The 1,153,433-nt window shown below is 36.6% G+C and overlaps 2 protein-coding genes across 4 annotated transcripts; both read right to left on the reverse strand.

Annotated features, from left to right (window-relative positions):
* Nucleotides 1-158,349: 158,349 nt before the first annotated feature.
* LOC150097934 (teneurin-m-like) lies at nt 158,350-829,224 on the reverse strand. 3 transcript variants are annotated; one of them, XM_090406516.1, is made up of 28 exons: nt 828,732-829,224; nt 615,391-615,468; nt 476,421-476,467; nt 405,277-405,498; nt 231,551-231,769; nt 230,853-230,946; nt 221,600-221,802; nt 216,680-217,786; nt 211,743-212,020; nt 204,547-204,658; nt 203,731-203,835; nt 202,429-202,623; nt 198,609-198,818; nt 198,297-198,482; nt 197,007-197,153; nt 195,838-196,045; nt 191,037-191,156; nt 190,669-190,945; nt 187,812-188,079; nt 184,134-184,274; nt 182,308-182,557; nt 179,254-179,489; nt 175,183-175,340; nt 173,485-174,532; nt 172,426-172,694; nt 171,837-172,145; nt 165,245-166,847; nt 158,350-161,609 (listed from the first exon to the last, which is right to left on the reverse strand). In XM_090406516.1, exons 4-28 carry the CDS (start codon nt 405,452-405,454, stop codon nt 160,738-160,740), a joined length of 8,793 nt encoding a protein of 2,930 aa, XP_090262642.1. In that variant the 5' UTR covers nt 405,455-405,498; nt 476,421-476,467; nt 615,391-615,468; nt 828,732-829,224; the 3' UTR covers nt 158,350-160,737. The 3 variants fall into 3 exon arrangements, with proteins under 3 accessions (XP_090262642.1, XP_090262641.1, XP_090262644.1); XM_090406515.1 differs by having other exon boundaries at nt 828,579-829,224; XM_090406518.1 differs by lacking the exon at nt 615,391-615,468 and having other exon boundaries at nt 828,579-829,224.
* Nucleotides 730,551-731,987, reverse strand: LOC150097935 (periodic tryptophan protein 1 homolog). Its single transcript, XM_090406631.1, has one exon. It carries the CDS (start codon nt 731,985-731,987, stop codon nt 730,551-730,553), a length of 1,437 nt encoding a protein of 478 aa, XP_090262757.1.
* Nucleotides 829,225-1,153,433: the final 324,209 nt, after the last annotated feature.

Here is a 1,153,433-nt window from a genome sequence, read left to right on the forward strand (position 1 = left end):
TTTCCCAAAATTCCCAACCACTATCCAAGCCTTGATTCTCCAACAAGTGTTTCAAAGTAGTGTGTGAAAAAAGATTCATCATGTCATTGACTGGATTGAGACTAAAACTTTAGCAGCCCATAACTAAAAAAAAATAAATAAAATAATAAATTTAAATTCAATTATGAAATGGCCAAATGCCACACACTTACCTCATGTTCTAAGGCAGTTGAGCCTTCTCGTCTCTAGCCAAGACCATCAGTAGAATTTTTGCTTACCCAGGTTTCCACTGCTTTAATCAGATAGCATCATTGTAACCCAAAGACAATGCTGACCTACTGGCATCATTCTTCTCTTCCAATTCCTGCATTGATGACCATAGCAAAATATCCCCACTCTACCAAGAATTACTCATTCATGTATCCTCTAGTTTTCTGTTAGAAAGAAATCAGAGAAGAATCCCAAATGACTTGCACATCAACAAGGTATCTGGTCCTGATGGCATACCAACTACTGTGCTAAACACTGCACCAGAATTAACATCTGTCCTGTATTGTCCCTCTTTGATCTTTTCTGCTTGACTGTCCTATGGCATGGAAACAAGCCTATGTTTAGCCATTCCAAAGGAATGTGATAAAAGTCAGCCAACAAACTACCATCCAATTGTTTATGCTTCTTGTCTTTAAAAAAAACTCTGGAAAAGGTCATTAATAGACAATTTCTACACCAACTGGAGATCCACTATCTAATTAGGGACCATCAATATGGATTCTGCCACTCTCAATCCACCACTGATCTTCTAGCATTCACCTTTCTAAGATTTTGATGGAGTCTGGTACAGAGTTCTGCTCAGAAAACTAAAACTACTATCCTATGGTGTATCTTTAACCTTTTGCAAGTGGATCACCATCTTAGTGTCGTGGTAGTGGTATTCTCCTCATATTTTCCACAATGCATGAATATATGCTAGAGCTCTATACTTGCACCCACTCCCTTCCTCCTGTACATAAATGACCTGTTCTCAATGATTGACTTCAAATCCTATCCATAGCTATGCTGATGATAGTATGCTCCACTTTTCTTTCTCGTGTCACAAACCTTATATTTATTGCAATCATTATAGGCTTCAAGATCCTTCTTAAATTCTGATCTCTTTGTTTGCTCATGGGATAAGGATAATCTTTTGAACTTCAACACTACTAAAGCTCCTGTATAATTTCCTGGAAAATATAATTTCTTGTCAAGTATAATATACAATGTATAATTTCCTGCAAGAAAGATCTCACATCACTTCCCCTTACTTTTGATGTCAAAACTTGATCAGATCTGTCTTCTTGGGCTGACCTACACTTCCAGCCTTTCCTGGTGCAAACAGATCTCAGCCATAGCTTCTGCACCCACCAAAAAACTTGGTATACTTTTCTACACTAAGCAGTGCTTTCCACCTGTGCAACTGCTAACACTATATAAATCCCAAATCTGCCCAAACATAGAATACTGCTTATCCATTTGGGATGGTGCACCCAAAGACTTGCTAGCAACTGCTGTTCAGAAAAGTACAATCAGATTAATTGATGACCAGTGTGCCCTCTAATTTTCTCTAGCCCATGTGTGCACATGAAAAACATTGCAAGTTTTTGTACACACCATCTGAGAAACTCAGATGGTGTGTGGAGTAGTCTGTGTTCACAATACCAAAAGCCACAAACTTAATTTGATATACCTAAAATTGATAACAATATCTTTTAAAAGATCTTATACATTGCATGCTAAATATTTTATTTTCATGAGCGCAGTCAAAATGCTTACTTCCTCAGCTACTTAAATACTTCATATACATGCAGTTATATCAAGTTCTAGAATAGGAAATTTGCTTAAACCTATAGAAAATTTTAAGGTTGTTTAACATATTAAAACTGTTGTTGCCCCCTTTTTTGTGTGTGTGTGTCTTCACAATTACATGGATGAAAAGTGTATATTGAAGTCGATGTAACCTGTGGATATTAAAGAAATAATATACGAATATGAAATTTATATTTTTTGATATATTTTATCCGTGTGGCCAGTTAGGGGGTTAAACAAGAATTAGTTACAGAAATCAAAGATTCCAGTCTTCTAGATGCTTCTACAGATATTTCAAATAAGGAGGAACCTGTCCATTATATACAATACATAAATAAAAATTCTTTACAATTGGTACTTTATATATATTGGACAAGGTTTTTTTCTAGAAGTCTGAATTTGATATGAGTGAACTGTAACCGATTGTTGGTTTAAACTTTTCAGTCAGTAAACAGGGAATGTGTAAAATCTTTATTACATAAAAAGCAAGGAAAATAAATCCATGTCTTCAAATTTTGATTAAGTTATTGTGAATAACAGTAACATTTCTAACTGTAAGCATGGTGGCAAGCAGTTCTGTTGTAATCTACTAAATAAATAAGGCAAGTTTGGAGATGGCAGAAGTCAGAAAATTTTCATCGCAATCATAAAAACACTTGTTATTTTACTTTTTTAAATTTAGGGACAGCAAACTAATGTTTGCATATGGGTGACATACACCCTAACAATAGTACTGATGACAAGTCATATTGAGATTTTGCAAGGAAATCAAAAAATGTTTCATATCTCATCGGTTTTTTTTTACCCTGTTTTACCTTACGGTGTCAAGCGTTTATTGATCATCGGACCCCAAATCGTTCACAGGATAAGATGGTCAGCCTTATGCCCCGCGTATCCTGTGACCAGTAATGTTGAGTTCTCATGGCCGGTTTGCCTCCTTTGTGGGATGAAAAATCCCAGGATAAACTGAGGAATAAACCCTACTATCCACACCCAATTCTGGTGAACTTAGCTATGGCTGAGGAAAATCCTTTAGCTCCTCACGTCACCGATGGGAATCGAACCTAGGACACCCCTTCCCCAGGCATATGGTTGTGAAGCGCACAGCAACTAGACTAACCGTGCGGACAAAACTTTTCATATATATATTTAACAATTATTCTCACTGCAGTTGTTTGCATTCAAGAATGTGTAAGCAGACAGAGTTAATCTAAGGTGGTATAGTCACTTAAGCAGTACAGAATGGCAGAAGAAAAGTTAGCAAAACAGATGTTTTGATGCCAAGATAGCAGGAAAATGACCCAGAGGAAGACCAGGTTAAAAAAATTATATACCTTTTACAAGAATTCACCAAAAAAAAAAAAAAAGACTGAAAGAATCAGGAAAAGATGTAGGCATGTTTCAAAGAAAAATCTTAAATAATTAAGTAATAGGTAAAAACCACAGTGAAATCTTTAATTAGTAAAAAGACATATTTCATACTAAAAATAATAGTACATCTTCAGTGTTTGTAACAGTAATAGGAATGGAATACAGGCAAACGTTTGGTGGATCACCTATTAAAATACAATTGTTACCGTGTGCTAGGAAATAATAGAAATAACAAATTTAATCTATTAAGATAAATGATTTTTTTCATAAGATAAAAGTCTCCCAGAACTTTGAGAGAGACATACAGTCATTTCTATTTAAATTCGGTCGATGTAAGATAGTTTCACAACTTTTTTGAATAAGCGTTCATATTTGAATCTGCATCTATGGAGGAGAACTGCTTTATCCCTCGGGACACTATGAGTAGAGTCAATACTGTGCTGTGCCAGACCAGACTTCAGAGGTTTGTTATAATCAATATGATATTGATGTTCTTTTATTCTTTTTTTCAAAGAACGGCCAGTTTGTCCAAAATAGAGACATTGCATTCGCAAGGTATTTAGTCAACGCCAGCCAAAGATAGAGAAGACAGTTTATTCTTTGTAGAAGGTAATAAAGAAGAAATTTTGTTGATAGGAATATATGTTGGAATCAGTTGATACTTTTTCAGAATTCTACCTATAGGTTCTGAGATTCCTGGAATGTACAGAATAGGAACTCTGCAGACTGTTGAAGAAACTGTAGGTGTTGGAACATAAGAGTCAAGTTCAAGTATCTGTTGGATTTGATTAGAGTTGTAATCATTTGATTCCATTAACTTTTTAATGATGGAAAGTTCTTGTTGTAAGATTATTGGGGAAGAGCAAACTTTATGTGCTCTCTGAATTAGAGATTTAAGAATGCTAAATTTTTGAGACGTGGTGCGCATACTTTTTGTGAATGTATCTGCCAGTAAAAGTGGGTTTTCGAAAGACACTTGTAGATAAGGTACCAGAAGACGTTCTAATCAGGAGGATGTCCAAAAATGGTAAAGTACCAGAGTTTTCTTTTTCCATAGTGAATTGGATGCGTGGATGAAGGTTATTTATCCATTGCAGAAAAGTGGAAAGTTCATCTTGAGTGTGTGGCCAAACAGCAAAAACATCATTGACATAACGGTACCAAAGAGATGGTTAAGGATGAATGGATGAGAACATAGTATCTTCGAATTGTTTCAAATAGTAGTTTGCCAAAGGTGGAGATAGAGGGCTACTACCCATGGCAGTACCTTCAATTTGTTTGTAGATTTTGTTTTTCCAACTGAAATAACCTGAGTGGATGACATATTCGAATATCCTTGCGATATCTGGAGGGTAATCTTCATATAATGAATTGACTGTGTCAATTCATAGAGCACATAAAGTTTGCTCTTCCCTAATAATCTTACAACAAGAACTTTCCATCATTAAAAAGTTAATGGAATCAAATGATTACAACTCCAATCAAATCCAACAGATACTTGACTCTTATGTTCCAACACCTACAGTTTCTTTAACAGTCTGCAGAGTTCCTATTCCATACATTCCAGGAATCTCAGAACCTATATTATTATTATTATTACGGGCAACTCCAGGGAGTCATTAGACTCATCGAGGGAGGCCCCAAATCATATTCATCACAACTATTCGACATTCATACAGTATCTATCATGCCTTGCCTTAAACTCATTCACTGTCACAGCATCCACCACAGACTCTGGGAGCGCATTCCACTCAATCGCCACTCTAAAAGTAAAGAACCCAGCTCAAACACCTTTACTAACCACACTTTTGCCCAGTTTCCATGGATGTCCCCTAGTCCTCCCACAACCAGCCCTGATCTCAAAAATATCTTCTAAATTAATTTTATAGAAACCCTTCAGTAATTTGAATGTCTCAATCATATCTCCCCCTCCTCCGCCTATCAACCAATTTTTGCAACCCACAAATCCTCAACCTGTTCTCATAAGGTTCATTCCACAGTCCTGCTATCATCTTGGTCACTCACCTCTGGATCCTCTCCACCTCCTCCCCATCAAGAAGAAACCTAAGTGACCAAATCTGAGCACAGTAGTCGAGATGGGGTCTTATCAAGGCTCGATACAGAGGAACAATAACCTGCTTGTCAACATATTTTTCAGCAACCAAGTGATTTGATGAGCTGATTTGGCCACTTTTGCAATGTGCCCCCTAAACTTCAACTCCTTATTCACCAACACTCCTAAATCTCGTGCCTCATCAATTTCCTGGAGTACAGTTCCACCAATGTAGTAAACTGCTGCTAATCTTTTCACCCCAAAATGTATAACCTTACATTTTGCCACATTAAATTGACATCCATTTTCCTTAGCCCAGACCTCCAATCTATCCAAATCATCTTGCAATTTTAACATCATCTGCATTCACTATTGCCCTACTCAACTTTGCATCATCCACAAACAAATGAACTGTTCCTCTCAGATCCTTTCCTATATCATTAATGAACAAATTAAACAGCAGTGGTCCAAGAACAGATCCTTGTGGCACACCACTAGTCACAGGTTGTTATAATATATGAGCATTTATTCAGGAGTTGTGGACTCTACTCCTGAATAAACCACTCTCTGATATCTCTCCATCAACCACCCTCCTATCCATATCACCAACCCTACATCCATCCCCATATGCTGCAATTTACTGATTAGAATTCCATGTGGTATCCTGTCAAAGGCGTTAGCAAGGTCCAGTAGAATCACTGTAAACCCATTACCCTTATCCAGTTCAGGCGTCACTGTGTTATAATATGTGAGCAAGTTACTGAGGCATGACCTACCCTTCACAAAACCATGCTGTCCCTGATACAGTATCCCATTTTCTTCTATCCATTCTTGTATTTTCCTCTTGACTATTTTCTCCAAGACCTTGATAATGATTCCTGTTATGCTGATTGGCTGGCAATTTTCAACAGCAGCCTTGGAACCACCTTTATGCAGCGGAATTATTTTCTCCTCTTTCCACTCCCTTGGGACTGACCCAGACCCGAGGCTCAAATTAAACAAAATGATATTATAATGATATTATATATTATAATGATATTAAAATGATATTATAAATACTATAGCTTGTAGATAAGGTTGATACTTTTTCAGAATTAGAATTCTGAAAAAGTATCAACTGATTCCAACATATATTCCTATCAACAAAATTTCTTCTTTATTACCTTCTACAAAGGATAAACTGTCTTCTCTTTGGCTGGCGTTTACCAAATAACTTGCGAATACGATGTCTCTTATTTTGGACAAACTGGCTGTTCTTTGGAAAAAAGAATAAAAGAACATCATTATTATATTGATTATAACAAACCTCTGAAGTCTGGTCTGGCGCAGCACAGTATTGACTACTCATAGTGCCCAGTGGGATAAAGCAGTTCTCCTCCATAGATGCAGATTCAAATATGAACGCTTATTCAAAAAAGTTGTGAAACTATCTTACACTGACCGAATTTAAATAGAAATGACTGTATGTCTCTCTCAAAGTTCTGGGAGACTATTATCTTATGTAAAAAACCATTTATCTTAATAGATTAAATTTGTTATTTCTATTATTTCCTAGCACGCGATAACAATTGTATTTTAATAGGTGATCCACCGAACGTTTGCCTGTATTCCATGCCTATTACTGTTACAGACACTGAAGATGTACTATTATTTTTAGTACAAAATGTCTGTCTTTTTACTAATTAAAGATTTCACTGTGATTTTTACTTGTTACTTTATTATTTAATTACTATGCACAGGTTCCACTAAAAATCAAAGAAAAATCTTGAAATTCATCTATCTGCATTCAGTAACATGGGTGTCTAATAGAGTGGGACACTGACTGGGCATGTTAAGAACTAGACTGCAGTGGCAATGCATTTGGAGGCAACAGTCTGTGGAAAAGGGGATGATGCTATGACATCAAAAGGCTTGTTATAGGAAAATGACATATAGTGGTATTTAGGATGCATGCAAAGAGCTGTTTGAATGTTGAATGAAAAAAAATGTAATAGAAGAAATAATGTATTTCATAAAAAGATTTAGTGAAAATGAATCAGAAATTTCTGATGCTGTCTCAGATTTACCTGACTGGAAGATGTGGGGAAAGAAGAGAAGTCACGAGGATTAATAACTTTTTTTATTTCTTAATCATTTTTATTTTGTTATAAGAAATACAGAATCTATAGATTTTTTTTTTTTATTATTAGTTATGAGTTATTCACATTTTAAATCCCTTCATTACTTATGGGCCATCCTGTATTTCAGGAAATACTTTGATGATAATGAAGAAATGGTTTCAATAAATTTGGTGAACAAGTGGTAATGAGTTCAAAGTTGTAGTGAAGCATTTAAACAACATACAAGATTTTTTGAAAAACATTGAATCAGGTCATCCTTCTGGGGGACTTCAATGTCCACAATTCATATTGGCTCCCCTTCTTTCACCGATCAAGCAGGCAGGGATGCTGAGATGTTTGCCATCAGTAATGACCTATCTCAGATCATCAATCTTCCCACCAGAATACCAAACAACCCTCTTCAATTTGCCAACACACTTGACCTCTTCTTGGAAACTTGCACCACAACCTCATACAATTGTCTTTTATTGCAGAACAACCTACACCCATCAGTTCACAGTCTGGTGTCCTTTGGCACTACAAGGGTGCCAACTGGAAGAGACTTCTGTGACTTCTATTCTTGCCTCTCATGGTTACCGAATAACAAATCATCCTCACAGGAATGAAGGCTTTCATCCTATATTCCAGTCCAAACTCTCAGCCACTATCCAAGCCTTGATTTTCAAAAAAGTGTGCCAATTCTGTAAAAGAAAGAAACCTCTGCTTACCATGAATGGCCGAAGATTGAAACTCCTCTGCCTATACTGCAGCCCACAACAGTTGTAAAAGAATCATCACCAAGTCAAGTCAGACTTAGAAAGGGCCAAATGCTGGAAACTCGCTTCCTGTCCAAATGGCAGTCACTCCTTTTAGTCCTTTGCCAAGTTTACTGCGTGCTTCTGCCCATACAGGTTTCCACCACTCTCACGTCTGGATGGTACTGTAGTCATCTCACCAAAAGACAAGGCCAACTTATTTGCATCACTTTTTTCTTGCAATTCCTGCATTGATAACCTAGGAAAAGTTCCCTGCACTCTACCAAGAACGACTCCCTTCGTGTCTCCATAGTCTTCCAATAAAAAGAAATCCAGAGAATCCTTAACAACCTGAGTACATACAATGCATCTGGTCCTGATGGTATCCCATCTATTGTGTTAAAAATTGTGCCCCAGAACTTACACCTATTCTTTATTGCCTCTTCAATCTATCCTATTCAACTGGCATCTACCCGACGACATGAAAACAGGTCTGCATCCAGCCCATCCCAAAGAAAGGTGATAAAAGTCAACCAATGAACTACTGTCCAATTGCTCTCGCTTCTGTTCTCTCAAAAATTATACAGCAGGTCATCAGCAACCAACTTTTGAACCATCTGAAGACAACTAATCAGTGACCAGCAGTATGGGTTCCACCACTCACAATCTACAGCAGATCTTTCTTTCTTTCACCACCCACTTCTGGACTCAAACCATGGAAAAACTCACTTGGTTGCCCTTGACATTTCAAAGGCATTTGATTGGGTTTGGCATAGGGGCCTACTCACTAAATTGTCTTCCTCACTCTGCAGCTTGTCTTGCCAACTTTCTCAGTGTTCACTCATGTGTCATGGTGGATGGTTTATCCTCCTTTTATTTTCTCAACAATGCAAGAGTACCCCAGGGGTTCTTTCACCCACTCTCTTCCTCTTGTATATAAACGACCTGCTCTCACAGACTTCCAATCCCATCCATAGCTTTACTGATGACAGTACACTCCATTCCTCCTTTTTATTTGGCAAACCTGTTAGTGCTTAAGTATTAGAATCCTCAAGATCTACCTTGACCAGGGACCTGAGCTTAGATCTCCTAGCTCTATCTCAGTGGGTCAAGGACAACCTTGTAAACTTCAACCACCAAAACTCACTTCTTATCCGATCTCTTGCAAAAAGAGCTTTCATCCCTTCCTCCTTACCTTCAGAAATACTAAGATATCCAAACACGACAACTAATCAGTTGTTGTGTTTGGATATCTTTTGCTTGGATCAGATTGCTCTTCTTGAACTGATTTGCACCTCCGATCTTTCCTGGCACAACCATATTTCAACTATAGCTTCTTCAGCTGCCAAAAAAACTCAGTGTACTTTTTCACACAAGACACTACTTCAAACTTTCACAGCTGCTAACTCTATATAAAGCTCAAATCTGCCCAGCCATGGAATATTGCTCCCATATTTGGGATAGTGCACCAAAATCCTCTAAGATTTCTTGATTCTGTCCAGAAGAGGGAAATCTGGCTAATTAATGATCCCTCTCTCACATACCCACTTCAATCCTATTATAAATTTAGTTTAATCCTTTACCCAAGTGTAGGCAAACAAAGTTTGTGCCTGAAGTAGTTCAGGACTGAGGTAACTTGTAGCAAAGGTGGACCAAACTCTCATCACTCCTTGTCTCAGTATCTCCCATAATGCAAAGCACATCTCCTTGTTGACATGTATAATGCTATGCATTAAGGGAAGGGCCAACCACACTGGTTTCGACCTTTATTGAGGTCTCGTCAGTGGGAGGCAGAACCAGAAGTGGTGATACTAAGGCAGAAGCCATGGAGAGGTCATATTTACCTATACGAGTTGCCAAAAGGTGTACCACATTATTAATTTACTCTGGATTTAGAGAAAGACGTAAAGTAGTTCAGGACTGAGGCAACTCATATCAAAGGTGGACCAAGCTCTCATCACTCCTTGCCTCAGTATCTCCCATAATGCAAAGCACAACTCCTTGCAGACATGTATAATGCTATGCATTAAGGGAAGGGCCCATATACCCTGACCGGTTTCGACCTTTATTGAAGTCTCGTCAGTGGGAGGCAGACCCAGAAGTGGAGTAGTTCAGGACTGAGGCAACTCGTAGCAAAGGTGGACCAAGCTCTCATCACTCCTTGTCTCAGTATAACCTATAATGCAAAGCACATCTCCTTGCAGACATGTATAATGCTATGCATTAAGGGATGGGCCACTATCCAGACCGTTTTTACCACTTCTGGGTCTGACTCCCACTGACGAGACCTCAATTAAGGTCGAAACCAGTCTGGGTAGTGGCCCTTCCCTTAATGCATAGCATTATACATGTCTGCAAGGAGATGTGCTTTGCATTATGGGAGATACTGAGACAAGGAGTGATGAGAGCTTGGTCCACCTTTGCTACGAGTTGCCTCAGTCCTGAACTACTTGAGGTGCAAACTTTGTTTGCCTACACTTGGGTAACGGATTAAACTAAATTTATTGTAGTCTAACCAAATAGAAAATAAACTTCCAACCACTTCAATCCCTTTCTCACAGACATTCGGTTTCTGCCTTGTTACTCTTGTACAGATACTTTCATGAACAGTGCTCTGCTGAGTTGGTCACTATTATTCCTTTACTATCCTCCAAAATCATTAAAACAAGAGCCACTGATCTCCAACACCCTTTTACAGTCCATCTTAAAACTCACCGAATCAACTTCACTGCCTCTACTTTTATTCCATCTACTTCTGTCCTTTGGAACAGTCTCCCCTACTCTGCCTTCCCCAAGGATTACAACTGTCAGCTGTTCAAGCAAAATGTGAACAGACTCCTTTCTTCTGTCCTCTTGCCCACACGTAGCATTAGTTGCTATAGGTCTTGTGACCTTTTGTGTGTGGACCAGATATAAAAAATAAAATAAATAGGTTTCTATTTCTCTCAAAAATGCTTAAAATTGTTATCATTATATATTAGCAAGTACCACATCATGTGAACGAGGTTGTAGTCAATGAACATAATAAAAGGGAAGGTGATGTCATCAATGAATCCCTCCACCCTAAAACATTTATTGATACATATGAATGGCCACTATTTGCTGGACTTTATTCAAGACAATGCATACTGGAGTGTCTATGAAACCTTTATGTACATTTTAAACTCACATTGAAAGGAAAGGATATTTCTACATAATTATGTGTGATATGTAGTAAGAATTAAATAATGTATTACTGTATTTTGTTATCATAATGTTTAATTTTTTAAAACACCAAATATAGCATTATTTATATTAGTAGACCTTGGGTGAGTAAAATTTTTTCTTGTTGCTAGTAGATTTAAGTTGTATTTCTGAAACCCTGGTCTAGACTATAGATACCAAAGCAAATATGCCTCTGCAACTTGCTGATGTCAGCATCAGCTTGCCCACACAGTATGGACTGAAAGTAACTAGTCTAGCTTATTAAGTTAGAATGGGTGACAGTAATATTGGAGTGGAGACATTGGAGAAATTACTAAATAAAATGTGTCAAGTATTGATTTATCATATAATTCATTTTTATAGCACATTCAAAAATTATTCACTGTATATTGGAAAGTCCGAGAGAAAGGGGAGGGGAGGAGTATTGATAATTTTCTGCTCTCAGATATTTCAGGTTTTTTTTTATGCCTCATCTAAACTTACATTGCTCTGTTGAATTGGCCACTATCATTCCTCCGCTTTATTCCAAAAGTGTAAGAACAAGAGCAACTGCTGGTCAACATCCATTTACCATCTACCCCCAAATTTATTGAATCAACTTCTTCTCCTCTTTTTTTTTTTATTCCATATCTCTGTTCTTTGGAACAACCTTCAGCTCTTCAAAAAATGTCAATACATTTCTTCTTTCTCCTTATCCACACTCAGTACTAATGTGTTATAGGTCTTGAAACCTTTGTGGCTCAGATTTTAAAACACACCCACCCACCATCTTTGTTGGCCGAGTGTGAGTGGTTAATGTATCTGCTCTCCAATCAGCACGCTGCAAGTTTGAATACCACCATGGACATGGATGTTTGTGATTACCTTTAAGTGGAAGATGAATTTTATTGGCTACTGTGAGACTACCTCTCCTTTTATTTGTGTCTGAAGTGTCTTGAAATAGTTTTATGTTTGGTCTCTAGAGCAAGGTTTCAGAGTATGTAAAAAATACATAAATATAAAAAATAAAGACAATATTAAAAAAAATAAAAAAATTCTTAGCGTACTACAAGGTGTAATTTTTCATGGGCAGAAGCAACAAAAAATATTTTTTATATTGCTCCTGCCTTGAAAAAAAATTTTTTTTTTTTTAAATATATAATATAACATAGAAGGGAGTTTTGAAAATTCTGATAAACATCTAGAACAGGGGTCGGCAACCTTTACAGACTCGTGGGCCACATTCAACTTTTATTTTTAATAATCGGGCTGCAAGCGTTTAATTAAGAGAAAATAATGAATGAAAAAACGCTTAAGTTATCAATTTTTATTATATCAATCTTAAAAAACATAGAAATATTTAAAGCACGAGATAAAGTACGACATACTCGTAATGACGTCTGATATTATATTCTTTCATAACAACAGCACTTTATGACAAAAAAGACAAAGGGCTTACCCCCATTTTCAATAAAGAAGTACTTGTTGTTCCATTCATCATTAAACCTTCATCTGCAATTTTACTTTTTCTTGAACTCATTTTTGAAATTTTTTAAACAAATATATATACACATCCTCTGAAAATAATAGTTGGTGTTATTGAATTATATTAAAAGACTGACCGGGGAACGCGACTGCAAAAGTATGCCAAAATCTCAGTTGTCGGCAGATGAAGTTACTTTTGTTATCCCCACTCGTGATGATTCACAAGGTTGATTCGTGCCAAGTTGCACGGGGCGATATCATGAAGTATAGGTATAAAATTATGTTTAATTTATTATTCATATTATAAACTGTATTATTTAAATAATTCAACAATGGGCCACATGCCATGTAAGTATTGTCAACCTTTTATGGGCTGCCGGTTGTCGACCCCTGATCTAGAACAAAACTGATATAACCTTTGAAAAAATCCTTTAACTTTCTTGTTTCATCAAATTGTAGTAATTTGCTCCTTTTCTTTTAGGATATATAAGAAGGCATAAATAATTTTTGTTCTAGGTGTTTTCAGAACTTTCTAATCCACCCCCTTCCTGCATATAAATATAGTTTATTTTTGTTATATTTTCTCATTTAACAAGGTAAGTATGATTATATTTTGGAATATACAGTTCACTCTTACTATGGCAAATAGCATTATGACAAACTTTCTATATGAAGACTGCTCAAAAGTCCTAACCAAATACTCATAGCTATGGTTATTCTAAAGGGAATTTAGCTTAGTGCAAAGTGAACAGATAAAACCAACAATTATAAGATGCTAAAGAATAATCATACTGCAGACCAGGGATTTTATTCTCATGTGATGGATAATTTCATTGTCTTGTATGAGACCACTGCCTGAAGTGTCTTGAAAATAATACCATGTTTGATTTCCAGATCAGAATTCTCAAATTAAGTAGCCTGTAACATACCCATAACAAAAATGTGTTGTAGGTTTGCTACTTTTGTTATGAAGAGTATCATAAAAATGCTACTGAGCTGTTTCAGTTGAGAACTAAATATTTCATATATGAGTGTATGCTGAGAGTTTATTTTTCACTTGGTTAGACTATAATAAGTTTACCTTTTTTTTTTTTTTATAGTTTAGACTATAATAAGAAAACCTGCTAATGCTTCTGCCTGGTATCTCCACTTGGGCCTGGCTCCCACTGAAGAGACCTCAATAAAGGTCGAAACTAGTCTGGGTAGTGGCCCTTCCTTTAATGCATAACATTAGACATATCCGCAAGGAGATGTGTTTTGCATTATAGGAGATACTGAGTTAGGAGTGTTGGTAGCTTTCTCCACCTTTGCAACGAGTTGCCCTGGTGTTGTATCACTTTACCCTAGTCCTGAAGATACTTCAGGCGCAAACTTTGTTTGCTCACACTTGGATAAAGGATTAAACTAATTTTATTATACTCTAACCAAGTGAAAAAATAAACTTTCAACATCTTTCTCTAAATCCAGAGTAATTTATTAAAAAAGGGTGGCACACCATTTGGCAACTCCTATAGGTAGAGATGACCTGCTAATGCTTCTGCCTGGTATCTCCACTTGTGCCTGGCTCCCACTGAAGAGACCTCAATAAAGGTCGAAACTAGTCTGGGTAGTGGCCCTTCCTTTAATGCATAACATTAGACATATCCGCAAGGAGATGTGTTTTGCATTATAGGAGATACTGAGTTAGGAGTGTTGGTAGCTTTCTCCACCTTTGCAACGAGTTGCCCTGGTGTTGTATCACTTTACCCTAGTCCTGAAGATACTTCAGGCGCAAACTTTGTTTGCTCACACTTGGATAAAGGATTAAACTAATTTTATTATACTCTAACCAAGTGAAAAAATAAACTTTCAACATCTTTCTCTAAATCCAGAGTAATTTATTAAAAAAAGGGTGGCACACCATTTGGCAACTCCTATAGGTAGAGATGACCTGCTAATGCTTCTGCCTGGTATCTCCACTTGGGCCTGGCTCCCACTGAAGAGACCTCAATAAAGGTCGAAACTAGTCTGGGTAGTGGCCCTTCCTTTAATGCATAACATTAGACATATCCGCAAGGAGATGTGTTTTGCATTATAGGAGATACTGAGTTAGGAGTGTTGGTAGCTTTCTCCACCTTTGCAACGAGTTGCCCTGGTGTTGTATCACTTTACCCTAGTCCTGAAGATACTTCAGGCGCAAACTTTGTTTGCTCACACTTGGATAAAGGATTAAACTAATTTTATTATATAATAAGTTTAGTTTAATCCTTTATCCAAGTGTGAGCAAACAAAGTTTGCGCCTGAAAGCACATCTCCTTGCAGATATGTGTAATGCTATGCATTAAGGCAAGGGCCACTACTCATACCGGTTTCGACCTTTATTGAGGTCTCGTCAGTGGGAGCCAGGCCCAGTAGTGGAGACAAAGGCAGAAGCAATGAGAGGTCATCTTAACCTATAGGAGTTGCCAAAGGGTGTACAACCTTGTTATTAAATTACTCCTGATTCAGAGAAAAATAAACTCTCAACATCTTTCTCTGAATCCATAGTAATTTAATAATAAGGTTGTACACCCTTTGGCAACTCCTATAGGTTAGGATGACCTCTCATTGCTTCTGCCTTTGTCTCCACTACTGGGCCTGGCCCCCACTGACGAGACCTCAATAAAGGTCGAAACCGGTATGGGTAGTGGCCCTTGCCTTAATGCATAGCATTACACATATCCGCAAGGAGATGTGCTTTGCATTATGGGGGATATGGGGGATACCGAGATAGGAGTGATTAGATCTTTCTCCACCTTTGCAACGAGTTGCCTGGTGTTGTACTACCTTTGCCAGTCCTGAAGATACTTTCAGGCGTAAACTTTGTTTACTCACACTTGGAAAAAGGATTAAACTAAACTTATTATGAGTGTATGCTATAAACATGCACGTATTATATTATATAAAATATTTAGGTTAATCTTTTCCAGTAATATATTTTTAAATAAGTTATGAAATGGAAGTATCACTGTTATTTAACTATGTAATCAGGCAATATAATTTCTCCTTTAATTGCTGGCACTGGGTCATGAAGACCTCACTTTTCATAGTTAAATTTGATTTAATGGATTTTGAGCATACCTGAATTTTAAAATTGCAGTCCCACTGGAAGATTAACAATTTAGCCTTACACTCATAATTAGCTTATTGTTGCTTCTGGTTCTCCATTTTTGAAGGATGATCCTCCTGCCTGAATTCTTTTGTTTGTTGTTAACAGTTTTTCTATAGTACTGGATACTGTATATACATGATAACTTCATATTATTACTAAATTTCTGTTGTCAGGTTTCCTCCAAATTAGTCTGTTATCTATAATGATCTTATATTTCACACTTCTAAGGCAAAACTTCTAACCACATCAGTCCATTTAGAATGTCGTTTTCATCTGAGTCTTTTTCCTGATATGCTGGCATAAAAGATGCCTGTTTTTGCTGACCTTTCTTTTCCATTTTGTTTAAGTGACCTTACCACCTGAGATTAACTCTGCTTACACATTTCCTGAATGCTGGTAGTGTCAGGTTCCTTCCCAGTATCTTCATTTTTGTTTTCATTTTTAATATAATTGTGACATTGATGCCATCTATTAAATCCTCATTTTTCTCAGAACAGAAAAATTAGAGGTCTCCAAGAATCCTACAGAGTTGTACTTTGTTTATTAAAGAGAACATCATCTGAATAAAGTAAAAAGCATAGATTATGACATCCAATTTTGATATCGAGTCTAATGTCACTTTCCTTCATAATGTGATCTAAATAGATAATGAATAACAGTGGAGATAGCGGGTATCTTTGTCTCACAATTTTACCTCAAACCATCTTCCTATATCTTGAAGACTAACTGCTGACTTATATCTCAAATATAGACAATGCATTTCTCAATTTCTTTGTCTTCATTTAAAATTTATGTTGGAACATAGCATTTTTAGTAATGGCTAGTCAGTGTCCTAAAACAAAATCCAACAGGTGCATGCAATTATTATTAGTTTTATTTTTTTCTCCATAGTACATGTATGGCATTTATTTACTACTCTGCTATTTATGAGGTTGGTTTCATAAGTTTTCAGGCTGGAAAGAAAACAACTCACTTTTCAACATAATCTCCCTTTACTTTAAGGGAGACTTTGGTTTTGAGAAGCAATAGTCACTGGGTGCTATATCTGTGCAGTAGAGTGGGTGTTCAATCTCCTTGAAGCCACAGTCCTTCAGCCTTTGCAACAATAGCCGTTTGTCATGAAGCAGGTGAATACTTTGACTCAGCATTCCTCGTCTCTTCTCCTTTATGGCATTGTGCAGGAGTGAAGCATAATATTCTGCATTCACAGTGGTATTCCTTTCCTTGAAGTCAATCAAGAGAATTTCACGGCAATCCCAAAAAAATGTTGCCATGATCTTGGTGGACTGAGTAACCTTGGCTTTTCTCAGCAGTGCTTCGCCTGGTTTGCAACACTCCATGGATTTTCTTTTGGAAAGAGGATTATAATTAAGGACCATAGTTTCATCTCTAGTGATAGTAGATTCTTGTCTCTGATTCCTCTGGCAAGCTCTAAAAATCTGCAGGAACAGGTCGCACGATGCTCTTGAACTGAAGAGAAGTCGGGGCACGCACATTACACTGACTGTCATGTGAAGCTTTTCATGAATGATGCGAAAGATGGTTGTTATAGAAAGCTCCAACCTTAGCTGAGATTTCTTTGAGCTTCAGCCGTCTGTCATTCTCAGTCATCATGAGGATCAACTTCGATGTTCTCTTCCTAGGCGAAACTTTAGCCCATTCCTTCACAGTGGACTTTGAAGGAGAAGCTTCTCCATAAACACCATCCAATCGCTGTTTGATAGCACTCGGAGAAAGCCCTTTGGTAAAAAACTATCACAGTGCTGTACTCAATTTTTAACATTACATCTACTTAGCATGATATGTGTTAGTGAAACGAGTGCCTCCAACTGAATGACGCAAATAGAGAGTTGAAACTGGTACGCTAAGCTCCCCCATAGACAGTTCCGTCTGTCACGCACAGCGTTTTAAAATTGACGCGAATTTTGTATGTCAGGCTGGAAACTTTTGGAACTTACCTCGTAGATCTCTTCTTTTATGTTAGCTGCATTCTCTAGTGATTCAAGGATTCCTACTTTTTCCTTAATAGAACAAAACTTTTATATGAGTTTTTCAATGGAAGGTGAGTTAGCCAAATATCATGTGCATATCACAGGATTCTTTCTTCTGGAAACGAAGAAAGTTTCATCCCTTAAAACACAAACTGCCCAGATGAAGAACCAGGTTTTGTTGTCTTTGTTTTTGTAATACTATGTATGTTGATGGTAATCTACCCTGTACTCAATCCGTGACATCGTGCAATGAAGTATGTGCACTGGGATGATGTTCTGACTGCTACTGAGCTGTGATTTGACTGGCGGTTTCTTGCTATATTTATCATTGGCATACTTCTGATTTAGAGTGTACCAGGAGTGGAAGCATTACTAGACAACTTCAAGCCAACGGTAGTAGCTCAATACACGAGGTCAGAGAAGAATGGCAAGGATAAATGAGAAACCTAGAAGAAAATCATACATTTGCAAAGTCACCCCTTTTTCCTATTTATTTATCGTATGGCAATCTACATACAGTTATAAAAGTGCGTGTACATATATCGGTACAAATATGTAAAAGGTAAATAAAAAATGTAAATGACACAATTAAAATAAAGCAGGCAGTAACACTTTCGATGAAGCATTAATTAAATTGCCACTGAGTTTGAATTAGGGAAGGGAAGAAGATATTTCAGAGCTGACAAAACTGGGTATTCATTAACATGTAAGCAAAATGACATTAGTGCCCTGGTCATTTAGTTTTGAGAAAGCCAGTTCTAAGAAGTATTCTGCATATGGAAGGTTCTTTGCCATTGCTTCAAACTGATATTAATCTTAAACTTATCTGTTCATAATTGTCGAAGATCTGTGTAGCTCAGTGGAAGTGGTGCATGCATGTAGACTTCAGTTCAAGTCTAGTTTTGCTGACTGGAAATTTTTCTAAGCCTTTCTTCGACTGGTTATGAAACCGGTCGAAGAAAGTTTTTGTCCCATAAACTCAAGAAAATCGACCGTAGAGAGCACATTATTTCACACAGTAACACATCCTGTTGGGGTTAGGCACCAAGAGAGTAGCACTTGTTTGCCCATCTCTTCGTCAGTTGCTGCCTATAATTAAGTGATAGTCATGGGCCAGCTATCCCTGATTGGCTACCGGTTGAGATTGAACTGCCTGCTCAGTCTCCAAAGGCTAGAGATAGGGTTAAAAGGCCTCGCCTACTCCCTATAAGGGAATAAAAGGTGTTAACCCGAGTAATGAGCCTCCATAGCTGTCAGTATAGATGAAGCCCTTTGGTCGGAAAGACCGGTTCGATTCCCGTCAGTGACGTGAGGAACCTTTATCTGTTCTCTTTCGACGAAAGGTGAGTTAGCTGGTCTCATACGGAGGTAGGGGGTTTTTTCACCTGGAAAGTTGGGTTTTTCGTCCCCCAGAAGGCAAACCGGCCCTGTGAACACATGGATTACAGTCATGAATACGTCCCAGCCATATGCCAGTCCTGAGCCTGCATAAAATTGGGGGTTGGTGAAAGCAATTGTGAACTACCCTGTCAAAATAGCAATGCCTACAAAGTCACCTATGGTCGGAAACGACTGAAAGGGAAAATCAGATGAGGGAAGTAACTACGAGAAATTTTTCTGCAAACTTTCCAGTGTGTCATAATTTTCAGCATATCGTTATCAATTTTGCTAGTTGAATTGCTAAGTCCCATTTGCCACAAATGCAAGTTTGCAATCTGCATTCCCCATTGTCTTGCACATGAAAGAGTTATGAGTTATTTCCAGTCATGTAAAGGGTTTTTGAGCTTTAAAGGATTTATCGAAAAAATTCTTGAAGTTCAAGCAGCCGATTTAGGATTTTCCCACGCAAAAGCCAACAAACTTCGGTGTGAAAAAGCAGTTATGGCCACTCTCCATTTTATTACAGTGGATAAAAAATAAGCGGCACGTTCAGAGGGCGGCCTTTCACAAAACATACGATCTTAATTCGCCTTCCTCGAGCGCTTTTTTTAAGGTGCTAAAATAAAGTCGTCCATAACTTTAAAACTAATTCTGTAGTCGTACGATGTGATCTTTCATTTTGCCAACATACGTTGGCAAAATGAAAGATCATTCTGTATTTTATTTACCTCGTATCTGACAGACACTAAGAAATTTCCGAAATTCGCAATAAGTGGATCAGCCTTCAGAGCATAATACCGGCTGTGTTGGATACGTGACAAAATAACCGTGTAGCGAGTTTTTTCATGCCCCGAAGTTTTAATAGTAACACTTTTACTGCCCTTGGAATCTACAGTTTTGTTTCAGGGCACATCAAAAGTCAGCGGAACCTCGTCCATGTTTCCTATTTGCACAAGTTCAAAATTTTCTCGTTTCCTTGCGTTAATGACGAAATATTTACCTGGCTGTGTTGGATACGTGACAATATTTACTTTACATTTTTGGGCCAATTCCGCGATTCTGCAGTGAACAGAGTTATTGAGAGGGAATACGATCTATAACTTTGCTTACTTTATCTCCGATCGTCACTTGCACCAGTATTATTATTATTATTATTATATTGGCACCTCCATTGAGTCCGAAGACTCATCGCAGGAGATCCAATCTACCATACCTCTCATTGAACCCATTAACCGACGCACTTGCATCCGACTCAGGCAACTCATTCACAACTCTCCAAGCAAAAAATCTAGACCCCTACTAACCACACTAATCTACTTCCAGGGATGACTCCTGTTCTGGTCCATCTAGCCAAGTGCTGAAACATTTCCCCTTCATCAATCCTAGAAACTCTTTGAGCAACTTAAATGTTTCTATCAACCAATATCTGCAATCCACACACCCTCACTATCCTCATTGGAAACATTCCACAGGCCACTCATCCTCTTAGTCACTTGTCTTTGAATCCTCTACACTTCTTCCTCATCCCTAAGAAACCCAGGGGACAAGACTTGAGCATAGTAATCTTGATGTAGGTGTATCAAGGTTTTATAAAGAGGAACAACAACTTGTCTCTACATGATAATGTGTTCTTCAATAGACAAACTTATTGGCTACCTTAGCAATATGTCCTCTAAACTTTAACTCTTTCTACCACCACCCCAAAATCTCTAGTTTCATCTACTTCCTGGAGTACAGTGCCATTAATATGATACATGGCTTGTAATCTGTTTTTCCCCCCTCCCAAAATGTGTAACTACATTTCTCAATATTAATGGGTGTTAGGTTAATGTTGAGAAATGTATAACTACATTTCTCAACATTAACCTAACACCCATTAACTTTTGCCAGTACTAACGGCCTATTTAAAAACCCTCGCAAACTCTCCACATCGCCTTGATTAACTATTTCTCTACTACCCAATTAAGGCGATTATTAGCATCAGCAAACAATATTTCCTTTCAGGTTATTTCTTATATATCATTTATTTACAAATTATACAGCAGTGGTCTTAGCACAACCTTGTGGAACAAGCAGTGGAAATGATTCATGATCAATATAGTGAGTGGTCTGTGGAATGTTCCCTATGAGAATAGATTGAATGTGTGGATTGCAGAAGTTGGTTGATGAGAGAAAAAGAAGCGATATGATAGAAATATTTAAGTTACTTAAAGTGTTATAGGATTGATGCAGGAACGATGTTTCAGCACTTGGCTGCAGGGACCAGAACAACAGTCATCCCTGGAAATTGAATAAAGTAGGGATGTAAGGACTAGTTTTCTGCTTGGAGAGTTGTGAATGAGTGGAATGGATTTCCAGAGTAAGTTTTGATTGCTTTGCTGTTAATAGGTTCTAGTGTCGGTCTCCCGCGATGAGTATGTGAACTCCATGGAGGTGCCTGCACACCGGTAGTAATAATAATATGCCCTCTACGCTTCAGTTCCCTTTCGATAATCAAGGCCCTTCCGTCATCAACTTTTTGCAGTTCAGTTACATCAATATAGTACCCAACAACTTTGCCCATCCTGCATGATCTCTACTGACTATGGTTCTTCCCAGTTTTGCTTCATAGGCAAAGTATATTTCCGTCAAATTATTTCTAATATCGTTAATGTAAAGCTTAAATAACAGAGGACCAAATACTGTCCCGTGAGGTAAATTACTAGTCACCTGCCTTTCTCCTGGACTCAACTCCTCCATTAACCACTCTTTGATATCTCATCAGCCATGCTGTAATACAAATCACCAGCTTCAAATGAAGCTCCAAGGAACACGATGCTATCATCCTTGGAGAATCCTGTCAAATGCCTTTTCAAAGTCCAGTAGTATCACTGAGTAAGCATTTCCGTTATCTAACTCTACTGCTGCTTTATTTTAGAAAGTAAGTAAATTACTAAGGCAAGACCTACCCCAATGTTTCCTATTATAAAGTATCATATTGCTTTCCACCCAGTCTTGAATTCTAAACTTACCAACTTCTCCAACACCTTACCTACCACTCCTGATTGGTTCAAATCAATGTACTGCAATATCCTGAGCACCTATATTTCGTTCATCTTTATTCTCTCAGTCAGTGATACACCCGACATTGACAGATGTGTCACACTTTTTTTTGCTGGACAGTTTCTAAGAACCACTTCGGATCTCTTCCTACCACTGCTGTCCGATCACAGATCCAAGAGCCTAGTCTGGCAACCTGCCAAGAAGAGTCAATTCATGCTGAAGGGGAAACAGAAATACAGGATGTACGAATTGGTCACCAACATGCGAAATCACGTGCTTTATGTAAAATTTTCCAACTGTTATACAAGCAAATTAGTTACCACTTCAAAAACTACGATCTTTATAAAAGAAAAGTTAATTTTCCGACGTGTAATAATAAACACCTCATCCCACAAGAGGATTGATTACCCTATTATCGGAATGGATTCTCTTTCTTTTGACATGCGCAGAAGTGTCGAAGGGTCTGGCATATTTGGGCGTACTGGACCTCTTATGCCCTTCTTGCCGACCTCTATCATTTCTCCACATTCTCATTGTAGATTTATTGTAATTTCGTCAGGAAGGGATTTATATTGATTAGATTTTATATTAATAGTTATTCACCACTGGATCAAATGCGTGTTACAAAATTAGGGCAGAACGTGTTTCCGTGTGCTCCGAAAACGTTCCGAACCTTTCTTGTTCATATTTATCACATTGAAATAAACATCTAGTCACAGTGTAGGATTGTTCTAAGTAATTGTCTGTTTGGATAATAATAATAAACCACATGGCATGGCGATTGGGAACTATTCAGGACGAGTTTATAGAAATTTTGGAAGAAAAAGTAAGAAGAAAAGTGATCGAGTAAGTAAAAGAAGCAAAATATTTTTCTATGATATTCAACACACCCCTGATATTTCTCATAAGGATCAAACGAGCCAAGTTTTACTCTACGTTATGATTGATGAAAATAAAGTGAAGGTTTTGGAATCATTTATTGATTTCATTGAAACAAAAGGTAAAACCGCCGAGAATATTTCAACTATGATTTTGCAAAAATTAGAAAACGATGGAATTAATATTGAGAATTGTAGAGGACAAGCATATGATAATGCTGCTGTGATGGCTGGTCAACATACTGGCGTTCAGAGATGCATCAATCAAATTAATGGAAAAGCAGAATTTGTCGCATGTACAAATCCCTTGCTGAATTTGGTGGGTGTACATGCAGCTTCTGTCGTTGTGAATTCTGCTATTTTTTTATTTTTTGGAATTGTGGAGCGTTTGTTCACGTTTTTTTTCTTCCTCAACCTATCACTTAGATATTTCTGACTTCAGTCACTGATCAAAGTGTCAAACGTGTAGTAGAAACTCGGCGGAGTACATGGGGAGATGCTGTGAGTGTTGTAAAAAAATTACTTGAAAATCTGAAGTGCTATAGAACATTTAACTGGTGAAGAAGAAAATATAGTTACTAGGCCAGACGCTGGCGTGCTGCTTGTTGCGTTACAATCATTTTCCTTCCTGCTTGGCCTTTGGGAATCCGTCCTTCTAGAAATTAACGACACACAAGTCTACCTCCAATGAATATACAACAATGTCACATAAACCTCGAGGCTTTAAAAGCATTTTTAACTGAAAATAGGGACGAATTAGTTAACAATTCAGTAGCTTACGCCAAAGAAATTTGTGATGATCTGGGGATAGTCATCGATCGTGGCTGTAGAAAGAAGAAAATGATGGCAGGTAAAGAATCACGAGATGCTGAATTATCATACGAAACTGAGTTGAGGAGAGAAATGTTTTTTTCACTGGACAGTGATCCAAGGAATTGTCATTTCAGCAGCTTCATGTTCTTGCTGAAAAATATGCCTTCCTTACTCCATCGAATCTTTTGAATGGTAAATACGAATGTCAGTAAATCATGATCACGATGACATTAATAAGGAAGAGTTCCTCGCTGAGAGTACGCAAGACGAAACAGAGACGTGGAAGGACGGTCCCCTTGAACTTTTGCAGTTTACTCTAAAATACAGTCTCGAGAACCCAGTTCCAAATATTGTAATACTACTGCGAATTTTTCAACGCGACCTCAATAAAGGTTTCGACCTTCATTGAGGTCTCGTCAGTGGGAGCCAGACCCAGAGATGCCAAGGTTGAAGTAATGCAGAGCTTATAAATTTTACCTATACAAGTTGCCACAAGGTGCTTTGACCTTATTAAATAAAAATCTCAGGATGAGAGAAAGATGTAGAAAGTTTTTTACGTTGGGTGTACTATACGTTAAAGATACCAAGAAATTTTATAAACTTGGTTTTAATCCTTTTTTTCCCAAGTAAGTAAACAGACAAGTAAGTCAAGTTTACGCCTGAACTATGTTCAGGTCTGAGGCAAACTCGTGGTAAAGGTGGAGTAAGGTCTGATCACTTTCCCTTAGTATCTCCCCTAATGCAAAGCACATCCCCTTGCAGAGAAGGTAAAAAACTTTCTACATCTTTCTCTCATCCTGAGATTTTTATTTAATAAGGTCAAAGCTCCTTGTAGCAACTTGTATAGGTAAAATTTATAAGCTCTGCATTACTTCTCCCTTGGCATCTCTGGGTCTGGCTCCGACTGACGAGACCTCAATAAAGGTCAAAACCAGTCTGGGTAGTTGCCCTTTCCTTTAATGCATAGCACCATAAATCTCCGTAAGGGAATGTGCTTTTTCATTAGGGGAGATACTATGAGAAAGTGATCAGAGCTTACTCCACCTTTACCACGAGTTGCCTCAGATCCGAATATAGTTCAGGCACAAATTTGACTTACCTGTCTGTTTTTGCTTGGGAAAAAGGATTAAAACCAAGTTTATAAAATTGCTTGGTATCTTTAACATATAGTATACCCAAGGTAAAATTTCTCTCTCTCTGTTTATATATATATATATATATATATATATATATATATATATATATATATATAACTAATCCTTTAGAGATTATAACGATATAAGCAGTTTAACAAACTCGCACAAGTCCGAGGCCATTTTACATAGGTGAAGAATGCATGTTGCCAAATTTACATATTGCGATAGTTTGTAAAACAAGAAAGACATTGATATACAATATGATCAAATTTGAGATGAAATGTATTAATAATAATAAAATAATAACAGCTACTTGAAACACTTAGTTTCGAATACAAACCAAAACACGTGGCTAAATCTGCCTAAGATTAAATATATCTGAAGTTCCTTACTAAGAAGGATTCTAAAATTTCGATATCCAGTCATCTAGAAAAATGTAAGGGTTATTTTCGGGCCCAAATCCCAGATCCTTAGTTTTATGGAGATTTACAGTACATGAGGGTAATATAAATTCTGTCATAACATCAATTAAAACCATAAACTGGGCAACATAGTAATTCCTTAAACATTTAAAGATATTATCAATGTTTCTCAACAATTTAAGAGTTAGCAAAAAATAAATTTCAAACGATCTAGATTTATCTTCAATACGTAAATGAAAAATCAAGTTAAATTAAGCTTTAAATAAATGAATAGATTAGCGTCTTGATACGGTATCTTTAGTGACAAATCATCGACAAATAGATGAATGAAAATAAGGTTTCAAGATAAATGACCGCAAACAGGTTATGGATACAAAAATATATAAAAGTAAATAGTATTTGCATTCTTGTTTTGTTTTGTTTTTTCCTTTGAAAAGGACACGTGATCTATTTAGATATTGATTTGAAGCAACGACACCTTTTTCTGAGCTATATGTAGATTAGTCATATAAGAAATTTAACAGAAAAGCAATGTGGGATTTAATATCCCCTATTGGCTCTTTATATTTAAGTAACCATCATATTTTTGGGCCCTTCAGTTGGCCATAATTTTTCGTGGCCCCCAGCTAGCGCCTGTGCATAAGTATGGTTGTTGACATGAGAAGGCCTAATTTGTCAATAATATGCTGAACAGATATGCCTGCAACATGGCATCCTATCACAATGCCTTTTTCAAACGCTGTCATTTCTCTTTTCACGCCAATTTTATTCGAACACAGTTGCACTGCCTTGGAAGCATCATAGTTCTTCAATTTATGGCTACAAACACGTGACTCGTTACATGGCATGACACACCTTGCCCATTGGAGGTGTTCGTTGATTTCTTTCCAAGCAGTGTATCTTTATTTGCAGAGTTATTTGTATCACCAAGTGGGTTATACTGTTTCCAGATCGTAATAATATATATATGAGGCTTTTTCATAATCAATGAAGGCCACGTGTGTTTCTTTTTGAAAGTCTCTTTTCGAATAATAATTTTGTAGTAAAAATTGAGTCTGTGCAACATCGGCCTTTTCGGGATCCATTCTGTTCTTCTACGAGTAGTTCTCTACAATATTGTTTAATTTCTCTTTTAACATTCCTACATATATTTAGTACCCATTTAGCAGATCAATTCCCCTATAGTTATTAAAATTTTACTTCTTTATTTTCGTCAGTCCAGAGATTTTGAAAGAAAAAAAAAAGTTACCAATTTTTCTATATCTATTGTTTGTATTTGTACATTTTCTTTTCTTTCTTTGTTCATGTATTTTATTATTTTATAGGTTTTTGGTCGTGGATTAGATATGTCCTTTTCTAGTTCTGTTACAAAATTGTTCCATTTCTCTCTCTCTGTGTTTTTTCCTTACTTCTCGTTTTGCAGATTTCACTGTTTCTTTTGTACTCTATTTTTTTATTTTTGCTTATACTGTTTTCGAATTTAGCCATTTATAGTAACTGTCCGTTTTTTTTTTTTTATTATAGTTTCTATTTCTTTGTCCCAGTTTCGCAGTCTTCTTTTTCTGTTCCATTTACTCTTTATTCCCAAGTTTTTTGTTGCTGCTTTTGTGAGGATTTGTTTCAGATTTTCCTATTCCTCTTCTACGTCATATGATTCGTGTACGGTTTCTGTTTTTGACTGATTTTGTTGCGTACTACGGCTTTCTTGTAATAAAGAAATTTTGTAACTCGGTTGATAGTTATTTTCCACTTGATTTTTAGCCATTTTGGTTTAAATCGAATTTTTGCTAATACCATATAATGAGCAGAGTTTTATTCAAAACCTGGACATGCTCTTACATATAGGGGTAACTCGGTCAATTTAAAATGTGTGCGATAATATAGTCAATAATTGACATATCTCCTGGCTGACGATCTATATTTATGTATTTCTTTATGTTCAAATACAAAGTTCATTATTCTCATATTATTATAAATCAAAAAATATTCCGCAGTTTATGCCCATTTTGATTGCATATATCTTCACCAAATCTCTCTACGTTTGTATGTACAAATGCTGTATGTACATACTATTTCTTATTTTGGCATTTAAATTCCTGCTAGTAGTAAATAGTCTGTTTTATTTGTTTTATCTATGACTTTCTGAAGTTGCTTGTAAAAGAACTACGGTAGCTCTTTAAAAAAATTTTTTTTATTATATTTTCATGTCTGCTTCTTTCCCCTCTTCTGGTGCCCCGATTATTGTTATGTGATCTCTTAATGTTTTGAGTCTAATTTCTATTAATCCTTCAATCCAATAGTTATAATATACAATACTGTTATTCGTAGATTTGTGTATCGTTATAATTTTATTAGCTTTTGCTTCTTTTTTTTTTAACTCCGCTATAAATTTGTATATAGTTATTTGTTTTTTTCGTACCTTTTTGCTTTATATTTGTTTCTGTTACTATATATATATATATATATATATATATATATATATATATATATATATATATATATATATATATATGGTAAAGATACCAAACTATTTTACTTACTTGGAAAATGTTTGCTTACTTGGAAAGTTTATATTTATATACATTTAAAATAGCTACTTTAACTATTTACCCAAGTTAAAAAAACTTTCTATATATATATATATATATCGTCGGATATACCAAGTAGGGACCATAAAACAAATGAAAAAATTTGACAATATCTGGATATAATACTAATCACCTATTACATAAACAAAAAAATAGATAAAATATGTAAATCGAATGAACAATTATCAGATTCCAAAAATACTGTACAGATATAAAAGAAATTGAAAAAAAGAAGAATTAGAGTAAACAAGAAAGCTATGGCATGAGACCGGAACAGAAATGGTCTGAAATCTATGATTGGAAGGACCACTTTGTTTCATTTTTTTTTTCAGGGAACGAAACGACATTAAAAATTCCTTTATTTATAAACATCATCAGGAATGCATCTACTTCGAAAAAAAAAATTGCTATGCAGTTCACGTTATGGACTGTAAATAATAGAAATAGCAAGACAGACACTGAATATGTAAAAAATTTCTTGCACTAATACACTGAAAGATCAACGCAAGGCTGAGTATTGAAACTAGACTAAGATGGCTTAAAATGCTGTTTGTTCAGAGACGTGGATACTAAACTGAAAGATTGTAAAAATACCATTTTCGATGCGGATACAGAAGTTAAGTCTTAAAACTTAATAGACTATGGATTTCAAAAACGAGATAATATTAGACATTCAGGGAAGAAGAAGGAATAGGTCTTGTTTTTTTTTCTTTTTTTTTTTTAATTTATTTAACACAGAATTTTCGACACAGGGACAAGAGTATCTTCAGTATCACTTCCAAATTAAACAAGTAGAAGAGAAAACTCAATGAAAACACGTGAGCTATACGTACATGATAGTGATACTATCATGTCAATGTATATTGGATTCGTATAACTAAAAATGTATTTAATAATTTAATTTAAAAAAATCATTCCATGTTTTGTAATTCATTATAATGTAAATATCAAAAAATAAATACTTTTATAATTATTCATCTTTGAATGAAATATAACTTCTCCCAAATTGTCTTTTTCCTGAGAAGTGGTACACCGGTATTACTAAAATTTTTAAAGAGATACGCGTGCACTGAAAGTATGGAAAACTATGGCCTAGAGGAAAACTAATACAAATGTTTAGCGCAGGCGAGAATAAATTTGTAGATGATATCTCATGACTGGCCGAATTTTACCAAGTTTTATCCACTCAATTTAATCTTCCATTTTTACACCCCTATCCACCATTTACATGCTACGCCATCTATCTTTCACCAATAGTATTTTTTGCTTGTAACCGTATATGTTTTCTGGCCGATTTTTGTGTATGGGAGTTTGGCTGTTGTTTCGAAGAAGTAGGTTTTATTATTTTGATATATCTCTAATTTTGTATCTAAAGTGTGTTTTATTTTGATAATAAATGGCAGTGAAATGAGCTAAAGACATGCTTGTAAATATAATATTAAAAAAAGTGTGTGTGTGGGGGGGGAAGGTAAGGTTTACGTTGATATATTAATACTGAAGTTAGATTTTTTTAAATGCCCAATATGATATAAACAAATAGAAACTATAACTGAATGGTGATATTCAGCCTTTGTAGTTTATTAAAAACTGCAACTCCCCCCCCCCCCCACAAACTATTAAAACCTCAAAGAGTGAAACTTCGAAATAGTATTCATACATTCATTATATAAACCTATTGGGATAATCAATGAATAAAAATTATCTATTTTATTGTGTTGCTGTAATAAATGAGAGAAGGAAGGCTACTAGATTTGTTATTCGGGATATTATTTCACAGACATTGATAGATTTAAGAATCCCAGGCCGGTACTTCTAGCGAAAACTAGGACTGCTTTGGAAGCGGTGAGTATAGATCTTTCGATGTTCGCTTTATTTACTAGCTTGCATTCTTCAGTCAAAACAAAGAAACTGGTAATTTCATACCATTATCTTCCCCTTATTTCCCCCTCTTTCTTTCTATTCGTTTGTTCAAATGACCTCTACGACACTGTCGAACTACTCTCGGAGAGCAAGTATTGGTAGCAGAATGAGCGGTAGTGTAGTCATTAAGGCTCACCCCGATACAGTCATCACCGGTCCCCTCCAGAGAGAGACTTCGCCACTCAGATAATGGCTCTGAGAACGAGGATAGATTTAAACCCCGTGCCGCTATCCGTTGCCGGAGACGTGAAACAGTAGATAGGAGATGGCAAATTTCTATTTTTAGCGTAGAAAAAAGGGTTTTTGTAGTTTCCCTTTGGCAGTAATGAACAATCACTTAAGAACATTACACGGTTGGGATTTCCGAAAACAAGATGTTTCGTTTCCTCTTGTTTTCTTCGTCAGTTCTGCTACTAAAGGGGGAAGGTTGTATGTGAGGTCACCATTGCAGGTCACGGAGCTTGTAAACAGTACTCGACACAAGGCGGAAGAAAGTTCATTCCTTAATTGATGAGATTTTCTTGCTACAAGTTTCGGTGGTGTTCTTAAGAAGCAGCTGGAAGTAAACCCTAGTGTTCCCTGTTTAAATGAACATACCTGTCTGTCGTCAAGGGACTTCATTGCTTCCACACTCTTCGAGAAAGTACGAAGTTTTTTTTGATTGCGTATACGATTCAGTTTAGAGATCGGAAAATGACCTCTGCTATATTGGGATTGATAAATTACCGTACGGTATTATGCAAAGAAAGCAATAAAAGCTTTCATTGAAGGTGGATACATGACAGCGATTCTGTACGCCACCGTTTATCACTCAGTTTAGTAATTTTAGAACGGCGAGATAAAAATAAATCAGCCCTCCTACCTTTTAGTAGGAGCCATGAGACAACAATGGTAACACAATACACACGTACGTTAGCAACGGGGGTTGAGTTACGAATACAATTATGAGCGAATCAGAACAGTAGCCTCGGCATTTTTGAGGCTAAAACAATTTAGTGAAACAGTGTAATGGGCGGGAAAATACAACTTAATTTTTATTTATTTATTACTATTGTTTTTAATTTTGAACGTAAGATCAGGTTCACCAGACAGCCAGCTAATATTATTTCAAATGTATCTGCTAATTGGTTAGCGATTTCTATCACACTTACAATGGTCATACTTTCTGAACCAAAAATCATGACATACGATGTTTAATTCAAGACTTTTCAAAGCGGTTAATATCAAAATTCGATACTCCATAGAGAATACAAAATAGACAACATATGCAGTATTAAATATCATTTCTTCAAAACACTTTGTTCACTCGCTACACTCTGTTATAACTTCGTGATTTCTCCTGGGCGAAGTTAATATAAAAAGTGGAATCTTTAAAAGTATATTTCTTATAGATGATTTTTATTGTTCCACTATGCCACTTGGAGGTATCAGGTTATGCCAGCTACTTCTCTCCAATATCACTAGAAATCAAGAAAATCACATGCCAACGCAGTTCTCACGTGCTGACATTACCGGAAGTGATGTAGTTGGTTGTCATGGAAGTTTGTGTTTTCCGTGTTAGGAATGCTGGTTAGTGTTTTGTGAAATTTTAGCATGAATATTAGTGGTTCTTGATAATGGCGTTTCTGAAACTGCATTTGTCTACTATTATGCTCATTTCAGGTCTGTAGGAATGTTTCTGAAGGGCTGATATGTTGATTTCAACATCTTTATGCTTGTTTTGGATGTTAGGAATAGGAGTTTATTAATTGATAGGATAAACGGGCCCCCATTTTTGGCAATGTTTGTGGTGATGGAACATGTGACTGTTTTCATGCAAGGTGTTTATTTATTTATTAGGTTTTTTTTTTTTTTTTGGTGTGTATACACCAAAAAAAAAAACCTAATATGTGGGATTTACGGACCCTCCGTAGCTCAGACAGTAGACGAAACCCTTTGGTACGAAAGACCTAGGTTCGATTCTCGTTAGTGACATGAGGAACCTTTATCTGGTCTCTTTCGATTAAAGGTGAGTTAGCCGGTCTCATACGGCGGTAAGGTTTTTTTTTCACCCGGAAACTTGGGTTTTTTGTCCCCCAAAATAGGCAAAGCAGCCCCGTGAACACACATGGATTACAGTCATGAATACTGTAATCCATGTGTGTTCATGGATTACAGTCATGAATACGTCCCAGCCATATGCCGGTCCCGAGTCCGGATAAAATTTTTGTGGTGGTGTGGGGGGGGGGGGGGAGCAATGGTGAACTACCCTGTAAAAATCTTACCAGGAGTACTTTGCGGGCAATGCCTACAAAATCACCTACGGTCGGAAACGACTGAAAGGGAAAATCAATGGGATTTCCTCTATCACGAGGGGTAATATGTTGAACTCACTGACCTTTAGAGGTCAGGTAACGTTTTGAGGCTGCAGGCCAGAGGTACTTGGTAGTGTATTTTTGGTTCTTGATAGCTCTTTCCAGTATCGCTTTATTTATTTATTTATTTATTTGCTTCCGAAGGGTGAATATGTTAATTTAACCAACTTTTAAAGGTCCGGTTAGCTTTCAAGGGAAGGTAGCTTGAAGCGTTGGTAGTTTATTCTTGGTAACAGTGTTTGTAGTCATTTTTAGTAGATATGTTTAGCGTTTTTTATTTATTTATTTATTTTTTTGTTCAGTTTGTAATTTTCTGTGCTAATAAATTAAGTGAAAATAACATTTTCAAAAAACTTATCTTCATCCCTTTTGCTATCTGTGTGACCTAACACCGTTAAGTTGCATTACATTCTGTGCATTTTTGTGTTTTTCTTCCCCCCCCCCCCCCTTGCTATTGTTACTGTTGTTGATGGCACTGGAGACTTTCTTCACTTGCTACTCTATTTTCTTCTTCTTTCTCTTAATGTTCGTATTGCAATTCTTTTTGATATTTCTTCTCTTGAAGGCTTCTGTTGTGATGTTCCGCTCTGGATTCACTTGCCATTTTACTTGTCTTGCACCAAAATAAATATCTTTGGTTTGCTATTAGTTTTCATTACGTCATTTCTTGCTCCATCATTTTATCGATGTGGTGTTAGGGCTATTTTCTCCTAGGAGTTACTTTGTATCATAATTATTATTATTGTCCATTTTGTTAATTTTATTATATAGTTTTCATTCTTCTTAAGTCTTTTGTATAATTTTTTTGAAAGTTGCTACCCCCCACCACCCCCCACACACACTTTTCTTATCTCTACAGTATATCGGCACGTGATTAACGTCTCTTCCGGTGACAGAGCCTCCTGGCTTTTGATATCTGCTTATCTGAGAAAAGCAGTTATTTTATCTTTGCACCCCCATCGACAAGATTTGAGTATTCTTATTTATTCTTTGCAATCCCGGCAGATACAGGGATGAGTCACTGGTTGTAGATGCCTGTATTAAGGGAAACAGAGTAGAAATTGAATATAACCAGGCAAGCATTCTTAATTCTATTTTCTTTTCCATAAGAGGTTAGAGGCCATGATGTAATAGATTTTTTCTGGGAAACAGGTTTTTTCATCTCGCATATAGGCAAATCGGCCACAAAAATACTATGAGTCCGTGGAAGCATCACGTGATGACTGCAGACAAAAAATAAAAAAAATCTGTTCATTCTCCTCCGTCCACGTATAGTCCTCATTTCGTTCAGTTGATTTTAACCAAATTTAGAATTAAACCATTTCTTAAGTCACTTAGGGTTTTGAAAACCTTTGAAATTTCGGCCAGTTCAATACGAAATGGCAATGTTGTGTATGTGTGATAGGTCGCATCATCTACAGACATTTATAGCTATCGTCATTACTAGATTATGAACAATTTTGGAATGTGGATGTTTCTTACGTTGTTTGATGTCCTCTGAGAAGTTTGGTAAAAGTGAACCAAAATGGAGGGGGGGAGGAGAATTATAAAGCACTTGGTAGAATGTAAAATGCTTCTGACATCATTAAAATTTGCGGAGTTCAACCGATTTTGACCCGGTTTCTTACATTTTCTGATAAACTAAGTAATATCTCATATGCTAAAAAAAAGGCAGAGGAGTGACCAGGGTGTCAGGAAAACAGGAGGTTGGCTGCAGTTTAGAAGAGCTGCCTAGTTTTCATTTTAATTGTTTAATTAATTTTCTCTGAAACAGGAGCAAGAATACCAAGAAAAAATAATGCCAACCAAGCGCCTGTTTTAAATCTCAAGGAGCCTTCTACTGTCACATAGGGGTGAATGCTGGTCTTGAAATTCACGCTTGCTCTTGTTATCATTCAGGGAGGGAGAGGTGTGATTGAAGTTTGATTAGCGGAATAATGAATTACTGACCATTTAAAACTATATATTTAAAATTTATGTACATTTAATCATACAAATACAACATTTATTTTACAAATGATATTCTCTCTTTTTCAATTTAGCTGACCTACTTGAATACAAATTCTACCCTACGGTTCTTCTTTATGAACTGGTCAATAACATCGTCATAAAAAGTTGGTTGTAACTTAATTTTCCCAAGCAACACGCACACTTGTAAAGGCTGGCTGAAGCTCACTGGCTAGAGCTACTTTGACTGCGTATGGCCTGTGTTTAAGACGACGTGAAGGGAGCGGAAATGGCTATGTGTAGTCATGAAATCACAGTGCTGCAGCGAATAACTGGAAACTCCGTCAACCGAGCAAGCCAAGGTAGCTTTGACTAGACGAGCAAGCATCGGCCTTCGATACACAACGCAAAGCTCAATTATTGCCGCGCAAGCTTAAGACGTCTTCTGTCTACAAAGTCTAAATGGAATGCTTATAAATGCATGCATTTATTAACAAATAAATATTATTTCTTTCTCAAGTAATGAGCTTGCGCAGCAAGCATAGCAAACATGGAGAATTCACCACTGCTGTCACAGAACTTGGCTCACCTCTTTCACTCATAAGTTTTAGGGGAGCTTTATATTCTTTACAATCTATGTCTTTCAAATTGTCTAGAGAAAAAATTTCCGATTTCAAGAAGTACGTGAAATATCGATAACTCTGAATAAGCTGTTAATCAAAATTCTCTAACGGACAGCCATGACATCTCCACTGTTTATAAACTATGGTATGGCACATCGTAGGTTCATTCATGACCAAATGGCCAATTTTTTGACCAACTATATCTCATGTTTCGTGTCACTTGGGAAATCGGTACAGGATGCATATTCTCGTATTGCTTTCTGTAATATTAGCAAATTAGGCATGCACACCCTGCTACAGAAATATGACTTCAATGAAATTAGTTGGGAAGAACAAGGTCTCCGCACTTCAGCTGTTAATACTTTTAACACGTGTGCCGAAACTTAACTAGCTGGTCGACTCCAAGAAGGACTGGGAAAAGTCAGAAGAAAAAACATTGATGAAGGGCAGTAGAATGTACCGACTTTTTTTTTTTTTTCCGGCTCTGCTAAAGAAAAATAGAGCATCTACAACCACGTTAACTTCTATACGCTTACTTTTTGACATTATTACTAGTTTTCCTCATTTTTTTAAAAAAAATTAATTTTACTAATATTGATTATTAGTAATTACTGTCATTAAACTTAATTCGCTACGTTTCTGAAAAATTGTAAGTTAGTATTATAAATACTGTTATGATTAGTTAATTTTTATTCTATTTCAAAAAAAAAATCGCTTAAGTCAAATATTGTAAAAAAAAATGTGGTTGGAGTTGAATTAACCTTTATTGTATTTTTTTTAACATCGCAACATGAATCGTGGTGGCAAATTTAGTAGACTTGGCTTAAATATCGAGATTGTTAAAATTACTTGATATAGAAAAAAACTTATTAGAAATAAATAAATAGTAATACATCCTCGATTAACTTTTATTACCCAAATGAGACGAACTCTAGACTTAACTATATTTTGGCAATCGGTAAGCAGCTGGACCCAACTAAGTTGCCACCGGTAGTTAATTTCATGGCTACAACAATTCAAGCACTTCTGGAAGAGAGTAGACACAACTGCCGCCATCTTATATTCCTAAATCCTGATTATTGTCTGACATAGTGAGATTGAGTTTCTGGAAGAATCGACATGACAAAAAGATACTTTGCCTGCAGTCTAGCGAAAGTTAAGTTCCTGTAATTGGCGACTGAAATCGAACCTGTGGTCTGTCTTCTTGTAGTCTAGCGTTATGGACGCGGAAGCAGATATGTGTAATTATTTTACGTATCGTTTTTATTTTGCTATCAAACACAATTCACCACATGAAAAAATTTGATTGTTCAACTGACCTTTCCGTACATCAGAGTAGTGAGTAGAATGAATAGTGATTTTTTTTAAAATTTATAGCGATGTAATATAATTTTAAGAGTTAGTTCTAATAAATTCATTTTGTGATTTAAAACCTGGCTAATGCAAAATGTTTACATGTCATTTATTGAGGACACTGCCTCAAGAATCTCAGAAACAGTTATCTTTTGCTCTTGCCCTGTTCATTTTATGTATAAAACGTTGTTTAAAGTATCCTCAAAATGGTCGCAAACGTTTCATATCTCAATCATGAATTTCGTGCCTAATGTCCAACATTAGGGTTATGAATCTAGCAGATTTTTTTTTTTTTTTTTTTTTTTTTACGATATCGGATAAGATTAACTTTCAATTGAACATATTTTAACAGATAAATGTAACAGAATAATGCCCTTTCGCATATTTTTAAATGATAGTTTATTTTCTCTTCGTAAAGTCCTAGCATTTACTCTGCACGTGACATATCAAGTTTATTTTTTATTTTATTTTTATACAGTTAAAGCCATTTATTTATCTAATTTCGATATACAGACAAACAGTAAAAGAATTTGAATGCTACTAACCACAAAAAAATTCTCAAATGCTATTTCTTTATCTATAACTTCCTGTTTGCTAAAAGAAATATTGGCATTATCAACTGCACAGTTTTATTCCTTCAGGGGGAAAAAAAAATAAAGATTTGTTTTTCACAAATTAATATCTGTTGTTTTAGTCGTCTGCTATATATACACATATATATCATAGATCAGGAAAGGAAGACTGGTGCAAAAAAATAAAAAATAATCGACAAAGCATAAATTTAGCATTTTCATCAATACGCTATCGCGTTTCATGAAATGGACACAATAAAGAAGAACGCTTGGCAACGCTCACAAAATTCGATTGCTAATGGAAGTTTGCAAAAGCGTGCAACATGCGATAGGTTCTCAACCATTTCTTTATGTCTATTATTTAGGCAACAGAGGCACATATTATAACGAGATTAAGCAAAAGTTTCCGATTAAATTGTATCTCTGTAGAGTTCTAGTGAAATAAGAAACTACAGAAGGATTATTAGAAGAAAAACAAAAATCTTTATCATTGAAAATCTCTCTCTAACAAGCAGGTGTCATCAGATGAAGAAAAGTATTGAGGTTGTATGTTCGGGTATCAGTCTATTGGAATCTGTGATGGCAGGTTTTTTATCCTCTCTGTCTTTCACTCTCTCTTTCTCTCTCTCTCTCTCTCTCTTTCCGTGTGTGTGTGTGTGTTCGTCCTGTAAGTCTAGCTAAAGAGGATTGCCAGCGGTGAAGGCATTCCTCCTGGATGTTTCTTAGAATTAATAACATTGATCGAGCACTGCCTGCGATCAAACGAATCCCTCTTTTAGTCTTCAGACAACATGATAAACTGCCTTCAAGAAGGAGTCGTTATATGTTCGGGAGAACGAGAAGGATTTTTTTTTTACCCTTTTTTTTTTAAGAAACGAAAGATAAACGTTTGGATATCGTTGACGTGCTTTTTTTTCTCTCTCTTTTCGTATCCATTTTTAACTACATTAGAAAAATAAATGCAGTTGGTTTTTGCCGAAAATAATTTTGAAAATAATAAAAGAAAAAACTTACGAAAACACACACGCGCATGACGATCAAATATAGAATTTATGTGTTTGTAGGAGTCTGTTTCTCAGAATCCGTGATGAACATTTTTTATTCTCCTTTGAAACTGCCAGGCTTCATGTGTCATCTTTCTAATTGCGTCAAAGATACCAAGAATGACGCTAAAATAATTTAACGTCATTCGCTTTGTGCAGTTATTCATTTATTATTATTATTATTATTTTGCAGAAGGTAACCAAGAGTATGATAATGTATTATATCTGTTAACTGTGGAGTTTGCTGGTTTTTATGGGATGAAAAATCCAGGAAAAACTTGTCATCTCCATATGAGACTAACTGCTAAAGAAGCTGGATAATTTCACGTTTCTCAAACCTATTGGTGACTGAGGGGACTCAATCTATCTCTATCAAAGCCAGTCAGAGATAACTGTCTGAAGGCTATTACTAATTTTAGGTAGCATCAGGTGAAGAGAGACAGACAAGTGTCGCCATCTCGTAGTCCATAACCCTGACTCAATATATTATTATCTGAAATAGTGTGGTTGATCATATGGATGATTTTCTTGAGTTTCCCGAGTCGATAAGGTGGCCATCGACTTCATCATAAAGATGAAACATTACAGAATGCTGATCTTAAATACACTATTTAAATATAGCGTATAACAACATTTGCCTTCTCTTTCGATATATCATTAAGTGTCATATCATATAAATTTCTTTCCATGAATTTTCCCTCATCACTGTTCCTCCTTTTGCAGTTTATACAGTCTCTTTGGGACGAAGAATTCTTTGCTTCCAGTTGTCTTCATCATTACACCATGATCCTGTGCAAAAGATATATCTGGGTTTATCTGATTACTCGTCCTAATGTCCACAGTCTAATGACATAGCTGCTACACTATTGGAGTCTTTATTTTCAATTTTCTTCTGAAAAGAGTGTCGCTTACGTATATTGCCATACCTCATATTTTCATTGATTTCGACCTAAATTGAAGGTATCAGTTGGTTTTTTGAAAAGTAAAAAGACGATCAATTTTATGGTTTTGTATGTTCTGGTCCTTATCCTGCACATTCTTTTCTCACCAAAACTGGACATCCAATTTTCCAACCACTTTTATGCATTTTTCTGATTGGTGGACTGCTTAGACAGTCCAAATTTTCGCAGTTCTTGGATTGGGTGCCGCTTACATGTTGGGGGGGGGGAGATAATAATTAATTTCTGATTTGTCATGAAGTGGATTGATTATTTATTATTACGCGAGTAGCATTTAAGAATTTCGATTGTATTATTAAAATGCCTATGTAGTCTAATGGAAAAGAAGTTTGCATCCATAGAGCTAGGCCGCCCGAAGAAAGACATTCAAAAGTTGATTCTAGTCACCGGCTAGGTTAGAGGAACTTGTTTTTAAGCCTTTCTTCGACTGATTTCCGATTTAATCGATCTCTGGCACGGGGAAGTTGGTTTTTCTCCGGGAAATTCGGGTTTTTCGTCCCGTAAACTCAAGAAAATCATCCGTAGAACCCACACTATTTCAGATATTAATATATTGAGTCAGGGTTATGCACTATGAGATGGCGACACTTGCCTGCCGCTTTTCACCTGATGTTGCTTAAAATTAGTGACAGCCTTGGCCCAGTTATCTCTGATTGGCTTTGATAGAGATAGATTGACTCCCCTCAGTCACCAGTAGGTTAGATAAGACTAAAACTGCCTGGCATACTTCCTATGAGGAATAAAAGGAGTTAGCGGATTATTATTATTATTATCACGTGCAGATCTCCAGCACAAAACGGCACGTTTTTATATGCTCTGTTGCTGACTAGAATTCTTTTTTTTTTTTTTTTTTTTTTTTTTGTTTCTTCATGCGTAGGGTGACCCTACTATTCCCCAGTTTAGGAAAGAAAAAAAAAAGGAGTTCTCGAATACGTTTTGCAATAATGAAATTGTAAACAAATTTTATAAATTTTACATGCGCGATATGGCTTCTGAAAGAAAAAATAAATTTAATAAAGACTTACAAAAGGAATTAAGTTTTATTTAAAAAATAAATAAAATCTGATAATGAACACGAAGGGATATGCGGTATTTGCGGATGGAAAAATACTTTCACAGCTATCTTTTTCGGATCGACAGCCATTTTGTGCCGGTTTGTCTTTCTAAAAATCTGCTCACACGAATTATAAGTCTGTTTACATTTTTTCTCATGTACACGATGATTTGTAACCTTCAGAGCCACGTGATAGATGCTTTCCTTCCCCCAAATCTTTCAGCATTGCTGGCTCCACAGTTATTCAGAGTAACTAATGCGTATCGATCTTCGAATTGATTTATCCATCCATTTGGTGACAATTTTTTTTTTAAATCACAGATGACGTGGTTATGGAAATTATTTTATGAAAGCTAACTCATTACTGGCTCTGTATAATTAAAATGGGCCAATTCTCCCCTCAGATGAAGAACACTTTCAATGTCGTTATTTATTTACTCAAATGACATTTTTAGTCATTAGAACAACTGCATAAAAATACTAGTAGGAAGGAAATATTATACGAAACTTTGTAGCCATATCTTACTTCATTATACGGGGGCGGGTGGGCCTGTGTGCAAAAGTTCTAAAATTATTAAAGAACTTCGGAGTACTTCCCTGTCTGCATGCGAAATGTATAATTAAAAAATAATTGCTCGTATTACAATAGAAGCAGTGAACAATTTTTTATATTTTATTATTATGTGGTCCCTTCAAGGAGTCCAAGGGCTCATCGAGGGAGGGCACCCACTCTACAACTCTCTGTCTCCATCACTCAGCCCACCAACTACAACCAACCTCAATTACCAAGGCCATCTACAACCTACCACCACCACTACTATTTTCACAGACATCCATGCCCACGGCGGGATTCGAACCCGTGGCTGGAGAGCGGATACGCTAACCACTCAGCCAACCAGTCCGAATTAATTATTTTAATTCATTAAAATAATATATCTTCGATGGATAACCTCTGGAAAAACACTAATGGTACAGGTTCTCTAACTATCTAGCCAGAAAGAATTTGATTCATATTTTCCCTGCATTTTTGTGATGCTTTATTAGACTATGTCTAATAAAGCATCTTCCTTGTGCGGAGGAGTTTTTCACTCAAAAACTCAGGTTTAACATCTAACAAAACAGACAAATCAACCATAGATCAAGAAACACATTTTCCCCCTTGCCTTATTAGCCTTTCGGCCATTTTAACCAAGAGATTGCCAGGTGATGACGGTCTAAGTTTGTTATGTAGACTTTTATAACCACCCTGCCCCATTGGAATTTGAACACGTAATCTTTTTGGTGGCAAAGTGAAGGCATCGTCATTGTGTCACACTAAAGCCGATTTTGTAGTTGTTAGCATATTTTTGAATTTTTTTCTCCTTCACGACCATCCAGAAAGGAGGGGAAAGTGAATCACTCGCTTTTTTTAAATATGAAATTATACTTTACATAACTGTGCATTAAACTAATACTAAACAAAATTATTCTTATTCTAAGCCAGTCAAGGATAAAATTTCTAGATTACGTTTTACCTTTCCTTAATACAACGACTGTAATCCAATTTCTTTACCCTTCTGGTATATCTGATAATTCTGTTTACCAGCGGTTAAAATATAAACAAATCATATAACATCTTTTATCCCCCTTTTGGGGATAAAAGATGGTATATAATTTATTTATTTGTTAGTGTTGAAGAAGCTGCCAGAGCTTCTTCAACACTAACTTTTTGAAGACAGGTGGCCAACCAGTTTCCACCATTTTATCCTTCACTGATAGTGAGCCCAAGCTATCAAGAATCAAGACTTTTCAGGGGTGAGAGAGAGAGAGTGCAGCAATTACAGCCGCCATCTCGTGGATCTAAACCCGAACACTTGTGTTACTGTCTGTAATAGTTCGACGGTCGATTTCAGCGGATAATAGGAAAAAAATAATGATAAACCTTACGAAGCATTGTTTGATATTTAGAAAAACTAAGCTACGGAGCTTATTTCAGTTAATTTTAATTATTCTCTCGAGTTGCAGAAATAATAAGGAAATCTTTTGTGTTTCATATCATAAAGTTTATTACAAAAATATATTATTAAAGCTTCGAATACAACTGCAATATCTGTATTCATTCATTAGTCATATCCGACTTTTCACAGGTCTGTCAACAGAGGTCTCCTTATAAGAGCAGTATGAGCTTTTAGCAAAAATTCCATTGAATGTCAATAACACGCTCAGGTCTATTTTTATGCATTCGTAAAAATACCTGATTAAATGAGTACGTGTGTGGATCTGCAGGGCTGGAAACGTTCAGAAGTAACTGTAAAATTGCAGAATACATTTCAAAGAACGGGTTATTTCAATGAAACATCTACAGCCATTATTGAAAAAAAAAAAAAAAAATAGAAGACATTACTTTTCAGCAACGTTATTCTATTTTCGCATGTATTTGAAGGGAGGCTATCATGATTTACTGTCATTCACACTGAAAGAAACATTCACGATTATCTTGGCATCTGCTTTTAGACATTGCTAGTAAGAAATCAATTCTGAAAGTAGTTCTGTACCCAGACGGACAGAGCCGGAAACCGTTTTTGGCGGGTTCATAAAATTGATTTTATGGCCATTTTCGTTTTTGTCATGTTTATAAGTTGCCATTCTTTTTTTTTTTTTTTTTGCAAGCGTACTCTTAATTCTTTTCCTTCTTTTCCAGCAGTGTGAGAGAGAGAAGGTACTCAGCTCTCAAGAAGAATTATATTTCCTATCATTGCAAGGCCTTACTCGGAAATGACATTGTTTAACCTCCATGACGATCGTCGGAAAGACAGAACGCTTAAACAGATTTTTCTTTGTCGATACCCCCCACTCCTTTTCTGTCTGTTGTTCTCTTGCCATCGAATTTTTGCTTGGCGAGAAAGCAGAAATAAAAGTTTCATAAAACAAGATTCAACGCTCTACCAGTCGCTAGAAAGGTCAGCCGAAATTTCGTTGAAGATCCTTTCTTCGATCGTAAGACTGCGCGCCCGGATTGTGCGGCCGTTATTGAAAGAGCACCAGCACAACAATTTGTTTCGGAGCTCTCTCGTCGCCGTATTGAGTTTAATCTTTCTTTTCCCGTCTTGTAATCCTCCCCTTACGTCTTTCCCCCCTTTCCACATCACCTACAGACATTTTGCTCTTGTCTTCTACGAAGCAGTCAGTGATGGATGTGTCTGAGAACTACGCATCTGCGAAATAAAGAGGGGGGAAATTACTTTTAGAGACGTCACTTCCGGTACATTTGAACTCATCCTTGTTTTTTTTTTATTTTTTTTATTTTATTTATTTATTTATTTATTTATTTTTTAGTTTCTTCGCTTGATATTTCTTTCTTCAGTGTAAAGTACATTGGAAGATACGTGGTTTTATAAGCATTCTCCCTTTTGTCAATACTGCAATAGAAGCTGGAATAAAAATACTCTTTCGTATAGTATTACTTAACCATAGTTGGTTGTGCATCATGTCTGAAAGCCTAATACGATTTGTGGAATAGTCACTGTTTTATTGTATACGCTTTACTTTTTTTACTGGAATTTCATTTATATATATAATTCATATATTTTATTTTCTGTGATATAAATTGAAATGACTTCGAAGTCAGCTTTCTAGTATATATCAGTAGTGACCTTGCTACTATGCAAGGCCTGGAGTAGCATGACATAAAAACAAGATAGTTATTTCCGTACGCTTATGGCCTTGCTTAGTAGCAAGTTCTCTTCACTGTCCAATGACAAATGATTAACTATGTATTAGAAACTAATAATAAAATCAAAATCATTAACTATCTATTAAAATAATAATAAAAATTCATCACTCACCCACAATAGTAATGTACAGTTTCAGTGGGTGGGAGTCACATAAAAATATCAGAACATCTTAGCAAACATTAAAAGGATTAGCGTCCTTGCTCTCCCGTCAACAAGGTGCGGGTTCGAATCCCTCTATAGGCATGGGCATTTGTGTATGATGGGAGACGAATTTCATCCATTCATGGATATAAGCTGCAAGACTGGTTGATTAGAATTTACGGCAGAAGGAACTCAGGCTATGAGGCCAGTGTGTTGCATGTGAATTGCGCGTGTTCTAATGGCCTGTTTGCAGGATAAAAAGCCTGTTGAGTTTTTTATCCTGCAAAACATCTCCGATATTATTTCTCAGCATTACTTTAAAATGAGAGAAATTACTGATTTTTTTTTTTAAATATTAAATCAGCTCTTGCTCTTGCATATCGTAATGTTGTCTGATATCTGGTATTTATTTATATAAAGCAATGTCAGTATTTTGTAAAGGAATACCCGCTAGGTTGTAACAGAGATCGTTCTTAAGTAATTATATGTTTGTAACTTATTTTCGTTACCGAAAGTTAATTTCGAAATTTTTGTGCACAGTTTAAAATAATAGAGCCTGTAGAAGACCTTTCCTCAAATCTCTTTGTTAAAGCACTTGCATGAGTCTTTCATTTCAAAGTATTGTTAAGCCTGTTTATAATGTTAGGCCTATTTACAAACAGATATGCTGTAGTTGTGTGCTGTATTTTCCTCGCGCTTCTTTGTAAGTTAAGTTAAAAGTCGCTATGGCAACTGTGTTGCCATAGCGACGTAGCCGCCTTTGTCAAACGTCCGAGAATGACCAACTCAGCCTGTGTTGAAAACGGTCTTGCAACTTCCTCTTTAACAGGCGCACCATAAACGTGCGTATCATTCGCAAGTATGTGGAACCACGGAGACAATTTCAAAAGATAACAGAAACCAAGATAAGAAAATGTTAATTGAAGATTTTGCTGACATTTCTTCAAAATGTTGTCTAAGTCTTCTGATGCAGTCGGAAGAACGATGCATGCGTCTTTTGGTTTGAAAAAAAAAAAAAAAAAAACAGGATTCGAGTTTAGTAATGACACGTTTATACTGGCTTTCTCAACGGATCTTTCCTTCAGCGAAAGAAGACCAACTTGTCAGGGAATACATTCACCATCCACCAGTGGCTAACAAGCACTTAAGCGCCTACGGCCTTCCAAGTATCCTTGGATTTCCTAACCGTAATACGAGGATAAGGCGGTTACCCCTAAGTATTCTTGTTTGCAAATTGCGTGTGTTCTACTGGCCGGTTTGCCTATTCTGAGGGGGAAAAACCCTTGTTTCCTGGTGAAAAAAACCTTTACCCCTCCCCCCCCCGGCTAATTCACTGTCAGTCGAAAGAGACCAGAACGGCAATCGAATCCAGGTCTTTCCGACCAAAGGACTTCCTCTATACTTACTGAGCTACGGAGGCTTTACGTTCACCAAACCCACAAAATATAATTTAAGTGGAAAGATTGCAAAGTGGTGTTCCACGATGATCTCGGAACGACTATTATATTCATCACTTAAAAAAAAAATACAGATATCTATTCATCATTAACAATAAGTAATTAGTGGTTTGTCACCATATTAATAAGCTCACTATGTTTTTTTCCCCTTCTTGTATTTGATATTGTAAAGTTATCCATTATACGTTATCAGTGCATTGAAGTAAAGTGTATTGTAAAATGAATGTCCCTTTTTATTTTATTTTTTTTTTTAGAAGAGGAATACGTATTAGATCTTCTTTAACTTAATGCTCTTAAAAATGAGTTCAGAATTTTTCACCAAAAGATTGACTTAAGATTAAGAACTGGAAATAGTATGAAAAAAAAAAGTTACCGATGTGTTTTTGTCCTAACGATATCCATCATTAGGACAAAAACAACTATCAAGTTACTAATTTCTGTACCACACCATTCTTCAGATGTGTATTTTGTGTCCGCATTACTGATATACACTGTACTGAAACTGAACCGGAAGAAACCAGAATGTTTTGAGATCCTATTTCGAGTCTAATCTTGATTTTAGTTTGGTATCGCCTAGCTCTTATTCTCTCTTTATCTACTGCTTCGATCTAAAAACATTTCAAACAGAACATCAGTGAGAGGGCCGTAATAATAAAAAAAAAATATTCATACATCGCCCGCACAACTATATTTCAGATAGATGGCTCCAGCATTACGAAAAATATTCCCGAAATCAAGGAAGATCGCCCACAATTGTTTTCTTTCTTCCTTTATTTTCAGAAAATACTCCAGAATCCGGCACTTCTTGAGACAAATGTCCCGGATGTATGAGTTATTGCCGAAGTTGGTAGGGAAATATTTCTGAAATGATAAAAACAAATCGGATGCAAAGCACAGAGACATTTGTCATCCGTGCTGCCAGCCTGCACGAGACAATGAGATACTGCCGAACAGTTAAAGAAAAAAAAAGAAAATATTCTACTTTTCCCTCCCGCTTATAATGTTGATATCGCCACACACACACACACACACAAACAAAATTCGTTTTATTCCCACACTCGAGAGGGTCATTTCATAGTATCAATCTGCACTGTTCACTTCATCTCCATGACTAATTTGCATAAGATATTGCAGAGATAGAGAGAAGCCAAAAGAAAGTCAAGAAAATCTAGAATCGGGCGGAAATTCTTCATGTATGACACAGCGGACAATTTATCAGCTAAGCTGTATAGGCAACTCGCCATTGCTCTTCCCCTTTGTAAACTGAACAAATATTTAAACAGCTAATATTTCGAATCCAAGGATAGAGTCATCTAAGATGGTTAAATTTAAAACAAATGTGGGTAATAATTTAACTACCAGATTGGTAACTTCTTTTTCAACAATATTTGGACATTTTTATATAATCAATATTAATTTATTCGTTTTGTATCTAAGCATATAACAAATTCTTTCTAGTTAGATAAATTTTGGTGAAATTTGGTACTAATATTTGTCCAACCATTTTAATTTTAGTTTCTGTAAGACAGTTTAAACCACGTTTAAATGCTTTTGGGAATCCTGACATCTAATTCTTACACTTTACAGGAATTCCGACATCACCATTAATTTGTTTGGAGTATAAACCTACATTTGCAAGACATACAAAATCTGCGTAAAATATTATTATTTATATACAATGAATATTCGATGTTATCAACGCTCTGTGTTGTTGTGTACATCTCAGTAGATCGAATTTCTTGCTCATTGACATCTGACACCATCTAATCATACTGTGCTTGGAGTTATTTAAGTCGCATCAACGAGGGTGAGTAACCCAGTCTCATACGGAGGTGGAGGTTTCCTCTCTCGGAAACTTGGGTTTTTCATTACAAACAGGCAAATTGACCTCGTGAATACACTATCCATAGTCATAAACCCTTAGAGGGATGCAGCAGAGAAACGGAAATCCGGGGAATCAATCCTCGGAGGACGAAAATTGGATGGTTGGCTTATTACAGCATTGAATTGATACACATCCTTCATGTTTGCTTTCCTTTTTTCGTATAGCATTTTTGGATGTGGGTGATGTATGTAATAGACCCTAGCCGACAACAACACTGATGCAAAAATTAGGTTTTAAGTATTTACTTCCCCTCTTCTGAAATACCTAGAGTGATAGAGTGAAAAAAAAAAACGAACTGAGTGATGACCTGACTGCAATTAGTACAAAGTTTCACCTCTCGGTGTAGCTATAGTAGAATTTGCGGTATACTTGCTGTTTGTTGCAAACTTGTAGCTTGCATTATTAACAAGTAACGTCATGTGAAATGTGATTGTTGGTTAAGCCCTTTAAGATTTCCGCTTCTTCGAGCAATGGAAGACTTCAAAGAATATTGCATGTACATCAGGTTCTGCATTAAACTGGAAAAAAATCACCGATTCCATTGATACATTGAAATTTGCTAACATGAAAGGCAATGGTGAACAGAATACCAAACTCCCATTGGTTTTCCATATTCAAATACTGATGTTATACGTTGGGAACATCCATTAACAAGTAAAGTAAGGATCAAATTATGAACAATATTTCTGTCCTGCTGTTTCGACAAAATTGGCATTTCCTACACAGAAAAGCAGAATTCCTGTGTGCCACTTCTCGTGTAGCATCTTTCCAACAAAAATGGCATTGCCTTCACCACTGTATTTCGTATTGTGCGACTTTTTGCTATTTCCAAAATTCAATGGGCATTGAAGGGAAGAATAATTAACGATATTATGAAGATTAAAAAAAAGTTGAGGGAGGGAGATGCTTTTGAAGTTGTTTTTAACAATAGCACTAATATTCACTATATGAAATAGCAAACTGAGTTCGAAGGGATCATGAAATAACGGATAAATGCCGATTTCTCAAAAAAAAAAAAAAAAGCAATGTTTCTAATCCCAGATCGTAAGTATTACACGACTTGTACAGTACGCTATTGTTATAATACAGCGATTTATCCAACTGTGGACAAATCTGCCTCTGTGTATGGATAGCTCAGAGGGAAAGCAGTTCTGGTATATGAGCTTATGCGCTTTGATACTTGGCGTGCCCCGTATTGTATGTAACGGAAGCACATAAGAAGAGGATTTACTTGCTTTTGACCTTAACTTTCTTTCCGAATGAGCCATAAAAGAAACCAATAAGGTTATGGAGTTTACTACTTGACCATCTAATACCTGTTCAAGTGGTTAATACGATTATCCTTCCGATAAAACTGCCCAACTGTTTAGAGAAGTCTTTAGAATTTTAAACTGATAAGATCAAAATAAATGGAGAAATGGAATAATGAAATAGTTAGCTAAATCACTAGTTTCTGCTATTAGTTGCAATAATAACTGTTATACTGCGTTTTTTGGTTGAATAAAATTTTTATTAAATAAAAATACATTTTCTTGCAGAAAAATAATTAAATAAAACATAATGTTTATATCGTGAAAATTTGATGAATGTGGAGATTTTCCCGTGATCACTCTGAACATTTATGTTTAAAAATATTTTGAAATATATTTCCCCCAGAGAGCGTTGATGTGCGTATTTATTATGATAATTTCATAACAAATGCTGTTCATGTGTTAAATGCTGCCTTCGTAAGTGTCCCATCAAATACGAAAAACAAACTACGTTTGTCGCTTAAACTTGCTGCTCTAACTATAAATAATTAACAATTTTCAACGTTGTGCTGTATACGTAAAGACTTTTATTCATCTTGTAAATATTTCATTTAAATTCATAGTTATTTTATACGAAATCGCTTTTTAGATTATTTAATATTTCACTGTGCAGTAAATTTGAGCATTGGTGGCGCTAGTATCGGAACATGTGAAAATTAAAATTACGCATTAGTTTCTTGCATGGTTAAGATATTCAGAAACTATATTACTTCATATATTGAGGTACTTTATTTTTATCATTGCCTGCAACAGTATTTGAATTACGTAGCTACTTAGGCACAACAAGTAAGACATAATTTGTTTAATTTCTCTTGAATATTTATTACATTTTTATAACTCATAATTACATAGAACGAGAAAGCTATTTATTGAATTTTCAATGTTATATTTTACACTAAAATATACGCGTTAAGTAAGAGGGGGAAAAGATAAGAATAATATATTATTGATTATTATTCGGCAACCACTGAATACAGTGTAATATGGCTATAATATTAATGAGGTGTCTCTTCACGATCTTCTTACAAAGTGAATAGGAAATGAAATACATTTAATAATAATAAAATGCACCATCTTTAACTTTAGGTGCGGTACGTTTTAGTATACGAAATACGACTGTGCCATTCATCTGGCGTGGGGGAAGGAGTGTAGAACGCACTTGACGATACAATATTCTAATCGCTGCTGATGGAGCCCCGTTTATTTCTAACATACCATGTAGTCAAGTCTAAATAGAGAAAATATCTATGGTTCTGTAGTTAATACTTTTAATAACATTACTGGCTGCATACTTGTATAAGATTTGCTTTTTAATTTTCGTTTTATAATGCCGTGACAATAACTGAGAATTAATGGTAGTTTAAACAAACAATACATACAGATTCACATGTTTTCTATTCAACTGATGCTTGTAATTTAAGGTTTGTTTTGTATAACTTTTTTTATTCTAGTCGAAAGATAAAAAAATAAATGGAATTTGGTCTGGTGAGTGTTAAAGACCTGAGGAACAGTAACCTTGGTCTTAAATGCTGAAACCCTAGAGTCATCTGTGTCGAAGTACCATTTAAATCATACTTTGTTACACCAGCAAAACTATTACACTTCACCTTGGTGATAAGAAACGGATTAATTCGCTGACGAGATAAAGAAAAAAAAACATCTGCGGCTGTGATGTGTATGGAAACTGTGCGTATTTTTAGGGGAGTTCTCATGCGATTTGCTTTATTATCTTCGTCATATGTGAAATTGTTCTTCAGTTGAAATTTTAGATTTTAACTGTAGAAAACTGCAGTAATCAAGTATTGGGTGATTAAGATACAAGAGCAATTATATATATATATATATATATATATATATATATTGTAATTTTTGCGTTTAGGCTTCTGCGAACATTCGTTTTATGAAAGACAATCATACCATATTTTATTGGGAGGTGTGACAACACATGACCTATCTCTGGATAGCTTAAGATACGCTTTCGAAAGCTTAAAAGATGGCATAATATTTCATACTTAAGTCGCAAGATAGTTGAAAGTGGCGATAGGAGATTCGTTCAATGTGAAACTACAATAAAAATGAAGGGACAGTTTTAAATAATGTCTGTACTTTAGCACGCTCGCGTTGTCTACGCCAGCCCAGTATTGTAGTCACATGACAAATACAGCAAATCGATGTATGCTGATTAGCATGCTTTGAAGGCATTTTTCTGAATACGGAGTAAACCCATTTAGGTGTATAGTCTGTCACCTCTCCACTAAATTGTGATGCAACTCCAGACATCCACTCTTGTTCAGTCTGGAGAATTAATCATTCTCCCCCTAAAAAAAGCTTTGCATTCGTCTTTCGTTTTAAGGACAAATTCATCCACAGAGCTCCTTTTAAAATCAACCACCCCGACGGTTTTCCTCTATGATATGCATAGCGAGACCTCAATTTCTTTCAAGATAGCTTAGTCACCATGTATTTTGTGATTGGCGCTGAAAAGTTCTCATAAACGTTCCTCGTATTATAGAATAGATTCGAAGTTAGGTCAACGAAAGGGAATTTATCGCTACCTGCTGAACTATAGGAGGAGGTGAGCCATTTCTATTTCGGGATTAATTCTTCCCGTACTGAAATGAAAAATGTATCCATCTCTTTCTGACCAAAGCGTCTCATCCATACCGACTAAGCTGACTGAAGAATGAATGCAGTACTGCATGTTAGTGTTTTCAAATAACTGTAGCAGGAGTGCTTCTGTTTACGTAGTAATGTGCATCACTATTTACAGAAAGATTCGCCTTCATTTTTATTCCTAATTCATACAAGCGTTATACTGGTCTGTTTGCCAGAAGGGATAACACTTCCACTTTCCAATCTGTAGACTGTCGATTATTGGAAGCTTGAAGTGGCTCGAAAAATGACTGGTCTTCTGACTAACTGATCCTCACCTCATCCACGGTATTAAAAGCCACGTTTGCAACTTTGGGTGGGATTGTTATTTTTGTAATAAAGCAATCGCACATTACCTTTGGAACTATCTGAATTGACATATTTAAAGCAAATAATAGTAAATTCATCCCCATGATGATTCTCTGTATTGAGGGCAGCAAATCTACACCTTGGTTTTATAGAAACTGAAGGAGTTTTCATAAATTTCTTTTACCCATCCTTAACGCAGCGCTAGGATGACACATTTTTTCCCTTCGGTTTGAAAGACATGGGTTCGAATCCCGTCTGGGACTTAGAGAACTTTTATAAGGGATTATCCATTGGTCTCATGTGGAAGAAGAAGAAGAAGAAGAAAGGTATTCTTTTCAGTTTTACTTTTGGGTTTAACTTACTCAAAAGAGAATATACATAATTAACACGCATAATACACTGGCCTAATGGCTATGTTTCCACTGGCTTTACTCATAGCAAGCAATATATTTCTGAACGTGAAATTCAGAACAAGGATTCTTCATCTTGATAGCATACATAACTAATGAGAAGCAATGCTGGTATATATTTCTAGAACATTGTACAGAAACGCCCCAATATTCTCTCCAAAATTTAGTTTGCTGTCTTCAGCTGTTTATTTATCGAATGCTATGAGAGACCGTTCAAAGGAATTAATAAAAATTCTTTGCTTGTTTTAGAATATTAATGTACAATAAAAGTTTAAAAGAATTTGTGAAGATCTTATCTGATATCTTCTCCCTTACTACCTCTAGTCACGAGATTTTAATAAATTATTAGAACTTAATATCATCAATAATTAATTAATAGGAACGTAATTAAGTGAGCAGATAATTATACAGTGCTCGATTAATTTTATTTATTGCAGAGTAAGAACAATTATAATCTTTTAAACAGTAGAAGGAGGCCAGATGGTGGGAGTCGCAAACTTTCCTTTCCTAGAAAGAATGTGCTGTGTTAAATGCAGAGAGAGAGAGAGAGAGAGAGAGAGAGAGAGAGAGAGAGAGAGATTGACTGACGGGTCAATAGTTAGCGGCAGTTTTGATGTTAAATAACTTAATGACACTTTAATGTGTACGAAGACAGGCTGTACCATTATCCGAATGATAGAGAACTGCAAATGTAATTACAGAACAGCCTATAATATATTGGGACACTAACCAGCTGCTTTATTTAGGAAGGCCTATGAGGTGATTTGGAGCTGTAGTTTGATTCCGTTAAATCGGTGCGTTCATATAAAATATTGTAGAGTAGCTAGACTTTTGCTGCCAACATGTAGCGATAAAGAAGACGAATAGTAAAGTGAAAACTAACTTTTTTTTTTAAATATTTGTATAATAATAGCCTAAAGAACCTCGATACGGTAGAGTAAAAAGATTATAAATTGTCTTGACACGATTCTTGGTGTAGCTAGATGCTGCCAACTCTTTTTCCTAAATATATCCAAAGCTTTAGTTAGGTACAATCTGTAGCTGGTTGAATTAGTGCCGAAGCGGCAAACGTTATGAGCTGTCGGTGTGCTGTTCCTGTCATTCATTGTGATTTCTTACTTACAAAGGACGCGTCGCTTAATTAGCAGTTGTGAAAAACATTCTCTCACTAAATGTGTGTGTTGCGTTTGTTAATGTGATTCACAGACACAACACGCATCCCATGACTAGAAGCTCGGGATTGTTCATTCCAAATGAACCCACATGACTTTGAGGGTATCCGTAAGAATATTTTGCAATGTACATCTTGCTTATTAGTAAAAATGTTGTTCCTCTAGCAGATTGTGCAGTGTTTGCTTAATAAAAGCAGATTTGACGCTTTTATTATAACTCGACAAACCAGTCGAATATTTACGACAATATTCAGCTTGTTATAGATTGTATCTTATTTATTTAGTTTTTCTAAATAAACTAGTGGCTTTTGGCAAAGCTATCACGTTCACAATGCTTTTAAATAACTTCATTCTGCAGAATGTATTTTTATATATAATCCTTCTTCACGGTTGTCGAATTGATCTCCCCGCCCCCTGCAGTTGATGGCAGTATTTCAACTTGGAAATCCTCCAACAACTTATCATTAATTTGTGGCTAAGGTAACTGAATGAAATCATTGTGACTCAAAGAATTGAAATGTCCACCAGTAGGCTTTTCTTTGAAACGAATAGCTTGACAATGAGCACACCATCCATTCAATCAGAGGAAACTACTGTTCTCATCGACCAAGTACACACAGAAGCCTTAAAAGCACGTGTGTTTTGTAGGCAGTCGTATTACAATAAACTGTGTCGCATTCATGTGGGGAAGCCTTTGGAACTTATAATTGATCTATCACATACGCAGTACCAGGAACTACCTGGTACCCAGTCGGCTTGAGTCAGTAGGATGGAGTGAAGTGGTGGTTATTAGTTCCACATTATATGTTCAGGTAAATAATCTATCAGATACGGATTAGTTTGCAAATATTATTGCTAAATCTCTCATTGAACCATCACATTTTCTTTTCGTATCACAGTTCCCCCCCCCCCCCCCCAAACATCTAGAGAATGCAAGCTTCTGAAATGAAAGAGCGAATATTTTGTTGACACTTTAGTTAGGTAATAATTTCAATTACTGGAGCAACGCTTTTACAGAATTCTATATATAGAATTATATAAGGATTTTCAACTGAAGATAAATTAAAGATTGTCTCTTAGAAACATGGTAGGATTTTTCTATCAGAAACTTGGATTCTCCCATGTACAAAAGAGATAAATGAATATTTGCAATTAATATTTGCAATCTCTAAATAATCATATAACAACAAAACATAGAAAACACCAATTCATCTAATGGCCTTCTTTTATCTCTACCAAAATTTGAACAACAAACAAAAGGTGACATAAGTCTACATGAAACACGAAGCAAATTGACTCCACTAGAGTGTGAAATATATAATTAAGTAATAAAAAATGAGAGAATTCATTCGATGCTCTAGATGATGTACCATTGCCATAATAAGTAAATATTTGAATTATTGGGATGTAACGCGAGTTCTCATCATGTGGTAACGCCCATGTGTCCGATCTTTCCCTATGTGGGATGCAACAATAAAAACATTACAACATTACAACTGATTTGAAAAGTACATCAATAATCTGTTACAAATTATTTTTCTCGGTATTTTTATATTCTTTCTTTCTTTAGTTTACGTTAGTTTTTGATATTTTATTTCTTAATTTCTCCATCTCTGATCCTCTTTCCTTTTCTCCCTATTTGTTTCTATCCTTTGCGTTGCTATGGGCACTCTGTCTTCAGCTTAGTCACGTGATATGCATTATCTCGGGAAATATGTAAGTCTTTTCTCCGTGCAGCCTTTCCTTTGTGTAATTAACGACTATTCTTCGCCTTCATACACTGCAGTAAAGATGCTATCTTAACCTTCCCACCATGAATAGCCGTATTTTTATTTATAGCCTTTGTTAACGGCTTTGTATCTATAGCGATCTTAGAAAGCTAATACAAGATTGCCAAGATAACTTCTCCCATAACGTGCAATCTTTAACCGCATCAGGGAATATTTGGATGTTGGGAAGTTCTCTAAACTTTCATTAAGTAAACGGTTCAGAGATCGTGCGACCAATCGATAGACCGATAGACTACGAGTTCAGGTTTCTTGGGGTTGTCGACAGGTGTAGAACGTACTAAAGTTTACTTAGGTAGAAACGTCGGTCACCCAATCTTGCATAGTGACAAGAGCAAATCGTCTGTTTAAATATGGCTTGCAGATAAGTTCCAGTTCTGCTTTACTGCTTCCAGATGTGTTAGCAATTAATTGGCAGCGCATGCGTGTCGTTACATCGCCTTTTTTTATTAGGTGCTCTTATACTCATTGAGGCGTGTAAGTATGATATTTCTCCTGGTAAGAACCCACTCCAGGAGAGCTGTTCGCATATTTCTGTCCATTATGGTGCCAACTAATTAGCAGAGAGCCTTTGAGCATTTCTGAGATAAAGGGAAGGTATGGGAAGATAAAAATGATACTCAAAGCTTCTTAAATCGCCACATCATCCCAGATCAGGGCTGTAGTGGTCACGTGTGCATTCTGCCGGAACTCGTTTTATATCCAAACTTCCCGTATTCATCAGTTTTCTTACTCTGTGGTAGTTCTTATGTCTTCCGGTAGAGCGAACCAGTTTTCACTTTCAGGATACTTCCAACGAAAAGAAATTTTCATAATTAATCTTATTTCCTAGTAGGTTATTGGCTGCCTAAGAGCTCCATCTGGTGAGTGCTATGGATAATCAGTAATGATTTATTATTTGTTTCTTTATGTATTCTCACATAAACACTGAGGATCTTAAAGGCGATAGCCGAGTTCACAAAAATGAAATAAAAATCAGGGCACTGAAGGATGAAGAACTCATGAATAAAGGAAAGAAAAGGGATATTCGCAAACTACATAAATTATGAAGATTGCTAGAGCTTCAAAACGAATTTTTAAATAGCTTTTAATACTCGATGGCAGTGCTCAAAATTGAATTATTTTTATTTCAAGGAAGGATAATAAATATCCATTATTCGTTTATATACCATAGGAAAAAGCTCGTCCTCCGATACTTTATAAGTTTCAAAAGTGATCGGTAACACTTGGTATTTCACCATCCAGGCCACATCTCAGAAAAGTTCATAAATTTATCATTTAGTAGTTTTAGTTTGCTAAGTGGTTACCGACATATTTAAGTCTTAGTTGTAATCAGAAAGCAGCATACTTATTCCAGCATAACTTTCAAACGAGAGAGCAACATAATCGCATGTGAAGGGTCACCAAACAACAGTGGTTAAGAAAAAGAAATTTGCTATATATTTTTTTTCAGCGGCTGGGGATTAAATATTCTCTTTGGAGAAAACATTGTAGGGAAGAGTGTTCTCTTCCAGAGCAAAGTTAGCTGGTATGAAGACGTTGGTACAGTAAGTTTGAAGTTGACTTGTGCATGGATGTCGAATCAGCAGTCACTCATGCTTTTGTACATTTTCGGTAAGGTAAAAGAATGGCGTTGCCCAGCTCAGTGCAACATTGCGATGTTGGTATCTGTAGTAAAAAAGGCACAATGCAGAAATAGAACGTCTATGACAGTGTGATTGGAGTAAGTTCGAGAAAGAAGAGGATCATTTGTTATTCATTTTGAACGCTGAGGAGGCTAGAGGCTCAGTGTGTGTGCGTTTGTACCAAGAAAGGATAGGGATTTAAGTCATCTCAAGAAAAAAATATAATCTTAAGTGGAAATCTGCGAATTTATAAAATATAAGCGAAAAATCTTTTTTTTTTTTTTACTAGAAATAAGACAGGATTGTCTTTTCGTATCATCCAAGTTCACTAGGTTACTCCAAATCCCCCCCCCCCCCGGCACACAATGGAAAGATCAGTGTTTAATATATCGGTGATGAAAGATCTTGAAGACCTGGATCATTAGAGCACTAAAATAGTTGTCAAATGAGGAGGAATGAAGTGCATTGTCATCACCATTAACTGTGGACATGATTTGAGGTTCGTGTAAGAAGGTATAGGAGGAAGAGCGTGGGCTAAAGTGCACAGCTGTGCATAAGTGTAGAAATCTACAGTTGCCAAGGGCAGAGGAAGACCATAAGCTAGTAGATGGCTAATTAGCCCTCTATACTAGATTTGATCAAATGGAAATTTGATCAAATGTTTACACAAAGAGGTGGTATAGGTCAGATGTAATGAGAAGCGCGGATGGAAGAATCCACACTGATGATTACCACTTAATTGGTCAGTCTGTAGGTCGTGAAGTTAGCTGTGGATGACCTCCATAGTTTCCAAGCGAATGGAGGTGAGGGTAATAGGACGAGAGTTTGATGACCAGTGATAGGAAGCAAGAAGTTCATCGCCTTCAAATAGTGTTTTCAATTTTGGGATTACATATTGAAAATATTTATTAGCATTTTTTGATTGGCGCTGTTACATAGTATCCTATCCTATGTCTTTGATTGGATTCCATATAATCAAGTATGTGGAAATAATCTTAAGGAAATTAATAAATTAGGGAATGTATGTACATCGTAACACTACAGGCACGTTCGATATTTTAAAATATTTACTTGATGACTGTTATCTATTGAACAAAATGCGATAAAATTAGAGTGCGATATTACATTGACTGGATGCTCCAATAATATCTCAAAGGGATGATTACAGTCATTGCAATCTAAGTGTAACTGCTGTGTGCTTTATCACTTGCATTGGTTACTTGGCGTTGCTGGAACAGCGGAAATGTATTTTGATCTTCGTTTCAAGTGGTATTTATTATTGACGAAGTTGAAATCAATCAATCAGTCAGCTTAAATCAGATATAGGTATCTCGAATTTCAGTTGTGAAGACATCATTTAAAAAAAATCGAAATATAAAAGCTCTTCAGGGAGTATTCTCCCTTATTAACGTAGCACAAGTGACGATACGCAGCATGGTATCATAGCAAAATAAACAAAAAGGATTATCGTAAGTTATAAAATATGCTAGACTGGTATTCAAGTGGTTGCTTTACTATGTAAGAGCACAGTTTGCTTATGAAACAGACCCACTTCTTGTACACAGATACGAGTATTTCTGCACCGTTCAAACAGAAGCATTCTTCCGTTCCTTTTCTACAAGATTCTGTCCGAATTTAAACTTCACATCAACAACAACAATTGCAATACATGGGGCGAACACGTCTGTTTCACACATCGTGCTAAGCCCCTCTCGAGTAGGAAGCAACAGAATAAAACTGAAAGAAGAATGGCAGGAAATCCAATTCGGTGATTCTGGCGACAATGCAGCATATCACTATGTGTGACAGGTGACAGGAAGTAATGTTTCATCCGCTGCTTATAACTTCCGGTCTGGTGGTTTCTGAGGGAAAATGACAGACGAGGAGTCCATAGAGGGCGCTGAACAAAGCCGATAGTCTTCATAACGGTTGAGTGCTTTGTGGAGTTATGTTGGGTGGGCATGTTCCTTCCATGCAAATATAACTACGGCATTTCTGAACTCCTTAAAACTGATCTGTAGTGGTATTCGTTTTTTTTTTCCCTTTTTTCCCCCACAATATGTGGAAAATAAGAGACGCTGCACATTTAATAAAATTAGAAATCCAGAGGAACTTAATTCCCTTATCTTCACAAAAAGTGTGGTTCTGTTTGGGAACACTCAAGGATGTTTGTCCGATCAAATATGGCGGAATAATTCTCAGGGATATATTCTCGCAGTTCAGGCAAGTTTTCTCGGAATAACTGCTGATCAGAGGCATGATCTGTCAACTTTAGTCATGGGGGTAACTAATATTTCACGGTATCTTTCCATATTATAGAGTGAAAAGATTTGAGATAAAGAACGAATTTGAAAATATTTGCCATTCGTTGTGTGAAGGGAATTCAGGCTGAAGTAGCAGACCCTTCCACGCGGAAATTTGTTTTCTAGTTTAGAGATCAAAGACCTACAAAATCCTTCCAATTTTGCTCAAAATCTCTTTAACCATAGGGCTCAACTAAAATCACAACCCATTCAGATTCCAGTTACAAATTCATTGAAAGTATTTTCTCTCCTCTTCATTTATTTCTTCTGTTCTTTGGAAAGCTCTTCTCTGATCTACTTGTTGAATTTAAAATTTGAAGTTATGCCTTCCGTTTTTTATTTGTTTATTATTTTCAACTTTCAAATGGTCTAGTTATGCGTCGTCCATTAATATGCTTATTTTTCGGATTTTTAGACACTTCTTCCTCTCAATACAAATTACTATGTATAATATATTTGACTCGTGGTTTAGTGTTATGAATCTTGGCTCTTTTTCCTCTCCGATCCCCTGTTATGCAATTTAGGATTCAACCTTTATTAGAAAACTAATTTTTAACCTTTCGTTTTTGTGACGATTTTATCCTCTTCTGATAGGTCGGATGGAAGACTTCTCCTGGGTGCAATACTTGTGTACCATTTTCAAGAGATGTTGAGTTAAGTAGTCTGAGGTTGGGGGGGGGGGATTATTCTCCCATCCAAGTACGCACATGCAATTGATAACATTTTGATGAATTGGCTATTAAACTGGTATATTATATTCATTAACTGCGTGTGTGTTCCCCGGCTGGTTTAGCTGTTTTACGTGCATAAAGTATCCAGGTTGCTGAAGAAAAATCCTGCTACCTTTGTATGAGACTGGCTTAAAATCCTTATATTCCTAGAATTCGAGATATTACACTTTAGAAAAGTAGGATACATTAGTGTAAAGAATCTAAATTCACTAAATGCGTTGTAAATTTATAAAGGTATTTTGGGCAATTTTTTGTGTTAAGGAGGAAGCCTAACAGGCTGAAAAAAAAGTTTGATTCTAGATCGCTTTCTAAATACTATCACAACTATTTGTGTGGTTTCTAGGTATTCGGAAGATAAAAAAGAAAAAGCCGTAGTAGTGAATGGGCGCGCAGTACATAGCAGCTGGCGAAGCATCATGTCGTATTAAGGTAACAGGATTACCAAATCACTGCGGAAATAGATGATTAAATGGGAAGTCCAGGAAGAAACTTAGGCAGAAGCTGATTTTCATCTCCTTCACTCTTGAAAGCTACCATTTGTTTCTGAGTCATGTGACGTAACTTATGGTCTTTAGCATATAAATCAGATTGGCGAGCGTGGAAAGGAGAACGTGTGCAAAAATAGTGCACATACAACGAAGCCTTAGGTTTGTGAAAGGGGGCGAATTGCAATGTAGGGGGGTACGAAAACGGATAGCAGATGATTTATCACGTGTGGTTTGAATGCTAGAATTTCATCCAAGGAAATATTCATCAGTTGCGGCACAACATCGCGGTTACCTTTCCAATACATCTTTTCTACTTGCCTCAGAAAATTGGCTTTGGTTAGGCCCCGATGATGGAGAAGGATGAGAGAAAAGGCACCATTTGTATCAACACAAGCCGTGCCCGGATTTAAACGAAGCATTCGATTCCTTTTGTTCGAAATATCGATACCCAAGTGCGAACAGTGTCTTCCATCATCTTAGAACAGACTGATCGATCTGAGAACCGAGGGAAACAGATTAGACCCTTTGAATATGTAATGCGACAGTCTTGAATCAAATGATTTTTAACTCCGCTACGAAAACAATCAGAAGTGGTTATCGATAAAGAAACCTGATCGTCTTCCTTCTGTGTAGATTTTAGCAAATAATTATTTTGTTATTTCCTTTTCCATCGTTTTTCATTTGATAGAAGGAGTTCTTATGTAAAAAAAAAGCGATTCTAAAGAGAGACTGACGTAAACAGCTTGCGAACAAGTTAAAGGATTTCTGGATTTTATTTTATTTTATTTTTTCATTATAAGTGATGATTCTGTCCGGGTAAACGCTCCGATTATCTGTAAAAGTAAGGCGCAGTCTCCTTTCCATTCCATTATCATTTTTAGAATGTGGCTCCGAAAGGATTCTTTTTTTTTATTCTCTGCATTGTTCTGTAGATTCTCTTTTGTTTCTCACAGAAGTTTAGAATGTTAATTTTAACCTTCGTATTTTTATGGATTGCTTACTAAGGTTAATATTAGTGGACATTTCCCAAATACCACGAAGGAATTGCTGAGATTTTTCAGATGCTATTAAGGATCTCACAGATATTTGCTTTGGGGAAATGTGTCGAGTAATAATGGGAGCTTGTGTAACTACACACGTTATTTTTTTATTCCTATTTTAAGAAAATAAAAACTTCTCCTTGTTCAAAAAAGACCTCCCCCCATCCTCCAAAATTCTGTGAGAAGAATAGGATAGTTTCTGATAACAATTCGAGGATTGAATTGCTTCTCTGCATGTAAGTTTGTATTTGGGTGAACCTTCGCCATAGTCAGCGGTAATAAATTTTTATTATTATTTGAAACTGCTGAATTAACGTAAAGATATAAATTAAATTTAACTTCTTCTTTTTCTAGTTAACGGATTTAGCTAAACCATTCTTAATCTTGTATTAATTTGTACTAACTTTGGTTCATACATATTATTAATCATGAGTATACTTTTCGTGATTTTTTTATTTAGTTTAAGAATTTCAATTACAGCCAAGATAATTAAAATTATTTACTTGTTTGATTGATTTTGTTATTCAGAACTATTTTGTTTTTTATTGGTTTGTTTCCTTCTTTTAAATGCCATATTTTTATTTCATATTTAATAACTCAGTCTTGTCAAGGTGATTATTGCTAACTGTAGTTCCACTTCTAGATCAGCAATTAAAAAATAGCAATATATGAATATTTTACGTAAAAAATTTACATATTAATATCTTCTCTCTCTCTCTCTCTCTCTCTCTCTCTCTCTCTCTCTCTCTCTCTCTCTCTCTCTCTCCATTTATGTAAAAGTTTATTCTAAAGAGAGGATGACATAAACACGCTTCAAACAAGCTATCTGGAATTTAAATATTTTGAATGTTATTATGTATATTCTGATGCTGCGCGCATCAACTGGATTTTGATTCCTTTTTAAGCTAAATTTTCGTAATCTAAAATAACCACTGACCTTTAAACACTTTTTTTTACCGTCGTAATTTGTACTATTTTAAATAGTAAAAAATAGTTAAAAAAAATACGTACTCTTTTTTTTACTATTTTGTACGCAACTACAGCTAGTATAAATTTTCACAAAAATTTCCACCTATAGTCTTAATTACCTGATACTTTTGTCTTTATTCTTAGGGAAAAAAAAACTGCGGGATAATTCAAAAAACACTTTTTTTAACGTTTTCAAGAATTATTACCCTCTTGTGTTAACATCTTATTTATCATGAAAAGCAAACCTAAAGTTCCCAAGCGATTAAAATTTTACTGTTTTCTCTGTAATTTATGGACGAGAAGAGGCATAAATCACTGAAATATCATACGCTCTACGAAGTGCAATGCTTTTTGACTTGATAGGGCTACATGACGAATGACACTTTCGTTATAAACCTACTTCCACTGTTATAACTGAACACACGTCTTTTTCACTCACTCCCCTAAATGCTCATCTGTTCTTTGTGTTTTGTTCTATTTTAAGACTTTTTTTTTTTACTATTTTGGTTTGCAATTTTTATTTGCATTTTTGTGTTTATTGTAATACGTATTATTGTTACGTTATTTAATTATATTCTTTATATCAATTAAAAGCAACGGGAACTTTGATAATGCATATCTACAGGTTTTGACTGATGATAGATAACCCTATATTGTGTGTGTGTTGGGGGGGGGGATGCTACTTCCGCTTTTTTCTTTTTGTTTACTTTTCTGAAACTATATCAGCACTGGATTTCCCCCCCCCCCCTTAAAGTGCATTTTCAAACTAATAATTAGTTCGAAGCTTTTTATTTATTATTCTCGTATACTCCAGAAGCATAATAATAACGTGGTATTTGGAAATCAAAACCAATCAGTAGGTCTCATCCATATTGCATAAAACGCATGTAACATAATTTTTAATTTTAAAAGCAATCGGAGAATATTTTGGTGTGATTACTTTTGAGATGGTCTGTTTCAGTGGATTTTCTTTCGCGGCAGGGGATTTCTGCTTGATACATAACTAAAGGTACTGTTTTACGTTTTACTGGTATAAATTTATTAAATACACTTTCTTTAAAAGATATACTTGATTTTATATTTACAATAGGTTTACAACTGTCTGTTGGTTGGACATACCAACTTTTCTTAGGGACGCTAAAGGTTTTCGCGTGTGTGGAGGAGTGGGAGAATGTGATTAACGTGACTAGTGGTATATCGATACAAAGTTTACTATAATTTTAAGTTTTAAATATTCATCTTCACCGGTACTAAAATTTCATTCAATAAAGTCGGATATTTTGCCATTTCCACCCTTTTCCAAAGGGGAGGAGAAACTGAGTTTTAGGTGAACATGTTAGCAGAAGCAGATATTAGCTGACAGTTGACTTCGACTAAGAGTTCAAAATGAAATACATGACAGTGATCATTTTAGCGCATTTTTATTGCACGTAAATCCCAACCACTAGCAGTTAGTAATCTATACTGCATTTAGGATCATTGGGTAGGTTAAGATCAGTGGCGACCCATACGTAAGCACTGCGACACTGCAGTACCCCCAAGGAAAAAATGAAAAAATTAAATTTTGTTTGTGTTCATAATAATAACAATGCTTACGACATTATATAAATGCAGTACAACATGTTAAAGGTTACAGCTTATGCTTTGACATTGAATAGTTAATAATTGGAATTGTTCGATGAACGCTTTGGATTACGAAACAAATGCACTGCGATCTAACGCCGATATTCGTTTGCTCTTGTCATTGCACGTTACGTCATTCCCAACTGTAACTGCTCAAATGGCAGTGTATTTTTAGTAAGCTTACGCGCCTTATTTCTGTGAGATATGAAATGTTTATTATTGGTGCGTGTGCCTGGTGAACTATTTTTTGCAAATCTTATTTTATTTTGTTAAAATAACATATAATTATTTATTTATTATAGATACAAGGCTGAATTATGACGATGTCGCTGTTGAAAATATGAAAAGAATAATATTTTTTTAATTATCGTTATACGAAACAAATGCACTGCGATCTAACGCCGATATTCGTTTGCACTTGTCATTGCTATTGATACGAAACTTTTATTATTGGTGTTTGTTCGTGGCGAGGATGAAATATTTTTAATAAAGCAATTTTAATATGTAAATTTATTTATTAATAAATTCGTTACTGATTAGGAAAAAAAGTTTTTTTTTTTTTTGTATATATATGCATTACCCCCACTTAAAATTTTCGCCGGCCGCCACTGGTTAAGATTTAAGTAAGCCAGAAATCTCGATCTAAAGAATATGCATAGTACTGTTCCAGGCCATTTCGTTCTTCCAGTAAGCAAGATGATTGGCTCACACCACAACAATTAACACTCAGCTTTAGTTGCTTCGTTCGCAGTTCAAAAGAATCTAACCAAGCCATCTGTACGGTGAAAATATCGCCATTTTATGATATTCACAGGTGGAGATGGAGGGCCACCAAGTACAGCTCATCCAACTTTGATTTCCAAGGGTTGACCAGTCTTCAGTTGTTGATGAAGAAATATTTTTAAGACTAATCTATTGAGGTCCCTTTGTAACAATAGGATGGAAAAAGTTCTGCCTTTCCATTTTCTGTAAAGTACGATCTGCTTTTAAGCGTGTTGAAAAGAAGGTAATATTTTGTTAATCATTAGTGCAATCACTCGAATGTGCGTGTGACGCGTAGATGAAAGCAGTGTATACTTCGCAGCAGCCATATTGTGCAGTTACATTTATGAATGTAATAGGCGAAGGTGAAATAGCTCTACAAGGGTCTAAGATACGGTCACAAAATTTAAATTGCCTATTCAATTTTATTTTTATTTGAAAATCGATCGTAGATCCAGTTCACCATCTGTGGTATGAGACCACAACCATGTTGGAGGCCTGGATCGACTTCAAAAAGGCCGATGTTTGGTCTTTAGAGCAGGATTTCTTAATTTCATTATCCTTAACCCACCTATGGTACTACTACTAATGCACGATATGTTTATTTTTTAAAAAAATGTATAGAAATAAAAGAAAATTAAGGATCACCCCTTCCCCAAATAAAGCCTGCATACAGAAAAATCATTTCGATTAAACAAGAATGTACACGAATCCTCATTTCACGAAGTTGCTGTCAGTTCTTTTATCAATATTTAGTTATTGTCGTTTTGTCTATGCAATAGCTGTATAATCGGAACAAAGTAGCAAACATCATTATTCGTAAGTATAATCATTAGCTCTCCCCTTTTAGTATAACATTTCTATTGTTCCATTTCGCTTTGGTGAATCGAATCCATCTTTCGCCTCTGTGCTTTCTTGAATATTTTATCCAGATCATTTAGATCTCCAGATGTTTTCTTTATACATCTCTCACAACAGTTCTTCAATTCCTGGACATAAAAGCGACCTATTTACATTATATATATATCGTTCGATGTACATTCTTGTATATATGTATTTCTGATAAACTGATTCTTGTTCATGGTCATCAACCAGTTTTAATCCACGTTCATTCAGTGCAATTTTGTATCTCGTTTCTTCTCCACCAGTCCTATTTTTTAGCATATTGTCAAAACTCAATTTTTGAATCTTCGTTCATCACAATAACTGTATTATTTTTTCTTTAATGCGTTATTTATCGAAAATACGACTATTTGTTGTTTTTTGTCTTGAAAAACGGAAATGTTGTCGCTGATAATCCATTACTGCAATTTCTGAATTTCTTCAGTCGTTCTTTTTCTCTCGTAAATTTGTTATCTCTAAAGTAGGCTGTCGACTGCTGTACGAATATCTGTTGTGGGATAAGTTGGAAGTATTTTTAGAAGCATTAATCTCACATCTACATTCTCTGTATAAAGTGTTTTAAAAGCATCTTATTTTCATTGCTCTAGTCTTTTAACTTCTCATGACATGTAAATATCTTCTGTGAAACCTTTCTTTTGACTATCTAGTTCTATAATACTGGACAGAAAGGGGAAAAAAAAGCCCGTTCTAGGCTTGATTCCAGTCGCCCACTAGAGGAACTTCCTTTTTTTTTTTTTCCCCATCTGGTTCTGTTAGTCAATCTTTGATGCAAGCTAGTGTTAATCCCCCCCTCCGGAAATTCGCTATTGTATTCTAATACTAGTTAGGGTTTAGGATCACGATATGGCGGCATTTCACTGTATCCTCCCCACCGAGATCCTCATAATCAACAGCCCTAAATTGAATTATTCGGTGATAGGGGTGAAGGTGGTTGCCTACTCATTCCAAAAAGTTAGGGCTAAAAGATTGCCGGCTACTCCATTGTGGGAACGACACAGCATCATCAGTATCATAAAAATAAGCATATAATGCTTATTTTTATGACATTCGTATGTTATAAACTAAATATTTTAATTCATATGTTATCTCAATAGTAGAAACTTATTCTTTGGTGAATAAAAATACGTTATGAAAGCACTTCGTTTCATATTTAAACTAAATTAAGCATTTAAAGCCACTGACAGAAATGCTTGTTTGCCTATAATGAGGTAGGTGACAAACAAAAAAAGTTATTATTGGTTCAGCATAACCCAGCCTAGTGCAGTAGACCGCTGGTTATAATGATCTTGTTATACAACATATATTTCCTTACTTATTACTACGTACTACTACGGAGTACTTTAGAAAGTTCGGCGTTGTTTTAAAAATATATCCTCCATTCTGTTCTGAAGGAGTGTGTTTTTTTTTACGCTCCGACATGATTGCTTCAGTACTTATCGCTTGTACAAAGTAGAAAGGAGAACGAACAACTTTTATAAAGAATGGCTGGTAAAAACGTTGATTTATTTGAAAGAACTGATGCACTGACACGCGATTTACAAAAGGAATGTATTTCTAACTAGCAGCATTGTAGGTTTTATCTAGCATTTCATGCAAGAGAAGCGCCACTGCCTCAATACAATCCAGAGGATGTTTAAAACGACGTTCCATTCAATGCATTTGTTTAACAGAACTCCATTGCATTTCCTAATGTATATTTGAATGAATTCTTGTATTAATGATAATGTAATCGCTGACTTTTGTATGTTTGTCAGTAGCTACTCTTGGATTCCATTTATACTTTAATTACTTGAAGAATCAATTGAATTCCTCATAAAAACACAACTGGAAAACACGGACCAGCCTGAATAGGAAGTCATTGCTTTCAGGCTTTTGATAAAGCTCGAAAAATCATTATTTTTTGCCACTTCCAAAAGTGATATCAAGAAGATAAAAAATGACTAAGCTCTGTTCTTCTCTTTTGATTTTTCTTCGACTCAAATGTTCTCGATCAAGGCTGGATTTTAAGCTGGTCATATGTCTTTGAGTTGCTCGGTGTGCTTCTGAGATAAGGTTGCTTGTTTTGTTTCTTGCTTAACTTCTGGATTGCCTTCAAAGAGTCTCCTCTGTGCAATACGTTTTATAGCAGTTGCATTCACGAAAGATTGAAAACTATAGAATCATGAGCCAAGGATTGAAATTAATCGATCATTTGTCTTTGTAACTATTGTATTGTATTCTGTATAGGTACATTTATCATCCATAGCTGTGTTTAATCTCTCGAGGCATTTATTCAAAGGTTAGCTATTGAAGAAGAGCCTAAAAAATTCATTTGCGATTAATATTCCCTATTTCCATTAATAGAAATAGGGAATATTATCAATCTATTATAGAATTTCAAAAATAGACCAAAGAGCTTGAGATGAATAGAGATGAGATACTGATGAGCACCAGTAGTTCGAAACACCAGTGAAATCTAAAAGTACTAATAAAAGGCAATATAGCGGGCAGAGCTCTTGTCTTTTAAGTAGTACGAACCAAGGCAACTCTGATGCTGAAGGTTGTATTCTCATAAGCTGTTTGGTTTATTTTCGAAACTAAGTTTCCATACATTCAGCTATGAAATAAAGATGGATTTATAATATCCATCAGAGGTAATTTTAATTACCTCTGAATAAAAATTAATTCAGTGGCAACTTATTGACTTAACTGGATGGAGATGGAAGAAAGTTATGTAGATCAACCTCATGCTCGCTCGCTATGGGTGCGATATCTCACATTATCGCGAGAAGAGACTTAAATTTATTATTTCATAACTAAACTATTGTGAACATACACTTATAAGAATAGAATAAATCAGTCAGCATTTACTATAAAAATGGACACCAGACTCTATCAACAATAAATAACCTACTCATCCTTATTGTGAAAGTAGGACGTCGTAGAGGTAATAAGGTTCCAGGGCCCACTCAGAAGTGAACTATCGTGGGGATGCAGTTTTTTTTCCTATTTGACCCACGATTGGCACATCGTTGGCACATTTATCGCATACAACTTGGCCGTTGCATTCGCATACTCCGTTCTCCCCGACCTCATGCGTGAGCATACCTTTAAATGGCATGCTGTGCCTTGAATTTATAACTTTTGTGTACAGTTCTTGCGAAAAAAGTAGGCATGGTTTTGCTACACATGACCTCATAACAACCGATAGTAAAATGGAAATTACATTTTCTCCAGACTTGTCACTCAGCAGGCTTCTTTTCAAGGCCCTTCATAAGTTTAGATCTATCATTAATTTCCACAAACTTATAGAATCGTTGCTATTATTTTTTCGTCAAATTTCTGGTAGCATTATATGTTTGCAATCCTTGTGTAAACAGCAAGCACCGAAACCATCAGCTCAATGAAAAGCAGGCCTTATGGCATCCTTTATTCATCTTCCTTCTTTTGCAACTACAAGGAGACAAATAGGTCCCCTGGTGATGGTCTCCAAAGTAAACACATTTGGGCGTGTTTGACGTTCTTTTGTCAGCCGGCTAGGTTTCAATAAAGCACGTCCTCCGAAAAGTTAATTCAACGTCAGCGGATCCATTGCTAAACCGACTTCCATAGTGCAGTCACTATTAATTTTCTTGCTACGTTTGTGACTGACAGGGAGACCTTAGTGAAACGGGCGCAGTGCTCGGCATAGCGCGTGCCTCCATAAAGTCCACGGAAATAGGGAAAAGCATGAGGGAAAAGGTGGGGGGGGGGATAAGAGATGAGGAGAGCCATGTAGATCTTTTGTGTGCTCTTCCAAGTGAACATTTTGCTCGGACGAAAAAGAACACGACAGACTTCATTAAGATAAAGGCCCCTCGTTTGCTGCGAGGGTTTTAAAGTAAGAGCACAAAGATCTTTTCTTTTCCTTTTTTTTTTTTCCTCGATGTCTTTATCCTGGCCGACTTGATACGTGAAAGAGTGACCGAGTCGTAAAAACGTTCGTTTTCGTGGGTCAGTAGGTGCACATTGCTTGAAACGACGGATGGGCGATCCAAAGAAAGCTTTCATTATAGGTATTGGTTCGGCCATTCTTTTCCCTGTCTAGTTTATATAAGTGCACGCTGTGACGGGGATGTTCTTTATGCTTCCCATCCTCTACCCCCCCCCCCCCTCTCTCTCTCTCTCTTACTCCCACAACAGTGTGCTCACTGCGGCGGCGTTTCTAAGAGCGGAAGAATTGGGACCGATAGTCGCATCGGTCTGTCTGTAGGATAGATACTACTTATCCAATCTAATCCCCGTGGGATATTGTCCAAACGGTGGATTAGTCGTGTCTGCTGATCATGATCGACTTTGAAATATGTCCATGAATATGCCCGCGAATGAATTTTCACTTCTCCTCTGCTAATCTTCGTGCGTCAGAGTTTTCTGCCTTGTATCGAGTGTCCTACTTATTGGTCAAGAAGATTGGTTGTGCGCGCTGGCCGTAAACTGCACCCATCTGCATTGATACTGCCCAAACAAATGTCGTAGCTGTCTGTATGAAGTCTGAGATCTAGAATAGAATTTCGTGTTTGTTTCAATTCATGTCCAGTAATTACGGGACTTGAATTGAAAGGAAAAAAAGATAGAGAAATTTCAGTATAAAATTGGCATACTGTATTTAAACTTAAAGCCACATTTCGTTATTTCACTTAGTTAATTCTCAATATATCAAATCTCTGGCTATAAAATCGTTTTCTGTTAAATAAACCATATTATAACTTCACAGAAAATAAAATATAATGCTCAAAGTCGAAACATACTTTAAAAAATGAATTTATTAATTTTTGAAGTGATACCGCTTTCCATCTTTTTTTTTTTTTTTTAATATTGCATGACAATAAAAAAAAAAATATGCAAAAACATGCGCACATTATTCCCAATCACAAAAGGTTGTAGATCTGTAATACCGTGGATGGGCTAAGGATTTGTCTACTTACCAAAGAGTTAGATAGGGCTAAAACGGTGTCGCCACCTCCCTATAAAAGAATAAAAAGCGTTAGCGGGTTTATTTTTATTTTGTTATTTTCTTGTTATATAATGCAGAAACCCTTGAGACCAAACACGGAGTTTTTTCAAACCGCTTCAAGTCGCCAATAAGCAGGACTGTGGTTTGATTCCAAGTCCATGGCAGAATTCTAATCCGTCTGTTGGAATTTTTCTAGACCGGCGAATGGCTGCCCACTCCAATTAAAATTGGATTTTAGATTTAAAAATGTGGTGGGAAAAAATCTTGAAATATAGACAAAATTCAAACAAAAGATTTGAATGCAATATAAAGATCAAACTAGAGACAATAAGAAGTAAATTTAAAGTAGGCAATCTTCAAAAGAAAGAACAGAATGAGTATGAAATTAAACATAAAAAATAAATTATCATGACAAAGGTAACACAGAAAAGGTTTTCAAAGCTCCCGTTATTCATATTGACACAATTAAAGTCAAAGAAATCCCACGCGATCTGCAAAAAAGTTGGATAATAATATATTCACTTTTCTGAATTTTTATATTTTCTAAGGAAAAAATCTGCATCATGCGGAGTTGTTTGAAGAATCAGGTGGGAATTATTAGTATGAAGCGTAGGATGGACATTAATGTATACATCACACAGTCTCTTATATTCAAGAATAAAAAAAACAATAAAAAGAGACACGAACATTTGGTTTTGTTAAAGAAACCAAGAGAAAATAATTTCAAGATTTTTTTTAACAGTTTATTTTTATATTTTGCGAGGAGGCTAATTTTCCGGCAAGTCTCATTGATGATACACTCGAATTTTATAACAATGTTGAGCGTTGATTTTTTTTTATTTTTAATTTCTTTCTTTTAAATACCGCTTGGTTTGAGTTTTAACTTCTTGTCCTATGGTTTAATGCATCGGTACTTTGTTGTATTAAGCTCATACAAGAAGGGTTCGACAAGACTGGAGATTAGTTTACATATATCAGAAAAGAGACTTGGAAATGGAGTTGAACATTTATGGGGAAAGCTTGGGGTGGATGAAGATGAACTTTTCAAATGGAAGCAAATGAGATTAAGATTTTCATTTCAAATTTTAATTTCGTCTTTGTTATGTTTTTAAGTTTTTTTTTTTTGTGTGTTTTTAACCGTATTTTAAAATTGGAATGGATAAAGTTATCAACTAAATAAAGTGAAAAAAAATTTTTTTTTCGGTAGCAGATGGGGCCCAATTTTATTTTAAAATTCATAAGGTATGGAATAGAATATTTTTACATCATTGCCAATTTTTAAGCGCAGTATTTTTAAATAGGATTTCCTTTATTATTTTTTTTATTACAACTAAATACAGTATCCTGTTTCCTTCTCCAGCACTATAAATGACATGATGGTCAAGTATATCAAGTTTAACAGGAGAAATTTCCTAATACAACTAACAAGGTAAGTTCAGAGGAAAGACTGTCTTCACTTAAACTAATGTCCGCGCGGTTAGCCTAGTGGCTGTGCGCTTCGTAACCATATTACTGGGGAAGGAGTGCCCCAGGTTCGATTCCCGTCGAAGAGGTGAGGAATTTGAGGATCTTCCTCAGCCATAGCCAAGTTAGCCGGTCTTGGGCGGGGCAGTAGGGTTTTTTCCGCCAGTTTATCTGGCGTTTTTCATCCCGCAAGCAGGCAAACCGGCCCCGTGAACACACACTCGGATCTACAGCCATAAATACTAACCCCCCCATGAGGGGGCTCAACTCGCCCCAATAGGGACGGGGAAGAAAAAGGGTGGAAACTCCATAAGAATAAATAAATAAACTTAAACTAATGTTTTCATATTAACTAAGAAATTATTTTAAAAAAATGACTTCTTGCCCAAAAAAAATCGATAAGTATCACAAACTTTACTATACTAAACTACCCAGGATTTATGGAACCTCAAACTTCACAAATTTTAACCCCCCCCCCAGTCGTCCAGCAGTTAATAGCGTAAGCCATTCTGTTTACAAACTTACGAAACTGCAAAATAACTTGCTTTCCCTCATCATAAGCAACTCCTATTCATTTCAAGATAGTTTTCAAACCATGATCCTCAAAATTCAATCAGTGATCATCCAGTTCGATATTAGTTTTCTGTTTAATCACGTACCGCAAAAGACACTTTCGAGTCGCATCATCTGTACACACTTTTGTTATGTACAGATCATGCGCTTGCTGTTTGGTTTCATAGTCCAGTAAATTTAGATTTTTAGTGCATATGAACAATCTACTTCCTTAAACCACACTTTAGTGTGGTTTAAGGAAGTAGATTGTTCAAATCTACTAAAAATCTAAATTTACTGGACTATGAAACCAGATGATTGTTCAATTGATCATCAAATAACTGTCTGCTCTTCTCTCCAATAAAGCATGCTAGTTGTACCTCTATCCCATTTGATCATTATTAAATTTTCTTTAAGTTTATAGAAAGCTAACACGCACTGGAAGAAGGTCACATCATCACCAAGCCCAACAATACGATATCCTAAAGCCCTTCCCTCAACTCAATGGATGGTGGGGTAGCAATGCCACATGACTATTATTATTGAACAAGGTGGCTTCACTGGGCCGGTTTGACTCTTTTAAGGGAACGAAAATTCCGAGTTTCCAGGAGTAAACCCCAGCTCCGTACGAGTCCGGTTAACTTCATTTCTTTGTAAAGCATTGATAAAGGTTCCTCGCATCATGCATGGGATTCGAATCCAGATATTTCAACCAAAGGGCTCTGTGGAAACAAACTGAGCTGAGTTGCTCCGATGCCTGTAATTCCTCTAAAATAGATTAAATATACCGTCCCTCACCTTAACATACCAAGTCACAGCAAAAGTATTTCAGTCATCTATATCTGGTGTATGGCTCTGAAAGTATAGCCAAAATGCTAAGTAGACATCGGCAATGAAGGTTTTGGTAGTGCTGACTCCCAAAGCAATGAAGTACTCTTTGTACTTCAACAAGGCTGCTAACAGGCTGCAGGTTCGAATCTCACTATGGGTATGGATGTTTGTGATTTCTGCTAAAATACTAGTGATGGTGGGCGGTAGATGACACTCGTGTAGATGATGATGGTAGCTGAAATTCGTTGTAGTGATGGAGACAGAGAGTTGTGGAGTAGGTGCTCTCTCTTGATGAGTCTTTGGACTCCCTGGAGGTATGTAATAATAATTTAAGGCAGTTTCCAGTCCAAGAGGTGGGCTGCTTTAAATTTGGCTGCAGAGAGCACCATGACTGAATGTTAGTGCTGTTGTTAGTTGCGGTTTTGAACTGTTTCCACAGTTACTTGAATTGTGGTATCATAAGAGTATCCTAGCTCCGCTGCTGGCTGAGCTATGGAAGCATTTGGTCTCTAAGCTGTCTCCAGAATTGGAGACAGCTTAGAGACCTAGAACCGTCTCCAGAATTGGAAGACGTGTTCGGATGGCCAACGAATTATTGACCATAGACAGAATAATAAACCTGTAACATTAATCGCTCAATATGTTTCCTCAAAAAAGTACTACCAGTGAAAAGTCCTACTGTGGCGACATCATCAATATCTACTTTAAGGAGATGTAATCCAAGGATTCATATACATAATCTTAACCACCTCAGAGAAAAGAAATAAATAAACATGAGATTTATTGGAATTATGTTTTTTTTTCTTTCTGTATTATGTTTCTCTGTCCGGGTATTTAAGCAGAAGGAAGGGTTACCAGAGTACCATATTCTGGTGGGCTTCAAAGGACCCAAAATACTATTGTTTTGCATTCAACAGAAAACCTATGTAAACAGTCCTCGATGCCTTAAAGTTATGAACCAAGAAGTATCATCAGCAATATAATTTAAGAATTTTATCTTTTCGTTCCCAAAGAGACAAACTTTCATAAGTCCGTCTTTGGAGAGGCTTTATTCGCTCCCTGAACTCTTGGGTCTTCTGCATCACGGGAATTTGCATCAAAGTGATTCTCGAAAAATTTTAAAGAATATTTTTTACATTTACAACCTTTAACTTTTGAAATGAATTTCATTTCCTTTCTCTAATATATAGTTACATCAAAGAAAGGAAACAAAATTTTAGATAAGAGTATCGAGATGAGTGCTTTGTATTTAAAATTGTACGCAGTTTACAAACTTCTTTAGCTGAAGAAAAAGAAGTAGAGAGAAAGAAGTAGACAAGCCATTTGGTAAACAAATCATTGTGAAAATATGACTGCTGAGCTAGTAGAATAGGGGAGAAAACCTCCTGTTAACTGAATGCGTTCTTCTAGTTAGTTTACCTTTAGGATGTGAAAAATCTGGTTTCTGGGAGCAGAAACTTTGATCTCCGTATGAAATCGGATAACTCACTATCATTTGAAAAAAAAAAATCTAAAAAAGGCTTTTTGCGTCCAACATGGGATTCCAACCTAGGTTTTCCTAAGCGGAGGGCATCGCAGACACCGACTGAACTAGGGAATTACTGTACGCCCACAGATGCGAGACCCTTCGACATTTCTGCGTATGTCAGAAGAAGGAGAATCCATTCCGATATTAGGGTAAATCAGTGCGTTTCTTGAGATGAGTGTTTATTATTATACGTCGGAAAATTAGCTTTTCTTTTATGAAAACTCTAGTTCTTAAAGTGGTAACTATTTTGCTTGTACAGCATTTGGAAGATTTACGTATAAAGCACGTGATTTCGAGTGTTGATAGCCAGTGCGTATATCCTTTATTTCTTTCTTCCCTTCAGCACGAATTGACTATTCTTGGCACATTGCCAAGCTCGGTTCTATGAACTATGGACATACAATACTTCCTTCGAAGCATTGCAACATGGCAGAGAAAACGCCAGTGATGACACCTTTTCTTTTCGTTTTTTTTCCCTTCCCCCCCCCCATTTACTTCGATCTTGTCGCATTTTTCTCTCCTCAGTATTCCACATTACGTAAAAAATAAATAAAATAATAATAATAAAAAATTTTTGCCCACCAACGGCACTATATAGTTGAAAGGTTATAGGTTTAAAATCCTTCGTGGATAGGAGTCACGTAATGTATACATTTCAGGTACCTTCACTTGCGGTTATAATTATATTTACAGAATATCTGTCTTCAGAAGAAGTTTTATCTCCCAGTAGAGCGCGAAGCAAGTAGGTTTCGAGAAAAACATGGAAATAAATGAATTATTTATGTAGAACATTAAAGACCTTCTTCCAAATGTAACAGAAATAAAGTCAGCAACCTTGCGATCAGACTATATACAAAATATGAAAATGTTACAAAGTTGCTTTCCTCACCCTGCCTGTAGCGTGTTTTTTTTTTTTTTTTTTTTTTTTTTTTTTTTTTTTTTTTTTCCGAGGGAGCCTCCAGAGATATGAGGGAGAGGGGAAACTCCCTTCTCTCCTTTCGTGGTTTCCACTAGCTTGAATTTTTTCTTTTAATATTTTCCGTATTTTTCTAGTATCAAAATAATATTTTGTTTACAGTGATTCTGGTGTTCTGATTTTTTATTTTCATTTTTTTGTAGAATGTTAATCGAAGCCAAGAGCGATTGATTGAAGCAACCGTGTGAAAAAAGACTAAGTTTTTGATTTTTAGTTTACAGTATTAAAAAAAAAAAATCTTAGAAAACAATGTGTGAATGCGTTTGGCATTTTTGTTTCTGAATAAAAAGATTATTATTGTGTTTTTTTTTATTTTGTAAATTTTTATTTTATTGTAATTATTTTATATTACATCGCTGATGATCGAGAGGTAAGTCTACCATAGTTTTGAACTTTGATGACATTTCCGAATTCATTTAGATTATCGATAGAAGAGGTGCATTCCTGACTTCAGAAATTTAATGATCGAAAAGTGAGGAATTATAGAGTTACAGAGTTAGCGACAAGTTGAGGCAGGATCGATGGGAAGTTGCAGACAAAGAGTTGAAAAATGCAGTTTTGATGACCTGCTCTCTTTCTCATTCGGGTCTTACATCGTAGGTTTGCCGATACACTATACACTGACTGGCCAGAAAATTAGCTAACCTTAGCGCTTACGAATGGTAAAAACTTCATTGATGAATAGGGGCAAAAGACGTGGTTGAATAGATTGAATCATCACTATTTCTCCAGCATTGAACGGACAGGTTAATATAGACTGGAACCACTTCGTGCTTGTTCGAACCTTAACAGATAAATAAGAAATACGAAGTTGTTTGAAAGACAAAGGGCAAAGAGACTCAGTGGTGTCTATTTTAGTTATTTAGCGTTAACCTTAAAGCAACTAAAGCCACGAGGAGAATATGACCATTTATGTTAACTGTGTTCTCCGGCTGGTTTATCTTTTTTGGAGTATAAAAACTCGAGTTGTAAGAAGCTAAATAAGAAACTGTGAGACAGTAGAACATATATACGTTTGCGGTATGTATTTTCTTCATTATTAAATTCCCTAGAAGATTTATTGTTCGATGAGTGACTTCAATTGCCCAAATACCTTTTATACTAGTAGTGACAGGAACTTCAGCTGTACCATGTGTAGCCAAATGTTTTAAGCTGCTCTAATTAGATTGTATTGAATACACGAGTTTGTTATTGTGATTTTTACAAGGCATTGAAATTAGAATTTTTTTTTTACTGTAATGCAGAATGTTTTTGTCTTTTCCATAGCGCATATTATTGTTATTATTATTATTATTATATCCATTTTCTGATTCACTAAGTTCCTAATGAACTATAGGTTTCCTATTTTACCTAATAGAATAGCAACAAAAAAAGAGTAGAATCCACGTCAAATAGAATTCAGGTTGTGATTAAAGCACTTGTCACGAAGATCTTCCGATACTCAAGCGGCGTTTGTAATTTTCCGTTTTCTGGTGTTTGTTATTTTTTCTGTGAGCGTGATATAGTTAATTAGGAATAAATTAGAATCAAGACGTAGGAAATGTAAAGAACAGTCCATAATTCACATTTGATTTGCAATAATTATTCTTTTGTATCTACTTTTTTATAAATTTCAACCTCAACTTTGTTTCTTTATTATGCAGATAATTTTCAATTAGTCTCTTTCTTAGTTTGCTAACTATAGCAGATGTCAGAAAGGTAATTTGCTAAACATTTCTTAAACTAATTAATCCGGGCTCTAAGGTAATCAGAAAATGTAGAATTTTTGTTCCAAAATATCCCAAAAGATTTATTTTTATTTTTAATGTCTTGGAATGTAAAGTTTATTCGTTTTTCCTTATGGTTACAACTTGCAAGACTCTAGCTCATTTTATGCAGAGAAAAATATCATATAAAAATATTTTTTTTTTTTTTTGAAGTTTGTTCAATCTCAAGAAAATAAGCGAATATTACTACAGTACGAAAACAAAATACCTAATTAACCTGTTCCAAAACTTGGTTTTAACTTTGTGGGTTCCAAGCTATTTAATCGCCTTTTCCCAAGTCATTTATTTCCATTTTAAAATTAATTCATTTTCAACTAGATTTTATTCGTTTAAATAGTTTTTGAATTAAGAGATGCAGATCATTTGTTTTAATGTTATTTTGTAAATTCAGAATTGTTTAATTGATCTTTTTAAAAAACTGAAATGGAAAGCGTTGAGAAAGAAATATTTCAGCCGAACTTAATCTTTGCGTGCATAACTTCTACTTCTGTAACACTCATTATATAAATTAAACGTCATAATATTTAAATTAGCTATTTCAAGTTTTAAAAGTATATTTAATACTTAATTGCGTATTAACTACCTATGTGACTAATAGATGGCGCCACACACTAAAATGATGTAATGGTGTCCTTGAAATTTACGCATTATTTAAAGGAATCAATATCGCGCATAAAACGACACTTTCATCAAACTCACCAGTTAGAACTAATTTCTTCTCTTTTTCCGCAAGAAAAACTCTAAAATATGGTAATGAATTAATATTTTTTTCCCTCTGTGCACTTTTTTGTCTTTTTTTTTTCTTTGGGCGGTAAAATGAAAAGGTTAATTAAAAGCGCCTGTTTTTCAATGTGTTCCGAGGATCGCTTATTAACAGACCTTAAAAGCGGAATGTTTGTAGTTGAATAGGCGAAGACACTGCAATCATCTGTTTACGTAGGGAGAATATCGAGCAAACGATACCGTAAATCTAGGGAAATTAACGTGTGCCCTGTGGGGCACCGGATTGGTGGAAAAAAACCAAACGAAAAAGAGATCACAATAAAAGACAAAAGCAGCAACGGAAGTCATACGTTTTAACATAAAGGAAATCGTTTGTATAAGAGCAAAAATAAAACAATAAAGATGTATTAATTCCGGAAAGTTTTTGTTATGAATTCTTTTGTTAAGGTAGAAGCATCGATCACTGCATCAAATTAAAATTATGAAGGCAATCCGCTAATAAGATAGCTTTCATGCTGAGTATAAGAAGTGTGCTAGTGGTTTGTTTAGCAGAAAATCATTAGCGAAAAAAATTACCGTCCGCCAAGCGATAGAAATATCAATTAGTTCCAGTCTTGTAATTAATGGTTACAAGAATGTTTTCACGTTTCTTTTAAAAAGGCAAAAGAATCTTTTTTTAAAGAAAAATGAAAGACAATTTAAAAAGCTGGTATATTTTTAAATCGGATAACTATTTAGAGAAATTTGGTAAATAAAGTATTATTTGGAAATTGGGAAGATAAGGGAATGAAAAAAATTAAAAAATTATGTCTGGTTTGTTAAAAAATCGTATAAGCAATGATGTACCACGTCTTAATATCGCGAATATTAATTGAGAGGCACCTCCATAAGCATCGTTTTCTATTCGATCATACAAAACAACCTTTTTTTTTTTTTTTTGGTCCTTTCCTTCTTCCTACCTTCCTTTGTCTCTTCTTATATTCTCTGGAGCTGTCTTGTGACACCTTTCTCCAAGACTATAACCTGCAGCTGTTAAAAATAAAAAATAATCATCAAATTCTTATTTATGATTTAAACTTTACGCGCCATTCTAATATAATATCGGATTTTGCATATAAAAAGAGATAAATGTTTCCATTACTTTAAAAATAGACAATATCTCTAACGATATAATATATTATATTATATTGTTAAATTTAAATCTAACTTTAATAAAATCCGAAAAATATCGCATTTCCCTCTAGATGTTATTGAAGACTGAATTTGTAATACAATCGGGATATTTTATCTGGAAAAGCAAGAATCACAAACAAACTGAGGGTATGACCAAGGGCGGCTCGTGCATAGGCACTGGGGAACTGCAGCACCCCCAATTTTTCTTAATATATAAATATATTTATTAATTTATTTATATTTGCTTGTAATATTTAATTTTATCATCAACCATCCTATACAATTCTCTCATTTTGTATAAAAAATAATAAAAATCCATCTTGTAGCACTTAGGAGGGCGAAGGACGCTAGCAGCACTTTGTTTAGTACAGTGTCATATTGCTACGCGTGCAAGCATATGCACGTCATAGGGAGATGCGAGCTATTAGCGTAATGCAGCACTGTCCGTCGCACAGTTCCACTGTTGTTTATATGCAGTGGAACTGTGCGCCAGTGGTAGAGTGTTCGTAGTGTTTACTCCGTCTCTTTAAATATTTGGAAGATTGTGAATGCATTCCTTTAATTACAATTAAACGAATGGATTTTATTTTTAAGTAATTTTGAATGATACCAAACTGTATAATTTTATCGATAATAAATAATATTTTTTCATGTTAATTTTTTTTAAATTTTTACCATAATTTTGATATTTTATCCAAACACGTATACATTGTACTTATAGTGTGTATATATATTTCGAAAGTTGCAGCAACCCTACGATTTCAAGCCACGAGCCGCCACTGGGTATGACATGGTGAGCGGTCTATCCCCCATCCTTGGCCTAAACTATCTAGAGGATACTTATGCTCCACCATTCATCCTCAACCCTCCTTCTGAGTCAGCTATGTAAACGATGTATTTGCCATTGAGTTTCACTAACCACCTTCCTATATCAAGTCAACAGTCTACTATTCAGTTCACTTGGAAAAGGAGATATATGAGAGTTTATCCTTCTTAGACATCCAACATACCCGTACAGCCTCTGGTACATTGTCAACCAGTGTTCCAGCACAAAATTTGCAATCTCTTATTAACTACAAAAGACAAACTTTCCCCTCTGTCTGTAGCTGTTGTTTAAAGATTATTTGCTGCGAGTACATACTTTAAACAGACAGACCGTTTTGTGGAAAAAAGAATTACTGAACATCAGTACTACACTGAGTACATTAAGCTTCTAAAGTCAAGACACACACACACACACAACACGCTGTTGAGATCAAACACAATACGTACTGGAAAGATGCTCGCCTCTTCATAAAAGCAGATTTGATTGAATATGTGTTTTTTTTTTTTTTTTTTTTTTTTCAAAGAAAGTACAGAAGGTCTGTTACACCGTCGAAATGATTGGCTCTCTATCCCAAACGTTTGGGAGATTTTTCATGCTATGCAAATATCAGAAATGATTAATTATGTCTTTGATTTGACCCTTCCTGCGCTCAGCACTTGATGTAATTGGTTAACCGATTGTTGTATTTGCCTTGTTTTCTGTCTCACTTTGAATTATGTCTTTGTTCCACGCTGATGAATTACTGTTAGTTTCGGCACGAAAGAGTTTGCTAAATTTCAATGGACAAGTACGTTGTTTAAAGTGATTTCGATCTTTGTCTTTTCATGTGGCATTCCTTGTATATTTTGCAACCTGAATGAACCTTGTTGTTCTTGGGTTATTCATGCTTATAATCTTCCATGATGTACTATAATTTGAATAGGATGATTGATATGAAATAGCAGAAAGGTTTGGTCCACTATTAGTACGGAATATTTAAGAGCGTTCTCATATGCATTCATGATGGATATTTATGAACAAACAATTTACTTGAAATTCGTACCCAACCTACACCAAAATTTACTAGTGAAATGTTTATGCACATAGATGGACACGAAATCGTGATTCAAACGAGAATTTGTGAGTGGCATGAACGATTTCAAGGTGGTTCGGCAAGAACTGTGGATTAGGAAGATCGTTCTGGTTGTCCACTAATAGTGTGAATGGTCAGAACATGGTTATCATCAGGGCCTCATTTGGGAGTGACTGCATTGAGCAGGATTGAATCTAAATAAATTATCGCAGACTTTTCAACCTAAAAACCTTCAATAACATCCATGCCCGCACTGGGATTTGAACCCATAAGGTAGACAGCGGATATGCTATTCACTTGGTCGACCAGGTTGACAGTACATCTTGTATTGTAATGAAGGCAATAAACAACGCACTCTTATTCGTGGTAAGGTTTTTTATTTATTTATTTTTTTATCACTTTAATTTCCCACTCTAATGTAAACGTTTACAGTACATCGATATCATACACAGAATAAAATATTTTAAAAAAGCTTGAATTCATTGGTATTTTCTTGAACCTTGTACTTCTTGATCAGAACTGGAGAAGAAGACCAGGTGATGGAAGCTTGTTAAGGGGATCGGATATCAAGATAATTTTTTCAATGTGGCTCCTACCCACCAAAGATTTTTCTGTAAACGCATAGTACATGTGTATTGGGGATGTTTTTTCCACACACACACACACACACACACACACACACACACACACACACACACACACACACACACACACACACACACATATATATTTCTGGACAGTATTCGAACGAAGGTCTTTCTGAAGGTATTGTCGATTTTAACTGAGCTACGGAGGCTCCTCTGAATTCAGGTTCTTCCTGTCCTACTTAAGCACTTTTGATGATAAAGAAAAGTCAGAGTTACGTTGAATAAAATTAGTCAGGAAGTGATCGATCACACTATTGGGGTAGTTTCATTGTAGAAATTCAAAATTCAGAATATCAAGTGAAAGATCCAGAATGCTTGGCAGAGATGGCAAATGATCATTTGGTTGACCAAATAGGATAAAGAGGTTTTGAGCCAACGAAGGTTGACAAATGGATGACAAATACCTGACACGAAGTAAGGCTAACGCATTATCTGGCAAATGAATAAGAAGGTACTATCATTATGGAAAGGATCGTACATTGGACACGTCGAGCAACTGAGCGGACATCTCTGGGCTGGTCGAGAACATTCCGAATCATTGTCATCAGGTTGGTCCTCTACGGTGCAAAAAAATAACTCTCCTTTCCCTTGACCGATAGGTCATATTTTACCTCCAGAGGCGAGCCTTCATATGCCGTCCCTGAGTGCACAATTGCGAATATTTCGGCATAACATACATATGCAACTTTCATATTTTTCATTGGAAATTAAGTCTGAGAAAAATTAGATTCAAAAAAGGGATGATTGTGAGTTATATCTAAAAGTGTTGAAAATTCCTCTCTTTAATTACAAGTTGAGGAGAATTGCAGAAACTACATGTAACCCCCGTTTTACGCGGGGGGGATGCGTTCCAAGAAATCCGTGTAAAGCGAATTTTGCGTTAAACGGGATGTAAAATATCTTGAAACAGATCATTTTTTTTTTATTCCAAATACAGTTAAATAATTGTATTTTGAATAAAACTTGTTACTGCTGAGTGATGTGCTGCGCACACTGCACATGCGCACAAGTGCATAGCAACATATAGACAGTGACCTAACATGTATGTAGTCAGTGGCAGAAAAGAAAGAAAGAAAAAAAACGCGTAAAAGCGAATCGTTTTAACCAACGTTCCTTATTATCCCTACCAATTATATTTTTAAGGTGGACTAATCTTGTATGCCAGTTAATAGGATTGATAAGTAAAAATAAACTATTTTGTAGTACGTTATTACAGCGACTGTACATTATTCTTCTCAAAAAAACAGGCAAGAGCATTCCAGACAGCATTTCACTAGGATAGCGAGGTAAAGCGTACATTTTTCAGCATATGGTGGTGATACACTGGTTATTTTATATACCGCGCTTATACACTGGCGTGTTGAGGTATACAGCGTATGGGAAAATATTATAACTATATCCAAATGAAACAAATTATCTAAAAGAACTTTTATAATTAATAGGATTTTTCATATATCGTATTCTGAACTATTTACAGATTAAGATATTAAAATATTTATTTATTTATTAATAAAATTCTTTCGCCGCCTACCAGGAAAATAACGTAGCCTGGACCAGATGTTCAGAAAGGCTGTATTAGACGCCATAATCCTAACAGATTTTTCAGATTTTTAACAGATTCCCTAACATAAAGCAAATTATGACCTTTTTTTTTTTTTTTTCATTTACTACTCTTCCATCTTCTCGCTCCCTGCCTTACGTGATCTTCTTACTCGGTTCCTTCCTCGCATTTTCTTCAAGTATGAACTTCATTTGGATCAAAAGTGAATTTTGAATTTATTTCCTACAAATGTATATAGATTTAAACATACGAAGCAAGCAACAAAAAATATTTGTTTTTTTTATCCCTCTGAAAAACCCTAAATTGAATTTATTGCGAGTGTACTTCTCGCTCCCAAATCGTAGCACCTAAATTATTCTGCACCAGTGTAAATGTAAAGTTTTAAACTGAAGACCGGAGTTTTTTTTTCTCCATTAAAAGCTGTGAATTTTTCAAATGAGAATGAAAGTATTTAAATGAGCTAATTGATTACTGAATGTTACAAAGTAAGAGGAATTCTTGTTGAAGTGAGCCTTGTAAACAATTACGCAATTAACCCTAACTACGACGGCACTGAATTTGAAATGTCAGCATCAATAGATGTCGACCGTAGCACGCTTGGGATTTTTATAAGTTGTTTTTCGGAGGTTGTATGCGGGCGAAATTGGAAATATTTAAACTGATTTGCATGAATTTATTTTTTATGGATTTTATATCGTGTTTACTATAACAGTTCTAGGATCGTTGAATGAAAACAAGGCTTAATGCGATGGTATTATTCGGTTAATTCCAGGGATTGTGTCATTTAAAAATGGAGAAAATTTATTTCCGTCAATATTTTTCAGTTTACACATTCAACTAAAGAATTCTTAACAGTTTTCGATTCTGTAAAAAAAAAAATGTTTCCTTTTCTATTTTTAAGTGGCAACGAACCCCCCCCCCACTTTTTTTTTTTTTTTTTTTTTTTTTTTTTTTATCGCAGATACACTCCGGTAGCGCAGATAAACTGAAATATTGGCAATATTGGCAAATGATGGCGCAATGGAAAAATAATTCCACTTCTGGAATAGACAATCAAATCGAATGCGTATAACGACCGACATCGGTTTGTGCGCTACCACCTCGCACGTGCTAGGAAACCGCTTGCATGTAAATAGATGCTAATACGAACCCCCCCCCCCCCCCGACAGATGGGTAGAGAATTTGCGGAAAAGTATTTCACACACTATCTACTTCGAACGCGAGGAAATAAAAATAACGTAAATAGACAGCATTGCGAAACAACACGCAGTATCGATATCAAAAAAAAAAAAAAAAAAAGTCTTAGTAGAAGAGCTTTTTTTTTTTTATCATCTTGTAGCACAAAATGAACCTCATAGGTAGTTGAGGATTTTACTTGCACAGCGATGTGCTTTCGATCTGTCTTTTACCAATCAAAGCTAGTTTGTAACGTGAAGGTGTCAACTTAATTAAAGAGGTGAATGCGAACAGAAAGTGCTATTTTTTTGCGATCTAGTCGGTTGGTAAATTTATCATACATTAGTTCATCCATTGGGGGCTAATATACGATAAGTTTACGACCTTTCTTGGGTTCAAAAAATGAACCAGTACCTAGGCCATAATAAATCCAAAGTCTCGCTTCGCTCCGTAAGCTCCAGCAACCGGCATTATAGGAACTAAGTCAAATGCGAACTCCTGAGCTTATTAACTATAAATACTGTACTTTATCATGATTTCCTAATTCGAGATGTGTTTTTTTTTTTAACTTTTTTTATACCGAGACAGGTGTATATTCCCTTTCTGCATTCGCGTTTATGACCAATCAGGCGATAGGTTCACCATCATCTCTATTTAACGGTGGTTTTAGCCCTCATATAATCCCAACAGACTCTTAGCAATTTTCTTCGAAGCCTTCCACACATCATTAGATCAAAACGCAGCCAATAAATAGAGGATACGATGCAAACATTGCCTTCAGTCTTACTTCAAATACGAAGAGAAAGTGCCATTTTTGCGATCTAGTCAGATATCGCAACAGATTCTCTGAAGTTGGTAAACCTATCATACCCATGGGGGGCTAATATATGATAAGTTTACGACCTTTCTTGGGTTAAAAAAATGAACGTTCTATCTATACATATTTTTCCTACTCACTTTTCCATTGAAAGAAAGATGATACTAAAGAATCTTGAAAATCAGTTTTTCGGTTAAAATATAAAGAATAATATTTCCAGCGATTTGTTTCTATCCCTTTTCCAACAGGTGCAATATAAGGGTTTTCCCTCACCCCTACTTTTATAGGAAATTCTATTTGTAACTTAGCCGGTCTCATTTCCAAGTGATGTGGTTTTTCCTTCACCAAACTGTTAACGGCCTTTACTGAAACCAACCTTTTTCTGTTAGCTTCCCTGTTTTCATTCTCTCTCTTTTGTCTCGAAACATATGCTTAAAAGAAAATGCAATTAATTTGAAACAGGATAAAATGCACATCGTGGAGCAGCGAGAGGTATTAGAAGTAAAAGGAAAATTATTACGTACTTAAATTGAGGAAAAGAGTAGAACAATGGGGAGAAAGAGAACTATTACTCAGGGAGAGGATTTATGTTAATTCTTACTGCTACTCTCCCCGCCCATCCAACACTTGATTGCGTTTATAAAATAGCTTTTGTGTATGGTCAATATGCGCGATGAATTACACCATCCTTCTGACCCTTTGACGTCCTTTGGATTCCTCCCATCTGCGCTTCAACATGACAGCCGTATGAGTGATGGCGACTCAATTGTAAGACTTGCAGATTCGCCCCGAAACATCTGTAACCCCTTGGGATTTACCAAAAAGGGGAGAATTTTATGCATCGTAATTATGCTCTAGAAGATAAACCCTTCCGTATCGCCAGCTTCTTGGGGTCCTCCTGCTGATCAGAATAAACCCATCAGAGGTTTCCCAAGTGGAGGCGGCGGGAAGGTGGAGAGAGGATTAGCGATTGCCTCCTCCCCGCTAGGCGATTCATCAATTTTACTGCCACCGGCGAAAAAGGTCGTATTTTTAAAGTACGGAACATTGATCCAGCGTCTAATTGCCGTCCCCCCCCTTCCCCCTTCGCGTTCCCTTTCTCGCCTATGAGCACGGGGTGAAGCGGATAGCGCATGCATTCGAGTACAGATGTCAGTATCTCCTGCCAGCGGATACTTTCGTCGTTCATTTTTCTAGGAGTCAGGAGGAGATCGCTTCGAACCCCTAAACAGCAATCAATCATCTCCGGAATCGATAAATAGATGGAGCTTTTTCAATCCATTACCAATGCATGGAATGTCGGACACTCCTTGAAACTATAGAGAAAGAAATATCGTGTTTCCTTCCATATGTCTTAATTGATGTGCCTAAAGAAAGTTCCAGATGTCGGCAAAAGAAATATGAAATGTAATGGAATCTTCTTTTCTAGGATTTCTTTTAAATCCACTTTTAAAGGAACTTGTACTGCACGATTTTACTTTACATCTCTTGCACAACAACCCCCAGGTACTCACAACCTTCTAATCCTTTATCATGTTCCAAGGTTTATTTCTGTTAAGAAATTTTATTTTTACGTTCCAGTCTTTAGCCATCTCTGATGCTTTTGATTTCTTCTGAGTACGTGCATCATTTTATGCTGCTACATTTCTAGAAATAAGAAAGATTTAAGACACAAATAAGCTCACTTGCACATAAAAGCATTTTTCTAAGCTAGTGTTAACCTCCTTTATCTTGATCCCAGTATTATATTGGAGATCATTACCTTCTTATGGGTTATGCGTATGTCTTTTGATATCGGTAGATGATAAGTAGTCCTACTTCAAGTCTAGGCAGTTCACCAAACAGTCGGAGACCTAGAGGTAAAAACCTATTGTGATTAGACACAAAAATGTCTATCCCTTCTTATCCTTTTCCCCCCTCTTTTAGAATTTAAATACTTTTTTGTTATTCATCCTTTTAATCTGGTGCAAATCAGTTGATATCTACATTCTTGTGAGCGCATATTGAAAAATCATCGCGTGTAATCTTGCCTGAATGATGTGATCAGGTGAAATCCTATTTATTCTCAGCACTAGGCCAAGCTTTACATCCTCGCGCATATATTTTGTTGGGTTGCGACTATAGATCATCTCTAGAAGAGCTCTTAGTAAGATGTTCGGAGTTTCGTGGGAATCTCCTTAAGGGAAGATTTATGGACATCTTCGAAGAAGGAGGCGTTTTCTGAACAAGACAGAGCCATCTGTTTGAAAAGTATTTTTAAAAATAAATTTCAACTATTTTGCAAAGTATGACAGATGTTACAAGTGTGTAGGAAATAAACACATTCAAGATAAAACGGTGCTTCTTTCGAATTTGGGCCCTTTTTGCGTTTAAAGGGCACTGAACTAGCAACGCAGAGGAGAGTATCTGGAATAATAAAGAAACACCTGTAGACTCGATGCTGGGTTCATTATTTTCGATCAGGAAATCTGCATTGTGAAGAATACGCTTCGTTTTAGTGATCTGTTTTCTCATTCTTCGTAAAAGTTTGGTTGTTGATGTATGAATGACATTAGATGTAATGGATAAGGCGTACCATAATCTTAAGCACGTAATTTGGAGTTCACGATTATGTGAGGTTACCCTTTAAAAGTGTAATCAAAAGTTTTTGGACGTATTTCAAAGACAGTTTTGAGTTACAATGCTTTGCTGTGAGTATTAATATGCATTGTTTAGAGACATTATTACACCTGTACACAAGGATTTTTTATCTGGTATAAAAGCGAATAGATTCTGTGCATTTTGCGGTGTGGAATTTAAATATGGATGTTTTGTAGCATAAATTTTCCTTATGCTTTATCATTTCATTTTCTCTCCATTAGCAGATGTCTAAGTGGAGGCGTTCACAGTTAAACTGTACCAGTTGATCAACGAACTGTTCAACAACTCTTTGATCAACTAGTACCCCTTCAACAATATTTTTTTGGGGGGAAGGATTTCCAGGTTTTTAGTTCTTATTTAGTGAGATTCTTATTCGAATTCCAATCGATATACTTTTACGCTAAACAAACAGCTTGTGTTTTATATCCCGCCTCTTTTGCTGATGTAAAATATTTTAGGGGAGGCAACCTTTTCTTGACAGAATGGTAATTCGTTGCCCGGATGTTCAGTCGTTTAATTCCTTCTTGTTCAGTCTGATGAGATTTGTTAACCACTTCATAAATGCTTTCATGTGATGACAGTGACTTCCGCTTCAGACAGGAAGCAGAACGTTGATCATCCGTCACTATCGCAATATCTTACCGTGATAGCAGAGCAGGTGCTGGAAAATCGAAAGATTGAGACACTGGTCTTAATGAAAATTGTAAGTTTCGGTACGATATCTAATGCTTGTTCTTTATAGGAAATGCAGATGTTTCAGCTAAATAGAAGCAAGAATCTGTTACATAATCTTTAAATTCTCCCCAAAATAGTCTTCAAATCAACTTATGAAAACAATGAAGCCTAACAATAATGAAGTGCCATGTATTGATGGTATTGTAGAGTAATTTAATACCATTTTTTTAAAAATCTAGTTTAACTCTTTTTCATCCAAAGTAATAAAAGCATTCAGTCCTTGTAGAACGAGGATGTGTCGTACTCAACTCCTATAACAAAGCACGCACAAAGTCCGCGCTTGACTTGGAAGTGTGGCATCATAATATATTACAGGAGCTTCAGAGATGTCTGAGGACAAGCGAGATGGATATTATAATAAATTTAGTTTAATCCTTTATTCAAGTGTGAACAAACAAAGTTTGCACCTGAAAGTATCTTCAGGACTGGGGCAAGGTGGTACAACACCAGGGAAACTCGTTGCAAAGGTGGAGCATAAACTTTCAACAGCTTTCTCTAAATCCAGAGTAATTTATTAAAAAAAGGGTGGCACACCATTTGGCAACTCCTATAGGTAGAGATGACCTGCGAATGCTTCTGCTTGGTATCTCAGCTTGGGCCTGGCTCCCACTGAAGAGACCTCAATTAAGGTCGAAACTAGTCTGGGTAGTGGCCCTTCCCTTAATGCATAACATTAGACATATCCGCAAGGAGATGTGTTTTGCATTATAGGAGATACTGAGACAAGAGTGTTGGTATCTTGCTCCACCTTTGCAACGAGTTATCCTGGTGTTGTACCACCTTACGCCAGTCCTGAAGATACTTTCAGGTACAAACTTTGTTTGCTCACACTTGGATAAAGAATTAAACTAAATTTATTATACTCTAACCAAGTGAAAAATAAACTTTCAACGAGATGGATATTCTTCGGTCTAAGACAGGTTTAGACTTGTTCAGACATGTGCAAACCACGACTTCATTCATTTTCGAACTGCTGTTGCTTGCCACGAGAGTCACAACAGCCACAAAAGGACAGTTAAGTGGCAATGATTTCAAATGTAATATTAATTCTGACTAATTCATGGTAGAATGGTCTAGAAATGTCTGAAAAACACACATTCTAATACCATGCTTTTTTCCCCCTGTGCTGAAGCAAATCGACCTGTCCATAATGCGTTTTTTTTGGGGGGGGGTTGCTTTAGGTGTGAAATAGGGAAACAAGATTAAACAAAGGTGTCCTGTTTCACATGTGTATTTTCATTAAAATACCCCAGTTTCCGGGAGGGATAAGACCTACTAACTCATCTTCAAGTGATTAAAAAGCCTCATAAAAGATTTTTCAGATCCTAGGTGCGATTTCGAACCTAGGACATTCCACTCTCGAAGGGCTGATCGTTTCCTATTGAGCTGCGTACATTTGATTTGGATTCATCACCACGAAATATATTTTAATATTTTTTTTTTAATTTATGGATTGATTAAAAGATGTTTGGAGTTTTTTTTTTTTAAAGTTGGTTTTCAAAGATTAACCTTTTATTCGCAATAAACAGCGAAGGTGATTGTCCAATGTCCTACTTTTAGTTTCAGATTTCTTCACTTTCAAATAGAAAAAAAAAATTACGCACAGTCGACAATGCGATAGAAATGGGAATTTGCATTATGGGTATCATTTTGCTTTTGTCGTTGCCACTAACGCCATCTATTAGGCGGAATCTAAAGTAGTAACAGTGGCTGACATTTACAGCTTCGAAAACATACAATAAGGTAAATTTAATTGAAAAGTATTTCAAATATCTTCTGTCGGTAACTGCTGCTGTGTACTGTGTAAGCTTAGAGTTAATTTTTTCCACACTTTTGCATTTCGGTTAACGATGCCAGTTGCAGTTGTAAGGGAGGGGGGGAGTTGATTTGTGATTGTATTAGTGTTTCTAATTAAACTGAGGTGACAAAGTAAATGGAATGATCTCTCATTTTTTAAAAAAATTTGAACGTAAATTTTGTTTATTTTCGTATATGATATAAATGTTGCGAATTGTAAAAATTTAACTCGTAATTTAAAGATTATTCAGGAAGCATTGATATATCTTACAAGTTGTAGCGTTGTTTGTCTTTATCATTATTTAACAGAAAACTAGTGATTAACATACGTTGTTCATTACAAGTATATAGGTGTCTGTTATTAATACATTTATTGCACAAACCGTCCGATAAACACACTTGTAATATGTAATTAATTATAATTATGAATAGTATACCAGTATATTGTATCTGCTATGTGGGTAATAAAAACAAAACACCACCTTAGCTGTTGAAAGTGTTTTCACTTGGTTAGAACTATAAATCATATATTTAGTTTAATCCTTTATCCACGTGTAAGCAAACAAAGTTTGTGCCTGAAATATCTTCAGGACTGAGGCAACTCGTGGTAAAGGTGGACTGACTTCACATCACTTGCCTTAGTATCCCATAATGCAAAGCACATCTCCTTGCGGACATGTATGAATGCTATGCATTTATGGGAAGGTTCACTGCCCAGACCGGTTTCGACCTTTATTGAGGTTTCTTCAGCAGAAATATGACTTCTGCATTGCTTGAACCTTGGTATCATCTCTGGGTCTGGCTCCCACTCAAGAGGCCTCAATAAAGGTCGAAACCAGTCTGGGTAGTGACCTTCCCATAAATGCATAGCATTCATACATGTCCGCAAGGAGATGTGCTTTGCATTATGGGATACTAAGGCAAGTGCTGTGAAGTCAATCCATCTTTACCACGAGTTGCCTCAGTCCTGAAGATACTTCAGGCACAAACTTTGTTTGATTACTTGGCTAAAGGATTACACTAATTGTATAATTTATTATTTACCACCTTAGTTGTTTCGACTGTTGTTCCAGACCAATTAATTTTTATTTAATCTAATTTCTGTAAAAAAAAACTTTCGCATCCATTATTAAATCAATAAATGCGAAATTAAATACAAACAACGATGCTCTTTTTAACTCATGTTCTTAAATTGCCAATACTAGTACCTTTATGGCGCACTAATTGGAGGTGCAGTAAAATTGTGTCCTACCATAAATAACTACGTGCTTAGATTTTCATTTAATAAGTGTGTATATCGGGATAATCGATATATCCTTGAGGGACGGATGGAAATCGTTAGAGTAGCGTACGTTGGTCATACCAACACTAAATATCAGAGACGCCCTTTTAGCACAACTCGAAGCATCGATAATATTTCTTCTGGACCGATTATTTTTGTTTAAATTACTTGTAAGACACGGTTTATTCAACCGAAGGTGAGTTTACTGAACTCCTATAGAGGATTAAAGCTTTTTCTTTCGTATTTTTTTAAAAAGAAAAATAATGGAATTGACACACACGAAACATGAAGACTTTATTTGAGAACATCATCTATCTTCCCAGAATGTTCTCAAATAAAATCTTCATCATGTTAATCACCGTAATCTTTATTTCAGCAACGGTTTCTTTTTTGGAACTATGAACATTAGACATGGGACTAGTGGTATTCAGTTAGCAAAATACATCTACATTTCAAAATTAAACAACAGCGGGCAGCTGTCTGTTTAACTTTCTCAGTTGCCTCTAAAGCATTTCTCTCTTTTTTCGGTTTCATTAATAAAAGTTGGTGGTTCTTTTAACGATCTCTGCAATTACTTTTGCTGGTTATCGCAAAGATAAAACGTCTTTCATTAGTAAACCCCACAGTAAAAGATTCTAGTAATAATTTCATTATAATTTCACTGTTCAACAAAAAACTCCAACTTAACGTCAGCAGAACTGAAGATAGGCACCATCAACCTAAGAAGTATCAACGGGAAAGAAGTCGAACTGGTAGAAAGAACTAGAGCGGTATCATATTAAAATAATTGTCATTACTTAGACAAATAAAGACTACAACAGACGAGATTCTGCTAAATAATAAATATAAGAGTGTGTATTCGAGCAGTAGCGATTAGGGAAAGGTAGGCAATTCTTGATTGGTAGGCAATTTCAATTGAAATATGAATTCAATTTACGTATTCAGAATTCTTTGACTAGAATTAACTTTTGTAAGAAATCTGGTATGAAAATCAGCGACAAAAAAGGCAAAAATCCATGAAATTGACAGAAACAACAAACATTACTTACATTCTTAATATAGAATCTATAGAACAAATTAAATATAGAAAAAAATATATTTTATATGTTTAATTATCATATATTTATTAAATTTTGATTAATATACAGATTTAATAATAGAAATAGACAATAGAATAGCGACCTCGCTTCGTCAATATTATTATAACACTTCGCGGAAGGCGAAGTGTTACGCTGTTCCAATGGCGATATTAAATGATTGTAATTTATTACTTGAGACTTTGCTTTAATACTTTTATTATGCTATAGTATTCCGGCTATTGCAAAGAGCCTCATAGTCGAATGATTGGTGCAATAAAGTCCATCTGAAATTCTTAGATAGGATATGAATATATCCAGCATTTATTTCAAATGCCAAAGCTTAAAGCAAAATTATGATATTAGCTCTCGTTAACGCATGCTTACGACTTTGGGCATGCGCAGTTGTAACACTAAACTGAGACTGCCAATGTATCGGTATATGGTCACCTTTTATTATTTAATTTTTAAAGTTCTACTAGTATATAGTACTGTTTCGAACCCTTTTTCTTCTGTGGTAGGTAGTGCAGGAACCGGCCATATTACCGACCTGTTCCTCGTGAGTTATAAGCGAACGCTAGTCGAGTAAAAAAGAAAATATCGATAATCAAAATACACTGTATTTCTGACATCCATATTTGTATTTCAAATGTCGGCATTCCTTTGGTGGGAATCTCTCACTTATATACAAATGTGAGTTTGTTGGTTTATTTTTAAATGCTATTTCGTCTGTGGTAGGTACAAGCCAATGTTTAACACGCGCGAATGCATCTCCCTTCTCTCCCTCACGCGATAGATAATGATGGAAATCGGGAACTCCAGGGGATGAGCAGACCAGAACGAGAGTTCTTTGTATTGAATACGCGTGTCTCCATTATCAGCAGGGCATGACATTTATGAGACATCAAACATTACAGCAACACTGCATGGCATGCAGTATACCGTCTACCTCCTGGATAACGGCACCCTAGAGGTCCCGAAGTATGGAAGATGAGAGTTTTTTTGGATACGCATGTGTCAAGTAACAAGTTACGGCGTCCAAAGGTCGATGGTAATCTCAGAACAGACTAGTCCAATGACAAAGTCAATTGGAAGCTGGTAACATGACTAGCCGATCGTATATACAAGGGTTAACAATTCCTCCCCTTCTTTTTTTTTCTGTCATCTACTAAAGTAATGCTACCCATTTTCAAATTGTTTTGCACGTGCTGTATTTGTTGTTCGGTGACATATTAGCTTATTGGAGGCAAGAAGCAACAAACAATATAGCTTGTCACCGTATCAATAACTGAGTTTAACTGAATCACAGACTTCAGTCTTTGTAATTTCTCCACAACACCTATTTGATTGTAAGCACCACGTTTTGGATTCCATTTTAATAAGTATTTAAGGTATTATTTAATTATTGTATTTGAATTAATGCTAGTAATTTTAATATACTAATAATCCATAAAAATCGATAGATTCGAATTCACTGAAATAGATGGCGTTGTTTCACATATTCTAACGTGTCAGTAAAAATAGATGACGTCACTACACGAAAATACTTCGCACTTCAAATTATTATCGCTAAGAAACGACCAGAGTTTATTTATCGCAAATAATTTTCGAGTGCATTTGCTACATAGATCAATACTGTCAAACACTGACATCATCGTACATAAATGGGAGCAATCCCGAAGATATATAAGCAATTTACATTCTGCAAGTTTGATGACAAATCACCATGCCGATTCTCGAGCGCGATTTATATCCCACTGCTTTATAAGCCGGACGTGCACGTCCTTATTTTTATAGACTACAATACATTCTGCATTTGTAACTGAAATAATCAGTTTCTTTTAGCTTCTCTGTCGTTCGCCTTTTGCACGAGTAAATTGTAGGTGTCTCCTTAGACCTCTTCTACAGGATCACCATCTCTGCTAGTGGATACTTTTTGATTTTTAGGGAAACGATAACCCTTCTAATTTATTATACAGTATTTCCCCTTGTCTCTGAATTCCTTAGTTGAGTACCTTTTAAATGCGAATGGATGACTCTTGGTCATCTTTTTTACATGTAGAAAGTTATGGCAACGAAAATGAATATGAGCAAAACCTGATTTGAAGATAATAGTTTCAAGCATAGTTAAAATTAGTCTTGTTGTTTAAAATGTGAAATCGTAATAAAATTTACGACAAAATGGCGGAAATATAAAACCTCAACCTCTTTATTACAGGCCTGAAGGGGATTGATAAGGTTTCCATGTTTATCTCTAGAGCAGGATTTTAGGACTGTGTAAAAATGAATTAAAAAAATACAAACAAATGCATAAAATCGATAAAAATAGAAAGAAATACTTACGCCACTCATACAAATGTACTATAGATTTACAGGGAAAAAACCTTTCGTGGATGAGAGCCACATAAAAAATATAATAATTGATTGGGTTGGTCAGTGAAATTAATCTAACTCCGAGAGCCTGGCGTGGCATGTTGGACAGAAAATAGCACATCCACTGTCCAACCTAGGTCGTGAATTAGAATCCTAATGTCCTTGCTTGTAAACGTCTGTTTAGGTGGCAGATGAATATTTTATTATCTGAAATGAAAGCGAAGTGAAATCCCACCATAAGGAATCTGGTTTACATCAATGAGAGGGTGATCTGAAAAGTTCTCGGCCTAACAATGAAAAAACGAATTTATAATTTCAAAATTATTTTTATTTTTCAACATAATCTCCCTTTAGACTAATACATTTATTCCAGCGATGCTCCAAGGCCATTATCCCGTCCCTGTAGTGGTTCTCAGTAAGATCTCCAAAATACCCCCTCTACAGCTGGAATCACCTCTTGATTCGAAGAAACACGCTGACCAGCGAGAAAGAGTTTTGTTTTGGGAAACGATAGAAGTCAGAGGGAACCAAATCTGGGGAATAGGGTAGATGTTCTAACAATTCATAGTGCAGATCCCTTAATTTTCCCATTGCCAAAACACCTTTGTGGGCATTGTCCTGATGAAAGGTGATTTTCTTGTTAAAACACTCTACGCACTGTTCAGAGATTTTCATGCGAGTGCGTTTTTGATTTGCTGTGAGCAAGCGCGATGCAAAGCTTTTTCATATGTAATTCTTTATGCAAAATATATCCTACAAGTTCTTTTGAAATGCCTATAATCTCAACAATTTCATGCACTTTGACTCGCCAGTCATCCAATACCATATCGTGCACACTTGATCAATGATTTCTGGTATTGTTACACTTTTTTGGACGTCCTTGACGTGAATCATCTTCAAGGCTGGTACGACCACGTTTAAACTCGGCAGCCCATTTCTTAATTGTCGAAAACGAAGGAGAGGAGTGCCCATAAACTTTTATGAACTTCAAATGAATTTTGTTTGACGTTAAACCTACTTTTAGAAAGAATTTTATAACCGCACGATACTCAATTTCATCCATTTCAAGGGACATACAGACAACACTTTTGCTTCAGACAGCTGCATAAGGCAAATTACTTGATTGAATGACTTGTAATTTCACATGGATGCGTATGACAGATGCACCAGCTTAGAAAAAAAATCTTGCCGATAGTTTCGCCATCTATGGTCGAGGTCGAACTGTTCAGACCACCCTCGTAACATGGACAAAATAATACTGTTTAATGAAAGAGAGTTGCAGGAAGAGAGTTGCAGATGTCTGGAAGAGAGTTGCAGCTGTTAGTCGCAGCTGTTAGCCGCAATGAGTAGAGAAGTGCTTGTATTTCAATTTCATTTTGCTGATGACACTCATATCATCATCAGCAAACTGGTTAGGCTATTAACTAATGCTTCTGGTGGTGGTGGTGTGTGTGTGTGTGGGGGGGAAGAATGTAATCAGGTGAATCTTCATTCACAGTTTGCAGAGTAAACGAGATTAGAACGCGAAGACAACCAAAATGAGGAAGTTATATCTCCTGAAGGTATCTAAAGAATGTTCAAATAGCTTGAATTGGTCTCAGTCTCTTCCTGAATAGAGAAACGCTACCACGCATGTAAACAATGTTTCAAGTCACCTGCATTAGCCTGAAAGTATTGGCTAATTTTAAGACGATAATTTCTTGTAGTGTCCAGGATACCATTCTTGGCATTTGGATCCCGAGGTGAGGTATTAGTCAGAAGTTGCTACTTTCTAGTCGGGGGCGGGTGCAGGTTACCATCGCACCTCTAAATAGAGACCATTCTTGACATGGCGCAGACTCCTGTGCAGCCGCGCTTTACATGGGGGTGGGGGCAGTCGCTGCGGATCTTCGGGCACCATATGGCACCCTATACCTCCATTAAATAGGAGGTCCTGGGGAGGGGCATACTTATTTAACGGTGGTATAGGATGCTATATTACATTTTCGTCTTAGGGTTTTATGGCATTTTGTTTTGTGAAGCCTTGACAAGGGCCGCTCTAGCATTTCTGATTCCAATGCTGGTATTGGCCCCGAACTGCTTATTCGTCCGGTTATCTTGCTTATCTTACAGTTGCCTTTCATATCTGGAGGAGGGGGGGGGATGATCCGTCACAATATTCCTCGCCTCTGGACTAGTCCGGTTACGGCGGTCAGTTCTATCTAACCGGACTGGCTCCTCCTTTTCCTCATGGACAGAAAACAGACGTTAATTACTATAGGACATAATCGACAGAATAAATAGCATGCGAATACCCCGGTGGATTCTCAGGAAACCAAAATGGTAAAATTTCATTGAATTCATTGAAAAGAACATCAACATCATTCCACCTACAATCGATAATTATGAACGATTCACTAAACTCCTCATAGCATCTGTCAAAAGGCATCTCCAGAGGATCTATGAAGACCTACACATTATGCTAGTCAAATGAAACTAATATTCTTCTGGCAGAATATGAACAACAGAACCATCCAGACGCTGCTTTCGCCCTCCTAAGGTTCTTGGATGATTGTAGAAGATGAAATGAACAGCCTCAACTTTTCCAAACAAGTTGTAAGGCTTGTTCGCCGCTCCGTCGACTGAGAATACCAGCACTTCAAACAAAACTAAGGGAAAAGTAAATCCACATTTTGTTGCAACAATTTCAGCACAAAAAAAAAAAGCTAAACCCAAAATTCCCACAGATGCAAGAAAAGAGATTCATCGTCTTCATAAAAAAAGTTTTCTCATCATGTCAACATCTCTTCTTTTTTATGTAGCTCCCACTCAGTAAAGGTTATTTTGTAAACTTGTAATAAATTCGTACCGTGGATGGGCTACGGATTTTTTTTCTATTTTAGTAATTTCGTTTATTATTTTTCATTTTTTTACGTAGTCCTTGCTCTAGAGACCAAACATTCAACTTTTCCAAGCCTGTACGCTAAGTACGCGGCCAACCAGGCCGTCATCTACAGCAACCTCCAATCCATTAACTTTACACGAAATCGATGCAGCCCTCAAACTAACTAAAACAGGTAATGCCCCTGGCGTTGATAGCATTCTTTCCAAATTTTCTTACTCATCTTGGCCTAAAAGCAAAAACTGGCTACCTAACTCTTCTTCTGAATGATAAACGATGAACGAAACTTTGGCATGAGTCAAAGATAATCAGCTTTCCAAAACCCAACAAGTCAACTGATGACCTCAGGATATATTTTAGGATGTTTAATTCGTTTATTAGTTCCGTGTTTTCTTTTTTATGCAGCTTACTTTTTACAGCCATTACGGTATATACATACGTAGTCTTCTTCTGTGCTCATTGGCACAGAAGCACACTTATTACATGACATCTTTAGGCGTTCTGTTGTGACCTTGATGGACAATAAAATAGCCTTCTTTTACAGTTAATTTCGGTGGTCAGCAGGAGGTCTTCTTTTCCTTGAGCAACTTCAGCATGACTGTAAAAGATGGCGACGTCCTTTGTTCGTTGCTCGTTGGTAATTATAATATATTAATATTAATCATCATCCTAATAATATTTTGAAATTTCCAGCATCTATGTATTCATGAGTGCTTTGCTTTATTTACGGGTAGTACTACACCTCGAAATTGCTTCTTTGATGTGATACAGAGTATTATTAACGATAAGTTTATTAATATTTGATATCACAGCAACGAAGTCGATAACGTACATTGCGTTCAACAGATTATCCAAATAAAATCAGTTATTAAATGGAATTACGTTACCTTCTATGTCTTGATTTTTGTGAAGATGTAATGGAATACTTGTGTTTCTCGAAAGATTGCAAACTAGAGCGTTGCTGGTAACGTCTTTGAGAGAAGATGATTAGAAGAATGCAGATAAATAACGTTGCTACCAAGTTAAATGTTAGTTGGGAATAAACTACAAATTCATGAGATTTTATTTTGATTTTTTTTTAATGGACAAGCTATGAGCACTCCAATGAAATATTTAAGCGCATGCAGAGCATCAAGTAGCTCATATATTACTTAGACTTATTGACTTATTCTGTCAATCATATTGTAATTATCTCTACAGGAGGAAATTATACAATAGGGAAAAAAAATATTACGTTTGTTTTCATTTATTCCAGCGGTATCTCCATAACGTAATCAGTAGCGATACTTCAGTTTAGAAATATCTGGGACATTACACCTAAAGGTGAGTTAGTTAGTTTCATGGAAGAGTTTTTTTCTTCTGATATGATAATACATAAAATTCTCTCCTTTTTTCTGTTTTAAAACCAATTCGCCTTACTTATAGGCATTTTCACTCAAAAGACGATATTGTTTGGTTTGGCCGCTTTGAATGTGTGGCGCTGTAGTTCCCTTTGCACAAAAACACATTTATTCTGTATTATAGATTTATTTTTTTACGCATATCTTTATTTCTGTTCTTTATTTTGCAATGCCTAGACATTAAATTGGAGAATTGGCGATCTGTGGAAAACCGCATACCCCGCAAATTCAACGTACCATCACCGAATAATTTGCATATCACACATCACTCCTGCCCAAAGGCAATCCGTCAATGTGGCACGAACAGCACGAGAGAAACAGGCGATATATTAGTGAATTCCAGTGAGGTTTCGTATGTGGAGATCACATCTGCGGCATCACTAAAGCAATAGCGACATTAGCGGGGGGTCTTTTAGTGAAGACAGCGTCCATGGTTCCTCGGCTGGAAATGACAGCAGAAACTTGTAACTGGAAGAATAATTTTGACCGAAAGACGAAGATGAATGTCAGGGGCAGTCGACCTCTTAAGTGAATTGTCTCTACAAATAAGCGGATTACAACAGACGTTATTAGCAAGGATTTCTAACAAGGACGTCCATTAAAACCAGAGCAACGATCGAAGGACGTATGTGGCATTTACGATTCAAGCTGATGGAAGATATATCGGAAGCCTTTTATTGAAGAGGACAGCATGCCCTAATGCCTCTTAAGAATCATGTGACATCCGAAGGTAGGAGTTGCCTCCTGCAGTTTAATGTGGTCTATTTCACGGTAGTCTCTTGTCTTTGTACTGCATGCCTTCTCCTGTTTTTGGCCTGAAAATCTTCCCACTTTTGTCTGAGCGGCTAACTAACCTCCAGTTGAAAAGTAACAAAGGTCCTAGATTGGACTCAAGCCTAGGTCTTTCCAACTAAAGGACATAGTCAAAACCGGCTGTGCTACGGAGATAATTCATGGCATGTAGGCGTATTTTTCAACTCATTATTTGAGTACCTACCACTCTCCACGTTTTTGTCTACGCAATTTTTTATTAATTTGGTGTTAATTAGATAGAACACACACTTCATGATTACGGAGGCTACGCTACCGTCCATTTTAAACCAAAGGAATCTTTGTACAACGTGGTCAAATGATAGTAGACAACCAAATGCCGATTAATACACCAGCTGCAATATTTATAACAATGATTTCCAATAATTAGAATAAAATAATGCATTCTTCTGATGGGAAATGAATGTAGTGTGAAGAGATTCAACGCCATATTTCAAGTTGAATTAATATCTTTCGTCGATTTTGCGTTTTGTTGTGTCTGAGATTTTCTTTTTTTTTCAAACTTCTCTGTTCTGCTTGTGTCTGGCACACACTTTCATGTCATTTTCCCAAAATATATACATCAAAGTTCAAAATCGATAGCAAATTTCAAACTATTTCTTAACAAAAAGTACTAAAAAGATAACAATCGATTACCAGTTCTCCAATTTCTTGACATCTCCATTGCGTACGTAATACTGGGGGATCAATGCTATCGAATTGCAGGGTGTTTTAAGAAGTCAGCACATTTCTTCACAAAAATAATCGTAAATTTAGCTATTTATAAAAGTAGGATATTGATCGTCACAGCAGCCTCTCTTGGCATATGGAAAAAGCGAACCGTTTCTTTAACAGATAGGTGTCATTGCAGCGAACAATGCATTTCTTCTCCAGGAGCAGCCACAAGAATGGTTTTAACAATGGCATGCACAGGTTTCGCAATTAACAATCACTTTTATCAAAGCTAAACACATTGTTGTTTTTAGAGAAATGGATTGCATTTCCAGATGTGTTCGAGAAATTGCGTTTGCTGCGATTGTAATGACACCTATAGGGAACTGGAATATGTTTTCAGATTGCGTGGTTAAATGTTGTTGCACAAATAAAAAAAAAATGGAATTTGATATTTCTCGTATTGTTAAGAGCGGTTGTTTGTTCAAAGAAGATTTTGCATTACCATACTCTTTTTGAAAATCTCGGTCCAATCTGAATTGACTAAAGACCTAATAAAAAGCAAATGAATCAACAAAATAAATATATTTTTTTTTAAATTTAAAATTACAAATAAGTAATTATTATTATTACCTTTCGCGCGTTTAGCCTAGTGGCTATAACCCTGCTGTCCACGCCCTGTCTTGGGCGTCGACAGCAGGGTTTTTCTCCCCAGTTTATCTGGGGTTTTTCCTCCCTCAAGCAGGCAATCCGGCCCCATGAACCGATTCATGGGGCCCGGATTGCCTACACGCAGCTACAGCCATAGAATATACCGGGAGGCATAGGGATAGTCGCCTTATCCTTTATTTGTCCACTATTATTTTAGATTCACCCCCCATACTAAATATTTTTCACATTTTGGGGTTTGTGTTCGTGTTATTCTAGGGTCAGATTATGTAATCAGCTAGTAGGAGAAAAATACGTACATGTTTTTCAAGATTGCTGAATGTGAAAACAAAATGTCTGCTCCTTTCCCATTACGTGAGCGTGTGCATTACGCCCATTATTAGTTTATGTATTTCTTATGAGCACGTTGAAGGCGAGATCATGATGGGAGCGAAATATGCAAGAGCTACCATTGTAGCTAATGCACGATCTATGAATCTAGTATTAGAATAGATGTAAGAAAAGTTCATTTATGTTCCTAGAAATGATAAAAAGAACAAAGTTTTCGCCTGAAATTATTCACATTTCTTATAAGACACATCCAAATGTCACTTGAGATTAATCACCACAAACCTCTGTGCAAGTTTGCACATGTTTTTTCCAAAGAGTAAAACATCATAGAGACAATTGGTTTGATCAAGAAGAAGAAAACATTGTCGTAATTACTGAATGATGCCTCGTAAACATAGTTTTTCGATGCTTCTATCTTTCTATCCCAAATAAATGAGATTTGCTTACTGCTTATATTAACCAAAAGAAGACTAAGTAAACCCTGATGGTTTAAATATTTCGGTCGTAATGTGAGAGAGAGAGAGAGAGCAGTATAAAGTGATGGGCAATAGAGAAAACATATGCTAAATTAAGGTCATTGAGAAACAAATTTTAGAAGTCATGAAATTTCAAGTATGAAGTCGACAAACTTAAAGAGACTACTCTATACATACATAATAAATGTGTACGTGCATCCCATCATTCCTATTAGATGGCTGGATACCATTCCTGATTACAGGCATCTTAATGGCTTATTACAAATGTAATTTTCTTTTTACTTTTGTAATTACTATGCCAAATTTTTTTTACATTTTTTTTATTTTTATTTTGATAAGAATAGCGACTGAAAACATACTTTTAAAATGCATGTTTTATTTATAAGCAAGTTTAATTAGAAAAGTTGTCTAGGACCTTTAAGACCTTCCACAGATACTGCTTAACACATTTCCGGCGTGTTGACTAGAAAAAAATGCTCACTGGATTCAAATTCATCATCCGAATCTCTCGTTTCCCCCCCTCCCAACACAGTATAACGAACTTTGTGACTATAATTGCAAAACTTAATATTATTTTGTATCACTTCCACCCACGAAAGCTTGTAACCGTACATTACTACCATGGCTGGGTTAAGTTTTTCTTTTGATTATTTTTTTCATTTTATTTATTTATTACCAAACAAGGGACTTTTTTAATTTTTTAAAGCCACATCAGGCCTTTAGTAAGTCCGGTGGTCTCGCATAGAATGACGAAATCTGTCTAACAACTAATGATAATCACAAACAGCCATTCCCATATTGGGATTCGAACCCGCAGCTTATCGATTTGAGTGCGGTATGCTAACCATCTGGCTAATCCTACTTTAAATTTAATCACAAACTACAAATATATCTTGTTCAAAGTTTATATTTATCTCCACATTTCCTAAATGAGACTTAGGTTAATTTTTCCTCAGATTCTTTCCAGCGCATCCCACCCACCACAGGTTGAAGACCTGTGACACACTTTACTGTAGCAGTTAAAAAATAGATAATTTCGGAATCCTACTCTACAGACCATACATGGAACTTTCAAGCCATTTCAGGCATTTAATAAGGCAGTGGTTTCACACCGAGTGAAGAAGCTCATCCACATAAAGACAATTTCGAACTACCCACTGCACGGTGGAATTAGAATCCTCATCCTGTTGATTGGAAAGAGGGTACGTTAAACTTTGCCTGTTTTTCTAGATCTAAACCCGAGTTTTATTATTTTTATTATTATTAGGGGCAACTCCAAGCAGTCCTTAGACTCATCGAGGGAGGCCCTAAACATCATGTCAAGAACTATCCAACGCTTGTGCAGTATCTATTATACTTTGCTTTGAACTCATTCACAGTCATGGCACCCACAACAGACTCCGGCAGCTTATTCCACTCATTCCCCACTCTCCAAGGTAAAAAAACCTAGTTTTAACACCCTTGCTAACTACATTCTTTCTCAGTTTCCATGGATGGCCCCTAGTTTTCCCACCACCAGTCCTGTTCTGAAAAATATCCTCTGAATTAATCCTTTTAGCAATTTGAATGTCTCAATCACATCTCCCCTTTTCCGCCTATCAGTCCATTTCTGTAGGCCACAGATCTTCAATCTGTTCTCGTGAGGTTCATTCCATAGATCTTAGTCACTCGCCTCTGGATCCTCTCTACCTCTTCCCCATCACCAAGAAACCCTGACGCCCAAATCTGGGCACAATCTAGATGGGGGTCTTATCAAGGCTCAATAAAGAGGAACAATAACCCGTTTGTCTCTGCTCGTCAAAGTATTCTTCAGTAACCAAGTGTTCTGATGAGCTAATTTAGTCACTTTTGCTATGTGACCCCTAAACTTCAACTCCCTATCCACCAACACACCCAAATCTCTGGCTTCTTCAATTTCCTGAAGTACAGTTCCACCAATGTGGTATACTTCTGCTGTTTCCTGAAGGGAAAGCTTTTTCATCTCCATATGAGACTGACTAACTCACCTCCGGCTGAAAAAAAACTCTTAAAAAGGTTCTTCGCTTAGGAGACCAATGAACAGACCTAAGGGATTTATTCAGTAACTTTTTGTTGAAATGTTCTTTTAGACTTTAATCTCTTTCTAATACGTATATCAAAGTAGAACTAAGATGTACAAGAATACTGATTTTGGGAGTCTTGCAAATTTTAAAAATGCAAGAATTCGTACGTTTTAAGGAATATTATCAAATTAAACAGATGGTTCGATACGGCTCTTTCTTTGCTTGTATCATCGTAGCTTTTCTGCTTTACCAGCAAACTGAAAAACGACGAAGGGAGTCCTTTTGAATAGAATTTTTCTTTACTTTTTATTAATTTTTACGAGCTCATTGCAAATTAGTGTGTTTAAGTTAGCCGTAGCCACATATTATTAATCTGTCGCATGGAATCCACTTTGGAACGAAATCCGTTATTAGAGGCGAAAGGATTTGCTTCCTTGTCCTTGCCGAAATAATATAAGCCAATCGCGATCTGCTCATGAGATTCTATTCACGACTTGACTTCCATACTAAGAGCAACGAAATCGCTGAGTCCCTCTAAGTATCCATGAAACTAAAGTACATATTCCAGCAAGTATTGAAATGATAGTCCCAGTTGAAATCGACTTAAAATTATGGACCGCATACATTATTATCTGAACACAGGCGTTTCACGTACAGCAGATACTTAGAGGAACTCATGGGAAAATTCAATGCCCTTAGTATGGAGGCGATGCATTGAATATAATTTCGTAGCCAAACTCGAGTTGGTTTAAGTAGACTTGACTCAAATCCCGATATGCGCTTGACTGCTACAAGAGACAAAAGCAGCAATTGACCAAGAAGAAGTTGACTTTCGTACTCCGTTTTTAAGTTTAACAATTTTCTCGTCGACTTTTGGTGATTAGATATGTTTTTAGCTTGAAAATGCGATGATGTTTGCTTAATACCACCGCCGTACATCTGCTATCGATATTTCTTATCGCACCCCCTTTGTTGTTCTTATTCGCATAATACCGAACTTTTAAAAATATTAGGCTGAATATTCATTTCTTGATTAATGATGTGTCCAGGTTTTAGAAAAATAAAGTCGCGCTCTATAGACATAATCCATTCTACTTGAAGTTCTTTGGATGGTTCGCACAATTTTTTTAAAAAAAGCTCTTCTTAGATAGAGGAACACGAAGTAGGTGGATTGATAACGACCTGATTAATATACCATAGCATTAATGTCAGATAAGCTCTGTGATTACATATAATAAGCTCATTTAATTTTTAGTATGGGCTTCTTAGACAGGGGATCGCTTTTAAATGAGATCTCACTTCAGTCACTACCTCAGATTACATTCATGCCACCTGTGGTATCTGGAAGCCTACTTAAATCAGAGCTTAACGAGTGAAGGGTTCAGCTATCGCTGTTCTTTGTCACTTTAACTAAAATCGAATGTTTCAGGGTGCATCAATCCATAGCTATTATGAATTACCAAATGTATCCAGAAAAAGTGTCATGCATACGTTCGCGAATATTATGCACAACTAACCTATCATGATTTTTATGATTCCTCAGTTTTGAATTACTATATTTTGTAATCATTGCGACACTAAAAACAATTCACCGAAAATTTAAAATTTTCGGTGAATTGTTTTTTCGATGAATTGCCTTTTCGATGACTTGTCTTTCGATGAATTTTCATGAAACCAGAATATCTTAGTATGCTTTGTGGATTCTGAGAATGTTTCTCAGAATATTGACATGTTAACAGATATATGGGAATCGGAACCTGCATAATTATGTTCGGTATGGCTTCGTAAACGAACTTAGGAATTCACAAAGATGGCTTTATTTGAATAGCATCCACACAACACCTTCGAGAGAATCGAAATACTTGTTTAAAGTAGAAAGAATGTCTGTAATTGTATACACAATACCGCCATGTAAACAGCTCATTCTAATTACACTTTCACCTTTTTTTTTTTTTTTAGAGTTTGCATTTCAAGATAAAAAAAAAAGGAAACGAACGTCATGGTATTGAAATCGCATTTGTGAATAGCTTTCGAGAAAACGAAAAAGAAAAGACAAGCTCAGAATTGGATTAATAGAAAACAATGAGATCAAAGAATGTAGAAATATCAGTGAAGACAGTCAATTGAAATCAGAGAGAGAGAGAAAAAGAGGATAGAGAGAAAGCAACGGTGAGTAGGTTCACAGCAAAGAGTTAGTGTTTGTTAACAAAAGAGTAGAAAGCAAAAATTCGGAGGTCACAGTCGAAGTTGTTAAGAAGCTTTTAAGTCGTGTCCTTCCTAATAGGAAAGCATTGATTTTATATAACGAGCGATTTGTTTGAGCACTTTGAGATAAGTGTCGCTACAATTTATTTAATTTTTTTTAAGAGCAACCGTCCATGAGAAGAATAGGTAACCCGGATGAACATAATCTTCAATTCAATGTTCATTATAGAATAAATTCCATAGAAGATAATTCAAAACTCCGACACAGTATACAGTCTGAGACTTCAAATTAGAATTCGGAGTCTGTGAAATGAATTAAGGTGATACTCGAGTGCTCGATATTTTTCTGATAATAACCCTAGGAGTGCTTTGTCATCGTTATTGTCGTTTGGTCATCATTATTTCAGTTCAGGATATTTAGTGAATATATCTAGGAATTCATCTGAGCAGATTGTTACAGAATACAGTAAATCTTTTACAGAACAAAATAGAACAAGTGAATAAAAAAACGAAAGAGAGAGAGAGAGAGAGAGAGAGAGAGAATAGCCATTCCTTTGCCACTTGTCTTGACTGTGTTTTTATGTTTAAATCTCATTGTCATTCACTATGAGACCCCAAGCTCCCATTTATCACTACCTCTACTCTGTAGCCATGTGGCCGACATATCAGTGGCCTGCATCTTTACTCGGATCGATTAAGCTCGACGAGGTTGTTCACCTCCCTCCATGCTACACTGTATGGACTACAGTATGTAGTAGGAAGGGTTCCGCAGAGAGTGTATACAGATTCCCTCAAATGCTGGAGTGTTGCATTGCTCTCGAGTGGGACAACATATGTAGGGTTCAATTAGTTGCAAGAACAAACAGCAGTAAATCTCAGGGAATAGCTCGGACTTGAAGCTCCCTCTTTAGCTTGGCTTCGGTCCTTATTTTGTTCGTATACTTATGAAAGCACGTGTGTGTGCGTGTTGCATGTAAGAACAGAAATGACCATTGAAATTTATGACCACTATGCATTGCGATAATAAATTTTCGTGGTCAGAGGATTCTATTCTTTACTGACAAATAGTGTTCTAATCTCATTTCCACCACTTATTAAATGCGATTAGGGATTAATATTAGCTAAAAGGTATTTGGTGGATCCATATTAGGACCAGAGATGAATAAAAAATACAATAAAACACTGCATAGACACCTACTGAGTTCTTTAATAAGTGTTTGAAGATCGTTTCGGTTTTAAAATGCTAATAAGTTTTTGTTTTGTTTTTAAATGGATCAGTGCTTGCAATTCAGGTTTCAATTATGTTGAAAAGTGGTTATTAAAGAAAAATACAAATCTTAATCGAAGAAAAAAAGTCACAAAAATTTATGGAGATGGCTGTGATGCAGAGAGAAAGGACATGAAGGCGCTTGTGAAAGCAAAAACAGTAGAGCCTCCCTGCCATCGCTTTTCAGGTAGTAGAACAGCCTCAACCCGACTATCTGAGCGGTTTAAAAAATTTATTTAATAAAAACGTAAACGCGGATACAATAATGAAACTTATACCATTGGAAATATGCATCTTTCATTGTAATATGCACGAAGATTGATGTAACGTCAATAACAGCTACTTGGGACGCAACAGTTGACATGGCAGTAAAATATAAGCTCAGCTCAAGAAAGTTTTATGTGTTCGAGTGTTGTTCTATGAAATATGCGACCGCTGTTCGATATTATTTGTTTTCTGCTGAGGAAAACCGGATCATTTGGTGTTGGACGTGGCGTTAATTACACAGTTCAAAATAACATGATTCTAGCAACAGACAATCCTGGAACAGACACTCTATCTTCATTCCTTGGAATTCTTAAAACGACTAGGGGTGTTTACATCCTTACAATTTGCAACGTGTAATGTATTTCGAAGAGATAGATGAGCACCGAGTGACAAAATAAACGAACTTTTGTCACTGGGTGCTCGCAAATTCTGATGCATTCAGATACACTTCATTATGGACAAGTGAAAACCCCTCATCAAGAGAATTTTCATAGTGGTTTCCCCTCTTTATTTTAAAGGTGGTGGCGTTTACCTGCAGGCACTGCGACTTGTGTTACAGTGACCACGCTTTATAGACTCGCAGGTTAATGGAATCAGTTGTTTGTTTTGGGAGAAAACAAAACCATTTGTGTGTATTATAATGTTTGATCAAAAGGATCAAATTAATAGAATCAAATCAGTACTTTCCAAGGGAGAATTCGAATAAGCGAATCTTCTACAATACTCAGTAAACAGAGGAACACATTATGATGATTCGAATACGGTGATAAGAAATAGTACTTGGCTTTAATATTATGTGAATATTCAATTTGTTATACTTATTGTGTATCTGTTCCCTATTACGTTTCCATTTATCGATTCATGCTAGTCTGTCTGAAGACAGATTGTAATGTACTCGTATTTCATAGAATGCTGTAGTTTTAAATCTTTCTCTGTTCAAAATTGGGGCCCTTTCATATTTCTATAAATGTCACAGAGGAGTTGTATACAAAGCGGTCTTCGGAACTTGCAAGTTTCGGTTTGCGAAGGAAGATAACAGTTTTACAAGTGTGAGTTTCGTGAACAGATTGGAGAATGTGGGGAAATGATTGAAGAATAAAATACTATAACCAGAAAAAGTTTGCTAAACAAGTAAGAATGGAATAAACATGAAAACTTAGTACGCAGTAGAGTTACTGAATGGACCACATTTTCTATTCTCACAAACTGCACATCGATTTGGGAACCAGAGTCTGTGCACATAGACCTGTTAACATTGTAAAAAGCATTTTGATATTGAACCGACAAATCTTGTAAAGGTAGTTGAGTCATTGGATTATAGTACCAGTGAAAGAACGGTTCTCAGATTGGCATTTTCCTTTTAATTTACATTGAAGGTATCCGTTCAGGAGTAGTTAACATTGCTAACTGCGATTTGATTGGTACTGAAGCTATGTTACTGGCAGTGGCGCACTCAGGATTTAATTTTGGAGGGGGTCGAGCACTCGTGATTTAATCTTGGGGGAGGGGGAGTTGACTAGACGATTTGAGAACACACACTACACATTGCATATGACCTATGACTGAGCATCTGCAGTGATGCCAATACATGATACCCGTGATCTGTGGCCTGGCTCGGGTAAACAAAGTATCGTCCGAGCAGGGCCGCACAAACCGGAGGGTGCACCGCACCCGGGCGACAACATTGATATTTTATTTATTGTAATAAATGCTACATGCAATTTCTTTTAGTTATTTTTTTAAGGGGCGGCCGATAAAAATTTGCACCCGAGCGGCAAATACCCTTGGCGCGCTCCTGCGCCCGAGCACTACTTCGTTCGCCTTACGTTCAGAACGGCCGTGATTCTCAAGAGCCAGAGAGTATTCCTACCTTATGTGACCGCTAATTCATAGGTAGTATAGAAATAGAGGACACGACACAACATAAATAAATTTAAAAAAAAAAGAATTTTAATTAGGAAAATATTTTTTGAAAATTTTCTAGTCTTTTTTTTTCGTTTTTCTTTTGGGGGGCCCAGGATCCCTTGGCCCCCTCTCTGGATGCGCCAATGGTTACTGGGATATCTTTATACAACGAGGCACGTTGCTTTCAGACAAAAATATTCTGCACCTTTTCTAGACTGATTTATTCACGATGATCAAATTTAATATCTGATAACCTCACAAAGGACTTGGTACGTAGCCAGTCATGATACCACAGTTCCGTTTGATAGTGACGGAGATAGTGCGTTTTAAAAAAAAATAAACCCCTCGAAATCGGCGATGATTTTAATAGCAATCGTATTTTGTGCTTCAGAAATTCGATTACTGTTTCCTGTTGTTACGTTGCATAAAACTTGTAACACTCGTCCATTGAGTAGACCAGTGTTTCTCAAAGTGTGGTACGCGTACTCCCCGGGGGTACGGGAAAGGTTGTTAGGGGGTACGTGGCAATTTTCGGCTATGCATAATTAAAGGGGTCATTATATTTTTCAACAAACAGTGTAATTAGAGACAACCGGGATAAAACGGCACTAACTGATGAATCACATCCCCTCTCCAACATATGGTTTGCTTGACACCTACCTCATTGTTAACGTGTTAAAACTAAGAAATATATAGTGAATGGGTTTCAGATATTATGGAATTCGGTTGAAGGGAATTAGCATTTCAACTCAACTGTTGAAATGTTAATTTGTCTTTGGTTCGTGCGATCTTTTGTTAATACCGCACCAATCATATGCAGTTCTTCGCTGCTCTACGTATCTCAAGTCTTGTAAATTACTGGTAATTTTTACTTGAAATAATGGGAAAGAAGATGACGCTATTTGGGTAGATGACTTTGACGATGCACACAAAGAAACTGTTCTCGATGCCAAAAGTAGTGATAGCGAGTAGGAGCTTCTTGGTAAGTCGCACCATTTTCAGTTTTTTTTCTCAAAACTTTAGTTTCCGAAAATCCCCGCATATATCTCGCAACACGATTTTTTAGCTTTAATTTTGGGAAAAAAAAGTTAGAGTTATATTCGAGTAAATACAGTATTTTTTTTTTAGCTTTCAAATTCTTACGTATGAATCATTGGTTAAAGATTGGATTTATAAAACCCCCAAAAGAGAGCAATATAGCAAATACAAGTAGCTGTAAGCAACAAGAAAACGTTGATATTGCATCTGGATCAAATGAAATTGATAAGAGTGTGTCGTCTGACATCTCTAGAGAACCAAAATTTAAAAATAAATCATATTTTTTGTTTACATGAACATATAAATTTAAATAAAAGAGGCATTTAATTTTAATTAATCTTTTAAATTAATTTGTTTTAATTAATTAATTTTTTATTTATTAATGAATTTATTTTTTAATTAATTAGGGGATAATGAAAATTTAAGAAGGGGTACGCGGATATCTGACGTTTGAGAAACACTGGAGTAGGCAATAACACGAGAAATAGCACTTCGATCTGTTTTCAACAAACTTCTACACGGCGGAGGAATGAACAAAATAACAGCATTTCAAGGACGTTCACACTCCAGGCGCTATGGACGCGCAAGCACTGCTTTCGGGGCAGGACTTTTGTCAACAGATATCGTTAGATTTTGCAAAAATAATGGAAATACATACAAATACACATATCTGCAATGTGCAGTTTCAAATTCGATTATATGAAAAGTTATGTGCTTGTTAAATACATGTGTATGTATGTATGTGTGTGTGAGAGAGAATTCTTCTGGTCAACACAGACAGGCAGATACATCGATTTAGTCCTATACTTTTAATGAGGACCATTTTAATTGCAAAATAAAGTTATGTATGCAGTATATACACCAAAAAGGGTTAATTATCGTAGTCGAAGATAGTCACTATACAAGAAAATACAATTAGAAAAATCACTTTTTATGATTGCTGCAGTAATTTCCTTGTTGGATCATGCGCGCTTATAGGCGGATGATGTTGTTTTGCCTAGCTTTGACACTTAACCTCATCCGATTGCAATCTAAATTAAGTTGGCTCAACAAACTTAGTAGGGATTTGAAATTGCCGGTTGATTGGTCGAGTGGATAACGTGCTTTCTCTCATTCCAGCAGTCGATTCCTATGGTGTCTTAAAGGTTTCAAAAGCCTTTAGTTGGTTGACAACTTGCGTCATCCAGTATATCATACTACCATCTTGCTTATTGGAAAGCTGAAGTGACTTGAAAATGTATTTTGTTTCTTCGCAAATATGTTGTGTTTACTCTAGAAGAAACAAAACGTGCGCAGTTTTTATATTGCGTTTTAAATTATACATGTAGGAAGCACTTTATCGTAATTTTTGAATGTTTATTGACTGTTGTAAGCACTATGTTGTCGAAATTTCACTGAAACAAAACTAGAAAATATTGTAATAAAATTATTGCTGTTCAGTTCAGCTTAGTGGTACTACATGCATTGGCGATATTAAAAAGAAATTCATTAGAAAAGTTAACATTGGGAGAATGGTTTTTTTTAAGCATTACGAAGTTGGATATTGATGAGTTGACAAGACTCTGATCGAAGCAACGTTATGACAGATGGCATATTTCTGTGGGATGTCATTTGTCATCATAGAAGTGTACTCTACTGTAGTTAATTAGCCATGGACTCACTATGTTGAATAAATATGTGACACGCCTGCCTTTCTGTAATAATACTGTATTCAGCGAGCAACCATGATGAGCAGCGAACTTGCATGAGCCCAATTAAGTTTACTGTTGCACATTCCTCCTTGATCCTGGCCTAATACAGCACCATTTTTTTACTGTTAGAGTTCAACCCAATGTCGATGGTGAAATTTGATTCGTCAAGTCCTCGGCCACCAAAATGAGTGTCCACACTCATTGTGGTTGCTGAGGAATCCTGAGCTGGCCATGACAAGTTTTCAACACTATCTTCAGACCTAAGTCATCCTACTAAAGCAGTTTTTTTATGTCCGTAAATCAATTCATATGCGCTTGCTCAATAATGGTGTCTCAAAGCAAGCTGTACATTACTAAGTTATCCCAATAAACGAGTCACGTCAGTGTTTACTACGAACAGCTGAACAACGTAACGAAAGTTGTTTTGTGTACATATTAACTTGTATAAAAACCATCAGAGATTCATTAAAAAGAAAACAGTTGCAACATTTATTTTTCCATAGTAATCAAAATATTGGAGTAAGTTTAGTCCGATTATCATCAAAGGTAAACAGAGAAATCAATCATACTTATTAACTCTTTGGATCTTCACGTATTCCATACCTAGCTGTTCATGTATATACTGAAATCAAACAGTCTCTTTTGGTTGGATGGCACAAAGGAATACGTGCTTTCTGAGTGAATATTGACTAAACGAACAATTGGCAACCGAGTACTCTCTCTCTAAGAAGGATGTATATAGTTAATAATGAGGTAAGCGCATTAGAATGAGATGAATGAAGTGAAATGTGAAGAACTTGATCATAAGCTCTTTGTGGACACTCTGTGATGACCACCGCACACAGAAGAGGAGAGGAACTAATATATGCATGTGTAGCACACAGTCCGTGGACCTTCAAAGCGACATCAATATATTCAACGATGTAATCATGAGAAAGTTTGAGATCTAAATGCTAACATGGCAACGGAGAATTAACAGCCCTTAGCCGTCATGTACCACCGAGATTGCGTGGTAGTTACGTGTGTGAATAGTGAATCAAATACCACTCTTCATCCGGGTCTTTAATGCTTTATGTTAGCTTTAATGGTCATCACAGTTGATACGGGTGTTATCTGTGATCCCTCTTCTTGATGAGCAAAGGACACGCGGAGGAGTTTAAGCGGATGATACGTTTGAAGTTTCCCGAATATTCATGAATTAATACCCTTTTGAGATAGTTTATTTCTTGATAGCGGATGGGGGGGGGCAGTCCATATCATATGGCAGGAACACGTATCCAGATTGTTTTTTCCCCATGCGAGGTGAAACACTAGTTGTGGTGTTATCTATTCACCGGAGCAAAAAAGACGGTGCATCTCCATTAAAATTCAGATAATGAATTAAGAATTTCTAATAAGAGAGAAAATTCAATTTATTAATGTATTTTTCAATTGCAATCCCCCCCCCCCTCCCTCGGCATAATGCTGTAGGAGTCTCCGTAGCTTTGTCGGTGTTTGGTTGGAAAGATTGGAAAGATCGGATTCAAATTCCACTTAGGATGTAAAGAATCTTTATAAAGATTTTAACCTTTTTAACTGATAGCTGGTTAACCGGTCTTATACGGGAGAGGCAAGATTGCTGTCATAAAACAGTCAAATTTGCCAGAGGAACCCACGCAATTAACAGGAATGATACACTTGCTTCATAGCCTTATTTGCTTGTGCCGTAATTCTAAATAGAATATGACATCATAAATCCTATTGGTCTGAGATTCCGAAATAACCTTTTGTGATTGATATATATACACGAAATACTTTTGTTCTAATTAATTATCAACTACTGTAAACTGAAGAAGCATTTCAAATGTTGATTTGCTAGGCCTTTATCATTCTGCTATCTAAGAAAAAAAACTAAGGTTCATAAAAAAAATGAACTCAAGTTTTTAGTCTACAGCTGACTGGCTGTCCATCATGAAGGCGATCGCAAAACAGCTGGAAAGGCAGGGCAGTAGCGTGGCAGGTTTTTCATGAAGCAAAACAGCAACTTCCTTTTTGTGGCGTGGGTTGCTGAACTTATAATCCTGACATATCATTCATGGAGACGCAGCCCGACACGAAGCCTGCGAAAGTAAGCCGTGCTTTGAACTTTGTTTAAGCCCCGGTTTTTGTTTTTTTTATTTGTGTAAAAGAAGAATGGGCTCTTTAAACCTTACCATTTTATATATTTTATTTATTTTGCAAACCGCGAAATTAAAATAAAGAACCAAAATTGATTGAGGAAAGAGAAAATTGGTAATTTTATCGATTTTGTTTTCTTCTAAAGTGAAAAAAACATTTACGTAAATGGAGAAGGGATGATTTAGAATGGCAAATCAAGTCGAAACCTAATGTAAAGTGCCCAAGTGAGTTCATGAATTAAGAATTAGAAGATATTCCTAATTGAAGGGTGTATCACTAGGTAATACGAAGTGTTTAAACTAACGGTAGGAATAAGGGGAAATAGATTTCAGAACGATTATGAGGTTGGCTATCCTCCAGTTTAACTACAAGGTACAGGATCGCTGGCCATATTAGTATAGAGGAGCCCTTTGCGTGGAAAGATCCGGGTTCGAATTTCGTCTGTGACGTGAGGAACTTTTATGGAGTCGTTTCAGCCAGATGGTGATTTATTTGGTATGATGTGCGTGAAAGGTTTTTTCCTCCCCGAAACTCCGGTTTTTCGTCCCTCAAAACAGGCCCTATCAACACATCTACAGACAGATACTTTTCCTTAGGGGGATGCAGCAGAAGAACGGCCTTCTGCATGCATTAATTCGCCGTGATTCCTAATTGGTCGAGTGGTTTAAATACCCGCTTTCCAGAAGACGGACTGGAGGACTCGAATGCCACTGGACAGGAATCTTTGTGATTGCTTTCAGGCGGGGGATGAATTTCATCGCCCGATGTGGGATCACGGCCTTGTTTTGAAGGCCTAAAGTAGCACGAAAATAAAATTAAATATATATAATATAATATAATAAAAATATTCCGCTGCTTCGACTTAATGAGCTCACATTAAAAGCAAAAGTATACTTTCATCACTTCTTGTCTCATGACAGCCAATAGGGATGGACCACACTGAAAGCGTTGACATTACGATCGCCATAATGTATCACAGCACTCATTGACAATGTTACATTCTCTATCTTACATTCCCTTTAAATAAGAGTATTGTTACTTAGTTACTGTAATTGTGTACAAGTAATAATACTCGTGAATTCACGGCCGGCGAAAATCATCCGATATATATAGGACCACACTCAGGTGCTTTAGGAATTTCTGAAGAGAAACTGGTCAACTGTAGCATGCAGCATCCATCATTTTCGAAATGAAAGACACCAATGACTCAATGGATGACCTTTACCTGTGAACAGCTTTGATGGAATGCTTCTATTTTTATTCCTCACCTCAAGAGCTTCTCATTACAGAGTAAGAACACCTTTATTGATGAATAATCACACAGTTCATTCACAGGCGGTAGCGCAGTTTAGGTGATCTTAATGGAGCTGACAGTGCTTCTAGTTTCTAAGCTGATATATTTATAAATTATAAATATATATTTTTTAAAATATATTTGTGAATATTTGCTTGTAATATTTAATTTTACCATCAACCATCCTATAAAATTCTCTTATTTTGTATAAAAAAGAATAAAAATCCATCTTGTAGCACTTAGGAGGGCGAAGGACGCTAGCAGCACCGTGTTTACCACAGTGTCATATTGCTACGCGGGCAAGCATATGCACGTCATAGTGAGATGCGAGCTATTAGCGTAATGCGGCACTGTCCGTCGCGCAGTTCCACTGTTGTTTATATGCAGTTTGCGCTAGTAGTAGAGTGTTCGTAGTGCTTATCGTGTTTACTCCGTCTGTTTAATATGTGGACATTTCAATTAAAGACATAACATTTGTTATAGTTTTGATTTTAGAACATTATTGGGCTTATGATATATTTTATTTTTAAGTAATTTTGAATTATACTAAACTGTATAATTTTATCGATAGTAAACAATATTTTTTCATGTTTACTTTTTTTTTTTACCACAATTTTGATATTTTATCCAAACACGTATACACCACCCCCACGATTTCAAGCCACGAGCCGCCACTGATTACAACCTTAATCGAATCCAGCAGCTGACTGACTGCTATGTTCCAACACCTCAGGATTCTTCAACAGACCACAGGGTTCCAATCCCTTATATTTCTAGCATCTCAGAACCGATTGGTAGAATTTTGAAGAAGTATCATCTCATTCCCACCTATTTTCCTATCAACAAAATCTCTCATTGGTTGCAATCTACAAAAGACAAAATGGCACCTCTATCATTAGCTGGCATTTACCAGATACCTTGTGAATATAATTTAACATACTTTGAGCAAACAGGCCGTTATATGGGGGGGAAAATGAACAATATTATATTATATGGAATCGAATATATGAAACCTCAAACGTCTGGTCTGACACAACATAGTATTGACACTGAATACAGTAAGTATCCAGTGGGATGAAGCTCGTCTTCTCCATAGAAGCAGGTTTAAATACACTGCTCAAAACAATTACAGGATATTTTAATTTCTGTCGGATAATTATAAATTTCTGCAAATACTTATAACTATTGGGTACTTTTTATATTAATAAATATTTCTTACTTATGGATAGGGTGTAATTGATGAGATATTGTTTAAATAATCGATATTTATTACAAATTTAACTAATTATGCATTTCCGCGTGAAATAATTTTAAGAAGAATAGCTTCTTCCTCATACCACTCTTGTACCAAATTTGCATGACATCACGATTGCAGCAGGGCGTATGATCTCCATTAACAGCGGTACATCTTGATTGCGTGGACCGGATAAGATGAACAAACAGTTCTTGTGGGATATTTCCACACTCTTCTTTAAGAGCAATTTCGAGCTCTTGAAGCGATCGCGGTGGCACCAATCGAGCAGAAACGCGCCTACCTAAAGCATCCCAGGCATGTTCGATTGGATTACAATCCGGTGAACAGAGAGGACAGTCTATTCGTTCAATACCTTCTTCCTCAAACCACTCTTGTACCAAATTTGCACGGCGTAAACGAGCTTTGTCATCCATAAAAATGAATTCTTGGCCAATTGCAGCAGCAAGACGAACTATAGGTTCCAAAATCTCATCGCGATACCTTTCGTCTGTTAAGGAACTGTTTCTGATAAAATAGAGATGCGTGTGGTCACCTATACTTATTCCAGCCCATACCATCAAACTTCCACCTTGATGTTGGGTCTTTCACGAACAAACTGGGGATTATTTCTCGTTCCACTTTCACGCCATATCAAGTAAGTCGGTTTTCTGGTTGCTTACTGAACCTGGACTCGTCACTAAAAAGTACACGAGCCCAATCGCGGTGTTCCGGTGTCCAAATTCTTCGGGCTCTTTTGTGATTTGCAGTAAGTGGAATGCAAGCCTTCGAGCATATATACACCTATGGCATGAAGACGATTTCGTACTGTCTGTGTCGATACTAGACTCCCTGTTGCTGCGGAAAGTTCGCTTAGAAGTTGTGTTGCGTTCAGTGTTCGATTTCTTCTGGACAGTAATGACAAATACTGATCGTCTCTTGGAGTTGTTGGTGATGGGAGACCTTGACCTTCTTCGGCAAACATTTCTCGTCTCCAGAAAGCGATTCTAAAGTCGCGAAATTACGCTTTGAGATACACGACACGCTTGAGCGACAACTTGCTGCGTTTGTCCAGCTTCTAATCGACCAATGGCTCTCCAAGCCATGGATTCCGGGATATCATGTTGCTCTGCCATTTTTAACAAATTAATGTGTGATAGGTGACACAAGTTTATAATTGAAGTGACAATTATGCATTATGGAAGTAAGCGCGACAAGCCAGGCTTTTATACCCTTCACATACTGAGACACGTTTCGACAAGTCTTAACATGATTTTGTATGCAGTTGCGTATTCTACACTGTTTTATATTAAGAATATTTTAAAATAAATGTGTTACATTTGTAAATTATTTTTATAATTTTATAATGTACAAGAAATTATTTTCATTTCAAATTTAATAAAGTTAATTACTGTAGTTATTCTGTAATTTATTGTTTGTAGTCATGCCACAGGTACCTTTAAAGATTAGTATTGAATAACGACAACGATATGTTATCAAGTAAATGGATCTATTAGCAAAGAAATGTTTACACAATGATATCTACAACCACAACTATTCATAGCATCTTGGCCGAATAAAGCATTAACGATGGTAGATTACGTGCTTGAAATGGGCAGCTCGTCTATCCAGATAAGATTTCCTGACCCATCAGGAGGTTCTTTGTCATCTTGGAGAACAGGGATTGGGACATCTGGGCATATCGTGTAATTTTATCCCTTAGTTCACCAAGGTTTGAAGGCGGGTCATCGTGGAATACTCATTCCTTCAACATACTCCAAACGAAGGCATCTAGCGATCTGGAGAACGTGAAGGGTATGGGAATTCTGTAAACCTTGAAATGAACCTCTCGGGGAAGTGTTCTGCTAATAGGCTCTAGAACCACGTGATGTGTGACAAGTTGATCCGCCTTGTTGGAATACGTATGCACGAAATTGAATGTTTTGCACGACACATCCTAAGCAAATCCTGTGAACTGAACCAACACATTCTCGATGTAGCGTTCGCTATTCACGTTCAAACAACCTCATCAATGAACTAAGGCCCAATTATACCATGGCCGGAAACAGCACATCATGCGGTTACCATCTGCTGTGAAGAGGTTTCTCTTGGACAAATTCAGGTCTCAAGAAACTGTAGGTTCGTCTGTTTACATGATAGCTTAGATGAAAATGCACTTCGTCCGAGAACCAGACATTATGGAGGAAGGACGGCTCTTCATAGATATTGACCAGTAAATGGCTTGGTTCATTTGCTCTAACTATGAACGAAAATATAATTTTCAATAAATGTCTTTTCCAATGTGAACACATTGCTACAGCTAAATGTAATGGCGTAGACTATACGTGCGCTTTTGTTAATACGCATGCAGTCGAACAGCCTATGTATATATATATACGAGACACTCGTAGTACGTGTACTTAAAAGGGGTATATCCACGTTCAGTACTATTATTTTATTTATTTTTTGCGCCATATCGTATTAAGCTGTGACCCGGGTGCACAATGCGTATAGTGATTTTGAAATCCTTTGTACCGCATGATATTTTTTCTCCCCCGACCCACTACCATTTGCTTATTCGTTTTCAGCGTCCATTAGCTGCGACGAGATTTCTTCCCTAATGGCAAAGCCCAAGAATTGTCTATTTTGGGGTTTCTTGCGAACCATTCATAAGTTTCTGAAAGACAGAGCATTTTGGCAGTTGCTTTTTCTTTCCTAATAGTTTTGTTTCCTGTATTTTCATCTTGAATCAAAGGGAGTGAGTAACGAAGATGAGATATCGTTTGCATTATGAAATTTCTAGTATGTTTGAAACTGAGAAGGATTTCTAATGTAGTTGCGAGAGAGAAAAAAAGTTTTGAAGAGATATTTTCAGTATTGTAGAACAAGGTAGTTTGATGTGCCAACTGTAACCTCTGAACTTAAAAGGTCGACTAACTGTAGCGATAAAATTGTTCTGTAGACACTACTGCCTATCACATCTTTTAACATAGAAATAACAATCATTACATCTTGCTACACTGAGGCGCGAAAGTTAAAGACGAATTACATTTTTATCTGTATCTGAAAATATTCAGGACTTTCGCCAGATGTTGATAAAAATGTATTGCCAATTATACTAATAAATTATATTATGCAAAATTTATTTTTAATAAATTTCATACAAATTAAATTGTAATACGTTTTCGGCAAAAGTTACAAGTTTCCGAAGGACGAAGACTTCAATTTCGAAATAGGGAATTTCGAGCAGCAATGCTTCTACCTAATGCAATCCAAACGTGCTCTATGGGGGTTGAGATCTGATGAGTGTGGTGACCATTCGATTCGATTAATATCCTCGGTCTCCAGAAGCATCTCCACTGCTCGTGTGAGACGTGGTGTGGCACTGTCATCCATAAAAATGAATTCTTCGCCTACAGCACCATGTAACAATCGAACATGACGTTGAAGAACTTCGTTGGTAAGCAGTACCATTACCACGCTAGATCAAGTGTCGTCTAGAATTGGAGGAAAGACTAAAAGATTCGACTAAAGAGTACATTAGCCCGTTGACGTCTTGTCCAATTTTTATGAATACAACACCACTCAAAACGTGCTCTACGATGAGCTGTGGATAATGGGACGCAGGCTACAGGCCTGCTTGTTGCAGACGTCTTGCCACACTTTATCGAGATATCCACGTGCCTGTGCTTGAATGGAGCCGACTTGCAAGCCGACCTGTCGTGGTGCGTCGGTTACGTTTTAAATCTGTCTTGTCGTTCCGTCATCGAGCTAGAACGACCTCTGAGCAAACATCTAGAACGCATTCCATTTGGTTTGAAACGCAGCCCAGAGCCTGAATACAACGCTATGCGAGATTCCACACTCTGTGGCAACACCAGTAATTCTGCGGTCTTCGAACTTCCCAATAATTCTTCCAATTTGAAATCATCTAAAAGATATCTGCGAGACATTACAAGACACTTGCTGAAAGAGTAAAGAAAACTCATCATCGACCTATTGAAGAATAAGAGGGGTCAAAGTGCTCCAGAAGAGAAGAGAAAGAAGGGCAAAGAAGTGATAGTGAGGTTGAGGTGGGGGGGGGGTTGAGGAGAAGAAGAAAAATAGGCCTCAGCTATAGTTCGCCCACCGATTAGAGGTCCCTCGACACTTCTGCGCATGTCAGAAAAAGGAGAATCCATTCCAATAATAGGGTAATCAATCTGTCTTCTGGGATGTGTTTGTTTATTATTACAGGTCGGAAAATTTAGCTTTTCTTTTACGAACACTAGTTTTTAAAGTGTAACTATTTTGCTTGTATAACAGTTGGAAAAATGTACGTAGAGTATTAACAAAATTAAAAAAGGTATAGCATAAAACAAAAATGTAACTAAGTTTATTTTAAAGAAAGTTTTCTATAAAATAAAAATAATTATACAGAAAAACAGAAATTTTTTCAAATGAACTTAGATATTCTAAACTTACAGTTGAGAGAACTGAGACACTTTAATGTCCTAAACCGATTAATTATTTATGACTTGTTGCGACTCTTTTAACAAACCCATGCAAAAAAAGGTTGGAAAAAAATACCATTATCAAATCCTTTTAATCTTCATAGTCATCTGAATCGGTGTCCGAATCGCCATCACTTTCACTTAAACTGATGACCAAAGGTTCACATAATTCTTCGATTATTCCGTCTCTGTCCCAATACATATTTTCCAATGAGGTGACATGAGAGCAATATTTTCCCCAGTTTTGAACTGTAATACTTTCAATCGCCTGTTCTGAAAGCTTAAAAAGTTTCGACGTGTCAATATCTCCAGTTACTTTTCACTTCTGCCCAAACATACTCAATAGCATTAATATCGCAATGATATGGTGGTAGCCTCAAAGCTAGAAATCCATGCTCTTTGAACATCGTGTCGAATTTAAATAGTTTAGTTGTGGGCGAGTTTCTTTTGACCAAATTAAGCAATTCAATTTTTCGCATATCTGGGGAATGAGAAATGTTATTTGCAGAGAGCCAATCCATAAGAACTTGCTTCTTATTAGACCAATTTGGAACTTTGTTTAATAGAATAGAGTGATATGAAGCGTTATCAATTATAACAACAGCATTTTTAGGAAGGTTTGGAATCAGTTTTTCTTCTGCCCACTTTTCGCAGATCGTAGAATTCATTTGCCTATGGTAACTGGCTTTGTATAGTAAGTTTGAATTCGGTAAAAAACCCATTTCTCCACCCGCACACAAAATTATTATGCGCTGCGAGGCATTTCCGGTTTGTAGCACTGCACATTCTTCTTTAGACTGCCAACATTTTCCATAAGTTAAATCACTATCAATCCAAGTTTCATCTAGATACACAATCGGTCTTTTCTCCTCCCTGAAACGTCTTATTGCTCAAATATTGCGTTCTAGATAAAACAATGTCACTTCGCTCCATGATAAGTTTCCTTTTATTCTGGGACTTTTTAAAACAAAATCCGATTTCATGAAGTATTTTCCTTAAAGATTCACTTTTCCAAGGAAAATTATTGTTTTCTTTAAGCACAGGAATCAATTTCGGAACAGTTGGCACTCTTTTCTCGACCGTAAAACTCGTAAATAGTTCTTATAACGTCTACATCAAAATCATTCGAAGCTACGGTTTCGATGGTTTTCTTTACTCTGGCGCTTTTTTTTTTTTTTTTTTTTTTTTTTTTTTTTAGGAGATTTAAATTTTGGCTTACCTTCACTTTTTGATTCCCTACGAATTCTTTTAACAGTCGACCCCTATACGCCCGTAATTGCACGTTTTATGACTTGAGAAAGGGGAACAAGGAGACGATTCTTTTTCGCAGAATGTCAGCACATTATTCAACATTCTTTCGCAAGAGCTACTGAAACGTTTAACAACAGAACTTGTTGACTGTACTGGATCCATCATACAAATTAATAATAAAAAAATAATGCAAAAATGCGACAACAAAAATCACAGCGACAGACAAGAAAGCACGTGATTTCGCATGTTGGCGACCAATTCGTACATCCTTCATTTCTTTCTCCCCTTCAGCATGAATCGACTATTCTTGGCAAAATGCCAAGGAGAGATCTAGTGGGATGTGGAGCATGCCACTCAGTCTCCTCCAGATGTTTTGGGAGACTGGACACTGATAGAATGCGTGCTCCACATTATCTACACTCGGGCAAAAGTAGTCGCAGAAGGGTTTCCTGGTGTTGTGGAACCGATAGATGTTGAAGTTAACTGGAAGGTTACGATATGCTATCCTCCATGCCAGATAATTTCTCGTCGGGCTGCCATGGTGTCTTACCAGATGACCAAAGAGGATGTTGTTGCAGGTCCCTAGCTCCAGAACGTTGGTACGAAGATGGTCAAGGATGATGTTGTACCATTTTATGCTGCTCCGGATGTTGGTGATGTCTATTGCCAAAGAACGGAGCTGATGTAAAGTCTGGCAAAGCTGGTTGTATTATTCTGGGACAATTTCTGCCTTGGATCCGTGGTGGGCTGGAATTCCAAAAAGAGGAAGCTTGAAACCCGAGTAATACCAAACAAGATAACTTCAAAGATGGTTAGATTGCAGTATCCTGTTCAGATGGAATGCGGTATTACTCAGGTATCGTATTTTCAGAACAGGGAGGCCAATGCCCCCCTCGCTTTCCTGGAAGTTGAAGGGTCTTGGTATCTACTTCCGGACGTAAGTTGCCCCCCAGAAGAACTTTAAGGGTTTCCTGTAGAGCCGGCTCTCTTGATGTTCCGAGATGTCTGTAATGTTGACGACATATTGGTACACTGGGCACACAATGATCTTTATTACTGTGTCCTAGGAGGAAAGTGACAGCGGTTCGATTTTGAGGCTATCGACGATCTTAGCGCCGAGATGATCTTCACCGGCTTCAGGCTGCGCCGTGAAAGGTATCCCTAAGATGGTAATGAGGTCTTCCTTAGGAACTAGATCCAGTGGGATGTTAATTGGGTCCCCAACTCCATATAGCTTTAACCGAGTTTTGTTGGGATTGGGTTTTAGTCCCAACACTTTGAACTTCTCCAAGATGTTGAAGAGGTTCCTAATGGAGTCGTTGTCCCTAAGGGTGCCCACCACGTCATCCGCATATGCTGTTATTTTGGATTCCTCAGTGGTGAGCGGGTGTGGGATTCCTCTAACGCACAGGAACTGCTGACTGCCTGTTGAAGAGACTCAAGGACCAGAGCAAAAAGAAGGGGACTAAGCGGGCATCCTTGTTTGATTCCTTTTTGGATGGCAATGGGGTCAGATAAATAGCCGTCGATATAGAGGCAAGTGGAGCTGTTGTAGCTTCCCTGGAAAATGGAAAGGAGGCTCCCTGATGGTAACTTCCAGGGGCCCGGACTTATTTCCACTTTTTCTAGATGATGGTACTTGAGCGTAATCACTTTATGGTCCGAGATGTCGTTGCTGATGTTGACGTGCCTTACCGTCTCTATTCTAGAAAGGAGCGATGACGATAGATAAAACCGGTCTAGTCGAGTGCAAACTCCTTGGCCAAACCATGTCTAGTCACGTGGGGATTATGATATCGCCAAACGTCGGTGAACTGAGCATTACTGAAGGTGGATTTCCAAGTGTCTGTAGCTGGAAGTTCCTGATGTTGGGTTCCCTCCTACTTTGTCTAAGACCGGGTTCGCCACGCAGTTGAAGCCACCCATCATGATGACGTGATGGGCACCATAGAGATAGTTGTTAAGTCTTACGAACGGTTTCAATGAGGTCCTTGCAGTGTTCAATTCGATACATTTTTTGGTCGTCGGTCAACTTGTGGGGAAGAAATCGCGAATTCAATTCACAAAGGCCCAAACTCTCGGTCAAAATGTTGTGCACAGTTGATTTTGGAATCCCCAATTCATCTTCAATCAATCTCATGGACGATTTCGGGTTTTCTTTGATGAAATCACGCACGCTTTGGATGTTAACTTCGCTCAGTCCAGTGTTTGGACGGCCCCGCTTTTCGTCGTCCTCAAGCCTCTCACGACCACTTTGAAATTGCTTAAACCACTCGTAAACTTGAGTACGGAATATTCATTCATCACCATATGCTTTTTGAAGCATTGGATGCGTTTCGGTTAAACGTTTACCAAGTTTAACAGAAAAGTCAATTGCAACTCTCTGAAACTCATTTTCCGACCGTCGTGAAAACACACCGTCACTCTTGGCACTATAACTGGGCTTCTAATGAAACAAATGTCATAAACAGTTGACACAACACTAATGAAGCTTACCACTTTCGATAACAAAAAGATACAACAGGTGGCGCTACTAGTTTTTTTTCTTTTTCGAAAAATTCGGTTTCTTTTTGGACAGGCGGTAGGTATTTAAAATTTTATCCTTCCATGAAAAGAGCTACAAACACAGTTCGCTTAGCTCAGCCTTTTATCCTGTTGAGTGCTACCACATGACTCCTTTGCGCGCGACTCGAAAATTTGAATATGTACCCGCTTTCTACTCGAAATCGTCAGTTATGCAATCGCCACCAGCTGATTCGTCTAAATTTGTGGTTGTAATCTTCAGAAATAGTGTTCGTTCTTGGACATTAGTCTATGATTCTTTTTTGTGTGCTGATGAAAAATAAAAAGAAATATTTCCATATAAGTTAAACGTTCGATTATATGAATATGCTAAGAGTAAATGAGCGAAATGCTTTGTTTACTCTCAGCAATTGAAATTGTTAAAATGCTATAGATCTTCAGTGTCAGCCAATATATTACTGCAGTTTTACTATGCTATATTCTAGAGAATTAATAGACAACCTATTCACGAATAAATAAGTGAATACGCTTTTTGAGAGTGAAATGGTAAACCATGCGGTAGCGTGTCGTTGATGCTTTGTACTTTCCTGGATAATGGGCTTGTGACTCGTCGAAATCGTATCCGATTGTAAGACGTGTTACATCAGGAGACGTTAGACGTGTGTCTGATTTAAAGTAGTGATTTCCTATAAAGACTGAGAATTAACGTGGAGTCGGCAAGCCATGGCAGTACGAACTCTGGTAGGAGTCGAATTTTAAGAGGACTTGATTGTTGAACTGCGGTAAACAAATTTGAAAAGGCAAAAGGTGAGAATGTGTGCAAGTTGAGACGTGTATAACATAAACTGCGTGTCATGATTATCTTTAGCGAAATAAGAATATTATCAGATTTAAATAACATCCTGTGATTAGAGGGCATTAATTGATTGTTTCTGATTCGGCTTTGTATCGACTGGAAATACAAAGTCTTGCAATGCATAACAAGTCTGGTTCCTTACTCGCGCGAGACAGCTTTCTGATTTTCGTAACACACCTTCCACTGCTATTTCACGTTTGAGTTATCGTATTACGGTCCCTACACGTCTCGTCTATCTTTCGAATGTATTCACTTCTTATCTGACTTGGTCACAGAACGTACGATTTGTAAGTGCTGTTATATTTTAATCCATTGTAATCGATACTTGGGAGAATAGAATTCCTCCCTCTTCAACAGACGTTCATTTCCCACGTGTGTTGGCTGATGGATATTTATCAGCTGTGTGTGTGTGTGTGTGTGTGTGTTAATTAGTTCGTGAAAAACAGTTTCAGCATAATGATGATCTTAAAATCCCCCACCCCACACAATTATCGGTCAGTGCCTTAAGTTCTAGGGGTAGTAGTTTTGTCTTTCTTCAAACGATCGGAAATGAACTAAATCGGCCTTCTTAGCTAACTGGCAACCCTCTGATTCAGCACAAGAACTACTGTATGCCGCGTTTTGATATTTGTATGGGTAATAGTAGTATAAACAGGAACTACGACTACTTCAACGGTGTGTATAGTTAAGTAGTTTGTTTCTATCATGTCTGGTGTTGCTAATAATCCCATTAATTCTTTCGTGCACAAATACGGACTTCTTGGGACAGAAAATACCCGCTACTGGAAGAACCAATTACAGAATACGTCTTATTCTTGTTTTCGGCCCACTAACAAGAGTAACGTACTGGAAGACGACTTATTTCCGTAATGCTGTAGTCCCTATTTGATTAAAAATTGTATCCATTTCATATTGCATTTGGCAGAAACAGAACAGGTCAATTTCTCGTTATTGATTTTTATCTTTGGGATACTGTGAACATAAAATGTTTTGTTTTAAATCAAATTAGCGATATTTAACATGCGATGCCCACGTGTAAATTGACGTATCAGATTAAAATAAGGGGTAACAATAAAAGTTGAATATTGTGTTTGAAAACACTCTTCTTTCTTTGTTTGGAGCACGAGAAAACCGTTAGTCGATTTATGATATTGTAAAAAAGAAATACAGAGTTTTTTTTTGTATATCTAGATGTACTAATATCCAGGGTTTGTACTTCGGAAGTTTCATTTTTTAATTTCAAAAATAAAGGAAGAGTAGAGGAGTTGTTCTTGTACCTACAAAAATTTAGTAACTTTCCCCTGTTCATTGCGGTTGTTTTTTGAGGGGGGTGGGGGTAGTTTGCCAGTTTTTGCAAGGTAAATTCCTCTTTTCCGGGAGTTAAAACCGTATTAGCTCCTTATGAGGAGTGATCTTCATATGAAAAGCCTTCATAAAAGTTATTTGTGTCTTACGGGATCCGAACCCAAGTATTTCCGTTAGTCTGAAGTGCGGGACTTCCTTGATTGGAATGTTCTCACTTCAGGTACTCGAGTTTGATTCCTGCAAAACATAAACCAACAAGATATGTTTGATTAACATCTTAAGACTCGACAAACGATCTGTCCTCTGTCTTTTTGTTCTGTTGCTTCTACTGCATAAGATGGTTTTCAATTTTAGATTTATGCTGGAATACGCTGTTCCTCTAACTCCCCCCCCCCCCGCACACTCACTTGATGTTATGGTATATATTGCGTATTTTTTTTCCCTCTAATGAGAGGGAAAATAATTCATTTACGTACGACAGTACGCAGAATCTCCAGACAGTAACTTTTTACTGCTGTATCTTAGAAGTGAGGAGACAAACGCAATATTAGCCATCGAAGACTAGCAAAAAAAAAAAAAAAAATCGGATATGACTAGGACGATAGCCTGCTCTCTGATACTAGCTACGTAAACGAAATCATGTGACATGTGAATGTACGATTCAAACGTGACCGGCAGTATATCGCTCTAGCGACCGGTACGCCGCCCAGCGGAACATTCGGAACAATTATACGCCACCACCGAAAGAAAAATTGTTATGCGGATATTCTTTTTAGCGGGCTTATTTGGGTGGTTATTTGTTTTTCATGCTTTTCTTAAGTGGATTCGAGTTTAAGTGACTTAATTGTAAGATTTTTGTTTGTTAGAGTTTTGTAAGGAAAGGGAGGGTAGGTGGGAGGTGTGTCTTTTGGACGCGGCAAGCAGGTTTTTTTTTTTTTTTTAGGTGGAGCACAGTGGATGAGTGTTTCTAAGTTGGCGGGTTGTTTGAGCTGTGGAATGTGGATGAGTGTTTTTGAGCTGGAGAAGATGGGTGGGGGAAACGGCGTGATGGGGCGTCGGTTGCCCAGTGACGTCACTTCCTGTAATGTGTCCAAAGGATGGGTGGATGTTTTTGAGGTGGGGGAGGGGCAGATGGGTGGTTTTAGGTGAAGCACAGCGGGTGGGTGTAGGTTAGTTTCCGAGGACGTCAGGCTTGGTACTTGTTGGCCGCGTTTCTAGTATTGTTTTTTTGATTTTTTTGGGGTGTTTTTGTTTGTTTATGAAGTGGTGATTTCTTCCTTTTAGTGAATTTAACTGGTCGGCTATCTCTCGAGGGCCGTTGCACGGCCTACAGATTTCTCTCATACTGATAAGCACGTGTAACATAATAAATTATTTGCAGACTTCTTGCCATCACGTATTTGAACTAATTACACAATAGCAGGCCACAAAACAATAGTGTTTGAAATGCAGGTATTCACAAAAAAATTGAAGATGCAGCAGTAATAAACAGTATGAAAAGATTTTATTATTTCGGCTGAAAACCTCAGTATAATTTCCGCGTGTAGGTCGGCCTACAACCAACTTTTAACTTTGTTTTTCTTTGTGCGTTGCAGTGTTTGAAGAATGGCCACATAGTCTCTTATAACGAAGTCGTATTTTGATGTGTACACTTTATTCTGTACGGATTCCTTAACTGAAATTTCTTCGTACGATTAAAAAATCACTGCGAATTGTACACGGTGGCGCCAGGGAATTGTTCCTTTTATACCCAATCATCTATTCTAAAAATCATCCGAAATTCTTGGGCTCCTTCTGCCTTACCTGATCTCGGCATTGTCGGTTGGTTTAAATTTATTATAACACTATTGCGTTTAGCATGGGAGATTCCAATATTTTATGAATCTGTTTTTTCACGTAAGATTTCAGTTTTGATATCCGATCTGAATTTCCCACATTTTGAACTTTCATTTTGCCAAATAAGAAGAGCAGAAACCGCAAAGGACCACACGACAGTTTTTATTCCGGATGTAACTTACAACTCACGTGCTGGAAACTATTACGTCATCCCATCGGCCACGCACATGCGTATTCAGAACATTGGAGATGATCCCCGTAGTACTTTGGTAAACAAGCACATCTCCAAACCTTTCTTTTATTCCTATTAAAGCCGATCTTCAGAATAGAACAACATTCCCATTAAAATAGAAATAGTCTTTCATAACATTTGTAGCCAATTCAGTTCTGTCCTCGACGGTTATATTTGGATTCTTTTCAATTTCTTTCTCAGGATCAGTTTACACCAGAAATGTCTGTTTTAGTCGTCAACAGAAACTTGCGCAACTCACAGAGCCCATATACAAAGTCTTAACATTTTTCTCGACATTTTATGATTGAATTTTTAGCATAAAAGCTGCGCAGTGGGAATCCACTTTCCCTGGAGAGTTTTCACGTCCTGTGTAGTTTATTGGCGATGCGAAATGTGATCCTAAATTCGTTATTTTTTACTTTTGTTTTTCCTAAGAAATAAAGTTAGGGAAAAAGTAAAACAGAACATTGCTCGTTCAAGAAATCTGAAAAATTTAAAAAAACTGTTTCATGTATGATTATTACCCGACATTTTATTGTCCAGTGATCATCGCATTTGCTACTACCATAGGGTTTTAATATTTTATTTAAATCAGATGTTTTATAGAGAAATGAGCGAACATAGAGCTCTTCTATTTCACTTTTAGATCGCAAAACAAAAGTACTAGCTTGACTTAAGGGGACTGGCAACTAAAGCCAAGTTGCTCACCGTTTTTTAATACGAGAAAATGGATTTAATTTGAATACATAGGCAAGTTTTATTTCCATTGTTCGCAAGGATCGTCAATGCTGTAGTTGGAAAGACCTCGGCGGTTCGAAGTTCATTTAAACAGCAAAAAACATAAGACTTTTTCTAACTAAAGGTGAGTTTTTTCTTCACCGGAATGGTTTGGTTTTTTTCCACCATGAAAGATGAAAACTGGTCAGAGAATTGACAAGGTTACTATGCGTAACACACTGGATTCAAAGGCTTAGTTGGCTCAGTCGTGATTCGAGTCTTCTTAGTTCAGTGAAGGATGTGATGAATCTTCATTCTGGCTTTTCAATGAAGGTGAAGCAGTCAGTTTTCAAACACTAGGGATTTTTCAGGCAAATCGGCTAGAAAACACGCAATTATAGACTGCCATGACAGTTTTTTTTGAGGTTTTTGATGTCAAAAACCTCAAACAAAATTGAGATTTTTGATGCCGTTTATGAAATGAGAAATATTTAAGACCATTTTCGAGCATGTCTAAGTCAGACGGAGATAGAAGCTATTATTAGTAACAAGTAAGAATTTTCATTTAAAAAATATCAAAAGAATGAAGCACATCACGAATCTTCATATCTAATTCTTCATCAAGAACTTTTTTGTCATTGCTTTTTGTCTGAGCTATCGAATGATGGGTCAGATTTGGTTTTCACAATGGAGTTTAAAAACAATAAGGCAATCGCACATTTATTGCTCGTAAAAACGTATCATTCATGTGGTGGTGAAGATTATGGATAAGTGATGAGAGCTTTTGAATTGTCTGTTTCCCCAGAGGACCACGAGATGGCGTTATGTCACACTTTTTCTTGGAGGTTCCGAATCTACTGCTGTACTGATTCTGCCTTCCGGTGATTACCTTTTTATCAGACTACTGAAAAAAAATCTAACGGGCAAAGAATGTAATGAATATTTGCTGTCTTTTCCTATTAAGATGCTTGATTCCATTTCGTCTACCATGAGAAAGATACTGTGGTAGCAGAGTGGAATATATGCATAAAACATCCTTGACTATTATGTAGGAAACGTGTGTTCCGTAGTCGACTTTGGTCTTGCTGTCCGAACAAAGTGGTTAACATAAGAATGCTTGCAGATAATGGACTGCTGTAGAAAGTGTCACTGGCATAACATAGCTAGTGTTGTTTCCATGGTTTCCATTTTACTTTTTACAAATGTTGCCAGCTTAGATAATCAAAAGCAAAGTTGAACTATTTTGTTTCCAACAATTCGCCATTTCAACATGAATTCATTTTCAAGAAATAACTTCAATGAACTAGAGAAAGCTCACGGATTAATTTCTGAGTACATTCATCATTGTCAAATGTTCGTCAGGGTTAAATTTCCAAGCATTAATCCAACTAGTTGGCATACCTTCAGTGATACACTGCGATAATCTAGTGAGGTTGCAATTAATCGACGCAACACCTTCGAGGTCACAACTGTCACCCCAATAGGTTGATTCCATCGGATCAATTAATTCGTGTCGGTTGAGCAGCTGCGTGTAAATTACATATCAGTGTGCACAGTGCTAAATTTATTAGAACACGTGTTGAATTCCAACAGCGATCCACGCATTGTGTAATTCATATCACCATGTTGAGGCCACTTAACTCTTAGCCCGCATTTGGAACTTTCTGAAAGTACTGAAATGCGGCTTAAGTGCACAGTTCGGATTTTAATTCCAGCAGGGTGGTGCTTGTTTGTAATTTATATTCACAGTTCGTTTGCGGACCATCCATGTTTTTCTTTTTTCACCTTTCAATTTTATTCGTATAACTCCAAATAATACTATTTAATCTCATGTGACAAAATTTTGCTGATCTGGCGAACGAAAGAAGAAAAAAAAAAACTCTGCTTCAATAGCAGCTGCACGCGACAACAGTATTATAGGAACAGAAACGAAAGCAACCATTAGGACAATTCAATATTTTAAGGAAATCGAAGTGTCTCCAATGCCTCTGATCCTCATGTGACCTGCTCACGTGCGTACCAAGTGCCAACAAAACGCTTGGCATTCAACTAACGGAAGTGTTGACATCGGTCAATAAACAGGAAGCGAGATACTAGATGGTTACAGAGAACACAACTTGGTGGATGTTGCATTGCAAGGCTGGAATACTCTCGCATCTCAGCGAGATTAGATCGAATCTTTTTAACTCTTAAGAACAAAATATTGTTTGTTATTTGCAATAAAAACTTATTTTCCATTTAAAAAAAAAACATTTTTTTCCACAAATCATCAGAAATAATTTGTTTTTGCAACTGGAATCATTCCAACCGGATTTACATTTCTATTTCGTTATTTATCAAATCGCAAACGAAAATGGGACAATTCATTCTTAATTGAGCAGGTTTATGAACATTTTAATCATGGTATGGAAAATATTCCACTGTATTTCTTTTAATTAGCTAGGATGGATTAAATAACTTCTTTATAGGCTCGCATTCCATTCAAGTTATTTGTCAAAATAAGCCTTTCACCAAACTTTTCTCTCAGATATAGGTGTCGCTAGTTGTTAGCATGGAGAGGGTCATTTAAAGACGTTCGCCTTCTTCGTTCATTGTTCAAGGAAATCTCTTTCCCTCCATTAACGGACAAAAGCCTCTGCCATTAAGCCAAGCCAGCTCCTCATGCATAGAATATAGTCCCCCGTACCACACATAATGCTCCTTACTTTCGGGTTGCATCCCTTTTGCTAACCCATTTGCGTTGGCGCACATAGACACACACATGCGGAGAATAGCTGCTTTCGATGCTTATCTTGGTGAGTTATCGTTAACTGTACGAACCTGTATGTAAGACAGTTATCAGGGGAGGGGAAGTTGGCGCCGAGCGGTGGGTGATTAACCAAAAGATGAAGCGAGCTGGTTGGAAAATGGTGTTAATGCGCAGGCTTATCAGTGGGAATTAATTTGGCTGTAAATTTCGTAGTGCATCTGGCCGGAAGCTCTGATTACTTTAACACGAAATTGTTTGTAGAGCAGGTTAAAATGCCGGCGAACAGAATAAACACAAGGGAGGTGTGGGGGCGTCTGTAAGCAGAACCCTCCTTCGTGCTATGAAGATGGTTGTAATGAATAAAAGTGACCTTAACACTTTCAGGTTACCTAAACTATCCTGTCTTGAAGTTCTATAAAGAGGATAGTTTAGATAACTTTAAAGGAACGGTGGCTGCTTCTGCAAATCGGCCATGACGATGGATCCAATGCATCTTCATGAGCTTTGATGACTTGGAAGTCTTTATACTTTATCCCAGTCCCCAATTCTGCGAGCTCACGATCCACGTATTCCATAAGTATTCACATGCCTGCTCATGATCCAGACGGAACTCTAGCGGATAAGTTAGTGTTGTATGAGTAATTGATTACCACTTTTTGAGAAAAAATACTGCCTTTCTTGTCATCTCCGATATAATAATAAGACTTAAAAGAGAAAACTGCAAAGTTAATTTCTTTAAATGGTATTAAGAATTTTAGAGGGGTAATTTAATGTTGAGATACTGAAAACTGTCAAATAGTGAGCGGGGAGAACCAAAAACTTGGAAGTTGCAAGTACTTTTTGAGGCTCCGTAGCTCCGTCAGTATAGACGAAGTGCTTTGGGAAAGACCTGGGTTCGATTCCTGTCAGTGACGTGAGGAACCTTTATCTGGTCTCTTTCGACGAAAGGTAAATTAGTCAGTCTCATACGGAGGTAGGGGGGGGGCTTTTCGTACCCCAGACCACGCAAACCGGCCCCGTGAACACGTGGATTAGTCATGAATACGTCCCAGCCATATGGCGGTCCAGAGCCCGGATAAAATGGGGGGGGGGGGGAAGTAACGGTGAAAAAGTCGCCTACGGGTGGAAACGACTGAAAGGGAAAACCGGGAGCAAGAACTTTATCACAGGCGTATGGTATTATTTCCCATTTTCTCACGGCCTTATAAAGATTGAAGATAATACAACCATAATATATATTAGTCAGCTGCTGTTTGCTTAAATGGCTTGCCAAATTTTATTATATTATCTTTGTCGATTATATACATCTTTCAGACTTAACTGGTTTGCGAGAAAATGACGCGGCCTTCACCTTAGACCTCCTAACTCAGCCTCTGTTCATAACTCTTGGGTATTTATTAACGGAGTGTAATAAGTGTAAGCAAAATCAGTTACCTCCTCCTTCAGTCACTTAGAATACTATATAATCAGGTGAAACACGAAGTCTAGCAAATACGAAGACATCAGGGATGACTGGTAGCGCAACACACACACACACACACGCACACTCCGCATTCGACTGTAAATCTCGAAGAATTCCAGTGCGGTACGGATTAGTCTCGAGGAGTGTGCGCCACCTCGTTGGGATGCCGCGCTGTCGTAACATGCTAATTGCAGTGCGATGAAAATGCAGGACATTGTCAGTCTGCGGAAGGGATTATGGTGATTTGCACCCTGGTAACGCTCTGTCGTGTTCCCCCTAATTTATAAAACTGCGAGCCCTGCTCGGTGGATTTCGTGGATTCTGGAAAGCATTTTTGTCGAGCGACTTTGTTTAGTGGACGGTCACTGATGAGGGGAAAGTAATTGCACGTGACAGAGCTAACAAGTGCCGATAGGTACGGTACAGGTGGCTGCTTACTGTGACGGAAGGGGACATAATCGGATTACTGGTCGTCGAAAGCGGCTTCCAAAGGGGCGGCAAGGGAGTCGCCGAGAAGAAACAAAGGATTATAGAAGTAGGAGACAAAGGCTGAGAAATCTTAAAGTAAAGAAAGTGATAGTTTGTCGAGAATCAGTGTGAAGAAAAGAAAAAAAAACTTTGTACAAAAACTAATGTTTATTAAAAGGACATTTTCGAATATTTATGGAGTGCGTGGTGTCTCCTAGGTAGTGGAGATGGTGCAAAATAATGTACTTAGCAAAGAAAATAGCAGATGAGAACTTGTTAGTTACTAATAAGATAAAAGCCACGATTCTATTTTTCATCTGATCACATGACCAAGGGGACTATTCATGCGTTGTGTGTTTTCATGAGAAATTGTTAATATTTTCACATTACCACCTCGCGGCAGAGATTAAATTGCTAATCCGTGACTGTTGAGGATTTCAAATCTCTCCTGGCACTTTCTGTTTATCACTACAATGCACTTTGCAACAAGTGATTTTAAAGAATGTTTTAATTAATATTTTTGACTTAATCGTTAATATTTTAATTCCCGGATTTCAAGAGAGGATTCTTAAAATTGTTAAATTCTTCACCAGAAGTTTGAAATCGAAATATCAGCATCATTTTGGCGACTTCAGCAGATAACGTGAAGTGAAAAATAAAATGAAAAATCCGATTTTGATTCTGCAATTTTTTTTTCTCTCTCCCACTCTGCTATAAAGGAGATTGTCTCCTGTAAAACAAGTGCTAAGAAAAATTAGATAATCGCAAAAAAAAAATAATTGGTGAGAAATAAACTAGAGCTTGACTATTCCCATGTAATCAATAAATAGACTGAATAGTAGGTAATCAGTCAAACTGACGAGTAGCAGTTTCTATAACGATTATCACATGTTAATGTGATATTACACATATCATCCGCACCAGCAGTCCCTCACCACTCTGAGAGAAAAATGTAGCTCTCACCCCTTTCTTGTCTTCTCAACTTCCAGGGACTCTCATCCTCTCTCTGCCCTCCATAAATTGAAAAATTCCATCAATTGAAAGCCTCTATGATCCTTTCTAAAGTTTTCAAATCTCAATCATACTCCTCTTTCTCTTGTTGGCTAACGTGCAGCTCAAAAATTCTCATATAATCCCGATATCATCTATAACACTCTCCTCTGCCCTCTCACCACAGAGACCAGACCTGCACACAACAGTGAAGTCGTATCAAGGCGTTGTAAAGAGGCAAAATGACATCCTTACATATCAAGGTTCTTTTCAGCATTGCATTTATCCTTTGAGTTGTATTTTGTTTCCATGTAATGTTTCTTAAATTATATTATTATTTCACACAGAATTATTGTTAAATAAAGACGGGGTTAAAGAAACTATATTATTTTTTTTTTAAATTCGTTATACGTGTGTACAAAATTGAATCAATCTTATTCGACTTGAGGTTTCAATTGTCATTGAATCTTTGACATGCTTTCAATATTAAACCATTATTACTATTATTAAGGAATGTTAACACACACAAAAAAATTAAGCAATTTATAGATAAAGGTGTGGAGTGAATGATGTGCTTCTGCTACGGTGTGAGTGATTCGGGATGCAGCTGGAAGACGTTAATACTATAGGGAGATACTGTCACTGGAGAAGTTTTGTCGTGCCTGACTTGAACTCTTCATTTCTCATCGCAGGAGGGAGGGGGTGGTGGTGAAAAAAAGATTGCACAAGGATGCATGCCTTTCGTAATACATGGTTTCCCTCGTGAACAGTCAGCTGTTTGGAACGTTTCACACTCGAGACTTTGACTTCGGAACTTTGAAATAATATTATGGATAGCAGGGAGACAGGAAAAAGAAGGTTTATATTATGGTAGGTCATTTTGATTTTCTTCAATGAAAATAGACTTTAGGTTTGCTTCACAGAATACATAAATATCAATTTGTGTCAATTTCTTTGTCATTTTTGGCCGGTTGTATTTTGCTGATTCGAACTCGAGAACAAGTAACACAAAACAAGTATCAAAGCAAAATAACTAAATAAAAATCTTACTGGAAGACACGGTATATTGTCCGTGTTAATCCGATGTTTAAATTCCGTATATTTTTAAAAACGTTAATACTGTAAAAATGAAACGTTTCATATCCGCCAGCATCATAGACCAGCAGTTTTCTAAGATTATAGAAATATTTCGATCGTATGGTCTGCCTTTACTTTACAACAATTCCCAGCTTTGAGTTCGAAGCTAGCTGCAACAACTACGCATTGAACTTATGTTACTACCATGTAAAACTTACAAAAATAATTCATCGGGTCGATTGGCTGACTCATTACTGAAATTCTAGTAATCCGTCGTTACCGATATCACACATCTTTGGTTATAAAGACCTGGGTTCGAATCCCTTATTCTAGTAACAATTAAGTGTTTAAAGACATCATAAATTCTAGTAAACTTTCAGTGCACTAAATTGGTTTGTTCATCGAAAAGAGTCGAGTGTCATTCAGAGAATATAATTATAGCGAGAGATAGTAAGATCCGATAAATATGCTCCACCGGTCGGTTGCCTTGTTAGGAAGGTCGCGCAGATGAAGTTGGGATTTGCAGTATGAGAGAAAGATCACTTGCAAGAGACAATGTTGCTTGGAAATCTGAAAAAAAAAAAGTGCCTTTCTTCCCGTGTAATTTTTGTCATGAATACACGTTTTAAATCTTAAATGTAATTGCATTATAATTATCAATTCCCCATTCAGTTTTATCATCCGTGTTTCTCTTATTTTTTTTTTTTCTCTGAGAGGTTTACAATTCCCCCATGTAATTAATCTCTTATTTCGCACCTTAATTACAGCTGGAATGTTTTTCAACATTTATAATTTCATTTCCCAATTCTTATCTCACTACAAGTTGAGTGTCTGAATTACACTAATAAGAGAAGCTCTTCTTTACTTTGATCTTCTAATCATCTCTCTGATGTTCCCAAGATTCGCAAAAAAGTTGTTGAAACCGATTTTTCTTTCTTAATATCCACTTAAATGTTTTTGGAGTTGAAGGGAACTGTGGTTTTCTTAAGACGCTTAATTCCACCAGCTATATTCAAGTAGGAAAGAATAAACTTTGCTGGCCATTGATCTGTATTTCAGAGCTTTAGAAGGATCGATTTTGTTTTTGGATTTTAATGAGTTTTAAAATGCACTTAGATTCTCGTTGTAATAGCAAGATGTAATATTATCTCTCGGCGATTTTTTCCCGTGAATTTCAAATCAGGGAAAATTTTGAATTATTCAAGATCTTCTTAGCATAAATTTGGATGATTAAAATTTACGGAAAGGGATGGTCCGGATAATACTACAAATTTTAATCCCGGTGAGAGATAGCGACTTCATCGGATAAATTGTAACCAGTCGTATAAATTGTCTATCGTCAGATGGGAGACTAACGTCCTGCTTATTGGAGGCACGAAGTGGCTTGACAAAGTTCAATGTTTGGTCTGTAGAGCTTGGTTTTCAAACCAAATAAAATTGAATAAAAATACAAAACAGAAACAGAAATTATAGGTTTACAACCTTTGGTGGGTGGGAGTCGCATAAATTGAATTCGTATTTAGATAAAGTCTGTGTCTTGTTACCCTCCTTAATGTGGAGGGTTGTATATGGAGTTGGATGAGCTTTATTTCATTCACATCCGAGTTTTTTTTTTTTTTTTTTTTTTTTTTTTTTGAGAATGTTTGACCCTCTTCTCTAATAACCAAAACTTATTTCTGTTCGTGATCCTTAAAAGTTTGTTTTTGAGGTTATAGACAAGAAAGTCAGTTATAAGTCTCTTTCTGGAAAATCTACGATAACAAACTTGGAAGGTTTTATATTGATATGGAAAAAAATGAGGACGACGAAGTTTCTGTAAAAAGTAAACGATGGAAAGAGTTTTGCTTTTATTAAGAGAAAAGCTGATAAACAACTTCTTAGATCGGTGTACATTCGATATCAATCTTCTGTTCATTGAAGTGGAATTCTACAGGGTTCATCCAACGATTTATTTCATGAACTTATGAGGAAAGGTTCTGCAAGTCTGATCATGTGTTTCACCTGCGCTAGATAATCAGCAAGCTGTTCTTAGAGTTAGAATAGTTTCCCTCTGGTGCTCTTCTATTAAAAATAACTTCACTTTCTAAACACGATATAAGACTTAAAAGAATTCAGTGTTTGAGATTGATAGCATTCAAGTCATCAGAATTTGGCACAAGCATGCTTTGGTATTACACTACTTAACACGGAAGATTTTAAAAATTTTGTTGGTGGTTTTTAATTACAAGTTGGACTGGATCGGTTGGAATTACTTCCTGAAGTAACAACACATGCAGTTAACCGACATGACGTCATCTCGTAGGCCCGTTGATCCAAACAAAAAACATCTGGGCGGATTGCCTTCCCCCCCCCCCCTTCCTGAGACTGAGTAACTCATCTTAAAAGTCAACTGCAGGTTATTCGCATTTTGGACTGGATTCAACCCGAGGTCTTGTCAGCCCAAAAGTTAATTGAATGCATTAGAGAGGCGAACGTTCTGTTGACGTTGTTTGTGATCAGCTCGTGGATTTGGCGGTACACAGATTCCTAATTAGTGACTGTTGAGATTTCCATAAATAGGATAGGATCGAATAAACCCTCCATTTCCATCGAGGGTTTATTCGATCTCGGAGAGGAGAGCGGAATTAGTCTGGAATTAACGACACACAACTGTTCTTATTCCCCTCTAAATACTATTCTGGTTGTCATAACCAGGCTCAATAACTGTGGGTGTGCCATACAGTAATTTCCACGTTTCCTTTTTTTTTTTGTTTAGCGAAGTAGTAGCTACTACTTGTTGTGCCATTCGCACAGTTCTGTTTTCCTAAAGTACGACAAGCATTCTGTAAGTGACGTAGAATGTGTAAATCATTAAGTAAAAAATACTAAATGCCAAGTTAAACTATTGTGATAATGGTACAGTGTGAATTGGAGTTATTAGAATTGTGAAAAGAATTCAAGGACAAAATATCAAATGTCACCTACTTTGAACGCTTCAGATTAAATAGAAGGACCCCCCCCCTCTACTGCGTTCTGTGATAGAAAATCAATATCCATGTTAAATGTTTGGGAATCTGAGCGATAAAACAAAACTGTTTGCTGCTGCTACTAGAACAATCTACTGATTTTCTTTTCCCTCGGACATTTCCTGTGTTTAAAACCCGTTTCTCGAGTCTACGTTTTTAAACAACGGTATATGCACATTCATTTCTGTAATGATAATTACGTATTTAAATGACAAACAATGCTGCTCATCGCTAATCGTTTTTCCAGACAAACAGATTTGCTTATCATTATTTGATTCTTAAATAAAATTAAGATTTGTTCGTTTGTAATCATTCTTTATTGTTTACTTGGCATATAATGGTGTTTTACTTCAACATAGTATTAGTCAAAGGCTATCATTAGCAGCGAATATGGTTTTTGTGTGTGTGAGGTTCTTTGTAAACAAGCCTTCGGTGATTCATTTTATATGTTTGAGCAAATTATGCAGAATTCTTCTTGAGATGCCATCACCGCTTTCTCTGTAGAACATATTTGTGCACTAGATCTTCACTTGCTCATTAAGGTATATTCCGCAGGCGCTTTTTAACAAACAAACAAACAAAAAGAATCATTTAGTTTGGATAGAAAGTACGCAGATAGTTCTTGAAATATTCAAATACTAAAGCAAATGAAGACTATTGATTGACTTCCGGAAAAAAGCCCGAGTAATTTTTTTTTTAATCGAAATTTACATAATTATTGGTCGACGGATATTCTCAGAGATTAGTGGTAGTCGAATGAACTGAAGACATTTATATTTCCTATATTACTGTCATTTGTTCTATTGTATACTACAGATTATACTATCACTGCATACTAAGAGGAATTTTGTGGGCGAAGAACTCTTAATAGTGCTCGAGATGCGAGGTGCTAGCCAAAGGTTTCCCAGATTGATCTTATGTTTGTGAATATGACTTTACACTGCTAGAACTCATAGATGAACTCATTGTGAGTTCTTCTGTGGAGTGTCACCATTACGATGGCGTGTTTTTCTTGGCTTGGCAGTTTTCTGTTTTTTGGAATAAGTGATACGGAAGAGCAGAGTTTGCCTCAAGTTTGTGTTAAAATGAACTGCTTTGAAGATGTTTTTGAAACATTGCGAACATCCTGTGGAAACAATGGGGAAATGGGAAGGACACTCAATTTCAAGGAGTTTTCTGGATTCAAACGAGGACTAACATCAACCGAACAGTGCGAAGCATCAAGAATCCTTTCTTCGGACTGAACGGTTCGACCATCAGCATCACTTAGTTTCTAAACCGAAGAAAAGTAACCAGAAAAGAAACCCACGTTTTTCGAAAGTAAGCAGAAAAGAAACGCACGAGCGCACACGCACACTGAACTGGTTGCTTCATCACCTACATTACGATGCGTGGTCTTTGCAACGGTTTATGGCCAAGAACAGAATTTTGGAGCCTCGATATTTCCCCGCTGGCTCCCTGTTTAATTTCTTATTTGTTCCCCAAGATGAAATCACAGTCCAAAGAACGGAGATTCAGCGATCCAGACAGAAATGCAGGCAGTGCTCAATGTAATCTCGAAAGTAAGTTACGGGCGATTTTCCAAAAGTGACAAACTCCGAATCGGTTTATAAATTCTGCTTCCTATAAATCGTTATGAGTCCATTTAGTTCCTGCAGTACTTTTCTAGGAACTACTGTGTACTATATAGTAGAAAAGACATGCTTGTCAAGCGTACTTTTTGGCCAGTCTAATAAAGTACCTCGTTCAGTTTTTGCTTACCATTAAGTGTAATAGGAATTCGCTTTGGACTGATTAATGGTGGAATTTTAATTATATTTCACATAGATTTGTTTAACTGTTGGAAAATATTTTAGAATCATTTGTTTATCCAAATATACCTAGATTCACGTTAAAAACGTTGCTCTTTCCTTTGTTCTTCTGATGCTTGAATTTCGTTTTTGACATACTAGGATTGCAAACACATTTATTCTTATACTGTAATTGTATGATAGCACGGCCGAATGTGAGTAAATAATGTTACTCATTTTCGAGGTAGCCTTCCAAGCCTTTGTTTTTTGCTTCAATTGTTGATGCTTACTTTGGTTAAAACGAGTGCGCATCTTCTGTAATAACGAAATTCAGTCAAAACCAAACTTTATTGTAGTTTAAGCAAATGCTTAAATATTTGATTAAGAAAATGTGCTTTCATTAATCAAAATATATTAATTATAGGTGCTCTAGAGTATCAAAATTTATGACATTAAATTTCTTATATGTGTAATTGAGAATTTTTCTCACAAAACACTGTTAGTCTCGAATACTGTGGGTGGGCTAAGAAATACATAATTCGAGAACTCTGATAACCTAGTAGTAAATTATCTGTTGTAAGGAATCAATAGAAATACTTCGTTTTAAATATATTAGAAAACTACTATTTTTTTTTCGGCTTAAATATTTCTGATATCGTTAACTTGGATTACTTTTGTGGTGGTATATGGGCAGCGTTTTTACGCATCTGCCAAAAGTTTGTAATTCTAAAGTATTTCATTACCATGGGTAGATAATCTATTAATACTCAGCCAAGATTTTAGATTTAAGCCAACATTAGATAATCCAGGGATGAAACGTGCGCATCAAGGTTGTAACCATCTTTTCAGGCCTGGTTGGTCGAGTGCATAGGCGTGCCAGCTCTCCACCCAACAGGATATGAATCACACTGCACTTAAGGAAATACAGATGTTAGTGAATGTGCGTAGGTTTTAGATGATTTTTTTTTTCCCGTTGTGAGACCAGATCCTGTTTATTTAGACGCTTGAGATGGCTTGAAGTTCAGTGTTTGGTCGCTGGAGAAGGGAAACTGGATTATGTAATCTTTAATTCACTCATAGTTCCTATTGTAGAGCTAACAATCGGTGGCCTTGCTCATATAATCCGGGCAATCATTAAGTTGTAAATTTGCTTATGAACTGGTAGATTGTATTCCAGTGATGCAAATATCGCCTTGAGTGTTATATTTTCGTGCATGACCTTGAAAGAATTACACGATCTCTGCACACGGTGATGCTTCCGTTCTGCTATTGTACAAATATATCCAAGTATTTAATGACAAGTGATATAGTTTTTCTCACTTTATTTCCATCCAGATTTTTGTATCGATCTCTCATATTAGTTGTATTTGAGGAATCTTCTTAAGTTACATGAATGAAAAATTTTGCGTTCCCATCCTCCTTACGATGACATTTTTAATGCAAACAGGTAATTCTGGCAATGCGTACAAGGTTCATAAGCGTCGTTTATGTATATTTAAAAAAAATAATTAGCTTCACATTTCCTCCTTTGGACGTTTTATTCATTTTTTTTAAATTCTCATCCATTTGCTTGTCCTGGAATGTGGTTCTGAAAACTTGAAGTTTTGTCTGTTAATTAATAATCACATGTACGATAGTACGAGGCTGTCGTAAGAGGTATCACTCGCTCCTTTCGCGTTCTTTCTTTCTTTTTTTTTTTTCTCCATCTCTCAATCTTTCGTCCGACTTCTCCGAAGGGTGCTGCTAGTTTCATTCTAATACGTTGGTTGATTTGTTCGAGTGCAACAAGGTGTGATGGAGCCTTCTTTTATTGAGAATTCCTTTTGTCCGTCACGTGCTAATTTTCTCACTCTGTACTCCACCGGAATTTAAATTAGAGTTCGGGAAATTCCTCAAGTCTTTTGCTTTCTCTTCTTCTTTGATAGTGACATACGGAGCAGCGAAAAGTTCAAACCTTCTCAAGCTATAGAAGAGTAAATACATCGTTAGCTCACCGTGAGTTGAACACGTCCCCACCAGATGTCGATTGTGGAAGGTATTCGATCATTTCGGACAAAAAGGTCAGAATCGGAGATAATTTCCAAGAATTCAATAAATGTCAACCTTAGTGGAAACCAGCTTGTCGTAGAAAAGTTTACGAAGGAAGTTCTCCAACAGATTATGAATGTATGAGCTGGAAGGTAGTTCGAATACCCCCCCCCCTTTCCCCTAGAAGATAATTCGATGATATTAAGCATCCGGTGAAGCTGCTTGCCAACCTTTAATACATCTCAGTTACTTAACAAATAACCTGCCATAATCCGAAAACAAAGTTGAGCAGCTGGTTACGTGTGTATCACTGTTTTACATCCCCTTTTATCTTTTGTTTGTCGATACACTGCTTTATATATTTCTATGCAGGTAACGCAAGTGAAAAGTGTTAAAGCTTTTCCAACATAATTTGCTGTACATTTAATAGACACGTACATGTTTATTATGAACATATTTTTGTTGAATATAAATAAGATAAACAGAAATTGCTGATATGAATCCTGTTAGACAAAGTTCTTCGGTAAAACTGCTAAAAATTTGGAAGTTTTGGCAGTTTATGAGAATGCATTATGTTATGCATGATTTTCTTTCTCATACCATACATTTTTATGCCACCGAGTTCCATCCATCCCTTCAATCTCGTTATTTTGGTCTTCCTGTAATCCTTTCCATCTCTTCAATACCACTCGGATATCAACTCTGTCTATTTTTGAATGCTGCTACTTATAATATAATCTGTATTTTCCTTTGGATCGTTTATTGGCTGTTACAATGTTTTGCACCTTGGTCTGAGCTTTTGATCTACTACGCTTTCTATCTAGAATGTTAATACGAAGCATGATCTTTCCATTTAACGCTGGTTAGTCCTCAACATGTTGGTCAATTTTTTAGTCATAGTTCACGTTGCACTTCCATATGTCATAACGGGTAAGTATAATTACTACATATTCCGTGTTTTTTCCAATTTCGGCTTACTCGAAACACCGTAAGGTCAAATAATGATTAATAAAATGAGAAAATGCGCCGCACTCTCCTTACTATTTACTTCTCAAAATATATGAAGTCTCCCTTACACTTAAGTGTTGTTCATTTCCATTATTTTTAAGATTACATACAGGGTGTTCGGGATAAATTTGACAGTTTCGTAAGGAAAAAGAAAATCTTCTTTGTATCTATTAAATTTAATGAATTGACAAAAAAACATTACAGGCAGAGTTAATTACAATACTATCAACAAGATTTACTCAAAATAACCACCATTAGCATCGATCACAGCTTCAATTCTGCTTCGGAACCTCGAACAAGCTGATGCTACAGTCTCCCTGGGAAGGGCCGCAAAAACTGTTTTAATTTTATCCATTAACTGGGCTTTTGTATTACTGGAAGTGCGATTGGGGTCTTTTTCAACTGCGCCCCATACAAAATAATCCATGGGGAGTTTGGAGGCCAAACATTTGGACTGGTGAAGTCGTAGAAATTTTCAGACAACCATTTTTGACTTTTCCCAGAGGTGTGGCAAGGGGCCGAATCCTGCTGCCATACATACGGCCTACCATTGGCTACCCTTGTTATCCAGGGCTTGACTACAGTTAGCAACTCCACGAACAAAGCCCGAATTCCAATGCCAGGGTTCTTCAACACCTGTTCCTGCAGATTTGCGAGGAATTCTGCTGTACGAACGCAATCAGATCGTCTGCTAGGGATCTTTCTTCTTGCTACATCCTCGTAGTCACCATTGCAAGTCTCTAGTTCATGCCTGATTGTTTTTACTGTATTCAGGGAGCATTGGGCAGCAGTCGTAATATCCTTATTTTGATGGCGGGCACGAATCATCATGATACAAGTTATTCTCTTCCATGATTCAGGTGGGTTCCAGCTATCCATCCTTTCTGACATCTTGTATATGAATGAAGAAGGGTCCAAACTTTTAAATGAAGAGAAGTGTGTGTTAATACATGTAACTTACGGAAAAATATAATTAATTATAAATATGTCAAATTTATCCCGAACACCCTGTATACTTTTCATTTAATTTCATTTTAAAAAAGATAACTGGCAAACAATTAACGAAAATGAAAAGGAAATAACTAAAGAAGAATTAGAAATCAGCCTACAAGAAACGGAAAATCACCCGGAGAAGATAAGTTAGGCTCAAAATTATATAAATATGCAGGAACAAGGTTCAAAGAAAGAATCCTATTATTTTAAAATAAAATCTGTTCAACTAGTAAATTCCCCAATAGAATGGAAAAAAACAAAAAATCAGTTGTGATTCTTATCTTTAAAAAAGGTAGTAGAGATTACCCTAAAAACTATAGAGGTATCAGTATACTAAATTCCTGTTACAAAATATATAGCAGAATCTTAAATAACAAACTAATGAAATATTCCGAAAACTTTATTTTAGAAGTGCAGAATGGATTTAGAAAAGGACGATCATGTATAGACCGGGTTTTTTGCCTAAAATTAATAATAGAGAAAAGAAGAGAATACAATTTAGAAACACATATTGCATTTATTGACTTTGAAAAAGCATTTGACAAAGTTAAAATAAACATATTATTTAACATATTAAAATAAAGACAAATACCAAATAATATCCTAAAAGCTATCGCAAGTATATATGAAAATAACCAAATACAAATAAGATTAAATCACGAGCTATCATATACGAGACAGATAAACCAAGGGGTCCGACAGGGATGTCCCCTCTCAGCAACTCTTTTTAATATTTATCTAAATGAAATAATAATAAAATAGAATAACAAATTCCATCAAGGTATTAAACTTTCTCCTACTGTGAACTTAAACACTCTCCTTTTTGCCGACGACCAAATAATAATTACAAATTCTGAAGATAACTTACAGAAACGTAATTTAAATGAGATAGCCAAAGATTATGGTATGATAATATCAACAGAAAAATCAAAAACGACGGCTTTAAAGAACATTATTCAGTAATAACTAAAATAGTAATAGTTAACAAGATCTTAGAGCAGGTGAATTCATTTAACTACCTAGGATTTATGATTACATATGAAAAAGATATAAACGTAAAAATTGCAAAATATTTAAAAATAACAGGTGTAATTAACTCTATATTTAAACCAAACCTAGTTCAAAAACAAACCAGGCTAAAAGTATACAATACATTAGCCCTACCGGTCTTAATGTATGGAAGCGAAATCTGGACAATAAAACAAAAAGACAAACAAAGATTAACAACAGCAGAAATGAAGTTTATTAGAAGAACTGCGAAGTATAATCTATTTGATCACAAAAGAAACGAAGAAATTATGAAAGAATTAAACCAGGAATCAGTAGTTTAAAAAATATAAAAACAAATGGATGGAACTCCTTGAAAGAATGAAAATAGAAAGATTACTAAAACAAGCCTTAAAGTATAAGCCATTAGGAAAAAGAAAACCAGGACGTCCTCTTAAGAGACGGCCACTCTAGGCCTAAATCCTTGATAGGCATGATGATATACTTTTAATTTCCATCACTACTCCAGTTCAGGGCCGGTTTTATCATTATGCGCCCCTAGGCAATTGCCTAGGGGCGCTAAGACTTCAGAGCTTATGTTTGTGTGAGTATGACAAAATATATATATATAGAGAGAGAGACGATGTATAGGGGCGCCTAAATTTTCTTTGCCGAGGGGCATCAGATACTCTCGGACCGCCCTTGCTCCAGCTACATTGCTCGAGTCTGTCATTTGATATGCAGTAAGAGATCGTAGTACAGCTGACCTAGAGCTTTTTTGTTTTTAATTCCATTTCTAAGTTATTTAGATGTTCGTCTTGTTAATGGCTCTGCTAGTTTAACATACTTTCGAGAATGTCCTCATACAAACATAAGTACTTGTAAAATATTGGGCAAGCAGCGTAAGTATACGAATATAAGTACTGGTAAAACCTTGCTTTGTAAAGCAAGGTTTTACCAGTGGTGTGGGTTCCTTCGCACTTCTAGGCACACATAATTAGATCATCGTTGCTGGTGTATGATCTTCGAGAATATCAATAGTAGTTCCACTAACTTCTGTTGTTATAGGAAAGAACTCTAACTTATGCTGTTTACTCATATCCGTAAATAAATTTCGTAAATAATAACAGTACCATTAACACTTTCTCTGCCCCTGTGCATTATGACCGTTCCCCCATCCCCTCACAATTTCGCCAGATATTTTCCCCATTCACCGAAGGTTTTCTTTTCCCCTCATTCAACTAACTACATCTGATACACGTTATAAATGTCTGTGTGCTCTGCGGAACTGTCGTGAATTAACTTTAAGAAGCAGTGGTATAGGTCGTCCCCTTCTTAAGATCGAGTCCTTGTTGGTATCACGTCATAATAATTTAACTGCACGCGACATTTTCCCACTTTCTCTGTGCATATTCACCAATCAAAAATACGCCGTTAGTAGCTCCTCATTCTCGCATAAGTAGCAGGGGTTTTTTAAATGCTATCATTCATATCATCAGTCCATTGCATCGAGGATCCTGTGCAGAGACCGTAGGGGGCAAGCACTGTTCCCATCACGCATAAAAAGTGCAGCGAAGTGAGCATAATTGCACTATAATCTTATCCGGCAAAGTTCTCTCCAAGTACGATAGATCGCGGTAGCAAATTTTGTCAAAATAATTAAATTAAACAATCAAGCGTGCATGCTTGGAGTTCTCTTTTTTGTTTTTCTTTTATTTGTGTATTTTTATTTTTTTATTTGATTATCTGTTAAAATAATCTCTCGTTAAATCCGATTACACGCTCCACCCTCGATCGCCTCCCCTGGTTGCAGCTCTACGCTGTTGTGTTTCTTCACATTAAAAAGCCACTCTAAAAGTTTAAAGAGCTTTATTAATGTGCCCACCTCCGTTTTCTTTATCTTTTTTTTTTTTTTTCATTCCTGTTCAGAAGTTGATATTTGTACGCGGGGCGTTGTTATGGCGAAAGAAAGATAATTTAATTTTTGCCAGTCGACACAGGTCTTCGTTGTTGTACAATTAGTTGCGCATACTTGGTGTTAAACAGGTTAAAGTAACGCCGTCTGGAGGGAGTTGCCATCAACTCGGCGAGGAAATGTTTTTCTCACTGTACTTCAGATGGCAATTTCTTTTGGGACATGCTTTATTCCTTGTTTTTCTCATTCTTCTGGACTCCTTTGCATTTAATTTTCACTTGAAAGTCCTTCAATCAGATTACCTCTTCTTTTCATTTCTCTATCACACAATTGTTTTTCAAAAATGGGAAATCCATCACTGAGATTTCGATGATTAGTAACCTTTTCCTCCTCCAAACGCATAGAAAGAAAATTGGAGATGGGAAGTTTTCATTTTAGTTTTGGAGTAACAATTCATAATAGCGTAACCATAGCAACTAACGTCGCCAAGAATAGCTTGGCTGTGTGCAAAGTTAACAAAAAAAAAAAAAAACACGAAGCATTATTGTGATATAGAAAAAAGGTTTTCAATTATGTTGACCTGAAGATGTAAGCTGAGTCGCATTTTAAACATCGAACATTGAGTAAATAGACAAACAGAAAAAGTAGGCATCTTACACGAAAGGAATCAAATAAACCTCGGAATTATACGTAATTTTCGTAGTATCAGAAAGCAAATATTTCAGTATAAATGCACCGAAATTAGGGTGTGCCAAGGATCATTGTTCATGGGTATTAATCTTGAATATAGGACATCTTTTGTATGTTCTCATCACTCAACAGTGGCTGATCATCATCATAACATATCCTTAGAAGGATGCATCGGAGGAATATCGGACTGGGTGCATTAAATTGCATAAAACCTCTAATCACGGATGAGAAATGACAAGATTGGATTCCCATCGAAGGAGCAATTTCTGGGAACTTTCGAAAAATAATTTTCCCGTCGACTTGTCTGTGTCTAATATTCACTAGTTCGTTTGAAAAAAGTCCAATCATATATATCCGATACGGAATTCAACTGGCCTTTCCAACAAGGATCACAGCTTTGCTAGTATTGATTTATTTTGACCTCGACCAGCTCGGTGAAACTGAGACAAAATCTTAATCGGTGCATTTAGAAATAGCGGCTGATTGACAACCAAATGAGAACCTTTTTACTTGATTGTATCTGTAAGCTGTTGCCTCTTTCAGTAATCCTCGCGCTATTCACAATTCTCGTTCTTCTTTGTTGATGCACTAGCTTTAGGAACACCAACAGTAATCTCTCTGATGAAATCAATATCAGCCTTTATTCCGTCTTTGACGTATGGATGTTATTCATCGTTCAAAGGTTCAAATATCAATTTAGATTGTATATGTATCATTGTATCGTTCAGCTTTGTCCAATATTAAATTGATTCCTTCTATAATTTTATTTTTTACTGGAGGATGTGGATTAAAACCAGATGCTTTGCTAGCGAGAATGTTAATCTCACTGAAGACTTAAAATGGCTGACATGTCTTTAAAGAAAACAGAAATTGCTTTAATGGAAAGTCACTATCTCAAACTAATTCTCCTCTTTAGGGACCAAGAAAAGTTACCCAGTTTATTGTAGAACCACTTATTCTAAAAAAAAAAAAAAAAAAAGCGCACTTCAGGGTTTTTTCTTCTCTACTGCGCAGTTGCTATGGGGAAGTACAGTGCGCATGTCCTACCAGTTTTCTTTCGACTACGCGGTGAATTTGAAGTGTGAATGACTGTACTGTTACACCTGTGAATTTTATTTGCAGTATTATACATGAATTAATGAAAAATCTGTTAGATATAATTATTTTTTATTTTTATTTTTTATACAAGTCTCGTACCCCTGATGATGTACTAGTCAAACGATTACGAGATTTGTTGGATTGTATTATTTATCTCAATAAAATCTAATTCTCCTGCGGAAGTTAAATTAAGATTTGCTAAACCATACAAAAATTACACATCATATATAAAAACGTTTACTGATTTTCTTGTCTAAAATAGATGGTAAGAGTTTTTACTCCTATTATCTGTTTAGGAGAATCTGTATTATCTGTTTAGTGGCATTTTTCGCCAGTAGATTTAGGAATCTCACCCTTGTATTTTAGAATTTTTAATAATTCAGGATTTCTAAACATTATCGTAATAGAAGCAATTAGTAACTTTAGTACTCTAAGAGATTTTGCTAAGTCTCTTAGAGCAGCGCTTCTCAAACTGTGGGCTGCGGCCCACTTGGGGGCCGTGAAATGATGAAAACAAATTTAAAATGTTTTAACACTAAGTAGATATTTTTTATCTCAAAAGAAAAACGTATTTAGTTTTTATTATTTTTTTTTTTTTGTTATTTTTTATATTTTAATGAAAAAATCACACATTGGTGCTGATTCACAAATTTTGCTTCCTGCGTATTTCGGCGCTTAATGATGCGCGGAAAGAAATACACTTTGTGTATGTTTGTATCGAATATAAATGCAATAAATATTATAATAATATATGTCTATATTAGGATTTTTTTTTCCGATGGGGGGGCCGTGAAATCTTTTAATTTTTCCAAAGGGGGCCTTGACATCCATAAGTTTGGGAAGCACTGTCTTAGAGTACTAATGATCGACCAATGGTCTGTGAGCTAATATCGTAATGTGTCCTGGACTCAGCCATGACATTGCGTTTTTAATTGGATAAACGTCACACTAGTGTAATTAGTTCGCGAGTTAAATCTTTTGGAATTGAGGTGGATAATTCTTTCTAGATGAAGAAACAGTCAATGCAATCAGCTTGCATTTAGCGTTGAATAATAAACCTTCGACACCGTAAGGTAAAAGAGGGTAAAAGGAAGATGAGATGAGATGATGGATTGTCAAATGGCCAGCATTGTAGTTTGATCCTTTTCTTATAAAAAATGACTCAATCCATAATGATTCAATGCATTTTGAGAATAGGTTTTAATAGAACATGCTAGTGGATGATGGTTCAAATCCGCCAAGGCTATCATAAAATATACATTTAAACACAAAGCTTAATTTAATTTTTCTTGGACTCAGCTATGACACGTTGCGTTTTGAGAGGGAGAGAAAACCAAAATTCAAATTTACATTTATCTTGGTTTTCCTAAACAAATTACTCCTGTATCCGCTTCATGGTTGGTTGTCAGTTAATATCAGATGCATGATCGACTTGTGGTATTTATAGCAAAATTCATTTTTATATCACGCCATATATATATATATATATATATATATATATATATATCGCATTCATTTATAAATTGGGAACCAAAGAAACCCGAGTTAAGAATATGCATTTTTGACAGATTCGTAAACTTGATTCTCTTGCTGAAGCCCGAGCTGGCACATGAGAAGGCTCAAAAAGTAATGCATAATTTATATTGCGCTTATACAAATTATACTGAACTATTTTGGGATTATTTCGGAACCAAGCACTGCAGATATTACTAAAATTTCCTCTCGTTGCGAGTCATGCTAAATATATAGATGTTTCCATTGAAATATTAATAACTTTTTTGAACGAATAGATGCTCAAATACACAGTAATAAGATTATCTTTGTTCTGAATTTTTGAAAACCTTTCATTGGTGAGATCCATTTAAAAAAAAAAAAGTACGCACCACCCATGGAGTTATTTGCTTAAAATTGCTTAACTGTGATTGGGAAAGAACACTGTGTAGAATCGTGTGCCCAAAGGTCCACGTTTATGGGAAGACACACACAGATCGAGAATAAATGCATTTAACAGATGAAAATACTATTTTCGAACTGTAGAACTAATGTGGTGTGATTATATAGTTTAGGTGGATGCATAGGCGTCCTATCGCAATGAGTCCTACGAATCCTTGGAAGCGTTACGTAATAATAATATTTTAATTACACTGATTCGTAGTCTTACAAATGTTAAAACCATTAGTGATTATTTCATATTAAATAATAGGATAATTTTTTTTTTATCCCCAGCGAGATGTCGCAATAATCAGTCGCACTGATGAACAAAATGAGTCGATGATGACATGTTAGTTTAGTGATTTGGATTACTGCTGGATAAGACATTTATGTATTATAGCCCCAAAGATTATTTGGATACGACAGTGAACGGTAAGCTTAATCCAAGGACATAATTCAAGTATAAAATTATGTAATTAATTTTGGTCAGACTTCCCACACTCTCTGAGAGTGGGAAGAAGTAGGTTTTGTGCCAGAGAACTGTTACCCGTTGTTTGGGAGATTTCAGAAATTATGGATGTCAGTTTATTTCATTCTTCTGAAGCTGATGCAGTAGTTTTCTGAAAACTGTTATTTTACTTACATAAAAGTTTATTATTATTCAAGCAGTGCTATTTAAAATTGTGAATAAGAGATTGCAAAAAATAGGAAAACAGAAAGTGACTAATGTCGAACACCTCGGAGTTTATTTCATAAATCGTTCCACTAAAATCGTTTTATTAAAGAAAAAGAAAATACGACTCGAATTTAAAACCGTTTCCAAATATGATCCAAACGAGTACAGCACCCGTAGAAATTGGGAGACGAGTAATGTAAGACTGTTGTCCGCATCGAGCCGTACTGATATTCACTGCGGTGATTTCGGGTTAAATTTAGCTCAGAACATTTTTATGCATCAGTAGATGAAAGAAGAAACTCTCAGTTGTATACTCTCTAGATGTAGTCGTAGAGTTTCAGCAGAATAACTTTGAATCACATAATTGATGCGAAATTTTCATTGTAAACCTGGCTTTATTAGGAAGTCCTTTTAGGTAGAGCTTTAAAATGATGACAAAACTTGGGAAAAAAGCCTCGAAAAAAATATTCATTTTTTTATGATTCAACAGAAGATATAAATTTACCGAATTGTCTTAGAAATAATGATGAGAAATCTCCTATTCCGGGAAGTGGAGAGAATTTCTTCTAAATTGAAGCAAACCATATCACTGAACAAAATCTTGGCATCATTATTTCTCCCTACATGCCTTTATTCTATTTAAAAACTTTGAGAATCGAATTCACAAGGGAAGATGTATTCAGTTCGATAAAAGATATTCGACTTTTAATAGCTGCATTAATTGGAAACATAATGTCTGCGTTCTGTAAGGGATTATTAACAACGAATCTTAAAGCCATAAGCAGACTCGTTTCAGAAATAATTTTGGAGGTAAATGAAGTTTGCATTGCTATTCTTGCTGTAGAACGTGGTGACCTAAGACATGGAAATCAATGTTTAGATCAGAATGTTATCGTACATTGGACAGTTATCTACACTTCTTTGCAAAAGAATCTGCCCTGTGTGATCAGCGGCAATGGTCCTGTCCATCGGTTGGAAATACTTTGGTTAGAATCGTACATGTGCAACTTTATAAGGGGTTTTCAATGTGAAGGATGGGTTCCATGACTTACTGTGAAAATGTCACGCGTTTTTACTTCCACAAAATAGACAAACCACTCCAAAAACACACGCATTTATTAGGTAATCATCGCAGAGCCTTTAAAATCTGATATTTCGAAACTTTCTGCCAGTATTTGATTTGTTCTAATTATTTCACAACAAATAGAATTTTTATTTTTAATACTTAGAAGGCTTAGTTTGGAGGCGTGAATTCTTTTTTGCTATTTAGTGTTTGCTCACAGAAATCAGCTCGCCACTTAATGGAATTTTCCTGTCATGGTTCGATGTCACCATTATTCCATTTCTCTGTGATGTTTTAAGTTTTTGTTCGATGTGTCGACACAACCATCAGGACTTGCAGAATACCCCTTGATGTATTCCATGCTAACACATTTTCTTCAGACTTTAGAGCTAATTTCTTATTGTTAATCTGGGCTAGCCGAACTTTAAATCTATAATTAGCTTTTTCGGCTTCTCTAATTCTCTTCTTTGTGCACGTTTTATTTCTTCCACTGTCGTCTCTGATCGTGTGGAACGTTTCCTGTTTTTCTCCTGCCAGCGACTTTCTTCGCAGGGCAGTCGATTAAATAAGATTAGGGAGAAAGTTCACCAATAGAGATAATAGAGTTAGCAGTTCTCTTTGCAATGGCATTCTCCTACCGACGGCTGCTAACTATATTGCAAATAACTAAGATTAACCGCGTCGTGAGAGTCATTTATTACTATGTCACTATACCAATGGTTGCAACACTGAGTTTTTGTACCGTAAGTCTAGGCGGGTAGTTATATAGGTAAAAAGGTGTCTTGGGAAATGATCTCTACCAGAAGTAGTAGACTGTTTCATATGAAAATAACAATATTTTTTGGCATTCCTTATCTAAATAATTATGAGTATTTAAAAAACTAACAGTATAGTGCACGTTAAATTCATTGGTCGCGGGGATAGGATAGTATTTGAATAGGCAAAGAGAGAGTTTGTATTGTTTGTTTCCTCATACAATCACTAGATGGCACCACTACTTAATAGCGGCCTGAAGTGGTTTCCGTATTTTATCTCTAGAGTAGTGTTCTGGATCATGTAATTTTTAGCCCATCCGACGTACCTTTTGACTGTAGATATACAAATTTCGTGAGTGGGATGCACATAAAGAAGCATTACATACGGAATAATTTTGAATATCTGCCGAATATTCAAAATTTTCGAGTTTTAATATCAAGTTCCCTTGCCAACGAGGGGGATAACTTGCTTAGCAATTTCCCTACGAAAATGAAACTATTGGATTATAATTAAACCATCTTCGAAGCGCCAACTATCGGAGGCAATGAAACATGACATAATGGCTGAGAGCATGCAGCAAAAGATGGCAAAAAACGTTACAGGTTTTCGTCACTAAGGGAACAAAATTATCTGCGTGTAATGTATTTTGCACATCGTTCACGTCATATCGTGTGTGTGTATATACAGAGAGAGAGAGAGAAGCAGATATAATGACAAAAGAAAATGCTCAGCACTCTTCCAGAATGTTTTATCCAAAATATGAGAAGACAGTGTTTCTTATGGTTGTCATGAGGACGGTTAGAAACAGTGCCTGCAGATCTCCAGAGCAACAGAAGTGCCAAGGGAGCCAGTCCATATGGGGGGCCCTAGCGTAAAAGAGATTTTGATGCATTTAGCATCTGCATACAAAATCCACCTGATTGCGCATAAACACAGACTAACCTTTCTTTCAGTATCATGGAATGGTTAACACCACTCATATTTACGAAATTTATGGACTAGAAGTTTTTTTATTTATTTCAAAAAGTTGTTAATAAACTAATAAATATAGACCAGGCTGACATTTCATCTTTCTTGAAAAAAAAAAAAAAAGAGAGGTATGAAGCATCATTTATGCGTGTATTGAGGGGATAAGAAATTCAGCTCATTAGGTCCGTTCTGTTTTTTTTTTTTTTTTTTTTTTTTTTTTTTTTTTTCCTGTGAAAATTCGTCGTACGTGGGCAACACTTTGCTAATGTTCTTACACAATAGTATTCGTGCAAAGTTTGGGATATTTCTTCACGTTTTGCTATTAATTTAACGTGGTTGTCTGCTCAGTTTTACTAATAATTCTCCAGCTAAGCCTTCAAGAAAGCATTTATACCTCTTGCATATCGTAAGGAACTGGAATCGCACATTGCGTGATAGTCACTATGGAAAATACTGTTACTGAAGTGGACTGTGGTATGATGACGAAAATCAGTTATATTGCATTGACGAACGTATTTAACATCGACAACGGCTTCAATTTTCCATTGTACACAACATGCACATAGGAATCAGAGAAATAAACGTGGCCTTCATTTGGAAAGAAAACGACACATTCAGATTGCAGTAGTGTACGCACAGCACCTGCAGTATTCAATATTTTAGACACTCAAGGCACCCCAACACCAGGAATACGCAACCAAGAAAGATACTGTACTTCTATCAACTATACTCTGGTGTAGATTTTGGTATTTTCAGCTGGTATTGCTTTAATAATACCGGTGAACTGAAGACTTCTGCAAGTACCTCACCTGTTGGATATTTGTTTAAAAATAGCTATTAAAAGCATTCATTCGATCATGTCAGATTCCACCAATGAATCGTTATCTGTCTGTGGTCATAGGAAAGGAACTGAGACGTGCGATGAAATAATGTGAGCTTGTCAACCTTAAAGAACTTTGACTCCTTCATTCATCTTTTAATGATTATCTGCCAGTTAGGATAATAGAGAATGCAAGTTTATCCGCTAAATTCCTCAATATTATAATTTTAATTAAAACTGAATATTTGCTTGCAGTTAGGCTTGGAATACTGACTTGCCAGAAACATTTTCACAATATTTTAAAAACAGACGAAAAGTGAATTAGATAAATTATCGCATCACACCTACATGAGTCCCAGGATTCGTCACGGGAAGCCACTGTGTACGATCTACTGTCTATATCGCTGTTGTAAAATTTGAGACCGTAAACTCTATCTATTCATGAAATTGTATCAGAACAGTATGGATCTGTTTGTCAATCAGTCTTTGAGCCCAAACAACCCACTCAAAATTTGTCTTTTTACGAGCATCCAGATACACATAAAATGTCTTTCCGAAGTACAACACTTTTATTTCACATCCAACTGATAGTCGTATGGGTTCAACGTCATGTCTAAAACTAGATGATGTACACTGAAGAGCGATACGTTTTGCTCAGTCAACTATACTCCATTTTTAATTAACACTACTTGGGTGCACGCCACCTAGATTTAGAAGTGTTTTAGTACCTAGGCGACATATAAAATATTAGTTGTAAAGCAGTATTTCTCGTACCTCCGAGAAGACAATTGATTCCATGTGCCAAAACATTTTCAAAAAACACTAGTCTAGAAATTCGTTCATAATAGTATACATGTCCTTGTTTTATTGAATTATTATATTGTTTTTTATGAAGTGTAAACTTAATTGATACTAATAAGTCACCATTTTGTGTATATCGCGATCAATTGAGTTGCATGAGTAATTTTCTAGTGTTCAGTTAAATTTTTTTTATTCATTAACTTCTAATTATTGTACATGACGAAGTAGCCGCGAAGTGTAATTACTCGTGTGTTAAGCTAGAAAGAAGAAAAAAACAGATTTTTGTCACAAACATTTTATTAACCTCGAATAACTTTAAGTACAAATTATTAGTGTTGATGATCCTCTGCAGTGAATGTGCAAGTGGACTCGCTCACACTAGACGTTTTATCATTACAATACACATCGGTCAGGGCTACACTGTTATCCTCGACCTCTATTCCCTTGCTCTTATTTGAGGCAGGGTTAACAGTTCTGGTTCCTGCATGAGCAAGAACGTGGTAATGAAACCCCATGGGACATAACTGAAACCATCGACAGCTCGTAGCGCAAGAGGCAAGACTTAAAGTCGGCCTGATATATTTTTTTTTTCTTTTTGGCACCTGGGTCTAAAATGAAGCTTTGAGGAGAGAAAGGAAGCATGTCTGGGTTAGGACGATGACGAAGGATTTTTTTGGAAGCGGAATATGACTGGCATTTGGGGAGGGAGGGGGGGGGGTTGAAGAAGTGAGAAATACTAGTAAGGCACTTGCGAGGTGTGTCAGTGTTAATCACAGGAACAGAGCGGAAAGCAGGTATGAATTATGCAGGGCAGGAATACAAGAGAAGATTGATGGATCCACAACAAAAAAAAGAAAAAAAAAACAAGCTAACAGAGAGAGGAATCAACTGCTGATTGACTTTAATGTCTTCAGACTATATTGGTTGAAGCTGGTCCAGCAGCTCAAGGCATTTATATAAAGAGAACGGCCCTTAAAGCTCGGTTGACAGGCCAGTACGAGTGGCCATGTTTAAATGTGACAAACGAAATCCCAGAAGAAATCGAGGAACACTTTTAAACACACGCAGACATTTTTGGAACCAGGCACTCGGATGTGTCGAAAGCAGAAAAAAAAAACAGTGCTGTCTATAATTTAGTGCACATCAATAAATAAAGTTTGCTTTAGTAGGGTTCGTGCAGGGAAACAAACGAAATAGTCTTCAGAATGGTGTGAAGGCAGCTTGGGATCAGGTCCATCAGGGTTTTGATGCAGTGAACTGGCCACGAAGGGGGGGAGGGTCTTGACTAGGATAAATGGCATGGCAGGTATATAAGTGCTCAAAATAGGTTAATGATATTTTATCAGAATAATAGGCCGAAAAAAGAAACTTCCACCTGACTAGGAATAACTGTTGGTGGGAAAACGAGGACTAGGATCACTGAGGAAAAACAAATTCTGATTTCAAACGTCAATCTCCTATAAATACAAAGGAGAAAACTAGCGTCGTTAACATTTAGTTCCCAAGTTTGGGTACTCAAACTAAAGCGACCTCTAAAGTGAGAATTCTGAATTACAGTAACCCATTATGGTTCCCAGGTTATATAAATGTGAGAAAAGAGGATGCGGCCTGGAAATTACTGATTGCGGTGGAACAAAAAAAAGAATCGCGAATGGTTAGAAGTAGCGTGTGGTATGAGGAGTGGGGGGGGGCCGAATTCCTTGAGAAACATACAAACCGAAGCTGATAAAAGCCAGTTTAAAGCCAAGTCTACAAAATACATGGTGCCCAAATGCTCCAATGTTTCAGTCTGGTCATTTAGTGAGAAACCTGTTGCTAAAGATCACTGACAGAGATATAGAACATACTCTTTAACACATCACACATTCGCGCGCGCATGCATACACTCACACACACACATCATACAAACTGGGATTCATATATTATTAATTTCCCCACCATAATAGTTCAGTTGATTGTGCAAAATTCTCGTATTACAGTTCTGATGAGTCGATTCATCGAAATGTTCCTCATCGCTCACTTGAAAGCTATCATGTACAAGTGGCTCCACCTACACACATTGGAGATTGTAGATAATTTTTTTTTTTTTTTTTTTCAGGCATTACCAGCCATGAGAACGACTAATCATCAGAGGCTAACACAAAAACTGGTTGGCGATCTTCCCAGAGTTTCTAGTGCACTCACCGCTTGTTAACTACAATACACAATTGGATGGGAAGTCTACCATAACGTCTCTCTAAAGTTTCAGACCTGAACGGATGTACAGTCATTGGTGTAGATAGCAGCGCCACCTTTTTTATGGACCCAACATGGGTCGTGAGAGTATTGTCAGGCAAATGCTAGAGAAAAAAAGCGAGTGTCCTGTTACAACACGAAAGCTGTTTTTTTTTTTTTTTTTCATAACATTTCTGAGGAGAAGGTTTGTCTTCCAATAAGTTGCAGATTCCAGAGCACGCGCGCACAAACACTCATCAGTCACACACAGAGAATCAAAATAATGTTCTCCTTAATGACACGCATCGTTTTTACTCAGGTCCTTTTGCGTCGATCTCCAAAAAAAAAAAACAAGAAAAAAAACAAACCAACCAAATCTCCAATCTCGTGACGAGAATGAAAAATTTTGCAGTACATTTCGGTGTTTGCTGGTAGAGGGCGCTGACATTAGCTTTTATGTTACTTCGGTCTTCTGGGCCTGTTTCTCCTCTTTCTAGCACTGTCTTTCCTGAAGATGATATTCGTGGGGTCATCAGCAAGTTGCGGATATTTGTCGATATCGTAGATATCTGTGCCATGGTACTTGGCCACGATTCCTGAAGACAGGAGATCCTCGCGTTCGCCTTTGGTCCAGTCATAGGATCCCTTGTGTCCACTGTGCACCAACTCTAACTCCTGCTGCCAAGCTTCTTCTACTGCCCTTCTCCGGGCGTGTCGTATGAGTCGACTATATTCATCCTCCAGAGTGGTTCCATATCGGATGTTGAGAATGACACTGGGACTTTGCACTCGTAAGTCGACCTGACCCGCACTTCCTCCTTCACTGGTGTCAACGTTATGCATGGTGACATTGAACATCGTTCCTAGCCTTTGGAGCTGGTCCCAACTCTTCTGTGCTTTCGAGCCATCTTCTTGTACGAAGAAGAAGGAGTCTTGTCCATGGAGGGAGAAATGGAGATCGACCATGTAAGTGTCGTTGAACACACCCGTCACGACGTCTCTGAGGGTCGACGCAGCGTCACTAACGGCGTTCACCACTGCCCTGCTATTGCTTCGGGAGATGAGAATGCCGTCGCCGAGCACCGACTGGATGGTGCCAATCCTTGCGTTGATGCTTCGAAGAAAGTTGTTTTCAACTTTCACTTGGGTCCGAGGGACGGTGGAGAATCGATGAAACTCGGCCCCCACTACTCCTCCAGTGCAACTGAGGCCGGAAATAACGGGAAGGCTTTCGAGGAGGTTAGTCACTTTCTCTTTGTCGAGCGATGGACGTGAAGACAAGAGAACCTTGTTCATGTCGAATCCAAGGACTGCGAACCAGTCTTTAAGCTCTGCAAAGAAAAACAAAAGAATACTCAACATTTTTCTAATTTAAATGACCATCGCAGTGATTCAAATATCATTTTAGTCGCATTATTTCGGAAATTACAAACCTTGTTTCAAATGCATAATCATAGAGTATACCATAACATTATTATATCACCAGCTTGATTCATTTTTATCTTTGTCTCCATTTTCTTATTATTCTTCCATGCTTTTAATGAAGTCTTACGTTACCTACTGCGCTATTTTAAACATTTATTCAATCGGCAATTAAGTCCAGTCTAAGGGATGCAATATATACAAAAGGAACAATGACCAGGGAATGGAAACGGGGAAGCTTTTACGTCACCCATGACGACAAAGTTGGCTATTTTACTCCAGATGTTACGTACAAAACGGAGAATTAATTATTGGTCTAGTTTTAGAGTTTCTTATGGCAACGAATTTTCTAGCTTCATTCATTCTTCGAGATTATTAAACTGCGTAAATTATTACCTTTACTTTCGCTGCATTGCTAATTTAAGGAGACCTCGTTATTAGTCCACCGAATGTTGCCCGTATTCAAGAACGGACAGATCATTTTCAACCCCTTTTCCCCTCCCAGCAGCACAAGCTGTTGGTCCGTTTCTTAACTACACTCGAAGTAATGCGACCGTGCATGTGAATGAAGGGAAATTTGTTGGTTATTTAGGAAGAATGATGGTCGAAAAGCAAATACTTTGTGACTTTAGCCAGTCGTGTGCTCAGAAACTTTTCTGAGTTTGCCAACAGAGATGCTTTTTTGTTTGTTCGCTGTGGGACAGTCATGCATATCTTCAGCATAAATATTATAGTATTGATGAGAAGAGTTTAGTCAACAGAAAACGGTTTATAACAAACATATTCTTCCTTCTCTCTGGTTGTTACTAAGCGCAGCTAATCAATATGAAATAATTCAGTTAAAATACTCATCAGTCGTAGTATATTGATAATCCTGTATTTTAGTGCCAAATCCCTAAAGCCCCAGAGGGATTAGGCTAGGTCGGTTTAGTCCTAACCATCTTTTTGAAGACTAGTAACCAGTTATTATGATCAATATAAAATTAGGCATTCACCTAGGTATAAATCCTATTGCATGTGAATATTACTTTTCAGTGATGGTTCTTCATTTATCCCGGTCGTCAGCTAGCTTCGTTCTTATTCATACTTCAAGATTTTCTTAAAGATTTTTTTGCAGATGTATTGCAAATGTTCCTATGAACAAGGAACATTTGCAGTATACAAATTAATATGTTGAGCCTCGTATCTAAAACTGAATAAATATTTAAGTTTATCTTAAGACTGATTTATATCAAATCAAAAATAAAAAGGGAAACTTATTATAGTTCGCCCACAGTTTGTAGGTCTCTGCTTGGCGTGTTGCCAAGAATAGTCGATTCATGCTGAAGGGGAGAAAGAAATGAAGTACGAATTGGTCGCTAACACGGGAAATCACGTGCTTTATAGGTAAAATTTTCCGACTGTTATACAGGCAACATAGTTAACTACAATGATGATAAAAGAGAAGTTAATTTTCCGACGTGTAATAATAAACAATTCATCCCACAATACGGACTGATTACCCTATTATCGGAATGGATTCTCCTCCTGCTGACATGCGCAGAAGTATCGAAGGGTCTCGAATCTGTGGGCGAACTATAAAAATCTCTAATATTTGGATTCTGTCCGAGTATCTTCTAGTGGTACTGGTCAGAGAGTAGGTTGTGTTCAAGTTGCATTGCGTGTTACCCGTTGCCTGTCATCATGAAAATTGTAAATTACTTGCACGGGTGTGAATTCGACTCGGATAATTACCTATTTATATGGCAGTTGCAGGGTCATACTACGGAGAAAGTTCACAGTCACATATCCAGTATTTATTCCATTGTCACAATGTAGGCCATTGTCTGTCCTACGTTTCTAAAGTATGTTAAATTGCCACAATTAAGGTCGACTTGATTTATGCACTGACGATGAAGAGAGGATAAACTTCGTAGATATTTAATGCATAAACACTTAAATGGCAATTTAAGTGGTGTTTTTAAATTCACGAACAGATAATAATAATAATCATTTGAGTCTGATATTTTGGAGATAGAAATGTTCGTCTTATGAGTAGATGATGATAGAACTTGTTACAAAATCCAAGTATCCGAGCTTTGAGATAATATTAATTCAATCGTATCGAATTCAGCCTACTCAAGGTACTTAAATCCATCTAGGGTCATCAGTAACACCTATTTCGTCAGTTGCTATTCTCCAAGAAAAAAAAAAAAGGAATCCCAATTTCGCAACACCATTTTGAAGTTGAGTAACTCGCTTCTGAAAATGTGGATAAGCACGTGAATAATACATTTTGAGTAGTCACCAAAGTAATCCGATGAAGCACTACACTTAACAAGAGAGCCTTCCACACACACACACTGGTTAGCTTATTCGCACTCATAGCTTGAAGCATTCTGAATTAAGCCTTTTAATTTTCGAATTTTTATCTCCTTACAATTTCGTCATTTGTCGACTGACTTTTGCGATTCCAGATCACTGTTGATTAAGATTCTCAAGTCTCTCTCTTCTTGTATACAGGTTATAGTATTCTTTCGTATGCTATTTCCAGTGATTTATGTGACTCAGTGGTCGTTTTTCCGATTCAAAAAATGACGCGCTTGCGTTTAATTCCACGTCCATAAAAATCGCTAGGGAACAAAACCACAGGACTCTTATCCGTATGTTTTCTGCACTGCCATAAAATGCATTGCGCGATTGACATTGAAATATATATTAAATTAGGTTGCCTTTTTGAACTGATCTCGTATATTAAAGATATTCGACAAATAATGGCCCGTTGCAAGACTGCACAAATCATGTCAATAATAGCGCGATTTTTAATAAGTTGAAGAAACACTGTAGTCGTGTATCTTCGGTTTTAGCGGAAAACAATAAAATAAGTTTTTTACGAACGGTTGAATATTTGTGCTGCAACATAAACCAATTCATGAAGCTTTTGGAGAGGTTTCAAAAAATTTATTTACGACCCGCGCATGAGAGTTTTTCTCAAGGATTTGTTTCTTAAATCAGTAACTTCTAAATATCGCTTGTTTGTAAAAATGAAAACGGTGAAGTGACACACTCCTGGTCAAGAAAACAAAAAGGTTATTTTCTTGGCGTAGAGACCCTTGTGTGTAGTTTTCTTAGTTTCGTTAAGTCTGAACACCGTCTAGTTAGCGCTAACGGTGAAGTACGAGTAAGACCAGATATCGATTGCCTTGAAAAAAAAAAAGTAATGATCCCATCTTGTCTTACAGCAGTACTCCCAGTATTTTGAAATTGTCACCAAAGCCTACGTCTATTTCGAATCGGCAGTTCTTTGACTCGCTATTGCGGGTCAAAGAACTGCCATAATATGACCATAAGTTAAAAAATAATAATTTTATCGATTGCACGTCAGTCAATCGCCAGTGTTATTTTAACACTGCAGTTTGATGGCTCAACTTTACGGATCTATTCAGAAATAATACTGAATCGAAGTTTGTTCCACTCGAGATGGTGTTTGTAGGTGGAGACGGGAGGAATATAAGCAAATTGCATTAAATTATCAGCGCGATATAGCGAGACAAACCCGTCTTACCTGTTAAGTGGCTGTGTTGTAAGGGCACCACATTAATAGGATCGTTGTCATGGAAACGATAAAGATGGAGTCTGTAAGGCGTCTTTAAAAGGCGAGGGACATCTTCCCAATTAGGAGTCAACCACTGTGCTCCTAACGGATCGTAAACTCGTCCTTGTATGTGCACAAGTTGGGTCAGAGGATCACGAATACCCCCACCGAAATCGATAGGCAGGTAGAAGTCCACGTTCGTGTCGGTGATTACTTTTCCGAAAGGGGCGTGATGGATCTCCTTGATCACACTGCCTTCGGAGTTGAATACCCCTACCGGCGTTCCTAGTTGATCACAGGCCACGTAGTACTTAACCCCACCCTGCTGCAGGTACATGAGGTGTCCGCTGCTGTCGTACACAAAAATAAAGGTCACGCTATCCTGAGGGTAATGGAGATGGGTGAGGCGAGAGCTGTGCAACGGGTCGGTGTAGAAGAACTGCGTGATGTTCCCTCTGTGGTCCTTCCTGGCTATCATCCTATTTTGAGCGTCGTAATAATAGTGAACTTCGTACTGGTGCAGTTCAAACGCATGGATGAGCAGACCTTCGGCATTGAACTTGAACTTCTCCTCGCCTCTTTGAATCACAAATCCGCGCGCGTCTACCACATATAATTCCACATCGCCGTAACCGATGAGCCTGTCTCCACTGTCGTAACGAAGAGATACTTGGTGCTGGTCCTCCCAGATGCCCTTCATGTTCCCATTGATGTCGTAAATGAAACGCCACACCTGCGGTCCGTTCACTTCCTCGATGAAGCCGTCCAAGGTGTAGGTGAAGTTGGTGATCTTGGAAGAGCCATCTCTGCCTATCTTCATCAGCGATTGCTTCACCCTGCTTCGGTTGTCGTAATGAAGATTGAGAGAGAAGATCTCCTTGTTCCACAAGGTCACTGCCAGCACCGTAATCCTCCCGTAAGGGTCAAGGCCGATGGTTTTCGAATACTGCCTCATCTCGTCCTGTATGAAGATGCTGTTAATTTTGGGTCGGTGGAAGACGAACTGCTTCGCTTGTTCCAGCAGTCCCGTCTCCGTATTGTACTTGAATTTGATTTCGTCGCTTCCTTTCCCGTTGATCTCGACCTCCACGGTCGTCAGTCTGCCGTCATACTGGTACTTGAACTTCGCTCCGTCCATGCCGCTGCGGCTGTTAAATCGGTGTCTCTCTTCCTTCAGTAGAGATCCGTGGTATCGGTAGTCCACCCGGAATTCCAGGCTCGGCACCGTCTTCGAAATGATCTTGACCAATGACCTGTGCTCGTAATAATGAATATCCGTCCTTTCATCACCGCACAATAACGTCGTCAGGCGTCCGTCTTCGTTGTATATGTAAGTAACGCGACCTTTGTTCTTCGGCAACAATTTGGCTAAAAGCTGACCTTTGTCGCTGAAGTGAAGCACAAACGGATACTTGACCCCCGGAGACAGGTAAAGGAGCTTGTAGAAACCGAGCGACACCTGAGTGGCGATCTCGTGCTTGTGTCCATTTGGAGTGATCACCGCTTGCAGACTCCCCACGGTGTCGTACTGCAGCAGATAGCGACTTCCGCTGGGTAGAATTATTTCCGTGGGCTGGAAGAGAAAAGAAACGTGTAAGCGAACAATGTTCGTATGAAACACATCAATGATTCATTTTTATTGCTGCATACAACCAATCAATTGGATAATTATTTTATTAGGCGTCTGTCAGAAATTCAAAAGCATCCAGTAATGTTATAAGACTATTTTGTTGGTACAATGAAATTATGAAAAGTATTTGATTATTAACGAAGCGAAACATCAGTGTTTTCTAAAACTTTGTGCCCCTTCGCTATGCTTGGTATTCCACTCTTAAATACAACATGAGGACCATTTTTTATTTCATTTTTTATAAATAATTAAATGTCACAAAAATTAAATGTTTTCAAAAATTGAATGCTACTTAGAATTTTATGACGTCACAGACGTAATTAGTGTAGGGATTAGTGATGAGGAAAAAAAAGTTACTAGTCCCGAGGAGCGGGACTAGTAACTGCATTACTAGTCCCGAGGAGCCTCCCTAGCTCATTCGGTGTAGGCCACGGATGTCCAACCTTTTGGTTTGCCTGGACCACATTGAGTGAAGAGAAATCGTCTTGGGCCGCATATAAAATGTATAAGTAACAAAACTTTATTTTTTTAATTTTTGTTTATTATAACACTAAAAAAAAGAGGGCAGCATAAACACAAAACTGAGATATTTGGCCTTGCTTACATTAACCAGTGCACCAATCTCTGGTTCGATGGAAGTGGTTGCAATTCACATAACCTCTCAAAGTTCTCTTCAAACTTTCCTCTTCGTATGCTTTATTCTTGAAAATAGTTCACAAATGTACGTACTACAAAAAAGCGATGGCATGAATAAAGCGGGATTGTGAAGCGAAGGATATTTTTCTCTGGGTAGATAGGTCTTGTAAAAATCTAGAGAAGAGACATGATCAAATTTTTCTTTGGGTTGAATATCTGATTGCAACTCTATACATTCCATTTGGAAATTCGAAGGTAATAATGTATTTATATCGACTAAAAATGGAGTAGCAAATATACAAAAAAAAAAGGTAAATTTTTCGGAAATCTTAAAACCTATTCTCAAATTCCTGTATCAAAAACGGAAAGAAAGACAGCATATTTTTCGCATCGCATAATAATGGTAAAAGTTTAAGATCTTATGGGAACGCATTATTAACAGTCCAGGGCAGCGGGTTGGACACCCCTGGTGTAGACGAACCCTGGGGTTGGAAAGACCTGGGTTCGAATACCGTCTACGACGAAAGGAATCTATCAGTTGTTTTATCAGGTCCCATACGTAGGTGGAGGGTTTTACGTCCCTGAAAACAGGCAAACCGACCCTGCAAACACACATCTATAGACTTAGGATACTAACTGGCACATGGAAGAGATTAGAGCCTCACCATCTTATGGATCCTCTGGTACAGATCCGTAACCGTAAACCTCCTGGATGGAGATGACACTTGATAGGACTAGTCCTGAATCACTGAGTGCAGATGTAATTAATTAAATAATCCAAGCCATTTGTCTCATAAGAATGCGAGTGATAGATTGCACAAAATAAGTTCTTCTCAGGTATATTTTGCTCAGCAGTATTCTTCAAAAGCATGCAGTTTCAGAGGAGATTTAGCTCCGCGAGATTTAAGAATCAGGTGGATATATCCACAGTCTGATGATTGGGATGGCAATCACTATCCCAAGACTAAAGTTTGCCTCATCTTTATCGAGCTGTAACACCATCGGGTACGCACATTTATCCACGGACTCGGGCTAACTTCTCCAGCATTTTCTGCTCTTCGTACAATGCAGGTGATTAAGAGAACGGTTAATGTGAAATGTTGAAAGAAATTCTCAGAAGCTTGAAGATATTGATTAGCTTTGATTGATCGTAGGCAAATAGCTTTTCTGGAGTATAATGAACAAAGTTTAGTAAACTTTAGTATCAAGATGCTTAATCTGGTAGCCTATTAGACACCGTTAGAATTAATAAAGGCAGTAGCTTAATCCGCTGTTAGAATGATGAATAAGCAATGAACTCCGTTAAATAACTTCACCCATTAGCATGTGCTGGGGCATTAAAAAACAATACATTGTGTACTTACCACGGTATTAAAGAAATTTAAGATTCATGACCATGTCATGGGATAGCTGGTTGTTGTTTGCGGAATGTTTACCGGAACAAAACTAGAGTGGAATGGAATTATTATTATTTAGATGATATCTACACATGTGTGTGGAACTTCGGCACGAAAGTCAACTGGAGCGACAGCATTCATCAATGCAGGATGTGTTGGTATAAGATGTAATGAGGATTTGACGCCTGTATATGTCAACAGCTCGCGGTGCATTGGTATTCTGAATATGTCGTTGGTCATTCAGCGCCTGTAATTCAATACCAAAATGAAAGGAAAAAAAATCGGAATATTAATAAAAAAAAAAGACAATAGAACTAAGAAGCGCATGTGCGCAAAATAGGTATAAACAATTTATTTGCTTCCACGCGAGATATGACGTACTGGAACACACACGAATCCTTCAATGTTATCTGATACGGATCTTTAACAAAGTATCAGATAACACCGAAGGATTAGTATCGAATACCACTTCAGTGCGTGTTGATAAATCTGCGCAATAATTCAAGATTAGTGTGCTGCAGAGAGTGTAGACCAATCCGACAGAAGAAGCAGTTTCTAAGATTAAAGGCAAGGGTCTCCGTTTTGTAGTAGGGAAGATGATATGCCTTTTGGTTGGAAAAGACCTGCGCTTGATTCTTATCCTTGACGTGAGGGATGCTTCTCTGAAATAAGGACGTAGAAAGATATTTTCTACCTCATAACTCAGTTTTCACCCCGAAAACAAACAAGAAAAAGAGTACTTAGCTGTAAACTTATAGAAAAAAGAAGAGGATTTAATTTGGAAACTCATCTTTTGTTTATAGATTAAGACAAATACTGTTTGATATATTACAAAGAATAAATATACCTATTTTACTATATGCAATATTGAATATATATAAAGATAATAAATGAAAAGTTGTCTGAAAAACAATCTATAAACCAAGGAGCAAGACAGGGATGCCCTCTGTCTCCAATACTTTTCAATATTTACATTAATGAAATATTAATACAGTGGAACACTTTAAACAATCAAGGTATAGAAATTTCCCGGAATAACAAAATAAATACGCTGTTATTTGCAGATGATCAGGTAATAATATCAGATAAGAAAGACAGTTTACAAAGCGCAATATATAATTTAAACGTTATAGTAGAACAGTTTGGAATGAAAATTTCCATAGAGAAAACTAAAACAATGGCATTTTGTGGACAAACTCCAGTTAGAAGCAAAATAGTTATTAATAATAAAATAATAAAAGAGATAAATACTTTCAGTTATCTTGGATGTAAAATATCATATGAAGGAGAAAAAGACATAAAATTAAAATTTTTACAGATTATAGGCCTGATAAACAGAAAACACTCAACCCAAATATAGTACAAAAAGAAACACGCTTGAAAATATACAATACTTTAGCAGTGCCCACATTATTATGTGCCAGCGAAATTTGGACAAAAACAAACAAGAATAAAAACAAGTGAAATGAGATTTATGAGAAGAACATTATTAGATCAAAAAAGGAACGAAGACATTTTAAAAGAACTAAAAACAAAATCAACAGAAGAAAAACTAAACAATTATAAACAAAAATGGACGGAACATGTAAACCGAATGGCCAACACTGAATGGACATCCTAAACAAATACTAAACTATAAGCCAATTGGAAAGAGAAGGCAGGGTAGACCTCAAAAAAGGATTTTGGATGGATAAGGAGACTGGAACAGACCAACTCGTAATTAGTGTTATGATGATGATACTTAGCTGTAATGGACCTGCATGAGGTTTGAATAGAGGGTACTGTTTATATATATATATATATATATATATATATATATATATATATAGCCTAAGGGATCTGCAACATGGCTGTATTGCTTAAGGCGGGATCTAGAATTGATAACCGAGAAAAATATGGGAAAATGCGATCTAGGGAACTTAAAACCATTGGAATCCTGAACAGGTAGCGGGATTTGGTGCACACCCTGAAGCCGCGTAATAGAACCGATATACTTCCAGCAAATCAATCCATTCTACCATCGAAAAATTTCTACGAACTGCAACCATCAAAACTATATTTGTAATGGGGATTTTCTATAGTAGCTCAGATGTTTTAAATTAGAAAGACCTCGGTTCGAATCTGTCCATGGGGGTTCAGAACATTTTAATAAGGGCTTTAAAGGTCATCATGCGTATTAAGGATTTAGGCCTAGCATGGCCTGTTCCGGCCATAGAAGTCATCGTTTAAGAGGACGTCCCGATTTTCTTTTTCCTAATGGCTTGTACTTTAAGGCTTGTTTTGGTAATCTTTCTGTTTTCATTCTTTGAACGTGTTCCATCCATTTACGTTTTTAATTTTTTCTATTACTGGTTCTTGGTTTAATTCTTTCATAATTTCTTCGTTTCTTTTGTGATCAAATAGAGTATACTTTGCAGTTTTTCTCATAAACTTTATTTTTGCTGTTGTTAATCATTGTTTGTTTTTTTGTTTTATTGTCCAGATTTCGCTTCCATACATTAAGACCGGTAAGGCTAATATATTGTATTCTTTTAGCCTGGATTGTTTTTGAACTAGGTTTGGTTTAAATATAGAGTTAATTACTCCTGTTATTTTTAAACATTTTTTAAGATATTTAAAAATAACAGGTGTAATTAACTAAATAAACAAAATAAAGGTGAATTTACTTATGTCATGTGATATGTGGTGGGACGTCTGTTCCCTCTGAATAATAAACTAGACAGTGATATAAAGCGGAATGGACACACAATACACTTAGATAACCTTGGAGATAATGAAACAGGAATAACACAATTCCTGAAGCAAATATTCTTTTATGTAAAAAAAGCCAAAAGGAGGAACAATACAAAACGAATTATTCTTCACACAGTATTTTAAGATTATTGGAAGAGATACTTACAAGACTCACCGGTCCTTCTTCATACTTGTACATGATTCCACTGTTGTCCGAATATCGCACTTCTGCAAGCCGTCCCTGAATGTCGAAAGCATATTTTTCCGACAAGTGACCTCTTTCCCAGCGTGCCAGTCGTCCAAATCGATCGTATTCTAGCCGTACGCCGGTGATGTTTTGGTTAAGTTGCCACTGCATTGGATGACCAAGCGTGTCATAGTGCACTGTTACGAGGGGAATCTGGTTTTTATCGTAGACTACCTCGCTGAACTGCTCTCGGTCAAATTCAACAGCCAGCAGAGTTTCTCCATTTACCTGAGGATAAAAAGCAGTTTTTATTTGACTTAAATTCAGCTTTTTACCAGAAAGAATTTCATGAAATAATGATTTACTTATCTATTAACTAGCAGAGAGGTTGGTGATAGACAGGATCTTATTTTCTCTTGCATTACAGTAAGATTTATGAAAGAAAATGTCACTACCTACAATATTTCAAATATAAAACTGCTCATAAATGGAACTATGAATTATTTTAATCTGTTTTATGATAATACACGTAATAAAGATAAGATTTTTAACAGAGAACGAAAAATACCTTCATCTTTCTTCCGACTTGGGTGATCTGTCGATTGCGACCTTTTCCTTCTCTTCTAAGATAATATTTCCACTCGAACTTCTGAAGGACATCCTCACTTAAGGTCGTTTTCATTTTGGCAGGGACAGGGAACGTTTCAGCCAACACTGGACTCTGATCGGACAGAACAGGACTTGGAACTGTTTCCATTTCTATGGTACTGGAATCTTCCAATGTGATGATCAAACTACCATCTTGATATTGAGTGATTCTGTGCTCAGACAGTCCGGCTAAAATGGAAATCAGAAAGAATAAGGAAAAAAATAAACAAAATAAAATAATAGGATGGCGCATGTTGTGCACAAGTATATAAACAATAGTTTGAAAGGATTGCTGGAATGCGTCAGATAAAAGGTTAGTAGATAATTGATTTTGCTTGATTTCTGTGGAAAAGTAGAAAACACTTAAAAAAAAAAAAAAAAACTCACTGCTGAAATATCACGTGCCTGTTCAGTAGATTGCATGCTCTCAACTCGTTCAGATCTGAAGAATTAGAAAGTCATTACTTTACAATCAGCTCAATAGATGAAACCAATAAAGTAATCAGAAGGGTATTTCAAATACAGAATTGACGGCCCATTCGTTTTTAAAAATATCATTGGTATTACGTGAACTGATGTGTTTATTAAGTTAACAACTATTCTTGACATAATTTATTAAGATGATAATATCGTCATTTAGTTTAGCCCATTTATGCTATTTTGCTTTAAAAAAAAAAGGTTACCATGACAACGGTGCTCACATCATATTCTGGCTATTCTGCACCTACAGGACTCGTGGTTTGATGTTAGTGCCACCAAGTGACATAGCGGACCCAAACAGAACATCTAGTGGATGAGGATGAGCAACGTATTCGCCATGGTTTAGGAGATAGCATTAATACTTTCCTCGAACAACATCAAATTTGTAATACTCGTTCTCGTATAATTGACATTTTAAAGCTCAAAAAGAAATTGATCAGATATTTTATAAGACCACCGAATATGTTGAGGTAAGTGAAGAACACAAAATGATACTGACCTGTTCTTGTGGTGACGTCAGATCCCTTGATGAGAAGAGACACTGGATTCTTATCATCTCTAGTGACCGTGACGAGCGCTCCCTTGATGCTTAAGTTATAAGAAAGCTTGATGATTTGACCCGTTGGAGTAACGGCCTGAGTAAGACGTCCATAGGCATCATAGCTATAAATGTAGGCCCTCCTGGAACTGTCCGTTTTGCTACGGAGCAGTCCGGTGCTTCCTTGATATTCGAAGCTAGTTTTAAAGTTGTCTGGAGTGGTGAATCCTTGCAGCATCCTCATTCGAGACATCTCCAACCTGCACTTCCCTCCCTGTGTGTTCTCTATGGTATTCACCTGGTTGCTATAGTCACGCAAGATGTAGATTTTGTTTCCGGCTGTGTCCGTAACGGTGCTCAGCTTCCCGAAGCTAGTGTTGACATTGTACGAGAAAGTGTAAACGGTTTTTCCTGTCAAGATATTCTTGGTGGCCTGATGTTGGCCGTGTCTGTTGAATACGTACACTTCCTGGGTCTCGGGGGAATGGATTTCGTACTCGTTGAATTCATTGGGTGTGGGGAGAGAAGCGGTGACGGAACGTACTCTCAGGTTTCCCTGGTCACAGATGTGTAAAAGGCCGTCGGGGGTGACTGTGATGGATGAGATGGTGTTGAGCTTCGAGGTGGCGGCCAGAAAGTGGTCTTCGTCGAAACACCTGCAGTTCATATCCAAGCAGCTACACTTCGATTCCGCTCCGGAGAAAGTGGATATTTTACCGTCGCTGCCAATTACTCTCACTCTGTTGATGAGTTGGGAGTCGCTCTCTGCTATGTACAAATCCCCGTTCGGAGCAAAAGCGATGCTCTGAGGACTCTCCAAGTAGACTTCCGTGGCAAGGTCGATCTTTTCGTTTCCGGCGTTATTTACGCTGGGACACTGTAGAGGGCGTCCTGCTACCACCTTCAACCTTCTGTCGGGAGTTAATCTTAGAACCATGTGGTCATCCAGGATGTGCAGTGACTCGTCCAGTGGATTGATGGACAGCTCTGTAGGCCATCGTAGATTAACCTGAAAGACAAAAGAAAAATTATTTAATAACACACACTCCAAACAAGGGGGGGATCAACTGTGTAAAATAGAGGGGAAGCATGTGGCGATTGTCGTACGAAGTGGGAAGAAGTACAGGGATACTTTCATAGTGTATAGTTTGTGACAGTGCGCATTGATAAGGTTATTATAATAGTTTTTTTTTTTAATTTCTTGCTCACGTTGTAGCCTGCCTACTCCCATAAGTTTAAAATCGCAGAATTTTCTTTTCTGCAATTTATATTTTGTGTGTAAGCGTATTATTTTAGTTTGTAGCGAAGGTCAATGTCATACTGTCGACAGACAATATTAACTAAAATCTTTAATCGAATTTTAATTTAATTTTTTAATTGAAGATTCCAGAGAAATGTACTTGAAAACAAGAGAATGGGTTTTTACACAACACTCATTTTGTTATTTAGATAATTATTTGACTAAAAAAAACTATTTTACACTTCAAATTATATTTTGTTAGCTTCAGCCTTATGCGATGGCCATTCCTTAATTCTGTTGAATACTTTTATATTTATTAAAGATGGTAGAAGAATTCGAGTTACTTTATCCATCACACCAATAAGGGCTTATAATTAACTGTATTGTAAGCTAGAAAAAAAAAACACAAATATTCTTACCTGGCTAAGGGTAACGGTGCGTCCACAAGGAAAGGGTTTCCAGTGACTTTTGTGGTAATGGTCTCCGATAATGGTGTGGATGATTCCAATGCGATCTACCATCCGAATGTTAGTGCCATCAGCGATGTAGATTTCATTATTAGCAGATATGGCCATCCCTGGAAAATTCAGAATTTAGGTTTATTTGCTATGAACAGCATCTATTGGAGCATAGTAGATAGCATGAACATATCCACATTACTTGCAATACTCTTCGCAGAGGTTTTTAACTAAATTTCTATTTAAATATATGGATAGAAGCCACGTATTGGGATAATAATAACCATATTATTGCCTCATATACTACAACGTGCAATTATTAATTCCAAATTGAACACAAACTCCATTCATTTATGGATTCAACTGTCTTAGTTCTTAAAGATTAAAACGCAACTCTGTATTCTTTGAACCTGCTTTAAGCAAGTTCTGTCAGATTCGCAGGTGTCGGTATTTTCTATGACGCTGAGTTGTTCTTGTGTTACTATTGTTTTTCACTTTGAAAGCAGTGCAAGGCCCTCTTGAGAAATAATCTGAAGTTTTCAAGTCCACCGGAAGTCTGTTGATTAGGTTCGGGACGAAGTAATCCCTTACTACCCCTTCGTGGCTGTTTTTATACCTCCTGATGATGAAGAAAGTAGATTGGGAAGAGATGCAGCAGGTCCTCCTTCTGCACACAGAATCCTTACAAGAAGTAATACTTTAAAGTGAGACAAGCCATTGAGGTGTGCAGGCTCAACTTTATTCTTTGTTAGTCATGGCGATATGACTTGGTGATCTTATTGGCTACCACACAACTCTTGAAATCCGTGCCTGTCATCACATTTTATATATATTCTGCAACACAAAGAGAGGATGTAAAAGAACATCAGAGCTGTTCGTCAATGCTAAGAAAATTAGTTTGAATCCCGTCTTTGTGTTTTTGTCCCTCGAAGATTATATGCATCGGTACTAACTATTTCCTTGGCACTATAAGGTGCAAGTTTCATTTCGTTTGTTACGCATTTGAATTGATATTTATATATCAATCTCACACACGATAGGCCTCCTCGTAACATGACAGTGGTTATGTATTAAGCAGGCTTCGCCTCTTCAGCGTGTTGCGAATAATATTATAATTCAACTTATATATAGGAAGGATGACAAATGTATCACTGAAAGGTTATAAAATAAATGAAGTAAATGAAAAATTTACTGCAGAAGAAATGGATTCCTTCACTCTCTGTATATGGCAGAGGCTTGTCACAAAAGCTAGTCTTCCACAAGGCATTCATATAAATGTATTTAATATCTAAAAATGACACTTTATTACGTTTCTAGTTAAGACCATTACAAACATGCAGTTAGTGCTAAGTCTTTCCGTGTTAAATTATGGAAGCCAATTTTTTCGGCGAATGCATAGAATTTTTATAAGTTCGGAGGGCTCGAAAATTATCGTAACTTATTTGCAGATTGTCCAATAAAGCTCAAGGTGTGTCATTTTTAATTTCTTGCTTGCAGTTTCAGACCTTTTTTTTTTTTTTTCCGTTTTCTTTTTCCCTAATTTCCAATCTATCCTGCAGGCCTTGAGTTGAATTCACAAGTCTGTTTTTTTTTTTTTTTTTTTTTTTTTTTTTTTTTTTTTGTACGTGGAGTTAAATACGTATGCCCCAATCATCTTGATTGAAGTTTGTTCTGTGAAAAATATTGCGTCAGATTGTGCAAAAAATAATAAATTTCAAGCTGAAAAAAGTTATGGGGGGGGGGGGGGGGGGAGCGGAGAAAACCAAATAAACGTTTTGAAATTTTTTTGGCTATCAGACGAAATTAGTACCATTTTCATCCCTTCAGCCTAGACAGCCTTCTGAAAATGAAAGATGTAACAAAAAGCAAGTTTTTTAGGATGATGAGTAGTGCACCATGCAAAATAGGAGAAAAAATTAAATGAGTTATTAAAAAGAAAAAAATATTAATGTAGAGGTACATAAAGCATTGAACATCTAATCGGAGGAACTTTATTCTGTATTTTTTTTAGGCTCATGTTAGACTGTCTTGGTGTTTGTACTCAAGTTGACTAAATGTGATAAAGGAGTGTTTCTGTTGGTCTTTTTATTAACGACATGCGACATAAATGTGTTTATTCTGGATCATACCTATTAATAGAGAAGTGAGTTAAGTGTCAACATCGAAATATTTAAAACATAGATAAGGTGCAACTTTCTAAATATCGTTACGTATCACTATAAGAAGTATGTGGAAGTTTTTGTGACCGATTTGCTGAAAATCGTTAACAGAATACTCTGGAGCCGCGTGGAAAATATGAAGTGTGTAAGGCTGTTTGTACTCGATGTCTTCAAGTAAATCTGTCAACTCGTGAAGACGAAACACGTTATGACACATTCTTTGAGCCAAAAATGTGTTCTTTTAGAATCAGCTAACCACACGTGCTTACCAGGACGAATCTTTTTGCTTAAAGATTTGAAAAGAAGAGAAAATTAACAATTTCAATGACAGCTATTCTGCTGTCATTCAAGCTTCAAAGATTCTATCACCACGACTTGAATATTCAGATTATATCTGCTGTGTTTACGATAGTAACTGTTACAATTATAAACTGACTCGCTATAAAATTGCTATCGAAAGTGACAAGAGGATCACATCCTTTAGAAAAATAGATTACATTTACGTGGCGCGTACACCTGTCTTTGCAAACCCTACCGACAAATGAAATTACATAGCTATTGTGAGCAAAGTTACTGCATAAAATAAATAAATATAAAAAAAATGTTTCTACTTTTACATTAATGCTCAAGACATGCTCTGAATATGTAATTTGCTTACTTCACACCACTCAGGAGACCCTAAAATTGTCTTGATAAGTGAATCCACGTACTAAATACGCTGCAAGATACGACACAAAATGGAAATTTTCCAAAGGCTATCTCGTCTGAAGGGATTGAAATGATAGAACGGGGCCTCTTCTTTCTTTATTGCCACATATCAAGGGTATTTCTCATAATGGATTACCCGGGACATTCCTGAAATCCTTATTCTTCGTCCCCCGTCCCGAAGGTCCCGGATTTCATGAATGCGATATCAGAATTTTAATTTGTTTTAAAGGAAAACGTATCGCAGTTGATTAAGTAGTCTTGACAGTCTTTAAAGGCTGAATTTTTATTTTGGTGAGCTACCTTAAATATGAGAACAGTATCCACACGGCACAGATTTGGGATTTGTATAGGATTAGCAGCCGGACAGATGCCAAGTAACGCCATGACAAATTCTTGTCTTGTATCTAGCGTGAAAGATGATACTTCTCACAACACTAAAGCCGACACAGGTGTCTTAAATTCACTATGAAATGGGATTTGAGGAGGAGGGAGAGCTCTATGATACGTCTCTATTGGTGGGGAAGTCATCCACCATGAAAAGTAGTAAATGACGACACGAAACTAGCAATCGACTGTAAATGCCATTTTATGCTGGGTTGTAGATGTGGATTAATAGTTATCAATGAACAGGACTTATTCGATGTCTCATTAAGCATCTGCTTGTATATGAATAATCCCGGTCCGGATGAAGGCGTTTCTATGAAATTCGATATTTTGAAAATAATACCTTCGAAAACATTTAGTGTGTAGTTATTATGATAATGAACGATGCGGCTACGTAAGCATGTTTCCTCGTTATTTCCTAATAATCAATTTAACCGATAAAATCAGTTGCTTGCTTGGGGTCACGAGACTTGACGTCGCACAGTATTGTCATGATATTCTTAAACGCTAAATGACTAAGACATAAGTGTTGAGGAAATGTTATCATTTTATCTACCCCCCCCACCACGTAATTCATATTTCTATTGATTGTAATCTAAGACCCAAATTCAGTTAATTATATCCTACGTGTTTCTACCATGGAATTCTAAATTTAAACAACAATAATAAGCCTACTATAGTGTTCTCTATGTCTAAAGTTGTGTCACCATTTGCAACACGTCACATATCTCTTTTAAAAAGCGTTACACAAATAGCACAAGGCGCGTTAATCTTAATTTACCTTTCGGATAAGCGAGTCGTGCGTCTTTTGCTGGTCGTCCATCACCACAGAGAAGTTTATCTCCCGGCAAACATTTCCCTCCGCTCCCTACTACAGCTTCCAGGTTGTTCTTTACATCCGAGATGTCGGTGTAACTTATCACACGAAATACTTGGTGTCTTTCTGGGTCGGAAATGTACAATTTGCCATCGGAAGGTCCAACAGCCAGATGGTACCGGTAAGCCACTTGAGCCGCGCTGGAAAAAATGACATTTCAATTAAAACACGGGCAAATACACTGAAAATTTATATTTTATTCCGGGAGTTACTGGTCTTTAACTTATTTACTCGATTTAAAAAAAGCCTAAATAAATTAAAAACAAGTATTTGGAGAATTAATTATTTTTTCACATATTTCTCAATATCTAAACCAGACATTTTTTTGCTATTTACTTAATATGTCTGAAGTTACATTTTTTGTTTTAAAAATATTAAATCTTTTTTAAGAATTAATTTTTAACATAAAACGACACAATATAATCCTTATATATTAAAGATTTTTACATTAGATTTTTGTACAATAGAAAATTCCGTAGCAAAGGTAGATAAATTACTCAAGAAAAATATTTAGATATAAATATAGCTTTCAGCGTTTGTGTTCCTATTGCCAAATGAGAATCAGAATTCTCTGATTCATTATCTACGTATTCTAGTAACAGGATGTATTTTGCTGCTATGTTTGACTAGAATAAGAAAACGTATTAGATATATATACTAACAAAATTTGCTGTTTGCTTGAGATATAAAGGAAAACTACGTTAAACCGATGGAAACTGGACATACTGTTGGGATCTAGTAGCTCTCCAGAATCAGACCCAAATAGCATAAACTATGATGGGTAATAATTACCTGGTTGGTCGAATGGCCAACAGGCTGCAGGTTCTTATACCGCCGTATGCATGGTTGTTTGTAATTGTCTTTAGAGTGGGAGATGTTCTTCTCGTGTGAGAGCAGAGTGTTCGGCGAATTGCAGGTCTCGGGTATCTTGAAAAAGTTCATGTTTTTTCTCTAAAATGTCTCGTTTTTTTTTAAATACATAATCCGGGTTTCAGGATTATGTAAAAAAACATCATATTTGATTGAAAATACCCGATAAACTTTCCTTACCTAATAAACGGGATTCGAACCCGGATCTTTCCAACCAAAAAGACTGATCTAAATCGACTGCGCTGCAAATAGCTGGTTTTATATCCAGTCAGGCAATTTGTATAACAACACATTAATTTTTATAATGGGGTGGAATTCTAAGAACAGTAAGATTTTGAAGCTAAAATAATTTTGAGTATTCGTCATCTGCTGGAGGATATTTATGTTCTAGAGGAAATGGAAAGCGGGAACAACATCCCGAAGATTAAAATGAAAGGTAAAAAAAAAAAGATTTGTATATTTGTGAGATGCACAGCTATCAATAATCCGATTTGAAAATTGAGTTTAAAACACATTCAATTAAAATGAGCTTTTCTATGTCCGAAACAGACTTCGCATCCTTATAGGCTTCAGCTTCTTCCATATCTCTTGTTCCTCCCGTTGACATAAAAATATCCATTCGCTTCTCATATAGCTCTATCTGGCGTTTTTTATCAACAGGTGGCAGCACTAAGTATTTATCGTGTTCCAAGGCGCTTCAGGCTGTCGAAATCGATGATGCCACTGGATTTATAGGGCACTTTTTCAGCAGAGAAGATGAGTGGATGCAGTTTAAAAGCTAAGTTCAGTTATCGACAGAGACGAAGCTTCCCGCTTTGCTCTAAGGTCTCACTTGCTACAAGAGCAGGTGTTGAACTAGTTAACATCAATATCGATTTCCAGTAAGAGGTGAAGGCATTAGTTCTGTTACACGTAGACTTTTAAGGCTCCAGAGGAACCGATTTCTTGTTAAAGAAGAAATTTCGGAGTTTAATTTGCTGCCAGTTAACACATCGAGAAGGATGACGAAGTGCGGGAATGAACAGAAGACACACACACACACACACAAAAAAGGAAATAAATGTGTAAAGAATAGCAAATGAAAGACATGTGCTTAAGTGAAGAAGCCTAATAGCGAAACAGTTGACCACAATACTTGCATATCCTATATCAGCGCTTCCCAAACTGGGGGCCGCGGTCTCCTTGGGGGCCGTTAGTTTTATTGAGGGGGGGGCCGTGAAATAATGAAAACAAATATAAAATGTTTTAAGATTTGCATTTGATTTTTGCAATATTCGCTGTGTATGTTTTGTACTGAATATAAATGCAATAAATATTATAATAACATATGTCTGTATTACGGTTTTTTTTCGATGGGGCCGTGAAATATTTTAATTTTTTCAAGGGGGGGCCTTTACATCCATAAGTTGGGAAGCACTGCGATAGTTCAGATACGTAATTCCAATAATGAATTTGGAATCTTCATAATATACAAGAATAGCATAATGAACTAAACAGTAATACAACAAACGCTCTAGAATTCAGTTCGAGTTAAAAGGTAGTAAAATTTTATAGTAAACGAGTGAGTGGCTAGCACCATTACACTTGAACTTACAACAAAACCAGTGGAAAATCCTTTATATGTGTGCAATGGGAAGATAGAAAAGCCAGGGCAGGGCTAAAGTACTAGCAATCGAAATCTTGCACTGGATGTTGAATTACAGATCGGAACCACCTTTCTTTATGGCTGCTAATTCTGTGTTTTTATTGATCGCCGCCCGACTTTGCATCCATATCACCACCATAGCCGTGTCACACTAGAAACTCCGCCTTAAAAAAAAAAAATAACCAAAATAAACGTTTCGAGTCAGCTTTCTCCCCCAAACAGTGCGATCAAGAAAATTCAAAACTCCTCACTTTGTATTCAGCCAGCAGCCCTTTCAGAACGTCCTGACTCAGCCATGTCGCGCGCCAAGCGGTTCGCAGAATACCGAAAACGCTCGAAACATAAAACCGATTATTCCCCCCCCCCCCCGCATCTCCCTCTCTCTTAACACAAACGGCGTTTTCCCTACACTGCTCACGTGCTGCGTGTTCTCGCGTGCTCACCTGAGTTCAACCACCGTCATGACCAGTCCATCGGGAGTAATTCTGCGGATCAGGTTAAAGTCGCCCACATATATGCTTCCGTCTGGGGCACTAGTCAGGGTCACGGGTGCTAGGAGACGTTGTTGCTTAGCAACGCCATTGCATTGATGGCAATGCATGGGCCGTTGGTGACCATCTCCCATTGCCGTAAGCAGAACTTTGGGTTTATTCTTCAGATAGATGTTGGTTCCGTCTCCCTTCTGAAGAATACCTGAAAGAGAAGAATCGCCTAATTAACAATACAGACCTTAACTTGACACACGAAATTCTGTCCAGCCGTTTTGAATTGTTCTCCTTATCCTATTTTTCCTGTTTTTTTCTTAACTAATATTCCGATGTTTTCCAATGCATTCTACAAATAATTTCTTCGAAACGGCTGAACAATTCTTTTGATATAAAATTCAGAACTTTACTAACAAGCATAATTATGGCATGGGTTTTTGTTTACTTGAAAAAAAATTCATCAACAGTTATGATTTAAAGATAATTTGATTACAAAAACAGAATTCTGGAAAACTTCAAGAGGTGAGTTTCTCAAACAGACGGACCATTGTCTGGATTTGACAATTATGAGACTATTTGTATTTGACTTTCAAAGCTCAGAGCAGTTATGTTTATTACTACATTGCCAACGTCACTTCTATTCGTTTTTCAGAATTCATTCCGAACTTCCTTTGAAGGAAATTAAAATAATTCAATTTCAATAAAAATCGAAAAATTCTTTTAACTCCAGATAGTAACTGTACATTTGAATTAGTTTAAGGAAAATCCTCATGCATAGAAATACTTAAAATTAACCCGTTTTATTAAAAAGACGATAAAAAATAGAATGCTTTATAATTGAAAAATATTGTTCTAGAGCCTTCACAATCAGGTGTGCTTGATCAGAGGGGAGGGGGTGCAAAATATAGTAGTCTTTCGCCACGGTTCGAAATAATAGTTTAACTGCTTCTTATTAACATTTGTCCTGCTATTTTTTATGATTCTTGGACGTGAATCCATCTAAAACGTACATCAGTATGATAAAAATTGTAGTTTGTGCTGCACAGGAAGATGAAGTCTTACTTTTGGATTCAAGCAAGACACTGTCTGTTTATAATCGCGGCAAGCATCATAAGTTTTATTTCAACAAGATCTGCAATTGACTTGAAATAGACATATGCATATTTTGCAAACCACGCAGGCCTAAGTGTCTCAAAAGTGGAAAAGTTCATAATAACTCAGCGATACGAACTGGTTATCTTAAATATTTTGACCACTACTTCAACGCAGTGCTAATTTTCACCTTTGAAATGCATTCACTTTGAATCCTTCGGGAATAACACAAATTATAACTTTCTTTTAATGGTACCTAAAGATCATGCTTACAAATAAGTACATTTCCTGACATTGTAGATGTGTTTCGTTTTTTACGAAGAAGTGCAATTAACTTATTTGAAAATGTCCACAACTGAGATAACTTACCTCAGGGTAAGCTCGCTATCTGGGGAAAGTCTAACCCTTGTTAGCATCGCACTACAAAATAGTGGATACTTTTCTTTACATCATTACTGACTTAGTTGGTCACCAATGGCCTTAGGGTTTCTTCCATTGGTATCTGGGTTATCCCCGCTAAATGGCGCTTAGCATCGCCAGTACACGTCAGGAGGGAGGGAGGGGTCAGTAGATTTCAACGTACTTCGATCGTAACAAGATCTGTATGGAAGAACCTCTTATAATCAGGATCGGGTATACACACTTTCTGCTTTTTCAAATAAAGAAACAGAACGTGTTAATGGGAAACTCACCTTCGTGGAAGTTATATCGGTGATGGAGATCCAGATTCCATCCGCCTATTTCCGAAATACTCATGTCGTGTCCACTGACTTGCGTTGTTTGTACTTCCCAGATCACATGAGGGCAGGTGCTATATTCGTAGCCCACATAAACTGTAAAGAAGAAATACTTATAACCAATAGGAACAAACTTAAAATAGGGAAAGATTAAATGTTTTTTTTCCCAATGGAAATAATAAAAAAAAAACTATCATAGCAGCAGGTTGAATTATTTATACAACATATTTCAATTTTTGTTTTTTAATCCATAAACTAGCGCCCTCTTTCTTTAAAAGTTGGACTCGTATAAAGACGGACCTTCACAAATTTTATAAATGCTTTAACTGAAATAATTAACATTCTAATCCTGTCCAACTGATGTGCATCCTTTAATTGTAATTCGTAACATCGCCCACAAGTTCTCTAAATCCAAACCAAAGTGTAGTTATAACTGTCATGTTAAAACATCTGTATGTATACTGTCACCAACAATTCCCAGTGGTTTTAGAAGAAACTTAATAAGCGAATTTATTACTGCTTTAGCAAAGGTATAAAAAAAATAATTGGGTCGGAAGTATCAATAGGTTAAGATAGTCAAGCTAAGCGAAGTGGAGTGGAGAATAAACGGGGATAATTATCATATATCATTCATAACATCTTCGAGACAATAAATCTTTTTACCATCAGCCCAGTTTCCATACACGCCTAATAATGCAGCCAACAGTGGAGTTGCGCACAAGCGGTGATATATGATATGTCATCACGGGCTATCTCGTGTAGACGCGAGGGGACATGTGCTCACGCTTAATGAAGTATGATGTGTCATAGGGTTCAATCTCGTGTATTCGAAGAAGACATGTTATGCATGCTTAATAAGGTATGACATGAAACAGTAAAATATTCAGCTTTTTCTAGAACCATGAAAAATATACCAAGGATTCCAGACTAAGTTTCTACGGGCTGTTTCCATCGAATCGATCGCATATTTGCAATATTCTAAACAACCGTTAGCCGAGCTAATCTATTCCCTATGAGATTAATAATCATGTAAGGGTTTCAAATAATAGGGATTTTTCTTATACTAAAAGATATTTGAAATGCGTATCGGATATATTTTAAGCGAATGACTGCATAAACAGAGGCGATTAGAAATGGTTTCTAAGCAGAGTTTCGCTCCGAGAGGTCATCGTAAGCGGCACTACGGGTTTTGTTCTAACGGTTATTCCATTAACGCTTCCCTTCCAGGGGTGATAAGTTGACTAAATTAAGTTAGCCAGTGACATAAAACAGTCGGTCCGCAAGGGACATTGATGTTATTCTTTCGTGTGAGGGACCTTCCCATGCAGTTAATTGCGGACAGAGCGCTTTGATCCAGTTAATTTCGAGTAACTTAATTACGACCTGCGAATAGTTTTGACACAGTTATGACACTTTTTGATCTACGTTTCTCAGAACTTGAAACCGGAGACACAAAGCACACGACGCATGTGACGTCATCTTGATTATATTAGACCATCATTTCGGTGTCTAGAACCAATAGGGGATAGCACGCGGGGTTTAATAATTACATTGATTCACATACATCAAATCAGTGGGTTAAGGTCCAAGTTTAATTAAGTGATATTTAAGATTTTGCAGCACTTCAAGGAACAAGCTTACGAGTTAGAAAGTCTTCAGAAATTACTAGTTAAGACTGATTAACTTGGATCGAAAAACAAGCAATTGCATTCTTATCCCGTTGACCTAAGGGGCTGTCTGTTTTGATTTTTTGCTGTTTAACTAGCCGATAGTGTAGTAAACAGAAGCATGGACAATTCCCGTGATGTTGTAGAGCCCGAGGAATCCTCCTATACTACTGTAGTTCATTATATGATCATTTGGAACAGACATCAAGAAGAACAATTATGGAAATTGTCTTCGCAGATAGCAAAGCATTAAGGAACTTCGTTAATGCATTTTCTTAAAACTGTTAAGGCTGGTAGTCTCTTGTACAATCTTCAACCAAATTTCACTTCCATTTATAAAAACTAATTATAATTTTATCGCCATTTTATTAGGCAGGAATCTTATTCTGGTGGTTACGTATCGATCTAGACGTGCTATACAAATGTGTAGTTTTCAGTATATCTCAATGCATTTCAGTGTGGATCGCGCATTAAACTGTTTTTTCATTAGTTAACACCTCCAGATGGATTGATAGCAAAATAATCTTGTCCATTTCTTAGCATTGCGAACTGCCACCGAGAAATCGTATTTCAACTCGCTGATTGCAGGAAAATTGTCTACAAAGAACTTATCTAAATAGCAGTTGTTAGAGAACGTACATGATTTCCAGGCTGTGGGTTCCAGTCCAGACTTCCCATCGTAGGCACGAATGTTTGGGAATGACTCTAGGTGAGAGATGAGCTTCATCATTGGTGTGACACTACTGCCCGCTTATCGTAGGCCTGCAGTGGCTTGAAAAAGTTCAATGTGTTATCTCTATGTACGGTTTTTTTTTTCCAGATTATTCTTTCTTAATTACTTTCTTCTTTCTAGACCAAATGAAAGAAACATTCCAGCCACACTTCAAAATTGTCTTTCTACTTTTAGGCGTGCGTGTATTAAAGATGATTATCGACGTTCCCCTGCATGGGTGCTTGAGGGAAAAGGAGACACATTACGACTGGGCTGAACAAAGGAGGTAGCCTTTTAATACTGCATCATTCAGTCGACGGAGCTGCAACCTAAACATCTTTCATCTAAAGATCAATGGATCAGGGATGGGACTCGTCTCTACCCGGATTTGAATATACAGATTTAATCAAAGCAAAGAATCGATGCCTTGCCGACTTGAGCTCGTGCAACTTGGGGAGGAAGTGATAAGTTTTCTGATGACACGTGCTCTGTGTGTGTGCAATAACACAACGCAGCAGTACGAGTTACAGAGAACAGGTTATAGAGCAAAGATTGGATAGCAGCAATAGAACCTCACTGTCGGACGCTACATAAGATTGAGGAAGCCTAACCTTGTAATAAAGAGAGGAGATGTTAGTCGTTATCGATGAGCAGGTTGTGGGTGTTGAATAACTCTCGCTACTCTCCATCGTGAGAAAGTTGCCGAAAATATGCTGAAAAACTAGTGGATCTACTTCAGATTGGACAGCACAGTGTACTAAGATATACCTCTGGACTGGAACTGTATCTTTTAGGGGTGTATATAGTATACGAAAAGATATGTGGTTTTATTAATATTTGGACTTTCTTGAGCTAATTCAAAGATCAACTTCTTTACGTGATTTGAGGCCACGTAGCGAACTCGCCAGAGAATAACTTCGACGTCTGGTGTTGGATAGGACGGTATGTTGTTGGGACTTCGGCCTCTTCCGGCGTCATATGAGTGGACGCAGCAATCAGTGATACCTTTTGAAAGCCGTATTTGGTACAGCTGATTTCAGTGCGAATGGGTCAAAATAAAATTTACCTTTCTTAATCGGATTTACATAATAAAAATGAGCGTAGTAATATGCTCTAAACTCAGTCTAATATTATTTGAAGACAATGACTTAAGTATGACCGTTTTACGTTCAGTCATTACGTTATTGAGAAACACACTTAGCAACGCCGATAATACCAATCTGAAGAATGAAAGATATTTTTAAAATGTGTTACCTATAGCCGTGGCAATTCCATACACTTTCTGTCTGTAGATGTTTCTTCTGTTCCACGAGTAAGTGAATTTAATGCCCGGGTCAGCTTCGAACTTCTTCTCAAAGAGAATTCCTTCAATGGATATTCGCAAATGGATCAGGCGAATGGTGGGAGGAATCACATCTGGAGTCAGCTGCAACTGGATGGTGGAAAGGTATCCTCCAACCCGACTACTGTGGTACACTAAGTGTAAGTCGGTTCCGGGAATTGGCAGGCTTTCTTGTATGACCTGAAACATGACAGACATCTGTAATAAAAGGAATGTCATATTGGAACTATTTATCTTTAGACATTGGGTTAATCTCTGTCCTTTGCAAAGTGGTGAAAGATAAAGCAAATATTTCAGTTTCTATAATGCTTGATGCGATGTTCCGTTTGACCTTGTAAATTGTTGGATTGGTTAAATTAGGTTACAACATGTATTCCCATTGTTAAATTAGTAGGGTCCATTTACATATGCGCTACCAGCATAGCTTTTGCTCGTCACAGAGATTGAAAGTTTTGGATTAGCGGAATGCCTTAATAGTTTTTTCCCCCTCTCTCTCTTTTTAACTGTTGTTAACACTCAACGTTATTACTTCTGCAACCTCTTGTGTCCTTGTTTCATTTTCTGGTTGCATTTTATGATATCAAGAGCACAGTAAACAGTCAGGATATATAAAATACAGTCTTCTTCTTCCTATCATGGAATATAGGCCATATGGCCTGTTCCGGTCTCATGCCGTCTCTTTCTTGGTCTTCCGATTCTTCTTTTTCCACTTATTTTGTATCTGTATAATATTTTTGGTAGTCTGCTGTTGTCCATTCGATTTAAATGTTCTAGCCATTTTTGTTTATACTGTCTTATGTAGTAATTAATTAGTTTGATTTTTAGGGATTGTAAGATTTCTTCATTTGTTTTGTGGTCCCACTTGGTATATCCAGCTGTTTTTCTGAGGAACTTCATTTCTTCTGTTTGAATTCGTTTTTCATCTTTCCTTTTCATGGTCCATGTTTCGCTTCCGTATAGTAGAGTTGGTTTTGACAAGACATTATTAGTCTGATTCTAGTGTGTTTTTGTACCAGGGATGGCTTAAATATACTATTCATTATGCCATTTACTTTGACAAAGTTTGATATTTTAGTGTCTATGTCTTTTTCTTCTTCGTATGATAGATCACATCCCAAGTATCTGAAAGTGTTTACTTGTTCTAATATTTTATTATCTATCACTATTTTACTTCTTATTGGGTTTTCTCCTTTGAATGCCATTATTTTTGTTTTTTCTTTGGATATTGTCATATTATATTGCTTTGAGATATCATGTAATGATTTTAATGATCTTTGTAAGTCATCTTCTGATGTAGCTAATACTATTTGATCATCTGCAAATAGTAGTGTATCTATCTTCAATAAAATACAGTATGTATCTTATATCTTAAAATACTACGTAAGGTTGGTAAGTCTGAGGCGTGAATCCTTACTTGTTATATTTTCATGCATCTCTGATGCAATATAAAAAAAAAAAGCAGAAATCACCTTAATTGCCTTGGCACAATTACAACATCAACTAAGACTGTGGGACAAATGCCATCCTCATATGAATAAGACATCGGTTAGCTCTCCTTTCGAAATCCTCCACAAATGTGCTTCACATACCAATTCTTTTTAACTAACGCGTAGTCATTTTTTCCTCCCCCAACTACGTTACGTGGGTGTCAATGTGCAGTTTCGTTAATCGAGGCGCTTGCTTTCACGCTGCGACGGTGACTTGAAGGGTCATACTGTTCGTTGATGAGCTACCCATTATCACGAATGCATGTAAGCAACGATGTAAGCTTATTTGCATGTAAGCTCTCTTAATATGAATGCATTGTACGGCTGTTTGGCTTTTCGCCAAAGTGACATGAACTTTTAGAAGATTCTTAGAAAGCTGCTCATAAGTTATTACCGTCCTTAATATATCACAAAACATTTAAGTGTCTTAGTAAATCATTGGCCTTAGCATCCGCTAAATATCACACGGATTTTGATTCTGAATTTTCTATAAATATGTGCTTTAGAACGACTACGGGGGGGGACTCTTCTCTAAAATGTTATTAAGCAGATACTCCTCACGTGATCTTCCGTTTTCATTATGATATTCTTTGGCCTTTTTCCCATCCTTATTGGAGTAGGTGTGTTACTTCAGTTTTGGCACACGTGTTAGTGCTGTCCATTCGTTAGCCTGGCTTATTGTAGCAGGTAGTGTCTATTATTATTTCTGCAGTTGCGTTTGTTCTGGAAGAAAATATATTGTCACCCGTGTATGAGACTGGATAACTCACCTTAGATTGAAAAGTCCGTATAAAGGCTCTACTGCACGGAAATCCAAGTCGGGTCTTTCGAGCCAACGTGCATCATTGCTATCGATTGAGTCACGAAGTCGCTTGTGATAATAAAAATATAAAGACTTGTGAAGAATTCATCTTTCATTTTTTGATTAGGACAAAAATGAGGGGCATGTTCCGGGAGCTTTATGCATTCTTATTTGCGTTCTGTTTTCTTACACGTTTGTCTGTCTAAAAATAATCCACTCGAACTTTATCTTGAGGATAGTTGTTTCTAGGAAGTCCCATTAACCTAGATTGTGAAAGGTATTGAACTAATGTGTTTTTCGTGTGTATTCACAAGAACTCATTCTGAGTCCGATGTTACTGTTATGTGTTTTCCTATGATCTTTTAAAGTGAACGATTACGGTAATTTAGCAGTAGCATCACGATGTACAATTCATTAAATTCTTCATCGAATACAAACGCATCCAATCATTCCAGAGAAAAGCATTAGTGTCTCACTTACCTGCGACTCTGCCAATATGGAACTCTCTTGAGGACATCCACCTTGGAAACCATGCTTCCATGTTGCCAAGACGACCGGTTTCATAGAGTCGTAGTCGTGATCAAGGCACACCGATGATCGATAATCTGAAAGCTTTTCTTCGCTGATTGTCAACGTCACCTTGTCTATGACCACAATCTCGTTCCACGGGACCACAACGGTGCTTTCATGAGGCTTGAAAGGTTCCCTCTGGAATTGAAGTGTCACCGCTCCTCCCCCGTTGACCATGAGATCAAACCTAGAATAGCATAAAGCATGGTGAGTGCAACCATTCTGCTGCTAAGTAGTTCAGAATATCAGTACCGAAACAAACGACTACTGTCACTCACCATCCTGTTTCTCTAGTAACTGTGAAGCCAAACAGAGGATCAGTTGCAACTCCTACCCTAATGCCCATTAAGCCACTTCCAGAAGGGCTAACTACTTGTCCTCTAATCACAGATGCGCGGCTGTAACATAAATAGATGTCAATTGCTTTATAAGCACGCATCCATTCTTATAATAATTTGATCTAATGAGGCAAAGGTTACTGTATTAATTGGGATAATTAGCGGAATTAAGGATTATGGAATGTTTTAAAAACATGAAAAATGAGGCTTGATTTAATCATTATTTTGAGAGACTATTGAATTCTAGTCGTAAAATTTTTAAGTCTGCGACTACCTATTCCATTATTTCTTGATCATTTGAAAAAAAAAATCCACTTTTGTCTTCAAAGATCTTCAGTTGAAAACAAATAATGATTACCGGCGACAAAACTTGGATAAGATGAGCGCTCGTGTATTCCAACTGGTATCTCTGATGACAGCTGTCTGAAACAGAAGATTAGCGATCCTGCATCTTAACTAGTCCACCCTTCAGCATTTAAGATTATGAATGCGATGACCTTATTCAGCGAGTTAGCGGTGCGAAACTACTTACAAACAGAAATGAGTTCAAAATATGTGCTTGCAGTTTGGATTTAAAAAAAAAAGTCGTATCCTATTTTTTAGGACAAAATTGTCCTTCAGAATCAATAGATTTTTTTCACATTTGCCATTTATTTATTCCTTAGTATTTGTGGCATTTATCTTATATATGCATTATTTCCGATTCAGTCATGATCAAGCTTCATTTTAAATGATGTTTGGCAACAATACTGAAAATAATTCAACAGCAAAGCGCATCGCAATAGATAGAAAGAAAAGCATAAAGAAAAGGCGACAGATCGACATGCAATGCACTGACAGACAGTACCAACAAGATATTTTTACTACGATTTCATTCAACCAGCAACTTTAACTGTTTATTCATGTCTTTAAATATAAACTCTAGAGATAAAAGTGCTTAGAATTTCCTTAGCTCAGTGATTTAATTACCAATGAATTGAAAGAATGAGTTGGATTACGAATTTGAATACTGTGCGGCTTATAAGTCTTCATCCCAAAAGCAAGAAACTTATCACATTCCTTTCTTCAGCATCATTACTGTCTGAAGAAGCCATCGTGTATAACAAACCATCATGAAAATAATCTCCAGACGTTGATGGCATGTGCACGTATACATAAACATGTACTACACACGCATGTACGCACACTTTGGTGCACCTTAATGAGAGGTTGATTAAGCTAGTGCTGCCACCTACAGTAGAACTCCTTAGATTGTTGGGTAAGATCTTACGAAGATGAAGTTTCTCCCATTTGGCGTCCAAGTTGATTAGGAAAAGAGTAAACCTTTAGCATTTTACTCTTGTAACCAGATAAGCGAGGAAGATAATTACCCGCGGGGAGATTATTGCAATGCGGAGGGCGCCCAAAAGAGCCAGAATGATGGGCACTTAAAGAAACGTGATTATCTTTTAATTTCATTCGTGGCTCCCTGTGTCTTCGAGGAGATGGAGAACAGTGAGCTAAGGAGTGAGGATAAGACGAGTGAGAAATAATTTCATTTGGCAATTTATTCAAGGAAGATATCATACAATAAGGAAGGAAGGAAGAAGCTAGAAAAGATGATGGGCAGTGAGTAGTCTCGCAAAAGCAGACACTAAGCAGGCCGCGGTAAGATTAAAGTAGCACTTATGTTCAAAGCGGAAGGTTTTCGTTACACTATTAGTCACGGAAAAGCATTACCTACCTGGCATTAAAATGGCTCCAGAAAACGCTGCAGTAGCGTTGGGGGAGGCAGCAAAGGAAGGAAGAAAGGATTAGTATAGGAGGTGCAGATTATGTTACATGCCAATGTTATATATTTTATAGACTACACTTTATATTATATTCTAATTACATCCTGTCAGCATCTCTCGCTACACACACACACACACACACAGACACACACACACACACACACACTAGCATTCAGTTAATTTATACTGGAAAACATCAACAAATTTCCCACACTTCTCTCTTTCTCTACCATTAAAGTGATCGTAATCTCATACTTTAAAATTTACTGCATTAATAAAAATATTAGAATTATTAAAAAAAAGCCAACTTAGGGATGATGCAAAGCATATTATTTATATAATTATGAGAGCAATTCAACGATATATTTAACAGCACAAGTTAATAACACAACAGAATCAAATATGCAATTACACACATTGTAATAAAACATAAAATAATTATATTTTTATTTGGTATTTTTTATAAATACTTTCTAATAAAATTACTAGGTGGAAATAAACAGACATTAAACGGTTCTTCAGCTACATTTCCAAAGTTATTTTTATTAAATATTTTATTTCAACGAGGAACCGTGACAAGATTTACTGATACGCAAATATCAAATGTAGGATTTTTCTTGACAGCCACTGGCATTTATTGATCTGTGGTACAACATCACTTGGTCTATTTACTCGTGTTTATTCTATTTATTATTTTTTAAGGTGGGGGGAACACCTTGATTTTTGTACGAATGGTCTTGTACTATACATTGTGTTATTGCATGTATGGTACAACACGCACTCATTTGTGACTGTATTGCCAAATTTAGACTGATGTATAAACATAACTGGAACAGTGGAATAAGCTTCTTAGGATTTATATAATCACATAAAAATTTCGTATTTAACAAAGTGAATTTTAGAGGAACGATTTAAGATGGTATACACCCTCTGTCTAAAAAGAAACCGAACTTTTGTTAGAAAATAAAACACAGGCCAATCATAATTATTCAAATCATTTATTTCAATCGATATACTCTGTCTCACAATGTTCGAACGATGAGATGGTGCAATGAATCAAATTTACGAAGGCCCAAACTCCCGGTCAAAATGTTGCGCACAGTTGAATTTGGACTCCCCAATTCATCTTCAATCAATCTCACGGACGATTTCGGGTTTTCTTTGATGAAATCACGCACTTTTGGGATGTTAACTTCGCTCAGTCTAGTTTTTGGACGGCCCGGCTTTTCGTCGTCCTCAAGCGTCTCACGACCATTTTTTAAATCGCTTAAACCACTGGTAAACTTGAGTACGGGATAAGCATTCATCACCGTATGCTTTTTTGAAGCATTTGATGCGTTTCGGTGAAACGTTTACCAAGTTTAGCACAAAAGTCAATTGCAGCTGTCTGTTTGAAACTCATTTTCCGACTGTTCGTCAAAACACACTGTCACTCTTGGCACTATAACTCGGCTTCTAATGAAACAAATGTCATAAACAGTTGACACAACACTAATGAAGGTTGCCGCCACTAGTTCTTCTATTTTCGAAAAGTTTGGTTTCTTTTTGGACAGAGGGTGTACATTTGACGACTAATAGAAAAATGGAAACCAAGTATTTAAAGACCAGTTTGGATGAACCACTAAAACAGTGGAAAGATGGATTATAGTAAACATTGTAGCAACAGGACTGTGGTTATGATAAGAACAATTTAAAGTTTATAAATAAAACAGTTCTTCTGTGATTTTTTTTGTCTGTGTAATTAAATCCAATGCTTCTTACTATGTTAATTTAAATAATATATTAAGATAGCAAAAAGAATTGTAGAAGTTCATTGAAGTCGTGATTAGTTTTCGAGATCTCGCGACTGTTGTGAAGGCGAAAATCTAGCTTGTTCCAATTGGAATGAGAGATTGAAATGAACTCGATTTAAACAGTGGACTATTCTTCCTTGTATAATACGAGAATGGAGGTTGATTGTACCTTTCTCTTACATGTGTAAATTCAACAAACTTGCGGGCATGTTCACAAGGAGTTTTCATTACCTTGACTGTAATAACCTGTGTCGTCTTTCAACTTGTCGTCAATGCAGAGAGGATGGGCGAGCGTTCTTAAAACAATGAGAAGAGGGCACAACTGTCGCTCATATTTGAACAGGGTGTCACATAACGTGCCCTTATTTACATTTGCGTAGATCGAAAGTATACGGCAAATAGAGTTGCGCATTTTGCGCGTAATGCAAATATTTGTCTACGCTTTCCACCACGATGACCCCAATGTGAACTTTCATTACAGCTACTATTGTAAAAGCAAGATAATGGCGTCAGAAGTGTGTAGAAGACTTGGACAGTCCATCGCATACCCGCTCATTAAACATTAACAAGAAAACGCATTGAAAGAAAAATCGCGATTATAAGTTAGTCCTGTTAGCCCGGTCTTTGAAATACATTGCGCGCGCACACTCCGCAAGCGTCGTGTGTTTTGTTTTAGACAACTGTAGTCATTACTGAAGAAGAAAGAAGATAGTCAGAAGAAGATAACGAAGAAAACGAAGATTTTACGCATCGAAGGCAAAAGAAAACGCTTGTTAAACCGCGTGCCTGCACTAGGCTATAATTAATCACCAGAACGACAGTCATGCCTCTTGTAGAAGGCACCAGATTCGCGTTCATTATGGGACATTTGTCAATAGCAGACTCTGTTTTTGATTGATGCTAGCTAATTTGCTTTAAGAAGCCAGGGACTGCTTAATTTTAAACGGAGTTGCTACGGAAGTGCTCGCGGACCTGATTAGAAGTTGCGTGCGTTTCTTGACTACTGTATTCAATTATTCCTTGTTAGACAATCCCGAATAAACGCCTTCTCTATCCTCCCTACCGTCCCCTCAACTCCACCAGGAAGTAATTACTATTTGTCCGCTTGAAGGGTTGGTTGATCTGTAATTAACTTGAAACCCAGAGGCCTGTCTTATGTCCAGACTTCTGCCTTACCTGTCATTAAACACATTTTTGTGTGCATAACTCTGTACGGAGTCTTCCTCGATGAGAAACTGCATACGTTGAAAGAAAGAGGCGGTGACGGCTGGAGGCTGCTTTCGTAGGAGGATGTCCAGGGGGTCGGGGGAAGCGAAGCAGAGAGGATTGTTCTCGCAGGCTTTGCTGCTGCAACACTCGCTGTCCGCGCAGTCTACAAGACCGTCTGCAATTGAATGAAAAAGTGATAAGTTAGTACCATGCCGAAGCCACACACACACACAAGGTTGCTAACATTATCGAAAAGCAGTTTTTTTTTTCTAGATTAAAAATAAATCACATTGATACTACACACACGTCTTTAAATGAATTGCGAGCAAACTGAGTCATCTATAATTTAAATCCAGTCAAATGTGAAGGGTAAATAATTAAGTATTTTTCTAATGATTTAGGTGAAAATCCTAATGGTTATTTTATGACAGTAATGAGAGAATCTTAATTCCGATATTCATTAATTTAAATGAGATTTCTGACGTCACCAGCAAGGAATTTCAAATTAGTAAGCAAAACGATGTCATGCATCGTCTTCAAATGCTTTTGAGGTGGGAAGGAAGCTTCTCATATGTAGAATTTGCCATACTCGGTAACATGCAAAACCGAATTCCTCCCTGCTGTTTTTAAGGGTCACTCAAGCTCTTTGCTATGGTAACGGGACTATCAACTCTGAGCATTAAAATGGTAATAGCAAAAGCAAACAACAGTGGGCTCAAAACGGAGAAGACCGTTGCTTGACAAACGTGCATTTATGTAAAATTGCTCACTCTCTACTGCTAGCGGATCAAGTTTCAGTGACGCCTTAGAACTTAGACAACAGATTGGAATCGGATTATTATAGTTTCTTCTGTAAATAAACGTACGCTAGATCATGTCCTCTATCATATTTGTAAACATAAGACTATGAAAAAGTTACCTTCTGCAAAGGTTTCAAATCCTACACTATAATATCGGGTTTTATCTCTAAAATAAATGGTACACACTTCTGACATTATTCTTTTATCCAGAGGAAAGAATAGTGACTCTTGAAGGCATGTCCACTAAATCGGGGCCTCTGCTGTCATACAAGATGTGACTGTGTGTGTAACTTAATTATGAGCATGCATTTCGGAGTAAGACTTGAAAAACTTTACCTTTGTCGTTGTCCACTTTGTCATCGCAAGTCCTTTCCAGAGGAATGCTGCAGTCTGTGCCACCCCAGTTACCTTCGCAACGGCATTTCCATTCTTTATTTAATTGGATACATTGTCCATGATTATTGCAGTTCCTCGAACATCCCTCTGCAATTACAGATAGATGAGTTTATTCCAATGATTAATCTGGAGAAACTTATAATATTAATAAAAAAAAATGGTTAAGGATTTGCAATCGTGAATATTTGGACCGAAAGAAATCAAACAGGTTTCTGATGATGATCCACTCAAAGAACAGTTAAGATGTTCTGAACAAACATCAGAGGAACGTGGAAGGGCTACCCTAAAAACGGGTAAACCAGCCATAAAAGCAAATGCAATTAACATGCATTGAGTATATGCAGTTGTTGAGGAAAATCTCATCAGTTGGTTTTCCATTCATTTTTTACATATTACGTTTTTTAAGTTTTATTAGTTCTTTTTTTAGATGAAGTAGGTGAACGATGCAACTTTCAGAAGTGTCCCGGAAGGAGAAGAAAAAAGAACGCGTCATAGGCATTTCTCGCTACTATCAAAGTTCCCCAGTTCCTTCATTAACTGCATTTGACACGTCAAAATTTGCAAGTTGTGTCCGGTTGAACTCCTCTGCCGAATGAAGGCGGGGGCAAATCGATGCTATTCAACCTAGATCTCGAGTACCGAAATTTCGGCCTCAATGACTCTTGTAATACGAGAAGTCAGTGCTTGGCTTAAGAGTCGGTCGCAGCCGTGAATTTTGATATTAATAATTCGTGTTATTTATTGCGCTCTGTCTAAATTCTGTTGCTAGTTGATCCATCTTATTCCTTACGACTGTCTTGTGTACTATGTTTAGTGTGCTGCTGTATTCGAATGGTAAAGAGACTTATTTTCTGATTAAAATAAACATTCGTTCAGATTAGAACGAATCTGATGACAAATTACTCCCTAAAATGATTTGTGACCATTTATTACATAATTGAAATAAGATTGAATGGTGCAAGCATGTGCATCATCATGGAGATCTGAATAAGCAAATACATGCACGAACTTTACTAAATCTTGAAATCAGAAAAGGACATCTGCTAGAAACTCCAGAAATCATCTAACTTACACCAAAGAGCTAATCTACTGACTTCATAGTAATAAATAGTATTTTAATCAACTAATACATTTCACTTCATTTTTCCATATCGCTCAAAAATTACCGAATTTGTGAAAAGTATCTTCACACCACTACTCAACAGACATTGCATGGAATCGAATTATTACCTAAAGTACAATGTTGGCCGTTCCATCCTTGAGCACAGATACAAGTGCCATTCTTGCACTGGCCATGCTCCGTACAGCGAGGATCGCAGAGTTTCTCATTGCATTTTATTCCTGTCCAGCCCTCTAGACAGACGCAGTGACTACCTTGACAGCGTCCGTGAGGTCCACAATCCAGGTCACATCTCTCTAGCGGAAGAAAAAAAAAATGATCGTCTTACGTAAGATAACACGGCCAGAATACATCGTAAAAGATTAAGGTTCAATAAAAAAAAAAATAAATAAATTTCTAAGTTACCGGATGTTACAACCTACCTTGAGAGCAGTCGGGACCAGACCACCGATCATCACACGTGCACTTCTGCAGCTCCACATCAAAATGACCTTGACCTGAACAATCAGGTAAACATCGTAGAGAATCTGAGTCAGGTTCGCTGCAATCGGCACCTTTCCAGCCTTTTCGACATACGCACATCCCATTGGCGCACACTCCATGTCCAGAGCATTCAGGATCGAGACAGTCAACTAAGGAACGAAAAAAAAAAGGAAATTAAGTACACAACAGGCTTTGCTGTTTAAATTTCCTAGTTATAAACTAATATCTTTTTGACCCGTTCTCCAATTTGAGAAGGTATTATTATTATTGCCCAATTATACAGTGAAGACAACCTCCGTACATTATCTAATATAACATATACTAAAATCTCTTTAGTATTAGCTAAAATATCCTCAATATGTTTGTTACTTGAGGTTTGCCACACTTTTGTTTTCGGTACTTAAACTCGCAGACAGATAAGCAGAGGTGGATCCTATACAAGAGATAAGATCGAGAAATGGGAGATAAGGGAAGACTAGATTTAAGTAATGATTTCTAAGACAATATTACTTGAGCAGTATGTGTAGTTGTATATCATGTGTGAGATTCTTATCCTGAACTTAATAGACGTTACTCAGTGTCGCTCTTAGCTTATTTATAGAAATCATTGATTAAAGTAAAACGAGCAACAAATCGTAAGTTGGTTTTACAACTTTTTTTTAAATTCTTAATAAAATTCCACGACGAAGTATGCTGTGAAAATAGTACTTGTGTAGAAAAAAATACTCTAAACATGTTTCCTAGGAACAGACCGATATCTGTGCGCTTTCCAAATGAAAAGGTTAGTCTTAATGGGAATAACTAACATGAGCTCCCTCGGTTACAAAAGATGCCTTAAATAAAATATCTTTTTCATAGTTTTTTTTTCCTTCTTATTAAAAGAGTTGATTTATTTATTTATTTTTTTATCTCGGCAACACCGAAATTCCGAGGTGAACTATGACCGATTTATAATCCTGTTGTGCTAGAATTGAGATAAACGATAAAACATCGACATATATTGATATAGTTTTGAAAAGTATTTTGGAAAATAATGTGAATAAAATATCACCATGGTGACTGAACGCCACTTGAACAGGCTACGTCACAATAGGAACAATACGTTACAAATCACAGCAAGCGATTGGTTTTTGATTAAAAAATCAATAATATGATGGCGTGGCGGATATTTTATGAACATATTAATGTAGTAGAGACATCCGTACAATAGAAATTATCTGACTATCCCGGTAATTCTCTATCAAACGGAACTTTCGCAAAACAACCAATGAATTCCAAGAATTTCTTCGCACGTCGAGTTGAACTGGTGAGAATTCTAAGCCTATTCTTATTGATTTCAGCGCACAATAGAACACGTGTTAACTCCAGCAACGCCACTTGAACCTTCGGTGACTTATTCACCTTACGCGATTTTGATTTGTAAATCTCCTTTTGTGTAACTTGATAATAGAATTTGAATGTCGTTTTGCTTTTGTTGAGAATCGTAATCACTAGTACTTTCATTAATGTATCACCGCAATGACTGGTAGGTAATTTGTCTAAATAATAGACAGGCCTTGTTACGCAGTAGCTTTGTGTTTAGAAGAATAAGTAAATGAAATGAATTTTAATATATTCGAATAGCAATTCCGGACACATAAATGCCCTAAAATTAAAACATTTTTTTTTGTTTATTGTAAATTTCTCACGGGCAATCTAGTGACATAAACTTGTCTATATGAACAGCAGGTATCAGTTCACATCTAGTTATCAACCAATCAATTTACAGTCTATTGTTGCTTAGTAACAATGAAGCAGGCGACTATTTGTATGTAGTGTTATAAATGAAACTGTTGGAAATCCATTGTTAATGGATTGACTGTTATTCCGGACAGCTTTAATACAAGTTTCTCATTCAAAACTTAATTCTATAACTACATTTATTTTGCCAGATGAATAATTATTCACATTGGAAAATAAGAGAAGAGTGGTTGTAGCGGATCTCATTTACAAAACGTAAGTTCGCCTTTCTCATCTAATAATGACAACTAAATAATAGGTATTGTGTAAGTCTGTGCTCGATATCTTATTCTCTCTTTGATAGCGTATCTATTAAACACGAACACATCAATGTCAAAGACATCGTTGTTCTCTAAGATGTTTGGTAAATGGAGGAAAGGCTGACTTGCAAGGAAGATATTTTCATCAAAACATTTTAGTTTCCCGGGGAGATTTTGTTATAAATCACTGGCGCTAGCTTGTTGTCACAGCCCGTGTTTATTCTTCTATCAAAACATGGTTTGCTGAAAATTGTTACTGCGGTCTGTTTACATTTCTACTGCTTACATTTGCATGCACGTATAGAAAGGTTGCTTTTGATGCGTAGATTTTCCCCTCTGTTGAGTTTTCTCTTCACACAGCGCTGCCAAGGGTGATGGCTGCGTTCACTGTAGTCACATCGTGATGAAGAACAAAAAGACACGACCGAATGAGGTTGTAGTGCTGCGTTCTCACAGTGATGGTAAGATGGTTGAAGACATCGTCTGAACACTGTCTTGGAAGTATTTCTGGCAAATGCGGGATACAGCTAGAAGGGTGCCCAGTGCTGCATTTTACATGAACATCTCTTGCGGTATAACTCTTCTACTTCGTTTGAAGGATACATGTAACAGAAATATAGAAACATCCTCTCCGATGTATTTCATCATCTTAACGCTGGATGATTCTGTGATGGAAATACTGCATTAAAACACGATCATTTCCCCAGCCCTTAACGAATAGGAATGCTTCCAATTTTGCTAAGAAGTATCCCCTCCCAGTTCTGTTTCTTTTATCTTGATAATGCTCAAAATTGTGACCCAACACTGAATTTTTGTTTATAGTTACTTATCATATTGAGCTCAAATATTTCTGACTTGACACTTCTACTTTGCCCTCTTCCTGCAGTAAGCTTCACACTTCTCCACACTTAGAAATACCTCGTTTCTGTCTTAATAGTTAATCATTCAGGATGCACGTTGTAACCAAACAAATCTAGATACCACGAAATCCTTGATTGTTCTCAGATTTTTAATAACACTCATAAAGAATTGCTTTTTTATTACAAAATATCGCTTATGATTTAAACATCGTGAATACTGTTGCGACAATATAATATATTATATTGTCGCAACATTTTTTTGTAATGGGCACGCTTACTCATAGCAATGAAGTTACAAATAATGTTACAAGTTTAACGATGCAATTTGGGACACATTTAGAACGGTGTTCCTCTTCTCTCAATGAATATTGTTTCATATGCCAATGGACCACTCGTCATGGATTATATCTTAAAACGAACCAATTCACGAATGAACCAAAGAACAAATTTTAGCATCCAATAGTGTTGTCATAGCGTTAATAATAAATCCATTAAACGTTTACCACTTCTGAAGCTCATTGCATTATTATTATTTTTGCATTGCACTGCATATTGAATTAATTCAAATTCTAAAAATATTGGATTGATTTTTAGATTAATATGGTTAATCTTTCTTTCCTTATCACGTTACAAAAATGCTATTAATTGCATTCCTGTTTAATTCATAAAACCAAAAACTAATATTTCACTTTTCATATTTGAAACAAACAGAAATTTGATCTGCCATCTAGCGGTGAATGGTTAAAACGATCCTTTACTGCAAGCATTTTCGTTCAATTATTCATTACTCGTCTGATCAATTGTACTTAGTAAGAATAAAAAAAAAAGAAAAGAAAATTGCGCTTTTATTGCGTACTCACCTTCCTCACAGTGTTGGCCTTTGTATCCGGGAAAACATCTACAAATCCCATCGACACAATCACCATGGCCGCTGCAGTCAGGAACCTCGCATTCGTCTTCCCTTAACTGACACTCTTTCCCTTTCCAACCTGGACTACAGGAACATTCTCCAGCAACATATCGACCCCTCCCACTGCACAGCACCGGACAGACTCCTATATTAACAAACGCAGGACGATACGTACACTGAATAGTACAGGATATATTAAGTCACATTTGCCAATATAAAGTTACCAGAATAGCAAATAATACCTCCAGAAGACAAATATTTGACTTGCGAATTATTTATTCAACCGAGACGAGTATATTGTGTATAAACTAATCAACATTTAGGTAAAGAAAGAAGCTATGGTGTGTTTTTTAACCGACCAATTAAATCTATGATGATGCAGAGGCTTTTTCAATTACACCGCCATTTTTTGCCATTATGTGTTTAATTGTTGATTGCTCCAAATGACCTTTTTTTGTGCTTTATGCTTGAATTTATTAAATTGCGCATACTGTTTCAGTGGATTAACTTCCGATTAACTTACAAATTCTAGTTCCTAACAACAACAAAAAACCACTGCTTGTGTAAACAAAGAAAAAAAAATTAGGCAGCGAACATCGATTTAGGAGTTCATAGATAGATGCGAATTAAAGAATAGGTTGGGAAAGAGGAACGTTAGTCTTGAAAATCATATATGGTACGGTGCATCTTTAAATATATGCCGATTTAAAAATAAGGGCGGACTTTGTTTATAAAAATGGCGGAATAAAAGAAAAATATTTAAAATGTCTTTTAACATAACCTTCAACCTTCTTGAGACATTTATCTTGTAGTTCGAGTTTGTTTTAACTCCTTGTTGGGGACCGTTGAAGTTTCAGCCGATCGGACGTTTCTGAATGAACATTTGATCTACTTGCACCACCAATTTATCATCCAGGTTGTCAAACCTTTGTCCCTCGTACGCAGGGGGGGCATCTGCCGATAACTATCACTTAAGTGGTGACATTCTGTCGCCACAAAACTCGCACAACATTTCATTGGCGCGGATGAATGGCAAAACGTAAATGCAATGCCGCAACATCCAGTATAGTGTCGCCATCTGGCAGGATAAGTTATAACATGTTAAGGATTCATGTTTCATTTGCATATTCTGAAATTTAGTAACGCTAAAATATGTCAAATAAATATTGGTAAACATTTTTTTTATATTTGCGTTAACGCACAATCAGTTTCAAATCCTATAAAGTACTTGACGTAAATAAACAATACTCACGGTTCGCACAAGAATCTCCAGCGTAGTCGGGTTCACAAACACAACTTCCCATGACACATGTGCCATGTCCGTGACAGTCATAGGGGCACGGTAGACTTGACTGATCTGCATTGTAAAGAAAGCAGACTCACGTTACTGTGAGTTAAATGTATTTTTTTTCTTTAAAAAAAATGTGCATAATCACAAATATTAATGAGCTAGTTAGTCACCTGAATTGTCAAGAAATGAATTACTTTTAATCACGTGTTGTACACTTAATCAGACTATATGCAGCATAATTAATACATAGGTTAAGGGCTAGCAGTCGAAAGCCAATATTAGTACCATACATCCATCCGCTCACACAAATTTGTAAGTAAACCACACTAACATAACTAAAATGCCAACGAAATTCAACGCCGTTATTAGAATTTATCATTTTAAACATCCCAAAGAGAGAAACGCACCGAGAGTTGATAAATGAACACGAAGAAAGTAAAAAAAAAATCATAATAGAGAGAAAAAAAAGGTAAAGGTACGACAAGCAACGACATTAATAAAGTGTGCGAAATGAGATAGAGAAAGGGAGAGAGAGATATTTGGGAAAAAGAGAAGAAAAAACAATAAAACAGAACTCGGAAGGAAAGAGATAGGAAGAAAATCTTCCAAGAACAACACGACAGGTACCCGATCATAGAAGACAACAGTTCCGTCACTATCAGGTAGAATAATAAGAAGAAAAATGAGCGGGGTCCCCACACGTGGTTAGTTTTGATATTTCAGGTAACAGCGGCTGGTGGGAGCAGAGCAGCAAGAGAGTGGGAGAAGATACATTACCTGTCAGAAGGGGAACAAAGGCTATTTGTTGAGGTTCTTCTCCGTCATTATATACAGAGATGTACCACAGGCCTTGGTCTAGGAACTGCACAAACTCCAGACTCAAGAAGTCCTGGAAAAAAAGGTAAAAATAAAGCAGAAAATCAGGTTGGAATTTCTTTAGATCACATCAAGTACTACTGAGAATTTCTCACTCATTTTGACGTATCTCACATCTCTCATTCTTACTTTCTGGTTCACTTTAGGCCCAGTTTTCTGTTTATCATTTGTTTAACAAAATAAACGGGGTGTTTGCATGGATGCCATGTTTGTTTATAGGCTTTTTTTGTTTATACCAAACGTAATTACCAATCACACTCTTTCTAAAACATCTCTCATTTAATATCATCGAGATCTACGCACAATTAAAAATTATAAATAAATATATAACTTAGAACAAATTATTGTATACTTCAAAAGCATTTTGTACTATAAACTAAAAGGAACATGTTATGGACGCATGATTACTAATCACCGAAATGAATATTAAAATCCTTCATTAATAACCTTTCTACACCATATTAAGTCATTCATCAATTTACTATAAAATATTTCAGAATTATCTTTGCATATGTGGGATTTGGAGATTAACAGTCATCAATCAGTATATAAATATTTATATGATGGCTTCTGATGACAGTAACCGAAATCTGTAAATCTTGCTCACAACAAAGAAGTGTTTTCTATAATGCAGACTGCACCGTCAAAACTTACGATCAAAAGCATGTGTGGTAATTTTTCGAAAAAATTCATTTATTTAGATGGCTGTAGATTCGCATCGAAATCTTTTGTTTGTGATTGGTAAAAAATAATGAGCCAGTGCTCTATAAAATTTACAGACACTTTATACGTTTGAGTTTTGTTCGAGGGAACACTATCTGATGGATAAGTTTTCTCTTAGGAAAAAGTCTGCGTCGCGAACTTTGCTGAGACGGTCGCCTTTTCCTGAGGTTTGGTATTAGTTACCGAAGTTAAGATAGACACAGTCTCACCGTTAAAACTAGTGGAATGAGGTAAAAAAAATGTGCGGGTAAAAGTTGTCTTATATGAGTTTATTATGCGTTCGTTTTTGATCATATTGGATGAATTCGTAGCCTTTTACAGTTTCTGCAAGGATTTCCATGTTTTTATAGTAGAAAGTTTTGAAAAGTGAACCATCAAATTTTTGTTCAAACTTACGAAGTAGTTGCAAGTAGTTTTACTACCCAAGATAATTTCCGGCCTCAAGAACACGAACCTTCATGTCATCTCGACAGCGCCATCTACACATAATTTTTACCGTTTTTCAATAGTTGAAAGTACAGGGTAATATAGCATAATGAACAAAGACTTCTAATTTCTTTAGCAGAGTAATTAACAGAGAACTGAAAGAACTTAATGCAGTAGTTCTTCAGTCTTTTCTATACGAGTAATGTAAAAACTTGAGTTTTTTTTTTCCCGTCCATACTTTGAACATGCATATCTAAAACACGCACACTATCCAATATGAGCTACCGGAACAAATTATGATTGCAGGAGATGTCTACAGTCTTATTTACGTAAGTTGTGTGAGCATTTTGCGGTTTTCTTGCCTCCTTAGATAGCCATGGGAAACCTCCGTCGAAATGAAGACATCTAAAGGTATTTGGAATGAGTCAGCGTCGTTTCGGCTAATATATAAGCTTAGTGAATATTTCCCGAAGCGGGTGTAATTAGCAGAGCGACCACACCGGTGTGTGGATATACTGATGATACGAAACTGCTTCTGTGTCTAATATCCATTACTCAAGCATTTAGGATGTAACAGAAAATTAACCAGGAGAAGTTTTTGCGGACATAAAATACGAACACTACTTCCTCTTTATTCGCATTTTCTGCGTCATTTAACGTTTTCAAAAAGCTAAAAAAAATGCTGTCATCATTACGGTAGAAAATTAATCGCCGTTGAAAGCTAGGGAACAAAAAGTTTGCGAGATCCGAAGGCCTAGAGAGGAGGAAAAACGCTGTGTTAAAAACTTTAATTAGTTACCGGCGTGGGTTTAGGGCTGTATCAGCCTACAGATGGAAGATCATGCCCGTTAAAAGCTAACAAGATGGTTGCTCTGGGATAACGGGGATTGATTGAGAACTTTGCCAGCGCGATAGGAAGAGGAGAAATCGGGGCTTTTTAGTACTGCACCGCAGGCAGAAATATTGGAAGCCTTTCGTATAAAATTTTATCGCTGATGCTAAACCGTTTGCATGTGGTTTTAATTATTTTTTTTCCAAAGGAAGCCAGTTAACTGAAATTTCCGTGCGTGCTGTTGATCCCTTCCTAAATACCAGATAATATCAAGATAAACTAAGCTGTTTATCTTGACATTAAAAACCATTGTAGCTTCTCTCCGGAGAAATGAGAATGGAAAAAAATAAATTTTAATTTTTTTTCCTCCAAATTATCTTTCATAATCTATTAGTTAATCGCTCTTCAATGTCTCCGATGATTTGTTTCATAGTTTATTACAAGAACAAAGCAGTGGAATGTATTGCATAACAGACAGGAGGAATAATTAAGAATACATATTACAGTTCGTAAAAAAATTTCGCAGAAATAGCACGTGCCATTTAGTTGGAAAGACCAGGATTAGAACCCCAAATGCATGCGTTAATCGGTCTCGTATGGAGCTGTCAGTATTTACCCCTCAGGAAAATTGATTTCAGAACACATCCTGGTAGTAGCCACAACAAACTCATCTCAGAACCTTAAATATTGAAGTTTATTTTGATGTGTGGGAAGTGGTTTAGCTTTCAATGGTTTTTCCCCCTATTATAGCGAATGGTCTGCCCTACTTCCGTTTTAGGAATACGATATTAACCTTAATAAATTCAGTTCACTATACATGCTAATATGGCTCTTCTATGGCAATAGCAAAAAAATGTCGCCTTGGGGTTCTGGATATGAGATCTTTAACAATATTTATGGCTGTATAATAATAAGAAATTATCAGGTTAAAGGTAACAATACTCCATTCGTCCCTGAACACAAATGTTCGTAAAATAAATATTTAACTATGTTGTTGGTGGAGAAATACTTTAAATTCTATTCTAGAGCTGTTTTTCGCATAAATTTAAATTTTATTAGGTTTGCTTTTTTGTCGATATTTATGTTGGTTACGTTGGAACATATTTTTAATATCAGTTTTCCTCCTTAATAAACAACCCTCCTTCCAAAAAATATCTATAAACTAAGCAACACTCTAATACTGTTATTCTCTCTAAAGAATATAGATGCGTACTGAATCTATCTTTTCTGTATCCTGCATAACTATCAGATTAGTTGTATTGTCAAAATAAAGTAAGGCTGATGCTGCAAGGGGAAAAAAGTGGTTTGACGGAAAGGTAACACCATTTGCGATCTGTAGATCGAATCTGGTGGTATGTAAAGGATTGCTGGTACCAGTTCCGTCATATTGGCCTTCTCCTTTATTTACTTGGTGAGAGGGGGATAGGAAGAGGGATAGAAAAACTCGCGAGAAGCGCTAGAGCTACTGCACCATTCTTCCTGTGAAATCCATCCCACACGTGAGCAGCGAATGTTGCGGTGTCATCTGAGAGGACCGCTTCTGGCTGATTGCCGACAATCGCTTCTTCGGAAGTCATCGTAAAGAAAAGCGCTGCCCTCCTCGCATTTTCCCCACCAACTTCAAGGAGCGAAGGAATTGGAACCGAGTTGCTAGATGATATTTTCGTGACGCCCAGAAAACTTTGATTTCATATGCAGCACTCGAAATATGTCTTAAATGTACTGCATATACTTTTGGGATTCTGCACTGGGAATATCAGAAACGAATTTGTGTTAAGGAATCCCGGCTCTGTCTGGAAAATGGAATATTTGGCAGATCAGCAGATTATAGTAATATCTTGGCGTGGAAAAAAATAGTTGAAACGAACTCGAGATTATACCTTTTAGATAAGCGTAGATTCGTCAGTGAAATAAGTCGAATGAAGAAAGAAAGTGGAGACGGTAAAACACTGAAATATTTGCTGACAGAGCATCATTTACCACGAACTCAGTTATCTGCAGTGTGACTTATTGCTGTTCTGATTTCTAAACGAAGTATTGCAACTTCAGTTCTCTCTTATCACACGGAATAATAGAGATTAATTTCATTATCGGAACTTCACTATTAGTTTAACGCAGAATTTATTGACCATGCGCAGTCATTTATTTGAAAGGTTCTATAGACGAGGTAAACAATTTTCCCTACATAAAGGGTTCCATAAATTGAATAGCGGATCTATTTACATGGCCTTAAACAGGCAATGTATTCAAATAAACATTATCATTAGATAACCATGAAGTTGCTTGTCCAAGACTGTTCTCTTTCATCTAGACCAGTGTTTCCCAACGTGGGGGGGGCAATTAGAAAATGACGTTGCATTCGTCATCGATATACTCAAAAAACTCACCACTGTCGGCGATAAATTGTCGATGTTGCAACCCTGACTTTCCGAGAACAAAAATGACGTCACTAGTACAGAAGTTAACATAAATACAGTATCAAGAAAAACTTAGAAAAGCAAAATGATGATCTATTAGAAATTTAATTAACATAAAAGGAATAATCGTATGGCTTTCTGACGAGACAGAAACGAAATACCGAAATGCAACTATGCAACTAGTTTTGCAAAAAAAAAAAAAAAAAAATCCTGTGCCCTTCCCGTCGTCATATTTAGTTGAATGTGGCTTTAGTGCTGTAAATGACTTGCTACCGAAAAAAAAAGAAATCATCTGGATATCACAAACCGTGAGGATTTGAGATTGAAAATGACTAAATTAGTACCTCAAATAAAAATTCTTTGCGGCAGACATCAAGCTCAAGGATCGCATTAACTTGGATTTTATTTTCCCGAGTTCAGTTCGATTTATGTTTTATAATATACAAAGTGTAATATAAAATTTATATTCATTGAAGAAAGTCAAATTAAAAACAGTTTTACCTTTTTTATTTAAAGTACATATTTATATTATACTTTTTCAGAACTTGGCTGACTATTATGCTAAAGGAGGGGGCATCAAAATCTTTGAGGCTTGAGGTGGGAGCATGATCCAAAAAAACGTTAGGAAACACTATTTTAGACGGTAGATCAAACATTTAATATGACGTGTTAACACCCACTTCACCGCAGATTATATGATCTGTACAAAATGATGTTCGTTTTTGTTTTAAAGCAAGAAGCTCAAAGCTTTGTGAATAGTCTCTTTGGCAAACAGGGCTAGAGTAAAACGGAATTGTCCGGATTTATGCTTTCTCTCAGCGGCACAATACCAGAAGAACAGCATCAACTTGTATCCAGAAAAATCATTGATAGTTTTCCACAAGAACTGTTGAAAATTTCTTCCTAGTCACCAGAGAAGAACCAGGAAAGAAGTAGCAATACAATGTTGATATAATACCGCGAACTTAAGCAAACGGCGTGCTAAATTGATGAATTGAATAGATATATTTTTATCTTAGTTTCTTCATATGGATTCATAATTTCAGTGCCTAAGTTTGCAGTGTTATTATTAAATTAGTGGGAAGTCTTTCTGATAACGCAGCAATATATAAAAAAAATCATAATTCTACCACAAATGTGTTCTATTACTGGGGAGGACAGCTGTTCCTCCCCAGTAATGGAGGAACAGCTGTCCATGTGAACTGTTTTGATAGACAGTTTATCATTAGGAGTTCAAAAAATATTTTAAGATTATTTAATTCGTTCGTCAAGAACACGTGATAAACGAAATCTAAATGCAAGCATCGATCTGTCAGACCAGTATCTGAATTAGTCACTCACAGGCACCTAAACTAAGTTTTCTAATTGGGGGAACAATCATTGCACTAACCATCAGGAATAATATCCTCCAATGCAGGCTGCTGCAAAGCCCAGCATCATCTTGGATTACGTGTCCTTTACGAAAAATTGAAAAAAAAAAAAAGCTATAAACAACTACATATAAACAAATATTTTACCCAACGATTAATTGCTTACTTGAAATTCTAGTAATCCTGCAATGGTAGCTTCACTGCTAAACTGCACTGCTTAACAGAGCTGCTAACACCTGCATCAATTAGCGATTCCAAATTAATATTGTTCCAATTGAAATGTATAACAGTCAATAATAAAGCGATGTGTAATTTTGGTTACAATAAAGAATAGCGGAGAGAAGACAACAGAATTGTTTTCGATATCTTAGTTTCGTATATTTCGTGCTGTAGTTTGTGAGGAATTGTGTGAATTCTGCAGTTCTCTTGAGAGAAAAACATTTTCTTGCGTGTGTCTGTTTCTTACATTATATCTAAGACTTCTTAGGCTCCCTGAAATTACATCAAACTTTATTTCAGTTTCTTGCTTCTAGTAAATCGACGTTGCACACATCATACGCGTGCCCTTGTTCACAGTAATGCACATTGCTTCAGAGTTCCTGCATTTTTTTTTTTTTATATACTTGCATTCCAAAATTGAACAAGAATTAATGTGGAGAGTGGTTTTGTATATCTGTATTCATTTATTCTCGTAGGATTTTCTTAAACATTTTTTCATAGCTGAATAGTGCATCACATGGAGAACAAAATAAATGGAGATTTCTACAGTTAACTTTTTGTTTAAAATGATGAGAAAAATTTATAATAAACTGTCTACCAGCTTCCGGTGTTTCTATTAGATCCTCCGCAAGCGATATTCAAGCTTTGATTTTGTACGATTGATTTTATAACTACGAAGAAAAGACAAAGGTTTTATTTGCTTATCCCATATAAAAATTATTTTACACAATTTTGTATGACAATTTCCAATACTTTAGAAATAGCAAGGGCGTCATATTACATTTTAATGTAATCTATTTTTTCCTCTATTTTTTAATCCTTTATTACACTTGGATAAAGGATTAAACTAAATTTATTATAGTCTAACCAAGGAAGAAAAACTTCCAACGTATTTTATAACACGCTACTGCACGCATATTGGGATTCCATTGTAAGCATGCGCTTTAACTGTATGTTATTCCTAGTATTGTTTGAATTAACTGTATTGACGATGTCCTAAGATACTTAGGATGAAATATTTACTTATTAAAACTTATTACTGTGGTTATTACGTGTGTTTGTTTACTCATGAATTCTCCACAGGTTTAATTGTACAATAAAATTGGTTACCTTTGTCGATCTTTTATTTCTTGATTCTCTGGTGTTTAGAATTTCTACGAAGTCGTATCTCGTGTGAGTAGGTACACCATTGCGTCGACCATAAACTCCGATGCTGGCACCATCTGGCAGAGAATAATTGAACTTGACGAGAGAAGGGTTCCTTTGATGAAAGTGTATATTCCAGTGACCGAAGGAAGGAATTTTTTGGTTGTACACTTTACCGAGTTGTACTTCAGAGAATGATTCTGTCATTGGTGGAAGGGTCTTTGAAGGCAAAGATGAAGGGCCTGCATCATAAAAATAAGATAATATTATATTTTTTTAGATAACTGTTATATAATATTCTTATTTTTTACATCTTCAAATCTAAATTTATTTTTGGTATCAGTTTCAAAATTTAGTTGCATTTTAGTCTCGTGCATTCATTTATTGATATATAGTACACTGTTACTTCAAGGTTATTTTGTATTTATTTCTTACTGTACTCACATTAATAACACAGTTTTAGTCATGCCTAGGAAGACTGTCGTCATAAAGACTTACAGTCAATCAGCAAACCATCATTATTTAAGTTTACCGGCATTTACATCTGTCTCTCTTTATTCCTATTCTGAATAAAGTTCTGTTGCGATTCTGATGTGCAAAAGCAAAATTGGCAATATAAAATACTTCACGAAAAATACTTCAAAAAAAGTTCACGAATTACAAAAAGACTAGCCTTACGACGGTGGAAAGGTTGGTTGGTAACCTTGCGACCATCGTTTGTACACGGAGGATACATTTCCCCCTTCTAAATAGCGTCTTGTCTGATGTTACACGATACAATTTTTAGACAAAATTTTATTTCAAAATTTAAATTTCCAAATAGATTTTTATGAGTTCATATCAGTTTGATTTCGGGTCATTTGGAATAAGAGCCGAATCGTGTATTCTTCTGGCCTGTTTGACGGCCTTAAAAATTCTCCGCCACAGTATGAGAACCGGATGACTCGCTTTCCGTTAAATGCCATTATAAAATTCTTCGCATCCAACACGGGACTCGAACCCAGTTTTTTCCCAAGGATATTACATCGTTTTTACTGCTTAAACTATTGCAGGCTCCATTCCTCCCACAAAAGTCTGCGATTCCAGAATAGCAGCAACAGTTGAAATTGTCGAAAAGTAGTTTTTATTTTGAGGAAAAATCAACGCGTATTATGCTGGAAAACCGCATTAAAATCATACTCCCTTTGAAATTAACATCCATGATTACCATACACACTATACAAAGAAAAAAAAAACATTTGTGCGCGAGTAACTTTACTACTTACTTTTTGTATAGCAGTACATAATTTGCTATTAAGACATTTCACGAATCAAAGCTCAGAGAACACAATCTTCCCCAAATAAAACTTTAATAGAAAAATCTTTATTTTTAAGTGTATATCAAATTTCGACTAATTCCTTTTGTATATCGTTGATATGATGGACAGTGGGGGTTGCATCGTTATATAAATTACGTTGTTATTCAACTAGGGAGAACACCTACTTTCAAAGCATACCTTCAATGTAATATTTCTGTAACTGTCTTACCTCATACGATCACAGATACGATCAAAATAGAATATGATTTTTAATAGTAACGATGCAGAAGGGATTCTCTGCTTTATTTCCATTTCTCTTGTTTTAAGTTATTTAAACGCAGAGCCTTTTATAGAGTATGGGTTTGTACATTTATTCAGTTTCATCCAAAATTCCAATGACTTGGTTATGGAGTCCAATGTTATTTTGTTCATGAAATGTGATATAATGGAAGTAGGAGATATAAGCGTCGATTTGCACCGCGTGTAAATGCATTCATTTAAAAAAGTCTCCAACTTGTGTTGGATTTTTACTCTCAACAGTATTGCACAAGAACATTAACGTTGCTGAAGTCCAAGTCGCCACCTTAATTATCAATATAATTACCGAAGTACATTTCCTCACCAATATATACATCTTTCTTCGCTCGTGTAAAAAAAAAATGATTAACCAAAAAAAAAAAAGAAAGAATTATACGAAGAAGTGAGGGGGGGGGGCAGAGTTAACCTTCTCTGGCAAAACTGAATAAATTAAGAAATTTGAAATAAGCAGATGACTTTTTTTTCCCTCATTGCGGAACACTACATAATAGCTTCCTACCTAGTTTGTGCTACAGCACTCACTTAATCTATGATATTAAGTATTAATTTGATTCCAGAGGGAAAGAAAGAACGCATAGACACCCACGGTATGACCAAGAAACTGAATGCAGATTCTTGGCAGACAGTTTTCTTCTAACGACGTTCTGATTAAGAAGTAATGGAGTAATCCTAATCTGTCTTCAAGAAGCGAGAGCTTAACGCGCTAAATTACTTATTGATTTTCTCTTTAAATAACTTTGTAGACCACCTTTTTATATCCATTTTTTCTTTGAAAGAACTAGTGCCGAAGATGGTGGAACGTTTATCATCCAGGCAATATCGGTAATTGCACCAAATTAAATACCTTTCAATTAAAATTAACTTTCTGGAACATTAAAAAGTTTAAAAAAAAACTACAAAATATATGCTATTGAATTAGCTGCCGGAGGAAATTGAGTTAGGCAGAAAAACTGCAAGTTAGTTGGGAATGCTTAGCTGGTTATTATTATTAACCATTGCGATTTTTTCTTTTTTTTTTTTTAAGATGAGATAAGCAGACGAGGCAATGAATGTTACCCTTAATAACAAATTAACGCTTTTTGGCAGCGTTAATGGAGGCCATATGTGAATAATAAAATTGCATATGTATCAAGCCAAGTACGCATGTGCAAACGACTGCTTGTCATCATCATTGCTATTATGAAATGCGTTTTGATTAAAGTGTTTAGAGAAGCTACGTAAATATTTTCTCTAAACACTTTAATCAAACTTCTTTCTCGTTAAAAAATACATTAGGTTCTTGTCAATTCAGTAATTATGTTAGTGTTGTTACGGTCTTAAAAATCTGCTTGCATTTCTTGATTACAGATACCGAAGCAGTCAAATAGAGGATCTCCTATAATGTAAGGTAACACGGCAGATTTCCAATACGAATCATTAAACACAAATGTGTAAGTGAAATTTATATGCGATGCGTGCATATAAATACTGCCTTTAAACTGAACCAGGTTGGTTAACATAAACTGCTTATTTACTCTATATTTCTGAATTTTCGTACAGTTTCAGAATAATGTGGCTTCCTAGACTATCCGTCTTGACTGACTGTACATAAAGACAGAAATTTCGGAGGCATTATTATCCACAAGGTTTTCTTCGCAATTTTTATACTCTCCCTTTTGCCGATATCTACTTAATTCCCATGACTACGTTAAAATTCCAAGCTCGAATAGCCTCGTATCAATCTGCAGTTCAGATCGAAATATTGCCGAACTCTGAATCATCGCATTCTTTCCCGGTTGTTTGCTAAAGGTGTTTACAATTTCCCCCTGCCAAGCTCTTTTCAACAAAAACGGAAATTGTGATCAGAGACCGAAAACGTAGAGAATAGCGCGTGCAGGCTCCACAACGCGACAGCTCTCCTACGTTCATACATCCGGTTAACCTTCACCTATAGATCGATAAGTGTTTACATGTGACAGGTAGTGCCACTCTGCTTATGACAGAAAAATCTTCGGGAGGTTTCTTTTTTTCCCCCTCACTTCAGTACAAGAATTGAGGATTTTTATCTGTTCCCGGGAAGGTGATGAGGGTACATTCATTTTATCGAAACCAATCCGCTGAGATTTTGTTGTTATTTTCTCTACTGTTTTATCAGGGATTTGCATTATACTTGTCTATTTCTCTTTTTAAAATTAAACATATTAGAGTTTAATAATAAAACACGAATATGCAATGAAATAAAAAAATACCCTTTTAAATCCAAAATATTTTGTTGATTTCGACTTCCCAAAGTTGGTGAATGGTCTCAAGGACGCATTTATAAACAAAAGTCAGGTAACTTCGCCATCATTGTCTGTAGCAAACTTCGTTTCGTCAGAACTAAATAAAAAAAAAGTCAATAAAAGTTCTCCAGTGAGGCGATATGTACTTTCCCATAAAATATTAAAGATAAATCTTCGCAAGAATTCAACTTCTAAAACTCCCATTTAAAATTTGAGACGAACAATACTTTTCTTTAATATTTTATTTCATTTTTAGTTCGTTTTTTTTTTTGTTTTGTATCAACGTCTTATTTTTGTCTTGAGAAGCACACAATTGAATTCCGAATAAAATACTTTTTTTTTTTTTTTTTAGTAATTTGAAGAACTCAATTTAATTAATATTTAGGTTAGAAAGTCTATAAGAGGGTGAGTGAAAAAAGGTGTCTGATGTTTCAAATTTCTTTTCGTACTCTTGAGTGAACGTAAGATATAAAATCTCGTTATTTAAGTATTGAACTTTGACTAATGGTCTTGCTGAATTATCCACGTGAACAGAAGCACATCTGGAAGAGAAATGAGGCACTGTATTGTTTCTCCACTAATTTTAATAATCAACACGTGTGATTTTTTTTCTCACTTTTTCCGACTGTCTTTCATTTGCAGTTGGAACAGCAAATGAAATTTAATTGTAGTGTAGTATGCGTTCAAACTGACGGAAAATTAATTGATGAAATTTCGTAATAACATTAAAGGGTGTGGGAGCAATGCCAGTGATCTGCTTACTTAACTAAAACTTATTAGTCTTTCAAAATCATCATCTTAGCATATTATCATTGGGGTTAGCTAAACACAATGCACTACAAAAGGCATAAGTTAGCCTCACCTGGTCTGTTAGTTTGTCCACCTCAGGGAAGGAGTAAGCTAAGCTTGGACTGACTGTTAGTAACGAAAAACAAAATTCATGCAAAGGAGAAGACAGGGTGGAAAGCTCCGGGTAGCTGGCAAAGACAAGCACCATTCCAGTAATCATGCACAGAAAACTTACCGGTGACATCTGTTGAGGCCTCTGTGATGGACGCTGGTTGTACCGCAACTGTGGTGGTTGTCAAGGCAACAGACGCATCCGTACTAGTCTCGGTGGTATAAGTACATGCACAAGTCTCATCTTCCATTGTTATAAGGGATGACCCAGGGTCAATCGGTGTAGTTGAAAGGGTTGTTGCTTCACTGGTAGTGTCCATATCCACCGGGATGCTCTCTGTAGATGAGTCAGCATCACTTGGCGTTTCCTCAATCTCGCTTGATTTGGAAGTTATCATCGATTCAGTCGGGATGGAATCTTCATCAGTGGATGCAGTGATGGTCTCGGGTATTGTAGTGGTTAGTTCGGCTGTGGGTGGTTTAGAATCAGGAACAGTAACGTAAGCAACGGGAGGGGCACGGCTGAGTGTCGGGTCCTGTTCAGGTAACTCCACCAAATTGACTTCGTCTTCGTTTGCACTGTGACCTTTCACCGTCAAGCGGTGATCTGGTAGCATCTTCACCGGAAGATCTATGATGTTGTTTTGACTCAATACGGACCGTATTTCATTGTCGGTAGCGTTTTGGTCATTCCGGATGATAGGAAGTGCAATGGGAAGAGCATCTCTTTGGATTAGTGCTTCCGCCCGTGGGAAATCTTCTTTCTTCTCGTCTCCGAAGGTGAGGGCGATGCTATCCGCACCTTTCGCATCGCGCTCATTCGATACCGACTGCGTAGCCATGGTCAAAGGAGTTTGAGACTTTGGGACGAACAGATCTTCCGATTGCAGCTCAGCATCTGTTTTGTCGGCGACCGCATCTTTCGTTTTTTCCACAAGAGCAGCGGTTTCCCCACTCCCAGCGTCATAGGACTCAGCCGTGTTATCGTCAGCGACAGAAGAAGTAAGAAATGAGGAAGGAGAAGAAGAGAAGGGGAGCGAAGAAGAGAAAGGAAAAGTTTCGGTATACCCGTCATCGGCCTCTCTCACTTGTCGGGCTAAAGGCTCTACTTTACCTTTGGCGGAAGGGTACGTACTTTTGACCTCCGTTCCGTCTACGCTTAGCCCCATGTCTTCCACCATCACCGGGCATGGCTGCTTACTTGCATACTGCCAGTTAAGAGCTGTTACTGCTGAAACAAGACAAGAAATGGAAAAGAGAATCTGAGTTAGGCTTAAGGAAATACAAAGCATGTGCATCATTTAAGAACAATAAAACTAGTAATTGCACGATTGGTTCGTATTTATTGGTATAAAATCCATTAAATATAAACAATTTAGTTACCTCCACCCGAACTGCTTTATATTCAAAATTCACTCATTTTCTGCGCATACATTGAATTATACCCACGTTCCTAATATGGTGTTGGGTCGCCATTTACACGGTTAACGTCCTGTAGCGATAATGTTGCAAGGCATCCCACAGTCCCTGAATGCAGGAGGATACACGTCGATAAACCTCACATGTTCCTGAACATCCCACTGATGTTCATTTGGATTGAGCTCCAGTCAAGGTGCGTGTAATGTCTTCTGTTTGTTCCTTTCCCAGATCAATTTCTTACAGCATGAACATGGTGCCATGACCTTATCGACCTACAATGCTCCGTTCTGAGAACAAGGAAACATGAAACGATACACAACTCTGCTACGAGCCTCCGGTGGTTCTAATTCTGACCAGCAAAGCATATCTTATACCTTGATACTACCTGCCTCTCTCTCTCTCTTTGCTATTTTAGAGTTTTGTTAATAGGAATGGGGGGAGGTCGTCTTTTTGGCGCCATTCTGCGCACACTTAGTCACCCTAGATCGCGAACAAGCCATGTCCCATCGAAGATGAAGCATTCAAAACTCGATTAAGTTCTTCTGAAACTCCGTGATAGCCTGGAAATGTATTATGTAGTATCAGGAGACATCGACTTCAATGATCCAGTTTGTGCAATCGTATATCGAACCATGCATACAATGGTGAATGTCTTTATACTAAAGTATAGAACTTGTTCCACGTTGGATAAAAGAAATCATAATTGCGCTATTTTAGGATATTCTGTCACCGAAAAAGCTGTTTTTTTTAATAATTCAAATTTTATAGAATCTTTAACAGTGGCGGCTCGTAGCTTGAAATCGTGGGGATGTTGCAACTCTCGAAATATACATACACACTGTAAGTACAGTGTATACGTGTTTGGATGAAATATCAAAATTATGGTAAAAATTAAAAAAAAAATTAAACATGAAAAAATATTGTTTATTATCGATAAAATTATTCAGTTTGGTATAATTCAAAATTACTTAAAAATAAAATCCATTATCATAACCCAAATAATGTTCGTAAATAAAAACTATAACAAATGTTATGTCTTTAATTGTAATGTCCAAATATTTAAAGAGACGGAGTAAACACGATAAGCACTACGAACACTCTACTACTGGCTCAAACTGCATATAAACAACAGTGGAACTGCGCGAAGGACAGTGCCGCATTACGCTAATAGCTCGCATCTCACTATGACGTGCATATGCTTGCGCGCGTAGCAAATACTAGCAATATGACACTGTGGTAAACAAAGTGCTGTTAGAATCCTTCGCCCTCCTAAGTGCTACAAGATGGATTTTTATTATTTTTTATACAAAATAAGAGAATTGTATAGGATGGTTGATGATAAAATTAAATATTACAAGCAAATATAAATAAATAAATATAAATAAAGGCTCGTGCATAAGTTCCTTATGCACGAGCCTCCCCTGATCTTTAAGTATACATTTGTGTAACAGATCTGTATGTTATCAATGTCTCTATCTTCCTCGAGATATGGAACAGAATGCAATATTTAATAAACTCGTGAAATATTGACTTGTGATACAGTTCAGTTTCATTTCACTGCATTTGGTGAGTGTGAAATTGTCGCTGCAAGAATTAATTTACACAAATTAGGTTTTCAGAAAGCTTGTGATCTGTGCTGGAAATAAGCCTCTGTTTTCAGAAGTTTAAATAAATAGCGCTTATGTTTGTTCAGATGCAATTTTGTGGAGCATACTGCTGTTCCATTCTACTCTATTCTAGCATAACTAATAAGTTTATTATGTTAGAAGCGGAAACTACGCGGAGTATGCAAGAGAAAGATTTATTCCAAAATTTCGTGTTCTTAGCAGTATAGTGGCATTATATTAACTAATCGCATCCCAGGTTCTATTGGGAATTGCCATATTTCTCTGCAAACAGTACCGAGATAATCGTTAACTATAAAATGAATACTGTCGAGAGATCAGTTAGTAAACACACATTTTTTCGCGACTCGTACAAGAATAAAGAAACCGCTAACAACGATAACATCATGAACAATATACTGCTTACTGAAATACCAACAGTGGTTTGCTCTGGGGATTAATATGAAGGCAGTACATCAACAAAGATTTACTTAACAACGTAATGAGAAGTGTATTATTGCGTTAGTAGTTCATTTGTTGTCGAATTTATCGTTTGGTACTCAATAATTAAACTATGAAATAAGAATGAAATTGAACTCGAAAAAAACTGTCACGTGATCAGTCGATTTCCGCTTTGTAAAACTGAACGTCAATTAAATGCCAAAGTGAAATTACTTAATAATTAAACAAGCAGTTATCTTTTTTTTTCTTCTGTCTATCACGTACGAAGAGACTTCGACCAAACGAAAGTGTATATTTTTACAGATCTCTAAGAAACTATTGGTAAACTTTAAATAAACCGGCCTTTTCTTACAAATGTAGAGATGTTTAGGTTTGTTTGTACGGACAAGTGAAAGAAAAGATTAAAATAGGATTAAAAGGGATTAAAAATTCAATTACCAGTAAGCCCTATCATTAGTCTTGACAAAAGAATCTTAGAACGAAACAGAAGATTAGTTTAAAGATTTTTTTTCCCCTCTTCTTGACGTTAAGAAACCTACAAATCATGGCTTTATTTTACTTACTATTTGCCACCTGTCGGATGAAAGTCGGTTTTCTTGAAGCGCGATACAAAGAAAAAAAAAAAAGAAAGAAGAGAAAAGTACTTCAAAATACTAAGTTTCAAAGAAAATAGATGACAGCAGAATCGGCTGTCAGAAAACGAAAAACTGGCATCGCAAAGAAATCATTAAATTTTGAATACAAGTTACAGTTAGCCACCGTTTTTAAAAATGTTGATTGTTCGTATCTCATTGTTGAACGTACTAATAGTTGCATTGTTTCTTTCACGCATGGCATTTATATTTCACATCTAGTGATCACTTTTGAATTTTTTTTTTTTTTTTTCATAACATAGTAAAGACTTGCGCAGTGTGAAGATAAGAGATAGTCTCAAAGCAGTAAATATCTCGTGTATGGAACTGAATACAGAATTGGATGTATGGAAACAAAGTTACTTAGTGCTGGCGGTACATGTAGTAATGTAGCTTTATCCTGGGACTGTGGTTATCAGAGGAAGATCGTGTCATCGGAATATGTCGCGTGCATGCATGCAAGAGCGACTCCCCTAAGAACCGTAATAGTATAATTTTAGAAATGATTTTCAACAACGCCTATTTAATTGACGGCAACGCCTCTTGAAGGGATAATGTGCTCAGATTTTAGATCTATGTATGTGTATAGGTTCGTTAATACATGATGGATGCTGCGTACAGCAGAAATAAAATCACAGTAGAGAAGAAATTTTCAATATATTTGGATTTGATTTTTTATTTTTAATGTTTTTCATGAGCTTTACTACTACCGAATATTATGTGGACAATGAGAGAAATACTACGATGTATTTCTCTCATTATTAACAATGTACTGCTGTCCATTGTTAGCAGTGTCATAACATCAATATGGTAACAATATATAGAATTATTTACTATTTTTATACCCAAGTAAAATATGAAGAATTGTGTCTAGGATCTCTTTTCCAATACAGATGTAGTTTACCTTACCTGCGTTAGGTCGCTTACCTATAAAATAGGTGAGGGCTGTGAGGAGAGCCAGGGACACGAAAATGAATGCGATCGCTGTACATTTCCAACTACACCGAGACGACAGAGTCTTCCGGAGGTGTAACCGAGAATGGGGAAAATGACCCGACATAGGACGTCTGAGGTTATTACGGACGGGAAGAACAGGCACGCCGGTCGTGGAGGAGTAGGACAGGTGGCACCTGAAACAGAAATCAAACATCACACGCATGAGTGGTAGGGGAGAATGCAAAGCGTTCAGTACATCAATACCAACAACTCTAATTGTCGTTTTAAATAGAAATTAGACGTGTTCAGATGAAGACATTATTCCCAAGAAGAGTTCGGAATTGTTGCTAGGAAACCAAACGGCATGGTATCCTAGCAACCTCGTTTCGTGTAATCTTGGCAACTGCCACGATTTGCAAGTCTTGCTTTGCTGCGTACCAAAGGCAACTGCGAAGATGCTGTATACAGTATTTCTTCAGACAAAATTCATGTTCCTCAGACTGTATTAAAGGGAGTGATGAAACAATAGAAGACAATGTAGGGAAGGTGGCTAGAAATCTGTAGGATTACCACGCTGGTTCATTAGACAATCACCTCGAAATGAACAATCCCTATTGTTACTTTGTGCACATTTATTAACGAATATTGAAGAAGCCATAGAACTTTTTTAAATGTTGTTCGAAGATTGGCACGTGGATTAAATTTTGCTTGGTTAAGGTGGAATTAAAAGATGACTTACATTTGAAAGATCCTCACCACCAGGAAACATTCTTAGCACTTTTTATGAAAAAAAAATTAAAAAATTCCCCTAAGTGTAAGCAAAGCAAAGGAGGTTGAGTCCCACTAAAGCTGGTATTCACTTCCCAGTGTGTCCTAACACGTTCTTGACACCTGTTGGGTTGTTGACAACACTGTCGTTAACGAAACACAAGGGGATTAGGTGGGGGAAATGCTACTGTGGATTGTCGACCAGCGCACACTGTTAGGATTACACGTAAAGCCGCAAGTTCCGGTACAGGAGTTTACAGCGTTAATTAGAATTCCAGGGATTTGTAAACAGCTATAAAATTTAGTAGAACTACAAAGTACGGAGGTAGGACTGAGGATGATGTTGGACGCGGCTGTGTCAGCATCTTAAGTCCTTTACACTCCGTTAGTGTTAGTCGACTTCTCCTTAAGCAGAACAAGAATCTTCGAAGTGTTCGCGATTTTTCAAAAAAAAAAATGGTTAAATTTCGAAATTATGCACCGTATCCATGTATACGCACACACTGGCTTATACTTTATTGAAATAGCAGGCATAGGGGATAAACGGGGGAGAGTTCACGGAGTTTCCATCACTTTTACCGCAAATTGATCTCCAAAACACCATCCCAGATAAATATGATTCATATGTGTAACAGCTATACAAAATGGTACTTATAGAAATGTTTATGCGAATCTAACTCGGTCAATTATATTTTCGAGTAGTAACATTCGTAACTCTTCTTCAGTGAAAAGCCTTTAAAGATTCCGAGACGGGATTCGAACTCGTAATTTAGGTGGCAGATGACTTTCAGATAACAGAATGTTAGATCACCAGCTTGCGCCTGAAGAAAGCTCCACGTTTGATCTTTAGGACAAGAATTCTTCCCACTGATTTACCATGCACCACAGGCTTTTACAACCTTTGGGACGGCAAAAGGATTTGCACGTTTCTCATACAAGTTTCTACTTTTGCTGGGAAAACAAAGTTTGCACACAGCCCAGAGAAAAGCGATTATGAAGTTTGCTAACAAACTTTAAAAATAACTGCAAGACAGTCGATTAATTTGAATAGAAATATACTGTAGTAAGATATTCATGGCTATTTGTAGCTCCTACATTCAAAGGCGAGAAATGAGTTGGGGGGGGGGTTAAACAATAACAAAAAGTGGTATCTAGAGTCGCTAGGTCAAGTAGAGGTAGAGGCGGTCGTTACCGGGACACATCGCGTTGTATGGGGGTAACGGAGGGGGGAGGTAGGAAGGAAGGAAGCAGGAAAGAAGTGTAGTCCCTCTGCTGCCATATAGCAAAGCCAAAGATAACTTCAGGTCGGTTACCTAAGCAACGTTATCAGTGTGTGTTGTGGAAACAAGCTTATTCCATTTGATAAGCACTTCCAATTAAGACCCATAAACAGACCGGTGGAGCCAAGGTGCATATTGAAAAGGGTGGTGGCGCTGTCTGTTGTGTACTGCAACGACCCACCATCCAGTAACAGCTCTGGAATCGACGATGCGTGCAGTTGGGAGGCACCATCCAACTGATAACCGCTACTTGGGAAACTATTTTGTTTCTTTTATCAGTGCGTGCGCCCAATAGCCACCCCAACAACAGCGCACTCTTTCTGGTGCAATTGAGATTTTTATGGATATACGAAGAGGGGAGCACGTGCTGATAAAGACGATGATAAAATGTCAATGGGGTGTTTTAAGTACGTATTAACAGTGTCACCTGGTTACTATTTTTTGCCTTTGATGTGTAAAAATGTTAAAGATCTCCGAAATGTTTGGAATCGAGTTTCTTTTAATCTCTCTCCGACTGTAATAAAGAAATCCCCAAACACTACCATGCTATAATAGTATGACAGTGGCAGTAAAGTTTGCCATGCACAAGAAGTAGTATCCTGTCTCCTTGGAAATGCGGCAACCCTGCTAATACTGCAGCTATTAGAAGTACATCTACTATGACAGCTGGTAGGCTTAACACTCCAACTAACGAATGTTCGTTCTCGCGGGCTACACCTTTCATGCTTTTTATTATAAAAGCTTCATCACTTTCATCATATTAGGTTTTTAATTATTTTAGAATTATAGATTATAACGATGCATCTGTACTTACTACAGTGAAGTAGCCAAGCCACATCGATTATATCTTGCAAATCCATGCATTGTACCATGACAATCTCCACTCACGAAGAGTGGAGAATCTAGGGCATATTAGGGGGCACGTTGTTTTTCGTGTTACAAAGTCTCCGCTAATCAGTTGTAGTATCACACTAGGTGATGAAAATCATTTACAGCCAAACGACCATGTCTCAGAACCTGATTCTACGGCGAAGAGATAGCCTGATAGTCTATTGTTTTTAGAGGCAGCATAGCAGTGCATCCTTTGAAACTGGAAAAAGTAGCAAAACACTTGCCTTGGTATTGCACTAACACAATGCGGAACCAATATACAAGTCGCCTTTTATTATTGATTAAGGTTTCACTGGATTCACAGCTGTTTCGAAAACAAAGCCCTAATAAAATACGAATATTTAGGCTCTTATTGGTAGAATTCGTCAAGGCAATCCTCGTGAATATTCATCAGCTGCCAATCACTTTCAGAACTTATATTTTATTTAATGTAAATGAAACTTGAGGTTTTTTTTATTCTATATTTATCAAGAAAAAAAAAACAGTTTAGAGTAACTTTGCTACTTTGAAGTCATCTGCTCGTGGTGACTTAATTCGGGTGCATTGTGAAGATGAAAAGAAATATGTTGAACCCCGAACCAACTAATCAGTCGTAATTTTCTGCCTTGTCACCCAATTTCTTTCTCTCTTGATGCTATCAATCATCAGAATGAGAGCAGGGATTCTATTTTCGATATACTAATAGTCTAACACGTAGTAGCGACACCTGGTGTTTAAATAAACAAATGGAAGGCATTATTGTGCAAACTAAGCAAGATAAACGACAGCCGTATAGGAATATTGACAGTGATTGTCCAGTGGATTTAATCTGAAACTTTCATCTACATTTACAGTCATTCGTGTTGGGGGGGGGGGAGATGAGTTTCAGCGGTTTCACTTCGAACCAGAAAACGCTTAGCTTTGAATCGTATCTCCCGGTGCCATACCACACGGGGAATCTGTGTTGCATCCACGAAGCGGGTATGCGGGAGCGGAGATGAGGACGTTGATAAGATAACGGGAGGTAAAAAGACATTTTCCCCTCCTACATCCGCTCACTGCGTCTCGCAAGAAAACGGAAAGGTAATTTCAAAGAAAGTTCATTATTTGCCAACGCTCCTTCTTTCTCTTTTCTCATTCTCCTTCCCTGATGCCCATTTCGCGAATGAGAAATTGGAAGGAGTTTATTTATAAAACTTTTTTTTTTCCTTCTTTCCACCCCATCAGAACACACGGGGTTTTTAATTACATATAAAACCCCCTTGAGTTTATAAGGTCGTACAAAATTTAAACTAAATAATAAAAGAACAATGCACAAGAACATAAATTGGACTTTAATGTCAATACTTTTTATTAAAATTGCTTACACAGAAAGAGAAATTAACAATATCGAAACCTGATGGTTGTATCACGTGGCATCCAGGTTCATTCGCTAATTGTCACGCATAACGTACAGAGAATGACCACGCATGCGTTATATAACTTGCATGCTGTGCTATGTTTGTATAATAATTGGTCGATTTCCATCATCACCATAAAAGCATAAGGGAGGTAGATCAACAATGGATTCAATACATCATATTCATGCAACGCGTGCCACGTGTAATATATGGCTACCAATAATTACGTAATTGCATAACTAACCGTGAGTTCTCTTCTTCTGGGAATTGATGGTTCACTTTGTCCTTATTATCAGATTGAGAGCAGGATTCCGCAAATGAAACACGATCTGGAGTTTCATAAATGGTTATTAGGGTATTAAATATTTGTTCTGTCCTGGAAGCGTAACTTGTTAAGAACGGAAATAGATATTTACGAGAAATACGGCGCTGGCTATCTTCTAAACGAACACGGTTTATTGTTCGCTACGGCATCCTGACGAAAGCTCATTGAGAGTAATAATGATGCGCTCTTTTTCCTCTTGTCTTAATAAGAAGCTCGTACGTGATGTGGCCAGTGACAAAAGAGGAGGATGGCTTGCAACAAGTGCAATAAATAACCATTACTACCTCTAGAACGTGACTTCCGGACCTCAGTAATGTTGTATGTGTGTGTGTGTGTGTGTGTGCAGCGTTCTCTACCATTTCATTTATAGTCTACCGGTGTAGGTTTTCTGTAATACTGTTATCATGGCACGCAGTAACCAACTGATAGCGATGAGAAGTTGAAGGTAGTGAATATGTGATGTGCTGCCATTTTTCTAAAAACAATTCGTTCGCCTTGACATATGGGTACCGGTCTGCATAAATGTCTTTTTTTTTTAGGAAAAAAATGCACTGCTGTACAGCAAGTTCTTTATGATGTTCTGTGAATAAGGCGTCGTGTGTCATGTACGGTCTAATGTCACCAGGGCATGGTTGCACCAATATTTTATATTTGCTAACTTTTCAGACAGTTGAGAAACCTAAAAATATTTTAAACTTGTACTTATTGTTAAGTTTAGGGCTAAATTGAGGTTCTAGGTCTTGGCTAACTTTCTCACATGCTACCTGAGCTACGCTTCTAGAAAGTTGCTGGATATTTGGAAGAAGGCAGTGGCATGAAAAATTTCTAAGATCGTTAGAAATGTTTAAGAAATTTTTAGAAGTTGCCTGCCTTTGTACGTTATGCGTACAAAGGTAGGCAACTTGTTTTCGTACAAATCCAATCTTAACAGCGAACTTTAACATTAGCAAAAAAAAAAAAAAAAAAAAAAAAAGGGGAGAAGCTTGGTTCCAGGCTTAAAGATACGCTCCTGGATGATTTGGGATTTTTCCAAACGCTAGTGAGGTCTTAAAATTTATTTAAGAACAAATAAGACGTTTACAAACACTGCATAACAACTTAAACCCATAAATAAGATATCAATGTAAAAAGCATTTGACCAGAGGGTGGGACTCTCTTCCCGTGCATTAATTTCCGGAGAGCATGCATCGTTTATCATAACCGAGTGCCTTTTCCTGGAAAATAATTTCCACGATCGCTATTCCATCCGACTTTGATTGATTGATCACTTTATCTGACCACATGATAGCTTCACGATTTGACGTATTCTTGTCGCTTTACTTGAAAGGACTGAAATAGGTGAGTTTGGATTTTGTTAGATTTCTCAGTTAAAAATTGTAAATTTCATTTAAGTACAAGCATGAAACGAAATTTTAAACTTAAGGAATGTATTTCAGGTACACTTTAAAATCAACTCCTTCATGCTGGCTAACACCAAAGGAGTGAGGCTCGGGCCTTGAGGCGTCACTGTAATACCGCGTTCGAGGTTCAGGTTTGAATAACATGTTTGTTTACCCATGGATCAATCGTTCGACAGCAGTGATGCGAGTGTTGGCAATAAGAAGTTATCGTGAAGATATGAAACCCACCGTGATTTTTGCCAATACTAATGGTGATATCATTAGTAACAGCAACTTCGTTACCAAGATATTAAATCGAGAGCTCTAGTGTCATTTTCGTGAAAAGCAGCGAAAGAAAAATTTATGTTAACGAAAACGATTGAAGAACGTATAGAGAATCAACACACATACACGTATATGATGCCTGTTAACTCCGTGTTCTACGGCTGGTTTGTCAGTTTTCCGGAATAAAAAAAATCTTTTGTTATATGAGATCGGGTAACTAACCTTCAGTGCCAAGACCCTATAAAGGTTCCTCGTGTGTTGGATGGGACTCGAACCGAGATATTTCCATTCAGGGCATTGCTTTACTTTAGATAATCCTTTGAGTAGATGGATTGATCTCAAAATTTTCCAAATGACCCTTGATAATTACGAAATAGATAAAAAAATCAACTAATTACTGGATATTCTAGGGTGGTCGGAAAAGTTCTCGGCCTCGACCATAGATGGCAACACTATCGGCATGATTTTTTTTTTCCAAGTTGGTACATCTGTCATAAGCATCCATGTGAAATTGCAAGTCATTCTATCAAGTAGTTTGTTTTATACAGCTGTCTGAAGCAAAAGTGTTGTCTGTATCCCTTGAAATGGATAAAATTGAGTATCGTGCGGTTATAAAATTCTTTGTAAAAGAAGGTTTAGCGCCAAAGAAATTCATTCGAAGTTCATAAAAGTTTATGGGCACTCTTCAACTTCGTTTTCGACGATTAAGAAATGAGCTGCCGAGTTTAAACGTGGCCGTACCAGCCTTGAAGATGATCCACGTGAAGGGCGTCCAAAACGTGTAACAACAAGGAAAATGTAACGTCAAGAGCCGAACTAAATTATCCATTAATTTTTGATTAAAACATCTTCTTTGCATTTCAGGAGTGGCTTGAAGATCCTTCTCGCACCAGGTAAAAGACGGCCAGCAAACAATAGAGTTGTGACCATTTCATACAAGATTTTCCTGAAAGTATCAGCATGGTGTTAGAATCTCTAACAATTTAGGCAAACAGCTTATTTAGGGAGGTGGTCTGAGAACACCGCTGTATTCTTGATGGGTAGGAACAAAAACAAAAACCTGAAAAAAAAAAAGAACAGATACACAAAAACAGCAGCATAGTCAAAGATGGAAAGGAACGTTAAGGAATTTTCTCGGCTTCGGGATACTAATCCTAGGAGATAACACACGTTTAGGTAATTAGCAACTGCAAGTAGCCAACCTCTTTCTGGTCTCCCGGTAAGCTGGCCAAGCATATGTGTGAGTGTGTGTGTGTGTGTCTTAGAAGATAAGCACATGTGAGGAGATAGGTTTGACATCAACGCAATAATGGGCAACCAGCGCCTGGAAGGTTTGTGGCATGGCTAGCCTTCCATGTGTTAACGCTGTTGTAATTAGCATCCCAGGCATCACCTGATGCTACAGGGATGTTCTGCTTCCGCGAGCTCAGTAATTAGCGGAGAAGGAATCAATTTTTATAGCACGGGTGTTTCACTAACGTGAAAAAAAAAGGGAGAGAAAGAAGAAAAGAAAAAACAGAGCGACTTCGCCCCGATAACAAAAAAAAAAAAGCAACTGATGCTTTGATGTTGGATGTTAATTATTTGAGATACCTTGTTTTCTACTATGCGCCAGGGAAATCGGTAGGGGTAGGAGAAAGGGGGGGAGGGATGATTAATCAGTGGGAGACGCTAGTTAAAGAGCCTGTTCATTTCTTCGTATTACTAATGCGTGCACTTAAAACCAGCCTTTCTTTGCCCAAACGGATTAGAGGTGATCACCGTAACTTCATTGCACCAGCGAAGAAAAACTGCCACGTTATGAACGAGCCGTTCATTCATTAGCTGTGGCTTCATAGGATACAGTTCTATTAGGAGGAGAGGCAGCATAAAAATGGCTAAACGGTTTTAATATGATTATTCCAAGGAATTGTGATCCATTAAACAATTAAGAAGGGTCCTCTTTAACGCCCGTCGGAGACTTAAAGAAGACTGGAAAGTTTCATAAGTAGTCAGCGTTTATTAGTTGGGATTAACCTATGTTTGGTTTATTTATCATCTCTAAAGAGCTTTAAAAATGACCGGGAAAAGGCGAAAGAGATTAAACTTCCACCGTTCATTTTAAAAGAGAGAGAAAAAAAATTAATACTCGCAAGCCTCTGATCGTGGAATGGAGAAAACTTCTTTGCTTGCAGAGCATTATTGGAGAAAGTTTTTTTAAGAATGGAAAGAAACTAATTGCGGACTACTTAAAACTTTCTCCTCGACTGTCTTTTAACTTAATGGAAATTAAAAGAAGATGCTCTTTAAAAGAAGTATCCGTTGCCGTAAGTGTTGTGTTACCTGCAATTTGTAAGGCTGTGAACTGGGACGTTACTTGCCGTTTCGTATCCTCGGTAGAATATCGAGTGACCACCAAGTACAAGGTGCCACTACGGCCTTGACGCAGGTGTATATTACGTTTAACAATCCAAGAGGTAAGGGAGGGGATTCGAGGGGTGGGGATGCTACGCTCTGCTGTGCTTTTCCTAACTTTGCACCTTCGGGATGAACAGGAAAGGGAAACCACTTGGCAGGTTACGTCAGCTTTTTTTCAATATTTTAACTTTTTTACATCGCTAAATGTTCTTGGCTTGTCCAGCCACCTGCTAAGAATAGGCCGTTAGAATCTAGGTACAACCCATCCGATTAATGGAATATAGAAAATGCACTTGGGTTCGAATCCCGACGACAGGAAGAACCTTCATACGGCTTTTCGACTGGCGATCTCATTGGCGCCCAGAAGGTATTTTCTTCTAGGATATTCTCCCGAATATGTAAATGCTGTCTGCAGAGGGGTGGAATTAAATGGGTGTCCCCCTGACAAATTCTTACTTTTTCCCACGAACTCGGCCCTTAAAACAAATTTATTTACTTAATTGCATCAGTAACTTGTATCAAACGTTTCTTTGACCCTACCTGTCAGGATTCTTGGAGTCTTCCTGAACAGATGTCCCGTGGGATGCCGGGATGTCACTTTTTTGTTTAGCGGATCCCGGGCACCTTGTCATATCTGAAAACAAAACAAAACACAATAATTGGTTTCATTCGACAGCAAATAAATATTTTTTAATCATTTAAACGGAAAATATCCTAATATTGGTCACAATAAAAAAAAACAATTGGCGCAAAAGTGGTAGCCCTTTTCTTAGAAGTAATTCGTGTATTATAATTTCTTTAAGAGATATTCAACATTCAAACGAACTTCTTACCATACGAAGCAATGCAAGCAAAGCGGGGGGGGGGGGTTCGTTAGGATTTCAGTAACGAAATGGACTCTGCACTGAGCTGGCCCCTTATAATTTATAAGCAAAGGCATTCATAGGAGCCATTTGGGACAACACATTGTAAATGGCTGCAGGTCGAGAGGAGGCTGGGGATTTATAGTAGGCAATGCCGAGAAAGAATATGAAACTCAACGAAGTGCACACCGCTTGTGATTAATTTATTCTTAGTTTTGTTAACAGATTTATATTCATGACGGGCACGCACACACACACACACATAGTACACAGTCATTCTATTTATGATTATCCTCGCATTGCAAAACAGACCCGAGTTACATTCCACTGTAGAATATTAAAAGATGAACAACAAAAGTTTTAAAAAAAACTTACCACTGGGGATGAAGAGAGACCCAGAAGGGGTTCTGGCTAAACAAGTACCCCTGAAGTCTTGTTCTGGGTCTTTTATTTGATTGTTATCCTTAATGCTTCCAGCTGTTCCTATACTGTGGCCTCCTCCACCGGTCGGGGGTCCTGTCTTACCCCCAGTGCGGCCCATGGACAATTTACGAGGTGGGACCAGCAGCGTGGGGGTGGAACTGTCTAGCAACCCTGCAAAAAACAAAACAAAGTTGTTATATTATCATAAGTGGTACGCACACGCATACAAGATATTGTACAGTGCAAACAGGAATAGAAATTCGCTTGTGAGTGAATGGTCCGCCATCAAGGTGACATTAAATGATAATATGAGTTATATTAATCAAAGAAAAATCAGTCCTTTTAACTTTCCCGAAAAAACAGGAAACACTTTGCCCAGGCGATAATTGTGGGAGGGTAATTAGCAATCGAAAACACCTGACCAATGAGTTCGTCGCAATCTTCACCTGCAAGGTTCATTACAAAACCTAACGACAATTGGCAATCATTAAGGTAAATTATTAACTAGACAAGGGAAGGATAAACAACATCAGGGGGCTTAACGATTGTAGGATGTGCATTATTAAACTTAAGAACGTTTAGTGTAAAAACTGAAACCGTTAGGCATAGAAGACAATAATTGTTAGGCTTAATGACACGCTGTATGCAGTAATTATAAGCGGATAAGACTGTAGGCCCGCTAATGACGACTGGGCGTTAACGAAGCAAATCGCAAAAATCGACACCATTAAGTGCAAAGAAAAACAGCGGGTGGAAGAATGTTGCAAAACTACTTCTTATCACTTGCTAAACTGCAGGGTTACTGCTTCCATATCTTAACGATCAGATGCACCACTAACAGAACTCGGAGCGAGTGCCCTTCTTGATCTTACTTCCGAAGGTAGGAATAACCGTATCATTAAGAATGATGGAACTAAATACTTGGTTCTTATACGCGGGTGATATTTAAAAATGCATCTCAACAAGAACGAAATCAGTTAAGAAGAATTAATGAGATAAACTATAGAAAGCTATGAGTAAACCACATCAACAATGCGCCCAATAAACTAAAAAAATAAAGTTCATTGTTGAAATAGACTTGTGAAGCTGTATTGAAAACTTTTTTTTTCATCAACTGACATGCTCACGCAACAATGTGTTCACCTACTGACATCGTTTGAAACAGATCTGTGAAATGAACGAATTATATTTCATTCTGTTGGTATTTCTGTCATGCCCAACAAACAGACTTTAATTTGTGTTCTGTTTAAATAGCAAAGTTGAATAAAACATCGATAGTTTAATTGTTAAAAATCACATCGAAAAACTTTTGCATTACTTCTGTAGTTAAGATAGATTCCTTACTATTCTTAGCGAAAACCGGAATGCATAGAAGACGCCACTGCACGTCACTACGTGTTAATTAAATCAACGGTAATTCCCGGAGACACAGGACCAGAAAATTTAATTATTAGAGCTTTCGTCGGTGGTACAAGGTAGAACGAAGGGGGTGATTACATGCGGGCCGTTGTTTCTCTTGTACTCTCCAGGATGACTTTTCACTAGTCTCGACACCATTTGCTCTTTGTCTTTCTTTCAGTGCGAAATCTCGGCATATATAAAGTGACTTAAACCTTTTGGGAAATCCACTTAGATAGAAGAATTAATATTAGATCTGGGGATGTTGCGATGCAAAATTCATATAGAGTGCCAGTGGTGTATACACAGACAGAGATAATTAAATAATTATCCACACATTCATTGCTACGGGCTACAAATTAGGTGTGAGGAGATAAGTTGAGTTAAATCTCTCGCAGGTCACACGTGACTAATCTTTTCCCATTCTGTGTCCTCCTGCTGGACTTTCAGGCTAATGAACTACAAAAGTTTATGTATCATACAGATGTATCGCTAAGGTGGGTGGCCATTTGGGGTTTTGTGTTCTTAATGGTTATGGAAGTTGATTTATTGCTGGTAGAACTCGTTAGGCGATGATTTCTCATCTTTGCCAGACTTGAAAAATTCACAAATCGTTGGTTTTAGTGAGAATACAAATAAATGTCCGATTCTGCCAAAATATTCAGATTTTGTTTTATTGAATACTTATGAAAAACTCCAACTTCGTCGTTCATATTTTAGCTATCAATACGGAGTTTATACATACTCTAAGGCTTCGCAATAATAATTCACGTCCTTTTATCCTTTGTTTTTCATCCTCTTCATTCGGACAACACGTTTATATGTTTAACAAGGTATAATTTAAACAAATTGGATTACAGAACTTGAAATGTACGTAGGCTGTTCAATAAATAATAAGACTATATTTATACAGAAAACAGATTACCTTTAATCGTCATCATTTACATGGTCTTTTTCGAAGTAACTACTGTGAGACGCGATGCATTTGTCCCAACGTTGCGTCCACTTCTTAAACACATGTGAGAGTCCGTTGTTTGAGAGTTCTTTCAAAACCACCTCCGCAGCTTTTACACATGCTTTGTTGCTTTCGAAATGGCGGCCTCTTAGTGGTTTCTTGAGCTGAGGAAACAGCCAGAAATCGCACGCTGCCAGATCAGGACTGTATGGAGGGTGTGGTAGGATATCTATGTTGTTCTTCTACACAACGTCCACTACACAACCAGCAATATGTGGCCTTGCATTATCGTGGTGCAATAAGAAGCCATTCTTCAGCAATGGACGCTTCCTTTCGACGTGCTTGATGATAATCGCTGCTGTGTTGATCATTGTCTCTGTGATGGACGTTGAAGGTCTTCCCTCACGTTCAAGATCTTCCACATTTTGCTTTCCTTAAAAGTTTTATGCCAGCGAAAAACACTTGCCCTCGACATTGCTTCATCGTGGAAAGCTTCGCGTATCATGTTAAAAGTGTCCGATGCCAATTTTTGCAAACGCACACAAAATTTAATCGCATAACGCTGTTCCAAGGACGCTTCCATTTCGAAGACTGGTCGCACCGATGAGCACTTGCGTTTGAGTCACGTGACACTCTAGCACATCAGCTAGTATACGCCATCTGTCAACCTCTTTTGTTAATACAGACAGCAACATTTCGTTATTCCACAGAAATTAGTATTGTGATGAGTGGTTTCGCCACAGTAAAATTAGTCTTATTACTTATTGAACAGCCCACGTATTATTAGAACTCTAGCGAATTTTGCAGTCTTGTCAAAATCTGCTTTGTTAGTGGGACGCTTTATGGAACTGAGGAGGAACGTACGTTAGCCAACCAATTCATAAACTGTTATATACTTAAGTTGTTTTTGGAAGCAATTTCATGTGCATTTTAGTATTATTTTTTATGACTCCCACAAAACGTTATAAACGTATCGTACATTACATTAGTACCATGAGATGGCTAGAGTTTTTATGATTAAATTCTTATTTTTTTGGTGTTCAGGCATCCAATAAGCCTGAAATATACTACCAAAAGAGAGTCTCCGTAGCTCAGTCGGTATAGACGAAGCCGTTTGGTCGGAAAGACCTGGATTCGATTCCCATCCATGACACGAGGAAGCTTTATCTGGTCTCTTTCGATTAAAGGTGAGTTAGCCAGTCTCATACGGAGGTAGGTTTTTTTTTCGGAAACTCAGGTTTTTCGTCCCTCAGAACCGGCCCCGTAAACACATTCGGACAGGCATAAAATACACTCTTAATCCCTCATTTGGAGGGCTCAACCAGTCCTAAGGGGCGGTCGAGGAACGGGGTGAACTCCACACGAATAATCAAAAAAAAAAAAAAACTACCAAAAGACAATCACACAAAAAACGACTTCTGTAGGTATTGATCTTCAAAGTTCTGTGAAGGTCATGCCTACCGAAGTTTTGTTTAAAACTTGCTTTTATTTGAAGTTAAACCGATACTTTTGCACATTGAAAAACCGTTAACAGCAAAGAAAGTTAAAGAGGCCATTCCGGATGCTAAATATATATTTTAGATTATCTTCAACTTTAAGGAAACACCTCGAGCATCCAAAGTACTTTTGCATGGCGTGAAGAGAACTTAAATAACATCTTCGTAAAGCAGACGGAGTTCCCCCCCAATGGAGTAGAAACTGTGAAATTAATCGTAGATGACTGATTCAAAAGTTTTCAAACTTTTCCGAGTCTTCAAGTGCTGTTCATGGTCTCTGTGTTGACGTTGCTTGCTGGCGACGGCTTGCTATGAGAGGAAAAAATAAAAATAAAATGGGAACACGATAAAACCCGACTTTTCCCTTCATTGGACCCATCCTCTTTTGGTTATCGGGAAGAGAGAAAAAAAAATATGTTACAGACGCTTCGTACGCGTCCGTACGAAGCGTCCGTAACACAATAAGAAGGAATAAGCGGCGTCGGCGTGAACCGGGTTCCAAGAACGGCTACAAAGGATTGTTCCTCGGTCACAAGACTGGATTTTACGAGCGAAAGAACTCCGAGCAGACACGACTCGCATGTGACGGGAATTCCGAATCGAAGTAATGATGAAAAGGAGTTTTGTTTGATTTTTCGTCGGATGTTTTGGGTACGAACCGGGAGAGTGGATGGATGGCTTGCGTGTGCGGTGCTTCCTGCGCCCGATTAAGTTACCACACGGCGGGGCTACGACGCATTCAATTTTGGACTTTTAAAAAGCGGTAATGGGAATCAGAGGTCACGTGGTTCGTAATGAACTGTTCGCACCTCAAAACTACACGCTGATTGCTTCCATCGTAGATGCGAAGGGTCGCCACTGTTTCAAGGTGGAACAGTCTGAAGCTACATCGTTGCACGTTTTGGATTGTTTGGTTTTTATCTTATGACGATAATCAATTTATTAAAAGAAAATTCAACGTGCAGCACGCGGATTCCGAATCTCAAACTTCTGGCTGAAATTTAATTTTTTATTTACTTTTTTTTTAGTGCTAGAAGGTTCCTTTTCGAACTGAAATACTCAGTGAAAGTTATCTTATGTTGAATCAAGCGACAACAAAGTCGATTATTTTATGTATACCCATTCGCCAAGCGCTACCATAGCTCAGTCTGTTTCGACGATGCCTTAGAGTTGGAAAGACCGGATTCGAACCCCGTCTATGATGCGAAGAAGAACCTTCATCAAGATTTATCAACTGAAAGCGGGTTACCGGTCTCATAAGGAGGTGGTAGGACTTCTTTCAGGGAACTCGGGTTTTTCATCCCACATAGAGGGAAACTGGCCAGGAGAACACACGCTATTTACCTCCAAAAATATGCATAGCACTCACTGCGTTATCCTAGAAATCTAAGATGGTTATGACCAGTTAAGAACCGTATAAGTAGATTCTTTCTTTTAAGGTTACACGGTGATCACCATTCATATTTACGAATTTAGAGACACAAACCCCGTGTTGAAATTATTATTTTACTGATTAATAATAAAATAACAATCGACGTTTCGACCCCTGTATTGAGGTCATCATCAGAAAAATACATGTGTACATGAAAACAAGCTACATGCTCTTGCACTCTACAAAGGTAAATTGAATCTACGCTGTTTGATCTTTTACTTGGCCTGACCTCTAGTGGTAAAAAACAACAATCCCAACTCTGCTAAAGTCCTTCCGTACTAAGATTTTCTTCGGGAATTGTACAGTTTAGGTTGCTATTGAATATTTTTTTATTTATTTATTTTTTCTTTAAAAACACTTCACAAAGTCTTCTTGTATCGAGATTTTTCTTTGGCTTGTTCTGGTTGCTATAATGGTTGCAGATGGGCCCTCCACATTCTTGGAATGGTTAGACGCCATTTTTGTTCAGATTAGGATTGTGTGTGAGCATTTCACATGCTTCTTTAAATTTCCTCTCGAACCAGGTTTTGGTGCGGTGGGACATGATACCTTTCCAATCAATTCTGTGGTATGTCTGGAGTGCGTGGTCTGAAAGGCCGGTTTTTCCGAAATGGAGATATTTAATGTGCCGTTTGTGTTCGTCCTTCCTTATTGGGATGGTTCGCCCTGTTTCCCCTATGCATGGTAGATTAACGTGCATTGTATTTTGTAAACCCCTGGGTGGGCTAGGCGTGGAAGAGGATCTTTGAAAGAACTGAGTAGGTGTCATAATTTTGTCGGGAGTTTAAAGGTAGTTTTGATGTCGTATTGTGTAGTATTCTGTCTATTTCTTCGTTACTCCAGATTGACTACTGTAGTAGCGAAACACAACAATTTATTTCTGTGCTGCTAACAATTTCAATTCCACCAAACTAACGAATATTTTTATGTGAATCCCACCTGACAAATGTTGTAAGCCTATTATAGACTGGTATTGTGGGTGTGGAGTGTGAAAGAGGGTGATCCAGTTCCTCTCATCAAACATGGTGTAAAAATACCATGTTTTAGGTCACATATTTCCTTTTTCATAAACCGTAATAGGTATTCTTCGTCATTTGAATCCGTATAGATTGAAAGTTATCTGGGAGGGGGGGATTCCGTATTCGTATACAATTTCCATTTTTATATAATCCACGAACATTTCTTCCCAATATACAAACTTCATTTGCTGTTCCATTCTGGCTGAATTATCTGGTATCAGACCAAGATGGCTTCTCCTGATCGCATTGGAATATAACAGTGAAATTTTACACTGAAAGAATTGCGGTAATTTCATTAGATGGTAGTTCTTTCCCACTGATAGCAAACAAAGAAGAAAGTCCTTCTTCCGGTTTATTAAATGATGGTTGATTTCCCTCCTTCCAAGAGTGTTAAGAATTCTGATTTAAATGATGATGTTACTGGACAGAATACGAACTGGACAATGAATTACTTCAATTTTCTCCTTCAGCACAAAGAGAAAGTATCAATGAAGGAGGAGGTGTAATTGCGCAATTAACGCCCAAGATTTATTGTCGGAAAAACGCAATTAGAAAGCGTACTAGTTATAAGGATTTTTTCCCCTTTTATTTTCTTGAATGCCCTGCATCAGCGAACTGGAAACACCGCCGCTGTCTCATCCATACATGCAATGTGAAACTCAAAGAAGGAATACATCAAGAAGCGCCGATATTTGGCAGGGAGGAAATCGGACGTAATCATGCGATTCTTGTAATCTGCCAAATAAAATTAGAAACACTTGCCAACAATGATGGGAGATGATTCTGATAATTAAAGGAAGATTCATTTGAAAAGTACGCTTGAGGGAAAGAAAATTGGTCTTAATTGGTGTATGCTATACGTCAGATATCTGCAGGCAAAAAAAAAGAATCCTGCACTAAAGGAAAGAGGAGGTTGCTCCTGGGACAAAACAGGATGGCGAAGAAAGGACAGACAAATCATGCTGTAATGACTTTAGTTGGAGGAATCGCTTAGTTATTCATAATAGGATTCCGTCGACCCTTGATTAAACTCCCTCCAGGTTAGGCAAATCCAGGCAGTAGGACGCCACTAAATACGTTTATGAATAAACCATACCCACTGAGCGAGGCGAGAATTATCGCCAGGAGGCAGCAGCGGCTTTCTTTACCTTCCAGCAATAATCAATACATAATTATTCCTGGAACTGATTAGACACTAATGAGCTATTGAATGCCAATGACTTCGAAATTTTCAAAGCAAACGAATGCCACGGCATCTTCTCCCTCCTCATTAAGACTTTATCACATCTTCAAGAACCTTACAGGAGACTTGGAGATGTTTGCAGTCTTTAAGAAATGCAATCACCTTCTTAAAACCATTGAGACTCAATTTGCAGAGACAAATAATCCTCGCATTTATTTAAGAGAACGTCGATTTATCTCCTGACTGTAGCGGGACCGAAAAACGGTCGCTTTGACCTTGGGAACGACTTAGCGCTGCCCTTTTACGTGGCCAAGGAGAGGGTGATAATTTTAACATTTAGTTTTTGAATAATCGCGACGTCCTCTGATTGATTCACTACTTTGTTCTATAACTGATGTTATAGAATAAATGATGTGAAAACACCGAAGCGTTTGTAAGCTACTGAAGTTTAGAAATTATTCTTCGAATTTTAAAACATAAAGGAATACTAAGCTCAAAGAATCATAAGAAAGAGAAGGAAAAAAAATCTCCGTCCATTCATATACTATTAGTCTATACAGCAATTCTGACAAGTCAGAGAGGCCATTTTTTCAGCCTATTTCCTCTCACAAAAAACGGACAGACACGCCTCGGAACACACAAATGTATGAAAGGCATAAATCAATGCTTCCTGATCATCTTTGCTTCGCAATAGTTCAGAACAACTCAATCTATGCTTCTATTTAAAAAATCAGCCTCCCAAAGACAGCCTATTTTATTTATTTATTTTTTAACTTGGTACAGTTATCGCGATATAACATTGTCGCCCACCGAACTGATTAGTCAGGTCATAAGGTCTATCGAAAAAACAATAAATGACATTCTCGCTTTATACTCTATCGCCCATTGGAGTGTCATGCATTCTGAAAGCAATTGGCCCTGCTATTACGTATGCACTACGTAGAGTTTATTCACATTAGAGTCTTCCACTAAGTTACACATTTGGGATGATCCATTCGAGAATAAATCGGGCATCTTCCGTATTTATTCAGGAGAGGGAATCACTGTATCCGACTGTTTAACTCATCCTCAATGGGAAACCCTCCTAAATGTTCCTTGCATTCTAGATGAGATTCAAACCTATCTTTTCAACAAACGTGCAGATGCTTTGCTATTTCTCATAATAAGGAAGGTAACGTTATTTATAGAGGCATTTATTCACAATTTAAATATATTTTGCGGACAAAACAAGTTGGACATTGTAAAGAATTCACGAAAAATGTCTGCCAAAGAATGATTGAGAGGGTATTCCAAAGAACGCGTCTGAGAAGCCTGTTAGATTTATTATTTTTAGTCCGGACCCGTACATATTTGACTTAATAAGATGAGTCCACTATTTTCCTGATTGTAAGCGTAAAGGGTGTGCAATAATTTCTTAAATCCAAATGCATCCTAAACATAAGAAACCTAAGGTCATTTTAATTTCCATCTTTAATTTGTTAGGCTGCCAAAATAATTCGCTATTAAAATGCCTGCTTCGTTAAAGGGTTTTTAGCCAAAATTAATACGTGTTAAGAAGATTTCTTTTGCCATCTTTCCTACTAGTTATTCGCATAGTTCGTTTGCCATTAAAAGATTCCTAGCACTTCGTGAGTGTCTTAGTACCTGCTTACACCACTAAAATAGATTAATTTCTCGACAACCGTTTTTTGAATTCTTCTAATAGAAACACATAAAGAGCACAACAGCATTACTGTGAAACTACGACTATCTGTTCTGCTGTTTAATATATAAGCCTTAATTATTTACTCTCTTGAGGATTTAGCCAAAGAATTCCATTTAAATTAGCTAACAGCTTTCTTCCTCCGTTCTCCTACCTAGTTTATCTAATATTCATTTCAAAAGTTGCTTGCATGCTATCATCCGACCAGGTGCGTGCCTATTGACAATTTATTTCAAGAATACGATCACTATTAGGGATTTTCCATTGGTAATTGTTCGATGCATTATGAATTTATTTAATGATTATATAATATATTAAACGTGTTTTCTTTGTATATTTCAGTTTGTTTGCTTGGTTGGCAAGATTCAAATGCCTGAGGATAGTAATTTTTAAATACTGAATAACCAAGTGTGCACTACATACTACGGCATCGTTTCAATTTCTACGTGTTCCTATGCAATTCTGCTGTGTGTCCATCGGTTTTAATCCAACGTGGGAAGCTACCCCTGCACTTGAGACACCGCGGGGAAAAAAATATGACATACAGAGGAGCACTTTCTGAAACGCAACTAGGCAAGGTTACCTAGCTAAATATTATGATAGAAGGTTCCGATGTCGGGCAGCCACTTCTTTGATTATCTACGTGTACTGAAATCTTCCATATTTTCTATCGATTACTTAAATATGGGAGAGAGAGAGTAGAAGATAAACATAATGGACATGAGACGCTTATCGTCAAGAATACTTGAGATATTACCTGATCTTGAAGAAAACTAGGAGTCTTCATCAAACGTTTTTATGATAAAAACCGACTTAGGACGCGAAGGAGGGGTTGGATTTACATATTAAGATAGTTTTTTTTTTTCGTCTGGAAACTCGGATTTTTCGTTCCCAAGGCAAACCAGCCTCATGAACAGATGCATCTACAGACATAGGGCCAACCATCTTATCCTAGAAACGGTCGCGTTTGTGAAGTCCGCATCTAAAGAACCTCAATGGGTTCTTTAGATGTGGACGTGAAAAGCTTAAGACAAGTAAGGTAATCCTGGAAACGTTAGTTTTAGCGCGCGTAGTTAGCAGCAAAATAACTAAATAAAGGACATTTATTAATGATTTTGTGTTGCTACAACAGAAACACGCCAAGTACTCTGCCATACACAAGAAACATTATTCCAAATGGAAACGTGAAAAGAGAATTTCTTAAAGAAAAGTATATTACTATTTAATGAGACTAGATATTACTACCAGGAGTAAAAACAGAACCGTTGTCATGACGACATTAAATCATATCCGTCTGGAGTAAGTGTGAAAGTGAAACCATTGTCTATAGTTGATATATATTCATCAGAACCAAACCATGGAAACCACCATGAAATAGCAATTCTACTCTGAACAATACAATCCTCTAACTGAAATTCTCAGTCAGGTAGAATTATTACGAAAGAAAAAAAATGATATATGGTTTCATGAAAATAAACAGTGTAATTAGTTACATGTAGTTGAATTCATTCTGTGACAGTGCTGTTTGAGGTGAGCAACAATTGATATCTCTGTTGCTATGACTACCACACGCTTTCATCTACGATGGTCTAATTTTAACTTATTCACAACTTGTTGCCACAGGCTACATTCGACCCATTAATTCTCCTTCATTAGCCGAAACGGAAATTCATCTCATCAGTTCTTCAGATGTAAAGTCAGCATACTATTGTATAAACGCTCAGGGCATTGCATAATTTAACTCCTATGAATTTTAATACTGGTGTGCACCCTAACTGATTTATTTTAATCTTGATTTTCGTGGTATCCTCTAAAGTAAATTGACTTAAGAGATTAGCTCGATTTGAAAATTACATCCTTTTCATTTTGTAATTTTCGCTATAGCTAGTACATTAGCCCACATTTCCCACCTTCTGCCTTTCCAAAAAAAGAAGCTAAGCAGCGAGATAATCATTTCGTTGGCATTATCTCAGTTTTCTAAAACAATCAAGAAGTACATGAACAACGACCCCTGTTGTCTTCAGGCTGCTTACAAAAGCGGCTGTAGCCACCGGGGAATTCCGTCACAACCATTGCAAAGGATTATCTGCTTTCCCACCTTCGAAAAACATTGCAATTGCTTCACTGTCAATTTTAGAGCAGTTGATAGGGTACCTGAACAAATATTAATCTGGCATCACGATCTCCTAACTCAGATGCCATCAACTTCCGAATTTTAATGCAAATCCTGTATTTCAAGTAAACTAAATTTCAGCAGATTGGTTAACGTGCCCGCTTTCCAACCAATAGGCTCCGGGTTCAAATCCCACCGTGGGCATGGATGTTTGTGGATGTGTTTAAGTTACAAATGAATTTCATCTGAAGCATGAAAGACTATTAACTGCGGTTCGCAAAATACATGGTTAAACCAATGAAAATGACCATCACCAAAGTATCTGCCGTACAGGATTACCAACAAAGGCTGTCAACATCATTAAATCACACAATGAGGATGTCATTAAATGTTTGCATGTAACGTAATACTTTTGGTGTTACACGGTTACTTCATTAAACATACATCACTGATTATGGTGCTTAAAACAACAACAACACATTTCTGTTGTTAGTTCCCCAAAGGACCCCACGAACGTTTGCTCACACTTATCCAAAGATATGCCGTAGGCGATCTGATCCCAAGAGATTTCGAACAGATAAATACAATGCACGTAAACAGAACTAAAATCCCTGTAAGCTTTTGTTTTACCGAAACAGTAGGCTATCATGAAAGAGTGCTCTGTTAACTCGCTATAGTTTAGAAACATTTTAGTAAAAGAAACCGAGCAATTAATTCTTTCTCCTAACCTCAAACATCGTACTTAATTCCTCATCAATAGATTAGTTTAGTATAACAAAACATCTCTGTAATGTAACGAAATTAGTCTAATCATGAATATCTTTCATGGGAAACCTGTTGACTGAAATTGTTTGATTCTTTGCTCAAGCTTGTGTGCAATAAGCATGGAAACAAGACTATGGTTTCTGGTTAAGAATTTACTTTCTCTTTTTAGAAACACTACAGTTTGCTTTTGAATGCTTACAACTACAGGTTCTCCCAGCCAGAGAGTTCTGTTTCTACTTTTGAGGCGATATCCCCCCCCCCCCCCAAAAAAAAAACTTCTTTTAAATGCCACCGTTTCAATAGAAAACACCCATGCTGATCACGATCGCTTATTTACTAACTGTCCATTATACACACGCTCAGTAATGACTGCGTAGCTTTTCCACTTCTCCAGCGTTAACCACTCGGCAAATCAGTATTTTTAAACTGATTTGCCGAGTGGCTACCGTACTCACTCTCCAACCAACATGCTGTGAGTTCGAATCTCATCGTGGCTTTGTTTTTAAGTAGATTAAGTAGGAAAAGGTGTCGGCCCTCTTAATGGAACCGTGGCTTGAAAAACATTCGAATGTTTGGGCTCTAGAGCAGGGCTTTCGGACTAAGTAAAAAATAAATGAAAAATGCAAGAAATAATCTTAGTCTCACCCGTTGTACTAATATTATAAATAATATTACGAACCTTTCGTCGATGGAAGATGCGCAAAATAAGTGAAACGGGTATTTCTCCTTGACCGTTTTAAAACATCATTTCTGAGCCGAATTCTTTTTCACAGGGAGGGTTCTGTTAATTCGTTTATATTAAAACGAAGTTTTGTTTACAAAATGAATTAATTTTCTTTCCTGCTAGTAAAATGTTACATTTAAAGCACAATCCCATTTCTGGAAGCATCTCCATCCTTAGCAGTTGTTACTGGTGCACTTTAATTCATTAAGGAGAAATCATTTATGATAAATCAGAAGGGGCCATAGAATTAACACACACAGTGACAGTGATAGCACTATAAATCATGTGATGAACGAAGAAATATTTGCATGATTCCGCTAAATCTAAGGTCTGTCAGTCAGGTATAAAGTGGACTTTAATAAAGAATTGAATTCGAAATTCCAAGGAATTTCGAATTCGTATTTGCATGCTAATAGTGATAAAAAGGCTCCCAGTAAGCTCCTGAGATGCATCATCTGCCTAGATGATGCTTTTGAATCTAAGGCAAAATTAAGCTTGACCCAGATGGAATGGTACCCTTAAGAAGAAAGAGCCATGTCTACATTAACCAACAATGGTAGGTGCTGTAAGAGATCCAGTACAAGACAACCATATTAGTTAACAGGCAACCTTTACGCCGTGAAGAAACTCTCTTTGCTGGTCTCCTTGAATTTTTACTCCATACGAATTTTTTTGTGACTGTTACCCACAAAAGGTTATTATACATGTATAACATATTCATACAGTGGGTGAGTTAAGGATTTTCTTTATTTTTAACTGATCTGGAACCTCTGCAATGGAGATTAAGCATGGAACTTTTTCAATGTCTCATACCAGGCGATGAAACTACAGTGGGATTCGAACCCCACAGCCTGTTGATTGGAAAGCAAATACGCTAACCACTCGGTCAACCAGACCAGCATCTCATGGTCGTATGTACAGAAAGAGTCCAATTAATGATAATTGCAACCACCTAAAAGTGATTAAGTCGAGAATTATAAAAATAAATTAATATTCATCAATACAAAGTGTGCATCTTTAATTTACAAGTAAACCTGGGCTAATCAGATCACGTGTTATATTTTCTTTAAACAGCAGAACGGTCTTTACTTAAAATAATCCCCAAAAGATTTTTTCATTCATATCTTATTTTGCTAAACGCGAAATATTCCCCAGAAGAATGCCCGAGATAATTTACTCCTTCGAAAAACTCCCGGAAGTCAATCAATATGTCCTGGTAAGGTCGCCTATCTTAAACAAGCTCACAAAAAATTTCTTTAAAATCAAACTGGAGTTCGAGTATCTCAGCCCGACGCTACCGATCTACGTTGCAATAATGAATCTTTAGTGGATAGGGCGGGAGTGTGTGTTGACAACTTTCAATTTATTAGAGGAAATTGGAGCCTCAAACGATGTGTCTTAGTAGTCGGCCAGACGGCAGAGCTCATCAGTCATACACACTAAGGGAGACCTTCGTTTCTCCTGTTCCAATTAGTTGCTTTGGCAGCGGCGAAGAACGCTACAAAGTTCAAAAACGTCTGCACGGGTTTTGTTTGACTTGGGCAAAATAGAGAAAGCCGCAGGGCCAGTGGATTTTCATCATCGTGTGCTCCCTCTCTAGGACACTTCTCGTTTCTGGAGAGATAAGAGGCGGGAATGAATAGGATGTAAAGTTTTCGGAAGTGTCATCGGGAGAAGTGCTCTCGTTGTTACAGCACGCAGAGGAACGAACCAAGTTATCCATGCACGAAAGTCGGCAGAAAGAGTGCTTGAGTCTTCGGTAAGTTGCTAATTATGTTGTAATCATATTCAAGATGCCCATAACTCTCTCTCTTTCTCCCTCTTCTGCACCCAAAGGAGTTCATGGAATTAATTTTCTCGATTCTTTGCCAGCGCCCTTAAAGTGATACTTTTTTTCTAAAAATTGTGTATCACACGGAAATGTCGGTAAAACAGCCTCCCTGAAACCAAATTTAAAATTAAAAAAATATATATATATATAATACACACACACAGATCTTTTTTCATATCTCTGAGAGATGATGTGAATCTCTCTCTAAGAACATGTCTATTATTTTGTTTATCAAGACTTAGAATTGCACCTACGATTATAAAAGAAATTCTCAGAGAATGCTTCTGAGAATAATTATCATCAGGTCATTTTCTAAACGATCCATTATTTCCAGTGTCTTGATGATCACGACCTGCATTGTTCTGTCTCACTCTGACAGAATAATCTAGATACAATTTGATGTGACACGAATTAAGGAACCATACGGGCACAGACAGTTATTTCTCGATGGCGAATCATCAAGAGAGATAAAGGTGACTGAAGTACACCGAGGTTATGTTTTTGGATGCACAGGAGGCATGCTGAACAAAATAGTGTGAATTCATTGTGATTCATCTCAGATTATTATCTTAATGTTGAGATAAAAATGAACGAGGCTGTATCTACACATGCTTAATTTATCTTTTATATTTGTTTCAATATCCTACACTGATATGGATAGAATGACAATTAAGTTATTCAAAAGAAAGGTGGTTTTAGTGCTCCAGTGATCCGAAGTGTAAACACAATACCGATGCAGAGAGAATATCTTGTTGCTTTAAAGAATTTTAAACTGACACCGTAAATAGCCCATTTCGATGTATAATCCTATTTTGTCAATATGAATATAATTGATGCATACTGAATTACATTATCAGGCATATTCTATCTTTCACCTGTTTTTAGAGAAATTACTTTTGCAGGTTTATTTTTGGATGTTTTGATGAATTCCTGTACTGCTTTTAATTGATTTTTCATTGGAAATTTTGAAGAATTTAATTTGATCATTCCTGCTCAATACTAAAATATTTCGCATCGCACATACTACGGTTCGACTTGAACATGTCTATTCATTAGTCCATGCTGAAGTCAGTATAGCACATTCGCTGTAACATCTGATAGCAATAAGATCTCTGAAAAGCTTTCAGTCTTCACAACGATATGAAATATTCCTGTAACTGAAAATAATTAAATTATTGCGTGACTAGGATAAAATGGAGCGCCTACCAAAATTGATATTTAAATAAATAATCAGGGACGAATTACATCGATAAATATCATTAAAACGAAAGACCTTTACTAGCTTTAAAAGTTAAATATATTCATCGATGCTATATTCACAGGTAAACAAATTTATATCCTAACGCATCGTCATTTAGTATTCCATATATTCCTGAAATGGCAATTCTTATTATTTATTTCGGCTCGAAGAGCTGGTTCACCCCTGTTCATCACGCATTCCCGCATTACAGATGTGCATGAAGGAAAGCCAACATCGTGGAAACTTAAAATGGCGAAAGATTTTAATGTTCGTCAAGTTGTGTTTTTAATGCTAAACCGTCAGTGAGGGTAAACTTAAATTTATTTGAGTCCGAAATGCTATAAAATAAATTATTTTTAATATGTGTATAAAATATTTATTCGCTTCAAAAGAAAAACGAATATGAGTATAATATGCAGTGTACTTTACCACCCATCAATTTTGGCTCTTGAGGTGCGTTAAATTCAGAGGATTTTTATTCTCTGCTTACCCATCTTTGGAATGATGCAATCATGTGAAATGTATACCGACTCGAGCAAACAAATCGATATTGTGTACCAAAGAAACGTTTGTATATCACCTGCAACGCATTGAAGTGGTTGTTGATATTTATATTATTGCGAGGGGATCTCAAATGATCTCTTTTCCTGTGAAACAGCTCAACTTAGATCGCTGTAAAGATGAAAGGATAGAGAAACATTTTTAAGGACCATAAGCGTTTTATTTTTCGAATTCTGAGTATTATCCATACAAACACGTTATCATAAAATGCAGTCGACTGATTATTATTAAAACCAACAAAATAAATTCTAAACCATTCCATTAATCATCAAATATTGAAATGTTTTGTGGATTAATTTGCTGTCACGTAACATTATAAGAGAACTTGTAATGCATTCAACATCATTCGCCTAAGGTGTACTGAGGCTACCACGAACAATGGTAGGCATTCTATACACATGTCTATACCACTGTAACTGTCTTGTTATTATTGGAATGTGGTAGGCAATTCTTTTCTGATCTCCTGATTGGTTTTCACAGTTGATGATGTTTCATTGATTTTCTTCACTTTTTGTTCTTCCTTCTGTTTGCTACTTCAAGTCTCTACATCATAAAGAACATTAAGCTATATACTTTGATTTTAATTTCATTGGAGAGATGTATATTTATGAATATATTGGCAAGTATTCTGTATTTAAATAGTTGATAGTTTCTTCGTAATTTAACTTGATCAATGTGCCTAAGTAATTGAATTTTCGAATCTGCCAGTTTATTTCCTTCCATTTCTAAGTCAAGTTCTCGATTTCTACCTATTCTGATAATGCGTCAGTCCACTTTGTTTTTTATTTGCACTGCTTACAGTTTTTCCAATAATCGTAGCTATATAATATACAGCATATGAGTGTTGCACAGCATCAGAGAAAGGTTACAGTAGCTCGAGCATGTCTGCAAAAGTCTCCCATTCAATAAATAAATTTCTGGTGTAAGTAGTAGTGGTAGAATTCTTCTTTATTCCTATAATCCTAGACGATATGTATGTGTTCAAAGAGAGCCAGAGAATTTTATGATGTTGATCTTCGAAAATGCTTCTTTGTGAGAGCCCTTAAGTTAGTCTATTTCGCTGCAACTTTCTTTTGTTATAAAAAGAAAATCCTCTTTGCTCTAGAATGTCTGAACTATGGCAGATCGGATGACGAAGTCCTTCAGAGTTTCCAAATCGGTAATACAGTGACTGTTCAGGTAAATAAAAATGACCAACTGGACGAATGTCCGACATCAGAAACATGTGGATGTACTAGGAAGGGATGAAGTTATATATATATATACACACACACACACACACACACACACACACACACACACACACACACACACACACACACACACACACACACACACACAGACATTTTGAACTCGGGAAGATAGATCAGAACTGTAGAGAATGGGTTTCCTGTCTGCGAGGGTCAGCAGAAAAAAAATGTAGCAACTTAGAGGCCATTTTTGTCTACAAAGCGAAATTGGTCATCTTTTCCATGGTCATTCATGCACAAATATTTTAGCGGAGTTCTTTTAAGTGGATATATCGATTACCGATGAATGAATAGCTCCCGCTCTTTTTTTGTGGGCCTTTCGCTACTGAAGCGTGTTGGGGAAAGATATCATCAGACAATGAACATCTTTGACAGCGCAAGATTCTATATGGAATCATAGAAATGGCGCGGAAAATCTCAGACGAATCCAGAATACAGTACTGGAAAAAAAACGTCATTTTGAAATGTGATGCAAAACATTTATGGCTGATTCAATTAGAATGTGCATATCTAATGGATTCACTAAACTGATCTTCGCTAAGCTATCATTCACTTGTAAAATATCTACCTCACAGAAGAAAAATGATTTGCGTAGCAGAACAGTTTAACTTGGTTTGTATAAATGATTTATGTTGCTTCCATTAATAATTGAAATAAAATTCGAATGTTGACATTTATCATTTAAAGACTCGATACCAAAAGGTTTAAGTAAATAGAGTGCACTTTTATTTAGAATGTCTAACAAGAAAATGCAATCAAGAAAGAAAACAACGATTATGCATTAGTTTTAAAACATCGTAATCCGATATACATTAAAGAACAAACCGTTTGAAAATGGAATTTTTCTTGTCAAGGAAATATTTCGAAATCTGTGAGATTTATGCATTTAATTCCTTATTTGTCTCTTCTAGAAAAGACTATAATGCTTATAAATCGGAATTGCTGATGTCTGCTAATTAAAAATGGTCATTCGTTACTGATCCAGATCTCAGAAGAAATCTGTTCGCGACCTTTAAAATACTGTCAACATTACCTCAAGTGTCGCAAGTATATCCGAAATACACATACTGAAATATGTGCTGCCTGAGGGGATATGGGGGAAGCCTACTAATTTTCTCGGGTGCGATTGACATCTCTGTGGGTGTATATGGAATTTAAAAGGGTTCATCTCTCGCAGCTGTTTCGTCACTGTCGGTTGAAATTCAAATAATTTATTTGAAATAATAAAAGACCGCAAAATGGCTGTAAAAGTTTTAAGTAATTTTTCTCTAGTATATTAAAAAAATAAAACCAACTAATTTATGCGCCTTTAAATTCGTCGATATTTACCCCTAATCGATGGGTATCATTTGAATCATCTTTCTTTGTATTCATTTGTCTCCTTCCTTGATAAGACATGAACTACAATGAAAGAATAACAAATTCATTTTGACTGATTAGGCTGTTGTAATGTATGCATACCGTAAGTTAAAAAACGAAGTAATTTAGTGTTTTTCATTAACAAGGCTGGTATTTTTATTCTATGAATCACAATGTATATTGTGGATGTCACCCAGTAGTATATAAAATAACTTATTTTAAGATAATGGTTACGAAGTTTTCTTATCCAACAGTCCCCAGCCTTTTGACCAAACGTTAAGCTCTGAGGTGAGACGGGATTATGCAAGTTCGAAAAATTACACTCATGTTCTTCATTACCCTTTGATTGGAAAGGCTCAGGTTCGAATACTTTATCACAGGCGACAGGAAATTTCTTCCGCAAAATCGGCAAACTGTCCAGAGGAATATAATTATTGACAGAACACACTAATCTTAGTTGCTTCGGCCAAAACTCAGAAAGAATATCACTCATCTACTTAACAGATCAGAAAGCCCAACAAGAAATGAATCCGTGATTCGCAATTTTTGGAAAAAAATGTATCTTGAGGTATTGTTCAGAAGAGCACCGTTGAACTTCCTATTAAAGATCCCCTGCAACTCGTGTGCCGTATTTTCAACTCTAAATTGCATTTTCACATTAAAAATATGCGTATAGTTTCTAGTATTATACACTAATATAAATGAACAACAGCAGTTACATATTCGAAATAACTAAATTCCGGATAAATATTAATATATACGGGAGAAGGATTTTTTTTAAAAAAAAACGAGCTAAAAACTTGTGCATATTTGCGAAGCTACCGACAGAAAGTGTTGGGGGCAGAAACGTATATCATTACCGATCGATGTTCTCCTTATGGAGTACTCGAGCGTGTAGCTCTATTTCATATCCATCTGCAATAGTTACTCCTTTAAATCGTTATGTTCTAGCGACATCTTCTCCAGCTTCCGATCTTCTCAAAGAAGGCATTTTTTTCTCATTTGCGTATCTCACTCAGCAAACATTGAAGGTTGCACTGTGGCAAAAAAAGAAACCCAAATTTTAGATTTTACAGCCACCAACTTATTTGTAAAAGCAGCTATAGCGAGAGAGAGAGAGAGAGAGAGAGAGAGAGAGAGGTGTAAACTTTCTATTTTTCTTTTTTCCCTCCCTCTCTCTGCCTTCTTATCTTTTTATCTTCAGTAGGAAGTTGGCGCCTCTTTTCCCCATCTTTGCCAGTGGCGATAAACTGCCGCCAACCGCAAGCAATCCAGCGAAAGAACGAAGTAGAATTTTCTTTTCACCTTTCCAAATGGATTACTTCAACAATTCATAAGGCGGTAGACTCGAGGTTCTGGGGTTTATCTTATGCTGATCTAAGTAACCATGGGTGTGCTGAGTACTTCGTGTGTGTGTGTGTGTGTGGTGGGGGGGTGACGGGGGAACAAAATCATGCTAAGGGCGTAAAGAAATCAGCAAGTCAAAGTTGACTGTTGGTTCGAATTGAGCGAGAGGGCTCACAGCGTCCGAAATCTATGCAAATTTAAAAGCGCAAAAATTCTTATTTTGTGACTTTAAACTCGGAAACGTGCGACCTTTCTTGCTGAAATGCCAAATGTAATAGGATAGTAGCAGTACCATCGAGTTCACTAGCTTTGTGTGTGCAATCCGATGCAGTTCGCGTGCAACCGATTTTGCTTTCCATTCAATGGATATACCACAAGAACAGAGGGAGGCTAACATTCACTCGAACTCTCTATTGACGTACCGGTGAACGAAATATAGTCTTTAATAAATGAATGGAACGATTTTCTGTCTGTTAATATCCCCCACGTCCTCCACCCCCCCATTTTATCTTTTCTCTTTATACCGAACAAATAGAAAGGAAATCAAACGTTAGAAATATAATCCAGAGAAAGATCAAATGAAATACAGAAACTGAATATGTGTTAATTAATAAAACAAACATAGGAAACAAATAAAGCGTAATATTGATTTTAAAACAAAATACAGTTGAAGTAGAGATCGCAGACGTTTACGCCAAGTCACGTACAGGAAATTTGCATGAACTAATAATTATCTTCTTACACAAGTATTCCGGATGCTATATTGATCAACTGCATCCTATTATGTGCAACTAGAAGACATACGATTCTAATAAGATGCAAATAATATTTCTTTTCTTTCAATGCTGCCTATTGTATGACTGATGTCGCGTTGAAGGTACAAAACAGACTTAAATTTGTTTCTATTCACTGAACAAATCCAAAGATTGATTTTAAATGTTGAATGCATTTTAAATTGACACTGGTTTGCTAGTGGCGGGTTAAGTAATGTCAGAATAATAATGTCGATCACCTTATTTACATCATCGTTGACAATTCTTCACGATTGTCATTTCAGTTACGAAAATTTGTTTACCAAAGACTATACAGGCGAGGAAAAAAACAAACTTCAGAAATTTCATTACTACAGTCTCATTTTTCATATAACAAAATTAATACAGTTCACTGTTTCATAATTACTATGCTTGAAAAATATTTTAAGGTTCATACTCTAACGCTGCATTTCCTATTTTACATTTCTCATCTCCCACGTAATTTTATTACAAAATAAAGAACAGCATAATTAAACTCGCTGTGGGCACCGAAACACAAAAGGAATCGCATTTTCTAAATGTAAACGACCAAAATGATGATGACGTATTTTGAATATTATTCTACACTTACATTAATTTAGTAACCCCTTACAATAAACGAAATACTTAATATTAAAAAGAAATATCTTTGTCCCTTCCAAGTATCCTATTCCAAATGGATTAAGATAAGTTGATATTCCAAGAAGAATCCTAGCCGATAACATGGAAATGTTCCCCAAGAGTGATCAATATTATAATTTTAATCTCCAGGTATCAGATGCCATCTTGCTTATAGAATGCCTGTTTGGTTTTTGAATTATATAACCGCCAGTTCACCAAATGTATTATAAATTTTTCACACATTCATGAGTGGAATTATCATACAAATAGCTTTTAAAATAGTTCACATCTTTTAATTTTCTTTTATACTTCATGTAGATAGCATATCGCTCCGAAGTACCATTATTTATATATATATATATATATATATAGAAAAGTCAAAATTTATTAAAAAGAGATATAGCTATGTCTGTACTTGTCTCTTCATATATTTCCTGCTTCCAACGCATTCTCTCAAGCTGTTACATATTGCATCACATATTTATTATTCCTACCCGCACGCATCCCATTCCCTTATTTAACTCTTTATTTGTGCGTCTCGACTCACATTTTTTTTTCTATGGTGATACGCTTTTGCATCCCTCATCTTCCTCATCTTTGTTTCTCCTTAGCAGCAGCTTCCACATTAACTCAACGATGTCACCAGCGTCTTTCATTATGCAAACACGACATTCTAGTTGCAGCCGGAGGCAAGAAAACTTTCCCGCATGCGAGTCGTGACTCAACAGACAAAGGAAGGATGCTTATACTCTTCATCTCCAACCAGGATGTCGTGAAGCAGTGATGGGGATTAGTAGAGGCATACTTTAAATCTTGTCACACTGCCATACATCTGTCAGATAACCGTGTCTGTAATGCTGGTGTTTCCCACAGGCAAAGTTGATATAATAAAGTCGACGTGATCATAGTTACCGCATGCAATCTTCTACATCGCCTCTTCTCTGAGCGAAAATACGGGATGTGTGCGGACGTACCGGTGTATGTGTGTTTCGGCTCAAAAAACTACATTCTGTTAACACTGCTACCTTGTCTGTTTCACTCATCGCTCTTCTTTCACTTCTTCAACTATTCCTCTCAGTCTCTTGTCATCTCCTTACTCTTTGCTTGTTCTCTTCAAAAATACACCTGACATGTTTGTTGTGTGAAGCAACTAAGTTGAGTAGATGGAAGAAAATGTATAAGAAACACAAAGTAGACACTGCTAAAGAGACAGCTGTCTATGACATGAAAAAAAAATTGTAAGAAGACTATGAAAGAAAAGACAGAATAAAAATAAATTTAGGAGCGGCAAAGTAGAGTAGAAATAACACACGCTTTCTGCACATCCTCCACTGGACTGAATATCTTGCTTGAACGTTGCGATACGCAGTGTTAGCAGTGACGTTGGAGTATTACAATATCAGTGCATTACAGCGTGATGTGCTGTTACAATGGGACATTATTCCGTGTTGGAACAGGTCTAGGGAAGATGGTTCGTTGAACTCGGTATAATTGTGTACACATACTCACACGTGTGTGCATCTGGAGAAGGGAAAGGATGCGGGAGGGAAACGCTGAGAAGTTATCAGACAGGAAAATGAAGGAAGGGATTTCCTACTACTTCCAGCCGACATATCTCCTGCCTGTGTAGGATCCCAATCACGACCGAAGGATAATAATCCACCTTACATGCCCCGAGGTCATCAGAATTACTCCCCTCAGTATGTCCATTTATCCGTTGCTTCTCCGCCATCGTCTTTACGCACCCTCAGTCTCATCCCAACCCTCCATCTGAGCAGTTGTAAACGATGATCAAGCTAGGGAAAATGATCGTTACGGGTCACGAAGACATTAATCCCCTATGGAGGTTGTAGGAGAAGAGGGGGGGGGGGTTGGAATGTAGATGGGGCCGAGAGAGAGAGCGCTCGGGTAGTAAGATTTCAGAGAAATACCCAGCAGCCATCATTGCATCTGGGCACCGTAAGCAGTATGACACATTTGGGGACGTAAAGTGGGTTTAAAGCTCATCCGCTCCTTACTGCGTGCAACCCCTATTCACACCATTAACGCTCGGCACGAACACCACAAACACGGCCGACACAACCTGCATGGAGGTCCCCAGCCACGCTATAACACCATCACCGAATTGGCCTGGAAATTCGGCCTCCTCGATTGTATGCAAAGCCGGGAACTACTTAAAAGCTGTGAGCCAAGGGCACTTAACCCTCACGTGGAGTAACGTTTCATCGGTAATTCTGATTCTTCGCCGCTCGCTAGAGATTGCGGAGTTTAAATATGCAACTCTACTACATACTCGTTGACACTGCTGCAAGTTTCTGAACTTGCTTTCGGTTGGTTTTGGAGAAGAAGGGGGATGGTTTTAACTGGAAGAAACGATTCGGTTTATATCGCGAGTGTACGGTGCTTCGCAAACTCCGGATTTTCTTCAACTAGTGTTCCGTCATATAAAGAGCGAAATAAATGCCTGCTTTGCATTCTTCAGTCGTTAAAAACACAAAGTTCGGGGCATCACCCTGCATCTTGGTACATCAGTAATCAAAGTTAGCCTCATTACACCTTCTTAGGAAGGTACAGTCGGTCAGTGTGTTCGTATAACATGGTGGTCATAACTTTGCGGCTGTTTCTAGCAAATGCAGATCGTCCTTAAGGTTCTCAACTCACTTTTTCAGTTGCAAGATTTGTCATTTCACTGATCGTAATGAAACCAATTAAATCGAAGTTCAAATCTCTGACATGCAAGTTAAATTATTTGCTATTTTAAGGGGAGGATCTCTCATTATTCCTAGCATACTCTCTATTCAGCGCAGTTCTCTCTCTCTATTTAAAGATATACAATTTAATTTGTATCTCGTTTAGTTAATTCTTGAAGTAATAATCATATACGATTAAAATGTAAATATTATTGTAAATAAATTAAATGTAAGGAATCTGGAACTTCTGAACAAATTTTAATTAACTACGAAAGATAATTTCACGGCTTTAATTTCTTCGACGGTAATTGCTGAACAACTTACGAAAGAATTCCCATCAAAATTAGTTGGCTTTGACTAATTCTCACCCCTAAAGTCTTCGTGTTAGACTCCTTGCAGCTCAATCATTCGATGAAGTCCTGGTTTCGAATCTTGTATAAGATTCGAAACACGCTCTCCGATAATTGTGTTTGTCTTCTATCGTTTGAAGATAAAAACCATTATCGCCTTCGTCATAGTTTGATTACAATTGCCGAAATAAATGATCAAATCAGCAAGAAGCAGAAAATTAGGCCTAAGATCATGTGACTCACAATATATTTAATATACGGTTATATACCTTCCTACGTCTGTACGTCTACTGAGGTCAATTCAGATGTGTTTTTATCGAAAAATCACAGAAACAATTTTACACGATTCAAAGAATATTGCAATGAAATGGTGATAAGTCTGTTTCCCAACAGCCTTATCACCATTTTGTTTTGAGGAAGACAAAAGAATTGTTAGCGGAAGCAAACAGACAAATTAAAATAAAGAACTTGAACAAAACCGTAAATAGTGTTATGTAATCCTGTCGGAGGAAGCAATGCTTTTGCCACACAGACCATGGATTCTCTTGAGAATCACGTCTTTTCCCCAGGAAGAAAGTACTGTGAAAGTATGGTTGATGACTCAACACAAACTTAGGCTATTAGTTTTCTTGGCAGCCGGAATGAGAATTAACTCCAAGTTTACCAAAAGATTTTTATCGATCCAAAGCGATGCGCTAGAGACGAGTAATTCCCATTAAGTTTTGCCACAAGGGGGCGATAGTCGTATGGCAGCATCAAAAATTCATTCGGGTTGGATGAGCATCATTTGTTGCTTCGCTCTTGTTCAAATCGCTTGCTACCATGTCCGATGCACACCTTCCATATTTCGTGTATGAAATTTTTACACACAAACAGATTTACTTTCTGGAGTCTGGAAAGTGCTTTGGTAAATTCGCTAACTGGCGAAGATTTAAGAGGTTTGTCCAACTTTGGCCATTTGGAAAGAAAATACAGTTCCAGTCCTTGAAACTAGTGCAAGTCAGATGGATGTACTTTATAAAGGAAATGCCCTCCGTACGATTGGAAAACGATTACCAATAACCTGAGGTCGTTTGGGAATCGCTAAGTAGCTTTTGGGCCACCCTCCAGAACATTTATGCACCTTCAATAAACAGCTTGAGGAAAAGGTACGTATACCAACTAAATGCTGTTTACGAATGCCGCCCAAATAGGTTTAAGATATCGCGGCTGCCTTGAAAATGTTGACTGAGCTGCTCAGTTGGTATTTTAGTCTCCGTAGGCCACATTTGTTTGGTTTTCAAACAAAAGTTTACCACCATAAACAACGATATGCACACCGTTGTGATTCTACCTAATCGGAAATGCATGTAGACTGATAAAAAGCTAAACGGACGAAGCAAACCTAGAGTGAGTGGGATTAGGATGGAATCTCTTATGATAAATACTCTAATGTCAAGAATACGTATTTCCGTTATATGACACAAAGACGAATAAATTTTCTGTATTCTGCGTCAATAATTAAACACATTTCGAAACAGCTTCATTGCAATTCGTGCTATACATATTTGTTTGAAATAATTTCCTTAACTTAGTTCTCCACACGTGTACTTTATTGAAAGTTCGTTAAATTAACCCAGCCAGTATAAAATTATTTTAATACTTCGAATCGGTTTGATAAACCGTTTTTATTGACACAATCTCATAAACCAAAATTGAACCATATAAGTATCTTATTGAGGTCCTTCTGAAATTTAAAATCTTGTTAAGTCCCACTTGGTCATAACGAAGTTATTGTAAACAAATTATTTCGACACATTTTGACCCTGCAAACAACATAACTGAAACCAATACTTGAATGCTTGAAGAAAATTTGGAAGGATTCCAAATGTAAATAAACTCCATCCACCCACTGCCTCGAAATAGATTGTAGACATACAGAAGAAGCGATTATGCGCTTGCGCAGTTTGTCAAATGAACATGAGCGATATATTGTCAATGTTTTTTTTGTTTTGTTTTGTTTAAATACAGCGCTATTGTAATTCGTTTGGGAGTGCAATTTACAATACATTTATGAACACAATAATTCTGACACATGCCAGTTTACTATGTAGAAATTGACTTTAAAAAGTTAAAGGGAAGGATCACAATATATGTGAGCCCTATGGACACTACAAAAAAATCATGTGTATTTTTCTATCTGCAAAACTACTTTTATCTGAGATACAAAAAGATGGAGCCACCTACTCCTTCCTGGCATCACTAAGGTGCTGTCTTGTGCCAGAGCGACTTCCGACCCCGTGAATGTTGCATCTGAGTTGATACCATCATCGTCATCCGAAGAGGAAGGTGCCGAGGGAGAGGACGACAGTCCAGCTGGATGTTGTAGACGCCGGGGACCCTGATGAGGGGGTTGTCGTGATAGCTGGGAATCGGGCAAACCGGAACGTTGAGTAGAATACTGATCTATCAGCGCCCCCACCCCTGACATCTGCTCCCACCGGGATTTTGGGTGTGTCTGATTCTGAGGGTTGATCCCTAAACGCTCTTGCTCCGGACGGGGTTTGGTACACTGGGGTGGATCTGAAGATTCGGGGGGTCTGTTGTACGAATTGCCTGTTGAGGAAAACAAGGATCCCATAGTAAGAAACATTAATGGGCGAAAAGGGGTTTATGCAAACATCATATACACTTTATACTAACTATACTACGATATGTCTGAAATAAAATACAAGCACATTCCGATTTACGTCGGGGATGGATTCTCAAGACCGACGGTGTAATCGGACATGCTCTTCCCATTCATTTATAAGCTACATGTTATAAAAGGGAAATAAGTTGAAGGGAACAAATTTTCAGGGATGCTTACCTAACGTAGGCCTCACTTAAGCCAATTAACATTAAAAGCAGGAAAACAATAAAAAAACATTTATATATACACTCATTAGCCAAGACATTACAACCACCCAGCTTGTTTCTGGCCAACCAGACTTCACTGCTCGCCCAAAACAGTCACCTATAGATGATGTGTTTCATCATCTATAGGTGACGCTCATGCATCGCTTGGTCCTCAGGAATGTTATTCTGTCTAGTGTGTCCAGAATGCCTCAGGACACCGTCCGTAGTTGCACCAAGATCTGATGCAAGCGGTTATCTTGACCAAAGAAGGTCCAACACGCTATTGGGTAGGTGGTCATAATGTTGTTTTGGCTCATGAGTGTATATATATTCATTAAATAAAAAAAAATAGGCAGAATAGATAGGTTAACGAACAGACAGAGTTGTTCGCTACAACGTTTAGCCATTCAAAGCCAAGATAACTTAGTGCTGCAATTATTTTATTGTTTAAATAAACCTTAGTCCACAAAATGGTTTTGTAGCTTAATGTATCACTAGCCAGCTTTGTTATTTTCATTATTTAGTACTATTGTGGATCTGTTTCTAGTTTGTTTTGCCTATTCAATAGCGGTGATCTAAACCATGATAGCCTGTAGGTAGAATTTCTTGCATCGTTAATGATCTACAAACATCTTTCCGACAGTTGGATTCTCAAATCTGCAATACGCAAAATTGTTTATTTTGCTACGGAACACCAACCAGTGAACCATCAAGGCAGACCATTATTTACGCAACGTACACAATACGTAGCTGAGGTTAACGTGTACAGTATTCGGAATTTTCATCCCTATCCGGCGCACAACCTCAGGGTTATTAATCAGAATCTGAGCACTCGCAAGATACGTATGTACCTTACCAGTAATATTTCCATTTTGAGAGGATCGCGTTTGGTGGACAGAGTATACGACGTGTTCGATCTCAGCTATCTCAACACATTCATATGCATTTGCTGAAAGGGTGGGTGCATTAGAATTTCATATTGGCGTAGAATATACATTACTCGTGAACAATCACGTCTTGCCACAATCTGATCATCCAGTTTTGGAATAAAGGCAAACTGATTACCTTCATTACGCTTTCTGTTAATATTCCTTCTTGTATATTAATTCGGGACGAGTTAAGTTTATCTCATAATGCAGAAGAGATGATAGTTCGAAATGGGTATCTCCTTGCACACGGCTTGAAAGAAATAACGTTTTATTTTAGTAATTAACTATCTCCCCAGAGCATTCACCAAGACTACGAGATTTGCCTCTTGGTTGAAAATATCTGGGCTCAAAGCGAGAGGAATTCAACAGTTAATATGCATCAACTACCTGTCCTGTAATTCTGACCAATCATAATTCCATTTTGAAATAAACATGAACCCTAAAAAGAACTAACCAGTAAGAGGTTGCCACAGTAAACTAGCATTAACCATTACATATATAAAATCAAAGTCATAATATGCAATACGTTGACCATTCATCCAAAAAATTAAAGAACAGATATTTTAATGGGAGGGTTTCATCGCTATTATTTATTGAGGGGTCTGCCTTAGGCATTTGTTTTATTATCTAGGCTATCTAGCAGGAAGTCAAATAAAGATGTTACCCCCCATCTGCGGCATCTGTTCTTTCAAGTAACAAACTTAATTTCTGACTGCATGAATTTAATATTTTTTCTGCTTATTTGCGATACTGAGGTAAGATCTCGTTAGACTCTAGATGGATGAAAATAATTGGATACATCTGTCGGTATATAACTAAGTGGGAAACTGCCTAATGAAGGTATTGAACAATTAATACAAGTTACTCCAAGGCGTAATTTTTGAGACCCACAGACGGGTATCGAATATTGCTGTGCGTAATTATATCATCAAATCTCTTTTGATAATCTGACTCACAATTACCTTCTCGTGTCACATTAATAACTCCCACTCCTTAACACTTAATTACTGATTTAATTTGGATTCTTTTCCCCTAGACGGATACTTGCTTTAAGGTATCACTTCAATCCATTTCTTGCAACTTGTGCACACCCTTCTTCTCAATACTTCCGTAATCAACTTCTCCCGCACCTCTACTTTAATTCCATCTTCAGTCAGCCATGTTTCCACCTCATCTTTTATCTAATGTTCCAGTTGAAAGCTTCATTTTAAAGTGGGAGTTCCACCGGATCATTCTTCCAATTTGAGTTGACTGACACATCATTTTATATCGAGTAGAGGGTTCCTCCCCTTCTTGCTGAGTGTGCATAACTTATAGCGATGAAAATTTCCTACCATAACTAAATTTCATAGCTAACGACGCGGGCAAATCGCCACCTATTTGGGGTAAGTTTGATAAAGCGTTTCATGTTCTGATAGTGGAGTGAATGGTTACACTGTTTAATTTGGTGCATTCCTGGTGGCAGCAAATCGATGCGCAAAAGAAATTGTTCCACTCTTCTTCCCTCGGTTACTTACCGAATATTTTGAATCCATTCGGTGCACTTTTAAGTTCTTTTCAAATAAGAATCAGAAATACCGTCACAATAGATGGCGCCACGTGTATGTTTACAAAATATAAAAATAAGGTTCTAAATCAACGACTGTAATTTTTTTGTGACCAACCATCTTTAAGAGTATGACGTCAGTAACGTGACTCGGAATGACACCATAAAAACGTCATGTGTCCGTAACGACTAAAAAAATATCTGCCGTTTCCTTTGTATAATTAACAGTTATGAAAAAATATTCATAATTAAAGAGGATTTTTTTTCTCCAATGGATGACCAATGACAGGTTTTATAGAGAAAACATCCGACAATAAAATAGATTTTTATTCATTTATTTAAAGTGAGGCGATACAATAAATCTACGTTGGGAATCACTTACTGACCTTTCAGCTTTCAAGTTCCGTCACAAATTATAAAGAAAAAAACGCTAAAACTTACATAATCAATGTATAATTGGACTCTGTTAGCATTGTAGTTAATGTGAATATTTTAACATACGTTCAATTGCAGCTTTCTGATTGGAAAAAAGTCAAACATTTTCTAAAATAGAGGGGTAGTGATTTATTTCCCAAAGAAATCATATAAAATACTCTTACTGATTCCAATTTGTTCTGTTGTTATAAAGTAGGATTTTTTTTTTAATTCAATTCCCAACCACCAAAGGTTGTAAACCTGTCTAATACGTTATCTTGGGTGGACTAAGGATGTTTGCATTTTTTTACATAATATGAAAAGCTAGTCTAGAAATCAAACATGGAGAGGAGGGGGGGGGGGATATCACCTCACCTAAAGACAATCATCAACGGTTGGAGTCGAGCCCGCACTTCGTTTGGTTTCACGATGGATATAGCCTCGGCAATTGGATGTTATGCATGCAATGTTATCGACAGCTGCTGGACGTTGAGCTGAGATATTTTAGTTTTTAACAGTGTTTTTCAATTAGGAAGAAAAGTTCTGTTAATGAGCAACAAATGCTAGAATAAAATGAAGAAAAACTGCAATCATTAATATTAACCCTCGTCCTAATGCACACAACTCTAACAACATGCAGTAAAGGAAATCTGTCAGAAAAAAAAAAAAAAAAACTGGCACTAACAACCACACCACAGATGCCGTCTTCTATCGTTTCCGTACGGCAACACACCAAACTGCTTCGTCCCCCTATTCTCTCCCCCCCGTATGCAAACGTCTGCTATCCTCCGCTCACCAGAGGTGATATATAAACTGCGTCTGTCACTAGATGACACTGATACAGCCGTAAGAGACGAAATCTGCACGTGATTCCCGTCGCTTTTAACAAGGAAACGCTGAGTAAATCACGGGAACCGACAACGACATTCTGCCTCTCTTCCCCTACCTCTCGAGACAGTGGAAGTTGAAAGGATGGGGGGGGGAGGAATAGAAGGAGAAAAGAAAGCACGGGGTGGAATAGAATAGGCATAGGCAGGGTCATTAAAATAACAAGGAGGTTAGGAACGCCCTAAATGTGTCGGCTGCCAGGGGTCAAGTCACGATTCACAGGAGGAGGTTGGAAGAGAATGGAAAGAGAGTAGAAGACAACAGAAAGAGGGGGAAGACATCAGACATGCACGCGGAACAAGAATTTCTGCGGATATTTTAAAATTCTAATGTATAGAATGTGTTAGGTAAGATCACTTTTTCGATATTCGTTTTTGAATGTTTCGCTACTCGAACTCTAAACTGCGTGATTTTCATTTTTTTCTTCTTTGGGTAAGCGAAAGCATTCCTTACATGTTGGGAAGATAATAAACACACGCATCAGAAGAAAACTTACGGAAGAAAAAAAAAAAAAAGATTTCTGTCTTGGTCTGATTCTTTCTCTGCCTCCTTACTGGGAATTTATAGGAGTTACCAACTGGTGCCTTTTATTCGATTCGGGGAATCTTCTCTTCCCGCATCGCTCTGCTTTTTTTTTTATGAGCGAGTTCTTGCTTTTTAGCACACGAAGGATTCGCTCTGGAAGTTGCACACAAAGAAGCAATTGCACTCGCTACATTTTTATTTTCTCCAAAGAAGAACACATATTTAATACCATGTAATTAGTCTTAACATGCGAACATTTCTTGTCAACCGAGGCCATGCGTGCGATTTCCAAAATGGGGGATGCATATATGAAATGCGAGCGTGACATTTGGTCGCTATTGTAGTAGGTATTCGAATGGAAAGGTCACACTGTATGCGTCTCATGTTTGGCAAGTTTTTATAATTCTTAACGTTCAAAATCGAATGGAGAAAATCTATTTTTTATGTGACTAGCACACGAAAGGTTATATTAGCACCATGGAGCTCTATAAACCACGGGATTCGAACCAGCAGTCTGTTGGAGAATGGATAAGTTAACCACTCAACCAACTAGGCAGGTATCGACTTATTGACTGTCAAAATCTCTCTGATAATCCTAAAGTCTTTCTTTTAGATGATACGTAATAAAATCGTTATTTAATCTATTTTTTAAATATGAAGCTCGCTATACATTGAGGGAAGCTTTAACTAGTCGGTCTTTAAAAATCAATGACATACTCTACCGACTGTTTTGTGTTTTTTTTTTTTTCCCTCAGACAGCTTTGAAAACACAGAAAGAACATGGCTGCAACTTGTAGAGTTTACTGAAATATTAAATAACCACGCACAGTGAGGAAATTCAATAAAATGGTGTAAAAAGCCTTTGGAAACCCGATCTACAAAAACGAAATATTTAAGGAAATAAAGTCAGGTGAAAGATATAAAACGCACACAAAGGCGTAGTAAAAGAAAGAATAACAAAAGAGTCAGCACCCTTGGGCAAGGAAAGGTGTGCAGTCATAACTATAGAAAAACGAAGAGACTTTAATCTCTCCGATTGCTAGCAGTATTCTCGTATCCGAGAGGACAGCTGCATCCCTTAATAAGCCATTTGTGTTCTCCCACGTGTTTTCCAAAACGTATCGGAAGCGCAAGAGAAGGTCTGCAACCGATCTCTTCTTGTTCTTTTGTGTATTAATTTTGCACACGTCCATTACTTTATTTCGTAGCCTATCCTTGCCGTGAAACTTTTATAGTGACGATAGCATTCACCGTGACGGACTTGGCAGAAAAAAAAAAGGTTTAGAATAATAATAATAAAAAAAAGTGCGAGGTCATAGGTTTCGGAATATAAGTGGAGACCGTGAAGCCGGGATCGTTGTTTGCACGCGGCGGTTCTTTTCTACATAGGGGTGCCTTTTGATTGAGCAATTCTAGAGGGGGGGGGGAGGGATGACGTTCAATACCTCAAGGTTTTTTTAAAGTCGCTCCACTCTCTCTCTAGAGACTCAGCATGAGGACGTAAACCTCTCCCAAGACCGCTCCAAGCAAAGTTGCAAAGCTCTCTTTAAAGTAATAGAAAATAAATGTGTAGTTGGTCTGAGAACGAGGTTATGATTTAGTTTTGAAAAATGTAGGAAGGTAGAAATAGTTTATTTATGTTTTTGTTTCGGAATGCTGTTTTTTTTTTTTTTTTTTTTCCAACCACGAGACTTCTGTATTGCGCATTTTCTCGTGCCTGTAGGCTCCTTTGCTAAAGACAGGATTATATTCATGATGCTGGAGTTTACAATAAGGTATTTGGATGAGAGTGGGATGTCACAATCATCGTATTGTAACGATTTTTACGACTGTGTTAGCATTATCATGGAGCTTTTCGCAATAATAAAAAAGGCATAAATGGGAAGCCTATAACATTAGTTAATCTTCAGTTAAAAATTAAATAAGTTAAAAATTCAGTTAAAAATTCAATAATTAAATACAAGCAATATTTCGACAACACTCACAGAAACGTCTAAACTCAATTGCAATATAGAAGTATTAGTGGTTAAACCAATATTTGCAGGATGAGCTGCAGAACAAAAAAATTACTAATAACTTACACGTTAATTTTTTTTTATTATAGTTTCGGGTATATCTAACATTTCTTTATATAATAAGAATATCCAACATAAGAAAATGCTTCTTTTTTATGCTTTCGAATTCTAAAGAGGAAAATTTGCCCTTAATAAACATCACAATATTTTATATTTTTTGATCAAAGCATCAATTTTAAGTCGTCGTGCTTTTCAAGTAGCACAATACCGAGGCAACTCATTCCAAATCGAGTCAGTTGATTTTTGAAAATTTATTGAAGTTAGATTGCGCAAATATTAGTTTGGTGTGTGGCTGATGTTAGTGTACGTTTTTGATAGTCAAGTAAATTAAATATTTTTAAGAAACGTGTACAACACATCTGTTCACCTCATTACCTGCTTGTATTTGCTAATGTTACTCTCGCAATCTACAGTAGCTGAAAGAATGGTTAAAAAAAAAAAAAAAACACTTCACGCTCTCATCACCAGGATAGACAAAAGGAGGCAATCGGTGGTAACCATTACTAAAGTATTACAAGCTTTACTACTCTCAAACGCGATTGATTTGCCGAAACGCTCGCGTGACTAATTACCTATTGACGTTTTCCATAAGAATGAATAAAACTGCGAATTACAAGGCAAGCATCTTACATTAAAGAGAGTTGTAAGAAAGGAAAATAATTAAGACAGTGAAGGATACTTGTTTTTTTTTTTTTTAGGAAAACGTTCCGAGGCCATCGTGGTGGTTCATTCTTTTTCAAACACGTGCAAGGCGCATCGACTGATTTAATTCCCCACCCCCATTCTTTTTTTATAACATCCAAGAGGATTTTTGATCGCAGTTTTCTTTTATTTCTTCAGACCATAAGATCCGGGAAGTTTTAAGATCAGAGCAGTCAAAAATTAGCACACAAAGTCGGTCGTTCGTTAACACCGAGCTAAAGTGCAGCCCCAGACGGCGGCTTTTAATTTCTACGTGTTGCGCGATGAAAGCGGGCGGGCGGGCCTGTTTCTGACAAAAAAAATATTATTATGAAAGGTGACGCGGTTGAAAATGAGTTCTGGAATGCCCACGTTTTCCGTAATTGGCTTCACACACTCTCTACAGAAATGGTAATAAAGCGATGAGATTATTTCTTCATACCCCTTTTAACTCCCCCCCTCCTTCTCCATTCGTAGTATCGCATGCAATCGGCCTGTTTATGTGCGCGCGCGCACACACGCACAGATACGCCGAGATCACACTGTAGATGGAAATTCCCGCAACTCTGATTTGAAAGACGGTATGTCGGGACTGGTTATAATTTGATACGTCGATCAAGGGGTAATTGGCTGCTTGATTGCATGTCCGTCATCCACAGATGGATGCGGTGAAGATATGGGCCTACGAGAAGCAAACCCGACATCTTATTTCCTCGCTATAATGTTCTTCCTGTAGCGGTTTTCCGGTCATATGTGCTATTGCTATTTATAGGATGGCTGATTAGATCCGACTTTCAGTTAAATAAGTCTCTCCATATTTCCGACAGAGGGCGCTAATTTCTTTCTTTCTTCTTCTTTTTTTTTTTTTTAAAAATCCAAGATATTCCTAGTTTCATAACAGTTTTTGAATGATGACAAAATCTTCTGGAATTTCTGCCACGCTTAGTAGCTCATCAAGCCTGAATTTATTTAAATTGGGATGCGTTCATGTGCTTCGTTTCAATAATACAGGTTGGGCATCGAATTGATTCTAATTCACAAATAAAATAAAAGCAATATATCACATTATAAACAATGCGATATGAAGAAATTCACTGCAAAGGTTGTGTATTTCAATGCCTTACCAAACTTTTGAAACTATGCAGATTTATGAGCTAACTTAGACTGTCTAATGAGAGTAAATAATAACAGTTTTTTATTGGAGCAATCATAATCTTGTTTTCCGTATTCTACAAGCCAATGTAAAATCATTAACAATAATGGATCCACCAAATATTTTCCTACTGGGATAAAGTAAAGTGAAAACTTTAAAATCAAGACAATCGGAGATGGATGAGAAAGTAATGCCACCTGTTGACAGTATAGGGAACAGACAGGACAACAAATTCAGAAATACAAAATATACGTGTCTTTCCCATATAAAACCACTAGTTATTAATCCAATACTCTGCTCGAATGATTAAAAAAAGATCTTTTTCCCTTAAACTCTCTTGTAACAGCTGAAAAGCAGTTTCAATACATTATTACGAGATCCATCACTAGTGCAGTGACGCATCCCATCGAACAAATTAAAGGTTAGTTTACCCTACATGCATCCTTCCTACTTTTTTTTGCGTTTTAACTCGCACTCTCAGGAAAACGTCCCACAAATTTGTAAATCATTCCTGTTAATGGAACTCGCGAGGATGGTTGGCTGGTGAGATTTAAAAGGCTGTTAGCTATTTTCCGATCGGACAATTTTGAATATGCTTAGCAAAAGCAAATCATCTATCATCGGCAGTGACTGTCTTCAATAAGAAGCTAAAATATATCCCAAATATGGCGCCGCATCACGTGACAAACAACTCTTGGTCATTACTTTTTTCCGACTGTGCTGAATATGGAGAGGTGTAATTTCGAACAGCTAACCGCCCGACATTTGCGGAGAAATACTTAACTTTCTTCTGTTGATCTGCGAAAGAGGCAGTGAAATTTTCATATCATCCACCTCTTTCGTTCCCCCAACCGTGAAATAGATTTCCATAATTTCCTTAAGTGATGCCCGCAGTTTCCTTCTGCTAAATCCAAAACACCTTGGAAATACAGTTCCTGTTTCCCAGGACATGAGAGATCGTGGAATTCTATCGAACAGCAAAGTGCATTCTCTATAAATATATGCAATATTGTCTAAGATTTTTTTTTTTCTTAAGCCCATTTTAAAGTTAAAATCGAAGACCCCCCTGCAATTTGAGCTTTACAAATATCGAATATGGGAAAGCATCGGAGCCAATATTTGATTTCTTTAAAACATCGACTAAGAGTGACATCTGGTATCAGTTTAATAAACCAGTGATTATTAAAGTTTAAAAAAAAATAAAATATCACACCACATGCCGTTTAGCTGTAGTATTTGGAAAGAAAAATTCTTTTTTTTTTCTTTTTATATATTCTGGGTCGAAGAAATCCATGTTGATAATCAGTGTGTTGATTTCTACTTTTGGGATGTAACTAAAAAAGCTCCAATTGCCTTTGTATTTTTATATGCTGTCATTTATAATAAATCACGGGATAATATTTCAGGATATACGTTTTTTCTTAACAACTACCTTTCTAGCTCACTAACATACAATTTATGTTGTTGGAAATGACAGTTCGAACAGAGCTTAGCTGTGGTGTCTAGAGAATGCAACAAGAGCGGGCGTTATTTTTCCCCCTTTAACTGACAATAGAAGGATCTTGCTATCTTTAAAAAGTGCAAAATAAAAAAAAAATAAACCGATAAGAAAGAGTGAAATCTAGGAATAAAAAAAATGATAGCAAACTAACAAAAATATGTAGGTGAAAGAGCAGAAGCTGTGAAAGAAACACAAAAGTAAGAGGAAGTTGAAAAAAAAAGTGGGATAAGGGATGAATAGGAAAAGTATGCCGTAAAAGAGATGATGGTAAAAAAGGGGGGGGGGAAGAGTTGAAATGTGACAGTAAACAAGTGAAAATGAAAAAGAGAGAAAGCAGTCACTGAAACCAAAGAAGAATTACACGAGACTGCAAAGACTGTGTCTATATTTAACGCTTCAGTCTCTCTTTTCACCAGCAACAACTCGTTCTCTGACTTCAATGCAATCCTTTATTCCATTGCCTCTAAAGAAAACAGAATCTTTTAGCAATTACAGGTGGAGCTCGGCGCTGAAGACCTCCAGATGTAATGGAATTTAAGAATCAATGTCGCTCTGGCTCTACAAGCCAGTAAGAATAATGACTGTTTGGTCGTAGTGAGCCTACTGTAAACGAGGGAGAAAATGAGTAGGAATAGCCATAATAAAAGTACTTCCCGAACAAAACTTGTCTTTTGTACTTAGCATAATAGCCACTCTTGTGAACACACTACTCAAATGGTTAAAAGGCTGGTAACGCACAGCTAAATTATTATCAACATCAAACTCACCACCAACAGCGAAGCAGCCCATCATTGTTACAGTGGCCATTATAACCAGATACAGTTTATTGTCAAAATGGCTTGCGTTTAGCGCATGTGTGTTGAAAACATACTGTACTTTTCATGTTCATACCTCTTTGTTACTGACGTTTAATTTCCCTTACATGATTGAGTTTTCACGATTGTGACAGCTTGCATTTCAGTTATTTAGGCCATTTACAACGTATTAATATTTAATTGGACTCGGGTATAAATACGGAAGGAAGGAGATGATCGTACGTGCTGTGAGTATGGATTGGTTTTAGAATAAATACATCACGCAGAAATATGACGCTACCGATGTGTTTCAACCAATGACACGGCAGATAAACACAGCAGATGTTCTGCCGTTCAAAGACTAATGCACTTAATTGTTGAACTCATAAGTGAATTTATCCTATAAAAGATATTTAATGTCTGTAGAATGATTCATTTTTAGTGTAGAGGCGAGTGTCTCCTCACTAATACATATTAATAGATACTGATCGTTGCTATGGTTACTTTATTTCGTGAAGTGACATATAGATTCATATCTTCAAGGAAAAGTCGTTTATTTTCGTATTATTGAGATATTCATCTACTGGATAATTCCATCCAAAACAAAGTAGAGGATAGAGGCGTTAGAGGACAAACAGTCTGCAAAGGTTTGTCGCAAAAACATTGTGCGTTCGGAGGGTATTTTCGCCAAGGTAACGTGCCCAAGGACTAACTGCAATTTATAATAATGATCGCTCAGTCTCCTCAGACTTAGACGAGGCAGTGGAACAAGGCTGGGTCGTTAGGACTGGGGTAGACGTACCGAGGGTGCTCTGTGGCAAAACGCCAGCGGATGATACCACTGCTGTCAGTGTGTGTGTGTGTGTGTAACGAACGCAAGTGACTAAAGAAAGACCATTAGTTATGTCCCTAAGGCACTACCTATTAGCTTTCGACGATCCACCAACGACAGGGGACTTGCCGCAAAATGCATAGGGGAGCTAAAACGTGTTTATACTAGTTTGAGGCAGGCAGTGACTAATTCGGCTTTCTTCTCCCCCCCCCCCCCCCAGTTCGACGCAGGCAGAAACGCACAGGCATTCACTAAGCGCGCGCGCGCGCGCGTCTTAGTGCGCCAGTCAGTGTAATAATAGTCACTCCAAGGAGTCCCTGATGTCTGTGGCGATGGTGTCAACGTTGTCATTACGGCCGCGTCTTTGAGATGCGGAGTTTGTGCAGCAAACAAGCAAACAACCTCACCTTCTATGGCCGATAACGAAACTGCAGTTAATTACCTTATGAAGGACTCCTTAAGGAAATTAGAAGCGGTGGCGTTTCGTCCATTAAGGCGCCTTCTTGTTACAGGGCGCAATTAGTGAACATCCCCCTTTTTCCCCCCATCTAAATTAATTAATAAGCATGTGAGGCGTGGACGCTGTGGCGCTCTTCCAGTTCCGCTTGAGGTGTGTGTGAACACTCTTCTTTCCCCCACTATTATCTCCCTCAAGACACTTTCTCAGCCTCCCCTCCCCCGTCCCCATCTTACTCCTTCTAGTACAAGAGCGGAGAACTGCCGGATGTGATGATCCTAAGAGCAATCTGCGAAGCGTCGTTAATTGGTGAACCATTGGGCTAGCAAGGCACCGAGGATGCTCAGGTTAACTGCATACCGCAGAGACCTCTGGTGGGTCGTTCGTGTAATTGAGGATGGTGTATCATCGTTGACCTAATCACTTCTGGTAGATAAGTTCCTGCTGGTTAACATCGCTTTGCCACGAATCTAATATTTCGTCACTTAATAGCAGTTTAACTCGCGGGGTCAAACACCATTTCCTTTGCCATCTGTAGCAAATTAATTCCCTTCGCATAACACTTCAAGTGTTATTCGCGCGGTTTCAGACAGTTTTGCAGTTTGCTTATCAGATGAATTCACTCTTGGGTGCCCTCTACCGGTGCCATTTGAAATTGAGAAGACTGAAATATTACTAAAGTTATGAATAATTCCCATCATGTAAATATTGTTAAAGTCAACAAGTATGGAAATGATTACAGATAATCATAAAACGGTGTGTTCTTTATTATAGTTGAACTAAGAGCCATTTTTAAGACTAAACAGATTTTTTTTTTGTTATTTTTAACATCGTTTCTCCATTGAAATCGGCTCCGATGGAAACATAACAAGCAAAAAAAAAAAAATAAAACTGATTAGTTGACGATGCAAATTTTTGTAATCTTCTCAAAAAATCAAATTTTAAAACCCATCTAAACTGAGCGAAGAATAATAAAAATTAATTCAGGGAGATTGCTAATTATACTACACAAATTCGTGTTCACGGAGAATGCGTATATTTAAATAAGTTCAAAGGTCACTGTTATAGAAAAATTAATTAAAAAACATACGGAGAAGATAAAATTGGCTCTGACCAAAGTAAAAGTTCAAGAACAATATCTTTAGTATACAGGCACTTGTCATTAAGATTCTATTATTGACGTGAGCAGTTGGTATTATTTGAAACTAATATGTGGTAAAAAGCCTGACACACATATCGTAGTAAGTAAGGAGAGAATACTTCTCATTTGATATGGAGAGAGGAACTACTGGAAGTAATGACAGATTTACACAAGGATTTGAGTAAAACACATTTGCAGATCAAATAATCATATGCTTACGTATGGACAATATTGAACTCAGATCTCTGGAAGGTGAAGCAGGCGACATCCCTTCTCCGAAGGATCATTTTAAGCTAGACGCTGAATAACAAAGCGACCTTGGTACTCAGTTGGTTTAGAAGATGGTCTTTTCTTGGAAAGACCTGGGTTCGAATCCCGTTTAATAGGCGAAGAATCTTTATCGGGCTTTTCAACTGAAGATGAGTTAATCGGTCTCACGTGGAGGGCGAGGGTTCATCAATTCGTGGGCAAACGCAGCTTACGGACTTATTGGCCTTAGTTGCTTAGGCCGTAAATCCAAGCCACGGAACTGAGTAAGAATTCATTTTCGATACTAACCAATGAATTTGATTAAAGTTTATCACCGCATTATTTTACAGAAGCGGTCTTGCCATCACGCAAAAAAAAAAAAACTTCTTTTGAATAACGTAAAAACGCCCAAAACTAGTTGACTAAAAGTCATTTCTTATCTGTTTTATCACTAAGAACTCCGCTGCCGCCAACAAGTAAACCAATGACAGATAGGGTGGTTTGTGCCAAGACATGCTGTCAACTTGTCATGGCACTACAAATCACCAACAAACATGAAAGTTTAATCCTTTATTTTCAGAACACCCCAAAGTGCGGCATCTCTAAGAGTGAAGTCCTCAAATAAACATATCTGCGTCGACAGTTTAATCTAAATCCTTTCTGGCAGCGCCACCTATTCAAAATATGGGGTTAGACGTGATGTTGTTGATAGAAGATCTGTAGAAGTATATTTAAATAGGTCAGCCAAATAATATCTTTCTTTGTAGTATTTAAAGGTAATTTAAATTATAAAAATATACAGAACGTAACTCAGTGCTATTTTTTTCATGTTGACAGCAGAGAAAATAAAATAATTAATTTATATCTTGAAGTTTTTAAACATTTTTTAAATATTATTATACAGTAAAGTTAAAGATTTATTTTGCAATTAAAAGTAAATATATTTTTCGATTCAGTAACAGAATTACAAGATGGCGCCACTGAAGGTTATTTTTAATTGGTTTATTCTTAATTGCAATCGTTTGCTTGTTGTCTCTTTCAACGACAGTGTCTGATATATTATTCAACACTATGCACATTGCTTGTTAGTCTTTTAATTCTTATTTTAATTTTTAGGAACCCTGAATGTTACATTTAATTCAGAAATTCTTTATCTAATGTTTTTATTATTAAATAAATAAACTCTCATAAATAAAGGTGATTTGTGTAAAAATGAAAATGAGCATTAAAAGTCTCGATAACAGTGCAGTAAAAATTCAAGTCAGACAAAAACAAAAATATATTGGCATTAATATTCGCTAGGCAGCTAAAAAATAACATAAAATTTATATTTATTACTTTTCATTTGGGATCTGGAAGATGTGAAGCTGGTGTGACCTGAACGCCCACTCCGAAACCCACCATGTATGGTTGACGATGTCCAGTATGTATGTTTATCTAAGAGCTACACCCTACAGGATGCGTGCGGTTTGCTATGACAAATTTCTCCGTTGTTTTCCTGCTAGTGTGGTGCGACTTCACTCTCTCCTGTTAAGTGTAACAGTAGAGCTTTTCACTTGTTTTAAAATCTTTGGGTAGCACCTTCTTAAGGATGTCTAGTAAACCTGTCAACACAACCATGTCACACAGCAGCGGTTCAGATTTATTGGTTTATTTATTTATTTTTAGAGGTGGGGAGGAGGAGGTTAAGAAGTATTTATTTAATATGTAATCCATATTTTCGGAAATTCTGTCATTTACAAAACTTATAGGGAAAAATATTCAAATAACCTTAGTCAGGTAGGTGGAATTTCTAGAGATAATCTCTGCTATATTACGGGATTGATGTGGTGTATGTTGTACAACCTCCAGTACATTGATACTATGGATGGGGAGGGGGTGTAGAACATTAAGAAGATACTTGAAGTTACCTACAATTATTAATTTAGTATTTCAATGAATGGGAACACTTAGATAAGCACCATAATAACACTCTTCATTTATTTCAATTAACTGTTTAAAGCCATTTACGTAATGAACTGAAGGTTCACATACGCAATATTCTAGCTAATTAGATACATCACACAATTTTCAACCGTGTGTCCTCTTTATTGAAGTTGATCCCCAAAAGCAACCGAATTTCAGAGCGTCATTTCGGCAAACAGTATTGTGGGGGAAGGGATTTAGCAACATTATTGCCTCCCACATTAACTAAGGGTGAGCTTAATCCCCCTTGCGAAGAAAAAAGCACCCAATACGACGAAACAGCCCAGAAGGGATGGTCTGACAAATAAGCCGCCTGCAGCAATAAAATTCTGCTGAGACTAGGGGATTTGAGGATTGTGACGGTCCCTAGCTAGCAAATTATAAGCTCATACTTGGGGAATGCAGGGATGGTTTATGTCACCCACGGCACGAGGGCTGCACACCAAACAAGGTGACCAGTGCTGTGTTGAAAGCGCTTTTCCGTTTGTTGGCATTAAGACCATGCCTGTTTCCGGTTTTAGAATCACCGCCACGATCCTTAATTCTGCCCGCCCACCCTCCCTCCCTCCGTTGTTTTTCCCTTCTTGACGGGAAAGTTCTGTGTAATGGGCACTTCGTCTTTAGACTGCTCCCCTGTCGCTTCACAAGTGCAGTGTTTCATCACCATTCAGCCTCCCTTATTATTCAAAAAGAGGGGTGGGAACGTGATGCATTTCGTAGGAAAATTACAGTGGAAAACAAGCACATGGCGATGAGTTACTAGGACGCTAACATATGGTACGGAGGCTAAATAAAGAATGTGCACAATAATAGTACTTACTGACGTTGACGTATTTTTCTATTGGGTAAGGTTTTAAAAGTCCAAATTTTTAAGGGGTGGGGAAGGGGGACGAAGACATGGACTGTCTTTACCATGCGATAGTTAGTTTTACTATTCATATTAATTTTGTCAATAAACGATTTGATTTCTCCACTATCTTTTATAAAATAGTGAAGAAATCAAAGTACAGACATCTGTCTTGCTACTAGATATTGCAATCAGCCAGGGTTCTCTAGAGAGTCTGATATGAAAGGCAAATGAGAACCTGAAGGAGAGTCTTAAAATTTATACAATCAATGCAAATTCTAGTTCATTTTTTTCTCTCTCTCTTCATAAAGTCTGGGTTTACTATCACAGTTGGGCTGATCTGCTATAGTAAGTATACAGTATGGGAGATCATGGCTATGGTAAATATCGTTGCACCAGCAATAATTCTCAGCTATGAATAGTAACACTAATCAAACTGGCATTCCTCTCTACGATGATAATTTCATAGGAAAACACGCATATGGCGATGAGTTACTAGGACGCTAACGTGTGGTACTGAGGACACTTAGTGAACACGTGTTAAAGGAGAGTCTCAAAATTTATACAACCAAGTTCTTGCAAATAGCGTTGCTTTTAATTCCATTCGGGCATCCAGTCAGCTTGTTTTATCCGTTTTATTTAGTTTGGTTTTATAAACAAAGATCACTGAAATTTGAAAAGAAAGCTTCATAGAGTTAGGGCACACTAGGACTTATAAATGAAATCCATTGGCTATTTCGGTCAATGGTTAAAATTTTCCTTTGGCTTTATGGATAATATAAACGGCTCAAACACTGGGTGGTGTAACAATTCAAGCGACACACGCACGTCTGTATTAGCGTGCTTGAATACGGTAAGGATTTTAATTTAACTTTGCTCCAAGTCTGAATCCATTGAGAGGGAGTACATGAAAGATTCAACATTTATTCAGTATCTACTGAATAACATTTCGATTTTAAATACCTATACAAATGCTCACGTGTCCTTTGAAGTTATTGTGCATAATATAAATAACGAACTATACTGGCCCTGAAACCGTAATATACAAGATGAAAGTGGTTAAATCGTCCACTATATTCGTAGAATTTTTTTAAAAGTGAATACTCTGGGTCCATGGCTAAATATCCCGTGTCCTTGAATAGACGTGATTTATTTTTAAAGCGAATTTTAAATTCGTCAGCCATACATAACACTGCAAACGGCGTGCTAATGGCTAAGTGGCGCGAATTTCTGACTGCATGCATGTTTGTGGGTGGGTGTGCACGCGCGCTTTGCCGACCTCGGTTGTAAAGAAACGCGCTGATTTAAGAGTTGTAAAGCTTCTTTTTTTTTACAGTGGAACCAAATGGAAATGAGGCTGCCTAGTGATTTGTATGCAAATTTTCCTTTAAGTCTTCAACTGTTCCGTTCTGTTTTACTAGTGCATTTTTTCCCCTTTTTTTGTTACTGTTTTTTTTCGACTTTGTTCAATATTCCAAACAAATTCTTTGAAGTTATTTACTACGATAAGAAACACTGCACTTGTCGAGTAGATTTTGAAGGGGAAAAAAAAAAAAAAAACTAATTTTTTTTTTTTTTTTTTTTTAATGGAGTCCTCTGTGTGTGTGTGTGTTTAAAGTACTGTGAGGTTAGGGGAAAAAAAGACGGAAATCTGAATGGATGAAGTGCGTCACTTTTTGCTTTTCAGGTTTAGGAAGCACCTGTGTTAACGTAAGCCATAGCAAAAAAAAAAAAGGGAAGTTTCTCTTCAACTGTATACCATACTTTTATTCTAATTTCAATCTTTTTTAGCATAGGAAAAAGTGAAAACAACAACATTCAGGTATATAACAAGTTTTCTGTTGTTGTTTTTTTAATCTTTCTCGGTAACTGTGATCTCACCCGTCTTAACAAGCCTTAGTACACGATCATATCTTGCAATTGAATGATTAGACAAGAGATATGATGGATACATAAGCAATAGCAAAAAAAAAAAAAAATAGTGCCATTATGATTGTCTCCAGCAAATGCTGAATTCACTAGCATTGGAATGAACACTTCGCTAATATTTGCAATTTTTAAAATAAAGTATGAATTGTTTTTCTTTGGTTATTCTATTATCAAGCATGCATTTTTTTCTCCTAGATAAAAATATTGCAGATAACTTAGTTACAAATTATTTGCGCGTGAATTATTCTCACTTGCAAACATTGTTTGTTTATATCTGGTTGAAACCGGTCTAGGTATTGACCCAGACCGGTTTCAGCCTTTATTGAAATCTCCACTGAGATTCAAACCAGGAAGATATAGAGAAGTTTTTTTTAGAGGGGGGGGAGATAGACTGAGTCCTTGACTCTTCATCCCTTCATCTGATTGAAGAAAATCTGTGTGGATGCCTTGTTATTTTGAGCTAAAATCTCTAGTCATGGCTGAGTAACGGCAATAGCCGAGCCTCAGTTAAAACTTCATTGGTAGCATTGCCATCCGTTACTTAAAATTCCATATACAAAAGTCCTTTTAGTACTTATAAAAGACATATATATATTCCATATACAAGTAATAAAATGGTGTATTACCATACTTTTAAAATACTCTTGATCAGAGATTATACAGAATAAAAATAAATGAAATCTTTAGAAAATTTAAAGAAACTTACTTAAATATAAAGAGCCAATAGGCTTCATTTCGGCGATATAAACATTATTTAAATTAAGGGGATATTAAATCCCACATCGTTTTAAAACCGAATAAGAAACTCAAAGTTGGAATCAGAGAGTAGTCGCCGATACTTTTATAGTTTACTATATTCGGCATGAAACTCTCTGATTCCAATCTTTGAGTTTCTTATTCGTTTTTAAAACTATGTGGGATTTAATATCCCCTTAATTTAAATAATGTTAAAGAAACTTAATTTAGATTAACAGTTTAATTATTTTAACTTATTAGATAAAACTCTATCCCATCTTAAAACGTAAAACTGATTATTTTACTTATTTAATAATATCAATATAGCGAATTATTATTATTTTCTTGTTCGTTGTTTTTTTTTTTTAATTTAAAATCCATTCGACAAACTGCTATGTTTCTTATTGTAATAAATACTCAAAAGTATTTGTTTGGAATATTGAACAAAGTCGAAAGAAACGGCAAAAATAAATAAATAAATAATTGCAAAAAATTACAAGAGAAAACTTCGAGTATGATTATCTCAATGTTAACACACTTGTAGATATAACTTGATAAGAATAAATACTTAAAGCAGATGGGCTTAATTTTGTCTAAAAGGAGGAGTTATAAGCTAGCATAAATTTAAACTATTTTGCATGTCCGTTGAAGAAAATTTCCATCGTATTATTTTTTTTATATACTTTTCTTGAGCTCTTTACAGCTCAGATAATATGCACATATTTATGTAGCTCTATTCACGAAAGGATTCTGTTTAAAAAAAATTTAATTGTATGAAACAAATATTATATTCTCGTATTATTAAATACGAAGTCATAGAATTTATTTTTCATATCTTAACATTCTGAAGGATAAAATATAAATAAAAGCTGTTGCTATTACGATGGATGTTAAAAATATCAGTGTTGTTAACAGAGAAAAATAACCTTTAAATATAAAGAAAATTTCGCTCGCTCCCAACGATGGAAAATTCACATAAGTAGCAGAAACCCTGCGTAGCAAATGCATTCATCCACTAATGAGTACATATTAGCAGTTGTCACAGGGCTGACAATTTCTTTCATTGCCATCGGTGACGGCCAAGTAATATAATAGTGCCCCAGCGGCAGGGATGCAACAGAAGCGACCTGTGGAAAGAGAAGCAACGGGTTATTGTTTTAACGGCATCGATTATGAAATTAAAGCTGTTTCATTAGGAGCACGACTACCGAAGTACATTATTTGCATGCTTATAATTAAACGCTACCCAGCCAGGAATTCGCGGCCGTCGTTTCTTTGGGCGAGTTCCCCATTACAGTGCAAATGATAGCGATTATTTTCCCCAATTGCCGCTGGAGTTTTATTTACTCTGTGACTAGGTCATTCAACTAATCCCTGCATGCAGAGACTGTGGTGGTGAGAGAGGGGTTAGGCTTGTTCTTTCTACGCCAGCTAATTCTTGTATGTGCAGAGGATTGTGAAATGGGCACTGTGAATACGAGTACTGCTGTGAATTTATTTGGTAAAAAAAATCCAAGCTGTAACTCTGGATTTTACCTAAGAGCAAAGCCAGTAGAGATCTAAAGATAATAAGGGAGTATTTGAATAGCAACTTGTGATATTTCTAAAACAGTGACTACTACATAATATCCGTACGCAAAACCCAATATTTTGTGATGTATGTCCTACTGATACCAGTCAATGTTGAACATAATCCTAAAAATATTAATTGGGGCAAGGTTCCAATAGAATATGGAAGCAACTGCGTGGATACAACCCGATTAATTAGGTAGGTTATCATTTGCAAACTCTGGTAGATAGCAATATGGAAGTACTCAAAATGTCTTCTACAAAATAGTTGATTTCTATACAGTTACCGTTGTACTGAGATGACAAAATTCGCCTAGCGGCCAAAGTTAGAATTACGTTCATAATTAGGTTTAATGGAATGAAATTGACCAAAAGTTAATAAATAAACATGGGTTTAATAGTTTCAATATTTCGTCTCAGTAACAGAGATATCTTCTGGGATACAATACAATATAAAAATTGTAATAATGCGCACAAACACTAAGTGAAAGATTAGATTAGAACCTTGAAAGGTCTATGAGATTAAAATTTTGACACTTCATTTTTCTCATTAGTGTAAATATCATTTCTTCGAGGCGTTTTATTTAGAAATTTATTTGTATATTAAGTGTGCACGTAGTCTAAAATGGCAGCTTTTTAAATAAACATGTATTCCATCTTTGAATGAGATACCTTTCAAACATGTATCTAAACCGTGTGGAATGTTTTGAAATAATGTTTGTTTGTTTGCAACAATAAATAGCGAATATATAAACATTGCAATAGGGGAAACCGCTGCAAACAATTGTCCTGCCACAAGTTAGATTAGACCCCAAGAGAAGAATGGGAGGAAAGGAAGCTAACAGTTATTATTGAAGGATTTAAAACGAGGTGATAAAATAAATAAATAAATGGGAAATATTTGATGTGAATTACTCGCCTAAGATGACAATGTTTGCATGGTATTGCAGACTAGAGAAGTCCTTTAATTACGTGTAATAACCACAATAGGGATATAAACGAGTTGGAACTAAACATAGCCCTAACTAGAAAAATTAAGATCGGGACGTTTTGTTTGGAAGACAGCAAAGTAAATATCGATATGAGATAGATGTTAAAAGAGAATCTGTTATGATAGGATATGCAAAAATTCTGTGTGTGTGTGCGCGCTTTCATTGCTCTAATTAAAACGAAAAATCAACAAGGACAATTTTTTTTCTCCCTTTGGTTCCACTTTTTTCGATATATTTTTTAACCATCATAAGATAACACTTCGGCTTGTATTACTCTAGTAAATAAAGGCAAAATTCTCTGGCAAGGAAAAATTTTTTAAAAAAAGGCAGGATACGGAACATGAAGTTGGTGAAAAAAGGGGAATGAAGGCTAAATGAATGGAAAACACATGGTGAAGTACGGTGGAAGGAAGAAAGAAAACAAACCCAGAGATCACTACCCTTCATGGGCTATTAACTTCATCCATAATACCCGGGCTCAGCCACGCCTGGAGAACATCTTCCAGACAGGATTAGGCGGTTAGAGAGGAGGGACAAGGAAAGCCACCCGAAATCGAGGCTAAAAATACAGAATCGTTTCCCAGATATAAAGGGATACCACACGCACGGAGGAAGTAAGCAAAATTTCGCAGATTCGATTGGCCCAAGAAATTTCACAGCGGAAAAAAAAAGACGAAATAAGAGCTTGTGATTTATCTTGGGATACTTGATGGGGGAAAGTGAAGCTACATGAATGCTAATTTTAGCCCACGATCTCTGTAGTTGTTGCAAAGTTTTTGACACCAGACAGTGCAATGCTAACGAGTATGCTGCCAAATGTATTAATCACGTGTAGCAAGTGCTGATCTTTGTGATTTAGATTATGCTTTAACCTCATCACTTTCAGAAGGATAAAATACGTCTTTTGTATCAAAAAACGGAAAAGATAGCGCTAAAAAATCAGTTTTTCTGATATGGTATTAGTTCTGTTTGCATCGCGCTATTTCTCTCCCCATTTTTGCATGTGTGGTCATCCACTGCAGACAATAAACTAGAACTGAACTACTTTTCAATAGTTTCCTGTAACTTGGAAATAAGTTCAGTGCAGATAATGTTACACGCGATATCTGTAAGAACCTCAGCATTTTGAGGCATCTGAGTATCACAGTGGCATCGCTTCTGGTACTATAAAGAAGACGGACCGTCGTGAGTTTGATTCTATCGCCAACCAGAGGAAATTTTTCTAGGCCTTTTGGTAGCTTTTTCTCGAGTCTGACTCAGAGATCGGATGCATCACGTGATAACGGCAGTTGTCTACCGTATTCTTTCTCTCATGTCTAAAGTCATCAAATAGCTATGACCTCAGATCGTTGATGGACAAGCATGAAGACGGTCTACCCACCAGCGATTTCCCCAAGTTAAGTTTAGGGGGATGACATGGTGTTAGACGATTTTTTTTTAATTGCAGGATTTAAAAATATTCTTAGCTTTCTAGCTTATTCATGAAAGTTAGAATCGGCTAGGGAAACCACTTCTGTTCTTAATTTCAAAATATAAGGCTTATGCTAATTTGACAACACACAACCACTTCGTTATATATGCATGTCGTTGTTGTTGTTTTGAATTGCGGCTGAACCGACTATTAACAGACATAATAACAATGTTATTATGTCTGTTAATAGTGAGTGCTCTTCGGATCTACCTTTGCGCTATGGAAATTCTGCTACATCGGTTGAAGCCGGTTAACTTTCTTCCACCTGAACCGAAGTCTTTCTTGGGTGCGTTCCAACTAAGTGCCAGTTACTAGGGAAAGGTAACCACAGAATAGAAACGGTCACACACATCCTTAAGTGTAGAAACACGAGAATGCAGCAACTGAATGCCATATTCTTTCTTTCCTAATGCAATCACCCGTCGAGATGGTGACAGAACGGCTACCAAGTTCCAAAAATAAGAGCTAAAAGAGTGCCTTTGGCTTCTACTCCCCTAAGAGAATGGGAAAAAAGTATTATTAGTTTATATATGTTGGTACCAGTATTACCAAACAATAATTAGTACAAAGCACTTGATTAGATCACCAATGCTTTAGGCAAGGTTTGTCTAGATACGCTAACTACTTGTTTACTAGCTTGGAAAATTGGTAAATGCATCGAAAAGAGATTTCGACGGTTGTTCTTTTACAAGCAAGCGAGAGTTGAGACTGGCTTCATTACGTTCTCCTAGATGCAGAGCAGACAGACACGTGCACATAAGTGTTGCTTTCACGAGAAATCAATAACAATGAGATGTAGAAAAGGTACAGGAGGACGTCATGAATCCATTCAGTCCTCACTGAAACGACAGTTTTATTTGCTTCTTGTGAACCCCTGCTACAAGGAATATGGAGGCTGGGAAGGAATACTTTTTTTGATCTCTATAATTTCTGCTAATGGATCCAACACCCAGTACTCCCCTTTCCTTCACACCAATGTTCAGAAGTTGTGTTCTCGAGCGTCTATCAATATCATACATTCACTTTTACCTTGAATCCGACCTTTAACTTTGTTCCAATATCACGTCTCTCTCTCTCTCCGAAGCACTCCCTGTAGCTGATCGATAAACAGTTGCATAGCGGGAAGCGATTGCAATTTTCTTTCCTTTATATCACACGGAACATGATTTAGCAATACATAATCTTTATTTAACAAGGCGTGCTATAAGAATGGGCCCAGAAATATCAACTATAATCCTTTCTATTCCATTTTGGAAGTATAATACCAGATCTGTGTCTATTAATTAAGATGATTAATATCCCACTAGGATATCGTACGATGGAGTTAGCAATCTTACCAATCATTACCGTATTTTAACTTAATAATCCTGCGTTAAGACATTTCTGAGTACCTTCATCCATAAGAATTTCTTTACACTACATTTAAGCAAATTCCTTTCATTCTCAAATAGTCTGAAACCGAACCAAGTAATATATTTAAAACTGCGCAACTTTTTTTAAAACTATTATCTCTGCAAAAAGACAAACCCGGAGAATGAGTACACGCAATTGAGAAACATAATGAAATCATCTTGCTTTAAATCTGGAGAACCTAAGCATCGAGTTCAATTAAAGTACCCATCTTGTATTTTATTCCTAAGAGACCTTAAACGCTAACCTATTACAACATTAAATGAAGTCCTCCTGAGCTGTTTAAACTCAATCTCCCTAGAGAATAACTAAACTTGATACCACAATTTGAGAGCAATTTTTAAACAATCTATATTCTGTTCAAAGTAAGTACCGCGTACAGCATATTACGGTAATTAAATAAAAGGTAGGAACAATTTTAAGCTGCTGTACTCCTAATTCGTGAACTTGTTAGAAATTGCCTAAATGAACAACGGTCGCCATGCATGTTTATTCAACCAGTCCAATTCAAAACTAATTAATTTGAAGACTTGGATACTGTTATACGAGCTAATATTTCAATAAAAGGGAAGATATAATATCAAACCATATCGATTATCTAAAATGGATTCTTTAGCACGTTATTGATATTACTATTGACAGCCCAGTAACGGAACTGTGCGTATTGGATGATAATAACATTCAAGAAATACATTAATTCATACAATGATAGTGGCACTGGTAAATCCCTTGTTGAATCCCCACAAAAAGTTTTTAGAAGAAACTTCTAAGACCAACTGAAAAAGCAAGATTTCCTAACAAAAGATTATTATTATATGAAGACAAGCACATTCCGATTTCTTTGTCCATGGAACGTAATCCTGGTATACTATACAGCCTTGATGATGAAATACTGATAACAATAACAGACCTCTCGCGAAGCCAATAAGCACCTCCAGCCTAAATAAAGCCCTAATCCCTCCCCCTGAAACTACTATTACCATGAATGGCAGAATATGTCCCTTTTGGGGAGGAAACAGAGACCAAGCATGGCAGGCGACAAACTGCATTGTACGTTCTCCAAAATAGCTTTGGTACTTTTCATTACGAGGTCGGGGAGGAGGAAAATGTAGGAGACGAGGATTACAAGAAGTAAATAAGAGTTTGGATAATGCCAATCAGTTGCGTTCCTAACCGTAATGTGTCCCCTTCTTTCTGGAATGAAAATTTGCTAGGAATAGAGAGGGTGTTTTACTATTAACAAAATCACAGTTGGTCATTACAATCAAATGTAGTGTTGGATAATGATTTGGAAGCTGTTATGCTGGTAGGATGTCGATATTTGGGTAATTACTAGGATAGAGTAGGATTCAGTTTCATTTATTTGTCCTTTGTGGACACACACACGTAAGAAAAATAAGTACGATGAGCTTATTCAAGCTTCTCTTCATTTTCGGTTCATAAAATTAATACTCTGTTTATCTCCTTCAAGAATATCCGACACTGTACTAGCCCATCCTATATCTACTTGTGCTGACATCTTTTTTTTGAAATAGAGTACTTCCTAAACCACAGGATAAAAAAAGCCATTCATCTTTGAAACAACTAGAAACCGCACCATTTTAATCCCCGTTAAAAATTACACATTCTACCCTGAACTCCAATTTAATTACACATTTGCAGTAAATATTTGAACGAGACTGCAGTAGGTAGTGCAAACACTAATAGAAAAATGCCGGCTGGATGTTTTTTAAAGCACGTAATACGAAACAGAACGATGATATAATTCACTTGTTAAAGATTTGCCATAAAGAAATTCAATTGCAGTTCTTTTATGTTGATTTAGGATTGGTTTGCTTATGTCAAAAGGCTTATAATCAAAACAAACGATTTATGACTTTTAAACGAGAATATTCTTAAAAAAGAAAAGTAGATCTGGCCACGCTTCTAAATTTTATATATAAGCAAGATCACTGATATTTGCCTACCTTCTATTCTCGTCTTGGTTTTGCTTTGATGAATTGCTTGTAATCCGATGCATACGAAGATAGTTCGATATAAAATCAGGTTCAACACAAGGCCTAATATTCATACCGGTCGTTGTAATTGTTATAACTGGAGATTTTCGGTAGTGAGGCTAGTTCAATGAAACTAGATAAAGAAATCAATCAATCAACACGCTACGCTAGCAGCTGTTAGAGTGTAAACCAGTATGAATATTATAAGGAAAATAACATGATGAGCAGATGGCTTCGATATGAGAATCATATTAAAATGGAAGCAAAACATGGAATATTTAATCAGAAGTGATGAAAGATTAGCAAAAATAGCCGGGGAAGACAAAACTCAGATGGAATTTAGATTATTGTAGAACAGAAATGTTACTTCTCATCTTGAGAATTTAACAAATAATACTGCGAGGGTATTTAATCCAAAAATAAGATAACAGCGCATTGTAAGACGTTATGAATTGTTGACTACCTGTTGGTAAATAGTCAATGGGGTAAACCAGCACACGAATGGTGGATGAGTTGATGACGCGACAACCAAATCCTACATTTTATCAGTAATGATTGTTAACAGAACAAGAGGGAAGATCCTTAAAAAGTTAATCCTTGTTATTGCATCGAAACCTTCCGGATCGTCCATTTTGATTTTTAGTGGCATGGTCCTCGCCTGTTTTTATTCATCAACTCCATCCATTTATTGGGACATTAAAGAATAAGAAAAATAGACGCTGATCAAATGGAAAGGCGAATCTATTGTGGTGTGTGTGTATGTGTGGGAAGAGAACTTTTTTGAGGACATTGGTGATCACTTTAGTGATATCTAATGCAAGACAGGACATTTCACAAGAACCGTGTTATCATCAGGAGAATACGTGTCGGTTATGTGTGTAGAATTCTGGATGAATTGAAACCTTTGAGAATCACGACATGCTTAATGAATCTTCTTTTAAAGCGGCTTCGCATGAGTAGATCGAATGCACCCTGCGGACCAACGATGTCTTGACAATTCCAAATTTCTATGATGGATGATGTTCCACATGTCTTCTGCTTCACCAGAATATCCAATTCACTCCGACAATGATACGTACTGAGTTTCTCGCGATACAAGTGTAATTAAAACACACATATTTTCACTATACTTCATTTATTATCTCCTTTTCTGAAAAGCATCTATATTTTCCAATCAGAACTCCAATGATTCATTACTTTTCCTGTATAGTTACATCTATCAATTCAAGATTTCGATGCTTTGAGATGTCATCCTTCCAAACACCAGACACCATGTTCCTTTGGTTCTTCATATTAGGACCGCACTAACTGGCTGCAAGGATCAGATGAAAACTGTATTCAATACGTTGAACCTGAAAATTCTAGTCTTGCTAAACATCTGTCTTTCTCGTGTACACACACACGACAGATTTCATATGTATTTGCATGAATTGTGCCTTTGCATTTTGATAGTCATTCCCCTGGTTTCTGTTCGGATAGAACAACTAACCTTGTAACACTTTTAATTTAATATTCGCTGCTTATTAATTTTCACTCCTCTTTATTTAGCGTAGTATAATTTAAGAATGCTTCTTAATCTGTCTTCATCACTCTCAGTTATAGTAAAAAAAAGTAGTATTGACTCTTAAAAGCCTCTTTCACTATCAATCAACATTACTCGATAACGTGCTGTATAAAAGCTAAGTTGATCAACATTCCTGGATATCAGACGAACTTCAGCGTGACAAAACAAGTCAGTTACAAATGACTATACTGCAGGTCCTAAAGCTAGAAAGAGTTCAACAACTGCTTAGTGTTAGCTCAGAATATTTTTAACGACAACAATGCTCCCATGAAAGCCAAAACTTGAACCACGTGGACATTTTATTTTTGTGTACAACCTACATATAGCCAATTTAATTCAACTGTGTCCAGCCACAGCAGCGGTCATTGCAGTACACTTAAATACGTTAAAATATTGAATATCTCGGGCATTTGTATGTCCAATACCGAATTACAGTAAAATCCACCCAGCCAGAATGCAAATATAATTTACTTACGGATAGACGAAGGTAACAGATACTTTTTGAATTTTCATCTAAACAGGAACTTAACTATTGGAATTGCAACCAATCATCGTTAATAACCTAATATTCAGATGGTTAACAAAGTTAACCTATTAAGTGATATAATAACCTGCTCAGAGTGTGAATAAGAACAAAATAACGGTACTAACATTTGTATCAATCTAAAATAACAATAAATGCTCTTATAGTTTTTCAAAGAACCTGAGTGGCTATGAGGTATCATATATATATGAAATGGGGTGGGGGGGGATTGTAGCATTCGTGTACATAAGGGAGTTATACTGGGTGCATTATAACTCTCTTATAACATAGAATTCTCTTACAATTTGTGATAATGCGGTCTCAGCTATTGGACATAACTGCAAGCAGTAAAAGGAGTGTGTATTACATGAAGATTTATCTTGCTCTTTCTGCGCTCGACAAAAAAAACAAAAAAAGAACTTGCTGTCATTTAGAGAGCGTGTTTAAAAGGTCCACTCGGAGCGCTGTCGTTTCCCTAAATACCGCGGCTATTAGCATTGTTCCCATCCACAGACAAACACAACGTCCTCATTTGTTTTGACTAATCGAGATAATTCCGCTGCCATATGCAACTAACGCCCACAACTGGTGATTATGTTATTAACTTCCTCCTCCCAGCGACCTGTCGCTCTACAGAGATCGCAGTGGAGTCTAAGAGCATTCCGTTACTACAGAATAAGTACATTAACTGACGAGCCTTCAGCGTTATTTACAAAGATCTTTTCTTTTCTTTTTTTTTTAAATACGAGGACTGTCTTTATCGAAAAGTGTATGTGTGAGATATGATGCATCGTAGCAATAGTATAAAACAGCTTAAGACGACGAAATTCTTATATCAGTTGCAGTTATATTTTTAAAAATGCAACTAACAGGAACAGAGATTAAGAAGTGGTCTGAATATATAAACCATTACTTACCATTGTAACGAGTAAAAGAATATGCTGAAACATTCTCCAGATAGACTAGAAGTGTAGCTGCACACTGCAGAGTTGAGTTCTGTATCCTTTGGACACCGAATTGAAACAGACTTAAGGTAAATGGATAATAGTGGACTCTAAATTAAGAACAGTATAATTGCATTACAGGGTCCATGTAACACACCGTTGACTTGACAGGTGTGTAGCTGTCTTCCCGCTGCTACAAGATTCGCCACTAAGCACTGTGAAGTTACGGCGCTACTATGAGACTATGTTTCGTACAGACTTTTCTATTGTAAATACCTTACCGTGTTTTATTTAACCTAAAAACAGAAGGGGAATCTTCCGAATGTATTTAATACCAGTAGATGCCTACTTACTGGAAAACTCCTTCAGTAAATAGAGAGAAATGATTAGCTGTTATATATGTGAATGGTCCTCAAGTGGGAGTATAAAGCATTCTTGCACAGCTGCTAAATTACGTTTAGGGGAAAAGTGTTTTTATGACTCGAGAACTACACGTAGTTCTCAGGCTATTTGGAACTTCATGGGCTATATTGCACCGTGGAACGATACAAAGACTTCAGTAGGTTGATGGAAATAGTTCATCAGATTTCGTAATGTTAATCTGCCTCTTTGCTAACATCAAAACTCCATTGAGAATACCATTGCAGCGGATTTGGAAAACACTAAATCTCTCTCTGCTGAACAATCCATTGTAAATGTACAGATTTTTTTTTTATAATCTGCAGGAGGGTCAATTCTCTTACTTAGAATCTCCGTTAACTTTGCATATTTCCTGTAAATATTATTTAAATTTATTCCTATTTTAAGTTTCCAAGTGATCCAAATTGGTACTAATCTGCATTAGCCTTCCAAGTAAAGCTAATCTATACTATTTGATGTCAACTCCATAATTTTTTTTTCTCTTTCAAGTCTCAGTTGACGCATTATCGTGCACAGGCCCTCACTTAGCTGAACTAGGGATTATTAACTTTCTTTTCTTTGCCCTCAGCTGTGACAAATGCACCTTTCATACATCTGGTACCAGCTATTAGATTGTCGGCCCTGCAGCGCGTTTCATGAATACATTCTCAATCTCCCTTTCCCCAAGTCCCTTAAGCTGGAGGTTTGCCAGAATATGTGACAAAACGGAATAAGTGGAGCAAGCTGGCCAAGAAAATTTTGGGTCGAGGCAGATCCAGATCAAAATAAAATGAAATATGTGTGATGACTTTGAAAATATAAAGCGCGCAACTTGCGTCTATATAAAACAAAACTAATCGTTTCCATGAGTTAGATACAGAAATAAAATTGTCTAGGACATCATTTATAAATGGCTCAGTGTTGTTACGGACAGTAAGGTTGATTGTGACAAAAGCAGATGCTATAATTAAATGATATGGGGGGCACCTAATATGCCAATTTCGTTATTTTACTGTGTTTAACCCAGTCCGCTTGTTCATCCAGGATAAAACAATTTATGTCGATATTCCTTTATGGGTGTGTGTGTGGGGGAGGAACACTGACGACTTCCTTAAAATGTTTTAAGACATCTACTTCATGACGGTCGAGAAACACTTGGATTACAATCCGACTGTTGCTTCTTTTTCTGTTCGTTTAGTACTTTTATAAGTTTCTTTTATCAAAAACGAACTTGCTGTGTTTATGAAGGGATCATACCTTGAGATTCATTAGTTTTGGGATCTCTCTACTACACAAATTACCTTTCAATGTTTCCGAATTTTAGATTAACCACGTTAACTTTAAATGACACCAAACAAATACACAATAACTGGTTCTTGAAAGGTAATTCTTTGCGCGCGCGTGTGTGTGTATGGAGAACTTTTATTCAGATGAACATTTTTACATTGAAGTCTGATAATCGGGAAGCATATAAAATGCCACTACATTTCTTTCAAGCCGTATAAAATGGTGTAAACAGAATATAGACGTGTCCATCGATATTTTTTTACAAAAATGTTGTACCGTAGAAGGATTAATCTATAGCTGAGGTCTTAATACCAGACATGGGCATAGTTTATTGAACTGGAGTTTTTCCTTCTAATATCCTTTTGATATTGTCCAAATGCAGTCCTCATTACCATAATAAGTTCCGTAAAGAGTTTGCTCGTTTTATTTTGACATAACTCAGAAAGCAGAAAGTTGGCAGCAGTTAACTCAAGCATCTTAAAGAAATAATGAATGGGTTATCAGACTTCGTTCCTTGTTATATGGGAGTGTGCGTACTGCAAGCGATCAATGGGAAGCCATCTGACAACATTCTGTTTAAGCTTACGAAGTCAGAACTATTATTAGTCTTTCTATACTGTATGCCGATTCAATAATTCCACTATTCACACATCACGGATGGAACTGTGATAAAAAGAATATTTTCGTTCTTTTTTTTTTTTTTTACAGATCTTTGTGCGTTTCTGCAAAGAATTGCGTGCAGAAAAACGAAGTGATGACTGACATTACCAGAAACCCATTAGTCGACATCTTGAATAAAAGAGAAAAAAAAAAAAAAAGTTTCGTTTGCCAAAGATCACTTTTTTCGCTCGTTAAATGAGGTGCGTGCCACGCATAATCGTGTGTCTTCACTGTTTCAACGTCTGTAACACCTCCTGCCGTGAGTTGGCACACCTAAACGGGATGATGAAGGACGGTTCGGTATCCGTCAGCCATGTAAATCTTTTGATGACAAGGTGACTCTAATATTTAAGGATTTATGTTATTAATAGGTACAGCTAAATGAAAGGTCTGCTACAAATTACCGTCTGCTCCTCGCTTTAATAATAAGAAATCATTCACGCGTTTTTTTTCTCTCTCTCTTTTCTTTTTAACGTTCTTTGCTTCCACTCTACTTACTGTCTTGAAGGAAATGATTATTTACATCAAAACGAATTTAGCAATGGGCTGGCAATCTAGGACCGTGGTGAAAAGAGGCGTCAGTGTTGTCTTTCTATAACATTAATCGGCTAGATCATGACCAGACATTGATATTTAGTGTTAAATCTGTCTTGGAAAAAAAAAAACTAAGTTGCTCTCTTTGCTATGGTATGCTCTGTGCGCACCGCTTTGATTAATGGTCCAGGCATCTGTCATTTGGGAGCTTAATTCCTGACACATATAAATCTGGAAAGGCAGCAGGGAATTACATTTGGCTCTCCCACACTGTTGGTGTCGTGCAGTTCCAAAAAACATTGAAAACTTTACCCAGTGGTATTTTCGTTAAGAAGAATATGCTAATTTTATACCTCATTCTCTCCCCCTCACCAAAGCTCATAACAAGCAGAAAAGAAAACCTCCCACAACAAAACGCCTAACAGGTCATAAATTATCGTCCTCCGATGATGAAACGTCAAATTTAAGTGGGTGTGAAATGGTCTCACTAAAATGGTGGAATTTCATGTTGGATTCACTTGCTTAATGCGTCTTTTTTTGTGTGTGTGTTTGTAAAAGTAATTGCTCATAGGAACAGCAGACGGCATTTTGCTAAACCTGTCGCGCGTGAGAAATGTTCTCTTATCCGTCTAGTTAGCAGCTAGTCCATTATGGGGCATGCCGATTTTAGGTTCATCTAATTCTCTGTGTCACGTCACCATGACGTCATCTTCTAATGGCGAAATTCCGTGTAAGTCCATTTACCCCCCCCCCCCCCCTCAAAAGATGGACCGTTTTTGAAATGTGACATTAGGTGGGAAAAGTTTGTTCTACTAGGCTGGAAAATCCATTTCGGTCAACGTATTAGCGCACTCTTTAGTACCATACACTAAATTTGTGAAGACCCCTTTTCTACCAGAACATTCTTATTAATGACATTTTTTTCTCTTTAATTTCTCCGCATTTTATAATACGCCCAAATCAGGCCTATGTCTGTTTATATAGCTAAGTTAAACAAGAGTAATGCTCTTTTAGCAGACGGAAATACCAAATATATCCTTTAATTATTTGGCCAGAATTAGCAAATAGATACTTCTTATGCGCAAAATCAAATTTCAAATTTATTCTTCAGAGAGTAATAATCAATCAGTTCTATCAAGTGTGATAATATTAATTATTGCGAAATTAATGGTGAAATTATTTTAATACAAGCAGCCGAAACTTTAGAACAGAATCTGCATAAATGAAAACACATCGATTCTTTTGCTAAATTGAATTCACTGTAAATATAAAACTAGTTTTTACTGCTAGATAGCATTCATTTTCCATTAAAATTAATTATATTTTTGGAACAAACTTTATGACGCAGAATTTCGCATGATTTTACGACATGTCTGATTATTTAAATAATTTAGAAACCAACATAAATCACAGGGGGAAAAAAAAGCAAATTAAATTCACAGACAAGTCGTTTGATTTTCGGTAAACATTGAAAGCGCCCTCTCACACACTGGTAGCTTTGAAAAATGTGAGAAATTCAGTAAAAATCCAAGTGTAATCACAACTCGCATAGAGCTTATTATATAACAGAAATGCGCAACAATTTCTTTTGGATTTTTATAAACTTACACATATATTCAGTGAATGCTCATTAAATATTTATTTCCACACATCAGCTACAATAAAAAATGTTTTTTTTCCTTCATATAAACCGAATTTGATATTCACCAAACACCTTTCCCCGTGATATCTAGAAGCTGTTTAAATTGGAATTTGAACTTTCCCCTCCAAAATGTCACGCGCATCTTACAAAAAGAAATAAATGGAAGTTGACTGGATTTAAAACAAAACATGGTTTGATTAAGTGCATTATTTTCTTAGGTACAGTCGATAAAAGATTTTGCAAAACTTTTCAATTTTCTTTCATTAGGCTGATAACTGTTTTGTATATTTTTTAGATTACTTACACATCTCGTTGAGTGAAAAATTTTATTCTGGAAGCGAAGAAATCATCGAAAACTTTTACTTTCATCATTCAGAAAGGAGAAAAAGATATATATATATATTCTAAAAATCTGCTAACTAATTATTTATAAAAACGGAATAACCCTTTTATAATTAATAACTGTAAACTATTTGGCATTCCTATAAGAAAAATTACTGAAGTCACTGAAATTAATATGGATTTAATCCAACCGCTATTTTTTATGCGACTCCCCCAATTAGTACGTGAATTGGGTAAGTATTTTTTTCTTATTAGACACCCTTCTCTAAAGACCAATCATGGAACTTTTCGAACCACATCAGGATTCCAATAGGCAACCTTCGATCTCTATTGCAGACACATAGAAACTTGTCCTAATACTATTGACTGGAGTCGAACTCAATTGTTTCCAACCAAACACGTGTGTTATCCATCTCAATGCAAAGGTGTTCAAAATTAATTGAAATAATATCTTTATGACAACTGAAGACTTGCTAATGTATTGTCCTTCGTGATATATAAGTGGTGCCTTAAAGAATCCATTTTACTGGAGTCCAATGACTCACGTGTTCTTTCCCTGCCAACTACTTAAAGTACTTGTCTATAGGGGGCAAGTATATAATTCTTCACTAATAAGGATGTACTCATTGGCCTGCACTGAACTGTCTTCTTTAATAGACTTTTGAGACGTTCTCTGAGACGGAGAAGTGAAAACTTAAACACGCATGTACGTTTATATCAGCGTTTCATGTGACAATGTGTTGAGTTGCCAGCGATGTAATTGCTGTCAATAATGGCTGTCAGCTTCTGTGACTGTGTTATAGAAGGAATCTTGACTATTTGTAAGCGAACTCCTGCATTAAATAGAATTTGGAAAAGTGGCTTTATACAACCAGTACTTTACTAAAATACCACTGAAGGTAATATGATTTTATTTATTTAAATTTTGCGTAGTTTCTCAGACAAGTTTAATAACTCTCGTTTTGGATCATTTGCCATAGAGGCCGTGTTTCCCACCGCTGATGGACCAACTTAAGTGCCGTGGTTTGAACTCCAAATTCTAGTTTTCACTAACGTTGTTTCCCTTACAAATAGATGTCATTCAGGAAACTGATTCCGTTGCCGTAACGATGACATACAAACGTCACCAAATTACCAGAGATTGGTCGCTACAGGAAAGCCGCTAAGACTAACGATGCAGAATAAGGAAATTGCATTGCACTGTAACGTATCCTAATGAGCTGTCTACCATTCAGTTAACTGCATATGACAATCCACCATGCATATATTTGCTGTGCGTAAGAAACACACAACTTATTAGGCTGTAATGCAACGTATACTTTATGTCAGTAAAGGTTTTCAAGATTAGCTATTCCAGCACTTTCTATCGCGAACGCTATAGATTATTAACCACTGGAAATGTAATTTGCACAGTCTTAATAATCTTATTTTATTCTTTGGATTCTAAATACATCGAACACATCACAAAAAATTACACATAATAATGCAGTTATAAGAATTATTATAGTTATTTCTTTCACCTCTGGGCAGTGATAATGACAGCTTAATATAGAAAACATCATTAAGAATGGGTGTGAATCCGTTAGGGGTTGCTACCTACTGTTAGTCGGTTATTTAGAAGCAGAAAAAAAATAGCGTATTAGTTGCTGGAAATGTTCCATGTGCTCGGATTGATCAGCAATCTCACGAAACATAGAAAGATCACCGAATTGTCTAAAAGTGAGCTTTATTCGTTGGCGAACAACTTACACAGTGAAAGCTTTTGAAATGTGATGCTTAGCCAAAGGAAAGGCAACCGCTCAGACACGGTAAGCTTGGGTTAACTGAATAGGTTGTAAACAATATCCGTCTTGGCTGGTCTCTTTCTTTATCAGTCTTTCCCCTCCAACTTCTCTTCCCCCCCCCCATCCATTAGACTTCGTCAAATGATTATTGGAAACCTAAGACTTCCAAGAAGCATGTAAGAAAAGCACGCGGACGTGTCCTATAGAAAGCGTCCGTAGAAAACCCCACAGATTTCTACCTGCCGAATAAAAGAACAAAGAAGGGAAAATAAAAAAATAAATAAACTGGCATCGATACCTCAGAAAGTCCATTTCTCTTCCAAGAACTAGATTTAGTTGTAGCTAAGGATACATTACTTATTTCCGCCTCACCGTCGAACGACAAAAGTTGCCTGCGCGCTCATGAATATATGCAAATGAACATTGGAAGATCCATCACCTTGTACGAGCGTTTGGCTGGATAGAGTGTGTCGGCTGGAGCGACCCAACAACCAAATATCCTGAAGGAATGCCATGCACAGTAGCAATAAAACTACCGCCGGGGGAAACAACACCGGCACGTGATTTCTCCCGCGGGGTCCTTCTTGTTCCCGGGCCTGAAATTCAATAGATTTAAAGAGTTACTTTTCTTTTCTTTTTTTTTCTTCTTCCTGAGCCATCTTTAGTAATTTGTTCAAAGTGCCAGTGTTTCGAGCATAACTACTCCAGTTTAGGGAACCGTCAAGATGGGGGCGCTACGATCGCGGAGATCTCTGCAAGACCACTATAATGCACAGCGAATGACTGCATGCACACTCAGATAAAACTTACAATATCCAAGAGGATGATGGTGGGAGGGGAGAGAAATATTCTACGTGTGTTTGTTTGCTACGTGACGTTTTGGCGTATTCGTGTTTTATGCATAGCGGACATCTCTGCAGTTCATGGCACGTGTAGAGATAAGCTGAACTATGTTACTTGCGATAAAAACCACTCCAAGCATCTGATTAGCCAAGTGACGGGAGGAACTTGCATTCAACAAAGATCATGTGTATGGATTACGTAGGTGTGCGTGTGGGTGGGGAAACGTCTTTCGTTATTTAACTAAGAAAATAAAGAAACTGGGAGCCTGTGTTGTCTATTTAAAGAGTAAGGATGTATTGCTATCGTCAGTGGCAAGAGTACTTGGTGGTCCTCGAAGTTATTGGCTAACTGTGTGGCGTCGAGGCTCCTTTTCTGATTTGCACATAAACCAACGGTTCCCTTTTTTCCCGCACGTTAGTTTTTATGCGTTTCTTTAGAACGTAGAAGAAATTGCTGTCGTAGTGTTACACACGCGGAATAACTGTTCAAAGACAGCCAAGTATTACTGTAAAATCTTCATGGAATACGCAAATATATTAGTTATTTTAAACCTCAGATGAAGCTTCGAACAACGCTCTGGATTGAAGCAAAACAAATAAGAAAGGCCAGTGTTGGGATTTATAGTAATGAGAATTTTAAAAAAAATGTAATTATTTTCTGTTTTTTATAAAACTATCGCAGCTGAAGATCCGTTATATGGAAGAAGAACGACTAAGGCATCATTTTATGCATCTACTTATTTGAAAGATCACATTTCACGACGTTCCTGCCTTAAAATCACCGTATTCATTACAGAAATGCGAAAAGAATTTTTTTAACGAACGCTTTTTATATAATAAGAAGAAATATAAGTATCTCGGTTGCAGAATTTTAGTGTCAGAGATCTAATTCTGAAGCATCGAGGGAAGTCAGAAATGGTTTAATTGCATCAACTGCCAGGTCTGTAAATGGAAACTCGTAGGAGGAGCCATCCAGAATGTCACCTGGTGTCACCCGAGTTCACTAAACCTCTCTACTTCTCGGTTAAGTCAGGGTGATTAATCTGTTAAACATTTGCATAGAACTACCAGAACCGCTATGGTAGTTAGCGGGTTATGGCTTAGTGTGCAATATCAGAATGCGAAACGACAGAACAGAAGCTAAGCGACATATTTTAAATCCGCAGATAGAAACTTCAGAATATATTTGGAATTATCTTAGATATTTAATCGTAATGATGGCACTTAAACACACCGAAGATGAGGTTTTAATAATTATAATCAATCAAAGTTTATGGAATAGTTACACTTTTAAATAAAAACGCTGGGAAATTGAGATCAACAGTTTCTCAATTGTCTCAAATTTAAATCATAAAAGAAATGTTTAAATGGACTAAGAAAACCCTTAGCTGCGGACGTATTAATGTATTATGCTCTGACAATTTTGAGAGTTTAATGTCAAACAAATCTGGTCGACAATTAACAGTTAATTTTCTTTTAAATGTACAACAGCGAAAGTATCCGCAAGGTGGCGTTCGGTTACTATCAACTGAGTTGGCAAACAAAGTCTAACAATGTTAATATCGGTGCATATTTTATTATCCAAGCCATGAGTCAATCCTGGCGTCATTTCTACGCATGCGTAACAAGACGTGTTAATTTTCATATTACCTGACTTAGATCACCACGGTGCATATTAATAACCGTTCGTTGCTTCACTTCTCCTGCCATCTGCTGAACAGTGTCAATGAGCATGCGCGAAAACTGAGGCAGTGAAACACGTCATCTATTTTAGTTCATGAGTTATGAAACTGACAGCGAAACATTTCTGAGGTGGCGCTGTCATTCTTTGAGAAATAACATCTTAGTTCTTTCTTGATTTAAGCACAAATGATTATAACAAACTTTTCAGATTTGTAAGAAAGTAAGCGAAAAAAAAAATTCAAGAATATTATAAATAGTTAAATATTAATTTTGAAAAAGTGTTAAGTTCCATGATGACATCGGGGATTTTCAGGATTACCCAAATAACTCTTTTCAAGCACAGACGGAAGTCGTGAGTGGATGGCATCCAAAGGATTTGCGTCCTGTCTCTCTTTCTCTCCCGCGAGGCCTTAATGACCTCGAGATGGTTTCACTAATTGTATGTATGCTCCTCTCATTAAATAACCTTCCTTATCCGTCAACGGTGGGGGGGTTCACTTAGACCAGGTTACTTAATAATGACTTTAAGGAGGTTCAACCTACAAATCCCTTTAAAGAGTAGCCAAGACGCATGCAGCTGACAAAAGGATGAAGGAAACATCAAGATAAACAAAAAAAATCACACGTTAATGACTGCACTTTGACGGAAACAGTGTACAGCGTCATATCCAACAGCATGTCTGCTCCCACACACTCCAGCCGTCACTTCGCTTAGTCCTCCATCGCCCCCCCCCACCTCCAATAAATCTCCCTTATTTAGTCCCCCTCCTTCAGCTTTATGCGAAAATACCGGACGGTCATCAAGTAATTTGTCAATGTCGGCACTTTTCACTGCTGTTCGAATTCGAAAAGGCGAAAATCTAGCTTTCAAAGCTCTTCATCTGTCTGCCTCTCACCGCTCTGTCTCTCCCCCCCTCCTATCCCCCCTCACACACTCGGTTCCTTGTCACACTTTTCTCCGAGGTTGTTGTACGGAAGCACTGCTCCGCCGAATCTTCAAGTTCTCATAACAAGTGGATCGATTTCACCGGTTTTATGCCAATACGCTGGGACACGTGACTAATTGAGTAGCTGCGATACCCCCCCCTCCCCTTTTCCCTTCCATCCGTCCGTCCACTTCGCTCGGCCCCGTGTTTATTTGTCAGAGAGCTGACAAAGTTATCGACTGCAAGAGACCAGATGCGGTTCCACGGAAATGACGGGAGTGACATCGGAGAAAGATGAAGGAAAGTTCGGTAAACCAAACTGGGGGGCGGGGGGGAAGAAAAAAAAAGACGGGAGGATGTTTTCAAATGGACCACCGACACTGCTACCGGAAACAAGGAAGAGGAAGGATAAACGATGAAAGATGTGGGAGATGCCGTCGTGGGATCATTCGTTCGCAGTTAATTAAGAAGTCGGTCATCCCTCTCCTGCCGAATTTACCGCTCCACCAAAAGAATGTTGTTTTTGTGGGAGTGAAGGACAACGACTGCTTTGTGGATCTTGGCCCTCATGATCGGGGCAATGATGAGCACATGATTTGGTGCCGAGATGAGCAAGCCAAGCCTTGCTCTTCTCGGACGCCATTCTAATTAAGATATCGTCTAGCAAGAAATTTACACGTATTTTCTTCGTGACTCACACACTTAGTTTCCGCTGCTAATCTTGGAAATCTATCCTTTCTCTCTTTCGTATATGACAGTCGTTTCATTAAAAAAAAAAAAAAAAAAAGGCCAGCGAAATTATTAACCCAACACAAAGTTATAGGTTATGAGTTTTGACCTGAGTCATTATATCCTGTTGGACACTGAGCTAACTAAGGCTGCTCTATTTTTTTTTTCCGGTAACTAGATTCATTATACTATTTTTCATATTTTCTAGTACAGCGTTTCCCAAATTTTTCCTACGACGGAACATTTCACAAATCCTGAAATTTTAACGGAACACCTTGGTTAGAGTCAAGTATCATCGGCTGTATCGCATCGCAAAAATGCGACAGCGCACACTACAGGCGTACCGGGCCGCATCGCTTTGACTTTGCTTGTGAGCGCACGTTTCCTAGAATAGATACCTCCGTACTTCACTCGCGCTCGGAGGTGTCGACAACTGCCGGCGGCTGAGTCACAATCCACACGCAAAACGAGGAGCGCCTGATTTTTAAACATGTTTGAACTTGTCGCAGCATTCAAAACCATACCAGGCTCATTCTAATTTTGATACTTTTTCACAAGAACACTTATTCACTTTCCGCGGAACACAGTTTGGGAAACCCTGTTTCCCAAACGATGGCGTGTCTGCTATTTACGCAAAGATAAATGAGGAAAAAATGAATGCGCCTATCATAGGCAGGAGAAATTAATTTTGAATGTATGACACTTAAAATGAAAATAAATTATCTGCAAGATTCAGAGAATATATTCCACGCACTTTCTACATCAATTCTTTAAAAAAGTTGAACTATTCATATAAATTAATTTGATTGCCAGATACATTCACTATCTTGAAGGCACACAGTTTTACGATATACTTCAACGTTTAAATTTGTACTAATACACGATGACTTAAAAGGCCATTATGCATTTCACGGCTACAACTGTATTCGTGACATTTAATGCAGGTATAATTAAGCTTTGAATATTTTCTTTTTAAGTATTTCTACTAAAGAGTTTGTAATAATATAATGAAGACACTCTGCTTTGCAATAATAATAACGTAACTACATTGGAAACCACCTTCTTACATTATTTCATAAGCACCATCGTCACTGATTCAATTCCGACCATTCTTGTCTATATTCTCCATTCAAACCGATGGCTGCCATGTAATATTCCTTGTAAGATGCGATTGCTATCATCTGAATATTAAAGTGTCTGATAAAGGTGTCTTTTTTTTTCATAGCGGTGACAAGAGGCTGACAATGTGTCATGTCAGACATTTGGATTCTTTCCCAGATGGTTTCTCTTGATTGTTGTTATGATTCAAACGGGGCGTTTTATTCTCGAGTTGATTATATTAAAATTAAAAGGGACGATTGTACTGGTTCCAAATGTCAAAACTTTAGAAATTAACCCAAATTAGTGCGCATGTTTTCATTTAAAGTGTTGAACTATTGGATCGAATTTCGAACTCGAGTACTTTATAAGGATTTAGTTATTGTGGTTCGTTGAACTTTGTATTGTTTCAGCTAGGGAAAAAACAGACAATGGATTCCTCTATTAGTTTTATTTTTATACACGGAGTGTGTTTCACAAAGGCGGGTTTGATCAATTTTTTTTTTCTGTCCCAGCTTATATGTCATATGTTGAAGCCCCGATCTTCCTGCCTTGCGTTTATCCATGCCAGTTTTTAAATTAAAATAAACATAAAAGATGTAGGAGGAAATGAAAAGACAAGCAGTTTGCTTAAGTGTGCGATCTATCTATATATATAGCACACATCCTGTCCAGAAATAGATTCGGTTTTTAAAGGTGCAAGGTGGGTGTTAGTGCGTCAACCTAACATTTCCACACTATATTTTAATCCAACCTCAACTTTCCAAAGACATCACGGTATCCACGCATGCGTAGAAGACCCAATTGGAGTACTTCCAGAAGGCTAGGCCTAATGGTATTAACGTTTGCTTTGGTTCCTGAGGTCATTAAAACGCTATGACGTCACTGCATGCGAGTCATTACCTAAAGTGAATGGAAAGAGCCTAGGGGGTTGCAAAAGGGGATTTTTCAAAGGGAGGTGCGCAGCCGGACGGTACTGTAACTAACGACAAGCAGCGACTACAAGCTCAAAAACACACACGTGCACTAATTAGCCAATTAAAACTGGCTACGCAAGCCTTTTCTCTCAATAGCACTATTTTATTTCGGGGGGGGGGGGAGGGAGAGACTTTCTAGCAGACGTTCTGGTATGTGACTCCCATGGTGACGGCTGTTTCTGGCAACTCACTGCATTACTTGGGACCTGTTGGCTGGCTGACGAACGTACTCAACGACCTCGTGTGTCATTAAAGGAAGAACGCTCCTTTGTTCGGCTTCCCTGTTAAAAGCATTTTGAAGTTTCCGCTTGTTTACATTAAAATATTGCATGTTCTACGCTATTATGCAAGCAAACGTATTATCGGCAGCATTTGCCTCTTAAAATTTGAACACTTTCTGGTTAATAAATATCGCCCATTAATAACACTTGTTTCCAATGCAATCTCTGCTTGGAATGCCTGGGACTTTTAATAATGACCATTTCGGAAAATTTCGAAAAACAAAACTAGATGGCGCGATGTTCATCACGAGTATGTGGAACAAGGATTTGGACTCTGCATTTCAACTCAAATTATAACATTCACCAGAGGGCCTGCAACTTCAGGGCTCCTAATGCCGGGAGTTACAGCATGCTGAAAAATAATTTATCGTATTCTGTACTTATAATTAGTATTCTTTCTTGAACACGATTTTACATTTTCCTGTAGACGACGTGTTTGTATCTAAGCCTATTTTACTGCATCAAACTTAAGTTTTCTGTACTGATGTTGAAAATCCGTTTTCTCTTTTCACGCTTAAACAAAAGAAAGAAATGCTGTATACATCATCGCTAGCGGGGATCGAGAGGACAATCCCGTGCTATCGGATAATATTCATCCCCAATATCTGCAATTTTCCATTTTTCCGATATGGCTGAACAAGTAAAGAAATCCTTAAGTGTTTTTCAGGAACACGGAACTGTGAATGAAAAGAAAGGTGACGTTGTGTAGTTAAGTAGGTCACCTATTTTACTTTCAGTATACTTCTTTCTTTGCATCATTGGCACAGACACCTGGCTAGTAGTTATCAACAAGACACTGTCGCCAGTGTTGTGCACTCATACATAAAATACGTGTGAAGAAACACATATTGTTTACACTGCGCATGCTCTAACTTGTCAGTTAAAAGTAACATCGGCAAAAATGCTGGATGTGAAGGTTAATTCAATTCTGTTATCACAATAATTTGATGGACATTTTCTGGAATTGCGAATTAATTTTAAAGTTAATTTGATGTAAGTACAATCATTCATGTTATAAAAAGTTCAAAACCTCCGGTAATTCAAAGATTAGTAATGCATTTATGATTTAATTGAATTAAAAGTCCAATATCTCATTAATTTTCGCTTTGAAATGACTGTGATAAAACAAATTCTACTTTTTTTTTTAATTTTCGATAGTTCTTAAAGATAGGCAGTATGTGGCATTGGACAAAAGCAATCCTTCTTATTTGAAGAATCATGAAAAAAAAAGACTACAACTTTAAGGGAAGTATTTTTGTATGCTAATCGAATGTACACAGTGAAATGAATTTCTTCAAAAATATCATCATTAATATCATAACTTATCTGTTTTGAAATAATTCAGATAGTAAAACTTGCCAGTGACAGCAGACAGATTACTATGCCTAAAATTTCATGCAAGACTGGTACCGATGTTAACAATGGTAGGATCAAAGCAACTGCATTTCGTGTCCAGACACCTCTTGTTAGCAGCCTCCAGCAACTGAGTTCCAATACAAGCTATGTCCGATAGAAAACTCTATGGTTCCTCCCACCACTTGGTTTTTTCCATAAGCATGTCTCTCTTTCTCGAGAATATCCCTGTTTACGTTCGAGTTGGGCCCTGTGGGAGGTCCAGGGATAGGTACTTTTGTAGACGACAAAACAGTTCTTTTCAAATAACCTTCACGTATACTGAAGGTAAAGTGAGATTGGATATTTTGGGAGTTCTCATATGCGTTTCTGTGTCAGGTAGGTGGGGGATATTTTGAGACTGTGTGAAGGATACATTAGTTACGGTGAGTTTATTTCTTCAATCCTAAAGCCAAATCAGAAAACGTCACGCAAAGAAACGATGGATACCACGATATAGGAATAAATCAATTCAACTTGGGCTTATATCTAAATGGCGCACATTAAGATACTGATGAAAAAAGAGAATAAATAAAGAAAGAAAAGATAATTACGTATGATACTCCTTTTTAATCAAAACTTACAAAAACTACCGAAGAAATCAACCATAATTTGTAAATATTAAAGTGATCGGTATTTCTGGTAGCGCCCTCTGCATTCATTTTATGATTGTGAATTATAAAAATAAGCAATATATATTTTCATACCGGATTAATTTTTTTTTTTTGATGTTATATGTTTCTTCTCTTTAGCAAATTTAAAGTAATTTAAAAATTTCAATTATTTATTTATTTTTATTTTTTTGACCCGGAACTAGTATTCTACTTGATTTTATTTTTTCAAAAAATAAATTCATTCAGTAGGAAGATTTTCATGTTAGTGCTATGTCACTAAATTCTGGTTCTATTTTATGGTAAATATAAATAAAAATTATATATTAAACATAAAAATTGAAAAATATCCTTAGTCTACTATTGGTACAAATATCTCACAGGTTTGCAAAAAAACTTTAATGGGTGGGTGCAGTATAAAAATGTGTTTAAAAAATTACATATTGCTTTAACAGAGGAACATTACCTCGTGCGAAAGGGACTCACATGGCGAATTAACTTCTACTCACTACCACCACGTGTAAATATTATGCACTGTAGGATTTATATTATACAACTGAGTCAAAAGCGTGCAGTTGGAGGAGGAGATTCTCACATTTCGTCATATTGTGACAATATTATCAACGAGTTTTCTCAATGGACCAGTCTGTAAAGGAAGATACACGGATCATTGTTACACTGTTGGATACGTATTTAACGAAGAACTCTATTAGTATGTCCTTTTATCACTAGATAATTATTGAAACGTAACTGTCTTATTCGATATACGGTTTTTTTCTCTAACAAGCACACATCTGATACTAATTCTAAATTTTATTGGAAGAAAAGCTCAGCCATAGTGCTGACCTCATATCAAAGGTAACGTTCACAGATCGAGCGACCTTGCTGCCCATTCTATTCTCAACGTACCGGCCATTTCTATTCAGTCTGACTTCTAGACACCCTCCCTCTAAAATACCCGGATAAGGGCCAATTAGACACCCTACAGAGTCTTGTAGCAGCTGCATACGACGGAAAAGGGGAGGAGATTAAGAACGAGAGGGGGGGGAAGAGACGTGTCTGCACTTTATATACTTTCAACGGAGACGAACCGTGTAAGAGAGAGCTTGTTGGGTTATTGTGACTGTTGCTATCCCCCTTCTCTCATGACATTGAGGGGACAGGGTGGAGTAGAGTGGTGATAGGAGAACAGTAGTAGGCTTCCTGTTCATTGGCTCAGTTGCCGGCACGGGTGCCGAGGTCTTTTGTAAGGTCATAATACAGACATGCTCTTCAGTCTCTATGAAAAGTCTGCTTATGGTTCACAATAATGCTCTAAAGAAAACTTCGAACAACGGGCCTTGTTAAGATTCTCCCAATGGTAAGAGAACACGAGGTTGATATTCTCCAATTAGAAGAGTCCTGGATAAGTAACCGTGGAGAACGCAGTTCTTATCAAATGGTAGAAACTGAGATTATTACCTTCCCAGAAGGCAACGCGCGCTTTTTATGATTGTCCATAATGGATGATAGGTTAGAGAAAACGTTGACCCATAATATTTAGCATGTTTAGAATCTCAATCGCCTGTCGATCAATGAATTTTCAACAGTTATTATTATTAAAATATATAAAAATGTTTTGAAAGCAATCATTTGCAATGAACTTGGTCAGTACGTCTGTTTTACAGTGCAAACAAGTTGGCATCTCCTGATATATTCAGTTCTTGGCTTACGAGTAGATCCACACTGTGCCATGCAGGCTTTTGAAACCAGAAACGGAATAGAATGGTTAATCCTTATTCCTGCAGTCTGTTGTACATTTGTTCTTCTGTCCTATTTGCGGGATGAAAAACCCTTCCATCTCCATATCGAAACGTTTTGATAAAGATTCTTCGCTTCCTAGACGAAATTCGAAGCCAACTAAGCTATGAAGGATCTCCAAGTTTATCTAGAAATGCTGCGAACAGACACTTCTTGATAACTGCTTTCTGTTCAAAGTGAGAATAAAACACGCATTAGCATCTCCTTGAAGTAAATCGAACCCATCTTCGAACTCGTGTCATCATTAGCACATTAAAGTTTCAAGATTGTCAAACATTTGATGCAGATGAAATAAAAACCAGAGCATCTGGAGTAAAATCTGCTCAAAACCGATTAAAAATTAAATATTAAAATAACAATTTTAGATGGTTAACTGTGGGATCGTCCCTGACTACAGATTCTTTAATCTACTGAAAGAAGAAAAAACTAAAGATGACGGACGTATACAGCCTTGGGGATTGTCTCTCAATTGCAAACTGATTTTTCATTATTAGAGAAAGTAATTCATTGATACTTGCGAGGATTGTTAATCAAATTAAGATATTTTGGCAGGGAGGGGAGGAGAGATGTCGAATTTCTTGTTCCATCTAAAGACAATCATAATGAGGGAGCATTAATATTCCAAACAGCCAACGATAATGCTCATCATACGCGCCACTTAAAACGCGCCGTTAAAAAGTCCTCGTAATTTGTTCAAGCAGGTTTCGTGTGCGTCCGGAATCCCTTATAGCTAAGAGTCAATTTTTATCCGGGCTTGTTACTGAAGTCAGCTGCAGTACAGCGGAGCTAATGAATATTGCTCCCAGCGGTGCAGAATTGGTCGGGCTGCCATTTTTCTCGCAGCTGAAACTCGCTTCTTCTTCTTCTTCTTTTTTTTTTTTTAAACTCTCTTCTCCCCCCTCCCCTCTATCTCGTGTCCTCCCCGACTATTTATTTGCTAACATTCTCTTTAGCGAAAAAACTTTTGTTCGTCATTAGCCGATAGCTAGAGCTAATGAAAGAGATGAGGCAACAAATTTATTTAAATCCACATTAAATAAATAAACATAAAAAAAAATAATGCCGCTACCAGTTAACAGGATAGAAAGAGAAACTGTTTACTAATAATACATTGGAGATGAACAGAAAGATCGCTTTCGAGATTTAAATTGGATTCACTTTCGATAAATACATCGTTTAAAAGAAAATGCAACAAAAAGGATAAAAGTAAACACGCGCGAAAGGGAAAAATTACCTATGAAAGTATAGGAGAGTAAACAAGCATCTCTGAAAGGGGTTTACTTTAAAGAAAACATCAAATTCTTAGTAAATACTTATGGATTTGCACTAGAAGATAAAACTTCTTAAGTATACACACAACTTTTGTGACTAAAGCAAAACCAAGTATATCCGACAAAGCGAAGTGATGATTACGTCGTAAATCTCTCAAGTCTCTGCTTGTTATTAATTCAATGTAACACTTACTGCTTTGAATGTCAGGACAACTCCATCATCCAATAGGCGCTGCCGTTATATTTCAGGAGTAGCATAAAACTAAGTTTTAGGCAATATTCTGCTTTTTTGCGATCGTGCTTCTGTCTTTTCCTACAGAATTAAAAAGATCGAGGGTAAATTGCGTCATAATTTGAACGACTTGCTTAATCTGAGATTGAAAAGCAACAGTTGCTTAAAATATACGTTTCTTTTCATGTTGCGCTATCGATTATGACTCATTTTCTGGTGCAGAGATTTTTTATTTTAAATGATACTATTGCGAGGTATTCTGCTGACTTACATTACTGTGAATAGCAATCGTGAATATTTATTGGGTGGAGTGAAAACCAAATGCGAAAAGCCTTAGGTATTAAATAATCGTACGTCCATAACGGATTGTCTCATAATTAGGGATTTTTCGGCAATAATGCAACCGACTTGCTATTTCTTTGCTGCATTCCTGAAGGACAAGTATTTATACCTGTCTGTGTGTATTCACGCATCCAATTTGCCTGTTTTGGAGGACGAAAAACCCTCCACCTTATACTAACTAAGTTATGGAGAGTCCTTGTGAAGTTAGCACAGGGAAACACGATATTATGCTTTATTCATTTATTCTTTGGTTTAGTGAAACTAACAAACATTTATTTTTAGATGAAGTACTGTCGTGGATAAGATAAACGGGAGCAAACCCGTCACCTTCCTATCCAACATTTTGACATTAATGACCAAACTCATGAATATTTGGTAAGAAAACTAAAAGAAAGTTGTGCTCAGCATGTTTTCTTTGCTTGCTTCGAAAGCTGTCAGAATTCCATCACGAAATTACAAATTAAAAACGAAATTAAGTGATTCTAATGCATTTCGAAGTAGTATAATAAAAAAAAATCCATCATGTAAAAATTTCCTTTTTTTACAAATTGCAGTTTTGATGGGCTTTTGAAACACATATCATGATTTTTATTTCATTTTTTTTGTTATTTCACATTTAAAATTAAGAGACTGCAACACAAGCAAATGACACTCTTTTGTTCTTTTTTTTTTTGCTGTACTTCTTGAAAAGTAAATTTGGCTAGATGGGTTTAGGATATAGTGACTTCTGGGAATGTTGCCAGCGATTTAGAAAGACACAAAAGATCATAGAGATGGTTACGTTCGTTTAAATTGTGCATCTGGATTTTCTATGAAGAAGAAAGATTGGATCGTACCAAAATTCGAATATGCCATAATACCAGTGCATCGGTCTTCAGATTTTCCAGCACCTCCTGGAAAATTAAAGCGTCCTCCACCATCACCGCAAAATATTATAATAACGGATGATGATCCATGTGCAGAGAGAGTCGCTGTCATCAGATCAAAGCACTCACGAAATTGTCAACAATTTAGTGAAATAATAAGGTTTAAGGACTACCACCGAATATCTAAGAAAGACATGTATTAGATCTCAGATTAGTAATATTGAAACGTTTTGAACAGTTTCATTAGAACACCCTGATGATGGATCAACAGGGGAAATGGAATGCCAATATGATGACAGACTATTTTGTGAAAATACTGCTAAGAAATTTTACATTTCGGTAAATATAAACATTCGAGTAACTGAATTTTAACTTTTTATACGGATTTTAGAAAATATTTTTATTAATTGCCATTTTTTTATTATTAAACAATCCTTAGCTAAGCATGCTATGATACAAGTATGCTAAATAGACCAGACATGCTATGAAAATAAGCTGCCTTTTTTTTAAAAAAAATGCTACCCTTAAACACACAGAACCTAGTTACAAAATGGACCATCGTAATTAATACGAATACACCCCTATAAGATTATGAACTCATTACTAAGCCCCCCACCCCTCCACTAACAATGCATCTTTCATACCCTAGTTTAAATTCGGCAATCTTAAAATTCGTTCAGCACACGTGCATATAAGATACCAATACACCCTCCTGCACCATAATTTCATACAATAGAGAGACAGACATTTTTCGAGGAAGATTTAGGATATCTCTGCCTACAAGAGGACGAATTAAGGTGACAATATTCGCAAAAAACACCAGACCTTATCAGTGATATAAATAGCAATTAAACATGTTAGTGTAGAATAAGCAAATACGCTACTTATAAAAAAAAAAAAAAAGACAACTTGCAATGATGATTATCTCCACACGATGAAGGAATATCATATGGAGATAATCACCAATATTCAAAAGATGTGAATTTATTACTCAGTCTATCTCACAGTCAATGATATGTTCTTGATTATTTTTAAGGCGTAATCTACCTATAACCAGGAAAAGTGTCATGTCCAGTAAGCCCTTTAGAAGAAAAGAACTATCGGTAGACTGAATAGTTATTCAGAAATAACTGACTCAATCGTAAATGTCTTGAATAAATTAATAACTGGTTTACATTTCCTTAACACATAAATTCGTTTTTAATGCGAGTGCTTCGGTGTTTTATCCAGTAGGTGGCATGCATATCTAAAGATTATATTGGATGCTACTCTTAGAACTCTGCCGAAGTATCAGTCATCCTTGTGGGACATTTCTAAGAATATCTACAATAATAAGCAAATACTCATTTTCATAACTTAGTTAAAATTCATAAATAAATTATAATGTAATAATGACTACAAAATGCAGAAATAAGTCAAATTTATTTTCAGAAAAATCTGTATAATTAAAAATAAATTAATTGACAATGGCGTAATGAACATCAAAATTTTCCCTTTGATGGTTTGAATTGATTATTTATTACTTCTCTGATGCGAGATTAAAATGAATATTCCATCCCCCCCCCCGCTCATTATTATTATTTTTTTTTCATGTGGGATTTCTCTTCCAACATCGGAGACTAATCGTTTATCACCAAAATCAATAGCTGCCGTCCCAAGAGCGGAACACACAGACACACACACTTAGGGGTTTCGCTCAATCGTTAACTATCCCTCAGCAATGATATTTATTTAATCGGAGACGGCAGGCATATATTTCTGAAGGGGGGGGATGCCCCCATTCAGTACGTAATTTATCAATCTACTGCTCTAATCGCATTCCACCTGTTTCCCTCCAAAATGTAATCATCAACTGAAAATGAAATCTTAACTACCGAAGCAAGCGCTTGTTAATTTGTACTTACTGGTGCCGGCTTCTATTTACAAGCAACACGCGGGATTACTATACTTTCCGGAACACGTGAAGTGCCAACCAAGCTTTCCAAAAAGGACAGGCGAGCTATTGAAGGAACCGTCAGCTGTGATTCTTTCTTTTGCCCGATAGGCGTCGGTACTGCTAAAGCCCCTACTACTTTTACTCGGATACAACTGCGCTAAAATTTGCCTTGTCAAACTTCCCTTCCTGCCACCTCTCGGAAACTCCGTGCTTTCTGACGGAAAGGCGGCGGCTTGGCGTTCCACATTGCTCTTTCCATCGCTTTCCTAAAACCAGCGCGTCTTGTCAATGGCAGCTACTTACCGACTAACTCCGATGATACTCCACCATACTCCCGGGTGCGTAGCCTCGACGAGCCGAAGGGGGGAGGGGTAGGCGTGGCACGGACAACACTGCGACGAGAGCGAGCCGGAGGAACCCGTTACAATCAATAAGCGGTCCGAACAACTCCGAAGGTAGAACTGAGTGTAGGTCTACGAAGCCCCGTAGCTGTCGAAAGAGCGCGTTCATTCGGAGTGACGGGGGGGGACTCCCCCCTCAATTCCAAACCGCGCGTGGGCTGGTGGTTGATAGCTCCAGTATCTACACATGCGTACTGCCGCCACCGAAGGGTGGCGCTGTTCTCACGTAAGGGAACGATACGGTTGTCGCGAGCTCCGATGCGTGACTTAAATTACTCTTAGGACTCTGCCTAAAGAGATGCCTATATTACGGCAGATCTAACGGGCCTTGTTTATATTCTGCCCATTAGTCTGCTGCCTCCTAAGGGAAAGTGTGTATATTTTAATTGTGCTGGCCTCGAATGCTGAGACGCAGGAAATGGGAAGCCCGAAGAACCAGTGATGGGGAACAGTCGTTCGCCAGCGTCTTCTGTGTTCCGAGAATATGAATTATCCAGAGAAGGCGGTTCTAATGGATGGAAAGAGACGCAAAAATTGTTGTAGACAAGATGAATGGATGTTTCTAATACGTTTATTTCCAAGTATTGAAGATTACCATCTTTTCCTTCATCTGGTTCCTTTCTCTTCTAAGATGGTTTTGTTCATAGGCCGCTTTCTTGTCTTTCGCTTTAAGATAATTTGGTTTTTCTTGGACGTAAAAGAAAAAAAAAACTTTAGAAGATTTCTCTGAGGACCTTGCTTCGTAATTTAGAAGTATCATTAAGTGCTGTTTTAATCTTTTACATTTTTGGTGCGCTGATCCCACCACTCCCCTTCTACCTGTATTGCTTCGAAGTCTGTTTCAAATTTTCCTTGTTGGTCTTTGTAAGCTCATTACTATATTCTTCTTTATGATATGCTAGCCTTCATTATTAAGCGTTGACTGGTCGGAAGTCGGGACTTAATACATATTTCATGAAGTCGTACAAATTCCACGTTAAATTACGAAGGAATCATAATCTTGTGCATGTTCATTTGTATAGGTGATCGGTATACGATCCCAAAACACATTTCATTTTTCGTCGAGCGCTTCACTACTACAGCATTTACACCTATGAGGGGGGGGGAATTACAGCTGATTAAACCTTTGACAGATGAAAGAAATATTGTTTGCTTATGTTCAGTCCATATACCATTTCTACTCTAAAAACCAAATCGCAACTAAATAAGAGGGTTAATCCTCTTTCCAACAAGGATCGATTTGCTGCTTTGCAAGAGAATCATACCCAAGTTTACAGGAGGAGAAATCCCTTAGACATCCATATGATACGGGTTAATTTACTTCAGTCGAAAGTCCTCGTGTTCTAAGCAGAGTTCGAACCCACATCTTTACAACTAAATGACAATTGCAGGTTCCGAATGCACTAAGAATGAAGCAAAATTGTTTAATCATATTATATAATTGTAGGGGGGGGGGGAGTTTCCTGTGCTGAAATTTCTTTCATGCGTTATACACATGAATATCAAACTAGCTACAGTCAATCCACCAGAGCTATAGTTTTAATAAGCAGCAAATGGCGTAATCCTGTCATTGATTCCAGGACAAACATCTTTAACAGCTGCAGTGATGTCAGATTACTGTTACTCCTTAAGATGCATTTTAATTAGACATTCTAATTACTCTGCCATGACAGAGAATACACGATACTAGGCATGGCTTTCACAGTTAGCATTTAACCTGCATCTGCTATCCTAGTTTCCTGCCAACTGCAGACACGCTTCACCTAGAACTACACCTCAGTGAAATGTTTACTGTATTCGGAATGTGGTATAATAGTTTCATGCTGCGTGTCACATTTTCGAGGGACTTTTGCCTAAAGGTGAGTTAGCAGTTGTCAGACGGCAGTGACAGCTTTCGCTCACAAAATTTCGAGTTTTAATCCTACCTGCTTTCCCACACACACACAAAAAAAAATAAATAAAAATAAAACCATCCAACGATACGCACAAATACTAGTAATAAATTTCATCACAACTCTTCTAGGTATCAGATTTAAAAATATAATATTTTGTCAAGTATAATATACATTGTAAGTAAGTGGAAAATTTTTCCATAACTATCTCCTTTCCAGAGTATTTTATAATAAGATAATACACCTTTTCGTTGTTTGTGAAAGTTACACATATAAGTTTAGCCTTGGTCTCATTGATGCATGAGGATGTAAGACATCCAATACCCTTGTAGGGTAATGGATGGCAATGCTGTAGCTAATGAAGTTCTAACTGAGGCTCGGCTATTGCTGTTACCCTCCTGCCATGATCAGAGCTTTAATTGCTCAATTGATGCATGAGGCTGGAGAATGGTTAATCGACCGTGAGATGCGGTCGAAGTTTTAACTGAGGCTCGGCTGTTGCTGTTACCCTCCTGCCATGATCAGAGCCCTCATAGCTCAATAACACCTTATCCCTACACTGTCCTCTACAGATAACGGGGAAGATGAAAAGCATTCTTGCTTCGCTCCTTTAAGCCAGTCCTTATTATATAAGGACATTGATGCATGAGGGACCGTGAGATGCGGTGATTAATTAATACCCTTGGAGGGTAATGGATGGCAATGCTGTACCAATGAAGTTTAACTGAGGCTCGGCTGTTGCTGTTACCCTCCTGCCATGATCAGAGCCCTCATAGCTCAATAACACCTTATCCCTACACTGTCCTCTACAGATAACGGGGAAGATGAAAAGCATTCTTGCTTCGCTCCTTTAAGCCAGTCCTTATTATATAAGGACATTGATGCATGAGGGACCGTGAGATGCGGTGATTAATTAATACCCTTGGAGGGTAATGGATGGCAATGCTGTACCAATGAAGTTTAACTGAGGCTCGAATGTTGCTGTTACCCCCCCCCCCCCTGGGAGTTTAAGTTCGCTCTCTTAAGGTTTTTGCCCTAAGGGAGCAATTTGAGTCTCCGGGGAAAGTGTTCTCCGGCATGGCCCGCTGAGGGGCTTTGTCGGTGATGCTTTTTTTTCTGAAAATATGAGCGGTTCTGCTCGGTGGAAGCCAATCACTGAGTGGAGCCAACGCTGAGATGGACGGTCTTTCGCCCACGATTGAGTGGCCTAAGGTCGTCCGAATTTTTAGAGACGGCTTTACTTTTACATATGGCAATGCTGTAGCCAATGAAGATCTAACTGAGGCTCGGCTATTGCTGTTATCCTCCTGCCATGATCAGAGCTTTAATAGCTCAATAACACCTTATCCCTACACCGTCCTCTACAGATAACGGGGAAGATGAAAAGCATTCTTGCTTCGCCCCTTTAAGCCAGTCCTTATAAGGATTATTGATGCATGAGCATAAGATTAGAGACTTACAAATTAAAACTATATATTTATACCTGAAAAGACAAATTTCTTGTCGTCTAATTTTATTTATATATTTGAAAGACATCAGCGTGTTATTTCAATAAAATGTCATCGTATTAAAAAGTATACAAGAATGTGCATTTACAATAAATATAAACGAAAAATCGTAACTTTCCTTTTCTTGTTGTCATACAAATCAGGACTTAAGCAATATCGTATCATAGCCTGAAGATAGTGGCTCCTGAAACGCCAGTACAAAGCATTCACCTTCTTACGTCTATTTCTGCCCATGCGCTGTCAAGTGTGAGTAGAATGCAGACAAGACTGCCGTGATGCGGTTATTGAGGAAGAGGATCAGATTTCGCTGCCTAGTCAAAAATTTCCACTTTTCTTTTTACATCAGTAGATAAAGAGCGGAAAGAGGATGGGAACTGTATATATAGATTTAAAAATCTCTACATTAGTGGTATCAACACGCTCTTATAAAAGGAAAGCGCGATTTTATAAAGAGTGTTTCATACCTTTTCGAAATGTTCTTAACAACAAAACGTTAAAAGTGACAACGTACGCGAAAACGTTGTCACGAGCTGCAATTGTTGTCAGAAAGAGCAATTGTTGACTGCATGCACCGCGTGAAAAATGACTTGTGTCCACGTATCTGTCTATTTCATTCCAAAGGGTAGCAGCATCAAAGAAATGAATGCTGGCTCACACTCCGTTTCTTTCATTCCTTTGCATCCTCATCTTTCGAACTGTAGTTTGCTTTTCATGTATTCCTACCATCGCCAAGAAACACCTAAAGAAAATGTATATCTTCGTTTTTTTACGCGGAGAGTTTTTTTTTTTTCTTTTTAAATATTTAATACTTCTTTTGATGGATGAAATTCAGGAGCGGACTTAGAACTTTCGTTTGAATCCCAATACACATCGCAAACTTCTATAAGTATATTTTCTACTGATTATTTCCGTAAGGTCGCATTGCATGATGGGTATAGAATGCGATTTTCCAGTGAAGTTCAAGATTAACTATCATATTCTGGTGTCCCTTGCGCCCCCTACCGTGGGATACATGAACTAATCGATTTTCTAATTTCGAAATATATTGCAAGCTCTCACTATGAGGTTCATAGTCTATATATTTGGATGCAAAATTTTGTACTAAGAGAAATTGTTATTTTTTTTTTTATTATTCCATTATGACCTTCCATCAGAGAATTATTAGCTGCGGAGATGAGGGATTATTTCTTTCTTTCTTTCTTTTTTTTAATGATAAATACTTAAAAACGTTCGCTGGCATTCTGAAATGAGACTAGTGTGGACCGCTGTAGATTTTTAATCCTATTACGAACTACACGGTTTAGATGCACTGTCCGAAATTTGAAAAAAATATTTTTTTAATGTAGAAAAACCTTTTAAAGTAAAGGCTGATGAAAAAAAAAAATTTTAAAAGTAACTAATGTTGCTGGCCTGGTTAGCACACTCGCTCTCCAACGCACAGCCTGCGGGTTCGAACCCTACCGTGGGATGGATGTTTGTGATCTTTAGGTGAGAGATAAATTTCACTTCTCGATGGGAGACCACCGGACTGTTTAAAAAATGCAGAAAAATAAATTATATATGACAGAATGTGAGTGTCCGTGCATTTTCCTGCTAGGAACCCGGATTACTAATCTCACAGACCCCATAACATTTCCTTGTAGTATTCCATTCATTGCTTTCCACCCGTTCGAATCGGGGAGGGGGGGGCAGCCGTAGTGTCGACGATATCTTTCAAAAGGTCACCATAGTCAGTGTTGACCTTCGCCCTCGGTATGCGCTTGAGTGCACTCCTGCATCGGTACGGTGTTTGAAGAATGGCCAAGTGCTCGACCTGAGGGTGTGTGTGTGTGGGGGGGGGGGGTTCGAATGAAGACAGATAGCAAAGTGTTCGGCCGACGAAGACGTCCACAATGCACAGCCAGGTGACGAAAATGTGGTAAACTGCGGGAGGGAGAAGAGACCGAAGTCGCAAAGGTTGTTCTGCTGACATCTACAGATTTCCGGAGATACGGATGTGGGTCATTTCTTCCCAGCGTGCGGTCCCTAACTTGATCTGGCCGACGCTCAAAAGCATCATGTCACTCGAAGAAGGGGAACGAATAGATGACTGTCCTCCGTAGCGGGAAACGATGGATAAAAACCCACAGTTAAGTATGGAGATGAAATATTAGAAAGTTGCCGCAGCAAGACAGGAAATATGTTTCGGAGAAGCAGTGGAAATGGCAAAGGGGAGGGCGAGGGAGCAAATAGAAGGCACAACGTTACGTAAACGAACTTTTGCCGTCAATTCCAAGAACTGGAACGCAAGCGGAAGTTCACATTTATAGTTGAAGGCCGGAGATGGGAGATGGCCTACTTTGTCACTTCTAAGGGCATGTATAAATATCACGGCAAGGAACTTGGATACCTGAAGGTTCTGGCTAACCTTTCCCCTGTTTATATCGCGTGGCACCCAAACACACACAACCACTTTCTGACGGCGCAATAATATTCGTAAAAAGTGCCATTTTATCATTCGTACTGATGAGATATTTCCTCCTTTCCATGCATCACTCTTTCTTTCTTTTTATATCCTGTTTTCTCTGACAGTACTCACGCTAATAGCGTAATTGGGTGCCGTGTAAATCTACAAACTAAGCAACAACTGTTAAAGCTCCGTGATTTACACACTGAAGTGTTTCGTCATTGTACGAATCCAAGCGTGTCATCTGGCGGGCTTAGCAGATTAGGGGGATTTCAGAATTCAACGGAAAACGATATCTACTGCTATTCGGCTTCGGATATATTGTTTACAGAATTGCAGGGATTTATTTTTCCTAACACGAAATAAATTGTTTCTGAGGAAACTAAAACCTTTCATTGAGTTATTTAATCAGCAGGATTAGGGCTAATTTTCCTGAGACAATTGTCCAATTGAATACATCCTGGTTGTTCCACGTTAGCGCGTCAACAACTTCTATGTTCTACTTCGTTTAAAGGGTTATCTGGTGGCACGGGTTTGCTTGTGCACAAACTTCATATGAGAGGTCTGTCGGATGATGTCTGTGCAGCTGGTTACACCAAAAGAATTGTCATATACGAACGGCTTGTTGTTGTAGAGCTAAAGGAATGCTACAGTAAGCGCCACCTGGGAAACTATTATTAGATTTTCAGAGAGAAAAAAAAGATCTTTAAAAAACGCTCTACGTGGGATTTAACTTAAATAAATTACCCAGAACAAAGTTTCTTACATGGCTTCCTAATCTAATTTGGAGGAGCCTAATTTACTGGAGCTAATTTAGTGAGGGCAAGATTTATGATTGTCCTCATCGAGACAGTGTGGTGGCATTGGCCAGCTGTGACTTTTCAAAGGTTCCCTGCCATTGGCAGTTCTCTGTGTGGTCGTCTGCTAAAAGAAATTTTTTTTTTTCTTACGCGCATTACAACCGATTTTATTTCACAGGGTTGGGAGAAAGTCTTACCTCTTTTTCTCTCCATCCAGTCGTGGGAATTTAAGTCGCTTGTTCATGGCGTGTCGATAAGAAACCTACTGAGAGTACGAGCGCCCCCCCCTTTTTTTTTTTCCTGCCTCAAACCCGTGAAAAATAAAGCAGTCATCAGCTTCCTTGTTGGTTTTCCTCCCCGGTTTCTGGTCCCTTGGTGGGATATCCCTGACGTGTGGGGAGAAAGGGACTTGTTTATCTTGAAGGAGAGGTGATATGGAAAACATAATAAACGGAGATGAGCGAATATAGGGCGATGCCCAGACCTGAAAAGGAAGGCTGTGTTTTGGTTTTCTGGCGAGATTTTAGACAAGTGCGCTGGTTGTTATCAGAATCGAGTGGAGTGAAATATTCTCAGTGTTTCGCCTTCCAACATGGCTTCTAAAATACTGGCAGTTGTGTACTTCTTTAGGCAAACTCCAAAAACCAAATAAATTTCAAATGGTATCGCAATTTGAGGCTGTAAAACATTAGCCGAATAAAGAACTGATTCTTATTGAACTAATCAACACAATCTTCCTATTATACAACGTCCTTTGTTATAAGACATCCCCTTAATTCTCAGAGGGCAGAGAAAAAGACAACATCACTGCATATTTGACATTTAAATGCAGGTTAGAAATGATAAAAGAAACTCTCGCATGTTTTCATGTGGTGTTAACTTTTCCAATAAAACCCGTTACGAAGACATGCAGAGGAAAAAAACCAATTGGGTGTGCGTGCCTCGGTGTTTGTGTATATAAGTACAACCGCAGTTACGGTGAGAATAATATTTACGGCTACATAGAGAAAGGTTTGCGTATGATCTAAAGACATTTTTATTACTGTGGAGGAGTTAGGGGAGAATTTATAGCTGGAGAAAATATTTGATGGTCTTAGGGGTTACAGAGATAAGCAGGGATGCTGGGGGAAGAACGTTTGTGCAGGCAGGTTAACAGAAAACACGAAGCAGTCAAACTAACGATTGTTACTCAGGTTAAGCAGTGGGTTGGATGTCGGAGAGTTATGGATATTACAGCAGTGAAGTCTTGCGTCGTTCGGTTTTATTGTCAATGACATGCAAGTGGTCTGCTCTAATTTCCTGTCGCTATATTTCATAAATAGAATGGTCCCTGCACAGATCCTTTTCGCAGTGCTGGATTTATAAAGTAGATATTGGTGCACACAACGCGATCTCCCATCCAATAAAATGATCGCAAATGTATCTTGGTGAATTTTTCCATTATGACACCAGCAGGATCTTAGCTGTACACAGAGAAAGTTTATCATGGTAATTTCCAGTATTTATTTTATTTTCTCTTTAACTCGCTAACACAGAATGATATTCGTGAAGTAGTTGCAATTTCCGATTGAGGAATGACGCATTAAAGTCTTGCCGAGCGAGATGATAGAACCTTCAGGTGAACGCATACATTACTGATTTTCATCAGCCTACCAGTCGTTTTCCTTTTATCCGATGTCGTTCGTATGTTTTATTGGAGAAACTGCATCGGTGGCGAAATATTTCCATTCATATATCTGGATACTTTATGGAAGCCTATCACTGCGAATGTGACATCCAACTGGATATTAATTTTGCGAAGAAGACACAATACGTCTTGCTTCCGAACATCTCTGCCAGTAAGAGAAAAAGCCTACCGAATTTATTTTGCATCTTTGGGTCAAAGGGTCGCTGAGAAAGAAACATGATCACCAGAAGATTATGATTTTCGGCATTCAATGAAAATATCGAGCACGATGAATAAATATCCTAATTCAATGATGTACTGTTATAATAGAGAACATGCAGGCAAGAACATATTTGGAATAATCTAGGTAAGTAAGAAAATCTCTGATGAAATATTTGATTAGATGATTACTCAAGACATTGAGACGTTCTACTGTGTCGTAAGCATGAGTAACCTGCTACGCAGTTGATGGAGAGATGAATGGAATCACCGTTACCGTGCAACCGATCAATTCCACTTCTCATTGAACTACAACAGGAAGCGTATGTCGGATGTACGCCTCTCTAAAATTCAGTTCGTTGTCTTCAGGAAGGCAGTCAAAATATGATTCGGTCATAGTCAGTGCTTTTTCATGACACATCGGAGATGATGAAGAATTGGTGACCGAGTAGACTTATAGTACTTATAAATGGAACGCCTAACTCCAATGACTTTTCACCATCAGCCAAAAAAAACTGGTCACGTGATGACAAGAGTTTGTACTGAAACATCTCTTCCGAGTATACGGAATCATTACTGTTATGAGATCATGGAATATCCTTTGGCACAGTGTTTAAGTACTTTGTGTCTTTTTTTCCCCTCTGCAACAGAATAGATAATCGGCCATGTGTGCTGTGAGACGTTTCAAATCTCTGTTAATTAAATATTTTTACAGTCTCTGTATCCTACGCATACTGAAATTGCAGATTTCCCTATACACAACAACGTAATCAAGTTGCCTGTCCAAACTAGTTGTTAATCAGCTGGGAAATTACGTATTACTTAGTAAATACAATTACATACATCAAATATTCTGGAAATCTTATTATTCTTCCTCAGAGACCAACTACGTTCGGGGATACTGTATTCCAAGACTGGGGAACGTTGCTGTATCCATAAGGTTTTCCTTTCGAGTTCCTTTCAAACTTCAACATTCAATTAGAGGATGAATGTAGAATATTTCCATAGATGCACAGCGCTGTCAGACTACTGCGAGTTGATATTTTAAGTTAACAAAGAGACGCAACGTTGCGCGTAAGAAAACACAACGCAGTTCAACAACAGCGACATGTTATATGATGACACACGTGGTTGACGTCAGAGCATAGAAGAGATCGTGGTCCTAAATGAGAGAAGTTTTAATCTGAAATAAATCACATACATACAGAAGTGTCTTGATTGCAAAGAAAACCTCGCATAAGTGTATAGGTTCTTTTTTTTGTTGTTGTTAGCTTAACATGGAACCAAAAGAAATGAGACTTGATTGTTAATACTCTCATAAGCAAAAAATACTAGCGCTTTTTATTCTTCAACAGCATTAACCGGCAACTGGTGAAGAGAATATGTATCTAATATAAACAGGAGGACCTTACCTTCCGTATGTTCTTAGCAATCTAAGATACTAGACATGTAAGCATTCGTGTCTAGTAACTTTAAAACATTATCATACGATGCTAACAGATTAAGATTAAAATGTTGCTAATTGTTCTTCTAGGGTTGGAACATGAATTCAGCTGGCCTTCCATGTGCTTGTTAGTTTGTGCAAAACATTATGAACACTGGTACCAAAATAGAAATCATTCACATGCAACAAGTTGGTACTCGAGGCACCAATTATCTGTATGTGTTTTGGCCATTATGCCTGGACAGTAAAAAGAGAAGAAGATTTAAATAATTAGAAGATTTCTCAAACACTGCTAGTTGATAGTGAGAGGTTTGGCAGGATCAATCTGTGTTAATCCTTCAAATCGTTTTTAATCATAATATTTATTATACATCTTCAATTGTATAGCATATTAGGCTTGCTTTTTTTTATCTGAATGATAAGGGCCTTCTTAAGAGTCAATTATTATAATATTTCCACAAAAAAAACGATTTGTTTTTTTTTATCATCCTTTCTTTATCTATATGATAGCATGATCATATTAAAGCACAGGTTTTATTGATATCGTGCCATTTTATAATTTACTTTTTTATATTTATCGCTCTCCTGTTTTGGCTAATTAGACACATTTCGTGGCCTATTCCAAACATTATCCACGTTTTATCATCTCTCGCATGACAGGATTGCCAGACCTGAAAGTAACATAATTTAGTAACAGCATGATCCTTCCTCTAACAGGTTCGAGAAGACCAGGATGAAATACAACAAGAATTTGGTCCTAAATTTGTTTAATGTTGGTCTTACTGTGCGATTCCGATCAGGACAGCGCCTATAACTTCGTTTTCTACAAACCCGTGTTTTGTGATATTTCCAGTGATTAAATGCTGTAAACTTATTATCCATTTACTACTACATTTGTCCCAAGTGTTTAGCAAACCGGAAAACCTACTCTAGAGAAATGTCTTGCACAGTTTTTGTAATCCGCTTCGACTCTCTAAGCGACAATTCTCACAAGCAAACCACAACGAGATTCGAACTCACGGCTTCTTGATTGCAAATCGTTAACCTCGGCTGTCCAAGTCAACGATAACAAGTGGATGGCTTTCGGCACTGTGATAAACATCCAGTTCGGATCATAAGAAGCCTCAGTTACTGCAATGCGCATTAAAATTCCAAACGACAAACCTGAAGATCTTAATGAAAACTAGTTCTATATATTCATATCCATTAGTATAAAAAATGCAGTGCATTTTTAATATACTTTATGCCTTCACATTTAGCGAAATTTAACAAAAATACTTTTCTTTCTGTATACATATAATTAGAGACTGACTTTTTGGCCTTTTTTCATTATAATATTTCAGTACAGAAGTCGCGAACTGTTAAAGTTTTGCTCTCCAGCTTTGGTTCTCATTCCATCATCACAATGACATAAACAGTATTTATCTTTAAGAACGTCACGTGTTTCGGGAACATGTGTGTGTGTGTGGATGTTTCTCTCACCCCACTCTTGCATGCATTTAGCTTTCTTAGTCATTATTACGACATTGTAGAAGACGTCTCTGCATATTTGTACGATTTAAACTAAGTTCCTCTAGTGGTGGCCGTGGTATAATAGCGAGTCAGGCTTATGTTTTCTTTTCATAGCCACTGAGATATCATTATCTCGTAAAGTATTGCTTCTAGCAGGGACAGGAGATAAATCACAATGGATGGACAGAAAAACGGTTTATTTTAGCACACTAAAGAACAAATAATTCAAGTATAATTAGAATGCGACGAATAGAAAGAAGAAATGGTGGCAAACACATACACACTTCCAATACCGAACGCCAGACTAATAATAGTAAAACGCTGCCACTTGCGGAAAAGGCGAATGACTGGATGCATCTGCCTCCAAGAATCGCTTGCTTATGTCGACACAATTCGATTTCAGAAGAAACAGCTGTTGTCGGCCAAGAAGTGGTAAAGAAACGCACGTGTTGCGTTCCTCCTGAGATGTAGATAACACGGCCCTCGCCCAGCCAGTGTAGTAATGAGATTTTGGTGGCAAAGAAGGCGAAAAGGAACAAGAAAGAACTTCTTTTTCAGGCAATTTATATACATATATGCTTGTGGCTAATAAAATGGGTAATTGGGAAAACCATTTTCCGTTTACTGGGTCGAAATAACTTCGAGGTCATCTGGAAAACGGTAAGAAAAAAAAAACCGGTATCAGTGCATTGTCATTTCTGTAGATTTTTATGTGTTGTGAAAGTTTCCTTAGCTATCGAAGAATAGCTCATTAGATTCAGCATACTAAAATAAAAGTAACTCGAAGATGTCGATTTTTTTTTTTTTTTTTTTTTTGTATCGTGCTATAGAATCATGACAGATGCGTTAGTAGCATTTATGGACAACACCGCTAAGGCAAAGAACAGTTTATAATTATTAATATAGCTGCCATCGACGAAATGATTTTTGTAAACCTATAGACCATTCGTACCGTCGGTGGATTGATGATTTTTTTTTTTTTTAAATTTTATCTGGTTCGAAAACTGTTCTGGAGACCAACCAATGAATTTTTTCAAGCCACTTCAGACCTCAAATAAGTGGGAACAGCGGTGTCACACCGGGCAATGAAATTCATCTCTCACCTAAAGAAAATTGTAATGTCCAAGGCGGGATTCGGACCTGTTGGGTGAAGAGTAGATACGCTAATCACTCAGCCCAAGGGTCTGACCATTGTCACTACTGGCTTTTAAAGATAAAATTAAATGTTGAGGAAGCAGCGTTATATTCCCTGAAAGGCAGAGTGTGGCAGGAAGGGTAAAATATAAAATGCTGATAACATTGTTTTTTTTTTAACAAATCATAAACACGAAAACTATAAAACTGCTTAAAAATCTCACTCTAATTAGGACTTGACATGCGTCCAGTGACAACGAATAAATATCTCTGAATTTGTTTTTTTCTTAAAAATATCTTATCATTTCTACAAAGCTTCAAATCCTGACAATGTAGCACAACAGTAATGAAAGTCACTGTCTGAAAATGTATGTTATTAAATGGAAAATTGCTACTTTGAATCTTTCTCTTACGATGTTTGATTCCCTCAATGGCCACCATTTATAAGATTGTCAACTAGGTTTCTAAAAATAGAACTTGAATTACACATTAATGCAGTCCTCATAGATGAAGGGCTGTCAGATTTATTTACAAGCCGATTTAAAGCAATGCATAAGATCAAGTAATATTGCGTTGAATGAACAGACATTTGGGTTTTTGTTACATTAATGGCTAGCTAGCTTAAACTGTGAGAGTCGAAAGAGAACGGAATTCGGCATTCAGTTGATCATTTACGGGATATTGAGCCTACTTGTAAACCTTTTAAGATATTACTTTATCCCCTCTCCTTCTGTTTATTTTTCAGATGTTTTGCATTCACTCATCTAATGGAGAAACCTGACAAAAAATGTTGGAAAGATGAAATGAAGAAAGTAGAAGAGCAGGCTCTCGTATGACAGCGTGAGTAAATTTTCCTTTACTATGATTCTTCGCTTAACAATAGCAATTAATATGCACATGATACTGTTACAGGGTACGCAGGCTGCTTCCACTTGGAATGATAGCCAGCAATCATCTCTCGTTGCCAAAAACAAGGATTTTTTTTTGTCATCTCACCAATGGGAGAACTGACGTTTGAACCCTTCACTCTTGCCTACTCCCATTCATACCATTCTGGCGTTAAGGTTACCATAGTAACAACAGGCAAACTCTCATGATAGAAGAACGAACGAACGACAGAGTACGGTGACTGTCCCCAATTGGCGGCGACGTATGACGGATGTTTTCCGGCCCGACAGTCGGCAGATCGTCCTCTTAAATCCGGCAAAAAGAAAGCACAGAGGAAGGAAGGCAAGCACGATAAAAAAAAAAAAAAAAGGAAAGAGGAAAGAAAAAAAAAACGGAGGGTTGGAGCAACATGTTCGTGGTCTATATATAGCATCAAGAGAAGGGCGCCTGCTGGGTTTAGTATAGAAAGCCGCGGGCGGTCTGGTTACGACGGCGGAGAGAAAGATTAAAGCGTTACTGAAATGTGCATCTGCAAGCATTAATTTGATGAGATACTTGGTTTCTTACCCTTTCGGTTTTTTCATTAATGAAGTGGTGGGAAAGTGTCAAAGGAAGTTAACAGTTCATTTATATTATTGTTTCTTGCTATAGTTAACCGCATACGCTTGCCACCACCCACCTTCTTAATATCCTATTAGCTTTCCTGTAATGTTAAGGACTTCTGCCCATATAGCAAGTATTCTTATTTGAATCTCAAAAAGATACTCTTAAGATCATTTAAGTCTATGCCCCAACAATAAATCATGCGGATGAAGAAATTGAAGACTTCTATCATGAGGTATTCCAACTTTACAATAAAGATAAAACATCATTTAAGAATTGTAAAGTGACCACCATACGGTGGTCACTTCCAACGTTGAAGTAAGATTCAAATAAACTGTCAAAAAGAAAGAAGAAAATGTTTCATAGCAAAACATAGATGTACACAAACTCAACATTAAAAAAATATATATATTCCGACATGAACTAAACAATAGATTTAAAAACCTTATTATAGATGACAATGTTGATTTATCAATCAGAAAGTAATGACATTATCATCCAAAACCTTTTACAATGCCCACTTGAAATAGCTATCACAGAAATGAAACTATCAAATAACTTGCAGAACAAAATAGAATACACGAATTGTGCAAAACGTATCACAGAAGAAATAAGAAACTTCAATTGTAAATTCATGCAACAAACAATTGAAAACAATCGTAGTCACAAAAAAGCAATAAACATATGGTTACAAGCTACAAGATGGGCCCATAACCAGAGGTAGATATGCTATAGCAAAAAAAAAACTGAAAAATTTTACTCAGTGTTATATCAGGATGGCGAATTAAATGAAGACGAAGACAACTATGAAATAGCTGAAGTACCACAGATTCTACCAGTAGAAATTATGTGGAGCATCCAAAGCTTGCAAAATGGAAAAGCTGCAGGTGAGGATGGAGTTATAGCTGAACTTCTAAAAGCAGATGGAGAAATGAGCTACAAAATCCAAGAACATTGAAGAAGGCCACCCTAATTCTGATACATAAAACGTGAAGTAGAAGACTTGACGAACTACCGATCCATCAGTCTATCAGTGGTTTACAAAAGTCTTAGCTCATAAGCTTTGTACGACTCTAGACCTAGCACAACCAAAAGAACAGGCTGGCTTTGGTACAATGGATCATATTCAAGTTATACAACAGATTATCGAACGTGGTAATGAATATCAGTTACCATTATGTCTTGGTTTCATTGATTACGAGAAAGTCTTTGATTCAGTAAAAACTTGTGCAATACTTAAAGCATTACGAAACCAACAAGTGGAGGAGCCATACACCAGAACCATGAAATCAGAATACACCAATGCCACAGCAGCAATTCATTTCAATGGAAACATTTCTACTGTGGGAATACAGAGGTATAAGAAAGGGTGACACAATATTTACAAAATTATTCAGAGCGTGCTTTGAATATTTTTTTCTAACTTCTTGATTTGGAAGAGTCTGAAGATAAACGGAAAATATTTAAGCCATTTACGTTTTGCAGATGATACAGTTATCTTTACTTCAACAGCGCATGAATTACAAACTCCAAATTGCTAGCAAAACAGTTGGCATAAAGAAGACCCAAGTTATGTTCAACCAGGAATAATAAACATCAATAATGATGAAATGAAACAAGCAGATCATTACATATACTTGAATCAGACGAAATTAAGACCCACGATACTTGGGTGGAAAGCATTTGGAAACTTACATTCAATATTCAAAAGCCAGCTACCATTATGCCTGAAGAGAAAAGTTTTTCATGAATGTATTCTTCCTATATTGACATATGGCTGTGAAACATGGACACTAAATGCAAAAGAAATTAAGAACAACACAATTTATTATAGAAAGAAGTATGCTTGGTATCACAAGACTGGAATACAAAACAATACGTGGATAAGAAATCAAACTAAAGTCTCTGACGTCATAGAAAGAGTGAAACATCTGAAGTAGCAATGGGCTGGGCATATTGCCCGAAGACAAGATCAGCGATGGACAAAAGAAGTATTGGACTTGATTCCATGAGAGGAAAAACGACCACGACCTAAATCACGATGGATTGATGATATCATCAGATTTGCAGAAGAGCCATGGATTACTCCAAAACAGGCAGTTTTGGAGTAATCTTGGAAAGGCCTTCATCCAGCAGTGGATTGACAATGGCTAATGATAGTTTCCGCTGAATACAAACAAATATCATAATGAATATGCATTTCGTTCAGAGTATAAGCAGCAGTCATTAGGAGCATGCACACGGCAAGTGGAAGTAGAAATATGCTATCATTAGCCAATATATATACAAACCTCATCCTCATTCGTTTATTAGGTAAGCAGAATATATTTATCTTTAATTAACAGAAATGCGATTTCACAAATTTATAAATAGCATTCTTTTTGAATTTTGAAAATGACATTCATCTTCTGGCAACAAGAACATATTTGCGTAGAGAAGTACGAGTAGCTCAAGCTGATAAAATACCCTCAGCTGTCCAAACAATGAACTTTAATGCTGAAGACGGTAGAACGTATTAATACTAATGCCACAGAAATTCGAGGACAAATAAAATAAATTATCACCCAATGATATATCACGCTGTACTTGGAAGAGCTTTTAATTAGTGTATTAAAGCGTAGACGTTTCTTGCATCATTAGTGTGCTAACTAATGACCAATACACAAATCGAACATGCGCCAAGCGCTTTTGAAATATTTTAATCCCCACGTACTCGGTTTTCGTCTAACACCGACCTGATTACGAACAGAAAATAAGGAAATAAAAAGATAAAGCAGTTAAAACTACATCGAATAACAAATTCCCCGTTAAAATTCTACATTGCATCTCTGTCATGAATTCCATTAAACGCCATTTTTTTTTTTGCGAAACTTTTCAAAACTTTCGATCGAATAATGGAGTATCATTATTTATTAACATTTTCCATCAGCCTGGTCCAGGAAATAAAATATTTTATTGGCCGCTGATGTACTTTTATCCTCCATTAAACCAATGTTCCGGATGAAAAGCTATCGGTTAGCTTTCAACAGCTCTGTGCCCCTCCCCACGCTAAGGACCGAAGATGAAAAGTGGTGCTTTTTTTTTTTTTTTAGTTATGTGGGAAACTTCAAAAGGGGGGGGGTGGAGTTGGCAGTTAGAAGAGTACGCATTTAATCATCTCCTAACAAGGCAAGGTTTGAGGGAAGACTGTTCAGTGCCTAAACACGAACAAATGCAAGGACGTTTATATAAGACTTAGCCTAGATTTCATCACGCATAATTAAAAAATACATATTTTGAATAAAATGAAAAAGAATGGCCTCAAATGTTAACTTGAGTACAACGAAGTATGATAGTGAAGACGATAGAAGGATTTGGAATGAGGGATGTACACAACACTAACAGAAAAAGCCCACTTCAGACACTCTGAATCTTTGATGATTGTGAAGTCCTGTTGAACTGAATGTAATAAATACAAGAGAGTAAATTATCTTAAATTAAATTAGCATGCAAGGATTTTAGAGAAAAAAAAATACGCTGATAGACTGCTGTTACATAAGTATCCTCTCTCGCTTAGTATATCCTAGCCTTGGGCATGCGTCGTTCGACAAGCGAAACATTTGTTGCCATTACATCGCGCCTGTCTGTTTCACTACTAAAACAAAATAATAATTAAAAAAAAATTCATTTGAATAAATGTAACACAAAATATATTTTTTAGCAATTCTAATAAAATAATTAAACTGATTAGACAGAACTTGTTGGTGGACATTTTGACTATGTACTCATTCCGGTGTCTCTCTTTGTACAAATTGTGGTGGCTCATTGACGGAAATAACACGTCGAAAACACTTTGAATGTTGCAGTAATTATAACCTTCTTAATGACATCAGAATATTCACTTGTTTCCAAAAAGCCCACTTCAGACATATAATCGAAGATCGAATACTCAATATGTTAACTGACATATGCACTTTAACATCGGACAGGGAAACAGAAAAATATGCACAGAACGACACAAAAGAACGCATCAAGGAGAAGAGACGAAATTAACGTATTCATATATTATAGGGTGAGCAATCTACAGTAAGGGAAAGTCAAGTAGTCGATAAACTGAAGGAATGAAACAAAGTTAAATGCACACGTGCAAGGTAGGAGCAAGTGACAGAATGTATTAGAATTAAGAAGGGAGGGGAGAGAGCGAGTGAAAATTGCACATCCATCTTAACTGAGAGAACGGCAGTAAGTATGCGTGTGTATGAATGTTATGCGTCCTCAGAAATTACTTGACGGTGTTTGTGTGTGTGAACCTTTGTAGCTCGTGCCCGGAAGACTTAAGGTCATCAGCGATATTAATGTGGCCGAGTTGTTGGCCCATACATCTCATCACTGCAGCTGCGGACGACTTGAATGATGAACCGCCAGGTCCTGGAGTAGAGCAAATCGCTCGGCGAGGAGAAAAAGGAGAAACGTTTTGTTTGAGGTTGCTTAGAAAGCTTCCTTGTTGTATCGGGGATGCCTTCATCCTCCCCGTCTCCTCCTCCCTCTGCAGTTTTTCCACCAGGGCTGTTATGAAGTAGAAAATCCATTACGACCACGTGCAGCTGAGGAACGCAATTTCAGCGTCTCGAAATGAAGTCACGAAACGACGGGCATCGGATGATGAGTAGATGGAGAGATGGACGAGACATCAGGCACGGAGATGTGTGTTCGTCCGTACGGGGGTGCATCCGTCGAAAGGGGGGAAACGATCGGACTTGAGGCGGCGCGGGTTTAGTTCCTCTACAGAAATTTGTTATAAGGACAGTGGATGTGCGGGGGAGAGAAGGGTGTCCTCTTCGCGGGGATGCGTGATAAATGGACAGACATCCAACTGTTAAACGGTACTCCCATGCAGTTTTCAGTAAACGAAATTTTCCTTAACGGGGGGGGGGGGGACAAAAAAAATAGTCTGAACTCCGTTGTGCGTGTGTGTGTAAAGAGGCTATAAGATAATTGGTTAGTAGCAGGCATGTGCAATGTGGTATTGAAATCTGGCTCCCTCCAGCACGAGCGTATGTCAGTACCATAGTGATTTCGCTTCTTGAGGAGAGGAAGATTGGGGCTTGTTCGCATGTTAAATTCCATCATCATTAACTTCCTCACACTCTACCGCTTGTCATAGCTAAGAAAAAAATTAATTTCCTTTTTTTTTCTTCCATTCAAAAATAACAGTGAAAAATAACGACTGCAAAGCAACCTGTCATTGCTACTTTGTGTTCAAAGTTTAAGCCCAAAATGAACTCTGTTTTGATGACTGCACAGCAATGTTTCATGCCAGTTGAAGACACCATTGAAGTGCAAGTCTTCTATTTTCGAATGGTTCGCGTATCCGCTCTTCAACCACTTCTTCAGACTGCGGGTTTGAATCCCAGCCGTGGGCATGGATGCTTGCAATTGTCTTTAGTTGGGAGAGAATCCCCCAGCATTAGACCACTGCCCGCTTATTGGAGGTCTGAAGTGGCTCGAAAATAGTTCCATGGTTGGTCGCTAGGGAAGAATTTCCGGACTATGAAAACATAAACAAAAATGTTAGTCCACAGCAGTAATTCACTGCGGTTTACAACCTTTCGTGGATAGGAGTCCCATAAAGGTGATGATAACATCCTCCGCCCACTTTTCTGATAACCGTAATGAATTTGCAAAGATGAAAAGAATTCGACAAATATCCAAATCCATTCTATTAGCAGTGGAAGGAAAGCGTTGCTCACTGAGCTACAGAAGCACACATGGAATAGTATACGCCTTATCTTTCATTAATGTTTTTTTTTAACTGTCAAACAGCATTTGGTTGAACATACAAAGCGGTGCCACTACAAACATTAAAATAAAGAAGGAGCACATTTTCAGGCATGCAATGAGCGCGTACGTTGTGCAGTAATGACAACCTTCTGTGGGTTTTCATCTCGAGACGGTAGTTTTTGCAAACTGGTTGCCAAATCTATAGAAGTCTACAAATTATTTCTGAACCATTTCTAATACGTCTTTGTGGAAAAATATTTTGTCAAGCTCAAATGCATAATGTGATGCGAGTCAAAATTTTAGTTGGCAATTCCCGAATGAAGAGTAATGTTCATATAAAATTATGGGACTCACCCTGGCAAGAGTCTAGGGCTCCTGACGACAATTTAAAAATTTGCGATCAATGGAGGAGAGAAACATGGTTTAGCTATAAGTATGAATATACAAACGCCAAATTACTCTGAATGGTGTGAAAATTATTTACACATTGGTTTGGCGACAGTAGTCATTAATCAACATACGATTCACTTGCTACTTCATCTGTGAGTTAGGCAGAAACTGGCGCTTAGGTATTTATCGTTCCCAAGCAGGCATTCATTAGCTTACTGCGTTGCAAAATAGAACCACTTTGCTTACGCATTTTGACAAATATGAGGTAGACCATCTGAACTTTTATGAACACAAACATAGTTTAATTTAAAGCATCAATTACTTTGAAATTCTTAAGTTAGCCTTAAGTTTTTCGAGAGATTGTTCCACACTGTCAACGTTACAGGAGATCTATGGGTATACAGTTTATAAGTTTAATATTCATGAAGGATGCACAAAGATATTTGCCAAGCACATTCTAAAGCTTGCATATATTTGTCATTCTTATCAGTAACCAGTCTTAAGATTCTCTTTTCTACATCTTTAGTTTACCTCACATTTTATAGCGCTGGTAGAGGTAAACAGAAAACCATAATTTGGTTGCCCAGAAATGTTCCAACACGCTTGCAGCAGCCATTAGAATTTTCACTTTTAAACAGTCGGGTAATTCCTTTGGGACTTTCCAGGGGGCGCTATTCTCTACCATTAATGGTGGGCCACAAGTGTATCGCCACCTAGATAAAAGAAGACATGCTGCCGTGGCCGCAGACAAATGGATGAGACGCAGACATATTGACAAATGGTAGGCCCCAGAAGTGATGGCCTAACCTGCCAACTTTTATCCATCCAAACGAACTAATCTCAAGCAGTTAGGCTCGGTCATTAGTGTTCATCATGGCGAGCCGACAAAGCCACCATCATTGAAATTACCGTGCGTTTCCTTGTAACACTGTCGTGTTCATCTGTATAGTGAGAAAGAAGGGAAGACGTTCATCAGGTTTGAATCCGTTGCCATAGTGACGCGTCCGCATTTACTCAATCAACTAAGTTCTCACCAACTGTTTAATATTACGCTACTTGTATCAGTTGACAAGTCTTCAAAATTTAGAAGTAGTTAGCAATGTTGTGAAGCTTTCTTTCTTTTTATCTGCTTAAGGGATCCAAATGGTTTAATTTCAAAAATATTCTTAATGTACCTCTGTACTGGCATGCAAATAAAACGTCAGTTGTGGTCAAAAATTCAAATTGCTGCAAGTTCCACACAATATTGAACTTGAATATCGGCCAGCTCCTCGTCTCTCTGTGACTTTTTTTTCTCTTCGAGTTTCTAGTTTAACCTCCATTTATTTTGAAAGCAAATAAAAGAATGCCCCACCTCGTTGTCGGAAAGCGATTAATTTAAAATGCACATTCTCAGAAAACTGATTTTAATGCATTTAAAAAAAAAGATTTAGCAGTGAAGTGACTCGCGGATATTTTAAGTTGACTGTCAAAATGAAATGCCTTTTACCTAATAATGCGCGGATATTGTCAGGTACTATTTATATTACGCCTGCCTCACTGAAGCGTCGATTAGAGGGAAAACATTCTCTTTGTGTCCAATTCCGAGACACTTGGAAACGTAATTCTTTCACACAGACTTGAACAGAAATGCTGTATCTATTTTAAAGACTGTCTTCCACAAGGCGAATGATTATACATTTTATCTGTGACAATGTCGCCAATGATAGGCGATGTGTCAAATTCCGTATCAACAAATGAAGCAGGATTGATTGCGTTTCCTGAAAGGGAAAGAAACAAAAGAATGCAATTTAAGGAGATGCTAAGAACGTGACATAGATAAACGTAAGACGAGTGAATACGCTAGCGTCGTTAAAGCATCAGATCAATCGCAAACCGTTGTGAATAGCTGCTCTCTTAATGCTATAGAAAATGTGCTGAGAGAGACAGAAGCATTTATAGCAGCAATTACAGATGCATTGTATATGAATACAGAGGTCGCTGCCAACAATATAATGTCGCTTTCCAGTGCATTAGATGCTATTTTATTTAACTAGCAGACAACAGAGGAAGCAGATCTGCATTTATCTACTTCAAAGTACTTATGCATCAGGATGGGTGCAGTGTAGGATAATAATAATAAAAAATAAATAACAAAGAAGGGAAAAGACAGTCTAGCAAACGCATGTCCTTGACAGATGTCTCCATCCAGGTTCATCTGTCACCGTATCCGATGACCCTTGCGCACGCTGCCTTAACAACCGGGGTCATTCATTACGGACAAACCCCTCTCCACTTTCCGCTGCACGTGTGTTTTGGACACTGTGAGACATGGAGGCTCTCCGTCAGGTGCTTAACGGTGCGCGTGTCGGCGTGCTCTGTCTCCTGCTTGTCGACCGAGAAGTGACGTCAGATCAAAGAAAGGAGAACGAACCATGTCGGTAAGCACTTGTTCGTAAGAGGTTTTCGCAGACGCGAATAAAAATAGCGCGTTCATTTGAGAGAATGATTTAGTAAGCAAGATATTATCTGGGTCTAACCGAGTTGGAAATGTCTCGTAGTTCTGAACAGCTATGGCGACCGCAACTCTATATTTAGAGAGATTTTCTAATTGCACGAATGCAAACCTGATGCGACAGACAGAACAGTATCGAAGTGGATCTGTATTCGTTTAAGGGTCCCTGGGGGAATCTTTTTCCCCCTCCTCCAAAGCGAAGTTCGTTTCAAACAGCGTGTCTAATTATTAAATGAATTAGAAAAACTTAATTTTGTTCTGATTCGTTACAAGTAGTCTTCTATTTAATTATGCCAACTAAAAGTGATATGTGACCAAAATGATCTGCAGACAAGTATTCATCCAATTAATTTCTCCATCGGCTGTAAATTATGTACTTTATAAGCCAACGAACCTTTCAAAGAAGTGCATGTATTGTCTTCATAAATTGAACTCATTTTTCTGGTTGAGCAGAGCACGGTTTTTTTTTTTTTTTCTTCTCAAGATGTCGACCATGTTTTTGATCTATTTTAATCTTCTTTTTGTGGTGAGCTTTTATTATTATTATTTTACTTAAAATAACACCTTACAATTCCGTCGTTAAACTGTGATCGTATAGAAGGGACGAGTCAACAAAATTTGCTCACATTAAAGATTAATTGCAATGACAAACACGAGAGGGCATTGTACCTATTATATATTACAGTGGATGGGCAAAGAGTCGAGAAGAAAGAAGAAAAAAAAACTTGTTAAGTGAATTGTACTTCTCAGGAAATATATAAGAGGGGAGACTAAAAGACAGCGATAGAAAGAATGAACGAAGAGAAACAAAAATTGCTCAGAATTTTTGTAGGAAATGCGAGAATTGGAAACTGAACATCTGGGTGAGAGAGTAATTATACAGGTTCTACCACTAATTTCAAATAGATATAATACTACGTTGAAATCTGGACCTGTATAGCATACCCCTTGGTTTCACCTAGAAATACAAAAAGTTTTTTTTTTTCTTTTCAGAATTAACTTTATTTAATACTGTATCACATCATTTTGTTTTGTTTGCTTTCAATAGTAAATAAATATACGAAATTTCTTTTCGACTAAACCCGGAGTTTCGTTCTCCAATTCTGTACTGTTACTTGATGCCATTCAAATAACGTTTGTATAAATGGTTGTTCACAGCGAAAATAATGCCTTGAGCAAGAGGGAAAAAAAGCACGTTCTTGGATACTGACGAAGTGATATCTGTAATATTTATCCAAAGAAAGACTGAGTAATAAATTTCTTCTTCAGAGATTTGGTATCAGAAATAAGACGGATTGTATTTCTTTTAGCGATCTGTCTTCTGACGTCTAACTTAAACCTGATTCTCCATTTGAATTTATTCATGTACGGTCAAAGTTCTCTCCCTGCAACGCTTCTCGAATCGCCGAAAGTGTCCCGAGCACCCTAACTCGGCACAACAATAGACGGCAATATCCGGATTTGTCCCCTTTTTGAAGTGCACGCTCCTCAATGAAGTCGCGCTACATTCATCACTGACCTTTCCGTCCTGTCTTTTCTTCGAGTACAAGAACACCCCAAACAAGCTAATGTCGAATCTTTTGTCTCGAGCCGATCCCTCTTTTTTTTTTTACTCCCCTCGAACATTCCTCTGTTGGTTGGATGCGATCTGCCTGAGCCGATCATTCATCCACCATCAGTTGCTTTCTATTTTTCATGTGACCCGAGTAGGGTGCCAATTGGCCACGTGATCGCAAGAAAAATAGAGCAGCCACGAGCGAAAGACGGAAAATTAATTTAGCCCCAAAGCCTAGACTTGAATGCTTCACTACCCTTAACTGCTTTGCCGTTGTGTCCCCTTATCGTACAACCTCCCTGGCAAAGTTTGACAATCCTCCTTCCCCCCATCTCTTCTATCCCATCCCAGTTCTTGCGTAGAACAGATAAAGTAGTAGTAACATTGACGGACCGTACAGGTCCCTGGCCCGAACCACATCGGCGGCACGCTATTGTGAGCAGCTTTGCCGTAATCCTCTTGTTTGCTTGTACGTAGGATGAAGTTCCCTATGCTATCCCCCGTTCTCCCATTTCTCTCATATTCGTTTCCTCCCCAACAAACACACAACCACAGCGAATGCTAGTGGCAGTAATGCGCGCATTTCTCCACTGTTTGCCTGCATTAAGCCTAATCTGGAGCGAAGGGATCAAGCGAGTCTAGCTGGTACTATTGTGCTTCGACAGACAACTCCGTCGGCTTTACGGATGGGTGGACTTGTCCGAGGCGCATTTAGAATATCTGTCTCGACAACGCTATCACAGTCGATTCTCTTACTCTCTCTCTCTCTCTAGTAGTTTCCGTTCGCTTTCGACCCCCCCCCCATCCCTCCTATACTGCGCACGTTGAAATCTCCCCGTCGACGTCCGCTTAGGATATTATACACATTTAATGTACTTTTCTTCTTAGCGATTGCTACTAGCATTTCAATGATTTGTCGGCTTTTCAGTGACGAGTCCGTGCCTACTAGATAAACAGAAAGTGATTTCCAGTTCGACGGGAATGGGGAAGAGGACGAGATTGTTTCTGCTTAAGGGATTTCCGAGCAAATGGTTAAGCATTCCATCCGCGTATTGCTTCGTACGAAATTACGTTGATTTTATTGCCTCGTTTTTTTTTTTTTCTCTAATGATTTTAAAGCGAAAGAACGACAGGTGGCCTTCAGGTCACGTGCATTGACACCATCGAATTTATCGAGTCATTCCCTCCGGTCGTGCATACAATCCCCCCCCCCCCCCACAACAGTTCTCCCGGGAAACAGTGTTTGTGGTTTCCTTCTGCTGCATAGATAAAGTCACAGCCCATTCGCGTAAGATTTCACCTTCCTGCGGGAAAAGAGATGAGGTTAGATAGCCTGCCATATTTGTTGATAGCGGGCACACAAATACAAGCATATTTTCTATCGCATGGGCAGAATATTCCAAGTACTGATAATCGAGAGTAAGGACTCTGTCTTTAAAAACACTCCGCATTAATTCAATACTAGAAACACTTTCAAATAATAATGGCTGATGAGAAACAGTTATGATTAAAAACAAAACGACCAGATATTGCAACAGCCAAATAATATTGCTCGTTACTTTGTCCATTTAAATTGGGTTTGAACATCGCGACCAGAGTCCGGGTAAAAAAGATCCAGATCATAGTTGTGAATTTTTTTTTTTAAAAAATTATTTATTGCGATGTACATAAAGCTCTCCAGGTTTTAAATATAGGCCTGTTCAAGTATCAATTCTACGGTCACCGAACACGATGGTCTCAGTGCACTTGAATTAAACAATCGCCTCACTGTAACCTCTTAAAGTGTGCTTTCGGATGTCATTCGACCATTAAAAGAGCGCCTGGAATATCCTTGACCTCTTTTGACCCCCATTGTTGAAGCTAGCTCTGGTATTCCCCCAAAAGGCTCAACTGTCCGGTACAAGTGAGGATATTAGCAACGGTCAGAAAAAATGAAGCCTTTTTTTTGAAAATTGGCGTGTCTGTAAAAGTACTCGTAAAATTTTGCATTATATTGAGTGCAGCGGAGATCTATTAACGACATCTCCGCCTTCTTTAGGCGGAAACAGTTATTACCAGACGCCTCTTTATTGTCGAAACACAAATACGAAGCTTTATAAAGCTGACTCCATTTCATTCTGGCAATCTTTTTAATTGTGATCGTGCATACGTTCTTTATAAAAATGCTGTGTTAATTAATTTACTCAATGTTTAATTATTTCAGACATTTCAACATTTATTTATTCAATATAATTTTGGCGGAGAACAACCCCGCATTCCATACACGGAACTGGTTAACAATATCCCGTCAAGTTGTTGGAGAAATAAGCATAATCGTGGCAAGAAAACATTTCAATGGAAAAGACATTAAATCAACAAATGAGACGAAAATCCATCCAATCTTTCCTTTTGTTAATTATTCTTGTTAGAGGCAAGTTCTTTTAATTCACCACATTATTAAGAACGTTTCTATTCTTTGATTTGTCAAAAGGTTTTAAAACTAAATCATATTTCGTTTTGATTTTTGAACATTTCGGATTTTTAATTTCTATTCGTTAAAATATTAAACACAAACGCGCAAATAAACTAAGACAAAAGTGAGCTTGATATCTAGTGAAATGTAGAACGTTATTTGCGTATTAAACAGTAACGTACTTAATAATCAACTTAGGAATGGGTAATCTCAATAAAAAAATTCTTTAGGATGGAATTAATTTCCGGAAAAGGGCAGAGATCGATTATGGATCAGAGTTATAAAGTAGATTGATGCGAATTACAACTCAAATTTTCAGTACTGAGCTTTGTATTCAAGTGGGGGCCATCTTGAAATGCACTGATTACAATGGGATAAGCTCGCATAAAAATTAAACCTTTACTTACATAAGGAAATCAATAACCTGATTAGGAAATAAGAAAAACGTATCCAATTAATAATGAAATCCTTCAATGTTGTCAAAGAAGTAAAACGGGACTTATTTGGTTCTTCATATTTTATAATGGGCAACCTTGAGTCCTCAATATAATAATTGGCATTAGTTATTCGGTCTGTTGAATCATTTTTAATATTATTAGACAGTATGAAAAAGAAAAATATCAGAAAAGAACTAATCTAAGGTGTTATGATAACTTAAATAGAATGGGTGAGGAAGGGTAAGCAAAACAGGCTTTTGATGGCAGGAAAGAGGCCCAGAGGAAGACCAATAGTATAGGAGAATTGCTTCAGAAGAACTAAATGTTACATACGACTAGTAATGAACTAATTTGGAGGAAAATTGGAGATTAAGTTTACATTAATCATATAGTGCTGCCTTGAGAGTACATATCAGAAAATTAATGATGACTCAGTAAGATTAACCAGAGAAAATCAAACCGAGGTCATTCGTGGCCATTTATAGCTAGAACAAGCACACTATGAAATCCTTCTCTTAATGCAGTTAACAGATTTCGTCTTAATTGATTTAGGACGATGATTGACACAAATTAATAGACACTAGTAAAGCATAATTGTAAATATTGAAGCCAGGAAAAGTATTATGTATTTAATAACAGAAAAAGGATTATTTATAGAGGGCCTGACACCACAGATATTATGCTATAGTAACTAGCAAACCGGTCACTTAAGTACACGATATTGTATATTGATTTTCTTGTCCACAATAATCGTATCCGTTTTGAAAATATACTACAACGAGAAAAAATGCTTTAGTTATTTACTGAAATGGGCATAGCAAAACTACATTCTGTCACTTCCATTTGTCTATCAGAGATTGTCTAGCAGAGATCCAAATGATCACCACTGTCTCTAACTTTCCTGTTGGCTTTGTTTCAAATACATCACATTTTCGTATTTATTTATATAAGTTATATATGAGCACCAGACAATCATAAAAGTGGATGATTTTTTAAAGAAAAAAGCAAGCACATTGATGGCACCACTGTCTTGGTTACACATCTGTACAACAGCCGAAACCTTGGGCTGGTAACACGTGATGTTGCCCAAAGACAAATGAAGAATTGAAATATTATTTAAGACAGGTTTAATGAAATGCTTTAAACCCGAAGTTAGTCCGAATACAGTTCGGGCTAGCTTAGGATTGTATATGCTTATTTGAAATGTAATGCCGTGGATATTAAAAAGGTCATGAAGTAATATTAGAAATCAATTAAGAACTATTTAGTTTGTTGATATTACCGTCTGTTTCTTCACAATGAGCCTCCTCAGCTCAGAACGACTTGGGTTCGACTACTATCCAGGATACAAAGAACGAGGACGAAAACATTAACAACCATAATACACTGGGCATAATTGAAAAACAACTCAATATTAGTGCATGTTTTCTCATTTTTCATTACCTGCAATGGATGCTTACGAACTGCATCTACACTCTGTTCACCACTTCCATCCTGCTATCTCTTTTTGATCTTATCAAAGAATAATTAAAATAATCCTCTTAGCTAACAACTCTAAGTTTTAATTACACATACAAAAAAGCTCATTGACTAATTCTTTGTTCGGAGAACCGAGACAACGTTCTTTTTCTTCCCACCATATTGCACTCATCGAATCTAATGAAAATCACAAATATTTTTTTTATTATAAATGCATGTTTGCCCTCACTCTTCTTGCAAGAAAAAAGTACATTAAAATACTTAAAACCCTCATAGAGCTATCAGAAAATATACTCTTCTGTTTACATACCGACTGTTAGCTTAGGAACGTTGACGACACTTCATCAACCGAGAATATTCAGCCATTGATCTCTTTTGAATGACCTGCAGGCTGAGTAATATAAACATGATTTAAATTATATTTTAATAGAATATTTTATGATTTATCCTCAGTACCGTAAATGTTTATTTTCATCATTAGTATATAAGTTACAGAAATTTTGTTTCACGTATTTGAATGTGAAATTCTATTGCACAGAACGGCAGGTTAGATTTTAGTACAAGACGAAACAAAAGCCAATGTAAATATAGTCATAAATTCACTTCGTTAATTTTGATAAGTCACGCCCTCTAACGTCAAGGATATAATTGTAAACATGTATCGATAACTACGTACTTCAAGCAACAAAATTTTGAGTTACTGTGTAAAATTGGAAAGTAAATACCATTTTGCCGTCTAAATATTCAGCCTATAAGTATTATACATTTAAGTTAAGCCTCCTTGTGCAGATTTGCTTTCAATAATTAAAACAAAATTCTGCCTGGAAGGCTTTTAAATATGCAAGAACCTCATAAAAGTATAACTTACATTGAGTAATTCAATTCTGTCATGTCTCCATCGCTACGAGAGGACTAGCAAATAATTCTTTCGCTTGGCAACCGCATAGTGTGCTGCCCTCTTGTGGCAATTATAAAAAAGTACATAATATGTATTAAAAACTAACTCGAGTAGGTAGAGCTTTTCGAAAAGTTAAGTAGGGTATAAAGAGCGAAGCATTTAAATAAGTAATGCAGGCTGACTAACAGTAATTAAGAAGAATAATCTATTACGTGATATATACAGAAAATATAGTAAACGCGAACCGAACCTTTTGATTTATTAATAAGATGTGCTGTTTCTAAAATTGTCTTTCAACTTTAATAAACAGGCAATGATTTTGACGTATTTCTCTATAGGGATGGCAACAGGTTTCTGTGGTGCGTTAAACGTCTTGGTCTCTTGACCTCAACTATTTCTACGGGGACTTTAACGACTAGTTAGTGGTCATCAAATTGTATAGACTACATTTGTTACAGTGTGAGCAATGAAAATTTTTTCTCCAGGATGCTCATACAAAATTTTCGTATTTACTCTTCACAGAACCCGATCAAGTCTAAGAGAACGTGTGCCATTAGTACTAGAACATCGCCATACTTGATTAGTGCATCACAGTTTACCAGAAGGGAATAAAAAACTGGGATGAAAATACTGAAGCAATAATCAAAAAGCATATAAACAATGGATAAACACAAAATCGTTAGAAGCAAAAATTAATTATAAATATAAAAAAAAGAATAGAGAAACATGGGATAACTTCATAACAAAGCAAAACTGGAAAAAAATCTTACGGTGAAGAGTTCATCCAAAATTGTAAGGAATATGAATAAGGAGGTAAAAGTGAAACTTGAAATAATTAAATGGAGAACAACCTAGTTGGACTCCTTCCAAACCTTACTGTCTTGGTATAAGTTTTAGATTCGTTACTGATATATCGCTAACTATACAGTGGAAGTTACATCTAGAAATACAGCAAAGCTCCCGGGAAGAAGATGGAATAAATATAGAACTTATGCAGGAACATTGCTCATCAAATTACTTTTATCTTGCAGCAAGGAAAAATCCCAGAAAGTTGGAATAAGGGAATTATCATCCCAATATATCAATAAAAAGGCGATAAGTGTAACTATAGAAACTACAAAGGAATAAGGCTTCTAAATAAGGCTTCTGGTTATATGTAGAAGATTGGCTTTCTTTCGTAAAGGATGATCGTGCATTGACCCAGCTTTTCCATTAAAACTCTTAATGGAAAAACATTACGAATACAACACAGAAACGCACAAAGTCTTAAGGAACAAACTGTAGGCCATACTCAAGAATCTAAACATTCCAAATCAGCTGCTTGCTGCGATAACTAACTTGTATCAGAGCAACCAAAAAGTTACAGAAGGGTTCGTCAAGAATGCCCAATGTCACCACTGTTATTAAATATCTATATAGATGAAATGGAAGGAAAATATAAAAGCGGTATTTAAACTGAAGTGTGGAACTATACCTTTTTGTTTGCAGATGATCAAATAATCATAGCAAGAAGTGAAAATGAACTCCAATATACGCCTTATGTTTAAGCGAAAAGAAATTTGGAATGCAAATATTAACAAACAGAAAAAATAATGAATTATAAAGAACCATTTCCAGTTAGAAGTAAAATAATTTGTTCTAAATTTTAACTGGCTTAAAATACAGAACATCCAAAGTACCATATACTTTGGATGTTCTGTAGAATATTTTCAAACCTGACCAAGTTCAAAAGCATACGAGAATAAGAGTTCAGCAAGACCTCTACTGTACCCAAGTGAATTATGAATCATAAATACTACAGGAGAAATGAAATTCCTGCGAAGGACAGCAGACTATACTCTCTGGGACGAAAGCAGCAGCACAGAAATACGTAAAAAACTAAAGTATACCGAAGAGAAATGGATAGTTCAATACTACTATGACTTCTGATTCTCCAACCACTCAGTTGGAGAATCAGAAGTCATAGACGATCATGGAGAAGATGGAATGAGACCGGAACAGCCACTGGACCTTAATCCCTGAAAGGAGGATGACGATGGCGAGAGTTCGAAATCCTACGTGGAGATCGAACCGAAGCTGCGTTTGAGTTTCACTTGTACGCAACCGTATGTCTCTGAACTTCTCTAACATGGGCGCTCATGTAAAAACTTTCACAGTTGTGACTTCTAGAGAATCTATGAATGCATCGAGGAGGAACTTATAACTGGGCTGCTTTTCAGCAATCCCTTTTTCATTTTCTAATTGATGAATCTAATGAAGTAATAAACCAAGATCCATTGTACATAGATTGGAACACTCCAGCAAAGAGCACGGAAATAGATGTTGAAGGATTATAGTAATATATGTGAACAAGTAGAGGATGCTGTGCATACACATCGTGAACAAAATAGTTTATGAAGTATAGCGTAATGATGTGAACGTGATAACCAGGGATACTTCTGTGAATACGATACCATATTTAGGGTGTTTTAAAAAGCTTCCGGTATCAACATACTATTACTTCTCTACGATAAATTTATGGATAATTCTTTTGCTATATTAATTGAACATTTGAATGATTTTTTTAAAGAATTTAACGCACGTATTCAAGCATAATATAGATATCAACCTGCATAAAAAAAAAACCGCACATCTTACTCGTTGGCATAGCGTCAATGGCACGCGCTTGCTAAGCAGAGGAAGTTGAGGTCAACTCCAGTTGAATTTCTAAAAGAAAGAAAGAAATATTTTTTTCTTTCTTTCTTTCCATTCTCTTATAATCGATAATGTTATGATAATAATAATTGGCTGCTTCTGCATGCTATATATTTAAATAAACACACTGTTATTATTAACAGAACATCTAAATAAAGTTTATTTCCTGACTCTTAGATGGTTTTCGAGTTCCGGTTAATAAAACTTCTTTATAATGTAAATATTTCAATAAGAATACATTGATATATAACTACGTATATTTTAAAATTATAATGTGTCACATGCGTATTACGAAGGCTGTTCCTTTGGAACAGCCTTCGTCATGAAATGTTCCCTAAAAACTACTATCTTCAAGACAAAACTCAATAGATTTCTTCTTTTTCCGACCCTGATATGCTATAGGTTCTTCTACAGGATCGATATCAAAAAAGAAAGTTTATATAATAACCATTGAAATTGCAAGATTTTGCCACCTTTGCCAGACATTTCTCTTGTTATGTTCACCTACAGCGTAGTACATACTGAAGCAACTCTTGACAAAATTGATTCAATATTCTATCGTTTTTCCATTTGCTTGCTTTGAAAATATGGCTACTTATCTGCGCGAGAGAACGTACCCATACCTTACAGAGTAGGCAAGCTAAAATTTGCAACAAATCTTGAAAATACACGGACTGCTTTTTTCACATTTACGGAACTACTTAGAACGACTTGTAGAACTGAATTTTTTTTATTGTTTGTCAAGTCAAATAAGTACTTCAGGATATTAAGGAAGCATGTCAGAGATGCTTAGAGAAGCAGAATGAAAATGACGTGTGAATTTCAGCCATATCGTACGATAGAAAAAGTTCTGCTGTTATAGGTGTAGGTTTCATTTCTACAAATAACACATTTCTTTCCAAGGAGATTGATCTTAAGGAAAACTCTGCCTTTGTACGAGACCTATCTACTCATCCTCGGTACAGTATTCGAACTATGGGGCACGTAAGATTCTTCCAACTGTTATCAATTTGCAAAAATCAGAGCGCATCGTGTATAAATAGCAATGACACTGGGGAAAGGGATTAACAGAGCACGTTATTAATCTGTTCTTGATGTTTCCCCATCACGTATAGAATCTAATACTTTCTTTTTTGTCAAGGTAATGGCAACTTGTCGACGTCTAAAACCTAATTTGAATACATATCAATCAGGTTTTTTACGCTGTTCATTATGTTCGGGTCGCTAAAAATAGTCAGAGGCTAGGCGTAACGATATCAAAATCTCTCCTCCCACCGTGTTCTCTCTCATTACCCCCTCATTTGCTGCCAGTAAGTATACCGTAATATCTAAACTTCCACAAATTTACGATTCCGACAATCTCGAGTTAACGCAAGCATTCTCGTAATTACAAGGAAACGTAAAGACCCGTATGTACTTTGCTTGATTACTTCTCCAATGATCTTACACTGGTTATCAAAATCGCTGTACCGGAAGTATTGTTTTAACATCTTGATGGGGTCGTCCGTACGAATTACAAAATAACAACAACTTCTAATGAGACTTTCTCCTGGTACAGTTGAAGTGATAAAAAGAAGGTGATGGTATGCTATGCAACACATTATCAATTCATTATCTGTGATTACCGAACGCATCCCCAAGTCATAATAACACAAACGCAGTTTTGCTGACGTTACCTCCTACATGTGTCTTGAAATGGGCATCAACTATTACAGAATACTATTGCAAGAATTTAGATGTCAAGAAATCAATAAAAGTGTTAGCGAATGAAGGTAACGTTCGAGTTGTCATGGCAACTCGTTCTCTCTCAACTTAACTATTAAAGATAAAGGGGAAATAAGCAAGGAATTGGATGTGAATCCCATCGCACTAAACAACATGATCTGAATGCACATTATCACTTTAGGAGGTCGATAATAAAGAGGGCCTCTTTGTTTTGTTTTTAATTTGTTAGGATATTTACCATCGGAAATTTTTTCACACTTTTGTTCTGGAGAAGAAAATTAAGGAGAAAGATGCGACTTGTTTACTCCACTCTTACAAATTTCAGTTATCTCCTGTTGATTGTCATTTACTTGTAATAAAATCGGATTTTTCTTCTTTCATTTCGTGTTTATGTAATTCTACAAGGTGAAACGTTTAGTAACAGTGGAGAAATAGAAAACCTAGTACTAGTTTTAGTTGACGTATTTTATTTTCCAGGCTCAGGATAACGACCCTGAGCATTATCTGCAGGTGTCAAGTCTGTAATATAATAAAATCGACTGAGAGTGAAACCGTTAAGTCTCCTTTCTCAATCTCAGCGTTATTAATTCTACCGCAGCCAAACATCTATGTTGTCTTAAGACATTACAAGAAATTCTGTCAAATGCATAGCATTTCCGCAAAGGGGGTTTAAGTTGTAGCAGCTTTAATAACAGTAATACGGCCAGCAAACACATATCTACCATGTGGTTAAGAAATCAATGGCACCTTGAAATGTGTTAGACCTGACCTTTGCGGATCGATCTGCTTAAGTTCCTGTTAAAGAAATCTAGCTCCTTAAGAATAATACATTGCAGTAAATCAAAGAGGAAAACTTGTACTTTCGACTGCAGTACCTGTCAACAGCAAGATAGAAGTTAGTGTTTCGTAAACTCAATACCAATGAAATTTCCTAGACACTCACTACGTTGTTGGTGAGGAAAAACAGCACAGTGTTGCCAGTAGTATCACGTGATACTTAATGTTCTACTGATACAAACGAGTTAAAATAGTACTACGCGTTTGTTCCATTTGGATTGAACACAATACTTTTTTTTTATGTAGATAAACTAGGCTTTTAAACAGTTTTTAAATAAACCTGTTCGAATACATATTCAAAACATTACAAGGAATTTTCATACGTGGACAAAGGCAAGCACAGCTTAGTGTTATAAAATTGCGAAATATTATCTGTATTTCTCGGATATGCAAATACTTTTGGCAGGAAAGTAGATTGCAATAATCCCAGACTTTGTCACCTTAATTTTACACATACCAATACCAACTGATTAAACATAGATGGAATTTGTATATAAAATTTCTCTAGAGATTGTATCCAATCATACTTGAACGTCAAGTGGTGTTTTTAAAATCTTCCAGTATCAACATACTAGTACATCTCTCCATAAACAGCCGTCTTCTCGATGTATTGAATGATACGATGTGCCTGTATATGTCAGTTCAAAAGCAGATAATGTGGATTTTTATGTAGATACGTTCATGGAATCCCGTAATAAATTATGATCAAAACGGCTACGAATTTAAAAACACCGTAAAATGAGAAACTCAACTAATATCAATGTTATATCAAATTAGACATGGGTAATGTTTGTGACAATGGGGGGGGGTGATGAAGAAGGATAACACTTGCAAGTACAAAACCTAAATAGAATTAATCTCCCGAGATTCGTAATTCATTACAATAATTAGCAGACGTATTCAAGCTGATCTTTCTAATTCCAACATTTTGAAAGAGTATTAGTATACGTAAAAAAAAAAGACGTCATCTCAATGAATAGGTGCAAATACGTGACATCGCACATCCTATTGAGCCTTGGTTTCGTAGCAAATCCAACTGAATTTCTACTTAAGTTTTTTTCTCTTAGTACCAAGTTAGTCGGTCTTGGGCCAAGGTTGTGATGATGGGGATTTTTCTCCCTCACACACAGACACCAACATCCCCCCCCCCCCCTGTTGGATTCTGAATGAGGAGAATTGGGAATTATTAATACTTCATTCAGAGTCCAACATAATCAGCCATTCCCTAAGCCAAATTTGCTCACCAGACTAATAATCTTTTATTAATAGTATGCTATTTATATGATTTCTTTCAAGTTATGATTATTAATATTTATTTGTTCATTTATTATTTTAATAGGAAGTACAGTTGTAAAAACTATGTATTAAATATCACTTATTATTATGAAATTAATATTACTAAAACAGAGATAAAAACTGTGAAATATGTAATCTTTTTATGTTATTAGTAAAATGTAATGTATCCAGGTAATTCTTCAAAATAAGACTTGATTGGTTGTTGTGAGAAATTATGTTATTTTTAGCCAGCGCGTGCCTTATCGTGAGTTACTGTACAGTATGCAAGAAGCCAGTTCGGAATCAACGAAACCAGTTAGAACCAGATTTTGGCGGAAGGGAGAGGATGTCAATAGGATGTCATGGGCAGTATTTTGAATACAGAACCGCTCTGTATTTTGACTTATCTTTCTTCGAGCTCTTATTCTTTTATGAATTCCTATCACCTTGCAGAAGGATAGCGTTGGACGAAAGAATAATAAGAATGAGTAAGAAATATTGAAAGTTAGACAATTACGAGCAAGAAGATAAATTCTCCCAAGTTAATTAATCAGTTACTGAAACCCAGGATTCTATAATATTTGTGTGTTCTCAAAGTGAAAGTATTAAAGAACCAAGGAGAGTTTCTAGGATTCTCCATAAAGAGGAAGCTATGCTGTCTATACCGGTAAGGATATCCCTCGTGTGAAGAAGCGAAGCTTGTTTCTGGAGAACATATAATTCATTTTGCTGAAATTAACAGTCCAAGATTGAATGTGTGATATAGTGAAACATTTCCTCGTAAACGTAATATATGAAATATCTCTGGATTAATAGTTCAAGATTGAGTGTGTGATATTCAGAAGCCTGTTACGAGAGAACATAATGTAAATTTGAGACTTAATTTTATGAGAACTATTGAGTTAGATTGATAAACTTTAAGGTTGCTGAATGAACGTGCTCATTAAAATAGTTTTCGAATTTTAGCGAGAACCCTATATAAATATAATAAGGAGAATTTCGGCCTGTATTAAGTTGATAACAATATTGTGCTAGCTGATGGTTGATTTCACAACGTTGCTTATGCAAATTAGAACACAGAGTGGCGCAGTCAAAAAAATAAATTTTCTCTGTGTTCGAATGTGGAGTCAGTCAACAGCTAAGAATATACATCAGAGTAGAACGTAGGATCCAACACCCCACACACAAACCCAACAACACTGTTAAACTTTTTTTTATTTTATATGACTAATTTTATGAGTACCGAATAAAATGCAGATGTAGGCAACACACATACTTTTTCAGAGCAAAACCGACTGTAAAGCAAGCAACTCCATTATTATTTCAGTCGTTGGGTTGCCTGCTTTAAAGTGGGTTTTACGAGTGTTGCCTGCTTCGGCATTTTAGTTAAATACTCTATCTTTCATACTTGTATATATATATTTAAATTTAACTTTTGTTTATCTGCATGATGAATTATTAGTTCGTCAGAAAATCTGGAAAAATCTAAACAAAAAGTTAATTTCCTGACTCCTAGGTGGCGTTCTAGTTTCTGTTAGAAACAAATTGCCTTTATCGAGGTAACTGGCAACTTCTCCCATTAAAACGTAGAAAGAAATACATAATAAAAAATATCAGAAAAATCCAAATATCCGCTTCTGTGATTTAAATGAAGAGATTGGTGTTTAGTTATTGGAAACGAGATACTTCGTAGAAATTGCCCAAATACGCGGAGATGAAAGTTGTCCAATGCATTCTGGGATTCTCATCGCTTATCCGAGAGGTGGAGGTGCATTAACACTTTCTATTAAATCACTCAAGACTGTCTAAAATTTTTTCCTTGGTGAATAACGGCCGTAATTTTGCAACGAGCTAAAAGGAATGCAGTAGTCGAACAGTTATCAACAAGAGATTTATCGCATTCAATATCTTTGAGGAACATTTAAATCACGGGGTTTCAAGCTTAAGGCGTTCTCTTACACAAGACAAGCACCGAAAGAATAATGTGCGCAAATGGAGAATGCAGTTTGTATTTCAGCGAATTTCCCATGGCAAATGGCTGAGAGGAAAACAGGTTTAAACATTGGCTTTTTCTACCCATTGAAGATTGCAATAATAAATAAGAATACAATGAATAAACACCTGGAGGATTTCTTTGTAAAATAAGCAACACAATTTTGCAATGACTTTATCATCTTCCCCCCCCCCCGCCCCCGTAACGTAGTCGTAAGTGACGACACTGTCTAGTTAAAAACCATTGCGGTTCAAGTCTGTCTTAGTGAGCTAGCTGCTATCAACCGAAGTGGGAGAATTTTCCTGGAATTCCAGGTTTTCCAACAAAACAAACAAACCTGACACAGAACACACGAAACTTCCCGATCTAATACACTCGCTTTGGCGTCGTCTATACCAGCGCTTCCCAAACTGTGGGCCGCGGCCCCCTTGGGGGCCGTAGGTTTTGTTGAGGGGGGCCGTGAAATAATGAAAACAAATTTAAAATGTTTTAAGACTAAGTATATTTTTTTATTTTAAAAGAAACGTATTTAACTTTTATTATTTCTTTTTTGTTATTTTTTATATTTTAATGGAAAAATTCACACATTAGTGTTGGTTCACAAGCTTTGTTTCCTGCGTATTTCGGCGCTTAACGAATATTAGTAAATATTGCTTATTCATATGTTTCATTTCAAAGCAGTGGTTAATTGTATTTACTTCGAATGCTCTCCAGGGAAGCTCCAAATCTTCCTGTCCCTTTCATCACGCGTTCGTAATCAGGGACTGTTGATATTGGCTTTATATACATATCAAAACTCGTTTTATATTATCAGTCATCCGAGCTAGTTTTCTGTTACCAATAAAAGTTCCGCATATACTTCACACATGAAAAAAAGCTTAAACAAGTTCATGTGGGGAGATAGTAACTCGCTTGCAGTGGTAAACAACACGCCCTCCCTAAGAGCCACTATACTGCAGAGGCAATAAAAATAAGTACTTTTATTATGCCAGTGAATAAGGTATGAGGAGTCTGTGTAATATATTTCTCAACAAATAGTGCAATTAGAGACAACTGGGATAAAAACACACTAATTAATGAATCACATGTCCCCTTATACAGAAACTATGCTGTATAGACTGAAACAAAACCATATGTTGCATGGGCAAACACAGTAGCTAACTAAAACCTATTGTTATTAATTAGATGTGTGTGAGTTCGATCTCCCATGGCAGCAATAAAATTCAACCTACCTAACGTGTTAAAATTCGTAAAAGTGTTAAAACTAAGTAATATATATATATATATATATATACAGTATATAAAGGAGAAAAGTCACAAAAGTGAAAAATGTTCCTTGTCTGGGGATTCCCTTATTCAGATAATATTCACTAATTTCATGTTATCAGTTTGTGGTGTGCCAGTATTGGTAAGTGGTGATATTATTTGATCTATTCTACGTTAAAAACTTTAACCCTGAGATGGATAAGTGGTTGATAAAAAATAAAAAAATCCCGCGAACAATCAGAAGAAGCAGAAACAGACTAAAAAAAATGATAGTATTTCATATTTTACCAGAACAGCCCGCATCGTCTTCAGAACCAAACGGTAAGAGGCAAAAATGTAATATTTGCATTTGATTTTTGCAATATTCGCTGTGTATGTTTTGTATTGAATATAAATACAATAAATATTATAATAATATATCTCTATTACGATTTTTTTTTCGAGGGGGGCCGTGAAATATTTTAATTTTTGCAAAGGGGGCCCTGACATCCAGAAGTTTAGGAAGCACTGGTCTATACAACCAGCCAAGCATTGGATCTCTTTATCCAGATTCATCCAGTTGACCCAACATATTACTTCAAAACCTTTATCAAATCAGTTACAAAGCAAAAAAGTCATCATTCTTTGTCCACTTTCTAAATGGCTCCTTATAGTGAAAATTGAATATAACCATTGTACGACCTTGATAATACTCTCCCCCTAATAATTCTCGTAAGTGTTCTTCATTGCACTGTGATTTGCATTTAACGCAATTAAACTCTCTTAAGAAAAACTAGCTTTCGTAACTCTGTGGGTAATAACAAGGCCTTCTTATTGGGTTAATCTCATCTGGGATGATGATAACCGTTTTTTTTTTTTTTATATATATATATCTGAAGGCGAGTTAGCGGGTTTCTTACGGATGCCTGCTGGATATTCTTTCCCAAAAACTTGATTTTTTTTTTTTCAAAAAAAAAAAAAAAAAAAAAAAAAAACCGAAGAAGAGTACATACAATTACCGCAGCATCCACTGGTTTTAGTTTTATTTTTGTTATAACTTAGCACATGTATTGAAGCCGATCTTTCTAATTCAAAAAATTTGAAAGATAATAATTAAAATACTAATAATTTATAATTGGTGTGAAACGGATATTATAACTGACTAATAAGTCGTTCAGAAATGCGGTACACTATCTTGTTAAACGTAGATATCAGACTACGTAAAAAAGCCGTCCTCTCAACGAATAGGTACATACGCGAAACCGCACATCTTTTGTTAAGCCTCGGTGCGTCAATGGCGTCAAATGCACGCGTTCGCTAAGTAGAGGAACTTGAGTTCAAATCCAGCCGAATTTCTACTTCAGTTTTTTACTCTTAGTACCAAAGTTAGTTGGTCTTGGGCCAGCGTTGTGAAGACTTTTTCCCCTCACACAAACAAACCGACCGGAGAATACACAATTACAGACACCAATGTTCCCTCTCCTCCAACAACACTGTTGAACTTTATTTTATTATAATCATTAGAGAATGAAATGCAGAAGCAGGTAACTTTAGTACTATTTCAGAGTAAAACTGTAAAGCGGGCAACTCAACGGTTGAAATAACAAAATTGAGTTGCCTGCTTTAGAGTCGGTTGTACTCTGAAATAGTACTAAAGTCATCCGCTTCTGCATTTAGTTAAAAAAATATATCTTTCACAATTGGATAAATACCTAACACTAAATAATACGTAATTGAGAACAACAACAGTTTATCTGCATGACCAACTGTTAATAATAACAAACAAATCTGGAAAAATATAAATAAAGTTCGTTTCCTCGCTGGTAGATGGTGTTCGAGTTCTGGTTTCTGAATTTTGACTTTATAGTCAAAAATGAATAACAATTCATTTTTACGACATTGATTCAACATAAGTGCCCTCCTCAACTATTAATTCTCGATTAATAATTTTGTGGGGAAGCATGTTTTCCTAAGAACAATTATCTTTCGCCATCATTTAGATCAAATTATTTTGATATTGTTCGGTAGGCTGAAATAACGCTATTCCAAATTTGTTTCGATATTTTTTCATTCATTGGATTTAATACTTTAAATTTAGCACTTTTAAGTTTTCCAACTTTGGTTAACTGATAATAGCTTTAAAACAAAGCTACAGTCAAAGATTGTAACTAATAATTTTGATAAAAAAAATTTATTTTCCGAAGAACAACCTTTCTCTCTCATCAAAACAGCTCCTATCAAACCGGAAATGCCGATACATGATAAAAATAAACGAACCTTGATTACAGACCTTCCATCACAACAACACCAACAAGTGGGGTTCCCTAAGTGTGAGTGCACGCACGCATGCAATCACAGAATGTGTGTACAACTTAACAGGGTGTATCTCATTGGATAAAGACAGGTTATTATCCCCGAAATGTTTCTGTAAGCGATCTAATTAAATGAATTTCGGCAGTTAACGCAGATCGGTTTGTTGCTACGCAAGATGCTCTCTGCTGGACTATTTTGAATTTATTGGAATTCTCCGAGTGTGCGTGTGTTCATCATTCGTCAACTGGCGCAAGAAGGCTTACGTGGCATATATCAGATTACGTAATATATTGCCCTCACCAGACTACTCCCTTCTTGAAGATTCACCTAATTACAAGCCCTAATCAACTGCATGATAATCACGACCGTGTCAGCAGCTATTCATAACGTCGGCGCTGCTAGTCACCGGTGTGTAGTTTAAATCCGAGAATTAAGGCACCCGATCAAATAACTAATATCTAACGTTCGTGCCTCGACGGCAATCCTCCAGAAGCAAGCTGTCCCTCGAGATTTCTGGTCCGGCACGCATATAGTTGCTTAGATATCACCGTGACACGGAAGTCCCGCAGTCGTCAAATATCCGACGACTCTGCCTCCGCCGTTCTCGACAATCTCTTTCCATTTTCTGTGGCTTTGTCTGCAACAGCTGCCGTCGATTTACGAGCGCCTCCCCCCCTCCTCCTCCCAAACACGCGCGCGTGCGCAGTAGAACGAACTCGAAAACCCCCCTTCGAAAGAGGTTGCGTTCTCTGCTTCTGCCTGCTTGTTTGCGACCTGTTTAGAGGAAAACGAACACTTAGGGCACGCGCATCGAAACCCACCCCCACCCTCTGCAGTCTTCCATTACACCATTAATAAGTAATTAGGTCTCATTATAGTTTAGCGGGCACGTCCAGGTGTGGCTGCGTGCGTCTCTGTTATCTAGAAAGGGGGAGCGCTAGTGCTTCGACGACCCTAGGTCATACGACCGGTTGACCCAGTCACTTCCTAGTGGGTTGCCACGATCTCGAATCGACGATGAATTGCGGGTGATAACAGTTGCCGCAACCTGTCGTTCCGCAAATTAGACACTCAGCGTGCTTCCATGACATCTGAGATCGTGTTCCGTCTTTCCATCGTGCTTACGCTTGTCACTTACAGAATGGGTGCGGATGACATGCAATCCTACTGTCTTTTCCAATGCTCCGAGTCATCTAATCCCTCTCTTTCTCCGCTTGCTTCCCCAGATTAATGCCGTGCTGCTTTATTTTGGTAGCCTCGAGTAAACAACGTCGAACCCATGAGAATTAGCGAATGCCAATTTCACTGTGGAGTAACAGACTAGCACGTTTTGGATTTTAAGACATTTTATAATTTAATTTAATTTTTATTGTTACGTCATGATAAGTCTAATCAATCAAATATTCAGTTTGTTCCTAAATCCTATATAAATTACCATTTCTATTTAATAATTTTCCATGGCAAAGTCTTTATCTCATTTCCGTTCCACAGTATCACATTAACTCCTCTCACCCATCGCACTCTACTCTCACAATATTCTGATAATAACATTGTAAAAAAACACAAACTGGAACTAACTAATTAAAATAAACCATCCTGGCCTCCAATTCCTGTTTACAACAAAAAAAAAGGCTTAATTCGTGTGGAGAAACTGTGAGAGAGCATCTCGCCCTTCTCAACAATCTCCCACACGATCTGAAGCAACTAAATCCCTATATAAAGCATAGAAATCACAACAGCATCATTAGATCAAATTAATTCCACTCTCTTCTAAAATACTAACTCCAGCTTCGAAGTGAGTGGAATTACACATCCCCATCATCTCTTCACTTTGCACTAATATTATAATTAGTTTTTACCAAATATTCCAAATTTATATATTTATTATATTTTAAAAAAACTAACATTTAATATAATATCGACTAGAAACACTCCCTTAAGTATAATCGTAATTTGGATTGTATCCAGTATACATTGCTATATTTGATGCACAAAATATCGTTCTTTTTATGGTATGATGATAAGATAATGTTTAGTACGAATTTTTATATTATATAACGTGCTGCATAATTCTCAATGTCGACGCAAATATTAATGCTGTCCTAATGTTATCCGGAAATGCACGTCAGTATTACTTTCAAGTGTTTGCGAGCTGGCCTTTTCTCCATGCCAATTATCCAGAAAACTCATTATGATTGGCTGTTCAGACTACGCAAGATAGCCTCTCAATGTGGAAGATTATGAATATCGCAGACATGTTTATTAAAACAAGAATTGCAATATTTGCAAGAGGAGACAAAAATTCGGATATCAAAACTATTTAACATCATGGATGGACCAAAGTTAGTCAAGCAGAATCGTATTCTAGAGATGATTTTTTATTAATATCAGTCTTCGAATAAGTAAGGCCGTGACGTCATTCATTTACAGGTATCCAAATACCAGAGACTCAAACCCATAGCAGAGCTTAGCATTGTCTACTTGCCAATCAAAAGCTGTTTTAATACGAGAACCTGGAATACCCACACATAATAAGATACCGTTTTATTAAGAGTTCGAAAATTGAAAAATGTAGATTGAGGAAATTCCATTTATATAATTCTTGTAATAGTATATGATACGCACGAGACTGCTCAGTTGGTTATGCCCAGTTAATAACAACAGATTAACTGGGCAAATTGATATTGATACCCAGAATTTTGTTTAGCGAACCCAGTTCAGAGAAACTCAATTAAACTGTGCAGTTTTCAGCGAATAAATAAAATTTATGTTCACACTGAGTGCTTTTGCCATGGTTATTTTTTATGAACCACAATGATTTTTTATCCATTGAGATGAACATCTGACGAACGAAAATATTAAAGACATTTCCAAGGTAAATTGAATTCACCACGTATCAGAAACCGACTATAAAAAGGCAGTAAGATTGAAACTTTGTGATAATTGCTGTACTCAGCTATGTGTAATAATTGGCATAAAATGCTGACATTCATTTTCAACGGGCAGAGGATGATAGGTTGGGAAAAGATGGCGAATGGGGGGGGGGGGAGGCAAACCATGCCAAGAATGCTGCGACAAACAAACAAAAAAAGTTTTCCCAAAACAGCTGATCATTTCTAGAAGCAGATAAAAAAAAATCGAAAAAGACCGTATAAGTGGGTGTAACTAGGGTGCATGAGGGAGCGAATTTGTAATCATGCCATGTGTCAGGCGCGTCTCTAATGGACTATACAAGTCGACAGCCATTGAAGATACTAAACGTGACCAAAAATAGGCAACAATTGCTGAGGTAAGGGCAGAAACTTCACAGTTGACAATAGGTTACATGGAACGATAAATCCGACTATTCCATGCAGTGGGGGGGGGGGTTAAGGATATGGTGATAAGTGTCCAATGGTTAATCAGCAACAACGCAAGACGATTGAAGAATGTTCTGGCACGTGTTTTACTGAGCAGTGCAAGCAAATATACTCATTCATGTCGTTCTCATTTACTTTGCATGTGATGGATATATTAGGCGATGTCCCACATACGAATTGTTGGGACATCCAACCTATTCGTAAGATTTGGCTCCCTCTGACTTCTATCTCTTCCCAAAACTAAAACTCTTCCTCGCTGGTCAGCGTTTTTCCTTCGAATCAAGAGGTGATTGAAGCCGTAGAGGGGTATTTTGCAAATCTTACTGAGAACCACTACAGGGACACGGGCGCTAGAACATCGCTGGAATAAATGTATTAGTCTTAAGGGAGATTATGTTGAAAAATAAAAATAATTTTGAAATTATAAATTCATTTTTTCATTGTTAGGCCGAGAACTTTTCAGACTATCTTCGTATTGGCTATCATTGAGGATCTCTTAGATGTGGTGTTACGAGATCCACCGCCTACAAATCTAACGGAACTACAGAAATTCACTGTGTGCCTGCAGTAGGATACCTGTGAGTGTCTAAGGAACCTTGTGAAGTCAATACTCCTTTGTCGTGGCTGTGCTGAAGGTTCTCGATGGCCTAACAAGCTATTAAGTAGATATTCTCCAATATAACTTTCTTCTGAACGTAGAATTAAGCGAGACAACATTATATTCCCTTGTGGTTTAAATGTACACTCTCACGGGCAAGTGAACTCGAGTGCATTAACTCACATCCCGACATTGCGAAAGACAGTGCAATTTACGCTTACGAGATTTATATTCCAGATAATACATTGCTTATAAAATTTATCAACTACGACTGTCTATAGAATTTGTTTGTGTAGTTCCGATAACGAACAGGTTATCTGTAGGACGAGCATATCGAAAGTAGCTAAAGTTTTGGAACATCTTAAGAATAAAGAGTTTTTCGATTTATAGCTCATCAAATAAGAGAAAAGAAAATATTCTTAAAGTACATTTGGTGAACAGCGCATCGCCTCGCCTCTTTTCATATGCGATATATGCAAATTGGGTCTCATGGACATTCCTTTTGCTGTACTCTATCATCAAGAAAAAGTTCTCTGATACGAAATCGGTTTTCTTCAAAAAAACGCATTTGGAAAATTGTTTTGTTGTGGTATTTGGCGAATGTTTAAATTGTATTTTTATGGTTATCCCAAAATGCATATTACTAAAATTCGAAAATTAAATCATTGGTGATGATAGGGTTACTGTGATTGGACGTATTCAGTCAGTGATATTACGGAGAAAATCTTTACTGCTCAGGCCATCCAGTGTGCAAAACTCATACTTTATTTTCACCACTGAAATAAGATTGATTTAGTTTAGGTAAGCACCTTCTGATGTTGGATGAATACAAAATTGATATTAATGTATGGCTACAAAACCATCTAGTGTTCTGATTCTTTACTATCAGTTATTATTGGTTTACTGAATTACAAACGTGTAAACCAAACGAGATTGATCACTAAGATATTACGTATCATCATCTCATGTCATATGAGATAACACGTAATATCTTAGTGCCAAGAAAATAAAATTCTAGCCAGGGATTAGTGTTCATATAAATGAATACTAATTTGATTCCTTATTAAGAAAATTGCCCAAGGAATAAACAAAACTATCTAAAACATGGATGTCCAACCTTTCGCCTTGCCTGGATCACATTGAGTGAAGAGGAATTGTCTTGGGGCAGCATATAAAATGTATAATATAGTTAGTGTATATAAGTAACAAAACTTCCTTTATTTTTTTTAATTTTTTTGATATACCATTAAAACAAGAGGACAGCATAAACACGAAACTAGTGAGATATTTGGCCTTGTGTACATGAAACCAATGCATCAATGTTTGGTTCGATGAAAGTGGTTGCAATTCGTAGTGACCTCTCAAGATTTTCGTCAGAAATTCTTGATCTACCTTTACTCTTCGTATGCTTTATTCTTGAAAATAGTTCACAAATGTACGTACTCCCTAAAAGCGATGGCATGAATAAAGCGGGATTGTGAAGCGAAGGATATTTTTCTCTGGGAAGATAGGTCTTATAAGAATCTAGCAAAGAGACATGATCAAATTTTTCTTTGAGTTGAATATCTGATTGCAACTCTATACATTCCATTTGAAAATTCGAAGGTAATGGATTTATGTCGACCGAAAATGGAAAATCGCAAATATACAAAAAAAATGGTAATATTTTTCGGAAATCTTGAAACCTATTCTCAAATTCCTGTATCAAAAAACGGAAAGAAAGACAACATGTTTTTCGCATCGCATAATAATGTTAAAAGTTTAAGATCTTATGGGGCCGCATTACTAACAGTCCAGGGCCGCACGCGGGCTGGACACTCCTGGTCTAAACAATAATACAGCTTTGAAGTCGTTTAAATTATGTTAAGTGAGTATCTACTACTGTTTTGTCGAAATAATACTGCATCTATTTTTTTTTTTGTTTACACATGTCACGATCCATTTTATTTTCTTATAGAATGTTTTATTACACTTTATGCACCTTTCTATTCATATTCGTTAAATTATTTAAATAAATTAAATGTACGGGATGTGTTGTTATAAGTTTCCTCTTATCATTAACTGATAACATGAAGCCAATACGTGCTAATTTCATTTCGGATTGTACTGTATTCGCTTATTCAAACATAAAAACATGATTACTAGGAGAATCTTCCGCTTTATTTTCCAAAATACGACTATCATAGAAGCAAGTTGGTCCCCATGTGACAATTCATGCATCATTGATCCTGTACTTTTTGTGGTCATTGCGCATCTATTCGGAATATCCAGCAGCGTTGCTTTTTTTACTGTCCACTGGGCACGTTCGTCAGCATGCATTTTGCACCTATATCTGAGCCGTTTGAAACTCCGTTAGGATGCACGTGTGTAACATTTTTTTGCTGATGCTCTCCCGTGCAGAAAATAATAGTATTAATGTTTGGAGATCGAATAAACTGTACAACATGGGGCGACTCTTATCAACTGAGTCACGTGTAACATCTATCGCTTAAGAAGTGTTCTAGATAGTAAATACAGGAAATTAAATATAGTTTACAGTCTGGCGAAGAGTGTCAAAGGATGACTTCAAAACATTCTGAGAAATAAACTAGAGTAGCGCATGACATCAGATAACCTCTTAGCAATTGTCTTCCCTTCTTTAAGTCATCTACAGCTATCACTTGGAAATAAAATTTCGTGTTCCATCATTTCTCGTTTGCATTAATGTTTTGAGGACAGAAGAAAATATAAAGTGGATCCATTTCGTCTTCGCTGCATGCATTAAATAGAAAACAATTCACAAAAGAACCCTGGACAGGAAGACAGAGAGTGTAATCAAAAAGGTGGTTACACACCTGTCTAAGAAAATCGCCTCTTATCTATTATTCGTAGTTAAGAATTTATGGAAACACAACACACCTGTTTATAATAATTACTTTACTTGTTAGGAAAAAACATTCGACGTTTCGACCTCAGTATTGAGGTTATCATCAAGAAAATACATATCAGATACAAGCTACATGCCACTGCACTTTACAAAGGTAAAATGCATCTAACTGCTCATTAATCTTTTATCTAGTCTGACCTGTGAATTTAGAAAAACTAAATAATATTAAATTAAAAAAATTATAGAAAAAAAAATTTAAAAACCGATAAATATGAAAATAAATTAATTAAAAATAAACAAATAAATACATAAAATATTAAAAAAAATTAATTAAAAACAAAACTACATTAAACATTTCTAAAGTCCTCTCCTATTGAGATTTTCTTCTGGGCTTGTTCCAGTTGATATAAGGGTTGCAGATGGGTCCTCCACATTCTTGGAATGATTAATCCGTCATTTTGTTCAGGTTTGGATAGAGTTTTAGCATTTAACAAGCTTCTTTGAATTGAAATATTATGAAATAAAAATGAACTATTATGATAAAAATCGGTCAAGATTCGAATTCATATCTCATATTCTATTGGAAAAATCCAAGACTTTCTCCTCTTGGTCACAATACATTATCAATGTATTTACACGGAATGTAAATATGGATATTCAGTTTATGCATTGAGATGAATATTTCAATCAAGAAGGTGTTTGTGCGCGTCAACTTTTCAAGCCATGCATTCTTTAATTGGGTCTACTGCCAAACTGAGAGAAACCACTGTCTAGTAAAAGTCTTAAAGTTCGACACTTTCGAAAACCGAACACCATTAATATTCTCCGTAAGGCAACTCTGTCTTCTAAGAAAACATCCTCCATCTCCCCCCGCAGCATGTGGTAAGTTGTTTCTATGTTTTTTTCCCTTCTTCTCCGATGTTTTAATCTCCCGAGACAGCTAACAATTAGTCTTAATATTAAAGATGGTTTTCTCCATCTAACCTCGCATCTGTCCGTTCTCAGGTGTTGGCCGCCCTTGCTACTACTTTGTAAGCGAGGGAGGGTCGAGGGGCGAAAACAAAAGAGGGCAAAACAACGTTTTCAGTGGGTGCGTCGGCATACACACACACACACGGCTTTTGGAGCATTTGGGATTAATGAGCATCCTCCCTAATCGCACGCGGGAGCGTAAAATGGCAAAAAATTGAGATGAAAGAATATGAATCATGCTAATGAGATGGCCTCCGAAGATACGCGGCACAGTGCTTGCCGTAGTAAGATCGATATTGTGTGTCCCCGGCGGGAAGAATTGGGGAACACACACACATTCAGCAGTACTCTTAAGGAAGCTTCGTAGAATTTTATATTTTAGGTAACGCAGCGACCTTTTTTTGGAGAAAATAACGAATGTTGTAAGCTGAAAAGCAAAATGTCCCACACAGACATACTCCATCTCCATTAGAGCAGACTTGTTTGCTACAGGAGTAAGCCGAAATCTGTGTGCAAGTGCAGAACGTAGTTTCCATCCTCCACCAAATACAAGAGTTCTGCTTATACTCTAATAATGTGACTTCAACATTTCTTTGTGGTTACTCTTCCTACACATAAGTTTCGATTTCTTGAAAATATTTTACCTTTCATATAAGTTTTTCCAAGATTTTGTTAAGTAATTGTCCCTTAATAACACAGGGAGAAACTCCCATAAAGTTTATCCTAAATAATTTGTTCCCAAAACAGAGATAATCCAACTTCTAATGAGTCAAAGTATACTTTATATACAGGACACTAGTCCTAAACCATCAGCGATACAGTGGATGTAGAAATTAATGCTTAAGACTCTAAACTGGTAACTGTTTACAATCTGAAGTCTGATAAATGTTTCTTTAACCCCAAATTTCTTCGGATTGGTATTTCAGTTTTCTCAGATATCAGATTCGCCTAGTAACCCAGGAAGTCCTCCGGCAATGCCCATCTTTTATTTCAGTTACAATTTAATAAAAAATATCCCCACGCTGTATTTTTCAAATTATAAATTTCTCATTCAGTGACTTATCTGATGAATTTCTATCTCGCGGCTCAATTTTTTCCCCATCTGTTTCAGAATTGTTTTTTTTTTTAAATTATTTTTTCCTTCTCTGATTGTTTACCCATCTTTCTACTGAATCTATAGTCTTCTCCACTGCGTCCAGATTAACAGATTAAAACAGCATACAAATTTTTAATATTTCTTTAGATTTTTTTCTTCAAATATTAAATAATAATATAATCAATATTAACAAACTTAAAACTAAATCCATAATTTAAAATAATTTCTTGTAACTACTAGTTTAAACATATTTAGGTTAAAACCTCCCTTATGTGATTTGCTACACGAGTTGATTTTGGATTATTTAGAACAGCTGTGTATCCTCAAGATGAATATTTATTGGGGTTTAAAGAACTATTGCACATAAATGTATTCGGAATTGCTAAGTCCGTTCTGGACTTTGTTATTTTGGGAGAGAATTCAAAGTTTTTATTTGTGCGTAGCTAATTTGAAGTTTAGAGCTCAGTCCAGGATTTCAGCATAGCTTTTACATCTCAGTGTTCAATTGTTGCGACGAAAGGATCGTTTGGAATCTAAGTTGCCTTCCTCCTTCCTACTAAAGAGGAGGAAGGCAACTTAGAAGGCGTCTTCATTGGCACAATAGAGTGGTAATGAAGCTACACTGTAGATCTTTTAAAACTTCCTGATTATATGCACTAATACCTTCAACTTATTCTGCTAAGCATCATTAATGCTAATAATTTTCTAATAGTCAATTTTGAAGACAAAACGGTTCACTTTAGTATGGAGAGAGACATGAGACCAATAATGACTGCAGTGGAATTTTGTAAGCTCTGTTGCATCTGTGAAACCATTAACAGTATTTGACCAATGAGAGTGAAGGGAAATTTAACAGCAAAATTTTGATCGCATTAAGCTGAAGTTGAAATTCATTTCGCTGTCATATGAACAAGAAAATAAAAGTAAACATTTGCCAGCATCATTGTCAACGTGAAGCAGTTACTAATGACTCATAGCGCACCAACAACTTTAAGTAGCTGTAAACACAAGAGTACATTGGCAGCAAACTTGCTAGACAACAGTGGGCTTGCGACAGAAGAGAAGAAATTTGGAAAAACTTCGAAGGCTGAAATGATGGATGACTAGCTTTGTAAATAGGAAGGTAATGAAAGCGACTGTGTGTGTGAGAGAGAGAGAGAGATAAATCGATAGAGTGCTCTATGAGAAGCTCCACCCTGCTATAATGAAAGATGTTTGTGGTGATTATTCTGGCATCCAGGTAACAAAAGGACTTAAACAATTCCGATATGAGGCTGACAATGTGAAATATTAAGTGAACCTAAGTGAATGGCTATTTATAACGACACGCATTAAAAAAAAAAAAAGTTCGTTTTTAGAATGACGTACATTCTGTAATGTCACAAAACATGTCAGTCTCATACGCTTTATTTATATAAGTAATGATCTACAGATGTGCCTGCAATATACGTCATACACAGTTCTGCATGACAAGCATAGTGATGTTAGCATCTGTGATATATACCATTTATACCACTGACAGGAAAATGGCATTACTAGCCCAGGTAAATGATGCTTCACTGCATTGCATAGGTGCATTCCAGGAAAGCCAAAAACAGATTTAATTTTTGAAACATGGATTTCTAAATCTAACTAACTGTATTAGTTTATAAAAATTCTAACTATAGATTGTATAAAACATTTATTTTTACTTATACTTTTAAGCTTATGTTCTATATGCTTTCCAGACTGAACTATCCAGGACTTCTTAGAACTGTCTAGACAACTTGACATCTCGCTCAATATATTAATAGCCAACGTAGCATACCCACACTGGTAGAGATGTGCACATCCTTCAATTTTTTTCAGTAAAATTTACAATATTATTGCAATTTTGCTATTATTTTGTATATAATATTTATAGAATTTTAATAATAGCCTTATTTCTTGGCCAACGCCAGTAAAAATGTGCACAGAACATTTTGTGTGTAACAATACGTATAGTGAAGGATTTATTGTTATTGTTAGTCATGATACGGATGTACGTTTGATATGCGTTCACGAGGATGCACTGGGTACTATAACAGTCCAATATAATCAACATTAAGTATAACTAGCTTCCTGTTAATAATTTGGTTCCAAATTAATCGGTAATTTTCAGGTTTCCTAATACTGTTCGATACAGAAAATTTTACGACGAATTTATGTGAAATATTTCAAGCATTTAAATTTGGATATGACTGTGAATGTTCTCATTTGGCGATAGACTGTGAGAATGTTTACTTGGTATGTAATTCTATACATGCTATTCTGAAGAACTGCCAAAATCATAGCAGTTATCCTTACTTCAGAGAGTTAATGAGTTCTACTCATTTATTTTAAATCATCGGTAAGTTTGGAGTGTAATTAAACCATTTTGCTTAAAACTTGCACCAGTAATCGGCTCTACGTGGTGCGATTTCTTAACATTCTTTGTCTCCGCATTCTGACCACTTTTAGAATCCGTTTAAAACTTTGCAAAATCAATTTTGCGGCTGACGGTCTTCCTGCTGCATTACCCACACGCAACCTCGGTTGCCAGCCGAGGTGCAAACGTGCTAGCTAAGAAGAAAAGTGGCCATGAGGGTGGATGACAGTTCAATTGTAAATTGCTCTTCGTCAGCGGAGAGCCCGGATTCTCGTTATGGATGAGTGTTTTGCATGGTGCCGACCACAACTTCCCACCGTTGTCCGCATTTCGGTTTGGACAGAGTTCCGCCAGAGGACGCTGCAGGAGTGAAACCGAACGAGGAAAAAGAGAAAAGGGTCAGTTACCGTCTCGGATTTGATCATTATGTATTGTATTAATAATTCTGAATGCTGGAAGTCAGTGTGAGCAATACGCGCACCTGGGGGTTCAAGTAACTGAAGAATAGGAATAAATTTCAAGCAAAACGATGAAAGAATTTTTGCTTATATTTCTTACTTTGGTAAATGTTATTATCTCGACGATTTTTAAGATTGTTTATCACCACCTAGTTAAACAAAGCTATTAATTCTCCACATAAATCTCCACGAAAACTCCCTGTAGCAAGTTTACTCTGATGGGGATTAGTAGGAACGACTTTTAGCTTTTTAATGAGAAGGGGGCCCTCCACTCATTCACCCCTTTTTAACCTACACGTTATTTAAAAGGATTTTTTACCATCCACTGCAAGGATAAATTCACATATATTTTTTATGATGCTTTCCAAGATGTTATTACTGAATCAAATAATTATTCTCAAGAATATCATCTTTAAGAGGAGATAAAAGAAAACCCACGGGAAGTCTTTTATTGCCTTCGATTTCATTCGCCATTAGCTGTGTTGCTACTTAACGTAGGGTTCTAATAGCATTTACAAATATGTCATTAAAATATATAAATCCAGTTCATAATACGAGCCCTTAATTTTTTTTTAATTGACTAATTTCTATGTCAATAAGGCTCAACCTCTCTCTCTAGTAAAGAAAAAATAGTTTCAAAAATTAATAAAAAGAATAAAAAATTCCTTGACCCACCAACGTAGTAATCTACTATAAGTTTACAACCTTTCTTGAATGGAGTAAAGAGAAAAGATATTCAAAGAGTTGTCATAGAAACAGTTGCCATAGATCATTTACACTCTAAACTTTAGGCAGTTTCGTACGATCTGAATTTAGTCCTGCGCATACAGCACTGCGCATACATACATACATATATATATATATATATATATATATATGTATATATGTATGTATATATATGTATGTATGTATGTATGTAATAAATTTTTTAACTTGGGGATATTGTATATTAGGATAACCAAATAATTTTATAAACTTGGTTATTTTAACTCCTAATCCCAAGTATGCAAACAATTAAGTTTGCGCCTGAAACAAAGTTCAAGTCTAAAGATGGTACAACACCAGGGCAACTCATTGTAAAGGTGAGTAAAGCTCTGATCACTATTTTTAGTATTTTCCCATAATGTAAAGCACATCTCACTAAAAGATTTATACTGAAATGCATTATGGGTGGGGTCACTACCCAGACCGGTTTCAACCATTAAAATTTATTACATCTATATTTCCTGCAGAGATTTTTATTAAAAATAAAAACACCTTGTTGCAACTTCTATAGGTAAAGGTGATAAGGCTCCGTATTACTATAACCTTGGTATCTAGGGTCTAGCTACTCACTGAGGAGACCTCAAAAAAGGTTGAAACTGGTCTGGGTAGTGACCCCGCCCATAATGCATTGCAGTATACATCTTCTAGTGAGATGTGCTTTACATTATGGGAAAATACTAAGAATAGTGATCAGAGCTTTAACCACCTTTACAATGAGTTGCCCTGGTGTTGTATCATTTTTAGACTTGAACTTTGTTTCAGGCGCAAACTTAATTGTTTGCACACTTGGGATTAGGAGTTAAAATAACCAAGTTATTATATATATATATATATATATATAATGTTAAAGATACCAAGAAATTTTATACTTGGTTTTAATCCTTTTCCCAAGTAAGCAAAACAATGTTTTGCGCATGAAATATATTCACGTCTGAGCTCCTTGTATGTAGAGGCTAATGACTTCACATCGCTTGCCTTAGTATGTATCCGATAATGCAAAGCCCCCCCCCCCCTTTAGGACGTGTATAATGCAATGCATAATGGGAACGATCACTACCCAGACCGGTTTTGACCTTTATTTTGGTCTCATCAGTGGGAGCCAGACCCGGGAGAGAGACCAAGGTTGAAGCAATGCAGAAATCATATATATATCATATACAAATAGACAAAAGGTGCTCGACCTTATTAATAAAAATCTCTGCATGAGAGAAAGATGTAGAAATTTTTTTTACCTTGGGTTTATTATATGTTAAAGATGTCAACAAATTTTATACTTGGTTTTAATCCTTTTCCCAAGGAATCAAAACAATGTTTTGCGCGTGATATATTAATAGAGATATTAATCGTTTAATAAGAAAATATATACTTTACAACTGTTGGTTTTCATACGAGAGATGAGATGATTTTTAAGATGTCTGTATATATTCATTGGTAACATAGAAGGACTATGTTTGAATGCGATTTCAAATCATAGGAAGCACACCGGAGTTGAGATCACAAAAGCATGGAAAAAAACTATGTTAATTAGCTTTATTAAAGTGCAGTAATATTAAGCAAATACTTAATGGTAGAACAGTACTATTACTTGCAACGAGTCCATATCTATGAATAACATCAACTCAACTATGGTGACCGATTACTTGGAAAAGCAGGTTCATTAGAGTGACATGTTCTAATTAATATCAACTGTGGAAAGCTAGTGAAGTCGATCTTAAAGCGACATATTAAGATTTGCGATGCATATATTAGCCCGGAGAGAGTAAACATCTCCAGATATGTAGTCAACTTTCCTAAGTGTCATTTCGATAAAGGCAATAAATAAATAAATAATACAACTAACGACAGAATACAGATGTATCCGAGTTCGGTAGGAGACAGACAAACAGCGAACGGAAGATGCAAGTAGCGCCTCACCATTAAACAAACAGGCGGACATGGACGTTTGGTAGCTTGAGGCATTCTCCTAATGCTTTAGGGGCTCAGAGATGCTGCGGTGAATAGCGCTGGATGGAAACTACTCTCTGAAAAGTGGTTTGGAAACGTACTCTCTCTCTAAACAAGAGACTAATAGTGTTCTAGGAAATAGCCTGTCTCCACACAAGCAAAGTTTGGTTATTAGCATGGAGAAAACACACCATTAGGAGCATCCACTGCTCTTCGATACATTTAAGGTTTAGCTATTACACACCGGGAGCAAGAAATAAGTACTCCATCCACCCATGATTTCCTCAGCTGAAAACTTTCACTTAAATGAGTCCCAGATATTTCAGATCTTCTTTGCATTGCGTCTTACTCTGCATCCGTCAGTTCATTTCTTTCACTGGACAAAGAAGGTTTCTTCTATTTACGAAAATAAGTAACGCATTCTTTGCAGTAGAGAGTAAGCCAGGCAAAGTTTTCCCCACAAGGGACCCTTTGATTCTTTTTTTTTTCGCTTCTCCATAAGGCCTTTGAATGGTCTTAAGAAAAATCATACGTGCACACTGTTAGTTAAAATAATACTTTCTCAAAGATCTTTTAGCTAAGCACTAGTGTATTTGGAGTATATTAAAGCAATTTTCCTTTTCCTAACAACTAACGTACCGGTTTAGGCTATTTTTAACTTCTTGATACACAAAGACAAAGACACAACTGGAAACAATTCCTTCAAGAGATTGGGAAGTTGCTTAGAATTTGTGAACATACTTTTACAGATCTGATTATCAACGAATATATATCTGACTTCATACGCATCACCGTTATGAAGTTGTTCCATGCTATATTACAGTGCGGGGTCCTTTACTACCCTAAATATAATGCTTCCTATCGATTTACAAAAGCCGACATCTCAATGGTAGTTTTAATAATGGAATACTTGGCACAGATATCCGTTAACTTTAGCCACCATTAAATCACTCAAATTAATAACTCCATCTTATTTCTTCAAGTTTAAATACCCCTTTCTAATACTCGGCGCGTATGTTTAATAACAACCCGAGCGAGGTTTACAGCTGTGTCCGATGGTGGGAGTTGTTTTATGGGACAGCATGTCGTCGGAATATTTTTATGTCCGTAGTCGAACTTTGGTGAAATAAAAAGTCGTCCATAAAACATAACCATAAGCTGGTCAAGAGATGGATGATTGGCACAATTGACAGAGGGTGGAGTACAAAAAAGACTGGGGATTATGTGTGCCGTTGTCGGATCAAATACATAGCGATAGATGAACTATCGTACGAAGGAATTACAGATCAGCAACAGCAAGTGCAATGACAAACTAAATAACAGAATAGTTATACTTCTCATGGGAATGATTGAACTAAAGAAACACGGAACTGCTTTGATATTGAAGAAGCTAGAGATTAATACGCTGCCGAAGGGGGAAAAAAACTCTTTGATATCTGAATTTCAAATTGTCATGGGATATTTTTTATGATGGAATAATGTACCTAAAAAGAAAAATTTCGGTACAGAAAGAATGATAAGCGTTACCGCCATCTATCGGGGGAAAATAACACCATTAAGAATTTATATAAACCAAATTTCGACTACGATTTACAAAAAAAAAAATAAATAAATAAATAAAAAAATAAATAAAATAAAAAAACAAATAACTTGTTTTATGTTAATATTCATTCTTCTCCAAGTGAAATATAGAAATATATTATAATAGCATTGCTATGTGTGTTTTAGATTACGTATATATAAACAATATCCCATTCTCATCAACTGCTAAAAATAAGATCACAAGAAAATATCAGTGAAGTACTCAAATGCATTTTTTTATCAGATCATGGCCTCTACCTTTTCTTTTATCATGGTTGGACACTCAGCCATAATCATCAAGAGAAAATCACTAGCATCAAAGAAATGTATACATTTTCCCCTCTTTTTACTATTTCTATCATCACATTTATAGATGCGTGTAAAAATATCAGATAGCAGTTTAAAATATTACGTTTAAGTAATCACACGAATATATTTCTATTTTCTGATGAATATGCTACCTTCTAGCTCGTAGATGCATTAAGACAGGGGAAGGATTGGAAACTATGCTTCTATTTCTCCTTGTAAGTTTAAAAATGTGAAGTATGGCCCATAATGCCATTCATAATTCTGAATATTGCATCTACAGTGGCTCCATACTGTGGTTAAATTAGGAACTAGAGTTATATTTGCAGACTAACGGATCACTAGCTAATACGTGATGAGAATAACTTGTCACCAAGGCAGTGAGTTCATAGGTTGTTGTGAGTATCCTATAAGAATTCAACACACGGTTTTTGAAGAAGTGGAGGGAAAAGGCTATGAGAATACAGAATGTGTGTAATCAAACAAACATATTTAAAGTAAAAAGGTGCATGCTTTGTAAAACTGCAGCTGCATGGAGATCTTGTTACAAAAATCGCCATCATAATTCGGAAAACTTAGTCATTACTGTATTGCGTAGGCAAAAAAAAAAAAAAAAATCAGAGACATTCCATAATAAATACGGTATGTTGCTATACGGATTTACTGTAAGTTATTGAAAATTATGATACCTACCCCCACCCCCACGGGTCATGTACTACAGTAATTAGAATTGTCTCGAAGACGACCACGCCCCAACTTCAAACATTCATGAGTATGAGAATTGCCATTTAGTTTTAGCCAAGAATTCAAGAGTACGAAATAATTTAACGCTAAACTATTTATAAACCTATTATCCTCTTCTGAGGTCTATCCGGCCAAATAGTTTGTATTTTATTATTTGTTTAGGATATCAGTTGTTAGCCATTCGGTTTACATGTTCTATCTAATTTTGTAATTGTTTAGTTTTAATTCTATTGATTTTGTTTTTAGTTCTTTTAAAATGTCTTCCTTCCTTTTTTGATCTAACGATGTGTATTTTGCAGTTCTTCTCATGAATCTCATTTCACTTGTTTTTATTCTTTGTTTATATTGTTTGTTTATTGCCCAAATTTCACTGCCATATAATAATGTGGGCGCTGCTAAAGCATTGTATATTTTCAAACGTGTTTCTTTTTGTACTTTATTTGGGTTGAGTGTTCTATTTATCAGGCTTATAATCTGTAAAAAGTTTGAAGTTTTTAATTTTATGTCGTTTTCTCCTTCACATGATATTTCGCATCCAACTGAAAGTATTTATCTGTTCTACTATTTTATTATTAATAATTATTTTGCTTCTAACTGGAGTTTGTCCACAAAATTCCATTGTTTTAGTTTTATGTATGGAAATTTTCATTCCAAACTGTTCTACTATAATGTTTAAATTATACATTACGCTTTGTAAATTCTCTTCCATGTCTGTTATTATTACCTGATCATCTGCAAATAATAGCGTATCTATTTTGTTATTCCGGGAAATTTCTAAACCTTCATTATTTAAGGGGTTCCACAAGATCTCAATCATATAAATATGAAAAAAATGTTGGAGACAGAGGACATCCCTGTCTTACTCTTGGGTTTATGATTTTTTTTTCAGACACTTTTCATTAATTTTTATTTCATTATCTTTATATATATTCAATATTGCATGTAGTCAAATATTAGGTATATTCATTCTTTGTAATATACCAAACAGTATTTATCTTTTTACTTTGTCAAATGCTTTTTCGTAATCTATAAACAAAAGATGAGTTTCCAAATTAAATTCTCTTCTTTTTTCTAGAAGTAGTTTTAAACAGAAAACTGCATCCATTGTAGAGCGTCCTTTTCTAAATCCATTTTGACATTCTAATAATATTTTTTCACTGTATGTTTTAGTTTTTCACTAAGTATTCTGCTATATATTTTGTAACATGTATTCAATAAACTAATACCTCTGTAATTAGCAGTTTTGTTTTATCCCTTTTTAAATATAGGTATTACTATACTTGTATTGACATTTGTCCATTTGTATATATTTTATTAAAAATTTTAGTAATCTTTGATGAATTTTTTTTCTAGAAAATTTATACAGTTCGGAGTTTATCCCATCTTCTCCTGCTGATTTACCAATTTTTTTCTTTTACTGAGATTGTCCTTTAATTCTTTCATTGTTATTATATATTATTAAAAGCATTTTTATAAGTTTTTTGCTTAATGTTTTATGTTAGTATTAACTGTAAGATCTGTAAAGTAATCCAAAAATTCTTAAATCTATTTCGCAATTTATATTTGCAGTTTGGTTTATATATGCATTCATATGCTTCAGTATTTTATACGCATTGGGTATTATTTTGTACGTCATTTTCTAGAAATGAATCAAATTTTTCCCAGCTTTCTCTGTGTCTCTTTCTGGTTTCTCTTTTGGCTATTGCTCATCTTTTTTATATTTAATTTCATTTCCATCTTTTAAAGTCCAGCTTTTTATTTTCAATTATTGTTTTATATCATTATCCTATATATGTATTTTTTTTATTTTTATGATACTTTTTGTGTGTCCCTAAACTGTCATATTCCATTCTTTCTCGATGCCTTCATTTTCTATTTTTTTCTAGATAGTTATTAATCCTCTGTTGGTATAAATGCCTTATACTTAAATATTTTTTTTGTATTTTTATAACCAATTTGGTGGAAACCTTAATTTTGCCTGCAGTAAATAACGATCTATTTCTAGCCCTCTCCTTACTTTAACATCTATTCATTTGCTATAAAGTAGTCTATTAGTGATTTTTGTACTCTTGCACATTAACTGTATTTATCCATCTTTTTGTGTTCGTAGAATGTATCCAGTATTTTTAAAGTTTTATATATTATATAATCTATGAGTCGTTTTCCATTTTTGTTTACTGTTGGCTCTCCAAATTTGTCTATATTATTAATCTTTTTCATTCCTATTATGGCATTAAGATCTCTAGCAATAATTATTTTGTCTGTTTTATTTAATGTTTCATACATTTCAGTAGATGTTTGTAAAAGTCATCGTTTTCTTCTTTTTTTCCTTCTTCGGGGCATATACTCTAACAACTGTTAAATTTGCTTTATTTAATTTTAATCGCGCTTCTAATATTCTTTCATTCCAGTATGTATAATGAGCTATTTTGGCTTTGATTGAATTATGGATCCAAATCATTACACCAGCACCTTTTGTACGTATCTGTTTTTCTACCTCACTATATATGATAATTAGTTGTTTCTTGGGTTCATTTAAGTTTCTTTTTTTCCCTGTTTCTGTAAGAATTGCAATTTTTGTTTTCTTAATTTAGAATTTGCTTTCTTTGTTTTTTTCCAAAGTTTGTTAAGAGTTTCCAATTTTCGATCTTTTCCCATGTTTCCTAGCAGGTTTAGATTTCGTTGAGACTTGAAAGTAACACGTGTTTGTGGGGCTGCCACCTAAGGGCGACTAGGCTTACCTTTTTTCAGTAAATAGTGGAAACTACAGTTTGGTAGGAAAGAGTCGTACAAAGTTATAGAAAATGTCATGCTACTGGATTGGCACAACTAGGAAGTTTTGTTAGCAACTGACGTGTTAATTACAATATACAAACAACGCATACAAATTTAGGTAACTCAGTTTTTTTCTGTAGGTGATTGGAGGATGATAGTCCACTCTACTGATCATGCGTATATGCTGCTGAAATATGCAAAACCATGAGGTCTGTGTACAACAGTGCTAGTCGCCATTATAAATGTCTTAGTTGTCCAGTATAAATTACTTTAATAGTATTTATTAGATACTCAGTATTTTTTAATTCAAAGATTTCAGTTCTGTTTTTTTTAATAATTATAGTGCATAATATATATAGGAATTGCATTTTTAGAATATAATTATATCATAAAATAAGGGTTAACCGGATTACTTGGTAATATGTTAAGCTTCTACGTATTAAAATAGCCAAACGGATTTTTTAGAGATGATGATAGAAGGTATCACTTTACATCCAACACCAAAGATATTTTTTCCTTTTGATTTATTGTAAACCAATATCAGTAAATAACTGTTTGGAAAAAATAACTACCGGAGAACGTAAATTTTGATAGTAATAACTAGTCCTAAGCTCGTTATAGGGATACGCAGACAAAACCCTTTTTCAGTCATGTGTTAAATCCTACATTTCCTTCATTTAATGGTTGAAACCATGCAGCGTGTCTGTCTACATCATTAGCGACGAGAATTTTGAGGCGAGTTGACGTGACAGGAAAGGCAGGATAAAAAAAACGCTCAATAGCACTGGCAGCTGACAAGATGTCGCCTGAAAGGCTAATCACTCTGCTCTCAGTGACGAAAAACTATACAATTATCTGCACGTGTTCCGAGATCTATTCAACTGCCATATATTTAAGAAGAAAGTGTTTGACTAAATACGTTCATCCGTTTGCATTAGCACACATCAGGCTAAGAATGTGATTCACTCGGTAAGCTACATCCACTGCTTAAGAACATCTAAAGATTTTAAAAAGCTAGAGAATTAATCTTCCTTAAATCAGTACTAAACTTGCCCTTTTTTTTTCAAGGTACATAAAAACTACTCCATGAATGAAACTAAAAACAAAACAAAACAGCAAATGCCTTTTGGTTCTTTGATTTCGTTAAAAGCAAGATTTTCTGATACTCGAAGCAAAACGAAATTTCAAGCGTTATGATTTTTTTTTTTTTTTTTTTTTTTTTTTTTTTTTACATGGGAAACAAGTCGTGTGGACAGGGAGCGATTCTTACCAAGTCTGACTGCATTATCCCTTCCGGGGAAAGATATTGATGATGGTAGTGAAGTCTAATGGGTTTGCCAATAAGACTTCGATGTCCAGCTACTAGCAAGTCAAGGTTCTGATATATCTGCTATTATTTTGGATAGAAATAGAGAGACTGCCGCAGCTACTGGAAAAAACTGGGCTTTAAATGTTAGGCCATTTAAGAAACTTTTTCCTCTATCTTTACACAATTGAGTGATCGAAGCTAAAGTTTTCCCTTCTTTATTTATTTTGTAAACCCTTATGTGTTCGAGATGAAATAAATCTTAGAATGGCTACTAGAAAAAACAGAAACTAAGCTGACTTATCTTTACATGATAAGAGGTTGAATATAATGGTGTCGTAGAGAAAGATTATTTGTAAGTCCAAAGTCAAAAAGTTTGGAATTTTTCAGATTACAGTGAAGGTATTCAAAAAAATATCTTAAAACCTTTATAAAAGGTTGTCTTGCATTCATCGTCAAATTTTTGAATCGAAAATCCAGTTACGGTTGTAAGCTGTATCATAGTATACATAAAATGGAGATATTTAAACAATGTATATGAAAATTGGTAGACAAAATTAATTCTTTTATCTTGATCCCATACACGAGAAGTCGAAGGACCTATCAGTGCCGTATTTGGGAGGCAGATGAGGACTCAGAATTGACCTTCCAAATTTGTTTTTTTTATATTTATTTTTTAATGTTCAGTTCCATGCAGGATTGATTATAGATTTATAATATACCAGTACCATGGGTGGGATAAGGATTTTCCCTGTTTTTTATTATTAAATTTTATATTTTTGTATTTTTATTCATTCTATATAGTCCGAAATGCTCTCTAGGGGCCAAACATTGAAACGTTTCGATCTACTACAAGCTTCCAATAAACAAGAGGTGGTCTCAGGAGATTAACTTCAATTTCCCACCTAAAGACAATCCCAAACATCTATACCCACGGCGGGATTCGAACTGGATTAGTACAGAAATTTAAATACAATATTTAAATTAACATATTTTTTAAGGGATTAAAACATTGACTTTTTCTTTCCTGTAAATCTTGACGACAAACATCTTTCTTTGCATATCAATAAAGAGAACGCATAAATCTTAAATGCGTGCAATAACATAAGATACTCAGTCGAGAATATCAAAATTGGCTTTCTTATATTACACAATGCATGATGATAACAAGGAAAAAAAATGAAAGAAGCTGAGTTTTTTTTTTTTCTGTTTAAACTAACTCGATCGACAGGGGGCGTGAATATTTTCTTCGCTTTCAAATACAGTCTACTTCATTCGCAAGCAAAAGGGTACTTTCATTTTGTGAGTGTCCCAGCTAAAAACCAATTAAAACGCCAAGTATGTGCATCGGTCTTCTTTCCAAGGACATGTTACAATAACGCGGCTTCTGAGGTGGCGCTCCAACTGACAACTGTATCCTTTCTCAATTAATCCGAGCTTGTGATGCCACAGGCACCCCCTGCTAGGGGCGTACAGAGAAAAGTTCAATATTTGTCTTGAGACGTCTACGACGAGCCCTCGCGAACAATCTTGTCGCAGGCGACAGAAGAGAGAAACCTGATGAGGGATCTTTTTTTTTTTTTTTATTGACATAATACTTCAGTTACCGAGAGAAGGGTCACGAAGAAGACTAGCAAGTATGACAAGAAAAAGATATATTTACGATTTAATATTCTTGGTAAACAGAATCCGGTTGATATCTATTGCACAGTCGACAAACAACTGGACAAACTAATAAAGATACTAAAATAAATAAGGCTTGGTATATATATAGGTTACTGCCTAATCCGTGATTTTGATTTTGCACATTTATGCAAAATTGCGTGCAAGATTGCATAAAAATATTTGCATTAAAAAATAAATAAACAGAGAAGTTTTCTTGTAGATTATTTTTTTTATAGTGTCTCTTCGCTAACTGGTTTTTTTTGCTATTGGGAGTTGGGTATTGTAGGCCATTGTATTATGCCTATTAATTTCGGATAAATGTCGGAACATCCTCAGGGATCGTCCGATCAAAGATCAAGCATGGTTTGATGCAATTCGCCATTTCTATTCAACTAAGTGCTAGCGGTGTCACATCGGCAGATGACAATTATCACCTTATATTTTTTTCTTCTGTTTATGGAAATCTACGTGTCTGTGCGTCAAAAGGTGAACTATCCCATTTATATATTTCTTTATGTAATTGCTATTCATTTTTTTGCATTTATTAATCCTTGTTTGGGTCGACATGATACGCTTTGACTTGGTAGACAATGTGCATCATGTCTGTCGATATGAGTGCAGTGGGAAGAAAAAAATCGCCACATCCGTACGAGACCGATGTCTCACCTGTTGATTGAAATGCCTTTATAATACTTCCTCTCATACTGCAACGGGGGATTGATTTTTTAAACTAAATTACATCGTGGTTATGGAAGCTACGGTGGCATGCATTTATGCCCATACAACTCTAAAATAACAGGAGCTTAATATGCAGAAGCAGCGCGCCCTACTGGCAAAATGCGTAAACATATGTGACATGCGCGCATAAAAAGAGTTGGTTAATTCTCGTCAGCAGATTTTTTTTTTTTTTGTTTTTTAGAAAGATAAATGCTATCCACTGTTATCTCTAGTGATCTTTTTTGTTTTTCTTTCTTGATCGAAATAAAAGTATAGATTTTATGATCGATATTAAAGTCGAAATATTCAGAGAAAGAAAACAAAAACATTTAAATTAAATTTATCACTTTTAGTTAACTTGGCATAGTCAAGATAATATGGAATGATTGTCAGTTGTTTGCAAAATGTAGGTTAGAGTTATATCGATCGCTTTCAGATAGAAACACCGGTGTGGGAGTCTTCTAATGTTTCCAACAATGGCATCGCAGCTATGTATTAACCACTAAATAGCAGAGAAAGAGAGGACACCAGTGTAGCTTGTTTGTCAGCTCGGCAATGCATGCAGTTGAACTACGAACGGTTGCTCTTAACAACCAGGAAAATTACATTATTTCAAGAACACTGCTGGGGAATCGTGGGCACTAAAGTAAGATTGCATCTGGCAACATTTTCCAATTAATGTCCACACTCAGACGCCATAGGCAAGGCGAACCATCGTTATCAACTGGAGGAGAAGAGAAATTCAATATTTGCTCTTATGGTCGTTCTAAAGGCAAGTTGGTTGCTTCACTAAGATAAATTGACTTATATAAACTTACAGAGAAGAGCTACAAGGATTTTATTTATGTATTGTGCTCCCGTGTGCTATTTTAGGCGACACCTGGTGTTACATGTTTGAAAATGTTACTCGCAAAGGTGGTAGAATCAAACACTGTTCAGAATGTTGGGCTTCCTTTACTCCAGAAGGATAACTTATCTCAGTACTCAAACCGTAACTCATTTTGAATGAATAAAGTCTATTTTAAGTCCTCCTTGGTATCCAGGCAGAACAATGGTCGCAATTATAGTTAAAGGAATAATATCAATGGTCAAATGCAGAGGACCCATTCGTTTTTTAGCAACCAAACAGCTTATAAATTTTAACTACGCTACAGAAATACAACCGGTCTATGCGCTCAATTTTTATGAAAGTTGAACCGCATTGCTATCTATCCTTAAACCGCACAAATGCTATAAAGGGGTTCATTATTTGATGTCACCCACAGTAACTGTTGGCATGAGCACCTTCATTTTAATACTCAACTGCCTCTAAGTGATATCATCACAGCACCTCTTTCAGCGGGCAGAAATTTAATCTAAACCATCAGTCACATCTGAAAACTAAGAACACAAATAATGTTAAAGTTTGCCGGCAACTCCTTTTCATTTTCAAAGAATATCAGGCAACGTCTTAGAAGGCGAACTGGGAAGACGAAGAGTCGGCTGTTTTTCCTTCAGTAATCCAATATTTCTCCAAATTATTGATATCTCTGGTTTTCTCATCCACTTATTGGGTACTTCTGTAAGGTTTTTCCGCTGCTGTCTGGTGGATAGTCACGCCACACGAGGCTAGAAATCAATATAGATCTGCTGCTGTCTAGGTTTCTAGGAAACTGCTACTTCAACGGCTTCTTGCCAAGCTCTGGCATGTTACGGGGATGTTTTGACTGGACGTCATTGTTCCAGAGATGACAATGTCATGAACCTCGCGTTTTGTATTTAAGAGATCTTTTATTAAAGTAAAGGGTAGGAGAAAAGGGGGGAAAGCCAAGTTTTTATAAAGGTCATAAGAAGAAAGTGCTTTCTTTCATAAGAGCATCATGCAGGGAAAAGCTGTGAAGGCATCTTTTTAGAGAACCAAGTTTTTAATTTCCATATTTAGCACGTCGAAAAAAAACCTCAATAAATAAGAGGACATCTTAACAGCTTCAACTAGAGGTAGTTTGTGATGTTGGAAAGTAAATAACTACGGCGAAGTTGGTTTCAAATTATGCAAAACCAGAAATAAGATTTCTTTAGCTAAGAACTAGTAGAGTCCAAGCACGTTTTCGCTTGAGTTATTTACGTCGTGTGTATATATATATATATATATATATATATATATAGAAACCAAAATTAGGATCAGATCTAATTTTCTGATGATGAGTAATTATTATAAAATTATTTATAAAAATAGAACACTTGAAGGAGGTGTGTTATCTTCGCTATTTCAGTAAAATTCTTTAAATGGAAATCAGTTTACATCAATGGTGTACCCAGAACAGGTTTGGTAGCAATTTATTCGTTTATAAGTTGTGTTTCCTAAGTATTTCATTTTGCGTCACCCTAATGAAAGCTGTTTGTTGGATTTATAATAATTAACACACCGAAATCGAAAGAAACGTTATTGGCATGGCTGTTCGCAGCATTTGTGTTTAATGTCAATGAATGCTAATGGATACATTCTGAAGATTCTGAAATAAGTGGATTTAATGTTCGAATGGTATAGTTAATTGTGGAAACAATAGATATTTAAGAAACACAAAAGCTAATTCTTTTTGGTGTCGTAGAACTTACAACCATATTGTTTTTCTCCTTTCCAAGAGTTTAAGTCATTCTTTCCCAAATAGAGATATTTGGTAATCCCTAGATTAAACGTAATCTCCACCCATTCATCTTCACTTTTAATTAGCGTGAAACTTGTATTTAAAAGTGGAATGTAAAGCTTTGATTGTTCGTTCAAAGTGCAACATCCTTTTTCAATAAAAGTATGCAAAGGAATTTGAGGGTTGATAAACACAAGGAAACAGTAAATAAAAGATCAAAGCATTGAAGTGCGGTACCAATAGTTTAGAAGGTGAACAGCCATTCGCCATCACATACAAATACATAATGATTTAGAGAGAGCAGCTGCCACGTGATCTTTTAAGTATCTGTCCACAGTAAGGTAATACTGACAAGTTCGACTGATCAGTGAACAATAATTCGTATTTAAATTGATTGTCATTGAACTACTTACATCATTTTAAAAATGGATTATTTAAGAACAGGAAGAAAAAATAATTGAATGATAAAAATTCGTTATCATTTAATTGGGGGATTGTTTAGAATTCCTTGCGAGGCTGCTAAGAATATAAGGCAGATTTGCGTATCTTCACCTGTTGGTTTTTTTTCATTTGTGAAAAGGAAAATCACGATCCTCGTATAAGAATATGTTAGCTGAGCTCCACTCTTAACAATGGACTACTCATGGATCACTTTTTTTTTTGAGACCAGGAGAAATACATCCAAGACACACAGAAGTAACTTGGCGGTCTGGTAGATAGATATCCTTGAGATTCTTTGGCTTTCTTTTCAGTAAAAATTTTAACAGCGTATTAAGCACTTTAAGTTTGTATAAGAAAATAATGGCATATGAGGATTACTAAGGTCTTCACTGTTATTCACAGCGCGTCAGTTATATAGGAAAAATTAGACATCGTACAAAGAAATATATAGTCCATGTTTAAAAGTCAGTTGTAAGAATTAAAGAAGGTACATAAAGATGGTGTCATGTAGAATAATATGTAAAACAAGGATGCACCGCTAACCGACTGTTATTCATCGTTTATATGGATCGCATCACGAAAGAGGCATTAAACTGTATAGGACAATTAGAGATTAGATTGTCAACAGTGTTAACAATACAATGTTCAAACCAGTTTTAACTTACTTATGGATCTGAGAGTTGGATTAGAAATAAAATACCTGATCAAAGTCTAGAAAACAGACAGGAGAGTTCTTTGAAAAACAGAAGAAGGAAACAGATGGCATGAATGGCAGAAACATTAAAAATAAATATATTAGGAAGGACCTTTACATTATTTAAATTTAAACAAATGTGAGTAGACCTATTCTGACGTGTTATGGTCACTTAAACATAATGGAAAATGAAAGATTAACAAAACAGGTATTTTTGATGTCAGGAAAAGATTCGGAGAAAGATCAAGATCTAGGTGGATCGATGCAGTTAGACTTACCTTAGAAGACCGAAATGTAAGTTGTGAGGGTATTAGAGTCCTGAAAGATGACTGAAGGAAAACTGTAGATAGAAAGTTATGAATTTATCATGTAGGACTATCGTGGTATGCCTATATATCCGTTGAGGGTACATACCAGGAACTAATGATAATGCACATATTCAGTGTAGGAATAGGAAAGTAGTACTTGAACTGTAGTTAGTGCAAGCGAGTTTTTAGAAAGTTTAACTAGCATCTAGGCACGTTTATAGTTTTGGAAATTTAAACTTCAGTTGCTGAGATGTCTAGAGCAGCGCTACCCAACAATTCTGCATAGAGAATGCTCATCACTGACGACATCGATATTTATTTTTAAAAACAAAGTCTGCTAATAACTACAATAACTAAGAGTAATTTATTAAATATAATTTATATAACAATAATTAAATTTCTTACCAGCATAAAGAAAAAATGCTATCCATATCAAAATCGCATAAATGACATATTTGTTTTTCCATTGAAGTTGACGTACAATGGTACGTCAACTTCAATGGAAATACATTTCAAGAAATTATTTTGATGGTAGTGAGAAATGGTATGCATTAATTTGTATATTAACAACAGGTAAATTGTAGTGTATTAACAACAGGTAATCCTATATATTGTATAATAGTCTTTTTGGGATATCTGTCTATGGCCTCGGCTATCTGATGCAAACAGTATCTAAAAAACGAAAGAAACACCCACCACCTAAGACAATCAATGACTCCGCTAGCCACTAGTAAGGTGTTATAGTGTATAGAAATATGATATAAAACAAATTTATCGTTTTCAAGCCCTTTCTTCCTACTTTTTTTTTAAAATCGGAAGAGTGATCAACTTCAGTTTAAATTGAAATTTTATTAGAAAAATCAACAGTCAAAAACATTCTTAATACACATCTTAGTGGCCAAAAGAATCGCATCTTTATTTTCCAACCTTCACACCCCTTGGTTTAAGTCCCACTATAGCGTAGATATTTGTAATGGGCGTGTTTGGGTGGATCATTTTCATTACTCGGTGTGACACCACCCCACCCTACTAGGATTTTAAGTGGATAGTAAACTGTGTGTAATCACTGGCTCAGGATTCCCGAAAAATGTAAACCTAAACCTATTAGCGGTAATAAGGCGATAGAAGTTCAGAACCTTTCGTAGATAAGATTAACATATAAATGTACAGATTACTGCAAATCATACTCGTTGCTATGGTGACAAGCCATCTCAGTGGCATGATTTCTTCTATAAAATGCTATAAAGATTGGATGCATAACTTGAACAACTCTGCAGGTATTTATTGGATAGAGTTAGAATTCGATAGAGTTTCTTTCGGTGACTTTATAATGAAATAAGAATTATTTCATTATAAAGGACTACGTTGTGACAAACCATTGGTTGGAAAAACCCAAGTTGGAATCCCATCCACGTGTAAAACTATTACACGGACTTTTCAACTGAAAGTAAACTAGCAAGTCTCATTCGGGACGGAAAAATAAAACATTAAATAATATAAGAATTAGCAGACTGTAAGAATATTCGCCCTATTCTAATATAGGTTTATATGGAGTCGAGTTACTTGGCGATGACGGCCCGTGGGCTAAACGCATTAAACAGATGAAGTCAAATCATAAAATAAAAATTAAAAAAAATTAACAAATACAATTTGTGGGGTGTAACATTTTAGATTGTATTATAAGGATTACAATATATATTGAATGTTAATTATAGCCAAAATTTTCACGACTGTCACCGAATTAGCAATAAATTTTAATTGGATGGATACAACTTAAATGTGATGTTCTCAATCTTGAGTGAACAGTAGTTAATTCTCGATGAAAAGACGAATAAATAGGCAGTCATTTGTTTAACATGCAGGAAGATCTCACCCAGATGTGGACGTTGAGCACCACGGACCTAAATGAACTCAATCTAAGAGATGCAAGAAACAGTAATAGAGGATGATGTGTTCTTAGTCGAAGTGATGAATATATTTATTGTCTTTAACATATTGCATAAGAATGCCTTAGTTAGTCTCCACTGGTTGAGTTATTCCCTCGATGTACAGTAGTGTTCGGATTTCGAGGTATTTCCATACAGTGATATAAACCTCAGTTGTACCAAATCAACCTCTGTCGAGATCCAAATGTTGCTTCACGACGCGCGGAGTCAGTTTATCAGAGACGATGTTAAATTGTACGCATGCCGTCCATTTAAATGGTACAACAGAGTCTCTAAATAACAAGAGAATAGTTTATAACGCTGAGAAATTAAGGCAGAAGGGCCGTATCCACCTGTCCTAACTAAGATGACTGATAAAGGAACCTTGTCAAGAAAGCCGTTGTAATGTAGACGCTTTAATCAAAGCACTTGGCCAAGAACAATGCGAGGGAGCTACCGTGCTCTTTGTTATCGCTGGCAGAGGTGATGTTAGGAATGAAGTCTTGGCACGACATGCTACTAGAAAGGACAATGGGATATTGAAGACATATCGTATGGATATGTGTACAGAGTACACGCTTAAGTCATTATTTTAATAAGGTACGTATTAGAAGAACGTATTTGTGCGGCAGTAATTTTCCCAGAATTCTCTCCCCATTACTTTATTATATTGCTTGCATTAATCATCCTCTCTCTTAGCTTGAATACACGAACTTTATGTGTTTGCTTAGTGATTCAGAGAGAAAGGTGTCAGTGGAGTTTTGATATCCATTTGAGACATTTCTAGAGAGTTTAAGGAGTAGAGAGGGCTACAAATATGAAACAACAATAGATCTTGAAAAGGCCATCTCTAGTTTCACATTTTCTTTTGTTGTTACATGATACACATTATGGAAACCGTAACGCCGTATATACGGGAATAAATGCTTGTGTTTTGATCTGCGGAATATCAAAGTTAATTTTTTCCCAAACTTTCTGTTTTTTTGAAATTCTAATAGGGGTGGGTGTCTGTTTTGACCACTGCATGCTAAAATTATCCTGCTTGAGTATAATTACAAGTTTAATGACTTCGGGCGTTTGATATACAGAACATAAAGGATGCATGAATTGTGAATTAGACCATATGTTTCTCTAAATAGTGTCGTGGTTTTATTAGTAATTACGTGTTCGCCTTTGTGATGATAGTGAGGAGTGGAGAACAGCTATAACCTATTGCCCCCCCCCCCATTAGGACTTTATAGCGCTGATTGATTGATAGAAAACTGACTCCCTCGGCGATCTACCAATTGGATGGTCCCAGAAAAAAACGAAGTTAATTGCGACCGTTTTAATAATGTTGCTATACGATAAGTCTCTATTTTACAAAATAGGAAAAGAAGGAAATTAACTAGGCATATTTTAATAAGAGTTTTCTAACGCCAATATTCCTACGTTTTGTTCTTCTTATTATATATAATTAACAAAGATATTTACCGACAGCGTGAGATACTGCAATCAGTTTCCGTAGCACTGTTGACTACTCTTACTCAATGATCGTTGTTGCTCTTGTTAAAACATACAATGCGGGGTGCTGTATTCTAAATCATTAGTTTAATACCGAATTCAAAAGCGCACCTAAGATGCACGGGCAGAAAAATATACGCGCGACTTTTGGTGGGAATGACTTTGAATGATCAAAGTAGTGAAGAATATTTGCATATATTTCTTAGCTGAAGTTGAGTAAGCTGGTGTCATACAAAGATGACAGGGAGTTCTATCTTGGAATCTGGATTTTTTTTATCACTCAAAAACCAACACTGACCATCTAAGTAGGGACCACAGAGTATATCGAGCTGGACCGAAAGTTTAGATAGCATTTGAAATTACTGTAGTAATTATTATTAGAAGACTGAAGTGGCTTGAAAAAAAAGTTCTATTTTTGGTCTGTAGAGCTGGGAACTAGGTAAAAATAAATAAAATTACAAATATATAATTATTTATTTTACATCTTTCTACCATACCGCCTGCATTTAAATGCATTCTTGGTTAATTAAAATAAACTTCGTCTATAGGAGTAAGAAATGATACTGTTATTGTCGTAAGGCAAGCATGCTGGATTATGGCTCCCAATTCTACTCACCAATGCTTTTAATGGATATCAAAGAAGGTCTGACCAGTGTGTAGAAAGATTATGCAATGGTAATTACGATAATCGGCCGGTTATTAATCTGATGAACAGGAGACTAAGAGAAGACATAACTGAAGAGTATGAGTTAGCTGAAGTCATATACAGTAACTTTTACAGTAACCGGCTGTAGAAGCGATGAATATATGTAACTACAAGAAAGGATGAGGTAGCTATTATAACTGGACGGTAGGTTAAGAAGTATGTATAAGGTTTATCAAATTTGACAGTGCTAAACATGTTAATATTGTTATGAGTTTGTGTATAGATATGTATGAAAAATAATTAATAAGGGTAAAAGTTAGCGAAGATGAGCGAATCTATCCAAGCCATTTTAATACGTGGCATTTTGTGGGAGGCATAATTGGGATCATCCCCAGTGGTGATTAACAGTACATAGTTCACCTGATTTTTTTTTTTTTTATAAATATAAAACCGACCTTGAACATATGTGACAATAATTGTGCACACCCTACTATAAATATAAATTTAGGTAATTCGTTAAATTCATGCCGTTAGCAGGCTACATGGTCTTAAGGCTCCTGAAGAAAGGCTTTGAGTTATATCAGTGAACTTCGCTCTCCAAGTAGCCTCTGACAAGCCAGAGCACGGAAAGTTTGTTACCACATATTTGCCTTAATGTAATCTTTGCTTCAACACGGCAGCAATCTCTTGTTCAGACGGTTGAAGTGTTTAATATTACTCGCAAATATCACCGCTCTGTAATAGAGATTCAGTCGCTGAGTTACCATTACAAGGTGGAAGTCGGAGGTTAGGAAGGCATTCAGTTTGGTAGCGCTGTCAACCAAGTTTCTTATTGAGTCATGGTCATAGAAATCAACACTAGATCTGATACTGTTCAACATTCCCATGAAGAGACAAGATCGGAGTAAAGAATAAAGCAACTGTTGATGATTATTTTGAGTCGTTTCCATACTTATTTAACTTTTATGTGTGCATAAAGCCTAGCAGATTCCTAACATACTGTATTACGTAAACGACAGTCGCAGTACATACAAGTTTATCTAGACTAAGGTAATATTAGACTTCAGTGATGAGTAAAATTACTCATCGAATCAGTTTAATGCTGCTAGAATGCTTTTAATTAAAGTGTGTGTGCAACTAGTGATGTTTCACTCGAAACAAGCAACCCAATGATACCTACATATCATTACACGTATTCTCAGAAACAGGAATATATAATCATTAGAATTCTAAAGCTCTGCAATTTTATTGGATTGAAATTCATTCGACAAACTACTTTTTTTCACCCCAGTGTAGAATTCTTGTGTTCTTTATTTAATGTCGGCATCTATTAATAATCTTCCAATTAGCTTGCAACAATAACCGCCAGCCACGCCCAACCACGAGAGCTCTAGATACGTTACATCAACACACATCCCGCGATATTTCCGTCAGTGGGGACGTTTTTAAACTCCCACTTCCGGTTTTCATCTCCGTATACACCCAATTCGTCACAAGTGTCAAGAAAGAAAAGCATTGACACCGCACTACATTAACGAGAATTGAGAACCTACAAAAGTGTAATTCTCGAAATTTGAATTCAGTTTGCTTTTGCAACAAAAACCAATTGAAATGAATACTTATAATCACCGGCTATCGTTTTCTTTATTTTATATGGCTCTTTGTGGATACTTCCTATTCCTCAACAAAATTTGAGGCCATCCCCCCACAGAAGACTTCTTGGCTTAAAGAGGAAAATATCACTGAACTAGCGTGCGTATATTTTGATCTTTTGTATTCTTACAGACGGTAGTTCTCAAAATGAAACTAGAACTGCACAATATATAACCCTCAATATTCCAAATACAGTATTTATTTATATAAAAGAAAATCCCTAAGTGTAGTTATCGTCAAAATGCTGGAAAAGTGTCTTCTTAATATTAAATAACATCAAAACAGAGGCTGCTTCTAAAATACTTTGAAATATGCATTTACATGCATTTTGATTTGGCATTGAAAGAAAATGTACACGGAAGAATGAATTTACTATCAGATATGTTCAATAGATGTCACTGTAAAACAGAATTTATTCATATTAAATTACAAATTTCTTAGTATACGTAAGTTCCTTTTTTGTTACCTTGGTTACGAAAGAGAAAGTAATGCATACACAGATTTAAGCCTAAACGGAAATGACGTTTTCTATAAACCCTTTAAAGAACGGAAGTTGTGTGTATTTCTATAAAATGTGAACATTCTTTCTTAAATTATACATTTTTTATGCCCCAATAAGTAATCCTGAATGTGCAGACATTTCTGAGAATATGTAGAATAGATAGACGTTTATGAATACGTTCACTTCCTAATAGGAACCAAGAAAAATATGAGGATTTAAATCGACGTAACTGCTTTCTAACTAAGGGATAACATAAGCAAGTTTTACACTGAGAACTATTAACGAATATTTTCAAGGCAAAAAAAAAATTACGGTCAAAAGTGGTGACAGTTAAGATAGCATAACCATTTAAAGGATTTTCACGTGCGTCTTAGGAATCCCCTCGTGTGCTCAATTAAATGGGAAAAGTTTGACATTTATCGCAAATTAAACGCTCTTCACCCGAAGGTGTGATATTTACTCACTGCTGCTACTTCTGCCCAAGAAAAGGCTGCAAGAAGCCAGCCCTTTGCTAGCTATTAATCTCTAATCTCCCCAATTTCTTTGAGAGCCATTTCCTTGGCGTCACTTTAATCCACCCAAGTGCATACTTGCACTCGTTCAAGTTGTCTAAAAGTAGTGGTCATCACTGGCAAATTTTGTCGTCATAAAACTAAACTTGGTTTTATGCAGAATTTTTATCACCTTTTTTTTTTTAACCAAGCAATGAGTGGGGGGGGGCTAAAATTTAGCGTTAGCTTCGATAATTTTTATTATCCATAAATATATATTTATATTGTTGCTGTACTTTGCAAAGACGGACAGTATCTGTTTTCCGTGGCATGAATACGATGCAGTAAGACATCATCTTTATCACCGTTGCAAAATAAACTCACCGTACAATGTTTGAATGAACTATAAAACACTCGATAAATCGCTCGCTTAACTACTGCCTCGCAGTAAAGTTGCAACCTGGGGAAAATGTGATTTACGCTGTTTTTTTTTTTTTTTTTTTTATAAACTTGGCTTATCGTACGTATAATCACGAAGGAAACCAAAAAAAAAAAAAAGAAAAGACGCGTGAAATCTAAAGAAAGAGCAATAAAAAAAAAACGTAATTCTTAGAGAAATACTAAAACACAAAAATGATTATTCGCATATTTTAGTATGTTTTCAACAGAATTAAAATCAAGAAAAAATTCATTGTTGAGAATAGCCTGGTTACCAGTTTCGATTTTAGATATTAGAAGATGGCAATGACTACCTTTATAGCTTCAATGAACAGCTACAGCTATCCCATATAAAGGCCGTTGTTTGAACAAGTTTTGGGCAGGATTTCGCTGCTCTAAAAGAGGCACTCGTTCTCCCATCAAGTAAAGTAAACGTCTATTTATATTTGCTTATTCTCCATTATGGGCTAACCAAATATTTCGTCAATGCTTGTCAGAACTAGATCATTATAAATCGTGTCTTATGAAGACAGAAAAATTGAAAAAAAACTTCCCTATTACAAAAAGCCGTTCTCGATCTGTTTTAGCGTCGTTTGGTTTCCAAGGTAACCAAAATTAACAAAAGTGTGTCCTGTCAGGGCAACATTAGTATGTCTGCAGGAACCTGCTTTACGATAAGCTATCTATTTTCTGTTATCTACATGGCCTGCTCGAGCTCTGTGTGTGTGTGTGTGTGTGTGTGTGTGTGTGTGTGTGTGTGTGTGTGTGTGTGTGTGTGTGTGTGTGTGTGTGTGTCAGCACACGATACCTCTGTACAAGGGCTTTTGATTTCGTAGCGGTTTTCTCTTTTCACATCAGAACGACTTCCAGGTTTTCTAGGTATCCTGTTTACGGCAGCACATTTCCTCCCTGAGCTTGATGTGAAACAATACACGCACATGGCTTGATGAAATCGGGTCATATACCTACAGGTGAGTCGTGTTTTCCGAATAAGGTGTGACAGACCGAATACTAATGGCTGTTTGGGTGTAAACCATTCGTTTATATTCCATTTCTTATCTTTTGGGTGGAGAGACTAGTCAGGCTCACCAAAATTCGACATCGAAGTAAAAGGTAATTCATCTTCTGCATTCTGCCAATTAAAATGAAATACCGTTTGTTAATGCATACAGCATACTTAATATAGATTATGTTTCTTGCGTTAAAATTCGAAAATAACTAGAATTATGGCTGAAGTGGAGAGGATAGTAAATATAGGCTGACTACATCAACAAGTGGAGACACATCCCGTGTGATGTAAATGTATTATCTCAGGAACACAAGAAATACATTGTTTACTTTTAAATATTTGTGTTTTTTTTTCCTTACTATTTTTCTCTAAACATGAGCTAGAGATTAAAAAATAAATTTAGTAATCCTTTTATTGACCAAACAGAATAGACAAAACATTTATTCTTAAATTTTGGAAATCGGTGGGTAGCTAGTCTCCTTTATTAGTCATCATTGATTTTTGAATTCATGGCTACCAATGATTTGAAGACTTACAGATAGCAAAATTCCAAGAGACAACTGCCATCCTGTGTTCCTCTCCGCGATCAATTTTTCTGAATTGGGTGGGGGGATCACAATTACCAGTGTCTAGGGGGGAACTCCTAGTCACCTGCACCCAACTAGCTTGGGAACATGATGAAAAAGACTTAAAAATTCCTGTGGTCGGTAACTAGCATCGAACTTATAAGTCTTTCTTCCGAAAGTCTAGCATTGTGGAAGCGTTATCACAAGATTACACAGGCAATCCAACAGAAATAACTCGTTCTTTATACATTCTTTCAGAATAATAATAAAAAAAACAGCGACTCAAAAAAGTCTTTTCAGTCACTTCAAATTGTTTATGTGACAAAGGACTTCAAGTAATAATTCCGAGAATATTTTTTCATTAATGGATAATTCAAACTTAAATAGTTTTATATATATATATATAAGTCGAAAAGAACTAGGAATCACAACTGTTTCAGTCAGAACTGAATAAGAAGCTCTGAATGTGGTTTGAAAACCAATACTTGAAACACAGAATTATTTACTAAGCTGTAGTTCAGGTTGAGTGCATGCTAATTGTTGTGCACCTAACAGAGAATCTCAGAGTTGAATTTGTTTACTATAACTAACTACTAGGAATCCATAAACAAGGATAAATTTACCCTGAACTTTGTGATGTCGCTCTGCTAGGATGGATAATGGTGTAGGTGATGTGTTTCTGCAATTTTGTTCTACTATCAAAGAGTAGATGGAATTTGAAAGGAAAAAGATATTCTTTAAACTCTAATAAAAAATTAAAAACTGATATAAATCAATATATTTCAGCTCATAAACCTAAATTCTGATTGAACGCACAAGCATCTAAGGTATTGAAATATTTTAAACTAAAGAATATAATTGCATCTTGTCATGTCTGGAGACAGAAATTCGACCTGTCTTTCAAGAAGTAAGATCTGAATAAACAACGAGCGGTATTTGCTGAGCTAAGGAGCAGTGACCAGAGGCATTCTACGACTTGGGTCGAATCTCTGTTGCACAATCACAAAATCTACTTCTAAACTCCGATACTAAATTTGCATTGGGGAAATATGCTTATTTTCCATTCAGATACATCATTCTGTCACTTTTTCATTTTCTTCTCTTTGAAGTGTAATATTTTTTTTTCTCGTATCTCAATGTCGAAAGGAACCGATGACGTCATCGGGATCTCGGTCCCTAATAACCAGCCTTTTTTTTTTTTTTTTTCCGTGTCTGTGTGAAGGCGCTCAAGTTCTCAGTAAGGGGCATGTATGAATGTTTCTGGAGTGAACGATATGGACGCAATCAATCAATCTGCTTCGGAGTCTCACAGAAAGAAAGAAAAGAGAGGCAAAGAAAAGCACTCTCTCTCTTGCCCCCCCTTCCCCCCATTACGATCGACATAAATGGAACATGGTCGAGAAACATTTGCTCTACGATTGGTCGATTTGTAGTTGGAAAAACTCGAATTTTTTTTTTTCCTTCTGTTCAGGATCTTTGTGCAAGTGTCAGAAGGTTTTTTCGTTACAACGTTCTATCAAGTATCCGACAAGGTTACATTATGGAGTTGGCGGTTCATAGATGTAGCTTTATTTCCGACCATGTTTCAGTTATCTGGCCAGTAGGTAGGGCCAACGTTTCAACACCTTACTTTATCAATGCGTTTCTTTCCATTTAGAGTAGGTTCAGATTTAAATTTTTTTTTTCTGGAAAAAATCATCATGCAATCCCGTTGTCGTATCTCATTTCTCCAACTAGCAATGGTGTTACTATTTAGTAGTTGTTAACACAATGGATGTAATCTTTCTAAGACATTTAAAAGTGTTAAGGACTTCCATTCTAGGGAGGAAACTCGAGAACAATTTCAGACTGTGTAAAGTGAATTTTTTCTGCAATAATAATAACGAACTTCGACACTAGATGATGCTACAAAACAAACGGAACTCAACAGTTCGTATGGGTACATATAACATGCCTGATTATCCCTTTAACTGTAGGGCTCACTCCTGTTGTGTTTAGCGAAACAGTCGATTTTGTATGCGAACATTTAAAGTGTTCTGTAAAACGAAAAAGTACAATTCCTGTCTTTAAGGAATGATCTGTTTTTCTATTTTTGTGAAGTGTAAATGGATGAAAAAACCACCAATAATTGTAATTTGATCTTCATTATGCCATTTTGGTACTAAACTCCGGATCTAAAAGCAATATGAAACAAACACTGCACTTCTATGATAGGAAAACATGATAAAAGTGTACTGTTTGTTTCATATTGTGAAAATATTAGTGGTCTTCTCCCAATAGATTGTGGAGGAATCAAGACTAAGGATTTATCATAACCTAAATGAGTGCTTCCTTAGCGCTGTTAGAAGAATGGCAATGCCTTTGATCGGAAAGACATGACTACCAATACAGTTCAAACTTGTCAATTGTAGGCGTTTGTCTGTCTCAATACCAGGATGGTTGGGATCTACCCTCTCAAAAATACGGATTTATTATTCCCTATCTAACAAACAAATTAGCCGAGGGTGCAATTCGACATTCCACAGTTGAACTTATGAAAAGTTAAGTCATCTTTTGATGTTCCACTCTGTACTTGAACATTTCTAAGATGAATAGCATTGTGATGTTTGTTCGATGAGATATTCTTCATGAGGATGCTATCGTATACACGGTTCGCTACTCCTCTATAGACACTTGACAAAGTTTTTTTTTACTTCGTTACCGAGTAAATTATACTCGCTAAGTTTGCACACATCTTCACAACTAAGCTACTTGTATATAGAGCCTAATGACTTCACATCAATCACCGTTGTGAAGTGACTTCACGCGCAAACTTTGTTTGCTTACACTTGGATAAAGGATTAAACCAAGAATATAATTTCTTGGCAACATAGTGCCTTCTATACGTGATGTTAAGTTTCGGTAGTTCTTTTGTACAATTAGTAGAAAGTTTCATAAAGATTTTTTTTTTAAATCAGTATTAGAAGATTAGTTCTAAATATAAGTTATTCATTTCTCTCAAGTCTTGTCATCTATCGGTGATTCACTTTTAATGTTCCAACACCGCATTCGCATTTGCCGGTAATACGAACTGACAGCTTTAGAAAAAAAAATCAGCACTTGCAAGCAGCTAACCATGAAGTTGAGATGTTTGTGTTCACTGACTTTCCTAAAGATAAAAAAAAAAAATCTTTGAACACACTGCCAGTAGTAAATGAATTTCTTATTTACGAGTTCCCTGGGGTGCCATTTTTAATAGGTTTATACCGAGCAGCCATAGCTTCAGGTGATTTTAAAGGGGAAAAAAAATTTCCGATGATCTGACTATGGATTTTTTTTTTATCTGCGTTTTCTTGATCGTTTCGGGTTACGACACTGCAGCGACATTGTCGCTGCAGACCAGTGCGGTGTAATCAGACCACTGTCGCGTGTCTAAAGTACGAAATCTTTTTTTTTTTTACCTTCTCCTTTCTATCAGGCCGAACCTGTCATTCTTTTGCGGGTGTGCGACAGTTGCATGTCGCGTCGTCTACGACTCACGCGCATAAAGGGATCAAAGTTTCTTTCCCTGTACCAGCCTTCGTGTAAGTAGAACATCGACAGAATGCATTTTTAATTTTCCACTCGAATCTCTTTACCGCTACCAACACTGCAAAGTCGGGGGGGGGGGAGAGAAAGCAGGTGGGTTGGGTCATGATACTCTATCATGTGGACACTTATTAGGTCCCCTTGTCCTGAGTTTGACGTCTTCATTTTGCTTCGAGCTTCGTGATTGGTCACGCGGTGTTAGTGCTAAGCTGGTAACGTATCTGTCTAGCCAGGGTCTTGGCACGCTGACTTGGGAAAGAAGTGTAATCGTCCAAATAGGACACGCCTGACATTTCTGGTCGCCTAATTGTCTTTCGCGGCATTTGATGCCGTCCAGTGTCTTAGAGTACGACCTATAAACGTCACTGTGGAGAATATCTAAAGAAGTAGCAAAGGCAGCTGGGTGTCACTGTAGTTGATTATTTGAACCGCCAATAAAATATATATATATATAAAAAAACGATGTGTCTGGCAAGGAATGGAGGCCATCCAGAAGTGGGCAATTTGTAACTATAACAAGTGGAACATCAAAGGGCAATGTTACTTCATGCAACAAGGAGTCACAAAAGCGTCATCTCGTATAAAAACAGACATTCAGTGCTCACATGTAGTTCTTCCTTTTTCTCTAATAAATGTTGAAAATGCCGATGCTGTTGCATGGTTTAACTTTGTGATGAGTATACGAGGTGTGGCTAATAAATAACGAGACTGGTTGCAAAAAAGTGGTTTATTATTACAATTGTACAAGTTAATTGTTATCCCCTTCGACATACTCCCCTCCTCTATCAATACACCATTGCATACGAATTTTCCATTGTTGGAAGCAGTGCTGCAAGTCATCAGGTGTTCTCTGCTTCAGTAGCGCTGCCGTCTTTTCCTTTACTTCATCCACTGACTGAAAATGGGTGCCCTTCAGTGCGAATTTCAACTTTGGAAAAAGGTAAAAGTCGCATACAGCATAATTATCATATTCATACAAAAAAAAAAAAATCAGCTTTCATTGTCTATTAATAGGCTACTCTCCGCATCATTGAGATAGCTAAGGCTTGTATATTTTGATGTCTTTTAGATGCGCGTGTTCATAGTTCATTTTTCATTGTTCATTTGTGTGTTTTGGTGAAAAAAAATCAGAATTTTCTATCGGAGAAAATCCCGTCACCAAACCACAAGACCGAATAATTCATATTTAAATAAAAATGAAAATATAAAAAAAATTTCCTCTAATCCTATATGGGCTTTTATTCATGATGATGTATTTATGATTGCAAAGTGCGTGTGTTCTATGGCCGATTTCCATGTATGTTGCATTAAAACCCCGCGATTCAACAGAAAAACCATTACTTTCTCAAGAGACCAGTTAACAAGCCTTAAATGGAAAGTTCCTTATGTCCAACTAAAGGTCGTCAATGTTATTGCCTGCAATACGGAAGGGGGTTTGGAACTAAAGTTTTTCCTCAGGTCAATATGACGATTGCCTTTGGCTGAAAAAATAAACTGGATTAGAATCCCGTGTTGTACGAAGAAGCTTTATATGGGCTTTTCGGCTAAACGTTGTTCATCAAAACAGACAAACCGCCGAGAACACACGCCATTAATATCCATGTTAATTAGGTCAATTCAAAATAACCCAAATTTTACGATACTACAATCTTCTAATACCTGTTCTACGCCATGCTGGTTTTCTTAACTCGTTCATCGATCATAATTTATACTGGCGTTCCCCACGCGCGCGCACACTTGTGAAACAACAGTGACTGTTGAATCACTCAAGGTTATTCTCCGTCCGCCTACTTATTCTGGACTTTTTTTTTTTTTCTCCCTTCTTTCCCAGCTCCGCCATCCTGACAGAATTGCCTCGAGCTGAACCTAAACTGTCGTCAAGCGTTGCGTGTTCCTCAGCCATTCGTCTTTGAAACCGTTAAGACTGAACGCTTACCCACCGACGATTATCATGGCAACCTCTGACCCCTGTTCGTAGTCTGGGTGATTTGTCGTCGCCTCTAATATGAACACCATTACTTTTGCCGTGCGTTTAAAGACGCGGTCTGGCGTCTAGGCAGCAACAGCAGCATCTCTTTGTCCATCGTAAGCAGAGATGAAGGGGGTTGACACGATTGTCGGCTGCCTCCTGATTTATATTAAGCCGTATATCAAAAGCGCCATAAATTCTCGGAAAAATTACCGAAACATGTTTGTTTGAAAAGGTCACTTGGGCAAAGTGACAAGCTGAAGCAGATTTCTTAAGACTCCTGATGGCACTAAAGATAGGTTTTACGAGGTGTAATGCAACACCCAGCGATGGGTGTTGTTACTGTCGTCCTATCATTTTCTCTCTCTCTCTCTTTCTCTCTCTGTATCCCAATGGTTAGAAGTCATACAATGTTAAAGATTACTCTAAGGAAAATAAGTTTGCTTACATTGTAATTTCTTGGTCGTAATGCTTCCGTATTCGACTCATTTTAAGATGTACTAATTGCACAATGGGTTGTTAAGATGCATATTAAAATTTCATTTATGCTTTTAGTACATCCGACATTGCCAGAAGTATTTATTCTAAGATTTCTCTGGTTGGGACTTACACGCGTCGTTGCACATCCATTTGTGCTTTCATTCTGTTGATGGTGCTTCTTTGCTTTTATGTTTTCTTTCATGTGAATACCAAGCAAGGAATTCTACTTGGCGATATTTCTCTCTTTGATTCAATAACTCATTATTTTTATTAGCACGTGCCAGAATCCAACAGCAAAGAAAGCGCCCATTAAACTACAGCATTAGCGTAAGAATCACTAAGGGAATACATGTCACGCTCCAGCCTCTATAAATATTGATTTAATTACTTTAAGTGTTTCCTTATAAGAATACCTAGAAGATATCTCTTGAAAAAAAAGAAAAGGATGCTAGCTAGTTACAGCAGAAACATACTTTAGATAAATGAATTGATGATAACAGAAAAAAAAATAGAATTTAATACGGAATAAAAGACAAGATTATTGTCTGACTAGCAAAATTTCAATGAAACAATAATGATACGCGATTTGTTATTTGGTTTATTTTCCAACAAATATTTGTAGAAATTGCTTTAATTAACTTAATTTTTTTAAGTGAAATGCTCATAGATTCTATTATGAAATCAGGGAATGCATTCCTTCAAAGTTAGCGGAGATTGTCCATTGAAATGGTGCTTAACAGAATAACCCAAGCGTGTCATTCCTTAGAATGTTTAATATAATAAAGTAGAAATAAAATGAAATCAGCGTAATGAATTAATTATCTCGCTGTTAAGCAGATAAATTACTTCGCTATTCACTTCTGTATTTAAAAAATCCTGTACGCAACCATAAGAGAAATTTGTATACGAACAGATGCTCGCTGTGGATAATAGCATGCAACGAAACACTGAAGTGTTAGTAAAATATATTTATGTTCTTGCCGTGTTGTTTTACAAGACTCCGGAAAGTTACATATCGTTAAATTATAGTCCACCTTTGAACTCGGTAAACTAACGTATATGCTCGAGGCACGCTAACCCTTCTCGGATCACTTAACCTTTCTCTTCTTTCCCATTAATAGGAGGACAGAAGGATCCAATACCAACAGAGGCAACCTTAACTCGTGATGAATAGCAGAACTTCAGTCCACTGTGAATAAATCACTTAGGAGGGTAATAAAAGCAGACTTAGAAGAACACAGGTCCAAGTGTATCCAAAGATTTCGGGCAACTGAACACCCGTGAACCATAACCCCAATAAGGTGGTTATCATAGATGTAACTTCTTGCGTGTCGCTTACAATTTTCTCCCTTTCGAAACCCATTAAATATCAGAAACACCCGGGATTGCGTGCACTTACAACTCACTGGTGTGAACCAGAAAGAGAATAGGAAGGGGGGAATTACTACTGTCTCGAGCAGTTAAGCGGTTTGGCGCACATCTCAGTAGCTGCCCCACATATCAATAAAAATAGATTTTTCCCCTTCAGCTAAATGGTATCCGACAAGGTTCACTGCTGAGAGCACTTATCTTTCTTTCTTTCTTTTTCTAAAACTTTCATTAATTGCCTTTTCGGAGCGCTTTGTCTTTAATCTTCTTTCTGTTGATTCCTTGAAGAAAGCTAAGATAGTTAATCTGTTTGTCGATTAATGCTCCTGGCAGCACTTTTCGAAACAGCGATTGCTAACGCCCTCTGGTGAGGTGAATGCACTTTATTCGCATCCCATTTTTTGGATTATTTAAAACGTACTAAAGGGAATGAAATCGAAATCGGAGTCTGCCGGTAAGTAACGTTAGAGAAGTTCAAGGGTACAGTAACCTTGAGATGCAAAGGTTAAAGCATCAAGCGAGGCTGTGCATTGTCTTGACCTACTTTGATGCTGTATCAGCGTGATTGCTCGGGGTTATTTCAGTTGATGCTGATAGAGAAAATCGTGAATATTTCTAGTATTGCAATACTAATTTGCAACGTATTCCACTCCATCTTTATGAAGAGGCAATAACACCTCGATTACTTGCTTGATAAGCAATAGTTAAGACTTGATGAAATACATCACTTAAATGAACTTGTCCAAAGATTAGTTCACGTGGTTAATGACTTTCGTAGTCCGATGTGACAACAGGTTGACCCTTAGTATGTGACATTTACATGAAAAGACAGAATAAATGAAAACAAATGCACACACAGTTGTTATTTTTACTGTTATAATTTCACGAAGTCGCAATCAACTCTCTTAACAGAAAATCGTTTTTTACATTATACAAACTTGTTCTAAATATGACGTAAATGCTCTTTGTTAAGCCAATCAGCAGTAAGCAACACGAGATGCTATTTATAATTTGTTGAAAGCGCGTAGCAAATGTCATAGGAGTAACTGTTGTTGCTGCCAGCACCTCCATGTACAGTTGATAAGGAAAGGCAATACCATACCAACCATCTACATTTAAAGCTCACGTGATTTTTATTGTAAAGTATTTTTCCTTTAATTTCTTTCTGACAGTTACTGACAGATGGGTAAGTCTTATTCGTTCAAGCTGAAGTGTCTGCTTTGTGGAGCGTGCAATTCTGCTTGCAGTCTAAGCTTCTCGACACTTTTAATAGGGCCCATTGTGAGAGGAAATTCCACCTGAGACGCCTTTTCAGTCCATAGGGGTTTGCAGTACAGTGCGAGAGAGACTCGTGCACTTTACGAAGGTTAACATGGTTGCAGCTTTTCTTCTTTAGTCTATCTCCAGAGCAAAGAAGTGCTGCTAAGCAGTAGCGTGCCACGTAGTCTGTTTCGATTATTTAAATTGTTTCTATTGATGCGACATGTTTATGGACGACGTAACTATAATCCCTAAAAATTCGAACACGTAATCTATTACAGTAATCCCCAAAGGTGCGTAAATCTATACGTATTTCCTGTTCCTTTATTTTTTTACACAGAGTAGAGAACAGATCTCATTAATGACAGATGGAAACGAAAGGCTATGCTTATAATATCCATAACCAACACTAATTCAGATGTACTGATATTAAATTAGAAATATTATTGATCCATCCATTTTAGAGCCAAATACAGAAAGAATAAACGTTTAGACACATACCAGAGGACTTTTGAGAATATAAGTCCGGCATCGGAATTGCCGTAGCTTGCACTTTATATTTTAAAAGACAGGAACTCTGGCCAGGAGCCCATATGAACAATCGTCTATACGATAAGCGTTTCCACTGTTACTTTTTCGTTATCTAATGCTGAAGTGAAAAAAGTAAAGGGATGCTCATCATAGGCCTAGAGTAGTTAGTATAGGGAGTGCAGCAAGAGAGCCTGATAGTATTAGGAGAAAGAAAAGACAGTAGATAGTATGAGAGAGCGAGAAAAGGCATCAGCATCATATAGACAAAGGCTATCGGTGTTCCTTTTTCACCAAACTCATATAGATAAACGACCAAAAGAAACTAAAGCGTCAAGAAGACTGATACCTAGGTGGTTAGCCTTATCTGAGTTAACCGCCTTGAGTTGGCCTTCTCTGTCTAGGATTGCTCTCCAGGCATCCCTGCAACTGACTATAAGACCACACTGAATTAAGAGGATGGAACCATTTAAAAAAAACCTCTCATAGCAAGAATAGACAGAATTTTATCTGTCTATTCTTTTATCTGTCCTGGTGAATATTGCATAATGTGGGTGGTCTACACCATCTAGTGATAAATTTGATATCACCTAGAATGCTTCTTTCTTAAAGCGAAAAACGTCTGACTGAACAATAAAACTTCCACAATACAATATTATAAAGCATTTGGATGTCTTATTGCTGGTTTTCAAATTCGTGTTTCTTTCTAACCTTTCATAAACGGTATCTTAATTCATTAATTATAAAAATCAAAATTCTTTTCCCATTGCTGACAGGTAGTGGGTATTGTAAACAAATAACCTGTTCTGTTGTAAGTAATGGAATGCCCAACACATTACATAATCTGTTCCAAATACACAGGGCAAGAGGGAAGCTATAAAATGCATGTTCTACTGTTTCCAATCGGTAACAGATGTCACAAAGGATCTCCAAGTTAAAGCACCTCCATTTGATAGTGTTAACTGGAAGGCAACCCTATGCAATTCTCCAAGAAAGATCCCTCCTGTTAAGGAGGAATCTTGCTTGGAGAATTAACTTCAATAGGTTATGAAACAAAGTTTCATTGTCGGTACCTAACTGCGAAAGAAATGAAAGATTTCTTTATACCAATTTTTACTTTTTTTTAATGGAATGAATGTCAATTCCAGAGTGTTTTAGCAGTCTTAGGGTTAAGCGCAGAATGTTGTAGTATTCAGGAACAATCTCAGTCGTTTGGACCTTTATAATCATTTACTAGAAATAGGGAGAAGATGAAAACCCAGATAGTACCGGAGAAGGTCTGCACATGTGTGATTGGTCTGCTATACTTTATGGATTTTTGAAGCTGCGTTGTTTAATTAGCAGAATTTTAATGGAAGCCCAAATCCTCCATGCGTTTTTGATAGTTGAAGAAACTCCTTTTTAACTTTTAGCTTTTAATTATATATCTCATTCTTGCTTTCAGCCTGTTATTGATAATGCCGAAAAATATCTTGTAGTCGGTATTAGATAGAAAAATAGGTCTCCAGCTCTCGGTGTTATTTAAATTCTTTCACTAACGGTCGTACATTAAATTATATTATAAAACCAATTGTACTATTAATAGCAAATATTATCGAAACATTAAGACACAAATGAGTTTTCGTATTTAATGGAAAACGGCTATGACAATCAAAACACCAAATCTTTATTTAAATGCCAGTTATTTATTAAGCACATATCTCCCATGTCTGTAATGAAACATGTTTCGAAATAAATGAGCAATATATGAGGTTATAATAATGAGCATAGTTTCCTTCTATTTTATCATTAATTAAGAAAATATAGTTAGTTTGATTAAACAAGTTCTGGTTCAGAGATAAAGGGTATTAATTGTATTAAGCTCGGAAATTAACACAATGCGTGGAGTGGCGATGGAAGAGAGTAGACACAAAGGCCAAGTTGAGTATGAAATTATTACACCCTAATAAGATATCACGTCATTTATCTTATTCATGACAACAGAATAGTTGGTTAATAATGCATTGCGTCTCTGCGACACAGATCATGTGGCAGATTTTCAAACAAGATATCATATTTTCTCCTAGGACAGGTTAATTATAAATTACCAGTGGCGTTTGCTCTGTCGACTGTGGCATAAACAGGTACTTGCCTTTGTAGCCTAGTGAGAATAGCGCCACAATAGATGTTTTTTAAAAAAGGTTTTTGTGCATCAAATACTGTGAACGAGTATCTAGCGCTGTTGAAGTATTTTATACGCGGAAATAGTTGCCAAAATATCACCTACGAGACTTGAAATCTTAGAGTACATGCAAAGTGTAGTTTCCTAGCTATGCACTTCTGTTTATAGTTTAAAGATGCTAATCAGACCGTTTTCGGAGCCAAGAAAAGCCATTTATTGCAGTTAATTCCTCCCTAGACTGTCTTCCCAACAATGCGAAATCAGTTTGCTTTCTCTATTATCGCACGAAGTCTTTGCCAGCCAGTTATTTTTCGTTACGCAGCTGTTGACCTTTGAAACGTTGGTGAATGCCACATACATCTCAGAAAATACAATTTCCATTGATTGTATTTGTAGTCAAGCAGCAATCCACAGGACACTTTTATTCCACTGCACGAATAACAAACTGCTCTCCCCTCTTTACAACCGAAATCTATTTAATGTTGTGCTTAAAACTAAACACCGACTGGATGATAGTTCTATGTTCACGTCTGAATTTTGTTTGTACAGACATCACTATGATAGATGATACTGTTGGGATTTTGAGAGAATGGAAAAAGGCATGATTGGATTACAGAAACTTCGAACAAAGATAGATAACTCTGGGGACAAGATGAAAGAGATGAAAACTGCCCTGCTAATGCACCAGACACTTGGAACTCAAGATCATTACTCTGTCTTTAGTGCAAACATCCAAGGCGAATCGCTTAAGAAAGATAGAGAATCGTAAGCATCTTACCATTTTCAACAAAACTAGAAATCAGTTACAGCTAGAAGTGCCGTTACTAAAAAAACATTGGAGGAAGTTTATAGAACGCGTATCCATCTAACAAGATAGAAAAAGATTGTTAAACTCAACGTAAAAAAAAAGTTGGTCATTTACGTCTTTTGTCTATGAAGTTCTCGGAAGAATAAGTGCGCCATGTTTTTATGGACTTCTTGAGCCTATTAGCATACGGAAAGACCAGGAAACCCAGATTTCTTGAATATCTGTAAGCCACAATCAAATCATAAGGTTGCTTGTTGTAACTAGCAACACAACAACGCGGTAATTGGGCATGGAATGCCCTAATGCTTTTATCTCTTCAAAGCGGTCTCGCTAGAGCACGCTGTAGCTATTCTTTGCTTCCTTGTTTCGTTCGCTGAGAGAGAGAAGATGTTTTGGCTTCCTGTGACGAAGATTATTAAGACAGGTGTACATTCTAAACGAATCTTCTTTACTGTGCAAGATGTTTCGACAGATTCACTGATTGCTGACTTAAAGATCAATGTATTCTCATGCAAGGTACATTTGATTCACCCAATTAATTGTTTCCAATGAAAAGATAACCATCCCTAGTAACTTAGAGTGAGCAGACACCTATAATTAAGTTTTAGTGTCGCTACAAAGTTTTCGACGCGTAGATCGATACTGAGTTACACTTAGGCTTTCTGAAATGGCCTTAACTATGAAAATCAATCTGAGTTTGCGTCCTTTTAAAAACTCAAAATGTAAAAGTTTCTAGAAGACAAATCGATTATCACCACTATTAATAACGAAACTTGTTGGAAAGAGGAGGATCTTATTACCTTTCCTTGTAAAAATTATCCCTTTCAAGTTAAATTATAGCAGGCGGCATATGCTCCTGCGTATCACGTTAAAATCATGTCTATACCTATCCTAATCCATTGTATATAACTTCGTTCACGAAAGGTTGTTAATTATAAATAACGTTTGGTTTTTTTTACCAAAATAAAACAAAATTAAGGAGAGAATGTTCGCTGTTGTAAAACTCTCTACATTTTCATTTTCTTTGCATCAGGTAAATAGATAACGGTGGAATATAAGAGAAAAAAAAATCACGCATCCTGTAAATATGAGTCATAAAATGCAACTAAAATAGGCGAAGAGGCCTCACATTAATTTATTCTCTGATTAAAACGTGGTCAACAAGTGATTATTCAGAAAATACTTAAACCGAAGCCATTCTAGTTAAAGGTGCTCAAGGAAAATAGCATTCATCAATAGCTGGTCTCATGCAACCTTCTTAGCCTGCATCACAAAGAATTTGCAACTGCTTGCTAGGAACATCACATCATTCTTCAATTGTAACCAATTTTAAATAGATAGAAACATTCCTTCTTCATGTTTTCTATAGAGGGATATTATATGGCCTGAATAACTCGAGATGATGGAAGAATGAACGTAATGCAGCAAGATCACAATAACGTCTCCTAGATCTTTACAAATGTTGCAATGAAAGATTCGACGTGAGTTGGCACAGTCTTCGTATATTTCTTTCAAGGTTAAATAAAATTTGACGGTGAAGGTTACGTTACAAAACAAGTCCATAGGGACAGCCCAATCATACATCTACCACTGTTGTCGATCCCTATAGATGCAAAGTGAGTTTCTGACTTAATCCAAGTGAAACCATTATCGTTTTCCATCTTGTGGAATCTTAGCCAAATTTATTAAAGTTACTTTCCCAGATTTCCAATTATTTTAAATTACCGTCAAGCTAATTAACCTTATTCATTAGAGGCTTATGTAATTAATTGTGTGAGTGTAGTCATCAATAACAAGAAATGGGTTTCTTGCTTGCTGCAAATCTTATAATTTTAAGGAAGCTTGCTTGAGACGATCGAAAGCATTTAACCTATGACTAAATACAGGAATGTATGACTTCTTTTTCTTGTTGTTTCGTTTCAAAAGATGAAGCATGGAGAACATCTTTGGCTAGAAATAAAAAAAAAATTAAAAAGGTCCCGTGAAAGGTGATCAGCCATTCTTAGTTATTATGTTTTACACCTCCCTCCCCTAGTGGAAGTGCCACCTTTGTGAGCAACCAATCACTGTTTAGAGTGGCTGCTATTAGTTCTTTTTATACCGACCAATTACGGGGCAACGCCTATAAAGCAAAGTTTTGGATTGATGGTCGACGTATAAAACCCTAGACCTGGCCACTGTAGTAATTTTAGATAATGATAACGTCTGAGAAGTCATCTAACTGTAGTTAGACTTAGAAAAGCCAATGAACTGGAAGTGTATGTTGCACATGTTCTCTCTCCCAAGACAGGCTAAGTGGACGTGTAGGAGAAAAGATTTCTCAACGTCTTCGGGTAAGAACAAGGCCTTGTGTTTGTTACCTCCTGTTCAGAATCGCAAGCAAAACAGAGATTGCTGTCAAACATGAGAACGGTACTCAACTTACATTATCTAACATCGTTAATTAGAACATTCGACACGAAGTGTAGGTTAACTATGCAACTAGATTAGCTCATATTTACTACCTATTATCTTATGCAGTAGAACCATGGCGAAATGACCAGCATCGAGTCGAATATCTCACAATATCGCTTCCGAAGCGACATATGTTAAAGGTCAAAAAAACAACTTTTAATTGCAATGGTCGCAGACAGATGGGAACGTATACGATTTAAAAAACCAAAAAGAAAATGTAATGAGTGACAGAGAAACAGTAATAGATTATATTAACAGCCTAATAACTGTCAAACTCTTCATCTCCTTACGGTTTAGTTCAAATGGAATTAATTGCCTGGTTTTTATGAGTAATTCATGTGATTAATTAAACATCGGGGTAATAACTAAATTATTAGTGAAGAACGTAGGCAAGCAAAGGCTTCCGGCAAAAGATGATTATCATAAATCGATCATTCCAGAAGTAAAATTCTTCGAAAAGACCCGCTAACGTTTTTCATTTACAGTGAACCAAATTCTTAGAAGTTAGAGCCAATGAAATTTGTTTTTCTTAGGCAGTATAATTAGATATAATCTACACGATTTAATTTAAATTTAATTAAAGGTCTATTTTTTTTCCCTCTAAGTCATCTTCGGTATTAATTAGATGCTTTCCTAATCTTAGATGTTTTGTTATGTTGCTGATACACACGAATCCCTCCTAGCAAAACTTGAACTGTTTATAAATACGTCGGGATTTGAATCTCCTAAATTAGACCAAAGCTGCTGTGATTATTACGCAACACATGAATAAAAATCGAGATTTTTTTCTATCCTCATAAATATTGCGATCACTATTCTTCCAATTTTCAAAATAAACTAAAACGAGTCGACTTAGTCCGCTATTTCTAGACATTTATTTGTTGTTCTTCTCGGGAAAAATTATTAGTAAAAAAAAATCCTTAGGAATGATTAATTCAAAGAGCATCTATCGCCAGTTGGTGAGTCTGTTTATCCTTGGCAGATGACTCATTTGCAAAAATGACCGGAAGACATTTTTAGAATGAAAAATTACCTTTGTGCAGTCCTTTGACAACGTATTTACAAACATAGGGAACATTTCTTTATTTCCAAAGCTTTAAAAACCTTCGACTACCCCAGTGTTGTTCTGTTTTATTTTTTTAAGACAATGTTAATAAACTCCGAAGTCTTCAAATGGCCATTTTTTTAAAAAAAATAAGATTCGAAGCATTTTCTATTTAAATTCAGAATGTTTTTGTTATCCTTTATGACAGGTTATTTACATACTTCTATAAATGTAAACTGTATATTTTTGCACGCAGGCGACTGAATGATATATATAAAGAATACCACTGATGATGTTCATTTACTTTTTATGCACTTCGCTTAAATGGGCCTTTTTATGTTTGTATATACTGCAGACGCTGTCTAAATATGTTTCTTACTAACACGTTATCGTATATCACAAGGAGAGTTATGCAGCGACATATATTGCCTTTGGTCTGCAGCCAAAATGATGTAAACTGTTTGTGTTGCATCTGGTTAAAGCATCGATACAAGCACAAACAGGAAACACGTGTGTGTATGTGTGCGCGCGCGCGAAGGCTATTCCTCAGGTATCTTTTGGTAAGCGATAAAGTTAATGGCGGCTTATTAGATAGCTATTAATTAACATTAAAATACAAAATGGTAATATAACTGATTAAAAGCATGCGGCATTAGCATAAGTTCCACTTTTAACAATGCAACCAAGCAGAACTCGTGGTATTAATCACCATGGAAACGCATGATTAAATAATAAATGGAAAATTAATCTTCATCTGGCATTTCATTTGGGGGATTGTGCGTTGTTCGTCTTTTGACTTTTAAAGATATTTATTTTGGGTTAACTTCTACTTAAGACTAGAAGATTATTTTTGAACTTACTCATTATCCAGGACAAGACATTGCATAATCGCTTTTCTCTTGTAGGCTAGCTGCATTAAATCCCCGAATTTAAGCTTTCTCTTCTACAGTTTCCGGAGAATCAAATATGTCATTATTAATGCCATAGTTATACCTGCCAGATTTTCGATGGTCAAATTGAGCATTAGCGTCCAACTGTTTTCGTAAGGATAACCCAGAATGCATCAAGCTACTAGATGAACAAGGTAGTCATCCATTTGTCTTACTCTGATTTCCCTACGTGCGTCTATTTTACAAATATTACCATCTTAGAACAAATACGAACCACCTACCTCTAGATCTTAAATAGGGATCCTCATAAGACATTCGTCTGTCCTCGAAGTTATCATAAATGGTAGGGTCGTCACCTTGGCTTTCCTCATCAGAGGAACTACTCCGGTAGCGGTCGTCCTCTGGAACACAGGGTTGACCTCGAAGACGGGACGTTAGATGAGGACGGAACTGATCCATAGAGTCGGAGGAAAGGGCCTTTAGGGGCACTTGTAGGAAAATCTCTGTGGAATAGTAAAAATGATACTGTTGTAATTATTTTACCTGCTAACACACTGTTCACAGATTTCTACGATAATCTAATGTCGGCTCTATTTTATTATAGTTTTTGTACATTAACAATATTAGTACTTAGTACTTCAAATTTAGTACTTAGAATATTTTGAAAGTTTTCGTTATATGATCACTGTCGGGAAAAACCAGGAATCATCTCTGGAAATTAAGTAAGAGTGTAGCTAGCAAGGACGTGTGGGATTGTTTTACTTGGAGAGCGGTGACCGTTTATCGGAGTCAGCTGTAAGTGCTTTGTCAGTGAATTAGTTCAAAGCAAATATTGCAGATGATTTGCAAATTAAGGTAAGTGGACTTCTCGCAATGAGTCTACGAACTTCATAGAGCTCATATACGTACTCATATATAATAATAAACAAAAAAATCTAATAGATGCTATATATTTCGAGAAATGCGTCTAATGTCATATATGAAACCTTATTTCAATTATAAGAAATATGTTATTAGTGTATTTTTGAGGGATAAACCATTAGTTTTAAACTTTGGGAAGTTGCACGCCGTTCCAACCATTGGGGTTCTCCAGATTATTTACGATTTTTTCTACAAAACTTACATTTACAAGAACGAGTATTCAGATTGTGAGCGAAGCAAGCAATTGGGGTTTAACACATCACCTAGGAATACCATGTAGTGCGACGGTAAGATTTATGTCTGTCTTCATTTCAAGACGTAAATCAACGAACACTACAACTATTTCCCGTGAAGTCAAAAACGATGTTGGATAGGTCTACTTGCCTCCTCCTACCTGGGTCATTCCCGTGATAAAGGAGCTTACCTGTCATCGACATGATGCATTGCGGTTTAACTGAGAATATCCGCTGTGTTACTAAGGAGATTTATGACTACATTTTCCACAGGCGTACCACTGAGAATATTAACCAGCACGAGTTAGCGCGCGCGATTAACTATGTGGCTTGTATCACAGTGCAAACGCATGAACCCGTAACTTACCCCAAAATAACGTTCACTTCGGAAAGAACCAGAGCCCACTAAATATCCCGCGTGCATGATTTAACTTCCATACTTCATGCTGGGAAATGATTTAATAGCAGCAGAGGATGAATTTTTATTGGTTGCTGCTGAACATCATGGTGGTTATGATCACAAGTCATAAATCTCCACTTTTATTTTGTAGTTCAGTTAGGGATGCTCCTGTTTCTTCGTTATTTCAAGAGCTAATCATAGATCTGTGATTTCCGATTATGCAAGATAATGCATGCACTCATAGGATGGGTACATTTACTTCATATAAAAACAAGGGATATTTTAGATTTATCCGCGGATTATAAATTATATTTTATTTACAAAGTAAATATAAGTATTTTTATGGTTTTAAAATGGGTATATCACTTTCCAATATACAGTCAAAATGTACTGAAAAAAATATATATAAAATGCCGTTCACCAGCATGAATTTGAGGAATCGTTTTCGAAGAGAACATCCTCGATAAATATTAGTCTTGTACATATATGTAATAGAAGCCTGAAGTGACCTGAAATAAGTTCCACTTTAGTTCTCTAGAGAATGGGAGCAAGGCTATCGAAGCCTTAGTCTGCCCACCGTACTAATAAGCTTGTAGCCTTTCATGTTTGCGATTCTGATTTAGAAAACAATTATCGCTACCAACGGATAAAATTGTTCAAATAAAGAAACAGACATCTTAATTTGTGTAATATATCCAACATTTATACAGTGGTGATTTCATTTTGGCCATAGAATTTATACGTAAATATTGTTATTCGAACAAATATTTATAAATACATTTTTAGTAAAATTGACCTATCCACAGAAATCTTTTGTGTATCATTGACATTTCTGGAGTCTCTACTGTCCTTGTCTTCAAATAGTCCATGAAATTTATACATGAGCGATACAAAAAATGTATATTAATCCCGTATCGTAAGTGAGTATAAAGAATTGAGATTTTTATTATTTATTTTATCTTATATAATTCGCAAATCCTGCTCTAAAGACCACACGTTGGAGAGGGGGGGGGTGTAGATTAATGTTAACTACTCGGCTTTCTGTAGTTGTACCTCCCCCCCGTCTCTCTGTGTATGTGTGCGCGCGTGGATAGTCTAGACTTAATGTCTGTATGGAGAGCGAAACATTGAAAAAAAAAAAAAAAAGCGAAACACACCAAAACCTAATGATCCGTGTATACATGATAGAAGAGAAAGAAAAAAAAATCTTTGACTGAAGCTTCCATTTCTCCCTAGTGGAAAACTCGTATATGAAAGTGAGCGGTCTCGTGTCGCAGTCACATGACAAACTCTGAAACAAATTCCAGAAAAGACGTTTACTAACTTTTGCGATACATCACAGAATCTTCGTGGTCATCCAAGCTCCTTCACAATCCGCGTCAAGCTGTCCTTCTTTAGGTGACCAAGCATTGAACTCTAATTGCCCAACAAAAGATAAACAAAAAAAAGTACCGAAAAGCTGTGGAAGAAGCAGCTATAAATCAAAGTAAAGGCGATTTAGGTATGCACCATGCCATGTAAATTCTACGTCGGCTCTGAATTTCTTCTTCTCATCTTCCACGGCAGTACTTTCGGGACCTTGAGTATTACCGGGACGAGCGTATCAAGACTGACTACCGAACCGTTAGCCGAGGGTGTGTGTGTGTGTGTGTGTGCGCGCGCGTTTCCTACGGGGGAAGAACGGCAAAGAATGGAGGATCAGGACAGAGCGAAGAAGATGCTGTCAGATTTTCCTTTGATCCCATAGGGACTCGATGTGCATCAAATGAAAAAAAAGGCGACAATAAAAGCAGCTTAAGACTTTTGCAGCACTGCCCATGCGCTTGGTGAAGTGCATCCGTCTTTACTGGTTGGTCTTTGATGAGGTTCGGAAGACCGCTCTCTCCCACCTGCCACTCTTTCACCTTTGTTAATCTCTTGGGTGACCTCGGTGGCAACCGATCAAAGCAACTGATTTCCATTTCAACAGGATATTGTGACTTGAGAGCTTATTATATGGCAAATTGGTATAACAGGAAACCGGATTGTTGGCTTTGTTGTGCAAAAATTGCCGAAAAAATCTTTCATGTCTTTAGATGCAGTTGCTACCGAAGTATTTCGCTATAAAAGTGGTGCACATGGATAACACGGCGAATCAACTGACTCCTTGGGATGGGCTGCAGGCTATTATCTTTAAAGTCCGTTTGATTGTCTGAGTTCAACAATGGGAGGAGGTGGGGAGGGAATGTTTGCTCCCAGTGATAACAAACAGCGTTCATTAGATGCATCGTTGAAAGGAACTGAGGGAGCGATCGCAAACTAAGCTATTATTAAGTGGTGATCCCTTACTCTTGTTCGTTTAGTTGTGCGGAACAACACTCTCAGTAAACTATTCTTATCATAACACAAAGTATTGTGTTGACTTGATCCTTATGGCGATGCCAAACAAACGGTTATGAAGGCATACAAGCACCCTCAGTTGCTACTAAGAAAAGTCAAATAATCATGGCTGCACTTTCATTAAATTTCCGGCAAATTTTCAGCTCAATTTACGATTTTTATTTACTTTTTTTTTCTGTAATTATCTCAGAACTGTTTTTTCCTTTGATTTTAATAGTTTTTTCCGTAATTTTTATTACTTCGATAAATATAATTGTAATTTTTTCAGGGTATTTTTTCCCATCTTTTAATCGTTAAATTGTCTCATTCATTTCTCTTAATTTCCTAATTAAATGTTTGTTTTAATTAGTTTCTTGACTTGGACATCAAATCTTTTTATAAAAATGGCAGCTTTAAATGAAAAATAAATAATGCACCTCCTTCAACTCTTCAAGGAAAAAAAAATGTTTAAAATCTTATTTACGTGTTTACATTAAAAAACTATTTTTCCTTCCCTCAAGCATTTATAAAAAGATATTCAGAAAGGAACCACACGCTTGCCATTCTAGCACTGCAAAGAGAAGGAAATGAGTCTTATCAATCATACGTTTTTAGCTGTAAAGTGAGTTCATTTTCCGCCTTAGAAATATAAGATTCTTCTATGCATTTAACTATTAACGTTAAGAAAAGATGGCAAAGAAATTGAACCGAAAAACCAAGATATAGAAATGAAACTGTGGCTTAGAGAGAGAGAAAAACTGAGTGAATAAAATATGAAAAGAGAAAAGCGGTATGAAAATATATGAGATGGAGATTTTTCAATAACCGTATCGAATCAATAGCGGGTTGAGCCAGCCTTCATGGAAACTCTACTCTCCACTATGAAAGCGATCTTCGCATTGTTGAGACTACACGCAGGCACTATCACCCCATCTGCAGTTCAATTTACGTCTTAACTGAAGCACAACATCCTCACTGAAATACTCATTACAGATCGAGAAGGATCCCAATATTTCTTTTAGGTGTTTCGAAACGGGAAAATACCTTTATGGATTAGAATTCAAACCCGAAGGTTTTTTTTTGTTTGTTTATATAATGTCAAGTAATGAACAAGCTCAGGACGATTAATGTGTAATCTCCATTTACAATGTCGGTTTATCACCAAAGAGCACACTCCCATGCTTGGTCCGTTGTCATAGAAACCGAATATCCTGTAGTCATTAGCTAACCGACTACCCTCTGAGAGGGAGATTCCGCTTTTTTTTTTTAAAGGTAGAACACCAGCCCACTTCCAGGGACATTTAATTTCCTGGGTGCTTTAATTTCTGCGGCACCGACAAGAACAAGATAGACGTGGACATGTCCTTATCGCCCTGTGTCGTGCGTGTCGTGATAGGCCAAAAGGCTATTCTGATAAAGTTGCTTCTGGGTTCACAAAATATATATAAAAAGTTTCCCAAATATATTTCCAGCACTTCTGTGAAATGCCAATTAAAGGCGTGGGCGATGCTGATAAAAAGCTACTTAACTACTATGGAAGTTAATCTAGGGAGTGGAACAGGACACACGCTATCAACCGGATGCTTGTTTGTTTTACTTCAAGTACCTGAGCATTCAATTACAAGTAAACGCAATTCTAAGGACTGATTTGAAAAACAAACTTGATGGTTTGAATACTAAAAGCTTTAAAAAACGCTGGTTAACATGTACACACTTTTTTTAAAAGCTTTTAGTATTTTGTATTTTATTGACAAGATTATCTTTTTGGCATTTGGCTTTCAGATAGTGAAGCACTATATTACAACCACTGTAGTATTATCGCCTAGAAGCAGACCATCACTCCTGGAAAGTGAAGTTATTGTTCGAAATTAATAGGATAAATGCCACCGAAGATGAGAATTGGATGTCAAGCGTGTGTTTTTCGAAACCTTTTACAATATGATTACCTTTCACGCTATCGGTCCTCTAACAGAAGAACACAGTTTCTGGTAACTGTTTACTGGCTGTAGTTTTTCCATCAGTTAAGCTCTGATGTCATTTGGCTACGTTATCAAGGCACGCAGAATGATCAATTTATACGTGTCTGTAAGAAGAAGGGTCTGTAACTGCAGATCACGATGTGGGAAGAGGTACATTACAAGATAGGAAATGTCACAAAAATTTGATTGAAAGTCCTTAAGTGTAACATTGTTGAAGAGCAGTAGCTACAGCTGTCACATGGAGAGACTTGGGCAAAGTAGCAGATGGTTGGAGCGTGCTTGTTTGTAGCTAGCAGCTGTCTAGCGCAGGAGATCGGTCATTGACACAAATGGTGTTATGTGACGTGTGGCGACTAGTACAGAGAAAGACAGGCTTAAAAGAAGAATCGATGTCAAGAATGCTGTCATCCACGTTCATTCTAAAGATGGTGTCTAAAGATGTGCACGATCCTGAAAAAATCTTGATGCTGGACACGCTCCCGAAAACGAATTCTCAACGGTGGAAACAAATCATGCTAATTCCATGAAATGGAATTGAGAAGATCAGTTGTTAGGTTGGATTACGGTAAAAGGTCGGTTGATCACAATTCTTCCTTTGCTCTAAACGCCTAATTTCAGATTGAATAAAATTAGCCTTAACGAAGAATATGATTACCATTTGGTATAAGAAAAACTATCGGAGATATTTAACAGTTAAAATGGCACATCATCGTCATTTATACTGCGATACTATCAAAGGTCTCTATCGCTATCTTTTTCGTTTTCTTCATAAATAGTTGTTCCTTTGTATGGTAATGGAGGTGGAGTTTTTTGTTTCCAACATACGTTTCTCAATCGATATTTGTATATATTTGTTATTTTGTTCAACTGCTTACGGTTACTACTATTCCAGCCTTTTGAGATGGATGCTGGAATAACTTCCGGTCTAAAGGAAGTTGTCTCTTTCATCCTCCATTGTGAAGTTTATTGTGGTCCTCTAGCACTAAATGATGAAAAATAAAATCTTCATTGTAACCAGTTACTGGGAAGCTTTGTAAGGAGAATTTTGACTTTAAGATTCACCTTTCCATGTACTCAAGATAAATGATCTTATAATATAATAAAATAATCATTAGTAGAAAAGCACCACCATTTATTACCACATTTTATGGTTGAGTAAAAGAAACATACAGTAAAACATATGCAAATAGAGACTGACCTTAATTTCAAAAGGTTGGAATCTTCAGAAGTCAAAAGTAACATAAAAAAAAGGAAACAACAAACACCAATAATCACAAATGAATACAACCCACCTGCTGGAACTAAAACTTTCTTGGGAGTTATGTTTATTCACGCCAAAGCATAAATGGATACAAGGCAGGTTTATCATGTCTGTAATCACTTGTATTCTGTCGTAGAGGTTTCTATTTTGCGAGAGTGGAACAAGAGCTTGCTAGTGGAAAACTGGCACCACTCTACAACAGTCCTAGTAAGAACCCATGACTTTCCAGCCAATACGCATCGTCAATTTTCAGACTGCATTACGGACAAGTCTCCTTTTCGAAGATCAATCCATCTCCTTTTATCATCAACCAAAACAAATAAGATGGCTAAACTTCTAAAAGAATCCCGATCCTGTAGAATTTTGCCCATCTATTCTTATTTGTTCCAAGATGTTCTAATCGTTATTTTGAATTGTAAAAACAAATATCCACGAATTCGAGTCGAATCAATATTTGATTGCTCTCCAAATATACAAGAAGCTTATACAGATTTTGTTCCTTATGTGGTGACACACATCGAACATAATGGAAGTTTGCCGATGATCAGATAGGAAAAATCTTGGGAGTAACCATTGAACAGTGAATGAATTTCATGTGTATATAATGGGGTAGTAGAACAGCAGCATTTCTATATATTCCAAGAAAAAAAGGATAGATCAACAAACATCTTATCTGTTCCTTCTTTGTCCTTCTTCATATGAAACTCGTTAAGCTACATTTGTCTCTTTGAACGGCTTCTGAATAATTCAGAAAAATTTAATGCCTTCTATTGTTGAAGATTGTGTAATATGGCGAGATTTAACTTTCAGTCTGTTTCAATAAATAGATGAGATTATTGTTATTGTGCAGGAAAATCTATGAAGTCCGCAGACTCAACGTAGAAGGTCTACTGAACATTTTACTAAGCACTAACTATCATCCATACAATATCCATACCTCGTTATGAAGCGCACTCAACATCCCATCACTCGTGAATGACTGACCACTCACTCCGCTCATTTACCACTCCTAACGGGAAAAATATCTAGTCTCCGCGCACCCTTGCTAACATCCTCACTCAATTTCTAAATGTCCCATTTCTCTTCCCATTAGCCATGTACTGAAAATTTTCTTATACATCAACCCCATAAAATCATTTACGTCACTTTCGTCTCTGTCATACCCCACATTTAGGAATCAATATCTCTAACAAATCAACCTATTCTTATAAATATGTCACCATCTTGGTCAAGATCACTGTGAATCCTCTCCAGTTTCATCATCCCGAAAGAATTCAGGTGACTAGTTGTGCGCAATGATCCAGATGGGACCGGTATCAAATCTTTACAGTATAAAAACCTCCTCATTTCTACTTCATTGTGGTCTTCAATAAAGCAGGTACATCTATAAGCTGTTTTAGTCACTTCTGTAATATTTCCTCTGAACTTTAACCCGCAGTCGATCAGCAACTCCAAATCCAAAGTATCATTAATTTCCTGACGCCCATTTCCATCACTTTGTTACAGCTAGTAACCGTTTCATACCAAAATATATAACCTTCACTTTTCCACATTAAACTACAGCCATTCTCTTTTGTCCATACTCAGTCTATTTAAATCATCATTCAAGATCTCTACATCATATTTAACTTGGAAAGAATTCTATAAACACATATGGGATTAGAAGGAATCTCCAAACTATCAACCAGTTTACTCACATTCCTCCACAGCCATTCTTTATAAGATCGTTACTTCATGTTCTAAAAATACCAATTATGAAATAGGACTCTTTCTTCTCACCCTTCAACCCAGCCATGCTACGGGTGTGTATCACCAAATTAAAGCTACAAGGTATGAAAAATTACCCGTTTATTCTAAGAGCAAATAGGTAATTATTTTAAAAGTAATTCAAGTTATTCATTGTTCGCCAACTTACAAATAAGATTCATATCTTTCCTTTAAGAAAGTGGTTGTTGCTACCCTTCAGATTTTCTTTCTTTTTTTCATACGAACAGCTCCAAAGATGCGTAATCAGTCTGAGAACAATTGTGCTATTTATTGGGTTCTCAGTGTGAAAGAATAAAAGAGACTCTCTCACACTTTAAGTCCCGAGATTGGATTGCAAGTCTTTTGCAGTGAACACAAAAGGAGTGTGCAGAGAAAGATGTGGGGGTGTATGACGTGTGTACAACATATAGCACGAAGAAACAAGACAATAAGTAGCAATGAAAAAGGTGAGAATGAGGAGACAAAGCATTCTCTGCGTGTTACAGTACATACGAGGCTAACCAACATAAAGCATCGAGAGCCAACGATGAACACAAAGCATCGGATAAATTGCTAAAAGCCATCTGCTGCTGAAAACCTAACAAACTGCACTAAATATCACGTAGAAAGAACTACAGTTAGTAAAAAAAGAAACGCCTGGAAAAAATGGCTTTCGTTATAGTAAAAAAAAATCTCCACATTAACCAGAGTAAAAGAAATATTGTTTGTTTTTGGATAATTCCTCATGCTATTTGCGTTAGCAAGGCTGCCTAAAATTAAACCAACGTTGTAAGCTACAACGCTAGTTATCAGCACAGAAGAATCTTCATATTTCAGTTCATCCCTGAGGCAAATAGGAAGTAATCGGAACACCAAACTCATCATGGGAGTCTTGGGAAAGTTTACATCCGGATTAACTACCTTTTGCAGTGCATCCCCATCGCCCGAAGACGCGGTAATAAATGACGGGCGAGGTCTGCTATACCGCAATGAGATGCGCGTTGAATTCTGTCATCACTGCTGGATTAGGTAGCTGTTTTATTCTCATTAGGGGCCTGTGTGCCTTTACTACGCCTTCTATGATTATCGGATAGGCTCTGTCTTCTGGGGTATAAAAACGCTCGGGACGATACATGGAGACGGGGTGGCTTATATATTAATAAAAGAATATTAGGCGTCGCCATGGCTAAGATTATCTAAAAGAAAGAAATGGCCAGCGAAAATGAGCTAGATGAAAATTCTAAATCCCATTGACGGCAAAGTGTGGAAAATCCACTTTACGGCTGGGGGAACCGTGCGAAAGTAAGAAAAGAAAAGGAAATAATTATAAGTTGACTTATTGGAAAACTCGGCGCTGCAGTATTCCTAATAAGACGGGGAAGCATAAAAGTATTTCGCTCATAAACATCGGAGATGACAAGGTGTCATCTTTTGATGCGGAAATGACATAAAACTGTTTTAATGCGTGGATAAATGGAAGTTATCGTGTTGATGCAAACAGACCATCATTCGTGTTGGGAACTTCATCATAGAGGATTAACGGACGCCAACATTTGCGAAAAGTCAATTATTGGCTTGAACCACCAACAGAATTAAAAGAAACACGCAAATCAACTGCAATGCTATCCGTATCTGTTGCCAATAGTAACGAACAAAATTAAAAATATTTTGTACCATTGTTATCATGAAGCATTAGACGTAATGTATCATTATAATAATTGTAAAAAAAATTTTTAACTTTGTTCATTAGTATTTGTTAGTTACAGGCATTATCATTTGTGTCAAATTACAAATAATAATTATTTATTCTTTAAAAAACCGGAAACCGAAGTTGTAGTTTTGTTAAATTTATCATAATACAGATTAAAGAAATGTACTTAACAAATAACAAAGGCGATCATTTTTTTAAATAAAAAATGCTGGAAATTACACTCTAAGCCGAAGTTAAAAAAATAAAATTATAATTTTTTTTACTCAATTATGTCTGACTTATATTTTCAAATAAAGTATAATTACTAATACGTATTGTAAGGTCTTGGATTTTTAATTTGACCGATGGGAAAAAATACGGAAATCTTGGCAAGATATCATAATGAATCTCAGAGTAGACACATTTGTGTATATCCAACGCTAATTTTGGATTATTAAAAAAAATATATTTTTTATTTTAAGAATGTTTTTAGCTTGGAAAATTATCTCAATATTCACTGCGCATAAAAGCGCCTTCGTAGGGATAATAATGGAAATATATTCAAAACTTATTTTAAAATACCAAAGGTCGTAATTTGTTCTTAGTTCAAATAATTTCCAATGATTGGCCGATTCTTGATTTCTCTATAAAAACTATCTTTAAATCAATGCGCTTCTTATAGTCATTTTATAAACATGGCTGAAGTATAAGAAAGTGCTTAACACTGAAGTTAATTGATCTGAGCATTAATAAGAAATTCGTTTTTAATTACTGATGGAAAGTTAGAAAAACAGATTTCTCAGGGGCATTTTTAAGGAGTCAAACCCACGAAAGGTTGTAAACCAATAGTATCACAGATGCTTTAGTTTAAAATAATGAAATATTACTCATTTCCTCATAAACGTCAAAGTTCAATAGCAACCATCACGTGATCAACAGCCAACAACATACAGTAAAAAGCTTTCTGCGTAATCAACATCTGATCCAAACTGGCCTATGGAATGAGAATTAGAATCCTCCCTAATGTTTTAAGATTTTATTATATATTTCCCACCCTTATCCAGGTCCTTAATGCTGTTGAGATTACATTCTGATCCCCTCTATATTTTTTCTGGTCCCAAGGATTTCAACATGTTACATTCATTATTTATCCGACATCATTCAGTGTATATCTTCATTTTTTCCAAAGCAGCGGTCTTGTTGGAATGTTGTAAACAAACACAAAACTATGACAGCACAGTACAGTATCCGAAAGAGTAAATAAATAAAAAAAAAACGCTTCTTTAATTAAGTACTAAAATAAATTTAACTGCAATCATACTTTTGGGGAGGAGGAATAAGAGGACCCCTTCAGTTCACTGGAAAGAAACCAGTCGCCTTCTTCCATGGAACGCCATTAGCGAAAATATCACTCGAAGTACATTTCTAGTTATAACTGTTTTCTCTCTAAATTCCCCATGAGATTTTAGTCGAACTTTCGTTAGTGAAGAAAGCGTTCTTGAGACATAATAGTGTCCTAGAAAGTATTCACTATCTTGATGTCTCCAAGGATGGTCTGGATGTCCTTTCTTCAGATCGACTATTCTCTTGAATTACTGGAGAAGATTGAGAAGTAGCTGATGGGGTAAGAATCTATCAGAAAAGGAACAAATGATTTCAATTTCTGAAAACCGGTCATGATTTAAATTTACGACGATAAATGATTCTGTGTCATCATCATCACACACCTTGTACGTTTCGGAAACACCGCTTGTAGAACTCCGGACATTCTGTCGCAGTGCTCTATGTAATTACGGTCATTCGCTTTATGAAATGATTGATACTAATTTTCTAGTTTCTGAAAGAATAGATCGAGATGCGGAGAGGATGTTGAGCAAATTTACAGACCTCCCTCTTTACAATGTAGCATTCGATGAGACAACGAAAAGTTTAGGTTTTGAAGAAAAGTCTGTTTAATTTCGTTTAGATAGCTTTTAACAAGTAATGAGAAAGAAGTCAATAATAATATCCTATTCAGTTTACTCTATTGATGAAAATAATACTGATCAGAAACTTATTCAACCTTAAATAATCTATAAAATACATTTGTTACACGAAACAGATAAATATCGGTTGCCAGAAGGAACTATTTGGTAGTTAAGTTCCTTGGAATTATTACTTTGACAATCTTTGACTAGTCCGTCGCCCTCCCCCAGAATACTTGCAGCAAGTCATGGTTAATATTTATGTAGACTTCAAGCGAGGCACTGAAGAGAGAACTAAACACAAATAGTGAATATACGCGTTTGCAGGAATTACTTGTATATTATGTATCGCAATATTAAGCTACTCAAAGAATATGGCGTAGTTTCTTTCACTTCTGGACTTTTTTTTTTTTTTAGAAGTTTAGCTTACCTACTACTACAATATGCGTTTTATCATTCTTTTGGATACACGTCAATGTTTGCACGAGTGTTTGTTGTATATTTCAATCAATTACCATTCGTGTTCCATGAAGTTATTTGACTACAAAAAGGCTTCCTTCCGACTTTGATTGTATTATGTCTGCATATTGCACGCGTTCTAATTCACCTTCAGATGAAGGGGGGGGGGGAATATAGGTTTCGCGCCCTAGACAGGATTAGAACCTAAGTGCTTCCAGCCGACGGGTTCCATCGAACTGACTGAGCTTCGGAGGCTGGAAGACAGAAGGCCTTGGGGATAGAAATTTTGGATAAACTACCACAAAAATTAATTCAATCAGGGTGTCAAAGTTCCCCCTCTCTTTTTTTTTTCAATCGATAAACGGTATTAACTTCGAAAGAAAAAAAAAGGTAGCCACATAATGAGATTATTTTTTTGACATTTTAAATTAACCTGAAATTAAAAAAAAAATAAACGTATATCAAATTCATATTTGAAAATCAACCAAAAATCAAGAAAAATCAAACTGTGTTTATTATACAGAAACTACTTTAATTAAAGTCCGATCAACTCCGTGCAACGTGCTGGTTTATTTATGGTCGAAGGAAATGAATGAAAACAGGACAAAAATTTAACCCTCGTGCAGTATTGATGTACTACAGGTTTAAAATCTTTCGTAGGTGGAAGTAACATAAAAATATTTTTTTTATTCCATTGAAATAGGGACAATTTCTAGTTTAAGAAAGAATATTTTTACCTTTACTCAGAATTTGTCGTCTTCCTTGACTTGAGGATAACGCATGCGTGTTAGTTTAGTAAAACTTTCTTAATCTAAATTGGAGTATCTGAATAAAGAGTACGAAATATTTGTTACTGCTTGCCCCTTGCATTCAACCGAAGTGATTTTACAGCTCAAATATAACTTTCAAAATATGACGTATTCATGAAGTTGTCAAGCTTTCCTTCAAATCTTTAATTTTTCTTCAGCTTTACTTCGATTTCCATCTCCTCTCGCGATCCAGAGATGATCTTCCGTCCTCATGTGATAGGTACGATTTCCCAGAGTGGAACAATCGGAATATTAGATGGACAGAAGAATGCTTCCTGTCATTCATCCAGACTTCCAATTACAAAAACGGAATGCATAAAATAGAGGGAGTTCAACGCATGAAGAAATCGCTGCTCCTCTCTTTTTTCCCTTCATGGTTGACTTTATGATTTTATCTGAGAAGGCTCTTACAATTCAAAAGTATCGACTCGTGGTTCCTGTCACGAGAAACCATTCTTAAAAGTTAAAATCGAACTCGTTGCTTAGCAACAAATTAATCGGGATGCGAACAATAGAGTTAACAGGTGTAGGCACTCAAAGCAATGGAGGTAGTAAATCCTTTGAACGTAATCATTAGATTGGCAGTAGTATAAATTTAGGACATACGCTGAAGATGAAACAATAGGATCAGTGTTATTTGAACATACAGAACACAGTCTACATAGAGAATTCAATTTTCGAATTCAAATACTGAAATTATGATCAAATAAATCATATAGTGACTACTATAGTGATTTATTTGATCTGTGGTCTACTATATACGTGGTCTGGACTTTACATTAGTTGTTGGTATAAGCAGTTAGATAAGAAGGATTGCTATGCAAAAAGGGCCCTGGAAAATCTTCAATAAATGAAAAGACTGTGAATTACAGTAACCCACAGTTCTCACATTAAGCAAATGCCAGCAACACTGCGGATTTCGTTCTTCTGAAAGAGCATTATTAAATGTTAGGAATCAAACGGACATTCCACTGAGACTAAAGTAAACATGGAAATTACTGAATCCTCACGATGTATTTTTCGTACACAGAAACCTCTTTATGAAGTAAAAAGTATTGATCTCAAAGAAGTAACCCAGTATTGATCTGAGGTTGTGATACCAGCGAAGTTTTACTTTGAGATTAATACTGAGCACTGAAGCCGATATTAATTCTATCTGAGTACAACCTTAGAAATTTCTCTGCGGGGGGGGGGGGGGGGATGCGAACGAAGAAGGTGGGGCTTTAATACTCCGTGATTAATTCGGTAGAAATAAATTAAACTTGGATAAATATCAGCTAGTGCTACAAGAGAATTTACTCCAAGATTTTTGATTGCTTACAGAAAACCAAATACCATTTTTCAAATTCGTATTTTAATATTTATTCAATGATTTTTAATTCTGAGGTGTTTCGTTATTTTCACCCGTGCTTTTTTTTTTTAAATTTCATTAGACTAATTATAATTAGTTTTAAACTCCTTTTATTTTCATAAATATTGAGGTATTGTTTCGTGTATAATAACGGCAATTTTTAATGCAACTTAAGTGTTAAAAAATCGAAATGAATATGAATCTTTCCGAATTACAAAAGTACCCGTATGATTTAATTAAAATATTAATATAAACTATATGAATATTTGAATTAAATGTTCGGAAATATAAGGCTGAATTGAGGTATATTAATAAATTCGTTTCCGTTTTTAGACAATGTGGAAATAAATTAAAAAAGTTGGTGACGATGAAATCAATCAAATATATATGAAAAAAATGCAATAAATAAAATTTTTCGCTGGTTCTGCGTGAAGATATCGGTTTGCATCTTCAACGCTCTGTTCAAAGTTATCAAGAATGATGTTGGTTAGTTAATTGTTTAGTGGTTCTATTGTTGTGTTGGCAATAATTCAATGCCACTGTGTTAGCATGATCATTAGCACGTACACAATTGGAATGCCATGTTGTATTACTGATCTGGAAAGAGTGAACTTTTATGATGCATTGTATTAGATTCAAATCGAATTTGAATCCAAATTGTATTTGATTCAAATCGAATAAAACCATTACATCTAAAAGTATCGACTGTTCAAGTATGTATAAGACTGCTTTAGTTGGAATATCCTAAAACTTTATTAAATGGACTGATTCTGGTACTTTAAAATGGATTGGTCTATTCTAGTAGATGTTTCTACGACTCAGAATATAAAAAAATACTGAATTAGTTTGACTTCTCTTAATCTTTCATTCACTCCTAGTGTTTCTAAGTATGGAGATATTGTACATGTCCTTTTATTACATAATGAAATATTAATTGCTTGCCAAAGACTTGTTCAGTGCTATTTCAATGGATTTGAAATTACAATCAGGGCTTCAAGTGTGGATAAATATTAAGTACTTTATAGAGACTGCTAATAGTTGGAGCTTTTAATATAATAAAATATTTATAATAATAAAAAATCTGATAAAAAGCAACATGCAAATCAGTGAATGTTTCGTTTAGATAATACCCGAACAAGCTGTTAAATGGATACCAATTCTAGGTGTGACAATTAACTCAAGGATACAAAATTCTAATGAAATCTTTAAGAAAATGAATCAACCTCTAGTAATTCAATTAAAATTTAAAGTTCAAAATTTAAATTAAAAGTGATCTCACTTGGGAAAGATCTAAAGCTGCAGTGCTTAATTCCGTAGGTTAGTTATGTGTTAGGTAATGCGAAACTGTGATCTATCGATGATGTTTCACACCGTTCTTAATGATGGCCTGAAGTGCTCGACCGTTATTGGCGGTCTGAAGTGGCTTGAAAGATTTGGCCAACGAAAATAGTTTGAATTTTGGGTTGCATTAGTCAAAGTTCATCTCAACACACCTTAAAACGACTTCACTAAACTCTAAGTTAAAGCATTAAGAAAAGTCAGGATATCGTGTTCATTTAGAATCAATCGTATATTGATATTCCTAAATATTTATTTTTGAAAAAAAAAATATCTGATCAGTACTGAAGTTTTTTTAAAACTGATTTTATTCGCTTCGGTTTCAACTCATTCATTGCATCTAAAACGATTTTATGCAAATTCGCTGTTCTACTAATTTTTTTAAACAGCCCACCAGCTCAATGGAAAGCGAAGACCCTGATTGATCTGCTTGGAAAACGTGAATGCTTTTCGAAATAAAAGTGTGATCCGAGAATACAAAAAAATCATCCGGTGTTATTGTACTAAGAATTGCAATATTTGGGGATTTCATTGCTTTAGCGTATTGTTGTAAGACAGAAAAGTGTGCATTATGTTTGAAGAAAGTCGCACAGTTCTTCAGCACTTAACAAGTTACACCAGAGAAAGTAAACAAACTACTCGGATTACAACAGTGTGAAGACTTCCCTCTTGTTGGCACGAAAAATCAGCGCACATCCATCCTTTATAATAATCTTGAGATGGCGCTGCTAATGGCATCTTTCTCTTCCTTCTCTCGCCCCCTTATAGATACCTTTACAATGCTGGCTGGCCGTATCCAACAGAACAAGCGGGCCACTCTGAACAAATGATCTTTCATCTCTCTATACACTAGCCCATTTAGTGCGATCGGTTTCTTTCTTTTTCCCTCTCTCAATCGCAAAAGAAAAAAGGAAGCGGCGTTTTTTTTTTACGATGCGAAACACGAGATAACGCAGACCTGTTATTGCAATGGCCTTCGCTACTATTTCTCCCCCTTTTGTAACTGCCTTCAAACAAAAAAAAATACACGAATGTGCGTATATAATCTTATTGAACAGGTTTGTGACTACACAAAGTCAAGAGAATAGCAAGAGCATTAACGTCAAAGATGTTGTAACAAAAGAAGAAAATTTGATTTTTTTTGTTTTATTTGTTTCAGCTAACATGTCACTGACTTATTGAGACAACCAGGAAATAAAATCCTATTCTATAACGGCTCCAAAGAGATGCGTGTACAGTTGTATAGATAAACTGTTACAAAGTGGACAATCGTAGTTATTAATCTGAAGCGAGTAAAACTGTTTTATGCAATTATTAATCCTTGTAACTATAATCAGTAACGCATCATGGTATAAGTATAATTTTGTTGTTAATATCAGAGAATGAAAATTGTGACGTAATAATGAATTTTCTGTTGTTAATATCAGAGAAAATTGTGACGTAATAATGAATTCTCGATTGTTAATATCAGAGAATAAAAATCATGACGTAATAATCAATTCTCTGATGTTATCATAGAATGAAAATCGTGACGTAATATTGGATTATCTATTGTTAATATCAGAGAATGAAAATCGTGGGATTATCTATTGTTAATACGAGAGAATGAAAATAGTGACGTAATATTGAATTCTCTGTTGTTAATATCAGAGAATGAAAATCGTGACGTAATATTGATAAGAATAAAGATAACAGAAATTAAGTATCTTTTATGAAATAAACAATAATTACGCTTTCATAGCAAAAAACAACTTATCCTTATAACTAGATAATTGTATTTTTAGTTGTCTATATGTAGAACTAAATTGGTACATCCTAAGGCATCCATTATATTTATCGCAATCTGGAATATTAGCATTGGATATTTCGCTATCAGGTATAGTAATATAAATAATTAGGGGAAAACCATGCACGTATTTTTCCGACTAATTATAATACAATCTGTTAGTATGTGATAGATAGTAACAGTGGTTTAGAGAATTATTTTTTTATCGTTCTGAGCAGTGGTCTGTAAATATGCAAATGAATGGAAACACGCACGACTCAGGTTAAGTTTATATCACAGAATGTACAGTGCAGTTTAATTTGGCGGCATGAAGTGATGTTTTGTGCGTGCTGCACGTGTATTAACATCGGCGGAACACTTACATTCACCAGAGTGATTGCGCAATGTTACACACAGACCATCGACCGTTTGGAGGTTACCCGATACGAAGATTCAGTTCTCCATTAGCGACCTTCTTATATTTCATGCGATGACCGCCATTGGACACCATTAATTGAGCTTTATTTGTAATGGCATTACCCGCAAAAATAGCAATATGTTGCTGATGAAGTTTACATTGTGATACGAAAATATCTCATATTGAAAATGGAAAAAAGACAAAAATAGGAAAATTGCTAAAAATTAAATTATTTATATTGTTAATTAATCTTCGAGATAAGCTCTCTTGTGTTTCAAGATACCAAATATTTTCCTTACGTGATTTTTTTGGGGGGGGGGGATTTTCAGACGCGGCTTATAATATATATATATATATACTTCAGTTTTTTTCAGACATGGCTGTTTTTATGAACTTAAGATTTTTCAGACGCGGTTTTTATATACTTTGAATTACTTTGAATTTTCAGGCGTTTATATATATATATACTGTATATATATATATAAACGCCTGAAAAAAAAAAATATATATATATATAAACTCAGTAGAGAGGTAAATTCAATAATAAATAGTAAATATATTTATTAATTTATTTATATTTGCTTGTAATATTTAATTTTTTCATCAACAATCCTATACAATTTTCTTATTTTGTATAAAAAATAATAAAAATCCATCTTGTAGCACTTAGAAGGGCGAAGGACGCTAGCAGCACTGTGTTTACCACAGTGTCATTTGCTACGCGCGCAAGCATATGGACGTCATAGTGAGATGCGAGCTATTAGCGTAATGCGGCACTGTCCGTCGAGCAGTTCCACTATTGTTTCTATGCAGTTTGTGCCAGTAGTAAAGTGTTCGTAGTGCTTATCGTGTTTACTCCGTCTCTTTAAATATTTGGACATTACAATTAAAGACATAACATTTGTTATAGTAATTTTTAAGTAATTTTGAATTATACCAAACTGAAGAATTTTATCGATAATAAACAATATTTTTTCATTTTTAATTTTTTTTTTAAATTTTTATCAAAATTTTGATATTTTATCCAAACATGTATAGACTGTATTTACAGTTTGTATGTATATTTCGAAAGTTGCAGCACCCCCCCACGATTTCAAGCCACGATCCACCACTGTGTGTGTGTGTGTGTGTGTGTGTGTGTGTGTGTGTGTGTGTGTGTGTGTGTGTGTGTGTGTGCGCGCGCGCGCGCGTACTTTGAATTTTCAGGTGTTTTTTTTTTATATATATACTTGGATGTTTTTTCTTGGGTCTGAAATTTCTCAAGTAGTATTGTTTTCAGCCCGTCCACTTTATAACTTTATTGAAATTATGAATTGAAAAAGGTCTTTCGTTCATCATGATCTAGGAGGCTTGATTTAGGGTTTCGCAATTAAACAAAAACGAATGCTTGTAAGCCGGTTGCATCCTTAACCGATGGCAAAATAAACAGTAAACATAATGGTAAGATATTCACTATTCTTGATGCTTATTTTAATTCCAACTGACATTTCAGATTTCAGCTTAGCAACTAATGAAGACCACGAGCATGCTATAATTCTTAGTGATGTTGTTACGGAACGTATAATCTGAGGCTAGATTCAAATATTGCTTGCAGTAAGCCGATAAAGAATCTCATCGATTATTGCACCGTAACAATATCAAGGTGACCTGTGCGTGAATTGATTGCTCTAATTTCGATCTTGCAGCCCACTAAACGTTCGGCTGTTCTATTATCTGTCATCATCCCCCGATTAACAGAAACATCGCAGCCTTGTAACTGCTGGGTTGCACACAATTGGAGAAACTTTGAAAGCGGAAGTGACTTGACAACTAATTTGTGCCACTCGGGGATAAGTCTCCCAGAGACAAAGGTCCAGCTAACTAACTAATAACACATTACCTATAGAGCCTCGTTCCCTTCCGCTTCCTTGCGTTCCTTTAGGTCACCCTGGCACAGTAGGAAGTTCGGTCACCTCTCCGAGCCTTGCTTGGCGCAGACGCAACTCGAAACAAAGCACCCATGTCGGGTGTTACGGTTGAACGACAGTGAATCAGCACCTTTTCGTAACGCTTCGGCGAGGAGATTATAAAATGTAGATCGAGTAGAAAGGGTTAAAGGCGTGCTTCCTGTCCGAGAGAGAGCACTTATCTGCATAGTCGATTAAGTGTCGCTAGCCCCATTGTAGTCAGCCGGAGAGGTTAAGCGCAAGACAGTCGAAGCATTCTAACCTCACATGCACACCAATCGAATTATGCCCGAGATCCTTTCTGAAATCCGGTGATTATCGGAATATTGCCATCAGTTATCCAAGAAACAGCAAGCTTAGCAAACCGCTGTCCTCCACTGCAACAATGGAATTGGCATGGAAAACTTAAAAAGCAGCACAACAATGTAGAGCTCTGTTGAGGCTAATACAGAAGCTGACATCGAGCAAGTTATTTTGATGATTCTAATTTCTCCACTGCAACAATGGAATTGGCATGGAAAACTTAAAAAGCAGCACAACAATGTAGAGCTCTGTTGAGGCTAATACGGAAGCTGACATCGAGCAAGTTATCTTGATGATTCTAATTTCTCCCTTGGGGATTTTCGTTATTATTCTTACACATTTCCTTGCGATAAACACACTTCATATTTGCATAAGTAACTACTGAAATTAACTGTTAGCTGATCGTTCGTTTTTTCCTCCCCATATTCAGTCTACTGTTATTGCAGACGTCGCTGAAGTGAATGATGTACAGTCCTTATAGTCATATCGCCGCTACTCATTTATGAATAATTAACTGTGGTGCTTCATAACCCGGTAATAAATAGCATTCCGTTGTCACAGCGAACATTTATCTTTTCCTGGGGCGATGGAGAAGAACAAATTGCAAATAGCACTCTTGCCCGCATTAGTGTGTACAGCAAGTACGTTGCCCCGAGCCACACACTGTCCTGCGTTACATTAATAGTTGGGAACATGCCGTTCCAGCCCTCAGGACTTCGATGGATGCTAAAGCCTAATATAAAATATATTGAGCTTCTTCATTTGCATACTGAGGGAGTAATTTTTCACAAGGGCAAAGATCCATAACCCTGTTGTCTGTACCCTCCCACCGAGATGCGAAAAGAGGGGAAATGATGGTGGTGGTGGTAATGTTGACGTATACGTCCGTGTCTCTTCTTCCACCGCCACCCGGGGCTTTCCATTGTCAAGCGATTAATCATCACCCTAGTTTTCCCTTTTAACCCCCGGCAGGAAAGAGGAAGGTGGGTCAGAAGGTGGGTTTTGCCGCTTTACGTTGCTGGGTTTCGTGAAATGAATGATGCGTTCCTGCCACCCACGGATGAACGCAGAGGGGGGAGGGGAGTGAATTACAAATGCCTCATAAGCCTATGACGATATTGGGTGGGCTGAATAGAATAAGAAGGAGATTAGCGAGCATCACTTGCCCATTTTAGGAGTGTTAGCAATTTGATGAGGTTCTGAGGATAGGGAGATAATAGAGCACAGCAGAGCATGTAATGGAAGGTAGGGAAAAGGCAGATAGGGGTATAACACAAACAGACACTATTCATTAGATTTAGAAAGGGCTTCAATCCCGGTAACAACCCTTTGCAAGGATTTGCTGCTAGATGACAAACCCACCCTTTGTTCTAAGATTAGTCCACACTTTAGAATCCCATGTACGGTCTTCACACTGCAATTACTTCCTTGATTACAGTGATGGGATTCATTCCGTAAGGGGATTTGCAAAAATTCCAGCCTTAATGCAAGAACGATTTGACAAAAATGCCTTTCATTATATCATTATTTAACAGCTTTATAACATTCCCGTGATAATACTAAAAATTGGGGAACGTCCAATAAGCCACAGAATATCCAAAGGTTAACAGTTTAGCGTATGTCCAAGTTTCTAAATAAAAGACTCAATCATGCCAAAAAAGTGGCTTGTCAACTTTTTAGTAAGTAGATTGGCAGCGATTAGAACGCTATTATATCCAACAACAACTAAAGGATGGAGAGAAAATAATAGAATCAAAACGGTAGCGAGCGTTCCCAAGATAAGTCATGTAAGAACTATCACTCGAAGGATTTCGCATCTAAGCAGAATCAATACACTCTGTTTAGGCTATTGTTGAGATATCTAAGAGAAACTGGGTTAGGTACGATATAAAATACACGTTTACATTGCATGTGATTCCTCTACAAACCCGGGTTTGCAATTAAGCAGTAAAACCAGATAATACTCTGGCACGTCGAACATTCGTACTCAATATCTGAAGGGTTTACTGTCTCCTGGACTTAAAAATATGCGGGTACGCCATCATTTTCGCCATCATCAAAAAAGAATTTTTTTTTTACAAAAATTGTAAAATACAATTTTAAAAAAAATCTTGGTGGTATGATTGGGACTGCACGACGCGGTATTACTGGTTCCTGCAATATACGCATGCGCGATATTACAGACAGTAATGAGATATTCTTCATAACCAATGTTTCGGCAATTAGATAATATAACATCTTAAGGATCATCTCATATTTTACATTCATTTATTTAATACGAATTTATTTAATACAAAGAATTGGCGTGCCTCTCTACTACTGATATCTATTAGATGTGCTTCATTTGATTTCACTTCTAACAACCCAAAATATAATTCCACAGGCTGCGCTAGCTGAGCTCAGTACTGAAATTAATAGGCAAGTAGGAAAGATTTGAAAAGTCACAGAAAAACAAAAAACATCAGTAAGAATTCGACGCGTATTAAACGACATCATATTCTTGACGGGATCATGTCGCATTGAGAAGGGGAGGAGGGAGAAAAAAAGCATTACAACGCGTGGTTATTTCCCAGTCGCGCGTGCTTTGCAGAATCGATTCTGCCATGTTTAGGAGGTCGGGGTGATAAAAGTAATAAACCGAATAACGGATGGAGTCGGTAAGAGAAGCATCGAGAAAGAAGCAAATCTGATGCCAAAGACTTGTTGCTAGTGGCAACGGAAACGCCTGATTATTACCATTATGTGTGCAACAGCTGGTTATCTTTGTGTAGTGGTTGGGAGGAGACTGAGCAACCAATGATTAAATATACCATTGAAATTGGGTGGCGATGTGAAGTGCGCAAAATATTTTTCGTGATTTACTGTCAGTGTAGGAAGCGAAAGTGGGCGACTACACATTCGTTAACCACCTTATTCTTTGCAATGAAAAAAAAAAAGAAATGTGCAGTTGTCTCTCCTAGTAATTAAAATATCATTACTAGCTGAATATTCCTTATTCTACCCACAAGAGGGTGTTAAATTTCCACGTGTATATCGACATGGTTTGTTTTCATCCAATGTACGAGGGTGGTCTGAAAAGTTCTCGGCCTCGACCATAGATGGCAACACTATCGGCAAAAATGTTTTTTCTAAGTTGGTACAAGTCATTATATCAAGTAGTTTGTTTTATACAACTGTCTGAAGCAAACGTGCTTCTGTATCTTATGGATAAAATTGAGTATCGTGAGGTCATAAAATTTTTTAGCCTTCGTTCGTAATTTTCTCCTTCGTTTTCGACAATTAAGAAATGGGCTGCCGAGTTTAAACGTGGCCGTACCAGCCTTGAAGATGATCCACTTGAAGGACGTCCAAAACGTGTAACAACACCAGAAATCACTGATCAAGTGTACGATATGGTATTGGATGACCGATGAGTCAAAGTGCGTGAAATTGCTGAGACATTTCAAAAGAACGTGTAGGATATATTTTACATGAAGAATTGCAAATGAAAAAGCTTTGCGCAAGATGGGTGCCGCGCTTGCTCACAACAGATCAAAAACGCACTCGGATGAAAATATCTGAGCAGTGCTTGGAGCGTTTAAACAAGAATAAAAACTGATTTTGTGCATTGGTTTATTACAATGGATGAGACTTGGATTCACCATTACAAATCACCAGAATCCAAACAGCAGTGGACAGAAGCCGGTTGTTCAGCGCCAAATAAGACAAAGTCGGTTCCGTCAGCAGAAAAAGACATGCCGTCGGTGTTTTGGGATGTTAAAGGCATTTTGTTTATTAATTATCTTGAAAAGGGTAAAACAATAACCGGGGAATATTATTCCGATCTTTTAACCAGACTAGACGAAAAAAGTCGTGCGAAAAGACTCGATTTGCAGAAGAAAAAAATCTTTCATCAGGCCAATGCCCATAAAGGTGTTTTGGCAATGGGAAAATTAAGGGATCTGCATTATGAATTGTTGGAACATCCACCCTATTCCACAGATTTGGCTCTCTCCGACTTTTATCTCTTCCCAAAACTAAAACTCTTCCTCGCTGATCAGAATTTTCCTTCGAATCAAGAAGTGGTTGCAGCTGTTGAGGGGGTATTTTGCAGATCTTACTGAGAACCACTACAGGGACGGGATAATGGCGCTGGAGCATCGCTGGAATAGATATATTAGTCTTAAGGGTGATTATGTTGAAAAATAAAAATAATTTTGAAATTGTAAATTCGTTTTTTCATTGTTAGGCCGAGAACCTTTCAGACCACCCTCGTATGTATACAAATCTTGATTCTGTCTCAAGTAGAGAGACTCACAGGATTCCTTTTCGAGTTAGAAGTCTCTCAGTCACGGTTTACATTTCCCTTCGATGTTCTGTAGTATAGAATTATTATATTCTTTAAGCTTTCATTACCTTTTCTTGGCAAATATTTCGTACATTTTAACAAAACAAAACAGTTTCCAAATATGAGAAACACGATCTGACCTAACATTTGAACTCATTATCAACAGGCTGTTCTGGAGGACACGTTTACTTACATTTTATGTAAATGCATAAAATGTATTTACATAATGAGAAACTGTATAACAAAGGAACAATCGTTCCTTTGTTATACAGTTTCTTTTTGTGATTCTTCACTTCATGGAAGTCTACACAATTCCTGTGGGTATTTTCTGGTTCACTTGAAGAGCGTTATTTCTTATTCATAAGAACATTGAAAAACATCTTTAGACATGAAGTTTTTATCTCTACCAGCACATGTTCAATATTCTTCTTTGTGTGCCTTCGCATATCGGGAGGACAGAGCAAATTCCACTCCAGAATTGGTGACCTGGGAAATCGAGCAGTCTCCCACTGTGTGTGTGTGTGTGTGTGTAAACTTAAAGGGGAATACTTCGTCGTTTAAATATTCTTGCATGAAACAGTAGGTGGAACAGAAACCAGCAATGGCCGCCATCCTGCTATAATACTACCTTGAAACGACTTCTTGTGCACAAATCAAACAAGCATTATTGAAACCATGCAATATTCATGTCAATATCATAAAAACAAAGGCAAAAGGAGAGATGAATTGATATTGAGATAGACCGCGTAACAGTCGCATTCACTAAGATTGCTCCATTGCAGTCAATATTTCTTAGTCTATCTTCTGCAATTCAATAGGTTCATTTCTTATGACTCTGTTGCGCAAGCAGATGTCCCTTTTATTCTCAATGTTTTCAGCTCTTTTCCCTTAGAGCATCTTTGATTTTTAAACATACAGAAAGTCACTGTTTTCTATAGCAGATTCGTCATCCTGATACGCGTAAGTCCGGCTGAGGCTAACATGAACAACAGCTTTCGATTGTAACATACTTAAAAGTTTGAATACTATCTAAACAAAAACTGGTATATAATTTTGAAAAAAAAATAATTTCACAATTTCTAAATCTTAAATTACCAAAATTTATTAATTTATATGTCACATTCCTTAGAAAAAAAGATAAATCCATCGCTTTACCCTTCTGGAGTGAAGTTTTTGTTTTTCATGTTTCTTCGCATCTTAATTTATGTTTTTCACACTTCGTCAAGATAAATGAATTCCACATTTTTGTTTACTTACAAACTTGCTCTTTTTTTTTTTACAATACCGACAGTATTTCCTCTGTCACGATGATGTACAGCCTACTACGGATTCTTTGGAGCGACCTTTGGCATTTAATTACAAAAAGGCTCCACACCCTTGCACTAGAGAATTTATCATCACCGTCTTAAAGCCGATCCTTCCCCAGGGGTGGAAAGTGGTCTTCCTCTAACTTAAGATTTGCCTCGTTCTTGAAAAAATATATTCTGTCTATCTCTTCTTATTTTTTGAAAATATCTACATCTCCAGACAAATCTCATCCCTCAATAAATATATCTCATATGTAAAAAAGTAGAGAATACTAAGGAAGCAGATTACTGTATTGAGATTTTTAATATTATCGATATTCTTGTTATAGTATTGGTGAAATTTCAGAAGAGAATTTCTCGCTAATTAAAATAATTTGCAGCTAAGTATATCTTTTAAATTGCAGCCAATCTTCTGTTTCCTCGATATGTGGCCCACTTTATTACACTGCTAATTTTTTTACGTTTATCCCACACACGAGAGATACAAGAACCCACAGCACATTAGTATCGTGTGTAGTTGTTGAGAAACACATTAAGAGGAAGGCTGTTCTGGAGGACAGAAATTAATGAAATAAATGAAGAAGAGGAGATTAGATGTGTTTGCAGTTGCACTGAAAATGTATCTTGGCCACTTGTTTTCCTCTAGACAGCGTCGAGATTTTTTTAGGAGGGTTTAGATGCACCACCCCAATTGTGTTAGCAGTATTCTAAGGATGGTAGATTTGGGTCGAGATCCCTTTTGTGAGAGCAAGGGCAGGATATTTCGGTGGCATTGAAGGTGACCAGGTTACCCTTGTCCCACCAAAGGATGGTATGGAGATTAATGTTTAAGGCATTTGCTGCCAATGATCTTGAAGATTGGGATGTCTAAGTACTATAAAGTTTGTCGAATAGTAGGATGAATGGGGTGTGGGCTCGTCGATAAAGCTCTGCGTGGGATTAGTGCGACAGAAAGGAGCCCGTGAATCACTCTTGCATTGGTGGAAAAGCTCCAAGAGAGGGTTCCGTCTACCATGACACACAGTCATTGGACACAGAGAAAGCTGGCTATCCAGTTACATAAGGTGGCGAGTAAATTGACGGAAGGAAAGCAGACTAGATACCAAACAGTCAGAAGATCTGGAAATGTCCAGGGCAATTGCACGTGTTTCTTCGAATCTTTCTATGACATGTGTCCAGTGGTGGATGATGTAAGCTATGATATCTGCTGCGGAACTTGAATGACAGAATCCATACTGGTGGTCGCCGATTAACCGGCTGACCTCTAGGGAGTGGAGAAGTTGGCTATTGAATCTTTTTCACTGTTTTTGATAGAGGAGTGAGGTATGGCGATTGGTGGCTTTGATATGGCCCAAGGACAAAAAAGGTCATACTGTGCTATATCAAAGGTTATAGTAGTACACAAGGTAAGACAATCACACATCCATGCCCGTAGTGCGATTCGAACCCGTGACCTATTGGTTGGAGAGCGGGTACGCTATTCACTCGACCAAACAGATCGGCTTGCGTATAGAGGATTGAAGACACGACAGAGGATAGGTGTTAGCTCTGGAGCACAATTGCAGAAATGTCATCGGGACCAGAACCCGTTTTATTGTCCAAGTTACATGGCGTTCTTCTTACACTTTTTCGCCAAAAAATCAGAAGGCATGCCGTGCTTCGTTATAGGCATAATAGGAAGCGATCATTTAAGGAGTTAGAGGAAAAAAGAGGTGGAAGTGTAGATAAGAATATGTTGAATTCTATGGTATTTACAGATCAGAAAACACGGCTTCCATTTGGACAGCCAGTTACATTTGGGTAGCAAGTTTTCTGCTAATTGTCTTTATGAAGGTGGATTTGGATTCACAAATAGCTGTCTCACATTTGTTTGAAATATATTTCGAATCCTAGAAAATATTTCATATCATACGTGTGTACACACACACACACACACACACACACACACACACACACACACACACACACACGTCTCAAGAGGACAGGAGCCTTTAGTGTTTCATGCGATTAATGAAAGAAATCGAATATTTTATAAGATGTGTACATTCCTAAGTGATCGTTTGTTGTCAAATAACCTCCTAAATGGTAAACGCCATAATCACTGGACTTAGTATCGCTCCTTTTGGTAGTCCAACTTAAAAGCGTGGATGGTTTGTAGACTACTGCACTGTCGGCGAACAGAATAAAATGGATAATTATATTCGCACATAAATATATTAATGTCCTTTTATTGTTAGTTTTACTTCATTATACGTCGTATTAAGATATACATGCACAAAGATTGTTTAGTGGAATAGAATCATGGTATTATATAACTACGTCAAAACATGATTGAAGCCAATTATTTTTCACCAGCGCGGGCGAAACTGTGTTGATACCGAGTTGCAATTAATGCCAACTCATTTGAAAAGATTACAATTCCCAATTCGTCGAGCATTCGTTACACATCAAACAATGAAAGGTAAACATTCGAAACTAATTATGTGGATTTGAGATCCGATTGGTTTAGTCATGGTCAGCTATAAGTGCCAACCGACAGTTGGAATAGATTAGAATTCATGCACGCTTGAAGCTGCAAGGAATGTTCTTTGTAAACTGAAATGTGCTCAAAATATATCTGAAATCATAGGAAGAAAAAGTATTAATTTAATAACCGATTAAATGAAATACACAGGAATCGATTATGTTTCTGCATATGTACGTGATATCTCGTTAAAACATCTTTATGTACAGCTGATGGCCAAGTACTGACCAACCAGCTGCCAGATAGAAGCAGCTGATTGGCTGTTATTTTCTGTTGAGAATGTGAACATCCCTGTGAAATTTCGGCAATATAATAATACCACTAATAAAAATAATGCGAGTTCAGTGGAGGCTGTTTTGCAGTTAATCTTCTGCCTCCTGATTCTTTAGGTCATTGGGTTCGCGTGTTTCTTTTCCCTTATGCCATTGGTTAGAATTAAAGATTGCATGTATTCTCTAACCGGTAGGCCTCTTTGACAGAAGGAAGACAATCCGATCTACTGCCATTTAGTACGAGACCTGCTAACTTAGCTTTAATTAATAGTTCAATGATAAAGATTTCTCACGTCATAGACGGAGATTGAATCTAATATCTTTCCAACTAAAATGCAGATGTTGCATCATCCACATGATTACTTTGCAAATGCTGGGTGATGCTCGGTCTGCAGAAGTCGAAGAAATCAGCATTCTTAATCTCACAACTAAACAAAATCGACCATAGAATTCATTGATGCTAATGAGAATCAGGAACATGACATGGCGGCAGTTGTCTGTCGTATTCTCATTTGCCTCTCGCAAAGCATGTGCAGAAATTGGAAGTAGTTACGGATGGAAGCCACCAATTTCCAAAAACGTAAGGATCTAAGAGTGATGCAGAATGTTCTTTTTTTTTTCATTTAATTATTTGCATTCAATATTTAACGTGGCAATTTTTATGTGCAGTGATTTCTAACGAATATCATCTCTGTTATTACCATATCGAAGAATTCGTAAACAAGTCCACTTGGTGTTTGTCCTCTAAAGAGAAGCTAATACGTCAAGAAGCTTATTGGAGAGTAGCATTATACAATTTGTTTTAGGTGACGTATCATCAGGCAATCTCAACTCACCGATCTTTCACCAGTCACATAGCTTACAGGTTGCAGTCCAAAATATCTTTGCCAGCATTCAGCTATATTGCTGCGTTATGATTATTTCAAAATATGTGCGCACGTATAACTGGATATGGGCACACATCCCCGTCTTAAAATCTGATGTTGATTGGATAGATTAAGATAGGGGGAGGGGGATAATAAGAAACCAGTTTGACGTGTATTAAAATCAAATGAAGAAGGCTAATGGAATGGAAACGTCTACATATGAATCCAGATTGTTGCATGTTTATGCAATAACTGACAGAAAAACACTCTTTTCTTCTTTTATTCATGCTTAATTATATCCAATTGACTTCTACTTCTTTATTTATTTCACTTGTTCAAGTCTTTCTGTTTTTATTTACAACCTTACGCACTTTTGACATGAAAGCGCACTTTGCTTCTTGTCCACTTTTGTATTTCACGTTTTATTCTTTTTGAGCAGTTTTTTTTATTTCCTTTTCTTTTACTTTGATTTTCTCTTTGATTTTTTTTTTGGGGTGGGGGGAAGAATCTTTTGCTGTTATTGAAGTCTCCGTCTCTTTCATCTCTCTTCCAGTTTCCATGTTTTGTCTGCATTAGTGATGCTCTCTATTCTTTTTTTCTGTTCCCGTTAACGTCTTTGCTATTGAAACCTTTTCATTTATTCAACATGTACCATCCTCATTAGTGACTTTTGTTTTTCGAACGAACGGCCAACATCCAGAGATATTTTACTGAACAAACAAGTTCTGTTTGTACTTATTGTTATCTGCTATCACAAAAGCAGTACAACACTATAAAATAATGTTAATTTAATAAAAATTAGTATTGCTTCCAGAAACTACATCTAATGCAAGTTATAAAAGTCTATATACTCGGAGGAACGGTTAGACGTTGTCGTAGAACCCTCGGGTTTCACGGAACACAGTTTAAAAAAACACTGGGTTAACTAACCATCAGCTGAATTTGGTAACGGAGCACCAATACTAAAAGCGGAACCTAAATGCTTCAGAGGGGTACATTACGTCACTTCCGTATTTTGCTTCAAACAAAAGAAGGTTTTTATCATAGAGACACACACAAAAGTATTACTGTAAAAGACCTGTAGTTTTAAAACACTTAATGATAATGGAAATCATTTCCACTGACGATGTCGATCTATCGTATAACTTAAAACATAAATACTTCGGTCATTAGAAGCGTACTTTTTAATACTTGGATCTGACACATGAATACTCCTTAAACAGACACAAAAACTTTTGGGAATTACCAGAAACAAACCTTGATTTATTCTAATTTTGCATTAAACCGTCTCCTAATCTAGTTTCTCCTTTGAAGGTGTTTATTGTTCGGAAAAATTGCATTATTTCGTAAGCGTTGCTGATTTGCATCCAATTCACGGAACCAAGTGCCAGGATGTTCGTTGGGGGCATTCTTCTGCACGAAAATCTCATTGAACGCAAATTACTACGAAAACTTTCCTATTTAATCCAATTGTTTCTTCACATTGTGCATAACACAATCTTAAGTCGCTTATTAAACGAAGTTAATTCTTTCATTTTGAGAATTTAACAATTCGAATAAAAGAGTAAACAGAAAAGAAAAGATTAAAACAGTTTTGTACCTTACTCTCTACGTCTAGTTTATTTTAATAACATTTTTATTTCCATGGATAACAATGGAACAAAAAAAAAGTATGACATAAATAGTCAAGTCTGTTAAAACATTACAGGAAGGAAAAACAAAGAAAAAAAAAACAAAAGTATTTTGTGTGTGAATTTGCGAACTCGACAGCTGGAATTGTCTAAGACACACGTAATGGGAAAGGTGAGTGAAGTCATTAACGTTTCAAAAATGAAACCAAAAACTAATTAGCTATTTAATGCAGACGGTTCCGGATAAATATGTCTGACGCTCCCTAAAGGGCCCGAAGGCAGACTAAAGCGAAAACTGCAGTCGAAATGAAAAAGAAACATCTTGTCGAAATGTGTTTGCCAAAACAAACACTGAGATCAGTTAGGAAGGACGATGGGATACGCTGCACGTTCTGGAATCTCTCCTGTGTGCGATGATATTCCTAAACACAATGCCTTTCTCTAGCATAACCTGTTTGGCAGTTTTGTATAACTGTGATAAAGTAATTATCTGTCATGATACACTACTCTAGGAATACTCATTTCGAAACTTCCAAACCTATAGCACTAAAAAAGATTGCTATACGTAATCCTATAGCATTATTAAATTATGATTTAATATTAATATAATATAAAAATTTGCTATAGGTAATCCTGCTTCCAAAAGAAAATTTTGGGAGCAGGTTACCCTCCTGCTCCCAAAATTGGAGTGGAATTGGCATAAAAATTGTAACCTATAGCACTAAAACTTCCAAACGTTTTGGAAGCAGAAGGGTAACCTGCTCCCAAAATTTTCTTTTGGAAGCAGGATTATTTTGAAAGCTGAGATTATTTTCAACAGGCCTGCACAGCAAGTAGTTCATTAGCTTGCATTATGCTTCGCGAATGAAGGTATTCAACAGAATAAATCAGTATTCCTATTCTAATTGCGTGTGCTTCTAGTTAGCAAAATATCTCCGTTTAAAGGATTTTTCTATGAATTATCCCCACCGAATTCAAGATTTGTAAATATTTATCTTCAAACTCATTTCGTACTCAAAAGGGAGTAAGCAAAAGTCCTCCTTTAGCTATAACTTTTATATATCCGCAAACAGTCAATCTCCACCTTATCAAAAATAACGGACTCGTGTCAATCGAAGTTTTTCGATTCACTGGGCTACATTAGAGCAGACAGTTTCAGCCATATTGTGATCCTAAACCTTAACTGGCATATCACTATCTGAAACAGTGCAAGTTCTACGATTGATTTTTCGGAGTTGAGGGATTGAAAAAACGAAATTTAATGGAAAGAAAACTGTACATTAGTTTGGATTTTGAAACCACACCAAAGATCGAATAATTGGGAAAATGCGTAACAAAAGTACCTCCAGTCGACGACAAGAATCGAAGGTTAACAGTCTTTTTAATGGAGATTTATGTAACCCGAAACATTGCTAGGTAAATCAAAAACGTTTTAATGCGAATCTTGTCCATGAACGGTTCTAAAACTTATAGTACACTGCTTGGAAAGAAGTCAACGACCACTCCCTTGGGCAAGGTGCCATCATGCCATGTAATGAGTTTGTAGCCAGTATAAATTGGAGGAATATGATGCTCCCGAGTCTGTACGACTGTGTCCGGGTGAAATGCCTACGAGAAGGGAATTGACGGAGTTCGAAAGAGGCGTTGTGAGAGGATGCCATGTTGCACGCCTATTTGTTCGGCAAACTGGTGACAAATTGGACCATCCCATGTCAACAATCAGTGCTATCATACTGAGATGGAAGCGCAGGGAGTCAACTGCAAACTTCGAGTCTCCAACAAACAAAAGGCTGGTATTGCGCATGGCAGTGAAATGCATCGCTCATCAACTTTGCATCAAGTATGCATTTAGATCGCGATTACTGCCTATCTCAACATTTATATACCTCATCGTGTAAGGTTCAACAAAATTGCATTTTCTTTCTCATTGTGTCTCTATAATAATAATTAAGAAAAGCTGTCAGATAGAGGAAGACTATGTTCGCCATTTTTAATCATCTGCTGCAAAACTGTTTCTTATTGCAGTTCCTCTTTCTGTTACGAAGGGGTTTTTTACTCTTTCGGATTTTAAATCTGAATATTTAATTACACTTTTTCACTGTTTCTAATTGCTCAGGATTTTGTGGGAAATATAAAAATATTAAGAGCAATATGCGAGAATATATCACTGGCATATTATTCGCTACATTGATAACCGTGAGGAAACTCTCCATAGTGGCCTCTTCTGGGAATGAGCTCAAACCGCTGTTCACTGGCGATGCGTGTTTTTTTGCATTTCCCATAGCAGCCACTGTACATCGAATTGCAGGTTAGCAGAGAAGAGAAAGAAGAAAGGACACTAATTAGTTCTTCCTTTCAGACAATGTTAACATTTCCTCTCCAGCAGTTTCGTTATCAAAATTTAATTTAATTTCTTAGTCAAATTCGAACTCGGTTGCTGTTTAATAAATGCATTAATATCGCTTAAGATCCTTCTAATCATCATTTTATAAATATTTCTCCGTTTGCATACTTAACTATATTTTTTCTCACCAGATGTCACCCGTTGGCAATCTTTCAAATTATCGAGTTTAATTATAAGCCTAAAATTAAACGATAGGTCGATGACTTTCTATTTCGTACGCGCGCACGCACACGCACACACAAGAAAGGAAATTAAAAGGAGGTTCAACCAAGGACGAATGAGGAGAAAATTAAACATATCACTAAAAGAAAAACAGTCCCAATGTTCTTTGTAATTAAAGTCCCTTGTGTGGAAAATGGGAAAGCAAACAGCTCAGAGCAACTTCATTAATTTACATCCGATTACTGTAGAACGACACAGTTAAATAATCCTTATAAAGTAGGACGAGACGTGTATTAGATGGATAAAACAACTTTCCCAGCTAAAACTTGAAGACACCAAACATCTGTGATACTACAAACAGGCGAAAGTGTTCTCGAGTACGGCGATATGAAGAAGCAACCAAGAAAACGGGCTTCCAACTAATATTTTATTCTCTCTATCATGAAGAAGCAAAGATGAAGAGCTTATAGCGATGGAGTGCTGCATAATTAGCATATCAATGGCAGCCTTACTAAAACGCGACCATCGTGGCTAGCGTTAGTTTGACACAGCTTTCAGAATATCAACAGCCACTGCATTGTAGTTCATAAAGTGGCATTACCTCTCACGTGTCTGCTGCCCAAAAAAATGTTAAAGAGGTTCAAGCATGAATATTGCATGATGCAAATAGGGTGAGAAAAAAAAAGACTGAGATGACCATCTTGTTTGCTTTTTCCTAGAAAAAATTCACCACGAAAATAACAATAGGCGATCATTACTTATAAAGTAGGAGGTTCTCGTGGAGGCTAACATGGGATAGACTAAGGAAATGAATTTATGTTTTACCGTCTTGAATTCAAAAGTAACTGATCACATGTGGATGCTATTATAAAGTATTGTCGGGAGCTTTTAACGGCGGATTATTTCTTTAGGATTAAACAAAAAAAAAGGCTCACAACCACTTGCTCACAATCACTTAAAAGTGGTTGTGAGCAAGGACGATGAATCTTAAACAGAGATTGGCTCTCCAATTTAAAATAAACGGTCTGATAGACAAACGTACTAGCTTGAATATTAACCGACAAGCATAGACGGATTAGCTCTCCTCATTTCAATATAATCTATTTTTTTTATCGTCAGTGATATTTTGAAAGTTAGTACCCTGCCTGAGTGGATAATTCTATTCAAAGAATCACGAACAGTATGTGCATATGAAAGATGAAACTGATCAAATGTGACATTCACTAAGTAGAAATTCTATTGGAATATTTAAATTTCACAGAATAATCAATACAATTGATAAAAATCCAAAAATGAAAAAAAAAAACAAAACTAGTGAATTCATACAGTGAGCGATCTAAGGGTCAAACAATCATATTTTTACACCACTTAAAATGCAAACAAGCTTACATCTCGCACAGCTTCAGATCTGTCTTTGGTTCCATATTGTTGATTTGTACGATAAAACTCCAAATTATATATACTCAGAAATCCTTCGTCCTTTTTTCTTAATATCGGCTCTCCTTATTTGCATAACAGACATCGCATATTGCCAATTACTTATTTTTATAGTCCTAGTTGTGAGTCAGTCTTAACTTGATTCTCGGATTACGTAAATAATCCATATGGCCATTAACCCTCCAGTTATGATTACTATATTAGAAATTATGACCCCAAACAAAATTAAGTTGAGTAGCCAGGTCATTAGCTAACAAGTACTGGTGTCATTGCTTATTAGATCATTGGGAACAAGAGCTCGAGCGACTTTAGGGTTATACATCAAAAGTCTAATAATGCCTGCGAGGCCTATTGTGGTTGCTGGAAACTAATAACAGCTTGCAGCACCCGCTTCACACACACACACACACACACACACACACACACACATTAGTATAATAGCTTAACACACGCACACACACACACAATAGATCGCAGACTTGGAACACAGGATAAGCTTCGTACGATATCAGCAGAAAGCTGACTCTGCTTTAACTGGGGGGATGTACCGTCAATTTCCGGAAGACATGTCATGCTAGAAGATGGACAGTAGTCACATGAATGTCAAGTGAAATTGGAGAGCAACATCAGTCACGAATGAACGCCCTTTATCGTATCGTACTTACAGGTGCCATCATCACACATTACCATTCAGATAAATTAATTCCTTCTCTCTTTCATAAGCACATTCTGCTCTTAGGCTAGGGAAGAGCTTTTTAATGAAGTCCAGAGAATCGACTTCAGAATAAAGTTTTCTGAGGGTTCCTTTTTTTACACCGCAGTAGAACAATTAGTTGAGCCTCCGTAGCTCAATTGTTATAGACGAATGGTGAACTACCCTGTAAAAATCTCACCAGGAACATTTTGTGGGTAATGGCCACAAGGTCACCTAGGATCGGTAACGACTGGAAGCGAAAAACCACCTTGTGGCGGTGGTTTTTCGCTTCCAGGATTGCATCTAACGTAATTAGATGCAATCCTTAAATATTAGATAAGTTAAATTAAATTTTAACTGACCTTCCCGTGAAATGCCCTACTATATTCTCTAACGTGTATTCTAGCAAACACGAACCAACTTGCTAGCTGAGCATTACTTAAAAGACAGAAATAGTTCGTTTTAAAGGAAGTATGGGTAAGGGCAACAGAAAGTGATTGAAATACACAGCTGGTACTGACAAAGTACTCTAGTGTTTATACACCCGATAAACAAGTATCTGATGTTGCAGTTCTACTAGAAACAAAATTAATGACAGGATTTAAAAAAAGAGAGAGGAACATACGGGAATGTGCGTGCAAAGACTTGACTGCGTACACATGAGGGTTTAAAACCAGGTTCGTAAAACTGAAGAGAAGCGTAGGAATGGCTACTGGAACATTAACAGCTACTTAGGTTAGCATCCTTCCACTCTTAAGTGTAATTGGCGAGAAGGTTCCAATTAGAATCGGCTCACAGGCCTAATACAGGTCATTCACATTAGTGGCCCTTCAAATGATCTCCGCTAAAGTAAGTGAACTATCCAGGACAGACTCAATCCAAATGGGACGACCTCTATAAATTCTCTATAGATTAACAATTCCTACTGTGATTGGGGAGTAGATAAAAAGAGATTTGTCTAGTTAGCTTTAAATACATCAGATGCTTTCCCAAGTACTGATAATTATACACTGAAACATAAACTAATTACCAAAGAAGATTTTGATTTGTCCTTCATTGATTTCTGGCTTCAACCAAAATAGGCAGCGGGGACTTCGATCCAAAAAAAAAAAAAAACATACTTCTGACGTATCGATCGTGGCACATAATTACTACTGATTCTAAACAGGAATTTCTTTGAAGGAAATTTCAGACGGAGTTGCAAGGCAGGATATATAATTTCTCTTGAGCTCCAAAATGAGACCTCTACATTGACAAGTGTGTGGCGAAAGGAAAAAAGAAACGCACTGTTCCTTTAAAAAGTTTCCAAGTCTAAGAGAAGGAGACGAACAATCTATCAAAATCTACACACAACAACGAGTATTGGGCACAGAACGTGAAAATCCAGACAAAACAGACACCACGAAGCAACAAAAAAAAGAGAGAGAAAAAACTTAACTACAGAAGACAGAAATAAATGTCCTTTGTGGGCGTTCTAACAGCACGCACAGCGGCAAAGGCATAAAGAAAAAGAAAAAAAGGGGAAAAAAAATCATCCCTCACATTCACCCTCAACTCGTAAAGCCACATCCTCCTGCCAAATCTCTAGTCGGATGCACGAGTAGCAGAGCTACGCAGAGATAACGTGACGGAGGAGATAAATGGCTCTCTACATCCCGTAAAGCCTCCGTCAAAGCCGAGAGAAGGATTTGCAGTTGGGAGAGGAGAAGGTGGTCGTATGAACACACATACATATACGTACACAGTGCAAGGCTTCAGATATTTTCCCACAGGTCTGCTAGTTCAGTGACAAAAGACCAACAAATATGGCAGCTAACACCACCTGACTGATGACTGCACGAGTTTTAGATGCTCTGCTTACCAACAAACTCAAACGCCGTGAATGTATAACACACACACAATTCACAGCTTAACATGAATTTGCCTTTTGGCCAACAAGTGTTAATTCTTTACAGCATCGAAGCTAATCAACACTAATTACGATATTAAAGAAAGAGTATGCTTCCTCTATAAAGGGAAAAATAATTAAACCAAATACATCAACCTAAAAAATCTTCGAAAACTCAAATTATTGCGTTGAATGCATAAAAATACGTTATGGGTTTTTAACAGATTTATTTGTTATAAATGAAACCATAATTGAACTATTCCTTTAATTCATTCTTAGTTCACTAGATGGCTGCACATGTCACGAAGTCAAGAGTTCAGTCAACAAGCCTTTATCACTTCAGTATAAAAAATTCATCATAATGCAAATCAATGTTCTAAGCTGCTTTGTACAACCGTAAACAAAGCCACAATATCTTGCTACTTCTGAGACCAGCTAACTCATTTTCGTGAGACAAATTTTAGAATGCGAACCCACGTCTTTCCATTCGAAGGGTAAAATGTCCCAACGCTCTTGTACTGCACTGTAGAGGCGCTCATTCGCATTCTAAATGCCTAAATATCCGTAGAATTGCAGATATTTAGGTATTTAGAATGCCTTTAGGCATTATCAAGTGCAGAACTTGTGTAGGTATATTGCTGCAAAGGTACCGTTGTGTTACAGCGTGTTGATAATTACCAGGATCATAATCAATACCTGCTACATTTCACCTAACCATGTCACTTACTTTTATTGTAATTCTAAATAAAAACATTGTATTTAAAATGTATATAATTATAGTTTTTGAATAAATCATATTTGTTTTAAGGATTTAATCTCTCCTTTATTAAATACTATACACCATTTTGCTAATTGTATAACAGAAATATATGTTTTTTGACATCAGGATTCCAAAAAATTGTGACCAATATAATAAATGCAATCTTAAGACTTCACTATTTTCCTTCCACCTGGAAAACTGGCTGATGTAATCCCTATATACATAAGCCAGGCAAGGACCCACACCTACCGCAAAATTATCGTCCAATCTGGGTAAGGTTGCGGAGAAGGTCATCCTCTCACGACTTCAAACCTCAGTAAATAACCTAAACATCCACCCTAAAGAACAGTTTGGTTTTCGGCAACACCATAGTACTACCCAGCAAATCCACAGAATTGTGGAATACATCACCACCAGCTATAACTGACGCCAGTAAACAGGAGCTGTTTTCCTAGACCTATCCAAAGCAGTTGACAAAATCTGGCATTTTGGACTCCTGCACAAACTTATCTTAGCCGGTATCTCACTAAAATGGTTCATCTAATCCATTAATATCTTCAGAATAGATTAATACAAGTCACAATCAACGATTCTACCTCATCCCAGCGCCATATCTTTGCTGGAGTGCCGCAGGGATCCCTACTGGCTCCATTGCTGTTTTCTATATACATGTCGGACATCCCACATAATCCGATGTCTTCCATTTTGGCCCTATATGTGGACGATACAGCAATACTAACCAGACCTCTCCTACCCCACTTCGTTTTACCAGAAAGCTCCAAGAAAACGTTCTAAAGCTGGAGGGCTGGTTCTCCAAGTGGAGATTGGAAGTCAACCCCCAAAAAAGCTCAGCCATTCTTTTCTCGAAAAGGCAAATATCTCCTGCGGGAGATGTGTTACTATTCAATACTAAAATTCCCTGGCAGACAGAAACAAATTACCTGGGTGTAATTCTCGACAAAAAGCTATCTTTCAACCAGCACATCAAGTCTACGTGCGCACATGCATCTAAAGCAATTGCTCAGATCTATCCGCTAATTAATAGAAATAGCAAGCTCAGCAACAGAATCAAATTGCAACTCTACCAGATGATGAGTCCTATAATCACCTATGCTTCTCCGGCTTGCAGCCACACCTCTAATACTAACATTATCAAAATACAGCGAGTGCAGAATAAGTGCTTGAGAATGATTCTGAACGCCCCGTGGCATATTAGAAACAATCAACTTCATAGAGATACAAATATTCCCTATATTTTCTCTTTTCTGCAATCCTTAGCATCTAAGTTCTTCCTAAAGACGTCCATACATCGCAACGATTTGGTTCAACAAGCTGCAGCATACGAAGCAACGGACATATTCAAATATAGAAGACTAAAAGCTATATTAGCCTCCTTTAGTGATGCATAATCTCCATGCCCATTCAGGACGAGCAATCTGCTCATAAATTTTACCTTCACTGTAACCACAACAGATAGCGGGGAATATGAAAAGCATTTTGCTTCACCCCTAAAGTCATAAATGTCGATTGTCAAATTGTCCAAAAAAATGTGTCTTGGAGTCCAGCTCCACTAATGAGATAGCTATAAAGCTTCTCCATAGGATGCTTGCAGTGGAAGAGCAAGTTTGATAACTAAGTTATTTAAATTAAGGGGATAAAAATCCCTTATTATTTTACAGCCAGTATGCGAAATTCTAAGATCGAAAACTACGATCTACGAGTTTCACGTCGAAGAACTATCGGCGAATCCAAGTGTAAGTGACCACTTGGTAGTACAACACCAAGGCAACTCGAAGCAAAGGTGGAGCAAGATCCTTCACTATCCTTGATATTTTCTCATAATGTGAAAACACAGCTCCTAGGAGATGTAATACTGCTTTACATTATGAGGAGAGGTCACTACCCAGACCGGTTTCAACCTTTTTTTGAGGTCTCATCAGTGAGTAGGTAGACCTGGATGATAGTTTTCGATCTTAGAGTTTCGCATAGTGGCTGTAAAATAATAAGGGATTTTTATCCCCTTAATTTAACTAACTTCGTCAGAAAATATAGCTGTTTGGCTTTTCATCTTAATAATATAATATATATGGACACACCACTCTGGCATTCGTATAGTGAAGGTATGTAAGTTCTTTTCACTTAAACTTTGATGTCATCAGGGACCGTGGTAGATGTAAAGTGAGAATATTAGAATTCCGAAAACCCTGGGAGGGTAATGGGTGGCAATGCTGTAGCCAATGAAGTTATAACTGAGGCTCGGCTATTGCTGTTATCCTTCTGCCATGATCAGAGCTTTAATAGCTCAATACACCTTATCCCTACACTGTCCTCTACAGATAACGGGTAAGATGAAAAGCATTCTTGCTTCGCCTCTTTAAACCAGTCCTTATAAGGACTATAAGGGCTTTCATGAGTTAGGGTATGGGAATAAGTCCTTTTTAGGACTTCCTGGGTAACAAATGGCAATGCTGTAGCCAATGAAGTTTTAACTAAGGCTCGGCTATTGCCGTTACCCAGCCATGAATAGAGCTTTTTAGCCCAATAACACCCTATCCAAACAGATTTTCTTCATTTAGATGACGGGATAAAGAGTCAAGGACTCAGTCCATCGCGGCGGATCTGGCTTTGAGAGGCTCCACTTGGAGGTAGGTTTTTGCCGGTCTCTGAGTGGGGCCACCGCTGAGATTATGGCTCTGCTTGGTGGTGGGGTGAGCCTACCACTGGGTAGAGCCAATGCTGAGAAGTTCTCGATGACGGGGTGAGCCTGTCATCGAGTGGAACAACGCTGAGTTGTGCGATCTATCGGGATCGTCTTATTTTTAGATCCCGCTTCACCTATACATAAGGTTGAAACCGGTCTGGGTAGGGACCTCTCCTCATAATGTAAAGCAGTATTACATCTCCTAGGAGCTGTGTTTTCACATTATGAGAAAATATCAAGGATAGTGAAGGATCTTGCTCCACCTTTGCTTCGAGTTGCCTTGGTGTTGTACTACCAAGTGGTCACTTACGCTTGGATTCGCCGATAGTTCTTCGGCATGAAACTCGTAGATCGTAGTTTTCGATCTTAGAGTTTCGCATACTGGCTGCAAAATAATAAGGGATTTTTATCCCCTTAATTTAACTAACCTTGCCAGAAAATATAGCCGTTTGGCTTTTCATCTTTTCATCTTAATAACCAAAGTTATTTTTCCAACTTTAGTTGTCAAACTTTGAACAAAAAAACCAAGGTTTGACCAGTGCTTCCTCTTTGATAGTATAGTCACACTAATTCAGCAATCCATAGAAATCTAGACAGAGTAATGAGAGATCACTCGCAAGTATAATGAGAGATCCGGGTACTCTCATTATACAAATATCTAGCACACGGGTTAAACAAGTATTTTTGCCACATATAATTGTACGATCAACGAATCTTCTTACAGGACAAATTTAGAATTGTATCATGCGAGGTCCACTAACTTAACCTCTAGTGATGTTATTGCTGGTATTCTCCGTCCCCCAAATCCACACGTCTGAAATATTTTCATCTGTTTGTTCTATAACGACCTCTACTGTTCCAGCGCCATACATTGGTGAAGTGATCCTAGCAGCGTTGCTATAGTGATAACCTTAGAAGATAAGTACACGTACTTAGCTGTATGCTTCTCCTGTGATACAGGTCAGAGGAGAAAGGCTCTGTACTTAAGAAAGAAACGCAAAGAATGCACTGTCCATTATTCACACAGATGTTTACTATGGAGCAGCGTTTACTATGGATTTGATTTTTGCTCGGGAGAAATATCAATTGCTTGCATTCAGTTAAATCACATGAATGAAACTAAGGAAGGTTTTTTCCCTCTTAACAAAATGAAGGATATTATGTATCCAGTCTTGTTATATTCAGATGTTTTACTTTGTTTTTCATCTTGTTAAAATGAAGTCATTCGATAGAATACAGATGAGATAAAGATATACGACCACATGATCTTATTTTAAAACTCGAAAAACAGGGTAATAAATGTTTGTATATTAAATACCACTAAGTTAACTGTCTGTATAATCAAATCTTTGGGCATATATGAACTTCCTTATTCGTTAACCGTGCAGATGGAACTTACTCTTTCGTTAACTGTGCAGATCGAACTTACTTTTTCGTTAACTAAGCAGCTGATTTAAGCGGAGAATAATGATGAAGTCTACAAGCTACAGATGTATTAACAAAGAACGAAAGACACCGCTCAGCACTGGAGAGTGAGGTGAGGACAACAAGCAACCTAATATTTTGAACAATGGCAGAAATGTAACAGGCACATGCTACCGGAAAGCACGTTCCACATTTGGAAAGCAGCAACCATACTAAGAATGTTGTTAGCTTTACTGCAGAAGCTTTTATGATCAATTTCATGTGGCGCATCCTTTTCTGCTTCCTCCTGCCAACCTAACTAGCACTTGAGCATCTTTTTTTTTGTGAACAAACGGACAGCGTTATGACCTGCATACAACACTACAAGAACACGCACCCTACCGAAGCATGAGGCGATGAGGAGTGCTTGGAAGGAGAACGCAAGGAGGGGGGGGGAGGGCAGGGGAAAGAGAAAAGAACAGGAGCCACGTGTAGTGGGATTTGCAGTGTCACTCAGACAGTTGCATAGTAATGAGACGGACTTTCGCCGTCACCAAAGAGGAGAGAGAGGCACTTGGCAGCGAACTACGTCGACACTGTTGTATCTGCCATCACGTATTTGATTCGATTGCCGATAAGAACGTAGTTACGAGAGTTCCACATCAATGAAAAGGGTTGTCTGCAACGTGTAGTCAACCGACAAACTCTATTATGTATTCTTCGTAGGAAAAGAAGGAACAGTTTGAGCCAAGGGGGAGAAAGAGAGAGAGAGAGAGAGAGGCGGGTATGACGGTAACCCATCAGCCCCGACACAGGATTATGACAACTATGCACCGACCATCTGGCAGGGCGAAAAATCTGAAAATTTGATTAGGCAAAACGAAAGCGGAAGTAGATGGAAGCCTCCATAACGAGTAAGGTGTTGTGAGGCAAATAGGGTTACACATTAGTCATGCTTTGTGAAGAACGGAGGGGGTGTTTTGAGGCAGCAGCGATGATCGCTGATAGGCGGAAGGACGGGGGGGGGGACGGATTTGAGCGAAACGTTCTCTAATAAACGCTGTGTGTTCTAGCGAAATAGCACGAGATATTGTACATGCAGAGAGGATTAAATCAAATATATTTCGCGTCGCATGTGTGGGCACTGTTGGTACTTAGCTCTTTCTGTAGTCCTGATCGAATCAATCACTTGAAGAGTAACATTTGTAGAGGCGGTACAAGACCGCAAACCACATCTGAACACCCTTGTGTGTGTGTACCAGTTTGTATCTGCATATTTATGCATTACTTCTTTATGTGTCGGTATTTTTCAAAGCTTTTGTGCTTCTTAGAATGTGGCAAACATCATCCAGATTTTGTGGTTATCAACTATTCCTTTATCACAGTGAAGATAACAGTTACTTTCTACGATACGCAATGGACGTTTCTGCATAGCGACATCACTTTGGGGCATTAAGAAATGGATATCGGTCACGTACTTCTATGAAAGGGAAAATTGTATTTGTTCAATCGAGAGCGATGTTTGCTTCGGTCAGTTTGGAATTTCTTTTATTCGAACTTAACAGTTTGTGCAAAAACAGAAATGTGAGAACAATTTTATACAAAATGGCGGATGTGGATTTATTTTCGGTTTTGAAATATCAATTACGTTTCGAGCACATTCCAATATTAAAAAAATCATCATTCACCAGCGATGTACAAACATTGGTTCAACTCTATTTCAATGAAGCAATCTGTACCGACTGGTAAGCAAAAATGTCCTTTCTTAGCAAACTGATGGAAACCAACATAAAAATAGTTTTTCTACCAATGCATTGAGATCCAGGATGTGTGTGTAATCCTCCCCAGGTTAGATTTCGGTGGATATTTTGACTTAATTATTTGTTAGAAATTCCTAACCGCACAATTCTCAAATTAAACCTTCCTTGGATGATATTCCATGAGGAATTAGAACTCCCAGATCCAATTACAGTGTGAAGGCAGTGCACAGAATTGCTCTTTTCATAATAAAAACCGTTATGAAAGAGGTTCATAAGTTTTTTTTTCCAGCACTTTTCCATGATTTAAGCATCTCTCATCATCGTAGATCACGTCTTCAATTTCACCCGAAGTACCTTTAAAATGACGATGATTCAACCCACGGGAATCACTGAAGTTTACAGTTAGCACAGCAGTCATCAGGACTCCTCCACAATTGAGAGATTTCGCGCGCACTTAGAACCCCCCCCCCCGCAGCATTCTTGTTAAGTGATGAAGCTTGGAGACGAGAGAATCTTCGGTACTTCTTCCACCAACAAAATTGTAATCACATTTGTAATCAACATTTTCAGATAAAATAAATACTTTTGATATAAATTTAAAACAGTTTAACGGGTATCGAATATTCAATCTGAAAGTTTGCAAAGGAGCTTGCAAAATTTCAGAGCAAAAAAAAGTTAATTAAAAAAGGCTTAACTTGTAAGCTTTTACAGTTAATGAAAATGTTGCGATTGGGAAACACAGTTACCTATTTTTGTTAATTGGATCTTGTTTGTTGTGTTTTAGATAATCCTTTTAGATGTATATTTTAGATAATCCTTTGATTATCTAAAATATACATCTTGTGTCTCATCCAATTATATTAATTGAATATTGAAAATTATATTCATCCTTCTACTTACAAGATTTACTTGGTAAGTTGGCACAAGAACTGGAATGTTCTCGCCTTTGTCTAAACATTTAGTCATATGAAGATGATACATAAAACGAATATCAGTTTAAAACTCCGTATCGATCATATTAATTCTTTGATGGAAACCATTTTGGAGAACTAGGGGACGAAGACAGCTACAAGATATGAAATTTGAAGTTTAAATGCGAGCCATTTACAGAAGTTTCTATATTAACAACTCTTTTTCAGTCAAGTTATAGGAAGTACTTTATTTAAATACGTATGTCTTTTTACTTAAGAAAAACACACACATGTGTATGTGTGTCACTGAGCATCCTGCAGGACACCCTTCAGAATTTATATAATATCGAATGTTAGCGCACAATTTTTCATAAATTGTAGTTTTTTCATCGATATATACATGTATATATATATAATTACAATACTTATTCCAATATCCTCTACTTTTATTCTATTTATGCGAATTTTATTTTAATTTCTACAATATAAAACATTATTTAAACCGAATTATTTATTAAATTTATTAATGTAGTATATAAAAATAACTAGTGCATGAAATATTGGCATCATTAAAATCCTACTACATAAAATAAATGAAAAGCCCATTACTGTACTGATTGTCAACAATTCCAACGATATAACCCCTGTAAATGTCGCCTTCTTGCATTACAAGAGTGCCATGCAGGAAAATTAAGCTTCACATTTTTGTTCGGTATGGTTGCACATTGGAACCGTTTATCCAGCTATATTAGCATATTTCTCCTTCTTGGGAAAACGCGTCCAGTATCAGAAGGAATGATCTAATAACACTTCCACTTGCTTACGACTTTTGTGCTTGAAGTTTTTTCTGTTTTTTCATCAAATATCTTTCAAACAGCTACCACCCTTTTAGAGTTCACACTTTTCCAACTGCAAGTGAAGGAATGATGTATTGTCTTTTGCTCGCATCAAGCTCCGTCTGAGATGTATTGCAGTAGGGCGTGCGACACAGTAATCTTCCAGTCAATGTCGCTTCCCCCCCTTCTACTTCATCTCTATCACCCAGTAGACCTCAGACTTCAATGGAAGAGACAGAAGAGAGAAGGGGGGAGGGGGTTGGCAACTGGTTTCCCGGTCTAACGGAAGAGAAAGACCCATCGCCTTAAATGTCATTACAGCCACGTGAGATAAAATGCTCCCAATAAATCATTGCCTTTAGAGGGAGAGACGCTTGTTCAAAACGCTGGTGGTGCAGATTTGAGAGCCATATTGCCGTAGAATGTAGTATGACGAGAGAACAGGGGACGTTCCGAAGAATGCACCAGGATCGCGTGGGCGAAAAGGCATGAAGAGAAATAGGATGTCATAAACGTTTCTGTGTCAGAGCGCCCATTTTTAAAATTTTTTTTTCTCTGCTTTACGAATGGCTTGATTAATAAATGACAACTGGTTTTGTCACGTTCCCCTGCTTGGGTATTATATTGGTCCTTCGAACTCACGAAGAGAAGATGAAATCAACAAACCAGTTTCGATGAATGCTTCTTTCTTTTTAAGATGGTCTCGTCAAGAAAGAACGTGTGAAATAGAGAACACGCTCGACAGACACGTTCTCCCGACAATTCTTACCAGACTAGCGTTCCATCAAAGAATGTTCATGCTGTAAGCCACACGAAACCACACCGACTGTCTTGAAAAAAACGAGTATATTAAATTTATCTAAAATGCATTCAAAGAAAGGTTACTTTGCATCCCAAGAGTAGGAAACTACCCCATAAAAAAGGGAAATTTGCAACTAAAATGCGTTAACGAGTCTTGTATTAGCACATCGAACATTAACGCCACCTAGATTACCATTATGCCCAACAAATGTCACCGTAGACATACAACATTTGCATCCTCTGTATGAAATCATTCGCTGCGAAATATCTACGATCTTAAATAATTGTGTCCTAGTACAGAATTTCTAACGCAATAATCACTCTAAAAATAAATGAATTTTATTTCTGTCTCCATGTTCTTCATCACATTTCCATCTTGATTTTATAATCTGAAAACTGATTTTCATTATTTCAACGCAGCAATAAACATGCACTGATTGTATGCTTAATTCGTTATCCACTCCTTTTATGCTATCAACGCAAGGTAAATACATCCGATTGATCTGCTTAGTGTGTCCGATGAGCATCTCTGAAAGCATAGAAACCGAATTTGACAGTTTTACATTCAAATACTTTGTTAAAGTTCGAAGCGAATAGGTGATGCTCATCAGTATTTTCTATTTCCTCGTATTAAATTCTTTTACGGATCAAATTAAAGTCTATTATGGATTTATTTTAACCTACAAATGGAATGCGAACATGTTAAGCAGATAAGTCAACAGCCTAGCATTATTCGCGTGTAATTAGAAAATTTTTATTTGTTAAAAGCTTTCAACTCGAGAAACATTTCCTCAACAGTTACCGGAATATCACCATTCTACTGCTTAAATAATTCAACAGAAAAAAAAAATCGTGATTGCATTTTATGGCATCGCTAATGCACTTCTGCTGCTAATTAAAAGGTTGGGGCTAAACACTACCTAATCTCATACGGATGCAATTCTATTGTTACGTCATTTGTCCCTCGGGAATGTATCCGCTTTACTAAATAAATTTAAAGTGTGTAGAAAATTGCAAGCGTAACAAAGAAAAATTGTGCTACTCAGAAAGCTGGATTCAAACCTTTTGAGAATTCGATATTACATAATACTCACTTAATCCTAAGCTGGGATAAAAAGTAGCTATTATTGAAAATTCTGTCAGGCACACAAAAGAGAGAAAATCTCTGTAAACAGCGATTAATCTCTCTAAATAATGCTGACAATGACCTTATGTTGACTCTAGTTTGTATCTATGCGCATATACATGTGTGGAGAAAAATAACCACTAGTTATTAAGTTCACTACAATTGCGGGTGATAAAAGGTATTTTTAACATTTGAATTGTTCGCGTATGGTTGATAACTATATAAATATGCAGGAACAAGATTCAAAGAAAGACTCCTATTATTTTTAAATAAAATTTACTCAACTAGTAACCCCCCAATAGAATGGAAAAAAAGCAATTGTGATTCCTATCTTTAAAAAAGGTAATAGAGATGACCCTAAAAACTATAGAGGTATCAGTATACTAAATTCCTGTTACAAAATATATAGCAGAATCTTAAATAGCAAACTAATGAAATATTCCGAAAACTTTATTTTAGAAGTACAGAATGGATTTAGAAAAGGACGATCATGTATAGACCCGGCCTTTTGCCTAAAATTAATAATAGAGAAAAGAAGAGAATACAATTTAGAAACACATATTGCATTTATTGACTTTGAAAAAGCATTTGACAAAGTTAAAAGAAACATATTATTTAACATATTAAAAGAAAGACAAATACCAAATAATATCCTAAAAGCTATCACAAGTATATATGAAAATAATCAAATACAAATAAGATTAAATCATGAGCTATCATATACGACAGAGATTAACCAAGGAGTCGGACAGGGATGTCCCCTCTCAGCAACTCTTTTTAATATTTACCTAAATGAAATAATAATTAACTGGAATAAACATTTACATCAAACTTTCTCCTACAGCGAACTTAAACACTCTCCTTTTTGCCGACGACCAAATAATAATTACAAATTCTGAAGATAACTTACAGAAAGCCACTTTAGATCTAAATGAGATATCCAAAGATTATGGTATGATAATATCAACAGAAAAATCAAAAACTATGGCCTTTAAAGGACAAGATCCAGTAAGAACTAAAATAGTAATAGATAACAATATCTTAGAACAGGTGAATTCATTTAACTACCTAGGATGTATGATCACAGATGAAAATGAAAAAGATATAAATGTAAAAATTGCAAAATATTTAAAAATAACAGGTGTAATTAACTCTATATTTAAACCAAACCTACTTCAAAAACAAACCTGACTAAAAGTATACAATACATTTGCCCTACCAGTCTTAATGTATGGAAGCGAATTCTGGACAATAAAACAAAAAAACAAACAAAGATTAACAACAGCAGAAATAAAGTTTATGAGAAAAACTGCAAAGTATGTCCTATTTGATAACAAAAGAAACGAAGAAATTATGAAAGAATTAAACCAAGAACCAGTAATAGAAAAATATTAAAGAAATATAAACATAAATGAATGGAACACGTTCAAGGAATGAAAACAGAAAGATTACCAAAACAAGCCTTAAAGTACAAGCCTTTAGGAAAAAGAAAACCAGGACGTCCTCTTAAAAGATTCAACGATGATTTCTAAGGTCGGAACAGGCCATGCGAGGCCTAAATCCTTGATACGCATGATGACGACGTATGGTTGATGCAAATGTCTCACGTATGTTATCATCTCTATATGAATATTACTAGATGAACTAAACACATCCCCAATTGTGTTTCTCATGTCTTTCACCCCCCCTCCATATGTCCCCCCGTTTAAATTTTCTTTTAAATTAAGAATAAGCATGTTTGGTTTTCAACATATAAAGCCTTCTCCATTGTTCTTTCTTTTCTGTGTATTATCAAAAATTGCGGTATCGGAGCCTGTATTTTTCTTTTACTCAATACCTTCTTTATCTCCTCTTCTACGGTTTACAAATATGAATATTTGAAAAACCGATAGCTTTATCATCGAATAATTCGGCGGATATAAGCCACAACCTGTTAAACGAATTACCTCATCCAAGCGTTTTGTTTCATCAATACAACATTGAAATGTTGCAGCATCTCAGTGTAGCTTTTATCTAAAGGAAATTGCCTTATACATCCTGAAGTGGATTGTTATTCTCTTCTGTTTCCCAAACAATGAGCCAATATCCATAGTTTTGTCGTTATTGACAACAATACCACCATTATTCCTACACTGCCTTCATCCCTTTTGATATTGATCAAATTTACTGCCAGGGGGAGCTACTGCGGTATCTTTCTGTTACCTGAGCAATAACACGTATCGCTGGAATCATCAAAGGATTATTGGTATCGTATTCTTTATGGAATAGTAATCTAGAAGGTAAAAACCGGTTGAATTGCTACAAAGCGCCCATCTACTATCTTTCAATGCCAAAATATCTGAAAATTTATCGGGCAACGTTGATAAAGCGGTTGTTTTAATGGAGCTATTGATAAGCGGACCTCCCTTCTCGTTTGTAAGAGAGATTAATGAAGTTGCATTTCTAAAAAACTGAAATAAAATTTACAGAACACGCTGAATATATTTCGTGTTCAAGATTCAATAAGTGAACAAAGTTATTGCAACATCGGAAAATCCAACAAGTCGGTAGTCATGTTTCGTCAAGTCTAACGACTGCTAGTTTATTATCAGTCGTATTGTTAAAGTGTAACTTTTTTTCTAGTTATGGTTATCCGTATTTCAGGTACACTTACGAACGACAATTGAGCATAATTCTTTACCTGCACCATTTTCTGATTACAAATCCCACGTGGGCTGACATTTTTGTTTTATGATGTCGCTTACGACCTTGACAACCAGTCAAGAAGGCGATATGTGGATACTACGCATGATATTTTGGGACATTATAAGGTTTATCACCGCAGGCATGTTCTAATAGTGTGATAGAGGATGTTCACCTAATTGTTTTGTTTTCCATTTTTATTGAAAAATGATCATTATCACGTATAAAGCATCATAATGTTTCTTTTATAAATACACTAGATAGAGAATTATAAGAATCGTTTGATTAACTTCAGTATTCCTAAAACACTGGAAAAAATTAACTACTTCTAGTGTTTAGGAAGTTATTTTAAACAATAAAGCATTAGCAATTCCAGCTCTGTAATTACTGAGAGATTTCTATCATTCGTTATCGCATAATAAAATGATTATCTGCATTTAAAAAATTGTTTTTTTTCGTTGATATAATAGTGAGATATTTTAATACTCTTCATAGCTGTTGAAGACACACTGAAGTAATTAATAACATTTTGTATTAATTGCGTCACCATATGGAGTAATATAGGTAATGTATGTCAGTATTGGAGATCAGAACCCAAGTCACATTTATTAGTGTGTGCTATTTGGTTGCTGTTTTTTATTGAGTTCAGAGTGATAGATTTCCTACTCCTGCTCTTCACGGTACTGCGATCAGGGCATATGAACGAAGCCGATCTTATTGGATACTGATGGCAGCACATTTAAAAACATCGTTGCCTTTTCTGCGAGAGCCATGCAGTCATTTTAAACGACAACAACAGATTAGTTGTTTACAATGAAGTTATAAATTATCAATTTATTTTAACATTGATGGGTTTAGAGGATTAAAATATCTTTATAACGGACGATATTCTAAGGCATTGATACTTCAATCTTACTATCACTAAATTGAGATATTTTAGTAAAATTGTGATATTCAAGAGAAAAGTCATACAAAGGAAAAAGCAACTGATGTTATCATTGCCAAATAGCAAAGGCGTGATCTTACCCCTTAATGCTTTCTTTCGCCTATTTCTATCAAGTTTCCAACTAGGTCAATGTGGTCGACTGCATTAACCCATTCCATTCACTGCTTTCATAAGGCAAAATAAAGCTAACGCAATCTTTCCTAAAATATATTTTCTGTACATTGATATCAGCGACAACCAAATGCATCTAAGAGTCACCAGACTTAGTTTACACTTTTGCAAAGTTTCCCCCAACTTTTCTATTTGCAAATATGGAAGCAAAACGAGGACACCCAAATAAGAAAATGCAAGAAGCTATAAATGGTACCAATTTCAGTAGCACCGCCACATTCCATACACAAGTATTCAAAAGCACACACCCCAACTTCCTCAAACTTAGGCCCAAAATTCTGTAGTTATTTTCACAGTATTCATAAACGTCCAGAACTGCCAGTTAATCTATCTCTAGAGAACCCATCAGGCAATCTTGACTGAATTTTTATGGCCTAACAGACTAAATGTTTTTGATCTGTTTGGCACGATATGCCCTTCGTATTCACCCATTTCTTTGCTTCGATTTTGTTCACACGTAACCTGCTTCCTACTGATAGTTTTAATGACGTAGAATGTACATATATTTCCAACTTTAAGACTCCCGGGCACGATATGGTCATATGCCCAAGAGGGGAAAAGAGTTCGGAGATGTTGGTGCCACGGAAACAGGTACACATCCATCATATACTATTGGAAATGTTTTTCTGAGAGCTATACTGTCCAAAAGTTCATACGACTTGAATTATGATAGTGTAGTTGAAAAAAAAAACCTCTGCAAAACATCACAACATTCGAAGACCTTACCTGGTTAATGCCATTTTTCTCATGTTTGCCAGGTTTTATTCGTTGACTATTTAGATATTCTACAGGGATTAACATTATTAAAAATTACCTTGCATATGTAGATATGGTACGTGTTTGGCTGAGTCTGTAATATGTAGTCATAAGCACTTTTGTCTATTTCAAGTTATCATCAAAACGCATGCAAGCCATTTAGGAATTATGACATCATAGCTTCTAACAATAACCGCTACAATCGTTTCCAGATTTTTTTTTTACCTTGCTCTTTCTGCTACACTTCTGCTAACGAACAAGCTAAAATGTAGCATTTAACAGAGAAGTATAGATAGGTTCTGCATGCTTTTCTTAACAGATAAGTTCGATAGAAGTGTGATACAATTCCATTTTTATCATATTAGTTAAAGTTTCGTTTTTTTTATGTTTTGAATTCAAAACGAAACAAAAAAAGTAATTTATTTGATCAAATGTACCCTTCCTAAGCAAAAAATAGTCATCCAAACAATAAAAAAAAACATTATTATTACTCATCGAGAATAATTGCTTTTTTTTGCCAATTTACATGTATGTACTTTTTCTTTTCAACAGTTTAGTCAACAATAACGTCGATGCCAATACTATTCACGCGATGCAAGGCTCGCGGCTTGTTACTTTCGATCGAAGTTTTTTTGTTACATTTCTTTGCCATCTAACAACAAAAAAAAAGCTCTGAAATTTGTTTATACAAAAGGGAAGTTTTTCTGTTATTTAATTTTCTACTTTTTATTATTAAATTTTCTCGACAAAGGTTTGATATATTTTTTTTCGATCTGCCATAACTTATAACTCAAAGGAAGTAGCATTCGATGTTGCCAATGACGACAGTTGAAAAAGAAAACAATGCAAAACATTTTAGAAATAGAAGCTTTCTATCTTCAATTGTACTTATGAGCGTAATCCTCAGAGGGTATCTCTAAATCACTAATGAACATCAGTATTATTATCTCAACAATTTATGGTGACTTAAAAAGCTTTACTTATACCTGCCACAGCTATTACTTCATCTTTCTGTTCTTCTACAAGTAAGAGATGATTAGGGCCTACAGTGACAGGGGCGACTTACTTTTGCAGCTTCTAAAGAACGGAAATGGGGGGATGTTTACAATAAATGTCTCAGAAACTGCAGAATCTTTGAGTGGATGGCGATATCAATGCGTTTTATATGCAAGTATAAAATTTAATTAAGTAGGAAAATTTCACCGCAAATTCACTGAGTTTTTTTTTATAGTTCCTAACAGTAAATTGGATCTCTAAAATGAAGTTGAATACAATTAACAGACTATAAAGGCAGTGTATATTAATATGTAACAACCCATCGTTGTCATGTGTAGAAGCTTGGCAATGTTCAATTGAGCTGTATGTAGTCAACCTCACCGTAAATTGTCTTAAAATAGTCCGTGCGTGGTTGTGAAAGTTGGTTTTGGATTTCATGCAAGTAGAAGCGGTGAAAAAGGTCCTCTCACATTACTCTGCCCTTATTAAGTTGAACTCCACTCTCCGTTTTTTTTTTTTTTTTTTTTTTTTTTTAGAAGAGAGGTTCTCTGGGAAATTTGCTACAGGTAGCCAAGTTATACTGACTTGTTCTAATGGATGATTGCCTTAATGTAGCTTCAGTTTTTAGAGATGGGGGTAGGATCGAGTTACTATATAGTGCAGTAGAATTATTTTAAGATGGGGAACACCGCGCACGCTGTAGTTTGTTGTGTGATAATCTAGATGGTCTTCAAAAAACGAAAGAAATAGTGATTCACTGTAGGTAGAAAGAGAGGATGTCATAGGCAACCTTAATGGCAAAGTTCGTTTACTTGAAATTAAAAACAAAACACGTAACTTATAGAAAGATCAGAAGAGAACTGGGATATCGTATTATGGTTAAATGGGAAATGTTTGTAATAAACCATCGAGTACTTTAAAATTTTAAAACTGTTTTTTTTTTTAAATTAAAACTTAAGTTTTTAGGATTTTTAATATTGTATATTGAGCTAATCCGCGTATGCATGCGCGCGCACTCTCCCCCCCCCCCCTACAACATACACATACCAGTTTCTTCTATCTCTCTCTCTCTCTCTCTCAGATTTGGCCTTTTTCACCAACACGCTCGTGCGAGAGAGCGAATAAACTCGATAAACCTAAGTGTCGTGTCGGAACCCTTAACGGTCGCATTTGGCCAACACTGCAAAAAAAAATAATAATAATAATAAAAGCGGATAATAGATAACAGAAGAGGGCGTGTTTTCATATTTTTGGCGTCCAGGGCACGTGCGGCCTCGTGTGTCGGCTTAAGTCGCCCGTAACTTCCTGACGACTGTGTGTGTGTGTGTGTGTGCAGGCATGAGCCGTAAGGACGCCATTTCTGGTTGCATGGTTTCTGATTATGGATCAAAAAACGACAAACACGAAAAGGCAAATTGAGACATCAACGATGGTGAGATCGCGTGGGAAACGCCACAGACAACGGAATATAGAGCACTTTGTGGCTTTCAGCAGTGCCATTGGTTGATGGGGAGATTTTATTGGCTCCTTTATTGGATTCACTGTTAGCAGTTTACGTTGGACAGATAGGAAAGATGCCGTCTGGTTCAACAGAAAAAAAAAATCGAAGTGTGAAGAGGAGACGAAACAGGAAATTGTGTAACAATTCATTAGAGCCAATAGAAAGCTGCAAGTTTGAAAAAAACTACAACGGCAATAGCAGAACTAAAATTAATAACATGTCCGAAAGTTATATTTTTCATAAATGAACTTTCGATAGGTGCGTATATAAATCACTAAACTATGATCCTAAAATCACTATTCCAGCAAATATAAATTTTTACATTAAAGAATATTATATATACATTTTTATTTTATAGCCGGATTAAAATATTTTCGTCATTATTTTAACAAATGATTTTTTAATGTAAAAAAATATTGCAACTCTAGCAAACTGCTTTCGGGTTATGTTATATGTCGAACAATTTTGTCTCAGGTTCAAATTTCTCTAATAAATGAATTACATAAAAACTCAAATAAAATTTTAAAAAAATCACCATTTTATTTCAAAATGGGTTTCATTCTTTCAAGGCATTCTCTAATGATGACAAATGTCTGTGTCAATGCAGACAAATCCGATATTTATTGAGTTTAAACAACCCGGTGAATGATGACGGAATCTTAACTGAGTGACACTTGTTACAAGAGTAATCCCCCCAAATCCCGTTTCTTTTAATTTCGGTATATCTGCTTTACGCTGATCGTTCTAATCCCATCCAGGATCTTTCCATCTACTCTTTTCTGGAACAAACGTACTCTCCCTCATCAAGTCCGCCTTTATTTCTGTCTGGCTACAAATATTTGATCGATGGTCTATCTGCCATCCGGATGTGAGCGATGACACCGATAACCAGCGTCGTCTGTCACACTATACATCCGTATGACGCGATAGAGATAGATCGAAGAAAAACATCTGGCGGGATGCGGCTCCTCTGCTGATGTATTGCAGGATAAACACATTGCCAGGGGCAGCATCGGTGGACAGTGTGACTGATGTTCATCTGACCAACTTCTTGGACAGTTGTGGAATTTACCAGGGCACACTTTACCCACTTCATCATTTCTTTTTTTTTGTTGTTTTTGCTACAGTTTGTGCTGCCTATAATTATCGCCTTTCGACTGTACGATAGACGATATATCCAAGCAAACTTAGTAGGCGATTTACCAACTCCCAATTGAATCTTCTCCAAAATGTGTCAAGTTCGAATCTTCATTAAAGTTAACTGATGCACAGATTAATGTTTAAGATGGTATTTTATTACTTCACTATCTAGCCGCATCAAAACTGCCATAGAACATATACTTCCACCCCACTCCACCCCATCTTCAGCAGACCCGTTGGTACCGCAATTATTAACACCAGTTCGGAGTTGGTTCAGTTACAAGAGCTACATAATTTTACTAGTTAAGTACGCCTAACACGTTTGGTAGTCTGACAGTCACTGAACTTACGAATTATGGTAAACAATACATCACTTTTTCCGTCAATAAGGCATGTATATCCTTCTTCGGGTCACAAGTAGATACTTCTGTACCTCATCTAATCTTGATTCAAATGTTTGATTCGGTTGGATTGGTCCGAATTATGATTATCCCCGAAGCTTCGAAATCATTGTATTATTTATATTAAATGCATGTGCTATTTCTGGTCGGTTTGATCACCTTCATCTGAAAAGTCTACACTACGTCTTCTCTTATAGTCTACAAATTAAAAATGTTATTTTGCTCCGATTTTGATTATTTATAATGCAATGATTGTTTAGTAGCGCAGAAAATCATAAGTAGAATAAAGCAGATATCATAACGAACGACAGCAGAAATTCTGGAAAGAAACATGCTACACAGCAGTATTTAGTTAAGCTTATAAATCACATATTTGATAGACATTTTCTGATGATTCAGCTCATTAAAAGTTACATCCCGATAGCACATTAGTGGAGCACGGGTTTATCTCAAATCCTATCTCTTAGAGATCACAATGAGAGGTTTACGAGCCACTTCAGCTCTCCAGTAAGCATAGTGACGGTACCAACACTGGATGACATTAAAAGATTATCAAAATATTCACAAGGGATGAAAGGTAACGTTAAATCAGTGATATTTAGTCAGCTCACTTGAATAAGATATTTCTAATACAGAACAGATACTAAGAAACATGAATAGAGATAGCATTAGTTTGAAATAATTGTGTAAAAGACTTATCCAGGTAAAACAAAACTAAAATCTTACAAAACGTGTTCTAATGTGAGCTAATTTTTGCAACTGCAGCTGACCATCAGTGTGTGTATGTGCACTAAATACAATACGTATTTAGTGCACACACACTAAATACACATGTATTGTGCACAAAAACTAATTGTCAGCTTCAGTTGTAGTTGGGACAATGCATTATTTGTTTCTTGAACCTGACACCAAAGGAATAATATTTAAGATCATCAATAGGCCTATCTGTTAAGAAAAAATTAACATTTATTTCTAAGGAGGTCAAAAGTTAGGAATGAAGAACCTATAAGTTAATTTCCCCCCCCCCGCCACACCCACTGGTGTGGAAGTACAATGCAAAGGCACGCGATGAATCACAACTTTAACAGAAAGTTAAAATCCATTTGTTTGTACCCAAGAGATGCTTACACTGTTCCTTCTATTATGTGGATTCTTCATCCTCATTCATAGCTATTTTTTCTCTCTCTCCAGACATTGAAATCAATCATACACGAACAATCACAAAAAAATTAAAATAAAAAATGATATTTTTTGTAATCTCCTTTCTTATTACTTTGGCTTTCTTTTTTTTTATTTTCTTTATAGGTTTTGCTCCATTTTTTCCAGTCCTCCAAACATATCGATCACTTTGCGCGAGAGGGGTCTCCACAAAGTTGGCATGTACCACGCATGCGCAATCGATTACGAGCCAACAGCTGTGAGAGGCAGTGGAAAAACCGGACCAGTGGTGTGAATATATACACAAGAATAAGTGATCGTTGAGGCAAAAATTTATCTCTCTCCACCGTCTCGAGTTGGAGAGGATGACAATTCCTTCATGTGAGTTATGCGAAAAATTAGTAAGAATGAAATATTTGGATGGAAAGTGATAATTTTAACGTGTGCGGTTTTCATTCGCTATTGCTTTTCAAAACGTCAGATACCAAAATAAAATTGGAGTGGGAAAAAACTGTCAAGTGAGACGCATTTTATAATTCATTTCTAGAAATGTATTTCAGCCATCTGAGAAACTAAAGCAAGTTTATCTGAACATATTTAGACGCAGATAATTGAGATTTTGATTTACGAGCAAAAGAAAGATGTAATTTTTTATGCGTACATTAAACGATGCGCAGGATAGCTTTGAACTTAAAACATCGTAATAATAATTGGACTGGGTAAACTTTCGCTTCATTTCTAAATTGAAATGGCATTGATAAAGTTGAAATCACTATAAATGTTCCGAATGTATAATATCACGATGGTTTTCAATTTTGTTTAAGCTATACCGCCAACATGGGTTGTCCAAGTATTGTACTATGAAGATGACACTAACCGTTATCTCAATTTCTGTGAAATTAAGTATTCTTTACTAGCAAATTTCAAACACTAGAGGTAAACACTAAAAGCTTTAAAATGAAGATGTCATTAACACTTTCTACGTGGTTTTTATAAAAATTCAGACGATATTATCATCATATTTGCTGTTGTACAAACCACCCAGTTTGCACAAAAGATACTGAAGCTATTTCTTAGATGCTTTAGGTCAGAAATGAATACTGAATATTATAATACGATAAAACGACTCCCCCATTCGCAGGGTGAGTAAAATAAAGAAGAAAAATCAAACAGTTGCGATTAACGACTAATATGTTACGACTAATACTAGTGGTGGTCGGTAGTGGCGTTGGTGTAGTTGCGGTCTGTTGGTGTATTGTGAGTGGTGGAAGCAGAGTTGTAGAGTGGATGCCCTCCTTCGATGAGTCTTTGGACTCCTTGGAGGTGACTAATAATAATAATATTGTTATCTAAAAACGGATAAATATTACTTTGTTTTTATAATAGTACGTGTTCTTCGTGACAATAATAAGCCACAAAGAAAGGCAAGATGAGCTGTTTGGAAAATTAGCTGAGAAGTTCATGTAAAATAAAAACCTGAAAAAAATTAAAGTATAGATTGAACTTCAATATTCATTTTTATATAGATTGTGTCGCAAAAAATGAAAATGGTGTCAGAGAAAATGGAAATCTAGAATGGTTGATAACTGGTGAATAATATTTACAGAAGACTTAAGACAAATATAAATTTTGTTTATTTAAATACATATTAAGTAAAAGAGAGAGAATAAACAAAAAATAACCAGGTTTATTATTCTCCTATTATATACGGTTAGTGGTTAGTTTTCTCACCTACCAAGAGATGGAGCTACTTCATTACACTAATACTATTAACTTTCACTCATTTTTTTGTTCGGGTTAGAATTAATTTTTAAGATATTTTGCAACAAATACTCATTGTTTGTAAGCGTTATCTAAGTTATCGTGCATTTAATAACTTTGTTTAAACATGAATAATTTATAGATATGAACAATTTGAAGATATAACATTTACATCTATCTAACATGTACTTTATTTGTATTTAAATATTAATTAAAGCTTTCCAGTAACATATTGGGAATATTTTTGATATCGGTGGTGATTTTTTTATTCTTTAAATAAGATGTTTTTGAAATAAGAAATTAGGCTCAGACAAGTCCTTCTCTCCCTGGACTGCATTACATAGTCCCCTAATTTATGTCAAGAGGTTGAATAAATTATGGTATGCAAATATTTGGAAAAAAATGTATGCACGTAAATTAACAAACACGACAAAAAGTTTGCATCTAACAGTATGTCTTGTGAATAATATATTGCAAAATATTCGCTATCTTATTATCTGCGACAAGTTATATCATTTCGTTAGCAACAGTACTTTCTTAATCAGATTAGTTAACAGAATGCTGCAAAAAATTACCCAGAGACTGTAGAACGTAAACTATAAAGACAAGTTAGTGATAATGCGGATTATACGATATTTTTATTATGTGTTCGACTGACGTACATCTCATCTGGCCTCGCTTCCCACATAACTAAGAGGATCATAATAGTTCACTTGGATGATATCTTAAATGGAGAAAATGTGACTGACATTATAAGAAATTCAATAATGGAAGAACCACCTGTAAGTATGGGTTTAAATAGTACATTAGGACTCACGAAATGTGAAAATTGTAGGGAAAAAAATTAGTCTGTGGTTAATATCAGCGAAGCTTTTCCGTAAAATAAAGAGCTTCAATTGCAATAAAGACGTCTTATTACAAGGATACGGAGATATGGAAAGTGGCCAAAAAGCAAAGCTCAGTCAAATAGATATAAAACTGGAGGATATATTAGATCCATTCATATTTCACAACGAAATATAGAAAGAAACTAAAACAGTTTCGAAATTTACCAGAGAGTATGAGAATATAATCGAAGTTGTCCTGGCCTGCAGTACTTAAAATACACGAGCTCTACCCAGGAGCTCATAAGTTCACCTTTTATTAGTGCATAAATTAAGTATCACTAGTCTGAAAGTTGTTTAAAACTGTTGGTTCTCATCAGACCAGGCAGAAATCTAAAGCAAAAAAAAAAAAAAAACTTCACGCCTGCATAATCAGTTATTAATAAAAGGCGAACACACGGGCTTCAGGGCAGAGCGCTGTCTTTTAAGTAGTGTAAACCAAGGCAACTCTAATACCGAAAGTTATTTTCTCATAAGTTCGTTAGGGAATTTAAAGTTTATTTCTTATATTGGACTATAAAATGTGACTTAAGCAAATGGAAGCCTTTCTAGTCTGTGATTCAGTGACAAATTTAATTGTTTCCAAACGAAATATGGGTGTCAAATATTACAGAAACACACTTTGGCCCTGGCGTATAACAAATGAATTATATAAACAGACTAACCCAAAAAAAATTACGAGTACAATAAAAAGAAACAGATGGATATGGGTTGGAGGGCCTGAAATTGGACAGGAGAGATTCCAAGGGTAGCTTTGACATGAAAGAAAAAGGAAAAATCTAAACTAAAATGGCAGAAAGGAAAGAAGAATGGCTGACTGGTAGAACAGCGGTATTAATTGTACAAGACAGGTATCTGGAGGAAACGGATCATGGCCTTATAGGACATGGAGTGCGAAGACGATAAGAAAGTAACCGTATATGGAATTAGTTCTTAAATAATCGTTACGTAATCCAAGTTAAATAATAAGAACTAAAGAATAAACAGATTGTTCACCATGATGATCACTGATACAACAAAAAATGGACGGTAACAAAAATGCTACTCAAACGAATCTGTAAATAAACGTCTGTGTAATATACAATGTATATTATATAATATTAATAATTAAAAGCATTTGGTCTTGCTATTTTGTTGTTTATTTCTTTTTCTTATTTTATTTTTTTTTACGATAGGTCTGATTTGTTCTATTATTCGCCTAATTAAGAAGCCTTTTCACTATTGCAAATGCATTCCATGTATATTTAAAAGTGTACAAAGTAAAGAAGCGACAGGGTTGACCTCTTTATTAAATGTGGTTTGGGCTTCAACAGGTCGTTAGCTGCAAATGTCATTTTCTCCGATGGATGAAAACACATTTAGGAAATGAGTTGAACTAAATTAGAACTATTTCATGTAATCAATTCTTTCCATCGCTCAGAATTGACAATATTCCTTAAGAATAATATCACTGTGGTTTAGTTTTAGACAGCTGAATAACCTAGCATGACTTATTATCGAGTGAGAGAGTGGACCAACTTGGAAAAGCGATTTTAATTTAAATGCAGTCTAATAAAATACTTTTAAATATGCAAAAGTGTGATGTCTACGCAGGTTATCGCGGCCGTAAAATCAGTTTCAGTTTTGGATATATGCAAACTACTAAAGCGAACATTGATCAGTAGAAGAGTTGATTGTACATTGTTTTTCCTAGAGAACATTCCAATTATTGTAAATTTCCGAAATATGTTTAAATTAAGTAAAGATTATATTTCAAATAATATATGAGGTCTGTGTTTTGAAAAATCCAGATTGGATGTATATTTCCACGCCAACAGTTTGTTATTAGAGTAGTGCTAAAAGATGTCTGTGTAGGGTTGGATAAGTTCAGTCTGCTCTGGTAAGTCCGTAAGATTTCAAAAGAAATTAATTTAATATTTCCTTAAAGGAACACCCATTTATTTTAAATGTATTGCTAATAACATCGCTAAAACGTTATCTTCATAGCGCTTAAATCCAACACATTCAAAAGAGTTAACATCACGAAACACTTGAACACCCCTCTAATAGGTAATATCAAAGTGCTTTCTTCTCCTTTGTACTAGTCGGAATTCCTTGAAGGCTTCGAACGTCAAACAGGCGTAGGTGACCTGAACTCTAGCCTCATGACCGCTATCCACGGACAGTATTACCCTCACACACACAGGCGATACGTCTGTGCCTTAAGGTTATTGATCTGCTAGCCTCTAGTACGTAATAACACGACTACAAGTGAAACCAAGAGGTCCCCCTTCTGATAAATTGGAGGAAGGGAAAAAAGCAATTTGATCTTTGAATGCTCGATGCACATTAAATACCATGACGTCAACGAACGTCGTTCCTCTTAACATTTAAATGATTAGGGTAAGGATGGCCCACTTACGAACTGTCGATTTCAGGGTTAATAAAGAATAAGGCAGTTTTACGGAATGAAAAAAAAACTTCAAGATATAGCGACCAAAGTAAATATGTCCAAAAACAGCGAAACAAGTTCAGTACTCAATGGATGTCAAGTTAGGGTTTCTGTTTAGAGTAATAATAAAGTATGTAAATCCCTATAAGTATCCCTAGGTGGGCCAAAGGTCAAATAACCAACGACAAAAACTGGGCCTCTAGAGATCAAATCTTAAACTTTTTCAATCCACTTCAGGTCTCCAATAACACATCGGTGTTCTCACACCAACGTGCTGAAATTCATTTGTTATCCAGCGTCAATACGCCTTGGAAGAGAGCGAAGAAACTCAATGAAAATTGAACTAAACGGGAAAAAGTCTTCTTGGAGTATATCTCTTAGTGTTGAGATGGACATTGATCTGTAGCAGCGAAATTAAGAGAATTTCTGCAGTAAATATCCGAAGCGTAAGTAAGGACGTATTCTGAACATCCTAAAACTGACAGTATCCCAACACTAGGATTATAACTTGAAGCCCTTCTGTGGAGTCCAGGGAAGCCATAAATGGAGTGTGAGTGAGGAAGAGTTCTTCATTCTTCATTCTCACCACTTCGGAAGAGTGGTGAGAATGAAGATGTTCTTAGCACAGTTATGAAAGAAAGCCCAATAACTAAAATCATGAATGTAACGTTTAGTGTTTATATCGGAGGATAATCAGAGATTGCAGATGCATCTTCCTTCTTTGGAAAACATTATCCTAGACGTGAGAAGATATGTGGTATATATTTCCTAAAAATATGTAAATCAATTAGAGTTTGTAATTTAGGCAGAGGAATCGCTGAAGCAGCAATTTTTCGTCCAAAGATGGACGAGAAAGTTCTGCTTTTGGAATGGGCCCCCAGGATAGATGGTAGGACTAATTAAGGTAGCTGTTGTGATGGGGTGGAAAAGAGTCCTCCAAAGTGGACAAATTTCTCATGCATGTCACTTGGAGTAGGAGATGTTCCATTCACTTAAGTTCTAATATAAACTTCTACTCTTATATAACGCCCAGATTTGGACATAAAGACACTTCCTCTTTCTTTCTTTCCTCTTGGATTGAACAGATGATGCAGGATGATATTCTACTTATCGGGAAGGAGGATGCTCTCTGGTGAATTCCGTCTCCAAGTAGTGATTTTGATTATTTGTAATAGAGGTTTTTACTGAGTAACATCCCAATAATGCATCAGTACATGAGTGGGCTGTGAGTTGGGCAGACCGGAAATCGTGCTACAGAGATCAGAGGTGACTGTTTCAAGCAGCAAGTAGAGGGGTGGACTCACCGAGTGATCAAATTCATTAATTCATTTCCCACCTAAAGACATTACAAACACCCATGACAACAGCGGGATGCATATCTACAGTCTATTGGTTGGATAGTAGCGACTATCCACTCCGCAAGCAAGAAGCGTCGAAATAAATAACATTGTGTTCATCGTCATCACCAACTCACAGATTCCAAGAGTTTGGACAGAAACATTGGTAGATTGAAGGTCACCAATGGTGACCAACGCTAACAATCCTCTTCTATGTTGCAAGTATGGTTGAAACTAGGCTTTGTCTACAGATCGTGTTTTAGTTTATCATAGCCTTCTAAACAGAAATGGGTTTATAAGACCTGCACAAAATACGGAGGTGTTGGGATAGCTGTATTTAGTGTTTATAAAAGCTGATTTCCAGCAGTTATTATCGACTCTCAGTGAAGGAGGAGTTCTGGTTTCAAAGCACAGCAAAATCAAAGTTGATCGTAAGGAAAATGAGAAATGAAGTGAGCCACTTGTGCAAAAAATGTCGCTTCCCCCAAAAGCGTTCGAAGTAGTGATCAATGGAATCACGTGGTACTCTCGCGATGAACGGCACGACTGCAGACACTACACGAAATAAGTGGCGGACAAACAAGAGCCTGCAGAATTGAGATAATATCTACTGGCTCGACCAATCAAACCCCTCGACTCCTTTCCCCCAAACTGACTGCTCACAATCGAAGTTAGCAACGACTTCTCTCATCAAAATGAACCGTGATTTCGTTAGTCCAAAATGAGGCTTCCCCCCCCCATCGCAATGCCGCCAAAGGGGAACACTCGTCGCATCACCTCCATTGACGTAAACGAATTACGAGTCGGACATGCATAAAAGTTGCCAGAGAGGCCGAAGTGCTACCATCAGCGGAAAAAAAAAAATTCTTTCCCTTCATCCCCTTTTATATCACATTAGTGACAGCTGTCTTTGTTAGCGATTCGCCAACGGCAACCTTAGCGGAGCGTTTTCCATGGTTCTGACTCTGCGTTCTCTCTCTCTTTTTTTTTATTTTTCTTTTCTTAGTAGCCACTTTAAAGCCTAACAAGCCGCCAGTCCCAAGCTGCGGCAAAAAATGCACGCGTTCATTTGCTTAAAGCAAAAAAAGGGACTTCAGAGGAGGGGGGGGAGTGGAGTACGTGTTCTTATTACAGCTATTTGCATCATCTTTCATCTCTTTTGATATGGAGACGGGATTCAGCGATCTTTCAACTCGCGTTTGTGTGTGTGTGTGTTTCGGAAGAACAGAGTGGACAAAAAAAAAAAGAGTCCCCCCCCCGCCTTGCTCTTTAACATATAAAAACCAAGTCGTAATTTAATTCGTTGGCCATCATTCAAGAGACAAGCTCGTTCTGCATTGGAAATAACCCACACGAAGGTCAGACGAGTTCGTGTGAGGTCAACATTCCGGAGACAGAAATATCCAAATTAATTCTACAATTAATTTAGAACCATTTCAATTCACCAGTCGAGAGAGAGACGCAATGCCAGATTTCTTTTTTCAGTTTATTATTATAAGCAGGGTGGTTAATCAATGCAATTCTAATGGCGAATCTCATTCAGCCAAGTTGGACGCCCCTTAATCACCCATCATCTACTCCGTACACTCAGTGGCAGTTCCTGGCTAGCCACACATGCAGCGCCGTGGCTCAGTATGCCACAGGCATTCACTCGACACTCTCCAACCGACCACATTTTCCATCCCCCCCCCCATACTTAATTCGGTGCGCTTTAACAAGGGGAAACTTGTTACAGAAACCCAGGGGCTGTAGCCTCCGGGGATCTCAGCACCGCGTCCGTTGAACCTAATCAGACTTTCTTTTTTTGTCCCACTTCCTGCGGACAGTTCGAACGGGCGACATGCAAAAGGTGGAAGTGCAAAGCAAAGGATTCCGTTAAGTCTTGACCTGCACGAACGTAGCGGTATTGTATGCACTCGGCTTTTTTTTTTTAAGCCACCCCAGCGTACTTAAGGGTTTTAGTCTCCCAAAAAGTTGGAATAGAACATGCAATAGAAGTGCACAGTTCTATTAATACTTTTAGATTCGTAAGTTTATAAATCTATTGATTATAAACGAATTAGATAATTGAAGCTAACCTTAAGGATATATGTAATTCAAAAACAGATAAATATTAAGTTTTTTTTTTTTTTTTTTTTTTTTAGTAAGAGGAATGCTGTATGATGACGTTAAAAATGAGTAAGAAGGTAGGCTTATAAAATCTATACAAAAGCGTCTATGATATGGCTGGTTTAACTGAGCAAGAAAAATAAATTTATGCTATTTAAAATGCTTCTGTAAGTTAGATGTCAATTATTAAACCTCCCTCACAAAATCGAAGTACTTGTTACAGGAAGATGCTAAGAATAGGTACAGAAAAATCACAAATGAAGAGCTCTATCGGAAGATACAACCAAAAACAGAATCTAATGCAGAAGATTATAAACCGGAAGCAGCAACTGTTTGGACACATCTGCAGAATAAGTGAGCAGCGGAAGATAAAGACATTCATGTTTGGTATTATGGATGGTGTGAACAGAAGAGGTAGACCATACAGAGAATGGATAGACGACATAGAGGACTGGTGTGGAATGAGTGTACCGAAACTTCGACACTGTTCACTTGACAAAGAAAGGTGGAAGAAGATAATGAAAGGGGCACTGGACACCAACGGGCAGTGAGCCCATGGTTCGTGATGATGAAACTCGAAGTGGTCACCACAACCATGAACGGGGGAAGGGATTTTGAACTCTACATAGACTGCTGAGTATACTCCTAAGTGAAGGTAAAGAACTTACCAGAATTCCAATGACCACCACGTAAGGGAAAAAATCAAACTTTTTAGATGGAGGGATTCAACTAAAAAGTGAATAGGGTAAGCTTGAACAGTGGTATACAAACACAACATTAGCACTAAATGAACATATTGATTATTAACTAGCGCAGAGTTTTTATTTGGCATAATGGAGGTTAAAACAGCTAGTTATCATTGAGTTTATATTTCAAGTAATGTGGTTTAGATAATCATAAAGCGATATTCTTTTGACGCACGACTTAACAACCAACTGCAAGTCGTTCGTATGATAGGCTCAGTAATTCATTAAAGTTGTTTACCACAAAGAGTGGATTAAAACACCGCAGACATGTATACTTTAAACATCGACCTGTCAAATAAACTGCCTTTGTTTACTTCTTTCACTTTTTTTTTTTTTTTTTTGACGAGAAGGCTTAGAAACAAAAGAAAAACAAACAGAAGCCTTTGCTTGTTTTGCTGGTAAAGAAGATTTAAATAATGCCAAAACAAATTTCGTATCATTAAGAAATCATGACGGGAAGCAACTGTTATCTGCGAAAAACGAAGCAAAGTTGAACAAATGCAGGGATGTTCCAGTGGCGACATAAAACTACGAGCTATTCCGGGAGACGAGCAGTGAATCCGTAGGGTTGCATTAATTTAATTAACAATGTCTTCTCCAAGCGGTCTTTTTTTTTTTTTTTTTTGATCAAGGGAGCAGCAAAGGTTATTGGGGAACTATGTGAAAGCGAAGATGAGGAAGGGGTGTATTTGACGTTCGACATGAGATGTGACACTTAATTCGCTCCGCTGCAATTCAAATGAGCCCTTTCGGAGACGATTGCCACCAGACTTAGTCGCGAGGCGAGATTGGGGGAGAGTGGGGGGGGGGCTTCTACTCGGTGTCTCAGCCAATAAGAGTTGCTTCTGTCACCTAACGTGCTGTCACGCTCGGGCACGTGCGGCTCTCACACTTATCAGCGCTACAGCCAAGCTCCGACATGACCCAGGCAACCTGGAGATTTATCGCGTTTTAATTGTAGCGACCTGGGTTGCCTTGACAACGGGGTTCTGTTGTGGTTGTTGGTGCAGGGATGCATACGAATAGAGATGGGCGAAAGATAACGGCGGAGTCACGACCTTCCGGATCCACTTCTGAATTGGGTAGTGGAAAAGGCGAAAGAGGGGGAATGGGTTTTTTTTTACCCCCCCCTCTTCAATTTCCCCTTCTAAACAAGACGGAAGATATATGCGCGTCTAGTGTAAGGTATGAAAAGAGCTCGCGTGCACCCTGTTCACACCTCCGCTTGCTTTCATGAGTTGACAGTGAAAATAGCGTCATAAATTAGTTAGTCGGCAGTAATTAGAGGGGAGTAAGAAATGGCTTTAGTGGGAAGGCCGTGCCGCTAACCATAGAGTTAAAATCTCGTGCAATGTAAACAGCCTTGCAACGACTGAGTACACATCGTTGTAATTATCAGCGTTGCCTACGGAGGCCTTGTGTCACTACGTTGATAAATATAGATGCTGTATTTATGAAGCTGGAGTACTCTTATGGATGTCAGTTTGTATCGAGGAAAATAATCTCACTGGAGAATTTCTGAAGAATAACTGAAGGAAAAAAAACCCTCACGTGTTGAACGTGATAAAGAACTATTCTATAAAATGAGTTTTATTTAGTACTCCGTCAAATGATCTTCCACTCACCAAATTAATCCAAAAAACCGGTTTTAGAGATAAACATCGAGAATTTGAAAGCCCTGATGATTAAATTATTCTCTGTAATTTATTTATTTTAAAACATCCGACTGTTTTTCCCTCCTCCTTATTCAATTAATAAAAAGCATCTTTAGTGGACGAAATATCTGCAGTTGATACTTAAAAATTCCAGAAGTAATAAAATATTATGTTTTAATGTAATAAAATATTACAGAAGCCAAAAGCAGACATCTTTTTTTTCTTTTCTTCTTTTTCAGATGATTCTTTTAGCAACTAAAAATTTCCCAAAATTTTCCAGCCGCGTACTACACATGCAATTCAAATATTCCCTGATCAATTAAGTTTTTATCACAGACTATTATATAATGATTTACAGCTGGAACATTCCACACAATATAAAAAAAAGCAAGTTCAGGCAAAATCCTACCAGGAATAAAAATTGCGAAATAGATAATTATAGTTAGCATTACCTCTATTCTTATAGATCGAGCGCCAGCCTGCTCATTAAGATGACTAAAATATTCAACAAAACTATTTTTCCAAGTATTATTAAATAATAATTATGCATCAATATTTAACTATCTAGATCCAATTTAGCAGTAAAATTATTAAATTTATACAACGCTAGTGAAGATGTATTTTCATACACCATAATTGCACGCAAAAATTAAGCCATAATATAAATAGGAAATAAACATTTGCTTATAATTGCATTTATCATTTCTTAGCAAGAAAGCAAACAAAAGGTGGCGTAGTGTTAGTAATTGGCTGACGCGACAGAAATTACTATTGTGGCGCCTCCTGTGTATTTTCATGTCCGGAGTCAAATGAAACATTTATACATAATAGAGGATTCTGAGCAGTCTGACATGTTTTAGTATATATTTGGATGCCCCAAACGTCCAGAATAGCTACAACCCAAACTAGAATTGTGGTGCTTAAATCCCTGAAAGAGAGATTAGTACGGGCTAATTGAAAACGTGCTTGGGTTAGTAAATGATATATAATTCGCCTACCAGTAATACCGGAACTGTCAGCACATATCAAAGAAGTAGAGCCTGGAACTGTGCTTTGGGGTCAAAATTTGCATTTTTTTTATATATATATATATCGTACATTGATTAGAAATGTTACCGTACTTTTAAAGATGCAATTTGCAATAATTTCGGCTTTAAACATTAGCAGTTACCTTTTAAAATGTGTATTGTTATTCAAGACCAGTAATAAGACCATAATTTGCAGTGTTATTTAATCCCAAACTGCTGTCCATTACATGTGTATGCATCATAAGTTGATATGATACTAGAGGCTTTGTGTGTCTTCAGTTACTGCGTGTATGTTGTTAAAAACTAATTTAGCAATGCACTTCTAATTTAAGTCTTCGCTTACGGAAGCCGTCCGCTGAAAAATATCTGTTTCGGATGGTCGGAAATTTGAAACTGATTATTGATTGGGCGCTGACTTCTACGATTTAATTAACGTTATTAACCTGGCCTCTTTCTGCAGGGAACATTCTAGGAGTCAATGGGCTTTCTGGGAAACGTAGCAAACATATGTCTGTGATCCTGAAGTGATTAATCGACCAGACAATGAGGATCATGGTCCTGGATGTCACAGACAGCAGTGATAGTGGTAATGCTACAGGAACATCTCGTTTCAGCGAAATACAACAGATATTTAACGCACCCAAGTAAATTACAAATGAAAGCTCTTATCGGTTGTGTAAAAACAAAATCGCTTGAAGACTAATTTTACTTAAAGGTGGGAATATAAGACCAGTTTTTTTGATAACGTTAAACTTGAAGGAAAGGGTAAGATACTTGGTCTTTAAATAATTGAGTTATTTAAATAAGTGTATATAACATAATAATTATTAATAATAAGTGCATATTACCGTAGTTCTAAATACACATGGTATTTACTGTTATTAATTTGAATAATATTCAGAGACTCGTTAACCGCTGTTGTTCGACTTAAGTCTTTTGAATAGTGGTAAATGAATTAAAAACATACTCACTTTTAAGAATCCGTCCGATGTATTAGATGAGATTGCTTCATTGGCGTCTGAAATAAAAATTAAACAGTCTTAGAATGACAATAGTTAAAATATTTATTCGTCAGTGTAAACAAAAACATTATCACCATTTGTTACAATTTGTTTATGGCGAGCAAAAGAAGACAAGAGAGAGAGAGAAGCGATAGAAGAACAAAAAATAAATAAACAGTCAAAAGCGATAGGGAAGAAAGAGAATACTACCAACTGTTGGAGAAAGCGAATTGCGAAGCATCCAGAATGCGCTCATAGTTAGACAAGAGTACTTTAACAGTAGACTAGCATTGTTTACCATACATCAATCGTGCAGCTGTCATAAGGTATTGGGATGGCTTGAGCACAGCACATTAGTTGCTTAGCAGGCGAGACATTTTAATGCTAAAATCCTTGGAAGGCGGTTTCAAATGGATGACGAAAAAAAAACTCGTGTGTTAGGATCGGTTGTGGTAAGAGAAGTACAGGGAGGGGGGGGGGGTAACCAACGCAACGACTTGTGTGTTATTCCCAAACGTTCAACGCAGTGAAAAATTGAAAAAGTACCCCAAGTGTGAGAGAAAAGAAAATACTGTTGGGATGTTTGAATATTCAAGAAAACGCCTGGGTATGGTGCACAAAGGGGAATAATACGTAAGAAATAAAAAGAGTCAGAAAGCAGCAAGTGAAAAAACTGAAAGTTAACATGAAAAGTAAACAAAACAACAGAAGTAAACAAAGATGGGGAAAACTATGAGAGTTATTAAAAAACGTGAAAGTAATGATCCTGAAGAGGATGCAAGTGTGAAGAGGATGCCATCGAAATAAGGAAAGATTACACACCACATAAATCTGGGCCCCCATTTTACTCGAATTACTTCAAAAAGAAACAGTTTAACTTATTAACTTAAACATCAAGTAACCTAGAATGTTCTCCGACTTCGGTAATTACAGTATCCTAATGAGCCTATCAGTGATGTAGGCGGGGTTTGTATGATCGCGGGCTAACAGACTCAACCAAGGATGCCAGGATGATGAATGTGTTACTTATTTTGCGGCAAAAGATTTCAAACTTACACAACACATCTGCTGTTGATAAATTGGGCAAACACGCTTGACATACATTAGTCATACCGAGGTTTAACAGTAGCTTTTATATTCCTTCTGGGAATAAGTAGATGCTATTACAGAGTACAATACGGTGTTTATTTAAGTAGAGCCACTTTTAAGGAATAGTTTCGATCTTAATGTTGATTACCGAGTACCTTCATTATTCCTATTCATTCAATAGCACCTGGCTAGAAGACGCGAAGCCCTCATAACAATGCCTACAAGGATTGTAAGTCTTGTTGTGATGTAAAAGTTATTTGTGAGTTTCTATTTAATACTTTTGACCCTATTTAAAAGCAAGAATATTAAATCTAGCTGATGATAAACTCCAAAAGTAAATTCCTCCTGTTAAAACTCGTATTCCTACTTGAAATCCAGCACTTATACACGTCATATGTGGAGTTCATCAAGTAGTTGGTTGTTCGGTATCTTTAAATCCAATAATTTCATCATCATTAAAATAAAGATAGGGCTTTTGTGATTTATGATAATTCATTCCATTGGTGATCTCTATTATTAAACATAGCTCAGTCAATTTCGACGGTTGTTTCGATGATTTGGGTTGGAAAGACTAGGTTTGAATCTCGCCTAAAACGCGAAGAACCTTCATCAGGGATTTTCAAATGATGGAGAGCTATTTAAGTTTTTCCTCCTGCGTTTTCATCTTGCAAAAAAGGCAAACTGGACATTGGAACACATGCAAAAGCCATAAAAAGGCTAATGATCTAAATGCAGTGTACGAGGTTCGAAATTCAGTAGATATAAAGGAAAAAGTAACGGATTTCTGTCCCAAATGCAGATTTTGCATCTCAACACATTACCTTAATAATTAAAAAACATTAATACCTACCCACATATCCTAAGAGATTAAAGTAACCAGTATATTGTGTCAAAAAATATCCCGAAAATACAATCATTAAAAATATGGAAAGATACGAGAATCCAAGTAATTTCTAGAATGGTGAAAAGAAGTTAACTACGACCAAGTTAAGATATGGTGCAAAGATCCACTAAGTACACGGTAACAAAGATGGATGCGAGTGTTATTGCGGGATGAATAAATTCATAAGATGCTGAGTGCAGGGATTGAAAGAATCCCGTGGAAGAAAACGAACAAAGAATCCAATGACTGCAGCAAGACACACGCATATGGACAAACAATTACGTAAATGCATGGAATGAATCAAATAATTCATGACGTCGAAAAAATTTTCATTCTTTCACTCATTTCGAAAAGCAGAAAGTATACATACTAGCAAGGTTTACAGAAAGTTAAATCAGAGAGATAGAAAGGCAAAAAGCATGGGGAGGGGAGAGAACCTCATCTGTGGTTAGCATTATATCACGCCCAAAACCCGAGACAAAGATGAATGTGGACCAATATCCGGCGTGGGGATGGAAGAGGATCCTCCGCATGCCGACAGTGGCGAATAGTACCGATTTATCCACTAGATACACGGAAAGTGTACATCTCATGCACGTGCAAGTGATTTCCGTCGATTTTTATGGAGCAATATTCTTAGAACGGAACGTGAACATAAGAAAAGAGAAATGCAATACCATCTGCATCAGCAGAGGCTGCCCAGCAAAGAGTGGAGAGATGGGGAGAAGTGGGGGGAAAGCTTTCTGAGGGGGAGAAGCGATGTTCGGATAGAAATTCGGTACGAAGAACGACCGGAAGGGAATGATGGATGCTGATGTAATGGACAGAAATGGAACATAAGACAATTAGAAGATTAAATTGATTTCTCAGTTTCGTCTGTGTTCATTTTTTTCCCCTAAACGTGAAGCGCTGGTCTTATTCTGTCAAATTCGGTCTACAGAGAAAGAGAACTGGAGATAGCAGAAGTTACTCAGTAAAACAGAAACAAAACGGAGATGGCAAGCTACAGACAGAAGGACGGGTCAAATTTTATTTTTCTTTTGCAGTTTTTTTAAATAACTTTTCCTTTAAGTTTTCTCAAAGTCATCGCGTATGTGGGTGTGCTTGCGTACACACACGAATAATAAATGCATCGGTTCTTTTTGTGCCAAATTTCTCTGTAATTCTGGACAGGACTGCACATTATTACCATGAACTTTGTCAACTGGAAAAACAAATAGAAGTTTAATTATATATTCCTGGAATGTTTGGTAGCTAAATATCCCCACGTGACATTTTGCGAACGACGTGTACTGCCGTATTTAACAATAAAGACAACCTATCAAACCGATATTTAGCTAATCTGCTTACCTCCTTAGTAAATAAATTCAGTGCACAGACTGTAATATTCTACTCAGCAATTTTATTCTGTTAAGGTACTATTTTCTATGCGCACTGCGATGGGAATATGCAACCATGGTTCATTCAGAATACTCTTGAATAAATAGAAGGAGGGCATTCGTGACAGGGGGTGTGGTAAGTTAAACTTTGCGTTATCACAACCACTTAAATATGATCTATCATCGACTAGATAATGTTCACATGACAGGGGGTGTGTAAAGAACGGTATTCAAAGCTAGAATTTTGAAATAACATATGAATAATCCCGCCTCCAAATAAACGATATATTAAAAGAAAGAATTATTTTAATTCGCAGGCGTTACAATCAAATGTGATATCCACACGAGAGCGAAAGTAGGTACTGTTAGATGCCAACACAAGCTCTTCAATGTTCTGAAAGAACTCGCACGCATCAGTGAGGTAAGCGTTCATATTTTTAAAGAATATCCCCGAACTAATTGACGAAATGCAATTGGAATTACTGAGACCATCCAAAATAAGGACATTAAACCTTCAAAGATGGTCTAGAAGTACTGTGTTTTCAAGGGTTGTGATTATTATTACGTGATACCTCCAGGGAGTCCAAAGACTCATCGAGGGAGAGCTACTCTACAACTACACCAAAGCCATCTACCGCCCACCACCACCATCCATGCCCAAGGCGAGATTCGACCTGCAGCCTTTTGGCTGGAAAGCGGACACGCTAACCACTGGGCCAGCCAATTAAGACAAATCCTAATGATTAAAATTCAAGTGGAACGTAAATATAGTGATGAGATTTCCATCAGAAGTTTCTTTTCTGTAATTATGAATTATCTATTCATATGCCCTTTCTTGTACCCTTTTTTAAACACCGAACTCAAGTGCCATCCATTACGCTTAACCAACCAACACGCTGCGGGTTCAAATCCCGCGTGAGCATGGCATTCCGGATTATTTAACTATTATACCCATTCCCATTCTAAGCTAGCCTTTGTCGGTGAAAAAAAAAAGCTAATTTTAAATCCCATCCAACCAAAATGCGTCCGCCTATTAAAATTTCCAACTAATCAATAGAAGTTGTTTCTTCCTGATTATATCCTTACTGTAAACGAACAAAAAAAAAGCAGGAAAAAACTCGGAGTTCTCTTTTACATTTGCACACAGGTGTTCCCAAAAGGCTATGATTTTTTTTTCTATTTTTTTTTTAACGAGAGCTAGCGCAACTTTATAGTTCCGACGCTTGTCGCAACGAGACACTATCGCTCGAGAAAAACACTCAGCATCGTTTACAACACCACTTGCATCTCGTACGTAGTGATGGAAACAGAAAATAAAAATACATACGATGAAAATAAAAGGTGCAGATGGAAAACTGAGGGAGAATATATATATTTTTTATTTTGCCGTTTCCCTAAGGCAGAATATTCACTGATCGCATGTTTTTTTCTTCTTCTTCTTCTTCTTACAAGGCAAATCGTACTGCGTTTCCATGGAAACGGCATGCAACAAGAAGTGTGGTGAGAGAAGAAGCAACAAAATAGAGGCATTAATATTGGAAGGATAAAAGGCAAAACTCAGCGCAGAAAATACCAAAAGCACACAAGTATTTGACTGTAATAGTACATTTATTTGCTTATCCACGTATTAGACCATCCATATAATTCATTGGGCCTTATACATTGCTTTTGTTTTTACATGAAACTATTTATTGTTTTAGGCAATTATATCGGAAAATGCATTTGTATATCGTTTACTTTTTAAGTGTAAATTCGGGATTGCCTTTATTATTGTTCAAAATTACAATAGAAGCACTTTTAATTCAGTTATTTCAAGTTTAAAAATACCGAAAATTTTAATTAAATGCAATGCCTAAGATTAAAAAATAAATAAAACTTGAAACACAAAGTTCTAAAAATAAACAAATATACATGATTTAGCCGAAACACTAACACAATCACGACCAACAAAAAAAAAACGGAAAAAAATGAAATATGGCTGTAATCGACTTCATGTACATTCTCTAGATACCCACATTGTAGCTCATCACCAACAACTATGCATAGTATTTTTTTTAAATGTAGGACTAGTCATTTATATCGCGCACTTAAAACCATTTTAAAGTAGAAAAAAAGTAACACCATGTCATGCGTCAGGGGAAAAAAAGAGGAAAATTAATGGCCATACCAGCTTGCTGCACCTACCACGCCTGTAGAAATTTATCAACGTGAAGGTTATGTCTAACAGTTATGGCTCATTACAACGAAAAACTCCCCCTATCGGCTGAAGCTTAGATGAAAGGGGGGATAGACATTTTTTTACCGGTATCAAGAAAAATTATGGATGCTGCCGGGACTGAAGGGGTCTTATCATATTTCTTTTCAAAAATAAGGCACTTGTCTTTCATTATTGTCTTTTCTAGTTGGGCGAAAAGACACCGCTAAATTTCAACACCCTCGCGCGCTTAATCTTCCTAGCGTTGGTCCGGATTACATCCACAGAGAGATTTCCGTTCGTTTTAATAGATATTAGTTCACAAGGAGTTAGCCATCTTAAAAATTAAGGCACTTTTTTTGTCATCGCTTTCTTATATGAATCAGACTAGACGAAGCCAATTACCGCCGAGATAAAAAAAACGCATCGGGGTAAATATATCTTATTAGCTAGGCTACAGTCACTTTTTTGCATCATATGTTTTCATAAATATACGTGTGTTGTCATACTGTCGGGACACAAAGATGTTTTTCTTTATAATTAAGATACATTTCGTAAAAATTACACAGATAAGTACAACGCTCTGAGTAACGTGGAGAAATCAGCAACGGAGATATTTCATCAAAATTTTACCGAATTAAACCATAACCATCCCTGCCGAAATAGCATTGATCGTATGGTTTAAATAGTCATTTAAAAACTGCAGTATGGAATTGATATAAAAAGTTAGCGATTAAAACAGATGAAAATATCAGCAAAGAGGGTCATAGACACTTTCGTGCCTGAGTACATAAACAACTCGTCAAACGCCCTTTGGTGGTAAAATTAAACAGGTTCAATTCTTGACATAAAGTAAAATAAGAAAAACACATGCAATACTCCCCTTCCCAATGGTTTCATGATTGGATTGAAGTTGGGTATATTGTGTACTGCCAAGTGCCCTATCGGTGATGGGTTTGGAAATTCTATAGAGGTACGATGGCATATAAATAGTTAGAGAGAGGCAAACTTTATGACAAACATTGCTTTCAATTTTGCCACTATCTTGCAGTCCACTTCAAACTCGTATCAAAGGTACCCCTCCTTCATCGGCTTGGGTCGATGAAGGCCCTACCTGATTTGGACAAAATGAATGCGCGTGTGTGTTCTATATATAAAGCGTGATTTACAACAATTAAGGTCATGTGATCAATGGTTTATTCATTTGTAGACATATTAATACGAAACTGCAAAATATTTAAGGTTGTATATTTCGCAGTTTGGGTTTAAGTGGTTTTGTTTCTTTACTTGTTTATTCCTTTTCTAACCATGCAATTATAAAGTGGAAACCTCATAATTGCATGACTAGTTTTCTTTCCTCATATTCTTCTCATCTTTAAGAAGAACGCACATTTTTCTAAGTCGTGTATCCCTTTCTTGTTGTATTATCACTTTTAACACATTCAGTTAAACTTGCAATTATTGTGTCATTTATCAAGATTTTTGTTTTCATTTAAAAACAAACATTAATTTAAAGCATGAAAACTATTTTCTTAATTAAAAGTTTAAGGGTGTCATTGCAGTTAGTTGAAAGTAGAAAAGCCAGAAATATTACTGATTTTTAAAACTAATTGTGTCGTGTCGTTACATTTATGTATTTAGTTTATTAATAATAACTAAATACTAACTTAAAATTTAAATTTTAACTACGGAATTTTTAAACATGTATTTTTATTCGAATTTACTGATAAATTGTCACACCACCCAGTTAGCAAAATATTAGACGATCCAATGCTAAATAAAATCCACCCGTAACATGACTGTAACCACATGCACCAGTAGGTACATCAATAAGCGTAGATTGATTTCGGGAGATCGTATTTGTGTTCAAGTGTGCGTGGTAATTAGCAAAGGTCGTGATCTCAGACTTCAAAGAGTGGACAGTGACAGCCAGATAGGATGGTATCGCGGAAACCGTTGTCCTGCTAAGATGACTCCTGACAATGATGATGAGATTGATGTACAATGCAAAAAAGATGACGTCATCTTTGAGCATTGGCAGACATAGAATTGACAAGATTGTAAACTCCAACGGGGGTCCTACAATTGGTCAAACGAGTGCCAAGGGACGATGATGGAAATATATTCGAATGCACCGGGCATTGTCGTTAGTGGGAACAGCAAATAACCATTGAAGATATCACAAAGCCCAACAAAAAGGAACCGCTATAGACGTAGGTAAAGGAATATCAGAATTTGGCACCGTTGGGTTGGAGAAAACTAGCACAGAGTAATAAATCCAATTCTTTATTGTTATTTCACGTGAACTAAAGAACGAGGGTATAACAACATCAAGCCATTGACCAACCACTACTGACACTAGAAGGTGAAAGAAATAGTGTAGCCTACCCGAACAACATTGCCTACAAGGATCCATGGTGACCATTTATTTGCATATTGGTGCATATGCAGTGAACATATGTTATTAGATCATTATAATGAATTACCCTTACAGGATTCCCCCCCCCCCCCGACACTCTCCAGCCATCCAATATCAATCCAACTTTAGGATAAGGTAGAGCAAGATGTTCGTAATGTCTACACATCCGATAAATATAAATGAACTGCAGAATGCATCATATCCGTCTATGATAGATAGCTGCTGTTGAATGCTGTTGTATCCTTCTTCGTGAAATCGATGTCCTGGAGTGCCGAAAATATCAAGATGGCTCGCAGCGGTCCAATAAGCTAATAGTTCAATATTGATAATACACTGACCACTCAGCGTGTGACTTACGCACGAAAGTTTGTAATTTCATCGTGGCTAGTACAGCAGATAGTGTATAAGATGGCTACTCTTATTCTGCTGCTACAGACCAAGCCTATTCATGCTTCGAAGTGAGATGCTCTGATCCAACAATGGACAATAAAAATTATCTAGCACATAAAGGCATTCACAAACAACCAAGGCGGTAGAATTCAAACCCACGGTTTATTGGTGGTTGGTGTACCCGTGGGATCAGTCCTTGATCCACTGTTATCCAATCCAGTAATGAAATTGGGAGGATTTGACAAGGGATATAAAGCTATTCGTGATGATGCAGAGATGGGCAGTGTAATCAAGAAAAATACAGTAACTTAAGTCAATGTCCTACAAACTTATACTGCTACATAATCTCACAGATATTATCCCGCTAGATCAGTAAGAAAGTAGGCATTAGGTAATCCTACAGTAATCCTACTCGGCTTGACATGCATTAAAATGATCGAATAGTGATCGTTGTGGAGACTAAAGCAGAGATAAGTAAAAATCAAACTAGAATTAAAAATCACCAATTTTTACAGATTTCGAAACGGTGCATTTACCAATGCAGCAATTGTAATGCAAATGTCATTAATTCATTTCTCATCTTTATCCTGTAATTAATCAGCATAATTTTTATGCGTAGCGAAAACTAATTTGATATTTTTCTTGGGTTTCCATAATTTAATTGGACGTCAAAGAAACTGTATGGTACTACATCTAAACACTGACAGTTAATCCACTAGACTAATGTTCCGTTAAAATCCGTCACAGTAATTAGCATACACAATACACCCTTTCAGAAGAGGAGGGTCTACCATTCCACAATTTCCCGCTGTGTCATTGACCTTCACCATCATTTATGACAGTTTGACAGTCGGTGGACGAGACTCTCATGAGATAAGCACAACTAGACAGTGTCATGCTAATCTATAGAACTACAGCAACCCCGTCAAGGCTAGGCAACCGTGTCAAAAACATGGAAGGGATGTGTTCAGGGCACTGCCTTCATCCAAAAGGTGATGGAAGCCTTTTTTTTTTTATGATGTAGAGGAAACTGAATACTCAAAGGGTAGCAGACTGAAGCGGTAATTACCAGACCTTCTAGTTTCAACACGCTTCGGTCAAATCCTCTCCTAGTAACAATGCAGTCCTCTTTGAAATCGTTCCTCTTTCATGAAAATGAATCCCCATTTTTTTTTCTCTGGCATCTAATTTAAGCCGCTGAATCCAGAAATGTTCACGTAATTCAAAGTTTCGCAACTGAATCCCAAATTTTGACCTCTGAGTACGTCACGCACCTATCCTCTACCCTACCGTTGAATATGCTCATTTTCTGGCAGTGTTTTGACTTACGTATCATGAATCTTTCTTTTTTTTTCTGCTTTTAATTTTCTTTAGAAGTGCTGCGTTTACTTAAATACTGTTTCTCAAAATTTGGAACTGTCCCATTATATTAATAACAAAAACTCTTGAGATAGATGAGAGTTCAGATACGCCAAAAAATTAGGAGGTTAACTTTATTTCGTCTCCCCCTTCAATCGTCAACAACCCCCTCCCCCCAGCACAAATACAGTATGGGGTAAAAAATAGTATTGAATGCTACAACGATATAGGCTACAGAGTAAACGGGTTTATTAACAATATGTTCAACATAAATGTCTTTTCTTCCAATCCTATTGCGTAGACTTTACACTTGCTCTTCTGGGGGGGGGGGGGAGGGCTGGAACGTTCTGATAAACATATAGAACAAAATGATATTAAAGCAACTGATATAACCACAAGAAAGAACATACGAGAATATAAGATCATAAGTTACCTTCATAACTCTGTTGCAAGTATGTTCTTTCAGTTCTATATGTTTATCGGAACTTTTCAGACCCCCCCCTCGTATTAATGTGCATGCATTCGAACGGCGTATCTCAGCGCGTGTACTGAAGGGGGGGTGGGTGTAGAATTCAGTACGTTTTTTTTTTTTGTTTGTTTTTTTGGGCATACCGTATTACCTACAGAAGTCGTTTGTCACTGACAAATGATAATATACATGATTTAATTTTTTAAAAAAAATTAATCTTATTAACGGAGAACTTAAAATATTGACTACATTCACATTTCATTGCAAACGATGCCAATTTGTGCCAACTATAGTACATATATCTTTTCACTTAACTTTAGTTCCGAGAATAAAGAACCGGTTAAAAAATTTGACCAAAAAAAGTCTTAACCTGTAAATGCAGGAGACAAATTTCTTTATCGGATTGTAACAATCTGTGCAGTATTCATATCGATAACCATTTCTTCATAGCGATCAAGTGCTTCAAATAACAACTATTACATGAAGTTATTCCCCATTGTATGCTAACCATAAATTATCCTTCTATTACTAGAACTCCAATGGCCAACACGCATGAGCAGATCTTTCTCTTCATTAATTTCCATAAAGCTGTTTCTATCAGAAGCCTCACAGTCCGATCTAAATGATATGCGTTTATATTGAACCCTCTTATCCACAATGAAATTTTACGAATTTTTGGTTTCAATATAAGTTCTTATTTCTAAAATCAAACGCATCACTTACATTCATTAATATTACTTTAATCAAATAAGAAATTATGTTATATGTGAACATGTATAGAAATAGGTATAATATTTCTAAACTCAATATCAACTCCTAATCTTACTGATATACACGAAAAAAAAAAGATACGACCCATCGAGTCATCACATTTTGTCCTTCTCTCTGATTTTGTATTTTGTAAAATAATGACTGAGTTTTTTCAGTGGTTCTAGAATTACCGTATCTAGCTATTTTAGGAGCTATTTGATAACAGTAGCTGGAGAGGTTTTCAAGGTTTCCAAGCAGCCAAGAAGACGAAAGCCATTCCATCCTCGACACCGACTGGGAGTGACAGCCTTAACTGCTTCGTTTTGTTCTGTTAGCAGAAAACGTCTTGTCAACTCTTGTAAATCAGTTATCTGATGTACTCGAGAACTTTTTTTGCCTTCATTAAAACATCATTTAATCAAATATTATATGTAATGGAATTAATATATTATTAGGATTACCGGATATATCCTTTGGATAATGCCTATAACGGTTCGACTGGTGAATCAACAAAACAGAAGAAAATACCCGAATTCTGCAAAGAAAATGCGATGATAAAAACGAGGCACATCTTCAGAAGATGTCATAAAATTCTAATGGCTTCCAAAGTTGAAACGCAATTTTTCTTCGAGAAATATCAACAGAGAAGAGCAGCGATGCAATCCAAGTGTGAATAAAACAGTACGTTTGACGGCCTCGGTTTTCTTTGGGGCCCCTCCCCTTCCCGAATATCGTTTTATCTTTGGCAACATCTGTTGCTCTGAAGAAACCGCTGTCATCTTGCTCACAGAGTAAACAAGTGAAATACAGCGCGAGTAAAACAAACAACGCACAATATCGTATCGAACGTGGCAAAACGAGAGAGACAGACAGAAGAAGAGCAGCAGCAGACGAAGACAAATATTGATCTTCAAGCTTTCCTTCAGAAGCACCAGAGTGTGACAAAACAGCCCCAATAGAAACGTTGCGATAAATCATAGAGGACGTATCCCCCCCCCCCCCAAGCTTTCACCCTTACTTCCTCTCCCTAGTGTCCAGCAGTTGCATGTTACTCAGTATGAAAGGCAGGGGCGAGGTCTTCAGATAAAACTGACAGTACTATAACGATGTCCGCTGTTGTTTTCAGCCTCGTGCATTTGATGGAAACAAAAAAAGGTGCCAAGCTTGTACGTATGCATACACGTACATACTGCGTATATTGTAAACACAAACATACATACCTACACTTAGTAGACATCTGTGTGCTATGGGTATACACTTTTTTGCCAAACGTGCAACCAAAAACAATGCTCCTGAGCTGCCTTCTTTCGCACGATACTGAAGTTAATTTCTGATCTATCGTTGCATGGATGTTTGTGACTTTCTTTAGATGGAGATGGATTTCATCGGCCAGAGTGAGATCACAGCCTTGCTTAAGAAGTGGCTTGAAATTTTTCAATGTATGGTACCTAGAGCAGGATGTCCATATTGCGTAAAAAAAGTAATATAAATAAAAAATAAATCTTCTCCCACTCACTATACTATACTAATGTACTATATAAGATGACACCATTTTGTGGATGAGAGACACATAAAAACGCATCTACCATTTTAAATCGATGATGTTAAGAACTGTCACAGAACTCTTAAATGCAAATACATCCATGAAAGTTAAGGTTGTTCTCAGTCAAGAAAGGGGTAAAGTCAGTCTGTCTGTCCATTGTATTCATATTAACTTGGCACAACAGATAAACGAGTTCAATGATATCCTATTGCCACATGCTTTCCAATTAGCAGTTATCAGCCATTTTTATCTTGAGATTTGTTAATAAGATTTTGAAAACATTCATGAAATTAATTATTAAAGAAAGAATCTTAAAAGAGGCCTTCTTGGCGAATAAAGTATGATTTATCCTTAACGCTGTGTCACAACGATAGCCTATGCAGTTAAAACAATCTTCAAGCACTACTTGTCTTGGCATTGCACTAACCAAAAGATGATCTCCAAAATTCAAGATCACTCACTAATAAAAGCGAATATACAGACCTCTCGGACAAGGTGCCTTAAATAGTACGATACCATGGCAACGCATCCGAAGTTGTACGCTCCATAAACAACCGCTGTGCTATTATTTCTGGGTCAGAAAATTTTCTCATTTCTTTAAGAAATGAATATTTTCTCTCTTTTTTTTTAATTATTTAAGTTGCACATAAATAGTATCAAAAAGATACATATCGGTATCACCTCGAAAGTATACTTATGTGGTATAGGATTTTTAATCTCCAGTAAAAGACATCCATCTTGATTATTGGCGGGTTGAAAAGACCGCATCTAGTTTTTAGAGAAATCCACTAGATTATTTAATTCTAAATCTGTTGTTAATAAAAATTCTGTTACGTTTCCATAGTGACAGATTATAAAATAGGAGTCAGGTGAAGGAAAGTATTCTTAACATACTAAAATGAAAAATCAGGTACGGCAATTTTTTCGTTCACTAATATATAATTCATTTGGATATAAAATATCCATAATGATTAGACGGAAGATATTAGTGACGACCGAAGAAATTGAAGAAAAAAAAGGCGAAGAGAGAAATCCAAACAGAACATTTGATATGTATCTTGTCTCTAAGCAAATGAAAGCTGGATTACTGTGCAAACACCATACTAACATATCTCCACCGTAAACTATAATTTCAGCAAGCACCATCGACTTCTTTTTTAATTATTGCCATTATAATAACGATGGAGCAGGGGCACAATGCTATCTTAAACAGAGAGGAAATAAAACGACACGAAAACCAAATAAAAATCGGCACATAAAGAAACAAGTACCCACAGACAAAGGAAAAGTACTGTTGCCATGCCAACTGTAACATTACACACACGTGCATTAATAGCAACAAGGAAACTATACTGTTTATCTGAAATGACTACATTAAATGCAACCACGATATTCAGTATCATGGTGTTGTTGCCCTCCTGCAGATGACTTGTGCAGCGAAATCTCGGTTTAAGGCTTATTTATATGTTACTATAGCAACTTAAAACAAATTCATAATTTCCTCGGGCCCGTAAACAACGAAATTTCATGCACTACCCATTACGTATAGAAATCCATGCCAAGCTCAGACGTTTTTGCATTAGCATTCTCAGAATAGAGTTTAGCCTTCAGCTGTTTCGCATATACATTGAGACTGTAATCAACCTGCTGCGCAATTCCATTATGTTTTCCTAAAAAGAGTTGCGCAGTTTTTTCCTATTTCGCTTAAATTCGAGAGCTTTTTAATTTCTGGAGTATTGATTTTAAAGCAAATGGTTTCCAACTTGAATTTCTGATCTGCTGGCTGATAGCCCATATAACGACTTTCGGCTGGGTAAAGCTCTTTTAGTGCTCAATGTCCGTACCAGATCCCTGCTTAATTCTTCAAAGAGCCTAACGCTGCACGGAAAAAGTAAAGCTGAAACGCAAGAAATATGCATATAATCAAGGAAAAAAAACACAACCACTTGCCTGCCTCTCTCGACAATAATTTTCTTGGGAAACTTCGTAATAAACATTTGCAAATGAGTTTGGCTAGGCTTATTTTATAAATTATCAAAAGTTTCGAATTACAAAAACATTCTTTGGTCGAGTAGATTGTTCCGCTCTTTTTTAGTTATACAAGCCTTTATAAGGCTAATTATATAAGTCTTTGTTTTTTTCCGGGTATGTTTTATAAATATTAAGTTTCTGTTTTGTTGACAATGTCGAGCACGAAGTGTTATGAGTTGACAAGATTCGTCTTCTGTTTATCTTGTTTTCTTTAAAGATTGATGAAGAAATATTGATTTAAGTTGAAAGGCGTTGAAATCCTTTGGGAAATTCTTGTGAGAGCTTGGGTAAAAACAACTTGTACCTTCACTCAAATGATTAAGTCTTTTTCTAGTCCGAGAATTTGGAAAGAGCTTTTAGATTGGAGTTACACCCATGAAAGTTCATGTGTTTTGTAGTAATGCTAATCACTTTCGACTGAAAAAAAAAACTATAATTTCTCCTGTTAATATTTTTAATTTTGACGCATTATAATCTAAAATACCTGTATTGTTGTTTGCTAGTTTAGAAACTAAAGAAATACGCATGCTGCGCGAGCATATGTTTTACGTGGAAGTGAGCACGTGAATATCTTGCGATATAGCAAAATTTAGGCGCAAGTTACAAATTAAATCTGGTAAATAAAGTATGGGTAAAATATTCACTTTTTTTGTACTGCAATCAGGTGGTTATTTCCATTTTATGAAGATATTCAATTTTGTGGAAATATGTCGATTCAAAAACTATGTAGTTTGTTTTATGACTCTAACGCTTTGACAATAAAAAAGAATACGAGTCATCCTGTTCTTTAACCAACCAAAATAAGCACGCATTTGTCAGAACAACTTCAGAATTAGCAATACGAAAGGCGTAGAATTTTTGGGTACGTATTTCAAGTATAAATCAGTTTAAAAAAATCTGTGTGGGTGCGCTGTAGTCAACTGCACGTTTACTTGAAGCTGTTATTTTTAATAATCAATACGAAACTCTCTTTAGGAAGGTTGTGGTTTGTTTACTGTAATTATATGGCTGAAAAACAGAGACTTCAATAGAAGTGGATAAAACAGTAATTTTTCAGAGCACACTCTCGCACTAAGCGAGAATAAATGTCATACGGATTCTATTTTGCATTTTTAAGGAAATATTATACAACAGTTTGATCAAGGAATTTCCCTTAATAGGATTCATCGCTACTTACAGCGATTCCAAAGATAATCATCAATTATTTTAACGCTGATTATACCCCAAAGTTCGTGGCTCCATTAAAGATTTAAAACATAAAAAAAAGGAACTCAAAAGAATTATGAAGATGACCTTTTCGAGTAGTTTAGACTGTCGTACTAATGATAAGATTAAGTTTCATTAAGTAACGTAACATTTGTAAATCCGAGCAACTAAAGACATATCCTGGATGCATTTAAACTTAGATTAAATATGCAAAACTAATGCTGGTATCACTGGCAGCATTTTGAGTGCATTTTCTGATGTACGCAGTCTTTAATCGTAGATAAGAAACATTAACTGAAATGAAGAAAGCTACACGCTGCACAACTCACTTTTATTTAGAGGTGGTGGAAAAATGATAGCAATTAACATGTCTTGTAACCATAGCAACGGAGCTAGTTTCGGATAAATAGTTCATAGGAGGGTATTCGTTTCTCTACATCGAGCTATGCGTTCAATGAGAATTGGGTGTTAACAGCACATCGCGTCTCTTTAACTATATTTAAAGGTTTTGAGGATATCCCCGAAGGATTATTTCTTCATTTAACTCGCAATCCCATCTGCAGGCTTGACTGTTATGTTCAGTGGCAAACATCACAAGGAATTGGAAGCAGCTCCAAGAAGGACAGGATTTCCACTAAATAGTATTTGCCGGTGTCTACTAATTAAAAATATAGCCTTGTTTTCAACTTTATTTTATATTTATAGTTTTCACGAAATAGTAAATAATATGAATAATGTTTTGCATATGTAAATTTATAATACACAGAGTTATAATAAAATAGCATTCGTTGTTTTTAGAAACTGCTCGAAATCCTTTGGATGTTAAAAATGTCCAAGAAATAATTATCATTATATAATCATGTTAGAAAATAATTTTTTTTATTAATTTTAATCTCTTAATGTGCGGAGATTTTATTTTGAAACGTGTTTCCTAAGTCTCTTTGTATTTGAAGCACGAGTAGTGATATAATGGTAAGAAATTAGATTATTTGTAAGAAAGTAAGTACTGAGCATGTTGCTATGGTAATAACTGTTAATCAATATTATTTCGTGTGATTTTTAAAACGCTTGTAAGCATTTTAAACAATTTCGATCTGAGTGGACGAATTATTACTATAATTTGGTATCCACACCTTTATTGAAATGTGTGTAGTTATGTCAATTTTAATTTAAATCGGACCAAATTAGTCTTAAAATTATATAAAATGTGAATTAACAGTATAAAGTGCACATGACGATAAGTAAACGTAGTTTTGTACTAGATAAGAAATGACAGCTACTGATTCAACTGCTTTAATAACAAATGTCATTAAACCACACAAGAAGGATTCTCTTGCACTGTCTTCGTTTGTACGAATAACCAAAACTACCTTTTTTTTTGATGAACACAGAAGTGCAACCTACTCCTGCGAAAGTTTATTCCTCTTCGTTTGCAATTTATGGACGGTCCCTTACTATTCAGTCCCACAATTTCTCTCTTTGTCACACATACCAAAAATAAACTCCGATCTACAGCTGTGTTCAGCACCTTTCATCACTCCCACGCAACGAACTTGTATTTGTTCCAATAACAGTTTCTTCTTGGGGGTGGGGGTGGGGGGGGGGTTGTGTTAGTTTCGCTGTAACTGTATTATTCCTTCGCATTACATTTACAATGTACTTGTTGCTCGGGGCAATCCCTTACTGAAATGAAACAGATGATGAGCTTTAAGTCAATTCGTCTTTTCTGAGAGACTGAATTGGATCAGAGAATTCAGATGACAATGGAAAGAAAAGAAAAAAAACTTTCCTAGTAGAGCGAGTCCGAAATAAACAAAGAGATTGTCCGTGTGTCTCCATCCACTGATTACTTTCCAGAGCATCAGAAAAAAAATTCTAAATAAATTGAAGAAGGTCGACAGAGTAGTGTCTTTGTTGAAGTAACATCTACCGTTGTGTTTCGAGGATTCTTCTTTTTATAATGCTTACAGATTACTGTAACACCCCCCCCTCTTCCGAGCTCTTGTAGCAATTCCTTAGAAAATAAATTCACTATTGTATCCAGTAAGATAGAGTAGAGAAATACCACACACATATGACTATCGAAATGCAAGAGTAACAAAATTAAGTATTTGATAAAGAGAGAAAAAAAAAAAGGATGAAATGTATATCAAGTGACGTTGCAATCAGATAGTCAAGGATGCTTCCGCAACGATTGTAACCCTATAAGTGGAAGACAGCTTGCAATAGTAAACATTTAACTATTATCTACTAGATACTTTAATTTATTAACACAATAATACAAAGTAAGAAATCTATGCCAACGTCATAAAATGTCTTAGTCAAATACTTCAAATTCATTATCATTATCAAATGTTTCCTCAGCGCCACCTGACAGATAAAAAAGATTCGTGTTCAAGTTTATTTATAACAGAAGGAACAGTATTAGAGTTCAGTAAGGTCTTAATGCATCTGTTGTCAAAATATTAGTCATCAGATTGCTATAAAATGAATTACGAAGAAATAATACAAAAAGATGATAAACTGGTACATTGTCCATCATTTTGGGATATATAAAAGTATATACACCCGTATTAAACACAACAGATTTAAACTGCAACCGATGTCGGAATGTCTTTCTAGAGTTGAAAGGTCACCATGCACCAGCATGTGGTTTCGAAATGAAATTAAAAGGTGTTATTATTGCATGGCAACCAATTTCTCTCATTCATCACTCTCCCAGCGAAACATTTAGTCCTCACACACTCGCTAAATGTTCTGGGAAAACCGCTTGTTTCTTCCCCTAACCAAGTGCTGAAGGATCGCCAACGAATTCCTTTTAAAACCTACGAGAGTGAGGAATAAACCCACCGACAATTGCATTTGAAATAACAAATAGCAGCTGAGTGCCTTCTCTCCTTTTCCGTCAACTGTTTTGCGGGGAATGTAACATCTGCGCTAAGGACAGTCACGATTTTCTCTTTAAACACCACTAAGACATTTTATCCCGAGTTGAAATGCTCATCATCTCAACTAAAAGAATTTCCATCCACTCGCCACTTCCAAAATTGAGCTCAAAAGATCTTTCTAAGCGTTTCGCTCACGCGAAAGATTCATGAGAAGGTTTCACTTGCAAAAGTCCTTCTTAATCTCTTTCGTTGCCCGGCTATTTGTCTTATATCATCAAGAATGTCCTGATGTATTGGCGTTCCCAGAGTCTTTATCGGTAATCCTTTCCTACCAATAATTCGCTTGTCGCTTCTCCAACCCCTCTTCCCCCCCCCCCCGGTACGTACTTACAAACGATCGGTAGTTAAGGTTAAGGCACGGTTCACGCATCTGCAATCTTGACGACTCTCTTTCCCAACAACACATTCCTTGCGACATGCGGAGAGGGTCGTTAACAACTTTTCCTAAGCCGTAAATTCTCTTTTCCAAAGGTTGAGACAATTTTATGACAGATATGTGCCCTTGCATCCTTTTTCTTCCCCCGTTCTTACACCAACTGCCGAACCACGTGTTTGTAGATCTGGATAGATGGAGTCATTTTTAAAACAGGTACGAATTGTGTGCGAGGATATTCTTGCATGCTTTTTTGGCTTACGTAGCCAAGTGGTCCTTGGAGGAATTTAATTTGGAATAATTCCAACTAATTTTCTCCTTTCACTTTAAATAATTCAATGATTTACTCAGTTGCTATCATTAAATACTTGCCTTTTATGATAAAATTATGTCCTGTTTTAATTAATAAAACACATTATTTCTTTTTGCACAAAAAAATAATTTTCAATGAGACACGAGATGGCAGCACTAGTTCATTATATTTTATTGGAGTTTGCATATCGACAGTTTCATATTTTGTGAGCGCATTCAAAGGTGATCTTTCAGAAAGGGGGGGGGGGGCGCAAAGAGTATATATCGCATTACACTAGTGAAGAGTGCTCGGAACCTTTCTTCCGTAAAATAAACTGATGCGTTTGAAAGATGCAGCGACAACACACCATGGTATAGCGAAACACCCGCTACTACAGATATGGACAGGCGTATAACGTCGAACATGCGGTAAACGAGGTTCTCTCGTTAATAAATGATGACACTGAGTTATTAATTAACGGCGCAGATTTTTCATATTCGGATTAAACGACAGGAATCTGCTATCAATTAATTATGTCCCCGTTTCGTTTGTTAAGCCTAACAACGCCTTTCTTTATAATTTGAACGACACAATCCATAAAATATTATCGGCGGGTCTGAAATTTCTTCAACAGGGCCAATCGTTTGTCTTCAAATGTCTGTTTTCTTTAATAAGCTACAGGTAAACGTGTACGCGTGCGTATGTTAGCGAGAGAATTCTAGTTTGCGCCTTATAAGGCCGAAAATATTCAGAACAACTGCAACCCTGACTTAACCATGAGATACATTTTAAGCGACTTTTTTTTCCTGGTTTCATAATTCAATTCTTGGATTTAATTAAGATCTCTATCACTTTTAATCCCTATTCCAATAATCTCTTATGTCTCCGAGATCAGCTAACTCACCTTCAGATGCAAAGCCCTGATAGAGGTTCTCTATGTCCTTTTGACACCCAGTGGCAATGATTATAATAATAATGAATGCAGTTACTTGGAATCAATTGTATGTGCATGTTAGTAACGAATTCAGAAATAGAAATCATTAGGTTACCATTACTTCATGGATTATAAAAAAATTCAGTTTTGCCTGACCAACATACCATACTGTGCACTTGATCAACGATTTCTGGTGTTGTTACACTTTTTGGACGTCCTTCATGGATCATCTTCAAGGCTGGTACGGCCACGTTTAAACTCGGCAGCCCATTTCTTAATTGTCGAAAACGAAGTTGAAGAGTGCCCATAAACTTTTATGAACTTCGAATGAATTTCATTTGGCGTTAAACCTTCTTTTACAAAGAATTTTATAACCTCACGATACTCAATTTTATCCATTTCAAGGGATACAGACAACACTTTTGCTTCAGACAGCTGTATAAAACAAACTACTTGATAGAATGACTTGCAATTTCACACGGATGCTTATGACAGATGTACCAACTTAGAAAAAAAATCACGCCGATAGTGTTGCCATCTATAGTCAACGCCGAGAACTTTTCAGCCCACCCTCGTAGATGTCACAATTTTATATCAATAGAGATATTCACAAGTGGTGTAAATAGGGGAAAATTCAATATTATCATTAAGGGACATTCAAAATATTAATTCAGTTTAAATACTTTCAAGGATGGCTCAGTCAGTCAGTAAACGTTTGTCATTCGTCGTGTGAGAATATCTAGTTAATTCTTTTGGAAAAAGATTTTTTAAAACTTAGTAGTATCACCAATCAATCGAGAAGGCAATAACGCCGAAGACTGTTTACGGTATTGCAATTTTTAATTTTTTTTTTTTTTCGTAGCACATAAAATTACTTGTTCATGGGAAAAGACAATGTGTGGTTATGTGTAGTTATTTCTCATAACGAGTAAATTAATGATGATAAAATAAGCTTCAAAAATTACGTTAAGCCTTCTTCAGACATGTTTGGGATTATCAACTATCTCTGTCATTGCACTAGTCGACCCACGATCTTAACCAATACACCCAGGAGCGATTTTTTTGTCGTCAGTATTTGGATTAATGGACTCGGAACACGCACTGATTTTGCGTGCACGCACGGGGATAAACAAGCAAGAGAGAACGAGAAAGAAAGGGGAGGATACGAAGAACAAATCTTTCCCTCCTCATTTCTAGGCACAAGTGTACAAGTTCCCTTTAAATTTGAGTCATTTTTCATCTCGTAAAAGACACCATCAGAAAGTTTTTATACGTTATGAGTGCAGCCACTGTAACTGCCTCATAGGGCGCTTACTTTGCTTAATACAAAGCTTTATTCTTGCCCTTTATTGAATATACAGTTAAATACTGAGCGTGCGCACACTAAAAAATTAAAATTCTATTTTGATTTCTGCACATCGTAATTGCAAGGCCTGTTTTATTGAAAAATATCCAGCCAGACCGACTCGTAGGGCATCTACAGACTGCGTGTTTATATGAGCTTTTATTCTTTTCTTTTAGATTTACATAAAACTTTAAAAGAGTTAATAAACTACGCTTAAAATTACCCAAAATTAATATAAAATGCTATTTATTAATTTAAAGAAAAAAGAACTAAAATGAAAAAAGACGTATGGAATACATCAGAAAGGAATAAGACAGAGCGAGTAAGATGATGCATGAAACTAAAGAGGAACTGGAAAAGATAAATGGATGGGGGGAAAAGATGAGAAAATAGATTGAACGAAAGCCAGATAAGGAAAGACAGAAAGCTACCCTTGGGGAACAAGAGAAAAATGAAAAGAGAAGATCGGAAGAAAGTAAGAGATAATAAGATGGAAAGAGATGAAGAAAGATGGTGGCAAAAGTCTAAATTGGAACAGAAAGAGCGATAGATTGGCCTTCTTCTACGATGGTTCTATTTACTCTTTTGAAGATTGAAATTAAACCATTTCTCTTGAACACAGATGCAATTAAATAAAAATATCGAGTTGAATGGATCTCGAAAATTGAAACAGGACTCAAAGCAACACGGGAATATTAAAACCCATTTATACCGAAAGGAAAGATTCGATTCTGGAGAAATGTATACGTTTATTTTGTTTGTCGTATCTTGTCCTTGAAGTGGCAAAACTCGGAGAATTAGGACGCGCAATTATCAGTCCTTTTCGAAGTTGTACCAATCAGTCTGACGCAATGCGACACGATGTAATAAAGAGCTCGAAATAGAAGCAAATCATCAGTGGACTCGTATCTCTTCTTGACTCTATTTAAGCGACTATTACTTCAGGAAGGTTTTCCAATATTTTTCAATAAACAAGAATAAACATAATAATAATCTCTTTTACAACGCGAATTAAATTTTTTCCTAATTTTTTACATCAATCAATAGCTCGACCTTTGCTTCCATGTTACCACTCTAACGGTAAAAGCAACTACCGGACAGGCATCCACTGAATGTCATCCGCTCTAATCCAAACCGTCCCATCTTTATAAACAAAGCTCCAAGGTACATCTCGCCATTTTGTATCCGAGCCCTCAGTTAGCCTCCGACACGTGCAAGAAAAGGACACAGTGAAACCTAGAGAATGTTTACATCTGTCGCAGCTGCGCAGAGCATGAAGATAAGACGACAGGATAATCGATTTTTCTCTCCGGGTTCGTAAGTCGTTGACACCCTTTGTCAATTATATGTGGAGAGAGACTTGCATCCACTATCCATCAGCAATTCATCTTGGGCTTCCTGCGTTACCCAGACAACGTACGTGGATAGAGAGATGAAAAAGGAAGTTGGTAAGAACGATTCGTTCGTAGTTTTCCATTAAAGTCTGGTAAATTAGTAATTACTGGTTGAAGGTCTTTCACAGGACCGCACGTGAGGCGCGCGCACACACACACACACATACACACATCCACAAAACAGTAATGCAGACAAGAACAAATGAAAATAAAACGGAAGAGATAGAGGGAGGATGGAAGCTCAATTATAACCCTATATAATAGCGTACACAGAAAAAAATCATCATCGTAATCCGCCCGTAGCGTTGCTGGCAGGAAATTTCTTCCTTGAACACCACTTTCGTGCTGATTACTTTGCACTTGAAACCTTATGAGGCCTTTTCTTATTTACCTTATTCTTATTAAACGCTCCAGTTTTTTGTGCGATGTGGAGTACCCTTTCTAAATAAGATATCAAAGACTGAAGTTTGTGATTTTTCTGTTTACAAGCTTTCGAATTCGCCTCTTTAAAAAAGAATTCAAAAATCAAGACAAAATTCTTCGCTTTTATCTGAATTGTCGTTAGCTGTCGTGTAAAAAACTTTTTCTGCGAACTACTAGCAATTACTGAAAATTATAAATGTCATTTTACTTCAGAAATAAAAAGAATTCCAAGTGGTTACAACCTCCTCCTAAAATTCTCATTTATTTTTAGTCTGCGTGAAAAGAAATCGATGAGTTACTAATAGAAACGTGCTATTCATTTTGGAAATTAAAATCTTATTTGAAAGAAGTAATTAACGTGCTAAAATTGATATTTAGAGAAAGCTAATTATTCTTTTTAACAGTTTGTGCTTTCATTTTCATATCTACTTGCAAAATAAAAGAGATAGTCAACCAGTTGATCCGTACAAAAGCTGCATTTGCAATTTTATAAGAATTCCAACTGTATTTGAAAAATGATTTTAAACATCGGCAATTCTCGCACCAAAAGATATAGTAAAAAATTAGCATTCGCCTTCACATAGTATACAAAATAGGTGGAATACATTCGTTCATCTTAGGGTGGAAGAGTTAAATACTTCATATTAACTGACTGAAGTTTCGTAAGAAGTAGGTATGAAAATTTCGAGACCGAAATGAAGCCTAGCTCACTTTTTTTCCTTCATTAAGGACCGAACTAAACAAATACGTGTATGGAGTTTCGAATAAGAGGCTTAAAGTGAGCCTACAGTGCTCGCAAACAGCTAAGAGTGTGGTGATGGCTGTTGCAGTGAATAGCATTTAGTTTTTTTTTTATTATTATTCCCATATCGAAAGGGCCATTCAATGAAGTTGTTCAATAGATATTTGTTGAATGTAAACATCTATCAAGGGGGACTGGCACCTTCTTATTAGACTAAGAATATATTTTACAATGTCCTAAGCATGATTTTATTGCAGCTATCTTAAGAAAATTCCATCCATCCAACCATGATCCGTCCCTAGACGAACTCATTCACCTACTTAGGAGATTGAGGTAATTTAATGTAGCCAGCTTGCCATTTCTCTGCTATCACTAAGAGGAAATATTGTATTGATTCAAGGGGCCAGTTTGCATGTTTTGATGGATAAAAACCCGAGTTTTGAATCCTCTAATTGTGACTCAATACATTAATGTACCATTTTTTTACTTTTAATTACCAACATCGAATTGGGGAACTAACTAATGTTTATAATTACGTCATATTAACTACAGTTGTCAAGTATATAACTTCTGTTAATTACGTGTTATCTCCGGTTTGTCTGCGTTGTTGGGTGTGGGTGGAACAAAGCAGAACCTGTGGTTCAAAAAACTTCGACTCTGCACAAAACCTGTAATTCATCTTGATCTGTAAACGGACTTATTTGTAATTTAAAAACTAAACTAATTTATTAATATTCAGAGTCGAAACGAACTGTCACAAACACTGTCTTAGAAAGGAAATAAAAATTTTCCACTAGTATCAGAAAACATTTGTAAACAGGCCGCTGGGACCCCGGCATTTAATCAACCATTGCCTTCACTTATAAAGCAACCCTTGTTTTAAACTGCTCAGGCACGAGCCAATAGAACCTGCTTATGTGGCTAAGGGAACATCAGTTAAAAATCAAACAGCTGTGGGTTAATTGCGGTTACCCCTAAAACACTCCCTTAATAGACTCGAAATATTGACGATACACAGAAAAATGCCCGAGAACGGTGACGTCACAGAGCAAAACGCAAATGACTCAGTGCACGTACTCGCGCGCCTGCTAGGCAACCGATAGGCTTAGTAAAAACGGGGCGATTGTCTCCGGCATCGTCGTGCACCAGTTTGCCAAACTGCCCATTCATCACTTTGTCTTGGGGTGGCTCTGTTCCGACGATGAGCGGGGGGAGCGCTTTGCTCAGAAATGATTAATGTGCGCTCCTATGAATATTAAAAAGGGGGAAGACACAAACTACGCCACCTATTGTAGCTCTTCTTAGAGAATTGTCGGCTGAAGGAATATTGTTACATTGGCGTCAGGGTCTTGCTTCTCATCCATTAGAGGCAAGTATAAAAGATTCCCAGATGCGTCAATGCGGGCCTTACAAAATAAACCGAAAGAGGTGGTGGGGGAGGGAAGAACACACACACATAGAGAAGGTGGGGGCGTGTTCTATTTAAACGTCTAACTTTGTGCCGTTTACGGCTTACGAAATCGATTTGGTTATTAATTAAATGGAGCAAGCACCAAAATGCCAATTGGGAAAATGGTTGAAGAGAATAAAAACATTCCTACCATTGGCCGCTGTTGATGTACTCCTAGGTAATGGATAGCAAGGGATTGCTCGGTATAAAGAGAGAGGGAGGACAAACACCGGAACGACAAATGCATTCTTTGACGCATTCTGGAGAGATAGGGGTGATGAAGAGTAATGATAAAGTTCACGATAAATACATTTTATGCTCTGCTGATGTTAAAGAATTTTTAAATCTTTGGGGATTTCAAAAAAGTATAGATTTTTATCTTCGAAATGGAATTCAGTCTACGATCATTAAAATTAATTCAGATGAGCTCCTTACATATAACCTAATCTACAGTTACCAATAACGATGGATGTCTACAATCATTAAAAAAAAACCGATTCAATTCGCTTTTAGGGATTGTTCAAACCCGTTTTATGAACAGATGGCTTATTCTAATTAAGAGGATACAAATCCCTTGTGGTTCAACTGCCAGTAAGCAAAACTCTAAGATCGAGAACTACGAATCTATGAGTTTCATATATACCGAAAAACTATCGGCGAATCCAAGTGTAAATGACCACTTGGTAGTACAACACCAAGGCAACTCGAAGCAAAGGTGGAGCAAGATCCCTCACAATCCTTGATATTTTCTCATAATGTAAAAACACATCCCCTAGGGGATGTAATACTGTAATTACATTATGAGGAGAGGTCACTACCCAGACCGGTTTCAACCTTTTTTGAGGTCTCATCAGTGAGTGGGTAGACCTGGAAGATAACAAGGTTTAAGTGAAAAGAACTTACATACCTTTACTATACGAATGCCATAAAGGTGTGTTTGTATATTATAACATAAATTGAAAGCCAAACGGCTATTTTTCTGGCATCCTTAATAATAATTAGCTGCTTCCTGTGGTGCATTTGCATTCCTTTGAATTTAGAGGATGTGGTTTATGATCAGAAGGTATAAAAATACCTTCTACCCATAAAAATACAATTATAAGACACATTATTACAATACTATATAATTTATATTATTCGGAGTGTATTAAACCTATTTTAATCACATCTTTCTGGAATTTGCACAAGCTGAAAAAGGTGCATTTGATTCCATCTAAAAATATCTGCATGGAATCGTCAACGGTGGTTCTTCTTCTTGAGTTTGAATTGTACGAAGGACTGGATGATTTTGAACGTGGGAAATACCGCCGAAGGCAACTTATGCAATGAGGTCAATGTGTGTTGTTTTGCTAGAAGGAAAATAAACACCTGTGTTTGAGATCGACCAACTCTACATGAATTGAAGAGTGCTTAGACGAGAGATTCTTAGTCAGATTTTTCCCAACTGACGTATAAATGAAGTAGCATCCACATGTTTCCGTCAATGACGTCATCGCCTATTTCCTGGTCTTCCGGAAGAAGCTGAGTAATTCTTTCTCATTGCCTTTAAGCTGGCTGTCCATTTATGGGCCAGTATTAGCTACTCTAGGACAAATCTCCGGAATATTATGTTAATTGCTTTGTTTAACTTATTCAAATAATTATACTTGAAGCCATACAACAAACTAATGTACAAAAAACACGTGGTATTAAGTTCTTTAAACGAAACTTGTTGATATAAAAAAATTAGAACTATATATAGAAACAATAATAGGAGAGTACTAGAGTGGTTTAAGAAATAAAAGATCCACAGTTGATAATATATCTATGCTACGAAATACAGTATATATGAAAAATGTTTAGAATATGATAAAAAAACTTCATAATTTATATATTGGTTTCCAACAAGCATTTGATAAATTAAATAGAAAAGAAATGATATTTAGTTTGAAAACACTGGGAATACCAGGAAAACTAATTCGATTAATTAAAATTACATTAGAAGGATCCAAAGCAGTAGTTAAAATACAAGGGGGACTAACGGACCCCTTTGAAATAAACTGTGAAGTAAGACAAGGAGATGTGCTTTCAGTAAGTTTATTTAATTTGGTACTTGAAGCAATAATAAGAAAGTTAAATACAAAAGGATTTATTAATAATAAATTAATACAAATGTGTGCACATGCAGACGATTTAGCAATAAGTCGCAGGAGAAAAGATTTAGAAGAGAAATTTGAAGAACTTCATAGAATCGCTAAAGAAGTTGGATTACAAATGAACGAACAGAAGATTTAATACATGTAATGTGGAAAGACAAATAAAAACATTACAAGATATAATTGTAATTCTTAATCAAAACCTTATAAAACAACTATATGACCTGTAACAACATACGGATGTGAAACGGGGCCATTAACACAAAAAGATAGACAGATTGAGAATCTTTGAAAGGAAGATATATGGACCAATAAAAGAAGAAAATGGGATATGGAGAATTAGAACAAATAATAAACTTGAACAACTAACTAATGGTGAAGCGCCTACGGCGCCCAACCCCCCGAGTTCCGGACTGGCAGGTCGGTTCTCCTTAAATTCTGATGACTCGGATTTTGAAGACTCGACACTCAGGGTAGCCCCTGAGTTTCAAAACGTTTCAAATAACTTGACAAAAAAAGTTACAAAAAAAGCTTATCATTTTATATTATAGAGTAGATATATCTTACTATAAAAGACACAAAGAATAGCGTGGTTGGGGCATATAGAAAGAATGGAAAAAGATGGAGGAGTTAAAAAATAATTTTAATGAAAACCAACAACTTCACAAGTTAAGAATTGAAAGAATATTGCACAGAAAAGAAAAGAATGGCTAAAATTGTTTTGCAAGCTAAAACTCAAACAGTTGTATAGCTAGAAGAAGAACGAAACTTGTATTTAAAAATGAACTAAGTAAAGAAGGGAGGTTCGGTAGTATAAGTGTTATTTTTTGTTAGCGATATTGTTACGGATTTCACAATTTAAATAAATTTACTTTCCCAATAACTAATCCTGCGATGTCAGCAAAGGAGAAGCTGCTATGGAACCAGTCTGCCAACTTTTACATGAGATAGACTTTAGTGGATGCAGCACTTACTTTTTACAGCCACACGTAAACCATTTGGTAAACCACACTACCAACACAGTGCTTTGGAAATAATGCAGTTATGCTCACAATATTGCCCGGTTGCAACCAGATCCAATCCTGGTTCTCTCACCTGATGAAAACAGAGTAGTGATATTGATATTCATCACTCCGAAATGTTCGTACCAGAAAATCCAGTTTCTGCAATCTAAGCTTCAGTGCAACGGGCTGTCCTCATGAACTCTTCTTGGATTCCCTGGGGGGGGGGGGTTGTAGTGAAGTTTTTCTTAAGCGACTGCTTGACAATACGTGACACAGTTTTGTAAAATTTCCTGGTCTTCTGGGATGGAGGGTAAACTTTAGCATGCCCATTAAATGTTCCTTAATATTCTATAAGAAAATTTTAATGTCTCGGTAATTCGTTTTATGTTCATCCCTACAATACAACATCCGACAACCAGTCTATGATCGAAGTCGTTAAGTTCTGCTTAGAGTGCTAATATAGTTTAAAATTAATGCGGTGCTTAATAACATTACCTTTACATCTTCGCAGAACGCCATGTACATTCTTTGGAACGCTTATTGCTTATTTTTCTTGGATCATGCGCCCTTCTGCTAAGGTATTCCAATACTTTTGACAATATAGTGTAAATTACTGGCAGGAAGTGCATTTATTTAAGTTAAGAACGACAATAAAAACCGGATTAATGGCAAACAGAGGATGGTAAAGTTACGCAAAAGTGATGATTAAACAATCATAAAAAAAAATCATCGCTAGTATGCGCATGCGTGGAAGGGGGTTCTGGATATATCGATAATAGCTGACATCAAGACAACTAATAGAAAAAGGATCCAAAGCAGATACAGACTAAGGGAAGAATTGTTGATCCTTTGGACGCAAAAAATTAAATACAAATCTGATGATGATCACATTTTTCTGGTTACCCAAACTCCAGTCTTATTGCTGCATTCATATGCTTCTGCAAGCCTGCGTGTGTGTTCTTATAAATTTTAATACACATCTCATTACAGTCCTTTGCTAACACTAACTATAAAACGGAAATGAACAGGGGTGTTGATGAATTCGTTAACTGTGATGTTCATGCATTATGCAATCTTATTTTACAGAGTTAATGATCACATTCAATGATCAACATATGCTGGTCATGAGGAGTATGTTCAGACAATTTTCATTAGGTTCAATGACCATCTTACAATGAAATTAAATGCCTCAATTAAGGAGTTAGTTTTACTGATTAGTAAAGAACTATCACGTGGAAAGATTCATTTTTCACAGCCCCCATTACGATAATGAGGGCTGTGAAATGGGGGTCTTTCTGCCATTATAACTCATACCCAGTTAAGCAGCGAATTTATAAAAATTCCCATTACAGATACTTGATTGTGCTTCCTAACAGTGTCGCGTTTTTATTTGTTAAATGCAGGTCCTGTTTCAACTGATGCACTGACTTCAGAAAGAGTCTGGACTTTTTTTTAAGATTAAAATGATTGCCATTTAAGATTCATTGTGCCTTGAGAATTAGTCAAATGAAGACAAACTAAATACAGAGAAGATATTTACCTCAGCGTTTTTCGAACAAAATAATTTTATTATTTTTTTCTGCTATGGTTGAGGTTATTCGTAGTTTGAATTCAATTAGTTGCTATGGCTAAGTGTTTCATTGTGGAGCCAAGAGTGATTACGCACCAAAACATTTAGAATACTGGTGTTGTACATTACCGTCTTATTTTTAAACGTACTGACAATGCTGCTTACTTCTTGTTAATATACCGCGATACATTAACGTAATAAACCAATGTTTACTATGTTTGTAAGACCAAGAAAGGCTGGACTATTTTCAGCTAAATAGTTTGCCGAAATGCCAAGTGGATATTATTTCAACGCAGAGAGTTTCTTTCCACTTAATATTCAAAGTGTCGCATTGCGTAATCCCACAAGTGTGATACTTGAATCGTAAATCTGTTTTGCATTTGCTAAATTTCAAGAAACAACTCCGGTTGTAATTTACTGAAAGTAGTCCAAAATTTGAAAGAAAAAAAAGTGGTGAATTTGTGGCTAAAATATTAAGACTTGTTTGAAATACGGACCTGTTGTTTAACAAATATAAAGAAAGGATGCATTGGAAGCCGAGATCAATGTAACAAGATGGAAACAAAGTCTAAGAATTAAAAACTCTTACGGTTCTGCCGACACACTAAAAGAAAATAAAAATGTCAAAGAAGTAAATGCGCGTGTGGGAACGAGGGCGTTCGAAACTTTGCATCAGCTCCTAGCGGATAATTAGTAATACAGCTGAGAGGTGGTTATCAACAGGACTTGTCTAACGCTCGTGCCGGAAACGCAAATCCCGATGGCCCCAGTGCATCGCAAAACGCATCAACAAACCGCATCAACGAAGCAACTCTAGCGCTCGTGTTCTCTAATGAACGGTGGCCAGCGGGACGCACATGGGGGGGAAGGGGGAGGGGCTGCTAGATTATCAAAACCAACTGGCAGTTTACTGACCACTGTTAATGTCGAACTGCAGTTGTCATCGAGCCGTCAGGTGGCGCCAGTGATGCTGCAGTTCTATACTGGCATTCTCGCTTAAGCAATCTCCGACCTAAATGAATCTCTCTCTTGATTTCCATTAACCTCCCTGTTGTTCGTAGGTGGACAATGCCTCCGGAACATGCCACCCAGACGTATTACGAAGGAAACGGACGCAATATTAATCTCTTATTCGCTTTACGAGTTGGTCCTTCTTTTCGTCTATCTTGCAAAATGGCCCTCATCCTTTTGTACTCTTGAAAACAAAGGATACAACAAGGATTAAAGAGTAATATGGCACTTGATACGACTTGCATTTAAGTCTTCAAAGTGTTGTCTCACGCCCTCTATCTGGACATCATCATCCCATTATAACAACACAGCGACTTGGCCACCTCTACTGATAGAACCTCGTCTCAGGTCACACACTAAATCCGTCTAGGAAGCATTCAGATTTCAAAGAATACCAAGAGGACACTTAAAGCTTCTATTAGATGGCAAATGTAGCACGGTTATGAGTACTTAACAAAACTTACACGAACACAACCAAGTACTTGAAATTCTTTGCGAATTGAATACGCTTAAGATGCGATAGGGTTCCTGTTTTAAATAACAGCGGGAGAATTACTTCTGGCTACTTTATATAGAAGGACAAGCATTCATAAAAGTTAAGAAAAGTAATTTCGTTTATTTAACTATCTGCGTAAATGCTAGTTTTCTTGAAACTGCCAATCAGGTAACGACACTTTTATTTGAAGTCAGAGACTGCAAAATGACAGTTTTCCACCTCAATGACGAGACTGCAGTAAGAGATGGTTCAAGAAACTAAAATCTTTCCAAGAATCCTCGGTAGCTAAGAAACAGGCAAGGGTCAGCAATATTTTGAAGTGGATATTTGCTTGTAAAGGGTTTTTGAAAGTACCTAATTCACTGCCAAAGAGAGCGGATACTACGAGGAAAAAATCGTAATATCTGAGGAAGGAGATGATAACCTAATCTAAACTTTATTAGGCAGTTTATAAATTTAAGAAAAAGCAACAGCACTGGAAATAGTAATATTTAACGAAGGGTGTTCTATCGCGCTCCTCAAAGGTGTTTAAGTGTTTCTTAGCATGCTGGAATGCAAAACAAAAAGAATGTAAGTAAAGTATTTCAGCAGTACACAATAGTTTTCTTTTCTATAGAAGGAAAGTCATCAATATGGCGATTATAGTGGTTAAATTAACGGCCAGAACTTCATTAACATTTTCAGATGGCTGTTTTCAAAAACTACATTCAGGATTTTTAAAAAAATATTGCAGATTCAGAATCAAAATAATTTTTCATCTCCCTGTACCGATTTATGATGATACGTTTTTGGATATTCACTTTTACAATATCTTAAAATCAACAGATTATTTCATCTTTACTTCGGATATCTATTATTGATTGTAAACAAAATTTCCAAATAAATGATTTCAATAATATATTCGGGGAGGATCAACAGGAAGAACAAACCAGTTTCTGAGCACTAGAAACATTAAAACTGCACTGAGTAAATAAATATTTGTAGTTGGACTTCAACAGGTTAATATTTCACACTCAAGTTTAGCAACTGGATCGTCCTGCCGAAATGAGATACTTTTATGTACACTTATGAACTCCGCGAGCATCTTTATAGGAATGTTTTTCATTTGAAGAAACCTCGAAGAATACACTAATTAGTAATTTATTCTAATATCGGCCATTAACTAGCAGACACATTATCCCATATGGCCGTCGCATTCCCATACAGACCAGCCTTAGTGTCAGTAATATTTAATTTGTGAAAAATAATCCTCATAAGCGACCATCATCCATCACAATTAACACCGGTATTAAAGCTTTCCGCTGTATACTCTCATAAAAGCTAAAGTTACGATTTACGACGCTTTATACGAAGGTAGTTCCCGTCCCCTCCCCCCGTCCCCTCTTTCGCGCGCGTTCACACACGAGACTTGTGCTAAAGCGCGCTTGCCTTTCATATTTACGAGGTGCAGAAAAGCACAATTCCCTTAAACAAACACCCACGGCAACAGCACCGACTACACACACACACTCTCTCTCAAATGCACAGCACGTTTTCTCATGGTTGCCTTTTGCAATCCGTTCTCTTGTATCCCCCTCGTGAATGCAAGAAGTATGATTTAGTGCTGATGCTGACACTAACTGGTGTTTATGGTAGTCAGACGACAACTGCAAGTAACAAACGACCCGAGTGCACGGAGCAAAGTAACAAGAATTGTTTCGGCGCTTTTATAAAGCACAAAACGTAAATGAAATACATGGCTTGCTGACTATGTAATGGAACTAGCGATGCTAGCAAGAAAGAGCACATACAAGGTATCTTTTTTTTTTTAATCCTCATGCAAACGACAAACAATCGAAAAAAAAATACTTACAGTTATGCATACGTTGCCTGGCAACAAACAGCCTATAAAATCACTGTATAACACTTCTGTTGATTTCATTTATCCTTAGCCAAAATCTCCACTGTTTTGTGTGCAAACAATGCAACATCACCATTGAACACGCTACCCGGCACTCCAAAACCATCCAAGTCCGTGCAAAAATTCACCTCTCTCTCTCTCGCGCGCGTGTGTTTGTGTGCGTGGTTCACGCGACACACCGATGCGTCACAACTTGAGCAGAAGCCAGCTTGCTTCTCGTGAAACTAACAGAACGAAATCTCCACACACTTTCCCGCGCAGCTCTCTTTTATAGAAGTTTCGCACGGTGCGCATTGGGGGAAAATGGAACTCTGTGCGTGTGTGTGTGTGCGCGCGCTCTCTTTCCTTCTCTCTCTCTCTCTCTCTCTCTCTACAGTTGCGTAGGTTCCTCAAGCGGTAGCCGAGCAGGAGAGCAAATACCATCGCGTGCGAACAACCACGCCCCTCTGGTTGGCGCATAAAATACCGTATAATTAGAGTAGAAAATTTTATGGTGCAGCTGTCAGCACTTAGTAACGCAAGATAGTGCGACAGGATTGCAATCGCTCTATTTGGATTACAAAATTTCGTATTTTATGGCGGCAGAAGGAGAAACGTCGAGTTTTAGGTGTGTATTGCCTTCAGTCACCGATCCGGGTTTGTGCTCATAATTCCCGCCAAGGTTCGCCTTATGGCGCGAAGACTAGCACGTCAAGCCTCATTGAATTAAGTTATCATGACACGCAAGCAGATCTTGTGCGTGTGTATGCGCGCGCATGCTATTGCTCGAGCTGTACAATCAAACAGTTCCCGGTTGGAATTTTTTTTTTAATATTTTTTTTTTATTCGCTCTAGTGACATTCTCCACAGAACGAAGACACGCTATAGACAGGCCGGAAGACTGAAAGAATAGAGTTGTTAGTGAATAAATTAGCCAGTCTTGTGCAATGAAAGATTCATGAAACCAGTGCATGTAGTTGGGAGTGAGTGCTCTTCCATGCGTGATTCTGTAGGTCGCTGTTTATGCAGATACAACTTCCTTTCTCTATTAACAATTGTAAACAAGGTGCTGAGAGGTACTTTGTTTAAAAACAATTTATCATTCGCAAGTAGATGGGGAAAGCATGCGACACTTCCATCAACTCTGGCAAAAGTCTTTGCTGTTTAACAAACCCAACGAATTAGGGGCAAGACAGTGTGGAGGGGGGACGGAGCTGTCTTACGGTATTGATGGATTTGAAGGCAAACTTCAATCATTCATCAAATTTTGTTAACTCTGTGGGCCTCCACGAACCACAACCATGTTGTGTGTTTCCCATCTACAGAAAAATTATTCTGCCTCTACTAACAAAGGAGGCGCAGGATGATCACGCAGCAGCTGGTTGCCTTTAAGCTTGATTTATTAACATGATAGAAGACTGGAAAAGGAAAACTGTGTTTTTCTCGTTGCTATCCATACAACGATATGATGCAAAGCTCTGGCATAATCAGTACTAACTACAGCAGTTGAATTTAGGATACAAAGGAGTCTGGAAGATTTGTATTCGCCTTTACTTTATTATATAAAAATAAATGGTTGATTCCATTGGTTTCTATAATTTCACACTAACTTCAAAACAAGTTGATCTTGTATCAAAGACGTAACAGCAATAACTGAATGCTGACTCCTCCTGAGGTACCCCAGAAGGAGTACGCACTTGTAAATAGTGTTTTGGGGCTGACCACGTTTCAGTCTGTACTTTGAGTGAAGAGATGCCAGCTAAGTTTTTCGAACGAGGAGTACGCTGATGCCTACTTCATTTACGGTTTTTGTAAATGATTTTCTGAATGTATTTGACTAAATTCGACATGAGTTTATTGATGTATACCAGTGTCTGCGAGAAATCCGATCATTCAGATTAGATATGGCATCCCTATTCATTGCGAAGTTCAAAATAATTTACTTCCAGCAATAAAAATACTCGTGACACTAATAGTTGATGATTATCTCCACGATTCCTAAAACCAATGAAAATATATCTGCACCATTGACAAGTACAGAAGCTTAAAGGTAGAATAACTAACCCACTGAAACAACTGAATAAGTTTTATATATCTCCATATTAATTAGAAATCTGTCTACATCATTATAAACGACTAAAATCATTTAACGAATCAACTCCAAAGTTTGTCGAATTTCGTACATTAAAATATCCTGTAAAATATGAAAAGTTTATATTTCAAGCTATGCAAATGTCAAGATAAAACAAATTGAGAAATTCAAACATAATGTAGGTTGCTATAAGCCTATAACAATACTGTAGCATCAGTACAGTGCTATTGTTGAATAATAAAAATTAACAAGGAGATGTTTAGATGCATCTTTAATATTTTTATTTCAATAATTAGGGAAGTTGTGAGTACCGGTATTCTAGATCTTACTAAATTGTCAACTATCCAGACAATTTGGAATTTGTATAAATGTCACCTCAGAGATGCTGATCTTATACAATGCACGTTAGTGAATACATGAAGGATAATATCAAGTGAAGGCTGTCGCCATCTTTCGGAAGTTCGATAAAACTTGGAGGAGACAAATGCCATCTAGCTCATCTGAAGGAAAATTCCATAAAGCAAGTGTAGCCTGACTTAGTTTAATTCCAGCAAAGTAATGGTAAAGAATCAAGAAGAGTTAGTGATATTAAAACTACAAGCTAAGACCATGAATCTTCCCTTTGGAATTTAGATATAACAAGTAACTTTGTGGAGATATTGTTACCACCAAGCAAAGAATTATTTTAAGTGCATCTTAAACTTCAGACCTGTCGCAATATGACTTCAAGTACCTGATGCACCAATAGAATTCAAACCAACCAACGCATGAAATGGGTTTGCGTGACTTATCAGAGATACAGTGGTGAAGACGTGCTTATTTGCTCTCGACTTCTCCATTGCTCCTCAGGAGGAGGAGGACACGCTTCCTTAGTTGGATAGACTTGAGCTGAAATCCCGTCTACAGCATGAAAAACTTTCACAAGGGCTTTTCAACTAAAACCGAGTTAGTTGGTTCTCACACGGAGGTTACCGAGTTTGTACTTCCAGAAAGTCGGACTTTTATTCTTGATAAACACACACACAATCCACTTGCCGTATGACCTTAGCTACATTGGCATAATTATAACATCATGCTCTCTTAGGACTGATGCAACTCTGGGAGCTAATAGGATAACTCGCTGTCATCGAAGTAGGACATCAAAGCTAATCCGGCCCAAGTTTTCATTTTTCTACGTGAAAGTCGATATCTTTCATTGCTTGTTGTACTAATTTAATTCCTGAATTCGCGATCAGCTCAACCAGAGTGCTGTCCAACGTTCAACAGTAGCAGCAACATCTTGTCATCTAATTTTTCCACTTAGGTTTCCCGAATACGAAATTCGGTCACTGAATCGAAATGGTGGCCGTCTGTATTTTCATTTTCTCCCCGACTTGTCACCTTCCCCTCAGGGAATTTCTCCGAGATCAGCAGCGAGGATATTCGATAGTGGCGCCCCCTCTAATCCGTCCCGATCTACCGGAAGCCAAATGGACAATAAAAAGTTAATGTCCCTTTTCGTCCACATGTAACCCACTTCTCCAGCACGGGATTTCTGCCGTCGTCAGCCACGTGGAATTGCGCCCGAGTCTCTGGAGGAAGAACAGACGCTAGGAGGATGCTGGAGAAGAGAAAAATCAATAGGCGCTGGGCCTTTGTAATTATCTCGCTCAAAGCTGATGCTCGCAGCATGCGGGAACAGGGATATGAATAATAATTGAGGTTTTAGCATACCCTCTGAGGTTCTGGGTAGACAAAAATAAATAAGTAATATCACAAGTGAGAAAATTAAACAAAGATTGCTTCAAATTTTCTGTATCACTTTAAACTGTAGTCTGTATCGCAGAGTATCAAGCAAGCCATCTCAAAGAGCCTTCTGAAGCTCCCGGATATATCGAAATATGTAAAATTAAAGAGAATGTCACTTCTTATAATGAAACATTGCCAAATTATAGTACTTGTTTATTATTTTTTTTACTGAAAATCAAATTTGTGTCGCTAACTACATTTTTGTTCTCATTGGAAATTACCAATTATCAATAGAAATACTGTAATAGAACAGATCTGTTAGAAAGATGACTTTGCTGTTTGCTAATTAATCAATAAAGAAATCGAAGATGGAATAACTAAACGCATGTTCTAGTTGCAGCCAATAGACGTATATGAGTATAATTAAAATTTTCATGTTGTATGTTTAAAATTAGAGAAATTTTATCAATTTCAGATTTATTAGTTAAAGAAATCAACGTTAGTACTCGACATTTAACCCTGGTAAGATAATTAAAATTAAACCAGAATATTCTCACTTTTAACTTATAAAATCCATGAGTTCAATTCATTTCAGAAGGATTGAATTATCCATTAGTTTAATCATAGGCAAAGTAATCTTTATCTTTTAATAAATGGATAATTTTATTCATTATTCAACAACTTGATATCGAATAGATTTTCCGCATTTTCCCCCTAAATTATGAAAACTTTTAATTTTTCCTTTTGTGTGTAAATATTTGACCGCTGCATTAAACATCCAAGGTGTTTACTTTGGCTAATTCATATGAATGAAGAAAAAAATTTTTTTTTTCAAATTCGTATGAATGAAGAAATTTTTTTTCCAAATTCATACGAACGAAGAAAAATTTTCAAAATTCATACGAATAAAGAAACATTTTTTTTAAAAAAATTCATATGAATGAAGAAATTTTTTTCCAAATTCATACGAACGAAGAAAAAAATTTTCCAAATTCATTCGAATAAAGAAAAAATTTTTTTTTTAAAATTCATACGAACAAAGAAAATTTTTTAAAAAAAATTCATATGAATGAAGAAATTTCAAATTCATATGAACGAAGAAAATTTTTTTCAAAATTCATATCGATGAAGAAAAATTTTTCAAAATTCATACGGGTGAAGAAAAAATTTTCCGAATTCATATGAACAAAGAAAAATTTTTCTAAATTCATACGAACGAAGAAACATTTTCCAAATTCATTCGAATAAAGAAAAAAAAGTTTTTTTAAATTCATACGAATAAAGAAAATTTTTTTCAAAATTCATATGGATGAAGAAAAATTTTTTAAAATTCATACGGATGAAGAAAAAAATTTCCGAATTCATATGAACGAAGAAAAATTTTTCTAAATTCATACGAATGAAGAAACATTTTCCAAATTCATACGATTATAGAAAAAAATTTCAAAATTCATACGGACGAAAAACAATTTTCAAAATTCATACGAATAAAGACAAATTATTTTCCACAATTTGTGATTTCACAAAACAGACAAACCTAGATCGAGTAAACACAATAAATTACACTCGTCTTGTTTATTCAGCTTAATAATTAATTTATTTTAAACATTAATGATCTCGGTGCGTTTAATGATTTGTTCACTGAGTGTATGTGTTCAGTATGTTTGGCTTTATTAATGAATCAAAAAATTCTGCGTCCATAGTCAGCGAATTCAGTCATCCGAGTATAACTCACTGCGCTGTTCTTTTCTTGCCAAAAAATGAACTCACTGAGATATGCAGAACGCTTTTCGATAATGTTGCAGCTCCCATCGAATGCCGATTAAACATGTAAACTAACCACGTGATCACAGGAATAAATTTTTATACTGCATATTAACCCAAATAAAATGGCTGACGATGTGAATACACCCCTTTAAGTTACGTTTTTGCTAACTTAGTAAATGGGATTTAATGGGTTTTTTAGCCCAGCCATTACTCTCTCGGAGGGAAAGCCATTGCCTAAAACAGTGGTGATTAGAGAATCTTCCACGAGCACAAACAACGCGATATGGCCCTCATTTACTGGTCGCTTATTGCTAAACGTGGCATAAAATCTCCACACTACGTGAAAGTATCATTGTTGAAAGCTAACAGGGGAGAATTTCATGGTTTTCGTGTGTTCTTGAGCAACTGCGTTAAGCTGGTCGTTTTCTTGCAATTAGCAGGTTTAAAAAATATTTTCACCATAAGAATTAAAAGATGGCAATTAAATGTCCCCGGTAATGTAGCTACACCGCATTGCACCGTTGCAATATCAGGAAGCAGGCTTTGTAATGTTCATATAAGAGGCTGATTCAAAATAATGTGTGAAAAGGGTCGGTTTTGGATCATGCTACTCTGGAAGAAATAAAATTCAACTATAGAATAATATTAGTCCTTACTAAGCACTATAAGAAGAGCAAAGCGCAGAGTGAACCACATAAACGTTGTTTTTTAATTATTACAATTGCAGTATGGGCTGAATCTTCTCCTACGTGAGATGTAAATTTGTAATCTTTAGATAGATAAGCTGGTAATCCACACAATAACGTATCAACGCTGGTACTAGAAGGTTCTGTATTTGTTGTATCGACCAAACCAAAATATATATAGATACATCGCAGATACATTTCCAGAATCGAAAGTCTGTAAATATATAATACTAAGTGCCATTTCTGAAAGTGCATAAGGCATCCAAGTACAGCACGAACAGTGTTTGAGATTTCAGTCACGTCTTGAACTCAGCTGATGTTGATGTGCAGCTGCAATACCCTACTCGTAACAGGTGGAAATGCAGACACCCAATATTAGACCATGAGAAAGTGCATCTTTTCTCTCAACACTAATGATAGAAGTATATGAAAGAAGATATTACAGGAAGGCTGTATTTATTTGGCAAGGTCATTTACGTCCAGAAAAGTCAAACGTAAGAAACCTTCCAAAAACCTTGGATGAAATGTCTAGGAAAACATCCCACCTACTCTTGGATGGTAATAAACCAATAACACATTTAATATCATTGAAGTGGGGGGGAGGTAAATAGTAAACGCCCATTTATTCTATGCATTATAAGTAAGAAACTATTAATAACACAATAAAGGAGGAACTACGGTTTGCAACTGAAAACAGCCTAACAAATAACGATATGTAACACAGAAATGGAACACAAAACAACAGGAAAAAAAATCACCTTTTTTTCTTCTTAGAAAATGCATTACCTCTACAACAGAGCCTCACTGTGTTCAATTATTAATATTCGAAAGAAGAGCAGTACCTCGACCACCAACAAAGAAAATGGCATGTGGAAAATTACCACCGAATGCTGCAAAGTCACCGAGAGGCGCTGGGTTCGATTGTCGCGAGTCTCAGTCAGTAGTGGCGTTGTGTAATTCTCGAGGAAAATTAAGTATTAGTTAAAAATGGCAACGGGAGACACGTGTTAAACAATGTAGCCTGATTGTCGTTGCCTAGCAATACACGCTCTTGCCTGTGTACCGAAGAGTTATGTAAATAAAAACCGGTCTAATGATGTAGGGCGAGCAAATATAAAAGGGAATCGGGTAGGGGGGAGGCAGAATAAAATAAAAGAAAGACTTTTAATTTACTTTTGTCTCCCTTTCGGAGACTCAGCTGCGTTAGAGGACCAACAAGATGGATAACCGAAACGAGGATGAAGAAGTATGCATTTTTATGATGTTTTTGGGCATTCTTCTTGTGACAACTTAACTGCTTTCAGTCAATCCCAAATGCTTACGAATAGGCGTGCAACACTCAACTAATTATAATAAAGCAGAAAAAGTTATCGAGCCACTTCTTACCGTAAGTTTATTTTGTGTCTTTCTTTAAATTCGCTTTGTTCCGTATGCTAGAAAACAGGAAATGAAAGCCTGGAGACCTTTCAACAGTCAAGAAAACATAACACAAAATACCGCCTAAGGGATTCTCTGTTTAAACTAACTCAGATAACCAAGTAGCAATACTAATAGCTTGCGGAATCACAATGCGGAGCTGCCGGAAGACAGATGAACACAGGACTCGTGGTAGAAACATTGGAATGTACAGTAAAAGTCTCAAAATACGACAGAGTTTTTGCCGGAGTACACAACGCAATAAACGGAGGTTTAAGCCTCACTTTTACCGACACTTCTTTTTCATTCCATCCCTGCATCTAGCTCCAGGCGTGGCCGACATTATTAAGCGCAGAACATGCATGTGGAAACCATCCCTCTGAGCTGAGAGCGCCTATTTATCACCGGTTTTCTCTTCTGGTTTTATGTCGCCCGCGGGGAGTGGGTAAATTAATGCTTCTAAGACGCTCTCTGCTCGTCACATCTACGGCAGATTAGGAAGGAAGATGCCTCGCAATTAAGACTGGTTGTGCAGTTAAGGTGCCTTAGCCAGCATTAAAGATTAACGGACGCAAAGTAAAGTTTCTTGTAGAGCGGTACTGCCCTGGGGCCACTCTCTTCATCTATTTCAACCATTATAACGATAGGGAGTCTCGGAGCAGACGGGGGGAAGAGGGGGAAACGAAGAGGGGGTGAAATAAAAAAAACAACAACCAGATAACAATAGGGTTGCCGAGTCGTACGAAAGCAAATACAGAAAAAAACAACAACTGCAAATTATCGCATTTCTTTAAGAACACGTGTTGGATCTTAAAAGACCACACAACAGTCCGCGGTGGGAACAGAATATCTGAGATTTGCTTAAGTAAAATTCCCTCTGTTGAACAGGGGGAAGTTTACACTTAGTGCCTGTGACAAGTAGCAAATAGGAAGCAAGTCCTCGTGCTATGAAAAATGGCTATTCAGCCACAGATATGTCTGGAGACAATTTTAACGAAAATTAACACGAAACCATATTAAAAAGGAAAGTGCTCTTTCCAGATTATGCAATTAGTGTGGGGCATACATTTGCTTTTTCTTTCTTTATCATAACTTAAATTTCACAGTCAATAACATGTACATGCGAGATTCCACGATGACTGAGATTGATGCTTAATCGCAGTTGCTGTCTTGAGGATTTTCCATTTTAAGTAACGGATTCTGCAATTTAATATTTTATTCTTTCCGATTTATGTGATGTAAAGGCTTTTTTTCACATTTAGGATTTTCTTCTAATGGTTCTATCATATCCCTCAGTACTTATGTGTTTTATAATTACGTTCCTCCTGTGCACTCAGCTAGGATGATTCTATCATTCCTGTGAAAAAGTGTTAAAATTTAACTGTAGTGTGAGTTTTACTTACTGTACATTTGTACTCATTTTTTTTGTTAAATAAATTCAAAATATTTTACTGTATTTTGATACACTTGACTGCAATGTGTAATACAATGGTTAAGAATCACTGGTCTAGAAAATTAAAATGACTTTAAAGATTAGTGATGGGGCGGTATGCATGTAATAACAATACTCTCCTGGTTGCGCAAATTCGCTAGTCTGTGTTTTTAATTTACATTAATCCCGTAGCATTAAGTTAGGATTTATGGTGTTTATAAGATTGTATAGGCTTTAGTTATAGGTAAATCTCGTCGATGTTAAAAAAATGACACGTGATTAATCTGCAGTATATTTGATATGAGACATCATGGACAAGATGAGATAACATATCTAGCACGAAAAATGCATATTAGTAATTTAAATACTTTTATTTATAATTTTTATTGTGATAAATGACTTATCTGGATATTGTATAGAAACAAAATACTCAACGGAGCAGGTTAATGTCATGAGAGTGGGCAGCGAACATAGAACCATCAACCTTCCCTCGTATTACAAGAAAGATCTCACCACTTATATCAGATATAAATTCTAAGTTGTCTACTGATTCGTTCATAACTGAGTGGATGCTGAACGAACGACAGTGAAACGTGATGGGTTAGTTAATAGTTGATTCTAGTAATGGAGTTCATTGTTCGACTCTGAAGATCGTCCCATACAGCGCAGTGGGATTCCCTTTAAGTGGCTAAAACTAAGCGAGATTACTAATTGCTGAAATGATTGATGGAAGCACAAGCATCTCTTACAACAGAAACTTAAATCTTTCTTACTCAAAGATGTCTGAAGGCTTCTTAACAACTTTGTACCACTCACAATACCCGACAGAAAGGAAAATGTGTAATTTCATATTCTTAGTAAACTTTCTAATAAGTGTCTATCTTAGAAATATCCTGTTGCGAATCAGGGCAGTAGACATGCAGGTATCTAATCCATCTTCTCAAGACACTATTAGCATTCCTTTCAGGGTGTGATGCGCGCTTCTGTCTTAGGTATCCAAGACAAAAAAAAAGAAAACAAGGAAGATGGGCATAATAATACATCTTTGTGTCTGTTTTGTGTCATGTTTCCTTAGCGATCATCATTGTCTCCTTATCTCAACTCCTATTAGCACTACCGACAACAGCCAGTGACAAGGGTGGCTTAGATGGAATTAAAAGTATCCGACAGAATGTATTCGTTAGCACGTGTCCGTAAAGTTTTTCCCGGCTCTTAACGACCTTTCCCGTCATGCGACTTGCGTCATCTTCGTAATTAACGACACCCAATAATTTAATGAAAGCCCTAACGCCCGTCTTCTTTCTTAATTAATTTGACAACAGAGGGCGTAATTACAACTTTATTAGCCACGGCAACTTCCGGAGGGGGCTTCTGGGTAGAAGAGTAAAAGAGCTTAAGGACAATACGAGCAGATGATGAGGCATTATCGTCACGTCCTCACTTATTACCCCCCCCCAGAGCTCCCCCGTTTCTTTTATTAAACAAGAAGCCTATAGTCTCATCGTTTACTATTTTGCTCCTCTTTCAAGTCTTATGTGGTTATTATTCACGCAAAACTAAGTTTTTAGTCGATCAGGCTAAAATAATTAACTTGCAGCCTCTTACGGCCAAACATTCTCGTTTATCCTATCAAGTGAACTACTCAGGTTTCTTAAAATCATTAAATTAACAAGCTATTGTTTACTAACAGTTAATTAGGTGTTGATCAGACTCCCCCCCCCCCCATACTAATTTTTAAAGCAATTACCGCCTTATCTTTGTAGCTTGCGATCTCTTTCAGAATTGAAGTAATATTATCAGCGATATCACAACATACCTGGGTTGTAACACTCATTTTTACAGCGATAAATACTACCTGAAACCTTTCAAGTACGCAAAGCAGTTCTGTGAACTTGAATTCAAAGGGAAAAACAGACTTCATCCTACCTTCTAATCGCTCTAGATCACAATCCCTTCATCTGAAGGAAAACTGTATTTCACACGATCATTTTAAGTACAACAAACCCAAGCAATATCCTTCACGTGCCTGAAGACAGTTGAAATGTGGATCCAAGCCATCCCATAGCATAATATTAGCTCAGGATAATTACATAGTGAGAACGGTTCAAAGTAACCAGCTGATGCAGCTGTTGACATTGCATGTGACGGTGTTTTTCCTTCTAGTCGGAGACCAGACTAGGAGCCTTAATTAAGTATGGCAAGAAAACAAGCCGCGTGCGATCAGAAAGGCCATCGTAGGTCGATATATCAAGGATTGGTTGTGGGTACGCTTACACACCGAAAACGAAGACATCCTCATGTTTTGGTGGTGGCGGCTCCAAGGTTACTCTTTCTGGTGATCAAATAACTGAAATGAAAAACCGAATTTTTTTTCCCCCAAAAAATTAGTTGATTTGAGAATGATAAAAAACTATTTACAGGCGAAATGAAATACATATTCTAAGTTCACAATTAGAAGTCTTTCATACTCGTAATTGATAGCAAAACAGTCTTATATAAATGCCATTCTAGCGTTATTATTATTATTGCTAAGACCTCTATTATAGTCATTGAATACGTATTCTGAAGATTGATTTTAGTTTCGGGAGATAAAAAACTTAATCAAGTATGAGCCCAACTAATTCACTTTTGGGTGCAAAGTGTTCATCAAGTTCCTCTCGTCCTACGAAAGATTCAAACCTGGGTCTTAGTAGATAGGGGTTGAAAAGACCATGGTTCGAATCCAGAATAAACAGGTTTGTAGAAAGATTTCATTCACATGCACACCACCCTGATTCACATCTAGCGTGATTTAAATATGCAGAGGACTTGTCGTGTCATCCTTCATGTATTTCAATGCAATCTGAACTAATGCAAGCAATTTGAATGATCCTCTCTATATTATGAATGTATACATTCTAAATCATGCTTGAAAAGGAAATCCAGGATAAAACAAATGATTCATTAGGTATTGCTTATATATTATTTAATGATTGATGTATTTCATGTGTTTGTATTTCATTTATTAGAAATATAATATTTTATTATTTATATGACAAATTATATCAGGTTATTTATCATCTGAATAGATACTTTTTTTTTTAAAAAAGAGTAACGAGTTTCGGAGTTGGTAGCGAAAACAGGTTTAAAATATAGTAAGAAATTATCACAATGAATAATAATTATGAAAATATCTCCGGTAAAAGATGGGCCAGATTAGGAAGCATGTGTGTAATAGCGAGAGGGGGGGGGGGTTCAGTCGGGGCTTGCAGTTTTACCTCGGCTAAACAGCTTTAGTCTTCACTTCTTCCTGAATTTTCAGAAAGCACTCCCTATTGTCCGCTAGCATTAGTTGCACTAGGGGTCTGAGAGCACCTATGAGTCGTAAGTGTTTTGGATTATGGTGGCTTCGAAACAGAAGCACTTTCTTTCAGCTGTATCGATTTGTTTGAGTCAACACACAGAAGAGAACTTTTAAAGTAGCGGTAGTCAAGACATTCGATCACTACCGGTCAATAAATCGATCTTGTATTCAATATATATCCGGTTGTCCAAAGACCATCTCATCTTGTCTACAGTGCTATCATATTCTAGAATAAAGGTCACTGGATGTCCATCAAACAAAGCGCAGGTAGCTTTGATATCTGTTTACTTTTTCCACTGTTACTATTTGCACGTTTAACAAACCCATCTGGGTGTTCAACACTCGAAAAAGAAATGCAGCAGTATAAAGATCATACGTTATACGTATAGAAGGTGAAAATTATCTGGCGATGCTAGGCTGTATATTTGAGATTGTTATTATAGGAAATGTATACAAGAACTCTCGCCTTTTTATACAGTTATTTGTGCTTTCTTTTTCTGCATTCCTTTGTAGTCGTCAAAATATTTATTATGCTAGTACCAGTGGTGTCTATTTGAGCTATTCAAGACTAGCAAGCTACTAAGAAGCACAATAAATTGTTCCTTTCACTACTTTACGTAAGCCTTTCTAAAATCTCATTTGTTCGATTGATAGGTAGATAAATATAAAACAAGGCTGCTTCAAATGGATACGCAGGACGGCTCACACTCGCTAGAAAGGGAACAAATTTGGCTTTGAAGCCCAAACAACGCCGACCACGGTAAGAACACAAGAGTCACCTTCAAACTAGCTAAATAATTCATGGTATCCGAGTGATGGTCTCGCTGTGTGATGTATCTTCATCTTATCGCTTCTTTCGTGACGGCAGGGGCGACGTGGGCTGTAATGTAGAATGCGGCGTGTCAAAAAGAGGTGCAAACTCCGCCTGTGAACTTCCATTTCTTATTCTTCTTCTTTAACTATGTGTCCATGCTTGTTGATCAAGTCTGGCCTTTACTTTCTTTGCCCTTCCGCTCTTTCCGTAGTTTTCTTCAGGTTTTTTTTTTTTTTTTTGGTTTGTATGTATTCTTCTCTTTTCAAGCCTTTGTCGCAATCTTGTTTGCATTTGCAATCTCTTTTTCTATTCTTCCCCCATCACAGCTATCGCACTCATCCTACTTTCTTCAGTCCGCAATGCGATACCAATTTTGTTCTTTCTTTACTTTTTTTTTGCTTTTGTTTCTTTCTTTCTTTTCTTCTTTCTGTCAGCGTGAATTCTTCCTATGAAGTAACACACGATCAATCTTTCTTTTTCCCTTAAATCCTCCCCACCGACTATCTAACCCCCTACCTACATACATAATCTGTCAAGAATTTCGTATCCATTCATGCCCCCCCCGCTTTTCTTTGTAAAGCATCATCAATATTCCTTCCATCAAATTAGTTATCTATTAGTTGAGAAACAACAATCTTCAATATCCAGAAACGTTGAATTAATGCAGTTAAACATATCAACTGACAAGCTAAAACCAAAGTTTTGTTTTATAACTGAAAAAAAAAAACAGATCAGCATCTACTAATAGAGGAGATGCTGATTGGGATGAAACAAAAACATACATTTTATAAAACACGAAATTTCGAAAAGCACTCTACTTTGACCGGAAGCAATTATCAGTTTCAACCAGCAAAAAAAAGCTGAAACCAAGTCTTCAATTATTGGTTGCTATGATAATTCTAAATCCCAAATAATCAAAATATTTTCTTTTAAATTGTATGCTCAATCTTTAGCGTATGTTAGATCTTTACAGCAACTTGTTGTTCTTGAAATATTTTAATAAAAAATAAGCTCGCAAACGAAAAAACAACCATTACTCCATCCAATTTATAACCACACTATTTTCTAGTGTGCACGTGTGTGTTTATAGATGGGAACATACTTAAATATTTATCTATAGGGTTATACTTTCAAGTAGCTCATGCAGATTGTATATATTTTTCATTTACGAAATATGCTTTAAATCGAGGCTGGCTGATATATAAAATGAAGTCTAAAATATTAAATCTAGTTCGAACTGATGTAATACTAAACAGCAGATACCCGCCTACGAAATATGTTTGATGGTTACAAGAAGACTTCAAAACCATTTTCCGATTTTTCTGAAAGGAATAGACTCAAAGAAGATTCTTATAAATGCGCTTCAGGATATTGCGAAGAATAACCTGATCTATATTTATTGAACAGGAAATCACAAATCTGTATTGCGGAGTGCATCAAACCCACAAGATTTCTGATGGAAGTAAAACATCTTTTATGTCTTAAGAAATACGAAACCTCTTGGTATAATTACCCTCCCATTCAGGTAAAAGAAGTTTTAGAAATTGAAGCAGGATTTCATTAACTTTGATATTTTATACTGAAACTTCTTCATACGGGATCCTGTAAAGAGTTTTCTGGGACGACAAAAAAAGATTTATGTTAATCACAGGTAATCAAAGCATGTCTGGTAAGGGGATTTTCATAGCGCCAAGCCATTGAAACCATCAGTGTACACATAGTTAGCAGCAGTTTTGATCGAGGGCATTAACTGAAATGAGACACGCTCAGCAAAAGAAAGAAAAAGGTACAGCACGGAAACAAACAATAAGCCCTACGCATTTGTATAAAAAATAAGTTGGATAACAGTCCTGAAAACAGGGCTTCCATTCTGGCTTCTTTAAAATTCATCATTTGCACCAGAGGCTTTAATGAAAGGTAGCTTCAGATATCGTAGTGTTATATTTTTTCGGGTTTTTTGCCTTTTTTTTTGTTCATGGCTTCTAAGAGAAGGAAAGAAGTTTTTGAAACGTTGCCGACTGCTTTTAGTGAGTTTTATCTCTCCTTGCCTTTTGTGCGACGGAAACTGCTGACTCAGGGATAGTCCGACTTAGGTGGCACGTGAGTTATCACTTCCTCCCCCCCCCCACCACCCTCCCAATAATCTTATCTTCAAAGGCAGCCCGTTATTTCATACACTACATCCACCACCTCAAAGGGATTCCATTGAAGATTAGACAGAGTAAGTGGAGATAGTACTTTTTCAATGAAGACGTCTCGAGTGTGGTTGTATTTTTGTTTTTCTATAGAAATAAAAGAAATGTGTTTGGGTGGAGGGCATTTCACCATCGAACTCATTATTGCTTGAAAATGTGTGAAAAAAAAACCATTCAGAATTAAAAATGCAGTCTTGACTCATTCTTGCTTCTAATTTGTTTCCAGATCAAGTTTTATCCTTCAATCCCATCGAAAACACTTTTTCTACATCGAGTTATTTCGAGCTGCATTTTGATGGCATTTATTGAAATGGTATTTAAATAAGAAAGCGTCCCTACTTTATCTTAACAGTGAAAAAAACTGGTTGGTTGTAATTTTAAACTTCCCACTTAAAGGTAGGAATAAAGGGAGAACACTCAACTTCAATTTCAGCTTAAGTCTGCGAATTATTTAGTTAGTAATTTTTGAAATCATTTATTATGCTCGTAAAACAAACACCAACATATCGTGATGAAGAGTTCTAAAATCTATCTACGTGTTTCACAGACCTACATCTATTCGACATACAAACACGGAAATAGCGTGAAACTTCCAAAAATGTAGGACAGCCGACATCAACGTTCCAAATCCAAGTTACGAAGTAATGTTGAAACTACCATTTGTGATCCCGGTTAAGATACGGTGTTATTATAAGGAAAGAATCGGGGTCACAACAAATGCAGTTTTTTTAGTCAACCGAGTCTCTTACTGAAGAATGTGGTTTGAAGTGCCTTTCGCTCTGACAGCACAGGATTCATCAGCTATCAATGGATCATCTAGACATACCGTTAACGCCCATTTTTCCTGTTCCTTAAATAACATCTATGACAGCAATTCAATTCTGTGGATCTTGGGATGTAGAGAAAGCTCATAACGCCTTAAGAGCTATTAATATAACTGTGGACTAAGGCTGATGGCTCCCTCATCACTTAAGTACACGATGGTGTTACCTCTGTTAATAAGATATTTAAATTACAATCTACACGATAGTGACATTAAAAGTTAAACATCTAGTTTTCATTCCTATTGTCATGAGACCTACATTCGCTCAAGAGTTAGAACTTAGCTTTTTCCCAAGCCCAATATTCTGACTGCTTCACAATATCTGTTACATAATAATTGAATTCATATGCAAATGTTTTATTTACTTGCCAAGTTTCTCCTAAACTGTATGCAACAGAATATTGGTCAATAGCCTTCCGTTTTTTTCCTTATCAATTTATGCTGACAAAAAACATGCCTTTACTAAAGGAATGTATTTAAAAGCAGTATTCTGTATGCATATGCAACCAACTCTTTAAATTTATTATTTCATCCGTGGATTTAAAGATACTACTTTTTTATCTGTTCTAGCATCTTCGTTTGTATGATAAACAGCTCTTAATATAGTGATGCATTATCAAAATTCATTTTATTTCATTATCCTCTCGTATATTATGCATAAATGCATTGCGAACGTACAGTCCAAAACCTCATTAATTTTTTTCTTCAATTTCTCATTGAATAACTTCGCAGAGTATCTTTCATTAAAGACGTTTTCTCTTTGTTTTAAGACTTACAATACTGTTTATAATTTATTCATTGCGGTATTTTTATACGTTTTCTGTTAGTAATTTGATTTTTAAATTCATTTGAATCACATCTTTCTTCATATGGTACTTCATTTCTCGTTCTTCTCTGAGCTCAATTAATTTTCCACAGAAATACGCCAAGTCATAATTTAAGATTTCTTTTTCTAACTTCCCTTCCTTCTGCACATTGTAGTGATGCATTTTTAAATTTTTTAACTGAAATTGGCTGCCTTCCAACAGCTCATTATTTCACAGGTGGCTATCAAATATAAATCTATATTTCAAATATGCGCTATCTATGATATAACCGGTAAGACCATTTCTCTTTAATGAGAAAAAAGAACTTCAATATCTGTTTTCATTAAATCTAATTAATATTATACACCATATGACGTCCTGATTTTAGTGTGATCTCTATAACCTTTTATCGTAATTCTAATAGATATTTTTCGAAGAAAAAAAAAGATATTTATTAACAATGATAAGTTAATGGTATGCAACTATTAATTACAGATATATCGAATTATTTAAATTGTTAAGACCTTAAAATAGTCGTGATAATTAAAACAATAGATGTGCAAAGGTGCCAAAACATTGTAGGATTTATTCTTGAGAGGAAATCAAAGGATGCTACAGAAGAAAAATCGAAACATAACACTTTATCTCGAGGGAAGTGTTAATGCTATGGTGATGCTATATGTATCTCAATAGAACATGTTGCACACTTACATAATGTTCGGCGATTAAATATAGTTAGTGGATATTTTATTGTGAATTATGATTTAAGTATTTTTATTAATAAATACTGACTTACGCTGTTAGAAATTTGGATTTTTAATCCTGAAACTCATCAAAAGCGATTATATACAACACACGTAATTAGATAAGAATAAATATTATGTAGGATTAGGAAACAATGCTCTCATCGAGCACGCTGTATGAATACACTCAGTGGTTGTGATGGTGGAAAGTGGAAAAACAGCTGACCACCGATTTCCATAACAAAAAAAGGCCTTTAAATGCTACCTACTTACCACATAGAATAAAAAGACAAACGAATTTATTTAAATTGTAACTTACATTTGACGTTTCGTTTTACTATTAGGAAAAACAGACTTCAATGCTTTCATGCCAGTGATTGACCCTCTAGAGCAGCGTTTTCCAAATGGTGGGTCACGACCGGGCACCCGGTCACGAAAGCTAAATGCGAGGTCGCCTAAAAAACTCTCGAAAACCTAGGTGTTTCGTTTTGGGGTTTTCTTTTATTTCACGAAACTCTAAAATACAAGTAAATAGTATCGGGACTAATGAATAAATAATTTAATTAATAGAGACGTAAAACGCACTCCGTCCGCGTCGTCATTTCACAGTCTCTTTGTTCGCGGTCAAGTAATTCAACTAATGGCGAAGCTGCGCGGCAGCAACCGCGCCATCAGCCGAATCGTTTGAGTCTGGCGTTTGTTTTACTCGCCTGCCACGTACGCACTCTGCTCGTTCAGTTTGAGTTAAGCATCGAGAGAGGGCGTATTTTTTTTTGTATTTACTGATTACGTGTACCTCGCATGAGTAATAAAACAACAAACAACGTGCCGGTTACAGACTCTTCGATTTTAAAAAGACTTATTGAAATGAAGGATGAAGTTTTATTGTTTTTAGACTAACATCCCCCAACGGCTAGGGATGTAATATTTGAATTCAAAGACAGTTTTCATGATGTCAATTGGTTAATCAAGGTTGCCTACCTTTGTGACATTTTTGATTTTTTGATAATTTAAATCTGACATTACAAGGTAGCAATGGAACTGTATTCAAGTGCAAGAGAAGGTGGGAGCTGCAACAAAAAAAAACTCAATTTGTGGTACCGTCGTGTGGAAGCAGGGAATTACAAATCTTTTACAAAGCTAACAGAATTACAAAAAGTGTATAATATGTTCCATGCCTGATGAGATTTCACTATTATCAAGGAACATATGCTAGGACTGCAGGCAAGTCTGAAGGAATATCCCCCCCCCCAGTCAACAGCAACAAATCATGGATAAGGAACCCTTTTACAGTGAACGCAGAATCTGAGACAGAATTGCCGGATTCAGATATTGAATCTATAATTGGACTGTCGTGTGATACGCCACTCAAAGACATCTTCAATACAATACCACGGATGGATTTTTGGCTATCTTGCCGACAGGAGTACCCAGTTTTATCAGAAAAAGCGATATAATTGATAGTGCCTTTTGTCGCAACCTACAAGTGTGAAACAGGCTTTTCAACACTGGGTTTTCTAAAAAATAAATATAGAAACCGATTGGAAGCTCGAACCGGATTTAAGAAGTTTCTAGTTAACAAACAACAGCATCACACTTCTCGTTCATAAATTACTTGGCTTTAGTTTAATTTCTTTATATTTTTGTAAGAGTAAATGCTTCTTTATTATAATAATAATAAATGCAAACTCTATGAACATTCAAATCTGTTTTATTTAACCTATTGGCCATAAAACGTTTAGTGGGTCACGAAGATGAAGTATTAAAATAACCGGGCCATGGAAAAAAACTTTGGGAAACCTTGCTCTAGTGAATGGCAAGATTGTTTCACTGTTGGCAAAGTGACATCGCAAATATAATAAAATGAAATTTCTGATAGCATAAAAGCACTCGCGTTGTGCGCTTTGTGGTCCGATTGCCTTGGTATTGAACCACTTCTAAAGCTTTTGTACGCATTTGAGCGATTTTCTAACTATTGTCGCATTAAGCCCAAATATTTTTGCGAGAATTCATTACCGCTAAATTCTTGTAAACTAAATGGAAATCGTGTTCAATTTAATTTATTAAACAACTCTCGGCCATAAATCTTCATTGCTCTTTTCGCTCGATTTTGACAGTTGAAATTAAGTGAATTTAAAGGAATCACAATATCAAGGGCTTTGATCTTCGCAAGTTCTTTACGGAGTCAATTAGGAATTGTTCATTTCCGCATGATTTAAAAGATATTTTTCGATTCATACATTGGTGTAATTACATCTATTGCATTAGCCATCACAAAAAGGTTTTCATTTCGGCTGTGGAAGTCCAAGAGTGATTTAATTTGTTTCCATTTACATATGAGTAAGGCCACAATATAATTAACTCGTTAGGAGCTTTTTCCGAGTCCAATTCTTACGGAAGCCCTCAAATATTTCAACGTATTGTAAGCGAGCTGCCAGATATAAAATTAATTCGCATATCTGTAACCATAATTTGGCAAATACTTATAAATCATTTTGCCTTGAAATACTTGACAATTTACCGCGTTTATTAAATAAACGAAACTAGTTATTTTAATTTCTTTCGCCTTTGAACTGTAATGACTGACTTTTCTTATTACTGTTTGACGTATATAAACGGCATCGTTATAAATTTGCAGTCTACTGATCATTCAGTAACTTTATTTCAATTAATGGTGTTTTAGGATCGCTGCCGAAGGCCTCGGAGCTTGCGTATTTCTATGAATTTAAAGTGTTTCACATTGAATGCTTTTTATTGTTTTTTTTTGTTACACACATTAAAAGCAATTACTGAAATCCGTAAACTTCTATAAGAGTTGAATGCATTATATTTGCATTTCTCATAAAAGGAATTAATTAATCGGTTCCATATGAGATCGGCTAACTCACTTAAGAATCTTTGAGTTTCAGTTTCTAAAATATTAATTTTAGTCAAATCTACTGCCGACTCGTCGATGTTCTACTGGTGACGACAGACGCTATGAACGATTTGGAACGAACGGCAAGTAGAATTAAAGTCACATCTCTGTATGCATCCCCCCTGTTCATTACACCCGGTATCCATCACATTCAGTAAGTTATTTCTTTTTCATTGTACTTTTAGTTTTTCTCTTTGCATTTGTTCATCTTGTACCGAGCAATTAATGTTGGATTCTCTGCAACAAATTGATTTTCCATTCTTTAATGACTAGAAAATGAAATGTCTGCAATGACAACGAATCTTTCTCGCCCATTGTGAAATCCCGTTATAACGAACTTCCACTATATAACATTAATTTACACGCGTTTGATTCAATTGCTGTAGTTTCATCCTTCAATGGAATAGTTTGTCTTTATAATTCGGTAATTGAGCTCCTAAAATTTTCGCTCAAGTCCTTTTCTGAGAAATTGATTTTTTTTTTATATTACATACGGTCTTTAGAAATACTTTTTTAAAAATGCAGTACATCATAGAGACCCAAGGCATTCTACGTATGTGGTGAGTTCTCGTTGAGGTCCACGAATCTGGTTAGTCACAGAAGCGATTTGCAGTCTTCAAATTAAGTATTCAAGTCATTGAACATTCCCATTTTTGTAGTGGTCTTCACTTTCGCTAATACAAAACTGAAGATAAAGGAGCTAAAGGAATCTTTGGAGGCGCAAACAAGTATTATTAAAAAAGTATTCCCATGCACAATACAATTAGAGGGAAGTTTCGCTCCATAAATTTCAATGCTCACGAGCATTGAAATTTATGGAGCGAAACTCAAAACTTAGCAGGAAGAACAGATACCTTCTCTGGTCACAATACGATAACTAATAATCAAATCAATTCTAAGGAGTAATACATAACAAGATGTAAACTTATTGCAAAACAGGATACTCTGATTGACATTTGTTGATGAATTCGTTTTATAGCGACTTATTTAGGCATTGGTCAACTCCAAAGAAGGCTGAGACAGTATACCATGTTAATGAAGTCATCTGGATGCTTTCTGGGACTTTGATGGAGTAGTGCATCCACAATCCCTTCAGAGGGGCACTAATACCTATTTTTAGAAGTACATGTAGCAATTTTTTCAACCAACATGATAGACAAGCTGATTGTCTTAGATCAACCACTATACAGCTCAAAGACCTGTCTTCGTCTGAATCCTCTCTCTTCCGAAAATTAAAGATGATGAGTTACCATTCCTAATCAGACGTAGTCATAAAGGAAGTCATAAATGAAAATACAATACGATAAAGAAGTGTATTTTCACTTCTTTAGAAGATGATCAGCGCATCATCTTAAAGAAAGTCTAGGGTGTGAGGGGATTATATTAAGAAATACTTACGCGAGGTCGTAGGATCAATTTCAAGGAAAGTAACCATTTTGACTTCATTGAAATATCTACTCGTATTACAAAAAAAAAAACAAAAAAAAAACAGGAGCCATTATTTTTTTCAGCACGAAACACAGTTTTAATTCTTTTAATTTTAATTTCAGTATGACGATATTTTGACAGAAGAGCGGACTTTCGTTGCATATACCAATGCTTTTCAGCACCGAGGTAAACAGGTGCTGCCAGTGTCATCCCATCTAGCTGTGCAATCACGTAGTGCTTGTATATAAACCCTGAGAAATTGATTGCGAATTCAATATAAAATGAAAATTAATCGCTAATATGAAGCATGTATTACACTGATAAACCGAATTGCCACCATGTTATTCAATCACTCAGAGAACGAAGGATACTTCGTCCGCTATTCACTACATCGGGCTCTTCGTCACTTTCCTGCCTTTGACAATCCGGTGCGTCATGCTTTTCGCAAGCCGAACGCTGTTACTAAGTTCGGTGATGATGCGGTGGGGAGTTGACAACGAGTCGCGTGCGGGACAATGTCACACTAGGGACGCATCGTTCGGTTTGACCCGACTTGGTGGGAAACATGGTGGGAAGCATTAGCGTCACAGAAAAGCTCAGCCCAGAGCTACCCCGTTCGACTGGCTTCATCACGTCCAACATTAACGGAGTGATTTCGACAGTGGAAGTCTGGAAAGAAAGAGGTGTATCCGCCCATTTAAGGAGTAGGACACAACCATTCGGAGATGAAGATAAAGTCATTTATACGCCAAGGGATTTGGTGATAGCTTGTTTTTATCTCGCTCTGAAGCTATAGTTCCAAGAACATTGTCTAAAGACACTGTTTGCCTCTCCAACTCCGATCTTTTACTGTTTTCTTTATTTCTCTTTCAAGAAAATCCTTCTATTTACGTCAGCTGTATTCCCAATAAAAGATTTTATTTATATTTCTTTCATCGTATAAGTAGACCGTTATTTTAGATATCTTTGCCCGTTTGCTAAATTGAATGATTATGTCACTGTTTCGTAAGATATAATACATTTAGACGACTCCAAAAGAATCCTATTTATTTTATTATTATTTTTGGGGAGCTGATAGTTCTTAATTGAGAACAACATTTCGTGGATCTTTCTTCCCTTTCTGACTGATGCTATCAGTCATTTACAAATTGAACTTTACAAGTTGAACCGTTTTCCTAACTGTAACTGGTTAAACTACTCTTTGTTTGGTCTTGCAAATTATATTTTGAAATTATTTCAATAATTCTGACCAATGCTACATAAGTAGCATGGGCGAACCAAGTAATTCGAGAATTCTGTTCTACCGACCAAACATGAAACTTTTTTAAGCCAATTCCAGTCTCCAAAAACAGTGTTTCACTGGCCCATGTAAATCAAATTATTTCAATTATTTGTATCAAGTTTTAACATTCAACGTATTTCCATTGGTAAAAATGTAAATTATATTTAAATTACATTCCTTTATCATCATTTACATTACATGTGGTTTTTTTTTATTCATTTTTACTTTTTTTATAATTTCGTGCTCAGTTGCAAATAATGCTGTCATTTATATTCAACAAAAGATTCGGCGTGATTCATTTTGAAATACTCAGGACATAGCTAAACACTAATGGATGCCTTAGCACTTGTGAGATTCGCTTTCTCTTTCCACCTGTTTGCTTAAAGATGTAACAATTCCACCTACAGATTTTAATGAGATTAGTTACTTCGTATATTTACTAAAACTTATACTCATCTCAGTTTGGGAATGAATCCTACCCACTACTTTTATATCATAATTAAGCAAAAAAAGATTCGAAAAATTAGTTAAAAAATGACAACAGACAAAACTCCTTCCTAAAATAGTTAAATCTTTAATGGTTTCGGGCTCATTCGCCGTGTTAAGAACTCACTATACTCTAATATGTCCTTGCATAACCATTTGTATTAATTACTGTGGGATGCTATAACATATGAAGCCACATTGTGAATTTGTAGACTGCAGACACTAGCAAACAGGAGAAAGAGGGGTGATATGATTGAGACTTCCAATATTGACGGAATGTTTCAATTTATGGAGGGTAGGGAAAGGACGAGAGGGAATCCTTGGAAGTTGAGAATGAAGGCTGTTAAGAAGGGGTGAGGGCTACCTTTTTCTCTCAGAGGGTGGTGCGTGATTGGAATGGATTGCCTTTGGATGTTGTGAGTACAAGCAATGTGAATGAATTCAAGAATAAGTATGACAGCTGGTGTGCGTGCGTGTGTGTGTGTGTAGTATGTGGCCTCCCTCAATGAGTCTCTGACTCCCTGAAGGTCTCTCTTAATGATAAACTTCGTTTATCATATAAACCAGACCGGTAGACGTGAACACACAGGGATACAGCCAAGAATACCTTGAGGCATAGGAGTGACCATTCTATCCTCTTATTTCGGTTACGAAATCCAAGCAAGCTTGGAAGGTTGTGGGCCTTAAAGGCCTGTTAAAGACATTGGGATAGGATAGGTAGACAGGGAACCATATATAGTGTGTGACTAGTTGATTAGGCACAACCAGTAATAATAGCTTTAATTCTCAGAGCAGCCTCAACGTTTTAAGACATGCACTCCAACAGGTAAAATGTTCAAGCAAGGATCAGTGTCAGCTTCATTATCTGACAGTTGTCTCCGATTGACATCGGTGGATTGAGTCAAACAACTGGTTCCAGTTCATCACAGAGGTAATCAACTGGATTAAGATGCTGATGGCTAAGCAGGCCAATGAAATATTTTATTTTTATTTCTGGAAGTACTACCAAATGTTCAGTTGACATGATGATGGCATGTAAGCATTGAATATGTCCATTATCAGGTGGATACTGCACATGAACAGATACGAATGGTGGCAAACAACATTTTAAAAGGTTGTGGCATTTCGGCATTACTCCACCGGTATTAGTGACCCATCTAATTCCCATTAATTAATAAAATTTCATATAATATTTTATTTTATATTCTCAAGTTCGGTAAGGCAAATTAATACTTCACAATCATTCTTAGTAGTGGATAGAGGGAAGAAAATTACGACTGACTGAATGAGAAAATTTCCGTCCATCGTTATGGTTACCATTAGATATGCAATCCTCAAGTCAATATTCCATTTATTTAGAACCTTAACGCCAACATCTCCGCTCACCTTCTGACCAACACATTAAAGAGGGCTGCGAAGCGTCAGTTAACCACCTATTAAAATGTATCATATCTTTAAATCCTCTTATTGGCCCAAAACTCATTATCTACTAACTGATGATGGCACCTCAACACATTGGTCATCATGAAATTGTTCTCGATTACACGTGCGCCACCTATCCGAGTATTGATTCTTGGCCTAATGAAGGAAATACAGGAATAGCTAAACAGCCGAGTGATAAAGCTAACGACACTCCGAAAATAGATTCACACTTGGTGTCTTGATGTCAGTCGGTCTTTAATACACAGTTATATTTTAATGGCTTTTTTGGGTTGCAAGGAATGTCTGTGCAATGATTTATCTGGTTTTCCAAAATTAATAATTGGTTGCATTAATAAATTGCAAGGCCAGATACTATTTATTAATATTGTTGAACAAATGACGGAAACATTAAAGTACAAATAACAAAAGATACATGTGCGTCTTTGTTGTGTTCAGCTAGATATTCCGATAGGGGCGCTACCTGTCAAACAGCAAACCTGACACTTATTCAGATTCAAAAGTCAACTGTCGGTACCACCGCTAAAATAGCAACTCGTATTCATTTTTTTAATCTTTAGATATTTGTGACTTTTACAGTAAAGAATTTTGGTTAAACTACCTATGGTATGTGTTTGCACAGTAACGATCTAGTTTTTCAGCGAACCGAATTTTACGGTCTGTTTTCTTAACTCGGCCATTTTACAGAATTACCTCACTAGCGCCCCCTATTGGCATTACGACAAACCATCACCTATTCTTGCAAAACCTTTACTATACTTTGGTTATATTATTGTTTCATTGTTCTGTTAGCGAGTGTTTAAAATCTAATTATTCAGATACAAGCAATTTTAAATACTTAACTCGTTACTATCTTATATTTTATTATGAATTGTTTTCCAGATTCCAAACCAAATAACATCTATAAAAATAGCATTATAGATTTTGTAATTCTACAATGGCTAATTATGTTTTTATTTATTTTTTTATTGTAGGAGTGAAGTGCATTAATTTAAGATTAAATTTCGAAAGTCATTAGCCGTTTTTCTTCAACTTTATCATTGCGGCTATTGCATTAAAAAAAAAAAAACAGAAATAGAGTGGGACACTCTTTGCCATCTCTACCACCGCCACGTACTGCGATGCATTGTGGGATATGCTGCGGTGATTTATGCGTCTCACGAGTCAATGTAACAGGAGATTAGCCTAATAGGTCAGCAACTCACAACATCAACGAAGATCTGTCAATTTTGCTTCTCCTCCAGTTGAAGATGGTCGGAATTTCCAGTCAAGCGCTACGAAAAGTATTTATAAGTAACTTGAAATAATTTCTTTTTCTTAGCTCAATCAATAAACTTTTATTCTGATTATTATCTCTTATACTCGTCCGCATATCCTGGGTTTATCAGACAACTCTAGCAAAACGAATTAAATGGTATTTTGCTGATCAACTAAAGCAAAAGGAATATCTTTAAGGAAGACCGTGATGGCTTCGCACCTGTGGATGGAGAGTGCCATTAAAAGCAATAATTTTATTTGTATAAAACAAAAGTAAAAACCTCTGAGGTGTTGGCTGCAATTTGCGCTAGCTATCTCTGACGCCAAACTTTCCTTTAATTACCTAAGAAATAAATTTTATACCTGTTTTTTCCTTTTATTTTCATGCACCGTTCCCTAGTTATTTGTTGTCTTAATAAGTACTCAACAGAAGATGCCATTAACACCATTTGTTCATCGGGAAAGAAAACAACAGTGAAGACAAGCTGGTGCATTTACATCCCCACATATTGGCACTCAGCGGAGATTTTTAAATTTATAAATCAAATAAAAAACAAATTGATTCTAATAGAACTGCTACGTAGAAAAAGATTTTTGGAAAACATCAAGGGAATTAGCATCATAATCCATTAAAACCATAAATGAACACTTTTAGAAAGGTTTTGCATCCATTGTTTTAAAAGCAGTCAGACAGGAGATTGTTAAAGGCCCGATATGGTTTACAATAACGACTATTAACTTCTCTGTTATTAGGGTCACAAGAGAAAAGTGTCTGGAACTAGTCCAACCTACAAATAAAAGATAGGGACTATGAGCAATTAAACAAGTAACAAGCTAGATTAGCTACTTTTAGTTTTCTTTTTATGGTTGAAAGTGTCGGGTATCACGATAATTTATCTGGACCAATTCTATCAATCTTTATCAACAGAATTGCTACGTACATCCAATGTTGAGTAAGAAAGAACGTTAGCAATTCCAAAATGAACTCATTTTAACTGAATTTTAATATTTTTTTTTATGTGACCCACGAAAGATTTTCGTAAAGCTATAGCACATTAATACCGTGAGTGGCTAAGAATCGTTTTAATTTTTTTTTTAATTTTTGTTCATTTTAATTAATTTTTTTACCTAATTTGGTAACCTTGCTTTCGAAATCGAACATAGAATTTAGAGTGAATGCTCATTTTTTCCCCTCCTTAACATGCTTTTATTGTATCAGCAGTTAATAAGATAGAATTCTAATAATAATCCTCAAAGTTATTAATGATAACACACGCGTATCCTACTTGTTACTTCACTTTTAATCATATAAAAAAAATATTAAAAAACAACCTTTCCACTCGTGCCAGAACTACGCTGTGGGCTCTATAGATTGCCTCCTTGTTCTTCAAGTTTTGTTTCCACTTACCCAAAGTAGTTTCCTGAAAACGCAAATGAATTCCATCTCTCATCTGAGGGACAGAAAAAAAAACATTGACAATTCTGAAATATGCAAAATGACTACAATATTTTGAACATGATAAATGACTATGCCTGACTATGGACACACAACGGAAAGGCCAAGGATGTAGCATCCGGAGTAGAATTCTCACACCAGATGTCACTGAGGGTCACGAATATTCATTTATTCTGCAGTATATCTACATGTCGCTGGATATTTCTAAGTTTTTAATACTTTTTTTCTCCTTCTTGGCAAAATTGTTTTCAACAGTAGATCATGAATTTTGCATACGGCATATCTACTTCTCCATGAATAAAAAACACAGGAATTACTCACAGAGACCATAGGAAACATCCTGAGCAATAATCATTTCTTATTTAAATATATATATAAGGTAAACTGTTTAAAATTCAAAACATAAGATTTACTCGCTTTTTTCCATATCCAAAAACAGAAAGGTTAGGTTATTTCCATGGTAGCTTGAGGTATACAAAAGATTTCACATTGCGCAAGATAACTCGTATTAAACCCACGCCGATTCACAAAAGGCTTGGTTTTAACATACTTTAGAAATATATAATAAAAACTATCGGAAATAGTAAGTGTTTTTCGACCTTAAGCTAGTTACGAAAATATTTATAAAACCGAGTATGAAATCTTTAAATGTATTTATTTACACAGGTAGATGGCGCTACTGCAGACCGGTAGATCCATGCATAATTCTATTATCTGTAAATCGGATGACAGCAAAATAAACCCAGAGAAATAAGCAAAATACGTTTAAAATATGAAGATAGAAAACTTTGTCAGCGATTCTGATAGTGGGGAAGGCACTTGGGTCGAATTATGAAGGTAGATGAACATGATGGAAATTCAGTAAAGGGAAGAACGAAGAGGATAGTATGTTCTTTCGTTAGCTGATAAAGTGGAGCAGTGGATCGATGGGAATAGAGAATTAAGTGGGGGAAAGTGGCTGCAATATTGGGGAATCGATTTATGAGTGCAAAGGGGTGGTAGAATAAGGAAAAACACTGTACAGAAATGGCAAAATGTATTAGGAAATGCTTGTGGGTTTTTTTTACAATGAAATTTAGTGGTTTATGATGAATTATTTGCTATAGAATGTCTACAGTGAAGTTTGATTGATTTCAAGCTTTATAACGAGACTTAATCTTCATTTATAAACAAGGGGGATTCTTACTGTAGGGATAACTCCCGTGTTTTATTGCATTAATCGAGAATACAAGTTAAAATAGAAATTTTTGCACAGTGATGTGACGAAGGCTGCGAATAGGGCATTTGTTCTTCAAAATTAAACAAAACACAAATGTTCAAATGTTTTAAAATCAAATACCAACTGAAATCCAATTTAAAAATAAAATTATAAATCCTCTCGGCTGGGATCGTTAAGTACATCGGTGATTTTAAGGCAAAGAAATATTCCACGCTTACATAAAAGCATACTTCGTCCATAACGGCATGATATTTTTAGATTTTTCTATAATGCCGACTAAGGCGTCTTTAACTCTCCTATCTTTGACTACTGCATAAATTGATTACGTGTCTCCCATCCAAATGTCTACATGTTCTCGTATTCATCTTGGTTAATCGGAGTATTTCTCTTTTTTTTCATTTGCTTCTTACGACTTTCCCCCTTCGTTTATTCGCTCAGTGTGCTTCAAACCAAACAAAACTATCTGTCACACCAAGTTTTTTTCTTCTTCTCCTAAATTGAGCACACGATATGAACTCGTCAGTTGCTAGGTAACTGAGAGGCGAGACACCAATAAATAAGTATATTCACGTCCTGCTGTTATTCCTAAACTTAGTAGTTTTAGAATGGAGACATTCAAGACAGTCCTAACTTAAAGAAGATTAATACTAGTTTTATCAGTGCTTCTGATAGCACAAACGTGAGCTCTTACATCAATAATGACTTAAAGAACTAAAACGTATCAGGTTTGGTGCTTTTTATGCAGAGGAAGTATTAGATTACTTGAAGTTACAGAAGCAAAGACAAATTATACTAACAAGCGATCAAAGAAACCCCAAAACTTGTCAGATCAAACAAGATATTCACTTAAGTGGAAACTTATTCAGGGGTTCTCTTATTGAGAGACTAACAATTTGTACATTCTAATTGAAATAAGGATTTAGAGGTCTCTACGGCAAGGTTATTTGAAGGTCATTGCAACAGCAGCTTTTAATCTTATTGACAAATAAATCGAAATATAAAGATTCGATAAACCAAGACAAACTTCATATTACTGGACATCAGGGCGCTTTGAGTATCTCCTGATAACAATATTTATGTCCCTCATGATTAACAAGGCTCAAAGTTGATTTCGATAGCAAACGACAGAATCCATCTACAATTCTAACGTCTTCCTTCTTTGTTTCTAGATCAGTGTATGACTATTTATCGAAATGAAAATCTTTACGATTTTGCATATTTATTTAAGGATGCCTGCGTATCTCCCACGACGCTACATTGGCAGCAGAATAGCTTTGATTTGATTGAAGTCCTTGACTACACTTTAATAGAGTCTACGTAGCTCGGTCGGTTTCGACGAAGTCCTTTGTTCGGAAAGACCTGGGTTTGATTCCCGCACATGACGTGAGGAATCGACTAAAGGTGATTAGCCGGTCTCATATGGAGGTGGAGGGTTTTTTCGGTCGCAAACTGAGGTTTTTCGTCCCTCAAAATAGGCAAACCTGCTCCTGAACACACACACACACGGATCTAGTCATAAAATACATACTTAATCCCTCATTAAGAGGGCTCAACCAATCCTAAGGGACGAGTCGGGAGGAACCCCATACGAATAAACAACTACACTTTAATTTGGTTCCAAAGATGGTTTATTTTTGCCGCAGATAAACATATTTTTTCCTCACCGACAAACTAGAGTTTCAACCAACATTTAAGAAGTCGACAATAGAAAATTCATTACCAATCCTAACTAGTAAAATTAGTCACAGTTAGGATTAGGAACATACGCGACACATTCCTGTCCTATTCTTTTCACTTTTATTTCAACGCCAGCTATAAAACGCAGTCTTCCGGAAAGTAAAAAGAAGAAGATGGACAGATAGCAAGCTGATTTCCAAAAAAACTGGACTAGAAAGACTTCCTACTCCCTTTGGGGGTATAATAAAAACGTTTAGAGAATTTATTTATATTTTATTTTATTTATTTAAATAGCAGGGCTAGCTTACATTGCTTGCATGTAACGTAACCAGTGGCGCATTCAGGATTTAATCTTGGTGGGGGGGGGGAGAGCACTGAAGATTTAATCTTAAGTGTGGGCCGAGTTGAGTAGACGTTTTGAGAGTACACACTACGCATCGCATACGACCTATGACTGAGCATCTGCAGTGATCGCCAATACATGATACCCGTGATCTCCTCTGGCCCGGCTCGGGCAAACGAAGTGGCGCTCGGTCCGCCCGAGCACTACTTCGTTCGCCTTGCTTTCACAGCGGCCATGATTCCCGAGAACTATAGGGTATTCCCACCTTATGTGACCCCTAATTCAAAAGTAGTATAGAAATAGAAGACACGACACAACATAAATAAAATTAAAAAAATTTAATTAGGAAAAAAATTTTGGAAAATTTTCTGTTTTTTTCCTTTTCCTTTTTTTTGGGGGGGGACGCCCCCCTGAACGTAACACAATAGGTCTTCACAATTAATCCCCCCCCCTAATCACCTCGCACGATTATCGCCTAAATTATACCAACGATGGTTTTCGCAAGGCTCTTCATCAACAGCGTTACAACAATCCCTTAATAGACAAGTGAGTTTATGAGCTGAACTTGGCATTTGATTAAGTGTAGCAACAAAAACGCACAAACTAAACGCAACCGTTTAAAACACCCACTGTTCCATTTTCGCCATGCTGTGAAGCATGATCACACACTGATGGCAATTAGGTGTATTGTGCTTAGACAAACTCGCGTCGGCCTCCAGCGTACAACGCACTAATCAACCTTTCTTTAACAGAATGCTCGCGAACTAATGCTGGTAATGTACGTTTCTATTCGCGTGCTGCACGACCTATATGGATTGAAAGTGTGCACCTGATCCAGGCTACGTGATTGATTTGCAGGTGACTCACGCCGACTGCCCTATCCTAGAGACTTAATCTCGTTCCCACACCCAATAAACAAAAGGTGCTGTCACACTGGGTGGGCAATAATGAATGACCAGCAGTAAGGCAAATTGATCTATTATCAAGACCATTAATGCGATAGACTCTCCACCGAAATTGTTCCTGTTAGCGTTTCTGGATGAAGTGCTTGCTCTATAGTAAAAGAGGAGGGACAGCAAGGACTGCCGCTGCGTACGGTAATTTATGTACATTGTCCTACAATGACTCCTATTGAGGGCAGTTCGCACCGAAGTAACTTCGTTACGGGAGGATATTAGACAACCCTCCTGATCCTATCACAAAACCAGTCATTGATGAGTAGTGACTATTCGCAGGGGCGTTTTCGACAACTCGAAGAATGCAGAAATTACACTCAAGTGAAATTATACGCCATCGTATTTATGAGTCATTCTGGACATGAAAATAGCGAAGTCGAAACCAGTAAAATGGCTAATCTGTTAAGGGAAATGAAAATCAGTTGATACACCAAAAAAATAAAAAAAAAAACACATTTCAACTAACTTGAAAACAAAAATCAGCAAGAGACTAGTTATGTAACGTAGTTGGAATTCCCGAACAATCCAAAAATGGTTGACTGATTTATATGCCGCTCAATTACAGGATGCCTGAAACCAACACAACTCCTGTCCGACCACAGATCCGAGAACCTAGTCTGGCAACTTGCCAAGAAGAGTCAATTCATGTTGAACGGGAGAAAGAAATGAAGGACGTATGAATTTGTCATCGACACGCAAAATCACGTGATTTATACGTAAAATGTTCCAACTGTTATACAAGCAAAACAGTTACCACTTTAAAAACTACAATGATCATAAAAGAAAAGTTAATTTTCCAAAGTGTAATAATAAACAACTCATCCCACAAGACGGATTAGTTACCCTATTATCGGAATGGATTGTCCTAACATGCGCGTACGTGTCGAAGGGTCTCGACTCTGTGGGCGTACAGTAAGAGACCTGTATACTTCAGATGGTACTGCATCCCCTTCAATTCAAAGATCTGCATTCTCAGCTGACGAAAGAAGTAGACAAATGAATGATGAACACCACCCACTATTCGGCTAGACCACAGTGCTCCAAAGACTACGATCCCGACATAGCTTCCTAACTGTTGAACCACCTAAATACTCTTCAAAGACAGGACTTCAACAATGCCTTGCACTATACTCAGAGAATAATACTTCCAACAGCCGAACATCTTTCATGTGGTGCCCACTTGGATTGGAATACTTGGGAAAGCCTCAACAGGATCTTGCAAACAGAACCTCATCAAATGGAACTACCTCACTGGACCAGATAATTGTGAGTGCGGGACGACCCAGTCCATGGAACACCTTTCTTGTCCCCTTCTTCAGTCGCCTTGTACCAAAGAGGACCTTATATCCAGCACAGAAAGAGCACTTGATTGCGCAAGATACTGGAGGAACATCTCACCATATTTATTGTATATAACTTATGTATAGTTTCTTTTTTTCCTCATATTATACTTATTAGTGTAATTCACCAACCGCATTTAAGCTGCTTTCATTTGTAATGTATCCTAATTTGTTGTAAATCATGTTGTACCACCTACTTACTACTGTACCACTTGTGTTTCGATACGAAATAAATAATCTGCTGATAATCTAGAATGTTCACAACCTCCTGAACATAGCTTTAGAAAATCATCCCATATATTAACAATGGTAAGGTAAGAAAACTGAATAATCCACAAATACATTTATTTGAGCAAAGCTTCCAATAATGGAGATGGTTGCCATGGTGATACCATTCTTGATGAAGGTGATATTAATTGTATTCATCTTAGGAGACGATGGGAGATTTCATTTACAAAAATGTTTCACAAATAAGCAAGTTTTAATTATTCCAACATATATTTGGTTATTATTGCTGCGAATTTGTCTTCATTAATTTAAATCGTGGCCACGATTGTTTAAAGGAAGAGAAACAGCTGTGCTCACTAAGTGTGTGCGAAATAATTGAACGTGCATCAGCAGTGTACATTAGCAAACCATTACTGAGATTTAAAGTTCAGAAAGCGATGGGGGGTTCGCCAGAGAAGGGGTGGGGAGAAAACGTACTGTGGGTAACAGACAACCACATAACTAGCAAGTTCCCTGCAGACACTGTGCCAGAACATGCGATGATTCATCCATCGCTTGCCGAAAGGACAGGAAACTTGTAACGAGTAAAATGAGAGGGAGGGCGAATATTTCCCGCGGTACCTCCTCCTGTAGTTCAGTGCCATGTCAGGGTTCATTTGTAGGCACTTAATAAGCCGTCTGATGAACAGTGGTGACGAGGTGTCAAAACTACCCCACCCCACATCTGTTCCCAGGTGTCGCCGTTCTAACAACTTTGCCCCGCGGGTGTCCCACGTGGACGGGAGTTTCCAAATGTAAATTGGGAGCGGCCCAGAGGATTGGAACAATTATTAGGTGCTAGTTGCGTGGCATTTAGAGGATGGGCAGTGGGAGGGGAAAAATACGCTCCACCAGTACACAAAAATACACCGGGGAACGAAACAGATAATAAGCGTTATACGTCAAGGGGAGTTGAAGCCAAACTAAGTGAGGCAGTATGCCAGGAAGAAATCACATCATGCACGCTCAAGGGAACAACCCAGGAAAGCTATGCTAACGAACAGAGTTCACACACATGCTTAGAGACTAGTCTACCTCGCATAATATGGGACAACAAACCACCGAAGCGAATAGATCGCCATTAATTACAAAACAAGACTCTTTAAGAAAGTCAACTTGAAATAAGAAAAATATATCGGACGATTAATAAGATGCAAAATTGCGTTTAACACAGAAAAATTTTAATTAACTCACGAAATACAATTTTAATAATACATAAAAACAAAACAGAACCTTCCTAAGCCTTTTATTTTTAATAGTATGTTTTGTAAACCAATAGTAGCTTCACAGTGGATTCAAATGAACACATTAATTATTGCGTGTATTCGTTCGGGATGAAAAACGTGTTTTTGGAAGAGTAAAAAAATCTGCCACCTCAATTTCAGCGCGGACAACTCACCTTCACTTGAAAAGTCCTTTTTAACAGAAGAATTAGAACTCGGATTCTAATTCGCCCGAATGGCAAATGTCACTTCGCTTTCCTAATTCTATCGATGCACTTTTATATAGAAAATCTAGAAAAATTCAAGCCTAGTCCAATCTGGTTTGATACTTTCATCTCTTCATATAGTTAGTATGTAACCAAATGGAATTGTAGAGATATACACTAAACGAGTAATATAAGCTAAAGTAAAGCAGGCGTATTTAATCGGCTACTACCTAAAGACACCCACAAACATCTGAACTAAGATTGAAACCACAGTCTGTTCGTCGAAGAGCACACGTGATATCTACTCGCTCAACCAGGTCTCTTTATTTGGCTTTTTGATAATCAATGGATGGTTTTCAGTTTTCAAATGACATCGAATTAATATTTAATAAAAAGATTTATAACACGTAGCAATTGTTTTCAGTTTTTACATATAACGTTATTCTATAAAGGATTTGTTCATTATCACAAACACAATAATACCCCCCCTCTCTCTCTCTCTCTCTCTCTCTGTGTCACACATACACTTGGTCTCCACCAGATGTTTTTCTACTCTTGCTCATCTGATTCTTTTCATCCATCTTCTTATGGTGTTTACCATTTCTCCTATTATTTCTGTAATTGCTTTCATCTGTACTTTTTTTTTGTCTTTTGTTTGCTCTCAATTTTTATTGCTTCTTCCCCCTTTCACGATGAAATGGCTGCCATTAAATGCACTTCACTACCTACAACATACTTACGGAAAGAGTGTGTCGGAGGTCTAATATAATCCGGAATCAACAACCCATAATGCTACTAGCGAAAGCCTAGCCTGGTAACTAGCACGACCCAAGACTTCTATTCTCTCACCCACTGAGCCTCTAGAGAGCAGCTGAACACACGAAGTTGTGGAAACAGAAGTGCAGACAGACGGAGAATGTTCTACATCTAGTTCACCGAGTGTAAATTGGGTGAAAAGATTTGTACCGAGTTAGCTGCGAAGGGAAAAGCTCTGGCTAATGTTTTGTTCACAGCGTTGGCTACCTGTTGACAATCTCTTCGTAATTATTATAATTACACAGTAATTACTTAATTAACTCTGGTAACACGGATTAAGAAAGTGTTTCCGTTCTCAGAGCGAAGAATAAGATGTCGTAATTATGCAAAATTTCTTTCGCCTTCATGAATTTATTTTTATTGTTTGTCCCTACGTTGTCCCAAAAGAGAAATACTGTAAGACGGACGAGAACACATTCTCATTAAAATCTTCATTTTCTTTTCCTTAAATAAAACAATTTATTGTTCATTACGGTTACGTTATGTCACGTGATGCATTGCTCACTGTTTTTGAATGAGGACAAAACACAGCCTTCTAAGAGCAGCTCAACCAAATCATAAATAAAAACCATTCCTGTTGTAAATTAATTTTTATAAAATAAACCCCGTAATAATAAATTCCTTCCCCCCTTTATTCATGTCCCTTATGAAGGAGGGTAAAAGAAATTGCCATATTTAAGGTACCCAATCCTTGGTGACTTTCGTCATGACTAGTGGTAACTTACATGATGCTAGAGCAACACAGGATTAATTCTGGCTAATGGACAGATCAAGACTTTTTTCTTGGTTGTTTTCATTCAGCTGGACCCTAAGTTAGTTGATCTCAATGCTGTTAGGCGTTATTCTTTTGCGTTCTACCGAAAAAACGAACTTCATCTACTAGGTAGGATTAGGATCAGCATAATGCGAGTCAGGATTAGAAATATTTGTCTTCATTCTCATCTGAGGGCTATTTGGTATAAAAATGAAATGCTAGACGTTTTTTTCACTTGATTATGCTATAAATTAAAGATACCAAGAAATTATACAGGATGGTTCAAAATTCCACGTACACACTTTGAAGGGAGGTAGAGAACATCAAAATCAATATTCACATAGGAAAGCATGACCGGAAACGCCACCGGAAGGTACTACTAGGCACACAAAGATACCGAAATAACACAAGACAGTAAGTAGTGTAAAAAAAAAAAACTTTATTAGACTTAACTGAACAGTTCAATAGTAGTTGGATACATAATATGGTAAACGAGGTGCATGTCTGCCATCTCAGCGTTCGTAAAACGATGCATGTTCTTCGTACGACGTCGAAAGCTTGAATGGCGAAACCCAAATTGCTCACTTGGAGCGCTGGCGAACAGCGCCACCTATCACTTTCGGGTGGCGTTTCCGGTCATGCTTTCCTATGTGAATATGGTTGATTTTGATGTTCTCAACCTCCTTTATCACGAGTTGCCCCAGTCCTGAAAATACTTCAGGCGCAAACTTTGTTTGCTTACACTTGGATAAAGGATTAAACCAAGTATATAATTTCTTGGTGTCTTTAATTTATGAAAATGAAATGTTTTCATAATTTCATATTAGTAGAGATCATCGTATATTTATTGGTCATTCGCAAAATGAATCTTGATCCCCCCCCCCAGAAAATATACTATACATATCCGAATTAAGAACCTACAATTCTCAAGGAGTGTCTTCAAAATTAAAAAATCGCACTAAATCTCACCATAGTTTAAAAAATCAACAAAATATTATCCGGGAGTAAGCCACGTGGTCGAAGACAATGAATTTTCCAAACGACTCCTAGTTTATCATCGTTTCCCATATTTTGTTGATTTTTATTCATCAGCTTGTAAATTAACTCGTACTAGACGCATCGCTACCAAAGGAAACACATATTCACCATCAAATTACTCTACTTATGTTTCTTTCAGAGGCTTTTTTCACAAAAAAAAATATAAACTTTAAGCAAGCAATGATAATGTGCCGTAAGTTCCTAACCTTCTGGGTTGAAACTGCCATAAAAATCACCATTAAGAAAGATAATGGTTAGAAAAATAACTGAATTTAATATACTAATACTCATGGTGTTTTACAAATGTAAATAAAAGCGTTGGGAATAGCTATATTAAAGAATTTTCTTAGGACACCAGAGAAAATAATAACAATCATACCTTTAAATAACATAAACCTACGCAAGAAATAAAAGCATCATTATTTAGGTAATCAAGAAAGAGCAGATAGAATTATGGAAAAAGCTACATTATGACTTTTAAATGCAATATTGCATCAAATTATTCTCAAAACGATAAAAAAAAAAACCTTGCCATTAGAATCCAAAGAGAGAAGTAAAAGCGATTGGGATAAATAGATCGTTTAGCAGACAGTGAAAGGGTTACAAAAACTTTTAATATCCGCCTAAATATCTAGTAAATGTCAACTGAGAATTGAAAAACCCAAAGAATGACAGAACAAGTAATGATACGAAGAAATAAAAATAATCAGTGGTAGTAAAATTGAAGTGGCGTTATGAAAAACGCCATATTGTGGTCGGAACAACTTCCTTGACAAGCGACAACATGAAGACCGAAAATTAAAGAAATGTTAAGATATTCGCAAGAAAATAAGGCAAACCCAAAATAATAAATTGAGAACATTCATCAGAAAACTAATAAATAAAACAGGAGACGAGTAAAATTAAGAAAAATCTTTTCAAATCTCTGGATAGAATAAAGTAAGTTGGGGAATGTGCCTTGCAGACACAGTTAATAAACGTGTGTGTGTGTGTGTGTGTGTGTGTGAGAGAGAGAGAGAGAGAGAGCTAGCGCACGTGTATTTGAAGTGGGAAAACATCTAAAATGAAGGAGTACGAGGGTGGGCGGTTGTTTATGCATACGCAAGGAAGGGAAAAAAAACATTAACAGAGAGAGAGAGAGAGAGAAATTGGAAACCAAAAGGTAGAAGATCAGTTGAAAGACTAAGGAAACGATGGAGAGAATCATCTAAAAGAAATCTTGTATCAAAATGCAAGAAACAAATATGTTTATGCATGAGGAAAAGGCCATCAGAGAGTGTCTCAAGAGTCGCACTGTGAAGAAAGCTTCTATCGATTTGACGTCACTTTTGTTTGTGGCATGAAAAGAGCACGTAGCGGAAATAATATCCATGCGTGGCAGGAAAAAAAAAAAAAATTCGGCGGCACAAAATGGAAAGAATAACCGGGATAAGATAGAGAGAGAGGTATGATGCTTTCTTAGTTTGTTGGTGTGAGAGAAGGAAGAAAGTAAACACATTAAAAGAGCGAAACTCCTATCTTACAATGTAAAAAAAAAAAGAAAAAAAATCCTGCCTATATACCTGTTTAAAATAGTCACGTTTTATTTGTTAAATTTCAGTAGGTTTCAACAATGGCAAATTTACTCATTGTTGCGAATGACATTTCGAACCAACCAGTCTCTCAAGCAAAGTTACATTTCCACTAATTGGTTTCCGATACCTTACACTAAGGATGGGTCATTTGTGTGTAGTCGGAAACCAGGACTTTCACACTAAGAGAGGTAAGGAACATAAGAATTAAAATATTTAAAAATAAAGCATCCAGATATGATTTAGAAAACATTTCTCCTGACAAATCTCTTTCATTAATATTTTAAATTTACATACAACGCATTTTTCCACTCGAATATTTCTGGAATTCAGAATTGAACTAACATCTTTGCATTATAAGTTCTTATCATTCTTCCTATCTCAATCTCTAACTCAAGGCATACAAAACCAGATACTATCGAACATTCAACAGTTGCAATACCATTTTAGCAATTCGTTACTAAATCTACTTCAGCATTTCTGTGTACCGTAAATATTGAACTAACCAGGTCTATTCCTGATGCTGCCGTTTTATACAACAGAACTATCAATTCCTTATGCCCGTTTTTGGGAGGGTGCTTACGGCAGTAGTTCGGGTCTCTATTCGGACAGCACTTCTCTCCATTAAAAATATCTTCATACTCGAATGTCTGTTTCTAGATCTCATCCCGATAGAATATCTGGCTCTCATGCATGATCAACAATGTTCTGTATAATATAAAAAAAGTAGCGTTAAGATTGCGATTTAATGTTTCCATAGCAACAACAGCTGCTAGGAAACCCAGTCTATTATAGCTACAATGGTCTATTTGATCGTCAACAAGCAAAGCGTGTAGCGCCACTTTCAATTATTCTGCATTTGAGTAGAGCTATCTTTCTATTTTTTTATCTATAAAAAATCTCCACTCCATCCCAATCCTGGAAACCACGGTCAAATGCCACTTCAAACTTTCAAAAAGGTGTTGCGTCACGCCTGGGGATAAAAATCATTAACAATTAAGTTTTCTTTCTTCGACACCGTAACAGAATAATGCATAATGTCTTTATAATATAAGCACATATGACTCCATTAAGGAAATACAACTTATATCTGCAGCTCTTTCCACATCCTTGTATCACTTGTTCTCCGTATGGAGTAAATCAGAGTTGACTCTCTGATTCAGTAATATTATTTATGAAAGTGGCACGTAATCGTTAAGGTAACAAACACAGCACTATTTCCCAGATCATCCGAAAGCCGGTCCGGTTGCCAAGACAACCAGTATCAATTTTAATGTGAAACCACTTCGTTGCCATGGCAACAGTAGTATCTATATGAATGCTACGCCATTTACGTTGCCAAAGCAACGAGTATCCCTCCATGCGTGGTGACGTCACTGTCACCTTGGCAATCCGAGTATCAATACGAACAAACTCCAGAAATCCATAATTTTGTCCCAATTATGCAAAACCGTCCGTTGCTATAGCAACCGGAGTATCAATATTAAAACGTGCTTTGCGCAGCAAAATTCCGATTTTTCGATTAGATATAAAAGGCGCTGTCGTCGGCATCCAATTGAGTATCATTTATATTTTCTTATTACTATTTTGTTTATATATATATTTTTTTTTCTTTAAGACACGCATGTTATCATAGTAACGAACTGATAACGTGTTTCGGAAAAAATGTATCTACCTGGATAGTCGGTAGGACATGTTTTTATCTATAATCACATTAACAATAGTTTGGGAGTGTCAATCAATGATAATGACGTGCAAACAGAGACCATTAGAGTCACACTTCGCTCGTAACTTATCTTCCGAAAGTGAATTGAAGTAGATGTAGATTTTTTTTGACAGTCGTAAATTTCACAGGTCTTATCTCCGATGAAAGAAAGAAATCAAATCTATTCGAACGATTTTTTTTTTTAAAACAAACAATCCCTGTTGTTAGTATCTCAGTGCAAAGTCTTCAAAATAAAATGCACGTGCATGCTTTACCCTCTGTTAATACTTTTCACAGCAATTCATATAATAAAACAAAGATTTTTTTAAAAATTTTAATTGTTATTCCTTTCAGCACCGAGCCATACTGTTTTAAACGGAGCCTACATTTATTTATTCAAATAATTTCGTTATCCAAATACAAAGTCAGTTATGATGTCATTTAAATGTTACTCTACAGTTGCTTCCCTAGTCATTATACAGAGTTTATTATCTTGGGAATTGGATACATCCACATCACAGGTGCTCCATTATATGACCTAATCTATTATTTTCCACTTGAAAAAATACGTCAACTCTTACTACAAAGCACCCTATTGGATTCAACCATTTTTTTTTTTTTTATGTAGGTGACTGTAATATAGTGCAACATATTCTTAGTACAAAGAAATAATGTAACTTAAAAAAATGTGGACAGATAAGATGTTTCCAAAACGTCTGATTGGGAGACTGGGCTATGTTGGAATTATGACAAAGAAACTACAGCTATGAGGATTGTTTTATGGTGGTTTGAGAGATGAAAAATCAGAATTTCAGTAGGGGAATACCCTACATCTTTCTATAAGAGGAACTAGCTCACCTTCAGCTGAAAAGTCGAACTGGAGGAAGGGCTACTAAGAATAAATACATTTTTTGCAGCATCCTTTTTCCCGACTTTTTACATAGTAATTTTTTTATCATAAAATATTAGTGAACTACAGCTACTCCTGAAGTACAGCTCACAAGATTTAAGATGTTTGTGCGTACGTTTTTTACAATTGGTCATCCCTTGATGAACAGAGAAGAAAAGGTCAAGATTCATTTCAAAAGGAATATTTGGAAGCACCACGATATAGATTGATTGTGAAGATTGACACAGACTGTGAGACGAGTGCTAGAATTCTAGGGTATGTTTATGTCGATCGGAATCTAAATCAGTCATAATATCACAGATGGCGGCTCTTGAGTATTTCACTAAGAAACAAATATCGGATGATATTTTGGTACAACTGAATGTGGATATCAACTGTAGGTGTTCACGTTAGGTTATCCTTTGAGGGTGGAAAATATCCAAACAATTCGGGAGAAAACCTAATAACTTCGCCTCATTGGAGGAGAGAAATGACGTCACTTTTTGCTTCCTATTTCGTTTCTAAGTTTTGCATTTTGTAAAGATCGAAGATAAAGGAACATGTACACAAGTAGTTAATGCAAAGAAAGTCAACACAAGAAAATCTTTGGTCGGTTTTCCTTTTCTCAAAATAAACCTACACATAAATGAAAGAACACACATTATCTTACTGGCGGAAAAGAAATTGGCAACGCAAGAAATATTTTGGAGATGATTTCGACTTACATGTATACAGAAGGGAGCCGTTCGGTTTTTACGATACAAAACCCACCCTAAAAGAAGACAAACAAACTTGCAATAAAAGTGAAGGGAGGGGGGGGGGGGAGTACACAGTGGATCGGATATTGCAGATGTAATCTTTTCAAAAAAATAAGACAAAAACGAAATAAGAGAGAGAGAAGGACGTTTAATCATTCTGTTCTCCCGCATAAATAAGATCGCCTTGCAGACTCAGGTCTACCGATTCAGCGTCTGGACATGTGTAATTTTCCGCTCCATGAAATAAAGAAAGGGATGCTACATTTCATCCAGCGGAAGGACAAGTACGACGGAATTCGCCTGATCAGAATTCCAACAGTTACCGTGGGCAAGTTGGTTTGAAGGCTTTCCTGCCAGAAACGGACGGTCACCACCCAATTTCCTCCATTCCCGACATCCTCCCTGGAGACATGCAGGTCACGTGCTTCTTAAACGACAGGGATATCTAGAGTTACTGCCGGACAGTCTGCGAACTGTTGTCTTGTAACGTTTTTTTTTTTTTTTTTTTTCTTCCCTCAGACTATCTGCTACGGAGACAAAAATGGGAAAGTGGTCAGTGAACAAGAGCAGTAACATCTTCCCTCTATCGTGACTGGCGCTCATAGCTAATCTACCGTGTAACATTGCTGGACTTAAAGTCTGTCAATCAGCGTTGGTTAGAGAAAAATGAGTTTGTTTACGTAGTACTAATAAGAGATTATGGGATCGAGTTCTCATTTGTGAAAAATAACGGAAAAGCTCGCAAGGAAATAAATGTTATTGCCCCTCCCAGTGGGAGAAGCATGTTGACGTGATTATATTAGAAATCCTTTTTTTTTTTATTATTTCAGGTGATCTAATGTGAAATAATTAGTTTATAATAACTGATTCGTTGGTCATTGCCCTTTTACATCAAGGTTTTGTTTCAAATTAATATTTATACTGTGGACCTTCTACCGCTGTAAAGATTGTGTCTTATTTTGCACCGATGCTGTATTATTCCCATTAGCATTTGGAGAGATAGCAGTTTTAACATATTAAATGCTGCTGTACGTGGTTCGGGTAATGTTCTGTTTATTTGGAGTTCTACGTGTAACAGATAGGAAATTTAAAATTAAGAAAACTTCAAATAATTATTCTTTCTTATTACGTGAGAATCTGAAATGTCCAGGGGCGAATGCTGGTCTTGAAATTCACGCTTGCTCTTTTTATCATTCAGGGAGTGAGAGATGATTGAAGTTTGATTAGCGGAATAATGAATAACTGACCATTTAAAACTATATATTTAGAAATTTATGTACATTTAATCATACAAATACAACATTTATTTTACAAATGATATTCTATCTTTTTCAATTTAGCTGACCTACTTGAATACAAATTCTACCCTACAGTTCTTCTTTATGAACTGGTCAATAACATCGTCATAAAAAGTTGGTTGTAACTTCATGTTCCCAAGCAACACGCACACTTGTAAAGGCTGGCTGAAGCTCACTGGCTAGAGCTACTTTGACTGCGTATGGCCTGTGTTTAAGCAACAGAGTGAGACGACGTAAAATGGCTATGCGCGCGCATGAAATCACAGTGCTGCAGAGAGGACCTGTAAGCTTCTACAACCGAGCAAGCCAAGGTAGCTTTGACTAGACGAGCAAGCCTTCGATACACAACGCAAAGCTCAATTATTGCCGCGCAAGCTTAAGACGTCTTCTGTCTACAAAAATAAAAGCCTAAATGGAATGCTTATAAATGCAAGCATTTATTAACAAATAAATATTACTTCTTTCTCAATTAATGAGCTTGCGCAGCAAGCATGGAGAATTCTCCCCTGGAAATGTCCTCTGAAATACGGTATTAGATGACTTCGCTTATGCTAAATTTAAAAATAATAATAATAAAATAAATTATTCCGAAAAAAATGCAGAAAAAGTGAAAAAAACTAGAATATTCGATGTCTTGAATATTCCTTAGGTTGAATTTACGTGAAAGTTTCAAGAGAAACTATGCGAAGTCCTCACTGGGACTTCGCATATCATCATTGCAAATACTGGATGTCTCAGGTGTATTATTATTTGATTATTACTACACCTTAAGATTACCGAGCGATGTGAAGACAATTACATTTCCACTTATTACCATTTAAATATTGACAGGTAACTAGTATATTTGTTCATTTTCTTGCTTAAAAATCACGCCTCTCCACACTTGGTTGGAATAAAAATGACACAAATTTTGAAATCATCCAGTCAGGTGCATTGGGACGCACCGGGAGGCTGTTGCATATTTGAATTTCTGTTCCTGGATTCGGATTTGATATAAGTTCACAGCTTCTAGTTGACGAGTAAATTAATGCTTCGTGGAGACGCGAAAAGACAATTATATGCAAATCCGTTACGATAATAGTGTGTAAATGAATAAGGACAATTCAGCCTTCTCCTTTCCGCTACTTGGAATGGAGAAAGCGTGATACTTCAACTCTGAATATAATAATATGCTAATAAGGAAAGTGATCTCTGGAGGCAGAAGTAAAAGAGAAAAAAAAAGAACAACAAAGCAATAGAATTTTTATTTTTAGTCAGTGAATTGTCATTTTTTTTTAAACATTGTGAAGCAAGCATTTATTTATTTAAATTAAAAACAGAAAGAAATTAACATTTCCACAGATATTAGTTAAGCATTTGTGATTTAATGAAATGAATTTCTAAACAATGCAGCTCGTGACCACGAGCTACAATCACGTGAACACTTGTTGCGTGTTGCCATATTATATACTACACTATATTAAAACTTGAAAAGTAATACTTAGCAAAATAACTGATAGAGTTTGACTTTAGCGCCATCTAGCAGCTTTTCAGTAATCTAATTACTTTGCTGAAAACAACAACAACAAAAAAAAACTTTGAAGAAAGTAAAACTCATTAAAGAATACTTTTAGGATATTAAATTTATGAATATTTAAATCGCTGAAAATATTCACTTTCCTTTTCATGAATAAATGATACGGCGCCAAATGACTATTGTTAATAAATTCAGAATGCATATTTATCACTTGGAACAACTTACTTGCCTTTTTTTTCTTTTCTTTTTCCCTTCTGGTTACAAATTTTGACTGCACTACGAAATATTTAATATTTCAGGAGTTAGAACATTCGCATGAAAAAACATCTTCTGATATTGGTCTTATTTCCTTACTCAGTAATGAGGTAGCACAACATTGGTATTCTTGATCGCTGGTAGAGAACGCTCTTCTGTAATCGACCATTAATTTGTTTTCTTGCTGTTGTCATAATTTTTCTACAAGCAATGCTGTTAGCGGAAAAATTATGGAGCAATAACAAACTTAAGATGCCGAGGAGTAATATAATACTGAGCACTCGCAAACTCATTTCATAATGCAGACTTAGCTACAATTTGATATATTTGAAAACCAGATATAATTGTCTTCTTAGTGACTCCGAGAAGACAGCAATGGAGAAAAAGAATGTATAAATATATTGCAGTTTGTTTAAGAAATCTTCTGTCTACTTCGAAATAAAAATTAACCACCCGAAAAAAATTTTAAATAATACTGCTGTACTGATCTCACCTAGACTAAATTATACTTCTTTAAAAATTAAAAAATATATATATAAAAATTAAACACTAAAGTTAATAAAATATATAAGGATCTATAATATTCTCCATAACATTTTCTTAATCTTAGTAAATTGGTAATGTTGCTTCTGAATTTTAGTAATTTGATTATACACCTAGCACGAGTTCACTTACGATTAATTTAACTTTTTGACAATTACTAAGACTGAAAATTAGAAGGGAGTTAGACCCTTGGAGGGTAATGGATTGCAATGCTGTAGCCAATGAAGTTCTAACTGAGGCTCGGCTATTGCTGTTACCCTCCTGCCATGATCAGAGCTTTAATAGCTCAATAACACCTTATCCATACACTGTCCTCTACAGATAACGGGGAAGATGAAAAGCATTCTTGCTTCGCCCCTTTAAGCCAGTCCTTATAAGGACTATAAGACTGAAAATTAGGTTTTAACTCAGAATTAGAGATATTTTTGAATAAAATCCTTTTTAGGACTTCCAGGGTAACAAATGGCAATGCTGTAGCCAATGAAGTTTTAGCTGAGGCTCGGTTATTGCCGTTACCCAGCCATGACTAGATCTTTTTAGCTCAATAACACTCCATCCACACAGATTTTCTTCATTCAGATGACGGGATAAAGAGTCAAGGACTCAGTCCATCGCCCAGTTCTTTTAAGAACTTTAAGACTGAAAATTAGATGGGAATCCAATACCCTTGGAGGGTAATGGATAGCAATGCTGTAGCTAATGAAGTTCTAACTGAGGCTCGGCTATTGCTGTTACCCTCCTGCCACGATCAGAGCTTTAATAGCTCAATAACACCTTATCCCTACACTGTCCTCTACAGATAACGGGGAAGATAAAAAGCATTCCTGCTTCGCCCCTTTAAGCCAGTCCTTATAAGGATAAGACTGAAAATTAATATTAATATTAATAAAGAAACTTTACCTTTCGTTCAGCGAAAGGTAAGGTTTCGCTATTAATTTTCAGTCTTAGTAATTAACCCACCCCATCAAAACCTACTAGACGTAATTATGACCGAAATAGACACCGACGCCCTGATAGAAACACTAGACAAAGGAACTGGCGCTAAGCCTACTCAAAAAATTACGAAAAAAATTTGAAATGAAATGGCCAGGCTACTTGAACCTGTACTCCACAACGAGGGACGATGAGGAAAGCAAAGATACTGCTAATACAGAGGAAAAACTGGATTTGATGGTCTTCAATTCGCCCCCCCCCTCCAGGAACAAGGAGAGACCCACCCGCGGAAAAAACGCAAAACACAGACGACAGAACCACCCACAGATGAACGTATGGAGGAAGACGGACAAAACTCTGCCTCCACTAAAGAGAAATTTCCCCCACTTATCTTAAGAGAAAAGAACAGGTGGACGGAACTAAGGGCCACTATGACTAATCTACAGATAGCATACACAACAGCAAAGAATTTAGACGATGGCATCAAAATTCAACCTGCTACTATAATGGACTACCTCAGACTTACAAAAGAGCTAGACAATAAAGGTATACAATACCACACCTTCATCCTCGACTCCGAGAGGAGCCTGAAGGTGGTTCTCCGTGGCGTATCAGAGCACATACATACAGAAGACATTGCCGCTGATCTCTGCTACCAAGACCAACCACCCATCAAGGTCAGCAGAATGACCAGAGCAGACAAAAGTGCGATGCCACTCGTCTTAGTAGAGATCCACCAGGCATACAAAAACATATATGACCTAACATCAATTTGGGGGCTAAAAATCAGCCCAGAACCACTAAAAAAAGGACCTCATCAGGACAGTGCCAAACGTATGGTCATGCCCAGAGATTATGTAAAGCTGAATACAAGTGCTTAAAAGGCAGCGAGAGCCACCCCACAAACACCTGCACCAAGCCAAAATCCACCCGGCTAAATATGAAAACTGCGGGGGGGGGCCCTGCATCCAGCAAACTACAAAGGCTGTATACAATACCCAAAAAACAGACGATCTGCTCTCTCTACTAATCTACAAAAACCAGTAGCTCCAGCTCCTCAACCCACCAGAGGTCGACAAAACACGATAAAGAACCAACTGCCGCAACCAGAAGCCCCGATCGAAGCAAACCAGAAACGGCAGACGAAGACCTACGCAGATGTAGTCCGCTCAACAAAGGCCACTCAGGAACAATACCACCCAAATTTAGCAGCCGTCATCACAAACTCCCTCGCAAATATGCTACAAGACTTCAGTAAATCTAACCCCACATCTGACTCTAGAAATAGATTTCTACAAGAAACCCAATCCATCCTAGCAGCTCTCATAAATGCATAAAAACAAAAGCACTCCAGCTTCCCTATAGATCATCCCTATAGATCATCGCGAACGGACTTAGAAACAAGATTCTGAAACTTCAAGAATTCGCAGTGAGATACAACCTAGACATCATCTTAATAAACGAATCCCACTTAAGACCAGCATACAACCCCAAAGTTAGAGGATACCTCCTCCACAGAAACGACAGAATAATCTACAGAGGAGGTGGCACCGCCATTTTCATAAACCGCCACATCGATCACCACTCTGTAACCAGTCCCTCAACCAGAAATCTAGAGCTCACAGGAATAGTAGTACCCACTACCTCAGCTGGGAAGCTAACATTTTATGCAGCTTACAACACTCCATCAAAGAATCTACTACATTCAGATCTGGATGCCGTCCTGGGCAATAAAGATCAAGTCATCATTGCCGGTGACCTAAATGCGAAACACCCTGCATGGAACAGCAAAATCACCAACAGAAACGGCTACACCCTCTTCAGCTACTCCAGTCGAAACTATGCAGTGGTGGCAGGCCCGGCAGAACCAACACATCATAGTACGTATGGCACAGCCGACATACTTGACATTGCTATCCTACAAAATATTAAGCTACAGTATAGCCCAGACTCTTTAAACGAGCTGACATCCGAACACAATCCAACCCTGCTCCAGCTGGGAAAGCAAAAACAACAGCTGCCTCCCCCCCACACACATACTCCTTCATCTCATGGAAAAAACTACCAGGAGTGCTATCGGAACACATTGGACCTGTCACTCACATCAGATCCATAAAAGAAATTGAAAATGCTGTCAAAAGCCTGACTCAGCAAATCAACACAGTCATAAAGGTTGTCACCTCTACCAAAACTAATCTTAAGCCAAACCAACTACTCGAAGACATCATGGATTTAATTAGGGACAAAAACAAAGCAAGGAAAAGGTACCACAACACCGGTGCACCTCATGACAAAAAGATCCTCAACAAACTGAACAATGAAGTTAGAGAAGCACTTAAAGCTCACAGGAACGAAACATGGGAAGCCAAACTAGCTCTACGTCACCCGGCGAACACTCCATCTGGAACATATTAAGAAGCCTCAGAAACAAAAACAAATCTCTTTCCCCACTCAAGTCAGACAGGGGTCTAGTACACACGGATTCAGAAGAAAAAGCTGAAGAGATAGCAAAGAACCTAGAGAAACAGTGTAGCCCTACATACGACAACTTGGACATCAAGCATGTCTATAAAATCCACCTCCATTTCAGACATGCACTAAAACTCACCGACACCTGCAACAACAAACCTGCAAACACCTCACCAGCGGAAATCTATGAAGTTCTGAAGAAGCTAAAGAATAAAAAAAAAGCCCCTGGCCCAGATGGCATAACAAATAGAATAATTAAACTGCTACCCCGAAGAGCTGTCGTACATCTCACCACCATAATCAACGCCATGTTCCGATTTAACTATTTCCCCAGCTATTGGAAAGTCGCAGATGTGGTCCCAGTGCATAAACCAGGTAAAGATCCACACCAGCCTGAAAGCTATCGACCCATCAGCGTAATCTCAAACTTAGGCAAAATTGGCGAAAAAATTATCCTCTCCAAACGCCAAGCCTCAGTAAACGAGTTACATAGCCTTCCAAAGGAACAATTTGGCTTTCGACAACATCACAGTACTACTCAACAGATTCATAGGACAATTGAGTACATCATCACCGGCTACAGTTGGCACCAGCACACTGGAGCAGTTTTCCTCGACATAGCGAAAGCTTTTGATAAGATATGGCACTTCGGATTACTACACAAACTCATCTCAGCAGGCATACCATCAAGAATCATCCACCTAATTAAATCTTACCTCCAGGACAGACGCATACAAGTCAAAATAAACGGAACAGTTTCAAGTCAGCGACGGATCTCTGCGGGGGTTACCCAATGTTCCCTGCTGGCACCGATCTTATTCTTGATATATATGGCAGACATCTCACACAACCCAATGTCATCCATCTTAGCACTTTATGCGGATGACACAGCAGTACTTGCCACATCTCTACAACCACATCTTGTCACTAAAAAACTACTAGCAAACCTACTAAAACTAGAACATTGGTTCTCCAAATGGAGATTACAAGTGAATCCCCAAAAGAGTATAGCGATACTTTTCACCAGAAGATTGAACTCCCAAAGGGGACTTTTATCTATTCAACACCAAAATTACCTGGCAAACAGAAACAAAATATCTTAAGGTAATTCTAGACAAAAGAATAACGTTCAACCCACACATCAAAGCCTTATGCGCGAAAGCATCTAAAACCATCGCACAACTTTACCCTCTAATAAATAGAAAAAGCAAGCTAAATACCAGAATCAAAGTACTCATCTACCTGCTGACGATCTGCCCCATAATAACATATGCATCTCCAGCCTGGAGCCACACATCCAACACCAACATCTCTAGGCTGCAGAGAGTGCAGAATAAGTGTTTGCGCATGATCATGGATGCACCGTGGTTTGTGAGAAACGTCCAACTGCATAGAGATACAAACAACCCTTACATCTACTCCTTCCTACAAACCACAGCGGAAAAATTCTTCTCAAACTCTACACACCCAAACGATCTAGTTAAACAGGCAGCAAATTATGATGAAACTGACCTCTTCAAATACAAGAGGCCAAAAGCCATCCTAAATACTAGGATGGCTTTTGGCCATCATAAATCTTTCCTTCAATTCGACCTCCCTATCAGACAACGGAGAATAAAAAGCATTTTGCTTCACCCTTCTGGCCAGTGATGTTATGTTACGTTACATAGGACTATATCGAGAGGTCGATTTCGCCGTGTGGTTGCCGGTATAAGAATAGCACCAATATAGCTAATGCATGTCGTACCAGGCGACTAAAAATGGGTACCCAGGGAGGGTAATGGATGACAATGCTGTAGCCAATGAAGATCTAACTGAGGCTCGGCTATTGCTGTTACCCTCCTGCCGTGATCAGAGCTTTAATAGCTCAATAACACCTTATCCTTACACTATCCTCTATAGACAATGGGGAATATGAAAAGCATTCTTGTTTCGCCCCTTTAAGCCAGTCCTTATATGGACTATTGAGAGGTCGAAGGGGATGTTGGAGTGAGAGAAGAGAATCGACCGTGAGATGCGGTGATCCCTTGGAGGGTAATGGATGGCAATGCTGTAGCCAATGAAGTTCTGACTGAGGCTCGGCTATTGCTGTTACTCTCTTGCCATGATCAGAGCTTTAATAGCTCAATAATACCTTATCCCTACACTGTCCTCTATAGATAACGGGGAAGATGAAAAGCATTCTTGCTTCGCCCCTTTAAGCCAGTCCTCCTTATAAGGACTATGAGGATATTGAGAGGTTTTGCTTTCTAAGTTTTTGCCTAAAAGTACATGAGAACTTTAGTCCATCTCTCTCTCTCTCTCTCTAATTAAACAAAAATAAAACTTTTAAAATTCGAAATGTTATTTTTAGTAATTATAACATCATTGGTGATTTAAAAACATTCGAAAATGTGTAATCTCCCATGTTTTCATTACCACAAGCTGCTGGAAATTTCGACTGTAAAATCAAACCAGAAATTTATATAATGAATTTTATAATTTTTTTTTGTTTATCAGGAAACGTCTACTTGAGTATTTAAAATTTTTTTTATTAATTTAAATAAGAAAACGCATAATTAGGTTTTAACTACTGTTTTCAAAAATACAAGTTAAATAACACATACACATTTTTTTTTAGAACTGTGCACAACATAATTTTAAATATTAATACACCATTAAAATTAATACATAAGCCATATATAAAATGGAAAAAGTAATGTTTAATGCTTTATGAATGGAAAAAGTCCTTTTTAGGACTTCCAGGGTGACAAATGGCAATGCTGTAGCCAATGAACTTTTAACTGAGGCTCGGCTATTGCCGTTACCCAGCCATGACTAGAGCTTTTTAGCTCAATAACACTCCATCCACACAGATTTTCTTCATTCAGATGACGGGATAAAGAGTCAAGGACTCAGTCCATCGCCCAGTTCTTTTAAGAACTAAGAACTTAATGCTTTATGGCATGCACTAAACCTCCCGGACACCAGTGCCGATCATATTGCACCCGCATCACCTGTTGAATTATATGATATTATATTATTAAAAAACTTAAGAACAATAAAGCTCCTGGACCAGACAGCATCTCAAACAGGGTGATCAAGCTGCTGCCTCGAAAAGCTATAGTGCATCTGACCAATATAATAAATGCAATCTTAAGACTTCACTATTTTCCTTTCACCTGGAAAATGGCTGATGTGATTCCTATATATAAGCCAGGCAAAGACCCACACTTACCGCAGAATTATCGTCCAGTCAGTCTCATCTCCAATCTGGGTAAGGTCGCAGAGAAGGTCATCCTCTCACGACTCCAAACCTCAGTAAATGACCTAGACATCCTCCCTAAAGAACAGTTTGGATTTCGACAACACCATAGTACTACCCAGCAAATCCACAGAATTGTGGAATATATCACCACCAGCTACAACTGGCGCCAGTGCACAGGTGCGGTATTCCTAGACCTATCTAAAGCATTTGACAAAATCTGGCATTTTGGACTCCTGCACAAACTTATCTCAGCCGGTATCTCACTAAAAATGGTTCATCTAATCCGTTCATATCTTCAGAATAGATCAATGCAAGTTAAAATTAACGGTTCTACATCGTCCCAGCGCCATATCTTTGCTGGAGTGCCGCAGGGATCTCTACTGGCTCCATTGCTGTTTTCTGTATACATGTCAGACATCCCACACAATCCGATGACTTCCATTTTAGCACTGTATGCGGACGATACGGCAATACTAACCAGATCTCTCAGACCCCACTTCGTTACTAGAAAGCTTCAAGAAAATCTTCTAAAGCTGGAGGGTTGGTTCTCCAAGTGGAGATTGGAAGTCAATCCCCTGAAAAGCTCAGCGGTTCTCTTCTCAAAAAGGCCAATGTCTCCTGCTGGAGATGTGTTACTATTCAATACTAAAATTCCCTAGCAGAAAGAAACAAATTACCTGGGTGTGATTCTCGACAAAAAGCTATCTTTCAACCAACATATCAAGTCTGCATGTGCAAAAGCAGCTAAAGCCATAGCTCAGATCTACCCGCTAATTAATAGAAATAGCAAACTCAGCAACAGAATCAAATTGCAGCTATACCAGATGTCGATTCGTCCTATAATCACCTATTCCTCTCCAGCCTGGAGCCACACCTCTAATACTAACATTATTAAGATACAGCGAGTGCAGAACAAGTGCTTGAGGATGATTCTGAACGCTCCGTGGCATGTTAGAAACAGCCAACTCCACAGAGACACAAATATTCCCTATATTCTCTCTTATCTACAATCCTTAGCTTCCAAATTTTTTCTAAAGACGTCCACACATCCCAACGATTTGGTTCAACAAGCTGCAGCATACGAGCCAACGGACATATTTAAATATAGAAGACCAAAAACTATATTAGCCTCCTATAGCGATACATAATCTCCATGCCCATTCAGGGCGAGCAAACTGCTCGTAAATTTTACCCTCACTGTAACCAGGACAGATAGCGGGGAATATGAAAAGCATCTTGCTTCACCCCTAAAGACATAAATGTCAATTGTCAATTGTCAATAATGCTTTATAATGCGCCGATACTTTTATAGTTTATTATACTATATTCGGCATGAAACTCTCCGATTCCAATCTTTGAGTTTCTGATTCGGTTTTAAAACAGTGTGGGATTTAATATTCCCTTAATTTAAATAATGTTTATTTATATCGCTGAAATGAAGCTATTGGCTCTTTATATTATATTATTATCACACAACTAAAAGTAAGCACTGCAGTGCTTTTCACCAGACGTAAAGCAGAACCGAATACAAGCATATAAATGTTTGGTAAAATCATCCCTTGGCACAATTCTACCAAATATCTGGGAGTTCATCTTGATAGACGTCTAAACTTCAAGTCACATATGGATAGTGTCGCCACTAAGGCAAGTCAGACCACAGCACAGCTATATCCACTTTTGAACAGGAACAGCTTCCTAAGTATAAGCAACAAAATTCTCCTTTACAAATCGGTAATCAGACCGCAACTAACTTACGCCTCTCCAACCTGGAGTCACACAACTAAAAGCAACATCAACAGACTTCAGATAATACAGAATAAATGTCTAAGAATGGCATTTAATGCCCCATGGTTCATCAGAAACATCCAGTTACATCAAGAAGCCAATCTTCCAGATATTAAGATCTACATGACAGGCATTGCAGAGAAATTCTTCACAATCACGGATAATCAGCTAATTCGACAAGCAGCGGACTACAAACCCTCGGATCGTTTCAAACATAAAAAACCGACCGAAATCCTCCATCGCAAGAGAAAGCTGATACAGCCTCAATGCTCACAACGAGCGGGTAAATTACCCACAATAATCTCATGACCCACAAACTAAAATCCAGATGAAGGGATAAAGAGTCAAGGACTCAGTCCATCAACCAATTAAGTTCAAAGATCAGAGAAGGCTAAGATTTGAGGTCAGTATACAGTCTGTCTATGGATTGCACTCTTGGCCGTTTGTCTAATTTTTTAAAGACAAAAAATTTTAGCTGAGATGAACTCGCATTCAGTTGAAAGATCCTTACAAATGTCTTTAAAATATCTGTCGCTACTGACTACTTTTGAGACATTTCCGAAGGACATACTTATTTTTCTGTCTTGGAGTAGATAAAAGCTGTTTTCATTAGATACGTATTAACAGCCTTATCCTCAACACCATCTATGACCAGCATTCATTGTTAATTTAGCACTCACAGAGCGTATCAGACCAACTTTTTCCGTTAAGTATATCTTTACATAGTTGAAGTCCCTTTCACTGGCAAAAAACATCAAATTATAGCACTTTATCTTCTCAACAGCAACCGATTTATTGAGATCCATCCTACTATTAGACCACAACTAGTAGTGGTAATTTCCTGCCAACTAAAAGAGTACCGGAAGCCCAATTAACAAGTTCCGCAGTTGAGTAAATGGTGAAGCCAAGTTCTAAGAAGATTAGGATAACAAAGAACAGATTTTTAGCGTGGCTAATTATTTAAGTGATTGTGAATTTTGTGGGTTCTTTCCCAAGAAAAGCAACCATGGCAAAAATTCTTAACACCGTGCTGCACAAAGGGTTGAACCCTATTCGGTTCTTGTTCTATACGAGCCTATTCGTATTAATACCATATCAGACTTCAAGTTCCGAAAATTAAGGAGCCAATTAAGTTTACCTTGTTTGTCTTTATAGTCTTAGATCACTGTAGGGGTGATCTCCGACGCATTGTAGTCACCTTCTTATAAGTAGCGGAGATGGTAAAGAATAGGAGGCAGCGCTAGGCTTGTAATGCTAGCCATGCGTGTTATAATTATTTTCAACCGGTAGCGCGTAGATAATCGAGATGAATTGAGTGCTGTCTCTGGGATCCCTTACGGAGATCGGAGGTAATTGGAAGAAAATTTGAGTATAATTATCTCGGAAATTCTGTATAACGAAGAGACAGAAAACAAATAGAAACGTATGGAGGAAGAAAAAAATAAATTGTTACTAGGTTGCGTCTGAGTTGCAAAGAAGACTAATTAATGAGAACCCAATTAATGAACAAGGTAGTAGCAGGGACGGCTAGAAAGTGTTATTACACGTTTGACACGTGGTTGTGTGTCGCTGTGCATCTATTGGAAGTGCGCGCGCGAGATTTAATGCCCGAGCACCTCACTGTGGTGAATAAGTATTTAGTGTGTGGCTCGTAATGAGAAGACACACACAGATTGTCAAAGAACTTAACGATCTAAGTACGTTTTCCGAGGTTGTACGTTACAGGTGGATTATGGGGGGGGGGGGGTATGAAGCACGCTACCTTGGAGGGATCATTTAAAAAATATCGGGATTACACTTATTAGGGATGCACGCTCCACACAGTTGAGGACTTAAAGTTGATAGGAAGCGACAAAGCTCGCCAAACAAGCTAAAATAAAATTAAAAAGAAAGAAAATAAAAGTGAAAGAAGGGTGAAGGCTTATCTGATATACATATTTTAGGACAAACACTGCTCTTGGAGAATAAAATCTGGGAGAAAAACAGCAAATTCCAATGAGAATCAGCATCGTGCAAACAACGCCAGATCAGTAAGCCTTTTTCTGCTTCTATTATAAGTAAAAATAATAATATAGATGGCGTATATGTTCACTAGTACAGGGCTTCAGTATTCTCCTCAATATTAATAGGAACAAAGAGCTTATCTGCATTTGATTTTCCTTCATAGCATCAATCCAAGGCATTCCTCAGATATTTGAAGGTCTATTATTTCTTCCCTTAGTTCTTATGATAATGTACTTCATTTTTATCTTTATATTCTCCCCACGGAATGAACAAGTTAATGTCATAATTATGATACATTTAAGTACTTATATTCCTTAGAGGCAATCCGCAGTGGTATGCGTACGAGATGATCAAAGTTCGGCCTCTTTGGTAATCAAATTTTTCTTCAGTGTTTGTAACATTAGAATTAATTATCCTGGTTAACAAGCGAGAAACAGAATACAGAAATTTTATTTTGTGTTTTCGTATTGCATTAAATACACAGAATAGCAGTCTGCTATTCAAAGTTAGTGGAGTAAACCAACAAAGACCACAAATAAAGGGCTACACAATGAAAATTCCTTAATACTAGACGATAAAAGCAATTAAGAAAACTAGCAGAGGAAAACATTTAAAAGAACACGCAAATTAAGCGACCTGTATAATCACCGAAGCTGCTAACATATAAAAATAGCCTTCTATTACTACGCCCTCTATTGTCACACCGTGTCAAGACGTAGCATGACTGTTAAAGCGTGGTAAAAAAAAAGAATATAAAAAAAAGAAACCAGCTCGTGAACGGCGAGACTCCACGCATTAAGAACGGTGTCTTCTTGCACGTGGGAGAAAGAAAATGCGGAAGTCACATGGACATGACAGGGTGTTAACGGAAACTGTTAGAGACCCCTCGTGATCTTGACGGGCTTAGCGTAATGAAGACATATACATCCATAATGTGGCTGTGTCCATGGCACTCGCAGAAGGTCACAAGCCACGAAGAATACGGCTGTTATTAACGAGGTTTTTTTTATGGTCATAGAAATCAAGTTATCTTACTTCATACTTTTTCTTTTGGTCTTTCTCGAAGATAGATTATGCTTTCCTTCAAGATCCAGTGAGCTTAGGGAACTAATGTCAAAATACAAGTTTCCATCTTAAAGCAGCCATTATTTCTTTAATGTATCATTCTTAATTTCCTTCTCACCTTCCTTTTTATGTCTTTTCTACTGCTTTCGTTCTTGCAATAACCTTTATTTATCTAAACGGATATGCAGACTGTGTTATAGTTGAATTCACTCACTCGCATTTTCCACGGACATTACAAGAATGAAACAAAAGGTGGTGCATTGATTCTATTGCAGAATATACAAATCAATGAAACGGTAGATCGTAATTTAACTCATCGTATAAAAAGAACACAGATTAAATCTTTCAAAAAAAGCGGACCGTTTTCTTCATCTGAAAAAAAAAAATGTCTTGTATCGAAATCGAGGTTTAAGGTACATTTTTAAATAATAGAATAATCTTTTTTTTTTTTTTTAAACGCCACAATCGATTTAACAAGTTGAAGTTGATTTTCTCATTCGCTTCTTTTTTTTTTTTTTTTTTTCAGTCGAGAATTCTGTTAACGACTGAAAAATAAAAGAATTGGAAGCAATAAGAAAGACGTAGCGAAACTTATTTTCGAAGAAAAAAAAGCAAAAATTTTGTAACAAATTGAACGAGATTGAAGATAAATCCGTTTGACTGTCAGCAAAGAATGAAGGTGAATTAAAGCGGTGATAGACGAAGTTGCCATTTAGGAAAGACTGAGAGAAGAAATTATTTCCGGATAGTAACAGTGAAAATGAATTAAGTCCAAGAAATATTTGGAACCGTTTCAAATGATATTAGAAGATTGAATACGGTTTCTGTTGAGTTTCCTGTTGCCAGACAAAAGGACAAATAACACCAACACGATTAAAGGTTCGCTGAAATTATTGGGGAAAAATAAAACAAAATTCGAATAAAAAAGTATCAATTCCAGTAAGATGGAAACAATCTGGGGAATGGTCCAGAGGCAGTTCGAAAGAAACAGATTACCTATGTGATACTCAAATAGAAAATCCTCTGTTTGAAGATAGTACTTCTGAAACAGTAGTTGAGCGAAGTGTAATAATGTTAAATTGTGAATGAAGATATTTTATATATTATAATACTTCATTCATATTTAACATAATCCACCATGTCATAAGCAAGACTTGTAAATATTTGTTAGTAGTCTCTTGCTTATAATATGTTCTTCATATAATTGTTTTGAGTTTTGTCTGTTATTAATTAATTATATAATCTTAGGATATGCATTTGTAATAAAAAAGACTATATAAAAATGTCATTCGTTTTATTTACTTTATTCTGTGAAATTATTATAAAAAACTGTGCGTGTATAAATTTAAATGTATCTTATGTGAACCGCGATATATAATTTTTGTTATTTCTATAAGTAAAGGTAATTTTATGGCATTCTATTGATGAAATTTGATTGGCTACTGACGGAGAAACGGAGTTGATTTTAGTTAGCTCGTGCTGAGAGCGTGAGCTACTGTGTATAAAGAGAAAAGCCAATTGATATAAGCTGAACTGGTTAAAACCGGATTTTGGCGGGAAAGAGAGAACGTAGTTGATTGGTAAACAAAAAAGAGAAGAAAGAAGCCTTAGAGACAGCATAGAGATCGGTAGCGAGTGGCAGAAGGGGAGTTCATATGGCTGTAAATCGACTTGGAAAGGACAAAGAATTAATAGGCACTTCGAATTACTTCTATGGAGTTCTGATACTACGATAAATTCCAAATGGTTAGTGGAAGAATAGTGCAGAATTGAAGTTAATACATAGAAGAAAATAAGGAATTAGTAGATAACTTAAAGCAAGTGCATCGAGACTTGTGTATTTCTGTGTTTATAATTCAGTTATTATAGTGGAAAATTTCTCTGAATTATTTTCAGGGGAAAGTACTGAAGTACTTTCCCCTCGTAATAATAAGTGTTATGTTGACCTGTTAAGTGTTAGCTGACTGAGAAAGATATAGTGTAGCCTGTCATAAGATTAGTTATTGTAACATTTGGAAGGTTAAACTTTTAGGAACTATTTTCAATTGATTGACTGAGCATAAAGAACTGAAAAATGAATGTTTGATAGTTAATGGGTTGTAATTGTTCTGAATACTTTAAACTGAGCTAACGAAGAAAAAGACATAGACACTAAAATATCAAACTTTGTCAAAGTAAATGGCATAATAAATAATATATTTAAGCCATCCCTAGTACAAAAACACACTAGAATCAGACTATATAATGTCTTGTCAAAACCAACTCTACTATACGGAAGCGAAACATGGACCATGAAAAGGAAAGATGAAAAACGAATTCAAACAGCAGAAATGAAATTCCTCAGAAAAACAGCTGGATATACCAAGTGGGACCCAAAACAAATGAAGAAATCTTACAATCCCTAAAAATAAAACCAATTAATTACTACATAAGACAGTATAAACAAAAATGTCTAGAACATTTAATTCGAATGGACAACAGCAGACTACCAAAAATATTATACAGATACAAAATAAGTGGAAAAAGAAGAATCGGAAGACCAAGAAAGAGATGGCATGAGACCGGAACAGGCCACATGGCCTAAATTCCATGTTAGGAAGAAGAAGAGAAGAAGATTCATCCAATTGGATAGAGAGAAGTATGTGAACGAATTGCTGATGCTTTAAGAATTAAGAAGTGTCAACATTAGCCATAATCCTCAAACGTAAATAAGAAGTTACTAATATCTGAATATGAATTTTTGTAATTGTTCAATTTGATAACCTTTTGCACATAGTTATACTTGAATGTATATGTTGTACTATTCCACATTAAATGTTTTCTTTTGTTGAGTTAAACTTGGTGTTTGGCTGATTTTCTTTCATTGCACCGCTCATAAAATTAACCGGACCTTTGCGGAAGCCTTAAAAGTTATTAATAACTTCGGCCTGAAGATAAAGTGATAATATACAGGGTGTTCGGGATAAATTTGACATATTTATAATTAATTATATTTTTCCGTAAGTTACATGTATTAACACACACTTCTCTTCATTTAAAAGTTTGGACCCTTCTTCATTCATATACAAGATGTCAGAAAGGATGGATAGCTGGAACCCACCTGAATCATGGAAGAGAATAACTTGTATCATGATGATTCGTGCTCGCCATCAAAATAAGGATATTACGACTGCTGCCCAATGCTCCCTGAATACAGTAAAAACAATCAGGCATGAACTAGAGACTTGCAATGGTGACTATGAGGATGTAGCAAGAAGAAAGATCCCTAGCAGACGATCTGATTGCGTTCGTACAGCAGAATTCCTCGCAAATCTGCAGGAACAGGTGTTGAAGAACCCTGGCATTGGAATTTGGGCTTTGTTCGTGGAGTTGCTAACTGTAGTCAAGCCCTGGATAACAAGGGTAGCCAATGGTAGGCCGTATGTATGGCAGCAGGATTCGGCCCCTTGCCACACCTCTGGGAAAAGTCAAAAATGGTTGTCTGAAAATTTCTACGACTTCACCAGTCCAAATGTTTGGCCTCCAAACTCCCCAGACCTTAACCCCATGGATTATTTTGTATGGGGCGCAGTTGAAAAAGACACCAATCGCACTTCCAGTAATACAAAAGCCCAGTTAATGGATAAAATTAAAACAGTTTTTGCGGCCCTTCCCAGGGAGACTGTAGCATCAGCTTGTTCGAGGTTCCGAAGCAGAATTGAAGCTGTGATCGATGCTAATGGTGGTTATTTTGAGTAAATCTTGTTGATAGCATTGTAATTAACTCTGCCTGTAATGTTTTTTTGTCAATTCATTAAATTTAATAGATACAAAGAAGATTTTCTTTTTCCTTACGAAACTGTCAAATTTATCCCGAACACCCTGTAAGTATAGTTGATGATTGATTCATCTATATTATTTAGACTAATCTGAATATAGGGTGGCGCAGTATAATATAAATTTCTTTATATTCAGATGAACATCAATCAACAACTAATGAATAAAAACGGAATTTAAAGAGGTAAAGATAAGAGTAACAAACCAACAAAAATGGAACGTTCAGTCAGGTAGGACGTTCCAACAATAACAAGACTGTTGGGCAATTGAGTTTGAATAAATTCGCTTCCAATGTGTATACGGCCTCTGATTGTTTGGAGATGCTGCATTGTAACTTTAAAAGTATAGCAATTAAAAAATTTCCGAATTAGTTCGTCTGACTACACTCCCAGCCTCTCTGATTAGGTAAATATATATTTATCTTATCAGAACTCTGGTTTCAATTTATTTTTTAAATCCATATTTGTTGTAATTCAGTCATCATTTCCATCCTATTAAGATTCAAAATTAAATTGTTGCAGTACTTTATATGAGTGATAATGTCTATTTCACATTAAAATATGTTTTCATCAATTATTACACATAAAGTGGGCAACCTTGCACACTTCGCTGTTCAAAACGAACAGCTATGTATTGACACTACATATTGCATACTTGCTTTGGTGTTCTAATGTAGAATTAGTATTTCATAATATATATGTTTGTTGTATAGAATTTGGAGTATATTTTTTTCTCTATTAAGAGTCAAACAGTTGCTTTAAATTAACGAAAAAAAGGATAATAAACGATGTCGTTTTCCCAGGCTATTTTATCAATTCTATGTAAGGTGACGATGATCTGGTCAACATTAGATGTATTTTTTCTAAATCTAGCTGTTCTTCTCCAATGGATTGGAGAAAAGCAGGCTAGATTTCATATATTTTCGTTATATGTTTTGGGAGAAGCAAAAGGCTGGAAAACACTTCCTGGGTATCAGGTATATCCTATTTATATCTCAGTGATACAGCTATTAGTGTTTTTAATGGTGGGTGATTGGCACACGTTTACAGTTTCGTTGTTACTCTGTTGTTTTGTTAAGGGTTTTATAGTCAGGCTTTGCATAGTTCCTATTTCAGCTTTATGTGATAGCCAGTCAGCTTCTGCTTTCTTACATTCTCTCAAGATTACTGTGTTGCCTTTTATAGTGAGATTGAGGTGGTTGGCCCTATGCCTCCACCTCAATCTCAGTTCTATCTCTCAATCTGTGTGTTCTATGTCTATAGATGCGTGTGTTCATGGGCCGGTTTGCCTGTTCTGAGCGACAAAAAACCCGAGTTTCCGGGAGAAAAAAGACCTACCTGCGTATAAGACCGGCTAACTCACCTTTAGTCCTCACGTCACTGATGGGAATCGAACCCAGGTCTTTCCGACCAAAGTGCTTCGATACCGACGGAGCTACAGAGGCTCACATCTGCAGTTGAGAAATTTATAAATGTTCCTCTACTCTTGAAACAAACCAAGGAACGTATGTATGAACCTTTAATTTTATTGAGTTTGTGTTCTAGTACGTAATTTTATTATTATGATGATGATTAAATCATACTGCTATATCAGTGGTCTAATACTGATGCTTTTAGGATTTTAAATTAGGCTAATCTTCCCTAAAGAAATTCTATAATTGTAATTAAATATTAATAGTGTCAATAACTGAAATGTATTATTAATATTTCAGTAATTTTACTATAAAATTGACTTTAGACGCTTTTAAAATCTTTGATTAGATGGCATAATATGAAATCTACATGCCAAGAGAGTTGTAATAATGTAGGATAATCAGTTATGGGCACTCATGAGCTCAATCTTTAATAGCCAAAACAAATCAATAGAAAATCTCTCGCATTACAAATATATTTCGCAGGCGAGTATCCAATTAAGTTTTATTGATTTAGTAAGTGATAGATGAAACTTCACTTAGCTATATTGATTTCAATTCTCAGTTTCTTAGCGGATTCCACTCTTCAGATAGCGTCTGAAGCTCTTGGAAAACGTCAAGCGAAATCTGTCCAATCAGAGATTCCCATTTTTGAAATGCTTTCTATAATGGGGCTATCGTGATGCTGCATATCGCAAACGACGACGATTTAACCATTAACGGAAACAGCATCCTTACAAAACTCCAGGGAAGTCACTGTCCTCGGAGAACTAGAAAGCTTTTCTATTTCATCTTAAGAATCTCACTTGTGTCATCCAGACAGCGTTTCTTTTTTTTTTTTTTCTCTCTCCCCTCCTTCCTCTCATCTATTCTATCTTTTAGGATCGAGGCTATCAAAAGAACTGACATGAATAACGAGCCCTCACATTTTCCTACAAATGTCGTGGCTGCTGAAAAGAGAATAACTTTGACTGTAGCGACTCCAGGATCTACAACAACAGAAGAACCGTATGCAGGGTTGGGCGGACGGCCTCCTCTTTCTCTCTAAGACTATTTCATCACCGCTTTTATGAAATCGATCACCTAGTAATCGGTAGAGACTGCAGGGGCAAACGAAACGGCAGGCGGGAGTAAGATTTCGTAGACAGCAACGGTCTCAATAAGAAATTTGCTCGAGGAGGTGCAACTGAAGACGACTCCGTAGTAATGAACGCAGAGTAGATAGGAATACAAAACCTTAACGTGTATTGGTACATAAGTATGCAAGACGAACGACAGTAGACAAGAGTCCAATGATGAAGAGAACGGAAGAAACTCCCACTTGAAATGAAAGAAATTGCACCAAGATCTGCACTTGTCATTACATCACGGCAAGCCTCTTGTCTGAATGCGCCTAAATACTTAGACGCATTCGAGCTGCTTCTTAAATAAAAGCATCCATGTTAAATTACAAAAGGATTTAAGAGTGTGCATGAAATCGATACAAATAAAAGAACTGTATCGAAGGCACTATCGGTGAACGAACCGGAAACCCCTTTATCACAAGCCGCTACGGTACAAGAATCTATTTGTTGTAATCTTACCACACTGGGAATGTCTGGTTCACGTCCATCACATGAAACTCATTACGTTCTCTTCTTTGTTTCCTAGAGGCGCCTTTCCACTGAAAAACCTGCTATTAAATTCACTTTCTCGGTTAAATCCAATATTAAATTTGCTGCCTTAGCAGCCCTTGAAGTATCATCTCAGTTTCTTGTGTAAAGCGCAATTTCTATTGTGAGGGGGTTGGAGGAATTTTTGGCAGCACTAAAACTACCCAAGTAATAACAGCTACCAGTGAGTTCAGTTTAAGAGAACTAGTGTAGATCCTACTATCTGTAAAGGACTGCAAAAACAACTCATTTGGCAGAAAAAACAGAACGAGAATTAATCTTAATGTATTAACAAAATGGCGCTATGTTTAACTAATAACTAAAATCAGCATCGCTTAGGGAATGTCACCAATTGTCAAATATGTGGATTAATCTTTGCTAAGAAAAGATTTCTCCGAACTTATTATAGACGAATTGATCCAAAACATATCAAAGGGGCATCATCTTTGCACACACTGGTGTTCTAAGTTCATTGCAGTCTTTTTTTAGTCAAGTTAGAGAAAAAAAAATACTTTAGTAAGTCTTTTAAAGTAATTTTTACGACCACAATTTTTTAAAATAATTTTCAAACATTATAGAATAGATCAATCCAAACATTAAAATAAGATAAAGAAGGGCAGAGAATTCTAAGAATCAGTAGAGTTGAAATTCAGTTCGAGCAAATGGACTATAAATCAGTGTATCATCCTGTGATTTCAGAGACATTACACTGGCCTAAGTTATATGCTTCAGCCCAATGTTAACCTAAGTTTCTTGTTTACCAAGTCTCCAACACCTAACTTTCTAGGGAGTAAAGTTCCAACCCTTTATCCTCCTCTTGAAATCAACTAACTCAGCCTTGATAATATCATTCGCGTCCTTGAGATTACGGTTTTACTCCGAATTATGGCATGAGCAATCAAGGCTGAGGCTTATGTAATTGTCCGTAAACTAAGTATTATATTTCTGAACGGCTCGCTGATTTTCGGGATTAACATTCCAAATTGCAGGAAAGAAAACCCCGCCACATCCAAACTCTTTTCTTTAGGGTCACAGACCAGATATGAATCCAGTCTTTCCAGAAGGACAAATTTTTAAAATGCGTTACAAAAGGGACGCTCCTCGTTACAGGATTCGAAATCTAAGACATCCATGCAAATGGCTATCTCCGTAAGTTTATATCAGTCCCTGCGATAATGCCAGCTTAAGCTAGCGAAACGTCGGCTTGTAAATAATTTTAGTCAGTAAATTAGATATTTTCATTTCTGTTTCTGAGTAGTTTGTTGTTCTAGAAACGTCTACATGAATCTAACAAGAATCCAATATTGTAATGTATTCGGAACTAAAGAGATGCTCGCGGACTAGATAAATTTCACGTTGTGATGTATGATGCTATTAAGACTAAGAAATACGTATGTAAATGTGGACTACAAAATAGTTTTTCACTGATATGATTAAAACACATTTATCGACTGAATAAATGTGCGGTGATAACTACTATAGCTCTGCCAAGTAGTAAAAGTATTTCAGAATCCACTGACTAAATGCGCACGTAATCAAAGTTCTTGCCGAAGCCAAATCTAAGCGCTCTTGTCATAGCAAACATGTTATAGCAAACCCTTGGGTGAGCTTACTAAATGCAAGCTGCATTAAGCAAACCAATATAAAAGGAGGATTATATATATACCGTCCTTTATCTGTACAACAGAAACTTGATTCCTACCTCAACGGTACCAAGAGATGGTTTCTAGATTCACTAGCTAAGATTTGAAAATCAGCAGCATTTCTGATTTAAATATTAAGATCCTTTAACTTTGCTTTATATACGAGATAGAAAAGAGCCTTTGTTTTTCTCCATTATTCATATCACCGTGATGAGACCCTTCCAACGGTGTTTGGGGGCTCTAAAATTAGACCAAACACTTTTCTATGCTCGTCCCTGTAAGCCGACTTGGCATCGGTTCAAGAAATATTTCTCGATGCATCTTTTCGATATAATGAAGTCCATCTTCCTTTACCATAAAAAAAGCAGGAAATTCATGTCAGAAAAGGGATGTTTGTGCGGTTGATGCTTATAGTTTCTCTAATCTTGCTACCCGCAACATTCCGAACCACTGGAAAAATATTCCAACCTTATTATTTTCGAACTGCGTGGCAAACGAACGTGGTTATTCTGCTGGCTTTTTTTTTGTCTTCTTTACATTCTTGGTTTAAGAGCGTATTATAAACGAGAAACCTTCTATTTACTTTACCTCTCATCCTGATTCTTTCAATTTTCTCCGGTTGTCAACATTCTTTGCCTTGTCCAAAACGGGTTTTACTTGGAGCGTTGAAGTGGCGAATTGTAGGCGATGTTATTGATGAACGAACGGCAAATAGGTAGCGAGAACGGAAATTATTTTTTGCGGTCCTAATTCCAAGGAACTTTCTTTATCTTGGATTATAGCTATTAAAATAGCCGGCCGTGGATCGATCAGCCGTTTTGTAGACATGTACAGATCTCTTTCTGTACGGAGCGAAGATGTATATGGGATTTTTCTTTGCTCCAAATTCATAAATCTTGATGTAGTTTTACTCTTAATATAAGAAAAGTAACTTTAATGGATTTTCTGTTCACATCCCTGTTTTATTGATCCTTCCCCCCCCCCCCTTAGTTTTAAACAGTCATTCAATATATATTCTAGGACTGAAACTTAACGTAAAATGTGTTTAAAGTAGAACCACGGTGAATAAATAGTTTGCGGGAATAAGTTCAAGAAAACCAATTACTTCAAAACTTGATGCAATTTGTTTATAAGCCCATTATTACAATCTTCAGTTGAAGCAAATATCCCTAATAAGAATGCCTGTCCGGGATGGTTGTCATGGAAACAAGCAAACAGAAAATCACATTAAAGCCAAATGTATGAAAATTATGTGTGTTGGCAACAATACTTGGGGAGTTTGCTTATTAGACTTTCATCAATTATTAACTCGGCCTAGTTTAGAATTCAACATTAAAATGAAGATTGACGATTTCCTTTTTTCTTTTCTTTTTTTTTTTTTTTTAAAAAAAGGGAGCAATTGAAGACACTTTCTTATCCACAGTTGCCTTGAGATCTTTTCTCGCATTTGGGCAAGATCACGCGTTAGTCAAACACACATCTGACGAACAACGGGAATCAACTAACTCAGTGCTGAACAGAAGCGACTCAAAATAGACTTCTTAAGATACGGGAATTTCCTTTCCAAGTATGATTCTACGAATATATAAGCATTTAAACTTAGTATACTAGACATAAACTTGAAAATATCATTGATTGATAAACAGCAGCCTTAGCTCAGTGGGTATCGATGATATCCTTTGGAATGGCCTGGGTTTGAGTCCCGTCTTTTCTCGAAGAACCTTTATCAGTGCCTTTCAACTAACAGTGAAATAGCTGGTTTCATCAGGAAGTAGCAGGGTTTGCCCTCCCGAAAAAACACACGCAATTTATTGACATAATACACTGGTCTCTAAATCTAAAACCAACTAAAGATAAACGTTGATAACCTGCTAGATTAAAAACTATAATCTAGATAAATGTACACTACCCAAGTAACAAAATTTTAATTAAGAAACGCAATGATGAAAATAAATCTCATACTATCACTATTAGCTTTCTTTTCGGCGAATAGATGTCAACAAAACAAAGGGAAACATCAGGAACTGTGATAAGAATCACGTATTTAGCTGTTCATTTAAACATTTAAGCCTAACTATGCAGTAAAAATAATTGAATTAAGTTTGAATTAACATTATGACAGAAGATATCGTCGTAACAAGATAAAAAAAAGTGAACAGTTTAGAAACACATAGGGCTGTTTGTATACACATGTAAGTGCCGTTTTTATTTCCTTATCTCCACCGTATATACGATATAGGGGGGGGGGCAGATTCCAGGCAAGCTATCTTCGCCTTTCATCTCTGTTTGATGCGCGACCATCTAATTAATAGCAGGCCGAAAACAAAAACGGCTTCATTTGGGAGGTAAATCATCAAGCCAATCTCAACTAACAACCTCGGTAACGAACCCACTGTTACAAGCAACTCATTAAACGCATTACTGTTTATTAACCTACCGTCCCTTGTTACCTCGCGAGGCATATTTATCCCCCAAACCACGTGACTGCCATTATTCTTACCTCATTCTACTTTTTTGGGGAGGTAATGAAAAGAGGGGAAAAAAACGATGAGGGAAGCGAGTGTAAGAAGAGACGCATTTAAGTATATATTTACAGTTTTTATCTTCTTCAAATGAGGTTTGCATCTCCGAAGCCAAGATGCCACGAATGCTTTACTTAAGATTGAAATAGTGACATACTGGAGGAAGATGCAGTGAAGGAGAGGAGGAGGGGGATGGAAGATGTGCTGACGATATTAATGACGCCTCTTATGTTACGCGCATACTAATAAAACTTTTCCAAGAATTCTAATTTATGTTGGGGGGTTGTAAGGACATTCTTAAGTGGTAAGGGTCATGGGAAAATAATAAGAAGCTAGCGTCTTACATATATCGACCGGAAGTTGAAAGTGATTACTTTCAGATGTTTTAAGTGCAATTTTAATTAGAAATATACCCCCCCCCATACTCCAAGAAACGTTCTTGAAATCTGATACTCTAGAGGTTAAAGGGCATGTTTCCGTAGAATACAAAAGAGAACTAGTTTGTCTTTCTTATCAATTTTCAACTTTTACTAGGATAGATAAACACACGTATCAGCTATCTCATAATGGAAGATGAGCAAAATGACTTACTTTATAATAATTAATGCGTGACTTCGCAGTTATCTGTTTTGACTCCATGAAAACGAAGTTCGCTCATTTCAACACAAGTTACAACACTATTCGATACGAAAACGTTTTAATATGGACGTCATGAAATGTTTTATACTAACTAAAGATAAACACCGATTTTTGTTTTCATTTGCTGTTTATAAAGTTTTAATTCAGATCTCCAAAATAAAAGGTACACTCATTTAAATTTTAATAACATTACCAAAATACGTTTGTCAGAGATTGCTGCTGCACACTCGACTCGTAAAACGAGTGGAATATCATATGCAAGAGACAATCAATCAATCAGTCTTATTTACTAAAATAAAGAGCCAAAAAGGCTTCAGTTTAGCGATGCAGAATTACAACAATCAAGTGGATATTAGATCCAGCATTACTTCAAAGCCGAATGTAGAAACTGTGAAAGTTTCGTAAAAATCAGTTAGCCAGAGAGCTCGGGAATACACCCGCCACTCTTCGAACTGGTTGGTTCTCTTCAGAGACCAGGCAGAAACTTTAAGAGAGCAAAAACTCTCAATATTAAGGAACTTGAAATGTCAGAGAGGTGTAATTTTTCGTAAGCGAACTCTCGGTCGGTGCGTGGAGGTATTTACTACTGTCAAGGTCAGTGAAACCTTATCAAAAATGGACTAATTAGAAAGCGAATATATAGACGCCTGGGCAGCGTTCATGTTTTCTAAATGGTTCGCGCTAGGATAAGTTGTAAATGCCAGCGGGTGTATTCCTGTAAGCTCTCTGGTCAACTCATCTTTTACGAAACTACCGTTTCTACCTTCGGCTTTGAAATATTGCAAAAAAAAAAAAAAAAAAAACTTTAAAAACCCAGTATTTAATTTCAGCGACATGTATTACCCAAGTAAACATCTAAGTTACCATGACAACCACAAAGCAAACAATATGAAAACAACTAAGTAAACGGAGTGTCAACATAGTTAAAAAATAAAACGAATTGTAGTTGAAATACTTTTACATCGAAGTAAAGGACTGATTGAACTTTCTTTAAGAGAGTGCCCTTGTCTCATTGAGAGTTTTAATATGTTCTGCAAATTAAGTGAAACGATAATGCCCATTCTCTGGTTTCAAGCGTCAAGTATTAGCGAAATGAATTTCCTAGAATACGAAACTTTTCCATGCAAACAGAGATCCAAAAGCAACAAAATAATTATCTAAAAGCGAGCAATGTGAATGATATTTAATTGCTCGCAGTCCATCGTTCGAATGTGCTGTTAGCGTCAAATTACACGCGATAATAGGGTTGATTATTTTGCAATTTATTTCAAATTTATGCTGATAGGTTGAAGCTGAACTTTCTTTCGTGTGTTGGGAAGAAGTATAGCTCGAGACCGTTCCAAAGTGTTTGCTACTTTGTGTTCTATACAACAGCATAGTTAGACATTGATCAATGACAGCTTGTAGAATAATTGAAAGGATTCTGTATTACAGGAAGATGTAAATACATCAATACACTAGGAAAGACGAATGATTTCTCTATAACAATTACGTATGACATTAATAACATACCATGTGATTATTACCACGTGATTAACTGCCAATCACACAGATTGTAAACTAAATACGTACAATGTGCCATTTTATGGACTGACAAAAGAAATGGCTCGTTGGTAGAAATTAATATTAATACGAATTATGATTAATACTTCTAAGGACTCATCCAAGGCACTCTACAATTCTTCGTCTCCACCAACTACATAACAGAACGCCGTTAACATCATCAACACACACAACGCAATCAACGGCCCACCACCGCTAGTATTTTTTGTCTATAAATTGCGTGTGTTCCCATGGCCCAAATAAGCGAAGTCATGAAACCGATACACTTCGTTAACTGTGTTCACAGGCTAGTTTGAAGGAAAAACTCTTTGAATGAAATGCATATCGGAGTTTCTGGAAAAAAAAAACTCGGAAAGGAGAATAAGAAAAGATAAATGTGATAATTTAGTGTGTTCTCAGGCTAGTTTGAATAAAAAATTGTTTGAATGAAATACAAATCGGAGTTTCCGGGAAAAACTCGGCAAGAAGAATAAGAAAAGATAAATCTGATGATTTAGTGTGTTCTCAGGCTAGTTTGTGTGACATATTCTTTGAATAAAATGCATATCAGAGTTCCTGAGAAAAAAACTCGGCAAGGAGAATAAGGAAGGATAAATCTAATTTAGTGTGTTCTCAGGCTAGTTTGTGTGACATATTCTTTGAATAAAATGCATATCAGAGTTCCTGAGAAAAAAACTCGGCAAGGAGAATAAGGAAGGATAAATCTAATTTAGTGTGTTCTCAGGCTAGTTTGTAGGATGAAAAAAAAAACGAGGAAAAACTTTATTCAGAATGATACTACGGCTCTTTTCCAGTCTAAACGGAAATGGAAAGACACGCACAAGAAACCTGATTATTGAAACGCCAGATATATTGTTACGGAAGACAGCGTCGAAAAGATTACGACAATAAAGCGACACTACTGTCAATACTATAGCAACTACTACAAGAAATATAATAAAAGTTGAAAATAATAAAAATACGAAAATGGATTGAGCCACCGCTCGAAACGGACAAGAAGAAAGTATGCGATCACAGACCAGTAAAGTGTAGACAGGCCACAGCATTATCTCTTGTGTCACGTCCATGAGCCATTAGATCTGTCCACCAATAGGAGTCGCTATAAAGTACCACTCCGTAAAATATTATGACTGTCGAATGGCCGCTATTTTTGGGCGGATATTGCGCCCTGCTTGAACTGAGTTATTGTAGTAGCAGTGCTGAGACGAGGCTATGTGTTATTTCTGTCAGATAGTGACACTCTAAGTTATGGCTCGTCATAAAGCCCCATGAGAGGGACAACCTCAACCCAAGAATGGTAAGGATAAAGAGTGTTGCGACACTCCGATACCCGAAAGGCTCTGACAAATATGTGCCTCTTTCGCTGTTATGCAAATCAGCAATTATGAACAGCAAGGACTGACTGGGTGTCGGTGAGTTGCGCCTTACATTGTGGTAGCTCCATTGCATTTTCGCCAAGCTTGGACGAATATGTCCCTCTTATCGTTTCTGCGTTCTATGCCTTGCACGCATAGATTGGCTATTCATAAAAGGACGACCAGAGAAAATTTATAGAGTTCTTGGAAATTTGATAAGCCTACCATCAGACAACAGCTTCCTGACTGCACGATCGTTTTATATGCTAGCAATATAGTTAAGCCAATTACCTTTAATTACGTGCATCCCTGGTTAGTTGTAGGACGCGTTGTATCGACATCAGCGCCACCTATACATTGACTACTGTGTACTATACCCAGGAAGCCCTTATGAGGTAATAAAAGATACGTTTGTCGTGTATTCTTGTGTACAGCAGACACTCGTAGAACATTAAGAAAAACGTTATTTGTAAACTGAAAATTCCATTGGAAAAAATAACGTGTAATAAGAATAATAAATGCAGTGATTTCATCTGCTTGATGGGATTGAAATATGCGTGCGGGTTCACACACATTTATTCAGATCACGAATTTAAAGTTTCGAAACCTGTGATTTTTTCGCCACAAGAAAAAATTCTTATTAATTTATCATATTTTAAAATTAATTAAATGGTGGTTTTTTTTTTTTTTTTTTTTTTAATTACAAAAACGTTTTATATTGTATGTTACAGGCATTTACAAGATTTATAAGGAAATGGAACCCCAGCCTTACAAATTACTGATAATTAGCCAGTAAAAGACAATATTTTAATTTCTAGTATTGAGTATGCCACTGATTGCTATGGTTGCATAATTTTTATTTACGCTTTATATCCGAATTAAAAAAGAAGATTATTTTAATAAAAAGTCTTAATATCTTAAGTATAATGTAATGAGGATTTTAATATTTCATTATCTTGTCAAATTTAGTTAAAATTACTAATAATAATAGCTACCTTTTGCTAATAAAAAATTAAAGTAATATAAATGTTAGTATTTCGAGCGGTAGAGGGGAGGGATAGGAATCAATCGACCGTGAGATGCGGTGATTGATTCATTCCATCCAATACCCTTGGAGGGTAATGGATGGTAGTGCTGTAGCCAATGAAGTTCTAACTGAGGCTCGGCTACTGCTGTTACCCTCCTGCCATGATCAGAGCTTTAATAGCTCAATAACACCTTATCCCTACACTGTCCTCTACAGATAACGGGGAAGATGAAAAGCATTCTTGCTTCGCCCCTTTAAGCCAGTCCTTATAAGGACTATAATAAGGTAGAGGGGAGGAATCAAATCGACCGTGAGATGCGGTGATTGATTCATTCAATCCAATACCCTTGGAGGGTAATGGATGGCAATGCTGTAGCTAATGAAGTTCTGAGGTTCGGCTATTGCTGTTACCCTCCTGCCATGATCAGAGCTTTAATTGCTCAATAACACCTTATCCCTACACTGTCCTCTACAGATAACGGGGAATATGAAAAGCATTCTTGCTTCGCCCCTTTAAGCCAGTCCTTATAAGGATAAGGTATACTGCATTTTCATATATATATATATATGAAAATGAACTAAGTTCAGGCGTAAACTTAACTGTTTTGCTTACTTGAGAGAAGGAGTGAAAAACCAAGTTTATAAAATTACTTGGTATCCTTAATATATATTATCCCCAAGGTAAAAAACGTTTCACATCTTTATCTCATCCAGAGTTTCTTATTCAAAGTAAAAGCACCTTGTAGCAACTTGTATAGGTAAAGTTGATAAGGCTCAAGAGGGAAAACAAAATTGAATCAATCGACCGTGAGATGCGGTGATTGATTCATTCAATCCAATACTCTTGGAGGGTAATGGATGGCAATGCTGTAGCCAGTGAAGTTTTAACTGAGGCTTGACTATTGCTGTTACCCTCCTGCCATGATCAGAGCTTTAATTTAATAGTTCAATAACACCTTATCCCTACACTGTCCTCTACAGATAACGGGGAATATGAAAAGTATTCTTGCTTTGCCCCTTTAAGCCAGTCCTTATAAGGACTATAAGAAACCTTGGTATTTCAGGGTCTAGCTACTCACCGAGGAGACCTCAAAAAAAGGTTGAAACCGGTTTGGGTAGTGACCCCCCACCCATAACGTATAACAGTATACATCTCCTAGTGAGATGTGTTTTACATTATGGGAAATACTAAGAATAGTAGTCAGAGCTTTACCCACCTTTACCACGAGTTGCCCTGGTGTTGCAATACCTCTAGACTTGAACTGCGTTCAGGCGCAAACTTAACTGGTTTGCTTACTTGGGAGAAGGAGTAAAACACCAAGTTTATAAAATTACTCGGTATCCTTAATATATATATATATATACATACATATATGTATATATATATGCTATACATATACATATATGTATATATATATGCTATATATATCCGATATACCTCTATATAAATATTAAATATATATATATATATATATATATATATATATATATTTAATATTTAAATATATATATTTATACATTTATAAATAAATATATATATATAAGGAGCCTGTGTAGTTCAGTGGATGTGGCGTTTGCATACCACGGTGCTTGGCCGCACGAAGGAAGACTTGGTTTCGAGTCTAGTCGGTGACTAGAAGAAATTTTTCTAAGCCTTTTTTCGACCGGTTCCCGAGTTAGTCAATCTCTGGCACGGGCAAGCGGGTTTTTCCTCCCGGAAACTCGGGTTTTTCGTCCCATAAACTCATGAAAATCGACCGTAGAACCCACATTATTCAGACATTAAATATATTATTGTTAGGGTTATGGACCACGAGATGGCGGCACATTTGAGCCGTCTCACTTCACTGTGTACCGTTATCACTTAATTAGTGATAGCCTTGGGCCATCTATCTCTGATTAGTACCAGTGGAGACTGAACTGCCCACTCAGTCTCCAAAAGTTAGATCAGGCTAAATGGCCTCGCCTACTCCCATATACGGGAATAAAAAGGCGTTAGCTGATTTTTTTTTAATAAATAAATATATATAAATTTAAATATATATATATATTTAATATTTAAATATATATATATATATATTTATTTATTTATTTATTAAATTACCACCTTAATATATATATATTATATGTTGTGTGTGTATATTAAAATTACATATGTTATATATAATTTTAATATACATTTTAATATTTAATCTTCTTTCACTATGCCTTATCCCATGTTAAACGGAGTCGGCGCACCGATCTTTAACCTTCCTCTTCCAAGTTCTCCGGTTCATGGCGTCCTTCGGACTCCATCCTTTCTCCCTAAGATCCTCTGTCACCTTATCCCTCCACCTGAGCTTGGGCCTGCCTCTTTTCCTCCTTCCCTCCAACTCCATATACTCCACTTGTTTACCAACATACTCCTCACCCTTCTTCTCTACATGTCCGAACCACCTCAGCCTACTTTCTTGTAAATTCTTGCCAATTGGTCCCACCTTAACCGTCCTTCTGATGTAACCATTCCTTATCCTGTCCTTCTTAGTCACACCACTCATCCATTTCAACATCCGCATCTCCGCTACCTCCATCTTCCTCTCCTGTGCCTTTGTTATAGGCCACGTCTTTGCGCCATGAAGCATCGCTAGCCTCACCATCATCTTATACAGCTTTCCTTTCCTCTTACAACTCACTCTCTTGTCGCACAGGATCCCGCTCATCTTCCTCCAGTTCATCCGACCGCATGTTATTCGGTGCTGTATTTCCTCATCCAGGTCACCATTCCTCTCGACGTCCCTTTGTAAAGAAAAAATGCAATGTCCCACAAAATCTGGCAACAAAGGCCCTTCACGTCAAGAGTAGGATAAAATTGCATTACTGTTCTTGTTGATTTCACTGTGTATTAACCCTGATATTCTAGTTATGCGTTAACATAATTTTGCTTATTTACGATGGATGTGACGTTTAAGCCTTGTTTCCATGGCAACAATAGGTTTTGGTTTGGAATACTAGGTGGCACAGTAGTTCTGTGTTTCAGCTGTCAGCTGAAAGACGATGTAGATGATGGTAATTGTCCTTCATTACAAATATTAATATCATACTTGAATGTGAATATTGGTGGGAGATGAATTTCATCCTCAGGTATGAGACCACCCCGTTACTGTCTCCACAGCAGGGATTCCAGACTGTAATTTTTTTTTTTTTAAATATAAAGAATCTCGAGATATTTTGATGTGGTGCCAACCAATATCACATGTGCATCTAAATTCCCTCCTCATGGAGTTATACGTTCTGTAAAATGTTTTAGACCGAGTTTTTGGGTTCCATGAAAATTCATCGAAAAACAGTTAATCTAAAGACAATTCATCGAATGAATAATTCATTGAACGACAATTCGTCGAAAATGCAATTGATCGTAAAAAAATTTCACCGAAAATTTTAACTAAGATTTCATTAAATTGATCCAGCCAAAGCGGAATTGCTAATATCATTTCGAAACTTTTTAGATCGCTTTCATCATAACATTTTCGGAAAGTTAAATTTTTCGGTGAATTGTTTTTTTCTATGAAATGCATTTTCGACGAATTGTCGTTCGATGAACTGTTCATTCCATTAATTGTCTTTCGATTAACTGTTTTCGATGAATTCTCTGGATACCGGGTTTTTGATATCCATGATTAAATATTTCAGGACATGCAGGCCAAACTCGCATGATAATGTTTATCTTGTGCATCTTCTGAAACTAGCCCTCACACCAATTAGCATTCTTACACCTGTTTTATTAAGTATTCCTCTCTCAAGTTTCTCTAAGCACGGCTCTAACTCTCGCGATCACTATCTAGCCTAGTTTCACTCGAAAATCCCCATCGTCATCCTTCGCTTAGAAAGCTGTTTAAGTGCTTGAGGTTTTTTCATTTTTAGGTAAGCGTTTGAAGAGGGTGTCCACTAAGGTATAGATTACCCCGTCATCCCACAATAGGTAGTGTACCTTTCATAATGCACCATAAGAGATCATAAAAGTTTCTTAAGTGTCTTCCTTGTTTATTTTCGAAAGAAAAATCACGTGCAGAACAAAGAAACTTTAGAAAGATGAGGATAATAAATGCTTTTGTCTAGTTCTGGTTTTTCAGTGTTCGGTGAGAAGCCGCAAGGACAGCATCCCCTTTCCTCCCTTATCCCCCACAAAACTCTTGGCGTTCAATACCTCTCATTGCCCTCAATAATGTCCCAACAAGCTTAAGATGGGGGGGGGATAGTGACGGAGGAGTCTCAAAGAGTAAGATAACAATCGCGCTTCCGGCAATAAAGTGTGTGTTGCAGTTCCAAGTACTTAATCATGTTACTTTGTTGTGTCTGCGGATTAAAGAAAAGTCTTCATAGGGGGGGGGGGGGGGGTAGTGGATAGCAACAGTAAAAACTTCTCAGAAAAAGATGGTGATTAATTTCACTTAGGGGCAATCCAAGAGCCGCAGAAACCTCCCACTTACGGAGAAGAAGACGAATCGGTGTGGTAATTCATGTGGGGAAGGAGGGGGATTGTGTATTTGCCTGATAATTAGTTCCAAATAAGCGCTATAGAGTGTCTCTGTCTGTCTTCGTTCCTACTCTCGAAAACCTCGACTTAGAAAGACGACGAAGGGAGTGCCTCCTTCGGAGGAACAACTTCGAGTGATCGTGATTGATGGTTCACGCCGCTGACGTCGTCTACGATTCCGAGCTCGTGTGCAAGATACTCATCCTATCGGCATTAGTTTCTCTTCCTAAATCTCTAGTCTCGTTCTGTCTTCTTTCGTTTAATGGGAGCCACGAGACAGCAAAAGGAGTACGGTCTCCTGACGCACAAAATGTTCTGAAGTGGAGAAACTGCCCTCGGCTGTAATTGGGATTCATAGACTTTTGCGTCCGACTGCTTCCCCCCCCCGCATATCCCCCCCTCATCGTAGTTTCTATCTCTTCTTATCACTTCCCGCTTACTCTATCCAAAGGCAAATGCAACTACTGTCGAAGAAATGAAAGGCTTGAATAAAAAGAATTGCTGACAGGCTGGCAGAGAATGAAAGCACAAGAAAAGATGGGTAAAAAAAAAAAAAAAAAGAAAGAATGAAAAAAAGGAGAAGAGCACGCGTCGTATTCAGGCGACACTCCAATAAAGCCTTCTGGCAGTTCGGACAAATTTTTCCGCTATTACGACATTGGTGAGGGAAGATTTCACAAGGTATAGAAATCCGCTGATCTTTGAAACAAATCGGTAAGCTTTACAGTGTAGTCGAACATCACTTCGATTAATTAGATACGATGCAGGCATCCCCCCCCCCCTCTTCATGAAATTGCGTTATATATATATCGAAATAATACGGGAGGGAAAAACAGAGCTTTTGTGTAACCCTAACTCAGAACATTCCATCCATTGATGTTAAGACTTCCATTCTTAGTTTACGAAAGGTATGGATTCTATCCTCCTTCAATGACATATTACAACCTCTGGCATGTAAGAACACGTAATCAGTTCTAGATCTGTCAGAACGAACAGGTGAGAGCATACAAAATTGAACGTAGCTGGATTATTGAGTTTAAAATCCACTGTACGTCGTCCGTCCAATCAGCCGTTCCGCTTAAAGCTCATGCCATTGTAGATGTACATTAGGGATTTGCTTTTCTTTCAGGGATTTGCTTCAACATCAAGGATTTGCTACTCTTCTTACAGGAGATTAGTTTAGCATCTATTTTTCTGTTCAGTGTTCGCTACAGTCCATAAATCTTTGTCTGGTTTTTCTTTCTTTTCGGTTTAATCTACTGACTTCGTTCTTGTTCCCGTGGTAATCTTTAATTGGTTCGGTGCTCCCATTCATACAGCACATGTCAATATTTATTTATTTAAAGACTTCTTTTAGACGAGGCATTGACCTTTCCCCAGTCTTAACTGGTATAATTCGCTTTTAGATACGTTAACCATCTTTCTTCCTTATTTCTTTTATTTTCCGATAATCTTCCTACAAGAGATTCTATAATAGATCAACTAAAAGCACATAAAAACACGTTCCATGACTCTACATTTCTAACCTACGACACGAATATTCTGTTAAACTCCTGCGTTGTGTAGTATGAAGAGTATTTGGCGATGTAAAGAAGATTTTCCCTTGGTAATTTAATATTAAGAATACATTTGCTATTTAAATTTTGTATTTTTTCATCCCAAAACGTTAGTTAATCTCCACTATAGAAGAATGGCCACGTTTCGTTTGTCAAAGGGATAATCTTTGTAGAATAGTCCACTGGCGTTTTACTCCCAGATTTCTATTCTACACTTGACAATAGAACTTGAAGCGATTATTACAGGATTTAAAAGATTTGTGAAGCATAAAACGGTTATACAATCATGGCCTTACTTCAAGTTAGATGTAGTGGATGTTAATGAATACACTAGCTGTCCAGAAAAATCAGAAACCCTTATTTCGTATGCATCAAGGCTTTTCACCGAAAACCTATACAAATCAGGGAATTATATATATTACCCTGGAGGGATAACTTGGAACTCGATGTGGTCATATGATAGAAATTGCTGAATCTAGGGAAAAGGCACCGTGTATAAGGTGGTCTAGATTTACACTATTTGCTCATATAACAGGTTTAGTGTGTAAAGAACCACACTGGACTCTTCAGATTGCAACTACATAATTTGAAAGACGTAAAATTCTTGTGCAAGGAATAGTTGAGATGCCCTTCGTCCGCTGGTATCTCAAGTGACTACAGAATCCATCTTACAAATGTTACATTTTTACCTGGAGGACGATGGCCGCTTTTAATATGATAATGCAACATATTTCTCCGTGATTTGAGGAATGCCAAGCTAAAATCAGCTATTTTTCCCTAACCACAATAGTTACCAGATTTTTATGAGAAAATATCCGATACTTATAGATATGAAATCCACTATTCTCGTAAACCCAAAGAAATATTCAACACTTAAAAGAGGAAAAACAAAATTTTTGTTAATTTTGGCATATGTTTTAATTGTGAATTTGCTGTAATGGCTAAATCATTCACTGGATTTAAACTATCCGCGACAACGTTGATGCAAAAAATAAGACAATTTTTGATAATTCTCTTTGATTATATATTTTTAATTCTTTTCACTCCATTCTGTGCATTATAAGGTGTCCTTCCATTATTATTATTAGACACCTCCAGGGAGTCCAAAGACTCATCGAGGGAGGGCACTTGCTCTACAACTCTGTCTCCGCCACTCAATCCACCAACTACACCAACGCCATCTACCGCCACCCACCACCACTAGTATTTCCAAAGGACAATCACAAATATCCATGCCCACGGCGGGATTCGAGCCCACAACCTTTTGGCTGGAGAGCGGATACGCTAACCACTCGGCCAGCCAGGCTGACACTACTTTATTCGGAGTCGAGTTCATCTCCTTTGGCATCCAATAATTTTCCATCCATTTTTCAAATATGATAAGGTTGGAATAACGTTCCTAATTTTTGGCATTTCTTTTCTTATTTTTCACACACGAATTTCAAAACTGAACAAATTACTGATCGGGAATTCGGAATTTTCATAAAGAATCCAACCAGGGGGTAGGCAGTCGTATTGACAAATCGGTTGACGGATAAAAGACGCGAAAACGAATCTCCTTTTAAATTAGATTTTGTGTTATTCGCAGAGGAACTATAGATTCAAGGAATTAACCGTTTTAAACACTTTTTAAAGGAAATACGGTTCGATATATACCCAAGTTTAATTTCTGAAGGCTAATAGACTTGTAAATTATCCGCAGATAGCATAACGAAAAAAAAAATCATAGATTAAATATCGAAAACAAGCTAACAGAGAAATGGTTCAGAGCAAAAAAGGGGAAGATGATGCGATGCTCAAAGAGAAAGTATTAAAGCAAGAAATCATTTTACTGAGGAACAGCTGTTTGTATGAAGAAGTCATTTAAAAACTTTATAGAAAATGTGTGAGGATTTATTTAGTTTCTACTATCATTACGATCACCGTACTTAAAGGCCTCTGGTAATGGTGCAACTCGACTCAAGACGGACTTTTCCCCCGACTTGATTTATGATTGATTTATGCTCCGTTTTCATGGCGGCACATTTTTCTCAGAAAAGAGGCAGTTTTGAGAAAATTAGTTCCTTCTCAGAGCGTTACGGAGAGTGTATTTTCCGTTTCTAATAAAAAAAAAAAGAATGGAGGCAAGGAATTGGAAAGGAAAGGAGGGGGGGCGGAGTGTTCAAGGATAGCGGAGTGGTTATTAGAAGTATTGTCATCAGAGCACAGCATCCGACGATATTAAACTTCCGATTACCGTAACTGCCTCACGGGGTAGTAACCGGCATGGGTCGGTCTGTCTCTCTCTCTCTCTCTCTCTCTCTCTCTGAAACGACAGACAATAAAAGATAAGAACAAGTCAGGTGACGGTGTTTGTATCTCTGTATATTCGAAGCAAGAAAAGAAATAAGAAATATATATTTACAAGTGATGGATGTCAGCTGAAATATAACAACTGTAAGGTTGAAAAATGCGACCTCGATTGATGAGGTGCTTTTAGAACTCAATCGCGAGTTGGTTATTTTTTTCCCGTGGATAATAATGAAAAAAATTCTATCAACCGTTGTTACTGGTAGCCAATAAAAGCATCTTATGACCCCGCGAGTTGATAATTTATCTTGTTCCTTGTATTGCGATAACCCAAGACTCGGAGTCTTGACACAGTATAGAAGAGATACTCCTCTTTTCGATCTTTCTTTTTTACTTTCCTTCCTTCCGTATCTCTCTCTCTCTCTCTCTCTCTCTCTCTCTCTCTCTCTCTCTCTCTGTGCCCTTCATTTCATCTTTTTCTCTGTCATCCCCGTCCAGTGCACGAAGAAGTATTACAATTATAATTTCACTTTCCTACAGCGTTTTTTTTTTTTTTGTTGTTGTTGCTATTTTCTTGCTCTTTTCTCTTTTATTACTTTTCGTCGGAACCCATACTCCTTGCCATCACAATCCCTGCACGTTACTATGACAACTAGATATTGCTCGGCAGGGGTTGTGAAAAAAAAGAATCCAGTGATCATTCGTTGCACAGAAGAATTTGTTAGAACGCCGATGACCACCACCTTCTCTTCCCCCACCCCCAATCTCCCCCCTTTCTTTAGGTGGGTGATTAATGGACGCTGGTTATTCGACAACTTTGACAAGCCAGGCAGACAAGCAAAATAACGAGAACCAGGACAAAGGATTGCGTTCTCTAACAAAGGAAGGTCAAGCGACGTTCCTTCATAAATCACAGCACTCTGACACTGGGGGGACGGTTGACAAGGACGATGTGGCGGCCATTACAGCCCGCAAGAAACCATCACTATCGTGCAGAAGAGTAATGATCGGAGGAACATGGATTCAGATAACTTTTGAGGGGATTCCTGGTGTCATTCCAAGATGATATTCTTGTCTTTTTCGCCAGTGTGTGTAGCAACTTACAGACAAGTGCGAGAGCACCCCCCCACCACCACCAACGGAGTCTCACACACGAAACCATCTTTAAATAGCTGCGACAAAATATATATATACAGATAATACAACAAAGAAAATAAGTTCATAATTTTTATGATAATAAGATTAAATTGAAGCCTATCAGGAGACCAACAACAAACATAACATATCAAAGCTGTGGGAAGTTTTTTTTTTTTACCTTGGGTGTGAAATACGTTAAAGATACCAAGAAATTGTATACGTGGTTTTAATCATTTTCCCCAGTAAGGGAAAATGATTAAAGCCTCCATATACATGTCGCTCAGACGTGAAATATATTCACATCTGAGCCACATGTATATGGAGGCTAATGACTTCGTATCACTTGCCTTAGTATGTATCCCATAATGCAAAGCACTCCCCGCTTTCAGGTGTGTATAATACAATGCATAAGGGAAGGGCCAATACCCAGCCCAGTTTCAACCTTTATTGAGGTCTCATCAGTGGGAGCTAGACCCAAGAAAGATACCAAGGTTGAATATATATTACATATATTACAATATAAGTCATATATTACACCTAAGGTAAAAAACTTTCTATATCTTTCTCTCATACAGAGATTTTTATTATGAAGGTCAAGCACCTTTTGTCCACTTGTATATGAGATATATATGACTTCTGCATTACTTCAATATTGGTATCTTTCTTGGGTCTGGCTCGCACTGATGAGATCTCAATAAAGGTCGAAACCCGTCTGGGTAGTGGCCCTTCCTATTGTGCATTGCATTATACACGCCTGAAAAGGGGGTGGGATACAAACTAAGGCAAATGATATGAAGTGATTAGCCTCTATATACGAGTAGCTCAGACGTGAATATATTTCACGCGCAAAACTTTGTTTTTCTTACTTTCTTGTTTTTACCTTGTAAAACCAAATCTGTATTTATCCGAGTTTAGAGAAAGGAAGGGGCCATTTTCATCTTATCTCGTCCTTGTGTTAATTAGACCTGCCTCTAAAAAAAACTTAAATTCCACTTAAAAACATGCACTCTCTCTTTTTTACAAGACAACTGTTAATGTCTTGCATCAACCTTTCTCTAGATGGCCGACTCTGCTATACTCCGATGTTATCTTCATAAAAAATGCACAGGATTGTTACATAATTAGTGAAGGCTATATAAATTACACATTTAAGGTCTCCTGCAAATTTAATTACTCAGTAATAAATCTCCTAAATATTCTCTGTTTTATTATTCAGCTTCACAGAGGATTTCTTTATGCTCATCCTTCTATAATCGCTGAGTACCTTTGCAACTGTTCTCTTGCTAAGCGTACCGTAGTACGCAATTTCCACAACAAGAAGTTAAATGGCTCTCTGTCTAGTTGTGGACCTATAAAACTCGACGACCAGATGCGCAGAACTAATCTACTGGCGATTTATGAGGCTTTAAAACCTCTCCTGTTTAGTTGCCTGTTAGCTTAACGATTTTAAAGATACTCAGCACTGTGGATCGAGGAGTCTAATGCTGAAAAAATGCATTAGTGTAAATTAACAGTAACAACCGACAGGATATCAAAAGAGAAAAAAAATGCGGTTATGTAAACACTTTTTAGCGTAATGACTGTATATCTTAATGAGTCAAGACAATGTTACAGTTTAGGCATCTAAGTATCAGGCTAAAAACATACATTGGAGTTTTAACATCATATAATGAATTAAAAACTTAAAATGTATCGAACGATTTAACATATGGACTTCTATATGGGCATTAAATTTTTTAAACCCACAAGTGTGTGTCTCGACAGTTACATATTTGAACATTTTTCCGTGTATTCGAACTGACAATTGAAAATTGCTGGTCATCCGATATCGACGCTTTCATTTCCTCCACAAAATACCCCCAAACATTTCATAAAATGCCAATAAACTAACACACGAAATGCGTTTAGCAAAACATAAATGCGGTGAACACACCATCAACCTTTAACGCTTTCATAATTTGGGGGTTTCTTTGGTGGAAATCATTTGGCTCTTTTCGCCCAAGGCAAACGCGAACACATGACTGACGAAATGGGTCGTTGACGACCCTTATGGTCGGAGCGAGATCAACTACAAACACCAGACTAACAGGGTAAGAAAAAACGACACACACAAAAAAAAAAAAAGCCGAGAGTTCAGGACCTAGATGGCCATCTTCTATGATCCATCATGGCCCAAGTATCACCGGGTGGACCCCACGTGTGTACAGGAGTGTCATCATCGTCATTAGGGTTGCCGTTGGCACACCGCCAGCTGATTGATAGCTAGTGTTCAACAGCGCGCGACAGAAAGCAATTGAGAATATCACTTGCTAGATTCTTCACGTTTCTTGAGAACAAGACTTCTCTTCGTCAGCCTCTTTTAAATACGACCACTTCTTTTACCTCCACGTTTTAAACAAATGCCATTCTAAGAATCTGTTTCTCCTTTGCTATTCATCACTGTCCAACTACAGTATTTACAATTTCATCTTCATTGTCTTCCAGCATATCTTATTTCAACGCCTGTTCTTCCTTCGCTTGTCACCATGTTTGTCTCCTTTCTTGCGATATCTCATTCAGTAATCCCTTATCTTAACCATTTTCATTTGTCATTTATTAATGACATCTGTCATCGTTCGCAACGGGATCTTCACTCTGTCGTGGCCAATCCGCTTCTTCATTTCTCACGTCAGCTTGTATGTATAATGCGAGAAGTTAATGCATTGACAATCTTGGTACAATCGGCCATTTTCCCCCCGCTTATTTCATTAATTAAACAGCTTAAGATATTTGAGCAATACTGACAGATCACAGTTTATTTCATCCTGCTTTGCAATAATATATATTCTGATAGACTTTTACATAAAATGAACCAACGTATATCGCGTGCATTGTTCAACAATTTCTCTGGCTTGAAGGAACTTTCATAATAATAGAATATTTAAATATCCATCATTAAACCTTTTAGGAAGTGCATTTTTAACTATTAATTTATATTCTTATTAATTATTAAATAGGCCATTGTAACGCCTTAATCCTCTTAGCGATAATGAAGGGATTAAGTCCACAAAGCTGATTTTCAGAAAAATTAAGGAGTTTGTGATTATTAATCTTCTTATGTAATATAAGTTTCTTATATATTATTTGAAAATATTTCATTCTACTTATGAGTAAGAGCATTAGTACGCGTAAAACTAACAGCATAATACCACCCCATCTACCATACGAAGTTTTGAATAGAAGGAGATATTTATAAATTCAATAATAAAATTAAAGTAGTGGGTACCGTATTTAAAATAAATGCTGCGCATTCGAAATTTAAATATTATCGTAAACATTATGATGATTTTCTGCAGAACAAATTAATGTAGGCACATAAAATGAGGAAAATACGCTTTAATTACTTATTAGTCAATACACTGCATTACGCGAGCTCATTGGAGCAAAATAGACATATTTAGTCATCAGAGCATCGCTGGCAAATTATATAATCTATGAGCTGCATTCCAGTCTTTCTTGGATGGCATTGTTATAGATTTTTTGGGAAGTGATCTTGATTCTCTTCAAATGATTCTTAAAAGATGAGAAGAATGGACCGGAAGTGGAAGGATTAAAAATTAATTAGAAAAAAAAAATCTTGCCGACAGTGTTGCCATCTATGATCGAGGCCGAGAACTTTTCAGACCACCCTTGTATATATGTAAGTATACATGATGTAGTGAGATTGCAGTGTTATATGAATGCATTGGAATAAAAAGATTTAAGTAGTTTTGTTGACAGCAGATGTAAGTCATTTTAATGCCTGGTGGGTTGAGCGAATAAGTGCTTTCACCCTCCAAAACAGTGGATTGTAATTCGAATCTCACTACCGACATGGATGCCTTTGCCTTTGCATTCTTCATTTTAAAGAAAGTACATCTGATAAAATCGAGTATCTCTTAAAGTAACAAATTAAATGCCATACAAGCGGTTTACACGACATAAAAATTTCTCAAATTATCTATTTTTTTTTCTCAAATAATTTATTTTTCGTGGGTTGAACAAATGATGTACACTCTAAATTTGAATTAAATGCTATGCTATCAAAAACTATTACGGGGGGGGGGCAGTAAGTGCGACTATCAGAAAGAAAGAGTAAAAATTGATTAATACAGGAACTGGCCTTCTATACTGTGGAACCACGTGACCTAACAACTGCCTATTATGCTTCTTCCTTTCTCTCTTTCTATTAAGCAAACCAAGATGCTTAAAAATATTATTTTGTTTTTGTAATGGCCTTTTGTAGAATTAGAAGATATATCGTTGGTTTTAATGCTACTGTATAAATCTACTGTACTTTAGTATGGCAGATTGGTTTTAACAGAAAGAAAATTTACAGAAGTTTACGCACCACATCGCAGGTTGGATTATGAAGCTATCTGAATCATTGCTAAACTTGTTACCGAGTTGTGCAGCTGTGGAATGACCTTTTATTCTCACTGATCGCTGAATTTTGCTTTCCGAAGATCACCTTGGAAAGCCGAAGGGCAGTTTGACCATCGCTGGGTCTGATATAACACGCAATGGGGTGCGTCATCTAATTTCTTGTAGTTCGATATGCAGAACGATCGGGCTTTCAAACTATAAGGAACATGCGGGTCATTAAAATGCGATGTACAAGCGACGGCCAGTCTTCCGAGGTACGGTATGAAGTGAGGGAAACATTAATGAGGGTGGGGTAACTAGGTTCTGTATAAATGCCGACAGAATCTCCATTTATGGTATTAATTCTTTGAAGGATATCAACATTCTCACTTTGAACGCAGAACATGTTTATCGTAGTCTATGCCTGACAATGGATAACGGTCGTGGTTCCCAAATGGGTAGCAAGATGCCCTTGAATTCGCCGATCTGATACGTTTATGTCATGCAAACTAGCCAGAGAACACACGTAACCTACAAACATGACAAACTACCAGACATAACGTTCTTCCATCCCCATGAGGATGTACATCATTCCAGCTCAAAGAAACTAGATAACAGTGACGTTTTATCTCACTGTTTTCTTTATTCTGTTTTTTTTTCATAAGTTTTGCCTTCACTGACGTTTTTAGTACTTTAAAAAGCTTCTAGTCGTGTATATTTAACACGTATAAGTTTTATATCCTGTTTCTAATAGAAAAGCAACCACCGTCAAGCTTTTACCGTAATAGTGTAGGGTTTCAAATACTGGGAATGTTCCCACCGAATGATTTCTTGCTGTCTTTATTTAAAAGAGCTCCTCCTGAACACCAAGAAATGCTTATAAAGTATCACTTCCCCTTTTAAACAGACATTTGTACTCTAATCTTGTAAGATGTGAACCTTCCATTTCGGTTAATTGCTTCCTTCACTTACGTTCGCCTTTACACGAGCACCCCAAGATTGCGCACCTACTGACGGAGCAACGAGGAAATATTTGAAAAACAAACTTTACGGACCCCATTTTTCCCTTCCATCCCATACATCTTGATTTTCTATTCTGTAGCCAATCTAAGAGCCGTGTTTGCATTAGAGAGCTGTATATTTGCCTAGTTCACTGCTGGCTACATGCCAACCTCATACTTCATCAGTACATACACCTTGAGAACCACACAAAAGAGACTTTACACAAGGTCCTCAAAGAGGACTGTTGACAGCTGCTCTTAGTGTGGTGGTCTTTTCTTAATCTTGTGTTACGTAAGTGTACCTCAATAAATCTTTCAGCATCTACCCACGACTATTCTGATCGCAGTATGGATATAGGTGACGCTTTTAGTGCGAAGAAAAAAACGTTTTTAGAAGAAGTATCTTTATACGTGTATGTATGCATGCAATTAGCACAAAACTGAATTCGCTGACAGGATTCACAGGATTAAGTTGGTTTTGAAAAAGCTAAGTGCAAATGCCGTGACAGGCCAACGAGTTTGTTACATCTTCAGTTAACCAGATACACATTTTCCCAGTTATTTCTTAACAGCTACTAAAAACGGCATGTTTATCGTTTGATTATGTGTTTAAAAACATTCTACTCTTCTCCAAAATTAATTTTAAAATAAGTCATCATTTAAATCATCTCTTAAATCAAAAAAAGATTACTTAGAAGGTTCAAAAACACAAGGAAAACTCAACTTTTTTTTCACAATACAATCCCAATAATGTTGTTATTCCACCTCAAAAACATTACAGAAATTAAAACGTTTACTCCAAATTAGCAGAAATACTGTGTCAGTTACTAACTGATAAATCCGTTTGCATAGAATTAATTACATAAGCAGGAGAAGAAAAAGTAAATTTTGCCCAAGATGTGCTGCCATCTAGCGATAATTCTAGGTTCTATGAAAAAAGGAGAAAAAGAGACATTAAATATAGATATGTAGGTTTTTTAAGTATGAAATTATTGTCGTCCTCTTTTATAAATATTATACATCACTTCTACCTAATGAGAAAAAGTAACAATCAAGAATCTCTTCCTCATCTTTGGATGCATGTCTCATCTTGAATTCTGGTTATTTTTCGTGATGACTGGACACTTTAATTTAAGACAAACATCATGTGTCTAGTTAGCTCACATCTTTGCAGAATTCGAACTGGGATCGTTCCAATCAAATTTCAAGTATTATTCTTTGAACTGCAGCTACACAGGCTTATAAAAAATAGGAAATGTGAATACGAATTACATAATTGTGTTTTCAATACCGAACATGTGACAGATCTTAAGTATGTCAATTACTGAAAAGATGTTTGCGTGGTAGACCTGCTCTTCATTTGTGCTATACTGAATCTGCAAATGTATCCTTCTTTCCTTTCAACTGGTTCATTGTATGTAATTTTAATTGCCTTACTCAGCTAATTTGGTTACGCTAGGTTAATTAAGTTACCGTGAACGAACTTCTTGGAAGAAAGCAATGGGGAAGTAGGGTTCCATGATTTGGTGGTGTACAGTCATTAACAATTCTCTGACAAGTTTTGAGCTAATTACGACACTGGATAAATATTAATAGTTTTTCAATTTGCAAATGGAAAGGACGAGATTGCTTCAAAGTACAATTTTTTTAACTGCATAAATGATGCGTACGGAGAAGCCAAGCAATAATCTGAATGCTAATAAAATAGAGAACTTGGGAATCGGAAAGGAGGTAGTGATGCATCCTGCTATTTAGAATATAGTTTTTAAGTTTATCCAAATCAATCACCGTAGCAAAGGGATTTGTAAACTTACCTGATTTAAAAAGAAATAAAACGCCAACAGTTTTGGACGTATATACAGTTAATGCTGATGTTTTTCTATAGTAATCTAAGTTCACTTTTAATTCTTAGTCGAGAGAACAGAAAAAATTCCATGGATATAAAAATCGGCATACCGTATTACCTTTAAGTTCTGCTATCAGTTTGATCAAATACTTGTAACAGCACAAGATCGCAACACCTTGTGATCTGCTAACTCGGGTTTAGATGTCTAAAGTGGTCAACTGTCTTGGATTTCTGTAGTAGGGTAGAGGGAAGTGTTTACTGCTTTCGCTTTGAAATAATGTTTCTGCATCATTTAAATTTCTTCATCTCCGAATTCACTTACTGATTTTTACAGTAATCTTCCACGCTTCTTTCTCCCTCTTCCACATTGCCTACAAAAAAATTGCCTTATCTGGTAAAAATATCTGATTGTTTGTTTCTTAGCAACATTTTTCTGCCATGTCCGTCATTCTCAAAAGGCTTGTAACAAGCTTATTCTACTTTTCCGACCAACATCAATGTCATCGTGGCATCGTTAATAGCATCATCACTTATTGTGATGTCTTTAAGTTATATTGGGTAACTATGGCAACAAGAAACTGTGCTCAAACGAACGCTCTTGACAGCGATAAACCAGCGAGACAATGAAACCGACTCCCGCCTCTCCCCCCCCCCCAACAGCTTCAAGCACAAGGGAAGTGGGGACTGAAGGCAGGTATATTGCCCGCAACATTTCAGGCTAATAAGATACTTTAATATGCGAACACCGAGAAAAAGTATACTCAACAGCAACTACGTCAAAAATTAACTGCATATTTCGTGTTATGAAGCCCACAATAAAAACACTTCTTGGGGAAAAAACGCAGTGAAAATGCGGGCTTACATAACTTAATTAAACAACTACCACGTGTAAATATTATATTATTATGCCAACTTAATACACAGGTGAATTGCACAATCCTAAAATCTGTCAGCTTGTTAGAGACTTCGTTACATGACAATTTATTTCGCTGTAATTTTTGCATCTCATTAACACGAAATTTTTTATCTTATTAAATTCGTAGAAGTTGGTTATAAATATTTGGTAGAATTAAAATAATTAATGTTGAATACTTTACCATATGAAAACGTGGATAAAAATAGAAGGATGCTCATGTTTTTCTAATTTTGTTTTCTCGTGAACCCATAACAAAAACAAAAGGTTGACAAAAGATAATAATAAAACACGTTAAGTAGACAAAGAAATATCGGGGCTTCTAAAGAACATCGAACCAGTGAAGACGACAACAGTTCAGGTAGAGAATAAAAAAAAAAAATCTCAATCTGAGTATACACGCAACCAACAGGAGACCTCATTCTGTTTTTCTTCCTTGAGAGGCTTTCAAAGGCAAAACAAAGCACAGACACAATTCACATGTGATTACAAGCTAGTTTTATAGCTCTACGTTTTATCTTTTAGATAACTAAACTTTTGCAAGGGAGGCGTTAGGCTTGGAGTTGCGCTTAACACAACTAATATTCCCATATTTATTACAGACTCGAAAATTACTACTACTCCTGCCTTAGTACCATCTAAATAATAATTCACGTCAAAACCGGGTACTTCCTGGTCGATATTGTTGGAATAAAACTTCTGAATAACCCGGTGGAGTTAATAAATGTATTTTTATATCTCCTTCAACTCAAGGAATTACGTACCAAAATCGAAACAGTAAATTTTTATCTAGGATGACATTTATGGTAGCAACTATGGTGATAACCTCGTTTTCCTTTTGGCTGTCGTATCGACTTGTTGCTGGGAAACAAAGGATTAATAATCTCTTTGTTCTCAAACGCAGCGGGATGTGTTTATAAAACAAGCGTAGAGGATTTGTATTTTTCTGGAGTGTTTTTAATGCTTAAAAAACGGTAATGGAGAGACCAGTTAAGCAGCAAAATTGCTGATAATAAGAGTACTTCATTTGTAGATTTGGTTGTTATTTGCTAATCTCAATCTTTGACTATATCTTAAAAGAATACGAGCAAGAACAGTTGAAGGGGGCTTCCCACAAAAAAGAAAAATATTTAATCCAATAGAATATCAGCAAAAATGGTTGAAAAGGGGAAGAATGCTTCCACCAAAGAAGGAAAAAATATTTCACCCAGTAGATATTTGGAGATGCTTTAAACCAGTGTTTCCCAACGTGGGGCGTACGCCCCAAAAGGGGGTAATTTGAATATTTTAGGGGGCAATTAGAAAATGATGTTGTATTCGTCATCATCACTGATATAGTCAAAAAATCACCATTATCGGCGATAAATTGTCCATGTCGCAACCCTGACTTCCCGAGAAAAAAAGCTGACATCACTAGTACAGCAGTCAACATAAATACAGTATCAAGAAGAACGTCGTCATATTTAGTTGAATGTGGCTTTGGTGTTGTAAATGACTTGTTACTGAAAAAAAGAAATCATCTGGATATCAAAAACCGTGGAGATTTGAGATTGAAATTGACTAAATTAGTACCTCAAATAAAAACTCTTTGCACAGACATCAAACTCAAGGATCGCATTAACTTGTTTTCTAATGTTTTATAATTTTATATTACGAAGTGTAATATAAAATTATATAAAATTATGCTGGGGGAGGCATCAAAATCTTTGAGGCGTTGAGGTAGGACCTGATCCAAAAAACATTGGGAAACACTGCTTTAAACTTGCGTATCAAGCATCGTAAAACACACCATTTGGTTCCCTTATGATTCTGCTATCGTTAACGCCCTTTATCTACTATAAAACCATTTTATATTCTTTATTAAGCCTACAATTAGTATATTCTTAGGGTGGAATTGTATGACACTTTATAGCCACTTTTCTTTTTGATAAAATTGATCTGATTTCGACCGTTCAACATGCCCGAGCAAGTCGCTAGTCTTTAATATTTCAGATTAGTGTTTGTATCTGCTTCTCATTACTACAAATACGAAAAGCTACTCCCCCCCCACCCCCAAGTAGGGGAAAACTCGTTTCTCTGTTGCCACACGTGTGCACACACATTATATCTCCCTCTGATATACGTACCCGTTTAGTAAGACTTTATTTGCCACTGAACATTATTATAAACATCATGGTTAAATGATAATTCATGTGCTTCGGAAGTAATTTAATAATAAAAAAAAAAGAGAGGCCCTTACTTTTAGTTGCAGTCCCATCAATCACAAGAGCTTCCTTTTTATTATTTTTACGCTAATGATCTACTCCTTATAGGAGATTATAAAGATTACGACGAAATAAAGAGAAGGGGTGCCGTTAATTCGGGTTTTATAGCTCTCTTCGTAGCACTCTCCACTGTGCTCAAGAATTTAACCCAACCGTGCTTTTACAAGCTTCACTCTTTAAAAATGGTCTCAGCTTGTGTTTTTTTTTTTTTTTTTCGTTTGAGATAATGACGATTTACATGCTAATCTAGCAGATATAATGCAATAATAATAGATATGATGCATAGATTACTATCGAAGTGTATACTTAATAAAGAAGGCAAAAGGAGGCATGACGAAAGATAAAAAGAGATAGAGCGAGAAAAAAAAGTGAAGGATAAAGTCTTCTTAAAGAGCACTAATATTTCTTGGTACTTGAACCAAATCACTGATGGCAAAATGGGGACCTTAAAGATTAAAACCCTTTCAAATACAGGAATATTTTATTAAAAATGGCCTTTCGTAAAAATCCGCGGTTGGAGTTGAGAGATCAATAAAGAAACTTTAGCAGTGAAGAGCCACAACTAAAAAGATGGTTTGAATGAAGGGGACTATTACTAGGTCCGTATTGAAGGGTGGCCTTTCTTTCAGACTCCCTTAAAGACACATTGCAAGGAAGTAATCTGAATACCCACAATGAATGCAATCCTTTCGCGTCTTCAACCAACGTACGTCATGTTAATGGTATTCTCAAATGGAAAAATTAAGAATGATTGAATTATGTAGGAATGGTTTCAATACATTTAAGGTCCAGAATAAGTCACAGAACTGTTTTTACCAGCAATTCCGGTCCCACAAGTTGGTAGACTTAAGACACGCAGTACTATCGGAACGGTATTTAAAAAAAAAAATACCATACGGCTTCAAACCTCGAAATAAGGAAGGTGACGGCGTCAAATCGGAAGGTGAAACTCATCTGAAGACCCTTTATCTACCAAAAAGGCTTCAAATTCATTGAATCATGAATGCTCCGCGGATAAAGGACCTTTTTATCCACAAAGTAATCAGTTATGTCAAAAAAAAAAACTTAGAAGTGCAATTCCTATTATTCAATTAAGTCAAATTGGAATTAGCAATGAAGGCAACTATTATGATTCAGTTATAAATATTTACTTAATGTTTTCAATGGTGGGTAGTCCAAGGATTACATAATTAGGAAACCTTGCTCAAACACGATACTTCTTGAAGCCAATCAGGACTTCGGTAAGCTGAGTGGTCACACCGGGAGATGAAAATTACAGGTATGCAAGAGGATTTGGTGGATCTTTTGTATCGAAGCAGTTGGGAATGGGATGGCCAATATGACGTCCTCTTTAGATCCAAATATCTTTTTAGATTATATTTTATAAGCATGTATGATATTGGGAAGGATTTGACAAGTGACATACAGTTATTTGCTGATGATGCAAAGATAGGTAGGATAATCAGGAGTGTGCTGTTGATATGCAGTCTTTGCAGAATGATTTGAATAGGCTGGAATTGTGGGCATGGAAAAATCGGTGTCTCAGTTCAATGTCAGTAAATGTAAATTCATTCACTTTGGCATAATTAGATATCTAATGTCGTATTATATTGGTGAGATTAGGCTAGAAGAAACTGATGAGGCTAGGGATCTTGGAGTGTCAATCATATCACCCCTCTTTTTCCTGTTTGCTAGTGTCTGCAGTCTAGTCCAAATAGATAGGAAGTTGAAGTTTAGGTACCATGTGCAAAAGATTGCAAGAAGGGTGTGAGGGCTAGATTTTTCTCTCAGAGGGTGATACGTGGTTGGAATGGATTGTTATTGGATGTTGTGAGTGCAAGCAGTGTGAATGAATTCAAGAATAAGTATGATAGCTGTGTGTGTGTGTACTATGTGGCCTCCCTCTTAAGTCTGTGACTCCCTGGAGGTCTCTCTTAATACTACTACTACTAATAATAATAGTAATAATAATTTCGGATTATGAATAGTCATACCTACACTTAATCATACACAAGGTTGGCAAGTTTTCCCCTCTTGCAACATAGACGGGAGAATGTAAATCAACAGATGATAGGCTATCTTCATCGCCCTAGTTTTCACTATAACAACTGCAAATGATGTATAATTAACAGGCACTGCAGTAGATACTGTTAATGGAAACATACATCGTCTCTCTGAGAGCCCTGATACAAGAAACGTCCAATATAAGCTGTGTGGACATTCATAAAATTCTTTGCAGCAAAAACAGGGGTATAATTAGTGTAGATTTACACGAAAAGTAGATACTGCTAAATATGGTATACTTGGGGGGGGGGGGAAAGAAAGGATGTAAGGGGGGTAGAGAGATGGAATGACAGCCAGCATAATGTGGAAAACAAATCATCATCGCACAATTACCTCCCCTTCGTATATCCACACACCGCAGTCGATTATTTCCGACGCAGCGTTGGGGGGGCCCCGTCACATATACGTTTTGATGTATGTCCGACTATATGTACGAGCGTAACCTTGCTCACGAAGTGTTGTTAAATTAAACTCCACACTGCTGCGGCAGACATTCTGTATGGAAATTAATTATGTACTAAATTAATTACAGCAATAGTGCATGTCAGGCACAGATATATACTTTGTGTTATTAGGCTGGCATTTGGAGCAATTGTACTCAAAGCTAATTCAATATGGAACGTTAACGATGATGATCCACCAATGAAACGAGCTCTCAATAACTCCACTTTTGCACCACGATTCTCCATTGGAATGGCGACATCGACTTGCGAATGTTCTGTCAGCGGATTCCATGAACCAAACAGAAAAATGCATGAAATACTTCCTGTGATTACACCGAATGCTATATTAAGACGAGTATGACTGAAAAAAAAAAATCCATCCCTTGACTAATATAACGAATAATTTCTTATACGAGTGTGGTCTGAAAAGTTCTCGGCCTCGACCATAGATGTCAATACTATCGGCACGATTTTTTTTTCTAAGTTGGCACATCTGTCATAAGCATCTATGTGAAATTGCAAGTCATTCGATCTAGTAGTTTGTTTTTTAGATTGTCTGAAGCAAAAGTGTTGTCGGTATCCCTTGGAATTGATAAAATTGAGTATCGTCCGGTTATAAAATTCTTTGTAAAAGAAGGTTTAACGCCAAAAGAAATTCATTCGAAGTTCATGAAAGTTTATGGTGTTTAACGAGTTTAAACGTGGCCGTACTAGCCTTGGAGATAATCCACGTGAAGAACGTCCAAAATGTGTAACAACACCAGAAATCATTCATCAAGTGCACGATTATGGTATTGGATGACCGGCGAGTCAAAGTGCGTGAAATTACCTTTTGAAATGCTTATAGACATTTCAAAAGAACGTGTAGGTTATATTTTGCATGAAGAATTGCAAATGAAAAAGCCTTCTGCAAGATAGGTTCCACACTTGCTCACAACAGATCAAAAACGCACTCCCATGAAAATCTCTGAACAATGCTTGGAGCGTTTTAACAAGAATAAAACTGATTTTGTGCGTCGATGTATTACTATGGATGAGACTTGGATTCACCATTACACATCAGAATCCAAACAGCAGTCAAAACAGTGGACAGAAGCCGCTTGTTCAGCGCCAAAGAAGACAAGGTCATGGCATCGGTGTTTTGGGATGCTAAAGGCATTTTGTTTATTAATTATCTTGAAAAGGGTAAAACAATAAGCGTGGAATATTAAAAAATTCGTGAGAAAAGACCCAGTTTGCAGAAGAAAAAAAACATTTTTCATCAGGACAATGCACCCGCCCACAAAAGTGTTTTGGCAATGGAAAAATTAAGGGATCTGCACTATGAATTGTTGGAAGATCCACCCTATTCCCCAGATTTGTCTCCCTCTGACTTCTATCTCTTTCCAAAACTAAAACTCTTCCTCGCTGGTCAGCGTTTTTGTTCGAATCAAGAGGTGATTTGCAGCTGTAGAGATTTGCAGGCCGAGAACATTTCAGACCACCCTCGTATTACAAAAATTAATAATCGACCACAGAATCTAACAATCGTACTTATTTCACATCACTATACAAATTCCTCCGTGATACTTAAGAAAATGTATAGGCGACTGTAGGCCACACTTCGCTGCGAGCAAGAAACAAAGCGAGCCGCCAGTTGCAGGTTTTTCCGGGCTTCTTAAGAAAGGGAAATCTTGTCAGCACGTAACGTCTCGGCACTACAAGTAACGGCTATTGCCCAAAAGCTTCTAACAGCCATCCTGCTGTGGCCGGAACGCGTGACAGGGTGGGTTAAAAGGGCCCATTCTTCCGGAGAGGCCTCCCAAGAGCGTTGACGGGCACTTTCACGCATGCCAACTCCTGCAGGGTCGTGGTCTGTTTATTTTGGCTGCAGTATTTATTGCCGCCACAGCTGCGTCTAAAAGCTGCAAGAAACGTGAATGGGCCAGCTCGGGGTTTACTTTTCAGAAACAGCACGAAAGGTCTTTTCGGTGGCTCGCTCCACCCCCGCTTGCGGATGGATAAAAACTATTTCGGGGCTTTCAAAACTTAAACAGCAATCTCGCTCTTCCCCCCGCTCGCCGATATGTAACAGCGGTCATAATAGTGCGAGATGGCAGCCATATTGACCATAATGCGTGTGCTGCTTTATCTCAAGAGGCCTTTTTCCCATTAGACCACACGCCTCGTTGTGGCAAAGCTCGCAGAGGAAGCCGACACGCGCTGCCATCGTACAGCTGTCTGAAATGGACATTTTCGCGATTAATGTTGCACATGCTCAGAGGTAATAACCGATGATGAAACTTTTAAGGGTTTGCCCATGATGGTTTTAGAGGTTGCGTTTCTCTCTCGCTTTTCCACTAAAAGTGTTAAAATGCTTCACCCTCCCGACCATTTTTTATTGTTAAAAACTAAAATCCTTTAGTTCCTCCCCCTTGTTTTTTTTTCCAAAGAAAAACGTCAAAAATGTTACGTACAATCACATTTGAAAAGAGAGCAACTAGGAAATGATGACGTCATGTTTATCCAGACACGCAACAATGCACTTAAAATTCACACACCAGTGGGCGCCACAAGGCTGTGAAAAGGCATGATCTACTGCTGTTGTTAATTTATGTTATAGAAGCAACGTGCATTACAAACGTTTCTCAATCAATCTGACATCTCAGTTGCAATTAACATTATCACGCTAAAAAATAAAAATATCTTTCAAGTGGGCGCCTTATCCAAACAGTATTTAATATTCTATCAATAAATTTGAGATTTTAAAGTAATATTTGCGACTAAACTGCGATTTTATTAGTCATTAATACAAATACATTTCAATCACCTGAAACTAATTCATTTTATATGATAATTTACTGATATTAAAAATTACCGTAGAAGCGATTGCAAAGGCAAATTTCTTAATCACCGTAAAGCAACCGATCCACAATAACTTTTAAATGAACAGATACAGCGAATGAATTTAACAAGATATCAACTATATACGAACAGTGCACTCAGTGTCTAAGTGACTTATAGAAGTCATCAGAATGACTTATTATAAGTCATTCCGATGCTCATTTAACGCATCGTGATTTTGACTAGTTTAAATGCTGTAAGATGAGTTGTTTGTAATTCCTCGATGGCATTTCAGTATGGACTGAGCAAACTGCATAAATAACAATGTTAAATTGAGATTTGGAGCATCGGACGTCATTGCATTAGATTATAAATGTAGTTTTAACCCATAATAATATTCATAATCATTCTTGTATGACGTCATTGTCACAGTTGAACTTAGAACCGTTTGATTTATGTACTTGTAGATATTATGGCTTTAATTTCTGCTTTTAAAATGATCAGATCAAAACGGAAATAATTCAAGAAAAATTAGCATTGATTTTATCCTCACCAAAGATATTATTTCGTATAATTTCGAATAATCTTTTGCCAAATCATGCCGATGCAACATAAAAGGCGATGGTTTATAGTTCGGTGGTTTTTTTTTATGATTAATCTAAATACTTAATTTCAATTTAATGTACTGCCAGCACCGAAAAATCACTTGTGCATGGACAGAAAAAATTCCCGTAAATGCAAATTGGGATTATGAGTTGGTTCATGAAGAGATAACCATAAAAGGATCAGCGTTTATTGGGATGGTTGTGTTTTACAAAACAAGCTTTAAATCTATGAGAAAACTAATTCACTTCGCAAACAAAATTTCAGGATAATCTCGGAACCAAAAATTTGGTAGCAGGTTAGCCACAGTTTAGGAGAGTCTACTTTGCTGATGTTTTATCATTATCGGTAGTGTTGTTATTGTGACTATAATGTCAGCCAAGGAATCACTCCTCAATTGTAAGAAATATCCTGAGAACTGATTCACTTTTATATGACATCACTCTCTTAGATGAAACGAAAGAGAAATAATTGGTTGAATGATCCAACCTGTAACAGCGTAGAACTAATCTCCCTACAAACCCCACTTCGTTTTAGTTCTTCTGGGGGGGGGGGGGAGAGTTAAATTGTTCGAACGTATTTAAGTAATGAATGCAAGAAATGGACAAGCGTATACCTTATTTAGTAGAAAGGAGTTGAAGGATGCAACGTACTAGTTTTTAAAGAAGGGAGGTTAGAGCACGCTTTAGAGCATCTTTTTAAGTTCGATTAAGGTAAATTTCTCAGGGGACCGTCAGAAACAATTATGTTTGAAAGCGGTCGGCTAATTTTCAAATCAGTTAAACGGTGCGACCAGTATATGTGGTGTTGGAGAAGAATAAATGAAGAAAAATACGATTTGTAAGCATTTATTTGCTATTTTTCAGTATTTTGGTTTTTTTTTTAATTAATTGTATTTAACTGTTAAAAGTTTGCAGTCGTGTGTGTGTGTAGTTTGAACATTTCTACAAAATCATAACGCTGACTAAGGACTAAATGACTTCTAATACTTGTACATCTAAAACACAATCATCATTACATAATTACACAGAATGTTGTACCGAATAAAAAAAAAAGAAGCAAACTCTTCTAATGATAGAGCAATAACGACGCTGTACCATTTCTTATTATTAGTCATGCTCCCTTACTGAAATTAAATACGGAGTCCCCATCGCAATTTACCAAATATGTTGCCATATTTGACTAAAATATCAAAAAATAAAATCTTCATATCCATAGTTTTAAAAACGTATGGAATAGACATGTCATTTTGTTTCCATGACAACAATAACTGATTCTACACTCGATGCAGGAGATAAGTACGCATTATCGCCATATGTTCGGCATTGGAGTCTTAACACAAATATTTTAGTGATAAAAATAGGGAAAAAGTGAAATAGGCTATATTTTAGCGAACAGAAATTTATCTTTTAGAAAAGTGTTCTGCCTGAGGTCTTTCTCCACATAAATGTTTCATGTTTATGCTTATAACAGTCGAGCCTCCAAAGTTTAGCGTAGTGTAACTGCCATGTTGAATGATTTTCCACAAACTAACGATCTTTTAATACACAAGATGCCCTTTAAACCTATTGTAATATATTCACTCCGTCGTTAACCTGAATAATCCAATACATTGAACTAATAAGTAAAACAATTTGAATTTCGAATGCTATTTGCAAGATTTAATTGGTTAACTGCTTCCTCATCTTCATTGAATCTTCCCAATTATAATAATATTCGTTTTAAGGATAAATTTATTCATTTTTACAAGCGAATAAAATCATTATAAGATACCTGAATAATTCGTTTGTATTAATTTTGAGCATTGAGCGCATACGGTTGAAATAAGTTGCTGCAAGCTCCTACTTTCATTACCGAAAAATCAATGCGAACATGTCGACTCACCCCTGGAATAAACATTGCAGTTTAATAGGGCGCATAAAGATCCCTGCTTTCATTGTGGACCTAGAATGAGATGACTAGATAAACCAAATGGTCGGATAGATAAATAAACATAGCAACACCAGAATCCTTCTAGCTCATTACCGAGTGCGCTGTGATCCGGCCTCAATGATTGCCCCAGTCCCAGAGGATGGACGCTAATTATTGGGTATCGCCATTCACGCAGTCTATATCCAGGTAAACTGCAGTTCTCTCTGTCTCTATCCAACACACACACACACACACGTACGATTCTCTTGGTGGGCGTTTGTACTCACTGCACGAATGCAGTTATTTCGCACGTGTCCAGTTATTACGGATCACGTGACGGGCCTAGTTATGTCACTAAACGCTAGCGTTTGTACTGTCCTCTCAGCAATGAAGAACAAGAGACACTCCCGCTGTCAACAAGTATCCTTCCGATAGTTGATGCACACAGACAGAGATAACTGTGGCATTGAACATCGTGACGCAATCAAAACGATTTGATAAGACCCGGATGCGGTCTCCAGGCATCTGTTCAAGCCATGAGCACAATATCCGTGCTTGGTGAATTGCATACAATCCTTTGTGGCACGTTATAAACACAGCCAACAATGGCTGTGCGCGAAGACTTGTTGGGATAATTGCTTTTACCTTGGCGATGTCCAATCGGGCTTTACTTCGCAAACAGGGTATGTTCGGTGTCAAGTATAAAGCGCAAACATATTACACGGTGTATATATTCGAAAAATATGGGATGTATTTCTCTGAAGCGATTTTGCTGTATCCACAGAAGTGTGGTCAGTTTCTGAAGCGATGTTGCATTCTCGATGGTTGATGATTTTCGCATACTTTGTGTCTGCCTGCTCTGGCTAAGCAAAGTATTTGTCGTAAAGTTACGTGCCGTTCTAACGAAAGTAATTAATCAACTAAACATCTGATAGGTGGTCATTAGTCACGTGTGAACGCCATGCCACAACTTATGATTATCAGACTGGTGACTTCATTAAGTCAATAGTTCAACTTTGTTTGCCAGCGGCACCACGGTTGGCTGTACACAGGACATCCTGTATTTAGTCGGGCTTTTACAAATGGTTAAGTAAATCGCTGAAACCTTTGTAGTGAAGTTGCTTCAATTTTTTTCCCACTTGATCATAATACTATATCGAATATCTGGTGCAGAATGGTTCAGCATAGTTAAGAAGAGCTTGTGTGGAATTTTAATGACTGTTACAAGCATTGTATTGGTTTTAGTTGAAATTAGAACCTGAACAACTTAGGCTACGAGTGCTGTACAATTAGATCTGTCATTTGCGTGTTTGTTCTGAGGGATGAAAAATTTACAGCCTGCGCATGAGACCGGTTGACTCAGGTTAACATGAAAGTCTGTAATCCTGCTTAACGATAGTATTCTAGTCTCTGCGTCCTTGCGACTGTGCTACAAAGATAACATAGCTTAGCTGTTAAACACTGCACTGCCAGATTGTAGTGCCTGACAACTATGCGAAGAAATTATAATTAAACCAACCAGAGAATCTAAAAAAAAAAAAGAGTTTTGACAGTTAGACGGCGCATTTAAATAGTTAATAAAGCACTTTTTTTTTTTTTTTTTTGAAGGAGCAAATAAACCGAATCTATCAGCGCTCACGATACTTTATTGGTATTATTTGTTGGCAAGATTGTTCGGCTGTTGGATGAACAGAAAGAGCCAAGAAACACTGATGAGCCCAGTTTTATAACAGGTAGTTTACGGGTGACTTCAGAGAGAAAGATAGTGCAGTTGGTTAAATCCCTTGTCCACAGACAGGCCATAAAGATCTGCAGCAAAATACGACACACTTCTCTAGGCCTACCTCCACTCTTCTTAGCTATCACCTCGTATATTTCCCAGCTATTACAAGGATCGTGTCTTACGTCTACCGCAGCTTCTGCAATCACCTCGTATATTCCCGTGTTGACAGATTTGCGCAGTTGACTCAAGCCAAACAAGGATTATCTGGAGGATCGATATATGCGGTAAAAGTAGTTATTAACTCTGATTTAGGATAGTTTTTTTCTACGTCCATTTTAAATAGGAAATAACAGTAAGGGATACTGAGTAATAATTTATTAACTCACTTTTTGTGTGACTTATTTTAGTCATTTTACTTATTTTTTTAGAAAATAATATTATTAAATTTTAACGATCACATGCATGTTTTCATACACCTTTTTCTTTTCTACATATAATCATTATATTAAAAAAACTTTATATAAAAACCATTCTTTGTTAATTTTATTAATCTCGAAACAGGTTTCAAAATATCAGAAAATATCCCTCTTATAAGCACTGGCAAAAGAGTTCTAACATATAATCTTAAAAACAAAAAAACGCAAAATTTTAATTTTGAATTTTAAAGGAGAGGAAGTATTAAAATTGTAAGTAACGTGAAAAGATATGTTCAGATTTGCACATATGTTTATTAAAACAAAATTAGTACAAACAAATAATTAATTTGTTAATACACCATTCATTTGTCAATATAATATTTTTTTAAAACTCTTTCTCTTCGTGAGATAGAGACAGATTTTTTCTTACTTTTCATGGTGTTCGCCTTGAATTTTATCCACGTCTTCATTTGAATTTAACATCGCAATTAGAACATTTTTAATATCGTAGATTTCATATTTTATCTGAATGTTCGGAAACAAATCTGGGTTTGTTGGCCTGTCATGTTTGCTCATGCATTGAAAGGTTTATAGGTATCACAGATATTTGCTGTTAATGGATTTTTCGTTACTTGAGAAAGAATTGAAATAACAGTAATTTGATATCGCCTTTTTGAGGAATAGATTCAATATGGACTAATTACCAGTTTGCAGTATTACGTTCTTGTTCGATGTTGTAATATTATTGGTTCTTCTTTTGTGTACTTCTTTGGGAGACTTCTAAAGAACTAAGGCTAATGTAAGGGAAGGATTTAAAGTGGAATGAAGAAATAAATAGAGATATAAGAACTGCTTCAAGGCCAATATTTGGATCAAAACTCTGAAAACAATAATCGAGTCAAAGAGAAGTTGCGAAGATCAAGATCGTCCCAATTGTCATTTTTATAATGCCAGAAAAATGGATGGGAGTGACTGTATGAATATTGCTCCATCGGAGAAGTAATCAACACTAGATTGTAGTCCCTCAACTGGCAAGAGCACAAACAATCCACAGGTGAGATAGGAATCAATAGTGTTTAGGGGAGGGTTAGAATTATCCGTTATTCTGGTAGGCATAGGAACAAATTGTGCAAGATCGATGGTGACAGCGAACTGCACAGCATCTCTACTACCTGCTTAATCTGTGGGGAATGGAGTATTTTGGGAAATACGCATGCTTTCTACATGTACTTTATTTCTCTTTTCTTAGCTGCTGGTTAAGTGGATATTATAAAGGACGTAGAACATTCAAATATGAGTATTAGCAGCAAGGTTATTCGCTACATGATCTGGGGGACTCTGGTTCACTTGTAAAACGTTTCACCCGGTCTTATAGCTATTGGCCTGGGGAAATACATCTACTAACCGGACACATTCTATTTAGACCATACATAAATATTCAGAACCGCAAAAGCGGTGTTTTTTTTGTCGTTGTTGGGGATGAGTAGCAAGAATTAAACTAAATGTAAAATAAGAATTTGAAATATTAAACAACTTGAAAGAATTTGTTAGTGAGTCGTATTCGGAAAACTTGTTCTGTTTCAGTGGTTGCGTACTCGAATATCATTCCATATTTATTTGTGTAAATTTAAAATGTAAAGGTTTGTTTGTGTCATCAAAGATCCTCGCGTTTGATGATAATCAGAAGCAGATTACATACGCTAGCAAAACAGCAGTAAATTATTTACTCACTTTTCCTAGTTTACGGTAAAATCAGATATCCTTGGGTTTAAGAGGTTCAGAAAAGTCAGTTGCTATTTTCCTCGCCTCCTGAAAACATAAACAGAAAAATTTAGAGACCGCACATCTTAAGTTATTAAACATTCAAATTCTATTTCTTTAATATTCAGTTATGCAAAATATCTCAACATTAATCACATCCGCTGCTTGGCAACGGAGTTGAAGGATGCATACGCTTGTTGACAACAAGAAAACATACCATAACAAGTGATTATCTTCATACAAGTGTCAAAAACAGTTGGGGGAAGAATCCAAACCCTATAATGTTAATAATGGAAAGATATACACAACACCCTGATAAAATACAATAAGATCGCAGTTAAATATTCCATCCTATGTCGTTTTTACGACTTATTGCGTATAAAAATAGCTTCATTATTATAATAGTGTTGTCAATATTTTATAGAATCTATATGAAGAACTGGAATAATGATATTTCAGGGATAATATCGGGATTAAATAACCTTTGACTAGGTTTGACTTGTCTGAAATTATCCCCACCCCCCCAAAAAAGACGATATCATACGCTATCAATTGTGTGTTCTATGGCTGGTTTGTTTCGTGAATGAAAACCCCCCTAAGCACCGTATGAGCAAGGTAAAGAGCATTCGTATGTGGTGATTTCATTATCTCAGTGACTTTAAAATCGAAATGAGTCCATTTAGTAATAAAAAAAAAACTCAAATAACAAAGGAAACAAAATTCCAACATCTTATCTGAGGAATGTGCCATGAACAGAAACAGTCGTAAAGGTTATAATGCACAAGCTTGTATTCACCTTTAATTTTCTGCATTCGTATCTTTATTTGCTGATTGTTGAACAATTTAATTAATCTAGCTGTTCAATTGATAGCAATTTCCTTCATTATTTGTAAAATCTTGTTGCATTGTACAATATCGAATATCTTTTCCAAATCTATAAACGACAATGTATGTAGATTTATTTATTCTTCGGTCTCTTATTGTTCTTAAGGATAATATTGTTTCTCTGTTTACCTTTTATTCCGTAATCCAAACTGATCTTCATGTAAAATACATTCAATTTTCATTTTATTCTATGCTTCATCCTATTTAGCACCATTTTCTTAGCATCACTGAGTAAACGTAATATTCGATTATTTTTACAGTTGGATGCATTATTCCCATTGTCAGGTATTCTTACCATCACACAAGATATCACGTATTTCCTTTCCCTCTAAATAAATCAACCTAATCACTTTAAATAAAGTTTAAGATGAATATTCTGTCATTCAGTTGGTTAAGTATTATATATTATACTTACAATTGTTCGTTATCATTGTTCTCACATTCTAAATTCAAATCCTTACTAGCATTTTCTTTATACTTCGGATAGAAATAAACTTTTTCCTCTCTAGATATTCTGTATTTATTAATAAAGTCTTCGTAATGAACATTCACTGTTTATTGCTTGAATTCTTCGATATGTTTGGAAAAATAGTTCACTTGTTCGTAAGCGTTTACGTTTTTTTACTTGCGGATCAACTAGACCTAATCTACGCTAGCACCTTACAACCAGCCTGTCGACTGTTGCTATTTGTCACCTATTAGCATTGAACTGGGCTCAGTGGAATGACCTTCAAGTCTAGGGTGGGCCTACTAGGAAGATATACTCCCCACGTGCATCGACTCCTTCCGCCTAGGGTTATCCCCCGATCACGTTAAGGCAACAGAACTTGGGGGAGAGGAGAGGCAACTACAGGAAAGCGAAATATACGCGTTGCTGAGTATTTTTCAAATATCTAGCAATTATTTAAATGACCACAAACGTTCCAATAGTATACCTTATTACTCCCATTAACTTGGACTTTGTTTCAAAAGTCTCCTTCATATTTACTGTATACAGAGGTAAAGAAGGCTTCCTGTTATCATTATACAATACACGTACATTGAGATTAGTTTTTTGAAGAGTAAATGATCATCTAAATAAAGGTCGCAATAAATCCATTGTTTGTCAAAACGTAAAAGGATGGGGCTTTTGTTTGAACATTTTTTGGTGTTCCAGGAAGTAATAAGCCCGATTGTTGAAACCGACATTCATGCAAGTTTAGTAAAACCAATCTCTAGCAGGATGGATTAATCTCTTCTGTTCAATCAGATGACGTTTGCTGACAACTTCATCAATGCTTTCATCTGATGACAGTTGACTTCCGTCACTACTCGCAATATCTTGAGGCGATTGCAGAGCAGGTGCTGGAAGATCAAAAGAGCGAAGCACTGATTTTATAGAAGATTAAGTGTGGAAGCGATATCAAATGTTACTTTTTTTTTTCGTAAAAATATCTCGCAAGTAACAACCATTTTTTCTTTGCCAAGATTTCTTTGATTGTTTCTTTGCCTTCCTTGTCTGTGTGCTTGCGAGATGAGACCCCCCCCCAGATAAACTGGGGGGGAAAATCCTACTGCCCACGCCCAACATCGACTAACTTGGCTATGGCAGATCCTTAAGCTCCTCACGTCGTTCACGGGAATCGAACCTAGAACACTCCTTCCCCAGGCATATGGTTGCGAAGCGCATAGCCACTCAGCCAACCGCACGGACACAATTTATGTAAAACGACATAAATTTACAGAAACTACGTGCAGTACGAAACAACAAAATACGAGGGATGAAACTGTTTGGATCTCACTGTTGTCGTATTCTTTGTGAAACGGCAATATTAATAAATGTTATGTATTTTACTAAATAAATATAAATTCTTTAAAATTTCCAAGTACGATGAGACAAAGAGATATTTAAGCAGAAAACTAAGGTAAATACAGCTCTGCTTTCGTGTCGGGTAGTTCTAAACTATGTCTGCGTAATGAGAAATCATTACACAGCCATGGTGTATGTGTGTACCTGCGCAGGTGGTTTGCTCGCTGTCCTATATCGAGTTACATGACGGTTCCTATAACAGTTGAAGCATCCAACGGGGTGCTCCATCACACTTATGAGGAAACCTGATTCTCTGAATTCTTCAAAGCAATAATTAAGACGGTCTTTGTGTCCCATCGAAATTAACGCCATCTGGTTTGAAAACTAGATTATTCCTACGGTATTTCTAGCGGCAGCCAGCGTTCTCTTTACCTCATTTAATGAATAACATGTTTGCGAAACTTTCCAACTTACTGTCAAGGCTCATCTATATCACCTGTCCAAAGTAATCTGCCCTCTGGCAAGGTGGGTAAAGAGCGGTAGATGGCGAAGCCATCCGAAGCGCTCCTTTGTTCCATTACGAGGAATTATACAACTTCCGCTGCTGCAACTCTGTTCCAAAGAGTCTACCAGAAGTGCCCTGTGGCAAGTCTTGCAGGTATATCGTTAGAAGCTCGACTCCACCACACAAACAGCAAAGGACTCGTTTTGCTTATTTTGAGAGTATGTTATTATCGCCCGTCGATCGAGTATTCTCCCTAAGAGGCCCGGATAATTACGTATTCCAAAAATAATGTTGGGATCTTATCGAGAATGACTTGCATGCATGCTACAGAAAGAAGGAGTTTCCAGGACAGACACATCGTGAATTTTATGTCTTCGAGGTAAATGTGTGTGTTGAAGCATTTATTTACCGTTTACTTAAAGAAATCATGTCTAACTGGCAGGTATCGTGGATTTGCTGAAGGAATAAATATTTGCAAAACATCGCCTTATTTACACTCGGTGGATAGAATGAAGAAATGATTGGGGAAGGTAACAGCATTCTGTTGTCGATTTCTAAAAAATTAAGATATTTATAACTAACACTAACTGATCTTCAAGACGCACTTTCTTCGACACGGGAATAGTGATTTATTTTAAATAAGATGGGTGGGCGAACATTCAAGAAGAAGCGTTTAAAAAACTTTATATATATATATATATATATATATATATATATGTAAGCAAAACAAAGTTTTGGGCGTGAAATATATTCACGTCTGAGCTACTTGTATACAGAGGCTGATGACTTCATATCACTTGCTTTAGTATGTATCCCATAATGCGAAGCACACCCCTTTTAGGCATGTATAATGCAATGCAACTTCTATATGGGATATATATGACTTCTGCATTACTTCAACCTTGGTATCTCTCCTAGGTCTGGCTCCCACTGAAGAGACCTTAATAAAGGTCGAAACCGGTCTGGGTAGTGCCCCTTCCCATTATGCATTGCATTATACACGCCTGAAAGGGGGGGGGGGTTGCTTTGCATTATGGGATACATACTAAAGCAAGTGATATGAAGTCATTAGCCACTAATGGTCTTCATATCACTTGTATATAGAGGCTAATGATTTGCCTCTATATACAAGTGGCTTAGCCGTGAATATATTTCATTTTTATTTGCGTTTATAAAATTAATTAAGAATTTGAAAATAAATGCTATTACTTGCATACTTTTTATAGATTTTTAATCTTCTTTTAAGGACACCAAATCTATTCTAGTATACTGCAATGATATAAATAAGTCATCATCACGTAAAGTAAGTATATTGGGAAGAATGCAAAACGTATTTCATCCGTAATAAAGTACTCTTTGGGAAAAATAAATAAATAAAAGAAAATAAACCTATAGAAATTCTTGCTATTCTACGTGTTAATATAGGTGTCGCGCAGTAACAATGCGAAACTTAGTCTTGTTCTGCATGTTAATATAGGTGGCGCACCATAGTAATGTAAAACTACATTCTATCCAAATGTCTAATCAGATCCGTATGAGTTATGTAAGTGGGGAATAATACGTATATCGTAAGACACATGAAATATTTGCGTGTTTCTCGTTGGTTTTTAAATTTATTATTAAAATGCATGCTTCCGGCTGGTTCATACAAAAAGGAGAAACTAGAAAACAAGATTCTTACGAGGTTTTTTTTATTTCTTTTATTCTTGATCTTGATTCTGCCATTTCTTCTCCAAACATCAAACGTTATTTGCAATTTTGTCGATTAAGAATGCGTTGCCATGCGACGAAACATCTTTTCCCTTCCCTGCAATCTGACACACACACACACGGGGCTAAATAATGGTAAGGCATCTAATGTGAATTTAAGCGAATATAAAAAAAAAAAAAAAGCAAAAAAAAAAAAAAAAACGATGGGAATCTCCTAAGTCGGATAGAGCAAAAGGGCCAAGATTATCTCCAAAAAATCAAAACTCGATTACGGTAATAATTTAGTCGTAATTTGCATTTTAAATGCCTTCCATACATCATAAAGCTTCGTTCGCTCTTTTAATGACCGCAAAGGATAGCGCCGACCGCACAGCGTTCGAAACTGCGATTGTAGCAAGCGGTTTTGAATGCTTGCGGTAGTTTGATTATTAAGACAGAATGGACCCCCATCAGACGATCGCATTATGTGGAGGTTGCTGGCTTCTTTTACATCAACCCACTTACATTTGTGTAGTTGGATGTTAATAGCCACACTAGTAATGTCTGATCCCAGACTCACTATTCATTTGGAACAATAGAAAAGGCAGTTAGCTTTTGATTAATGACTAAATATTAACAGCATGCTTCCATTTCTTTTGATTTCGTTTGGCAGGAGAGGAAAAAAAATGTTGCTTTGACCAAAATGTGCTACAATAATTACAGAAGGTTGCTTTCAATAGCTGTAGATGTAATTAAATTTGTGCCAAAGAGATAATTATTGTTTCAAAGAGTGTGGTAGCCCCCCCCCTCCCCCCAACTCACGCATCTGATACAAACATTCAAACCAGAAACAAGTTCATTAAAACAACCGATAAAGTTGCTGTAATTCATACTTTTTTTTTTGCTTGTTTGGGTCAATATCCCTGATAATAACTCCCGACTGTTCGAGGGGAAATCATCAGGTATTATTGCGTACAACCCCAACTCGATGGAGTTTGGGCGACTCCTGTAAAATGAAAAGACTTGTTTTAGTGAGAATAAATAGAAGTAAATCCTAATTATCTGCATTTATATTCCATATCGTAAACTATTATGAGTAATGTGAATATCTCGAGCTGTTTATAGAATTCTTAATAATCACCATCGAAACATAACAGTTACTTTTTTTAATGTTCTTTTTGCGTAGAAATGTGAAGAGTAGTTGTTATTGTTAAATCAGGGTATTCTAGAAGGGGTACACTATACAACACTGGCCATTTAAGGACCAAATCAAAGCAGATGTTTCTTGTGCGTCTACAACCTTAAATCACGCACCGGTACCCAGCGATCGTTCACTCAATGTTAAACGCAAGTCAGAGAGAAAACACAGCAAATCTAGTTGCAAGTTGTTAACAGGTGTTGTACAAACTTCTAAAAAAAAGGCAGATTACAAGACGCTTTGAGAAATAAGAACTTAAAAAAACAAACGAAAAAAAACACTAATAAAAAGACAAAGGCTTGAAATCGGGAGAGAAAGTTTTTTCCCTTTGTTTAGGGAAAAAAAAAGGCATTTTCTTAGGCTAATTCCTATTCATTTCTCCATTGGGAGTTAAACAAATTACTCATTAATTCATTAGCTTTTTTTTAAGGTAAACATGTAATCTATCTTACATTTGCTGCTTAAACATAAGAGAATTCAAATACCTTCGGCCGATTTAACATTAATGAAACGCAAGCAATTTAATAAACAGATTTCTTACGTGGACATTTTCTTCCTTTTACGAACTGTATACTACCACTTGAAATTATTTGAATTAATACTTAGCCTCCAGATTCACGCCCCCCCCGCCAGGCTTTGTTTTTTAAATATCCGTGATGCCTTTTCCTTTGTTTTTTCTAGGCATGGTTTCCATTTGTTTTTTTTTTTTAATCGCTGGATCAAACTGCCACACTACGTTGTTTAGCGCATCCCTCCGAGAATACACATCTACTCCGTAAATGGATTATTCATGCATGTACACACACAGTGCAGAGCGTTTACATAATACATTAGAGAAACTAATACGACACAATCTTTCTTTACAAACCTCGTATTTTATTCCAAAAACAAATGTAAATGAATAGATGTCGGGAAGATAACGGATGTAAACTAATAATGCGTTGCTATGGGAATCCAGGTATTGATAGCAACCAATAACGGTGTTTTTTTGTTTGAAGGGATTACGTGATACTGATTAAATCTATCCGCTTGCGAAAGAAGACAAACTACGTCGATTTTTGATAGTGAGTAAAAGAACCTATCAGTCACACTCTGCGAACACAGGACTTGAGCGACACCTTACTTCACTAAAAATCGACCCGGCTTCGACTAATAAATTTTGTGCAGAGGGTGGAGTTTTGCAACAAAATTACTCTGTTCCTGTGTCTAAATTTGACATTTTAATCTATTTATATAGTGCTCTGTTGCTAGGATAATATAAGAATAGTCCTTCAGCTGTAGGCTACTGTTATGATTGATACTTGCCTATACTTCCTTATCCTCTATGGACTATCTTGAGTAATCCGGTATAACCTGAGAAAAAATGCAGCCAATATTTCCCCTTAATAATATTATCTAAGTTTTTTTTTACACCTACGAATAGATATAATCGACAACAAGATAGTTTCGAAGATGATATTTGTGTTGGATAAATTGCATACCCTTTTTGCAATTAATGTGCCGACATTTCTTTTCAAGTATGTCTTCTCAGCCATTTTCTTTGAAGACTTGTTTTTTTTATCTGCTAATTAAAAAGCAATACATAGCAAGCACGTATTTTTTTCACATCATTATATAGTAGAGATATAATATTTTCACTGCATCCTATTATAGATGTATAAACTAGTGTAATTTTTTCTATTATCATGATTTGTTTGCGCTAATAATTAAACATCCAATCAAACATAGAAAAGGGTCTAAATGACAAAACATTACCTTTCTGTTACACACCAGACAACTCGAAGAACATAATCTCCAAACGGAAGACAGATAAGACAATTAATATCCTACGAGCGTGATTAAACTGATCAGCGCATGCCCATTTTCAATAGTTGCGTCACAGATGACGTCATAGCAATACAGATTAATGTTACAGGCAGACTGTTATAATTTTGTTGATTTTCTCCTCTTCAATACTACGTTTGATAAATGCATGCTTTGGCATTATCTCGTGGATCGCTGTATTGCAATTGTCCTTTTAAACTTCTAACCAAATGAAACACGAGATTAATTCCATTTCTAGACATATTCCTGTCAGTTACGTTCGAGCTATACAAAAGACATGCTTCCTTATTAATGTGCCTAATAACCATAAAAGAGAATTCGTCATAGTTTGTGGATATTAAGCAGCGTAACGAACAGGAATGTATGTTGTGTGTTTCGGAGAAATATGTCACAATTATCAAAGAATGCAGCTAATTGAACATTCTCTCTTTAATAAGAGTTAAAACCCCGCATTAAGATGAATTTGTGAAATTTGTCAAAGCCGCACCGACTCCCCCCAGAATAATCGCCGATAAAGAAATGTGACAGCCGTACGACTGATAATCACCGATGCAACCATGACGATGCGTGTACGATCTCAATCATGGCATCGTGCCGTTTTATCGACACAATAGCGATCTCCGGTGTAGTCCTGCTACTAAGAAGTCGTTCTTTAAATCAGGAAGTCCTTAGTCCAGTGAAACGAAAATATTTTGGATGACTTTTGAAGCTATTACCTATCTGTAACTCAAGAGACTAATCAATGGTTTAGATAAAGTCTCAAACGCTACTGAACCCCCCCCCCCCCACAGTCTTATCATCAAGCATACGATGCGGGTAGCCAATCTACCGACAGTTACCTGTTAACTGCGAAAAGCATAGACTAAAATATGTTCGTCTATCAGTGGACGTGCGGCCATTTTGTTTCCGATTGAGATGTACGGGGGGTATACCTATTTGTCTACAAATATTGTTTTTCAAGTGTTTAGTGTACGCTATATCCGGTTGCAATGGTATTCCCTGTGGTACTGTATGGATGTGAAAGTTGGACCCTGAGAAAGAGTGAAAGACAGATGTATTTGAATTATGGGTTTGGAGACGTTTACTAAGAATACCATGGACTGCAAAGTAAACCAATAAATCAGTGATAGACAGAATAAAGCCAGATTGCTCCCTCGAAGCTATGATCATCAAGCAAAAATTGTCATACTCCGGACATATGCGAGCAAATGATAGTCTGGAGAAGATGATGATGCTTGCTAAAGTTGATGGAAGCAGGAGAAGAGGAAGACCAAGAATTAGATGGGTGGATGGAGTTAAAGAAGCAACTGGAGTGCGCTTGGAAATTGTGAAAGTAATGGTCAGGGACAGATCTGAATGGAGAGTGTATGTTCGTGGGATCAACTGGAGTCGAAAACGATTCGATGGAACATAACACACACACACACACACACCCATCAGGTTGTATCTTACTTTTTGTTATTTCAGCTGTGAATGCGATAAATGGAAGTGAATTTTCTGACATACCGGTTCTATAATATCTAAAGATCTGTGTTTCTTATTAGCTAAAGAGTTTAGTTAATAAACCTCCAGCAACTAAACAAAGATTACGTGGATACTAATATCCAAAATAGTATAGTTATAAGAATAAAAGTTATATTTAAATACGTCAGTTGGAATAAAGTGCCACTATACTGCATTAGCGATTCATTCCACAGGACATTTCGACTTTCTTACCTAGGGTAGCCAGCATAAATTCCCATCTGCAAGGACATAAATTCCCATCGCTTACCGTCAACCATTGTCAGATTTGCAAATGGTGACACCGTCCGAAGTAGTTTACAGATAAGCACAACATTTCCCGCGACTTGTAAAGAAACTTGACGGAAGATTTTAAATACATCCTACCTGTGCGACGGCCTCCTTCACTTCAGATGTAAATGTGCGGAAGCAGACCACGTCCGATGCACAAAATTCCCGCTACATAAGACAGACAGTTGAGAAAAGGGTGAAGAAATAAGATCGAAGTCGCTATTTTTGCATGAACAGCACCTGGTCGCCCGGACTTGAGAGCCACACGATACAGGACGAGATAGAAGACCAGAGAGCTCCATTTCTTCGCTTTATACCGCTTATCTGGAACGCAAAACTACAAAGAGGCGGCCTCACCGTCACGACCAAGTGGCGGAGAAAGAAAGGCATTGGAGGAAATCCCATAACCTCTGAAAACGAGGCAGGACTGCAAACGGCCTAGATATTCTCATTTCTTTTGGGATCGTATGACGTATTTTCTCCCTCTCCTCCAACCCCTAGCTCGCATTTTCTAGTCCATATATCCTCCCTATCACTTTTACTTTTCAAGGGCATGAAGCATCTTATCACCAGACTTTCTTAGCCACGAACTAAGAAACCCTACTAAACTCCGAGAACCCCCGGGGGGCATTCAGATCACTACTTGAACCTACAAAATATTCTTCAACTATCAAGTTGAAATTTTTTTTTTTTTTTTTTGGTCAATTTGTGTGCACCGAACTTTCCACCCTACGGCAACACAATATACGCTTACGCGAAGAGTGGGAAAGGTGAAGCCGCGGTGGTTTGAGAAATCAGACGAATCATAAAACGTTCCAAAGGATAAAGTACTGAAGCAAGAGAGAGAGAGAGAGAGAAGAGGGGAAGGAGTGTTGCCAACACTATTTTATGCGCTGATGGACACGCAGCTAAGGCTGTATAAATTGCGATAACCACACCGTGGGCGAAAAAGGTTTTAAAGGGAAAATATTCTTCGACTTTTTTTTTTTACGTCGATACCTAAATGACTTTAGCCTTCCATCTCTCGAGGTCGAGTGGATTACGACTTCAAAAACTACTCTCATCCCTACAAATAGGTTTAAACAGTGAATAAAAAGAGTGTCGACGATCAGGTGACAGCATCTCTCAAGCCCTTCAAGCAAACTCGTCATTCGGCGAACACAATTCCGCTTTTTCTATAGTGTTGCACAACCACAGACATGTGTGGACAGTATTTGTAAAACTGCGGTACGCGAAAACACTGCCCTCTTCTTTTCTTGCGTCATCGTTACTGTCTCTCCTTTCAATTTAACCTCGCATCCCCGTCGACAGATAGAGAGGACAACGCGCCACTAAAACCTCCGTTCGCTCTTCAATTCCAGCGAGAGAGGCACGTGAGTGGCCTCCACGCTACGGAAGCGTGAAGTGCGGAAATTTCATGGATGATGGCCTCCGGCGGACATCCCGCCCTGGCCTGACTCCCCACCACCACCACCCGGCTATGTCGTCGATATTTCTCCCCAGTATCCATCCCCCTCCCTGCCCTTAGTAAACCGTCTTCTATGCCCTGAGAGATCCGACCATACTTCGTTTCAAATGGATCTCTCTACTCCCCCCCGCTTTTGTTCCTTATTCGTTCGTGCTGATCTTAGACCCTTCGAGGCTCACAGACAGTTATGATAAAAACGGACGCAGGAAAAATGCGCGCCTTCGGAAGGCGGTCACGTGCCTTTTTTGCAAATATTCCTTCTATGATTTGCCATCGGGTATGTCGCCTTATTCCGTGTGTAGCTTCCATTAGCCTGACTTGCCAGCTCCACCGGCAATTGCATTTGAAGCATTTTCCACATTTCGTTCAACTCCATAAGAGGCTATGCTTCAAACTCTCTTAAAAAATGTTTTTAGGGGCTCTTATTGCCCGCGATCGGTCTTGCTTGCGCGTGCTTCCCCCTCGGAGAGATGTCTTGCGCCTCTGTTTAAGATTCTGAATGGAATAAGATGTTTCATTATAAATTTCCTACCTTACTTCTTTCCCGCATTCATCTGTCCTTTCGTTCATTTATAGCTCGCTAGTCCCAGTCACCCCTCCCGGAATAGTTTTCGTCTTGTGAATCTTCATACTTTTTTTTTCTTCCTTGTTGATTTAATGCAATTTTTGATTTTAAATCAAAGGCGAAGTCTTATTCAGTAGTGAAACTACTTCTTATAACCATCTTAAGAGAAGTTGTGTTTGTGTGAGGAGAGTCTGCTTGTGTGTGTCACGTTGTTGCCATCAATCTTGCTTAAGTTCCGAAATTTCCTCCGGTTTGTACGAAGGACTGAACTTCTACAGGTGAGTTAAAATAACTTGCGTATAGGCAGGCATTAACTTCAACTCATATTATCCAAAGTAATTAATTGATCAACGAAGCCAAAGACTCATCGAGGGAGAGAACCTTCTCTACTCTTGATCAACTACACCAACACATCTACCGCCTGCCAGCACCACTTGTATTTCCACAGACAATCACAAACATCCATACCCACAGCGGGATTCGAACCTGCAGCCTTTTGGTTGCAGAGCGGATACGCTAACCACTCGGTCAACCAAGCCGGCATATTCTTTCATATTCTAAATCATTTTCATCTTTATCATGTTCTCTGAGGGAAAACGTTTCGCTTTATCCTCTACTATTCATGGATCCCCCGCACATCATTTGCGGGGGATCCATGAATAGCATCAACGATGCCTTTTGGGTGGAAAAATCTGGATTCGAATTCCGTCTGGGACCCGGAAAACCTTCAGCTGGGCTTTTCGCATGAAGGTGAGGTAGTCGGTGTCATAGGGAGATGGTTTTTTCCCTCCTTGAAGGTAGGATTTTTCATGATACAAAACAGGCAAGCCGGCTAACAGAACACACGCAATTTACAGGAAATAATAATTAACAGTCTGTTAATTATTTTTTTTTATTTTTCACTCGTATTGTCTTGGTGGGAGTGCAAAGTGATACTATACACTGCAATCAATAGAGCTGGCTAATTTCTGTCTGAGGGTAAAATAATCTCGACTCCAAATAACTTAAAGCCTAATCTCGAAACCAAATAACTCATGTGAAATAACAGTAAAAAAAAAAAGAAGATTAAAACATGCATTTTTGCAAATTTTCTAATACAAAAACGAGAATAGCATCGACCAGATTCATCTGGGTTCGAGGCTACGTCACTCAACCGCTAGAAAGCGGGAAAATTGTCGTGCGTTATCCATCAGGGAAGGAATCGTGTTCGTTGAAAATTATAAACGACTGATGTGGTTTATTCCTGTCTAGTTAAGCAAAGTATTTGCATAAACGTGTTTATATTATTTTTTTTAACGTTAACTCCATTCATTATTGTTCATCCATTTAAAATCGGATTCCGTAGGGGAAAAAAAAAAAAAAAAAAAATTAGTAGCTTCGCCAAATAACGTTCGCATACCAATAATTCAATACAAGAGTTATAGACCCTTTCCTGCCTATAATCTTTTTTAAATGCTATTGTTTCCTTTAGCAGCACGTGCTCGGAATGCAGCGCCTAAATATCGCAGCCCAAAACACGCATCGAGTCTGTAAGAAGACGCACGTTTTCAACAATCAATAACTAAAGCCAGTGACGCACCAGTATTTATCCAAAATCCGTTATTCTGTCTGTGCACAGGCGCGCGCGCGCGTCTAAATGAGGTTTTTAAAGATTTTTTGGGGAAGACACGTAATAACTAGTGTTTGGCCCACCCTAAACACGTTTGAAACACGGATTGAGGTCGACCTTGTCACCTCGAATTGGCCGCCATGGAGGTTGCTTTTATCAGACACTGAAAGAGTAACACAAAAAAAAAAAAAAAAAAAAAAAAAAAAAAAAAGTTCCCCCCCCCCCCGTAAAGAACGCATTAAATCCATTCGACCTGACCACCGTAGTGTCATATACGTTCTTGGGTAGTAGACGGGGTCGTTGTGTTTCCCGTGCATCTCACCAGACACTTATAGCCCCCTGCAAGGTCGTAGATGTCAGCGAAGTGTGTGTGTGAGGAGACTTAACACCGAAACGGATGGGTTGCGGAGCTAAATCCAATTATAAACAAGCAGAGGGAGAGCGCGGAATGCGCGGCGATTGGAGCAACGACTAGAAATTTGTTATCCGTAAGGAATGACCGTAGATATGGAGTGGAGAGGAAAATGATGAGATTGCTTATCCGGTTATTTCGATCTGAAGGAAGAAAAATGTCTTCATCTGGCATGCTTTGAATACGGCAGTGAGACTTTCAGTAGCGGACTCTGCGACAAAAGATTCGTAATATTGATTGTGGCGCAATTTCAGAGGTTAATCATTTAGCTTGAAGCAATAGCGGCCGTATGGACTTAAGATGACTTCAAGACGTTCTAATTGAAATGTGGTCTTGCTTTTCAGTAGCCAGCTATCCGAAACTTCAAGTTAACTGAATGATAGTTTTAGTCCGTGATGCCAAAATTATGTCAAAATATCTTCCTCAGATGAAAACAGCTACAGCTGCTTCATCCTACGTATAAGGAAGCAGGAAATTGATAATATGCAGCCTTTAAAACCGATCTAGAATATAAAACTGTGTGCTATAAAAAGAAACAGAATAGCACAGTGACGTAACAATGGAGATCAAGTATTATTTTCCATTTCTGACAGCAGTATTGTTAGAACCAAGTGATTTCTTGTCAGATCCTTGAATGGCTTTTATTTCGATAACACGCATGATTGGAAATCTCCAAGTTCTTAAAGCCAACTGGAAATGTCATTTTTTTATGATTAAATGCATTTTCCTACCATAAATTCTCTTGCAATATAATTCTAACCAAAATGTGTATCCACCAAATGTGTATGCAATAAACATTCATCAAAATAGGTGACCATGTTTTGAAAGAAAAACGACATATTAGCACTTGCGTAGCGTCTTCCAGAAATAATTGGAATAAATATGAAATATAATTGAAGAAATGGAAGTCGTAAGATCGACTTCAGAATGGTCAAACACGGCCTTAGTGTCTAGACAAGCCAAAAGTGTGCACGGATCTTCATAGCTCAAGAATAGCTTAGATCGATTAAGTCTCCGATCAGTCAGATAAAGAATATTTCGAGAAAAAAAATGTAATGACATTTTTATATTCTTATAAGGACTGGCTTAAAGGGAGGAAGCAAGAATGCTTTTCATCTTCCCCGTTATCTGTCGAGGAGAGTGTAAGGATAAGGTGTTATTGAGCTATATAAAGCTCTGATCATGGCAGGAGGGTAACAGCAATAGCCGAGCCTCAGTTAGAACTTCATTGGCTACAGCATTGCCATTTATTACCCTCCAAGGGCATTAATCCGTCTTTATTAGCGCTATTAATGTAAATTTTATAAATATAATCACGAACGTTTTGAAATAAATGGTGTTTTTACTAATACTACAGAAAAAGATAACTGTAAAAATAAATGCGCTTAGAGATATTCATGTTTTCTCTTCCCATCTTTTTTTATAGAGATCAATTACTTTCCTTGAATTCCCCCCCCCCTTTTTTTCAGTGATCAACATCGAAAACAAAATGCACTATTTGACTACCTCCATCTTAGTTTTCATTCCGAATTATAACAATAACGTAATTTTAGCACTTCATAGTAATTCCATTGTTAACATTCCAACAAATATTTTAACGAATTTCTATTAATGTAAGTTTAATAAATAAAATATTTCAATTAAATTAAATTTTATTTTTATGATATTTTCCTATTTATTAGTGCTTCTTATCTTATCCTTATAAGGACTGGCTTAAAGGGGCGAAGCAAGAATGGTTTTCATCTTCCCCGTTATCTGTAGAGGACAGTGTAGGGATAAGGTGTTATTGAGCAATTAAAGCTCTGATCATGGCAGGAGGGTAGGAGCAATAGCCCAGCCTCAGTTAGAACTTCATTGGCTACAGCATTGCCATCCATTACCCTCCAAGGGCATTGGATTGAATGAATCAATCACCGACTATGTAAGTAAAGGTGAAATCTCAAAAAATTGGACGATCTCTAGGCCACTCCATAGTGGGCGAAAGACCGTCCATATCTCAGCGTTGGTTCCACTGAATGACGGGCTCCCCGACCACCGAGCAGAACCGCTCAAATTCCGAAGAAAATAATTCACCGACAAAGCCCCTCAGCGGGCCGCGCCGGAGAACACGTTCTCCGGAGATTCAAATTGCTCCCTTAAGGCAAAAACCTTCAGAAAGCGAACTCAAAAACTCATCGCCCAAGGGGGTAACAGCAACAGCTGCACCTCAGTTAAATTTCATTGGTACAGCATGCACTGTTGCCATCCGTTACCCCCAAGGGCATTAATGAATCAATCACCGACTATGTAAGTAAAGGTGAAATCTCAAAAATACGGACGATCTCTAGGCCACTCCATAGTGGGCGAAAGATCGTCCTAATCTCAGCGTTGGTTCCACTCAGTGACGGGCTCCCCGACCACTGAGCAGAACCGCTCATATTCCGAGGAAAATAATTCACCGGCAAGTACCCCTCAGCGGGCCGTGCCCGAGAACACTTTCCCCGGAGACTCAAAGTGCTCCCTTAGGGCAAAACCTAAGAGAGCGAACTCATTTACCCAGGATAACAGCAACAGCCGAACCTCAGTTAAACTTCATTGGTTCAGCATTGCCATCCGTTACCCTATATGGGCATCTCATATATATATATATATATAAAATATATATATATAAAATCAATCACCGCATCTAACGGTCGACTGATTCACCCAAGCCTTCATATCATATCATATCATATCATATCATATCATATCATATCATATCATATTAGTGCTTCTTATAGTCCTTATAAGGACTGGCTTAAAGGGGCGAAGCAAGAATGCTTTTTATCTTCCCCGTTATCTGTAGAGGACAGTGTAGGGATAAGGTGTTATTGAGCGATTAAAGCTCTGATCATGGCAGGAGGGTAACAGCAATAGCCGAATCTCAGTTAGAACTTCATTGGCTACAGCATTGTCATCCATTACCCTCCAAGTTAGTGCTTATAGTCCTTATAAGGACTGGCTTAAAGGGGCGAAGCAAGAATGCTTTTCATCTTCCCCGTTATCTGTAGAGGACAGTGTATGGATATGGTGTTATTGAGCAATTAAAGCTCTGATCGTGGCAGGAGGGTAACAGCAATAGCCGAGCCTCAGTTAGAACTTCATTGGCTACAGCATTGCCATCCATTACCCTCCAAGGGTATTGGATTGAATGAATCAATCACCGCATCTCACGGTCGATTGATCCATTGGCATGGAGAGTGGTAAGTGATTGGAATGCATTGCCCGAGAGGGCAGAGACAGTGAATATATTTAAGGCACGGTATGATAAACTGTGTGTATAACAGTGGACCTCCCAATATGAGTCTTTGACTCTATGGAGGTTTTTTATAATAATAATAATATACTGGTGTCCACAGTAGGATTTCAGGTTTCTTTTTCCCCACTCTCCTCGCATATGACGTACTGGTGGATAAGTTTAACACACCATAATTAAGACGGGCACAGCATCATCTGCACATTCTTCAAAATGTTTACAGCAGAAAAGTGCTTCTGCAGGCAGTGGTTACTGGATAAAACATGGAACTTAACATGATGGCGAAGCGTAATGAGGCTTTCCATCAGCTATGTACAATGCTACTGCAACCTATTCTGGAAGATTGTGCCTGAAAGGAGTCCGTAATATAGCAGTATGCAATATTCACTGCCGAGGCCACACGTGCTTAGGAGAGTGAGAACTGTGTAAGGGCAACATTAAGTTAGTGCTATTAATGTAAGTTTAATAAATATAATCACTAACGTTTTGAAAAAATGGTGTTTTTATTAATACTACAAAAGGGAAATAACCGTGAAAATAAATGAATTAGAGATACTCAAAATTTTCTCTTTCTTTTTCTTCCCATCGTTTTTTATAGAGATCAATTAGTTTCCTTGAATCTTCCCCCCCCCCCATTTTTAGTGTTCAACATTGAAAACGAAATGCACTATTTGACTACCTCCATCTTAGTTTTCATTCCGAATTATAACAATAACGTAATCTTAGCACTTCATAATAATTCCATTGTTAACATTCCAAGAAATCTATCTAAATAATGTTAATTTCCATTGTGTGTTTTGTTCTCGATAAAAGCTGTTGTTCAAACATCGTTTTCAGAAAGGGATGAAAGCAACAGACAATGAATACATCTCCTTTTTACAGTAAAAATTGATTAGCAGTGGAGAAAAATAAGACTTGGAAGAGGATTCATATCCGCATGAAGAAAACACAGTGGAATAAAATTAATTAAGAATGGAAGATGAAAATTGAATGATCTTACCAAACACACTATTTCGAATGCACGAATTAAAACTCGAAGCAGAAAACCACCGAAGCGTAAAGTAGAAAATAGTACGAACAAATAAACGTTCGTTTTATTTCCTTTAACAACCATCAGACAAACGATTTTTCCTAATCGAACTCGACAGAGCGAAAGAGACAAACGCAGAGATGAACGGACAGGAAAAAAAAAAAAAAAAAAGAAGCCGCAGGAGGTAACCCCCCCATCCCACAACAATCAGCCGCTTGGGTCCCCACCTCATGATGTTATCTTTCACGAGGTCGTCCGCTGTGAAATTGTTTCTGCTTGAGCACACCCATTACTGGGCAGCCGGCCGTGAAGCATTGTCATTTTGATAAGGAAATGATAGGGGGGCGTTAATGACGTTCGCCACTTGTCAGTTGATACCGACATTTTTCTCTCTTCTTATTAGCCTTCATTTTTCCATTTGAAGTAGATGAAATGCAGTCTTCTGTAGGACCTGCGATATTATCGCATAACTTGAGTTATTGGATAAATGATCGAGATCCCCCACTAAGTAGTCGAATGGGAAACGAAGGCCACACCTGCTACCGGACGACTCCATTCTATCTAACCACCGCTTACATTGTCCTCCGGGAACACCCCAATCGTGTGTGCACCTATCTGCACACAACTTCAACTGCGCATGCAATTTCGCTACTATTTCCACCGGGATTAACAAATTGCAATCCAACCCCGGACCACTTTGAACGGTATTCATGAGAAAGCAGATTAACAAATGCCTGCTTTGTTGGCAAACAGTTGTTAATCTGAAACATCCGACGATTACGAACTACCTCGCTAATTAGATTAGTCGTTTCTTTATCTATAAATGACATGTTTGACGAAAAAATCTGATCAGCCAACTTGTTGCTAATAAAACGTGTCATGAGTCAAGGAATTAAGAAAAAAAAATTGATTATATTTATTAACATTTAATGTTTAACACTTAACTTTGTGGCTTATGGTTCCTTCACGACACGGGGAAGATGGGCGATAACATTTACCCTAATCAGCTTCTAAAGACCACTGTACATCTTGAAATACTTAACTCATTCCTTAGTATTGAACGAGAGTTTTTGCTCTCTTAAGGTTTCTGCCTGGTCTCTGAGGAGAACCAACCAGTTCGAAACAGCTGTCAGACCAGTGAAACCTTATCACAATGGACCAATGGGAGACGAATTGGACGCTTGGGCAAGCAATTATGTTTTCTACATAGTCCACACTAGGGAAACTCGTAAATGCCGGCGAGTGTGTTCTGTAAGCGCTTTGGTCAAATTTCGTATAAGAAACATTCATAGTTTCTACATTCGGCTTTGAAATAATGTTGCATTTTATATCCACTTGATTTGTATAATTATACTTATTATACTTAAGCATTTTTTGTTTCAAATGAGTGATCTAAATCAGTGGGTTAAAATAAAGTGTTGCGAGGTTTTCACCTCTAACGATGAGGTCTGATATCAGATATTTAATCCAGCAAAACACGTCAACTATGGATTGATATTGGCGGTGATTAAACTTACAAAAACATATAAACCTCGTGAGAATCCCTCATAATACTCCAATGCTTCTTCGCCTACTCTTCTTCTGCACATCACCCTTGATGATATCTGTATAGCCACTGACAGCTCGCATGATTGATTATTTTTCATTAGCTTTCCCATCTTTTTTTTTTTATATATAAGTTCGTAAATATTTCGTTCTTTCTTCTCATCACCCACTCTACTCTCTTCTCCATCCCCTTGTCTACATAAATATCCAAGTTTGACCTCTTATTATTCTTTTAATGAAATGTGTGTCCGTGTATCCCAACAGACTCTTGTCTTCCCTGTCAGTTTTCTGTTCCAAACACTCTTCTCTTTATTCTGTAAGCACTCATCGACATACCCACTGAATACACGCCTATAACATCCCCCAGGATTCCCGAGGGTGAACAAGAAGTGCAGTAATGGACCCTGCGAGGTACGTGATCTGTCTCTATTTGTTATGTTGGCCCTTTCAACCGTACAGCCCAACCTAGATACTTAATACCCGCAAGGCCGACTACTGCCTCATATAATCATGAACTCTTCAAGGAGTTCTTTGCTATCACAAGCACCGGACCATTCAAAGGAACCTCAGCTTACTCATTTGAATTAATGCCAACTGATGTGAGAATTCAACGAATGACAACACATTGGTCCATGTTGATTACTGACGCGTCATACAATAGCTAAAAATAAACATTTACCCCATTTCTGTTTTAATCTATACTTTTGTGATATTCACTCTATGCTGCTTTTTTTTAAGTAATTGTCAATCATCTACAGCAACTGCTTACAAATAATGATGAGTGAAATTTCGGTTTCACTCGTCATTATTTGTAAAGTTTGTCATTACGGCATATTTTGCCACCATCCGAGCAATGTTCTACATGCCCTTTACATTGGTACCTCGATTGCTTTTAAAAAAATTGTCACCAACAATCATACCACATTCGAAGTGTGTTAACTCGCGATTTTTGACTAAACTTAAGTCCTATATTCATAGAGGAAACTTTCGAGTGTTGTGAGATCCTAGAATGCTAGATGATGTCGGCGGTATCGGATAAGTGCAATACTTAAACCTTATGGTCGTTTCCTATCCTATCCAAGTCTTTAACTAAGATAAGGTAAACATTTAAAAAATTAAAATACAAGACAGAATTTGAATATACAGAAATAGCGACCTGGTAGCCGGAAGTGCAGTTCAACTTTAACAAAACCAACGGAAGCAAAGAACAATGAAGTGTTTTAATAAGTCAAATAAATAAGGAAATCAAAAATGAACTCACAAGACAAACTAAAGCACACTTAAAATTTCATTTCCTTTTTTACTCTTCTCTTGCGACCTTTTTTGTACTTAATTTCTTATGTTTGTTCCTTTTTTCCCATATTTTTCCAGCCTCTGTGTCAACATTTCATCCTTCTTTACTTAGCCTCGAAAGGATCAAGCTACTTCTCCAGTTACCAAGTAACTTTTTCCGCATCTGTCAAGGTAAGCCACACATTTTTATTCCAATTTTATTTTTACATTTATTTACTCTACGTAATCTTACTCTTTTTTTTTTTTATTAATTATTTCTTTTCAACGCTTACTTTTGCCAAAACTAGCTTCGTTTTATCGCTAAAGGTTTTTGTCACATTAGCTTAGTCATAGAAAGGGTCTTCGTAATACAACTGTGATCGATTTATTAGTTTTATCCAAGCAAGTATGCGACAGTCTTAATACTGAATCCGTTTGCGTTTATAATTACCTTGAATTCGACAGCATACAACGTTCCAAATAATACTTAGCAGCTACTCTCCCCCCCGCTACCATAATGTTTGTAGATTCTTCAGAGGCAAGGAGGGTGGATGCAGTGCTGATATATATATACTGCGTTCCATTGCTTTCTCGCTTGGGTGAAAATCTGCAGCATGGAACAACCAGAGGAGGGTGATTGGTTTTACTTTCACGTTCCATAAACTACTGACTCGAGCGCGTGCACACCCACACCAATGGATAGATGCATTTATCATTTTGAAGCAGACTGCCTTCACGGTTGCAATGCGAAATTATAAATACTCGAAAATATTGTTTAAATGCACGCCAATATTTTTCTTCCTTACTGAAATAAATCCAATATATGCAATAGATTTCCCCAAGGAATAAATCGAGTTTCCTTTTTTTCCAGAGTCTAATAATATCTCAACAGTAAATGCTGAGACCATTGATGATTCTGATTTCCTATAAAGTCAGTAGAAAACTGACAACTCCAATGATCATAGCATCAGTACGATTAAACTCTTGTGACGTAAGAAAAAAATAATAATCAGATGAATTTACATAAAATAATTACCAAAATTTAGATTTTGAATTTCTCTGGGGTCTTCCAGCTTACATTAAAAGACATATTCGTATGCAAAATATTAACGGATTCAACACCTAATCCCAGATATTTCATGACACGTATATCCTAGTGAAAAAATGTTCAAAATCATTTTAAAACTCCTGGTTTTAAATTCGTCATTCCGTACCTATCTGCTGATTCATTATATCGTTCATTTGCATCCGAATTGTGTTATTAGCATAGATTCGATCAGTGGCAAATAAAGGCACTCCCACTTTATGCCATATGCATTTCAAAAGGTTACTATGCAACACTACATAAGTACATTCTTTATGACGCTGATAACAGATATTCGGTTTACTGATCGCATTCTGGACAGGATTCAAACCCCCAAAATACATAAACATATTGAGTTTACGTATCGACCAAGATTTTATAGAATGTCAATGAAAAGAAGATAAAAACATTATTCGAAAAATATGTATTCCTGAATATACAAGAATTAAATAAAGGCAGAGTTCTTCTGGTTAACGTGAACCAGTTTATCAATCCCCAGTGGACTGTAATCAAGCAAGCCACAGTTAAAATCCTCGTAGATACTCAAGAAGTTCGGTTCGTGTTGCGTGTGTTTTCCCAGTAAGGTTTGGAAATTAAAAAAAAAAACTGAACCAAAATAGTGAGTAAGATTTGCAATATTTCCAATATTACGTTCCCCTATTCGCCTTCCAAATGGAAGGCGAACTCACAAAATCAACCAAATCTTAATGTTTTCACTTTACTTGAAAGGTAGAACAGAGGACGTTGTAGCAGTTCAAGAAATGGGTACGCTTGAGGGGAATTGATTTGCAATCCAAGCCAAGTAACTAAAGGCAAATCTTGTCTATAAACTGCGCGTGTTCTCTTGACCGGTCTGTTTGTTTTGCGGAAAGATGGCCAAGTTATTGTCAGTTCCAAAGCTTTTATAAGGTTCTTAGAGGAAATTAACAACTAAATGCAAAGACTGATCATAAAAATGTGTTCATTTAAAGCAACATTATCCCAAGCCCACAAGAACATATTTGCAATGTTAATAGAATCTCTGGTTAAGAAAGAATTAAGGACCAACTGCTAAAATAGCAGATTATATTTCAAAAAGGAAAAAAAACTTCAGAAGTGGTTTGACGTTGATCAACGAACTACAGCTTAAAGCTTTCAAGTGAAAGACAGTCATGACTAAATATCACAACATTTACAATCGTTTATTTATTCCTTGATTATTCTTGTTCGTTAATAACAAAGACGTTATTTTCATATTTTTGTCCTTGTGTGTCATTTGTGATGAAAGCCAAAAGATTTATGGTCAACCATCCAAGGGGATTTTTCATGGCGACCACGGCGTATACGCTTTTGACTGCGACCGAAAAGGTGGATATTTAAGGTAACCTAACGCAGTAACTCTTCGACTTTCGTCTCTGCTACAAACCATCCCCATAAAAGAGCTCTTCTTCCTGATTACTAGCACGTGAAATTGAATACGACCTCTGTCGGAATCCTGGAAAGTGTGCGGTACAAAGCGAGCGTGCAATCATCACAGAAGCAAGTTGAAGAAACTCGCAGTGAAACGGGCTAAAATCCAATTATCTGCTCCTTTCATTGACCCTTTTTATAATGTCCGACTGAGCGCATCGCCTTGTTTACCACAAACTGTACATCTCTACAAGCTTTTCGCATGCCCCAGTTGTGCTCACTGGCTGCATGTTTAGAGTGCGTGGTGTTGATGTAAAGCAAACACCTTTGAGACAGCCGAACCGACTAGCAACGTACAAAGGTCACTACGGGAGCTTTTCAAGACATTTGCGAGCTCTTTTCCAACACAAATTGCAAACGGAGATACGAAGTTCAAATGACTTTAAATTGAAGAGTTCGAATTAAGATAGGAGCAACTTCTGTTTGGAGCTCAGTAGTACGTTCCTAAGACTTGTTAGGAAATTTGAACCTATTTTTTTTTATTTCAATGGAATAGATAAATTATAAAACGTTTGTCAAGGATCAAGTGTAGCAAAGGCAAGCTCTGTTAATGTGCTTTCGTCCTGAAATTTGTAGACAAGAATGGATGCGACTGGAGACATGCATGTAAAGATGCAGCTATCAGTATAATTAATGATATGGCTAACTGTATGTAATAACTCCGTGTAATTACACTATCATTTTCAAAAACTTTTCCTTATGTAGGTTCAATCTGAAACAGCTTAAAAATGGCCTACAGTATGGTTCATAATTACTTGATCGATAAAGCCCGTAGCGAATTGGAAGAAGGCCGGTACGTTGCCTCTTTCGGTTGGCAAAGGTCTAAGTTCGATTCTTGACTAGGAGTAGACTAGAGGAATATTTATATGTTAACAGTTTTTTTTCCTCCACCAGAACACACAATTTACAGACCAAAATACTAGTGGTGGTGGTGGTGGGCAGTGGATGACGTTGTGTGTAGATGATAACGGTTCTGTGTAGTTTGAAATGTGGAGATGGAGAGTAGTAGAGTGCTCTCATTTGAGTCCTCGGACTCCTAGCAGCTGTTACATAATACTGTTTATATAGCTCATGCTGCCTTTGGAAGCAGCAACAGATCAAACGTATGACAAAAGTAAATACCACTCCATAAAGCAGAAGTTGTTAATACCAGCAGTGATGAGTGCTGTATTGGCAATGCAACATGCTAATTAAGAAAATTGACCAATGTTTGGCCTCTAATGTCTTCCAGGTCGACTCGACTGATCTCTTGACGATGAGGTCTGTCACTCTACGAATGCATTTACTTAACTATTTACCAAAAACGTTTTAATTCACTTTAAGTGAGCAAGACTTCATAAAGATCCCATATTATTAACGTGTATCAATCCTACAATAAGAAAAAAATCTCTAAATTCACAGTTCAGTAACTTCAGTTAAGTGTACACATATAATAGACCTTCATCTGACTTTTTTTTTTGCTAAACGACTAAAAACTAATCATTTGATGAATTGCTTCGAATTATCAGAACTACGTGATTCGTTAATGTCTACTGACTGCGCCTTTTTATGAAAAGAAATCTTCCGACCCTTCGTCTGAGAATCACCAACTCAGCCTTGGTCGTAAAGGTCGATAAAATGATCGTAGCATTCTTAATAGGATTCATATTGAGGAGCACTAATTATTCGTCAGACTGCGCCGTGTTCATGTGTATGGCGATAATGTCGAATATCGCCATATACATTTTTATACAGTAGTTCACCATTGCCTTCCGCAACCCCCTAGTTTTATCCGGGCTCGGGATCGGCGTATGGCTGGGACGTATTCATGACTGTAATCCATGTGTGTTCACGGGGCCGGTTTGTCTGTTCTGGGGGACGAAAATCCCCTTACCTCTGTATGAGACCGACTAACTCACCTTTTAGTCGAAAGAGATCAGATAAAAGTTCCCCACGTCACTGACGGGAATCGAACCCAGGTCTTTCCCACCAAAGGACTTCGTCTATACTGAGTGAGCTACGGGGGTTCTTGTCGAAGTTCACAGTTACAAATTCGGCATAACGGTTACACAGTAAACCGTGCAGACTATTTGTATCGTACCTCCCTCTATTGCTTTCCCCAATAAGTATGGCCAAACATTTGTCATTTTCACCAAAACTTCCATCTCACGTGCACTCAACTATTCTGGTATTAGAAATAGCTCTTTATATGCTAATAATAGGAATATAATTGCTATATTCACATTTTGCACTAGGTTTTGCAGACAGACTAACAATTACTTCAATTCTAGCGATATCGACTTCTTCTTGAGCTTTGAATCGGGTCTGAATTTCAATGCATCTATTACTCTACTTACAATTTGCATTTTAGAGCCATTTGCTATCCTTAAATACCAACAATGGTGTCGGATACTCGACTATTAAATGCGATTGATCTCGGTTACGTCTTTTGAAAACAAGATCCTGTCATGGTTTTCGACCCAATGTTTGGCAAGACGATGCGTCATTAATTAATCACTATCTGCAATCACCGTAAGTATTCCCATAGGTTTAACCTACGGTGTCATCGCAGATAAGACCCATCCTCTTCCGCAAGGTTCCCAAGTGGTATCAGTGACAGACAACGGCGGATGCTATCTTATAGCTGAGAATTGATCAAATACGATGAGAAGTGAGAAATGAAAGAAAGAAAGGTGAAAAATGACGGGGAAATATTGGAGAAAGAGAAAGCATTAGGCTGAAATTGATCTTTTATTGACCAAATGATGCAGACAAAGATACTGAAAGGTTAAGCTCCCCAAGCGATGAAAAGGACTTATAAGAGAGATCAAAGAAAACAAAGACTCCAGAGAATTGGAGGTAAAAAAAAAAAAGAAAGTGGTTATATTTCAGTGAAGTCCATTTAGTTTTTCTTTCTCTTTTGTTCGATTCGTCTACGGAATGCTACGACTTTTTTTTTTTTTTTTAATTCGGCGTTCGCTCAAGAACCCTTAATATCTGTTAAAGAAGGTTTAGATAGCCTGGGCTTTGTCTCAAAAAGAGAACTTCCGCTAGACAACAAGCGCGAATTGTGCGAGCGTTTCAAGTCTGTAGTGGGACAACAATGCGTTTTCGTCATTTGAACGTAATTGGATATTTTCAGGATAAAAGACTTTTCGTATCCGATTACTTCGATGTGAGGCAAATTGTCGAAGTTGCCAAAAGAGAAAAAAAAAATGCTATTTTTAGAATGGCTAATGAGTCCCGAACAATGCAAATGAGTTTTTTCTTCTAGACACCAACTACACTCTAGAGATATTTGCCGATGTCTTCACACATGAAACAGAAAAACTCTGAAAAATTTGAAGAAATAAAACAATTGTGGACAAAGTTAAAAATATATCGTTTTAAAAACTTATCAACCAACACGTCTTTAAGAACACGTTGCCTCCTTCGAATAAAAAAAACGTCTAGTTCGGATTTTTAAACTTTTGCTTGCAGCCTTCCATTTTTACACTACTTGATCGCAACTTATTAATAGTTCAAACTTTCGAACTTATTCTGGCATGAAACGAGTGGGCATTCAACCACCTGTAAGCCTCTACAGACTCAAAACCACGTTCACTCTGTGCACCACAAAAGAAATATTTGTAATTTCCTGTTCTATTTTTCCTTTAAACCAAGTTTCCCCATTTTCTTCACGTTTGCTTTCTTGTAAAGGAAGTTTGAAAAACATATCTACAGCGAACCAATAAGTAATTGTGTTTGTCCATTTTTTCCCCTTAGATTCTATACAATCAATTACTCCAAATAAATTGGAAGATCTTCAATTCAAAAATGACTACTAAAATCGGTTTCCTCACATGAAAAAAAAATAAAAAAGAATCATGCAACCCTTTTATAATTGCAACTTAGAAAAATACACGAAATAGTTGCAATGAATTCAAAGAAAGGCTCGTGTTTTATATTTAACTGTGTCTTTGTTATAGCAATACAACGTGATATGCGTAGCATCCATCAGCGATGCAAATATGCCATTTCATATTTTGAAATCCCATATCTGTATGTTGTACTTTTGAACGTAATTTAGGTACATAATATAAAGTAAATTGCATCCAAGAAAAGTATGAATATATTGTATAGAACTATTGCATAAAATTAATTCCATACAAATTGCAAAACTTAGATTTATACATTCCCATAGATTTTGTTTCAAGTTTTACGTGCAATATTTTGTACAAACTCAAGAAGCTATTAAAGCTTTCTTACAAAATCTATCCCTTTTTCTTCTGATAGTTATTAAAACAGCTTCGCCAAGAGTTATAGGCGCGCGGATATTTCTCCCCACGCCTTTCTTGTATTACACAGTAACAATGTGATGTATCACTATCAGACAGTGCACAGTACATTTTTATTATAAACACGCATAAAAATCGCAATTCTATCTATATTTATATCACAGGAATATAGTGAGAACATAAAAATATTCCGATGCTTCCTTAGTTTTCCAAAAATACTTGGAATAACAACAAAAAGGACTGATAAGAAAGAAGTTGCCTCTATCTTCCAGCTTCAATGTTGATGCATGGAAAAACAAAAGAAAAAAAAATTTAAAAGGAAAATGAAATTCCATTTTTCAAGCAAGACGACCAAGAAATATTCTCGTAGCCAGTTAAACCAAGCAGTAGAGAAAATGTAATAACAAAAATAAATACCTTTCTTGGCATTCCATGGAAATCAATATTTATGCTGACTGTTTTAGACTAAGAAGAATCAGAAAAAGAAAACTGGAGGGGGGGGGAAGAAAATTATAAGCGCACGGAATTCTGGGAAAGATGTTTTGTTTTCGATTTCTGTAGGGCTGCAGTATTTGTCTTCAGTTAAGCGGGCTATCGAATTTGAAATGAAGACCTTGGTAACGTCCTTTCTGTTAAAAACTTAGATCTGTCTAAGTCTCTCTATTTCTGGAAAAGATAAAAAAAAACGAACGACAGTGAAATAGGAAGCAAGAAAAGAGGAGGACAAGGGAACGCGAATTGAATTGCTTCCATGAATATAATCCCTACATCGCCACTTGTCAAAGAATAAAGATTGAATAGAGACCACGCAAATAAGAAAAAATAACTTTATGGAAAATAAAATGTAAACTTCTGTCGTAAACGCTACAAGATATATATTTGTCCGCTTACTGGTATTTTTAAAACAGTTTTGGATAAACATGCAACTTTGTTGGACATCTCTTGACCATATACACATATCGTAGCTTTGCTGAAATTTTCAAGAAAAGAATTTATTCAATGCAGGGCGATATTTTCTATGTTCAATTGAAGATAACATCCTAACATGTTTTAGAAAGAGACAGATCACGCATTCAATGATCTAATTTTACTACTAAACTTCTAGAAAACTGTCTTTTATTCATTCTGATGTAGTTACTCTCTTTTCACGAGGAGAAAATGGTCACTTATCTGAAATAATATTTTATAATAGAGACTGCAATTCGAATTCGTTTCCCAAAATCAAGTTCAAATCAAAAGCACTATGCCAGGATGTTCATATAAATCTGATGGAGCCATATGAAAATATTCTCGACGTCACCGGCTTTTATACATTGACAGAAAACAGATTATATATTAATCTAATCCCATACATGAAAAGTAATAAACCTACAGCTGAGTAGTAGTCGCACATCGAACGATAAAAATCACCTGTCTCCTGAAGACATTTATAAATATCCATTCCACAACTGAGCACCCTTTAATACAATTTTAATTACAGTACTCAATTCACGATAACTTAACTTCATCCCTTCCTCAAATACTCAAAGAAAAATAGATGATCGGACTACGACAAGGAATAAAAAGCTCACAGTGATGTAAGAAAACGTTAAGATGCACATTTAAGATATGTCCAGAAGTATTAACATAAGTTGGCCGAAATATAAACTTATAAGTCGATTTATTCACTCGTATTATCACAGAGAAAGGCAATCACATATACTTGTATATCTTCACATTCTTTTAGTGCTAAGCCTATTTAAGACAAACCGTTTCCTAATAAATGACGATACATGTGCGGGAAAAAAAAAATCAGTAGTCAGTAAACGGTTCTATGTAAGTCTTCTGAGCGGAACAAAAATAGAGACATCATGCTACAACAACAAGAGTGCTAAATAATGTCCTCTTATCACGCTAACCCCATTTGTATAAATAATAGAATTCTATTTCCTTCCCCTCTTCATACGTTCCAGTATATCGCACGTCAATCTCGGAATCAATATGGCACTGAGAAGGCTAACGATTTAGCGCGTTGGACTGCGGGCTTTTCATATTTCACATAACACCAAGATTACAAAGATAATTTTCTACACAGCTGAGTAAGGGTCTTTGACATTTTCTTTGGCGCAGTTCTGATAGCTTCTAACACACTCTCTTGCGAGAGACGATGGTGTATTGTTTAGTGGGACAGTGCTATCGATCGGCGAATTTAACAGCCAGCCAACGTCGAAACGCCCTCTAGTGACAAGAGATATGCCACACATTTTATTAGTGGTGTTCTGGTTTGTAAGGTAGAATAATATCGGATGGCAAAAAAAAAAAAAAATATTCTAAACTGAATATTTGTATTTTTGAGTCTAGAAATATTTCTAAGGAAAATATTGTTTTCTTCAACGGCTGCATTTTATTTTTAATTTTTTTTTAAATCACACACAACGCGTCTTCAATTTATTTTAGTTATCCGAAGTGTGTAATAGGTTTAGTTGTATAGTTTCCCTCTGAGATCAATAACTCAGCAGAAATGGTCTATCGTTAAACTCTAGCACCTCACACTGGAATCTTGAAAAACGCAAGTGGATTGCTTTTGGAATGCAGTAAAAAAAGAAGTTTGTGTGCGGGGAAGCACATGGTAAAATAAAACTAACGATTTTTGGCTTTGCGCTCCTTTCGGTGTTGAAGTTTTGGCATTATCGTAATGTGATAGAACGGAGAATGTTAAACAACCTGTTCACAAGATGGGTTTAATCTGAGTTTATATTTTGAAGGAGTTGCTGGTAGGTCTCTGTATTTGATTAAAGTATCATTATATATATATATATATATATCCTGCTAGACTACGGCAAGATAATATAGCTTAAAAAAGATAATATCTCAGAATCAAACTACAGATATTATAAGTCCTATTATTTTCGAAAAACAATTTTTATGTGTATCATATCCTCAAAAGGTTGTAAGCCTGTACTATATTAGTACCGTGGATGGCTAAGGATTTTTTTTTCGTTTTTATTATTATTTTTTCATGCAATTTTTTATTGCATGAAAAAATGCCTCACTCGAAACCAAACAGAACTAATTAAGCCAATTCAGAACTCCAATAAGCAGAGCGATGATCTCAAACCGGAAATTCATCTACCATCTAAAGCCAATCACAAACATTCATGTCCACTGAGGGATTCGAACGCGTAGAGCGTTAGCTGGATAGAAGAACGGTTCAAACTGATAATACACATTCTGATTTATATTCGTTTTAATTACATTGCCAAGTATTATCAAAGATCAAATGAAACATCTCCTGGATATCCTATTGACCTCCCATGATAGAATCGTGTTATGAGCGAAACGTAGGTAACACTAAATAGGAATAGCAATTAAATCATATTTCACGATATAATGTTACCAGGATAATTCTCTTATTCTAAATGAAAAAGAATATTTCTTATTTAAGATTACCAGAAAAACACTATGAGGCTAGTATATGCGTATTAACTACGAGTTTTCTATGGCTGGTTTGCCTGATCTATAGAATGAAAAAACCCGTTTGTGAGAGGAAAAATTCCTCAGATGAAGGTGAATGAGAAAAAAAAAAAAACGAGAGAAATTCATCATTGCTTAAGTCAAATAAAATTAGATATAAGGATGCAAAGATTGATTTTTTTCAATCTTTGAATAGAAAATTATGATAAAAATAACAGAAGTACTATTAAAATGCGAATACTGTTCAATTAGAAAATCAGTAATGTTTTATGCCTCATCTCGGATGTATACAAGTAGCAAGGCATATCGTGTGGATGAGAAACAAACTAAAGGTTTTAATATAAATAAGTTAAATTAATTCAATTTAGTTTTTATATGGTTCCCCCATAATGTCATGCCAGGATCGATAACACCAAGCTAGCGATAATAATAAGTAGAGCATCTGTCAACAGGGATAATCAACTAGTTTTCCGAATACATTAAAAAATTCTTAAAATGAATTCTTTTCTCTCTTCTTTATCATGATAATAGGTAAGATATAAACACATTTTCAAAGAAATACGTTTAGAATAATATTAATAACCAAGAATTGAACTTATGAAACTGATATAAGCAAGAAAGAGAACGAACAATGGATGGGAAGAATTTAATTGGCCTATCGCAGAATTGTAATTATTGGAAGGCGTCCTCCTATTCGGTTTCTTAAGAGAATCATAGAATATTAAACAAAATAAATGACAGGCAAGGAAGTTTTAAATATCCACGTACTGTCAATTTGGAATTTAAAATTTCTAGTCAGAAAAAAATTACTATAATTCCCCTAATTACAATTAAAAAAAACTAATCATTATGATTATACCCACCATAATTAAAACAATGCTGATAGAGAGCAACAGGATAACATTAGCAATAGAAACTAAGGAGATGAATATCCTTCGAGTCCAGAACCCAAATTCTCCATTTATGACTACAATTTAGCCGAGGATAATACCTTTGCAGTTCACGCGCACATTATGCATTCGCCTTTGAAAATGCTTTATCTTAAACGATAACATATACTTTATTCTCCCTAACATTTTTTTTATCATCGTTGGTCTGCATTATAAAGTATCGCTTCAAAAATAAAATAAAAAAAAAACCTAATAGCATTTTATCTACACATAAATAAGGCTCCTTCGATATACTTAAGAGTGCTACCGGGAAACGACATTCACAGGGGACTAATATATAAAAGAAGGCATAATGAATGCAAGTCACTGTTTAAACTCTTTTCCACTCACTCACTCAGTACTTGTAAGTTAATGAATAAGCAGTTCTTACAATATCATGTATGAATCAATCACGCAACATTTTGTGTGGTCAAATATAGGCAAATGAGAAAAGCGTTCACTTGGAATCATAAATCATTCTTTCTGTCAACTAAGGCACGATAGTGTCTCTTATCTTTCTTCAATATCAGATGTCTAAATTAACCAGAAAGCTTTGGCTAAAAACTTCAAGTATAAAAAAAAAAAAAATTCACCTTGCTAGTAAACACTTTACAGTAAAAAAAAAGGATTCCATTAACCTTTGAATGATTTCTTACAGAGGAGAAGCAGTAGTAGTTTAGATTTATACGATTGTTAACAGCAAGAGGGGAAAGTGAAATCACTTAATCCTGCTTTTCTTGTTCCTTTTTAAATCACAACATGCCAACCACTTCGGGCATAAAATCAATATGAATTTCAACACTATAAAACGAAACCTTTTTATGGCTAAATATAATTATATACTTTGACAGTCGTTTCCTGCTACCTTACACTGAAAGGTTGAGATTTTGTTACTAAAGATGGATGAGAAATATTCAAACCATTGTGTTTAGATATTGTTTCATTGGGAGTTGAGTATCTTGACATCGAGTGATCTGACATTGCTTGTATTCATCGATAGTTTCATTCGAAGTGGAAATAAAAACCCCAGCATCTATACAATAAAACCTGAGGATAAGCCCATTTATCTAACCCTCCGACAATGCCTTCAACAAGGGATTGAAAGCCTGCTAGCGAATTATTTGCGATACCATCTTTTATACTGTTTTAAATATTTTGTATGTACATAACGATTATACCTCAACAACGCATTAATCATTTTTATTGTATTAACATTATAGATATTAACTATTTTCTCACTTATTTGTGAATCTTTTAAGGCGTTTGACTAAAAACTAAAGAATAAAAACAATCTCAAAAACATTCTCTGGCACTGATTTAACCTTGGTATATTTCGGGATCTGGCTTCTACTGATGAGCCTACAATAAAGTCGAAACCAGTTTGGAGAGTAATCCTTCCCATAAAGTATAGTAATACGTATCTAAAAGAATGCGCATTTGCTATGTTAGTGCTATGCTAATACATGATAGTGCATTAAGAAGAATTGTATGTTAGAGCCAAAAGAATCTGTCTGACAATCTTGCAAAGATTTTTCCCAGTGAGAAAAAAGTCAGTTTACAAAGACGAGTTGACTCTCATTCGGACCACCTAACATCTATTATTAAAGACGCTCTCCCACCAGTGTCAGGTTGTCGCCATTTTGTTTTAAATCTGGTCAGATCAGGAGATCGTAAAGATGATTCTCTGAAATATAGTGAAAAAAATTCTCTGAAAACCTTTTGTTTTGAAATAGGCCTGCTTTATATTTTAACTTATGCATTAGTTTATGAAATGAGAGTAAGAAAGGTATGGATGAGTACATTATTCCGTGTTCAAAGTACATTTTCCTGATGTGCAGACTAAATGCAATCAATCCCACATGATATCCTTGTATCAGTTACTAGAGGAAGGGCATGATTAGCAAGTGTTTGTCTCCTCATATTACCATTCATCCTTTAATAGGCTTAAAACTATGTTTTGCATTTATGGCACGTCAATACCTCCAGGAAATCCGTAATGTTCAACTGTTGTCGTCGTATTGATCTCTTCGATTGTGTGGTGTCACTTTGTGTCTGATGCCACCTCTCTGACATGCACCAAGAGAACGGAAACACCACGCCAACTGAAATTAATATACTACTCACATATCTGCAGCATATATCTTCAGTAATTACTGAACCGGCCGCTTCCATATACATATGCACTGCTGGAGCACTCAATTTCCAGTTACTTCAATGAGTAAGGTTGCAGTGAGAACTAATGTAACATCCTATTTGCATCCATGGTCCACGAATGGATCTGTACTAACCTTCTAAATGGTAGCAGTGTAGCAAGGTTAGCAAATATGTTAACTTTATGGAGGACGGTTTGGTTGCTTTGGATTAAAAGCCGAAGCGATAATTAAGGGTGTGAGGTCAGAGTAGTTATGTTTATTAACTGGGTTTTTTTCCCTGACCGGGAGGAGGAAACGCTACCACTTCCTTATGACACAAGTTAGTTTCAGTTGAAAAACCCTTATAAAAGTTGTTTTTGCGGCAACAGTATATCATTTCTGACGACATTGGTTTACCCTTAAAGTACAGGAGTTTTGTCCTGTTTTTGTTTTTCAAGTGGATTAGGGCGTTTCCTTCAAGAACTAGAATTTTTCATCTCGCAAATCAGCTTGATACTCACAGACAAACCGAGTATAAAGTTAGCCATCGCATTCCGTTCGTGTCATGGTTCGATGCTAACGAGGTTACAACACTAGAATGGGTACTGTGGCGTTAAAGATGGAAGTTAATGAGGGACTGTGTCGGAGAGGTCCCTGAGCACTAAATTGCATGCTTTCCCTTCTCAACGTGCTAGGGTTATTGCCAGAATCCCTATTCTAACATATTACGAAACCTTATAATGTGAGAGAGAGAGAGAGAGAGAGAGAGAGAGAGATTAAAAGTTCAAGCAGTAAATGGCTGCAGATCGATTAATACAGATAATGAGTAAGAATTGATGACTATTAATATTCCTCTTGTAATTAATATTCAATTTTATTCAAATCGTTGCATTGGCTGGCATGATATACTTGATATACTACGCTATGCTTGGAATTCAGTATGAAATAGACTACAAATTGTTAGGATACATATAAATGCACGCCTAAGAAAGTAATGCAAGCACAGAAAGAAAAACGTATACCATTTTAAGGACCAATTCCAAAGTCAGTCATCATTTGTACTCAACTCTATTTGTATTGATATTAAAAAAATTAGCATATTTCTGAAAAGACAATTTTTCGATACAACTGCATCTTTTGAAGAATAAAAAATGTAACTTTGCAAAGAAATTCCCCAAAGTGGCTTCTTGTTGTCATAATATCCCTCCACAACAGACAAAAAACATTCATTACTATTTTAATGATTATTGTAATATTTCCCAGTCAGTAAATTAAAACCTCTGGAATAACGTAAGATGCCACTAGAGTGAAAAATACGTATGGTGGAAAAATAACTAAACACTTCTTTTGGATAATGGATAATAACTTAGAGAGAAACTTCAACAAGATCTGACAGCATGATGTAAATTCGGGCCACGACATGCGATAAAATTAACAAGTAAAAATTAATTAATATTCCTAAACTGCTTCGTTGTTTTGAGCTAATGTAATCTCATCTCATAACGATCAACTCACGACCACACTTTTGCATGCACCATTCAGTTTATAATTGTCTAGACAGTCATTGTCAGCTGATCACCTTATTCATTGCTAAGGGGGGTTTGGATGCCCAAACTAAAGCAAGAGAAGAAAAACTACATGCAACGTCTGTGTTAGTGGGGAATACCTTAGATAATATTTCCATAGCAGGGATGAAATAGGAATCCTTAGCCAGTTTGAATACGACATACAATTCCTTGGCAAAATTCCGTCCTAACAGATAAGCCATTTGTTAGTACAGAATTTTGCCATTAGGGGGCACCATAGGACAAATCTTGATTGGGGTAAGCAATGCTAGGAAATGGCCACGGTACTAATGAATATGCATGTAAGATAGAAGAAAAAAAAACAATAATTTGGTGTGGCCAAAATGCACAGTCAGTCGCAATGTATGAGGTGGTGGGTTAGGTAAATATTGTAACCAATGTTGCAGTAAGCTGATATCGCCATACTCAGCTTCGAACTCCTGGTAGCTATGGGCTGGTTCAGCTCGGTCTGTTTGGACAACGTAAAATGAATTACTGCTATGCCTCTTCCTTCACAGATATCTTCGACCAGTACAGTCACCCTATTACAACTATCAGTGCTTTGGGAATAGTAACATCCGGGTCTCAGCTCTCCACAATATTAACTTAGATGGAGATGAAAACAGGGAATCTCTGAACTTCTCCTCGTCTTCGATGATTTCAGAAAAAGTCTGTGAAATTACAAAGAAAAGTCTGCTTAGGACCGTTTTGTAATCATTTTATTTAATCCGGAAAAAAACCTTAGAGGAAATCATACATCTCTATAAGGATCTTTGATTAGATGATAGAGGAAGCGAATGCTCAGAGATAGGCACAGAATTATGATGTACTGCTAGCATACCAATCAGCAGCTAAGAATCTATTTAGTTGCTATGGTGACTTGTGTGCCTTTATTGAGCTCCACCTTCAAATAGAGCACTTTAAGAGATGAACTCCCCACAGAGAAAACTCCGGTGGCTGACTAGCAGATAAAGCAATGCTACATATTCTATTCTGTCCAGGAGGTTGGTCGTACTTGGGAGAACCTTTACTTAAAGTATGGCTTTATTACCAGGCGACCGTCTGAATAACGGAGAGTTCATCTTCCGCTGTGTCATTTCAGGAAATGAAACCCTTTGTGGCCACGAGAAAGAAGGCGCGTTTCGCTAATAATATGCCCAAAGACTATTTATGGTACTTGATTGGAATTCAAGTAGGGTGCCGAAATAACTGTATATTACGGTGTATTCGTTTAATGTTCTTTCCCCCCTCCAGCCTAAAATGCACTCACTGCAAAGTAATTGAGCAAATGTGGCCCACTTCAAGTACCAGTCTGAAAATACATTATTTCGCTCCTTAGGAATGCTAGTAAAAAGTAAGATTAGAAAACTTGTACAAAATATAAAAAGAGAAATGTTATGTAGAAAGAAACACGTGACTTATTTCTGTAATATGACTACGATAACAACACTAATAGTAAACTGATGAATTTCTTTTGTTTTTAACAGACAGAATTTGAATAATATATATATATATATATATATATATATATATATATATATATATATATATATATATATATAATATATATATACATAGATAGATAGATGAGTTTCACTATCGGTGGGATAACACCAACCTGCTTCCTGAAGACTCGAAAGGTCTTCAAAAAAAACGTTTCATGTTTGGTTTCGTCTAGGGCAGAGTTCTTGACTTACGTAATCTTTAACTTATCCACGGTACCGTATAGGCTTAGAGCCTTTCGTGAACGAAATTTGCATGAGCAATTGAATCTTGAAATCCCAAGGAGAATCCATGAACGATCTTAATAGGAAGAACTGGCTGATATAGAGATTTAGTAACTTAATGGTCAAACTTTAGTCCATTAGTATGATTTGTATTTTCTTTATGTCCTTCCCATCCAAAATGGTTGTAAATCGTTTGTCGGTGAGAGAAGTACCGTAAATAGGCTAAGGAATTTTTTTTCCAGAAACTTTGCTGTAGAGACCAAACGTGGAACTTTTCAAAAATCCTCCTTCAGACCTCTATTAGAAAACAGGATGTAATTGATCTGAGCTTGAAGCTGAGATCAATTAAAGCTATGTACAAATTGATCTGAGCTTGAAGGAATTGATCTGAGCTCAGATCAATTTGTACATCATTGAAGCGTAGCAAGTAAATGGAACGATGGTCGTAGATCGGACAATGTAAGTCATACCTCAACTAAAGACAATCATAAACATGATTATCGATGCTCATGGCGGATTCAAACCCGATGCCTGTTGGTTACAGGGAAAGTACGTTAACTAATAGGCTGGCACAAATTTCAATTTATTGGAATTAGAGATTTTTTACAGAAATAATTCTGCAAATGTTCCTTATGAAATTGTATTAATTATATTTTAAACGCAAATGGGGAATCAATATGAAAATCCTCACGTGTTTCTGTGGATGAATCTTACTTGGTTCGAGCTGTTACAAATCTATAAGTAAATGCTGTTGGTAATATTTATATGCTAGAAGACGCAAACTGTCATCTAATTGTGTATTTTGGGTAAAAGGTAACTGCAACGATCAAATTTAGAAAGTGTTCAACTGAAATTCTTGTCAGAAAAAAATACAACTTATATAAAAGGTCACTTATGGGGATCTTCAGCACACCCTTGGGTGAAGTATTACGAATGTTATCTTTAAGATGACTTTAACGGAACATAAAACTGATTTTTCATGATGGGGGTTACCTTTGGGCGAATAAAGATGCTGGAATTCACTGAAATATTTGCTCGCGGTGTTCGTGATGAACAACAGTGGAGAGCGTATCTTGAAGACAAACATCAAATTCTCTTTAGACCACTAAAATGAATCCCACCTTTACACAATTAATGTCACCGTTTTTAAAACTCGATACATTTCACTGTGTTGTTTAAGAGTTGACTCAAGCCAAAGTTTTATCCAAATAGAAGAGTTCAGATAAATCCATATCTGTTTTTCTTTTCTACAGTTAAATTGTAACCTGACTTTCTTTTTCAACAATATATTTCTTTCACCAACAACAATATATTTCTGCGCGCGAGCATAAACATTTGACTGCATACGGTGTGCGTTCTTGAAGCAGGTCGAAGGCGCGCGAGCGCCTTTCTTTCGAGCAGAAATGAAAAGAAAGAACAATTTCTTCCACATCGCTTGGTGGGTTTCCAAAACAGCCTGGCATTGATCATACAAAAACATGGATTTTACAGATGTATAGGAATAACTTCCTTCTAGTTGTTTGAAGATCTGAAAGGTGGCAAAGTGTTTCTTTCTTGTGGGAGAAACTTTCTTTTTTAACACGAGTTGCTTGCAGGCAACCGTTTTGTCAGAGGTCCACTGAGGGTTTGAGATATATAAATTCTGACATTGACCGTCAGATGGTGATGATTCTACGATAAGTTTTTTTTCTCCTCTCAACCGATAGTATAAACACAAGGAAAGAAAACTATTGGACTAACTTACCGATAAATGCTTCGGAAATATTCATTTAAGTTGTCGCTATTAGAAAACAGGATTTAATTGATCTGAGCTTAAAGGAATTGATCAGTGCTCAGATCAAGGAAATTGATCACAGCTTGAAGTTCAGATCAATTGGTACATAGCTTTAATTGATCTGGGCTCAGATCAAGGAAATTGATCACAGCTTGAAGCTCAGATCAATTTGTACATAGCTTTAATTGATCTGAGCTCAGATCAAGGATCTGAGCTTGAAGGAATTGATCAGTGCTCAGATCAATTTGTACATAGCTTTAATTGATCTGGGCTCAGATCAAGGAAATTGATCACAGCTTGAAGCTCAGATCAATTTGTACATAGCTTTAATTGATCTGAGCTCAGATCAAGGATCTGAGCTTGAAGGAATTGATCAGTGCTCAGATCAATTTGTACATAGCTTTAATTGATCTGGGCTCAGATCAAGGAAATTGATCACAGCTTGAAGCTCAGATCAATTTGTACATAGCTTTAATTGATCTGAGCTCAGATCAAGGAAATTGATCTGAGCTTGAAGGAATTGATCTGTGCTCAGATCAAGGAAATTGATCACAGCTTGAAGCTCAGATCAATTCGTACATAGCTTTAATTGATCTGAGCTCAGATCAAGGAAATTGATCTGAGCTTGAAGGAATTGATCAGTGCTCAGATCAAGGAAATTGATCACAGCTTGAAGCTCAGATCAATTCGTACATAGCTTTAATTGATCTGAGCTCAGATCAAGGAAATTGATCACAGCTTGAGGCTCAGATCAATTTGTACATAGCTTTAATTGATCTGAGCTCAGATCAAGGATCTGAGCTTGAAGGAATTGATCAGTGCTGAGATCAAGGAAATTGATCACAGCTTGAAGCTCAGATCAATTTGTACATAGCTTTAATTGATCTGAGCTCAGATCAAGGAAATTGATCAGAGCTTGAAGCTCAGATCAATTTGTACGTAGCTTTAATTGATCTGAGCTTGAAGGCATTGATCTGAGCTCAGTTCAAGGAAATTGATCTGAGCTTGAAGCTCAGATTAATTTGTACATAGTTTAAGCATAGCAAGCTTCAACTATGTACAAATTATTTCGATGTATTATATGAGTTCATTTGAGACCAGATGAAAGAGAAGTATTGTTTCCATGACAACAGTTTCCTTTGTAGTAGCGATGCTCGCGCTAAGGAGTGTCTGTGTGTACACAAGCGATGAGTCGGTGACATGAAAGGCACTTCCATTAGAACAAGAATTGTTCCGATAAGATAACACAAATGATCTATCACGTATGAACGAGGCAGAAAAATAACCATGTTTTTTGTGTTGTCTTTCTCTCACTTCTGAATCTTGTTTGTAGTTCTTATATCAACAGGAATCGTGTTGTAATTGTAGCGTATCGAACTCAAAGAAGTCTTGTTTAATGAATGAAATTTTAAGTCTATAAACAACGCTTAGAAACAAACAACAACAAAAAAACTTCACCACAGCGTACCCAAATGAGTCAAAGCGGGATTAGGCTTAGCGACTCTTACAACAGTTTAGATGTAGTGCAAGCTCTCCAAAGTCATAGTATATAGCTAATGTGCTCTTAAAATCTTTAATTTCAATGCTTTAATTGGTTTATCTTGACAAAATCCTACCCCATGTTTCGTGGAATTACTTTATTCTATTTCTCAAAACGTTTTTAGATCACTACAGTACTTATTGCCTACAGCGAGATGTTTCGCCATGTCGTAAGACTACCTGCCTAGTATATGTCAAATGGGCTGCTACAACAAGTCGATATCGCCACGAGTAAGGTTGTACTGGCTGATTTTCAGTATGTTGGCGGTTTTGCTCTCAAATCTTACCTGATTTCGAGCTAGCAATGTGAAATAACCCCGCAACTGATTCATTCCTACAAACACTCTACATCCAAATTGATCATAAAACTATGTTTTGGAGATTTGTGTATGTCTCCACCAGATGGTACTAGTAATATATTTCCATAAATACTCAAAAAGTCGGATTGAACTTATTGACGAAAAGTGTTATAAAAAAAGATGTCCATATATTTATTTTGGTGTACGTTTGCGCGCGGTACATTACACAGGTTCCAAACCAGATCATTAAAAAAAAAAAGGCACATCGCTTCGTTTACATGGCTGGATATGAACACACGGCTTTAGAAAAAATAAAAAATATATAAAGAATGATACCTCACCACTCCTGTCGATAAGCTAAGGTTTTTCGGATAAGATGTATATCCTTTTGAGCTGATCTTGCTACCTACGACAAACGCGTGCCCTTGCTGCCTCTAGAGGGATGAAACATCTCTATTCCATCAATTTTTTAACTCCCCTCCAAGAACGACATGAACAAATCTTCTCTTAGAAGCAATGTTCTTGTTCAGAGATGTACATCTTATATCACGAAGTAGAATTCTATGTTTAAAAAAAAATCTTTTAAAGCAAAGAGGAATAAACCTTAGATATTAGAATGTAGGTATTGTGCACTATTAGAGACAGAGGCAAAAAAACGTTCTCCCATTGCAGTTTCGTTTTTTTTTTCCTTGTCATTTCGGCAGCCTTTATTTTATTTTCAATGATTTGAATGCGCGCGTGAATTATTCATGCCATCAAATAATTTGGATGCGAGGAGAGAACGCAAGAAGCTAGGTACGTCTTGAATATAGTAGACTTGTGATGTTTCTGTGTGAATATTTTTGCATTTGTCGACGGTAATTTGAAGAAAGAGTTCTGGAAGTTTTAAAACTACGCCGGAATGCTGATTTAGAAGGATGTATATCCATGAGACATTAGCGAACGAAAAAGATACTTGACGAAAAGCCCTCTCACATGAAAAAGATTCGTTACAGTGTATCGTAATATTAACAACTCCAGAAATAGAATCGGATGAATAAAAATCAACTGCATTCCTTGCGTTTCTTTTTTTTTTTTTATGGTAACACAAACATTTCTAAATTTTAATTTATAATCTTTTGGAAGCAATTCGATACACAATGTGCTTTTTTTCACTAAATAACCGCAGAAGTCAAACTGAAATATTTTAAGGCTTTGATACATAAATACGCTCCACATCAAATAAACAGATTCCATTGAAAGCATTATTTATCGCTGGTGTTTAACAGACCCTTTGAACGACTTCTGAGTAAAAAAAAAAATCAATCGGTATCAAAACAGTTTGCTTTGATATCTGTAGTGGCATTTGACAACCTGTTTACGTGTCTAAATACAAAAAGGCAAACAGGTTTTAAGAATTTGATTATCCACAAAAAAAAAAGATACCTTTTGGACACCAGGATTCAAAATCAAACGGCAATAAAAATACATGGAAAATGGGATATTTTCTTGAATGTAGTTGCAAAATAACGAGGTAAAAACACAACTTGATTTATACAAGGGCCGTCCAAAAAGTAAGTTCCGATGGCTGTCAGAAAAACAAAAATATACTTACAAAAAAAAAATTTATTGGAAATTAAAGTAGACATCTTTCACCACTTTTCTACATAATTTCCGCCACAGTTCAGGCACTTATCATGACGGGGTACTAAGAGTTGTATACCTTCGTCGTAGAAGGTTGCCGCCTGTGACGCAAACCACGTATTCACTGCTTCTTTGACCTCATCGTCGTCTTGAAACTGCCGGCCACCAAGGAAAGATTTCAAATGTTTGAACAGCTGAAAGTCGCTTGGCGCGAGGTCAAGAGTATATGGAAGGTGATGGAATTGTTGTCAGCCTCAAGTCGCGAGAAGTTGTTGTGTTACGCCGGCAGTTATTATGAATCAAAACAACCCCCCTGGTAAGCATGTCACGTCATTTATTCTGGATCCCACGACGCAGTTTCTTAAGGGTTTGGCAGTACATACTTGCGTGGATTGTGGAGCCTTCACCCAAGAAGGTCTACCGCCAAAAATTCCTTCTCTCCCCCAAAACACAGTGCTCATGATTTGTGGAGTGGAAACCGTTGTCTTAGATTTCGTCTTGACTGGTGATGAGGTGTGCCTCCACTCCATAGACTGTTCAGTCACTAAATATTGTCTCCCACTCCGTTCATCATCGTGCACATCTGTCCTTCCTTCATTAAAAAGTCTTACCCATCGTCGTACCATTGAATCACTCGTTGCATGTTCTCCATAAATCTCAATAATTTGCCGATGAATGTCAACTGCTTTAACGTTCCTCGCATTCAAGAAACAGATAGCTGACCTAATTTAACATGCTGCTGCCGATTCTATTTTCTTAGACATTATAAACACACACCAAGAAGCGTACGCACTGCGAGAATGTCTGAAAATGGCACCAATACCTTGCTAAGGAATCGACAAACTCAGCACACGTGCGCACCATTACGATCGCAGCGCTGCAGTGAAAATATTTAAAAACGGAACTTACTTTCTGGACGTCCCTCGTACTATTAGGATCAAATGAAGTGTGTATATGTGTGAAATTAAAGATTTTTTTTTAATTGCATATTTAGGCATGGAGAATCCATCATTAAAGTTGAGATGCAGGCGATAAAGGACTTCAGCACGCTTTTTTTTTTTTTTTTTTTTTAAAGACGTCTGCATTTACTAGAATAAATCTGCAATGATTGAGTATCCTCCCAATGATCCTATGGCTAGTATTTGGGATCTCATGTTTAGCTAGACCATATTTGTTATGTTTCTTGGAGATGATGTAAGATTGGTGTTCAAGAAACAGGCTAGGACGTGTCAGTGATACTAAAATTCTTGAAGATACGACAGATACGTTCTGAAGTACTGTTAATGTAAAAGATGGAGAGTCTATGTGACATCTCTTCTAATAGAGCTGTTTTGGAGTTGTAATTGAAGGAATAGATGAGTTTTGAAAGGACCAGGGGCATTTAATAATACTATATACTTCTGTGAGGAATGGGATGTGTTGAATATGCCTACTTGAGAAAGATGGTTTGCGATATTGATAAGGAACTATCTAATTCTCATTTTATAAGGACATCTAGGAAGGATATAGTTCCATATGATTCAAGTTCCAAGTTGAAGGTTATTACTTTTTTATAAGATGACTTCTAGTTGTAATTTATTCCAAACAGCAAAAACGCCATCTATACAGCGAATTATTATACAGATGTCCTGGTAAACGCAAACTTCTTTTTTAAGAAGGTGTGATCCTTCTGCATCGCAACCCTAATAATGGACACCCCATGCCAAAACGTATCAAGAATTATACTTCTTAATATTATATATAATGTTTTTTAAAATATCTATTCTATATCACACACCTCATTTGATTCAGAGGAGAGTGACAAAGTTGGTGAATGGTGTAAGGAATGCTCCTTACATTGATAGATAGAGTGCGGATTGCAAAGTCGGTTGATAGGCGAAGAAAAGGGGATATGATAGAAACATTTAAGTTTCTTAAAGGGTTTTTTATTGGATTGATGCAGGGGAAATATTTCGGCAGTTGGCTAGCGCTGGAAGAACAAGAGGCCATCCCTGGAAATTAAGTAAGAGTGTGATTAACAAGGGTGTGAGGACTAGCTTGTTTGGCTGGAGAGTGGACGAGTGGAATGCGTTGTCTGACTCAATTGTGAGTGCTTCGTTTGTCAATGAGTTCAAGAAGAGGTGTGATAGATACTGTGTGTGTGTGTGTGTGTGTGTGTGTGTGTGTGTGTGTGTGTGTGTGTGTGTGTGTGTATAGTTCGGGTCTCTAGCGATGAGTTCGAAGACTCATTGCAAGAGAGACCCAAATGTGCCCGTACAATAATAATCCCTCCATCGTTGTTGGAGTTCTGAATTTCCCACTGTAATACACCGAGGATGGTTTACGATGCGTGTATCCAAATATCTTTACTATAATTAAACTCAGTCAATCAAATGTTTAACTGTACTTAAAACTATTTCAACTTATGTAAATAGTTAAGTATATTATTATTCTTAGAAATTAAATGCGTTTCACATCACATAGTAGTTGGTCTATTTACTATGACATGGGTGGGTATTTGATGAAATATTTCTAAAAATAATAATAAAAAAAGCTTGTGTATCTAAAACCTCTGATCTCAACGTTAATAACCAGCATTTCCCCCCTTACTTTAATAAACTATTAAAATGGACATTCTCAGGTTCATTTGCCATATACTTGACCATTTACAAAATATCAGCATTCCTATTTAACTCCTCAAGTATTTATTTTGTGCAGCCTTCTAGACTTTAGGTTCTCTCTCCTTTGGATCACATATTTTTATTCCGATTACCAGTCTGGCATCAATCATGGTAAAGTTTTATCTCTTATTCTCAATATCCTCGTTGGCTTTCCTGAGCATCTATAATATGTTTCAAGATACGAGAGCTAATTTAGAAGAGTTATGACACTGAGCACTATCGTATAATGCAGCTATTAGAGAATCTTCCAAGTTGCAACAGCATACAGAAACACAAAAACAGAAAGAAAATGAAATGGTAATGAACCAGTTGAAGTACTGAGTGTGCGACTTGGCAGATGTTTCAAACAATTCAAAAAGGATTTCCCGTTAACTACAAACATACCTAATGAATAGTATTAATAATATATTAAAGCACAGTAATAGATCATTTATTTGAACCAATTGGAATGTATTCATTTTCTGCTGGTTTTAGACAGATTGCCCAGAATCTGAGCAAGCCTCAGATTCTGTGGCTTGCTCAGATTCTGAGCAAACCGCATTGCTCCTTACATTGATAGGAGCAATGTAAGAAACTCCTTACATTGCTCCTATTAAATCTAAAAACTGTATAAAACTATGCGCGGAAATGAAAACTGGTTTAACACCAAGTCCGCGTGAACATTTGGATGTACACACATGAAAATATTGCTGAACTGGAAGTGGTCAGAAGCCAGTATTTGAACTACATATTCTAATCCACTACTGCTTCAATGGAAGCTATCACTTAAATAGCAAATCGCGGTAAAAATGACATTACTTCTTGCATGAATTCATCATAAAGAAAACTATGGCCATCCTTGATAGGAGGTTGAAAGCACTACAAATCAATATTGCTATTAAGAAACCGTTAAGAAGATACCCAATTGTGGTAATGGAACTTCAGTTTGTACGTTGCCTTAGAATAATGTATTTCTTTTTTCCTATTCAATAAATGACGCATTTTCGGTCGCCAATATACATAAAAGAGAGCTAAGATTAAAGACAAAATACATCACCTATGAATATTTAGCCGTTGACTATCAATCTGCACCACACATCATTTTGTCTTTCAAATGTAAAAAGAAAAATTACTCACATTATATGTAACAAATATATTTGAGTTCTCCTATTATATTCAGAGCTTTTATATTTAGTTTTGTCCGCTCACAAACTCTACGATCTCTCTTTATTTGGCCACAATACTTCATTTCATTCTGTCCTCTAGGGAATATTCCGTTGTTGGACACTCTGGATACAATCTCTGTGTGTGTACGAAATGGTTGAGTATCCGGCTAGAAACAGATAACTCCCCCTTCCCCCTACTCCAGTCTCAGGTGGCATTTCCCCACGGGGTAAATAGTTACCGAGGGGACCATTTCCAGCGATCGTTACGAATTAAGATGTGGTTGTCTTTACAGGAGATTTCAGCCATTGGGGGGTTAGGGAAGCATTTGTCACTAGAGTTAGGTCACCATTCCTTTACAATGAAGCCATTAGATGTCAGGGTTGGTGCAATTAACGTATCTCAAGCAGACACTCCACTCTCTCCCTCAATAAAGTAACCAACTGCCTGCCACGGGATGCCATTCGTGGAAGAGCTGGTACTTACAATTAGCGTAGAGAATTCGTTTCGAAAGACAGCAAAATACATTTATCCATCTACTGGTTTCAAACACGACCATTAAAAAGAAAACCTGCATTTAATATTCCAAATTAGGATTTCGTTTAGGAATAATTTATTCTCCCTGACTCCAAGAGATTTTTTGTTTTGGGATTATTGATAATGGTCCTATAAAGAGTGAATTTTTAATGGTTTACACTGTTTATAAAGTCTAATTATTCACTAAGGATTGGTTTCAACTTGCCTATCACTTATCGATTGAAAAACAAAAGTCAACAAATAAAAAAAGGGAAAGAACATTGTGCCTTTACAAAGAAGGGAACTCCAGTTTTATGAGAAGCTCTGAAATGTAGACTCCAAACTACTGTAGATATTTTTATAAGCTCCTCTGAAGCTCAGTTGGTTTCCACGGAGATCTGTGGTTGGAAGACTTAGGTTTGTATCCCATCTATGAAAGAACCTTTTTCAAAACTTAGGATTGCAATTGTTCAATTTAATTGTCCCAAACCTCTAATTAGAGGACTCGTCTCTTTCGGACAACACTTGGATCGATTTTCTGAAAATTGCATCGATAATTTTAAAAGAAATCAAAAACGAAGTATACCACAATTGAAAAGAAATTTTTCAACGTGTATTCCGAAGGATTTATGCCAAAGGATATCAGTTAAATGCCGATGAAACATCTCCAAGCAACTGTGTTTGGAGAAAGGCTTCATATGTTCACAGTACAGGTAGCATTGCTCTGTCGAACTAACAGCCAAAGGGGCAGAGACCGGATGAGAGTGACACAAAGAGTAATGCCTCGTGTGTAGACGGACGCACCCACAACACAGGGAGCAAGCTCGGGTCTCTACTGAAACTGACAAACCGACTTTATCAAGCTCTTTTGTAGCAGCAGATGAGGTGGAACATCATGAGTTTAATGGGGTTGTAATGTAATCTCCTATCACGTCATCTAAGTTGTCAGAAGGGTTTTTTTAATTCGTCGTCTTGACATATGTAAAATCGTTGCAACTAATTCGGAACAATGATTTTCTATAATTTAACGAGGGACCTGCAGGCTTGTCGTCCCCGTGAGCTATGCTCAGAGATAGACAGTGCCAGATACAATCTTAATTGTTCCCAGCGGTAATTAGTCGATAGAATTTTCATTTTTTTCCCTTTTCTTTTCCTAGATATATGGCGTGATAACAGGCCTGTTATAACTGGGTCACATTACTATTATCACCGTCCTTCGAAGCTCTCCTCTCCAAGCGTGCACGGTGATTTCCATTCATCTGTGACGTCATTGGCACAGCCAGTGAAGTGCAGGATGGTGGAGAATGATTCGGTCTCGGTATATAATTCATTGCGCTTGCCATCTCCTTTCATTTGCAGAAGGTTGGGATTTGAATTAGGTCTTTAGACATCGGGGTTCTCATTAGAAATAATTTAGAGGGCTACAATCAATAATTATGGCAGTAAAGAGACGGCCAATGTTTGAACTAATTGAAGCACGAAAAAAAGAGGCGTAGAAATCAAAGATTTTCAATTCTTTTAATTTCAAATCGTTCTTCGTGTACTAAGAATTAATATTATTTCATTTTCGAGGTCAGTAACAGAAAATATATTAAGTCTTTCCTTATGAACCAAAAGGGACATTAAGCCATTTCTAAGAATCATTATGACCTATGGCTAGCAGGGGCGAATATTCCGGGTGTGCTAGGTGTGCGGTGCTCATCCACGAAATATCAGTATCACCGATATTATATTTTTGCATTTATTCCCATTAAAGACTCCCCTAATTGTCTGTAGACTTCGCGCGATTCCTAAAATTGAACACAGTATACTACTAATGCTTCGTTGTCCTCTTCAGGAGGGTAATGAAGCATTAGTGCTTCATGATGAGGGCACTTTTCGCCGAGTAAACATTGCGTTACATTCACGTTAATAGTCCTGGTGTGCTTTAAAAAATGCATACACCTTTGAGCCATTCGAAAAGATGTAAAGAGGGCGCAGCGTGTCAAATTCTTAGCTTTCTAGTATTTTTAAACCGCTGAGAAGGCAAGGCTGGCTGAGCTAACATTTTGAGCTCACTCAGCACCTAACGGCTGTGATTGGTTATTGTGTCAACCAATCCAATTGAATATTGTCACTTGTCATGAGTTGAGCCCTTTCTGTATCTGTATTACAAACAGATGTTACACGTTTTCTGGAACTGAAAATTTGAAAATGGATGTTAGGAGATAAAGGCTAATTGTGTTTTCTTTTGCTTGTGCAGTATAGCATCTGTTGAGGTTGCAAATTTTTTTAACGGTATAGAGATATTTTTATTCTAGTCTTCGGAGACAACAGACAGTAAAAAATAGATCTATTCCTGAATAAAAATGGATATTCTGTGTATTATAAGACGTTGTTGATCTACAGCAAAATACCAGCAGATGAGAGATTGATAAGACATAAGAACTGCTGATACTAAAAAAAAAATTATTATTAATAATAAACGAATCATCTTTGAGTATTTGAAATATTCCAACCAAATATAGCATTATTCTTCATTGTTGTTTTCTAATAAATCCTAAAACAAACAGATTGTTCTCCCACTCTATGCAGAAGTATTCCAAGTTATCTTGTAATTAATTGTATTGGACCAATTAAGATGAGCGCTGATGCGCTATGCCCTCTCAAAACTTTCATACATCGATAAAATGCAATCGCACGGTCATGGGAGTCCGAAGGGGGGGGGGGGGGAGTGCAAACGGGTCAATTTCCCCGGGATCGAGTAAAAAATTCCACAAATCATAATCGTAAAAGTGATTGAGATATGTAATCTTACACTCGCGACCCGCGAACGTTTTGTCTGTCTTAAAATTTTATTATGGGTTGGCCTGTTTCGACCCACAGCTATAGAACACGTGTTTTATTGCAGTAATAAAACACGTGTTCCTGTTTTTGGTTCATCGTTTTCTGATTTGTGAAAAAAATGTTCGCTGCTGTTGTGAACAGTGACCAGTTCGTTTGCCCTAGTGAATCACTGAGTGAATTGTAAATTTATAGTGAAACAAATTTAAACAGAAAAATACACTTTTAAAAGGTAAGTGTGTGTGTAATTTAATATTGTTTTACTTGTTAGTTTTATGATTTTTTTTGCTTTTAAACTGAAATAATTTGATTTAGGATTTTGGGATTAATTAGTTGATTTTCAATAAAATATGCCAGTCAATTTTTTTATATATGAAATTGTGCTAAAAACTGTATTAATTCCTAATACTTTTTTTCCCAAGAACGTAAAGATCATTAAAATCGATGTAAAATGAAAATAATCTATTTTTAGTTTACATCGACTAATAATTACATGAAAAAATGCTAAAAGACGTTTATTCATATAAGTATATAATTACATCAATAATTATAAAAATTTATTGAATTGTAATTATTTCTCTCCAAGCTTTGCCCCCCCCCCCCCCAACCCCGGAAAATTTTGACGTAAATTGACGTGATATTTGTAGTGCGGGTTGCGTAACCCACACGACAGCACACCCAAACAAAATGGGCACGCGACGCCATTGATGGCTAGAAATATCTCGGTTCCGATCCTATATAATCTGCGAGGAATGTTGTAAACGACATCGCAGTGAGGTGGCAGAGATCTTCCTCCACAAAGCAGAAAATCGGTATGAAAATACATAAAACACAGGCATTATAATTGGTTTTATTGGCCTGATTTTCTCTGCGATGTAAACAAAGCAAGCAGGAAACTAAGACTACTCTTTGGAATTTATGCCGAAAGGACTAAGGGTAGGAAGCCAGTGTTGTGGGAGAGGGGATTTTTTTTTATTTTTTTATTTTAACTGCATGACAATATTATTCAGCCGGCTGATCGGAATGCCCGTATAATGCGTTGAAATAAAGTTTGGTCCGTATATTATCTAGCGGACAAGCCTGCGGCCATCTCTGAGAACCAAACATGATAAAAGCCACTTTGGGTCCTCACACTAAACAAGGTGAACTTTTATCGGGAGATGAGGGTCATCTACCGACGAGAGGGATCTAGTTGATAGATGATCTTCCACTAGGATGGTATCCTTACACTGTGGTATGTTCGCTGCTCTGCTATCACCAGAGTCCGTTTGGTGGTGAAGTCAACTGCTCCAAACTAGATAATTGAAATGTCATTTGCAATATGTTTGTTTCGTTTTCAATCCCTTTCACAAAATTCGCTTTTCATAAAAAAAAAAAAAAAAAAAAAAAAAACTTCTTCCCAGTTTGAGTGTCATGTCATTGGTTAATTTATTTCATGATGTCTGTGCAATCTTTCTGAATTTGGAGAGTGACATTAGCCGCTGAAATCTTCCAATTGACAATTCACCAAAATGCAGGGATGGTGGAAGAACGCTCAGTTTGTTCTCTCAATTCGTATTCACTGCCTACACTACATGCTGACTCAGTAGTGAAGTTTAAAATGTAGCGAGACAAACTCTACGAACTCCTGCTTTTAAAGCATAGACTTAAACAGGTTTTATTAGTATTATTGTAAGTACAAATATGGTTTCCACCCTGCTCTTCTTCCATCTTTACAGAAACACACCTTCCTGTTGTAATGATACGCTCAAACAACTCAATCGTTTCGTATTCGTAGAAATATATGCGACGCATTTAATGCGAACAGTTCAAAACAGGGCATATTTAATTTACGGGAACATTAACATAGGTTACTGAGAATTCCGCTAGAATTTGCTTAGAACACCGGTTATTTCGGTAAATGACCTCTTTCAAAATGAACACAGAAAATCATCAAGTACCGCGTAATGGTGTTTTTTCTTGTTTCTGAGCGTGCAATAATGATTATTTTTGATTCGAGAGATTCATAAAAAAGCCATTATATAAGATGTACCCAAATAAGCAATCGATGGTTTACGTATAAAGTAGTAAGTTTGATATAAGACTGATAACACGGCACATTCCACTGCTACCTTCGTACAAGCTCGGCTTCTAATCTGCACGTGGTATCATGAATTTATCGCATTTTTATGCGTACTAATAGAATCCGAATAATAATACCAATGAGAACAAGAGATAAATGGATGTAACTGAGATGATCGAAGGTACTCAGGGGTATCTCTATTCAGACCCCTCTAAGTACTAGTTTGCAATATTTGCTTTTGTCCTAAGAGTTGTGTGAATGATTTAACGAGATGACTTGAGAAGATTATTATTGACCAAGTTCGGGACTTCTCTTACATAGAATAAGAGAAACAAAAACGTATCAGACATAATTATTAAAATAGTTGCATATTTTAATAATCCAATTTGATTTTTTCATATAATCTTTTCTTATAGCCTAGGCCGTCAACATTATGTTCTTGCATTTGTTATTTAAAACCCAAACGTTCATAATCATCTATCATTTTTCTTGTATGCGTCGATGTTAGTAAATGCAATTTGTTTCATGTCACCATTAAAAAAGTCGTGAGAGGAGGGGGGGGGATTACTATGGGGATCTGGATAGTGAAAGCAATGTCATGCTATCGAAAAAAAATTTAACTACTGAGAATAAGCAGTGCAACGTCTTGAGATGTGTAGAGGAAGCGTCACGTGACCATTTCGCAGGCACGTTTTTATTGTATCCATTATCTTCAGCACCCATTTGTAATGCATGGAGGCAATAATACATCACAGCTACTCTTAGAGGTTATTGAGCTACTTTTTTTCTTATTTCTATTGATCCAAATGCTCCCGACACACTGCTGTGCATCTAATCCAACTGTCAACTCCCCGCCTCTTGTCTAGCAATTTTTTTAAGTGTGTCGGTAATATTCTTTATCTGTAGGCCTGTTGATCATTTGTTCAATGCTTTGTGCATCCATCTCTTCCTTCATATAAGGCCACGGCAAAGTCGACTCCTGCTGTAATTCGTTCTTACTTGGAGACTTAAGGAGCTGTAAATCTCTTACTAAGGTAATAAATGTTGATACCCATCTCCTAGTCGACGCTTTGCGACTAGCACAAGAGCAACATCATTGCACTAGCGATTATCCCTGTTTCCCCGTTCCCCCCCATGTAAAGATGGATGCCGAATTAGTGTCAGGCAAGCTAAGTTATTTATCTCCTCAAAGGTGATTTGATTAGCATCTCTCAGTACGACTTGCTTCCAAGACAGACACACAACATCCACTGGATGTAGTCAAATTACTGTAAGTACTCTTTACTGTAGGGTGCCATGAGAGAGAAAGACGAGCTACAATCTTAAGACGTACTAGCAACTGAGGATGTAAGACTAGCCAACTGTTTCATTTAATGCTATTCTAGCCAATAAGCAAGATTCTTAAGGCTGCAAAACAACGTAAGCATTGGAAATTAGATACCTCTTGTGTTTTCCCGGAACATTAAAAGCAGCCGAGTGTCTGTTAGCATCCAATAACATTCATTACCTGGAGCTTCCAAAACGCTTTCCGGACTCCATGGATCGTTAAATGGTTCTGCAATTGTGAAAGGGTAGAGGGTTGTTACTGAGATGCGGAGTTTAGAGCATTTAAGTGCTGAAATAGGAGCAATTTTCTTTTTCTTTTTGCTACTGAAATTGTTAGTTTTAATGGAGCTAAAGTGGAAGATCGGGCATCTTTGTTTATCTATGTCTTCCTCGGTCTCACATTTCAAATAATTTCAACGACCCCCCACCCTACCCCCCACTGTACGCTATTTTAATTCAGCAGCTCACTCATGAACTGTTTTATTGTTATTCCAGAGCTGCAGTCAGTTATTAATAAATTTATTGCTGTTCGCAGATGTTTATTTCTTAACTGATATTCTTGATGTCTTTTCTCAGATTAAATGAAGACAGAAAAACAAAATGTTCGTACTATTTTCAAGCGCTTGAAAAATTAGCATGTTGAGTAAGCTGTCTTTTTCGTTGTTAAATATGATGATATGAATTTATTTAGTTTTATCTTAATAAATGAGTTGCATCTCTGCTAATAATAATAATAATCTTTCATACAAATCCTACGCACATAAAAGTTGCTGACTTAGAGTTGTTGGTACTGTGATCGAAGCATCTACAGCTATAAGGAAAGGGTAATTGTATGTTCTTTAAGCCGTTTTTCCTATTTTGGTCAAGGAAGATGAAACACTTGAGTCTGTATAAGACTAAATTAATTACCTTCAGTTGAAAAGCAATTTATAAAGGTTGTTCTCTTTCTAGACGGGATTCGAACCAAGATTTTGTTTTGAAAAGAAAACAGTGTTTTAGAGTTGATGGCTAATAGATTAGCGATTACCTTTTCATATCACTTCGGGTCTCTGAATAAGCAAGATGGCGGTGCCACAGTGGATGAGAAAATCAACAACGAGGTAAGTTCCTAGATACAAAAACACATTTGCACATTCTAAGCTTATATTTGTTTTTGTCTATTGTCATTTTTTCTGTCAATTATGGACCAACTAGACGGATTGGCCGAGTGGTTAAAGTATGCGTTCTTCAATCAACAGACTGAATCCTTCGGTGGGTTTGGATGATTTGTGACTGTTTTTAGATGAATTTCCCTCGTGTAAGACCACAACTTGGAAGCCTCAAATGGCTTGAAAAAGTTCCATGTTAGATCTCTAGCGCAGCGTTTCCGAATTATGTAAAAATAATAAATTAAAAATCCTTAGCATGACCCCAGGTACTAGTCTACTACAGGTTTACACTCCATCGAGAGTGGAAGTCACAAAAATATTACAGATAAACAGCAAGCAGTAAAATATAGTTGTACTTGAAAATTGTACGTGAAAAATAGCATTTAAATGATTTTTATAATCATTTATAATGAAGACGTTATAATGAGGCAAGATAACGTATTTTATCTTGTATTCCATCTTTTGACAACATATTACAGTCTAAAAGTTCGAGATAAATACCAATCCGAGAAATTAATCTATTACGAAAACGAAAACGAAATAAATTGCATGGATTCTGGATGATTTGTCGTGTATGAAATGAGTTAACATTCCGATAGGAGACAACTCTTGCTATCCTCGTATAAAACCCGCTGTGTGGAAAGCAACACTATAATAGCGCATCCGTTTATAGTAGGTTACTTCCAGCTCACCATTAGCCCTTCAAATTAAAATGGACATTATTTTGAAAGATGTTCTTTCTCTCAGGTGCATTGTAGCCAACCTCCCTCTTTACATGTTTTGTGGATATTTGCATTACAAATTCGAGAGAGTTGTTTTGGTTTTTTTTGACCGACTCCGAACTTATCCTGTGTTTCGCATTATCGTAACTAGAGAAAGACAAAATATACGTGAAAGGCCTTGTAAGTCTATGATCATATAGAAAATTCAAGGATTTTAGAGTCCATATATTATTTCTTCGGAAACCGAGTCCCCACTACATAGTACGGACTTTTCCGGTATTACATCCAAACGCGGCGCAGACACGAACACCTGTCCCTGCGGGATGATGGAAGAACCTCCATGTATGCAAATGTCAGTTCGATAACCACAATTTTATTCCTAAGGGAAGTTTGCTTACCTGGTTGTTTCACCAGATTTTTCCAATAGGAAGAGGATAGTACTTTCCTAGATAAACATGGAAGATACGACACACACACACACAACGTACTGCACACGAGTAAGAAAGTTTGCCTGCAGGTTGTTGCTGTTAGTAACTGTAGCAACCTTGTAACAAACATTAGCATCTTGAACATTTCCTAGGCAGTAGGAGGGGAAGCTTGAACAATCAAATACTCTCAAATACACTTTACTGGAGAACTTATGGAAATGATCTTCCCCCCCCCCCTCCTTACATTCGCTGAATTTTACGCCATACTTAGCTTAGAGGGAGAGAAGATTATGAAATAAAAAAAGTACAAAGCACACACATACAAAAGCTTTTAGAGTTACAACTCATGCATGTATGGGAGGAGTATACGGCACAGGTGCAGTCCGATATCAAATATTAAAGCAAATAAAAGAGAAGCAAAAGTTGTGTTCGATAGCGTATGCCAGTTCGATAGCGTTAGCCAATCCAAAATGATTTGAATATCGTATTTGGTAATCTATTTTGCAATCACCTTTGGTTTTGTTGTAGAGACAGATAACCATTTAACGTTACTTTGACATTAATTACGCAAGCATGTGTAGAAATAAACAACTTGTCAAGTAAAATCATAGCCAATACACAAATAAGTTTTAGGAAGAGAATGGTTTGAAAGATATGCGATTAATTGCAGTCTGTTTCATCTACTGTATCATGCAATCACATGATCGTATGTAAGATACGGACGAATGTTAATTTACTTAAACTAGGCTGAAAATTTTAAACACGTCGTCTCATCATCAAATTCCTGCCATCCACCCTCAAGGGGTGTACAGGATATGATAGTACTACATGAAAAAAAATACATCATTACTAACTTCCTATCTACAATTTTTCTCCAAATCAGTCTGTTACTTGTCAAGACTCCAACATTATCAGATCTTATATTTCTATCGTCTAAGGCACTTTGTACCGTATCAATCCACCTATATCTTGGTCTTCCTCTGGGTCGTTTTCCTGCCAACCTGGCAGAGAACACTTGTTTTGCTAATCTTTCCTTTCCCATTCTGTTTAAGTGACCATACCACCTGAGATTAGCTCTGCTAACGCATTCCTGGATGTCGATAATGTCAAGATCTTTCCTAATATCCTCGTTTTTAATACGATATTGCCATTGATGCCATCTGTTCACGTCTCTGATCTTTCTCCGGACATCTGCGGTCTCTAGTCTTTGGTCAAGTGTTTTACTTCTGGCCCAGCTCTCAGATCCATAAGTTAAAACTGTTTTGAACACTGTCTATACAGCTAATTTAGTGTTCCGACTAATTTCTCTCTTATTCCATAGGAATTTATTCAATTGACTTCCCACCATACCAGCTTTGCTGATTCTGTTGTCTATTTCTATATTTAATTTACCATCTTCACTAAAAATCGTGCCTAAGTAGTCGAAATGTTTTACTTGTTCTATCGGTTCTCCATTCACAATGCAGTTGATATTTTCAATGCTTCTGCCTTTTGCACGTTGTCTGTGCGAGTTAATACCATGATACGCTGTACTAAGAAGTGAAATTCCAAATCACTAGATTCAGAACAAATGTACAATATTAAAAGGATGCTAATATTAGCATGCTATAATCTCTGTGCGTCTCAAGGGTTCCCCTGTTCATAAATTGGCACAGGTTCACAAATAGTGTAATAGGAGATTTTTTCTCCGCGCAGAGAAGAAGTCACCTTTATTAAAGGACTGATGCGCCACATCAAATGTGTAATATTTGTGGCATATGAAATTATTCTCGAAATAACTATTATCTCGGGTGCACTGACAGTTATTAGCAAGTTGACTTGCTTCATCTCCCTCTCGACAAAATTTCCTATGTCTCTATTTATCTCATCCTGGAGAAGTTATACGAAAAGCTTGGCTGATCCTCTTACATCTCACTACAGCTGTTTGGTTTAATTTAAGATGTCATTTATACCGAAGACAGGAAGTCTTGTGTGGGTCATTTTGACGATGGTTAAAACTCATAAGGCGTTTCCTACGGAGTTTTCTATATTCTTAAGTCTTCGGTACCTCGAGGTGATGTCTTTACACATAACCTGCAGAGATATCGTTTATTATCAGCGGAGAGAGAGCAACGAATAGAAAGAAGATACGACAGGAAAGCTAAACTCATAAGAGAAACTGGATTGTGTTGCACGACACTTGTCTTAATTTGCGTAAGAGGCAGTAAACGCATCGCGCCCATGTTTTTTTTTTTTTTTTTTTCATTTCTCGCGCGCGTAACTGCGGTGTCTTTGTTTATTCTTCGTACGCATGGTTAATTATGTTCTCACGCTTGAGCAGATCTCACAAGACGAATTATTTTCTTTTCCAAATTTTATGAGATAACCCATGCAAACAGTGGCCACTGGGAAGAGAGAGAGAGAACGAAGGTATTAATTTGAATGTTAATTACGTTTGCAATTATCCTTTACTTTCCTAAGTGCCTGTAATTCTGACGTCGTTTAGGGGAAAGGTAGAAAATAATAAACTCAAAATGACTAGTTTAATTACAAATCAGAAAAACAAACGAAACAATCACGCAACCCTACCGCGTAGGACTTTTCATTAGGGTGTGCTTGGTGGTGGTGAGACCGCAACACTGCCTAGGCGTTATGGCTTTAATTTATTTGCAACCTGTGGACGAGAGTGTTAGTTCGGAGGAAGGCATATTTGTCTTAGCCGACTCGCAATAGATGGTGTAAAGCCACCGCAATGATGTCAGACTTAGTAATCAGCTGACAGATTTATATATTTGGTTCTATGAAGCAGCCAACAGGCGTACAGCACTGTCGTTTGTAGTATTCAAGTATGGAAAAAGCCTACAAATATACTTGGAGAAATAAATATGAACAGACGGACTGTTACATGAAATAGTAAACAGCATGTAAGAGCGGATGAGATGTTTAGCGAGGGACTACAATGACCTTTGATCATTCTTCATCTGCTGTTTGCTTGTACAGCAGTCTTGTTCCGGCAATACTTTTTTGTTTAGATGAATGTGAACTGATGCAATATTGTACGTTGTTTTGTGGCAATTAATAGGTTGATGATGCGCAACGTGTAGCCTCTCCCAGCCAACAAACCGAGCCTTCAGGTGGGTGGTGTCATCATATAAACATACTTGTCCTGGTCGATGGAAATGCCAACGATACCCGTAAATAGTTGACTTCATCGCCAGATTATTTGAAGAGTCTAAGTGACTGCAACCATGTTTGGTCTTTTGAGTAGGGATTCTCGTTTAAGTCCCTTCCTTCTTACCACATGCAGTACATGTGGTGACCATCCTCCATGGGAATGCTCAAAACATTCGAGGATACAGCGGTCAGGTTCCGCCAGTTAACACCTACATACCATACACAACCGAACCTGATAGTGACGCTGTAGAGCCCTCAATGTTCCTAATTCTAACTGGCTTTGCTTCTCTAATTTCACGTATCAGACCGGAATGGAAGCCAAACTATTTGCTATGAGTGATCTAATACAAGTTGTTTACCTAGCTACCAGAATTCTATATATTTCTAATCGTTCTTCATGGAACGTTTCCCTAACCAGTCTCCCTCCCAACACGCTTCTCACTTCTTGATAAACCAGGTCTATAAATTTGTCCACTTTTCATCTTTTACGGATCGTCCTTATCTCCAAGAGTCTCAGTCCTATGGCAAATCAAATGTATCAACAGTATCAAATGGAATGGCCTCTGATTTCTGCGCCTGCAGCACATAAAGATAAAAATTCATATCTTAAATGGTCCAGTCTAAAACCTCAGTTTTAAACTCATTCTCAGTCGACAACATTGTAACAAAACAATCCAAACGAGTTTCAAAGGGTTAAATACAGAAAGCTTTCTGCTCAAAAACAACCGTTTAGCATTTTGATCCTCGCTAAGATTGACTCAATTTTTGCGGCTTCTCTGCTTCCACCGCTCTCACAGATCCAGATGGTACCATGGCAACAGCATCCAAGGAAAACACTGACCTCTTTTCAGTCAGTCTTCTCTTTCAGCTCTTGTTATAGACAATCTTCCCCTCCTACTTTATCACAAGCAACTCTCAGCATGCCTGGTTCTCCTCTAAAGTGTCATCAGAAAAACATTAGAAACTTTCGGAATAATACAGATACTAATAAGACTCCTGGTCAACATGATATCCCTCCAACTGTGCTCAATATATCAGGAACTGTATATCTCATATTCAAGCTATCATAATCGTCTTATATCTAAGCAACTGCATGGAAATAAGCCTATCCATATCCAGTTGATCTCTAAAAAAAAGGGAAATAAAATTCAGCCACAGAATATTTTCCATTTCTTTATCCTCTCAGAAAGAGGTCATTAAACTAACTTCTTCACTACGTGGATGCTCACCAGTTAATTAATAATTACCGATACTGGTCCCGCCATTCCTTCACAACAGATCTAACCGACTTATCCACAAACCATGGAGAAATTGATGCGGTTGTTCTTGATCTTTCCAAATTATCTGACCCAGTCTGGCATAGACGGTCCTCTTCCCAAGCTACTATCTTATGGATCCAGCCTTCCCATTGTGATTAGGTAGTCAGCTTTCTCCCTCATCGTTCAGTACATGATGGTGGATGGTTTCATCCCTCTGAGCTTCCACCAACACTACCTCCTCCTCAATATTATTGACCTCTAACCTCAAATCATATACAGAGATTTGCTGATGCGTGTATTCGATTCCTGTTCTTCATTCGACAAACCCTGCAGTGCTTAAATGATTTCTTCAAGATTCTCAATAACTCTCGCCTTAATTGATATCCTGACTATTTCCTTGTAGTGAATTTAACTCTTATTTCTCGTATCAAGGTTCACATTTCACTCGCAATTATCTCTCATATTTTACGTTCCACTCAAGATAAAATATTTTGCAAAATTGTGGGAAATAACTCGAGAACAGGGCGGCGTATTTCACTGTCTCTTTCTTTTTCAATCTATTTTAATAGAAAGCATTCAACTGTATTTAAAACACGACAAATGCGTATTACTTGAGAAGGGGATATTTATTTTGTTCTAATATTTTGTTTGCTCTCTCAAACGTTTTAGCACATTGAATTAGTGCATTTGCTCATGTGCTTTAGACGTTTGGGGCTTAGTGGTCATTGAGCCCAACGAACACTCCAAGAAGGGATAAACTCTTATCCATGACGTTCTAGATTAATTGACGGGAGCTCTCGTCAGCATTCTTGTTAACAAAACAAAGGTTATTCTACTACTACTTTATACTGAAAAAAAAAAAGTTGATAAATGGCGAACCGCTTTTCAAGAGAACAGAAGGATTGGAGAACGTCAGTTGTTAACATCAGGCCACGTGTACCATAATGGTTACCACAATTAAGCATGTGGACGGTGATAGCTTTAATATCCAAGTGTTTAACGAAGATCGTAGGTGTCTAAATCATTAGAAATCCATCTTAGTAAACCAGGAAGTAGAAGCGTATCGCAAACTTAGACTTTCTCCCTCAACAGGAACGGACAGCAAAGAGTAAGGGATAAGTTTTGTTGATGGAAAAGATCCAGTGTGAATTCTAGTACATCTAAGAAATCCGGTGTTTTTAATCTGCATGCCATCTGCATACTTAAAGAATGGCTGAGTTTATAAAGTACCAAATGTTTAACCTAAGTAGGAACACAAGACAAGCTATGCAGAAAGAGATAGCATCCTGGCCTATACTTCTAGACAGCTTTCTAGAACGAAATGTTGATTAGTCAGCTAACTTAACCCAGGAAGAATGCAATCACTGCGAAAGTAATAATCCTCCTCCGAGAAAAGAAGAGAATCAGGCGATCTACGGTATTCATTAACCGAATGGGAAATCTGTAAAAGGAAATCCGGAAATTTGCGAGAAAGAAGAACTACCCACTTGTATAAGGCAATTCACTCAAGCTTCAGAAGGAGATGTTCTTTGACTTGTCAGAAGCATTCGCTAAGAAATGGCTGCATTTTTGAAAAGGTTTAATAATTAAACTAATAGTTTATTCTTCAAATGCTGCTGTATCGGAGGTTAAAAAAAATATCAGGTACAAATAAATACCAATTATACCTTTCGCTCTTCAGTAGAGAGTTTTACTACAAGAACAAGGCAGACATAGGAAGACAACTGTTTACAATTAACGATGCAAAGATAATTGCACGTTTTCTTTACGACTTGAATTATCTTTCATGTAACTGCCTTAAAAATTAGTAAACAACAAAAGAAAGACATTAATTTATCAATAATAGTAATCATATATATAATTAACAAGTAAATAAAATATATAATTAAAATAAAACAAAAATAATATTTTTATTATTTCGTTTTAAGTTTGTTATATATTTTATTTTAATTATTTTATATTATATATTTTATATTTTTAATTATTTTATATTATATATTTTATATTTTTAATTATAATTTTATTTATAATTATTTTATATTATATATTTTAATTATGTATTTATTTTTATTATATATTTTATAATTAAAGTAAAACTATGAAAATAATAAAATATATAATAAAATACATAATTAAACTAGTTACACTAGCAAAAATAAAAGAAAGAAAAAAATGATCAACTTCCATTAATCTGTAATAAACAAGGACAAATGGAAAATTATTATTCACTAGTATACGATAGTTCTCTGGTACTATTTTAGTCTAGTTGTGTAGTTTATTTAGCAATCCCAAAATATAAATATTAAATAATCATCCATTTAACTTTATTAAAATAAGACTCGCTAATAGATGGCGCCACAATAAACATAGCAGTTTTTTTTTTTTTTTTTTTTTTTGTTATACGGATTAAAATTAAACGGAGAATTGTTTAAAAATTTTTTTAAATACTATAATAATAATAATAAAAAAACAGTAAATAAATCTTGTATCAAAATCCAGCGAAGTGTAGTGCTGATAATATAAAGATACATTTTAAGACACCACTCAGAGAAAACAATTATGTGTAGTAAAGCCGAATGTTGTATTAATACAAGTGCCAATAATGGTTGATTTCCTTGGTGCCATACTTGCGTATATATAATCGCGTCATACCGTCTTAATTTCTCACTCCGATGGTCTCCGCAATTTTCTGCCTGAATATTCTGTCATTTTAGACATCGACTACTTATCACATCCCGCTGAAAAATGCGCGGGTGGATAGCCACCGCTACAGCGTTCTCTTAAAACCAAGAGCCTTATGGGTAAGCCTCACTTACGCTACCAATCCCTTTATTACGTAGTACGGTTCGGCCTCGAGGAGCAGTAGCGAAAAGGTCGGCGTTCTGTGAAAAGTGGGGCAGGCACAACTAATCTCATAAGGTTTTTCGAGCCATTTGTTTAGCCAGAAATAAAAATTATTACTCCCTCCCTTTTTTTTTCTAAAAACCAACAGCTTAAAAAAAAGAAAATATTTTATTACAATACGGAAGCACAAATGAAAGATTCCTTTATATTTTCCAGTAATCCAGTGACATATTAAAACCTTTATAATTAAAGGTTTCTTTGTAATAACCTAAAATACTTGCAATGCACGAAGCAGCTTGGATATAATTCTTCTCAGTTTTAAAGATACATGGAATTAATAATAAATAAACTTCAAGAAAAAAAAATTTTTTTTTTCAGATTACACAAGGCAAAAATGCTTTGATGTGGCTTTACGTATGCTTCGCGGCATTAATAACGATATTCTCACATGCGTTCCACCAAGTGGCGTACTCATAATTTCAATTTCGTTCAAGTTATCTCATTAAAAAGCATTATTTTTTTATTTAGGTGTTGAAGAAAATTATTGTATATTTTACATTATAGTTATTTACTTGCATCAACCTTTATAATATGTTAAATAATATTGTTTTAACTATTATTATTATTATTTCTGAGCCTAAAATTGTTCTCTTACACGCTATGAATAGCAAAAGCTCTAGTCTCATTTAAAAAGAAGAAAGATATGTTTGCATGTTACAAATTTTCAAAGTTTTTTCGGTATAATTTATTGTCATTTGTTACTTGAACCTATTTTTAAATTTTAGTTTACTTGTACTCATAATTCAAATATATAAATAACTTGGAATATTAAAAAAAAAAGTCTTAAAGATTTTAATGTACATTTAACCGTACTATGTATGGGCTAAGTGCCCACCGATTCGAGAGCGCATGCGTATCCACTCGACCAATCAGGTCCAGATCCATTTACGATATCAACCACATTGTGAATTATATCAATTTTGGCTTCAACAATGGGTCTGTTTCAGTGACAGAATTTGGCAAAACAAAAAGTTAATGTCTAGATTTGCATATGATTAATTTAATTTTTTGGTTTAATCACATTTCCTACAAACGTAGTTTGGCTATTTTAAGTATTATTACAATGAAGGCGTCTATCTTAAACGCACAGCTGGTTTTCTATTGTGTGGTATTGACCGTACTTATTTAAAACGAAGCCCTGTATTCAATTACGAAGAAATAAAAGAAAAAAAATCATGTGAAGAATAAACTCAATTTTTTAAAGTTAAAACTTTCAAGTATTGCTTTAAGTTTTCTATCCTCTAACACTGCCCGAATCTCAAAACAAGAAAAAGAACGATGAAATTAAACAATGTAAAGATATATTCAGTACCGAGACACCGTTGATAATCTATAATTTAGGAAAAAAAAAAACAACTGGATACTAACAAAATGTGAAGAAGACCTTTCTGTCAGATTGACTTTTGGTAAACACGAACGACTAAGTTAGGTTTGTATAGTTTCACTCAATCGATCTATACATGAAGAAGAAAAAACGTATAGAAGAAAAAGAAATGCCTTGAGGAAGAAAACGTCTTTCAATTTCTCCCAGATGTCTTAGAAAGGAAGAAAAAATCGAATCGTTCATGCAAGCTTCGATTCAAATTCACCAACAGAAACAGAAATCCCAGAGCCTTTTTGGAAACTAATTTTGTCCGCTGTGGTCGGGATTAATCACATATCGCAAACGCTAGCGTTCTGCCGGAATTGAACTTTAATAGTAATCGGGGTGGAGATCAAGTACGCGAACGCCGGAGACGTTCTGATTTTTTTTTTTTTTCCGTTCTTTTTTTTTTTTTTTTCGGCGTCTCTTTTAATCTCAAACTGAAAGTTTGTCTTCTGACTTATGTTCGTCAAGAAAGCATGTGTTATTAATAGGGCACAGATGAGAAAATAGCGTCGGTTTCTTTAAATAGAGCGATGGAACATGTAAACGAAGCTACAGAGTTAATAAACTTCCCTAGTGCAGTGGAATAAGAGGAAGGGTTCTTAAAATATTGAGTTCGCAGATAATCAGTTCATTATGATCTACATGCTAGCAGTCACGCACAAGTAGTTCCCTATTTTACAAACAAAGCACGTTCCGCATGGAACTAAAGACTTTCAAACGCAAATGGAGCTACTTAGAAAGAGACCAAAATCATCACATGCAAAAGGAGGATGTTCCGCTGGAGTCTGTAAGCATACACCTTATTATCCTATAACAGTGATCTGCATTTACAACTGTTAGCCGATTTTCATTTTAAACCCTGGCGTTTATTCCGAATGCGATTCTATAGATGTTCAATGCACTTCTCAGAGCAACACTCTTGGCAGGTGGTTAAGGTTTCGTGTTCTGCATACTTTCAATGGCTGTCAAATGTGATGCCATTCAATCTGGGTTTCATGTTGCAAATAAGGCATCTTTGGCCTCAACTCAGGAACTTATTTGGAACGGATTTGGTTACTACAATTAAAAATAATACAGCCTAGGTGTAGTACTTAAATTTTCAACTTTTTGGAAGGCATCTCAACTGATAACAGCCATACATTAACAAACAAACATACCTGGGATAACGCAGAACTATCTCTTGCGATATTGTAATTTACATGGCAGATCAACTTTTTTTTAACAGAAGGACTAGGCTCATTGAGTGAAAAACATCAAAAACGTACACTGAATCTTAGACCCATTATTACTGTTGATATTCAATTCCATGGTGGCATTCAGCTTTTTTACAAATTATTGAGAAAGGTGCATGTTTTAGTTTCTTTATATTCATCGTAAATTTGATATAATTAACTAGATAATAAACTGGAACTTAGAGCAATGGTGGATATCCGATGTGGATGAGTCGATGAATAGAGTAAACCATTTAAAATATAAAAACAAATTAATTTCATAATAAAAACTGTGCCTCTGGAAACCCGATGAAATTGGTGTTTGCTTCCATTATAAGTTCGATTCTCGCTAAGTAGAAACACTAGTAGAATTTCCTTTTCGGCATTTTAAGCAAATTCCAGAGTAAGTCGATCTTTGGAACAAGTAGGATTTTTCGTCAAGGAAACTTAGGTTTTTAGCCTGGAAACTCACGGTATTGCAAAAAAATTAAATATAATAAAGGACTACGAGAGGGAGGCAGTTGTCTGTAATACTCTCCTCTTCTGGATGCCTATGAAATCAATGATATTCATGTGCTGAGTATCAGTGATGGCGGAGATTGGCTGCCCACCAATCTTCAAAAGGGTAGGATCAAACGGCCTTTGTGGAATAAAAAGCATTAGTGAATTTATTTAACAAAATTGCTTTGATATGACTCTAGAACACTAGTCATTCATTCTAATTCATTCACTTGGGAATAACTAATTATCAGTATACAATAAAATGCTAGAAAGAAATGAATATTCCATCCACATTCTTAGTCGCAGTAAAATTTCAGAACCCCTCAAAAAGTTATTTTTTTTTGTGTGCTGAGATTTCAGGAGCTCACAAAAAGTTATTATTTTATGCTCAGATTCTCAGAACCCCTCAAAAATTATGATTTTTTTATGCTCAGATTCTCAGAATCCCCTCAAAAAATTATGATTTTTTTTATTGCTCAGATTCTCAGAACCCCCTCAAAAATGTATGATTTTTTTATGCTCAGATTCTCAGAACCCCCTCAAAAAATTATGATTTTTTTTATTGCTCAGATTCTCAGAACCCCTCAAAAAATATGATTTTTTAATGCCCAGATTCTCAGAACCCCTCAAAAAATTATGATTTTTTTTATTGCTCAGATTCTCAGAACCCCTCAAAAAATATGATTTTTTAATGCCCAGATTCTCAGAACCCCTCAAAAAATATGATTTTTTAATGTCCAGATTCTCAGAACCCCTCAAAAATGTATGATTTTTTATGCTCAGATTTTCAGAACCCCCTCAAAAATGTATGATTTTTTATGCTCAGATTCGCTGTGCTGTCCCTTACATGTTTGTTTATAAAAGTATATCACAGCGCCAAATCCAATGAAGTATGCGAATCACCTTCATGGCAATTGGCTCGTCTTTAGCCACAGGCTCAGACAATTCCAAGTCTGAAGTGCTGTCTTCCCGACACAGCCGTGGGCTGTATCTTTGACAGGAAGTATATGGACCATTCACTTCCGGCGCCGGATGAAACGCTTTAGATGCTATTTTCTCTGATCTGCATGCAGTGCTAGTCGGCGTTGACAGTAAATGTTCAATATCGATCAATAGAGAAGTCTCTGTGTGTGTGTGTGTGTGTCTCTATGCATGGGTGGGAAAATTTAAACTACGACTTCCTTCTTCGATATTTCTTTTGCTTCTTTTCGCAGATACAAACAAAGCATAAGTTTATTCCTACTGTCGGAGAAATAAACTGATCGGGTCTTTGAAAGAAAAAAAAAAAATAAGCACAGGGCATTTCAGTTACGGAGAAAGGTCAAATCAATATCAGGTTAACATACCTATTTATCGAAAGGGAGGAAAAAAATGGATCCCAACCCTTTCACAACGCACGAGCTACGGCGTTAGCAGCACCACTACTTCGCGTGACATTCTCAAGATTCCTGTCTGAGGAAAAGACGTCAGAAACACAACCGCAGTAGGATCCTATTTCATATCAGAAAGGGTATACGTAAGGCATTTCGCTCTTGGGTTTGGAACGTGGAAAATATGCAGAGCCAGGCAAGGAATGAATATGATGCGCGGATTAAAACATCTGCTCCGAAAAGGTAAATTTCTTTCTGAACTGATAAAAATTAGGCCATTTTAGGATCAATTCAGTAAAGCATTATTTTAAAAAGAACATGACCGTGTTCTCTAAGGAGCAACCGAAGGATTAGCGTGAACCATAATAATGCTTTTTATTAGTAAAACAGAAGAGAACAGATGGTAGACCATTTATCGCCATTTGAACATACAATTTTGTATGGTTTTCCTAATAAAGAGTCATATTTAAATAAAATTGGGATCATTTAAATTAAAACTGGGATTCTAAATACCGCCATGAAGTTGAATACAGTCAGAGGTTGTTATATACGTACAGAGGGGTAGATGATGAATAGGTGCATTCAACAAAACAATATTTAAATACCGCTTGCAATAAATTAAAGACTTTCAATCACTGAATTCGTCTCCAGTATGGCTTTTCCAGAATCCAGACTTAATTATCAACAATGGATAGCGTACCTGCTCTCCAAGCAACAAACTGTGGGTTCGAATCCCATCGGGTTTTGGTTGTTTTGTGAATGTCTTTAGATAGCAAATTCAATTTCATCCCGTAAGACTACCGTCCTAATTACTGGAGGCTTGAATTAAATTCTATGCCTGGTCTCTAGAACAAGGTTGCCAGATTATCTTTCTTCCTGCTCACGACTCAGCTAATGTATTAGAAAGTTTCCACTTTTCGCAAGCGCGATTCACATAAAAATATTTACGTATCTTCTATTTGCTACGTTGTGTGCTGTGCCAATTAAGCCGGCTTGGTTGGCCGAGGGGGTTAGCGTATCCGCTCTCCAGCCACAAGGTTGCGGGTTCGAATCCTGTCATGGGCATGGATGTTTGTGATTGTCTGTGAAAATACTAGTGGTGATGGGCGGTAGATGGCGTTGGTGTAGAGGATGGTAGTTGCGGTTCGTTGTAGTTGGTGGATGATGTGGAGGTGACGGAGAGTTGTAGAGCAGGTGCCCTCCCTCGATGAGTCTTTGGACTCCCTGGAGGAGTCACGTAATAATAATAGAGAAAAGTGTCAAAGAAAAATAAAGAGTTATCAACACTGTATTTATTACAGTTTTAGGCCAACTGCGCAACTCTGAAGCTTATAGAGTTGCATTACTTTCTGCATATGAGTTACCTTAGTATTTTGCTACTTAACGAACCTTAGAAGACTGCATATTGGCCTTGGATAGCTTTAGGTCTAACAGCGCTATTGAGCCAATGTTTCTAATTGGAAATCCCATACACACAGCAGCTCAGTTAGATTTTTTTTTTAATTTTAAGATAAAAAATTTCATTGACGAATTTATGAATGATATTAATGACGTCCCCAAATTCATTGTCAATATGACACAAAAGAATGAATTTCCTGTCTAGATCTGCGTCTGGCCCTTCCATGAAAGCTCGGTGCTGACGCCATGAGGCATGTCTGCGGACATAAAAACTGGGCGTGCAATATTATCACTTCTTCCCTATAATTAACAATAGAGCATCTGACAATTTAACTCGCGGGCGAAAAAAAAAGTGACGACATAATGGTCTTTAACTTAATGATCTTCAATTTGGATACGAGGAGAATAATGTAAAAGAAAGTTCCTAATAAGATGTTTTTTTTATTTAGATGATAAAATGTGTTGGTCCATTCATAAAATTAATTTATATGCCGAAGTAGATTAGCTCAAACTATGGCTAAATATTCTTCTCCGCACCCCCCCCCCCTAAATATTCAGCTACAATACCGATTTATGTCCTTCTCCCATGTTGAATTTATTTACGTGCATTTTCCTCCGTATACGAACTACAGTACTCGCTTTTGCGTTTATTTTTATCAATAAATGGATATATTAAAGCGATATCACTCACGGCCCCTTTCTAAAACCCTGCAATAGGGTAAAGCTTAAAATAACTGCACGTAAAAGCGAACAGACATGTGAATCTAGCGATGGGATGCACCTAATGTAATAAAGCTTGCAAAGAAGCGCCAAATTACAAAATTACCGATTCAAACGACCAAATAAATTCAGCTATGCAAACGACCAATAAAAGCTCCAAAATGAGAAATAACAGAGAGGCTCTAGTTTCTATTCTATACGAAGGAGATAGGGGAAAGAAATAAGGGGTAAGTTGAGCTGTTTAAAGAACTGCAATAATCAAATATAGAACATTTATTATTTATTGTACATCGAGATGGAAATAGATATCGCGGTGTGTAAACATTGCAAAATGTAACTCCACAAAGAAACATTTAGAAGCGGGAATTGAGCGTATTCTAATCCATTACATCAATATTGGTTTAAATGTGGCCATTGTAAAATCGGGAGAGATTTCGAGCAAAAAAAAAAAAAAAAACTAGAAAACTAATTCTATTGGTTAATTATTGATGTTGCTTTTACTGCCACCTATAGTAATCAACTATGAAAACTACACGATCCGAGTTTAGCTCTGAGATAATAAAGCACATAAATAGTGGATATTATTTTGAATAGACGAGTCGTGTGGTAAAAATACTGCTGTTATTATTAACCAATGATTACTTAAATACATAAAATAAATTATAATCTTTTTTCCTATAATTTTTTTGAACATTTTTTTTCTGAAAATATAAAAGAATATGTGTAGTTTTGAAAAAAAAAAGATAATACACCATTTTAAATCGATAAAAATGGTAGAAATTAATCAAGTGACAGTATTAGTAATGCTTTCTAAAAACAGAGTAGTGATATATTAAAATTGTATTTGGTTCTAATGAATGTTTGGACTGAACTATGATAGATGAGTATAAAAACATTCATTTAGGTCAGCTACAGTTATGTAATGTTGACCAGGTTTGCTTATTTCAAACATCGGTAGCTGAGGAGCTCCAGGAAGAATGCAGAATATTGTCTACAGTCTATTGTCGAAGCTCGAATGCAACTTTAGCGTTCTCACTACAGAAAAATTGCTGAAAAAAAAACACACTTAAAATAGTGAACTGTTGTTAACAACGTAAACGGAAAAAGAAATTAACTTGATATTATTTAATTATTAATATCAATATAAGTAAATGGTGTAGAAATGAAACTCACCAATAAATAAAATAGGTTTATTTAAAAACGTTCCATCATTTATAAAACGAGTTATATTTAGTTTTATTTTATTATTATATATATCGAAACTATTAAATATGCAACATCAAGATATGATTAAAGTATCAAATCTGATTTTTTTTCTTCAGTACTTTCGATGCTTTTCCAGCTAAAGATCTTAACTTTAAAATAACTGAATTAGTGAATAATTTCGTAGTAGGATCTTTAAACTGTCCAATAACCTCAATTTTAATTTAAATTGAATCATTTTAGTGGAAAAATGAAATATATCCCCCCCCCGGCAATTCGATTTAAAAGAGATGCTTTGATAACTGACTTCACTATACAAGAATGCTATCTAGAAATACACTTTGTCTCTAATCATTTCCATATTAAGTTGCAAAATATTTGTCTAAAACAAGGTTTGTCAAACTATGGAAAAATAAATTTGCACAATAGAAGCAGAATAATTATAAGGATGAACTGTATGATGAAGTGAGGCAATTTTAGGCTATTTTGGAGTTATGGCTGAAGCAACTAAGCGTAAAGTCCGCTTATTTGAGTGTGTTCTTAGGGTGATTTGTCTATTTATCTGAAGAATGAAAAAAAGCACGAGTCAACAAAGAAGGTAGATTATCTTAATCACCTCCATCAGTGTTAAGATATTTCGCAAATAACACGAACTGATAGGGCAAAAGGATATGGACTCTTCCATTGTCTACAGAATGACAGCATTTCTTCCCAAAACTCATTACATATTCGGAACGCTTCCAGGATATCAAAAAAACCGTTCTATCGGGCCCAGTCACTTCATTTCTGCATGATTACCCACAATTCCCCATTTCTATTCCCTTTGCAGAATGTGCACGTTCCCCACAGCCACCCCCCATCAGAAGATCAGTGACGTGGATCGAACGGGCGTGGCCTCTCTCTCTCCTACAAACATGCTGAGAGTGAAACATACAACCGGCACACGTGCTGGGGTCCGCGACTGGCGGATATCCACGTAAAACTACAGTCTCGCCGATTATCAATTGTCAGCGAATGCATACAAGCTCGCGCACACACAAAAGGCATAGAATTCACGCATGAGTTGCCGTACAAGTTTCGAGTAGTGGCAAACAGCATACATAACATCGGTGTGACTAGAGGGGGGGATGTGTAAACACGCTGCACGTGCCGGGAGAATGGGTGTCGGTGAACTCATCATGAGAACTGTTTTAAGTATATGCTTTGCACTCAACCAAGAGAGGGTCCTGCAGTATTTAAAATTAAAACTCGGCTAAGGGGGAGGGGGGAACGGCAATGCATATAAGTCTTGAAAAAATATTAGAAGTATCAAAGGAGGAAAAAAAAAAAAAAAAAAAAAAAAAAAAAAAAAAAAACAGCGATTCAAGAAATACCTTTCTGTCCAAACCATTTTTAAATTTATATTTCAAGCTCTTTTGTATTCTTAATGTAATCAAGGAACTATTCAAATTAAAAATCAAATCCAGAAAAATCCACCATTATCATAAAACGGTCATTATTAATTAAGGTTAATGAGTTTCATTCGTAATGACCTGCCTAGATATAGATGGCGCTAGTGACAAAAGTGACGTATCGAAGTAGGTTTTTAATTAATTCTTCTAATACACTGTATTAAGATTAATTTCTCACAGCTCCTTAATATTATAATCAAAACTGGAAAAAAAAACACAGACAACGTTTAAAAAGTAAAAGAAACAATTAAGAACTCTTTCACGAAGTGTCATCTTGAGAAGTGGATTCAAGATTTAGATCAAGATTAGACTCGAGGAATCCTTCATAAAAACATTTCAATTGGAGGTGAATTAGCTGGTCTCATACGGGGGTTTTCTAACAATTCGGATCTCCCGTCCTTGAAAAAAGGACAAACCAGCCCAAAGATATCTACAGTGACGAAGTATGATACCTGGCCTTACAGATTCAGTTTCTTCGATCATAATTCCAATCTAACAGTTCTTGGGAAACCAGCAATAATCACCCTCCCTCCTTTTGAACTCCCAGTTATGATTACCCCAGAAGATGAAGCATTGGTATCACGCCTTTGCATTTTACGAAGTCTGCATTTCGATTTAACAACAGACATTAAATTTATTAAACCTAAAATCAAGTTATTTACCGAAGAAAGTCTAGTAAACTGGAAGCCTTGGGTGACTGAAAAATCTGTCGGGGTGTCAGTGTTTTTAAAGCACACATTTCAAAGTCAGATGGGGGTGGAAATCCCCTATGGTAAATTACTAGAAGCATGCTATTAATTGCACGGATCACATCAAGTACTTGAACAAATGTTTTTTTTTTTTTTTTGTTCTTTTTTACATAATTGGTTCCAAGTTGTCACAGAATATTAGGACATGACAGTCCGGTTCCTTATTGGTGAGCTCATGTGCATGAAACCTAGCGGGAACAATGATCGGCCAAAGAGGGGGGGGGGGATACGTTCAGGCAACAGTGCACGTTATTTGACATGCTCACACCGTCTGTCAGCAGGGGTGTTACATTCACGAAAACGGGCGTACACAATTCGTCGTCCGCGTTCACTCATCTGAGACCATCGTCTCGGTCATCGCGTCGCCTTTTACTTCTTCTTCCAGAGCGAAAAACACCACCTCCGTATCATTTGAGGCGCGCCGCCAAGCAGTGTGCCATCAAGTATAGACCAGAGTGATTTGTTCGTCAATATTCCCCCCCCCAAACATGTTCGGTAGAAACGAAACCCAGGAACAGACCCCCCTTCCCCCCCCTCTGCCTCGACATCTAACGGTTCCCAACCCCCACTATCAGCGGCGCGCATCGAGCACCAAGCACAAAAGGATAGACGAAATGGGGGAACTGAGGGAGGGTACGACCGGACTACGGATGCGAGAATGTTTTCGTTTCATATAGGCTCCCTCTTTAGCGTTTCCTCTCACACCGCAGGGGGTTCTGCCGTTCATTGAAAGATGCGTAGAAAGGCAGGACGCCAGTCGAAATCAAAACGCGATGTTAGAAGCATTCCTGGAGCAAGAAATAAGAGGTCTGAGCCTCCTCTTTACTTCTAACTCCAGAGGAAGTCACACAGAAAGAGCGAGAGAAGGATAGACCCTGCTTGGCCTTCTAATCCTGTTGCTATGCAACCCTCTTTCCGACTGTAGGGAATCGTGTCTACTCTCCACAATCGGGAAGATATTGAAAGAGCAGATCTTGTTAAATTTTCTTACGATACAGAGCGTGGCTCAATTTACCTTATTTTGACTTCAAGGGAGAGTTTTATTCTACCCTATCATCACTGCCCTCCCTCTTCCGTCCTCCCAACATTTTTTGCTATAAAAAGAAGGATTGGCTTCGGCTACAACAAGCGTGCTGATGCCACAAGACAATGGTAGATTGATTTGCTGATTTTGCCATCGACCGATAGCATATGTTCTAATGGAATTTGTTTAGACGTCGGTGCGTCATTGTTTCTTTTTTTTCCCCTTTTTGCTTCCCTCCTATGTACCCCAGAATAAAGGTCAAAACACGAAAGAGCAATAACAAGTCGACACGCTAGTAGTTTCTTCGCTAAACTAATATTTTAGACAAGAAACTGTTTTGTAGAAACTTTTGTTCAAAAGGGGATCCAATATCATCGTAGAAAGAAATAGATCGCTGATATTCCGTCCTGACTTATAAAAAACGATTTTTTTTTATCCAAACCAGAATGAAAACTGCGATAGAGAAAATCCCCCCCCACACACACCCAACCTTTCTTCTCTCTGTGTATTACTGTTTAATAAATCTCCGTATCTGAAATTTGGTTTTTAAAAATCAAAATCACAGATTAAGAAACTAAATTAAAACAGCAGTGCCCTCTATTTTTTTACCCAATATAATTTGAATTTATTCTACTAACAGCGAGTCAAAATTCATCCTTTAACAATATATACGAAACTATGCTACACTCCGCCACCTGGTGTATGCAAACAGAAGCTGTTGTTGTAAAGATACAAGAAAGAAACATTGTGTTATATCGGTCTTAGTGAAACTAATAAAAAGAGTTATGTAAATTTGGTAGACTTCATCTCCTATATATGGATCCTTCTCCCGCTGTTTTCCTATTCCTCGAAGAATAAAAATACAAATTTGGTTATCTACATTAGTTTCAGTTTTACATACAATTTTAAATAGTTTCCAATCAAATTATCCCCCAAACCGTAAATACTGTATAGCATAGTGTAAGTGAGAAATGAGATTATGCTATGTTATCAATGCTAATCCTTTCTCACGTTATTCTGAGAATTAAAAAAAAAATGTTTTTTTCACTATATAAAAATCCCATTATATTAAAAACATAATAAGATTTTAAAACATATTTTAAATCACAAACTTGAAGTTCTAAAATTAATAGAAAGGCCAGAATTCTGTATTTTAAATTCAACACCTTATTTTTTTTTCTATGCATATAAATGAAAGGTGCTGCCTCTCTTGAAGTAATTACATTATTATATTATATTACAGGCGGGAGATGCGGTGATTACTACTTTGGAGGGTAATGGATGGCAATGCTGTAGCCAATGAAGTTCTAACTGAGGCTCGGCTATTGCTGTTATTACTCTCCTTCCATGATCAGAACTTTAATAGCTCAATAACACCTTATCCCTACACTGTCCTCTACAGATAACGGGGAATATGAAAAGCATTCTTGCTTCGCCCCTTTAACATGTTCATTGCCAATCAAGCGATATCGCGTGATGCGAGTGCTCACCAAACGGCCGATCACGCGTTATCGCGTGGACGTCGCTAACTAAATATAAAAAAAATTAAAAAAATTTGGCCACCACACGAAATTCCAATTTTCAGCTTGGCAATGAAAGTGTTAAGCCAGTCTTTATAAGGACTAGGGATAAGAAGTAATTACATAAACGAATTGTGAGAATTCGTCGTACAAATAATGACAATTTAATTAAATTAAGACTTCAAATAATTATTTCCTTTTATTTGAAGTCAATTAATTCATCAAGAATCAAATGTTTACTTTAACAAAATTTTTATTTCGGTAAAAAAAAAATATCGAAGTGTATTTAACGAATTCCGTATGCGTCAGCATAACATAAGTATCCTCCGAATTATTTAAATTGCGGTCAAAATCATCACTTAAGTGGGATAGTGCAAACCCAAATCATGAGTGCCGATCATTTTTGTACGAGTGCACCCTTAAAAAATAACTTGCGGTATAACTCCGAGGAAATATTTGAAATCAATACAGCTTCGCATGATTCGGATGGCATTTTTTTTTCTTTCTCTGCTATCGACCCATTCTTTTGTACCCAAAAAGTACTAGAAACAAGATTGGGGGGAAAAAACGTCATTTTTTTATACTTTTTTAAAATAAAATTCCGTGGATGACATCGTTAAGAGTTTCAGTGTCTCGATAAGTCTTGTCACAAGTAGCTATCTGAAAGAGTAATTATTAAGCAAATCGATTCTTGCTGTGGTTTAGATACTCTGAGGCCGTCTTAGAGATTTAAAAAAAAATGACAAGTGTCCTCTGATAAGATTCTAGATAGGAGGTACTTGAACACGGATCTTCACTTCTTTAGCGAAGTACTTTCTGATGAAGAAGACAAAACATATCTTTCCCGCAACGTGAAATCTACAACAAACTTGGGCTTGCATTCACGCGGTAATTCCCGGGTGAAGTCATATTCGAGATGTCATTGTTGGGAGTTTTGGAACATTGCTCTGAATGGATTGAGACAGGAAGTGCCATTATCATCCTTCTCCAACAATATGACTTTTATAGTGGTAGTTTGAAAAACATGCAATCTACAACACTCGACATCTGATGACTAACAAATAGGTACCTTTATCTGAGATGGGTTATACATTTTTCGATCTCTGTTACACTACCCTACCTAGGTATACGTGGCTTATCTGATGAAAGATATATTAATAGAGAATATTTGAAAACAGTTCATTTTCTGAAGTGCACTATTAAAGAAATCCTCAACCACTTAATAATATCGAAAACGAGGAAAAGTTTTAAATCACAAATTTAAAACAAATCAAATTTTTAAAAATGCCTTGCCTAGGCATCGTCTGAAAGGTATTTTTCTTTCATAGCGATCCCCCCCCCCCTCTCAGGAAAAGACATTTACTGGTTCGATTCTAGTTCAACGACTAAAGGACAGATCTAGAATAATCAAAAGCTCAATCTCAATATATACTGATTCAGATTTAGAGTACCGAGATGGCGACACTTGTTTGCCATACTCTCTTCCCTGAAAGCCTTAATTCGTTTATAGTCTCGAGCTCACTATCTATAATGGCTGAAGGCAGTGGTGAGCTATAAGGGGCTTGTGCGAGCCCTTTGTTAATTTTTTTATCAAATTTGCGAGCCCTTTGTTCTTCTTGTTTACTTTATTTTTTCGAAAAAAAAATTTTTTTTAAACATATTAAGCGACAAACCCATACGGTACCCTAACAAAAATTAGTCTACTGGTTTTACCAATCCTATGGTAAAACCAGTAGCCAATCAAATGTTTTATAAAAGATTATAAAAGATTTCATTCTTATTATATTTTGATAGTTAAAAAATATTTTTCTTATGTAAGATAAATTAACACAGTTTATTGTGTGCAAATATTTCATGTTTAGATCATGAAATATTTGTTTGAAAATTATAGCCTTTAGGATTGATTGTCCTCTCATAATTTCTGATTGGAATTTGTACACAAGCTGTATCAATAAAAGTTTTTGTGTGAAATACGGCTCTTTTTTTTTTCTTTTTCTTTTTTTTTTTTTCTGCTCGACGATGCGAGCCCTTTGTTAAAATTTCCATAGCTCACCACTGGCTGAAGGTAGACCGGCTGTTCGGTCGTCAAAAAAAAAATGATTAAAAGAACTTCGCCTACTCACTTTGGGTTAAAAGGCGTTAGAATGTTTTTTTTTTTTTTTTTTTAATTCATATAAGCAAATCAGGTCATTAAGAAGGTTCCAGTGTTATTAAGTACTGGAAGACTAGTGAGGGGTGCATCTTTTCTGCTTTACTAAAATTTTCCTGTTTATGCAGTGGGAGTTTATATTCGAGATCTTTGTCTAACTGTCCACAAAGCATTATCAGGCTTTGTGGACGGTTCAAAGTCCCCCACCCCTTCAGAAAAGAGGGAAACTGAGAACATAAAATCTAATAATGTCAATAAAAGGGCATTGTATGTTTGTCTGCAAGTGTAGACCTTCGCTATCCACTACGACTAGATGTATTATCAGAACAGAAAATATTTAAACAGAATGGGAATTTATATCGGATTGAACAAAACACGAAGATTCGGTGAGAAGACCGATCTAAACAATGCACGTTTATTCTACACCTTCTACCATTATAATTAAGAAAATATTTTCTCTCCATCGGCTCCATTCAAGACAAAGTACAAGAAATATTTACAACGAAGAAGACGAGAGCTGTATCTTAAAATAAGATACAGCTCTCTCTCTCTAAAACTCCTAAGTCATACCCTAGCATCCGACTACACATAGGAAGGCAAAAAAAAAAAAGACTTTTATAAACAATTACAAGAAATATATGAAAAATTAAATAAAACAGCAATATAATCATAGCTGGAGATATTGATGCAAGAATAGCAATGAAAAAAAAATAATATGGAAAAATTTGGAGAACCAACAGTAAACAAAAATAGAAAACGACTCATTGATTATATAATATATAAAACTTTAAAAATACTGGATACATTCTACGAACACAAAAATATGTATAAATATACGTGGTGTGCAAGAGGACAAAAATCACGAATAGACTACTTTACAGCAAATGAAAAAGCAGCAAACCTCTTCCTAGATGTTAAAGTCAGGAGAGGGCTAGAAATAGATCACTACTTAGTGCAGGCAAAATTAAGGTTTCCACCAAATTGGTTACAAAAAATACAAAAAAATAAACTAGAGAAACAAAATCTAATTATAAAGTAAGACTACTAAATGATTCAAGTATAAGAAATTATACCAACAGAGAGGATTAATAACTACTTAGAAAAAAATACAAGAAAATCAAGGCATCGAGAAAGAATGGAATAATATAAAAGAGATACACAACACATAAAAAAAAATAATAACATATATGGGACAATGGAATAAAATCTGGCCTTTAAAGGATGGTTAAAACAAAATGAAACTAAATATAAAAATAGAGACGAGCAAGAGCCTAAAAAGAAATCAGAAAAAAACACAGAGAAAGCTGGGAAAAATTGGTATAATTTCTAGAAAATGACATATACAAAATCATACCTAATGCGTATAAAATTCTGAAGCACATGAATGCAGATATAAAAGAAACTACAAATATAAATTGCAAAATAGATTTAAAAGAATTCTTGGATTATTTTACAGATCTTTGGGCAGATAATACTATTCAAAAAACCTATACTAAAAAATTACTAAATACCTTAAATTATATAATAACTAGGGGGGTGGATCCTCTCACACTCAGGATAGCCCCTGAGTTTCAAAACGTTTCAAATAACTTGACAAAAAACGTGACACAAAAACGTTACAAAAAAGCTTTTCATTTTATATTATAGGATAGATAATGAAAGAATTAACCACGTCGTCGTCAATATGGATAAAATCCATCACTCCTCTATACTTCGTATCCATCACATATTTCAATGTAATATCAATGGTATTACAATTTTAATATGCACTTCGCATCCATGGCAACTTGGACGTATATATACGTCCTGGCCGGTTGGGTAATTAAAGGACAACCCAAGTAACATAAAAAATGGTAAATCAGCAGAAGATAGGATACTCCAAACTGTATAAATTTGCTGGGGAAAAAATTCCATCAGATTATTAAAATTTTTAAATAAAATATATACAAATGGACAAATACCAATAAAATGGGAAAAGAGTATAGTAATACCTATATTTATAAAGGAGGATAAAACAAAATCTGCTAATTACAAAGATATTAGTTTATTGAATACATGCTACAAAATATATAGCAGAATACTTAGTGAAAAACTGAAAATATGCAGTGATAAAATATTATTAGAATATCAAAATGGATTTAGAAAAGGATGCTCTACAATGGATGCAGCTTTCTGTTTAAAACTACTTATAGAAAAAAAGAAGAGAATTTAATTTGGAAACTCATCTTTTGTTTATAGATTACGAAAAAGCATTTGACAAAGTAAAAAGATAAATACTGTTTGATATATTACAAAGAATAAATATACCTAATATTTTACTACATGCAGTATTGAATATATACAAAGATAATGAAATAAAAAAAATAAATGACAAAATGACTGAAAAATAATCTATAAACCAAGGAGTAAGACACGGATGTCCGCTGTTTCCACAGTTTTCAATATTTATATTAATAAAATATTAATACAGTGGAACACCGTAAACAATCAAAGTATAGAAATTTCCCGGAATAACAAAATAAATACGCTGTTATTTGCAGATGATCAGGTAATAATATCAGATAAGGAATTTACAAAGAGCAATATATAATTTAAACGTTATAGTAGAACAGTTTGGAATGAAAATATCATTTTCATTCCAAACAATAGCATTTTCTATACAAATTCCAATTAGACGTAAAACAGTTATTGATAATAAAATAATAGAGCATATAAATACTTTGAATTATCTTCGATGCGAAATATCATATGAAGGAGAAAAAGACATCAAATTAAAAACTTGAACGTTTTTACAGATAAGTCTGATAAATAGAACACTCAATCCAAATATAGTACAAAAAGAAACACGCTTGAAAATATACAATACTTTAGCAGTGATCAAATATAGCAGTGAAATTTGGGCAATAAACAAAGAATAAAAACACGTGAAATGAGATTCATGAGAACTGAAAAATACACATTATTAGACAAAAAAAAAGAACGAAGATATTTTAAAAGAACTAAAAATAAAATCAACACAAGAAAAACTAAACAATTACAAAATTGGATAGAACGTGTACACTGAATGGCCAACACCCAACTCCTAAACAAATAAAATAGAAACCAATTGAGAAGATAAAGCCGGGTAGACATCAAAAGAGGCATTAGATGAATAATGAAACTAGAACAGACCAATACCGTTTATCTCCGTATTTAGCGTTATGAGATGACGAATAAAAATAAAAACTTATTAATTTACTAACCTTGATCAAAAATAACAAAAAAAAAGAATAAGCAAATCCCAAAGAAAGAGAGATTCACAAAAAAAAAAAAAAGACGTAAGAACCATTCGAAGAAATCTTAAGCCTCTAAAAGTGAACAGAAATTAGAAATCTGGAGTAGTAAGGCGGAACTCAGAGTTATGTACTACAATAAGAATAACAGAAGAAATAAATTTGAGCAAGAAAAGTAGTAAATGCAACAGTCGTTTAAAAACACTTCGAAGGGAGTGGATTATAACGACAAATAAACTGATCGCGTTTAAAAAGGAAATTGCATTAGTGATCAAACACAACTAATAGATCTTGAGAACTTACTATGCTAAGTAGATATTTTAAAAGTCCGATATGCAATGGAAAAGTAGGATAATGAAAATGCACCAGGTGAAGATGAGATGCAGTCGTTTTTGAAGCAAGTAGAAAGGACGCGATTAATATGTCCTATCTAAGACGAAGGTTGATACTGAAAGCTAAACGATAGAATTCTTACAAATTTTTAAGAAGGAAGACATGGAAGCTATTAAAATTTACTCCTCAAATTCTCTATAGACAAGGAATTAAACGAGATATAACATCACTACTTCACTTGATCTATTCACGGCAACCAGAGAATAAGCATTTAAAAATATGCAATAGGAAAACAGAGAAGTTGCAGTAAATATTAAGCTACATCAACCAGGATTTGCTGATGATGTTGTTCTATTGGGCAACCCAGCAGAAGAGTTTCAAGGAATCAATAAAAGGCAACTATAAAAATAAAGTATTAAAACGACAAAATCCATGCAGATGGAAAATCATGACAGAATAGCAACTTATATTTATTACAAGACGAAAAAAATTATAAGAATTGAGTATCGATGTATCATGATGTTCGCGGAATAGAAATGTTGCATGCTGAGATAAAAAGGCTGGAACTCTATAGCATAGAAAAGTTCAACAGAGCCGAATAGAAGAGTTTGGGCGGTGGAGGGGCTTCGTCTAACAGTGAGAAATAACGGCTGTACATATGTGTGCATACAAAAAATACACACTTATTTGCACAGGTATATATTATATCTATCAATCGTTTGTATTCACCAGTTCTTGATTTTTTTTAAGCCTTCCACGCTCACCTAAGACCATGGAACTTTATTTCGGCAGCTTTCATCGAGATCATTCTGAGATGAAGGACGCATTTTCTATTCGTATCTTTTTTTTTTTTTCATTCACAGCCCAAAGTAATTACTGTACTTATCAAATGATATATAATCCTTTAGAGGACAGTATAAAGTTTTGCAATAGAAAATTCAAAATGTGTCATAAAAAGTAAAGATTTCTAAAGACACTTTACGAAAAGGAGAGAAACCATTAAGTATTGTTTTCAAAACCATCATTAGCTACGTTCTTCGTCTGCGGACTGCTAATTTTCGAGTCAAGTTCCAATAAATTAAATGAAAACGCCATTAAATTTGATTTTATTCTACATACGACTTCAGCTTCTAAGATACACTAATGAAAAGGGAAGACTGTGCCACTCTCTACCCATGATAATAATCTTTGCATTATTTCAGTCTGACCAGACAGTTTCCGTACGTTAAACAAAATTTACGAACTGTGAATCCAAAATAAGGTAATCACCCCGTTGGGAATTGAGAAAATTGCGCTTTCAAGTTTCGAAAAGAGTTTAGCTTTAAAAACCCGCCTTCACTGACTGGATAATCATTGTGCAAGTTAATCTTTTCCCTAAACACACGCACAATTTTCTAGCGCGTCCATCGTAATCTGTATCAAAAAGAAATAATCCCCTGTGTCGTGCAATATTATTATACTCGAAGTTCAAAAGTTTATGCTCAGGATGATGTTTTGCTTAGTTTTAGTAATACGTGTTCACGCAAAACAACTAACTGTTCAGAAAATGAAATGTTAGTTGCTTAGAAAAAAGTCAAAAACGTTATCTATCGAAAAAATTTAAAATATTTTTGTCTTGTGAGAAAAATCAGTCAAAATAATGTTGCTAGGAAAAATAGTCAACGTATTAATGGTGACAAGAAAACAAGTCAAGCAATCATGGCGACAAAAGATTGTTGCAAGAAGAAACAGTAAAAAATTTATTGCAAAAAAAAAACAATCAAGAATTTGTTGCATTAAAAAAAACAGTCAAGAATTTGTTGCAAGAAAAAAAAAAGCCAACAATTTGTTATGAAAAAAAGGTCAAGAATTCGATACAAAAAAAAACCGTTAAGAATTTGTTGTAAAAAAACAGTCAAGAATTTGTCGCAAGAAAAAACAGTCAAGAATTTGTTGCAAGAAAAAAAAAATCAACAATTTGTTATGAAAAAAGGTCAAGAATTCGATACGAAAAAAAAACCCGTTAAGAATTTGTTGCAAAAAAACAGTCAAGAATTTGTCGCAACAAAAAAACAGTCAAGAATTTGTTCCGAAAAAGGTCAAGAATTCGATACGAAAAATAACCGTTAAGAATCATCATCATCATCATCATCAAATTCCTGCCATGTACCCTCAAGGGGTGTACAGGATATGACAGTACTACATGAAAAATTTACATCATTACTAACTTCCTATCTACAATTTTCCTCCAAATCAGTCTGTTACTTGTCAAGACTCCAACATTATCAGATCTTATATTTCTATCGTCTAACGCACTTTGTACCGTATCAATCCACCTATATCTTGGTCTTCCTCTGGGTCGTTTTCCTGCCAACCTGGCAGAGAACACTTGTTTTGCTAATCTTTCCTCTCCCATTCTATTTAAGTGACCATACCATCTGAGATTAGCTCTGCTAACGCATTCCTGGATGCTGACAATGTCAAGTTCTTTCCTAATATCCTCATTTTTAATATGATATTGCCATTGATGCCATCTGTTCACGCCTCTAATCTTTCTCAGGACTCTCATATCTGCGGTCTCTAGTCTTTGGTCAAGTGTTTTACTTCTGACCCAGCTCTCAGATCCATAAGTTAAAATTGGTTTGAACACAGTCTTGTATACAGCTAATTTAGTGTTCCGACTAATTTCTTTCTTATTCCATATGAACTTATTCAATTGACTTCCCACGATACCAGCTTTGCTGATTCTGTTGTCTATTTCTATATTTAGTTTACCATCTTCAGTAAAAATTGTGCCTAAGTAGCTGAAATGTTTTACTTGTTCCACAGGTTCTCCATTCACAACACAGTTGACATTTTCAATGATTCTGCCTATTTTCATTGTCTTTGTCTTTTTATTGCTGACCTTCATACCATATCTATTACAACAGCTATTCAATTTAGTCAGAGAATCTTGCAGACTTGTAGCGGATTTATTTAGAAGTATAACATCATCCGCATAAAGCAAAGAGCTGACATTAACATCTCCAATTTTGATATCAGGTTTAATACCACATTCCTTCATAATGTGATCCATATAGATAATGAATAACAGAGGGGATAATGTACATCCTTGTCTCACACCAGATTTAACATTAAACCATCTTCCTGTACTTCCTTCAATTCTAACTGCTGACTCACAACTCAAATAAAGACTAAGTATTGCTTGATATAATGCCCCATTGACACCATATAACTGCAGCGTATTGAATAGCTTCTCTCTTGGCACCTTGTCATATGCCTTTTCCAAATCGACAAAACTTAAATACAGATCTTTGTTATATTCCCATGCTTTCTCGACTATTTGTCGTAAAGTGAAGATCTGATCCTGACAGCCTCTATTTGGCCTGAATCCAGCTTGTTCTTCACCAAGCTTTTCTTCCACAATTCTTCTCAACCGTTTCTCAAGTATACTTGCATAGATCTTGCCAGGAACACTCAGTAGGGAAATACCTCTTAAGGTATTTCCCTAAAAAACCGTTAAGAATTTGTTGCAAAAAAAAAACAGTCAAGAATTTGTCGCAACAAAAAAACAGTCAAGAATTTGTCGCAACAAAAAAACAGTCAAGAATTTGTCGCAACAAAAAACAGTCAAGAATTTGTTGCAAGAAAAAAGCAGTCAAGAATCTGTTACAAAAAAAAATTAAGAATTTGTTGCGGAAAAAACAGTCAAGAATTTGTTGCGAAAAAATAAGAGTTAAGAATTTGCTGCAAGAAAAATAGCGATCAAAATACTTGTGAGAAAACAGTCAAAAACATTTCTTGCAAAGAAAATCAAAATGTTAGTTGCAAAAAGCAATTCACAAATTATCGAATTACCTGACCAAATTAATACATAAAATAATTTCCTCCAGAATGTCCGAGAGAAAGATAAATTACTAAATAAATAACAAAACAAAGAGGTCATTAACAAGATCAGCTAGAATACTTTTTTCCAGACTCGAGAGGGCTCTCTCATCTCTAGTTCTTGCAAAGAATCGTTATTCTTCTATAGTCGAACGAGCCGATTTGTACTCCGTGTACGTCCTGCCGGGTGGATGCAGTTAGATAAAGTAAGATTGGGTGGGGGAAAAAGAAGAAACGACAAGAAGATGAAATCGGTAAAAATGGTTTCCGGCAGTAGCACAAAGTCGGTACAAGCATCAAATCCTTTCTCTGTCTCAATTGCTGGATTAATAAGAGCACGTCATAAAAGCAGACCAGACCACTCACACTGCTAGATTTCGGTCGGTTGGAATGCGGACGTGCTAGGAATTCCGAGATTGTCTGGATGCTGAGCGATATGACGACTTCTATTCATACAAATGAACTATAGCTGGTAACACGCGTAAAAAAAAAAACGAGGGGAAAGAGAGGGGAGACATTAAAGTAGCTGTAGGTGAGGAGAACAGTGCAGAGTTTTGAGTGAGTAATATCAGTAACTTCATTATCTCGAGAGGCATAACAATGCTCCAGATAAGCAGGATGATGTGAGTGGACATTTGTTCAAGAGTTGGACATTTTCATTATCAGCCTAACATTGGTTCTATCTTCTAGATGCTCGTGTCATTTCCGTTGAGCATTTCCTGTTGGGATTTTACCACCATTGGCACAGTCATGAAATACGACAAATTAAGTCTACTGACAGCTCTCTAAATCATAGTTTATGATTTCTTGGGGAAAAAAACGAGCCTAAAACAGGTCTAAAATAAAAGTGAAAATATACAATATATTAATGAGGAGCTGGCCAAGATTCAGCTGAACTCAGTCATGAAGGCTAAAGGGTTACGATATCGCATTAAAACTCCATTAACAAAAGTGGTGGCATCGAAAAATAGATGGAAATTGACCCGAATTTTTATTTTAAAAAAATGTGAGCGGATGGACACACTATTCTGGTTGTTTACCGATATGTCCACATCATCTCAATATTGAACAGATAGTCATCTTTTAAGAAAAGGTTTTCTTTATCGTAATATGAAGCAACCTGGAGGTTTTATTCTCTACGATACTATTCCGACATATTCTTTTCCATCTCCAAACAGATGCTTGCTTTTATATCCATAGTTACATATGTATTTATGGCATGTAGTTCAAAGGCTTATTTTTATATTATTGGTGTTTATTCAGGCTAAAATGAAGCGGACTTAAGAGAAGGACCATTTCCCAAATACAAAGCAAAAAATATTTTTCGATCAGATGGCGCATCAGAGTAAGTCGTGGCATTATGTTTGAAGGAAGAATCCTTTCATGTACTGCATTTTCTCAGACGGCTAGAAGAATTTAGTTCATCTTTCCTCTTTATGTTGGCTACTCTATCAGAAAGTCTTCCGGTCTGCATTTCTTTTTAAATCCAAACATCGACTTTTGATTGCTGGTGATGACTCAGTACCTAACTTGAAACAAGAATAAATTAAATCGGCAACATTTTGAAATATTTGACGTTATATACCTTAACCTACAACGTCAATCTGAAGATTAGCACGAACTTATGCTAACTCCACGATGATATTCATTCTATGCGATAAGTGATTACATTAAGACATCTTTTGCTGAGAAAGTTATTAGCATTGTCCGTCCACCCACTTATAAACAGTGAAGTTCTAGCTTAATGGATTTATAATGAAATTTGACTCAGAACATCGACGTCACAAACATTCAGAGAGACGTACGATAATAGGCTAATCTTAAAGGTGTTATTTGTAGAGACCTCTGTAACCATATCTCGGAATATCACGTGACCTTCGAATCGAAGGTCACGTGATATTCCGTGAATTTTTCTGAGTGTTAATCAGAACTCCCCCTTCGTATCTATAGATGAGTCATAAATAGAGCGTGTATGAGAAAGTACATAGAAGGAGTTGATTTCAAATTAAGTACCCCATATTATATAATTTTTAATTATGGAGGTTAAAGAGTTTGGAGCAATCTTTCCCATGCCGTTTTCCCAATGATTACAACCTTCAAAAACACATGAAATTTCATCCCACAACTTGCCCATACTCGTGTCATAGTTCTTGGGCCCTTATGTGCACGCTGCTGATTTAAAGAATAAATTAAACAGCACTTAGCAAGTAATTTTCTATATGCATTAAGGACTACAGTAAAATGTCTAAATAACAACATATTTCGTTGATTAGTGGACAGAAAACATGACGGTACAAGTTAAAAACTTGATCAGAATTAAATTATTTGCTGACAGAATGAAATAGAGCTGCAAGAGAAAAATTCATTACATTAATTTCTTACAATGGTAAGAAAATCTGCGGATAAATCTAACTAAACTAAGTACTTTCATTACTTTTACCGCTGTCATTTGCAGACTTAAAGAAGAATCTTATTAAAATCGACGAGAAACAGAGAGAACTTCAACACTTTTTTCCTCCTTAAAACCATAGTTAATTATTCTTCGATGGAATTAATATTTTTAAAGATCATTTTCTCCACAGAATGCCATAATCGCTGACGCATCCGACTCATTTCTTAAAAGCGATATCATACTTCGTTCTGGAAAGATTAAATATTTTAAAAATTACTACTTGGGAATAAAATATTTCAATTATTTTCATTTGTTCGCGTTTGCTTACTAACAGGTGGAAATGGTAACATTGATCAGGTTTCTTTTATTTCGAAATATTTGCCGATTCTTGAAAGGAAAAAAAACTACACGCATCCAAACAGAAAGCATCTTTCCAAAGAATAAAGAATCCAAACAGAACGAAAGAGCATGCTAAAAGGTTTCGGCAGCCATAAGACATCCCATAATGTGGCTACGAACTTTACATTTTTCCTCTTGATCTAATACACCATATTCTCTGTAGTAAAGGTGTCCTGAATTTTTTTTTTTTTCAAGATCGTGAAACATGTGTTCTGTAATAGAAACAAAGGGCAGTTCTGCTTCAGCAATTATTTAATGCAATTAAAAGTTAAAATCAAGCCTTCTTTTTCGGTTCGTAATCAAATACGACAACCTGAAGTGCTTCAGCTTTTTTTTTTCCTTTTATTTTTGCTTCGCTATCAAAAAGGAATCTCAAAGAAATCTAGTGATTGCTGTCGAGTATAGTTAATCTCGGCTCAATAAACTCCTCCACTGTTTTTACTTAGTTCAATAAAGAAAATCTGCCAAAAAAAAAAAAAAAAAAAAAAAAAAAAAGATCGAAGGCGATTTTTTTTCCCCTTATTCACCTCCTACAAAGAGTTGCCGACATTTTAAAAATGAATGCAGTTTCCTAATTTTCTTACTTTTAAAAGATTAATTTCCGAAAAAAAAAATGTAGTTGACTGTCTTCTTTCCCCTTATTGGTATCTACTAGAGATGGTGTGAAAAAGAACGGATATGCGTGTGTCATATTAAAAAAATCCCATTATACATTAAAATAATGTATTTTCCTGCTAAATTGATAGAAACAAAATATCAAAGGCAGCGAATATGCTGAAACCTTCTATCTTAATTTTTTCCCCGAGTCGTTCTTAACACAAAAAACTGAGTTACCAATTTCAACAATTAAAATCCTTAATATCGTTAAGGAGGTCGGTGCTTTCATGAATCTCAATATTCTAATTACCTATAAATGAAATTATCAGTTTTCTATTTCTAAAATCATGTACAGTAGATTAGATTGAAATTATTAGAGTTAAATCTAAATATTTCTTAACCAGCGATTGTACAATCAAAGACGTCAAAGATTATCGATTTTTTTTTTTTGGATAGATGGGTGAAGCAAGAATGCTTGTCATATTCCCTTTATCTGTAGAAGAAAATGCATAGATGGAGGTGTTATTGAGCTATAAGCTCTGGTCATGGTGGGGTAACGGCAATAGTCGAGCCTCAGTTAAAACTTCATTGGCTACAACATTGCCATCCATTACCCTCTGGATCTAACTAAACTTCTTAAGATTGGTGAAAAAAATGTTTTTTTTTTTTTTTTTTTGCTAGATGGGTGAAGCAGAAATGCTTTTCATGTTCCCCGTTATCTGTAGAAGAAAATGTATGGATAAGGTAATATAGATCTATAAGCTCTGATCATGGCAGGAGGGTAACAGCAATAGCCGAGTCTCAGTTAAAACTTCATTAGCTATTAGCTACAGCATGGCCATCCGTTACCCTCCCTGGATACCCGTTTTAGTCGCCTCGTACGACATGCATGGGCTAAATTGGGGCTATTCTTATCCCGACCACCACACGGAGTCAAGATTGGTGAATAAATTTTGTCTTTTAATTATAAGAAAGTTATATAAGATAATTAAAGGTGCATCTGAAATTTCTTCTAAAATTTTTAAAAGTATTTCAGAACTTGCCTCTATTATTTTATTTATCATATTAGTTGCATTATTGTTTTTAGAAGAGTTGAAATTTAACTCGAAATTAAAGTGTTTAGTGACGTCATAGTTACTGAAAACTGGGTATTATTTAGATGCGTACATTATTTAATATAAATACTTTTGTGAGATAATTCCTTTTGGTCTCCTTAACAAGTAGAAGTTATGCAAACACATGCAGCCACATCCCTTCCTGAAAAACAATTTATCGATTTTTGAAAATTTATTAAACATTTTTAACATCAATGCATTTCTGATTTTTAAATTTTTTTTTTTTTTAGCTGTCATTAGTTACATCGCTTTAGGTTACTGGAAAATGAAAAAAAATTACCCTGAAGATTATAAAAAGTGTATAGTGACGTCATATTCACTGAAAACTCTCTCTATTATATATGTACATAATTTAATATAAATATCTTTTTGTGAAACAAAATCTTGTTGGTCCCCTAGCACAACAATTGAAATCTAATTTATGCAAGTACATGCAGCCAATCCCTGGAGGATCAGCAAAGACAGCTAAGGGAATATACGTTCAAAAGAACAAGAAAAGTGATAAACGTACTGGTGTATGCCTATACACGCAACACCAGATCGAACAAACTGCCACGGAGGAAAGAACCGGTTGTGGAATATGACAGCTTATGATGTATAGTGGGTAAGCCTTTCCTTGAATCCCACTCATATTTCCTTCTCTTTGGACCCACAGTGGCCAATATTATGTAAACAAATATGTAACAGACCACTATAAAAAGCCCATTAAATCAAAGTAGGCAGATAAAAATTCACTTGCCGGTCTCCAAAGCAACGACTTAATCGAAGAAATTCCCAACTCCCTCACGACTTTATGCATCTAATTTAGCAACCTGCTTATTGAAAGCCAGAGTATAACTGTTTCGTTACAAGCACTAAAGGAATAGAACTTTTAAAAGAAACGTGTCTTGTCTTTTCCTATCTCATAATTAACTGTACGAAATCGTGTGCCTTTGCTGTTTTCTGTTTAATCACCAAAGAAAGAGAAAAAGTCAAAAACAAGAAGAAAAAAAAAAGACATCTCATGGAATCATCGATTCCTTTTGCTGCTATTTTGCCTGGCGGACATTAAGGAGAATTAGAAGAAGCAAGAGAGATACTCCGTACTTTTATCATGCACTGCTGAATAAAACCGAGCCGAGTTAGAAGGAAAAGAAAGAAAGAAAAAAAAAACACGTGTGCCTTCCTTATGTTAAATTATGTATAGCGAAATACGGAAGCCCATTTTTCAGCTGCAAGGATTGCCAATGATTGTTAGAGGTATTGTAAAATTTTAACGTGATACTGATGAGAAGTAGGATGTTGTAAGAAAAGAGGATTTCTTACTTAAGACAGGAAAAGTATCTCAACATTTCTCCAAAAAGCCTTTTACAATCGAGAGTATTTTAGTCTTGCAGAGTAAGAAAATGGCTCGTTTTTAGCGTGGAGAGGCTGCGCGAGCTATTTTTGAACAAAAACTCAAGTCTAAGAAATGAAAAGACTTTGAAGGGTGTGCCGGATTTGAAATGCAACTGCGAATTTCTGTTTTACGTTCTCTTGTCGTGTTCTTAACATCGGCAAGACCTTTTTCATTTATTTTCTCTCCGTGGAAACAGGATTACTAACCCTCTTTTATTTCTTCTGCTTCAGGCTTAAGAAACTAAACTTAGGAGAAATTCCCAAGAAGGTATTAGTGCCTGAATATAACATCCATAAATCAATATAAGAGTAACTACAGCTAACTTCTGAAAGAAACCAAGAGAGGAGAGCTTAATGTTCACTGTATTATTATTTTTTTTCATTCTTTTGTACTCCCTAATTTACAGCAATGCTCTCTGGGTTTTCTTTCTCATTACATCCCACTCTGTTCTCCAGGCCGTTCATTATTTTTTAAGCCCTGCATATTTGCAATATTATTTATGATTAGCCATGTGAACTCGCATGTTAGGGACTCCCAAAATCGTGGCCTACTAGATAATATGTAAATTATAAGAATTTGCAATATCGCTAGCGACCTCTAGCGATCAAAAATAAATAGTCACATTTTCTTATGCAGGTAAACCTCACTTAACGCAATTAATTAATGCGCGTTAAGCGAATACAATGAACAATAGCAATAGTTATAATTCTTCCATCAGTTTGCGTAAATTTGGAAAAAAAAATTACAGTATAAGCTATATTAGAGAATAAAATCAAAGTTAAATGTCCGCAGGGTTAGCCTAGTGGCTTTGCGCTTCGCAACCATATGCCTGGGGAAGGAGTGTCCTGGGCTCGATTCCCGTTGACGACGTGAGGTGCTCAAGAAGCTTCCATAGCCAAATTAGCCAGTCTTCGGCGTGGATAGTAGGTCTTTTCTCCAGTTTATCCTGAGCTTTTTCATCCCGCAAAGCAGGCAAACCAGCCTTGAGAACTCAACACTCCGGGGGCTTAGGGTTGACCATCTTATCCTGTGAACGGTTTGAGGTCCGATGATTAACCGCAAGGTAAAAGAGGGTATAAAGAAGATGAGAATTGTTTAAATTTTTATTTAATGTCTAAACATTTGATTGAGCTACTTTTTTTACAAAAAAAATTAAAAGTAAAGATGTGTGAATTGTGCTCGACTTTTTCATCTTGTCATGAAATTTGCGATAGCTGGCGATCGCTTTATCAAGATTTCGGCGGACTTCGAAGCTATCAGGATCAGCATCAAACAAAATTTCTTTGGCATACTCAATGTAATTGAAAACTAGTTCAAGTTCTTTTGCAGTTAGCGTCTTATTCGTAACATTCGCTTCTTGTTCGCACTTCTTCTTCTTCTTCATATGCACGTGGTTCTTCTAGTTGAAGGAGATCATTCTCGCTTAACTGTTCCGAATGGGAATCGAGCAAGTTTCTTACATCTTCATTATCCTCCTGTTCATTAAATCCGAGTTCTTTTCCAATTGTATTGATTTCTTTAATAATGTCAGATCTTGGAATTTGCGCACGATAAACTAACATAGGCTTAAGTTTAAAGTCGCCCCTTCTGCATTGCCTCCTAATAAAAGCGTGCGACGATCTGTAGATATCCTGGTTGAGATGCTTCAGTTTTAGCTAGGAAATATAAAACCGAAGCATCTCATTTATTGGCAATCTTTTGTTGACATACACTTCCAAAAGAGATCAGTTTCGTCGACGTTGAATATTTGCCGATTTTCATAATCACCCTCCTGAAGTATCCTTTGCAATTCTTCAGGAAACTTGGATGCAGAATCTTTATCAACATTAGAAGATTCTCCAGTTATTCTTACGTTATTCAGTCCAATTGCATTTTTAAAACGGTCAAACCATCCTAAACTCGCAGTAAAGCTTTCACATTCCTCTTGAAATTTGGTCTCTTTCAAATGAGGTAAAAATATTGAGCGCTTTTGCCTGAATATTCGCTGTACTATGAGGTATTCTTTTATGGTTAAAATTCTCAATCCAGAGTGATAGAAGACGTTCCATCTCGATCATTAAATGGCTTCTATTTCGAGTGATCTGAATGCTCAAAGAAGCAGTAGCAACTTTTCCTTGTTCTTTGTATTCTTTGTACTTATTTAATATAGTCCATACTGTAGACTTGCTGAATCCCAGGTCTCGCACAATCATTGCGTTACTAGCGCCACTTTCATGTCTCTTATAAGTTAAAGCTTTTCCGCTCGATGCAGATTAGCGACAAAAAATTGCGCGAAAAGTAAAAAAATTAATCGCGTTAACTGATTAATCACTCGCTTAAAGCGAAAAATAGTAACATTTCACTCAAACGTGCTGATTATCACGCATATCGAATTCGCGTTAAGCGAGGATTTCCTGTATTGCTAATTCAATTTAAATACACAACTCAATAATCATCTCCATCTATGATTTAACATTGTAAATCATTAACTAAAATAACCTCCGTCGAACTGAGGTAGCGATCACAACTCCATTTCACGCAATCCAGAACTATTTCATCCACTTGGAAACCCACGCAACTTACTAATTCCCGTGATCTAAATCCCTCAATTAATAAACTAGTACAACTCTGAAATATCACTGTTTTCGGATCCTAAGGTTCAAATCCAACCTTAAATGACTTGTGTAATTTTAAAGCTGTCTGCCTCGTCATTCAGATACGGATATTTTGTTAATTAGCATTTAAAATTTTTCCACCATCGTTGCTTAAGATAAAGAGGAGTGTCTTAAGTTCTCTCTCTTAGTACTAAACCAATATTCATTAGATAGCAATAATGGATCTGCTCTTGCAGGTTTACGAGTGCAATATATATGAAAGAGCACAGTTTATAACATAAAACACTATCTGTATTCTTCAGACGAAATTTGATGCAGCAGAAGAGATCGTCTACGTATCCATTTATATGGGATAAAAATCTTTATTTGTATTTACGATTCAAACTGTTAGGAAATCGAAACACAGAGAGGTCCCTCCGAGAGCGGCAACACCCTATCTTGGACTCTACGCCTCTATCTGGTTTGCAGCTTCCTAAAAACCCGTCGAGCCCATCATTAAATGCTTGAAAATACAATGTAGATACATGAAAAAAAAAAAAAAAAAAACGAAACGAAAACATACATTAATATAGTGAACTGGTTCCATTATTTCACGGTCCCAAAACCTAGTTCGTGCTAAAATCCGATCTTCTCCGAAGTTTGCCGACGTGACGTCATCTGTTCATTTCCTTCTGTATGTTACTTATCCAGGAATTTAATTATGTTTTCGATATTATACATGTATTGCCTTAGTTTTTAACTTTTTATTTTTCATAAAATTCAATGAAGTGCTTCCATATGAGTTATATAGCGTCTTAAGGGTAGAGGTCATTGCCATAGTACCCCCTCCACTCAAATTTGTGAATATTCCTTCATTTAATGAAATCTAGCTTATTAAATCACCGTATGATGCATAATCAGGTTTCTATTCCAAACACATGCTTGTTGCGTAGGCCTATGGATTTTCTCAGCACTCTACTGAGAGGGCGCGCGCTTCTTTCCTGTCTACGAACGATTTGCCTACAAGAATCATGTTGTTTTTTTCCTCTTTTTATTGAATAGATTATTTAATAATAAGAGTAAATGTTGTAATGTAATTAAAATATATTTATTTAAATATTCCGCAGCTAGCTTCATAATGAAAACAGAACATAAAAATGAGTAATTTTTGTAATAAATGAATGCGGTTTGATAGTACAAATTGACAGAATCATCTCGATGAATTAAAGATAATTCATAACTGTCCCAAGCAGTTCACGTCTCCGTTATACACATTTATGTTATACACTTTAGGTTGTGCATAAAATCAATGCATGAATTGACTATGCACAACAATATATCAAAATCTCTTCGATACTTGCAAATTACACAACAAATATACACTCATGAGCTAACACATGACACTGTCGGCACGAATACATGCGGCCGGAAAGAAGCCAGTGGTGACAACATTCTGGTCTTGAAGCTTGTTCTCATGGACATAACTGGTTCCTCTGATTCCCACTGAACACAACTTGATCGCTAATTCTTCCCTATGGATTCTTTCGCATCAGGATTTACCCTACATGATGACAATGGAGCCCGTGGGATCGGGACTCTTCCAGGAAGACAACTTCCTATGTCATAGCCGCATTGTGCAAGCATGACTAGAAGAGCATAACCAAGTATTCTGCGTGCCCTCCTAACTCCCCCGATTTGAATCCCATCAAATGCTTGTGGGATCATGTGGAACGTATGCTCGATCACTAACTTCCAGGACACTATTCTGTATTATTGGTCTAGGACACCTTCCACGGTCTAGTAGAGTTAATGCTAAGATGGATGCAAGCAGTTATCTTTTAAAGGAGGCCAGACATGCTACTAAGTATATGGTTATACATTATTATTATTATTAACAGAGAAGACCTTCAGGGAGTCAAATACTCATCGAGGGAGGACACATACTACACACACCAGCTATCATACTTATTCTTGAATTCATTCACACTGCTTTCACTTACAACATCCAATGGCAATCCATTCCAATCACGCACCACCCTCTGAGAATTTTCCGTTTTTTTTTTCTATTTAATCCTTCTTGGCGGCCTCCATTCTCAGCTTCCAAGGATGCCCTCAGGTCCTTCCTCCACCTTCCATAAATTGAAAAATTCCATCAATTGAAATCCTGTATGATCCTTTCAGAAGTTTGTAAGTCTCAATCATATCACCCCTCTTTCTCCTGTTTGCTAGTGTCTGCAGTCTACAAATTCACAATCTGTTTTCCTAATCAGTATTCCACAATCCTGATATCATTTTTGACACTCTCCTTTGTACTCTCACCAATATACCAGAATCACAACAGAAACTAGGAGACCAGACCTGAGCACAATAGTCCAAGTGAGGTCTTATCAAGGCCTTGTAAAGTGGCAAGATACCATCCTTATCTTTACACGTGAACGTTCGTTTCAGCATTGCAATTATCTTTTCAGTTGTATTTGCAATCACATGGTTCCTAAACTTCAACTTCCTATCTATTAACACCCCAAGATCCCTAGCCTCATCAGTTTCTTCTAGCCTAATTCCACCAATACAATACGATATTGGGTATCTAATCATGCCGAAGTGAAAGACTTTACATTTACTGACATTGAACTGACACCCATTTTTCCATGGCCACAATTCCAGCCTATTCAAATAGTTCTGCAAGTACTGCAAATCAGCAGCATTCCTGATTACCCTAACTCTCTTTGCATCATCAGCAAATAGCTGTACGTCGCTTGTCAAATCCTTCCCAATATCATTAATGTGCAGATTGAATAACAGTGGACCAAGCACTGATCCTTGGGATACACCACTTGTTACCTTAAACCTTGCAGACTCAGATCCCCATTAATAACCTAAATATTTGGTTTTTTTTTAATAGTATGGATTATAAGCTTCATAATCTTCAAAAGGAAGCCAGCCGTGCTACTAAGTAGGTGATTCATAAATATTGGTTCTTTTTTTTAATAGTATGGATTATAAGCTTCATAACGTAGTAAAATTTCAATTGATAATAAATCAGGAATTGTACATTTTAAATCCTGAAATAGGTAAATATAAGTACTTTAAAAAACGGAAAATTCATGACTTTGCTTATCTATAATTCATACTCAAAATCTTAGGGAGGGGGGTTGCCTCTGACATTGAACAGAAAAAATAAAAAAATAAAATAAATCTCGTTCTTCCAAGTGAGTACAGTCAAGGTCTTCGTGTACAATTACTAGAGATTATAGAAGACAAGAACAATGATGAAAGTTCTGAAGTCTTACAAGCAGTGTGAGAATACTTGGTGATCCGGAAGGGCTCGTGTGACTTCTTAATGGTAATTACATTCTGCAAGATCATCAATCGAAGTCAATTTTATTTCCATTAATGGTATACAGACGGTTGTTTATGATCTTTTGTGACTTGGCTTTCCCTCCCCCCCCTATCAAAAGTGAAATTTCAACCTCATATACTTCTAATTCTTGTCACACTTGCTGATAATTAGAAAACTTCAAAAAGTTTGTCAATTAGCCAGGGGTTTGGAGGAGCGCAAAAATAAAAGTGTACGGGGGGAAGAAAAAAAAAGTGCAAACATTCAGTCGACTCGGTGTCGTCTAGAGTGATGAAAGCAAGCGTTCCTTAACATGTAAAACAATTAAATCCTAATTCCCATTCAGGTTTTCCCTCCTACCTCACGCCTCTCCGTATATATAATTTGCCCCTGTGAAAATTCCGAACTTTAAATTACCTGCGAATTATTTTTCTGGGCGCAAAGCGAAAACTTCACGAAGACAGGATACGAGGAAACGCCAGCCGCCCTCCCGTTCTCATTTAAGTTTTTAATTAGACCTTCGCACGTGCAAAGGAGAGAAAGAGCGTAGCTGCAGCAGTAGGATTGCTAGAACGAAGAAAGTTCCTTTCGGTGTGTTTCTTTTAATTTAATTAGCAAGGAAGCAGCAGAATTGTAGATTTTCAGTAAGAGGTACCCGGCAACGTGGTATTCAAAACTGAAATGTATAAAGTTTGGCACATGCGCACTTCAATCATCACACAAAGCCAACAATAAGGGGAAGCCAATTTTAAGTAATTTAATTATGCCTTATGTGGAAGTGGGGGCGGGGGGGGGAGCGGAAGGAAAAATTAAAAGAAGTATGCGCAACTAAATTACACACAACTGGATTTCCATTCTTTTAATTAGCGGGAGAAGTGTATTATTAGCAAATGAACCTAATTAATTCATTTCACTTTGCAAACATAATGATGAAAGCAGAGGATATAATCGGTACACAATGGAGGAAAAAAAATCACTTTCTTCCATGCTAGTTTCGAAAATCGAACTAAATTAGCAGCTAACCTAACGATCATTACAGAAATGTACTATTCCTTCAAATCAGTTATTTAGAGATGGGCAAAAACGCGATAAAATACACGTGCTCTTGGAAATATTAAGATACATGCCTACTACTTGGAAATGTGTTGCATTAGTGACATTCAGTGCCATAGATCAGCGCTTCCCAAACTGTGGGCCGTGGCCCCCTTGGGGAGCCGTAGGTTTTGTTGAGGGGGGAGGCCGTAGGTTTTGTTGAGGGGGGAGGCCGTGAAATAATGAAAACAAATTGAAAATTATGGTTATTATTTCTGGGAAAACTCCCATTTTGAAAATGTTTTAAGACTAAGTAGATTTTTTTATCTTAAAAGAAACATATTTAATTTTTATTGTTTCTTTTTTGTTCTTTTTTATATTTTAATAGGACACACATTGGCGCGGGTTCACAAATTTGCTTCCTGCGTATTTCGGTGCTTAATGAATATTAGTAAATATCTGCTTATTCATATAAGTTTCATTTCAAAGCAGAAATCTAAGAATTGCAGTTTCAAATATTTCACCTGATATTGGTGTAGCAGTATTGAAACACCTCCATCCCATTAAATTGTTTTTAAACTTCTTTTATGTTTTTAATTCTTTCTTTATTACTAATCGTTTTACGTTTCATGTGCTTGTACTACAAATGTACAATAACAATACATCTATCTATATAAAAATTTGAGATAAATGCGCCATGTGTATGTAAGATGCTAAAAATGTAATATTTGCATTTGATTTTTGCAATATTCGCTGTGTATGTTTTGTATTGAATATAAATACAATAAATATTATAATAATATATGTCTATATTACGATTTTTTTTCGATTGGGGCCGTGAAATATTTTAGTTTCTCCAAAGGGAGCCCTGACATCCAGAGGTTTGAGAAGCACTGCCATAGATGGCAACACACTATCGACATGCTTTTTTCCCCTAAGTTCTGTCATAAGTATCAATGTGAAATTGCAAGTCATTCTATCAAGTAGTTTGTTTTTTAGATTGTCTGAAGCAAGCGTATTGTCTGTATCTCTTGAAATGGATAAAATTGAGTATCGTGCGGTTCTAAAATTATTTGTAAAAGAAGATTTAACGACAAAAGAAATTCATTCGAAGTTCCTAAAAGTTTATGGACACCCTTCTCCTTCGTTTTCGACAATTAAGAAATGGGCTGTCGAGTTTAAACATGGCCGTAGCAGCTCTGAAGGCGATCCACGTGAAGGACATCCAAAAAGTGTAACAACACCATAAATCATTCATTAAGTGCACGATATGGTATAGGATGACCGGTGAGACTATATAGGCATTTCTGAATTGATGAGACTATATAGGCATTTCAAAAGAACGGTAGGATATATTTTGCATGAAGAATTGCAAATGAAAAAGCTTTGCGTAAGATGGGTGCTGCGTTTGCTCACAGCAGATCAAAAAACACACTCGCATGAAAATCTCTGAACAGTGCTTGAAGCGTTTTAACGAGAATAAAACTGATTTTGTGCATCGAGTTATCACTATGGATGAGACTTGGATTCACTATTACACACCAGAATCCAAAATGCAGCCAAAAGCGGTTGTTCAGCGCCGAAGAAGACAAAGTCGGTTCCATCAGCAGGAAGGGTCATGGCATCGGTGTTTTCGAATGTTAAGGCATTTTGTTTATTAATTATCTTGAAAAGGATAAAACAATAATCACGGAATATTATTCCAATCTTTTAATCAGACCAGATGAAAAAATTCATGAGAAAATACCCGGTTTGCAGAAGAAAAAAATGCATCTTTCATCAGGACAATGCAATGCCCACAAAGGTGTTTTGGCAATGGGAAAATTAAGGGATCTGCACTATGAATTGTTGGAACATCCGCCCTATTCCCCAGATTTGGCTCCCTCTGTCTTCTATCTCTTCCCAAAACTAAAACTCTTCCTCGCTGGTCAGCGTTTTTCTTCGAATCAACAGGTGGGTGCAGTTGTAGAGGGGTATTTTGCAGATCTTACTGAGACCCACTACAGGGAGGGGATAATGGCGCTGGAATAAATGTTCCAGCGATGGAACATTTATAAAAATAAAAATAATTTTGAAATTATAAATTCGTTTTTTTGTTGTTAGGCTGAGAACTTTCCAGACCACCCTCGTATCGTTCGTTCAAACCAGATTTGAAATATGTGGCTCCTAGTACACCAACCAGCGGGACGGTAATAGTCTAAAGTAATAACTGGATATTTATGAAAATGTTATAGCGAGTGATGATTCATAGTCGAATGGTGTAATTCGCAACTTTGTTTTTTCTCTGACACAAGCTCATTCTTGAAAGATAATATTTCGATATTTATATCGCTTTTTTTATATTTTCCAAAGCTTATCTAATATGGAAATTGTAAAAATATCAGCCTTAACTCTTAAAAATGTGTCAGGCTCAGATTTCATTTTCCTCCTTAGCAGTGGAAGACGACTAATGGCAAATACGACGTTTTCAAAACATTTCCTTTAAGAAAACTAATTGTTCATTTGGACTTCTTTTGACACGGTGTAGTAAGTCGAAATGAACAAAATGAAGATAATTTTCTTTACTAAATTTCAGTAATTAAATTTATTTAATGACAATTGAGGGGCAACTATGCTCTTAAATTGCCTGGGTATTTTGGATTTTTTTGATACTCCTTTATTAATAAATCTCGCTGTTTCATATAAAGATTTTTTATTCAAAGGAGAGTAACAGTTAAGAAAAATCCACGAAAGGATAATGATAATATTTAATGACTTCATATTACCAAGAATATGAATTATTTTAGTTTAAATGTGCTTATAAATTTAATTTTCAAAGTTTATAAAAGATTTTATAAAAAATTGTATATATAAATTAATTTTATATACAATTAAATTATTAGAAAAATCCTGGATCATTTAGTGTAATGAATCCAAGCTGGAAAGTTTATGAAATGGATGTAGATTAACGATATCTGCAATAGACTGGTTCAATGAACAGCACAGATTGAAAAATGGATAATTATAATCGTACATCACTAAGTAATCTAATATTTAGGGTTATCTTTTTGAACATGGGAATACCATAAAAACATACCCTATCTTGCGATTGATATATAAAACCATTTGTTTTTTTCTTTGATTATTGTATATATGTTACTAAAGCGAAATAGTTATCCCCTCTTCTGAGTTATATCCAGTGGAGCATTTTGATAATGATCATCGACTACATGCTTGATGAATTCAGTTGGAACGAGATCTTTCTGACTCATATTTTCAAGCGCAGAATTTTCTAAAAAAAAATTATCTGCCGGCAGAATTGTTTCCCAAGAGTCAATAAGAAAGGATAAAATGAAACTGTGCCTGTCTTTATATCATGCTAAGCCTACTTCGATAAATTAGACTATAAATATCCATTATTGTATTGGCAAAAATAGTTTATATGAAAAACATGGAACATTTCTTTAACTTTCAAGGATTCTTCACCCTTTCGCATAAATAAGAACGTCGACTTTAATGCCATGTGATATACTACTATGGGAGTTACATCAAGTTCAAGAAGACTCCAGAAATATTTACTACAATCTTTACATGCATAACTCAATATTATAATTTTTTTTTAAATCACACTTCTAACGCTTTATTAAATTTAGACCTCGAATGCTGTTAAATGATCCCTGAACCCCAAATACTTTGTGATTATGTCCACTGGTCCCTTAATTTCTGATCCTTAAAAATTACAGAACCAACGAAAGCCGTAAGGCCAGTATATTATTTCCAGATTTCAAGTGAATCCCACATTTGGGATTTTTTCGAGCCACATAAGGTGTTCAAAATGAGCAGTTGGTGGCTTTACATAGGGGAATATTTGTCTGTTATCTAAAGACTTCCACGAAACATCCATACTCGCAGCGAGATTTCAACCCAAAGCCTGCATCGGGAGATGCTGTTCGCTTGGTCAATTATGCCAACTGATAAACCAAATTTCTCCTGGAAGAAAAAAAAAAAGGTCTGCTTCCTCCATATCGGTCAACTTATTTTCAGCTGAATGGCTCTGATAAACATTCCTTGCCTCCTAGAGAAGGGATTTGAACCTATCAAACAGAAGAAAACGTACATTACGTAGTCATCAAGCCAAAGATATCAGGTAAACCCATTACATCACTCTTACTCTTTAAATAAAAACCGACCAAAACCATTACTTTGCGGAAAAAATGTTAAGATATTTGCCAAGATGATGCCATTACAAAAAATTGTCTACACTACTGTATACTACTTCAGTCAGTCTGTGAGAACTTATACACTACATTACAGCACATAATGAAATATGAACAGAGAGAATGACTTTTATCCGTCTTAAAATAAAGAATAGCCGTAATAAATGCTATACTATTGAAAAATTATTTCCTCTTTCCCTCCATCTTACGCATCAATCGATGCTGTCTCTGAATCGCATCACTTGGGCACTCATTCAAGCAAAACTTATGTCCTAAGACGAAGTACTTTCGATATGCCCGGACATTCTTCTGTTTGCATCTCTCTACGTCACTTGATTCATCCCCCCCCCCTCTACAGACTCCCCCATTCTTATCTTTCCTCCCGAATGAAAGGAAGATCGGAGAGGGAGAAGGTATTTGGATTCTACACTACGTTGCTTGCAATTCTAAAACGTCCGTGACTGACCCCGATCCGTTAGTGCGGAAGGCTTCCGTACACCATCCACCGAGTCAGTGCAGCGTTCAGACGTGAGAATCTGGCAGTCCACGTCGCACTTTTCTGTCCGTCCGTCGCCACACCAATTGATTTTCCATTCATCATCGCGGATGACTTTTTGTCATTAATTCTCCGACCATAGTCCTGGTACAGTCGATAGCGAATGGGCGGCACGACCCTCCTCCGCACACTCTTTCATGAATGTAAATATTTGCCGAGGATATTCGTGTAGGGGGTTGTCGTATCTAGTTAGTATTGGGATTCGCAAGTGACAATGTTTATCGTTGTTTGATGGTTATTAGGCCTATGTCGTATACAATACTCGCGCTCGGTGATGGGCACTGACTTGTTGTGACATTTACGACAATGTCAGATTTCCAAAGGGCAGTTTACCTTTGAAACGGAGGGCATTGGCACTAAATGTATTCTGTTTACGTCCTGGAGTATGAAAGTATAAGGAATGACGTTTGAAAAGGAAACAGCGCCTTCGGAAGATGGAGAAACGGAGTGATTGCCCTAATGCTGACAAGCGAACAGCGCCCATTGCTGTACATTAGTCACATAAAAGTGCTATTGAAGAGACTAAGGTAATAGTTTTCAGCCAGTTATTTGTCAGATAGTTGTAATGCACCACGTAATTGCTGCTCAGTTTACCTCAGATTTCTCAAACACGGCGTTGAGCTCTTGAATCGTGTCATAATCTAAACTCAGTTTATAAATTATTAAACATAACAGGTATTTTCTCTAACAGTTTCAGGGAATTATATATATATAATAAATATAATAATAAAGTGCCTTCTGGTTCTGTCTCCCAATAATGAGACCTCAATAAAGGTTTACTAACTTTATTAACAATTGCGTTGACAATTGACATTTATGTCTTTAGGGGTGAAGCAAGATGCTTTTCATATTCCCCGCTATCTGCTGTGGTTACAGTGAGGGTAAAATTTATGAGTAGTTTGCTCGCCCTGAATAGGCATGATTATGCAACGCTAAAGGAGGCTAATATAGCTTTTGGTCTTCTATATTTGAATATGTCCGTTGCCTCGTATGCTGCAGCTTGCTGAACCAAATCGTTGGGGTGTGTGGACGTCTTTAGGAAAAACTTGGATGCTAAGGATTGTAGAAAAGAGAAAATATAGGGAATATTTTTATCTCTATGAAGTTGATTGCTTCTAACATACCACGGGGCGTTCAGAATCATTCTCAAGCACTTGTTCTGCACTCGCTGTATTTTGATAATGTTAGCATTAGAGGTGTGGCTCCAGGCTGGAGAGGCATAGGTGATTATAGGACGAATCGTCATCTGGTAGAGTTGCAATTTGATTCTGTTGCTGAGCTTGCTATTTCTATTAATTAGTGGATAGATCTGAGCTATGGCTTTAGATGCCTTTGTGCACGCAGACTTGGTATGCTGATTGAAAGATAGTTTTTTTGTCGAGAATTACACCCAGGTAATTTGTTTCTATCTGCCAGGGAATTTTAGTATTGAATAGTAACACATCTCCTACAGGAGACATTGGCCTTTTTGAGAAATGAACGGCTGAGCTTTTCTGGGGATTGACTTCCAATCTCAACTTAGAGAACCAATCCTCCAGCTTTAGAATGTTTTCTTGAAGCTTTCTGGTAATGAAATGGGGGTTTGAGAGATCTGGTTAGTATTGCCGTATCGCCCGCATACAGGGTCAAAATGGAAGTCATCGGATTGTGTGGGATGTCTGACATGTATGTAGAGAACAGCAATGGAGCCAGTAGAGATCCCTGCGGCACTCCAGCAAAGATGTGGCGCTGGGAGGATGTAGAACCGTTGATTTTTACTTGCATTGATCTATTCTGAAGATATGGATTAAATGAACCATTTTTAGTGAGGTACCGGCTGAGATAAGTTTGTGCAGGAGTCCAAAATGCTAGATTTTGTCAAATGCTTTGGATAAGTCTAGGAAAACAGCGCCTATGCACTGGCGCCAGTTGTAGCTGGTGGTGATGTATTCGCCAATTCTGTGGATTTGCTGGGTAGTATGGTGTTGCCTAAAACCAAACTGTTCTTTAGGGAGAATGTTCAGGTCATTTACTGAGGTTTGGAGTCGTGAGAGGATGACCTTCTCTGCAACCTTACCCAGATTTGAGACGAGACTGATTGGACGATAATTTTGCGGTAGGTGTGGGTCTTTGCCTAGCTTATGTATAGGAATTACATCAGCCAGTTTCCAGGTGGAAGGAAAATAGTGAAATCTTAAAATTGCATTTATTATACTGGTCAGGTGCACTACTGCTTTTCGGGGCAGAAGTTTGATCACCCGATTAGTAATGCCGTCTGGCGCAGGAGCTTTTTTGTTCTTTAATTTTTTAATAATGTCATATATCTCAGCAGGTGATGTTGGTGCAATATGGTCAGTGCTGGTGATAGGAAGTTTGAGTGAGTGTCTGATCTTGCTGTGAATCTTATATATGTAGTCAAAGTCAACGTTTCCATACGAAGGCCTGCATTGCTCCTCTAAATTGCATGCTATAGCTTCTGCTTTGTCTACATCTGTGTGAGCAAGGCCCTGGTCAGAGAATATTGGGGGAAGGGATCTGTCCTTGTTTTTTATATTTTCCAGTAGTCCCCAGATGGAATAATTAGTAGGGAAAATGGAGAATAACTTTTCATCCCATACTTGGTCTCTATGGGCTCTGAGTGCATCTCTTACTGCCCCATTTAATCTGTTTAGATTTATTTTATCTTGTGGTGCACACGTGTTACGGAATCTTTTCCTAGCTCTGTTTTTGTCTCTGATCGAGTTCATGATGTCTTCAGGCAAACGATCTGGCTTGCGGGCAGATTTGTAGGAGGAAGCTACCTTTATAGCAGAATTAATTTCTTGGGTGAGATTTGTAACTGCAGTTTCTACTTCTTCTTTTGTGCGTATGTGAGGAACAGGTCCAATATAATCCTTGAGTGCTGCTGACAGTATTTTCCATGCAATGTAGGAGTGAGAAGGAGGACATAGGTATTCTTGATTTCCCAGCTGTAGTAGAATTGGATTGTGATCGTACGATAGTTCATCCATAGATATGATGCTGTATTGAAGTTTAATATCCTGCAGGATAGCAATATCCAGGATGTCAGTAGTGCCGAACGTACTGAGATGAGTTGGGTCGGTGGGACCAGCCACAACAGCGTTGCTTGATCCTAAGTAATTGGAAAGGATGCAACCATTCTTGTTTGTGGTTGTACAATTCCACGCAGGATGCTTGGAATTCAGATCCCCGGCAATAATGGTGGGCTCTCTGATGCATAAGATGGCATTTAGATCAGAGTAAAGTAGAGATTTTTGGGGAGGGTTGTAAGCTCAGTAGATTTTCAGTTTGCCAGTGGAGCTGGTGACTACTTCCACGCCTGTGATCTCAAGGTTAGTGGTTGAAGGATTGCTCACAGAGTGGTGCTTAATGTAGTTTTTAATGAAGATGGCAATGCCGCTGCCTCTGTAGAGTAGTCTGTCATTTCTGCATAGGTGATAGCCCCTTATTGTAGGATTGTCTGAGGGTCTTAAATGAGTTTCACTGATTAAAATAACATCTGGTTGATACCTATATGTGAAGTCTCGGAGTTCCAGAATTTTGTTTTTGAGGCCATTTGCGTTCCAAGCAACTATCTGAAGAGATGCTGGAATGAGTTTGTTACTATTCATTTATGAGAGCTGTGAGGTGACCTGCGTTTCATGAAGAAATCTTTTAGTGGAGGTTTCAGTAGGGTTTGATAGGCTGAAATTTTGTAGCATGTTTGCTAGTGAGCCATAATAACAGCTGTTAGGTTTTTAGGTGCTGTTGGTTGATTTTGTTCTGGAATTGGTCTAATTGTACGGGTCACATCGGCATAACTTCTTGTTTGCTTTTGGGTGTCTCTATTATTGGAGGTCTTCGACTGTGGCCGCTGAGTCTCCGGTTTTGATGCCTGGGCCTCTGGTGCTCTTGTACTGTAGAAGGAGGGCTGATTGACTGCCTCCATCCGTCTGTTCTTTGGGTGCTGAGTACATCCTTTGTAGTTCGCAGGATGGGGACCACTGCAGTTGACACATTTGGCCGAGGTGGTCCTCGGCTTTGTGCAGGTATTGGTTGGGTGGCTGTCTCCACATTTTAAACATCTATATTCTGCTCTACAAAGATTCTGGGCATGGCCAAACTTCTGGCACCTGTGGCACTGCCCAGAAGATGATCTTTTCCGGAGTGGTTCTGGTGTGACGATGACACTACAAACTGTTTTTAAGTTGTAGATATCCTTATATATTTTATGAATCTCAACTAGGACTAATGGCATGGGAGTCTTGTCTGCTTTGTACATTCTGCTGACCTTGACTGGAGGTAGAACCTGAAAATTCAGGTCAGCAGCTATTTCTGCTGTGTCAATGTCTTCACAGACACCACGAAGGACCACTTTTAAGTTTTTTTCGGAACTGAGCGCAAAGGTATGATACTGGATGCCTCTGTCGTCCAGTTCTTTGGTCAACCTTCTATAATCTGTCACTGTTGCTGGCTGGATCTTTATGCCTTCATCCATGTTTTTGGCTTTAATGAAACCAATGTGCAGATTGGACATTGTGGATATTAAAGCTTCCCACTTCTGCTTTTCTCTAAGGATGATCGGAGGCACCTTTTCTTTGGGAGAAATAGCGGCGTCCGAACCCTGAGAATCCTGTCCCATTTCATTATTGTCATTGTGTGGTTCTTCTGTTGTTCTTCGCTTTTTTGCGTGCTCGCACTTCTACAAAGTCTGAAGGAGTAGAAGGCACTGAATCTGACTGACCTGCGATAACATCTATGACACTTTCCGGGAGAAATTTGTCGTACAGTTTCACTTTTCCCGGCCAATTGTTGTTAAGTAGTTCACCTAGTCTTTTAAATTCTTTATATACCTCCTCGAATATTGTCTCATTTAGTTGTTTTTCCATAACTATCAATATGAAGTATCTATATAAAAAAAAATAAATAAATAAAAACACGCCGTGCAGTTGTAGTCTTCCCAGCACTGCTACAGGACTCTGTACTGAGCTGGATCTCAATGATTTTCGTATAGCGTATAAACACTAAACACAAAATACACCACACTAAAGGACTATCGTGAGACCGCAATCAACACTCAAAACACACTCGAATGACAACGAACAGCGCGACTTTGAAATATAGACTTTACGGCGAATTCTCAAACGATGAAACCAAGAATATAGTTTCTTGGCATCTATAATTTAAAAAGGTGAAGAATGAAAGAGTAGATAAAGAAATGAATAAGAATTATGACCAAAATAAGTCCAGGAAAATAATAAAGGATATTATGAATCCATCTATATTTTATACAAAAATATAGAAATAAAATTGTTTCAAAATTTGCCAGAGGACTTATGATAATATAACCTTGGTAATCGGAATTGCCTTGGTTTGGGCAACTTAAAGGACACGAATTCTGCCCCAGTGTTCGCCTTGTAACTTACACTGGCTTGACAGCTGTTTCGAATTGTTAGTTCTCATCAGCCGCTCATTATTAGATTTTTGTCATCTTTGATGAGAACTAACAGTTGGAAATAGCTGTCAGGCCAGTGAAAGCAAATTTAAGTTGTTATAAAAAGCGAATATACGAACACCTGAGGACAGAGTTCGTGTCTTTTTAGTAGTATAAACCAAGGTAACTCTTGAAGGTTATATTCTCATTAATTCTTTTAAACCCAACAGCTTAATATGCGAGTATTAAGGATGAAATATTCAAATTATGCAAACAAGAATGACTTAAAAAGTTTAAATTTATAAAATGGTGTTATCAGTGAGAAATGCATGCACCATCTTTGCCACCAATAGGCCAAATATTGAAATAACGAAACAGCATTAAAATAAATTATATTTTTCTTCCTTATTAGTTCTTTGATAAGCTCTGTATGCTAAATATTCGAAATTTCTACACTAAATTAACCACCTATTTCTAATTCAAAGATATTCTGATGATAGAAGAAATCGTCTAAAATTTCTTCTAATGGCGATTAACCAAAAGAAATGATAAAACACAATCAAGGAGCATTCTGTCCAGACTTGCCGTTAGGCATTTGTATTACGGCACTCGTCTCATCCACTTTATTCAAAAGAGACAGATCACGGGCATCGCGAAAGTGACAGACTTATTTTCTCATTTTCAGTCGCCTCAGGCTTTCGTTCCTGGACAAAATGTGGGGGGAAAAAAAGTCCTTATGGAATGTGAATTAGATAACTACATGAGCGATTTTCGTGAAAAAAAAAAGTATTCTTGAAAATAACTATGTGCAAGTTATACGTAAAAAAAATTACAATCGATCTTCATTGACTATATCCAAACTTCATTGTTTTCTATTTATACTTTTCGTATATTTAAATTAAAGCACCTGTATGTTCAAATTAGATGCAAATCACAGATTTTTATCTTCTGCAAATGATCGTGCAGTTTTGTGCGCATGACGTAATCACAATTACGTCATCATCTACTAAGTTACAAACAAAATGTTCATTTCAGCACGCGCACAGAATTGCAAATGATCGTGCAGTTCTGTGCGCATGACGTAATTAAGATTACGTCATCATCTACCAAGTTACAAACAAAATGTTCATTTTAGCACGCGCCACTAAATGCAGAAGATATATATTTTTTTAAATCTATGGTTATTTTAATTGCCCAAATCCAGCAGAATTTAATGGTTAACATTAAATTACAAAATAATTATTTTTCATTTTCCAACTCTCGGCGAAAGGGAGATCGTCTGTGTAATATTCAGGATTCTGTTCTGCCTTCGTTGGCTATTGATTAATCGAATCTAATATTAAACAAATTCACGAATTAATCATAACGCGCAGATGTACACGAATATTTTATAAATTCTATTGCAATTAGTACTTAGATTATTAATAATACAGATACTGCCTGTATATTAATGTCTCAGTCCAATGAATACGTTCTGATTGCAAATATTCTAATGAATATAATAAACATGAAGAAAACTGATAAGGATATGTAATATTTGAAATAATATTAAATAAGGTGAAGCTGACTCAGGATAGCAATAGAACGGTTATCACGTCCCCGATTAAGAATGGTGGTTAAGTTGCCTTGTTAATTGTTAAAATTAACCTTAATCTTCTCAAATCTTAATATTATTAATACATGTTACGGCAGAATTACTTATTTTTGACTATATATTTAACTATTCACCAATTTTTTTAGAAAATGACGCGAGGTTTATGTTGCAAGTCACCATAGCAACAGGAACATAGCTCGAGGACTGTTGCTAGGTTTTTTTTTTATTTCACTGTTTATTCTTGACCAATTGGAATCACACTTAATGATTTACAATGACCAATTGGAATCACACTTAATGATTTACAAACACACATCAGGCATTTACTGGTGGGTTGGTCGAGTGGTTAGCGTATCCACTATCCAACCAACAGGCTGCTGGTTCGAATCTCGGCGTGGACCTGTTTCCGATTGTCTTTAGATTGAAATTTGATTGAAATTCAATAGTTAGAATTATAGATTATGAAATGTTGCGCGTTTCTGAGTGTGTTCTTCAGCTAGTTTGTCTTTTTCTATGGAATTTTGAAAGTAGGATCATGTGATCAGTAGTAAATGTTAGAAATATAAATATTTGCACTTAAATTTTACGAAAGTAAATTTTGGCATTTCGCAACCAATAAGTGTTTTTTTTTTTTATCTCGCGAGGAATTCGTTGTGTGCATGAGGCCGATTATTTTGAGCTATTGCAATATCCAATAAATCTTATATTTTGTTGTTTCCGAACCAGGCGCCAAACGTGAGGCGCTACGTACGGAAAATCCACATTTGCGTATTCAACAGACTTTGTACCATCAGAAGTTGGCAACAACTCGAAGAAAAAAAAATAAAGTTTTGAAGCAGTTTGCAAGTGCCAGTCAACTTCTTTGCTTGAATGGCAAAGATATTTTATAAACATGGAACTGAAATACTCAAGAAAGAAGGTCAGAGAGAAAGAATAGAAAAGATGCACTCGATTCGATAAAATTGTATTCTTAAAAATATGCAAATAGTTTATGAAATAGTATTATAAGTTAAAGATCATCATCATTATATGGTATGTGGATGATACATTGGGGTTTGTACACGATAAATGATATCGGAGATTCCGCATTAATATAATTACAATTGAGAAGCATCTTGTCCAGTTGTTATGCCTGTTAATTCAAGTTTAATGTACGCGCGTTTTAATATAATGTGTTGCAAAAGCCAAGGAACACTTTATTTGATGCTACCTACTATAAGCAGCAAGAAGGATAAACTACCAAGATGTTAGGAGAGTTCAAATATGCTCCTACGACATGACACCTGATCCATCATTGGTGCTAATATGTACTCCCAGAATGCATTGCCATGTTAATGGACTTTAAGGGCCAGCATTACGTGCCTGGGAAGTGACACACGCTGTCCAGTACACAGACATGCCAGAACAAACAGCGTGCCTAGAGAATTCCAGAGGGGGAAATTAATAAATGGCTGGACTTACCGATACTTGTCCCCACCGCAGTGCAATTACGGGAAGATGAACGTGATGTAGACTAAATGCCTATCCTTACATCTGTTCACATAAAATTACATTTTATATTTATAATTAGATTTTATGAATATATCGTTATGTTGATCAAAGAGCGCAGTAAAATCAGTTGTTTGATAAGTTGAAAAATTCATGCAAAAGTCTGTTACAAACAGTAGCAAAAGGAACCAAAAATTTCGTTTAAATCTGTTACCAATATGCTTCTTAAACTAGGTGTAAAGTAGATTTTTCAATTGCTTCGGAAGTAATTCCAAAACAATGATAATAGATCAATGTATTATATTTATAAACTGCGCGTGTTCTTCGGCCGATTTCGTCTCTTCAGAAATATCTACTTTCCTTTAAAGCCCGAATCAGATCAGCTAACTAACCTTGAGCTGGAAAGTCCATAAGGTTCAAGTACAGGACAGAATTCCAATTTCATTAACCATGAACAGCGATTTTAGTGAAACTGATGGGGTTTTGTTTGGCAGCCAAAATGCAGGCAAATTCCTTATACGATAAAGTTATTCACACCGGATAACCTACAAACCATTGCAATTTCTTCAATTTTCTAAAAATGTCTTGCAGCTTCTACTCTCATCAAATACTAGTATATGCTAAATGAGAGATGGTTGCAGTTCCTATTTATCATCCACCCACCCCCAGGTTTGGCTATTGATTTCATTTTACTGGCCTAGACATGTGCCTCATCGAAACTATAGTTCGAAAAGAATTATTGACTTCCAAAGCGAGGTCCTACATTCAAACAATTCTCATTCTGCAAGTTTTGCCTACGTCATCCACTTTGAGACCGTTGGTTTTGAGAACCCAAAAATTTCTCTTAAATACGGTTACTATGATCTAATTTGATACAGGGGCCTCTTTATCAACGTCATATATCCTGTAGTCTCTTGTATTTTACTTAACTGACTTAAAAAGCTATTAAAAAGTAAAGATTAACTTATCTATAATTCTTAAAAAATTAAGCCAATAAGAGTTAGCCTTATTTTAGAACACATTTTTTCCGACTTAATGTCAATGTCGATATAAGTGAATATAAGTTACTTGATACTGGTATTTACTTGAGAATTTTTGAGTTTGCAGTGGCGCCATCTTTTATGTTAAAAATGTCTGAGTTCGATTTGTCATCAGACAGACTGTCTCCACTTATAGAGGTGTGATAAGGATTTTTCATCCTGCATAACAAACCAGCCATAGAACACGCAATAACAGAATGTTAATTTGCAACTCAAAAGTCGCATTTCTTAAGAAGAATAAGCTAACTTGAAAATACCCACCCCAGCTTTGCATAAACAATATTTTATCACTAACATGGAATTGTCCGAATACAAGGAAAACACGAAATTTCCTTTCAAACGCTATTTTAGTAGAGATCATTTAAAAAATAATGCAACAAAAAGAGCAAAATTGAATTCATAAATACTTTTGTTTTTACTTTTCCCAAAATAAGACAGAAAAATCTAAATTCAGAGACTCACCAATCAGGAATACTTGAGAACGGAACTTGGGTTTCTAGATCAGACTCAACAGAATTACATGTGGAGAACTGAAGCAGGATTTGAATAGAAACGGAGTAAGAGGGCCTTTAAATAAAAAGTCGATGCAATGATAACAGCGTTCTATCTCCCAGAATCCTTCATAACTGTGTCCAAATAGAAGATGAAACCATGGTAGGCGTAACAAAATGGCAGGCATTTTCTCCAAAGGAACTTACAATCAAGGAAAAGAGCACACGTGATGGCCAAAGACACTTTTATGAACAGTAAAAGGAGCCAATTCAGTTAGTGGAGTCGATTGATAAAATAGTCAAAACAAAAACAGAATAAGAAATGTTCTAAAGAATGCAATGGATGCCATTCAATCTCCAAGAATTGGAGTGCCCTAATAAACATCCAGTCCTGTCGGTATCTTACCAATGTCTGAAAATTCCGTCCTCTATCTGACACTCTACGACGGGCATCAATAATTGTGCATCGGTTTTAATCCGACACCCGCCGATGACACCAGAGAGTCGGCATGTTATTGATGGGACATAACTTTCCGGCATGTCGACGGGTGGTTGCAGCAAAATATCTAGGTTACTGTCAAACGGAACGATCGGTGACAATGGTTCAGTCGGGTCGTTACGGATAGATAATCCGTCGTTGTCGCGCGAGTTGGAGGTAATGCGCATGCTCAGTGGGAGTGCGTCGCCTAAGAAAAATACCTTAATATGTCGTCATATTCATGACATTAAGGCGAAATCTTTTTTTCTTGTCGACTTTTGTAGTAAAAGAAGGTCGCGAAAGAAATATTCGTGCTATTTGGCAAGAAACCAGGTCTACGGTTATTATGATAAAGGAACGCAGATGGGAAATAATAAAATCTCCCCACCTTCTGCCAGACTACGATGATGCGATTCTGTCTGCCGATGAGATTGGAACACATTACGTAAAAGTAAACAAAATAGACGATATTTTAGAGTCCATTTGAGTTACTCGCCTTTTCCAAAGACGAAAACTATCTATATTTTATTTCTTGGAGTTCTTTTCTCTCTTTTCAGTTGTGTTTTATGTTTTATTACAGTCAAACATATTTTTTTCGCCAAATCCACATCTTTGAATTTTGCCGGAACTTCCGTTATGAACGTCAACTACGGTCCATCTAGAATAACTACAATTTTTAGTAAGATTTCGAATGAAATCTTTGAGATTAGTTCGTTTTATCCTTTCGTACTTCAATTTTACTCTTTTTTATTATAAAAAAAAATTAACTTTTGCAACCGTCCAACAATTTCACTTGTAATATGCTATGAAGTTTTCTAAGTATGCAGTATACGTAGTGCAGAAATTCAAGTCCTGAAACAAATACCCGCCAAGCACTTGCTTCACCCGCCTTTATTTCCTTTACTGTATATATAAATACTTGCCCGATGGTCCACCAAATCCTGTGAATGGTTGAATTAAAATACATCCAAAATTGGTTCTGCCGATATTCCTTCGCATATCTCTTCAACCGTTCAATATTAATGTTGGAAAACGCAGTGACCGAGTTGAATTAAGTAGTTTGGGCTTATAGGAAACTGACTGTACAGTCTCCCAGTTAAAATATTATGACTACCCCTGTAATTTTGAAAATCGATCAACGAATCCATCCTGCTATGTAACACTCATAGCGCAATGCAAGCATGACACTAGAAGTGTGAGAACTGTTGATCGACATGGGCTAGGGAGGCAATGGGATGTGCGTTCCTTTTCAAGTTAATGCAGGGTGGATGGTAGACGGGGGGGGGGCTAGACAAAAAATCATTGAGATGTCAGGGTCCAGTATGAAGAGGCAAGTGGTAGGCGCTGTTTTCCTGGAATCTCTCGAAGTCCTGATACCCACACATCACCCCGAATGATACAAAGTATGTACCTATTATGGCTAATCTAGTACCCCCCGGTTTCGTGGCGACTCTTCCCAAACGGCACGTGTTTCAGCAGGATAATACGCCGCTACATCGTCCGTATCGTTCCGAGAATGGTTTGCTAAACGCGTCGTCTCTGTATTAAAATACCTGCTGACTTTGAATTCTATAGAATATCTTCGAAATCACGTGGATTGAAAGACATGGCGTTTTAATCCTCCAAACACTCGCAAATCTAGGAAGCTATTTTGCCCCCTCAACGTGATAACATAATACCTACCTAAACATTCAAAAGGTCTTACTTATACAGTCTCATGTTACGCTTTGTAGCGGCAGTTTTGCAACCACCGGGGATCAAAATATTAGGATCATAATATAATAATTGGTGATTTACCAACTATTAAGAAGGTGGTCATAATATTTTGACTGGAGTATAATTTATTTCACCCACAAACTGGGCCATTTCAGTCTTATATATCTTTACCATTTATTTAGCAGTCGTGTTGCTGTGATATAATATCCTTATACCATTACGTAAAAAAAATAACGAGTGAGAAGGTAACTAATTTTTTTAAATTAAAATCTGCATATATATGATGCAAAAACTACACCGAAATATAAAACACAAGTCATTAAACCAAAATAAAATTTATTATTATAAATATATTACAGCGTAGTAACTATTCATTTACATTGTTTATGTGCTACTTGAATCACGTCTTGTATTTCTTGATTTTCTAAATTGGTAGACATTTTTCTTAAATAATTTCTGGATGTGCCGTCATCAAGAACAGAGATAATCTCGATTCCAGGGATACCACTCCCTCCGACTGCTACTAGTTCAGGATTATCAGGACAAGATTCTATTATACGTAACTGTTCCAACTGAGGATGGATTGCTCTTGTTAGAGTGGGAAATTCTTGGCTCACATCCCACACTTTTATAAGCTGATCCCCAGAAACAGTTACCAGACGATTATGATCTGCAATTGCAGTAAATCCCGTCACAGCTTGTTCGTGAGCGTTGAAAACAAAGTACGGAATCGGATGTCGAATATCCACAGAAAATACTAAACCTTCATTTACCGATACTGCAAAATACAAGGGGTTTATGGGGCTCCACATCACCTTTTCCACCTTCCCTGGGATAAACCATTTTCGATAATCCCTTTCTGGTGCTCGAAAATCGTTAAGAATAACGGAGTTATCATATGCGCCACTTAAGATGATAGAATTTTCTTGAGAACTCCAACTTAAAGATTGGACGGAGTTCTTGTGCTGTCTGAAGGCCGTGACTGGTGCAAGTTCGACTAGGTCCCAAACTATAACACTGCTGTCTACCGAAGCTGTAGCCATAATATTTTCAAACAATTTGTTCCATCTCAGATCCAAAATGGCATCGGTATGACCTATTGAATTAGACAATGTCCCATGCAATGTCTCTAACTTATTACCTAAGGAATAGACGGGTTCTTTTGGATTAAGGATATCCACATTCCAAATGGTAACTATGGGCGTTTTGTGTCCAACAGCAACAAAATTACCTCTATTTGCATACACGCAATTGGTGAGAATCCTGTCCATGGACAAAGGCCAATCAGGTAAAAGAATATCATGATGGACACGAAGTTGTCCTTCTGGATGGTCGTAAACATGGACTTCCAGGAAACCAGCATCATCATCAATACGTCCTACAAGTAAAACACTCTCCATGGAATTTATCTTATATCCGTCTTCTGAATCACTACTATCGCTAAAGCAGGTCACATAAGGTTCGTCTTTACTATTTTCATACATAACAAGGTTGTCCACATCAATGCAATCAACTATTTCTCCCGAGTCGTATTCATCCATCATGTACTTTGATATAATTCGGTCATTGTGTCGCTTCTTCTTGTTCCTTCTTTTAGAAATATCTTTACTTTCTTTGTTCTTCTTTTCATTAGCATCCCAATAATGATCTACAATAGCTGGTTTCAGTTCCTTCTTTGTAAATACAACTCCTTGAGGCAGTTCTTTGAGGCATCCTTTTGGTATCCAAGACATGCATGAAGGAAAATTCATCCCTGCAGTATTCAGTTTGCTGAAGCTTGTAACTTTACTTTTAAGGTTGGCCGCCATATCGAAGAACAGTTTAAGGTAATTGTCAGTGACTGTTTTACAAAACAATGTTTATGCACTAATTATTTCAAATTTATCACCGCTAGGTCAATACGGCTGATAATTTAATTTAAATTGATAAACAATCATTTACATGAGGGTTTTATCTATTAACGTTGCGAACATACACAATGCATGGCAGAATAACAACATCAAAAATTGTTTGTGACGTCACCAAAATGCTATGACTCTAATAGCAAAGGTGAATGAACACAAATAAATTTTGAGAATTAAACCAGTACTCATGACAAAATCAAAAAGGTGTATGAATAAAACTACGAATTACCTTTCATTCCACCAATTGTTTCAAATCATCCTATGCAGTTTCATGAGGATACATATTCTTCTATTCTTTTCTAATATTTTAAGGACGAACTAGACAACATACATGAGGCTATGGGAAGTATCCTGTCATACGCGTGTATTAGCATCCTTTCTTTTATACCCTTATTTTTTGAACACTAGATAGTAATTATTGCAGAATATACGGTGAATAAGTAGATGGTGTTTTGATCCAAACTGATGTTGTTCCAATTGAAGGCTGTTAAACAAAAATACAGATCTGATTAAAGAAAAATCAGCTTAACAAGTCAGTTTCCAGAAGAAAATTAGTAATAATGAAATATTAGGAAGTGTTTTGCTACATGTGTACGAAACTAAAACTTTGTATGAATGGGATTTCAGTTTCACCTATGACCCTTCATGATATAAATGCGATAATTGTAAAAAAAAAAAAAATAAATAAATAAATAAAATAAAATAAATTAGGAACTTGTACAAATAATCTTAGACTTCATCTTAGAAAATAAAATGTATTATGGTCTTTTCTCTTTAAGTATATAACCATCCACGATGGTATATACTTGGAGAGAAATTTAAGCATTAATTGAAGGATGTAAATATGCAGCATATCACGAGTAATGGTTCAGAAATCTGTAACAAACTTTGCAAAGAGAAAAATGAACTTTTGGTATCGATATAATCTGTGGTATCACAACCTAAGATCCCAAAGGTCCAGCGGAAACCCTAGCGCTTCTTTAAGTTAGAAAAGAACAAGTTATATATCAAAGTTGACTTTCTTAGCTATTATCTTAAGTAAACTCAAGGGTTTAGTGTTAAGTCCCAGTGGGAAAAACGACTCAACCAAACTCACTTGGGACATTGTAAGAAATGTTTGTTCAATGATACAAACTTTAGGCACAAGATCTTTAAGAATATAGGACGGTTCATATTTTATTTTGCTGCTAACCTAACTACATCATTATATAATACAATTCCAAATCTGCTAGCTGAACTAATTTGTCTCTAAAGATAATATTCCTTTAATATACTACACATAACTGATCTGTTAAAGCACAGATAAAAATTATGTGAATTTAGGACAAACTTGAACTAAGGAAAGAAATTGAGGTCAACAAGGACTAATTACTACAGTCGACAAACCTCAAGTCCGTTTGCAGAAGCAGTGAAAAATATTCCGAGTTTTAGGAACCAGTGGGCAGACTGAATAGTGCTTTGTATTTCGAAATGACAAACAACCGACAGTTAGCAGACAACATTGTTTGGGGTAAAGATTACTCTCTTGATTAATTAACATGATCGCGAGATTTGTGGTAATTAGCCATCCATTGTTGCCCTTCATAAAGTCTTGCTAAAGCAGCTACGTGTGAAACAAAGAATAAAAACATCCTAATGCAGATGAGTCTTGTGTGACTGCAACTAAATCATATCTGATGAAGATAACACCAAATGTAATTAGAATATTTAAATTAAGGATATTCAGGGAAGTTATATTCGTTTATATCCGATTTTCTATCTATTTTTAACTATCGTTAGACCTCTGTGATTAATGAAAAGCTTTCAAACGTAATAAAAATTCTTTGTTTTTAATAAATTAATATTTTTAATTATAAATAATGTATAAAATAAAATATAAAAGAAACAAAAGAAAAGAAAAACAAAAATATGCAAATAATTTTTAATAAAAAAAAAATAATCGGAAGACACCAACTTTTGTTTATGAGAGATTTTGTATAAGAGTTTTGTACCAAATGAGTGGAAAGGTGTATTGATGCGAATCGGTTTTAAGTCCTTTTTAGGACTTCCAGGGTAACAATTAGCAATGCTGAACCAAGGAAGTAAACTGAGGTTCGGCTGTTGCTGTTATCCTGGGTGTGAGTTTTTGAGTTCGCTCCCTTAGGGTTTTTTGCCTTAAGGGAGCACCTTGAGTCTCCGGGGAAGGTGTTCTCCGGCAGGGCCCGCTGAGGGGTTCTTGTCGGTGAATTATTTTCCTCGGAATTTGAGCGGTTCTGCTCAGGAGTCGGGGAGCCCGTTGGGGTGCTTGAACGGGGCGGCCGACACTGAGTGGAACCAACGCTGAGCGGTTCTGCTTAAACGGGGAGCACGTCGGGGTGCTTGGACGGGGCGGCCGTCAATGAGTGGAACCAACGCTGAGACATGGACGGTCTTTCGCCCACTATGGAGTGGCCTAGAGATCGTCCGATTTTTTGAGATTTTACCCTTTACTTACTAATCAGGACTTCCAGGGTAACAATTAGCAATGCTGAACCGAGGAAGTAAACTGAGGTTCGGCTGTTGCTGTTATCCTGGGTGTGAGTTTTTGAGTTCGCTCCCTTAGGGTTTTTGCCTTAAGGGAGCACCTTGAGTCTCCGGGGAAGGTGTTCTCCGGCAGGGCCCGCTGAGGGGTTCTTGTCGGTGAATTATTTTCCTCGGAATTTGAGCGGTTCTGCTCAGGAGTCGGGGAGCCCATCGGGGTGCTAGGATGGGGCGGCCGACACTGAGTGGAACCAACGCTGAGCGGTTCTGCTTAAACGGGGAGCCCGTCGGGGTGCTTGGACGGGGCGGCCGTCAATGAGTGGAACCAACGCTGAGACATGGACGGTCTTTCGCCCACTATGGAGTGGCCTAGAGATCGTCCGATTTTTTGAGATTTTACCCTTTACTTACTAATCAGGACTTCCAGGGTAACAATTAGCAATGCTGAACCGAGGAAGTAAACTGAGGTTCGGCTGTTGCTGTTATCCTGGGTGTGAGTTTTTGAGTTCGCTCCCTTAGGGTTTTTGCCTTAAGGGAGCACCTTGAGTCTCCGGGGAAGGTGTTCTCCGGCAGGGCCCGCTGAGGGGTTCTTGTCGGTGAATTATTTTCCTCGGAATTTGAGCGGTTCTGCTCAGGAGTCGGGGAGCCCATCGGGGTGCTAGGATGGGGCGGCCGACACTGAGTAGAACCAACGCTGAGCGGTTCTGCTTAAACGGGGAGCCCGTCGGGGTGCTTGGACGGGGCGGCCGTCAATGAGTGGAACCAACGCTGAGACATGGACGGTCTTTCGCCCACTATGGAGTGGCCTAGAGATCGTCCGATTTTTTGAGATTTTACCCTTTACTTACTAATCAGGACTTCCAGGGTAACAAATAGCAATGCTGAACCGAGGAAGTAAACTGAGGTCCGGCTGTTGCTGTTATCCTGGGTGTGAGTTTTTGAGTTAGCTCCCTTAGGGTTTTTGCCTTAAGGGAGCACCTTGAGTCTCCGGGGAAGGTGTTCTCCGGCAGGGCCCGCTGAGGGGTTCTTGTCGGTGAATTATTTTCCTCGGAATTTGAGTGGTTCTGCTCAGGAGTCGGGGAGCCCGTTGGGGTGCTTGAACGGGGCGGCCAACGCTGAGCGGTTCTGCTTAAACGGGGAGCCCGTCGGGGTGCTTGGACGGGGCGGCCGTCAATGAGTGGAACCAACGCTGAGACATGGACGGTCTTTCGCCCACTATGGAGTGGCCTAGAGATCGTCCGATTTTTTGAGATTTTACCCTTTACTTACTAATCAGGACTTCCAGGGTAACAAATAGCAATGCTGAACCAAGGAAGTTAACTGAGATTCGGCTGTTGCTGTTATCCTGGGTGTGAGTTTTTGAGTTCGCTCCCTTAGGGTTTTTGCCTTAAGGGAGTACCTTGAGTCTCCGGGGAAGGTGTTCTCCGGCAGGGCCCGCTGAGGTGTTCTTGTCGGTGAATTATTTTCCTCGGAATTTGAGCGGTTCTGCTCAGGAGTCGGGGTGCTAGGATGGGGCGGCCGACACTGAGTGGAACCAACGCTGAGAGGTTCTGCTTAAACGGGGAGCCCGTCGGGGTGCTTGGACGGGGCGGCCGTCAATGAGTGGAACCAACGCTGAGACATGGACGGTCTTTCGCCCACTATGGAGTGGCCTAGAGATCGTCCGATTTTTTGAGATTTTACCCTTTACTTACTAATCAGGGTAACAATTAGCAATGCTGAACCGAGGAAGTAAACTGAGGTTCGGCTGTTGCTGTTATCCTGGGTGTGAGTTTTTGAGTTCGCTCCCTTGGGGTTTTTGCCTTAAGGGAGCACCTTGAGTCTCCGGGGAAGGTGTTCTCCGGCAGGGCCCGCTGAGGGGTTCTTGTCGGTGAATTATTTTCCTCGGAATTTGAGCGGTTCTGCTCAGGAGTCGGGGAGCCCATCGGGATGCTAGGATGGGGCGGCCGACAATGAGTGGAACCAACACTAAGCGGTTCTGCTTAAACGGGGAGCCCGTCGGGGTGCTTGGACGGGGCGGCCGTCAATGAGTGGAACCAACGCTGAGACATGGACGGTCTTTCGCCCACTATGGAGTGGCCTAGAGATCGTCCGATTTTTTGAGATTTTACCCTTTACTTACTAATCAGGACTTCCAGGGTAACAATTAGCAATGCTGAACCAAGGAAGTAAACTGAGGTTCGGCTGTTGCTGTTATCCTGGGTGTGAGTTTTTGAGTTCGCTCCCTTAGGGTTTTTGCCTTAAGGGAGCACCTTGAGTCTCCGGGGAAGGTGTTCTCCGGCAGGGCCCGCTGAGGGGTTCTTGTCGGTGAATTATTTTCCTCGGAATTTGAGCGGTTCTGCTCAGGAGTCGGGGAGCCCATCGGGGTGCTAGGATGGGGCGGCCGACACTGAGTGGAACCAACGCTGAGCGGTTCTGCTTAAACGGGGAGCCCATCGGGGTGCTTGGACGGGGCGGCCGTCAATGAGTGGAACCAACGCTGAGACATGGACGGTCTTTCGCCCACTATGGAGTGGCCTAGAGATCGTCCGATTTTTTGAGATTTTACCCTTTACTTACTAATCAGGACTTCCAGGATAACAATTAGCAATGCTGAACCGAGGAAGTAAACTGAGGTTCGGCTGTTGCTGTTATCCTGGGTGTGAGTTTTTGAGTTCGCTCCCTTAGGGTTTTTGCCTTAAGGGAGCACCTTGAGTCTCCGGGGAAGGTGTTCTCCGGCAGGGCCCGCTGAGGGGTTCTTGTCGGTGAATTATTTTCCTCGGAATTTGAGCGGTTCTGCTCAGGAGTCGGGGAGCCCATCGGGATGCTAGGATGGGGCGGCCGACACTGAGTGGAACCAACGCTGAGCGGTTCTGCTTAAACGGGGAGCCCGTCGGGGTGCTTGGACGGGGCGGCCGTCAATGAGTGGAACCAACGCTGAGACATGGACGGTCTTTCGCCCACTATGGAGTGGCCTAGAGATCGTCCGATTTTTTGAGATTTTACCCTTTACTTACTAATCAGGACTTCCAGGATAACAATTAGCAATGCTGAACCGAGGAAGTAAACTGAGGTTCGGCTGTTGCTGTTATCCTGGGTGTGAGTTTTTGAGTTCGCTCCCTTAGGGTTTTTGCCTTAAGGGAGCACCTTGAGTCTCCGGGGAAGATGTTCTCCGGCAGGGCCCGCTGAGGGGTTCTTGTCGGTGATTTATTTTCCTCGGAATTTGAGCGGTTCTGCTCAGGAGTCGGGGAGCCCGTTGGGGTGCTTGAACGGGGCGGCCGACACTGAGTGGAACCAACGCTGAGCGGTTCTGCTTAAACGGGGAGCCCGTCAGGGTGCTTGGACGGGGCGGCCGTCAATGAGTGGAACCAACGCTGAGACATGGACGGTCTTTCGCCCACTATGGAGTGGCCTAGAGATCGTCCGATTTTTTGAGATTTTACCCTTTACTTACTAATCAGGACTTCCAGGATAACAATTAGCAATGCTGAACCGAGGAAGTAAACTGAGGTTCGGCCGTTGCTGTTATCCTGGGTGGGAGTTTTTGAGTTCGCTCCCTTAGGGTTTTTGCCTTAAGGGAGCACCTTGAGTCTCCGGGGAGGTGTTCTCCGGCACGGCCCGCTGAGGGGTTCTTGTCGGTGAATTATTTTCCTCGGAATTTGAGCGGTTCTGCTCAGGAGTCGGGGTGCTAGGATGGGGCTGCCGACACTGAGTGGAACCAACGCTGAGCGGTTCTGCTTAAACGGGGAGCCCGTCGGGGTGCTTGGACGGGGCGGCCGCCAATGAGTGGAACCAACGCTGAGACATGGACGGTCTTTCGCCCACTATGGAGTGGCCTAGAGATCGTCCGATTTTTTTGAGATTTTACCCTTTACTTACTAATCAGGACTTCCAGGGTAACAAATAGCAATGCTGAACCAAGGAAGTAAACTGAGGTTCGGCTGTTGCTGTTATCCTGGGTGTGAGTTTTTCAGTTCGCTCCCTTAGGGTTTTTGCCTTAAGGGAGCACATTGAGTCTCCGGGGAAGGTGTTCTCCGGCACGGCCCGCTGAGGGGTTCTTGTCGCTGAATTATTTTCCTCGGAATTTGAGCGGTTCTGCTCAGGAGTCGGGGTGCTAGGATGGGGCGGCCGACACTGAGTGGAACCAACGCTGAGCGGTTCTGCTTAAACGGGGAGCCCGTCGGGGTGCTTGGACGGGGCGGCCGTCATTGAGTGGAACCAACGCTGAGACATGGACGGTCTTTCGCCCACTATGGAGTGGCCTAGAGATCGTCCGATTTTTTTGAGATTTTACCCTTTACTTACTAATCAGGACTTCCAGGGTAACAAATAGTAATGCTGAACCAAGGAAGTAAACTGAGGTTCGGCTGTTGCTGTTATCCTGGGTGTGAGTTTTTCAGTTCGCTCCCTTAGGGTTTTGGCCTTAAGGGAGAACATTGAGTCTCCGGGGAAGGTGTTCTCCGGCACGGCCCGCTGAGGGGTTCTTGTCGGTGAATTATTTTCCTCGGAATTTGAGCGGTTTTGCTCAGTGGTCGGGGAGCCCGTCACTGAGTGGAACCAACGCTGAGATATGGACGGTCTTTCGCCCACTATGAAGTGGCCTAGAGATCGTCCGATTTTTTGAGATTTTACCCTTTACTTACTAATCAGGGTAACAAATGGCAATGCAGTAGCCAATGAAGTTTTAACTGAGGCTCGGCTATTGCCGTTACCTAGCCATGACTAGAGCTTTTTAGCTCAATAACATCCCATCCACACAGATTTTCTTCATTCAGATGACGGGATAAAGAGTCAAGGACTCAGTCCATCGCCCAGTTCTTATAAGAAATAAGAACATGAGTGGAAAAAACAATCGACCGTGAGATGCGGTGATTGATTCATTCAATCCAATACTCTTGGAGGGTAATGGATGGCAATGCTGTAGCCAATGAAGTTCTAACTGAGGCTCGGCTATTGCTGTTACCCTCCTGCCATGGTCAGAGCTTTAATTTAATAGCTCAATAACACCTTATCCATACACTGTCCTCTACAGATAACGGGGAAGATGAAAAGCATTCTTGCTTCGCCCCTTTAAGCCAGTCCTTATAAGGACTAAAGGACATGGAAGGTGAATCCAATTCACTTCTTCTTCTTCTGGTTCCCATCTGCCATACGGCCGCGGGAGGGTAGCTATATGCTACCATTCTAGGGAGAGATGATTATGAGTAAGGTGGTTTCCCGTTGCCTTCCTTGCCGTATTTATGACTGTAACCTGTGTGTTCACGGGGCCGGTTTGCCTGCTTGCGGAATGAAAAACCCCGGATAAACTGGCGGAAAATACCCTGCTGCCGACGCCCAAGACCGGCTAACTTGGCTATGGCTGAGGAAGATCCTTAAGCTCCTCACGTCGTGGACGGGAATCGAACCTAGGGCACGCCTTCCTCAGGCATATGGTTGCGAAGCGCAAAGCCACTAGGCTAACTGCGCGGACCCAATTCACTTAATTGGATTAATCATTTAATCCAATACCCTTGGAGGGTAATGGATGGCAATGATGTAGCCAATGAAGTTCTGAGGCTCAGCTATTGCTGTTACCCTCCTGCCATGATCAGAGCTTTAATAGCTCAATAACACTTTATCCCTACACTGTCCTCTACAGATAATGGGGAAGATGAAAAGCATTCTTGCTTCGCCCCTTTAAGCCAGTCCTTATAAGGACATGGAAGGTAAAGAATGGGGGTATGGTAACAAATGGCAATGATGTAGCCAATGAAGTTTTAACTGAGGCTCGGCTATTGCCATTACCCAGTCATGACTAGAGCTTTTTAGCTCGATAACACTCCATCCACACAGATTTTCTTCATTCAGATGACGGGATAAAGAGTCAAGGACTCAGTCCATCGCCCAGTTTTTTTAAGAACGTGGAAGGTAATGAATGGCAAAGCTGTAGTCAATGAAATTCTAACTGAGGCTCAGCTACTGCTGTTACTCTCCTGCCATGATCAGAGCTTTAATAGCTCAATAACACCTTATCCCTACACTGTCCTCTACAGATAATGGGGAAGATGAAAAGCAATCTTGCTTCGCCCCTTTAAGCCAGTCCTTATAAGGATAAGGACATATGTCAGTTAATATTTAAAAACAACTACAGACATTTTCCTTCGGTATGGAAATTTTGATTGGATATTGATAAGGATTTCGGTGTATGTATTTATTCATCATTAAAAGTCACTACATTAATATTAGCTATTCACACGCAGACTTATTCCTACTTGTTTAGACTTCAAAAAGATGAGTTTTTAATTGCAAAACTTCATTCTTTAAGTTCCAAATACGCCTGAATTTTCGATGATATCTTATTCGCAATTAAGATACAGCCATCCACTTGAAGAGAAAACGGAAAGAGATGTTTATGAGGCATAACAAAAAGACACTTAGAAGACATAATGAACTTTCATTTCGTCCGAGCTAGCTTTCGCACAGAGAACAGCCAAAGGGACTAGTTTATTACACCGTCAAAATGCATCAGTCATTACACAGTACAGTAAATAACTTTGCATCTCTTTAAAGAAGGCGAAAGTAATCTAAAATATATTAATCCCATAAGCATTAAGATTATTAAATATCCTAGGTTTTATTCATCTTCTCTAGTAATGAAGATTTCATTTGTGCCTTCGCCTGTCTTCGGCATTTCTTGCACGAATCACAAAAGGCACAGTAATTCAGCTTCAGTTACTGTTAAGCGAAGTGCTACCAGGCAGGCAGATTAAATACTCGGATGTCTATGAATCCATTTTAATTTGATAGATACAAAGTGTTCCTCTGGCTGCACCTCCACGAACGGAAACAAATATCTTCCATTTAGCAAGAAGAGGCGAACTTCAGCGATCATTAGGTATGAAATGAGGCGAAGCATTTTTAGATGATAGCAACTGTTCAAACGCTAGACGGGCGTTCCACATGAGAAATTAATTCGGCCATCGTTGAGAGTAAAAAGAAAGAATGAAAAAAAAAAGTCGTTAAATATTAACAGTCTCTTTACGAGAGAAGATTCCTTGGTTGGCATGGAATTCTTCTAAACGTTGTGACTAAGATGCTGGCAGTAAGTTGGGGATGAGAATAACACCCCCCCCGGCTCTGTCGGGAAACTCTTAGGAGGCAACCGAACTAGTGAAAGAGTAACTGGGTGACGGTGTAATATGGTCTAATAAAACAACACTTCCCATGGCAGTTTTGGCTGTAAACCGAAGACCTCGATGAAGCATAGTCTGCTAATTATACTGAGGGATTTCAAAATGGCAGCCTTTGTAGGAATCGCACAAAAAAAACGGTCACTAGTTTAAAGGCTTAATAGATAAACAAAGCAACATTGTTAGGAGGCGAACTCGAGGGGAAATGTTCTGCACGCAACTTACGATTAGGTGGTACCATGCGGAGCATCTAGTTCGTGTTAGAGACAAAAGAAATGTTGGGAAAAGCCTGAAAATTTCGTTCTATTAAGAGTTAAATTTAACTCTCATGTCTAGGCGTTCTGTTGTTCTCATCTACCCATTTCATTTCCTCCACGTTGTCTTTAGATTTGATTAGCGGACTTGCTTTCTTCTTTAGACTACATTTTAGTTTTTCCTTCACTGTCATCTGCCTATCTTCCTATTTATCGTCTCTGTCTCTCTATATTGTTTTAATCTTCTGAAACTGATGTAACTTCAGGAATATTTTACACTTTTTGCCGAAGTAGTTTTCATTTCTATTTAAAATAATAATGTAACCTATATGCTAATTATAATTAAAAATTAACAAAATTAAATATCTTAAATTATTTTCTGAAATTCAAAAAATATATAATACCCCTCTATATATTTCATATCACATTAATACAATAATCTGTCATCGAATGCTTACTTTAATTTAGTTGTAAAGTGAAGAGAAGTCCGATGAGTTTGTATCTTCTGTTTAGCGTGTCATTTTGATGGGAATAAGTTGAAAGCCGTCCGTACGGTTATCCTAGTGGCTTTGCAACCATATGCCTGAAGAAGGAGTGTCCTAGGTTTCGATTCCCGTCATCGACGTGATGAGCTTTAAGGATCTTCTTCAGCCATAGCCAAGTTAGCCGGTCTTGGGCATAGACAGCAGGTTTTTTCCCGCCAGTTTATCTGCGGTTTTTCATCCCGAAAGCAGGCAAATCGACCCCGTGAATATACAGGATACATTCATAGGATAGTACAGCAAGAAGGGCAACGGGAAACCACCTTGCTCATAGTCATCTCCCTAGTATGGTAGCATAGCTACCCCGATCAGCCGTATGGCTGAGGGAATAGAAAGTGAAAGCCAATTAGTTATAGAAGAATTTGTATTCCTAACTTTTCTAGCTCTGACGAATGTATACATCAGATATATCCATTCATGCTATGTGAGTATATCCCATATATGGGATATACTGACATAGCATAAATGAAACTGGAAATGTGCTCTTGGTTTCATAGCTTATCGGGAATCTTTACATGACAAAAAAAAAAAAAAAAAAGTTAAACATGGTCAGCTCAATAGCACAACAACGAAACACTGTTTATAAGTTTTAAGAATGCTTGCGAAAACTAGACTGCATAACTAGACCACGATAAATGTGCTGCCTCGCTCTCACCACAAATAAACCCATGAGTGCCATATTATTCTCATGGATTCGGCAAATAATTTATAACACGAGACGAAACATTCCATAATAATTTGAACTCTCCACTGGAGTTTTATTCACGCTTTTTTATGGTTCATCAGTACGTGCACACACACACACAAACAAACGCTAAAATCGTCATGAAGTAACAGCTATCGTTCTTTCTCGCCATGAACCTTGGGAGGTAACTAATGTAGACGCAAACGAGCCATCCAAAATGTATCAAAGAAACATCACAGAGGGTGCCCAAGCCGCACACACGCAGTCAGCGCTCTAGATATATGACGTGACAATGGCTGTTAGATCAAACTAGGTCACCGAGAGAACTTTATTGGTACAAATCAATATAAACCTTTTGGAAAGCTCGAAGAAATCTGGCCTGACAATCGGCTGATTCACGAGCTATGTCAGTCCTTTGCACATCACGGCGAAGCAATCTTACCCAATTTTCTCTAGGGTTTTTTTTTCCCCGTTTTTACTCTTAGTTTAAATCTATCGTTTATTTCTCAATACAGATTACCAAGTTCAGTTAACTGAATCAACTCCACAGACGATCCAATTGGATTTAAAAAAAAAAGTTAAATTTATTTCGACTATCCGCTGGTTATTCAGAAGGTAACTAATGCAAATCTGACAATGAAACTTAAGTACTTTGTACGGTGTGATTGTGAGTGGCAAGGTATTGCTTCATCTGTCTGTTATACGGCTTCAATGATGTCACTGGCGTGACACGCTTTGTGTCGTTAGAATCTCTGAATTCTCGGGTACTGTGTGTTAGTCTAGTTATGTTTTGATGACGTGTATTTATAGTGCTTATAATTCTAATTCTGCAATCATGGGCGGGTTCTCGCTATGAAAGGTTTTTGTCTTTGCTTTCCGTGTTCTAGTGCATTTTCTTAAACAGTGCTCCACCCCTGCTTGTTCTACTTTGCAGATGACATCGACTGTGACAATATCAATACAGGTTTTGTGATGGGCGTAATTTTAACTACCGTTTTCAACTTCAATCAAGAAAACGAACGAAGTGCTAATTATGTTTAAAGCAATGAGATCCCATGATCAATTTTACACGCACAAAATCCAAATAGAGGTTGGTTGTTTGAGTTTTAGAAAATAAACGCAAACTCATACATCAGATTGTCGCTTAGCTTACACACAAGTCAAAGAAAAACTCCATATGCTTAGAGCACGTCCATCTAGGCTTATTAATTACCACTGAAGGATTTTTTTTGTCTGCAAAATGCGTCATGTTTCATATGAAGTTTATCTGTGGTACAAGAAAACTGGGTTTGCTAGGTTTTCGGGATTAAAAAAGCGCCTATAGGAACTTAAAATGATCATTTTTTTTTTAAATTGATAAAGTTTCTTTTGAATGGTATGTGGGGATGTGTTTGAAAGTTAGACCGAGGTGACCATTAGTCTAATTATAATGCAGGTAATGTTTCGAAAGTTGTGTTTAATGGTTGGACCTGCTCATTGCAGTTAGGAAAGGTACATTTTTAATGAGAAATAAAATCACACGAAAAAAAAAGAGTACGCATGCAAACTTGCTATACGTGGGACGTACTTATTTTATGGCGATTCAAAATATAAAAATTAATTAAGAGATGTATGTTTGATGGGTTTAAGGTTGAAAATATATAAAAAATTGATTTTAATCTGTAGGCTATTATTTTCGAGTTTACTGGTTGTTTATATTAGACCGATGCAGCTGACACTATACCGTAGTCTTTCAAGACGAAACCAAATCTTTTCATTGGTCTAAGGCCACTTTAAACTAGAAAATCCAAATCCTTTCACTGGACAACAAGTCTTCGGTCTAGTTTAAGACAAGCCTTAAACTAGACGGAAGAATGCCTTTTCATTAAAATTCACCAGATCTGCAGTTTACGAAGAAATCGCTGACCCTCAACACATTTGCATAGTTAAGTACTTTTACATCTGCTTACTGTGTATGAAAAGACCTGATGTATTTGTTTAAAAAAGTGCAAAAGCATATAACACTGATGGTACAGAATATACGTTCCTTAACCTTGCATTAACCATATCGAGAGGAAATTGGGAGGTTATTAATATTTCCTATAACATTGGTTCAAAAGTATATGTTGTGAAGATCATTTGTGTGTATTAACTGATTCTTCCTGAATTTGTTCTCCCTCTTTTAAAATAGACCGAATAAGAGTAACTGGTTTGACTGGGATAAAACAGAAAAACAAGGTTGTGACTGTTTTAAGTAAAAATGTGCGTTATATTCTCCCTAATGCGCTTCATAAATACTCCAGCCAAGAATAAAATCATTGTCGGTAATACACGTCTGCAATTAATCAGAAACCGTAAAGGTAGTTTTAACATTACTCTATCAAATGCATCCCTGTTTTTTTTTTTTTAATCCTCGAAGCATTTAAAAATCGGAATGATCTACGTAAGGTGTTGTGGCACGGACTAAATCATACATACAGAAGTGGGCCAAAACAAAGACAGGCTGAACCATCTTAGACTGATGTTTCTCGCTTAACAGACGGGACTCGAACCCAAAGATTTTTTCAACAAGGTAAAATGTTTCTGTTGCGACCATGAAAGAGAGCCTATGACCCTACATTTGTCATTCACTAGGGATCCATTAGATGAACATCAAAGCCAGGATAAGAGTAGGAATAAAGAGAGGAAAGGCTTCGCTTTATGGCATACTGCTTAATTCCCGAAGGAAAAAAACTATTTCATATAATGATTTTTATTCGGTTCTTACTTAATTGATACAATAGTAGAACAAGCAGGAAATGATTATTGACAAGCCAATAAAAGATAATTTCTTAATGGCATTGTGGTCACATAACCGAATGTCGAAACAGCTGAAACCAAACCCATTTCTAGGCAAGTTTCCTAATACGTGCAAGCACATTTTTAGAGTAATTTTATTTGTCAGTTCATGTATGCAAATTATTCTTATTCTAAGTGAACTTGAATTTTGTTGTTAAACTTCCATCGCTAAACTAGTCTTGAGTTCAAGACTGCACAATTCTGCCTCCCTTTTCCTTATAATTCTGAATAACTAGGGCCTTTTCATTCGATAATTTGATTTTGTATGAGTCTTGTAGATAATTCGTTTCGGATAAGCTAATTAAGCTAATCCTTATCTCACTTATGGTGCTAATCTGCTATAGGTTAACCTTTCGTGGGTGACATTCGTATAAAATATTACGAGATTACGTATAAAATGATATTTTTTACGTAATCTCGTCAAGTACAGAGTTCGATTTAAACATTTTAAATTGACACGACACATTTTAACAGTTTCTAAATATCAAAGGTCATTGAATTTCATATTCACGAAAAACCACACTTTTGTTCGTCGTCTTCGAAAATCCATTCATTCAGAGTGGAATTGTTACAATTTCTACAGGTTTCGCTGCCACAAATCTCCGACTGAAGCAAAACTGAGATGGTACCACAAAATTTGTAATGATTCCAAACATACCAAATTTAAATAAAAATCAACCAGACCAGGAATTTTCAATGTTGTAACTGGTGGGGTGTATTTTCCTCTCCTACAAGCGTTCTTCCTCCAGGAGTTGACTAATAAGCCAGCTGTAGGATTTCAGCAACTGGTTACGATTTCACGTTTGGTCTGCACCATTGTATAGAGATCGAGACGACTATCTAATATACTTTCATCTTCGGATTAAAGAATTATTAGCATATTTAACAAGATCAGATGTATCACACGGCGATGTTTATTAAAGTTCAGTGTAGCTCGCTATTAAACTAAAGTCATGCAGGTTACTGTTCTACGTTAACCATTAGTTTAATAGTGAGCTACACTGAACTTTAATAAACATTCATAATTAATAATTATTATGAATGTTAATTATTAAATTATTAATTAAAAATATTAATAATAAATTAATATTTTAATTATAAATAATGTATAAAATAAAATAAAATAAATGAAAGAAAAGAAAAACAAAAATATGCAAATCATTTTTAATAAAAAAAAAATAATCGGAAGACACCAACTTTTGTTTATGAGAGATTTCGTATAAGAGTTTTGTACCAACGATTAGGGATGGATCAATCGACCGTGAGATGCGGTGGTTGATTCATTCAATCCAATATCCGTGGATGGCAATGCTGTAGCCAATGAAGTTCTAACTGAGGCTCGGCTATTGCTGTTACCCTCCTGCCATGATCAGAGCTTTAATTTAATTTAATACCTCAATAACACCTTATCCATACACTGTCCTCTACAGATAACGGGGAAGATGAAAAGCATTCTTGCTTCGCCCCTTTAAGCCAGTCCTTATAAGGACTATAAGGACATATGTCAGTAAGAAAAATGCAAATGGCGGCTCGCGTATTAGTTCAGTGCAATAGTTTTGAATGATAAATGATATATATAGAGGTAAGCGTTCTTCATTTTCTGAAATTTCATACGCTATTGATTTGCGCATTTAGCTAATCGCTCGATATTGCGGGCAATCCTTTTCATCTGCAATATCCTCTACAAAATTTCTGCTGGCAGGTCTCAAGACCTGCGGGATTTCTAATTGCGATCATAAGCAATTTTCCAATCACTACCTACTAGATATAACAACAAATAAAACAGACATGGATAATATTACTGATCTGCTAGAGCATCTAAACAAAGAGCAAGCATTAAAATTGTTTAAATTACTGCTTAAAAATTTGATACTGAATGGCCAGGTTTCCTAAACCTGTACACACAGCCGGAAGAATCCGATGATATGGAGGGCGAAGTGGAAGAGATCAATGACACATCCATCTCCCTGCCCGAGAGCCTCAGTCAGACGGTCTTCACAGGAGAACAGACGGGCAAGAGACGTAGAATCGAGGATGATCATGTGGAAAACGAAACACCCTCACAAATAGTCCCGGAAAAAAGGGAAAAGGGGGACCTTTTCCCATTTTTCCTTTTCACGGTAATTCTCCGTGAAAAGGAAAAATGGACCACAGTTGCAAGAAACCTAAGAGAACATCAAATTGGATACTCCTGGGCCAGAAACATCGACAAAGGTGTAAAAATTCAACCAACAACAATCACAGACTACAGAGGAATAACAAAAATGATGGATAACAACAAACTACAGTACCACACCTTCGCACTAAGCAGCGAAAGAAATCTAAAGGTTGTACTGCGAGGTGTCACCGAAGGCATTACCTCCGAGGAGATCGCGGCTGACCTTACCCAGCAGAGCCTAACACCTATCAAAGTCAGCCGGATGTACAGATCCGATAAACAACCGATGCCATTAGTATTGGTTGAGATACAGAACACACAAAGACAAATTTATGACATAACTGCGGTCTGTGGACTTAAAATATCAACAGAGCCACTCAGGAAAAGGGCATCAGCAGGGCAATGCCATCGTTGCCAAAAGTTTGGCCATGCCCAAAGACTCTGTAAAGCCGAGTTCAGATGCCTGAAGTGTGGCGAGAAGCATCAAACCATTACATGCACAAAAGCAAGAACCACACCAGCCAAATGTGCCAACTGTGGAGGTCCCCACCCAGCAAACTACAAAGGATGCAGCCACCATCCCAGAAATCACGGAACTACAAGACCCGTCCAACCTCCCCCAATCTGGACCACTACTCAAAGCATCTCTGCTGCACAGTCATCAAATCATCAAAACCCAATCCATAAAAGTCAGGAAAGGGCTCAACCTTCCACCAAGACCTATGCAGAAGCAGCCCGCCCAAAGGACACAATACAAAGCAATCAAATAGGCTCCAACATCACAGCAATACTGACTACTTCGCTAGCCACTATGCTGCAGGAATTCAGCAGAACAAACCCAACTCCATCCTCCACAAAGAGATTCCTGCAAGGAACCCATTCCATACTCACAGCACTCAACTATGAATAAAACAAAGTAAAACCTAACTCGCTTCTAATTGCAGCCTGGAATGCCAATGGCCTCACCAACAAAACATTAGAACTACAGGAATTCGCAAAGACACAACCCGGACATAATGCTGATCAACGAGACCCACCTAAGACCTGCCAACAACCCAAAAGTGAGAGGATACACAATATACCGAACGGATAGACTCAGCTCCAGAGGGGGGGGCACTGCCATCTACATCAAACCATACCTCCACCACAATGCCATATCCAACCCACAGACTGCAAACCTGGAAACCACAGGAATACAAGTTCACACAAACAATGCTGGAAGCCTCAAGATATTTGCTGCCTACAACTCACCAAGCAATCCTCTACTGACAACAGACCTGGATGCAGTCCTCGGCACCACAGACCCCACCATCATAGTAGGTGACTTGAACGGCAAACACACAGCATGGTTCAGCACCAACAACAGAAGTGGTCGCATACTACACAACTATTCAACACCTAACTCAGTTGTGGTAGCAGGACCCACTGAGCACACTCATTACAGCCCTCATGGCAGATCAGATGTACTTGACATAGCTATCCTTAGAAACATCAGTTATCAATACAAACTAGAGACGCTCAGTGAACTATCATCCGACCACAACCCAATCCTGATCAAACTTGGCACGCAAGACCAACTGGCCCATCAGCACACCTTCATATCGTGGGATAGGCTAGCTAAAATCCTACCAGAATACATTGGTCCTGTCATGGACCAATCATCCACAAAAAAGAAGACATAGATGAAGCAGTAAGCAATTTAACAAGCCAAATTAAAAAAGCACTAGAAGCAGTCACCAAAACCACAACCAACTACCCATCCGCTCGGCTCCCAGAAAACATAATGGACCTCATCAGAACAAAAAACAAAGCCAGGAAAAGATACCACAACACAAGAGCCCCACAGGACAAGAAAACTCTGAACAAGTTGAACAGCCAAGTCAGAAAAGCACTTCAAATCCACAGGAATCAGGATTGGGACAATAAACTATCATCACTCAACCGAAAAGGTCACACAATATGGAAATTTCTGAAGATTCTGCGCACTAAACACAATCCCCTACCGCCCATGCAAACTGCTCATGGAACGGCGCACACTGATAAAGAAAAAGCAGAAGCAATAGCAGAAAACCTAGAAAAACAATGCAGCCCGTCATATGATAATATAAACATCACCCACATATATAAAGTCCACCAGCAGGTCAAGCGTACCTTAAATCAGTCCGAAGACAAACCAACCAGCATCACCCCCACTACTCCAGTTGAAATAACCAACATCATAAAACATCTAAACAACAAAAAAGTTCCAGGGCCAGATGGAATTACTAACAGAATCATCAAATTACTTCCTAGAAAGGCTATTATGCACCTCGTTAACATAACCAATGCAATATTGAGGATACAACACTTCCCCTCTGCATGGAAAACAGCAGACATCATACCAATTAAAAAAAAGCCAGGAAACAATCCGCAACTCCCGCAAAGCTACCGTCCAATAAGCCTGCTTTCCAACCTGGGAAAGATTGCTGAAAAAATTATCCTTTCAAGACTACAAGAAAAATCAGACCAATTAGGAATAATTCCAAACGAACAATTCGGCTTCCGCCGTATGCACAGCACAGTGCAACAAATACACCGACTAGTGGAGCATATCACTCAAGGATACAACTGGAACCTTCACACAGTTGCAGTTTTTCTGGATATTGCCAAGGCCTTTGATAAGGTATGGCATCAAGGATTACTCTATAAACTCATTCAGGCCAACATTCCAACAAACCTTACCCGTCTAATAAAATCATACCTCACTGACAGATCCATGCACATAAAAATAAATGGCACCATCTCAACTAGGCGCAAAATCCTGGCAGGAGTACCTCAGGGATCTCTTTTGGCTCCTTTACTTTTCACAATCTACGTGGCTGACATTCCACAGAACCTGAGGACTACCATCACAGCCCTATATGCTGACGACACAGCCATAATGACAAGATCTCTCCGCCCACACCTGGCGATCAGTAGTCTCCAGGATACTATCACAAAGCTAGAGAAATGGTTCTCCGACTGGAGGATACAAGTAAACCCCGTCAAAAGCTCAGCTATACTGTTCACCAGACGCAAAGCCTTCATCCAAGATGATATTGAACTTCTCGGAAAAAAGATACCATGGCAGACAGAAGCCAATTACCTTGGAGTACAGCTAGACAAAAAGCTAAATTTCAACAGCCATATCAAGCTCATAGGCACAAAGACATCCAGAACCATAGCCCAACTCTATCCCCTGATCAATCGCAACAGCAAATTGGATAAACGCAACAAACTGTTATTATATAAGATGGTAATTCGACCAGTAATCACATATGCATCCCCGGCATGGAGTCACACACCCAAATCTAACATCCAGAAACTACAGAGGATACAAAACAAATGCCTGCGGATGATCTTAGACGCCCCATGGTTCGTCAGAAACACGCAGATCCACAGAGAAACCGAAACCCCTGACATCCGTTCTCTCCTTCATGACCATGCGGAAAAGTTCTTCAGCAAGGCACATTCTCATCCCAATCCACTAATCAGACAAGCTTCCAGTTATAGTGAACATAACTATCAAAAACACAAAAGACCCAAGGCAATCCTGCTTTCAGCAGAACAGAGCTAACTCCATAGTTCACAAAGTGAGAGCATAAGTCTCACAACCTCCCCCATCAAGCTTCTCCACACAGATAAAGGGGAAAATAAAAAGCATTTTATGCTTCACCCAGCAAGCCAGTAACGTTGTTGTTGTTGTTGTTGACATATGTCAGTGGTAGAAATGAATCAATCGACCGTGAGATGCGGTGATTGATTCATTCAATCCAATACTCTTGGAGGGTAATGGATGGCAATGCTGTAGCCAGTGAAGTTCTAACTGACGCTCGGCTATTGCTGTTACCCTCCTGCCATGATCAGAGCTTTAATAGTTCAATAACACCTTATCCCTACACTGTCCTCTACAGATAACGGGGAAGATGAAAAGCATTTTGCTTCGCCCCTTTAAGCCAGTCCTTATAAGGATTATAAGGACATATGTCAGTGGATTCATTCAATCCAATACCCTTGGAGGATAATGGATGGCAATGCTGTAGCCAATGAAGTTCTGAGGCTCGGATATTGCTGTTATCCTCCTGCCACGATCAGTGCTTTAATAGCTTAATAACACCTTATCCCTACACTGTCCTCTACAGATAATGGGGAAGATGAAAAGCAATCTTACTTCGCCCCTTTAAGCCCGTCCTTATAGGACATATCTCAGTAAAATATATCCTTGGAGGGTAATGGATGGCAATGCTGTAGCCAATGAGGTTCTAACTGAGGCTCAGCTACTGCTATTACCCTCCTGCCATGATCAGAGCTTTAATAGCTCAATAACACCTTATCCCTACACTGTTATATTATATATATATTAGATTACATAATAGATTTTCTGTAAAAAAAGATGTTTTTACAGATAATCTATTGCACAGCATATGAATTGCCTGATGCTTTGCCACTCTTCCAGTAGATGGCGTTTGGATTCTTTCTGGTCAGTTTATTATTATAGAGAATAATTCCACTATCTCTAAAAACATCTTTTCTAGAGATCGAATAGGGTTCATTTCACAAAGGGAATTTATAAACGAGATGAAAAGAAATTGGCTCAATGCTGAAGATCTGTTCAATGGGTTTTTATTCAGCTATCACCCACCCTGCATGCCAATAATGAAATCTGCAAGACGTTACCATGGTGTTGCCATAGCAATTCTTAGTAAGGAGATTGTATGAATAAAGGGACATCTCATATTAAAAAAAATCTAAGATTAATCCCATGACTAGTATAAGAGGGCCTGTGAAATGAAGGAAGATTACGAACTGTAATAAGTCAAAGAATTGTAGGCAATATACATCATGTGACTCATGAGTGTCCAGCTTCAATTTTTAGAAGATATCTGTGTACATTGAAGGATAGCAGAACTATAAGCCTATTTTCCTAGGGTAAAAGTAATAAAATATAAAAAATAGAGACTAAAATCCAACTACTCAATGAATAATCATTCGGCTATTTTCTTTTGAAGTGTCTGCAACTATTAAAATAAACGCATTCTCTGCCTTTTCCCATTCTCTTGTTTTCCTCTATACAAACACACTATATTAGTCCCAGCAGATAGATAAAAGGAAAACCTAAGTGGCCCAGCAACTGAAATATCAACGAGCGGATTTCGTTTAAGTGCCAGTTGTCACCTGAACCCTTCTAAATATTTCCGATCTTATATTTAATTCAGAAGATAGTGAGATCCTGTCGAATTCGCATTACTTTAGATGCGATATTTGCAATTCAAAGCAGAGACATATCGCTCTTAAATATTTATGACAAATCCGTTCATTTATATTCCTGGTGCTACTCCGAATTTGCAATGAATGTATTTGGTTTGCTAAATAAGAAAATAGAAGGAATGTTTAATAAAATTCCACTCTCTTTTGTCTATATAATAGGCAAATATTGCAGTCGGTTCTCATTAAATACATCAACTATACAAAACATAATTCAAAATCAAGTATCCAAGAAATAAGGACTTTACTCATTATTAAAATTAAGCAAAAGATCAATTTCATTGTTGTTTTCTGTGATTTTATTTAAATCTGTGAACAATGATCTACTATCTAATGCAATTCCTGCTAAGTGAATAGAGATTGCATTTGGATATAATGCACCTAGCTTTATTCACTCTTTCAAACAGAAAGTGGTTAAATGGGATATTATTGTACATTCTAAAGATGGAGAGTAAAATTCTGTTGCTGAAGATATCTTAAGTGTTTACGAGAAAAAATAGAGATCATAAAATTATTAATATAAGGAAATTGAAAAACAGAATTAGTGATCAATTAGGATAATTGCTGTTAGAAGTTAACAAAAGAGCTGTTAAAAGCAAGTCACAGGTGACCAATATAACATTATGATGAATTGATTTTTTTCGATGTTTAACAGGAACCCTCATGAGCCGTAATCTATATGTAATGAGTAAATATATAAGGCAGTACTCAACTAGAAGGAAATCCCACATTTAAAATTTATTAATTATAAAAGCTTATCCTTTAAAACACGATACAGTCAAGGTGGTCTTCCTGCTTGTGTTGAGGCCACCGCACTAACAAGGCTGGGGGAGTCTTTAAACCTTACTTTTGAGGGATAAAAAATATTTTGAATGTGGAGAAGACAGCTTGTGCAGTGATTACAAAACCATCCTTGAATATTGTGAGTCTTTCAAAAAGTCTGGTTTTAGTAATAACTTCACCATCACACACTTCTCTCGATATTTTGTTTCCTAGGTTTTGTTAACTGCAAGCAGAGTTTGTTTTAGATAACCTATCGCGAATATACCTAAGAACAATTAAAAAAAAACAACTTGCACTAATAACTGATTGAAGAGTGTTCAATAACATCTAGTCCAACAAGTATGAAGCCTCTCCACTATCCAACAACGCCGCGAAGCACCAAATAAAAGAGAAGGGCCCTTTGTTTGGCGATTATTCCCTAAATATTTATATTGCGCGTGTCATGCGGTGTAACGTGTAGCAGTTTATGTATGAAAGCTAACGGAACTGCAATTATAAGTCTTTAAGTTAAATGCACCTATGAATTCAAATATTGAGAAGAAAATTCTAAATAAATTAAAATTAATGTAGTCCTCGAAGTATATTTTCATTATCTACCCTATATATATATATATATATATATATATATAAAATGATAAGCCTTTTATGTCATGTTTTTTAAAACGTTTTCAAACTCAGGGGCTAACCTGAGTGTCGAGTTTTCAAAATTCGAGTCATCATAATTCAAGGAGAACCGGCCTACCAGTCCGGAACTCGGGGGGGGGGGGGGGGCGTAGGCGCCAGAACCCTCCTAGTATGGATATAATAACTTCTACAAATTAATCGAGACTTGGTATTTGTTCTTTGAGTAAAAGAACAAATACCAAGGTATTTGTTCTTTTACTTAAGGTAGAAACTTGGTAGAAGACCCCTATAAGAGATTCATGAGCATCTTAAGAATAAGCTGTAACCGAGAGTAAGTCTTTTGCAATTCTGATATTTTATCTTAATGCCATTTTTATATTGCTTTTAATAATTTCAAATATCTCATCCCGGAATTTATACTGCTCTTCACCTTCTACTTGCATTCTAAGAACATCACGGGCAACAAGCTATAGTAATATTCCACAGAACATCGGCGATGTACAAGAAACACGAGATGGCCTTTCGTGTAATGTGTCTAATAATATCATAAACACGTTCGTGTCCAAGAATTCTTCAATACAAGCAAAGCAAGAGATATTTTCCCACTGGAACACTTCCAACTACAGTGAGATATTAAAGTTAATATTTCAAAAGGCCGTAGCAATGACAAGCGCGTCCACCATCTCCGAGGGGGTACTCGCAAAGATTCAACGTAAGAATAAAGCGTATAAACCTAAGGAGTGTCACTTATTTCGATTTTTCTTGATAGGTGGTACTGGTTCCCGGGTGTCGGCACGATTACATGTGACATTTTTGGTCGCTGGAGTTACCTCGTAAAATATTCAGCATTGGTTGCAGCTTATTGCTGGGGAACACAGCGACGCGTGTTGTTGTAAATTGTCGGAAATGCAAAAATCTGGCCGAAGTAACTGGAGAAGACACCGACCCTGTTTTTATATTACGTCTTCTCGTTCTGCTTGAGGCATTTCTACTCAACTTTCTTGTTTTTTTTTTTCGGGGGGGGGGAGTGTAGCTGCTACTTGTTTACTTTCTCGGGGTGTGACAGAAGTAAACAACCAGGGTTACACTTTTTCGAAGAAGTGTAAAGACTTCCTTCAATATATTTAGGACCCGAAACTTCCATTAAAACTTCTTCGTCTACCTCTTGGGACCCTGCAAGAAAGCCGAAGTGGAGAAAGGCGCCCACAAACTTAAAGCTGTCACTTATTTCCAATTTACCAACTCAGTTCTTTTCTGAAAGAAGACGCATCCGTTGTTGCTTGGCAACTGGCTAGCTGTTTTACATATGGTTTCGCAAATCTACTCCGCACAGAAAGAAGAAGACACTACGTTACACCGAGGGGAGGGAGGGAGGGAGGGATGCTACCTAGTAAATTCGCGGCGACGCAAGCTGCAACGTTGACCTCGTTAGGTTGTCATACCGCCGTAACTCCGCGAGCGATATTAGCTTTTGCTGCCCGTAAGAATTGACGGTGTGACGGGGAAAGGGCACGATGAGGGGGGGGGGGGGGGTGGAGGGAGTGGCAGAAAAGCGGAGAAACTTCATCTCCGGGATCAAGTCCGCCGTATGTAGCGGACGACGTTTGAGGCGGAAGCTGAACAACCTAATAACCCTCCGAGGCGGATTACGTGGCAGTGCAGGGGTAGGGGGAGTCAGAAGGAAGAGGATGAGAAGTTCTCATCGGTTTCCTTATTGCCAACATCTAGGAAAGTGTTATACAATTCTTAAGAACTGGGTTTTAGTGAGAGTAGTTCGATGGTTGAAACAGCAGCTTTTGTTAAGAAGGCTTCTTGCGATACCTGGGGGGTGATAGGATTAGGTGCATTCAAAGCACCTTCCTTCGCCTGAAGTGGCGGAGTATCCCTAATACCCCGCTAGCACTCTTGCTTCAAAACAAAAGATGGCTTTCCTTTCAAAAAAAAAAAAAATATGCGAGAGAAGATCGGCAGAGAAGAACGAAAAATAATACTCAAGAGAATGATTAGCGAATTAAATCAAAGACGTAACTGGGAGATATAACTGCAATATATGAAAGAAATAATTGAGTGAGGAGAAAATGAGGTAATTTTATCGTCATCAGGAGGTTAAAAAAATACTTGCATAAAGTATTCGATGACAGTTCTCCATACTGTTCAGCTACAGACCGTCATTACGTCACAAAAGATGCTGTGCTAGCTGTAGAAGCTGATAGGTTAGGAATAAATAGTCCATAAGTTAGCTGGATATATTTTTGCAAACAAACTCTAGCGCTGAATTCCCGGTATTAAAAAAAAAAGAAAAAAGCTCACACTGATAATGAAACACTTGCTGCATTTGATATCTTACCGAAATCTTGAGAAAACGTTAAGCATTATTTCGATTACGTGAGTAGATGCCAGCAAGAATTATCAGTGGAGCAGGAATCATCTCTAGATTCAATTCCTAAACGGATGTAAGAAACTAATCATACCCATAGAATATGACTACATACCATTGACTAGTTTCAGAATATCCAACCCTTAACCCTCTCACGATATCGAAGCTCAGAGCTGTTCATGAGTAGAAAAACATCATTTCTAGTCCTTCAAAAACAGGTGAAACCATGTTTCTAAAACTGTAGAACAATTAGGTTCTACTCTAAATTTTAAAATCTGAATGAAAAGAAAAAAAAATCACGATTCGCCCTCCACTCATATTTCGTTTATTGACAGATCGTATATGATGTAATATTTCCATGGTATACACTACTATTACCGAGCGTATGCAGCAAATATTCCCTCAAAAGAATGAAGATCGAAGTTATAGGCTAGGCTCGAAAATAAATAAAATGTAATTTCCTTTAAAATGGTTATTTTTAAAAACATTGTTTTTGTCTTGTGGAAGTCCAAGTGTTAGCCGTTCGTTTTCAAACCTTCAGTTTGAATTTCTTGATCTACTTTTTCCACTGTTCCTTGTGCTTTTGTTTTTAATTTAGGAACCTTGAAATTATGCATTTTAAATTAATGCAAGTATCATAATAGCTGTGATCGAACACAGCATCATATTGACTCCCAAACGATGTTTGCATTTACTCGTACGTTTCAACATCTGTGCACAATCAGTAGCCCATATGGACACGTGACTGCATCGGCATATGCCAGAGAATGTGCTCAATACTTTTGGATCAATTCTCGTATATCCTTCTCTTAAACACGCTGTCTTTCATCAAGCGGAATTAGAAACTCGAATACATTCCCATTGATCGGTATGTCTCTGAAATCATTAATAATGTAGTGTGGGGATGGGGGTTAATAAGTCTTAACCCCCACCCAAATATCTCCTGAGGACCAATCCACCAACAAATGACAATTCTTCACCATTCTCGCTGTATATACTAAAACAAACTAATCAGAGACGGAAACAAGGCATGTGATGTCCAATCACATCCGCTTTCAAGAGATTCTTTAAATCATTACCCAAACAATATCTGTCCAACTGCCACAAAATACAAATATTAGAATAATTTTTTGGATAGACTGAAACATATATCTTAGGTAATTAATATTTTATTAACATTTCAACTTTTCTATAAATGAATACGATAAAAGAATAAATATATCTTGTTGATATGTAAAAAAAAAGTTATCGCAGTTTCCACTGTTTACATTTCGAACATCTAATGCTCCGAACTTATCAGAATGACAGCTGCTATTTCACAGATAGCTGCTCTGTTATTTCCTCAAGCCAAAAACATGACATATAACTATTATTATTAAACACTGAATATTTGGAATTCGGATGCGATCCTATGGATCACATACTTATCTCTGAACAACGGAAATTGCTGTTGACAGAAAACATATCTGCCTAATATCCAGTGGGCACACGTGCAAGACAAGTACGTGTATGTCGTCTCTGTTCATTATTTTCTCAGTTTTTAGAGGCACCGAAGCAAAATAAACAGCACTACATAGAGAACTCATTACGAACAGGTGATGGAAAACGAAGAACAAGCTAAGAAAACAAATATTTCACGCTATGTGAACTGTAAAATATCACAAGAAACATTCGTATTAATATTCTGTTCTTTATATAATTATATCTATGATAAAATTATAAATGTTAAGTTTAAACCAAAAAAAAATGTCAAAAATAGTTAACATTTTCGGATCTAAAGTATGTTTTATTTTATGTCACCATCACTATTTTAATAACATTTCTCTCATGTAACCAGGGAAAAATTTAATTTCTCGTTAGTTCCATAAATAATTGCAATTCATGCATGATCACCGATAGGGGTACTACATGTTCTTATTTATAAAATGTTTATGTTAAAAAATTAATGATGTACTTATAAAAAGTAAGCTAAATAATTTTTTGCCTAAGATAAATGATTTTTCTTCATTTTACAGCTTGATGTTATATGAGTGCAATGTTTTTATTAAATTAATAATAAATAATAATAAGAAAAATAATAAAATAAAAATAGATACATGTTGCTGCAGTTCCCGATTGTGCATAACTTCGCCATTAGGGCATAGATAAATAGCGGGTGGCTATATTGATAAAAGGCAATTGCCTTGCTGGTGTTATAATTGTTTTGCTGTTCTTTGTGTGGCTGCGATTTCCAGAAGGTTTCCTTTCCACCTGAGCTCAATCAGAAAAACACTCGCCTACAGGAAAGTTATTTCAAGTCCAATAACTTCGTAGATCTATATAGTATTGTGCGCCCCCTATAATCAATGGCAGGCACCATTATTTGCAATGCAGAGCAAAATTGCTAACTAAGCTATGCCGTATAGGTCGTTCAGCGTTTTAAAAGCTATAATTACTTTTCCAAAGTAACTGAGAGTAATATCAGTTATAATTGCTACTGCTCAAAAAATGTAAATGCGCGATACCATTTTGAAAGGGTTTAAGAGTTGAATATAAGCAATACAAAACTATCATCAGAGACACTATATTTACTATGTTACCATATTTTTTTTTAATTCGGTTTATTTAGCCAACAAAGAAAGTATCAAAAATTATTGTTGTGCTCCTATAAGTAAACCGAACCTCTAATTTCACGTAATACTCATTACTAATTACATATCTTAGTTATTTCAATGCCAAATGACACAAATCATCTTAGCCCAAATTCCCACATCACTGTTGTAACCAGCATTTTTCTGTTAGGAATTTTTTTCCCTGTTCAACGCTAGTTTTGAAAATGTCTAACGTACTGAACAGTAAGAGCAGTTGATGTCTACTGAAATAGGCAAGAACTCAATAGAGTTTAAAATATTGCCTTCAATGTTCCGGTCAAGAGGTAGCTTGAATGCAACTAAGTGAATGGAGAAATCCATTTCTAAGCTTCGAAAGTAAGACAGAGTTACATCGAGGAAATGTTTTATGCTATTCTAAATTCACTTAAGTACCTCGTAAGTATCCTGACAGTACAGATGGACGAAAAAATGAGATCTTTTTTCACTGAAAAGCAAAGTACTTGTAACTATCAGGAGACGTGTCACTCAAATATTGTGCAATGCTGGCATGATCTCGTAATATTGTACACAGTGAAAATCAATATAGGATTCTTTTTCTCCTAAAAAATACAGAAATTTTATTTAACCTGTAAACTCTGACATCATTAAACAATGCCCACCCCAAAATAGATCAAAACCATCAACAAATATCACTTTTCATTTAACAGTAAACTGTTATACGAACTTACACTATCACTAACATGTGACAAAAATAGCATTCAAGTAGGGTGTTGTACATTATTCGATGTTTCTATTTTGTTATGACGATTCTCTATCCCTGACCTAACATAAGCAAGAATTTCCTTGTAGAATTCTATACGTGGTAAGATATATGAATTTTATTTTTATATAAATAAAGCAAATAAAAGATAAAACATTTGGGAATATGTATACTAGTATTGCTACGACATAGGCCAATGTTTTTTTCACTGTTGGATTATCTGGTGGATTGTTTTCTTTGAAATTGCATTACTCGGATTTGTAGGGTTATCATAAACAGTTTCATAACTGAAAACAACTAGATTGCGGTGGGATCGGATAGTCCACATGTAATAAGCGTGGGAAGCATGAAATTTTACGACACCAACAAGGGTTACATACAATCAGACCGAAATGGAAACTTATATTGGAATAAAGAAATTGCTCTTATAAAGAAACTAGCAAAAAACGGAACGTCCAAGTTTTAAAAGGACACCTTTCTTTGTAGCAAATCGTAAACACAGTCGTTTTTCTTCCATTCTTTGTGTTAGATATATCTATCCCCTTTTTATGTAAGTCCCCCGACATTCGACATCACCATCGCTGTGAGAATCATCTATATTTGGCTCCGAAATATCTCGGATAATATATGGAGTGAGACTCGTCATTTATATCAGAATGGCTATCATTTGTGGCAGATGGAATATCAATTCCCTGCGGTGTGACGGTTCAAGTCTCCCTGCAGTTCTTGTGTGTTATGGAGTGTCTGTACAGAATATTCTTTTGTAGAATCTTTACATGCACCAAATATGTCCGGTATGTTGATGCCATGAACTATACACAGCGGTATATACTTCATCCAATGCGAAGAAAATACCATCAACCATACATATAAAGAAATGAGTGTCGCCTCACAAAAGTAATACATTTATTTCTATCTTTAAAATGTACTTTATTATACTGCCACGTTTGAAATGAAGGGAAATATGGGCAGTTTGAAATAGTAATAACGTGATTTTAAACAACTAGCTGAGCTTTATGATCATAAATATTTATTTAAATCGCATTTGGTGATACATTTCTGATGCATTAATAGAGCACTTTATATCGCAATATTTAAACTCGGTTAGGTTGGATTATACACAGAGTAAGATTAAAGTAATGCTATAGTTTATATTGCCACAGATGTGGAGTTCCCATTCATGTATTTTAGATATTAAATTTTAAAATATGATTGTCTTGAATAATGTAGGCAACAATCCCACATTCTTCGCATTTCTTCACCGCTAACTCATCCAAATGTCCAAAAACCATTCATCTATACTAGAAGGGTATAACACTCGTAGTACGTAGCATGCAAAACTGCGTAGAAACACGATATATGAGGATGGACAACACTAGTGAGTGAGCTAAACCCTTCTCTATGCGTGTAAATCCTTCCAGATGTTCGGATTGGATTTAGATCTATTCACAGTAGTGTCAAAGGGTCTCGGCAGGTGTTTTATTTCCAGTTTCCTTTCCACTCATCCAGAAAAATCAGCTGTTCATCTATTTCATTGTGCTGAAATACATATGAAAACTTCAAAAGAAGAAACTATAAAAAAAAGCGACAAATAGCCGAAATAATTCTATTATTCAACTGTTACTGTTTTACATAAGTTTTACCTACTTCGCCCAATAATGGCGCAATTCTCGTGTATTCAGCTTAACTTTGAATCAAAGATGTTGCTCTGAATCTAAGTTGGTTTTCCACCTCTATGGCATTTGTAGAATGCACCAGAAACAAGAAAGGACTATTTTCTTAATAATCACTAAGAAAATCGTTTTTTAAGAAAATCTATAGTGTACTTTTTTTTAGGCAGAGTAATCTTAGATTCCTAACAACGAAGGATTAGCAAAGAAATGAAATTTCTACTGTTTGGAGGAAGCATCTCTTGAACCTCTTAGCAACGAAGCGAACAGTTAACGGTTAGTATTGCTCCTACTTGTAGCTTTAAGACAAATCTCATCTTTTGTCTGCACACGTATCTAAAACCAATTAATCAATGCTCTTTTGATTAATACATAGCAGTCGACGTCAACTTCAAACACACTATTATAGGCCCGCCTTCAGCGATTAGCGTAGATAGCATCGAAAAATCAACTTGCTTGGAAAAGTACATTAAAATTTGTGACTCTGATGGATTCTGCAATCAGAAGATGGTGACTTTGATGGATTTAGCGCTACAATTCACTCTTTGACTAAGCTTGCAGATGAGGCAACTTGCTCTTGCAAAAAAACATTTTATTTTCAAGGCTTCTAACGCTGCGCAAGTGAGTTTCTTTAAATTTCTTCAGCTGGTAATCAATGCAGTGCACACCAAGAAAACAGGGCTGCAGCTCCAACACCCCAAGGCACACCGGATAACCTTTTGCTATTCTTGTTCATGTATGCCCTGAGTGAGTATATTTTAGTACAAAAACTAAAGAGAAACTGTAGTTTTTTCCTTAGTTTTTGTACTATAACGAATTAGCAGTTAAACTCCATCACACTTATTAATGATACTAAATATATTCCTTTCATACGTAGTTACAAATTATTTATTTAAATTAAACTTGGATGAGAATGACTGCTAAAAGATCGCCACAGCGCTACATTGATTTTTCGGAAGGCTATATTTTATTCAAATTAATCCTCTGCATTAATTTTCTATCATCACCATCCATCCACCAGTTTTCCCTTCAAAAATTAACTGCATTTTTTTCTTTTCCAGCTGCTAACATTCCTGTGCTATTTTCCGTGCAATGTACTTCAGCCTAAAAACTACTTCGCTACAGCTAAGTTAAAGCAAGTCATTGTGATCTAATGCAAGAAAGATTACCTTTAAAGGCCGCACAGATCGCTGCTAAAACCGACAACAATAGGCGAAGAGGCTATTTGGATTAATGCCAATCTACGTTTCCACCCCACCTTGCTATCCAAATCTCTCTTACTTTCATTACTGCCTTTACCCGCTTTCTTCATTTTTGTCCTTCAACTGCCAAGTAAAGGAAATAAAAAAAAGCATTTGACGTTTAACAAAATCGAAAAACAGCCCGTAAGCCCGTTCTTTAGTTACTCTTAAAAAAATAAAAAAAAGGGAAGTCTGATAACAAAAGAGTTGATTGTTTCTATTGCCTGACAGTATGTCATAACCTGCTGTATGTGCAAATGAATGGGAGATTTCTGCAAGCATCATAAGATTCCATAGTGAAATAAAAACCATCAGGAAATTCTGGGGAGACTACATACTTTAAAACGGTTAGTGTGTATAGGAAGAACAGCGTAAACAGACATGATACACTGCAATGGAACCTGAAATAACCCGCAGTTGTGTTTTTATGACTCCAAGCCAAAGAACCTTCAGAACTGCGAACCATGTTAAAGTGCGAAGAGGGAAGTTAACGTCAACTACGTCATTGTAACCGCTGACAGTTTTTTTAAATGGCTAGTAGATCTGAGTTTGAATTATTTGGTTTATTTGAAGTCATGTTAGCTAAAGCTATAATGAATAGCATATCTGGCAAATGACTTGGGAACTTTTTTTTTTTTGAATGTGTGTGTGTGGGGGGGGGATAATGAGTCTTCTACATCTGTATGAAACCATACAACTCATATTCAGGTCGGAAAAAAAAATCCATGTTTCTCACATCCTACAAATCGGAACCTAGTATGAGAGACGGACAAAAGTCTTTGTATTCTAAGTGGGGTTTGAACTCGCGTCTTTTTCTTATAACTGAGATGCTGTCATCCTAGAAAAGGAAGCGCACCTAATTAAGGAGCATCGTTTTTCTCACTTCTCGTTTATTTTTAGCTGACAAGAGTGAAGCTGTGGGAAGTCTGTTACAAGAAGATTCTTGTAATCCGAGATCGGCCTCTCACAATGACACAAAATGTGACAATGGCCGGTTGTGTTCTAGTTTATGGATCATTTATACATACTTTGAACACTCATACGTGAAAGGCTAGCAGGATATTGCTAGCCTTTCATGGCGTAAATAAAAAAAATTATCAACAAATCAATCAACGAAAAAATACTGTATGAAAGGATTCATCAGTTACAATATTCATTTTAAACATAAAAATATTCAAATCTTAGTATTATCTTAAAAACTAAGTTTTATTATTTTTTATATATGTTACTGTTAATTAAAAATAGTTATTTCTTTATTACCCAACTAAATTTTTTATTCTTTGCATCAACACCATTTCACTTTTTTAATATTAAATATTGTTAACATTTGTTAATTGCTTTGGTTATCAGTTTTAGCATTACATGTAAAGTTAATGAATAGTATTTCAGCAAAGAAGTTGTAATTATAGGTAGAAGAATGACCTATAATTAGCTTCTAATTTCACTTTGTTCTTAGAGCTAAGTGTATTAAACATTTTAATTACTGATTCCCCATATGAAGTATAATGTTCCTGTAGCTCTAAAGGATTGTAAAAAAAAACATCTAACGGAAAGCAGACGGTAAACAACCATCGTCTGTTTCATAAGTCCCCAAATACAATAGTGCCTAAAAGAGAGACACTTGTTCAGAGGCAATTAATTAATCTGGAGGGATTCTGTTAGCGCACGTGCGTGTCTGAATGAACTGTTTGAAGAGGAGACTTTTCCCTGGGTAAAATTTTACTTGAAATATTTTCTGTTGCTTTCGTAAACGAATTTTAGTACCTTAAAGAAACGCAATCAAACGGAGTTGGAGTTAAATCAGCTGTTCCAACAAACGCACCACAAACTGTGGGGAAAAAATAAAAATATTTTGAATTTTCATCAACAGTTGATTACTTTTTTCCATGCAGCCATTCCAACAAGTCATTCCTTTTGAAATCTGCGTTTAGAAGACGATGGATGAAAGAGTGGAGCGGGTGGGAAGAGAATTGGAGAAATATATGGAAGGGAACTGGGACTAATATACTTTTCATTTTGTATTTTCATCAAGATTTCATTATTCTGGTCAATTTTTTAAGATTGTATTTGAAAACAAATCTTTTGGAAATTGAATGCCCTTTTTAAACAAACCACATGTTTTCTATTTCAGCCAGGAATAAAAAAAAAATTTTTTTCTCTGAGATTGTTTCCATTTTCTATATATATATATATATATATATATATATATATATCCAATAAGAGAAAAAAGAAATCAGAAAAGCTAATACAAACCCATCCCAACTGAATGGAATGATGTGAAGGAAATACAAATTCACGCATGCGTGAATCTTTTTTTGGGGGGGGGGGGGATACTGGAATTCGAAATAACAGTCGTAGAAACTATCTTGAATGTATAAGACGTTATAGTTTAGGTAAGTACGCCCCTCAAGTAAGGAAGTTTACCGTTTGATATATGCATGTGGCCTGAAAAAATGACGTAACATTTTTCTTCTACGCATGACAAATCTCAAGTGAAATGGATCAAATAGTTTCGAGCCACGTTGTTTTACGACTATGATCAAGATTAATTTAGAAAAAATTGAAAGGAAAAAACCAAAAGAACTGCCTGGATTTGTTATGTCTTAACCTTATTCGAGAAAGAGACTTAAAAAAGGGTTTTTTCCCGAATAATCCCCTTCACTTAAAAGGAATTAGAATTTCTTCTCTTTTTTCGAACACATTTCGGGACATCAGACCCCAAGAACTTGGATTCAAGTCTGCAAGGTACCAGCATAACGAATATCGCAATTATATTCGCTTGAAAAGTATTATACCCAAGTTGCTAGCATGCTTTTAATTTCCTATTTAAATTTTCTGAATTCTTAAATGAGCAGGGATATTTCACAGATTTAAGCTGCACGTGTTTGTAATTAAAAACTTCAATGACGTTCGAACACGTGGCTGGACACTATTCGTTGAAAATAGAGATCTATACTCCGAATCTAAACCTATGTACTGCAAAATGACAATTCATCCTGCTGTCCAGATCGTTATTCCTCAATAATCTTCCCAAATAACTCCATAGAGTAGTCAAGAGAACAATAATGTTTACCCTTTGATTGAAAACCATCTGGTGAGGGTGGTAAGAAAATCAAATGTCTTTTTTTCATTAGAAGGCAAGTTAGTTTTTTTCTGCAAGAGAAAAAATGGCTTTTGTATAAGAACACGACCTCGAGTATGTGCGTACGTGTGTGTGCATGTATGGGGGGAATTGCTTCAAAATAAAAACTGGATTTCGGGACATTAGACCAAGAACTTGAATCCGAGTCTGACAATGTGGGAACCTGGGATTCCAGGGCACCAGCATATCGAATCTCTGACCAGAGGACCTCGCATACAGGATTACTAATTCTATGCAGTAACCAACAAACACCAAAACTCTTGAATAGCATCCAAGACAATGATGCGATGTTGCCAGGTTATCTTTTTTGTCGGTACTGATGTTCATTATGGCAAAGGTTTAATTGGATCAGTTCAAATATGAAACACCTCCTCCATGAGCTATTTGCAATTCCAATTCGAAAGTCAATGTGAATAATTTGTAGGGCAGCATGTTCGAAGTCGAAGCGGATGTCTAAAATGCCCTTTCCAATAATTCCTTCAAAGAAGAAATTCAAAAAAAATATCAGTTGGGATGTCAGTTTAATGAAATATGGAGGTCTTGAAATGAGACGAATACGGTGGTCTGGGTATAGCAATTAAGATTTTAGCAGCGCCTTCAGTTAGCACAAAATAAGACGAGCGGGTTCATTACAAGTTTTTAATTTTTGATGCGCTCGACGCAAGACTTGGAGAACATCACTCACCTACGGCCCACTTTTGATGGATATGTATTCCACTTTACTTCAGTAGATTATCAATATGGGATGTGTATTGATTTGTACAACTTCAAAGGGACTTTTCTAGACAGCGCAATAAAATCACAAGCAGTCAAATACAAGACTTACTAATTCGTTGTCTCAAGAGATAATCCGCAGATTTACCAAACAGAGGTTTTCGTTAACTTTCGCAATGAACTACTTTCAACAGTAATTATTGTGTATTCTACAAAGGGTTGGAATCCATAAGCTGGAGAGATACGAATGGTTCTGAATTAATATATTTAGATGTGCAATCTTTACTGGCAAAAAGCATTCACAAGTCGCTCCAAAATAGTTCCCTTTTTTCATAGAAATAAAACGAAATTTGGTGTATATATTTCGATATATGTCTCTTTGGGTGAATTGTTTACATAAAATGTGCTTTTTCTAGAAAAAAAAAACTTTTTAGTGAATGTACGCACCAATGGCCGTCGGTGAAAAGTTTAAGTGGGGGTGCTGTATAAAAAAAAAAATAAAATAAAAAGTAAATAAAAAAAAAACTTATAAATTTACATATTAAAAATATTTCATCCTCACCACGAACAAACACCAATAATAAAAGTTTCGTATCAATAGCAATGACAAGAGCAAACGAATATCGGCGTTAGATCGCAGTGCATTTGTTTCGTAAGCTAAAGCGTTCATCGAACAATTCCAATTATTAACTATTCAATCAATGTCAAAACATAAGCTGTAACCTTTAACATGTTGTATTGCATTTATATAATGTTGTAAGCATTGTTATTTATAAACACAAACGAAATTTAATTTTTTCTTGGGGTTGCTGCAATGCTGATGTACGAGCCGTCACTGGTAAGCACCTACTTTTAAATGAGTATGAACATTGGTAGCGTAGGTGCCACCTAACAATGGACTCGGATAACAATCATTATGCCATTCTTGTCAGCTTTGAATTATATGTTAACAATACTTTCATGAGCAAAAATAATTTGACCACCCATCCAGTTTCAGGCAGCATGGATGGCGGGAAATAGGCTTTCAGTGATGGCATCCTGGTATGAAGATTGTCCCCTCATCCACTATGTTGGCTGCTAATTCTTACCTGAGTACTGTATCGGATCAGATATTGCATTGCACTTGCAGAGTGACTGTCGCCCGATGTATATGGACTCTTTTAGCAACGACAGCGTTCCGTGTCACAAGCACTATGTAAGCATAGTGCTTGAAAAGCGTTCCATGTGCTTCTTCGGCCTCTAATTCTCATCTGAATCCCATCGAACATTGTGGGATCATGTGGAACGCATCATCCGCCAGTGCCTCGCTCCATCAGTGACAGAAGAGAAGATATTTTGTCTAGATGGTCCAGAACATCTCACGATACTTTCCGTGGTCTAGTAGTCGATGTCAAGCGGTTATATCGACCAATGGGGGCCTGACTCACTACTCGGTTGGTGTATATTATGATTTGCCAGATTAAAAGCGCTGGCTGTAATATGTATGTCTGTGCATACATACAGTATATATTGATCAAAAGGGACTACATGTGCGATTAATTCGGATTAAATTTATCTGATTTTTTTCAAGATGCCAATTTAAGTGGATAAGAGACAGTGTGACTATTTCGTTGCCTGACAGCACACATTTTATTCCGGAGCTGTACCAATACAGTCGTCCGCAACATCAACGCATGCACTGCCGTAAACGACACTTATGTGTCTGAATCGTGAAGAAGTCACGTCCGTGCGAATGTTACTAACCCACTTTAAGCTGCACAAAATGCGCAACGATATTAATCCTAAAGTTCTTCATTTCCCGGCAGAATTTTAATTTTCTCTCCTCCTCCTTATTTTATTCAAAACACCTTTTCTTTAGCGTCGAAATTCGTCATTAAATGTCGCTCGACTGGCTAGGCGGAGTGGCGGCAGGAAATCACGGATATTTGGCGAGTTTGACAGAACGCCATTTGATAGCCAGTCTGAAGAATTGATGCATCTTTAAGTTGTCTTTGAGCCGGCAATAAGTACATTAGTAAACAGTGACAGCTGGCTCAGTCCTCTTTCTATCTTATGTCTTTCTTTAGGCGATGTTAAAAGCAAAAGAAAACAGTTTGCGATGAAAGAAAAAAAACTATTCCGATGTGTTAATGAATTTCTTGAAATAAACGAAAAGTATGACAACATGACATTAGTGTTAGCTTCTTATTTGTCCTATGCAAGAATATCGTAATAGACGTACGTGTTGGCAATGTGTTTACATAATCTCAATGTCTACATTTCTTCTTTTTAATTGACTGAATTAAGATGTTAGCATTCCCTCATCATTTATATTGCTATTCAATATATTTAGAAGGAACGTATCAAATATGAATGACTAATCTTTCCTAATTATTTGTATTTATATGAATAATTTCATTCAAAATCTATATAACAATATGGCTCATTATTTCGGATGTCACAATACTCTTAGATTAATTAATAATTGAATTTCTTAAAAATATCTCAGAACTTAAAAAGACACCTTAATATTTTGTGTTTAGGTGGTGATCTTTATTCTCGTTTATGGATAGATTGCATTGGGGATTCGAAAAAATGGGTTGTAATGTGGATTCGAAAAAAATGGCGACAGCGAAGAACTCAGTGAATTCGGAGATGCGATTTGTTGATATATTATAGAGGTAAGACTTTGATTTAGTTGCAATTTAGGAATTGTAGTGATTTCTGAAAAAGAAATACGTCATTGGATTTAACGGTAGCTATCGCAGAAAAGCTAACTTGTGGAAAACTTGTCCAGTTGCATTCGATACAAAGGAGTGCATTTTGATTGAGATTCACTCAGCGAAAAATAAGGTTTCGCTATTAATTCTCAGTTTTAGTAATTGACCAACCCCGAAACAAAACCTACTAGAAGTAATTATGACTGACATAGACCGACGCCCTGATAGAAACACTAGACAAAGGTCTGGCGCTAAGCCTACTCAAAAAATTACTAAAGAAGTTTGAAGTGGAATGGCCAGGATACTTGAACCTGTACTCCACAACGAGAGATGATGAGGAAAGCGAAGATACTGCTAATACAAAGGAAAAACTGGATTTGGTGGTCTCCAATCCCCCCCCCCCAGGATCAAGGAGACACCCACCCGCGGAAAAAACGCAAAACACAGACGACAGAACCACCCACAGATGAAGGTATGGAGGAAGACGGACACAACTCTGACCCTCCTGCCTCCACTAAAGAGAAATTGCCTGCAATTATCTTAAGAGAAAAGAATAGGTGGACAGAACTAAGGGCCACTATGACTAGTCTACAGATAGCATACACAACAGCAAAGAATTTAGACGATGGTATCAAAATCCAACCCGCCACTATAATGGACTACCGCAGACTCACAAAGGAGCTAGACAATAAAAGGTGTGCAATACCACACCTTCACCCTTGACTCCGAGAGGAGCCTGAAGGTGGTTCTCCGTGGAGTATCAGAACACATACATACAGAAGACATAGCCGCTGATCTCTGCTACCAAGACCAACCACCCATCAAGGTCAGCAGAATGACCAGAGCAGACAAACGTCCGATGCCACTCAGTAGAGATCCACTAGGCATACAAAAACATATATAACCTAACATCAATTTGGGGGGGCTAAAAATCAGCCCAGAACCACTAAAAAAAGGACCTCATCAGGACAGTGCCAAATGTATGGTCATGCCCAGAGATTATGTAAAGCTGAATACAAGTGCTTAAAATGCAGTGAGAGCCACACCTGCACCAAGCCGAAATCCACCCCGGCTAAATGTGCAAACTGTGGGGGCCCGCATCCAGCAAACTACAAAGGATGTATACAACACCCAAAAAACAGACTATCTGCTCCCTCTATTAATCTACAAAAACCAGTAGTTCCAACTCCTCAACCCTCCAGAGGTCGACAAAACACGATACAAAACCAACTGCCGCAACCAGAAGCCCCGATTGAAGCAAACCTCAATCGGCAGACAAAGTCCTATGCAGATGTAGTCTGCTCACAAAGACCACTCAGGAACAATAGCACCCAAATTTAGCAGCCGGCATTACAAACTCTCTTGCAAATATACTGCAAGACTTCAGCAAATCTAACCCCACATCTGACACCAGAAAAAGATTTCTACAAGAAACCCAATCCATTCTAGCAGCTCTCATAAATGCATAAAAACAAAAGCACCCCAGTTTCCCTACAGATTCATCGCGTGGAACGCGAACAGACTTAGAAACAAGATTCTGGAACTCCAAGAGTTTGCACAAAGATACAACCCAGACATCATCTTAATAAACGAATCCCACTTAAGACCAGCAGACAATCCCAAAGTTAGAGGATACCTCCTCCACAGAAATGACAGAATAAACTACAGAGGAGGAGGCACCGCCATTTTCATAAAAAACCACATCGATCACCACTCTGTAACCAGCCCCTCAACCAAAAATCTAGAGCTCACAGGAATAGTAGTACCGACTACCTCAGTTGGGAAACTAACACTTTATGCAGCTTACAAACCTCCATCAAAGAATCTACTACATTTAGTTCTGGATGCCGTCCTGGGCAATAAAGAGCAAATCATCATTGCCGGTGATCTAAACGCGAAACACCCAGCATGGAACAATAAAACCACAAACAGAAACGGCTACACACTCTTCAGCTACTCCAGTTCAAATTATGCAGTGGTGGCAGGCCCCGCAGAACCAACACATCATAGTACGTATGGCAGAGCCGACATACTTGACATTGCTATCCTACAAAATATTAAGTTACAGTGTAGCCTAGAATCTTTAAATGAGCTGACATCTGATCACAACCCAATCCTGCTCCAGCTGGGAAAGCAAGAACAACTGCTGCCTCCTCCCCACTCCTTTATCTCATGGAAAAAACTACCAGAAGTACTATCAGAACACATTGGACCTGTCTCTCACATCAGATCCATAAAAGAAATTGAAAATGCTGTCAAAAGCCTGACTCAGCAAATCAATACAGCCATAAAGGTTGTCACCTCTACCAAAACCACTTTTAAGCCAAACCGACTACTCATGGATTTAATTAGGAACAAAAACAAAGCAAGAAAAAGGTACCACAACACCTGTGCACCTCAGGACAAAAAGATCCTCAATAAACTGAACAATGAAGTTAGAGAAGCACTTAAAGCTCACAAGAACGAAACATGGGAAGCCAAACTAGCCTCTGTATCACCCGGCGAACGCTCCATCTGGAACATATTAAGAAGTCTCAGAAACAAAACCAAATCTCTTCCCCACTCAATTCAGACATGGGACCAGTACACACGGACGCAGAAAAAGCCGAAGAAATAGCAAAGAAAAACAGTGTAGCCCTACATACGACAACTTGGACATCAAGCATGGCTATAAAATCCACCTCCATGTCAGACATACACTGAAAGTCACCGATACCTGCAACAACATACCTCCAAACACCTCGCCAGCGGAAATCTATGAAGTTCTAAAGAAGCTAAAGAATAAAAAATCCCCTGGCCCAGATGGCATATCAAATAGAATAATTAAACTGCTGCCCCAAGGAATACATAGCGAATACATTTCGCTATGTATTCCTTGACATAGCGAAAGCTTTTGACAAGATATGGCACTTGGGATTACTACACAAACTCATCTCAGCAGGCATACCATCAAGAATCGTCTACCTGATTAAATCTTACCTCCAGGACAGACGCATACAAGTCAAAATAAATGGTACAGTTTCACGTCAGCGACGGATCTCTGTGGGAGTTCCCCAAGGTTCCTTACTGGCACCGATCTTATTCTCGATATATATGGCAGACATCCCACACAACCCAATGTCATCCATCTTAGCACTTTATGCAGATGACACAGCAGTACTTGTCAGATCTCTACGACCACATCTTGTCACTAAAAAACTGCAAGAAAACCTGCTACAACTAGAACAATGGTTCTCCAAATGGAGATTACAAGTGAATCCCCAAAAGAGTGTAGCGATACTTTTCACCAGAAGAATGGTAACTCCCATGGGGGACCTTTATCTATTCAACACCAAAATCCCCTGGCAAACAGAAACAAAATATCTTGGAGTAATTCTGGACAAAAATTAACGTTCAACCCACACATCAAAGCTTTACTGACGAAGGCATCTAAAACCATTGCACAACTTTACCCTCTAATAAATAGAAAAGCAAACTAAATACCAGAATCGACTACCTGCTGACGATCCGCCGCATGATGACATGCATCTCCAGCCTGGAGCCACACATCCAACACCAACATCCTCAGGCTACAGAGAGTGCAAAATAGGTGTTTGCGCATGATATTGGATGCACCGTGGTTTGTAAGGAACGTACAACTGCATGGAGATACAAACACATCCCTTACATCTACTCCTTCCTACAAACTACAGCGGAAAACTTCTTCTCAAAGATCTCTATACACCCCAACGATCTAGTTAAACAGGCAGCAAACTATGAAGAAACTGACCTCTTCAAATACAAGAGGCCAAAAGCTCCGTGCCCCCTCAGGGCGAGGTCTCAGCTCATAAATTTTTCCTTCAATTCATCCTCCCTATCAGACAACGTGGAATAAAAGCATCTTGCTTCACCCTTCTGGTCAATGATGTTATGTTATGTTATGTTATGGTTGTAATGGCAATGCTGTAGCCAAGGAAGTTCTAACTGAGGCTCGGCTATTGCTGTTACCCTCCTGCCATGATCAGAGCTTTAATAGCTCAATAACACCTTATCCTTACACTGTCCTCTACAGATAACGGGGAAGATGAAAAGCATTCTTGTTTCGTCCCTTTAAGCCAGTCCTTATAAGGTTGCATTGTCACTCTCTATTCCTAGCTAAACATTTTTGTTTTAATGCAATATTTTAATACAATAACCTGCGCATTTTACTGAAAAAAAAAACATTTTAATACAATAACCTGTGTGCATTTTACTGGAAAAAAAAACAGTGGAGGACCTTGTTTTAGTTTTGTTTCTTCAATTTTGAATAGCATATGGTGTTTCGATGTAAACTTTAGGATATCTGCTTGAAATTCAGTAAATGAAATTTCCAGAGAACTCAGTTATCCTTTTTATTTATCATACGCATATTAACATCATTCTACAACCATTGCAACAAGTTTCATCAGAACAAAACTGGCTTCTTTACCTATATATATATATATATATATATATATATATATATACATACACATAACAAGACTTTATTTTCGATTTTCAGGTAAAACAACTACCTCTCAAAGCAATTGACATTTATGTCTTTAGGGGTGAAGCAAGATGCTTTTCATATTCCCCGCTATCTGTTGTGGTTACAGTGAGGGTAAAATTTATGAGCAGTTTGCTCGCCCTGATTGGGCATGGAGATTATGCACCGCTATGGGATGCTAATATAGCTTTTGGTCTTCTATATTTGAATATGTCCGTTGCCTCGTATGCTGCAGCTTAATGAACCAAATCGTTGGGGAGGGGGGTGCCTCTCAAAACCTTATAAGCACTGGCTTAAAGGGCGAAGCAAGAATGCTTTTCATCTTCCCCGTTATCTGCAGAGATGTTATTGAGCTATAAATAAAATATGAAAGCTCTGATCATGGCAGGAGGGTAACAACAATAGTCGAGCCTCAGAACTTCATTGGCTACAGCATTGCCATCCATTACCCTGATTAGTAAGTAAAGGGTAAAATCTCAAAAAATCGGACGATCTCTAGGCCACTCCATAGTGGGCGAAAGACCGTCCATGTCTCAGCGTTGGTTCCACTCATTGACGGCCGCCCCGTCCAAGCACCCCGACGGGCTCCCCGTTTAAGCAGAACCGCTCAGCGTTGGTTCCACTCAGTGTCGGCCGCCCCATCCTAGCACCCCGATGGGCTCCCCGACTCCTGAGCAGAACCGCTCAAATTCCGAGGAAAATAATTCACCGACAAGAACCCCTCAGCGGGCCCTGCCGGAGAACACCCTCCCCGGAGACTCAAGGTGCTCCCTTAAGGCAAAAACCCTAAGGGAGCGAACTCAAAAACTCACACCCAGGATAACAGCAACAGCCGAACCTCAGTTTACTTCCTCAGTTCAGCATTGCCATCCATTACCCTGATTAGTAAGTAAAGGGTAAAATCTCAAAAAATCGGACGATCTCTAGGCCACTCCATAGTGGGCGAAAGACCGTCCATGTCTCAGCGTTGGTTCCACTCATTGACGGCCGCCCCGTCCAAGCACCCCGACGGGCTCCCCGTTTAAGCAGAACCGCTCAGCGTTGGTTCCACTCAGTGTCGGCCGCCCCATCCTAGCACCCCGACTCCTGAGCAGAACCGCTCAAATTCCGAGGAAAATAATTCACCGACAAGAACCCCTCAGCGGGCCCTGCCGGAGAACACCTTCCCCGGAGACTCAAGGTGCTCCCTTAAGGCAAAAACCCTAAGGGAGCGAACTCAAAAACTCACACCCAGGATAACAGCAACAGCCGAACCTCAGTTTACTTCCTCAGTTCAGCATTGCCATCCATTACCCTCCAAAGGTATTTTGGATTGAATGAATCAATCACCGCATTTCACGGTCGTTTGAAAAAAGAATAATGGTCATCTAAACATAAAACATTAAGGTGTCTTCCTTTACATCCGCGATATTTTTAAGTTATTCATTCAACAGTAAATCTAAGATGACTGTGGCATCTAACATAAAGGGCGACAAATTATGATATAGATTTTAAAGAGAACAGGAAAGTAGTTTATTTTCATGTTTGATCCATTCCTCCCAAATACGTAGAACTTGTTAGGATTGCATTCAAGTCTTTACTGGGTATCACTAACAATACCAGCCTATACGTTTTATTCATCAAGGTCAATTTAAAAACTTACAAGCGCACAGTGCATACAAACTTGAATGGCTTTATTTATTTTATGCATTTCTTTCAACAAAAATATAAACTTTTTTTAATCCAAAATATTTCTAATGTTTTATTTGCAATAATTATGTTTTCATTTTTTTAACTTTCATGGTTACAAGGGAAAGCAATTCACTCAATTAATTCTAAAATAACATCCATTCACATTACTTATAATTTATATATTTTCTAATTAGAATATATCCTCAGAGGGGATACAGTTATGTTCTCTGCATATTAATGTAAACATTGTAATCATAGGTGGATAGACAAAAGTGCGCAAGTGGAGTTATAATTTGGGGGAGAAAAATGGTATAGCCAGTTTCGTATACAGTAAAAGTAATTGCAATTGGTTTACAGTAATTGTGATTGCATCATATTTCAAATTAATGTGCGCATACATTGCTGTGAATGCACTTAACCAGAATAGCGCGTGACCAATATTATTGTAGTTTTATTTTTATTTTTTTTTACTGTCAATCTCGACTAGTTTGTATTTTAGTTATATCTTTTTAGTTTTCCATCTAAAAACGCCTTTCTAACTGGCTTCGTTAGCGTATCATCACTCCAACCAACAGGCTGCTGTTTGCCAATCACGATGTGAAAAAAGTTCCATGCTTGGTCTCTAGAGAATAGAAAATATTTATCCAACCATGGTACGAATGTATTACACGTCTAATAAAAATATTCTATCTTTCATGAAGAGGTTCTTTTAAGTGGGATTCTGTTTTGGCCTATTCGCAATCTCATTTCATCGCTCAGCCTTTTTAACACAGATTTAACCAAGGATAAACGCCTCAGCTGTCTTTCTATACTTGTATAGTATATACGACTCGTCTAGCCTATGCTGAATTTTGTATTTCCGGACAATTCTACCAAATCTCCTTTCTCTAACCATTGACAAAAATATTAAATTCCTGTGCGGTAAAGACTATGTCCTATGGCGAAGATCAAAAACAGGTCACATTTTTTGGCAATCTACCATTTCCTTCTACGATATCTCCGGACACTTCGAAAAATGAATTCTCTTTTTTGTAATCTGGAAAAACCTCAGGAAAAGTGGATCGAAATCGGGACGAAGATGCATCGAAGGAAAAAGATACGATTACACATAAGTTTAATGGAATTTGGAACCCTGCCACCAGAGGACGGTTTTGTTAGGAGTGACTCTCCCATCGCGCACAGTATTAAATATTTCATGACCCCCCCCTCCCCCGTCTCTGAACCACAGATTGTTTCGTGCTCTCCGAACAGCCTTCGGGGTTGGAACAACGACTGCCTAGCTAAGCTTGTGTCCTATCTTGATGAAATCTTAGCAAACGGCGCCGGACGTTGAAACACCCGCAGCATGGTTTGCATCCCCCCCTTGCTAAATATGTTATTTCCACTCGAATTCGGAATGTCCGCGTCGCTTATGTTGCATTTTTGTAAGTCCGCGCTAGTGGTCGATACGTACGCGACTGTATTAGTGATCACGTCTGTCGCTGTTTCCATACTGCGTGTCCTTGTAGGTGTTTTGGCTTAAGAAGTACAAGCGAAAAATAAGCACGAAATCAAGGAGAGAGAGTAATATTTGTTTAATGGCTGCAGGCACGGACTTCTCTGTTTTGGCACGTGCGCGCGCAGGCGTTCAAACCCAGTATCAAGTTGTTGTTTTTTTATTATTTGTGGATAGTTCTTTCCATTCTTTGCTTTGCATGCATTTTTATTTGTGCTATTTGTCTGTTAATCCATATCAACTCTGACGTCATCATTTTCTAATATTGTTGTTAGAGAACCTGCTCATGCGCATTCCCAACTTGCGCAGGAGTTGATGTTGCAGCTATATACCTGGAAAAATCAAGTTCTGCATAAGTTCAGAATAGTTGGAAGCATTAAAAAAATGAAACAATGCCACCTGTAGGAGCATCAAACACGTTTTTTTTTTTTTTTTTTTTTTTTTTATCCCTCTACATTTAATATTTCTCTTCAGGCAAAGTATAGATGGCTCTAAATAGGGTGTACCTATGCCCTATTTATTTATTTTTGCCGTAGATATTGTCGACAATGGTAGAAATATAAATATAAAAACATTTTAGCAGGAACAGTAAACTATAAACAAACGGAAAATTCAATGAGGATAGTAAATGAGACGTGCTATTCAGAGCCAACGAAATCCTATTTTGATTCTACAGACACACAAATCTTGTGAATTCACAAACCTTTATCAGTTCATATGTAACTGGGAAAGCGTATAAGGAGGAAATAATCAATTCGGGAGTTTGGTGAGTGACAATTTCAAGCAGTGACGTTCAGCGTTATGCTCTGCTACTTGACGGGTGGTGTGTGTGTGTGGGGGGGGAGAATTGGAAATTCTGCCTGAGATGCTTGAGCCGTTAAGGATCTAAGGAAGGCGAGTCACTAAAGATGTCTGACCTGGAGCGTTATACAAGGAGGAGGAGGAGTTCTTGTTTTCCCGTGAGTAAAAGAAATCTCGGTTGTCTTATTTTTGGCAGCGAAAAAAGAGATGCAGTCAACTAACTTCTCGGATCTACTTTCTGGTCGGCCTCGTTTCGAAACTGATTATTTAAGATACACGAAAAGACAGAATTTATCCTACGTTGTCTGGAAATGGAACAATAATATCGGATGCAATATAGCTTTCCGTGCGGAAATATATTCAGCGAATCATACGACTTAATAGAGATTTGACAGCGTCTGAACGCGAATCATATTTGGAACAACGCTCCAAATAAAATTTGTCAAGGCTCCCAGAGACGAGAAAGCAAAAATTATAACTGGAATGAGAAATAACATTAGTGGTAGAGAAAAAAAATCCATCTTGGAAACCATTTCTAGGTTTTTGTTATCCAGGAAACTGCTGCAACCATCTTGGATTCCGATGTTACTTCAAAATACAAATATTAGATTTAATTCCTCTCTAAAACACCCTATCTGTGTAGGAAAGCGTTTGATCCCAATAAGTAATGTCTCGTTATTTAAGAATGATTGCATGATAGTTCACTAATGCTGAAGTGACGGTCCCCATCGGCACAACAGCTAAATGTGTAATCACGTGGTAGCAGTATGTTTTACACACTGCGTTTCATCATTTGTTCAAGCAGGATTACTGGACATTATACGTGCGCCTTCCTGTAATCCTCATTCAAAATCGCCGAGGATTTAACAACTGGATAATAACCTGATCCCAACTATGGAATATTTAGATAACAATGTGGTTTCTAAACGTTCCGTTAACAGTAATACGAACCTCCTTCCATACTGATGACAGTTTAATTTTATTCTCGTATACTTTGAACAGCGAGGCGTCTACTTCTTTGGTATGGAAAAAGGGTTTTATAGCACACGCGGCATCCAATCATTTTCGCCGGCTTCGTTTTTCTTTCTTCCCTGTTTTTTTTTTTTTTTTTTTTATCATATGATCACCGTACATGGAATACTGTAAAAGTAAGATAGAGAGAATTGCAAAGTAGCTCAGACAGCATCGATTGAGTTAACGGATCCGGAGTTTACATTGTAGGGTATCCTGGGAGACTGGGTACAATACCTTAATCGAAAGTCGAGTTTCGGAGGCGAATTCTACGTTTCAAATGCCGCAGGTCAGACATTAAAACTACTTTAGAAAAACAAGTTAGACAACACTTGCTGAAGCGTGTAGTAGGGAGGCAGTAGCACTTGCGAGTACTCTCCCTCTGTGTGTGTGTGTGTGTGTGTGTGTGTGATTAGTCAAGGAACTATTCTTTGGGCAAACAGGCTTGCTCTCCCTGGCTGCTGGCGTGAGACTCAATCCTCCAGATTGCAGCATATGTCAACATCGTAGAGACGGAAGATAGGGTACTATTGGCTGCACGCGAAGCAAGCAGCAGATATGAGACTTTATTTGAAAGCTGTTCATCCGTAGGGACAGTTTGATGCGTCGTTATCGGCTGTTTGTGGAGGATGAGGATGAGAAGAGGAAGGAGGAATGCCTGAAATGAGTGGCCATCAGATGCGTCTAGATTAAATTTGCTAACTTAAATACATATAAGCATTTGACGCTCTGGGGCTAAACTATGTGTACAGATGAGGTGGGCAAAGCTATCGGAATTTGGTTTAAAATATGATTTAAGTATGAAAGAAATATGAAGATAAGCGAGGTGAAATTTAAATTTAAGAAAGTGAATATACACACACGATATTGAACAGATACAGAAAGACTTTAGAAAATATGAAAAAAAAATTATGAAAACAGTAGAACAGGATCTAAGTGACACCTTCAACAAAACGTTTTAAAAAATGGAAGAAAACTATAGAAAACAAAGTCCTCAATGTTGATTCTTATATGAATGAATTCTCTCAAAGGGAAGACGTAAAAAAGAATTCAAAATTAGGGTCAACGTACATATTTTTTTCATTTGCACGACAGCATCCTTTTCTGTCATATTAGGCTTAGGAATTTCCTGAAAAAACGGAAAACCGTTTAGGCTAGTTTTGGCTAACGTCCAACAAAGAGTGGAGTTACACATTTTTAATTTTCAGTGCTGACAAACTGTTAAAAGAACATGACCGAACAATTGAATGCAGTGGGAATCTAAGATTGGGTGCATCTTTCAAGAAAAGTGACCGATTATTGTGCAAGTACATGACTAAAGAAAGATAAGTATTAGATTAAGCAAAAAAAAAAAAACAATAATAGTTAGTGATCTGGACAATACTACAGTCAAAAAGTTGTAAATTCAACTGTGTAGTGACATATTCATGTCAAGTAAAGCATTTGAGGGAGTTCTGTTCCAGGTGTAGACCCACACCGTATCATGAAGACTTTCAAAACCAGATAAGGTGAAATAAGATAGTAATCCTTATTCCAACAGTCTCTTATGTCTATAATAGGATGTATGTTGTTCTGCTTGATCTTCAGTTGATAACCCTGCTGAAAATGCTTCGCATCCTACTGAGAATTTGAAACCAGATCTTTCCAACTAAGGAGCACCTTAGAAACCACGTCACCTGCCTTAGTATCTTCTGTAAAGGCATTATTGGAAGGGTCATCACAACCAGACCAGTTTCAGTATCCCATTGAAGTGATAGATCTCTAGGTATTCCTGGGTGATCTATAAGATTTATTTGGTATTCCTGGGTGATCTACAAGCTGATTTTCTCCAAAACAACGATGGTCCGCTAAAACAGGACCAGTCTATCCTACACACGGAAACTTATAGTCCTTATAATAAGAGGACTGGCGTAAAGGGACGAAGCAAAAATGCTTTTCAACTTCCCCATTATCTGTAGAGGACAGTGTAGGGATAGGGTGTTTTGATTGAGCTATCAAAGCTCTGATCAAGGCAGGAGGGTAACAGCAATAGCCGAGCCTCAGTTAGAACTTCATTGGCTACAGCATTGCCATCCATTACCCTCCAAGGGTATTTTGGATTGAATGAATCAATCACCGCTTCTCAAAACGAAATCAAATGCAAAATTCGTATATTTCTCATAAGCAAATAAAACAGGTGTATTACCTTATTATTTAATACTCTTGATGACAAATAAATATGGAAATATTTTTTAGTTGTTTGCAATGTATATTATGCTTTACAAGAAATTATATGCCATTTGTAATCTTGTAACCAAAGAACCAAGATACGTGTAGCATTTACTTTTTGTCTATAAGCAGCACAAAACAAATTCAAATAATTCACAGAATTGATTGACATTTCCTGAGCCTTTTTTTTAGCGTTTTACTAAGACGGCAGCAGTTTTGGTGTACGTGGCAAGGTCTAATAAACCGTAACCGAGTTAGCTAGCGAACAAAAAAAAAGCTTACACGCGTCTGATTTTGAATAATTTTTCATTCTTGACAGCGACAATGAAGTAGCTTTTAATATCATTATCAATTAAGGTCTATAAAATTAGTGTTAGTGTTTTCCATTACAGCAATCAGATACATTAAAAATAATAAAACACACAGCTGTGCGCTCTGCTTAATACCATGTTTCCACAAGAAGATATCATCGAGCATAAACCTGCACTTAAACTCGATGACGTCACACACTTTTGTTGATTAACGCTATCCAGGCTATTAAATTGCTCGCATTACACTAGTTACTGTTCAACCAGTACTCCATGCACTTTTTTTTCTTGTTTTCTTTATGGATCTGTAGAGTGACCTTTTACACATGATACGCTTGGTGCGAACGTGTTACTGACCTTTTGTAAAGTGTTGTTAACTCCCAGATAACAAGTGTTTATACAAAGATGTACAGACGTAAAAACCTCATTCTGAGAAGAAATTTTATTCACATGCCTTGACAGCCTTTTTTGCTGGTTCACCAGTCTTCTACTGAAGCGCCCTCTAGTGATTTTTTCCCCACTTCCGAGAACGGCTGCTCTGGAGTTCCTGGTTTTATAACATAATTTAATTGATCGTCTAGAGATTGCGATCTCTGGCCGATAGTCGGTCGGAGAATAACCTATGATCCGATTACAACGAAAGTTGCCAAACGTACACCTGCTGGCAAACGGACGATTGAATGGATGAGAGTAAATGGCTGAACTTGAATTGTATCGAGGGAAGTGGGTTCGCTTAGAGCAAAGAAGGTAATTTAATATGTTGCCAAACCAGGGAAGTTTAAATACAAGAAATTGGGCTTGGTACATCCCTAACAGAGAAATGCGTTTAAAACGTGGTCAAGATCCCGGATGAACAATAATACATTTACTTAGAGAGCGGTTTGTATTTTTATATACCTATTGGAGTGAAAGAAGAGGTAAAGACAATTCAATTGCACGAAAATTATAGAAATGATTACAGAAAATCAGCTATATTTCAGAAATGTGAAAGAAAAATATGAAAATTAGAAAAATAAGAAACTCGTGTTTTAAAGAAAATATTGGAGATTGATCCCAGAATGATGATTATAATTCTTTTAATATGTTCGTTAATAGCATTGAAATCAACGAAATGATTCTGGTTCTAGAATAGGAAACGCAACAATGCCACTTGACATACTAACGACTCATCCATGACGTATTGTTGCATCACAATGCAAGTTTTGAATCCTAAACAGAATTTGTTAATGATACTGCAGCGGATATTCATTGTTGATTAACAATGCTTTTTGACATATGTTTTGAAATATATTTTGCTTTTATTAACACGAAGCCAATTTGCTTGTAATTATTCTTAAACATCAGATTTTCCCCCCTGCTCGATTGACATCCATGCTTTTATTCGTATTGACTGCAAATATGTTCATTAGTACAGCGAGTAGGTTAAGGAGTGTTTTTAATATTTTTACTTCGTCCGAGAGACCCAACATGGAACTTTTTTTTTCAAGCCACTTCAGGCTTCCAATCAACAGGGCGATAATCTACCGGAAAATGAAATTCATCTCCCAGACATTCACTAACCTGCATGTTACGTCAGGATGCGAACTCTCAGTCCATTGGTTTAGGAACGGGTAGCCTAACCACTTGGCCAACTAGGCCTAGCGGGATATGTTTCGACACTCATTTTTACACAGTCTACTCACAAGACACAAAAACAGTTAAGTTCTCTGTCAGCACATAATCTACGTATTCTTTACGTAGCAAGTGATTTCAAAGAATGCTTATTGACTTTTTCTTCAAAACCATGGGCTTTTGTTAAAGAACAACTACAAGTAAATGGACTATTCTGTTTATTTTTTTTCACGATGTATGAATCTTTTAGCATGCAGATAATCTCCAGTATGACTGCGTATTCTAGACATATTGCATCATCTGCCGGCAGCAGCAGCTAAAGGGGTGGGGGTGGGGATAAGAAAATGGATGCAAGTGAATGTTGCACATTCAGTTACGGCAATAACCATTTGTACCCAAACAGCCTGCAGGTATCTTCACATAAAACACAAAAAAAAATAAGGGAAATCGATATAATTAAGTTCCAGATGACTTTCGCTCTCCGAAGATTAAAAAAATGAAGATCTATCTAAGATAATCAGGTTTATTTTATCTACTGTTCGGCCTCTAATCGGCGATTACCGCCATAAATTTCACGTTTCTAAGAATCCTTATTACTTACTAGCGCCATGGTGCATGTTATTAGGAGAGATGCTACTGTGCCTTATTTACGAACAAAATACGATACCCCTGACGGCAATATGTTCTTGCGACGTTTCTAACAGTATGTGGTGGTGGACATTATTTGAATAAACGGGGTGAATATTTGTATTGTTAAGCAAATGTAAACTCTGTATTGTCAGGGAGAAAATGATTTGGACATTTGTGTTGTTGCACATGTGAGAGGGCAGCACTGTTTGCAATTGTTAGAAAAACATTACACTTCCAATTGAAGTTATATTGTTAGAAACGCATTATTTGAAAACCACTATTTGCAATTGTTGAAGAACCAGTTATTATTATTTTTGCAATTGTTAGAAGAAACTAAACACAGCCAACTTTAACAATAAATTATAATAGTTTATTTTAGCTATTTTCCCGTCTCTTCTGTAATTTAGTGATATATCAGTGTATTTCTGCTTCCATGAGTGACAACTTCAAAACCACCGCTTTTGTATTCCAAGTTATGTACATAACTGACACATCGCTTTGCCATTGATGGAGTGTGCTCAGTTCCCATTTGCTAATTCTGAGTTGCACTGCAAATGCTATTTGGCCATTACAAGTGCGCTTTGTCACTTTGAACGCAAGTGGATTATCAATAACGAGTACAGCGCAAATTCCAATAATTTGTACAGAAGGTCCAATACCCAACGACAATTTCTATTAACAGGTATGTATATTTTTCTTTTTACAAGACATTTTCATTCCACCGCAAATCTCTGAAGCTGCTACTTAACCAAAAGGGCCATTGATGTACTGACAAATCTATTTAAAAGGCACTATTACGAAACCAGGAACTGCACACCTAAATTTGCTTTTTGGTTGTTAGGAGTGCATTAAGGATGGCAAATGATGGAAATTCTGCATTCCAAGCTAATATGTCAGTTGGCTGGAAAGATAATCGGCACAATAATGGGCTTATTGATCCTCTGGCAGTGGAACAGTGTAATCACATCGTACATATGGAGGCCATTAATACACATCCAACGTAAGCTGGCCATTCATTAATATTTGAAGACGTTTCCCGTATTTAGCATTCGCTCTGTACGTACAACATCCAAAACTAGCATATTTGAAGGTCTTGCGGCATCCAGCATGTGGCGACCACACGCGCTTTCATATTAAAGTTTCGCGAACCCCCCAGTATCTCCCCCCCATCGCACGCGAAGCCATCTTATACTTCTTCTTTTTTTTTTTTTTTTTTCGCATGTTCATCGTACGGTGTCTTCTTACACTGCCAGTGTCGTCAAACTTGTCTTCTACCCAAGAAAACTTCCCTCGCATTTCTCTTCAATACCAGGAAGTCGGGGTCGGTGAAAGATCCCATCACGGCGATCGGAAGTTCGACGACGGGGGGTTCCTTTCTGTCTTGCACCCCCTCCCTCCCACACTCAGACGCCCATTCCTGATATTAACGTCGCTACCGTTACAAAAGGCGGTACTTATAGCTTGGCCGACGATCGCGCGCTCCGCAATGGCTTAGGCACTGACTCGCTGAAAGGGAGGTTGCGGCAAAGTAGACCTTAGCAGACAACGCAAGTGTCAGGTTGGAGAGGTAAAAGAAAACCGACCATTACGAACCTTGTGGTAGCTGCGGACATACTTGATTTTTTTTTTATTCCTTTCTTGCAATCATCTCAGTTTTATTCCGGTATTTTATATCGTTCCTCTCATAATTCCAAAACCAAATTAATATTTGGTTGCATAATGTCGCTATTAATTCAATGTTTTAATTGTGATTTTTTTATTATTTTATTTTCTCTTTCACTACCAATTCAACGATCCTACATTATTAAAGAGGCACTGCAGTTGTCCAAAAAATTAAAAAAATATTTATCTGCCGTTAAAAATGTTGCCTCAGTTGATCACAGTTATCAACGACTTCAACTTAGCATCAATTGTTCGATCCTACTGATTCCACCAATGCCGTCGGAGTATTTTCAGTTCTAATAGGCTATAATTGTTACGTAATACTAATTCATCGATTACTGTTTAACTGACCAATGGTGAGTCATATCGACAGAAACAATGCAGTAGCATTCTTGTATAACTGCCAGCATCAGCAATGATTCCAGAGCCGCTTGTCTATCTATTTTAAGCTCATTTGCAACATAATTTTCACCGTTGAGAATGTTTTTGTATAATTTTGGACCTAAAAGTGCTCCGATTTAAATATAGAATTAAGATTTCATTGACTATCTCAAATATGAAATCCTTTTAGCCGCAGTAAAACAGTTATAATGCTACATATGGGGAGGGGGGGACAAAAGTTTTATCCCTCATCGTTGCAAACGAAAATAACTTCGGACCCAAGCCTGATTTTAAGAGAAGGGAAAAATAATTCATTAATAATTAGAATCCGATTAGAGAAACCAGGGGAGGCTCATGCATAGGCACTGCAGCACCCCCAATTTTTCTCGATATATAAATATATTTATTAATTTATTTATATTTGCTTGTAATATTTAATTTTATCATCAACCATCCTATACAATTCTCTTATTTTGTATAAAAAATAATAAAAATCCATTTTGTAGCACTTAAGAGGGCGAAGGACGCTAGCAGCACTGTGTTTACCACAGTGTCATATTGCTACGCACGCAAGCATATGCACGTCATAGTCAGATACGAGCTATTAGCGTAATACGGCACTGTCCGTCGCGCAGTTCCACTGTTGTTCGTATGCAGTTTGCGCCAGCAGTAGAGTGTTCGTAGTGCTTATCGTGTTTACTCCGTCTCTTTAAATATTTGGACATTACAATTAAAGGATTTAATTGTAATGTCCAAATATTGTAAATCCATTCCCTTAATTACAATTAAAGGAATGGATTTTAGTTTTAAGTAATTTTGAATTATACCAAACTGTATAATTTTATCGATAATAAAGAATATTTTTTCATATTAAATTTTTACCATAATTATGATATTTTATCCAAACACGTATACACCCTGTACTTACAGTGTGTATGTATATTTCGAAAGTTGCAGCACCCCCCACGATTTCAAGCCACGAGCCGCCACCGAGAGAAAAAAGTAACCTGAATAGTTATACTAAAACTAGCAGAGGAAATTAGTACTCCTCTTATACGTCCCTCAGAATTAAGCGTTCTGTTTTAAAATGAACACCCCCGCTTTCTGATAAAAAAAAATAATTGATTTACTTTATAATATCCCGTAAATTATATCAATTAAGACTATATATGCTTTGATAACTTATTTTTTCGTGCCATTAAGTCAAACGTAAAACTAACATCAAGTGTTGCCTAGGTTACTTCGCAATAATCAGACAATGTCTATATTCCTACAAAAATAAAAATAGTAATTATCTTGACACGATTAGGAATGCACTAATACCTCAATTCATGATGGGATAATTATTATAAATGGCGACAGAATAATCACTCAATGCGAGAAGCTCATATCGTCAGCACCAAGCCTTTAGCGCAGCCACCAAGATTTTGACAGATTTACGGGAAATGACTGAATTTATTTACATTTCCAAAGTAACGGTATCTCATTGAATGTCATTTGCCTTGTTGGCTAACGGGTACGACCAATCATCCACTCGAATAGCAAAAATTCAATGCAATTCCAGGCAGTGCCACTGTGTACTTAGTAGGCTTCTTATCTACGTAATAACAGAGTTTTAATTGTTGATGAACTCCCTTCACGTACGTATCGAATCTTAACTGTATAATATTCAAGTTCATAAGAATAAGTACCATGAAACAATACCAAAATCAAACAATACCTTGTTCGGTATTGTTTGATTTTGTGATCTCTGTAACAACCTCTGTTACTTTTTCTATTCGTTTACGTAATAGTTAATATTTGATTTAGTTCGTGTTTGTGAATATAAAAACATATTTTATCACTAACATACGTAGTTTTGATATTGTGTTTTAAAACGACTAACACGGGAGAAAACACAAACCAAAATAACCAAATTAAAAAATAAATAAGAAATGCTACATGAAACTAAAACCATAAATATGTAGTCAACATCTGCAATATTTCAAGTAAATACCAAGTAAACATTTTGAACTGTTCAGCGCATATAGTTTATTAAGATTTGGTTAAAAGCATCTTAGAAAGTAACGTACTTATGTGTTGTGAAGAAAATGATGGCGTGGAGGTAAAAGAACAGCAACTATAAATGTATACATGGTTGGGTTCCGGTAGTTTATTTATTTTTGATACGTGGATTAATAAAAAATAAATTATCAGCATTAAAAGCTGATAATTTATTTGAATGGGTGATAAAGTAACACGTGATTCTAAAATTAACTCGTCAACGTTCATGTACTAATGTAGTTGAATCCATCTAGTAGTTTGTATGTCAAGAAAGGGTTAATATGTAAGCCCGCGTGTGTGTGTGTGGTGCGCGCGCACTTTTACTTATTTTTACTTCCGTGAATCCAGCTTATTACCGAGACTTTACTGGTTTAACTCATACCACATTGTGGTCACCATACGAGGAGGGAGGGGGACATTTAATACATTCTTGTTTCAGTATTCTTAAAAAACGACTTAGTTTCTTAACGAAGACTGCTGCAATGAATTAAGATAGACCGTGTATAAATTGCAAAAGGAATATTCTTTAGTGCATTCTTTTATAAGTAATAGTCTGAGATTTCTGTAATTTTCGATAATTAAAATCAATATTTTCAGATTATTGTAATTTCAGTTCTGTAAATGAAATTAAAACAAAGTTAGAAGTTAAATCTGCAAAAGTGACAGCAGAAATTTGGACAAAAACTCGTGTACTGAATTGATTACAAGTACATGGAGATTTCTCAGTGATGTCCCTAACAGATACTTGGGGGAGTCTGCGTTCTCTGTCATCATTCTCGATGAACAGACACTCAGAATGGATCTATTCCATACACATAAGAGGGCTTTTTGGGTTTCTTTCATTAAATTCTCCTAGTGGTTTTCACAGAGACTATTCAGAATATTTCAATGATAAATTGAACCGAACTGTAAAATCTTTTGATAGCGTGGGAGCAATGAAAGCAAACTTCAAATGCTAACTAAAAAAGACTTTTACATCCTCAAGAAATTCTTCTGGCGATTTTAAGTGGGGTCTGTAGCGACGCTAGTGTGCGCTACAAACTGGGAAGTTGCCAGATAAAAAAGAGAAGAATTATGTACGAGAGGTGGACAAATGTCGCTGGGATGGACCAATATTATTCTAAAACGCAACCCAACGCCATATCAGCTGTTTATTTTAAGATATTGGAGACCGTTTGGCCATGCAGTGGGAATATCGCGAAGATCTGCGCATCAATCAGGCAGACTGGAGAGTCGTTTAATACTGAATAGTTTGGATACACACAGCAGCGAGTCCTTGCTAAGATACTTCAAACGTCATTAATAATCCTCGCAAAGAAACTAAAAATTTAGTGGATTTTGTAAAAATATATTAATAAAGGGCTAAAGATTATAAGTGATTTTTTTTGTGTGTGGATCACTTCATTCAATGCTTTAATAAAAATGAAAACGAAGACTCTTCGAAGATCTCCAATACGAAATATAAATTATCTGTACAATGATGAAAATGAATCGGTAATATTTTAAAATGTTCATTACCACCTCTTAACGAAAGCCGATCATCTACATATACTATTATATTAACAGCAGTTGTTCATCCATCACACATTAAAAACGAAAGAAACAAATAATAAATTGTATTCAGTTAATCAACCAATATATCGCTCTGGTGACCATGGCATCCTCATAGGCATAATTATTTGACGAAATTTTAGCAATCAAATACACATGTATATAGATGGAAGGCAAACAATGGACTTGGTAATAAACAATTATAATGCTAATTGGCATATCTTAATTGTTGGGTAGACAATTTAATTGTCTCAGATTTTTTGAATGCGTGAGGCAGCTATATTATTCAGATTGGAGGAATGTTTTAGATCTGCAATGATTCTAAAAACAGTCTTATTTAAATCCTAGAATAAAGGAGAATTATTAGAAATACGAATATCATTAATATTAAAGAACTCTATAATACCCATGATCGTTCTAAATATAAAGAAATGTCTGTCCTACTCGACGTTCTTAAAATACATTCCTTCACGCTTCATAGAGTACGTTGCTTACAGAATTTCGAAGATTTTAATTCAGAATTTGATTACGTACTTTGCAAGCTGTATTAAACGCTACAGTCTGTATGAATCTATGCATATTTCCAGCATTTCTGATGGTATTTGCCACAATGCAGATGGTTCGTATGTGCTCATGTATTACTAACACTATGTGCTGATAGTGGCCATTATAATACGCATACCAGCAATAGCTTTTTCTTTCTTCCCGCATCCGGACACAACACAGTTAATATATTTTAATATTTAAAAACTGTAAATAAATTTATCTCAATAATAAAATTACTAAAACAATTCAAAACGTGTTTTCGTTGTTAGTATTTGGAGACACGACCAAGATATGATTATTGATGATAAGGCCACAAATTATTTGCCAATCAACATTGAATTTCATCTCGTGGAAGGGGCTCGATTCTTAATGACTATAGCTAATCATGGGACCACATAATCCCATCATTGAGGCATGGGATAAGGAGTCGGGTGCAAAATATTTTTTTGCGAGTGTTTGTGTAAGAGGAAACTCCACTGATAACGTTAAGAATAGCAATAAAACTTCTGAATCACTGCAGCCATTGCTTTTCGGTTAAAACTGCTAACCCAGAACTCCATCACAGCCATGACATCGCAAAGAATACCTGAGGAATTCTTAACATCCCAGAGGAATTTAATGACAAGAATAATAAGTACACTGCAAGCGAAAGTAAAACTTTATCAAGTTCCATCAACCAAAAATGTGATAAATAACCTAATTTTAAGACAATTTAAATTACTGCGAATAAACTAAGGCTTATTCAAAAGACCATTTGGGAATGTCTTCATTACAAAATGGTGGATGTCGACCAGGCAGATTTATTTTGATAAATTAGCTACGATATGGGTACAGAATCTTAAGCAGGCTTAATGAAAGATAAAGACGAAGTGGAAGACGTCAGAGTGTCGAATAAAATGAGAAAAACACACAAGCAGAAAAGATAACTTCAATAGACATTGTAGAGTGGCTCACTAACCTTTAGGCGCTAAACGCTGAATAGCGACTTCCTTATTTTTTTTTTTTTATCCTTGCTGAAATAAAAATATACAAAGAGAAACACATTATGCAAATAAAACAAATATTCTTCATCACATAAAAAAAGAAATAAAATATATCTGAAGCATTTCCAAAGGTTATTATTACTTTTCTATTCCTAATCTGTCGTGATTTTATTGTCATTCTGTCTAGACGTCTCTTTGCGTCTAGTCTGATAGAAGTCACATACGCACTCTTAGTGGACACCAATATCTGTTCTCACCGATGCCATGTTAGGACAAAATAAAAACCATTTCGAATTTAGTTAAATGTTAGAAAGAATGGTAGAGGGTTGTATATCTTAATTATCTGGAACAGTAAGTAGGCAAATTAATTAAATATACAGAGATCAATAGGGCTTTGAAAATTCATTAGATAGAAGATCGAGGGGATTACTCTACCATCGCTTTAAGTAGGTAAGACTGCATCTCCCTGTACGAAGATCAAAATTTTGTTATACGAGTAAATCGCTATTCATTTTCACGATATGGATTTAGGAGAGAACATCGGGCGTAGATGATAAACGCACACCATTTCAAATTCAGGAGTTGACAGGAAACAATCAAATTTAGAGCAGACACGACACTCAGATAATATTAATGTTGTAATTTCGTTTAATAATTCAGTTAATCATCAATATTAATTTTCTGGAACATTTTTGTATGCGTCTCCTGCAAAAATGTTATGTTTACCGAGTACAAAGTAAAGTATTTAAATAAGGAAAAAAAAAAAAAAAAGTTAAAACGCACTCAATACTATCAACCGATATGGAGCAAATAAAAATGAGCACAAACGATCTCTTTATATGGAGGTGACGTCATGTTGCCATGGCAACAAAGTACTGCTTTTCATAGTGATCAGTGGATGCGTTCGGTCGGCCCAAAAATAACGCCTGTATGTGTTTATTTGCAGTTTTTTTTTAAAATAGATTTTATACGACTGGTTAGGTGTATATTAAAAGACTAAAAATTGCCTAACTTCTTTTAAAAACGTGCTTAAAAATCGACGCAACCGAAGCTCCCACCACTGCATTACTGATAGTGTTACCTTGCCAACACTTCATTGAGTCAGTGAGGGGGTAGGAAGTGAATTTAAAAAAAAAATACAATTGCTTCATCAGAACTCCCAGGGAGCTACTGAAAGAGGGAAGGATAATTACTAAGAGCACTGTTAAATATTGGAGTAGAGTGACACAATAGCTTATCAAAAGCAAATTCTCCACAGCGGTATATTTAAAATACAGGAGGACAAAAGGAGGAGGAACGGTAGCATCTAGCCACGTGCTCACAAAGTAAACAGTAGCGGCGAGATAGTCGGGTATAACGGAGCCATTGCACATCAATCCGTCAAATAAATGGAGCTTTGTGGGTTTCAGATATAAAAGTAACTCAACTTCCTCTCTCCCCTCCCCTTAGCAGAGCCCCTCCCTCTTAAGACCTGCTGGCGTTTGCTCTCCACCAGTCTCTTACAAAGATAGCGCGCGATAAGGTCAGGTTTAAAGGCTTACCCGTACCGATGTTGCTGTTTCTCCTGTACTGCCTTGTACGACGTCCTTGGTACTAATAAAAGCAGCAGGGCAGCTGAAGTAGCCAGCGTCCGTAAAGAACGCTCCACGCAGGGTTGTGTCCTCTCAACAAAAGCAGATGTTTTCCGTTAAGATTATCTACGGAGTCACGTGAGGATTTGCTATCCCCCCGCCTCATTATTTGATCTTTTGGGCTAAAGAAACGGCCGAGCGCTGAGAGCAATGGACGGATTTAAAAAGGCAGTAGCTTTTTCGGTTGACCTCGGCAGCCTGGTTGGCTTCGATATACTTAATCTGAGAGGGACCACCGAAATCCTGGCTGTGCCTCATACATTCCAACTGGCTGAATGATAAATATGAAAAAAAAAAAAAAATATATATATATATATATAGACCCATCGTATATTAAACTTACATGGATTTGGTATGCAGAAAGTAAAATGGAATAACAATTTCCATCAAGGAATTAAACTTTCTCCTACAGTGAACTTAAACACTCTCCTTTTTGCTGATGACCAAATAATAATTAATAATGACGATAACTTATAGAAAGATATTTTAAATCTAAATGAGATAGCTAAATATTATGGAATGATAATATCAACAGAAAAATCAAAAACGATGGCCTTTAAAGGACAAGTTCCCGTAAGAACTAAAATAGTAAAAAATAGTAATAGATAACAAGATTTTAGAACAGGTGAATTCATTTAACTACCCAGGATGTACGATCACATATGAAAATGAAAAAGATATAAACGTAAAAATTGCAAAATATTTAAAAATAACAGGTGTAATTAACTCTATATTTAAACCAAACCTAGTTCAAAAACAAACCAGACTAAAAGTATACAATACATTAGCCTTACCGGTCTTAATATATGGAAACGAAATCTGGACAATAAAACAAAAAGACAAACAAAGATTAATAACAGCAGAAATGAAGTTTATGAGAAAAACTGCCAAGTATACCCTATTTGGTCACAAAAGAAATGAAGAAATTATGAAAGAATTAAACCAAGAACCAGTAATAGAAAAAATTAAAAAATATAAACATAAATGGATGGAACACGTTGAAAGAATGAAAACAGAAAGATTACCAAAACAAGCCTTAAATTATAAACCACTAGGAAAAAGAAAACTAGGACGTCCTCTTAAGAGATTCAACGATGACTTCTAAGGCCGGAACAGGCCGCTCTAGACCTTGATAAATAATATACAGAAAGGTCCCAATTGAGGAAATGTTTTTTACAATGGTGGAATAAACGCGCCTTAGTATTTATTCCATCAAGAATTAGAATCCAATACATAGAAATATAATTTTGTTTTCTTCCAGATTTTGCATTTACCCAAGAAGGATAAAGAAAATAGCTAGTAATGTTGGCTTATTCACATCGAAGTATATATAGGTTTTGACTTCAGAATATTAGCTGAACATTACCACTGATTGATAAGAAATAAATATCAAACCCGAACAGTCTACGACAGTGTTTCTCAAACTTCAATTATCCGCGCGTACCCTTTCTTAAATTTTCATTATTACCAAGTACCCCCTTATCAAATAATAAATAAATGAATAAAGTATATTTCATTGTAAATGTATATTTTATTTGAATTTATATGTTCATGTAAACAAAAAAATATGATTTTTTTTAATAGAACAAAATTTGGAATAGGTTCCTCTTCATTTCCCGTCCATGAAAATCCACATTTCAAGTAATTCATATCATACTTACGAAGATTTTTCATCTTCTTCCTAGTTGGTTCTCTAGAGACGACACACCCTTATCAATTTCATTTGATCCAGATGCAATATCAACGTTTTCTTGTTGTTTACAGCTACTTGTATTTGCGATATTACTCTCTTTTGTGCGTTTTATAAATCCAGTCTTTAATCAACGATACATACTTAAGAATTTGAAAGCTAAACAAATTGCAGTATTTACTCGAATATAACTCGCACTTGTTTTCCCAAAATTACTCTTTTTTTTTCCTCTTAATAATGATTCCATGCGTTAATGATGCATAGCCGAAAATTGCCACGTACTCCCTGAAGACCTTTTGCATACCCCAGTGGGTACGCGTACCACACTTTGAGAAACACTGGTCTAGAACACTAGTTAATAATGTAGCAGAACCCAAAAGTGTGAGATAGGCGTTTTCGGTAACCTCCCCTACAGATCAAGCTGCATATGTTCTAGAGCATAGGGAAGGTGGTGAAATATCGGAAATATATTTTCTGTCCACTCCCAGACCTATCTTCGGCTGACTGCGAGACTGGTCAGTGGCGTTTGTATGATGGTTAGGATCGAACTCACTGGAGCCTTCAAGAAAGCTATTATTTATCTCTCTTTCTATTTACAAAAAGATATTCATAATCTGCTAATAATATTCCTACTACTTCCCGTCCTTTTATCATATAAGACTCGATGAATTCATCCGACGAGTGCATTCCATCAAGAACCTTCCCTTGCTTACAAAACGGAAACGAACTTATGCCAAAAATATCTTTCTAAGGATCTTTCGACCTTCAGCTGCACAGACTACCCAGTCTTATACACTTCCGCTTTCCATGGAGCGCTCTCTTTGATAAAGTGAAACTAAACCACGATTCGGTAAACTTTAGACTTTTTTTTTTAAGTTTGTTTTTGTTGGGAACAGCAGCTACAGCCTTGAGGGTCTAAGAGCAAGCGATTGCATGCGTCTATTTCTCTAGTGGCCGAAGCAAGTGGTCAAGAAAGATCCAATTGAAGTGGCATTGATAAATATTGCTGATGTGTGAAATTAATAATCTCCGTTTCAGAAGTGCTTGCGACATGATCGAATTTTTCAGCTGCAAATAACTTTCTTTATATATACAGAAAGCATATTTAGTTTGACTATAAATGTAAACAAGTATGGAGGTGATATTGGCAAGAGATTAAGGGGTACATTATTACACAATAAAATTCTTATATAAAGCAATGCTATTCAATGTTTTTCAACGTTGAAACAAAATCAATGATTCACTGATTTTGTTTCACCGCTGTTTCAAAATTAGTGAGTTTCTTCAGTCATTCAATCAGAAATAAACTCGGTTTTTGATGCACTTGGAATTCTGGATATTCAAGCATGCAAAAACAATCAACACACACCAACAGAGTTAAAATAAAATCAAAATTCCACAGAATTGTTAGCGTCAAGTCTCAGAAACCGGCTGTTTCATTCTCTATCTAGACCAGTCCTTTGTTTGTTCTTTTCCTTAAGTTACCCTGTCACGTGTTTAAGCGTGTTTGAACATCTATTTTAGAAGCAAGAGAAAAATGGGTGTCGCCAGTTAAACACGACTAAACAAAAGATAGTTTAGATTCACAGAATTAAACAAAATTAGATGTCTGGATAGACTTAAGGAGAAAATGCTTTTAAGATATGTCATGCGACTAAGTTTCAAGGTTTTTTTTTTTTTTTAAAGGGAGGCATTAGAGCATGCACTGTACTGAAAATCATTAAAATTAAAACGGTGATGGGACCTTTTGAACAAACTAAAATGCGTTAATAGTAATCAGAAATGTTAAGTTAATAAAATTGATTTATTTATTCCGTGATTTTATGCTTTCTCAGACAATCTACTTCCATTAATGCTTTATATTACGTCGATTACATAGATTTTTTCTAAAAAAAAAAGTATAAAATTAATTAGGTATGTTTATAACATAAGTAATCCTCTTTCTCGAATTTTATTTATCTTTAAATTTTGTTCATTTCAGTTACACCTCGTTCTATCTGAGATAAATGTTTCTTAATAATATATTTACATCGACTATGACATCATTATATTTGAAGAATAGATTGAGAGGAATCAATCGACCGTGAGATGCGGTGATTGATTCATTCAATCCAATACCCTTAGAGGGTAATGGATGGCAATACTGTAGCCAATGAAGTTCTAACTGAGGCTCGGCTATTGCTGTTACCCTCCTGCCATGATCAGAGCTTCAATTGCTCAATAACACCTTATCCCTACACTGTCCTCTACAGATAACGGGGAAGATGAAAAGCATTCTTGATTCGCCCCTTTAAGCCAGTCCTTATAAGGATAAGGACTATGACATCATTACAAACTAAGGGAGAAATCAATCGACCGTGAGATACGGTGATTGATTCATTCAATCCAATACACCCTTGGAGGGTAATGGATGGCAATGCTGTAGCCAATGAAGTTCTCACTGAGGCTCGGCTATTGCTGTTACCCTCCTGCCATGATCAGAGTTTTAATTTAATAGCTAATAACACCTTATCCCTACACTGTCCTCTACAGATAACGGGGAAGATGAAAAGTATTCTTGCTTCGCCCCTTTAAGCCAGTCCTTATAAGGACTATGACATCATTATAGACTTTCTAGATAAAGGACTGGCATCCAGCTTCATAAAGAAACTCCTTAAGAAGTTCGAGCTTGAATGGCCCGGCTTCCTAAATTTTTACTCTTTACCCGAGACTGATGAAGATCAAAATGAAGACGCTCCTCAAATGGAGGAAGAATTAAATTTAGTAATCTCTGACTCTACTCATTCAGATCAAGGAGAGAGGCACGCGCGCAAAAAACGCAAAACTGTCGCCTCGGAGTCAGCAAACGAAAATGGAATGGATGAAGATGCCCCCAACACAGATTCCTCTGCCTCCACCAATGAAAAGATGCCTCCAGTCATTCTCAGGAAAAAGCAGAGATGGACAGCCTTAAGAACCACCATGGCCAACTTGCAGATAAATTACTCCACTGCCAAGAACACAGAGGAGGGCATCAAAATTCAGCCCGCTACAGTGACTGACTATAGACATTTAACCAAGGAGTTGGATGTAAGAGGTATACAATACCATACCTTCACACTTACCTCGGAAAAAAATTTAAATGTGGTACTCCGAGGAGTATCTGAAGACATTGAAACAGCTGAAATAGCTGCTGACCTCAACATGCAAGATCTGCCTCCGATAAAGGTCAGCAGAATGTACAGATCAAACAAGACCCCTATGCCTCTGGTATTGGTGGAAATACAGAATATCTATAAAAATATTTATAACTTGAAGACAATCTGTGGGCTTAAGGTCTCACCGGAGCCACTTAGGAAGAGGGCCTCTTCTGGGCAGTGCCATAGATGCCAAAAATTTGGTCATGCCCAGAAGTTGTGCAAAGCCCAATACAGATGTTTAAAATGTGGTGACACCCACCCCACACATACCTGCTCCAAGCCAAAAACCACCCCGGCTAAGTGCGCTAATTGTGGTGGCCCCCACCCTGCAAATTATAGAGGGTGCATTTGCCACCCAAAAAAACAGGCAAACTGAGTTAATCAGTCAATCTACCTCACTATCAGAAACGAGAGTCCCAGAAGTTCAAGTTCATCAGGCTCCTATTAGTTTGAACAAGATGACAGGTGTTCACCCATCATCAACTGAGCCACCCAAGAAAATAAATCTTCAACACCAAGCAAGAACATATGCTGACGTGGCCCGCCCCCAAAAAGCAGTCCATGACCAGAATATGCCAAATCCACATTCAAATATAACACCCATCATCACCTCTTCTCTTGTAAATATCTTACAGGATTTCAGTAACCAAATCCATCACTAAGCACTACAAAAAGTTTCTTGCAGAAAACAGTCCATTTTATCTGCACTCTCCAATGCATAGGAAAAAATTTACCCCAGATTCTCTGATGATTATTGCATGGAATGCCAACGGCCTTAAAAATAAAATACTAGAAGTTCAGGAATTCAACGACAGATATAATCTGGATATATATTATTAATTAATGAGACTCACCTGAGACCTGCTGACAATCCGAAATTCAAAGGATATCAACTTTACAGGAATGATAGGCTGGATTACAGAGGTGATGGTACAGCCATCCTCATCAAAAATCACATCAACCATCATGCTGTAGCCATTCCTACAACCACTAATCTCGAAGTCACAGGTATCAATGTCATCACAAACTCTGTCGGAAACATAAAAATCTATGCTGCTTACAACCCACCATCAAAAACATTGCTGACCACAGATCTGGATGCTATCCTCGGAGTTAAACTACCGGTTATTATCGCCGGAGATTTAAATGCAAAACATCACGCCTGGAGCAGTAAGTCTATAAATAGGAATGGCCGCATCCTCTTTAACTACACAAGCTCAAATTGCGCAGCTGTGGCTGGCCCCTCAGTGCCAGCTCACAGTCCTACTGGCTCATCCGACGTCTTGGATATAGCTGTCCTTCAGAATGTCAACCTGCAGTACACCCTGGAATCATTGAATGAATTATCGTCAGACCACAATCCTATTCTGCTCCAACTGGGTTATCAGAGGGGACTTCCCCCTTCGCCTCACACCTTCATTTCCTGGAAAAAACTATCCAAAATGCTTCCAAGCTACATTGATCCCATCCCTCATATTAATTCCAAGGAAGAAATTGATTCTGCAGTCAATAAACTTACTGATCAAATCAACACAGCCATAGCGTCTATCACCTCAAATTCAATTGCTTTCAAGCCTAAATGACTACCAGATGACATAATGAACCTAATCAGGGAACAAATAAGGCGAGAAAAAGATACCTCAACACCACAGCACCCCAAGACAAAAAATATCTCAACAAAATGAACAGTGCAGTGAGAGATGCACTTAAAGTCCACAGAAACAAACTATGGGAAGACAAATTAGCCTCCATATCACCTGGTGATCAATCCGTTTGGAAGTTCCTGAGAAACATCATAAACAAAAACAAATCTCTTCCTCCTCTCAAATCTGATCTGAACATTGTTTACACAGATGCAGAAAAAGCTGAACCTATAGCTAAAAATTTAGAAAAACAGTGTAGCCCTTCATACAATAATCTAAATTTCAATCATATTTACAAAGTCCACCGCCACGTCAGACACGTGTTAAAACGGCCTGATACCTGTACCAGCCAACTCATACCAACTTCCTCAGCTGAAATTTATGACATTATAAAGAACTTAAAGAATAAAAAAGCTCCAGGGCCTCACGGCATATACAACAAAGTTATTAAACTGCTACCCCGAAAGGCCATCGTATATCTTACAACAATAATAAATGCTATGTTCAAGTTTAAGTACTTTCCCTGTGCATGGAAGTTGGCAGACGTAGTTCCTATATACAAGCCTGGCAAGGATCCTCAGCAGCCTCAAAGTTATCGTCCCATAAGTCTGATTTCTAATTTGGGCAAAATAGCAGAAAAGCTATCCTTTCCAGAATTCAACTTTCAGTAAAAAAATTAATCATCCTTCCTTCAGAACAGTTTGGATTTCGCCAGTTTCACAGTACCACCCAACAAATTCATAGACTAATCGAATTCATTACCACAAGATACAATTGGCACCAATACACTGAATCAGTTTTTCTTGACTTAGAGAAGGCATTCGACAAATTATGGCACTTTGGACTATTATACAAGTTGATTTTAGCTAGCATTCCATTAGATCTAGTCCAAATTATAAAGTCATTTCTTAGTGACAGACGAATGCAAGTCAAACTAAATGATATATTATCTACCCAAGCGACGCATATTGGCAGGAGTGCCTCAAGGATCCCTACTGGCACCAATACTTTTCACGATTTACATGGCGGACATTCCGCACAATCCAATGTCATCCATCATCATCATTGCCCTATACGCAGACGACACAGCTATACTAACCAGATCTATTAAACCGCACCTTGTCACCGAGAAACTGCAAGAAAACCTGCAGGGATTAGAGCACTGGTTCTCGGAATGGAGATTGCAAGTAAACCCTCAGAAGAGTATCGCCATGCTCTTCACTAAAAACTGAATATCTCCCAAAGATGGCATCTTCCTATTTAATATCAAGATTCCCTGGAAAGCAGAAGCCAAATATCTGGGTGTACTGCTGGACAGAAAACTAACTTTCGGTTCACATATAAAAGCCTCATGTACAAAAGCATCAAGAGTCATTGCACAGCTTTACCCTCTTATCAATAGGAATAGCAAGCTGGATACCAAAATGAAACTGCTCCTTTATCAGTTGATGATTCGACCCATTATTACTTATGCGTCCCCAGCCTGGAGCCAGCCACACCTCAAGTACAAATATCCTCAAACTACAGAGAGTGCAAAACAAATGTCTCCGCATGATCTTAAACATTTATGTTTAAAAAAGTAGCTTATATATGCGCTATTCTAAAAACGTGTTGACTAATATAAATATATTGCACGTCACATTCCAGCCATGGCAAGCAAGCTATTTTTCCAACCTGCGTATGTATCTGTCGCTTAATATGATTAAGTTCCACAAAAATTAAGCCAAGTGATGATCACCATCTTTTGCACTTATAAAACTATAAGGGTAGTAGGGGAAACGATAAGGGATTTAATTTTTCGAAGAGAAATTAGACGAACTATAAATGCTAAAAAAAGCGCCTACAGGTTTACTTTAGCTATGATAATTATAAATACGCTTGTAACACTTACTAAAGCATGATCTGGCTACACTGAGGTATAATAAGCATAGCCACTTCAGTGTGACGCCAAAATCCATTCTGTTTCGTGTACAGAAGCCACTGATAATGGGAACATGATATCCAGAATCGATGTTAGATAGTTTAGGATATTTCATTTAAATTTTAAATAAAATTTCCGAGAAAATCAGTTAAAAATAAACTGGGTGGGTATTTTGATTGCAAACAAGTCGTCCACAGTTTGTTGTGATATTAAAAAAAAAAAAGTATTGCAACAAGATGGAAAGAACTCTTCCAATTCTTTTACATATTTATGATGGTTAAAAGCTTCGTGGGAGAATTATCTTAATGCAGATGTGGAACAACTTTTATGATTTTCTATTAAACAGGCTTTAACACACGCATATAATATGCCAGTAATGCACAATATATTTCAAAATAGTAATAATTCGCTTGTACAAAGCAATGTACGCTAGCCCTTAATATCTAAGATCATTAATTATTTAAAAACACTTCATTGAAAAACTTCAAGAACATAAATTGAAGTTCTCTGCGTTGCAAGTGAGGTTTTCTTCGAGCGCTATTTCTTCTCCCGAAGTAATTTTGCTAGTTTTGAAGTTGCAGTTATCAAAGATGCCTCAGAAACGTCAAAATCCCCGCAAACCATTCATGCCAAGAACAGAATCGTTCGCTGCACATACAATTGACTTCTAATATCTGCTTCTTTACGGATTCCTTGTTTTGATTATCGATTTTTCCTTGCTCTAGGTGAAACTGGCATTCATCCTTAAAAAAATATCGTTTAATTGCAAAAGTAATTAAAGATTTCTGTTCGATTCAAAAAAGTTTTTTTTTTATTTGCTTTCAAAGAGCAATTCCGACAAACTACCGAAGATTTGGAAGAATGTGATAATTTGAAGTGTCGTTAGAGGAGGGAATTAAAATGAAAGCAGACTCACTTGGTGATTTCAATAAATAATGTAAATTTCGGGGCATCAACATTTTCTCTTTTATTGGCTGAAGTCCTCATTTATTTTTCCTTAATATGACTGGCCTACCAAAGCTCATTAAATTTATTGCGAAATTTCAGTTTTGACATAGGTCTCGAAATCCATCACATCGGATTGAAGTTAATTCAAATGAATGAAAACAATATATAAGTCAAAAAAATTTCGACTGAAAATATAAGCGTAAATATCCGATGCCTTTATAAAATGATCATTATGTCAGCCACAATGTCGGATTGATCTACTTATAGAAATGGTTACATAACATTTATTTCTTATATCATCTATTATGTTCATATTATCTTTTATGTTAATTTATACATAACCGGATAAATATTTATTTTGCAAAAAGAAAATATATGACATAACAAAAATCATCACTTGGTTTTTTTGAAATTTTCGAAATAAAGTTCTTAAAAGAACTGGGCGATGGACTGAGTCCTTGACTCTTTATCCCGTCATCTGAATGAAGAAAATCTGTGTGAATGAGGTGTTATTGAGCTATTAAAGCTCTGATCATGACAGGAAGGTAACAGCAACAGCCGAACCTAAGTTTACTTCCTCGGTTTAGCATTGCCATCCATTACCCCCAAGGGTATTGGATTGAATGAATCAATCACCGCATCTTACGGTCGATTGATCATTTTTCGATCTTCGGAATAAAGCTTTTAATGCAGAAATCATATATTTCAAATATAGAATGAATAAAAAGGTGTGTCTCGTTATTTTTAAAACACTCTGAAACACATAAGTTATTGAAAGTATTTTTTAAATTATTATAAAGTAAATTAAATTAGATAGTAAATTATATTGATTTCTATCTTTAAGAAAGGTAATAGAGAAGACCCTAAAAACTATAGAGGTATCAGTATACTAAATTCATGTTAAAAAATATACAACAGAATCTTAAATAACAAACTAATGAAATAATCCGAAAACTTTATTCTAGAGGTACAAAATGGATTTAGAAAAGGACGATCATGTATAGACCCAGCCTTCTGCCTAAAATTAATAATAGAGAAAAGAATAGAATAGAATTTAGAAACACATATTGCATTTATTGACTTTGAAAAAGCATTTGACAAAGTCAAAATAAACATATTATTTAACATATTAAAAAAAAGACAAATACCAAATAATATCCTAAAAGCTATCGCAAGTATATATGAAAATAACCAAATACAAATAAGATTAAATCATGAGCTATCATATACAAGAGAGATAAACCGAGGGGTCCCACAGGAATGTCCACTCTCAGCAACTCTTTTTAATATTTATTTAATGAAATAATAATAAAATGGAGTAAAAATTTACATCAAGGAATTAAACTTTCACCTACAGTTAACTTAAACACTCTCCTCTTTGCAGACGACCAAATAATAATTACAAATTCTGAAGATAACTTACAGAAAGCTATTTTAAATCTAAATGAGATATCCAAAGATTATGGTATGATAATATCAACGGAAAAATCAAAAACTATGGCCTTTAAAGGACAAGATCCAGCAAGAACTAAAATAGTATTAGATAACAAGATCTTAGCACAGGTGAATTCATTTAACTACCTAGGATGTATGATCACTTATGAAAATGAAAAAGATATAAACGTAAAAATTGCAAAATATTTAAAAATAACAGGAGTTTTTAACTCTATATTTAAACCAAACCTAGTTCAAAAACAATCCAGGCTAAACGTATACAATACATTAGCCCTACCAGTCTTAATGTACGGAAGCGAAATCTGGACAATAAAACAAAAAGACAAACAAAGATTAACAACAGCAGAAATGAAGTTTATGAGAAAAACTGCAAAGTATACCCTATTTGATCACAAAAGAAACGAAGATATTATGAAAGAATTAAATCAAGAACCAGTAATAGAAAAAATTAAAAAATATAAACACAGATGGATGGAACACGTTCAAAGAATGAAAACAGAAAGATTACCAAAACAAGCCTTAAAGTACAAGCCATTAGGAAAACGAAAACCAGGACGTCCTCTTAAACGATGACTTCTAAGGCCGGAACAGGCCATACTAGGCATAAATCCTTGATACGTATGATGATGATGATAATGATGATGAGTAAATTATATTCTTATTTAATTCTTTCCCCAAGTGTAAATAAATACAAGTTGCACGTGATTATCTTCACAAATAGGGCTATTTGTGTATTGATGTGAATCAACAGCTTTTTTATATACAATTCTTAGCCTAGTGAAGACTTTTTTTTAAAATTAATTCGTCAAATTTAATTTTAGTTTATTATGTATAAAATTATATGTTGGCCGTAACCAGTGGTGAGCTATAAGGGGCTCGCGCGAGCCCTTTGTTAAATTTTTCTCAAATTTGCGAGCCCCTTGTTCTTCTTGTTTACTTTTTTATTTTTTCCCCCAAAAAATTGTTTTTTGAAACATATTAAGCGACAAACTCATACGTTAACCTAACAAAAATTAGTCTATTCGGCAGTGTGTAGATTATTTGGAATTATGGTTTCAACTCGTCTATAACGAATGCGCCCAAGTTTGAAAATAAAATAAGCGCATGCGCTATCTTTACCCTTCTCCCTTCTGGTAGCCAATTGTATGGTAAAACCAGTAACTAATCAAATGTTTTATAAAAGATTTCATTCTTATTATATTTTGATTGCTAAAAAATGTTTTTCTTATGTAAAATAAATTACTACAGTTGATTGTGTGCAAATATTTCATGTTTGGATCGTGAAATATTTGTTTAAAAATGACTTTAGAGGTTGATTGTCCTCTCATACTTTTTGATTTGTACACAAACTGTATTAATAAAAATTTTGGTGTGAAATACGTTTTTTTTTTTTTTTTTTTTTTAAATTTCCATAGCTCACCATTGGCCGTAACCCTTTATATGTATATATGCCTGTCTTAGCATTTAAGTGTAAATTTCTTTATAAATCGTACTATATTTATAAACCACCATTTTAAAATTTATGTAATTTTTATATAAAATATTTTTGTTCAACACTAATTGTATTCAGATTCAGATATTCAGAGAATCGACCGTGAGATGCGCTGATTAATAATACCCTTGGAGGGTAATGGATGGCAATGCTGTAGCCAATGAAGTTCTAACTGATGCTGAGCTATTGCTGTTACCCTCCTGCCATGATCAGAGCATTAATAGCTCAATAACACATTATCCCTACACTGTCCTCTACAGATAACGGGGAAGATGAAAAGCATTCCTGCTTCGCCCCTTTAAGCCAGTCCTTATAAGGACTAATTGTATTCATATTCAAGGTAACTAACGTGACTAGTGCTGTTTATATTTGTGGTTTATGATTCTAGCGTATAATATAATATAATATATAGTGTTTGGAATCATTTTAAGTAAACGTTTAGTGGCGTTTATAAAGCGCTTTATATAACAACTTGCTTTTATCCTAAATTCAAACCCATAAGCAATTTAATCAAATGCCATAACTTTTTAGATTAAATCTTAAACTAAAAGATTTATTTATGAATTTAATCTGGATTTTGTATTATATTATATAAGATTACGAAAGTATTTGAGGTTGCGTTCGAAAAGTAAAAATATCCCGATAAACTTATACTTTTAAAGTGGATTCTTTTGACCTTTCTGAATATTACCTCTATTCTCTGGCTGAAATTAAGGAGCCGAGAAAATTTATTTTTAAGTGGTGTAGACCCGTCCCAATTTAAAAGGGCATTGCTGCTACCGACTACGCCACGGAGCTCTGTCATGCAGTCAGAATAGTTAACAGCATGAAACAACTAGCTTATACGTTACCTTCTTAGCAAGCATTCTCAAATGTTTAATAATTTTAAAAACAAATTCCTCATATTTTGAGAAAATTAATGTCGAATTATATAATTTTGTCTTATATAATTATAAATTGTGTTAATTATAAAACTGCTCAGTAAATTAAAGATTTATGACATGTAAATGGTTTAAAATTTTGAAACCTCTAGCATAAGGGATTAAATCGAGTTTCAAATTCTCGAGTTTTGTATGAATTCTACTCACGGAAGGCTGTAAATGTTATATTTTATTACAGTGTGTGTGGACTGAGAGTTAGATAATCTGGTTCCCATTGCTCCAGAGACCAAACATGAAAAAAACACGAAAAAACATTTTTCGAAACTACCACAGGTCTTCAAAATCTGAGACTATCCTTAATCAATGAATTACCTTTACTGCAATTTTTGTAACTATTCTTTTGCTAAACTGCCGCTATAACACACTGCATTTTCTTCTTAAAAATCAAGTCAGTTCTTTTCACTAATATCAAAATTATATATGTGAAGTTTGTAACGTGGTCTTGATCTATTTTTTTTATTTTTAAGTTACGAAGTTCTTAAATGGTCAACGTTTTTTTTTTTTTTATCATAGATTGCAAAAACGTAAACAAACATATGGTTTCTAAGAATTCTGTTTCTTATACTTAAAATACCTCAGTGAAGCTCGATAAACAAGGGTGCGCTTTAGATGGTCAAATTCCTATGAAGTCTTATCTTCTATCAAGCTAGCTCTGAAAGAGTTCTGGGATATTCCGAAGGTTACTGGGAACGTGCGCTTTCAGTATGTTCTGGAATATCACGTACAAAAAAAAAAAAAAAATCCAGCTGTTGACTGAGTCAGGAGGAACCCATGGATAACAAGTGAGAGAATAATTTAATTAGTTCTACTACTATTATTACTATTACTAGTTCTAAAGTTAAGATATATATTTCATTAAGATATAAAACGTAATTGCAATAACATTGGATAGGACTTTTTTTTTTATTCTAAATCAACTGTTTCATCATCTCGAAGAAATCGAAATATAAAGTTAGAAGGATATTTGAATGTAGATAACAGAAAGTGGAAATAAAGACGAACAGCGATGGTAAATAGAAAGAAAAATTGCGACAAAAAGATGAACAGAAAGTAATCTATATGACGACAATTGCCATACAACAGACTCAAGGAAGAGAAGGCGGAATGAAAAACTCGCAAGTAAGAAAACCCATCTAAGAAGCTACCGAGAAGAATGTCCAAAAACGAATATTTCTTGTCTTTCATTTGGAAGTAGCTGCAGGTGACAGACAGCTGATATGGCTTCTCGTGGGTATGCATAAACGAAAGGGCTCCGAACGGAATTAAAATCCAAAAAAGGGGAAGAGAATACTCGAATGCTTTCTCGCACAAAAAAAGTTGATTTCTGCTACACAAGGGCGCGCGCGCACACACGCGCACAGTATGAATGAATTATCGATCTAGTGGATGAAAAACACACGTGAGTGACCTGGCATTCGTTATTTGGAAATGACGAAAGTGAAATATCCTTCAGAGATGTAAATTTATCGAAATTAAATTAAGTGGAAAAATTAAATGCTTAAGAAAATAGTAAGTTAAATGGAAGATAAAGGAGATTCCTGTTCGCTTCTTATCCATTTAGTGGCAAGAGAAAAACACTTAAATCTTCTTCCCTTCACGTATTAGGCCTAGTGGCCTGTTTCGGGGCTATTCTTAGCCCTTCTAAACCGTACCCGTCCAGAGGATAAGGTGGCTAGCCTTATGCCTGTAGATGCGCGTGTTCACGGGGCCGATTTGGCTGCTTGAGGGAAGAAAAACCCCAGATAAACTAGGGGAAAAACCCTGCAGTCCACGCCCAAGACCAGCTAACTTGGCTATGACTGAGAAAGATCCTTAAGCTCCTCACGTCCACGACTGGAATCGAACCCAGAACACTCCTTTCCCAGGCATATGGTTGCGAGGCGCACAGCCACCAGGCTAACGCACCGACAAAAAAACACTTAAATTTGGTATAATAATCAATAGTATTTGTCGTATATTAGCACACTCCATCCAACCTTATAAGGTTATATGCAAGGGATGTTAGATTCAAGGAAAAGAAAGAAGAAAAAAAACCAAATGAATGGTTTCGTGTGGATGGAAGCCCCCAAATGTTTTTCTACCTTTAACAGCATATAAGATGAAGCTGTTAGTTTCTATCCTCTTATGTTCTTGTAGAGTGACATTTATTAATGCTGTCTGACCCTCTTTAATCAACTGGAAAGAACCAGATTCGAATCCCGTCTGTGACGGATTGATTGAAGATGAAGAGTGGCTTTCTAAACTGGATTAGCACTAATGTTTTAAGGCACCATGGTTAGTCTATGGATGATTTCAACTGCTAAACTCCCCCAAAAAAATTTCATTTGAACTATTAAAAAAAATCCTGAAAAGAACTGTATCGATAGTGTACGAAACAAAATATTCACGACTAAGAACTCGATGTATGAGTGTATATTTCGACCAATGTATTGACTGGACTGAGGCTATGGTGACCGCAATGCCATCTAGTTAGCCACTCCCATCGGCTTATACTGACGCATATGCCCTTTTAATATCAAAACGAGGAACCACACCTGAGGCCAACGGTAAAGAAAGGGAAGAACGGAGCCAGTCTAACTATATCACGCTTTTCCCCTTCGATACTAGCTCACCTATGTAAACAAGATTCCTTATAAAAACTGGGTCTGAGTGACGCATTCTGCCTGCAATTTTAACACCCTGCTGCTCCAAATAGCTGAAAAGGAGGCGAAAGAAAGGTTGGTTTTGTGAGCTTGTCACCTGTCGCTAACAGGCCTAATGGTTTGGGATGAGATTGTCTGGTCGTAGTTCGGAGGACAACAGAATAGCGGTTGCCCCATTTCTGCTGCTTCCTTTTGCTCTAGCTAAAATAAGCCTACTTACCAACATGTAATGCTGTTATGAGTCTATTCGTTCTTTGAATTTCTTGCTCCGAACTTTTCTTCGTACGAAATCCCATCAGAGCACTACAGAACTCTAATACAGATGCGAGGTTTTATATTCGTGTTTAAAAAAAAAAAAAAAAAAATTGAGGGTAGAACGAACTAGGCTATATTTGTACTGCATTTAGTGAAGAAGACTTAAAAGATGGGTATTAGGAGATATTTCAGTACTTTACGATGGTAAAGCAAAATGATGAGATTCATAGCGCATCATATTCCATCAAATTTATCTTCGCTTTAACATCCATCATGCGAGCTGTTTGTGTTACATTAAAAAATATTTATAATTTGTATTTTTGGAAAACAAAATAAAGAACGGTCAGCTAAACGTAAATTTGTCTGAAAGAATATTTGATGTTCTTGTTTTTGGGAAAAAAAGAACCACGAAATTAGTCTGAAAACCTAGACGGTGGTATTGATTCTCTTGCATAACTGCTAATTCAGCAGCTGTGGGAGATTTATGCAACCGCTTAAACTGGCAAATTATTTAATATTTACTGTTTTGTGGACATATTTTTCTTCCTCACTAGGAAAAATTATTCTTAATTTTCCTACTCGCCCCACCAGAACACTTCGACGCGGTTGGTTTCTCTCCCTGAAGCACTCTAAGACTGCATCTTCAGTTAAGACTTTCCAAATGATCTTCTTAATGGAACAACTAATTTTTCTTGTGGATCTACTCATCCTGAAGAAAACCGATTTGGCTGAATCTTTATCAGAAGTCAGCAAGATTTTTCTGGTTGGTTTCGATTAAGAAATGTGCTCAGACCTCTGTAATGCATTCCGGATTAGAATTTCAGAAATCTTTCTTAAGATGATGTCTTGGCAATTGTCTTACCTCTGGTCACATTATCTTTCCCCTGGTAACATTCAGTTTAATTACTTTGGTCGATAGGAGATTTTCGAAATACCTGCAAGGGACACGGTTCACTTCCTTGTTTAATTGTTACCGGTTTGCTTCGGGCGTTTCACGTGCCCCCCTTATTGTCATGTGAACACCGCACCTCCTCTCGCACTGTCCCGTGCTTTGCCGAATTCCTGGATTTCTATTTTTATCCTCAAGAATTTCTATTTAATTCGAAGGAGTGTTAATTTTAATTTCGTCAATGATGCGTAATGAATTTTTGGAGAAAAGACGGGCGAATGCGAATGAAGGGATGAGTCGTTCGTTGTTCTAAGTGACTATCGAAGAAAATGGAAGTTCACCACAGCTGTTTTGTGTTTACGAACTTAGTTTGTCGGTTAATGTTGTCTAATTGTGTAACACTTCAGAAAGTATTTAAAGTTAATGCGGTTAAAGTACCACGTGATCTAACAATTTCTGTGCCGATTAAGATATCCTCATTTTGTTTAGTATTAACAAGTTTGTTTTTCGTTATGTAGTTTTAAGTTACCTGCACTTGTTTTTTTTAACATGGTTGCAACGGCAACACATTTCGAAAAATCAAACAAAAATTTGAAATCATAATTCCAGCTAAATTCAACTACCACACCTTACTTACTTGGGTCTGAAATATCTTGGGGAAAAAAAAAAAAAAAAAAAAAAAAAAAGAAGTATACATTTGAAGCTACAGACTTCATTATGTGGGCGGAACTACTGTAGTGTACCCGCAGATAGCCTATAGATCAGAATGACAGCGCGTTTGCAATATTTGTACATAAATGTAACAAGTTGGAATCCTTTGCTAATAAAAAAAAAGTCCTAGAGAGGATAGTGTCTGTTAGGAAACAAAGTCAGCAGACTCTTTTTTTTTTTCGGGAAAAAAAATTAAAAAAAAAATGAATATTCGTTCCAGTCTTTACATCACCATACCATGAAAAATTTTAAAAATTAAAAATAGTGTTAAAAAGATTTCTAAATTAACAAATGAAAGACACTTGTGATTAGCTGTAGGTGGATAATTAAAAGCATAATTAAAAACATACTGTAGCTATTTTCTTAACACCTATTCAAAAAAAAAAAAAAAAAACCTTGACAAAGCCCCCAGGATTTGTGCCATCATCCTGAAGCATCTCGCACGATTTTAGCCAAACGGTAACAAAAGTTGGGCACGTAAGGATGAAAAACGTGCCGGGGGGAAAAAATATCTCACAAAACACCAAAAGGTGACAAAAACTACGACAATGCCCGTGATGGTTGTGGATGTCACGTGGAGTTAGCTGAAAAACACTTTTTTTTTTCTTTCCTAGCAGCCTGAGACGTTAATTTTCTGTCGAAATTTTTGCCTTCTCGGTAGCTTTATTAATTTCTCATCAAGGCATTCCCGCAACATCTTGCACTGATGGAAATTTTTTCTCCTTTCTCAACCACGTCAAGAGATAGGGTTCATAGGAGAAATAGGGATGTAAGAAGAGTAGTAAAAGGAGTCAACTACATTCGCATTCTATAAATACTAAGCCGGATAATTATATTTATGTGAATGAACAGAGTATAAAAGGCACGTGCAGAAACAACTAACAACAACATTATATTCATAGCAGTATACTGTGTGTGTGTTTTAAGAATATTTTCTTCATTTTTAAAAGACCCACTCCATCCGAGACTGACTCTATACATTCACATGATTATTCTACGTACTTTATATTTTAATTCGGGTTTTTCAATCAAGTCGCGAAACTGGTTAAGTTTAATAGAAATGCCTATTACCTTAAGCTGTGATATTTTTGACAAAAACAATCAGAATAATAATTAGGTAATTCAGATGAATTACATAAATATACCTTATTTTCTATATCTATTAAAATGCAACAACTTTAAACTAAAAACGCAATTATATCAAATCAGAAAACTTATCTGAAGATCTTCGAGTTTAATGGTGGAAGTTGTCAATATTTATAATACCCGACCTTGTATTTATCATCACGTCTGATATAGAGTGGATGCAACTGGATTTTAAATAAACATGTCCTTTAATAGCCATAACGGACTTCGCTAGAATTAATAAAACGCACAAAATATTAACAGGAAACAGATCAACTTTCAAAAGCTTTTGCGTTATAATAAAAAAAAAGGTAAACCTAAAATGGCGCTCTACGCACTTTATGATGTTAGACTGTTTTGAAATGTGATGAAAGGTAATCCCCCCCCCCACACACACACATACTTTTACAGCTGTCAACAGGAAGTTATCATTTGACACCTCCAAGAACAGGAAAGTACACGAAATACCAAGAGGATTGAATTTTCGATTTATATGATTAGAAGAATATCTCCGAAAATGGGAATAACTACTTCATTGTATTGAATACCCTTACAGCTGAAAGTCAATAATTCTATCAGTCCCAGCATTAAGAGCACTATCACTCTATTCTACTGTTTCTCAAGGATGCAAAGATTTCCGCTTCCATGACTCCAGAGACAAGAGTAGAACTTGAATTTTTTTCTCCTATCAAAATGGACAAATATATGAACAGCGCCAAAGGAAGCTATTCTAAGGGCTTTTCTAAGCAAAGGGAACAAAAACGATAGACGGGGATTATGACGTATGACAAGGTGAGCAGTAGTAACTACTTGAACATCTTAGGAGACTCCTTTCAACTAATGAGGACACAACTCCATTCGGATATATTAAGGGAAAGAAGTACCCTAATATGAGATACCTCGTTTTCTGCTAATTAAAGTGCTACATCTAAGCAACAGAATCAGATAGCCGTGAGTGAGGAGGTGAGGGTAGGGACAATTGCTGTAATCAACTTCCAACGCCCGAGGCTCTTTTTTTTTTTTCTCTTCCGTTCTCACAGGCCTTGCGTTTCTTCTCCAAGTATAAATTGGTCGAAGAAAACACTGAAGATTTGCAGTGAGGATTTTGTACATTCGACCGAGGTTGATTTATCGTTAAATTATATTCTGACGATGCTTCAACAAAGAGATAAACCCCGTTGAACTTGAATTTTACTTCAACCAAAGGCATCCATGATTGTCATTAATACTCGATTGATCCCCACATCGGAGTTTTAAATTTTCACTTACCTAAATATACTTTTTATTATTAATATGGCACCCTGCAGTTCAGTTATTTAATTACTAGAATCCAACGAATAAAGTTATTAAATCCCTTTCTTAATTCCGAAGCACCATTCGCATAACAGTGTTCAAGGAATAGTTGCACGGTTACTACACTGCTCATACTGACTACAGCAACTACTAGAGATTATTGTAATTATGGCTAATCCGATTATCAGATTTAATTCCCTTAACATGTCGTTTGCATTCCGCAAAATTAAAATCTTTCCTTCTCTGGATATCCTTAATAGAACCTAACTCCGCTCTCGATATTTTTAAACTAATTAAGTAGAGAACTCCTTCATAAAATTATAGGCACTAATTGTTTTTTTTTATCCGCGTTACCAGAATAATTTTAATTATAAAACTTTATAGTAATATAAATACTTTGTAAAATAATTTGTAAAAGCCTTAAATAAATACATTATTTGAAAAATAATAGGGAAGTAAATTCTTACACCATGTTTTCTATAGAATATAATGAAAATAAGAGAATGTAGATGAGAGAAGCATAAATACGGGTTAGAATCAATCGACCGTGAGATGCGATGATTGATTCATTCAATACTATACTATACCCTTGGAGGGTAATGGATGGCAATGCTGTAGCCAATGAAGTTCTGACTGAGGCTCGGCTATATTGCTGTTACCCTCCTGCCATGATCAGAGCTTTAATAGCTCAATAACACCTTATCCCTACACTGTCCTCTACAGATAACGGGGAAGATGAAAAGCATTCTTGCTTCGCCCCTTTAAGCCAGTCCTTATATTATTATTAGAATTCACTTCCACATTATCTTCTCAAGTAGTGATCACATATATAATAATTTTTAAAACCTAAAAGTAAAGATCTGGTATTCACTAATAATACCGTTATTAACGATACCCAAGTAGCAATCTGATAGCCTAATACTCTTGATTTAGAGAGATACACTAGTTCACAATACAGTCTATAATGTAACATAGTTGACGCTATCAAATGGATGATAAAAACATCTCGGACAGGATTCTGGAAGTTTTCGCTAATGTTTACCCTCCTGATTATATGCAGCCATTTCAAGGATTCTTCCATCGATCAATGCATTTCTAGTAGGACTGTTTGGGAATGATTTTTATCTCCAACATCTTGAATTCGTTTTCCTTCCAGCCTGGGGGGGGATGAGGAAGTCGCAAGATCAGACGTACGGAATGCTATGCTAAGCTGAGCTAAGGAAGTAATGGACGCTCAATGCTTTCAGGCATGGCACACTATCGTAATGTGAAAAACATGTACCGAAAAACCATTCTAGAAGCCGTTTCTATCGAGACAGATCTCTAAGTGATCGGAAAATGGCTCTGTAGGAAGTCTGACTCATCTGGTTTTGGGGAAAAGAAATTCCTGATGCTACAGACCTTACTTGTCAAAGAGGGGGATCATCATTGCCTCGGCATCTGACCGCACTTACTATGTTATGCCTGAGGGCTTCAACCAATGAGTTACGTGCTCGCGGCCATCTAGCATCAAGTCGAGCTACCATATTTACGATAGAAATCTGGTTGCTTGACAGATGTCGCCAAATACTATTGGCGACATCTGTCAAGTGTACTAACCATGTGTACTAAATACACATGGTTACTACTGACACTGGTAATTGACAGCAGTTGGCCGGAAAAAAAAATTCTCTCTGGGATATTTTTAAGGACTTTTATGTTACTCGTTCAATACATTATTCATTTTTGTGAAGGAGTGGTTCTATTTTCATTTGAAACTGGACACAGAAGACCCTAACCCTCAGATAAAGTGACAGTAAACAATTTGTATGCGACTGATTTTTATCGCCTCGTGAATTCATTCTTTCATACTCGTAGGGGGCATGAACGAATTCCGAATGAAATCTAGAAGAATTGAAATATCGTCTTTTTTCTTGATTTCGAACTGTTAAATTCTTAGCAGTGGATTGACCTGTCGTTCTTGTCACCAGAAGAATTAATTTTTTAAGGATCAGCTTAAACTCGTAATACGAACTATAATTGTATGTAATCCAACAGAACAGCCGATCCCTTATATGAATTCTAATAATAAACCCAGCAACAGAATGTCTATTAATACTTGCTCGAGTAGGTTTATGGAGATTTGCCACTGCACCATCCTACTAACCCAATATATCAAATATACAAAACATTTCGGTTGTAATAAGACACCGGATATCACGGTTATTACAGTGGACTATATTTATGGAGCAGCATGACAAAAAAAAAAAAAAAAAAAAAAACTACAGGTAAAGTAGGATTAATCTACTGCAAGATTATGCATCTTTATAGCTAAAAATAAGGTCATTTTTAAGAAGAAAAAGAACAGTATCGAAATAAGAAACAGACCACTTTAATACTCGCAGTGCGCTCATTTTTCGTAACATCCAAAATTTCTCCTTAGGGATGAGAGAGCACCTGGATGTGTTCAAGTCTACTTTAAAGTTCCCATAAAGCTAAATGATTAACCTTTTCCCCTCTTTCTTTCTTGTAAGGGGGTAAGCACTTATAGGTTTCTTAAAACGTTTCCACAATATTGGGTTGTTTAATCAACTCTAATAGGGATCATTTGGAGCGGGAATGTTGGGGGGGGGGAATGGCGAGATTCGTCAGAACTAACCATTTACCTCTCATAGGGGAAAAAGAGAATGGAAAAGAGCACAGGAGAGAGAGAATGTAATCGAGGGGGATGGGTGGGTGGGATGGCAGGATCGAGAAACTGGAATTCAGACACTGTAGAATCACTTTAAACTGTGCTCCTCCATCCAATAATATCGCCCGTTATTCCCAACTAGGCAAGTAATGACAATCGATCAAGCACAAGAACCCTGGCACTCGGTATTGATTCTTTGTGCGGGGCGATTCTACGGAAAGCTACGATGATATGCAGAAGCGACATTTGGTGAGGTCTCGTCTACATGCATTACGACGATTCCTTTATTAGACGGGAGGAGAACTTATAGAGTCGGACAAGAGGACACGCTGTGATTTCTCTAACGTGATAAATGTCCACCAAGACGGTGTTGAAAGGGAACACCGCACATCGTTGGCGAGACGAAGCGGAGGTAAACATGATTGAGAAATATGAATATTCTTTGTGATTTTGTAACGCGCTAGGTATTCAATCATGCTTCCTTAGGGAACTTTGGTTGTAAACCCAGAAAAAAAAAAAAAGGGGGGAGATTCTCTACATGTATAAGCCTGATACACATTAACATGGAGACAAGATCAACGTAAACGATATTTTAATAAAAGATTCCACATACAGCAACCATAGTTCAGCAAAATTCCATAACTATCTTTAAATGTGAAATTTAAAATAAATTAAAAATTTAACTCCCTCCCCACACGTCTAGAAAAAAATATTTCTTTCCGTGAACACAGAATGCAGTCACTGTAATCAATTAGCTTTTAAAAAGTCCTTATAAGGACTGGCTTAAAGGGGAAAAGCAAGAAAGCTTTTAATCTTCCCCGTTATCTGTAGAGGACAGTGTAGGGATAAGGTGTTATTGAGCTATTAAAGCTCTGATCATGGCATGAGGGTAACAGCAATAGCCAAGCCTCAGTTAGAACTTCATTGGCTACAGCATTGCCATCCATTACCCTCCACGGGTATTAATCACCTTCGATTCAACCAAACCCCCTAGCTTTTAAAAACAAAATTAAAATAATTCTATATAAAAAGAAAACTTATTACTAGAAAATGGTGTTGGAAGATATCACTAATTTTTATTTTATTTTCAAAGATAAAAAATAGCAAAACTAACAGATATTAGAGAAGATTTTAGTTATAATGTTTTTCTATACAAAACAGGCAATTTTTTTACATCAAACTATACTTTGTGTGAATTTTGTTGTTTCTAATACTGCTCAAAATAACGTAGAAAGCACAGTACTCACTGATCTCTACAGAAAATTCCTATTCTTCAACCATTGGTCAGCGTTTTAATTAGGTAATTTTGAGCTGCTTAGAGAAAATTAAATATGAAAGTTATGTACCCTGTTTGAATTACTTACCTGGAAATGACTCGTAGAGTACTCTCACACACATGTTGAGAAAATAACTAAGAAATTGACATACATTGAACTTTTCTGCATTCACCCAGTAACCATAGAAACTAGCACATTGTCTAATATATATGTTCGTGTTTAACATGTTCCATTTAATTAGACACTTCAGTATTGATTTTTCGCTCATTTGTTGGACGTTTCCGTGTATACTTATCCCCGCGCATGCGTCTTAACGTTCTACTCTTATAATAGATATATTTGGCATGCACAACACAACCGGAAGCTTGAACGTGAGCTAAACGTTCTTACTATACGATAAATACAGAAGACAACTCCAGAATGTTTTAGAAGGCGATTTATCAGGGATATCGCAAAACCCCTCGTAAATACCTTTTACTCAAATATAGTCATTTATCCTTTCCGTTTTTTTTTTTTTTTAAAGATACCTTAATATTTTATCTAATAATTAACTATTCCTGTGTCGAGGTCTCTTCTTTTTTTTTTTTTTTTTTTTTTGTTCAATTCTTTCATTAATGAGTTCCGCAAAAAAAAAAAAAAAAAAAAAAAAAAAAAAAAAAAAAAAACGGTAACCGAAGTATAAGAATAAGCTAAGTACCGTATTCAGATGCCACACTCCTAATTGATCCTAGCAACACACACTTTCAAATTCATTACTTTATCAAACCCTTGAGTTAATTACTTAAGATTTTTTTTTTTAATCTTTATTCATTACTGGCGTTGAAATCATGGAAATGAAGGGTTTGTCGTCTTAAGAGCCTGATTTCGGTATAGCGCTATATTGTAAACATTTCAACGTCAATATAAAATCTTAATTGGGGAAGTAGAACGCTAATCGTTTGGTAAAAAAAGCCAGAAATATCAACAATCAAATTATTCTAACAATTACTTCTTTGTTGATCTACTGAATGGTATACTAAGTTAAATGTCTAATCAAGTACATTTTTAAGTTGCAATAATGAGAGTTTACTGAACATACCACATTGTTTAAAATTTTTAAAAGCGGATTGTTGTTTTATTCGTCGGAAAATATGAGAAAGACGACAAAGAAAACAAATTAATCCATCATTAATTATTAAAGAATGGGGTCGAAGGACTTCAAATTTGGCATAAGTAAGATAAAATAATGAAGTTATTATGGATCCATTTATATTTTAGAGACAAATATAGAAAAGTTTTAATTTTTGAAGTTTGGTATAGAACAGTGTTTTTTTTTACACTCTTTAGATTTTCTGTCTGAGCAAATACAATTCCAGTGCCGATGATACTCGCATAAGATCTCGTAAATTTCCAAATGTAAGATTCTTTCCATATTTGGCTATAAAATATAGATAGATCTATAATATACTCTAAAATAGTGACTTGTGTAACAAATTTTAATTTTTTTGGCTTTAGATCTTAGTGCTTGGTTAAACACCTACTAAGGATTCACTAATTGATTAATTAAATTTGGATTCTTGTAATGTATTTGAATTTGGCGAAAAATGAGAAGTCCTTTTTAGGACTTCCAGGGTAACAAGTGGCAATGCTGTAGCCAATGAAGTTCTAACTGAGGCTCGGCTATTGCCGTTACCCAGCCATGACTATAGCTTTTTAGCTCAATAACACTCCATCCACACAGATTTACTTCATTCAGATGACGGGATAAAGAGTCAAGGACTCAGTCCATCGCCCAGTTCTTTTAAGAACTATTTGAATTTGAAATAATGTTTTATGTCACATGTTATTTAGATGTGCAGAAAGCGACAATGTTGAGCAGGATTCTAAACAATGCATGTGCCGAATATTCTCGCACTCAGGTAAATTTCGAAATTCTCTACTTAGCTATAAAATATACCCGGATCCATAATATTCTACATTTTAATATCTTGCTTATGCCAATTTAAAGCCTTTCGGGGTGTATACTTTACCTCATTTACTTTAAAATATTTATGGCATCTTTCTTACTCGCTGTGTTAAGGGTACAAATTATTTATATTAAAAGTGAAGTTCCGCTCCTAAATGTCGGCAAAACACGTTCTATTTAAGAAGCAACGGCAATTTTTTTTTTTTTAAATGATCCGAGATACTAACAGTACCGTAGAAGTGAGTGGAAGAGAAATGGGAAAGGGCTATAAAGATGCCTAAATCTAGTAGTAAAGTCGTTTGTGTTCACATAAAGATGTCATTTGGAAAGAGAGGTTTTAAAGAACTAGAGATGGTGACATTTTATGCTCTGATCATCCTTCAAAATAACCGGAAAGGATAGAAAAGGTCAGTTACCGTTGTCATGGCAACCCGAAAGGAAACTGAAGATGTGTAAGTATGGAATACTTGCAGAGCTCGTGTATCTTTTAGCCCACTTTGCATTCGCTTTTCATATTTTTTTCTTATTTTCAAAACACCCAAATATATTTCTTTATGCTTATGGAATTGAAATCTCTCTTAACTAACGTCATTTATTTCTACGGATTTTTTTTTTTCATGTTTATATTGGCATAGTTAAATTTTTGATTGGTATCCTCATCAAATATATCACGATTGAAACTACTTTGGCTTCAAAAAAAAAAAAAAATTAGCATTATTTGCATGCGCACGTCCTTATATTCTACCTGCGCCTACAAGAATAAAAAAAAAAAAAAAGTCTTCAAAAATGGGTTCATCAACGTCTTGGAAATCACTGTAGGGTATAAAAGACTCACTTGAGAAAATCTTGAAAGCTCTCCATACAGAAGCATAGCGAAGTCGTTAGGCGAGAGTGAGGAAGATACTTTAAGGGCTTTCCTTGCAGCTGCTTCCCATGTCTTAATGATTTATCTTTTCCTTAGGCCGCACCCGCGTTTGAGGTCAGCATCGGCTTACAGCGAAGATTTTGATGAGTCACCGAGATGTCACGTGCCTTTAACAGCTGGTTCCGACTTTCGACACTAACAAGTGTGCTACAAATTGGCACGGGCATTTGCACAATTCGGAAACGCGGACGATACCTTCCACTATTCTCATTTCGAAAACAGCCGTACATTACGGAAAGAACAGGGTGGGGGCAAGTTCTCGTGGTAGTGGTTGAACTGCTATGGAAGGAAGTCATTTCTTGGATACAATTATTGCAGGTCTTTTTTAAAATGCAGTCGGAATAGGCTTAGCCTATAGATCGGTAGTCCGTATTATTTTTACTGGTGTAGACAATCTATTTCATGTTCTAGACAGCATCTCTGGAGCCTCCATAGCTTAGTCATGTCTTTAAATCATGTGAAACCGTTTGGATCACGTGATCTGACGTGTACTCTTCCACAAATTAGAAAACACAGCGCCCTACCAACACATCACTTCATTTTTCGTGCCATTTCCTTTCATGCTATTTTTTTTATCGTAAAAAATCACTCCGTAGTGCCTTTGAACTGCCACTTTGTGTAAACAATTTATTTTGATAAAAGCATACCGTAACATGTAATCTTAAACAAAGAATAAGGCCTGTTTGTTTAAATATTTATACAGATTTTGAGTCATTGTACTTGCTTTTAGATGCTCAATTAATTTATGATATTTTATTGTCTGCCGAAACAATCTACAGTTAATCTCTTGGGTAAACAGTACAACTTTACAAAGACAATTGGAGTTTAGTGAACGGCCTCTGAATTTAAAAAAAAATATATATATATGCATAAGAATCGAAACTTCTGGAATTACTTAATTGGCTTTTCAATCTTATGTTCGGTATGCTCAAAGAAAATTGTTTAAATATAATAAACAAAGATTGTTGATGAAAGGCACAGCACGTCAATACCGTACTCAACATTAGCAAATTTTGTAATTTTTTTTTTTATTCCTATTATTCGAACGAATTAAAATATGAGATTTCTTTTTTGCATTACTTTCAAAACAGCAAACAAATTAGCATGTTTTAACTACATTAAAATAGAGAAAAATAAAATTAACTACATTTGTCCTGATCAAACAATTGTGGCCAATTTTATACTCATTTTGAGACACTGTTCATAACATTTAAATCGCGCAATATTTTATCTTCATACGTACAAATAAAATATTATTCCATAACGCATTGGTATCAACGATGGAGCAGGCACTCTTTCCCTTGTTTTAATCCACTGTGCAAGTGAAACGGATGTGACGTCATTGTAACATACCCTTTTCAAACATACATCGTTTCGTGTATATGATAATAGGTAGGCATCCTCTTCTGCCTGCCTCACTAATCTCCGCTCTCTTATTTTGATATTCATAACCTGTTTACGTCAATTTTATTTTATTGGCCCAACTGAATTTTACAGAAATGCCCGTCATTAAACCTAGTGTCACCATTATTAGCGGTAATAACATTTGTAATGCGTATGTTACTTTGCTTTGACGACATTGTCACCCTCCATGATTTAATATTTTATGAACAATAGGGCCCATTAAACTCAATTCATGATTACATATATATATATATTTTTTTTTTTATATTAATAAATGAAGGTTAGGCTTAAAGACCCACTTCATACTATGGCGGACGTTTTTTTAGGAACTATTTAAATGTAAGTGTATTAAAATGCAAACAACGCAAGGAAAAAAATTCGGACCATTATAAAAGGAAGTGCAGATACATTTCTGAAGAAACTGTTGAATAGTATTGAGGAGAGAGTTCCATCGTTGATACAGATGGTCTCGTGCATTCCGTACCGATTTCTCTGGTGACAAATTATTGTTGTGTGCGAAACGGTTGTCTCATGACTGGTGCATTTACGCGCGGAGCAAATTAAACGAGCAAGCAGTTCATTCATAGAACCAAATAACAGAGCCTTTTAATGCCACCACCCCACATTATTTTGCATCCTTATGTTGATGTATGGAGATTTTATGCGCAACCATACTCAGGGCTGATGCCGTGGATCAGAGAGACTGCCACGCTGGTTGCTACGTTACGAGGCCACACAGATAAATAAATGATGCAGTGTGTACTTCTTACCGAGAATTCCTTTAAGAGATTTCTTTGTATCCACAATATTGTTTGGAATGGTACTTTTAAGGTAAATGATTTATTCTCCCCTAAATTCATTCCGTCTTTCTTTCTTTTTTTTCCACACAAACCACCCTTTAGTCCAAGGGCAAACTCGCTGTAATGGAATTCTTTGCTCAAACAGGAATGTCTAAGGGTGTCTCGATTGATCTGGTACAGTAATTTTCATTTGCTTGGAAGATACACGCGCCTGCCCGTGTGTCTGTGTAAATTTGAGGGAGATGCAAATATCAGAGTGGAAAGAACATGTCTGCCATCTTTTCTTTGTATTTACACACGTTTTATTCCCTCAAGTATATAACATAAGGAACATTCACCAATGCGACATTAAAAGTATTAAATATTACATCCCGCCCTCTCTCCATCTTGTTAACATCTTTATATACGAACTTATCCCGAAGCATGACGAAATATTGTTAGAAAACAATATATAAGGCAAGCTGAACTATTCTTTACATCCGTCCAGGTATGCAGAGAGTTCATCGAAATGGCAATTAGTCGAATGAACAATTCACCGAAAATTTTAAACTTTTCGAAAATCTTATGATGAAAGTGATCCATTTAGAACAAACACCGAACCGTGCAGAGTGAGAAAGCAATGCTACTTTAAGAGGGAATAATTAGAGAACAATATGGTTTCTTATTCTCTTTCTTGTCCAATAATCATAGGACTGATTTGCCTGTTACCCGGAGGAAAAGCCCAGCCAACGCAGGCTCCATTATTATTGTTGTTACTACTAGTAATATGCGACTTCAATACAGCAATTATTATGGGATGAATTTTATTCATCCCATAATAATTCAAATAGAATTATTATGGGTGGACTAAAAGTTTCAAATAGCGAATCTGAATCAAATTCGCTGTTTGAAACTTTTACAAGAAAACGTCGAACCGTTCCAGTTCAGTTATATTCGGGACAACAAAGAAATCACGTGTCCAAATTATGTATTACAATAACTCTCTGACTTAGTAGAAGTTGTCGGTACAAGAAGCTGTTTGCAAGGTTCACTTTTTGTTCTAAATGGATCACTTTTATCATAACATTTTCGAAAAAAAAAAGGTTTCGAAATGATATTGATAATTCCGCTTTGGTTGGATCAATTTAATGAAATTTTAGTTAACGTTTTCGGTGAAATGTTTTTTCGATGAATTGTCTTTCGATTAAGTGTTTTTTCGATGAATTTTCATGGAATCTCCGTTGAAACTGAACATTTGTTGATCAGGTATTTAACCAGTAAGTGAGCCTAATTGCTATGGTTAAGCCTACAATTAGATGAGATCAGAACTAGAGTTTTAAACATCAGCATTTATTCGAAGTCTCTCTCTCTCATATATTGTTAATTTGCACTGTACATAAAGTAGCCAACCGACTGTCAGCTACTGACAAGTCGCACGTGATAGAACACCAGGGAAAAGGTCCATTTTTTTTTCAATAGTTAAATTCTGTGTTCTAATAGACCTCATTTTGAAAAACGAGTACGTGGAGTGCGTACGCGCACGTGCGAAGAAAGACATCTGCTGACCAAAGCTCTCGTCAACTTTGACCTCAGTCATTCCATCATAGGTTGGTTCGCCACGCTTTTTGCTTCCCTGAGTGATTTTAATAACAGGAGTGGAAATGATCCACATGTGAATAAGTGCACTGCGAAGAGGACCCCCTGCCTTTGAAATGACAGCCTTTTGAAGCGAATAAAGAAACAAAAAGGGTTACGCCCATCGGTAGGCCTAATTCTAGGAAAATGCGATCTATAATAAGCCTGGCAGCTCAAAGTGTTTGACTTGAGTTCCATCTGCAGGAATGCTTTTAGGCACTGACAGAAGAAAAAAAAAAAAAAGAAACTGTCAAAATATCTCCTGCTGATAAATTAGAAGAACCTCCTACGTACTATACCGTAAACACATTACACTTGGAACAGCAGGATTCCCGAGGACGACGAAGCCAAGAGATATATTTTCAAACTAAATTGATAAATCTAGAGTTCAATCTCGTAGGTCTTATTTACTAATAAATAAGTTTCTACTTAGGCGTATATATTTCCTACGATAATGCAGCTTTCAGAATAATCCTAGTTCGTTCATATATGCGACTCTTGCATCTATTTCTCCATATCGTATACGGTTATAAAATCGTAGGCGCCCAAGTATAGCCACACTGCGTGTATCACTGAAGCAATTAAAAATATATTTTTGGCTAGTATAATTATACGGGTCCCCGAACCAGATAGACATGTAATTTTGTGATTTTTTAGTAATAAGCGCTGATTTAGACAAAAAATACATTTTTCAAAATTTATCTTGAATGCATCAGATGGAGCTGCACGTAGTTAATGCCATAGCATCGAACAAATGTCATAATGACTGCCTCATAGTTACAACCTCTATTTCCTTATGATTTGGATCAAATTGGGCAGCGATTGTATGAACTGCGGCGAATGTCAGAATCAATCATCCACTTAGGAGCAATCAGAACATATTTGTCATTATTACAAAGGGGTGAAATGCGCTTGGTAGTTATGGAAACGCCTCATTAGTTTCCAAGGAAAACCCATATAATATAAAATTCTCTTTCAACGCAAAAGAATGCGAACCGTTCTCTCTCTCTCAAAAGCTATGTGTGTTTCCGATTAAAAGGGGCATTTTTTTTCTTCGTTCAACGGTCCTGGTTTTTATCCATTATATCCAGTAAAGAAGAAAAAAAAATGCGTTGATACAGATTAAAAATCGGGCATCAGCACTCCGAACAGTTTCATACTTTATAAACGCCATGGTTGGAAATAAAATACGAAAGAATTGAATTCTGATACCCGGATGGTTGAGATGTTTTGTTATCTTTTATATCCTCCGATTTCTTGGGGATGGTATCGAAAGACGGGCACAGTATATTAAAAGAAAATATCTCTGTATAGATATGAAAGCAATTACGTTATAGTAACCTAGCAGTAAATCTAAGATCCATTCAATTTACATACGCAAGATTCAATAGTAATACCGCGTGCATAAATAAAGGCTCCTCTTTGATCTTATAGAGATTCGCGAGTCTGGTTGAAATCAGCGTCCTTTCATCACATGATATTGCAATGCTGTCACTAATACAAGTTGGGTAATATTTCCTGGTGTCGCTTGTGCAGACAAACAAGCTGATATCCGACAGGGAAGTAGATAGCAAATAGAAACGAGTTTTGTAAACATTTCTAACGTGAAAAAAATAATCGGGTAGCTAACATTCATTAATTACAGGTGTATTTAAATAGTAGATAAACAGAGAATTGGACACTGAATGAATTAATGTTTACATTCATGGTTTTATACATTTTGTAGATCACTTTTTTAGGATCGAGGAGGAGATTGTGTCAATGCAGTAGGTTGCTAATACAGTTATACTTTCTCTACTTTCAATACATTACAAGGTTATATTTTATGATAGCAATATTTAAATATGCATTGACCAACTTAATACTAATAATTATTGTGGATAACTATTCGGTATATAAGATGATAACATCGCTTAGGATAAAAACCAAAGAGAAAAATGTCTTTTTGTTATAAATACAATTAGCTCGGTATTATACAAAGCTTCTATATGATAACTGAAAAGATATTTTGTACAGATCAATATATAAATCTTCCTGAATATAATTTTTGCCTATTTAATAACACCCCTCTGAAATAATTCGAAAACAGTTGACGTCAATAAACCCGATAACGCTGATTAAGTATGACCTCATCTTTAAATTATGTCACCCTTGAGAAGGGGGATGCTATCGGGGGAAAAAAAATGTGCTGTGACCAGGGCGGAAAATATAGAAACAGTGAAATGCAGTAAGTGATGCACAGTCACAAAGTAATTGCTCATTATACTAAAAATCTATTTTAAAAATTAGGTATCAAAAATAATCTCTGCTCCAAAAATCAGGCAGTATTATATTATACTATTAAAACATACTGTATTATATACAATTGCGATAGAGAAAATAAATTTATCTAAAAATTTTGAAAACCATATACTTTGATTTTGTTTACATTTGTGACGCGATACAGAAGGGGATAAGAAAGCAAACATCCCGAAAGAAATGGCTTTTCATACACGGATGACTCCAGTGTGTAAACGAACATGGTTTCATGATAATACAGACATCGAAATCTGCCTTGAATTTTATTAAAAGCGCTGCCCACAGTTAGCTTATCTAAATGTGATCGGAAGGTTCTTGCAAGGATATACCTATCTCATTCTAATTAATTTCCTTCCATCAGTAAATGTAGAAACGCCAGGATACCTTTATATGAGGTTAAAATTAAAACAGTTTCTTTTCCCTAGGGAACTACCCAAGGGAACAGTTTCAACATTATGCTGTGATCACACTAGAAATGAGAACTAGTATGGATTAGTACATTATCCAGTATTTCGGCTAAACTATCTATTCTGAAAATCCGACTAGGAGGAATTTGTATAGATTTCTTTTAGTTGTTAATATAATAAATATGACTCTGGCTACTATAACACCAGATTCAACTACCTTTAACCAGTCATCATTTTGTACCTGCAGTTGCAAACTAGTTTAAAAAAGATAGCAGCACACAAGCCTTTCGGTTCTTCGAGTTACCAATGGTTGCTATATTTATGAAAACAATATTACAGGCCTCGATTTCTATCTATACAAGCATAATCAGTAGTACTTTATCGTGGACTGGTACACATCTACGGTTGTGCATGTTACGTATTGTTAGCACATCGCTGATAGCTCTGAGTAATGGTTATTCAACTATCTCAACTCTTGTTCGACATCAATATTAACTATACAACGGTAAAGTATTCGTCCGATGTGCATCCATTGCAATCATTATTCCTTAGTTATTTGCAAATATTTCCTATACAGTTGCCTTGAAATGGTTTTTTTTTTTTTTTTTTTTTGGAGCCATGGCAAGTCAACTGTGGTAGTTTATTTTTTATTTTTATTTTTTTTTTTACGAATGAAGGCTACCATGTAGACATCTTTCTGTTCGTGTATGCTTAAAAGGGAAGGCGTGTTTATTTGCCTAAAAGGGAACTAGGTCACGACAGATGTTCTCCTAAAATCATCGGCAATCACGGTTTAAACTGATGCAAAGTCTGAGGCATCGAGCGAACGTGTCCTTTTATATTTGATACAACAGTACCATGAGGTGTATGTTAATAACTGTCCTCCCCGAGGAAAAAAAAAAGTAGACATTAGAGGAAGATTAACACCCCACCCTAATTTAGGTCAACTATATAAATGCTGAGTGGAGTTTGGCAGCTGGGGACCAAACGATTATCACCATTCCCCAATCATCCGCCTCCCAAATACAGAAAAACTCATACGATTGCGTGCCATGTTCTAAACAGATGCATAATCAATGCCTCTTACGTACGACATAATGATAGCTTTTTGAAATGCAAGATAACACACTAATGCGCAGGTTGTCAAGTGCTAACTAGACACGTCTCTGTGTACAAAAAAAAAAAAAAAAAAAAAAAGAAAAAAATGGTAAAAGATCTATGGTACAAATTAAAGATCAATGAACATGCTCCAAATAGGTCTTATATGTATTATCAAAAGAAACCTATAGAGTTACTACACCTTTAATATATTAAAAAAAGGTATCCGGTCTTTTAAATTAGATATTAAGAACTTAACTGTGTTAAGAATTTTAAAAAAATATATGTATATGTATTAGAACTAAAACTACGCAGAGTAGATCATGGTACTGCCAGTTCAAAGAACACTAAACAACAAAAGGTTACTCTAAACGAATATCATTAACCCTAATTTGGTTGTTTCTTAGCACTATATTTAGTATTGTTATAATTTTAATTAAAAGGTGTACCATAAATATTTTGTTAAATTCAAAAATATAACGACTTGAGTTTATTGTGCTTATATTACTAAGTAATTATAAGATCATCATAGATTTTTTATATACTCGAGAGTAATGTCTTATTAATTTGTAAGTCATACGCGAAGTTGTTCGGTTGCCGATGTTAAGCTGTTTTGAACAACAGTTCACTTCCTATCTAGGATAAGATGCGCAGTACTTAACATTTAACGTATGTGCAGTACACGTCGTCATTTTTAAAATAGTCATACTAACAAGTCAAATTTAACTAGATAAAATACACACACACACACAGCCGAACATCAGTCAGTATTACAAGCATGCATTTATTAAAGTAAATAAATAAAATAAAAAAAATCTGCGACGCCTATTAATCTATAAATTTACAAACCTGATCACGTGCCTCCGATACAATGGACTCGGTTAAGCTACAGTTCAAAGAACTACATTGTTCCCAACCAGCTTCAAAATAAGATGAGCACACGTAACAATTACAACTACGTTCAAACTTAATGGGATACGCTAAAGATCAAAAAACTGGTACCTTTCCTTTGCCTCTAATAGTCCTGCGTTTTGACAGCCAAAAACGTATTAACGAAGGTCACAAGAACACTGTTCAAAATGGTTCCTGGGGGGGTCTCAAAATCCAAATCTTCCTTTCTTTTAAAAAAAAAAACAGGGGGAAAAAAAGAAAACAAACCGAGGATGGGAGGGGGAGTTACGCACAGCCCCCGGAAAACTATGTCCACACAAATGCTTCACTAATATTCCTTCTGAAACGGCGCGACGAGGACACTAGCGGTTCGCCGACAAGCAGTAGTAGCAGCAGCACAACTCCAAAGCTGTCGAAACTAGTGGGAATGCACGTACTGTTGGCAATCTCAAAGACAGGAGCGTTCACGGAAGAGTGCTAACGTCCCCCCTGTGACAGAGATGTTCAACCAGATGCTTCGGGTTGGGAGGATGCTGTGTAAGAACACCACCTTGTTCTCGCATGCAGAGGAAGATGATGCTCCGTTGTTATTGCAGACAGTGAACTGCGCTCTTACCACCTCTGCAGGCCTTCTCCTTCATCTATGTGTCGCTTATGGCGTTCGCGAGGAACGCACTACTACCGTGCATGGGGAGGTAGGATTATTGACGGGAGGCGTGGGAAAGTGGTCATGAGGAGAACCGCTATTTCAGCTTACGGTGATGGGACCACAGTTTTTAAAAAAAAATACGTTTTGCTCTCAGAAGATTAGAGTGGAGTAAATTGTGTGACGGTCCCTGAACAATAAAATCTCCGTACCTACAGTTAAATACGTCGAAAAGTGCCGTGTGTCACTCGATTATTGAAACAGAAGCCATTCCGACTATAATAGAGATATCCAGTCCATTTCTCCCCCGTCAGATAATTTACTCTCGGGGGGTAATAGGGATATGGGAGGAGTGCGATATTAGTACATTTAACGTTCACAGACCCGAAACTTAACAGACAACTAACAACTGAATTGACGCGCTAAGCCTACGAATAGTTGCATTAAAACAACTGAAACGATGCTAATTTGCATTGGAGTTGCTACGTTTGCCATTTATAAACTATAATTATTAACCCATCTAATCCATCAGTGTCGGTTTTATTTTACTTTCTTGGGCGTATTAGACGTACAGCCAACAATATCAGGCCATATTCGACTGTAGTTGGGAATTTTTTAGTGTTGTTATCATTATCCTGCTGGCACCACTTACTATTTTGGTCATGCAACGCATCTCTACTATCCACAGCTTCTGACGAAATATCCGAAACCCGGGGGGGGGGTTAGCGATTATACCAGCCAGTGGTGCAGAACTCTAGTAATCGAGGAGGAAACCTCAAAATATCTAAGAGGAGAAGAGATGAGGGAAATGAACCTGAAATACAACATCAATGTACTGTTCAATTTGTCATGGCATATCGCTATTAGTAGAATACGTTTTCAAACGTGGCTTGTGTCAAATACAGGAATATTTAAACGGCTTTTGTGATATTTGCTGATGGAAATTAAAAAATTTAAACGGATTGGCATCATTATGTTAACAATTAGGTAATCGATTGTTGCCATTAAAACGTACGTATTGTTACAAAAGGATAAGCAGTAATTCAAATAAATATTAAGTTAGTCATTTATATTTACACAATTTTATTTAATTGTTTATCTTTTTACATTGAATTGAGCGATAATTAGGTTAAGGGATAACAGTAAAATGGAATAGCAAAAGCAAAAAAAAAAATAATACAATTAGGATTGTGCATTTTTTTCTAGTTTTGCGAGTAAGAAAAGGCACAATCAAATAATTAGTAATAATTAAATCGTTAATCCTATCACACAGTATGCTATCGGTCATTTGCATACTCTCTAGTATTTTAACTAACTCGACATCTTTCTTTTTCGTCTCCACTTCTTTTAAGTGTTCTTTCTAAAAAAAAACAAATGGGCCATATTTGAGCATCGTATTAACATGTCACGTGTCAATTCTTTCCCATGAAAGAAGAATCGAAACTAAAGGAACTACATAAGAAGATACAAATGTTTATATTATTATATTGAACGTCCCGAAAATAATCCCAGAGGAGATTTCTGTATCGGTTCAATATATCGCCTTAAAAAGCCAAACACTGCAATTGATGCTTGAACGTATTCGTCTTGGGTTTTTCGAATTCTTTTGACATCTCCATCAAGAGCCATAAGAGCGCCCTCTACTGTCTAAACTATAAGGTTAAAGTAATACAACCTACAATCCACTCATTTCTTTTCAATAAATGGCTCAAAAAATGTTCAGTTTATACGGGTAGATTTTCTTGTAATGATTCCCCTCTTCGATCTATCCTCTATCTCTCTGACTCTCTCCCACCATCAGGAGTTTCTATCCAGTTTAATTCCCAGAAAAAAGGGAGGATTTAAGTCCGAAGTGTACTTAAAGCTCACTACCAACTGGATGGTTGCCAACTCCAAGACACTTGAAAGCGCGATTAAAAATCAAGCACTGGGGAGGGGGGAATAAGCCAACGCCTTCTCTGTGAAGTTATTATTTCATTGATAGATATACCGTATGATATAAAGACACGAAGAAACATTAAAAAAATCATTGAAGGAAGACAAAGAAAGAATAATAACCCAAGTAAAGGTACGGCGCATGGAAAATAATAGGATTCGGATAAGTACATGTGCAATCACAACTTGAGCTCCTGCAGCTAATATTGTGTACATTCGCCCTCTTCTGATCTTTTTTATTTAACAGTATTGTATGTTGCCAAGATTTAATATATGTAGAAAGTTTTTTTACCTTGGGTGAAAAATACGTTAAAGATACCGAGAAATTTTATATACTTGGTTTTATCCTTTTCCCAAGTAAGCAAAACAAAGTTTTGCGCGTGAAATATATTCACGTCTGAGCTCCTTGTATGTAGAGGCTAATTGGGTACCAAGTAATAAGCTATTAGAATGATGGTGTGATTCTGCATGACTATAATGGCCTGTAAGAGTCTTCAGAAAAACTGAAAATTGCAGGCTTCTATCCAGTTGACAAAGAATTAGTAGATCCAGAAGGCAAGTGATATGAAGTGATTAGCCTCTATATACAAGTAGCTCAGACGTGAATATATTTCACTCGCAACACTTTGTTTTGCTTACTTAGAAAAAGGATTAAAACCAAGTATAAAATTTCTCGGTATCTTTAACGTATTTTACACCCAAGGTAAAAAACTTTCTACATCTTTCTGTAATCCAGACATTTTTATTAAGGTCAAGCACCTTTTGTCTACTTGTACATGAGATATATATGACTTCTGCATTACTTCAACCTGGGTATCTGAGTTGGAGATGCAGTGAATGATTCATTCAATCCAATACCCTTGGAGGGTAATGGATGGCAATGCTGTAGCCAATGAAGTTCTAAATGAGGCTAGGCTATTGCTGTTACCCTCCTGCCATGATCAGAGCTTTAATAGCTCAATAACACCTTATCCCTACACTGTCCTCTGCAGATAACGGGGAATATGAAAAGCATTCTTGCTTCGCCCCTTTAAGCCAGTCCTTATAAGGACTATAAGGACCTGGGTATCTCTCACGGGTATGGCTCCCACTGAAGAGACCTCAATAAAGGTCGAATCCGGTCTGGGTAATTGCCCTTCCCATTATGCACTGCATTACATTATACACGCCTGAAAGGGGGTGTGGTTTGCATTAGGATACATACTAAGGCAAGTGATATGAAGCCTCCATATACAAGTAGCTGCGACGTGAATATATTTCACGCGCAAAACATTGTTTTGCATATATAAAAATTCTTGGTATCTTTAGCGCACACACACACACACACGTGTGTATGTGTGTGTTAAATAGACTAGGGGGATCTCCCCCCCTGGCGCCTACGGCTCCCCGGGGGGGAGATCCCCCTAGTCTATTTAATCCCCCTAGTCCCCCGAGTTCCGCTAAGCCGAAGACAAAAAACGTGTTTATATTATTATATTAAAAATATAATATATAATTATATATATATATATATATATATATATAGTAAACGACCATTACAAGCATAGAAAGATTGTGAAACTTATAATGCAATATAAAGAAAGAACTAGACTTTTTTTTAATATAGAAAAAAAACAAATATAAAAAACCAGTTATAAATACACCGAGGTAACCAATGGTAACGGTAACACGTGCTAACTTTGTTAATTGTATCTTCTTCCGGTTTGGGTTATTAGCAAGGAAAACTATTCTGTTGGGCTCCTCCGACTTCTTTCCGAAATGGACCAAGGAAGACAACTTGTTCCTCAGAACCTGTCATTTTATTTGGCTAAAAAAACTGCGGATCTTTAATATACCTCATTATATATTAATTTGCCTATTTAAACCTTTTATAGTTCTATATCCTGATATTAAAAATACGTTCTCTACCTGGAGTTCATTTATGAAGAATGTAACTCTGACATCTAACTTCCATGGTACTCAAAGGTTTCTACCTGGCCTCTGACGAGAACCAACAGTTGGAAACAAAAATTTAACCAATGCACTAACAAAAGGCGAATATACGCCTAGCATTTTGGATTCTAATATCCTCATAGTATGTGTTCCATGGAATACTAGAACAAATGAAGGAATTATGTAGTTAATTATCAACTGAACGTGATCTCCAGTCACTCTTAATTTTGACGAGAGAAAAGCTTCCATTTCAGTATAAGACAATCCAACATTTTAAGGGATTTTCACTTGAAACCTTACGGGATTCGAACCCCAGTTATTTTTCCAACCAATGGGGATATCGTCCCAAAATATGTAACCGTATATCGTGTAGAGTTTGTGCAAAGAAAAAAAAAAGGCCTGACCTCCCCAGGGAAAGGGGAAAGATATCAACTGGAAAGAATGTTGCTGTATAGTTAAATAGCACGCTTTGAATGGTATTATTAAGCGACCTTGAGTGATATCAAAGTACTGCAAATGTGCTTATCACAAAATAACTCGCTTCTATAAATTTCTAACTGCTGATTATGCTTTGGGAAGTATCGAACAGCTATTTCTGTTTTCTGCCATGCTATCGGCACCACTTTCAAGAGTGCTCAACTTGCTACGTCACACTGGTAATGATTTGCGAATTTTATACAATATTATTTGCAATAACGACCTAACGCAACTACGAGTTAAGCTGATTATTAAAATTTATTCATGAATTCAACATCCAAACAAATTTAAGTGGATTACAGTTTATATCTTAAATCCCTCATTATTGTTGGACTTAAAAAGATATATAATCGGGATTAGGGATTACTGCGCATTCAAAAGTAGTTCATGCATTTTTACAAGCATGAAGAAAAATTGTATTTCAAAAACCTCAATATGATTAGTGATTATTATTATTATTATTTTTGCGGCATTCTTTCTTTCCGTTTTTATACACACAGATTTTCTTTAATAGAATCGCAAAACGACTACTTTGTTTGTAAAGCCGACTCCATCATCTACCTTTTCAGATAACTTATAATGATGCAGCTTATAGAATGATGTTATTTGAAGGTGGAGTTGAAGCTCTTGACGCTCGTAAAGCAATATAATTAACGGAGAATTTCTTTATAAATCCAATGAAACAAAACAGCGATGACAAGTGATCTGTTGAAAAGAAGCGTAAGCGGTTTTTCGAAATATTATTTAAGATCCTGCTGAAATGCTCCTTAAGACAGTTAACTGGTATTAAATAAGCTATTTCCAAGTCAAATTGTTAACAAAAAATGCGCTGGGATCTTTATAAATGGCACGGGAAGATTTAAAACACCAAAAAATGCTAAAACATCTTGTCGAATTGTTAATCTGGGGTTGACTTTACTTGGCGAAAAATAACTTAAATATTCCACCTGCTCAAACGTTTCAATCAACTTAAGGGGGTGGGGAGATAACGCATAAATTAAATACATGATTTGCTTGTCATCATCAGAGTCAGGCGATAGAAGCGATCCAGTTACATCCAGCTAACTGTATCACGAGGGACGTCGCAATTTATTAGTATTGACCAAATTATTGACTATTAATAAACTGAAAAAAATAATTGAGTCATCCATGAGGGAAGAAATGTCGGAGTTTGTGAGAGAGAAACTCTATATGCTTCTCCTATGGCGTCGTCTGGTCTAGAAACCCCTTGATTGGTTTTAATTAGCTCAGTCGTTATGTTATACACCTAACTCTCGATTTACACGGTACTTGAAGTGCACGATTTTGGTATATCACAGTTTAAGAATAACAAAAAAAAATGTGTGTGTGTGCGCGCTGTATTAAAAATGATCGATATGTCCATTAACTACTGTATTATGTATTAACGTAAACTGTTTGAAAATAATACAAGGAACATCGCTGTATACAGTATATTATTACGTGATACCTCCAGGGAGTCCAAAGACTCATCGAGGGAGAGCACCCACTCCACAACTCTATCCCTGCCACTTAATCCACCAACTAACGAACCGGAACTACACCAACGCCATCTACCGCCGCCACTAGTATTTTCACAGACAATCACAAACATCCATGCCCTGTTTCAAGCCCACAGCCTTTGGGTTGGATACGCTAACCACTCGGCCAACCAGGCCGCCAATACAATACACCGTACCGTTATTTAAATAATTTATCATTTAAACAGTTTTGTTTTATGGTGCATTTTATTATTCTTAAAATTTTGTTGTTTATTCTATATATAAAGTGTTAAATTTATTTTAAAAAAATACTTATTTTAGATATTTAATTGTTACGGAACCTGTCTATCCCTCATTTTCTCCGCGTTAATCGAGGGTTGGGTGCATATAATGACGTCCAACATTCGATTTTATGTAAACTAGCAAGGAATAAACTAAAAACTTCACATAATTCATCACTGACATAAATTCAAGCTTCCCGTGTACCTCCTCTGTTTTTCCTTATTATTTTTCATACGCTTCACGTTGATTTTTCTAAGTTCCTAATATCTTTTTTGTTGTGAGAACCCTTGTAATTAGAATCACCGTGATTGATTTTTTCCTTATTTTATTGTTCTATTCTAATCACGTTCGTAACTTCTGTTTTCTATACAGAAAGGGAAATAGTCGAATGTTGCAACAGAAGCCAACTCCCTTTTCTTTTTCTGTTTATGTATTTAAGACATCGATGGAATACATCTGAAATATTTAAAGGTTACTATCTCCGCTACACTTTTTCGAATGACATGAAATCGATCGTAAACACGAGGATACATATATAGGAATAAATGGATGAGCCAACGAGTATTGCCTGGCACAAATTTAAAAGCGGTCAATATTTCGAAAGCCTTAATAACAGTTTAATAAAATTACGGCACTGTTCACGGCAAATTACGTTTGTAGGTGACATTTGGGTTGGAGGAAGTAACGAACATTGTTTACAAATCAAGGAGATAATGCAAGCTTAATAATTTATTTTTTCCGGCATTGGATATCACATAAAGCCTCGGACCACTACTCCCCAAGAGCCTACGTCTAACATTAATTCTTATAAACTTTTTTTTAATGGTAGAGACCATGTTTAGTAAGCTGAAATTATTGCTTTCTCTATAATAGTCTGACGGGTAAGAGAGATCCATAGTCTAAAGCAACAGAACCAGCGTACAAAAAAAAAAAAAAGCATCGTTACCGTAAACATGCGACGTGTCGTAGGTTAGTGGTAAGATGTGTGCTACTGCTTTTTAACCAAGAAATATTATTTTAAGCTGTAAAATAATAAGTCTTTATTATAAACTTTTGTTCAAACATTCTAACATTCGAAATTAAGTATTCCCCCCCCCCCCTACAAATTTTCACAATTAATGAAAAAAATTTTAAAACGACAAAAGTTATTTCCATATATTAAAGGAAATAGTTAATTTTGCTTACTATCCTTAGTTTAAAAACTGAAAATAGGAAGAAAACGAATGAGAAAAACCCGTCTTTACAGCAATCAAATGTCATGATAAACGTGAAATCCTAATAGAACAGGCATTTACAGATGTGGTTAGGAGGTCGAAATTATGGGCTTTTAGCAGGCTACATTTGGACATGTTCTAATACCCTGTAGTCTCGATTTTCCATTTGTCCCCAGCTATCATAATTGCATTCATGATAGCTGGGGACCAAGCAGTCTCCCGGAAGGTCATAAAAAGGAAAAATATTCATATCGGATATACCAGCAAGCATTTATAGGTAAGGTGTTTGTCATGTTAATTTTTTTCTTTATATGAATCTGTCATTAGTACCTTTCGTGGGCTAGGGTTACATAATCCGGATATTTTGCCCTACATTAAACATGGAATTTTTCCAGGCAACTACCCCAACCACTAAGTAGGTTGGTGGTGGTCTCGCACGTTTAATTAGATGTTAATTACCACAACCAAATCTCTTAGCTATACCTTTCCTGATTGTGAGAAATATTACAAACATGTACAGTTCTTTAAGGAATTGAATGTAACATAATACGGATCAAAAATAATTATTTCCTCGAGGAGTTGGTCATTGAAAACATCAGTGGAAAACAATAAAGAGTTTAGAGGAGGATGAGTAATGGACATCCTCGACCAGACAGCATTGTTAGCACATTTGTTATCTCAGTTAAGTGGGTTTAATAATCTTTCTACTTATTTCCCCGTCACTTACAGGTCAAGAGGTCACTGCAGATGGCTTTGGCAGATAGAAACGTATCTGCGTACCTACGTCCCTACAGCGAACCCAAAAGGGGGGGGGGGGTTGGAGACGGAAATGAGGGAGGGTGCTTGAGAAACACACTGCTTGTCAGCAAAAGATGTTCGTTATCGCGTGCTGATCTGCCAATTGGGGGGGGAGTTTGAAGGCCAAAAGACAGAGACGTAAAGACGACAAGAGAACGCTATCTGCACGTGTCAGAAAGTTACTCACTTCTTGCCGTCGTCCCAATGTGTCGGTAGTTGGGTTATCTTGCAGGAAGCAGTTCAAGTGACAATTTATCAACTACGCATCTACGATGATGAACAGGAAAAAGACAGAGGGAGGAAAGAAAGAATGTGCTATAGGTGAAAAGATGAAAGAGGTTTTGTGCAGCTGGGAGCTTACAGAATTTTTTTCCAAGATCTTAACACTATCTCAAGTCAAATTGACAAAAACCGTAAAGTGACACAATGTCATTTTTTCGAACATGTTTTTTTCTTCATAGTTGTCAGACAGCTTATTTTAGTTAAAAAGGTGACTGCATTGATGTTAGCCTATTCCATGTGGAATACAGGAGCATTTTCCAAATATACAATCAAAGAACGTGCCAAGTAAACAAGTTATTCTTGGTTGTGCAACTACATTATCTCCTGAGGCAGGAAAACATCGCATTGCAACCACCAGTAGTCAATGAAATTTTGATTGCCTATTCACTAAAAATTAAACTACAACACAGCTCAACCACAAGCTTTTTTTTTGTTTTGAAAATTATCATGCAATTAAAGAAATAATCACAAGAAAATGGTGTCAAAGAACCTTTTTCATTTCCATAAAGCTCATCCTAAGAATGGATAATTTACAAGCAAAGCTGAAACATGGGAAGTCATCCGTATTTACTTAATAGATTTGCTTCAGAGGAGCAATCATTATAAGAATTATTTAAAATATTAATGTTGGCATAGTTAAGCTCCGTGACTACACTCCAATGAAGAAACTATCAATCAGGCCTCAGTATGTCTAAATTGAAAGTGGTTGAAGTGGGAGGAGGAGAATATTTAAGTTGCTGAAATACGTACTGGATGTTTCAACTTACAATAGATAAATCATGAATATCTTTTTGTGGGTTGCAATGTCACGAAGCTTCAGAATGCTTTTGACTGATATTCCGTCATGAGATCGGAGTCTTCTGGAACTGCACAATCTCTTGAGTACTGAAGCCAGATAGCGTTATCATCCACTGATAGTGGAAAATTCCCACTGCTGATAGCAACGGCGTTGTTATAAAATAGCACGATTCAACTCGGATTTTGAATTGCTCATTGATAAAGGTCAAGCAAAAATCCCCCGTCATAAGGGTTGCTATTTCTCCCCTCTTTCGAGTCTCCTAAGGATTTACACAATTGATGTAGAAGTTCTCCTACCTCAATTTTGAGTCACTCCAACAAGGCAGCACAAATTTAAATCGCTTCCATGAATAAAAAAAAAAATATAAAATCATTCAAATGAAAATTCTGTGCCTTAACTTCTACACCGATTCTCCATAATTTTTCTATTCGGGTTGGATTTTACTCATTTGTTTAAACTGAAGTACATGTTAAAATAAAAATGATATTTCTTTCAAGCTCATGTTTAAATTTCTTCGATGCACTTATCCAAGTACGTGAATGCTACCTAGAGGAATCTCGGGAAAAAAAAAAATTAAAAATGTGTTAAACTCTTAACGCCCTCTGGGAATAAGGGATGTGAGGGTTTGCTGTATCAGTTTGTGTACTCAGCCTTTAGCTAAAAAAAAAAAGGCAAAATACAAAGGTCAACGTGTAATCAGAAACGTGATACTAAAGACACCCCATGAGCACGGCGTACTGCAGACTGTGTGTGGCACCCCCCCCCACGCACACACAGAGGGAAAGACAGAAAAGCCAATACGTGTCAAACAAGCGACCGTGATCTCCCATAAGGTAACATGTTCGGAGTCAACTGATAAAAATCTATTCGGCAAACAGTGGAGAACAAGAATGCCAGCAGATGGAAGAAGCTGAGGAAAGAACAGATGGCAAAGAACAGCTTACTTAGGAAACATTGAGAAAGAAGAAGGAAAACTCTCCAAGCAATGACCAGAACAAGTTTATCCGGGAAGAAATGACTGTTTAGAAGGTATTAACTTGTGAATGGAGAGAATATTGCCATGGTAACGCTAAACATTTCATGAATAAATCACCTCCCCCTTCACAATTCAACTGATGTGATGGCTTCATTTCTGTGCGGACTACTCTTCAAGAACTGGACTTAGAATAGAAAGTGGCAGTACGGAGCACAAAACCGAGATGCTTCTCCTGATCGTAAGATGTTGTCATTGACTGTAGATGAGGTTCTGTTTGTTCGCTAAGCTGAAGGTTAAATTAGTGGCTCAAAAGAATGCCGCATCTGCTCTGCTTATCTTCCAAGTAGGTGATAAAGGCAAGCGCAATTTACTTAAATAAGATTGCCTGCATTCGGAAGTCATTTCTGTTACTATTTCCAACAGTTGGATTGACATGCGCAAACGTGAGTTTAGAGTTAGGTTACCAAGTGTGAACTCAACTGCATCGATGAATACTGCATTTTATATGGCAACGTGTGCATGTAGTTACTATCACATACATGAAATAATATTTCATTTTGGGGAGAGTTCTAGTCTCTCTTATAACTTCCAAAAAGTGGAAAATTTCTGCTAATATACAAGTTTTGTTTTTAGATCTTAACTGATAATATTGTGATGTGTATGCTTTTTGAGAAATAATAAAAAGAACTTTTAGGCGGATTTATGTTAACTAAACGTGAGTTTAAGTGGAGCAAATGAAAACTTTAGTATTAACATGTTTTGTACGTATGCTAACTCAACTAGGAGTACTGGTTTAGTTAATTTACCTACAAGCTTCTCGATCTCTTTAGCATTGTCTAATATTACCATTTTTTGAATAACGGCGAAAACTAATTAATTCAACATTGTTAGATTCATATGAGTTTTTACCAAGTTATATGTAATTCTAACAATGCAATTCTATGCGAGATACTTTTACATGTCTGACTTTTTTTTTTTTAGAGAAGTGATTCCCAAAGTGGGCGGTACCATCCACTTGGGGGATGGAACAATCCATGGGGGTAGTAGTGGTCCCATGAGCAAAAGGGGGCGTTGAATTGAAGTAAGTTGGGCGGTGAAAGCATAAAGGACAAAAATTAGGTGCCGAAAAAAAAATTATCATCAAACATTTTGATGATATAACTGTTGTATAACGTAAGTAAAGGTCTTCATGGTTGCTTTATTTTCCAAGGAAACGTACAAAATGCAAATTACAAACGATCGGCGTTGAAGTCCGATGACAGACCTTAACAAGCAAAGTGTTGGCGGGCGAGCACTTCAAGTGATCGGGATTTTACAAGTCCAGTACGCATCGGCAGGAACACGTGCATGTTATGACTTGTTTGCTGTATAATACAATAAATACGTGAGACGCATGAAATCAGTTTTAGATTGTTTCCGAATTGGGTGACAAGCAGTTAGCAATTTGATGTAGTGCATATTCGATACCTAGTCGGTACCTTACACGGATTACACACAAGACAAATTATTGTTGTTCCAATAAAACAGCAGGTTTCATGTGAGTATTTTTATAGCTTTTCTTGTAAAAATAATTTGGCTTAGGTACGTGAGAAATTGCATTCTAGCAATTTTGTAATTTTAGTTGCTTTTTTTTTTACAGATAATATCAAGAAGAAATGTATACAATATTATAATGTCGAATATTTGAAATACGGCTTTATTCAATCGCATACAAAACATTACTAATGTGCCTGATTTGCCAAAACATTTTTTCAAACGAATCTGTTAAGTCTTCAAGACTAGAATAACATTTGACAAAAGTTCATGCTGGTAAAAAAAGAAGAATTTATCGTATTTTCAAGCACTTAAAAATTTTTGAAACAACCAACATTGGCAGGTATGTTTTCAGCAGCATCCAAATTAGATGATGATGGGTTGCGTGCCTCTTACAATTCCTTACTGATTGATAAATCGGGTAAACCACATGTTGGTGAAGAACTCATCCTACCAGCTGTTAGTGAGGTCATACGCACTATACTGCACAAGCCAGCCTCTTATATTATCAAGAAAATTCCCTTGAGCTATAATACAGTGCAACGAAGAATGGATGAAATGGCCCAGGACGTTGAAGACTCATTATATGTGAGCATTTAAAAACAACCCAGCTCTCTACAACATGATGAGTATACTTTACCAGGAAATTAAAGCATAGGAGAATCGATATGTCTTGCATTGGAAGAATTTTTTTAAAGAAAAAGAAATCCCTCTGAATAGTATCTCGTCAGTTGCTATCAATGGTAGGGCGCTATCTTACTGCATATTTCAAAGAGGTGGTGCCAAATGTATTCACTGTATGATTCATCGCCAACATTTAGTTGCCAAATACCTGAGTGATTGTCTACACGGATCATTACATTATGTAATTACAGCAGTAAACAAAATCAAAAGGCATTCATTGAATGACAGATTGTTTGGAGAACTTTTTATTGAAAACGATGAAGAATTCAATCGCTTGCTGCTCCATACAGAAGTTCGTTGGTTATCAGAGGGTGCCTGTTTGAATCGATTTTAAAAACTCTTTGACTTTTACAGTTTTTACTGTTCTCTAAAATCTACACTTTTTAGAAAACAGAGATGAATCTTTACGAGCCAACTTGATTAACTTCAAAAGTGACATAGCTTATTTGACCGACTTGTTTAACAAATTTCATGAAACAAATCTACAGCTCCAAGGAGATGAACTGAATTTGATAAAAACAAAAGCTGTTATTTCTGCGTTTGTGTCAAAACTTGTCCTACACAAACGAAACTTATGACAAGGAGAATTCAACCAGTTTCCAAATGTATCAACAATGGAAAAATGTGATGAAGCCGTTCTCAGCTTGGAGGCTCTCCATTGTGATTTCAACCAACGATTTAAAGATATTATTGAAACGAAAATATCCGATTGGGTTTGGACCCGTTTTCAAGTACAAACACAGAAGAAACGGGTACCAACAGTTCTGATTGCAAATGCAGATGCCCATACTTTATCCTGGATTATGTGTGGGCTGTAGTAAAAAAAAGTTTTTAATCGCATTTCCATTATCATATTTAGTAGAACATGGGTTCAGTACGGTCGCAAATGTTTTAACTAAAAAAAAAGAAACTGACTGCAAATAGCTGATCGCGGTGATTTAAGAATGCTACTAACAAATATAGAGCCAAATATTAGTTAACTGGTAGCAGCTTACCAGGCTCATCCTTCTCGTTAGGATTGTTTTTAATATTACTGATCGTTATTTACTATTTTATGTGTGATTTTTACATATGTGCAAATTTGTGTTTGTTTTCTTAATTTACTAATGTTATTAAACACTGCTCTCTCTCGTTATATAATACACGGATTGCCAATTCTACTCACGGATTGCGCTGCAAGATAGAGAATTCGCAATTCTCATTAGAAGCTGAGGATTCCTGATTGAAATTCACACTCATTCGTTTACTTTTGTTTCTGATTATAAATCCTTTGAATGGAGCAGCTAGTGATACATTTCGACGTTGATACGCTAGCAAATTGGATGGTCCTTCACAATTTCCACTTACATCGAATTAACTTTCTAATGTTCAGCAATTCCAAGCTTAAGGATCTCCCATAACCAACGCACCTTATTTTCAAGTGCGGTGAGGTGCACCACAGCGAACTTTAATATTACTAAAACAGTCATCTTATTTCTTGCAGAGATAGATCTCAATTTGCCTCCGTTTAACCTTTGATAATACCCAAATAATAATAAAAAAAAAGATCTCTTCTTGGACTAGTTAACACCTCAAGCATTTCTTGACAAACGCATCCCAATCATAGTTTCTAAAATTTTCAGTATCATTTCCTGCTCAAGACATATCCACAGCCGATTGGTTGTTGGAAAACAGAACATTAATTAATAACTTCTTTTTATTTCTCACGGTAGTCCTTTTGCAACCATATATTTGTTCGTTTTTTTTTTTATCTGGACTCCGTCATGTTTTTACTTACGTCTAAAGCTTAAAAAATCAGGGGGTAATTTGGGCTGTGGATGCGAGAATATCAACGTGCATTCACAGCCCAACAACTGTCTTCCCGGAGCTAACTAATCCCCTTTTATTCCACCGCTGTTTTCTGGAATAGTTTACGCCAGTGGTGTCCAATCTTTTTTACTACGCGACCTACTTTTCTATAAAAAGTTATTCGGCGATCTACTCTCATCTATAGATCACGTTCCCCAAACCTGATATCTGATTATGCACAAATAAACAACTAAAAATAAACAGCTAAAAAAATACACAACTAAAAACTTTGTGTATTTACAAATTTATTTATCACTTTTAATTATTTTAATACAACAAAAAAAAAAATTGGAATAAAATATTTATTTCTCTATTTTGGAAAACCAAAGTTAGAAAAAACAACAGATTGATTACAAACTCACAAGCTACACGAAATGCTGGTTGATTAAAAAAAAAAAAAAGTTCATATGAAATTTGGCATTGTTTGTACCTCGCAATATTTTCACAGTCAAGTTGATATGAAGAAGTGGCCAATCGAAGACAATCATCCAAATGATCATTTGTAATTTGGTTTCTTAATTGATTTTTTATGACGGTCATATTTGAAAAAGCGGATTCTGATAAGTATGTTGAATAGAAACACGACAGAATTTTTCGCGCAATATCAGTTAATATTGGGAATTTTTTATGCGCATACTTCCAAATGACTTCATTGTTTATTGATTTTAAATGTAAACTATTCTGAATGTTTATTAACTCAAGTTCTACTTCAGCTTGGTTTATATCAAACAGCCCACTAATTTTATTTGAAATTTCTGTGATGTTAAAGTTTTCTTGAAATGGATTATCAATAAAAGATACAATCATTTCAGTTTTATTAAAATCTTTAAATCTTGAATTTATTTCTTCCTCAACTAATTCTATTTCACGAATAAATTCTTTTAAATCATAGCGAAGCATTTCTTGATTTTGTTCAAAAAATGTTAATAAATATGGGAGATGTCTAAATTCGCGGTCATTTATATTTTTCTTTAATAAAAGTAAGTATTGTTGGAAAGTTTTTATTGAACTTAACATGTCAATTAAATTTTTATCTCTACCTTGTAACTCTAAATTTAAATTGCTTAATTTCGTACAGAAATCTATTAAAATGATAAGTGTAATAACCATCTTTTATCACTCAATTGTGAATAAATATCTCCTTTTTTATCAAGAAAAATTTTATATCGTTAATTAATACAAGAAATCTTTCTAAAAATTGACTTCTGCTGAGCCAGCGAAGCGAACATTATTGTAAAAGAGAAATTCCCTGTCATCTGCCTGTAATTTAAATAACCACCGTTGCAGGGCTTTTCCTCGAACAGAATTTACAATTTTAAATATAATATCCAAAACATCTTTTGTGTTTAATCTTTTACTACACAGTACTTGTTGGTGAATAATACTGTGGTACGTTAAAAAATCTGGATATTTTAACATTAAAAAATCGTTTTTACATAATGAAATGAAGCCTGATTTATTACCAATCATTGCAGGAGCACCATCAGTAGTAATAGACACAAGTTTAAAAAGCGGAAGTTTGTGTTGTTTCAGAAATTCGTCAAATGCCGAAAAAATCTCAGTAGTAGGGATTGCGGTTTGAACAAGATCAAGATACGATAAGGAATCGTGACGTCATTGGTTGATAAGAAGATGACCTCATTGTGGACGTGATGTCATGAGATTGGAATTTCCCTGGGGGCATATGTGTCAGTGACGTGGTTCTTGTGTTTTGGTTCGCGTATGGAATTATGGGTGATGGTAGAGATAAGGATTCGTGTTGTGATTGGTGGGACACTGATCAAGATAAGATAAGGAATCTTGACGTGGGTGTGGGTTGTTATGAGATGTAGATAAGTGATGCCATTTGTTAGGTGCAAATAAGTGACGTCATTTGTTAGTTGTAAATAAGTGACGTTATTGTTTTGAATGGAAAGGAAGATACATCAGTGGATAAGGAATCGTGTCGTGATTGCTGGGACACTTCTGACAAGATCAAGATAAGATAAGGAATCGTGACGTGGATGTTTGTTATTATAGATTTTGGAATGTTTGGAATTTCGCTGGGGCCCTCGTCTGTCAGGGACATCACATGGTGTTTTGGCTTCTTTTATTGCCTTGTGAGTGATATTTAGAGATAAGAATCGTGACGTTATGTGTTTGGAAATTTCTGGGGAACATACATCTCTCTGTGATATCGCATGGTGTTTTGGTTTGGCTATGGAATTGTGAGTAATGTTTCTGAGATAAGATATCTTGGAATTTCCCAGGGTGACACACGTACGTCATTGTCGTCATGTTTTGTTTGGTTGTCTAGAGATGGGTGTACTAATTTCCAATACATTATGGGGCATTTCTTTCCTGTTAAAGGGTGGGAATTCTAAGAGTAAGTCGTGATGGCGGCTGTCTTTCGGGTTTTTCTGAATAATTTGATTATATGCTAATTGTCCCTCACTTTTTTTTCCATAGCTCATCTGTATTTTCTTCTATATTCATATTATAATTCAAATTCATATTTTATTCATAATTCATCAGAATATTTTGATTTGTCTAAAATTAAGAACTTAAAGTTCAATAAATAAATAAATCGTGTGTGAATTCATGGCGATTTCGAAAGTGATCTTACTTAAACATACATAACACATCATGTTTGTTCTTTTAAGTTTACATATTTATTTCACAGATATTATTTACAATGAGATATGCAGAAATAGGAATTTACAGATATCACGAATGCATAAAAAACTATTCAGTATTAGAATTACGCTTACCAAAACATACGAGCAGTGATTATTGAAATTACAATTATCAATTGTTATGTTTAAGTTTAAAAAAAATTAACTGACATTTCTTTCCAGAATGAGAACATCTTGGTACTATCTAGGTTTTCTGAATATTCCAAATTGTTGATTTTTAACATATATTCACAACACAGAACACAAATACAAGTCTCAAAATGCAGTTGACTTTTCATTACAGGTTACCGGGGCTAACATATATTCACAACACCTGTCTTTTGGTGACATATATATCTGCCAGCTATCAGTTTTTCCTATCTCTCAATGGAGATTTTTTTTTAAGTTTACACGGCGATAGTATTTCGAGATTTTCTGAAGAATTTAATTATATGCTGGTGTCTCTACAGCATTTTAAAATAAATAAATTAAAATAAAAGGCCAGTTAAATGGATTGCAAAACCTTTTGTATGTATTCTAGAAATTATAATGATAATTTAAAATTACTTACAGCTTTCCAGAATGGCTCTTCTAAATACGAATATTCCAAAAAAATATTCCAAAATAGTTGAATTTTATATCCACACCACAACACAAACACAAAAACGAAATTTCTGTAAATACTGTAACCTGAAATATTTGAATACTTCTTCCTTTAGATTTCAGCCCATAGATGCTATGTTATCGTCATGAGAAATATCCCACCAACGAGCAGTTACTACAAATCGCGGTTTTCTTAAAAAGGGTCTTTCATGAAGATGAAATGAGTCACATCCATAAATTGGGTTATTGGTATCCTTTTCCCAAGTTTGGATGTTTCTCAAATATTTACATATGACTAAGTGATTAGCATTCACATGATTGTGATGACACACATATTCTAAAATTATTCATTCCCGTGGGAAATTATTGCTGTAGTAAATTATGCTTACATTTATTTTTTTAAAACCAATATTGACTATTAATTTTACCTGCGATTCCTTGTGCTCTTAGCCTATTTCTGTAACTGAAATTTATTTATTTTTTTCTTTAGCATTAGTAATTTTAAGTAAACGCCATTGCGTTTTCTTTTAGAAATTTCTTTTGCCAGCACAACAAATAAATAGTTATTTCTTATTATTTCAAATGAATATTAGCTCTGTAATATATACTTTGATGATTTCTATGTTACCTTTTATTTGACTGTAATATTATTAACAAATGGCTCTGTAAAATAGCCAAATTCTTACAGTAGTGTAACTTTTCAGGTGAAATCTTCTACACTAAAATTCTTGCTATTTAATACCTGATTATTCCTTTTGGTTCCAAGAGTTGACAGTTTCATGAAATATTTGAGGGATTGCATGAACAAACAAGACTTTTAATTCACTGAGTCAAAAAAAAAGTCTCTGGTTATTTGTGGCATGAAATTTTGCAAGGAAAAAAAATACGTTATGGTATTACTTAAATTTGTATAACACATCGATGACATCCAAATTGTTCATTTAAATTTACACCTTTTATTTGAATGAAATATTATTTACAAATTGTATTTACTGAATGTAACATCCAGAAAATAAATAAATTGAAAAATACATCAAAGGTTCTTTCCCATGCTTGTGGAATTGCCATCATGTGGTTTTTGACAATGTAACTCTCATCTAAAAGTTAATTTTTCATTTGGTGATCTTTGGGAATTTATTACTGTAGCAAAATTAGTTGCATATTTATTTTTTTGAAACCAATACATATATTGCTGAAAATTATTAAAAGCACAGAATCTTTCGTTATGTTTCCAAAAGCATTTAAAAGTACACATTATGGTTTCACGTTTTGGGCATCCAATTTCATTTAAATCAAGAACAGGCCCTCCCTATTAACATCGCTAATGATTTTGATTTTTCTCTTCCTTTGGCAAGCAATATTTGATATTTGCATGTTGATTCTATCATCCAATTTTTTAGTTTGTCCAGAGATAGTTGAACCAATTTCCCACTTCAGCTGATGGTTATATTTTATTAACCAAGAATTCTTTTTTTAACTCTTTCAGGTAATTCTTTCCAACTACAAGGTGATTTTTCCAATGCATATCTTACACTAATTCCATCAGAAATACAAATTTCTTTTTAGAAATAAATTTGAACTCTTATTCAAAAGAAAGTGGCAATCAATTATCTCAATGATAACTAAAAATTCGTATTTTTCAGCCACTGTCAATTTTTCATAATCGTTTTCCTTCATTCTTCTTCTTAGATTACTTCATATGGCACCACAAATAAATAGTTATTTATTATTATTATTATTATTATTTCACTGATTATTAGCTTTGATTGTATATTTTATGTTAACTTTCTGTTACAAAATTCTAAACAATCAGAACTATTCACAAAGAAACTTTTAAAGAATTTGTAGCTCACCCATTATTTTTACATTACTAAACACAAAACAGCAGCTGCAGTGGATGAACGATTACCTTAAGTCCAAAGTCACTCGAGTGTATGGTATTTTCTTATAGTACTGTTTACCCTTATTATGCCCTACCATGACCGTTCCTTCAAAAACGAACCTTTTGCACAGATGACTCAACGACATTTCACATGCTGCTGGATATACTGTTGGCGTGTTTTTATCTTACTTTGTGTGGGAAAAGGTAAAATTTGTATATGTGTTATCTGGAGAGTACAAACATTTTTTCTATACCAAACTTTAGGAGTTAAAGTTTGGTATAGAAATTACCGTTCACCAGCTAGCCTCGACACTAGGGTGTCGAGGCTAGCTGGTGAACGGTCGTGCTATCGGAGAGCTCCTGAGAGATTTGTTTTTTGTTGATTTATTGGTGTTTTGGATTCAATTTAATGGACTTAAGTGTTTAATTTTGGTATATTATTAGAGCTTTATTAACGTGGTTAGTGTACTAAAGTGTTTTATAACATAATCTATGTCAGAAGTCGCCGCTAGATGAATTCGTAATGAGTAGAGTTCGTGCAAGCTCCAGATAAGATAAGTATCATTTTCAGTTATCGATACAAATTACTTAATGTTGTGTAGTTTTGTTTTATTTGCCTTGCATATTTTAGTGCGTCTATTTTTGGTGTGTTATAACGTTTAATTTGACAAAACACGTTACAGATAAATATGGCACCTGTGCGTAGGAAAATGGCGGCCAGTAATGAAGGTTCGCCATCGTTATCAAAGAACGGTAGCATAAAAGAAATGAGTCAGTGTACTAGCTGTGAAATGTACGCTTTGCGGAGTGCGGTCGGAGTGTGGTTAGATGATGATAAAGGATTGAATGTGTGTAGAAAATGTAGGGAGAATGCGGAATTGAAGTGTATTTCGGATCGTGAGTGTGATATTTTTGTCAACCTTCAAAATGAAGGAAATAGGGATATGACAAGAAACGGCAAAGTTGTACATGAAAATTGTGAGAGTGTGAATGTAGAAAGTGTGAATGATAGTATAAATGGTTTCTCAGAGAACAAAAAAGATGAGATAGATGCATTGAGTGAGATCGCGTTGTTGAATAGTGCGATAGAAAGAGCAAAACAGCAGCTAGAGTGCATGAACAAAAGTAGACTGAATGAACCAACCAATAATAAAAGGTGTGACAGGAAAAATAGTCGTATGAATGTGAACATGAACAAAATGAAGGATAGAGTGCTGTATGGAGATTCGTTAGTACGAGGTGTGTTAGTAGAGGATTTGACAAAATCGTACCAACCTGGTGCGACCATAAAGAACGTAACTGCGTCTATTAGAGAGCAAAAGGAAAGGGTGAAAGAAATGATTGTTGTGACAGGTACGAATGATTTGAAAGGAGATAAAATGGAAATGATAGAACACCTGAATGAATTGTTTGAGGTAGCAAAAGAAAAGAGTGAGAGAGTTAGAATGATTAGTCTTTTGCCACGGTATGACAGTGAAATGTTTAAAAGGAGGGCTATAATTGCAAATGACTTTATGCGTGGGTTATGTATGACGCGTGGTGTGGAATTTGTGGATGTGTGGAGTGAGTTTGATGGGCGAAAGGATCTATATAAGATGGATGGCTTGCATTTGAATGGTTACGGTGTAAGAAGACTCGAGAAAGTGTTGCTGAATGTAGTGGATGTGCAAATTCAGGGAAACTAGATTTGTTAGGGGGGGTGGGTAGAGATACAGTCCTTATGGAGGCAGTTGAATGTAAGAATGAATATAATATGCCAGAGCAAATAAGGACAACAAATCAGAGTGGGATAGTTAATATAAGGCATCAAGGTAGGGTTGGGGCTAATGGGAGTCTTAAATTCATGTACACTAATACTAGGAGTATTAGGAACAAGAAGGAAGAGTTTTTGGCCATGGTTGGCACTTCCAGACCACAGGTTATAGGTATTAGTGAAACATGGCTGACTGTAGATGATATAACTAGTGGGATTGAATGTGATGGGTATAGTGTGTTCAGGAATGACAGAGAGAATAAAATGGGGGGAGGAGTATTGTTGATGATAGCTGATGAGCTCCAGCCAAGGAGAATAGAAGTTGAATTGCAGGATAGAGAAAAGAGCACATCTGAGGCCATTTGGTGTGAGATTGTGGCTAGCAGAACTAAATATACAATTGGGTGCTGCTATAGACCAGGTGATGGAAAAGATGGTGGTGACAGTATGCACAAGCAAATAGAAGAAATGGGTGGAAGGAGGGTGATTATTATGGGAGATTTCAACTATGGTCGCATTGATTGGAGTGAGGAGAGGACACACGGGAGGAAGGAACTGGATTTTATGCGGTTATTAAGGGATAACTATCTGAGACAGCATGTAATGGAAAATACTAGGGGTCAGAGAGTGCTTGACCTAGTAATTACATCTGAGGATTTGGCTGTAACAAATATGACCACATTGCCACCAATCGGTGAGAGTGATCATAGGGTCTTAACTTGGGAGGTGGCTAAAGGTGTAGAATTTTCAATTAAGACAGGGTACATGTGGAATTATCGGGCGGGAAAGTATGACAAGCTTAGGAGTTTGATTGGTTCAGTGCCATGGCATGTACAACTGCAAGGACTAGAAGTTGATAGTGCATGGGAGGTAGTTAAGAAGTGCTTGCATGAAGCAATGGCTGACTGTATACCTAGAGTCCGAATAATAAATCAAGTAGGGGTTAAATGGATGAATAACACCATTAAGCTTGAGTTGCAAAAAAAGAAACAACTATGGAGGGAATTTAAGGAGAAGGGTGACCGGCAGGCACATGAACGGTATAAAGCGCAGGCCAGAAGGGTGACGAGTGTGGTAAGAAAAGCAAAAAAGGATTACGAAAGAACATTGGCCATGCAGGCTAAAGAGAATCCTAAACAGTTTTTTAGATATGTAGCAAGTAAAAGGAAAAATGTACATGGCAGATTGATTTTAAAGAATGCCGATGGTAGGGAGGTAACCGAATCAGTTGAGATAGTTGAGTTACTGAGTGAGCACTTTGCAAAAGTATATCATCCAGGTGGTGACATTGCAGAAACGAATAAACCAGTAGATTATACGGGAATTGTGGTTAATGAAGTGGAGGTGAGTAGTCTATTGCATAACCTCAATGTCAATACATCTGTGGGATTGGATGGTATACCAGCTCGTGTTGTACGAGAAGCAGCTAAAGAATTGTCAGTATCCTTGACCATTTTGTTTAATTTGAGTCTCGTGTCTGGGTTAGTCCCGAGCGGGTGGAAAGAGGGGAAAATAGTTCCACTGCATAAAGGTGGTTCCAAGACTGCTGTTGTAAATTACCGACCGATTAGTATATCAGGAATCATTGTCAAGGTCTTAGAGAAAATAGTCAAGAGGAAAATACAAGATTGGATTGAAGAAAATGGGATACTGTATCGGGGACAGCATGGTTTTGTGAAGGGTAGGTCATGCCTCAGTAACTTGCTCACGTATTATAACACAGTGATGGCTGAACTGGATAAGGGTAATGGGTTTACGGTGATTCTACTGGACCTTGCCAAGGCCTTTGACAGGATTCCACATGGAATTCTAATCAGTAAATTGCAGCATATGGGAATGGACATAGGGTTCGTGAGATGGATAGGAGGGTGGTTGATGGAGAGATATCAGAGAGTGGTTTACTCGGGAGTAGAGTCCACAAGACGGCCTGTGACTAGTGGTGTGCCACAAGGATCTGTTCTTGGACCACTGCTGTTTAATTTGTTCATAAATTATATAGGAAATGATCTGAGCGGAACAGTTCATTTGTTTGCGGATGATGCGAAGTTGGGTAGGGCTATAGTGAATGCAGATGATGGCAAAATTTTGCAGGATGATTTGGATAGATTGGAGGTCTGGGCTAAGGAGAATGGATGTCAGTTTAAGGTGGCAAAATGTAAGGTTATGCATTTTGGGGTGAAAAGATTGGCGGCAGTTTACTGCATTGGAGGAACCCTGCTGCAGGAAATTGATGAGGCACGAGATTTAGGAGTGTTGGTGGATAAGGAATTGAAATTTAGGGGACACATTGCAAAAGTGACCAAAACAGCTCATCAAATCACTTGGTTGCTGAAGAATACGTTGACAAGCAGGTTATTGTTCCTCTCTATCGAGCCTTGATAAGACCCCATCTAGACTACTGTGCTCAGATTTGGTCACCTAGGTTTCTTCTTGATGGGGAGGATGTGGAGAGGATCCAGAGGCGAGTGACCAAGATGATAGCAGGTCTGTCGAATGAACCGTATGAGAACAGGTTGAGGATTTGTGGGTTGCAAAAATTGGTTGATAGGCGGAGGAGGGGAGATATGATTGAGACATTCAAATTACTGAAGGGTTTCTATAAAATTAATTCAGAAGATATTTTTGAGAACAGGGCTGGTTGTGGGAGGACTAGGGGACATCCATGGAAACTGGACAAAAGTGTGATTAGTAAAGGTGTTAGAGCTGGGTTCTTTACTTTTAGAATAGTGAATGAGTGGAATGCACTCCCTGAGTCTGTAGTGGATGCTGTGACAGTGAATGAATTTAAGGCAAGGTATGATAGATACTGTATGAATGTCAGATAGTTGTGATGAATATGATTTGGGGCCTCCCTCGATGAGTCTAATGACTCCCTGGAGTTGCCCTTAATAATAGTAAAAGTAATAAAATCATGTTTTGGGTTAATTAGCTGCTCTCTCTCTCTCTCTCTGTAAAACCACCAAATTCTAACAGTTTGGATTTTCGATTATGTGAACGAATTGTTTTCAGATAACTCAAACAATGTCAATAGGTAGCCTTAGATAATTTCTAAAATAATCAATACATGGATATTAGTTATCAACACTTTTTTTCTCCCGTTCCTGGCATGAATTTCACAGTTGTGATTTTTTAAATAATTAAACAGAATGCATTAAGGTATAAAGTTGTGGATTTAAATATCAAGTTCTAACCAGAATAACTGAGTAAAAAATTCCCTGTGAAAAAACACAACAACAAAAACACACATCTTTGTTCATTTAAGTTTACAATTGCAAATTTTATTTTGCTGACATACTATTTACAAGTATATTCACTGAGAAAAATTCGAACCATGTAATTACCTAAAAATATTTCACAATATTTAGTTTAGACTCTTAACATTTTCCAAAGAGTTAAATGAATAAAATTTTTGTTACTCACTGTTTCTTGGTTACATTACATCAAAATAGCTGGTCATGCAAAAGAATTTTTAAATCAGATACCATGGTAACCACACTTCCATACATTTGATATTGTGTCAGTCTGGAAATGACACCATGTGCCTCCCTAAACATTCTGTGTGTTCTTTTGTCAGCAAATATACACAAACAGTTCGTAAATGTGTAATGTTCGTAAATGTGCCAAAATAAAGAATCTTGATTGAATTGGATAAAATCTTGAAAGTCTAATGTTACGATTGATGAATTTAAATGATTAGCGATAATTTTCCCCATGATACGAATAGATGGTAATCCAGTTTCCAAAAATAGTAAATGATTATCAATGTTGTACATTTATGGTGAAAATCTCTCAGCTTCTTCAGAACTAATAGAAAAAACTTTACTTCCATCAGCTCCTGTATCATCAAGTATTAGTTCCCCATCTTGGCATTTCAGAATATAACACTCACTGAGGTCCATTTCATAGTCAACTCTTCTTTGCAAGTAGCCGAGGATATCAGACCACTTCCTGCGTAACTTTTCCCAAGTGGTCCTGGATAAATACATCACAATGTATGTGTCTTCTAAAATAATAATTGGTTTCCATCCTTTTAGAGCTAGGTGAAGAGTTTTGTCTCGTGCTATTTTCCTGAAGAAAGAAAATTTCAATGACTTTTGTGGCTCACCTATTATTTTACTTTACTTTCCTTTACTTTTCAATCACCACAACACAATATGATAGCTGCACAGGATGAATGAATTGCCATAACTGCAAAGACACTTGACTCGTTTGTTTTTCCTTATAATACTGTTTACCTGACCATTCCTTCCAAAATTAAACTTTCGCACACATGATTCACGGACATTTCTACATGCTGTTGGATTTGATGTTGACGTGAGATTATCTTACTTTGAGACATCATAAGGCAAATCTTATCTCTGTGGCTCAAAGGGTATTCTATATTATTTGTCCTTATTATGTTAAGTATTTTATCCTCAAAAAGTGTTTTGGATGTTTGACCATGTGACTATTTCTCTCACTCATATGTCCGAAATTGTTGGGATGGGAAAAAAAATAGCATTAGGTGGTGGAAGTTAAAAGGTCATCAAGCAGGTGACAGAGATCTTCCCTGCAATGCTCCCCCACCTAACCCCATCACCCCTTATTCTCCCCCTCTCCTCCAGAAGATGTCTGCTCAGCCTAGTGGAGATGAGCGAGCTCATCTTTTGTGGATATCTTTTAGTGGTCACCTCCAACTGATACTGATAATTTTGGAGGAAAAAAAATAGCATTAGGTAGTGGAAGTGAAATGGTAGTCAAGAGGGTGACAGAGGTCTTCCCTGCAATACTCCCCCTCTCCTCAGAAGATGTCAGCTGAGGCTAGTGGAGATGAGCAAGCTCATCATTTGCAGATATCTTTTAGTGATGTCACCTCCAACTGATACTGGTATCAGTTGGAGGTGATGGGGTTAGGTGGGGAGCATTGTATTGTAATGTAACAGTGAGTAACAAAAATTTTATTCATTTAACTCTTTGGAAAATGTTGAGTCTAAACTAAATATTGTGAAATATTTTTAGATAATTACATGTTTCGAATTTATCTCAGTGAATATACAGGGTGTTCGGGATAAATCTGACATATTTATAATTAATTATATTTTTCCGTAAGTTACATGTATTAACACACACTTCTCTTCATTTAAAAGTTTGGACCCTTCTTCATTCATATACAAGATGTCAGAAAGGATGGATAGCTGGAACCCACCTGAATCATGGAAGAGAATAACTTGTATCATGATGATTCGTGCCCGCCATCAAAATAAGGATATTACGACTGCTGCCCAATGCTCCCTGAATACAGTAAAAACAATCAGGCATGAACTAGAGACTTGCAATGGTGACTACGAGGATGTAGCAAGAAGAAAGATCCCTAGCAGACGATCTGATTGCGTTCGTACAGCAGAATTCCTCGCAAATCTGCAGGAACAGGTGTTGAAGAACCCTGGCATTGGAATTCGGGCTTTGTTCGTGGAGTTGCTAACTGTAGTCAAGCCCTGGATAACAAGGGTAGCCAATGGTAGGCCGTATGTATGGCAGCAGGATTCGGCCCCTTGCCACACCTCTGGGAAAAGTCAAAAATGGTTGTCTGAAAATTTCTACGACTTCACCAGTCCAAATGTTTGGCCTCCAAACTCCCCAGACCTTAACCCCATGGATTATTTTGTATGGGGCGCAGTTGAAAAAGACACCAATCGCACTTCCAGTAATACAAAAGCCCAGTTAATGGATAAAATTAAAACAGTTTTTGCGGCCCTTCCCAGGGAGACTGTAGCATCAGCTTGTTCGAGGTTCCGAAGCAGAATTGAAGCTGTGATCGATGCTAATGGTGGTTATTTTGAGTAAATCTTGTTGATAGTATTGTAATTAACTCTGCCTGTAATGTTTTTTTGTGAATTCATTAAATTTAATAGATACAAAGAAGATTTTCTTTTTCCTTACGAAACTGTGAAATTTATCCTGAACACCCTGTACTTGTAAATAGTATTTCAGCAAAATAAAATATGTAAAAAAATTGTTATCTCTAAATATCACCCGCAAGAACCAAAAACACCACGTGATGTCCCTGACAGACGAGGGCCCCAGCGAAATTCCAGACATTCCAAAATCTATAATAACAAATATCCACGTCATGATTCCTTATCTTATCTTGATCTTGTCAGAAGTGTCCCAACAATCACAACACGATTCCTTATCCACTAATATATCTTCCTTTCCATTCAAAACAATAACGTCACTTATTTACAACTAACAAATGATGTCACTTATTTACACCTGACAAATGACATCACTTATCTACATCTCATAACAATACACACCCACGTCACGATTCCTTATCTTATCTTGATCAGAGTGTCCTACCAATCACAACACGAATCCTTATCTCTACCATCCCCCATAATTCCATATGCAAACCAAAACACAAGATCTTACATCACTGACACATTTACCCCCAGGGAAGTTCCAAACATTCCAATCTCATGACGTCACGCCCATAGTGACGTTGTCATCTTATCAACCAATGACGTCACGATTCCTTATCTTATCTCGATCAGAGTGCCTACCCTACTACTAATGTGTTCTCCCCTAGTCCTTCCCAATAATGGTATAATTTTCAAAAGTTCTTCTTTACTTGAATAATCTTGAAATACCATGTGAATAAATACCATTAACTGAGCAATATCAGTAAAGTCATTTGATTCATCAAATTGCAATGAAAACGCAACACACTGGTGAATGTTTGACATTAACCTGGCCTGGAAACTTTTCTCCGGCAATTGGAACTCTTCCTTTCGGCAATTTGAAACCTTGTCTGCGGCCTAGAAGTAGTCTCTCTAGCGACGTCTCGAACCGAGAAGTTCCTTTCTGGAAGCGGGAAACTCCTCTCTCTAGCAACGTGGATCCGGGAAGTCTCTCTGATGGCGACTCTGAACCGGGCGACCTCCTCTCTGACAGTAATTCCGGAACCGGGACCCCTTCTGCTTGCTACAGTCCCTTTTTATTAGGCCTCCTCTGAGACCTCGTATGAAGTTTGGCAACCTCAAAGAATCGGTATGAGTCTTTCATCTAAGGTTTCAAGTTCTGCACGCCTTTTGTTCTCCTCTGCTTTCTTTTGATTGTAATTTGCTGGCCATCGGAAAGTTGTTTGAACTCTTTCTGACTGACTTCGGTGATGTTTACACTTAGAGCCCGCGAGCTTTTCTCATACATACAAGTTTCAATAACAATGTTTCTAATATTTGTGATCAAAAATCGCTCCGCGATCGACGGGTTGAACACCCCTGGTGTACGCTATGTTCCCGAATGACAAAAACATTCTCTAGCTGAAAAAAACATCAAACATCGGTAGGTTCCAATTTTTATTACTTAACCTACTTGTCCACACTCAGAACTCGTGATTTTGCATCCTTTCATGTGCAGAATGAATATATAAATACGACTAGGAGGATATATTAATATGATTAAAAAAACCAACTTGCATAATAGTGTTGAATTCGAATAGGAAGGTCCATCGAAGTAAGCTGAGTTAAAAGCAAATAACAGTCGTCGTAACTTTTTACTGTAAATTAGAAGTAACGCTTAGAATTCTTGAAACGAAAACTAGAAAGAAGAGAGGGGTAGCGATTTACTCAAAGATGGGAGGAGGGGTACGCTGCCTGTTACCCAAAGCGCAATGGAGTTTAAAGTGAGCGACGCCATAAGAACAGTACCAACTTTTCAAAGATATTGTAATCAACGTGGAGGCACCAACTTTCGAAAGTTGCGCACGGGAGTTGATTCCAATACAGTTAATTATAAATTACCAAACAACACTGAAGGCTTCTGTGCCTTATTTGATTACAATAGATTAGACCACGGTTTCCCAAACTCTGTTCCCGCGGAAGGTGAATAAGTGTTTCCGCGTGAGTATAAGTTCTCCTGAAATTTGTCATTTTAGTTTTCTAAGCACTTTTAATGAATAAATATTTTATAGTGGAAATATTCTGAAGAGAATAACATTCGTGAATATGTCGAAAATCTCAGACCTAGAACAGACATCCACCACCAGCCTACAAAGCGATCTCCAGGATGTACAAAAGGAGGGGAAAACTACCAGCACACAGGAGAAAAAGTCTGCATTCACTCGTAAGTACTTATAATAATATTATAAATATATTTGGTGATCAGAATGGGATATGTCAATGAAAATCAGCACAAATTAAGTTAATAATGTTTATGGTTAATTAATTTTTAATCAGTTATTAATTAATAAAAAATCAGCTAAATTAACAATTAATTATACATTACAAAAATAACCAACGTGTTCCATGAAAATTTCAGGATTTGTGAAGTGTTTCTGTCGTAGGAAAAATCTGGGAAACGCTGGATTAAACAACTCTACTCCGTTTATACAATATATAGAGATTTTTTTTTCACTGCTGATATCAAAAGGCAAAAACTCGCAAAGAACTTGCGGAGGTCAAAGGTTATAGGAAGATGTCGATGTTTATGTTTCTCAAATGTAAGAGATCAGCATCTTTCACATTTATACCATTTTATTAAGACATTAGGCTAGTATATTTCACGCAAATACCTTTTCTTGTTTATCTCATTTCCTTCCAATGAAGTCATTATATTTTGACTGATTAAACGCGATAATATTTACATTAGTTGCTAAGTAATAACTGCATTGGTATCCTTTGTCTTATTTCCCAGAAGATCACCGATCTTTTTAGCTTAATCAGGCAGTAGTAACATCCAACAAAAGCCTCCTACTTGTAAATTTACTTGGAACAATAAATGCGACTAGCAATCCCAGCATACAAAGGACTAATAACGAAAACCAATCAACCATGACGTTTCTGTATTCATCGTGAGGTAGCACTTAACAGCATTCATCTCAGATGGTCCTGATTATTATTTGTGGACATCATACGACTCCTCTCATTTAGGCAGTTTAGAACGTTCTCAAAATGCAGGCGTTTTCCTTCGTTTATTGATAATCTCCAGTTGAATTTATGATAATTACTCCTAAGAATTCACAAACTGATTTGCTCAAAACAGGATGCCCTCCAAGTTTCATTTGAAAATTGATTGTACTTGTTAGTCTCAATTAGTAACCAGTAAATTAAACGCTGGACATACTGAACTGCTTTAAACTGATGTCTCAAACCCTATACATTTAATTAGAAAAGTAGCACCAGCTGACTTCTCCAATTCACTCTTCAACTAAATAAGATGTAAAAAAGATTGCCACGAAAAACGTTTTCATCCAAACCGGGGCTTAATATATTCAATAATTCAGGCTAAGAATGACTAGGTACTTTAATATTAGTGTCCCACGTGCATATCTTGCGATGGACTTGACTCACTCTCAAAATTGCGTGGAATCTTTGCAAGTGAAAATTAGCTAACAAATTACTAAATGGGCCATCATCGATTATTTAGTCATCTAAATAAAAATGCATTTTGCGAAATATAGAGGGCGCTAGGAATCACAACGTAATCTTACAAACCCCCAAACCAATGTAAATATCGTTTCATATACAAGTAGTGAAATGGTGTATTATCATATTATTAAGTGCCATGAAAACTGAGAGTTGCAGGAGTAGACTTCTGTGGCTAATGGGTTCAAAAGATATATTTCGGTGATTACACTACAGTTTTTATTATTCAGTTATACAAAATACTGAAATAATAGTTCCCGACAAGTTTTGTAAATCGTAGGATTTACATCTTCAGGGGGTAAATAGTATAACTTAAAGTTTAAACAAGAGAATTAATAAATGCAAATGATAACCTGGCTATTCATAAAACTCAAATAACAGAATGCAGATATATAACGTTATTGACGTTGAACAATACTGGACGATGTCACGTGTTCTTGGTCTCGTTCATACAGTCCGAGCTCAGATTGAGGTAGATTTTTTATTAGAGCTGACCACACTTGATGGAGAATTAAACCTTGATTTTTATTGCGTTGGGTTGGGATTTTAAGCATATTAGCAGCTTCTTTAAATTTCTTATGTAACTGTTGTTTTCTATGTATGACATCGTCGTTTTTTGCCAGAGTACATCGTGTCCAGTGGAAGTGGTATGGAAAGTAAGACCCGTTTTTTGTTCTCTTTTGTATTGTACGTCTTGTATTAAAGATATATTGTACGAAATATATCTTTTGAACCAATTAGCCACAGAAGTCTACGCCTGCAATTACAAACTTAGGTGAGTGCTTTTGGCATAAAGTTATACAACTAGAGAAACTACGCATTAAACATCTCAACTTCATTAATCGTCTAATTTTCCTCATCCGATGCAGAGATAACGAAGTCATCCAGAAATTCATCAAAATCAAACGCATATTCCATACAAACAAGGCCTCCAGAATTTATCATAATAGGGCTGAATTAGCATTAATTAGTAATAACACTTTCTCTTCATAATGAACTGGCCACATCTCTTCCATCCTACCTATGGAACAACATTGATAATGTTACATTCAACAAAGGAATAACGATCACAGAACAGAAGAAACATACATTAATTCATAAGTTCAACTTACTCCTTCAGAAGAAGGAAATACATAAAAAACAACTAGATCATTCAAAAGTAGTTATTAATCTTTCTTCGAGAGTCCTAACAAAAAGAGGAGAATAACCTTCTACTTAAGGGTTTTAACTTCGCCTTAACCCCACGTTTCCTACCATAAATTGATATCATAGCACAAATAGAAAAAGGAATTAGAAATCTACCGGACAACACGACAGATCTTATCCGTATAGAAAGTACAGCTTTACTATTAAAAAGCAGATTACCTCGTAGGAATCTAACCTTACAATGAATACGTTTGCCTTAAAAAGTTAAAGGATGGCAAAAATATTGTCATAATAAAAGCGGATAAAGGCAACGCAACTGTCGTTTTAAATGCTACAGAATATGATAACAAAATGAAAAGTCTCCTGGAAGATACAAACACCTACAAACCCATAGACAGAGATCCGACTTGGCATACACACAAAAAAACAAATGATCTAATAAAAAATAGTGCCTCTCTGGACGGAAGAACTTAAAAAATACTTACAATCAAAACATCCTTTGATACCAAGAATATATAGTGTTCCAAAGATCCATAAGACAGATGTACCTTTAAGACCAATAGTAGATGGAAGAGATTCACCGACTTCCAACTTGACGAAATATCTCACCAACATGATCTCACAACATACAGGAAAAACATCTTCCTTCATAAAAAATAGTAAACATTTCATAGAAAAAGTGAAAGATATACATATTGGTCCAACAGACATCTTAGCAAGTCTAGACATTATCAGCTTGTTTACAAATGTCCCGAGACAAGAAATTTTGAATCTCCTAGAAGACCTCTTCCCTCTGGACATCTTGAATCTTTTTAAACATTGTATAAACAATACTTTTTTTCACCTATAAAGACAGAATCTGGGAACAAAAAAAGGACTGGCCATGGGTTCATCATTATCACCGGTATTAGCAAACCTATTTATGAAAAAATTTGAAACAATGCTCTTAAGAATTACCATAAAAAACCAAAAATATGGCTACACTATGTGGACGATATTTTCATCATATTCAATGGAACAACAGATGAACTTATCAATTTCAAAAATTATCTCAACGATTTGCACAACACCATAAAATTCACTTTAGAACAAGAAGAAAACAAAAAAAACTTCCTTTTCTGGATATTCTATTAGAAGTTAATGAAGGAAGTAAACTCTCCTTCTCAGTATATAGGAAGCCGACAAACATTGGAAGATTTCTAAATGTAACCTCACACCACCATCCTTCACAAAAAATAAGCTTAATTAAAACTCTTCGAGACAGAGCATACAATATCTCCAGCACACAAGAAAGATGTAATGAAGAACTAAAATACTTAACACAAATCCTCCAACAGAATGGATAAAACAGAAACCATCAAGGGAATCCTTAAAATGCCTCCAACTAACAACACAATAAAACAGGATTACAAAAACGCAATCTCGCTTCCTTATATCAAAAATGTTACAGATAAGCTAGCCAAATTAATAAACAAACAACATAAAAGTAGCCTTCCTTCCTATGGAAGAAATCTCAAGATTCCTACATCCACCAAAACCACCTCATCATCCTCTTAAAAAACCAGGAGTCTACAAAATCCATTGCTCTTGCGGGATTTGCTACGAAGGACAGACAGGAAGATCTGGAGAAATACGAATGGCTGAACACCAAAAAGACGTACAATACAAAAGAGAACAAAAAAACGGGTCTTACTTTCCATACCACTTCCACTGGACACGATGTACTCTGGCAAAAAACGACGATGTCATACATAGAAAACAACAGTTATATAAGAAAATTTAAAGAAGCTGCTAATATGCTAAAAAACTCAACCCAATGCAATAAAAACCAAGGTTTAATTCTCCATCAAGTGTGGTCAGCTCTAATAAAAAATCTACCTCAATCTGAGCTCGGACTGTATGAACGAGAACAAGAATACGTGACATCGTCCAGTATTGTTCAACGTCAATAACGTTATATATCTGCATTCTGTTATTTGAGTTTTATGAATAGCCAGGTTATCATTTGTATTTATTAATTCTCTTGTTTAAACTTTAAGTTATACTATTTACCCCCTGAAGATGTAAATCCTACGATTTACGAAACTTGTCGGGAACTATTATTTCAGTATTTTGTATAACTGAATAATAAAAAATGTGGTGTAATCACCGAAATATATCTTTTTAAACTGAGAGTTATTGCAAGTTTTTTCATTTATTTATAAAATATATTATACTTGACCAAAAATTATATTCTCTATTTAATATTTATCCAGCAAACTTTGTTTGCTTTAGCTCGAGTAAAGAATGTAATAACATGCTTCGTAACGAAGATGAAAAACAACTTCAACTGTGGTTAAATTAGAGTTATTGTATTATCCCATCTCATATTTTTTCTATGCTAGTGGGAGGCAGTAAATTACGAGAATAATCATGGCTTTGTTTTTCCCTATAACCATGTACGTCACCAGGTTGAAGTGTTTTGTTGTTTCCGGATGGTGGCGTTACTGTCGATGCACGTCAGAACTTGCAAATCCCGAACACGAAGTAGGTCACTCGTTATAAAACTCTAATGGACTACCAACAAAGTTAGCTGAGATTAGAACCGTACTATGTTTTTTTGGTGTTGGTAGCATTCCCCTAGTGACTACTGTTGTCCAAGAACGGTTTTGTATTCTTATCATTGCTCGAAATTTACGATCTTTATGGGTTCAAAATTTGTTTTGATGTCACCATTTGATTCACCATATTTCTCAGTTGTCAGCTTACTAAAGTTACACGCGCTGCATGTAGCGCGTGAATCTTTCCCGAGACAACAATAGATTTCGCGCAGCCTTCTGTTGTCTATTTCAATCACAAACGCGCATGTGTAAAACATCAACTCAACTCCATAGAGGAAACGGTCAGCGCTCTGTAGCGGTGATCTTCCTTTGGAATCCAACGCTGCAAATAGCACAAAAGTACCTTACTGGCAAAGGTCAAGATGGGTGATGAAGCAAAAGAAAAGAGGGTGTCTAGATTTGCCAAAGAACTATTAAATATTCCATGAACACTCTCTATTCGATAATATTCGAGATATAGAGAGCGAGAACATTTATAAACTTGGCCACGTTCTTCATGGAAAATTGCTTCGAAGGCAATTTCGACCGGAAATTGTTCGTTTGTTTATGTGTTTATGTTTTTCTCCGCTACCTTTTCACGTATTTCGCATCTGGGAACTTCATCAAGGCATCAGCAACCCCCGCGCTTGCAGAGTTAACATTTAAAATTCATAACTTTCCGCTTCCGTGACTAAGTTGCAATCGCCTCTCTCATGCGAAACTGTTGCTGAAACTGCACGTGTGGAGTTTTGAAGTTAAACCAGATAACCGTCCGATTCTCATGGCCGAGTGACCATTTACGGTACACCCAGAGGTTATTCCTTTAGCTAAACGCTTTTTTTTTTCTTCTTTTCTTTAGGATTGGCTTTAGGGGACTATGAAAGACGAGACCGACTGAAGATGAACGGTGTTAAATTGATCAAGAAATTATATCAACAGAAGTGAGTCGAGGTAAGAAAAAAAAAGAACTCTTGCAGTAATTCTCATGAGTACTATTGCTTGGAAGGTCAACAACTTACGGTCAACTTTTTTAATCTAAATGAAAAGGTCATACGGTTCATTTGTTCCATTTAAATAAAAGTATCCTCAATTGATTTAGTAAATACAAAAAAGACACGTCTTCCTTAAGCACAAGTTTATATTTTGAGGAAAACCCAATATATTTGTAGGAGATGCCATGATACTACATGAGGGTGGGCATCGCAATTATTCCATAACGCTAACAGCAGCAAAAGGGATTAAAATAATTTGATTTTTATTATCACTTTTAGATCAATGAATAGTGTAATAGCAAAGCGAATACGATCACATACGTGTAAGGGAACGTCTATGAATTAAATAATGCTCTTGCTCTTAAGAGGGTTTTGTGAAAACAGAAAGGATGTGTACACATTCTTTAAGAGATGGGGATTTGATTTTGTGACAATAGAAAGGGAGCTTTATATATTCTTAACAGGAGGGGATTTGCCTTCGTGACAATAGGAAGGAGGTGTATACATTCTTTAAGAGGAAGGGGGGGTATATATGTTCTTAAGAGGAGGGGATTTGGTTTTGTGACAATGTGAGGAAGTGTATGGAATGGACTGGTTTAAGAATGATGGAGCCATAGTCAGAGAGAAATGGAGAAGAGCTGCTCATCAGCTGCTACCCTCTTGCTAGAGGATGCTACCGTACGACAACGAAGGAGGTGGATACATTCTTAAGAGGAGGAGTTTTGGCTTCGTGACAATAGGAAGGAGGTGTGTACATACTTAAGAGGAACGGATTTGGTTTTTTGACAATAGGAAGGGAGGATATATACATTCTTTAAGAGGAACGGATTTGGTTTCGTGAAAATAGGAAGGAGGTGTATACATTCTTTACGAGGAGGTTATTTGGTTTTTTTGACAAAAGGAAGGAGGTGTATACATTGTTTTTAATCGTTTTGTTTCGTAACATATGACTTTTCATTGGAGCAATAACCTGTTCTTGCGCTAACATTGGATACACAAAGCAATTAGAGAGCGGTAGTCTAATATGGTGTGCACAACACTAAACAAAAATTCTTCTACAAACTTATACAGGGGGAAGGGTTATTTATAGCAAACAGAAGGAATTAATTTGTTGGCCGATCCGACAGATCAAAGATTGTAAACTTATCACACATTAGCATCGTGGATGGACAGGATTAGATTTCGGAACAACCATTCTAGAGAACAAACAAACACAGAACCTTAGAGAAGCCACTTAAAAGGGCGGTCAGAGATCAGGATAACTGGATAAAGATCGTAGGGTAGAATTACAACTGAGGATGAGGTGGATGAGATTATTATAGAAACCGAAAAAGCACATCGAAAAGGCGCGGGATTAAAGCAGGGTGAAGAAAATGCGAGAAGAGATGTAGTAGTATGAACTAAGAATTACGTCGGTGGAGGAAGAATGACAAATAAAATTCAGAAGAAATCTATGCAATCTTGAAGATTTTGGTTGAAAAGAATAAACATTAATCCCACAGTAGTAAGGTTATAGTGAAGAAGCGACGTCACTATTGCCATGGCTCTCTTTGAAAAGTACTGGTACAAAATCACTTAAGACAACATGGGAAAGAGGAACCCGGAAATGGGTAGATATCTCGGCGAAGGGTGGACTCGGAATTAACTGAAATAGTCCACCATTTGGCCATGCTTTGGTAAATACGTAAATTACTGTTAATTTGAGTTAATTCAATGGCTGTTAATTGGGATTCTCCTGTTTCGTGTAACGAAAAATCAAATATCACAGATGGTTATAAATAATCTTCTGTGATATTTGAGATTCACTTTGTTTCCTGATTCATGGAAAGAAAATGATAGACGACATCTATTGAGTGGGGAGTCGATGTTGTTATGAAACGTCCGACATTTAAAGAAGTTAGCAGATAACTGGGAAAACACGAAGTCTGTATTATAAGCAAAACACTTCTTTCGTTAGCTGTCAATAATTTCATTGTTTTATATTTTAAGGAATAAAATAAAGAACGAGTGGGCAAAGAAATAACCAGGATGGGCATGACTTCAATTGGTCGAAAATGGTGAGGATTTGGGTTAACAGACCAATGTTTTGCAACCCAAATAAATTAGTTCCGAAACAATATATCAAGCTTAATCCGAACCAGCTTGTTTATTCCGAAACGATCGTGTCCAGGATTGACAAGCCATTTGTCAATACTCATCTCGTGTTCTTCTCGTCCTACCTGAAGTCTTTGAAATCGGATTTTAGTGATGACACTGTTGCCACGCTCTACTCCTCTACCATAAAGACATTACTTCGGTGCTTGCGTTCTTTTATTGAGTCAAGATGTTCAAAGTTGTTGGTATGGACAAAACTTGGATTCTTCGGCAATACCATGAAATCTAACCTTATTTTTGTGTTTTCAGTTCCTCCTTGCACGTCTCTAGTTCATCTATCTTTCCGTTTTAACTGTTATTCCGTCGTTTTATTTTTTGTTTATCTTCCAGATGTCCTTCATTCTCCCCTGCATATTTATTCTTCAATCTACCTTCCATTTTTAATCTCGTGCCTTGCTGTTTCTCTACACCCCCCCTCCCTCTTTCCGTTTCTGTGATTACCTCACCCACATCTTCCGATGTAATTCTACCCAATGCACTTCTTTTGTTACCCAACTTCCCACTCTGATTTCTACAACGTTCTGTCTTTCCCTCTCCTCTTCAACCGTAGCTTTTAACCAATTCAGTCTGATCGCCATGCACCTGCCTAGCAAGTCAACACCTTTTACTTCTAGCCTAAAGAAAGCTTTAGCCGTAGCTAAGATGGGAAACAGCGACTGTGTCGTGTCTTAAATAAATAGGGTGTTATTCTTACTTTTAAAAGCTTACTTTAGCATATAATGCACTTCATCTCTGAGATCTGTATGCAATACCAATAATGCTGTAACTATTACTTTATTATAACAAACATTTAATTGATAATAGTAATTAAATTTCTAAACAAACGATATTTCATGAAACTAAGATATTGAAAATCTTATTTCTACAATTTGGGTTTCAACGGGGAATTGAATATTTATAGATTTATTTTTGAATAGGTTTATTTTGTGACTGTGACGAAAAACGATTGGATAAAATTTTCAATTTACCCTACCCCCCCACATAAATCTCATTTTCGGAAATTTTTATTTATATTGTACACGCTACTACTTATTTGTAGTAGCAACTAGTACTTTATTATGTTTATTGGCTATATTAACAGCCTTTATCATGACATTTATATACTCTTGAATGGGGTAAACGGCATATATGATGTGTTTCAAAGCGCGCGTGCTCCTAAACGGTTATTACTACACAGACAAACTCGAAATGATGTGTCATTTCCCATATAATTTGAATAAATGCTACCTTATAAACTATAAGGCTAGTTAACTACTCTGTAGGTGGTTTTGCTAATAACCACATCTTCTTGAGGGGGATTCAAACCAAGTGTCTTCAGTGACTTGCATTTCACGTTTTTAGTGGTTTCGAAAATGATGTACAGTTGATGTTGATCTTAAGCCTTAATTTCTCAGCATCGAGGTTTGTTTTTTGAATTTATGGTCAAATCTCAATTTTTGGATATTACCCAGAAACAAAATGATCGAACAGTTCCAAGCCTGTACTATTGCTGGTTCAGAGGAAGGATCTATCTGCAGTTCCTTGAACTGTTCAAGCCTTCCACTGACCAATGTCTGGTAGTACCTTACTACAATACATTTCTGGTCAGTTCTGTCGTCTACGGCCCAGAATTCAACTAAAAGCATATAAACAGAAGTGTTTTCGGGTTAAAAGTGTTGCTTAACACTTCCGACAAGTGCAGTGGTCTTCTTAATAGCCTTGTGGTCTAATGCACTGCAGAAGTTTTACGCTGATTCGGCTACAGAATGACCAAGCTTGAATGGATGAAGTAATTCTTGAGTTACATGAGTTCTGGTGTCCCTTATTCTAAACATACGATTCACATATCGTACATGCAAGAACACGCAGTTTGATAATGTATATAATGGTTTAATATGATTTATGAGAAAACTCAAAAATAAACTAAATTCTAACAAGGTTTCGAGTACACACTTCTTAGTCAGGTATGCTCCATTTTGACATCTCTTGTTGCGAATCATTGGCAGTTTTCAAAACAAAAGAATTTAATTGGAGATTTGCACTTCTGAAATCCACAGGTCTACGCAATGTCTAATATTAACTTGAAATTATAGAACACACACCCTACATACTTAGAACAACCAGTTACGTTGACAGTGAAATCTACTGTGAATTTTAGCTTTTTTTTGTCCGTTCAAAAATTCAACCAATCACAATCTTTTCATCTTAACGTGATATGCTATATTGAAGCAGATGGGCACCATCTGCTGGCTTCAGTATAGCGTACTAAGTTTTTTTCTCGTTATTAATCGCTTCCAATAAGTCAGTATAATTTACTGCTGTCAAACTGAAGCATTCTGGCTGTGGATGCAATTTCTGCAGTTCACTTGTCAAAATCAGTGATTGACGACATTTTATGTTTATGACAATTAACTTCTAGCAACAGATAAGTAAATGCCAACACTTCAAACAGAAAAACTGTACATCCTTACTATATATATATACGCCATTGTATTATCAATGTTTAGAATGATTAAAAGACAAGATGTTCTTTGTTTCATAGGAGAATTTTGCTGGGGTAAACTTTTTTCGGTTATTTTTTTACAGACTCTGGAAACTGGGTCTAGAAGATCAAACATGGAACTTTTTCAAGCCTCCAATAAGCGGGAGGAGGACCCACATCGGATGATTAAATTCTTCTCCCATCTACAGTCATTTGCAAAATATCCAGGGATTCGGACCCGTAGCTTTTTGGTTGGAGAATGGACACGCTGGTTATGTCACCTCATTTCCAAGTAGGATCAACTATAATATCCTTTAAATACTACACTAATGATAAAATAAAATATGAAACATTCACGCCTTATCCCATCTGTTTAACCAAACACCGATTCTTTTCCTGGTTGTTCAAGAACTATGATATTCACCAAACGATCCTTATTCTTTAGCCCTAATAGCTTAGATTAAACTAGTTTATAAGTCTTCTGGAAATTTTCAATACAGTGCATAACTCGTTCATACAATTCAGCTGTGCGCTAGCTTAATGGTGCAAACAATAGAGGGCACCACGAACAAACGGGACTACCACAAGAGGTTTGCAACTTGTATTTCCTGAGATGAATTCAGATAACACAATTTTCAATTACAATCAACAACTGCATTCACCAGCAAACTGTGTGTGCTCTGAAAATGCTAATATTCCGGTATTTTACCAACCCAACTGCAATACGAGTGCAGGACACTGTTGTGAGCGTACTATTAAAGGCAGCTGTGTGTTTGTAGGCTGGAGAGAGAAACAATGGTCACAATTCTGTCAATGAAACGACACATAAGGAAGTACAAGTGACGGAACTCGTCATCGATGTAATGACGCTTTTGTTTAAGGGGGGGCCCATTCCTTTCCCCCTCCTCTTCTCTCCCATATCCTCGCAGAAATGGTTCTCGCTGTTAGCATCGGAAGCTGGAGCTACCATTATTAGCGTGTACTTCTTCCTGGAATGCCATTAAAGAGAATTACTAGCTTAAGCTGTTAACTACTCTCTCTCGGAAAGTAGTTAGCAGCTTAACTTCCACCTCACGGGTTGCGCATGGTGTCTTCACTGTTCCTCTCTGTGCCGCTATTTGATTAATATAAACTACTAGAGCTGTAGATACGTGGTCGACACAGTCACGCAAGCCAAGAACACAAGACAGTGGATAGACTTAGGTAAATGTCAAATTCAAAGACGTTATATTAAGGAAAATAAATGTATTTCATTGTACAGAGAATAATAATGAAGTTAGAACTCTCGAAACACAAATATAGGAAATTATTTTCAGTTAATGTGGAATCTTTGGAAGTTCTGACATTTATCTTCAATCTAATGGCCATCATAAGGGAATGAAAATGCGAATATAAAATGAGCAATTAACATATATAACAAAAGGATAAATGTCGGAATTTGACAGAAGATATTTACCCTTTCTATAGATGGAAGTTACGAAATGGTGGCCAAAACCTACTCTCAAACTCAAGTCTTTGGGGACCCAATTACAGCATCTTAAAACTGTATTCGAGTAGCACTTTGTAAATAATATTCTCCGTTATATTTCTTTGTTAAACACATTGTCTTAAATTGATACTAGGGATATATTTCACGAACTTTTCGCTTTGTTTGCATTTGATTAAATTCATATAGCGTCGTCTTTCCATACCGATACTGTTTATGTAGTGTTAATGCTTTAAAATCGCATTCGCCATCACTTCTGTTTACGAAGGGTCTATTTACAAAGGGGTTGATTATTCTTACAAAGTTAAATCGTATGGCCGCTAATCTATCCACATTTCTTTCAAGGTATTATTAAACCGTCTGGGGAAATCACCGATGAACAAAGACAAGTCTATTTAGAGTTGAGATCCACCGTAAGTATTCTTCTTGGAATACAATAACGCAGATTGAGCTAACGCATAGGATTAAGAATTTTAATTCATATTGCGCGTTTCTAAGCTCCTTCCCGTCACAGTAATAGTTATAATGTATTCAATGGAACGTTTGGGCTTTGTGCATCACGGAAGACCTGATGCACTGGATCAGTAACTAAAGCGATTAAATGGTGATCTTGTCCACGAAGTTTGGAAAGTGAGATGTCGACCTAATGGAAGCTTCTTTGTTGGAATTTTGGCAGAGTGGGAGAACAAATGACTGATTTAGACCGTGCATAAAATTACGTGCCTCGCAGGATTTTGAGAGAACTCTGTTTAAGAAGATATTTCACAAAATAGAAGTAAATCATTGGCAGGAAATCTGTCAGTTGGAGATTAATTTCAAAGCGGTTTGGATCAGTTACTGTTTGGAAGCACAATAAGGGATTTAGCAATGAAAGCAAGTGTTGCTATAACCCATCTGGAATCTAAATTAATTGCAGAATCTATAAATAGCATGCGAGTTTAAGATATTTCGCAAACAACAAAAGATACAATGGCATGGAAGGTAAACAATTTATTTATTTCTGGTTTAAAAAATGGTATATTTCTAAGACACGGGTTTGAAATTGTTAAAACAGTTGAATCCTTAATTATTCTTGCTATTATAGTATTTACCGCTAAGCCAAGCCTTGTTTTTTTTTTAAGAAGTCTACAGAAATCTAGTTCCAAGAGTCGCAGGCGTAATATATTTCTGTAACTGGTTTAAAACATTGTACCGATTCATTTATGGAAATTTTCCCACACAACGAGTCCTCTATCGATTTATACTATACATCTTTAACGAGTGGCGTGCCAGTCTCTTCTGTATCCTATCTGATCACGTGGTACACATCAGTGTAGTCCGTGCTGTGCGAAGGTAGTTTATCTCAATACATTGACATAAATGGGAAGTTTTATAGTGGTGTTAACTTTGCGTGAACTGCAAATCCCAAATGTTAGCAACGTAGTACTAAACGTGTACAGTTATGACCTTTTATATTTAGTGCCACTGCTAACGCCAACTTAAACGCGGTATAAACCCTCGTATTCTTTTAAATATAATCGGAAATACGTGCAGATTTGTAATCAATAGAAACAAAGGTAATTCTCAATCAGATCATTTGAAATTAAGCTTTTTCTGTCCACTCCAAAACGTTCCATTTTGGTAAATACACTAATAGCGTATTACAGGTTGTTTCTGTGTTTAATAGCTGACGCACCAAATCGCGTGAGTTGAGACTTAAATTATTTTAAGACGTGTGCCGGTACTGCTCATTTTAATTTTTTTTTTTTTCCCCATCTCCGTTAGGAGACAAAGACAATGTTTCTCCAGCTAGCAGTGCTTCCATTATACAGAGATCGTCGACAATTATCCACTAGCGAAAACGTTTCCTTCTATTTTTTTCTTTTTTTACCGGCTTGTCTGATCGGCATCCTATTGTCTCACCTTTTCTGTAAGAAAGTTCAATTAGGATATCTCTTCCTTTGTTGCGAGTTCCTGTGCGCTTTTGTTTCTGCTATTAACTAATTAGTCAGCCTCCACTCTGACTGTAATGCTTTTGCTTCATTCGCATTCCCTTTTGTAGCTTCGTGTCTTAAAAGGTAACGTTTGTCCAACCTCTCTCAATGGCGTGTTTTGATTGAAAGTGATTTTCACCAAATACTGGAATATATTTATATTATTCGGAAATAAGGGGTCATTGGCTTTGTATTTCAATTGTGGAAAATGTGAAGAAATAATACTTTTAAAGCATTTTGATACAAGATCGAAAAACACGCGATGGAGTGAATACTAGAGATCGTTTTTATTCAGTGTTCCATAGGCATAATAAATAAAAATAAATTAAAAAAATACTTGAAATGGCTCTCTCTATTAGAATGACACAAATGTGAAACGCCCTGATTTGTTTATGCAAAGATTTCTTGCGAAATGGCACATCTGTCTGCACTCTTAAAACTAAAGTTACCAGCGAATGAGATAAAAGGATCCAATGACATTACGACTCCAAGAGGGTGGGGAAAATGTCTTAAAAAGGTTATACTTGGGTTAACACAAGTGCTTACACTTAATAAGATGAACAATTCCTAGGTATGCTTCAATCTAATAGAGTGAACCATTTAAAGTATTTTTTATTTATATGGAACACTGGATAAAAGCGATCTCCAGTATATGGACACTTGGGCATTTTATATAAATATATGCTAAAACACAACCCTATTTTTGATATATGAATACCTTTCTTGCTGTTGAATGCCCATGAGTGGTTTCCAAAATAAGTTAAAATTTCTGACGCACTTCGAAAAGCAATATTCGGGCCTACTGGACCGCATCCAAATAATTTACACGCTGCCTCTTTCACAGATTCCCACTGGATTTTCATTTACATATTTCATTAAGCGCATTAACCTTTGTGGGAACTATTCTAAGGTCCAACTGATAGGTTTAAGATTAGCATTCATGGTCACGGTGCATGTTTACTTAATTTATCTCCCTTATTTGATAGCTGTAGAAAGACTCGGAACCAAATAAAATGCAAAATTCTCAATTCACGACTCTTCCCGCGTGCTTCTAGCCATAAATGCAACTGTTTTCATATTTGCCTAACACTCTAATTTCCCAAAGTTATTTTGTCCACGTAGATGTGGTCAAAAATATTCGTGAAAAAAAAAATTATTTTTCTCATATTTTTTTTTTTATAAATGTCACTTATACATCCCTTCCCAAATGCAGTCAACTTTTATTATTCTCTCTTTTCTCTGGAGATAATCTCCGTAGAATGGCTTCCCATTAATATCAAAATTGGTTTGGAGTTCCTTTAATTGCAAGTTATTGGCAAAGGACCAGCAGTGCATTTGCTTATGGGAATTTTAAACAAACGGATGCAACAGTTCAAATAAAGATATGAATGAAATCTTGGTCATTTATATTAAAAATATATCATATACAAATGAACGAATTGAGATAATTTAATATCTTAAAACTGACTTTCAAAAATTACAATTCATTACCCTTGTTAACTGCTGAACTTTTACCTTTGTTGGAAAACTTTTCTTCCTACTGAATTCGAGGCGAATTGCAAATAGAACCATGGTATCGTTCCGTGAAAGCGTTACAATATAGGAAGCAGTGCTTCTAACACCTTCATAAGTTCCAGGCCACTAACATCTACACAAGCAAATTCAAATGATGAATTCATGACTGGGGAAGGAGTGTCCTAGGTTCGATTCTCGTCGACGACGTGAGGAACTTCAGGATCTTCCTCAGCCATAGCCAAGTTATCCGGTCTTGGGCGTGGACAGCAGGGCTATATTTTGGTTATTTATATCTGGGGTTATTCATCCCGCAAGCAGGCAAACCGGTCCCGTGAACACACAGGATACAGTCAGGAATACTTAAGACCTAACCATAGGCCTGATTCGTCAGCTATGCCGGTCCCGAGCCCCGGATGAAATTTGGGGGGGGAGGGAGGATTGAGATGGTGTCGTACCTTCCCGTAAGGGACTCACGGCCATTGTATCATCATACGCAGTGAGATTTATCGCTCCAAATCTCGGAATCCTAATGCTCTACCCACCAGTCATGATAATTTTAATTTATGTATAGTTCGGTCATTTGCTATAGTTTGTGTTTGGCTTACATGCAACTGCCCTTCTGCAAAAAAAAACAGACAACGCGAAGTTCTTTACATTGTTCTATTCCTAACTTGGACTAATTCTAAGTTAATAATATCACCTACCATTTAAAATATGAAAATTAAAACACCACCACGTCAAAAGAACAACAACAAAAAACTTTGATTCCAGGAAGGAGATATTTAAATTCTTTTGAATTCAGGTAGTACTATTATTTGTGTAAGAACAAAAATAACTTCCGCGTGTGAACTCCCCCCCCACTAAAAGAAATGAAAACTGATAAATACAACACATTTCAAGATCTTCATTATGCCAAAGACCATAAGCAATGAGTTATACCTATTAATAACTCAACTGGCCTTTACCTACCAACTTACAACATTATTGACCTAAGGGGTGAAGCAAATGCTTTTCATATTCCCCGCTATCTGGAGATTAGTTCTCAGTATTGTAGTTTCTCAGTAATTTCGTACAAACCATGGGGTGTTCAAGATCATTCTGAGACATTTGTTTTGCACACGTTGTAACTTGAGAATATTAGTATTAGCGATATGACTCCAGGCCGGAGAAGCGTAGGTGAATATTGGACGAACCATCAATTGATATATGAGTAGTTTGATTCTGGTGCTCAGCTTGCTGTTCCTGTAAATTAGTGGATAGAGCTGAGCTATTGTTTTTGATGTTTTTAAACAGAGAGTCTTGATATTGGAGCTGAAAGTCAGTTTTCTGTCTAATAGTACGCCAAGATATTTGATCTCAGTTAGCCATGGAATTTTTATGTTAAACAGGAGGATGTCTCCTTTAGGAAGCATTAATATTCTGGAGAATAACACGGCTACGCTTTTCTGAGGATTCACTTGGAGTCGCCATTTGGCGAAATATTGTCCGATTAGCAATAAGTTTTCCTGTAGTTTCTTGATGGCTAGGTGCGGCTTTAAAGATCTGACAAATATCGCTGTATCATCCGCTTATAGGGTTTCGATTGATGACAATGGGTTGTGCGGGATATCATACATGTAGATGGAAAACAGTATCGGTGCCAGTAAGGATCCTTGTGGGACTCCAGACAAGATGCGTTTTTGTGTCGAAACTGTACCTATCGTAGAGGTATGCCTTTATAAGATGAATCATTTCCAGTGGATATCAGTTTGTATAGCAAACCATAACGCCAAACCTTATCGAATGCACTGGTTATGTCAAGAAAAACAGCCCCAGTGCATTGACACCAGTTAAAACCTGTGGTGATATATTCCACTAATCTGTATATTCGTTGCGTGGTGCCGTGAAATTGACGGACCCCAAACTGCTCCTCAGGACGAATATTTAGCTTGTGTACTGATTCTTGGAGTACGATATGAATTACCTTCTCGGCGATTTTTCCCAGGTTTGAGATGACGCTGATTGGTCTGTAACTTTGAGGCAATCGTGGGTCCTTTCCAGACTTATGTATTGGCATTATGTCCGCCAGCTTCCAGTAGGAAGGGAAATATTTGTAGTGAAGGATGGAGTTTATTATATTTGTCAGATGCGCAGTAGCTATGCGAGGTAGTAGCTTTATCACCTTGTTGGAGATGCCCTCAGGACCGGGAACCTTTTTGTTGTTTAACTTCTTGATTATATCATATATTTCAGCAGGTGATGTGGGTGCAGTTTGACTGTATGTGACAGAAGATTTCAGTGAACATCTGACGTGTCGATGGATCTTATATATGTGATTGAAATCGAGATGATGATACGAGGGTTTACATTGCTTTTCTAAATGTTTTGCTATTGCTTCAGCTTTATCTGTATCGGTGTGGATGAGGCCTAGATCTGTTTGGAGAGGGGGGGGGGTTATTTCTGTTTTTAATCTTTCTGATAAGATTCCATATGGAGTGGTTCTCAGGAGAGATGAAGGTCAGTTTTTCTTCCCAAAGTTAACTTCTATGGGCTGTGAGGGCATTTCTCACTGCGGAGCTGAGTCTATTTAAGATCCGTTTGTCTTGTGATGCCTGGTGTTGTATTTTTCTTGCTTTGTTTTTTCCCCTGATCAGGTTCATAATATCTTCTGACAAGTGGTTGGATCTGTGGGTAGTTGCGGAGGTAGTAATTGCTTCACAGGCTGCATTAATTTGTTCAGTTAGATCTTTTACAGTAGTTTCAATTTCCTCTCTGGATTTTATGATGGGTACGGGACCAATATATTTTGGGAGTACCTTGGACAACCTTTCCCTAGAAATGAAGAGTAGAAGGGGGGGGGACAGTTTTTTCTTGGTTTCCGAACTTTAACGGTATTGAATTGTGGTCAGATGATAGATCATTAAGTGTCATTATACTGTATTGGAGTCTGGTATTCTTAAGCATGGCTATGTCCAAGACATCAGCCCGACCATATATGTGTTGTGATGGGTGGGCTCGGCGGGACCTACCACAACCACGTTGTTGAATCCTGTACAGTTTGCTAGAATGTGTCCGTTTTTGTTGTAGAACAGCTATTCCAGACTGGATGCTTGGGTTTTAAGTCGCCGGCCATGATGATAGGCTCTCCGGTATCCAATATGGCGTTCAAATCTGAGGCAGTAATATTTTTTGTGGAGAATTATATGCTGCGAAGATTTTTAGTTTGCCAGCCAAGCTCGTAAGAATCTCAATGCCAGTGATCTCGAGGTTAGTGGTAGGAGAGATGTTTATAGAATGATGTAATTCTTAATGAAAATGGCAGTGCCGCCGCCTCTTCTGTGGGACAGTCTGTCTGTTCTATACAGTTGATATCCCCTAATTTTGGGGTTGTCTGAAGGTCTTAGGTGCATTTTGTTTAGTAAAAGTACATCCGGCGAATGTTTTTGGGCGAAGTCCTGGAGTTCTAAGATCTTACTCCTATTCATCAGTGAGTGCTGTGATGATAGTTTGTGTATCCTTTAGGAATCTTTTAGTGGAGGATGGTGAGGGGTTGGATCTTCTAAAGTCCAGCAGCATATTTGCTAGAGAGGCGGTGATGATAGCTGTCAAATTTGATAGTGGTACTGGCTGAATCTTTTCCTGGGTTAACTTTTTTGTACGAACTACGTCTGCATATGTCCTTGTCTGACTCTGCTGAGATGATCTTTTAGAGACTTCTGGTTTCAGATAATAAATTTCTGAGCGTTTTTGCTTGTCCGTGGGGGACTGTGGAGTTGTGCTCTCTGGGATAGATCTGCTAGGGAAGGAAGAGAGTCTGCCTGCTTCCGACTGTCTGTTTTTCGGGTTTTGGGTGCAACCCTGTATAATTGGTGGTGTGAGGGCCGCCACAGTTGGCGCATTTTGCAGGAATAGTTTTTGGTTTTGTGCAGGTGTTAGTAGGGTGGCTTTTTGCACACTTCAGGATTTGTACTCTGCCTTGCAGAGTCTCTGAACATGACCGAATCTCTGGCATCTGTGGCATTGCCCAGTTGAAGCCTTCTTGCTCAAAGACTCTGTGGTGATTCGGAGCCCACATACTGATTTGTGGTCATAGATGTTTTTATAGGCTTGATGTATCTCTATTGAAACTAGAGGCACAGGGGTTTTGTCCACTCTAGTCATCCTGCTGACCTTGATGGGTGGTAGGTCCTGGTGGCGGAGGTCAGCCTCTATTTCGTCAGAGGTTAGGTCTTCTGTAACACCCCTTAGTACCACCTTCAGATTTCATTCCGAGCCAAGAGAGAATGTATGGTACTGGATATTATTTGAATCCAGTTCTTTTGTTAGTTTTCTCAAGTCCGTTACAGTAGCAGGCTAGATTTTAATGCCATCATCCGTATTTTTAGCCGAGACGTACTGTATTTGTAGGTTTGTCATGGTAGACCCTAAGTGTGTCCATTTTTTTCTTTTCCCCGAGGACAATCGGAGGACCCTCTCTTTGGGGGAGGCTGCAAGATCAAAACTGTTAGTATCTTCTTCCATACCTAAATCCATGTGAGGTTCTGCGTCAGAGATTTTACGTTTCTTACGTGTCCGAGCTTCTTCGAAGTCTGTAGAAGGAGAAATTACCAAATCCAGTTTCTCCTCTGTCTGGGGAGTGTCTTCACACTCTTCGATTTCTCCTGGCAAGGAGTAGAAATTAGGACTACCGGGCCATTCATTTTCAACTTTTTTCAGTATCTTTTCAGAATGCTAATCACACGCCCTTGGTTGTTTAGCGATTTAATATAAGCATCATCATCATCTTCTTCTTTACTCATTGTGAAGTAGTTAGCAATGGCGATTGTGATGGCGGTTAGGCCTAGCGAATCGTCCTCTTATAAACACAGTTCACTTACCTGTGTGTTTTGTCTCAATCACTTCTGTTCTATTGAATCTTGCACTTTCAGGATTCCAGAATTCAGTTCACTGACCAAAGATACTCGCGAACTCCTTTATCAACGCAGAACGATACTGGTTTGACGGGTGAAGCATAAATGCTTTTCATATTCTCCTTTGTCTGAGAAAGAAAGTTCTTTGAGTGGAGAAATTAGTGAGCTTTAAGCTCGCCCTGAAAGGGCAGTGAGATTGGTTGTGTTCAGCTGAGCATAGAATTGACTTGTTTTTTTTGTATTTGCAGAACTCTGCTTCATTGTAGTCTGAAGCTTGCTTGATCAGTGGGTTCGGATGGTTCTTTGTCTTGGTGAAGAACTTTTCTGCTAGGTCATGGAGGGATGTGATGTAGGTTGATTTCTCTGTGAATCTGGGAGTTTCTGATAAACCATGGGGCATCTAAACTCATTCTCGGGCATTTGTTCTGTATTCTATGCAGCTTTTGAATCTTTGTATTCGAGGTATGGTTCCATGCAGGATATGCGTAAGTGATGACGCGGCGTATTACCATCCTGTAAATGAGAAGTTTGTTCTGAGTGTCCAGTTTGCTTTTTCTGTTGATCATGGGGTAGAGCTGCGCAATTACTTTGGATGACTTCGAGCTTATGTGTTTTATATAACTGGTGAATTGTAATTTTTTGTCGAGCATTACGCCGAGATACTTGACTTCACTCTGTCATGGGATCTTAACTCCTAGTAATGTATGTCTCCCTTGGTCTGAAACTTCTTTCTAGTGAACAGTATGGCTGAACTCTTCTGTGGATTTACTCTGATCCTTCAGTCCATCAACCATTTCTCTAATGTGTGAATACTGCTTTGGAGACTTTTGATAGCTAGTTTGGGGCCGAGAGATTTTGCTAATAATACAGTATCATCTGCATATAATCTGCACATAACGCAGTGATTGTTGAGCTTGGGTTTTGAGGGATATCAGCTATCTATATTGAAAACAGCAGGGGACCCAGGAGTGAGCCCTGTGGCACACCTGCCAGGACCTTGCCTCTGGTTGACACAGTTTCATTTATTTTGACTTGCATGAATCTGTCTTTGAGGTATGCGTGAATTATTTTAACTAGATTAGTAGGCATATTGAATGTGATGAGCTTGTAGAGAAGACCCTGATGCCACACCTTATCAAAAGCCTTCGCAGCATCTCCACACTGCAGCTGTGTGGAGGTTCCAGTTGAAGGCTTTGGTGATCAGTTCGACGAGTCTGTGAATCTGTTATACGGTAGTCTGATTTTTCTGAATCCGAACTGCTCATTAGGAATAATAACTAGTTTACCCGTTTCTGATTGAAGCCTTGTAAGGATGACCTTTTCCGAATCTTTCCAAGGCTGGACAGAAGACTGAAAGGTCTGTAGCTTTCGGTGAGCTGGGTGTTCTTTCCAATCTTTTTGATTGGCGTGATATCCGCCATCTTCCATGTTAAGGGAAAATACTCGAGTCTGAGGATGGCATCGATTATGTTGACTAGATGCACAATGGCTTTTCTGGGGAGTAGTTTGATTATTTTGTTTGTGATTCCGTCTGGAACTGGTGCCTTATTGTTGTTCAGGTGGGTTATGATATTTATAATTTCTGCTGGAGAAGTGGGTGTGACAGGTTTTGGATCATCCTTTTGTTGTGTTATGGCCTATTTGACTCGGCGGTGAATTTTGTAGATAAGAGTGATATTCAAATTTTCATAAGAGGAGTTACATTGAGTTTCAAAGCTGTCTACCAGAGCCTCTGCCTTTTCCTTGTCAGTATTAGCTATTCCCTTCTTGGTCTGAATTGGGGATAAAAGTTGCCTTTTAGTGCGGAGGGTTCTCAAGAACTTCAAAATGGAGTTGTCCTCTGGGTTTAGCTTCGTTAGCTTGGATTCCCAATCTTGGTTTCGATGCTTTTGGAGAGCTTCGTGGACTTGTCTAGTTTATTCAGATTTGTTTTATCTTGTGGGGCTCTTGTGTTATGGTACCTCTTTCTGACTTTGTTTTTCAATCTGATTAGATCCATGATTTCCTCGGGGATCCTACCACTAGGGTGAAAGACTCTAGTTTGGGTGACTGACTTTATTGCTTTTTTGATTTGACTGGTTAGGTTGTTTACAGCAAAGTCTATATCCTTTCTAGTATGAATAACAGGGACTGGACAGTGTGGTCAGGGAGAATTCTGGAGAGCTTGTCCCAAGATACGAAAGAGTGAGGAGGGGAGAATTGCTCTTGTGTACCGAGTTTAAGCAGAATGGGGTTGTGGTTGGAAGAAAGTTCATTTAATGTTTCCAGCTGATATTGGTATCTGATGTTTTGAGGATGAGTGGGCTCTGTGGGTCCGGCTACAACAATAGAATTTTGTATGGAGTAATGATTTAGAGTTCGACCTTCGTCGTTGATTGTGGAGCTATACCATGCTGTATGTTTGACATTAAAGTCACCAGCCATGATGATGGAGTCTGTGAAGCCGAGAATGGTGTCCAAACCAGATATCAGTAATGGAATGCTGGATGGATTGTATATACAGCATAGATTATGATACTGCCAGCATTATTGGTATGAACTTCAATGCCTTTTATCTCTAGGTTCTTGGTATGTGGATTTATCAGAACATTGTGGCTTAGGTAGTTTTTAATGTATATGGCTGTACCTCCTCCACTGCTGATGAGTCTGTTTTGTATATAATATAGTTCCGTAATTTGTGGTTATTAGCTGTCCTGAAATGTGTTTCATTTACTAATATTATGTCAGGATTGTGTCTGTGATTGAACTCTTGCAATTGAAGAATTTTGTTACTCAGTCCATTTGCGTTCCATGCAGTGATCATGAGAGTTGGGATGGAATTTTCTTTTATTCATTATTGAGGGCTGTAAAAATTGAGTGGGTACCTTGTTATCTTTTCGTGGAGGATGGCGAAGGATTTATCATGCTGAATTCTTGTAACATGGTAGCTAGTGAGGCAGTTAATACTGATGTTAGATTAGAGCTTATTTGTTCATGGGATGGAACAGCGTTAGTTCGTGCGGCCGCTGCATAAGTTTTGGTCATTGCTGCAGTTTGTTTTCTTTCCTGAGTTGTCCAGCTGGAGATTATTTGGACTGGGGTGCGACCTGCACAGCTGCCTTGAGCATCGCTGTAGTGTGTTGGAAGGCTAGTTTTTGCTGACCCGCGGTTCTTTGGGTGTGTAATGCATCCCTTGCAGTTGGCAGGGTGAGGTCCTCCACTGTTGGTGCATTTAGCTGGTGTGGATCTTGGCTTGGTGCACATGATGGTCTGACGGTCCTGGCCCCAATTTAAACTCCTGAAATTTGCCTTGCAAAGCTTTTGGGCATGGCCAAACCTTTGGCATCGCCCAGCTGACGACTTTTTCCTTAGTAGCTCAGTAGAAATTCTGAGGCCACAGATCGCAGTCAGTTCATATATCTTTTTCTGTGCCTTGTCAATTTCTACGAGCACCAGTGCCATTGGCCGTTTATCTGACCTGAGCATCCTGCTCACTTTTACTGGGGTCAGGCCCTGACTCATAAGGTCGGCAGTGATTTTTTCAGAGGTGACACCTTCGGTTACCCTGCGAAGTACTACTTTGAGATTCTTTTCGCTGGGTAAAGCAAATGTGTGATAAGGAAGACTTTTGTTATCCATTAGTTTTGTCAGCTGTCTGTAGTCAGTGACTGAGGCTGGCTGGATTTTGACTCCATCTTGATTTTTAGCCCAGGAATATGAGATTATGAGATTTTATGTTCCCTAAGAGATGATATGACAGTGGTCCCTTTGTCGTTGTCCCTTAGTATAATAGGTGGAACGTTTTCAGTGTTCCTCGGGACATCTCCTCCTCTCCATCCTGATCGTGTTTGAATGTACTGCTTTATAAAACCCGGCAAGTCAGATTCAAGCTTGCCTATTATGAGTTTCAGTACCTCTAGAGACTGCTCCTTATTAAGGATCTGCTCCTTGATATTTTCCATATCCGAGCAGCGATCTCCTGCCGGCAGAAATTGTTTGACAGCAGTATATGTAATCCCGCAGGGCTAGGGGCCTGCCAGCAAAAGTCCTGTAGACTGAGTTGGTCTACTAGCAATATTTAGTCTTGTAGTGTCCTACCAAATGGGGAAAGGAGTATCAGTATCTCACTTGGATTTGAAAACCTACCTCCCTATAAAACCTTAAATCCACCACTGGTCCTCATTGCGGGTGGGGCCTACTGTCTCCCCTCTGCAAGAAACATGCAAGGGGTCAAATTTCATGCAGAGGAGGAGACAGTAGGAATCAAACTGTGTCAGCGCCAGTGCAATGTGAGATTTCTGAGAAACCTTGTATGCAATGTAATCAGGCTCAGTCTAAAATAATACGTCCGTTCTCATCAAAAGCCGGTCTTTACCTACCATGAACGCAAGACGTTGTTGACTATAAGAGTGAAGCAAAATGCTTTTATAATTCCTGCTATCTGATAAGGTTGCTGTGTAGGGAAAAGTTTATGAGCTAAGTGCTCTGCCTGAGTAGGTGCGATTTAAAGATCTTCATTTGGAAGTAGGATGGCCTTGGGTCTCCTGTATTTAGAGAAGTCTGTTTCATCATAATTTGCTGCTTGCTTCACTAATTCATTTGGATGTGAAGAGGATGCTGAGAAGAACTTTACTGCTGAAGACTGCAGGAAGGAGTAGATATAGGGGATATTTGTATCCCGGTGGAGTTGGACATTTCTGATATACCACGGTGTGTTTAAGATCATGCGGAGACATTTGTTTTGCACTCTCTGTAGTTTGAGGATATTTGTGCTTGAAGTGTGGCTCTGTCTCCCTTTTCAACTATGAAATATTGTCAATTAGAAACGGTGTATACTTTAACATTCGCAACGGAGTAGATGGATTTGACCAAACTCAGTAAATGTCTATATGAAATCAAAGTTTAATATAGAAGTTTTGATTTAATATAGAAATTTTATTGCTCTTCATGCAACGGACCGAGGAAGCTATGCAATAATTTCTTTACTGTTAGCTTGGCTTCCGAAGATCTAAAATGCTTAACTAGCCATTAAATTCCGTTCCCGGCTAATCTGAAAGCCACTGTTCGTTTAATTGGCCGAGAAGGGCTGAAAATAAACTGAAAAGAGAAATTCGAGATTCAAACAACTCTTTAAAAATAATTATCCGGAATTATTTCTTCGCCGTTAATTAAATGCAATATTTTCTTCCAGAAGAGAGATAATTAGAATAACTTCATGCAGTATATCTCCTCTTTCGGGATATTTTCACTCACAGCGACATTTTCAGTCCAATTAACACCGCAAGGCATTTTTTTGCAAGATTCTTATTACTTTTCGTTGTTTATTTCTAAGAAACTGATTAATGATAGATCTAGAGTGGTTATCATATCGTGTAATTCGTGAGAAATAGATTTTTTTACTGGAAATATGTTATAAAAACAGGTAGTACTATATAAACATAAATATTATGTCACTAATAAAAATAAAAGACTGCTTACCGAGTTTGTTCTTATCTTATTTCACATAAATAAAATGCTAATTTAATAACATATTAATAGTCCTTATAAGGACTGGCTTAAAGGGGCAAAGCAAAAATGCTTTTCATCTTCCCCGTTATCTGTAGAGGACAGTGTAGGGATAAGGTGTTATTGAGCTATTAAAGCTCTGATCATGGCAGTAGGGTAACAGCAATAGCCGATATCCGAGCCTCAGTCAGAACTTCACTGGCTACGACATTGCCATCCATTACCCTCCAAGGGTATTGGATTGAATGAATCAATCACCGACTATGTAAGTAAAGGTGAAATCTCAAAAAATCGGACGATCTCTAGGCCACTCCATAGTGGGCGAAAGACCGTCCATCTCAGCGTTGGTTCCACTCAGTGACGGGCTCTCCCACCACCGAGCAGAACCGCTCAAATTCCGAAGAAAATAATTCACCGACAAAGCCCCTCAGCGGGCCGTGCCGGAGAACACCTTCCCCGGAGACTCAAATTGCTCCCTTAAGGCAAAAACCTTAAGAGAGCGAACTCAAAAACTCTCGAATCTCATCGCCCAAGGGGGTAACAGCAACAGCCGAACCTCAGTTAAACTTCATTGGTACAGCATTGCCATCCATTACACTCCAAGGGTATTAATCAATCACCGACTATGTAAGTAAAGGTGAAATCTCAAAAAATCGGACGATCTCTAGTCCACTCCATAGTGGGCGAAAGACCGTCCATCTCAGCGTTGGTTCCACTCAGTGACGGGCTCCCCGACCACTGAGCAGAACCGCTCAAATTCCGAGGAAAATAATTCACCAACAAAGCCCCTCAGCGGGCCGTGCCGGAGAACACCCCCGGAGACTCAAAATACTCCCTTAAGGCAAAACCCCTAAGAGAGAGCGAACTCAAAAACTCATCGCCCAAGGGGATAACAGCAACAGCCGAACCTCAGTTAAACTTCGTTGGTACAGCATTGCCATCCATTACCTCTAAGGGCATTAATGAATCAATCACCGCATCTCACTATCGATTCATTCCCAATCTCCGACGCGAGAATTATATACTTCAAGTTGACAGGGGACTAGCCTGACTTCCATCGTCAGGCTAGTCCCCTGACATGGAGAACATAACCATACTTGAAAGCTGACAGAAAAAGATAATCGGATTGAATCTATGGGAAACGACCCTGGAATGGAAAAGGGAAAACGAAAATGGAAACGACAAAATATAATACACATAGCAAACTGGAATGTAAGAGGAATAGCATATAAAGAAATAGAATTAGACCAGTTATTAAATGAAAGAAATTTTAAAATAGCAGTAATCACTGAAACAAAAAAGAAATTAAAAGGAACTATGAGAACTGAAAATTTTAATATGATATACAGTGGAGTCGACAGAGACCAAAGAGCACAAGCAGGAGTCATGATTTGGATTCATTACTCCCTTTCAAAACAGTTAAAACATTATAAATTATGGAATGAAAGAATAATAGAAGCTAGAATAAAAATAGATAGACGCTATTTAACAATAATTGGTTTATATGCCCCAGAAGAAGGAAGAGAACAGGATAATATTGATTTTTATAATTAGCTACAAAACATATATAATAAAATAAATAAAAATGATTACATAATTTTAGCAGACTTAAATGCAAGAATTGGAAACACGAAAATTAATAATAATATAGGAATACATGGAGAACACACTCTAAACAGAAATGGTAAAAAATTGATTGACTTTGTAGTTTATAATAACCTAAAAATAATGAATTCCTTCTATAAACATAAAGACATACATAAATATACTTGGGCAGCAAGAGGATGGAAATCAATATTAGATTACTTCATATTAAATGAAAAGACATCAAAATTTTCACTAGATGTTAGAGTTCACAGAGGATATGAAATAAGCAGTGACCACTTCCTTGTTAAAATAAAATTAAGATTACCACCTAAATGGCTACAAGTAACAAGAACAGAAAGAAAAATTGAAACATTTGTTTATAAAACTAGACTATTGAATGACACAAATGTACAATGGCTATATGAACAAAGAATTAACCAGTATCTAGATAAAATAAAACAAAATGAACAAATAGAAATAGAATGGCTTAATATAAAAACGATACTAAATGCAGCAGCAAATGAAAGCTTAGGAAAGACCAAAAAATTCAATAAAAGAAAAAAACTGAAGATCTGGGATGATACAATCAAAGAAATAATCAAAAAGAAAAAAGAAGCCTATCACAAATGGTTAAGCAGTAAAAGATTAGAAGATGAAATAGAATATAAAAGAATAAGAGCCATAGCTAAAAGAGAAGTCAGAAAAAGACAGAGAATCATGGAATAAATTTGTTTCTAATTTAGAACATGATTTATATAAAATAAGCCACAATGTATATAAGATTTTGATGCAGATACCAAAGAAAACATAAAATTAAACACTGAATTGAAATTAGAAGAATTTCAAAATTACTACACAGACCTGTGGACAGACAAATATTTTAAAAAAGACAACTGGCAAACAATTAACGAAAATGAAAAAACTGAAGAAGAATTAGAAATCAGCCTGAAAGAAACAAGAAACAGAAAATCACCTGGAGAAGATAAGCTAGGTTCAGAACTATATAAATACACAGGAACAAGATTCAAAGGAAGACTCTTTTTATTTTTAAATAAAATTTACTCAACTGGTATCCCCCCAATAGAATGGAAAAAAGCAATTGTGATTCCTATCTTTAAGAAAGGTAATAGAGATGACCCTAAAAACTATAGAGGTATCAGTATACTAAATTCATGTTACAAAATATACAGCAAAATCTTAAATAACAAACTAATGAAATATTCCGAAAACTTTATTCTAGAGGTACAAAATGGATTTAGAAAAGGACGATCATGTATAGATCCAGCCTTCTGCCTAAAATTAATAATAGAGAAAAGAAGAGAATATAATTGAGAAACACATATTGCATTTATTGACTTTGAAAAAGCATTTGACAAAGTTAAAAGAAACATATTATTTAACATATTAAAAGAAAGACAAATACCAAATAATATCCTAAAAGCTGTCACAAGTATATATGAAAATAATCAAATACAAATAAGATTAAATCATGAGCTATCATATACAAGAGAGATAAACCAAGGGGTCCGACAGGGATGTCCCCTCTCAGCAACTCTTTTTAAAATCTACTTAAATGAAATAATAATAAAATGGAGTAAAAATTTACATCAAGGAATTAAACTTTCACCTACAGTTAACTTAAACACTCTCCTCTTTGCAGACGACCAAATAATAATTACAAATTCTGAAGATAACTTACAGAAAGCTATTTTAAATCTAAATGAGATATCCAAAGATTATGGTATGATAATATCAACGGAAAAATCAAAAACTATGGCCTTTAAAGGATGACAAGATCCAGCAAGAACTAAAATAGTATTAGATAACAAGATCTTAGAACAGGTGAATTCATTTAACTACCTAGGATGTATGATCACTTATGAAAATGAAAAAAAAAAATTGCAAAATATTTAAAAATAACAGGAGTAATTAACTCTATATTTAAACCAAATCTAGTTCAAAAACAAACCAGGCTAAAAGTATACAATACATTAGCCCTACCGGTCTTAATGTATGGAAGCGAAATCTGGACAATAAAACAAACAAAGATTAACAACAGCAGAAATGAAGTTTATGAGAAAAACTGCAAAGTATACCCTATTTGATCACAAAAGAAATGAAGATATTATGAAAGAATTAAACCAAGAACCAGTAATTGAAAAAATTAAAAAAATATAAATAAACATAGATGGATGGAACACGTTCAAAGAATGAAAACAGAAAGATTACCAAAACAAGCCTTAAAGTACAAGCCATTAGGAAAAAGAAAACCAGGACGTCCTCTTAAACGATGACTTCTAAGGCCGGAACAGGCCATACTAGGCCTAAATCCTTGATACGTATGATAGTCCTTATAAGGACTGGATTAAAGGGGCGAAGTAAGAATGCTTTTCATCTTCCCCGTTATCTGTAGAGGACAGTGTAGGGATAAAGTGTTATTGAGCTATTAAAGCTCTGATCATGGCAGGAGGGTAACAGCAATAGCCGAGCCATTGGCTACAGCATTGCCATCCATTACCCTCCAAGGGTATTCATCTTCCCCGATGATGAAGTTGACTTTTATATAATTCATATGTAAAACAAGAAAAGGTGTTTTTAAAAATTTGAATTTTTTTTAATTTAAATTTTTCATTAATTTCTCTGAAATATTTCAGTGAAAAGCAGAATTAATATTACAAAATAATGCTTAATTATTATTGACGCAAATAAGATGATCTAATATCCAACAGAGCAAAATCACTAGAATACTTGTAAGGGTAAGCTAGATTTCCTAGTACGTTTTCCTTGAGATTAGTGATAAAAATTTAAGTTCAAAGATAATTACTAATCGATTAGTCACTCCAGCATATATTTATATGCCTGTTTGTGATAAATATCAACGAATATATATAAAAGATCCCTTTATCCGCTTGATAGCCAAACTGCAGCAACGCTAAATTAATTTTTTTCTTTGTTTCTTGACTTTGTTTTTACATCTTATTTTCAAGATTAAAGATAAGCTCGTTGGTTTGATCCTGTACCCTTGAAAGCTGGTAATCTTAGCCATCCCGCGAATTAATGTATGTGTATGATTATAATTACCACGCACAATGACCTCTCGAAATAAGGAGGCAACAGCTGTTGAACAGATTGCGCACGGAGAGAGTTACCCAAACCGGCAATTGGCTTATTACTAATATCGCCACGTGTGTCAAAAACTTCAAAAGTGTCTTGGGTATGCAAATTTAATTGCTACTAAAATATTTCTGTTGTTGCAGTTGTAGCAATAAACGTAACTATGTTGATCAGTGAGGTTATTTATACGACCTTGAAATTATTTAGCTAAAATATCGGACTAAAACAAACATGTATGCATAACAATTATTTGACATTACGATTGGCTACACCTTAAAGTCCTTTAAAGGACTGGTCAGATCGGCGAAGCAAGAATGCTTTTCATATTCCTCGTTATCTGAAGAGGACAGTGTAGGGATAAGGTGTTATTGAGCTATATAAAGCTCTGATCACGGCAGGAGGGTAACAGCAATAGCCGAGCCTCAGTTAGAACTTCATTGACTACGGCATTCCCATCCATTACCCTCCCAGGAGACCCATTTTAGTCGCCTCGTACGACATGCATGAGTTACATTGCGGCTATTCTTATTCCGACCACCACACGAGAAATGTACGAAGAGCTCCTTTCAATTCTAATCACTTCTTCAGTTGTTAAAAACATCCTCATTTTCTAAAAAAGAAAGCACCATTTACTTACCGCTAACCCTCTGAAGGATAACCACTCAACGATTGGCTACAGTTCTTAAAAGAACTGGGCGATGGACTGAGTCCTTGACTCTTTATCCCGTCATCTGAATGAAGAAAATCTATGTGAATGGGGTGTTATTGAGCTAAAAGCTCTAGTCATGGCTGGGTAACAGCAATAGCCGAGCCTTAGTTAGGACTTCATTGGCTACAGCATTGCTTCCGTTAACCTGGAAGTCCTCCCGCCAACAACGACGATTGGCTACACGCAAGACGTTGCTGACTATAAGAGTGAAGCAAAATGCTTTTATAATCCCTGCTATCTGATAAGGTTGCTGTGTGAGGAAACGTTTATGAACTAAGTGCTCTGCCTGAGTAGGTGCGATTTAAAGATCTTCATTTGGAAGTAGGATGGCCTTGGGTCTGTATTTTGAGAAGTCTGTTTCATCATAATTTGCTGCTGTTGCACTAATTCATTTGGATGTGAAGAGGATGCTGAGAAGAACTTTACTGCTGAAGACTGCAGGAAAGAAAGAGTAGATGTAGGGGATATTTGTATCCCGCTGGAGTTGGACATTTCTGATATACCATGGTGCGTTTAAGATCATGCGGAGACATTTGTTTTGTACTCTCTGTAGTTTGAGGATATTTGTACTTGAGGTGTGGCTCCAGGCTGGGGATGCATAAGTGATAGGAGCAGTTTTATTTTGGTATCCAGCTTGCTATTCCTACTGACAAGAGGGTAAAGCTGTGCAAAGAGATTGGCTACACAACTACTCACAATTTTGACACTTATAATAGTGCTTATAAGGACTGGCTTAAAGAGGCGAAGCAAGAATGCTTTTCATCTTCCCTGTTATCTGTAGAGGTCAGTGTAGGGATAAGGTGTTATTGAGGTATTAAAGCTCTGATCATGGCAGTAGGGTAACAGCAATAGCCAGGCCTCGGTTAGATCATTATTAGCTACAGCATTGCCATCCATTACCCTCCAAGGGTCACTTTTGACACCACTACTCACAATTTTAATAAATCGTAATTATATAAGTTTATTTATGGTGTCAGGAAAAAATCACTATAACCAAAATTTCATCCAAGACATTAATAGAAAGGAAAGAAATTTAATAAATTTATTTAATATGCTATTCTATTTTATAATATTAAATCTTTATATAGCGAAATATTTTCATTACCTATTAATTACATGGAAATTATTATAAAATCGATATGTTGATGGCAAAAAGAAAAAACGTGTTCTTTACCTTCCCATTGTCTTTCATTTTTTGTTGTTTAAATGTATAGCCATCTAATTAATCGGATAATTCTTGTGTGGTGATTAAACTTCTTCCGCCAGGGCATGCTCTTACATTTGCTGAGCAGTTCTGCCTCTGCGAGTGTCACGGATATGCACTTTCCGGTGGCATGTACACGGCAATAGAAATATAGCCGATGTTAGTTCTCGCTTCAAGGAGTCTGGCAGCAGTGTTCGGTTTTCATCTAACCAGACGCTGAGCGCGTGCCACACAGCCTCTTGCTTCCTTGCACGCATTTCTGTGCGTTGGTCCAAATGCTTTTACCTGCTACTAATTCACACTGACTTCGTTTTATGCTCAGCCACCCAGAATAAAAGCCCTGCTCTAATAATGGTAGATATTCTTGTTTGCAAATATGAATAAGTTATCTACTCGAGATGTGTGATGCCACGTGCGATTCTCACTAACACCGAGAGTGGAAATCAATATACGGGATACAATTTTCTATAAAAGAATTAAGTGAAGCACAGATGGGTGCCTTGATACTCGGTGTGTTTCAAACCACACTCCAAATTCAGCATTAAAAGAATGAAATCAATGCACAAAACGTATAAAAAAAAAAAAAATAAAAAAAAATTCCCCACCGATTTTTTCTTCCCCCAGAGCAGCCCAGTGAACACACGCTTCTACAGACGTAAGACATTCCGGGAATAAGGACTGACCGATCTATTCCGTGGGATCTCCGGTTTCTAATCGTAAGAGGCCACTAGGCCTAATACGTAAAAGAAGATGGTATGCAGACATCTTTAAGAAAGCAAATTGCACTAGCAAGTACATTCTCATACGAGGTTTCAGAATTTTTTTTAATCAATAAAGGCTGATATAATTATGCATTGAAAAAAATTACGAATATATTTAAGTGATATTTTTACAATACTTTCTATGATTTCTATGAATATAATCCAAGAAGATATGAATAGTTTTTTATACCTGTAGTCGAGCTAAATTTGCGATTTGAAATTTTAAAAATATCTAAAATTATTGATAACTTTTTTTTTGAACACCCATCATCAATACCATGGATGTTCAAATATTTTTTCTAGTTTTTATTAATTTTTTTCACATTTTTATTTATTTTTATACAGTACTGAAATTCTGCTCTAGAAATCAAAATGAAAAAAACTTTTCAAGGCGCTTAAGGCCTCCAAAATAAGCGATGCCGTAATCTCACACTGACAATAAAATTCATGTCCCGTTTAGAAGTTCTCGGAAATATGTCGCTTTTGAATCAGCGACTTTTCTTTCTTTAGGTCATTTCGGTAAGTCAAGTGTTCAAAATTTCGAACATCAGCTTTAATATTTAAATCTGGACTGTAAAGCACACGAATAAACTTACAAACTTCAAGTTGACTTAAGCAGGTCGTGTCTTAAGCAGCGCAATACCAAGGCAGTTAGAGGTAAGTTTTTTCAACACTTAATTTCATTGCACAAACTAGTTCGCCTACTTGGTATAAAATTATGAATAGTTTTTAGACGTAAATTGAAACAAACAATTACGCAGCAAAACACTATTCTTCGATAGTGCTGTATCATGAAAAACAAAAAAAAAAAAAAAAACCGTATCGATTGCTATTTCAGAATTAAATTAGAAGCTAAGACGATTGTATTATGGCTATCAAGTATGTACAATCCCTTGATGGTTTGTTTACCTGAGAAAAACATCTACCCACTTGCATCCGAGACAAGTTAATCAACCTGTATTTATAAAAAAAAAAAAAAATGATTACGGAGGCTTACAACGTGATTGGTTAAAGGTTTAAAAACTATTAAAAATATCGCTGTGGTTTGCACGATAGCGAACAAATATTTTAACTATTTTACACCCCAGCCTGGGTTAAATTAATCGCATCAATGGATGACAGCAGGGGGTGGGACACTTGAAAGGGTGCGACTCCTTGATTTTGACGTTACACGAGCGTCTAACACGTGCATGGTGTGCTTCTAAACATTCCCATAGATTACGTTGCGTTTAGCACTGTGGGCTTCGATGTAATCTCGTGCTCTGAACCAGAGATTCCCGAATGTTTAAAACGCCTACTGCAGATGCATTTAATATATTCGTGCCACTCTTCAAATAAAAGTGCTCAAAATATATAACATTTAATTAAAGTCTATGGAACTGCATAATTGTGAGAAAATTATGTAAGCCTAAAAAAGACAATATTACCCACCTCGTATTTACAAGTGCTTTTGTCACTGAATTAAATACAACATTTATAGACTAGACAACACGTTTATTTACGAGATGCTACTGAAATATAATTTTTTCTGTTAGCGAATGTTCCAATATTTAAAACGAATTATTTGTAACATTACAAAAAATTAATATTTAATTTAATTAAATCGTTGAATCCCGATTATCAGAAACAAAAATATTAAACTAGCAGTTAACAATATAATGTGTTTAAGTCAAGCAAGTTTCATTTTTGCTGGGAAAATAATAAAAAATTTATCTTTACAAAGCAAATCTTTTACTTCTAAAAGTCCGGCCATTGTTGCAATTACAAGACAGCTAATATATTCATTAATTATTCACATGTGCGATATATAGTTAAGATATCCCCCCGTATAGAATTAATTGACAATCCACAAGTGTTCCTTCAACAAATATTACTATCAAAATAAAACGAAATAATTAAACTTTAAACACAAGCACTCCACTGACAGTTTCCATACGTAGTATATTAACAAGAAATTACACATATTTAGACAGTCGTGGACATTTGTTTTGAATCATCCGAGAGAGGGCGTCGATGTCGTTATGTATCTTTCATTCAATTTGTTTGGAGAGAAAGTTACCTTACAATAAACTGAACTTTGTTCGAGTTTGACCTTCAAAGTTAATGTGCAAAGTTGAGCACTAAAATAAAAAATAACATAAATGAGGGATTACTGCCTTGAATATTTCTCCTGAGATATACGATTATTTATATTAAATCCGGAAATAAGATAAACAAACACTGCATTTTTGTGGTGCAATTTTGCGAGAAAACACTTATGTTTCTTTATTTATTATTATTTTTAATCTAAATTTCGTAATTTACTTCACAAGAGGTCCAAGTCGATACACATATTACTTTAAGTGGTTACTTGACACGGTGGCTCCATCTGTCGTTAACTATAGCAGACGTGAAAAATAAGTCAGTTAATTGACTAAGAATGCTACATTGTTGTAATGGTTAAAATATACCTTCTCCAACTCTCATTACAAAAACCAATAAGATTTTAGATACGGAAAAATGGTCATCAAATTCTCTTAACTATGTCTATTTAATGGTACGCTAGCAGAAACAAAAAAGTTGGCTAAACGTTTCATGGAAACCAGCCATGTATTCAGCTCCTTAGATGTAGTTCGACACAATACACTTTCTTTTAAAAAATGCAATCAAAGTGAAATGGCCAGGAAAATCGGAATAGAAGGGAATGGAGTTATAATATTTCTACTTTATTTACGACAGAATAAAGTATAATTTTGTAATCCAGGACATACAATGATCGTCTTAAGATTTAGGATAGTGTACAGCTTATCTCAGGAGTATCTTAGAAATTCCAAATTTCTGAGATATTCCTAGAAGCAGAGTGCTTATGAGTGAATATTTATTGGTGGTTTATTCATTCTAACATTATATATATTTTGAGAAACTGTCGAACACCAAAACTTACAATGCCAGAAGATCAAATCCTAAATAAAGTAGAGCTTGGTTTCGTTGTGCCAATTTACGAGTATTAATTTATATTTATTAATTTATTAATATTATATAAAGGTAAATAAAAACTGAACGCGGTAATTATATGGAAATTTTCCTACTCACTATTACAGGTCGAATTTATTTATGAAATGGACATAAGAAAGCCAGGTTTAGACAGGGGATCTGATAGATCACGTTTTTTTTTTTTTTTTAAGTTTGAAGACAAACAATTAAAAATAATGGTATATATAATAAAGGTCTTGAAGTTTTGTAGATCTAAAACATCCATGTGAAAATTATAAAATTAGGTACAAGGGATGATTATGCACTGTTTACACTCTTTATGGATCACATTATTACGAGAAGTGACATTGAACATAATGTCAAAAAGATTATCTTTTTTACTCCATTCTCTCAAATAATTTCTATAAATATGCTCAAATTTTAGCTAAATTTCTCAAAAATGATATATATCTGCAATTAAAAAAGGCTGACTTCTTTAGAAGATAGGATTCCTAGCTTGGACTCGAGTTAATTGGCCCTGAAAATGATTTTAAAATCAAGAAGGATGGATCGACTAAACTCTAAAATATGCAACTCTTTTCACAGCTCTTGCAGGAATGCAGGAATCAATCAAATACGTCATGTTTAATATTAGAAATTCTGAGCCAAAATATGAGCAAAATTCAAGGAAATGCCGTTCTGTTTTAAATATAATTAAACAGCTTAGAACCTCAAAACAGACTCATTCGGTACTTGAATGCTGTTCGACTAAATCGTTACAAAAACATGTAATGAAAACATCTTAATACTGAATTCACACTGTATTTCTTCAGACCGAGATCATCTAAAGAATGATTTCGATTTGTATTAATAAATGATTAAACGTTTATACAAAAAAACACCAACTCACACAAGCAAATATCAGATTTCATGTGTTAGTATAAAAATGCCTTATCCTTATAAGAACTGGCTTAAAGGGGCGAAGCGGAATGACTTTCATCTTCCCCGTTATCTGTAGAGGACAGTGTAGGGATAAGGTGTTATTGAGCTATTAAAGCTCTGATCATGGCAAGAGGGTAACAGCAATAGCCGGGCTTCAGTTAGAACTTCATTGGCTATAGCATTACCATCCATTACCTTCCAAGGGTATTGTTGCTACAATTATAAGTTTATACTTCGCTTATTATAATCTACAAAAGGTGTGTTTAAAATAACGCGACTTAATGAGAGAAATTAAAGAAAATGATTCCAATACGATAATCAGTTGATTAAAGAAAATTAATATAATACTTGATGTATTACAAGATCCTTTAACGCACTGCGTCATACTAGAAAAATACATTATTTGCAATTCACACTATCTTTTTAAAAATCATATTTACAGTTGACACTAGTGATTCCTTAAAGTTCCGCATGTTTTTATGCGTGAAATTAATTACAGCATATTAAATACTTCTGATCCTTTTAATACTGCAAATGGGTAATTTATAATCTCCCCTGCTTTCAAAGGATAAATAAAATTATTCATATGAATTGAAGCACTAAATGAGTTGTGCTCTGAATTGCGTTAATTCATGAGTTACAAAAATATGATGCACGCGGAATAACAAAAACCAGATATTTATCAAAAATCTTTGTTATGCGAGGCCTATTTCGATAAGATTGATAAGAAAGACATTCACCTCTAAATACTCCTGGGAGGACGCATTAAGTTTTAAGACGCATTAGGAGGCGAGTCAGAAATCGAAAAAGGTCTTTTGAGGTTCGAAAAATTCTCTAAGCCATTCGGTGTCAAATAAGAAGAAAGAAAAAGATTAGTCATAAAACGCCTTCTCATTTCTTCTTCCTTTAGTGTTCATCTTCTTCTAAATATAGGAAAGGCTGCTTACGCTAATTTTTCCCTAAATACTAAACTTTAAAAGTACCAAACTTTATTCACGTATCTTAACAACAGTTTGTATTATCTGAAAAACTGTTAGCATAAAATACGTATAAAACAAACATGGTTTTTAATAACTGCTTTCATACAATGACAATTTAATGCTGCATCGCAACATTTCACTGAGCTGACTGGTTAATAAGATGATGCCAAAACAACTGCGGCTATTTAAGTCTAGTGTATCTGCAAACTGTTCATTTCCTCTGGCCACTCAAGGTTTTCAAGTAAGTGAAACTCTGTTATCTTCGTATGAAACCAACTGAGTTGTACTTACCAAGTCTGAAGGGAATCGAACTGTGATATTTTAGATAATTTTTTTCACTGTTACAGTGAGAAAAAGCATTTGATTGTTATTTCGTTTGACTTATCCATTGGAGTTCATTAAATCTCAAAACACTGTGCGATGATATTTCTGACAAAAATAGAGGATATCACTATAGCTTAGTCCGATACTATCTCTCATGTATCAGGCAAAGAACGATGCTAAGTGTAGCTGTTAATCCCGATCTAATTTATTTGCGGGAAATTATTAAAACTAAATATAAAAACAGCATTCAGCTTCTTGCAATAGCTATTTCGTCTATAAATAGTGATAATGGAACTTCAGCCTAAGGTTCTCCATCTACGCATAGTAACTACTAAATCCACTTAAGTTTGGTAATCGCTATGATACAGTCTTACTTTAAATCAGGACACCACCAAGGGGAGCTCATGCATAGGTACTGCAGCACCCCCAATTTTTCTCGATATATAAATATATTTATTAATTTATTTATATTTGCTTGTAATGTTTAATTTTATCATCAACAATCCTATACAATTCTCTTATATTTTTTTTGTATAAAAAATAATAAAAATCCATCTTGTAGCACTTAGGAGGGCGAAGGACGCTAACAGCACCTTGTTTACCACAGTGTCATATTGCTACGCGCACAAGCACATCATAGTGAGATGCAAGCTATTAGCGTAATGCGGCACTGTCCGTCGCGCAGTTCCACTGTTGTTTATTTACATGCAGTTTGTGCCAGTAGTAGAGTGTTCGTAGTGCTTATCGTGTTTACTCGTCTCTTTAAATATTTGGGCATTACAACATAACATTTGTTATAGTAATTTTAAAATAATTTTGAATTATACTAAACTGTATAATTTTATCGATAATAAACAATATTTTTTCATAAAACAAAACAAAAGAAGAATATATTTTATTTTTAAGTAATTTTGAATTATACCAAACCGTATAATTTTATCGATAATAAACAATATTTTTTCATGTTTAATTTTTGCAATAATTTTGATATTTTATCCAAACACATATACACTGTACTTACAGTGTGTATGTGTATTTCGAAAGTTGCAGCACCCCCACGATTTCAAATCAAGAGTCGCCACTGGAAACCACCCACATTTTTCCAAACTTTGTGGCGCGATATAGGGTTACGAGTTTGTTTCAAGACAGAAGGAGTAGAGTGCAATGAATATCCAAAGGATCTTGCATCTTATGATTTATGTAAGTATAATGTACCTACTTGCAGAATGTGGCTATTTTTTTCGCAATATTATTTAGAATCAACTATTTATCTTTTGATTTTCGTGCGATGTGGAAGGTACAAGCAGAAATCCAAAACCTTAATGCCAAATTACACTTGTACAATTAGGTATCATCCATTGCACCACTTTTCTGAAGAAGTTTTTATGGAAAAAAGGGCAAAGGACTTAATGTTCATCGCTTATATCCAAATGGGTCAACACATTTTCTTTTAAAAATCTAATTTTACCAGCAATTCAAAGAGGAGGGAATTGTAATGCGCTGTAATTTGGCAGAGAAGGGATGAGGTATGAAAATCTGGTTTAGCAGTTCACATAATTTAGAGGCAAAGTTCCCAAATAACTTTCGGTCAATAATAAATGATTTACATACGTAAACCTTACAGATGTGATCGCGTATCTTTGTAGTAAGTTCTGTGACGTTAGTTACGGAACAAATATTGGTTTTGATTTCAGCTACCGAATAGATTAATAGATCTAGAAAAAGCCGTGGATTCATCTACTTGGGAGATTCATATACAGATTGATTCGATTCTAGACAGCATAATGTTGGATTTAAAACTTAAAGATATAAACCTTTATTCCCGTATAAACGAGAAAATTGTACTACCGTAAAATCTGCTACGCGTCCGTTAGCCGTTCGTTTTTTTTTTTTTTTTCTATCCTTTGCAGGTCTTTTGAGAAGAACTAATTCTTCTTTTGATCGCTTCTAACAGTAACCTGATTACCTTGTCAGAACGATAACAAGAAAAAAAAAAAAAAAAAGGGGACCCTAAACGAGAATTTAAAGTTCCGTGCATAAAGCAATTGACCTGAATTTACGGCTCCATCTTCTCTTCCTCCCCAGTTAATTATTGACAATTCTGGTAATAACAAAAAAAGAATAAAATAAACACTTGCAACCAACTGACTGCTATTCTATGGAGTCAGTTACGGATAGAAAAAAAAAACGCCGACAAGTAATTTTGTTTGCTTATATTAGGCACGTGATCACTTTGTTAAACGCTCAGAAAAAATCAGAACGATAAACAGCAAAGAAATACAAATATCGTGCTCTTTCTTTGCTATATACAAAGAGATAAATGGATCCTATTTGCGCAGTGGATCTTCTGTTATATTAGTTCAATAAACTCACCGTGAAAATGGAATAAAGGTTCAGAATGATCTAAGACTTTTTACCCCTCTTTTAGAGGATTTTTCCGTTATATGCTTAAAGATCTGGGAATAATTTAGTGTTTATTTTTTTTCTTTGAATTCTGGAGGAAGCAACTAATGATATGTGGCCACGTATGTCTGTTAATACTGACCTGATAGGTCATGGTAGCATATCTAACCCTTATTTCAGTTTGTTGGAATGAAAAACACCAAGTTTCCAAGAAGATAAACTCAATCAGATGTGATTACAAACTGGAAAGATGAAGTTTTTTATAGTCACCGTAAACAACGGAACGAATTAACAGCGCTATTCAAGTTATTTCGCATATGGCATCTTTCTTGACAGTTAAAGTTTGTAATTTGAGATGATGCCAAAGCAGCCTAATACTGAGCTAATACATCACTGCTTGTAAAGTTTGGTTTATGGGCGATTTTTCTGTTTTCAATTAGCTAAAAAACTGCCATCTCTAAATGATCCCCGCAGACTCATCTTCAGCTAAAAATCGCTCGATGTCCTTATAAAAACTGATGTGCTAATGGGTTCGAACTCGGTTCTTTTCAGAGTCCTGTTTTCGATTTTACTGGAAAGACGTTATAAAAGAAATTTATTCAAGCCTTTATGAGTTATGAAAAATTAGCAGAGATCATTGGACAACAATGAAGAATAATTAAAGAAAAACAAAATTAAATACGACAAGGATCCAAAATTGTGGCCAATGCATTTTGATATGGGTTGGTAGCGAGAGTAAGTATTGGGATAGAAGAGCTACAAGAAGAGTCACGTGTCTTTACCAGACAATCAATGTGAAAAGAAACGCATATGGATCTCTCTCTCTCTCTCTCTCTCTGCATATTGCTCGGTTCTGGATTCAATCAAGCACTGGAAAGTTTTGTGGAAACTGTGCGGTCTCCAAGACAGTAATATAGATTTAGCGTAGAGGCATACTTATGAAGCCACTGACCTATGGTCTAATTTGCGTTAATTGCAGTTGAATTGATCATTTCCTCTGTAGCGGTACACTATATGATAAGCTTGGTTACTTGTTATTCTGGAGAAGATATTAGTTTAACAAGAAGCAGTTGGGTCGAACCACAGTTCCACGTTCCCTTATAAGCCATCTTCTTGTTCAAGATTTTAGAAATAAGGGCACCTAAATTCTCGACATTTTAGCCCGTCCACAAATCATACTCCAGACAGTTTTCTTATCCTCCAAATCCAAGTAATTAAACATTCAGGTCGCTATTTCATTAAGATTACCCCTGAACCAAACTGCTTGCTAGCCCACCGTCCTAAGGGAGTGTGTTCACGTGCTGGTTTGTCTGAAGGAGAGAAACTACAATCACTGTAGACTGGCCAATTCGTACACAGTTGAAAATAATTCCAATTAATTCAGGAATATTTTCATCAAGACATCAATAAACTATATTTTTGCTCTAGACCAGGGTTTCCCAAATTGTGTTCCAGGAGAAGGTCTCCTGGAATTTGTCATTTTGTTTTCTAAGCATTTTTCATGATTAAATATTTTATAGTGGAAATATTCTGAGAAATTTTATAGTGGGAATATTCTCATTTGGGAAAATGCTTGTACGTATCGGCGCAGATATTCAACCAGTACAAGCGATACTGAATTCGAGATACGACCAGGCAAGCCTAAATCATCCTAACACTGCTCTCTGTTGGAACCATGTAGTGTCTGAAGAAAGCATTCAATGCTATTCCAATTTTAAAATGCGTACAAACTAGCTCTTGTTTATGAACTTTAATTTTGATTTCTGGTCACACACGTGCATGAGAACGGAAATAAACTTTCTTAATATGTGCATGATGATCGCTGTGGAGGATATTTCTTAAACGTACAACGGAGGGGGAGTCCACATTAAATTAACATTCCTTCTAATAATAAATACTCGACTATGCGCCCGCATCTCCATTGGCTGGTTAAATTTCCTCTATTCACTTTTTCTGTTTCTATTCAAAGCTATCGTCAACGTCATGCTTAATACAGTTTAAATAAAATAAAACGCACATTTGATCTACTCCGTGAAGGCGTTATGAAGAACACCCATCTTATGATACTAGCAAATATATTTATTTAAAGCCCTGAACTACATATTCAAATTCATGAATAATTCACTTCGGGAAATTGTGAAAATCGATATTGCAGAGACAGAAAATACGATCTTCAGCAAGAAATATACGAGGACTAAGCTCATGTTCTCATACATAAGTGATATTCGCATTAGTCGTGCTTAAGCTTGAAGATCCTACTTAGAAGGCAACGTTTGCCAACGTATCTACTGAAGAAACCATGCGAGAATGATTTGAAACAAATCCTCAACATGTTTTGCATCCTTTCTAAATACTTCCGCATAAATAAATAAACCTTCTCTCTCTTTAAAATCTTGTTATCCTATTTAATCTATAGTTAGTTCGCTTTACTTCTTTTCGAACAACACACACGACTGTCATGAATCTTTTTTCTCAATGTAAAGCTAGTAAAAGATTTAGCCCTCAAATCGCATTACAAACAACCAAATCATTAATGATTCTGAGCAACAAGAGATAAACAGCAATCGCTTATTACGGCACAGTTGAATTATTGTGTACATGTAAAAGAAAGAGAAAATCTCCATCCTAATCCCTTTCATGGGCAGTATTGCCAACGACTCACTAGTATTGAAATTGTTAACACTCGTCAGGTTTTAATCAAAGTGACTTAACTTTTTTTTTCATTGTAAGAAGGTATAGACGTCATTAAACATACAACAGGGCTTAGAAAGGCACTTTTTGAAGATGAGCTTTTATTCTAACATTAAATAAAATGTCAAGGAATGATTAATTAAATCTGTTTTGTTCTAATGAATATTCCGATCTCATTGTACCATTCCCAGAGGTGTGCTATACACTACGTGCCTTTGAGTACCTCCTCCTGATGCCTGCCTCTCTGATTTTGAACTATAAAGCGGATATATAAGTACAAGGAAGAGCTTCAGATTTCATAAATTTATTTCTAGTTTTCAAAAAGAAGAGTTCGTTAATGACTTCAATATATTTTTTTCTTTTTTTGCCTTGTCCGTTTTGGGCGTCACCTGACTTGTAATGTTTATGGGGTTTAATAGCCATTGTTTTTGTAGAATTTTATTACAAATTCCGAGATTTTGACAAGATTGAAATAATCTATATAAAACACGGATTGGTGACTGACTTTTTTATACGAAAGATGCCATAAAATACGGCTAGCCTCGAAAATGGATAAACTGCTTCAAATTAATATTTGGAATTACAATCGATACAACTAAGGTTGCACTACACTGGGTGTCTGTCCATTGGATTACGAAAACATTTTTGCACGTAGGAAAATGGGGAAGTTTCCTAATAAAATGGACACTCAAGTGGATATCTGCTTATCGTGTATGTGTGTGAAAATGCATTTTCTGTAGCACTAACGCAAATTACTCTTTCAGCGGGATTTGAAGTTGGCGACACCCCGTGATATGCTCCAGAAGATCACAATGGAATATGGGAAGACGAATGTATGTCTAATTTACGGCAGTTTTCTATTATGCATTCCACAGGATGTCTGCTTTTCGGCGTTATCTCCGAAAAATTGAAACATACAGCACATAAGTTGCGGATTAGAAGATCAGTTCAAAAGAAGACAACTTCAGTGGTATGGACATGTCGAGAGAATGCCATCAAAACAGACTACCCAACCTTGCTCTGTATGCAAGAATAAAAGGAAAAAAGGAAGACCAAGAACTAAATGGATAACAACAATAAAGGTCAACTCCGGATACAGCTCACCAGCCAAGCAAGAAACCGCGACTCCTGGAGGTTATTGTGGAAACATGGAAGACTCAACCCGACAGAAGAGGATGGTAAGTAAGTTGTGGATAAACGTGGGCAAGGTACGGTATTTGAAAGGTCAACCATGGTTCATGTTCTGGTTCAGGTCCTTTATTGATCAACGTGGCGGGTCACACCGAGAGATGAAAATCATCTGACACAAAGAATGAGGGATGCTGACATTATGATGATTCCTTTTTAACACTACACTTCTCCTGTGGTTAGAGTGGATGACTAAGTTCATAATACCACAGTATAATATCCTTACCTCCTATCTTTCCACACAAAATGTATAAATTGCTTCAAAATGACATAAAGGGAAATGTCGTTCTCAGATTTCTTAAATTTCAAGGTCATTCACAGCTGACTCAGTCAGCCTTCTGCCATCAGAAATCACAAATAATTTTGCGCATTTAAGGACGAATAATTTTATTGTGAAATACAACATTTTGATATTTTTTGTGTAGAGAAAGCTTTCAAACAAATGCCAGCCAGGATGTTTAGCGTGTCCGTTCTCCACGCAAGAGGCTACGGGCTCGAATCCCGACGTGGGCATGGATGTTTGTGATTGTCTGTAGAAATACTAATGGTTGCGGTCAATTGGTGGAAGCAGAGTTGTAGAGTGGATGCCCTCCCTCGATGAGTCTTTGGACTCCCTGGAGGTGACAAATAATAATATCGGAAAGTGACACTGAAGAATTAGCATTTTAATAAAGTTAAATAAACACAAGTTTAAAAAGTCCTAAGATTTTGAAAAATAGCGAAAATGTTACTTAATATTTCGACTATAAAACTCTAAACCCGTATTAATTAATGCATACCAATTAAATGAACTTAATTATATTTCATTTGTACACACGCACGAAAGAAACAGTCGTCTAAACAATATTAAACCACGAGTAACTCTCGCCTCCCCTCCTCGCTGTTCCAATAAAACCGTTTGCAAGAGCAATTCGAATCTGCCTTGAGCATTAAAAGGGCAGTCCTCAAGGTAGTGGTGCCTCATTAAAATTCCTCGCTGTTACCTGATTTTTCTATTTCCTTTACACACGCACATCCCACTAAGAATCTGATTAGACCTCGCCCTAAACGAAGAGAAATTTACCAAAAAAAGATGGCGCTGCTGTTCGTGATGTGCTGACAGATATTTGATGACAAAACACCTTGTATTTTTCAGGGTGTGACGGCTCGCATTTGTAACAAGAGTAAGCACGTGGCAGGCCTCAAATAAATCCGCATCATATAACGATGATTCACTCTTCATGTGTCGCGCGCTAGGTGTATGTATCGTGATTATAACGTAGACTAGCGTGATCTAAAGACGTTACTTTAGCGGAGTCGTTTATTTGGTACTAAAAATCCACCGAATTACTTTAACTCGGCTAAAAACAGGTTCATAACCCAATTAAGACTTTAGATGGCTTTTAAGCAGATGTGTCACAGTTATGTATATTGCAGCTATTAATCTTGACGAATACATTATTCAGAGCATGCGCAAAAAAAGATTTGATGGCCACAGTATGCTGATCATGGCATTTCTGTATGATACAAGCTAACCTAATAGATGGTACTCGAGTATCAGATACGTGTCAAGTTTAGTTGCTCTTAAACGCATTTTAAGCATATGAAATATTGAATTTTACTAGAAACAGGAGTCTTTGAGATTAAATCAGAAATGTTTCTTTATAATCTGTTAGAGTACAAAAATATAGTAGCAACTTTATGGTCCAATATAGTGTTTAGTTAAAAATTCAAAGTATAATTAAAACATAGCAAAACACCATTTTAATTTTTTTATATTAAATAATGACGTCTGTAAGTAAGTTAATTTTCCGTAGTTTACCATGCGGTGGCCGGGATAAGAATAGGCCCGATGTAGCTCATGCATGCCTGGACTAAAATTGGTATCCTGGAAGGGTAATTGATGACAATGCTGTAGCCAATGAAGTTCTAACTGAGACTCGGCTATTGCTGTTACCTTCCTGCCATGATCAGAGCTTTATATTTATATAGCTCAATAACACCCTATCCTTCACTGTCCTCTTCAGATAACGGGGAATATGAAAAGCATTCTTGCTTCGCCCATCTAGCCAGTCCTTTTAAGGACTTTTCCATAGTTTATTGTCGTTGTGAGTAGGTTTAACAATAAATGATATAGATCGGGATGATTCTCACCATTAATGTTGAATGATGTATTTCATGTTGAATGAATTTTACATTTTGGGGTCGCTGCCTAATCGGTGGTGAAATGAGCTGTCGTTAAACATACAATCACCAACTTCTACAAACATTTGTTTGCTATACGGATGCCTGGGCAGCTCTTGTGTCTCAACTAGCTCAAGCTAATGCAACCCCAATGCCGAGGACTGTATTCTTAAATCCCCTAGTTAATTTGCGAAAACTCTCAAGGTTCCTATTTTTCCTTCGGCTATTTAACATCCTCTATTTCTATTTTATTTTTTTTTTTTTAATGTTGAGCCCATACACGAGAGGTTGGTAGATCAACCTATAGTACATTAGTACCGTTTATGGGTTAATCTCGAAAAATATAAAATGAAAATCAACATAAGACTAAAATCCTTGTTACAGGCAAAACCCCTATCGATATAGACCACAGAGACATCAGCAGGAAACAAAACAAGTAAAAAGCTTTAAATACTTAGGAAGCCTAATAACAGAAGATGGCAGAATAAAAGAAGACATAAGATCAAGAATAAGCAATGCAGATGTGCCTATAGTACGGTAAAGTAAGGATGAAAACAGTATAAGTATCATATACTTCTCAATCCAGCAAACATTCTTCCTACTATAAGAGAAAGAATATCAGTAGTACTTATGGCCAATTCGGTAAATACAATTTATGTGACTCCAATTCATGAAAGGTTGTTAATCTATAGCACATTAGTATCGTGGGTGGACTAAGGATTTTTTTTAAAGTTTTATATTTAATATTTTATTTATGCTTCTCACAATCCGAAAATTCTCTTATAGAGACCAACAGAAGAACTTTTTCAGGCCTCCAATAAAGATCGATGAAATTCGTCTCCCACATAAAAACGATCAAAAATATCCAAGCGAACGGCGGGATTCGACCCCGCATTTGGGAAACCAAGGCTGACCCAAGTACGTAATATACTTTTATTATGCTAAGTAAGATCTCAAATAGCCGACTCTAGGCTTAGGCACAAGAGGCACCGGCCTAGGGCCTCAATGGCGCCAACATCGTAAAAAAAAAGTAATAATATTAGTCCAAGTAATAGTACAAAAAAGTTGCCACTTTCGTGCCAATAACTATAAACTGCTTTTAACAATAAAGAATTTTATAATGCCCGTCTTGTCTTACAATGCGTTGATAAAACTGACCTAGGGGCGCCACATACCCTCGAGCCGGCACTGATAAGTTTCAGCGAATAGGAAGTCAAGGGTTTTGATTTTCACATAAGGTGAATTTAAATATCACTGTGTTCTAGATATTTAGAATCCAGCTTTTCCGAATGTATGCAGATCCTGGAAACTGATGACTACTACTATCTGTAATTGTATACCAACCAGAACTTGAGTCTGACTGTGGCGACTTCCCACTCCACGCAGACACCCCTGCAACTCCTCCCTACAGCCATGCATGCTTCGTTGCCTAAATATTCGGATACTCTTTGTTCGTGTCGACTGGAGGCGGACTTCATGTCACTACTGTAAAATGGCTGATTAGACAGCTTCTGCTTCATTAGTGGACATCCTTCGTATAAATGTCATCAATGGGAATGGGAGAACTTCGCTGTCTTGTTCTGTGTCAGCAGTATTTCGATCTCAGCGCAGTCGGACTGCTACAGTAACAGCACAACCAGGTCAGAGGAACGCGAGACAAATCAACCATGTGTTTATGCACTAGCCGGGGGTCTAGCTAAAGTAACATTTGTTATTTCCGTCTGATAGAGGACCTCGGGTGCATTCGATTCATTCATCCCCACTGGCTAATCAGTAGGACTAAAACTTCCCCGTACTCAAGAGTGCGTTGCAGCTGCCCCTACTTGCAGGAAGACTTACGGTCAGGTTCTGTGTGTTACTGAATCAGATTGATAGGAAAGCGTTTGTTCGTTTATTATGTTTAATTACAAAGGAAATTAAGGGAGAATAATGCTGTCATAGGAACAGCTGCAGTGTTAGATTTTTCGACTAGCTTCCCCCTTCTGTCTATTAGCGTGAACAGAAAGCATGTCATCCCAACAAATTGCCTAGAAACTAGTTGTCATTGTAAGCACTAAACGTCCACTACAGGTTACTTTTTCATTTTATTTTATGAGATTTCAGATAAAATATATAACTGCCTTTTTTATTTTACTTAAACATTTCTGTAGCTAAAATTATAAAATATAGAGCCGTATAATTATTAAAAAAATTGCTGGGCAAATTATTAAGTAATGATGCACTGCAACGAGCATCGTCAAAGATTCCAGTTTTATAACATTGGACAGCTGTGAAACAGATTTGTATGGGAGCAGCATATGCGCTTAACACATTTTGGAAATCGGCGTGAAAAGCCCATAAAATGACTTCTATGATTGAACGAGATAATTCATCATAAATGTATCAATCAGTGGTATAATTAATTTAGTTAAACTGAAATTGCTCAAAAGCGTAAATTTACGGAACCCAACAACTTATTGAAATTTTCTGCGTCATTTTTATGAGGTCTGAAGAAAGTCAACAACCCATGCAAATTTAGAGATGAGTATGATCGTGAATGTTCAGTACTCAAGAAGGACTGCATCTTAGTGAATCTAGTAGGCTTAGATCCTAGTGAAGGATCTTAGCCTACTAAACTCGCAGATCTTTCGATAATACATCACAACTGATGAACCAGCTCCATTCTGAATTCGCTTTGATGGGCTGAAAGAGGGCAATTTAAGTCGTATTTTCAGATGAGGCAATACTTCAAGGATGGTAAATAGACATGGTTGTCGAATTAAGGAATTCCGTGACGTTTGAATATCTATTCCTTGAAAGAGATGGAACTGAATGCGTGCACTTACAAACATAAAAGTGAATATTATCGTCAACTAAATGGGCGCCTTATCTCTTCGTTTTGAAAACATTTGGTGACAAACTTTGTCACCAAATGTTTTCAAATGCTGAATCGAATATAGAAGGAGCCGAGTTGCAAGTCGGATTGTCATGCCGACGTACACAATTTAACTCACACTCGACTCGTCCATCTCTTTACCCCCACCATCATCCCCAGAAAAAAATAAGCATTTCAAACTGCCATTTTGTTGAAATACCAATAAATCTGTTTGATACGAGAACTGTGCAAATAATCTGAGTTAATAGCCCAGTTGGTTCCACAATTTGAAACTGGCATTTTTAATATTGAGCTTCTAGCAACCACGTGGGAGCTCTCTCTAAATGGTAAGTTATGTCACAGCCTAGTCGAAGTCCATGCAGAGTTGTAAATCAATGATACACGTGACTGGAGTATGTGAACAAAAATATTTCTTCACGTGGTAAGTAATAAAAATATCAGGTTCAAATTACTGTCGTTATATATCAGTTCTTCACCACACGAAGAATTCTAAGGTATTCAAACATGCACTCAAAGAAGAGAATTTCTACCTCTGGATTTTGTTTCTGAAAATTATCCACGTGCTTCCCAATGGATTTCAAATAACGCAATACTTCAGTTAGAAACAATTCGTCTCCTCTCCAACCTGGTTTTAGACCTATGGGGGTTCGAATCCCAGTGTTGACTGGGCTATGAAAAGGTTTCTAGGTGGTAGACAATCTTCATTAGTCTGTTTAAGACTATCATTTCTACCTTAAACATGGATGAGTTGAGGATTGGAAAGAAAGAAATATCCGTCTAGAGGAATTCTTCAAAAACAAAGAAACCATTCTTTTTTTCAATGGAATTGCAATTACACAGCACTGCATAGTTTTAATGAAATGCTGAATCGTGACAAGTGTTTTCGCTTATCAAGTGTTCAACCTCAATATTGTTTACTGCATGAGCAAGTTTATTTGCAAACCTTTGCTATGGAATACTTACCACACACAAAGAATCAATCGACTTAAAAAAAAATCCATTTTTGGCATATTTAGTTGAACAACAACATTAACTGAGCTCCTTGTCTAGTTATTTTCTCAAAAAAAGAGTGATGGTGCGTACTATTCAAAATCATATTCCACAAGCATTATAAATCAGGAAACTATAAGTCCGGAAATAACATATACAAATCACTTAGTCGTGTTTTTGACAAAAGGAAAAAAAAAATATGAAAATGAGCGAATGCTCCATATTATGTTAAAAGTTAGAGTTCCGTTAACTTGAACCACACCCTGATCTTCAGTAAATGTCAAAATGGAATTACATTATTTTTTTTTATCCCGAACGTATAGCTGAAGTGCATGTATACTGGGGACCCATCTGTTTTATTAGACAAAAAATATTATCCTCCGTTTCAGACCTATCAACTCAGACGTTTAGGAGGTCTACGAAAAATTCCTTGCTTCTGTGGCAGAATTAGAAAAACAGATGTATTTTAATCGATCGGGGTTTATTTTACAGTCCCATCACGAGAAATCTCTTGAACTACACGTATTATTCATGTCCTGAAGGATTACCGTTACATTTCTTCACGACAGTACGTATAATGTTTTGAAAACGAGTTGTATTGCTATCTTGTATTCTTCAGCCTACAAATAAGAAGGCATTTCACATTCCCTTACACAACGGTAGTTCTGTCTTCGGCACAAAATTTCCCATAATTCCAACTCGTGTTTACACGAGTCAGTAGTCTGTTTTGCAGCATTTCTTTAAATGCAGCACCGCTGATTTCATCTCAATTCCCATGATTTTCTACTTGGGTAGCCAGCACAAGACTAACAACAACAGAGGACGTTGCTTAAACTGGTTGCCCCCTGTTATCGCGTGCTATTGTAATCGTTACTCCGAGAAACTGGTGGACAAGTTCGGTTGTTTGTGGTTACCATGACGACAGCCAGCTCACAACAAGGGCACCACCGCTACCACCTGATCAAGCAACAAATTTAGGCGAATGCATGTTGTAACTGTGTGTGCATGAATAGTAAGTGGAAACCTGGTTCGTTTTAATGTATAGAGCATGTCGTGCAGTAAGGACAGTGATTAATATTCCAGTCTAACGAGGCTATGACTAATGACATGTCGTACCAAAAATAACCTCGTCCTCTTATGTGTATTCATAATGTCTTGATTCCAGCATGGAAACGTTATGAGCAGAATTCTCGCAGATATAGAGCCATCCAATTTGCTGGGAAAAGTTTGCGTTCTATAAACTAAAGTTACGTAAAATTTATTTAAATTAACGCTCGTTTGAAAGATTGAAGAATTATAACGTATCTCTGTCAAGATTAATATCTAGTGTAGATGCTGCATTAAGTCATGGCACGCGAAATCACGTGACCAAGTGGAACAGCAAATTCGTTTGGATAGTTACGGTGTTTAAGCGATGCAGTTGTTTCTCCCAGGGTTTCCCTACCAATTCTAACATGTACAGCCGAGGAGTTTAAAAGACGAGTTCTACTTTAACTCGAATACGAAACTCCCTGCTTAGATCAACTGCGGAGGCTGGATTCCACTAGTTCGAAGATTTTTCCGTTTCCCCTTGTTTTAAATGATTGTTTGTGTAATTTAAATATAGAAATGGAAAAAAGTAACGTAACGTTATCTGCAAAGTGATTTATACATTTTCCTTATTCTGCTTAAAATAAATGGAAAGCAAGGCCATTATAATTTCTTAAAAATATGAATACTACGACGTTTGGGGAAGATCAGACCTCAAAACAATGAACTAATTATGAAAATAAAATTGAACTTAAGATATTAGGGATTTTTAATTAAAAAAATAGCCTCCCTCAGTTGGTATATACCAGGGGGTCTCAAACTCAAACGCAGCAAATGGTCAGTCAATTAGATGTATATCAGACGAGGGCCGTATTCAATATTATTCTGTGAACTAAAACATAAACACCAAAAAAAAAAAGAAAGGCTCTAACAAAGGTCCTTTTGTCTCCGGCCTTTACGACTTACGTAAACAGTTACACCACTATTTAAATTTATAACCATTTATATTTTAAATTTTAAAAATATAACAAGTTTAGAAAATATAAGTTCAATTACATTTTATTCATACTTTAAGAAAATTATTTAAATGCATAATTTTGACTTACAAAAATAAAGATTTTTGTTTAAGTCCTTTTTTTTAATTTGATTTTGATCCTGAAACCTGACATCTTTTCCTCTGTACTAACATGTCAATATCTGCTTTTTCGTTTCGTGTTGCAATATGAAGTATTGCATTTAATCTAGAATCTTTTATTCGTGAGCGGAACTTTGACTTATTAAGTTTCATAATTGAAAATAATTGCTCACATACATATGTGCTTCCAAAGATTGACAACATTTTTGCACAATAAATTTTATATTTGGGATATTTACTGCCGATGTAGTTATAAAAATATGGTATGCCAACTTCGTTATATTTATTTTTTAGTTCAGTATTGCACTGGAGTTCAATTACTTCCATTTATAATTCTTCGTAACATTTTTAATATTAATTAAAAAAGGTGAACTTGATAATAATTCATTTTCAAACTGGTTGAAATCAGAAAATCTTTTCTTCAAATTCAATTTTCAATTCTTCAGTTTGAGGAATGTACTTTTCAGCATCATTATTATTTCGAGAAATCGATTTAAGTGTAGGAAAGTGGGCTAAATTATTCTTTGCCAACTGGGTTTGCCAAAGATAGAGTTTTGCCAGAAATGACTTAATTGAATCATACATATGACATATCAACTGTTCACGTCCTTGCAGAGCAGTATTCAAAGTGTTTAAGTGGCTTGTTACGTCAACTAAAAAGGCCAAGTCTTTGCAACAACCTTAATTGGTGAGCTGAGGAATCAATTTTCCTTTGGATGAAGTAAATATGTGAATTTCTTTTAAGATTTCAAACAATTTCTTTAAAACGACGCCACGATTAAGCCACCTAACCTCCGTATAATATAGCAAACTGCTGTATTGTGAATCTAATTCATCCATCAAAGCATTGAATTGTCGATGATTCAAGGCGTGAGAGCGTATCCGGTTTGCTGTTTTAATTACTACACTCATGATGTGTTCCATCTTTAGTTTTTTTTAGAAGAAAGTGACTCCTGGTGTATTATGCAATGAAACGATTTAAGTTTGTCCTTGCACAACATTTCCTTTTTCATTTGAAACTTTGTAGCAAGTCCGACGTTAACACACCAATCATAGCAGGGGCCCCATCTGTAGTCACTAATTTTGACCAGTCCACATTTTCAAGACTTTTCTCAATACACAAATACTATATAAGTAATTTCCTGTCGTTGTTCCTGACATGGACATTATATCCAATAGTTATTCAGTCACATTCATATCATCATCAACGCCACGAATAAATATCGCTAACTGGGAAGTATTAATAATGTCTGTACATTCGTCAACTGGTTTATTTTTTCACGCAATATATCTTGGAAGTTTTCTGCTATATCTTCAACATGCTCCGTAACTGTATTTCCTGATAGGCTTATACTCTGAAATGCTTGCTTTTTTTTTCCCGGACATATGATTTCGACTGTACTTAAAATACAATTTTTAATAAATTTTGCGTCAGTAAAAGGTTTCGAAGCCCGAGCAATTTTTTCACTTATGACGTAACTACATTTAACAGCAGCATCGCTTGTTGTGATAACATTCGTAAAGATCCTCTGTTGAAAATTCAGTTGATTTTTTAAATCTTTAAGTTTGTCATCACGCATCTTTTCTGTATATTTATCACAGTTCTTATGGTTTGTTTCATAATAGCGCTTTAGGTTATATTTTTTCATCACTTTGTCTACAAATCAAACATGTTGGAATATTTTTTACTTCCACAAAGAAATATGCCTTCTCCCATTTTTCTTGAAAAGTTCTGCCTTCTTGAGCTATTTTTCTTTAACTTTAAATTCAGACATTGTTATGGGCAAAAAAAAAATATAACTTATTGAGATAACTTTTTATTAACACACTATCATATTACAATGGTAACCTGTAACTTATTGACATTGTATCACGTGGCTTAAAATGGCTGCGTGACAAGTAACTTCCATTCAGTGTTGCCAATACTCGATGATAGAAACCTGGTACAAAGAATTGTAGTATAAGTTTTACTTTTGTTTAAAGCTGTCACAAAACATTTAGAAGTTTGAATTTTTTCTGTTTTAATTTCCACAGGATGTTAGAAACATTAATTTTTAGAAAAGAAATCATTAAGGTCGCTGGCCGGATACGAAGCCTTCACAGGCCATATCCAGCCCGCCAGTTTGCATCCCCTGGTATAGACGAAGTCCTTTGGTTCGGAAAGATTTGGGTTCGATTCGAGTTCCATGACGTGAGGAACCTTAATCTGGTCTCTTTCGACTAAAGGTGAGTTAGCCGGTATCATACGGAAGTAGGGGGGGGGTTCACCCGCAAACTCGGGTATTTCGTCCCCCCAGAACAGGCAAACCGGCTTCATGAACACATACGGATTTACAGCCATGAATACTTATGACAATATGTGGAAGTACAACGAAAAACAGCGGCAAATTTTCATAAATTAAGTCGTCTTCGAAAGATCGAACATAAAAGTAAATTACTAAGAGTAGTCAGTCAGAATTAGTCTTCCGAGATTTCTATGGATCACTGATACGATAGCATGAATTAAATAAGAAATCCTATCTGCGAAGATACTAACAACATGAACATTGATCGCAGCTATCAACTATTTATAGCCCTATTAATTCATAATGCAAACGGGAATGCCAAGACAATCGTACTCTCAAGGAACAGAAGGTTGTAAACATAACTAGTTTCAGCCATATATATATATATATATATACGGTGAACTATCTGAAATGTGTTTATACTTGGCTACTTTAATCAAAAACGATCTACTTAAGAATGACTTACAGACTTCATGGTTAATAAAGGATACGGAACACTTTTATGGTACGCGTAGAACGGCACATGTGCAATCAAAGAGACATTTGGGCACATTCACCCGACATATATGCTTGATTCATAAACGAAGTGCTTAAATCCGGGTATCGTGTGTCGCTTCTTTTCATAATAAACTCGTTGTCCAAATGTTTTACTAAGCTCACTCATTTGCTACAATGGAATCGGTGACGGAGAACTATCAACACAGATTCCTCGATATTAACCCCCCCCCCCCAGTAATTTTATATAGCTAGTACAATTTATTCAAAGCGGATATTATCTTGTAGCACTTTGTGTAAAGTTATTAACGTTTAAAAAGAAGCGCCAACTATAATAACGTCGGAATATTAAATACTTCAGTTCGCGATTAAGTTATTACAAGATGGCACGATATGAATCAGTTAATAATATTTACATTGAGAGTGACATTTCTAAATGGAAAACTGTGGGAACGTAGTTACTTTAAAGCATAGTTTTTCTTTGAATGAGAAACAGGAACGAACTTAACTGATTGAAATGTCCTCTTGATGATTCGGAAAACCCATGTTTAAAGTGCCTAGAATTCCACTGAGAAAATATTAGGCCATTATTTCTTAATTTATGACCGCATGTAAATTTAATGTTAAGTACAAACCTGTTCGAAACTTGAAAAACGTATTCTGATGGTCTTTCGTCTCTGTCAATAGTGTATATGTGAAAGACCGCGTGTTGCCAAGGTTACACAGATCGTAATGTATGAATTCGTGTCGATAAACATCTCAAAGCATGTTTATGGACAACGAAAAAAAAGTTCCACCCACAGCACACAATTGTAACCTACAACTAGGGGGGGGGGGGAGAAAGAAAAACCTAAGTATGTTAAAAAAAACGGCTTCCTTTAAAAGCTCATTAAGATGAAAAATAAAATAGTTATAAACTACATTATGATAATGTAGTTCATAAATCGAAATAAAAGGAAACAAATTGTTTCAGAAACTGCAACAGGAAGTGCTATCCTGCAGGGTTAATCCCACGGTGCCCCCGCGACTACAACTGCTCATGTATGTTTTCCCTTTTTGGAACCACAATGGTTGGTACAGAACGCGTGGGAACTTATGGATGTAGACAAATCACGCAAAATGGCCCTTTTTTTTAAGTTTCAGAATATATAAGCGATTTGTAAATTCAAAGATCGAACCACGCAGACTCTTCCCATGTTTCTTAAGTTTCCAAGTTGGGAAATTGTGATTTGAAGGGCAGTGGAATATTTCTAAATATAATTCTGATCTCAGGAAATGTACTTACTGTATAGGATATTTTGAAAGTAGGAAATTCGTAGGTGGTCTTGATATATGAATAAGAAGACGAACTTCAAAAGAAATTACAGGTTTTTCATCTTTATTTTCATTATGCCATGTTTTTAATAACCTTTGAAAATGTAATTTCAGTGCTGCTGTGAAAATGTATTTCGTTTTAATAATCCAATGCGAAATATATGTTAGAAATGAATTTGAATGCGGCAGTAGGAGGGTAACATATCATTAATAACACGAAAGATATTAATGATAAGTTACCCAATGACTTATTCTTGTTAGCTAAAGAAAACTTTGGGGAATTGCGTATTCCCCGCTGAAAGTAAAGGGCAAAGCCTGCTTTTTTCAGCATAAAACTCACTCTGAAAAAAAAATGTATATGTGAGGGGGAAATGTTATATTGAGAACACCCTCTAGCGTCAGCTAGCCTTGTCTTCACTTATTGCAAATATCATTATTTAAATACAGCTTATTTAAATGGTTAATTTCCAAATCAGAACAATCAATAGGGCTTCCTTTCTAGGCCAGGAAACCAAAGTAATTGGCAGATTTGAAATCAGTTGCATCATAAGTGTGCACGCAACAGAGATTCGACATCACCAACATCGGCTTGCTTTAGTTGCTCATCCGACTGCTTCAATTTATTATTCCATACATTTATCTTACTGATGACCATAATTTATTCGTTGTTTGCTAATTTAAGTCCTTCTTAATTAAATATTTTTTGTAATTTTAATATTTTGCACAGACGAAAGGATGTGAAATATGCTTGTCAGTCAACTTCCGGTAATTGTGTGTACTCACAAGCAGAAAAACGAATTGGAGCCAGGAAACAATATTAAATATTAACTTTATTGACCGGCGGTAAAATAAATTTAACTCATTTCTTCCTTAAGACAGTCTCTTAGGGGAAATGAAGAAAGTTTGGGAATGAAAATGTTTGTTCAAAGAACAGGTTTGCCAAGAATGTGTTAATGAAATCAGTCGGTTGTAGAACCCGCCATCCATAATTGGGCATTTCACAGCTGGTCTTGATAAATTTTTAAACCTTTTTCACGTGATGGATGCAAAGGAATAAAGACCAAAACTCATTCGACAAGAAATTTTGCGTCAATAGCGAATGAGCCGAGGACCTGGTTTTTCTCTTTCAGTCGTTTCCGACTTTGTAGGCATTGCCCACAAAGTATTTCTGTTGAGAAGTTTACAGGGTAGTTCACCATTGCTTTCCCCAAACCCCCTAAGTTTATTGAACTTATACAGTATAAGATATAAAGTGACAGCGTAATCATTCGCATATTATTGCCGATTTGTGTATGTTGGGGACGTGTGCGCGTGTGAGAGAAAATGTGACGCTCGCTACTCTTTTTTGCACGTGATAAATTGGTAGGCAAGCCAACGTGACTGTCCAGTCATTGTTTACCGGTTGCCATATCAATCAGTGTCCGCTCACCGAGTAAAAAAAAAAAAAAGGCCGATAACAACTTCATTTTCGTAAGGTTTCTCGTATGGCGCCTTCACTCGAGAGCTTGTTTGAAGTGCAAATGTATGCGTGTAATTAGTCAGATCACGCGCACTATACAAACGCTATTGCTATATTAAGGGCGTTGACTTAATGTCATTTTCTGCGAAATTTAATGGCGTTTAAATGGGCGACAAACACGGTCACGGGTTTGTGATCGCATCCCATTTTGGAGCGAAATTTATGTGGTCCGTGGTGACAACAGAGGACTTCGATGGAGACATTTTCACACTCAGACCTCACTTTGATCCGGCTGTAAATTGGCTGCAAATTAAGTCAACGAAACGGATTACATGCTAATGAAAGAGTGCAGACAAATATTAAATTCTTGTACGCTTTGCTTCATCCTAAAAAAGTAGAACAGACAAAAGAAAAATAGATGCTTCTAATACCTAGATTTTCATCGCGTATCATCTTGTCTTAGAGCAATATTAAGGTTCGGGTGTTTTTACTCTTGCATTTTCTCCCTCTCAGACATGCGCAATAGCCCCTCAACTCCCAGATGATAATGATTTAAGAAACGGCACTCAATTACGACTACATCTGATTTTTCAGTGCCACCTTCTTAATAAGTTTCTCTACAACAAAGGAAGAATTGAGGCGATGGATCCGTCACCTTTTCATTTTCTTTTCGTAGGTGATATTGCTAATGAAACTCTTGTCACGGCTTGTTTTCATTCTCTTTGATATTGAAGAGAGAAATCAAGCGAGTGTGTGTGTGAAGTTTCGGATATTCCGAAAAAAAAACTTCGATTATGATGTGAGTGAACCTAATTACGCTTACGTATTACGCAATATTACGGTAATGAACGACTGATTGGTTCTCTCATTCGAGTAATGGATTTCTCAGAGTAATACGAAATTCGTATTGGCGAATTCTGTATTAAGATTGAAACAGAAATGCGAACTGCCTAATGACAAGAAAATTATCGCAAGAAATAATGAAAATCTATTAATTTATCATTGTTTTCTGGAAATCTATAGTTGAAATGCATACACATGACGAATATTATCTTTTTTCCAGTGCTACGTCGTTTGTTCTGCTTCGCAACCTATTTCAGCCTGTGTGTGTGTGTGTGTGTGACAAAAACAAATTTCTCGGCGATGGTAATCAGGGTCTAATGTAAAATAGCTTCCTTTGTTGGTGACTAACAACTTGAATGATACATTGTCAAGACTGAAATAGGCGAATCGTCCACTGTGTTGAACTCCATCATAAGTTTCTTTTTAGAATCGGAAATAATCAAAATAAGAAACCTGATTTGTGGGGACCAAGAGGGGGAACCCAAACTTCTGAAGGAATATTTTACTTGTTCCGGTCAGTCTTTGTACATTGCTCTTTCTAAACAAATATTACGTACGCCAAATGCACTGCGGAACTGCTCTTCTCTTAGTGGTGCAATTTTAATAATGCACACCTTATAATTCAAATTTGTCTTTTATATTCAGAAAATTTTATTCTTAGCATTATTTAATATTATTGGATGGATATATGTTAAAGACACCAAGAAATTATATACTGTTTTAATCCTTTTTTCCCAAGTAAGCAAAACAAAGTTTTTCCCTTGAAATATATTCACGTCTGAACTACTTGTATAGAGAGGCTAATGACTTCATATCACTTGCCCCAGTGCGTATCCCATTATTTGAGTTATTAAAGCTCTGATCATGGCAGAGTAACAGCAATGGCCGAGCCTCAGTTAGAACTTCATTGGCTACAGCATTGCCGTCCATTACCCTCCCATCTGCGTATCCCATAATGCAAAACACACTCCCTTATATATCTCACATACAAGTGGACAAAAGGTGCCTGACCTTCTTAATAAAAATCTCTGGGATGAGAGAAAGATGTAGCAAGTTTTTTACCTTGAGTGAAACATACGTTAAAGATACCAAGAAATTTTATATTTGGTTTTAAGATATGACTTCTGCATTACTTCAACCTTGGTATCTCTCTCCCGGGTTTGGCTCCCACTGAAGAGACCTCAATAAAGGTCAAAACTGGTCTGGGCAGTGGCCTTTCCCATTATGCATTACATTATACACGCCTGAAAGGGGGTGTGCTTTGCATTATGGGATACATACTAAGGCAAGTGATATGAAATCATCAGCCTCTGTATACAAGTAGCTTACACGTGAATATATTTCACGCGCAAAACTTTGTTTTGCTTACTTGGGATAAGGATTAAAACCAAGTATATAAAATTTCTTGGTATCTTTAACGTATAGTACACCCAAGATAAAAAAAAACTTTCTACACACACACACGCCATATTTCTTCTTCGAAGATGAATTGCTCGCATTTTTAACGGTGATATTTATTTCGTATTTTTTTCGTATGTATTCTCTATTCGGACAGCATAGAATTTCTGCTAATGAATACATGCGCAGTTCTCATTCAACTCTCACAGTATTAACGAACAATCGCAGTGGAAGTTGTGGCAGGCACCGATGGAATCATTCGTTGTTTATAGCATGCTTCTAAATTAATGTGATGGAGAGAATTCTAAGTGGAAGCCACTTTATTTAGAGTATATTTTTATAAGCATATATACCAGCAAAAGTATGTTGGACTCTGATTTTAGCTTTGACATAAACTTTCTCTTCCCCCTCGCAAAAACTGAATTTCATATAAGTTGGCAACTCCTCTTTTTCTCTCTGATGCACCATGCTCGTACTTAGCACATATCTATGACGTCTAGATAGCTCTACCTTTAGTAGCAAAGATTCTTTAATTCATGTTTGATGAAAATGGTATTTACAATAGCTCAATGTTACTAAGCCGGAGTTCGGCAAACTTTAAAAACAAAAAAAGGTATCCAGTGGTATCTACACTAGATGCACCACGTTTCATTTTTCTTCGAGAAGAACCCTTGCTAGGAAAAATGGCATAGAACAGAAAAAGGGGCATGAAAATTGAGAAAGTTGGAGGATAGGAACAAAGAAAGAAGTGATGATACACACAGAAAATACTTTGATAGATTACAAAATAAATAATAGAAAGAATTTCAATAGTTAAAGAGAAATTAGAACCTTACATAGAGAAAAATGAAATTACTATGTAAAATAACCAGAAGCAATTTTACGGAATAACAATCAACGTAGCAAACTAACAATAGGCAAAAGCAAAAATTGAATAATTATGAAAATTTATGGAAATAACGCTTTTAGAACTAACGTAATAAATAACCCTAACGAAAACAAGAAATGATGACAGTGTGCATTAACTGAAATTTAAAGAAAAAAATTAAAAATAATCTTAACGACAGGTCCAAGTAATGATTTAAATTTACTTATTCAGAATTACCTAAGGGATTAAGCTATTAAATGAAATAACTCTAGATGACTGGAAGAATTTATTATTTTACGAAGAGGATAAATCGGATGTTCAAATTATAGAGGAGTAAGTCTACAGCAATGAATAAAAATATATATGTAGTAGTATAAAAAGCAAATTAACTCAACTATTGTATATAATGCAATAAGTAACAAATGGCTTTGAAAAGTGTCGTTCATGTACTTATGGTACTCATTTTATTCTAAATTAAATCTCTAGATGAATTAACTCAAGTGTATGAAGAGCAGGAATTGCAGTTGTACAAACTGAATAAGAATTCGACAATAGAGACTGATAAGATATCACAAGGAGGCTAAAAGAGTGTTCAGGTGAACTGGCTATTCCTTTGATCTGAATTTGAGTCTCAGAACAGGACGATTCCGCAGGAGTGGAAAGAATGTATGGTAATCCCATTGCACAAGCGTGGTGCAAAGACTTATGTATCCAACTATCGACTTATCACTATCTCTGGAGTGGTGGTGAAGAGTTTGGAAAAGTTCGTTAGACGACGCATTCAGAAATGGGTTCACGGAAATCTGCTTTGCAACGAACCGCATGGATTTACTAAGAGAAGGTCATGTTTGAGCAACCTGCTCACATTGCTATAATAATGTTACCATTGATTTAGACAAGAGGAATAGATATACACCACGATACTTTTGGATTTTGCTAAGTTTTTCTTAGAATACAGCATGGAAGAATATGGGATTGTATTATAAAATATTACCATGGATAAGAAGATGGCTGACCGACAGATATCAAAAAGTGGTAATGGGATTATGCTTAAAAAACTGATCAAGTCAGGGATCTTGAGGTGTTAATAGATAGCAAGCTGAAGTTCAGGGCCATGTAGCAAATATAACTCAAAAGATAATTGCAATGCTGAAACGAAGTTTCACATATAAAGATAAGGATGTCATTTTGACTCGTTACAAAGCTTTGATAAGACTTCATTTGTACTATTGCGCACAGCTCTGGTCTCCGTGGTGATTCTGATACAGTGGAAATGAAAGTGTTAAAAATTATACCAGAATTGTGGAATATTGATTATGAAAACAGATTATTGAGATATTTTCGACGGTAGACACTAGCAAACAGAAGAAAGAGGGGTGATAAGACTGAGACTTACAAACTTCTGAAAGGATCATACAGAATTTCTGTAGATGGAATTTTTTATTTTATGGAAGGTGGGGAGGGAAAGGGCGCGAGAGCATCTTTTGAAGTTGAGAATGAATGCCGTCAAGAAGGGTGTGATAGCTAGGTTTTTCTCTCATAGCGGTGAGCAATTGGAATGGATTGCTATTGGATGGTGTGTTCTAGTAGTGTGAATGATTTCAAAAACGGGCATGACAGCTGGTGTGGGTTATATGCGGCCTCCCTCGATGCGATCCTGACTCCCTGGAAGTCTCTCTTAATAATAAATATAGACGGGATAGGTGGGAATAAAAAGAAAATAAAAATATAACGCCAGAAATGAAATTTAAAAAAAAAAAACAGCTGGATGTACTAAACTAGGCAAGCCATTAAATGAAAACAGAGAACCTTTATAACTCCAATAACTAATCATCTAAACAAGAGAGAAATATAGACATACAGGGTGTTCGGGATAAATTTGACAGTTTCGTAAGGAAAAAGAAAATCTTCTTTGTATCTATTAAATTTAATGAATTGACAAAAAAACATTACAGGCAGAGTTAATTACAATACTATCAACAAGATTTACTCAAAATAACCACCATTAGCATCGATCACAGCTTCAATTCTGCTTCGGAACCTCGAACAAGCTGATGCTACAGTCTCCCTGGGAAGGGCCGCAAAAACTGTTTTAATTTTATCCATTAACTGGGCTTTTGTATTACTGGAAGTGCGATTGGTGTCTTTTTCAACTGCGCCCCATACAAAATAATCCATGGGGTTAAGGTCTGGGGAGTTTGGAGGCCAAACATTTGGACTGGTGAAGTCGTAGAAATTTTCAGACAACCATTTTTGACTTTTCCCAGAGGTGTGGCAAGGGGCCGAATCCTGCTGCCATACATACGGCCTACCATTGGCTACCCTTGTTATCCAGGGCTTGACTACAGTTAGCAACTCCACGAACAAAGCCCGAATTCCAATGCCAGGGTTCTTCAACACCTGTTCCTGCAGATTTGCGAGGAATTCTGCTGTACGAACGCAATCAGATCGTCTGCTAGGGATCTTTCTTCTTGCTACATCCTCGTAGTCACCATTGCAAGTCTCTAGTTCATGCCTGATTGTTTTTACTGTATTCAGGGAGCATTGGGCAGCAGTCGTAATATCCTTATTTTGATGGCGGGCACGAATCATCATGATACAAGTTATTCTCTTCCATGATTCAGGTGGGTTCCAGCTATCCATCCTTTTTGACATCTTGTATATGAATGAAGAAGGGTCCAAACTTTTAAATGAAGAGAAGTGTGTGTTAATACATGTAACTTACGGAAAAATATAATTAATTATAAATATGCCAAATTTATCCCGAACACCCTGTAAATGGATTCAATTTGTGCAGGGCCACTGAATTAAACTACCAGAAATACTCCAAAATATAAACCAAAAAGAAAGTTGCATCAACGCTGTACTTATGTGTAGCAACATTCTACAAGTAAAAAAAAACTCGGCTAGTGAATGCACTGGTGCATATCTTCGTGGTCTGTTTTCAATTTGTAGAGTGCCCAAAACTGTTTTGAATGAGGATCCAATCCACTAAAATTGCGTAAAAAAATATTTTACATATGCTATTTGAATTCCGGCAAAAAAAACTAAAATGAAAAATTGCAAAACGAAATAATTTATGTGAAGAAATGCTGAAAGTCTGTTCAGATCCCTTAAGCTAGGTTCATCGCCTTCAAATTTCATCGGTGGACGTCCTACAGCGGAAAAAAAGAATAGATGCCTTCCATTAGTGTAGAAATAGAACTCTGTTGCAATAGAAGGAAATAAATAACCTTCTTAGCGAGTAGAAAACTTACCACGCAACAGAATGCTTGCATTTTGAAACAAATTCGCCAATCCTTGCTAGAGGGCATTGGATAATATTCTATTCGAAGCAGCATTCGAGATCATCCAAGTAAATTAAAGTTGGTGTGAGAAGACTCCAGGGACTTTGCAGTTCAATGGACTCTTGTCATTAATGGTATTCTTTTTTATATTCACGAGAAGCAAAATCTACGTTCGGGAATGTTGAGAAAACTTACATTTTTTGTCTTTCAATATCTAGAGGCGATCAGCTCTGAATTTCTAGTGAAAATCTCACAATTATGTTTATTTCCGAGCAAATTAAATTCAGTTTACTTCGAGCGAACTATTCAAACAAAATGCAGACTTTCTTTGAATATTTTTTCTTCTTAATTTTGGTGCGTTACTCGTTCTTGGTCTGTTGGTCACAATTAATAAATCACCAGCAACACCCGAGTGGACTTCCCCTTGTCCCAAGACACTGTCGATATGCAAAAAGTGACGCCCTTCACAAGACTCACGTAATAAAACCATTAGTCTGCACGAGCGATTAATCTCCCATACTAAAAATTGTCAGATAGTAAATGGCTCACATGACGGATATTCGACTAATTTAATGAGGTGTAGGTGCGTGCTTCTTTGCATTCCTATTAAAGCGATGTAGCCAGACAATAAAATGGAAATTAAAAAAAAATGAATTCAAAAGTTTAAAATTGTTCCTACGAACTGCAGAACAACGAACTAAAAAGTTGTCTACCCTCGTAGGAAGCACACGTGCAAGTACCAATGACTCTGAATGCTTTTAGATTTAAAGGAAACCAAATTTAGCCAATGAAAATGTGCGAGACAAAGCGAATACTAATAGAAACAAAGAATTTATTTCAGCGAGATTTTATTCTCACAGATAACTAGTGCTCAGCACTATGCAATGCTTATGGCATTAAGAACAAAATAATGTAATTACATTTTTGAATTAAGGAGCAGTTTTATAGCTCCTGCGGTAGCTCCCACAGATAAATGCATAATTTATTACACGAATAAAAAGGGTATTTAGTTATGTACTAAATAAAGACATTTCCACTATTATTTAAAGTTGGGTTACTTGATTGAACGAACAAGGGTTGTTACGTAAAGCAGTTGAATGCAGTTCTGAATATCTTAAAATATATTTGCAGCCGAATATAAATCTCCAATAATTATCCCAGATGTCACTAGTATAGGAGTTGAATTGGTCAAGTTTAAAACTCAAGTTCAATCTAGCAGGCTGTAGTGTAGGTTTCATCTCCAGTTTGACGACAACTGTTTGTTGGAGGTCTGAAGTGGCTTGGAAAACTTTCTTGCTTGATCCTGGTTTCCATAAATTAAGGAACAAAGAGAAAATTTGTGGTAACACGGGGAGGAAAGGAAGCATATGAAAGCCAATTATATTATTGTAAAAAGTGACGCTGAATCTGGTTGTCGCACAGAAATAAGTGGCGTCAGCAGCATATGCAAATGAGCTACAGCATAAAAGCGAGCGTTTTGGAGTGGTTTTCCATTTTGTGAATGGCAAAATTCTTGGATACAGTACTAAGACATTTAATCGGCGAATTTTTGGCGTTCACAAACTGTGGAACCAATTCCAACAATCGCAAACAGCATCCTTGAGATACAGCGAATGAAGGCGACGAACTACAACGGTAGTGGATGACCGTTATCTCCAATTATCTCCTCTTTCACTGCACGCAGAAGGCTTCAACGTCTTGTATGCTAGGCGACCAGAGGTGTGATTGTCCTATCCTACACGCCACAGGAGAGAACGTTCAAGAAGGGCCACACTCCACTCAACTGGACCCAAGCGCAATGGGGGTTCGGTACTGTTTTACAGACGAGTCCCGATTTACTCTACAAGGCGTGCTCTGATATGGAAAGAACCAGGAACAAACACGTTATCAGATCTATAATACCAGTGAAAAAGACATTTATGGTGGAAGTAGCGTGATGGCTTAGGAAGGCATCTCGTTGGGTGAATGCATCGACCTGTATATGCTTCTTAGCGGAACTACGAATGCTGCAACTTATAGAGACGAGGTCCTATACCCCTATGTCCGTCCATATGCCAGGCAATAAGATAGATTTATCATACAAGACGCTAATGCCTGTCCTCATCGAGAGAAACTCATAGACCAATATCTTCAAGAGACTATATGTATGGACTGACCAGACAGGTCTCCTTGCCTTAATGCTATTGAACATGTCTGGGATGCTCTAAGTAGATGTGTTGCTGCTCTCAACAACACATCTACAAAGTTGTACCTACAAAAGGAGCTCAATTTCAGGAGTTCGTCAAACATCGTTGTGAGCGCTATACTGCTGTGGGGGGGGGGGGGGCACATTCCATATTGAGGCACTTGACAATGTTATTTTGACCAGCTGTTTTTGATCATTGTCTTTGTGTACCCATTTGTTACTGAATTAAACTATGTAATTTTCTAGGTACTTCTTTCGCATCTCATGTCACATTGCTTTTCACTGAATTCCATAAAAATTCATGATACAGTTTCGATATGATGATTTTGCTCTTTAATTTATGGAAACCAGTGTATAATCCTTAGATCACATGTTCGATACGATAACAACCTTTTGTAGGTACAACTCACATAAAATTGCAGATAATCCTTAAATAATACCGGCTGATTGCTCTTTTTCCGATGAAGTTTTGAAAAAATTATTTTAAACAAGGTATTTTGTTTTAATATTATTCTATTCTTTTGTATAGCTTTTACGCAACTGAAAGATCAAACTATACTTTCCACATGGTTTAGTGCCTTCTTAGAGTAATCTTACTAACATTGTATGCTTGGATTTTATTGTCTGTCTGTTCTCGAAAAATAAAACTACTATTATCATAAAATGAAATTAGTTTTGAATCATTTGACCAAATAGCCAAGCATAATGAACAAACAAATGCGAAAAGATAGACAGCAGAATATTTTCTCTTGCGTTTTAAGAAAAACAGTAAAAGAAAGTTTTAGTGTAAATCAAAGAGATATATAAAGTTAAGAAAGAAAACAGAGAATCCCTAAGGTATAATTACATTCCAAATTCTCCAAGTGGCTTAAGTTTTTACAAGTCACGCAACTAATATTTTTTTTTGTTTTCTTTACTTCCACTGCAAACCCAACAGTTTGCCGTTCATGACATATGAAAGTCGAAATCAAAACTGACACGACTTGTTACAAACAAAAGGGGAACTACGACATGAGAAGTAGTAAACAAAGGCAGCATTCTTTCGATACGCGCTATTTAACAGCAAGAAGAATAAATAATGCACTTCTCTCGCGAGCTACGAAAAGTCTCCAGACATGGTCGTGAATATTCATTATATTCGGGCATATAGAGAAGCAGAAAAGAGTTGCATTCTCTCTGGCACCAGTTCAGCACTTCAAATACGAGACGGATGCATTGTTTGTCTAATTACTTCCAAAAAAAAAACGGTCGCTCTTTGAACAGTTGTAAATTCAACAGTTAGGGAGGGTACGTAAGGATTGATATAGAGAGTAAAGCAGAACAATTGAAAAGGGGTGGACACGCAAGAAAGAAAACATCGATGCATCACCGTTTTACCACCAATTTGAACCCTTCACCAGGCAGTTGATTTATTGCTGGTGAAGTAGGTGGGCCAGCACTTGAAAACCGCGTGTGGAAGTTAGCACGAAATCCTGGAGTATCTCTAATTGTACATTTTCCATTGATCGCGCAATGGAGGTCGCCTGACAAGTTATAAAGGGGTTAAGAGAGGGCGATTCTGTTTACAGGATTTGGTGGTGACAAATAGTAACTGACACGATGATGGAGACACTAATTTTATTTTAAGAAACAAAAAAACTGGTGGTACTCTGTTGAGAATGATTTATTTTTCCTGCTAAAGTCAATAAAAACTTCAATATTAGTAAGACAATTACGATGAATCTAGATTTAAGCGAATGGACTCGTTATACTATTACCAAGAGCATGGAATACCAAAGCATTGCATAAGCACACATCTTACAAAGTTTTTTTTCCTCTCCCTCTGGACCATCACAGCATTTTTAATGGAATAAACGAACGGATAATAGAAGCTGGCATGTGCTTGTATGCAAGTTAATAAACCTCGGTTAAACTACGCTGGGTTACCATTAAACTGGAACTGGATGCAAGTACCGTTAACCATATATCAAGCAATTGGAAGTGAATGAATTAGAGTGGTATTTCATCTTATTGATTACGAGTTCAAAATCCGGAGTTTGGGGATAAAAGTCTGTGGTAAAAGTACGCGTGCATGAAATTTCATTAGGAAATTTCATGGACAGAGGCGCATGTTAGAGTAAGAGACCGTAAGAAACTTGGATAATAATTATTATTTTTACGTAACACCTCCAAAGAGTCCAAAGACTAATCGAGGGAGGGTACCTACTCTACAGCTCATCGTCTCCACCACTCACAATCCAAATACAGCGAACCGCATCATATACACTAACGCCATCTACCGCCCACCACCACCACTAGTATTTTCACAGACAATTGCAAACATCCATGCCCATGGTGGGATTGGAACTCGCAGCTTTCTGGCTGGAGAGATACGCTAACCACTCGGCCAACCAGGCCGGCGATGAATTCAAAATTTGCTGTTCTTACATTCGGAACTTCAATGACCGACTTACGAAGGGAGATGGGATACAGATTTCGAAGTTGAGGAAGTAGGTAATTAGGAATCTAAACGCAGTCTGATGTTATGCATACAATTCCATATGCATTTGTGTAAATCTCGCCTGATAATTACATATTTTTTTGTCCGATTTGTCTGTTCTGAATTCGATGTATGGAAAAATTCTAACAATCATATGAGACTAACTAACTTACTTTTAGTTAGTTTTTTTTTATCACTTTTGAAAAAACACCTTTATAAAGGTTCGTGGCATCTTAGTCAGGATTCGAACTACCTCTTTTAAGCGAGAGACAGACAAATACGTTTTGTGCCATTGAAACTTCAGAACAAGCACCGCAAAATAAATGAGTGCACGGAACTTGATATATGGTGGAAGTCACATAACGTTCTCGCCTATTAGCATCTCTGTAATCATTGACACCTGCTGGCACTGTTTGACCTATTGGTTACCAAATACGTATTTTTATCTGCGAAGAATGTTGCAAATATAAGTGTTTCTAGCGCATGCGCAAACATAGCATTGTTAGATAATGTTGATATATTTTACTTGCATTTTTTTTTTTTACTTTATGGAATCTTTAATCAAATACGAAAATATACCAAAGTACACATTTTCCCCCAATTCTCTTCTCTGTTTGCCTTAATATGATAGCCTCGGGAGCAGTGGCGGCCAGTGAAAATTTTAAGTGGAGGTGCTGCATATACAAAATAAAAAAAATAAAAAAAAATTTTTTTCCTAATCAGTAACCAATTTCTTAATAAATAAATTTACATATTAAAAAAGTGCTTTATTAAAAATATTTCATCCTCACCACGAACACGTACCAATAATAAAAGTTTCGTATCTCACAGAAATAACGCGCGCAAGCATACGATACACTGTTCAAAAGAACAGTGTTGGAATCACTTGTAACGTGCAATGACAGACGCAAACTAATATCGGCGAGTCTGGCTACAATTGGTTGAACGTGATAATTCTGACTCTGCGTTAGATCGCAGTGCATTTGTTTCGTAATCTAAAGCGTTAATCGAACAATTCCAATTATTACCTATTCAATCAATGTCAAAACATAAGCTGTAACCTTTAACATGTTGTACTGCATTTATATAATCTTGTAAGCATTGTTATTATTTATAAACACAAACAAATTTTAATTTTTTTAATTTTTTCCTTGAGGGTGCTGTAGCGTCGCAGTGCTTATGTACGGGTCGCCACTGCTCGCGAGCATTACGTATACCTTAATTTCACGAGAAATTCAAGTACAAACTCGCTTACTGAATGGGTCTCCTACACAGAAGCCTAGTGTTAGAAATTCATTCCTACAATCAGTGTTAAACGGACTTTTTTTTAACGTTCAAGTTGTATTTGAATTTTTTTTTTTTAAGTTTCGGGCAGAAAAGTTTCCGAACTATCAGTATCGTGAGTGCTTTTGGAAACGCAGGAAATTTTTTGTCATTTTTCTGACCACCTGTATAGTGTAATCCTCAGGGGAAATAGAAGGTCGTTCCAGAAAATAGAGGAAGAGGAATGAAAGAAGAAACTAAGCTATTTCGGAAGTTTGGGTTTTAACTAGTTGTGTAGCAGAAAAATTGAGGGCTTCTCCACACGTCATGGCCTTTTAATCATAAAGCTGACTTTAAAACAACTTCGTTTATTAGTATACTTAATTTTGTGGGCGTAAGGAAACCGCCTTCCTTAATCTATATTTTTTTAAAAATTTGGAATTAAAGAAATATTTTAACATACAGAAGCAAAATCTAAGGAAGTTCTTTACAATTCTTTTAACGTGCATTTGTTGTTTTTGGAAAAGCGAAGATACGAAATATAGAAATCATGCAAGTAGGCAAATTGATCAGAGACCACAAGTAATTAATAGAAAAAAAAAATTAGTGATCAGTAGATGGTTTCGTGCGTACACATTTTAAGCAATGGATACGTTAAGAGCAGGACCATAAAGCAAAACCTATAGATAGGATTTTCAATTAGGAAAATTGATAGATACGAATAAAAAGATAAGATGGAAATATTTACAATTTTCAACTGCTTACATTATTTGATGAAAAAAAGTGAAGAACGCATTTCTAACATAACTAAGGGAATGAAGATTCAAATTAAGATATATACCTGTTGATCCTAATTCTTTTTTATCCTCCAAAAGATTTTAAATTGGTTTAAGAGCCTTGATTTTGGTAGGAAATGCTTTGTCCACAACATAATCTTCTTCTTCTGCAGCTTCTCCCACTTAAGTGGGGTCACTTGATAATGAGTCTCTTCCACACCTTCCTGTCTTGGGCTGTCACCACATCCAAGTTCTTCATCCTCAAGTCCTCTTCTACCAGCTCCCTCCAATCTCTTCTTTGGCTGCCCACGCTTCCTCCTTCCTTGCACATCCATCTGCATGACCCTTCTTCCCACATATTCGTCCTCCCTTCTCATCACATCCAAACCATCTCAACCTTGCCTCCTGTATTTTCGCTCCTAAGTTCGTAACTTTCACTGTTCCCCTCACATAATCATTTCTCAGACGATCCTTTCTGGTCACACCGCACATCCACCTAAGCATTCTCATCTCTGCTACTTCCATCCTGCTGATGTTATTTTTCCTCAGGGCCACAGTTTCTATAGCATACGTCATAGCTGGCCTCGCTACTGTCCTATAGATTTTGCCTTTCAGATTGATCGGCACCCTCTTATCGCATAACACTCCAGCCATCTCCCTCCAGTTCCTCCAACCCGCTTGTATCCTGCATCCCACTTCCTTCTCAGCTCCTTCATCTTCTTCCACTGTTGAACCTAAGTATTTAAAGTCTCTCACCTTCCTGATGACATTTCCTTCCAGCTCCAGATCTGTTTCCTGTCCGCCGCCCACTGTGCAACACAGGAGACAGATAATGCAGGTTTTAAATAGTAATGTTCTATGAAGTTAGCATTTTCTTCAGGTGGCGTTGCAGTGGAGTCAACTGGAAGCGAGAATGAGCAAAGCAAGTTTGGAGAAATAGGCTGTGAGTGTTTATGACTTTTAGAATTTGAGTTCGATTAATATAGCTTTTTGACAGACTGTTGCCTCTGTAAGATGGAAATTGTTATTAATCCAGTCAAATATTTGGCTTCATTCCTTTCTCGTAGCAAATCACTGAGTCGGCAAATCATTGTGGACTCAGTGATTTTTCTTTATGACTTGGGGAATTTGATCGCAGAAAAAAAAATGAAAATTCACAGAAAAGTCAAAGAATTTGTAATGTGAAAAGCTTGCAGAGTGGTAGAATATTTTAATGTTTGAGTGAGAACAAGAATCATTTCACAGAATGAACAGAAACTACAGACCATCAGTAGGGATTTCTTTGCTAATGCCCAATTGCCACTGTATTGTGTTGGTTGAAAGAATCCTACAAGTTCTACAGTCAGTCGAAATAGGGTCTTCAAAACATCTTAAAGTGTACGCTGAAAATTGAATTGGAAACTAGTCCCTTATATCAGAATTTCTGTACGTTATGACGCAGCCTTGAAAGAAGACAATTCAGATAAGTGTTTTGAAGGTATAGTAACAATCTGTAACCGGCTGACATATTTGTTAAAGGTTGATATCATTTGAGTCCTTACCAATCAAACACTCAAAAGGCAAAATGTTTTCGCGTGGATATTTCAAAATAAATTTAAAAGATGAGTTCTTTTTGCCTAACAGGATTTCGCCCTCATATGATCAACTGTATTCGAAGTTCATCGCACCTACAGATTTAACATTTTTGCTTGTTGTTATAAAGCCTAATAAGTATTAACCCTAAGACCTGCCTTTATTTAAAAAAAAAGGATTCGCAGAGAAAACGATCTACATTCCATCTTCTTCAAATAGAACCATTTTATTTCTAAATCACTCCAACGCTTTCTGAATTTGGCTAACTCATTTCCAATCCTACTCAAAGAAAAAAGGTTTAAAATGTAAGTGCCTAGTTAGAGGGAAAGTCAGTCATGAATGAGATTTATGAATGAGAGAAAGAATGAATGAGTCCAATTAGGCAAACAAAAATCAACCTGAAACGCATTCATTATTCCAATTTGTAATTAATAAAATTGGTTGTCAACTTAAAAATTATCCAAGGACACATCTCTGACTTCCGTCGGGCCTTCATCTAATTAGTATCCATTATCTATCCAAAGAAGAATCTTGAGGAAATAACCAACAAGCAGTCTAAAAATATTGCAGCAATAAGTGCAATCTAAGTTAACTATCTCGTATTACTTCACAGATTCCTGATAGTAACTGGTTCAGCAGAAGGGCGTTTAAAATAGGGAATCAACTCAAATAGCAGACTAGGAACTCCTCTACGTTTTCCTCCAAACTGGATCTTGGGTCACTTTTGGATCCTATACGTACGATTACTGCTTTTCGGAAGAAATTTGCAACTAACATTTTCGGTCTATTTAGACGGCCTAAAATGCACTGAATTGAGTCTATTCAGGTGGTATAGGCAATCCCATTGTCTAGAGATTTCCAAAATTAGGGGCCTACTTTCTTTTGGGAATGTGAAGACGTTAGATTTGTTTCATTATTTTCTTGATGCGGATCTCTATGGACCATTCCCACTGTTCTTAAGAAAATAATCTTAATTCTAACCTAACAGTAAATACATCGACAGTGAAGCGGTAACGATCCATTCCTTTCTTATTCGGTTATAATTCCCATTATCACTCATTCCTCACGAGATATATTCTGCTGCCTCAGGGACTTCCTGATCGATGCATGGCATTCGTGGAATGTTTGCTAAGAGAAAATTACCTTAGTTTGCTGCTCGTATGGTTGCAGGTATCTTCGTGACATTTCCTCCCAAAAACTGGGCTTTAATTACCACGTCTATGATTAAATTGCCTCATCGCCTTCAGATATTCGTGATTTTATTTTCATGCAAATTTCAAAGATGCTGTCTTTCTACGTTCTCATTATAATCGGAGGCATCCCCACTTCAGTACCGCATCCATTCTAATCGTATTGTTGCCGAGTGAACAGAAAGTGCCTCGTGGTGCTATCCTTTAGCATCCGTGCCGATTATTGCCACGCTGTTATGAAGTACGCGGTCGATGTAATAGTAACTTGGCTCCTTTCTGTGGTATTTACAAGACGTTTATATGTAAGTGAAACCGCTCGGTGCCCGAGGCTGCCATCAAAGTTCCTTTGAATTTTCTAATAAAAGGACCTTTGAAGTTACCGATCACGAGAAGATGGGACTGTCTTTCAGGAATACTATTTCACTGGCATAAATGTCAGATGGTCCTGCGGGAACGTCAATTTCTGTCGTTCTTTTTTTATGAAGTCTCTCTTTCTTTCTCTCTGCATTTAACGTTGGAAAGGAGATTTGTTTAACCAATGTTTCTTTCATGGGAATCTAACATTGCGTTTCAATTGCTCGCGGCAACATAAGATCAGAACTTGATCACGTGATACGTTTATTGACAATTTCTTTTGATCTTTTAAAACACTTCTAAATCTTCTCTCTCTCTCTCTTTGATTTTTGTGTGCTTTCAATGTATACACTTAAGGTCCATCTGACATAGTAACAAGCTATGTTGTTTTCCTTCAAATCCTTTTAACTACCACATACGACTTAGAACAAGCCAACTCCTAATATTTCCGGTATGTCCACAGTTTTGTTTAAAAAATAAAAAAAATAAAAAACTTAATTTCGCATTTCAAAATATTCCACCTGAGTTTCTTTTCGTACACTTACAAATTTAATTTTAAGTCACTTAAAAAACATCCTATTTATTATTTATTCATTGTTAACGTTAATGTACATATATAACTACCTACCTAACTAAAAAAAAATGAATATCATACTATTTTCTTTGTATATAAGCTCCTGTGTGGGTTCTATAAAACATGAGTCCTAAGAATATCTGATATGGCTCACCAATGCAAGAACAACCGCGTCATCATCATTGATAGTTTTAATCAAATATTATTTTTAATCCTATTAAACGTATTACTAAACCATTTTCTCAAATGATTAACTAGGTTTCGCCCTAAGCAAAATGATATAGTAAAGAACGAAGATATTATTTTCACTGCAAGGTTTTTTTTTTTTTAACTTTTGGCTAAAAATCTAAAAGTAATTCACTCTCAGTCTGAGGTCTCCGTTTTACTTTTATAACGAAAAATTGCAATGCGTCACACATTAAAAGACCGTTTTCCTTCCAATTCATATTACATTAGTACTGCTAAAAATAAAACTGTATTCGAAATTGATATTTGCCGTTCATGTCAACAAGTCTTTGTTTCGTTAGTTAGTGAATCCCAAATAAGATGCACATTCGAGTTTCAAATTAGCAGAAAGAACACATTTGTCTGATTTATGCTAATTTATTTAATTAAATATATTTTGTTTTTAATGACTATTTTTAAGGTTTTTCGTTTGCTAATTATATTTCATATATTACAAGCACGCTGAGCGCGTGCTAGGTGAAGCACGTGTCAGTCAATTAGATTGAATGGTAGCTATAAACATAAGACAAGAAAATGCAATTTTAATGAATAAATAAACTGCAGACAAACTCGGGATTGCTACCAAAGAAATAATATAGTGGATATCAGATTAAATATTTCATAATACGGACTATTTTTCACTTACTTTTTTTCAAAACGTTTTCGTATTAATTTTTAAGTCTTCCGTAACAATTTCACGCACTATAATTTACTTATGAAATAATAAAAAAAAGTAAACTACTTGAATTTAATTTTATTACATGCATTTAAAACCTTAAACGTTCATTACTTTATGATTTAGTTTTATAAAAATGACAATCCATAAATTACGAAGCAAGATAAACAGAGTTAACTGATAAGCAATAAAAGGCCATTAATGTTCTTATGAACATGATTACGAAACAACAGATTTTATACGGGATGGGAATGACTCATAATGGAACCGGGAAAAACTCGTTGAATTCAGCATATTAAAAAGCTGCTATTAGTATGCAAAGTATCCAAGTTTATTTTGAAGTTCTCCAAAATAACCATTAGCTACAACTCCACACTGCATATTAAGGAAAACTAAATCGCATCTATCTCGACAGACTTGAAACAGCCTATTACTTTCTCCGAGATTTCATCGGGATAACTACGTCTAGACCAATCCGGATGTTTAAAATATGTATTTTCTAGGGTCAATATTCGAACATCGAAAATTCCATTTTCTCACAAATATCTTACATAAAAATATCATTAAAGGTTCGTTTCGCTCTTACTTTTCCTGCTACCTTCAGTTTTGAGAAGCTTTCAAAGCTTCACCTCTCCGGATGATGTTTTCCTTTGCTTCTGTTGCTTAATGACCAATTCTAGTCACCGATATACTTGGATGACATATCTACTTAACCCGAGGGTTATATTATACCCAACTATCAGTTCATCGGCACACCGGTCTTTACCTAGACGACGAACTTCTTCGGTTGCACGTACTCTTTCTTATGTGAAAAGTATTAAAATTATTGTAGCTGTCTTTAGCAAGTAATACTAGATCTATGGAGTACAGTGCTCCTTTCGAATCACTTGTGAATCGCGTATATACTTTTTTCTTTATCATCTGAATCATCTAACCTCATTACCTATATTTCTGTATATTCTAATCGTTCGCTAACAACCACGTGATCTTGCATATCCAATGATTTTTAACTTTCTCCTCCTAATCTTCAAGGATCTTTATTCGTTATAATTAGTCAAATTTCCTTTTTGGTCGACTTGCAAAAATTAAAAACTTCCAGTTCCTTCCTAGTGAACACAAAGGCCCTCTCTTTTTGAAGTTCCTTAATTAACTTTGTCGAATTAATAGAGCCTTGAAGTCTTTGCACGTGGTCCTCTGGGTCCCAGTGTAATTTGGCAAGTCTATTTCAGCCATGTTAATCGAGTCACTTCCTTAACATTTTTAGTGAGTGCATCGAAAATATCTTGTTACCAAGCAACCCTGTAATGCCGATTTCTAAACATTTAAACAACGGAAGGAAACGCTGCATTTTTTTCTTTCTATTAGCATCCATGAGCTAGTTTAGTCAAAGAAGATCGTTATCTTAACCTCACTGTGTGTTCGGATGTTCTTCCTTCTATCACAATAAATGAGTTGTTTATTGTGATAGAAGGAAGCCTAAGCACTACAGTTGGATGTGCTTCAAAGTACTTCACTACAGCCCAAACCATCCTTGGAACACAAAGATAATTTAACAGTTATAACTAGTCTATTTGCATACATTATTTTTTTATCCTTCAGTAAATATTAAATAAATCCACCTAGCTGCGCTGTTCGTATTTCTTTATATTCTACTTATTTCTTTAAAATTAAATCGCGTTTTATTTCTTTATAGAAACTTAATTATAAATTGCAGTAATCTGACAATCTTAAATCAGATGAACCATTTACAGCATAATCCGATATGCGGGAAAATATCTTCTTGCCTATCCAACTTCCCTCCTAACGAACGCTGGCAAAAGTCACATGACCGCGTCTCTTTCAAATGATTTACGAGAAGATACGGTTGATTTCCGTTCATGCGATTTGTTCTGTAGCCGAATATTTGATCTCGGCGATAGCGGGCGAAAGCGATCGCTATATTTATATGAGAGGACGAACACAGAGCTGGCTTCCAAGATATTATTTATGTTCCAGACCTGGCAGGAAGTACCGTATCGCGTTGGCGAGTAGCGGCAGCGTTCTCTGCCTAATGAGTTGCAATTACCTGTGGTCACTGATGGCAAGATGCGTATTAATTATCCCATAATTACTATCTCTTCTCCTCTCCCACTTTCGGCTAATCTAGTAGGCTTCCTCGCTGAGGCTGTTGCAGTTAACTTATCCGTACGTTAACTTGGCGAGATGAAGGTAATAGTATGGCGCCGTAAACTTTTCTCTCACGTCTTCTTCATTTTCTCTTAAATACCTTCTCCCTAACTAAACGACTGTCTTTGAAATTAGACAGAATTTACGGCGAAAATGGAGGCAGTTGTCTTCCATAATGTAATATGACTCCTAATTGTTTTATTGTCTCTCTCTGGCCTTCGTAGCGCGAGTCGTATGCATTCCACATTTGCATTACTTCGTTAAGTTCCACTTGGTGATGTTCAAACTCACCTTTTCTTACTACGTACTTGAATAACGAAACCGGAGTTTTTCCCTTGTTTTACCATTTTATTAATTCTAAAGTTGTCTAGCACCAGACAAGTAATTATTCTACGAAGTTAGTTAACCCATTCTATTTATCTATTTTGCGTGATCTTCATTTTGATCCTCTTAATGTCGCACAAAATTTACCTTCCGCCACGTGTTTAATGTGTCAAGTGTTATTCATTTTTCTGCGACATTGACGTGAGCATTGTATTCGTTTAGTTTCCAATAGTCCAGAAATTCAATAAAAGTCCATAATCATCATACAACATATTTAAATTGAGAGATTCAACTTATAGCCAAGAGAAAAGTTTTTTCTCTGAGCATTTCATATGCTCAGGGAAAAAACCTGAGCATTTCATATGCTAAAGGAAAAAACCTGAGCATTTCATTTGCTCAAGGAAAAAAACCCGAGTATTTCATTTATTCTAGGAAAAAACCTGAGCAATTCATTTGCTCAAGGAAAAACACCCGAGTACTTCATTTGTTCAAGGAAAAACACCCGACTATTTCATTTGTTCAAGGAAAAACACCCGAGCATTTCATTTGCTCAAGGAAAAAACCTGAGCATTTCATTTGCTCAAGGAAAAAACCTGAGCATTTCATTTGCTCAAGGAAAAAACCTGAGCATATAAAATTTATGACGATTTACATTTTGCAAGCGATGAAATAAGCCATCGTCACTAAAAAGCGATCATTTTCACAAACATTCATCTTTACTTCAAAGAAACACATGTCCCATTCATCATCTGCAAACAAATTTCGTTACAAATTAAAAATTTTTGTACGTGAAATCCTACAAATAATATCGATTCTCGTCTAGTCAATTATTCCGAAATATTTGAAAGAATAAAGCCGAACTCGTTCTATTCAATTATCACAAAGTTTGACTTCTTTGGTGCATTCCATCTAAATAAATTAATGATAACATTCACTAACCGAATTACCAAATGGTGGATAATTATTAAAATTATCAACAGTGGCTGTCAAATTTCAGGCATTGATTTTGTGCTGAAATCTCGTAAACAGTTAATATCTTTAGCTAGAAATTAGTTTTCCCGATCAGAGATCGTAGCGCCCTCATTCGGAGATACTGAAATGGCAGAAAGAAAATGAAATATGCAAGCCTGTAATATATTATTCTTTTATGAAGCTTTACACGCTAGAATGTTGATCATTTTTTTCCTTTCTACAGCACCACATTTAATAAATTAGAATTTTATCCTAAGATCAAGCATTCTCAAATAATTAGAAAAATTATAATTAGAATACTTATAATGCGCAGTTTGATTATGTTACTATCTTAGACAAACCAGTGTCTATTTTCCTCCTAATATCACAAGTTTACAAGCAACCCTTGCTGATTTTTTCTTTCTATTTTTGTCTCCAATACTACTGACGCGTAAAATTCTATCTCTATTAAATCTCTGTTCGTTCATGTTCTTCTAGCAACATATTGCACATTTTTGATTCTATCCTGCAACTCTTCCTCTCCCCCCCCTGCCACTTAGAATAATCCGTTTCAGTTTTTCTTAGCAATATCGTAAACAAGATGAGGTACTTACCTGCGCGTGCCTTATCCAAACTAAAGCATTCCTCTCTGGTTTAACAACACATCGTTGTTATCTGTAAATCCTCTCCCATCTTTCACATATAATGACTTCATTTCACATAAACAGACGATGCTGTGGCCAAGTATTCGGTCCTATGAAATCTTGGCAAAACGCCAGTATCCAACTTCTTTCTGCTTCTGTAGTCAGGTTTTAGTGTGCTTATTAGGAAAACGTGCAATCCTTTCCATCTGGATGTATTTCGGTTTGTGTGAACATTGAAAATACTTTTTTGTCGTCAGCATCAAAATGTCTGTAGCAAGCAACAGCGTTTGTATTTATTGAATAATCATTTATAGCTCATTTTAAATATCTAAATTCACTTAGTCGTAAACGTAACTGAATTGTCAATGAAATCGTTAGCCATCCATGTATAAAATATGACAAATTAAAACAGATTTTTTACTAACTTCTATTGTTGGTATTGACAATGAATTTAAACGCTACTAAAGGGAAACCAGAACAGCAAAAATAATTGAAAATACTGTACAGGAATTATTCTCAATTAAATTGGTTTCATAATTCAGGGTTATGATTGCTGACAAGTTCGCATAAAAATGTAAATCCGAACACACACACACAGGAGCAGAGAGCATGCGCGTATAAAACGAATTATTTGGCAAAGTCAATTAAAATACGAATTCGAGATTTCAAAAAGAGTTGACAAACTTGTGGACCTTATTTTAGTTAATGAGTTATCTTTTATTAAAACGCAGATAATTAAGAGAATTGGTAAAATTAATGAGGTTATCAACGAATATCATTAAGGGTGTGGTTTGGTAGTTATAATTAGGCGCAGTAAGAGTTTATCCTTATCAGTAAACATGAAAAGGCCATTAAGAATGTGGTCTGCTTTTGCAATTCAGGTGTTTGCTAACAGGTCACTCTTCCTTATGAATTAACCAGCACGAAGTATTTAAATGAGGCTACAATAAAAGAAGGATCTTTTGAAATGCGACTTGGTTATACGAACTAGCAATTGTTGGATAAACGAAATTTTCTCTGTTAATATTCAAGGTTAGTCGCATGCAAGAACATTCATCTTAAATGATAGTAATAACTATTCACCTTAAGACAGCTAATAGAAAAGACACTAGAGTACAACCAAAGTTGCTACATAAATTTCATAGACTTTCGTGAGGCATTTGATTCAATCCGTAGAAGAGAACTATGGAAAACTATGGAAGAATTTGGAATTCCCAACAAAACAATAAGAATAATAAAGAATCTCTATGAGAAATGTGAAAGTTCAGTACGAATGGAGGACACCTTAACCAACTGGTTCCACACAGAGAGCGGAGTAAGACAGGGATGCAATCTGTAACCAGACCTGTTCAATCTTACACTGGAAGAAGCAACCAATAAGGCCTTAAACAATGAAGACTCCGGAATCAAAATATATGGGGAAAATGTGACAAATTTAAAATTTGCAGACGACATTGCATTATTTGCAGCACAGAAGAAAATCTACAGCGAATTTCTGATAAAATAAAGGAGGAGTGTATAAAATCTGGATTAAACATAAATATAGACAAAACAAAAAGGAAAAATAAGCACCAATCTGAAAATTGAAATTGATAGTAAGAATCTAGAGCAGGTAGAAAACTTCACCTACTTTGGAGGAGTTATTGAGTACAATGGTGATACAAAAGATATAAACAGACGAATCAGTCAAGCATCCCAAACTTTTGGACGACTTAATAAAATATGGAAGTCAAGAGACATCAAACAAGTAACAAAAGTAAGAATCTATGAAACAATAGTCCTCCCAATACTCCTCTATGGAAGTGAATGCTGGAATCTCAAAAAGGCTGAAGAGAAAAAATTATTAGTTACTCAAATGGGTTGGCTAAGAAGATTACTTGGAGTATCTCTGCTGGATCGACTAAGAAACGAAAACATAAGGAAACGACTAAAACAATCAATAACAATAATAGACAGCATCCAAGAAAGAAGACTGCGATGGTTTGGCCATGTGACCAGAATGGGAACAGAAAGACTACCATCTAAAGGCCTGAATACAACGATGGAAGGTAAAAGATCGTCAAAGGGCGTCTCAAAATTAGATGGATAGACAAAATAAAAGAGGACTTGAAAACCAAATCACAACAAACGACACCAAACTGGACAGAATTGTTCGGACTCTCCCGGGACAGACAGAGGCGGAAAGAGTTCATTCGGCCCCATCATCATCCACATAGATGAGGGAAGAGAGAAGAAGATATTAATACATTATATACACAGAGTTCAGTAACCTATGTGTAAGCAAAGGTGTCTCATACTCTATAAGCCCATAGTATTTAATACGATATTACACCACAGTATTACATATTCTTCTTCATAAGCAACTCGAAATGTTTTGCGTATAAACAGACAAGGTGAACTGACTTAGGTTAAGATAACGCACGGCAACTCTGTCCCACCTCTTGAAGAAGGCTGATTTTTTCTTAAGGGGAAAATATCTACCACCATATGATATCAACTACCTTCAAAAAAATAACTTGTAAATGTTTGTCGGAATTGGATTCAAACCAGGGTCTTTCCATCCAACGGATGTTAATGAGGCTGACTGGAGTATTAAAACAGTTCTGACTAAAATATTAAGTTTGGATTGAAATAAAATTCCTGATTCTTTTAATACAAAAACTTACAGTATTACATAATATCATCAAAAAATCCTGATTTAACTTCTTAATTAAGAAATCTGATTTGTAACAAGGTGAAAGAAATTCGCCTGGTTCTGGTGATATTCCACAATTAACTCCTAAATTTTGTACTTTGCTTTTTCTACCTCATCTACTCTACTGTTTGGAAGATCGCTCATCTACACGGTGTTTCTGAAAAGGGAATTAAATCATTCGCACGAGACTTCGATAGTTTTAAAAAACCATCAAAAACACTTCGCTCTGGGAACCAATAAATAATTTAAATAAATCATTTTGCATCCATCGCTGTTGATGCCCTTCACGGCCTCATCCATGGAGAAAGGCCACTCACTTAAAGCTCGGTATTCTTGGTGTTGAATTCTTAAGATCTGACATTAAGGCGTTCTAAACAAAAACACATTTCATTGTCTCCCAAATGGGTTATTTTCCTTGAACTCACCGAGTTTTAGTGCTACGATTTCCTCCTTTAAGATTCGTTTAGTGACTACATAAGGCTAGGTTGATTGGTGTTGGGCGTATTTTTATTGTGAACAATATTCTTTGGGTTGCCTTCTGTGTCCGCTTCGTTCTTTTGCTATCTCAGTTAAGTTCGGTAAGTTAGGGCATAGCAATGCTCAATTCCATCAACAATTCACTTTTGAATCCAGGCCTTATTAACTTGAGAAGCTCTGAAGAGCAATTTTTATAAACACCCAACCGCCAGTGAGATTCTCACGCAAAAAAAAAAAAAAAAAAAAAAAAAATCTGCTCGTATGTACTACATACATACGATTCGAACCGAGTTTCACAAATAAGGATTGCGATGTCTTCATGACTGTTGTATTTTCAGGTCAAGGTAATCCTTGTCCGTAGCATTCGAAACATTGAACTGCAGACAGCTCAACGTTTTTGCCATCCATTGAAAGCGGAATAACTTCATTCTATACAAAATTAATCAGTGTTATGTAATCGTTCACTTCAAGATTTTATTGCCACTGCGACCATTGAGAATGAGTTATTATTTCAATTTGTGGCAGTCAACTCGCCCATGAAAATTCAGAGTGGATTATGTTCTGCATTGGCACTCATTTTGCAGAAATTAGTATCATTACTCTCAAAGCTGAATATGTCGGAAACTGTCTTATGATTAACCCTTAAGATTTCTCATGTCTCCTTCCTAGAAGAAAAGAAAAAAATCCTAACACCTCCGTATGAGACTGGTTAACTCACCCTTCACAGGTGAAAGTTCATTATAAGGTTTTTACCCATTCTAGGCGGGATTCTAAGCGATGCCTATCTAAACCCAATGGCAAATTACGTTTCGTCTCCAGTATAAACAGCAGTCAATGACCTGACAAAAATCATCAAATTTAGATCGTCTGGTTGTTCGTGTCACGTATGAATTCTTAAAATTAATAAATAAAAAATAATAAATTTAAGCGATTGTTATTCAGCTAATAGGATTTAAAGGAATATTTTCAGACAGCATTTCTTTTTCTGAGAATTTCCTACTTCATTAGTACATAAACAGTTTAGGAATAAGGCTAAAAAAAACATTTAATTTTTTCATCGTTTCAAATAAATGTAAAATTACCAATAAACTGTTTGCGATGCAGTGAAGCCGAAATATAAATAAAAATGGTGCTCTTTTTCTCTCTGCTATTTTTACCCAGCAGACTTAGCGACTTTACCTACAGAGAAGAGAAATATTCCAATAACGTCTTTTGAAATTGCGTAAAAATGTCAGTTTAGCGATCACAGTCAAAAGCAGACTATTATTTCTTTCGTTACATCCGTCTGCGATTCTCGCAATCTGATGAATAAACCTCTCATCTCGACGACTTTACTTCCAAGTAGAACTTGTGACGTCATCCTTTACCAGATCATTAAGCTCTTTAAACTTAAGAAAGGATTAAATGAAGTTTGTTGCAAATGTTAACGGACAATTATGAAGATTAGGCAAAGTTGGGGTAGAAACATGAATAGATAATTATCAAGATTAGACAAGTTTACTGCAAAGTTTACAGCTAATTATGAACAATTGTTGCGTTTTAAAGCTTGATAGATAAAGATAAGATAAAGTTCCTATCAAAAGTGTAACAACGTAAAGATTCTGAGAAGTTTAATATGAAATGAACTGGGTTGTAGACGAAAAGTATAAGGAATCGTTGATCCTGAACATCAAAGGATATTTCGGTTATTTTTACCTTAACAATCTTTACAGAAAAACATTTAAATAAATGAAAGTTGTAAGATCGTCAAGAACTCAAAATTTATAAGCCATCTCCGCGAGAGTCGCAATAACTCAAATATCTGACAAACACGTGAGGCTTTTTCGATTATGTTTATGGCCATTATTTTGAGACTGTGTCCAAAACTGCTTCGAGGGAAAACAATGCAAGAATATTAAATTCATTTTTAATTATAGTACGTCCACATGAAACCCTTCGACACTTCTGCGCATGTCAACAGAAGGAGAATCCATTCCGATAATAGGGTAATCAATCCGTATTGTGGGATGAGTTGTTTATTATTACACGTCGGAAAAGTTTACCTATCAAGCACGTGATTTCGCGTGTTGTTGACCAATTCATTCATCGCTTTATTTCTTTCTCCCTTCAATATGAATTGACTCTTCTTGGCAGTCTGCCAACGACAGCTCTCGCTTCTGTGGTCGGATTATACTTTGTTCATTTTCTGCGCATGATCAGAAAAACAGTTTATATGTTACTCGAAATCCGACTAACCAACTCAAAACCGATCATATGATCTTTATATTTTTATTATTTTTTTTTTATCAGACATCTTACAGCAGCGGCAACTATTTAAAATACCCCTTAGTATTCTTCGGAAGGAATATTCACAGTTCACTTGATTTGGTGTGTAGTTACATAAAATTTCTGGTAATCAAATTTTTGATTGTATTATAATTTAAGGCAGTTGTCCAAAATACAGCCGCAGTGCGATTTTGTGCGGCCCGCCTATGGGTTTCGATTTTCACGAGCGAAAAAATAAAATAACAATTCGAATCGAATGCGTATTAGATATTTTAATTCAATCACTCATCGATAATCTCGATGTTGGTAAGTTTATTCGGTGTTTATACATCACTATTACCCACGCGTGTTTTAAATATTTGATGTGTCAAAGAAGCGTTCTTACAGTGTTTTGTTCTATCGCGCATGCTCCGGCCGCTCACGGGGAACATGAGCGCGCGATTAGTGTTGTTCGTTTGTTCAACTATCGAGGTTGAACAAACTAACTAAGGTTGTGTCGCTACTGCTCACTAAATTACTAGATACGCATTGCGATGCGGCCCTCGGATAAATAGTTTTTTATTTTTTAATGCGGCCCTCGGATTACCTAAGGTTGGATAGCCCTGATTTAAGGTATTTCGAGATTATGTAAGATAGTCCACTTATGGTACTGATGTGCAAATAAGTTTACCCTTAGTGGGTGGAATTATCACTCAAACATCTATCAAAATCTATGTAGTACAGAGTGGAACTGTTATATGCGTAAAGATGGTCAAAATGGACAATTAATCTGGTTGCATTCATGGCTATATCAGCTAAGACTATCCGAAGCCAACATATACGGCTGCTATGGGCGTATGGGGTTCTTTGGCGTTTGTCTTATTTGATAGAAGAAAAATCTTGCAGCTGCCATATGAGACGCCAAACTCTCCTCCAGTTGAAAGGTCTCGTATTGATCCTCTCATCTCAGACGGTTATAGAAACCCAAATCTTTCAAACCTAAGAACAGATGTTTCGTCTACGAAGCGAATTTCATAATTACTGGTAATAACTTATTAATGACGAAATATTAACTAGATACGGCATCTTCTGTATCATTTTTAGTTCACTAGTAATTTCTAAGAAAATATTAATCGCTGTGCTATGAACACTTTACTGACGGTATTTATTCCGCGTTATGTTCATATATCAATGTTTGGTCAATTAAGCAGCACAGCACACTGAAGAGCATGGGTGTGAATTTCTCTCACCCATCTATCAAAATTTCTCAAGTAATCTGTCAACTTAGGCTTAATTATTACGCGATATTAACCTTTCAGATATGTTACGTTTTCAATTAGAATTATGGCACTTTAAATTAATTGACTTCGAAGCATGCTAACATTTTTTAAAATTAGAATGTGAAAACATGAAAAAATAACTGGTTTCGCTAGAAAACTCATGCATGCGTTTAAAATTGTAGCTTGCATGAGCTTCGTAGTACTTTTACCAGATAAAGTTTTAAAACGGCTACCATTAGACTGCACACTCCAGCTTCACAAAATGTCTAGCCGCTATGCGAATAATTCACAAATCGGCCTATTAACGCTCCGTTTCCTCGGATTTTTCATGCTGCTTTGTTGGTTCTTTCCGGGTCCATAAATTCCTAAGATTAGGAGGTTGGTCTGTTGCCTATTGGAGTATATTTTGTCTCTCTAAACTGCATGTGTTGCCGAAAAACATGTTTGTGCGAAATATTAAACCTCCATTTGAGAATGGCTAACTCACCTTCTTCGTCCCAGACAGCATTCGATCAAGTCTTCAGTCATTTCATACGGAGGTAAGCAGGTTGTCCTCTCTTAGAAACGAGTGCATTTTGTCTCACAAAAAAGGCTAACCGGCCTAAGAACTCGTTTAAATTAAAAGACTGTGTTACCAAGCATTACTCCTTATGGGTATTGTATGCGAGTTTTGGTCCCCTCTATTAGTCATAATACCGAGCAACAGATCAATGAGAACCAGCATAGAAGTATGTTGAATCTGCGCGTTGTAACAAACCTCTTCTGTGAATTATTGAAGGACGTCCAATAGTAAGTGTGAAGGACGATTTTGTTCTTCGAAAGCTGATTTTAATACCAACAATAAGATCTCAAATATCGGAAGGAGTTTTTTTTTTTAATATACGAAAAAAGAACCCTTTCGAAGTGTCGTTTGCTCCATTAAGAGTGAACGCTAGATAAAGGCAATGCATATTTTCTTAAATTACCTGTGAATGAGTCTCATGAGTTTAACCAAGCACAAGCTCGTCCAAAGGAAGTTGTCTTCGGTCAGGTGTCAAGGGACGGTAGTTCATTAGATGAACGAAAAAAAAAAAAACGTCTTAATGAGCTATTTCATTAAGGTGAAGATAGTTTGGCGTTGAAACGGCTGACACAAGACATAAGAAAATAGCTTACAGAGGCAAATGCAAACGCACGCCAAGCTGCAAGATATCTGTGGTGTGCACACTTGAATGAGACGAAAAATATACGTGAGATTAGGGAAATTAAAAAAAGGCATGTAAACACAAAAGAAACTAACTTCCACCAGTAATTGGGAAAAGTTAAAAATTATCTGGATTAGATTAATTGAAAAAATAAATTCATTATAGAGTCGGAAACTCCAACAGGAACTGAGGAAAAATTTTATCCATTCTTAGAGCGTGGCACAGCAAATTCCACTCTTCCTCCCTGCAGATCTGTCGCACTGAAAAATCCTGACTCGTAACAAGGTTTTCGCGTTAATTATTTATTCGAGTTTGCTTCAGTAAGTCCTACAGGTACTGTCAAAACAAAGAAAACTGCTATTTCACTTCTTTATGTTTGATTTTTACCTTGTATTCTCATTTTAATTCAATTTTCATACATATATTATTAAGCCTAATGGCATGTTACACATGCTTCTATATTTCGTTGCTCTCAGTTTTTTGTTGTAAGAATTTTCTCTCCTTCTCGCAAAAACCTTACATTTTAATAAATTCCTACACTTTTCTTGCTCTGACTTGCGGATGTTTGTTCGCTAGCAACTACTATTGGAATCAACTATGAAAAGTCAGTACGAGTCAAGCTTGAACTAGATTACAAGTGCAGTGTCCAGATTATCACCGTACACATAAGCGTGACAAGCAATCCGTTATTCTCTCTTCTACGCTGCTTGTCGGATGATACCTGCAGCTTAGTTGCCTTCGCTACCATCTAGGCATATCCCAATTAAATAGCAAAACACACCCTCAGCTTGCTTTTTAAAAGGTAAACTTAGTTTTCGTACACTGCTTGGAAATTAGTCAACGGACACCCCCATGGGTAAGGTGCATCGTGCCATGTAACGAGTCACATTTATAGCCGGTATAAACTGCAGGAATATGATGCTCCCCAAATCACTGTCGCTGTGATGGGTTCAATGGATGCGACAGGAACTGACGGAGATTGAAAGAAGCGTTGTGATAGGATGCCGTATTGCAGACCTATGTGTTCAGCAAATTGTTGACAAATTGGGCCATCCCAAGTCAACAACCATACTGAAATGGAAGCACAGGGAGTCAACTGCAAGTGCTATCCGCAGAGGACTACCCACCACATTCGCGAAACGTGGCCGTGGGGCGCTACGAAGGATATGTAAAACCCCCCATTCATCGGCAGACACGTTGAATGAGGAGTTCCGAGCATCGACTGGAATCATTCATAATCGAGACTGACAACATGGGTTTCCATATTTGGGCCGAAATATTCAAGTCCAATTACTCGAATCAACATGCAGCGCCGTCTTCAGTAGTGCAAAGAGCGTGTACAGTGGAGACGTTGAAGCTTTGGAAAAGTTGGTGTTGTGGAAAGCATGCCCCGTATGGGTCATGCTTTCCACAAGTCATTGCAGTGAAAGAAGGTCCTACATCTTATTTAGGTGGGCGCCATGACTGTTCGTTCCTCATACTATGGTGTCCGTTGACTTCTTTCAAAGCAGTGTATGTTGTCTTATTTTTTTTTTTATTTACATAATTCGGATGGCATAAATGACACTGTGGATCGCCAAGTATATTCATAGTTTTCAGAAAGACTGCTTATAAGAGCTACTTACTCGTGGAAAGGATTTACACGGATTTACACTGCATGACAAAATTGCTAAGATGCTTAGTCAGTACAAGCAGGAGGATAATTAGCATCAGTAGAGGCCGTTTAGGCCAAATAGCCTGTTTATACCATTCGACTTAATACATGACTAGAAGTCAGCAGGACAGACGGAATTCAAACCCGGTTCGGTCCAACCAAATGGTATGTATGGCTACTCTAAATATGCTAGTATTGTTTATTTACTATACAAATCATAGCAATTTAGATAGCTGTAATTCGCATTATTTCATATTTTAGGATTGAAATTAACAGCACGCATTAACTATAATTATCAAGTACTACAGAAAACTCCTATTCGAACTTCGTTGCAAGCCTCACAATGGTTAACATCCAACTGTAAACTATTTTGGGAGCTGCACAGAGAACATTACTTAAACGCATTCCAACAGAGAGGTTTAGTATTTTAAGATTTAGCTGCATCAGAAAAGAGTATTGATGATACTAGTATTTCATTTGTCAATATTCTTGTAGTCAGTAATTTTTCGCTTGTGCTTTAATTCTGTTACATGCAGACATGTGATAATTGCGCTACTAACATATTATTGTAGTTTTTAAAAATAACAATTTGAAGTAAACTTTCCTTAATTCAGAATTATAATAAAAAGACTTCGAAGTGAGAACTAACATAATTTATAAATATTCGGTAAATAAAACTAAATACAAATGCAATGATAATTAATTCCTGCTAATTATAAACACTGGTAATAATCATTTTTAAATTTTGTACGCTCCGTCCTTTTCTAGATAAAAGGCATTCATCTCCGATAGAATTGTTTAGTAATTCGGAGCAAAAATTAATGAAGCAGCTGTAAAAGCCAAGTAGAATTATGTAAATCAGAAAGAAGTGTATTTATTCAGAAGGAATGTGCGAAACCAGAATTGTAGTTGAAATATTATTAACGGTGTTTCCTCCTAGCGAACAAATTAAAAATAGTCAACTAAATAACAACGCATTTAATTTTCCACAACCTCAAACCAAATCCGTTTCTTTCCCATTTCTTTTCAATTCTTAAGCACAATAGATGAGCGACATACGAGTAAACAGATTTTCTTTGAAAAGTCTTAAAATAATAGATTTTTATTGATTGATCTCAAATTTGAATAAGTGGTAATCCTTTAGTGCTTTTCATTTATGACTATTCTATTGTTTTAACAATATTCATTACTTCTCACAGGCAAGGAAAGAATACGAAATAAATTATTCGTATGAGTAGTGTTTAGATAGAATTTAAGGCATTTAAAATCATAGTTATTGACGAGAGAAAATTAAAGCTTTGTCTTGGTATTTAAATCTTCAAACACGAACTACCTCGCGCCAATGACCTACTGGTTGTGTCTCCCTAGCTGTACATCAAGAGGTAGGTGCCAGACTAAGAGAAATACCCTGGTCCTCTACGTTGGGGGTTAAAGCATAAGGCTCGTTATCTTACGAAAGTCCAAATCTCTATAACTCAACGCTTCAAATGGAAAATACACAGGGCAGAAATAACAGTGTAAGACTACGAAAGGATAAACGTAAAAGATTAGGAATCTCGGACATTTTTAATGTAGCTATGTGGTAGCGAGTGGAATGCATTTTAATTAATAAATGGAAAAATTCAAGAATAACTTTAAAATAATACTTTTCTCGAAAAAATATAAATATACTTGGAATGGTAGAGAAACACGATCTGTGACTATAATTACTAATCAGAAACTGCTGCACGTGTGATGGGGGGAGGTGTACATGTTTACAGAGGAAATGAAATCTTTTCAGATCGTTACTTAGTAGTTTCTAAGACAGAAATACTAACACAATGGAGAAAAGAAATAAAAAAAAATAGAACAAGCATAAAAATTATATTACATGAAAACACGTATTACAATATTATCTTAATGGCAATTAACAGTTGACCTAAAAAATGAAGATATAGAAGAATGGAAAACTAAAGATAATTCATAAGGCTGCCTCAGAAATTCTTGCTAAGAAAAATAAAATTATGAAACAAAGATGTAAGAAAATGCAATAAAGGTCGTTCCTTCAAAAATAACGGAAACAGAAGAAATATACAAAAACAAAAGAAATGAAGCTAAATCTAAAAGCTCATCAAGATTCTTGATAGCATGGAAGTGATAAAAACCTCATTCCAACTGGAATGGTTTAATGATGAAATCTTATAAACAGTTTTATTCTTTTGAATAAAACTGTGCCCTTATATGTCCAGAATTTTGCTTAATTTCCAGTAGTAGATGAAGAATTAGGAAAGCAGGACATTAGTTACAATTAGTCCTGCCATAATACGACATCCTCCTCCTCAAGGTTGCCATAGTAACCTTCTCGTGAAAAGTTCAAGCCCGCCGCTAAGAAAACACACCCAAGATTTGTGTTTCCATCTGTTTACATTGCCTCGAAAAGGGAGTTGGCTTCCTCCGAGTACTTCAACTTTGTCAAAGATTCCTGCCGCTCTCTGCAACAGAACTTATCTTGACAGTAATAGCGTTCTCGGCGTTCCGTATGTAAGCATTACAAGAATCACGTGACATGCCCTATCGTCTGAAAGTCAGATTAATTATGTCCCCGGCTCTCCATGGATGCCTGAAATAAACCAAACGACAGGACATCCTCCGAATCATCAGAACACTTCATAACCCACCCCCCAAACTCCTCCCCAACACTTCACGTCTAGCTAATGAGAAATCATTTTTGAAATGGAAAATTCTTGGGAGTGGAGCCGGTTACCCGCTACTGACAAATTATATTCAGTGTACAATTTAGGAGACTCCACTATACATCTACTGGTGCATTTAATTATTTCTATGACTTGCCAGAAGAATATCTTAAGAGAACACTACTTCGTTAGCCATTTAGAACCCCTTATGTTTCCAGAATACAACTTTAATTTACACAATACTCAGCACTATCCTACACAATAGCATTTTTGTAATATAAGCTGTATTTTAAAACGTAAATTTAAAGTAGTCGTCAAGGATATCAGGCTACTTATCAAACAAACCATAAGAAACTACCAAACTGGTAATAGTTTCCCGTGAAACTGAAGCCAACTGCAAACTACGACTATCCAAGGCACATTGTAGCCCTGTCTTGACATGCTAAAATAAACAGAGGCATACTGATTGTTGGTTAATGTAAATGACTTGTCGCTGGTCATGCTACACTGGTGATAGCTGATTTAGTGAACGCAGGAAGGAAGACATGAACAATAGCAATACATCTGCTATTGTTATGGAGTCATACAACAACCGTTGCTCAACAAGCATGTTAATCCAAACAGCTAACTGCAATAATTATTTTCCCTCTGGTGCTTTTACATATTATTGATCACTTTGCCAAGCTAGTTGTAAATCACTGGCAGAAAACCAACCGATATTACATGACCAATTCCTTGTACAAAATATGTTCAACATCATTACGAATTATTACATGGAATACATTCACTCGAACTCAATTTGTGTGTGTGTGAAAGAGACTGCAATGAATTTGCAAAAGAATGATGGTACTACATTAACTAGTTGCTTCGCATGATGTTTGTTTCCAGTAGTATCCATAAAAGCTTTTATATTATCAATGGGGTACTTTGATGTCGTTAAGTAGTCCTTTACGAACGGTATAAAGTTGTCACGTTTCTCAAATTGCTTTATGTGGAACAGTTTCTTAACTAAACTTGGAAAATATTCCATTTCACTATAACAAGAGAAACTGTTTACGTTCACAGCTCAGACAGTGTATTACACTTTAGTCAATTTGGTTTATCAGTCGGTATATTATTCTGCAGAATATTCAAAGACGGGCTTCTCTGAAGCCCGTCTTTGAATATTCTCATGTTTTTGTTTTTGGGCTAATATTTTAAGGGGATTTTTTTACTTTTTTAACTTGTGGTCTAGAGTGAGTTTTTTTGTGTGTTTAGGACTGGTTTTTAAATTGTGGTCTGGGTTGTTTTTTTAACCTGTGGTGTAGTGCTTGTTTTTTTTAACTTGTGGTCTAGGGTTTCAGTTTTTTTGTGTGTTTAGGACTGGTTTTTAACTTGTGGTCTAGGTTTTTTTTTTTTAACCTGTGGTCTAGTGTTTTTTTTTTTTTAACTTGTAGGCGAGTTTTTTTTTAACTTGTGGTCTAGGGTTTGCTTTTTTTTTTTAACTTGTGGTCTAGGGGTTGAGTTTTTTTTGTGTGTTTAGGACTGGTTTTTAAATTGTGGTCTAGGGTTTTTTTTAACTTGTGGTCTAGGGTTTGAGTTTTTTTGTGTTTAGGACTGGTTTTTAACTTGTGGTCTAGGGTTTTTTAACTTGTGGTCTAGCGTTTTTTTTTTTTTAACTTGTGGTCTAGGTTGTTTTTTTAACCTGTGGTCTAGTGTTTTTTTTAACTTGTGGTTTACGTTTTTTTTTTAACTTGTGGTTTACGTTTTTTTTTTAACTTGTGGTCTAGGGTTCGAGGTTTTTTGTGTGTTTAGGACTGGTTTTTAACTTGTGGTCTAGGTTGTTTTTTTAACCTGTGGTCTAGGTTGTTTTTTTAACCTGTGGTCTAGTGTTTGTTTTTTTTAACTTGTGGTCTAGGATTTGTTTTTTTTTAACTTGTGGTCTAGGGTTTGTTTTTTAATTATGTGCTTAGGTTTTTTAAACTTGCGTTTAGGGTTTGTGATTTTGACTTATGTTTTAGGGGTTTTTTTAAACTTATGTTTTAGGGGTTTTTTTAAACTTATGTTTTGGATACTTATAAATATTTGGAGTTTGAGAACACATTACAGGGTCTTCAGGCTATTTTGAATTTACTCATTTTGTACAATAAATTAGAAAGTTACGCCATGAAATGACGACTGCACAGATTGCTATGAGAATTCCGACTGAGGATTAGTTTCATATCACAATTAGTACAACTTTCTCTTATTTTTTCGTACTCATTTCTTCGCTTATTATCTATGTCATGCAACCTTTCGTGCTTGCTCTAAAGAGAAAAGTCGTAGAATAAACACAGAAGACAAAAACGCAAATCCTATTCGTTACTTCACTTAATCTAATGAGCTTTTAATTCTTTTATTTTTTTACGGAGTTAATGCTTTTCCAAGTGTTATATAAAGACATTTATCTTATAATCAGTATCGTACGAACATCAAGACTTCGAGGATGGACAACTTTTTTGTTGACAGTCCAAAATACTGCTCTTTGTGGGTGTCATTTTTCTTCTCATCCCCTTTTTGCCCTGTCATGGTCAACAAGAAATTTAATGTTCGCCCTCAGTCGCTAATTACGGAATCTTTCGACGCTAAGGCTCTCTTGTTTCTTTAGCCGTGATAAATGGATAACTTCCACTATGCGCTTCGTTTTTTTTTTCTTTTTTTTTTTCTGCAACGTCGGATCCTATTGATCACTTAGAGAAGCAAGTAAAAAATGTCCCAAATAGACACAGCACGTCACAACACCATTATTCTGTGTTGTGAAACTTTAATTAATCTTTAGTTCCGAAAGAGATCGAATCCCGTGGGGTACGTGATCATACAGTCATTAATGTTTCCACATTTCTAAGTTAATCTAAAACCTAAGTTGGCCTTGCTACAAAAGAAGCAAAAAAATTTTTTCTAAAAAAGAATGGGGATGAATGATCTGAAAATGTCCATTTGTAATAACTAAGTTGTTTTTTTCCATATTTTAGAAATCCTCTGATCATGCAAAATAATTCTGAAAAAAAAAAAAACAATCCAGAATTTTGAGTTGGGTAAAATTATTCAAATTATTTGTGTGTAGAAAAATTATTTTAAAAGAAATAGTCATCTCAAGCCATCCAAAATACCATTTACATTTTCCTTTCATTCCTTTAGTTATAAAAGCTGTATCAGTATTAGTGCACAAATAACAGATACGAGGGGACTGAAAAGTTCTGATAAACACTTGGAACAAAAATGATATTAAAGCAACTCTTATATATCCTAAAAGGAAAAGAACAAATGATTACAATTTAATGAAACATGGAGGTTAAAAGGTTTTATCAGTAGCTTTAATATCATTTTTGTTCTAGCTGTTTATCAGAAATTTTCAGCCGCCCCCTCGTAATTCAGAAAGGATATGAATCTAATTAAATGCAATCATACGATAATGTCAAAAAGCAGTATGTTTAAATTTAGAGTCTGATTCTGTTACAAAAAAAAAAAAAAAAAACGGAGTGAAAAGGCTATCATTCTGGGTATAATAAGCACAGTAATTCACAATTATTATTTCTTGGTCTAAGTCGTCCTGAAGCTTCGAATCTCACCATGACATGGATGTTTTGTAAATGGCTTTAGGTAATAATGATTTTCGTCATCTGAAATGTCCTTTCTTCCGTATTAACTTATTGTCTGATAATGTGAAAATCAGAAAATGGAGAACATGGCGAGGCTCCTCGTGTGAATAAGAACTAGCTGAGTGACACCACTATTTCAGCGACAAAATTAAAATGCAATCAATATTCCATCCCTTCCCTTTAATTAAACTATTATTTTCAACACACTCTGCATATATTCGTGTGTGTGTGTGTGTGTGTGTGTGTGTAAAGACAATCACAAACATTCATGCCTATGGCGGCATTCGGACCCCCCCCCCCGACCTGTTGATTGGAGAGAGGATTACGCTGACCACTCAGAGTTAAGTACTGTTTAAAATCGACTGGATAACTTTAATAATTTGTTTCTGCTTTGATATTACTGAAAACGATTCGATCTCTGATCCTAAGATAGGTTTAAAAAAATGGTTAAACCTATTAGACTCGCTTTTCCTATTTGGACCAACTTTTTTCCTGGACTAATTATATTATATTGAAATAACGTAGTTAGAATCGTTACAGAAATGCATTATCTCAGGTTTTCTTTTGCGTGCAAAGGGACAAAATATGCTGAATTCATGCATTGCAATAATATCAGATCTAACTTAAATATGTTAGTTTAATTCTGGTTTCAGTGGAGTCATTTTATGCGCAATTCCAATAATTTCCAACTAGATGGAACTGAATATCATTTGGTACTCAGAATATCTATTACAATTTGTCGAGGTCTATTCAGTACTAGTTTTAATCGGATCATTTGGAAGGGCTAAATTAGACAAAATTATATATTTTGTCTACTTTACAAAGTCTAAGACAAGAACAGGTTAACATTTGTTGAAAATGAGCTACATTTATAACAAAAATGCCACTCTACGGTTCAAATTGTATTAGATATAAACAATTTTAAGAGTCAGATAGCTAGGTGTTTAATGTTGTCAATCACAGTCGTTAAATAATATTTAGTTCAAGGGTCATAAGGGTTGATGGACTTTTCATTTCCGATATTTTCTTTCTTATACTGGTTAATGTAATTGTTTAAAAGTGCACGATTAGTGGTGGTGCTGGGAACTCCAGCAGACGAGAACTTTGAATCACAGTACGCTCTATGGGTTTTTCAATCACATTTTGGGGAGGCTATGCGAAACTAGCTGATGGCAGGTTTAACGCTTCAAATTTGTATATACTGAATGGGCAAACGATCCTGTTTTTAAAAACTTTCAAACTTAAAATATTCACATTTATGAATTTTTTTTTTTTTTTTTAACAATTAGAATGATATTGTAGAAATATATTTTAAGATATCATGCAGTTACTCTGGATATCTGAGCGTGGTCAGTAATATACTCAATTTATAAGACCTGTATTTAAATATAAACTCTGATTTAAGTCAATTCAGAACTAATGACGAAGAAAACTCGAATTAACTGACTCACAGAAAATACCAAGCAAATGCTTTGCAAGAAAAGAACATCCTTTCTTTAGGCTAGTCACTATGGCGTTATCCTCTAAGTTTACATACAGTTCATCTCACAGAACACATTCAAACTCTCGCTGAGTTTCTGCCTACACTTATTTCTGATACAAAATCACAAGCACAATCTCTTCAGCTTATTCTTTCTTTTCAAACAAAACCATTTTCTTTCTAGACCTCCAGCAAAGACCTCTCTGTCTTCATCTTACTGATTTATTTTATTTTTTTTTTTTGTTACTTATTCTGCCACTTTTTTTTCCGAGCGCCCTCTATGCGTCGTTTAGATTTACAACTGTTGCCATTTTATTGATGGATGTCACTTTTTACTGCCGCGAATGGAATATTTATGGATTTAGAGACAGGGAAAACAGTTTACTTCTGTGATTGTAGTTACAAAAGTTTGCCATGAAGGAGAGAGAACGATCCAATTTTTCCAGTGGTTTTGACGGTCACGCTGCCAAGTATTTCCGTATTTTCTGTGCCACATGTAAAATTCAACAGGTCTTTGTGTCCATTTTTCTTCCCAAAAGGAGAATCAAGTCACAGGAAAGAAAACCAAAGCCATTGTTCGATTGCAAGACTTCGATTCTTTTTCCCTCTCCATCACTATTGGTTTTTCAAGAAGTTGAAGAAAACAGAGGAGAAAGAACGCTGTTTGGAAATGTATAAATGACCCTTTTCCCCCAAGGGATATTGAAATCGTAAAGAACTGCCTTTTTATCCGAGATTTGTTATAAGCAATCCGTCTTGTTTCTTTAAGAACGTCTTCTTATAGAGTTTGTTCTTTATAACGAGACTTAACACACGTGAAGTTAACTGAGATTATTCGGGTGTCGTAGTAATTCACAAAATACAAGTTTTTACTTGAAATCATTCGGGAAATTTTCTCTGCAAAACACTTTTGCGTACAAAAAAAATGAACTCTTGTAATGGACTTTTTTCAAATAACTTCAGTAGTTAATATGTAATCAAGTTAGAAATATGTGGTAATCATAAGAAACAGACTGACGTTTTTCTTAGTGAGAAGAAAGCAAATTAAGGCGACATATTACAAATATTTTCCTTAGTTTTCGGACTCAATCCAGTTTAATTTTCAAATACTTCATTAATGTCGAAGCTGTTTAAAAAAGGACCGTTTCTGTTAGTTTCCAATATCCATTAATAATATCGGAATTTTTTGATATCTAGTTCATGAGTTGATAAGAAAATCTAAATTGTATCATAAACTTAGACAACTCGCATTTTCTTTTTCTTTTTTTCAGTACACTTTCATGCCTTATTCTGTATGAATTTCTTTTTCTCACATCAATGTTGCATTCCGAAGATACCTAAAAACCAAACCTTTTACTAGACTATCGCTAATAGAACATTTGTCTAAATTTTCAACCAGAAATTCAATTTATTTTTTGACGAATTTCAAATTCGATGATTTCAGATATCAACGGAGGAGCAAAAACGAAGGTGCAAAAACGAATAACAATTTTACAAGATGAGATAAAATGGGATGAACACGCAATATTTGCGATGTTGAATGTCAACAATTAAAGTTCATACATTGGGGAAACGGACAAATAAATAAATCATTCAGCTTTATAAATGCTATTCCTTAATACAATGGATAATTATGATCGAGTCCGAGCGGTTAGCCTAGTGGCTGTGCGCTTAGAAACCATATGCCTGGGGAAGGAGTCCTAGGTTCGATTCCCGTCGATGACATGAGGAGCTTAAGGATCTTCCTTAGTCATGGCCAAGTTAGTCTGTCTTGGGGGTGGACAGTAGAGGTTTTTCCCAGTTTATCCTGGAATTTTTCATCCCGCAAGCAGGCAAACCGGCCCCGTGAACATACTGGCTGCTCAACCAGTCCTAAGGGGGGAGGGGGGTCGAGGAACGGGGAGAACCCCACACGAATAAATAAATTATGATAGATATCGTCAGTCGATCAATCATCCTCATCGCCGTATTAAACTGAGAAATAGAGGTTCGATAAGTCATAAAAAACAAATTCTCATAATATGTAGTGAAAATATTTCGATACGTTATCACACAACTGAATGAATATTTGAAGAAGGCATCCTACCATGTGGTTTTGGTTACCATGGTAACCATGAACATCTCCAATATATTGCGCAGTGTAGCCTTTAAAATATGCTATCGGCATCGTTAGGCGTTTAAATGATAATTTTGGTTTAACTTCATTCTCAGTGTTGTGTCGGTGAGCATTGATTGTTCTATTTCGTTGTTCATTTGCTGTCATCCCATCTACATTTGTTCCTCTTTCTTTATATATTTTCATCAATTTAGTAACATTAGTTGCAATTGTATAGCTGAAGTTAAAAATCAAGAGCGTCTAGACAATGAACATTTATATAAAGTGTAATTTAAGCTTTCGTAACATCCAAAAGAACTTTAATGGGGCAGAATGTAAGTTGTTTAAAAATAGCAACGAACAAAGTATTGATCGATTCGCATTTATTAAAAAGAATTGTCAGATGTAATGCGGGGAAATCAAACAGTCTATATGCATGCATACTTAAGAATATCTTTTGTTTCATTACAATCCATATGTCAGCGCACTGGAATCCATAAAGTATCTGCTGTGCTCCTATAAGCTGCACTTAATGAACAGCAAATGGAGGAAATTGATAGATGGCGCTGTCTTTACTTCACTTTAGCATGGATTCATTTTTGTTTCCATGTGACAGCTGATTCATGCACGAGAAGCCTATTGTTATTTATCGCATCATATTCAAGCAGTAAGAAAAAAAAGACGTACTTACTGTTCAGATGGGAAAATTAAAGCTTTCTAAGTAGAGCAAGAAAACTAGCGAAAGATCCTTCTATGAACTCTGAATAAAATCACTTCAAATCTGCCTTATATTGTCAAATAACAGACTCGAGTATGAGCGAATGGAGAAAGGGAAACAAACTCATTAAAAAAATTTAGCTTTTAAAAATTCGGTAGAGATGTCAAAAGGCAGTTTGTCCGTGTTAGTAGAACACATGCTCGAAATAGAATCCGAGAAGAACAGGCTTTGTAATTTTAGCTTGGTAGCAGATTACAAGCTAACGTCGACTATTCAGAAAAGAAAACATACAAAAGATGAAAAATCAAACGCGTATCATTATATTAAAACAAGGGGTAGTTCGCACGGCTTATTATCTAGATATTAGATCCAAACATAAGTTTTTCTCCTTCTCCAAAGTGGGCATTTTTTTCAAATTGATCACGTTACTTCTAAGATTTGAGCTAACTCAATGTTGTTATCAGAACAAGACGGCTACTCTTGCTTATTATTAAACAAAAATGAAATACGATCACTTAGTTATGTTGAATAGATCCATTCTGCATTTGCCCTGCTGTAATTATGAAACCCGATATTCAATAATCCTGTCGAAATTTCGCAGCAGTTCGGTTACATCGCTGAGTGACGCAGTCTCGCACAGTTCCTCATGTAAAGGAGTTAATACTTGTGAACTAAAACTATCCTCGGCTCAATCCTGATGCGTTGATAGAAACTCCGTGTTTTGGAAGTGCTAATTAAAAACTAACAGTTTGAACTTTCATTTCAGCTGAATATTTTGCAGTGACAAAAATCTTAAATGATACAAATGCATTGAATTTAATGAGTTTCTTACCAGAATTATTTGACCAAATTTTGGTTTCGTTCACTAATTTAGTTGCCAAATTGGGAAAACTAATATGTGTAAATTATATATATATATATGCCAAAAACAGCTAAGTTAACGATAATAAGAGGTGCTTCATTATAATAATGCTACACAACGATTCCTTTCTAGACTGATTTCAGATCACAAAGACCCGAAAAGATTTTTCTAAAGCATCCTGGATGAAATAGGTCTCATGTCCGAATGCCGATTATCTAGGCTTGACGACGGGAAGCCATAACTAGCTTTTCCGTATGGAATCGGTTCCCATCGGTCTTTTCTGCAGGTTTTAATAATAAAAATATTCATTACTCAAGTGACACACGAAGTAACACTGGCCATTTTCCCGGCAAATTAAGGTTTAAAGGTCTTAGTAGAATGATAATTACCTTATCGATAAAAGTTATCAAAAAAATGTCAAAGAAGGTTACTTACAAATTAAGTAAAATAAATCAATCATATAAGCCAAAAGTATTAGAGAATCGTATGCTGCGACTTTAAAAAAACAGAAAAACTGGAAATCTTGCTGAAATTACATGCTTCTTCAACTCAAGGTACAGTCAACTATTTGAATTTCGGCCATCGTTAGGTAAGACACACACAAAGCAATCCATGCAATATACAAGGAAAGGGCAATCGATATTGATTTAAGAGTGACTCCATCCCGACTCTCCCGTTACATTCTCGCATTCAGAGTCTCCCTGGTGTTCAGGAAAATAGTAGTTAAGGTCATATTCTTCTAGGGGGAAACGACAAAAAAAAAACCAACTGCCATCTACCTTCATGAACCAAAACATTATGACCACCCAGCCTGTTGCCAGGCAACCTGACTACACGGTTGGTCAGGGACGATATCCTACGATGAGGATTGTTCTTATGGGCATAACTCGGTCCTGTCATTTCCGCTGAACACATCCCGATCGCTACCCGAGGACTGTTTCGGACCAGGTATTGTCCTATCTGGTGACAATGAGGTCTAATGGATCTGGACTGTTGCAGCAAGTCAACGCCAGGTGCCACAAGACTCGCATTATGCAAGCATGATTCCAAGATATCCAAGCATTCCGTGTGTCCTCTGGCCGCATAATTATGATCTTAGAGCTATGTGCATGGCAATTATTTTTTCTCTTCCAACAATCAAATTCACCGAAACTCAAAAAACAACTGAACTCCTGTTGGATTATTGTATGAAAACAATGAGAAGAGCTTGTTAAGTGGCTTTAGTGCTGTAAGTTTTGTTCTTCAATAGTATGTTCAAGCCTGCTTGAACATAATATCCCTTATTAACAAAAAGGATGCGAAACATTTATTTTCCTTGCTATGACTGGGGCTGTTTTCATTGGCAAAACGGCCCGAAATGCATTACTTCCTCCCTAGTTTAAATGACTATAGTTTGATATTTAGGATCATCATAAAACATTTGGTTCCAAATGCTTAATTTTAATGAAAAATGAAACAAAAAAGTTGTACTATGGAGTACAACTATGAAGTACTCCAAGCGAAATTTATAGTTTTTAATTCAGAAGTTTTATTGCTAATGACTGCTCTTATTAAATTAACGTTAGGTGACGCTCTTATCAAAACGTTCATTCAAATTTAGTTACTAAGTTAATTTCCTTCCTTTTTCATGTGAGTTCCAAAAAAAAAGAAACTAGAAGCATGAAGGGTGTTGTACTTAAATTTATGATCGTTCAAAGAATCTTAATCAATTTTTTTAATAGCTATTCTCAAGGACTCCTATGAAGTATGTTACATGTAGTTAGAACATTGCACTAACGATATATATAAATCATTGGTCTAAAGGTCTCAAACAAACAGCTAATAAGGCACTCTTAATACTAGGCCAGAAATGCTATTTTTGCAGCTTGTGATGCTATCCATGTGCCCAGTATGATTCAAAACTGCTCTAAAGGAAATCTAAGCAAGAATGTGAACTTCTGATAATAGCTCTATCCTCTTACAAAATATTAAGCTAAGGGTGTAATTCATTAAAATACTTATTATATAAGGGATGTTTTGAATGAATTTGGGAAAGCGACCAGTTCGTTTAAGCGATCAGCCAAGTAAATCTGTAAATGTGCATTATACTGGGCGCTAATGCACATTTACAGACAACTTACGTCAACTCAAAAGAAGCAGTTCTTTTCGATAATTAATACAAAATCGGAAGTATGTGATTAAAATCTCAATATTTTTTACAATAAAGGCTTTCTATCCATATATATAATATTTTAAACTTGTACTTTTTTATGTTATAGTTTATTATAAATAGACTACATTTGCTCATGCACAAGATGCCTAAAGGCCGAAGAAATTGATCCAAGATAGACACGTGATATACTCGGGCGTCAGTTATGTAAACAGAAGTAGGCTTACGAATGCCAAACATACATTAATTTCGAAGTAGACGATAAATATTGAAATAGAAAAGCCACTTAAAATAAGAAAAATTAAAACAAAGAACTGGAATAATATTTAAGCATTTCTAGCCTTTTTAAATTTGAATGTTGCCTGAAGCGCAGTCAAATAGAACGAAGAGATCATTCTCTCAAAGATATTTAAGTAGAACAATCAACTATCTTGTTAAGGAGGCCACACACCGTAACGGTTCTATCCCGTAGTTTGACATAAGGCAATGGGCTTAGGAAGCTGTTCATTGTCATTGCGCGTTCTACAACAAAAGATTTGTCTGTGTAATTTCTGATGATTGAGACACAAAGATAAAGTTTTCCGGGAATTTCTTTGTTTCTTTGAATGGGTATTTATTTTCATTTCGATGAAAAACAATAAAAATTAAGATAAATAGTCAACGAACTTCAGGTACTAGACAACTGCTTGCGCATGCGCTAACGGTCTTTGTGAACTGAAAGAAGAACAATCGCATGCAGTATTCTAAGGAACTTCACAAGCTCACTTAGCATATTAATATGCACTATCGTCTTTTTGGTGCGCATATCGCGCTAAAATACACCTCAAAGTACGTTGCTTATTCTTCTTCGAGGTGCAGTTTACTTAAAAAGTGCATCTTTTGGGGATATTTTTAAATAACAGTAGAAAGATACACTACTTTTGTGTGTACACACAGATTATGTTAACATGATACATTTGTTTGGTCTGTTCTGATAGTCTTCGGTCTATTCTTAATCCTGTCAATATTGACAGGACTAAGTGAGTATACAAAGTGCGTCTGAATGCAGCAATATGGAGAAAACATTTATATTTACTAAAACAGATTATAAACAAGATAATGAAATCTATATGTGAAGTTTTAAAATATTTTTTCCACAGATTGTATACTAACAGACGATAAATCTGTCTTATCTGATAAAAGATCAAATCTTCTGTACATCCGTTATTGACGACCCTATTAGCAACTCCTAAATGTATTATATGCACTGCTCTAATATGACAACTTCTATCAGGTTTAGAGCCAAATGATAATGGTCTTTTTCCTTGATACGATTTCATATTGGTTTTAAAAATTTAATTCTAATTTTGTTAAATTTGAAACTGACTAATCTAGCTGTTTAAAACTCCAAATACATGGCTTGAGTCCAATTAATTCTAATAAGCTTGCATTCGGTAGTTCTTTGCCCTTTCACAAATACACTTGAATATTTTCTGGGATACAGGTTGCATCATTTCTTTCAACAGAAATATTACCATATTCTTTGTTGTTTGTCTTGAATATCTGATTTGTTTTTATAATACATTCAAATAAATAGAATATTTTCTTGCATTCTGAAGGCTTTTCATTTTTTCTCATCCTCAAATTAACGTACTCACCACGCTCGAATTCACCTGTTTTCGTTTTAATTCTGTCTCTAATTCATATTTCCATTTTTATGCATAGCTTTCTATATTTCTCTGGGTATTCTTTAAATACAATTCTGATTCGTCAGTTCGATGGTTTCTTGCTTTGACTGATTTTTTTTTTTTTTTTGAGTCCCCTGGGAAGGAGTGATTTGCTTTTCAATCTCCATAACATATTTGGATGTTTTCTTTACCAAGTCTAAATATTTTCTTTACGTTTCTCCATACATATTTAAAGCTGTTTTTCTAATTTATCACTTTTTCTTTGTTTTCCTATAGATTCTTCCTTGTAATTTTTGTTTTTAATCCTATCAGAGCTAGATGTTTGTGTTTTTCTCTCTCATCTCTTCCTTCTTTTGATCACCGAATATCTTTATGGCAGAATGTGTTACAAATGACTAGTCCGTGGTCAGAACAGACATCCTGAACTCAAACAGTTTTGCATTCTTATTCGTTGCTCTAAATTTTCTTAGATTAGGCGAAACTGTAATGATTTACGTGGCCACAGTTAATTGCTTAGCAAAGTTAGTCTAATTAAGACAACAGGTATAATTGTATCAAGTATAAGAAATGACTTGAAGGATAACTTTGAGTCAGTGCTGATATTACAACCTTTTTTTTCCACGTGATTATCACCAATAACATTATCGACGGATGACTGAAACACAATTTTGTTTGATGAATGCAATCATCCCCCCGAAATTAAGCTAAGTTTCTGATGTAAGTTCTTCCTTTCTTTAGCCGAATCATTGTTTACTCATTACCTGAATTCGTTTTGCAAAGCCGGAGGTCACACACTGTCTCCCCGCTAGCCCCCCCTCTAACAATAGTATCACTGGCACTTTGATGGGGTTCCGTTAATTAAAGACGATGAATTAATCACCCACTAACGACTTTATCACGGCGATTCTTCAGTGTCAGACGAAAGCTCGGAATTTGTGCTTGGTTGGGAGAAGAATCATTTTCCTTTCTTCGGAGTTTCCTCTTTTAGGATCACGTGATGTGGTTAAGTATTAATTAGTTCTTGTAGAGAACTTCCATTACCTTTAAATGCAGAAGGAGGTAAAGGAGGAAAAACATTACCAAAACTGCTTTTTTTATTAGAAAAACTGTGCGGGGAATTGTCAAAGCCTTTTCTTTGGATATTAACCGTTTGTAGACTATGCTTAAACAGCATTTGCGAGATAAGAAGGAATGAAAATGGACTGGACTAACGGTAATTAACTACGAAATAAGTGAGCCTTATGGCTCTAGTTATTTCTTTGCAAGAAGTGTTGCTACTTTTTTTTAATAAGCAGTTATCTCAAGGATACGGCGATATTCCATTTATGTTAATGGAAAGAAGAAAAAAAATTATCGCAGTTTAAGAAATCCACATAACTATTAAGCGTTATTAGAAGTAATGGAATGCTAGTTGAAGTTTCTTCTTTTGTACGTGAAATTCTTTTTAAAATTTTGTGAAAAAAAATTGCTTTGTACGTTTTCAGTCGGATAGAAAGATGAGTAAAGATTTTTTATCTTTACTAACGAATATGAGTTAAGATATTCGAAGGATAAACCATGTAGATTACTGATTATTTATAAAAATGCAAATAATTGGATTTTACATATCCAAACAAGGGCTATATATTAACGACCAAGTCATAGCAGACTTTTGCTATTTACCCTCGCTGTGGGGAGTTTTGATCTGCATAAAATTCCAGCACTGCACTATCAAAGAGAGTTGAGCCATGTATAAATGACTGAGAATCGTTATCTCCGTGCTTAACGAGTTATAGAGGATACAATATCAGGGCAGCGATATCACTGTAAGCCATCGAAGAGCTCTTCAAGCAGTGACAGGATGTGTTTGCGCTGTATCATAGGCCCAGATCCCCGTGTGTACTCAGACATCTAACATCTGTACTTTACATTCTTTCCGCTACCTGACATACTTGTCGCGGTCAATATTGACAGGACTAAGTGAGTATACGCCGATATCTTGTCGGCACACAACAGTACTCTAGTTGTTTGCCTTCACGGAGGAGACGTGTTCATTTCTGTACAATATCCGGTCGAAGGAACGGCATAAATATTAGTTAATAATTACATCCAATAGATGTGGATATGACTGCATCTTGACCGTTGTTGGGTTCACGTAGGAATTATGTACGGAAGATAATTAGTAGCGTCATGAACGGTCGTTTGCATACGAATTCGTAGACATACCGAGTACGTCGTAGAAGACAAGTAGGGAAGAGGGAACGTAAGACAAACAAAATTCAGTTGCCTCTACAAACTTCGCAATGTTTGCTAACATCTCTCTCTCTCTCTCTCAGTATTTACATCCGTGTGATCATTCGACTTACCTTCTCTTGGCGTAAGTTCAAATCTGCGGCATAAATTGCTGATCAGCGAAGTAAAAGTCGAACAGATCGCACTCGCTGCATCAGGCAGTAACCACTTCAAAAGTAGGACCGAAACTCGAATTCTATCGCTTCCTCTGTCGGTCATCCATTCCTCCACGTCTGCAATGTGAACTTCGTATAAAGAGAAAGAGTTGTACAGCTGCGTAATTCTACTGTACGATTACGAAAGTATCGTATGCCGTAATCACTCAAACGTACTTGCCAAACTTCACTTCCTTCAATGACCACTACGTGTATGTGCGCGCACTTCGTTTATTTCCTTCATCGACACGGAAGTAGTTGCAATTCATATTTTGTTTCTCAACCGTCCAAGGAGATTACAGTTGATCTAGAAGTGACTCGTTCCATGTCAAGATGTCTTTGATATCACAAAACATTACATCTAACATGAAACACTCACCACAATAACATCGTTTTCTATATAAAGAATACTGTACGTTGTGAATCCCATACATTTTATCCATATACAATCTTAAATTTGATTTTTAGATTTGTTTTAATGAAAATAATTTAGCGTACGTGCGATCTTGTGATTGATGGTTGTTGTCTTCCAATGAATGATAAATGATATTGCCCTACTTCATTATAGGAAGGCTTACCAAAGAGTACAAGCAATTTGAAATAGAACGTTATCACCATTTAGTTGCGAGCAAGATAAAATTGAATATCATATTGAAAAGACGTGCGTAAGAATGGTTTCAAAATAAATGAAGCCAGGAGCATTTAGAGATGAGTTGTAGACTCGAATGTACAAGTATTATTAAAGAAAAAATGAGTATCAAAACAAGAACCAAACCTTGGAGTTTCATCAGCAAACTTTCAAAAAATATTGCATCATTTATGGAGACGATGTAGTGAAATTGCCCGCAAGAAAAGGAAGATCAGAGCAGCTGGTAGACTCGAGTTAAAGAGGTAGTGAAAGAAACGAAGAAAGCATATCCAAATTTCCTAGGAAATAAATCGGCAGATGATGTGAGAGGCCATGTAGAAAAATGGGAGGAATTGTATAAAACAAAATTAGTTAAGCAAACGCCATTTGAAGACTGGTAAGAATGTAGAAAGTAAATATCAGGAAGGTAGCAAAATATTCGAGAAGCTATTGAAAAAGCTTAGAAATGGAGGAAAGAATATTGTAAAAGAAATCGAAGATGATAAAGGTAACATTAAAATGGTTGAAAAAGATATCCTTGATGTCTGGAGTAATCACTTCGGATGTCTGCTAAATGAAACAAGCAGTGATAGCATGGGGGTAGAAAACATTCAACAGGAATGCAATCAGGAATACATATCAATACTTGAAGTATTAGCCATCAAAAAATCTGAAATGTGGAAAGGCAGCTGAAGTAGATATTTGACCAGAAATGTTGGTTAGAGGGTCGAATTCCGGATGATTGGAGCACAGCACTCATAGTATGCATCTATAAAAAAGGGAAATAAAACTGAATGAGAATTACAGGGGTATTTCCCCACTGAGTATTCCTTGTAAGATTTATGCAAATATACACTTGTATATTTGTAAGAAAAATTGTGGAAGGAAAGCTTGGAGAACAACGACTTTAGTTCAGGCCAAATAGAAGGTGTAAGGTTCAGACTTGCACTGAATAGTTCATAAATCATAGTAGTGCAATTTGTAGATCTGGAGAAGGTATGTGCCAAGAGAAAAGCTGTCCAAAACGTTACAGTTATATACGATCAATGAAACATTATGCAGTGCAACAGAAAGTGGTACAAGGAGATGGTGTGATGTTAATTCAGTTTAAGATGCATATTATTTCCATTCTTATTCGTCATCCATATGGATCGCATTGTGAAAGAAAGAGGCATTAAATCTGATATTACAAACGAAACTATCAAATGTAATTCTTTGCTATATGCAGATGGGCTGCTAAACACATTCGGTGCAAGTCTCCCAGATCGACTTCTGACATGAAAATCACCAATAAAATGACCCAAACCATGAACCTAAACAGTAATATATAGAAAACATCAACTGTATCCTGAATGGAGAACCTATAGAACAAGTAAAACATTAACTATTTTAAGGCACAATGTTTTATGGAAAATGGCATATTAAATATGTACAGAATTAGCAAAGCTGGTAAGCATTATAGTTCTGAGAAAAATTGAAGGAGTAAAAACAGATGCCATTAATAACAGAATCATATTAAAAATATTAGGAAATAACTTGCCATAGTTAGCATTTAGGAATGTGTGATGTGAATAGAGCTAATCTCAGGCAGTATAGTCACTTGAATAGAATGGAAGAGGAAAGATTAGCAAAGTTAGTGTTTGATGCCAAGATAGTAAGAAAGAGACCCAGAAGAAGACTAAGTTCTAGGTAGATTGATTCGGTGATAAGTGCCCAGAAGACAGACAGATAAGATATCACAATATTGCAGTGCTAATTGGTAACAGACTAATCTGGAGAAAAACTGTTGACAGGATAGCAGATTAGTAATAATAATAATAGCGTATTAATGTCATTATGCATACCCCCCCTTGAGGATACATAAAGAAATCGATTATAATTACCAAATTTGGAGTTTACCGACCAAAGTGTAAACCCAATAGCGAAAGATTACGATTTGAAGGTCAGAAATAGTTCATATTTCATCAAGGTCTAAATTAATGAAAGTCTTGCCTATAACTAGTTTAATTTATGGTAGCTGAAGACAGAGAGGAACGAGTAGGGAATTATAGTAAGAATAATTAAAGGAATAGCGACAGGCGTCGACAAAAATGGGATAGTCACACTTCCAGAGTTATCCAGTGTGACTGAATACACACTTAGACATCTCATAGCAAGCAAATCCAAGATCGTCCGGCTGCAACTCACCGCCATTGAGCAACTAAACTACCAGGAATGTTGAAGTGGCATATATACTGGCTCATCTCAAATGATATTCCTTCTCTTTGTCATCTAACGCTTTAGGAACTGACTCCCCTTGCAAATGCAGAAATCAAAAATACTCCCAAAACGTACCAGACATTTTACTCATATGATCTAAATCAGGTACATTAGAAATCGAAACGACTTATTTGAGCTATTGGAAAACAATGCACAAAAATTCGCTATAGAATCCTAGCAATAAGTAAAAAAAAAAACGAACTCGATAAACAGGAATCTATATTTCATCCTCACTTACGACACTAACAGCATCAATTTTTCTACCTGTCTTCACAACGTCAGAATAATTTGCCATTCAATAACTATGAGTTGAACTTAGCACCTACACGATTTCTCACCCTCCGCTCTTGAACACATCTAAATATTCAAACAGCGAACCTAAGATTACCTCTTTTAACTTTAAGGCTACCTCCAATACAGAACGGAACTCATTGGCTGCTTTCAATTATTAAAATTAAGAACGGCACCTTCGGAGATCTCACTGAACAAAGAACACTTCAATCATAACCCACAAACGTACTAATGAAAACGGTTTGGCATGTAATATACGCTGACATTTTTCCAAATGAATTTCACAAATTAAGCTAGCTAGGATTATTAGCGCAGAGTACTTATGTTAATCCTACTCAAGTGAGGAAACTTATAACACACTTCGTAACATGAGTGGGCTACCTAATCCGAGAATTCTGCTCCACGGGAAGCACGTGGTCCTTTAAGTTATATCAGGTAGTGCAATCGATCGTGAAAATAATCCCTACGTACAAACATTCGTACGTTAGTGAGATTCAAACTCAGTCTAATTGGAATGCGGTGGTTAATATTCGATGGTTAATAAAATATATCCCAAATTATGATCCGACATATCTGCTAATATCATCCTAAAAACGAATCCACTGCTAGTTCACTCTTATCAGACACCGGCGATGTCTGAATTCAAGAGGGAGGGGGGGGGGGCTTTTAGATCTTACTTATATAAACAAGTAACTCGTTAACGACCACTAATCAGTATCACCTTAGTTCTCCGTATCAGAAAGTAAAAAAAGACGTTTTTATTGTAAAATGAGTAAAAAATTGTTTTTGAAGACATTCAAGTTTTTTACTGTCCAAAACGAACAGTATTCCCAACGCAATGGAAAATAATTAGCTTTTTGTTGCTAAAATCAGTGAGATATTGAAATTTAATCCAACTGTCAGGTCTTCATTATCAAGATTAAATAAACACACAAAAAGTTTTAATCTCGCGCCGGTTAATGAATCTCCCAGGAGTCGGAATTTATTTTTTGCCTTTAACCTGACACGTAAAAGACCAAACATGTACAAGACTGTTTTTCGAAGTAACTGCAGAATAAAGAAACCCGAGTAAAGAATTTAAAAAAAAAAAAACATTTCACTTGTAAAAGAATCGAGGCCCATCTCAGATATCAGCATGCATGTAATACGAGATGTACGCATTCTTGTTAGGATCTCGTATGCCAATCACAGAAATACTACCAGAAAAAGAATTAATTAGTCGACTGTGAGCACAAGAGGAAGTAATTACGACATAATTAGCACACATCGCAGTGTCGGTAATTGCCATCAATAAATGCTCATTAGTCAAATGAATGTCGTAACTGGAGGAAATAGTAAGTCATCTTTCCCCCAACAGCAGTCTATAAATATGTTAAATCCGTTATAAGCAAATCACGTGATCTACTGGCTGCTATCAGTGCGTCGTTTGTTTAGATTAAATCAATTTCGGCTTCGATTCTTTCTCACCGAGAGGCCTAACATTTCGAAAGTCCTACGAAAACCTCGACGTGATAATTTTGTTTGAATTGCATTGATCTTCGCAACTCTTCTTATTGGAGTGCTTATTTGAGAGCTTTTCCTTCCTTTGAAGTGTGTGAATGTAGCAAGCGTATTTTAAGTGACAAAAGGAACCAGTTCGGAATAAACACTTGAAAACTAGAGAAAAAGAGTAGGCGCAGCATTGCGAATGAATTTATGCCAAGTCAAAACTTTTACGAAGGCAAAAATGCTATTTGCCTAACAAGTCATACGGAAAACACGCTTCAGTATAAAAAAAACCTGTTACAGTCTCGATTCCGATGCACAACTTCAAACAGAATTGCAAGGCTCTTAATTCTAGTGGGCTCCTCTCGTTGCATTCATTCGCATTAATCTAAGATGATCGATCTAACTGGCTTTTCTTTGACCCTCCCCCCCCCCCCTTCGCCACAGCAAATATAAATCCAAGATGCCATTCGGTTACATCAATGTATTGGTGGTTAGAAGCCTAGTGACATCTTGGATTTATATTTGCTGTGGCGAAGGCCAGATTCAAAATGAACTCGAAGAAACAGTTTTAAAGATAATTTCTATTGCTATTATAGACAGAAGTTAAAAAAAATAGTACACGAGTAGGCAGTAACAGTTCTCCTGCAGTTTGATCTTATTATTGTATCTCTCTTTCCATTTCTTTACCTCAGTGAGGGAAAACGAGATAAACAAAATTCCTTCTGCTTGCAGTTTGTCTTACATCAATTAACTATCATAAACGAGGTTGACAGATCATGAGCCAAACAACTTTTCTCACTTAAGCCTACATGACGATAATACACTTTGCGATACTATTCACGAAACCAATGATTATAAGAAGCAATAGAGATTTGAAAACATTTCAGAAATACAGAAGTATGCGATATACAGATGTATGTGGACGATATTTTAATGCCTTCACGTATCGGACTTAAATGCATGAGTCATGAGGAAGGCGTGGTGTTCGCCAATCGGTTGGAAACAACTTAGTTCTCATCCGATCTATGAACGCAAGGCACGTTTATAAAAACGTATCAATTCCCATAAAGAACGTGGGGTTTTTCAGCTACCAGCTGTATCAAAAAGCTGGTTGAAAGATATGGAGTATATTGTGATAATGTGCGGTTTACACGCACGCTGAATTATTATTATTATTATTACAAAACACCTCCTTGGACTCCCTGGAAGTGTTTTGTAATAGGACGGAGAGCTGTAGAGAGGGCACCTGCTCTACAGCTCTCAGTCTCCACCACTCCGATAACCGCAGCTATCTTCATCACCATCTACACCAGCGCCATTTACCTCCGACCACCACTATTTTCACAGACAATCACAAACAGCCATACGCTAACAACTCGACCACTCTTTCCACCAAAAGACAACTGGACTTTTGGTTGGACGCTGTTTTGGATTTACGGATGAAGCAACCGAGACTATGAGGCTCATGTATTATGTGTTAATTGCTTGTGTTCTTATGGCCGGTTTGTCTATTTTGCGAAAGACCCGAGTATCTGGGAAGGGAAACCCTGCCACATCTGTTTGAGACAAGCATTTTCGACCGGAAAAATCTCTTGGATCGATGTCATCTAATGAACTACTGCTGAACCAGCAGTTCAGCAGTAGTTCATTCCTACTGCTGAACTGTGTAACAGCTTTCCCTACTATGTGTTTCCCAAGTAATGCAATGCACATACCTTCAAATGTAATGTAAACAAGTTCCTTCTTACTCAGACCTCTACCAGGGAACAGAACTAGCGTACTACAAAGATTGACCAACCAGTTATTGTGTATGGGTCTAACAAAAATTAAAAATTATATGGCCTTTTCAACCAGACATGAGTTAGCCGGTCACTGCGGTACCGCAAAAATACAACCGTCCGAAGACATTCCATTAACAGGAAAATATACACAGATCTCGTGCAGTGGAAGGGCTCGGTGTTAGCTATCAATAATCAACCTTTTTAATTAATCCGAAACTTGTAGCACGTTACTGGTTGACGTATCCGCTACTTAACTAATAATCTGTTAATTCGAATCCTAGTGTGGCATGGTGTGTGTGTGTGTGGGGGGGGGTTATTTTGCTATTTCAAACGATTCCTCCGATGACTTGTGTTCATCCTGCGTTAAGACATTTTGCCATCAATGCAAAAAGACACTAAAATGTAATCTAGTTAAATGATTGTTCGAGCTTAGAATATTTTAGTATTTAATTAAGCTAAACACGTGATCCACATGTATTATGTTGTCTTAAGTGCGTTTATGAAGACCACTCCTTATGTGAACAAAGCAAAGTATTCCTTATGTTGGTAGCAGTGGGATAATATTTAAAGATGCATATGACAACAAAATAGTCTACTGAAATATTTTTAAATTAAAGACGACCTGTGTAATACGATCCATCTTAAGGTCAAACTCATTCGGCAGCTGGAAAGTTAATGAAAGTGTTCAGAAGCGGATGGTCCATTATTTAAATCAAATCTTTCATCAACTACGCAAGAGACAACATTGTGACGAAGCCTCCGAGCTGCAAAAGCCAACCCAAATTAAACTTCGAATGCGATTACAGTTGAGGAGTTAAGCCTTGTCTAAACTGTAAAATTAACTGCCTCCAGCAATATCGAGTAAAATCCTGTCGTTTCTTGTTGAAACAAATGTCCAGATCCTCAATTTCCGGCCAGGCAATGTCACGAGTAAATATGTGAGGTCGGTAATCAGTAGACTCGGAAATAATTAATTAGTGATTTAATTAATACATAAGGAGGAGCTTCAACGTACGCGACTGCTAAGCCTTAGGAACAGCTTAGATCTTTACCCCCAATGGTTTACAAACATCTTGTTATTATCACGTCCATTAAACCTCGGTTTGTAATGCTAGAAACGAACCGAGTGGAAACGCATTAGTTCTGAGTTTACTGAAACCTACAATTTGTATAATCTGTCGCATAGCAACCTGCACCGTGCAGACTCCACTAAGCGCTTGTAAACTAAACACAGTACGCGAGTTAATTCTGTAAGCAACTTGCTGTTCTTTAGGATTTCGCTGGTTACATTTAGACTTTCACTAACCTTTGAACTAGAAAATCAGTATGTAAGGAAACAAACGTATACGTGATCTTAAACATACAAAAAAAAACTACCACTTACTTTACGTGTGAAAAAAAAAAAAGAGTAAATGATAGGTATCGTGGCAAGTAATATAGTCGGTACAATATTTTAAAAATCGATTTAAAACTAATAATTTAAAGAATTATCGATGGAAATGCTTCTCACAAAATAAACCGGATTTAGGTTGTGCAAATTACACTTCAAAGAATGAAGCAACCCACCAACTGAGATAAAAACTAATTTTGTGACGTCATTATTATGACGTCATTACTGTACAGGAAAAACTTGACAGCCATAACAAGGACTGTTAACTGTACATTGTTACTTTTTTAATCTGATAATTCAGTCGAATAGGATTTGGTTAGAAGTTATTTATTTGTTGGCCAACAATCCTACGAATGATTACTTTAAGCCATGAAAACCTATTTTACACGGGGGAGGAACGGATAGTGATGAATAACAGTTGTACGAGCAATATACTGATATTCTGAATAAAAAAAAAAATAAATAGAATGCACGAGTGATAGCATTTAAAAAACCAGTTTACTTTTATAGGAATTTGCAGGATTAAGCATTATGTAGTAACAAGTTATACTAAAGGCATGCAAAGTGTTTGTCTCGTATCCCCCATTGGTCAGATATTACTTTCTTCTCCTTCAAATATCTTGATCTGTTTCTTAGTTTATATCTAAGGCGCTCTTGGTGGTAAAACCCACAATTTTTATATTGCAAAGCCAAAGGAGTGGATTCATATCCAACTCGAAGCATGGATGTTGCAAAAACCTGCCATGTCAACTCAATCTTGTATAAATTCAGTTTGCAGGACCCACTCGTTAAAATCAGATTCTGTATCCTCGGAGTGCTGGGGGGGGGGGTTGACAGGATATTATGATAGTACCACATGAAGAGGTTACACCATTACTAACTTCGTAGCGACAATTTTTCCTCCAAATTAATCTTATCTGTCTTTTGATCTTTTAAGGCATTTCTTCATGAATCAATCCAAATAGATCTTGGTCTTTCCGTCTGTCTTTTTCCTATCATGCTGCCGTGAAACATTTGGTTCATTCACCTTTTTTGCCCTTCTGTTTAAGTACCCAAACTACCTTAGATTAGCCCTGCTCTCTCTCTCTCTCTCTCTCTCACACACACACTCTTGAATGCAAACAATGTCGAGTTCCTTCATAATGTCTTCATTTTAGCGTGATTCTGCTATTGGTACCATCTGATCATTCTCCAAATCTTTCTCAGAACTCTTATCTGCGGTCTTCAGTCATCGATAAAAAGTTTTATTTCTATCCAGCTCTCAAATGCACAAGTGTTCAAATTGGTTTGAACACTTGTATACATCCAGTTTAATATTTTGACTGCTTGTTCTCTTATGTCATAATACATTTAGTTGGTTGACTTCCTACCATACAAGGGACCGTCTTCAAAAGAAAACTCTCCATTGATTAGGTGTAACCAAAATTTGAATACTGCTTACTCGCTGGCAAGTGACAACGCATTACTTCAACAGCTTACAAAACTGCAATGTAGGAACAAAGGCATGAAATGGCAGGGCAGTGAAATACAGAAAAAAAAAACTGATCAAATAGATCGCCAGTGCTAGAAATCATAGATAAATTACAAAAAAAAAGCTAAAAACACTAAACCTACACGTTTGGGACAAGCTATAAAAATGATCATTCTTCATAGCGCTCTATTTTTTATGAGATACACCCAACTATCCCAGTCAATCTGTAAATGACACGTGTACTACCAAAAGCCATTTCCTCTATTCATGTGAAACAGTCCTGTGTCACTAGCTGACATTCACTGATGATACGAGTCAATGCTTTCACGCTTCTAATATCCCACTAGAAGTGTAGTAGATATTCTCGAGCTATCGACAACCTCACTGCTCAATCTTGTTATAAATTCACGCCCGATTTGGTTCCACATTAACTTTCAAAGCCATTTTTTTCTGTGACAGTCCGGTGGATGAATAAGGGATGACGTAAGAGGGATGGGCAGGGGAAAAAAATGGAAATGTATTGACACGGTTTGGGTTATGAAGTGTGTGCACCCACTATGGTAGTGAGTCAAAGTTCATTTGCTTACGATGAGTGTTGCATTGGTTAATGATTTGCATTAAAGCCGGCATTAATATCTTCTCACTTAACATTTTCGTAAACTGGAGCCTTCACGTGTTAACCAAATTGCTTGAATAAGATTTGAAATGCATTAAAAGTATTCACAAGGTGTATAATGAATCTTTCCACTTTAATCGCTTTCTTGGAAGGAGGTTGGCTAAGCTTTTACAAGAATAATCAGCTAACTTAATCTCTTACTCCAGGCACAAATTACTACGAAATAATTAAATCATAAAGTACGTCAGAAACTTAATACAGATACGAAGCATATGTGGCCTGCTTACCGAAACAAACTTTGACAGAAAGTAAAAATATTTGTTTCAAGTTTCCTTCAAAACAGAACAAAAACCGCTGCATTTGTGGAGTAACATAAAAGTTTAAACAAACATTAGAAAGATTCTAAAGAACACTTACAAGTTTCGTGGCTTATTCCACTTTCTAACTATTGTAGGAAGCGCATTAATGTTGTCTTCCTTCTGTACTGGTCTGGTGGGTGTCAAGATATGTATGAATTAATCTAAATGTTGTTTCTTGAAGTGGAAAAATTATGTGTTCGCTCTTCAAAAGTGAGAATGAAACACGAATGAAATAGTTTCCTCTTTTCATCTTGGCAGGCTTTTGTCACATTTCCAACAGATGATCTGGTGCCGAGGCTGCATTACTCTTTGAGCGAGGCAACAGATACAGGAGCACGGCGATCTTAATAGGAGCAACAAGAAATACTTCGTTTACATTATCGTAAACGATTTTTATAATACAAAGCAGTAAAAAATAATTATGTACATCATACATCTGTTTGTTCATAAAGAAGCGAGCATATACACTGCCGTGCCAAGAAATGAGTAAACAATTTAAAATCTGGAGGATACGATTGTTCAGAAATTATATTTTTCAAATGTAACTAATGAAACTTCTTAACACCAAAGCAATTAAAACTAAGAGCAGTATGCCTGTAAATTGAAGTTCCTTTCGTGGTTGGAAAGGAGAGAAAAAATACTGAAAATAAGCAGTTTCTGGACCTCCTTTATACGAGGCCGATTTATTCGTTTTTAGTTCTAAAAGCCCTTACAAACATCTCTCGCATCACAGACGGAGTTCAAACCAAATAGTTCGTCTTTGCAACCGTCAAAAAAAACTACGCGTTATAAATACGAATTTAAAAACAACTGAATTAATTGCAGCCATTTGAGGCGTAATTCGTATTTTCTTTACTTAATATTTTTATTTGAGATACACTGGAATCATTTCCCTCAATATTGCATCCCCAGTGTAACTCGCATTATGCGTAGATGCAGATTTCATCCTGACGATTAGCTACTAGTGGAAACCCAAGATCAGGTGTTTCAACTAAAACTCATTTAGAATGGGTTCGTGTACCATACATCCAACCGACGATCAGTAAGAGCAAAACTACTTGGTTAGTATGGAAAATCTTGGAAAACTAAATCAAAAATGTCTAAAATGCCATTCACAGATATTGAATTTGGTAACGTATAGAACCATAACCGTGAATTATTAGTCTCAGTTGGTCGTTTTCAGTGTAGAGTTGATTTCTAAAATAGGAGAGTTTATCTTAGGAAAAACTTTACTTTAGAAAATCTGTTTTCACTCCTCTAAAGCGTGCGTGAATTGTAGTAGTTGAGTTGACATGAGTAGTGTTGCTGTGCAAAGAGGGTAAAGGCAGTCTGGGAGGAGTGTCCAGATGGTTTATAATCCACCGGAATGCAATAAATAAATGCTTATTGTTATACCTTCCTTTAACATTTTAATGTGCTTGAACAGATACGATTAGAACTCTGGAGAAAACTTTAATTGCTTGAATTTGCTTCTAATATGAGAGTTTCTCTTATATAATACTAAGATCGCAACTGGGCAAAAAACCTACAGCAGGTTCTTATCAAAGCTCCGTAGAACTGTCCGTTTTCATACCTCGCTTCTCAGCTTTTGGAAACATCACTCAAGCTGTCAGTCAGTTTACTGCAGGAGGAACGGCTATCCCTATTTCTTACGACTGCGCTATTCCTAGGAAACTTCCTCCCTTTCACTTATTTTCGGCCATACTCATAACCTGGAACTTTTAACCCCCTTCTTCTCATTATTTTGCTCGGTTTGGTTTACATTTTTTCTAAATTTTTGCTTCAAATCCGATTCGACTTTTAATTATTTATACATCGATATCTCCTCTCGATTGCGTATTTAAATTTAACAAAAAAATAATCGCAAAATTTCTCTTTAATTGCTATTCTTCGAATACGGTTTTTAGTCGGATCATACGAGTCAAGTACACTTACCATAAAGCTATGCATTAAGCTAAGGCGCTGTGAATAGTGTTTAATCAATAGCATTTGGAGGAGTTACTTTCCTATTCGTTACTAGCTAATTAAAATATCTTATGAAAGTCAATTCATATTGGAGATGAATCCAAGTTCTTTATAAAAAAATAATAATTACGGCTTCATTGTAATCTAATGGACGACTTTATTTTGGGGCATTTCAGATATGTAGTAGATTATTTTTATATTCGCAACTGATGTTTTTCCTTTTGGATTTCAAAAAAATTCGTTCCCTGGTTCCCACAGGAATCCATGTTAGATGAAAGCAAAAATCAAATACAGAAACCCCCTTACACAGACTAGGGGGACAAAAAAAAGGCACTGCATCGAGACCGACCATCCTCGTCGGTTCTTAATTAAACTACCAGTTCCTGAATTCGGGTTTGTTATCCAGAAGAATACGCTAGTAAAGAGGAAGGAGAATGAAAAAAGAATCCCGCAATGATATCGGAGACTGCGTATACCAGCATGGAAGATGAGAGATCCGTATTCTTTTCTCTTCCTCCGACAAATACAATGGCATAAATAACTTTGCTCCAAGGCGGAGAGGTCAAACTGGATTATGGAGATGAGGAAAAGGATGAAATGCTAATGTTACATTGTATAGGGTTATTGAACATCTCGTGGGAATGCAGAAAATATTATTCTGTTGGCTGCCTACAGTATTCAGCATTTTGTTAAAGTTCAGAATCAACGGAGAAAAGTCCATGTAAATATGTTCCACATCAAATCTAACCAAAGAATGTTTTCCGAAGAAATAGATGGGCATTCCTTGCTTCTACCGCTAAGGCTGCATTCTCACAATTCCATTATTTTCCGTATCATCCGGGTTCGCTTGTTAGTTCGCCTCTGTTATTTTGTATGAAATTTTGTTAGCAACCAATGACTTGCATCTTCTGTTCTGCACCGTTATTTTACTCAATTTTAATGGCAGTACTTACAGCGATGCTGATTAACTCGTTCCTTGCATCTTAAGACGGGTAAGTGCACGAACATATTTGAAGTACATTTTACCTTTTCTGCATCTTTTATTGTTTGGAATATTTCATGAGCAACAAGCAAAGAAGTTAATCTTTTCTTTGCATATTCAGAAGTAGTTCAACACACTTTAGAATTGGCCTGTAGCAGACACACTCCAACATAATTTCCGAAAATAAAGATAAAGTATACAGAGGTGCCCAAAGATAGTTTCCAAATGTAAGAAGATTACCAATACATATTTAAGAAACAAAAAACGAGTCACTGGGTACAATTGGATACTAGAATCCTTGTTCTAAAACCCTTTACCAACACATCCCAAACAATAATAGTAATAATAACACGCGTCCTTGTCAGACTCTTTATAACTACCGTTTATCACAGACTGCTCCTGTTCATTGTAATATGGTTTTATTAACCTTTAATCTTTGGGGTCTAGTCCAATGTTTCTAAGATCACAAGTTTATCAGGAGAAACAATGAATCCCGTGTAATTTTGAGTCATTATCATTCCTCAGCTATTATTTATCAGGCCTTAGCGTCTCTCTAATGTTATCCTACGAAATAATTTCAAAGCACTTCTCCACGAACATAAAAATAAACTAAATCCACCCAGCACTAACGCACTCTAAGGCTTACAACTTTTCATGAGTGAGTGTCACATAAAAACTTATATCGAATTGTAATGATTATGAACTTCAGTCAAGCCACCATAATCGTATTGAGTTAAAAATTATTAATTGGACACCTTTTTCACTTCAACTTAACATTTTGTTTGTAACTAATCTGGACTAGGGGATTTTTGTTTAACTTTAGTGCTTTTCTTCTTACACATATATTTGATTACTTCGTGTATTTGATTATTGCATATTACTTAACATTTGTTGAAAAACCTAAACAATATCACTGGAAGAGTAGAAGATTGCTGTTGTAAAATCCAATTTCAACCAAAACGAGGTAATTAATCTATCGAGGTAGCATTTTTAATATAAGCAAAAGTGTATGAGGATCCCGAAGAGTATTGGGATATCTACTATCGGAATGAAACTAATAATGGCAAACCAAAGAGAAATGAATCGGGAAATTTATGCAGATAAACTATACAAAAGTTATATTTGTTTGTTATAAGATATAGCTGGGTTAAATAATCTTTTGCCACATACCAGAATGTAGATAAAGTAGCACTGTACTGAGTGGATCGCGTCATCACCACTTTGCTGCCAATACGCTGTAAGATCGATTCCCACTGTCCACCCCAAAGTCTTTGGAGGGAAGATTCACACTAGATGGACGATACTAAGAATAAAGCGTTGTCCATTTATTCTCGATATTGATTTCCTACTTTGCAAGTAGGATTTCAGTACAATGAACTTTTGACATTGAGATGGCACTGGAAGTCAAACTGGGAAGAACAGCTTCAACCTGAGTTTCCTTACTACTTCTGATATTCCCCTTACACTTTTCGCTGCACTCCGATTGAGGTTGAGATATCGTAAGTCCTAATGTTTCATTGAGAGTTTTTTGAATATCCACCCCCCCCCTTACTCTCTCTCGCACACACGAGTGGTTGAAAAACCTGTAACCCATAAGGACTGCTTGTGGACTAAACGGTAATCAGAATGTTTCTTGAAGAAGGAATGATAGCGACCACCTTGGTGAAGTGGTGTTCATAAAGCCACCAGCAGAAAAGGCAAAAAAGTAGAAACAGAACATATGAGGAAGAGGGCCTGCTCTCTGCTGTATTCTGTTACGCTCAAATGTGGTAACAGTATTCTAAATTTGGGAGAATTTCTAGTAACGGGTTGAAATAGTTTGTTGCTTGAAACTACCTTAATTTAAAGGAGTTGGTATTGGTCTTCATTTCTGCTTCATCCCTGAACCGATACGTAGTCATCAATAACTAATGATCGCTGCATTCCGTAGATATTTCCTCAAAAGTTCCAAAGGTCAAGAAAAGTCGAACAATCTTCAAACCAAACTATTCAGCATAATCTCGAGTACAAAATTCTGAACACAATCTTGAAATGGAATATTCTTTATTATTACTTTAACTCCAGATCTCGGGATTGGACTTTTAGGTTGCATTATTATACACGATAAGTTAAATGATTTGATATAATTCCATGTTTTGAAATTAATTTTAATAAAATATCAAAAATAGTGTTAATATTAAAAGAAGCAATTTTCGCATTGCATCGTCATGATCGCCGAAAACTTGGGGTATAGGTTGTTTATATGTGAAGAATAGCGTATGCCACCCTAACAGACTAAGTAGCCACACCATGAAATCCAGCTTGGCTTCCTCGATGGTGAGGAACGCAATCTGCTTCTGGAGTGCACCCAAATAAATACTAGTTAGGATTAAGCGCATTGTCTCATCTACTAGCATTCTACCAGAAATGCACTCAATCTCTGCAATGGCTGAGATCGGATGCTTGCCGATTTCCAAAATAAGTTGAAAATAAAAGACTGCAGCACACTCGTTTAGGTAATCAAAAGAGGTGAATGGCTCATTTATAGATTTGAAAACAGACCCATGGTTAAATAAAATTAACCATGACTATATTACGAAAGGCTTATTTTGATCAATGTTTTGATCATAAAGGATGGCCCTAGTGTTTCTGTATGAAGATTTACAGTTGACTAAACTGAATCATGTCTCGTTGTGCAACTACTAATTCTCTGTTATAAAAAATCTACAAAGAACTAACAACAATATAAGGCAACCACACAACACCTAGGAACCGCATATCCAACCAGTTCAATGTGCAATAATATAATTTATATATCACACATTAATCTGAATACAAAAGCACATGCGCTGAGACGTTTCTTTAGGATAACAGAAAAGGGCAGGGAAGCAGCAAACAGTATTAATGACTTTGATAAAGGCTCAGCTGCGGAACCCGAATATCGAAAAGAGCAAAGGAAAAGTAAAACTTTTCCTTTGCTCTTCTCCCCACTCACTAAAAAATACTACAAATAGGTAAACTTTAGCACAGATTATATAACTGATTTAAACAGAAGCTTTGCTCGGTATGTTTCGGAAGTACGGCCGAAGCCAATGTACACATATGAACAGAGGCACCAAAGTGTCTGCATCAGTAATAACATAGCGAATTGAGAACTGCGTAAATAGGATATTCTCAACTGTCAGATCGAAATCCGGTTACCTCTTTCAGTAAGAAAAAAAATATCAAGGAGTACAGTGACGTGTGACTGCTGATCAACTGGAGAATGTCGAATTTTCCTACAAATTCAAAAGTCCCTTTAACCTGCAGTTTCCAAGTTTGGATCTATTGGGTGCAGATTTTCATAATCCTCGCAATCCTCCGTTGTTGTTGAAAGCAATGCGCTGTAATTTCTGGATAGCTGTGTCCATCGAAATCATACCTTCGAACTCGTATCTTGTACAAGCAAGCACTCTCCCATTCCCCACTCCGGAGGTTATGAGTCGTCCGTCATAGCTCTACCAACTATCGATTGAACAAGAAACAGTTCAAAGTGCTCAGTGAGGTGATTTCCGGTATATATCCTTGTTAACATTGTCCTCTTACTGAATCCTATAGAATTCCAGAAAGACACACACCACAATAGGAGAAACTGCCTTACTCAAATTGTCTTGCGAGATGCAATGTCCACAGATTATTCCACCCTACGATGGATTGCTAAAACTCTAAAGAATCCTCGTGCCACACTGCAAAAACCGTTTTATGGACTGTTCAAACAGTTACCAATTTCCATTTACACCTCGTCTATCTTTTCTTTTGGCTGGTTATTAAGGAACAAACTAGTTGTAATACCAAACACTAGTTGAGTCGGCCCACCAAGCAGCGAATTTTTCTTCTTTTATATTTACAATAAAAACACCGTTCCACATAATTATGATTAATCTTCTCCAGTAGCTGGAAGGCGATTTAATCGTCTTCACAGACCAATGTTTGTTGGCTTTCCAAAGCACTCAAGTGACACAGCTGAAAGAATATCTTGAATAAATAGACGTAATTCTTATCCCGTGAAGGCTTTTTCAACCGAATCAATTTTCCGGGCTTAGAATGTCATGAAAGGTTTTTTCTCGAGAAAAAAAAATATTCTCCTTCCTCAAAACAAACAAAAACTGGTCAGACAACACGTGGAAAAAGGCAGACATCTGCCTTATATTAAAGTGTCCACGTTAATTTTAAATAAGCTCTCATCCTAGTACATTACGGTACTTGAGATAAGGACACATAAGTGCTGCATTAAAAAAAAGAATTCCATATATGTTTCTTTTTTTTTTTTGAGAATGAAAACTATTTTTTCCACTTTTGTTTCCATTTTCGTCTGCTGATGCCGAGATTATGAGATCTGGCCTGGATGAAAAGTGTAACGATTTACATCTTTTTCAAGAAGTGTTTAATTATGCGATATTGTTTAAGATTGATACTCCATGATAAGAAAATCTAAAATTTAAGGTCTCGGTGGTTTTCCTACTTTATAGGTGTTACTGGCGATGCCAAAAATTAACTCGGTTCTTCCCATCAGGATTGAAAGAAATTCGAGTCGGCTTTGACTTCAGGAATTAATCATTTGGGAAATAGATCTTCCGTTTTTGGCATCTACTCAATAGCCAATGCTCCGAAAGAGCTAATCAGTTTAATTTAAAGAACAATATTAAGTTTGTGCACTTTCTGCGTACAAACAACTGAAAGCTCCACAAGCCCAACTCAAAATTGGTGTTGAACAGTGGATAGGTTATAGTTGCATGAATAGACAATTTAAAGAACCATGAAAATACTCAATCGATTGAATTGCAGTTTAGCACTATATCAAAGACATCAATTACGCAAATTAATTTTTATATAACCCCTTTTCTCAAACTTTGGCTGGATATAGTGAAGTATGTTAGGCCATAACTGCATGCAAACGTATTAATCACATTTCCATGTCAGTGCACCGCTACGTGTTAAACACTGTGGCCAATCCCTATTCACAGTCCACGGCTTCTCTCCAGTGCACCGCTAATCTGCAAGGGTATAAACTGTCGTAAAGATTGACTGAAAATCTTCGAAGTCGAATTATCGTTCTAATTACGATATCAAACCTGGCCTGAAATGCTCCCGCTCCTCTAGCCGCAAGTGAAAGGGGCCGCCAAGAGCAGCGCGTGCAATTCTAAACTCGGTGTCGTCGTAAGGATGAGCCACACATTTATGCCGTAGCGTCCAAGAATGAATGCTGGCGAACGTTCCATCGAGGCAAACAGTAGCACATTTCATTCGGTATGTGTGTGGCTGCCGGCGCACGTCTCCTGTGTGTTACGGAGCTGCCAAGCAAGTCATTCGAACGATAGCTTGCCTGTAATACTGCGCATATAAGAGGCACGAGTTTGTTAATGACCCCCATTGTTTCCCGGGAACAGGACCTCTCAGCTAAAGCTTCCTACTCTCTATGTTAATACCGGTTCCAGTAATGGATTCTTTGCAGATAAGTTTCCAGCGAACGGATTTAAAGGTTTCTCCGTTAACATTACTGGTAATACGTAAACTTTGAGAACACACGCACACTAAACTAGAATTGACGGGTTTAAGCAGAAGGAGCATTTAAAATCGCATTTTCTGGTTTCTTTTTTTAGATGGAACATAACGACTTGCTTTAAAAGTTGCATTCTCTAAACACTTGCAGAATACTGATGTTCGACTTTCTCAGCGTATCATTAATGGAGACAAGTTTTCTTTTTTTTTTAGTGCTTTAAGACTCATCCTTGATAACTTGTGTTGATCAGAACACTGGTTTTATTGTTGTAAGAAACATTATAAGACTAGGGTGCTTGTTGTGAAGATTAGGAACATAAAACTAATCCATTGCTTCATCGATTGCGACAGTAACTTTCGTTGCACTTGAATAAAAAGTCTCAGAAAAAATGCAACAGGAAATGGCGACCTAGAATGCTTGAAAATAAAGAATTTTTGGAATTGATTATGAACATGATGAAATTTAATTGCTCGAGTATTAAGTAAACCACTTTCATAATGTTTTAAAGTGATCACTTATGTCTTGAGTGTTTTCTTAAAGAAAGATCGGTAGTGTGTCCTTTTTTTTAACCGCTGTCCACCAATTTTCCTTCTTTGTTACACGTGCCTTTCATATTCAAATTTAGCGAGCGAATTATTCTCGCTTCTTTCCTGCATTTCAAGTTTCGTTTCCTAAAATATTTACTTCATATCCCAATAAATAGCTGTTGAATAATCTTCTGCAGTACCCAATGATTAGCATATTCAAAAACACCACTAAATTAAAAGCATACTCGAGGAGCCTCTGTTGGAGGACAAAGAGCATTTTAGTGGCGTGGACATTGGATTTATCTACCAGCCATAAATTAAGAACTTTCATTTCTAACAGCACCATACTTCGTTTACGTTTCCTAGCTTCCTCGAGTAAATGTTGATGAACAGAAGGGAGATTTTGATTCATTATCTTCCGGAGATTCTTCTATGACTTCTTTCTGAGCAAGCATCAACCAAGAGGTTATAATGAGGCCTCTTGTTAAACACCATTACGATGTCTGTCTAATTGAAATCGCCTAAGTTTTAATTACCGGAAGTTGGATAAAGACTGCACGTGACTTCTTCCAGTAACGTCGCAATTTAATTGCCAGCGTCCTCTACCGTACTTCAGTGGAAGCACAGAGTAGCAGAAAATGGGACTTGAATTTTTTTTTTTTTTTTTTGCAACCAGTTCCGGCTATTTCATCTCATTAGCTCTCATCTTGGTTTATCTACTAATTTATTTCTTCACTAATGAAAGTAGATTTTTTCCCTTTTATCTTCAAGGGAAAAATTTTAATAGCTTTTAATCATTTGTAATAGGAACAAATTTTGTTCTCGAATATCGCGCTTTATGGCAACGCAGCAATGAGAGAAGAGGTGAAACATACTGCCAGGTCTGAAGTGATCAGTTTCTCCTTGACTATTACGTACGTATAGATTTCCTAGAGAATACAGAGACTGAACAAGAGTGATTTGTGCAGATATTATGCACAAATATATAGAACTGAATATATAGAAGAAAACCTCAGTGAAGGCAGGCAAATTTAGAGAGGAAAGGTACTCAAGATTCTTAAACATTATCAGTTTTACTTGACCCCCGACCATTGGCACACCCAGAGGGGACCGGGGGGGGGGACTCGGACCCCTCCCCCCCAAAAAAGGAAAAATATCGAAAATTTTCCAAAACTCTTTTTCTAATTATTATTTATTTTTTTTATGTTGTGTCGTGTCTTCTATTTCTATACTACTTATGAATTAGCGGTCACATAAGGTGGGAGTACCCTATAGCTCTGGAGAATCACGGCCACTTAAACGTGAGGCGACCAGAGTATTGCTCCGTCGGACCGAGCGCTACTTCGTTTGCCCGATCCGGGCCAGAGAAAATCACGGGTAGCAATGCGTAGTGTCTATTCTCAAATCGTATACTCAACTCAGCCTTCCCAAGACTCTTGAGTGTCGCCCCCCCCCCGATTAAATCCTGAGTGCGCCACAGTCCCCAGTAGTATCTCACGTGATTTCGGTATTTTGTCAATAATTTAAATGATACAAAACATAAAATTTTAGGCGTATACGAGTGGATTATGTTATCTTCGTGGATGCAATTATACAAATTCTAATACAGTTCAGTATTTCCTTTAAAGGTCCTGAAGGATGCATGATGTTAAATACCCCTTAGCACGTGCTGCGTAAGTTAGTCAAAAATTCGCTGGGTGGGTGGGAGAGGATTTGCATTTGGGAGTGTCTTACTACACAACTATTTTTCGGACTTCACACTCCACTCTTTCATTCACAAAGCGAACAGTAGACTCCGGACTCAATGTATCAAGAGACAGAATGTATCAGGACACAGACATTTTTTAATAAAATATTTCTTCAAAAAAAATGGATGGTTTCTCTTAAAAAATAAAGCGGGAATGCAAAACTGCGGCTTCCCACCTTGTCATATCCAAAACAATTCACGAACCTGCTTCCCTATCCCAACACGAAGTTATTTCTAGGTTGTCATAAACGGTTTCAGTTCTTATTTCTTATCTCTTCTGGCTTCCCTCCCTCTGCAAGTGCTGTACTCACCCGCATCTGCTGTGTATACCCCGAACAAAGCAGATACAACGAAACAAGCTTCGAAAACTGGCATCCAGAACAAAGATTCGAGTGTAATGTTTCCCCCTGGTATATCACTTCCGCAATTTGCTACTTCCGGCGGAAACTAATTTTATCTGTTTCTTTCAGGGTATTTGCTATTCCTGTCTGAAAATCAATAATAAAAAAAAACATGACTTCGAGTTGCTCTTATCGTCGAACTTTTGTGTTTAACGATGACGTTATTTGACAGCGTGTTTACATTTTTGTAGACTTGGATAGTCCGTGTTTGTATATCATTACAGTTCTTTGAGGACTTTCAAGTACAAAGAGAAACAATTTAAATCAAATACCTTTCAGATGTAACCATATGAAAATACATCATCGTGTTTTGTGATATTACATTCACTGCAACTGTTAAAATCGTCCGTAAATGCAGAAAAACTCGAAAGCGTGTAAAAAAGAATCAATGCAAAACATGCACGCACTTAACGTTAATTACTTTGACTTCATCGTAATAAGATTTCTGTGACCAAAGAAAATAAATAAGATTACAAGAACATTGATATTATGCAGTCGCATGAATTAACAATTGGAAATTTCAATTCATAATACAAATGAAAGAATTTTCATAAACTTATTAAAAGCTTATTATTATAAGCTTTATTATTAATTATTATCAAAGACTGTAATTTTGTAAAATGCAGCACTTAGTGCTGAATTTTGTAAATTTATAAGTTGCAATGTCACTCGAGATGATTATTGTATGTGTAAATATTTTAGCAATCAATAAAAAAATTATTAAAAAAATAAGCTTATTATTATTGTTAAAAGTTCATTAAACCACGCCCAAAAGGGCGTGGTTTAATAAACAACAATTAAGCCACGCCTTTTATTATGTCATCAGAATAGCTTCGCGGGAAAAGTTTGCTTGAAATATGAACTATTTGGTGGCAGAACTAAAAGCAAAAATAAGATTAAAACAAGTATACCGATTACACTAAATGCTGTTATATTTTTCTATTTATATTGTTTTTATAATTTTTCGAAAGGTAAAACTCTAGTAGAGCAAATTGTACTTTTATAATAAAATGACCAGTTCTTTTTATTATTTTTTTTTATTTTATTTTGAAAGCTGGATTTCGAAAGCTATTTTCAAAACAGGCACTTTATTTTTCATTCGGTTATTTTGGACGAAAATCGAATAGACAGACGGATAAATTAGATTAAATAAGATGTATGACATGGGAACTGAACTCAGTCAATAGAAGCTTACCTGAAAGGAGCTCTTTCGTGAGCTCGTGAGGAGTAATTGAAGGTCACTTTTCTTACAGATAGGAAACAGAGATGAAACTTTAATACAACTAAGAAAACGAAGGGTATAAATCATGCGGATTAACCGGATAGTATCTTCAAAAAGGACCAAAGAAAGGAAACAGCACTTAGTGGAGCAGAAATGTACGAAGACATACACCGGATTTAAAGTGAGATATAAGAATGTTTCTAAAAGCCAAACATGACATTTCAGCTATATAACAAAGTTAACGGGGAAAAACTGGACGCGGGGAACTAATAGATAAAACAAACAGATCGCAATGATACAAGTCCGTGTATAATTAATTGAAGTATGGTCTTCAACCATTACGCTACCATAATGCAAGCAGAATTTCCTATCAGGAAATAAAATAAAAATATCGCCGATTTCATGTTGACATAAAGGGTGTGCTCGAAAATATTATTCTGAATTGATATGATTAACAAAGAGGCTTAGAAGATTCGGAGCTGAGTATCCAATAGAGCTGACTCCATCCTTGCTCTTGGGGCATCAATATTTTGATTGTTGTTTCTATCAACTGACATACGTTTTCAGGATAAACAAAGTGTTAGCGTAGGACTTAGTAGGCTCCAAGTCATGTGTGTTCTTTTGCAAATTCTTGAACCTCCGATGGGATGTGTCCCACAGAGTCATATCCAGGAAATAATCAAAAATACTACTATATTTGTGAGGTTCTATTTTGGGTCAAATATACTTCACAGGTTGAGACGTAATGAATCAATAAAACCTATGGAAATTTCAAACTTTATTTTGCTATTTAGTACACTAAATTTGTATCAAATGGAATCTAATCTCAGGAATTATTTTAAGTTTATTTTTGAAGTTTACGCTACTCGTTAAGATGTTGTTGAGTGAGATTCGCTTCTACTTTGAACTGGTCCACCATGTATAAAGCAATATCTTAATACAAAAGCATCAACCTCGTACTTAAGAGATTGCAAAAATCGCCACGAAACAAGATGCATTTAGCGAAGTTTAATGACATCTCGCAATTAGCAATAATTGTACAACTATGCGCAGTTAATATCTAAAACTACATCCACTTTGGATATATTTTTACTTTACAAACCTCTCTCGTATATACTCGTGGGTTCAAATTATGGGAAAGCAGCTGAAACTATTGATGCGACTGCATTATTCGCCGAAGATTGCATGCGTTCTCAAATGAGAAACAAATTTTATCAACTAAAATGAACCCAACTTACTCACCTTCAGTTCAAAACCACTTGAATCGCTCTCTCGCCTGGATTTGAACCCGGGATCTTTCGAATTGAAAGAGTATCTTCGCTCCTACTGTAATAATCCTTTCATTCGTCAGCAGGGGCGGCTCGTGCATAAGGCACTGCAGAACCCCCAATTTTTCTCGATATATAAATATATTTATTCATTTATTTATATTTGCTTGTAATATTTAATTTTATCATCAACAATCCTATACAATTCTCTTATTTTGTATAAAAAATAATAAAAATCCATCTTGTAACACTTATCAGGACCCTAGCAGCATGTGTTTACCACAGTGTGATATTGCTACGCGCGCAAGCATATGCACGTCATAGTGAGATGCGGCACTGTCCGTCGCGCAGTTCCACTGTTGTTTATATGCAGTTTGCGCCAGTAGTAGTGTTCGTAGTGCTTATCGTGTTTCTCCGTCTCTTTAAATATTTGGACATTATAATTAAAGGATTTAATTGTAATGTCTAAAAATTGTAAATCCATTCCTTTAATTACAAATAAAGGAATGGATTTTATTTTTAAGTAATTTTGAATTATACCAAACTGTATAATTTTATCGATAATAAACAATATTTTTTCATGTTCATTTTATTAAATTTTTACCATAATTGATATTTTATCCAAACACGTGTATGTACACTGTACTTACAGTCTGTATATATATTTCCAAAGTTGCAGCAACCCCACGATTTCACACCATGAGCAGCCACTGTTCGTCAGTAGCACCAATCTTCAGAAAAAATTATTTTAAATGGAAAAAATTCTGATAGTTTTACTACAAAACAAAAATTGCTCCAATTTGTGTTTAAAATTACACTCAGATAGCTTAAAATGGTTTTTATGATATGTTAACAAACGCACCGATGTCATATATAAAGAGCAGCATGAAGATTTACTCTATGATCTTTAAGGGTATTTCGCTTGAGTCCAGGGACTTCATCAGAATATTCTCAATATATCATTAAAATTACTTTACATTTTTCGTCTGCAGATCTCTCTCCGGTTTCTTCCCCAAAACATGAAGACTTCGTAGACAAAGCCGCTCACTATATATTCCTTCCGACTCTAAGGAAACATTTTCACCCCATTTAGACAGCACAGGCAATCCCTTGCCTAAACATAACCATTTAGGTTGAGTATCTGTCGCGGATATTACTACTCAGTGGGGCATCTTTGGGACAATAGCTTTAACCATCATATTAGTGACAGTGCAAACTGGGATTAGAATTATCTAATGTTGCTAAACCGAGTCATATTTAGTAACGTTGCAAACACTGTTCCAGGTGATATAACTGGCTCCTTGTTTAATGACTTCTAAGCGCTGCACTTTACTGTCGTGTTATTACTTAAACAAATTGATTCATTAAGGAATGCCCAGAAAAGGAAAATATATTCGGATAAATTCACTGCCGTTAATATCGTTGCACGTGCTTTCTTTCAGTGTAGAAGTTAATGATATTATCTCCGAACCTTTATTAAATGTTCGCAACGTTAGAGACACCCCCAACATCTGTTATCTTAAGTCATTAGGTATGTAATTACCTTCCAAGTTGTTCTAATAATCTTTAAACTAATGTATGACTCTACCATTGCAATTTAATCAGCAGCCTGTCTAAATCTGACTTCAGATTGCGTAAGTTGTAGATTGATCGCCTTCTTTGCCATACGGAATCTTCAACTACACGAACTTGTTACAGTTTCTTAAAATGTATCCTTTTAAATCGAAAAAAAAAACAACTAAAAACACATTTAACTTTTTTTCTGGTGCTAAAGAATATATTTTACAAAAAAACTCATTCTACTGTCTTGAATTTTTCTATTATCTTTATTTTTTCAAAGTTATATTACATTCCAACAGCTATAAAAATTTCAATAGGAATCAACTACGAACTAAAGAAACCGACTTAGAAGCATTGCCCTTAAAATAGCTTTAAAACCCACCGACTAAGACACGTGACCCAACAGTTTTGACAATTCCCCAAACGAGCTGTGATGTCTGATGGTGCACCAGACTAGGTACCAATGTTTCCAATACTATCAGTAAAAGCAATTATTACATCGTGCATAGTACGTGATAAGAGAAATTTCGGAAAAAGACTCCCAGAGGATGCCAAGGGCCGACCTCTCTAACTGTAGACAACAGTTAATGTGGCTCCCTAATTAGTTTATACCCCAGCAGTATCACCGTCAGTCCCGCCATCTTGCTCATGCAGCCATGTCTTGGGGCCAGTATTGTTAATTGAATGGCGACCATTATGTAAGGCGAGGAGGCTCATAAAACTCATTAAAATTAGTCTTCAGTAATCAGGAGTTAGCCAGAAGGATATTATCATTCTTGTAACGGTAATCATCAAAAGGAACAAAGAGGCAGACCGAAGTCAGGCTATCTTTCTCTCTTGCTAGCACATTTCAAGAAGTTTATGAATTCTGTGCACTTTCTTCATTCTCAAAATTTAAACAATTCAAATAATCCCAATTTTTCTCTCACACAATATTTAGTAAGATTACTTGATTAGTTTTTATTTAAATATATATTTCATTACGTCTCTATTCGCATTATTTTATAAAATCTACATAATCAGGGCTTTCGCAGTTTGGTTTTTTATTAATCTTTTTTTCCATTAATTCACTCCACTTTTACAAGTTTTATAAACTTATGTCTCAAGGTATTTTTCACTTAAAGATGAAAAAAAGGATAGTTAAATACTAATTATTTTGTTATTATGATCTTATTGAAAATGTCTAGTTAACCATATTGCAATAGTGCAAACCTAAGTTTCTTTGATGAACTCTGTTGTAGAGCAGTGAACCGACATATACAGGGGCAAAATCTCTCCTGCGCTGTAGTCGTATGCATCGAGTACCGAAATGAGCAAATATGTTGGAAAATAAATGGTTAAAAGCAACATGAAGATACACGGACAATTAATTAATAGGATATTATTTATATAGGATACAATATCCTATATAATTATAGGATATTGTTTTGGACAGATACATAAACAGCGATGTTTATGTATCTGTCCAAAACAAAGGTAGTTTTATACAATTCTATAATCCAAACTATCCAAGTTTCTATACATTCGGTTATAAATAAGGAATTTATAATTTTCGCCTATTTCTATTAATTAACATAGTTAAAATGAAGCCTTTTACAGTCTTTTTAATGATTTCCAAAAGGTTGAAGTGTTTCTGCACCTTTCAGTAGTATATGTACGTACTTCCTTATGTAGGATTAAATGTATTATGAACTGTACAAAGGCTATGAAACCACAGTAACTAACTGATGCTCTATGCAAGTGACGAAGAGGCTTATAGAGACAGTAATCTTAGTTTGCTGAAAGCCGTCCAGTATTAAATTTCCATTATGTCACATCTGTGCATTCTGTTTGATTAGCTTGGAGTTTCCACAGAATACTTCACTACAAAGTCGATTCTCCTATAAAGAGACATCATTATCCTTGATAGCCGAGAACTAGCACCATCCGACAGATGAGTTACATTATGTATTAACTGATAAAACAAGTCAACATTATCTGAGACGCTACACATATTGAACGATTGACATACACGAATTTAATTAGTGTTAGTAAATGTAACTTGGTATGTTTAGATGTGTTGAGTTCCTGGCAAATTCTAGACGACTTCGATATTCAATGAAATAATTCATATCCATTAACTTTGGCAAAGTACGCATTCTGTTTGCTATAAACATCAAACACATTCGCTACTGAAATGTTAACTTCTTTACATTATTTCTTTTTGTATTAAAGAATGTTATGTTGTGGAAGAGGTCAAAACTCATTTCGTGTTAATGGTATTCTTCTTAATTTTAGTGCGGGGATATCTCGAAAACTAGTTGCAGATGTAATGTATATATATACCGCCTTTTCTAAGTATATTTGAATGTAAACAAGTACCAACTCTGACACAATCATAAGTATGCATTACGCAATGGAATTTGTATACTTTCACGTCATTGATTGTGTGAGCATGCATAGAACCTCTGATTTATGTACTATAAACAACTGGTTGTCGTTTGTAATATTTTTTATTATTATGCCAATGTTTGTACTAAAAATATAAACCAAATATGAGATGCCTTAGGAAGTTTCAATGAAATTTCCAAATGCAAACATTGATTTAACCAATTTCCGCCACATAAGTGGGTTCGATGAGAATCGAATTAAAATAAGGATGCAGTGAAAACTACTACGATCCACTTGATGGAAAATATCTGTAGTAGTCTATCTCCGATGTTTACTTATTCTCTTTTTAACCCATGTATTAACTTTGAAATTCTTTCCAAATATCACTAAGTATGTGATGCATAAAATGAGCTAAACTCAGACCACATAACGCATGCAATCTCAAGAAACTTTTGACATTACTTCAGAGTGTTCACCCTCCTTCTCGCCGACAGGTATGATTGCTATTTCCTGGTCACACGTAAGTGTACCGGCGTGGAATGAGTCCAAGAAAAGAGATCTATTGCTTAAGTAAAGTTCGACTTATCAGCTAGTCGGAGAACAAAATACCCCCACGCGCAGATAATCCACACTTCGTTACCATAGCAACGGGGTCTTGTTGGGATGTAAACCGATCCTAGGGAAATACGCTTGAGATTGGCGTCGTGAGCCGTTTATACAAAATGCTCAAGATTAACTTCTCGATCCCCTTTCCGTGTCTCCCTCGTTACTTTGTCTACGACCTCCCCAGCTCCTCGCCGTTAGCCTTATCTTAACTGCAATGGCCCTCTAACGGTCGGCGTGACGACATTAAAAGAGAATTACAGTGGTGGGCACGCGCTGCCGCGATACCTTTATCAGAGTGAAGGTGGGTAATTAAGTCCCCTGTCCCGATGCTCCGTCGAGTAACAGTGTCGCTCGAGTCTTCAAAAGCCACCCAACACCTCCTTCAAATAACTCCCTGATGGAATATTTTTATGGCACGAAGTGTTACATGATCACAAGCAATACGTCATCCACGGTTTCTGTGGTGATCTCAACGCCATCTATCTCTGCTTTATCTTGGTACGTGCAAGGCAGTTGATGGGGATGCTGCTTTCTCCTTCGTTTAGTATACTGGTGGGAAATGTGAGACTTATGCCACGTTCTTCCCAACATTATTTGTCACTTCGTTTATCCCACAACAATATTCTCTATGACCAGCAACTCAGGTTAAGTATTCACACTCTTAAGAAAATACCATAAGATCGAGGTAGAATGCTTTCACTTTTGACTTCATTTCAAGACGCAGCATTTTCCAGATATCTGACTGTTACCACCTTGAACTGGCTAGAGGAAACATTTCCTCCAGAAATGCGTTTATAACTGAAATTCTCATTCCTGGATATCACAGACAGATTACAGTGTAAACATGGATACTGGTAGAGATTCCATTGGCGATTCCACTTCATTTCTTGGGTTAGAAAGAATAAATTTGCCATTGACATTTATTAATCGCTTTCGTTCACTTCTTTTTAAACTCAAAATTAATTCCAGTTCATGCATTTCCTCTTCGCATTCATTAGAACATCCAACATCCAATCACATTTGACATCCAACGATCTTACATGAATATATTCAGACCTTGCTTTAAAACGCAAAATAGTAGCCTAAATAACAACAGTCTTCTTTGGATTACACTAAGTAAAGGGGTATGAACTCCAGGGTCTATATATTCGCCTTTTGTTTCTTTGTTCGGTTTCCATTGATCTACAAGCACCACTCAAATTTGAAGAACTTCCAAGTGTTACTGCACTGTAAGCGCACGTATGCCATTATACTACGCTTTATTCAAAGCTCAGTATGATATCAAATATACATTTCTTGATTACTCCAGTATGTCCTTAAGATAGGACTGCCCATTTTGTTATTATTAGTGACGTAAGAATCCTGTAAGTCGAACCCCTGTCTCCTCATCTAGTGACAGAAATGTAAACAATTTATTGCAAATGGTCTTAACTTAGTGGAATAAATCCTTGATTTAATTTGCTTCTCAAGAAGCATGCTATTTGTATCATCCTCAATGTTACTGACTATTGTTAAGAACAGGTCTTTATTTCGGTGGCGAACTATCTGTTCTATTGCTTTTCAAAAGAAGCCATTTACAAACTATTCACACCCTTCTAAAGCCATCGGTAGCTCTGCCAACAAAAAAGAAGTAAAATTTCCACAGCTGGTGCTTAATGAGATTGTGTCGGCAAAAGAAAAATGGTCACAATGAATATGCTATTATTGCTCGCTAGACAGACAGAAAGAGAAAAATAGAAGCGCAGATATCCCTAAGCATATTAGTCCTCAGATCGACCCACTGCTACCACCACCACCTATTGTATAGGATTATTAATATAAAAATGCTATAAATGGAAGTTCTCTATTCTCTTACGACACGTTGTGAACTTTTTAAAGCTTAGTGTGTTCCCGTAAACCTTCATACAGGCCTAAATTGCCAAAGACATCCAAAGCTCCTCCATAGCCATCTACCATTATAAGGTTCTCTTTTAAAAGGGCCAAAGAAATGTTTTTAAACAAACGACTTTTGCTCAAGTCTTGAGATAAATGGAGCTTTCTTAAGTTCTAGACAAAAGACGTGGCACATTCAAAATCTCCAAGAAATTCCAGTCTCTCGACACGGTACTGTTTCTATCCCTGGCCTCTTCGGCGAAAACCACCTGCACAAAACATGTGTTGCGTTTCTCTACGCTATCCGCGCGCCAACAATGGCAAGACGACAGTTTGTGACAAATGACAGCCATTGCTTATAAGAAAAGAGAAACGCAACTACAGCGTTTGCACTGTTTGCAAGGCGCGGTTGAACAAAGGCGGGGATGGGGGATGAGTATTGAAAGAAGCGTGACCAACTTCTTAAACAAATTAATGTAGTTTAATACCAAGAAAATATTCTTGAGAAACCCGTTCGAAACATTCACTTGGGCAATGACTTACAAAACAGAAGCGGCCAAACTATTTTTCTCCATCGTAGATGGGAAGATCTCGAACACAAGAAAAGAGCTGTGATTTATAGCACTCGGCGTAGGATATTAACGTGGATGTTAACGTGCCGGTATTTCTGTCAGCAGAATGTAAATGACCTCTATAAGGGTAACAGATCCACTGGCTTTAACTGCCTGATGTGTAACCCAACATTACTAGAACCCAATATAACTTTCAAATATTTAATTTATGATCCAACATCGCACATACTCAAAATGACCAATGCAGGGATACGAACGACCATTAGCGAAGTTGGTTAATTTGCGTTTCCTAATGGGTTTATGTGTGTGTGTGGATGAACTTGATTCATAAATAATAATGTTCTTATTACTATATAATTAGTTTGCAAATAACGCCAGTTATAGAATTATTGAAATCACGATTTTTATACAAAAATCGTGATTTCAATCTTTTACATATAAACAGAAAACCGATTCAAATTTAAATTTCCAATCTCCGACACACTAACTTTAAATTTTTATTCCACATCTTTTAGAAGTCTAAAACAATCTTTCTGTTCTTTTACTACTTCATGATTCATAAAAATATACGTTGTGTAGGATACGACCAATGCAGGCTCATTCCTTTTACCCAAATTTAAATTGTTGGTCGCATTTAAAAAGAGTGAAACCTGTAGCAAGAGCAAATTCAAAATTAAAAACGTGCAAGGCATACTAAACTGTGCAAATGGCATGTGATGAAGCAACATTCATCAGATGAAAGCAAACTAGCAACACTGTTTGTTACTATCGACTAGGAGAATGTTTAATTTGACAGAGATGCATGGCTCCCAGTTATTATCTGCGTTACTTTTATGCAAATAGAAATTTTCGATAGGTTTAATTTAAAAGAAGTAAAATCACGTGGTACAAGTTTCAGTACTACGTGTCGTTGCTGTATTATCGGATTTACAGTCACAGTTTAACTTTTGGAAATAAATATTCAGGTGGTATACGATTTTTGATACAGTGGGAGGCTGCTACCCTGGTCTAGAAGAGGGTTCAGGGTGTATAGAACCCGCAGTCCGCCTACCGTACTAAAATGGCTTGCAGCTATTAGTATAGAAAACTTTCGCATTAAAAATAAATAAAATTCTGATATTTTTGCTTTGTTCTTAGATTAACAAATATTTCAATTTTACACACGCGTGAGCATTTGTTAAGTCAGTCTTTTGATGTAGCAAACGATTCAATCTGAACTGTGCGATCCCGTAATATAAATAACTATTTCTGTCTGGCATTTTTATTTATTTGTTACGTGACACCTCCAGGGAGGGCACCTACTCCACAACTCTCCGTCTCCACCACATCATCCACCGTCCACAGCGACCCGCAACTACACCAACGCCATCTACTGCCCACCACCACTAGTATTTTCACAGACAATCACAAACATCCATGTCCACAGCGGGAGTCGAACCCGCAGCCTTTTGGCTGGAGAGCAAATAAGCTATCCACTCGGCCAATCAGGCAGGTATTTTATAATTTATATCCATAAAATATTTAAAGTTGTAAAAAATATACGAGAATTTATTCAATAAATCGTTAATGTCACTCCTGTCGATATAACCTCCTTAAAGGCTCCACCTAATCTAGTGAAAAATACCGAAATAATCTTACATTAATGACCGGATTTTGATTCTCAGAACTATAAAAAGCAACAAAACATATCGGCTCACTTAAATGTTATTATAGTCATTAATTTAGATATGAATTTCAATGTCCGGTGTGAGATCTTTGGAGATCTGAAGTGGCTTGAAAAAGTTCATGTCTGGTCTGTATAGCATGGTTTCTGGACTATGGAAAAATAAACATACAAACATATAATTAATAAGAAATATAATAAATTCTTAGGCCAATCACGGTACTAATGTGCTACGATTAAAATGTTTTGGGAGTGAGTCACAAATGATGTCTATGGCTTGTTTTCTAAATAAAACCTTTAAAACAAGAAACTCGTATTTTCGATTATTTAAAATGTATTCAAAACACCCCTCCCCTCTAGTTGTCAAGGTGTTCCTTATCTGGAAAAAAACAGATAACTCCATTAACTGCACCTCCAATATCACAACTTGTTGACAAGTCGACAGCTACTGATCAAGAAAATTTCAAACTTGGTTTCAAATACACTTAATTTTTTCCGTAAAGAGGAGAACAGCCTACCTGAAATACGATCGCCTGAAGATTTTCTTAGGCTTGAATATTCAATTCTGCTAATAATGCATTAGTACGTTGGACTTCGGCAACACACTGAAATCTACATAACACGGAAAAGTACTCGGTCCGGTAGGATGATTTCTTGATGGGTCGACTAATTTGTCCCAGCATCTTGACAAGCGATGGTTGGTTCACTGAAAATCTATAAAAAAAAATAATTTCTTTAGAGTAGGCCGTTCACATTATGATATTGTTCACTGCTACGAATATGTTCGTTAGAATCAATAATCGTATAAAAATCTCAACAGTAACATTTTATAAACAACGCAAAATACTTAGAATCGTTATTTTAATCTAATACAGCATAAATCATTGTAGCCATCAACATTTTTTTTGTTTTTCATTTTACATGATCATTTTGTAGGTATAGCGTAATGACAATGTCTAGCTAAGTTTATTCTGATAAAAACGGTACCTACTGCTGAATCACAGAAACAAGCATAGATTAAGTTAATATAATCATATTCGTTGGAGTGCCTATAACCTTAAGAATTAAATCAGATTACAATGTCATCTGATAGCGCATGCTTCAAGTTCCGAGAATGCGATGTTGCTCGGCTTTCACCCTATTCTGGTTCTAACACTCTCGCGAGGAATTATTCGCTAACGTACCACCCTTTTTTTAAGTAAGTCATGTCTTAGAATGCTAACTTGACTTTTGTAAGCGTGAAGTAAGAAATACCCGCAATGGATACATTTCTATCCTATAAAAACATCTTTTTTTTTTTCTCTTGCAGTTGGAGCCTCTGACAAAGCTCTCTTAGACTTGACAACCAGTCCCTTTTAAGTGATGCTGTTAGATGAACAAAATTTTAACTCCCACTATCAAACTTGCCGATAAAATAACAACCTGAGTCTCTCTATTGTGTGTGTGTCGGAGGGAGAAATAGCACCTCTCTTCTTGTTTTGAGGGAAGTGCGGTGTCCCTTGGGCGGGCTAAACCACAGAGATGATACCCACTGTCAGCCGATAAGTATAAAGTGTACAGAACAGAAAGTGGACCCCCGTCGCTTTGTCATTCACTAGCACCCTCTAGGGCAAGAATTCTCATCGGCTACGTCAGCGTTTGTACTTCCCTGGAGTATAAGAAACACGATGACAAAACAGTTTTACGACCTTTAAACTTTCCTCGGCGCGTGCGAAATCAACGATAAGACATGAATACGTGGTCTTGACACTAGAAAAAAAAAGTCGTCGGGTGGTTTGTATCCACCCCACACAAACTGGTGTCGGCGGTTAGTTTTTTTTTTTTTTTTTTTTTTTTCGCTACAAGTAAAATACCCTCTTAAGAGCTCCCACGACATTGTTTTCGTCTTAAATCACTATTGTCAATCCAGTGCCATTCAATACTAAACTTTAGCTATTTGGTGGACGCTTGCCCTGCTCGCCAGGTAGACTCCGAAAGTACACTCGAGAAAGTCTAGTATCATAACTGAGTTGGAGTTGAATCGTAAGCATGGGAATGATTTCAGTAATGAGGACTTAGGATCTGCTTAATCATCCTCATGGCATTTTCAATCTCTCCATCTCAAAAAGGTACGAACATTCACTTAGAAAATGTCTTTAGTTTTATATTTCTCAAACTGTTTTATACATTTTCGATCACTTAAAAAAACACGTACTAACCACAGTAATAACTATTTAATTCGTAAATATTTCATCCCAAGTATCTTGGAACATCATCAGTACAGTAGTTCAAACAATACTAGGAATAACATACAATTAGGGCGCATGTTAGTACGTGTGTTTTTTAGTGATGAATTCACCACAGGTTTCGTTATATAAAAACATTTTCGATATCTCATCTCCATTCATACCATATCAGACTAAATAGCCTGTTATGGCTAAATAAGTTTGCTTTCTAGATCTAATAAGCTACGTATGTTCACAGGCTGGTTTGTTTTGAAGTGGTTAGCAAGCTCCTCAATTTTTCAGATGAAAACAATTCTACCACCCCCGTATAAGACCAGCAGGTTTACCTTGAAATGAAACTGCTTACAAATGTCCCACAAGTCTTAGAATTCGATCTTTGGTGTGAGCAGTCAATGCCCTGACAGGGCAACAGTTGCGCACAACTTCAGTATTTTGTTTGTCAAAATCAACGAAATAAATCTGTGTATTAATTGCTTTTTAAATCTGATAACATCCATTACAAGCACAAAGGATTACTATTTGATTGTGTAATGTTTTTGTCAATATTTGCTTGTGCTGATTAAGTTTTTCTTATCGGATTAAAATAACCATTACTAGCATACACGTTAGGATAGTTTCATTTGTTTGACAAATAAGTCCCGCTCAATATAATGGTCCCATAGCAACCGAGGTTTCGATTCTGCTGATGCAGCCAATTTAAATTGCATATTTCATCCACGTTCTTTTTTTAAATGCGGTAAAGCTATTAAATGGAACTCTCGCAATCAGGACTTCATTTGATAAAAATGCGATGCTTAAACTAAATAATTTACGTTTATTTAACAAATGTACACTTATTTTCTGAAAAGAAAAAATATTATTGCAAAATCTTAGAATAATTCAGTTTATTTTCAACTTAGACGTCTTCTTATTGGCATTGAAACAAAAATAAAATATTCCAAATAACCAATTTGCCAAAAAAAAAAAAAGTACGAAAAAACTATGTGCTTTTTCCCTATACACGTACACCCGACTGCATGTAATATCTTTGAAACCGAACATGTAACTAATTTCATATTGGTCAGCTGGCTAACAAATGAGTAAGCATTTTATATTAATCTGATGAGCTGGCAAAGTAAACGAAAAACATCTGTAAGGGTCACCAACCAGCGCTATTAAATAATGCAAATACTTCCTTTTAGGGCGAATTGTCAGCTAGGCCTCATAATTCAAAGACAGGTGCTACTCATAGAGGTGAGCTCATGAGCGGCATTGAGGGGTCAGCTGTGTGACGGCCGTTGTTAGAGAAAACGTTCATACTTAATTACTAGATCAAGCTCCCCGAACCTCCCTTAGGCGAATATCAAACAACAATCTCAAAAAATAATAAACAGTGAACTACAAAATTAAATATTTTTCTATCAAAATAGAAAAAAAAATGAACTTAAACTGTGATAGCTTATTGCTTCTTTTTTTGTGAAATTATCATCATCGTAGGCGTTGTAACTCTTATTATAGCACCGCTGGTGGACAGTATTAAAATTGACCGGCACCAACTCTATACGATAGATGAATTTCAGAATTACAAGAACTTCCGTAGCTATTAATTCCACAATGTTTATCTTAATTCACTTTTAATTCAACAGAGCAGCCCTTTCAAAACAGCTAAGGGCTATGTTTGTTCAGCTATGAATCTTAAATCAACAGAAGGAGATTAACTGGAGATTGATCTCAGATGTAACCCGCTGGCAATTCTCCCTTCTAGTAGCTTCATCCACCTGCTGCTTAACCAACTTGTCAATTATGCAATAAAATAGAAAACATGACTAAAATCTAGACTTAGTCAACATTTGGGATTCTATAACGTTTGCTGTATAAACAATTCCCACATCTCAATGTTTAATGAATTTTCTGGAAATAGTTTTAAGAAAGGATACAGAAATTATGTGGAAAGACATTTTGCGATTATGGTAGAACCAATTGAAGTTCAATTTTAGTAAAGAAATAGCCAGAATTTTACCCACTATTTAGCTACTCCCAGATGAAACACGTATACACGATCTGTAAAATAATTCAAGTATCCAGTAAGTAACAAAGCATCATTTAGTCAATTTAGTTTCATCCAACCTTACTTGGTTACAGTTACTTTAGGTGGTAATTTCTATTACTTCCATTTATCGCTTATAACTAAGACAAAACCTCCGGTTATGTGACTGTACCATTTTGCACTGTTTGCTTTGTTATCAGACTATAAATACATCAGTTTATTTTATTGTTATACCGTATGTAGCAGAAATAAACGATTGTTTAAATGTAGCGAAAACTGCTAGCTTTGTTGCTGATTTCCATGACAACTGTCCATTATTTGCGTAGAAATAACTTTGACGTCATCACGCATTTGAAAATGCAGTAAGTATAACAGTATTGTTGCTCTATTATATCGAGTAATGTGTATATAGCACAGTGTCGTTTGTCACGTATCTTTAATATTAACAATTTCAAAGAAATTCGCTTAGGCCACTTAAGTCACGCTATCTGTTAACAGGCCAATGATAAGGAAACCAAAAGGTTGCCAAGAGCTTGACAAATTAGTATCCGGAAAGTTAAAATTATCTGAAAGCCAAGAATAATTGTCACCAGGATGATCTTCCATATATCTGCATAATTGACGGAAAGATGTCCCGCGGAATTAATAGGTTAAGCATTAACCTTCTTTAATTAAACTTTGGAGTCCAATCAAACGCAGCGTTCCTGTCTCCTTACTCATCCCATCTCCGGTCCGCAAGGCTCACCATGAGAACCCCCGTGCACCTCCTAATTATACTGCGTGATGCAGTCATGTTTACGCATGGACAGATGGTTACTGCAGCGAGACGCGAGTCGGATCCTCCGTCCCAAAGTACACTTACTCACCCTCTCTATGACGTAACTTTATAATCACCTACGTATTAAATTAGTTTAATTTATGTTGTTCTTTTAATACTAAGGATTTTATTGCTTAAAGCGGCAATTGGAAGTTATATTGAATAAATTCCTCCCTCCAGAAAATAGTCAAGTATACAGCCCTAATTAAGGGGATCTAACGAATACAAAAATAGCCCTGTATGGCAAGGATTCCGATTCTAAACCATATAATGATCATTTATATCGTACGCATCATTCATAGTTTTCATACAGGCTGTTTAAAATCTAGAATATTTATCTTTTTTTTTTTTAATTTGTAAAGGTCAGCTAAAAAATCGTTTACTATGAATATATTTGAAGAAGGAACTTCAAAGAATGTTCGTATTTTCAAGCGGGTTTAAAATTCAAATCCTAAAACCGTTCAAGGTCAAAATCATCAAGGTTACAAAAATGACCTAAAAGCAACTTTTGGCATTACTACTGAAAAGCAACATAAAAAGTGGTTCTAAATCTAGTAAGAATTCTAAGTAGAGAACTAAGGCAATTGATGTGAAATCAATGTACAAGTAACTAGTAACCTAGTTGTGAAGCATCTTCACTCTCATGCTGTTTGCTTACACTTAGTAAAGGATTAATAATATAATTTCTTAGCAAGTATAATTTACTTTTTAAATGCATGAAAAGTCTTCAATATTTAATTTTAATTTGGAGCATTTTAATAATAATACATACACCATTTTAGTATGTGTATATAGAAAATACATAAATATGCAATAATATAACTTTCATGTCTGGTTTGGCGCATGACTCAGAAGTTTTTATTTTCGATTTTGATTACGGTTTGATGAATTTTCGGTGATATTATGCTAATCCATAAAATAGTGATAATAGTACGAATAATGTCTGTGAACATCTGATTTATAGTAAGAATTTCTAGACAAGTGTGTGCGTGCTGTGGAAGTGCCTGTGGTTACCATAGCCAATCACCCACAGGTAAGTGATTCTGTATTTATATATATAGGCCTAACCGCCATTGCCGACTTGTCGTTCTAAATATCTCGCAATGTGTAAGGAAGAGGACGATGATGCTTATATTAACTTACTCAGCACCAAAGAACGTTTAATTAGCATTCTCAAAAAGATACTGAAAATGATTGGCCAGGCACTTTTAATTTCTACTCCTTGCCAAATGAAATTGAACAGTGCGAAGATAGTTCCCAGACTGAGGAGAAACTCGATTTGGTGATTTCCCCTACTACAGACCTTCATGAAACTCGGGCTCGGAAGAAACGTAAAACCTATGACACTGAACCTCTCATGGATTTAGGTAAGGAAGAGGACACCGTGTCAGACTTTAGAAAACTAACTAAAGAGCTGGATTTAAACAATATCCAATACCATACTTTCTCTCTTGGCTGGGAACGAAATTTGAAGGTGGTTCTAAGGGTCTCTCAGAGGATATACCCTATGACGAAATAGAGGCTGACCTCCGCCTCCAAGACCTACCACCTATCAAGGTCAGCAGGATGACTAGAGCAGACAAAACACCCATGCCTCTAGTTTTAATAGAGATACATCACATCTATAAAAATATCTATGACCTCAAATCAGTATGAGGTCTTAGAATCACCCTTGAGCCTTTGAGAAAGAAGGCTTCTACTGGACAATGCCAAAGATTCGGTCAGGCGCAGAGACTTTGTAAGGCAGAGTTCAAATGCTTGAAGTGTGCAAAAAGCCACCCTACCAATACATATACAAAAAACTACTCCGGCAAAATGCGCCAACTGCGGCGGTCCTCATATACTGCCAACTATAGAGGTTGCATCCAAAATCCGAAAAACAAGTAGACGGAAGCAGGCAGACTCATCCAAGAGACCCCAACTCCAGAGTCCCCCAGGTCATCCAAAAACGTTCAGAGAGTCATCCTCTGTAACCAGATATATCAGACGTAGTTCGTGTGAAAAAGTTAACCCAGTAAAAGATTCAACCAGCTCCACTATCCAATTTGACAGCTATCATCACTGCCTCTCTAGCAAATATGCTGCTGTACTTTAGTAGATCTAACTCGTCACCTTCTTCCACCAAAAGCTTTCTAAAGGATACACAAACCATCATCTGAGCACTCACTAATGAACAGTAACAAATTAAAACCAGAATCTCTAGAGATCATTGCGTGGAACGCGAACGGCCTGAGGAGTAAGATTTTAGAACTTCAAAATTTCGCCCAAAGACATCAGCCAGATGTCCTTTTACTAAACGAGACTCACTTAAGACCTTCAGACAACCCCAATATTTGTGGATATCAACTGTACAGAGCCGATAGACTATCCCACAGAGGAGTAGGCACGGCTATTTCCATTAAAAATTTCATCTCTCATCACTCCATAAACATCCCTCCTACCACCAACCTCGAGGTCACTGGCATTGAGATTCTCACGAGTTCTGCTAGCAAATGAAAAATCTTCCCAGCATATCATCCTCCACAAAAAAATATTACTGTTCTCGGATTTGAACGCCTTATTCGATACCGGAGAGCCTATCATTGTGACAGATGACTTAAATGCCAAGCATTCAATCTAGAATAGCCGTTCCACCAACAAAAATGGACACATACTACGAAACCATGCTGGTTTCAACAACCTTCTTGTGATAGGTCCCGCTGACCCCACCCAACACAACACTTATGGTCGGACTGATGTGTTGGACATAGCCATACTGCAGCACATCAGACTCCAATACAATTTAATGACGATTAATGATCTATCATCAGACCACAATCCAATTGGGAAACCTTGAAAAATTATCCTCCCCCTCACTCGTTCATTCCTTGGGAAAGGCTCTCCAAGGTACTTGCGAAATATATTCGTCCTGTTCCCATCATAAAATCAAAAGAGAACATTTAAACAGCCGTTAAAAATCTAACAGAACGGATTAAAGCAGCCTGTGCAGCAGTTACCATCCTCGCAAATCCAACCACTTGCCAGAAGATATTATGAATCTGATCAGAGAAAAAAAAAAGGCAAGAAAAAGATACCACAACACCAGAGCGCCGCAAGACGAACGGATCTTGAACAGGCCTAACTCTGCAGTGACAGATGCCCTTGCAACCCATAGAACTCAACTCTGAGAAGAAAGCTGACCTCCATCTCTCCTGATAACCACTCCATAAGGAATCGCATCCGAAAGATTAAAAACAGAAATAAATCTCTTCCCCCCCCTCCAAACAGATTTAGGTCTCATCCACACTGATGTTGATAAAGCTGAAGCAATAGTAAATCATCTAGAAAAACAATGTAAACCTGCATACGATCACCTCGATTTTAACCATATATACAAGATCCGCCGTAACGTCAGATGTTCACTCAAATCTTTTGTCACATATTCCACTCAAATTGCACCCGTCTCACCTGCTGAAATATATGATATTATTAAGAGGTTTAAGAACAAAAAGGCTCCTGGACCCGATGGTATCCTTAACAAGGTGATAAAGCTTCTACCACGTAGGACTATTATCCATCTGACAAATATAATTAATTCCATCCTTCACTACAAACATTTCTCTTCCTACTGGAAACTGGCGGACATAATACCAATCCATACACCTCGAAAAGACCCCAGATTGCCTCAAAGTTAGAGACCAATCAGCCTAATCTCAATCTCGGCCAATTTGCTGAGAAGGTAATTCTTACCCGACTCCAAGATTCAGTACTCCGACTAAATATCCTGCCTGAGGAGCAGTTTGGCTTCCGCCAATCACATAGCACCGCGCAACAAATACACAGATTAGTGGAATATATCATCACGGGTTTTAACTGGCGTCAATGCACTGGGGCTGTTTTCCTTGACATAGCCAGTGCATTTGACAAAGTTTGGCATTATGGTTTGCTATACAAACTGATATCATCCGGTATACCAATGGGAATCATTCATCTCATAAAGGCATACCTCTACAATAGGCATATGCAAGTCAGGATGTGTGGGGTAGTTTCAACACAAAAAAGCATCTTGGCTGGAGTTCCACAAGGGTCCTTACTAGCACCAATTCTATTTTCCATCTACTTGTGTGATATCCCGCACAACCCTTGTCTTCAATCAAAGCTCTATATGCAGATGATGCAGCGATATTGGCCAGATCTTTAAAGCTGCACCTGGACATCAAGAAACTGCAAGAAAACCTATCACAAATTGAACAATACTTCGCCAAATTGCGACTCCAAGTGAATCCCCAGAAAAGCGTTGCCGTCCTATTCACCAAAAGATCTTTGCTTCCTAAAGAAGATATCCTCCTATTCAACACAAAAATCCCATGGCTAACTATATCTTGGAATAGTATTAGATAGAAAACGGATTTTCAGCTCCCATATCAAGACTCTCTGTTTAAAAACATCAAAAACAATAGCCCAGTTCTATCCACTAATTAACAGAAACAGTAAGCTGAGCACCAGAATCAAACTACTCATATATAAACTGATGGTTCGTCCAATACTCATCTATGCTTCAACAGCCTGGAGTCATGCCGCTAATACCAATATTCTCAAGTTACAACGTGTGCAAAATAAATGTCTCAGAATGATCTTGAACGCCCCATGGTTCGTACGAAAACTGTGCAGCTTCACCGGGACCCAAATGTCCCCTATATTTACACTTTCATGTAGACTATAGCAATCAAATTCTTCTCAAAAGCATCTGTGCAACCTAACAAACTGATCCAACTGGCTGCAGATTATGATGCAATGGATTATTTCAAATATAAAAGACATAAAAGCCATCCTAAACTTTAACACTGAGGACTAATCTCCTAGCCCACTCAGGGTGAGCAATTAGCTCATAAAATTTCTCCACTCACAGTTTCTCTTAAGATAGCGGGGAATATGAAAGGCTTTTGCTTCACCCCTTATGTCAGTAAAGTTGAAAACTTCTAGCTATCTTTCAGAGTCTGGCTTTCACTGATTACAATTTAGTCATGTTCTTAGTACTCGATCAAGTGTTGAACATAAATGTCCAATTAAGCAAGATATACAGCATTATTTTGCGTTGTTTCATATTTTAGGAAAATATCAAAAAAAGTAATCTACTGAATAATACATTTTTTATCTTCTCGAAAAATAATTTCAAACCTGAAACAAACCCGAATATTTAACTGGTTTGATTTCTCACAGTTCTCAACACTCTTCCAACACCACAAAATAAGATTTTGTTCTTCTGTCCATTATATGTATATTTTGAGGAACGAAAAGGCTTACCACCTACGTATGAAAGAGGATTCTTGTCATTATGTAGAGGGTTTTGAAGTTGAAGATGAGTTAAGTGGTCTGACTCGGAGGTTTTTGGTCCTCCCTCTGATTAATTCGAATATTTCATCCTACAGACAGACAAACCGGACTAAGAAAACAATGTGGCCACTACAGATTTCACTGATTGTATATCGTTGATAGAAATCGTCTAATTGAACTTGGATCTGTGTTGTATCTAGAAACAACCTGAATTAGCAGCTGAAATATCGAAAAAATGACAATCTAATATAAGATAATAAAACAAAAGTTACTAGACTGGATAAAAACAAAACTATAAAATTGGAAAATTAATACGAAAGAGTCTAGATAACTTATTTACATATTTAGGAAATAGCACCCCTCCCCATACGTGCTATAATCAACAACATTACGAATCGATCATTGCTGGCTTTTGGAAAATATGAAAGATAAATCAAGATTACGCTATTCTTTGCTAATAACATTCATCTGAACATTGAACGAATTATTTTGAAAATATTTTAACGGACATTATATGGGGATTAGAAACAAAGTTAAACACATCCACGGAACACGTAATAGTACTTCAAGGTACTAAAGAATGCGATACACATCAATGTGCATCTACTCGTTTTCCAAATCATAATTTAAAAGAAAAAACATAATACAAATAAGCAGAATAGCTGTAAATTCTGAAAGCAGATTAAACCCTTTTATCTCGGTCTGGCCATGAAGTTTTAGAAGCCGATTAGTAGAATACAAACTCCTCCTTGGAAATCCGAGTACGCCGCCAGCTTGGCAGACTAAATACAGATCAAGACACAGCTCGGATCGCTACACCGCTAGATATACACTACATCACAGTATGAAACAGAACTGGGTGACCTTGTGGAACCCGATAACTCGGATTTCCTTAAAAACAATAGTGTTCTGTTAATTCTAGATGACACTCGAACCCGGGTCTTAGGGAATAAGAGAAAATGGATTCTCATGGATTAAAAAAAAAATTAAAAATTACCCACTAATAACAGATTAGCATGATGTCAATCTCGACATGCATGCATGTATAGAACCAAACCAACAATACAACCTTCTAATTATGCACTTTGGTAAAAATTCAGTTGCATAATTTTCGAAACACTTCTGCATTGTTGTCATCTGATCCAAACAAGTTAATCAGTTCTGATTGGCAAACAATGAAGTTGAACTCTTACATTGTGACATCATTCGTTATTACAAATGAAAGAACAGCTATTTTGGTAAGCAGTAAACGTACACTATGTAATAGTTTGCTAATTAAAATTGTCAGTTTTTAACCAAAAATTAAGAACGACTCAGTAACTTTTACTAACACTTTCAAGTATCTATTTGCAACAAAACTAGTTCTATCAGCATTGTTATATTAAATACAAACGGATAGAATAAAGAAATGTAACATGTGCTTAGGAGTTTTTTTGCAAAATGCATCAACTAAAAATGGTTACAGTGATTTATACAATTTAACTCCTGGAGAAAGAAACTTATTTAAAAATCAGTGAATAATACACTATTCAAAATTAGATAAATGATATAAAATAAAAATCAAAAGAATACGGAAATACAGAAACATAGGGAAAAAAATAAAATCTGCAAAAGAAATTGCATGAATTCAGTATCTTGTATTCTATAGAACTGTCTCTGTTTTCATCACAAAAGTGAATGACTCTGGAGGGTTTGTCCAATAATTTTCTGATAAAAAAGTAGATATATTTTATGGCATTGTCTCAAACTTTGTCGATAAATAATTATACAGAAGAAACAAAAGATTATATGAAAAAATAAAAGTTAACAGGTAGAATTCGACTAAGTCATGTCTTAGAAGTTATCACATTTTCTATTAAAATAACAATCGAATCTTACAAATGCAGTTTTTGACAGCATCGATAAATTAGTTCGCAGAATTTTGTGATTAGCTCATGAGAGTCGCAAGCGAAGTTTTTTTTATTAGTCCCAACCCTGCCATTCTATCAGAAATTAATAAAAACGAATTCAATTCCAAGAAAGATATTTTAAAAAGTTATTTCTTTGTTTATTAATAAACTTAGCTGCATGTAAAAATGAAATTTGGGTTGTTTTTATTACCAATAAGCAATTATATGAAAATATCAAATGCCCTTCTGATTATTGAAGTCGTTTTGAAGAATTTACGAAACTTTTAAAGTGACTCCACTACAAGACCGGGTACCGAAAAGTTCTGATAAACACTTAGAACAAAAAAGAAACCAATTTGTACAACAAGAGGAATACTTTTTTTTTTTCTCAGAGAATTACAAAGATGCAGCAGCATTGTAACAAGTGTGTAATACCTCGTGGGGAATATGCATAATAATGTATAATTCACATGGTTCGACCTCAATGCCTTCATGATGATTACCACAGCTTCTCCGCATACCCTCGTAATGATCTGATTTTTTTCCATAAAGCAACGCCTTCATTAATAATGGGAATACCTTTCCATATGTGAGTAAGAATATGTTGGTTATTTAGATTGAATCAAAGCAATTCATTTATAACCACTCGCCTCAATAGCCTAGAAGCAATTCTCTGGTAAGGTTTCCCCACCCTTTGTTTTCCTTAGCTCACAACTGATATCTCTGTATGAAGCTGTTTAACTCATTTTTAGCTGAAAACTCAAAAAAACCTGTCTTTCCATCGAAAGGATGCTGTTGCCTATTGACAGTACTCCAGGGGGGGGGGGGGGTTGAGGTAACCAAAATAGTCGATCGTTTGGATCCTTGCAAGTCGCAGTATGTGTTAAACTCAAAAATCGATGTATTATCAGATTAATAGAAGACACAAACTCCGAATATTACCTTCTCTTATTAGATCATTTTAAAGTTCTACTAACAAGACAGAATTCTTTCTAACTATTTGACTCTCTGAAGAGAGTCAAATGGTTCGAAAGAACCTCCAAAATTTGACTTTTAAGAGGTGTGATGGAGTGTTAACTTGACTAACATGCGTTTGATATCTTTCGACGTATTACGTAGGGAAAAAAAATGACTCAAAATTACCAATTTTCTACTCCATGTGTTGTCTTTAATGTATCATCATCAACTCTGAATAAATCAGCCGACTTCTACTCATGTAGATCTGCAAACGAAGAATCTAAGCTACTCACTCCCCCTTAATGATGTTTATTAATGATTTAGTCTAAGTATTCCTCGGTATCTCGTGTATTCCGGAGAGCAGGCAATGATAATTCCATGCAAACTTTCTCATATGTACTATCCCCAGTTGTATCCATATGTTGCAGATCAATAGCGGGATACGAGAGAGCATCCAGGAAAAACATAGAAATCAGAAGGAAGGTTATTACCATTTAGAGTAGCTATCAGAAACTGCAATCGTCTCCATCTAAATGAAATGAATCTAAATGAGCAAGAATGAAGAAAGATTGCGTATTGGATCACATTTCACGCGACAGTCGCGTGTTCTTTGTATACACTCTTTTTCCCCATCTTCTCTAGTTCGGCATTTATGAGACCAAATGACACACAATCCATATCTTATCGGCTGGATAATCCACTGCAACGGCTTTAATGGAGCTATTCCAAGAAGAAAACGATCCTCTCTCATCCGCTGGTCTCATCTCCGCATGTCATGAAAACGAAATATCCCTTGCATTACAGGGAGCGAGTCTTATCTCCTCTACGGTATCTTTTCCCCTTTCTGTATAAATTCATACATCAACAGTGACTTAGTCATGTTCGGTGCATTTGAAAAACAGCACTTTTGGATAAATATATGCATTACCATCTGTACAAGCTTACGTTTTAATGCCACACAGCACTCTAATTTATGCGTTTAATGGCACGCTATTGTTCCTTTCTGTTCGTACCACGTAGATGGCACGTCTATCCAAGTAGGGAGAGAGAGAGAACCACGTATTCGTTCTTGGTAGACAAGTCCTTCAATTATATGCCTTGTTAACTGCAACAGGGTTCAGTTAGCACAATATCACCGGCTGAAAAGCATCTGTATGATTAAAACATGTGCACACTTCTGATCCCTCACTACACTACCCCCGCCCCTCCTGTTGTTACGATCAGGACAATAACACTCCAGTTATTGGAATGGAAGAAACAGCGATGAGTCTAAGAGGAAGGACTTGGCCATTAGATCCAAACTGCTGTGCGCTTAGTTCTCTTATGCATATGAGAATTGATCTTCTTTGAGTTACTGATATTGGGTAGGCTGACTGAGATCTATCGATAAATCAAGTTTGTAGTATTTCAGCGAAATAAGATGCTCATCTTCAAGCAAGCATATGCCCTTCTGATTTATTAACTGAGAAACGATCAAGTATTTGGAATAAAGTAGCCTAACTTAGATTTACTCTCTTAATGAGTACAAAAGATTAAAAGTTTCGAGCTCGTGTATGGGCGCCATTACTAATTTTACTTTTTAAATTTTTTTCTCTAAAAGATCCTTTGAAAAACTGTCTTGTGAGACAAAAATACCCGACTTATCTTTTTACAGATTAATCGCTTTTCTTTATAAGCACCCATTCAAGAGCGGTACTCGACTCAAACTCTCAAGGGTGACTTTTTCAAACTTAGCAAAATAGCAATGTTTGCAAGTTTCTCGAGTAGTTCTCAGCTTCCTGTAGACTTATATTTACCATTCCATAAACTGACTACTACCACGTTGTATCTTTAGGATAAGGTGGATTAGTCTGATGGATTCGCCTAAATTCCTCCTGCACCAGAATTGCTGAACTCAAACTTTGCGCACCATAAAATACATTGACCTTTACTGGTTCATCTTTCACCTACTGATCAGAATGAGATTGGCGCGCATGCGTATAAAAGTGAAGGTGAACATGTCAACTAAATATTCCACTATAAGACGCTTTAGCTCTAAACGAATTAATCTCGATCCATGTATAGTGCTCTATGTATTTTGATTTTGTACCTGGCCTCTGAAGAGAACCAACAAATCCTAAACTATTCTTAAATCAGACAAACTGATGTTTGGAGAACCTCTATTAAGTTCATGAACGCTTTCAGATTAATATACCACATCGCTACCACCTAATTTTGCGCTAAACGTTAAACTGGATATGCGCAGATAATGATGGCAAAATATAGCAGAAATAGACGACCTACAATTTAAAGTAGACGTGAATGATGTAATCGGACTATAAAATTTCACTGCGCAAGGTTCACATGCGATTACGTTATGCTTATCCGTCTAGGCTGCTTTGTTATACTGGAATCAAATGACAAAATATCTGCATGCATTTTCGGTCCTTTCTGTCAAGCTTAAAAAACATTAATTACGTCTATGATCCAACATGTTTTGATAAGCAAATAAATATTGTAACAGTGCCTCTATTTTTATTAATCATAGCCGAGATATTAGCAGTCCTATTCTTTGAATCTAATTGGATACGAGATCGTATTTTTCTATCTTTAATCAGGCAAGTTCCTTGGATTAAGAGGCACCCGGAAACAATCAGATATCTGATCCGTTAGTGAACCTCTATTCGTTTAGATATCGGGAAAGTAACGTGGATGATTCGTCGACTGGTAGGCTGAGATAGATGGAAAGAGGATTCAATGGGGTGCAATTGAACTACCGTTGTGTAAGACGTCATTAATTGGACGAAACAAAAATCTACATTGGATGATTTTGTGGTGGCCGCCTTTCTCAGAACATTCGTTCTGTTTAAAATTGCGTAAAATTTATCCATTTAATCAGGGTATTTGTTGCATTATGATCATATAATAAACGTAAAATTTTGGAAGGTTAAAAATACGATAGTCTACTTGTATGGCATGATAAAAGATAGGTCTACATACATTGCAGGAATGGTAAGCAATAAGCAGCGCCCCCTAGTTAAAATGTATCACAGTATAACCTCGGTATTCAGTATAAATTGTAGATGATTTCCATCGCTCGGTGTAAGGCCACCACCCTACTTAATGGAGGTGTCAAGTGACTTGAAAAAAAGGTTCGTTCGCACTGCACAGAAGGGCAATTATTGGAGTAACTTACTACTGCAATAGTGACTGATTTTCTGCTATGAAAATATGGGACGATATCATCACTCGAGGGTATCTCCTTCCATAAGAATAGATACTAAACGGGAATTTAAAACTATGGATGAATTCTATATTCTCTCGTTACCTCAAACTAATAATACAAACTCTTTGGCGATGTAACTACTAAAAGATTCTCCTGAAGGGCGATTAACAAATAATTGAATTCCTTGTTAATCACCCTTGAAACGATTACCAAAACTCATGAGTTTTGTAAGACAATGGAGTGTGGGTACTTCAAAGGCTAGTGGACGAAGATGACAAGCTCAATGATATAAATTGACATAACCGACCTATGGCGGTACTTGAATGATATATGACAATCGAAAACTAACTCGTTAGGATATACAAACAAGCCAGTTTCATTTCGCCGATTTCCTAATCTAGAACTGTGTTCAAAAACATCGCCAGTATACTAGTTTTATCCATTGTTGCTAAAGTGCACTTTTAGTTGTTATCTATAGAGTAGTTATGTGTATTTAACTATATTTGTATGTATGAAAGGGAGCAGACGAGTAGGATTGTACTAATTGATAATACATTAATAAATAGAAAACTATATTTACCAAAGTGCTTGGCAAGCCATAAATAATAATAAAAAAATAGCTTCATACTGGAGAACACAGGCAAAGGGAAATAAGCGTAAAATTATAACAATAATCGACGTTAACAACTAGATCATTCCAACAATTGTTTCATACACTGAGTAAATACAGCAGACAATCAGCCGGCTTAACAATGAAAATCAATTTATTGAAACTAAGATCACTGTTGCAAATAGCAAAGGCTTTGAATCTTCTGTCAAATGATTCTGCGTTAATAGCAATTTTTCAAACATATACAATCAGATATCTAAAAATGGTACAGGAAAGCAAATAACTCATTCCGTGTTTATGTTTTACATCCGTGAATAATATAGCATATTTTTACACTTTTTACGGTAGCATTAAAAGTTTCTTAAGTTATTTAAAATTTCACGAAACATTTAATTGCTTAAATAAAGAAATTTTATGTCAGATTTGCCAGTGACCGTCATTTGCCCAGCAATGCCACAAGAACCCCGTGGCTCTTACGGTTATTTAACGAAGTCTATTGTTTAGGTTCAGTGAGAGAGAAAATGGAGCGTGTTCATTTGAGGCAGCGGCCGCATCTCAACAATAAGGCGCTGATTTCACCTCACGAGTTTTAACAATGACAATAAAACGGTTTTCTGTGTCGTCGCGCACAAACAATACAACCTGGAAATATGTGACGTACCATGACATTCCACGCAAATACTGTAATCTCGAAACAGCGGCTCTTTGTCTCCCTAAATTTCTCTTCTCTTGTTTACAATTTATTGCTCGATGCGAAGAAAGAAAAAAAAAAAAAAGTTGGGACGCATTTAAATTCCCATACTTGAAGTGCCCTAATTATAACAGAGAAACAACGTTCAGCTGAAAAATAGGGTTAGTGATTACAATGAGAATTATCAATGAATAGTACATTGATTTTGCTCTACAGTAATTATAGTACGTGTTTATTTTTCAAGCCGATCTTTTATTCACAAACCTGATTTCTAAAATTAATGTCTTCGTATAAAAGAAGCTGAGTGGGCTGTTTACATGGACAATTTCTTCGCCCAACAAATGACCTTTTAACTCCGTCGTGGCCGGAAGCCTGCTATAGGTTGCATTTAATCCAAATCACCCCAGCAAACAATGGTGCAGATATCTCCAGAATTCCATCTACTGTAGTTTATCCTTTAAAAAAAAAACTAAAGAATAGGAGTGGCTATTACTAAATATTCTCAGAAATTCGCGATTTTCCTTACCATTTCCTTCGTTATAGCTGTGTGCTCTTGTGTAAGGTTATGTTTACGGGCGACCACCTCTTTAGGTTCTCCACGCAAATACCGACATCAATATTTACATAGCTTGCATGCTCGTGGCACGTAAATCTCGAGGTGTAGCAGATCCCTCTAAAGGCGTGTTGTTCACGAAAGACCGAATAGGAACATCTTAAAATCCAAGGTAATCAACCACTAGCTATATTAAGAGCTCACTAGTTTCATGAAAGAAGCACGAATGAAGGAGGATGGGACGTAATATCCCTAATTCAGTTATGGGAGAAGCATAATACCTCAACGAAGGCATTTTGAATACTCAAAATAATTTATTAGCATCAAAGCTTCCCATAAGTCGACGATATCTTGGTTTGCAAATCAAGGATTTTTACACCATTATCATAAAATATAAAGAATTTCATTGATTCTATACTTCTTTAATTGCTTTTCTCAAACGATATAATCTTTTTTTTTTATTCTCCTTGAAAGAAAACTAATTTCTTAGGAACGGGTGAGTTCTAAGACTGCAATAGAGCTGGGAGTACACTGCAGGGACAAACACAGACTTCAAAATCTCGTTCCGATGTGAACTTTCCATCCATCTCCGGGTTTTCCCTTGAGATAGTCGCACCTGCTATTGAATAATCCATGCAGAGGGGAAATCAATTTACTCCACAGAATAAAGAAGTCTCTTCATAAACTAGTCGAAAATATGATCGCTTTTCTTTTAGTTGCCCTCCTAAGAATTAATCCCTTCTCGTCTCAAACTGATTTTAGTGATTATTTAAACACGTGTGCATAACACAATCAAAAGAGAAGTTCCGTTTTCTTTTTCTTTTTTTAAACCCCTAATATATGCTTAACGTGATGCCTTCTTATATTACAGAACGAAAAATATACTACGTGCTAGTTCACTCTGTTTCAGAGTGAACTAGCATGCAGTATACCATCGCTAATGAGCGTGTTGGCCGAGTGTTGCATTTGCCAGGTTATGAAAACCTTCAATGCAAGAATAAGCGATATGTATATGGAGGAGGAGGAGGAACGAAGAATCTTGGACACAAAAGAGTAGGCATATTCCACAAAAGACGTGGAATATCTTCAGAAAGATATTCCACGTCTTGAGAGAAACAGGGAGATAAGAGATCTTGCATGTTTCCACTGGAAACGGCAACCTAAACGAAATGAGACTGCTATCTTTCTAATTACAGATTTAGTATGCATTTTAACTGCGATTTCATCCTTTGTATACCAACATCTTTCATAAATAATAACACAAATATGTAAGGAAATGTGACAGTCGTTTTAAATAGTCTTCCTACTTTATGTCCATTAGGCGTATCACAATCTTCGCGCATTTGTTAGCGAGTCTCCGAATTTCTAAATGATACGAATAAAAAACCATCTACTTTAGTGACAGCGAGTTATATAAAAAGAATGACCATGCGATGATGAACTGCTAGATTTTAAAAAGCATTTCACAGGATACCACTTTGAACTCTGTTATACCAACTGTAGCAAATGGAAATGAACTGAATTTGATGATGTCAGAGAAGCTGCTGGATAGACATCAAAGAGTAGTTTATATAGGAGAAAACTCCCAGAGAAGGCATGTTACTAGCAGCGTGCTGCAAGGCTCTTGATCAGATTACTGCTAATTAATTTGTACCTTAATGATACAAAAAATGAACTCCGTCGAAATATTCAGTGATGCGAAACTAGGTAGAGCAATAGTGAATAAATAACAATAAAAATGACGTACAATGTTGCTGGATGATTTCAATGGATAACCAACTTGATAAGTTGGTTATCAGTTTAACGTGGCAAAGCGTGAGGTTTACTTTCGGATGAAAACATTACATGTGGTAGTACAATGTAGGAAGATGATGTTAGGATGTGGGAATGCATTGAGTCGAAGAGTCCAGAGGACATACTGCAGAAGTCAGAAAAACAGCTCAAATGATTTGGATGTTGAAGTCACTGAGGTACAAATAGGGAATTTATTCTTTATATGATAGGACTGCATTATGACTACTGTGGGGAGATTTGGTGGCCTGGTTTCCTTAGGAATGCGATGGAAAGGACTCCGATACGAGTAGCCAAGATGGTCACAATTCTTGGGATGCTTATGAGGACATGTCAAAGATTTGTGGATTACAGAAATTGGTTGATAGGCCGAAAAAAGGGGGGGAGGGAATCACATAAGAACGTGTAAGCTGTTCAAGGGGTTTTAAAAGATTGATGCAAAGAAAATATCTCAGTACATGATCAGTGGTGGTGGGAGGGGAACAAGGGATGTTTGAAAATTAAGAATGTGATTCTTACATTTTTTGATTGTAAGAATCACATTTACACATTTTTTTGTTGGAGTGTGAATGTGTTGCCAGATTTTTCTGTCAGTGAACAAATATGACAAGTAATTGAACGAATCATGGTTCCTTTTGCGATGGGTACACGGAGATGCAATAATAATAATGCACGCTCCAACTGCTATTATCGATTGAGTATGTTGCCTCGTTTCCTATTTTACAATCAATTCTCACTATTTTATGGTTTGACTGATTATTTACTTTTCTCTCTCTCAACGAAAAAATAATTTTAAATTGGATTCCTGAACGATCTACCGTTAGCTTTCTATATTCCCGTGTTAACAGTAATGCTGTTGGGTGCATGCACCAGTTAGAAGAGTAGGCAGTGTTTTCGTGAAGTTTTAATTTATTTTCAAGATAATAAGTTTGAACGAAAGTACCAGTCGATCTCCTTCTCCTTCCACCCTAATGTAGCAAGTTTTGTTTAGAAATAAGATAGCAAAATGTAAATGAATGTTTATAGCATACAGAAGATGCTCATCTACTTGAGTTCCAAACATACGCCTTCACAGAAATAAAAGAACGTCGTTTGCATGTGAAAAATACATCAGAGAAAAGGATTTAAACAAGTCAATTAGATTTATCCTAACTAGCAAAGTTAATTCTATGATATATTAAAAAAATGTAGTAATAGTTGAATTATATTTTTTATGTTACCCATCCACATAAGGTTTTTAGAAACCTATAGTACATCCGTATGTATATTTTGTATTTTTATTTATTTTATTACATAGTCCGGAAACCCTGCTCTAGAGATCAAACATGGAATTTTTTTCATGCCACTTCAGGTCTCCAATAAGCAAAGCGGTGATCTCGCACCAGGTGAGAAAAATCATCTCCCATCTAAAGACAATCAACAAACATTCATGCCCATGGCGGGCGGGACTCGAACCCCCAGCTTGTTGGTTAGAAGGTGAATTCGCTAACCACTTGACCAACCAGGACAGCAAAAATGCTGAAGACTAATGGTATGCTAAGATTATAAGAAAGATTGGCCTTTCTAGAAGAATGAGAGCACGAAATCATTCGAAAAGCTAACTGAAGTTACTCTGTCATCTGCTTACGCTTTCTTCAAAAAATACGATGAAAATGTACATTTTTAAAATTATTTCGTTTTTCTAATTTTGTCAGAAACAGTTTTATGGGCGAAAGAATTGATGACTGAAATTACGCAGGAATGCTGAGGCCTATGTGTCAAGTCTGTTGATTGTGTGTTCTTCGGGTGGTTTGTCTATTTTGCGGGGATAATAAACAGTTTCCAGAGGTAAAGCTTCACTATTTTAAAAACCTGAGAGTTAGCATACTTCTTATAATAAGGGATGGCAGGAAATCAAGCAAGCAAATCCCTCTGAGAGGTGGTCTTCTTCCAGTTGTCCGTGGATCTGCAAAAAGGAACGATATTTCAATCTATTATTTAACAAATGAAGTTAGGATCATGTAATCATGTATATTCAGTAAAACAACGCCATCTATTGAGAAAAATAATATGAGTTCGCAATGTAGTGTTTGTGAATTGCATATAAAGAAATATAAATTATTTATTCTTGTGTACATGTGACTCATCCAACTATAAAGTTCCAGTTGAGCGTATAATAGCTGCTTTTAATTTCACAATTATAATTTTACAAGGAATTCAAAAACATAGTCAATTTAATGCCAGTTTATATCTGATAGGGAAATAACAGGAAAACCTACGAGGGCGGTCTGCAAATTTCTCGGCTTTTTTCTAAGTTGGTACATCTGTCATAAGCATCCATGTGAAATTGCAAGTCATTCTATCAAGCGGTTTGTTTTATACAGCTGTCTTAAGCAAAAGCGTTGTCGGTATCCCTCGAAATGGATAAAATTGAGTATCGTGCGGTTATAAAATTCTTTGTAAAAGAAGATTTAATGCCAAAAGAAATTCATTCGAAGTTCATGAAAGTTTATGGGCACTCTTCTCCTTCGTTTCGACAATTAAGAAATGGGCCGATAAGTTTAAGCGTGGTCGTACCAGCCTTGAAGATGATCCACGTGAAGGACGTCCAAAAAAGTGTAACACCAGAAATCATTGATCAGTGCACGATATGCTATTGGATGACCGGAGAGTCAAAGTGCGTGAAATTGCTGAGACTATAGGCATTTCAAAAGAACGTGTAGGATATATTTTGCATGAAGAATTGCATATGAAAAAGCTTTGCGCAAGATGGGTGCCGTCTTGCTCGCAGCAGATCAAAAACGCACTCGCATGAAAATCTCTGAACAGTGCTTGGAGCGTTTTAACGAGAATAAAACTGATTTTGTGGTCGATTTATTACTATGAATGAGACTTGGATTCACCATTACACACCAGAATCCAAACAGCAGTCAAAACAGTGGACAGAAGCCGGTTGCTCAGCGCCCAAGAAAAAAATGTCGGTTCCATCAGCAGGAAAGGTCACAGCATGTTGAAAAATAAAAATAATTTTGAAATTATAAATTCGTTTTTTTCATTGTTAGGCCGAGAACTTCTCAGAACACCCTCGTATATAAGTAAACAATCAGCCATAGTTTTTGCCTTGCTATAACTTATGTATTGTCCTTCTGTTAATATTGAGGTAAGAGTTTTCTTTTTGCAAAGCACGCAAAAATACTACGAAGTGTTCGAGTTAAACAGATGTCTTTCGAGATAAATTGCATCAAACCTAAGTGCAGTTCGGGTACAAAAAAATAGGTGGCGCTATCTCCCGTCGACTGGTAAGCATGAAACAGAAGTGCATTCATTGATGAATCAGGTCATTCCAGGAAACGGTTGGGTTAGACCTCAGATGGTAAACAAGCACCCCGACAGCACGAGTTTGAACAATTAAGTCTCGTGAAATAAGCGACCAGCACGAGCCACAAAAATACAGTTATTGTTTTATAATAGAAGATTTACGACCAGCTGACAGCCACTCTGTTTCCTCACTACGACTTGAAGGACGTCACGCCGGTAAAAATACAATGTGTGTTTTATTAAGTAGTCATCGTGTAGGGGATTACGGCATCTTTACACGTGTATCCGGATCGTTGCACGATATATAAAGGGAGCAGTGAACGGTCAAATTTCACGTAGCGGTGTTTGTTAGGCAAATTGCAACATGCGCTCAGAATTTTGATTAGCCCAATTCTGATGGGTTGCTCTTCTTCTTCTTAAGGCCGTTGCCGCAAGAACAAAGCCTTTCTAAGTAGAAATGGCGGCGAAAATTGAAGAATGCCCTCCCTTGATTAATGCAGTATTTATATATTTATATATTGGTTTTTATTATTACATTACTCGTGTCGGAGCTTTGCAATGAACGTACCAAATCCATGATTTACATCACTGAAAAATGACGCTAGGTTTCACCAAACAGTGGCGAATTTATTTCCTAAACTGTCTTATAGAATATCAACGTATCCTTATGATAATTCCAAGAAAGGTTGTAAACCCAACATATTTAGTACCACGGAGAAGCTAACAATCAGCCAACTAGGCAGACAAATTTGCAATCATATGGATAACTCTCGTACTCATTTATTAGTTTCTGTGAGGTGCTAAAAGCACACTGAATCCTAATTACAGTATTAAAAATTTTGGACTAAACATTCATGATGATGTTTCACGAAAGTGGATGCACAAACTGGATCTTCTACAAATTTTTAGAAATTCTGCGAAAGAATACTAAATTGAGAATTATTTTTTGAAAACAACTAAAATCTTCCAACAACAATATCGCATTTTTTTCAGCTTCTAGACCGGGAAAAAAACCCATAAAGTAAGAAATTAGGGGGAAAATATCTGAACGAGAATTGACTGCGTAAAAGCTACAAATTTGAATTGAATCCACTCATTCATATTTTACCCAAATTTTGAAATAAAAATTGTTTGAGTTAATGTAAAGTAACTGGGAAGGTACGATTTTCCAATGTTACTAATTTCAATCACTATCGATGTAGTCAGTGCTTTTCCCGTCAACCTACGGTGGGCAATAGTTTTTTTGTCGATTTGAATTTATCAAATTCGGGTATTATTCGTTAATTAGAGAATTAACAAACTGTAATCCCGATTATTTAAGAGTTTGACCAGCGTTCGCTGAACCAAAAAACTAATACAAAAACTCAATCCAAACCATGATTGGTTAGATTGAGTTTCGAGTTTTTTTGAGAAAAGTTTAAAAATGAATTTATTCTCGGTGATTTTTATGATAAATGAAGCATGATTATCACATTGATAGGTTAGCTTAGCGGCCTTTAGTTACCGACCCTTATATAGTCAGTCTTGGACGGTACGAAAACCATCTTCCATTGATGATAACAGCACTGACATGCACAATAATAAGAAAATAAAAGAGAAGATACACAACATGAAGAGATAATCTGTCAGGTTTGCCTACGAAAGGGTAATTGAACAATATCAACCATGTCTAGCGGATCCACAAATAGATGTTCATGACGTATCACTTGCTCTTCCATCTAACATGAACACGGGCAAAAAACTCTTTTACGTATTTACTGATTAGCTTGCTTATATGTGGGATTGTTTTTTTTTTTATATGTCACGTGCAAAAATAAGACCAATATAATTAAGTTATATACATAGGTATACTTTACAATTATTTTTCAAAAATAGGAAACTTAAGTAAGGTATACATTAGATCCGAGATTCCTAAAGTGGTCTGTAGCCTTAAGAGTTCCTTGAGCGGGGGGGGGATATTATCAGTGCCCCAAAAATATAAATTCAAATTTAATAATACGCATGCGCGCACGCACACACACACACACACACACACACACATAGAAAACAGTCCGTTAGCAAATTACTTGTATACAGAATAGTTAAGACAATCTGATGCAGCCATCTTTTGTTTTCTTTGATGAAGTGTCCAAAGAATCGGCCTATTTTAAAGGAAATCGAATTTCTACATATCAAGAGGAAAGCGAACGATGACCTGAAACAAATCCAGAATAAATATTAATTAGTACTCATGTTTTTCTGGTTAAAGACAATGGTTCCTCTTCAGCTTTCTGCTTTCAAAACAATACTCTTCCTCCAGGTTTTCGGTCCATTACAAGCCCATCAGAAAAGTGACCAATCAGCAACTAAGAAAAAGCTGAATGTAATCTCCGCGTAAAGATTTACAATAATATAAATTACTTCGAAAGTTTAACGTTCACTTTTAAGCTTCTTACTGTTCAAGAGACCCGATCTCAACTAAAAACTCTCGCACTCACAGATGATAGTTGCAATAATATTTACTGAGTCTGAAGAACAGAATTCAAACCAGGCGATTAATATTCCAGTTTAACGAGCTTCTAACTAATGATTTGTCTTAATAGAACTGTCTTTTCTATCCTCTTTGTATAAGCTCTTGATTATGACGTGGAACACTGCAGCATTTCCAGCCTATTTAATTGCTGCTCGCTTGGTCCAGTCTAATCTCATGATAAGATGTCATTCACATCAAACTTTTGACAATCTTTGCTTTCTAATCCCATTTCTGATCTTATGAATTTTTAATCTCGTCTCCGTTGACATATTTTGCAATAATGATCAGTGACAGAATTAATGGTCTTTGTTGCAACTAAGTCTACACACAAATACAACCAGGCTGCACGCCTACAAACAAGAACGATTCCGATGTATGTAGGATTGCGTGTGTGGACTAAGCTGAATCATTTTTAGAATTGCACTGGACGGTATACGATGAGTTACTTTTTTTTTTAATTTGTTAACTTAAGACAAATAACTTGTCTCGTAATAGAGCATTTTAGTATTTACTCATCATAATAACCGGACGTAGAACTGCTTTGGGCTTAACTTGGCAACTAAAATGAAAACTAAGATACTCGACACAAGTGCTATACGTTGAGGAAATGTGTCCAAAAACTAAATGTTTACAAGTGATCACTTCGTAAAGAATTCATCACTGCAGTCAATTTATTCACTCTTGAAGCATCGTATTGTTGCATCTTATATCTTAATTCGGTCTATTAAAAAACTCCTTAAACTATTCCAAACTGTGACCGTTCAACAGCTGTGGTTTAGTCACACGACATCACTCGTTTTGTAGCTAATCTCATTTTTTTGTTTACCACTTTCTATGACGAGCATTTCATCCGTTTTATGAGTCCCTTTTCACAAAACTTCCACTTCCATATTGAATTTGAATGAAGGTACTCAACACCACATTGTTTTTCGATCGATGAATCTTAATATTAAAAAAAAAGAATCAATAACAGCAGATGGTGCGCCAGCCGTATCAGCAAAGGGATGTGGGGGAAGAGGGGAATTCTCGCATGAAGAAAGATAATGAGTATACGATGGTTATCACGGCATCATATACTGAGCAGTGCTGCGATGCTCTTAATGCACGTGATCGTTGATTGTATTACTTTACCCTCTTTTACCAATTCAATCCGATAGTCATTTTATTTTCGACAGTTTCTGACAAAAACAGTGAATTAAGAATTAAAGCGTAATTAACCTAATTAAATATGCTGAATATCGTGATCAACTTCCATCAGATAGGGAAATAATCCAACAGAATCGATTGTCACATTTTGTGTCCAAATCTCGTTACCACCGACAACATACCGCATATAACCTCAAGGTCTACTGCTTGCAAAATCACATTCAATAACCATCTAAGACATCTATGGATTTCGTAACCTTAATTCTAGGTGTGTATGTTCCCTCAGCCGGTTTGCCTGAATTCGGGACGAAAAACCCGAGTTTCTTGGAAGAAAACACCTGCTATCTCAGTATGAAACGGCCACCAGGGGTGAATTCTCCATGCTTGCTGCGCAAGCTCATTAATTGAGAAAGAAGTAATATTTATTTTTTTTAAATAAACGCATGCACTTATAAGCATTCCATTTAGGCTTTTATTTTTGTAGACAGAAGACGTCTTAAGCTTGCGCAACAATAACTGAGCTTTGTGTTGTGTATCGAAGGCCGATGCTTGCTCGTCTACTCAAAGCTACCTTGGCTTGCTCGGTTGTAGAAGCTTACTAGTCCTCGCAGCAGCACTGTGATTTCATGCGCGCGCATAGCCATTTCACGTCGTCTCACTCTGTTGCTTAAACCACAGACAGTCAAAATAGCTTTAGCCAGTGAGCTTCAGCAGCCTTTACAAGTGTGCGTGTTGCGTGGGAAAATTAAGTTACAACCAACTTTTTATGACGATGTTATTGACCAGTTCATAAATAAGAACAGTAGGGTAGAATTTTGTATTCCAATAGCTAAATTGAAAAAGATAGAATATCATTTGTAGAATAAATGTTGCATTTGTATTATTAAAGGTAACATAAATTTCTAAATATATAGTTTTAAGTGGTCAGTAATTCATTATTCAATCAGACTTCAATCACACCTCTCCCTCCATGAATGATAACAAGAGCAAGCGTGAATTTCAAGACCAGTATTCGCCCCTGCCAGTTACTTCATCTTCATTTGAGAAGTCCTGCTAAAGTTCGAGTCCAAATGGAATTCGAACCCGGGGCTTCTCATACCGAAGGGCATCGTCAAAACCGACTGAGTAAGGAGGCACTGTCTTCGAAGTCACGTGAAACAATTCACACATCTAAGCTGAAACGACGAGTTATATTTAACGAGAAGATACTTATGTTTACATTAACACTAGTTTTAAAAATATCGTACGGTTCAACGATCAAGTTATCTCCTCGCTGCCGTATTGAAGTTGTTAAAATGTTAACTGCAAGTCTGAACATTTGAGAGAAATAAAAGGAACGAAGTGCAGTTTAGGAATATTTAGCGAATAATGCCTTCCGTGAAGGAAGAAAAAAGAATTACGTCGGCTCCTTCCATCGCTTAAAAAAAAACTTGGGAAACTTTTCTTGTAATCTGCATTCATCTGTGTAAACTGTGACATCAAAACCCCAAACATTCCTCCGGGGTGGTAAACATGCCTACAACGACAGTGCTTTACTGACAAACAATCCGCGCCCGCCATTGTTCTAGAGCGGTCGGTGAGAAGAACAGCACGTGCTAAGTTCCCTAAGATAACCTTCAGTGATGACCTTTATGTTTTTATCGTACGAGAAACAAAAAAAAAAAAAATCTACATTTTATTTAAAAATTTTGCCATTGGGAACGTAATGCCCATTGTTTTGAAGAGTACGGAATGCACATTATCCTAATGAAAGAAACTGCGGACTTTTATGCAAAGTTTATAGGTGTTTTTCTTAGAACAAACAACCGCGATGCACAGGACAAAAATGGGAGCTTTTTTTTTTTTTTTTGGGTAAAGAATAGAATTCATGTGTACAGCAGCGCCGTTATAAAATCTATAATAATTTAAGCTTACTGTGGTGCCGTGTGCAAAAATGACATTCTTGTAACGGTTTCAGACATAAAAGAAAGGCAGTAACAGAAAACATTGCGAACAATACGGCAATGTTTATAGCGAAATACAAAAACTTCAGCGCTGTTTCACGTCGTGAATAAACATGAACCCTTTCATTTATTAGTTCTTAAATACAAAGAAGATTTCGTCCTTTTTTCCCCCGTAAGAAATCGCAACAGTGAGAAAACATTACATACTTTAGTAAATATTGAAACCAGACATACGTTTTTTTTAATCAATTTTAACAAATAAGCAACCGCCTAACGGGAAAAAAAGTTTTGTAATGTGCACTTTTAATTTATTTTAGTAATAATTTTAATCAGTCACAGGGTAGGTTGGAGTAATATGATGTAAGATGCAATACGTTTATTTTGTTCTTAAAAGAATAAAAATAAATGGCGTGTCTGTTGCATGGATCGCGAGCTCGATCTACCAATAGCCAACAACACCAAACAGAATATTATCCATAATAACAATATTCGTGGTCAACAGAACTAAACCATTTGGAAAGAGATTTGATGGACTCGGTTCAATCCTTATCACCGTACGGACTGACAGAACTAAGTCTTTATGTATGCATTTGCAGCATCCTATACACTAAATCCCAGACACAGAAAATCCAGCCATTCATATCATCGGCATTGCCTTTTTTTCCCTCCACACTATAATTAACATCTTATAGCTACAGTTAATTCTAACTCCTTTGATTCTTGCGACTGTTAGGCTTTGGCTTCTTAAAGGAAGAGAAACGATAGTATGAAGATTTGTTTTGACTAGCGGAACTTAGAAGGGCATGTAGACGTAATACTTATCAGTGGCAGGCAAACTGACACGTGTTCGTTGATTTACATTCGCAACATCTCCCACCCCAGTTGCGTTTTGAATCATATAGCAAATATGTGAGTTTTCTTTGATTAGATTTTGATTACAATGATGATAAATTTAGTAAGCTGAGTATCTGGCATTCCAACAACTCTGAATACTGAAGAATCTTATTTAATTAAAACACGAGTTGTTATGGAACTAGGTGTGGCCTAACCCTGTTGGCAAAATATTTATCAACATACTAATAAGCGATCTATGCAAAGACTGCAAATAACAGAAGCCACAAGGGTATGACGTCACCAAATGAAATCAATTCAAACACTTGAACTTTAGAACAATGAGGCGAGCAACCATCTAAGATGAACACGGCTTCCCTCTCGAGTAACAGCTGCTTTTAGAGTCAGTATCCGTTCTGACTTATGCAGAGGCTTCATTCATTTCAAGACATGAAAGAGGTGGAATTATACTTCACAGTGAAGCCTTTTTTTTCATATTACTTTGATGAGGCTACATGATCATGTGACGACATCTTTACAGGCATTAGGTGCAGAATTCACCTGAATCATTATTCACTTGCAGGGTGCATTCATCCATACCGCATACTTTCCTGGGATTAGCTATCAGTCTTTCACTTGTCTATAGTTCATATTATCAACACGTCTAACTGTATTCACATAACGTCTTGATCCAAATACTAAGGCTCGGAGCAAGATACCACACTGATCTATTAGTGTATAAAAATAAAAAGGGAGGAGGATTTTCTCGTTTCAGACCTAATGTGTAATAACGAATCTTGTAAAACATGATCACTGTGATTCTGTTAAAATGGTTCCATCAAACGCACTTCTTAATCTTGTGAACGAAGGTGCTGCTATCTGTACACAAAGAGAGAAACTAATCGATAAAATGAATCTTTCCCCTCCCCACTGATATTCGCTACTCTATATATAACACTATAAAATAATAAATTTTGCTGAATAGATGGCCAAATGAATTTTAGATATTAGAAAGGCGCACTAAAACGTTGGCAATTTGATGCCGAAGACATTTTCGGATAGACTTTATTACAAAAAATAAAACTTCGTCTAATCAGAAGTCAGGACATCTGGGTTTTCAACTCCAATGTCTTCAACTACAGTCAAGATGTAGTATATCCAGGATTCTTCATGATGTATGTGGAGAGGGGGGGGGGGAAACTCGAGCGTGAAGAACCACCTGTGAAAACGATAACCATCAAATTCGTCGGTGTCAGCTTATCTTAAAACGGAACGTTCCTAAACAGCATTGACTCCGTTTAAGAATATACATGGCGGGATAGAATGCTGTTTTTGCTGTACATTAAATGACATACGACTTCCAAGAGTTTTTCATTGTCATTTTTAAATACTCTGTTGCGATTTTCACTCGAAGTGTATAAAAATGGCTAATCATGCGCACGCATACCAATGCACATCTCTCATTTTACCCTACGCATTCACGTATTTTCTGGAGTTCAATATTTGCGAACAAAGAAGATTCCAAATAAGATGCAAATTAATCGCACACAGTAGGTCTCTTTTTATACATAGCATTATTTTCTTCACCTTTGTTAGCTCTATTATCTTTAGTTGGAATAACAAATCCTTCCTTGTTATGCCTTATGTGCAAGCTCTACCGTAACACAGATGCAATTATTAAAAATCATTCTTATAAATAGAATGATTTTATTGTGCAAAATACAAGACCGAGTGGTATTTTCTTGTTAATCCCAAATGCTGTTTCCTTCTTGTAATCAATCTTTTTTCAACAAGTGCAAAGAATAGCAAAATACGAAAACACATCGCGTACGATACGGCTATAAGTTACCGTTTTCTTTCTATTTTATTTTGTATAAAATAAGAATTTTCCAGATAAAATTACTAAGCCACACTTTTTCTAAAAATATGGCAGAAAATAACGTTAAATGCGTTTCAGAATTTGAGGTTTTTTTTTAATTTCTGGAAACCATCATACATAAAACAGGCTACTGAAAAATAAAGATCATAACACCGGGTATTTTTCCAGTGTTCGATGAGAAATGACCTGGAGCCTCAAAAAAATGAACACGGGCTTTTGTAGCATTTTTAACATTTCACACAGCTTTCTATTTCTTATTTTGAATGGATTAGATCAGAAATTATAACGTTATATCCTCTATCTTTTCCCCTTGTGTTTACTGATCGTAATACGCTTGTATCTTATCCTAGAAGGATAAGTGCAATCTGTTGTGTTTTAAGCATATCAAACAATCGCAGCCCCGAATTAAAAACAAAGAAAAAAAATGGTGATTTGATTTCGTTTTAAAGGACAATGTGACAAACCCGTTGAATCAAGTGTGAACTGAAAGCTTTAGATGTCTTGAACCAAAATGTAGCCTTTACTGAACTACAAGTGCATTGCCAAGTAATCGGTGAGTTACGAGGTGACTTTTTAGCATGTCGTAATTTCAGATGACATTCTCTGAATTAGAGGCTACTAAAAATATACAGTATATAAAAAGTTGCATTTATGCTACTTCAATCACCGTGAATTATCCTAGAAATGTATGATGATTGTCAAAAAAAAAAAAAAAGTGATTCATAGCAATTTTTACTATCGACATGCTTACTCGAGGCTTGAAGAAATAAAATCTACTTATCTCCTAATTAAATTTTTATTAATTAAGCATAGGTCGTGATAAAGTCATTAACGATATAAAACAAGGCTTCACTTAACCAATTAAGCCTACCGGATTCTAATAGTAGTATTAATAGGACCACCCTGATGGAAAAAAACCTGCAGTAACTGTAGTTCGTTTCTTCAAGGTTTCCCATTGCCCTCTGGATCCTTCTTTCCTCGGTGATTTGCAACTGTTATCCCGCCCGTCTTGTGATCAAGTACTAGAAAAAACAAACATACGAAGGGATACAAGTAGGACTGACAATCAGGTGGCTTAACTTCGAAGGAACCACAACGCATGTGTAATAATGATGCCTTTGGAATCACTTACTCTCGTACATCTAAATTTAATGAGAAAATTAACACACAGACAAATATATCTGCCCTCCTAGCTACTATCACTATGACATGCAAAGTTACAGTAAGGCATGGAGTCAATGAATTGTATACCACCTCCGTGTGAGATCGGTTAATTGGCCTTGAGTGAGTCCTAATGAAGTTCCATAGAGAAAAATATATGGATGACGTATCAAGAAACGCAAACCAGATAACAAATTAGGATTTGCCAGGCTAAAAATCTGCCGATTCTTGTTTGTTAAGCTTATATTTTTGAACCGTTATTAATGATGGGGTCTGGCGTTCATCGTATTAAAAACATCCTCCCATTTGTCAGGCATTTTACTGAGAAGAGGAAAATGTTTGATTGAAATAGTGAATTATATTATGTAAAAACAATCTAAACTATGTGAGAGATATCCTTAGAAAAACTTCTAATTGCAGAACAAAGTAAAAATCTAAAGGATACTGACATTACAACCGGACAATCCTCAGAATGAGAAAAAAAAACTGTACTGTTAGTTTAAATTTCAAGTTACCCAACTGTCGTAACTCGGAATTGCCTGAGTTATCTTAAGATAGCACAGCTTTCCAAGATTGAGCTTTTTATTTTTTCCTTTGCAAGTTTATTCCATTAGATCGAAACTAATTTAACCAACAGATGGCAGCACTAGGTAAGCTTGTACGAGTCAATAACACACGAGCACTGAATGATTAAAAATGTTAACTTTTATAACTCTCGGCCGCGTGTCATTCTAACACAAAACTGTCTTATATTTTGTTCCTAAGCTACATGCGGGTTAACAAGAAGTTATTTAAGCAGTCGTGATGTAAAGAAAGAACGACTGTAGCGGCGTGACCGACCAGAATGAAGTGTTTTGCTAATAATAATGCTCTATGGAAATCTTTCTCGGCATTCGGTTGCCTTGGTTACCATTACTGTTTATCTCTGTCGGATGAATTCAACCTCATCCCATCCAGTGCCTGACAGCTGAAATTTCTCAGCCATAACTGCTTCTTGTGTTGTTGTAAAGTGCGCGCTGCAGCGTTCTGCTATCGCCTTAATGCTACGGCAGAAGCGATTCGCGCCGCCCGCCAGGAACAATGGCGTGTTCTCAGGTGTACCCTTTTAAACCGTCTCATCTCATAAAACTAAACAGGTGTAGAATAACCTTAAAACGGAGAGGTCCTGCGAGGCACTTTTATACTTCGCGTGATTCGAACGTCTTCCGCTTCGGCTCCGTGATGTACGGCTCCCACGTGTTGCACGGGGGCTTTCCTTTCGGAAAGACGGTGCGTTCCGGAAGATTGGTTTAACTTCATTATCTGATCCTCCCTCGTAATAAACGCAGTGGTTACCAATAGATGCTGGAAGACGGGTGGAAAGAGAACAAACGAAGACGCAAAACGGATAGAAGACCAGAAAAGAAATAAAAACATCCGCGTGGGAGAAGAAACCTTAAACGACTGAAGCTGGCACGAGGGATATTTGTAACACGAAGGTTATCAGCGAATTCATATTTTATTGAGAAGCGCTGAAAAGAGATCCTAATTCCATCTTGCACAAGAATGCAACACCAGTTACAATGGCTTTAATGTTTGTATGGAAACGAGGCTTTCTCAACCTGAGCTTCGTGGATTCTAATTCGGTTTAGACGAGTTGCTACTCTTTGGGGAAAGGTGACAAAAAAAGATAGGAAGGTCTGGCATTTAGATTGATTATTAGAAAAGGTTTCGCATTTGATTTCCTAATAATTATGAATATATATAACTGCACAGAAGTGATAACCTGTCTAGTCGAAGGATGGATCTTCCATTTATTATTATCAAAGATAAAGACAACGTTCTAACAGATACGACTTACAGAATGAAGAATTGGCATAAGTTAATTATTATAATAAAACACTGTCCGCTGATAGCAAAGAATGTTTGATAAAGGAAAATAATACATATTTAAATAACTGCATACAATTAATACCCTTTCATACTCAATATACATAGAAAACAGTCGTAACATTTTAGCAGATTGCTTCAAGACTCCTTGGGTCTAAAATGAATCCTAGAAATTGCGCCTCATGCGTATGGATGTAAGAAAATATAATATATATGTATAAGAAAATATAAAAATATAATATAAGAATAAAATATAAAAATATAAGAGGTAAGAATTTATACTATGAGGAAAACTCAGATGTAGAATATCATCTCCATAATCTGCTTTCAGGAAATTATGTACACCATGAATTTTTCTTGTAGCACATACAGTTCAATGAAGGGCAATTATTCATTCATATTAGCATACACTGCCATAAAATTGAAAGAATTTATTAACTAGTTTTATAGTAACTATTTATTTACTTACTTTATTTACTATTAATCTTACAGAACCGAGATATTAAAATAACAGTGAACCATCTCTAAAGGACCATCTCCAGAAGTTAAATCGTGATTGAAAATAAAATCTTGCAGCAAATTAACTGCTTCAAACATCTCGGATGTGATGTGTCAAATTACAAAAGCGATTGCACTTGATATCAAAATTTCAAACCGCCAAAGATAACAGAAATGGGGAATAATTTTTTCAAATTAACCAACTTCAAAAGTACGCGAGAATATGAATTTATAAATTTTTGGCAAGACCTTCTCTATCGTACGGAAGTGAATTATGGACAATAAAATTTGATAAGAAAAAGAACAGAACACGAAGAAATGATATCGCCACGAAGAATAGCGAGATATACTCTCTAGCACAAAAAAGGCACAGAAATACGTAAAGAACTAAAAATAGACTCAGCAGTGGACAACCTATATGAATACCGTAAGAATTGGGGTTGAATATATTGAAAGAATGGACATTTCAAGACTACCCAGAAAGATAGATCGATACCATCCAGCTGGAGGCCACACAAGTCAGGAACGATCAAGGAAAACATACAATGAGACTGCAATGGACCATTGGGCCTAAATCCCTGAACGGATGATGTGAATTGTGTAGTTCACGAGGGAGGGTTATCAGCGTGCCACGGACTATTTAAGAATCATAATTTGTCACATGGGGGAATCTAAATCTCTAGAAAATGACATTACCGTTATTCATGGACAAGCCTAGGAATACAAAAGTATCAGGATTAACAAGAACAACTATACAAAGCTACATTTAAGGTTATTAGATGGTTGAAACTTACCAACCAGGTATGATATGTATAATGCAGAATTTTTCTATGGCACCGGTCAATAAGGATATGATTTAAGATTTTTTTTTTAACTTATTGACTAGTGACTTATTGTCTATCAGTATACTACTAACACAAACTGACGAAATCCGTCAAGATAACAAGTGCACTGATCTTTTCAGAGGAGGATATATTAGCCAATCTGGTTGGATGAGTGGATAGCGCATCCACGCTCCAACCAACAGACTCTGTTCGTATCACAGTATGGGCATGGCTGTTTATGGTTATCTTTAGACTGCAGATGAACTTCACTTCCCAGTGTGAGACCACCATCCCGATTACTGGAGACATTAAGTAGCGTGATAAAAGTTCCATGTATGGTAACGACAAGAGCGTAGCTGGTCCCCCGTAGAAAAAGCCTGAGAATTTTGACAGTACATCTACTGATGGTGAAAAGGAGAAGTCTGGTAACTTTTGTGTCTCCCACCCGTGGAACGTTGAGTATCGATAGTACAGTAGTGTAGACGTAATTTTCTCCCATGTATTATTTTCTGTAATTTTTATTTTACAAAAGTTCGAAAATCTTGTTCCAAAGACCAGAGAGAACGTGGACTTATTTTAAGATTTCCAATAAGCAAGGTGGTGGTGATCCCACACCGCAAGAAAAAACTCATCTCCCACTTAAACACATTCACAAAAATCCATGTCCACAGCGAGATTCGAACCCTGCAGCCTATTGGTTGCAGCAAATATGTGACCCACTCAGTTAACCTAGCTAGCAATTGAATATTTAATACAACTATTCTCGCTGGGAAATTTGAAAATCCAAGTCACTCTTCAGAAATCTCGCTTTAAGAATAACAAAAAAAAAATAAATAAATAAATAAAAAATCAGCTAACGCCTTTTATTCCCGTATAGGAGCAAGCGAGGCCGTTTAGCCCTATCTAACTTTTTGGAGACTGAGTGGGCAGTTCAATCTCCACTGGTACCCAATCAGAGATAGCTCGCCAAAGGCTATCACTAATTAATCCCCACACAGTGAAGAAGGCAGCTAGTAAGTGCCACCATCTCTTGGTTCCTAACCCTAACACAATATATTTTGTCTGAAACAATGTGGGTTCTACGGTCGATTTTCTTGAGTTTACGGGACAAAAAAACCGAGTTTACGGGAGAAAAAAACCCGCTTTCCCGTGCCTGAGATCGACTAACTCGGGAACTGGTCGAAAAAAAGGCTGAGAAAAATTTTCTCCAGTCGTCGACTAGATTCGAAAGCAAGTCTTCCTTCGTGTGGTCAAGCGCTGTGGTATGCAAACGCCACATCCACTGAGCTACACAGGCTCTTTAAGGATAACATGAAACGTTAATGTGATATTAGTTTAAATTTAAGTAAAGAAATCAGAGAAAAGCATGAAAGTACTCAATATTCATTTAACCATACCAAACTCAAGTTTGGTATGGTTAAATGAATATTTCGTAAACCGGGACATATTTATGGTGGAAAGTGTTAAATAATGAAAAAACTTAATTATAGGTCAAGAAATTAAAAGTGGGTTATCAAAATGATTGATCAGATTAAGAATTATAAACGCTCTCATCGTCTTTGCCAAGAATCCTAGAAGACTCTCATCCGGAACTTTATACGAGATAACGGCTATCTTTGCCTTAATGAAAGACATCATTAAGACGTTTTTGTCCGCTGTTAATGAGTCCAAATCTCTTGACACCCCACGAAAGGTCTAATGACTCCAAAGAATCCCGTCTTTCTAATGCACTTCTGTTAGCAACGCTCAGGGGACTCATTGGCACGTAATTTACGCTAGTCCCTCCTTGTAATCGTCAGACTTTCGGCTTTCTAAACCTTGCGACCGTAAAACTCTGCTGATGCCAAGACCCCAAGTGCACAGCATGGAAAAACCTTGTTACGACCTTCACGCGAACGCATAACACCGTACAGCTCACCATTTTGTCAAGGGTTGCCCACACCTGAACATCAAGAACATCCGTCTTAATTTTCCTACTTAAGGGAATCACCAGACTATCACACAAGTCACGGAATGTTGGAATGGCGACAACTTTATGTTTAAAACAATCCGAAGACTGTGGTTGTTAAATATCCCCAAGCGTGACCAAGGTTGCATTATAATCCATTTGTCTGCTCTCGGAACATAAAGTCATTTTACTCATTTGTATGATAGAAGTTTCGAGGTATTCTACCGGAAAATAGTATTATATGTTACATAATATTTCACTAGGTATTTAGCGCAAAAGCAAATCCAATTGAAAGATTAAAATTACCAAATTAAAACTAAAAATCGGTAATGTAGAGCACAAAGGAGTTACTTGGTAACATCACAACTCAAACGACTCTTCAAAGGGCCTCTAATGTTGTCCAAGTTTTATTATTTAACTCACAAAACCATTTCGAACTATTGATTCTCCTCAGAGGCCAAGCAGAAACCCAAACTGCCATAAGGAAGGTCATATCTGAAAATCATATGTTCATTCGTTATTTAGATTATGCTGGGTCTCTGCAACCAAAGAGCTTCGTATCTGTAACTATGAAGGTTAACTTTTGAATACAAAGCCACTAAATATTAACAAAATATTTTTCAGAAACACTTCGTCATTCAGACATTAAAGAATAAAATTTATACTTGACAGTTGGTATCGATGAGCCCTATGATTGGAAAGACCGGGTTCGAATCCCGTTTGCACCTGAGGACCCTTTTCAGGTGTTTTCAACCTCAGCCTTTCATAGGGAGACTGGGGTTTTCTCCCAGAAACTCGGATTTTTCATCCCCGGTGAACACAGATCTACAGACATAAATATTTGCCTTTAGGGAATGTAACAGAGGACTGGCAAGACGGCTGCATTCCTCGTATGAAACCTGGGGCGAATTCTCCATGCTTGCTCACTGAGAAAGAAGCAATATTTATTTGTTCATAAATGCATGCATTTATAAGCATTCCATTTAGGCTTTATTTTTGTAGACAGAAGACGTCTTAAGCGTGCGCAACAATAATTGAGCTTTGCGTTGTGTATCGAAGGCTTGCTCGTCTAGTCAAAGCCAACTTGGCTTGCTCGGTTGTAGGTGCTTCCAGGTCCTAGCTGCAGCACTGTGACTTCATGCGCGCGCATAGCCATTTCTGCTCCCTTCTTAAACACAGGCCATACGCAGTCAAAGTAGCTTTAGCCAGTGAGCTTCAGCAGCCTTCACAAGTGTGCGTGTTGCTTGGGAAAATTAAGTTACAACCAACTTTTTATGACGATGTTATTGACCAGTTCATAAAGAAGAACCGTAGGGTAGAATTTGTATTCAAGTAGAGAAATTGAAAAAGATAGAATATCATTTGTAAAATAAATGTTGTATTTGTATGATTAAATGTACATAAATTTCTAAATATATAGTTTTAAATGGTCAGTACTGTAATTCATTATTCCGATAATCAGACTTCAATCACACCTTTCACTCTCCCTGAATGATAACAAGAACAAGCCTGAATTTCAAGACCAGCATTCGCCCCTGCATGAAACCCCCTAATCAGGTGGAATCAACGGAGAAGTATTATGTTTCTCTCAATTGCCGCCATATGAATAATTAAAATAAGAAACGATAAAGTACCAATGCATACTAATTGCCCGAACTCCTGCTTTGATGTTATGATGTAGCATTTTAAATTCAGTAGAGAAATTTAAGTTTTGTCCGAACGATGGCGTGCATTTCACCAAATCTTTGTTGAAAGAAATTGTTGGCAATGAAGATTGCGTACTTTTAAAAATATACGCTATTTCGTCACAAACAGTACAATCGGTTCAGTGTGTTGCAATCTTGCTGCTCTTCGCTTTAAGAGATTTTAAAAGAAGACGGGCTACAGCAAAATAAGAGAAGCAGTCAGTCTATCTACTGTAGCGAAGCAATTCCCGTCATAAATCACAGGTCATCGTTAGTGCCGAAGATGATTTCATCAACGCCAACGTAACTAATGCAGTCTCTTCCACTCGGTGAGTAATCTGCTCCTTCATTTATCTGAGTAAAACATTTAAACCGTGCGAGAAACAGTTCGTTCTATACAATGATCACTGACCATTACTAATGACGTGACGAAGCCAAAGAAACTACTTCTAAGTCCTACGCCCAGCTTCTCCTTGAAGCATAAAATGGTTGTATTACTTCAAGATAAATGGACGGTGCCGATACTCTGTCACATGACGACTCTTTTGCCATCTAATTTATACAACTGCCCACACACATTAATTTCGTCATTCCCATCATCTTTCATTCTCTGGATTCTTCGGCCAAGTGATTAACGTTTACGCACATTCAAAAATATGACAAAGTAAAAAACGTATCGTTTAAGTTTAAGATTTTATGCAAACCGGATTTTATGTTGCACATTTGTAGCAAAAAATACATACAGTATATATCTAACAGCTTTCATTCTTATGGGAAGGCTTTCCACTAGATTTTGTTGGCAGTTCGGGATTGGTTCCCTAGTTTCCCAACTCTAACCATGAAAGAGTCCCAGATCATGATGCCTCCTGCGCAAAACTTCGCAGATGACAACACATTCTGGCAGATGACGTTCTCCCGACATCCACCAAACTCAGACTCGTCCGTCAAACTATCAGATGGTGAAACTTGATTCATCTTTCCAAAGTACAAGTTTCCACTGCTCCAGCGTTCATGGTGGGAAGCTTTACATCACTACACCCAAAGCTTGGCAATTCCCTTGCTGCGTAACAGCACACGAGGCTAACACTTACGGAGGTATTTCCGAACTCAGTAGCGAGTGTTTCAACCAAGGCAATTTTTTGCTCTTCCAGCACCCTGTGGTCCCGCTCGGATTTTGTGGTCATCAGGTCGTGATTGTGCTCTTAGGTGTAGCCACTTCACGTTTGTCAGGCAGTTGCAGCAAAGCAGAAATTTCCCGAAGTGAGGTGTTGGAAAGGCTACATCCTATAATAGTAAGGATGATGATTTATGGTTTTAATAGCGCAAAGACAACAAAGGTCATACTGAGTCATATCAGAGGTCATAGCAGTGCACAACCACAATACCATGTCCGTAGGGGGTTTCGAATCCACGACCTGTTGATTGGAGAGCAGGTACGCTAACCACTTGACCAAAGTCACTGAGCTCTTCATCAGGGTCCATTCTACTGTTAATGTTTATCCAAGATTTTGATCTGATAGTACAGATACAATATACATTCATGGTCGTATCTTTTACTGTTCCCATTTCCCCATGGTATTTTGATGATTTACAATGTCTCCGATAGTTAAGGTTAACCAAACATAAGTAATGTTAGGCCTAGTGCCTTGTATCAGTCATTCCAACATGGACGTGACCTACAATAAAATAAACTCTTCTGAATAGTATCCGCAACATACCGCAGAATATCATACGCTCTATAGAGAAATATACAGCGAATTTGTATTATAAATGAACTCTGCAAATACCGAATGCTCGTAATCAAATGGTAACCAGACAGGCTGATTTTTAATGCGCATTCACTCCAATCCCAATCGTCATTTTTCAAGAATATGCACAACTGCATCCATCAACAAATTCCATCTTCTTTCTTTCCAGAATCCTTTTCTAGAGAACACACGTTCCTTTGAAGTGAGTTTATTCCTTACTACAGTGAAGTGAGTGAGTGAGTTTATTCAGTTTTTAGTCAGTTTTTAGTGAGAAGTGAGTTTATTCCTTACTACAGGACCAGTTCCAAGAACTGGTCCTGTAGTAAGGAATAAACTCACTTCTCACAAAAAATGAAACTGATATAATAATATCAATACATTGAACTGTATAAACATTGTAGATTATTAATTCACGTACCGTTATTTTAGCAACAAAATCCTTTTTTTATGTACAAATTACCTGTAAAGAAAACAATTAAAATATATCTTTTGACTAAATTTCGACATTTAGTCAAAATGTCGAAATTTTGGTAGCAAAAGATGAATATACGAAGTACCCTATCGAACCAAGAAATCTCTCCTTATTAAGCTACAGGTGTTTTCCTACTAAGAGCCAGCGTTAATTACGGGAATCAATTAACACTTACCTGGTCACGTGACCTGTCTTTATATATAAGAAATCGCTTAACAAGACGTCACACTTCCACCGATGTTGCACCCGAAGCGCCCTTGTCAAGTCTTTTCTTCGACTTTTGAGGAGCTCCACGGTAAAAGTCGTTAGTGCGAGATTAAATTCGCCTGCTTAATTAACAAGAGCGTTCAAAGAAGCGTTTCCTCTTACGCGTGTTGAGATGCGAAAGGGGAAATTTTCGAAGTGATTGAAGTAATTATGAGAGGAGAGAGATTAAAGATTACACTTCGGAGCAAGAAAATTATAAGGAAAGATGAGCAAGTGATGCGCTTTTTCAATTTTTATCGCCGAAGCGTTGCCGACTTCTTGACGATGAAGAAAATACAAATCCTACTTGGGAATTGTAAACAGGTTTTATAACTGATGGGGGATATTTTAATAATGCGGGGGGGAAAGAAACTGTCCATAGCAACAGAAATCTTGAGCTCTTGAAGAACACTTAAAGATTAATTTTTAGAGTCGTTTGTGATCGTATTGCGATGCCTTTGAAATCATTGGTTAATTTTTTTCTGGCAATAAAAAATAGATCTGCAATTATCCATCAAAATTACCTATTTGTTCCTCGTTTCTAAGTGTACCCGCTCATATTCTTGCGGTAAGAAGACGCTGATTTAGCAACAGGCTAGACGAGTAGTTAACCCTCTCAGTTACCAACAGCAGGATTCGAACCCGTTATGGACATTTGTGAATGTGTTGAGATTGGAGATGAGTTTCTCGCCGGCATTAAACCACCGACACGCTTACAGGAGACTCGAAGTGGCTTGAAAAGTCTCATGTTGGTCTCTATAGCAGTTTGGTGTCCGGATTATGTAATATAAATTTTAAGAAATACAAAATAAAGAAAAAAAATCGGTTGCGAGTTCGGTGGATGCAGCATGTCTACAAATTGTGTTCTACTGTCGGGTTTGTCTGTGGGGATAAAAAAAAAAAAAAAAACCCAGTCGCCTCCGTATGAGTGAAAGAGAGACTGACCTATTGAAACGCATCGCTAATATGTGATGCAATATCCACAAGCAATGACTTCCTGGTCAGTTCCAAAAACCTCATCGCTGAAAGCTGTTACATGTCAACTTACAAATTACCTCGTTTATTTCAACAAACTATACATCAACATTGATTATGGTGTTGATAAATGCATGAGAATGCTTACTATTACAAGAAATATATCAAATAACCTCTTGATATATTTCCAATTTTCACTGCTACTGAATCTTTACCACTCATGGTACGATTTTCCGTTAACGTCAGGCAGTAGTTTTTCCTCTATAAAAAACAGCTTTTTTTTTAATCCATTTTTTAGGAATTACTCTGATTAGATCTCCGAAGTTGGAGAATAACCACACTGACTAGTAAAATGGCTTTAAACCGATTAGTTCTCAAAATAGCAAATTAATGGATATGTGCATTAGAAGAGGCAATGCAAAGGTTATAAAGGTTATGTTACAGTGCAAACCTGAGGTAGGTGAAATGTTGAGTAGCATAGCCATTCCAAGGCAACGAAATAAGTCACATACTCGAATAAAAGGCTGGAGTAGGTTGTCAGATAATGGATTTCAAATAAAATTCCTAATTCAAGGGATGCAATATCTAATCTCTTTTTCCCATGATGTAATCTTTTAAATCCGAACCGTCTCTTTCATGTTCCAACATGAAAATTGCAGCAAAAATGAGGAAGATTGCGAAAATTTACAAAACCTGATTGTGGGTCGGTGATGATCGATGTCTGTGAGGAATGTAACTCTGAAAGCTTAATTTAATTCCAAAGAAAACAGGAATTTGAGGAGAAATGGATAGTATAACTTGTAATACGTTCTATAAAACCTAAGTTCGATTTGCAGCTTGTTGCGTCGGGGACACTGAGCTCCGACTTATTTGGGTAGAGACAATGGTTGACTGCTGGTGCCTTACAGTGTGTTAGTAAGCATGGCTTGCAGCCACGCTCACACTTCGTCCTTCAGTAACTTATCTAGTTCGCTCTATTAAGTTCAGTTGTTAGTCGTATAAAAGGGGAAAACAGTCCAATTTTTACAGAAGAAAGCTACTGAGGGAACGCATCATTTGAATGAAAATAAATTGTTTTATGTGCAATATTTTTTCTTATTTTTCTTTTACGAAGCAACTCCGACAAACTGATATTGCTTCCTAATTGTAACTGTCAACTGAGAAAAAATAATACTATTTTATTCTCACAGAAAATATTCGATAATTAAATAGATAAGAATATAAAGACGTGAAGGAACTGCGCGATTTCGGCAGATAGTGAATTTGCTTAGTGCAGCGCTTCCCAAACTGTGGGCCGTAGGTTTTGTTCAGGGGGGCCGTGAAATAATGAAAACAAATTTAAAATGTTTTAAGACTTAAGTAGATTTTTTTATTTTAAAAGAAATGTATTTAACTTTTATTATTTATTATTTCTTTTTTGTTATTTTTTATATTTTAATGGAAAAATTCACACATTGGTGTTGGTTCACAAACTTTGCTTCCTGCGTATTTCGGCGCTTAATGAATATTAGTAAATATTGTTTATTCATGTTTCATTTCAAAGCAGTGGTTATTTGTATTTACTTCGAATGCTCTCCAGAGAAGCTCCAAATCTTCCTGTCCCTTTCATCACACATTCGTAATCAGGGACCGTTGATATTGACCTTATATACATATCAAAACTCGTCTTATATTATCGCTCTCATCCGAGCTAGTTTTCTGTTACCAATAAAGTTTCGCATATACTTCACACATGAAAAAAAGCTTAAACAAGTTCATGTGGGGAGATAGTAACTCGCTTGCAGTGGTAAACAACACGCCCTCCCTAACAGACACTAGACTGCAGAGGCAATAAAAACGATGTGTGGCATACTTTTATTATGCCAGTGAATAAGGTATGAGGAGTCTGTGTAATATATTTCTCAACAAATAGCGCAATTAGAGACAACTGGGATAAAAACACTAATTAATGAATCACATGTCCCCTCATACAGAAACTATGCTGTATAGACTGAAACAAAACCATATGTTGCATGGGCAAACACAGAGTCTAACTAAAAACTATTGTTATTAATTAGATGTGTGTGAGTTCGATTTCCCAAGGCAGCAATAAAATTCAACCAAACGTGATAAAATTCGTAAAAATGTTAAAACTAAGTAATATATATATATATATATATATATATATATATATAATGAATGTTATGGCAGTTTCACATATGGAATTCGGTTGAAGAGAGTTAGCATTTCAACTCAATTGTCAGCTATGCTTTTATCTTTCGGTTGCGTGATATTTTGTTAATACCGCACCAATCATATGCACGTTTTAATAACCTGCCTTTGCTGTCTGTTTCGAGTTAGGCTTAATTACCGTAAAGGGAGAAAAGTCACAAAAGAGAAAAATGTTCCTGGTCCGGGGATTCCCTTATTCAGGTAATATTCACTAATTTCATGTCATCAGTCTGTGGTGTGCCAGTATCGGTAAGTGGTGATATTATTTGATCGATTCTACGTTAAAAAAATTTAACCCTGAGATGGATAAGTGGCTGATAAAAAATTTAAAAAAAAATTCCCGCGAACAATCAGAAGCAGAAACAGACTCAAAAAAAAAAAAAAAATAAATAAAGGACAGTATTTCATATTTTACCAAAACAGCCCGCATCGCCTTCAGAATCAAACGGTAAGAGGCAAAAAATGTAATATGTGCATTTGATTTTCGCAATATTCACTGTGTATTGAATATAAATATTATAATAATATATCTCTCTATTACGATTTTTTTTCGAGGGGGGGCCGTGAAATATTTTAATTTTTGCAAAGGGGGCTCTGACATCCAGAAGTTTGGGAAGCACTGGCTTAGTGCACGGTCGATGTCAACGCTCAAAGCAGGGTGACAGTGCTGGTCTCCCGTTGCACTACTGACATCTACCTCTACCCAAAGCAGCGTATCTTTAAGACAGGTCTATTTTCCTTGGGTGTTTCAACAGAATTAAATCCATAACTTTTCAACTAAGGGACATGAATAAGGTGCATGAAAATCTCAGCACAGGAATCTTTAATTTATTAATAAAAAATCAAAGCTTGTACAACTTCCTACCTCTGAAGTTTGTATTAGAAAAACGCATTACTTTTATGGTAATAAATGCATGAGAATGCTTACCATTACAGGAAATTTAAATAACATCTTAGCTCAGAATAATAATTTTGTGTTTGAAAATGCGTCCTATGTTAAAATACTGAATATTACAATAATAAAAAGAACTCAATGATATTTTTCATTGTCTCATGTGTTTCAATGTGAGAAATGCATTTTACTGAACCCCCCTTCACTAAGTAACTTTCGAGCAATCCACTATATTGTAAGCTCGCAAGCAACGAAACTCCATGAACATCCGATATTTCAAATTTTAGTAGCAATAACTTATTCTTCAAGCCCATAAACATAACTCTCATTGAACTCACCTCTTTTTTCAAGTCTTTGCTCAACACGTGTTCTAATTCACAGCTTCAAGCGAATTTGCTTCCGGTACTGCACTGACTCGCTGCTGAGCGATCTTAGCGCCACCTCACTACTGAATATATCACATGCCAATAATAATACTTTTTTTTTTAAATATATAAAATTTATTATGCGAAGCATTGTTTTATTTTTTTTTATCTTCAGTACTTGTTGGTAGAGAAAGACTGATAACCTATAAATTGAACATTGAGTTCAGTTCTGCATTTAACATTTAACATTTTTAAGAGAAGGCTAAGTTTCTTTAAGTGTGTCCTATCTGTCACTAAAGTAAAGAACAGTAATTGATACTATAATGAAATACTGCTCCTGTATCACAATTCACAGGCTCAATGATTAAACCGGGAAAATTACACAGCCGCTTCTAACCTGGAGGTAGCCAGTCTCTTGCTTTTAATACTTAGATCATTTTATGTAACTTTTTTTTTCCAGACCAGTAGCCCCGTCTGAGGATGGGGCTTAATCTTGGCTTAATTCAGCCATATTATTTGATTTTACACTGTAATGCACTGAATTGATATGCATAAGTACGCTACGTATTCTTGAAATATAGATGATCAGAGATACTGTATTTGCATCATTACCATTGATTTTTAAAGCCATTATCACACTATAGTGGCACTTGACCCAGTGAAAAATCATTGAATCTGCAGCCAATAAAATCGTGATCGAACTAATATGGTTCGAAGGAAACTCTTGACCTTTGGGTAGAACGCCTCGAACCCAATTCCCAGAATAAAAAAAAATATAAGCTTTCCACTGAAGGATAACCAACTAGTCTCGTATGGAGTTTCCAGGTTTTTTGTTCCACAAAAGGAAAAACCGATCTCCAAGCTCCTGCAATCAACAGATACAATACACTAGCCTCACAAGCATGAGTGCTCTGTTATAATTATAGATGTCCCCTAGTATCGTCGTCAAACTTCTTCTCATTAAATCGTTTTTTTTTTTTTTTTTGGGAAGCCCTTCTCCCTAAAAAAAAATACATATAAGGTACGGGAATGTTTACACGAAGCTGCACCTGTCCGCACTGCTAGATCTCTAGTTATGCGTGTGAGGTATATTTATAATTTCTTATTTATATTTGGAGTTCATATGAAGGTTCATGAAAAGCTGAAAACAACTCGACCTTTCACTTGCAAATATATATGAAGTCAAACTATGAGTACGTAGTTTGTATCCTGGCTATTTTGAGACTTTCATCAAATACGTTTTGAGCTTTCTTGGTGGAGCAAGTCACGTATGATTTGCAGAACTTCCTTTCCATGTACAGTTATTTGACATGATATGCCTCCAGGTATACTAATTCCTAGTACGTACGGCGGTGCCTTTGTAAAATACAGAATCTTAAAGGACACTGACATACCAGAATATACTCACTCTATACCAGATATAGAGTGAGTAAATAGTGTACATAAGAAGGTTGTAGGGATTTTCTTCCCGAACATTCGAGTTTTTCATCTGTACAACCGGGTCGATAACATATGCAACCAACAGAGATAATGAACTGAATTCTTCGCTTGAGATGTTTCTGAATTAATTCAAAAATATCCAACCCATCCCAGCTAATTCTCGAATGACCTGGTCCAGTTATATCTCCGGCTATTCTGTACTTTGCCGTGATACCGTCTGTACCATCTGGCTAGACAAACTTTATGTACGTCATCTTAGGTAATCACTTGCTGGCTTTGGAAAGAGTCGCAGGATCATCAAAAAATTGAATCTTAGCAACCTTTACGAACACTAACAACATTTAGAAGGTGCTTACCAGGAGGTGCTATCTTGCAGAATGTTTTAAGCTCTTGGTTTTGTCTGTCTGGTAAATCTTGAACAAAATGTAAATAGATTTAGTAGGAACGTATTCCCAGTGTATAAAAGAAAGAAATTTTATATGACTGAATAAAACAAATGAAGCTAAATATTTAAACAGAAAAACAAGCAGGAATAAAACAAAAGTTATTTTGTTAGTAGCGTCGGAGTATGTTTTTATCCTCGTTAATATGGCCTGATTTGCATAACTAAATAGGCAAGTTTGGTTTAGAAACAGTATCACATGTAAAGAGTGACAACATAAAGAAAAATTGAATTCGGCTATTTTTTTCAACTGATGTTTTTGTCACTTTATTAAACTTAAAAAAGACAAAAAAAACCATAAATAAATGTTGATATATTTAGAAATGTGAACCAACTCACTTCCAAGTTCGTATTTCAAAGGATTCTTTAGATATGTAATACATAAAAGAAACAATACTTTGAATGATTAAAAGCGATACCAATAATGTCTTTTGGTCTGCTTTAGTTGTTAATTTTGGCTTTTGTTCAGTGCATTTGTTCCTGTATAAATAGTGAACAAATACAACGAACAAAAGCCAAACTAAGCAACTAATTTAATTTAATTAAAAATGATTATCATAATTAGCTACCGACATATTACTGTAACGAGACTTAAAAATCACAGGCAATCGATGATGCAATGTTAAATAGAAAGGTAGACACTGAAATATTAAAAATTTTATTACAAGCGCAATACTTGATTTATTTCAGTTATGAAGATCTACTGTTCCTAACGTGTTCTGTATTTAGAAATACCAAAGCAAAAGTTTTACATTTTGGAAAAGGAGGGATGATTAGTGCTGGTTGGAATTATGGCTATGTTAACACATTATGACTTCTAATTACGTGTGTTCTATGGGCAATGTGTCTGTATTGTGAAAGACCTGACGTTTCAGCATGGGAGGAAATATCTGCAGCCTCTGCAGAAGAACTGAAGGCGCTTTCAGTTTTACCCCCAACCCCTTCCCCCGAATAAAGGTTTTAATGCAATAGACAAGACAGGGCTTTCAAAACAAAACCCAGTTACCCTGATCCTTTCAGAAACACTCGACTGTAAACACGTTTTGAAGAGAGATGTTGAGAGTCACAAAATAAATCTTTTTCATCATCCTAAAGGGAAGTTTGTGCATTTTTTGACAAATGTCGATGCCGTTTCCAAACCGCTCTTACGACTGTTGCTAAAGAGATTGCAGAAAGCCCGCTGGTTAATTCGCACAGCGCGTGTAATTGAAATTCCGCTTCCCCTTAATATGGTAATTAGACCTAACCAAAGGAACAGAGAACTCAAGCAACCGTCGCATTTGCCGTGATATGTGGGAAGTTCCAACAGATATCAAGCCAAGCACACTTGTAGTGAGCGATCAAGGCAGGCAATAAAGTTGTCCCCATCTTCGTACTAACAATGAATAAATAGCCACTAATTGTAAAGGCCTCAACGTAATTAAAGTATGCCGAACAAGAATGTTATAGTGTCGTATATTAGACTACGGACGCCTAGAGCGTGCAATTCTCTTCTACGAGGGGTGTAAGGGGTTGTTTAGAAACTGGGTGCTGCCATAAATATTTTAACAGCGAAGTTTGGGATTTAGTGTTAATATTGGTGAAGACATAGTTCTTGAAGACGCGAATAGCAAATACACAAGACATTTAATCAGAAGCAAATGACTATTTATAGCATTACCGTGGCAACCGAACATAAAACGGAAACATTTAATCTGGAAAAAAAATTAATGAAATGCTTTGTGATTAATTAACACAAATTACAAACAGCGTATTCGTTAAATAAATACAAAAAGGTTTGCATTTGTTTGACTTGAAGTTTTAACCCTAATAACAATGGTAAGAAAAATACGCATTTTTTTATACTTGCTTCGTATAGTACGCTTGATTATACCCAAGTAGAATAAATAAATTCCATTTTTATTTTTTTCGACATTAAGTAGGATACTTTTAATGATATTATAAGATTTATGGACTGAAAATATTGATGACGCTCAACATTTGCTCCGAAATAACGAGAATATCTAAGTCTAGTCAAGTAATAACTGAATTAAGAAAAAAAAAAACGAAAATACAATAACCATTCTCCTGTTGGAAAAAAAAAAAAAGAAATAGGCTTATCACAGCGTTTGTAAACGAAGTAGTCGCTGTGTTCAAGACGTCTATCAACGTCTATTTTAGCAAGGAAAGGAGGCGTTAGTGTTCCATCATTCATTCTTATGAATAATTATTATTCTGCGCACCTTCACCGAACTCCATTGAAATAACACACGGGAATTCAGTCTACCAGGTTCAAACTAAGTTAAGCGACATTAGCTACATTTATCCTACTTTTCACACACAATTGTGAGAAAACGTCTACCTCAGACAGAAACATTACAGACTTTGAGAGAAAAAGCGCAGAAAGTGGGATGCCAGCCACAAACTTCTGTCAGAAAAACAGAATCTATAGATCAAGCATATACACAAGTAAGCGCTCTCTCGCACGTCATTGCAATGCTTGCTTGTTCATATAGAGACTTAGTGGTATCAATCTCCAATTGACAGGTGACATTTTTCAATGGCTGTCATAGAGTGAGAACTGCACTAGCGATAGCATAAACCATTCCACAGTGGCTGCTACAGAAGTGTTTTCATTTTATATTTCACTTCTGTTGGCTTCTCACTCAATTCATCATTCGTCTATCAACTTTGCTATTTATCTTCAGCGTGCACTGTATTATTTTCTTCTAGATTTTTTTCTCTTTTTAAATACTTGTTTATCTCCGCCTTCTTCTATATTAAAGACTTGGTATAAAGTACATAAAAAAAGACACAAAAATAACTTTAAAAATAATGTGGTCTAGCCAGGAATTTGATGAAACTAAACACACAGAGAGAAAGATCCATACACGTACAACAAAAAATAAATTTCAGTCACCGAAATAAACATTGACGCTTGTATATAAAGAGATGATATAAGAGTGAGGAAAAAAACTGATGCATGGTAGATAAAGAAGATAAAAAAAAATAAAAGAAAGCAAGAAAAATACAAAAAGGAAGGAAAGCTTAAAACGGTAAGATAGGAAAGGGATTCTAAATGAGGAACTCGGGTAAAAGAAACAAAACAGAATAGCTTAAAGGTACGGATATGACAAAAGAGCGAGTGAGCTCTTGAATCAAAAATTGTACTGCAGATGATCAAAGACTGCACTCAATAAGCTGTTTTAGCGAACCATCACAATCCTCTGATGTTGTCGCCCAAGGCATTCGCTTCCATTTAGCTGAAACGAAAACATTTGGGTAAACGTAAAGAACAGCATTAAGAGTAGAACAAGAGAGACTGGGAGATGGCATTGACAACCTCCAAGGACCATGAAATATTTATGACAAGCAAATAGTTGAAATACGACTCCGCTTCCAGAAAACGTGCTGCAACACAGACGATGAGAGGTGTTTTTGCTAAGAGCCAGATAACTGTCACACTGCTTACAGGCAACCAAGAGCAATCATCGTTGTTAAATAAATCAGCATAGAGAACAGTAGAGAAGAAATATGTGTTGTTAATAAGTCGTTATCTGTATAATTATCTTCAAGAGAGACTGTTGTGCAATTCGTATCTATTAGAAGTAGGATGAGTTGAACCGTTCTTTCTTAACATCCACATATACTACAAATTCGGCTTGCAAAGGGAGCAGAAAACTTAATAATATAGAATATTAACCGATTATTCTGAGTCACTAAGAAAAGGGTGGTTGAAATAAACTAAATGTGTCATCTAATAGAAGCAATATATGTGTCATCTATTAGATGACACAATAAATATATGTGTCATCTAATAGAAGCATGAAGAAGTTGCTAATAACGTAAGAAATGAAGTCACACATCATTTAACTAACAAAGTAATCAAGACATATCTAAACGGGACAAGTGGATGCAAACAGTTGCTCGATGTGAAAAGTAGATGAAGGACAGATTTGCAAAGTCCAGTATACGTGATACATTTAAGCAAATGGTTGTGCAGTGCAACCAGGGACAGAGAGAGAGTGAAAGAGGGTATCTGAAAGAACTACGGGTCGGACAATGTTTCGAATTTGGTTTAGTAGACGGGAGCACATTTCAAATAATACGCTTATCCAACAAAACTAACAGCTACCGTAGCTGTTATTATAATAGCAGGATAAAGGAGGTCACTGACTAACCCATCATGTCTAGACGCGAAACTGAAGAGATGTTTGTAAACTAATAATGTCTGGAATGTTTTTCTAGTACATTCTTTGAGCCCCTTAATACTAGTCATAGACAGGATTGAATGATGCAACCTACCTGAATTCTTTCCAAGTGTTCAGGTAGGTCATACATCACCTGTGTGGTCAAATCAACAATAAAATACACCATATCGACCAGGATCAGTTACAAGAATATAATAGTGACCATACGGTAATAGACTGCCCATCTCCGTCACTGGATGTCAATCCCAGAACATGTTTCTGAAATGAAGTTGAACTTTATGACTAAAAATACACACGTAACCACAGTAATAAGATTTTTTAATAAGTAAATATTTCGTCCTAAGTATCATAGGCCATCTTCAGTACAGTTAATTCAAATAATAGGAATCACAATGGAATCCCTCTATGCGTGCAGTAGTGTGTTAGAGAATTAAATTAAAATATATCTGGAAAAAAAAAAGATTACATTAAAATTAGATAACATATAAAATTATTTTACACAATTTAGGGATAGTAAGAACGTCATTACGGTTCAAATGGGTCTATGACGTAGGGCTTCAGTACTTTCTTTATATAAACGTTCATGTTTATATAAAGATCTATGTAGAAGTTTGGTCTTTTTTCCAATGGATCCTATAGTTTGGGTTTTCAATTCCATGTTGTGCGAGGCCAGATTTCAGCGGTTTGATAAGACTGATATGGTCTTGATGTTCCAAAATGCGTTTGCTAATGGATCTCCCTGTCTGTTCATAGTAGGACAATTTACAGGAACATGGGACCTCGTACACGCCAGGTAGCATCAGAGGTGAGATTTTGTCTTTAGGAGAAGGTAGCCAATTGTGGATCTGGTTGATTGGTTTGTAGGTAGCAGCCAATTTATATTTCTTCATAATTTTTGAAAGACGTTTGGAAATGCCTTTGACATAAGGTATGGGAATCCTATGGTCTTGTTCTTGATTGGGTTGATGTGGGGACATCAACCCAATACCAGATCGTACCTGGAGGGAGGCCATGCAGTGGTATAGGTTAGGCCTCCTTTATATGGTATTCTACAAAAACTATAAATTCCAGCTCTTCAAAAAAATTTTTCCAACAAATTATTTTGCTCCCACACAAAATTGATTTACTCTAGATTCTGTGGCCTCTCGTGAGTGAAATTATTTTAAAAGCCTTATGCTTCAGGGTATCGACGGGTTGGTTCTAAAATACGCTTGTAGTGAACAAGGCCCATCAAAAATGTATTATAAGGCATGAAATTAAGGTATAGTATTTTCCAGAGCATTTAATGCTAACTGCATTCAGTTATACACTAAACAAGGAACAGGAAAGCCATGGAGTAACATGACGTAGGAGTAAAAAGAGAACACAAAATACAAAAGAATACTAAATTAACAGTTCATCTAATTATATCTTATGATCCACGTTATTGATTCCGCAGGCACCTTCCAGCTTTGTTTGCTTTCCCCAAACAGTCAGATAAATTAAGTTTGACGAACGGATTACAGCTTCTTTTCTTTCTTTTTTGTTTGTTTAATTGCTTGACATAAATAATGCACTTTCTTTTAATAATAATAAATCAGTACAGCTGTTAAAACACAACAGAACTGCTTAACTGAACAACAGGTTTTTTGCGAGAAAATAGAACTGAAATAATACGTAAGAAATGGTGGAAGATTAACAGTGACTACTTGCTCATGACCTCGCTAGAGCAAAATTTTAATGTATTTTAGTGTAAGTTTAAAGTCAAATATGCATGTATTAAAACATTTGGAGCAACACACTTTAGCGATGAGACAGAAAGAGTAATCCTGTGTTCAAATTTATGGGATTCTGTTCATCCAACTCAGATTATTTTGATCATTTTCTGTTCTGGACTGACATGAAACAAACGAATTTAAAATCCTGAACCGATCAAATCATTGATTTAGAAAAAAAAACATGCGTCAGCCGAATAGAAAGCTCAATGAAAACACAACTCGGCAGCTGTGATTGGTGGGTCCATGGGGCTTCAAATCATATAGTGCAAATTTCAATCATGTTTTTGATTTAAAAAAAATCCGTTTTCAACAGACACTAATTAAAAAAAAACGTAATTTATTGATCCTTTTGATCCACTCGGCAACCAAGTCAGAAGAATAGATATCGTTTCCACTATCCGTCCAACAGGAGGAGATTCTGAATCTCACTGCGGCAGTGGATGCTAGTGAAAGTCTTTAGACAGCAGATAAGCCTTGTTATTTACAATGGGAATGGTTAACTACATGAAGTAATTAGGAGATTGATAATTTTTATTATTCGTTATGATGTATGTTGGAGAATGTCCAGAGCACCGAAAAACAGATGGTGGTTCCTAATAGTAAGAGACCATATGATAAATCGTGAAAAACATGAAACTGCGTTTACATATGCTTCTAATTATGGTAAAGATAACATTAGTAGACTCTTAATGCAAAACAAAAGCAATTTAATTAGACAAACAAAGTGGAAATTGCGTATGACCAAAGTTTTTGCGACTGCTTCAGCTTTCCATCTTTATTGTTCATGCAAGAAATTTACGATTTTAGAGAAATTATGTGAAGAAAAATTTAATCGACAAAAAGCTGTTCCTTAAAGATGTAATCAACTGTATCTAAGTAGATATACTTGATTGAAAAGTTCGTTCCTAATAGTCAGCTAAATGTACATTGTATCACCATTCTTCCAACAGGAATACAACCAACAGATGTTCATAAAGAACATGAGAATTTTGGAATTACATCCAGCTAATGAAAAACTGTTACTATCAGTTCAATATTTTGCCACGTTTTTCTAATATATTTACTGGAAACTGAAACTGAAACTAAAGTTAAGCACACAGTGTACATCTTATGTACATTTTAAGCTCAGCTTTATGGGATTCCATCCATCCAATTCAGATTATTGCCATAATTTTCTGTCTGGACTGACATGAAATAAAGGAACTAAAAATTCTGAACTGGAAACAGCAAATTCAGAGTTAAGTAGAAGACTCACATTAATTCGCGAAACGAGATTGAACATCTATTGTATCACAAGTCCCTAGCTTTTGTGAAATTCATGATTTCAAATAATTAGAAAATTAGAAAAATGAAATAACAAATAAGTAGAAACTTCCAATCAGAAGAACGATAAAAATCTTATACTTAACCCTGCGGAGGTCGCGATCGAAAAAATTGCAGCGTAGGTCGCATGTATATGAGAGATATATTCATTATTAGTATGTGCTAAAATGCGATAAAACTTTAAAAAAAGTACTGCAAATATAATACATGGTTTATTTGTTTTCAGTTACAATCTAAAAATTATTGAACAAAGAAAAAAACAACAACTAAACCAATACCAACATGGGAGTTCGCGTTATCTCTCAGATACAATAGTAGTAGACCAGCCACTAGTGACCAGATCTAGATCAAGATAAGAAATCGTCAAGTGATTTGTTGTTCATTTGATGACATCATTGTGTGACGTCATGGGTTTGTAATGTTTGGAATTTCACTGGAGGCATATGTGTGAGTGACGTTAGTTCTTGTGTTTTGGTTCGCGTATGGGATTATGGGTGATGGTAGAGAAAAGGATTCGTGTTGGATTGGTGGGGCCCTTCTGACCAGATCAAGATCAAGATAAGATAAGGAATCGTGACATGGATGTGTGTTGTTTTCAGATGAAGATAATGTTTGGAATTTCGCTGGGGCCCCCTTCTGTCAGGGACATCACGTGGTGTGTTTGATTCGCGTAATGCATTGTGGGTGTTTTTTAGAGATAAGGAATCGTGACGTTATGTGTTTGGAAATATCGGGGGAACATATGTCACTGTGATATCACATGGTGAATTGGTTTGACTATGGAATTGTGGGCGATGTTTTTGAGATATCTTGGAATTTTCCCAGGGTGACAAACATCCATCATTGTCATCAAGTTTTGTCTTTGGTTGTCTACAGATGGCAGTACTGATTTTCCAATACAGTTTGGGGTATTTCTTTCCTGTTAAAGGTGGGAATTCTTAGAGTACAGTGGTGATGGCGGCACAGTGATTAGGCTTTTCTGAATAATTTAATTATATGCTGGTGTCCCTCAAACACACACTTTTTTTCCCATAGCTCATCCGTATTTTCTTCTACATTCATATTCTAATTCATATTTTATTCATAATTCATTACTGATTAAGAATTTTATACACTTATTGTTTTCAAATAGATGGCGTATTTGTTTACATTTTGTGTAGCTAGGAAACTGGAATTTGATCTCATGTGAGCGATGAGTTCTTTAGTTATAGGAAGTCACGTGTTCTCATTGTCAGTTTTCCATTGGTTATGATTTTTTTATAAATACACATTAACGGTTAGGAGATTTCTGTTATGTTTTCAAGTATTTGGAATATCTATATTCAGTCAGAAGTTCATAGTTCCAGGATGAGTTATTTTAACGAAAACGTAAGTTAATGTTTTTAATATGGCAATGTCATTGGAAAATATTAACATTAGTTGAGTTTTGTTTTTTTAGAGACTACATTAGCGAATTTTGTCTTTGTTTTTAATATATAAGGTTATAAGATGGTTTTGCAATGGAAATTAAAAATATGTTCATGAAAATATTTCAAACTGTTTTTGTGTTAAGTGAAAATCCCCTTAGTCATTTTATATATATATATCTTTGCTTTTAGTGATTGGGGAAAGATATTGAGGGCTATTTTTAGTAAAATAGTGTTAGTAAAAACATCATGATGTAGTGTCGAAATTGCAAAATCACCTTATGATGATTATGATTTTTTTTATTTCTAAACGATATTTCTGAAATCTAGAAAGTATTTTTTTTTAATAGCGATCATCCATTATTTGTTTTGTTGATGGCGATAGGAATATTTTAAATCATCACCCCATTTTTGTAGAGGTTGATTTGACAGGAGAAAATTAATTAAGGACATGGTGTTAATCCTCATGTAACAATCGCTGGTGTGGCTGGAGGAAGTCGTGCCCCCCAAAAAAATTTATATAATTTACATTCAGTTTCTAGATGTGAAACTAAAGTCTCTACTTCTACTATTGAGCCCTCACTCTACAGGGATTTTTATACTGTTTCGATGGGCTGGTCACGGTTCTCTATCAAATATCATACTCATCAAATGGAGTACCAAATTAGATTTCGCGACCTTGAACTCCTCCCACCAGAGTCGTTTTTCGAAATGTTTCGAGATATGCTTAATGAGATCATTCAGCATTTATCGAGTTTAGGAACTTTTTCTAACGTTCGGTTGGGCGTTAGTGCATCCAGTTTAGAAAGCAACATTAACTTACCATTCATGTTGCTTTCTGAATCAACTATCCAAAGGATAGTTGATGCATTTTATGCTGTCGCCCAATCGAAATGTGAGTTTCTTTTGGCAAATGATCATGTTTATCGATGTCGTACTTATCAATATAAGTAATAATGGTGGTGGAAGAACCAATATAAAAAGAAGAACGATGCTTCGCCTAGATGAACTTATGAAAATCAAAACAGCTATAGTGTAAATTACCAACAAAGACAATCTTTGCATGGCCTGAGCACTTCTTCTGGGTGTTTCTGCACAAACTGATGATGCCCAAACATACAGACAAGTGTGGTTAGATCGTAAAAAGATACAAACAAAGAGGGCTTTAACTCTTCACAAAATTCCGGGGATTCCGCTGACTTCTTGCGGTATTCCAGAAGCAGGTCTCTTTCAAAAGCATTTGACCATGGAATACCAAATCATAATTTTTTGGCACCTGCTGATTTTTGTGGTGTTTTGGGAACCAAATGCAAATAAACAGATCTGTCTTTTATACTGAAACTCTCATTACGATTTTGTGCGTAGTGTGCCAGCTCCGTTTGGGAATAACTATTATTTCCCCAGTTGCATCAAAACATTCAAAAAACCAATCGAATTGCAAATGCATAGATGTAAAAATGTGTGCATCTGCTGCCACACAAATGCCAGTTATAGTGTGCAGAACCTTCTTTTGTGCGAGTCATGCAATAGATTTTTCTACGGCAACGAATGTCTGAATTTGCACATACAAAATAATATTTGTCCAAAACTTCATCGTTGTGGACAGTGTTTGGCTACTTTCTCTACAAATAAAAGCCACATCTGTTCACCTGAATATTTCTGCCACCAATGCACATTAGTTCACCCAACACAGATGTGTTTTGTGCAAAAATCAGAGGTCTCAAATAAACAGGTTTCTATGATTTATTTTGACAAACTGATGTTAAAAATCACCATCAGGTTACAATATTATGTATAGCTGATTTTGGTATTCACGAACATGAGTTATGGGGTGAAAACTGTGTGGGTCAGTTCCTAGATGAGTTGTTTTCTGTCAAGAATTTCATGGAAAGGGATCGAGATGGTAGGATCCTTCGGTCTGTCAAACCAAAATACAAAAATATTCATGTGATTGCACATAATGCTAGTGGTTTTGACGGGTATTTTATTTTGGAATATCTTTTTTCAAAAAAATTTCCAACCCTGTTTGATGAATCGAAGATACTTGCTATCTATTATGACCCTTTAAACATCATATTTCTTGATAGTTTTTCCTACATTAGTGTGGGTCTGAGGAAACTACCAGCTATGTTCGATCTCCCAGAAGTTCATAAGGGTTTCTTTCCTCATAAGTTTCACACATCCGATTCTCTGGATTATCGCGGAGTCATCCCGGAAAAATCATATTTCCAGCCACAATTTATGAACAAAGAAACTCGTACAAAGTTCGAGACTTGGTACGAAAATTAGCTAAGCACTGAATACTGACTGAAAGTGGAACTTTTAGCTTATATGAAAGATGACGTGTGTGTTTTGCATGACAGCTGCAACATTTTTCGCACTCTCTTCATACAGCTCACCCAGATTTACCCCTTTCTCCATGACATTACAATTGCAGGAGTATGCTTGAGAGTATTTCTCAAGAACTTTTTAAAACCTAACACTTTGGCCATACTTCCTGCTCGAGGTTACAGGGGGAAAATGTGCAAAGTCAAAAGGCTTTGGCTTGGCTCAAATGGCAAGAAGAACATGACCATACAACATGCGCATTCTGTGGGGGGGTGGGGAGTCCGCATCGAACCTTATTTTGTCGATGGGAAATGGAAGCTGTTATATGAATACTACAGTTGCTTCTACCATGGGTGTCAGGAAAGCTATAGAGCAAATACTTACCAACCATATAGAAATACATCCATACACCCTTTTTGAGCAAACAAAGGATCGCGAAAACTATTTTCGTAGTAAAGGATTCGATGTGATCTCAATTTGGGAATGGCAATTTAATACAGAAATTTCTGAAAACACAGCCTTGAAAAACTTTATTGCTGCTCTTAATATTCCAGATCCCATTTTGCCTAGTAGTGCTCTGCATGGTGGCAGAACCGACTGCTACAAAATGTATCACAAAATTCAGTCAGAACGGGAAATTATTCACTATTTGAACTTCAATAGCCTTGGTCCATGGGTAATGAAATACCAAGTATTTCCTAGGGGCATCCCGAAGTTATTATCGATAATTTTGACTATTCTCCTGGGGTATACTTTGGTATTTGCCATGCAAAAGTGGAAGCACTCACCGATCTCTTTTGACTGGATTTTGCCCATCACAGTTAACGAAAAATTAATCGTCCCCTGTGTGGAAAGTGTGCTTCCAAAATGGCCCCATTATGCTCTCATACGGCGGACCGATCTTTTACAGGTTTTTGGTGCACTCCAGAATTAGATTTAGCACATGCTCACGGTTACAAATTTATACAATTTTACTAGGTGTGGCATTTTTCTCAAAAATTTGAAGGAGAAGAAAACTTCTTTGCTCACTACATTGATACCTTTCTAAAACTGAAGCAGGAAGCATCTGTATGGCCTGAAGGTAAAAACCGACGGTCTTATCTGGATGAGTTTTTGCTAAGGGAAGGTATTATGCTAAATAGTGAACACATTAGTAAAAACCCTAGTAAACGTTCACTTGCTAAGCTTTGTTTGAATTCTCTATGGGGAAGGCTTGGCATGAGAATGTTAAGAACTCAGATGCAGGTGATTTGAAGACCACGTAGAACTTTTTTTAGACAACAGTCAAGTTATCCAAGATGTCAGGTTAGTTTCAGAAGAGCAGATGATGGTTGCCTACTCTCCTATTGAAGGCGCTGAGCCTGAAAATAGGAAAGGGAATGTTGTCATCTCCTCATTTGTAGCTGCCTATGGTAAGATAAAGTTATAAAGTTAAGATAAAGTGCTGCTTCCATTTCGCTCCTGATCGCGTAGAAATGAATAGTATGGTTCTTAAACAATGCACGAACTTTCTTGTTGCAAAACTCTTTTCCTTGATCAGTGTTTATGTAACATGGCACTTCCTCTTTAAAAATAGAGTCGAAAGCATTAACAACAGCGTCTGCTGATTTCTTCTTTAGTGTTCGAATCCACGCAAATCTGGAAAAACAATCAATGCAACAAGAAGGAAACACCCCCCCCCCCATTCTCTTTTGCACGGGATGACATATCTGCCAAATCACATTGAAAAGTGTGTAAAAGTGTCCGGACTTTGATTTGATTGCGTTTAAACTTTCTTCTAATGGGTTTATGTCTCACATATGTAGGCTGTGTTGCTAACCAACTTTTCACGGTTTCATGTGGCAAATTTGTATGTTTCTGTAAAGCTTTGGTACTTCCAAAACTAACTACTGTATTAGGATTATAGTAATCTGCTAACTTTTCCATTACTAACAATACGTTTTTTTTCTTTGCAGGTGAAAATCAAGTACCATCGCAAAAGTGGCAGATACTTGCTTTTATAGCAGTGCTGCTAATATTAGTGTATGTAGAAATTGCCATACTCATCTGGGAAACAGTATCAAAATCAGGCAATCACACATGCCTCATCAAAGAAATGTTACGCCAAGAAAAACACCATATGCATTGGTGATATCTGTAAATTCCTATTTCTGCATATTGCATTGTAAATAATATCCGTGAAATAAATGGGTAAACTTAAAAGAACAAACTGTCGTTGATGTGTTCTGTATGTTTAAGTAAGATCACTTTTGAAATCATGAATTCACACACGATTTGTTTATTTATTGAACTTTAAGATCTTAATTTTAGACAAATCAAAATATTCGGATGAATTATGAATAAAATATGAATTGGAATATGAATATTCCAAAGACAAAACTTGATGACAATGACGGATGTTTGTCATCGTGGGAAAATTCCAAGATATCTTATCTCAAAAATATCGCCCACAATTCCATAGGCAAACCAAATCACCATGTGATATCACAGTGACATATGGTCCCCAGAAATTTCCAAACACATAACGTCACGATTCCTTATCTCTAAAATACCCACAATTCATTACGCGAATCAAACACACCACGTGATGTCCCTGACAGAAGGGGGGGGGCAGCGAAATTTCAAACATTATCTTCATCTGAAAACAACACACATCCACGTCACGATTCCTTATCTTGATCTTGATCTGGTTAACATGTTCATTGCTAATCACGCGATATCGGCGATGCGAGTCCTCACCAAACGACCGATCACGCGTTATCGCGTGGACGTCGTTAACTAAATAAAAAAATAAAAAAATTTGGCCACCACACGAAATTCTAATTTTCAGCTTGGCAATGAAAGTGTTAAAAGCGTCCCACCAATCACGACACGAATCCTTATCCACTAATATATCATAATTTCCATTCAAAACAATAACGGCATTTATTTATAACTAGCAAATTACGTCACTTATTTACAACTAACAAATGACGTCACTTATCTACATCTGAAAACAAAGCACACCCAGGACACGATTCCTTATCTTATCTTGATCTTGATCTGGTCAGAAGTGCCCCACCAATCGCGACACGAATCCTTATCTCTACCATCATCCATAATCCCATACGCGAACCAAAACACAAGAACTGACGTCACTGCCACATATGTCCCCAGGGAAATTTCAAACATTACAAACTCATGACGTCATAAAATGAACAACCAATCACGTCACGATTCCTTATCTTATCTTGATCTGGTCACTAGTGGCTGATCTACTACTTACAGTTCACTATCAAATATCACTTTCAATTCAATCATCATCGGACTCGAGTAACAAAATCGTTGAGTCTCTTCAACATCTGATGGATTATCCAATTGATATATTTTTCCAGTCATTTTTAATGGTAAATAAAGTCCAACAACTAAACCAATACTATACTGAGATCGGAGTTCGGGGTATCTCTCAGATACAATTTACTATGAAATATCACACACCTTTACATAACACGTGTTAAACCAGAACCGACCGCATAAACAGTGTGGAATATCACTCGCAATATATACATGCGCAGCTACTCATGACCTCCAAGCTACACACTGGATATGTGTAAGAATATTTATATTAAACAATTTGTTTGTATCTGTCAGTTCAGCCGTGACCTCCGCAGGGTTAACCGGTGTACATAATCATTCACATTGCAACCATTTAGTTCCCTTTGGATTTTATCATTTCTCTAAATTGTAGAAAGAAAACAAATTAATTATTTTCTATTTTCTTTCTCGAGAAAAAATTCATATAATAACAAGAACGGGAATCCGCACTTAAAACGGTGAGGCATGCAAAAACGTATGAAGTCAAAATAAAACCTTCGGAATAAAATTTACGAAATAGAAAATTTTACCCTCGAATTAAAAATAGTCCTAGATCTCAAGTCGTATTGCTTTTTTGGACAAATTACTTCATTAGATTCTTTAAGATCAGTACTTAACCTCTAGGAAAAGCTACACTATAGATTATTAGACCCAAGAGATGCTTGGTTCAACCACCTGGAGCATCAAACACTATATATTCAATCATTGAAAGCACTATTTTTGACACATAATAGGCAAACAGCACTGACGTATGTACTTTGTTTACTTCTGCCAAGAGAAAATAACAGTAACAAAGGTTATCCATTACAACTAATAAAAAAAATCAGAACTTTTCACCAAGTAATAGAAATGCTTTTTTGGCTTAATAGGCTTAACGGTATACGCTTCAGTTGTTTCTCTGTTTAACGAGACTCCGATTTTCTTTTTAAAAAAATCCTGTTATCCTTATTAAGGAAAGATTTAGAAAAGCATTAAGAATTTAAACAGACTAGATGTTCTTTAAAACTACTATAATGCCTTCTGGAAATTTTTCTCTTTAAGTTACGAAAAGCTTTAATGAATGACGACGTATAATTTGTAAGGATTGTAAGCGTCTTAAAAATCAGACTGCAAAGAGATAAGCAAAACAATGCTTTTATCTGTAAATATCAACTGAAAGAAAATTCAACGGTTTAAATTTTTTTTGCTGAGCATTCAAACTGAAGATAAACAAAGTTCTTAGCTCGTATTTAACATACTCTTGTTGCTATCTTGAAATTGCAAGTGACATTCAGAAGTATTACGTAATAGCTTGTCAACGCAATTAGTACACGGTTATCACAAATATTCTTCACGTTTTAACCAAGTCGCTAAAGACAAATTACAAGTACCGTAGGGTCATTTCTAATATAAATTATTACAATCGTTTCCGGTAAAATGATGCCGTTGAAAAGTGGACGCAGTATATGGAAAATGTTACGTTACTGTAACTCAATGGGTTTCATGTTGTAGAGGAAGCGACATGTTCCATTAACTTCATGGATTCACACTGAACAGATATTAATAATTGCCCATTAAAGCTAAAATAATCTCTAGCTGCTATTACAGAACCAATCACACACACACGAAATTGGGATTGTTAACAACGGTTTTTATGGGTTAATGAGTTTCTACCGCATCCTTTTTGTGCTGTGTTTACTTTACTAACAACAATAAAATATTGAATTATCTAGCGTGCAAAACACGAAATAGATTACACAAGAAGCTAGTTGTGTATGAAAACTATAAAATCGCCACTGTATCTTTAGCAGAATGAATATTTGTCATGTTTCAACTGTTTTGCGAGATGCTCCCATCGCTAATGTACTGTGTACATCATCAGTTATAAATTACTGCGCTGGTAAGAAAGCTAAATGAACAAAGGCAGGCAGACGCCCATTGACTCTTCTCTCCCTCCTCATCTTTCTCCTCCCCCCCACCCCGTAATACCAACTGCGCTTCTAAACCCTCGTCACTACATTGCACATTACCAGTCCACAAAGCGGTCTGTTGTTTTCTCCCTAATTACAAAAGCAATTCGTCTTTGTTCGGAAGCGCGCGCGCGCCTATGAATGCAGTCTAGAGAAGGAAAGGGAGCATTTTGCACGTCTGAAATTTTGCTCGCGTTACATAATGAATATTCACGCGGCTTATGACTTTTGGTATGTTTCGCTACCGCAAGGGAATAATTTATTTTCGTTGCTATAGAAGGAAGGGGAAAAAAATCCAGGCGTGAGATACGGGCGGCTTTGTGATGCATTCTGTTTTTGTTTGCTTTGTATGTGTGTGTGTGTGTGTATGTGTGCGCGCGCGCGCGAGAGAGAGAGAGCGTTCCATTTGATCACGGTTTACATTAACCCTTGTCAGTCTCACGTAAGGCAGAGATGTGTTACTAGGAGCTATAGCTAAACGAGATTCAGACAGGCCATAATTATTCTTCCTAATGCTCTGTATATATCTGAAGATCTTGATTTGTAGTTCTTTGTACATATTTAGTTTCCTTCCATTTGTTTATTTATATTTTCAAATCCCTACTTTAAACAAAAACAGCTAAAAGAACAGATAAAACTAAACATATCTTTCATTGGCGAGTTAATTATTCACACGTGTATATTTAATTCCATATCAACATTTTGCCAGACGTTGAAAATAGTTGTGCATACCGAAGAATGATAAACAAGTCCAATAAACAAAAATTGCCAATTTCAGAACAGATTTCAGGAGCTATTCATTAAACCCGGAAGAACCGGGTTTAATTCTTAAACCTGCAAACAAATTAACAGTGAAATAGAAGGGCGATAGGTGAATTAACTTCTAATTTGATGTCTTGGGCATTCCGAAAAGTAATGATAAGTTAAGGGACCAGAAAAAAAACCTTGCATTTACAGTGTAAGAAACAAATGCAGTTACGCCTAAATTAAGGAGCCTGTGGGTCACATAACTTCTTTCTCCTTCCATGTTTGTCCTTAAAGGCCAAACATGGAAACGTTTGGTTATAAAAACGGAAATTGTATTTCCGTTTTTATAACTTAAGAGCAGTGGCGGCTCGTGGCTTGAAATCGTGGGGGTGCTGCAACTTTCGAAATATACATACACATCGTAAGTATACAGTGTATACGTGTTTAGATAAAGTATCAAAATTATGGTAAAAATTTAAAAAAAAATTAATCATGAAAAAATATTGTTTATTATCAATAAAATTATACAGTTTGGTAGAATTCAAAATTACTTAAAAATAAAATCTATTCCTTTAATTACAATTAAAGGAATGGATTTACATTTTTTGGACATTACAATGAAATCCTTTAATTGTAATGTCCAAATATTTAAAAAGACGGAGTAAACACTATAAGCACTACGAACTACTGGCGCAAACTGCATATAAACAATAGTGGAACTGCGCGACGGACAGTGCCGCATTACGCTAATAGCTCGCATCTCACTATGACGTGCATGTGCTTGCGCGCGTAGCAATATAAGACTATGGTAAACACAGTGCTGCTAGCGTCCTTCGCCCTCCTAAGTGCTACAAGATGGATTTTTATTATTTTTTATACAAAATAAGAAAATTATATAGGATGGTTGAAGATAAAATTAAATATTACAAGCAAATATAAATAAATTAATAACTATATTTATATATCGAGAAAAATTGGGGTTCTGCAGTTCCGTAGTGCCAATGCACGAGTCGCCCCTGCTTAAGAGGATTAATAGTAAGATACTTGTCCGTTTACCTATAGTAAATAAATGCCTTGCATATGCAAGGATCAAGAGAAATGTAATCTGTTGATATTCTTCTTGAAGAGCTGGGGGGGCTTATCGGCAACGTAAAAGGATGCTGAACCGCTGTTGCTCATGTTATTGTAAGTTTAGCAGAATGGGAGGTATGATGATCGCCAGTTCTACTGAAGAGCGTCATGGAAACATCTCTAGAAGAATACGAAGAAGAGACACAGTATGGGAAGTGACCGTCTATGAGACAGTGGCTAAAGACAGTCTGTGAGAGGGTGGGGATGGGGAGTCATTAATCAATGCACTATCCTCTTCTGGACAGCATCAAGAATTTTTACAGCGATCTTATATGAGACACCACTTTTCTTTTAAAATGGTAGTGCATGTAAGATTTAAAAATATGATAGCAGTACGCCAAGATTGAGCGAATTTGTGATTTCTACGGAGCAAATAGATAAACAGAATAAAAATAACGTCAGCGAAAAATAATGCCAAGATCTTTTGATGTGTTTGAGACAGGAAAGGCTATCAGTCCGAGAAGCGAGGTCTGATATTGAATGCTGAGGTGAGTGTTAGCAAACGGAAGAGGAGAAGAACTAAGATTTTTAAAGATAAAAAAAGGAAAACTTCTGCAAGTATTAATGGTGGCTAGGTGATCTCCATACCATCCTTCGATGGGGTCGTGATCGTGAAGCTTGAGATGTTTGAGCAATGCAGGAGAAACAGAGTTTTATCATCAGCATTGAAGAGAACAAAAGGTAGGCGGGGAGGATTCTCACTGGGGAATCCATATTGGTGGGCACTGATTAGTAAACAGTCTTCTCCAACAAGCATTGGAGAAGTTTACTGTTGAAAAACAGCACAGATTTCAGAGCGATAGGTAGACGTTCGATGGTAGACACTTGTTTCGTTATTTTTATTTTATATTATTTTGAATTGGCTGCATACGGACTTGCTTCCATGCTGTAGGATGGATGTCGGCTGTGAGTAAGAGTAATATAGTGTATACATGCTAAACGACAGGTGTTAGTTCAGGAGCGAACACAACTAGTAGAATACCACTATGAGCAGAAGCTGTTTTGATATCAAAGTTGTTCAAGATTCTTCTGTTGTCTTTCGGGACGAGGGCCACGATAAGCAGGTGATTGGAATACTATCAGCAATGTTGGAGCTGATCTGCTTTGGGTCATCTATGCAGGGGTTGGATGAGCAGAATGACGCCAAGAGGTCAGCTTTATCTTTAGGTGACGTTGCAATATTGACATCTGGGTGAGACAAGAAATAAACAGATGGGCAAAAATTGCGCTAAAAGGCAGAAATGTAAATTTCTGCCACTGACATAAACATCAAGTGTTATTAAAATTGATCCTTTCCTAGTCAGACTTAGGAAATGACTGTTTCGCAAGTGCTGTGGGCTTTATTCTAGATTGTGTATGAAGCTGGAGTGTTTGCTCAAGCCACTTTTTGTGGATCGCTCTGGCACATCTCTTGTAAAATTAAAGCTGCTTGCTAGCAGGGAATGAAGTCACTCATTCCAACATGAATAATTTCTGCAACACGGTCATAAGTTGTTTTGCTGCCAGAAATTATAACATTGTAAATGGCTGAAAGAAGGGCGTTCCCCTAAGATGAAACTTTCATATAAGAACTGAACTATGAAGAGAAAAGATCACCACAACAGAGTACCTTCGAAAGAAGTGGTGTTAATAAAAGACCCAGACTGTTGAGTAAGTGTAGAGTGTTGTCAGACATTCTTGTTGGTAGATAAACAAACTGCTTTCCTTAATTTATCACATCCGGCTTGATCAGCGGAATTGGAGAAGGTGGGGGTGACAGCTTGAGTTATGGACATTAAAGTCAAAAAGGAAGATAACTACATTATTAGAGTGGTTCGCCTGCAGAAAGTAAATGTGGAAAGAAATCTTAAATCACTCCTGTGGTGAAAGGAATGATACAACGAGTAAGTATAGTTTGGAGAGTTAAGATGGACTGTGGTTGTTTTGGTATTAATTTAAAGATTGGTTCAAAAACAGGAGATCAGGCTTGGATGTTTGTAAGTTATGAGATACACATCACATTTAAATTGGTGTTTATACCACGAATATTGATAAAATCAATGTGGAAACTATTCTCTGTAACGTTTTTGAATGTTTCATGTTTTTTTTATTTTCATTTTGTGAGAGAACTGTTTTTTATTATTTTTATTCGCACGACACTATCTGTTTGAGACGGGAACATGTATGGAGGAAGTGGATAGAGACAGACTCTTAGTCATGTCTGATTAAGAGCCTGTCTTGCTGTGAAGTCTGGATGTCCATACATAAAGTATCCACTCTCCACACCATAAGGTGTTCTCGAGATCGCTCTGCCCGGATATCTAGCAGTGAGATGGCAGACGATTATGTGCCAGTGATTGGAAAGCCACCTAAACGAGTTACCATTACAGGCTATCTGGTGGCAAGCCTACGGAACTGTTTTACTGTTGTATCTTCGAAGATGGGATGGGGAGAAGCTCTGGATAGCCACAGTACATGTGCCATGCCGTTAAAGAGTATCACTCAAATTGCTTGTTAGAAGGAAGAGAAGCCGGAAATTCTACTGTGGAGGACCAATATAGCACCATCCATTTCAGGTTCCAATAGGCAAAGTGTGTGGTGCTTCACCATATGATGAAAGCCATCTAATCTAGTTATCTAGCCATCTGCCAACTAGGAAGGGATCCTTTAACAGTTCCTTGATTGTTCGCTGATAGCTGCAAAGTCTCTTTGTTCGAAATGGCCATACCTCTAAAACGCGGTATTGACTTGACTTAGAGAGACTGTATATTGTGCTTCCCGGCCCATTATTTGTCCTTCTGTTTAAAAAATTCTGTCTCTTTATCTTACTTCACCTCATTCTCATCGTGAACCAATGCGTAGCTAGAAGACTCTACAACGGTGCGATATTTCTGTCTCGAATTTCATTTAATAATGTCAGCAGGTTGGAAGCCTAAGTCTTTATGCTTTAATAAACGTCAATGGCAAAATCTCTAAACGCACCGAAACTGGATACGCCTTACGTAACACAAATGGTTTTAAATTACAGGGTATTATGCGTTCTCTGGAAAACTGTTAAAGATAGAATCGTGCTGTATGTGAGGCGATTGTTTAAAAGTCTTCGAAATATTTGTGGAGTGCTACGAAGAAATGAAGTCATATGTTGAGAATAAAAAATTGGAACAATTTCCTCAGTTCAGTGATACAATTGGTCAGCACACTGAGGTTTTTACAGACCTCTCGGTTCATATGAATGAACTGAATTTAAAGTTACAAGGTTTTGGCAAAAGTATTGACGTTATGTTTGGATACATAATAGCCTTTGAAGCTACGCTAAACTTCACAATTTCAAACGAATAAAATGAATAAAAAAGCATTTCGACGAGGTCAGTCGGATATGCAAAATGTAATGGAGCCCTTGCATATGAAGGATATTTAAACTCAATAAATGATCGTTTGGCGGAAGATTTAATCAATATAGAAGTTTAGAACATACAAATAAAATGATTACGTATCCGGATGTAGTAGTATATGAAATTAAATGATTTCCAATGGTTACAAATTGACGGATTAGACCTGCAGTTAGCACAGTTCCAGACCAGCATCTGGACTCAATTTGTCGACCTGAGATCTCAACTTGAGGTGGAAAGAAATTGCCTGCAGAATGAAGAGTGCCACTTAACAAGACATTTTGAATGCTTGGAACCGTTTAGCACTCTTAAAAATCTGGCAATAGCCTTACTCACAATTTTGCGAAACCTTATTCTCGGAGTTAAACTAAAACGGACAAAAGAAACAGACTGACAGATGAGTTTAGTGATGCTTGCTTGGGCTTGAAGTGCAGAAAGTACCTACCTTCAATTTCAGACGCATCCATTAAGATAGCAAGAAAAAAAAACGTCATTAATTGATGTTAATCAAATCAGCAAGGTGTTCCATATTTTTTTACCGTTCATTTCAAAATTATTAAACGTTGGATCATTTTTAGTGCACTATTTTAAGCGAAATTATCAGTGTGCATATCGTTTTCTCTATTGCGAATCGTTGATTTTTCATTATTATTTTACGTCTCTGAGTTTCTTTTACTCGTATTTCATTTTTGAAATTATTTGACGTTTCAATATATAATGCATAACATCACACACGATTGGACTGTATTTTTTTAAATAAACGAATATGTAAAGGATTGTTTCTCTTTTGTTGGGGGGGGGGGGATAAAGGCAGGCCAGCAGAGTCAAGTTAGGCATTTTCCGAATATTTGACACACCGAGCCTAAAAGGTTCGCCATCACTGATCTACAACAAACAGAAGTGCCCAAATTTCGTGTAGAGCAAGAACTTGTGACATGCAACATATACATACATATATATATATACACATATACACACACACACATATATATATATATATATATGTTTCGGACAATTATTGGTAGATTGTGTGTATTTACACACACATACACATACTCTTTCGAAAAGGTGAGTTAGCCAGGGTTTTTTTTTTTTTTTTCACCCGGAAAATCGGATTTTTCGTCCTCCAGAACAAGCAAAACGTCCCCATGAACACACACACACACACACCTACCTACAGACATAGGGCACTCCTGGAATAGGATTGACCGACCTATTCAGGGGGATTTCTGGTTTCGAATCGAAAAAGGCTACGCCTAATACTTAATGTAACAGGCCACTAGGCATTAATACGTAAAGGAAGAAGAAGATTGTGTGTGTGTGTGTGTGTGTGTGTGTGTGTGTGTGTGTGTGTGCGCGCGCGCGCGTATATATTACAATCTTCATCTTCTTCTTTCTTTACGTATTAATGCCTAGTGGCCTGTTACGTTAAGTAATAGGCGTAGCCTTTTTCGATTGTATACACACACACACACACACACACACACACACACACACACACAAATCTACCAATAATTGTCCGACACTTTAGAAATTTACAATTGATACGCAGGTAAACCTTAATATCGGGTATGTCCACCTTTGGCTTTGATCACCTCCAGCACCCTTTGAGAGAGGCTTTCCACCAATATGCGGCAGACATCAGGTGGAATTTGTCTCCATTAAATCAGCACTGAATTCAGCGACAGATCCAGGACGTGCTGCTCTGGACCTTAATCGCCACTCTAATTCGTCCCACAGGTGTTCGATGGGGTTGAGTTCAGGACTATGTGCAGGCCAGAGCAGTCATGTAACACCCATCTCTTCATACCATCCCATAACAGCTGCAGCTTTTTTGGCATGGGGCATTTTCGTCTTGATAGTAACACGGAACCGTTACATAAAAACTCCATAGTTTAGGCATACCATGAAGCTGCCTTCATGGAACCACGGACAACGACCAGTGGTCCCACTCCAAACCAGCTGAATGCACTCCACACCATTACTCCTCCACCACCAAACATTACTGTGGGTACAACACACTGTGGTAACAAGCATTCAGTAGGCTGCCTCCAGACCTGCTATCAGACTGAAAACAGGTGAACCTCGATTCATCGCTCCAGAGTATCGTTTTCTACTGGTCAATTGTCCAGTTCACACGCTCTTTACACCAGACCAGACGAGCCACCTTGTTCGTTGTTGTGATGTTCAGCTTGTTTGCCGTTGCTCTTCCGTGGACACCAGTAAATGGAGTTCTTTTCGTACAATATTAGTGCTCACTATGATGTTACTGGCGCTCTGGAACTCATCACGGATGGTCTGTGCCGATTGCATCCAGTTTTAGGGTGCCATTCGTTTTAACATCCTCTTGTCCCTGTCAATCAGTTTCGGCGGCCGCCCTAAGTGTTTTCCTGCGTGATGACAACACGTGTCCATATGTTGATCACATTGCCAACCGTTGATTTTGGATGCTCCAGATGAGTGGCAATGGCATGTATGGACATACCACCAATGTGACAGCCCACGATGACACCTCTCTCGAAATCTCTGAGTTCACGTCGTGTTGTCATACCACATATATTCAACTGCTGTTACGATGAAATACTGCTTCCTACTATTTGTACACCGGCTTTTATGTTATGAACAAACCTGGAATGTTCCATAACGTCAAATAACAGGGATGTTCGGACAATTATTGGTAGGTAGTGTATATGATATCATTGTGTGTGTGTGTGTGTGTGTGAGAGAGAGAGAGAGAGAACTACGACAGTTACTGAAGTAATGCGTTATCTTTGTCTTCAGTATTTTGAAATAGTTTAATTTCTCTTTCTGATCTAATAATAAAAATAAATAAAAACATTTAAAACTTGTTAAGAAATTATTTTAACTGTAGCTTCGTAGTACTTTCCGGACTTCCCTAATAAAGCGAAATGGGCTTTACTGTACATTTTTTGCTTTTCGAGTACAGATGGTGTGGCTAAAAGAAACAAATAGAATCGAAGTGAAATGAAATTATAAATACGAAAAATAAATGGAGAAAACTGTTCTTTCATCTACTGCATTCAGAAAGTAATGGCGTGGGTGGAACGTGTTAGGAGCTTGTTACTTGAGCGGGTTTTATGTAAATAAAATAGCAGTTTCCTGTCGAATGTGAAAACGCGGGAGACTTTGAGATGTTTATTGACAATTCGGCTTTCATTCCTGTGTAAATAAAGTGAAGATTTAGAAGACGTAAATCCTCGCAGGTAGAGAGGCATAACATTGAGGTTTTCGGGTGAAGTGAGTCAATAGACGCGGTTTTATTGAAGCATTAAGGAGGCCGTCGATGAATAAATAAAGAGATGAAGTTCATAAAATAATGAACATTGTCTCCTTAGCTACTGGAATGTTATCGTTCTCAAGCCGATGATTACATGACTTTGTCTAAGTAGAAAGATAACCAGCATCAAGTTTGTATTTCGGATTGCATTGGATCGATGATCGTATAACTGTTCGCTATAGATAAGGTTTACTACGCACATACTAAATGCATGCTCTCTCTCTCTCTCTCTCTCTCACACACACACACACACACACGTACCTATGCAGTCTATACAACGCACGAATAGAGCATATACTGCAATGCATAAATCAACAGACACTGTGGTTTATAGCTGTCTCGTGCTATTAATATATTTAAGCAACGCCATACTTAGTAGCTACTCTCTCTTCTTGATGTCTCAACTTTTCAAACTTCAACGCTAAATGCGTCATCTAACAAGAATAATTTTTCACACAAATCATGTCTTCTAATAACTACGTATTACTCGCCAAATAGTTAATGGTGGCTAATATTGCTGTAGTCAGACTTTCTTAATAATTATTAGATATTCTTAGATCTAATTTATTTATTATCGACAAGGGTCATTTATCCTTAACGTGAATAAGGTAGATTAAATACATAAAATTTTAAAGTTATTACCAAATAAAAATAAATCTTTAGATTAGTGTATTCTGTATTTTTTTTCTAATTCTAAAATTCCCACCTTTTATTATTGAAGAAAAAAAGAACTGCCTATAAAAAAGTTCCTGTCGTCGGAGATTCCAATCGAACTTGTAAATTATTCAAAGTAAGGGTGTGAGATATCTCTTATTCTTTCAATATCAGATAACTCTCGGGACTGTTAGTCCCGAGTGTTATCCATCAGAGCGCCTCGAAACTGATCATAGATTCCTAAGTGAATGGAAATTTCTCTGATACGATTACTGCTTTTGCCCTTGAGAGAGACCTCTGCCTGACCTCTGACGAGAACCAATAGTTCAAAACACTTGCCAGACCACTAACACTCTTAATTTTTTGCACAAACATAAAGCAAACATACGCTCACTGTACAAACTTGTAATCTTTTAATTAAATTGATGTAACACCAAAGACAACTCTGATGTAGAAAGTTATATTCCCATAAGTTCTTTCCTGCTAACTTCGAAACTTTTTAAGCTTCAAATTTTGATTTGGCTTTAAAAGAATAGCGGACATTTAATATCTCTTTTAATAGCTTTTCGCTAAATTGAAACCTTTCTGAGAACCTCCATAATTCAGTCGGTTTTGGCGAGTCCTTTGGTTGGAAAGATCCGGGTTCGAATCCCTTCTAAAACGCGAAGAATAAACTAAAGATGATGGAGGCTTCTTTTCAACTGACGCTGAGTTATTCGGTCTCATATGGATGACACGATTTTCGCCTCCGGAGACCAGTTTTTCATCACACTAAAAACAGGCATAATGGCCAGAAGAACACACGCAATCAACAAGCATATCCCTGTTGCACACTTTACCTACTTCGGCAGTAATCACATATAACAATTACAATAACCTCTTCCGGCTGCATTACGTGAACCAAATGACTGACTACAAGGAGAAGCAAAAACGGAGACCATATGTGCATTGCATTTGTAAATCTGTTCTGTAAACGTTTATATTTTCGTCTCCTATTGGAGGCGAATATGTAGACGCTGTCATAGCGTGCATGTCCCTATAAGGCCCGGGGAATTTAAGTTTCTTAAACCTTGAAATCGGAAATTACTGTTTCACAATTTGATCTCTGCTTTGACTAACAGATGTTTCGAGATAAATATATAAAAACAGGACTGATATTAGAACTGGCATATGAATTATCTCTTTTCACAAAATGATAGTGAATCTGGTATATGATTCCGTAATTATTCACAGTTTTGTTTTCATAATATTTTATTAAAATCATAAAACCAACAAGCAAACATCAGCAGATTTTATGATTTTCATAAAACATCCCTATGGGGCCAAATTTTAGTTCTAGGAGCTGAAATTTAGTCACAGCGATGTTTTCTCAGTAAGCACTTCTGTAGATCTGAAGCGGTTATGTTAATCTGCCTTAAAATGAGAATAACGACATGTCTTAGATTTTATTATTAGTGTTTACGAGTAATCCAAGATAACCAAAGATATGAGAAGATTATTATATTTATTAACTAGATCATGGATTCGATTCTCAACACTTAAGGAGTCATCGGTATTTGAAATGAGATGAACTTCCACTGAGCAGAGAAACGTATTTATTAGAAAAGATGCACTCAGTGAAGCTACTTCTGGTTAAGTAAGGTCACGTTTTTGTTGATAATACGCCCATCGAAGCAGCATTTCAAAATGCTTTGAAAAAGCCACTCTTATTACCATATACAAGTTTAAACTTATTAATTTATTAAATCTAAAGCTGGTTTCAGAGTCAGGAATTCCATGCATGGTTGGTTGGTAAGAAATACACTTCAAAATTCGAGAGTTTCTACATCAGTTCCACTAATAAAAATAGTTCTGAAGCAGATACAAGATCTTCCTCCCAAGAGACTGCGCTTTTCTTTAGATACCTGACTGACTGCATTCAAAGCCGTCCTACTTCACTGGGGAGAAAACAGAGAGGATCTTAAGGAAAATGTAAACATTTCAGCGATCGAAAATTAAGAAGCAAGGTTACTTTAACTGAGTAAAGAAATCTCCCAAGTGAGTATCAGATCAACAAAAATACCTGAACGAGGTCAAAGAAATTGTATTGCTTGTAAACAGTTTCGAAGCCTGAATAACCAAGAGTGCGCCCTCTAGTGACAGTTGGAGAGTTCAAAGAAACGTGTAAATTATAAAACAGGAAAAAAAAAAGGTATCAGTGCAGTGATCAAAGTGAAGATCAGGGAAACAGATTCTTAGAAATTCAATCGCTCGTGAGTAAGCAACAAATAGAAAGTATGCAAGCTACTAAATTTATGAAATGCTTTTTGAAATAACTGGAAATTCAGTTATCCCAAGTTTTAGTTATTTGAGATACCATTAAAATTTGTTCAGATCATGTAATTAAGTGATCATCCAATTTGTGGTGTATTAAAGTCAAAAGGGTTTATCATACTGTTCATTTTTCAGTGCTTGGATTGAAACATGCTAGCTCCAACTTATAACAAATAAAAAAAATTAAAACAAAAAAAAAACAACACAGAATATAATATCAAAACTAGTTTTACCTATTTTAGCCATAAATACTGTTACAATTTAAACAACGCAGAAACCTTTAATCTATCAGTAAATCATTTACAGTTTTCATACAAACCACATGTATAATGTGCATACAGCAGAACTCAATATTCAAAACCCCCCATTTTGACGTCACGCACGTGCGTATTCTGTGAGGCCGGCACGCGCGGTATATCGATGGCGGTACGCGCAACATCCAACGGAAACGGTGTCACTGCTCGATCCAAATCCACCTTCGGGCTGGCGATGTTTAGGTGTCCACAATTTGAAGTCCAACAGATTCAGATCGGGACTTCCAGATGGCCAATCAGGTGGTGATATATGGTCTGGCACATTCGCCTCCAACTGTTCTGTGATCCTCGCTTTGTGTGCAGCGGCTGAGTCTGTCTGCTGTAGGAAGGTCCACTGATTACCGTGAAACAAAGTGTTGTTCAGGAACCATAACACAGGTTCCAGCACGGTGTTCTGATAAACTTTGGTGGAGGTTTTTACCCTCTTTCTCGCAGAAATGCAACTTGGATACCTCCCTGATACGTCACCCAAAACCATCATTGATTCGAGTGCTATGGCAAGTGTGTGCGACCATCCGGGATGTATACCTGATCATTTTGGCGAGTAAACAACTCTTCAATGGTGAAAATCTTCTCATCTGTAAGCGCACCTCAGAGAAGTACCTTTGAAGTACCACAACTTATGCTTATCACCATAAGCATAAGTTGTGGTGTTAGGAAGTGTCCAGTAGAACGACGGTACGCTCTCACCCCTAGGTCATCGGTTAGTACACATGACAACGTTCTCTGCGAAACGTTCATCTCTCACGGCATCACATTCTGCGTTCTCACAAGAATACGGCAGAAGCGTGCCTTTACAGCCCTCGCAAGCTGTTGCATCTCCTAACTCAGCATGGTCGACCTGTTCTTTGGAGGTCAGATACATCTTCTGTATCGTTATAACGGTTAATAGTCCGATACACAAACATCCTACTGATCCCGAGTGTTTTTAGCGTGTTGAAAATAACAGGTGGCTGCACTTCAACCTTGTGAAGTGCTATCACAGCTACACAGCTCTCAAAATCTCCCCACTGCATGTTAATCCATACAGCTAGACAACTCTCTCTACTGATAAACACGCAAATGTTGGCTGCGCACAGCACCACTAATGGAATCGGGCTCGCACAATTCTGCGGGCAGCGTAAGGATGTCCGGAAGTTGTAACAGTGTTTATGGCCAGGCTGTGTATATTATAAAAGCGATGTGTTCCGAAAATATGGCGGTCCTTTGATGACCAATGCACAGATCTTCAATAACATAATCATGTGTTTCAGACCTGGGTCTGAAACTAATGGCAAGCAAACAAAGCATTGGATGGATTCAAACTACGAGATCCCTAATTTAGGTCTTTAAAACCGCAAGAACAAAATCTTGAACGCGTGCTAGCATTCAAACAGTAATAACGTGATTCACTTGTTGATGCTGGTGTCTTTTTCATTTTAACAAATTATATTAACTTTAATAATATTGTCCAATGACTTAGTAAACATAATCTCTCAAATAATTATGTAAAAAAAAAAAAAAAAAATCAGCTAACGCCTTTTTATTCCCGTATATACGGGAGTAGGCGAGGCCATTTAGCCCTATGTAACTTTTGGAGACTGAGTGGGCAATTCAATCTCCACTGGTACCCAATCAGAGACAGATGGCCCAAGGCTATCACTAATTAAGCGGTACGCAGTGAAGAGAGACGGCTCAAATGTGCCGCCATCTCGTGGTCTCTAACCCTAACACAATATATTTAATGTCTGAAATAATGTGGGTTCTACGGTCGATTTTCTTGAGTTTACAGGACGAAAAACCCGAGTTTCCGGGAGGAAAAACCTGCTTGCCCGTGCCAGAGATCGACTAACTCGGGAACCGGTCGAAAAAAGGCTTAGAAAAATTTCCTCTAGTCGCCGACTAGACTCGAAACCAAGACTTCCTTCGTGCGGCCTAGCGCGATGGTGTGCAAACGCCACATCCACTGAGCTACACAGGCTGAAAAATAATTGTGTAGACGAATGAATTTTAAGTTAAATTTAAATTTAACTTAACCATTTCACTTTTTGCATCAATCATCATCACTAATGTGGTTGTATATTCTCAGCCTCTACAATATCCAAATAAAAGAATTGAGGAACCACTAAGCTCAGCTCTTATATTTCTTTTTTTTTTGCATGTATTATATCGTGATGTTTTCAAGGGATTTTTAATCCCTTAAAATTAAACTATAAATAATCAATGCTTGTTTACGCGGATTTGCCTTAGTTCTTAACAGTACGTATGAACATCTTCAGGTCTATTTCTTACACAGGACCCAAGACACTGTGAGTGAGGAGTCTGCATTCAAAAATAAAATACATTAATTATAAATAAATTAAAGAATAACAGTAATAACTATGATTAAATATAAAAAAAATGAATATAATGAATATAAGATAATATCTGAGTAAGTCACTCATTTAAGATAAAAGTGATCACAATTGCCACTCTGTTGGTATCACTAGGAGATAGGGGAGCAATGATTTGGTCCGCAAATTATTAACTTAAACCTATAAATCGCGCTGATCGATCCTTATTATTACCCAAAGTGAAACAGTTAATAAACAACTACAGAAGAGTAAAATATTGGAAAACGAGCAGTGATCCTAATCCTGACAAGCTTTGTTACTTAATTAAATTTCCGTTAGAGGCAATAATTAAAACGTGCTTAATACTCCTATAGCGTCCAACGGCTTTCGTTAACTGGCTAGTTATACGAATGCATTTGCAATTTAAGATCTCGAGCTCCTGTGACACGTGAGTGACCGAATAAATAAAGCTGTTAGGATTATTTTAATTTCGGGAGCAGACAGTGATTGATTGGGTAACCGGTAAACAATGAGTGGACAGTCACATTGGTCTCGAGCTCAATCTATCACAGCAGCACCCAGTAAAGCTTCGTCTATTGTTGGTTCCTGTCTGCGAGTTTGGGTAGGATAATAGAATTTTCAAGCGTCTCTTCTAACTTGTGCTTTCTACCATTGCTATGGTAACACTATCGCCACAGATGATGAAATGCACTGTGGGACATTTGACAAGAATCAACTTATCAGGAAGGTGAAACTTTTCTATTGGAGTCAGTCAGTTTCGTATGCACAAAGCATAAAATAGGATTTTACGTAAATAGGTTTCAAAAGTGCTGTGAAATAATCTCCCATGTGAGTTTGTTTAATTAATCATTTGGGATTTCACTGAACATCAAATGAAATGGCGTTCATATCTCTACATTCTTATAAAACCACTCTTTTCTTAATGAAAATTTCAAAACGGCAAAAAATCACTTACGTTATGACCCACATACACAGTGAATGGTATATTTATCATGTCTACATCAGCAATTCTTTCAAGAATTGCTGATGTAGCCATAAAAAAAAAGAACCATGGTTTCGTTTTCGTTACATTGTGCGTCATAAGGAAGCAATATCTTGGGGGGGGGGGGGTGCAGTTCCAAAATTCGACAACCGAGGGCGCTGTATGATGTACCGAATGCAGATGTAATTTTTCTGTGGGTGTAAGAAGGAGACAAGGGACATAAACATAAATAACATTTTTATTCCCTTCGACTGTGCATTCATGGACTGTGTGTTGCCCTTCCCGGTATGCCACATATTACATCCTTTGCACAGTGTGTTCAACTCAGAACGCAACTGGTCGGGACTGATATTGCGCGCATGCTGGGTTATGCTGTCTTCCTTCGCTGACAAGTTATTGGGATGATCCCGATAAACCCTGTCTTTGAGAAATCTCCAGCGCCAGAATTCACAGTGGTTAAATTAGGTGAACGAGGCGGCCATGGAGTGAGAAACGCACGGTTGATCACTCGGGCTTCCGTGAAATGTTCTCGAATAACCTCCTGTACCGATCGACCAATATGTGGAGGGACGAAATGCACAGGCGCTGCTGCAGTTGTGGCATAACAAAATTGTTTATCATATCGCGATACCTCTCAGCAGTAACTTGTCGGCCTGGTTGGTTGAATGTTTACCATACCCGCTCTCCAACAAGGGTCGCGGGTTCGAATCCCGCCGTGGACATGGATGTTTGTGATTGTCTTTAGCTGGTGACCGTGGATGATTTTGTAGGGGACTCCTAAAGTGAGCTGTTAATGCCCACTATTACTGAGTATGGGCCACACAAAACTCACATGCAATCCAACGAATTGCATTCACCCAAAGTTATTGTCTAGTGCGGGTTTATAGCTTCGTTTATTAGCCCTTTCTTCTTTGACAGCATTTAGCGGGGCGGTGGTTGCACACCGGGCGATGAAATTCACCTTTCATCGCCCAATGCAGCAACAGCATTGCAATTGTTTAGGTAAGACAGCCTCACAAGCAAAGCACGTTGAGTCAAGGTTAGCGTGATTAGTGTGGACGGTATTAACAACAACCAAAATGAAGGGACAAATTCCAACTTCGGCATTCAGACATCAGCGGAGTAAGATTTAATTGTGTGTGTGTGTTCTTAGGCTAGTTGGTCTGTTTGCGGAGGGCATTCTCGTCACGTTCTATCAATGATAGAACGTGACGGGAATACTCAGCCTTACTCAGTTATCATTGAAAAGTTTAAGAGAAGCGACAAAAAAGAAATAATTCTGAATGATGTAAAAAAGAAATCACAAATATCTGATGTATTTTTATGTGACTCACACCTACGAAAGGGAGTTGTAAACCTATATAGTACATTAGTATCTTAGGTAGGCTAACGTTTTTTTATTTTTATTTTTTATATATTTTTGCACAGTCCGTAAATCCTACTCTAGAGAACAAACATGCCTTCTTAAACACACTTCATGCCTCCAGTAAGAAGGGTGGGGGGGATTAATCTCACACCAAAGGATATTCGTAAACATCCTTATTCGCGCTGGAATTCGACTCCGCAGCTCTTTGGTTGGAGAGCGAGTGCGATAATCATTCGACCTATCAGGCTGGCAAGTATAGATGCGGAGTAAATGGGGGGGAAAAATATACGTACGTACAGGAAAAAATAGGAATCTACAGCTGAAATAATCTATAGCAGTGTTTCTCAACCTTTCTAAGGCCAAGGACCAGTAAAATGCTGAAAACAATTCTACGGACCACTAAGTTACAGAGGCGTAGCTGGGGAGAGGAGCGATCTGCCCCGGGCGGCACTTTTTTTGGCGTTTAAGAAATCTTGCCTTACTGTCTATAAAACAGCAACTGAGTGATGAAATAGACTTCGACAATGTCATCGACGATTTCGGGAACAGAAAAGCAAGAAAAATAACACTTCAGAATGTTGGAATTAAAGTTTTACTTCAATTTTTAATTTATTACCCTATACGTCGTTTTGACTTTTTGTAATTTTTTTATGTAGGAATTACCAACATTTCGGAAAAACTGCGCCATTTATAACATAATAAATCTAGAAGTATGTTTTGAATACATATGGAAACATAATTAATTAAATTGGAAGTAAACGATTAAAAGTGTATCATCATTGAACAAAGTTTTAATTTTTATTAAACAAATAAATAATATGATCTAATTATGTTACTACTTACTTTTAATGAGATGGTTGCGCTTCTCGGCCCTTGCAGAGTTGCTGGATATCTGGCTCAATATCGGTCAACTTCAGTCAAAGATTGGCACACACACGAAGACGATTTCTGTATTTCGTTTTTATAATTGAAATAACCTTGTTATTACTTTTCCCCTGGAAAGCCAGCGAATTTCTGAATGAAGCAGAAGTTGTATATATTCACTGCCCAATTCACCACAGAGTACTGAAAATAACCTGTTATTTAACGGTCGAGCCTTAATAAAATTAACTAGCTTTACAGTGTTGTATAGCACAATTTTAAATTCTGGTGGCATTCCTTTGGAAGCTAACGCTTCCCTCTATATGAAACAATAGACCCGATTCATATCCGGAGTTACTTCCTTGACCATCGAAATAACCCCACTATGCCTGCCTGTAAGGGCGCGAGCTCCATCTAAACAGAAGCCTAAACATTTTTCCCACTGGATCCCTTCATGTATTATGTAATTATTGAGAGTGTGAAATATTACTTCTCCGGTTGTTCGGGATGGCAAAGTTCTACAAAACGGAATATCGTCATGAATGTTGTTATGGTGCGCATATCTTACGTAGCATATTCACTGCGCATCACTTGTAACATCAATAGACTCGTCTATTTGTAACGCATGATAAGAGCTCTTCTTAACTCTTATGATTAACTGAGATTATTCGTCACCTGCCATATCATTAATTCTGCGACCGATGGTGTCATTTGAAAGAGGAATCAGATCAACATCTTTTAGTGACTTGTTGCCAAACATAGTTTTATTACATCTTTTATAGCTGAAAGTAGCAAATTTTCCCCGATAGAATGAGGTTTCCCTGTTTTTACTTATTCAATTTTTTATATTATATATAATCAATTTTTTATATATTTTATAAGTAAAATTTATATTTATTATAATTTTTACTTATTCAATTTTAATTTGTTTAGATAATTAAAAATATATATTTAATTAATTTAAGTCTGCCTGCGGAACACCTGTGGTCCAGAACCACAGGTTGAGAAACACTGATCTATAGCATATATTTGCCGAGCCCTAAAAGGTATATTCTTTGAGAACGAATACATTTTGTATATGCGTATTGAGAGTAGCTCCTTACTTACTTTGATTTTTATGATATTTTGTGCACATATTCATAATAACCTCACCAACAAATACATTTTTGGCTGGAATTCACACGATGGAATGATCAGGAAGGGATTTTTTTTTGTTTGTTTGTTTGTTGTTATAATCTGGGGCTTGTTCAAGAGAACAACAAAATCACCGAAGGCATGCTACACCGGTCGCTATAAATTAGAAAAAGAATATCTCGATCACTCGGAGGGCAAAGCAAAGGAAAAAAAAAACATATGAAAGTCGGGCAAATTATTATTATATTATAATGTGATATCGTGTACTGATTATCGTATACAAATGAGCGGCGCTGTCAGCAGTGTATGCAAATTAGCCACGGTATAAAAACTAGAAGCAAACGTGTTGGAGTGGATTTCCATTTCGTGTCTGGAGTAAAAACAAGACAATTTTTGATAGCAAAATTCTTGGATATATTGAAAGAAATCATTTAACCAATGAATTCAAGTGGCGAGCCATCTTAAGACAAGAGGCTAGCATATTCTTTTATTTTGTGTAAACTAAAAATCAATCCAAACAAATTGTATGTAGCAATGAGGTATTTTAATATTATAGTTTTTTTTTAATTTCCCTTCATTTTTTTAAAAATTTTTTCATCTTTGCAGCCTACTTTGAAATATTTTAAATTTAAAACACAATATTTACTATTCAGTTTATCATTCTTTTCTGGATAATAAATAACACTAACAAATAATAATGGAATACACAATAATTGTCCGAACCCTCAGCATTGATTTACTATTGAGTTGAGGCTTCTGAGCTCGGGAGTGATATAAAAAAAATAAACTCTGTGTAAGGTTACAGATCCCGAATACATTGGTAAAAGGTAACCTTTTAATTTAATAATAGGTTGGGTTGGTTAGAATAAGCAACTAATACTATTAGGCCAGTATTATCACGTGTTAATTAGGTGTGTTCTTTGGTTGGTATGTCTGATTTGCAGAAAGAAAAACGGGAAATTTTAAGAAAAAAAAGGTATTTCTAAGTGTAGTGATTCCAGTCATCGCACTTGAAGATGACTGCACCAAAAAAGGCTTTAAATGCATCATTAACGATTTAAAAGAACGAAGTTTTACGTAAGGACTCGTAATCTGACTGATTTTCTTATCTACGAGTAATTCATGGCTTTCATACATCAGTGGTGAAAGGCATAAGCTGTTGATATGGTAATAATTTAAAGACTGCCTTTTCGGTTGCCACGGAGAGGACTTTTTTTTTTTTTTTTTTTAATACAACATTCTAGGTTCCACGAGCTGTCTCGAGAGATTTGTCACGTGTCTTGAACAATGGACGCAATCGCATATTGACACACGTAAAATCGTTGCGTCGCATTAAGTTTTCAAGACGAACTCACCCGAACGTGCTGGCCTTAAAGAGCTCTTAAAGCCATACTAACTTGCTAGTACTTATCAAGATAGTGCGACCGATAGCAGAGTTGAAAGCTACTTCTAGACTGACATGTCATTAGTCACCGGCTCGTTAGGGTACAATATTAATCACTTTGTCCACTGCACGGCACACTGCACATTAAAATGAACCTACAAAGTCTGCATTATTCCAGCTACAAGGTGCAATTCTCCCTCATTTTCTTGCTGATCAGGTGAGGGCGCTGTTGTCAGACAGTCGTTGTCATGGAAACAGCAGATAACCTACAGATATTTGGCAGCTTTGCGTTAGTAATTGGTAGGCCAGGTGATAGGCAGGACGCCTGAGTGGATTGTTATTAGATGTTCGTTTTACTCCAGAAAAACACCGACGTGTCACTCTATTACGGAGGTTCTTAACCTTTATGTAGGCCTCGAAAATTCGCGAGATGCTTAACATTCATTCTGACACTTCGCTCAAGAGATAATATGATGAACTTTTGCGCAAAGTGACATCGAAACATCCATGCTAAGCTAACGGTGAAACTATATCTTTGATAATCAAAGATTCGTGTCTACAGTTGACAAAAATAAAATAAACTAAAAGCTTGAAATAAAACTTTATATATTCGCTTGAATATATATCCTGGAAGAATATCTTGCAACCGACGTATGACTCACCTTCAGGCAACAAACCCTCATAATCATTCCTCTTGCACAACAACAGAAATCGAATTTAAATCTTTTCGACCAAATATTATTCCTCCAACTGAGCTATGTAGGGACTTCATTTCTCCACGGACTTTAATAACTCCAGCAAGGTTGAAACTGTGTCATTTACGTCTCTCTGTAAATTTTTGAGGACATTTCCAGTTGGAGTAATCGAGATCTGAAACTCAACTTTCAGATAAAAAGATCGCGAGCTAGGAAATCTATAATGCCATCAAACTGCTATGGTTTGCATTTTGGAGAAAATTACATGCTCCGTGGTCCCGAGGAAGCATAAATGACTTCAATTCAAATTCTTAAAGTACTTCTCAGACAAATATTAAACCAGTTCTTTTGGCAATTCGACACACACACACAACACAAAACGCACGCACGAGCGTCCACGCTTTGCTTATGACGTGTTGTATTTTCATTATAGCTCCTCTATCGAGTTGTGTTGTTGTGTATTGAGAACTAGCACTGAATTCGCGCTTAATTATTGAAGTTTTTAACCGTTCAATTTCAGGAAAAGTAACATGACATACGTTTTATCAGTTCATTCAAGATTGTGCAAGATTTTTTACCATATACACTATGTTGACAAAAATATTCAGAAACCTAGTTGTGGTCAAAAAATGCGTTTTAATGACAATTCTATTACCGATTGGGGACCACCTTTGGCCTGAATGACAGCAACTACCCTTCGAGGCATGGTTTCAACCAATTTCTCATACATCACAACAGGAATATTCTTCCATTCCTCGTGCAAAGCTTTCCCCCCGCCATTGTCTGTGTAGTCATCGGCCATTATGGTTCTGACTACGTCCACCAATGGACCAAGCCTCATCCAACTGAAACATCCCCATACAATTAACAAGCCTCCAACAAATTTGACAGAATGACGCACTCCTGCCGGAACTGTTCCTCGGGGAATCTCCAGATCCAAACACGACCATCAGAGTGAAACATTTAGAAGCATGATTCGTCGCTCTACAGAACCCTTTTACAAATCATCTACGGTCCAGGAAAGGTGTGAAGCAAAAGGTGGATATACTGACCAAAACATGCAACACATCCCACCTTTCATTACCAGGCTTACGCAGACACTCCCTGAATATTTGCATGTGGTAGGATCCGAATTTGCATGGCATGTAAAGTGTGCACATACTTTTGTCAACATAGTATACATTCAACGAAAAAATAATATTTCCTTGTGAAATTTCTTCATATGCTTAGTATAAATATCTTCAAAGAAAGTGTCAAAACTTTATATATCATACAATTGTCTTTTAATTATTTCTAAATCGCTTTATGATAGACGAAAACAATTTCGTGGCCATACTTTTAGTTAAGATCTGAAATGTATGGAATTTTTAGGTCCGTCCATTCTTGTCTGTTAGCATAGCCATCTATTAAAGTCTAGATTTTAATACAATTATCCATTATGTTATAAATGAGATATTTCTTTATAATGACTATTTAATTTAATTTAATTAATTCTGCTCTAAAAACTAGGGTTTATTGAACTCATATGTTTGCATCAGCTGATAAAGGAATTGTTGTACGTGTTTATCACTAGACGAATAGGCTCGATTATATCAGTCACATTTTAAAAAATTATGAATTCATCAAGAAATTGGTAAAAGCATTTCAAAAAGTAAATCCTAAGTTATCTACATGCAGCAGAGTCGTAATGGATTATTAATTGACCAGTATTCAGATTTTTCTTTCACAAACTGCTCAATATATGCATCCGTAGTAAGAATGGATAAAATCCCGAATCCTATTTCGGCTGCACAGCAAAATACGCTTAACCTCTCAAAGCGACTCAGTGACTTGCATCATCAATGATACAAGACATTTGACTCTGATAGGTCACGTGATGTGATTATTCACGTGCACGGGATGTATAATGAAGGTTCAAGCAGTAGGAAATACGAACTATTGATTTCGGGCGGTAATGAAATTAGCATCCTCAGAGGGGGATTAAAGAAGAGAAGAATAAGTGAACTGTTTTCATAGTAAGAAAAACGAAGAGAGAAGACGCTGAACAAGAATAGAATGATAAAATCCGCATGCATTCGGATCATGTAGATACCGTATGGCATACGTTTCTCTCTTTATCATCTAGGTAAACAACCCGAAGCCACCCAGCTAAAAATCAGGGAGGTGAAAGAACTGTCTACGCAAAAATGTGACTAATTAAACGATGCCTTCCAGAAGACGCACCAATACGACAAAGTATCTTTTCCTCCCTTTCAAAATCCCGTCATAGCAATTTACTATTTCTGTACTGTTTGTACATTCGATAAGAATGTTCGCTCAAATAATGTTGACCTTTTGGACTCAGTAGAGCTACCAACGAATTCACAAATAAATTCACATTAAATATGAGATGACTTACGAGAACCAGGTGTTGAAACTGGGTCTCGTATTCCCTTATAGCTTTGATAGAGCCTGTTCATTTACATGTATACTTCGGAAACCCGGAGTACAGTCACACTAAAAACTTATGTTATTCTTCTATTTCCTGTTATGTATTTAAAAAATTCCATAATCCCCGAGTCAAACGAACGTGGTTACCGACAAATCAATTTTTTGACAGTACGTAGGTATTTCTTCCTGTTCATGCCTTGCATCGCCTGAAACTCCATGCTTGGAAACCACTCTCCTGTCATATCCATTCTTTTTAAATTTTATTTTATGCTTCTATGTTTTGGGTGTTGTTAGATCCTGTGTTAGAGTTTGGCCAAAACAGCATGAATTATGGGTCAGCGCGTGTCTAAAGTTAGGCACTGATAGTATAGTTATTTTTATTAATAATTCTAATTATTATTATGAGTATGTAGGAAGGCTGGACTGACGTTATCAGAGCAGCCGATCAAAAAAAAACTTGATTATAACTTTTAAAAGAGGGTGGTAAAGAGATTAGTATCTCATATTCATTCTGATGGCTATCGGTAATGTCAACGTTATTGTAATGGGAGGTATAGTTTATGGATTTTTCTTTTTAATGACTATAAATTTCGTAGTTTCAAAAAAAAAAAAAGTTCTTTCTGTTTTTTGAAGCTTTGGTCCCAGGTAAGATTGCGTGTGTGGTATTTTCTATTATTTTAAAGGAATAGTCTGTCATTAAAAAGCGTTACCTCAGTAACTGGATCTCGTTCATAACATCATGGAAGCATCTGCGAGGTATTTGTTGGCATTATGGAACTTTTTATAGTAATTTCACACATGATATTTGTAATTCGTAAACATATTACAAATATAATTTCCTCAGCATCCAAAAAATTAGGTGATCCGATCTGTCCAACCACTGAAGGCTATCCTCATGTATGGAACATTGCTTCTAAGAGGACTCAGCATATAAGGGAGCAACTAAGTTGATTAATATGACTCGACTCTCACCGACGATAAGAAAAATTAGAGGATAGAGTTATCTCAAGAAGAGAGACCTCTTCTTGAGATAACGTTACGTTAGATACGTTAATGGTTAATGACCATAAAATAAAATTTTAAAAATTTAAATAAAAAAATTAAAATGCAATGGTTAAAGATATGATAATTCGCAAGTTGCAGGATAAATACCATCAACAAAGAACGGCGTTTAAAGACAGCAAAACAGGAATCATCTCTTCAGTCGAAACTTTCAGAACAATGGGGGAAATGCCATCAGGACCACGAAAGTTTTTGTGTCCAGTTTAAACGAGATTCTGGCAAAAAAATTTAAAAAGATGTCGAACGTTGTGCGTTTCAAATAGTAGAGGACATTTACTGAGATCTTCCCTAAAGACCAAATATGTTCCATGTTTGGTCTTTAGGGAAGGGTTCCAGAATATACACAATAAATAAATAATAATATATGCACACACACAATCTACTAATAATTGTCCTGACACTTTAGCAATTTACAATTGATACCAGCAGGCGAACCCTAATAATGAGTATGTCCACCTTTAGATTTGATCACCTCCTGCACCCAGACATTAGGTGGAATTTGTCTCCATCAAAGCAGCACTGAGTTTAGATACAGATCAAGGACATGCTTCCCCCGGACCTCAATCGCCGCTCCAATTCGTCCCACAAGTATTCGAAGGGGTTGAGGTCAGGACTCGACTCAGGCCAGAGCAGTCATTTACAACCCATCTCTTCATAATATTCCATAACAGCTGCAGCTTTGTCGCATGGGCACTGTCGTCTTGATAGTAACACGGGTCCATTCCATGAAAACTCTACAGTGTAGGCAACACTTGATTATCTAGAATATAAAAAAGGTATTGAGCTGCCTTCATGAAACCACGGACAACGACCAGTGGTCACACTCCAAACCAGCTGAATGCACTCCACACCATTACTCCTCGAACACTACTGTGGGTACAACACCTTTATGCTAACAAGCGTTCACTAGGCTGCCTCCACACACATCCTGCCATCAGACTGGAAGCAGGTGAACCTTGATTCGTCGCTCCAGAGGAACAGTGGAAAACGGGTACAATTTTTCAGTTCACACGCTCTTTACACCAGGCCAGACGAACCGCCTTGCTCGTTGTTGTAATGTTCGGCTTGTGTGCCGCTGTTCTTCCATGGAAACCAAGTAAATAGAGTTCTTTTCATACAGTGTTAGTGCTCAATGGTGTTACTGGCGCTTTTGAACTCGTCACAGATAGTCTGTGCCGATTGTAACCGGTGTTTGCATGCCATCCGTTTTAACACCCTCCTGTTCCTGTCCGTCATTTTCGGAGACCACCCTGGGTGTTTTCCTGCACTTGTGATGCCAGAACTTCTCCAGATCCCATCGCTAAACGTTGATTTTGGCTGCTCCGGTTGAGCGGCAATGGCACGTATAGATATACCAACAATGTGACAGCCCACGATGACACCTCTCTCGAAGTCACTGAGTTCACGTCATGTTGCCATACCACATGTATTCAACTTCTGCGATGAAATACTGCTTCCTACTATCTGTACACCGGCTTTTATGTCATTAACAAACCTGAAACGTTCTATAACTTCAAATAACAGGGATGTCCGGACAAATTATTGGCAGACTGTGTGTGTGATACTACTAGTTCACCCATGGTGCGAATGTGTTTTGGTTTAAAAATTTTTTGCGAGTTGGAGCAACATTATAATACAATAAAATAAATAAATAAAGAATAATAAAACAGTCATTACCGACTTACCAGATTGAAGTAAGGACTTTATGGCATTTGCAGATATGAAATTACCCAATAGCAGTTGCGATTAGCACGTGACCAATTCTCTATCATACTACTTTATCAAGCTTAGGTTTAAGTAATACGATAAATATTTTTATCTTGTCCTAATAATAAAATAGAGTAGGATGGGAATGGCAGTGAAATCTCGTGCACAATAGCATAGAGCCTCTCTTTCTTTCTCTCTCTCTCAATTAATTCCAAATACTGATTTTTCTCATTCAAAAGTGTAATCCAAGCAAACTGATTTATCTACTGTGGTACAGGTAACGTAAGTCTATCACTCTACTACAGCGCTAACCCAGTAGAGTCAGTCAGTTATTTTCCAGATACAAATCGCTTTATTCTTTGAACTAATTTCCAATTTCAAGTAAGGTCCATCCACTAAGCCCTTTATAAAAAGGAACAGTGCGTTATCGTACGCCCAGGAATAACATGTGATATTTGAATTGAAAGAAAGATCTTGATTCGAAGTGCGTCTAGAGAGCGGGGAAAATCTATTCAAGATCATACATGAAGGTAAGTGGCAAATCTAAGGCTGGGGGGGGGGGGGAGCATTGCAACATGTTTGTTAAATACTACAATTGCAATGTAGAAGTTGTTAGAAATAAAATAATGAAAAATATATCAAAACGATTCAAATTAAACTTTAAAATATTAAAATTATAAAATGTATTAAAATTTAAAATATAGCAAAAATTAAATAATTATAACTAATTCAAAACGCTCTCTTACAAGAATTGCAGTTGCACACTTCTTTGCATTCAAAATGTAGCACTGGAAAGAGGAGGGCGGGAAGTTATGCAAGGTATCGATAAAAGACAGACTTAACAGCTCAGGAAGAAGAATTCATATAAAAAACCAGTCAAGTAAAAGATTTTGTCGAAGAATGAACGAGTAACCTAACAGAACGAATGAACTTAATAAATCCAATCCATAGTTTTTCTGTTCACTACACATCCAGAACTTCTCTTTTTATTTACTGCACTCCCTTAGTTATGTCATAAAATCCCTGTACTCAACTGCGCAAAACGTTTAGAATATTTACAACTTTGAAACCTGATCCTCAAACAATTCTTCAGTGGGTATCCGGTAATCCTGTTAACTTCAATGCACACTAAACACAATCCTAGCTTGTTTCTCGATTTTTTTCTTTTACTTTCAATAAAAATGCAAATAAGTTTATTTGCATTTTTGTTCAACCTCTATTTTTATGAAAAATAATAGGAAATGTATCGTCTTCTCAACAGCCAAGAAAGTAGATTTTTTCTTTACTTCTGCGCATTGATTTGACTCCAAATACTACATAAATCAATCCAACCATATACTCCTGTTCGCGCATCTGGAGAAGTCTCCAAGCATTTCATCAAAGGTTTCACTCAGTAAAGAAAAAAACAATTAGACTAACCGGTTGACTGGTTGCGCATTGATTCAATCTACTGTCTCTTTCGCACATTCAATTTCTGCTGCATTTACCTTTTTATAGATATATCTAGGGTTGCTGTTCAACAGAACTGGCTTCAATAACTCTCTTCAATAACTTACTTGAGAAGCAAAGTAAAAGAGGGGGGGGGGAATAGAAGGACGAATGATATGGCCTCTGCAACCTTGTTGTTAGGGGTGGGGGTATATGATGAATAGTGAACATACACTACTCATTCACTATCATAGATAGTCACTATGAATGGATAGTGAACAGACACTACTCATTCACATTGTAAACTCGCAGAATTTATATCTTTCGTTCATTTCATCATTGCTGTTCTCTAGAACAACCTCTCTTGACTGTTTCATATTTAAGTAACTTCATTATACATAAATATACATCAAGCGTCAACCCCTGTTTATGTATGTATAAACCGATCTTCCCATTACGTATTAATCCGCTAGCCTCTTATAGCGAAGTAACTTGGCTTCAGACTTATAAATCTCATTTTACTGATGAACACGCAGGTTAACCCTACTCCCACATTCTCCTCTAATTAGTTCTCAGCTTCTAAGTCTCTCTCTCTACTAGTCTTTTTTTCAAGAGAAAAAACTCGGAAGAAACAACTGGTCAACATCCGTATGAAGATAACTACCTCCCTTTGATTAGCCGTTAAAAGAGGTTCTTCGCGTCCCAGATTAGATTCAAACCCAGGTCTTCAAACTAAAACCAATGAAAACTACTGATATGCTTTGGTAGTGGGCTCGTTGGCCTAGTGAGGATTTTCGACGTTCCACAGCCATGTTTATAATCGCAAATATCAAGAACACGGACCTGCTTTAATGATAAACGTCCGTTGCAGATAATGATTATTTCGATATCTGGCTTTTTAATCGCTCTCTTGTCGTAATCCTACACACACACACACGGGAATAAAATGGCATACAAGCTAAATGATGTGTCTTGAATTAAAGAAAACCAAAGTTGGCTCCAAATGCATTTATTTTGAAAGCGTCAGCCTATTAGTGGCGAACAAGCATCGATGTTCGATGTATTGTCTAATGCTGCAACAGCAGCATACCGATTTGCCATAAAACGTGCTAAATTACTCTCGAAAATTCTCAGAAGATGCACGAAAAACAAAACGATGCAAATGGTTTGAGTTTAAATCATTGTTCATCAAGCAACAGCGTGATCATGGAGCACCCCAGGGATGAGTTATTGCTTCGTAATGGAGAATTTATTAGTAGCTGACAAGCGGTGTTTTATTACAAATGCACGCTGTCACACCCCTAAAAACTGGGTGTGTATTTTACCATCAAGTAGCTGTCAGCACATTTGGGATTACAGCGCCCTCTCACGTACATTCTGGTCCTCGGAGTAAAACTTAATGAAAGCTGGTTAACTCTGGAAGGGAGTGTGTATTAAACAAATTAAGTAGCGCGCCGAGAATTTTAATTAGACTAACTAAACCCCGCATTCTCCAGGGGGCGGACGGACAGAGTGTAGGTGGGGCTGCTTTTAGTGTAAGCTAAACAAATTTGCAGACAAGTATCCTGAAAAAGAAGCTTGCTTAAATGCATCAAATATCTCTTACGTACTTGACATAATTGCAATTGAAAGATTGTTTCTTTAAAGGATCGTGTTTACACACACTGCAAGCAATCTTAAAAACAGTAAGAACACTCGATTATCTCACTTAATGGAAAGCCGTGTAATCTGCATTAAAAAAAAATCCGTAAACGTTTAGTTTTGCTGTTTATATTGCCTAATATGGAGAAATTGGTCTGAAGAACATAAAACAGAATTTGAACTCTCGCTAATGGCTCGCAAAATAATGTATGAAATGTTTAATTAGTTTATTGAAGTTTAAAGTGTTGAAAAGCACAGTATACACTGCGAAGTAGTGTATACTGTGCTTTTTGTTCAACACTTATCCTTGACGTAATCAGTGACGTGATAAACTTTGAGTATTATTATATATATATTCACGGTTTATATATACAAACAGAGACCTAGTACTGAGTTTAATGGATTTCTATAAACCTAATTAACGCTCTAAAATAGGATTAATCATATCTACGCAGTTTACCATGAGTCGCATAACCCGGTTCTATTTTGAGGATGAAAAACAGGTTTGGGGATGGGGGAAAGCTTAATTCAGCCATATAACAAACGTACAAGGCAACATTGAAGGAGTTCTTAATATTTAGATATCACAAAGGAAAGAATTCGGAAGAGAAAAATTAACTAAATTCACTGGACGGTATTGATGACAGGAGCATCTACAGTCACCGGCGTCCAAGAGTAATTCCACTGCATGTGTCATTAGCGCAGTGAAAAAATGTATTTTGGTCCCATTATAAAAAAAATGTAAATTATTATTGTCACATTCTAACAAAAAAAATGAAATTAGCGGATAATTTTTCTTCAAAGTCTAAACCATTAAATTTCATCAAAATCAGTCCATCCATTCTCGAGTTCATTCTAGCGAACATATGTGATAATACAAATAGGCGTAGTTTGCTTGCCAATTTTTTTAATCATTATTAATATATGAAAGTTATAAACCTATTGTACATGAGTACCATGGATGAGTTAAGGGCTAGATAATCCGCGAACACTGTACTCTGAAACAAAGTCAAATATTTTTTCAGTCACTTCCGGCCTCATAAGCAAAGAGAGTGGTCTCATTCCAACACATCATTGTAATCATCTCATAAATGAGTATAAACACGTTCAGTAAAGCTATCTAAAAATACATGACTGCTGATTTGTGTTTTAGCACATGATAACTAAGACTTTTAGGCAAGAACATGTTAAAACATTATTTGAACGATTCTCGCAACCATCACGAGGTTTGATCCGTGGCCTTTCCGATTAAATGGCAACAACTCAGATACAGAGGGGGATGAAGATTAAGAATTAATACCGGGACAGTTGAGAACAAGATCCAAATCTGTTACGTTTGTTAATTTAAAGTTTGTGAACCACATACACATACCGATCACTAAATTAGAAAGTTTCATTTAATACTGTAGAAATCAGTGGTTTCCGTATAGGCATACGACTACCAATACTGATCCTCTTCAATTCCCTGCGCACAGTTCAGTGAGATAGGGGTCGGGAACAACCTTTATTGAACGTTTCGGTCAATTTCTGCACACAGGAAGTTCTGTTTGTTCGTAAACGCCTTCTCAGACTTTGGCAATCTCATTCCTGACAGTCCGTCTTAGAACCACAGTTACGCCTCTTACACAAGCAACGTGAGTGATTTTTCCACACCCAGGATATCTCACCTTTTGAGAAACCAGTCAGTGTGATGTTTTCAAATTCGTGGCTCTAGTCAGGTGAACATCCACAATACGCCCTTTATCGAACCCCGAAAGATCCTTTATTTTTTCCATTGTAATTAACACTATTGGCGATTACTGACCAGCAACGTTCTTAAATACGAATATTTAAAGAAGATTAGAGTGCTTAAGTTTGTAGCAAAGATGTTGTACTGGCATTTGTGCATTTATTTTTCATGTTTTCTGCATATTTCGTTCTCATTTTAGCCCCTTACTTGGAAAAGGCCTAGTTCAAACCTCGTCAAAAGATACGAGAATCGTTCACTAGAGATTTTAACATGTACATGCGTGATGGTTTTAGTTGTGTTATGCTCCAATTTCAATCAAAACTAAATTATCATTTTAAAAGTGGAACTATAGCACGTTCTTGAAATATACTTTAAAAATATCCTATTAAGATGAAAGGCCAAACGGCTTTTCAAATATCCTATTAAGTCAAAATCGCTACAACACTTTAGGAGACGTTGTAGCGAATGTAACTTAAATATTTTCTCTTTTCGATGAATGCAACTACAGTCGCCTTATTTAAAAAGATGAGGCGACTGCAGTTGCCTTTTAAGTTAAAATTTTCACTCGTATGAATGGAAAACACGCATGCTCAGACTACGTAACCCATCTTGTAGCGTTATTTCTAAAGTCATATGAGCATTCCAATCAATACGTCCCTCTAGCCCTTCTGTACATTTCCGCACTCGCATCGAGGCATATGCACTCCATCAAGAAATGGTGCAAAGCATTTCCTCCCTCCCTACAGACTCCAGAAACTTCCATCGTTCATCTACCACCGAAACTAAATCTGTAATTTTAAGGGAAACTCGTGTTTCCCCAAAATCCTTAGAGAGTCTGCGTAGCTCCTCAGTTTATCAAACGGAAAAATGAACCAGATTAGTCGAACCTAAGGAACTGGAAGATGTTACAAAAGATAAGCTTTGCAGATTTACATGTGGATGTGCCTCCGGGAACTACATACAGGAATATTCATTAGCCAAAGCTGAAGTGAATTAATGATTTGTTATGTTAATTGTATCAGAGAATTTGCTCGCCCTGTTGTATATTTAATGATGTATACGAGGATCTAATTTTAGCGGTATCTTCGTGGAAAAAGGCATTTGCATTAATTAAGGAATGAAGCTACTAAAAGCTATTCTGCAAGATATTTCGAAGGGAACACTATCGTCTAATATATAACTTATTTAAGATGACTTAGAAAGAGTATTTAATGAAAGCAGTGCGTTGTTGTATCATTATTTTTTGAAGTCGTTCGCCTTGTAGGGATACAAAGTTAGGTTATTACAAATTGAACACTTTCTTTTCTAACTCGTTGCTCAATTCAAAGCTACTTCTATAATTTAATGGTTTTTCAGGCTGAAAATCAATGCGATGCTTCATAAAGTTGCCAACGACTGTCATTTTGACGAAATAACTTTTAGTATTGCTCAGCTAAATTGCTAGATTAATATCAAAATTTAAAGGCTGTAATTATTAAAGTTGATGATAGGGATGTGAACTGAGTGACGCATGCGTGAGACATGGTTAGGAAACATTCAAGATATCGTGTCCTATGACGACTATATTCATGATAAAAGGAATGTCGATATTTTTCTGTCAAAAAAGATGTCTGCGGTGCAGTTCCCGAAGCTAATGTTACGACTGTGTAATATTGATCTGGAAAGATCAATATTACACAATATTACAATCATCAATTATACAAACTAGATCAAGTGAAGTTGCGTGCCAGCTGCATTCTGGACTCACAAACAATGCTGGAGATTTCAAATATTATAACATGGTCTAACTCCTGACTGTGACATTTATAAAATTTCTACAACAAATTATTCAGTGACTGTCGTGTAATTTTTGGACAACTGTTGAAGCTGCCCAAAAATTACAAGGAAGCAACTAAATTCAAAGCTTATAATAGCCTACTGCTCTTCAAGAAAGAGAGAAGGGGAGGGAGAGAGAGAGAGAGAGGAAGGAAAAGGGAACTGTTCCACTCATTATTTTGGTCTCAGAAGAATTATGTCTTACGTGCAATAGTAATTGTTACATTGGGTTTTCACAGTTGTAATTGATATCTAGGGATTGTGTTCAGACGGGAAATATAAAGAGACATCTGGTGTTAATTCAGCTCAATGTCTATTCCACTATGTTCGTCTTCCTTACAGGAACTCCGATAGGAAGGGTTCGTGTGCGTGTTTATCACCAAATAAATCATAGTTTGCAAGGCGAGAGAAGGTAGAGTTAAAATCCAATCTAAATAAAATAAAGTTTATGACAAGGAGAATGAGATTCGAAGAGGGAAACAACGAATATTGAAATTTAATATTCAATCTGCGCACCAATTACTGGAAATGAAATGTTAAAAACGCCATCGTGTTAACGAATATGAGAATACTGACACTGTGTGAGTTGGAAGAACCCGGATGATAATGACATTTCGTCAGGAAGACTTACCTGTTACCGACTGGTACAGAAAGTAGTAAGAAGAATAGACTTGTAAATAATTCAAACAAGTTTATTCTAATTATTTCCGCTTTGCAAAATAATTCCCGTCCGTACGCATGTTATTATTCTGCTTTGGCTCCATGGATTATATTGAAATTTGAGATCATTACAAAAATGCGATGGGAAGTGATCTTAATTTTGGTTTCAGTAAGACAATTTCTTTGAAGACTGAGGTTTCATCTCGTATTGGTTTATGATAAGAACGCCTTGAAGAAACGCACTGAAATGTGTTTGGACTGAACAGCAAAAACTGACAAAATAGATGCGTTTAATTTGAATGATATGAAATTCAGAATGGTTTGCCAATACAAATGACCCGATTGTAGCAAAACCCACTCTTGCTGAACTCAACCCACTCTTGCTGAAAACAATTAAAAGCACTTCCACCAGCCACACGTGTGGCTGGTGGAAGTGCTTTTAATTGTTTACGTACCACAATGTGAACAATTTCAAATTGTTCACAGTTCGATATTCCTTATCGGTATTTCCACTGTTTTCGTGAAAACTATCATGATGTCTGTTGACAAATTTAAATTATTGAAAGAATTCCAATTATTCAAAAACATTCGAAGTGGGGGGGAGGCGATACTTTTTCGAAAGACATATAATTTGGTTTTTGCTTAATTTGATCACAAACGGTTATTAATCCAGCCAAAATGTGGATTTATTTATTTATATGGATTATTTATTTTTGACAAGATTGACAAAGTTTTACCGTACAGACTATTTATATTTATACAGTTCATACATTATATTTTCGGTTTCGTATAAACGTACAGTACAAAATGGATATTTAGTCCTTTTCAATACACTGAAATTGTTATGTAAAAATCAAGGAAGAAAAGCTATTAAATATTGACAATACATAATCGAGTGAGGCATTTCAGAAACATCTTAAGTCATCTTTTACTTTGCGAACTGTAGTGTTATACAAATGAAGTCTTGATGAACCATAAAATCAATGGATTCATCAAGAACAACAATAGAATAGTTACGTAAATAAAGCAGCTAAAACAAAACTTTGGCCTAATAAAAATATACGTTAAAGTACGAACTTAAAAATTTAAAAAAAAATTATCTCAAGTTATATCAGGCTCTCAGACATAGAACATGACAGCGGCTATAGATTGTCGTACAATGTTGGGTAGTATAGGCTGTCATTTTCGCTACTGAGAGAAAAAATAGCTATATTGTGTATTTGACATGAACAAAGATTTTGACTGTGGAGATAATATTAATCACCTTGTTAATATTTCTCACCACCTGAAAACAGGCTGGCAACATTGAAGCCTACGACCTCAGATATATCTTACAAAGATCGCATCACCGATTAATCCCGTTAGCCTACCGCAGTTTGAATGCAAGTAGTAAGGAAAGTACATCTGGGAATTTAAGAGGTGCTTCCCACTAATCTTTCCCAACTAACTTTAAAGTTTGTTATGGATTTTTTTTTTTTTCTTAGCTTCTAATCTCATAAATGTGCTATTAATAAAATAAAAATACTCCACGTATATGAGCAACTTTAATTACCTACGCACACAAACGATACCCACTTAATCACTACATGGGAGTCATTCAAGGTTCCAACGCTAAAAGTAATTTGGTAAACTTCCGGCAGGTTTACTGCTCGTCATTTAATTCCATAACCAATTTAGTAAACAGGGCAAGAATTCATCTCCACTGTGGGATCCTATTTTTAGTTTAAAACACAATTTTCCGCTGTCTCACAGGAAACCAGACTTCAAAATAGATTTTCGTATTAAAACCACGTCGAAATCTTGAGACAATATCACGCTTCTTGGAGTTCTCCCGTAGTAGTTTGATTATAAATGAAATTCTGAATGAAAAAATATTTATAGTATACGAAAAAAAAATTATATCCTCTGACATCATTTTTATTTCCTCCAATGGGAGTAGATGGTCCTCTGAGGTTTTTTGTTTGAAATCAGTAGGCAGCTGATCTTTATTGGCAGCCATTTTGTGATCCTAAATCCTAACATCCGTATTGCTGTTTAGTAGCGGAAGTTCTGAAGTTGATTTTTCTGAGATACCGAGTTATAAAACACATCACCTCCGTATGAGAATGGCTAGTTCGTCATTTGAAAAGCCCTTATGAGAATTCTTCTAGTCCCGACGGGATTCATATCCAGGTCTTCCGCACCAAAGGGCATCATCGATATCAACTGAGCTAAGGACACAATCCGCTGAGTTAACAATAAATCTAATTCATCCAGATATGTTTGAAAATTCTAGGTTTACCAATCAGTCGTCTTTGAAATTATGTAAAACAATGGATCTCTGTTACAACAACAGTAGTAAAGTGAAAACAGGATGATGAGATTATCACTAACATTCGATTCAAGAGGTTCAACGTTAATAATCAGCTTTCGAGGTATTCAATAGGTTTAAAAAATGTTTAACTACCACCAGCGAATGACTTTTCAAGCTATATGGCAAAGAAGGATAAAGAAAGATCGACAATCATAGAACTTAGATGCAAAGAATTGTTTATGGATTGAGAGAAGTGGCACATGATGTAAATCAATTAAATGTCACTCATAATTGGTTAGCAGTGGCACTGCCTGTGTGCAGATTGTGCTGTTGCTGCATTACAGTAATTGTGTTCCTACCACTACGTGAAGTACCAACTGAAGGATCGTGCTTTGTTCCACTCTAATTAGTGTCCAGTAGTCTCATTACATCAAAGTTAGCAGCCACATACTCGTACACTTCTGTCGTGTTCTTTAAATAAACAGTTTAACACTGTTCAGTTCACCCCTTGACTACATCACCTCCGAGTACATGTCAAACTGCTCACATTAACGGTGGTTTGCTTCCCACCCCTTTTACCACAGTCTCGGTTGCTTCTGTTCGGGGGCAGTCATGGAGAAAATTAACACCCGTTTTGAGTTTGCGACGAGGCTCGATGATGGACTAGGCACACATAAAATGCCGTTAAGATCGCACAAAACAAGACAAGGCAACTGCCAATACGGAATACGGAGTTTTGTTCGAGTCTTATCTCCACTTGCACAGGCAGACTGAAACAAGGCAAAATACTTTCACTAGCGTCCTAGCAGAACTCCGGAGACGCAAATGACGCTAGCCGTTACGGTTGGAGGTCCATATTCCCACAAGACACGAGTAGCTGTCAAAGGGACAACTCGGTCTGTCTCACTGGACCCGTTAATCTTATCAGCCGCCCACATTGTCATCTGTATACTTTAAAAGGCCGCAAGGATGCCGGCGTGTTCGTGGTAAAAGATGGATCTTGTCCTCTGGAGAGCTTAAGATTATCTTGGATCTGCTTTGGGGAACGTTTTGTTTGTCACTCTCTCACAAATTGCGAATCTTTATAAAGTAGCGACTTCGCCAATGTAGTGGAGTTTTACAACAGTTCCAAAGTCCAAGTGGAAAAGATTCGTGTAAACTGTTTCTTCTGGCAAAGATAAAAGGTCATATCTGTAAAGAGAAGCACTGATGACACGAATAAATAAGAACTGTGTCTCATTGCGTTGTGTTGTGCAATCTAGATATTAGATTTTGTCAATGTTCGTTGACTATCACTTGTTATGTAACCGATAATGAAAACAAAATATTTTCACCTGAAATGAGAAGTGGCTTACAAACTGTAGCAAGCCATCCTGAGAAGACTAGCCATCTGTTCAAATAAACTGCTCTAAGATTTTTAGCCTTACTCATCACCACTACTTCTGTAATAGCATATCCAACAAGCAACAGATTGATGTCCTTATTGACTGTCAAGCCTCTCTTGAACTATATATATTGTGTAACTTTAGTGAATCATTTTTTTTTAAATTAAGTTATCAGTTACTTACTAAGCGATAATTATAACAAACACCTGGAGATATTACTTGATGTTTGTTATTACAATGGGTTTCTGGGACCAATAAATTTTATAATTAACCTTTGTTTAAAAAGAGAGGTAAAAGTCAGTGAAAAAATAGAATAATTAACCACGCAAAGATAGTTGGATAAACTCTACAGGGAAGTTAATACACGCATAAGTAAAGTATAGCTACAATATTTAAAAAAAAGCATATAAATAAACCAAGGATGTTTGTTTACATGATGCTATATATTCCAAACAATATTCTTTATTTTATCTCATACATTATTCACTTGGATTTAATCTTTTCAGTTTCAACCCAACACACGCGGCCTTTTATTTATCGCTTTGTAAACAGTTCGTGCACAGCCATCTAATAGAAAAGATATGAAATTAGATGATGGAAACTTCATGTTTCTTTGGGGGGGGGGGACATCTCGTACTATGTATTATACACAGAAATAGCCTTAAATGACATCACAACACGATGCCAGAAACTCTCTTCAGAACAACTCTTTCCCAACCTCAACTAGCAGCCTTTATCGCTGTGATTTAGAATTTTGCCAACACGTGAACGATTGCATCCACGCTACGAGGTTGCAATATCCTCATAAACTTAATTATAGTCGCGTGCCAGAGAAATGATAAGTGAAATATCTTAAAAAGGTTCCCAAAGGATTGAGCATTTTCACGCGCCAGACAGATGTTAATGCAATTAGTTAGCACTCGAAGCACAGTTCTGCAATTTTCATCTGAGACCGTGTCTTGGGGGCCCGCAGCTGTTAATTGAATGACAACCGTTAAGAAAGGAAGGGAAGCTTATAAAAGTCATTAAATTTATCTCTTAGTAATCCGCTCTTTCTATGGCACGGCTTTTAGTTAATGTACAATGTTTATAAACTATCTCGGAAAGATAAGAAGTAATTTTGATTACTTATCCTTTCTTGCTGTTTTAATCTTGATTCGGTTTCTTCAATGATACTTAATATTTAATAATTTTTTGCTGTTTTAATCTCCATCGTCTAACTTCTCCAGTTTATGAATGACTTTTGACCATCGATCACGTTTTTATATTCCATTTTTTAGACCGCTAACAAAACGGAACCTTTATACAAAACTTAATGCAGGTCAATCAAAACAGTTTTGTCTTTACGTCACAATTATCTCTTCTTTCTAGGCTAATCACTTTTAAGGATTTGAGAAGTGGTAAATGGAGAAAAAATCGCCTCCGGTATGATACCGTGGTTAATTAATTTAATTTAACTTGATTGCCTATTTTTATGTTTCAACAGATAATCACATACAAGAAGATTTGTCAGTGTGGGCTGATTCAAAGCAAAAATGTTTCTATCAACGTGGATCCGAGTCCTTGAGGTGTGTGTGTGGAGGAGGGTATACCGTTATTTCATAATTTGGTAGTTAAAATGCAGTGCTACTTCAAGGGAAGAGGGATGATATGGTCATTTTATACTTCGGCTGCTAGTTAATATAGTGTTGAATCAAAGCTGCATGTATCGTGGTCAAGTTACGTAGTCTAGTTTTTCAAGTGTTCTCAACGTAAAGTATACAATTTGTTGTGTGCCGTTTTGGGTGATTGCGTTTAACTATTTAAATGGAAAGATACAAGCCAAGTTTTTATAAAGGGGTACACGGACACCCACTTCATTAACGGTTATTGTAACAACAACACGAAAGCTGCTAGCGAGGAATACTGATTTCCATATCGTATTGCTCCTACTCGACAAATTTTTATTGATATACCGAAGTCAATGGGAATCATCCGATGTTGTATCAGAACACACGGTTAATCGTCAAGCTCAAAATAATCCGTTTGAAGAAGCACCACGAGAGTCGAAATAGGCAGTTTGATATACGTCTTAAAATGTATACTAGTATAAATTTTAGGACGATATTACAATGTTTTATAGCTTATAATTCTCAAATAAACGTTTAACACGATATTCTAGTTCAAGTTTTCCCAAACTTTTTTTTCCGTGGCCCGGTTATTTTAATACTTCATCTTCGTAACCCACTAAACATTTTATGGCCAATAGGTAAAATAAAACAGATTTGAATGTTCATAGAGTTTTTATTTATTATTATTATAATAAAGAAGCATTTACTCTTACAAAAATATAAATAAATTAAACTAAAGCCTGGGCTTTAGTTTAATTTCTTAAATAATTTAATTACGTGTACCTTGCCCACTGGGAAAGGTACACATAATCAGTAAATACAGAACAATACGCTCTCTCTCGATGCTTAAGTCAAACTGAACAAGCAGAGTGAGTACTTGGCAGGCGAGTAAAACAAACGTCGCCAAACGATTCTGCTGGTGGCGCGGTTGCCACCGCGCAGCCTGGCCATTAGTTGAGATACTTGACCACGAACAAAGAGACTGTGAAATGGCGACGCGGACGGAGCGCATTTTTCGTCTCTATTAATTAAATTATTTATTCATTAGTCCCGATTAAATGCTATTTACTTGTATTTTAGAGTTTCGTGAAAAAAAAGGAAACTCAAAAAACGAAACACCTAGGTTTTCGAGAGTTTTTTTAGGCTACCCGGCATTTAGCTTTCGTGACCCAGTGACGGTCGTGACCCCACCATTTGGGAAACGCTGTTTTAGTTGATTCTTATCACTGTCATGCTTTCCCACCGGTTAGAAATCGAACCCATCTTTATATAAACGTAATTTTTTAACTCATTCAACGAATCAATTCCTGGAGTTTGGGCTGATTTCTCCTCGAGCACTCTGGATGATAAACAGATAACTTTTTACATTATTCCAACTTTCTCTTACCCTTTATTACATTACGTTTCTGATTATTACTTAAACATTGTGCAATTCCTTATAAAGATTACTAACTCTTATACACTACTCGCCAATGTCTGGAATCCACATTATATTAGATACACGCAAAAAAACCAGAATTCGTGAACGGAAGTAGCTGGTTAGCAATCCTATCTATATGATACTAACTAGATGTGACGTTACAAATTCCCCATGCCTCAATGCCAAAGACTAACTCTCTAAAGAGAACCCCGAATAACAAATGTTAAAACACCTTCACATTGCACGTGGAAAATAAGAAAAAAATGTAGAGGATAGTGCAGGCTCCAAGTACGAAGGCATAGAAACATTGGTCTGACACTGCAAACAGACAACGTTTACTTCTTCGGGGGCGATTAACTCAGCCGATACCTAACACAAGTCGAGACCATAGTGTTACTCTCCAGGCGTTAGCCAAGATCACTTTCGGTTTTTTTTTTTTTTTTTTTTTTTTTTTTGTGTGTGTGTGTGTCCAGAAACAAAATAAATTTGAGTTGAATGGGAAAGAAATCCTGCTCTGTACTTATGGCTGACATGTATTGGCATGCTTCGGATAAATACCACAAACGACTGTTTATTCTTAGAAATTCTTGAATACAGTTAATATATGGTAGAGAGATTGTTTTCTAGGGAAGAAAAGCTTTGCAAGAGAACAAGAGAGAAATTCGGGGAAAAAAATCCAAAGTAGAATAAACTTGTTTATCTCTGATGATCGCATTCACGTAGAATTTTTCTCAGCTGGTTGCAGAGCTACTGACGAAGAAAAACAATAGATGACACTGATCACCACAGCAGAGGAAGACAATGGAAAAATGGTACACGAGTCCTGCAAAGCATCTATTTTAGAATCAGTAATTAACTTTAGTCTATAAAAATCACTGTGTGTGATGATACAGTTTCACTTGCGGCAGTAGGAAAGAATTTGTGAGCTGAGCTGTTTGCAATGCGTAGTTATTGGCTCCGCAAAAGTGCGAACGACAGAGATTTTAATTTTCATTTCAAAAATAAATAACAAGGAAGTATGGGAGGAGAGAAAAATCCAACTAAATATCCACTTGTGTAAAGCAGGATTTCAAAGCAACCTTAGAGTGGTGGGGGCGGTTGTTACTGCTCTGACTGCATAGATTCTTTGCAGCGTATACGAGTTTGTTAATTATTTTGTGATAATACTTAAAAAGTTGTGTTTGCTAGACACGAACAAAATGGCAAGCTTCAATTTTTACACACGTTGATAAGGCAAAGAGGTAAATAATTTAAAATTGAAGATAAATGCGATAACTGTTCAATTCTGACGTTTTGATTATACACCGATATCACCTATTAAAGATACAGCATTACCTTAGAAACGGTAAAATTAATCATCCACTTTCGGATAATGGTTAACTTCATAAGGGGGCACATCTAATTAAATTAGACCACACACACTTCGAGACAACTCCCTCAGAAAGTGAGTGATGGGTCCAAAGCCCGTTAAGGAGATAAAAGAAAACACTAAGAATTAAAAATCTTCAAACACCGAGAGGATATCACCAAACTCCACCTCCGGCAGTGAAGATTCTTAAAGGATTTTTTTTTGGGGGGGGGGGGTAGAAGAATGTCTTTTATATCTCCAGGTATTTATAAACTTCTGAAAAACGATCCTTCCATTCACCTTAATTTTGTTTTTTCGCTGTATATGAATCCCTTAATCTTGTTAGCCCCAGAACAAGAGTATATGCATTCACCGGCACGTGCGTTTCCTAAACACCGCACCATCACATTTTCTGCCATTCCGCATCTCTTCTCCGATCGTTCGCCAAAAGCATTAGGAAAACTATTAACATCATTATATCTCCCCGGACCATTGATGGCTGATATCTGTAACGTCTAAAAGTGCATGGCCCTCGGCCAAACCTGTGAACCTCCTCCCTACAGTGTCTCGAGAGTACGCAAGTGGTTCATTTATCAGACGGTAGAGAAACTAAATTATGAATAGTGGTAATGGTGTCAGCCATTTTCGGCACTCACTAGAAGCAACACTTCCAGGTCATCATTAATCTCTAAGGTTCTAAAGTTAATAAAAGAACTATCTACACACTACCGGCCAGTCATGATAGCACATCCTCGAGAAAAGATGGTTTTAGCTCTCGTAACTAAAATACTCTTTTTTTATTTCTTCTTCTTCTTAAATACTACAACATGACAACTACACACACACACCAACAGTGTAAGCGTTTAGTTCGAATAGCACGTACAGGGAATAATCATCCTCGAGCGGAGATCTGTACAACAAACTTCGGCTTTTAAACCCCACAAAGATGACTTTATTTTATAATTGGCAGACCCAACAAACAACCGGACTCGACTAGTTGAAGTCGGGAAACTCGGAGCATTAAAAGTGATGGACTAATCCTGAAACTCGGTGACATTCAGCACAACTTTAAATCTTCGCGAGAGTTAACGTAGATTTAAAGTTTTGACAGGTAAAAGGGGATTTGGCCAATACGTCTTTGAGTTCGGGAAAGCGATATATTTCCATTATTAGACGAATCTTATTTCTAAAATCCAATATTAGTAGATGCAGCGTTATCCTTCTTAGAATCAATCACTTTGATCATATCGTGCAACGGTATCTTCAGTAATTGTAATTTCCCAGTTTCTGAAGTCTTAATATATGATTAATTTGTTGTCACGAAACATTAAGCCTTTCTCCTTCTCCGCTTTTCTCTCGACCAGCGGCTACTTCCTCTTTAACTACAAAGTGTTCGGGATAATTCAGACAGTCAACTTCATTAGTTGCAAGTTGTGACAGAATAGGTTGTATCGCGTAATTGTTCTATTCATGGAACGGATTATTGTGTTCGTAGAAATCAGTTTCTTTTAATTACCAACGCCATTTGTATTAATTAACGCGCGTCACGTGTCTAGTTGGCAACAATACATATGGAAGTCGGTCGCATTGTTTAATCTCAAACCCATAGCGCATACAGTTAAATTGAAACAATGGAATTTGCTTTTTTTTGTTGTATAATTCATTTAAATTTTGTTTCCAATTTACTTTGTGGTGTTTGTCTGAGTTTCTGCCACATTTTTGAAAAGCGATATTTGAAATAATGCAACCGGAACATTTAAAATTAGCATTCAACTAATTCTGAACAATAAAGTACAAATAGTGGCATTACTGTGGACGTTTGCGAAGAGAACTAAGGCTGGACTATTCACTTGTAGCAACTCTACTCCGTCTATTAAAATGTAGACAAATGATGCTAGTAAAGTTTTCGAAAATGCCATTAGGAAAGAATTATTAAATTACGAGGACATTAAATAACTGAAGTAGATGGTTTCCAGGCACAGTTCAAATTCATTGCACAGACTTTGCTATGTAATACTATAAACAACTCAAACGACTAAAACTATAATGGGGAACATAATCAATGCCATAATTCTCTTTGATTTACGAGTTTTTTTCTCTCTTTTTTTTTTTCATACTATAATGTATAGGGCAACATTATATGATGTTTCATTGTCGTGCTTTATTAACGTAAATGCTTATCAGGATAACTTCCTAGTGCTCTTAGAAAACGTCGAGACGTCTGGACCACTTAGTACCACAGTCATTATTTCTTGTTCGATAGCTTATATTAAGAAAGTTGACTTTTCGAATAAATTAAATAGCAAATAAATCGACTAAAATATTAAAAAAATATTTGATATGAAATAGAGTCAGAACAGCTTTGTTAACAAAGAGATTGCTTCTTTTTTTTTTTTTTTTTTTTTTTTTTTTTTTTTTTTTTTGACTGGCATAACTGAACAAATAGAAACTTACATTGTCAGTAGAAGATGGTTGTACTGGTAATACAATATTAATTCTTGGAGAGGGAAGGGTGATGGTGGGAGTCTAGTATCGCGTTCCAGTTGCGCAATAAAGATAATAATAATTATTTTCAGTCTAAACCATACCCAGTTTAATGTGTTTGCAGCGAAAATGGCTCCAAACCCTGTAATCTTTATAAGCTGGATATCACTAACTTTTAACCTTATTATCCTCAAGGAGCAAATTTAGGAAACCATGGATGGCAGAAGAGATTCTAGAACTAATGGATAAAAGAAGAACCTGGAAAAATAACCCTAATGGAAATGAAAAATATAAAAGATAAGGTAGACAAATTAAAAAGAAATGTAGAGAAGGAAAAACATAGATGGATCGATAATAATTGTTTAGAAATAGAGAAATTAGATAAGGAAAATAAAAGTGTAGTTTCACTCAAAAATAAAATATCTTGATAACCAAAAGAAAATAACAAGCCAACAATTAAAAGAATAAGAATGTTATCATAAATCCAGAAGACAAGATAGAAAGATGGAAGGAATACTTAACAGAACTACATAATGACCACGGGCCTGGCAAACCTAACTCAAATAATTCAGGTATGTTCAAAGAAGAAACAGTTAGCGCAATAAAAGAACTACCTAATGATAAATTGACGGGATGTGATCAGCTGAGTTAATAAAAGAGATAGGGGGAAAGGAACAGATTATTTAATATAAAAAATATATTAAATGGTAGTAGTATGCCTGATACAGGCATACTACTACCAGAAGACTTCATAAAACCTATTTATATTCCAACACCAATGCAGTAGAATGTAAAGATCTCAGAATAATTAGTATCGCATCCCATGCTTCAAATATACTATTGAAAATTACTACAGCAGGGTTTTTTCCGCCAGCTTATCTGGGGTTTTTCATCCCGCAAGCAGGCAAACCGGTCCCGTGAACACACACGGATTACAGTCAGGAATACTGACCCAGCCATAGGCCTGATTCGTCAGCTATGCCGGTTCCGAGCCCGGATAAAATTCGGGGGGAGGGGGGGGGAACTGAGATGGTGCCGTATATCCCGGTAAAAAAACGGCCGTTGTATCATCATACGATAATTAATTAACTATTGAAAATAATAAAAAAATGTAATGTTTTTTTCTAGAATTATAAATAAGTGAATGAAGAGCAAAAATGATTCATGCCAGGAAAAAGTACAATTAACGTAAGTAATGAATTAAAAACTGTTATTGAAAGATCAATAGAAATAAATAATAGCATATCTATGCTTTATAGACTTTCATAATGCATTTGACACAGTAAGCCATGAAAAGCTAATAGAAATGTTAAAATATACATTCGAATTGATACAAAAGACTCCGAATAATAATAGAATTATACTGGAATCAGAAGACACAAATTATAAACGAAATTAATAATAAAACAATAGGTATCAAAAGAAGAGTGAGACATGGATGTATAATATCCCCTATACTTTCAATATATGCAGTGAAATGATAATGAAAGAATACGAAGAAATTGAAATGGGAATAAAAATAAATGGGAATATAACAGCGACATCAAAAACGGAGTTACAAAATATGGTTGAAATACAAATCAATGGTAATAAGCATAAAACAGCAACTAAACAATATTTAAGAGTTTCGACTAAAATGTAAAGGCTTATAGTTATTTAAAAGTAATTATTACACAAGATAGAATAACAGATTTCTTGGGAGGAGAAACTAATGAAGAGGTATTGAAGTTAATGGAAACCAAAAGAGTACTCGTGGAAAATCTTATAAAGAGAAACTGCAAGATGGCAGGACACGTATTAAGAGGATCAGCAGAGGAAACGTCTCTGGAAATACTGGAAGGAAAATTAGAGGGAAGAAGATCTCCTCGTGGACCAATGGATGGGTAACAAGAACTATTACGAGATCAAACGGATGGTGGAGGAACAGACACTCTGGCGTTCCATGATTTCTAACCTCCAAACTGGAGAAGCTACTTAAGAAGATATCCTCATTCTGTCAAATGCTTACGTTTAAAGACAAATATACCTGTTTGGTAGAAGGAACCCACGATTGTTAGAAGGGAAAAAATCCCCCATATGTCTCTCTATAATGACATGGGAATCAGCCCCGTCTAAAAGACATCTAATCAAGATTTTTACTCGTCATAACAACAGTTATTTATCCATCAGGCAACTGCCTAGATATCTATTTTAGTGATGACAAGTGGTTTTATGCCCTTATTATTCCACTTTTGAAGTGTTATGTTTTGGGGGCGTTTTATTTGATTATTTTTCTATGGAATTTGGAATTTAATATTTTTAGGAAATTTCACTTGATTTATTTTTTTACTAGTTTTTACATAAATAAACAACCTAAGAGCACAAAAATAATTTAAAAATATTTCATAAATGTTATCAAACGAGACAAGCGATGAATAGAGAAATTACTCATTCAAGAAGAGATCTAAGTTATTTGTGAACAATGTAAACTTAATGTTAATTAGGTACATAAATCGGCGATTACAATATATATTAATTACTCAAGATGTACAGTTCTATTGCCTGAAAAAGTAAACATAATGCCTACAAAAACTCTTGTAAGTTAAAATGATCTCTAGGAAAAGCGAGTATAATAAGTTTGTTATTTTAAGATTTTTAGTTCACTCTAGAACTCCACTGGGAAAGAAGTATTTTTGACAGACAATAATATTTATATATGGTGCATATTGTAGTGTTCATAGACTTGTACTTCGTTAATTTAAATAGTAGCTTTGATTTATTCCAGTTGCACTTAGGGATTCAGTGAAATAATCTTTATTCACGTTTATGTGCACTAAACGAACCGACCGATAGGTGTTAGTAGCTTGTTTTCAGAAGCTACAGCTTAATACAGGCTTAATTCCTCAAATGTAGTTCTGTGTTGGCAAGTGCAGAGAATTTCAAATTGAATTCTACGGGTCACCGACCTTGTTTGTATCCCACGTGATCTGGTGGTTGGGAGATTACATTTAAATAATGGATAAGAGACATCTACACAGTTTTACTAACTTCGCTCGCCCGCTGAAGATCTAACGGGATTGTACGGCTGTGCACAAAATAACTAATCCTCTTTTATCAGACATGCTAGTTGTATACCATTCCGGTGCACGCTGCGTTTCGAGTATTCAGAGGTAGCGTGGATTACACAGATTTATGACTAAAAAGTTGATACTCGGAAATACTCTTAAATAATGAAACTTGGAATTAAAATAGACTCGTAGAAATAACTAATTAAAATATTTATATTCGAATGTTATATTTCCAATTTCTTTTTGGTAATTCAAAAACACGACAATTATGTCCAAGTAGAGAACTCACCTGATTAAATAGTTCGGTTTCTGAGATGCCACGTTACACGGCAGTGACAGGCGATGTAACTTGGCAGGGTTAAATGATTAGCGATGACATTTGATCAGTCCAATGAACATTCAAATATAGTCATCCTAATAGCAGAGTTTAAATGATCAGCTACGCAGTAGTTACCTTTGGCATATTGCGTAAAATATATATATTTTAAAAATCAGCATGAAACGCTTGGAAGTAATGTAGTAATAAATGTTATAAGGAAGGCAAAAACTATCAAAACCGCTCTGTCTGAACTAGATGAAGTAAGGGGAAACGTTGAGCCAAGCACAAGATGTTATAGAAGAATATACGAAATCATTCTCGTTTTGAGGAAAAAAAATCACATAAATGTAATCTGGATTTTATATACATATACCATACAGCTGAAGTGCGCTGAAATATTTCCTTACATCTTTCGTTCATTTGTACTCTCTCTCTAATCCAAATATAAACTCGTATATGAGATAAGCGAGATTTAAACGCCAAAATATATAAAAGCCAATTTTACCACTCAGTTATCGAAAGCGAAACCTATAGTTGCTATAGAAACATTGCGTCAGAAAACAAATAGTGCTATTGTGTACGTATATAGATAGAAACACTAGTATTTTGGTTGCTGATATATACTATATATAGTATATATCAGCCAAAACCTGCGCCATGAAAACAGTAGTCATATCCGTTTTACAAGTAACTATATTGTATTATAGAGAGAAAATGCTAAATTATCATGTTGCAAGCAGTATTTTTTAAACTCATAAAAAGGGATGATGAAAGAAGTACCTGATTGCAACACATAAGCCCTAATCACTGGCAGTAAAATTTTTAAATAATATTTTTAATTGCATATATTACTTAATTAATGTTGTTTTTTTAAGGAAGAGATGGGCTCGGAATTTTTACAATGAGTAAATATCTATCATTCTCATTCGTATGTTAGTTTCCTTGCTTTTTCCTTGTGTTGTTTGTTTCAATGCTTAATCATTAAGGAAACATTAACTCAGCTCCAAGTTCTAGAGTACATAATCAATGCGCTTCGTAGTCCCCGTTGATTTTGAGGTCTCGCTTCTGCACTAAATAGCGCACTCTGCAGTCACTGTACACAGATAAGATATTCCGTGAAGAAAGATCCGAAATAGAATACCGAGTGGCAGCAGGAGGAGCTTATTAATATTTCATCTGCTATATTCTGCGTGCTTCTTGACCTTATTCATCCACTTTGAAACCCATGAAATGTTAACTCAACATGCCTGCGTAAATATGAAGTTTGTTTCCTGGAGTGTAAAGTGAAGAACAACCCACGATATAATCCAGCTGTGATATTCTTCTGCAGTCTATGCTTATTAGAAAGAGAAAGTCACTAGGATTGTAGATCAGTGCACATTCGACCAACATTTTGTTTATTTTGAAACAAAATTTTGTTTTCGGGGGTGGTAGAAAGCCCTGCCACCTCCGAAAAGGTGGAAAAGATTGTAACAAAGCCTGAGATAGAAGTTTCTTTTATCCTTTTTTGTTTACTTCAATGTCAGTAAGAAAATTAACCATAGAAGTAGGATAAATCATATTTTTTTTTCATCCAATTCAGTCACTAGGTGGCAGTAGTGAAATTTTCGGTTGAGTGCCACTTTTATGTGAATTGACTTTCAAATCATTTGTTCTCCACTCTCACCCTTTATGAGCCAACCTAAAACAGACTGCGTTTGATCGTTTTTGTTCCGATAGGTGGCGTCATTTCTGGTGTAAAAATAATGCTCCGCTTTCTGCTCTTTATGAAGATATTAGGTCATAAAGGTTATTTATTTCGATGCTGCGTAGAATAAGGGAAAGAGGGTATTTTATCTAAACAGACGTGCCTTTTCAAGGGGGTAAATCGGTGCTAAAATGGCCTGCCATCAGCAATTCCAGTGATGTAGGCCTTTATCCTTTGCTGATGGAGATAAAAAAAAAAGCACTCCCTACTTTCAGCTCTTGTCGTTAGGGTAACCATAGAGTTGAAAGCGCTGACGTCTTACTGTTTTGTAAACATGGACATTACTCTCTTAATTGTGTCTATTGTTGAGACTCGCTGGATAGCTTGTGCTTGAACATATTTCAGTTGTAGATTTATTTTGGTAGATTTAAGCTTTGGATACCGGAAAAAATGACGAGACAAGGTTTACGTAGCTACCATAAGCCTATTCGTCTACTAAGATATCTTGATAAGTGCATATTTTTCTCCAAAACTACGCGGCATGCAAGGCCCGGAGGTTTAGGTTAAAACTGTTTACATCACATACAACGGACTACACTACTGCTTGCTATGAAATATAATTTTACTACGAGAAGGAAACGCTGCTATTAATTAGAGGCAGGAGGATAAGGACCCACTAATTATTGGCAATTAATACACATCTTGGTGCTAGTGGCTGCAATCAATAAGTGCTCATTAGCGGAGGGAACGTGGGTTGCGGCCAAATATGAAGCATCACTTCCTGCCAGTGCACGATATAAATAACTGCCTGCACTTGCTGTAAGATACAGCATGGCGGTCGTCTGTTGCTATCTAAGCTTCGCTATCACTTAGATTACATCTAGCCCACCACAAAAGTGTCGCCAACAAAAGTTTACTGCCTGCAGTTGTAAATCATTTCGCTCATGAAGGGTCTGTTACGGTCTTCGGATGCTGTAGGAGCGGTGCCGAATAACGTGGTCTCTTTCCGAAAATGATATACAAATCTCTGCTTCCCCCCTCTTTCCCACCTAACTTCAGCCGGAGATTATCAGACTAATTTGCTGCTATTAGCACCGCATGTCACCGGAAATAGGAAGCTATTAAGGCACCGTGGTTGTTTGGATATGTTGTGTAGTCACGGAATGTGTTATGTGCTGCTATGCTTGCCTATATCTGACGAGGAATCGTCAAGGTTCTAACACTTTCGTACAGTGTGAATAATGCCTCTCTCTCTCTCTCTCTCTCTCTCTCTTTCTGTGCTTCTCGCCCAATTCCGTAGATCAGATGTACTGTAAAGTGAATCCCCGCAGGGTCTAAATAAGCAATTAAATGAAGCTATAAATGGAATTAATTAGAATGCATTAGGGTTCAAAGGTCATGGGGATCTATCAGCAAAATGAAAGAATTGTGTTGAAGGGAAGATGATGGCCGAGTCGAAGGGAGGAGGAGTAGAAGGAGGAGAGTAAGAATGGGAGAAAATGAAGACGTGTATTCCGACAAATATCTCGAGACAATGTTATAATAATCATTAGCCATAGCAAATCAATAAGAGGGATGATTCCCACTTGAACAACGGTATCCTTTGCGTTATTTTTCAAAAGATTTGGGATTAAACAGAAATTGATTCCAAAAACGATTTTTTATAATCAAAATTCAGTTTATCTATCCATCGTGACGGCTTTATTCATGAAATTTTTATTTATTTTTCTTTTCACCAGAATATCTGGTCCTGTTATTATTTTAAACCATTGGTCCTTCAATTACCACTTGGAGAAAGCACTTCCTTGAGCGATTAATCACGATGAAACCAGTTTATTGATTCATCTCTCGCTCTTAACATGCTCCGCGTCATTTCCAAAATCGGCACTAGTTTTTCTTGTGATCAGCCATTGATATATTACTACCCTTCCTTGAGTTATTTGTTTTGACTCTCAACATCCATCTGACAGCATTTTAATGGCTGTTCATTAATTTTTTTGGTATTGAGAAGAATTTTACTTGATGTAGAAAATTATTTTGCAAGAAAAAAATATTTCACAGATTTAAAAGACCATTTTTGCCGCAATCTACTAACCATGATCATCTCTTTTCAAGCACCATACCTTATAGAAACAATACCAAAATTCTCTTGTTTTATTTATCATTATGATTTCTCTTTCGTGTCATCACTTAGCCTAACCCACCATTAAGCGTGCCAAGCTCTTGTGCACAGGATGGAGGCATGCGAATTATCCAACATCCATGTCCAATTTTTAGAATTCTTCCTCGTTTTAATTTTTATATAAAAATTATTCCTTCAAAAACAGTAATAAATTACATGAAATAACAAACCTTTATTTAGTTAATTTTTACTTCTTTTAGGGTCGTTTATCGAATTATTTTTCAGACATTTTGTTTACGTTCATGGGCGTTATTGATGAGTCATACATTTGACCTATTCGCTTGCACTACGATCTCATCGCAATATACTCTAACACAATTAAGATTCCTCTCAGCAACTTGGAATGGTCGAAAACAAAATCGTCAACACACTTAGGCACCCCTCATCCCCCCAGAACAGAGATGAAGTCTATCAAGTCTTCTAGTTGATAAACACATTTTTTCACAGCATTTTTGTTTATTTTTCAGCCAGTCATTGAGTTAATGTTTTTTATAACTTTGAACAAATTTAGCATAGCCGTTGACTTGTAAAGCAATTAACTTAATCCCCGTTTACTCCAAGAAACGTAAACAAGGGGTTACGGCAATACTCTCGGTTTTCCTAAGCCTCTTTATTATGCATGCTATTTAAGTCTATCGTAGCCACAAAAGAAAAGAAAAATTAAGTGGTAAGGATTGGAAGTATGCTAATTTATAATGGCCTATATCTTAGAAGCAGAGGACTGATGGTTTGCATTTTGCCTTTGATTGAGAGAATAGAGGGAGAGGAAAGTCTGCTACTTCTGTTTTCGTAGAGAACTTCAGGATTTTGTTATTGATATTTTGTTCTTTATGTTTTTATTATCCCATTTTTTAAATCTTTCAAATGATCGTAATGTATAAGTAGTCAACTGCTCTTCAGACTAAATGAAATATTTCGGACCTCTTCGGCAATGGTAGGCTGATGTTAAATAAATGACTTAAGATACGTTATGGTGGGCATTTTGTAGAAAAATTCCTTTCAGTCACTCCTTCTCTCTGTTGTAGCAGACCCCATGAGCGACTGAAAATCAGAAGGATGATAGACTGATATGACGAATGCTTGTTTTGGATATTCATCTTATTTATATCATTCACTTCATTGGTTTTAACATCATTTACTTCAATGGCTCTATATAATATATTAATGTGCTATAATTCAATTTTTTCCTGAAAAGGTTTTTCTTCTTGTTGTTGGAGAAATCATCACTTTAGTTCTGTACTGTCCTTCGCGAGAAAAAAAAACGTATTGCGATGTCACTTTTTATTATCTTGTAAATCTAATAGCCCATGCTATAAACCGATATTGTAGATTCATTTTTAGCCAGGTTTCCAGATAAAAATATTGGATTCATAAGTGTGTTTGCTTAACATTACGGCAGAAGTTACTAAAGCTATGAAGGTCAGTGTATTATGCCCATTAATTGCGTGTTCTATTGGCAGACTTGTCTATTTTGTGGGATGAAAAGTTCTGGTGTCCGGGAGAGAACTATCTTCCTAGACGAAAGAACTATCTTTCGTCTAGGAAGAAAAGAACTATCTTCCTAGACGGGATTCGAACCCGATCTTGAAGTATGAGAAAAAAAATTATAACCTACTCAAATACGTGTAGGCTATAATAGTCACTTAATATAGTAAGATTTTTACAGATAAACATTTCTCTAGATAATAATTTATTCCTCTTTGTACCATTAAGTTAAAAATTTGCTAAAATTAATTTCTGTTTGAAAAAAAAAAGATGATGAAATGCATCTAAAAAAAACAATCAATGTGAATTTTCTTATAAAATTTATGATTCTACAGCTTTATTTAGTAATACCGATACTAAATTTTAGTTTGTCTAGGACTTTTTTTCTCAAATGCAATTCTCATAATACGTTCTGCGAAGCAAGTTTATTTAAAATATGTTTTTTTCTGAGCTGAGTCGTTGTGTTCGAATAATAACCAATAATAAATAATATACAAGCACATGGTTTGAATATGGCACTAAACAACCTCGCACGCAATATCCTAAAAATACATCACTAACTCTTGCATTAATCATTCTTGATTCAGAGTAAGATTTTTAAATAACTTTTCATTTCACTGCTGGCAAAATGAAGGTAATCCAGCAGCTACTCTTTCTCACTATCAATTTCTTGAAGTTATGTAAGGAGCACTTACGAAGTGCAGCTATCCGAGCAGTAATTTACTAACAGAAAATAAAGAACATTCGTTTGAAGAGAGAAAGCCAAGCTAGCTGGAGAATAATGTGACTATGAAGAATAGGGAGAATGAAATAGTAGAAGGGTGAAATCCTCGCTCAGTAAACGCTAAACCTATTCTCTGATCATAGTTCAGCCTGGTGGGAAATTACTTGTTCAAGCCATCTGCAAATGAACTAATTCAACCACAGCTAGCATTACATTTGACAACAAGGAACGGAAAAGGAGCTCGGGGTAATTTAGAACCCAAAATCCCAAGAATAAAATCTTGGCGAGGAAAATAGCGAACATTTTATACGGATTTAGTTTCTCAACGAAAACCAAAATAAAGTGAGAGAAGTTCTCGATGAACATTTCAACAGAGATTTGATATAGAATTAAAGGAATTCTCATTGTTTGTGGAACACTGCTTCGGACTCTGCTGTTTTGCATTTCTATTTTCATACATTTGAAATCAACTGAATCACATGCTCTGTTTACCATCTAAGATTTATTATAAGTATGCGATGCTTCCACTTTATTTGCAGAGATACTAAGTCAGCTTAATCAAATATTTCCTGAAGCATTAGGCAGTTAACATTGTGTGTATATATATATATATATATATATATATATATATAGATGTATATATATATATATATATAGATGTATATATATAGATGTTTTTTCATGATTTCTTTTATTTATTTTTTATTCTGCAAAGGGGGGGGGTGAATTATGTTGAGAATTCATTTCTGAATTAAACTTAAAAATTAATCTTACTACAGAGGGAGCCCCCGTAGTATTCCGTTGTGAATCTAAAATTTTTGTGCATCCCAAATTAAATTCATTTTCGCTTACACCCACGGACAATCAAAAATAAATAAATCACAAAACTAAGAGATCAATACTGAAACGAATTCAGAATACCGAGCAACAAGAATTTGAGCAGAATATTTATCGATTAATCGGGATGTTGCGAGCTTCATACAATATCGATAAGTTAATTCAAACGATCGGCGAAAGTTGTGTATTAATGATTGGCTGGTGTTCTTGTTTGTACACAGACAACCAGTGTCACGTAGAATATCATAAGGAAACAGACCCAGACTTCGTCGAGATAAACAAACAAAAGTCTTTGTGTGGCATCAAGCCAGGCAGGCACCCGAGTACTTCGATCTGCAAATATTGACCCTGACACGGAGGTCAGTAGCGGAAAGAATGTATAAGATAAATAGAGTCTTGTGCAGCAGACAACTGTAGCTGTATGGCGCAGCTTCTAAGATCCGTCTAGTTTTCTGTAAATAAATTCACCATTCGGAAAATGACACGATCATCGGTGCTGGATGGGAAATTGGAAATGGTTACAATGTTGATATTGCTCGTGCCAGCTGGAGTGACTCTCATTCTTCAACACGGAGTGAAGGCCGATTAAGGAAGTTGTAATCAAACAGTGGATTGTTTAAATCAAAAACCCTACAAGAGTTCAAAGATACTCTAACGCGGGTGTGAGGTCAGAGATTCTCTAAAACGGTTTCCATGGTTTCTGCACTTCTTTTTTAAGAGAACGATTTTGTTTTTTCAAAAACAAAGCTGTTATTACAATATCAATTTTTAGTACTTGTGCTTGCACATATGCTATTATAAAAGAACTTTATGCTAATGTAGAGGTTTACTGATCGTCATTTCTACAGACTATTTAAGATATTCGAATGGAATTCACTAATTAAAGAAAATTGGGGAGGGGGCGAAAATCAAACTTTATTTAAGTTTGATTTTCGTACGCCCTAATGCCCTAAGGAATTTCTACTTACTGTGAAGACTTGAAATTGGGAGTGGGTTTCCCAAAAGCATTTTTCTTCTTAAAATTCTTCGTTAAAAACATTTAAAAATTGCTAATAGGAATTGTCACGTGTCAATCACGATTTAGGCAACCTTAAGCATGATGCAGGTATTTGATTGAAAGGGAACAATTTCCTTAGTGCCTTCCAAATTAAAAGTTTTAAAAAAAATTCAAGACTACATCCTAGAAAACATAACTTCTCACTTCAGGTAGGGCAAATGAAATCTCCGTTCTATAAGTTGGCAATAATAATTTCGACTGTTTTTATGACAACAGTAAGCTCCTCTCATGTGACCGAGCAGCAGTGTGTACTTAAAAATGAAACAAGCGAGATGTTAAGGGTTAAAGGATAAGGGGGATGCGAATGCTATCCCTCGTGCCACCTACGTCGTTGGTTTGTCTTAAGGAGGTAGGCGTCAACATTTATCCGATATTTTACTTATACCGATGTCTCTCTCTCTCTCTCTCTCTCTCTTTCTCTCTCTCTCTCTCTCTCTCTCTCTCTCTCTCTCTCTCTCTCTCTCACACACACACACACACAAAGTCATTGCGGCATCACTTACATAAGAAAACAATGTGTTTATAGGATTACGTTGCAGTGTTGTTTGAGGTCAATTAGAGGATGGATTTTCAAACCCATGGTGTTTACTCGAGTAAGAGCACTTGGAAGAATAACCGCCGCTAGCCTGAACAATCACTTAAAGCAGTATTTTCTTATTTAGAAGGACATACATTTAATAAGGAACGGGTACATGAAGGAGACGACTAGTGAACTACTTCAAGTATTGAATGAAAGTATTTGCTGTTGCTAGAAACCTCTTAGAAAATGAACATTTCACTAAAAACAAGCCTGGACGAATTTAAGTGGATGGAAAACCTCTTACAATGGGAAAGAAACTCTTATAATAGCAATAGAATACGATGAGATTCGGCAATTTCCTTAATATTAAGCAGACCAGTAAAACGACAAAAAAAAATAAAAAATAAGCTCAAGAATGTTCTTGAAGACACTTCTAAAGTAAAGATCTAATTGAAGCAGCAAAATGGTGCTGACTAAAGAAAATCCGCGATAGAAATCAGGGAGATTTTCTGTAGTTCAACATGGCTAATTCGAGTCAACTCCACTGATTACCCCACGAGCTAGAAGGGCAGGAAGTTTAACAGGAATAATAATAATGAAACATTAATACAGCATGAGTGGAGTCAGCAAAATGAAGAATACCAAAAATATCCTTTAAATCCTTGAAACATTCTATTCCTTTAACAGAACGGTCAAATATAAGGATAACTGGAATTTTATTTTAAAGAATAGAATGTTTTAAGCATTCAAAGTGTATCGGGAGGGAAAGAAGGTATTATTTCCTCAGCAGTCCCCTCCCACTGAAAACATTCTAGCTATATCCTCGATTAAGTCGTCAGTCTCGAGACACTAAGGAAATGGTTTCCTCATTTCCTTGGTACCTTCTAAATAAAGAATAATAAAAAAAAAATCAAGACTATATCCCAGAAAAGACAACTTCTCTCTTCAGGTAGGATGAATGCAATCAAATCCTCGGTTCTATATAGTTACCAACGTAAAAGTGACAGTAGTTTCTAAAATCTGTTTAATTTAACCCATCTTCCTCCTCCTCCTCCAGAATATTTTGCCTTCAGTTAAATCAACAAAAACCTCAATAACCCTTGTCGGTATTGACGATACCCTCTGGTTTGAAAAGACCAAGTTCGAATCTCGTGTAAGAACCCGTATACGGGATTTTCAACTGAAGGTGAGTTAGCTAGTCTCATGCAGAAACGAAGAGTAATTATTCCTCAAAACAGACAAACCGATCAGAGAGTACGCATAATTTGCATACAAAAATAGAACACAACTGTATATTGATTTAATAAGATTGGGTAGTACGTGTCCTTGAGGGCATCAAGACCATCTTATCGTCGTTACGTTAAATAGTAACCAATAGCAACCAATAACAAATAACGCACCAGCTTTTTTTTTGTTAATGTCACCATTCGTTATTACAGCAAACTGAATCTATACATGTTTATGAATTGACCCCGTTCGATTCCGTTTTCTTTTTATAGCTTGTAGCGTATAACTGCATATCATTTCAAATCGTTCGTGACAATTTCGGGCTCAAATGGTCCATTTAAAGATAGAATTGAATCACTTCGAACATTTTCACTTAATATTCTGAATACCAAATTTCATCAAAATCAGTCCAGCTGTCACAGAACTGCCAGACGCGTGCAGAAAGCGCAAGGAATGAAGAATTCGCTTTGCTGTGCACTTATTTCCTTGTTAATAAAGAAAATACAACAAGAAAAACTGGTGAGGTGATATATTCCTTAAGTAAACAGCTAAAAATCGAACTATGCACCAGTTCTAATTGCATTAATGACAGAGAAGTGCAGAACTTAAATTGCATCCTGTTGAATTTCCTTATCATTGCTTGCTAAAATACTAAAATGAAGATTGGTATTCAGACAAACCTACATGTGGATGTTTCTGTTGGACGATTCCCTTGAGAACGATTCATATGTGTTAGCCTTTGCTAAACGTGCCCATGAATATTTTAGAATATTGCTAGGATTGAAGATAATGTCGTCTGTGTGTGTGTGGGTGGATGTACTTGAGCTAGCAAAAAAAAAAAAAAAAAAAAAAAATGCAAATTGTCTCAAATGAATATTAAAATAAAATCCCCCTTTGTTTATAAATGAATTTGATTCGCATTTTAACTACAAAATCTACATAAATTAATGCCATTTGAAAATTATTATTTTTTAATTTTTAAATTGATTTGTAACATTTTCATTGTTGAATTAACTGAATAATATTTTAAAGAGCGATGATAAGCCATTTAAAATTGAATTAAACCATTTAAAATGGAAAGGGGTGTTCATTTTCTCTTCCCTATTGAATATACTACTGTACATACCTAATCAATATCAGTTTCTCTTTCCAGCTACAATTTTCGTACGATAGCGGTAAACAAGATTATTCTTGCAGTACAACCACACTTGTTTTCATTAATAAAGATAAAGTTTGACAAAAGAACGCTATACTAACATTACGCCGCGGTCTACTTCGCCGAAGAAATAATATCGGCAGCTCACCACTCACAACACGGCAGATAACGAATCAGTCTGTCCGCAAACCTCTGTTAATATCAGACAACGGATTGAATAAAGAACTCTGAATGTTATCACTAATGTAATTTTTCTTTCCTTGTGTATACTTTCAAGCCATTAGTAAGGCAGTGGACATTTGCAAACGTTTTTTTTTCTCTCTTTAACAAGAAAACGTGCCTTATGATTAGTTATGAATTTAATTAAACAACTAGTTGGTATTAAATTAAAGAAATTAAAATATATTACCTTTTATTTTCTCTTGAATATTTTGTATCGACTATTGTGCTGTTTAATTCATCCACAAGAGAATTTTTAATAAATGAAAACTGTAATTGGATTCCAATTCTTTCTTAGTACGTGTGGGAATTATTATTCGTGTATTTGAATAAAAAAAAGTGAGAATAGTTATTGCACAGGACTTCATTTGAGACTTTCATTAGTGCTAAGTAAAACTGTCAATGAAAGACATCAGTATCTGTCGAAAAAATAAAGTAATATATTGCCTTAAAAGATTATACGGCAATTTCCCCCCCCCTCCTTTAAAACTGTATTATTTTACACTACTTCTGTGTATAGTACGTACCAGGAAACGTTGAAGATATAAATGAAATAAATACAGTTTAAAACTCAATTTAACTCTCACGAGAAGTATTAATAAACATTGACAGAAACCATCCAAACATTTGCAGAAGACAAATCATTGTAATTAAATTGCGCATGCTCATTGCTGCATGTATTGTAGCTTTCCGATTCTTTCCTAAAATGTCAATACGGTACTTGAACAGCAAACCGTTTTTAATTATTTTATTTTACGTTACAGATTGTTTTATGCAAAATAAAAGCATTTAGTATTTTTTATTGCTGAATAGATGAAGTGATGCATTAACTATATAAGAATGATCTATATTGTATTTTAATAAAAACATTTTTTCTGATTATCAGTAATTTCTATTATCAAAAGATTTCAATCATACGAACAATATTGCATGAAAGAAAATATTTCCTATATAGTACGGTAGATGGCACCACTAGCAGTCGGCATGTGATGAAAATCAAATGTTTACTTCTCAATGTCCCTCTTTCTCCTCATTAAACGCAGATACTTTACTTATCAAACTATTCATCGGAGCTCTAGAAATAATGAGTATTTCTCTGGAGGAGCACATGCCTCTCCCGTAACTAAAGCGCTATTTAAATACTCACTCGTCCTTTTTCCGTAACACAGCTAATGGGAGTTTAAGCAAGGTGGGAGGGATGGAGAACTATTACTCGACGACCTTTCGCTGCTTAGAGCGTCAGGAAAATAATAAAGAGAATATAAAAGGCATAAATGTTCTGACATCTTAGATTTTTTTAACGTAATTATGTCATGTTCCCATTTTCATATCTTATTCATTTCTGAAATGAATGAGAGCGCTAAAATGGAGCTTTTAAGGATAGCCGACTTTTTTTTTTTAAACCTTCGCAAATATAAGTTACTTTTATCGATTATATGCATTTCATGAAAAAGAGAGAGAGAGAGATGGGGAGGATACGGCATTAACCTCGATTAATATGCTTGTTGACTCAGAAAAAAAAAACACACTGATAATACAGTTGACCATTGAAGAACACGGGTTATTCTATTTATTATTTATTTATTATTTTTAGCCTAGAAATATCGAAAAAATTAAGAAAAAGTTAGGTATGTCATGAATGCATAAAATATATATGTAAACACTAGTCTACTTTATCATTTACTACCATAAAGTATACACAAATCTATTATAAAAAGTTAAAATTTATCAAAACTTACGCACACGGACACTTACAGACCGCACGTGGCCATTTGTCGTCGAAAGAAAGGTAAACAAACGTAAATGCAGTATTAAACCATAACTGCATAAAATGACTGTTATTAATTAGTTAAACTAATTAGCATCAAATAAATTTTTATAACGATTCATTCATTAGTGTATAGGCAAGGCTACCACAAAACAACCGTATCGATTGCACTAGGCTACCATAAGGCAATCATGTTGCTGCTTCTTTGTTATCAATGCATGAATCGTTAGCCTGTAAATAAATATGAATCATTTCTTTTTCACATTATCTTTTCATTTTTGATGTCTAGTGTTAGTAATACGGAGAACATCTACAGTGTTTTGTATCTATTAAGACACTATTGATGTAGGTCAGTGGCGCACTCAGGATTTAATCTTGGAGGGGGGAGGGGCGAGCACTCAAGATTTAATCTTGTGTGTGGGGAGGAGGGGGAGTTGAGTAGACGATTTGAGAATACACACTACGCATTACATACGAGGTATGGCTGAGCATCTGCAGTGATCGCCAATACATCAGTATGGACGCTGCCTTTCAGTTGGAAAGACGGGTTCAAATCCCAAGAAGCACCTTTATTAGGGATTTTCATCTAGAGGTGAGTTAGCCGGTCTCATACGGAGGCGGAAGGATTTTATTTTCCCCAGAAAACTCGAGTTTTTCATCAGGTAAGCACTGGCTAGAAGTACGCATAAAATAGACAGACATGGGCGACTAGGGAAATGAAGATTTAACGATACTAATCGGTCGGATCTGGTTTCGAAATCCTGCAAGACACGATGTGGATGTACGCGTAAAAGTAAAACATGAAGCGGGGGGAGGTGAATGTAATAATGACTTCGTGGCTTTTACTAACCTTTGAAAAATACACGCCTTAATTTATTCTTAAAAAATAAAGCCGATTTTCTAGTATACATACGGCAGAGAAAAAAATATTTTTAATTTAAAAAAATAAAGTCTCCTCACTACTAGGACATACCATTTCTTGCTCGATAGATAGCAAATAAAAAAAAATGAAATTACTACAAATCGGTTTCTTTATTTGAAACTTATATATATATATATATATATATAATAGAATTTATGCATGCGCTATTTGATTAGGGTACATGGAGAAATGGCACGAAAGTTTGCACTTCTGAATAACAATCTTAATAATTAACTACGTAATATGGTCAGTACGGTTAGCGAGCATTAATGAATCTATAGGTCACTAGATTATTTATGGGGAATCTAATAGCAGATCAAAATAATTTTCTCGTCTCTAAAGCATCAGTTGCGATAGAGACTGTGCCATTTGTAAAAGCAGGACAGGACTCGAGAGAGAGAGAGAGAGAGAGAGATTCCATTTTAAAAAATATGTTTTAAAAGTAGCCTTTGATGTCTACCACGTACTTAAAAATTACCTATTTCTCCTCCCCCCCCCAAAAAAAATTGAAGTAATAACAGCTTTCAGATGCGCTACTAAACTCATGTGAGTTTAGCTTAGCAGCTGAGCCACTAAAAACGGAGTTTGTTGGTTGCATAGATACCTTACGTCACCGTCTTCTATCAACAAACAAATCTTTTCATTTTACAGAGAGAAATACTAAAAAAAAATAATTAAAAACATATTTTAATTTTCGAAATATTCTTCATTTACCAAAGAGACGTTTGTCTCACTTAATCATTGTATATGAGATTTGTTATGATGTGTTTTGCCGGCCTTTAAATCTCCTTATTAATATAATAATTAATTAAAATTGCCTAAGTGAACCAAGTTCAGTAGTTTTATAAACTGTTTTATCTGCATAGAAGATTATTACGATCTCTATTATAACTTTTGACGTAAAATTGTATCAAGTTTACACGTCTCCAGTAATTTCCAATCTTTCCCTTAGAGATCATTTTTGAAATCAATGCCCCCTAGCGGCAGAAAAATAAAACAGAACGAACAATGTTCCTTTTAATAAAAAGCACAAGAACCTCTTGCAAATTTAAATTAAGTGAAATGAAATATTTTTCTTACCTTTCTTCGCTGCCGGTTTTTGTAAAGAACCTGAAGAACGGATGACTTCAACTAAGTCTGTGAAGTTCCCGTCACATCTGATCAACCGAATACTACCGTTAATACGAACACGGAAGAAAAAAAAAAAAAGAAAGAAAAGAAACTGCTACGAACCAAATAACCCTCTTGACACCTCTAAGTGGTCTTTCTTTCTTTGCTTTTAATCGTTTTCTTCACCTTCTCCAGCACTTATCGCGTCGACATTTGTTCAAAAAGAAGGTGCAAGAAAAAAAAAATTAATCTGCAAAGAAAGGTTCGTTAGATTCTTTTAGCAAAAACCTGAACTCTTCCTTCAATCTTTTAGCTGCTGCTCTTAGATGTGTTCGTTGCAGCTGTTCAACACCAGGCCCTCCACCCCCTCATTCCCATTAGGAGGAAAAACACTCGAAATCAGCGTAATCTTCTAGGACAGTAAAATCCTCAAGGTGTTCCTACTTCAAAAAAGAATGTTCCATGGAATCTTTGGAGCGTGATTAATTTATAGCAACTAATTAACGAACAAAAAAATCCACTGAAAATGGCTTAGGAGTTTGCTGATAAAAGTTTCCATCGGGATCAGTATTCACTAGTCGACTGGAGGATGCAATTTTTTTATTCATGCCTTAGAAACATGATCCGTTCTTCTGTTGCACTTATTTTCCGTTGTTGAGATGACATGTTCCTGTTGCAGGCACATTTTCTTGTTGCTATGGCTTGTGTTCTTGTTGCAGATACATTTCCCTGATACAGACATATCGTCATTGCGCATACTCGTTCTCTTTTAGATATGTAAACGTCACATAAGCGACGTATATGCAAAATACTCGGTCACAAGCATCACCCCGTGTTCTAGGAGACTATTTAAGAATGTTGGTGATCAGTAATCGTCAATTGTGTTGATCACAAGGGGAAAAATAAAGACTCTTTCGGAGTTCGATAAAGGGCTTATTGTGGACATTCGTCTGGCTGGAGTCACGATTTTGAAAACAGCAGAGCTGACTGGCTTTTCAAAAGGTGAGATAAAACGTAACATAGTCTGTCAGGAACGTGATAGCCGTCGTCTGATGGACAAACAGAACTTCCTGTGTGCATCATGAAGGTTGTTCCCAACCCATATCTCAGTCAACTATGCCAAGGGAATTAAAGGGAAATAAATTGTCATCATCTGATTAACGTTTTCGTTGGCTTAATTGTAGCACTTGTAGCAAAACATAATCTAAAAATCGTTCATAAGTTCCTGGCTGATTGGTGAAAATAAAATAGTCCATCTAGTCAGTAAGTTTCATGTTTGTTTAGACTTAGGTTAAAAGACAGCACGAGTTTTCCCCCTGGTGTCGAGAAGGAAGTTGTTTTACAACAAGTCCATACGAGGACTTCATAACCCACGCAAGAAAGCTTCGAAGCTCTTTACACATATACTTAAGGAAACAACTCTGTCGTGGTGCCAGCATTTTTTGTGACCATCAATAGGCATGTCACGCGCGAACACAGCATTCCTCTCGACAGCTTCCAAGTGAGAGAAGTCTGTAAAGTGATTCGGTTCTCCTTTTAAACACAGTACACGAATCTTTGCCCAAACATGTGGAAAAACTTTAGCACAGCGGCACCAGGGAAGGTTTTTGTGCACACACACACACCTTCGTAAGTCTTAAATGGAAGATATTGCCCGAGAATATCTTAACACAGTTCGGAGATCTCTTCGCAAGTCTGTGGAATACACAAAAAGACTTTCACAAGAAAGGCAGTTAGTTTCCATGAAGATTATCCTTGCCCTCTGAGGAAGTACTCTTTGGATAATACAATAATCTCAAGCAGCACGTAATCTGTGTAAGTTTCTTTAGCTCAACATCTTATTCTGTTTTCTTAAGGACCAAACTTATAAACTATGAAGATAGCACCTTCCAGTAGCTTTTAAGCTAAGGTGGCTACTTTTTATCGAAGGGCTGCATTATGGAAATACAAACAGTCAATTTACGCGCTATACATTTTCACAGAGCCACTACGTTTCTACCTTAATTCTATTTTCCTCTTCTTTTCAATTCCGTTATTCATACACAGTGGCTTCTTTCGTTTGTTTCGGAACTGAGCAAACAGTTTAAATTTCTATTTCAGTGTTATTTTATTGATAACCAACTTTTCTCCCTCTATCAAAGTTGCTTGCTTTTTTTTGAATACGTTATATTGGGATGGTTTCATCTTCCGTTGTCATAGCAACCATTATAATCGCGTATTCTGAAGATAGATTCTCCCTCGAGATCAGATGAAACTTGCTTCTAATATCAACTTTCATGCCAGTAATGCCAAGTTCTTACTCTAGAGATACAGCTTATTAATGGGATGCTCTTCTAGAGAGAACTTTGCTGTGCTGAAATGTAAATTGCCAACCACTCTTTACTCTGGATAACCATTTCAGTGTGTGTGTGTGTGTGTGTGTGTGTTGAAATCAACTCCTTTAATGCTTGCTGGAGAATTTTTGGAAAAATGCAATTGTAAGAGATTTTGAAGATACGAAAAGTATATTTCAATGCTACAATAGTAAGCGTGTATAGAAATCAAGTGGCTACCTTACGTATTCAAGCTATGAAAGGGACATATTCCTAGCATTTTTGTACTGCCAATCTAATGGAACAACATCGGATAATACAACGTACTAGCTGTTTGGAAATCAGAAAATCTCCACAAGACGAGGATAGCATGCTTGACTGGAAAGTAAAATCGAAGTTAGTCAGCTCACAAATTAGAGCACCATCTCGATTTGCTGACGTAATCGAAGCCAGGTTATATCATTTTCTGGAAAAAAAAAAATGTAACATTGCCTGCATCTTGTCTAGAAGTAGAATAATACAAGACACAGAAACCATTCAGCTCTTTAAGCTCATTTGATACTTTCAGACAGCCGTGAAAGCCATTATTCACAAAAAGAAGATCTTCGTAGCATTCATTTATCCCAGCATACTATTAGCATATTCTTGCTGTCACGTGTTTCGTACTGCTATCTACAGCAAACAACTATCCTTAGAGTCGACTGTACAGTGTCAACGGCAGGTGAAGAACTTACGAACTTCGAAAGGAATGTTAAAATAGAATACGACATCAATGGCCTTATCCGTTACGTCACCCGAAATCTGCCGGCACAATTATCAGCAGATGGGAAAGTGAAGATGATATCTCCATCCAAACTCTGGGCCGAAAATCTCGAATTGCACATCTTCTAATCATTCATACATAGAAACCAATGCAGTTCAAAAGTTTTCGGATTCCAGGTCGGTGCAGGACACACTACGAAAATAAATTCAGTTTCAATTTCTAATATGCTGCTGCATATTAGTCAAATATTATTCACGGCAATCCCCAGAACTAGATTACTGATGTAAACAGCATCATAACTGGTTTGTAGCGAAGTCCGTGATATTGTTGGAGGAACATCCACTGCCTTAGAAGAATAAACTCTGACTTTATCCAACGTTTTTCTGAACAAAAATGCTTCAAAACGTGTGTGGAAGCTTCATGAAACAGTCCCCATGTCTCTTTCAACATGACCGTTTGTCATAGCTTCGGGGAAATTATGTAGGAAAACGTAATTGGCCCCCACTAATCCCAACCTCAAACCCAACATAATATCTTTGAGATGAACGGGAACGTTGGCTGTGAGCCAGACAGGTGTGACTCGCATCCGATCCATGATCAGTCTATTTACAGTTTAACAATGATACATGGACCTCTGGTCATGTTAAAAAAAATTATCATAATTTCAAGACATGCGTTTTCTAGAGGGATGTATGTCCATAAGGGTGGAAATTATGATCAACGCTTACAGTCTACTGCCGTATGTTTTTTTTTTTTGGTGTGTGTGTGTGTGTGCACACACACACACACACACACACACACACACACACACACACACACACACACACACACACACACACACACACACACACACACACACACACACACACACACACACACACAAAAAGGGAGTGGGAAATTCGGTTGTCATAGGACATAATGTTGAACGATTTTAACACGGTCTAAAGCGATGTCCTTATGGATGAATACATTCACTATTCAAACGAAATTCCAAGAAACCTATTCAAATGAGGTTTCCCTTCCATTTATGTTTTCACGAAACGCTACGGGACTCAGCATTGAGGTATTAAAGGCCCTGCTAATGATTTATAACGGATGTGATTCTTAAATGGTGGTACAAAAGTTGGATTCAAAGCAGTTCTGCAATTAAGACACAATGAAAACCCCCAAATAAAAGCACCCATAAAACCCCAGCACTATTTTGTTGGCCACAATGCTATATTAGCTTAAAGTACGCCAGTACGCAGGATGTCGGTTCCCAAGACAGGTGCAATCCAAACATAATCAACAACAACATACTTCGTAAGATAAGCAACCGCCATATTTTAAACCTTCAAGCCAAATGAATACTAAATTGGATTTTCAGGAGGTATAAAACCGATTAATATAATGTCTGTCATATTCCCATAATGAATGCTGTAGCGTAAGTACCCTTTTATCACAGCCGGATAGCTCTGCTTACACCACTGGGTTACGTCTCTGCGAATCCCGCTTTCTAGCCTCGTTTCACGAACAAGTGCTCGCAAGATAATATTGCACAATGTCTGACATTTATGGCCTAATAAAACGGTGAAGCTTGCTTATTTATAAAGTAATTAAAGACATTAAATTGCTTTATCATTTGCAAGAAATGCAGGTATCTAGACTGCTATAAAATAGTTTCAAGCATCCAGTTGATCTCCCTGCTCCCAGCTGTTTCTTTTTGATTACATCCTCTTCTAATTACAGTTAAGTCTATTTCTTCTGCGTCATTTTTCCTGTCTCAAGCATACTTCACTTCTGTCACATCCCTTTTACGCAAAGTAAGGACCTTCCTCAAATACTTTATTTGAATTAGTTTTACTTGTCACCATTACGAAATGAAGATCCGTTGGACAAAATGAATTCAACAAAACTCCACTTTAACTTACCTGTCAATACCAGAGACGATGTCAAGTACCTGTCTTCTATCATTACACATTTTGTTCGCTTCTTTTTATTAATCTAAATATCATTGAAGATGTTTCACCCGTAGCGGACATCCGAATAGGTACATACATTAGAGATAAAAGTCAGGCATGATTTACTGCTAAATGTTCGCCTATTTAGTGAGGAAGGCTGTGCGTATCCGCAAACCCCAAGTTCGTAAAGACGTTCACAGAACTTGGTGTTTGCTTGGCTCACTTGGTCGAAATAACCGCTTGCTCTTGTCTTGATATTGATTCCTCTATGTTATCATAAACAATCAATAAAAGAAACGACTCGCATTTTAATTGTGAATGGTTAATTAATTACTATGATAAATGTTACAGCACCTATCTATAGAAAACAAGCATTTTTTCTTATTAATATTTAAAATCTCTCTCTCTCTCTCTCTCTCTCTCTCTCTGGCCGATCGTATAATGTATTAGAAATACTGCCAAATAATCGATCCAAAATTCGAAGATTGAAAGAGAAAGAGAGAGAGAGATCTTGATACTGGTATCGGTGTCATAGCTTTTCAATGTGGCAAGATATCGTAGGTGATTAAACTAGCTGAAAAGAGTTGACAGGGAATGTAATGGATATACACTCATGAGCCAAACTATTATGGCTACCTACCTAGTAGTGTTCTGAGCCTTTACTTGGTCGAGATAACCGCTTGCTCTTGTCTTGATATTGATCCCTCTAGGCCAAGGAAGATGTCCTGTGGTATTTCGGATGAACTAGACAGAATAACTCGAAGGTCAGCGACCGGGCGAAATACTCACGTTGGCAGGCGGATGCTAGATTCCACACGATCCCGTAAATGTTCGATGGGATTCGAATTAGAAGAATAAGGAGGCCAGGAGAGCACAAAGAATGCTCTTCGAAGCATGCGTGCGCAATAAAAGATTGCGCATTGGAAATAAGAGATTGGAAATAGATTGCATCAAAATCGGAACACGGATTTTGATGCACTCCAGCGTGATGGACATCATTGCAATGGACACTCAGCAACCCAGCTAGTTTCCTGGCCCGACAAACTGCACAATTGGCCGGAAATTGGCCCGTGGTGGCGTTATCCTGGTGTTATATTGTTCTCATATACATCACAAGATCTTCTCATCCACATTGCACATTACCATGGCAGCTAACCCACACCAGGATAACTCCACCACGGGCCACTTTCCGGCCAATTGTGCAGTTTGTCCGGCCAGGAAACTGGCTGGGTTGCAGTGTCCATTGCAATGATGTCCCTCACGCTGGATTGCATCAAAATCCGTCCATCTAAAGATACTTTTTTGAAATGTAGAGACAAAGAAATCGGTTCTAATTAATAGGATGTTATTTACCGTAACTAATTAGGAGTTCTTTACCGAAGATGATGACGTAATAGAATTTCTCAGGGTACTTAGTGGCTCCCTCGTATAACTGTCGCTCTTAAACCACTTCAGTGATTTTAATAACTTTAATACAAGGATGGAACATTACCAAAAATAAAATAAAATAAATAAATATTAAAATATTCTCTATATCTTCCACACTTTTAAAGCCGATCTGTACTCCTACAATCATCAGCTTTTTTTTTTCACTCGGTGAATCTCAATGGCAAGAAGTGTTATTGTACTAAGAAACAAATAACGTCGATGAAACGAGAAGCCCATCCCTCTTTTCCCAGAGAAAGTAATTTAGTGAACGAAAACACAAAAGAGACTCGCCGGGGGTTTTTACGAGGGAAACACTCCTTCATCTGTTAACAAGCCAACATTTGTTCTTCTATAGGCGCGTGCCTTGTATAAACACTTCTTACGACGGACGGTCTGTTTGTTCTAGACTTAGTGATATATGACTTTGAACGGAAAGAGAGAAAATTGGCGGTAAGGGCGCCAGCGATGCTCCACCTCCTTTCCGCATCGCTCCTGTCCCTCTTGAGCCTCCAACCCCTTGACGGAACATTATTGCCCGATGTAAAACGCACTGTTCTTTTCGACCTAATTACTAAAGCAGTTCATCTTTGTGTTTGCTCGGGCAGGCGTGAACACCACTGGAAATTTCTCTCATGATACATAATGAATATTCACAGGGATAGCACGCTTTCGGACAGAATACAAGACTACATAATTTATTTCCTTCGCTCTTAAATAACAGAGACGGTAGAGCCTTTTTAAATATTCCACTTTTTTTTTTATTTACTCCTTGCTTGGCCGTTGCTTCTCTTGTTTGTGTTGGCGTCGCCAACAAGATGTTGTTCGAGAAATATTTCTCCCAGAGTCACCGTGAGACGGGGATGTTGTGCGAATTAGCACCTGTAATTAGTCTTTGTTATTTACATCCCCAGCCCTCCCGTTGTCTTGATTTCTGCCCGCTTTTGACTACTTGATGGGTTTTCTTCATGAAGAGCTATAGCTCAGATTGTTTCATTAGATGGAACAAAATAACTGACTAAAGAAAGCAATCTGAAAGAAGAAGAACTTCTTTGATTCAGGAGTATTGTTCGCTTGCTCTGTCTCTCTCTTGCCTTTCTGTTTACAGTTTTGGTCCTTCTGCACGAGTTTTACTCTTCAGTCACGGAAATTCTATCCAGACATCTTGAGAAAAGTCCAGAAAAATCTCCATGAGAAGGTCAAAACAAAGAAACTGAAATGACTACCGTCAAACACTCGTATGAATTATGCTGACATAACGAAAATAACTTCATTCAGGTAAACTAACTCGTTCTTAAGCCTTCTTAACTGATGTGGCGCACTTCATTTATTACAAGCACCTTAAGATGATCTCTTCATTATGAAAAGCCATCCTGATCACGATTAGCCTTAGGTAGGTCGCCAGAGGAGCGGGGATGTACTTAGGAATGGCGAAATAGAGGCTGTCAGGATCAGATTTTCACTTGAAGACAAACAGTCGAGAAATCATGAGAATATAAATACACAAACATACATAATTAATATTACGAACACAGCTTCGAGTACTGTAGAAATAAGAAAAACACTATAATTATATTAAAATAAATTGGGAAAAGAACTACATTAACAATGATGCGGTAAGGTGGCCCTCAAACCCACGACTCGTTGGTTGAAGAGCGGGTGCGTGATCCACTCCGCCAACCAAGCCAGCAATTTGTTTAATATATCGCTTATCTCTTGCTTCACTAACCAGGTTAAATAGAGAATATAATTTTTATTTCACTGAGATCGTGGTTTTTTGTCTCTAAAAATAAGAAGACTAAATATCTCCATCCTGTCCATTGTATAACCATTAGATCGCTGTGTAAATTCTCTTCCCCCACCCCCCAATTCTTTAATGTGGATTTAGGGCAGTGATAAATAAAACATTTAAATCAGTCAAAAGTCATGTTTGTAAAGAACTTACTAATACAATTAAGAAAACAAATTTCTTATTTTCAGAATGTTACTAAATGATACCTTGGGGATTCAATAGATACAAGATGGATACGAATTCATGAAATTACAAGCATTCCCAAGTAATAGCAAAATGAAGTTTTCATATTTAGAACTTAAAATTTACTCACGAAATAGTATTACGAAGTACGAAATAGAGATTTTTTTTAATTTTCTCTCATCAAATCAGATCTTACAGTAAGAAGATTAAAACTTGACTTTTCCGAGCACATTCATGAACTGTCCTGCAAAAATAATTGGACAATCCCCTCAATTAAAAAGAAACAATATTAATAAGTTAGTTGACATGATATTTGTCTGTAGGTGGGAGATTAATTTTTTTTGCTCGATGTGAGAACATCACCCTATTCACGGAGGACCTGAAGTGGCTTGAAAAAAAAACTGTTACGTCTCTATGTTTTGATAGCTTCATTTACTCCAATATCTTAACTGCTAAGAATGGATTCAATAGAGGATTCATTTCAGTGAGATAGGGAGTTCAGTAAACGTATTTTGATTTCTAGTGTCTTTTCTTTAAGCATTCTAGAGCATAGCTCATTGTAATATTAACAATTAAAATATATAAAAATTTTGGAAGGCACTCCACGAGTGCATTACAGTCGATTCCCACCTGTTCATACTATATTACATCTATTCACTTACGCCGTTCAGTTTGGAAATGTGTCTTTTCCCATTACTACACGTGCCCAGAACTGTTCACTTTTAAACTTAAGAGAAAAATTCTGTCTAATAAATATAATCCTTCTGTGGATCCACTGGAACAGTCTAAAAGTGTCCCAATATCCAGACAGCAACTCTGAGTTCTTGTGTGGCAATCACGGATGCGTTAGCAGCTCTGTGATTACATTCGTGAAGAAATTATTCGCTTTTTTTGTGTGTGGTGCACCAGACGTCTCCCTAAAAATTCTTGACGTTGTTCAGAAGAACGCAGCTAGGCTAATCAGCCGTCCCTTTTGGCAATTAACCACTATTCAACCAGTCTATAGGCACTTCCATAGACACTCTTCTACTAAGCCACATTTCTCTAAGCCTATAATAATGAGAGCAGCAACCCCTAAACATCGATCCGCAGTCCAACTGCCATTCTGAGAGATTCCACCTAATCCTTCTATTTTCTGAAACAGCCTTCCTCATGAAGTGTTCCCCAAAGACCACAGCCACAACCTATTCACAAATGTGCTTTGGGTTCTGCACGCTTTTGTGAAATCGACATAATATACCGATTTCATCTTCTCTATCAAGTTCAGCAAAAGCTCTATCCTTTAGTACCTCTAGTCTCTAAAGATGAGTAGCGCTTCATCATTTTGATCTTTAACATAATAATGCCCAAATATTAAGGAACGTGGTTCTTCAAAACCAGGGGCAGTTCGTGTATAGGCACAGCGGGACTGCAGCACCCCAATTTTTCTCGATATATAAATATATTTATTAATTTATTTATAATTGCTAGTAATATTTAATTTTATCATCAACAATCCTATACAATTGTCTTATTTTGTATAAAAAATAATAAAAATCCATCTTGTAGCACTTTGGAGGGCGCTATCAGCACTGTGTTTACCGCAGTGTCATATTGCTACGCGCGCAAGCACATGCACGTCATAGTGAGATGCGAACTATTAGCGTAATGCGGCACTGTCCGTCACGCAGTTCCACTGTTGTTTATATGCAGTTTGAGCCAGTAGTAGAGTGTTCGTAGTGCTTATCGTGTTTACTCCGTCTCTTTAAATATTTGGACATTACAATTAAAGGATTTAATTGTAATGTCCAAAAATTGTAAATCCATTTGGTATAAATCAATTTTGAATTATACCAAACTGTATCATTTTATCGATAATAAACAATATTTTTTCATGTTTAATTTTTTTTAAAATTTTTACCATAATTTTGATATTTTATCCAAACACGTATACACTGTACTTACAGTGCGTACGTATATTTCGAAAGTTGCAGCACCCCTACGATTTCAAGCCACGAACGCCCACTGTTCAAAAATGCAGAGCGACATTTTTAACTTAATTTGGATATCAATTTGCCTTTACAATGACAAGAAGCGCATCTGTCGTACGCGCACAGAAACATGAACCGCCATCTGGTGACGAGTGACAAACTATTTTATACTGCTACCGAATGCTACTGTATGTATGTCATCAATGCAATTTCGACAGACAACCTTTCGTCATCATTTTTACGGTTATTTCAGCATGAATAAAAAAAAAACTATTAGCCCATAGCAAATATATATATATATATAGCTAATAGCAAAAAAAAAAAAAAAAAAAAAATATTAGCCATAAGTATATTCATACAAAAGTGACAATGATATTTCACTCACAATCTCACTAAGCCATTTCAGAATCTGAAGTTGCAATTCATAATAAAAGAAAAGTTCAATATGTATTAAAGCAGACTTGAAGTATATTCCAAGCTACATTCGAAACGTCTGATTTTAATTTGATAGCAAGCTCGTTGTTATCGGTTAGAAACGAATCCATGAATTATCTTTTTAGCCACTAAATTCGAACCTCTTTAGTTAAATCACTCTGTTAAGCCTATAAAAGGAAGTATGGATAGAAGAAGGAATCATTTTTCCCGTAAGAGACCAGGGGAAGGGGGGGGGGTAAAGACAATCAAAGGTGTTCCGCACATATTCTTTGGGGATTCCGATATGTTCTGCGATCAGAGATTAATTAAAGCTTCAAAGCAAAGTAATAGCTTTCTTTCGTGCGTTTGTATCTAGGGCGCCACGTTTTTTTTCCCCCATCGTTTCTCGGTAATCAATGAAGCGAGACAGTGTCTTGGGAAAAACGGAAAGCACAAGTGGTCCTTGGGCTTATTCATTTATCACAAGCAAGACAGGGAGCGTCTCCTAGCGGTGAAAGGCGAAGTAATTAGTGACAAAAGAGGAACATTAAATATCCTGGAGAACGTGAGAGGTGTTGAGGGGAGCTAAGAAAAATAACGTCTTGAATCATTGGAGAAAGTATTCGAATCATTCGCGAAAAATGCTGGGATACAAAAAGGCTCATTTGTTTACAGAAGTTGAGGGGAGAGAAAAAGTCTGAAAAAAAAAAGTCTATTAGAAGGATAAAAATGGACGATGGAGAGTCTTGTTCAATCTACTCAGACGCTTTGTCTTATTAAGGCCAATAAAAAGACTTGAGAGAGAGAGAGAGAGATGGAGAGAGACGCTAAGATGATGGGGGTAGAGGCTTTAGTGAAGGCATATCTCTGCTAATTGGGTACAGACACTGCGCAGCGTGCTATGAGACTGAACAAAGCACCACAGTAGTCTGCAGTTTATCCCTTTTTTTTTTTTTTTTAGGAATTATCATATCTGTCAACAAATGCCGAAACTCGACTTATAAATCAAGCAATTGATATTTCTTTTTTTTTTAAATGGGAAAATATACTCTTTCGATTGTATTTAGGATGCACTAATGTCAGAGTTTATACATAATTAAAATATGTTAGCGTTGTTGACAACTTCTATTGCGACGTGTTGTATAATCATGGCTGTCTAACAACGAAATGAAAAATTTTAATGTAACAAAAAATGTTAATGCCATAAAATACATGGCTGCTTTCTTGGGTATAATTACGAAGTAAACTGGACTGTCTCAGCCAATACAAAAGCATTGAACTTCTTCAAACCACTTCACGACTCCAGTAAGCAGGTGGTCTCAAACTGGACGATGAAATTCACCTCCCACCTAAAGACAATCACCGATGACCAAGGTGGGGTTCGAACCCTCAGCTTGTTGGATAGAAAGCAGATACACTAACCACTCAACCAGCAAAGTCGGTCGAAGTTACTGCTAGTCAGGGAATATGTTTGAATCAGTACTGAGAAATATCAACTCAATGATATAGTAAAGCAAACTTTGTATTATATTACGATTTAGTATCTTTTGGTTCCCTTAAGCGCATGTGCGTAAGATCAGTCAGTTCCATTGATTTATGTGTTGGACGTCCAACCTATTACACGTAAATAGGGGTCATGAGTGCCTAAGTAGCTCAGTCGGTATAGACGAAGCCCTTTGGTCGGAAAGACCCGGGTTCGATTCCCGTTCATGACGTGAGGAATCTTTATCTAATCTCTTTCGACTAAAGATTATCGGTCTCATACGGAGGTGGAGGGTTTTCCCACTCGGAAACTCAGGTTTTTCGTCCCTCAGAGCAAGCAAACCGGCCCCGTGAACACACACACACACACACACACACACGGATTTACAGCCATGAATACTTACAACAATATGTGGAAGGGACAGGGGCCTCAGCATATGTCGTAACGCTTTTTAACCATGAGTCAAATAATGATAGTCAACCTCCTAGATAGAAGATGGCCCTTGAATGGGATGGGGAAGGTTATAAGGGATATGAGGACAAGTGAGGGATACCAATTCAGTATAATCAACCTATGATTCTGCATCTAAAGTTGCTACGATTACTAAATGATGACGCATTCACTCCCTTCCCCCATGTCGTTTAAAATTTTCGTAATAATTTAAAGAAAAAAAAATCTCAGTTTCTGAGCGCACTTCTCACAGCAGTACTCCGGTTTGTTAAGCCAGTCCTGTGTTTGACTGGTCAGACTTCCCATTGTGAATTAAGTTTCCCAAGGTAAAAACTTTTTCCAAAGAAGGGGGTGGTCGACATCTTACTGGTGGATTCAGATAACAGTTTACTGCCTCTTTGTCCACCACTGCCTCATAAATCAGAAGGACGCTTCATCGCCCAACCAGGGCTAATACACCGCAGTGAAAAATGATTTTAATGACATACAGGAAGTCAATTAATCATCACGAGAAGCTCAACCACCCCAACAATGCATGCCAAGCAAGTTTATCAAAGTGCTGGAATGGGTTCTTTGGATGTTATCGTCTATTAACTTAGGCCAGCTGAGTGTGAAATATGATCCGATAGGTAACGCCACCGCCGAATACACACACACGACGGTAAAGCACTTCCACTCGATGTGTAGAGATTTATAAGCGAAGAACGAAATTGGGATGAAACAAGTAATTTATTAGCTAAAAATTAAACTGAAGACGATAAAATATCGAAAGACTGCTCAAAAAATAGCGAAACAATACGAGATCTGCTTATACAACCACTCCAGGATGAATTCAGAATATCAATAGTGTCAGCTGAGTAGGTGCTTATCGGCAGCGCCTTAATTAGGTCAGAAGTGCAACCAACGATACTATGTAAACAAAATGCAGGACAAGCTTGGATGCTAATTCCTACCCTACAGGGGTATTACGAATCACGATGTTTTCTTTAAATACCTTTTAGGGAAGCAGCAAATGCACTTGATCGCGTTCTTTAAATAAATCAGCTAACGTTTTTTATTTCCTATAGGAGGAAGCAGAAGGTCCACTCAGTATCGGGATTCTCTCCCTATGTCAAAGATATATCACGTGACTGCTTCAAACTGATGTTTAAAGTAAAGCGCGTAAAATCATTACATGCTTAACGAAGATCTCTTCAAGCATCTAACCAACATCGACGCTTCTTTCTTGAATTTCGTTACACATCTATGACCAGTGCGCTTGTAGCGTAGTGGGTAGCGAGGATACCTTTTTTGGTTAGTCAGACGTAAGTTAGATTTTCATTGTAGTAGGAGATGACTTATGAGGACTTTTCAATTAAACGTGAGTTAGTAGGCCTGGAATGAGAGGGATCCCAGCCCCCGTTTTCATTCGCATAATAGAGAAACTAATCTGGGAGCATATTTAAAAATCGAAACTTATAGAAAAGACGTACGCAAGCGCTTAGCCGTAACCAGCGAACAGAACAAGGCAAAAAGAGGACTGTTAATCGTCTTTTCCTGATGTTAATTCCTCGGAATGACGAAGTCTTAACATTATTGAATATTTAATAACGTCTTCATTCATTCGATTACGATCTCCCCTAAAAAAAAGATGGCGCTCGTGTAGTCGATCCTGAATATAGAATCGACTACGCAATCATATGAAATCTTATTCACAATATAGAAATTCCTTACAAATAATTCGGCACTGATTTACATTTACGCTACCAATGGAGTTAAATCGCAAACGTTGAATGTGTGTGTGACGTCATTCAGATGCCTGTCTGTTATCATTATTACTACAGAATTGCTGGTTCCACACAAGTCATTAGCAATAGGAACAGCAATCTCATTCCCTTTAGAAAGTTCAGTGTAAAAACCACTTGGAAAGGAAGCATTGAATTTTGCTCTCCTAATGATTCTACTGAGCCTTCGTTAGCTGGAAAGACCTGGTTCGAATCTCGTCTATGACGTAAGGACTCTGGTCTTTTCAATCAAATGGTGAGTTAGCCGGTCTCTCACGGAGGCGAAGGTTTTTTCCCCTCAGGACAGGCAAACCAGCCTGAACACGTTCTACAGACATAAAAAACATTTATATATATATATATATATATATATATATATATATATATATATATATTCCCTTCAGGAATGAGCTTGTTGGTTGAATGATTATCATACCCACTCTCCAACCAACAGGTTGCCGGTTCGACTATCGCCTTCACTATGGATGTTGGTGATTGCCTTTAGGAAGGAGATGAATTTCATCGCTCTTTGAGACTATCACTGGTAATCTGAAATGGATGGATAAAGTTCAATGTCTCTAGAGCACGTTTTCCGGATTGTGTAAAATAAATATTTAAAAAAATCAATTTAAAAAATTAACCTACCCTTTGTGCTAACGTGCTGTAGGTTTAAAACCTTTCACTAGGAAAAGAATGCAAGCCATTTTAGAGACCACCACCATCTACTCAGCGATAACGATAATGACTCTTTTTGTCACCATCGGGCTGTTCAGTATCCCTTAGTCAATAGCGAGGCTGATTGCTGTTCTTATTTGGGGTTATGGCCAAAATAATCACGTTATGAGTGCAATTATGTTTGTTAATTGGGCGTGTTCTTATGGGCTACGAAACCAGAGTTTCCAAGAGGGAAAAATCTGCCGTCTCCAATACCAGACTGGCTAACTGACCTTCAGAGCGAGTACTGAAAATTTTAATTGAATCTTATATTTACTCCTGTAGAGAAGAGACATTTAATACTCGAAGAATTACATTAAATGATGGGGTTTAGAGTTTAATCAACACCACACACTCCACAGGTTCGCTAGCTTTTAGTTAGAAAATACACCTAGACTATAAAATCTCTTTGTGATGAATGTGAAATAAATGGTTTTATGAAGTAAAGGTCAGTTGGCTTGTGTCATACACAGATAACCGAGATTTTCATCCAAAAATCAGACATAATAGAAAATACTTAGAGGAATCACTATAATTATAGGAGTGCATAGTGGGTCCGTTTACATATCGCAATATTTACATCTACAGCAAGAAAATTAAAGATCCCTGATAAGATTCTTTTTTAGCATCGATAAGTTTTTTATATCTGCAAGGAAGGCAACGGGAAACCACCTTGGGTCATTATCTCCCTAGTAATCAGCTGCAACCCTCTCAAAGAGAGGAAGCCACAGAATCAGATCAGAATGTATTCAGGCCGTTTAGCTGTCCTGAGGGAGGAAAAACCCGATTAGAATTTTAGCAACTAATCATAGTTTTCGGTTTGTGATCGCAGTCAACCCCCCCCATGTGAAGTTTAATAACAAGCCAGTCACATTCATCTTATAACGTGTAACTTTTCTAAGAAATATTAAAATCATATTTATTATTTTATACGAAGTATGGCCAAAATATAGTAAATGAATAATTCATCGTTGCTAAAACACACAAAAAACTTCCTGGGTACTTGATAATTGGCAGCAATCATTCACTACAAATAATTCTGAGGTCAAGCTGTTTCAAGAACTCGCCTGGTCAATGCATTAGTGTTGTTTAATTTTTTTTAAAGCTGGCTGGGCATGGCTAACCTGTTCTTTCATCATTCTTCTCGTCATAGTTCTCTCTCTCCTCCTCTCCTGTTATCACCCCATGTATTATATTTTCATTTTTAATTTATAACGAAGGCTGTATTCCCTCAGATATGTAGAATCGATCCTTCATCCGTTCTGCCACACGTAGGAGTCATTTATCTCTGCTTGGATCGATGACATGGATGTCGGCAAGTAGCAGCTGGTAAAGAAAAGCTCGGTTCACTTCCTTTATGTTCCTTTGCACTCCTTAAGCGCAACAAACGCCAACTACGGACAAAGACAGAAAGTAGAAATAAACTGGCAACACAATGCTGCACAACGGTTCGGTGGAAAAAATGGAATACACAAGCACAAGGGGGGAGAGGATGGGGAAACAGGGTTATTTAGAATTACGAGGCGCAACTAAAGCCTAGAGGCTAGCAGATTGTGTCTATTAAACTAGGTGTGTTCGACAGTTGGTTTGTATATTACTGTAATCGAAAGCAACCTTCAATTCGTATTTTCAGCAAGAAAGATTTTGCTTTTCATTATGTTTAATAGGGTTGCAGTGCGCTTATAGCTATTTGATAAAAAAAAAATCAATAGAAAAAGTCTCATGAGTATTATGTAATGCTAAAGAAGATACTTTAAAAATGGGTTTATGGTGAAGCGATATGCATTATTAGAAACTATTGCTAAGAACAAACACATTAGCTATATTTTGTGGTAGTATTTGATATTGGAAAAGATTTCTTTTTCCTTTATATTTGTGGGTTCTTGTGTATCATAGAGAAAATGGCGTCTTCTTCCACAGACCACGCTACCTGAAGAAGGACCATAGATTCGAATCATGAGGAAATTTTAGGCTTGTTTTAAGACTGTTCCCGAGTTAATTGATGTTTGGCACAGGCAAGTAGGATTTCCCGCCCACTCCTTCCGGAAAACTCGGGATATTAACATGGCAAATCAAAAAAATCGACAATAGAACTCACATTATCATACAGTAATATATATAGTTAAAGACCACAAGATGGTGGCAGTGTTCTTCCATACTCCCCCCTCCCCCGGATGCCTAATAAAATCACTGAAACCCATATGCCAGCTGCCAGTGATCGACTAAGGGTCGCGTTTAGTTGCCAACCAGTCTTCAAAAAGTTAATTAAGGTATAATCGGCTTCTTCAATTGGTGAATAAAAGGCGTTAGTGAATCTATTTTTTATTTAGTATTTGTAATAGATGACAGGCTTCGAGGGTTGCTGGCTCTGTAATTTTCAAAGTTAAGCGTACCACAGACTTGTAACAGAACTGTTTTAAATGAATAGTTATCCTTTATGTCAGTAGTTCCCAACCTTTTTTCACTTGCGTACCCCCCTTGGCAGCCCATTTCCATAATGTGTACTCTTCATATTAGCAAAATGTTTGTAATTAGTATAGTTGCTGTTATTTCAAATTTATATGTTGTAACTGTAAATAAATAGGCCAAAATATAAATATATTATTTCAAAACTTTAATATGTTTTGAAATTATATTTATAAAACCCACAACAAATGTTCAGTGCAATCCTTGAGCTTGTTTTGAGGCACATAGTTTCTTGAAATCAGGTTCAACTGATGTAAGATACAGTCTTAAATCTGGAAGTGCATTCGGCTTACTACAGTATTTAGTTTTTATAAAGGTATAAGAGAAAGCCTTCTGCCAGTTCCGTATTTGTAAATGGCAATAGAAACTTTAGGGTCTTGTCAGAAAGCTGTTCGTATTCTCTATCCAAAAGTTAATAAGGGATTTTTTTAAATTCAGCTTTTAAAGTAATATCAGTCGAAAGCTCGATCAACTTCTCTTTCCTTGATTGATAATCTGACAGTTCGGAAGTATTCTTCTTCAAAGGGATTTGCAATCCAGTTGTTCTCTTCTCCAGGTTTTGAGTACTTGTCGAAAGATGGTTTAAATCCTTTCAAGTGTTTAATTATTTTCTCGCTCATTTTCCTGGGAGCTTGTTCCTCAGAGAGGAAATTCTGTAAAGTTTCAAATACCTCAGGTTGGTCTTTTTCAATACATGACCTCCAAAAATCTAATTTCTAATCATAGACTCGATTTTGTTTGAACTTTGAAGATCGTTATCGAACTATTCTAAAGTGCCAAATTTAGATTTTTTTGTAGAAAAATAACTGATAAGTCCAGTGCCTGAAGCCAATAACAGTCTAACTTGGAAGGCAAATGGGAAAGAATGATCTTCTATAAAAGAGCAGGGGTAGAATGAAGACTCATCTCTTCACACAGTGATTTAAAAATCCTCAAGTTTGTGGGCTGAGTTTATAAAATTAACCAGTTTAATAGCTTCATCAAGAACGACTTATAATTCACCAGGGAGGTGCTTAGATGCTAGGCTTTGCCTGTGGATGCAGCAGTGACTCCAGGTTACCTTCATGACACAACCGCGAAGACCGGAGTAAAAACCTTGACCCATCAGTGCATAGCCGGCAACAATTAGACCAATTAATGCCATTTTCTTTGAAATAACAATCAATAGCATTCCTCATCTCTTGTGCGCTCTGAACAGAGGATGACAAAGCAAAAGATTTTCTTCAACTTCCTTGCCTTTTAAAAACCTCGCAATAACAAGCAAAACAGCGAAATAAGCAATATCTGTGCTTTCGTCAACCTGAACTGCAAAGACTAATATTTTTTAACTCTACTTGTTGCTGTCACCTCAGCATCGTCAGACATATCCTGAATTCTTCGAGATGTTGTATTGTTCGAAAGAGGGATGGTGTTCATTTTCCTCACATGTTCTTCTCTAAGCATACACAGAACGGCATCTTTTTTTTTTCCAAAAGAAGAAATTAAATTCTAAGCTATAGTATGATTCTTATCACATCTAGAAATACGACAATTAATAAGATAGGAAGCTTCAAGCGCATTTTCGTTATCTTTGTTAGCTGAGGCAAAAACGATATCATATTCTGATGTTTTGCTGAAAAAAATTGCATTCTTTGTTTGTATAGCTGGCATGTTTTGTTTATAAATGCCGCAATGATTTCATGCTACCATTGGACAATACTTCTCCACACACACTGGAGCTTAGGGCAGTCCTCATCTCTTATATACGAAAATCCATACTTCATGAATTCACCAAAGTATTTCTCTTTTTGCCTGTTCGAAGAACGGAAGACTGTGACTTCTCACTGTTTTGCACTAAAGTGTTAGACATGTCCTGAGAAATTCTTGGTAATTGGTGACTATCAAAATTATGTTTCACCATTTTTACTGTGCCGGTTTTCAATCACTGATCCATATCTGATAATACACAAATTGAAAACTTAAAACGATGACAAAGAGACGTAGAGAAGATCCGTAAGAAGTCACTCGTTGAACACTGCTCACAGGACTGCCTGAGGTTCCCGCTTATATATATAACAAAATAAAAAAGCGAAGAAGGGGCTTTTCTCGGTGTTAAATAACAAAGGAAACCGCTCCGCCACTCGTTATGAGGTTAATTAATTTCACAACTTTTGACTTGCATCTTTGTCTTACACTATTGACGTATGTGCCTTTTTCCGCCATCATTCAGGTTTTTTTTTTTTTTTGGGGGGGGGGTAAATGTCCAGGTTCGTACCCACCCCAGGTTGGGAATCACTGCTTTATGCGTATCCTGCGCCAACAATGCATTAGACCCATCATACATAATCGGTTTTACGTATAGGCATGCGACTGCCAATATCGATCCTCTTCAATTTCTGCCCATAGCTGAGTGAAAGAGGAGTCAGGAACAGCTTTCGCTTGGGTCAATTGCTGCACACAGGAAGTTCTGTTTGTCCGTACAAGCCTTCTCAGAAGACGGTGATCTCGTTCCTGACAGACTATCTTTGGAACACAGTTCGCCTCTTAGACAAGCTACGTGGGTTAATTTTCCACCGATTAAACAACCAGGATATCTCACAGAGAAAGCTGGGAAAAATTTGTATCAGATCTAGAAAATGACATATACAAAATAAGACCCAGTGCGAACAAAATACTGAAGCACATGAATGTAGATATAAAAGAAAATGCAAATATAAATTGCGAAATAGATGTAAAAGAATTCTTGGATTACTTTACAGGTCTTTGGACGGCATCAAAAATAATTACACCAGAAACTTACAAAATACCTTAAATGATATGATAATAATGAAAGAATTAAATGACAATCTAAATAAAATAAAAAATGGCAAGTCAACAGGAGAAGATGGGATAAACTCCGAACTGTATACATTTGCTGGAAAAAATTTCATCAAAGATTATTAAAATTTTTAAATAAAATATATACAAATGAACAAATACCAATAGAATGGAAGATAAGTATAATAATCAGTGTCGTAAAGGGCTTGGCGAAAGAGGCGTTCACCACGGGCGCAACTAGATTTGGGGCGCAAAACGTAAAAAATAAAAATAAATAAATAGATATAAAAGTCCGCTATTTTATATTGTATTTTTAAATTTCGGCAATACGCCGCTTTAGACAGACAAATTCTGCAACACACTGGAACTCATTTTGATGGGGTTAATAGGAAGTATTTAACATATTGTATTTAGTAAAATTTAACTTGTTACATTTAAATTTTTCAAAATTTTGGTCATTTCTGGGTTAGGGGGACGCAAGTTAGAGACACTTGCAACAGGCGCTTCATACCCTCGTTACTGAACTGATAGTAATGCCTATATTTAAAAAAGGGGATAAAACAAACCCTGCTAACTATAGAGGTAGTTTATTGAATACATGCTACAAAATATATAGCAGAATACTTAATGAAAAACTAAAAATATACAGTGAAAAAATATTATTAAAATGTCAAAATGGATTTAGAAAAGGACGCTCTACAAGGGATGCAGTTTTCTGTTTAAAACTACTTATAGAAAAAAGAAGAGAATTTAATTTGGATACTCATCTTTTGTTTATAGATTACGAAAAAGCATTTGACTTTGTAATTTGATATGTTACAAAGAACATTTGATATTTGACTACATGCGATATTGAATATATACAAAGATAATGAAATAAAAATAAAAATAAACGAGAAGTTGTCTGAAAAACAATCTATAAAACCAAGGAGCAAGACAGGGATGCCCTCTGTCTCCAACACTTTTCAATATTTACATTAATGAAATATTAATACAGTGGAACACCTTAAACGATCAAGGTATAGAAATTTCCCGGAATAACAAAATAAATACGCTATTATTTGTAGATGATCAGGTAATAATATCAGATAAGGAAGACAATTTACGAAGAGCAATATATAATTTAAACGTTATAGTAGAACAGTTTGGAATGAAAATTTCCATACATAAAACTAAAACAATGGCATTTTGTGGACAAACTCCAGTTAGAAGCAAAATAGTTATTAATAATAAAATAATAGAAGAGATAAATACTTTTAGTTATCTTGGATGTGAAATATCATATGAAGGAGAAAAAGACATAAAATTAAACTTTTTACAGATTATAGGCCTGATAAACAGAAAACACTCAACCCAAATATAGTACAAAAAGAAACACGCTTGAAAATATACAATACTTTAGCAGTGCCCACATTATTATGTGGCAGCGAAATTTGGGCAAAAACAAACAAGAATAAAAACAAGTGAAATGAGATTTATGAGAAGAACATTATTAGATCAAAAAAGGAACGAAGACATTTTAAAAGAACTAAAAACAAAATCAACAGAAGAAAAACTAAACAGTTATAAACAAAAAGGGACTGAACATGTAAACCGAATGGCCAACACCCGACATCCTAAACAAATACTAAAATATAAGCCAATTGGAAAGAGAAGGCAGGGGTAGACCTCAAAAAAAAAAAAAAAAAAAAAGGATATTGGATGGACAATGAGACCGGAACAGACCAATATGGTCCGTAATTAGCGTTATGATGACGATGAAAACCATCGCAGAATAGACATGGCGCACTATGGAAGGGAATTAAACATCATATCAGTGATTTAATTTGGTTTAAATGAAGTCAAGTACTTGGCTGAGACTGGCCAACAAGCTTAATGGTATGCTGTTATTGTCCATCTTATATTAACTATTTCTTGGAAAAGGAACAGTCCATTATACCTTCCGTCTTTGATGTCTGCGCCGTTATAAACTTCCATAGCGGAGTTGACCCACATCGAGCAGCACCGCGGCTAATGAAATAAAATTCTGCGCTGTATTCGGCATTAATCTTATAGAAACTAAGCCATTCTATAGCATATCTTCCACAGGTGTGATCACTTATTAGATACTTGGACCGAGGCTATTCCGAGAACAGCAGGTCTGCTTCTCTACGCTCTTTCAATTAGCACGAGTAAGTGTATATTAATATCTTTAAGTAGACGTGAGAAATGGATGACCTTACTAACCTGTCTGTTATTAAATAAGGTTTTGGCAGTAAGTAACGCTTAAGAGGTGTCAGTGCCTGTCTTGTTCTACCCTTCTAATTGCAAGTATGCGTTAATTACTACAAAAGTAATACAATAGACACCAGTGTCCTTTAAAGTCAATGCTACAATACTGGGCCGACTAGTGTTAAACTCAATGAGAAAGCGCTTATCAATATAATTAGCAGAAAATGTAATTGGACGATAGTTTCCCACTTGATCAATAGATGGCGCCACGGCTTTTTCATTTCTTGCGGACAGATTTAACAGGTAAAAAAAAAAAAAAAGAGTTGGGAGGAATTGTCGTTCGTTTGTTTTAAAAAAAAAAATGAGAAGAAGCTTAAACACGAAGACGAAACGTGGAAAAACTGGAAATCAGTTTAATATTAAACTGATTTCCAGTTTTTATATTTTCTGCCATATTTTTTATATTTTAATATTTTCTGCCACACCACCATGCATGAGTGGCAGTTTTTTTCTTTTCTTTCCTCAAAAGAAAAAAAATCATTTAAATTTAAGAAATCGAATTCTGGTCATTTAATTAAGCAGACAGTCCTTATAGGAGGGATCGAGAACCGGCGGCTTCGGAGCCGCGTGGCTCTTGGTTGAACAAAGTGCGGCTCTTTTATATTGAATTAAAATATACATAATTAATACCAACAACTAAATATTGTTTTTTGACACGGCCTGTTCGTGGCGCTAGATCTCATGTAACGTGTGTTACGCATGAAATTTTATGATATGAACAACTGAAAACTACGTTACATTTGAAATACCGCCGCTAAATGTTTGCCCTGCCTAAGGTAAATGATCAACTGTCCTGTCAAACACCACGGTTTTTAGATACATACGGATTTTAACTGTCCAAATGAATATTCTGTTAGTTAACTTATTTATTGCGGTACTAAATTGGTGTTTAATTTAGTGTCAGGTAATGAATGTTATGCACAAATTAATTTTTATTATGTGGAACGTGTGTTTTTACTTGCAGGTAAATTTGTGATAATAACCCTCCTAATATGAGTTCAAGAAAAAGAAAAATAATCGAAGAAAAAACAAAGGATTCAATAAAATGAGGATAGAGAAATTTGCATTTATAGAAGTAAATGGAAATCCTCAATGTTTAATTTGCCATCTACGACTTCAAAATAACAAATCAAGTAATGTCGAACGACAGTTTCGAGGGAAACATTTAGACTTCAGTTAAAAATATTCTGAGGGTGATAATAGTAAAAGCTATTGAAGAATTACAAAAGAAAAGCTTGCTTCAGCAAAGAAATTTGTCAACTTGAACGAAATCTTCGTCGAATACTACTGAAGCAAGTTTTTTGTTATCCCTTGAAATAGCAAAAGCGGGGAAACCTTTTACCGATGGTGAATTTGTAAAAAATTGCATGTGTAATGTCTCTGAAATTCTATTTAAAAATATGCAAAATAAGGAAGAGATACGTAAAACAATTAAAGATTTCCCTCTTTTGGCTAAAACTCCAAGGAACGGATTGTAACAATTTCTGCAGAAATTTCAAATGTACAAATTATGGATATTAATTCTTTCGATTTTATATCTATTGCGGTTGATGAATCAAATGATATTTCCGATATGGCACAATGCTGCGTGATATAAATATAAATATTAACAATATAGTATGCATTGCGACCGAGGGCGGGCCTTCTATGATAGCGAAAAATAAGGGGTTTGTTAAATTATTCTCCACTCATATTCCACATGGAGTTATTTCATTTCATTGCATTTTGCATCAAGAAGCTTTAGTTGCAGATTCTTTGGGATTATTACCATAAGTAAAAAGGTGATGGATGTTGTTGTGCCAATGATCAATTTCATCCGATTTCAGGCGTTGAATCACAGACTTTTTGACACATTTTTAGAGGAACTAGGTGGTCAACATAAAGATTTAGTGACATTTACATCTGTACGATGGTTATCAAGAGGAAAAGAATTAAAACATTTTTTTCAGTGCTTAAAAGAAGTAATAGTTTTCTTAACCACTAAAAATGCTAACGTGAATCATGTGGAGCTTCTCAGAAATCCCGAATGGATGCAAAATTTTTGTTTTTTGTTTAATATGACAGAACATTTTAATAAACTAAACTTGAAGTTGCAAGGGAAGGGAAACACAGCCTTACGATTACTAGAGGAAGTCCTTACCTTTGAACAGAAACTAAGAGTGTTTTTCGAAGATGTTACTGAAGAAAAATTTATATATTTTGAAAATCTAAAAAATGATGGATTTAATTTAAATCAAGAAAAAGTTGACTGTAAAATATTCGCTGAAATGATTACTGTAATTTTAGATTCATTTACGAGCAGATTTCAGGATTAAAAAAAAAAACATCAGGAGATGATGAAATTTATATTACATCCGTTTAATTGCAATTTAAAATTAATAGATATTGAAGATTTTCCCGGAATATCAATTGCAGAACTACAAATGGAGCTTCTGGAAATTCAGAATAAAAGCATGTGGTACAAAAACATCAGGAAATGGTAGCACAAATTGAAGAAAATGAGGAAACTCTGGAAGAAACACTGCAGGAAATTATATTTAAATGTTGGAATTCTTTCCCAACTAATTATTCAAATTCCAGGCGACTTGATTTTGGGGTTTTGACTCTTTTCGGTTCAACGTACAATTGGGAACAATTTTTCTCTTCAATTAATTACACATTAAAAATAAGTATAGGAACAAATTGACTGATGAAAGTTTGAAAGTCGAATTACCATTAAAGTGCACGACATACAATCCAGATTTAAGTAAATCGGCTGAGAAGATGAAAAATCAAAAGTCTCATTAGTGAATTTTAAATTAAAACAATCAAATATCTATTAAAATAGATAATATTGTATTCTTGTTCGGACTAATTCTTTTTGCAATACAAATTCTGACTTTTTTTGCAATATTATACTTACTTAAACATGTTTGGTAATTAAAAACTTAATCAAACTTAATGTTGTTTTATTTATTGAACATATAAAAAATTTCTATGCAAACATAAAAGTGGTATTTGATATCTGGAAGTACTGAATTAAAAACAAATTTACCTAAGTTTAAACTAACTGCAACTTTGGGTCACCAGGAAAAATCGAATTAAAGTTGCGGCTCCCAAAATTTTGTTATAATTAATTTTTTGGGTAGAATGGCTCTTTGGTTCAAAAAAGGTTCCCTACCCCTGCTTTATAGGTTTAGCTGCTTTCAGCTAAACCTATAAATAAAAATAAATCATTCAAATGAGTGATTCAGCATCTTTAGATGCTGAATCACTCATTTGAATGATTTATTCTAACTGCATATTGGATTGGTGAAGCTAGGCCAAGCCTAGCCGCCCAGTTGGATAGGTGAGAACAGTGCCGTAACGAGGGCGTGGTGAAAGAGGCGCAACTAGGTTTGGGGCGCAAAACGTAAAAAATGTAAAAAATAAAAATAAAGAAATAGATATAAAAGTCCGCTATTTTATATTGTATTTTTTAATTTCTGCAATGTGCCGCTTTAGACACACTGGAACTCATTTTGATGGGGTTAATAGTTAGTATTTAATATTGCATTTAGTAAAATTTAACTTGTTACATTTAAATTTTTCAAAATTTTGGTCATTTTTGGATTAGGGGAGCGCAAGTTAGACACTTGCTGCAGGCGTTACTGTACTTGGTGAGAAATAAACTTGAATAGTGAAAATCTGTGAATTTCTCTGTAAATCTTACAAGGCAACAGAAAAATATGGCATTGGAGTTTACAGTTATATTATACAGCTACGTAAAATTAATGAGGAGGCAACTGAGACAGCGATTGTATCATGCATATGACTTGCCTGTTCACCAAGATATTAATTTTCATGAATGTAAAAAAAAAAAAAAGAAATCAGAGTTCTTCGAAAATCGAACTGAGCACTTTCTACGTCTTCCACCATATTGAGAAATGAGAACAATTTCACCCCCTTGGGTATATTTTGCAAAATGAGTCTATAATTAAATAGATTTTTGTGTTTTTCCTAAATGCATGGATTTTACTGAAATTATGTTTTGAATCTAGTGGCAGCCGGTGAAAATTTTAAGTGGGGGTGCTGCATATACAAAATAAATAAAAAAAATTTTTTTTTCCCTAAACAGTAACCAATTTATTAATAAATAAATTTGCATATTTAAAAATTGCTTTATTAAAAATATTTCACCCTTACCACGAACAAACACCAATAATAAATGTTTCGTATCTCACAGAAATAACGCGCGTAAGCATACAATTGATCTGTAAGCGACATTGCCCAAACGAGTAGCGTCGGAATCACTTGTTATGTGCAGTGACAAGTGCAAACGAATATCGACGAGTCTAGCTGCAATTGGCCGAACGTGATAATTCCGACACTGCGTTAGATCGCAGTGCATTTGTTTCGTAATCTAAAGCGTTAATCGAACAAATCCAATTATTAACTATTCAATCAATGTCGAAACATAAGCTGTAACCTTTAACATGTTGTACTGCATTTATATAATGTTGTAAGCATTCTTATTATTTATAAACATAAACAAATTTTAATTTTTTAAATTTTTTCCTTGGGGGTGCTGCAGTGTCGCAATGCTTAGGTACGGGCCGCCACTGTTTGAATCCTTAACAGAATCTATCAGCCTATTTCGCTTTTGGTTCCCATCGGAGGACTCTAAATTAATGACAAAATTTTCCAAGAATCACTTGAAATGATGGTAAGTAATATATTTCCTGCCGGTCACACAAAATTTAATAAAATGTGCGTAATAATAATAATAATAATAATAAGTTAAACATTGACATAATGTGAAAGCATTAACTGTGTTAAATTGAGTCTAGAAAACAGGTAAAAACATTTATTTGAAATCTGCATATATGAATTTAAAAAAAAAAAAAAAAAAAAAAAACTCGCATTTCTTTGCAAGAAAAAAAAAGCCTCGATGCAAATAAAATGTATGAGCTTTATAAAACTGATTATTTAATGAGACTGCTCTTTATTTGTTATAAAGCACCCAATTCTGAACTGCATGTTATCATAGCAGTTATGTTTAATGAGCCATTCCAACTGGTCGAATTAAAAATAGCCTGCGAAAGATACAGACTGCTATTAAGCTCGTATAAAAACCAATGAAACACTGGAATCATTATTTTTCAAATCGGTTGTCTGTGTAATATTTTTTTTTTTCTTTTCAAGTTAATAATAACGAGAGATCGAATAAAGAACATTAGTTCATTAATACTAACAGCACGGCATAAGTTTCTTTAAAATGAACAGAAAAAATTTAGTTCTAGAAAAATGAACCGAAATAATTTCCTTCTTTGTCTTAATTAAAGAGTACACTTTCTTTAAACTAGAAGATAATTGAAGTCATTTGAAATACAATATCCGCTGGGTCTCTCGTCAAAGCAGTATTTGGAATTCAATTAGCGAAGCAGACGATTTCTGTTTCT

This window comes from Typopeltis vanoorti, chromosome 16 (genome assembly GCF_054136105.1).
Source record: "Typopeltis vanoorti isolate ZY-2024b chromosome 16, IOZ_Tvanoo_1.0, whole genome shotgun sequence".
Classification (NCBI taxonomy): Eukaryota; Metazoa; Arthropoda; class Arachnida; order Uropygi; family Thelyphonidae; genus Typopeltis; species Typopeltis vanoorti.

Coding starts and splice junctions, on each gene's coding strand:
- LOC150097935 (XM_090406631.1), bottom strand. CDS start 731,987: ATGGCGGCCAACCTTAAAAGTAAAGTTACAAGCTTCAGCAAACTGAAT.
- LOC150097934 (XM_090406516.1), bottom strand. CDS start 405,454: ATGGATCAGTTCCGTCCTCATCTAACGTCCCGTCTTCGAGGTCAACCC. Junction 190,946..191,036: donor GTTACTAGAGAAACAGGATG/GTGAGTGACAGT, acceptor ATGCTATTCTAG/GTTTGATCTCATGGTCAACG. Junction 188,080..190,668: donor CCATATTGGCAGAGTCGCAG/GTAAGTGAGACA, acceptor GTCATGTTTCAG/GTCATACAAGAAAGCCTGCC.